Genomic DNA, 1128850 nt, shown 5'->3' with positions numbered 1-1128850 from the left:
GGTAAAATGGAGAAGATTTTGAGCTTCACATAACTCTTCTTCGGGTTGGTGAAGCTTGAAAGCTTGTCCCATCCACCACAAGAAGTAAGTCAAATACAAGATATTACCTCATCTGCCTTGTCTCTCTCACATCCTGTGACCAGCGTGGCTACAACACTGCAAACAAGAACTGCCACTGTATGAAGAAATAGGAATAAATATGAGTGCACTTTGACTAGAGGCAGGGTGCTTGGAGCTCAATATAGAGATAAACCAACAGGATAACAAAATAAATAACACCTCGAATTTCCTCCAGAAACTTTCTAAGGGCCTAATCTCTGCAAAAGGCCAAATTCCACAAAGCCATTTTGATACATGTTTCAAATAAGAAACTTACACTGTTGTATACAGTGTAGTTGTAGCCATGTCAGTCCCAGGATAGTAGAGAGACAAGGTCGGTGAGGTAAGCCTTCTGGTTGGTGAAAGAGACAAGTTTTCGAGCCACACCAAGCTCTTTGAGCCCAGACCTGAAGAAGAGCTCCGCATGGCTTGGAAGGCTGTCCCTCTCACCAACACAAGTTGGTCCAATAAAAGAGATTACCTCATTCACCTTGTCTTGATAAACCTACATTGTGTCAGGCTTGAGATTTCTCAGTAGTGAAAACTCACTGATTACTATTCATAACTGCATACAGAAAATACTCATTGTGCTTTAAAGTCTTTTTAGAGTTTGCTGTCGAAGCCATTTATATTGCCAACCTGGAGTCGACTGGTTCCTCATGTATTGTTGATGTAATTCATTTAAAAACATAAATAGGGGAGGTTCTTTGCTCCTTAAGTATGTATTATCCTATTTGTGTTTCTATGTTAACATTCTTTTTGCATGCCCTGTTATTTGCAAGTAGTCTTGTTGTTTCTAAATGTACATATACCCTACTAGTTCAGTAATATATATGGAGGGAGCAACTGGTAAAAATATGCTGTTGAAATAAATCACCCAAAACTAGTGAATACTTTTAACCTTATTCTCTCTATGTTTCAGTTTACCTTCTATAAAATGGGGATAATATCTCACCCCTGACCTCATAGAGGAGTTGTGAAAATAGATTAATATTTGTGAAGCACTCAGATACAATTGTAATGAGTGCCACAGAAAAACCCAGAGGAAATTAATAATTCTGAGAGGAACTTAGAGGAAAGTTTGAATAATATGCAATAAATAAGGTATGAGGCCACACACTGAGTAATTGAGATAAAACAAAAATTGAAATAACTCCTCATTAACTCAGCACCTTTTGTGCTGTGCACTGAGTGAGGCAGGGATCCTATGGAAAAATAGTATGTGATCATGTAATTAACGACTCTATCATAATGTATATGCACAAGGGGGGGGAGCAAATTAAGGTGCAAAGGCAACCTTAATTTTGGCATTTCCTAGCTTTTGAGTCCTTGATTTTCAACTTTCATAATGTTATTTTAACATAGTTTTTTGTGTATCATTTCCTAGGTTTTTAAAAAGTCTAACTGCAAAACAGAAATTTCATCATATGGCATCATACTGACGTCCACATGGGTCATCAGCAGGGTCAGAACAAGCCTCTGCCACTTGAGCTAATGGAGTAACTGATAGCAATAGTAGGTTATCATCCTCTACATAGACTAGCACTAGACTGAGATGGATTTCAAAGATATTTGCTGACAGCAGAGGAACTGTGAGACTCAGGAAGCTTCAACTCCATTCCAGACTTTGGAAGAGCATATACTCCAGTGGGCACAGACTCTTCTGTCCATCACCCCAAGCTTGACCTCTTCTGTCCCATCCACTCCAAGCTACCCCATCCCAGTCCTGTCTCTTTCCCACCCCTGGAGTAAAAAGAACTATCTAGGTCAATATAAAATGACAAGAATGAAACCCCTCTTGCAGTGATTGACCCAAAATAACAGATCATGTAAGGAATTAAAACCATTTGCTGAAAGTGTTTAAATCATGTCTCAAGAGTCACAGGAGAAGTACCAAAAGACATAGACTGAATACTTAATGAAGATATTTACTAGTAAAATCTTCATTGATAAAATAGCAGTGACAGACAGTCATGCATAAGGGATTGTGGATTCCACTCACAGGCTTTCTTTAGCGCTATATACCACTACAATCAGACAATGACCAACTGATCTTGAAACCAGCATGAAAAATAAATACTATACTGGATAGTGAGCAATGTATTAGGAAGTACAGAATGAAGAAACCATTTAAAGTTTACAAAGATGTGTTGTTTGCTATAGGGTATTTCTCTTAAAGCTTAGCACTTTAGCCCAGATCCAGCACAGCACTTAAGAATATGCCTAACTTTAAGCTTGCAAGCAACCCCACATACATCAATGGGACCACATATACACATAAAGTTAAGCATGTACTTGATTGCTATATTGGATCAGGGTGAAAGCGGGTAGCATTTTAAAGGATCACAGCCTTAGTTTGTCTCTTCCTACCACTCTCCTTTACAGGAGACCAAGGGATCATAGGGTAGGGAGACCCAGGATGGACCAGGTCCTAAAGCACATGACAGGAAGCCAAGAGACCTAAGTTCTATTTCTGCCTCTGCTACTGACCTGCTGTGTAACCCTGTGGAAGTCTTATATTTTCTCAGCCTGTCAGTTTCCCCATCCATAAGACAGGAATAATAAATTAATACCTGCCACAAAGGAATGTTGTGAGGCTTAATTCATTAAAACATATCAAATACTTTGAGATCTTCCAATGAGAGGTGATATTAAAGCAGAAAGCATTATTAACAGCAGCTTGCGCTAAGACATGAAAAGCTGCTTTGCAGACCACATAAAAGTATCAGTGCTGTAGCTGAAGCTTTGATCAGTGATAATCTTTTCTACATTTGCATTTTATTATAAAATATTATACATGTTGATCCTCTCCTTTTCTGATCCTTTCTTATTCAAGCACAGTCAGATGCTAATGGGACATAATTGACCAGATTTTCCCATTTCTCCAGGGATGTTTCTAGTTCACATTAGATGAAGCAACAAAAGAGCAATTCCTCTCCTCATACCAGTGGAGAAAATTTTGCTCAACCTACACTGAAATATATGTAGACTTCTATCTGTATATTGTTTCTTAAATGTCCAGACACAAATCACTTTGTTGCTAGTTGATAAGAACAAGGGCAGAATATACTCCACGTTAGAGGGGGCAAAACAATGTAACTTTCAAAATTATCTGTGCATATGGCTGTTGTACCTAAAGATGTATAGAACTTGCCTATGGCTCCTTATGGATTCCTACCTCAGTTTTTTGCTTTTGCTTTGCAAAACCTAATGTGAGTTTGCATGAACTAGGAAATTTTTCCACTACTGAAGATTAAGAAAAATTATGCACTTTCAAATATAAATGATTTTGAGATGTAGATCGTTACCAGTACTTTTAATATGCATATAGCAATCTCCTCTTTTTTTACCATCTAGGCAACCTGAAAAAAAAATTGGATTCTGGCATTACTAGGATAGACTTTGCTGATAAACTAGTGTATTTCAGAAAAGAGAAATAAAAGCTAATGTTCCACATTTCTAGATAGGATATTCTATTAAAACCATCTATGCCTCTAAAGGATAGTACAGCCACTCAAGGAACCAAATGGTTTAATCATTGTTTGGTTGACCTTTCACATTAGTGTAATTCTACCATGGATGGAAATAAAGTGAGCTTTTGAGGGTTAAACATAAACATACAGAGAGAAGGTCCAGTATAACAAGTAGTTCTTACAAATACAGTACTGTCAGATTTATTAAGCATAAATATCTGCAGATAAGGAAAAGTAGAAATTCATGCAGGACAGAACAGCACACTGAACTGGAAATTTAAAAGGTATATCAGGCAAGTGGCACCGGAACAAATAATAGTAGTTTCATGGCACACAGTTTGTTGTAAATTGAAGTGCTAAAAACCTGGTAGCCATAACACCTTTATTAAAAATGAAAAGCTCTAATGTATCTTATTTATTCTGAAACAAATATTAGTCAGCACACAAACTAGGTTAATAGTTTTTAACATTTTTGTGGGCTGGTGAATGTTAAAGTTATACTCCTGTATTTCTATTATTGAGTGAAAATTCCCATCCATTGTAGAAAGTTAATTTTTGAAATCTTTTTTTCCCCCTGTTGAAACAAATCTTTCAATAAATCTGAGTTATGAATACGAAGTCAACAGATTTATTTTTTCCTCTGGCAATAAATCAAAGATACATATATTCCTGCTTCAGAATATTCAGAAAACCCTAAAGAGGATTTTTCTACATTTGGGCTTTACCCCGTTTAGACTGAAGTCCATGGCAGTTTTGCCAGTGACTTCAATGGGTTCAAGGCTCAGATTATACCCTGCACTGGAAAACCTAATGGGAGAATGATAGTTGGTGGCAAAACTCCAAAAGTACTGAGGCTGCAGAAATTCTGGGATATCCCTGGGGTTCAGAGGCATGATTCTGAAACCCTTGGGGTGGGATGGGGCTGACATTTCCAAATGCATGGACTTCACATGGGAATTTTCTTGAAAGCCACCAACCTTCCCTCCCTGCTCCTGAAGCAGCTCCTAGCCTGCGAATGAAATTAGCCTTGGGAACAGCTCATAGGTACAGGGTTGTGGCTCAAGCAGCAACCTTCCAGCTCAAGCTTCTCTTTTCTGAGATCTCTAAGGAGCCACCAGTGGATGCCCACCTTGAGAAGCAAAGAGTTTTTGAGAGAGAAAGGAGGATGGTGTAAAACAGAGAAAAAGAATAAAAATTAGAAAGCAAACAAAAAATGGAGAGAAAACTAATAATGCTGAGGACAAGAAAAAAGAGAGGTGGACGGGGTTGTGGGGGGTGGGGTGGGGGTGGGGGTGGGGGAGAAAGGATGGAAGAAAGGAAAAAAGGACAGTTAGGAGAAACAATGGCCTCCAGTGCCCAGGTTGCTCCATGGTTAAAAGTCCAGATCTCAGAAGTAAAAGAGCTGGGATTTTGCTGGTGGACCTTGTGCCTATGGGATAGGGTGAAACCTTGTGGCCTTCAGGGACCAAGGGCTCCTTTTTAGTACCCTTTTCTCTCCTTGAGGGGGAGGTGTGAAACGATTCAGAAGACCAAGCTGAATCCTAGAGTTAGGCTGCTGAGAGTCTACCTTGAATTATGGATTATATGTCTGGAGCGCTGTAACCCCTGCACCAGAACCACTTAAAATGCCTGGTATCTGCGAGTATGGGTGATGGAGCAGGTAGCATCCCTCCCCATGTCAAGTTTAATGAAGTTGTGGCCAGCCACTTAAAGTCCATCCCTGTGCCTGATCAATAGTCACTTTCAAACACTACACTGACATTAGGTTAAAAGTCTCTCCCACTCATTTTCATATCTCTTAAATGAATAAAACTGGGGAGTATTGTAGAAGATGTGCATAAAATGAATACATACCATTTTTAAAGAGGCTAACAAGACCCTGTTTTTATCTGTAAGAAGCTGGTGTGAGAAACCAACACATTTTTTGTTGCTAAAGTGATTCATCCTGATGTGAGCACACAGGAAAAATCACAAACTCCAATCCCTCCTAAGCACTATTTACACATACACACACACACACACAAACACACACACAGAATCACTGTGCCTATGAAAAAAGTGGAGCTATATATATATTTCTCGGGACAGAAGAGAACTAACTAAAGAAAGTGTATGAAAGTGGCTGTTTTGAAGGTCCTAAGTATCTTTAATTTCATTCATCCTGGTTTCTGAATCCATATCCCTGATAAATCAGTCCACCTGCTTCTCAGTGTTCTGGAAGGATAAAATTCACTCCTTCCTGCACAGAACGAGAGATATCAGGCTTTGTGCTGTGAACTAATTGTTGGAATGTAGTTTAGCACCCCAACCAGAAGAGTGGCCACTTGATCCCCATAACTGTAAATCCTGTGGCCCTCCTTAGGCCATTCCTACTCCCATTATGGGCTTTTTGTGGGATTTCTGAAAGCTTTCAGTGCTGGCAGAACTCTTGCCACTGATGTCAATGGTAAAACTCCCATTGACTTCAATGAGAGTAGAATCAGGCAAATGCTGATGTGACCTAATTGATGTATTGATGTACTGATTAATTTCATACACTGCAGTGGTTGATAAGGGCTTGATTTCCAGAATGGCAGCAGCATCAGGAAGATTATTACCAATGTTATTACAATGAGAGATGTGAGGAGCACACAAGAAACAATTGCAATTTATCACAAGTCCCTTTATTAACAAATGCATTAAACAGATAAGCAATCCCACAAACACTGAAATGCCACTGCAGATAGAGAGATAGTACAAGGTGTTAGACCTAAGACTGGCACTGCTCACATCTCCTGCTGTGGAACCCCAAAATGTCAGTCATCTTCCTCCTCCCCATCACTGGCTGTCATCCTGGAGTCTCTCTGAAGGCACCCAGGCGAGGATACAGCTTTTATAATGCATTGTGCTGGGCCTCTCTGGGATTCGTACATATTTATGAAGGTTTCTTATTTATACTTCTATACCCCACTAAGCTTGAGGTGCCCCATTTTTCATAGGCTGACTTGTTAATTCCCCTTGTATCCATTACCATTTACATCACTGAGTCCCCATAATTACTTGTGGCTAGCACGTTGCTGACCCGCTATGTCTGCACAAATCCCCAGAATATTCTAGCCAGCTTTAACTGGTACATTGCAACATATATTTCCTGTATATCAACAATTAGTACATCTATTACTGTAACTGTTTCATCTTGTGACATAGAATCATTCACCGATTAGCTACTCATGTCAGCCTATCTTTAGACCTGAGGTCATGTTTGGCTAAGCTAAATACCTTACAGGCCTGAGGCCTCTAGGATCTGTTACATAACCTTAATTAATACTTCTATTTCACCTCTATATCCAAAATATACCAGATATCTTATCCTTGGCTACACTGAGCACATCTAAAGACCCTACTCCAAAGAGCCAGATGCTCAATGGAGCTATGCTAGTTTACAGCAGCTAGAAATATGGTCCAGAATGTCTTACAATATTACTAAAACAACTGAGTTTTAAATGTGTGTGTGTTTTGTTTTCAAATAGCGGATAAAAAGCAGGAGTTCTCTGACCTAAGGGGAAATAGGGTCCTTTGTGACTGGGGGAACAGCCTACTCTCCCCAGAGGCTGGCAAATTAGCCTCATTCTTTCCTGCTTCCCCTTTTGGGTTCCTTTCATTTATTTTCAAATTTTATTTCAAAGGAGGTTTTGGAATTCAGGGGAGAATACCTGTATTACCTACCACTGTGAAACATGCTGGTACTTTAAAAAATATCTGCCTAATATTATGAAATAAAGAAACTCAAATCCCCAAAGCAACACCTCCTTTCACTCAAACTTATGGTGCTATGGGAACACCTGTCAGGTAAATACCAAAATATGTAGGAATAAGGCCTGGTCTACACTAGCCTGTTATTTCGGAATTAGCAGAGTTATTTCGAAAAAAAATAGTGAAATACAGTTCACTAACCTCAATTTGTTTGTCATTGCCTGCTTAGTTTCCCCTTTCCATTCCTGAACTCCTTTGTCATCATCCATCTTCCCGTATTTAGTGCTTGTTTTCTCCCTTTTAACTCTCCCCTTGATTTCTCATGTTTCTCCTTTTTCTCTTTCTTAGAAAGAAAAATACTCTTCCCTTTGCTTCCATTAAAAAAAATTATTTCCTTTCATCTGGCTCTCTGATGGCAGAGGGATAATGGGAATTTGGTGCCTTGTGTGACTTGCTGTATTTTGCAGACCCACGATTAGCTTTGAATAAGATGCTTATAAACTATGCCTAAAGGGAGTAAAATGGTCATATTGACAAAAAACCCTCACCGAAATTAGATTTTTCCTAAATGTATAATCTAGGGATTGACGCAAACATGGCAATGATACTGTATGACATAACCAAAGCACTACATAATTTATACTATTGTTCTAACCCAACTCCAAACTGTGAATAAATTTAGTAGCTAATTATAACTGAATCCTAGAAATCACACTGTATACATTTAAAATGTTTATCTACTGAAACGTAATAATGATAGCAGAAGTGGGTGACATATTCTTTAATGAGCTGAAAGTCTGTCACAGATTGTATCCATTTATGAATAGTTGTTTGCTCTCATTTCTGATATATCATGGTATATACACATCACTTCAAAAGCTGTTTTAATGAAATGACTAGTTATATTAATTCTATTTATGTATGCTGATAAGTTGCATATCCAGTGTTTTAGGCAGGGTGCAATAAAATAAAAATAGGAAAATGCAATGTGTCAAAAGATCAAAGAGTATTATATAAGATCATTTTGTTTTGTATTCTAATTCTCACTTCTCCTTATATTTCACTTTATTGTCTGAAATATTATTTAATTTCCATTCTTCTCCAAGTTGCATCTGTAACATCCCATATTTTAAATCTGTGCTGAATACTTCAGCAAGATAATTGTTTTTACTGAAAGCACAATATACAAGCCCTTTGTGGCAGACATCTTTAAATATTGTTATGGCTGCCTCTGCAGTCGCAGGAAAAAAATCTGGACTCACCTGTTTCTTTACCCCTTGTTATTGGCCTTCATGCATTGGTATTAATTTTTAATTGGCTGCACATCAGTTCTTTCTCTGCTTGTTAATACTTTCACTAGTATGCAAATAATCACTGTTCTTTGCAAACTTGAGTTCCTTTTTCACAACAACCTTGCTCTGACTGGCTATTGGTTATTCCAAAAATAACCTGATCTTTAACCCACCAACTATATATTCAAGTTCACATGACTTAACTTTGTAACAGAGGTCTGCAGAGTGTCTTGGTGCTCTGCAAACTGTGCTTAAAGTGCCTCTTCCAGCCACCATGGGCTACTGCTGCTACTGCTTTCTTCTCCTCTTCTTACCTTATGGCAACATCTAGTGATACAGGGGAGATGGCTGCTGTATACCTTAACAGAGACCCAAAGCAGTAGTCCCAGCAGCTTCTGCATGAGTCCCAAGAGAAGCAGAAGGGAGGGAAAGCTGTGTTTAGACTGTGCACTGTGTTTTAAAAACTATATATGCAAGAAAACTGGGGTTACTGCCCACTAGTAGAAGCCCCTACAGATGCATGGACTCAAAGGAAAAGCTCAGGTGCAGTTGAGTATCAATACACTCATGTTGTTTATTTCTGTTAATAAAGAGGTACAATTTAAATCTGCTCAGCTGTTTCCTTAGTGATCCTTGCAGAGTTCCTGAACTCTGGTGACTGTAGCACATGCAAAAGGCTATTCATCTGTGTTAGGAAACATGACAGGCACAACCTAGGGATCGGCAGAAGTGTGGGAGCAGGGAAGTGCAGACAGAAGCTGGAAGGGCCAAGGGAAATGCTAGACAAGAGAGGTGATGAGGGCAGAGTTTGGGTATGGCATTTAGTGTGCAGGGGAGAGATGAGTGTCAGGAGGAGACATTTCAATTACTGACTCTGTCCTCTCTACCAAGGAGGTGGTGTGTCTAGGAAATTCTTGTACTTTGAAAACTGACAATATTGGTCCTGTAACATAAAGCTCCCTACTACTACCTGGATAGTGGCTTCTTGTAAAGTAAGTATCCCAGGTGACATTCTTGCATGCATTGCATTTTTGAACTATATTGTGCACCAGCTGGTTGTTCCTTCATGCTCCCAATGAAACATATTGTAGATCTCAAGTGCCTCTGGGTCTGCCACATGCTGTAGTGCAAGTTGTCACATTACTGATTTCTCTGTAATACCATTTGCCTCAAGAGAAATTTGGAAACGTGGCAACCAGTTCCTTCAATTCTCTGCCATGTTTCCTACAATACTAAGATGCTTCATTTGCTCTGTGCAATGAGGCTGAGTCTCACAGCACTATTATAAAAACTGCCCTTTACTGAATGGCCAGAAAAAGACATGGGTTAATTTACAAGTCATACAAGACCTTCAATTGTATCTCTGCTCAAATATGCCACTAGATCAGCAGTTCTCAAACTGTGGGTCGGGACCCCATTTTAATGGGGTCGCTAGGGCTGGCTTAGACTTGCTGGGGCCCAAGCCCAAAGCTGAAGTCCAAGCCCCACTACCCGAGGCCAAAGCCCCACTACCCGAAGCTTCAGCCCTGCATGTCGGGACTCAGGTTACAGGCCCCCTGCCTGGGGCTGAAGCCCTTGGACTTCAGCTTTGCCACTCTCCCCACCTGGGGCAGTGGGGCTCGGGCAGGCTCAGGCTTCAGTCCCCCCTCCTGAGGTTTTGAAGTAATTTTTATTGTCAGAGGGGGTCGGGCTGTAATGAAGTTTGAGATCCCCTGCACTAGATGGTAGTTACCAATAAGAACCCCCAGTGGAAACTAGTGTGTTGTCAGCATACAAATGGAATTTTAGACCATAATCAGAGATAACACTTCCATATGGGAAAATGTAAACCTTACCTTTAAGCATGCAGTTATATCCCATTGCAGTTAATAGGACTTAAGCACATGCCTACATGATTTTTTGAATAGGGGCCTAAGAGAGGATGAAGAGTGAAGAAAATGTCATCATTTGTAAAGGGGTGAGATTCCATTAATTTCAGTGGAGTTCTACACACTCACACAAACAGCAAATTATACTGACTGAGTCTATTTCCTCCTTGCTCCTCTATCATGGAAAGTTTATTTTTAATTAACTTTGGATCATTAGACCATTTTAATGGAAGTAACAGTGAGCACTTACAAAATAAACCTAAAATAGAGAATGTTTATGACACCAGTCCTTCCCCATAATGATATAGATTAATTATGAATGGGTATATCTCTGCAAATTTAGATTTGGTGTTAATATCTGAGGGTCACTGCTGGTTTATATTACTATCTAATCAGCAGTGTCCTTCAGCTGTTACATATATATTTCCATTCAAATTCCCAGCAAGTCAAATATTAAATATGTTACCATTTTAGGATGGGTCAGCACAAGTCTTTTCTTATAAGTTGATTCAGCGGAAGATGATTTTTTAAATTTTTGTCTGCAATTTATATTAAACCTGACTTTTCCCCAAAGTCTCAGAAGATTTTAACTCCAAGATATTTTACATTTAAGAGGAGCAAAATATCATTTGTAAAAATCCATGTTTTATGTTTTCAACACCCTGACTGAAATCCTTTACTATTTGTTAGAAATAGCAATGGAGCTAGCAGACATCTTGTTCAGGTATGCTTCTATAATTTATAGTATGGGGGGGAAAGTATTTTAGTCCATTTATCAGCACACTGCTTTGATGCTACACAGCCTAATCCAATGCAGGAATTGTGATCCTAATCCAAAAGTCCTATAACCTTAAAACAAATATGATCACTATCTAACTGTAACTGAAAACATTTCTGGTGTTCATTGGTATAGCAGCAGCAGCAAAGGAAGACTAATTTCAATATAAAAGTATAGATGTTTCATGGAACAAACTGATTGATATTTAAGAGCTGTGAGAACCAGGGTTATTTAAGAGATTAACTATGGATAATAATCTACACCAGGGGTCGGCAACCTTTCAGAAGTGGTGTGCCGAGTTTTCATTTATTCACTCTAATTTAAGGTTTTGCGTGCCAGTAATACATTTTAACATTTTTACAAGATCTCTTTCTATAAGTCTATAATATATAACTAAACTATTGTTGTATGTAAAGTAAATAAGGTTTTAAAAATGTTTTAAAAGCTTCATTTAAAATTAAATAAAAATGCAGCGCCCCCCAGACCGGTAGCCAGGACTTGGGCAGTCTGAGTGCCACTGAAAATCAGCTCGTGTGCCGCCTTTGGCACGCGTGCCATAGGTTGCCTACCCCTGATCTACACTTAATAGCTCAACTGTATTATTTGCAAATACTTTGTGAGATTTTTAATGGAAACCTAAAAATAACAAGGTAGAACTTGATTGTAAATTTGATTATGGGTGGGTCCCCTTAGATTCTTGTATATGGGTTATCTGCATATATGCTTATTTCCCTCCCTCCAGAGTGGGTGAAGAAGGGCAGAAAAATGATCAGAGACTTGACATTTTCTGGCCACTGGAGCTAAGCCATTTTAGGGAGTACTGTAATTTGTTATTAGCAGTATTGCCAACCCCAAATATTCAAAAAATCATGAGTCAGGCTCACCAAAAACCATGAGTTTGGCTTTAAAATCATGAGATTATGCAAAAATAATAGATTTGGTGTTTTTATTTTCCTTCTGCTTTGTTGAGCTTTTAGGGTACACTGGGGGGTCACATTTTGAAACTTTCTCCACAGCCAGGAGGGCTAGAAACTTACTTATTTCTTTTAGAATGAAAGCTGAAATCATCACATATCTACTTGACTCCAGGAGCTGGGGCTTTAAGGAAAACAATAATCATGAGAGTCAGCAACACTGTATTAGCATAGGCTGCAAGCCTAGGGTCCCCGCTATCACCATAGGGCAAGGAGGAAGCAGGGAAGGCACAGGGAATAAGAGTAGTGTCTCTGAGTCACTGTGTTTTCCAGGGTTACTCCTTGGTTAGTGCAGTTTATGCACTACCACTTGTTCCTTAAGTCACCATCTAGCCCTTAGCATTTCTATAGCACTTTCCATTTCCAAAACTCCCTCCAAATGTTATCCAATTAGCACTCATGGTACCTGTTTGAAGTAGGCAAGTAAATATTATACAGTTTTTAAAAGTGAAGTGCAGAGAAGTTGCATGACTTGCCCAACACTATATAAATATTGCCTACAGTAAAGAAATACAACAGCAACTCTACAATGTTTTCATACTAGTCACCCTGTTTCAGGTGTATGCAACACACTGCATCCACTCACTGCAAGAGTTGTAGGACCTGTGGATTGTTACACCATATCCCCCAATTCCAAACGTATCTATTCAGACCTGACATCTGCTCAGTGAAGAAGGGGAGGAGTATCAAAGAGACCGTTATGATTCCCTGTTTCTCTGCCATGTGCAGGTCTAGTCCCAGGTCTGACATAGTTTAAAGCCACTTAGGGACAGCAGTAACCTATGGCAGCTGGCAGCAGACTACAAGGGTCTGTTCACCAGCAGAGAAGTAGGCGTAGCTAGGAGTGGAAATTTGGGTAGGCCACAAGTTATGGTGGATGGGCAATGACCAAAGGTCTAACAGCAGATAATTTATATTGCATATTATGTCAATGTTGCCCCTTTTGACTTGAGTGACTAGGCAAACTTTGGGCCCCCGGGGATGGTCCAGTTGGAAGTAGGAATTGATGGAGTTGGGTATTTCTTTCATGCAGTTTTGTTTGTTTACAAAGAACGTACAAAGTCCTGTATCTCTGAACACACAGGAAACCACAAACAAAAGGGGCAGTTTCTTAGCTTACTGCCACAAGCATCTTTAACCAACAGACCTAGAAGCTTTTTCTAGGGTTAAACTGTGCTCAGAGGCTACTTCTAGACTTTCTTGTTTGTTTCCTTTGCTTCTCTGTTCTTGTCTGTGTCCTCAGTTTCTGTTTCTTCTCCTGGTCTACACCTAGAAATTAGGTTCACCTAGCTACATTTTACTGATCTAGCTACATTTCATCCACACTGCAATAAGAAACCCACAGCTGATGCAGGCTTGGGATAAGGGATTGTTTAATTATGGTATAGACATTCCGGCTCTGGCTGCAGCCCAAGCTCTGGAACCCTCCCACTGAGCCTGAACTCTACACTGCAATTAAACGGCCCATTAACCCAAGTCCCGTGAGCCTGAGTCAGCTGGCATGGGCCAGTCACAGGTGTCTAATTGCCATACCCAGAGAGATGTAGCTAAGCCAATCTAAGCACCAGTATAGACACTGATAGGTTGATGGAAGTATCATAACATTATATACTACTGCATATTATATTTGAATGCCAGGTGGGCAGGGTTATGGGGGGTTAGTGTGGTTCAGATGAGGGATTTGAATGAAGGGAATGTTGGCTAGTGGAGAAAGGCAATCACCACAGGCAGGCCTGGGATAAGCTGAACCGGGCGGTTTGCACCTGCGTGGGGCATGGCTCTTGCCAAAATTGTCTGGGGCTGGGAGAAATTTGAGCTGTTGGCTGGAGGCAGCAGCAGGGCTGGCCAAGTTGCTCTACTCTGGCCACCATATTCTGCAGAAAGGTCAAGAGCCACCACTCTTCAGACAGGAGTTACTGATCCACAACCACACAGACATCAGCTTTTGCATTCATATAGGCTTAGATTTGGCTATGCCCCTAAGTTAGAGGGACATCAGCTGGCTAGGTAAGCAGTGCAAAGAGGCCAGATTGAGTGGGAAAATTTGGAACAAAACATCTGGAGGCATCTGTTCACATTCTGGTTTGTTTCACTGCTAGTTTAAAATGGTTCTGTCCTGTATGAGGACCAGTATGTGCATTTTGAATGACAGAGGCTATGTCCTGCTATCCATGGGGACTTGCAGATGTCATGGTAAAGGGTCAACAGCTTCCTTTGCACCCATTACCAGAGTGACTGTGGCCTGGTGGCTTGGGGTGTACTATGATGTACTCAGAGTTCTTCCAAATTTTCACCTGCATAATTAGGCCTTAAATCAACTGTGGAAAACATACTGAGCCTGCTGACCTACTGCTTTATTCCAGTTTGATACTGGTGTAATTTCATTGAAATTAATACAGTTACAGTGGCATAAAACTGAAGTAACACATTGGTGAATCAAGCCCAGTGTGTATTTTGAATCTGGAAAGTATAACATCTAGCTTACAAGGAGGAAACCAATAAATGGTAAATTTGTTTATGCTTCTCTCTGAATGTACAGATGAAATGTACTGTAGTGTCTGGGTAATATGGGAGAAAGGAATTTCATAACATTTTAAATTTATTCTTGATATAATTTTCCTTCATTATTATCACATTTGATTTCTAAAAGGCTCCTGGGCAACAACTGAGATTTACTTACCATATTACACATCCCTGAAAACCTCATAAAAATGTAATTACCTCTTGAGCTTAAAAGCTTCTGTGTTTGGTTTGAAAGAATTCTAGGTGGCAGATGTACTTTTCTCTGTAACACAAATGGAATGGAAAGTAATTTAAGGAAAAAAGATGACTACAGATATATAGATGAATTAGAAACATTTCAGAAATTATACTTCATCGAGTGGTCGCATTTTTCTTCAGAGAAGCTATGAATTTACATGGTAAAAGTAAAAATGCAGATCTTTGGTAAAAGGCATTGCTTTCTTGATTATCCTAATTAAACTGCTCTGGTGAACTGAAGCTGTCAAAAGGATGCTTAGAAATTACACAATTACATCTATAAAGCACTTTACAAACACAAATTAGTCTTCACGACAACCTTGCTAAATAGGCAATTATTATTATTGATTATCCTCATTTTAGAAATCAGAAAACTGAAACAGAAAGGTTAAGGGCCTAGTTCTGGAAAGTGCTGAGCCCTCTCCCTCAAAAAAAAGATTGATGGGAGGGTCTCATTAATGTCAACGTAACTGAGAGGGGCAGTACTCAGCTCCACTCCGGAGGCATTCAGCACCTTTTCCATCAAAGCCAGTATTAGAGCTTATACATTTCATGTATTACAACCATTAGCCCTTTCCTCCTTTTCATCAGGAAATGAATTGGTTCTTCTGAAGCATAAATCCCCACATATATAATCTAAGGAGCAACAACAGATTGTCAACATGTGCAGCATACACTTTCAGTTCCATACAGGTATTTTTCTGTATCCAGCAAATGGGGAAATTGTTCATGTAGAAGAAGGAATAGGATGCATATATAGGAATTCTATTCTGTATAGGTTCAGATACTACAGTGATGAACATGGTGTAAGAACGACTTACTTTGGGCCTCACTACTAAGGAAACTGCGGACCCTTTCTGATATAACAATTTCTGATTTACTTTCAGAGGCCCCAATTCACCAAAGCACTTCAGCATATGCTTAAGTTTAAGCAATTGACTTCAACATGAATACTCACATGCTTCAAGTAAAACATATACTTAAGTGCTTTGCTGAACTGGGGCAAGAATTTTTATGTTGAAAAGCAGGATTACTTGATGTGTTTGGGTGAAAAATCAATAACTTTTATATTTTAAACCCACATACTAAAATATGCAAATGGAATTTGTGTAATTACTTATGCACAACCCAAGTTTGGCTTCTGTGTGTACAGATTTCACACTGTAAATCTGGATAATAAATTTTGTAGTCACCTTACTTTGATTTGATTCAAGCATAAAACTAGGTTAAGCAGAAACAGAATAGGGTGCAGGTGAGGAGAGTTGATCAAGAAACAATGAGTGGTCAAATGCAAAATGTGTATGAGTGTGGGGAGCATGAAAGCCAATTCCTCTATAATTCAAGTAGTTTATTTAATAGTTTCCAACAGTTTCACAATCAATCAGTTTTGATTTTCTCTCTTGCTCTTAAGAGGAACCTGGGTAGAATACATTGTATTTCAATTGTACAATGTACATCAGATGTAAATCAATATTTTTAATATTTTATTTCCGTTCAGCTAGACCTTCCTCATGTAGTTATGGAAACAAGAAGCACACTGAATGGCTTTGAAATGGAAGGCAGGTTTGTTTCATTACTTAGGGCTAAATCTTTTTGCTTTTTTTTGCATCTAAGAAAATCTTTAGCTTGATCATAATTTAAAAACACAGTTTTATCATCATATTTAGTCATTCTAAGACATATTGAAAAGATAAACAAAAAACAAAATCATAATGACTAAAAGTCTGCCTGAAGGGCTCAAAATCTTTTTTCTGTGTATCTGAGTGGCCTTATCTTCTTCTGGAAAAATACAAATTCTTTTCTTGTAACAGAAGGTTACTTTAAATTCTTATACAAAAGTAATAATCTGTTCACGCCCGAATAAATCTCAAATCCACAACAACAGTTCTAGCAGAAACAGTATAGCAAGATACTGGAGTATTTGATAAAGTCTTAACTGGAACATGAAAAAATATTCATGTGGTTCAAATGCATCTAGAGAATCTAACAGAATATAAGCTTTTTCCAAAAATTTCAACCCCATTTCTATTATCAAAAATGTCAATATTGCAGTGTTATTTTTATCACTATTATAATTCAGGATGTCATGACATTTTCCATAGCCTCAATTTTTCTATGTACAAAGATAGAATTAATCAGGATTGCAATGAAAGATTCCATAATTTAATTCTATGATTGTAAGTAAAATCTTACACTCTGTTGAAAAATGTGGATTTACTGTTTAATATTAATTGCAGCTCAAATGTATCAAACCTTCTGCAAAATCCTGTAAGGTCAAATGCACTGGACCTTGAGTCTGCATGGATATTCACTGACTTCAGTGGGTTTCTGCCTGTGCACATAAGCTTGCAGGTTTATATTTAAGAGTTTGTGCTGAATTCACGCTGCAGAAAAAAATACTTTCTAAAGAAACTGCAAAATGGAAAAGCAGCAATTCTGCTGTATCTGCAGCTGGGCAGAAGGGGGCTTTGGAGAACTGAGAGAATATAATAAAATTAATAATAATAATACCACCTAGCTCTTATATAGTACTTTTCATCAGTAGATCTCAAAGTGCTTAAAACACCATGTTCACTTACAGAGATGAAATTTCTTCTATTTAATGCATTAGTTCTATTGCTATGGACATCATCGCTTTGTTATACCACTATTGTCCAACTGGTGGCAATATACTATCTTCCTCTGTTCTGCAAACTCCTGTTCTCTCATTACAGCAGATCACTGCTTTGGGCAAACACATTTTAACCCTTTGTTACCCCTACTCGCTGTAGCATTACTGCTTGTGACATGAAATGTGCAATACTTGGTGAGGATAACACCAATGCCTACCATTGCCATAAACACCAGTGCCAAGACTATTAAGAAAATAGTAGAGTTCTCCTTCCATACTTTGTCTGACTTGTCTATTTTGATTACAAACTCTTTGTGGCAGGGACAATCTCTTACTACGTGTTTATACAGTGCCTAGCACAATGGAGACTTGATCTGATACCAATGTATAATAATAATAATAATAAATAGTAATAGTGTAGCAAATATAAGGCGTGAGTGGGTAGTGGGGAGTATCATAATTAGGGCTGATAACTTCACTTACTGAAAATAAAGGCTATTTCCTCAGCCTGCAAGCAAAACACATTCACCAGTAATCTGGTTGATAAACAAGAATCACTAGACATTGCAGTCATTGAGAAAATCTGGGCAGCATATAAATGGATTGCAGAATATGCCTCTGATGCCTTTGTTAAAAAACAACAACAAAGGTTGGTGTGTGTGCAGCAGCAGGACAGAGGAACTGGGGATATTGCTACTATTATGAATTCATCCAATGACTGTGTGCTGATGTGTTTTTAAGATCAAGCTGTACATAACTTGATTCCTCTTATCTGCAGTACTTGCTGCAAAGAGATTATAGTCAATTTAATTTTCAGGTGATTGCTTACTTTCAGTCCTTAAGTTCATATGTTCACCTATCTATAACTAGGCATATTCCTTTTGAGTTGCATTTGCATTCGTCCATATATAATTGGCTTCCTCTACTCCCACAGTCTAGCTCCCTCTATTCTCCCTGCCAGTCTCAAAGTTATGTTATCTTTGAAACACTGATTGAATAGTATGCTGGTAGTTCATAAAAATGAAAGAGTCCAAGATTTTTGTGTTTGTAAAGGCTCTGAGGAAACTGGGTTTCAAATATATATATAGTATATATATATATATATAAATATAGTAAAAACTGCTTCATTAAAACCTTCTTCAGCTTTAACTGAAATTGTTGCAATTAACCTTTCCCCCCCACAGTAATGAAAAGACAGTTTAAAGCTCTAGGGAAATTGAATTCTGTGGTTTAGATTTTGGTTGATGTTCTTTCAAACGTAACTACTAATTATAGGAGCTCCACCACATAGTTAATCTTATTAAGAGGAAACTTCTTTTCTTGAAGGCACTTCTAAGACATTTAAAATTGGGTTCTCTCACAGTGTATGCTTCCATGAGTTCAGACAGAAAATGAAAAATGTTTATTTATACTTATTTATTTTGAACAGGGCTTGAGGCAAAGATAACTTTTTCTGAGGCTCTGTGTAACCCACTTATATAAACAGGATACGATACATCAGATATCCAGGATCCCATGCACTCCATTTTCTGTAGCCATGGAAATCATGTCAAAATCCATGTTTAGCCACAGAATTGTGCTCCAGAATACAAGATTTAATTAAAAAAATTAAGGCCTGTTCAGCAAGGCACTTAAGCATGAGTGAGTTGTCCTTCTGAAATCAATACTACTCATCAGCTTAAAGTTATGTACATGCTGAAGTACATTGCTGAATCAGTGTCTGAAGTTTCTAGCCAGTGGGATTGTGAAGACCTTTCAAATGTGAACTGAGGCCTGGTCTACACTACAATTTTAGGTCAAATTTAGCAGCATTACCTAGATTTAACCCTGCACCCGTCCACACGACGAAGCCCTTTTTTTTTTCGACTTAAAGGGCTCTTTAAATCAGTTTCTTTACTCCACCTCCGACGAGGCAATTAGCACTGAAATCAGCCTTGCCTGGTTGAATTTGAGGTAGAGTGGACACAATTCGATGGTATTGGCCTCCGGGAGCTATCGCAGAGTGCTCCATTGTGACCGCTCTGGACAGCGCTCTCAACTCAGATGCACTGGCCAGGTAGACAGGAAAAGGCTGCGAACTTTTGAATTTCATTTCCTGTTTGGCCAGCATGGTGAGCTGATCAGCACAGGTGACCATGCAGAGCTCATCAGCACAGGTGACCATGGAGTCCCAGAATTGCAAAAGAGCTCCAGCATGGACTGAACAGGAGGTATGGGATCTGATCGCTGTATGGGGAGACGAATCCGTGCTAGCTGAACTCCGTTCCAGTAAATGAAATGCCAAAACATTTGAAAAATTCTCCAAGGGCATGAAGGACAGAGGCTATAACAGGGACTCGTGGCAGTGCCAAGTGAAAATTAAGGAGCTCAGGCAAGCCTACCAAAAAAAAAGAGAGGCAAATGGCCACTTCGGGTCACAGCCCCAAACATGCCGCTTCTATGATGAGCTGCATGACATTCTAGGGGGTGCAGCCACCAGTACCCCAACCCTGTGCTTTGACTCCATCAATGGAGTAGGACACAACATGGAAGCAGGTTCTGGGGACGAGGAAGATAGCTCACAGCAAGGAGGCGGAGAAACCAATTTCCCCAACAGCCAGGAGCTGTTTCTCACCCTAGACCTGGAGCCAGTAACCCCTGAACCCACCCAAGGCTGATCCCAGTCCTGCCAGGTGGAGAAGGGACCTCTGGTGAATGTACCTTTGTAAATATTAGACATGGTTTAAAAGCAAGCGTGTTTAATGATTAATTTGCCCTGGCATTTGCGGCCAGTACAGCTACTGGAAAAGTCTGTTAATGTGTCTGGGGATGGAGTGGAAATCCTCCAGGGACATCTCCATAAAGCTCTCCTGGATGTACTCCCAAAGCCTTAGCAAAAGGTTTCTGGGGAGGGCAGCCTTATTCCGTCCTCCATGGTAGGACACTTTACCATGCCAGGCCAGCAGCACATAGTCGGGAATCATGGCAGAACAAAGCATTAAAGCGTATGGTCCCGGGGTTTGCTGGCATTCAAACAACATCTGTTCTTTATCTCTCTGTGTTATCCTCAGGAGAGTGATATCATTCATGGTCACCTGGTTGAAATAGGGTGGTTTTATTAAGGGGACATTCAGAGGTGCCTGTTCCTGCTGGGCTGTTTGCCTGTGGCTGAACAGAAATGTACCCGGCTGTTAGCCACGCAGTGTGGGGAGGGGTGAAGCCATCAAAATGCGACCTTGTAATGAAAGCACATGTGCTATGTAATGTTAACAGCAAGGTTTACCATGAAAGAGTGTACCCATTGTTCTCTAAAATGTGTCTTTTTAACTACCATGCTCCCTTTTTTCCCCTCCACCAGTTGCATATGTTTCTCCTTCCCAGAGGCTAGTGAAGACTAGAAGGTGAAAAAAATGCACTCGGGATGAAATGTTCTCTGAGCTCATGCTGTCCTCCCACACTGACAGACCACAGCAGAATGCGTGGAGGCAAACAATGTCAGAGTGCAGGAAAGTACAATATGAATACGAGGAGAGGTGGCGGGCTGAAGAGAGTAAGTGGCAGGCTGAAGATGATAGGTGGCATCAGCTTGCTTACAGGAGTCAATGCTCAGGCTGCTGGATCATCAAACTCATATGCTCCAGCGTATGCTTGAGCTGCAGGAAAGGCAGCAGGAGCAGAGACCACCGCTACAGCCCCTGTGTAACCAACTGCCCTCCTCCCCAAGTTCCATAGCCTCCTCACCCAGATGCCCAAGAATGCAGTGGGGGGGCGTCCGGCCACCCAGCCACTCCACCCCCAGAGGATTGCCCAAGCAACAGAAGGTTGGCATTCAATAAGTTTTAAAGATTTTAAGTTTTAAAGTGCAGTGTGGCCTTGTCCTTCCCTTCTCCCCCACCCCTCCTGGGCTACCTTGGCAGTTATCCCCCTATTTGTGTGATGAATTAATAAAGAATGCATGAATGTGAAGCAACAATGACTTTATTGCCTCTGCAAGTGGTAATTGAAGTGGGGAGTGGAGGGTGGTTATCTTATAGGGAAGCGGGGGTGTTCATCAAGGAGAAACAAACAGAACTTTCACACTGTAGCCTGGCCAGTCATGAAACTGGTTTTCAAAGCTCCTCTGATGCTCTTCTAACCACCCTGGTGTCTGGCTGTGCGTAATCAGTGGCCAGGCGATTTGCCTCAACCTCCCACCCCGCCATAAACATCTCCCCCTTACTCTCACAGATATTGTGGAGTGTACAGCAAGCAGTAATAACAATGGGAATATTGGTTTTGCTGAGGTCCAGCCGAGTCAGTAAACTGCACCAGCACTTTTAAACATCCAAATGCACATTCTACCACCATTCTGCACTTGTTCAGCCTATAGTTGAACAGCTCCTGATTACTGTCCAGGCTGCCTGTGTACAGCTTCATGAGCCATGGAATTAAAGGGTAGGCTGGGTCCCCAAGGATAACAATAGGCATTTCAACATCCCCAATGATTATTTTCTGGTCTGGGAAGAAAGTCCCTTCCTGCAGCTTTTGAAACAGACCAGAGTTCCTGAAGATGTGAGCATCATGTACCTTTCCCGGCCATCCCACGTTGATGTTGGTGAAATGTCCCTTGTGATCCTCCAGTGCTTGCAGCACCACCAAAAAGTACCCCTTTCAGTTTATGTACTCACTGGCTTGATGCTCCGGTGCTGAGATAGGGATATGGGTTCTGTCTATCGCCCCACCAGAGTTAGGGAATCCCATTGCAGCAAAGCCATCCACTATGGCCTGCATATTTCCCAGAGTTACTACCCTTGATATCAGCAGCTCTTTGATTGTGTTGGCTGCTTGGATCACAGCAGCCCCCACAGTATATTTGCCCACTACAAACTGATGCCCAGCTGACCGGTAGCTGTCTGGCATTGCAAGCTTCCAGAAGGCTATTGCCACTCGCTTGTCAACTGTGAGGGCTGCTCTCATCTTGGTATTCTGGCACTTCAGGGCAGGGGAAAGGAAGTCACAAAGTTCCATGAAAGTGCCCTTACACATGCAAAAGTTTCACAGCCACCAGGAATCGTCCCAGACCTGCAACCCTATGCGGTCCCACCAGTCTGTGCTTGTTTCTTGGGCCCAGAATCGGCATTCCACAACATGAATTTGCCCCATTAACACCATGATGTGCACATTGCTGGGGCCCGTACTTTGCAAGAAGTCTGTGTCCATGTCCATATCCTCATCACTCTCATCACTGTGCTGCCATCGCCGCCTCGCCTGGTTTCGCTTTGGCAGGTTCTGGTTCTGCATATACTGCAGGATAATGCATGTGGTGTTTACAGTGCTCATAATTGCTGCAGTGATCGGGCTCCATGTTCCCAGTGCTATGGCGTCTGTGCTGAAAAAAGGCGTGAGATGATTGTCTGCTGTTGCTCTGATGCAGGGAGAGGCAACTGATGACATGGCTTACAGGGAATTAAAATCAACAAAGGGGGTGGCTTTGATTTCACGGAGGAAGGGAGTGGGAGCAAATGAATACAATACAAATCGGGTATATTTCTTGTTTTGATCCACTCCATCTATCTTTTACATCTTAGGCTGGCAGCAGATGGTTCAGTGCGACTGCTAGCCATCGTCATCTCCTGGGTGCTCGGCAGAAGACGGGGAAGTACGACTGCTAGCTATTGTCATCTCCTGGGTGCTCGGCAGAAGATGGGAATGACCTGGCTGGGTCACTCCCATGTCTGCCCAGGTGCCCTGACCAACCTCACCGAGGTCGGCTAAAAGAGCACCCAGGAGTATGACGATGACTGATACCAGTCGTAATGCACCATCTGCTGCCAAAAGGCAATGAGCTGCTGCTGTGTAGCAATGCAGTTCCACGTCTGCTAGCACCCAGGAGACGTATGGTGATGGTGAGCTGAGCGGGCTCCATGCTTGCCATGGTATGGCATCTGCACAGGTAACCCAGGAAAAAAAGGCGTGAAACGATTGTCTGCCGTTGCTTTCACGGAGGGAGGGAGGGAGGGGGGGCCTGACGACATGTACCCAGAATCACCCGTGACACTGTTTTTGCCCCATCAGGCATTAGAATCTCAACCCAGAATTCTAATGGGTGGCAGAGACTGCAGGAACTGTGGGATAGCTACCCACAGTGCAACGCTACGGAAGTCAACTCTAGCCTCGGTACTGTGGACGCAGTCCGCCGACTTAATGCACTTTAGAGCATTTTGTGTGGGGACACACACAATCGACTGTATAAAAACGATTTCTAAACAAATGACACCTATAAATTTGACCTAATTTCATAGTGTAGACATACCCTGAGTGTAAACCTGCATGCATTTTTAATTCAACAGGTTTAGTTCAACAGGTTTACTCGTGTGTAAAATTAAGCACATGCTGTATTTGAAGGATAGCAGCTTCTATCTAAGCAGTCTATAAAATTGTATAGGTTTAACTAAAATTAATTAAAAAACCATAAATCTAATTAAACAAGTACAAATCCTCAGTATAGATGTACTTAAACCACTTTAACCTTTGCTTATATTTATTTAGCTTAAGTCATACATTTACTATATTTACTATATTTTAAACAGATTTAGCTACATTAGTGTCTTACTGAATGAGGGAGCCTGTGAGTACGTCTACAATACAGAGAATATACCAGCATGATTATGTCAGCATAGCTATACCAGCATAGCACTGCAGTGTAGATGCATCCTACTCCAACAGTATGGGTTTTGCTGACTGTAGGAACACTACTTCTCAGAGCAATGTTAACTACATTAAAGGAAGCATTCTTCCATCAACATAGCTGTGTCTACACTGTGGCATAGATGCTTTTTTCACACCACTGACCAACATAGCTATGCCAATTTAACTTTCAAGTGTAGACAAATGTTGCACCAGCCCCCTGAGGACATTCTTGTTTCAGTTTAAGAGTGGCTCATTTCTGAGTATAATATATTCGTAATTGACCTAAACTAAAAAAGTAAGATTGGTTTAAACAGATATAAGAGAAATTAGTAAATTTAACTAAATTTATGATTTTACACTGATTAAACTGATGCAACTTTCTCATGCACCTTGACTGCTCATCATAACTACAATTATAATACAAAGTATTAATTACTCCTGTTACAAATAACGAAAAAAACCTTAGAATCATCAACACAGTAAAAATATGTACATTTAAAAAAATGTTGGAGCAGCCCATACTTAACCTCCCAAATCTGACTTGAGAACAATTATTGCTATCCACTAAATTACATTTTTGAAGAAAAACAACCCCCCCACACACACTGCTAGGTGACTCCCCCCTCAAAGCAAACAACACATCATCCATATCCATTCTCTGACATTACTCGCTGTCTAAAGTGTCTGTGAGCTTGCTCCACAACCTCAATTGCCCCACAGAGTAGGGCTTTTCCAGGTGGGACCAACTAAACTGGTTTATCAAACCCATGGCCTGGGAATCAGATCAAAGAGTGATTTCACAAAGACTTCATTTCTTCCACCTTAGGCAACCATCTTATTTATTACATATTACATATGCTTCACATCAGCATAGTTATTTTCTGCTTACACTAGTTGAACAGGGCTCTTTACAGAGCTCAGCTGTTGCTGCTTTTGACAGACATGAGGCTAGCCTTACCCCCCTGGAGCAGATTATGCTGCCTTCACAGCGCTCCCAGACATGATAATAAATGATGTACTCCCAAACTGTACATAAATTAAGGCTATAATTCCATCTTGGGCTAAAAAACTTGAGTTTCAGATTTGTGCTGTATTGTTTCACTAGAAAAACTTGAGGAAAATGCAGCCTTATAATCCACTGTAAGTGGAATATTATTCCCTGTATTTGACAGCTGCATTATTGGAAATTTGCCAATAATTTACCGGATCGCCTTCAATACATATTTTAAAATGTATTTTTTAAAATTACACCTCTACCCTGATATAACGCCACCCGATATAACACGAATTCAAATATGATGTGGTAAAGCAGCGCTCCGGGGGGGAGGGGGGCTGCATGCTCGAGCGGATCAAATCAAGTTTGATATAATGCGGTTTCACCTAGAACGCGATAAAAAATTTTGGCTCCCGAGGACAGTGTTATATCGAGGTAGAGGTGTACTGGGAAGGAGACAATAGTTCTGTACTCAGCATTTGTTTCAATGAGGCAAAGTTTGAACTCTTCAGATATCCAAGTTATTTTGTAAACAGTTCAGCACACATTTGAACAGCACTAAAACTAACAACACCTCCAGAATAAATATTTTAATGTACAGGTGATTCACAACCATTTAACTTTTTAAAAACTTTTCTTTGCTTTAAATTGCAATAACTGTACAATGTGTTGGTAAAATGCAATAATCTGGTCAGTCTCCATTATTGGGTTCATTTTTATAATATCATCCCTACAGGACTTTTCTTTGAGTTTGATAAAATACAGTGTTGGTGCTGCTTCAATAATGTGTGCACAGTAGCCATATAAATATCACACTATAAATTCCACATATTCAAGAGACCAGACATTGTATGATCAGACTGTCATTACACAACTGACAAAATCTTAACTGTTCTATTTTACTATGTTTTCAACTGATCACTAAGTTTAAATGACTCTTGCATTCTGAGATTCTTTTTAAATAATAATTTATTAAATCAACCTTTCAAATATTTCATCATGCTGAGTCACTAGTTGAGAAAACCAAAATAATGCAACTAGGCTGCATATGAGCCAGAAGTGTCATATGATTGCTCTGACTACTTCCATTAGTTCAAGTTCTAACACTTTTCTACACTAAATATAATAACTAAATTAGAGTTCTCTCCTTAGTCTCTTATTTTAAAAATAAATTGTTGACAAAACTAGGGAAAAGAGGTTAAATTAGTAATGCTATCATAGGCTAATTTAATTGGCATCTAAAATTTAGGGTAACACCAGCAGCCATACAGAAAATGTCGCAAATAGGTTGATTTGGGAACTATTAATGTGATAACAGTGGAACTATCCCAGATGATTTGTAGACCACACACTCAGGATCTCATTTTTGGTTTCAGGTGTGAAAGTTTGTGAAATATTCACAATCAAATTAAAACTGTGATTATTATTAAAGAAGTATTAAATTTTAAGGGCCCAAAAATGAGCACAGTGAAATGCAGGAAACACAAACAGTTTTTCACAGATTCAGTCAAAAGAAGAGATATGGGAAGAGAGTAAGAATGGCTGATGATGGTCAAATAATCACTTACTTCAGTCTGCAACCAGGATTCACTTTTGCTCCCAGAGCAGTTCTGTTTCATTGAATCACTTTCCAGAGCGTGATAGATATGGTTGGGTACTAGAATTCTTGAGGGGGAATACAGTGCACCGACACTGAACTACATGAATAAAAGTCTTGTATGGTATTATAACCGTCATTTTGAAGTCCTAGACCTGGGTTATACCGAAGGACAAGAAAATGTTCCATTCTTCCCTCCTAGATTCTGTAAAGCTCATATCCAAAGAAGTGTCCCAGAGACCACCCCTCACTTTGCTTCAGAATTCCATAGACTTTTTTAATCTGGCTGCGTTGGCTTGGAAACAGATTCAACATTTCTTATTGTGAATAGTTTTCTATTTAAATTGCAGATAAAATCAATTAAATTTGGACATTATTTCACTCTCTGGTAGCAGGTCTATATCAGGAGTAGCAAATGCAATGTCTTCTGAGTGAATTTCATCCAGTTTCAGCGATGGAGGTTCTTGAAAATATCCAGTCCATAACTTGTGAGATCCGAGAGTAAAAGTCTAATAGAATGTTGACATCATTATTAATTCGATTTGGAGGGCAATCATCATTCAAACAATTGATTGTCTATAACCTTGTTCAAGAAATATTGACAGCTTACCATTTACCACCTGTTCTGACATTCCCTTTTAATGAAAATGTTATTCAAAAGGATGTGGCAAAGTAAATTGGGTGTATCTAGTCTTCGGCCCTCTTACATCTCTCCTTTTAAGCCTGCATGTTCTAGAGATTCTACTAGTCTCACGGGTCAATGAGCAACTTTTAGTGAGAAAAAAAGGCAAATGTCAATTCTCATTCTTTCAGATGCTTCAGCACCTTTTGTTACCATTGACTTTAAGGTGCTGTTTACTTCCCTGTGGACAGGGGTAGGCACAGACAGAATCATGCTTAAGTGACTCTTTTCTTTCCCCTTTATGAATCCAGGAGAAGGGTAATTTTGGGAGGCTGCACTGGGGTGTCTTAACCCTGCTTTGATAAAGCAGGGGTTAACCAATCGCTTTGGGCCTAGGGACCCACACCCCTCACTCCTGCTGCACATATTCTGGGTGGAGGGAACAAATAAAAGGGAACTGGTCCGTTCAGTTGGGGGCTGGCTGAAGAGGAGGACAGATGTGTGCTGCGGGCTCCTACTGAGGAATTGTCAGTGCTCCAGACTGCTGAGGAGGGGATGCTGGACTACACTATGGCAGGTCTATTGGTTATAGGAGTTGACAGGGATGCCAAGCCACTGCCTGTGGAGGACAGGCCCCAAGCGAGCTCAAGAGTAGGAAGTGACCCAGGGAATGCGTTGGAAGCCAACACTTGAATCCTTAATAAGGAGATTTCCAGCTTCACAGAGCCCTACATTCGAACCCAGAAGAGTAGGGTGGGCCCAAGTTCCCTATTCCCATCCTGCACTTTCTACTAGGCATTACTACCAGGGATCATTGCTGGTGACTGTTTGTTTGCTCTGACCTGCCCAGAGGCCCTTAGCCCCAGACTGCTAATTCTCAGACACTGTCAGGAAGCTAGGGATATAGACTTTGTTTGCTTCATCCCACCCAGAGGGCTGGAGCCAGTGGTAGTACTACCCAGTGAGCAAGGGTGGCGCTGAAGACTTTTTGCCACAAGATCTGATGATCCTGCAAGAAGAGGAAACTCAGATGGGGTGTCTGGTACGAGGTCATGACACTCCTTTACATGCAGTGCCCCATGGCAGAAGCCCACTCCAAGCTCTCTCTCTCTCTTGAATGGGGCAAAGCAGAGTTCTAGTCTTTCATCCTCTTGTGCAGAAGTTAGGAGGCAGACTTCTGGGAATGTAGTTAGGCCATTTCCTCCTCTGTGCAATCAGTATACTGCTTACCCTCAGCTCTGCCAATATTCCTCATTTTGATCAGACAGAAATGGTGCAATATATTGGATTTCCTGGTACCTGACTTGGGTATGGGCTTGTATGAGAATGAGTTGGAGGAAACTGAACCTAGACGAGAAGGAAATGATCATCCAGAGGTACAAGTAGGTATAATATCTACTGTTAGTGAGAAGATTTATCTACCTAAGAATAACGAAATTCAGCAATGAGGATCCTTGCAGATCTTGGTCTTGTGGGTTAGCACTAGTCAGGAGTGCTTTTTCCCATTTGTGTCTGCCTAGTAGTAGTAGTTTGCTATCTTTCTTATCAGATTCATGTATCATCAAAATAATCTATGTATTTTTAACTCCATGTTGAATGACTACAGTGCGCTGTACTTGGGGCTACAGTTTAAGACCACTAGTGGAACTTTAGGCACCTCCAGAGGTAGGTGGCAGCTGAGCAGGGGGTTTGAGGATCTCAGTGGTGCCTAAATTTTGGATTTAGACACTTAAAGCGAGAGTTAGGCCCCTAAATCCTTTTGTGGTTCTGTGAGTGTTTTTGTTTCTTCATATTCACTGTATAATTTAGCTTTATCAGTATTATATAATTTTTAAATCATAGATGACTTTCACTACATATATTTTTTCTTTATGGAAAAAATCCTCCAAGATAAATTATTATTTTTAAACCTATTTCTGGTTTTTAGACTGCACTAGCTAACATTTTGTTTCTGGGTGTAATTCAAGGTTTTGATTTTAAGTCATAAAACCCTATATCATTTGGATTGTGGCTACCTTAGAAATCACCCCTTACTATGTACTCTCAGAGCAGTTGAATTGAGCTTGGACACTCTGGCAAGGGTTGCCAGTTTTGGTTGGATGTATTCCTGGAGGTTCATTATATGACATAATCTTTAATTAAAGATTAATCTTTAATTCCTGGAGATCCATGACAATCCTGAAGGGCTGGCAACCATAACTCTGGCCAGGGGCGGCTCTAGACATTTCACTGCCCCAAGCACGGCGTCATGCCGCGGGGGGCGCTCTGCCGGTCGCCGGTCTTGCGGCTCCGGTGGACCTCCCGCAGGCATGCCTGCGGGAGGTCCACCAGAGCCGCGGGACCAGAAGACCCTCCACAGGCATGCCGCCGAAGGCTGCCTGCCTGCCACCCTCCCGGCGACTGGCAGAGCGCCCCCCGTGGCTTGGCGTGCTGGAGCCTGGAGCCGCCCCGACTCTGGCTAGCATCCTCTAGATTTGAACTCAGGGTAAGGTTGCGCTCATATCCCTTTTGATTCAGCAAAACAGGAATTTTCTGATCTTCAGGGCACTCTGCAAGGTCTAGGTGTTCACTCAGGCCTTTCCTGAGTAATTCATGTGAGTAGAATATGTGTTTTTGTAATCTGGACTATTATAGTCCATATTAGCAAATTTAGGAAGTGATATTAAACCTCATGCATCAGGGTTTAAACCAATCTCTAACTATTGAAATTAGAGGAGATTTAATGGGGGAGGGGGTGGCAAATTATCCCCCAACTGCTTAATGAAATGCTTCCTCTGAAGCATCTGGTGCTGCCCACTTAACAGAAACAGGATGGACCTGATCCATTATAGCAATTACTATGTTCCTATGTCTGGGGAGTTTGCTTTTTACATTGATTTTGTTCATTTTTCTTATTGTATAATGTTTTAACTTTGTATTGCCTTCATAGAATCATAGGGTCGGAAGGGACCTCAGGAGCAGGACCAAAGCATTGATCAATCCCCAGACAGATTTTTGCCCCAGAACCCTAACTGGTCCCCTCAAGGATTGATCTCACAACCCTGGGTTTAGCAGGCCAATGCTCAAACCACAGAGATTATTGATGGCTGCATAATTTATAAATAAAAAATAAAAATAGCTTTATAAACAAAATTGCAAATCTTAATTAGCAATGCACTGAAAGTGTCAGGGAGAATACAATGCATAGGTTAGTGGAAACTGAAGTAGAGAAAAAGAACCGGATATAAAATATAATATAGGGTAAAAGAATAGTTTTTGGTGAAAGTAACTATACCCTCATAATGTCCATAAATTGAGGGAGCAATTCCATTTTGGGGCTCTGGAAACATGAACTAATAATTCTAGCTTTTTTTTTTTAAAGTATTACATTTACACTACCATTTCTTGCTGGAATTAGAGCCTTATAAACTGTTGGGGCACATTAATCTTAAAGTAACAGTGGTATAAAATGCCAGCACCTCATATCCCAAGCATTGCTCATTTACCAGGCTAGAATACTTTGTTGAGTTCATTAAAACAGACACTGAGGAGAATTCATTCTAGTTCCATCAGTTATTATAAGATCTCAAATCAATGTGGTATTCCAGATCACTGTAGATGTCGATTTGCATTAACTTTTACTGGGATATTTTTGTAAATTGTGTAAGTCTATAATCTAAACCTTTATGCTGCCTTTGGCATTTTTATTTTGAGGATTATTTTTTTCCTTCAAATTTAAGATATCTGATATCTTTTATCTTTTGAGTCAAAGCAACTTTAGATGTTTTCTTGAGGAAAATTAAATATGATTTCAGCATAATTACTAATTTTTAACACAGTCCATTGGCAATTCAAAACTCTTTTGCCTTAGGAGTAATATGTTTAATACAATCTTCCAGTTATGACACTACACATTTAGGCCCAATGCTGCTCCCATTGTAGTCAATGGGAGATTTGCCATTGACTTTAATGGGAACACAAGCAGGCACCTATACAATAAACCAAAGTGCATGTGGGTTAAACTGCAACTATATGACAGTAATTTATCAGTCTGTCACAGCCTGAATAAATCATGGATATTCAAGGTAAGGACAGAAAATTCCACCTGACATTGTACCCTTATTACATTCTTTTATACCCAGTAGCTACATAATCTAGAATTTTCAAGGTGCTGTGTAGGGATTTAGATACATGCCTTGTATCCTTATGACTGCATTAGCCTGAGGAAAGCCAGATACTGGTGAATCCATTTGTTTATAGGGATTTCTGTATATCTTCTGGAATTAAATTTAGTTATACCAGTGGCAAGGATATGAAAATGATAATTTCATGAAGACAAGTCATATCTGAGATGCCTCCATCACTCTGTTCCCCCGGATATGTGCCAGGCTAGTTCCTGCTATGACAAGTTACAGCAGCCTCATGGCGGCTTTGTGTTGCAGTGATTGCTTATCTGCCAAAGAGCAATTCAGGCCGCTGGGGATCACCAGGCATATCCATCTTGCCCAGCCACACTTCCTACAATGATTGCAGAGAAGGAATGGCACAAGAGTGGTTCTGTCCCTAGTAAACACCTGTGCAGGGAAGATACTCCTGGGGAGAGGTAAGGCAGTCTAGCTTTTTACCAGCTGAGTAGTACAAAGCCAATGTAACAAATCAAAGGATATAGGTCAAGGAGTAATTTCTGCATACTCATTCAACTCTTGGTCTCCCTGACAAGGCTACCGTCAAGAAGAAAGCCAATCAGTACAAAATTATCATACTGTTGCTTTTAAAAAATTGTTTCTGGTGTAAGGAGAGATTTTTTTCTCTGAATGTTCTGAATGACCTAGCACCTTAACAGAGGCTTGCAGGAAAACCTCGGAAGGGATTTAAAAACATCATAAAATTCACTTCTCCCATTTGACATAATTAAGGTAGTATCAGGACACTTTGGTTTGCATAAAACAGTAATTAGTTTTAATATTAAGGCTCTAATTAAATAGAAATTAATGATAGTTTACATTTAGAAAATCCAACATGGAGGATCAAAATGGTGGAAACCAGAATGATAGTCTAAATGTAGGTAGCGGACAGTTCTAGCAAACAAGATGGCATCAGGCTGAGGTGCTTAGAAAGGTCTAGAATCCAAGATGGCATCATGGGGAAGAGCTTAGCTATCTAAAATGGGATGATGTAAGAGGGGAGGATCTAGACAGGAAGAGGAATTATGCTGATATCTGGAAGCTGATTGGCTGAGACAGGCTAATAAATTATGTTAATGAACTGACCTTGAGAAAACAACAAGGATATAAGGCGGGCAGCCTGCAGACTTAAGGGTTCGGGCTTTGGGGCTTGTGAAGATCAAAAGCCTCAAGAAGTAACCAGAAGAGCAGCAGGTAAAACAACTGCAGCAGCATCCTAAGAAGATTCTGAAAAGGGCTGCAGCAGACCTCTAAAGGTCACCATAGCAGTAGCTTCTATAGTAACCAAGCAACTATCTACAGGCAGCAACCACTACTACCACAGCTTCTGAGTAACAGCAGCAGCTGCAGTTCAGCACACCACCTTTATCTTCAGCTTGTGTAACATCTTATTGACATAACAGACAGCCCATCAGACGTAACAGAGGGAATTTAAGAAGGAGTGTAAGCCTGATTTATCTATCTATTACTAAGGAATGATTGAGTCTATCTGTCAATAAAGCTGGATGGCTGTGTTTGAGTGAGATCTACCCCACCCCATTCTGCAACTGGCTGATCACTGTTCACAGAATGTAACATAATTTAAATGTAATTACATTGCCATTATTGTTTCCTCTAGATGTGATATAGGAATATTTCATATAATTCGTGTCTTTTATTTTACAACACCACTTTATTATACAATACTTAAATGTAATTCTGTTGTGTTTTATTAAATCCTATATATCTTTTCTTGCTTTATTAAACTTGCTGTAACTTTTATTTCTATTAAATAAATAATTCTTTTGTTTTCAAAGAATTTCTGCTTGTGTGTCCATCCTTGAGCAGAAGGCTGTATCCACGTCCTTTCAGGGGTTAGCAAAACTAGCTTGCTCTGAGGAGCCCTTTGTGGGTTGGAGACAAGCCCCCTGGTAACACCCTGGCAATTGCTTTAGGCCAGGCCACAACCTTGTTACTTTTTAGTTAAATTAGAAGTGCTATTGTAGACTAATTTTAAATGGCATTTAAAGTTTTAGGGTAACACTGGAAGGAAAATGTCCAGCCTCTGGGATTTTGATATATGTCCAAATGCCTGAAAAAGATGAATTCAAGAGCAACAGACATTGCAGTCATCTCTGATATTTGCTAAATAAAGTACTGCTCTTGGAAGAACTGCAGAGTTTTAAGGTAATATTCTTGCATTATAGGCTGTTCACACTTTATATATTTTAAAAGTCAGGCATTTATAAATCAAATTTAACATTTAAAATTAATATTTTAAATGACTTTTAAATGCTAAATAATCTCAAGTAATGACTCTCCATGCCTAATTACAAGTGGAAGCATAACAAATGCTCATTAGAAGCAGAGGTTTTTTCCATTTCTCATAAGTGACTTTTAAAAATTAAACACAGCAAATCACAGCACCTCAAATCTACACAGCTGTGAGGCAGACATTGTAAATATAATAAATAAGTTGTCCTCCATGTATATATTGTTTCATTTCAAACAACTTTAAAATGTCCTTTATGCATGAATAATAAACAATAATGAGTCGTATGTAAGCTGTACAGCTTTAATTTAATAATAAATATGAAAATAGAAAATGCTACATAATGTGTATGGTACCCTGGCCAAATATGTGAGTCATATTTACTTTTATAATTTCTTTAATATATTTTACAAACACTTAGGACTGCACTAATACTAGATTGTCTTTGTAGCTGTTTGTTTTGTGTTTTCCATGGTTTCGTTTAAAATTTGGTGTTGTTTTATTGAGTAGAACTAAAAAGAAAGAAAAAGAAACACTTTGGGCCCACTTGGCTTGAGAAGATTACAAAGGTTCTCGAAACCAAAACTTGTACAAAGGCTCAGCCTACAATTGGGACCACAAGACTGCCTCTACATGGAAGAATGGATGGAAGAAGAACTTTCTAGCCCAGTTTGACCAAGCTTGCCTTATATACATTATTGTGGCAGATCTGGAGCCATCAAATCTATAAATTTGACCATACAATACCAGAAAAGGGAGCTGATATACCAATTCTCATTCAATCTGAAACTCAGGTAGGGTCTGTGGGGTCTTATCTAACAGCCATAAAAATGTCTGGTTTAACAAAAAGGCGATATGTTAATTTTCCACATTGGAAACATTAAATCCACAGATATGGGGGTACCTATAATTTGTTCAGAGCCAGTCTAGGTTCCTTATTTGCTCTCCAAACGAATGTTCTGAAAATAACTTTGATGTATTGAAATAGGGTGATCCCTCTTCAGCTAAATATAGTTTTTAATAAAACTGTTGGGAAATTATTAATAGCTGTGGTATATATATAATTTACTGCTATTATCGTGAGTAGCAGCAATCTTATTTGTTAGCCTTTGCTTAAGTCTATATGCCAGCAGGTTGCCAGCTCTCTCACCAGATTCCCAGTAGTTTTGCTTCAAACAGAATAAAGCAAACTCAGCTTTTTGGAGCAGAAGTTTGTTGATTTCATATCTTAGATAGATGAGGGTTCTGCGTTTCTCTGGGATAGGGACTGAAGCATAATCTGTATCCAAGGTCTTAATTTCCTTTTCAAGGATATCAATTTTATGTTCTCTTCATTTCTTTTTAAAGGGGGCGTAACAGATTATATAGCCTCTGATGAAGGCTTTAAAGGCTTCCCGGAATGTGGCAGCCGATGAAGCAGTGGGGGCATTTGTTTTTAAAAAAATGTTCTAAGTGCTACTGAATAGAGTTAACAAATGGTGTATCAAAACAGAAGAGAGGTATTTAATCTCCACATTTTAGCTGGGGGTGCATACTCGGGAAGTCAAAAAGACATATGTATAGGAGTATAGTCATATATAACAATAGTACCAATGCCACAATCAGTGACAGAATTGATCAACTCTTGTGACAATAAGAAATAGTCCAATCTTGAATATGTTGAATGAGCTGCAGAACCACACAACCAAAAAAACCCAACCCTATAATCTCTGGCCAAAGCATTACCCAATCTCCATGCATCTTGTAACACAACGTCAACCATGTATATATGAAGTACCTGACAAGTATTAGTGTTTTTATATGGAGATGGAGAAGACTTATCAAGGACTGGGTCTATAGTTTCATTAAAATCTCCAGCTACAACAACAGGATAGTGGCCCATGTCATTTATACTCGGGAAAAAAAAACTATGAAAAAAATTAGGATCATCCTTGGCCTGTAGAGATTGGCAAAGATTGGCAAAGATGATTGAAGAATTGCCAACTTCAGCCATGAGGATAGTAAATCTGCCCTCACTGTCAGACCTTGTGTTCAGAATATTAACATTCAACTTTTTATGTATTTATAAAGCAAAACCCTTTGCTTTAGAATTAAAACAACTGGGTAGGCCTCTCGATTTCTAATGTCTAGTAAGTTTACAATTTTCAAATTCTGTCAGCTGTGTCTCCTGCAGCATGGAAATGTCAACATTCTCTTTTTTTAAGCGCTGAGTAAATATATTTTTTCTTTGAATGGGGTTCATAAAACTGTTTATAATCCAGGAGACACATTTAATTATCAGAGTTGTCATTGTTAAAATATACCAGATAAGAGATAAAGTTGCTTTGTGAATAAGAGGCTAGTGATTTCATTCAATGAATGTGACCCAGGCCATATATGATCCAGATAAAGAAACCATCTGGTGTGATGCCTCCTGAGGGACAAGGGAAGAGATGTGACAAGAAAGTAGATATTAATCCTCAGGATCTTTGAGCCAGCTTTTTAAAAGTGTATGTTAATCATTTTCCACTTACATAATTTTTGAGATAGTTGCTGAAGAATGTAGTCCTCAAGTCACTGAATATTTTAATAATCCTTTAAATGCAACTAGCCATGCAGTCTATACTAGGTATAAGTATGTGGATTTTTCATGGATGAACATTCACATTTGAATGTAAACCTTGATTGGTATTGGAACACTGACTCATTCTCTACTTCTCATGTAATTTATAGTCATAATCAGAAAAATATACTCGTTCTTCCAAATTCTAAAAATACACCATATTTTTTAAAGTGTTTTTTCCTTGTTCCATTCTGTTTACTTAGACACTGGACTGCATAGTGAAGTACATTTTAATTAATAATTTAAAATGGATACTATTTAATAAATGAATTTTAAAAATCCTTAACTGTTATTAATAATTACATTATTAAACTGAATGAATTTTAACTTTATATTTCAGCTGTTATTACAGTTTTGACTTTTTGACTTTCATTCAGCTTAGCCATGAAAATATACAACCTTTCGGAAAGGGTCGGCAACCTTTCAGAAGTGCTGTGCCGAGTCTTCATTTATTCACTCTAATTTAAGGTTTCACGTGCCAGTAATACATTTTAACGTTTTTAGAAGGTCTCTTTCTATAAGTCTATAATATATAACTAACCTATTGTTGTATGTAAAGTAAATAAGGTTTTTAAAATGTTTAAGAAGCTTAATTTAAAATTAAATTAAAATGCAGGGCCCCCCTGCACCTAGGCCAGGACCTGGGTAGTGTGAGTGCCACTCGTGCCATAGGTTGCCTACCCCTGATACACAAGTCTTATTTTCAGACTCTTAGTCAGTAGCACATTTCTGCAAGATTTGGATTGTAAATACTCAAGTAAATATTTAAATCCATATCAAAATCTTTGCAGTAATTTAAAAAAAATGATTAAATATATATTATTCATATTAGGTTATATAAAATAAAACAAACAACTAAAGTTTAGCCTACAATATGTGAAATGTCCTTTTAAATATTTTATATATTAATATATTGAGTATATTTTAATTGGTGACACACTAATAGCCTTAGAGACTAAAACAGCATATCCACCCTGCCCAGCTGATCTTGATAACTCTCCAGAATGTCCATTTACTCACAACTGAAGGTTCGCCATGTTTTCTATCAGTCTCAATTTGCCAGCTACTAAAAGCTGTATTCTAGGACAGACATATAGCACTAGTAATCAGCACTGCAGATGTTGTGATCTAGACATTAAAGGTAGTTATTTGTGAAAAAAAGTCTTCTCAGAATCAAATTATCCAAGATGGCCTTGAATGCAGTATAAATACTTGAGAAATCTTATGCCTCAAGATATCCTTACACTTCAAGTCATTTCTATTCAGCAAAAAACAAACAAACAAACAAAAAAAACCCCTATGTAAACTGATCTTTACAGCAACACATCCACATTTATAGATTCTATGAAACTACGGTCAGATGGGAGACATACATTTTTACTTTCCAAGTGTAATAGCTGTTTTGCTCCTGTCCTGTCATTTTGAGTACTAAGCACATTAGCATCTAGACAGCAGTAGCAACAGAAGTTATGAACCAACCAATACGAACTTGGGGTTTAAGTTATACGAGAGGAAAGAGTCAATAGAGCCCATGGTAATAAATTGGGGACTGAGAAGTCTAACTTTTTTGATTACTACAAAATTTCATGAGTGATAAAATGAGAAATCCCCACAGAAGTATTTATCTTGCTGAAATCGGAAGATGGTTCCTTTTATTTTGAGATAAAACAACAAATTTACTGGAATATTTGTACAAAAGCAAATAAAGAATTCAGAGCCCTCAAGCATAATGTATAACTAGTTTTAAATGTGACTACCTATAAGGGAAATATTCTGCAACTGTGGAATATATTAAGTTTTATGACATTTTTCAACTTTTTTTGGCTGGAAACAGGACAGAAATTTATGGGATGATTTATTCCCTTTCTAATTTAAAATAGTAATTTGATTAATTGCCTTTAATACTGATCTTATTAGCATTAATTTCCATTCATGAAAAAAACATATCACTTGCATGATAAGAATCAGACATTATATGAAACCTGTTGAAAGTATCATGATGAACTTATCCAGGTACTCTGATGGTATGTTTACATACGAAATTAGGTCAATTTAATAGAAGTTGAGTTTTTAGAAATCAGTTTGATACAGTCTGTTGTGTGTGTCCCCACTATACGCATTAAGTCGGCGGTGTGTGTCCATAGTACCGAGGCTAGCGTCGACTTTCGGAGCGTTGCACTGTGGTAGCTATCCCACAGTTCCCGCAGTCTCCGCCATCTATTGGAATTCTGAGTTGAGCTCCCAATGCCTGATGGGGCAAAAACATTGTCGCGGGTGGTTCTGGGTACATGTTGTCAGGCACCATTCCCTCCCTCCGTGAAAGCAATGGCAAAAAATCGTTTCTCGTCTATTTTCCTGGGTTACATACCACGGCAAGCATGGAGCCCGCTCAGCTCACTGTCACCATATGTCTCCTGGGTGCTGCTGGCAGATGCAGTACTGCAGTGCTACACAGCAGCATCCCCCTGCCTTGCCTTGCGGACGGCAGACAGTGCACTATGACTGCTAACTGTCATCGTTGTCCCATGGGTGCTACTGGCTGACCTTGGTTAGGTTGGTCAGGGGCACCTGGACAAAAATGGGAATGACTCCAGGTCATTCTCTTCTTTAAGTTTCATCAAATGGAGATTCAGTCCTGCCTGGAATATCATGCGAACTGAAGGCTTTTGCCTCAGGCTGCTCTTCCAATCAGCAGCACCGCATGGTGGCACCTACCCCAGCCCACTCCTTGCTCCCATGGCTCATGAAGCCTGGACAGTAGTAAGGAGCAGTTCAACTATAGGCTGAGCAAGTGCATAACAGTGGTAGAATGTGCCTTTGGACATTTAAAAGCTCGCTGGTGCAGTTTACTGACTCGGTTAGACCTCAACGAAACCAATATTCACATCATTATTACTGCTTGCTATGTTCTTCACAATATCTGTGAGAGTAAGGGGGAGACGTTTATGGTGGGGCCAGACACCAGGGCAGTTAGAAGAGCACAGCAGGGTGTGCTGTGCATCAGAGAAGCTTTGAAAACCAGTTTCATGACTGTCCAGGGTACGGTGTGAAAGTTCTGTTTGTTTCTTCTTGATGAAAACCCACCCCCTTGGTCCACTCTACTTCCCTGTAAGCCAACCACCCTCCCCTCCCCCCTTTGATCTCTGCTGCAGAGGCAATAAAGTCATTGTTGTTTCAAATTCATACATTCTTTATTAATTCATCACACAAATGGGGGGATAACTGCCAAGGTAGCCCGGGAGTGGTGGGAGAGGAGGGAAGCACAGTGGTGGGGTAGTTGTAGGGGCACCCCCTAGAATGGCATGCAGCTCATCATAGAAGCGGCATGTCTGGGGCTCTGACCCAGAGCGGCCGTTTGCCTCTCTGGTTCTTTGGTAGGCTTGCCTGAGCTCCTTAAGTTTCACGTGGCACTGCTGCGGGTCTCTGTTATAACCTCTGTCCTTCATACCTTTGGAGATTTTTTCAAATATTCTGGCATTTCGTCTTTTGGAACGGAGTTTGGATAGCATGGATTTGTCTCTCCATACAGCGATCAGATACGGGGAGTTGAGTTGAGAGTGCTGATATTTGAGAGCTGAGTTGAGAGTGCTGTCCAGAGTGGTCACAATGGAGCACTCTGGGATAGCTCCCAGAGGCCAATACCATCAAATTGCGTCCACGCTACCCCAAATTCGACTCGGCAGGGTTGATTTCAGTGCTAATCTGAAGAGGAGTAAAGGAGTAAATAAATCAATTTTAAGAGCCCTTTAAGTTGACAAAAATGGCTTCATCATGTGGACAGGTACAGGGTTAAATCGACCTTATGCTGCTAAATTCGACCTAAACTTGTAGTGTAGACCAGGGCTCAGTAACAGAATGTTCCAGAAAACAATTTATTAAAAAGACACTATAAAACATAACAAATAAAAGGAAGTTCTTCTTCACAGTCAACTTGTGGAACTCCTTACCTGAGGAGGTTATGAAGGCTAGGACTATAACAGTGTTTAAAAGAGAACTGGATAAATTCATGTAGGTTAAGTCCATTAATGGCTATTAGCCAGGATGGGTAAGGAATGGTGTCCCTAACCTCTGTTTGTCAGAGGGTGGGGATGGATGGCAGGAGAGAGATCACTTGATCATTACCTGTTAGGTTCACTTCCTCTGGGGCACCTGGCATTGGCCACTGTCAGTAGACAGGCTACTGGGCTAGATGGACCATTGGTCTGACCCAGTACGGCTGTTCTTATGTTATGACATAAATCATGGGCTAAGGTCTACTCTCAGATGTACTGTGCAATACCATTCAGCTCTGTGGGTGTTTTGCCTATGTAAGAAAACCAGAACAACACTCTAAAAAGAGGATGTACTTTCTTGGTTTTCTATTCTCAGTATTCAATAACCCCAAAAATCTCAATGAACTATTTCTGGTTGTATGAGTAGCATGGCAAATGTACAGGTTTCTTGTGATATTTTACTAGATTCAATAATTGTAATAATTAATAACAGTATTTCATTAGCTGTGATTTATATGTTTTGACTATAACTCTATTAGGGTGACCAGATAGTAAGTATGAAAAATCAGGACAGGGGGTAATAGGCGTCTATAAGACAAAGCTTTAATATCGGGACTGTCCCTATAAAATTAGAACATCTGGTCACCCTAAACTCTGTGCACATAATATTATAGAGGTTAATGGCTCAATAGTTAAGTTGGAGATGGGACTTGCATTTAAAGCAGGCATTAAACCTCCCAAAATTTAACACTCTTGGCCTGACTTGCCATTGCTCTGCAGCTTGTATATTCACTTACACAAATGGCAAAACAATTGTAAAATGCTATCATTCTGATTTGGTAGCTGCTTACACACACTTTGCACTGATGTGACTATACAGGTGCATGGCTGTAGACGTGCGGACTCACCCCTGCACTGCTTCCTGCTGGTGACTTCTGGGAATTAGCTCTTTTCCATTCAGGAGCACTCTCTGCAGGCCGTTGATCCGCCTGCCCTCTGGCCCCATGTCCCTCCCTGGACCCTGGTGCCCCTTTAACTGGGGTGCTGCCCCCTGGCTGTACTCCACCAATCTGGGTATCCCCTCCCTGGGGAACCCCCAACCCACTATCCCCACTTTGCCTCAGTATATGGCTACTGCCCAGTCTCCATCTAGCCCCCGTTCACTGGGGCAGACTGCAGTATCAGCCACTCATCATAGGCAAAGGGGTTTGGACCTGCTGCCTTTGCCTACACCTGGGCTGCCCCCTGCAACCACCAGCACCTCTTGGCCTTATGCTAGGCTGCAGCCTGGGGCTTTCCAGGCAGGAGCTCCCCAGCTCCTCTGCCTTTCCCCAGCCCTGCTTCACCCAGGTACCCTGTGTCTCGCTCCCTGCAGCCAGGCCCTTCTCCCTCTACAGCCAGAAGGAGACTCCCTCTTATAGGGGCCAGCTGGGCCTGCTTGGGACCTGGCCCAGCTGCGGCTGCTTCCCCAATCAGCCCAGATTTTAGAGCTGCAGCTTTCAAGCCCTCCCAGGCCACTTTTTAAACCCCTCAAGGCAGGGGTGGGTAACCACCCTGCTACAATAGCAATGGAGGATCAAGTACTCAGAATGGCCCTTGGGTTGTATTCAAACTTTGCAGGCTGCAAATAGTCACAAGGACCTGAAACTGCAGCAGAGGATCAGCATGGTGCAGGCATATCCCAGCAACATACCATTTCCTTGGCTGTATCTTTTTTAACTTGCTACACTGTGAGCAAGAAAAATAAGTGGTAGTTCCTACATCAGCTTCAAACCACCGGAGGATCCCTTTTACACTGTAGTCATTCTCCCTGAGCTTGCTAAGGTGACTTTAGTGCCAGATTCCACATCTGATATAGCACAAAACAGTCATAGAGCACCATAGAATCTGATACAGTACATTTAATCCTTGCTTTACAACAAATGTTCTATATCAAAGATTCTCTTTTGCTAGACATTGTTTGAACCAATCCCATCATTCTTTGTCAGCCTGGGGAGGAAGTCATCTGATTTTCCCATCCTACAAATTGTTCTACAGATGGCTGAAGCTTTGAACTAGCAATTGAACCTGCCGGTAGCCTCATCAACCACAAAACAATGATTTGAAAGGAAGCATGGGCCTTAGCACCAATTATTCTGTCACTAGCAGAAAATTACTAGGAACATATGGGTCAATACATTTCCAGTGTCCATCTACATTTTGTATTTCTATAGATTGTGACAAAGGGTTTTTTTCAGCTGAAATATGAATACTAAACATCTATTTTGAAATTATATATAATGCTTATTCATTATCAGGAAATATATAGCAAAGTTGTTGTATAATTATGCTTAAACTGTATAGCCACAAATATATGTTTATAACAATTTAAAATAAATCTCCTGGATTTAGATTAAGGATAAAAATGAGATTAAGCATATGGGAGTAGACAAGAATGTGTCCTAAGAAGCCTGAATAAATAATAACTATGTAGCTTCTTACTCCACAAGAAGTCCCATTGACTTAGTTAGACACAACTGAAAATGAATGTGTACTGCAATCAATCCCAATATCAATAAAATTAAATATATCTTGTTCTAGCCAGATTCTGGTCCTACAAAATAATCTCAATGGGAACCGAGGGCACCTTGTAGGGTTGACATGTCTGTGACTTGGAACACAGATGTTAATGCAGAATTTGACCCTATGTGCATTGCAAGCCCAAATCACAATAAAAATGAATAGCGTTAGAGAGAGGAAGAACTTTCATTTACATTAATCTGTTTTATTGGCAAACTTAATAGTTTAATGTACACTAACTGGGTTTAATTCTAATATTGTTTATTTTATCTGCATGGCTCTGATTGACACTGGCATATTCATTACTGTAAAGATGTTATTTCAGGAAATTCTGATTCAGGCTGATCAAAGGCTACTATCATTCAGTATTGCTATAGTGATATAAGTGCTATAGCTGCCAAAGATGGCTAGTGGCGTTCTGTTACATTCTTTGTTGGGCCAGTCTTGTAGTAGGTGACTTCTCAGTAGTAGTCTTGTAGAAGGTGACTTCTCTGTCAATCTGTTTCTTTTTCTCTTCCATTGTCTACAGCCAAGCTCTAAGATACAACCGCATTTGCTCCGATCCCTCAGACAGAGACAAACACCTACAGAATCTCTATCAAGCATTTTTAAAACTGCAGTACTCACCTGGTGAAGTGAAGAAACAGATAGAGCCAGAAGGGTACCGAGAAATCACCTACAGCCCCCAGCTAAAACCTTTCCAGAGCATCACCAAGGATCTACAACCTATCCTGAAGACCGATCCCTCACTCTCACAGACCTTGGGAGTCAGGACAGTCCTTGCCTACAGACAGCCCCCACAACCTGAAGCAAATACTCACCAGCAACTACACACCACACAACAAAAACACCAAACCAGGAACCAAACCCTGCTACAAACCCTGGTGCCAACTCTGTCCACATATATATATTCAAGGGACACCATCATAGAAATTAACCACATCAGCCACACCATCCAGGGCTCGTTCACCTGCATATCACCTACAATGTGATATATGCCATCATGTGCCAGCAATGTCCCTCTGCCATGTACATTGGCCAAACCGGATAGTCTCTACGCAAAAGAATAAATGGATACAAATCTGACATCAGGAATCATAACATTCAAAAACCAGTAGGAGAACACTTCAATCTCTCTGGTCACTCAATAACGGACCTAAAAGTGGCAATTCTTCAAAAACAAACAAACAAACAAAAAATCTTCACAAACAGACTCCAACGTGAAGCTGCAGAACTGGAATTAATTTGCAAACTGGATACCATTAGATTAGGCCTGAATAAAGACTGGGAATGGTTGGGTCATTACAAAACCTAAACTTAATTTCCTCAATACTAATTTCCCCCTACTGTTACTCACACCTTGCCAACTATCTCTTATGGGCCACTCTCTTACCACTTCAAAAGTTATTTTTCCTCCCTTGCTATCCTGCTGTTAATTGATTTATCTCGTTAGACTGACTTCACACTTAGTAAAGCAACCCCCTCCTTTCAAGTATTTATACCTGCTCCCTGTATTTTTCACTTCATGCATCCGATGAACTGGGTTCTAAGCCCATGAAAGCTGATGCCCAAATAAATGTGTTAGTACTCCTTGTTGTTTTTGCTGATACAGACTAACACGACTACCCCCCTGAAACGAATAATAATAAACACTTTAGAAAATCTTGGCCAGATTCTTTTTCAGACTAAATTCCTGTGTGACTTACAGTCAGAGGGAAACCAGAAACATTGACAGACCCAGGTAATATGAAATCTCTAAAACAATAATCCTTGAAACGAAGTAGGACCTTCAGTGTTTCCCATTAGCTTTCCAAAATCCTACAATAATCTCAGAATAGAAAAGAGAAAAAATGAGCAAACTAACGCATTGGTGCTGGCAGCACACTAGTAATGGTATAATCTCTTAAACTGTTTTCTTAATTTGAATTTTATAAAACACCACATGGGATTGAAATATGTTGTCTCCCTCAGTGGCAGCTGTTCTGTGGTGAAAATAACCAGGGTTTTTGTGTATTTCAGTGTGTTTTAAGGCTTCCTTTCTGCTTGTTTGATAAATGAAAAATAAATGCTGTACATGGAACATAGCTAGAGAGAGTGTGTCCCAGTTATGAAGATAGGAAGGGTAGCTCAGTGCAGGCATAGCTCAGCGTATAATCAGATCAAGCTTCAACATTTGCAGTATATGTATGATTTTATATTTCTTTAATTTAAAAAAGGCTTTAGGCAATAACAGTCAATAACAGAAAAGCAAGGGAGCAGCCAAATCTGCTCCAGTTTTGCTATTGAGAGCTCTGGAAGTGGGAGCTGTTCTTTCCCTCCTACTTTTAACTTTAATCACTATTGCTGTTGTTGTTCTGTAGCTGGAGAAAATAAACAAGGAGTCCTGCAGCACCTTAAAGACTAACAGATTTATTTGGGCATAAGCTTTCGGGGGGTAAAAACCTCACTTCTTCAGATGCATGGAGTGAAAGTTACAGATGCAGGCATTATATAATGACACATGAAGAGAAGGGAGAACCTCACAAGTGGAGAACCAGTGTTGACAGGGCCAATTCGATCAGGGTGGATGAGGAGGTGTCAATTCCAGGAGAGGCAAAGCTACTTTTTTAATGAGCCAGCCACTCCCAGTCCCTATTCAAGCCCAAATTAAATGTGCAAATTAATTTTAGTTCTGCTGTTTCTCTTTGAAGTCTGCTTCTGAAGTTTTTTTGTTCAAGAATAGTTACTTTTAAATCTGTTATAGAATGTCCAGGGAGATTGAAATGTTCACCTACTGGCTTTTGTATGTTACCATTCCTGATGTCTGATTTGTGTCCATTTATTTTTTTATGTAGGGACTGTCCGGTTTGGCCAATGTACATGGCAGAAGGGCATTGCTGGCACATGATGGAATATATCACATTAGTAGATGTGCAGGTGAATGAGCCCTTGATGGTGTGGCTTATGTGGTTGGGTCCTCTGATGGTATTGCTAGAGTAGATATAGGGAAAGAGTAGGCAACGAGGTTTGCTACAGGAATTGGTTCCTGGGTTGGTGTTTCTGGGGTGTGGTGTGTAGTTGCTGGTGAGTATTTGCTTCAGGTTGGGGGGTTGTCTCTAAGCAAGGACTGACCTGCCTCCCAAGGTCTGTGAGAGTGAGGGTTTCCAGGATAGGTTGTATATCGTTGATAATGCGCTGGAGAGGTTTTAGCTGGGGGCTGTAGGTGATGGCTAGTGGTGTTCTGTTACTTTCTTTTTGGGCCTGTCAATCTGTTTCCTCACTTCCATGCATCTGAAGAAATAAGGTTTTTTACCCATGAAATCTGTTTTTGTGGATACAGACTAACATGGCTACCCCCTGATACTTGTAGCTGGAGAGTTCTTCATGGCATGCACAGTCAGGATCACCCTCATTATCAGAATTTCCTATCGGTAACAACACTGGCAATAACTACCTATCATTTTTTCTACCATAATAAAACATGCTTCCATCTCCTCCCTGAGCCACAAGTACCAAAATCTAGTGGTTGACAAGAAGCCTCTCAGAATTTGCTTACCTGAACTGTTGTCATCATCTTGGTCCATGGGTAGCAATTTCTGAGAGTTGAGAATGAACAGTCAGGATTTTCTCTCTCACCTTATCTTGTCATCTTGGTTCAAAGGTACTAAATTCTGAGAAGTGAGAATGAGCCCTGTCAAAATATGCTTCCCTAACCTTTCGTTATCCCCTGGACCAACTATAGCACATTCTGATAGATGGTGGCGATCCTGTCAGAAATTGCTTCCCTCCACCTTTCCTTAGCCCCAGACAGTTTCTGATAGCTGACTTTAAACCCTGTCAGAAATTGCTTATGCTTTCCTGTCCTTAGTCCTGATCCAGTGGATGAAATTTCTGATGGAAAAAAGAAAAACTCCAGAAATGGTTCCCTGATTTGACTTTCCTCTTGTTCTGTAGTGAGCAGTGCTCACAGGCAGCAAGCAGTATGCCAGTATGTTTGTAAGGGTTATAGAAACATTTTTTTTGTATTGGCAAAACAACCTTTTCCCCTAATTTAATTCTCAGAAACAGCTGAATGATTTTAACTGAAATTTTCCAGAAAACTGTAGCCTGAGGCAAAGAGCATGTATGGAAAGTTTCAGCCCAAGTGGCCCTGGCTTGAAAAAATAGAGCATGACTGAAAATAGGGGCTCTAAACAGAAAAATTTAGGCAAACAATTTTAGGGCCTGCTACTGTTCCCCCCTATGGTAATACAAGCTTTTGACGTGTATTCCTCTTTGGAAGAAATTCTTTCTGCTTTTCGTGTGAGCAGAACATAATTTCCCTGAAAACCATTATAAAGGTTACAGCGTTGTTGTAGCTGTGTTGGTCCCAGGATATTAGAGACAAAGTGGGTGAGGTAACATCTTTTGCTGGCCCAACTTCTGTTGGCGAAAGAGGCAAGCTTTGGAGTGAAGAAGAGCTCTGTGTCTCTTTCACCAGTAGAAGTTGGGCCAATAAAAGATATTACCTCATTATAAAGTTCAAACAAACATTTATTAATTCAAACTAAAGGAACATTTCTGAAGAAAAATATTCCCCCCTACCCCCCCCCCCCAAAACTAGATTTCATGGACCACACAGGGTACATGTGGCTAAAGCCATGAACAAGGAATGGTCACTTTGCTCAGATTAACTGAACTCTTATTGATGGCTCTAGCTGTGCACAGATGTGGGACACACACACAGTGTAAAGGGGCTGTTGGTCAGGGAGGGACTTTGTGCTCAATTGCAGAAACGCCCCCTCCTCTCGCCCCCATCCTTCTGCCAGTGCCTTCAGCCGGACAATTAGGACTCCCCCCAGTCCCTTTAATCACCACAGGCATGTCTCCGAGTGCTTAGCCGGGCTCAGGGTGTAGTGGCAAGTCAATGAATCAAGTCTCTCTCCGGCCGCGGGCAGCAGCTTCACTATATCACTTCGGCGTTGTCAGTAAGAGGCAGGGAGGACAATCCGACGGGGAGGAGAATCTAGCACTGCACGCGCAATTTTATCCCGAGCCCGGACTTCCCTTCTCCAGCCATTCACACCGCTCCTCTCCTGTCTCCAACAAATCCAGGCTCCCTCCAAATCCCCCGACTGTTCCTGCAGTAGAGGTGGGTCGCAGCAGATGGCAGCTGTGAACTCAGACCATGAGCCCCCGCCCCCTCTCCCATGCCTTTCCCGTAGCCATCTCCATCTCCCTCTCTCCCCAAACACGCTCAGTAAGGCGCTCGTGAGTCAGGCACACTAACCCGATGCACTACTCCAGCAAAGAAGAGCATCCCTGATCCCTGATCCCTGAACTGATCCTAGGGCTGCAAAGCCGGATTAGAGGTGACCAGCAGGCAGCATTATCTTCTCTCCTTCCAGCACAAAGGAAGAACTATGTGCAAAATCTTTTTCATATAGGTAAGTTTGGAGCCTTTCTATAAAGGCACAACTTTATTTCCAGGAGCTTTACAAGATACTCAAGTACTTGGATCCAGAAGTGCCCTGGCTCCTTTTTTTCTTCAGATAAATTAAACATTGTTAATATTTCTATTTACTCATCTTTTATGTTAGTTATTTCCCTGGGGAAATATTATTTATGAAGATATGAAAAAGTCAAATTAGAGGAAGCTCTTTTTAAAAAGTAAAATTTGCTTATGAAAACTGAACTGATAGCATACAGGACACTGCTCCAAGAAAGATATTTAGAAAGCCAACCTCCTATTCCCCCCAAATCTGTCATTTTGAAAAATTTACTTTAAACATAGATATATAAATTATCTGTGACTTTGTTTGAAAAATATATAATATAATTGGTTAAAATATGCAGCATTCAATGAGAACATTGGAAGGTATTTATTTAAAGAACAGTTGCACTTTTAGTCACTGGAAACTTATGGAAGAAAATGTAAATATCCATATTTTTATTTCACTAGCAATCCTTTTCTACTTATGCACAGTATATATGTTATTTATTCCTATTTTAAAGGTCAACTCTAACTTTGTATACAAGTTGCTGAGGCTGCCTTTTCCATCATTACAGAACTGTAGCCAATTCTAATGAATCTCCCAAAATGTAAAGATCACAGCCACATTGTTATAAAACTTAAAATACTAAAATCCTGGAACATGCTCCCACACTGATCTGAATTAAAGCAAACTAATGTGATCTGTAATAATGAAAAAGATGAAATATTCATTTTACTGCATAAAAACAACATGCACTTTCATAGCTCTGTGTTGCAGTCCTCACTCAGACAAAACTCCCAATGATTTTATTAAGAGCTCAATTCTGCATTCCTTAATAATGTGAGTAGCCATTTTGGCTTCAATTGGACTGACTAGTCATGTCAGCTGGACATGGAAAACTGAGCCCCAGTGCAAAGGTTCTATCTAAACTTTCTTTTTCAGAATGTTCAAGTTTCTATGTCTGAATATATTCAGGAATATGTCTTCAAGAATTGTATCTCAATATGACTTGCTTAAAGTACACTAATGTATATTACTGACTTGGATGCTATACATTACATGTATTTGTATCTGTAAATTTGTTCAGGATGCAAGAACTGATTTTACAATGAAAGTGACTCTGAGCTCTTTTATTATAGAACCAGTTTATGAACCCTAATTTCACACTTTTTTTTAAATGTAAAAGCCTTTGTATTGCTTATAAGGAGCTATTTTATGCAAATTTTTCTGGCTAAAACATAAATTTTAAGGGACCTGTCACAGAGTATGGACTCAGGCAAAACTCTCACTGAAGTGAATAGAAATTTTGGTTGAGCCAGGAATGTAGGCTGGACGCTTAATAAGTTAATTTTGGACAGACAGGAAGTTATTTATTAACACTAAAGTTCCAAGCAAAGTCATACTTTTTCTGTGCAGGCTTAAACTATTGTTTCTCATATATGTTAACTGAAAGAATCTATTGATCCAGTTCACAATTAATGATAGATGAAATGATACAAAATCTTTAACATTCAAAGTAAAATAATTTCTGCCTAAATTAACAAAACAGTTTTATGCTGTGACTCTGGGAAGCACACACTAGAGTACACAACCCAGTGGGAAGGAAGACAGAGGTGGCTTTAAACCTTCTCTGCTCTGTATGGACTTTTGGTCAGTTGGTGGTGGTGGTGGTGGTGGTGGTGGGGGGGGGAACTGGTGCGGTCCCTGGCATAAATTATAGCAGTCATGGGGGAGATCTAATATATGTCAGCCTCCCAAAACTCATTATGAAGCATGGAGCAGCCTAGAATTGCTATAGCACTGCAGTAAAACAAATAAATACCCCTTCTGCCCTGTCTCCATCACTAGCGAGGGCAGCATTGAGCTGATTAAATCAACCCTACATTGCTTCTGCAGTGGGGGAATTCTCCCCAGCCACGTGCAGTGTCTTTATGGCCCATATATGCTGCTGACTGGCATATGGACTGGCATGTGGAGGGATACTCTTTCCCCAGGATTATGAACTATACTTCTGTTATTTTCCCTGGGAAACAACAGTTGACACTTGCAACCGAAAGGCATGATTTTGCTTGTAATAGCAAATCTAATAATTACCCTCTTGTCAGCCTGAACCAGCAAACATTCTGATCATTTTTGCGGGTTGGCGTTTCAACCATTTATTAATTATTATTAATTATTTCTAGTTTGATAGTGCTCAGATGCCCCAGTCAGGATTTTGGCCCTATTGTGCTATGTGCTGTAGAATCATCGAAAGCCACAGTCAATGGCCCAAAGAGATTTCCATCTAAAGGCCAATCCTGCAGTTTGTAAGGGTGGACCCTTCCACCAGCACAGAAGTCACATAGGGGTCCAACTGCATGGATAGCAGAACTGGGTCTTAAAGAACAACAGGCAGGATGGAGGTTAGGGATATAATTAAAATATGTAAAATATCTATTTATGCCAGTGTGGAAATATGCATTAAATACCTATTTAAATACACTATATTTAAAAACAAACAAAAATAACTAAATGAAAATCAACTAAATATAAGTGATCCAACCAACCCTTAATGAAATGGATAATTACCAGTCGGCATAATGGGGGAAATGGGTATTGAGGACTATGATTCTATGTATTGGACTTTTGGATGAATAATTAATGTGAATCTATTCTGTGAATAACAATCTATCACTGTAGATTATTAGAAAGCAGTTCATTGTGAACTTTTGACATTCACATGTGGAGTTATTCTGAAAGGACCTGTGTCATCTGACATTTTTCTGTCCCTAATTTCATAAGAGTAACTTTTGGGGGGTTTCCATCTCAAGTACTCGTGATTACAAATGTGAAATTCACTTTCCATGAATGTCATAAAATATTTGATTAAAATTTGCTGTTCCAGCAAACATTCTGCCGGTAAACTTATTTCCTGAACTATTCCTAGAAGGTAAACACAAAAGGTGTCTGAATCCATTTAAAATTAAAAATGAATATTTGAGAAAAATGTGTACCGTATTCAGCCAGCTCTGATTCTGAATTAAATTTAATGTGTCACCTTCACCTTTATTGATTTTTGGAAGAAGAAAAAAAAAGAACAATGGAGTGTACAAGGGAAAAATATACAGGGCCAAAATCTATTTTTAGTGTATGGCTATACTGCAATCACACGGTGTCAAGAAGACATAGCTAGATTAAAGTTTGGGTATCTCTGGTCTCGGAGAAGTGAAGTTGCAGCACATGCACTCCAATCTATAAGTCCCTGGAACTCTTAGAAATTACTTGCAGTGGCTAGCTCACACTGAAGCATGTGTTGCTGTGGCTAGTTTAAAACTGGTTAGTTTAAAGTCAGGCACAGGCAACTGCTATTGAGTTCCATGGAAGTTGCCTGTGGGCAGAATTTAGCGCACACTATTTAGAATATGACAGCACTGAATTACTCCATTTCGCTATTTACAACAATCCTCCCCCTCCCATTATCATGGAAATGAATTGTATACATGCACATAATACAATACAAGTAAGGAGGTTGGAATCCCATATATTACTTCCTAGAAATATCGTCTCTAAGACTTAATGTATCCAGAAGATAAATCATTGCATTGGCCAATCAGTTATGGAATACATTAGAATATTGCAACCTGTCAACTTGCTATGGACCAAATGTGTTGGATTTGTTTTTACACTTTCAGATAAAGACTCAAAATAGAAAAGCATAATAACAAATACAGGAGAAAATATCCCATAGTATGGGGTAAGATTAATTAATTTTACATATTTTAGAACCTTAGCATTTATGAAGTTAACAATGTGCAGTATGCAGTGACATAACACCAGATGATTTAAGTGTGAATCAAATATGAACATGGGTTCAAAATATGTGATGTATTTAGTAATTAGATAGAAATGAAATGTATGAACATCTTACTCCTTTATGTACTACTTGATAAATTTATGGAGGGGATGCTATGATGAGACTGCCCACAATGGCATGTAGCTGATCTGCAACTTCTAGCAGCAAATATCTCCAATGGCTGGTGACAGGAGACCAGATGGGGAGAACTCTGAGTTACTACAGATAATTCTGTCTGGTTGCTGGGTCTTGGCCACATGCTCAGGGTCTAACTGAATGCCATATTTGGGGTCGGGAAGAAATTTTCCCCCAGGTCAGATTGGCAGAAACCCTGGGTTTTTTTTTGCCATCCTCTGAAGCATGGGGCATGGGTCACTTGCAGGTTTAAACTAGTATAAATGGTGGATTCTCTGTAACTTGAAGTCTTTAAATCATGATCTGAGGACTTCAGTAACTTAGCCAAAGGTTAGGAGTCTATTACAGGTGGGGTGCCAGAACAGGGGGGTGGGAGGGGTGGGGGTATGTGGCCATGCCCCCCTCCACTTTTTACCAGCCATAAGGATGAGCGATGGGGAAGATGCAGGGGTCTTGGGGGGAAGGGGAGGCACAGGGCGGGAGGAGGGGTGGTGCAGAGGGTGGGGCCATGGTTAGTTCAGGCACCGGTGGTCCCCCACTGATAGGAAGCTTCTGCTGACCCTGATTACAGGAATGGGTAGGTGAGGTTTTATGACCTGCAATGTGCAGGAGGTCATTCTAGATGATCATGATAGACTTTAAGGTCAGAAGGCACTATGAGTCTATTTTTGAGGACAGCACTGGAAGGTTTGGCATAATCCAAAATGACAATGACAATCATTTCTGTGAGGCTGGGAAGTCCAAATCTTTCTCCTAGGTTCAGGCCACCAAACATCTGTTTTGGAGATACAGGGATGAGGCATGTTAACTGTTTATCCATGGGCAGGGGCGGCTCTAGGCATTTTGCCGCCCCAAGCAGGGCAGGCAGGCTGCCTTCGGCTTGCCTGCGGAGGGTCCGCTGGTCCCACAGCTTTGGAGGACCTCCTGCAGGAATATATTAGTATGAGTCATTGTTACCCAGGGTGAACTCCTGGCCGCATTTGGCAAAACAGAATACTGTTTTCTTTATTATCCAAATGTACTTACATTTCAATTTAAAATAGCATAATGTTTAAAAAACATAAGCCTAAAGGGCCAACAGGATTTCAAAATTTGTTGATACTAGTGCCCAAGACTATTCATATTGTGGAAAAAATTTCATTTCACTCCCTGGAAATGAAAAAAAGCTGCTTTTCATAAATCTTTCATATTACATGACTCCACAATCCCCTCAACACTGCCTCTTTAGTTTCAAACACTTTGCAGCCTGAAGCAGAGCCATGTCAAATTCAAGCACTCTGTTCATAATCAGAACTAACATTCATGATATACAAAAGTCACCAAGAGACTATTTAGTCTAATATGTTAAAGTCTATAGTCTTTAAAGGATATCTAAAATAAACGGAAAAGTTAAGAGCTATATAAGTATTTTAGGCTAGCTTAAAAAAACCCTAAATATTAAATGCTTTGTGTGTTAGCAAAACCACGCTCTTAGCACTTATATGTAATGTTACAACTTAATACACATAAATAGATTTTATGGTGTTGCCTGGTAGTGACACCATATTTAGGGTTGTGTTATAAAATGGACTTTAAATGATGGATGTATTCCTGTTTTTTCTCTAAAAATGGGTGGCCTATCAATGTGAAATTTCACAATGACCTTTGAATTTTCTATTCAGGTTTTGCTGGTTTCTCTTTATAAGTTTTTTATAAGAAGTCTTTGAAACTCTTGCAATTTTATTACCCTTGTTTAATCGTTAAAAAAAATCTAGGAAATTAATATACAAAAAAAACCTTTGCTTTGAAGAAGTAATGGTTGCTAGATACACAACATACCTGACATAAGCCCATAAAATCAAGAGCATGAAAAGTTAAGCCACCTACCAGTAGATATCCTCTTCTCCTCCATCCATAGGCACACAGCCTAACTGTACAAGACACCGCAGATGGCACACCTTGACCTTTCCTCTGGCCCCTAAGTATCCAGCCTTCCATCACTACCTTTAACAAATCAAACCCTCCTATTCTACCACACCAAACATCCACAATTAATTTTATTGGGAGAAGTTAGTTTGATAAATGGGTGTGTGTACAACAGCAGGTTAAGGGGAGATGTCTGGTCTGTGCTATATGGCAGTTGTGATAATGTTAAGGATTGTCTGTGGGTAGATGAGCAGAGCTTATGTATCATAACGTGGTTTAACCTTTCATTGCCCTGCTTTTGTGAGGTTGTGTTAGGTAAGCTATGCTTATGGCAACCCTAAGTCTGCGTCACAACAAAGCTTTTTAAATATCTAGAATATTTTTGAGGAAAACAGTAGGAAAATATTTACCAGCTGCATAAAAAGGTTTCTACGGTTGTGACAGGAAGATGTATTATTTAATATATATAAATATATATATTTATGCCCTTCTCATAACACATCTTCCTGTCACAATTTATTTTAAAATTACTTATATATATATAAAATTTGTAAAATTTGGTTGGAGTTTTCTGCAATGTCATATATGCCATGTTAGATTTTTTTTTTAAGTAGAAAAGTGCATCTGAGTGTAAGTAGTAATCGAGTGCTTGATTTTGTAAACTAATGCCAGATATTTTAAAGAACAGAACTTACTCAGCTAATGGTATTAGTCTAATTCCTAAAAAATATCACTACCATTGGCACCTTGTTGGCAGTCTCAGTAGAGAGGGTAAGCATCAGCTACTTTCTCTGGACTTCGCAGTACTAGTATTTAGCTCTTATATAGCACTTTCTTGTGTGCCCCAGCAGCCTTTGCATGGCGCAGGTCTTTTACAGACAAGAATCACAAATGCTGCCAGTGCTTAGAAGTAGCCTGAGTGACATGCCGAGAACTAACCTGTCAGCCAAATGAAGGAATAAGCTGCTACTCATAACAGAATGCAGACGTGTTTTGGTCCACTTTCATCAATCACTTGTATTCAGAGACTGAAGCAGTCAATCAGACTTGAAGTATAGCTGCCTGCCAGGGTTTCTCCTTTCTTCTCCCGTTTGCCCCACTCAAAATAAAAAAAAAAATCCTCACAGTGGCAAGAGGATTTGCTGGTTTTCATTCCAGCCCTTCCTATCTGCAGTGTTAGCTGGACTGAGTTCATGGAAAATACATTTAATTATCTGGCCCCCATTTCCCCCCTTTCATCTGGATCCTAGGGATTCACAAACAAGTGAAGGAACTGGGGAGGTTTCAGGGAGTCACGTTAGAAGGTAGCTATTTAATTATAGTATCAGAGGGGTAGCCGTGTTAGTCTGGATCTGTAAAAGCAGCAAAGAGTCCTGTGGCACCTTATAGACTAACAGACGTATTGGAGCATCAGCTTTCGTGGGTGAATACCCACTTCGTTGGATGCATGGGAGAAGAATGAGGAGAGACAGATATCACTTGATAGCAAAAACCTGATTCCAGAGCACATCCCACCATCTGCAAAGAGGAACTGCTAATGCCTAGTTGAATGCATGAGATGGCAGCTGAGATGCAGACAGGTGTGATAGGACTTGTGACAGTGTGACTGTCACACACAACATCTGATGCTTGGCATCCCTTTGCATTGTTCACTGGGGATTGGGCAGTCACAGAAAGGGGTGAAAGCTGGAGAGGAACCCATACATCTTACTGTACATAGGGCTTCACAAAATGTGGGGCTTGTCATGCTTCATTGGCTTCTTGGCTGAATGTCTAGCTATCCAAGCCTATTTAGAAAATCTGGATGCAGGAGTCAAGTAAATGCAATTGTAATTTTCATAGTAATGCAAGCCCAGTTTATGCCATGTACAGAACAGTGAATCTAGTACCCTGTGGGTAACATCACTTGTAGTTTCAGAGATCATTATAATAGCCACTGAAATTGTGGCATATTGATCACTATTATATAACAGGGATACTGACCTTTGTCTGCTAATTTGCAGTCCCCTTCATGCTCCCACTGGAATTTCTTGTAGGCCTCCAATACAGCTGGTCAAGCCACTTGTAGCAGTGTGGGAGATTTCACCCTCTCTGATTTCTCTGCATTACCACTTGCTTCCAGGAAAATTCAGAAATGCTGTAACCATCTCCTCCAGTTCTCTGCCTGGTTCCCTCTTATACTCAGGGGTTTGGGAGTTTATCTTACTCCATTTCTGTGAAAGATTCAGTTTTCTTCTGATACGATATAATAAATCAGGAGTGCTGGTAAGCAATTGGACTTTATTTCTTGGCTCCACTCACAATCAGAGTGACATAGATCACTGCCTCTGTCACGTGGCAGAGATCAGAATCTAATGACTCCTGTGGAAACCATTACAGAAACCACAATTTGCAACTATCTTATGAAATCTTTAAAAACACTGAGACAGGCAAATACAGGAACAATACACCAGCCCAGACTTTAACTCCACTATTCTAGCACTAGAAAAGGTTCAGAAAAGGGCAACTAAAATGATTAGGGGTTTAGAGAGGGTCCCATACGAGGAAAGATTAAAGAGGCTAGGACTCTTCAGCTTGGAAAAGAGAAGACTAAGGGGGGACATGATAGAGGTATATAAAATCATGAGTGATGTTGAGAAAGTGGATAAGGAAAAGTTATTTACTTATTCCCATAATACAAGAACTAGGGGTCACCAAACGAAATTAATAGGCAGCAGGTTTAAAACAAATAAAAGGAAGTTCTTCTTCACGCAGCGCACAGTCAACTTGTGGAACTCCTTACCTGAGGAGTTTGTGAAGGCTAGGACTATAACAATGTTTAAAAGGGGACTGGATACATTCATGGTGGCTAAGTCCATAAATGGCTATTAGCCAGAATGGGTAAGAATGGTGTCCCTAGCCTCTGTTCGTCAGAGGATGGAGATGGATGGCAGGAGAGAGATCACTTGATCATTGCCTGTTAGATTCACTCCCTCTGGGGCACCTGGCATTGGCCACTGTCGGTAGACAGATACTGGGCTAGATGGACCTTTGGTCTGACCCGGTACGGCCTTTCTTATGTTCTTATGTTATGTTCCAGTCGAACTGAAATGGCCAGTCATGTAACGGGTATGTTAAATATTTTACAAAGCTCATAGAAAGAGAATTTCCATCAGAATCTGTAAGCAAACTATTAACAAGATTCTGCCTAAGGCATTTTAAATACTATGGCTGGAGTGAAATCCTCCTATTAGTGTGCAGCACCTGGCAAAGAAGTGCAGGAAGAAGGGAGATGTACATGTGCAGGAGCCATCCTGCTGGCACAGGGTAAAATGGCTCAGGATAAGCCCCTTACTTTATTTTAAATTAAAAAAAAAAAGAAGCCGTGCGTTGTTCTGGCTAACACACGCTACCCAAAGCCACTTACATTCGGAATGGCTAGCCAATACTATTCCCCACCTGGCAGACTATAGCCCTTTCCAGGTATGGTGCACCAGCCTATTAGTAGCCAGTCCTCGTCACTAGTGCTTAGGACAGAATCATGGCTGGCTGCTTTGTGGGGGGTATGTCATGCCTTCTTCTCCCACAAACACACCTGCCTAGCACATGGCAGGATTTAACCCTAAATTTTTGCACAGAAAACATGATGAGCTAAATGAGCTCCACGATGGGTGTGACACTTCCCAGGAGTACTCAGGGTTGTGAGGCACCTTGCTACCACTGGCCCTTAGTGTGAGAAATTACCAGACCTGCAGTTCCCTAGGAACAGTGCTCTGCAGCTTAGTAGTTATACCTTAGAACACAGCTCCACTTAATACATAGCACTTAGATTTATTTATGGAGAAATCAAGCATAAATTTATTTAACAAAGAATAGAGATTCATATGAGAGCAAACAGAAATACTGGAAACAAACAGTTACATATAAAATAAAATTCTAACGTGCATTCTAGAGCCTAAACACAACTCACAAGATGCTCGCTTGCCTAGTAAGGTACTGCAGTCCTTCTTAGAGAACTTTTTAACCAGGATGGCTGAGACTCTTCTTTCATGGCATCAAGTCTGATGGTAATTTGTCTCCTCAGTGAAGGATGCCAAAGCATCTTTCTGAACCCCAAGATATACCAGACCAGTCCTTTGTTCTTCATCTCTAAAACAGGGCCCTACCCCACCTGTTTTACTTCTTAATTTTCCTTCTGAAGTCCCCACAATCTCTTCATTAGAATTTGATTCAGTATGTAACTAGATCCCCATTGTAAGACACACAATACACAATGATCAGCCAGGGAAATAAATGTATCCCATCTCCTGTATGGTATAACTTCACTGAAGGCATGCTACCTCTGGATGACCTGCCTTTAACTAAAAGGCCCTAGGAACATAAATTTCCAATATATACATTTCTCTTTACATATTATATACACACACATTTCACAAACATTATGGTGATCAGTCTGACACAAGCTTTCAGCAGAAACCATACATGACCCTCTTTAGAGAATTAGAATATAAATACCAGATCCAGGGGATCCCTGTAACAATTATGTATCTCTGTACCCTCTGCCAGTTGGTATCAAGAGATCCTTTGGTCACAATAAGTTTAAATTATCTTTTTAACCTTAAAGTTCTACGTTAGAAATTCAGTAATATCTGTAGGTAAAGATGATTGCTTTAGAAAAGATCAGCAACCGATTCAAATGCTAATAGACATGATCCAAGGACAGAAATACAGTCTCAGAAATGTCTGCAAACTCCCTTATTCCACTTGCACGTTTCCTAAAACATGTTCACAAGCCCATAGCAACAACACAGAGGCTACATTTAAAAGAAGGCTTGTGAGCCTGTTATAAAGACAATAAACAATTTCCTGGGAACGAAAGATCAAAATAAAAATAAGGGAGGCATTACTCTCGTATATGAGGAAAGTGTGCTCAAAGGATGAACCATGGAGAATCAGAAAGCATTCATCCAAAAGAAGAATGAAAAATATCACCACAACACTGATACTGTGACTTGAAGTAGGAGTGAAACTGAATCAAAGTTCAGAGGGAAATGTTCTGATAACACCATCTGCTCATTTGCACTAAGCCAGATTCCCCTAACACAGGCCATCATAATGTCTTATTCATGTTTTTCCACTGAGGACAATGTGTGGAAGACATAATTTATCTAGACATCAATATCTCCTACCATATTCAATGACTAAAGTTAATGAATTCTTGAATTGTTTTAAAGGAGATACTGAAATAGTTTTCCCTTTTCATTGGAGACAGTAATAACCATTACCTTTACTCCTGTCACTTCACTGCTTCTTTAATATGGCAAATGAAGTAACATAACTTTCAGATTCTGGTAATTCAACAAATAACAATATAATCATACTTCTTTAATCTCTCTCTCTGTCTCTCTCTCACTCACACACACACACAAAAGTTACCTTAGGGTAAAATAAACTGCTAGCAGTTCACACTCTGCTCAGTTGAAGAATGGGGACAAACCTGTGCAAAGCCTGAACAAATTCTTTGTTATTACTAAATTTTCCATGAACCTGCAAAATGCAAGAGGCTATGCTCTTGCAAAATACATGCTGAAAGCTGAAAATCATGTCAGATGTGATATTTTGTTCATAGAATTTAACATAGATTCTGTATTAAAACTTTCTTTTACCCATCCACATCCAAGATAAATCATTTGTTCAGAATTTTAGTTAATATTTCTCTGGTACATATTTTCTTAATATTTTAAAGCATGCCTGAAAAACTATTTCTATCAGGGACTTGATGATCAATGGTTAATTTCAGATCTGTTGTGTGGTTTTGCACAAAATCATTTTGAATGATATACTCTCTATCTTAAAGTCAGGAAATGGATTATAGATCTTACAAACTGTTTTAAAATTATCATTATGGTTGTGAATCAATCTGACAAAAGCAAGAAAATTCCATATTAAAACTAAAACACCTGCCCCTAACCAGACACATTTTGATGAATGTGAATGTTTTTATTTTTCAGTTCAAGGATTATTTATGGCTAGAGGTAGAAAAACATAGTTTCATTTTTTTCAACTGCCATCTAAACTTTTGTCCATTAACAAAAATGTTGCTAGGGATGTGTAACAAATATAGCTACAGCATATATAGCATGAATTTTATTCTTAGATGGCAATGGGTCCTAAAACTGCTACGTGAGAAAAATACAGTCAAAAGAAATTACAGATTAGTCACCTGTGGGTTGTGGGCATGAGTGTGGGTGTGCGTGTGGTGATACTATAGGCTAAAACTGTCTTGAACTTTTTGTTGTTTATAATTTACCAAAAGTATGCAGTTTTTTTAAAAGTATAATGCCACTTTTCCAAAAACTAATAACATTTAAATGTTAAAACATTAAAAACACAAATCTCCATGCTGATGACTCACGGAACTACCTCTCTATTTCAGACCTGTTTTCCTCTGTCCAAATTACAATCTCAGCCTGTCTCTCTGACATGTTCTTGTGGATATGTAACCATCAGCTCAAACGAAACATGGGTGAAACAGAGCTCCTAAGTCCTTCCTCACCAAGCCCTCCCAGCTACTTCCTTTCTTGATGACTGTGGACAACACCATCATCCTACCTGCCACTCAGGCCCGTAATCTGGGTGTCATCTTTGACTCAGATCTCTCAGGCATCACATCCAGGCCATATCTCATTATAACATCTCTAAGATACAGCCTCTCTTATCCATCCACACAGCTAAAATGCTCATCGAAGCTTTCATCACCTCTTGTCTTGATAAACGCAACATCCTTTTCTCTGGCCTTGACAAATGCAGTCTTGCCCCATTCATATGCATTCAGAATGCTGCTGCAAATTTTCCTAGCCCATCTGGTGGTGATATCCCCCTCTTTGAATCCCTCTCCTAGCTCCCCGTTCTCTATTACAACAAACATAGGGTACTTTTATTCACTTTCAAGGCCCTTCATGGTCAGTCCCACCCTATTTTCTCTATCAAGCTATTGGTGGGTGCTCACTTCCGATCACCCCACAATGCCAGCCTCCTGCATCCTTTCTCCATTGCTCCCCAGATGCTTGGGAGTTGCTCCCCAGGAATATCTGCAAAGCTACCTCATTATCCAACTTCAAATCCCGCCTCAAAACTTTTCTTTGCCACGAGACACACAAAGTTAGGCTACAGTGACAACAGCCTATCATACTAACCAATATTGTCTCACTATTTCCTTGTACTCTTCTGTAGTCCATTGAGGTAGAGACTGTCATTTTGTTCTGTATTTTTACAGTACCTATCCCAGTGGGGTCCTGGTCCATGACTAGGACTCCTAGGTGCTACTGTAATACAAATAAAATAAATAAATAACTATTAGTCCTTGAAAAGGACACAGAGCTTGAATTTGCTAGAGAGCGAATCTATTACTGAGTTAAATCAAATACTGCTGCCCTTTCAAAACTGTAATTAAAAACAATGTGGGTCTTTTTACTTGTTTTAGATATTTGCTAATAAATATGTGGCAACACTTGTTCAGGATAAATTAGCATGGCTTTACTGTATACCATTACCATATAAAAAGCTTCATGTGATTTGAAGTTTGATCTACTATAGCCTTTTTTAGAATAAATATTTATCATTATACTTTACTATTAAACCTTTCCCATGTTTGCTTTTAGGAAATACAAGAACTCTTGAAGCCACCTCTGACAATGTGCACTCTTTGCGGGTGTTCCAAAGCCCTGTTTCTATTGATGTTTTTCAGGTAAGAAAGCTAAGCTGTTGTTATCCCTTCAATATGTGTGCATAATATAGTTGGGTATCACCAAACCGATTCTAGTTAGAACATTATTTTTGTCCAAGTAACAAACACACCTGAGAGTCTGCAAGGAAGAAGTTTAAAGGAACACATTTACCAGCTGAATCTTGCCTCACTATTACAGAAATAAGCCCTCTTCAGCTAAGAGCAGCAGAAATATAGAGCTGAGCTCACCCCTGGTGTAACTTCATTGTTTTCAGTGATCCATAATATTTTATACTAAATATACTGTTGATCAGTTGAACTTGTCCAAAAATAAAGTGAACATGAACTTTGCCAAGTGATATTATTTGATTACTATTATTATTTATGGAGAGTGAACACTGTGCCAGGTCCTATACAAATATGAAATATATATGGCCACATGGTCCCTGCCTGAAGCATATTACAGTTTATTTCAGACAGAGCAGCTCAGCCACACATAATACAACAGGTGATGGTACAAGCTTGAGGTACGATTAGAATTACTGGGTGCAGGCAGGTCTAGGCCTGTCCATGACTAAAGGCCCTCCCCCTCAACTAAGGGGGTGGAACCATTAAGTGCAGGCTCCATTTGATTACAGGAAACAAAGGAGAACACAGGCACAGGAGTGAAGACAAAAGAGTCAGTGGACACTGCCCAGAGGAACTCTGCCTGGAGATTTGAGTGGAGAAGGGACCAAAAATAGCTCCCATAGTTGCAGAGCACCCCCTCAAGTTTCCTCCTCCTGGTGTGATGGATGACCATCTTGGCCAGTGCCAGGAAAAGAGATTGATGAGGAGGTCCCGTGACCTTGGGGGACCATGGATGGGGTATGCACAGATCATCTTGATCTGATCCTCACTGAAAGGCTTTAGGGAAGGGAAGGAGTTGTCTGAAAACATTTTTTCTGGGAAGGAGTTGTTTGAAAACATTTTTTCTGGGTTAGAATTTGTTTGTGAAATCCAGTTCTCTTTGTAACTCCCTTGACTAATGGGCCAAATTCTGACCTTTTAAACATGAACGTAGTTCTGCTGAAATCAAAAGGGTTGCAAGGATGTAACTTTTTAAAAACAAAGACAAAAAACACTCTTTAAAGAACATTAAAGAATAAAATAATTTTGAAGAGGTCTGTGACAGATTACCCCCCTTTCTGGGACACCACTTAGTCCATCTGGGCTTCCTTACCCATCTTGCTAAGCCACGCCCTCAAACCTCCTCTAGCACACACACAGGTAGGGACACATCCAGCTGCAGAAAGACACAGAAACTGAAATCAGTACTGAATGGGAAGAATTTTAGCTAAGAAATTGTCCAGCACTCAAGTGCACTTCCCCTCTGGAGAGTAAACCCCAAATTGTCTTGTCTTGCGCTGCACAGAGAACTGTACAGTGTAAGCTAATTGAAATTTGCCCTCTCCCTTAAAGTGGAGAGAGATACACAGCTTTTTGCCCCTCCCCCTGCTCAGTTATGAATTACACAAACTGTGTTTAGCACAAAAACAAGTTTTTTAAGTACAGGAGGTAGATTTTAAGTGATTATAAGGGATAGCCAACAGATCAAAGCAGATTACCTTAGTAAATAAACAAAAACTGCAAACTGAGCTTAACACACTAGATAGGTAGGATATAAATTAGCAAATTCCCACTTTGAATGATAAACAGGCTGGCAGACTCTTAAGGCACAAGTTGCTTTGGCTTTCCCAGGTTTTCATACAACAGGCTAAAGATCCTTCTAGACTGGGACCATCGCTTCCCACTGTTCAGTCCTTGCCCCTCAGGTGTTTCCAGGTGTGTTGTTGCAGGGTGAGATTCCCTGATGATGTCTTTGTCCCACTTGTATATCTTCTTTCCACTTGCTGGAAAGCTCTTTTGCTATGGCCTGAGTCAAACAGGTCCCATTGTGTAGTGCTATCTCTGAGAGGTTTCTATTGCACACAGTTCCTGTGGTAATCCTTGTGCTTGTGTGCATTTTCTCAATAAGACATTAACATTGTTTGGCCTTTTTACTGTTGTACCTGAAAGGCTGCTTGTGGGTGCTTTTAACCTCACAACATGTTTCAGTAACACATACATAGCCAAACTTAATAACGTCACTTTCGACAATAACACGTACAATTCAACAAGATGTTAATGTCTAACAGATCAAGACCTTTGGAATGATACCTCACAAGACATACTTTGTACAAAACATATCCTAATTACATAACAGTGGTAAATATTGAGGGGTTCAGGGTGTCACAAAGTCTATGCAACATATCTTTCCCTTATGAAAAGATAAAATAGGAGGGAAAAGTTTACATATGTTGTGACAAGATGTATAGACCCCACACGGATGAGGAAGGGACAGAGATGCATGGGTGGAAGGTCTAGCCCCACCCCTCTGGCCCTATCAATCAGGCATTATAGGGAGGAGGCCTTTAAAAAGAAGGAAACTGCAGCCAGTCGTGGGAGTATGCATGCACCAACCACCACTAGGGTTGCAGACTGCAGGAGCAAGTTGTGAAGGGCACTCCTAGGCAGGGGACCTTCACCCTGGCCCTGAGGAGAGTACAGCAGGCTCCCAGTCCCAGCTAACACAGACAGGTTGAGTCTGACCCAGCCACAGCAATTTCCTTAAACCCATTATGCTGGGACTGGATTCTTGGCAGCACTAGACTTGCCACTCCCATATCCCCCCTTTGCTGAAACTCCAGGGAGAGAATATCCCGGAAGGCATGACGATTTGTGAATTTCATTTTTATCACCCAGCCAGAGAACCATAAGGAGGCCCACAAAGGGCAGAACTGCTCCCCATACCCTTCAAACAGTAGGAAAGTGAGGCTGATGTTGCGACCACCAGTGGAGATAATTGGGTGTGATCAGGCTCCCCCATCCCCTGGGGGAGGAACCACCAAGGACTCTGTTACATACATTTCCCCAAACTATTTAAAATATATGAATTGTTACTTAGGATTTCCTGACCTGTTTGGAAACCTGCCCTTTGTTAATCTTCCAAAACCCTGTCGGCCTCCTTAGCAGAAACGTGTGTGGCAACAGTCACTTTCGACTCACTTTAATTTATAAAAAATAAATTGGGAGTGTTGAGAAAATCCCAATTTAGCTTTGATAATATAAATTTGGTTAAAAGTAGCCAAAAGGGCCACAAACTGCTACTGAAATAGGAGTTTAGCAATCTAGCAGAAAAGGGGAGTTTAAAACTGTCAGGTTTTCTCCTTCAGCCCTTCACACATACAGCTCCCCCAAACACATCCCTGTCGGTATCACATCCCACTTTTCCTTTTGGAGGAAATCAAGCAGAGGAAGAGTGAAGGAGAGGTTGTCTATAGGAAGGAATCCAGTTAGTCCCTTCTGGGACAGAGGAATCCACAGGGAAGGACCTGGACTGTGGGTAACCAGCCCGAGCGGGTGGGTGGTCAGGGGGCTTTGGGGACTGTTTCTGTGGCCTGCTGACTATGCTTGCTGGCCCCTAAGTGAACCCCACTGTACAGAATCTTGATTATTTTGGAGCCAGTTGCATGGAAAATTTTACCCATACTGTTTAATTGCTTAATTGTGCCTACTATTTTATTATCAAATATTTTCTCTGAGATTAATATGTTGTGGACCTTAATCAAGAACTCCTTTCTATTTGCCTTTTTGTTTCATAATACCATGAATTTATGGATGAAATCTCTCTAAGAAATTGGGAGATGAATTGATTATCCTGATAGACTCCTACCCTTACACTCTTTTGCAAATGGATAGGGTATAAATCTGAGAATAAATTGGCCATTGAGTTTATTCTGTTGATTGTTGGCTCAAAGTATCTTACAATGAATAGATGTGTCTTCTGAGGGGGATAGACTAGCAACAACCTCTTCATCCTACCATGTATATTCTCTGAATTGTGTTTTCTTCACTAATTTACTTGCAAATAATGTTGGACCTGGATAACTGGTGAAGAGTTATTTTCAATATATCCTATTTCAATATCTACAAATGACATTTCTCATTTCATTTCTGGGACTTGGCATTATTTTATATTGCAGTCACAACACAAAGCATAGCTAACTCACATTGAAATCAATGGACAGCCTGTATAGCCAGTTTCAAGGAAGCAATTTTTTGTAAAGAAAAATCAAATAAAAGATTGAATAAAAGTATTCAGTACCAAAGTTACATTAGTGTAGTGGAGTATTTGTAACCATTAACTTTAGAATTAATGCAGGGTCAATAGCATATGCAGCAAAATGACAAAATCCATTGACATTTTACCTTACAGTTCTTCATGTTAAATTTAATTATTGTATAATTTTCCAATGGAATAAAATATATAGAAAATGGTTTAAAGTATGTATCATGTATGTAGTAGGAATCAGATTAGATAGATATATTGGGCCTCATCATGTGGGTTTTGTTCAGGAAATATCTCTCTGATTTCAATGAGAGTTTTATAAGATTAAGGAAGGATTGTTGGATTGGGTTTTCAGGGATTGATCCTGAGAGGTTCCATCCACCTTCTGTGAAATGTTAACAGCCTTCACCTGGATTTGAGGGCATTTACCATATTTCATCATTGGGTTTTTAATAAGGAAAGAATTAACATACATATTAAATTCTTGATAGACTGAAGTGACTATCAGAGTTTCATTTCAATTGCTGATGTATTTCAAAGTATTATTGTTTTGCTGTGTAGAAGCCGCTGTAGTTTGTTAAATATAGAATGTTTTAAAATATGCATTATACACCTGACAGACCAGAACAAATAGGCATTCCAGTCTATTGGATAAATATATATTCATAATTTTTCTAACACACATTCTCTAGACAGTAGCCTGGGACAGCTGTTTCAAAGTAATTTTGTATTAGGATGAGTGCTAATGCATTTTCGATAAATTCCTTAAGAAAATTTAGGAACAAAACTTACTTTAGGAGTGTAGATGTGTTTAAAAATTAAGTACCAAGGCAAAGGAAGCTCTGGTACATACATGGCGGAGATGCATAAAGGAAAAGGAAAAGTTCTTGGCTTTTTTCAGTTCCCTTTGTTACAACTGTACAAGATGCCCTATTGCAGTAGTTATCCCTGCTCCTTTTGAGGTGGGGTAAAGAAGGGATCCCAATTACACGGCATCCCAATTACAGAATAGGACTACTTGGTAGGCTCAGATTTTTGGCCCCAAAGGCAACATGGTACTTAAGCAAGGAGTCTAATTTTAAACTGATAAGTTGGACGGTTAGCTAAATGCTTAAATATCTTGCTGAATCAGGGCCTTATTTAACTTGTGTTTTGGAAACTCAAGAGTTAGTGCTACTCTGCTTATGAAAGAGGTGTAATGTACCCTTCTCCAGCCACCTGAATACAATGGGTTGTCCTAATGCCCAAATGATTATGAAGTCTTGTGGACTGAATAGGACCCTTAGTTATAATTTAATCAAAAACAAGAGGAATGAGGCTGCACATTAGAAGCTCATTACATAAATCCAGAATTATCTTGGAATAGCATGGAGCTGGGTGATAATTAAAGTGATTGAAAGAAATTGTTTCCAAACACCAATTACTTAATGGACATACCCACCATGCAACAGCTTATGTAAATTATAACAAAGTTGACACTCCAGACCAATGGGATACAATCTGTAATCATATATTGATCAGAAAAACAATGTTGTGTGATGTGATGAAAAAGAATGTTGTCTGGCAATTTTCCCTGTTTTTTTTAGAACAACATGAAATATATTCATCCACAGTCCATTAAAACTATGTGGTTAAATTCATGCAACTCACTGACTGTTTAGCTGTAATTATGTGTTACTGGGTGAGAGACAGAAAAACTGCAGCAAGTATGGCCTCCATGTAACAGATTACAAGGTGATACTTATACAGCAATTAATTATACCTACATTTCATTAATATTTAAAATATATACTTGATTTAAAGGTTCTTTCTTCTTTAGAAGATCATAAATCTTATAGTGAACAGATTAATTGTGGCCAAGTATTGTTAAAAGAGCATACTTAAAAGAAAATTGAGTAAATCAATGAAATACCTCCGCCTAATAAATCAATTTCCAGAGACAGGAGAATTCATATAGTCTATGTGATTCTAGAAGAAAGAACTTTACAACTGACAATGAAATACAGCTACCTCCCAGCAAAGATTGTGAGAGGAAATACACTTGCCCAGTGTCACACAGTAGCAGAGTGGGGAATAAAACACCAGTCTCCTGATTTCCAGTCCTGTATCCTATCCACAGGACTCCTACCTCCATCTCTACATAAACCTCTACTATTAGGTCACTGGAATAATCTTATTATACCACTAGTTTTATTTGTTTTACTTTCCTATATTGTACTCATAGCAAGTTTGTGTACATAGGAGCTGTCCACTGTAATTCTACTTGATTTACCCAACCTGTTTATTTCTCTCTTTTAAAATGTGGTGCAGTAAAAGCAGGATTTTGAGAGATTTAGTGTATAAAAATATTCCTTTTTTTTTTAAAACTGTCTTTTTTCCCTGGGGACTTTAAGTGGATTTCACTAAAACAAACAAACCAGAAGAGATATATAGTACAGTATGTTTTACACATTCAATGCTAGAGAAACCTGAGTTGTTTCCACAAGTTGTTCAGTTATTAGAACAGTTTAAAAAATATTTAAGGCTAAAAATGGTAGTTTCTGCAAATTAGGGATTGAACAAGCTTCATGAAATCTGACATTCTTTAGGATATTATTTTTCTATACATATGTGCTTTATGAAATACAAAAGCACAAAACATTTCACATTATGTAAATCTAATGGCAAGCAACACTTTATGGCCCTGACACAAGTACCTGTTTCAGGAAACTCAATTTTGTCTCTATAAAACTCTTCCTCCATGTTCTTCTTTTCATTTAGGTTAATCAAAACGTCCACAGCTGAAGGAAAAGGTGAAATTCTTCCTCCAACTATACAGAAAATAATGAAGGGATACAACAAGTACCTACGTCCATTTTTTGATAGTAAGTATATAAGTTGTTTTGGACAAGTTTACACCGTAACATAGGCGCTGACTTTTGTTTTTGCTGGTGGGTGATTTTGAAGACGTGTGTGTTTGGGGGCGGGGGAGGAGAGGCTCTGCCAGTTTTGCGGGGAGGCTATTTTTAGCATATTTATACACTTCTTTCATATTCTAGTTATTGAATGTGTCTATCATTGGTATCTTTACTATTTTAATAATGATTAAATTGTTATGAACTACTAATTAATTGATAATTACATTATCATGGATAATATATTAACATACTATATAAATAGTATATTAACAGCGTTGCAATCACCTACAAGCTGTCTTCACTAACGTCCCAGGTTAAAGACATTAGGTATCTCATTGTAGCTTTCGGGATAACTGTCAGCAATCTTATTTACATCTAGTTCCCTGGTATGGTCTTGATGCACATTAAGGACAGCTACATTATTCAGTTGCATCTGTCCCACTGATGACTGGAGATGATTTTTAAGTGTTCTGAAGCTGGAGAATGAGTGTTCCGCAGTTCAGGATGGTACAAGCACGGTGAGAAAGATGTATAAATTTGCAGTACTCTGAAAGCATAGTGCTTTCAGAATACTGCAAATGACTCCAAGATTTCTTTCTTGATGGGTAACAGCTAATTTAGACCCCCTCATTTTGTATAGATAGTTGGGATTATATTTTGGCAATAGCATTACTTTGCATTTAACATTGAATTTCATCTGCCATTTTGTTGCCAAGTTACCCAGTTTTGTGAGATCCCTTTGTAACATTTTGCAGTCAGCTTTGGACTTACCTTTGTTGAGTAAATTTGTATCATCTGTAAATTTTGCCACCTCACTGTTAGTACAGGCCCCTGCATGGATCAGCATATTGTATAAAATCTGTCTTCTTTGAATAACATGCAGACTCTGAAAATGAAGTTCTCTAATTTTAAATTTTAAAACATATGCAGGTCATGTATGGCACTGTAAAATAAATTAATCGAAGGGAAAGAAGGCAATCATTCTAAAGTTAGGAGTTCAGAAGCTTAATTCTCTCTGACAAAATTATTTCCTTTTATGTAATCACTTAGAGTCATTGGCTAAAGAGGTTCTTAGACCATGCAGTTATGTTTGAACACATGCGGTGAGACTAGTCATCAGTTTACCAGCCAGAGCACGTCACACCACATGTAATTTTTAGAGCAATTTTATAAAATATGAATAGCCATTACTATATTGTATTTAAAAGTGCATAAAATATCTACATCTGTTTCTCTCTTTTTTTAAGTGTTCCAACTGCTGACACAGCTGCTTTTGTTTATGTAGTATGTTGTTAGCAAATAACAAACAATGTTAGGCTATGGCTATACTTGCAGATGTAGAGCGCCAGAAGTTAAACCAGCCCTTGGAGACAGCAGCAGGGAAAGTGCTGCCGTATTTTCACACTGTCAGCTGCAAGCACAATGGCGTGGCCACATTGGCAGCTCTTGCAATGCCACAGAAAGCAGTGCATTGTGGTAGCTATCCCAGTGTGCAAGTGGCTGCAGCATGCTTTTCAAATGGTGGGGGTGGAGTGTGACAGGGAGTGTGTTGTGTGTATGTGGGGGGAGAGACAGTGTTTTGGGGAGCAGAGAGTGGGTCAGCATGCTGTCTTGTAAGTTCAGACAGCAGCAGGGGGAAGGGGGAAACCCCGACATAAGCCCCACCCCTTGCCCCTCTCTCTCTCTCTCTCACACTCACACACACGCACAAATGCCTGTCTCTGCAGCAGCAGCATTCCACAGTGATGGTTTGCTTTGCGTCCTGGAGCAGATAAGCATGCTGGATGTCAGAAATGGAGCTTTGAAAGGGGATATCCACATGCCTGCAGCCGAGTTCAAAACAATGACCAGAGTGGCCACTTGACATCAAGGGATTATGGGACATTTCCAGAGGCCAATCACAGCACAGTAATGCAACACATCATCCACACTGACACCCCGGCATTTCAGCCAGGGTGCAGCAAGCTCTATGTTTCTCATGGAGGTGGATTACCAGGAGCACTCCAGCTGCAGAGTCCAGGTGCTCTAAGTGCCTTGCCAGTGTGGACACCTCAGGAGTTAGGGCGCCCAGGGCTGATTTAATGTGCTCTAACTTGCAAGTGTAGCCAAGGCCTTAGTAAATATGGAGTGCTAAGTACATTCCATCTAATTTAGGACAATACACAATGAGAAAGTAGTTACCATTAGGATTTCCGTTTTTAGGTATAAGAATTGCTGGGGCCACTACATACATATGTGGCTGGATCAGCGGAAATTTACTTTAGTTCTAGTCTGCTACTAGTACACATTTGTTAATGTGCCTTGGTTGAGTGAGACTCAGTACAGAGACAGACACAGAGCAGTAGCAAAGCACATATGTTGAGGTCCAATACTAAAGCACCTCAGCAAAATCACTTTAGTTAAGACCTAACACATGAGCACATTTTAGCAATGGCTCTCAGCTTCTGGAGTTTGGCCAGAGCTTCTTACCTCTCAGTTGTGTTATAGTAAGTCTGCTGAAGAGGTGGGGTGAGACCACAGGAAATGCATTTTACAGGTGGCAATTTTTACAACAGGATTAATCATGATGGGAGAGAGAAGAAATTTAACAGGGAGTAATGTAGGTGACTGTGGCGTAAATGTTTATGTATTTTTGTGAGAATAACCTATGGGCATCATTGGCACCTAATGATGATTTTTAGTAAGGAAGTTATTGAAGTGGCATAGCTCTCTAATGTAGACACAGCCTACAGTAACAAAGACATTTTTTCTGTAAATGCAGGAATACCACTTCCCTGAATAACATTAGCTATGTCAACAGAAGCCCTCTTCCATTGACATAGGTGCATCTACATGGGGTTTTTTTCCCAGCATAGCTTAATGGGTTTTGTTATTGTTGTTTTTCCCCACACTCATGACCAATGTACCTATGCTGACTTACCTTTTAAGTATAGACCAAGCTAAAGTATAACAGACTTTATTCAGAGCTGCAACTACGTCCACAACCCCTAAAATGCAGGGTTAAGCCACTGGATCAGTGTAGTCACATAAACCTCTTCTAGGCTCTTATTATTATGGGTACCTCAACTTTTTTTTTCTTGTTTAGTTGTTTAATAATTGTATACAGAAAATGACAAAGGGTTGACCAAATGCAGATGGATGTTTTGCTGTATGTGGGTGTAGCTTCATTGAAGTCAATGAAGCTGTGTTGATTTATACCATCTGAGGATCTGGTCCTAAGTACAGTATATAGACCAACATGCATATGCACATAAGCATATATGTACACTGGCATGAGTCCAAAGTGTGCCTGTACAATCCCTGAAGCACAAGCAAGTATTTGTACATATGTATGTTGGATACACATAAAAGTGTGCTTGCGAATTTGAAAATCTGGGCCATAATGCTGCTTACATTACTCAGGAGACTCTGCAAATTGTATAATCCATTTTATCAAGGAGTTCATAGATTTGATAAAATCTTCTCCTAACTGTTTTCATTAATTTTCTTGTACAAACAGACATTGGAATACAACACACTCAGATTTCTTTGTGCATATTCTTGTTTGTATCTGCTCTCCATTTGATCTGCTATTAATAATCAGTAAAGATGATTACAGAAAAAAATATGCTCCCAAAAGGGAATTAGTTTGTCATATGACTAGATCTTGTTTAGATGAGCTGATTGCTGGCATCAACAGTGATTAGAGTTTAGTATTAATTAGATATAAAGGGATCTAGTAATATGATTTAATCTAGTGAAAAATGGAACAGATTTTATCCTGAATTTTGAAACCCAATAGCTTGGAGATGTTCATATTTGAGGTTTTGCTTCAGGCAGGACATGAAGTTTCTTAGTGTGATCCTTGCATACTAGTATCACTCTATCAAAAAAAATTGACACTAAATTCTCTTTAATATTTAGCAAATGGATTTCTAACCCCAAAAAGAGAACATCGTTTATTAATAGATTGGCATCAGACAATGTGGATTCCCCATTGCTGTTGCCAAGAGAGAGAGACAAGTACCATTGTCATTAATTAATGATACATTTTAAGGAGACATAATTTTTTCTTTTAGGAAAACCTCCATCTTGCCAGTTCCTTTTCATGTGTCATTTATTCTGAGGTAGACAGATGGTTGGAAATTATTTTCAATTAAAAAAAAAATCAAGCTAAAATCACCATTGAAGAGACTATGAAGATATTTATTCTTGTGAATACAGTGAACCTGGATATATTCTTCTATAGCAATAGAAAAATGGTAATTTATCCCTTTTGTATAGTGCAGTATCCATGTAGTTAATAGAGTCTAATCTTTCATAGCTTTTTGCGGATGTAAAATTGATCAAGGGGTTTTAGGTTTGTCTATATTTAAGTACATATCCACTCCTCTCATTTACTAGAGGTTTATAGAGTACTTAACACAACAGGGCACCAACCTTGTTGCTAAAAGGTGTGTAATGGCCCCTCGCTTTCCCGCTCAGAGGGAGGCCACTCGGGCTGGTCCTGTCTGGCCAGGACCAGAGTCCTCAGGACAGCCAAGAGCCCACAATAGGGCTGGGCGATCAATAGTCACTGTCAGGCTTTAGCCTGGGTTTGGGTGGTTCAAGCTGTCAGCCCTTAAACAGAGTCTATCAGGGCTGGCTGTGGCCTGGGCGGAGCTTAGGCAGCCAGCAAACAACCAGTTTATCAGTGGGTTGAGGCCTGGGCTTGAAGCGGCTCAGGCTACCAGCAAGCAACAGTCTTTTGGCTGGCTTTAGCCTGGGTGGGGCTCAGGCAGCCAGCAAACAGCTCTCTGTGGGTGAGCTGGTAAAGGAGGCTCCTTCCTCAGGGCTAGAGCTTCCCTGCACAGTGTAGGGAGTGAGCCACCAGGGGAGGGATGGCAGGGGGACTCAGGCCCACCCTACTCCATTGCATCCCAGCCCAGTGCCCTGGCAGGGGCAGGATTGGCTGCCCCTGCGTTGGCGGGGATCCAGCTGCAACTCGCCGACTGAGACACGCCTGGCTCTGCAGCCGGCTGCTCCGTGGATGCCCCTGGGCCACTTCCTGCCTCCCCGGGGTTGGGTACCTGTAGCCTCCAGGCTTCCTCTGGCTCCTCAGGGTACACGGTGGCAGGCACTCTGGGCCGGTCCTCGTCAGCATCCGGGGATCAGGAACAGCCTCTGGGTCGCAGCAGAATGGAAGGAGCGTCCTTCTCCTCCTCAGGCTCTATCCCAACTGTGCTGCAGGGCCTGCCTTTTATACTTCCAGACACGCACTGGTGCTTCCAGCGAGGGGGGCAGGACGATCTAGGCTCTGCCCTCCAAGGCCATTTAGCCTCACTACAAGGTGCTACTGTAATATCATTTTTTAAAATTATTAACAATAACAATAATGTTCACATTTCCTAACAATGCTCCTGCAATGTCTTTCTTTTGCATCAGTTCATCAGTCAAGTCAGCATAAATTCAAAGGATGGGAGTGGGGTGATAATATTACAGAAAAATCAAATTCCCTAATGTAGAGTGACTCCTCTGTGTATCTTACTTTTCATGATTAATGACTGTGAATTCTCCTCTCCTTCCCCCACTCCCTTCTGAGTTAATTTCTGTATGTTTGTCTAGTTGGTTTATATGGTAAACTTGTCAGGGCAGGGACCCTATCTCTTAACTTGTTTAATGTACATTGATTGCCCGGTATACAAATAAAAGTATACATACAATATATTTTCTTGAAGATTAGCCAATCAATTAGTTCACCTTTTCCCCAACAGGTGGCATTAGCATGTATTCAAGTGACTGATCAAGACTTTTAAGTAGGCTAGCTAACAGATGGCACCATGATGCAATAAAAAAGATAGGCAGCCACCTACATCAGGGCATTCTGGCTGGACTATTTGATGGTAAACTGACTTCTTGCCAACCCTTGTATTTATATTCACAACATCCCTGTGAGGTATTGAAGTATTATCTCCATTTTACAGATGAGGAACTGAGGAACAGAGTGACTTGCCTGAGGTCCAATAGGATGTCTATGAAAGAGTAGGGAATTAAACTAGGGTCTCCCAAGTTCTGGGCTCGTGCCCTAACAACTAGGTTATCCTTCCCCAAGAACATGATGGCTACCTCCAGATGGGAAAGAAAAAGCCCATGTTTAAAGGCCACTCTCAACCTTAAAACCATATTTTTTGTGAAATTATCATTTTCTTTAGCTTTGTAACTAACTAGTAGACACTTTACTAAAGTCTGTGTCAGCTGGTGCACATGCTCCAACAAAGCAACTTTGGGTAAAAAGCCCTAAGTGATTTAGAAGCCTAAGTTCCATTAAGTTTCAATGAGACACACTCCTAATAGGGAGATTTCCAAAAATACCTACCTCCTATTAAAAGTCAATAGGAGCTAGGCATCTAACCTGCTTAGGCACTTTTGAAAGTCCTGTGCTAAGTGCTTTTGAAAATGGGCCTTAGGCTTCCAAATCACATTGGGGCTTTTGAAAATTTTAACCTTCATTACCCATCTGCATGGTCGGTCTTGTAGTTCTTAAAGGAACTGGACACCAAAAGGTCAAATTAGTATGTTTCCCAGACCTTAAGAAAAGCTCGAAAGCTTGCCTTTCTCACCAACAGAAGTCAGTCCAATAAAAGATATTACCTCACCCACCTTGTCTTTCTAATAGCCTGGGACCAACATGGTTACAACAACACTTCAAATTACCACTATGTCGTATGTGAATCTGAATACTTTTTTTTTCTAATTATTAGGGCTCTCAGGCAATTAAAATAATTGCTATTAATCTCACGATTAATAAAAATGAATGACAAATTTACAAATGTAGAATTATGTTAAAAATAGCTGCATTCAAAAATAAAACAATATAAAACTTTAGAGCCTAGAAAGTCATAAAATATCAGGTTTGGAAGGGACCTCAGGAGGTCATCTAGTCCAACCCCCTGCTCAAAGCAATCCTCAGACAAATTTTTGCCCCAGATCCCTAAATGGCCCCCTCAAAAGATTGAACTCATAATGCTGGGTTTAGCAAGCCAATGCTCAAATCACTGAGCTATCCCTTCCCTACTTCTCATACAGCCAGCCACTCAGACAAACAAGTTTGTTTACATTTGCAGGAGATAATACTGCCCATTTCTTGTTTACAATGTCATCTGAAAGTGAAAACAGGCATTCGTATGGCACTGTTATAGCTGGTGTCGCAACATATTTACATGCCAGATGCGCTAAAGATTCATATGTCCCTTCATGCTTCAACCACCATTCCAGAGGACTTGCATCCATGCAGATGATGGCTTCTCTTAGATAATGATCCAAAGCAGTGCAGACTGATGCATGTTCATTTTCATCACCTGAGTCAGATGCCACCAGCAGAAGGCTGATTTTCTTTTTTGGTGGTTTGGGTTCTATAGTTTCTGCATCAGAGTGTTGCATTTTTAAGATTTCTGAAAGCATTCTCCATGCCTCATCACTCTCAGATTTTGGAAGGCACATCAGATTCTTAAACCTTGGGTCGAGTGCTGTAGCTATCTTTACCAGCATTGGTACCTTCTTTGCATTTTGTCAAATCTGCTGTGAAAGTTTTCTTAAAACAAACAACATGTGCTGGGTCATCATCCGAGTCTGCTATTACATGAAATATATGGCAGAATGTGGGTAAAACAGCAGGAAACACAATTCTCCGCCCAAGGAGTTCACTCATAAATTTAATTAATGCATTATTTTTTTTGAGGGTTGTTAGCATGGAAGCATGTCTTCTAGAATGCCAAAGCACGAAGAGGCATATGAATGTTTAGCATATCTGGCATGTAAATACCTTGCAATGCCAGCTACAAAAGTGCCATACAAACACCTGTTCTCACTTTTAGGTGATGTAAATAAGAAGCAGACAGCATTATCTCCCATAAATGTAAACGAACTTATTTCTCTTAGCGATTGGCTGAACAAGAAGTAGGACTGAGTGGACATGTAGGCTCTAAAGTTTTACATTATTTTGTTTTTTAATGCATTTAAGTAACAAAAAAAATCTACATTTGTAAGTTGAGCTTTCACGATAAAGGGATTGCACTACAGTACTTGTATAAGGTGAATTGAAAGATACTATTTCTTTTATCATTTTTACAGTGCAAATATTTGTAATAAAAATAATAATATAAAGTGAGCACTGAACACCTTGTATTGTGTTGTAATTGAAAAATATATTTGAAAATTTAGAAAAACATCCCAAAATGTTTAATACATTTCATTAGGTATTCTATTGTTTAACAGTGCGATTAAAACTGTGATTAATCATGATTAATTTTTTAATTGTGATTCTTTTTTTGAGTTAATCACATGAATTAACTGCGATTAACTGACAGCCCTACTAATTAGGCTAATTTGAGTGCTAATACAATTATTTTTTTAAAAAATACTGCATTTCCTATTTAATATGCTTAACAATTTTACACTAAATTCACACTCTTACATCCCTCTTCTCCTCCAGTCACCAGTATCCAGACAGGCAGACAGCCCAAAACCCCATGCCCACTCTCCAGTTCAACTTGATACAGACCTGTGTGTCCACCAAACCCTCAAGTCTGGGGTAAAAGTTGGGACTCCCAAATCTCTGTGTTGAAGTTAGCCACAGTTTAAACTAGGATGAGTATTTTATCCCCTCTTCCTACAAAGAGGTGTTTTAAAAATATTTTTAGGCAGGGATAGTCTCACTCTCAAAATTTTTCATAAATCTATCCTAAGTGAGGGGAGTCTCAAAACTTTCTGTTTAGATTTCTGATTTCTTTCCACTTCCTCTAGTCTATCCTCTTTCCAAAGAAAAGCCAAATATGCAACTTATTTACATTATTATAAAGTAGATATAAAAAACTTAAGACAGCCACTCCTTCAGAATTGTTTGCGTTTGTGTTTGTCACCACAATCCAATTAGCCTTCTTGGGCTAGAGAGCAACATTATCTACATGCAGATGTCAATAACATGTAATGTTCCTCAATTAGAAACTCTTTAGATATAATTCTATTGTGCATTTATATATTCAAATTTCTCTAATATACACAATCTTAAAGCTTTCAAAGTGCTTATTCACTCTACCTTTGGCTAGTAAAAGTTTTATACATGAGAAATAACTATTGTTTCCTTGTGGGCAGTTATTTTTATTGCATAAGTCCATCCTCTGTTCAAAGTAAGAATGGCTAATCACAGTAATAATCAATTTACATTTATATTTCTGGATCGTGCATTTTATGCAAAAATGTAGCAAAAGCAATGATTGTTAATGACAAATCTGGCTTTATTAGTGTAGCGTGGCTGGGATTGAACAGGAGAGAGAAAGCATGAAGTGCTAAGAGCCAAAAAGACATTCCTTGAGCCATCCTGCTTGCATAGTGCAACAATGTACTCTGCAGTGCTCCTTGCTGCTCCACAAGGATCAGTGTGCATTTCCTCAAAATACAGTGACAATAGCAGGAAGAGGATGGGGGCCCAGAGGCCTGCTCCTTTATGTCCATGGATCATTGAGTGCACCATTAGCCAAGAACACCCCCCCACACTCCGAGCTTTCAAGAGAGCACGAGGTTCATATTCTGTGCTGGTTATGTACATGTGCCTTAGAAGCAGGGGGAATAGGGAGAAGCACCATCTTTTCCCCCAACAAACAAACCTATGGAAATCAGGGCAGAATTTTGCCCTATAAATTAGATGAGGTTAAAATGTATCTCCTGTCGGCAAATATAGAATTACATCTGGCTAAATGCAATCCCACTAAACAAGATGCCTGTATTGCTGAAGCATGGTGTGTGCACTATATCATCATAACATCATGGCTGGATGTATCAGCTGAAACACTGACCATAATTACAGCTTTTACAAAAGTGTCCTGAGTGATAAATTTTTAACAGTTATTGAAAGTTAGATGCAAAAATAACAATGCATGTTAACTAGATTTGTGCACAAATCAGCACAGTTAGGACACTCACTCTGTGGCATTTTTTTGCTATATTTACCACATTTTATCCAGGGGCTATGCATAGATTCCCAGCAATAGCTATTGCAGTAATGAAGAATAGAATATGTGACTTTACTAATGTAAATTATTTTGAGCTGGGGTTGTACACATACAGTAACTCTTCACTTAAAGTCGTCCCACTCAACGTTGTTTCCTTGTTACGTTGCTGATCAATTAGGGAACATACTAATTTAAAGTTGTGCAATGCTCCACTCTTATGTTGTTTGGCTGCCTACTTTCTCCACAGCTGGCAGCCTCCCTACGCCCCCCCCCCCCGGGCCTCCCGCTCGCCGGCAGACCCCGCGGATCAGTGCCTTCCCCCTCCTCCCCCCGCAGCAATCAGCTGGCCTGCAGCATTTTGGAGGCAGGAGGGAGGGGGGAGGAGCGAGGTCTAGGTGTGCTAGCTCCCCCTCCCTCCCCTGCCTCCCGAAGGCTGCAAGGCAGCTGATTGCCGCGGGCAGGAGGTGGGGGGGAGGAAAGGGGAGCCTGAGCCAAGTCCTCGCTCCTCCTCCCTCCCTCCTAAATGCCGCAGGCCAGCTGATTACCCCAGGAAGGGGGGAGGAGCGAGGACTTGCCGTGCCTCCCTCAACCCTCCCCTGCCTCCTGCCCATTGCAATCAGTTGGCTTGTGGCGTTTAGGAGGCAGCAGGGAGCAGGGAGGAGCGAGGATTCGGCGTGCAGGCTACTCCTCCCTCTCCTGCCTCCCAAACACTGCAAGTTAGCTGATTGCCCCAGGCAGGAGGGGTGGGGGACGGGAGAGGGAGCCTCCGCCAAGTCCTCACTCCTCCCCCATCCCTCCTGCCTCCTAAACTCTGCAAGCCAGTTGATTGCCCCAGGTAGGAGGGAGGAGCGAGGACTCGGTGCGCCTACCCCCTCCCTCCTGAACGTGGCAATCAGCTGGCTTGCGGCATTTGGAAGGGAGGGGGGAGGAGCCAGGATGCAGCATGCGAAGTAAAGGGGGAGGAGGTGGGGGGGAGAAGAGGCAGGTCAAAGGTGGGGGCTTGGGCGAAGGGGTGGAGTGGGCGGGCTGTGGGTTGAGCCCCCTGTCCCTGGTGCTTGCAGAGTAGGGGAAGCTGCTCTGGAACCTAACCCCCACTATTTACATTAATTATTATGGGGAAATTGGATTTGCTTAACATTGTTTCACTTAAGGTCACATTTTTTAGGCACATAACTACAACATTAAGTGAGGAGTTACTGTATTTGCTCATGCTGCTTGCAAAGCACATAAGAACATAGGAATCTGCCATATCAGATCAGTCCAGCATTCCATTTAATCCAGTGTTCTGTCTCAGATAGTGCTAGTAAAAGATGCTTCAGAAGAAAGTTAGAGGAACTCTTTAGTGCATATTTATGGAATAACTTTCTTGCAGAAATTTTGTCCTAACCTCTGTCAGTTATTTTCTAAGGACTGATGATTTATAGCCTCCCTCCCCAAACACACAACATTCTATATGCAACTGTGAATATTCTCATCAATATAAATATCCATTCCTTTTTATAATCCTACAAAACTCTTAATCTCAATGATACCTTGGAGCAATGAGTCCCACACATAAATTATATTTTCTATAAAAATATCTGCTTATGTCAGTTGGAAATTTGCTGTCAATATAATTGAATTATTCCTATGTATCCTTTCTCATAATGCGAAAACAAGGAATGCATAATTTATCCTCTTTATACCATTCATTATTTTGTATAATTCTAACATGTCCCCTCTTATTCATCCTGTTTCTAAATGAAACAGTATTATTCTTTTCAATTTTTCTTTATTTATGGAAATATTTCCATGCCTCTGTTCATTTTCACTCTTCCTGCTCTGAACCCCCACTATTTCTGCTCTACCTTTTTTGAGAAAGACAGACCAGAATTTAACACCACATTCCAGTTGGAGTTATAGGATTGATTTATATAATAGCATCATATTATTTCCAGTATTATCATCTATCCCATTCCTTATTCATCATAACAATTTTGTTGCTGTTGTTGTGTTAGTATACCACTACACATTGAACAGGAATTCCTTTGGGCATCACTTGTGTTTGTCAACACTGAATTTAATCTGCCATCATTCTGCCCATTCACTCATTTTTGTTAAATCACTTGAAAGGTCTGATTTTTTGAGTCTTGACTAATCTGAATAATTGTGTGTCATCTGCAAATTTACTATCCCACTGTTTAACCCTTTCCCAAATCATTACTAAATATAATAAACACAGGTCCTAATGGAACCTTGACACATGCCACAGTTAACCTTTTGTTGTGCTGAAAATGGACAACTTATTTATCTTTTTGAAAATCCAAATTATGTCAAATATATTCATCTTCATCCACTCTTTTGTTGACATTCTCAGAGAACTTTAATAATTTAGAGAGTCACAGTTCTCTTCTACCGAAGCTGTGCCGGTTTGTCCCAATCATGTTATTCACCTAGCTGTTTTATAATTCTGTTTTTAATTTGTTCAGCCAATTCACCTGGTACTAGAGTAAATCTTACTGGTCTGTAATCTCCAGGATCATCCTAGCACCTTTTAAAAATAGGTTTAACATTTTCTGCAATCTTGGACAATAGCCAATTTTAACTAGAAATGGCATATTTTTACAGGAGACTCAGCCCTTTCATTCTTAAGTTCCTTCACAACTCTTGGATGTGTACCATCCTATCATAGTAACTTGGGTTGTTTTAATTTATCAGTTTGTTCCATTATTTATTTATTTTTTGTGTCTCAGAGTCTGTTAGTACCTCAATTACCAGAAAACAGTAGATCCACAGTAAGTAACCTACTAATATCCTCTATGGTATACACTGAGGGAAGCAAATCAATTCGCTTTTTCTGCAATATCCATACCCGCCTTAATGGCTTCCTTTACATCCTGGTAGCCAACAGACCTACAGATTCTCTTGCAGGTTTCCTACTTCTGATATATTTTAAAAAGTACTTCTTTGTTTTATATCTTAGGGCTATTACTCTTCAAAATTCCTCTTCATGCACCTAATTTTCGTTTTATATTTTACCCGCATAGTTTATATTCTTTCGGTTGGCATCATTGATCTTCACTTGCCATGATGATGTCAACTTATGGCACCTGCAAACACAGACAGTGCAAGATAGCTTATCCTATTCTGGATGTGTTAGTATACATTTATCCAGAGGGTACCAAAGGGATTACGTTTGAACTGTAACTCAGCTAACTCTATGATCATTAACAAATTTATGTTCTTTCATAATATGGTACAAGATTGAAACTAGGGCTGGGAAAACTTAATTATGTCATTAAATAAGAATAAAAGTATATTTTTAAAAAGTATCCTTCATGATTGTGTTACATATAAAATAATAAATTATTAAAACAAAGCATTACTTTGGGGGATTGGAGGTTTTTAAGAATTGGTTAGATCAGGGGTCGGCAACCTTTCGGAAGTGGTGTGCCGAGTCTACATTTATTCACTCTAATTTAAGGTTTTGCGTGCCAGTAATACATTTTAACATTTTTAAAAGGTCTCTTTCTATAAGTCTATAATATACAACTAACTATTGTTGTATGTAAAGTAAATAAGGTTTTTAAAATGTTTAAGAAGCTTCATTTAAAACTAAATTAAAATGCAGAGCCCCCCGGACCAGTGGCCAGGACCTGGGCAGTGTGAGTGCCACTGAAAATCAGCTCGCGTGCCGCCTTCGGCACCCGTGCCATAGGTGCCTACCCCTGGGTTAGATAAACATCTGCCAGGGATGGTCTCAATATACTTACTCCTGCCACAGCAAGGGGGATGGGATAAATAAACTCTTGAGGCCCCTTCCAACCATACATTTCTATGATATTAAAAGCCTTTCAGGATAGAAGAAGTGCTTTGTATCATAAGGGTTTGATGTACAAAACAGCTGCTAAAAGACAAGTCTTTATTTCCTGTCCTTTTCACCATTGAAGAGGAAGTGGTCTGTGCTGTAGATTACAAACTTGTGGATTCAAACCCAGCTATTAACCCATATAGGAGTGGATCCTGGAGAAACTCTAGATTGCAAATCATAGCATTTGAGTGAATTTGGATGTTGTGCTAATATTGTTTTTACTATTGCATTTTTAGTGTTTGTAGTTGGGTTTATGGGCGCAGCCCTTTAAGAACAAGATGTGACTGACAGAGTCTGTTTGAGTTGGAGTGTTTGTCCTCACTGCAGTTAGCTCAAGTGATGTACACTTGAATTAACTTCTGTTGAGTTAACTTGACCACACTGAAAAGCACTTAAACTGTGGAGTGATTGGATCAGCAGCATGCGGTAGCTGTGTCCTACTATATTATTAGCTTAAGTATCAGCATTGCTTGAGTTTCAACCCATGCCCCCTGATGGGCCAGCTAGCTCAAATTTAAATAATCACTTGAGCTAGAGATTTGGGTGTGTGGGTGGGAGTGAGGTTGGGGGAATAATTGAGTTATACATTGAGCTAACACTGCAATTAAGACAAGCCCTTCATGCCAGGTGTGGAAGATTGTAACTGCATTCCCAGAAAACAGAAGATTCTGCCTGTGTAAACTAAACAAACAACCAACCATATACTAATCATTCCAGAAAATTAGCCTAGTTCTCGAATGTGTATCACTAGCATTTATCGGGACTGGCTGTCTCAGGATGTTGCTAATAAGCTATAAAGCCTTTTACCTGTAGGTCACTCATCTGAATCCTGTTTAGCTCTGTAGGGATTAGATGTTGTTCCATATAATGGAAGTTTGATGACCCCTATGAGATAAGTTTGGTAAGCCTCAGATCCAGCTCTCACATTACACACACACACCTATGCTTTGCATTAAATTGTAAGCTCTTCAGGACACTGACTTGTGTTTGTATAGTGCCTAGCACAATGGTGCCCCAAACTCATTTGGGGCCTCAAGTGAGAGATCCAGCTGCAGGGAGGGAGCAAAATCACCACACTCATTCTAAATTTGTGAAAGCTGGCAACACTGTTAAATTGTCACACACACACATTGGGATGCAGGCAGGGATTCAGAAAGCAGAAGAGAGATCAAAAAAGCATGATTCAATCTTTTTTTTTTAAAAATCATGATTTGCAAGGTCTGATTCATGATTTTTGAACTTTTGAGGTTGACAGTACTGTAACTGCCATATTGCTCTGTCACATCAATGGTCAGTGTCCGCTAATTTCTGTAGGCACTGTTGCATCCTGGATGGAAAGAGATTGAATTTCATGGAAGTCCAGGTTTTGAAGAAGCAGCAAAGACAACTCAGTTGCCAGATCCCATAACTAGACCTTGCAGATTCTGGTTTGTATAAATTACCATGCAGGGTTTGTTCAATGTTAATAATGAAATCCATTTTCATGTCAATTTACAGGAGAAAAGAATGGGAAATGGTATAAACATGAACAATTCTTGTGGCAAATTTTACATAGTAAAAACTTACCCTCTTCCTGGCTTGTCATGAGCTGAAGATGATGGAAGTTAATATAGAAACCAGGAAGATAAGACATCAGTGATGTATCTGAGAACTCTTCAATCAAGTAATTTAGTTCCAAAATTTGCTTGGATCCTCAAAAGTTTAGTTTGAGTAATGGGACAATTCCTCCATCCCTAAATATAGTGTACAATGTACAGGGAAACTTAATGTTACACTGACTGACCAGTGTGCTACTTTAAACTGGAGCATTGTATTAAATTTTTTGACAGAATCCCAAGCTAACCGCCGCTGGAGTGTCTTCCAAGAGCATCAATCTTGGCCATGATCATACCCTATTCAACAGAGCTATGTCTCCTCTCACCTCTTCAGCAGAGTTCCAGCTCTTCAAAGTACAGGATGCTGGAAAATAGAACCCTGCCATTCCATCCGGATCTTACTCCAAGAAAACATTTACAATTGTACTAACATATATATTGTAACTTTATGTGCTACACAAAAGATTTGATACTCTGTGGGACTGCTTCCGGACCCTATATGTCACTCTGGTAGCATATACGAGATATTAATGCACTGCAAAGAGCTGAAGGAGTATCATAGGGCCACTGTAAACTAGATACATTTTATCTAAACCTTCCCTTATTGCTGGGTGAAATATGCTCAACTTCTCATAATTACTTAAAAAAAAGTTGTGCATATATTCAATGTTGGTTTCCTAGTAGATGCTCTCTTTTTTAATCATTATGCACACATTCAGCCAGGACAATTGTGTACTATGCTCTCATGGGAGCCCTTCATCATTCTGAATACTTCAGTTCACAGCTGGTCACCCTCTCTGCACAATATGTAAATCTCGGCTCCTTTGGGGCATCAGAAGCCTAGCCCTACAAACATCACTATGAAACAATGACAATACTGTATCTCTATCTGTTTAACTAATATATTTCTAAGGTGCTTAATCACATTGTTATATAAGGGTTCTTGATGTGCAGGGTCTCACTAAAGCTGTAGTATTTTTAGGGGAAGAATGGAATGACCAACTAGCTTTCTACCATAATTATACACAACTATGCAAATGATTCATTGCTAATGATCAAAAAGCAATTAGTGATGTCAAGATACAGTGACACAGAATAGACAGTAATCTCTTAAATAGACTCTATATAAGATAGCTCATATAGCCCATCTGCAGATTAATCATGTGACAGATCCAGAAGCAACTCCATAGCTGACTAATATCTGAGGAACCAGCTGCTGTAACTGGAAGAATTCATCCCATGGCTGTGCATCTGGAAGCAAAAGGGTGTGATGTGCAGTGGGAATAGTACCCTCAGCGCCTTATTGCATCATGTATTCCCTACAGCTTTCATTGAAATTCAAAAAGTATAACATTTTATAAAGCTTTGGAAATAAAGATCTAAAGAACAAAAGTTGTGATCTAAATATATTAAATCATTGTATCATTAAATAATTAAAATATAGATCTAAGTTATTATACTTTTGTAGTCTATTGTAAATGATAAAAGCTGAATGTTTTAATACAATTACTTTAAACAATGTTCTGATTTCAATTTTTTTTCAGACGGTCCTGTCTCAGTAGGAATGAGTATGGATATAGCAAGCATTGATACAATATCAGAAATAAACATGGTATAGTAGCTTTGTAATATTTTTTATCTTATCTAAGTTAATGCCTGTTGTTTTACAGACCCCAGTAGTGTAGTTTTGAGATGGCTTTCCTTCTTGTTCAATCAACACTATGCCTTGGATATTAGGAAATGGAGCCTTATATTTAAAGGACATGAAGTAGTTACCTTATGATAAGATTGTGCCTTCTGTAAGTACAAGTGCAAATCAGGTCCCCCATAGATCAACAGCAGTTAGATGTGTACTTTACACAATATTCTGCCATTCCAATGAATGACATACATAACAGCAGTTATCTCCTGAATGAGACATTTCAGTCCCTGTGCATTTGAGAAAACTAGCCATATATGACCATTAGAAACCAATCTCCTATTTAACCATAGCAGAAATCATACTATTATTCTTACCATGTGTCTGAAACAACCATTCATTCTAGCTGTATTTCATTATAAAAAACCCACAAACGTTGGAAAAAAATAAGGAGACAAGTAGAGTATACCTTTTAACTTTATATATTTATTAAAGGTCTAATCCTGCTCCCATTGAAGTAAATGGCAAAACTCTAATTTCAAAAGCAGTTAGTCTGAGTCCAAAGTTAGGATCTTACTATTTTTTTCTATATCAGAATTAAAATTAAATATACCTTTTTAACTAACTTTTTATTGCTGTGTATTATCACTTAACCATTAGAAATTTGAATCTGTCTACAGAAAATAAATATCAATACTTTCTGTACTACTACATACTTCCTTACATGTATCAGTATGTCAAAAGAGTTAGAAACAATGCAAAGATAATGTAATATAATGGCAAAAGCATTCACTTTGTTAAAATCAAGCATTGATTTTAAAAGTGGCTTAAGAATGGCATGACTGATATACAAAATAAAATGTCATATTTGAATCAGGGCTAAAGGCGAGCTGAGCCTTTGATGAAATGCAAAGCCTTGATGCCTTTGGCATTATTAAGTTACCCTTGTCATTCTGAAGGTGTAAATTGTGCTATTGATTGGTTGAGTTCCCTTGATTTCCAATTACCCTTTCTTCCTTGACCCTTATACATTTGAATGTGCACAACTATATTAAAATGAATGTCTTTAGTAGTTTACATGAGCAAACAGATGTTTGTAGTATTTACATAAATTACCCTGAAGGTCATAGATTTACAAAGCCAGCTATGTCAGCGGAGAGTTTGGCCGACAATGTTTGCTATTAGAGTCTGTTCAGTCATAAGGGACTAAATCCATTAGAGACAATACTTATTCATTGTCAGCCTCACATCAAATGACAAGAATTCTCAAATGCTGGAAAATTTAACAGCAAGCAAGCTAGTAAAACTGCTTACTTTAATGCCAATAATTAAGAATTAGAATTGCAGAGTCACTGTCTGTTATGAGTGACCCACAGCTCTATTTCCATGTATTGAGGAGAGGAGAAAAAAGGACAAAATTTCTCTCAAATTACTTATGAAAAACAGAAGAATAATGGTTTATTCATTGTGGCATTTTCTGTATCTCCTTTCAGGATTACACAGCTACCATATTTCTTAGACAACGATGGACTGATGAACGACTTTGTTTTGAGGGTAATAAGAGTTTAAGTTTAGATGGTCGTCTCGTAGAAATGCTTTGGGTACCAGACACCTTCATAGTAGACTCAAAGAAATCTTTTCTTCATGATATCACTGTTGAAAATCGTCTAATAAGAATATATCCCAATGGAACAGTCCTTTATGCCATACGGTATGTATACTTCATAAGCCATATTTACACATAACTTCTATTTACATTTTAAATTATTCAGATTAGCACAATTTGCTCTTAATCTGGTCCCAGTTTAGAAAATTTTCTGCTTGTAGACATCTACTATATATATATTTTTGCAGTTCTCTATAAATGCAGGTATTGTCTGGTTATACCGAAAGAAGGACAGGAGACATTTGATATGGGTTTAATCAGGCTGCAACTTTATTATTAGATGTCTGGGACTACCTGGCAGATAAAAGTGTACAGTGCAGGTAACATGTTTATTCTATGTAATTACCTAGGGGGCTTTTACCAGCTCCCTCTCTTTTTCCATCCAGGTCAGGAGTCATTAGGGGTCACCAAATGAAATTAATAGGCAGCAGGTTTAAAGCAAACAAAAGGAAGTATTTTTTCCACACAACGCACAGTCAACCTGTGAACTCCTTGCCAGAGGATGTTGTGAAGACCAAGACTATAACAGGGTTCAAAAAAGAAATAGATAAATTCATGGAGGATAGGTCCCTCAATGGCTATTAGCCAGGATGGGCAGGGATGGTGCCCCTAGCCTCTGTTTGCCAGAAGCTGGTAATGGGCGACGGGATGGATCACTTGATGATTACCTGTTCTGTTCATTTCCTCCAGCGAATTGGCCACTATCGGAAGACAGGATATTGAGCTAGATGGACCTTTGGTCTAACCCAGTATGGCCGTTCTTATGTCCCTCCAGCAAATCGATTGCTGGGACCTGACCATACCCAGGGGGTCTTCCACCAGCACCCCCTCTTTTTCCATCCAGGTCCCTCCAGCAAATGGGACCTTACCATCTACCCCCCTCATAGGAGGGTTAAAGTGGGCTATAAGAATGGGGAATTGGCTCCCTGCCTTACCAAGCATAGGAGTCCCCAGCAACCCCCCATTCGTTCCTTTAATGAACATCTCTTTTTACGTCCTTTTCCAAGCCCTTTATCCAGTCACTGTATTTCCTTCCCCATGGAGTACCTGCACTGGACATCTGCCACAAGGAGGAGCCAGCAATTAGTTTGGCTGCCTCCCGCCCAAATCCAGTCAGATTCCCAGACATCTCTCACTGCTCTCTTTTATTTCAGCCAAAACAAATGGGCTCTAAAGCTTTAGAGAGAAACCCCATCCTCTCTGAATAATTTGGTGCCCCGCTATGCCCAAATTGCTGAGCCTTTAAGACCCCAAGGGATTTGGCCATCCCCGTTAGCATCTGTCGTGCCTTGTCCCCCGACGGCTCCCAGCCAAAGCCTGTGTTAATGCATGTCTTGCAACACAGATGTGCATCAAGTCCCTTCTTGTTCTGGGCTATAATTGAACCCCTTTACACATTCCCAAATAGTGTTTTCCAAGGTGTGCCACATCATGTCGGTGACTGCTGACTGGCCTCTATGGTACATAGCAGTGGCATCAGCTGGTCCAATAACATGCTTCTCCTTCCATGTCAATGCAGGTTCACCCCATCGCTGTTACCAACCAGCCTGCTCTATGTAAAAGGGAAGCTTCGGGCACAGAGCTGCCCCTTTTAAAACCTGCATTCCCAGGGGATGAATCAGCAACCATGCTGATCCTTTTGCAGAAGTTTTCATCTCTCTCCACCAACCATAAAACGCTGTTCCCTTCATTTGGCCAGTCAGTCAAATATTCCTCCTCTCCCCCTCCCCGCAGCGTAAAGGTGCAGGGTGGTCATTGGTACTAGCCGCTTGTAGATATTAATATCAATTCTTTGACATTGCAGGGGCCTTGAGCTTTGGTGCACCTTGGTCCCTCCTGTTCTTTGCCAGTGGTGCACGTAGCTTAGTCTCCTGTGGATTATAGTACTTTGGTCTAATTTCAGTTGATGGAGTTAGTGCAGGGATGGCTCAGTGATGTTGGTGACCTGTGTTATACAGGAGATCAGCCTATATTATCTGATGGTCACTTCTGGCCTCTGATTCTATGAAAATAAAAGCCAATGCAATTAACATATTAACTAATTGATTTCTAAGTAGATCAGCTTGCTTAGATGTAGAGACTAAATTCAGCAATTAACCTTGGGCAACTCCAATCATTGCACATTACAAATGATCACAGGATATGGCCCATTACTATTAGTTGTTGTTATTTTGCTATAGATACTTAGAAAGCAGAGATTTACATAACAAGTGTGAGATATTTTATTTATCGTTTGAACCTAAACTCAATTGTTCCTTGTTTACATAAAGCATTAGTTACCTTTTCCTAGGCATATATATTTGCCCACAAATATTAGTTGAAGAAAGTAGGACAACCCATTTCTAATTATAGGACATACAATATTATGTATAGTTAATAACCATCTGCTTTTGGTTTTTAAAGGATAACTGCAACTGTTGCATGTAGTATGGATTTGACCAAATACCCTATGGACAAGCAGACATGTACCTTGCAACTGGAAAGCTGTAAGAGACTTTATTACTGCTACTTTTATGTAGTTAGGACAATATTTGTGATCTATTTTAAGGGCTGCTAGATAATGTATAACATTATCAAAGAGGGCTAGGATTTACAAAGACTAGTGAGAATTGGGTGACCAACTGCTACTGAATTTCATTGGGATTTGGATGCCTCTCTATTTTAGGATAATTTGAAAATCCATCCCCAGGACACTGAAACACTAAGGGCTTGTCTTCACTATGGGCTAAATCAGCACTGCTGTGATCAATGCAGTGGTGTTGATTTAGCGGGTCTGGTGAAGATGCGATAAGTCGATGGGAGAGAGTCTCTTCTCAATAAAGCATGGTATGGACACCGCTGTAAGTCGAGCTAAGCTATGTCAATTTAAGTTACATAATTTATGTAACCTATCATAATTTAGATTGAATTACCTTCTCAGTTTAGACAAGGTCTAAGAATAAAGAGAAACATAAAAGACTATGAGCCTGATCCTCCATTCCACCACATGCAGAACTCCATAGACTTAGTTCTGCAAGCAGATGATCTTTTTAGTAGAGCTGAGCAAAGGATCTGCAGTCACTATTTCATCAGTTTAGTTGCTTCTTTTTTTCTTTGCTACAGCCATCCTATAGTTCCCACATCAAATTTATCTGTGTGAACTGATCATGAGTAGTTTGTTGCAACTATTCAAGAATTGATATTCCAAACTCAATCTATTTTGATTAGCTAAGATTGGTCACATATGTAACATGCTATTATTTCCATTCCCTGATCAGATGAGTGTAACTCTTGTAATCAGAAGGATGATTTGAAACCTCTGGGGGATCTTGAATTTCTCAGGGAGAAGTAGCAGATAATCAGTCAGGGAATTTTAAATATTTAGGCATACAAGACATCCCTGAAGCATCATTGATAGAAAAAAATAGGTTAATATTAAGCTTATTGGCTAGGACAGAGTTCAAATTTAATTTTCTCTCTCACATTAAAGCAAAGTAATTGCATCTACAGTTCTATCAGTAAAGGCTGTGGACAGATCCTTGTGTGACTTCTTTAATGGTCTCCATGCCAGAGCCGTGGGGATGGAGAGAGAGTCATCAATGGAAAGACTAAGATCTAAATGTTCAGTGCTTTGTATGAAGCAGTGTCCTATCCTACATTAAAATATACCACTTTACCTGTGAGTACTTGCACAAGTGTAATATGTAATATCCACGAGTACTTGACTATGCAAGATTAAAACTAGTTTTCTACCACTATTCATGCAAGTAAAACTCAATTGAACAATTGTTCATTGAAAGTGAACGCAAAAAGGGGCAAGAGCACAATTGAATCAAAGACTTTCAAATTTGAGGAAATACTTGTGGAATTTCTTTGCAGTATTTTCCCATTTTTACCACTTCTTTTCTGCAAAACAACAGCACACCCCGTATTCATTTTGCAAATTATTCTACAGGTAATTTCCATCAAGAAGATGCTGTCAAATTTAATATTATGTTACCATTTAAGGGTTTTATCCTGCAAGGCTTACTCACACAAGACTCCCACTAAGGTCAGTGGTAGTATTATGGAGGCCACAATCAGAATTACTAGTTAGCAGTGATATTTTTTCTAAAAAAATAAAAAATAAAATAAAAAAGACAGGGAGAGAACATATTGTTATGTCAAAAACAGAATGATGTACTTACATCAACGCCATTGCCTGAGTCGTTCAGCAGTTTCGTAGTTCCCTCAGGAACTTAAAATGTATTTGACAAGGGGGAAAATAGAGGAATTCCCTGTCTAATTGAAAACTCAGATTTTTAGAATGATTCCATCTGTTCTATTAGACAACCCACAAGTATCTCCTGACTAAAGGGAAAACACGGTAATATAATCTAAACTGCTCCCATGGCATTCTTCTTTAGTTTCTGGAAAAATAGCCAAGAACACAGATTGCAGAATGAAAAAGATTATTAACAGCCTTTAGCAGTGGCAGTCACTTTTTTGTTAAAAGCACTTTAAAAAAAAATTTTTTGGGGGGGCGGGGGCGCTACAGTTCAATAGTGTTAGTTTTCCTATTGGATAAGCAACATTGACTTGCAGAAGAATAATATTTTACTTCTCGAGATATTGTTCACTTGTAAATATGGTTGCTGGGTATTATACACATATATAACATTTATAGTATAAAGCAAATATTTGAACTAAAATAAAATGTTAGGAATTTTGGTTAAACTATTATGAATATAAACACTTAAATAACACTACAAGATAATGAATATATGAGGACATTGCAATAGTGGCTTATGTAATGAAACACCTTATCTTCATTTGTAATGTTGCTATTTAATTATAAGAGCTGATTGAAAAATGGTAACAAAAATATCAACAAGAAGGGTTTGTGTTTTTTTGTGGTTAGAAATCAAATACTTTCAACCAGTTTTAATAATTCTACAATGAGAAATTTCTCAGTCACTTATCTCCCAGAAAATCAAGTTTCAATTGACTATGAAATTATTAATTATTATTAATATTACTGCAGCATCTAAAAGCCTCAACCCCAATTGAGGCCTTGTGGTGCTACACACTGTACAGGCACATAGTAAGAGATAGACCTTGCCCCAAAGAGTTTACAATTTCAATCCTTATCGACACTGCAAGTATCCAATCACATTACTATGTTTCCACACATGCCTCTCTCTCACTTGCAAATAGTTATTAATCTTTTAGACCTACCTTTGAACAGTTATTCCCTTTTGGAATTTGCTCTTCAACTTCTGTTCAGTGAAGGTCCTGCACTTATTCTTGAGAATCAGGGAAAAAACATAGACTTTGAGGAGAAAGGAAATCTACTTATGAGATCCTGAAAACCTTTAGGCCTGGAAAAGTTCCTGCAAAGACCTACTCATGTGATTAACTTTATGCATTGTGAGTATCCTATTAACTTTGTTGGGACTACTTACAGTGCATAAAGAACATGAGAAGTCTGCAGGATTGAGGCATTAGTACAGATGTAAAAGTTAGCTCCTCCCACTCAATGTCATTTAAAGAGACAAGAGAATTAAAGAAAAATAATGTGGTTTTGTTCCTATCAGTTTCAAAGCTTTTGTCAATACAAACTTTCTCTAACATGTTGTGATATACAAAACTCATGCCCCTACCCTAAGAATAATGTTAGAGTGGGGAAACAATGTAATATTTCTATGCAAAATGTAATTTGCCTGATACTCATGAAGGCTCCTCCCCTCCCCTGAAGTTCTTTATAAATGGTAATGGATAAGATTCATATTTTGAATATATTTTGATACCAAAATATGCTCTAAATCTGTGAATTGCTCAGATAGAACTATTTGCCTTTCCAAAAAATGGGGACTATTAAAGAAAATAAAAGCCTCCTTTCTGTAGTGTGCTTGCTCACAACTTTCTCAGGCTTCAAGAATTGTTTTTATCCACTGCCAGTTCATAAAGTTAGATGAAACCTGGAATTATGAACATCTGCATTTTTTGAAGTGACTCAAAGCTATTTTGGACATCAGTGTGAACGTCACTTTGCAGTGAACTCAATATTCCCCTCTCCTGTCGGACTTGATGGGCTTTGCCTTTAAATGTCCTATACAACTAATCCTTTTATTTATCAGTTTACACCAGCTTTTATTTTTCTACACCTCCTATAGTATTTCTTTTGAGACCGGGCACTCAGATTAAATTTTCAAATTTTGTCATACAATCGCATTATTTATAATCCAATTTTACTTTTTTTTACAAATGACAAAGGATCATAGACAAACATGTTCTACACAAACTATTTATTATATTTAACAAAAACGTTCATTGGTAGGTTTGTCTATAATTACAGGGGGCTATAATATCAATGATGTCCAGTTTTACTGGACCAGAGGAAATGATTCAGTTCGAGGCTTGGAGACACTCCGGTTGGCACAATATACAGTAGAAGATCATTTTACTTCAGTATCTGAAGCAGTCTATGAAACAGGTAGGAACTCCCTATGAGAACTTTCCTCTTGAAGTTCAGAATGTGGGGATGAAAGTAGAACGGCGTGAAGAAACTAACCAATTTGCCTTTCTTTTAGTATTTGCAAAAATGAAAAATCTCATCCAATTTCATTCATGTAAGCTATATGGCTTGTATGATATTCTTTAGGGAATTTGTAGGCTCTTAGAAAATGCACTCAACTGTTCAAATGTTTACAGTTATTGGACTTCTTTGGTCACATCTCAGAAAGTCGCATACAATTTGAAGAAGCTGATTTCAGGCAAAGTTCTGCTCATGCAGCTCTTAGCTGAAGCTTATGTTGTATGCGATACGGAATACATGGGGAAGAGAGAGAAGGAGGAAAAGTGTTTAATGTAACAATGAGGTTGTAAAGTGAAACATTCACATGACAGGGAATTCTAAAAGATATGCATCTAATTTTTCAAAAGTAACTAGTGATTTTGAGTGCTCATCTCAAGACACCTTAAATAATTTGGCCTCTGAACATCAGATATCTTTCAGGTTTCTTTAACTGGGCAAGCGAAAAATCACTAGTCACTTCTGAAAACATAAACCAATATTTATCCCACAGTGTTAAAGTCTTGTACAACTTACAAGAAATGCAGACTTTGCCACTAGGGCTTGTAAGTTAAACAGCAGCTATTTGGTTTTGGCAGTTTCAGTCAAACCTTGATAAGCAGAACCCTGAATAAGCAAAACTGTGAGTTACTCTACCTAAGATATCTAGGGTACTATAATTATCGTTTAAGAAGTTCCATAGGACTTCTGCAACTCTGATTCATCATAGAACAAAGTTGTGGAAAATATTTCTTTAGCTATACAGACTTTTTGATGGGTATAAGTTATGGTGACTGTTCTGGAGATGCCAAAGGATCTTTCAAAGGGAAGAAGAGCCATCAGACATGCTTTATCCTCCTTGAGTTATTCGTTTACTCTTCTTTGTTCCTGTTTTATGATACATATTTGTGGCAAATTGCCGGCACTATTATGATGGGTCTTGCGCTTTCTTTTCTTGGGGGGGGGGGTTCAGGGCACCATTTCTTGCCCCTAAATTGGAATATTAACTGCCCCACTAGTGTCCTAGAGGAGGGGAGTGGAGAGGGAGGGACTTGGGCCTGCCCTCTACTCCAGGTCCCAGCCCAGGGGCCCTGAGGATAGTGGTGAACCACTTGAACTGACGGTTCCTTCCCCTGGGCTACTTCCCTCTCCTGCCTTTCAGCTTGTTGGGGGGGCTTCCTGCCCTCCCTCTGCACAAGCCAGGTGCCCCTTACCTAGGGTCTAGGACTTCTTAGCCCACTACAGCACTTCTCCAAACTGTCCTCTGCTTCAACACCAATTCTTTCTACTCCAACACCATCCTTTCTGCTCCTACTCCCTCACTGTCTGATTGAAGCATGAGTTTTTATCATGTGACTGACTGCAGGTGCTCTAATAGGCTTCAGGTGCTCTAATTGGCATCAGGTGCTCTAATTAATCTATAGCAAACTTTCTTCCCCTTACAGGGAATAAGGCTCCCTTCTAACCCTCTCCTGCTGCCCTCTGGCCATGCTGTATCACATATTAAATACTATTTGTCTTATGCACAACCTACCATGCCAACCATAAGGATTTTCTTTATGTAATGACTCCTAATGCACCCATTTACATTGTAATTCGGGACTCTGGCGTATGCTTTCCTAACCCTCAGTTGCACACAAATTGCAACTTCTTTCCTCTACTGCACTGTTTGGATTTTATTCTTGAATAACACAGCACAGAAGGAAACACTATGATATAACCTGAAATATTAACTCAGGTTAAAGCATCAAAGTCCTCTAAATGGACATCAAAATAGAGATGAAACACAGAATAGCAGGCTTCATGATCACAAAGAGTCTTGCTACTTATATAACTGGCATCTGTTTCCCTTCCTCCCTTCCACAGCCCGTAGCTAAACCGCATCAGGCTCAGTCAAAGGAGAATAATCCTTTAGTGCTGTTCTGCCCAGAAGCGAGGCAGGACCTGCTCACCATTCCAAAAAAAAGAAATCTGTTTAATACTTACCACCTTCCCCTATCGCACGTAGGGAGGGCCCAAACTGTATCAGAAGCGCAAAATGGATTCCATTGTTTTTCCTCAAATGGAATAAGGGCAGTTTCCCACTTAAGTGAAATGCAGCTAGAGGCACAGTCACATGGACAGACGAGTTCTTTTCCCTTAGTATCTCTTGTGGACCCTTTCCCCCTGGGTTCAGTGTTAGCTGTAGAACATTAAACGCATTTGCAAAGTCAAAGTCTATTTTACTGTACTTTAACAAATACAGCTTATATTTATTAGAATTTCCCATACCTAATTGTACTTGGGATTCTTCTGTTTAAGAACAGAGCAATATGAAGTGCTATGCAGTACATTTCTAACAGCAAAGCTTATGAAATAATACCATAACCCTCTTAATTCTCTTGTAAACCTTTATGAATATGGTGTTAAATACAGAGGCTGTTCAGTTTTCCTACAATGTTTCATGGAAGCATTGCAATGTATTCTCTATCCTCTATTAAAAAAATTAGAGGCAAAAAGAATGATTGTAGATGCATATATACAGTATTAATAAAAAGAGCATACAGAAACCAAAGGTAATAATTATTTAGCTTTTTACAAACATATATTTGAAAGTATCTTATAAATATTATTTGAGCCTTAAAGGCTTCTGTGAGACTAGGCAAAAAGCAGTGTATAATTCTTCTTACAAATGATAAACTGAGACAGTCATTGGCAAAGCTGAGATTAGAATCTTGCAGTTGAAGAGGAGATCAATCTATAAGCCCTGTCACACAAAAAGCTTTCCCCAAGAGAAGGAAAAAGAGTGGCAAAATATGAAGTGTCGGAAAACTATTTGTAAATCAAGCAACAAAAGCAAATTACATAAACCAGTCCAAGAGCACATTAATAGCATTGCCGCTTACTTTTCATTATTGTCTGAGTAGAGTGTAGCTCAATTTTGGAAATAGGAAAATTCTGAGCTACAGTCACTTACTAGATTTTTGGTCAATACTTCTTAGCTAAAGTCCCAAATCTGCAAACATGCACATGCTTACTTTTGAGGATGTGAATAGGCTCACTGAGTTCTGTGAGCATCGTCATGTGAGTAAAGTGAAGCATGTGTGGAAATGTTTGCCAGATCAGACCTGAAGGGTGGATTTATATTTCTAGCCTTTTTGACATAATCTGGTTTTATTATTCTAATTTAGATAGTATATTATTTTAATTGACTAGAGACATCTCTTACATTCAAAGAATAACAAACAAGGGCATAGAAGAGAATGCTTGTTTGATACCTACTGTACCCATATACCAGCTGTCCTTCCTCAGCTAGAAAACACAAGGAATGAAATTGTAAAATGTAAAATTGTTTAAAACTAGAGTAAAGATCGTTGAAGCTGGTGAAGAAATCCAATTCTGCTTTAAAATGTTAAAGATGGGTACATTTGAAATTTCACATAAGTACCATGTTCAGCTATCATTAGCTGGTTTGGGTGGGGAGATGTTGAGGGTTAGGACCCACAAGCACGTGTTTAATAAAATATTCACACAGATCTACATCAGTTACGGACTACAGCCGGTTGCACCTACAGAATCGACCCCGGAGTCTGTACCTGGTCCTGCAATCCTAACATCTAATGCCCCACATATGAACAGAGCAGATGGCAAAGCTGGGGCATTGGTGGCCACAGGGGAAGCAACAGTTATTAGGTCTCTCCACTGAATGAGTTAGATGTGTGCTCTCTCCCATTGCTCTGTGGCTGTTTTCACTTTGACTAACCACTGAAAGAGTGGATGCTCTTGTTGCTCTATTGGAGATACAGGCCCACACCACTGCTGTGAAGAGGATGATATCTTTCAGCTGGCAGCATAGGGGTCTGGGGTTGCCCAGGACGAGAAAGTCAATGTGGGGAAAGTCAGGCTCTTTTTAACCTGGACCTTAGTGTTTCCACACCATACTGCTTCTTATGATCCAGTAGACTGGCTACTAAAGAAACAACTTCGTAAAAGATCCATGCAGATCTCAACAACAGCACAGTTAAACTAAGTGTGAAAGCATGTTGCAACCATACCTCAGCATAGCCAAACTACATGTGTAATGATGTGTGGGGGGAAGTCAAAGGCCTCCGCTTTCCATTGTCCATTAACTTAGGGTCGCTTCAACATTGAGTGCTCGATTCCAATGGGCTTCAATAGGAAATATAGATGCTGAGCACCTCTGAAAAGCAGGCCCTGCATGTCTCAGACATCCAAAGTGAGTGGACATGTTTGAAAATGTAGGCCACAGTGTATTCAGTATTCTTCTTAAAACAGAACTCCAAAGTAACAATGTCTAGATAAACAGGAGCTGTATTTCTCTACAATTATGTTCTTTGGTTTGGAATGAAAATTATCATTGATTCTACTTGGGGCAGAGAGGCAGTGCAAAACTTTTGGTAGGTACTATTTAAGGCCAGAGAGGGTCTCTGGGGAACCATGGATAGAGTGGCAGTGGATGGCATAGGCGGAGGGAAGTCTCTGGACTTATTACATGCCTTGCATGGAGAAAGTACAAACACACACACACCCACTGTTAAATGAGAGGCTTGAGAGCAGATCCATGTATTATGCACATCAAATGGACCAGAATCTCTGCATAGGAGATACAGAGCTGTAGTGATTGCTATTCTGGACAATAGCTGGAACAACAGCCATAGAGGAGCTGCATTGCAGTCTCACAACCCAGTAGCCAGGAAGAGGAATGGAGAAACTACTCCTTCTCCAATTTCATTTATTCAAGAAGGGTGATCTTCATCCTAAACAGCAATAGCACATTTTGGTCACATACTGCAAGGTATAATTTTCTGTAGTCAGCTATGTTTGAGGCACCCTTTCAAATGTTATTTAACTCTTCTTGTGCCCTCATTTAAGCAAAAAGCAACACCTTATAAGGCACAAGAGGAGAAGCAAGTGATGCACGGCTAAACCATATTAATGCCTTTGTGCAGGATGTACACCATACATCTTAACTGGCACCCAAGGGGTTTGTATACATATTTCATGGGGGAGAGCAGATTGTGCTCTTTGTGCCTGAATGCACACTTCTTTGTGGAATTGCATGGGATAACAAAAGTGCATCTTTAGATAAAGTGCTACACAGAGCTTTTATACGAGTAAATTTCACCAGAAAGAATACAGGAAATAGCCATGGGCCAGACGCTCCCCTCCACTTACACTGAGCAGAAATGAGAAAGGGAATGCAGAAAGCTAAAAGCAGCATCCCTGCAGAATGGTTCCCTCTACAAGCTCCTCCCACTGCCACTGATTGTTGGGGGCAGAGATGTGGGAGAAGTTGTTCTAGGTGCATGTCCTCATCAGCCAGAAGTACGCACAGTAAGGATTTCAGTTATAGACCAGAACTTTATTATACAATTGGATATACAGGATGATTATCAACTGCCAAAGAGAAATGTTATAGCTTGAGAAGGAAACCTGTTTATTTAATCTTAGGTATATTTCTCATGTGGTGCAGTGACATTCCATACTGATAAAACCATGGTTATGACAGTGATGTCTCTTTGAAGAATCAGAATCACTGTTGGAGACTAGCATATGGCTTTGGACTCCAAAAGCCAAATTCAGAAACAAATTATAAAATGAGGTAAGCCAGATCTCCTTACACTCAGACTTCCTTAGACTTTACACCTGCTTTACCATTGCATAGATGAGTCTATATTGGTATATGCCACTGAGCCAGAAAAGGCACATGCTATGTTGAGTGAGAACCATTTTTACTTACACCTTCTGCTCCTCACTGTGTATGTTACACCCGTTTATTTTCATGTAACAATATTAAGAATGTAAGTATATGCAAGGTATCTAAATAAGTATGGGGAATTCAAACAATGTAAGGGAGTCTAAGGCTATGTTTTCACTACAGAGTTAGCTTGAGTGATTCATACTTGAATTACTCCTCTCGAGTTAGCCTGGTTTGAGTGAGAGCCACTGCAAAATAACACTTGATTTGCACAGAGTGATCGCTATCAGCTGACAAATTGTGCTACCTTAAGCTTTAGCTTCTGTCCCCTCTCAGGCCAGACAATTCAAGTTAAAAGTACCACAACTCTCGAGTTATGGGTTTGTGGGTATGGACAGAACTCAAGTTAGGGACAACACTCAATAGCTCAAGTTAACTGTGCTGTGAAAACAACACCGCCACTATATCTCATATCTCCTCCTTTCAGTTACACAGGAGAGCAGTTTTATTAGGTTGCCAAAAACTGTACTTTCCATTATAGAAGATTCTTCTGACCTTTTTTGTAAAGCTATGTCACTCCATTGTTTCCTTGTATGCAGCAGGTCTTTGAAATTTGGCAGGGAGAAAGCCCTCAGATTAGAAGAGTGCCTTTTCTTGGTGCCATGAAATTCCATGCAGGTTAACTGAGGGTATGTCTACACAGTGAGTGGCAGTGAGTCTCAGAGCCCAGGGTGACAGACTCAGGCTTGTTCTGCAGCACTAAAAATAGCCGTGTAGACATGCAGCTCAGGCTGGAGCTTGGGTTCTGAAGCCCAGGGATGGGGTGGGTCTTCAGAGCCTAAGCCACAATTGTCTACCCAGCTATTTTTAGTGCCGCAGCAGAAGCCCAAGTCTGTTGACCTGGGTACTGAGGCTTGCTATGTAGACTATTCTGAGTTATAAACTGTTTTAAAACTCTCCACTTTCCCTTTTTTTTAAAAAAACAGAATTTGTGTTTAGCTTTTTCCTTTTAAAAAAAACTTAGGAAATTGCATGCAAAACATTGCTTAGAAGAATGTTATATAGGTTGCAAAATCAAGTTAGAAAATGCCAAATTTACAGTTGCCTGTACAACTGTAATGCTTTATGTTACAGTCTGTCATTACATAATCACACAGCATTTTCCCCCAGCACCTTTGCCTCGTTTAATGCACAACATGGATGAAGAGAGGGGCAGAATTAGTGTTCAGGGACGGCTCCAGGCACCAGCGGAGCAAGCTCGTGCTTGGGGCGGCAGATTCTACGGGGCGGCATTCCACCCAATGCTAGGGCGGCACAGCAGGTGTTTTTATTTTTGGTTCCCCGATCCGGCTGCCCTGTAGGGCGTGGAGGAGGGGAGCGCCCTGCAGCAAACTCAGCAGGGCAGCCCACGTCCTTCCCTCCCAGCCAACCAGAGCGGCGCAGAGCCCTCCCGACAGACAGCGCGGCGGTCGGGGCCGCGGGGCGGTCAGGGCTGCGGGGTGAGTGCCCCGCGGAAGTCCTGGCCGCCCCCCTTCTCTCTCTCCCCCCGCTCCCTCCTTCTCCCCCCCACTAGACTGGGCGTGCACTCTGCAGCACAGGGAGTCCCCCTGCACCCTGGCTCCGGCCACCCTGTAGGGTTTTTTTGTTTTGTTTTTTTCCCCTGCTTTGCCGGCCGCGACGTTCCCGCCCCCCACACACTTTGCCGCTCCAGCCGCACTGTTTTTTTTTTTTTGAGGGGGGGGTTGTTTCCTCCCCCCCGCTTTGCCGCTCTGGCTGCGCCCCCCCCTTTTATTTTTGGCTTGGGGCGGCAAAAAAGCCAGAGCCGGCCCTGTTAGTGTTTTACAGTTTCCTGTGCATTTGACATTTTTAAACTTTTGAATGCTTGACTTCGGCCTGATCTACAGTTGAAAATTTTACTGGAATAACTCTTTTGGTTAAGGAAGTGTTTTTTAAAGATATGTAGTTATATTGGCAAAAACCCTAGTATAAGTGCAGTTATATTGCTGTAAAGGAGATTTATGTCCGTATAATTTTCTTTTCCCTGTGAGAATAGCTACTACCTGTATAAATCTCCAATGGTACTATATAACTGACCTCAGTAAGGAGGCTGAACTCTCAACTATCCCGGCATAGTTAAAGCGTTACAACTTTCTAATGTAGCCAAGCTCTTTGTAACCTTAATAACTTTCCTAGTTTTATGTAGGTAATTTTAAAAATATTGTAAACATTTAAATGTAAGCAGCCATATTCTAGTCTGGTAGCAATTAGACAGACCTATGTGTGCATTCATAGGCTGTGGTTGCACTTCACGCTGTTAAAAAGTCCTCTCAACCTCATACTTCACAATGCACCTGAGGGATGCACAAATAGCCTATTAATGCAGATATTGCTGTTGTGGCTTACCGCTAAAGGGCATCCATATTTATAAAGCACAGTCATGACTCATGGCACACAATATTAGAAACAAGCATGTAACTTCACTTAGTTAAATAAAAATAGCTCAAGCCAACTGACTACAGTGAATACCTGAATTTCACCCTCACAGAGTTTGGAAAAATTTGAATTTTTAAAAAAGTTAGAGATCATCATTTTGTAACCTTCAAAATAAAGTATGTATTGAACATTAATTGTAGATCCAGTTATGTTAATAAAAATCAGATTGTTTCTTTATTTTCATGCATTATAGCCTAGCGGGAACATAAGGTAAAAGCAAATTCACATCCTGAACTTTAATTGCACAGACATACGAAAGCTCACTTAGGAATCTGGGACTATGAAGGACCAAATTCAGACTTAGCATAAGGGTGTGTAATTCCACTACTTTTGCCAAGTCTTCATTTGGCTCCAAGGTTCAGATCCTTGTGCAAGTCATAGAAACAGAGGACTGGAAGGGACCGCAAGAGCTCTTCTAGTGCAGTCTCCTGCACTCAGTGCAGGACTAAGTATTATCTAGACCAGGGGTCGGCAACCGGTGGCTCGCGGCTCGCCAGGGTAAGCACCCTGGCGGGCCGGCCCAGTTTGTTTATCTGCCGCGTCGGCAAGTTCGGCCGATCGCGGCTCCCACTGGCCGTGGTTCGCACTCCCAGGCCAATGCGGGAGGCAGGAAGCCGTGGCCAGAACATCCCTCGGCTCGCGCTGCTTCCTGCCTCCCGCATTGGCCTGGGACCGTGAACCGCGGCCAGTGGGAGCCGTGATCGGCCAAACTTGCTGACGCGGCAGATAAACAAACCGGGCCGGCCCGCCAGGGTGCTTACCCTGGCGAGCCGCAAGCCACCGGTTGCCGACCCCTGATCTAGACCAACCCTGACAGGTGTTTGTCTAACCTGCTCTTAAAAATCTCCAATGATGGAGATTCCACAACCTCCTTAGGCAATTTATTCCAGTGCTTAACCTCCCTGACAGTTAGGAAGTTTTTCCTAATGCCTTTGCTGCAATTTTAGCCCATTACCTCTTGTCCTATTCTCAGAGATTAAAGAGAACAATTTTTCTCCCTCCTTGTAACAACCTTTTATATACTTCAAAACTGTTATCATGTCCCCCTCATTCTTCTCTTCTCCAGATTAGACAAATCCAGTTTTTTCAATGTTCCTTCACAGGTCATGTTTTCTAGATCTTTAATAATTTTTGTTGCTCTTCTCTGTACTTTCTCCAATTTGCCCACATCTTTCCTGAAATGTGGCACCCACAATGAGACACAATATTCCAGTTGAGGCCTAATCAGCGCAGAGTAGAGCTAAGGAATTATTTCATGTCTTGCTTACAACACTCCTGCTAATACATCCCAGAATGATGTTTGCTTTTTTTTTTGCAACCGTGTTACATTGCTGACTCATATTTAAATTGTGATCCATTATAACCCCCAGATCCCTTTCCACAGTACTCCTTCGTAGGCAGTCATTTCCCATTTTGTATGCATGCAACTGATTGTTCCTTCCTAAGTGGAATAGTATGCATTTCATCATATTTACTTCAGACCATTTCTCCAGTTTGTCCAGATCATTCTGAATTTTAATTCTATCCTCCAAAGCACTTGCAACTCCTCCCATCTTGGGAGGCTTATAAGTGTACTTTGTATGCCCTTGTCTAAATCATTGATGAAGATATTGAACGGAACTGGACCCAGAACTGATCTCTGTGGGCCCCCTCTTGATATATGCCCTTCCATCTAGACCATGAACCACTGCTAACTACTCTCTGGGAATGGTTTTCCAACCAGTTATGCATCCACCTTATAGTAGCTCCATCTAGCTTGTATTTCCCTAGTTTGTTTATAAGAAGGTTGTATGAGACAGTATCAAAAGCCTTACTAAAGTCAAGACATACCACATCTTCTGCTCCACGTCTCCATCCACAAGACTTGTTACTCTGTCAAAAAAAGTTATTAGTTTGGTTAGACATGATTTATTCTTGACAAATACATGCTGACTGTTATTGATCACCTTATTATCTTCTAGACGTCTGGAAATGGATGGCTTAATTATTTGCTCCATTATCTTTTCGGGTACTGAACTTCAGCTGACTGGTCTGTAATTCCCTGGGTTGTCCTTATTCCCCTTTTTATAGATGGGCACTATATGTACCCTTTTCCAGTCCCCTGGAATTTTACCCATCTTCCATGACTTTTCAAAATAATCACTAATGGCTCAGATATCTCCTCAGTCTCATAGACTCAGACTTAAGGTCAGAAGGGACCATTATGGTCATCTAGTCTGACCTCCTGCTCAATGCAGGCCACAGAATCTAACCAACCCACTCCTGTAACAAACCTTTAACCTATGTCTGAGTTATTGAGTCCTCAAATCATGGTTTAAAGACCTCAAAGTGCAGAGAATCCTCCAGCAAGTGACCCGTGCCCCACGCTGCAGAGGAAGGCGAAAAACCTCCAGGGCCTCTGCCAATCTTTCCTGGAGGAAAATTCCTTCCTGACCCCAAATATGGCGATCAATTAAACCCTGAGCATGTGGGCAAGACTCACCAGCCAGCACCCAGAAAAGAATTCTCTGTAGTAACTCAGATCCCACCCCATCTAACATCCCATCACAGACCACTGGGCATATTTACCTCCTAATAATCAAAGATCAATTAATTGCCAAAATTAGGCTATCCCATCATATCATCCCCTCCATGAACTTATCAAGCTTAGTCTTGAAGCCAGATATGTCTTTTGCCCCCACTACTCCCCTTGGAAGGCTGTTCCAGAACTTCACTCCTCTAATGGTTAGAAACCTTCGTCTAATTTCAAGTCTAAACTTCCTAGTGTCCAGTTTATATCCATTTGTTCTTGTGCCCACATTGGTACTAAGCTTAAATAATTCCTCTCCCTCCCTAATATTTATCCCTCTGATACATTTATAAAGAGCAATCATATCCCCCCTCAACCTTCTTTTGGTTAGGCAAAACAAGCCAAGCTCTTTGAGTCTCCTTTCATAAGACAGGTTTTCCATTCTTCGGATCATCCTAGTAGCCCTGTACCTGTTCCAGTTTGAATTCATCCTTCTTAAATATGAGAGACCAGAACGGCACACAGTATTCCAGATGAGGTCTCACCAGTGCCTTGTATAACGGTACTAACACATTCTTATCTCTACTGGAAATACCTCACCTGATGCATCCTAAAATCGCATTAGCTTTTTTAACGGCCATATTACATTGGCGGCTCATAGTCATCTTGTGATCAACCAATACTCCAAGGTCCTTCTCCTCCTCTGTTACTTCCAACTGATGTGTCCCCAATTTATAATCAAAATTCTTGTTATTAATCCCTAAATGCATGACCTTGCACTTTTCACTATTAAATTTCATCCTATTACTTACTATTACTCCAGTTTACAAGGTCATCCACATCTTCTTGTATGATATCCCAGTCCTTCTCTGTGTTAGCAATACCTCCCAGCTTTGTGTCATCTGCAAACTTTATTAGCACATTCCCGCTTTTTGTGCCAAGGTCAGTAATAAAAAGATTAAATAAGATTGGTCCCAAAACCGATCCCTGAGGAACTCCACTAGTAACCTCCTTCCAGCCTGACAGTTCACCTTTCAGTATGACCCGTTGTAGTCTCCCCTTTAACCAGTTCCTTATCCACCTTTCAATTTTCATATTGATTCCCATATTTTCCAATTTAACTAATAATTCCCCTTGTGGAACCGTATCAATGCCTTACTGAAATCGAGGTAAATTAGATCAACTGCGTTTCCTTTGTCTAAAAAATCTGTTACCTTCTCAAAGAAGGAGATCAGATTGGGTTCGCACGATCTACCTTTTGTAAAACCATGTTGTATTTTGTCCCAATTACCATTGACCTCAATGTGCTTAACTACTTTCTCCTTCAAAATTTTTTCCAAGACCTTGCATACTACAGATGTCAAACTGACAGGCCCATAGTTACTCGGATCACCTTTTTTCCCTTTCTTAAAGATAGGAACTATGTTAGCAATTCTCCAGTCGTACGGTACAGCCCCTGAGTTTACAGATTCATTAAAAATTCTTGCAGTCCCAGAAAATTAAAAGGCTCTCCTCCCTATCAACTGAGGAGGGGTGACTACAGGTCAATCAGGTTCAGCTGAGAAGGGGTTACCTGGGGTCAATTAGGATCAGCTGATTCCAACTAAGGGCTGCCTGAGACCTTTTAAAACCCTCCCCTGTTTGGGGAGAGAGAGAGAAAAAGAGTCACGCTGCCGGTAGGCTAGGAGCAGCAAGACAGCAAGACTCACCAGGAGGGGAGGCTGTATTCCTTCCCATAAGGGAGAAAAACAAGCCCAAAAGACTGGCTGAGAGAAGGAAAGGACTGCCCCTGTGCAGCCAAGAAGGACTGTTTTTACCCAAGCCCATTTCAGCAAGGCCAAAAACAGCTAAGGCTGGTGAGACCGAGAAGGTGCCTTGCCACACTACCTTTAAATATGTTTCCAAAAGTCAAATTCTTAAGGTTGCCTTGTGATAAAGTAGATTGATTTAGTCAGAGGTGAAAGTAAGCCGAAACGGCGTACCGGCCATGCTGGACTGGACCGGCTTCTCTGGCGGTGATTTAAAGGCCGTTGTGGGGAGCCCGGGGCCCCTTAAATCACTGCCGGACCACCGCTACCCCGCAGCAGCCAGAGCCTGGGCCCTTTAAATCACTGTCAGAGCCCTGCCGCCTTGGGGTAGGAGCAGCAGGGCTCCCCCGGTGATTTAAAGGGCCCGGAGCTCTGTGGCAGCTAGAGCCCCAGGCCCTTTAATTTGCCCCTGAGCCCTGGGGCTCCCAGCTGCCTCTGCAGCTGGCAGCTGCGGGGTGATTTAAAGGCCCTGGGGCTCCCAGCCACAGCCGAAGGCCCTGCCCCTTCTAGTTGAGGCCACACCTCTTCTGGTTGAGGCCCTGCCCCCACTCAGGACTCCAGCGTACTGGTAAATCCTTTAAGTTACTTTCACCCCTGGATTTAGTTAATTGGTTTCCTCATAGATTAGGAGTTTTGTTCCCTCCTCTTACTCCACTTACCCCAATTTAATACCCAGCACAAAACCTATTTGCTCAGGTTTAGTGTATAGAATGGGTGAATCTGACATATATTGAGTATAGGTTTACTTTAAGAAAGGCTCTCCTCTCTATACTGGAATTTTAGCAAAACAAAATTGACAAGAATTACAATATTTGTTTACCAATTTGGACCTAATTAGAGCTTTTACTTCCAAAGTATCAGAAATGGAAAGTTAACAGATTTGTTGGGAAGTGTGCAAGACAAACTTTAAAAAAAACATTTTTAATGTTTAAAAATTGACATTTACAAGAAATTGTGGTAAGCAGCACCATCTAACATTACCTTATACTGAGTAATTGTTTGTTTCCAAGGTTGTTTGTTCCTCTTTTCACAGGACGCTATCCAAAGTTAATATTCCATTTTGAGCTCAAGAGAAACATCTTGTATTTCATACTAGAGACATATGTACCATCCATCTTGCTAGTTGTACTCTCCTGGGTATCATTCTGGATAAGCCAATCATCAGTTCCAGCCAGAATCTGCATAGGTGAGTAACTGAAAAAACAAAACAGAGGTTGAAACAATAAAAGGTGTTCTTTGTTGCATGGTACATAGCATTCATTTCCAGAAGTTGTGAAGACTTCTGTATTTTAGGCAATTACTTCTTCGGTTTGCCATACATCATGTAGATTCCCCTTGGATTTTTATTTCTGTGTATTATCTAACAAGGAAAATGTCCTGGAAAGCCATAGGGAGTCTAGATGGCAGAAAAGCACAAAGAACATTCAGTCATTCCTTAACTCACTTCAAAGCATTCAAGTACAACGTGTTGCACACAAGAAAGAATTATGAGGTATTTGTGAGGATGAACAATACATACTAATTAACACAAGAATAAAGGAAGATAAAGTACTGTAAGAGACTAAAATAACTCATTTTAAATGAGAGAGAGAGATGTGGAGTTGGGAAGAAGAAGAAACAGCTGCCACAAGACTGAAATGTTCGGAGCAGAGGAGAAACAATTACAAGATATATAGCTTCATGCTTCTGGATTTGTAAGAAGGAAAGGTGTCCATACAGAGTGAACACAGTTGAATAGAGTGGTGTTGGCACTGTGTGTGTAAATTCATAGAAATGCTCTCTGTACCTACTTTCATGTGAATGCTACGCAGCAGAGATGCAAGATAATTACATTGTGGTTATAAAAAATCATTGTGAGCCATCTTTGTAATCAGACCATTTGCATAGTACCGTAGTAATCACAAGTGTACAGCATGAGTCATTTAAGTTCCTCTCATTTTAGTTTACAGACTCTCTGGATTATTAACCTTGTTTCTCTTTTTTTTTTAAAAAGTGGATTCAAAATCTTAAATATATTTAAAAGTCTTATTTCTAGAATATCCAGCAGTAAATGTGGAAATGTGGTTGCATACACTGAACAGCTCACATTAACCATAAAGCTCAGAAAACACTAATTTACAGCTATTCCAAATGCTGCATAGAATGCCATAACACATACCACTTTTTACCTCATTCCTTGTGTTCCGCAGGTGTCACAACAGTGCTTACCATGACAACTCTCATGATGGGAGCCAGGACTTCACTTCCTAATGCTAATTGCTTCATAAAGGCAATTGATGTATACCTTGGTATTTGTTTTAGTTTCATCTTTGGGGCTTTGTTGGAGTATGCTGTGGCTCATTTCTGCACTCTTCATCGTTCCAATTTGAGGGTACTCACAAAGGTATTTAAATTTTTAAATATTTGATTAGAACGAATACCTAGGGAACTCCTTGTCAGGAGAGTACATTACCTGCATTAGCATTAATGGGAATTGTACAGAAATTTAATGGAAATGTTTCTTACAATAAGGACACTAAAAGGCACTATGGGTCTGACAAAAACTAGGGAATTAAGCACCCTTGAACTCCAGCTCTGAATTTTGCAGCTCAGGCCCTCTTTACTAGAGGACACTTTATGTCTCTCAATTATATCCACACAACCCAATGACAGTAACAAAGAATAGTTCATGAATCACTGAAGTCTTTGGCACTATTCTTGTGGCATTTATGTTGCAGCTATATGTAGGAGAAGGCATGGAATTGTCTACCCCAGGAGGAGGAAAGGCAAAGTTTGGGGCTGTTCCATGCACACAAGGGGATAAGCAATCTGCCATATCCATTAAGGAGAAAATTACTTCCCCGGATGAATACTCCTTGCTCTGCAGAGCGGCATGGAGTGAGTGGGGCAGGGCCATAGCTCTGACTCTGCCTTACCCCATTTTAAATGCAGGGACTGCTACTTCAGGAGGCCCTTACATAACTACACAAGAGTTTGGCAATCATCTGAGCTGTCTGTACAAAGGCCACTCACAATCTGACTCTTGCCATGACCATAACTCTCAGTTTAGATGTAACTGAGGGCAGCATATTTGGGTCAGAACCATTTACTAACATTTCCTCTAACAGCTTAGGAAATTATTTTTGTAACTTCTTGTCTTCCACCTTGCTTGCCCAGGTATTAAGCTACTCCATCCCTTGAACCTGCCCGGGGCACATGCTACATGATATCCTGACCTTTCTATGGTCTCTAGTTCGAAGTGTCTGTTTCCCATATAACCCCATTCTTAGCAGCAGTTACAATCACTACATTCACAACTCAATGCCCCACGCTGTTGGTCACAGCAGTGGAAGTGCTCCTGGTGAGGACATGCACCACCAAGAGAAAAAGCTAGTGTGGATATGAAAAATCACAGTAACTACTGTGGTGGCATTATGTCGACCTAACTTAGGTCAACTTAATTTTGTAGTGTAGACAAGGCCTGAGCAAGGCTAAGCCATGTAGTCTGAGGGTATTCTCTGGGAATGGTTGCAAATGCAGAGGCTAAGGATTTGTTTGGCAAGCTGGGTGTGGGTAATAGAGAGGCATAAAGCCAAGAGAGAGCCATCTGAAGGCGAGAGAAGCAGCAGTGAGCATGGAGCAGAGATAGAGCTCCTTGGTCACAGAAATGACCCGAGGACCAGACTTAGAAATTGTGAGCAAGGAAACTGCCTGCTGCTGTTTGTTCCCATTGTTTTCAGGGAAATAGGACTTTGTGCACAAATCTGATTCTGATTACAGAAACTGTGCATACAAAATTGCAGAATCAAAAGACGACAAAGTTGAACCCATTTTGTAATTGTAGCCTTAAACAATGAGTAAGAATGATCTGTGTTGCACTCTGTTTTAGTATTTAAATAAGAGCCAGCATTGGTTAAATTGGCACATTTTAGTCCTTTGGATGCGCTGGGGATTTACGGTTTAGAATATGAACTGTGAAATAGCTAGCCATATACAGACACCTGCAGTAGCAAGCTCCATGTGAGCCATGATCAGCACAGACAACATCAAAGTCGATCACAAAAACTGATGAATCACCTGCTGTATGGAAATTCAAGCATGATGTCCCATTCATTTCAATACAGTTAGCCCACTGCATAACAGTCTGAATAAACCATTAGGTTACCTTTCAAAGGCCTTACACCTTCCTTTCTTCTGTATGAAGGACAGAACCTACCTTTATGACTAAAGAAACCCTTTTGACCCTTTCCCCTGCATAAAAGAAAGGGATCCTCATCTAGCCTTATTTTTTTAAATTGAACTTTGGATAGAGAACAAGCCTGGAAACTTTCATCCTGAAAGAGGAAAGTGCCACAAATTGAAAATTGGATAATAGTGGAAACACTCAGTCTTATATCTATTGGTCACACCTGCTGCAGCTACAATGCACAGCATCATGTTGCCTTTACAAACATTCTAAATTGGCTTGGCAAAGGAATCTCCAGGTGCACCAGATACCATGACACTCTTGGATGAAACACTTAATCTTGAAAATCTATAATATTCAGCAGAAGTGACATCTTTCCTCCTGTCAGCGGTTGGATGTCAAACACTTCAGTTAATATAAACAGCAACAGCAGATAACATATACAGTACTTTTCAGCTCTCATACAGTATCATTTCATGGATGCTGCTGATTTTTGTATTCAAACAAATCCCTTCATAGTGCCATCTGCTATTCTCTCACTAAGAGCTGGGAGTGAGAGAAGAGTCAATGGTATCACATTTAAAAAAATACAGCTGCAGTTGAACTCTCTCTTGAAATGCAAGGTTTTCATAAGGTAAAACAGCATAATTATTCTTCTCACAAAGTACCCCAAAGCCCCTCTTTTTCAGCAGTCCCCCAACATCCCTGATTTGTAAGGCAGGTACCTATTTGTAGTTCTGTTGTAGAGTCTCTTCTTTTCACAGGTGCAATATGATAATCAAGCTGGTGCTGTAAATGCGTCTTTTATGTTCTGTGAAAAAAGAGTGGCTTGGAACCAGCAACAGGAGTGAGACATGCACCACACCATAGACAGCATTTTCCACTCAAGTTTTAAGGGCTTCCTAGGGAAAAGAAATAAGTTAAGAATAGCCTAATAAAGCAAAAGCCACCTGTGAATCGTTCACATGTGGCTGTGTAAAAAGAAAAATGGCACATAGGCGGTGTCCTTTCCTGCTGTGCAATAAAACTGTAATTCTGTACAAGTTTTATTTGACTTTACCTGGGTGAGAAATCAAACTTTAAACTGAACAATGCACTAACTCCCACCATTTTAAAAACACAGATGTTGTTCTGCTCCTTTTCTCTTTCTAATAAATGAGAACCTGGGAACAGTCAGGTTTCTTCTGAGAGGTTTCTTGATTTTATTAACTTTTGAAGTGCCAGTTACAATCATTATGACTCAGCCTTGGTGCTTTGTTTAAAGTGTCGGAGACACTGCTGGGAAGGATTTTCTTTGGAATCATGAGAACGATGTTGTGCTGAGAACAGTTTTTAAAGTAGAATAGCTAAGAAATTGAAATGTGTAGTAGAAATAGGTTCAGAGTAAAACTCCATAGCTAGCATTTCCTCAGGCAGTGTTTAAAATCCAGACTGGAATTTTATGGCTTAATCTTATCTGTGGTTTATAAACATATTTTTAATCTCAGTTTTTTATTTCAAATTACTGACATTGCTGCAAGAAGCTATACTGCAGATGAAAGGAATATTTGCCATCAGGTGCATTTTCTGGGAAAACCCATTGTGTTGTGCATGGTTTATCTCTGTCAGATGGAAGATACTAGATTTTTCTGGCAAATTGAAAAACAAAAATGACAGTGATGATTTTTCCAGTTCCTTCTATTCTGTTTCACTGACTCACTGCATTTTACTTCTAAATCTGAGGTAGAATCCTGACCCCATTGAAGTCAGCAGCAGAACTCCCATAGATTTCAAAGGGTCAGGACTTCAGCCACGAACTTTCTGGCTCAATGCTCTCTCCAATCAAAGCAAAGGAAAACCCCTCGAAATATTTGTGTAGGGCTCAACAAAGCGCTGCCCTGTTTCAGCAAAGCTCTTAAGCATGTGCTTAACTTTAACCCACTGAACTTTAAGCATGTGTTTCAAGTGCTTTTCTGAATCAGGAACAGAAATAAGGGATTATGAAATATTGAAATATTCATTTAGTTGGGAGGTTCATTCCTCCTTCCTTATCCTTGTCAGTGCTTTATTATTTTTTAAAATAGATCAACCTTCATCATGAGCCTAAGAGGCTGAAGAATAGTCAGCCTACTGTGCAAAGAGTAAGATTCTCTCAAATTCTGAGGTGCTTGAACTAGCTAGCTAGATCTAGATCTACCCCTAGATCTAGCTAGCTAGATCTAGGGGTAGCTGCAGCTCCACTGATCTTCTGCTAAAATAATGATATACTCCTAAACAATTCCTAGCTGCTGACAGTTAACTTGATCTTTCCAACAAAAAGATTGTTTATCCCCTTTGATACATTCAGCAGATTTCATGCTCACTTTAATGTTTGATGGAACATTTCTGTACAAATCTAGTTTTCCTTTACACTCAGATTTGAACTTTTGCCAAAAGCTGCCATGTAAGTCATTGTATTGTCCTTGTATTTGGAGACTTTGAAAACTGACAGTAGCTGCTTCCATGTATGTGTATACCCACTAAAATCAGGTGTGCACTACAAAAAGAGAGTCATAGGGAAACCTAATCATTCAGTTCAGTGTAAATGTAAATATATGTGATAAAACGTATGCTTAAGTGCCTCTATCCTGCTGTTTTATTTCCTGTCAGGATGAGGATGAAGAGGTTGAAGAAGAGATTAATGGAGTACTGGCAACAATTGCAAACAGTTGTAATGTCTCTGACAAGATTAACAAGGTTGATTCAAAGAAAAACATCAATACCAGCAGTAACAGAAAAGACGAGAAAAGTAAACACAGTGGGTGTAGTTCACCAATGACAGTGATGAAAAGACTCTTCTGTATCTCTGACTGTTTCTATGTTAAAAACCCATACCACATAGACAACTATGCCAGACTCTCTTTCCCATTATCATTTATCATAATAAATGTATTTTACTGGGTATATTATTTGTATTTCTAAGTATTTTAAGCTATAAAACTGTCATGTAAATTAAGGTAAGACATAATGAGTACAGTTGGGAAAGTTGCATTGGTTTTGTCAGAGTAACATTTTTATTTTACAATGCAGTATGGCTAGAGCCCTACCAAATTCATGGCTGTGAAAAATGCATCACAGACCATGAACTCTGATCTCCTCCATGAAATCTGGCTATTGTAGGAGAGGAGCAGAGCTGAGGGCACCCCAAGTTGGGGGCTCCTACCATGTGCTGGGTTCCAGCTGCTAGTCCTGGCCTAGGCTGGGGAAGGACGGGACTGGACTTCTTCCCCGTCAGGGGCTGCTCCTGGAGGCAGTCAGATCCATGCTCCGGGAATGTCCCCCAGCTGCAGGAAGCTCCACAACTGCTGGCTGTGAGCCTAGCTCTGAAGGCAGTGCAGAAGGGAGAATGGCTCTCAGCCCCTGACCCGGGCGGAGAGGCTGGGGCCCCAGCTGTCAGCCCCAGACCTGGGCAGAGAAGCTGCTAGGAAAACCCAAACATATAGTAACCAACCCTCCATATCCTGCAACCCTCACTTCTGCGCTGCTGTTGGTCAGGGGCGTCTCTAGTAATCCGCAGGGTGGCATGCCGCAGGGGGCACGCTGCCAGTGGAGGGTGCACTGGTCCCGCGGCTCCAGTGGAGCTTCCGCAGGCATGCCTGCGGGAGGTCCACCCGAGCCGCGGAACCAGGGAACCGTCCACAGTCATGCCTGCGGGAGGTCTACCCGAGCCGCGGGACCAGCAGACCTTCCGCAGTCATGCCTGCGGGAGGTCCGCTGGTCCGGCGGCTCCAGTGCACCTCCCGCAGGCATGGCTGCAGAAGGTCCGCCGGACCCGCCTGCCGCCCTCCTGGGAAAATGCCGCCCCACGCGCGTGCTTGGCGCGCTGGGGTCTAGAGCCGGCCTTGCTGTTGGTGGCCGCATTGGCTTTAGAGCTGGGCACCTGGCTCTGGCTACCCAGCTCTGATGGGTAAGCAGTAAGGGTGGCAATCCCACAACCACCCTACAATAGCCATGTGACTCCCTCATGACTGCCTTTTGGGTCAGGACCCCCATGGTTACAACACTGTGAAATTTCAGATGTAAACATTTGAAACCCTGAAACTGACTATTTTTAAAAATCCTATGACTGTGAAATTGACCAAAAATGGTGCATTTGGTAGGGCCCTAATTATGGTAAAAACTTGCCTTTTATCAAGTAGTACTTGAGTTTCAGGTTAAATTACTGTTCATCTGTTAAATTACTGTAGTATAAGATCTGTTACTGTAAGTTACTATAGTCCAAAACTGACCTAATTTAGCATGCCTATCTCTCTGTGTACTATTTATCAAAAGCCAACAAGTTCTGTTTTTAAATGTTACATGTTGTAAAATGAGAGAGCTATATAACACTAATTTCTGCACTGCATTGAATATATTTAAAAATAAAATCAGTCAAGTTATTTTTCTGTTATGTTTCCATCATTATGTTCCCTCTGGCTTTGTCAGTAATGCATACATCTCCAAGACTATCATGTAACAACACTTTTCTCACTAGAGATTAAATTTTTTTTTGCTTAACAGCAAATAAATGGTTTGAGGGATTGAACTATTAACACAAGCAGGGGCGGCTCTAGAAAATCCGCCGCCCCAAGTAGGGCGGCGCACCGCGCCGCCCTTCCCCGGTCCAGCGGCCGGGGCAGAAGTGGCTGCGGACCGTCCCGTCGTCCCGCGGCTCCGGTGGAGCATCCGCAGGCATGCCTGCGGGAGCTCCGTCCGAGCTGCGGGACCGCAGGAAGAGGGGACCCTCCGCAGCCATGCCTGCAGCAGGTCCGCTCGTCCCGGGGCTCCGGTGGACCTCCCGCAGGCATGACTGCGGAAGGTCCGCCGGAGCCAAATGCCGCCCTGCCGGCAAAATGCCGCCCCACGCGCCTGCTTGGCGCGCTGGGGTCTGGAGCCGGCCCTGAACACAAGCCAAAACCACATGTAAGACTTTGCAAGATCACAAATAATTAGCAACACTGACCCCTAAAGACATGTAGAACTCCCAAAGCCAAAGAGCTTGGATCCAGATCTGTACTCTTCCCAACTGAAGAGATGTTTAGATGGGTTGTTTAGGTGTGGGCCAGTCTCTAATGGAACATGGCCATTTACACCCTCCCAGATAACCATTACGCCAGGGCTAAACCTGATGTGCTTCATTTAAAGAGACAACTTCCCTTTCAATCAATCAATCTCCATTGACTATTTCACCTTTATTTAGCATAACGCAAAAATTCTAACCAATCTTAGTTTTCACATGCAGTAATTTTCCAATTGCAAACTGATAGTCTTACACAGCTAAAATTGTGACCTGGCTAACAGAATAGTTGATGATAAATCTTATAAATCATTCTAAATAGTAATTCACAGCAGCGGTAATATTATGGAAATTATTGGGTATATGACCCATTTTTATATTGCTACACAAAAGTTCAGAAATACTGTCTCTCGTCAGCTACCTAGAATACACTGAGCAGCTCATGTGTGTGTATACTGTATATCATGAAAAGTGCAGTGATCTGACAAGTATTTTATATTATAATGCACACATATATGTACTTGTGCAGAATATTTACACTGATGGGTTCATATCCACCCATCAGTTTTCTACTTGTGAGGGAAGACATCACTACATGTTATGGAGGAAAATTCCATGTTCTTAATATCGCACTGGTTTTCCGCACCCCTATTAAGTCAATGGGACTGATACCATCAGTTCAACAGAAGCAGGTGTAAGCCATTATTTAGAACATATTTGATATAGTCCCGTATATAACAGTTGAGTGTTTTTAAAAAACAAGCCAATGAAAAAGACAATCAGTTGGGCCCCTAAGTACCTTTGAGGATCTTGGCCTTGGTGCCTGATTTCTAAGGCCTCACAGGCTTTTGTGTCAACAGGTACTGCAGAAGGGTAACTCCAGATTTCTCCTCCTATAACCCTTTTGAAGGAATAGGGAGAGCCTACCTTTGGTCTGAGGGTTTCTGAGTTCAGCATGACCTCTCCTGCCATTCATATAAAAGAATGTGGAAATGATAAACCAAGGTAAGAGCACTTGTATGAAGAACAAGAAAAATACGACCTCTAATTCATATTCTGGGATGTCTATCAGTAGAATAGTCTCAATAATTATATATTATAACAATGTCAAAGGGAACAATTTTTCATTTAACATACTGAATTTATGGACCTGACCCTCCAGTCTTTATTCATGCAATGGATTCCAAGAGAGCTGCACTTGAGCATAAGCTGTGGGACTGGGCTTTATTTGGGATCCACTTCCAGGTTTGTTTCCCTTCTGTTATTTCAGCAGAAAGTATAAAATAAAGCTCTGTATTTGGATTTCCAAATCTATAGCTTAAATTCATCTTATATCTTTTTGAATAGCCATTTGTATTTGGCAAATTGGTTACATTAACATAGTAAATTGGGGGAGGAGGTTATTTTTGCTAGAATCACAAGATTACCCCTTTGGGTAATATAACTTTAAATTAATTTAGAGACAATTCGCAGTAAATGTCCTTTTTGAAAACTGTCTTCAGGTCAAAGTGATTTTATTTGAAGTGCAAAATCCTATAATGGAATCTGCTCTCCCACTGATGTGCTAATAGTAACAGGAGTTAGACATGGAAATTTCCCATGCATTCATGAAAGAATAAACTGAAAAGCCATCTTATGTATAATTATAATTTACATAATTCTGTATTAATGACAAATTCATAAAAACAAAACTTGATTTGGCATAAATGGATCTTAAGCAGAAGCAGTTGTAATCTTCTGGGACAGGGGAATGGATTTCAGCGCATTGCATGAAGAATTAGCAGCAAACCTTGTATGATCCCTCTCACACACAGCATTTATCCCAGAGTGGCAAGTGACCATCTCCAGGCTCCTGGGTAACTTGCTGCAATAGATACTCTAAATACATGAAATTTATGGAAGAAGTTTTGAAGATAAGATATGAGGGCTAGAGCAGAGATGAGTAAGTCTGGGCTGGTACTAAGACCAGAGGCCGCAATACAAGCTCAGATGTCTAAGGTAGAGAAAAAAAAATGGTCTGATTTTCACAGGTGCTGGGATGTAACTGAGAAAGGCTCTATCTTGATATATAACTAACATCACCTGAGATATTTTGCTCGTATGTCTGTCTGCTTATTGTGGTCTTATTTATTTTGATTGTAATCTCTTCAGGACGGACTGTTTCTTACTATGTATTTGGAAAGCACCTAGCATATTTGGGGAGCTACTGTACTTCAGATGAATAAATAACGAGGGACACCAAATGTGCAAAATTATACATAATGGTAGCACTGCTACCTGCTGTATACAACTCCCAGGCTATTGGCTATTCTAGGATGAGTCACTCTCTTGGCCTTGTTTTTTCTTGAAAAATTCCAGAATTTTATTTTTGCTCTGATGCAGAAGGAAAACAAATTTTGAAACCTCAACATTTTTCATGAAACAGAATGGTTGGGCCAGTTTCATTCAAGACCACTAGTAGCTTGAGGATCTCATTTATCTTTGTTCTTCTGTATACTGTTCCCAAGAATTACTATTGAAGCATCATCTTCGCTCTCAAACTAGGGGAAAAGCAAGCCAAAGAAAAGCCAAGAAAAAACAAACTTCACCCAAAAACTCAAAACAAGCAATCAAAAAAGCCACACACAGAGGAAAAGATATATTATACAAACCAAAAGGGATTACAAGAAACTAATTAAACTGTCCCCTTTCTTCTTCCCACTAAAATATTTTGCCAGTTGAGTGGTGAAGCAAGGAGCCCTAGAATTACAGTGAAGAGAGCAATCCAAGGAGACCACTAAAGAACTTACTACTATTGGTACAGTTCACTTCATGCAGCAGTAGATGGAGCTAATTAACTACTCTTCATGACTGGGTGAGCAGATATAAATGTCAAATCCTCGTTATGGATGGCTCTAGGGGAAGGCTGTTGCAAGCTGACATCTGTACTATGGCAACTAGGTCATGTTTGCAGTGACAGATTAATTAAAAGCAAACAAAGCAACATTGTCAGGTGGACTACTGGGAGCTCTTGTTTTCTATTCCAAGTTCAGATGTTTTGGTCCTCCTTATAAATCCAGACTACCCTACCTAGCTATGGATTGTTTAAAGCACCTATATGCTCACCACTATTTACCTGAGTATAAACTGACATCATAACCATAACACTTGGTGATTTACTGATGCGAACATGACATTTTCTTTATCCCTATCACTCTGAACATGGCTAATTCTTCCCATGGGTTGTCAATATGCCTCCTCTATTATTATAGTCTTTCCAGTTCAGTCTGACAGCTGCACTACAGACTGATTGAGGACTATACTGTTTTTCCTAAAAAGATTTAATAATCCTGAATAAACTTTTTCAAGTATTTCACTGCATTACTGCTAACAATTCACAGTACTGGGATCAACATAATTTTAAAAGACAACACAATTTTTTTGGAAAAGTTTTCCTACTTAGAGCTTACTGAAACATTGGGAGTCTGAACAGCAGGATTCTATTAGGCTGATTAAACTGATCACTGCATGAACATATTATCCCAACCTGGCTGATGAACACTAGAATGAACTCTGCTGTAAATTCTTGCAAGTACTGATGTTAGCTGCCTCTAAATTGTTATCAGCAAAGACATTAAAGAATTTTTACAAGGAAAAAGCACCAACAGTTTTGGTACTCATATCTGATTCAAGAGGTTCTCTTTTCCATCTGATCAATCCGACATTGCCAGATAGGCTTGATACTGAATTTGAAGCCTCTGTAAGACATTTACCATTACTTGTTTTTGTTTTTATAATTAGGAAACAGGATCCACTTTAATAATACTGCCAAATTCAACTTTTCATCTGTTTCCCTCTGGAGTCATCTTTCTTCCCCAACTCCAACCTGGTGACAGCATGGCAGGAGGGCTATTTGTTAGTATTTGAATCCCTGGATGAGAACCTGCTCCTGATTTGGGTTCTGTGCCAGATTTCAGACTGGAAGGGGTCTATTGACACCATTCAGTTCAAACGTAGCCAAAAAAAATAATCATGAGATTTTAGCATAATCAAATTTGAACACAAACCATAGCCCTGATTCAGTATCAAGCGCTAGTCTCAAATGAAACAATCCAAATTTAGCTTTTCTGCCTATACTCATCCATAACAATATTTTTAAATCATGGGCATTCAATTGGTATAGCTTCCTTTGACGGGTGATGGAAGGGTCTGAATTCTAAATAGGAGTCCAAAGCAAAGAGTCCAGTGTGACTTCTTCATCTTGGGAGGGAGCCAGAGCACAAGCTGACATAGCACCAACCTCGAATTTGGTTTGGCAATCCTGACACTTGCACCAGTTGGGGGGGGGGGGGGAGAGAAAACACAACAAAATGAATCTGTGAGATTTATTTACAGCCAGAAATGCACATTAATGTCATTTCCTGCACACGTCCCAAGCCTCTCCATTTGTATTAATAATGTTATTACTATCCGCATCCATTGTGTTTTATAAATAGCAGCAAACTTGCAAGAAAATATGCGAGATAGTGGATCCTGTACTCATTGTTTGTCATTTTGGATAACCTGGCTCAGACTTGTCTATGTCACACTTCTCCCCACGCACATTACAGCAGGCCCTCAGACCCATCTCTCCTTTTGTCCCAGACACCTCAGGAACAGAGAAAAGATGCCAGGAATGTGATCTAACTGGGCCCAACTCTGTGAGAACTACTAGGCAATAACTTTATCTAGTGCAGGTCATCCTTCCTATTGTAATTCATTCCACCTGTGGAGGGCTACCATCCAACACCAACCCCCACCATTGCAGGGAACCCTTATGAATGTTATGAGGGTGGCAAAGAGGGGTTTGTTTCCTCATTGTACCAGACATTAGGTGCCCAAATTCCATTCCACACCTTCTTTAGGAGGTGCCGTGTCCTAATCTGCATCCAATTCTGGTTTATCTGGGAACCAGGCCCCTCCCTTTTGAATGATTACCTGCTCTGGACATCTGCCACCAGGAGATGGTAGCAAGTTACTTGGCTGTCACCACAACATCCCTGCCAGATTCTCACATTATTAACAATTCCTTCCCCAATAGCCGCCAGAATCCTATCCACTCCCCATTCAGAGAGGGGTACCGCCTCTTCACTGAATAACTCCAGTATTAGGATATGCAAATTCACAATAGGCAACCATCAACCTTTTCTATTCATACAATTTACCCACCAGCTGATCTATCCTCTCATGGCCTTTTCTACGTGTGAAGGCCAGGCAGGCCTGCCAGAAACCTCTGCTGCAACATCTCAGGCCAGGTTACAATTACCCTTGGGAAAAAGATCAAGCTCCACTACCACCCCATCTCTCCTTGTCCTAATCCTTAGCTCCACCCAGGTATACACTGATCCCTTCACATGGCTCCTCCCTGACCAAAGAATGCAAGAGCATCATCCACTGACTGCAGAATGTGTCCCTCCATTCATGCCAACTCCCAGCTCCTTCACCACTAAAATCCAGCTGTGAATTTCCAGAACTGGCCACACATCTGCAGGCCAAATGTACAGTACCGCACTCACACATCTTGTCACCAATGCCTCTGACTTGTTCTCTTGATCCTGAAGGAAGGGATAAACAGGAAGAGTTTAGCACTTGTATACCACTGAATTATCCCTCCCAAGAGGGGCCTCTGTACTCTTGTATGCATTTGGATACCGCCATTGTTAGCCGGAAGCTGTTGGGCTCCAGTTCCAAGCTGTGCTGTGGATGTAACCACTCCAATACTGAACAACTTGCACTCTTTGATATCACCACAGACAGACACTTGCTTTTTTGAGGTAACTGCCTTCTCTGTGAAGAAAGAGTGGCCTGGCACCAGCAACCGCCACACAAAGCCAGTCTGTATGTACTGCTTTGACAGAGCCAGTCCCAGCCTCCTCACCTTCTTATAGCACTATGTCTTGCCTTGTCACTCCTCAGTTGTGGGTTTGGTTTTTTTATTCTTTAACATTATGAGTGTGTCTGTAGGCTTGGCCTGTCAAAAGAAAGTGACCTTCATAATTAAAAAAAAATGCATCAGACTAAAGTACAAGGAGCATTGGGAGTAGCCAAGAAAGCATCTTAATGTGAGATTTCCTCTAATTTGCAAGCCCTCACAGGAGGGAGGAGGGTGAAGGATGAATAGACTGATCATTATTCTGTGTCATTAATTTCCTCATATAAAAGTAGCATCTCAAACAATATTCCCCAGGTGCCTTTTTGGGCACACCCATCAAAAGAGAGGCTCACATATCCACCAGCCTGCAACTTGCCCCCCTCTTTTTAAAATAAATCCTACCTTTTACTGAGCAATGTAAACACTCTAAGGACTTGGAAGTCTGGAATCATTCTATCAAATCTACAGCTTTATCCAGTATCTTTTATTCAGCTGAGCACCCTTTCCACAATATTATCTCCCTTGTCATGGTAATCCCACTGGAGCACCCATAGCTAGCACCTTGAGTTCAGTACAGTGAGGCCATTCCCATACCCATGGGGAACACCTGGGGAATATGTCAGCACTGCAGATCAGAGGTGCGATTCCCCTGGCAGATAGACGGATTTGCACTAGCATACTAAAAATAGCAGCATGGATGTTGAGGCAGGGAAAGCAACTTGGGCTAGCTACCAGGGTCCAAGCCAGCCTGACCCCCCTGGGTCTGAGCTCAGGTGGCTAGCCTGAGCCATCACCTGGGCTGCAATGTCCACACTGCTACTATTAGCACACTATCTAAAACCTAGCTAGTGCAAGTCTGTCTACACACTCAGGAATCTCACCTCTCAGCTGCAGTGTAGACATACCCTGACTGATCCCTCCCGCTCCCCGTTCTTATGGAGTGTCACCTCCTCTGGGGGCTGGGGCGAATATGTCCTCTGTGGGTGCCAATATTTTTTTAAACCTCTGTATCTGGATAAGTTCCCCATAGTATTTGCCCTCATTGAAAGGCACATTGTTGCCTGCAAAGACCAGGTCTCCACCTTGACTGCTCTGCCTGCTATCATGGCTTCACTATCACACACACAGATAATTTCTATATATTTCCCTTTCAATATTATCTCTATTGGCTTTGAGAAGGTGCATTATGATTGGAGCGGCCAATCCTGCTTAAGTATGCCTTGCTGAAAGAAAGATTGGGACTGATAGCTGTGGTGGCACTCACCACATGGGATGTCCCACCTTTTGCCACACACACAGTGGGAGCCTCTCAATGACCTTAACTTCCCTACATTCCCTCTCCAAGCTGGATTCTCATGTTCTGATGACTGCCGCCACTCCCCAATCCTGCCCCTATGTATCATCTGCAAGGGGCCAACTGCCAGATTCCACCACACTGGGGTGCTTTACCTACACCCTAATGTATGAGCACTGGGACCCAGGCAATCCACAGTCCCATCCTAGTCTGACAGCTCAGCTGCTGGCAACATGTGAAGACTATATGCCAGGCCACTGCTATCTCCTGGAGAATCTGGGGTAAAGCCCAAATGTCATGTAAAGGAGCCCCCAACCCCGCAGGGAAACCTTATGGGCATCTCAGCTATAGGGCTACCCCTAAGTTTCCTGATAATGACCAGGTGGGAGGGAGAAAGCCCAATTATTTCAGCCCATGGGAAAATTCCTGATTTCTTTCCCATTACTCCTTCCTGCCCCTCGCTGCTGGGGGCATGAGGGGGCGGGCAAGTGTAAGGGAGGTGGAGAGCCAACCACTCTGCCCCTCCAGACTCACTCCCAGCTAAGGAGAGATCACCACCAAGGGAAACCATCTGCACTTGCTGCCATCCTCCTGGGGCAAGCGGGGTTTGTGTCACCTCACAAGGGAAAAAGCTCTGGGTTCTGCTGTGTGTGTGAGAGAGGCACAGCCTTTGGCCTGCCCCAGGTGCTACCTCCTACGGACCTAGCTGCACCCCTGGAGGGTGTTTTCTAGCCAGTCCTACCAGAACCCTGCTGGGCACCCTTATGCTCCTTGGGACTCCATCAACTGCTCCAGGTTGCACAACCATGTGTAACTGCAGCAGGCTACTCTGCTGCATGCCTCCCTGCCCCTTCTCTTCACAATGCAGATTGGCAGCCCTAGACTGGAGGAAGAGCATATAAACCTTCCCCGTAGTTGTACAGGAGCTAACAGGCTTTGCTATACCCTTCCCTTCAACCAGCCAGGCATAGGGACCCTGTCTTCAAGCCCAAGATGAGACTGAGTGCCTACAAGGAGTGGAGAGTGGTGCAGTTCTTAAAGAGTCTAAGGGTTTTCTTTCCCCTGCTGGCCCAGGCAAAGCCTCCCCACCTCTCAGGTGGTGAGAAAGAAGCATTTTTTGTTGAATTCTGAATCCCAGAGCAGGCCAGCCCTCTTTTAGCTTTATCTATGTGAGCAATGGTTACCATCTAAAATGATTGAGTTATACATGTTCAGTTTCATTTTTGAAAGAGGCTTTTTTCAATTAAAAAATCTGTGTGAAAACTTCTAACCAGCCCTCATAAACTCTCATTTAACACACTCTCTGTACCAAATTCGTGGTCAGCTAAGGCCATGCTCACACTAAAGAACTGAGCTGTTGCTAAATGAAGTGGTTATTTAGCATCGCTTGTAAGCACCAACAGAGCAGTGTGCTCTCACGAGCCAGGCTGCTGTGGGTTCAGGCCCTTTGCAGGTTTTCCCTACAGCCACATTCACACTGTACTACACTGCTGCACTTACACAGCTCTCTGGATACTTATGTCATAGGTATCTGGAACAGATACCAGAATCAGCAGATTCTTGGAGATTTCAAAAGTCCTTGGGAGTTACGTTATAGAACACAGGTATATTGTAGAAGTACAGATCAGTCTCCCATAGCATCCTAGAAAATGTTCACAGTTTCCTAGGAGAAATTTAGTGATGTCATTTCTAAGCAGTTATTTTAGATGACTGTTCCATTTGCTTTTCTTGTTTAGCAAGGAAGGATTTTCTGCTGGAGCTTTTGAAAAGGCAGTGAGGAGATGGAGGATGACATAGAGAAAAGTGCTCATGAGATCAGTCACCTACCACTGCTGCATTTGGGATAGAACACAGACTTTTCTGCTTCAAAAGCACAGAACTAGGACACGAGCTACAGGAGAACCTCCATTTGAGCTTATTAATATAAGGCCTATGACACAGTTAAGTTATTCTATTAAAACTAGTTCTATCATGACATTATTCATCTTAATTCTCTCTCATTTCCTTATCTCTTTTCCCTATCTCTGTGCTAGGCAATTACTATTGTAATGGGCTTTAGAAGCATAATTATTGTTCTTCACTGCCGGCAGGGGACATAGCTGCTGCAGCTTTGAACTGAAAGAGCGACATACTGATGGACCCAAATTCTACCCTGAATCAGCTAAACAGGTTGTTTCCAAGAAGATGTAGGAGAGAGTATTAGCAGTTCCCTAGTCCAGAGAGAGATCCCAGGAATACAACCTGGAAAGGGAAGATTAGAGTAAAGTGTGCATGAAGCAGCCTTTCACTCTGCGAGGCTAGGAAGAGCAGAATAAAATGGAGAAATCACAGGAAAGTCTCTGGGTGCCAGAGTTCTTAGCTAGAAGGGCAATATTTTGCAAGAATAATAAGCATCACCACTGACCACAGGTAAAATAAAGGGTCTCTACCTAGAAGTGATTGGAAAAGGCTTCCCTCTTCTTATAAAAAGTAAAGCCTAAGTTTAGAGTGTGTGTGTGTGTGTAGGGGAGGGGGGGAGGGTTTGCAATGGAAATGAAATGACTGCATTCTCCTTCCAAGCAATTTGTCTCTCTGTAATCTTTGTTGTGGTGCAATTCAATGAGATTAAGGATTTTGCAATACTTTCAGTAGAGGTTTTAATCAGTTTTATCTAGCAATCAGAAGAGGGTGCTGTCAGCTCAAATGTTATTTGGATGTTTTGATCATTTTGGTGTTTTTTAATCAGTTGGGATTAATAAAATGTTTATTATGAAAGAATTCATTAAGGGTTTTTATTATCATAGGTATTTCATTGCCCACACTGTACTGTAGAGACAATTAGATTTGATTACTGCAAGTGGCTTATTCTAGAGCTTTGTAAATACTAGACGTTTTCCCTCTACATATACTCATGTAAGTTATCTTATAATGTATTTGCTCTGGTTATACTCACATCCTTTTTTACATGTTTACTTTCCAGGCACATTCATTCATGCAATCATGTTTTATTGCCATGAATATCTGCAAGAAGTGAATTCCAAAAATCCATGAATAAGTGTTTTTGGAAAATAAATTTAAAATTTGCATGAGCCCATATTAATACCAGTAATGACTGCATGTTTATCTAATCATGCAACAGAAACCAAAACATGTGATTTAGAGGACTAGTAGCCAAGACATAACTATCTCAGACAACTGATTAATTGAATTGTACAGATAAATAAACCAGATTAACTTCATGAAGAGCCAGGGCCATCAGTAAATGAATTTTGTTTTGCTTTTATTTTGAGCCCTGATTTAGTAAAGCATTTAAGCACTGGTTTAATGTTAAAGAGTACAGATAGTGATATGAAAATACCAGATTTTTTATTTGTTTTAATAAAATAGTTTCAAATATTAATGATAGACCAAAACCTACTAAAAGGTTCTCAGAGTATATGGCTCCTTCAAATTTTTGGAGGTACCAGTGTTCCAAGATAATCAGATTATGTTTATTGGCACCACCAGAACACATATGCAGTAGTAAGGCAGCCTCCAAGTTTTCAGATTGTGGATTGTTGATTTTCATGTTTTCAATACTCAGTATATATGTGTATGAGTGTACACATGCACACACACTTCCCTACTTATGTGCACACACACTTTTGGAAACACATGCCTGGGTGCGCTTTGAAGGAGCCTGCTTTTCTCATTTGCATACTATCCCAATAGCAGCATCAATGCAGGAAGGAAGAAACACACACCAATATGAAATAGAAGCAGCCACCACAGGCATAATGCTTCACAGCCTTGCACTGGGTGTAGTCACTTAAGCAGTACAAAGCAGATGTAAAACACCATTAATTAGAACAGTAGAATTTTAGACTCACTTTGTAAAAGTAAAAATGACTACTCAAGGTGCAAAGCAGGGGAGAATCAGGGCTCATGTCTTCTATTTGTCTGCACAGTGCCTTGCACACTGTAACGGTGTGATGACTCACCGGTGGTGCTTCCGGCTGGTCATCCAGGCCCTCTGCAGGCCAGTGTCTCATCTTGCCAGTAGCCCCCCCATGTCCCTCCTAGACCCCAGTGCCCCTCTACATCAGGGTTTCTGCACTCACTGGGTCTCCCCTCCCCAGGGAACCCCCAAACCACCTCACCTCAGTCTTTGGCTACCACCAGTCACCATCTAGCCCCCACTCACTGGGGAAGACTGCAGTATAATTGCCGCTCATCATCGGCAAGGAGGGTTTGGACCTGTTGCCTCTGCCTACCCTTAGCTGCCCTCTCTGCAACCCCAGTACCCTTCTTGGCCTTTAACAAGGCCTGCAGGGTTTCCAGGCTGGAGCTCCCCAGCCCCGCACCACTCCACTCCACTCTAGGCACTCTGTTCAGCAGCCAACCCCATCCCTCTCAACAGCTAGAGAGAGACACTCTGTGTGCTCAGCTTCTGGCCCCAGCCCTTTTATAAAGGCCAGCTGCCCTCCCTCCCCCCATTAGGTGGCCCACAGCTCTGGCTGCTTTTCTAATCAGCCTAGCTGTCTCCGCTGCAGCCCCCTCCAGGGCTGCTTTTACCCTTCCAGGGCTGGAGTGGGGTGATCACCCCGCGCCACACACACCTATTTTGTGCTGAATACATAATAAAGTATAGATACTGATGATTATTATTGCACTTAAGAAAAACACAATAGAGCATAATAAAGATCACAAAATACATAGACTGGGCTGCTACCACCAGGTCTCTTCAACCCTTGGCAGTGGTGCTGGAACATTTTTAGTAGTGAGGGTGCTGAAAGCCAGCCTCCTTACCCCTGTCCATGCCCCCCGCACCCAGCTGAGGCTGGAAGCAAGGCTATGGCTCCTGGAGGGGGAGATCTGAACAGGGGTAAGGGGGCCAAGGCTGTGGCCACAGCTGGGGGCAGGCATGGGGCCAAAAGTAGAGCCCTGGGCAGGGGCCAGCAGCTGGGACCCCATGTGTGGGGCCAGGATCAGAGCCCCAACCATGGGGCTGGATGCGGGGCACTGGGAGTGGAGACCTGGGAGCAGAGCCACAGGCACAGGGCCGGGAGTGGGGCCCTGGGCTCGGGCCCCAGGCACAGGGCCAGCCAGAGAGTGTGGCTGGTTGCTGGGACCTGAACCCCAGGTGCCGAGAGGGGGAGCAGAGTGCTGGGCATGGGGCTCGTGCCCAGGGAGCGGGGCCAGTGACTGGGACCCAAGCCCCCGGTGCACGGCCATGGAGCAGAGTCCTGGGCAGAGGGCCGGGATCAGGGCCCCAGGCGTGGAGCCAGCAGATGGGGAGCAGGACGTGGGGCTGTCCCCTGGGACACGAGCCAGGGAGTGGAGCCCCAGGCACAGGCCCGGCAGCCTCATATAAAACCTGGGGGTACTGCAGCGCCCCCCTCATCCTTACTTCCCGTGCCTATGACCCTTGGATGAATTTTCTCCCAGTTAAGTTCCTCTACCTCAGATTTCACTTTGGACATCTTTGGACATTTGGCTAAACTGCAAATAAAGACGCGCCGCAGCAAGTCTCATAGCCTGGGTCAACTGACTTGGGCTTGCGCTATGGGGCTAAAAATAGCAGTGTAGACATTCCTGCTTGGGCTCAAGACACCCCCTCCTCTCCCCGCCTGGTTTCAAAGCCAAAGTGGGAACATCTACACTGCTATTTTTAGCCCAGAAGGTAAGCCCAAGTCAGTTGACCCAGGCTCTGAGACTTGCTGCCGTGGGTATTTCTTGGTGGTGTTTTTTTGCAGTGTAGACGTACCCTTTGAGGCCTGGGAAAGAAAGTTTCTGTCTTAGTAGCACTCTCTCCATGACCCTGAATGTGATCATCTGGATTTTTATAGCCCTATTCATTCCCAGAGGACTTTGCAGCTTTCCCCTCCTAAGGATTTGCCTCTGCATTTTGTATATTCTGCATTTTATGTCAAGCTTTTTTAAACAACTACACTGCAGTTACTTTGTTAAAGCTTCTCCAGAACCAACCACTGTGAAATTTTCCTCCTTCGTTTCCCCAGCTGCTCTTTTGCAGCTGTGGTTTTTTAATCACCATTAAAATGTGTACATTTAGTATTGTCAAGCACCTGTGTGGAGATCTCACATTTGCTGTAGTTCTTCATGGGATTAGGGAACTCAAGAGCTCAGAACAGAGGATCCATTATTTTTTCCATTGCTATTACAATATAGCCCATATATGCTTGATTTCTCACATCTACTTACAGAGACACCTCCCCAGAACTGTTCTCCATTAAACCATGAGTAGCTAAAATGAAAATTCTTAGGCTAGTATTTTTATTCTTCTAATATTGTCGGGCCTGATAAAATGCCACCCACAATTTTACTCTGAAATTTACACTTGTGTTGAATCTTAGCTTTATTGGTTATTTTTGAGAGGTAAAGAAAAATTCACAGTCACATGCAATTGCATCTGCTTTGAAAGTTACATGAGTGTCGAATCCTGAATATATGCATATATAGAATTTATGGATTTTGCATGCAAAATGCAGTATGCAGTGTTTGAATCTAATCTAGCATTTGGATGAAATGCAGTAAAATCTCAGTTTATGGCCAAAAGAGACTCTAAGCACACACACTAGATTCTAAGCACACACACACTACACTCTACTCACCCCTAAGCTAGATTTCTTGAATCACTTGGGAATAAGGCACTGCTTTTTGGGCTTCCTTGTATTCGATAACAGTGATTGAAATGCATCTTAACAGGGTATATTCTCGCTCTCTCTATACACACTACTTGAAAAATATGGCTTTATGGACTAGCATTCTAACTGGTAGATTTTTCAACAGTTAAGAGACTGCTTTTCAATTACCAGCATCAACAGTCAGGGCAGAAGTCAAACCAAGTAATAAACAGAATTCCTGGGTGTCAACGTGCTGAGATAGGTTACTCCATAGAGTAGTCTTTAGGGAAAGAGTTAAGAAAGCATGAGAAGGAAAATATAGCAACCTTGCTCCACCGAGTCTGTTTACACTAATAGGGAAATGGCTGATATTGGACAGGGTTCTGCTGTGAGGAGAATCTGTCTATAGCCATTTCAGATTCAGGCTCATGGCATGTAGTGTTGCTAAGAAAAATGCAGAAAAATGAAAGACAGCAATTGTAGAGAAGGAGAATAAAAACATTTTTGTCTTTCCTGTGAAGTTTTTCTTTTGACAAACCGAATACAGCAGATAAGAAGCTCACCCCCACTATTGTGGTTTAGGACAATTTTTCTTTTCTGATCCACATTATAGAACCTGCTGCGCTCCCCGCCCCCACATGCACGCTGAGGCTTTGCTATATAGTCTGCATCTTTTCTGAGTGAGGTTCGTCCAAGAGCCCAGCACCTACACAAGGCCTTAGCTCTGCTTGAGCCCTCGTTAAAGGTGATCAGACAAGGGCAAAGTAGCCATGCAGAAGGGCATCAGCACCCCATCCCTGCAAGCTGGAGGGAATCTCAACATCAGTCCTCGAGGGGGACTTTAGTGGATTGGAGAGGGAAATTTTGCCCTGAACAAGTATTACAAATACAAACGCATGCTTGGCATGATCTGAGAGCTAGTAATACACTGTTTCAGACGTTGCCTAGCAAATTCAATCAGATTCATCTAAGGGATTATAATAATGTAAGCAATAATCACTCCGTTTCTATGTGCCTGGAAGAAAACTGGCACAGGTGTAATGAGAACACCACAAGATGACATTCATGAATTGCTATTTTTCAATTATTATTATTATAGTGACTGCTGTGTCTCTCTGGCAACACACACAACGCCAGACTTTGAGTGATTACTCCCAAAACTACTCATTAGGAATTGGGTTTACTGGAACTCACAGCATAATGTTGGGGAGAATATGAGCATGTATCAATCATTTCCAATATATGCCCCCATCCCCAAATTAGACATGTTGTGATAGAGACGGTTGAAATACATCCTGTCCCACAAGACTCTAAGGGTTTTAATTCTTTCCTTCACACTAATGCCCATTTAATAAGTACAGGCAGGACAAAAAGTGCACATTTTGGGCCAGATATTCAGAAGACCTCAACTCAACCAATGTAAAAGGACAGATTTTCAACAGAACTCCGCATATCAGGTGACCCAGGCCCAGGCTGGACCCAGGTTTTAGGTTAGGCTGGTGAAAGTTATCTCTGTGTTTGCAGATATTCTCTCTATGAATTATCTTGTTTGGTGTTTTAATTTTCACTCTTGAATCTACAGAGATCACTGTGTGGTGTATCCAAAAATCCAGAGAAAAGAGCTGTTGCTTATCTCTCTCTTAACCACCAGGGAAGGCAGCTTGATACCCATTGCAGCACTCTTCTAGATAAATGTTAGTACAAACATATCATGCTGGACGTATCCATTTATGTTTGGATTAACTTCTCAGTGGAAAGAGTTTTAATAATCTAGAAACCAGGCAAATGAATGTGTAGCTATGCAATTTATTTATTACAAAACCTGACCTGTTTATTTGAATGTGATATGCTACCAAAGCTGAGAACATGTATAATATGTCTAGCTGCAAACCACTTTGCTTTCAAATAGAACATAAGAACAGCCATCCTGGCTCAGACCAAAGGTCCATCTAGCCCAGTCCCCTGTCTTCCAACAGTGGCCAATGCCATGTGCCTCAGAGGGAATGAACAGAACAGGTAATCATCAAGTGATCCATCCCCTGTCGCCCATTCCCAGCTTCTGGCAAACAGAGACTAGGGACACCATCCCTGCCCGTCCTGGCTAATAGCCATTGATGGACATATCCTCCATGAATGTATCTAGTTCTTTTTTGAACCCTGTTATAGTCTTGGCCTTCAAAACATCCTCTGGCAAAGAGTTTCACAGACTGACTGTGTGTTATGTTAAGAAATACTTTGTTTTGTTTGTTTTAAAACTGCTGCCTATTAATTTCATTTGGTGACCCCTAGTTCTGGTATTATGAGACGGAGTAAACAACACTTCTTTATTTACTATCTCCACACAAGTCATGATTTTATAAACCTCAATCATATTCCTCCCCCCCTTAGTTTCTTTTCCAACCTGAACAGTCCCAGTTTTATTAATCTCTCTTCATATGAAAGCTGTTCCATACCCCTAATCATTTATGTCGTTCTTTTCTAAACCTTTTCCGATTCCAATATATCATTTTTGAGATGGGGAGACCACATCTGCACATAGTATTCAAGATGTGGGTGTACCATGGATTGATATAGAGGCAATGTGATATTTTCTTATCTATCCCATTCTCTTTCTTAATGATTCCCAAAATTCTGTGAGCTTTTTTGACTGCCACTGCACACTGAGTGGATGTTTTCAGAGAACTATCCACAATGACTCCAAGATCTCTTTCTTGAGTGGTAACAACTAATTTAGACCCCATCGTTTTATTTAGAACATTTAAGTGAAATGTTCACTTTTAGAGATTTGAGGTGATAAAGAAATTTGGTTTTCAAAATGTGTGACTTTTTGACTTGTGTCCCTTATAGAATTATAGTAAAATAAGTAAAACAAATCTTTTACATATATTGCAAATTTAAGTAAAATATTTCAAACTTTTTATAACTCTGTGAGAAGGGATTGTTTTCTCAGCAGAAATCTTACAAACATCTGCTCTGTTCGGTGCCTCACTCTGCAAAGAATGGGTAGCTGAACTACTTCATTATTGAAAGTGTCCAAGAGCAGTGTTCTGTTTCATAGGTCAAGAACATAAGAACATAAGAACGGCCGTTCCAGGTCAGACCAAAGGTCCATCTAGCCCAGTATCTGTCTACCGACAGTGGCCAATGCCAGGTGCCCCAGAGGGAGTGAACCTAACAGGCAATGATCAAGTGATCTCTCTCCTGCCATCCATCTCCATCCTCTGACGAACAAAGGCTAGGGACACCATTCTTACCCATCCTAGCTAATAGCCATTTATGGACTTAGCCACCATGAATTTATCCAGTCCCCTTTTAAACATTGTTATAGTTCTAGCCTTCACAACCTCCTCAGGTAAGGAGTTCCACAAGTTGACTGTGCACTGCGTGAAGAAGAACTTCATTTTATTTCTTTTAAACCTGCTTCCTATTAATTTCATTTGGTGACCCCTAGTTCTCGTATTATGGGAATAAGTAAATAACTTTTCCTTATCCACTTTCTCAACATCACTCATGATTTTATATACCTCTATCATATCCTCCCTTAGTCTTCTCTTTTCCAAGCTGAAGAGTCCTAGCCTCTTTAATCTTTCCTCATATGGGAAAGCTGATTTCTGGTGGGGATTTGGGACAGTGGCTAGTGAGAAACCAATAGAAGCACAGCTCCAGAAGGAGTCATGCTGCCTTGATAGGGTGATGCAGTCAGGTGTACAAATGTCCTTGCCTCTTGCTGCACTCTGAAGAGGCGAAGGGGGGAGTTCCAAAGAGAAAAAAGACAGAGAAAGGTGAGGAGAGAGTTAAAAGAGAAAGAACCACTGAACAAACTGGAGCATAAAGAGTAACTGGAGAAGGGACTTGACACTAAAGAAAGGGGAAAAAAAATACCAGAACTTGTGGGTGAGGGAATTGTATTTTATTTATTCATGTTCCAGTATTTTATTGTATTTCCCTGGCAGACATCTCACAGCTCTGTGAGTCTGGGGGAGACGGCTGACAGAATGATGTTGCTGTGGGGATTTCAGTCTTACTGATTTATGCAGTTACTGTTGGTTTTGCTACTTAATGGACCATACTTTTTTCAAATGACATGCTGCAGAAGCAGATATTCTTCCCCCTCACCCACCTCAGCATATCCAACATTGATTTGGAAGCAGAGATGGTTTAAATTATTTTGTTTTAATTGAAGGGATTTCAAAGGGGGACACAGGAAAGAGATGTAATTGGTCCAGTTTGCCAGCTGCCAGCCAGGACACAGACATACTACTCTTCAGCCAGCTGGTCAGCCAGGAAGAATGCTACACTAGTCAACTAGTCTAGCCAAGCAGCAAGAATGCTCCTAAGAATGCTACCCCTTGGCTGCCTCTTCTACTAGATTCTAGACTGCAAACAATACTGGTAGAAGCAGAGTAATTTCTCTGCTGATAACTTTGCTACTCTGAGCACACATGTGAATTTCATCGTGCTGGCCACGTACTCTGGATACTGCAGTTAAAAATCTTATTTTACGATTAAATAAGTTGGCATTGGCCTTACAGGGGGCTTTGTTGTCTTCTCTCTGAGTAACTTTGATGCATCACTGGCGTGGACATTGTAGGCTCAGTTGTCCCCTGTATCTGAACTCAGTTTGGTACAGAGGAAGGGTGTCAGGGAGCTGGTTACAGCTCCATGATTCCAGATTGACCCATGGAGTAGAGGATGTTATGCCAATGGAGGATCAGCATAGCAGAGCTCTGCTCCATCACATTCTTGACATGTTGCCATCCCAACTCTGATACGACTCCTCTCTCCCCTGGCAAACTCACTATGCTAGGGAGGGGAGGGGATTCATGCAGCAGACACTTCCTCTGGATTTATGCTAGTGGAGAGTTCCCTGACATGAATTTTCCTCTTGCCATTCAATACAAGAATTTGGTCATATCTGGCTTTATATTGCTATTCCTTAATAAGTCTGGGACTTGTCAGCTTGGAAAAGAGACAGCTAAGGGGAGATATGACTGAGGTCTATAAAACCATGACTGGTGTAGAGAAAGTAGACAAGGAAGTGTTTACTACTTCTCATAACACAAGAACTAGGGGTCACCAAATGAAATTAATTGGCAGCAGGTTTAAACCAAATAAAAGGAAGTATTTATTCACACAATGCACAGTCAACCTCTGGAACTCCTTGCCAGAGAATGTTATGAAGGCCAAGACTGTAACAGGGTTCAAAAAAGAACTAGACAAATTCATGGAGGATAGGTCCATCACTGGCTATTAGCCAGGATGGGCAGGAATGGTGTCCCAAGGCTCTGTTTGCCAGAAGCTGGGAATGAGCGACAGGGGACGGATTACTTGATGATTACCTGTTCTGTTCATTCCCTCTGGGGCACCTGGCACTGGCCACTGTTGGAAGACCTTTGGTCTGACTCAGTAGGGCCATTCTTATGTTCTTATGTTGATGCAGGGCTCCACAGTGCTAAAGATCACTATCTTTCTCCTCCAGAGTCAATGTCTCCTATATCTTCATCTATACGTATGTGAGGTGCCAGCTTGGTAAGGATCTGGTCCCAGGCCCTTTAAATCCTGGTGTTAATAATCAAATCATTCTCATTGGTGAGGCCCACGCCCCGGTTTAAATTATATTCTAGCATGCCTGGCTCTCAATATGCTTTACTAAGTGAACATAGATCTCAATGCTGCAAGTCCTCTGGATGCAGAACTCTCCTTGTTTTCAACAGGAGTTCCAAACATGGAAAGTGAAAATTTTGCCCTATTCAAGTCAATGGCAACTCCCATTGATGGCCGGAATTTAACCCAGAAAGTATGCAAGACTTGAAGCCTTTAATATAATTTTTGGCAAGGGATGAGCCTCACTTTCTTCGTGCAAAAGTGGAGCATTTAATAGGGCATTTATAAACATTCCAGGGAAACAACCTGGGCTTGGAGTTATATTTTACGTTTTTCAATTTTACTTGAAATACAAATCATGTAAAAGTTTCCCATAGATCCAGGAAATGCTATGAGTTAACATCAAGTAAAAATACTCTTAGCTATATTAATTTTTGGCCAACACCATTTTGCAATGCAGGGACCTGAGCCAACTTCTACTACAGCCAATGAGAATCTTTTCATTGACTTCCACAGCCTTTGGATTGAACTCCAAGTCCTCCAAGGAAATATCTTATATGAAAGGAATGAATAAATCTGAGAAGACATGCTCTCATTCAAAGTACCCTTGTAAATTCATAAAGCAAACATTATCTTCTGAAATATATCCACAACAAACAAAAGTCAGTAAATCTGTCTGAAAGACAAAAGCTTAAAGACTCAATCATAATTATTCTCCAGATGATCAACACTTGTTTGAGGAGATAGATTCAATTTACCTTAGTAGAAGTGGATGTGTCTTTTCACTGCATGAGAGTTGATTTTCATTTAATAAATGATGACAACCAGTTGGGATAAAAAACCGTAAATATAGCATCTTGATACTTTATATGACATCAACAAATGTAGGGAGAAGTCTGCACTGGGATTAAGAATCTCTTGCCTGTGTATCGACATTGCAGCCACTGTGATTGTTGCTCTTGAAATGTGGGATATTACTCCACAAAATTAAATGTTATGAGATTGCCAAAAAACCATGAAGACCCTGGGCCCATTCAGCCCTGTTTTAAGCAACTGAAACTCTTTCAATATCAGTGAATTTGCCTCCACTAACATGTGGGCTGAATGTAGCTGTCTCTTTCAGACTGGAGGAAAGGCAAAGGTTTTGATTCCTGTTGATACCTAATCCAAATCAGAAATTTTGTAGGGCTGCTTTAGAGACAAACTTCATGAAGGGCAGCCTGACAGATTCAGGAGATGTCTGTCTTTTACATCTGTCCTGTATATAATATGTTTTTAGCAGGCTTGAAAGAATTCAATTTTTATTTTTTTATAATTTTGACAGATGTTTATTTTTAAGCACTTCTTTCATATTTATCAATTTAAATTTTCAGAGTTGTGGGAAATTATTAGGGGGATTAGACAATTATTTGCTGATAGTTGTTAAGATTCAAAAAGCTTTGTAACCATTAAAACACAAATTGTCAAGATCACACGTTAAAATATACAAAGTAAATATCCTTAAATCAAACTCTATTAAGTTCTCGTGACATTTTTCTTACTTTTCTATCTGTAAATTTCTATTATCAATAGAAATATTTGTCAGTTTGTGTGTACACTGAAATCAACATTTATTGATCTTTACCAATACAAATCTAATTCTTTCAAGCCTAGCTTTACGAAAAAGAAAACAATCTTAATAATCCTCAAAAGTTCTGATAGCTGTATCTTCATCTGGGCCTTGGAAAGATGCTTAAGTTTTTGTATTGGAAGGAAATTTCAATTTTTTATTTTCTTCTTTATAATGTAATATTGACTTTAATTCTTTGACTGCCTGTTATGAGAGAACTGGATTTGACATAACCACAGGGGTGAAAGTAAGGTGGTACGGGCTGGTACGGTGTACCGGTAAAAGGTGGCTGCTGGTACCAGCCCATATAGCTGGCTTTAAAGTGCTTTAACGTCATTGCCCCTTTTGCCCACCCTGGGCCACCGACGTGGTTGGGCAAAAGGAGCAGCTGCCCCAGGGCCGACAATTTAAAAGGGCCCAGGGCTCCAGCCACTGCTGCCGCTACCATGCAGCAGCCAGAGCTCCAAGCCCTTTAAATCACCACTGGAGCCCCGGACGACATGGGCCAGGCAGCGCAGATGGGCTGGCTGGGGGACACTGACCCTCAGCCCTGCCCCTTCTGCCTGAGGCCCTGTCCCTTCAAGGGGCAGGGGGAGCCAGCCTCATATGGGAAAGAGTTCAATTTTACTTTCACCCATGCATAACCACAGCCATTTTGTGTGCTCAGACACCATTAATTGGAAGCAAGAGCACCACGTAGTCAGAAATAATTTGGCCTTTGCCTAAGCAGACAAGACAAAAACAGCTGCACAGCTGGAGAGTTGCTAATAAGAATAGATAGTGACAGATTCATGAGAATGAAAGGGAGAGTGGATAGTTGACCTTGGATCTGGGTGTCTGACTGAGTTTTGCTGGGAGTTGGTTTGCTGATAAGTAGTAGTATGAATTATTTTGCTGATGCTAGGAAAATTGTTAACACGCTAGGGAATACTATTAGTTATGTGCTTTGTTTGGAGAAACATATAAAGAGATTAGTGTGTGTAATTTGGAGAAGTTCGGAGTGGATTTCAATGAGCTAGGAGACTGACATCCAACTCCCCAGCAGCTAAGACAAATGCTGGCCATTGAAAAACTACTGCTGACCCCTCTCCACCATCTCAGATTTTGGGCAACAATATCTGGGGTGCTCTAGATGTCTTGATGCTATTTTAGATGTGTGCTTGAGACTCAGTAAAAATAAGGATTTTGAGGTGAAAGCACTCATGTACCAATCATTTATCAAACAGAGGATCTGTGACCCCATTGATTTATGACCTGACACCACCTGGAAAACAGAGATTGTTACCATAGTTTCAAATTCAGAAGAGCCCAGATAACACATCGATTGCTATGTTTCCAGGTTGGTCCCAGGAATAGACATGGCATTTTTAATCCTTCAGTTGATTCAACTATAATACCCACACTAAAGTCTATGTCCTGAATCATCCTCTCTTGTGGGAAATTCTGGGAAAGAGTTGCCAACAAGGATCCCCTCAGAGTTCTTCCTTGATCATTCCATCAATGGGACCTCTAGGGAAAAGGCCACAGAACCTATCCCCACATTTGGCAGATGTGAACGGCTCTGACTCCTGACAGGTCCCATCCTGGTCTCTGACAGCACAACACACAATAGGAAAGGTGGGGCCCTCTATGCTAAAGCTAATACAGCATCGCAGAAATGACATAAACCACAGATGAGAACAACGTGTGTGTGTGTGGCCACTTCATCTGGAAAGGTAAAAGGTGCAGGGCTTATCACTGCTGATGTGAGACATTCAACATGGGGACAGCAAGCAGTGGTGAATCTGCTCATCTAGAAGCCATCTTGTTCCCCTCTCCCCTTTTTAATAAAAATGGGGTTATTACTCAACAGCTTGCCCAGAATAAAGCCCTTGGCATGCCCCAAAGATTTACATGCATGGCTTGGTTTGAATTTACTTCAAAAATGCACCATTTAACGTGAAATGTTCTCAGGGGAAAATTTCCCAGATCTCCCTTTTATTGCTTTTTAATTCCTGTGTGCACAAATGCATAGATAATGATACTTAGAGAACCATTCCATATATCCCACTGGTTTGGAGACATTTCCCTTGTGTCTATCTTTAACTGACTTTATTGCTAGCAGTAGGAATATTATTTCACTTGCTATATGCCAAAATTCTCTTTTGCACGAAAATGATTAATAATATTTTTACCCATAATGCCTGATTGTACATTCTACTTCTAAACTAATGAGTTTGTCTCCAAATGGTAACTAACTCACTAGTGTGCTCACTGAGGAAATTAAGACTGCAAGGCATTTTTTCAACCTTGACAGACACTGAGCAGTAGCATTTGGGTAACTATTCATGTATAACTTATGCGAAAGCTTTACTTTAGAGCATCTAGGGGAGAAACATGTGCCTGCCTGTTTCAGCTTGATAGAATGATTTCAGGTCTATCTCTTGGATCTGCTCAAGCTAACATTTATCATTAAGGTAACACTTCATATTAACTCCTTGAATCTAGCTTTTGGGAATTCCAAATGCTGAGCAATAATGCAGTGACATTTACAATAGTTTGGGGAAATCCAAGCAGCCTGCTTCAAGAGGTACAGAGAATTGTTTCAGAAACATTACTCCCAGGATACTGCACAGTATCGCTACAAGTTTAACAAATTCTCTCTTATTTTTCTGGACTTAATAGCAAATACCTAATTATAGCCTGTTTTATAGTTTATAATCTATGTGTAATAATGCAGAAAACAGCAGATTTTCCTCTTTATGCAAATTTAGCTGCCATTGCTGTGAATGAGAATTACATGGGGGTACATCAAGATTACATCATCCGTTGTTTTATTAACTGGCTAATATGTATGAGGGGGCTAGGACTTTTGGCCACAGTACTATCAACTTTGAAGTACCATCTAATTCGCTAGTAATAGCAAGTGATCTCATGAGTCTTTAGTGTTTTTCACATGGTACTGCTAACTTTCAGGAGAATGTGTATGCAACAGATGTTTTCCAAAACTATTTTAACAAACGGGATAGCCTGCATAATGCTTGAAGGAATCAGCGGACAAAGTAACAGTTACATTGCCGAGTACAGTATTGATAAGCTTTTAGATGCCACATTGATGAGTGAAGTTGAGAAGCTGAAAAGAAGAACTACTAGCACAAAGTCAGGCAGATGAAATTTAGTATGGGGGAAGGGATCAAGGGAGAAATAAATATTTATCAATATAGCAAACAAACTAACCATCCAGACTAGCGAGCAAACAGTAATGCCCTGCCCAGCCAGCCCCATCCCTGAGACTTCTAAAATGGCCCTAATGACCTTGGTAGTAAGTGCATGTGCAGCTAATAATTCTATGATTGGGTTTTCAGGCCCAGTGCTTGGAACGAGTATAGCTGGATGCATGGTCACTGTGCAGGGTAGAATCTTAAACAACATTAGGAAAGAATCCATATGCAAGGGTAAGAACGAAAGGAGTGCTTCATGCATACAAGCAGATATCCTGCATTACAAATCCTCAGGCCCATAACAAGCAGAAATTGTGGATTCTCATTCCCTAGAGGGCTCTTTGACCTAAATTAACTACATGTAAATATTGTTATAGGGCAAAACTTTGGGTATATGAAAACAGACCATGGATACACATCCTCTTACAATGCCAAATAGATACTCTGGAACATGTTGGTCAGTTTGCAGGTACAAAAGCAAGCTACATTTTCAACTTTCCAAGAGCGTCAAGTTGACAATGCTTTATTCCTGAAAGAAGCAGGCAGCTGGTAATGAATCCAGCTGCAGCAGTGAACTGTAGCTGAGCCCTGAGCACCTAATTAGGGAGCCAACCAATTCAATTGAGGAATCTCACAAACCTGTTCAGTTACTTTCTCCTCCAAAATCTGTCTCTTACTTTGTGCTTTTCTCCACATTTTAGAATATTGCCTAAGAGGCAGTAAAATCCCATCCAGTGAGAGAATCTGCAGCACTGTTTTTCCTATTACAATTAATGTATCTGTGACAATTTGTACCAAGATGCCACAGTAGTGTGGTTATAAATTCTGTCTTTCTATAGGAAGATACATTGTATCAAGTTGCTTTTCATTCCCACAATGCATTCTTTTACTAAAACAAATAGCTGAGAAATACAGAGACTTACCGGTATTTAATGTATTTATTATGACAGTCTGTTCCAGGACGTAATGAACATAAAGGAAGGTTTGGACCCTGTTCTAAAGACTTTGCATTTGAAATTAGAGAGACAATATAAATCAGGAAAAAGCACCAGAGCTCCAGTCTTGCCACCACTTAAGTCAATGACAAAATTCCAGTTGCCTTCATTTAGAACAGATTCTGACTTCAACTGAGCACACAGAGGTCAGTTTCAAAGGGAGGCGTTGTTGAGCGAGTGAGTGTGTATTTTCTTCACCTGTGCAAACAAGCCACAAACAGATTAAGGATTTTGTTTATATTCTGTTTTGTTTTAATATTTGTATACAATGTGCAGTGGAAGGTAGATGTCAATGTGGTCCACACAAAAAAATTTGAATTGAGTTAATAATGTACATGACTACTTAATTATACAATCATTCATACAGTCCCTTAAAGTTCTTTTACCCCTCCCAATCATGATTTTCTGGGCTGTATCTCAAAGACTTCTGATGGGGGAAAATTGTATCTGCAGATATGAAACTCAGTGGCTGTTCTAGGCTAAAATTCTGTTGGCTCCATCATCAACAATGGTCTCCAAAAATGAAAAAAGGTACTTTTAGTCAGAGCTGTGAAAAATTCAATATAAATTTTTGGAAATCAGTATTTCTGCTAAAATACAGTTATTTCAATTGACATAATTATGCACACACAAGAACCCTCATTACAGTACATTGTAACTCACTGACATGGTGATTATACACTTAAATGTTTTGTTGAATACCTCTTGGTCTACACTTTTTATCAAGCTGATCTCCAGAAAGGATTAGGGGGAGAGGAGAATGAGTGGGAACATTTAGAAGATCAACACACACACACACAATGTTTCCATACTCCCTGTGGAGAGAACACAGTGATGCTATGTTTATCTGTTCTTAAATATTAGAAATGTCTTGTTCCTAAATCTGATAGTGTATGTCCATTATAACAGGATGTCTTGCCCCAATATGTGGAAAACCTAGGGCTAAGCCAACCCTGATTACAGGAGGAGCCCCACTTGAGCAGGATCAGAAAATTCCCTATAAAGAGCAGCAGGTGGCTGCAATAAGGGAGGAAGTGGTGGGACATTCAGGAAATAGAGGCTTGAGAAACTGTAGCTGGCTGGCTGAAGCACCTGCACCTAGCAAGATTAGCTCTTGCAGGGACTGAACTGTCCTAGCTCTGGGAAAGAGGGCTACCCATGCCCCCAACTAAAGGGAGAAAGATATTGAACTGGGGTTGGGGCCTGGGTGACTAGTGTATAATTTGAAGAATGAATAAATTGGACCCCATGTAGGGAATGTATTCATTTCTTTTGGACTGTTGAGAGTTTAAGGAACCTTATGAAGAAGAAAACAGGGGTGGGGCACTGCTGAGTAATTTCTGACCACAAGGGGGTGCTTAGGTGGCAGCCAACCCTGCTACATTCATTTTGTCAGTTAGTCCCAGAATGGGAAGGGAAGGAAGCTTGTTTCTGTGTGTTTTCTCTACTCATCTGCAGAAGTCCTGGGCTTCACCTGTGAGCTGGATGGACCCTACAGGAAGTTTATTCCAGAAACCTCTATAATAGAGTTTCTCACACCTTCCTCTGATGCATTTGATATTGGCCACTATCGGATATGTGGTATTAGTCTACAGGTACCACTGGTCTGACCCAGTATGGCCATTCTTTGCTTTAGTTGTTTTTTCCTTGCTAGAGGTCTGATCTAGAATTTGAGGTATGAAGTTAAATGATCTCAGGTCACCTGGAGCCTGATTTGGGCAACTCTTTCTTATAAGTCTGTGGAGAGTAAAATTTAAGACTTCATGTCCTTGCTTCATTCATATTTCCAGATGTGTAAGTTCCTATGTATCAATTCCCACTTGTTGCCAGTCTCTTAGCAAGAATTGTCATTTGAAATGTATTATTCAAGCACAGAAAGTCCTTCTCTTCAGGGTTAGGAAAGCTGCTATACCCAAGCCCTATGCTTCTAGCATAGAAACTGAAGTATCAGCTTAAAATCACAAGCAAGAAAAACAGCTTTGTCTGAAACTTTAGTCAGCAGCTTAATATTAGCTAAACTTAACCTTGGCTCAAAAAGATGGATATGGAATGAAGAGGAAATATCAATCTGCTTATATGGTTGGTGTCATTATAGTACCATAGTTGAGTACCCCACAGATATTAATGATATTAAGATATTCCTCTGAGGTAAGGAAGCATTACTAATTCAGATTTTAGAGAAGAGGAACTGAAGCATGGAGGGAGATTAAATGACTTGCCCAAGGGCACACAGAAAGTCTCCTGGTAGAGCTGAGAATCGTACTTAGATTTCCTAAAGTCCAGTTGGTTCCCTATTCTTAAGATTCCTTCTTCCCAAATACGCTCCCTTTGATAAAAGACCTAATGGATGTAACATCATAAACCTGGATACAGAATAGAAAGTAAGGGAAGCTCTTTATGAATTCTTTACCATTTGAGCACTGGCTGCCAGTTTACCTAAAGCAAAATCAAAAACACAGATGTTCAGTTCAAGTGCTGCACAAATTAAAATTTTACAAGGTGATCCTTTTGTACAGTCAGTGCTATATATAAATGTTACTTAGCAGTATCATGGGGTTGCTGTGTCTTCTTAATTGTATTTTCAAGTTCTTATCAGAAGCATCTAAAGTGTTCAGACAGCTGCCTGTTTTACAGGTACATGTTGTCTGTGATTTTTAAAGTTATATTAGAACAAGTAACAGCGGTCAAAGTACACAATAAGTGACCCAAATATCATAGGACTGTAGTTTAACCCATAAACTGTGAGACAAAGGAGTTGGCTCATCTTCTCATCTGAACTATACCGATTGAGCCCAAGAGTGGGAGAAAATTATTGCCAAGGGGTCAGAAGACTTTCAGAAGAAAAAGGGGCAACAAATCTGTCCTTAAAAGTGAAATGATTCTAGTCATTTCTGCTTGGCTAAACTCCCATCCATGATGTCTGTGTGTTCCAGAAATACATGTAGCCACGTTCTTTCATTAGGCTGAGCAAATGTTCAGCCAGTTTGCAATGTTTCTGATCACTAGATAGAGATATAATAAATGGAACTATTCATTTGGTGTAAACATTTTGTTGTTTGCTTCCATATTACTTCTTGTAGCAATATGTGCTGTGTTTATAGTGAAATCATATGCTCCTAAGCTATTGATTTTTTTTTTAAAGAAAAATTGCATGGATTAGATTGATCTCCATAAATAACTTCTTCATTCAGGATTCATTTTGTATCTAAAGCTAATTACTATAATTACAGGTATTGTGCCAAAAACTAATGTAGTTCAGATAGAATTACAGTATTTTTAAATTAACAAACATTATAAAAATCTTTAGGCTCTATTTGTATTTTAATTGAAACAATCATGCACATTTTATATAGATGAGGTGTATGTAAACACGATATGGTATAATCATAGTACTTTTAGAACTGGAATATTATTAGTTACTTAATCACACTTTTCCAGCAGAATATCTCCTGTGCCCAAAAGCATACAGACTGAGGCAGAAATTCTCTATGGCATGACACATAGTTGAATACAGATTGTCCTATCAACAACCTGCCCTATTTTCAGTTGCAAACGACTAACCACACTCCCATTGACAGCTGAATTATCTCCCTGGGGATATATGGAATAGTAATTAGGGAAGTATTCCTGAATTTTCTATAATCCCTCAAGAATGATAATCAGATACCAGGACAATGATGGCCATAGCAGTCTATGTTAAAATATATTGGCCTGGGGACTACTATTTTATATTATTACACAGTTATCAGTGCTTTAAATAATATTTACAGTATTTTTAAATCAGTTTAATTAATTAAGAACAAAAAAAAATCTTTTCCTTTTAAATCTAAATTCCTAGTTGTTTCAAGCTCACTGCAAAAAATAACTTGGTATTTCTGACTATTAAAATGTTCCTCTTGAGTTACTAAAATCACTTTTGTCTGGGGTGCTTTCAGTGAATCCAATATACAATATTGTACTAGGACAATGCTCACCCTGTCTTGTCCTGTTGACTAATTAGAAACAGATTGTAGCCAGAGTTTTGACTGTTGGAAAGTGATTGTTATACAACCATGGACAAATGATTTTCCCACAAAGTGACTCCAACATTCCAAAGTCAAGTTTAAAAATATCACATATTAATATTTACATACAACACTAAAATAAGGAAAAATCTCTAAGATGTGGTATTATACCATCATTGTTCATTTTGTTGCAGCTGATCTATCGTTCAGTTGTTATAGCGGGCAAACAGCCAGTTTTAAGGCCAAATTCTAACAGGCACTATGCTTAGCCAGCCAACACAAAATTTGCAGTTAGCAACAGTATTGCAGGGGAAACTGTCCATCTTCTATTCTATATAGGTTCTTATATCATGCTTATCATGATCTACCATGCCTTCTGGTAGTACATAAAGTGTCATGACTAACATCTAGCAGAGGTTGTTTGTTCTCTCATCCTCTCCCCAAGGGAGAAGCGGGTACAGTGGCGTGGGTTGTTTTGGTAGGGTTGGGGGTTTTTTAATAAAAATGTTGCTAAGAAATGTGCCTTGCGCTTAGAGTCGAAGGTGGTAAGATTTGTGATGGTCCTTAGTATAGCTGAAAGAATGTATAACTGTGGTCAAGTCATCAGGCTTATCTGGGATTTTCCTCAAATCCCAAACTAGGCAACTCTGTACTCACTCTGTGACAGGAACCATGAAGGACCATTCTAGGACAAAGGGCATGGTCAAAGGGCATGGTCTGTATGTTGATGGGCATATACCCCCTGCTCAAAAAATGGCCCTTTCTCACATAACCCCACACAGGTTATTGCTGCGCCTAATGGAAAATCTGTATGGATTGAGCCCCAGGTTTTTTACAGCCTTAGTACGGGTACTTATTTTTAAAAAAGTGTATTTAGGCACCTAAATAGTGGGTTGATTTTTCAAAAGTGCTGATCGCTGAACATCTACCATTGCTGGCAATGTGAGAAGGGGCACTTGATTTTTAGTGGGAGAACATAAGACAAAAAGAAGGAAACTTGTTCTCAAGAATCTCAGAGAATATGCTTATTTGAAGATAAGCTTTGTAGCTTCTGGACAAATATGTGTCTAGGGGTATAACCTCATTGCTCAACTGTTATGAGAATTCTCCTTGTTTGTCAGGCCATGTAGTATGGGCTCCAGACTCTGGTGTATCTGAGCTGGGTTTGGAATGGGGCGGGACAGGAAAGTGCCAACGTGGCTTTAAGCAGTTTTTAAGGCTCTAGCTGCTACTTTGACTCTCAGAATGCCTGAGAGCAGTTTTAAAGGGGCCCAAAGGGCCATTCTGCAGCCACAAATCAACCTAGCACAGTGGCACTCACTCTGGCTAGGCTCCCCGTTTTTCCTGCCCATACTCCCTACATCAGAGGTGGGAGGAAAAGGAGGAGCACTGAATTTCAAAATGAGCTGTGTGAAATCAATAGGAGGCAGGTGCTTTTGAAAATTGTACTAGGTGTCTAAGGCCTGGTCTACACTAGGGTGGGGGGTTGAACTAAGGTACGCGACTTCAGCTACGCGAATAGCGTAGCTGAAGTCGAACTACCTTAGTTCGAACTTCTTACCTGTCCAGACGCCGCAGGATCGAAGTCCGCGGCTCCCCCGTCGACTCCGCCACCGCCGTTCACGGTGGTGGAGTTCCGGAGTCGACGGGAGCGCGTTCAGAGTTCCAACTATCGCATCTAGATTAGACGCGATAGTTTGAACTCCGAGAAGTCGAACGCTACCCGTTGACCCGGCCGTAAGTATGGACGTACCCTAAGTGTCTTTGAAAATCTGTTCTTAAGTCCTCTGGCTGAGAGTTGTAACATTCATATCTTCTGTGGATTAGGCACGAATGGGGAGGCATAACATGCTGAATATTATCACCTTTTACAGCATGGCATAAAGAAGACAAGTTATATTTGCTGTAGGATTAATACCCCTGAATTTTTTCATAGGGATCTAAAATATTAACTACAGTGTTGCTATGTATGCAGTTTTTTGGCATTTATGTAGAATAACATTTTCCAGTGCAAATGAGCAGCGTCTTATAAAAATAATTCAAAATGCATGTAGAGAGTATTTGACAGAGGTGTTTTTTGTTCTGCATGTGTTTTAAGGCTCCTTTGTTTAAATATGGTACACTGCTCTAGAGTGGATTTCTTTCAGTTAAAGTAATTTTACAGAGGCCACTTAACTAGGTGCTGCTGACAAGCAGCTACAAAGAATCGTATGTTTGCTCAGTAGTTATTGAAAGTATTTGAGGAAGAATGCACCTTTCTCCATCAAGTAACAGAAATGTCAAGTGAATTAGAAACAAATCATGAAAGGTAGTTGATAAAGATATATTTCTGTGTCTGACACTTTCATCAAGCTCTGGACCAGATCCTCTGGCTGCACTTCTCATGAAAAATTGCTTCCTGTTTCATGATTTTAAAATCTCAACTGTAGCTGTGCCATTCTTGACAAAAGTTACCAAAGTTATTTGTTCAGACATAGAATCAAATCTCTATGAATTTGTTAGGAAAGACAGGATTGTGCCTGCCAACACTGTAAGCATGTATGATGAGCCATATTATTTCCAAATAAATGCTGTATCATACACAACTTTTTAACGAGTTGCACAATGAATTAACATCATCACAAATCATTAGTGGGGATAGAACCCACACCTTCTAGAAGCCAAAGCACAATTCTCTATCACTAACCTAGCAAAACAGCTTCATTAGATAATGACCTTTATTAGAACTAGCTACTAGTGACCACCTTAGCCAATATATTACACACACAAATATCAGTAGGCTTGGAAGATTTTTTATAATTGATGGATATCAATGTTTATTTTTAAACATTTTCAATTTTTATTGATTTTAACTTCACACAGTTGTGGGAAATTATGGGGTTGCAAGGGAGTCCAGACAGTAGACAAAATATAGAAAAATCTCCTTAAATCAAACTTTAAGTTCTCGAGCAGCATTTTTCTTACTTTGCCTAGCTGTAAATTTTAAAATCAATCAATGGACATATTTCTTGTTGGTTTGTGCGTATCTGGTGAAATTGACACTTATTGATTAAAAATGTAATTCTCTCAAGCCTAAATATCAATTAAATGTTCATTGGATTGGTGCATTATCTTTTCAGCTCTGGGGAACCTGAAAAACTGGGTTTAAATAGGAACATTTTATTTTCTTTCTGTGCTTCAGTTATGCACAGTGCTCTCAGTTCCCATGAATTTTGAGAGTGCTCAGTACATTATTGCACTTTGAAGGACTGGACTATTTTTTATCTATACAGAACTTCTACAGTAAGTTCTACCCACAGGTCTTCCATTGACTTTAATGGAGTTCTGTGACTCAGCTGACGATCTCTAAGATGGGTATATTAATATTTATTGGGGTGCTGTGAGACCTAATTGGTATTTATTAATCTCTCACTTGGATGGAAAGCACTATGTAAGGCACAAGTATTATTAATAGTTTAGTCCACCCTGAGTGTTTTCCTACATTACAAAGCCAATTTGAGATCATTTCAACTTTTTTTTTTTAAAGAAAGAATTTCAAGACCAGAAAGAGTAGGAGGGCAGCAAGACTTAAGCTGAACCATTTGGGAAAGTTCACCCAGCACCTGCCTGCAGGATACATTAACTAGCTTTAGCCAATATTACAAATTCATCACATTCCTTGAGCCTGAAAATTTGCCCAGCTTCACTTTCAAAGAGCAGATGTTCAGCTATCGGTGTTTTCCAAGTCTCACATGGCATTAGCCCAGCAGCAAATTTTGTTTCTATAACAATTAGAATATCATGTCCCTGATAGAAGCCAGAGGAAAAGGGATGCTTGTGAAATGAAGAATGCATCTTTACATCCCAATCCGGTCAGATATCTATTAGCACATTATTTTACAATAAAAAAAGAGAGCTAGTATTACTGACAATTAAAGTGCTTCCACTCCAACATATTTTGTAAATTAGTTAGGTTCTCTCACTACTGATATTTTCCATCACCATTTGTATATTTATTTAGTATATTGGAGTTCCATTTTGTTCACATTGAAGTTATCAGTAATATTCTCCTTAATTTCAAAAGGAGTAGGGCTGGACCCAAAGGTCTAAATCCTACCCTGTAGTAGGGCCTCTCTGCACTAGTTTAGGGGCAGAAAGAGCATTAAGCCACCGTAAATAAGTCTATTCCTAGGGGTACGTCTTCACTACCCGCCGGATCGGCGGGTAGCAATCGAATTCTCGGAGTTCGATATATCGCGTCTCATCTAGACACGATATATCGCACTCCGAACGAGCTCCTGTCGACTCTGGAACTCCACTACCACGAACGGCGGTGGCGGAGTCGATGGGGGAGCCGCGGACTTCGATCCCGCGCCGTGAGGACGGGTAAGTAACTCAAACTAAGGTAGTTCGACTTCAGCTACGCAAATCGACTTCAGCTACGCTATTCGCGTAGCTGAAGTTGCGTACCTTAGTTCGACCCCCCCCCAGTGTAGACCAGGCCCTAGTTTCCATAGGAAAGGCCATATACTGAAATGTATCCACATGCATAATTTATTGATGTCAATGGGAATTGTACATGTAGATTCAGAGCAATTTATGGACTTCACTATAGAAAAGTTTCTCAAATTAAGAAACCTGAAAAATCCAGCTATTCATATTGTATATGGTCTGTGTAGTCCCCATGATGTACTGTATATAGTTGTAATTGATAGTATATACTGCCAGATTCATGCATGTACTATACCAAATAACAAAATAAGCATAGTTCAAAATGTTCTGCCTCTGACATGCACCATCTTTTTTTCTCCTTACTCCAAGAAATCTTTAGAAGGTACAATAGTCTTTGAGATATTGTGTCTACATCCTCCATATAAATGAAACAAGTTTTTATTTCCATTTTTCTTACTAAAAAGTAAAGCAGAGAGTGTGATAATCAGCAGCAGAATTAACAAAAAGGTACAAATTTTTGCTCCTCTGGGTATTCATAAAATGTCATTGCATCTTTTAAGAAAGAATGTACTATATATATATATATATAGAAAAAAGGCAATTAGGAAAGTGATTATTTTTGGTTTGCATAGTAGCTAGAAATTGCTGTACAAATATTATTTGTGATATCTATTCATACCATGCTGGAAAGATGCAGCTGTTTCAACAAAGCAGAGGAGTATGGAGTGAAATAGGAAACAGATTTGCTGGGGAAAAAAATCAGAGTCTATACTAGGTAACCTCTATGCTCTGGTGAGGCAAACTTATGACTCTGTCTGCTTTTTTCACATGCCTTGAGTCCATCTGGTTCTTTCCAGTGTCTGTAACGTCTGATGGCTTTTTGCTTTGGTGGTGATAATACATGCCCTACTAAATCAGAAGCACAAAGCCCTCAGCTGGTGGAGCTAAAGCTGACAAGCTAGTTTTAAGGGTATACGAGAAGGGTGTGTATGTGTGAGACAAAAATATATCTATAAATAAGTTATATATTAAAGTGTCTCTATTGAAGTTTTGAAGACTGGATTAAGCTGATACCATTACAGAGAGAGGTTTTTCATTAGCAGGTAAGTAGTTAAGGAAAGTGAAAATAAAGGTCAACTTCTCAAACCCTGAGACAAGTGTTTGGTTACATTTTTGGTTGACTGTTGCTTGGCAACATGAAGCCAATGATGAGACAGGAATATTTATATCTGAAGTGATAAAGTAATAAGTGAACAGGGTAAAGATAGAGATTCTAATCTCAGTTCTGGACAACCAAATTTAATGCTATATTTTTGGGTCATCACCATAAGAATAGGACTGATTGGTATTAATGCAGAAGAGAGAGTGCTATGATTTAGCACTGCTTTGTGACACTAGTAGCATATTCTACTTCAGGAGAAAGTTCTCTCTGTGTGACAAGGTCAAGGAGGAGCTGCTGAATGCTCATACCTTTTGTAAAGTCAGTCCACTTAAATCAATGGCTAAATAAGGATTTAGGAGCCTAATTTTAGTATCTTTTAAAAAAATCTTGTCCATTTTACCTAAGAATGCCCTAAAAATATTCCTAAGTGAGGAGGTGGGTTAATAAGGGTGGTCTCTTGTATGTATATTGTGATTCTTGAAGAGTATTGCTACAATCTCATTTCAAGGCAAGAGAAACAATACATACTGAACAGTCACTCCCCTGACGACACCACCACACTTTACCCCGTTCCACTGAAAAGTCTGTCCCATTAACCCTGGCTCACTCCCATGACTACATGGGATTTCCTCCACTCTACATTTATTCTCTCCTCCTTCAGCTCTGCCATCTTCCTGGCCAAATAGCACAACTTTTCCAGTCTCATCATCTCTTGTGCCCACCCTCCCAGCTGCATAGACACCACCTTCAAACACCCACCTTAAAACCTTCTCTCCTTCCCACCCCTCTTGTCTCGCTCTGCACAGAATACTGCTGATTTTAATAAGTGACTAATTTATCTTAACTGTATATTGTAAAGCGTCCAATTAGTACCATACAGCCAAGTCAATGATGCTGGAACCTTTATTTTTGCATTTCCTGAATTTGAGGGTGTTTAACTGTATCAATGTGTATTTAATAATTTTCTTTCCTATGGTTTCTTTTGGAAATGTTTAATATAGGAAGTTCTCACCTCTATTTAAATATATGGGTTCACAGAGTGGATCTCTTAAAATAACTATAGATGATGTTAAACTCTTTGTTTAGCATCATCAGCCAGCAGTTGTTATAAGGTCTATCACATTTTCCATTCTCCTGGGCATCCAGTGTGGTACTAATGAATTGCTGCAGTACATTGATTGTTAAGTGCTGGATTACTACTTGCCGGAACAGCATTTGGATGATTTCATTGTGACAAGGAGACATTTTTTTCCAGTACATAGTACTCCTAAAGGGATTGAAAGTAAAAGAAAAGAGTAGTTTAATAATTTAGGGCTCAGTCCTGCTTCCAGTGAATTCAATAGCAAAAATTCTATTGACTTCAGGGCACTAGGACCAACCTTCTATTTCCTGCACAGTGCTTTTGGGAAGTGGAGTGGAGATATGGCTGCATGAATTAAAGACCCCCATCGATATACCAAAGCACGTGTGACAGTATTGTCAAAAACTCCATTATAAACAGGAATGATAGTAACCAGACTTATTCAGTTGAAAACCTTTAACAAGAATGCAATTGGACAGATCTTCCATCATTTTGACCACAGCTAAATCAGAGCAGAAGTTCCAGAATATATAGGTCACTGTCTAATTCAGTGAGCTGAATCATTCTTGCTCCATAATAATCACTTGATGACAAGTTACAAGCAAAAGCATCAATGTGATAATTAATTCTGGTTATGGATTATTAAAGAGAGAGGGTTCACTGACTATTCCTATTTTGGGACATTTCAATAAAGAGTCTATGAAATGTTAGTGAGTCAGAAAATGTGGATTTAATGGTAAACAATATTTACTAACTTTGTACATGATTACATTGTAACTCCTATTCTGGACACAGGATTTAAAAGCTGCTGCTCTATCAAACAGGAGAACCTACTGTCTAGCTGAAAATCTATGCAAGAGAGTGTTTTATAAAACTTTTTATTCAGCTTAATTGCAATTTAAAATCAAAGCACTGTAAAAGATTAACACACTGTACACTGTAATTGTGGCAGTCTGTTGCATACTATGCCTTGTTTAAAAAGTGAGGGACTAATTCTGAGGTCCTTATCCAGGGCCTGCCTCTCCTCAACAGAAATTGAGTTTCAAATCAGTGTTTCTTAGGAAACACCTCTTGAGCTGGGGGGAGTGGAGGTGGGCGAGGGAGGTTGCCTCCTCCCACAGCCCCAGTAAAAGAAGCCAAGAGTTTAGCCTCCAGAACCTGCTGATCTTCTGGGTCCTGGTAAAGATGAGCCAACAAAATTAAGACGGCCATTCACATAGCCACCCAATGCCTCCCCACAAGCCTCCGGGGCCTCCTGCCTGCCCCACCCCATTTCTTGAACCCATGCTACTAGGGATACCCCTACCTACTTTAACTGTGGAATCACCATAGAAGCAGTTCCACAGCACACACGAGCAGACCTATGGGAATCAATAGAACTATAGGCTTTAACTTCCACTATTTCCACCCATGGGTTTGGTGGAAGGGGAATTTAAGGGAGCCTAACTTGCTCACTTTCCCTGTGTTTGGTCTTCTCCCTCTGATGCAGTAGAAGCCCTAGGGAGAGGCTTCCACAAAATGAAGGGAAAAGGAGAGTGTGTAGGCCAGGTGGAATACTCTCTTTCTGCAGGCAACTTATCACTGTGTATCTGGAGGAGAGCCTGACTCCCGCACTGCTTTGCTCAATTCTTATGCACGCAAACTCACTGGATTTGCTGGGGGTGTCCCAGAGTCAGAGCCACTGGATGCAATTCTGAAAAATGTTTACACTGACAGCATGGAATGGTTATTCATCATGTGCTATTTGATTGTACTCAAAGTCATAAGGTAAGGGCATTATCCTGACAGATGCTAAGAACCCACAGTTCCTATGAAGGCCAATGAGAGTTCAAGGCATTCAGGACCGCCCAGGAGGTGGGGGGGGGCAAGTGGGACAATTTGCCCCGGGCCCCACAGGGGCCCCCAAGAGAGTTTTTGGGGGCCCTGGAGTGGGGTCCTTAACTTGCTCTGGGGGCCCGGGCCCCCGGAGCTTTTTCTGCTCCGAGTCTTCGGCGGCAAGGGGGTCCTTCCGCCCCGGGACCCGCTGCCGAAATGCCTCGAAGACCCACGGCGGGGGATCCTTCCGCCCCGGGACTCACCGCCAAAGTGCCGGGTCTTCGGCGGCAGGGGCTCCCCGCCGCCAAAGACTCCAGGCCCCCTGAATCCTCTGGATGGCCCTGCTGTCAGAACATTGTGGGATCAGGTCCTTCATTTGATTTATTTATGCCAAAATGGATCATTATACAAGCCTCATTTTTGAGATTAAGAATATTTGTATCCTATTGTTTACTGCTATACTTGGTTTAGTACCAAATATAAGGACCAACTCCATTTTAGAATAGATATCTAGGCTTTATTATTGGAGATTTGATTTTTTTTAAACACAGTGATTTTACATTAGAAAAAACTCCTTATTTACAATTGTAAATAATCATTATTTCTTGGAGCTATTAACTTTACCATGTTCTCACACAATAGAACACCATATTAAAATGTTTGCTATTCTGGTTTATATTGGGGCTGCATTGTGACTGGTTCCACCATCTATTGATGAGAGGGGTTTCAAAGGTGGACTACAGTTTTTGACTGCTCCTTTCTCTCTCTGGCCTGCCCCAAGCTCAGCTCAGCCCTGGAGTATATTTGCTCTCTAGGGTTCCTACAGAAAAATGTCATTTGCAAAGATGTATTATACCAGCTCACACCTCATGGAAAATTTTAGAAATATTTTCTTTAGAGAAAAATCTGACTATCTCGGGGAATTTATTTTAAATTAAGGCTATCTGCATGAAAACAGGATTCTTTTGCTCCTGCTGTTTATTCACCATCTGAAGTAATAAATAGAATGGAGGGGAGGGAGGGAAGGAGTGTGGATGTGGTGAAAATTTTTTACCATACATTGGCTTTTGTTAATAGATTGATTTTCAGAAGATCTTTTGAGGATTTCTCTAGGGTAAAAGGCACACACTGTGTAGTCCTGTTGGGTAAAACATGCAAGAGAGCCTTAGTCACTTAAGAGCTTATCTCCCCTTGACTACATGAGTAGGATGATTTTGAAACTTCTACCCTTTGTGCACAGCTTGGAGAAGTTAAAAATTTATTTAAATTATTAAAGAATAAAGTTTATTTCAGGCTTCCATATGGCAAAAGACTTCATTAACATTCTCCACGACTAAACGCTGTCTTGGGCCTTCACCATTCCATATTACCCTGGAGTTTAAGATTATTGCAATATTATCCTCTCCTCCATTTGCATTCTTGATGAGCCTCTGTTAAAGAAACCAAACATTGTATGGTCTATTCTGATACTTCATCAGAAGGTCAACATCAGCAGACAGCTTTGAAAGGCAAATGACTACATTTAAAAAGTTGTTTCAAAATCTTTTAAATATAACATAACATTCCAGCATCTGGAGATTAAGGGTTAGCTCTTTAGGGAGAGGTACACAGTCCTTTTTTTCCTGTTGCTAAATCCAAAGTTAAAGGGTGGAAAGAAGGGGACAGAGCTTCATTTTTTGCCATCCTCTTCTTCACTCCACTGAGGTGTTCAGGGAGGGGAATGCTCAGCCCTGCATTGTCCCAGGGGCATGGGCCTAGCATGGGTCTGCAGTGCAGTATTCTTGCCACAGAGCTGGGGCAGTCTGCTCCCACAGGGACTGGCTCTCAGGGGTGTACCGTGCCAGCTGAGCCGGAAGAGCAGCATTCTGTCCCTGTAGCTGGGTAGTCTGCGCAGCAGCATCTCCACTGAGAGCCGCAAACACTTGTGCTTTCACTGTGGGGAGTTCTTCCTGGAGATGGTTAACTTGTTCATGCATTTCTGGTGCCCTCACAGACATGCCGAGCATGGAATGATTCATTGCCTCCATGTTACCACAAGGCTGGCCTTCAGTATGCGTTAGGGGTGATCCAGGCAAACGGTCAGGGTCTCGGGCAAGGGGTGGCTCAAGGGACAGATTTCTGAGCCAAGGTCAGAACTTGTGTTGGGGTTCTGGAAAGAGGGAGAGAATCCAAGTCAGAGCCAAAGTCAGTGCCAGGAGTTCAGCAGCACAGAAGTAGAGTCTTCACCGTAGCTTGCTAGAGATCTGTGATGTTGCCTGGTATGTCTAATTACCATAATTGGGATAACAAATTTACCCTAATTGTGAGCTCAACTGTAAGAAATGTGAAAACTCCTAGGTTATTGTGACATCTTATAACTTTGTGTCTGTGGGAATTAACCATGGAAAGTAGGTCAAGTTATTTTCAATGAAGTATGTTATAAGAAGGTGCAAGAAACCAGAGAAACTGAATTAGTGCAAACAAAAAGGGCCTATCAATGTGACTCAAGGACTGTTGAGACTGGACTTAATAAATAAGAAAATATGGTCTTACAGAAATGGGTTTAATTGGTGAATGAAATAATGAGGGGATGAACTGTGCCTCCTATTTTGTCAGGCACTGTCTCCGATAATCAGGCCTAGTGGTTGAAGCATGGGTTGCAGCTAGGCATAGGGTTGGGCCTGGGCCAAGGGCGGTCCTGGAATTGAGATCTGGGGAGATGCTGGGGTCAACACAGATCAGAGTCAGTAGCCAAACCAAAAATCTGAACTGTAGCCAGAATCCAGATGCAGGCAAGAGGTCAAAGCTGGGTTGTCAGAAGCTAAAGATGAGCCAAGTTGATAATGAAGCTGGAATCCAGAGACACACCGAAGGTCAAAACCGAATATTGGAGGGGATACGAGGGGATACGAGGGAATAGTAGGTAGAGGCTGAAGCAGGTTGGTGAGGAGGCTGCAGCAAGGCTAGTGCAGGGCAAGAACAATACTAGGATAAGGCTCAGGCAAGGTAGGGGGGAGCAGGAGTCAGAGTGGGAGCAAGCTGGGAGTCTTTGGAGTCTGCTGCACTGCGAGGCAGCAGGATGGTTCCTGACTAGGCAGTACTATTGTTCAGACTGATCTGCAGCTCTGTTGGGGTGGTAGAAATACCTGAGCCTGAAAACTTCTGATCCAGGCTCTGCTTGATGATAGGTGGTTGCTGCATGCCTGAGTGCTGCTCACTGCAGCAACTGATCGAGCAGCCCTGGTATGGCTGCAAGTTTGCCTCACATACTTCCCTTCTCCCCCCTACCCCCCAAACACTCACCCCATTGAGGGTTCTTTAAAAGGAGACTGGGATCCCAGCTCATTGATTTGTATCAGTTCGACTCATCTCTTCCCAACTCAGCTCCCTTCACTCCAAGACAGAAGGAACAGACCAGACAAAGATTTTCTTCCCATGTGGGCCTTGCTCTTAAAGGAATTTTGTTGTTTACCTATGAGTTCTGAAAGTCACTGGATTTATGGCTTATTACAACAGTCTGTAACCCACTAACCCCTTCTTTTTGTCCTATGTCTGCAGAGGTGTTTGTGGGCCACTCTACCTTAATGGTCCTTAGAATGTGTGTTAGATACTTGTGATAAACAATCTGGTCCACCTTGCATTTAACTGTGATAGAGTACCTTTCCCAGACCTGAAGAAGAGCTCTATGCAGCTCAAAAGCTTGTATCTCTCACCAACAGAAGCCAGTCCAATAAAAGATAGTACCTCACCCATCTGGTCTCCAATATCCTGGGACCAACACAGCTACAACAATGTTACATACATCACATCATGGCACCCATGTCCTCAGCCCATCAGTGGATATACCTATTTGTCACCACTGCAGAGACACATATGATACTGTTCTGTCTCCCTTCCTGTTACTTTCTGCCCCACTGTTTTTTCTCCTGGTATCCTGTCTAGTTCTATTGGCTTCTCAATGGATCCTAAAATCAACTGCACCACATGCATTATCACAGTAATGTGAAATGGCCCATTGAGCCCTGCCCTGTCTAAGGAGAAAGGACCCAACCAGATAATGTCTGACTAGAATGCAAGTCTGGGTCCAAGCAATAGGTGTTGTGGCTGACCTGTCAGCCTAAAGCATCCATTCATGATTGACTAGCTGTCCGGTGTTCCTGGAACACCAACAAGGGCTGTATTTCAATCTGTTTATCCTGTCTCTCCTCCAACTTGTGTCTGGCACAAATAGAAGTGATTCACTTCACATCAGGACTGAGAGTAAAGTTAACCTCTCTTTATCAAAGAAAGGTTGTTGGTGGAAATAAGAGACTCCTTTTGGAGGCAAAATGTCAGACTATGTTTAGATTGTTTGTTTTGCATAATTACTCTATCAGTTTTTGCTTGCTTGTTTTCTTGCATTTTGATCAATGAACTTGTAACTTTAGAATGAAATCTCTTGGATGCCAAGAAACTGAGTAAACCAGGTTCTCTGCTGGAAACTGCATGAACTTTGGTATCACCATTTTAATGTCTGGACAGTGAAAGAATTTATAATACCTTTAACTCTTCTGGCCCTTGAGATCAATACAGTAGTCCTGTGGGCTTTTGTAGGGTTAAAGGGCTAATCAGAAGCCTCCAAGTCAGCTGTCAATAGTGTCTCTTGGGTGAGAGTTGCTATAGTGTACATCAATTGCTGGTCATGGGGAGCAGTCGGGTTACAGCTGCCAGTGGGGGTTGTTGTATGGAGATGCCTGTTGCCTGGTCCCTCTGCTGACCCAGTTTTGAGTTCCACCAATCCTTACTGGTACAGACTGTCACTAACTCAACTCCACCAGCCCGTATGGAGAGGAAACAAAGCTATCACCTGGCCCAACCTTTCCCTGGGCCCTGGGGCTTTCAGTGGGTACCAGGGTGAGATTTTCCCAGTGCTTGTGGTCAGGATGTGCAAACACAAGCTAAGACTGTTCCCTGCGCATAGAAGAAAACCACAGAAGGTTACTTGCACCCTCTTTTCCCCGCCTCCTTGCACACCCATGTTGTGCTAACCTTAGTCTAACAGTATTTATCATCTGAAGCATTCTTTACCTCATGGAGTATAACAGATTTCTGTAATTTTCATGTAGCCTCCCACAAAGTACTCTAATTCTCTAGAAATGTATCAGATAGGATAGGGAATATGGCAATCTTATCTACTAGGAATACTTAATGTTTCCTTAACTTTTTTAAATTGTTCGTTCAATTTCTTAGCTACAAGAGACAATCTCCAATCAGAACTCCATTTGTTCCCTGACTGCTAATTCTAGCTTATAATTCATTGCCCAATAGAAAAGAAATGCAGAGTTCCCCCAATGAGGGATAATTAGTAGTGCCAGCATCTTGCTCAAAATTTTGCTTTAAAATTTTTTCCTCTCCTTGTGGAAATGCTGCCTGAAAGACATAGGTCTTCACTTCAAGATGAAAAGGAAACATTTAAAGAGTAAAAAACTAGTTTATCATTCATGTCCCTCAGCAGAGGTTATGGCCACTGAGATGTTATATTTTGCCTCGGGGAGGTGGTGGGGGAATCAAATCACTGCTGATTCAGTTTCTAATCTGGTTTATTTCTCCCTTCACCCTCCTCAAAAAAAATAATTGCAGATTTTGGTAAACAGACACTTTCCTACAGTTCAACAGCAGATCTTGTGGTATTGATTCACTAGACACATTTAGTTTGTGTCTCCACACTAATCAGGACTAGTCAGGTCTCTATTTGCTTTTAAAAGATTTGCATTAGTTTATTTCACAGATATTGTACAACTATTCTAGGTTTTATGCACAACCCTAAGCCAATTTTACAGTATTGCCAAACCCAAGCAGTCAAAAATCATGAATCAGTCCTCCAAAAATAAAGAAGCTTTAACTTTGAGATTAATTTTTTTAAGTAATAAATTCTGGGCTCAATGTATGGCTTATGCCTTCTAGCTTCTGAGTTTTTAAAGTTCATTTTTTCAAGCTTTTCTCTGTAACAACGAGGGCTAGACAGTTCCTTTTTTTTTATTAAAGTGAAAGCAGAGAGTTTCACATAAGCTGATGACACTAGGAGTGGGGGCTTTATGGGGGAAAAAAAACAAATTTCACAAGAATTGCAATAAAATTGCAAGAATTGGCAACACTGATCTTCCCTTCCTTAACATAACAGGCTAAACTAGGAAATTACAAAATAAGACTGTGAGTTATCAAAAGAGGGGCACTTTTAAAATGGCCAGGCGCCATCAACCCATCATGGTGTGGAGGTCTGGATATGAACTGAGGATTACATTTGTAGCGTAGATACCAGTTCCAGCCACAACAAAGAATGACTCCTTGTTAATATAAAGGATCTAATTCTGGCTCATTTTATGGAGCAGTAAGTGCCTCAACAATCCTAAGGACAGCTGGGGCTGGTACAAACGGAACAGTAGGAAGATTCCAACTCTGTGGTTGGGAGCCACCATACTGTATGAATGGGGAGCTCCCTTGCCACCCAGCAGCCCTTCATGGATTGCCACTGTCTCTCTGCTATCTACTCAGTCCAGAGAGATTAATCTTGGAAAAAATCCACATGCTCTTGCAGTTGTATGTATGCACACTGGAGGAAGGCGAGAGAAAAACTATAACTGATTATCTGGGGATTAGCCCAGGGGCTGTTTGCCTCAATGATCCCCGTCGTCTGGTAGCTATATTTTAGATTTCTACAGCTGCATTGACAGGGCTCTGTCAGCTTCCCTCCTTTCTCAAGGACCCCTAGATTTCCACTGTAGATGTCTGCTGATTTGTTTTCCATTCTTTGCTGGATTTTGCCGAATGCTCATTTCAACTTTCTTCTGTGTGTTAAGGGGGAGGGTTCATTTTCATGCACACAAAGACATCTGAATTCTGTCACTTTGTGGCCAGCTTCCTCAGTAAAGGCAAAAAAGGAATTTTTTTGCCCTTTGTGACACTTAGCAATTTATAACTGTGTTAATGCTGCCCAGTGAGGGAAACGGAATTCCTAGAGCTCTAATGTTTTGCAAATCAATGACAATGGCATCACTCAGTTGCCATTTATCTATAATTAACTTTACCCTTTCAGTGCATTTAGCTGTACATTTGGTTTATGGAAACAGATCTACAGGCATATCATGAAAGAGGCGCATCATGAAACATGACAAAACCTTTCAGAAATGGAAATGCACAAGGAACTCTGCAGACTGCAGCAAGCTGCAAAGCAATGCTTGATTTTTCTCTGAAAAAGTGACATGGTCACAGTGTTTCAAACCATCACCTTCATGGAAAAACCCACAAAGGAGAATGGACTTTTTCACTGCTTCTTATGATTTCTTCCGGCAGGTATGGGGGAAATGGAAGCCCAAAGAAGCCAGGGCTGTCTGTGTGGAAAGTCTTGTGCATCTGTGTTTCTACAGGGCCCGGTGTTGTTCACCGACTCCTGGCAGCATCGCTGCAATGGAACCATGCTAATGGGGAACCTTTCACCTCTGATTACCTGTGGAGGTGGCAGTTCAAATGTTAATAAAGTGGCTACAGATTATATTACCTTTGCTTTGGAGTACCCTGGAAGTTGGAACAGGGAGGATGATATCCAGCTTGACCTGACCCTCTCCATGTATTTATCACTGTCCTCATGGAATGCCCGAGGTGGGATGCAAGGACAGAGCAATGGTATCATGGAGATTGCTAGTCTCTTCTTCCATGTGGAAAACAGGATATCAGCACATGGAGAGTATAATTCGGGCAGCTCTGCACAAACCCAAATAGACATTTTTGAAGCCTGCAATTAATTAGCTTTTAAAATATCCCTGAGAATGGGGACTCAGAAACTGCCATGTCAGCAGTGAAGCTGTTGGCACAGAAACCTGAATTAGTGCAAAGATGGGCTGGGTGGTGTCTCAAGTGAACCCTTAGTTTAAAATCCCACCACCAATCCAAAGAGGGGGGCTGGAGAGATTTGCTGACCTTTGATGGAGTTTATCCTTTCCCTGGGCACTGCTGTATCATCCCCATAAAAAAATGACAAATCACTTAAGAGCAATTTCTCCCCCCGGCCCTTTGAAATCACATGCTACTCTAGATGTCAGGTATGTTTCACTGATTTTCCCTGGACACGCCTATAGGTTCTTCATCTACATCACCCATTTCAAATTGCACAAGATGAACACTATCAGTCAAATCAATATAGTTATCAAGAAGAAATGGTTTTTGGCATGTGACACTCGTTTGTTTGCCAAGTGGCACTTCCTTGGTTACGAGAAAGTGATTTTGTTTAAATCAGAAAACGAATAGATTCCTCAGGCCCCCAGTCACTGCTGTTTACAAGCACATGGGTATATCTAGTGGAGTTCCAGTGGCCAGTCCTGGCTCTGGTACTCATTAATTACTTTGATAATGGTGTGAAGTACGCTTATAAAATTTGTGGAGGACACTGAACTGAAGGGACAGGGGATTGCAAGCGCTTTGGGGAACAGGATTAGGATTTTAAATGACCTTGACAAATTGGAGAAATGGTCTGAAATCAACAAGTTGAAATTCAATAAAGACCAGTGCAAAGTACTTCACTTAGGAAGGGGCCAGGGAGCGGAAATCAAATATGCAGCTACAAAATGGGGAATAACTGTCTAGGTGGTAGCACTGCTGAAAAGCTCAGGGAGGGGGAGGTTACAGTGGGCCACAAATTGCATGTGAGACAACATGATGCAGTGGAGGAAAAGGCTGGATGGGTGTAAGGAATGTCCTATGTAAGACATGGAAGGTAATTGTCCTGCTATACTCAGCACTGGTGAAGCCTCAGCTGGAGTACTGTGTCCAGGGCTCATATGTGTGTGGGAGGGGAATAAGCCGACAATTGTACTGGATCTTGAGCTCAGACACCCCACCCTCCCAAGATGTCTATAATGTGAAAATAAAATGGGAAGGGGAGGTCCCAGTGAACATGATGTGCTGGGACCCAAAATTTCTCTTAATGGACCTCACTGTGTTCAATTCTGGGTGCCACACTTTAGGAAATATTTGGACAAATTAGAGAGTCCAGATGAGAGCAACAAAAAATATAAAAGGCTTAGAAAACCTGACCTATGAGGAAAGGTTAAAAACTGGGTGTGGTTAGTCTTGAGCAAAGAATTTATGGGGGTGAGTGGGAGAGGAAGAGAGAACCTGACAAGTCTTCAAGAATGTTAAGGGCTGTTAAGAAGAGGATAGCAATCAATTGGTCTCCATGTCCATTGACAGTAGGACAAGATGTAACAAACTTAATCTGCAGCAAGGGAAATTTAGGTTAGATATTAGGAAAAACTTTAACTACAAGGGTAGTTAGGCTTTCAAGGGAGGTTGTGGAATCCCCAGCATTGGAGATCTTTCCTGACAGGTTTTTGGCCAACCTGTTCCTAATTATCTGTTTACTTAGTCCAGCCCCCCTGCATTGAGGCAGGACTATATGACCTCTTGATTGCCCTTCCAGTCCTAAATTTCTATGATGCGACCTTACTAGTTTCCCCAGAAGTCAATAGGAACAATCCCATTAACTTCACTGTTATCAGGACTGTGCCCATAGCAAGCAACCTTTACAAAATACAAGGTTAAGTTTGCTGGCCAAAGCCATTTTCCTGACTTTCCAGCTTTGCATGTCGCCGTAACATGGGTGTCATGTTGGCAATTCAACAAGCTTGTTTAGCACTGATTAGCTCATCCTAATCCTTGTTTTATATGCAAAAAACTTGGTATTTTCTTGAACTGGAGTGTGATTTCTTATTTTTAAGTTATGGGAGATGTTTACATTTTTTGGCTAGCTCTCCAAAAGCTATATTTCATAGGATTTAAAGATGATGGGTCAAGTTCTGCCCTCATCTAGTTCTGTATTGTCATGACTGAGAGGATAAATCAGCCTACCATTTATGTTTTGGTTCTTCTTTTGTCTGTCTTCAGTGCCTATTGCTATCTAAGCAAGGCTGAAAACCTCTGAACAGGCCATTCCTGTACAGAGAGGAGGCTGGAAAAAAAGTCTGCACTTGCAAGATTTCTTCCTCACTCTTTTGATGGTAAATGAAGATTTTTCCATCATCTGGGGATACACATCTGAAGAAATACAGGATCATCCATTTGGAGGTTTATTCCCCTGTACTGAATCCAGCTCCCATATACCCACTCCAGCTCCCAGGCAGAAGAGTTTGTAGGACTCCTGTTGCCAAGTGGAACAATGTGGACTGAATACCACAAAACTCCTGGCTTTGGACAGGCAAACAAAGCCAATGAGAACTCCTAGCCCTATGGTCTGCTCCCTCTTGAGCTAGGGAGTCCAATCCCTGTAGAGCAAGTTACATGGGATGTTAGCAACAATGTTGCGGAAGTGGCATACTTCCCCAAGCTGGACTCTTCAGGTTTATCTTGAAAATCTTAGACTCTGTGGCATTTGTTTGATAGTTACTTTGCATTTGATTGAAGTCACAAAAATCTGAATCAGCACAGTCTGCTATGTTGACATTTAAACTGGAAGGAAATTTGTAATTTGTGTTTTCTTTAAATGCTGTTGGCCAGTTGAAGAGTTGGAGGTTGTGGTTTTTTTAGAATTTGTTTATAGTTAACCACTCCAGTGATGGATGTGTAGTCCTGAACTATCAGCTATTAATTATGTAAGTGCTCACAGAGAATTATGGAAATAGGCAAATAAAGCCAGACACACAAATGGTATGGCAGAGAAAGCCTGCAAATAAACAGAGTAAAAGATAAAATGTAGAGCTTAGAGGATACAGCTAAATATTTACTCCTAAATTATTAAGCAGTTCTATCAAGCTGAAAATGTATCGCTTAATGCCTTGCTATAGTTTGTCATATTTTAAAATATTATCAGCAATAATGAAGCATACATTAAATGACTGACTTCCCCAGTCAAGTGGATTATACCAGACCCTGCATTATGTAATATCATGGATTGTAGTTCATCTTTCATAGGTATCATTAATCATTTCAGTCTTCCTCATGACTGAATGAGCTGTATTAAAGTTAATGGGAAATGAACAGCTAAAGCCTTATGCAATGTTTTCAAAGTATAGGAGACTGTGGAAACTACATTTTAAGGATGTCAGACTACTGGCTCTAATCCTACAGCTGGATCTGTGCAGGCAGATTCTTGCACCCACATGGATCCCCAGTGAATTTAGTTTGTCCCCGCACAGATCCAGTTGCAGGACTGAGGCCCTACAGCTGGAAATTCCTGTTAGAGATATAACAGAATACATTTGTCTAAGTGTATCCAGAAAGGAGATGTTTATGAGAAGATGCTGAATTTCTGGGTCTGATCTGTTTATATTAAGAAACAGTGGTTTCTCAGTGAAAACTATTTAATATACTTAAAGGAATGAAACTGCAAAAAGAAATCAGATTCGGGGGAACAAATCAAGGCCCTTATCTCACGAAAACTATGTAAGTATGGCTGTTGAAGTCAATACATCAGCACTGCAGCAACATCCTTGAGTAACACTTTCTACCATCGCTGGTTGGCTAGGAGACTCCATACCTGTCTGGCAGGCCATGACCTGGCCTCAGTTATACATGCCTTTGTCACCCTGCATTTGGATTACAGTAGTGCAATATGCCTGGTAATAAATCCATGATCACTTAGGAATTTCAAACTACTATAAAACACTGCAGCACATCTCCTCAGCAACACTGGCTACAGTGATCACATCACATCTCTTAGCACAGTGCACAGTCAGCGTGTGGAACTCTTTGCCAGAGGATGTTGTGAAGGCCAAGACTTATAACAGGGTTCAAAAAAAGAACTAGATAACTTCATGGAGGATAGCTCCATCAATGGCTGTTAGCCAGGAGGGGCGGGCCTGGTGTCCTCTGTTTGCCAGAAGCTGGGAATGAGCAACAGGGAATGGATCACTTGATTACCTGTTCTGTTCATTCCTTCTGGGACACCTGGCACTGGACACTGTCAGAAGACAGGATACTGGGCTAGATGGACCTTTGGTCTAACCCACTATGGCCATTCTTATGTTGTTATCAAATCACATTCAATGACTCAGTCTTTATCTTTAAGGTGCTCAATGGCCTGGGCCCAGGATTCTAAAAGACAGGTAACTCTGGGATGAAGATCATGTTCAATAGCTTCACTCTTCAGGCCTAGTAGAACTTTCTAACCCAAGGGTAAAGCTCATGTGTACCGGAGACAGAGCTTTCTTAGAGGCTAATATGAGGCTGTGGAATGAACTACTCCAGACACTAAGAACCATCACAATCCCCCACCACCTTCCACTTGAGGGCAAGGTTGAAGAAATATACTTTGCATTCTAACATAAACACAGAGTAGTGTGTACATTTAAAAACAAAAAATGCTGCCGAAGCAAAACACTCCACTGCACACACAAATATCTCATTGGGAAAATGAGGAGAGAGAAAATGAACCACTAGTGACAATATTGGTGATGTCACTTAATGCACTACTGTAAGGTGTTCAGATACTACCCTCATCACAGTAGTGTAAGAACCTGAAAAGAATGGGCACAAAGTTATGTTTTTGCAAGATTAGGGACCAGTTATCTATAGTAGATCACTACATATTCAACTTCTTTCCCAGCCTTCAGCTAATAGCTTTTATTAAGGATGGCGGGGGTGCGGAGGGTAATTATCACTTGCCATAGGTGTGCATCGTATCATTATCATTACATGCTCCCATTGTCATGGAGTGCACCACTCACCACTTACCTAATGCCTCCTTCCTGTGGTCACACACCATCACATTCTCTCTCTCAGGTCTGCAGCCCCTCTCACTCCAGGAACTACAGCATCCTCTTCATGACTCAGCCCTCCAGCTAGGTCACTCAGCATTCCCCCCTTCCAGGGTACAGTCCTTCAAATCCTCTATCATCCCCACAGTGACACTGGCAGTCTTTCAGTTCACTGCCCCTGTACCTGGTCTATGCCTTACCCTCTGTGGCTGGTAGGGGAATCTAGGGCCCAACAGCAAGTCTGGTGCAACCTAGCAATTCTGGGCTTTCCTCTTCCAGCCCTCACTGCTCCTTCCCTGGACTGCTTCCTACTACACCTAGTTCCCCCTACTTATTGTGGGAATACCAGCTCCAAACCTTCTTCCCAAGGAATAGCTGCCCTTTTCCAATAGCATCTTTTCCAAAAGCTTCCTGGCTTTATAGGCCCCACCTGTTTCTGCACAGCTTAACCTGCCTGGCTCTTCCACCAGGTGCAGCCTACTTGGCCACCTCAAGCCCTTCCAGTCCTGTTCTACTGCTAAAAGACCCTCCCCTAGCCTTAGGGGAGGGTCCACAAGATCCAGGAACTCAAATAATTACGGGAACAATGAAAAATGTACCTGGGGTAGGTGTGAAGGTCTAAGGGTCAAACAAAGGGAATCTGAATGGGACACTGAACAGAGAACTCCAGACAGTGCCCACTGCTCCTCGAAGGTGTCAAGGCAGCCAGCAGATTCCGTCCAGAGGATCTCCGCCCAGATGTGTGAATGGAAGGAGGATTGGAAATAGACCCCACAGACACAGGAAACCCTCTCAGCCAACCTCCTCTCCCTGGTGTTGTAGATGGCCACTTTGGCCAGTGCTAGGAGGAGGTTGACAAGGATGTCCCATGACTTTGTGGGGCCATGAATAGGGGGTGAGTATAGGAAAAGATGAGGGGAAAAGTGCAGCCAAAAAGCATAAAAGGATGTTCAGGAGGAGCCGGAACAGGGGCTGCCAGTCATATTGGAGCCCTCGGAAGCAGTGCAGGAAGGCGTGTGCCAACGTGCTCCAAGCTGGACTACCTGTACCATAGAGGAGTCTCTGCAGGACCTGGAGGCAGAAGACATGGATCTGAGTGCACAAGGGGAGATGGAGAACCCCCACAGAGACCCAGTGCAGCCCTGGCCAAAAGAACTCCAGAAACAGCTTCTGGATATCAGCCAGGAAACCCAGGACTGGGACCAGGGTGTTGAGCCGGTGTCAGAGCATGGACAGGACTAGCTGATTGAGCACCAGTGCCCTCCCCTGCAGAGAAAGGCACCAGACTAGTCCCGTCGGGATGGTTTACCTTCCAAGATCGGACAGGATCGGGGGCATTCGGTATGGCCGTAGACCCCTTCCTGTCCTGTGTAGAGTAGACACACTATCACACCCACACCCATTAGGTTGTCAGTCATATTTCAAAAGACACACATTTTGTCCCCTACATATACTAAATATCTTTAATGCATTCCAGTTTACAGTCTTAACCCTACATACAACTAGCATATATGGCATATCACATTACATTAATGCTTATATCGCAAATATGGCTTCAGTAGCATGCCTTGTGAAGCTATTTATTAATGTAGAAAAATCCTAAACCTTTAAGGGGTCTGAGAAGGGAAACTTTTCACCTCTGTTGTCTCAATTTGCACCACTCACCTTTACTCAGGGAATGGATAATACTGATGACCAGCCTCCTGGTATCCTGACTTGGTCTGACTCTTGGTAACTGATACCCAATGCCTATGTTGTGGTTTGTCTTTCAGTTCTGATCTCCTGTTATTCTAGCCTACCCTGTATTCCTAGTAATTGGCTCCTGGACCCTTGACCTGTGCCTGATGCCTAACCCCTTGGCCAGGCTGCCCATGCCCTAGCCCTGACACAGCCTTCTTAAATTGTGGGCACCAGACCTGGACACGATATTCCAGCAGCAGTCACTCCAGTGTCAAATACAGAAGTAAAATAAACTCTCTAGTCCTACTTGACTCCCCTGTTTATGTATTCCAGGGTTGCATTAGCTCTTTTTACCACAGTGTCACACTGGGAGCTTGTTATCCACCATAACCCCCAAATCTTTTTTCCTGAGTTATTGTTTCCCAAGATCAAGTCCCCCATCTTGTAAAGTTTATGTATGTGGGTAAACCCACTTAAGTCCTTCTCAGTCTATTCAATGGGGTTACTCACATGAATTAAAATTAAGCACGTGCCTAAGTATTTGCAGCCTAGGCTGTGGAGCTGGGGGACTGTCAGGGCCATGGTCCAGCCACTTTTTGACAGACAAACCTGAGTGATACTGGGACTCTGCATGCCAAGTTGTGATACCGCTCATTCAGATTTGGAGGGGTGGGTATAGGGCTCGTGGGCTGTGAGCAGGGCTGGCTGGAAAGGAAGAGAAAGGTCAGGTAGGGGAGCAAATTTATGCCCCATCACTTTAAATGGCACTCCACAGCCTGTGACTTGCCAGATCAAGGCCTAGATGAGGTCGGCCAGCTGTTGCCCCATATAATTAAATGTGGTCTTTGTTACTGGAGTTGCTCCTCCAGATGTACTTACAGCACTAGTTATATCATATTACTGAAGCCATTTTTACAAATTGATGATCACACATGCATTAGAAGACACAATATATTGGCAAATGAGATTTAACAATATTTAATATGCATTCAGCCATTGCCAGAAAATCATGTAATACTTTTTTCAACTTGCTTTCATGTCCAAACTATAGAGGAGCTATGCAACGTACTGTCCAGTAGTCACTATAGCAATATTCATTATACTACAGAAAGAATAGTGACAGCTGCTTACATCTCTTGAACAGAAGAAAGTGCCTCACTCTAAAATATCTACATTTACTACACCTATAGAGAGACCTTGTTAGGGTTTTAAACCCTACCTTTGTCTTGTATTGTAGAGAGCACTGTACTGTCAGTTAAATATCAGGTATAATTCTATCACAGATACAGTAAGCACTGTAGAAAGCCACAGTCTGCTGTCTGTTTCCAAATATAAAACTACCACCCCTGAGTTATTAACATAATGTGAAGTCTAACATTGTCAAAAGATTTGAATAAAATGACAAGATAAATTATGTAACATTAAAACCAAAAGACTCCTAAGATTTAGGGTAGAGAAATGACTTGTCTGGAATATTCTGAGTGCCCCTCTCCCTAATTTCCTTTTCTTGCTAAGGAAACAAATTTCCACAGACTGGCATAATAATAGATTCACCTGTGACTCAGACTCCTAGGGATTTGAGCTGAGGTTTTTCAAAGCAGTCCAGAGGATTTAGACACATCATTTATTAAAATTAAATCCTCTAGACTACTGTGAAAATCCTCAACCTTGAATTCTCTCTGCCCACATGAGAGGCTAGATGGCTTCAGTTATTAGAAGACTATTAACTAAGCTATATATGCTGTGGATGGAGACAGCAGAGACTAAGTAAGCAAGAAGAATGCTGCTAAAGAGTTACAGACTGCTGGACCTGGATGCTAAGTTTGGATAATTTAAAACTGAAGGCTTAACTGGAATTGTGAAATATGGTATCAAACTTGCTCTACCTTTGGAGTGAAATTTCTCTTAGATGTTGTAGGATTCATAATTATTTACTCTGTTGCCTAATTAAATTGCTCCTAACGTTTCTCTCTAATGAAAGGTGTAGACTTGTGGCTTTGATATATTTAAAAGCAAGTTGGCTGCTCATTTTAGTGTTTTATATGGTGTAGTATATTTACACTAGCTTCACTGATTATGTCTGCTGAAATAATTTTGTAATCAGAACATATGAGATTTAAGTATTTTTTGTTCAAGGTTAACTTTTAAATTCCTGAAGCTAGCTAGAGGCTTGTTCCCCAATCAGTTTGGTAAGTAATCCTATAATTAAACTTTGCTGCAGTTATGATGGCTTTAGAATTAGCAAGGGAGGTCACAGGTGGGGAGAAGCTTTTAATAATGCGAGCTTGCACTTCAGATAAAATCTAAAAGGGTAGAAATGTAAACTAGGAACAAGCAGATACTTATTATAAAAGATAGGTTACCTAACAAAGTGCATTCCCTATCACCCAAATGGAACAGAACTCTATTTTTCATTATCTTCTAAATAATGGTAGCCCTTCCCTATAAACCAAAAACATTAGTACTTCTCCAGCAATGCCATGATTCCTTTTTTTTGTAACCTCCTCCTGCATGATAGCCTTCCACAGGTGCATGCTATATAAGAGGACAGCAACAATCCTCTCTTTTCCTAGGCAATTAGTCTCAGGTGTTTGGAGAGAGCAGGCACAAGAGAGACCGTGAGCTTATTTACCTGGTAAAAAGTTTCTTCTATAAGATTTGTTATAGGGCAACCTCTTGGGTTATTCTTCTACAGGTTAATTAGACCTGTTGTGTATTTGGTTGTCATGGTTTTTGGTTCCTATGGTAACTGAGTTAGATTATTAGGGGATAGCTCAGCCAGCATCAGCCGGCTGGGTGAGTTCTCTGAGTCTGTAAATAAAATGGTGGTTTTGTTAGCTGTCTGCTGTCTGGCCTCAAGTGATTTCTTCCTAAACCGGCTGCGCCCAAGGATATAACAAGTGGTGACGATGGATGGGATCCTGGTGCTGCTCCAGTAACAGAAGGAAGTAGAAGTCAAGGTACAAAACAAACAAATAAAAATACTGCTTGTTTGCACTGACTGTGAAAGTGAAACTAAAATCATGGCTACTCTGACCAGGCCACTGGAACCTTTTGATGAGAATATAGAGCAGTGGCATGTGTATACATTTTGAGCTTTTTGGTATTGCAAATGACATTACAGAAACAAAGAAGGTGCCAATATTCTTAAGTGTTGTAGGGGCTAAAACCTACTCCCTGCTACGCAGCTTACTACACCCTGTTAAGCCTGAGACTAAATCTTACAGTGACATTGTGGAAATCCTGGGGTCCCATTTCTCCCCAAAACCACTGGTAATTGCTGAAAGATATAGGTTCCACAAAAGAGACCAAAAGGAAGATGAAACAGTTGTACAATTTGTAGCCATTTTAGAAAAGCTAGTAGAACACTGTGAATTTAAAGAGATGTTAAATGATGCCCTGCGTGACAGGTTAGTGTGTGGCCTGTACAGTGAAGCTATACGGAAGCGCCTACTGACAGAGGCTCAGCTTACCTTACAGAAGGCTGTTGATATTGCTGTCTCCATGGAACTGGCTACAAGGGAGGCGCAATACATCGGTGCATCCCCTAGGGTGCAAAAAGTGTCACAAGAACTGATCCACAAAATGGTGCAGAGTCAAGAATGTTACCGCTGTGGTAAGCTGGGTCACCAGGCATCGGAATGCTGGTGTAAGGACCTGGTGTGTCGACACTGTGGCAAAAAGGGACACATTGAGTGTGCCTGTAAACAAAAGAAAAGGAGGCCTGTGGTCTGGCCGACAAAAAGAGGAACCTTGCATACCCTAGAGTAGACCCAGGATGATCAAGGTGACACCTCAGCGCAAGAGAAAGTGCCACTGCATGTTTTGTCTTTGGCAGTGGGCTCACATGAATACTGGGTAACCCCGTTATTGGATGACAAACGTATACGCATGGAACTGGACACCGGTGCAGCCGTCTCACTGATCTCCGAGACTGTGTATAAAGAAAAGCTACAGCATCTTCCGCTTAAGGCAACAAAAACTGTTCTGAAGACGTATACGGGAGAAGCTGTGCCTATGCTGGGCACTACTGATGTTAAGGTGGAGCTCAATGGACAGGTGGCTAAATTGCCACTGTTTGTGGTGAGAGGTAACTACCCAGCCTTAATGGTTAGGTCTTGGCTTGGGATGATTCAGCTGAACTGGGCAGAAGTGCACTGGATGACTAAAGAAGAAACCAGTCTAACCCCTATACTAAGGAAACATGCTGCTGTTTTTGGAGATGATTTGGGAAGTATGAAGGGAATCACTGTGACATTGAACATTAAACCTGACAGTCCACCAAAATATCTGAAAGCCCGAACTGTGCCATATGCCATCAGGCCAAAAGTTGAAGCAGACCTGGAGCGCCTGGTCACCAATGGAGTCCTAATACCAGTTACCCATAGCTCATGGGCCACTCCTATCGTTCCAATAGTGAAGAAAGATGGCTCTCTCCGGATTTGCGGTGATTTTAAAGTCACTGTCAACCCAGTGTTGTGTGCAGAGCAATACCCGCTTCCCCGCATCGATGACCTCTTCGCAGGCCTGGCTGGGGGACAAAAGTTCAGTAAGATTGATCTGAGTCAAGCATATTTACAGATGCACGTCGATGAAAAGTCCCAAGAGCTGTTGACTATTGTGACTCATAAGGGGCTTTATCGATACTGCCGCCTACCCTTCGGAATAACATCTGCTCCCGCCCTGTTCCAGAGGGCTATGGACCAGATCTTGTGTGGCTTGTCAGGAGTTCAGTGCTATCTGGATGATATCCTGGTCACTGGAAGAAATGAAGAGGATCACTTAAAGAATTTAGAGGCTACCCTACAAAAACTGGAAGAGTATGGCCTACGAGTTCGCAAAGACAAGTGTGAATTCTTCAAGCCCTCTGTTGAATATTTGGGACACATCATTGATTCTGCAGGTCTTCATAAGGCCCCTGCAAAAGTTAAAGCTATTGTGGAGGCTCCCCCACCTCGAAATGTAAGCCAGCTGCGCTCGTTTCTAGGACTACTGAACTACTATGGAAAGTTCATCTCACAGTTACCCACACTGCTAAAACCACTTCATGAGCTCCTTGGGCAGAACAAGGCCTGGAAGTGGACTGAAGCCCGTGATGTTGCATTTAACAAAGCTAAGGATGCATTGCTAAATTCTGAAGTTCTAACGCACTTTGATCCATCCTTACCCCTACAATTGGCCTGCGATGCCTCCCCTTATGGAGTGGAAGCAGTCGTGTCACACATTATGCCTTCGGGAGAAGAGAGACCTATTGCTTTTGCTTCACGCACTCTAAGCAAAGCAGAAACTAACTACGCCCAAATCGAACGTGAGGCATTAGGAATTGTTTTTGGAATTCGGAAGTTTCATCAGTACCTGTTTGGGCAAAAGTTTACTCTTCTCACAGACCATCGACCTCTGACGTCAATTTTTGGACCCTACACAGGCATTCCCCCATTAGCTGCTAGTCGTATGCAACGTTGGGCATTGTTACTTTCAGCACACACATATGAAATCAAATATCGGAAATCCACTCTGCACGGCAATGCAGATGGCCTCTCAAGGTTGCCTTTGCCGGTCAAACATCAAGATAGTGCCCAAAAGGAAATCTTCTACTTTGAACAGGTAGAGAATACACCCATCACTGCTACTCAGATAAAGAAGGCAACCCGCGTTGACCCAGTATTGTCCCAAGTTATGGACCTGGTGATGCATGGAAAATCTCGACAAACCTCTCTGGTCTCATCTGACCTTGTTCCCTACATGTCCAGAAGGACGGAGTTATCGGTCCAATCTGGTTGTTTGTTGTGGGGGAGACGTGTCATTATTCCACCACCACTGAGATCACAGCTGTTAGAACAGCTACATTCTGGTCACTGTGGAATAGTGCGCATGAAAGAAATTGCACGAAGCTATTTTTGGTGGCCTGGATTGGACAGTGCTATTGAAGAGAAGGCAAAAGCTTGTATGTCATGTCAGGGTGTGAGGAATGCACCCCAGTGGGCACCCCTACACCCATGGGACTGGCCTGAAAATCCGTGGCAACGTATTCATGTTGACTTTGCTGGCCCCCTTGAAGGAAGCATGTTCTTGGTGGAAATAGATGCCCATTCTAAATGGCCAGAAGTCTCTATAATGCAGTCCACTACTGCAGAGAGTACTATCCAAAAACTACGAGGACTCTTTAGTCGTTTTGGTCTGCCAGAACAACTTGTGAGCGACAACGGACCGCAGTTTGTCTCTCAGGAGTTTCAAAATTTTATGAAGGCAAATGGGATACACCACATCACGTCAGCACCATATCATCCATCCACCAATGGATTAGCTGAAAGATTTGTGCAGACAATGAAAAACGCTTTGAAATCAGCAAGGGGACAACACTCCATTCAAAAGCGTCTGGATACCTTCTTACTTTCCTACCGAAACACACCTCATGCTACGACCCAGGCATCTCCGGCCTTTCTAATGATGGGATGACAGCTGCACACTTGCTTTGATCTGCTGAAACCTTCTGAACCCAGACAAACTGTGCAACATCAGCAGCAATATCAAGTCATCAGACGGGCACCCAGAGCAAAAGACCGAACCTTTAGCCCGGGACAGCCAGTTTTGGCTCGGAATTATACTTCCAGAGCTAAATGGGTCCCAGCCACAGTCATCACTCAAACAGGACCTGTTTCCTACACAGTCCGGACTGCAGAGAATCTTACCTGGCGGCGACATGTAGATCAGCTGTTGCCAGGTCATGCCAGTCCTCAGGACACATCTGCAATTGAGGGGTCTGACTTCACCTCTTCTGGTGAGACACCGAATCACGAATCACCTATTCCTGACTGTCCTCCTCCATTACTGCCAGCGGCTGAGATGCCCCTTTGCCCGGCACGAGCTGAAACCACCTCCTCACCCGTTCGTGCTGCGGACCCTGAGCCCATGGTACTTTCGGGTGCAACAACACCAGAAGTTCGCCGTAATCCACCTAGAGACAGAAGGCCTCCTCATCGGCTGGATCTTTAGCTAGGGCGAACCCATGGTTATGGGGCAAAATAATCCCCAGGGTTTAGCCGGGAATGGAGGCAGTCTACCCTCCTTCTCTAGTCTAGTGTGTGTTTTATTTAGGGGATGTTCTTATTAGGGGGGGAGGAATATGTTGTGCATTTGGTTGTCATGGTTTTTGGTTCCTATGGTAACTGAGTTAGATTATTAGGGGATAGCTCAGCCAGCTTCAGCCGGCTGGGTGAGTTCTCTGAGTCTGTAAATAAAATGGTGGTTTTGTTAGCTGTCTGCTGTCTGGCCTTAAGTGATTTCTTCCTAAACCGGCTGCCCCCAAGGATATAACAAGACTGATAATGTCATAGTAGTTCTGAGTCTTCCCACTCTCCGGTCCATTTTATCTATCCCATTATCTGAAAATTACAGTACTGTATTACCCAGTAAAAGCAGTGGCTGGATATACTTCTAAGCTCCACTATAGCTGCCTTCTGTGAGAAAGCAATAGACTACTTTACATTCTGATTATGTTAAACTAGTATTTTGTGGGTAAAAAGTAGGTATCTGAGTTGAGAGCCACAAAAGGACTTAAATGCCTAAGTCCAAAATTTAAGTGTAACTCAGTAGTAGCTGCTGCCTTTGTTGGCCTGCTACTTAATCCTGCAGGCACTAACAATTCCTTGGTGCCTAATTTTTTTCCCCTCTAAAAATCCCCTGGGTGCCTATGTTTCTGCCTCTAGGTATATGCACAATGTCTCGTTCTATATATCTGGACTTCTAAGCCTCAGTGGGATCCTCAAGCCATGTGACAGTAAGTGTTCCCCACATCTCTCCTGGGGGGGCTGCTTTGGTAGGTGTGCACAGAATATGCTTATCGGATTAGGCTGTATACAAAATCCAGCTGTAAGAGGTGGTGGTGGCACCCTTAATTATTAACCTAGTGGTTAGGGTGCTCCTCCACAATGTGGGAGACCAGGGTTCAGTTCCTGTGCCTGATGTGGAAAAAAGATTTGAACTGCAGTCTTCCAGGAGAGTTCCCTAACTACTAGGCTATGGGATCATCTGATGTGAGGCTTCCTCAGCCTCTCCAATTAATGTGGCTCCACTTTGGATAAATAATTATTGGAGCAGGGGGACTCAAAACAGGGTTACCTATTTCCCAGGTGTGTGCCTAGGCTGTAATCATTCTTTCACTCTCTGGCTCAGGGTTGCAACACCAAAGTCCTTTTGTGGAGCCAGGTCTTAGCCTGTTTTCTCAGTTTCAGTCCTTTCCTCTTCTCTCTTGTGTGTAGCACTCACACACCCTTTTTTCCCAAGTTTGGCATTGAAAGCAGCTGGCAGTGAAGATTGAGGATTTAACTTAAGACTATAGGTGGCAAATAGACATGCTAATTCCTTTGCCTGTTTAACCTCCCTTTTGAACAGGAAACTAGTGACATAAGGGTTGTAATAGCAATCCAGTAATGTGGTGTGCTACTGGGATTTCCTCTGCTGCTAATCTATGGCTCAATTTTATCTGTTTAGTATGAAAGTTGGAAGAGATTTCAGCAAATTTATGCATAATGGAAGTAAACTATAAATAGTCATAAATTAACTTGCTATCTAAAAAGCTACTACTATGGACCTGGAATCGGAGATGGAAGCATTTAGTACACTGCCTTTCCATGACATGAACTAAATAGCTCTCAGACAATCTTGCTTTTTCCTATCTCCTCAGTTACATTAGTATGAAGTTTCTTGTAATGCTGACTATCAAAATGCATGTCACTACACAGATGATGCATTTCAGCTGCTGCCATTTATTAGCTGTGTACATAAGCTTCTATTTTGTAAATTGAATATGAGCTAAATTCTTTTGCATTTAAAATATAAATTATCATCATTGTTAGCATTCCATTTAAAGGCCCTGTTCATCTCTCACATCTTGGAGCTATTATTTCAGGCTTTTTGCATACTCAGACCTCATTGTGAGGGCTGCTTTGAAGGTTTTCTTCAGAAGCATAAGACTGTGTGTGTGTGTGTGTGTGTATGTATATGTGTATATATAAAAATTTTAATGAAAGCTATATTCTGGAGCACAATATGACCCTTCCACTTCCCCTGAGCTACCACGTTCCCAGACAAACCTGCCCCCAGTACAATCTCTGTTAATTGTCATCAGCATAGGTTGGGGCCAGCAAAAAACAGCATTTGGGACATTGCTGGCTGCTTTTAAATAGGATAGTATTAAACAGCCTTTAAGAGGCAAGCATGTTAATGATGCTTGTTGCTAGGAGGAAACCTCTCAAAACAGAGGAGGTATTAATCTGCATGCTCAAATGGCTGAGAAGTCAGAGTAAAATCAGCCATGCCTTTGAATTTCTGCACTTCAAAGGTAAGCCCACCCAGTTGACTTCTGATGCCTTCCTGTAGTCTGTTGGCTTGCCAATGAAGGAATCCTGTTTTCTCTCCCCTTATTTGGATGGAATTCCAGTTTCCCCTGATTGGGGGTGAGGGAGAGGGCAGAACATGATTTTATTTTTTGCACTAGGCCAAAAGAATGGCAGCAGGGAGTTATACCTAGGCCTGGCCAGCTCAGTTGTTTAGCAGGGAGAAGGAGTAGGCAGTATTGCAAAGACAGGCCTAACTTTTCTGCCTGCTCATCCAGACATTAAACTCCTGCCCTCAATAAGGCAGCCCTACCATCTCTGCAAAGCTTCCATATCATTCACCATTTTGGGGATGGGATGACTTTCTGCCAGAAGAGCTCATTTCATCAATGATACTTCTATCTTCCTCTTCTTAGGATAGCTTTAGACAGACCTTGTTCTAACTGGCCATGTATGTTGCCCAAGCTGCTGCTTTTGCTTCCACTGACTACATTAGTAATTCCCAATAGAAGAGGAAGCTCTTCCTAGAACATGGGGGTAGAGGGTGGCAAAAAAGGGCTGAACTAATACTTAGCATCTCATAAACAATACTGGCCAATTAATTCCCACAAAAAAAATAGTGACAGGCAAAGAGAATTTCCAAACATGTTCAGGCTTTTTGGCACAGGGAAACTAAAAACTGTGCCTTTTCAAGTGTTTCTTGGGTTGTTCCTCACTTATTCACCCATCCAACTGCCCCTAGAGTCCCAGAAAGACCTTCTAACTAACTCACCTATCCTCCCATTCAACTTCTGCTTCTATCTGGTGCTGTTTGCTGACTGATCTTGGTCCCTGGTGCTTCCTTTCCTGCTGCCTTGATCCCACCATGCACTGAGCAGAGCCTTGCCACTGGGACAACTCCAGGAACAGAGGGCATACTGTCAATAGCAGATGTCAGCTAGGAGCATCGGAGGAGCAAAAGTGACGAGGGTTTAGGAGATCTCTAGGAGATTTAGGGGAAGCAAAGCAGGAGAATATGTGGTAGCGTTTTTGCCTAGTAGAGAGATTAGGGATTGAAGTGGCCATGCCAAGTTATCATTTCCCCCCTAACTGAATAGTAGAGGGGGGTAAAGTCATATCCCTTTGGACTGGAGGAAAGACAGGAAGCAAGGTCACAGTTCAGATAAACATTCAATTATTTCTGAAATGCTAGATTGCTCAATACTAACTTAACCATACCAAATCCCCTGATATTGTTTATATTGGCTAATTTAGAAACCTTCAGTCTCCAGCCTAACCCCAATCTGTTTAATTGACTTGTATACTAATCTCCTGTGATATTCACACTTGCTGTCAGGCCTGTATTTTTATGATACTGAATTAACCAGCCTCCTCTTTTACTATATCTTACAAGACTCCTTGTATCCTAAGACTCCTCTACTGGTATTTCCAGAGGCTCTACAACATCCTGAATAAAGGGTTGCAGGTCAATGAGCTGATGACCTAGCCTTCTGAGGTGTATAGAAAGCCTCCGGCTCTTGCTTGCTAGATGAAAGTTTAGCCTTGGAGTAGCATGGTTATAGAATGAATGCTGTTATGTAGTGTACATCAGCTGCTCTTAGTTCAGTCTTGTTTCCAATTCTAAACCTGGATTCCTTCCTCTCCCACATCCATAGTCCTTTCTACTTCATATATGATATATGGCCTGTGGCCAGCTGACAGTTTTTCTTGGAACAAATCTGAGGCTATTCAGACAAGGTGTTTTAAAGATATTGGGGGAGGAGGGAATGTCTTGGTGGTAGCTTAAGTGTCTGAAGTTTGGTTGTGGGTGGTTTGTTGTGGGTTTGGGTTTTTTTTGTTTTTTGGGGGGGGGGAGCTACCTCCTAGGTACAAAATTGCTTGTTCCAGATACTGAAAATGCTTTACTAAGTTCACCAGAATGCCGGCTCCTCTACAATGCCTGAAGGCATACAATAAAAGATGTATGCATACTCAGTGACAATATGCAATTCAGTATATTCTACACGTTTTTACTCTTAATTTAATGAGATTCACCCTCACTCTTTTCTAGTTTAATGAAGATTTACTGGTATTCATGTTTACACTCATGCCATGTGGCTACTGTAAACCTGAACTGTTAATGAAACTAAATCTATTTAAAGTAACATCATAGCTATTTACAACTTGGGCCTGAAGAACAGCATGTTTTATCCTGCTACTCAAGTGTGTGAAGGTGGTGGCTTCCCTGAAAAGCCTAATAAACAGCTAAGAACTCCATCACAGTGTGGATGAGCTTATGCCAAAGTTAACTACAGTAGAGTTTCTGGAATATCAGAAGAATTGTGACTTGATGTGAGTTATATAATTGGTCCTATGGCCCATTATTGAATGATGCAGAATAAAACTCAAGTTACTTGGGTTTGGGAAGTTTAAGGTGAAATCATTGCAATGTGCTGTCACTTCTTTCAAAAGAAGTGACAGCACAAAAGTGATTTTATGTTTGGTTAATTGGAGGAAGAAGCATATGGCAGGGGGAGGTTTAAAGTAAAGATTTACCCAGTGGTTGGGACGTGGGCTGCAAACTCTTTATCAGGCCTTATGCTGTAAGGCCCCAGAAATGTGACTGGATTTATAGAAAAGAAACAATATGTGGGTTATATTTTCATATTCAGCTGTTACCAGGGCAGGAGCGAAAAAGCAAGTGGCATCTCATACAGTCAGGTGGTGCAGGAAGCTTTCCCCTAGGATTTTCAGAAAGATCTCTTAGGCAAGTATTGAACAGGCCTGACCCTAATTATCTGACAAGCTGTGGCATCAGTCTTTAAATTGTAGCAGGAAAATGATACGTTTCCTAAACTTGGTGACAGAATGCCTGATCCTGCTTCTGTTGAACTAATTCAGAGTTTTCTCACTTCATTGAAATGAGAACAGGAGTGGATGCAAAATCTCCAAATGTATTAATAACTAGCTCTTGTACCATGGTTTTTCATCAGCAGATATCAAAGTACTTTACACAGGATGTCACTATCATTATCTCTGTTTTACAGAAGGGGAAACTGAGTCAGAGTGACTTGCCCAAGATCACCTAGCAGGCCAGTAGCAGAGCTGGGAACAGAACCCAGGTCTCAAGTCCCACCCTGGTGCTCTAGCCACTAGGACACCGAGCATTTTTAGCTGGGTCCCAAAAAGCCAACTTGTGGTGTTTAAAAAAGTGTGTATAGAGAAAGATGTAACAAGAGCCTTGCCTTACTTCAATGATGTTTTAGAGTAGAAGTAAAGTGTCTTCCCTTACCCCTGTTTTTGTGTAACTTACCATTACTAAAACTGTTCCCTGTCCAATTACTTTCATAATCTTCATAGTGCCTTAGGGTAGAAAACCATCCCTTTAGTGCATGCATGTTTTCAAAGACTTTATATTTCATTGGTTTCTATTTTGGAAAAGCAGAGCTCAGTTTAATATTTTATGATATTTGTCTTGACCATGGTGCAACTTTGCTGAATGTATTTTGAAAAATGTAGACAGCGGGATTTGGTCTCCTTTTCAAATGGCATCTCATAGCTAATATACAAAAATAAGAGATGTTTGCAGAAAACTTGTTTTAATTGTTCTGGAAGTCCATGGAAATCTGGTGCCTGTGAGGATGATGGTCAGTTGTCACTACTTTTTCTGAAATAATAAAAAACCATCCTTACATGTGAAACCAAATTTGGATGTCACCACAAAACTGTTCAGTTCCCTACCAAATGTGGTGACACAACTCTACTTGATATAATAAAGAACTTTTTGAGAGGGCAGAATAAAGATGATGGTGTGGGTGGTTGAAGGCAGAAAATTGAAATCTAAAACATAAGTGGAAGTTCTGTTTGTGGATGCTTTTGTTTTTATGGCTCCTATATTTTGAAATCTTGGCCTAAATCTCAATGGCAGGCCATCGACACAAATATTGCTAATTCCCTCTACTGCTAGGAGACTTGCAATTGGCAGACTCCTAGAGATACTTACAATCCAGTACAGGTAGACATAGCATTTGTATGCACTAGCAAAGCAAGTGAAACTAACAATTATTTTTATTGTAAATAGGTACTTAAATCAGTATTAGACTCTCAGTATGTGGGAATTTGAAAGCTGAGCCAAAATTATAGTGCATTATGTAGAGATCTTCTGTAAGACTCAGGGCTCCTGTTTGTTGTAGTATGTCTTACCACTTTTTGCTAAGGAATATTGTGCTTCCTGGGGGCTGTAGGTGGTGGGAGGGGACGTATTCATTTTTGTGGGAAGAAGGGAATGGTGGCGGAGGGAAGGGCAAGGAATAAGCTGTGCCATCTAATTTTAATTTGAGGCACCCATTCCTTCCTCAGGCAAGACCAGAGAATTTTCTAGATGGACAGCCTTGAATAGTTTTATTTTAAGACACTTAGTGCTCCCTTTCACCATTCATTTCCATGCTTTTTTGCATTCCTGATGTAGACTCTCCCTCTTCCATCCCCATAACTGAGGTGGGTGGTGACCAGCAGAGGAGCATAACAAAATTCTAAACTTGATCACAGTAATCTATAAAGTATGTGACGTACATAAACAGTTATAGGAAATTCATCATAATTCATAAAATTTCCTGAGCTAGCCTAGCCCTAGACATTGCAGAAAGTACGTAGGGCAGTTTGTGTGGGATAACTAATCTCTTATCTTTTTTTTTTCCCCTCTCCTCTACCCCACCCCCTACCATGTCACCATGCAAACTCATTATGTAGGAGCACAAGGCATCTCTGATTTCAGTGGCATGTGTGGCTTATGTCCCAGTAATGATAGGTGTACTGTCTGGTTGTGTGTAGTGTTCCTGCAGTATGTTGAGTTCACTGCTGGCAAAATAGCTCAACTTTGGCCTTGCAGCCATTGTGCATCACATAGCAGATCACAAAAATGCAGATAGCATTAACAGTGGCATCCACATGGATCTGAAGGCAGTGCCAGATGGATTTCAATCTGTCAAACACGCATTCCATCACCACCCTACAGCTACTGAGTGTGTAGTTGCACCTTCTCTGGCCAGGCCCTTCGAAATTAGTGTATGGCTTCATAAGCCATGCATGGTTCCCCTAAGACAATATTGGGGACAGTGACTCCCTTTATTCCTTCCACATGAAACTAAGGACTTGCCAGGATTTTCCAAAAATCATCATGCATCTTCCCAGTACATCCCACACTCGTGTCCATGATCTTGTCTCTGTGGTTGACCTGGGCCTGCATAGAGTACTACCTTTTGCATTTTTATGTACTCATATGCTCTTTGCAGAGACCAAACTATGGGCACATGATTCCCACAGAGCTTAAGGCCAGAAGAGACCACCAGGTCATCTAGTATGACCTTGTGTACAACACAGACCACCACCACCTATCCCAGGCACACTAAACCCAACAACAAAAATGAGATCAAAATATTATAGCCCCCAGGAGATGTACCCATTATGGGCCACACACAGAGTAGAAGGTGTACCAGTGCTTGAGGTCCATGCAATGGCAAGGAATTAATTGAGAGATGCTTAGATAATCCTGGCAATTGACCTGCATTCCATGCTGCAGAGGAAGGTGATGACCCCCCAAGGTCACTGCCAATCTGACCTGGGGCAAAATTCCTTCCCAGCCCCACATAGGATGATTAGCTAGCCCTGGAGCATGTGAGCAAGAACCAGCTAGCTAAGAATGGGCGGGAGGGGAGAGAATGCTTAGTGCTACCTCAGGGCCCTTGCCTATCCATTGATAGCCCCAGAACAGTTTGCCAACTTTTAGAGAATGGGGCTATCATTTCAGGAACATTATTACTGTTTACCACTTTTGGGTAAATCACAGTCCTTATCACCACAAACCTTCACCCTCACAACCCCCACAGTTGACTTGCCAACACCAAACTGTCTACCCATGGCTATACAGCAATCCAAATGACAAGAATGACCTATTTCTAGACCAGCATGGCCTCCCTCATGCATGTGTCCTGATGCTGGAGGGTCCGGGTAAGCTGATTGCACAGCTCCAGAAATGTCTGCTGCTTCATGGAAAAAGTTTTTGAGCCACTGCTGGTTATCCCAGGTCTGTAGGACTTTGTGATCTCACCAGTCTGTGCTTGTACCACTGCTCCAGAGTTACTGGTCTACATAGAGGGAATCCCCAGTTATGGCAAAAGGCATGAGCAACATCTGCCATGTCTGTACCCCCTTCAAGAGGTGCCTTTGAGAGGACAAATACAGCTGCTGAAATGTCTACCAGCATCTCTGATTCCCAAAATAGGAGCAAAGGCATAAGCAAGATAAGTTCTTCCATTGGTGCTAGATCCTTACTACTGATTCAGTTTGCAAGGCACTTGCAAACCCAAAAATTGCTTGGCTGGGTGTGTCAGGCTAGCAGCATTTCCAGACAAGTGCTGCTGACTAGACAGATCAGTTCTCCCACCATAAACCAAAGGCCTACAGTGGCTCTACTAGCAAGCCACCAGCCTCCTGGAAAGCTGCCTCAAGGCTTACGGAGACTGTTTGGCTGCAACCTGACCACATGAAGCCTGCTACAGGAATGTATACTGGAGGTCTTATGCACCCAGTAGTAAAAGATCAGTAGAGGTCTCTAAAAACTTTTTCTAATTCAAAACTTATTTCACCCAACACCAATTATCTCTAGTTTTGGACCTCATTATGATAAATAAAAATGAATTCATCAATGGCCTCAGTCTGTGATTGCATAGGGATCAGTGATCATGATCTGATTACATTCAACAGTGGCAAACAGAGGGCAGTCCCAAACAGTAACATAAGGTGCTTCAAAAAGGCTCATTTCCTAAAGCTGGTGAAAATTATGAAGAAAATTGACCAGAAGGAAAAATTTAGAAAGAAAATGTGATTGCAAAGTGGGAGTTTAAGAGGAGTTTATTATATAGACAGGATTCTACAATAAGAAAGAGGACAACTTTAGCTAAAAGTCCATCCTGGTTCAGTGTCAAAATGAAGGCATCAATGGGAGGGGGGCTGAAGGAATATATAGCAACTGGAAGGGGGGGGGGGAAATACCAACTGATATAAAAGTTTATAAAATGTAGAAAATTAATAAGGGAACCTTAAAGCATCAGGGGAAAAAATCCATGGCCCAGGACTAAGGACAATAGGGAACTTAAGTATATAAGGAACAAAAGAAATCCTAATAATGGTATAGATCTATTACTAGATGGAGATGGAAAATTTAATGATTTACAAAAGGTGTTGATAAATATATATATATTTTTTTTTATTCTGTATTTGGAGAAAAAAGCAGGTGATGTAGTCTTATCACATGAGGAGGATTAAGTACATTCCAGTCCATTAGTAAGGAAGGAGGACATGTGGTTTAAAAAAAAAATCTCCTAGGGTTAAATACTTTAAAACCATCAGAGCCAGATAGCTAGTACCCAAGAGTCCTAGAAGAGCTGGCCGATGAATTCTCTGGCCCACTAATGTTAATTTTAATAAATCCAGTCTCCTGGAGGAGTGCTAATATAGTGTCAATATTCAAAAAGGGCATGCAGGATGACCCAGGTAACTGAGAGTGAGTTAGCCTGATGTCAATCCTGTGCAAAATAATGGAAAACTGGTATGAAATTCAATTAAGAGAATTAAAAATAGGAATATAATTAATACCAATCAGGATGGTCTTATGGAAAACAGGTCTTGTCAAACAAACCTGATTTCATTCTTTGAGATTACAAGTTTTATTGATGAAAATAACTGCATAGAGGTAATATATTTACTCTTGTAAGGTTTGACTTAGTAGCAAATGATAGTATGACTAAAAAATTAGCACTATACAATATCAATCGAGTACATCTTAAATGGATTAACTTGATTATTTCCAATTTGAGAGATCTGTCAGTTAGCATTACGTTCAGAGTGTTTCTAGTGGGGTTCCAGAGGGATTGGGTAATAGGCCCAAAGCTATTCAATATTTTCATCATTGACCTGGAAGAAAATATAAAATCACTGCTGATTAACATTTTTAGATGACACAAAGATTGGTGGAATGGTCAATACTGAGGGCAGAGGTCATACAGAGCAATCTGGATGCTTGGTAAAATGGGCCCAATTAAACAAAATGGGATTTAATATAGCCAAATGCAAAGCTGTAGAGTTTGGAATAAGGAATGCAAGCCATACCTAGAGCATGGGGGATTGTATCCTGGGACGCTATGGCTTTAAAACAGAGTTAGGGGTCATAGTGGTCATAGCAACTCAAATCATAGGGATCATAGAAATTTAACATGAGCTACCAATGTGGTGCTGTGGCCAAAAGGGTTAATGCAATCATTGGTTGTATAAACATGAGAGTACTGAGTAGGAAGTTGGTTTTTTTACCTCTCTATACAGCATTGATGAGACAGACACTGGAACAGTGCATCCGTTTCATGTATCTACATTTTAAAAAGGAAAATTGGAGCGGGGGCAAGAAAAGAGCCATAAAAATTATTTAAGGGCTGGAGAAAATGCCTTACAGTGAAAGACTTAAATAGTTCAGTCTGTTCATTTTATCAAAAAGATTGAGAGGTGATTTGATTACAGTGTATAAGTACTTTCACAGGGGAAAATACTAGGTGCTAAAGAGCTCTTTAATTTAGTGAGAAAGGCAAGAACTAATGGCTGAAAGCTAAAGCCAGAGAAAATAAAATTTGATACAAGGCACACACTTTATAACTGTGAGAGTGACTAGCCCCTGGAACCAATTGTCAAGAGAAGTGATGGATTCGCCATCTTTTGCTGTCTCCAAATCAAGACTGGTGGATGCTTTTCTGGAAGATATGCTATAGCCAAATACAAATTATTGGGCTCATTACTGGAGTAACTGGGTGAAATTCTATGGCCTGTGCTATACAGGAGGTCAGGCTAGATAATCTAATGGTCCCTTCTCACCTTAAGCTTGATCACTTATTAAGATTCTGTCTGTCATTTTATCTCATAGGGGTAAAAGAAAACTCTCTCCTACTTATGTAGATCAAAGTTGGAATGTTTCTTTCTAGATTTAAAGATCCTTAGTGATGCTGTTAAAAGTGTAGTTACAACAGATGCTGGAAGGCCAGTTATGCATGTTACTACTACACTTCCCTTTCCGGTATCGCAACGTAACTCTTTGCTAAAGCACAGTGCTTCACATAGTGTCTGTTCTGCATTCTGCTGATACGGACCCTAGAAGAGTGTTAAGGGTGAGAGACATGTTTTTTTTCTGTCCAAACTTGTACTGCTGTTCATGTCTAATTTGTACTCCAAATCATATACAAAGCTTGGCCAAAAAAAGGGGGGGGGAGGGAAGAAACCAAGACAAACTTGAATATTGGATTCAACACAAATGTAAGGCGAAAAATTCTGAGCATAATTAACCTCTGGAACAATTTACCAAGGGTCATTCTCCATCACTGACAATTTTTTAAATGAAGATTGGATGCTTTTCTAAAAGTTATGCTCTCGGAATTGTTTTGGGGAAGTTCTATGGCCAGGAGATCAAACTAGATTATCACAATGGCCCCTTCTGGCCTATGGACACAGAGTCCTAACACTTAGCCTACTCTCTGAACATACAAGCAAGAAAAGCTCAGAGCAAACATTTTAAAATAATATCAATTATTTAAGAAGTGAGCTGTACAAAGAATTGTATTACAAGTCAGCAGTGCAATTTTATGGTCTGAATGGTCTTAGCTATGATGAGTTATGACATTACCTGAACCTCCTCATTTGTTTCTTTAAAACATTCTTAGACAGCTGTTTTATCATACACATCCAATTGATTTTAAATGGAAAACAGGTTTTGTTTTTTTTCCTTTGCCTACCATAAATCACCATTTTTTTTGCATATCAGTTTATCCTTTAAAGCTAGACTGAAATCAACTTCTAGCTAGACTTGGTACACACCACATACATTATAACTTCACTGTACTGGAATGCTGGCCACGAATGATCAACACCCTGAATGAGTTTGAGGTGTAAATACTGAATAGAATGTTGTCCAATATCTGGTTTGAAGCATGAAAGAAACACCTTCCTAGATGTGGAATTTTAAGTCTTTTGCAAAGCTATACATTTATTACAATACCTGAATCCAGCAGTTTTAAATCAAAGTGCCTGCCTGCCAGCCACTGCTGCAGTAGCAGAATACTCACTTCTACAAAAGGAAAAAGCAAATGTGGAATCTAATTGGCATGTTACATTTCACAAAAGTCTTCTTTAAAGTCTTTTATGCTGCCAAGGCCTCAACTAAGCAAAAAATTGTCCCTGTCTATAGCTGAGTACCTGCAAGGATAATCCTGATTCTGTTGCTGGAAAATGCAGATGATCACACCCATACAATATCTACTAAGTCTTCAGCTCCACCTGGGTCCCATATCTAGCGTATGGGGTGGATTTCCCTGCACTTGGGACCTTAATGTGACATTTGGTAATGGCATCAGGAAACCTCTAATTCTGGGAAACTTCTTTGCTATTTGTTGTGATAATTTAAAATAAAATTTTCAGACTGTAGGGTACCATTCAAATTTGGATTAGTCAGGATTAACACTCATTGGGGAGTGGAAAATTCATTAGTAAGCCTCTTTGCCTCCCTCATTCCCATCCCCATCCAATACTCTGTGGCTAAGCTTGGTGTAAATTTAAAAAAAATACTTTTCAGGCCCCAATAAGTTTATAATCAATATGTTATGATTGGCCAGCTATAAATATTACCTTTTTATAGGAGATGCATTTAAACCAAAACTAATTTAATCAGAGGTCTACATTCTTGGGTTATTTGGGGATATGTTTTTAATTTGCTTGCCCTCTCATCCCTTGGGTTTATTTCCTCTGTGGACTACAGCTATTCCCAGCCTATGAATGCGTTCTGAACACAGTAGAACTCTATTGGTGTAGACCATGATTTCAAACGCATAACACGAGTCTGTAGTATAAGAGGTATTAAAGTCCATTCAGGTCTTGTTGTGTAAGATGTTTTTATTATTAATTTCAAGTCCAGTAATAATAATTAGATTTAACATGGCCAATCAGAGGGAATCTTTTAACTTTTTTTTTTCTTTTCCTGTTTCCTAGTTACACAGCTGGAAGGAGGAAGCATTCTCCAAGTTCTGAGCTGTAGTAATTCAGAGGATATCCTTGTCTCTCCCCACCTTCCTATAAATAAATTGGAGGACTTCTCTAAAAGTCTGTCTCTAAAAACCAATGTGTACAACTCCAAAGCTTGTTCATTAGATGATCATTATAAGCTACATGTTTTCCTGCTGATGTATGTATAACTGCCAATAATGATAAAAAGAGGTGCATACAACCAGATCTATTGGGAAATCTCTGACTTAGTTATAAGGATCCATAAATAAATGTATATCCCTGATAATCTACTTCCACCAAGTTTGTTGTATAACTCAATTTGCATGGAATTACTCCTGATTCACACCAGTGTGAACAAGAAGAAACTTTGGCTCCCGGTCTTTAGGATTAAAAGACTACTTATTGGCCTAGTCCTGTATTTTGTAGAACTGTTTTCTATCTTCCTCTAACTGTATATATCTTTTTGGATGTACCATCTCAGTTTAATATCACCTCCAATTGGCTATTGATATGTTAGTATCATTTTAGGTAGGTCCTATTGCTATAATACTTTCCATTAAAGCACAATGAGCTTCTCTTGCCTTTTGTTTTCAGTTGTAAGTACTCAGATTTATTTCTAGGACTAGATCTCATCCAATTACAGGCATTCAAAGAAGAGTTCTTAAAAGCCTTCATTCAATGTAGAAGGGAATAGTCAATTTCAATCCTGACCCGACTCACAGTATAAAGAATTATTTTATCTCTTTGTTTGGTACTGGTGTAACCTATATGGGAGCACAATGTCCATTTATGGTGTCATAATTCAAGAAGGAAAAATTGGAGAGGATTCAGAGAAGAGCCCAGAGAACGATTAAAGGATTGGAAAACACGCCTTTATAGTGGAAGACTCGAGGAACTCAATCTATTAAGCTTAACAAACAGAAGGTTATGGGATGACTTGGGCTATATCTATACTACAAGGTAGGGCAGTGATTCCTTACTCACATAAACATCCTCACATTAGCTCAATGAGAGCTCCTGCAAGTGTAAAGAGTAATATAGATGCTGGTACCATAGGCAGTGGCAATATGGCTGAGCTGCTGCATGCATGCACCATGATGCATACATACCTACCCATCTGAATCCTGTGTGTACATACTTGGCATGACTAAGCTGTGCCTTTGCTGCCTGTGCTACCATGACTGCACTACTATTTATACTCACACTTGCTCACATTGAGCTAGCACAAGTATGTTTACAGGAGCTAGGAATCACACCTGTAGCTTGTACCGTTAGACATAACCTTGATCACGCTAACAGTATTTAGGCCGGGAACACAAGATTGATAATAGGACTTTTCAGCAGACAAAGGTATAACAAGATCAACTGCTGATAGCCGAAGCTAGTCAAACTAGAAAAAAAGTGCAGATTTTTAACAATAAAGGGTAATTTACCATTGGAACAACCCAGCAAGGGTTTTGGTGCATTCTCCATCCTTTAAAAAAAAAAAAAGTTTGCTTTTAAAATCAAGTATTAAGATATACTTTGGGAGCTAGAAATTAATTCAGGGAAGTCTCAAGGCTTCTGTCACACAGCAGTTCAGAACTGATTATCATAATTGTCCCCTCTGGCCTTTTTAATCAATGAAATGTTCAGTTGCTGCAGCAGAATTTCCTGGGTGAAATCTTGGCCTCAATGAAGTCAATATGAATTTAGCCATTAATTTTAAATTGAGCCACTTTGTTACATCTTTACTGGAGTTCTAAGTATCCAAAGCTACTGTAGAATTAATAACTAAAACAAGACCCTGTTCTCTGCAAGTTACTTCATCATTCAGCCTCTACCACTGGCTTTCTGGGTGAAAAACAATGTAGAATTTGCTGTCTTATTGCAACACATGCACCCTAAAACAGGTTATGCACATTTAGGGTTAGATAAATGTCGTCTTGCTACTACCAATTTGCCACTAGTGTATCATCTTAGCAATATCCGAATAATAAGCACAAGAAAGCCTTGTGCAACACTAGCTGTAGAAAAACAAGCTCAGTAATGTTTTCCCTTCTCAGGAAAACTATGTTTTGTTAGGTTGATATAAAGCAGAAAGCTGACAGCGCTTTTCAGACAGCAGATGTAAATAGCAACACTAGCACTTGGAAACATCTTATATTTACTTGAACTAAATTAGTTGATGTGAAAGTTATTGAAGGCTGGTCTTCTAATTCAATATAACTTGCCATTGAATATGACCATAAGGTGTCATGTTCACTAGCATTATATTGACTATGATTTTGCAGTTAGTGTAGGCAAGGTTAAGTCATAGTCAACTTAGTGTCATCTGGTTAAACCCTTGTCCTAGTAGATCAAGGTTGAAGTTCAGATTCTGATCCAGTATCTCTCACCAGGGCCTATCACTTGCTGGCCCAAGGTCCAGGAATAGGCCTCCAAAGTCATTGTATCAGCACCTGTAACTTGCCAGACTCAGTTCAAGGAATGGACTCAGCTCACTGGCAAAGCACATTTTACTTCTCAAGCCACAGCACAGGCCTCTGTTACTGACTTAGCACTACGGATTAAAGTAGATGAAAATAGGAATGGGAAGATCAACAATTCTCATGAACTTATATTGTCATGTATTTGATTTGCAGCATCTTGTGTGAGGGGACATGACATCAGGAAGTGAAAGGGGACAAAGGAAAAAGAAATACATGTTCCCAGGCAGGCCATGGGCAACCAGACAAAAGTGTGTGTGTGTTCTTGTGTGTGCATAGCATGAAACTATATAGGGTTGCCCCCAAATCATACACTCGGCTCACTCCCCACCTACACCATGGATGGCCAGAAGGGGACAGGAAACTCACAGGGCCATTCTGTTTCCCATGGATTTTCATTAGTCGTGGGAAGCATGTGACAGTATTTCCATTTTCCTATTGAAGGGGCAGTTTGTCTCTTTCCTTCTGTCTCCCTGAAGGAGCTGGAGAACCAGCAAGGGGGAGAGATCTTTCTGTAGAAGAAAGTGGACTCTCAGCTTGAATAATTCTCCCATGTGGTATTGGTTTTGCATCATCTACAGTAGTGTTTCCCAAACTTTGGGACACCGTTTGGGTAGGGAAAGCCCCTGGCGGGCCGGGCCGCTTTGTTTACCTGCCGTGTCTGCAGGTCCGGCTGATCGCGGCTCCCACTGGCTGCGGTTCGCTGCTCCAGGCCAATGGGAGCTGCTGGAAGCGGCACAGGCCAAGGGACATACTGGCCGCCGCTTCCAGCAGCCCCCGTTGCCTGGAGCAGTGAACCATGGCCAGTGGGAGCCGTGATCGGCTGGACCTGAGGAGGCAGCAGGTAAACAAACCGGCCCAGCCTGCCAGGAGCTTTCCCTACACAAGCGGCGTCCCAAGTTTGGGAAACACTGCTCTAGGGGGTATTCAGTAAACTGGGAGTCTTGATTAACTAGAGTTCAAAATCAGGGATGTGGTATAATAATCAAAAGGGGCTGTGAGAGTCCCTTGGATCTATGTAACCATTTCATACTCACCACTATGGTGAGTACCTTACATGGGACCATCAGGAACCTTTAGAGGTTGTCTTGTTTTACTTGCCTCTCTTCCTGTAGGGAGGAAACTGTGCACATCTTTTAAAATTATGTAAATTTTAATGGTGTAACGAGAAAGCAAGGGCAGGGGTGAGTCATACAGTTTTAACTGAAGGCAGTGAGGTTCATAGTCATATGAAAAAGTACATATATTTTATGGCTTATCTGGTAAAGAAACCATGAGGAGTGAATGTATTAAGCAAATGTATATGCCTGTAACCGGATACCTGACAGCTCCTAGACAAAGTACATTCACTTGACTGGAACTCCGATTACTATCCGTTTGCTGATTTCCCCTAGCTCTCTCGCCTCCAGCAGAAATAGTTATATCCCAAGCAGAAACAATGTTCCATCCTCTCAAACTGGGCTGGAAAGGGGAGGAGGGCATAAAACATCAGAACAATTAAAATGGTTTATTTTTAATAGTGTCTGGAAGTAGTCAGGACTTTTTTTAGTATAAATAAACAAAGGTCACAAGCAATTATGAGAAAAGCATATGCAGTCTACAAAGCAGTACTGAAAATATAAATAAAGAAAACAGATAATGAAGAATGTGCGGATGGTCCAGTGCAAGAAATTCATGAGAACTTCCTTCAGTATCTTTCATTAGGCTTGATAAGCAGTAGTGCAGTGTACTGGCAGAGGGCATTGGCTGGAAATCAGGAGGCCTGGATTCTAGTCCTCTGCTCATGATGTGTGTTGAAATACATGTCCAAATATCTGAACTATTTATCTGCTTTTAGCAATGTTGCCTCAGAAGGTCATCTGCAAGAGGCCCCCATTTCATATTTTTATATTGAGCTTCTTAAAGAGTTATTACACATTCCCAAAAATCCATATCAGTCTAGTAAAAATCATTTCCTGTTTCAGTTACCATCTTATGCATACCAATTGCTATCATTGTGGAGGGTGATTCATTTTATTCCAATTCCAAATGCACTCTCACATGTTAAGAGAGCACAATTGCAAAAGGGGTGGGAAAATGGTACATTTAGAGTGAAATGAATAAGGAACAATAGCTTTTTAGAAATTATCAGTAGGTGATGGATGTCATTTAAAACTGATCCTAAACTTCGTGCATTATTGTAGTGTTAGCACACTGATAACCAGTTTTATAAAAGCAGCAAAGAATCCTGTGGCACCTTATAGACTAACAGACATTTTGGAGCAGTTTTATAATACATTGTGCAGCACAGTTATAAATCAGCAATTACAATTGTTTCAATAATCCCTATACAACTGCAGTTTGGCTCTCCTGAACATTATTTTTACCCATGCAATGTATTTCTAGATTCATTTTAAATGCAATTCTTTAATTTGGTTCTAATAATCTTCCTCACAACGTTGGCAAGCTTCATTTTCACATTAGGCTGCAATTTGTCCTTTTTTAACTCACCACAGTCTTTACAGTCAAGTTTACTTGAACATTATGGAGTTGTTGAAAACTTCATAAGTAGTCACCTTTGTTGCCTTTGTCTGGCTTGCCCTCATCTGTCCCTCCATGAACGCAAGTCGATGCCACACCATTCTATTTTGTTGCGAGCACGTTCTTTCCATTTCTGACCAAAGAATTTTGTCATAGGATCAGCCCAGCATGTTTTTGGCCTGCCTAGAAGTTGCTTGTGGTCTCTGAGGATCCAGTCACTGATGTGGGTTGTCCACCTATTGTCTTGCCTGCAGACTACACGACCCACCCATCTTCGCTTTGCATCGTACATTGCTGCACTACATGGGTCACTTCTGAATGCCTTCTGATCTCCTCATTTGGTATATGATCACAGAGCGATATCTTACACATTTGCCTTTCTATTGCTCTATGGGTGACAGCAAATTTTTCTTCCTCCACTTGTGTCGTTGACCAGCTTTCTGCTCCATATATCATTGCTGGCAGAACAGTGGAGTTAAACAGTTCTTTCCTTTTCAGTTCATCATCCATTAGAGACATCTTTATTTTGTTGAAACTTGCCCACCCCACCTTTTTCCTCCTACTGCAATCCCTTCGAATGAGTTGTCTCTGCTCAGCTGCTGACCCAGGTAAATATATTTGTTGACCTCCTCGATTTCTTTCCCATTTACAGTGATGATTCCTTCTGCACAATGCTCATTCTGCATCCACTTTGTCTTCGATGTGTTCACTTCCAACCCAATATCATCTGAAAGTGTTTGCAGTTGCTGTAATTTGTTCTCCAGTTCTGCTGTGTCCTTTGCCAATATTACACAGTTGTCAGTGAAGAAAAGATGCATTAACTGTTTTCCATCAATTATAATTCCTTCTTCCCAGTTCAATTGCTTGAACAGCGACTCCAGTACTGCTGTAAACAGCTTCAGTGATATTGTGTTGCCTTGTCTGACTCCTCTGCACATAGTAATAATGCAGGGGACACTGAATAATGTTATCAAGGAATTGCAGTTAATTTCTTCCAGCAGGTCGATGTTGATTCCAATTTCATTGAGCGCATTGAGTACAGCGTTAATCTCTACTGAGTCAAATGCTTTTCTGTAGTCGACAAATGCAATACACAATGGTATTTTGTATTCCTTGCATTTTTTGATGAGCTGCCGAACTGAGTGGATGTGATCAATTGTCAAATACCCTGAGCAGAAACCAGCTTGTTCTCTGCTTTCATGCATTTCAAAATCCTTCTTAATCCAATTGAGTCTGATGCAGGTGAAGACTTTATATGCTTGTGAGAGGAGTGTGATCGACAGTAGTTGCTCAGTTCTTCTGGATCGCCTTTCTTCATCAATAGTATTGTTTTTGATTTCTTCCATGCATCTGGAACATGCTTGGTATTGATGTAAATGGTGAACCATTGTGCCAACACTTTGAAGAGAGTATCTTGCCCTGCTTTGAGATATTCTGGTCAAACATTGTCTACTCCCAGACTCTTCCCTCTCTTTATGTTATGAACTATGTATTCAATTTCTTCCCACATAACATCTGTAACCTGCCTTCTTCTGTAACCTGCTGCCTTGACAGTGTACGTTGGACATAGACTTTCGAGGAGTAGAGGTCATTCCAGAATTTTGTACATATTTCATTCATCTTGCTCCTTTCCAATGTCCTTTCACCATTTTCATCTTTCAGTGCTGCCAGGATAATCTGTTTCAGTCTAAAATCCCTTTCTAACTTCCTCAGACTCTCATTCTTTTCAGCTGCTTCTCTCAATGTTTTATTTCTAAAGTCTTCATAGTCTTCTTTGATCTTCACACAAATTTCTTTGCACAGTGTTCTGTATTCTTCACCCATTTTTCTTCTAATTTCATATGCACTCTCCTCGGCATCAAATTATCATATGTAGTAGGACATCTTTACTTCCAGCCTAATTATGTTGGAATGGAGGAGGCTGGTGCTTTTCAGCTCAAGAGGTAAAATCAAGTAGCTTGGGGGAAACTTAGAAAATGTTTCTCTGAAATTAATCATATGCAGTTCAGCTAACTGTGGATATAAGTATTTTTGGTTTCAAGAAAATACAGGCTAAATCTTATCCATGACATCTAGTTTTTATACCATAAAACTTGGCTATAGGTAGAGGGCTAGGGATCCTTTAGGAGAGCTGATATTTATATACTGAGATCATCACTATACTAATAGTGGACATTAAGGTTTTCTGAAATCTCTGATTTTACTTGAAGTAACTGGTATTGTAAGTACTTATGTGTTTCTTTGCTAATAGGCCTATTGTGCTGTATGTGTATATGTAAAATAATGCTTTGTTAAAAAAAAAATTAACAGATCCCTAAGGCTGAAGTGTTTCCTTTGTAAGAGCAAGCAGGAAAATCTAAAATAGAGCCAGACAATACAGAAAGAGTGGTGTGTGGTTGAAATATGTCATGGAGGAGGTCGGCTAAGGGTCTTGGTCTTTTGAAGGAGACCATTTGGCTAGTTCCAGCATGTGGAGGAGGAAGGAGAGAATGAGCAAGTAGGACTGCAGGAGGCAGGGAGGGATAGCTGAGTGGTTTGAGCATTGGCCTGTTAAACCCAGGGTTGTGAGTTCAATTCCAAGGGGACCATTTGGGGATTTAGTTGGGGATTGGTTCTGCTTTGAGCAGGGGGTTGGACTAGACAACCTTTTGAGGTCCCTTCCAACCCTGATATTCTATGATATTAGAACACAGGAGAGGAGGTGTCTGAGATGAGGCACAAGAAGGTCACCTTATGAAATGCCTTAAAACTGAGGAGGAGAATCTTGCATGAAAGAAAAATCTTTTTGAAAAGGCTTGAAAGAGAAAAGGTATAGCCAGAACTGTGGGAAAGAAAATTTGGTGGCAACGGTTTTGAGTGGACAGGAGTTGGGAAAGATAGGAAAGTGTTAGGGGAGGTCCCAAGAAGAGCATTCCAGTTGTCATGTTGAAAGATAACTAGCGTGTGCCTTGGCAGTGGGGTTTAGAGCAAACGATACATTTAAAAATATAATAAAGGAAGAAGTGGCAGTAAGAGCCTGGAGGCGAGGTTACTGTAATTGGTAGGACTGTTGCATGGCTGTTCACATTGTTATAATTAAATATGTCAGCACAGACAAGCGAGATTTCTATTTCATGATATTTCTCATTTGGGTGCAAAATGTGATTCTGGTTAAATCCTTGATTAAAGAAAATTTTAGCCTCAGTGCAATAGTCTATAACTTTTAAAACTATGTTTGTTCATTTCTAAATCGTTTTGTGTCTCCCATACTGTCATGCTAATTTTTGACCAGCATACATAGAATAAAACAAATTAATTATTTGAACCATCAATAATGTACTGAACGCTCTTTATAATGCCATCCTTAGCATTTAAAATGGAATTCAATATAATTGGGTGGCAAGGTAGTGTCATCTTTTATTAGAGAAGAATGTTAGAACATAGGCTGCTTAACACTTGGACATATTCAAACATCCATTGTACAAGGATATCCCTCTTTTCAACTTTGTCTTCAAAGTATAAAATATTCTCTTTCCATACACAGCAATTTTTAGTTAAAAGCAAAGAAAAAATAACATGCAGCAAAGTACAGCTTGAGTTAGTAATGTCATTGTGTCTCACTGAATGCATTATCACAGTAACCTAGAAATTCACTAAATATTCTTGACACAAACTCCTGGTACTCACTCGACTAAAATAGGAAGTAATAGAACACAAACTATTCTTATGTAGCAATGTTAATACATGATCACAAGTACCATCATTCCAAAAACCCCAAATCCTATTATTGATTACTATAAAAATGTGTTTAGCCAGATTCTTGTCTAAAATTCAGTTTTACTGCTGTACAAAATTCATGTGATTTACATTTTTCCCTCACATAAATTTGCTTTGTCATTTTTGTAGCATTTTCTTGCCCTCTTCCATGTACCGAGATTGTCCTCCTGACATTTTGCCAATTTTCTGCACATCCTCCCCCTTTGCTGCCCCTAACAGGATAGAGCAGGAAATGGGGACAGGGAAATCTTCACAAGTCAGGACAGTAAGTACAAGAATAACCTGCCCCAGTAGTTCTCTGTGGTGGTGGAGGTGAGGGAGAAGAGAAGGTAGAAAGTGGTGCAGCATTGATTTCGGGGGGGAACAATACAGGAGCACAGCTCTACCACTGAAGTGTTAAGTACTCTCTATGACATGTACCTTGTCTTGCTGTGCAGCTACAGTACTAAGCCATGCAGGAGCCTTGTCTGTCTAAGGGTTTGTCTACACTATACGTTTTGTCATTAATTTATATCAGTCAGGGTGTGAATAAGCCAACCCCCAGAGCAACGTCAGTTACACCTACCTAAGCGCCAGTGTGGACAGAGCTATGTCAGCAGGAGAGCTGCTCCCGCCGACATAGCTACCGCCTCTCATAGAGGTGGTTTTATTATGCCAATGGGAGAGCTCTCCTATTGGCATAGAGCGTCTTCACCAGATGTGCTACAGCAGCACAACTGCATCAGCACAACTGCGCCACAGTAGCGATTCTAATATAGACTGTGTAGGAACTACACAGCATAGGAAAGTACCTGCCATGTTGGGCATTGAAGTGGAAAAAGAATGTACCCTGATCTCATGGATCTTAGAAACTGTGTCGGACATGTAAGGTGGCTATAATGAAATCTCCTAATTCAATAAACTTCTTCTCCTATGTGGTTTAGGATTCCTAGGTGGCAGTGGTCTCACTTTGCCAAGCTTCTAACGTCTCCCATTTCTCTTACAAGTGCTTCAGCTTCTTTTGTCCTTCATGATGTTATATAACCCCAGTCCCTCCTATTCCCCAATAAGTGCATAGTCCAAGAAGTCTGCTCTCCTGGGCAGCTCCTAGGACATGCAGGAGAGTTGTTCCTCTGTTACAAATAAATAATATGCAAGTAAGAGAGAAAATTAAAAAAAAAAGCTTTTTACTTTGAATGTTGAAAGTTATGGAATGAATTACTTTGTAATAAAATATGAAGAAATGTTATTCCAGGTTTTTGTGGTGCATACTGCAAGGGATCTTATTGATAGCTGAGGTTCATTTAGCAAGTAAAAGTCAGTGATATCTATATTTAATGATATCTATATTTGACTTTTTGCAATAACTCTAATGGCTTCATGGAAAAGCTCAGTTCATTCTTGGGAAACAACTCCTGATCCTGTTTTTTCTCCAAATATTTCTGAATTTGTATTTATCCCTCTGGTAGTGTATAATTGCCCAGCTACAATCACAATTTCAAATGTAATCAATATATTGGTCTCTATTCTGCTACATAACAAATGGAATAGCATTTTTTCCTAGAAGAACTCTCACCTCAGCAGCACATTTACTGAACTTTATTGAAACACCAATTTTTGTGATAAATCACTTTTTAAAGACAGAAAAGCATATTGTGCTTTCAGACATGTAACTGTGCTTAAAAGACATAAAAGGGAATAAGAAGTTCTTTAAATACTTTAAGAGCAAGTTTTTCTGCTTAGGCGTGAAAAAGAGATAATAACTGACATCAAGAAGGCTGAGGTGTTTAATGCCTATTTTGCATCAGTCTTCACTAAAAAGATTAATGGTGACCAGATGCTCAACACAATTAATATTAACAAGGGGGAAAGAACACAAGCCACAATAGGGAAAGAACAGGTTAAAGAATATTTAGATAAGTGGATGTATTAAAGTCAGCAGGGCCTGATGAAGCAATTATCTTTGAGAATTCATGCAGGATGGGTGAAGTCCCAGAGGACTGGAGAAGGGCAAACACAGTACCTATCTTTAAAAAGGAAAACTACAAACCAGTCAGCTTAACTTCAATACCTGGAAAGATACTGGAACCAATTATTAAACAATCAATTTGTAAGCACTGAGAGAATAATATAGTGATAAGGAATAGGCATCATGGATTTGTCAAGAACAAATTATGCCAAACCAATCTCATTTCCTTCTCTGACAGGGTTACTGGCCTGGAGGATTGGGGGTAGGTGGAAGCAGTAGACGTGCTATATCTTTATATCAGTAGGGCTTTTGACGAAGTCCTATATGACATTCTTATAAGCAAACTAGGGAAATGTGGTCTAAGTAAGATGACTTTAAGGTGGGTGCACAATTGCTTGAAAGACTCAAAGAGCAGTTAACAATGGTTCGCTAGTGGAAACTAATAGGATCCCGCAGGGGTCTGTCCTGAGTTCAATACTATTCAATATTTTCATTAAAGACTTGTCTAAGAGAGTGGAGAGTATGCTGATAAAATTTGCAGAAAACACCAAGTTTGATGGATTGCAAACACTCTGGAGGACAGGATTCAAATTCAATATGACCGTGACAAATTGGAGAAAAGGTCTGAATTTAACAAGGTGAAATTCAATAAATATAAATGCAAAGTATTTTACTTAGGACGGAAAAATCAAATGCAAAACAACAAAATTGGCAATAACTGGCTATGTGGTGGTACTGCTGAAAAGGATCTGGCGGTTTTAGTGGATCACAGATTGAATATGAGTCAACTATATGATGCAGTTGCAAAAAGAGCAAATACCCTGGGGTGTATTAATAGTAGTGTCATATGTAGTCTACTCAGCACAGATGAGGTCTCAGCTGGAATACTGTGTCCAATTCTGAGCACTATGCTTTAGAAAAGATGTGAACAAATTGGAGAGTGTAGAGTAGAGCAACAAAAATGAAAAAGGTTAGAAAACCTGACCTATGAGGAAAGGTTAAAAAAACTGGGCACATTTAGCTGTGAGAAAAGAAGACTGATAGGAGACCTGAGAACAGTTTTCAAATTTGTAAAGGGTTGTTATAAAGAGGATGGTGATCAATTGTTCTCTGTGTCCACTGAAGGTAGGACAAGAAGTAATCAGTTTATCTACTGCAAGGGAGATTTAGTTTAGATATTAGGAAAATCTTTCTAACTATACGGGTAGTTAAGTACTACAATAGGTTACAAAGGGAGGTTGTGGAATCCCTGCCAGCAGAGGTTTTTAAGAACAAGCTAGACAAACACATGTAAGGGATGTGTACATACACTTGGTTTTGCCTCAGCACAGGAGACTGTATTATATGACCTCTTGAGGTCCCTTCCAGACCTACATTTCTATGATTCTATCATTCTTACTGTGTGCAATGCTCTATACTAGGTGTTTATGGACAGGGTCTATCACATCCCTCATTTGTGACATGAAGTCATTATATATTAAGCTAAAAATCATGTGTGCGTTGGTATGTGTGTGAGTTTTGTTTGTTTTATTTGGGATTTTTTGCCACACCAAACACTTTATTGTAGGATCATGTTCATTCTACATTTTCCCTGTCACTCTTCCTGATATCTTTTCAGCATTCAAGTATTCTCAACCCATTCAAAATCTGTTCTGGATTATTCCTCCTTCCCCCCCTCCCCGATACTTACCCATCATTTTTTCTAAATTTAATCTCATTTAGTTATCTTCTGCCAATTCCTTTGTTATGGCTTGTAGCCATACAACTGTGTGGTATGATTGTGTCTGAACTCACAAGCTATACTAAACAGCATCAAATCTGGTTGGTACCTGGGTGGGAAACAGTAATGAAATACCTAGGTGCTGCAGACAGTGATGTAGGTAACTGACTGCTTCACTCTGATTGGCACAGAACCAATGCCCTAGCAGTTAGAGGGTTGCTGGAGGGACAAGAGGTAGAACAAACTTTTAGCTATTAAAGTTTCCATGGCTCTTTTCCAGTAGTAATATACTCCTTGGAAATCCTGTCAAAATTCTAATTCAGATCATTACATTCTGCCTCTCTACATTTCATATCTATTGTATGAAACATTCTTCACTTCTTGTTATTTAACTGTTGTGCAGTGTCCCAAGTTACACATGTTAAACAGGTACATGTGTCTGTGATTGGTGAACTAATCCAAGTATAATGTAACCTTGCAAGTCAGAGAAATGCCTATTTTGCTACCTTCTGATTCATTTTTTAAATTGTTTCTGCCCTCATTCATGTTAGCAGCATTTCAGTATTTAGGATTATCCATGATTTTACTTGATATTTATAAATGTCCCTTTTTAACTCATACTTTCTGCCACAGAATAAGACTTGCATGTTTCAGGATTACTTCAGTGCACGTAAAAACAAAACAAAAAAATCTGGTCAGCAAAAAGAATAAATAGAAAACATTCACATTTATTTGTTTGTCTATTGTCTACACCCATACTGGCCTGGCCTGTTTGCCACATGAAAGTCTACCCTATTATGCAGATAATTATTTTGTCCAATACCTAAGGCACATATTTAGACTGCAAAGAAATTATATTAAACCAGATGGTTTTAGGCTCCCATGTCTCACGTAAGTCTCCAGAGCTCAAGTATTCAGGCAAAGCTAACAGAGCTTGCTTCTGTGCTCCAGGAAATTAATCTGAATTGGGCTGGGCCCACATTGTTCTAACCCTCTGAATGTTTCTCAAATTGTGCTAGAAGTTCATGCTGCTGTACAGGAGGCACCACCTTCATTTTAACAACACCCTCAAGCATTTCCTACAGATGACACATGCAAAATCCTGGCAGCTGATCAAATTAAGTGTGAAAACTATAGCCAGGAAGATAAACCTAGGTATGCTTTCTTTGAGTACATGTGCAGTAACCTTGTGTTCTGTTTATCTAGACTGTAAGCTCTCTGGGGCAGGAAACATTTTATCTGTGCTTGTAAAACATCATAAGCATCAGACTTTATATAAATGTTTAATGGCAACAGACAATGTGGATTTGTGTCTTGTTTTTGCTGCTTTATGATCAATAAGAATGGCCTGAAAGGTTGGTTGGTTTGTTTGGGGGTTCGAGAGGAACTTACCTGTTATTTTCTACCTTAAATATTAGGAATGTCAAGTCTGTTCTTACTGCAGGACTTTGCAGACAGCTGGGATGTACTCTGTGAACGTTCTTGTCCCTTAACTGAAGATCTTTCCACCCAATATTTTGTAGGGCCCGTGAGTTAGATTAGTGATTAAAAACAAGCAAAGCAGAGTTTTAACACACTAACAAAATCACTTCCCTTTCAATCAGGTTTATACACACAGTTTTACTTCTCTAGTTGTCCCAAGAGATGTAAAAAAAAAAATAAAGGTGGATGATGGACTTGAATTTCTAAAATGTATGAATTTAAATACTTTTAAGGCTTTCTTTATCTTAAAAAAGAAAAAAAAGGGGCACAACTATTAGAATGCTGAGATGCCTCATGTAACACACACATCCCATTTTATTCTCTAAGTAAGATTTACAACACTTTGCTTTTAAAAAGAAGTGCAACATTAATGACTCCTTTAAAGCAAAAACTCTATGAAAGATATTTCTCTAGGGATAAAGTTACCTTGATCATGATATTTCACAATAGCAGTAACTTTTCTATTATGGATTATTTTTTAATATATTAATACCAAGAACCCCAGATTAGGAATTAAGGCTACATTGTACTAGTAGCTGTACACACACAAAAAACAGCCCTTGCCTTTAGGGAATATTACTGTACCAAATGCTATAAAGTTACAATGTGTAACCCAGCTCCTGCAAGGAGTTCCAGGCCATAGACCCCCATTGATTTAAATAAGGCTCTTTGTGAGCACCAAAGTCTGTCAGAATACAGTTCATTGCAGGATTGGGGTTTCTTTACAAACTGTCTTTTCATTCACTCTTAGCTAGAACTAGATGAATTGTTGGTTGTAATTTATGCTGAGAAGTTACCCTTCTTTTCTGTTCCTGAATTGTCTGCAAATAGATCATGACTGCTCATATTGTGAACAATTTTCAGCCTAGGTTAAATATACATTACACATGTGTATGGGGAATGAGCCAGTGAACCACACCCAAGACACCTCTGCATGGAGCCCCATTGAAGTCAATGGGACTGTGGGCAGGTCTGCCCATACAGAGATCAGGGCAGGATTGGGATCTTTGTTTCTTGATTTAAATTAATCTTTGCTAGCGACCTAACCTTGGCCGTCTGTGAGCAAACAAATGTACATGAGTGTTCACAAAAAGGGAATGAAAGAGCATGTGAGGCTGGCCAAACTAACAGAAATAGATTTGGAACACCATTTGAATAAACCCCAGCCCAGTTTGTTCAGCTCCGCATGGCTTTCTGGAGTACATGTATGTTGAAAGTAAACATTATATCTTGCAGAGTCTCTTGTTTGAGCTTCTGTGTATTTTTGCTATGCTGCCCTAATGCAGCAACACCGGTAAACTTTTCTGTGGCAGCGCTTGCAGTAGCTGGTAACATTGATGAAGCGAAGCTGAACTTAATTTAAAATTAACTATTCTCTCCATTTCACAGATAGAAAACTAGGCATGGAGAGATGAAGCCAATTGCCTAAAGTCGCAAGGGAAATTAGTGGCAGGGCTGGGAAATGAAGCCAGATCTCCAAAGTCCTAGTCCAATTCCTTAACCGCAAACTCATGGTCTCCCAATGGCATCTCCCCACTCAGTTCCGGTCTCCAAACCCACATCTGTGAGGGGGAGGAAGAGGCTGACTGCAAATTGGGTTCCCACGGTGCCCCTCAGCCTCACGCTGTCCCTGTCCCGGAGGGGCTCGCCCTGTGCAGCACCAGCCCAGGCTCAGCGCTGGCCCTACCCCCTGGGGGTGGGTGGGGGCAGAAGGCAGCGAGCCCCGCCGGGCGCGGTCCGAGCGAGCTGCAGCCCGGCTCGCCCGCTCAGCCCGGGGCTGCTGGCGGAGCCTGGCTGTGGGCGGGTGGCGCTGACAGGCCGCGGCGGGAGCGGGGGGGAGGCGCTCTCCCCTCCCCGGGGGAGTTTTATTCCGGTGAGCGGAGGGCGGCGCCCCGGCTCCTGCTGGGAGTGACCGGCCGCGGGTCCGCCCGGTGTGGCTGCCGCGAGGAGGCGGGGGACCCCCTCCCTGCCGCGGGACCCGGCAGCGGGTCAGTGCAGGAGGCGGGGCGGGCACCGAGCCGCCCTCGCAGCGGGCTGTGCGCGGAGCTTGCCATGAGCGGCGCAGAGCCGCGGCGTCCGCTCCTCCAGCATGCACGGGCTCTGCCGCTGCCTCTGCCTGGCGGCCGCGCTGGCCGCGCTCTCCTGGGCCAGCAGGAACTGCCCGGACCTCATCGTTGACAGCTGCCTCTGCACCGCGGAGCGCTCCAAGGGGCCCGGCCGCCAAACCGTCCGCATCAAAGTTGTCTGCAGCGGGGGGGAGTTGGTCGAAACTTTGCAGCCTTCTCTGCTGCCGAGCCGCACGGTGTCTCTGTAAGTACAGCCCGGCTGGGCTGCGGGTGCACGTGTGGAACCTGCCTCGGATAAACAGCCGGGGTGTGTGTGGGGGGGTGTAAATGGAGCCGGCCAGGCGAGCGTGTGAAAGGAAACCCAGCTGTCAAGGGTCTGGCTTTGCTGCTCTCCGTGCCGGCGGGAGGGGGTCGGATAGGGCTGGAGGTAGGATCAGAGATGCAAGCCCAGAGGCAGGCAGCGGGGCGTGCCTGGGAGAGAGCCCACATTGGAGGACACTTTGGGCGCTTGGAAGTTGAGGTGTGGGAGCTTAATGACTAATACCTCGCTGAGCTGCTCACTGACTCCAGGCGGGGATGCATCTCCTCTTCCAAAGCGCACACACATCCCGATGCAAACTATGGGCAGTAATCTAGTCACTGGTGTTTCCAGGCAGCTGTCACAGCTTCTAGGGGGACGGAGGAGCTTGGACTCTAAAGAGCGGGTTGTTTCTGTTCTGGGAGAGAAATGACAGTAATGGACCAAGGAAGCCCACCTAGGAAAAAACTAATAGTTTGTGCAGTATCGGTCTCAAACCTCCTCCTGTGTGTAAAAGTTTGAAAGAAAGCTGCTTCTCCGTGCCAAAAGAGGAAATGGTTCATTGTGCATAACAAAACATAAGGAATATGAAATATATATCAAACATCTTAATCACAGTCAAAAAAGGAGTAGAAACTGAGATTAAAGTGGGTGTACGCAGTGTAGTTGTAACCCTGTCGGCCCAGGATATTAGAGAGACCAGGTGAGTGAGGAAACCTGAAGAAGAGCGGTGTAGCTGGAAAACTTGTTTTTCTCAACTATAAAAGTTGCTCCTATGCAAGATATTACTCCCCCACCTTGTTTCTCTAATCAACCTGGAGGGGCAGTTGTGACTCTGGCCCTACTTTTAAACAATATTTGAGTTTGTTTTCACTTCTAGTTTAGAAACTCTTGTTGGTATTTTGTTTGGGTTTTGGGAAGCAGAATTTACTACAATGTAAATTGCATACTACCATGTAGGGTGATTTTGAAAATGTTAGTGGTAGCAAAACTGATTAGACCAGCTGATGCATCTTTAAACTTGAAACAGGATAATTTCCAACCCTAAGGATGATAAAACATGCCATCTGTACTGCTGAGCTGCATTTTAAGCGTTATTTAACAAATTACCTGAAATTGATATTTTCTTCTCTAATTAAAATTTGGAAGCTGAGATGTCTATATGTTTGTCTGCATACCTTTTTGGTTATTTAAGTAATCCAGTAGTGGTGAAATGATTCTTAATTTGTGCATTGTTTACTTGCATGTGTCTTGGAAACGGACAACAAATATGGTGTTGCTTGCTGTACACACACAAACTTGAATATATGATATTCATTGTAAGTAAACATAACTAATGCTATTTTGTACCTCTGTCACTGAGAGGTTACAGTAATGTTCCTATAAGGGACCCAAGCATTAACATTGTTGACATTTTTCCCTTTTAGATGATGCATATATCCAACTGATCCTATGCAATTGAATTTAGTTCATTTGACAACTCATGCTGTGAACATCTCCACTGTTCACAGCACTTTCTTTAAGTCAATGTTTTTAGGAGACAAGTGGTAAAGATAGTAATTTATGACATCTGGGGAATTTGTGTTTGTAAATGTGCAGATGTGCTGAGTGTGATCCAGTTCAGGTTTTGCTAAAACTGATTATGCTGATCTTTCATCTGGGAAGCTTGTGCTTAATATATAGATGTGATAACTACACTTTTCAAAGAATTGAACTGAGGCAGAATAACTTTATTAAATCAACATACATTTGTAACTACCATATAAATGCAATGTTACTTCCATGGCTTATAATTTTCTTTAAGAACATAAAGCATTCTAACTTTCCAAAAAGATTTTGTGCAGACTTAACTACTTTTCTCCATTGCTTAAGAAATTTCTAGAAACTCACTAATTGTGCATGTCTACAAGGTGTTTCTTTGTGCTTTATTTTTAAATATTTATTTGCAAAAAATTCTCCAGACTTTTTGGAGACACTTCTTTTATAGCCATTTATACTTTTAAACTGTACCAGAAAGTGAATTAATATAGGATTAACAGTGAAAGTGTTTCAAATAGGAGTGTACTATTGAAAGATGGTAGTGTGTGTGTTGGGGGGGAAATATATATACAGGCAGATCCTCAGCTGATGCAAGTTGTCATAACTCCAAAGTGACAATTTGCACCAGCTGAGGATCTGCCCACTAATATCAAAGATTTAAGGCACTAGTCTAAAGGTAGATAATACCATATAGTTCAGAGGACACCCAAACACACTTGTTCAAGTATCAGAAATACACTATGCTACACTTTTGAAAGTGACATATGAAAGTCACTTAATCTTAATAGGTAACTTGTTATTTATAGCTAACTGAGAGAGACATGGTGGGTGAGGTAATACCTGTTATTGGGCCAACTTCTGCTGACTTCAAAACTGAATGTGTGTTTTAGAAGTTTTCCATTTCTTATGCTCAAAATTGCTCTATTTAAGTGACTGCAATGTCTTATGCCTGCTAAATGCCTCTCTTTTAAATTGCATGTAGTTTAAAGAGATTACATTTTTTCCAAGACTTAAATCTATAATTAGAAGCTAATGCTTGAAGGTAAAACAAGACTTAAAACTTGAGGTGTAAAAAGATCTAGTAAAAACACGCTGCCTATTTCCTCTCAGTTTTATTGGCCTACAGAGAAAGCTGTAACATATGGAATACAAAGTCTTGGATTGCTTTAACAGTTAGGAAATATAGATGTGAATAAAGATCATGTGTGTTGCAGATGCAATAACATTTAATAAAACAAGTGTATGAAATTTTATAATAATTTGCTATGATTTTAATACTTCATTCAATAATAGTTGCTTTTTCTTTTTGGTTCTATTTTATTGGAAGGGCAGATCTAAGACAAATTGTTACAATATTCTGATAACCCTAGTGGGCAGTTATGAAAAATTATCACCATTGAGAAGTAATAAATCTCTCTTAAATCAATAAGATGAAGTTATAGTGCATATTGTATCCTTTAGGTACATATGTACATATATGCTATATGATGCAGTTTATCAACTAATTTAACACAATATATGTGTTTTGTGAGGGAAGAGAGTTTGTTTTAAAATCTTTTAAATTGATTAACTATTGGAGTTGGTTGTGATGGGCAGATTTCGCAGGATTTGACATAAATTTTACTAAATATCTTGCTAATTTAGGGTTTGATCTAATGTTAATAGAAAGACTCCCGTTGACTTCAGTGGGCTTTGGATGGTGTATTAACCAATTATCTTCAGTTTGAGTGGTGGGAGAGATTGTCACTAACTGGGCTCATATAGTTTTCAAAAACTTTACATTCAGTAATATCTGCGCTATAAAATGTCAGATGGTCCCAACAAATTAAGGGAATTTTACTAGAAGTAAAATTAAGAAAATGAGCTGATCTGTCAGCTATACCATCCTAATTTAAAAAAAAAGAAATTTGTTAAAATTTTCTGGATGTGCTGTTTATCTGTATTCAATATTTATCTCACTGCCTTTGAAACAGGAACTGTAAATGGATAAAACCGCTGCCTAATTTTACTATCGCTTCTGAAAGTGTGTATCTTCTGTTGAAATGAGTTTGTTCTGATCTACAGTGATACTCCTCAGTGACTTGCAACAGAGACTTATGTGCCTTCTGTAGCAGAGGGATTACTTTTCCTCTTTCTACAGCAGTATACCGTTGTAATTTAACGCCGCTTTGTGACGGCATCTGCTATTTCCACACTGATACAAATATCTACTGATGTGTAGACCCAATGAGTAGAAGTAACATAATGTAGCGTTTCTTTCATTTTGCTTTTGGCATATTTCATTAATTTGGGTTTAAAGTGGATCTTAATGGGATTTTTATATCATGTGTTCACTTTTCTTGGTGGTTTATATTTTCTTAAATTGTGTATTTGGCTTGCATACTTTATTCTTATTATTTTTTGCTGTATCGGCCTTTAAAATGTACTTATGGAAGAGAAGATTGATATTGAAAAATAAGATGAGAATTGAACACCACAGTCTGGTGTTCTTCAGCCTTCCTCAGTGCCCACATTTCACTTCTGTACAGTAGAGTTGGTATAACCATGTTGGTGGATGAGTGTTTGTTTTTAAAGAGAGAGAGACTTTATTCATTGCCATGGAAGGTAATAAAGATAAATATCTGGCTGGATTATAAAAGGGACAAAATATTATTCAAGACAGTTGTAGTTTTGTAAACTAATAATGTGGGTAATCCAATCTCATGTTTGAGTGTCCGCAGGGGTCAGCAAAAGTCTGATCCTACTTCAAATCTGTGCAGATCAGTCTGCAATTGGTTAAGGTATTGTCCACTTTCTGAGACAAGACACTAAATGAAAAGGACCAATGATCTGTTTTTTTTTTTTTATTGTTACTGTTGTGTCTAAACTTTAAGTTAAAGTTTAGGCAGATCTGTCTTTTGATTTCCCTTCAGCTTTGAATATGAGTGAGTTTCTATATTTTTTTCTACTGTCAAACAAGATCATCCTATGACCCTGTCCATCTAAGTCTTGGAAGCATTTGCCTCCCATATAACTTGTTTTGGCTGTCTACTCCATAGTACTCTTTTCCTTAATGAGCATAGTACTCCCTAGTATCCTTCTGAGCACTCCAGTATTCTTCCATACTTCCTTCCAATCACAAAGACTTTGCTTTGTGGTGATCTTCCATCTGGCTGAGGAACTGCTCTTTCAGATCCTGTCCATGCTATTTTTTGAGTGTGCCTGCAGCTCATGAGAGTGTGCAACAGATGAGATTCTCTCTCCCTCATGAGTACTCTAAATTCTGGTTGATGTAGGAGTTTGCTCTTGAGCTGATGGTCCAAACTTTCACAATATTATTAAACAATATGTATTGCAACTTTTTGGGTAATAACCACTTGTTTCATTGTCTCATAAAAAGGTGCTCTAAAAGCGTTGAGATTACATGTATTAAATTTTATTTGTTTAAATTAAACATATGCCCAGAAATACTGATCTCCAGTCATTATGAAAATGGGTATTCTAGATGTAAAGATTTATTGGTAAGTGAATTACAGTGATCCATTCAGAACCTCACACTCCTTGGATGCACATGTTATTGCTTTTAGAAGTCAGTAGGGAATTTTGGATAAATATGGATTGCTGGATCAGCCCTCACTGACTTGCGGACCTACATAATGCCCGTGGATTAATGAAAATCCTTATGACACAGTTGACTGCTTGGTTTTGCATTTGGATCTCCGATGCAACTGAAAAATGTGTAGAGACACAATCAGAAAGGTCTTTGCAAGCTCTGAAGTGGCTCTGGAGTCATTCCAGTTATAGTTGGCTGCATAACATGATAGTTGGTCCTGTTGACCTCAGATATACACAGGCAACTCATTCATTGCAAAGCACTGTGGTCTAGAGGCTAAAGAAGCTCTAGGTCATTAAGAGATCTAGGCTCTGTTCTCAGCTCTACCACAGAGTTGCTGTCTCTCTGATTTGTAATAAGGTAAGTCATTTACCTTGTCTGTGCCTCTGGTGTTTTTGTTTGTTTGCTCTGTAAAATGAGGATAATACCGTCTTCCTTTTGGCTTGTGACTCCTTTTATTAATTAAATGCCGTGGTACCCTAGACTGGAAGGTGATATAGTTACAAAATATTACTAAAATCTACCTGTTTCTGATAGTGGTATCTGATTAACTTACTTTTTCCTTTGAAAGAAAACCTAGCACTCTTCTCACACCAGCTCCCTTTTAATGGACAAATTCTCCCTCAGTTATCCCTATGCAACTCTGTTGTCTTAAAAGGGGTTACACAGATTTCAGTAAAGGTAGAACTTGGACAATAGTAAATAACTCTCACAAATGCAGTGGATGTGCTGAACTGAACACCCACATTTTCATAGATCAGTGGCAGTTGTGAGCCTCAGATATTTAATTTCAGAGATGCTTGGTTGCTATAATGATAATACATAGTTTTTTCATCATCAAAGCACAATTCTCTAAAGGTTGAATTTACCCCATTTTCCCTGTCCCCAAATTACTTCAATGTTATGTCACATCAGCACTTGCTTTATATACTTTTTAAAAAAAAAACTACATTTGTTTCATGCCCAGTCTTGTCTCTGCCTGTTCTATGCTGCTGTGGTTCATAATGGTTGTTATTAATAAATAATATAGCAAATTTTACTGCACTGTACTTTTACAGTATAAAACACATTTCATGTCCACAAAAGCCTACAATCTAAGTTACCCAAGGCAAGCAAATGCTAGACGATATTTTCGGAAGGCAGGGATGAACAAAAGAAGATTATTGGTGAGGAAATAATGGAAAAAGAGGGTTCCTGAGAATGAGTTTCAAAAATGTTTTAATACTTAGCCCTTGCATAACACTTGTAATCTCTAGATCATTCATAAGGCACCGTATAAAGACAGACAAGCTGTTATGCTCATTAAACAGGTGGGAAAACTAAGGTGAAGAGAGCTAAGTGACTTGCCCCTGGTCATACAACAGATCATTTTCAGAGACAGGAATAGACAGCCAGGTCTTCTGGCTTCCTATCCATGTGCTGGACCATGCAGCCTCCCAAAAAATTGTTGGAGGGACAATCAGCCATGGTGAAAGAAATTCCAAGCATAAGGGCAAACTGATGAAGATGTGAGAAAGATGAAGTGAGTGATAGGGAGAGGTGACTGGGAAACAGGAGGAAAAGAGCGTAGAGATGTCAGGCAGGATGAGATTGTGTAGGGCATTGTAGGTCAGCCTAAAATTGACTGACTGTTTTTCTTGGTCTAGACATACCCAGAATGAGTACAAAATACCATGAATTTAAATGTTTTATTTTCTCCATTAGACAGACATCCTGGGTGAGGTTATTTCTGGGGAGGGGAAAAGTAGCCCTAAATTCTCTATTTAATTTGACAGTACCTAATAGAATAACTAAATCCTGACATTTTGGTGTTCAAATTGCTAATACCAGTTTTACATGCCAAAGAAGCAATAGGGGAGCTATTATTACTTCGTAATACAGTATAACTTAGATTTGTTTTTTCATAATAAATTCTTAAATATATAATAGTCTCTTTCTTTGTCTTTTTCATTCTTACTAATCTAAGGGTAATAATTGATCATTGCAGTTCCACAGCCTAAACATTCTATCCCTCTTCTTCTAAACAGGTGACTCTTTAGAGGCCCAGGACTGTATTTTTATTTGGATCACTTATCTATTTGATCATTTCACCTACAACATGGAATATATATCAGAGACTAGGCAACTTGCATATCGCTGACTTTCTAATTTTGGGGTAGGCTCTTTCTAGAGGGACAAAAGACTTAAGACTGCTTAGGAAAAAACAGTATGTATATACCTTTAACAGGGAATATAGGCCTAGGTAAAGTGGTATGTTGTGAATTTCCTCCCTCATGTGGGTTTCTGCCATATGGGATAATTTGCCAGTTGATCCATTATTGACCTTAGTTGATTGTCAAACAAGAAGAGATTTGGTAAATGCCACTGCATGTTTTGCTAAGTTAGGTCAATATATGCTGCACAGGTGGGAAGCTGCCTAGAATAGCTAATGGGAGACCCCAACCAGAGAGGTGAGTGTTAAGCACTGCCCCTCTCTCAAACATGGGCTCCTCCATGGAGCCCAAACTTAGGTGTCTAACTCTGCTAGTGATCCATGAAATAAGGGAACATAGGTGTTCAGCTGCCTTAGTTGCATGTAGAATTCTAATCAAAACAGCTGCGGGGAGGGGAGGGAGGCGGGAGGCTCTCCTGTCTAATCTACAGCTTAGTGGATAGGGTACTCACCCAAGATGTGGCATACTCACAAGTCAAGTATTCCACCTGAGGTTAGAAGGGATTTGAGCAGGAGTCCCCTACCTCTTGGGTGAGAATGCTAATCACTCGGCTATAGAATATTCTGATGTGGGCACCTTCAATCTCTCCTATTGAAGCTGTTCCACTTTAATTAAACAATAATAATTGGGCCAGAGAGAGAGAGTGCAAGAATAACTCTATAGCCCAGAGGTTAGGGCATTCCCATGAGAGTTAGCAGATCCCTGTTCAAATCCTTTCTCCTTCTCTGTAGGAGTGGGGACTTGAACTGGAGATTTCTCACTTCCTGGCTGAGTACCCTATCCACTAGGCTAAAGATTACATGGGAGGTTTTTCCTTTCCCCCCTGAGCACACAGTTGTGTGAGCTTGCACGAGGGGCCTGATTATGGTAGGCATACTCAGAGATCACATACTGGACTGGGCCCACATACATAACTTGGCCATCTGAATTCCTATCTTTCTGGTTTGGGAAACACTCTGTGACTTAGGCAGGAGATGTCTGGACACCTAGCATGAGGCAGCAGTGCATGTGCTCAGGCAGCGGATAGGTATCCAGGCACCTAGAATGAAGTTGCAGTGTGTGTGCCCAGAGGAAAAAACTTTAGGCTCCTACAGTGTTAGGTGGCAGCCAAGTGGGAGTTTTGTGAATTGCAGTGGTGCCTAAAAATGGGAGTTATGTACCTAAGTACCTTTGTGGATCCCACCCTTGGTCACTAGCTGAAGTCCTGCCCACCAGCTGGTTATATGTCTTATTCCAGCTCTCACAGGTAACTTATGCATGTGGAAGTTTTCCTTAAAGGAGACTCTAGGAGTTCATGCCTCTCGGGGATCATAGTATGTTTTTCCAGCCACTGAAAGGGACTTTACCCTAAAAAGCAGGTGATGAAAGTGACGCTCAGAAGTAACATTGACACATGTACAGCATTGCTGGAAATCTTGGTATCTTCCACACGTTTTTAAAGAGTGATCAATATATATGGTGTAGATGGGGATAGTCAGGGGCTCACTGTCTTCGCTGGTCATCATGAGGCACAGCTTGTACACTCAATGTTCATGTGACCTGGAGAGAGAATGAGAATCTGGGCCTCCAAAATTTATACCTACTAACTATCCCAAGTGAAAAATACTACCCCCAAAGTTATGTATATTTGATTTTTCCATTGTCACATCTTCCCTCCTCTGAGTCAATTATGCTCTTATTAATTGTGCCCTTCCCAATCAGATCATCATTTCTGCTTCAAGTATCTTTTTGTAGGGCTCTGCTGCTTTCCCTTCTGCCAGGACACTCTGCTCGTTGCTCCCTCTCCTTCTTAAAGGAGCAGCAGCTCTGAGGCCACTATGCGTCCTGCCTCCCATCTTGTGAAAAAAATGCAACTTAGGGTTGTTCTGCTCCTTCTCTGTCCCCTTCCTATCCTGTGACGCATGTAGTGGTTTCTCCAGTTACTCTGCCCCCTATGTTTCCCCCCTTTCCAAAAAGAACACTTCTCTGCAGCTGCCTCCACCGAAGCGCCCAGCAGCTTCCTGAGCAAAATTTCTGTAGACATAACACTGTTTTCTTCTGCGGGGGCCTTGTCACAGCTGCTCAAACCGTCCCTGTTCCAAATAATCCATCCTTCTTTTCTCAGACTGTGTTTTGCCCTGCTTCTGTTATACACAGATGTTTTGTAGCATAAATCCGGAAGCTAAAAGGGCAGATTTTCTCCACTGAGACAGCTATTCTGCTTTAACAACCCCTAAGAAGTATTTGTACGTGAGAGAAATGAGTAAGCCTCACACCTGAGATTTAGTGTACTGACTTGACTTTCACCGCTAGTTTAATTCTGAATGTTTTCAAGCATCTGTACTTGTGCCTCCTGTCTCTAATTTTGTGTACAACTGCTACTTCATTTCTTAGCTCTCCTTCATTTTCATTGTCCCCGATGAGTAATTCTACAGCATGAGCCATCAGACTATTTTATGTATTTCTATCTGCCTCCCTAGTCATACTTGACCAACGAAATAAAGGTTAGTCAAGACAGCATGTGTTCTGTAAATTTACTTTCAAGTTTTTGCGAGTTAATGTGGAGTTGTAGATTTCTCAAACACTTTCCTGCTCTTCTGAATCCCACCCCCTCACATACCCTGTCTTTTCTTAATATAGAGAATATTCACTTAAAGTTTTTTGTTTTTAAGGTAACATGCTACTGTTGTCCTTTTTAGTACTTCCTACTGTGTTCTTATGCCTGAGACGGAGCTGAGAGATTTATCTCCAAATAGTGAATGTACTTCATGCCATTGCTCCACTTCTGATGTTTTTATTATAGTCTAATAACACTGATGATAGTTACTTGTCTGTATTAAATTGGGCTTATTCTTTTTCAGATAAGATTATGTCCACTGTGTAAACTGTTCTGTCAGTAACAAAACACAGGCAGGTGAAGACTTGTGGGATTTGTTGCTGTATTATTATACTGTGGCAGTCTTCTTATAAAAACCTGTGGAAAAACTCTGAGATTTACCTCTGGGTCTGATAACATTTAGCTCTTGCTGTCAGGTAGCACATAAATAAGAATGTCCTTTTAAACCTTTTTTTCTTTTTTAAAAGTTGTCCCTTGGTAAATCCTGAGGCGTTGGGGTTGGCTGTATTTTACCTTCCAGAGTTCTGAATATACTGTCTTGAATTCCCCATTACACTAAGGCCCTTCTGGCAATGTAGAGGGGCCTCAGCATGACTGAGAATCAAGCTTGCTGAGATTTTCTTCATTATTAATGCAGCATTGTAGCTTTGCAAAACTTTGATGGCCTAGGGCCTTTAGAGCTACTAGGATATGGACCTTCATGGTTTTCCCTGGCTAGTGAGGAGTTTGCTGCAAAAGGAAGGAACCACAGAATCAAGGTAGCAGAGGTGACACTCTTATAAATAGCTTCTTTTATGTAAAGATGAACCAATTCCAATTCAAAATAGGTGCATCAATGATTGTTTCATAGACTGGAATTGTAAGTGGAAAGATAAAGGGCTTATAAATATTGGAATTAAAGTAAGCACCAACCTAAATAATAGAACGGGAAAATAAACCTAAACCTGATGATATCCTAAAACTGGACCTGAAAAACTGGAAACAGAATACACCTTCATCGGAGGAGCTAAACAGTTTGTCAAATTGCTATACATTATTAGCTCCCTGACAATAGAAATTAATTGAAAATTAACAGTAACTCTAGCATTTTGTATGAGGGCAGAACAAATATGCTACAAACTCACTGGAAAAGCTCATAGACTTCCAGGCTAGAAAGGACCATCACAATAATCTAGTCCAGTGTTTTCCCAAACTTGGGACACCACTTGCATAGGGAAAGCCCCTGGTGGGCTGGGCCGGTTTGTTTACCTTCTGCGTCCACAGGTTCAATCATGGCTCCCACTGGCCGCAGTTCACTGCTCCAGGCCAATAGGAGCTGCTGGAAGCGGCGCGGGCCGAGGGACATACTGGCCGCCACTTCCAGCAGCTTCCATTGGCCGGGAGCCGTGTTTGGCCGAACCTGCAGAGGCGGCAGGTAAAGAAACCGGCCCGGCCCGCCAGGAGTTTTCCCTGCACAAGCGGCATCCCAAGTTTGGGAAATACTGATCTAGTCTGACCTACACATTTGCAAGCTGCAAAACTTCACCCACCCACTCCTGTAATAGACCCATAACCTCTGGCTGAGTTACTGAAGTCCTCAAATCATGGTTTAAAGGCTTCAAGTTACAGAGAATCCACCATTTACCCTAGATCAAACCAGCAAGTGACCTTATACCTTCCAATACAAGAAATGGGGGTTAGATTCTCAAACCCCAAACCTCAAACCTGAACACTGTGGCAGGCCTTGCAGCTAGAGCTGTGAATTTTTTTTTTATTTTTATTTTTTTTGGACAAAACATTTTTTGGTGACTGTAGAATCAGCGACACCAAAACATTTTATGCATTTCTATCTGATTTGCCAAATTGTTCACTTTGGGAGTGACACAAAATCTGAAAAAACTGAAATGAAACATTTTGATTTTTCTGTTTGAAATACTTGTTTTGAAATTACCTTTAAACCCCCCCCTCCCAAAAAAAAGTTTCCTTTTCAAAATTGCCAATGAACCAAAAAGGGCCACTATTCACCAAGCTCTATTTATATCATTTTGGATAAATATAGGAAAAATGATGGGAAGAATGCACCCTAAGGAGCATGTGAAACTTTCTCTCCATTATGGTGACTTATCAACAGCACAACAAAAACCAGTTTCAGCTTTTAACACTCAGACATACTAGGACACAAACTGAGTTTCCTTGCAATAGTACATAAAAGTTACCTGGGGAATGCAGTATTGAGCTTCTGAGGACAAGTATACACATTCTGTTACGTAGCTGAGGTCGAAGTATCTTAGTTCGACTTACCTGGCTGTCCTCGTGGCGGCAAGTCGACTTCCGCGACTCCCCCGTTGACTCCGCTTACTCTTCCTGCCGAGGTGGAGTACGGGCGTCGATTAGCAGATCGATTTATTGTGTCCAGACAAGACGCGATAAATCGATCTCTGATACATCGAACCTGGATTGGCGGGTAGTATAGACATACCCCGACATAACCACCTTTACCCTCATGCATTCCCAGTTCCTACTCCTTTTTTCATCCTCCCTTTAGGATGCTAGTCATAGACCAGAAGTTGAGAATCTAGCTCGTTAAAATGCTCACACATTTCTGATCAATGAATGTAACACTAGTGGATATATCAACTGTGCTTTCTTTCCTATACACCAACTGCAGTATAAATGGGAAATGGTGGCTTTTGCAATAGTGGTATGGATTTGTCAGCCGCAGCCCCCATATCTGAGAACAATTCATTAATGTGATTTAAGGTGAAATGACATGGTAAGCTTGTAAAAAGGCTGGGAATGATACCAGCAATCCCACAGAAAGGAGGAAAATGGTCTCTTAAACTTAAATTTGTTTTACATATAGACAAGTTTAGTTTTCTGGCTATTCCTCTCTCTCTCTCTCTCTCTCTCTCTCCTCTGCCCGGGTTGGGAGGGACTTGCTTGCAGATCCTTGGCTGGGAGTTGCAGCCACCCAATGCAAGTAAGAGTTGGCCCCGGCTGAGTAGGGACTAGGGTGACCAGATGTCCTGATTTTGGGGGCTTTTTCTTATATAGGTACCTATTACCCCCCCCCACCTCCTGTCCCAATTTTTCACACTTGCTATCTGATGATCATAGTAGGGGCTGACACAGGTGATGACCCCGCACCTCCCTGCCACCCCTGCCCGCAGTAACAGGACTTTGCATGTCCAGTCAGTAGATCTGACCGGATACTTTCATCTCCCTTTTTGACTGAACTTTCCTCGAAAACCAGGCACCTGGCCACCCTATCCCCACCCCCACCCTTGCATGCTATCAACACCCAGCCCTGGGTGGGGGGTGAGCAAGGAAGATTGCAGTGTCTATTCCTTCCAGCTGACAATTGGAGGGGAGACAACGGAGTCACCATGATGCTACTGCTCAGTAAAACCACACTTAGAATTCTCCTCCCATTTCCTGGCCATTGTTTAGGTGATGAACTGAGAAGACAGGAGGGACTGCAGTGATGACAGTAGGACTGCTTTGGTCTTCTACTGGGCAGAAGGAGTTTATGAACCAGCAGTTGGCAGTGGAGAATAGAGGAACTGGAGAAGGCAGAGATGGGAGCAAAGAGGCAGGAGGGATCGGGGTAGTCAGATACACTGCTCTGAGAGGCGTGTTAAGGGTGCCAGGCTGGGGCCGAGGGGTTGGATAAGGGGCAGAGGGTCTCTGGGGGCCATCAGGGAGCAGGGGGAACCACAGCCCGAGGAGAGGAGCTGCAGTGCAGGGGAACGTCACATGGCCTCCAGCCGGCACCGAGAAGTTGGGGAAGACCTGGCCCACGCAGGGAAGTTGCGGATCCAGGGCAGGGAGAGGTGCCCCTGCAGGTGCCCCTGTCCTCAGCAAACAACGGGCCTGGCTGGCAGGCTGTGCCCCGCTCACAGCAGTGCCAGGCGGGCTGTCCAGGTCCATAGCATGCCACAGTACCTGCCCTCAGTCAGGAGCTCCTTGTGCCCCAGCAAGCAGCTGGCCGTGGCGTCCTCACTGGAGATAGGCTGGGCATGGTGAGCTGAGGCTGCGGGGCAGGGGATGGGCTGGGGGCTAGCCTCCCTGGCCGGGAGCTCAAGGGCCGGGCAGGACGGTTCTGCGGGCTGGATATGGCCCGCAGGCCATAGTTTGCCCACCTCTGCTCCAGAGCCTTTTCCCTTCAGTGGCTGGAAGATTTGGGCTCTTAAGGACACTGGCAGGTGACAATCTTCAAAGGATGATTCTGTGACCTTACTTCACTCCCATCATCTTCTCTTCAGCAGCATGGGCACTCATGCTAGTCCCACTGCTGCCCACTTAGAATTTGGAGTGAGAGCACCTCCTAGGTACTCCAGAGTACCCAGTACAGGACTTCAAGGCTTGGGACAGAAATGTCAGAAGATTCAATCTCAGATGCCTCGCCTTACCAATATTTCATAAAATTATAAAATGTGTATGAGCTAACCCAGACAATGTATTGAATTAATACTAATTGCTTATTAAAATTAGATCTTATTAAAGATCTCTCTTGTATCACTAATCTTCAAGGTCAATGTCAAGGAAAAACTTGAACATCTAGAACTAAGCTCTTTGCGTTATGAAAGCAAAGAAGTGAGAACATTTTCCAGACCAGCAAGTACACTAATTTTTTTCTGTCATTTTAATATGTTTTTAAAAATCCCAATTAATTTCACAATAAACATGATGCATAGGTAAACCCTTTGGTAATATCAAATATGCAGGAAAATGCAGAAGTGAGCATTTATTTTGTCTCCATTCTGTGCAAGATTGTTCATTAAAACAAATGTAAAAAAAAATAGCTTTTTATGAACAAAAATAACAATAAGCAGTAAATAAAGGAGAGATTCATATTTGGTACAGATACACATCAGCTGTTTATCTCCTTGAATACTTCAGGGTAAGTGAAGTCATTGTTTTTGAATACTTCATGCTCATCAGATTATCATTATAAACTTGTTTCTAATTGGCTATTCTTCCAGAAACAATTCCTGATTGATTAATTTGTGCCCCCATGTAATTATTGGTTCATTAGATAATAGTGTCATAAAATAGTGTTCACAGCAACATTTTATACGGTTTAAATGTAAATTGCTCAGTAAGACATCTTGATTTTTAAGCATTTCTTTGATTTACTCAAGCATTACAGTAGCAGCAGTAACTTGTGTAGAATGCTTCTTTATAATATATTAAAAATAAGATGGAAATATTTAAAGGAGCCTAAGAAAATTAGTTTCCCAAATCCCACTGAAATTTACCAGTATTTAAGTGCCTAAATCTCTTAGGCTCCTTTGAAAATCCTAGCCTAATGTTACTAGTTGATATCATTATGGCATCTAATACTTGGTTTCAAAGATTTTTGGTAATGAAAATGAATCAAAGGCCAGGATTAAATTTTGAATAAATTACCTCTTTTGGTGTGTTAAATTATAACTTTCCAAAGCACTATTTCAGATTATGTAGAGCGAGTGTTTTACAGGGAAAAAAACATATAAAGTCCTATATTTAGAAGTGATTAAAGTGGAGTCTTTCTGTGAAAAGTGACTAAAAATAAAGGTTCTGTTGGCCAACGTGGGTTATGAATTGCCACAGATGTCACGCCTTCAATGGGTTTGCATAGTTACTGATCCTACTTGGAACTTGCTGAATGTGGTATATGGAGCTTTACGAACTGTGACGTCCGTGTCTTGTTATGGTACCTTCTGCAGTCTGGAGTGTTCTGGGCTGGCAGAGTTAAATGGGCTTATCAGTGGAAGTTTTTTGCAACGAGAGCTGGGTTGCAGATTGAGCCCAGGATCAGTATTCATGTCGCATTTCCTGTCCTTACGTGGCCTGGACTGGGAAAGCTAATGAGCAAACCAGCGGATCAAATTCGGTGAGGAATCCTGGTCATGTGCCATTGGAGGCACGTTGCACGTACACTAAGAAGATAGCTTATAAACAAGAGATTAACTCACTGGGCTAGCATAACTTTTTGTTACTTTATATTCTTCTTGTTATTATCCAATTAATTGTTGTTGTTAAACTACAAAACAAGGTTAGCTGATTACTCTGGTTTCTCCCGAAATCTAAACTATTCTGTTTAATGATATAAAAAGAAAGACTAGAATAAATCTCAGCTAAACTGAGAGAAAAGCATTAAAAACTTCTTATAACATAAATGAGAATATCTAACTCCGAAAGCACACAGGAAGCGGGTTTAAACAAAACTGTGCCATTTCTACACTGTCAGTTTTCGGGATAGAACAACACATTCATTATAGTCAGTGATATATGGATATAACATAATGCATAGAGGGAGAACTGTTTTATTCTATGAGTTTGGCAAAAATGAGTTGAATGGTCTGCTTACGTGGAGTATAGGAAAAATGTAGATGAGATTTAGTCACTTTGCGTAACTCTTTATTTAACAGAAATATGACTATAGCACATTGAGATATTCAAAACCAAGATTTGAATGAGTGTATTTGGTAAAAATAGACACCTCTGACTTGGTGGTTATAAACTAGTTAAAAACTTGGGTATGATCTCTAATCAATCTTTTATTGTTAGTTTGCCATGTATCTCCAAAGAGAAGTAAGAGAAAGAAAACAACATTGCCTGTTGAGCTTGTCCAATACCTTTCTTGGGTGAAGGGTGAGCTGCAGCAGGAATTCTGCTTCAAGTCTCATTTCTGATTATCAGTGTCAATATTTTAAAAAGATAAGGAGAATGATCCAGGTAACTATGGACTACTTGGCCTGGTTTTAATCCCAGGCAAAATAATGCAAAGGCTGATGGAATACAGTTGGTAAATAATTAAAGGATGGTAGTGTAATTTATGCCAATCTTAAATTCCTAGTTTATAAGATCTGAAGGGACCACTGTCATAATTTAGTCTAGCTCCTGTATAATGCAGGCCATAAGATTTCCCTGAATTAATTCCTGTTTTGAACTACAGCGTGTGTTTTTTAGGAAAAACATTCAATCTTGATTTTAAAATTGCTGGGGATGGAGAATCTATCACAACCCTTGTTACGTTTTTTCCTGTGGATAATTACCATCACTGTTTTTAAAAAAACAAACAAAAAACCACTTTATTTCCAGTCTGAATTTGTTTAGCTTCAGCTTGGATTTGTTATACCATAGTCTGCCAAACTGAAGAGGCTATAATCAAATTTTTGTTTCTCATGTAAGTACTTCTATACTGTGATCAAGTCACCCCTTAACTTTCTCTTTGTTAAGCTAAATAGTTTGTTTCTTGGGCATATAAGGCCTGTTTTTTCAATCCCTTAATCGTTCTTGTGGCTCAACTCTAAACCCTCTCCAATTTATCAACATCTTTGAATTGCTGGCACTGGAAGTTGACACAGTATTCCAGCAGCGGTCATACCAATGTTAAATACAAAAGTAATATTATCTCCCTATTCCTGTCTGAGATTCCCTGATTTATACATCCAAGGATCACACTAGCCCTTTTGCACTGGGACCTCATTTTCAGCTGATTATGCATCATAATCCCCAAGTTGTTGTCAGAGTCACTGCTTCTCAGGAGTCCCCCATTCTGTAACAGCATGGTCTATGTTCCTTGTTCCTAGAGGTATAACTTTACATTTGGCTGTATTAAAATGCATATTGTTTGTTTGCACCCAGTTTACTAACCAGTCTAAATAATGATCAGTAATACTGTCGTCTTCATTATTTACCACTTGCTATGTCTTCGTTATCTGTAAACTTTCAGTGTTGATTTTATTTTTTCTTCCAGGTCATTGATAGAAATGTTAAACAGAGTAGGACCAAGAACCAATTCCTGCGATATGCTACTAGAAACACACCCGCTCAATGGTAATATTCCCCATTTTGAGACCTGTCAGCAAAGCCAGGTTTTAATGCCCTTGAATCCAATTTTTTACCTTCCTGGGTGTGGGGTGTGGTTTTTTTTTGTTTGGTTTTTTTTTTAATCAAAATGTTGTGCAGGTTTATGGAAGATGAGGCTTGTCAAACAAGTTTATTTGTTAAGATCACAAGTTTGGTTGATAAAGGGAAAGTGTGTTTGGCATAGTATATTTGGACTTCACTTAGATATTTGAGCTCTGCATGATATTCTGATATATTTTTTTAAAAGCTCTGCACAAAATCACTAAGATTAAGTGGGCTAAAAACTGGCTAACTGATAAGTCTCAAAATAATTGTGAATGGGGAGTCATCATTCACTGAGTGTGTTTCTAGTGGGGTCCGTATGGCTTTGTTCTTGACCCAGTGCTATTCAGTATCATTATCAATGAGCTGGAAGGAAATATAAAAATCTGCAGAAGGCACACAAATTGGTGGAGTGGTAAATAATAACAGATCAGGTCATGAGGGAAGGTGGGCTTATTTGAACAAACAACAGCCAAGCATTTTAACACCGCCAAATGCAGGGTCCTTATCCATGAACAAAGAATATCGGTCACGCTTACAGGTCGGCTGACTGTTTCCTGGAATGCAGTGCTATTGAAGAGGATTTAGCTGTAATGCTAGACAATCAGTTGAACAAGAACTCCCAGTGTGATGATGTAGCTAAGAGAGCAAACATTCTAGGATATATGAACAAGAAATATCAAGTGGGAATAGGGAGGTGGCATTATCTCTGCGTATAGCTCTAGTGAGATCTTGACTGGCATACTGTGCCCAGTCCTGGTGTCCTCACTTCAGAAAGCATGTTGATTAATTTGGAAAGGGTTAAAAAAAGAGCTACAAGAAAGATTCAAGGTCTGGAAAATAGGCCTTTATAGTAAGAAACTTAAGTTCATGCTGCTTAACTTTCTCTGGGATAAACTAAGAGGTGACTTTATCATAATCTAAGAGTACCTGCATGGCGATGAGGTTTCTGAAACCTAGGAGAAAATGGAATATTGAGAACTAGTGAAGCTAGAAATAAGATGGAAAATTTTAACAGTAAGCATAATTAACCATTGGTATAACTTTTTCAAAGGTTGTGGTGGATGCTTCATTGCTTGAAGTCTTTAAATCAAGACTGGATATCTTTCTAAAAGATATCCTATAGCTAGGGCTACTTTTTATAAGGGTTTATTAATTTCATTTTGTGGGGTTTCAGAGTAGCAGCTGTGTTAGTCTGTATCCGCAAAAAGAACAGGGGTAGAGACTAACAAATACATTTGAGCATAAGCTTTCGTGGGCTGCAGCCCACTTCATCGGATGCATAGAATGGAACATATAGTAAGGATATATATAGTCAGCCTCTCTGGTCACTCAGTAACAGACTTAAAGGTGGCAATCTTGCAGTAGAAAAGCTTCAAAAACAGACTCCAATGAGAAACTGTGGAACTTGAATTAATATGCAAACTAGATACCACCAATTTGGGCTTGAATAGAGACTGGGAATGGCTGAGCCATTACACACATTTAATCTATTTCCCCATGTTAAGTATCCCCTCACCTTCTTGTCAAACTGTCTGAAATGGGCCATCTTGATTATTACTACAAACGTTTTTTTTTGTTCTCCTGCTGATAATTGCTCATCTTAATTAATTAGCCTCTTAGAGTTCGTAGGGCAACTCCCACCTTTTCATGTTCTGTGTGTGTGTGTGTGTGTATATCTCCTTACTGTATGTTCCATTCTATGCATCCAATGAAGTGGGCTGTAGCCCACGAAAGCTTATGCTCAAATAAATGTGTTAGTCTCTAAGGTGCCACAAGTACTCCTGTTCTTTTTGTGGGGTGTTATTTTTAGCAGTTTTGTAGTTTTATATAGCTGTTCAAAAATCAGGGTTTTCAGGACTTTCTTTTTCTATACTGTAATGAGTAATATGCATAATGTTCCCTAGTGAATTTAACATAGTAGTGTTTCAGAACAGCACTACTTTGAAGTGCATTAGGGAACCTTTTGTGTGCACCAGCAGGGTCTACATGGCCCAGTTAATCTGCAACATAGTGTGCTTTAGAAATCACACACATTTACATGTGGTTTTTTTGTATCTAGGGTGTCTTTATCGCACTGTTTATTGGTTAAAACCTAAGATCAGAAGCTCTACTTATAGCTCAAGCAGAAGTTATGGGCTAGATGCAGATTGCTGGGTTGGGGTAGGATTCTTTGGCCTGACTAGAGGATCTTCAGCCTTAAAACACATTTACTGTAAAATAACTACTTTCAGGCATTTAGTCACAGTAAACCCTACTAAAAATGGCCTTTCATTATATTTGTGATAATCATTGTTTCTTATTTATACACATACATCTTAACATACATATTCTTCCATGATTGATTGAAGTTGACAATTTAATACTTATGAATGTACATGTGATATATATATTTTAAATACAGAATTATGATCAGACTAGCAACAACTTGCTTGATTTAGATATTCAGTGCATTTAGAAATGTTCAACACTGGATTGCTTCCAAGTGTCATCGGGATTGATTCTTGACAAACATCTTCACCAGCCATATTTCATCTCTGAATAATTCCCCTGCTTTAAATTCTGCCAAAACCTCTGGCTCGAATTTGCGCTCGAGACAATAATTTTAATGGTGTTTATTGTTGATGTTACCTTGCTGCTTTGCTTTCTTCATCAACTTTAATCCTTACTTCAAGAAAGCAGAAATCTAAAGATGGATAACAATATCAGTATGAGAACTTGGGTTTCAAAATAATCAGATTGTTACATGTTTATTTACTGGACCGTGGTTAGGATTCCCCCCCCCCGAGGCTTATAATACAAACTTTACTGGCAGCATTTGTGCATGGTGAGAATAGGGAAAAGGGTGCTACTAAAATCCAGTGTAGCTCTAAGTCAATGCATAGTAGCTTTACTGTGGAGATGGAAGTCATGGGCAGCTTTATGATTTGAATGTTATGTGTCTTTGATCTTTACTTGTGAAACTTCTTGGTGGTTACTGTTTTGCAAGTCCTCTCCAACCCCTTTAATTTTTTTTAAGTGACTGCTGTAATTTGGCATAGTCTATTTCCTGTACTAGGAAGTGTGACCTTTTGACCATATTAAGATTTCCTTCAGTCTGTTTATATATAATATTTTGCAATAGAAGTGACATTCTGTAACTTATAAATAACCATGCTAAACACAATTTCATAATTTTTAGTGTCTGTTTTCAGCTTGTTCTTCTTGCTGCTTTTGTTTTTCAATAAATTAAGCTCATAGTTAATTGGAAAATCAAGTTTGTCTGAAATGTTTTAATTAACTGTCTTAATAAATATTTACATAACAATCTTAATATCTGAACCGTTTATTGATACGTGTGTGTGTGTGTGTGTGTGTGTATAATATATATACACACACACTAAGATTTAGTATTGTTCATGTGTGGAAATCTATATAAATGTGTTCTATATAAAGAATAATATAAAACAGAAACTCTAACACTAAGGGTGTAATTTAAGATATCAAAGGAAGAAAAAAATCTAACTTTGACACTTCCTCTGACAACTGTGTACCATTTATGAACTATGGAACAGGGTTTCTCAGCCTGTGGGTTGGGATCCAAAGTTGTGTGGCCAGAATGTTTCAAAGAGCACTGGTTCCAAAGGGCTGGCTAGGCTTGCCTCCCTGCTCCAGGCACTGCAGCCTCTGGGATCCCAGCGCCACATAGGTTTGGCCGAGTCATAATGATGAAGGGAGTCTGGGTAGGCCAAATTTGAGTGAGTGGCACTGCTACCCCCTGAGCCAGGTCACAAGCTGCAGGTTGCAATGCCCAGAGCCGAAAGCCAAGCCCAGCCAGCCCCACAGCACAGGAGCTGCAGGAGCTGTGACTATGGGGTCACTGCCAGGCTGGACCCAGCTCCCCTGGGTGTGGGACCCAACTGAAACCACCTCAGGGCCTCCACCCCCAGACTATTTATTGGATCACAACATTTACAGATGAGTCCTTAGCCCAAAAAGTTTGAGAACCACTGCTATAGAAGATACTTCTTTTGAAAAATGTGGCTGCCATTTATGAACTATGGATCTTTAGGATATATATATTTTTAAGGAGCTTAGTTATTCAACTTTCTCTTTCACAGAACATCACAGTTGATAAGAGGAATTACATTTTAATCTGCTGTATAACTTCAATTGAAAAAAATCTGTTACAGGCACAGCAGAAAACGTATTTGAAATCAGTAGCATCTACATTTTTTTTCTTTCCTCCATGACTGACTTTTTTTTAAGACAATGTGCAAAAAATTATAATCAAAAGTAAACTTCTTTGCGAGAATTCAGAACAGAATCTTGAAATGTTTTTGTAGCATCTATGTTACAGGCATTTAGGGAAGCTGCTATTCACTGGCTCTGTCCAGCACTCTCCATTTACTTCATTTGGAGTTTTTCTGAATAGCTGGATAGGGCCCTTAAGCTGAAAAGAGAAGTTGCTCATTCCCTTCTGCAATTGGAAAACTGTATGTAGGAATGACTACACGCTGTCAGTATTTCTTAGAATGGCAATGTTGGGCTTTTTTTTTTTTAAGGCAGTGTTAACAGTTTGTATGGGGAATGTTGCATGGCATTTTTAGTGTATAGCACGTGCTCAAAGATTGTAACCATTGCACATGACACTGAAAGGCAAAATATAAATCTACATAGCATTTTGGGGAAACAGATGATGTATTGTCATTGTCTTGACAACTGGCTGAACAGAATACACATTAACTGAGAAAGTAGAAACTGCCACACAGAGTTGGATGGATTTTCATTTGGGATTTCTAATAACTTATAAAGATAACTCATGATTTAATTCATTAACAAGAACTTCAGTAGATACTTCTTCCCAAAAGGCCCATAGATTGTACAATGCTTTAATTATGCTACATATTTGTGGGGATGGTTTTGCAGTCCTTCAGGACATAAAATTGCCATCGACTGACTTCAGTGATATGTGTGTGAAATATCTGCAGGATATGGACCAAAGTTTGAAGTGCACAGCATATTTTCTGTATTCAGTGTTCTCAGGGTAAAGAACAACATATATCATTTTGATAGTGAGCTCTCAAGTCAGATATGATGCATTGATTGAGAAGGAGAAGCTTGGCAGTACCATTCTAAGACAGATACTGGACACATTCCTTTGCTGTAGGATGATAGCCTGGTAGTTGTTGATCAGCCTTAATCCTGCACCTGATAGATTCAAAATTCCCACTTTCTGTATGGGAAGCTGAGTAGTTTGACCATGGTAGAATGTTCTTATATTCTGTAGGCATCAATGGTCCAGTTTTCATATCCAAGAGCCAAATATTCTTGAATGTTTTATGCTTTTGTACATATTTAAAATACAGATGTTGACTTGCCCACAATAAATGAAAGTAATAGCTTGTGACCTGTTATCCTTCAAATGTTATATTAGTTGTTTCCCTTAAAGCATTTATTTTGGTTTTAGAAATTTTGTGTCTGTCCAGAAACTCTGAAATATGCTATTTACCCACCTGTTTCTGTATGTTTTCAGGTATAAATCTAAGAAAAATTAAACAGGCTTTTCAAATTTGTCATATGCATGTGTGATGGGTTGTGCTCCCCACACCAGCCCTGAGAGAGTTGAAATCGGCCAGGTGGGCCCACTCAGCTGAGTGAGCTGCATTGGGGGAAATTTAGGCAGTGGGGAGGCTGCTAATTAGAAGGAGGCTCATCTATGAGGGAACAGGTGGGGCTTCTATAAAGCCAGGAGATTGGCAACCGTTTTGCAGAGGGGAAGCCTGCAGTCTCTGCATGAGGTAAGGAAGGAAGGGAAGCTATGAGAAAGGGTTTATCTAGGAGGACAAAGAGACTATGAAGGTTGGAGAATGAAAAGCTTGCAGAAGCATGGTAGGAAGTAGTCCAGGGAAGAGGGAAGTAGGTATAGCTGCAGACCGTAACTGCTTGCTGTAGGGCCCTGGACTGGAATCCAGAGTAGGGGGCAGGCCTGCATTCCTGTACCATCCACTGTAGAGTGGTATTGCTAGGGGCAGTGAATAGGAAGACTGCTGAAATCACTGTGGGAGTTCAATAGTCAGGCAGCAGGCATGAGGACTGCCTGATGCTGCTTGTTGAGAGATACTTTGAAAGACTTCTCTGGAAGGGGAATCACAGTGTGTGACTTGGCCCTCCAGCCAGGTAAAACTAGCCACACTGCAACTCTGTAAGCAAGAGGAGAGCTGCAAACGTAGAGGGGGAGAAAGGAGGCACTGAGCCAGAGGGAACTAATCTCTAGAATTGCCAGCATGGTGTGTATGTGTGTGTAAAATATATATAAACAAACAAGGTATAAATTACTTTTGGAATGATAATCTGCATTGTGTTTTGAAAAGATCAAGACACTTAGAAGTAGCATGGCCACATTTCTGTGCCAATAAATACTTGAAGTTTGGTCAGAAATGAGTGGTTAATAGCTCTGTTGGTTAAATAGGATGAATAAAGTCTTGAGGCTGTAATTCATTTCCTCATGAGAAAAAATGAGTAGAAGAAAAATCCTGTAAAGGGAGCAGCTACAAGAATCTTTCAGTTTTGCAGGAGCATCATATACCTTTTTGAACTTTGTCAGAAATTTTAGCAATGCTGAAAACTGGTTTAAAAATAATAATGCCCAGGTGGGTATTTGCAACAGTGGTGGTGAACTACTGCCATGAATAAACCAAAAATGTTGTTGGGTGCCATTCTTCATGGTGCATTTGTATTTCCTTTCAGTCCCTTTTCATCTTCACTTCCACTTACCACATTATTACCATTAACTTTTATTAGAATAGCACCTATATGCCTCATTTATTATGTGCTAGGTGCCTTGCTCACCTATAATGAAGTACGTGTCCAACGAATGTACAATCTGTATATATGAGACCACAAAGCCAGGAGGATACAACAAATTAGTGGAGGAGGGTAATCCCTGATTAGCTTAATAAGTAGAAATGTCAACACACCAACTGTCTAGTCCAGTGGTTCTCAACATGTGGCCCAGTCGGCACACAGCTGCGGCCCACGTGACCTCCTCAGGGCCGTAACTGGGGCAGGGTGGGAGGGGCACCTGCCGTGGGCTCAGACCTGGTGGGGGTGTGTGGGTGCAAAAATGGGGCAACACAGGATCAGGCCCAGCAGTGATAGGCCTCCCCAGCAGGATCAGGCACAGTGGTGTCAGCCCCCGGTAGGATCAAGCCCAGCAGCAGGAGGCCAGTGTGCTCAGTGCTCCCCACCCTGAAGTATCATGTGTCCAGTGATCATTGCTGGAGCTGGTACCCTGGTACTAGGACTGCAGTGGCAGGTGGGCAGGGTGTGCTACTGCACTTTGTTTTTTGAACATCTCTGTGAAACAGTTGGCAGTGTAATACATTTAATTCTCAAAAGTTTATGCAGTGATCCCTAACATAATCATGATTAGTATATCAAAGCCAAAGACGGATTTCGATGGCTATCCACAATATGATTTTGTTTAAATAAAATATGGCCAGTGTCTTTTGGTAGTGGGATTGCATCTATGTAATTCCCTCCCAGTGGGAATATGTCTAAACTCTAATTAGATGAGGATAGATTAAGGGTAAGTGTGACTTGAATTGATTTAAAAACATAGGACTCCAGAGACTTGCCCGGCTGGTAGTGAAGCTGTAAAACAATTTGAGAATCTGTGTGAGAGTCAGAGCTCAGTTTAGTAGTGGAAAAAATCCACAAGGACTGAGAGAAATACTCCAGAACCAAATCCACAGGAGTGTGTGTTCGTGTCTTTATATCACGGTACTTATATCAACCAATCTGTTCCATAATACCTTATTTCACCACTGACTATTGCCCTGACCTAAATTCAACAGTGACTAGACCTCCAAACACGGTACTGTGTATCATGCACATTACACCACATGCACTGCTCAGTACAGATAGATTTCTTGAAATGAAAACAAATATCTGGAATTATTTTTCACTGCCTTTTTTTTTTTTGCGCATAGCATTTTAAAATTCTTTTTAATACCTCCAGTAGATCATGTTGTCACTTTAGCTGTCTATTCTCTCACTGTGTAAAATCACCAGTGAACTATTAAGGTGAAAAAAAAAAATAAAAAAAAATCACACAAGTGAAGATAAATGACATTCCAACCCATTATATAATTACTCAAAGTAAAATACTGGAGACCTTAATAAAAAAGAAGCCTGTTTAATAGTAGATAATCATTCTCTGTTAAGAAATTCTGTTTTATTTGTACACACAGATACTTTAACTCAATACATTCTGAGTTGGCATTTCTGAGCGCAGTGGTAGACTGTACAGTAGTTAGTGTACGTGCTTGCCTTAGTGAAATTTAAAGACTATCATGGCATAGAGTATCAGAGGGGTAGCCGTGTTAGTCTGGTTCTGTAGAAGCAGCAAAGAGTCCTGTGGCACCTTATAGACTAACAGACGTTTTGCAGCATGAGCTTTCGTGGGTGAATACCCACTTCTTCGGATGCAAGATGGCATAGAACTATCAGAAGTGGCCTGACCATCATGGCTTACTTACAAGTGCCTGTAATAAGCTGCTTTTTGGAAACTCTGTGGGATTGATTCTGAGCTGTTGAACTCTCTCACACTTATTGAATATCAATGAACACTGATGGTGATGAGCACTGATGCAGTGATATCCATTCCCCTCCTGAAGAAGTGTTTAAGATCTCTGATGATTTATTTTTGCTTCAGTATTGCCAATACTGCAGTCTAAAATTACTACATCAAGTTATCTGGGAACTGAGCTTATTCCAGCTGCAGAATGCTTTGGGCCTTTTAAATTCCCAGCAACAGTTATTTCAGATTTTGAGCAAGATGATGTTGAATAAATATAAAGGTTGAGGGCACAAAAAGCACAACTTGGAGCAGCCCGACAGCATGATGGCTCATTAACTGAAGCTGTAACTTGAAACCATCTGAAAATCTCTGTGCTTCGCCACTTAAAGGAATCCCAAGACAGAACACTTTACAGTAACTTGACTTGCTGCAATGAATTCATCTTAATTGTAATTTCATGTTATCAGACACAAGAATTATATAGTATCTAAAACACCAAAATTAAGTTCAGTTCTAATATATTAAAAAAATTGCATTAGCCAGCGTGATAGCTCATCACAGTCATTGCTGCATGGAGAAATTAACTCTCTATTTGTATCCTGAAGGCGTCAGGCTAAACTCTGATTTGGGGTAAGACCTCATTAGGCAAATGGGAATATTTCTCTGGCTCTTTACAATTGTGTAATTCACAGAAGCTGAGAATGTAACAAACATGGGAATCCTACAAGACAAATACGCAACTGATCTGCAAACCAATAACGAGACTTGCAGGGTAAGATTGTTTATTTATTTTTTTTCAACATGAAACCATTTTCAAGTCTGTTTTTTAAGTCCTGTTGCTCCTCTCCTCTCTTCAGGTGGAATGGTTTCAGTTGAAACTCAACCCTTAGTTACTTCCAGAGGGTCTCTTAGTTTTAGCCGGCACAAACCAGTACAATTCTAATCTAATATCTGTCAATAAAGTGCTTCTGGAAATAGAGCTGCCAGCTCACAGATTAGTCTCCTTAAAATTAATCCTTAGTTTACTGATATTCTATATGTTAGGTTGTTAGAAATATGTTACAGACCTAACTGACTTCCCCCTAGCAGATAATCACCAGTCTGTTGTAATTGCACCCTACTTTTGGAGGGTCTGACATGCTTCCAAGCCAAATGGGTCTGGACAGGTTCCAGATACTCTTTCTAGCTCTGGGTCTCTAAAGCACAGTCCCCGGTGTAGACTCCCCCCTTCTGGCACCCTTCCTTGGGATTTGGGACTACACAATCCAACTAAATTAGGCCCTGAAGCCAGTCATGAGCCCTCCAAACCTGCCCCAGTTGCTTATGTGTGCTCTCCGACCACCCCAGGTTACACCTTGCTGTGGGTGCTCTGGTTTATAGTTTAACTTTTCAGGGTCCAAATGGCAGGTAAAGTAAGGAACAACATAAGCTTTGCATAGGAGTTTAACCACATACAGGAGTTAGAAGTGTAGAAATAAAACAAAACCTAGATGCTCTCTCCCTTAAGTCTACGCTCTTCCAGTTCTTGTGAGTCCTAGGGACATCCTGGTGTCAGGCGGGTAGGCTTTTCCTGCCTTCTGCAGTCTCTGTTGTTTGCCAATGGTCAACTGTTAGGGAGAAGGGAGAGATGAGGAGAGAGAGTATGCCTATAAATAAGGTTTCTGTTCTTTGTCATTAATGTCAGAATTCCAGTTGGGTGGTTAGGCCCAGCCCCTATGGAATCCAAGCATGGAAAAACAATTTCTTTCAGCCCTGCCACTATTTGTTGCAAAACCATTGATCTAGGCACAGACCCATTTGTTTCGAAGACAGTCACAGTTGATGACTCTTGGGTTAGTCCTCAGGGAGGTGTCAGATATTACAATAAGATACCCTTTATCTGTTCTTGACAACTCTGGGCAGTTACAATTACATACTCAAAATGTGGGTTAAATTATTCAAAGCAGTGGTTACAATGTCGAATGAGGATAATGGATCTAGACCATACATCACAGGGGGATTAGACTATTCCCAAGTGAGTACTCAGTGTTGTTTGATAATACCGTGTTTTGTACTTCACAAGGAAATTTAATAGTTGGGTGGCATGGGGAAGGGGCAGGAGAGGATCCACTAAAGATAACCATGAAATAGCAGTCAACAAGGTAGGAGTATAATCAGGATAAATAGAGCATAATGGAAATCTAAGGAAAAGAGTCTCATTAAGAAGTTGGTAGTCAACAGGGTCAAAGGCATTGGAGACTAAGATAAAGAGACCCATAGAGCTAGAAAGGAAAGGTTATTGGGGAATTTTATGAAGGTCGTTTCAGTGCAGTGGAAAGGGTGGAACCCAGACTGGAGGGAATAGTGTGGAAAAGAGGAAAGAAATGGGCAAATAGTCTGCTCAGAGAGTTTGGAGATATAAACAGAAATGGGTTCATTTTGGATAGAACATCATGCTTGTGTTCAAGTGAAACTGGAAGTGTAAGGGGGAAGCAACTGAGTTGACAAATAGAAGTGTCTGAGGTGAAGAACCAAGGTGACCTTAAAATGAGACTGACTGGAAATGAAATCTCTCTGAAGCAAGAATACACTGTTTAAGGTTTTAATATATTTTAGACAAGGTATTACCACCTGGAGGTTACTGATAATCAGTGTATAACACATGGAAAAATGTACATATGGGATGTATCCAGGGAGATCAGGGTAATAGCACAAATTAATCTCTCAGTATGTAAAACAATATATAATATTTTACTACCCATGCTAAAACATAAATATCTATCCACATTGATGAGACAAACTTCTTTCTCATGCATAGTATCCAATGACACCAAATTGCTGTACCTAGTTTTGGTCTTGAATCAGTTAATCTTGCTCTGTTCCTTTTTCTCTATACAGTCAGTCCTTTTCCAGATTTTACTCTATTGCCACAAAGTTCATATTTCTACCCTTTCTGCATGGAACTTCTTTTTTCCTAACTTATACAAGCCCACAACCTTACCTCAGTCTCCCAAATGGTCTAAAATGTATTTGCTTATTGTGGTTTCTTAGAGCTCCTCATGCATTTTAAGCTGCAATTTTTTCTCTGGTTATGCATGAAGAAGAGCGTCCAAAAACAGAGAATAATTGTGTTTGAACTTTGGCTTTGCATATCCCAAACTAGTGGTGGTTCTGATCTGTTCCCTATTTTTTTTTTTTGCATACTCCAAACATAGATTTTGGAGAACAGATGGTTTCAGATAATGATTCTGGGTGTGGTCCATTTCTTGTGGAAAATAGATCAGATGCTGAGGGTATCTTCTGAGGAATGAAGATTTGAGAAAGGACATCTGAAATTCAGAGCTGAGATGATTTTTGAGAAAAGGCATAACAATTGATTCTTTCTGTGAAGCTGGCATACTGCCAGGAGGCATTTGAAAAAAAATCTACTTTTGGTGATAGCTCCTGAACTTCCTCACTGTCATTCATCACCCTAGAGGAGAATAGCTCTTATAATTCGATATGGAGCACGCTCTTTGAGAAAAGATCGTCTGGTCAAAATCTGGTCAAAACAACAAAGCAATGAACTGTAGTAGTTGTATCAGTACACAGACAAGCTTTCTGGAGTACTTGCCTTATCAGTTTTAAAGACTTTCTGTATAACAAAATTCCATTATGGTGAGATAATACCAAATGTGTCAAAGATGATTACTAGTTTCCTTTTCCCATGATAATATTCTAAGCATGGTGGTGGGGTGTGTGGGGGGGGAGGTAACTCATGTCTTTTTAGTACTATCCCTACCTTTTATTGCTTAATTAACCTTGAAATGCAGAATAGAAAAGGTAGCATAGAAATGTCAAACATTCAAGGACTACGTGCATGTGGATTTAGCAATGACATCTTAAGGCTGCTCACAAGGTTCTAGCAAAAGTATAGGAAGAATTTGATCCCTGACCCCAGGGAGTAACCTCAACAATTCTAAGGTACTATAGCCCTCAAGAAGAAATTGCAAACTTGATTAGGGCAAAATCAGAAACTTTGCATATGTTAATCTTTTTTTAAATAGAAGCTGTCTACAGTTCTGTTATAAAATATTTAGATTATCTAAATTATGAGATGAGAGAGAAATGAAAGAGAACTTTTAAGTGCCAGGACTATTTATGAATATATACAAGTCACTATCAAATATTATGTTTTGGATAATTTCAGTGCAAGAGCATTTATTGAATCCAGACTTTAGCATCAGAAAAGGTAGTAGTTTTGGTTGAGTTTCCTAAAAAACAACAGTGTATTGGGAAGAATTTTAGACTTATTAAGTTTGAGGATTGGAGGATTTGGTCTAAATTTGGGATTTTTAAACCCTGCTCTAATTTGCACTCCTGTTATTGATGACTCATGAAAAATCAGTACTAGCCTCTAGACACTCTTGGTTTTAACCATCTTCTGAAGCTCTACTTTTACTTAGTTTTCTTTACGCTAATTTTGATATATCAAAGCGCCTCTCTTAAATCAAGCAGTTCTTCAATTAAAGCATATTATCCTATCAGTTAAACAAGAAAACATCTGTTAAACATATTTTCTAGTTATATGGGCTGCAAGCCTGTTTTAAGGTTTTGGAATTTGATTAAAAACACTTGCCTGGTGAATTAGTTTAAAACAGGATTTATAGGTAAAACTCTCTATAGGGGAAAACCTTTCTCCTCTTTGCCAAAACAAAAAACAAACAAGGAAACAAACTTTTGAAAATGAACACACTTGGGACAACAATGATTCGAGGCTGTGGCAGAGTTGCTGTCCCAACATGGCCTTCAACAACTTTTCCTCAGTTTCCCCCAATGTCTTTTGGCCATCTCTGGGCAGAAGACTGTCCTGACTCTATGGCCAGACTGCTTTGCAGAGTCCTCCCACTTCAGGGGCCACAAGGTCCATTACTAAAGTCCAACAGAAATGTAAACAAAACAAACTTTCAGCATGGCTGGGCTCAGTTGGCCATCTCTTCCTCAAAGTGTGCCTCATCCACTACAGTTTGTACTCTGTACCTTCAGAAACGCCACTGTCCAGGGGGTTTGGAATGCTTCTCCCCTCACTCAGCGGTTCAGGATGGCTACAGGTCCTCAGGGCTCCTGTCTCCACTCAGGAATCCCACTCACCTCTAGAGTAGCCTGTCTGTCTGGTCTGCTTCTTCCTTCTCAGCCTTCTCTCAGGCTGCTTTCCAGAGAGACAGGGGAAACTCTCCACCTCCTCTTCTATGAGTCTTCCCCCCACCCCTTTCAACCTAGCTCTATATGAGGAGAAAACCCAGCTCCCCCCATCGCTGGGTTTTATTTCTGGTTAGACCTGGCCCACCCTCCAGGTGCATATAGGTTGGGTAATTGGCATCTCAGGGTATGTCTACGCAGGGATTTAAAAAAAACCTGTTTAGACATTTTGGGCTCAGGCTGAAGCTCTGGGTTCCAGAAGCAGGGTTCCAGGGCTCTGGTAGCCTGGGAGTCCAGTTCCTGCTGGATGCAGTGAAGGAGCTTCCTTTGCCTGAGTCCCTGAAAGAATATCTGTTGCTCCTTGGATAAGCGAGCGGTAAAATTCTAGGGGATTCTGTGCTTGATTCACTGCCCCCCATTCCTTATGCTTTATGGGGATGCCAGTAATATAACTAGAGCCCAAGCTCTAACCGCTACACAGAAATTTTTAGCCGTGGCCCTTTTATGCCTGTGTAGACATACCCTCAGGCCCATATTAACCTCTTCATGTTTTGTGTGTGGAGGAAGCACCTCATCACAGAGGCTTTTAACTTCTAGAAGAAGAGAGAATGGAAAGATTGAGACTTAAGTGTTAGTGTGTTACTTCTATCACATCCCTACTTACTTGTGTATTCATTACACTCAACATTAGGAAAGGAGCACTCAATGAAACGAAGTGGTTAATCATAGACAACCTAAAGTGAAAAGTAAAGAGAATAAAATCATTAAAGGTGGCATGGATGTTACTTATAAAAATAATAAGAGATTCAGAGGGCACGAGTACTGCTGAACCTAAAGAGAGCCGGAATGGCAAGAAGTAAACCAAGGCCTAAATGGAGAGGTTTGAGAGGCTATTTGAGCTGAACAGAAATCCTTCAAAATTTGGAAATCTTACCCCAGTGAAGCCAGTAAACAGGAGCATAAATTATGGATGCAATTAATAACAGGGGAATGTAAAGAGGGCAAAATGGATTTGAAGAGCAAATGGCTAAAAGTGTTTCAAAACTAAGTAAGTATACTGGAAACATATTATCCCACATATGCCTACTGTGAGGTTCTTACAAATTCATACAAAGTTATGCTGATGGCCACTATCAGAGGCAGGATATGGGATTAGAGGGACCTGGGGTCTGATTGAGTCTGGCAATTCCTATATTCCTACATACATAATAATGAATTGTACAGAGAAGGGAAACTGGGCACTTCTGTTCAGCCTTGTGAGAGTATAAGAACAAGAGGACATTCTGTGAAACACAACAAATTTTAAAATTGATAAAAAGAAGTGTGTGTGAGATACACAAAATATGTTTAATGTATGAAATTCACTGACAAAAAATATATCAAGGAAACCTGCTAGGTTTCTAGATGTGGTGTTTTTTTTTAAATCCTTTCTGTATAATGAGAAAATCCAGTTACATTAGATCACCCTAAAAGGGATATAGGTCCTCATGCTTTAGGCTATAAACACTATATCCATTAATTGGTGGAGTTAGGAAGAACCCATGTGTGCTGATTATTCCATAACTCTCAACTAGTAGGTTTCTTGAATCTTCCTCTTGAAATATCTGGTATTGCTCATGGTCAGATTCAGGATACTGAAATAGATGGACTAGTCCTCTCCATTCCAGTGTGACAATTCCTTTGTTCAGTGTTCATTACCCAAAACAATCAGAAATAAATTATAAACCAACCTTCAATAGTCTAATTTACAAATGTTCATCAAATGCAACCTCCCCCCCCAAAAACAACCCAGTAACTCCTGAAAACTGCAAAAAAGCAGTTAGCTTGTGCTGCTTATGTTTGTTTAGTCTGCTGAGTTTTGACTTTTTTAGAAAAAAAGTTTTTCTTTCCTGATTTATTTATAAACAGTTGTATGCTGCTATTTTAATATAACCTGAGTTTAGGACAAAATAATCAGGGTAATATTTATTTTTGTTTTTTGGCATGTTCAGGTTGGCTGCACATTTTGTTATTTTACTTTTTTCTTTCCATCCACTTCCCTTAAGTCAGGAACCATAGCTTCCTGTAATGTGGTTTTCAGCTATTCTCTGAGGAAATTGAATTTCTAGATTCCAAAGCTGCCCATTTCAAGTTCAAGAGCTCTTCTTTCTTTATTAAAACATTTATGAAACTATATAGTTTAGAAATATTTTAATCAGCCTTATAAAAGTTTTTTCTCTTTAAATCCTTCTGCTTTCTTACTATGTTTTTAAAGATAAAGCCACGCTGTCTCAAAGCTTCATAATATCAGCATAGGCATTATGAATTTAAAAACACTTTATTATGGAAGGGAAAACACCCCTAAGAATTTAAAATACTTCGTCTTAAGTATTTTAGACTTAACATTCCAAAGAGGTATGGAAAATAACTCCTTTTTATTCTGAGCTTATGAAATTAATAGGAGCTCTTGTTAGCCCCCTCTGAGGAATAGAGTGAATTTTGGGAGGTACAAAGTTTTCTTTGAAAACATATTTACCTGCATATTAAAATAAATAGTGTTATTTTAAAGTAAGAAATTATAATTTATATTTAAGTGATAATCTGTATGAGAACAACATGGTTGTGATTCAGGGTAGTGTTTTGGGGTTGGCTTTTTACAGTTCAGTTTTTTTCTGAAATGATACAACTTAAATAATGTGAAAGGAACTTTCAAGCTAGTATTTGTCCTCATTTCATAAGTTTTATATATATTTTGGGTTAGTTCAAGTAATAACTTTAGCTGCAGGCTTGGGGAAAAATAAATAAAATAGTACATGTACTTTATATTCTCTAACAAGCTTGCTGGTTGCAGATTTAACATCACATTCTAGGCAATAAACTAACTAAATAGTGAGATTAGTACATTTCTTACATCTCTTAAAGTTTGCAGTAAAAAATAACACCTAGCAATAAAATGTTTTTGTAACTGATATTTAAAATGGGTAGCTGACTAGGTAATGGTTACACAACAATTAACGGATGGGATGGAAGATAGCTTAGCTTAGGTGATAGGTCATGGAGCTTTTTGCTTCTAGATCTATTTCCTATATACCTCAGGTATATCCTACTATAAAACTGTTACCATACGGTGGTGGTTCAGAGGAAGTGCAATCAAGTAGTTACAGTAGGGTTCTTAGAGTAAGATCTCTTTATAACTAAATTCCTTCCTCATTTGTGCAGGGCAAATACTTAGATTTTGTATAAATGAATTCAGTTTGGTCATTTTCACACCCATTTTGGTTTTAGTTTTACTCTCTCAAAGGCATGTTTTAAGACTGTATATATAAGTAAGTATTTGCATCTGAAGCGATATTTTATCTGGCATGCGATGCTATTTGGAACACTTCCCCCCCCCCCATTAGGTGATGGGGTAGTATCTATAGAGCAGATACTACCCAATCACCTATAGTGGGGGATAGCTCAGTGGTTTGAGCATTGGCCTGCTAAACCCAGGGTTGTGAGTTCAATCCTTAAGGGGGCCACTTAGGGATCTGGGGCAAAAATTGGTCCTGCTAGTGAAAGCAGGGGGCTGGACTTAATGACCTTTCAAGGTCCCTTCCAGTTCTAGGAGATTGGTACATCTCCAATTATTACCTTTTTATTACCTTTAGCCTGTGTTCTGTACTAAACCAAGATCTGGAGAAGCTGAGCAAGAAGGTAATGGGGGTGGGGTGGGGTGGGCAGCTTACTCCTATGCTGAGCCAAATAAGACAAATGCCTTTCTGGTCCATTCTTTAAAGTCCCAGATTCATATACCCTCGTTCATATTGATTAATCACTAGTATTCTGACACTCTTGAAAGGGACTACTTGTGTGAGTTGCTGCTCACCAGTGTGAAAAAGGGGTTTATAATCTGGCCTTCTTGATTTCAGTGGGACTACTTTGTCAGGTACTGCTCACTCTGAGAGAATGGCAGAATCAGACTTTAAATTACTTCTGATTCTAAACTCTAACTTCTATATACAGCTAGAAACTGGAATTTCTAGTATAAACATTGAGTCTGTAAATATACAAAAAAATAAACAGTTATCTATTTGAGACAAAGTCCTAAAATGAAACAGAACAAGAAACAATATGATACTATTCAATAGTATTAGAACTTTCCCAACTATCTGTCTCCTCTGTTTCTTTATACTCAGATGTGGAGCATTTCTAAGGGTTTCTATTACATGTGCAGTCATAAAATACTGAGGTTGTTCAAATAATCTTAACCTCAGGATTCCATATTTTATATCTTGCTTTCCACCTTCTAACATCGCTATTTTATGAATAGATAGCACAAAGGAAATCCAGATATTTAAAAAAATATAATATGCTTTTAATGGAGCACAATTGGTTTAATGAACTCTTAAATAAATATCTATCTTTTTTTAATTTGTCATGATTATGATGCGGTAAGGAGTTTGATATTAGGAGCCATTTTCAGCTCTGGTTTAAACAGATGCATTTCTCCTGCTTTCACCGGGGCTAAAATTATCCATGTAGGTGCAAAGTGAACTCTTAACTTTAACAGTTAGTTTCTGTATAATTATCACTACATTTCAAAAATAGAAAGCTAATTTGCAGCTTAAGGGCATATGCTGAATGGTTCTTGAAAATGTAAATCTAATTTAAGATGTCTTTTGAAATAACCAAGATTGCATCCTTCTGCTGCATATTAGCATTTGTATCCCCCTATGCTTCATAGATCAGATGCAAGATTTATCTATAACTTTTCTAAAGTGTGTTATGTGAGTGCAACAAAGTGCCACATGTTCATTATTTTAATACATCAGCAGTGGTGATAAAGACGGAAAGGCAGAATCAGGCTTCTGCATTTTTGTAATGCATTCTCCCTGTACATGAGTTCAGGAAACCTGTTCAATTAAAGTAGTTTTTAATTCATTCAGAGTCTGTCTTTCTCTAAATAGAAGAAAGATGGCAGATCAGATTTTATATTCTATTTTAAGGCCTATTCTATAGGCCTTTGTTAACTTCTCAGTTTATAGCTATAGGCACGGGCTGGTTTTATACATAATCTTTGATCTGCTGTGGAGGCCAGTCTTCATCCATCTGGCAGTCCGCTTCTCCCTAATGTACCTTAACTTTGGGGGAGGAAACCACCTATCCGAAGTGCATGTCCAAACCAGCCTTTTCCCCTTCCAATCTCTTAAGTTTCATTTCTGCTTTGATGCCTACTGAACACTGGTGTCTGCCAATGGGGAGGCAGGCAAGGAGTTGGGACTATAGCTAATCATGCAAAACTGTGCTTGTTTTACTATTTCCTCACTTTTCTCGCCCCTCAATTACCTCATCCTTCCTGCAGTTTTTCTGTTTTATTCACTTGCTGGATCTTGTCATAAAACCAGACTATATAAACTCTTGTGGTCAGGAAGTGTCTTCTTACTGAGTTTGTGAAGTGCCTAGCACAATGGGACACTGATCCCTGATGGTAGCATCCAGTCCCTATTGTAATACAAACAATAAGGTGTTCTCATGCCTTATTCAAACCAAAACTATATACTTAAGGTACGACCTGTATTCTATTAATATTTTTTTCAAAAGCCTGATGAACTTTCATTTCTGATTTGTATGCCACCTGATTTTCAGTAAGATTATTCCCACAATTGAAAAATAGCATTTCTGTGGTGGATAGTAGTTTCCAGAGGGCAGCTAACTCTGTGTCATGCTGCATTTGAAGTCAATGTGGTAGGCAGGAGAGACTACTGTACAGATCACTGGACTGGGTCTTGAGACCTTGGTTCCATTTCCAGCCCAGCTGCAGGCTCCCTGTGTGATCTTGAGCAAGACATTTAATCTACCCTGAGCTCAAGTTCGCCATCTGTAAAATGAGGTTAATAGTGCTTCCCTACCTCACAGGGACTGTGGTATACGGACAAAATCCATTAAATATCAGGTGCTCAGATGAAATAGTGATGATTGGCATATAAGTAACTACATAGATTCTATAGAGAGAGTGGCAAAACTCCTTTTGACTTCAATGGTGCAACAGCAAGGATGCAGTAAAGATCAGCTCACATTTTCCTCCTGTTTCCCTCCCACCCACCCACTATTTCATTCGTTTTTGTGATGAATGACAAAACCCAGCTAGTTTGAAGCTTAAAAACTATGGGATTAAAACAACTTTCCAATTTTACTTGTTCCCATAATACAAGAACTAGGGGGCCACCAAATGAAATTAATTGGCAGCAGGTTTAAAACAAATAAAAGTAAGTTCTCCTTCACATGGCGCACAGTCAACTTGTGGAACTCCTTGCCTGAGGAGGTTGTGAAGGCTAGGACTATAACAGCATTTGACGGAGAACTGGATAAATTCATGGAGGTTAAGTCTGTTAATGTATATTAGCCAGGATGGGTAAGGAAGGGTGTCCCTAGCCTCTGTTTGTCAGAGGGTGGAGATGGATGGCAGGAGAGAGATCACTTGACCCTATTAACATTGGGCCAAATTCTGGCTAGTGTCTACACAGTTGAGCATTGTGTGTGCAGAAAGAAAGATGAACATTCTGTGCTGATTTGTGCTCTGTGCATTCTCAATGGCTTTTGTGGGATTGCCCTGTGTGCACGTAAATCATTGGAATATTTGGCCCAAAGAATGCCAGCATGATTATATTGTCTATCCTTTTTGTGTTTCATCAGACAGTATATTTTTTCTGTAATTTTAATGTTCTCAAACACAAAAGAACGGCTTACAAGAAGTGGAAGATTGGACAAATAACCAGGGAGGAGTATAAAAGTATTGTTCAGGCATGCAGGTGTGAAATCAGGAAGGCCAAATCACACTTGGAGTTGCAGCTAGCTGGAGATGTTAGGAGTAACAAGAAGGGTTTCTTTAGGTATGTTAGCAACAGGAAGAAAGTCAAGGAAAGTGTGGGCCCCTTGCTGAATGAGGGAGGGAACCTAGTGACAGAGGATGTGGAGAAAGCTAGTGTATTCAATGCTTTTTTTGCCTCTGTCTTCACAGACAAGGTCACCTCCCAGACAGCTGCACTCTGCAGCACGGTATGGGGAGGAGATGACCAGCTCTCTGTGGAGAAAGAAGTAGTTCAGGGCTATTTAGGAAAGCTGGACGAGCACAAGTCCATGGGGCCGGATGCGCTGCATCCGAGGGTGCTAAAGGAGTTGGCCGATGAGATTGCAGAGCCATTGGCCATTATCTTTGAAAAATCATGGCGATCGGGGGAGGTCCCGGATGACTGGAAAAAAGCTAATGTAGTGCCCATCTTTAAAAAAGGGAAGAAGGAAGATCCAGGGAACTACAGGCCAGTCAGTCTCACCTCAGTCCCTGGAAAAATCATGGAACAGGTCCTCAAGGAATCAATCCTGAACCACTTAAAGGAGGGGAAAGTGATCAGGAACAGTCAGCATGGATTCACCAAGGGCAAGTCATGCCTGACTAACCTAATTGCCTTCTATGACGAGATAACCGGCTCTGTGGATGAGGGGAAAGCAGTGGATGTACTATTTCTGGACTTTAGCAAAGCTTTTGATAGTCTCCCACAGTATTCTTGCCAGCAAGTTAAAGAAGTATGGGCTGGATGAATGGACGGTAAGGTGGATAGAAAACTGGCTAGATGGTCGGGCTCAACGGGTAGTGATCAATGGTTCCATGTCTAGTTGGCAGCTGATATCAAGTGGAGTGCCCCAAGAGTCGGTGCTGGGGCCGGTTTTATTCAATATCTTCATTAACGATCTGGAGGATGGTGTGGACTGCACCCTTAGCAAGTTTGCAGATGACACTAAACTGGGAGGAGTGGTTGATACGCTGGAGGGTAGGGCTAGGATACAGAGGGACCTAGACAAATTAGAGGATTGGGCCAAAAGAAATATGATGAGATTCAACAAGGACAAGTGCAGAGTCCTGCACTTAGGATGGAAGAATCCCATGCACTGCTACAGTCTAGGGACCGAATGGCTGGGCAGCAGTTCTGCAGAAAAGGACCTAGGGGTTACGGAGGACAAAAACCTGAATATGAGTCAACAGTGTGCCCTTGTTGCCAAGAAGGCTAATGGCATTTTGGGTTGTATAAGTAGGGGCATTTCCAGCAGATCAAGGGATGTGATCATTCCCCTCTACTCAGCACTGGTGAGGCCTCATTTGGAGTACTGTGTCCAGTTTTGGGCCCCACACTACAAGAAGGATGTGGATAAATTGGAGAGAGTCCAGCGGAGGGCAACAAAAATGATTAGGGGGCTGGAGCACATGACTTATGAGGAGAGGCTGAGGGAACTGGGATTGTTTAGTCTGCAGAAGAGAAGAATGAGGGGGGATTTGATAGCTGCTTTCAACTACCTGAAAGGGGGTTCCAAAGAGGATGGATCTAGACTGTTCTCAGTGGTAGAAGATGACAGAACAAGGAGTAATGGTCTCAAGTTGCAGAGGGGGAGGTTTAGGCTGGATATTAGGAAAAACTTTTTCACTAGTAGGGTGGTGAAGAACTGGAATGGGTTACCTAGGGAGGTAGTGGAATCTCCTTCCTTAGAGGTTTTTAAGGTCAGGCTTGACAAAGCCCTGGCTGGGATGACTTAGTTGGGTTTGGTCCTGCTTTGAGCAGGGGGTTGGACTAGATGACCTCCTGAGGTCCCTTCCAACCCTGAGATTCTATGATTCTCTTCTCAGCTGCAAGATCTTGCTTAGATGAGTCAACGGTATAACACTGTTGCAAAATAACTGAACATCATTCTGGGATGTATTAGCAGGAGTGTTGTAAGGAGGCATGAGAAGTAATTCTTCCACTCTATTCTGCACTGATACAGCCTCAACTGGAGTATTGTGTCTAGTTCTAGCGCCACATTTCAAGAAAGATGTGGACAAATTGGAGAAAGTCCAGAGGAGAGCAACAAAAATGATGAAAGTCTAGAAAACATGAACTATGAGAGAATGAAAAAAATTGGGTTTGTTTAGTCTGGAAAAGTGAAGACTGAAGGGGGACATAACAGTTTTCAAGTATATAAAAGGTTGTTACAAGGAAGAGGGAGAAAAATTGTCCTTGTTAACCTCTGAGGATAGGACAAGAAGCAATGGGCTTAAATTGCAGTGAGGCAGCGCTTTAAAGTCAGCGGTACAGGCCGGTACTGGCGGGTACTTTTTGCCAGTACACCGTACCGGCCCATACCACCTAACTTTTACCCTGATATCAGCGTTTCTCGGACTGGGGACCCCCGAGGGTACTGTAGGGGGTCCGCGGGCCCCACTGATCAACTCCTTCCCTCTCCCTCCCTCAACTTCTCCCCCTCCCTCCCAGTGCCTCCTTTATGTGGGGGAACTGTTCCCTGGCATGAAGGAGGTGCTGGGAGGGAGGGGAAGGAGTGGAGATGGTCTGTGCCGCTCCCGGAAGCGGCCAGCACGTCCCTGCGGCTGGGGGTAGGGAGGTCTCCATGCACTGCCCCCAGCCCGAGCGCCCACTCCACAGCTCCCATCGGCTGGGAACTGCAGGTATGGGTACAGGTCCAATGGGCACTGCAGGTACGATGCCTGCAGACAGGAGCAGTGTGCAGAGACCCCCTGGCTCCCCTCCTAGGAGTCACTGCCAGAAATGTGCCAGTTGCTTTTGGGAGCTACCTGAGGTAAGCACTGCTCCCCTCCTACACCCCAGTCCAAAGCCCACACCCAAATTCCCTCCCATATTCTCCACCCCCTCCCTCCCTCAAACTCCCAGCCCAGAGCTCACACCTCCTCCTGCACCCCAACTCCCTGCCCTAGTGTAGTGAAAGTGAGTGCGGGTGGGGGAGAGCAAGTGATAGAGGGAGGGGGAATGGAGTGAATGGGGGCATGACCTCGGGGAAGGGGGCAGGGCAGGGACATGGCCTTGAGAAGAGGGCAGGGCAAGGGCTGAATGGGGGAACTTGGGGGTCCCTGAACATTTAAAAATCAAAATGGGGGTCCTTGGGTTGCTAAAGTTCGGGGACCGCTGGTCTAGATAATACCTAGTCCTGTCTTGAGTGCAGGGGACTGGAATAGAATACATCTTGAGGTCCCTTCAAATTTCAAATAAGTGTGCAGCATAGGACAATATAATGTTTAATCATTATTGTACAGGAATTAGACAGACAGTTTAACTGAAGAATTCTTTTACCAGTGTCCATGAAACTATTTGTGTCCTACAGAATTTGTTTATCCAGACAAATTATTGTTGTTATGGTAGAATCTAAACAAAATCACTTTCTTTTGTGAACTGTAAGGTTTTATTTTTCATTGTGGAGCTTTCTCTGAATGACAAAATGCAGATGAGTTTCTTATCTATAAAGCCAACAAAGATGACAGGTGCCGGAACAATTTGTACGGGGGAGGTGCTGAGAGCCACCGAACCAAACTGTAAACCCTGTATATGATGGAAACCACTTCCAGCCAAGGAGTGCTGCTGCACCCCAAGCACCCCTCATTTCAGCACCTATGATGAAGGCTAAACTTCTGTTTGACCTAATACAATTTTATTCTTCTATAGCAAGGACTACTACTGTTATGGTTCTACAATGTGTATTAGAGAACATCTGAACAAACTAAGAAACTGGCTGTTCTTATTTGTTTTCACTAATTGCTTTTGGTCCATGAGTTCAGACCTGGGTTTTCAGTGCCCAGAGAACAGGATGACAAGTTAACACAGAAAATTACTTGAGCTAGCCATACTACTGAATTAGAGTAATAATAATGTCTATGGACCAAAATTCAAGTAATTTCTTGAATTACAGTACTATAAAATTGTTCATTAGTAATGTGATAATACCCAGGTACAGTTGGATATAACAAAACAATTGAGGAATGATATTGTGAAAAAATATGAACGTCTTCATTGCAGTGACTTAAAAGCCCAAATGATCTTTGCTTGCCATTAGGTAATGATTAGATTAACGCAAAGTAATATGAACTGTGTTGTTGTAAACCTTACCACTACAATGAGGTTATTCAGAAATTTACTTCAGTTTATAAATAATTGATCTGAAAAAGTACCATCTGGGAAATGTATATTAACAGTTTATTACTTATTCTTTCCACACAAAGATTTACAGCACTTAAAAAAAAAAATCTCTTGGCTGTACTGAATTTCAGATTACATCATAGCAGCTGTTTACTATAATTAAAAACATCTTATACACTTGTCAGATTAGTGATTTTGTGTGTGTGTGCGTCTTTAGAATCTGTGCTCTCTGTTTCTGAGCTAAATAAATCCAAGCAATAGTTAGTACCACAACAATCTCCATAGGCAATTCTCAAAATAAAATTCCTCAGAAGAACACATCCTGAGGTTCTCACTGTGGCCTTGATGGCTGCCTCTTGCACAAAAAAAAACCAAAAACCAACAACCTGTGTTTGCAGAACACTGTGAGGCTGTCCTCCTAGTTTTCACTAGTTTTTCCAGTTGGGGAGGTGGGAGAGGATATTTCATTCTTGGACTCTGTGGATTCCAGGTCCATCCACACACAGGCTTTGTGCATTCTTGGATTGCTGTCCTCCCCATCCTAGCTCTGACAGTCCAGCTCTGCTGCCTCTGGGACCCTGCCCAACAAGAGCATTTCCCCAGTTTTCAGTAGGTGCCTGTCAGTTTTTCCATTAAGGCCCATATGACTGCACGTGTCCCCCAGGCCTGGCTCTCCCTCTCTCACCTCTGGCATCCCTCCCCTAGCAAAGGATTCATCTCTTCAGAAGTGCTCCTATGGGGCCAGAGGAGTGCTACAAAGGTGAGCAAGGTCATCCTTGCTTGTTCCATGCAGGATCTAGTTGCTATACAGGGACTACATTACTAATATTGGTGGTGTGGGGGGAGAAGCCTTCCTGTTAAGGCAAATTTCCACTGAATATCAGGATGTCAAGTTCTGGTCTATTATACATTTTTTACGGTGTTCATACTGCAGCAAAAAGTGTGAGGGAAAGCAAGGGTCCAGAAATCATGAGCCAGCTCCTCTAAAAGGAGATCTTCAAATTGAGGGGGTTTTTTTGTTTGTTTTTTAAATGGGTTCTCTTATTTGCCTTTGAGGTTTTTTTAAACCCATGGGGTATAGCTAGGTTGCATTTTCAAGCTTTTTCTCCAAAATGGTGAGGGGTAGAAACTTCCTTTTTTAAAAAAGCTGAACTTCAGTCACTGTAGTCCAGGAGCTAGAGATTTAAGAAAAATACCAAATATAGTGAGACTTACAATCAGACCATGAGAGTTGTCAACACTGAAACAAGTTGCATCTGAGTTAATTTTTTTAGGTTACTGGATTGAAAGGAAATTTTTAGCATTAAACAGAAAATAATGTTGCTGTAGGTGAATACCCTATGTGCTTGGCTTAAATTTGGTTTTTATAGGAAAAAAACATTGCTGTAGGAATATGTGTTCATATTTTCCTAAACATAGAAGGCTTTGAAGTGGTCAAGGATTCTTATACAGTTCACCAGAGATGTTAAAATTAGTAAAACCAAATTCATGTATAAGTATTTGATTAATTTAAGGCATTTAGGTAAACCCCATATATAATTTTCTGTTCTTGTACCTATTTAATACCACTGATTTTGTGAGTTTGCATGTGCACAGGAGCAACTCCTTGTATATGGTTATAATTGGTTCAACATGAGGCTTTTGAAGGATTTCTAACTAGGACTATTTCTAGTTTGTATGGGCACAGTTTTAAATTTTAATCTCAATGGAACATTTTTTCCCCAACTAAATCTGGTTATCCATTTACTAATTAACAAAAAAGCTGAATATAGCTGGTTTCATGTGTTTTTGCTTTTACTTTTCATCAGAATTGCATACAGTTACTTAGATTAAATTATGTAGATCATTCGTCTGCTTTGTAGAAGAGGTCTCTTTTTAGTATTCTTTTTCCCTTAATTTTTTAAATAGTTGTTGTGGCATTTCTTTTGCTGGGCTAAAACATTTACTTACTTACTTTGAGGTAGCACCTATGATCTCTACCAGGTACTTTGGAGTCACTCTAGAAAAGACACAGTATCCTGCTCTGAAGAACTCATTATCTAAAGACAGACCGACAAGTAGGCAACAGTTAGAGGAGGGAGACCAACAAATTGGGATAGATTTGGCTAGATTCACTCTAGGAAGCACAGCAGAAGTAGGTGTTTAAGAGAAATCTCCCATTAATCTAAACTTTAGGGAGATATCCCATTTTTCATCTGTTAACAGAGTCCCCTTAGCTGTGAAAGCTCACTAGTGTGTAGATCCAAACATACTGGGCATATGCTGTAACTGTACTGGATGCAGTAAAGAGAGATTCTATATTGTGGTACCATTACTTTCTAGCCCTAGGTAAGAGCACCTGAAAATAAAGTACACTGTATATACTTGATCATAAGCCGGTTCATTTATAAGCCGACCCCCCGCACAAGGTGGATAAGTAAAAATGGAAATTTCTTATAACCCGTTCATAAGCTGACCCTATAATTCAGGGGTTGGAAAACTTTGGCTCCTGGGCCATCAGGATAAGCCGCTGGGGGACCGAGATGGTTTGTTTACCTCGAGCGTCTGCAGGCACAGAGGTAAACCTAAGTAAACAGTGTCCCGGCACGCCACCTGCTTACCCTGACGGGCCGGGACAGCAACTGGTGGGGAAATTTTTTGGGAGGGAAAAGCTGGAGGTCAGGAGAGTAACCTCTGTGACCACCCCCCACGTAACCCCACCCCAGCCTGGGACCCCCAAACACTCCCCATACCATCCCTTCCCTTCCCACCTTATCTGGGGAGGGCCAGAGGAGGATGTCTCTGACCTGGCTGCAGCCTGCTCCGGCCGGCCGGGGCCGGGGAGCGGCCGCAGCCTGCTCCAGAGCTGCAGCTGCTTTGGAGGCTGGGGGGAGAGCAGTGTGGCCAAAAGTGGAGAGACTCTGGCCCTACCTCTTCCCTTCTGTCTCTGCTGGCTGTGCTGTCTCTCCTTGCTCTCTGTTGGGGTGAGGGGCTGTGTCCCACTTCTCCCTATCTATACCCATTCAGAAGCCGACCCCCTTCTCTGGTGCTTCCCTTTTTTACTAAAAGAAATCGGCTTATGAGCAAGTATATATGGTATTATCTTCTGGTAGGGACTTGGCAGTCTATGAAGACAATTGCTGATCTCAGTCCAGCTTATAATAGGCCATCTGAAACATTATCTTAATTAGCAATGATGCTCATTCCCAGCTTCCAAGATACTAATATCTAGAAGTCCAATAACATCTATTAACCTTAAGAGGACAGAATAAAATGCCTGAGCATTTGAACCTGCTGAGAGAAGTTTTATGCATCTATTCAGCTAGCTATTTGTTATGTTGTAGGAATAGGACATCTTTTTGTAAAGGGTTCATTCAGATGGGTTGCAGTGATATTGATAGCCATGTTTTATATTCCTCCTTTGGACTTGTATAGACTTTCTTGATAGTATTTTGGAAATAGGATGAGTCTGAGGCCTGTTTCTGGAAAGGCAACCTGTTGATATTGACCCAGCTGGATCTTAATCTTCTTTAGCTAGTACAACAACCAATTTTCTTTAGATATTATTGGCCCATACTTGTTATATTCTCGCTCTTCAGTTGAAATGCTGAGGTTTAATGAATGGTCTCTTACAGTATGTGCTAACTACTTCTAAACAAGCTTGCATTTTGCTGTGATGCTGGGAATGTATTTCCCAGACCTGAAGAAGAGTTCTGTGAGTCTAATGAAAACTCGTCTCTCTCACCAACAGAAGTTGGTCCAATAAAAGATATTCCCTCACTCATCTTGTGTCTTTCTGGTTATTTTAGAAAAGTTCTAAAAAACACTAAAGATCAAGAACTGGGAGACATTTGGAATAACTGAACTTCATTTAGTAGAGCTTCAGGACATGATTCCCTAGAATAATATCCCTTGTGGATATTTTTGCCAGAGTTCATTATTGTTAAAGCAATGCAACAAATTATAGTAACCATGCGTTTAAGTGTTTTTGGAGGTATTTTACAGGCATCTAAATGGTAAAGTAATGCTTAATAGTCATGGAATACATGAAATGATTGAATGGATTGACCATTGGCTAATATGAAGGAAACAAGGACAAAGCATGAATCAAACATTCTCAAGCGAGAAAGAAATCTTTGTGCTGAAAGTAGGATCAAGTGGTAGGTACTTTGTGTTAATTATATAAATGGCTGAACAGTGGTGTTGAAAGCATATTTTCTAAGGTTGCAGATATTGCTAAAATGGAAAGAACATCAAATATTGAACAACATAGCCTCCGAAAGAGCATTTAAGTATCTGAGTTGATAGATGGCAAATGCAGTTGGAAATAGTTTGTTCTTTTTTCTTTCCTCAAAATCTGTCTTGGCAGAAATATTGGGGACTGGATGGACTTGGAGACAGACTTAACTGTATGTTCCATGTTTGGACTGTGGAGAAACAGTAGACTTCTGTCTCTGAAAGTATCTGTCACCTTTAAAAACAAAACAAAAAAACCCGAAACCTAAATTGACTTAGGAGCCGGACCCAAGTTCTAGGTAGCACTAAAGTAACTGGGCTGAGTGTCCTCTCTTCCCCTCACTACCTTCTGCATCTGCATTGTCATGAGAGTCTAATAAGAATGTGAATAGTTGTAATGAAGTCAGAGTAACCTTTTCTTGGCTCAGAGCCAAATCCTGAGCAATGCTGACTATATTAGTGATCAAGACTGCAGGGATTCTCAACCTTTTTGTCTGAGCCCCCCCAACATGCTATAATAACTCCATGGCCCAGCTGTGCCACAACAGTTGTTTTTCTGCATATAGAAGCCAGGGCTGGCATTAGGGGGTAGCAAGCAGGGCAATTGCCAAGGGCCCCATGCCACAGGGGGCCCCACAAAGCTAAGTCGCCCAGGCTTTGGCTTCAGCCCAGGGTGGCAGCTCTGTGCAGTGGAGCTTTCTTCCTTGGGCCCCAGAAAGTCTGCCAGCCCTGCTTGCCGGCCCCCCTGAAACCTACTCACGCACCCCTCGCCCCCCGTGCATCTTGGACCCCTGGTTGAGAACCACTGATCAAGAGCATCTCTGAGGATTTGACTTTAGACTTCTTACATGATCTGTTCTGCAAAGTTGCAGTTTATTAAATCAATCGTCTTTTCTTTTGCAAAAAGTACACTTGTGAGAACAAATTATTAATATATTATCCCAAGTGTTTCTAGGATAAAAATGTTCTGATACAAAGTAATATATTTATTATGGTTTCTCATTTGAATATGTATCTTATGGAAAATGTAGCTATCTTGTATTTACCTATCCATCAACTATCTTTACATTTGGATGTTAATTTCCTGAGCACGGGCTGTAATTTTTTAAAAATGGTTAGTGTTTCTTTAATAAGCAATAATTTGTGATCAGAATTAATAATTTCTTCAACTGACTTCAAATTCCTCAGCATATTTCTATTTGGAAAAGTACAAATAAACTGAAAACTTGATATTTTCTAGAAGGTGACATGCAAATATGTATTTCCAGGTGTGCTCTGAATATTAATAATGTATTAACAGTCAGAGCCTTAAATTACATTACCTCAGTGTTTATTTCATTAAATTTTAAGCCTCCACATATTCAATTTAGTCAGATAAATGACTTTCATGGATTAATTGTCTGGCATTCAGCGAACTGTACACAGCACTACAGGATGGCATACATAATAGGTTGTAAAAATGTGTAATATTAATTGAGAGAGAATGTGTGATTACATTATTCAAACTTTTGTTGTAATAGATACATAGACGTGGGCAGAATTAAGGTTGCAGTTCATCAAATCTGAAACCATTTTTTATGGCAGTATCCTGAAGAGCAATTTTAAAAGGTCAGGTGTTTTCATTTAAAAAAAAAAATTTGGCTGGAGCAATTATCTTTTCTCTCCTCTCCCCTTCCCAGCTTTTCCTCTTTTCCTCTAGTCAGGAACTGCTGGGACATTTGTTCTCAAACCTCTATCTGCCTTGTGGAAAATTGTCAGGCGTATTCAGCCTAAATAGTGAAAGTTTTTCAGATAGTTATGAGCAACTGAACATTGTTTATAATATACACTGTTTATAAGATACCCTGTTATGCAACCTTAATGATAGGAAGTCACAACCCCACTATAACAAATGAATATTCAAGAAACAAGATGGATGAGGTAATATCTTTAATTGGACTAACTTCTGTGGGTGAAAGTGACAAGCTTTCAAGCTTAGGCCTGGTCTGCACTACCAGGGCTGGCTCCAGGGTTTTTGCTGCCCCAAGTGGTAGGGAAGGAGGAAAGATGGAGCGGGGGAGGAAGCCGCAATCGGCAGCAATTCAGTGGTAGCTCCACCGTGCCACTTTCTTCTTCGGCGGCAGGACCCACCCCCGAATTGCTGCCGAAGAGCTTGACGTGTCTCACCTTCCCCTTCGCTGCCCCAAGCATCTGCTTGCTCAGCTGGTGCCCGGAGCAGCCCTGTTCACTACAGAGTTAGGTCAACATAAGGCAGCTTAAGTCAACTTAACTCTGTAAGCATCTACACTAAAATGTAGCTCCCACCGATGTAACTTGCCCACAGCACTGACTTAATAACTCCACCTCTGTGAGAGCTGTAGCACTTAAGTCGATGCAGTTAGGTTGACGCAGTGTCAGTGTACACACTGAATTGCTTACCTCCAATTGTTGCTGCCTTTCAGAAACTGTCCCACAATGTCCCATATTGGCTGTTAAATTGGTGCAAGCGCTCCTGGTGCATACATGCATCACTGACACAAGGAGCATAGTGTGGATGTGTAAAACCGATTCAATTACTGCAAGGGCTGTACATTGATGTAACTTAGGTCGACTTAATTTTGTAGTGCAGACTTGCTCTTACACAGAGCTATTTTTCAGGTCTGACTGTGCAAGCTTGAAAGCTTGTCTCTTTTATATACAGAAGTTGGTCCAATAAAGGATATCAACTTGCCCATCTTGTCATCTCTTTAATATCCTGGCAACAGCATGGCTACAACAACACTTCAAACAAAAATGAATACTGTAACTGAAGAATGCTTTGTGTAACAAGGAAAGCACAATATGCCAGTATGATGGGCACAGCAACCTCTTTTTGTCATTAATTTTTTTGCTATTATGTAGTCAAGAACAGACATTCCCAACCAATATATAGAGAGATACCTATCTCCTAGAACTGGAAGGGACCCTAAAAGGTCATTGAGTCCAGCCTCTGCCTTCACTAGCAGGACCAAGTACTGATTTTTGCCCCAGATTCCTAGGTGACTCCCTCAAGGATTGAACTCTCAACCGTGGGTTTAGCAGGCCAATGCTCAAACCACTGAGCTATCCCTCCCTCCAACCATGAATCAAACAAATGGAACTGAAGAACATGCTCTGACAGCACTGTAAATTAATTAGTACACATCATTAATTCCTCCTTTAAAATATACAAATATTGATTGCTATCACTGCAGCTTCCATTTGTCCTCTCTTTTTGTACAAAGTGTGGATGAAATCCATTAGAATGTTTCTGTTCCCAAAGCAGCAGGCTTCAATTTTTGTGGCATCTCTAATAATCAGTAGCTGTTAACTAAAGACTGCTCTAATCTATCAGGATAAAAAGGCTTTCATAGGCTTTGATCCTTAGGTTTCTTATTAAGTATTCAGCTTCCTTTGAATTAGTAATACTGTTTCAAATTATAAATCATGATCTAGCTGAATGAGACCATTAGTACTACTAGCAGAATGCACGCAGAAAGATCAGTGGCCCCTGCTGTCCGATTGACCTAGTACTTAAGACATGATCTATTAATATTTTATAATATTTGAGGATATTATTTTATAAAGTCAAAGAAACAGTGAAGAGTTATTGCAGTGCTTCCTATGGCAAGAGAACAAAACTTTCCTTTCACAAGAGGGGGGACTGCATGTAATTTGGTGTTGAAGGGCCAGGTGGGCGCTGAGTGAGTGCCTGTTTTCCATTACTGAAAATACTAAAGCACTTTTGGGCTAGCTGATGCTGGTTAGTCTCTGCTCTGAGTTGGAAGTGCTGCAAAGCTAGATTGCCCATAGAGGGAGTAGCAGGAGCAATACTCCTTAAGGAAGTCAGGTTGCCTGTCAGAGCTCTCCAGTGCACAGGGGGAAGCAAATGTGTTTTATGGGTGCATTGGCACATTCCCTGCTGTGCTGGTCAGGGCTGGCCTTACCATGAGGCAAACTGAGGCAGTCGCCTCAGGTTCCAGACTGGGGGCGGGGGGGAGCGCCACTAGGACCCAGAGTGTAAAAAACTGTGTCTGCTGTTGGTGCATATGTATTCTTTCTGCTCTAGATGCACAGAGATGGTGGAGTGCTGTGCTGGAGGAAGGAGGGCACAAGACAACAGGCAGCCAGGAGAAAAGGTGAGAGGGAATAACAGAAAGCAGCAGGAGCTGCAGGGAGAGAGAGAGAAGGAGGAGCCTCTTATGTACCTCTCTAGCACTCCCAGGATCTTGGACTGGTTAACACCAGCTTCTCAGGGAGCTTCCTGTTTCCTGTTGCTTCCCTGAACCGACTTTAGGAGAACAGGCAGTCAACTGAAGTAGTAGGAGCCAGTTAGGCCCTTAAGACGCTGACATCTTCCCTCACTCAGGCCCTGCTACCAGCCTGCTTATCTGTCCTCTTCAACTGAGTGTTGAGAGTCACTATAGCTGGCACAGAACAGTAGTCATGAGTGAAAGAAAAAAACGCCCCACTAGAGCAGCATTCAGAAAAAGAAAGAAAAGCTTCCTTTGCTTTCTGTCTATGCAGGAAGGAACTCACCTGAGATACATAGACACAAATGTTCATGGTGAGCCTTCCAGCCCCAGTGAGGATGTGAGTGGTAAGGAGATGCCTGATCTTCCAGTTAGTCAGAGTGGAGGTGACCTGGCAGCTACTGCAACATCCATATCTCCATCTCAAACGGATTTAACCATGCATATTCCTGAAGAAAAGTGTAGATCAGAGAAGAGTGTGGTGCAGCCACAAGAAACAGCTGCTGTTGAGTTTAGTTCCTTAAGTCTAGATGATCCAGGACTGTGGACCCACTTGAGCAGTAGCCTGAGGGACTTCCTTGTACTGCCTGGGCCACAGCAAGTGGAAAACTTCACGTTCTCCAAAGACAATTAAAACAGATGTTTCCATCCAACACATTACTGGCATGAAATCCTCAATGGTGACAAATTGAAGGCCATGGCTTATGTACTCAAAAACCCAGAATGCTGCCTACTGTTTTTGTTACAAACTCTTGCAGTCTAATGTTCCATCCACATTGGGTTCTACAGGAACAAAGGACTGGAAAAATCTGGCTATAAATCTGACATGCCATGAGAAGGCAGCAAATCACCAGAGAGCATTCCATAGGTGGAAAGAACTTGAGATGAGACTAAGGTTAAAGGCCACCGTAGATGATGAGCGTCAAGAGACGAGTGCATTAGAGTCTCTTTAATGGCCAAATGTTCTGAAAAGGCTCCTTGCCATTGTGAGAATGCTTGCTACCCAAAACCTAGCACGGTGTGGCACTTCAAATCAGCTGTATGTGCCGAACAATGGAAACGTCCTTAAAATTGTGGAGCAGATGGCTGAGTTTGATGCTGTACTCCAGGAGCATCTAAGAAGAGTCAGCACCCAAGAAATGTACACACACCACTACCTTGGAAAAACAATTCAAAATGAGATCATATAGTTGAGGAGGAAGGGATAGCTCAGTGGTTTGAGCATTGGCCTGCTAAACCGAGGGTTGTGAGTTCAATCTTTGAAGGGGATATTTGGGGCAAAAATCTGTCAGGGATTGGTCCTGCTTTGAGCAGGGGGTTGGACTAGATGATCTCCAGAGGTCCCCTTCCAACCTTGATATTCTATGATAGTTACTGGCAACAAAAGTCAAACAGAAGATTGTGGCAGATCTGAAGTCAGCAAGATATTAGTCTGTTATTCTGGACTGCACACCTGACATCAGCCATACGGAACAAATGACTTTAATGGTGCGGTTTGTAACAACAACAGAACCTAGTGAAAATGTCCCTGCAATGGTGATTGTCAGAGAGCATTTTCTAGAATTTGACATTAATGATACTATAGGAGCTGGTATGACAAAGGTGCTTCGTAAAAAGCTGGAAGATACAGGAATTGCGATAGCTGACATGAGAGATCAAGGCTATGATAATGGTGCCAACATGAGGGGAAAGAACAGAGGAGTGCAGACACGCATCTGAGAGTTAAACCCTTGAGCTTTTTTTGTCCCCTGCAGTTCTCATTCTTTGAACTTGGTGGTCAGTGATGCAGCATCAGTTTCTAGTGAGGCTGCTGAATTTTTTAATGTAATTCAAAGCATCTATGTATTTTTCCCTCCATCAACTCATCAATGGCAAATTTTGAAGCAACATCTGGGATCATCCTCTCTGACACTGAAACCACTGAGTGCCACCCTTTACAGGTAAAACAGACCTTAACCCTTAACTATCTGTTTATGACAGCCACACTATGGAAAAGTCAGGTGGAAGCGATAAAGCCTATCAAACACCAAATTGGGAAGATAGATGATGCCATAGTTGCCATTCTGGAGGATAATGCTATGACAGGAACTGTTTGTGGGAGAACAGTGGCAGAGGGAAATGGAATCACAAGAAACATACATAACTTCAAATTTCTGTGTGGCTTAGAGTTGTGGCATGACATACTGTTTGAAATAAATGTTGTAAGCATAGGTGTAGCTCTTTGGGCTAGGTTTGGTTCCCACTGAGCACAACTATTTAGGCTGTTCTAAGAGAATAAATAAAATAAACCTGAACTACCTTAACTCTTCATTGACTCCATAGTGGTTTGAAGCACAAAATTCCCAAAATAGAATCAAAACCGATTATTTTCATTAAAATAATACAGAGGGAGTTTCATGGTTCTAAACCATTAAGTAGAATAGAGTTGGACAGGAAGTGATTAATTCCTCTTAAAAACTTTTTTCACAAAAATGCAAAAAAAAAAAATCCTCAAAAAATGTTAATGACAAAATTTGGGTTTTCATATTTAAGACTGAAAGCCAACATTTGTTAGTTTTCACTGACTGAAAAGCAAAGTTGAGGTATGGGATAATATTTAGATTTTCAAGGTTTATGTGATGAAAACGTGAATATTAATTGAAATGGAACATTTTATGTAATAACACCCATTTTTTGACAGAAGAACTTGATATATGTTAATTGTAAGACTGAAATAACAGAAACTCTTTCCAAAATATGTACTTTGAGGTTATTGTGTCACTAGAGAGCTATAGGAAACCTCTCACTTCATTTATTAGTGTTTATATTTTTAGGCAAAGAGTGAGGAGGAATTAAATACCATACGAATTGTTTTAGCTTTTCATATTCCTTTTGGACTCAAACTGTCAAAAATGTTCTGATTTTCACCATAAACTGGATAGCATCCTAGCTATGTCCTGTTAACAATTAGATTCATACCTGACCTGGTGAGTCTTTCATATTAGTCACTGAAATTTCTCTGTAAGGCCCCAATTCAGGAAAGCATCCCTTAAAGGAGCCTTAAATTCAGGCCTTAAAAGTGATGGTGCTTTCGTGAATCCAGGTCTGAAAGCTGAATTTATACTTCATCAATAGAGGGACCTCCATGAAAAGCTTTATTTATATGTTGCCTCTCCTTTTAGACTTTGTATCAGCATGTGCTGTGAATTATTTAAAATGCATAAATAAAATGTTCTATTGTCAACCAGTGAGTAAAAGGGCCACACTTTCAAACTGACCTCAAACTGATCTTCCGCATTTATATAAGCAAATTTTGTGTATGCACTCTCATCAATTGTCAATTGGAAAGTTAGAGCACAATTACAAGCCAAATATCCATTTGCAATTTCTCATGTGGGTTTTTAAAATTTTGGTGCTGAAAGTACAGTATTATGTTGGGACTGCTTTTTGTAGATTATTTCATATGGCCTCATGATAGCAAATGTAAGTCATTGATAGATGTGGGACAGTATTACTGTGCTGTTATGATTTTTTAAAAAAATCTAGTCTTTCAGTAATAAGTAGCTTTTAAATGTCCCTGTGTTTTATTCCACATTCTTATATTTTTGATTACAAGAATACTGTAGATTCAAGTATCAACTTTTAATCTCCTTTTCTGATCCATCTACTCCTATGATATGCATATGCAAATATTTTTGGAGGTAAATTTATGTTCTCATAGAAAAATATTAACTATCAATCTTTTTTTCAATTGAGTTGCAAAGAACAGCCTTTGTTAATTTACATTCTAAATTGGTATTCAGATATAAGTGGAAAAATATTTTTTCTAATTATGTTTGAAGCATAGTAGTGATATTGGTAAAGGACCTGGTACACACCATCTCTAAAATACAATATAATATTTTATGAAAATTTCAGTAACTTCAAGTACAAGAGATAATAGTAATTGTATGCTAGTAATTTGCTACTTGGTATTATCGTCTGATAAACTTGTAATTTAATTTACTTGAACAATATAGAACCAGGAGCTGATCTGTTTTCAAGCTTTCACTCGTGTGTTTATTTTGGAGAAACTTTTTCGCCACTTCCTATTTGTTCTTAAAGCTCCATTCCTTTTTGAAATCTGTGCAATTCCATGTAATCTTAAGAAAAACCACTGGACTGCTGAGCTCTGAATATTAGGTTCTTATTGACACCCATACCTCCCTGCCAAATGGCCCAAGGAATAAAGAACAAACAGAATTTAGATGTGATAATCCTGCTCTTTCAAATCAAAGATTTTAATGTTCCTTAGGATAAAGTATTTTCTCATATAGATCAGCCAGAAAGAAATGTGTGTTTTGTCATGCAACGGCCAGCCCTTCAATTTCCCATGGGGATTGGCAAGTATTTAGTGAATTAATAGTAGCTAATATATACCATCATGAGGGGGAGAAATGCCATTGCAGGCTTCACTTCAGCAAAATCCAATCTCCTAATAGTACCTTTGGGTTAAAATATGGTAGCTATAAAAGCAAGCCAATAAGATAAATGCCTATGTTGATGAAGAATTTGACTGTTGTTCCCTGTTCTTTCTTTAAGTATTTCAGATGTATTCTGCTTATGTCTGCTATAGGAGCTGAGACACATGAGTATTTGAGAGAAAATTCTGAGTACATATTTCTTAGAGACACTGAGAAATGTATGGCATGATAAACTGTAAGTAATTGAAACTGGGAAGACGGCAGAGAAAGAAAGGATCCTGCAGAATTTGAGGGAGTTCAGTTAAGGGCCATGTGGCATGGAAAAACAACTGTATGAAGAGAGTCTGAAAAAAATGGGATTGTTTACCTTGTAAAGGAGATGGTGGAATCTCCATCCTTAGAGGTCTTTAAGGCCCAGCTTGACAGAGCCTTGGCTGGGATGATTTAGTTGGCGTTGGTCCTGCTTTGAGCAGGGGATTGGATTAGATGGTCTCTTCCAACCTGAATGTACTATGATTGACCACATGGCCTTGAAAAAGGGGAATATCGGTTTGTTTGTTTGTTTGTTTGTTTGTTTGTTTTTTCCCCCTGGGTCCTGTCAAGGCTTGTTTTACAAAAACAGTCTTTGTGAACTGTTGTAGTTTCTGGCCAGTTATAGAAAGAGCTGCTGGTCAGCTAAGCCATGGAGGTTGGCTTAGGTTAGCTGAGCACGTATGTATTTGCTTCTGGAAACTCCCTGTCTTCTATCACTTAGCATGTTGTTACCGTCACCTTACCATTCTCTGCAAGTAATCTCAAGCCAACCCTCATGCTCATAAAGAATGGGTTGTGTAAGGAGTTGGACTCTAGGTGAAATCCTGGACCCGCTGAAATCATTGGGAAAACTTACATTGATTTCAATGGAGTCAAGATTTCACCCTCTGGCTCAAGGCAGTGTGGTAAGTGTTAAGCCTATAAACAACTCAACAGCACTGCCACCATCTGCTGGTGGCTATTGTCCCACTCTCAGCTAGTGGTTTCATTCCTCCTTATATCCTCTGCACCATAGGTGAGCACTGAATTGCGGAAGTGTCTGCATTTCATACAACAACTAAAACCTTAACTCAAATTCAACTGGATTGCCAGACAAACAAAACAAAAACTAGTTTTTAATAGTATACCCCTCAACAATCCCTTTACATCCCTATCCCTTAAGCTGACTTCCATGTCTATATTTATTTACTGCATTGTTAATCTTTCATATAAATCCTTTTTTAAGATAAAAATGCACCCATCTAGTACTCTGAATGCATGAATAACCTTTTTAAAAAGTACATATCCATTTACAGTTTATAGCACCTTTCCTCTCAAAAGCTCTTAAAGCACTTTTCAAACATTCTTACAACTCCCATAAGAATCAAGTATTACGACATCCATTTTACAAATAGGTATACTGAAGCATAGAGACGCGCAAGTGATTTAGTCAGGGTCATACAATGAGTCAGATGCAAAGCTGAGACTAGAACCCAGATGTCCTGACCCAGTCCCCAATCAGTAAACCACCACACAATTGCTATTGAGAGTCGGGCTATTGAGATTTAATTTGCCTTATAGTGGTAAACTGGAATATTTCTTTATTCTAAAGAGCACATGATATAAGCCCTGATCTGCAAACACTTATTCTCATGGTGACAGGTTTCAGAGTGGTAGTCGTGTTAGTCTGTATCAGCAAAAAGAACGAGGAATACTTGTGGCACCGTAGAGACTAACACATTTATTTGGGCATAAGCTTTTGTGGGCTAAAGCCCACTTCATCAGAAGCGTGCAGTGGAAAATACAGAAGTGGGCTTTAGCCCGCGAAAGCTTACGCCCAAATAAATGTGTTAGTCTCTAAGGTGCCACAAGTACTCCTCGTTCTTTTTACTTATTCTCATGCTTAACTTCATGCAGATAGGTAGTTCTACTGAAATCAGTAGTGTAGTCATATAAAGTTAAGCACAGGAATGGGACCATACACAGGAAAACATTACAGTAGGTGTGATAGCACAGCCCAGGGGCTCAATGCTACTCATATCTTACACATTTTAAAAATGTATAATTTGGTAACTTTTGAAGTGAGATTTGTGTTCCTAGTAGCATAGTCTCCTCAAAGAACATTTCAGATCATGGTTAAATTTTTAAGAGAACACCTTAAAAAGCTGCCATGAATTTAGTGTCATGAATTTTGGGGGGCAAAATTAATCTGCATATTATGAGGATTCTACAAATCCATACAAATGCTACATTAAAATGTGAAATATATAGTAGAGATGTTTTAGGCAGTGGCCTGCAAATCTGCGGATATCTGCAGACCATGTTTGCGGATCGTGGATGGATGCAGACACAAATTTTGTATCCGTGCAAGGCTCTAGTTTTAGGCTTTTAGCATTGTAAGGTTGTATGAGCGTTAGTGAAATGTGATTGCACATTTTTTGTGCTGTCTGGATTTCTTTAACCACTGTTTATACTATCAGATTTGTTTCCATAGTCAACCACTAATGCAATAGATTTTCCAGGTGTTGAATTTCTTGGATACAGTTGATTGCATTTTTGAAGCTCTCTGCAGTGTTTCCTGTCATGACTGGAAAGCCTTTAGGTCTGACGGTATTTGGACAGTCAAATTCATTTGTTTACAAACAAAGAGAAAAGAATATGCTTTACTTAAGTGGATCGGTCTGGTTTAAAGGTTTGCCAGTGCTTGACAAATACAGTAAAAGAGCCAATCATATTGCTTTTCTGAAGTACTTACAGTTCCATTAGTAATGCTTTGATTCCTGCTGCTTTTCGTCCTGTTCAGTTAATGAATGTGGCCCTGTGGCTGAGGGAGCTTGTTTCAAAAGCTGTGAACTAGAACTTCCCCACTGTTAAGGAATCATACTAAGATCCGACACCGTGTGCAAGACAGACAGTGAGCTAGGTTTTTTTGTTTTTGTTTTGAAGATTTAATTCAAATGAACCAAAATCTGGATTAAGACTAGAGTTCTGTGTTCTGCTAGTGATGTGAATGTTCAGTTTCACTGTCTGGACTGTGGTGTTGCTTGAATAAACATGCTCTCAAATGTGTTTTAGATAATTAAAGCAGATTTGCAATGATTTATGCAAGAATTCTCTGCTCTTGTTATTTTTAATGTGACCTAACAGTCTCTCCTACCACCCAGAAGGAGTGTTGGGGAAAAGCATCCAGCAAGGATAGTGAGAGAACAATATACTTTTGTTCCAAAGAAAATACTGTGTCTAGGTTTTAACCCTAGAGTTTTATTTTCCAATAAGTTTCAACTGAAGGTTTCGATTGTCTTTCACACCAAAAGATCCTTCTACAAACTTATGTGGTATTATCATCAATTATAATTAAATGTCTCATTTTCATCTTAAATACTATATGTGCAGTGAAACGATCAAAAGTGCAAAGAATGTTTAAAGGCCCTTTCATTCAAATAACTCAAAACAATTTATAAACAATACTTAATCCCTACATGATTCCTCTCCATGCATCCCACAATTCATCTGATTTGCAAACCAGTGCCATTTTCAAACCGATGTCAGGCAGCAAGGAGTAAATACTATGAAGTGCTGTGTTTGCGGTGGTCATTAATACAAACTGGCTGCTGCACATGCATTGACAGTTGTATTGCAAGGCCTGTTTAATTACTTGGAGAGACTCCTAACTCACAGCAGCACCCTGATGTTACTTGGAAGAAAAATTTTTAAATCCCCGTCTACAGTTGTATCATACTATGGGTCATGATACTTACTGCAAGAAGTCCCCTCCCCAGCACTGTCAGGTTGGGTTTCTGCCTTGGGCTCTCTGACACTGTCTGTATGTCAGGGGTTTGTGGGTCAAAGAGATCCTGCCTTCCCAGGTCTTCTCCTGCTCAGGGTTGTGTTTGGTGTGTTTTCGGTGGTGTCCTCAACATGCTGGGGTTTGGTGGCAGTCTCCTTCATAGACTGTGTTCCAGCTCCTCATGGTAGGAACAGACAACCTGAGTTCTACCAGAAATCCTGGTTTTGTTCCTGTTGCTTTTATAACCCTGTTGGTTAAGGTTTATAACCTTTGTTACGGCACTGGAGTGTGCCCTGGAAGTGCCCCCTCTCTTTCATGTGGCTTGGTTATCCTTATGCATATCTTGGTGTTCTGGTGACAGCTGATAAGATGGAACTGGACTGTCTCCTCTGCCTAGAAGGCAAGGAAGTCCAGGACCTCAGCAATGGACCATAAAAATCATAGGGCATGACTGCTGTATGTGGCTGCTATGTAATCAGTATGTTACTTTGGTTATGTGAACATGCCATGAGTTAGAATTGCAAAAGGAGCACACCTGGCTGTGCATCAGCATTTAAATGGACAGGTTGCAACTGGTCACGGTGATCCTAGGGAGTTGAGGGGCTCACAGATTAACAGACAGGCCAATGCTGGTGTGCAGCAAAGCAATGTGGGATATCAGTGGGAGGACTTCCAGAGGCAGAACAGTTGATTTAAAATGGGGCTGCATCCACACTTTGTTGTAAAAAAGCTCATCCTGAATATCAGTAAATTCATTTTCAGCATGGAATAATTAATTCCAGTTGAGACACCAGATAATTTGGGGTGGGAGAGAGGGAGAGAATATTCTGTATGTGGATGCAAGGCATTTTATCTTGGAAAAAAATCAAGTTAATCTGAAACAACGTTTAATCTATTTATACTCACAAAACCCCTGTGAGCTAGGGCAGTGCTATTATCCCCAATTTATGACAGGGGAACTAAGAAGCTAAGTGACTTGTCTGAGGTGACATGGGAAGTCTGTGGTGGAGTAATGAATCTCAAGTGTAGATAAGCCCTAAATTGAGAACAGTGCCTCCTCTGGTGTGCTTGAGGTTTAGCTGTCTCAAGAAGGAATCATTAAGGTTGTGGAGTACTGGATTCTCCATACCTTACCCTGCTGTGACATAAGGTGATTCAGAAAAAGTTACATTCTCTCTCTATTCAATGTAACATTAACTAGCTCTAAGATTAGGGTTTGGGTCTCAGGTGGAGATGTGGTGGAGGGGATTTACGTGAAGCCATTCTCCAAATGCCCTTTGTTCTCCTCACTGCTCCATTCTACATTTAAGCAAACACTCACATTGCTTCTTGCCAAAGGGGACAGAGCTGCGGAGGGCTACTGCAGGGAAAGGAGTGAAGCAACAGGAATCAACATTTCTGTCCCTGAAATGATCCTTCTTACTCTTGGAAAGAAGCTATCCTTCCTCATCTGCACTGATGGCAAAGAGCTCTTTAAGGCCCTTCTGCACTCCCTCTGCATGAAATACAGCCGTAGGAGCATGCCCAGAGCTATGGAAGCACATGCAGTGTCAATCTTTCACAAATATTCTCTTTTTAGCCCTTGAGCAACCAGAAAGTCAATACCCTCACTTCTCAGAGCTCTCAAAGAGGAAAGGAGGAGAACTGGGCTGCACAAGGGAGGGTTCAAGTCACATAATTTTCCCAGTGCAGTGTTGTCACTTCTCACAATTTCAGTATGAGTCACAAGCTCTTTGGTGTTTAATTTTAAGCCCCAGCACCTGGAGGCATGGGGTTGGGTGAGAATTTAATTTTTTTTTAAGAAGTAAGTTTCTAGCTTTTCTGGTTGCAGAGAAAATCTTGAACTTGAGCCAAGAGCACCCAAAAGACTCAAGCAGAAGGCGAAAAAAAGATTCCTAAATGTATAATTACCGCACCCCACCCCCATTTTAAACCATTCTAGTGAATTTGTGTCCGACTCATGGCTTTTGAATGTTTGGGGTTGGCCATATTGCTAGTGGAAAAAATAATTTTGTCAAGAGATGGGAGTTTGGTAAAAGAATAGGGAGGTACTATAGGTGGAGTGAGGATTGGGAGTGTAAGAAAATAGATGACTACATAATTTAGCTCGTAAAATGCTTTCTTAGGTTGTGAACTCCTCCAGGAGGAGTACTGACACTTACTTGCTTAGGAAATGTTTTGCACACTTATGATAGTCTAATAGACATTGCTTTTAGAAAAATATTTCTTGAAATTGTTTGTTTTCCTTCTGCTCAAACTCATCTGGGTAGACACCATGATTTACTTTCTTTGTAAATTGCCATACAGACAAAAAAAATTGTGTGTATATAAAAATACGCCCAATTCTCCTTGGAATACCTCAAACACCAGTTCCCTCTCTATCCTGTTCAGACATCAATATCTGTAGGTGGCTAGCAATCCTATTTATTCATTTAGGGAAGCTGTCAATACTTCCCTTGTAAGTCAGTCTGTCTGGATCTTTAATAATTTTGTTATAGCTCTCTAAATCCCTTCCAACTGGTTAGGATTAATATCCTTCTGGTATTCAGCTACCCAAGCTATGTGCACTATTTTAGTTTTGGTATCATCAGCATCTTAAAGAATGGGACTGTTGTTGTCCTCATCCATGACAATGATGTTTATCTCTGCGTATGTAGCCCACAATTGCAATGGCTTTTTTTACCCCCTGCTATTTTGTGTTGCAAGTTCTATTCTAAGTTGTTGTACTACAACTGTCAAATGAATTATGCATACTGTGGGGATAAACATTATATGTTGTTTACTTGGAAGAAGGATTATAAACCTTAAAAATAGTCTGTCATTTTATACCACAGCATCTCAATGTAAATGTCCTCCATCCCAGTTTATGTCAATTCAGCAAAGATATTTTTAAATGTCACTCTCACCTCCCACACTTCTTCCAATTGCTGATTTATGGGGTACCCGGTTCTGCCCCTAGCCTTCTCTCTGCCTAACAGTCCTATCTCTGCAGTTCTAAACAACCTAGAACATGACACATCCAGTCCATTATTAGTCTTCCAAATAAAGATTCATTGATATTTATTGCTGTAATTTTGTTCCAATAAAAGAGGGCAACCATTCTATCCTGGAATTGAAATACTTTTGTCAGCTTGTCATGCACAAGATTTGAAATGGAATCTTTTCAGATTGTAACCTAAGCAGTGAGCCGATAGAAAGATGTAATATCAAGTGGACTTGCTACATTCTCATATCTGTGTTCAACACCAATACATAGTAACATAAGAAATGCTTGTAACACTCATTGTCTAATGACAGAACTGACTTCCTATTAGCTTTCTCTCCTGGGAAGGAGTGATTTTAAAAATGAATTGGTGGTTGTAGTGGTAATCAGCTGAACATGAGCTCCTGGAATGATGCAGTGGCCAGAAGAACTAATGTGATCCTTGGATGCATAAACAGGGGAATCTTGAGAAGGAGTTAGAGGTAAAATAACCTCTTTATTTGGCACTGGTGTGACCGCTGCTGGAGTACTGTGTCCAGTTCCAGTGCTTATAATGCAAGAAGGATGCTGATGAATTGGAGATGATTCAGAAAAGCGTTGTGAGAATGTTTAAAGGATTAGAAAACATGCCTGATAGTAATAAATTCAAAGAGCTCAATCTATTTAGCTTAACAAAGAGAAGGATGGGGGTGACTTCATTACATTCCCTGAGTACCTGCATGGGAAACAAATATTTAATAATGGGCTCTTCAGTCTAGCAGAGAAAGATATAATGTGATCAATGGCTGGAAGCTCAAGCTAGACACATTCAGACTGAAAATATGGTGTACATTTTTAATGATCAGAGTATTTAACCCTGGAACCATTTACCAAGAGTTGTAGTGGATTTGCCATCACTGACCATTTTAAAATCAAGACTGGATATGTTTCTAAAAGATATGCTCTAGTAATTAAATTGGTGAGACTCTATGGCCTGCGTTATACAGGGTCCCATCTGGTCTTGGAATCTATAAGGGATGTGTAGGCCTGTACATTTAAACTCCTTCCATCAGAAAATTGAAGGATGGCAATACATTAGGGTCACAGTCAGATGGCACATAATCAGGATTCGTCACTGAATTTGGTCCACTGGTTGGATCATTAATTTGTCTGGGCCAGGTACTGATGGGGAGTGTGACATGAACACTGATCCTGGCCTTGACCGCCTTTATCAAAAATGGTTTTCAACAAAATCTAAAGACAGGAGCTGTCTTCCTGGATTTGACCACTGCCTCTGACCTCGTTTGACATGGAGGCCTTTTGTTTAAACTCTCTTGCATTGCCCCACATTGGGTGGTCGAACTAGTAGAGCTCTTTCTCCAAAACGGGCAGTTTAGAGTATGTGTGGGCAACTGCTGTAGCTCTTGGAGGTGTCAGATCAACAGCCTTCCTTAATGCTCAGTTCTTTCACCAATTATTGTTCAATGTGAACATCAGAGACCTGCCAACTACACTCTCATGCAAGATTATCTATGCCAACAACATCTGCTGCAGCTACCAAGCTCAGTCCTTCTCAGAAATTAACAAGGCCTTGAATGATGGTATGAAGCTCATGGCAGACTATTATAGTCGATGGCATCTGCTGCTGAGCTTTTCCATGATCGTTTCTTGTATTTCATCTGTGTAATGCAAGTACAAGTCATGAATTAAACATTTTCCTCAGTGGCCAACACCTTCAGCATGATCCAAATCTGGTTTACCTCAATGTGACATTAATTAAGGTCATTAATGTACTGCATCCGAAGTCAACACTCGGAACAATTTGCCATAAAATTGGCTGGTTTCAACCTGGAGTGCGAGTGCCTGGACACTTAGAACATCAGTCCTTGCCCTCTGCTATTCAACAGCAGAGTACTGTGCTTCTTTCTGGTGTTGCTCATCTCACACGAGGCTGCTCAATGTAAAGCAGGCCTGTACAAATACGGCCCACGGGCTGCATGTGGCTCGCATGGGCTCACTGTGCAGCCTGCGGGGGGTGAGTAGACAAGCGGCAGGGTGGGGTAAGCCAACGGCTAGCTGGCTGGCCAGCCGGCGGGTGGGCGGGGTGTTGAAGAGGCCAGTGGCAGGCGGGGGAGTGAGGGTGAGCCAGTGGCAGGGGGCAGGGGCAGCGGCAGAAGGTAAGAGGCCAGCGGCGGGCAGGCAGGTGAGCTGGCAGTGGGGGGAGCAGGCACGCCAGCGGCGGACAGGCAGGTGAGTTGGCGGCAGCGGTGGAGGCTGGGGGTGAGTAGGCGAGTGGGTGGCGGGGGGTGAGTAGGCGAGCGGGCGGGCAGTGGCAGGGGAGCAGGTGATCCAGCGGTGAGCCCTACTACCTTAGGGCTTGCTATAACATATTACCAAAGTTCAATACTGCTGTTTTGGCAGGGCAGCTCTGGGGAAGGAGGGTTTGTTTCCATGGGGCAGGCGGTGCTGGGGGGGGGAGGGTGTGTGTTTCGGGGGGACTGGGTGGCACTGGGGGTGTGTTTCAGCAGGGACCGGGGGGTTTCAGCCCTTAGCTGTTTCCTTTGGAGTAATATGGCCCTCACTACTTTACAAGTTGTGCAGGCCTGATGTAAAGCTTAACAAAGCTATGAGTATAGTTACCATGACTTTACAGGCAACTCCGTTGCCACGGCTACTGATACTTAATAACATAACGCCGCCCCATATTCACTGTGAGAAGGCCTCTGTCATGCTGCTGGCCAAGATCTGTGAGAATAGCAACCTGCCTTTCTATGCAGAACTCTTCAACCACCGGCCAGCTTGCCTGTTTTCTAGATGCCTTTTATGGTCACTTATGGAACCACAGGACATGACAGTGGAATCTGCTTGATGCAATGAGTGATCAGTGGCGACAGTCATTGATCACTCTTTCATCACTGACCCAACCGTCTGTTCATCAGGTTTTGATCTACCAAGGTCCCTGTGGTCATCTCTGAACCGATTTCTAATAGGACAGGGCAGCTATGCGGCCAGTCTCTTTAAATGGTTTTTTTCTAATGACCTGTGATTCAGCTGCTGTCAACTTGAGACTCTAGCATATCTTTGAGTGCCCACTGACTTATTTTGACAGTGGGCTACTGGCCCTCCACCTGGCTCATGATGACGCCATCAAATGGCTGAGCTCAATGCACATACGTTGATATATATTCCACCAGAATGAATTGTTGCTTTGAAAGCCCATGTTTCCTGAGCATCAGGGTTATTCCACTCATTCTGTAGCTGCTACTTTGTTAGAGTCAGAGATGCTCAGTTAAAGAGATGGAAAGGTACAGTCTGATCTCTCTACTCCTTCACCAAATCCAATAAGACTAACACATTTGCCTCAACATGGGTCTTTGTGTCAGAGTGCTGAGAACAGTTGTCTCTGAGTGAAGGACTACCTGACAAATTCCTCTACACTTCTGTAGCACAAAATCTATGCAGATACTAAATCTTTACCTGCAAATAAAATTCCATTATCTCAAGATATACCAGTATCAAAGACTCCCCATGATCTTGTCACTGATTTTTTTTTCTTTAACCTACCATTGGTTATTGATTTAATGTTTAGGCTCTTATATTCCCAGACCAAGGACTATTTTAAAACAGGAGTTTCACTGAACTTTGTATCCAAAAAACTAGCACAGCTTATGCAAGCCCTACTCCTGCTGAGTCTGTCTGGAGCAAGCACCAAAAAACACTTCTCCTGAAACCACACAGTGCTCCCCAGAGCTGCCTCCTTTGGCCTCCTTATTAGATCCCAACTCTGTAAAGGGACAGGGTGCGGATAGATATAACCCTGGCATTCCCTTATGAGGGCTACAGCTACTCTTTTTTTATATTTTGACCTTTATGACTTAAGGGTGTTTTTATATTAATATAATTGGTATGAGTCCCCATCATAACTTCCCATCTTCCTCCTAATTGTGGTGGAATCTTTACCTGGGTAAAACATTTAAAAGTCCTATTCCATATCAAGAGGCCTAGGATCCTTAGTACTAAAATATCTGATAGGTTTAGTGTTTCAGCCTGCTAGTATGTGTCTGTCACTGACCCACGAATGCTGGATCAGTACACATGAATATTACTTAAAGGTAACTTTTTTGGAAAAAAAAAAAAAGGTTGGAACGCTGGAAAGTATCTTTTTTGGAGGTAGAGGGAAAATGCAGGTAGGGCAACAGAGAAAATTTGCCAGGAAACTATTTAGAAAAAGTAAAACATTTAAACACAAACTCTTTTGGAAGTGGCACTTGAAGAAATAAAAGGTTTATCTTCTAAATGTTTGTCTCATTTGAATAAAAAATTAAAAATGCAAGGCTCCTAGCACACAGCTGGAGACTGATAATTACTTTAACATAGCAAGTAGGCAGCTGTTTTAGCACTATGTGTTTTATCACTGAAATCAACTAACACATCTGAAAATATAGGACAAGTGAAAATGCTGAGATAGTAGATAGTAAGTGTGAAATATTTAACATGTTGTGTTCTGCTGTGATTTATAAGGAGAAAAAAACCCCTCATGTTAAAGGTTAATGTTCTCTTATCAAAATAATCACAAGTGCATCAATTTCTGATATTATAAAAACACAGCATATGTTACAGCTGCCAATTATAATTAAGTAACTAGGTACATAAAAACAAGAATCCTATAGATAACTACATTTTAAAAAGATGCTTTTGTGTTTATTTTTCTACATCACTTCTAGATTTTGTCTCTATTTACAAACAAAATGCTGCATTTGGCTAGAAGCAGACTAGAAGCATATTTACAAAAACACAAAGGGGTGAGAAAAATATAGCATTCTTCTACTCACATGTGGTACATCTTCCATTCTTTCAGGTGCTTTGGTAAAGAAAAGAATGTACTGAAGTTTTCAGAATAAACTCAACTTTGAGTACAGACCTCAGGCCAGACTTCTGTTACATGGAAGGGTTTGTTTAAACTTTTGCATTTAAAATTCTTATTCCATATCAATATACTCCAGAATATGGCCACACAACTCTTTCCTATCCCCACAGTGAATATCCTTAGAAAAGAAGATTAAGTATGTAATATCTAGCAATATTGTACGATACAATATAATGTAACTTAAATGTTGCCAGTGCTGAAGTTCATATTATTAACAGAACAGTCTAACTAAGTGACTGGCTTTGATTATGAGGAAACCATTTTCATCTGCTCTATCATGATATTACACTTTTCTGAAGCCATGACTTATTAATATTCCACCCACCAAAGTTTTTGCATTTTTGGCTTGAATTGCATATTTTAACTATACCTAATTAAGTAAGCATTTGCTGTCTTTACATTATCATGTTTATAAAACCTTCTTGGCAGTTGATGTATACAGGATGAGGGAGTAAAGAAAAATTAACTGTTGGAAACCTAGTCATTATGCAAAGGTCTGTATACAATTTAAGGTTAAGTTTAGAAACGCAAAATTAATTAGTTCTAATTTTTAAACTTTTTGGGGGGGTTTACATTGGTCTTTTAAAAATGAGAATTTTGAAGACCAAAAGAATGCTGTTTAAGAAAAAATAAAATAGGCAAACATAGTGACTGGATGTGACCACATTGTTTAACTTAAACCAATCATGTTTTATTAGCATCATGAAGATATTTTTCTTCACTATATTCCCAGTCCAAGGAAATTGCCTTATGCAGATAATTTAATATTGTATTGTATCTATGCTATTAGGGCCAAACAGAAGCAAATTCAGGTGGTGAACAATATGAAACACACATTATATTTACAAATGGAGTTTGTCAGCAGAGTTAAATCTTGTCTCTATATCCAGAATATAATTATTAGAAAACTGGAAAAACCAAATGATATATACATATAAGGGCAAATATCTGAAGACAGGAATGCATGTATCATACTGAAGTGAGATGGGAGTTCTAAGGTACACAGATCTTTGTAAATCTGGGTCATACTGAACAGTCCAAGTGTAATATTTATTCTCCCTGCCATAACAATATACCTCAAAATACAATCTCTTCATAACACCATATATAGCCAAATGACACAATGTATAATATGAATAACATAAATGTCATGTTTTGAGCCTCCAAAGCCAAGCCAGTCTTACCTTGGGGACTTCATTTTCCATGGGCTGGTTCAAACTCGCCCGGTCTTAAAAGTTTAGATCCATAAAAAGGAAGGAAAGAATTAAAAAACACCAAAAAACCTCTAAAACCTAAAAGAGCAGCAAAATTCAGCAGTATATGTATCAAATATTCAGTTTAAATGCTCAATTTTAAAACTATTCAACCAATATGCATCAAATATGGCTGCCTTAGATGTTCAGGAGATTATAAAACAAAATCAGAACAAACACTAGCACTGTTTTGACTTTGAACTTTATTTAACAATCCATAACAGAGCACATGCTTAATCTGTAGTGTTTATTTGCTAATGTTGCTTAGGTTATGTTTAAGATTTTGTGTTATACTGTGGAAGAGTTGATGTGTTGTGTGTAGTATGTTTCCTTATCTGGTGGAGATCTGGTGAAAATGGGGAGTCACTGTCAGTAGAAATGTTCTCTGAGGATGTAAGGATACAGATAAGGGTTGCTACATACCTAAGGATTTCCTTGCTTTTAAGGATTTGAGTTGGGAGGGAGGGGCGGCAAGTGTCACACTTAACCAGCCTTAATTCCTTTTAAACTAACTTCTTGTTTATGGAATCTATTTAAATGAGATGCATTGCACTGATACATACTTCTGATGTGTTCCTTATTTTGAGGGCTGTCACTCAACATAGTCCTAAAGTTGTATACAAATTGGGCATCCCCTCATTTTTATTGTTGAAAATTATTTACATTAGTCTTAAAAAAAAAAAAATCATGGAACTCATCAAGAGTTCTTTATGTGACAGGATTGAATTCCACAGCATATTAAGTTTTCCTGCCTGGATAATTATTTTTGTGTCCCTCATTTTGAGAGTTTGTCACACACTGTGTTCCGCGTTTGGGCCTTGGCAGGTTGAGAGATTATGTCTATGCAAAATATGCTGGTGCACAACATCAAAATGTTTTATATTAATATTTTATTGATTCACCCCCTTGAAAAAATCAGGGATGGGGTGAAGGGTGGGGTGGGGGAAGGTAAAGGAATGGAAAGGGAGGGAAAGGAAAGGAATAAAGGGGGGTAGGAAGGGGAAAGGAGAACAACATCTTAGTGTCCATCCACTAGGCATCAATCAAAAATTTCTAAAAAGTCAGACCAAATCTTTTCAAATTTGTCTGCGGTCCCTTTTCTCCAAAATTTTACCCACTCTTTAGCTGCCAGCTCAGCCAAGTCACTGTGCCAAGCTCCTACCCCTGGAAGCAATCTGCTCTTCAGTCTAAGCAATATGAATTGTTTGGCTACAAGCACTGCTATAGAGAACCAAACTTTCCGTAAGTTGTAGCGTTTTCAAGGTGATGGGCTAGATTCCAAAACACAGTTCTTGATGTAATTTTTAAGGAGGTATCCATTATATTAATCATCCTGCTTGCTTCTAGACAAAAAGATTGTATTCTGGGACAATCCCAACGTATGTGAGCCAATATGGCTCCAAGACACCCACATCTCCAGCAGCAATCTGTTCTGCATTCTCAAAATAAGTGTTCATTATATTTTAATTATAGTAGGAAATACTAGGAGATAAATTACTACTAGGTAAATTAGCATCTGATAGGTTTAAAATAACATGCTATATGAAAGGGGGAAAAAAAGTAAATCTTTTTTTCTCTGATAAATGTGGAAAGGTTTTTGTTCTGCTACTTTAGAAAAATAGAGTTGAGTCTCCTGCAAAACCTAGAACTGTGTGAGGAGGTACTTCCCTTTAGCTCCAGTTCAATGCAATAGGGAGCAGGTTATTGCTGTTGGCAGGAGCGCTGCCAGCTTTTTTGCCGCCCTAGGCGGCGGAAGGTCCCGCCCCTGAAATGGTGCCCCCGACAGAGATGGCGAAAGGTCCCGCCTCCGAAATGGCGGCCCCAACAGAGGCGGCAGAAGGTCCAGCTGCCTCACTCGCCGCCCCCCAAATATTAGCGCCCTAGGCCACTGCCTATATCGCCTAATGGGTTGCGCCGGCCCTGGCTTTTGGGTGTATGGATCTGAAAATGGGGAGATGGGGGAAGGGTTCATCGCTGTTTTAGCAGTTCCATGTAATTCCACCATTGTCTTGTTGCCTGGAGAAAGAGGTTTCTTCATATACCCCCACCTTCCCCTCACCCTCATCCACACACCCAGCTTGTTGACATATGCAAGCATAAAAATTAACATTCACCAGCTGTTCTTCAAATGTGTGCTGTGCAGATGTCTATTAATTTCACAGTTTTCACATGGAACCACGCTGCACTTGTTGACTTACTTGCTTGTTAAACAGGAGAATGTTGATGATGTAACTTTCTACTTGTGAAAATGATTATTATATTTACTGCTATAAAGGAAAATGCAAATGAAGCAGAGAATTTTATGATTAGTATTTTACAGCGACATCATTTACTGTAATTACATGTTCTTAATCAGTGAAATTATCATGATCTGTTAACCAGATTCTTTTATGACTTTTTGCAGAATTCTGAGTAACAACAAGATCTTGTGGTTAAAGAATGGCTCTTTCTTTGGACTGAGATCCCTGGAGAGACTGTGAGTAACTGTTCAGCCTCTGTTCACTTTCCATTCAAAATGTTTCTCATATTTGAAATGTAAAACAAACAGGTAATAAAATTCAGAAGTTCTTAGATATATATTAGAATAGGGTTTTTAGGCAATCATCAAGTTAATAAACAAGAGAAATGAGTGAACTTGAATGGAGAGGAAACATGCAGGAAAGCACTACCATCAATTTGGAACTAAATAAACATGAAGAGAGAGGCTTGTATTGCACTGCATACCCAATCAAAGTGAAGACTGGCATATGTAATGGTAATGTACCTGATATATAGACTGGCTTATTTAACTTTATAGTTCCCAACACTTCTTTCTGTTTTGAATAATTTCCTGTGCAAAGAAATTGAACAGCATTTATTTCTTGAGTGGGTCATGAAATTTGGTAAAGCTCCATTACAGAGTATTTGTAACTCACAGATTTAAAAAAAAAAAGATGCATTGCTTACTCTGGTTCATTTATTCACATGAGTTTAGAAAAAGAATCTAAGAACCTTCCATGAATAAATCAGCAATAAAATAGTTCTTTGAGTGCTGGTCCCTATGTGTATTCCATTGTGGGGAATGCATGTGCACCATGAGCCTGCAATCAGAATTTTTTAGCAGTGTCTGTTGGTCGGCATCTTTGCCATTTGCCCCTTTGCTCTCCAAGCTGAGGGCATAAGGGGCAGTGTGGACCAAGTGCTGCTCCAGTTCCATCTTACTGTTGCATGATCTGAGATGGAACTTCTCCAGTGTTTCCAAAGCTTCTCCTTTTTGAATGAGTAAATATATCATTTTAAATCACTTAAATAGTTTCCATTAGTTTAGTTTAGTATTAGTGTTAGTTACAGTAGAACGTCAGAGTTACGGACTCCTTGGGAATGGAGGTTGTCAGTGACACTGAAATGTTTGTAACTCTGAACAAAGTTACAGTTCGGGCAGCTGACACTCCAGGGCAGGCTTCAGCAGCATCTGAGCTTCCTCCTCAGTGCCGACAGCATCCTTGCAGGCAGGTTCTTTCCTTGGATCAGAATGAGTTTGCCAGCTTGTCCCCATCCCAGCGTGTGTGTGTGTGTGTGTACACAATGCCTCTCCCTCCCAGTGTGGGGTAGTGAGGGGTGAAAGTGGTGCACACCGTGGCTTCCTGTGAGTGAGGGTGGGGACAGGCAACCCAGATGTGCCTATTTTTAAGAGGCAATACAGACACAGTACAATATTTTGCTTTCTTGTGGTTGTCTCTGCTGCTGCTTAACTGATTACTTCCAGTTTCACATGGTGTCCGGTTAACCGGTCAGTCCATAACTCTGGTGTTTGTATCCAGAGAAGCCCACATTGTCTCCAGGTGCAACACCTACCAATCCTTTCCCAGATGAACTAAACAGGCACGGGAAGACAGACTCAAGAAACACTTTATGGAATATGCTCTGAGGCCACAGTCTGACCCAGACTGATCAGACCCCTCCTCCCCCGGCCCCCACATACACCAAGAAACATGCCACCAAGCTTGGTATAGGATATGGAAGGAAAGCTGATAGTTGGATCATCCTGGAAGTCTTCTGCAGATGCAGCTGATGCAGCATCGTGAGCCATGGCTTTAGCAATAGCTATGCACAGGACATTATGGCTTCACTGTTCGGGATTTCCTCATGATGTACAATCCAGGGAGGACCTGCCCTTTGAATGGAATAATCTCTTTAGCAAACAAGCCAGATGAAGTCTTTGCGCTCATTAAAAGACTCAAGAGCATCTCTCCTTGGAATTGGCCTGAAAAGAAAGTACCACAAAACCATATCCTATAGCCCTCATACAGTGCCCCAGCCCTCATAAGCCTCCATGAAAGAGGCAGATGATACACCAGGGATCGGCAACCTTTGGCACTGGCCCAGTTTGTTTACCTGCCGCGTCTGCAGGTTCAGCTGATCTCGGCTCCCACTGGCCACGGTTTGCCACTCCAGGCCAATGGGGGCGGCGGGAAGCAGTTCAGGCCGAGGGATGTGCTGGCTGCTGCTTCCTGCTGCCCCCATTGGATTGGAATGGCAAACCGAGGCCAGTGAGAGCCGCGATCGGCCGAACCTGCAGACGCGGCAGGTAAACAAACTGGCCCGGCCCGCCAGGTTGCTTATCCTGGCAGACCACGTGCCAAAGGTTCCCGATCCCTGTGATACACCATAGTTAACAAGTGGCTCTTCCAACAACACCTTTCCAGCCTCAACCCCAGGTCAAGAAATACTTTTGATGCGATCTTTTGGGAGCCATGATCAACAGATGCCATCCATGCTACCCAAGTCTTCTCTTCTTCAGTTTCTTCACTTTTTCCATAGTGGGCAGGACCTCACAACAGACAGATGGAGACTTGATATAATATTATCAGGGTACACCAAATTCCTCTCTCTTCCTCCTCCAAACCTTGCTTCCCTGTCCCTGTTCAGGGATTCCTCTCATAGGAGGAGACTTGTCCAAGTAGTAGGGAAGGAGGGAGGAATAGCTCAGTGGTTTGAGCAGTGTCCTGCTAAATTCAGGGTTGTGAGTTCAATCCTTGAGGGGGCCACTTAGGGAACTGGGGCAAAATAAGTACTTGGTCCTGCTAGTGAAGGCAGGGGGCTGGACTTGATGACCTTTCAAGGTCCTTTCCAGTTCTAGGAGATAGGATATCTCCATTAATTTATTTTATTTATTTATTTAGTCTCCCTCCTCATTCAAAGAGCCATAGAACCAATACCTCTATAACACCAAGGGAAGAGGTTCTACTATAATTTCTCCCTCAGATCAAAGAAGAAAGGAGGCTGCAGATCTAAGACAATGTGTGTTTTTTTTGTTTTGTTTTTTATTTGCAAGCTGAGATTCAGAATGCTTCCTTTGGCATCTATCATCCAGTCATTGTACAGAGGGGATGGGTTTACAGCTGTAGATATGAAGGATGCCCATTTTCCCATGGACATCCACCCATCTCACAGATGGTTCCTGTAATTCACTTTGTGATTCACATTTCCAATACAAGGTGCTTCTCTTTAGCCTGGCAACAGTTCCAAGGGATTACCAAAGTTATCTCAGTTGCAGCAGCTCACTTCTCTTGCCAATCGTCATCAGTCGTCTTCTACCTAGAGGACTGGTTACTGACCGGGAAGTCCTACCAAGAGGTGCTGTCAGCAGCCAAGGACAATATCCTGCAGTCTCTAGGATTGTGTAAAATTATTGAAAAGTTCTTTCATGCCAACCCAGTCTGTAGATTTTATAGGAACAACCCTGACCTTGATCGCAGCCAAGGCATTCCTCCCACAGGACGAGCTCCAGGTGTCAAACATCTTCCCATGCAACTGAGAGAGCCCACAGTTGCAAATGTACTCCTGTCTCATCCTCCTGGGTAACAGTGTCTTATACTTACGTAACCTCATTTGGGAGACTGTCTTCAGGCTGGCTTTGCTCAGACAGTATAAACAAACTAATCTCCCTCCCTCAAGAAGTGAGGGTCTCCCTGAATTAGTGGGAGAACAAGGACCAACAAAGTTCTGTTCATTCTGACTTTACCACAGAATTCTCTCATCGGGTATACCTTTGTTTTTGGCTGGGATGCCCACCTGGGTGAACATTCAGCACAAGGCATTTACTCAGTGAAAGAAGCCACAATGCCCATAAACCAGCTTGAACTCAGAGTGGTCTGAGAGGCTTCCAAGCAGTTTTTCTCCATCATGAGGTCTCACCACATTCTAGTGATGTGGGCCAACATCACCGTGCTATTCTATGTAAAGTAACAGGGAGGAGTGAAATCTCTCCCCCCCCCGATACAAAAGCTGTAGAACTCTGGAATTGGTGTATTTGACATCAGATAATTCTGTCAGCAGTGCACATACTGAGAGTACCCAACACCCAGGCAGACCTCCTCGGCAGGTGCTTCTCTCAGGACCACGAGTGACCGCTTCATGACTCAGTAGATCATATTCCATCTTTGGGGCTCCTTGTCCTGCAACCTCTTAGCATCCTACAAGAACAAAAAGTGTGTGAATTATTGCTCTGGGGGACTTTGGGTCAGAACTTCATCGGAGATGTGCTTCTGGTCCCTGGTCAGGGCAAATAATGTATGCCTTCCTCCCCCCCTGCGACCCCCCCCATCTCCTTATTACCTCAAGTCTTGAGGAAAATCTGGCAGGCCAAAACATGGGTCATACTGATCACTCCCATTTGGCCCAGACAATTCTGGTTTCCCAGCCTCCTTCAGTTGTCATCTCATCTGCATGTCACTTTCCAGAACCTGCTGATGCAGCACAAAGGCAGTATCAAGCATTCCAATACAGACTCACTACATCTGACAGCTTGGTATTTGGATGGGCATCAAGCTGGATACTGTGCGCTCAGGAGCTGTCCAGTCTATTCTCAACAATAATAGAAGGGAGTCTACTAAACAATTGTTGTGCTGCCCAGTGGAAAAGATTTTCCATCAGGGCTCATAACCACTACACTTATCCAGAAGAATCAGACATCTCTGCTATCCTGATTTACCTCCTGTCCCTAAAGACTTCAGGATACACTTTCAACTCAGTACATGTTCATTTGGCAGCTATCTGCACCTGCCATCCCCCCACTGACTACTCCAATTTTGCCCATCCAATAACGATCCACTTCCTTGAAGCTTACTTTGGATCTTTCCTCCTGTAAGCAAGCCAGCTTCAATGTGGGATATTAATCTTGTCCAAGTGGTACTCATGAAAACCATTGGCCTCCTGCTCACTATTTTTTAAGACATGTGGTCCCTGTCTGTATTCCACTACCTGCCCTCTGTTCCCTCTACTTCAGCTCATAACTTTATTAGCCATAAAGAATGAACTGGAGCGATGGTCAGTCTGCACCACCCCTTAATGCCCTTGGTTTGGAGCATGAGGCGGCAAAAGGCACAGGTGTGGAACAGTGGCCACTGCACAAATTTCCAATCTCAGGTGCATGGTGCATATGCATACTCCACAGTGGAATACAAATGGGGACCAGTGCATCTAGAAGTACTCAGGTTACAGAACAGGTAAATAATCTCACTTTGTATAGTGAAATACAACTGTTTTGTTTTCTGTTCATATTTAGATAAATCACTTGAAAATAATCTACAGAGTTAGAAACTAGTCTACAGAGTTATTTGTTTTCAATATCCGTGGGCAACTAATTTTGTCAAGGTATCTAAATTGGTAAGAATAAATGCCTGTCTAAAAATATCCAGTGTACTTTCATCTGAAGTTATCTTTCACAGCCCCTCCTAAAAATAACTGCAATAAGGAGTTACTGTCAAAAAGTAGCTGCATGTATTCATCCTCAGAGCTGCATTTCAGTGATGGATGGATAATGTTTTTATATGCAATCTCTACTGAGATTTTTAGGATTGTTCAGAATAAAAAATTCTATATAAAATCTCATTTATCAGTAAGTACAGTTGAAATCTGCATGAATAATGTTGTTTACATTTAAAATTTGTTATAGTTTTGTGTTCAGGTGAGTCACTGAGGTACTTAAACATGTGAGTAATCCAACTGTTGTCAGTGGGACTACTCAAGTCCTTAAATGTAGGCATTTGCTTAAGTATCCTGATGGACCAGGGCCTAACTTAGGAAACTAGTATGTGCCAAAACATATAAACGCTTTGCTATATGTCATTAGAGCTAATAAATACTTTTAATATTGTTAGTTTTAATTATTATGGGTTAAATGGGGAATAGCTGTGATGTATAAATGAACAGTTGCTTAGCTCTCTAAACTATAACAAATCACTGCATTGGAATATAAAGATAAAAAGTTTGAAATTCTTTCATACAAACTTGATTGTTGCTTTCCCCCTCCCCCTGCCTCCTAGAATTACAGAAATAGTGGGTGAAGGGAAAGCAGTAAACCTAATATATTTGGATTTTAGTAAGCAGTCATGGGATAAGAGGGAAGGTCCTCTCCTAGATTGGTAACTGGTGAAAAGATAGGAAACAAAGGATAAGAATAAATGGTCAGTTTTCAGAATGGAGAGAGGTAAATAGTGATGTCCCCTAGGGGTCTTTACTGGGCTCAGTCTTATTCAACATATTCATAAATGATCCGGAAAAAGAGGTAAATAGTAAGATAGCAAAATTTGCAGATACAAAACTACTCAAGGTAGTTAAGTTCTAGGCAGAGTGCGAAGAGCTACAAAAGGATCTCTCAAAACTGGGTGACTGGGCAACAAAATGGCAGAAGAAATTTAATGTTGATAAATGCAAAATAATGCACATGGGGAAAATATCCCGACTATACACATAAAATAGTGGAGTTTAAATTAGCTGTTTCCACTCAAGAAAGAGATCTTGGAGTCATTGTGGATAATTCTCTGAAAACATCCACTCACTGTGCAGTGGCAGTCAAAAAAGCAAACAGAATGTTGGGCATCATTAAGAAAGGGATAGATAATAAAACAAAAAATATTATATTGCCTCTATGTAAATCCATGGTATGCCTGCATCTTGAATACTGCATGCAGATGTGGTCGCCACATCTCAAAGATATATTGGAATTGGAAAAGGTTCAGAAAAGGGCAGCAAAAATGATTAGGGGTATGGAACGGCTGCCATCTGAGGAGAGATTAATAAGACTGGAACTTTTCATCTTGGAAAAGAGACAACTAAGGGGGGATATGATTGAGGTCTATAAAATGATGACTGGTGTGGAGAAAGTAAATAAGGAAGTGGTGTTTACTCCTTCTCATAAAACAAAAACTAGGGGGTCGCTAAATGAAACAGTAGGTTTAAAATGAAATATTTTTTTCACACAATGCACAGTCAACCTGTGAAACTCCTTGCTAGAGGATGTTGTGAAGGCAAAGACTATAATAGGGATCAAAAAAGAACTAGATAAATTCATGGAGGATAGGTCCATCAGTGGCTATTAGCCAGGATTGGCAGGGATGGTATTCCTAGCCTCTGTTTGCCAGAACCTGGGAGTGGGTGACAGGGGATGGATCACTTGATGGTTATCTGTTCTGTTCATTCCTTTTGGGGCAGCTGGCATTGGCCCCTGGGCTAGATGGACCTGAGATCTGACTCAGTATGGCCGTTCTTACATTCTTATGTAAAACATCTTGTATAGTGAAATCTTACACTCACTGCTTCCCCAGAAAGAATCTGAAAAATTGGAAGAGTTTGGAAATTGGCTGTTAATCATTTTTTTCTAAAGATACTGATTTATGAAGAGAGAATAAGAGCTAAATGTATCGCTTTGCTAAGAAATTACTAAGGTCTTCTGTGGTTTAAAGTGTTTATCAGAGGCAAAGTGGACCAGTGGGGAAGGTGCTGGAGTAGGAGTCAGAGCCTAGGTTCTCTTTCTTAAAACTATATAGTGACCCAATGAGCAGTCACTTAGGCCTAGTCTACACAGAAAAGTTATATTGGCATAGGTCGGTCAGGGCTGTGGAAAAACCCACACCCCTGAGTGACACAGATATGCCGACATAACTCCCAGCATAGGTGCAACTACGTCTAGAGAAAAGAGCTTCTGTCAATTTAGCAAACGTTGTTTGGGGGAAGTGATTCACATTGAAAGAAAACCCCCTTCTGTTGGTGAGCGAGTAGGCTGCTTCTACTCTCAGGACTATGTCGACACAGGGATGTCAGTGTAGTCTCTGTAATGTAGACCCTCAACCTCTTTAAGCGTCAGTTACTTCATCTGTAAATTGGGGATAATTTCCATTCTTCATAAGGTGCCTTGAAATAAAGGTGAAAAGTGTTCTATAAGAGGTTTTTTTGAAATGTGTAAACACAAAGGAAAGGGGAAATTATTTAAGAATTTTTTTTTGTAAGATCTCTTATAACTTGATGCATTGAAATTTCTCTGATTTCTGCTCTGATCCAGCATGCTGTACTTCAACACTCTGATCTCTCTTGGTCCCTAGGGACTCAAAGGGACTCCTAACTGCAATGCTGAAGGCGTCTGCCAGGTGCTGGGATATCAACTTCCTTAGACCAATTGTCCTGAAACAGCAATGGGGAATAAAGGTTCCCATTGAATGTAGTGTGAAAAACAGACAAAATGATTTGATGTCAGACGTCGGAGAGGAAAAAGCTTCTACTTTAGGAAGTAGGAAGGGCTTGGGAAGGGGAAAAGAACTGTGTTTGAGACCATTAATTAGGGAGTTGTTTTATGTGTGAACACTTTTATTTATTTAAATAAGATAACCGCCGTGAGCTGGGCATATCTCACTTAATCATTTACCTGCCGTTGAGGGGGGGCCTCAGGTACTGGTGCACCTCAGTCCCTCTTGTTTTGTGCCCCACATGATAACCTAATCTTCTGTGGGCTGTAATACTTTGGTCAAATTTTGGCTGTTAGGTTTAGTGTGCAGGTGCTGGGTTGTATTGGAGGCCTTTGATATACAAGAAGTCAAATGGGTGATCCCTTCTAGTTTTTAGTTTCTATGATTTTGTGACTGGTTCCTAGCACTAGTTGAGATGCCTTGCTTTCACATGTGCTGACAATCTTTTTCCACTAAAATAGTCCATGTATGAAAAATATTAGTATAGATGCTTAAAATATACTGAGACATTCTTTGACATTCATCATGTATTTTAGTTCTGTCTCCAAATTGCTCTAAAATAAGTTACTATAGCTAATCTATGCTCTGCTCATTACCATGGCATCTGAGCACCTAACTGATTTTTAAAATTTTGCTATCACATCCCAATATGTCAGCTTGAATCACAACAGTGGAGCAATAATTGACTTTTTTTTTTTCTTTTCAAATTTTTTTGAGGTGGAACAGAAATGTCTGTGTGCTAAAAGAATAATGTCTAAAACTGATGAAACATTTCCAAGATAATGAAACAGTTGCAACAGAAAGCCATTAATCTATATACCAAAAGTAAAATATATCTGTTAATTTTCCATTAGTAAATTATTACTTGAAAAAAAATCCCCTATTAATGAAAAAATAAAGGGCAATTAAACTATTATTATTCATAGCCAAAGTGTGATTCCTGGCATCTGATTTTCTAAATTTCCTAATTAACAATGTATCCTAGAGAAACCCAGCTCCGACAGCTACACTGCTTAAAGGGCAGCATGGCTTTCAATAGCAAGAATGGCTTCTCTGGGAGTCCATCATTTCTCCCGCTCCACTGAATTGAGTGAGTAGCTTGAGGGGAGGGAGCAGATTTCTGCTCCACTGACACTGGTGCCAGAGGGAATCCCCCCACGCACTCCAACCAGGACCCAGCATGGGGCAATTTCGAAATGCACATCCCGGCCCCAGTTAAGTCAGGAATGGGCCTCTTTATGTTGAAAAATTGTTTTGACTTCTTTAAACTGCTAAAGCATTTCTGTTGTTTGGAGCAGTGACTTTAAGTTTGGCAGGGGGAATAGTGATTCCTGAGGTCAGAGACATTTAACTCTGCCTAGAGTTGGCTAAATTATAAGCTGTGGAAAATTGCTATTTGCACATTTCCAGACATTTTCTGCTGCTTAATTTTCTGAACATTCCAACTATAATATCATAGGGTCGTGGGACTGGAAGGGCCCTTGAGAGGTCATGCATGATCCTAGGCCCCACTGAGATTTCTGAATTGTTCTGAAGTAGCCACACAGAACTGAATCTCTGTATGAGACACAGGCATAATAGATCTTACTCCTGCCACTTTCCTCTAGCAAAATACTATTAGGCCTATGGGAGTAGGTACTAGCACAGAAGACAAAAGATTGTGAGTTCTGATCTCACCTCTTCTACAAAGTAGTTATTAATTTTGTGCCATTGATCATCTTATTATTGAGCAAGACCTTATCCCTAACCTATGGGGCACGCAAGTATCTTCATACTCTTCTCCCCATCCCCCAGCATGCTGCCTACAATCTTCTCCATTTTACAGGAGTAACTAAAAGATTGCACAAGCTCACTCTGGCAGACTTTGGCCTTGACCCCAGATTTGTAATATGCCAAACTCAAGTCTTAGCCATGATACACCTCAGAGAGAATCTGCCAAATCTGTGCACTTGGGTATGCTGTCTGTAAATCTGCTACTCTTGCATGTTATGCACTGTGCAGTGTGTTGCGTTTATCGTCTAATGGCTAGTCCACAGTGGTTAACAGCCTACTGCTGCTGCTAACAAATAGTTAGCTCCTGTAGCTCAAGTCATTAGGTGTCTTTGGGGAAGTGGTAAATATCCTACATTTCTAGCCTTACTGATGATTTATGCAGAGGGATTTTACAAATGTGCCTCCTGAGGAGAATTTTGGCAGACTTCAGATGCTCAGAAGGAGCCCCTACTAAGTTCAGATATTTACTGGCTGGTCTGCTGCTGCTACCTAAGACCTGGTCTACACTAGGGGGCGGGATCGATCTAAGTTGCGCAACTTCAGCTACGTGAATAATGTAGCTGAAGTCGACATACTTAGATTGACTCACCGTGATGTCTTAACCACAGTGAGTTGACTGCTGCTGCTTCCCCGTCTACTCTGCCTGTGCCTCTTGCAGTGCGGGAGTACAGGAGTCGACGGGAGAGCATTTGGGGATCAATTTATCATGTCTAGACTAGACATGACAAAGCGATCGCCGCTGGATTGATCGCTGCCCGCCAATCCAGCGGGTTGTGTAGACATACCCTAAGCTACTCTCTTAGCTCAAGCAGCAGAAGTCTTGCTACAGGTTTAAAGGTCCCAGATGTAAACCGTGATGATGAGGGATATTACAGTTGCATATAATGGAATTTTTTTCATTTGCTTTTCTTTTAAACAATTTTTAAAATGCCTAGGAAGTTCCATATCAATTCCCCCTTTTCCCCCCCAAAAATTAAGTTAACAATATTAAGTGTCTAAACTCAAACACTTGAAATTTATGTCATGACAGGATTAAGGTTACCTATATAATCCTAATTCTGCCCTCGGTGCACTATGATATACATTTTGCTCTCCTGTTGAGGAAAAGAGCTGGGAATGTTGTGGATTGTAGCCTGATGCCTTTAATGGTTAATAATTATATTAAAAAATATATATAATTAAAAATATATTGATTGCCAATTGATATTAATTTATTGAGCTGTGGGTTATAGGGTTTCTATCCCAGAATCAAGCTCCACAGAATTAAAACTAACGAGTTCAATAACTTGTAGGGTTATCCTGAGGCATAAGACAAAGATACTCACACTAAAGGCAAAGCAAAGCCTTAGCTACTTTTAGTTAAACAATCAGTACAGACAAGAAAACTCCAAACCACATAAACAAATAGCAGTATTATAGTATTAGGGATATCTTATATGAGCATATGCAGAGCATGACATCAGTTTATATACTCATACCCTTCCTTGGGGACCTGGAGGTGAGAGACACAGTCCTGTCCCTGGTCCAGACACCCAGTGCCCAAAGGTCAATGGTAGACAAATAACAATGAAGAGCTGTAGGGTCAGTGATGGAAAGCTGGCCCCCGCTACACGTTGCCTTGGCCTATTATAGGGCCTGGGTAGTATCATGAATATTAATTCAGATGCCCAGCCTCCCATGTCCAAATCTAACTTCCTCAGCCTTGTAATATTGGTGTGCCCTTATCAACTAAAAGTTAATATATTAATGCCTTTTAGCTTATTATCACCGTCATCATCATTGCTAAAGCAAGTTTGTGATTAAACATCTGCCAGTGATTCTATCCTAAAATATCCAAACCCAGTATCAGTTCATTGTTCCTGCAGTTGCCTGGTATCGTTCTGTACCAATTCACTCCCTTGAGCAAGCTATTCCCGGTTCCCCAAAATCTAAGGTAATTTTGTCAAACCGTTTTATATATGCTAAGCATCATAGGCACACTTTACTCATGCATATTTGCTTAAGCCAATGTCTAACAGGATACAAATTCCTTGCATTACTGCTAAGGATAAATAAAAGTCTAATCAAGTTCTATGGGCTACAAGACACCATCTGTATAGAACAAGAAATCACTTGGGCTATACCCGTAGTGTTCTTTTATAGCAGCCATAAGATCCTAGGACAAATTGAGCTATTAGCCACGTGAACAGTGAAGTCACTGAAGGCAGTAAGCCTTGGTGACTCCAATGCCAGAATGGAATAGAAATCTGTTTAATGTAGAAGGGAGCTCTGAAGTGCAATGGAGTGATCTGTACATTATGGCTATTCCCAAATTAATCCTACCCTAGCACTCTCAAATTAATCCATCCTTGGAGCCAAACAACCTCTTGAGATGCCAACGCTTATTCCTTCCGCCCTGGGCTCATGTTACATATGTCATGTATGTAGAGAGAGAAGCTAACCAGAAGACCAACTGAATCATATACTACGTCTCTCACAAATGGGAATCTCACCTAAGTTTAAATCTTTATTAGGTGCTGACATTGCATTAATCAGCTTCCAGTCTGCCAAAATCATGTGCTCCAAAAATGAAACCCCAGGCAAAAGCAGTGGGAGAGAAATTGGAGCACTGAGGTTTCTGCTGTCTTGTCTTCCCATGCTTGTCACAACAGGAATTGAAATTCAGAAACTTCATCCATGTTTTCAGCTCACAGCACTTTCTGAGTAACTTGGCACGTGTGAGGCAATGCATCAGTGCAACAGGGCCCCTTCTGGCCAAGTGTGGTGCAGCCCCCAGGCTCACATGGCCTAGTGGGGCTGTCAGTCTATTCCTGGTGCCCAGGAGTCTGAAAACCTTTCCTCACTCCTAAGTCCATCAGGGGTTGGTAGGGGAATCCAGGCCCTTCCACTCTACAGGGTTCCAGCTTTGAGCTAGATAAGCAGGACCAAGGTTCTTTGATTCTGACCATGCCCTGAGCTCCTTCCTGCTTGCCACTGGGTCTCTGCAGGCTCTCCTGTCTGTCAGTCAGTTCATACCCTTCTGGGCTGTTCTCTCTGGGCAGCTCTTCAGTAGCTTGCTGGCAGGAGCTCCTTTCTCCAGCCTGCTCACTTCTCTGGTAGCACCCCACAGTTCCACCCTTCAGTTTCCCAGTCCTTTTATCCTCCTAGCTCCTGTGAGACTGCCCATCAGTAGTGACCGGCTGTGCTTGTGTTAACTCTTTGGTTGCTGGACCAGTATGGGGTACATACACCCCATGACAGCACCCAAGAAAGAATCACCAGCTCGTTGTGCAATTGCTATCGCTTAACCAAAAGCTTCCTCCTCCTCCTCCTCCTCCGCATTCATTGCAACTTTTCTCAAATGAATCTAGATGCTGAAATAATTTCTCAGTAAAATGCCTATTGTCAGATTAAGGTTGACTCTACCTTTTACATTATTAATCATGTAGAAGGAATCTTAAAGCTGTGTTGTTTAAATTTATGTAACTTGGTGTATTTGAATTCCCTTAGTAATTACATTTTGTTTGTGCATACTTTTCATAAAGTTGTTTGCCTCGTAAATATTAGTGCTATAACGTTTTCAATATTCACATTTCTTTACATTCTATTACTGCTCTGATACGTAGGCAAGTAACACACATTCAGCACCTAGCCAACCCTGCTAAGGAAAATGCAGTTTTGGGAAGGTACAGTTCCTTCACTAAGAACTATTAGATGCAAAGCTAAAATATTTTATAAAGATTGTAACAGGACAACATAAATGATGGTGTTTATGAAATATTGACATTTGGGACACTTTGGAAGATGCTGATTATTGAAGGTGCTGATTCTGTATGAACTATATTCCTGTAAGATATGTGAACAGTGAGTCACAAGGGTGCTCTGTAGAAATGGCAATTCACTGTCTCTCCAGACCAAGAATTACTGCCTGTCACTAGATTTAATCACAAATTTGTTATGACATCTGGATCATAATCCATTGCTTCTGTGCCACTGGGTCTGCTATGTAGTGCTATCTAGGGGTATTAACAAACAGATTTTGTCACTTGACTGCTTTGTGAGGGGTAAAAACTTCCTGTAAACTTGCATTTTTTCCTTGTTTGAATTACGATCCTTGACTACTCCAGCAGCTTGGACTAAAAATCAAGGGACAAGTACGAATCTAAGTGGAAACTTACTAGAAATCCTCTTTTTGAGGAGGGTGGGGGGGATGCTATTTAAAAATAGTACAACTTTGACAGACTTAAACTATAGTTAATGTGTGCCAAAACCACCAGATCAGAGTTTGCAGCTTGAAACTATCTTTGTGTTGCACCAAATGTCAACTGCTTGACATTTGGACAGAAATTGACAGATTTCAATATGGATTTTGAAACCTCTGGATCAGACGTGATCAGGCTTGAGGTTTTGTATTGTTTCCCAGCTCTAATTCCCTTTTCACATTAATGTTTGTGTCCTTGAGAGAGATGTTGGACTGCACAGGACAGGGCTTATCACAGATCTCTCACATGGCCCAGCTGCAATACAGATGTAGAATGGGTTTCTGAAATCGCAGAACAGTCATAAAATCCTTTGGGGAGTAGATCTCAACAGTCCAGAAATTATAATTTAATTAAATGACAATTTATAAGATCTGAATAATTGAAAATATAAAACTTCTATAATTAATTAAACCATAAATTGAAGCTACAGATTTAGCTGTTTCTCAGTTAAGTACAGCAGCAACAACCAGAGCTACTGCTATTGTGCTTTTGTTGACCAGTAGGCCAGCACAGATCACTTTCACCAAATTATTAATAATTATTTTATTATCGTAGCATCCAAATGCCCCAGTCAGGATTGGGTTCCATTGTGTCAAGTGCAGCACAAGATAGCCCTTGCTCGAAAGAGCTTAAAGTCTAATTAAGAACAACATGCAATGACTGAATGTTGTTGGCAGTGGATGCCGTTGAGTTTCTTCATATTTCAAAAAGTCCTTGAAACCTGCAAGGACCACTTTTCCTGGGAAATGTCAGAGAGAACAGCAGAGCCTGGTGTTCCTAGGAGGAGGAGAGGGATAGAGGCTGTGGGGCCCTGTATCCCTAAAATCTTGGCTCCATGGAGTGTGTCTTGTACTGCACATCTGACCAGGCACCTCTGCTTACTGCATCTTTGTAAAAACAATGAGGAGTCCTTGTGGCACCTTAGAGACTAACACATTTATTTTGGCATAAGCTTTCGTGGGCTATAACCCACTTCATCAGATGGATGGAGTAGAAAATACAGTACTCCATGGATCTGATGGAGTGGGTTATAACCCATGAAAGCTTATGTCAAAATAAATTTTAGTCTCTAAGGTGCCACAAGGATTCCTCATTGTTTTTGCTGATGCAGACTAACATTGCTACCCCTTTGAAACCTGCATCTTTGTAGTTAGGGTGCTAGCTATGGAGAAATCCCATTGTAGTTAAAATGCATCAGCAGTCCTTAACTACTATTAAAGGTATAACATAAAGCTATACAGTTTCATAATTGAATTCTGTGACTACATAATATATTATAAAATCAAGATGGTATCACACTCTCAAATTTGTATGGACCAGAAGGGGCAGGAAGATAGGCACATTAACTAATTAGGCCATAGAAGAATCACATTCTTGTTTTGCACTTGGCATCTTCTCAGCCTAGTTGAAAGCTTAAGCTGTTAAAGGTTTACATTTCCATATGCTTCTAGTACATACTATTTTTATTATCTTCTCTCTCTTTAGACATCCAAAAATAGGAGTGGAATGGTAACTTTTGGTTGAAACCTAAAACTTCTGAGGCTTGACAAAATGCCTGAAAAGTTTAAATCAGAGCTTGTGGCTGTGGCCCCTTTGCTTTGGGGAGTTAGAAGTCTTGGATGTCTGACACTTAAAGATAAAATGTCATGCTCTTTCATGTGAAGATCGCCTTGGAAACATAAACTAATAGCGAATATAAACCAATCATGAGAGGTGAAAATAACAAACATCTGGGATGTACTTGTGCAGCAGGAGACTTCAGGACCCCACTCCTGTGTGTGCACATACATTTTTCACATAGAACAAGTCAGTTAAGCTTGGGGGTTTCTCAAAGAATCATGTTAACCTTCCCAGACAGCCATGTGTAGAGGTCTGATAATGTCATACAGGTGTCATTTAGGCTGGGCCAGGGGACTGAAAAAAATTGTTCCATAGTCCTACCCCAAAAATGCTAACCCAGCTCCGATGTAAATCAGTAATTCATGTCACTGTTGAAAGTACACCAGTTCAGCTTTCCTTGCAGTCTTTCAGCTAGTCTTCCCTCTTCTCTGGTTTGTTATAGTTTGATGACATTAGTTGCAAACAATAATAGTAGTTCAGCACATCTATAAGGTGGAAAGTGTCAGGTCACTTTATTGTTCTTCGGTGTGTTAAGAGGTCAATTCAAAAAGTGTAACAATTAGGCTTTTTAGTTCAAGCTAATGATTGCCTGTGCTACACCTATAATTCTGTATATTGGTTGCTCCTGTAACGAAAGGCCAGCCTGTCTAACATTTCACACTCAATCTGTAATTCACGTGAATCAGGATAGTAGTCTATGTAAACAGATTGTAATTTTATTACAAAAACGTCTAATTCAGATTGTAATTTTATTACAAAAATGTCTAATTCAGATGTGTTGGCCAGCTCACAATAGACAGTAACAATTTGGAAAACCGTTGAGATAGTCAGAGAGAGGAAAGTAGGAGAAATATGGAACAGCTAAATGCTTCTTGCCACTTCTTTCCACATTTGTGATAGGTTTAACAATAGAAACAACAAAGAGTCTGGTGGCACCTTAAAGACTAACAGATTTATTTGGGCATAAGCTTTCATGGGTAAAAAAACCTCACTTCCTCTTACCCAGGATAGCTTATGCCCAAATACATCTGTTAGTCTTTAAGGTGCCACCAAACTCCTTGTTGTTTTCATGGATACAAACTAACACGGCTACCCTCTGATGTTTAACAATGGAATACATGGATGTAGCTCTTCACTACACCTCCTCTAGTTCTAGCTAACTGTTGTAACAAGAGGGGGAGGGGGGAATTGTTGCAAAATATCCTCAAAATAAAATCAATTTTAATAACCAATCAAAATTTTTCTAATTTTTTTTCTGGAAATGTGCCTAAGAATACTAGTAAAATTTGAAGCATATTTTCACTTTAAATTTTTTTGTCAGGACAGTTGTTTGTCTTTGGTTAAAAGTCACATTGTGCTGTTTTGGTTCGTGGTTGGTTGGGCCTGCTCCATGTAGTAAGGAGGGTTAGGAATATCCATTTGGAATCAGTTTCTCAGAGGGAGACACTCTACTTTTATGTTCTCTCTCTGAGCTAGCCAGAAAATAAAACACGTCAGGGAATGGCTTTGTGTCCTGACCCATTCTGAAATCCTGGGTAGCAGTGTTGCCTCACCTTCCTGCCTAAACACTGTAGAAGAAAGCTATCTACCCATTGGAGACTACAGTTTGTATGCCCTAGTATAGATCCCTATGCCACTTCTGGGTGTGGAACAAGAGACCATAAACAACCCTAGTCGCTCAAGTCCTCTTTGGATATTCGCTTTGTATTGAAAATATATATATATATATATATATATATAAAATATATATATATATATATATATATATATATATATATATATATATATATATATATATATATAATGTGTGTGTGTGTGTGTGTGTGTATATGTATGTATGTGTGTATATATATGTATGTATATTATATGTAAGCAGAGTCAGGATGAGCTCTACCCTGACATCTGGTGGTGAATTTCAGGGAGTGTGGAAAGGAATTTCAGGTGTTTGCATTTGCACACCCATCTCGCTTAGCATAGCCCACGGCAACCTGGGATGGTTATTCTGACAGCTTTGGGATCCGCAATTTCTTTGTTATTGGGGCAGGAGGAATAAAGTGTTGTCACCCTGATTATGTGAATGAGGAACTATGAGACTGCTTTATGACAGAGAGTCTCATCATCAATTAAGTAGCACTTGCTAGACAAGGGACATGGGTGCCAAAACCCAGTGAATGGAGAGAGGTTGGGGACTGGTGTGTGTACCTGATGGTATGGGCCCCTTTTGAGGGCCTGGAATACCGATTGCACCTCCTCCTCCTCTTGCCACTGTTGAAGAGCAGAGCTAATTTTGATTCCATTAGGAGCTCATCTAGAGGCTGCTGAGCTGAATTCACTTTGGGCCAATGGTGCACCAGCACTGGGGCCCCCCTACTATGAGCTGAAATCACTAAAAGAGCTAAACTTACTGAGCTGAGATCACTGAGTGCTGTGTTAACTAGTGGGGGAGCCTGAAGATCTATCGCTAAGCGGCTGGCAGAGCGGAGCAGTTTGCAGCACAGTTGGAGCAGCCCACGGAACAGCGAGCAGAGTGGAGTGGAGCGGTTTGCGGGGATGGGAGGAGCAGCACAGCTGGTGGAGTGAAGCTGGTCGTGGTGAAGGCTGCAGCAGAACTCCACGGAGAGGCAGAGCAGTTGGCCCTGGCCCACGTAAGGTTCCCCTTAACACCTTGTGTGCCCCCCCCATTTCCACCCAGGCTGGGGTGGGGGTGAAACTCTGCAGATAAACTTTTGAACTCTGGGGTGGCACTGATTAGGGACAGAGACTTTTGGGTTGTTGGACTTTGGGATGATTGGACTTAAGACCTAAGGGGAAAATGACATTGCCAAAACTTATTTGGTGGGTCTCTTGCTCATGGTTTGTTATGAATCCTGTTTGTGGTGATGCCACATTGTTTCTCTCCTTTATTAAAAGGATTTTGCTACACTCAGACTCTGTGCTTGCGAGACGGGAAGTATTGCCTCCTAGAGGCGCCCGGGGGGTGGTATGTAATTGTCCCAGGTCACTGGGTGGGGGCTTAAGCCGGTTTTGCATTGAGTTATTGAAATGGAACCCCTGGATACTGAACCCGGCCCTTGTTGCTGCCAACTCAGAGGGGCAGAAGGGTTACATAACACCATCAATGTTAAACATTAAAGTCAGAAATTAAAACACTAGAAAACCTTGAAAAGCTGAAGTTAAGGTTGCATATGCCACATTAACTTTAGCACCTTGTACACATCCATTTTAAAGGACTGCCACCTCATGCACATCCACTGTAGAGGTTAGAAGAGAATCAGGGAAGCCAGAGAAGAGAGAGAGCAGAAGAGAAGGCAGCAGAGAGATAAAGAGTGAGGATAAAGAAGAGCCCCTTAAGTCTAGCTAGGAGAAGGCCATTTCTGACCTGGATTGGGGTAGTTTCTGAAGAATTATCAGCACAAAATCTTGAATGTGAGGCACAAGGGGACATGGAGTTGTATAAAGCACATCAGTTATGCATCAATTTATTTTCTCATCCAGCGATTTAGAGATGAAAAGCTTTATAGCTTATTACTAAAACAATGTAGTGAAGTTCATTAAATACAGATATTTAAATGAATATGTTTAAATACTAACCTTTATGTATTTATCAATGAGGGTTGTAGCTTTTAAATGAATGGTTAAATTAATGCAATGCATGACAAAATTTAAAATCTTTAATATTCTCTCCCATTAAAACATTGTGGAGGCATTGTAGTGCCACATAATTCCGATTACATAATCAGACTTAGATTGGCCAGATTGATACAAGTCTGTTGTCAAGTTTCAATGAGATACAAAGGTTACCTCTTGTAACACAGAAAGGTCACCAGAATTCTGTTAGCACCTTGCTACGTTTCAATGTAATATCTTCAGCTTATGAATTGATTGTGCCCAAAGTACACAACACTTCTCTAGCACTTCAGGAACACTTTAGTGTCTCTCTTTTTGTGAATTGTGGAAAACACAGATAAATATTTCAATTAATAAAATTAAGTGGAAATATTATTCAATAAGAGGTTTCCACTGTTACCTTAAGGAACCAATTTTTTTTGTCTGATACAGTATATAAATTGCACACTGCCAGTTAATGATTGTGAAGTTCAGTGTTTATTCACAAATAAATAGTTGTTACCAAACGATCCTGTAAGATTTCACAAAGGCAGCAAAAATCTTGAGACATGTTACAACAAGAAAAATCTATTTTTATAGCCACTGTGACTTATGTTTAACAGCTGCAGATTTATCAATTGTATTTCAATCATAAAAATGCTTTTGTGAAAAGAGATTTACATGACTTAGGGTACGTCTACACTACGGGACTATTCCGAATTTGCATAAACCGGTTTTGTACAACAGATTTTATAAAATCGATTGCGCGCGGCCACACTAAGCACATTAATTCGGTGGTGTGCGTCCGCGGTCCGAGGCTAGCGTCGGCTTCTGGAGCGTTGCACTGTGGGTAGCTATTCCCTAGCTATCCCATAGTTCCCGCAGCCTCCCCCGCCCCTTGGAACTTCCGGGTTGAGATCCCAGTGCCTGATGGGGCAAAAATCATTGTCGCGGGTGGTTCTGGGTAAATGTCGTTAGTCACTCCTTCCTCTGGGAAAGCAACGGCAGACAAGCATTTCGCGCCTTTTTCCCCTGGATTGCCCTGGCAGATGCCATAGCATGGCAATCATGGAGCTTGTTTTGCCTTTTGTGACTCTCACCGTATGTGTACTAGATGCTGCTCACAGAGGCGATTCAGCAGCGCTACACAGAAGCATGCTTTTGCTTTTGCATGACAGCAGAGATGGTTACTAGCCATATTGCACCATCCAACCCTTCCATAAATTGGAACTAAGATGATCATGGCTACCAGTCCTTTTGTACCATTTGCTGCTGTCATAAGTGCCCCTGGCTGCTCTTAGCCAGGGGCGCAAAAGCCAAAATTGAGAATGACTCCCTGAGTCAATCCCTCCTTTTTGGTATCTAAAAATAGAATCAGTCCTGCCTAGAATATAGGCAAGTGTACTAGATAACCACTGTATCATAGAACCAGAGAGCACAGCTGCTCTGTGTCAGATCCTGCAGAAATTATGATCTGTATGCTATTCACAGGGGGTGCTCCTGTAACCCCACCTGTTGATTCCGTTCTTCCCCCAGCCTTTCTGGGCTACCGTAGCATTGTCCCCCCACTTGTGTGATGAAGTAATAAAGAATGCAGGAATAAGACATGGTGACTTGTTAGTGAGAAATGAGTGGAAGGCAGCCTCCAGCTGCTATGATAGTCCAGACAGGACATTAAGCAGTGTGTAGGAGAGAAGCCCAGCATCCCTCTGCTAGTCCAGGGGCAACTGAATCTTTTCTTTACACATGAAGGGTGGGGGCTGATGGAGCTCAGCCCCCTGTTGCTATGATGACGATGGTTACCAGCCATATTGCACCATCCACCAGAAAAAATTAGGGCCAGGCGCCCTTGATCGACCAGACGGATGCTAGTCAGCATGGTTACTGCCCCATGTGCCAATAGGCTGATGACGAGGACGGTTACCAGTCCTTTTGTACCATCAGCCACCCATGGCAGGGGGGAGTGAGGATGTTGGTGTTGACGGCTGCAGCATCGTGTCTATCTGCAGCATTCAGTAAAGATAGGGTGACATGTAAAAGAGTCAGAGGATTGTTTTCCCTTTCGCTTCTGGGGGTGGGTGGGGGGGATGAGTAGATTGCCAAGCTATGCCCTGACCCACCGCGGACACTGTGTTTGACCCTAGAAGCATTTGGAGCTCAGCCAAGAATGCAAATACTTTTCGGAGGCTGCAGGAACTGTGGGATAGCTTCAGTCCTCCAGTCCATGAGCGTCCATTTGATTCTTTGGCTTTCCGTTACGCTTGTCACGCTGCAGTGCACTGAGTCCCTGCTATGGCGTCTGTCTGGAGATTTTTAAAAAAGGATTCTGAATTTCATCTTCTGTAACGGAGCGCTGATAGAACGGATTTGCCTGCCCTTACAGCGATCACATCCGCATGGTCCGTGCTGGAGCTCTTTTTTTATTTTGATTTCGGACTGCATCGCCACCCGTGCTGATCGGAGCTCCACGCTGGGCAAACAGGAAATATTCAAAAGTTCGCGGGGCTTTTCCTGTCTACCTGACCACTGCATCCGAGTTCAGATTGCGGTCCAGAGCGGTCACTGGTGCACTGTGGGATAGCTCCCGGAGGCCAATACCGTCGATCAGCGTCCACACTAACCCTAATCCGATATGTTAATACCGATACTAGCGTTACTCCTCTCGTTAGGGAGGAGTACAGAAACCGGTTTAAAGAGCCATTAAAATCGATATAAGGTGCCTCCTAGTGTGAACGGTTGTGGCGTTAAATCGGTTTTATGCTCCTAAAACCGGTTTAAATGCCTAGTGTAGACCAGGCTCTACTGTAGCAAATGTGCTGGATTTTGTCCCTTTCACTCACTTATATGTGGGTTTAAAACAAAGCAATTATCATTAGTAATTATAAGGTAACTTTTTGGAAGAAGGATAGTCTTCTGCTTGAGTTCGAGGATGGGGAAATATGAGATTTTAAATTCTATTCTGAACTTTGCCACAGACTTTTAGTGTAGTTTTTTAGCAAATCTCTTAATGTCTCTGTGCCCTCAGTTTCCCCATCTGTAAAAGAGATACCTACCTGACACAAGTAGACACTTTAGTGTTCGTATGAGTTTAGATGCTCAGAGGGAAGGAGTTACAAGAGCACAATATTATGATGATTGTGATAATGGATTGTCTTACAGAGATTCTTTTTTTTTGTTTTCTCCCAACATCACCTGATTTGGCATGGGTCACTTCCTTATAACTACATGCTCCCATCCTGATTGGTAGGCAACATTATTGGGTGTAAGTGAATGGATGAGAAAATAAACTGATGCATAACTGATGTGCTTTATACAACTCCATGTGTAGCACTTCATGCCAGTTATCTAGCTAATTTGCATATAACCATAATCTTCAGTTTATGATCAATATACTCTGTCTAAACAGTGGCAGGGGCAGAAAGGTAGTTACAGAAAACTTGGCAACTGTGGCTGGGATAGCTGAGTGGGTGTGAGTGTCAGGCACTGCTGGATTTAGTGTTTTGAGTGTCTGGGGAGGGGTTTTGAATTGGGTGTGCCTGAAGACTGGCTGGGACTGGAGCCAGTACTGGGCCCCTGTCTCTCACATTCTGGGTCTGCTACTAGCACCATCTCCAGCTGCTTCTTCCCTGCTTGGATCCAGCATGGGAACAGTGAGACGGGGAGGCAGAGTGTCTTACTGCTTTGGTGCCACAGCTTCCCCTACTGGCTAGGAAGAACACATGCAGCTGAATCTGTCAAATGTCTGCTGGGCTTGAGAGATGTGATACGATTGCATAAATACATGACACTTAGTTGCTCTGCTGATGCCCATGTTGATGAAGCTTTGACACCAAATGTTATTTCTTCTGTTCTTCCAAGACAACATACTCTAGCTTTAGTCAAATTTCATGGGGAAAATTAGTGCAAGATGGATAAAATATAAAGCCTTTTTATTAGTTAATATATTATCATGGGTGGGGGTGGCGGTGGGAATGTAGATAATCTCACTTGCAAATGGCCCTGTGTAGACATCAAATTTGTGCACATCATTCTTAGAGTGAATTAAAATCAGCAGTTATGGCTAAATAATTTTTATCTTTATTTTTGAACAATGTATAAAATCACAATTCTACTCGGCAAGAGTATGCATATTTACATAAGAAAATAAGTTTTTGGGATCAGAGTTGGCCTTTGCATTTGTGAAGCTCACATTCGCCCAGTCCCTTACCCCCATCAAAAAAAAGTGCAGGAGTTAGTGTAAATACAAAAATCTGTTCTTTGTATTTCCCATATAGCAGTTTGAAATATTATATCAAAATGTCAGGACAATGGCATTGCTCACAGAAAAGTGATTTTTGAGCTTCAAAAACGTATCCACCCATCACTTCTACTTAGTTGGCATTACCGTGTGTCATGTTGTGGTCCACCAGGGTCACTACTAGTTAAATAGAGGAAATAATTTTAGTATATTGTAGAGGTTAAAGTCAAAGAAAAAAATTGGAAAGCTTTAACATTAGACTTTATTAATGATACTATTTCAGCACATCATGTTAAAAATAATATTAAGAAAGGTAATGAGCATAGTGCGTCTAACAGAAATATGACATAAAAGAAGTTGATGATAAAAAAAACCACCCAGTGCCGAAAAGCCAATCCTGGTAATACTCTCTCAAACTCAGTGGCAATGTAATTAGGCCCATAGTTTAAAGTGAGTCTGCTATAATTAATACAATGGTTACCAAACTATGGGTTGTAGCCATTCCAGCTTTCAAAGAATGATTTTTCAAATCCGCACAAGGTTGGGAGTCTCTGAAGTGTTTAAATTGCTTTCTGGTGAGTTTGGGGGGGTGCGGGGATAATTTCCTCTCCTCAATCCCTTCTAGGAAAAACTTTAACTCAAAATTCACCAGAATGCCCGGCTTTGAAAGGACAATAGAAAGGAAGGATAGAGGTTGGAACTAGGAAAAAGACGAGAGTTGGTGCTGAATTAAAAATTGAAAGGGAGGAAGAACAAATTTCTCCTTTTTCCAGCTTGCTTCTTCTCTTGCTTTTTTGCATTTCTGTTTGTGTGTCCTCTTAGGCTTCCTTCCTGCTCTCTACCTCCTCATTGTCTCTTGCCTTTAGGAGTTTTTGATGTATTGTTTTTGGTTTGGATTGAGAACTTGAATCTTGTTCAGGTTTATTAATGATACAATGTAGTGGTTGGATATTGTGACATACAAAGATGAATTGTAGTGGATTGTAAATAAATTACAAATCTGTTTACTCCAAGGGTCATATCATAGGATGTGCTGGCCAGTTAAAGAACTTAGGCTCAGTCCCACCTGTGCCTCATTATCTGGCATCAGGGGATGGACTTGGGCTTGGGTTGGTTATTGGGTCCGGTGACCAGGATCACCTGAAAGTGGTCTAGAGGTGAGACTTCTGTAAAAGGGAGGGTCTAGCAGTGAGGAAGAGGAGAGTCTGGCTTGGACCCAGTGAAGATTGTGGAAAGAGTTCTCTAGACCAGCAAGATGGAAAGGCCTGTCTGGAGCTATCTGCAGTGAGGGGTGTGAATAGAAGCCTGAAGAAACTTGGGGAAACTCTAAGGTGCAGGTACTGGATTTTGGGGAAAGAATTGTTGAGCCCAATGTAAGGCAGAAGAAACTGGAGTGGGGGAATGACTTGTCTAGATTTAAGTTCACATTTGAACTATGATGTTGTATTAAACCAAACCCCATGAAAAGGGTGGTGCTTGACTTGCAAACAACTGCTTGAAGTTTCTGAGAAGCCCAAGAAAGAGAAATGGAGGCAGCAGCAGAGTCGGACACAAGATTGGGCAAGATCTTAAGTCACTATTGCCTTTATATTCATTGTCCTTCCTCCTTCCCACCCTGTGACAGACAAATGTATTGCTTCTGTGGTGATTTAGTAAAGCAGAGGCTCAGAAGATATTTTCAACTGCTACATAACTAATATGCTCCAGTGTGTGATGTTGGAGGAAAAAATTCTGCAGTATTATACTGGGAATTATGAAACCATTGTTTCTCTGTCAGAAACACAAGACGTGGAAATTAAAGAGAAGATTACATTACTTTCTTTCTAATCAGCGTAGGTAATGTGTTTTACAAGCACAAAGTAATTGTCAAAGCACTTGTAATGTAATCTGACAGAAAGCTAATGTATTTTTTTCCCCTCTAGTCATTTGCTATTTTCCAGTGCAAAGTCACTACATAAGCTGTTAGAGGTCATATACTTCATGTTCTAGTGGATAAGAGAACTGCTAAATCCCCTATGTTTTTACTGCTGTAAGACTTCTATACTGTAATGTTCAATAAAACAAAGTCTAAAAGAAGAGAAGACACTGCTTTCCAGATTACAACACAGTTCTTTAAATCTAGCAATAATAGACACTTTGGAAAAGAAAATCAGAAAGTTCTGTATCATAGCTTCTCTGAGTGTTTATGGATCTATAATGATCAGAAATACTCTTAATCTCCACCCATCCTGTCCATTCACCCTTGGCCCTGTTGCTTTTGTTCTGTTTACTACATGCACTCTTCTATGCTTTTACACTTGTCTTTCCACTCAATGGCCCTTGTTTCTTTGTTCTCCTTGAAGCCATTACTATTCTCTCTCCTTCCAGTAGTGTATCCCCCCGCCCAACCCAGCTCTCTAGCTGCCAATCCAATCTTACTGCTTTTCTTGCGATGTTTCTATATATACTAGCACTTGCCAGCACGGTGTTCCCTCATAGACATTGCTCATGTATGTGGGGGGAATATTCTGTCATTCTGAATGTGCTGCTGGGATTATGTTCCTCCAATTCTGGCATGGCAAAACTGCTTAATCTAGGGCAGTTGCTGCCAACTACTTGTACATATGTAGTACTAGTCATGATATTTAAGGCTTTTGTGACTACTAAGCTCCCCATCTGTGTTTTGGCTAGAGCTGTGATTGAGAAATTTTCTGACAGAACTGTTTTTCATAGGAAAATACTGATTGGATGAAATCAAAATATTTTGCTGGAATGCATCAGCATTGGAATAATCAAAATCCTTCATTTCAACTTTTTTATTTTGACTTTATTCTATTAATATAATAGTATAAAAACAGAGCACCTTTTGTAAGGTTTTGTCATTTCTAAAATATCATTTTCCAAAACTTTATTTTGTGGAATTTTTTGAAAACGTGACTTTTCATTCTGATTCTGGGATGAAAGGAAATTTTGAAATGTTGAAATTTCCCACCAGATGGAAGTTCCAAGTTTTGACCAGCTATAATGAGTGTCTAGCTTTATTGGGGCCTGGTCAGGTGCCACTACCCAGTCAGCTGCATACTCTCTGCCATGTGAAGGAAATTTGGTGGCTCCATTCCAGAATACTCTATCTGTGTCTCTGCACACTTTTACTGCGTATGTTAAGAAATGGAAGGGTTCTGGCTGCTACATATATAAGCATATGTTTTTATCGCATGTTGTGTTGCTGCCTTAAATTGTACCTCCACATCTTGTAAGCAAATAAGGCAATGGTATACTGAGATACAGTATTTACAGACTATGAACTTTTATTTACCGTAATCCAAATAGCAAACTTACTGAAAGAATGTCAATTAGTAACAGTAAAATAATTGTGCTATAAATATAGGTAACCTGTATTCTACTGGTTCCAGGTTGTGTGTTGTTTACAGTATTTATATTCTGGTAGCACTTAGGGGCCCCAAAAGAGACACTGCCCAAATGTGCTAGCCACTCTGCAAACAGAATAAGAGATGGTCTCTACTAGGTGACCAGACGTCCTGATAAAATCGGGACCATCCTGATATTTAGGTGTTTGTCCTGCGTCCCGAGATTTCATTCCGCCGGCAGCACTTGCCTCCTTCCCCCCACCCGCTTCTCCGGCAGCACTCGCCTTTTTGGTTGGTTGTTTTTTTTTTTCTCTCGCTGCTCCGCCAGCAGCACTCGCCTTTTTTTTTTCTTTTTTTCCCCCCTCTGCCGGCGGACCCCGCCCCCCGCCCTGACCCCCCATGTATCTCGATATTTTCTCCCTCTCATCTGGTCACCCTAATCTCTACCCTGAAGAGTTTACAATCTAAACACTAATCTTCCACTTTCATACTCTAAGAGCTTGATACTACAAGTCACATTTAGAAGTGATGCATAGAGTGGTATAAGTTAGACACCCTTACACTCATTTAGACACCCATAGATCTTCTTGTACATGGGTTGGTCCAGCATGAACTGGTTGTCAGAAGTGTTTGACTGCTGCCCCCGTACTTGTTACTAGGAAGTATCACTCCATGAAAGCATTTTTCCTCACATTGCCATGTTAATATTTAAGAACTGCTATAACGTTTAGTAACTAATAATTCTGTTGGTTTCTTTAATGTTAAAAGCTAATATTCACTAGTCCATGCATTGAACAGTCTCATATGTTTTTGGAGAATGTACTCTTTCAACAGGGTGCCAAATAGAATAAAGTGAACTTTCTTGCATGAGGCACTCCAAGGTAACAGTTCTCTGAGAGTAAGGAATTTTTTTGTTTATCTGAATGTTCCAATGCATATTCTTCACAGAAAATTGTATAGACATTTTATATATCCATGGTCCCAGTTTCCTGTATTCTTTGTGCTCTTATATGCTGTGTGCTGAGATTTCGTCTACAATCCAGGAATAAAATATCCAGGGTTTTTCTTTGTAATGATAAAAATGTTATTTTCACTTGTGAATGAGTCCTTTTTTTCCTCTGGTGCACAATAAATGTGCCCATTTCCATTGAAGCGTACAGTATGGTAGCATTTCAGGACAAAAGGTAAATGGTTCATTTAGTTCAATTTGCCTACTGAGTTATATGCCACATATATGCCAAGTGCTTGTAATTTTGACGGGAAAAAAAAAGCATTGTTGTTGCTTTTATTGCTGCTTTTGGTAGTCTATTCCTAACATGAAGTTTTCTCTTACCCTGAGATTCTTATGTCTACACTGCAGTCAAAAGTGTGACTGCAGTAAGTGTGGATGTACCTGAGGTAGGTTATATCTAGCTAGCTTGACTAACAATAGCAGAGAAACCCCAGCAGTGCAGGCTGCAGCATGGGCTAACCTCTTGAGTAAATACCAAGGGGTGGCTTGGATGGTCTATGGAACTATGGCTTCACTGCTATTATTATTCAAGCTAGCTAGATCAAAGCTACCTCAAATTGCAGTGTAGACCCACTCTGTGTATGTGGATTTCTCTTGACTTCAGTTAATGTTCCCTTATATACCATAGCAAGGGCACTAAAGCCATCTCAAACAGGTAGCTGAAGATTCCCTGAGTGCAGGCTTTATGCCACCACAAGAGGTATGTCAGAGGTAGGAATAAGATATGTCATGGGTAGAAAGGGTATTGGGGAAAAAAGAAACATCTTGCATGTGGTTCATGCTTAGCATAGTTGCGGATCTAGGCCTATAAATTTTACTATGAACTAGGGAATATGCTGCAAATAGCTTAGTTATTGTTTCTAGGTGAGCTCTGGCATGTGCTGTATTTTATGGGTTTAAATTCTCATCAACAGTGACACAACATTTTGTGTGTGTGTTTTTGTTTGGTTTTGTTTTTTTAATGGAATTTCTTTGGTACTCTATTTTAAAATGAGATGGGGAGGAATAGAGAGGAAAACATGCTACAGTTCAGTGTGTTTATTTACTCGAATGTGTAAAGTGAGATGGCTAGATGTAATGATTGGGATGCTGATCTCTTAAAAATAAGCTGTTAGAGTTATAATGAAAAGGCTTCTTAAAACATGGGAAAACATTTTTTTTATCATTTTGTACAACTAAAAAAATGGCCTGATAGAATTGTTTGAAACTTTTCAAATCAATTCACGTCTGGCTGTGAACAAGCATGAGAAATTCTAATCCAAAAAGATTTTTTTTTAAATTAAAAGCACCTGAAAATGAGAGCTTCTTTTTTTTAAAAGTGCCTTCTCAAATATAGCATTGTTGCTGTGATGCTATAATTACTGTCAAGTGAAAGAATTTTTTATAGCAGATGTACCCTCTATAGACACAGTGAATTAATTACTTTCCGCAAGTACTCATTTTATTTTCTAATGTTCAATATTCACATTTGTTTCTTCACAAAACTAAGTGAATAATGTCCTTAAAATATGTCCTTAAGAAGAAGCTTGTCAGCTGAAATAAGAATTTAAGGTACATCATGTTCAGAACAAAAGAATGTTTTTCTGAACTATGTAGGCAGCTAAATTCATCACAGTTGATAGCATTTCTTTCTTTGTACAACTAATTGCTTGCAATTTTCCCCCCAAAGTGCAAGTACCTCACTAGGGACAATTGTTCCATTAGGCTGTAGTTTAAGTACTGTATTAAGCATTCCCACTGCACGGAGCAGGGTCTGCTTGTATAAATGTTTGCTGCATATGGTGTTCAATATAGGGAATCTTTGTTTCAGACTTTTGCTTGTGACTTCATGAAAAGTACAATACATTTTTAAAAAATTGTATATCCTTAAAAGAGAGCTCCACAGACACACAGCCTGTGAACATATAGCTTACTTTCAGATATTTTACCTGCAATAAGATAATTTATATGCAAATATTTATCTTACACAGAGTGTTGGTACAGTATTTCTTTTAATTCTTGAGGACTGGGTTCAAATCTGGTTTACTGAATATGTAAAACAAGTTTGATTTTGTCTAATGTTCAATAGCTTTTGTATTAAGTTGTGTACATAATAGATGTAATAGACCCTCTCTGGAAAAGCCTGGGGCATTGGATCCAGGGTGTCCACTGTCACAGCTGTATAAAGAAACTTCTTCAGGACCCATGTCACACTAGCCAACACTAACCAGAAAAAGTTAGAGGAATGTAGACAAAATGGAGAGCTTCCACAATAATGAAGTTTAATTGACTCTCCTGCTTTGGAGGCATGTGGCCCCTTCTTTAGGACCAGCATTAACAATACAGGGTACTCCATTTTGTTGCCAGAATCACACATTCAATAAACTAGTCTTTTTATTTATTCAAACTGTCAATCACATTGTACATGTGTCTAGAGTACAGCTCTGAGACCTTTTGTCCTGCGCCTTCTCTTTTGATTTCCTTGAATTCAGGAGCCTCGTTAGCTGTCAGTGGCATTTCCTGCATAATTCAGTGTAAATCAAATAAAATACAGCCAAGAAAGTCCTTCAACTTATTTGTTCATATTAGGTCTCTTGGTCCATCACACAATAGCTGCTCTTAGGTTCAGACAAATCTGTCTGGTATTCTGTCACACAGAACATCTCCATTGCATGAGAGGAGAAACTCGTTTTAGTAACAGCTCCACTATGGTTTGTCCTGCTTGTCTCTCTACCCTAACCTTACCTGCTTTGTTCTGCTGTTTTTGTGGATCTGTTACAGAGCAACTATAAGGGGAAAACATTTAACACAAATGGGATTACGGAGCCATAAAAATTGGCAGGGAACCCAGGTGGAGTATCTGAAACTACTTAACTTTGTTTTGAAATGGTCTATATTTCAAGTTGACTCTGTCCCATACAAACACCAAAGCACAGGATAGGTTTATCAGATATGCTGTTTTGTAACACCATATGCCTAATTCTGTGCTGCACTCTGGCTCCTTTATGCTGCAATGGACTGCTATTGTCTCCTTCTCTCCACCCCTGCTGAAATTACAAAGCAGGAGGGGTGGTTACACAGGGCAACCATAACAGCTCTGTGCTACCCTCCTTCACAGCCATCATTATAGGAGGTGTGGGGGAAAGGAGTGGATGTGACCAGAGCACTCAGGTCTCAGGGTATTGTGGGCTTCTCGATTATTCCTATTTCAGGGGGAGGGGTGTTTCCAAAACCCAGCAGCCCCAAACTCCTATAAGGCACAACTCATAATAGGCTTTAACTTCTTTAAATAGACCTTTGTGCTCCCCTCTGTACTGTACCTTCCTGCATGCACATATTCATGCTTGGTAACTCCTACCCTGTTCCCATGCTCTTTCGCTCTTCAAGTCCCTTCTTCGATACTTCATCTCCCCCTCTCCATTTTTTAAAAAAGATGAAATCCTCAAGATATGTATTATGCTCGCCTAAGCTTACACATGGTCATTTTGTTATCCCTGTTAGCTCTTCTCCTTACCATCCTCCTACTGTCCCCACAGTGTTTATCCACATCCTCATGTTGTATTTTGGTCTTACTCAGATTGTGAACTCTTCAGGACAGATGCTTTTCTTTATTTGTTTAACACTATATGCTCATTTATGGCACTATATAAATAATAATAATTGGGGCTAATAATGTGGTAAAATGAACTTGAGTTCTAAAATGTTCCTAGACTAAAATACAGTCATTATGAGATATGACTACCAAATGCAAAAGAGGATGTGAACATGGATTCCTTACAGCAAAATCACTGGTGAGTATATTGAAGTATAGTAGTCAACTGCCTCCAGAGTGCCCCCTTTTGGCTGTGATGTCTCTGCAGTGCCCTGCCACTGTTTCCCCCTTCTTCTGGGCTTCACTGGGCAAAGGAAATTAAACATCCCCTACCTGTGGTCCAATTTATTCAGTCCTCAGGTCCACTGGCCCTCCAGGCCTCAACAGTAATTCAGTGTCTCTCTCCTGATAATCCAAAATAAGTCTTTCAAAATAAATACAAACTCTCAGTCCTCATCCCAGCTTCAGTTTGGCTCAGCCCCTTCTCCCTCAGGATCTGTGTTTCTGCCTCCCAGTACCTTCCACCTGTAGTTTGTCCTTCTCCGTAGACCTTTCCCCATGCTGACTCAGGAGACTTCTTACTCTTTCCCTCACTTGCGTATTAGACAATTTTAATGTTAGCTTTAATAAAAAAATTTAAATCATATTACTGAAACAGAGTGGCATGCTCTATAGTGCCTATTGTGGATTAAAAAAAAAAGAGCATATCTATATCAGCCTAAACCTAAGAGATTCTATGAAGCAGTACGGAGGGAACCTATATTTCCACTATGAAAGATGCAATCACCAAGTTGATTGATGTAACAGTTTTCTCCTCACCAGATGCAGATAGTGTCCTTGACAGAGATGCACTGAAAAAGAGACAGAAGATGCACAGGGTAATCTGCTTCTCCCACCCCAGAGATGGAGGTAAACTAGGATGAATGCAATTTACTAAAAGCTTGTAAAGAAAGGGGAAGTATGTGTATAGACATTTATTGCTTTTACTCTTTGCTTTGTGTGCTATGTACGTTTGGGTGAATGAATAAATGATGCTTTGTTTTGAAGCAGCTGTTTGAGTCATTCTAATCAGCCACTGATGCAAGCTCCTGATCGAAAAGGATTTACAGATGCCAAACACTGTTGGGTCTGTTGGGTTAACACAGTTGGGAAAGAGGACTTCAACCCAGCAATCTAGTCTAGAAGTTGTAGGACCATGTGGTTCCACCCAGAGAGGGGTGAAGATAGTGAAACCTGTCCAAGGGGTGCACTTGAGAGGTACTAACTTGAGTCTAAACACTGACTCTTTATTTTGGTCCCTATCATTTCTTGATTTGGTCTCTGTTCTTTCTTAGTTTAGATGGGTCTCTTTTCTGGAGTGGGCACATTATGCCAAATTCATCACTAATAACTCCAGTGACGTAAATTGAGTTCTGTGCCAGAGGTCAGTTTGGTCCTGTATGGCTGCTGCTTAGAGCAGAGTTCCTTAGTGCTATTGCTGTGCTTCCCGTCTCCCTCCCCTCCCCCCACCAAGAAACATCTTAGTTTTGTTTTATTTATGTAATTGGGATACACATTAGTTAGAGATCAAGACACATTCTTGTGGCCCATCCTGATGCTATGGGTCATGCTATCCTGCTATGAATATAGGGCATTAACTCCTAAGTGGAGCCACGCCCTCACACACATAAACACGGTGAGTCACTGCTAGCAGCATTGCTAGCCTCCTACTAAAACATTTAAAGACAACTGTAAGCCAACAAATGAAAAGAGATTAAAACAGCTCTTAAGGAATCCTGCGCGAGTAGTGCCCACTTCATCAAATCTCTGTCAATCCTTCCCAGGACCAAGACTGGCACTGTCCTCTCTGATACCAAAGCAGGAAAAGTAGCTGGCATTAATAGCATCCTTCTGGACTTACTTTAATATCTTGGGCTGAGAGGGCATGACTGGATGGCAGCACTGTTCACAGAAGTCAGCACCACCAGCAAACTCCCTGTAACTTGGAGATGATCGAAGGTCATTGTCATTTTAAAACCTGGAAAGTGGCCCAATGACCCCAAAAGCTGCTGCCCTATACCTCTCCTTTGTACAACAAAAAAATGTTGGAGTGTGCGATCCTGGTGAGGCTGACCCCCTATCTGTAGGCCACAGTCCCCCAGAATAGGCAGGTTTCAGAGCAGGGTGAGGCTGCTAAGACCAAGTGCTTGCACTGACCACACATACTGAGGCCATCTTCCAGCAGAAGCTTAAAACAGTCACAGCTCTTTTTGATTTGTCATCAGCCTATTACACTGTCTAGCCCAAAGGCCTACAGCCCAACCCACTTCAGTGCAAGTGGACTTTTTGACTCCTTAGATCAGTGATTTCGGACAGAATGTTCCGTGTATATCAGATGTCACATTAGAAAAAGCAGAGTCTACACAATGGCCTCCCATGTGGAACTGACATGTATAAATTATGTACCTGAAATGACATGTTGCAAGTTACGCTAACAACCTGGCACTAACAACACAAGCCACAACCCTCAAGGAAGCAGAAGATACTGCTGATCTGAAGAGGAAGGAAAACTACTTTTGGTATTGGTGGCTTAATCCCAATCCATCAAAAATGGTGTAATTAGCTTTCCATCTCAGCAGTTATCAAGTTAAGATGATGGTGAATGTAAACTTCTGTGGCAAGGCAGATACTTGTCATCCTAACCCCTGCTACCTAGAAGTCCTTCTCAGTTGTAGCCTTACTTATTAACAACATTTGAAGCAGGTGAGCCATAAAATGAAGAGTTGTGTCAATATCATCCAAAAGCTCCCAGTCTGTGACCAACTGTATTAGGATGATGCGCACACACCTGATGCATAAATAGAGAATTCAGGATTTGCCACAGTGCAAATGCAGAGATGGTCAAACTATCAAACACATTGTGAACAAGTGCTCCCTCTTTTCATTTCCAGGAGGTATAGCAAAGTTGCACTCTGCATCTTCTGCAGCCCTTGAATGGATTTCAGACCTATTAACTTACAAAAAAAAGAAGACTCCTTGCTAAGCAACTTTTAATGTGCTACACTAAAGTACACTTTTAAAATATACTTTTGTACACTTTTCTTGTGAATTTTGAAAGAATATACAACTCCCTTTAAAGAACTTACTGGTTTTTTTCCTCTGATAAGTGGCACTTTCTATATTTGTGCAGAATGTAATTCTGCAGTGTATCATGTTGCAAAATTAAAAGAAAAAATAACTCTCAGAATTATCTTTTTAATAAACATTTATTTCAAAAAGGGGACTTATCAGTCAGAATTTTCTTAGTATAAAAATTTTGGCATGTATGGTTCTATTCTTCAATTAACTTCGAAAAGGCATCATTATACTAGAGAGAGAGAGACACTATCTATACAGTAATTTTTACTGTTAATTCATGCACAGAAATTCATCTCTTTCATCCTCTTTTCCTTGCCTCTCACTATATATAATTTGTGTGTGTTTGATTATAGTTAAGGATGCCCAGATATGTTCTAATTCTGTACTTTCAATTTCAGATGCTAACCGTTTTGATTTTGGTTGTAATTTGGCACATTCAAAGTCAGTCTAGGAGTTAATTTCCTGGAAAGTTTTGATCGAAAGTGACTGGGTGATTTTGAAGAAAAGAGTGGAAAAAATTCTTTGGCCAATATAAAAAAATAATTGCAAACTGATTTATTTTTTTAACACTTCTAAGTTCAAACTTAAAATTTGGCAGTTGCAGATTTGCTTTTCATGGCCCAGTGATTTGTTTTCATTTGGCTAAGTTGTAAGGGTTTAAACAATATTCTTCATACTTGCACAAAGGCCTCTGTTAAACAATACAATTAATATCTGCCAACATGCATTTGGGACACTGCATGCATATGTATCATATATAAATGGAGTGGAAATCTCCTTTGTAAAGGGACTCTCATAACTTCAAGTTGGATTTACACATGCATGCATGACAAAACTGGGAAAGTAATTGTAAGATATAGATAGATAGATAGATAGTATGGCATGTGATGTATGTGGAGGGACCACATTGATGGAGTCAAGCTGAAGCCTCATTACTTCACACAATGTGGATGTGGATGATGATGATGATTAGTAATTAAAATTATCATAGTGCCTAGGAACCCCAGTTATGGACAAGGACCCTATTGTGTTAGATGTTGTGCAAACACACAATTAAAAATAGGCCTTGTCCCAAGGACCTTACAATCTAAATATAACACACGAGACTACAGAAGGTAAAATTGTTATACAGGACGTCAGACTAGATGATGATAATGGTCAGTTCTGGCCATGAACTCTATGAATCTCACACAAGGTGAGAGGTAGAGGGGCAGCTGGCACTCAAGTAGTTCAGGGACTTGTAAGGTTATTGGCAAACAAAGCTGTAGGTAGCTTAAACAATTAAAACAGTTCCATCCCAGAGAAGTGTAAAGCTTAACATGCTTTATATACAGAAGAGTGAAACATAAAATATAAATATTTTTCATTATAACACTACAGTTACAAACAGGAAACCTGTATCAATTAATTTTGATTTTACTTGAATTTATAAGGTGTTTTTTTTTTTTTAAATCAAATGTACTTTTCTGTGAGCATGTTTGCTTGGGTCCAAAATATATAAGGCATTCTCCTAAGCCTATAATAACCTGCAGTGTGGAAGTTCTGGAATGAAATCAAAAGGATCCCTGAAGTGTCACTTATTGAGCTGTATATTGATTTCAGAAAGAGGTGCTGTCTGATCTTCTGCATTAATATTAAATATCCCAGTGTCCTTTTCCTAAGACGTAAGTGTCTTGGTCAGAACTATTTCTTCAGTTTACAATGTGCCGTATGTCACTTGTCCTTTTGTCTGCTGCCCTTTTCTTCCCAGAGGTGGATATAAGTGTTTGAATAAAGTTTATGTGGTACTTTGGTGTGCTTCTGGAGGAAACATTCTAGAAGTACATGAGGTATTATTAACAACGAAGTATAACTTTTCTAGTAAGCTGAAGTTTGGACTGATGCTATTCAACATAAAAATTAAATTTTGAGGTAGGTTTTTGCTGCCCTCCCAAAAGTTTATTGCTTCTGCCAGCTAAGTTTATATGCTTTTATGGCTGACATTTGTTGTAAATTATACTGTACAATCTGTCACTCTTAATGTAGATGTAAGATATTGTGAGCATGAACATTTATGGGTAAGAAGTAGTAGTACCCATTATTGGAGTCTAACTAAACTTGACGAACTGCAGATGTAGAGTCATTTGCTACAGAAATATTCTGTCTTCCTGAGGCCAATAGTGAGATAATTATCTTGGGATATGGGAAACTTGACAATGTTTTAATTCCAGAGAATGGAAGTCAAACATAAAGCACTAAATATTTTTTAAATAATCCTGGCCCTGGGAGACTGACATTTTGTGTGTACACAGAAGGGTGTACACAAAAGGGTGTACACAAAATTTTAGAAGTCAGAATAAAGGAAGACTGCTTAAACCATTTAGTATACCAGGCATTTACATTTTGTACATGTAGCAGGGATCTATAACCTTGGAGCACATCATCTGTGTTGCGATGTTACAACACAAAGTCAGTTAGAACATTAAAATTCTTTCTCTGGAACCCACACAGGGTTAACCATATCTACTTCACTGAGAGCAAATTAAAGTTATCTTAATAAAAGTTAATGTTGTTCAGACATAAAAACACCATTAAATAAGGTAAAGGTTCTGCCCTTAAAGTAGGCTGGTGGAAAAGGAGAAGAGAACAATGTTATAGAAAGATGGAAAACAGGATATAAAAAGCAGAGGCAGTAGAAATTACATGGAATTGTAGGGGAGTGGAAATAGATTGGGAATAGATGGAATAGGGTAAGGGAGACCGGAAACTGGTGAAAATCCCACTGAATTTGTGTAAAACATAGATGTGTGGCAAATGTTATGAGTGATCGGGCTCAGAAAGGCCTGGTAAGCTAATGGGAAATCTGGTGGGTGGGTGGGTGTGTGTGGGTGGCCATTCAGTTTCACTGTGGATAAGGATGTCGCTCGTATTGCTAAACAGTGATCCACCTCCAGAAATTGCATTGTTGGGCTCTGGAGGGAATTCTGTCCATTCATGTCAGGGGCAGCTCCAGGCACCAGCGCTCCAAGCGCAGGGGGCGCTCTGCTGGTCGCCACTAGGGTGGCAGGCAGGGTGCCTTTGGCGGCTTGCCTGCGGCGGGTCCACTGGTCCCGCGGCTCTGGTGGACCTCCCGCAGGCGTGCCTGCGGAGGGTCCGCTGATCCCACAGCTTCAGCGGACCCTCCATGCTTGGGGCGGCAAAATGTCTAGAGCCGCCCCTGATTCATGTGGTTGGATGGTGACTGGAAAACCAGCCTAATGATTTGTGAAAGCCTAAAGAAAAACTCCTGTTGTAAGAGTTGGTCAAGATACACAGAGGTTCCTATGCAGTTGCTTGTTCTTTTGTAAGGCTTTCCTTTCACTTCTATTAGCAGAGGTGAAGCTATATGTAATCCAATCTTCCCTTCCTGCCCCAACACGAGAGTGAGAGATCTGGTGTTGCTGATGCCACACTGGTCTGGCTTGTATGTAAAGGTGATGCTGGTTACCACTCTTATGGAGTCTGTGAAGGAAAGAGAGGGGGAAATGGAGGCCCTGAGGATAAATTGGACGACTAAAGAAAACAGGGAGAGAATTAACAATTGAATACTTGATATACCACCTACTTCTCAGCAATTGTTGAGACAATGAGAGGCAATAGGATAGATTACAGCATTGCCGGAGCAAAATCAAAAGCTCCCATCCCACTTTCACTTATCAATGATATTCAAGACCTGAACAATCATTCCTTTGAAACACATTTCAGAAGAATAAAGCGGTTAGTCTTAAGCACTGGTGTCTCTATCTTTGAAATCCCACAATCCTTTCTATCCACTAGGTGGGTTTAGAGGGTAACTTGTTGCCAGGCAGATAGTGGTAAAGAATTTCAGGGTGCTTAACTGAGGGGAGGCAGTTGTGGGGAGAGTCCTTATGAAGTATGATTGTCTAACTCCTAACTGCAGGAGCTCAGTGCTGAAGCTTTCTCTGTACCAGCTTCTAGATTTGTCTTGGGCTGTTCTTCCCCATCTCACCCCATGCCATCTCACCCCTTATTAAACTTCATAATATGAACTGTATGTGAGACCCTACCTCAGATCTTCCTTGTAGTATGATTGATTAGTTTGTCGATGGTAGAAAAGCCATGTGAAGGAACAGGAAGAAGTGGGTGTGATAAACTAGGAAGGTGGGAGTAGAAAATGGGCAGTGATTGGGAATGTGCATCTGATCAATTACACTTGCATAGCAAGTAATCACCCTTCACACTGCTTAGGGTCTTTCATGCAGTATTAGAATTATGCAGGGCTGAGCCTGGGTACTTGAAAAAGGAGGTATGGGCTCTCTTATGAATGGGGAAATCACAGAGGGAGGATTGTCCAGTGGTTACAGCAGTAGCCTAGAAATTGGGAGACCTGGGTTCAGTTTCCTGCTCTGCCACAGTCTTTGTGTGATCTTGGGCAAGTCACTTAAATTTGGTCTACACTACAGAATTATGTTGACGTAAGCTGCCTTATGTTGATCTAATTATGTCAGTGTCTACACTAGAATGCTGCTTCCGCTGAAGTAAGTGGCCTTCTACACCAACATCATAACTCCAGCTCCACAAAAGGCATAGAGCTTATATTGGAGTAGTTAGGGCAACGCTGGGTCTGTGTAGATACAGCACTACTTACATTGACTATTAGCTGTCATTCCGTCAGCAGCCCTGGCTCACAGCTGGAGCTGTGAAATTGTCAAGAATGTCAATTTCGCTGCTAGTAGAGTAGAGTCCCTGCTGTGAAACTGAGCCCGCCTGGGGTTCACAGCTAGTGCTGTCACCCCAGGGAAAGTGGGGAGGGGGGCTCTGGGTGTGAGCCCAGTGTGGCTGTCAGTGCCCCACAATGCCTGCACTTCAGTCTATGCAAGCACTCCTAGTGAGGACACGCACCACCAGCAGAAGAAGGGTAGGGTGGACACCAACAGCCAATTGGATTACTGAGTGGCTGTTGATTACAAAATTAGGTTGACTTAAGTTAAGTCAGTGTAGAGAAACCCTTAGTGTCTCTGTGCCCTAGCTCACAGGGATGTTGTGAGGATAGCTAGGTTAAAGATTGTGAGGCATTCAGACACTATAGTGCTGGGGCCATATTGGTACTTTAGAAAGATAGTTCAAAAGGAAGCATCTTCCTTTTCTCCCCTTCTCTTTTAACGTTCTGGCAATTGCATTGTAACACTGCCTATCAAAGCAGTAACATTCTTATGAAACTTTTAATGAGAAAATGTCTGTGTGCGTGCAAAGTAGATGTGTTTAACCGAAGCACCTCAGTTTAATTGTTTTTCCTTCACCATCCCCCATATATATATATATCAAGGACCTTGTTCTGCACTCATTATCCACTGCTTGCTCAGGGAGAACTCTCATTCACATCATTTGAGGGGCATCAGAAAAATCAAACCCATTTTGATCTCAAAACAGAAAAGTGGTTTCTTTGAGCATTCTTTGAGGTTTTCGTATGGCACGGGGTCAGCCCAAAGTGAATTTTTATGACCACAAAATAGTGGGATAATAGAAATTATCGTACTCTGAACTGAAGAGGTGCTAGCTAGAACTGTTATGTTTTATTATAGTTGCTGCTATAATTAGGGAGGAAAACAGGCCCCGTGTCAGAGCAGACAGCAGCAATGAGTCCAGGCACATCTTGAGAGGTCACTGAAATGGCAGAGGCAAGGCTGTTTCCTGTTGACTCCACATGGAACCACAATTAACAGCTTCATTGTTTTGTTTCAATATTAGGAATAATAAAGGTCAATGCCATTAAAAATAGCATTGGAATAAAAAAGCTTAACTAACACAATGGTCACACAAAAAATTAGTATCAAAATAAATAATTCAAAATTAATCTGTGCCTTATCCTCAAAGTTATATAATTTAATCAATACCTGTAAGATGAAAATTTCAACCTTTTTTCTTAACTGTGATCTACTTTGCCAAAGAAGGTGCTTAAAATTCAGTGTGTACATTTCAGAAAGTTGTTGTTCTTAAAAATATATGCTTTTGCCTGAATGCCAGGGTGTTGATAACAGAAATGCACTTTGAAGTCCATTCAGAAGTGGTTCATGTTTGCTTTTTATAAATGATTTTCTGGTTATAACTAGGAAACCATAGGAAGGTTAGTATTCCACCACCCTTTTTTATTCCTGGGATATCTGGGCTATCCATGGCTCTTTTCTCCCTAACATATGTATTCTTGGAGTCAGACAGAAATCACAGCTTGTGATCATGGCATTGAGCCCCAAGTAAGGAACTTATCATTACGTTACACTAATTGGGAGAGAACCAGACCATGTTCACTGGAATCATCCAATATCATTTTTCAGTCATACTGTTGTAGTAATACAGTTTAGTTTGGCCTGAATCTGAAAACTCTACTCTAGAGATTCTGTAGCTACTGAAAACAAGGTTTCCCCTTAGAACTGTGCTCAGCCTTCATTGTTGCAGAGCCAATGAAGCCTGTAAAATTTGAGGATCAACCACTCCATACGCTAATTTTAGCTGGAAGGTTCTTTATTTGATTCAGCAGCAAAGAATCTTGTGGCACCTTATAGACTAACAGACGTTTTGCAGCATGAGCTTTCGTGGGTGAATACCCACTTCTTCACTTCTTCACCCACGAAAGCTCATGCTGCAAAACGTCTGTTAGTCTATAAGGTGCCACAGGATTCTTTGCTGCTTTTACAGATCCAGACTAACACGGCTATCCCTCTGATACTTATTTGATTCAGAATCTGAAATTGCTGATGGTGGTACAAGTGAGATGAGTTAGAATCTTTCAGATCTAAGAGGGCTGCTGGCCACAAGTACCATCACATGTATAGGTTGCCTTCAGACCAACCCATTTCTTTATTGTCTTAATAGAAATGTAAGAATACCAGAATCATTTAAGACAAAGCAAATATAGGGGTTGGGGAAGGAAGGGATGTGCCACGATAAAGGATTGTGGGCTGCAGTGCAGTACATATGCAGCCCTAAAGAGGCTGCCATAAATTAGTGCAATCCAGTGGCTGCTTTAATTTATGCCAGAGACTGTTTCAGTCCCTATAACAAGTTTAGAGTTAGGTTATATAAAATCATATTTTCCCCAGTTCCCTCTGAGGTGTATCTTCGGTTCCATGGCTCTCACTGAATCATTGCTGTAGTGTGTAAATGAGGGGGGATACAGTTTAGTTCTGTAGCTTAGCTGGTATCAGTGTACTTTTACCAGTTCTAAATGTATCTCATTTTGTCCTATCCAGTCCTTAAAGAAGTTGGCACTTTCTAGGAGATCTTGGTATTTATGCTTTATCTATAAATGAGAATGAATAAATAAATGGAGCTCAGCATGTCACAACACTGACCATGGCTAAACAGCATGACACCTTATAGTAATGTATTATGCCAGCTGGAACTGCTGGCAGACAACTTAATTCAGCCTTCAAATTGTAACTGAGGTTAATAGTGGCAACAGCACCAGGCCATGCAGCTGCTGATGTCCATGGAAATTTGTTATATGTCAGTAGGTTGCCTTTTAAATTATTTGAAATATCAAAGAGGTTGGGTTGTGACAAACCCTCTTGAATATATGTTATGTGAGGTTATTTGTGGAGTTTGTGAGATTTCTGAAGTATAACACCGATTTTTCAGGGAAAGTTTAATATTGCCAGTATTAAAACAAGAATAGTGCAAAAGTTGCTTTTCGCAGAACTTCGCCATTTTTTTCTGACCAGTTCATATTTGGCCACCCAAGAGATAAAACAGATACTGTAAGACTAATAAAAGTAGCCTCACTTACAGGTTTGTTTTTGATGAAATATTTATTTTTGTTGCTGTGTTAGACTGAAGGAACTTGCACATAAAGTGTGTTCCGTTTTTCTCACATCTTCAGATGTTTAATGTACAAGCTGTCTGCTAGTGAGAATGTAAAGCTTGTAAAATTCTTTGTTACAGTGTACAATAGCTGTAATTCTAAATATTTTCAGCTCAGTGGGTGGCTTTAAATCTGATTTCATTTGTGTTTAATGTACGAGTCATGACTACATTTTGAATTGTATTAATGTATACAGTATTCAGCTTATTTTTTCTTATTTGCATCTATATATGTAAAGTTAAAATGCCCAAAAAAAAATTCTTCGTAATTAATTAGTTTGGGATTTTTTTTTAAATTATGCCTATATGTGATATTTGAAGAAAAAAAGCTGATCAAATTGGGAATAAAAAATATCCATGATGGTATTAAATTGGATGTGTAGAATATATAATATAATGCTAAGAAAAAATGTATTATAAATACACTAATTATGAGGCAAAAACTTCCAAATAGTAAGAGATAAGATGCTAAATCAATATCAATGATGATTAAATATATATGAGCACATTTCCTCAGTTCATTTAAAAAAAAATCTTCTTCCATTGACAGCTATTAACTTCAAAACCAAACGTCAACTGCTTATGCAATAATTTTCAGAATTTAAATACAATCAGTAGATACAAAAGCTGCACTCATTTTTATTGTATTGTTTTTGTCCAGCTTTTTGTAGCAAGCTATTCATTGAGCTTACTATAGTAAAATCATTCATTTCTATTAATGGGCCAGAGCTTTTCAGCTTGTAAGCAAAGACAGAAAAAAAAATCCTGATAGACTCTACTAGAATAAATTCTGGTAGCCTGCAGTAGGTTTGTAAATCAGACCTGGCTCAGGAACAAAATTTCATGCCCAGAACAAGGAACATAAGAGATTAGACTTATTCCAGCTTGGAACTGCAGTAATTCAGGGGTCATTTTATCTTGCTCCTCCCATCCACTGTTGGACAGGAGAGATCGTCTAGTTATTCTATACTAATCTGCTGAACTCCACACAAATCTGCCTTCATAGTCTAACTCCCATGTTTAGTCCTGCAGGTCTTCTTCAGAAAGCACAGAAATTTATGTATGTGTGTTTTTTGGGGGGTGGGGAAAGTGTTTTATTCATCTTCTTGGGATAACTGTACTCTAAAATCTCTGTTAGAAGTCATATACCTCTCACACAATGTTCTGTGTAGCAAAGTTTGCTCCATTGGGTGAGGGAGCATTTAATCCACGTTACTGCTTTTAGTGCTGGACTTGCCCTTCTTAAAGAAGGTTTTGAATGAGTAAGTCATACTTCTGTAAAATGTTGACCTCTGACACAAGAGGTCTTGACAGTCTCAGATCTCTTTCTGTTCAATAGTAGAAAATTTCTGTCCACCCATCTAATTTACCCAGTAGTGATGAAGTATGTGGGGCTCTCCATTTATGATACCTCTGTATTTGGCCTTGTATTTGACAATTTATAGCCCATTCTATTGCTGCAAGGAATAGGTGTGCATAATCCTGTAAGCAGAGATGTGGTGTGATACAGGTTTTTCTTCTGTTATGTGTATGACTGCTTTGTGTTGCAATGGTCCTCAAAGTGTCATTTGTTCTGTGGCCCATAAAATGGTCAAAAAAAAATCATCCAGCAACAAAACGTGTCCCAGCTATGAAGAACTGTGAGGTTTGGGTTTCAGTAAGAAACAACGGGATGATTTTGTGTGGTGATGAGTGCAAAGGTTGCTGATGCTGCCGTGAGGTGGGATGGCTGATGCTGTGAGGCATGTATGTGTGGGGGGGAGTTAGATAGCGATGCTGGGGGCAGCTGTAAGGGTAGTAGGGGTGGCTGGAGCTGGGTTTATTTTTGCCAGTCACCTGGTGATTGGGGTGCTTGAAGATGCTGGGGCTTAGTTGGTGGCTGGATGGAAATAGGTAGGGGAGCTGATTTAGGTTGCTGAGGGTGCTTTTCTTCTTTCTCCTTCCTCTCTGTCTGCAGATGTGGTGCTGAGCTCTATTTCTCCTGCCATAGAGCTGAGTGCTGGACAGGTTGAGAGAATGGGCTCCAAAGTGATTGAGTTTGGAGAAGTTCAGAGAAGACCAGGTGAGAGCCAGAAATGGGAGTGAGTTGCTCCCTATCTGGCCTCTCTAGGCTCCCACTGAGTCTTAGCAACTACTTGACGTAGCTTAATTTTTTTTCCTGGCTCCTTCATAAATCATTTCTGGGTCACACCCAATGGGTGAAGAACTGCTGCTTTGATGGCTAGAACCAGTGGTGAAAATAAACCACTAATTCTAGTGGTTGTATGTCATCATAAGTATTGATGTCATTGCATTATCTGGTTCCTGTATATTAACCATAGTGATGTTGTAGGAACATCATTCACTTAAACATTATGTATAATCCATATTAAGCATGTTTTGCAGATAGTCAGCTTTCTCAGTATCATGCATTCAAAATAAAATGCAGTAGCTTGCTGTTAACAGGAAAAGGGTTCCCCTTACCTTCCTGAATAACTGCATACATACTCTTCTGAGCAAGAATTTAATGAGAGAAAAATAGAGAAACAGCTTCTTATAGTATGTTAATAAGAACTGCTGGAGTGCCAGCTCTTTCGAATAACTTTCCTTTCTTTTTCTTTTTCTCTTTCTTTTTTTCTTTTACTTTTTTTCCTGCTAAAGATAGGTATTGTTTAATAAATTCCTTGGGGCCTACTCTGCCAGTGATGCACCAAGGAATTACACATCAGAATCCTATTAATTTTAATTAGCACTGATGGTAGTAGAGCTCTCTTAATCTTTAAGTACTGTTTGTCTCAACTGGTTGTTGATACAGTATTTGGTTATATAAATTAATTTTGTATGAGGAAAAACAGATTCATTTTAAGCTCATCTCAGCAAAGTTATGAAATCCATATTACTTTTCTTTGGTATTGAAACAACCTTTTCCCAAAGAAATAACCTTCTGCTATGATGATATACTTCCATTCCCTGAGAACTGTCTCTACTTAAATAAAATGTCAGCTTACTGAAAATGATTAGTGTATTGCAAAAGCCTAAGCTGAAAAAATGCTCCAAGTATTGCTGTAAGGTATGGCTCCCCATTACTGTAAGGAAACAGAGTGACAGTATTTCACTGATAGTAGAGTATTATATACCCTGTTCGGTGGACTGGGGTTTTATGTATAATGAATAGTGCTGCTTTTAACATAGAAGATATATTCGACTGCCCGGATTTGCAAGAAGCACTAATCCAAACAAATACTGTGCACATATTAAAAAGATGAGAAAATTGTTGCAGTTTAACTTTCCAATTTTAACTTCAGCATGAACACTCTTCTGCTAGAACTCTATTTTCCCCCTCCTCCTTCTTTGGAACTGGAACTGCATATCTCCCTGAGTCCTGAAAATGTTTCCCATTTTAACTGCCCCCAGTGGTGATGCTCATTGGCTAGAAGGATGGTGGCAACAAGCAGGACTAGATGGTGAACTTTTCAGAGCTTTTCTTTTTGTGGTAGTGGTGCCATATAGTACAGTTGGATACAGTTTTCTGGTTTGCGCACAACCTGAGGAGAGCAAGTTACCTATTGACCAAAGGAGTGAATGCTGCCAGCAAGAAAGAGTATAACAGTAGCTGTAAATAATTTACCCTCAATGTGTGTTACATATGGAATATACTGTAGGAGCTGTGTATGATGAAGATGTGTGAAAAATGTGGTTGATGATCAGGATGCTAACTCAAATAGCATAAACCCCAATACACCAGGAACACCCTTTAGATGTTCAACTCCCTTAGTGTGTTTATAACTGGATTGCTCACTGTGTTTAACATAATTTGCATGTTTTTTCATGTGAGGTTGGTAAACAATGAAAGATGCAGTGGCACACAGTAAACAATAACTCAAAATACTACACTTGCAGCTTTTTGCTTCTGTGCTAGTTATTCTTAAGAATAATCAACCCTGTCAGATCTCTCTTTTTCTGGTTCCTAGTTAATTTTTTAAATTTATTTTTCTTTTGTAAAAGGCGGATTGTTTTTCTTCATATGGCTTGAGCATTTCTAGTTATGTTTTGTGAGGTTTTACATATGATCTTTAGGATTATTTTTATTTGACAATTATGAAACACATTGCTTAGGCTCAAAATTGTAACTGGTAGTAAAAACAGGTAAGTAATAAATCATTACAAGACCTAGCAAACCACCTTATATATAGAAATATTACAGTTTAAGCTGACAATATAAATAATTCTAGCTCAGGTAGCAAGCCTAGGACAGCTGTGGTGTACTTAATTAAGGACTTCCAGTGTTTGGAAGCTGGATAGTTCAGATTTTTTTCTTCTCTCCCACTATCCTCTCTGCTCCCCACATATTTAACACTGCAGGACAAAGAAAATAAACTACCCATTTTTGCTTCTGTTTCTAGTTAATTTAACTTTAAGAATCAAATTCACCAGCACAATACTACTACAGTGTTGTAACAGTGGTGATGAATGTTTCTTTGTTTTAAAATGGCTGTCTATTAGAATTTTTTAAACATATATCAATATTTCTTTTTAATCCTAGTTTTATTGGTAAAAGCCTCTCTTTACACAATCTACTTCTTGGGCCAATTTTGATTTAATTATGTGTGTTACTTTAACATAATGAATCTTTAACATTCTCATATTTAAAAAAACACTGAAAACTTACTAAGTGGGATATTTCTACTTCTTTTGGCACAGTCTTTAATAGTTAAGGCCCTACCAAATTCACGGTCGATTTCATGGTCATAGGATTTTTAAAATAATAAATTTCATGATTTCAGCTATTTAAATTTGAAATTTCACGGTGTTGTAATTACAGGGGTTCTGACCCAAAAAGGAGGAGGTGGTGGTGGTGGGTATCGCAAGATTATTGAAGTGGGGCAGGGCCGCCCAGAGGATTCCGGGGGCCCGGGGTCTTCGGCGGCGGGGGGCCCTTCCGTTCCGGGACCCGCCGCCGAAGTGCCCCGAAGACCCGCGGCGGGAGACCCCCCCGCCGCCGAATTACCGCCAAAGCGGGACCCGCCGCTGAAGTGCAGCCTGGTCTTCGGTGGTAATTCGGCGGGGGGGGGTCCCCGCCGCGGGTCTTCGGGGCACTTCGGCGGCAGGTCCCGGAACAGAAGGGGGCCCCCGCCGCCGAAGACCGGGCTGCGCTTCGGCGGCGGGTCCCGCTTCCCCCCCAGCCCGGCCCCAGCCTCTTACCCCCGGCTCCCTCCTCACCTGGAGTCTCAGCGCCTCGCCGGAACAGCGGCAGCGTGTGGCCGGCGGGGCCTGAGCTCCGTCCAGCTCAGAGCCGCGTGGTGAGGGGGCGGGGCTGGGAGCTCAGCCCGGAGGTCGCAGCCCCGCCCCCTGACCACGCGGTTCGGAGCGGGGCGGGGCTCAGGGGCCCCGGCGGAGACTCGGCGCTTGATGCGCTAAGGCTCCAGGAGAGGGGCGGAGGCGGGAGCCTCCGCTGTTCTCTTGGGGGCCCCTGTGGAGCCCGGGGCCCGGGGCAAATTGCCCCTTTTGCCCCCCCCCTCTGGGCGGCCCTGAAGTGGGGATTGCAGTACTGGTACCCTTCTGTGCTGCTGCTGACAGTGGCACTGCCTTCAGAGTGGGCAGCTGGAGACTGATGGCTGCTGGCTGGGAGCCCAGCTCTGAAGGCAAAGCCGCCACTACCAGCCGTGCAGAAGCAAGGATGGCATGGTATGGTATTGCCATCCCTTACCTCTGTGCTGCTGCATGCAGAGCTGGGCCTTCAGTTAGCAGCCGCCTCTCTCCAGCTACCCAGCTCTGAAGGGCAGCAATACAGAAGTAAGAGTGGCAATACCACAGCTCCCCTACAATATCCTGTCAAGTATCAGAGGGGAAGCTGTGTTAATCTGGATCTGTAAAATCAGCAAAGAGTCCTGCGGCACCTTATAGACTAACAGACGTATTGGAGCATGAGCTTTCGTGGGTGAATACCCACTTCGTTGGACATGCATCCGACGAAGTGGGTATTCATCCATGAAAGCTCATGCTCCAATACGTCTGTTAGTCTATGGTGCCACAGGACTCTTTGCTGCTTTTACGATAACCTGGTGGCCCCCTGAAACTCCCTTTTGGGTCAGGACCCCCAACTTGAGAAACACTGGTCTCCCCTGTGAAAGCTGTCTAGTATGGGGTAAAAGCACACAAAAGACCAGATTTCACAGTCCATGACACATTTTTCATGGCCATGAATTTGGTAGGGCACTATTATTAGTGGCTACAGATACTTGTTTTTGTAAATATAAAAGGAGCCAAGCTGTTCATGTTAATGATGGAAGAATACCATATTTGCATACTTAATCTCTACTGCAGGTTTAGTTTTCATATAACTGAACATCTGCTATTTTCCACATAATCGATAGCTGAATGATGCTCTGAGAATTTTTGACCACAAACAAAAAACCACAAACAATTCTCATAATACAGTGGAAGTACTTAAAGCTTTTTCTTTTTTGACACTGTCTACCAGTTGTGGCAGTATTCCCCACCCATTCACTGGTGCAGTGACTCTTTTTTCTTATACAAATAGAACATCTCACAGTGCAAGAAGTTTTGTATGTCCACTTTGTAGTTCCTACATTTATACTTCTTTAAATATGGCTTTTATACCACTAGAAAAAAAATGCCAAAATATATTATTCTGGAGTCATCTGTTCACCATTAAGTTTTTGGATTTTCTTAAATGTTTATGGATAGACAGATGTGAGACACTTAAGAGAGAAGGATGAAATCCCAACATGGCAGAAAATCGTAAATATACATACTATGAATGAAATCTACTATCCCGGCACAGTCTTGTGTTCTGTGTACAGATTGGTTTGATTTAAATACTTTGTGTTTTAAAATTAAGCGTTTATCACTTGAAACTTTGTGGAAAGCAAATTTTAAATCCATTTTCTACAAACATTCACAGAAACCTAATAAGATTTTAATTTGTCCAATCATGGATTGGAAGTATCATGCGAGTCACCAATTCTGATTAAGCAAGATAGCTTGAACTTCGTATTTAAACAGCAAGTCATAGAATACTCTTAATAGACTAGCCTTCCCCTATAGAGAGAGTTTCTCTTAATAGAATTCTCTTAAGTCTATTTTTATTACCTTAACTGTATTATTTAAGAATTATTCATTGAGTGATTTTTTTAAAAAAGAAGAAACTTGTCATTCTGTCTTGTATTACTAATATAGACATTTTCACCATCTTGCATTTTCCTTTATTTTTATTACCTTATTTGTATAACACTTGTTGAGGATAGAAAAAAAATCTTTTCCCCCTTGGCCTACTATTAATATTTAATTCATGCATAAATCAGTATAGCTGTAGCTGTTTTCACGTGATATATAGCAAGGTATCAGATCAGACTATCAAATCAGAAGTATTATCACATGGTATACAAATATTTTAGACTGAAGTTAGTTCTGTAAACAATCCTAACTGTAAAAATTATTCAGACCAGTTGCTAATCTGTCTATTTTAGGTATATATATGCTATCTGATCACATCAGAACCTTTAACGTATTTATCTTTACAACTCTTTGAGGGTAGTGAACAGGGCAGGTGCAAGGATGTTTCGTGCCCTAGGTGAAACTTCCACCTTGCGCCCCCCACCCCACCCCCGAGCCCTGTGGCAGCTCTTCGCCCCCCCCACCGTAAGGTGCCTCTCCCCCCCCCCCCGTGGCAGCTCCCCCTGGCCCGGGGAGCCGTGCGGCAGCTCCTCACCTCAGCTCACCTCTGCTCTGCTCTGCTCTGCCTCCTCCCCGAGCACGCCATCGCCGCTCCACTTCTCCCGCCTCCCAGGGTTGTGGTGCCAATCAACTGTTTGGCGCCGCAAGCCTGGGAGGGAGAGAAGGAGAGCGGGGTGGCGTGCTCAGGAGAGGAGACGGAGCAGAGGTGAGCTGGGGCGGGGAGCGGTTCCCCTGTGTGCCGCGCCTGCCCTTGCTGCAGTTGGCCCTCCCCGCGCCCTCCTGCCCCAGGTCCCTCCGCCTAAATGCCGACGACGACTGGGGCGGCCAAAGATCCGGTCACCGCTGAAGGACCCAAAATGCCGCCCCCACAAATGGTAGCACCCTAATGGGTTGCACCGGCCCTGGTAGTGAAGTACTACTATCCCCATTTTACAGGTGGTGAACTGAGCATAGAGAGACTAGGGTCTAGTTCCTGAAGACATTTACAGGTGTGGTTAGTTTAATTGCATGAGAAGCCTCATTGATTTAAATGAGACTACTCGTGGTAGTAAAGCTAAGTATGTTTGTAATAACTCTAACTGATCAGAAGCATATAGAGCACAATAACAGCACCTTGAGCTTCCTATTTCTGTGGGGGATTTCCTGCTCTTCCTGCCCTTTCTGCAGAGGAGGAGGCATATTAATTAGGGCTCTTGATTAATTACAGTAATTCTTGAGATTAACTCAAAAAATTAATCGGGATTAAAAAAATTGATCTTTTTTAGTTGCACTGTTAAACAATAGAACACCAATTGAAATTTATTAAATATTTTGGATGTTTTTCTAAATTTTCAAATATATTGATTTCAATTATAACTCAGAATACAAAGAGTACAGTGCTTGCTTCATATTATTTTATTACAAATATTTGCACTATAAAATGATAAACAAAAGAAATAGTATTTTTCAATTCACGTCATACAAGTTGTACTGCAATCTCTTTATCCTGAAAGTGCAATTTACAATTGTTACAAAACTGCATTCAAAAAAATCAAACAATGTAAAACTTTTGAGCCTACAAGTCCACTCGGTCCTACTTCTTGTTCAGCCAATCGCTAAGACAAACAAGTTTGTTTGTGGGAGATAATGCTGCCCACATCTTATTTACAATGCCACTTGAAAGTGAGAACAGGTGTTCACATGGCACTTTTGTAGCCATGTGGTATTTACGTGCCAGATATGGTAAACATTTGTATGCCCCTTCATGCTCTGGCCACTATTCCAGAGGACATCCTTCATGCTGATGACGCTCGTTTTAAAAAAAAATGCGTTAATTAAATGTGACTGAACTCCTTGGGTGAGAATTGTATGTCTCCTGCTCTGATTTTCCCACCTTCTGCCATATATTTCATGTTATAGCAGTCTCGGATGATGACCTAGCAAATGTTCGTTTTGAGAACGCTTTCACTGCAGATTTGACAAAATGAAAAGATGGTACAAATGTGAGATTTCTAAAGATAGCTACAGCACTCGATCCAAGGTTTAAGAATCTGAAGTACCTTCCAAAATCTGAGAGGGACGAGGTGTGGAACATGCTTTCAGAAGTCTTAAAAGAGCAACACTCTGATGTGGAAACTATAGAACTTGAACCACCAAAAAAGAAAATTGGCCTTTTGCTTGTGGCATCTGACTCAGATGATGAAAATGAACATGCATCAGTCTGCACTGCTTTGGAGCAAGCAGACCCCATCATCAGCATTATCCTCTGGAATGGTGAATGAAGAATGAAGGGACATATGAATTTTCAGCGCATCCTGGGACGTCAGCTACAACAGTGCCACGTGAACGCCTTTTCTCACTTTTAGGTAACGTTGTAAACAAGAAGCAGGCAGCGTTATCTGCTGTAAATGTAAACAAACTTGTTCAGCCAATCTGAGAGATTGGCTGAACAAGAAATAGGACTGAGTGGACTTGTAGGCTCAAAGGTTTTACATTGCTTGATTTTTTTGGTTGCAGTTTTTTTATATACATAATTTTACATTTGTAAGTTCAACTTTCATGATAAAGAGATTGCACTACAATACTTGTAATGGGGAAATTGAAAAATACTTGTTTTTTTTACCATGCAAAGATCTGGTTTTTTTTATATATGGATATATATATATAAGTGAGCAGTGTACGCTTTGTATTCTGTGTTGTAATTGGAATCAATATATTTGAAAATGTAGAAAACATCCAGAAATATTTAAATTGTATTCTATCATTGTTTAACAGCTCGATTAATTGCAATTAGTTTTTTAATCGCTTGACAGCGCTAATATTAATGTGTTTTCACTCTGGGAAATGTATTAGTTTAAAAGAGTGTTTCTTTATGTAAAATTGGGTTTTAAAGACTGCAAAATATACAGAGTGGGGGAAGATAAAGTTCAGCTTTTATATCCCTCATTTTGTAGCCATTAAATCTTTAGTAAGTCTTGTCAGTGTTGACGTACAACTTTTTTTTATCATAAATCACTATAAGATGTGATCTAGGGCTATTTTTAAAAGAAGTGTAAATGCACCCAGTCAGTACTTAGTTTTATGAGAGCAGATTTATGACATGGTTTTATTGTGAAAAATGTAGTTTTACGGTTATACATTATTTTATGTTGTTTGTTATGCAGCATTCCATTGCCACAAGGTTGGGGAATTGGGTGCATGGGAACCCTGGTGAGATCAGTGGGTCCACATGACTTCAAGGCTCACATGGTGAGGCACAGCACTGCGGTCGTAATTGAACAGTATTTCATTCTGGGTCTCTGTTACTCCAGGAGACACTCTACCAACTATCCTGAGAGGCCACAGAAGATTTGCCTGTCTCTCTGCCTTTCATAATGCGTCCCCTTGTCCCAGGCTCCTGGCTAGAGCCAAGGACCACTCCAATAACCCAAATAATTCTTTTTAAAAGACTGTTTCCCTAATGAGACAGTTTGGCCAGGCCCTCCCTCCAGAAATGACAGCTTGTGCACTCCCTCTGGGAAGGGACAGGTTTTTTCCTTCTTTTCAGAGAAGCTCAATTACCCCTTGCTCCTTTGCTGTGGGCAGAATACATATATCCCATCACAATGTGCTGTAGACTGCTGGTGGTGAGGTTGTTCCCAACACTCAAGTTTCCTTATGAGCTCTCTTCTCTGTCATATTTTCATGCACTTTTTCAACAAACTGTTGTGTAACTGGGCTTGATGAGAAATGTATGTATCATAATAGAAGCAGACCTTAACTTTGCCACTAAGGATAGTAAGTCCCAGTTTGGGTTGCTTTCAGGACAGCTGTCATAATTCTGCATAACACATCTGGCATACTTTTAAAGTTGCATGTACTTCTCTAATTGGTCTATAGTTATACCATAATTACAGTAGCTTGAAGCATCTGGAACATCTTAAGAGTTGCCATTCACAGACAAGCCCTTCAGTGGAGCTACAATATTCACTTGTGTTTCTACTTGTGCTAGGCAAAATACTATTTTTAGATTAAGTTGAGCAAAGGAGGAGTTTGGGTATATATAAAGTTCTCAAAAGTATAGAAATAATATTTTGTTAATGAAAAATAATTTATGGTATCTGGTATAATAAATGTAACATCAAAGAGTGAAGGTAATAGATTGGTCTTTATTTTCTGGCATCAGTTGCCTAACAAGAATCCATGGTTACAAAAATTTAGTATCCATTTTCACATTATAGGGATTAATGTACCCTGAGTATAATGGCTATACTCTTACATATATATTTTAAGATAATCACATGGTAGCTTAAAGAATCCTGCTGCATTTTAAAATGTTCAGCCAAGCAATGAATTTCAACAGATTGAAGTGGAAGTTTGACTTTGGCTAAACTGTGTGCCAAAAAAACCCGAAAACCTAAAATCTAAAATGATTTTCTGTGTAGCTGGAAAATGTCTATAGGCCAAGGGGTATTAAAGCAAGCTGTAAGAAGAGAATGTACAGCAAGAGAAAGAAAACCCCTATTGCTAGGTAGCAGACCTTGGGCATTTTGGAATAATTTTTATGATGATGTTATCTTTATATTTATTTGGGATAGGCCTAAAAATCACATGCATGCTCTCTCTGTTTCTCTTTCTTGTCAGGTCTTCTCTTCTGGCACCCTGATGGAGTTTATCCTCACATGTTTGTCTGTCTAACGCTTTTGGGGGTACTGTACATTCCTCACTATCAAGTCATCAGTCCACATCACTTGCTGCCTCTTCCTTTCTAACACTTCTAATTTAATTATTACCTGTTTACCCATGTTTAGAGCATAGTGTAGTCTCTCTGTTTCTCAGTTTGTGCTTTCAATTCACTGAGTGGAATATCTGTTCATTGACTGATACATGCCCTTTTTCCCCTTCCTTTTTGTGACTGTAAGGACTTCCATCTTCCTTGATCCTTCTGCATGTTTGCCCAAATATCATCTGAAGAGGCAGTGTCCTTCCTGCAATGTCTTTGATCTGTCTGATTTGACGTCTTTCTTTACTGGTAATGATTTCAACTGCAGTGTTAAACTGCAGGGATTATCTACCAAAATGGAAATGTTTTTGCAGAGGATGCAGAAACATTGTACGTCTTCTGCATCCTGTCTTGATTCTTTGGTAGCCATCAGGGGCGGCTCCAGGCCCCAGCACGCCAAGCGTGTGCTTGGGGCAGCATGCCGCGGGGGGGGCGCTCTGCCGGTCGCCGGGAGGGCGGCAGGTGGCTCCGGTGGACCTCCCGCAGACGTACCTGCGGAGGGTCCGCTGGTCCCGCGGCTCCGATGGACCTCCCGCAGGTGTGCCTGCGGATGCTTCACCGAAGCCGCGGGACCAGCAGACACTCTGCAGGTACGTCTGCGGGAGGTCCACCGGAGCCGCGGGACCGGCGACCAGCCGAGCGCCCCCCTCGGCATGCCGCCGTGCGTGGAGCGGCGAAATGGCTAGAGCCGCCCCTGGTAGCCATCAATATTCTGTATTCCAGTTAATGCTTCTCACCTGTAGTGATGTGAGGATCTAGGCACTCTGTCACCTCTCTTTTTAGTTCCCACCTGCTCCAATTTGCCCAAGACCTCACTTATTTGCCACTGTTGTTAATCTCAGATAATCATTCATCTCTATATACCCACCTAAAAGTCCAGCTCAGGCCAAATTCACTTTCATTTGGATTTTAGTGTTTCTTTTTCTCTCTGCCTGTGTCCAAACTCCAAAAATGAATTGTGCTTGAAACCCAATCTCAAACATTGCTCCCTCTTTGAGAGGATGGGCAAGCATATTTTCTGCATCAGGCATTGAAAACTTTTTGACCTTGTCTATGTCTACCTTGTGTTAAACCATGGTTGAGGGGGAGTTAAGCGGAGTGTTGTTTGGCATCATGTGGTTACAGCCTTTGTTGGTGCCTCACTTCTACAAATTGCTATAGTATAATCTTAAATGGCACACCCTAGAGAGGAAAAAAGTGTTGATTTAACCTGCTGTACCTGGCCAGTTCTCAGGCAATTAAATTAAACACTGTGCTGCTAGATATTTTTGTGAATTGCTTTAAAAATAAGTATTCTCCAAAGTATTAAAATATACTAAAGCAAGTGACTCTTATCACCCATAACAAAGTGTTCAAACAGTGTGAAGTAAACAAAACATTAATTTACATCTGTAACTACTGTGAATAGGGATATAGCCAACACCAGACTAATACACTAAATATCCCATTTATCCATTGAAAACCATTAGTGAAAAGCATTATTCTGAATTTGTACCCTGGCAGTTACCGTAATGTAGCAGGTATCCTGGATTATCTGGGTGCTAATTTAATAGTGTGTGTAAAACAATTTAGCATCATTAGTTTATATTCAAGTTAGTTTTTCATACTTGGTTGTAAATAGTGTGATGGGTTCTTCCAAAAAAGGCCTTATATGTCTGTGGCTGAACATAGTGTCTGAAGATACCAGTTCATTTGTAGCTCAGTTTAGGCGAATAAGACATGAAAATCGTTTCTCCTAAAGGTGGTGGTTGTTTTTTTTTAAGGTCCTGGTTTGGCCTGATTAAATAGGAAGACATAGGAACATCTGTGCAATTTTCAATGGTCTACAGGGTGTAGCCCTTTCCGTCATTCACTGCCTATAAAATTGGCTGAAACAACAATACTTTTGGTACCTTCTTCAGCAGTCTTACTGTGAAAACACCCACTAACTATTTAGCATATGTATGTCAAACTCATTGTGTAAACAACCCATTTCTACAATGTACGGTAAGTTAAATAACTATTTAAAATTAAATAGAATTGAAAAGTTGAGCATCATGAATTGTTGCACATTTTTAAAAAGCCAATCTGTTTCCTTTCCTAGTGGAGACTTTCATTTTCCGCCATTTGGTACTTAGAAGTTATATGGGTTTTACGGTTCAGTTGTTTAACTGTTACTCATTTAAGATGACTCAGATGTACTGCACTATAGTGTGTGAGTCTAGGAAAGAAGTTCAAGCATTAAATTGCACTTCCCAAGGCAGAACCGCTAAAGGGAGCAGCTGAGTAAATCACTTTGTAGTACTGATGTATGCCTCCTCTGTAACTGTCTAAGATTTCTAGGTACAAGAGAATGACTAATTGTAAATCCAGAATTTAAAATGATTACTCAATCCATTAACTCATGAAGCTGAAAGTGAAGTTTGAAAGGAAAGAAATCTGTTTTAATGGTATCTTAACAATCAATATTTAACATTTAGTCACACCTGACCAGCTGCAGTTTAGAATCAATTGTAATGTTACTAATCAGTTTGACCTAATAGATCTTCTTTAATTACCTGCATAAGCCACTGAGGTGTGTAGAGAGAGGTTACCATTATCAGGTTAATCCTGATGTTGATAAGTGGTCTCTTCTGTAGAAAGTTAGTATCTTTGTTTTCTGATAACTAGATGAATGTTTGTCCATGAAGCAGTACCACTGCAAGAGGTCTGTGGGTGCCTTCCACAAAACACACAGATTAGAGTAGAGATCGATCAATGAGTCTCTTCTCTTGTTCTCCCATCACTGATTAGAGAGGACCAAGAAAAATGGCCTTCTATTCCTGTGTGTTTATTTTAATGGGATCAATTTAATCAAAGTGGATTTCAGTTTAATGACCTCAGTCTCTTTATTCCCATTTGGGTGCCAACAACTGGCAATAAAAGACAGCAACATATTATTAAAGGATATTTGGTAATATGGTAATGTGGACACAAACCCTCGCCCACTTACTTTATATGTTGCATTTCTTATTCAGTTTTTTAAAATATTGTTTTTTTTTAAATCCTTGGAAATAAAAGGCCAAGCTCTCCCTTTTGTAACTGTTTGGTTAATTGGCTTCCAGCAATTGGTTTCCTAAACATTGCCTCTGTGACCGAGGAACTGAACCCTATTCTTTCCAATAATATCTCTGAATTTTTTTTAAATACGCTAATTAGGGTGATGTAGTCTTTTCCCTCTCTTATCTAGGTCACAATAATGATTATAACCATTACAGGGCTGCTTTTTTAAAAATAATTGTTTTTGTTGATTTTTAAACAACTATAAAATCTACCAATGAGAATAACTAAAAAAACAAGGAAGAGGCAGCAAACAACCATTCATTAAAACAAAGTTTTGTTTTAGTGACATCACTCTATAGGGATCTCATATAATTATTGCATATACATTTGTTTTCTGATATTATATACAGTTCTCCATACTCAGCATCATAAACAAGATGCTCATTGGAAGTAATTTCTTCCATATCAATGAGATTCTTTCAAAAGTGTGGCAAAACAGGTTTTCTACTACTAAGATTCAATCATTCGTTGTACAACAAAGGGTAATTGCCAGCCACATATCATATAGCATGTATTTATAGCTAAAACATCAAATACCGTGTATTTTATCTTATAGAAAACAAGAGTTCTGATTTAGCTGGTAATGTATAAGAACATAAGAATGGTCATACTGGGTCATCTAGGCCAAAGGTCCATCTAGTTCACTATCCTGTCTTCCAATAGTGGCCAATGTCAGGTGGCCCAGAGGGAATGAACAGAACAGGCAATCATCAAGTGACCCATTCTCTGTCGAACATTCCCAGCTTCTGGCAAACAGAGGCTAGGGACACCATCCCTGCCCATCCTGGCTAATAGCCGTTGATGGACCTATCCTACATGAACTTATCTAGTTCTTTTTTGAACCCTGTTATATTCTTGGCCTAAAATACTACTTTTGTGTGTTTTTAAACCTTCTGCCTATTAATTTCATTTGGTGACTCCTAGTTCTTGTGTTACGAGGAGTAAATAACACTTCCTTATTTACTTTCTCCACACCAGTCATGATTTTATAGACCTCTGTCATTTGTGTCCCCCCCTTAGTCGTCTCTTTTCCAAGCTGAAAAGTCCCTGTCTTATTAATCTCTTTGCCAGAAGCTGGGAATTGGTGACAGGGGATGGATCACTTGATTATTACCTGTTCTGTTCATTCCCTCTAGGGCACCTGGCATTGGTCACTGTTGGAACACAGGATACTAGGCTAGATGGACCTTTGGTCTGACCACTATGGCCGTTCTTATGTTATGTTATGTTCTCCTCATATAGAAGCTCTTTCATACCCCTAATCATTTTTTTGCCCTTTTCTGGACCTTTTCTAATTCCAATATATCTTTTTTGAGATTTGGCGACCACATCTGCACACAGTATTCAAGATGTGGGCATACCATGGATTTATATAGAGGCAGTATGATATTTTCTGTCATATTATCTATCTTTTTCTTAATGATTCCCAACATTCTGTTTGCTTTTTTGGCTGCTGCTGCATATTGAGTGGATGTTTTCGGAGAACTATCCACATTGACTTCAAGATCTTGCTTGGGTGGTAAGAGCTAATTTAGACCGCATCATTTTATATATATAGTTTTCCGATGTGCATTACTTTGCATTTATCAACATTGAATTTCATCTGCCATTTTGTTGCCCAGTCACCCAGTTTTGTGAGACCCTTTTGTAGCTCTTCGCAGTTTGCCTGGGACTTAACTATCTTGAGTAATTTTGTATCATCTGCAAATTTTGCCACCTCACTGTTTACCCCTTTTTCCAGATCATTTATGAATATGTTGAATAGGACTGGTCCCAGTACAGACCCCTGAGGGACACCACTATTTACCGCTTTCCATTCTGAAAACTGGCCATTTATTCCTACTCTTTCTTTCCTATCTTTTAAACAGTTACTGATCCATGAGAGTACCTTCCCTCTTATCCCATTACCGCTTACTTTGCTTAAAAGCCTTTGGTGAGGGACCTTGTTAAAGGCTTTCTGAAAATCTAAGTACACTATATCTACTGTACATATCCATGTCCACACAGTTTGTTGACCACCTCAAAGAATTCTAGTAGATTGGTGAGGCATGATTTCCCTTTACAAAAAACATGTTGATTCTTCCACAACAAATTATGTCGATCTGTGTGTCTGACCATTTTGTTCTTTACCATAGTTTCAACCAGTTTGAAGTCAGGCTTACAGGCCTGTAATTGCTGGGATCACCTCTGGAACCCTTTCTAAAAATTGGCTTACATTATCTATCCTCCAGTCATTTGCTGTCAGAAGCAGATTTAAATGGTAGGTTACAAACTACAGTTAATAGTTCTGCAATTTCACATTTGAGTTCCTTCAGAACTCATAGGTGAATACCATCTGGTCCTGGTGACTTATTACTGTTTAGTTTATCAATTTGTTCCAAAACCTCCTCTGACACCTCAATCTGGGACAGTTCCTCAGATTTATCACCTAAAAAGAATGGCTTAGGTTTGGGAATCTCCCTCACATCCTTATCCATGAAGACTGATGCAAAGAATCCGTTTAGTTTATCTGCAATGGCCTTATGGTCCTTGAATGCTCCTTTAGCATCTCGATCGTCCAGTGGTCCCACTGGTTGTTAACCTTCCTGCTTCCGATGTACTTTAATAAATATTTGCTATTACTTTTTGAGTCTTTGGCAAGTTGTTCTTTAAATTCTTTTTTGGCCATCCAACTTCCCGGATGACTGGAAAAAAGCTAATGTAGTGCCCATCTTTAAAAAAGGGAAGAAGGAAGATCCAGGGAACTACAGGCCAGTCAGTCTCACCTCAGTCCCTGGAAAAATCATGGAACAGGTCCTCAAGGAATCAATTCTGAACCACTTACAGAAGGGGAAAGTGATCAGGAACAGTCAGCATGGATTCACCAAGGGCAAGTCATGCCTGACTAACCTAATTGCCTTCTATGATGAGATAACCGGTTCTGTGGATGAGGGGAAAGCAGTGGATGTGCTATTTCTGGACTTTAGCAAAGCTTTTGATACAGTCTCCCACAGTATTCTTGCCAGCAAGTTAAAGAAGTATGGGCTGGATGAATGGACGGTAAGGTGGATAGAAAACTGGCTAGATGGTCGGGCTCAACGGGTAGTGATCAATGGTTCCATGTCTAGTTGGCAGCCGGTATCAAGTGGAGTGCCCCAAGGGTCGGTGCTGGGGCCGGTTTTGTTCAATATCTTCATTAACGATCTGGAGGATGGTGTGGACTGCACCCTTAGCAAGTTTGCAGATGACACTAAACTGGGAGGAGTGGTTGATACGCTGGAGGGTAGGGATAGGATACAGAGGGACCTAGACAAATTAGAGGATTGGGCCAAAAGGAATATGATGAGGTTCAACAAGGATAAGTGCAGAGTCCTGCACTTAGGACGGAAGAATCCCATGCACTGCTACAGACTAGGGACCGAATGGCTGGGCAGCAGTTGTGCAGAAAAGGACCTAGGGGTTACGGTGGACGAAAAGCTGAATATTGCCCTTGTTGCCAAGAAGGCTAATGGCATTTTGGGTTGTATAAGTAGGGGCATTTCCAGCAGATCGAGGGATGTGATCATTCCCCTCTATTCAGCACTGGTGAGGCCTCATTTGGAGTACTGTGTCCAGTTTTGGGCCCCACACTACAAGAAGGATGTGGATAAATTGGAGAGAGTCCAGCGGAGGGCAACAAAAATGATTAGAGGGCTGGAGCACATGACTTATGAGGAGAGGCTGAGGGAACTGGGATTGCTTAGCCTGCAGAAGAGAAGAATGAGGGGGGATTTGATAGCTGCTTTCAACTACCTGAAAGGGGGTTCCAAAGAGGATGGATCTAGACTGTTCTCAGTGGTAGAAGATGACAGAACAAGGAGTAATGGTCTCAAGTTGCAGAGGGGGAGGTTTAGGTTGGACATTAGGAAAAACTTTTTCACTAGTAGGGTGGTGAAGCACTGGAATGGGTTACCTAGGGAGGTAGTGGAATCTCCTTCCTTAGAGGTTTTTAAGGTCAGGCTTGACAAAGCCCTGGCTGGGATGATTTAGTTGGGTTTGGTCCTGCTTTGAGCAGGGGGTTGGACTAGATGACCTCCTGAGGTCCCTTCCAAGAGATTCTATGATTCTATGTTTTTACACTTCATTTTCCAGAATTTGAGCTTCTATTATGGTGTCTTAAAAAAATTTCCATACAGCTCACATGGATTTCACTTTTGGCACTGTACCTTTTAATTTCTGTTTAATTAAATTCCTCATTTTTGTGTAGTTGCACTTTCTGAAATTAATTCTACAGTGTTGGGCTGCTGTGGTGTTTTCCCTGCCACAGGGATGTTAAAAATGATTCTGTTATCTTTATAACCCTTCCAACATATTGCCAAAAATGTCTTACATTAGAGAGGCAAGGTGGTATCTTTTATTGGACTGACTTCTGTTGGTGAGAGAGACAAGCTTTTGAGCCACACACAGCACACCAACAGAAGTTGGTCCAATAAAAGATATCACCTCACCCACTTTATCTCTGAAATATCCTGGGACCAATAGGGCTATAACTATGCTGCATTGACATTGTCAGATATGTCATATTGCTACTTTAATTTCTATCCTTCTAGTCCAAATAGCTTTCTACTAGGCCACATTTAAATAAGTGTTCAAGAGTCCAAACAATTCTTTTTATTTTAAATAGTTACTAGCAGCTCTTGTTATATATTCTAGAGTGTTTTGCTCTTCTTGATCACCAAGCATGTGTTTCGTTTGGGGCACTCCAAGCTGTGACCTCTTTTGTTAACCCATTTTGCTTTAGGCAAGGCTCTGTATTCTGCAGCAAATTGGACCTAATTTTTGTGGCAAGATACTGGATTCTACCACTAAATCTAGAATGGCAGATTGCAAATTTTGCAGCAGCTTCCTCTAATGTTTTAAAAAGTAGGTTTTAATCAATTAAATAGGAAAACAACACAGTGCTGTCGCTCAGCAAAGTGCCCCCTTTAGGAGCTACATGAGGTGGATAGCATGCAACTGCCCTACACTAGCAGGTGCTGTGGTTTGTGTTAGTTTAGTGAGGCTGATGCTCTGAACCTCCAGCCAAAGCCTGCTGACTGTTTCTTTTCTTCTCAGGGTCCCAGGTGACGCAAACAAAACAGTCCACAGAAAGCAAGTGAGGTTAAATAAAAGCATAAAGGAAAAGAAAGAAAAACCTGTAGGCAGCTTTAGTGAGAATATTGGCCTTTCTTACTTCAGAGGGCCCTGGAAGCATCAGTCTACCCAGAGTTCACTGGGTCTGCAGTACAGGTCTCAGTCTCTTTTTCTTTCTTATCTCAGGGAATTTGTGTTCTCCTTTCTGTGAGGGTAGAGGCTCTGTTGGCTGTCAGACCTCTCTCTGGGAGCTGAGGAGCTCAACAGCTTGTTCCTTTCCCAGAGTTACCCCCACCTGAGTGAGTTCCTTTCTTTTAACTCCTCCTCTTGTCCTGATTCACAGGTATGGAGAAGTGGGGCCACTCTAGCACAAAGCAACTCCTTAACCTCTTTCATGCTGGTGCAGGGCTGTATACCATTACAAGAGCTGTGTTTATTTTGATACCAAATTAGTCACTTGGTAATCTGGGTATGGGATAACCCATGTATTGGATGTTTCTGCTAAAATTATAGAATCATATAATAATAGAAATGGAGGGCTAGAAGGGGCCATGAGGAGTCATCTTGTCCAGTCCCCGGTACTGAGGCAGGACCAAGTATAACTAAACTATCCCTGGCAAGTGTTTGCCTAACCTGTTCTTAAAACCTATAATGATGAGTTTTCCACAATGTTTCTTGGAAGTACATTCCAGTACTTAATTATCCTTACAGTTGGAAAGTTTTCCTAATATCTAACCTAAATCTCTGATGCTGCAGATAAAGCTACTTACTTGTCCTACCTTCAGTGGACATGGAGAACAGTTGATTGCTATCCTCTTTATAAGCATATTTGAAGTATGTTATCCGGTCCTCCCTCAAGATTAAATAATCTTATTTTTGTAACTTTACCTGATAGGTCAGGTTTTCTTAACTTTTTATCTTCTTTATCACTCTCCTCTGGGATCTCTCCAGTTTGCCCACATCTCTCTCAAAGTGTGGTACCCTAAACTGGAGACAGTATTCTAGCTGTGGCCTTACCAGTGCACATAGACAGGAAAATTACCTCCCATATCTTACATATGATATTCCTGTTAAAACACCACAGAATATTAACCTTATTCACAACTGCATCGTATTATTGACTCTCATTCAGTTTATGATCCACTATAACCCCAGATCCTTTTCAGCACAACTAGTGCCTAGCCAGTTACTCCCCTTTTTGTATTTGTACATTTTATTTTCCTTCCTCAGTGTATGCTTTGCACTTGCCTTTATTGAATTTCATCTTGTTGATTTCAGACCAATTCTCAAATTTGTCTAGCTGTTTGAATTCTAACCCTGGCCTCCAAAGTGCTTGGAATCCCTCCTAGCTTGATGTCATCTGCAGATTTTATAAGTATACTCTCCACTCCATTATCTAAGTTATTAGAGCAAATGTTGAATAGTACTGGACTGCTATTGAAATCTGGCTGACTAGTCTATAATTCCCTGAGTCCTCTTTTTTCCTCCATTTCTAAAGATAGGAACTATGTTGGCTTTTCTCCAGTCCTCTGGAACATCATCCATAGTCCATGAGTTCTCAAAGATGATAGCTAATTGTTCCAAGATTGCTACAGCTGGTTCTTAAGTACCCTAAAGAGAACTTCATCAGATCCTGATGACTTTTATATATCTGATTTATCTAAATATTCTTTAACCTGTTCTTTCCATAGTCTGACTTGTGTTCCTTCCCCCTTGTTGTTAGAATTAATTCTATTAAGCATCTTGTCACAACTAATCTTTTTAGTGAAAATTGGAGCAAAATAGGCATTAAATACGTCAGTCTTCTTGGTGTCATCCATTACTAGCTTTACCTTTCCACTAAGTAGTCCTTTGTCTTTCTCTTCCTCCTAATGTATTGATAGAACCTCTTCTTGTTGTCTTTTATGTCTGTTGCTAGGTGTAATTAATTTTGTGCCTTAGCCTTTCTGAATTCATCCCTACATGCTTGTGCTGTTCTTTTGTACTCATCCTAGCAATTTGTCTTTGTTTCCACTTTTTGTGGGATTCTTTTTTATATTTTGCAGGTCATTAAAGAGCTCCTGATACATCCATATTGGTCTCTTGCTATTTTTTCTACATTTCCTTTAAATCAGGGTAATTGCTGTTGTGCCAATAATAATAATAATAATAATAATAATTAATAATGATGCTAGTAATTTATAATAAAAATTCCATTGCCAAATGTTTGGCAATTAAATAATGAAAATATTTTCCTGAGATTAACCTTTCCTTCTTACTGTTTCAGAGTTAATGCTCCTTTGTAGTGAATTGGTCACATCTTACAGAGGTTTTTTTTTTCCAGGCTGTGAGCAGACTCAGGAAGACACAATGTCAGTTAAACTTGGGCCATATTGTTATGGTTTTCTTTGCAATCATGGCTAGAAACACAATATATTTTTCATTTAATTATTTTATAGCCTTGTAGAAACTGTCACTGGAAAACATTGGTGGTGCTAGGGGGCTTTTGACACCCAAGAAGGTGAATGAACGTAACTTTGTTTTTTGACATACATGACAGTTAATGTTTTTGTACCAGAAAACATTGTCCTCTTTCCTTTCCCCTTTAGGTAAATGCAGAGAGTAAATTTAAAATTGTAGGGAGCTAGAGTTGTTGTTAAATACAGACTTCTTATGTTTATTATTTTTATTTTAGAAATGAGATGCTAGAGCAATAAAATGATTTGTCTAAGGTTACACAGGAAGCTTGTGGCACAGCTGGCCATAGAAACCAAATCCAAGGCCCATGCTTAACAGAAGACCATCTATCATCCTTTTATGCATCCTCATATAGGATGTGGGAAGATTGCATCTGCAGTAAATGGAATGATGAAAGAGCAATCAAGAAAAGAGACATCCTCCTGTTGTAATTCTTTTGAACAAAAGTTTTTCTTTCTTTGGGACACAGTCTCTTGAAATTCTAATAATTTTCATAAAATTGTGACCAACATGCCAGGATTCTATAAATGTATCTACTGCTGTGTCCTTCTTGTTTTGGAAATGACACTGTTCACATACAAGGCATGAGAATTAATGGAAATACAATAAGTGAAATTGCTGCTCCAGAGAAATGCATTCATCTGAAACCAACAGGCTTGAATCTTCAAATGGTCTCTAATGAAAAGCAACATAAAAATAGTACTATCATTTTAGAAAATTTCTCTGCTTTATTTTTTTTACATCAAATCAAAGTGAACAATTACTTGATTTAGTCTTGTAAGTGCAGTTGACAATTTTTGACTAGCCCAGTTCATAGAAAATGCATGCATCATTTATATAGGATTTTTATGCACTTGGAAGAATGCATTCTGTGCTTTTCCAAAGCAAAGCATCCATTTTAGTCTGTACAGTATGTTCATTAAATCCCTTTCCTTGTTTATATAAGTGCTCACATCTCCATTAGTCATTCAAGCAGAAAGCAAAACTATGCAGTGCATCTACTACAGCACACAAAACTCACTTTAAAAACAAGATTACCTGTGATTAAAATAGAGTTAATTTTGCTCATTTAACAGGAATTATGGCACATTATATTTCACACTGGGATTATCAACTGACCCTTGAAGGGTAGCAGGTGATGGCTTAAAGGCTCTTAAAAAAAATTCTGGGACTGAGTAGGACCTTAGTCTAGACAGCATTTCTCAATTTATTTTCCAGCCTGGGACTCATAAGACAACATAAAACATAAGAATGGCCATACTGGGTCAGGCTAGTGATCCATCTATCCCATTGCCCTGTCTTTTGACAGTAGCCAATGCCAGATGCCGTAGAGAAAATTAACAGGGTAATTTTCTAGTGGTCCATCCCCTATCGTCCACTCCCAGCATATGGCAGTCAGAAGCTTCAGGTCACACAGAGAATGGGGTTACATTCCTAATCATCTTGGCTAATAGCCATTGATGGACCTATTTTCAATGAACTTATCTTTTTTGGCTCCACATTATATTTTTGGCCTGCACAACATCCCCTGGCAACAAGTTCCTCTGGTTACTGTGTGGTGTGTGAAGAAGTACTTCCTTATGTTTGTTTTCAACGTGCTGCCTATTAATTTTATTGGGTGACCCCTGGTTCTTGTGTTATGTGAAAGGGTAAGTAACACTTCCTTATTCAATTTCTCCACTCCATTCATGATTTTATAGACCTCTTTCATATTCCCCCAAGTCATCTCTTTTCCAAGCTGAGTCTCACTCTTTTTAATCTCTCCTCATATGGAAGCTGTTCCATACCGCTAATAATTTTTGTTGCCCTTCGCTGTACTTTTTTCCATTTCTAATATATCTTTTTTGAGATGGGGCCACCAGAACTGCAATATTCAAGGTATGGGCATACAATGGACTTATTTAGTGGCAGTATATTTGCTGTCTTATTATCTATCCCTTTCCTAACGGTTAACATCATCTGTGATTTCTTGTCATGACCTCTCAAATCTCTGTCCTTTGTAATGTTGGAATCATGTAATGAAACCATTGTTGGTAGATTTTTGGGCAATGGAGTTTGATTTCTGGTGGGGTTGGTTCTGAGGAGTGCTAAGTCCTGAGAAGAGGTGCTCAGAGTGGTGTATAAGGCTGGAGGGGGGAGCACTCAAAGATAAGGCCATTGCAGAGAAACTAAATGAATTCTTAGCATAGGTCTTCACTGTTGAGGATGTGAGAGAGAGTCCCAAACCTGAGCCATTTTTTGGGGGTAACAGATCTGGGGAACTGTCCCAAATTGTGGTGGCATTAGAGGAGGTTTTGGAACAAATTGATAAACTAAACAGTAATAAGTCTTCAGGACCTGATGGTATTCACCCAAGAGTTCTGAAGGAACTCAAATGTGATATTGCAGGACTACTAACTGTCATCTGTAACCTATCATTTAAATCAGCTTCTGTACCAAATGACTAGAGGATCGCTAATGTGATGCCAATTTTTAAAAAGGGCTCCAAAGGTGACCCTGGCAACTACAGTAAGCGTCACTTTAGTACTGGGAAAATTGGTTAAAACTATTGTAAAGAACAAAATTGTCAGACACATAGATGAACATAATTTGTTGGGAAATAGTCAACATGGTTTTTGTAAAGGGAATCATGCCTCACCAATTTACTAGAATTTTTTGAGAGGTCAACAAGCATGTGAACAAAGGAGATCCAGTGGATATAGTGTATTTAGATTTTCAGGAAGCCTTTGACAAGGTCCCTCACCAAAAGCTCTTAAGCAAAATAAGTAGTCATGGGATAAGAGGGAAGGTTCTCTCATGGATTGGTAACTGATTAAAAGATAGGAAACAAAGGGTAGAAATAAATGGTCAGTTTTCAGAATGGAGAGAGGTAAATAGTGGTGTCCCCCAGGGATCTGTACTGGGCCTAGTCCTATCTAACATCTTCATAAACGATCTGGAAAAAGGGGTAAACAGTGAGGTGGCAAAATTTGCAGATGATACAAAACTACAAGATAGCTAAGTCCCAGGCAGACTGTGAAGACCTACAAAAAGGTCTCACAAAACTGGGTGACTGGGCAACAAAATGGCAGATGAAATTTAATATTGATAAATGCAAAATAATGCACATTGGAAAACATAATCCTAACTATACATATACAATGATGGGGTCTATATTAATGGTTACCACTCAAGAAAGATCTTGGAGTCATTGTGGATAATTCTCTGAAATCATCCACTCAATGTGCAGTGGCAGTCAAAAAAGCGAACAGAATGTTGGGAATCATCAAGAAAGGGATAGATAATAAGACAGAAAATATCATATTGGGGTGTATGGGGTGCCCAGGGAGGGGTAGTACCTCTGATGGGGGGACTTGTCGTACCCCTTCGGGGGTGGTCCGTCCACTTTGGTCCCCACCTGTCACTCAGCTCTCACTTGTGGCTCCAAGTAGCTGCAGCATGCGCAGTGGCCACACCCCGGGCAACGGCTTCGACAGGCCAGCTAAACCAGGTGAGTGTAACTGATGGGACTCAAACCCTCAGTGAATTAGGGATATGCCTACCCTGCATGCAACATCAGCTCCGGCAGACTGGTTGAAAGAGATCACTAAGATCCAACGGCCAAGAAGGCGGTTCTGCAATGCTTTGTGGACAGCGAAGGGCTTGACGAGGCACGAAAGATGTCAAGGCCATCCACTGCAATTAAAGAAGTTACCAGTCGTGACGATTTTTCGTACCATTGGTGTCTGGCTTCTAAGGTCGAGAGAGTGGGATTGCTCCCGTGCAATGGCTCTACCACTTAAAAAGCTTTCACGCACAGGTCCTGTGCAAATCATCAAACATCTTCATCATACCACCCAAGTCCTGCGGCGATGGGGGAGGGGCAAAGCGACAGGTGGAGGTTACCACTGGGAGTCGTAGTCCCAATCCTGCACGCAGGCGGCCTGTGGATAGGTGTTCGTCCAGCTCTGTACCTGGGGCAGCAGAGTTGCCCGGCAGCATCCCAGGCGTCTGAGAGCCCTCTTCAGGACAGCACTGCTCACCCTAGTAAGGGAGGGGCCTAGAAAAGGTGGCCTAAAAATTGCCTGCCCTACAACAACTGGCCAGCAAGCCATGGCTGGCAGTTTAACCCAACCTGCGGCCGAAACCAAAAGAAAAATTTGAGGAAACTTACCATTGGTGTATGGAATGTTCGTACTGGATCGAGAAGCTGTTGCAAGACCTGAGAGAAGGACAGCTCTCATTGCTCGAGAACTAGCCTGCTACAACATCGATATAGCGGCATTAAGTGAAACAAGATTGCCTGGGGAATGTTCCTTGAGCGAACCAGGAAGTGGTTACACCTTCTTCTGGAAGGGTAAGACTGAGACAGAGGACAGAATACATGGAGTTGGTCTGGCAATAAAAACCTCATTGATGCTTCGACTCCCAGACCTTCCAGTGGGTATCAATGAAAGATTGCTGAAACTACGCTTCCCACTAAATGCCAAACATCATGCCACCATCATCAGTGCATATGCACCCACTCTAACATGCTCTGACAACTCAAAGGAACAATACTATGAAGATCTTGACAGACTGATCAAGGCCACACCTGTAACAGACAAACTACTCCTACTTGGAGATTTCAACGCCCGAGTTGGGGCTGACAGCGAGAACTGGAAAGGAGTAACCGGGCCACATGGTGTAGGCAAAATGAACAGCAATGGACTACTCCTTTTGAGCCTTTGTTCTGAAAATGACCTGGCCATTACCAACACTCTGTTCTGACAAGCGGACAAATACAAAACGACGTGGATGCACCCTAGGTCCAAACAGTGGCATCTGATAGATTATGCCATTGTCAGAAGGCGAGACATCCGAGACGTACTGATCACCAGAGTAATGTGAGGTGCAGAGTGCTGGACAGATCACAGATTAGTCAGGATGTCTCTTCAACTTCACATCGCTCCCTCTCGACATAAACACCCTAAGCATGTGTGACCTGCTTTCAACATAGCCAAACTGAAGGATGCTCAGTGTTTCAACAATTTCCAGAGGAGTCTTGATGACAAACTGACATCCCACGGACAATTGATCGGTACTGTAACCGAAAAGTGGGACCAGTTCAAGCTGATAGTGACTGACACAGCAATAACATCTCTTGGACCAAAGAAAAGAACACATCAGGATTGGTTTGATGAGAACCAAGAAGAAATATGCTCAGCACTGGAAGTAAAGAGAAAAACCTTTATCAAATGGCAGAATGACCCCTCCTCAGTCTCTAAACGGGACCATTTCAAGTACCTTCAGAGCAAAACACAGAAAGACCTCCGTCAGATACAAGACAACTGGTGGGAGAGCAAAGCCAAAGAAATTGAGCACTATGCTAAGACTCACAACTCAAAGATGTTCTTCAGTGCTATTAAGACTGTCTATGGACCTTCTAAACCAAGGACCACCCCATTGCTCTCATCAGACAACACAACGCTGATTAAAGATAAAGAAGGCATCAACGAAAGATGGCGAGAACACTTTAGCAACCTTCTCAATAGACCATCAACCGTGAATAATAATGTCCTCAATGAAATTCCACAACAACCTGCTCTGACAGATCTTGACTTTCCGCCCACTATCAAAGCCAATCTGCTAGCACTCTTAGTTTGGTTTCCTCCACTTACTTTGAGAGCTATTCCACAGGCCTGATGCATCTCATTGACAGGCTTTCTCTGATTTTTTTCAGCCTAAATTTTACCTTTCTGAATTCAGTTTCAGTACTTCTAGTTATACCCTGTATACAACACTAAATAGAATGATTGCACAGAGCTTCTTCAAGCATCTTTCTAGCTAAACATGTAAGATTGGTTCATTAAATCTGTTCTCTGACATACTGTTTCCTCCAGAAAATCACTTCCCCTCTCTTTCTATTTTTGTTTTCCTATCTGGGAAATGGAAATATTATTTGACTATCTATTATCATTTAATTAATCTGCTCTTAAAAGTGGAATGAGTATTCTTTATCTCCATGTGTATCAATGCATACTCTCTCTCCTTATGCATATATATTCATGTATAGGTGATTTATTTTTAAGTTGCATGTGCTGTATGATTTTTTTTCATGGTTTCTGTATGGTTTCCTCTTTACATGTTTCTCCTCACTCTCAAAGGCCTATTGACACACAAGTAATACACCCTCCCATGTAGATGCTCAGCCGATTGATGGTTCCTTCAGTCTGCAGGAGTATACAAAAACCAGGAGAAAACATCTTTTAAAAACACCTGGAAACAGGGATGTTTCTGGTTTTCAGGGATACATTATGATCCCTGATGTCGATATTAGTTATACTTTTTATTTTTGTTACTGTGTTAAATTCCTTTCAATGGACCACAATAGTCTAATACCCTCTCTCATTGATCTTTCTTGTATATTACCTTTAATTTTTCCACTGTTCAAAAATGTGGACAAATCAAGAAGAAATTTCTCAGAACCAAATAGTTGTTTTTAAACTAAAACAGGAATTCAGAATATAAAAAACCCAGATGTACTTGCCAACGAAAGTAAAGATGGCTCAAACTTTCTCTTCTAGGAATTGGAGAAATACCTGTAAAAGGGGAATGAGATTCCTCCACTGTAAGATGTTCTATCATAATTGATGCATAGTGCAATATTTTACCTTAAAATACTCTCTGCTACTATATGGACTCAAGGATAGCAAGCTAGACTTCAGACCAACAGGGTACAATAATTTGGCTTTTGTAAATATTCTGTCTAGCAGATAATTGCCTATAAATAAATCAATGTTGTGCTGACTCTTTTCATTTCATTTTTCCTAAAATAAGACTTTGCCCATATAAATCAGGTAAGCAGGCAGGTAAAAGTAATAAATAAACTTGTCCACAGATTTGCTGCATACATATTTGACACTGTATACAGTATTTTAAAAAAGTGTATTATTCATTTTTTTTCTAGATCCATTCTGTTTTTTAAGGAGTGCCCCTGTAGAGTTCCTGAGAATTGCCATAATCCAGCTGGCAGGACAACTTGGAAAAATCATTTCATTATTGATAGGACAGTATTACCTCAGTAATAATTAAGGGTCAGATTCTGTGCTGATTTTTAAGACTTCAAATAAGACAGTGCTGATTTTGGTTCATAGAATTTTCTAGATGAAGCAATATAAACAGGAAGTTGAATCAGAAGTTACCCAAGCATATGGACATAATGTATATAACCCTGTTTTATATAGAGAGATTTATTTTCAACAGTCTAATGCAAGGCCTTGCTCAGGATTCTGGTGATTAAACCAGCAGACCTCCAGAAGGGAACAAAATCTTTGTTTTGCATGATTACTTATCTATTGTTTTTTCTTACTTGGATGGAACATGTTTGTTCTGTGTGTTCAGAAAGGGATCTGCACCTAAACCTGAATTATGCTAAGATGTAGCTGGGGTCATTGGCTGCATATTCTCCATATTTATAGAAAAGCTCAGCCATTAATATTGGCAATATTAAAATTGAAATATGCATATTCTGTAATGGTATTCTCATGAAACCTTGCCTACTGATCTAGAAATTAGAAATAAAATAATAAACCGTATTACTCAAATAACAACCCCCTTAATTTTGGGAACTTATATTTGGAAATACACTGTGTTGTGAACAAATTGTTTCAATGTGGCTTTATCAGGTAGCATTAAATCTTTGATTCCACTGAAAATCATAACAGTTTCTGAATCTCATTTAGTAGTAGTTTCCTCCTGTTGGCTGGCATTGGTATTTATTTCATGAACGACAGAGACAAAGATGATGTACGCCCTTTGTCCCGCAATCGGAGGCCATGAATCAGAAAAGGTCTTGGAGGGAAGTGATAGAGTCACATAGACAAGTGCAGGGATCTGTAGAAGCAAGTATCCTTCTTACAGCAGAGACCCTGGAATCTCTGTAGCAAAGATAGAGACACAAGAAAAGAATGCCCTACGGATATAGGGTACCCTAAACTAGGCTTGGGGATGGAGCTCCAGAGGGCAGACAAAAGGAGGGATGAGGTCCTGAAAAAAGAGGCGTAGAAAGTCATGGAAGAGACAGTGAGAGGGAGGTCTGTCTGGTCACTATATTTTTATATTTTACAGTTCTTTGAGGAGGAATTAAATATGCCTCTTATTCAAGTACCTTTGCACTACTCCAAAGCATTTACTTAACTCTGGGCGGAGGGAGTCCATGCTCAGGAAGCCTGTGTGGACCTATGTTCTATGATGCACAAGCAACTGTGAGCTTGACTTCCTCTTCCTGCATGTAAAACTCTGCAGGTTTTGCTATCAATTTGTGCCTCCATGCCTGTGAATGGGAAGGTTTGCCTTGAACGAAACATCTCAGACACAGAAAGTTAAACTTCAGAGCAGATGTAATTTTTCCAACAGAAGATCTCCCTCTCCCCGAGTCTCACTTTCAGAGTTCTCTATACCTCACAGTACTTCTTATCTGCTCATACCAAGGCTAAGCCTTATACTACAACACATTACGTTTTTAGGCACCCATCTGACAAACCAAATGACAGCTATGCTCTTAAAATAATCACTCTAGGTTATTTTTTAAATTGGTCACCACTGCAGTAAGTACCTCATCTATATGCTTCAGTTAGAGGCCCGGGATAAAGTGTCCTCTTTGGTGAAATATGGGCAGTTCTGTATCTGAAATGCATATCAACCCTGTTGCTGCAGCAGTGATATGCATTAAGTATGGTTGGCTAGATCCCTGGAAAGTGTCTCAGTAACTTCGGAGCATTGATTTATTTTTTCTTTTTAGGTGATACAATGGGGTGAACTGAGAAACTCATTTTATAAATTTACATTTAAAATAACACTCCTCTCTGCACTTTCATTAAACATATTAAAACATATCTGTCAACCATTTTTTGCATATGCGTTCCCTAAAAGTTTGGGAAAAGTTTTCAAAATCCAGTTACTTTAATGGAGGCTGCAGATGAAATATAATCCTCATTTCTTCATAACTAGTCAAAAATAAACATATTTTTTTCCAAGCTTTAGAGCAGAAGTGGAAAAGTTCACGAACCAATCATTTTCAACTTTTGGCATACCATACGGAACTTTTCTAACAGCTATTTATAAGACCCTAATGTGTTTATTTTCACAATAAATCCGACTTATTGCTGAATGTATTCATTTCATAGTAAAATAAACACTGAAGATTACAAACATAACCTTTTGCAAAGTTTTCTAAAGGCCCAAGGCTTAATTTAATACATGTGATATCTATATTGTCCGTGAAACACATGCCAACTTTTAAATCTGGGGGCTGGGAGGGAAGAGGACTTAATCTAAATTGCAAAATCAGTTGTCACCAAGTTTACATTGTTACATTTGAGCCATTTGCCCCATGAAATAAATGGGAATGGATTAGAAAACTGGTAACAAAATATGTTTGTAGGACAGGGAGGTGAAGGGTTGTCCCATATAGTAGGTGCTCTATCTTTGACACCTATTTTAATATACAAATTTAAACCAGTTGAATCCTTACTTTATGCTATTTAGCTTAATTCTGTAATTTATTTACATGAGTTAAACACAATTTAAACTAGGTTTAAACTGTTAATGCATCTACTAGCTAAAACTATTTTTTTTTAAGATTAAATTTATGTAACTGTCATTAAATCCCTAAAATAATCTATTAGATGGTTAGGAAATGAACCTTCCTATGATTAGGTATATTGCTGAGTGCCCCATGAGAGCTACACTGTTTTACGTAAAATGGCATTGTTATAATATATCAGTTATTTTCAGAAGGACTTGAATCATAGCCATAGAATGTGGTGTATGTGCATGCTTTGTTTTCAGATAGACTGCAAGATCTCAAACAATTAAAAATAAATTGCCATTCCAGTTATTGAAATACTGGTGCTTTGGGGACAGTTTGGGAACCGCTCCAAAGGACATGGGTGAGAGGGTGGGCCTGGATAGCAGATTGTTTGCAGGGAAATGTCCTTCTGCTGGGTGATTTTATGTATAAAAGAAGAAAGGGACCATTGAAATCCAAATCTATTAGAAAAAAATGCTTTGTATTTTTGGAAACAGATTTTAAAGTTGAGGCAAAAATACACCAGATGGACCAAGAATCTTAGTACAGTAGCTATCTGTTTTCTGGGTTGCACAGTGAATATTTATGAATGCTAGGAACATCAAGATGTGCCAGGTTATTTTTTCTCTTAAGTGGAGACAGACCGTTTGCTACTGAAAAAGTATGAAATTCTAATACTTTCAAAAAATCACTCCAGTGCACTAATTATTGAAGAACATTTTGTCCAGTGGGAGTTATCTAAACGACATTTGATTAAGTCAGAAGGGGGAAAAAAAAGGATTACAACAATAAATATGATCATTATATTCCACATTCCTCTGAAAGTAATAGTCTTTACTGACAAGTGCTCACACTGTGGTAGCCTATAAATCTTGTGTGGCTCCTTAAAAATATGTCTCATAAATACATTTCCTAGGTAAGGATGTGCAAACTCGTTGGGAAGGTAAATTTTGAGTAGAATCAGTAACGTGTAGTCTGTGTTTGAGCGTAATGCTCAGAGGCCAGAACATTTGCTAGTTAAAATTGTCTTCCTACCCATTTCCAAACTAGAGTAGTTTGGATAATTTTTTTAAAATAAATCTTGTTTTATGTGAAGTTTAGTTTCAAGTACTATTTTGTATTGGATTCTTTAAAACTGTTAATTGCAACATCTGTAACACAAACACATCTTAGATTTCAAGGGTGAAATTTTGACTGAAAAAGCTCTCATTTACTTCTAGAGGGTCAGGATTTCACCCCAAGCTCTTTGGGGGATGGACTATATCTAGGTCTATGGCTCCAGTGCTATAAATGATTATGCAAGTGAATCCTTGTAGGTTTGCAGCTTTGAGAGTCTAGATGCCTAACCCAGTAGGGCTCCGGTCTTGATTTGAACCCCTGGGCACTTGCACAATATAAATATGAACTATTTTCATAAGTTATTTTTTCTGGCAACAGATTATTGAACTAAAAATATACAAAGTGAAGAAATATAACATGTTCAAAAACTTGACATAATCACTGATATTACTCTCCTTAAAAAGGTGTTAGTAAAGGAAAAAAAAAGACGGGCGGTTGGGGACTCCTATGATTGGTATGGCAGGGAGAACCGTCCCCATTCTTATAGCCCTCCTACAAGGGCGGTAGATGGTAAGGTCCCAGCAATGGATTTGCTGGAGGGACCTGGATGGAAAAAGAGGGGAAACTGGCAGAAATTCTCCGGGTAATTATTGAATAAACATGGGTTTACCTGCACTGTACACTTTTATCTGCCAGGTAGTCCCAGACATCTAATAATAAAGTTGCGGCCTGATTAAACCCATGTCAAATGTCTCCTGTCCTTTTTTTCGTACAGCCAGGTAAATATGGGATGTGGAACAAATTACTGTTCGAACTGGACAATTTCAAGCATGTTGCCCACAGACAAACAATTTAGATCCAGTGCTGAAACGGTTAAAAAATTCAACCCCACCCATTCCAGAACCCATTAATGTAAGAAAATTGCATTTCATAATCTAAATAGGTAATCTTGCTGCATACCAAAACACACATAACTACTAATGCTTTACATTAGTATTAGGGAAGTTGTTGTTCCAAATATGCTTCTCAGTTGTGTTTCTAATACATTTACTTTACACAAGTACAGATATTATCTGAACATTATTATTTTATGTATAGATAGTATGATCTGAATTTGGCCTTACCTCCACATAGAGAAATTTTGCAGGACTGGTGCCTTTTAATTAAAAAACCAAAGAAACTTTTTTAGTCATCAGTTAAGGTAGTTTTTGAATTGCTGCTGTTTAACTATAAGCAGTTAAAAGCAGGACAATGAATAGTTAAAGACATCATAAATCTTACAATGCCTGCATAATAAATATATTGTTTTAATTATGAAGAAATGCAACCACAATGACAATACAACTTTACCGCTTACTGATTATGATGAATTTTGTTGGGGTTATAAAATGTATTATTTTGTCTGTGGAATCTAAATATTATTTAAATATATATTATGTAATATGGTAAATATTTGTGTAATATATTTATCAATTGACATATCTTTTGGTAAGGTACTTATATTTTAAGTTCCTTGAGAACAATGCTGAATATGTAGATTAGTAGAAAAAGGGCATAGCACTGTTAATTTAATGGCAAAAATACTTGAGGACTTGTACACATATAATCTTTGTTGCTTTCCCAGAAGGGTTTTGTGGCTGGTTTATTCTGAGATTACTGATTTAAGGGTCAGAGTTAAGCTTATTGTGTTGTGTTTGTGTATGCATCTCTTTATAAGTGGTGGGAAAAATCTGTGTGTGCTATGTGAACTAGTGAAGAATTAAGATATCATTAACATTCTTTTAGTTGCTTTTAAAAGCTTGGGTTTTACAAAGGATGTATTAGGTTATAGGCTGTCAGCTAAACAACCTTAATTCTTTTATACATTTTATTTTGTTTTTGCTTTTGGAATTTCTCAGTTTTCTTCGACTTCTGCCACAAATTTCATATGTAACCTTTGGCAAGTGGTAAGACTCTCTTCCTCTCTCCCTCACCCTTATATAGTATGCATGGTGTTATTTTATTTTATTTCACACAGTGCTTACCCAATGGCTCTGAATCTGACTAAGGTCTTTATGTGCTACCTGATATGCTAACGTCATAACATCTGTTCCTCAGTTTTTCTTTGAAAAATGGACTTTCCATTAGAAAAAGGGCATGTTAGTGGGTCTCACAAGGGTAGGAATCACTTTATCATGTCCTGGAGATTGCTTTCCTATTTGAAAATAGGTCAATGAAGAAAATATTCACCATTACCATGCTGTTTTTCCTGTTTAGATTCATTGACCAGAGAATTGCCTAGATTTCAAACAATGGCAAAATTTTTCCTTTCTATTTTTGTGTGTGTTGTAATGCATTTCCTTAGATTAAAAACCTGATGATTTCTAATCTGTATTTGATTTGAGTACAACTCATTGTAATTGGCATTTGGAAGGAAATGGCCATTATTTTCATGATGTGAAAAATATTATACATTGATGAATGAGCATGTAATCTGTGTGAAAAATGTTTAGTTAAATCATTAACACTAGGTTGTTTGTCTTTTGGATCAACGACCTTTTGATGGCAATAGAGATTTCACTGTGATAGTTTTTAATATTCCTCTTTTTTCCCATTAGTACAAGGAGCAACAGTTTTAAAGCAGCCACTGTTTCACTTTGCTATGAATAGATAAATTGTCAAAGCTGCCAACAAGAGTGCTTCCATATTACAGGACTATGTTGTAAGCAACACTACATGCAGTGTTCTTGCTGGTAAACACAAACTGTGCAGATTTAGTACCACAGCTCAGTTCTCATCCTTCAGTTGAATTTAATGAGCTGTAACGCTGTGGTGAGATTTTGGAGAATGGGGTTAGTGTGTACTGAGAGGGAGCCATATATGGCAGGACATTGTTTCTGAGCTGCCCTTTCTCATCACTTATCAGCAGAGGGGAGGGGATGAGGGTGCATAAAATGTATTGTTCGGCTGGAAAAGACTATCCTCAGAGACTACCCCTTTCTAAAACAGCCTATATGAGATGTGGGAAACTGAGTATAAAGTTGGTTTGATGCATTCTATTTGAGTTTAGTTTTATGTTGGAGATAACTAGGACTTCTCTCAATGAAAGAGAATTCTGTATTTTTAAAGTGCTATCCATGACATTTCTGGTGGATTAGGGATATCACACTGTGCCATTATTATTTAGAGATCTAAATTGCACTCCCCAGTTGCATTCCTTTGCTCCCTGGACTGCTAGGGAGCAATGTCACATTGGTTATACTCTACTCTGGGAAAAGAGGCCGGCAGCACCACAGCCAGGTATTCCCTACTGGTTAATTTGAATGTGAAGTTGCACCCTAGACTTGACCTATTTCTTGTTGTCAGAAACAGGTTTCTAGCATTTTACAGATGATTTAAACAAATCTAAACTGTACAGAACTGGCAGTAACCAATCTAGAAAAACTTTAACCAACTGGAATGAAACCAAGCTTCATGTTGGTCCTTGCTGGGTAAAGGAGTCTCTAGTATGGTGGTTGTGGTGTTTTCCTTCAGAATATGTTTTTTGGATGATGTTGTGGTCCCAGGTGGTTCTAACTTGATTCTTGGTTTTGATATGTTTCTGGCTATTGAAAGGTGTTGAAAATAGTTTCTCTGTCACTCATGGTGCATTGATTAAAGGTAGGTTTAGCTCATTTTGCTCATTTAGCTCATTTTGCTTTATATCTGGCTCCAATTAGAATCCAGCATCTAAAATGTTTGCGTGAGCAAGACATTTCAGGATGGCTTATGTCACAAACTTCTTTTCTGAAACTGCCAAAATAGTAGATTTACTATTGAGCTCTCTGGAAACAATGTCATCACCACAACTGTATGTGCTAGGTCCTTTGTCTGGCAGGCCAGAAGAAAAGAAATGTTGCCCCATATGGAGCTCCCTCTGCGACTGGTGGTGGAGCAGAAGAAGGGAAAAATTTACCTGAATAGAACAGGGAGGAACAAGAAGTGGCTCTACCAGATGGGAAGGTAATGCTTTTCCACATGACTGAAGGAGGGGAAATGAGTATTTATATCTCAGGTAATTCCAAAGAAGTCCTCTCACTGTGATTGGGTTGGCAACACCCACCCTCCCACCTATGGAATCAGACTAGTACTGGGTCTCTTCATGATCTGTTGTGGGCATTACGCTAGTTGCCTTTGTGCTTGGGGGCTGGGGAAGAATTTTTCCCTCAGTGCCAAAGTGACCTAGGCGCGGTGTTTTTTCCCCCCCACAGTGGGTTAGGGACCTGGTGGGGTGGGCAGGGAGGTTAGGTTAAAATGCTACAACTTAATAACTAAAAATGTGGCAGATGTCCAATGCAGGGACTTCTTATGGAAGGGATATGGTTATAAGATAACATGGATTTAGAGGAAAGCATTCGTTAACGAAGTTGGGAAAAGTGGGTTCAGGGCTCCTAACATTTGGTATAGCGGGGAGTCGGCCTCTGCCCCCTTTTTAAGGTTCCTTAACGTTCACGTGGAGAGAGAGCAGTGGGGTCCCAGCAATCGGCTGGCTGGGACCAGGTTAAGAAAGGGGAGAGCTGGTCGCAGCCCTTCCAAATAGGAAGAAACAATTAAGTAAATAGTGATGAGCTGCCGCATACAATATATTGCCAGGTATTCCCAGTTATTTTCAGTGAATAAAGTTGCAGCCTCATTAAACCACATCCATTGCCTCCTGTGTTTTTTCTGGCATGGTTGGACAATTGCTGATCTTGGTGAGATGAATTATTTTCAGAGCTTATAAAGTCATCTGTACGTGCTGTGTAGTCCCCAAGAGAAATGATGAGATCTAAGATCAACTTTAGAGGAGAATCAGTGACCTGCTCCCGTATAAACCAGGTTCACATTAGGCCATCTATTACACAGAGCTGGAGAGACTTATCTGGAGAAAGAAGCAAAGGTCAGATTCCTCCACTCTTTATATTCACAAATAATTACAATGCACTTCTTTTAATGCACAATTACTTAAATATTGAAGCCAATGCATTTTATGAGATAGTTTAGCAAAATACTCCTCCTGAAAAGGAAAAGCCCTAGCTTGAAATACCATTTTTCCCTTAATCTATTCTAGAAGAGGCAATATTTTTTGTTTTTGAATAAAAAAGACAGATGCAGAAGGTCATCTTTCCATCAAATGAGTTAACTGCTTCAGAATGTTTCTGTGAAAGATCAGCTGCAGAAACTTCCTTTGTGAACTCCAGTGTAAGATATAATATTTAGTGAATGAGACATTTCGCCCTGACTTCTTTCTTTAGATGGAAACTGTTCTGGCTGTTGGTCACATTGTTTATAACTCTCTGAAAAAAATATTTTAAAAGGTCAAAGTACACTCCTCAATGCTTATTCTAACGTAAACCCCAGTTTACTTCTATCTGAAAAGTGTGTTATTTTATGAACAGAGGCAGAAGACACTTTGCACATAAGGTCTGTTTCACCTACTTAGTCCTTTGCTAACCATTTCAAATAGCATGTAGCAAATTCAAACGAAGTGGGTAGAAAAATGCTCTATATCATAATGATTTAATGGGTTGGCTGTACTTACGTTTGTACTGTTATCCTATAAGGTACTTATGTCTCTTAGGTAGCCAGGAAAATTTTGTTTTTGCACATAGGGATTTCAGTAGCATTCATCACTATAGTACCTTAAGTGCTTCATAAAAAGTAGAGTTTATTCCTTTAATTATTTTATTAATCTTATGGGGGCAGGAGTGGGGAGAGAGAAGAGGATGGTTGTGTTGGAGGTGAATTTTCCTGAAATAAGGCATGATTAATTTGTTTCAAAGTCTGGACATATTAAAAGGAAAGTTCACAATTCTACTTAATTTCTTTTGGTCTAAAATGGTTTGGTAATGGACCTTGCTCTATAGTACATGTTATGAATAGGTAAAATCAGATGTGGATTTACCATCCTAAAGGAGAAAAACAGACTGTAAGGTTCTTTTAACTTTAAATTATTCAGCAAAATAGATGTACTCCTCTAAAATGGGAAAATGGACATAGCATATGGTATCTTTGAATTTTTTTTTGAAGATGTACCGATGATGCAAGAAGACAGGATATACAATACATGACAGAAAATAGGTACTTTATCTAGTCAGCTTGAAATTGAGTGGCAATTCATGCAATCAAAGGGCAATAAATTATTCACTTGCTATTGAAACAATGAGTTGGGGTAAGTTTTGACTTCTCTTGTTCGGGGGTTGGGGAAGGATTTAATTCATATTTATGTATTAGACAGCTGTAAGCAGGGGCAAAAGGCTAGGATTCACAATTTGGATTTCAGTGTAAATAAGAAGTTCTCTCTGTGTGTGTGTGTGTGTGTGTGTGTGTGTATTTATATAAAAATATAAATTTCAGTTTGGCATAAATGTTGGTTTTGTTGAAAACTTTGCCATTTCTAGAAAAAATGGGAGCAATTAAACTACTGGTAGTATTTTCCCAAAAGGAAATTCTTTGTTTTAAATTTGGAATTAAATAACATGTTTGGTGTGGAATCTGGTGCTTGTATGCTATGTGATAAGTATTACTTATACAAAATAAGTACAGTATTATTTCATTTACATTTACCTTTACTGGACTGTTTCTGCTTTAGGGTATATTATAGCAGTATATTCTTGCAGGCACAGGGCTTTGTGGGATATTCTTTAGGGCATTGTTTTTAAATGAGGCTCAAAAAGCAGCTGTAACTTTGAATACATACTGTTTATTAAACAGACAAATACAGAGTATCCCTAGCAGTCCTGTTTTTCAGTCACTATTTAAAAGTTGTATTGATTTGAACTATTATTCATTATGTTTATAGTTGAACAAATTGATTATATACTGATTCCATTTCACATTACAATGGTTTTCATAAACAGATTTAAAATAACATTGGACACCATTAAACTAACAATTTATTGTGTATAGTGCACCAAAACAAATATATATAGCATGTGTTACATATCAAATTCCAATATTAGCATTCAAAATGGCAAAAATATAAAATAAAATATCCTATACAGTTAATTTATAGAGCTATTTTAATTACGGACAATATGATCTTTAAAAATCAATATAATAGGTTTTTAACAAATGTTGCGGTATTTCAGAAAGTCACATAATTGGATTTATGAGCATCCAGTCTTCTGTTCCTCAGTAACCCTGTGCAAATAGTCAAATTAGTTTGACATGCCGTCTACCATCTCAACTAAATGAAATATTCATCGGACATTTTAAACAATGATGTCATTAAGGTGACAAAAATGATTTGTATTGGATGCTGTCATCTTTTAGAAAGATTTATCAAGTACAGATTTTTAAATTTACATCATGTAAAATATACTTTTGGTGTTGCTTGAAAATGTACCCTGATTTTACAAACTACAAACAAACTAAAATCTTTTACCAAGGTAAATTGGCATTTAAAATAGTCATTATGTACCTCTGCTTCCACAAGTGTTTCCTCACTGATATCCCTCGGGGGAGGGATAGCTCAGTGGTTTGAGCATTGGCCTGCTAAACCTAGGGTTGTGAGTTCAATCCTTGAGGAGGCCACTTAGGGATCTGGGGCAAAAATTGGTCCTGCTAGTGAAGGCAGAGGGCTGGACTTGATGACCTTTCAAGGTCCCTTCCAGTTCTAGGAGATTGGTATATCTCCAATTATTACCTTACCTTATTACCTCTAACTGTGGAGAAGGAGCAGGATCAGACCTGGTCACAAGTTTGGGGAGGAACAGTACATGTTAGAATACTCTCCTCCGCCTCCAATTTGACTCCCTGCTTATTAATGCTATAGTACCCATCAGGCCTTGCAAGGAGAAAAGAAAGCAGATTGCTGCTTCCCCATGTGCTGCTGGCTTGTATCGGATGTTTCTGACATAAAAGCTGACCTTTTTGAGCAGCAGATTGGATGAATCTAAGGCCTAAAGGGAGCATTTAAGAAATGGAGGGGTGGACTGAATGAAAGCTCGAACACTAGCTAACAGATGGTAGTGGCAGTGGTGCTGGAACATTTTTAATAGTGGGGGTGCTGAAAGCCAGCCCCCTTATCCATCCCTCCCCGCCCCCAGAGCTGAGGATAGGAGCCCCAGGCATGGGGCCAAGACCCTGGGGCCGTGGGGCTGGCTGCCAGGACCCTGGGACCAGCTGCAGCACCCCCCTTCCCCGCCCCCCACAGACACACACTGCTAGTTCCTGCGCCTATGGGTGGTGTGGAGGGAAGCTGGGAGATGAAAGTGGGGATGTGGGGGAGAAACTGTGAAGAGAGAATTATTTCTCAGATTGTGAACTCCCTGAGGAAGGGACTGTATCCTTATCTGGGTCATGTGCAGCACAGAGTACACTGTCTGCATTCAGCAGTAATTTTAATTGACGAACACAAAAGGCCAGATTCTCTACTGTCACTGAGGTAGTTCAGCACAGAAGGGAGTTTTTTTTTCTGCCCAACTGGTCCTCAGCCTTTGAGCTCCAACCTAAGTCAGTTGACAAGGATCTTAAAGTAACCGTGCATCAAATGAGAATAGCTGGAGTACATCAACGTTCCACCTATGCCCCCAGCACACGCTCTATCACAGGGCCAGTGGAGAGCTCCCTTGTGCATGGAGAATTCTCATTTGGCCTGATTCCTGCCCCTTTGTGCCACCAGAGCAACTCCAAGGGCTGGAGTGGGGAGAAAATTAGGCCCTTAAATGTGTAGGACACAGGGATGATGCTCCATTATATGAGAAAATAAATTATTTCAATGAGAGAGGGGGAATACATAAATGCATGAGAGAATGCTGAACAGTAGAGGAGGAAATAGAGACACGTGGAGAGTAAGACAAAAAGGAATACGAAAGGGAATGAAGTCGTAAGACAGCTTTAAGTAGAGCCCTGCGTGGATATAAAATTTGTATCTACGATCTGGTCCACGATCCCCCAAAATGGTCAGCGGATATAAAGCAGATATCCACAGATTTGCAGGGCTCTAGCATTAAGGTAATACCGTATATACTCGTTCATAAGCTGAATATGTTTGGTAAAAAAGTGACGCATGAAAGAGCAGGGGTCGGCTTATAAACAGGTCTACAAACTGCAGCCACAGGGAGCTGAGGGGTTCTGTGCCTGTGAACGCTCCAGGTAAACAAAACGTCCAGGCCTGCTAGAGGCTTACCCTAACGGGCCAGGAGCCAAAGTTTGCCAACCCCTGAAATATAGGATCGGCTTATGAAAGGGTCATTCAGTTTTTCGCTATTTTTACCTAAACATCTTGAGGGGTCGGCTTATAAACGAATGGACTAATGAACAAGTATATACAGTAACTTTTACTTTGCATGGTCAGTTGTCACTGTGAACTAGTTTGTGCCACACAATCTCCATTTCTTCAGTGAAGGCAAGTATTATACAGTTTGAGGATGATGTCTATGTATATTTCTCCTGACTTTGGACTTGTCTACACTACAGGCTTGAAGGCCTTATCTGGACTAAGATTTAAAGGGGTTAGTTAGCTAACATGTCCTGAGTAACACATTTAAAAGCTTGGTGTGCACACAGCACACTAGCTTAAATTGGTCACGTTTAACATGTTAAAGGCAATGTGCTTTGTCTACACTAGACTTAAATAATGTTTGCTAACATCACACCTTTAAATCTTGGTCTTGATCACATCCAAGTGATTGTGCCTTGATTGATTTGCATAGAGTGAAGCTCAAATAAATCAGTGTATCTGCATGCACCTGGTAGAAGATTTTTTTGCTGCATCCACATTAGGGTTCCCCTAAACCATTGTGGGTTAGATTAACTATTAAAGATGGCAGCTCTTGATGTCAACAGCACACTGTTGTTAGCAGGGTGCACTGCAAAAAAGATAGGAGGCAATGGATGTGGTTTAATTAGGCTGCAACTTTATTCTCTGAAAATATCTGGCAGTAGCCGGCAACAAATTGTACAGTGCATATCATCATCCTTTCTTTAATCATTTCTACATAACCCCAACATCCTGCTACTGGGACCCCGCTGCCTTCCGCTCGTCTGAGGTGAAAGGGGGCTGAAAAAAGAAGGGGGAGGCTCCCCACTGTTCCATATGTAGGAGCCCCAACCTCCCTTCCCAAGCTCCCTTAAAGGGGCCTAGGAAAAAGATGGGGATTGGCTCCTTGTTGTAAGAGATTCAGGAGCCCTAATCCCCTGAACTCAGATCCTTTAATTGATGCTTTCCTTCAAATCCTTTTCCAATACATTCTGTATGATAACTGTATCCCTTCCATACAGAGTGACTGCACTGGACATCTGCTGCAAGGAGGTGCCAGCAAAATGCTTGGCTGTCTCCCCCACACCTCTGCAAAGCTCCCAGATATTCACTGATTCTTCCCCACACCATCCCCAGCTCCTGGCCTCCCTCTTTAAGTGAAAACATTCTTATGTTATGTTCTAAAGTTTGGGCTACTATTTGGTTGCCACTCTTTCCAGACAGGGGCTGCAAGACTGTGCCCAACTAGAGCTAGACACTGCAGTGATTCAGGCATCTGGTGAACTATATTTGCATCTGGTGTCCTCTCCTAGGCTGCCAAGAGTATACGAGGGGCATCAGCTGGTTCCATAGCATGCCCCTCTTTTCATGCCAGCTCAGAATTGCCTCACTCCCTGGGTCCAGATGTGAACTGCCCAACAACCTGGAAACCCTGCTTGTGCACTTAGTCTACAATACAGTGTCCACAAGTCCACACCACTAGTCTCTCTGCATGGTTCTGAAAGTAGAAAATCTGCTCCAATTCTCTAATGGGAGGGTCTCACATATGTACTGTCTGTGTACTTGAATGCCATTGCCCAATTGCCGGAATGGCTGCGGTGTCTAGCTCTAGCTGGGCCACAGTCTTGCAGCCCCCATCTGGAAAGAGTGGGAACCAAATAGTAGCCCAAACTTTAGAACATAAAAACATAAGAATGTTTCGACTCAATATAGCCAATGAGCCATCTAGCCCAGTATCCTGTTTTCCAACAGAGGCTGTCGCCAAATGTTTCAGAGGGAATGAACAGAACAGGACAATTTATCAAATGGTACACCCCTTGTCATCCAGTCCCAGCTTCTAGCAGCCACAGGTTTAAGAACACCCAGAGTATGGGGTTCCATCCCTGATGATCTTGAGCAATAGCCACTGATGGATCTTTCATCCATGAACTTATCTAATTTTTTTAACTCAATTATACTTTTGGCCTTCACAACATCCACTGGCAACCAGTACCACAGCTTAACTGTGCATTGTATGAAGTAGTACTTCCTATTGTTTGCTTTCAACCTGCTGCCTATTAATTTCATTGAGTGACCCCTGGTTCATGTGTTATGTGAAAGGGTAAATAACACTTCCTTATTCACTTTCTCCATTTATGATTTTATAGACTCTATCATACCCCTCCTGAGTTATCTCTTTTCCAAGCTGAACAGTTCCACTTTTTAATCTCTCGTCATATGAAGCTTTTATATACCCCTGATCATTTTTGTTGCCCTCCTCTGTACCTTTTTCAATTCTAATATATTGTTTTTGAGATGGGGTGACCAGAACTGCACACAGTATTCAAGGAGTGTGCATAACATGGATTTATATAATGGCATTCTGATATTTTCTATGTTGTTATCTATGGACTGTTTAGTATGGAAAAGAGGAGACTGAGAGGGAACGTGATAACGGTTTTCAAGTACATAAAAGGTTACAAGGAGGAGGGAGAAGAATTGTTCTTCTTAACCTCTGAGAATAGGACAAGAAGCAATGGGCTTAAATTGCAGCAAAGGAGTTTTAAGTTGGACATTAGGAAAAACTTCCTAATTGTCAGGGTGGTTAAGCACTGGAATAAATTGCCTAGGGAGGTTGTGGAATCTGCATCACTGGAGATTTTTAAGAGCAGGTTGGACAAATATCTGTCAGGAATGGTCTAGATAATACTTAGTCCTGCCATGAGTTCAGGGGACTGGACTAGATGACCTCTCAAGGTCCCTTCCAGTTCTATGATTCTATGATCTCTTTCCTATTGGTTCCTAACATTGTTAGCTTTTTTGACTGCCACTGCACAATGAACAGATATTTTCAGAGAACTATCCATGATGACTGCAAGATCTCTCTGAGTGGAACAGCTAATTGAAACCCCATCATTTTGTATGTATACTTGAGGTAGTTTTCCAGTGTGCATTACTTTGCATTTATTAACATTGAATTTCATCTTCTAGCTATTTATTTATTTATTTATTTATTTTATTTGGCCAGTCACCCAGTTCAGTAAGATCCCTTTGTAACTCTTTGCAGTCTGCTTTGGTCTTAACTATATTCAGTAATTTTGGTCTCAGTGCAGATCCTGGACTACCCCTCCACTGTGAAAAATGACTCTTTATGCCTGTGTTTTGTAACTTTGTAAGCCCATTTTTGAAAACTGTAACAAATTGGTAAGTTATGAAGGGATTTCCATCACCATGAATAAAGAGGGGGCCCTTCTCCAACGAGTCTTTTTACTGTCTATGTCCTCACTGCCCTTATTGGGCCAATCGTTGCCTTGTCCCTCCACCCTCCTGTAGCATTAAGAACTCGCCTCACATCCTCAATTTGGTTTTCAAGATCCTCAGGGTTAGGGATGACCAATTACTCTTCCCATTGTAAACTCCTCCACTCCAAAGTATCTCTTGCTTACCCAAGCACTAGCTTGCTGACTCTAAAAGCTGGAAAAAACACCATTAGGAATGCAGCCTTGACCAAGGCCACCTCCTGTCAGCTTCTACATATTTGATAGAGTACTTTCACCAAATTTCTAAGCTTTTTTAAGTGATGGGATGATGTGGATCCTCTCTAGGGCACATCTTCCAAGACGACTTCACTAAAATCCTTTGGACTAAGAACCTGCTACAAGAACCTGACCCCACTTGTCTTCTGTCCTTCCTGTCTATCCCTGTAAACTTTCTCCTTTTCCCACCTCTTGTAAGAGCGCATCCCTTTTCTTCAAGCTAGCCACATGAAGGTTGCAGTGAGCATGTTGTTCTCAATGAGAGCTTCTGTGCTCTTTGCAAATCTAGTCACTTTGTTTAAGGGTATGTCTAAACTGCAATATAAACCCAGGATTAGTGGGACTTGAGTCTGTGGACCCTTGTGGGTCATAAGCCTAGAGCTTGAGCATCCACACTGCATATTTACCCTAAGTTTAGCATTTCTAGACCTAGGCTCCAAAGCTGGGGCTAAAGCGTCCATGCCACTTGGGCTTGTATGGGCCATTGGAAGAGGAAGAATAGCATATCTGTCGATGTGCTTGTACAATCATAAATGAGGTACTGTCACATCATACAGTGAAATGGCATGGGGTGGTGGATTGCCATGCATTGTAGTTGTGAATTATCTGACTGCTTATGAAATGGGGGAGGGGGAGGGATTGCCATGTGTTAAAGCTATGAATGACATAACCACTTATGAAATAAGGATGTGCGTGAATTGCCATGCATTGTAGTTATGAATGACAAAGTGAAGAATGGTTTAAAGGGCATTTCACCAATGTGGGTAAAATTTAAAAAAAAAAAAAAAGCTGTTTCCCTAGAAATGGCACAAGGGTACAGATGATGTAACAAGCAAAATATCTGATACGGAGCATAACAGAACAATGGATCACAGCACCCTTACTAACTCCTTGCTTTGCAAACTTTTTAGTGTGCTGTACTTATCTGTATTGATTACGAAATTTGAGTAAGAAATAATAAAATTTTCTAACAAGTACCTGGGTGGCTAGAGATGTCGCTTTCTTCCATGTTCATCTATGGAGATTGTACAGTGAAAATCCGGGTGAACTCTTTTCTATTTGTATGAAAAGGGAGATTATTAATCACAGCGACTCAGTCTAAAACTACTCTGCATGCTCTGTCATTTGCATGCATGAACTGTTTTGAAATTATTTTCAAAAGCTACTGTTTTACATCTACAAATGTTTCCAGGGGAAGAGTTCCTGGGCCACCTTTTTAGCTGATTTTAATTCCTGTGAGTAGTACTGCAGACAAATGGTTCCACTCTATCCTCAGTTCAAATACCACTTCTAATTTCCCTGATAAATGCCTGTAATTCGAGAGTTAATTGAAAGTCTCTCTACAGCATTAAAACTGCCTCTGTGCTGTTCAGAAGAGTAAAACTGAATTTAAAATTATATTTTCTGGAAACTGCTTCCAGTTCTAGTGTAAGATAGCTAGAATTTATCCAGCCTCAGTTACTGATTGTGGATATTAAACTGCTCACGTAAATATGAAGAACAGCTTAGAATATAGTTCTTGCTGAAGTTCTGCGAGGTACTTGTACATAGAGTTACATTTTTTTCTAAATAAGCAGAAAACAACTAGACAGTTATAGGAGGCAACATGAGAACTTTGACAGGACGTAACTAGGCCAAAAACCCATTTTGGATTAATTTAACAAATTGATGGGGTTCTTTGTAACACTGTTTATCCACATTAACTCTCAATTCTTCTTGCAGAATTATACTGACCAAGGGAGTGGACTGGAAGCCAGATTCCCTTCTGTGGGGTTTTGGATTCTAAAACTATTAATTAGTAATTTTTAGACATTTTTAAGATCAGCTTTAAGATGTTTTTAGAGTAACCTAAAAATGTCTGGAAAGATAGATTCATTATCAAATTTTATTTCTACAGGATAGTAAATTCCTTCATTTTTGGCTCAAATCTGATCTCAAATAAATATTTGGAATTGTGTGCAAACACACACATTTGAGGGCTGAATTTCTCCCATTTTTAGTATAGCCAAGTCTGACTTTTAATCCACTGTAAGCGACATAGCTTACAAAATTCTAAATTAAATTTAATGACATATTGTGTGTGTTCTTCAATGTCAGTCTGGGATAATCTTCCACAGCAGAACAGAAGTAAGAATCAAACATGTGTTTCCCTTTTAAATATTATTTCCATGTTTCAGTAACTCATTCATTATAGTTCTCAAATAGTAAACAAAGTACATGCTCACTTACCAAATGTATTAATTCAGTGTAAAAATGCCACTTCTCTAATTTAGTATAGAAATTGAATTTAAATATACTTCTGAAATACAGGCATAAGATATTTAATATACTGTATCAAAAGTGTATATTTCTGTTGTTAACCAGTAACTTCAGAAGAGTGACTGGAATTTGATCTCTGAGAATATTATATTGATAATGCTGGAACTTTGTACATAAATAAATGCAGTTAGAACAGAGAATAACCATTCTGATAACAGACCTGAAATCTGCCACACAAACAGCAATTATTATATTGTATTTCATTTTCACAGACTTTATTTTGTTTCATTTGTTCTGTATGCTTAGGGTGCAGTGAGTATTGGTGGCCCTGGAACACATAGCAGCATATAAATGTGAAAGTATCGTTTTCTATCAGATTTTTTTTTAAAAGGTCCGGCGTACATTTCCCAATCTTCTCTATAGGCAGCTTGTTCATTTGCTGCTATTGTGCTCTGAATTTGTGCCCAGAAAGCAGACGTGTGAGTTAGCCAGTTACAAAAAGGATCGAGTATGTCTAAGGAAACCTAGTCTACCCAGAATTACCCTCTGGGCATACATGCTCAGAGGGGTCCCAATGGGTGTACATATTAAAGAAGCCTCAAGCTGCTTTCAGCTACCAAACTCTTCATGCTCATCAGTGTCTCCATGGAAATAGCTAGACTCCTGGAAGGTTCCATGTCTAGCCACAGGTAGATGTGGAGACAGCACGTGCAGGGCAGTAGAGGAAAAGATGCCAGACGAATGCAGTGTGTCTCTCTAAAAGCTGGTTATAACGAACCTATGGGCCATGGAGAACCAGTTATGGACAGACAAACAGCCATCAGTAGTGGTAATCAGCAGAGAACAGGATTTAGTATGTAGGACATCTCACTGTATGTCAGTACAGTGCTGATACCTAGTGCTCAAAATCCTGTTTCCAATGCGTCATCCACACATTGGTGTAGGCTGAGCTCCTCCATTCTGTATGCCTCCCTTAGCATTCATTGCTCCATCCATTCATTCCTGCTGGTTTCCTGAGGCACTAATTCATAGTCTCCTGGCTGGTTCTCTGTTATTACTTCCAGCCACATGTGGCAGTGTCTTTTGCAACAATTAGAGCCACTAATTCACAGACCTTAGCTGACCGTGGTGAATACCCCTGTTCTCATCTATTCTGTATCTGTTCATTGTTGGTCTTTAACAGATAGTGAGGAAAAGACCTAGGGTAAGGAAATTAATAATATGTGGCTGTTCTGTTTGTGGAGAAGGAATTGTGCGGTTAGAAAATGAAAGGTTAAGTAAGTTCACTAGTAAAAACCTAAACATCTGTCAGATGCTTGGCTACTACCTCATTAATTCTGTGTAGGAAGGATAAAATTATTCATCTGCCTGGTTGGAGATTGTATTTATTGCTAGCCTGTGACTTCTGGGTCAGCCTCAAATAATGTAAAAATTGGTAAAGGTTGAGATGCTAATAGGCGCATGTGCGTGTTATTGTCATAAGTTTTAACAGAAAAGCTCCATTTCAATAAGATGTTAAAAATAAAACTTGTAAATAGGTAACTATGCATGTAGAGGCTATAATTCCATCAAGGAATTCTAGTCACTCCACAAACCATGAGACAAAAGCTTGAGTAGTTTATATAGTCACTGGAATCCTTATTAGAATGACAGCTTCCTAATTCAAAATAGTCTTGTTATTTGATATAATTTCTGGACCTGACTCCTGGATCCATGCCCTGCAGAAGCTTTTGCTTCAGCTACTTTCTCTTCTCTGAAACACGACAATTCAGCTTCTGCCCTAAGCTCCCTCATATACTACTCCCTCTATCACCCTTTGCTGCTAGCAACTTCTGTGCCCTTGTCTAGTCTACAAAATGTTACTGTGTTTGAGTACTGTTGTGAATGGTTGGCCTAACTGAACACAGTTTAACAGTCAGTGTATACCCAGCACAAATAATATGGCTAGCCATGATTAAGTTCTGCTGAGATTGGAGTTTAATCACAATTGGCTGATCTAGTGCTGAAGATGATTGATCCAAGTTTACACTGATGGTTAAACTATGTTCAGTTAACACGATCAATCACAACTGTGTTTAAACATTTTGTAGTAAAGACAAGGCTTATGTCTGCAGCCAGAGTGGCTGTTGCCTTTGCCTTCAACTGATTTCTCTTTGCAGTGGACCAGCTGGGGCTCAGAAGACTCTTGTGATTCAAAGGTGGGATACTACATGTGTTAACTTAATTAGTGGACATTTTAGTGTATGCGTGGATTTGTTTAAAACTGTGGTTTGTTTATTATGTAACAGGAGCATAATTTGTGTTCTTGGAGATCTCGGCATGTAGGAGTTGAATGAGAGGAAAGTAGTAAATATCTGCATTTAAATTTTACTTTTTAATTAGTAACAATCTGGAGTATATTCCTTTTTTTTCATTTTTAACAGTGTATTACTGTATCTATCCCATGGGGATATATGAACTCAAAGCTGCATGTAGTGCTCAACTTGGGTTTTCTGCTCCAGATTAGATGCAGCCATGATGACTTTCTCTATATTATTTATATACAGTAATAAAACACCAAACCTAAGTTAAACTACATCTGTGATTGACAGATTTTAATTTCTGTGCATTTGCACTCCAATTTCTCGTTGGTTGGCATCATGTTTAAACTTAGATTAGAACTTGTACCTAGTCAAGGTCACTCTCTGAAGCCAGCATGCCATAAGTTAATATTTTTTAAAATTCCAAATGAGCAAAAATGCAATCTTCCAAAATATATTTAAACAAAACAAGCCCCAACCCCCCCTCCCCCGCCCATTTAGGACAGCTATCTTTACTTACCAAGTGTGGTGGTGTTTTTTTAACTACAGTTCCCATTCTGTTTCTTTAATTGTCTTTACATTGAGCAGTGTGTGGTGTGTAGCACTCACATGCGGCTGTTTTTGTGTAAACTATACACATGAAATTAATTCCTTTTGGTTACTGGGTGCTGGTGAATAGATCATCAGGTTTGCAATTAGGAATATAAGGAAAGAACAAGGTGTGTAGATCACAAGATATAAGGGGTCTCTGGGCTTATCATGAAAATAATGACAATAAACCAACATGTACAAACAGTGCTGGAAACTCGACTGCATCAGGCAATGTTAGGTGACCAGCATTTACAAGAGTAAGTTAGAGCAAGCAAGATGGGACAATAGCAGAGGAAACATTGGACAATCACCCATGCCAAATAGTTAGCCTAGATTTTATCTCTGTACATGGAATGCACAGACCAAAACACTATTCCACACAATTACATTTAGATTATTTATACTAAGAAGCAAAAAAGAGAGTCTAACAAAAGTCTACTTCAAAACTAATAAAGTGTTAATGTGGCTAAGTTGCACTTTCACATCTGGACTAGAAGTTTTAGTTCAGAGCCCTGCCAGGATGTAAGGTCATACCAAATGATAGCACTGCAAAGTATGCTGGGAATTATTACACTGTTGGAGGTATTGTCCTTCAGAAGAAATGTTATAACTGTGGTATCTCTGATGGCAGCGGATGTGAAAGTGAAACATCCCACTGCACTTTCTGTAGAGGTCAGAGAAGAACCCATATGCCTTGGCCAACATAACGCTTCTACAATTAAAAGAAAAGAAAAAAAACCTAAATGGTCTGTGGGAGATAGTGTTCCATTACAAGGTATTATAACAGTCACTGTGCTATTATCGTTAAAACTAATTATCTTAAAAATGCTTTTGTAGTTTTCATATTCAAAGTATGCCATAATGCGTCAAATTCTGTTTTGTTTCAGCTATATAGATGGTCTTTATTTAGTATTTTTAAACTTGTCTCTAAATTGCAACTAGGTGCCTAGCTATTGCAGCACATTTGGAGTGAGTTGTCATCCTTAAATAAAATAGGTTCCGTTTATGTGAGAGGCTTTGTTGTTTTATTTCTCATTATAGCAATTGAATATGGCAGGGTAGGAACTGCTGACAATTCCTAGTATTCTATAGAGGTGGGAGGTTTTTGGTTTTTTTTTGCTCCTGTCCTCAGGTCTATTGGCATAGGGAGCTCTACTAGTAAGTATCATGAATTGAAACATAAAGTGTGTGTGTGTGTGTGACATTCTATGATTTGTAATTATTTAATAAAGGAAATTAAACAAGGAAGACATAAATATTTAAAAGTGAATTAGTTTTAACCTAAAACACTGTAGTCACTCCAAAGAAGTAATTGCTGTCTATCTGATTTCATTTGGTGACCCCTAGTTCTTGTGTTATGAGAAGGTGTTTCTATTGGGTTTCCGGGAAACTGGGCGGTTGGAAGCCCGCTGAATGCTAAAGGATCCGCCCCCCAGCCTAAGGGGAGGATCTACAGGACCTCAGAAACCCACTAATTTCGGGGGACAACTAATAAAAACAGGGACAGGAGTGCGGTCAAATAGAAATATCTCTTGGGGGAATTCTTAAGATAAGCAGGGATGTATTCTTCTCTCTTGACATTTACATTCAGTGCAACCTTGACTTTTCTGAAAAATGGTGTAAACAACCTTACTCTTCATGACCGCCACCCGCTCCAAAAAGTGCAAACCCCAAGAGTTTCAGAGAAGCATTGTGTGTTGTGTAGTTGAGGGTGTTAACAGCTTTTGGTTAATGGAGAATTGGCTTATACACAGTTTCTCTCTCTCTCTCTCTCTCTCTCTCTCTGAAATAGTTAACAAAAATAGCTATGCAGTGGGAGGTGAGAGTATGCTTCACAATATCCACCCAATCAAAGGAAAGGTGGGCACTGAATCATTGGCTCAAGACAGGCATAATATGTTCAGATCCTCCTGAAATGTCTTCACATAGATTTGCCAACTCACCTTAGTTCTTGGTCTCTGTTGCCACCTGATGAAAAGTGATTATCTTAGCATGATATACATTATCGGTTCTCAGCTTGGTCCTGTCTGTCCTGTGGCCTTCCACAACCACCACTAATTATAACCATGTTGTAAAAGCACATCGTTCTTTTAGGTACATGATCCTATAGTCACAATTGGGTATAAGTCCCATATAGTTCAGTTGGACTTTTGTAAGAGTAAGGAGTGGAGGATTTGACCTCTGTGCGTGTGTTTTGTTTCATAGTAACAGACAAAATGCAAAAAGCAATGTCAGTCATATTTCACTGGAATTTGGCATCTGCTCCATGACTGATTACATTTCTCAGATCATTTTTTGTAATGTCTGTAGTACCACAATGACAACTTTCCAAATACAGATGTCCTTTTTGTACAACCAATAATTTTTATGAAAGATGTATCAATGTTAAGAACTTGAACAAAGACCAAACATATTTGTTATAAATATGTATTCAAAATATTTTCGGTGCATACATTTTAAGTGGAAGCAAGTTCCATGGTATCTGAAGATAGAACCACCAATAATCTAAAACAGTATGCCCAATTTGTCATCATCTAACTTGTCAAGGGAAATATGTTTTTTTGTTAATGAGATTTAGGATTAAATATAGCTATTTCACCATAATTCATTGTATTATATGAATGCATATAGTAAACATAAATCATCAAAAGTCTCAAGGACATCTTTGGATAATCAGAAGTTCAATTAGACAGGGAAGCTGGATGGTTGAGAGGGAAGAAGTAAGCAGCTATTTTGTGCCCGTTAAAGTTTCTACCTATAAAGGCTCATTAGTAGTTTCTTTCCCCATCTCTTTTCTACCACCATAAGGCCTTTGGGAAGTTGACCATTCAAATACAGAGTTCTCCCTGAGTTTAGTCAGTTATCTCCATTTAGCTGAACTGTAATTATCCAGTAAGTAAATGGGAACCAGTTCAAAGATCAGAGGCTCAAGATGATAAACTCTCAGCTAGAGCGGGGCAGAAACCAAATTTTTAATTTAATGGGAAATTCTGTTATTTTGAAAAAGAAAATCAGTTTTGAAACAGACCAAAAACTAAAAATTACCCATGAAGCAAAATTCCTAAATAACAACAACAAAAAAACAAAAAAAACCCACAACACTTTGAGTTTTGTTTAGATAAAATCAAAAGGTATTGTTTCAATTTCAACCTTTTAAAACTTTAACATTTTTGGTTAAAAACAATGAGTTTTTATTTCAAATGAAAAATCAAAGTGTTCTGTTATGAAAATATAATGAGACATTTTGACAAATAAAACTTTGTCAAAATCAGCATTTTTAGTTGGATAAACCTATTTAATGAAAAACTTCTAACCAGCTCTAGTCTAAGCACCCTGTGTTACTCTGTAAAATGGTTGTATTTTTAAATGTGAGGGACTATTAGTCTGCATGGGTGTGTCTGAGATGGGTTGCTTGTTATATCACATTTTGTACATGTTCATAGAATCATAGGACTGGAGGGGCCCTCGAGAGATCATCTAGTCCAGTCCCCTGCACTCATGGCAGGACTAAGTATTATCTAGACCATCCCTGACAGGTGTTTGTCTAATCTGCTCTTAAAAATCTCCAATATTCCACAGCCTCCCTAGGCAATTTATTCCAGTGCTTAACCACCCTGACAGTTGGGAAATTTTTCCTAATGTCTAACCTAAACCTGCCTTGCTGCAATTGAAGCCCATTACTTCTTGTCCTATCCTCAGAGGTTAAGAACAACAATTTTTCTTCCTCCTCCTTGTAACAATGTTTTATGTACTTGGAAACTGTTATCTTGTCCCCTCTCAGTCTTCTCTTTTCCAGACTAAACAAACCTAATTTTTTCAGTCTTCCCTCATAGGTCATGTTTTCTAGACTTTTAATCATTTTTGTTGCTCTTCTCTGGACTTTCTCCAATTTGTCCACATTTTTCCTGAAATGTGGCACCCAGAGCTGAACACAATACTCCAGTTGAAGCCTAATCAGTGCGGAGTAGAACGGAAGAATTACTTCTTGTGTCTTGCTTACAACATTCTTGCTAATACACCCCCAGAATGGTGTTTGCTTTTTTTGCAACTGTGTTACACTGTTGTCTCATTTAGCTTGTGGTCCACTATGACCCTCAGATCCCTTTTTGCAGTACTCCTTCCTAAGCAGTCATTCCACATTTTGTATGTGTGCATTTGATTGTTCCTACATGGAGTACTTTGCATTTGTCCTTATTGAATTTCATCCTATTTACTTCAGACCATTTCTCCAGTTTGTCCAGATCGTTTTGAATTATAATCCCATACTCCAAAGCATTTGCAACCCCTCCCAGCTTGGTATCGTCTGCAAACTTTATAAGTGTACTCTCTATGCCATTATCTAAATCATTAATGAAGATATTGAACAGAACCGGACCCAGAACTGATCCCTGCAGGGCCGGCTCTAACATTTTTGCCGCCCCAAGTGAAAACAAAGAGCGCTGCCCCGCCCCCCCGAGCATCGCGTCGCCCAAGTCCCCCGCCCCCCCCGAGCGTCGTGTCGCGTCGCCCAAGTCCCCCGCCACCCCCCAAGTGCCGTGCCGCTGAAGCCCGCCCCCGCCGAGCGCCGCGCTGCCCAAGTCCCCACCTCCCAAGCCCCGCCTCCCCCCAGCACCGCCTGGCCGAACCAAAAAAAACCAAAAACAAACCCCAAGTGACGCCCTGTCCCAAGGTGCCGCCCCAAGCACATGCTTGGTAGGCTGATGTCTGGAGCCGGCCCTGGATCCCTGCGGGACCCCACTCGTTATGCCCTTTCAGCATGACTGTGAATCACTGATAACTACTCTCTGGGCATGGTTTTCCAACCTGTTATGCATCCACCTTATAGTAGCTCCATCTAGGTTGTATTTCCCTAGTTTGGTTTATGAGGAGATCATGCGAGACAGTATTAAAAGCTGTACTAAAGTCAAGATAAACCACATCTACTGCTTCCCACAACCACAAGGCTTGTTACCCTGTCAAATAAATCTATCAGGTTGTTTTGACATGATTTGTTCTTGCTTAATTATTTGCTCCATTATCAGTTAAGCTGACTGGTCTGTAATTCCCCAGGTTGTCCTTATTTCCCTTTTTATAGATTGACACTATATTTGCCCTATTCCAGTCTTCTGGAATCTCTCCCATTTTCCATGACTTTTCAAAGATAATTGCTAGCGGCTCAGATATCTCCTCAGTCAGCTCCTTGAGTATTCTAGGATGCATTTCATCAGGCCCTGGTGACTTGAAGACATCTAATTTGTCTAAGTAATTTTTAATTTGTTCTTTTCCTATTTTAGCCTCTGATCCTGGCTCATTTTCACTGGCATTCACTTTGTTAGACATCCAGTCACCACCAACCTTCTTGGTGAAAATCAAAACAAAAGTCATTAAGCACCTCTGCCATTTCCACATTTTCTGTTATTGTTTTTCCTCCCCTCATTGAGTAACGGGCCTACTCTGTCTTGCTTCTAATGCAGTGTTTCCCAAACTTGGGACGCCACTTGTGTAGGGAAAGCCCCTGGCTGGCCGGACCGGTTTCTTTACCTGCCGCATCTGCAGGTCTGGCCGATCGCGGCTCTCATTGGCCCCGGTTCACTGCTCCAGGCCAATGGGAACTTCTGGATGCAGCGACCAGTAAGTCCCTTGGCCCGCACTGCTTCCAACAGCTCCCATTGGCCTGGAGCAGCAAACCGCGGCCAATGGGAGCTGCGATCTGCCGGACCTGCGGACGCGGCAGGTAAACAAAGTGGCCCGGCCCACCAGAGGCTTTCCCTAAACAAGTGGCGTCCCAAGTTTGGGAAACACTGTTCTAATGTATTTGTAGAATGTTTGTTTCCTTGTTACCCTTTGTGTCTTTAGTTAGTTTGATCTCATTCTGTGCCTTGGCATTTCTAATTTTGTCCCTACATACTTGTATTATTTGTTTATATTCGTCCTTTGTAATTTGACCGAGTTTCTACTTTTTGTAGTCAAGTATCAGAGGGGTAGCCATGTTAGTCTGGATCTGTAAAAAGCAACAAAGAGTCCTGTGGCACCGTATAGACTAACAGATGTATTGGAGTATAAGCTTTCATGCGTCTCACGAAGTGGGCATTCACCCATGAAAGCTTATGCTGCAATTCATCTGTTAGTCTATAAGGTGCCACAGGACTCTTTGTTGCTTTTTACTTTTTGTAGGACTCTTTTTTTTTTTTTATTTTTAGATCATTAGAGATTTCCTGGTTAAGCCAGGATGTTCTCTTGCCACACTTCCTATCTTTCCTATGCAGTAGGATAGTTTGCTCTTGTGCCCTTAATAATGTCTCTTTGAAAAACTGCTAACTGTCTTCAATTGTTTTTCCCCTTAGCCTTGCTTCCCATGGGATCTTACCTATCAACTCCCTAAGTTTGCTGAAGTTTGCTTTCTTGAAATCCACTGTCTTTATTTTGTTGTTCTCCCTCCTACCATACCTTAGAATCATGAACCCTACCATTTCATGATCACTTTTCACCCAAGCTGCCTTCCACTTTGAAATTCTCAACCACTTCGTCCTTATTTGTCAAAATCAAATCTAGAACAGTCTCTCCTCAGTAGCTTTTTCCACCTTCTGAAATAAAAAATAATCTCCAAGTTCTTAGAATGTATTGGATAATCTGTGCCCTGCAGTGTTATTTTCCCAACAGATGTCTGAGTAGTTGAAGTTTCCCATCACCCTCAAGTCCTGTGCTTTGGATAATTTTGTTAGTTATTTTAAAAGCCTCATCCACCTCTTCTTCCTGGTTAGGTGGTCTGTAGTAGACCCATACCATGACATTACCCTTGTTGTTTACCTCTTCTGTCCTTACGTAGAGACTTTCAACAAGTCGGTCTCCTATTTCCATCTCAACCTCATTCCAAGTGTATACATTTTTAATATATGTAACCCTTCTGCCCCTCTGAGTTGGCAGCAACAAGGGCCGGGTTCAGTATCCAGGGGTTCCATTTCAATAACACAGTGCAAAACCGGCTCGAGCCCCCACCCAGTGACCTGGGACAATTACCTACCACCACCCCCCGGGCGCCTCTAGGAGGCAATACTTCCCCACTCACAAGCACAGAGTCCGAGTGTAGCAAAATCCTTTTAATAAAGGAGGGAAACAATGTGGCATCACGTTGGAGAGACACCACAAACAGGACTATACACAAACCATAAGCAAAAAAACCCACTTCCAAGTACATTTGGCAATGTCCTTTCCCCCTTAGGGTCTTAAGTCCAATTACCCCAAAGTCCAACAACCCAAGAGTCTCTGTCTCTGGTCAGTGCCACCCCAGAGTTCAAAAGTTTATCTGCAGAGTTTTACCCCCCCCAGCCTGGGTGGAAATGGGGGGGGGCACACACAGGGTGTTAAAGGACACCTTACGTGGGCCAGGGCCGACTGCCCCGCTTCTCCGTGGAGTTCTGCTGCAGCCTTTACCACGACTGGCTCCACTCCATCAGCTGTGCCGCTCCTCCAGCCAACCTGTGAACCGCATCAGCCGTCCCCGCGAACCGCTCCACACTGCTCACTGTTCCACAGGCTGCGCCAACGTGCTGCAGACTGCTTTGCTCTGCCAGCTGCTTAGCAATCAATCTTCAGGCTCCCCTACTCAGTGAGCTCAGCTCAGTAAGCTTAGCTCTTTTAGTGATTTCAGCTCTTAGTGGTTTTAACTTGAGCCCCAGTGCCACCTTGGCCCAACATGAATTCAGATCAGCAGCCTCCAGATGGACTCCTAAAGGATTCAAAATTAGCTCTGCTCTTTAACAGTGGAGAGAGGAGGATGTGCAATTGGTGTTCCAGGCCCTCAAAAGGGGCCCATACCATCAGGTACACACACCAGTCCCCAGCCTCTCTCCCTTCACTGGGTTTTGGAACCCATGTCCCTTGTCTAGCAAGTACTATTTAATGTAGGTTGAGTCATTTCTGTCATAAAGCAGTCTCATAGTTCCTCATTCACATAATTAAGGTAACAGCACTTTTTTCTCCTTCCTGCCCCAATAACAAAGAAATTGGGGATTCCACAGTGTGAAAATAACCATCCCATGCTGCTGTGTGTTATGCTAAGTGGAGTGGGTTTATCAATGCAAATGCACATTCCTAAAATTCCTTTGCCCACTCCTCATAATGTACCACCAGATGTCAGGGTAGATCTCATCCTGACTCTGCTTACATATATAAGGCAACACCTCCTCCCTTTTTTCCCTTCCTGTCCTTCCTGAGCAAGCTGTGCCCTTCTATACCAATATTCCAGTCATGTGTATTATTCAACCAAGTCAGATCTGTGATGCCAACTGTGTCATAGTTTTGTTTATTAGCATTTCAAGTTCTTCCTGCTTATTCTCCATACTTCTTACATTAGTATACAGACATCTAAGATACTGATATGATCTCCACCCACCCTCAAGTTCTGACTTGTCTCTCCTTTATCCCTGCTATAACAGCCCATGCACCCCCCCGACCCCCAAATGCCAACTGTTCCCCCCCCCCAGGTCTCCATGTTTTTTACTTACCTGTGGGCTTTGGTCACCTGCCCCCTCCTCACTAGGTTAGCCAGTCTGTATTCAAATATGCTCTTCCCCTTCCTCGATAGGTGGACCCCATCTCTGCTTAGCTGTCCTTCTTCCTTGAACGGCATCCCATAGTCAAGGAAGCCAAAGCCCTCCTGGCAACACCATCCTTGCATTCACCTCCAGGATGCATCTGTGCCTGCCTGGGCCACTGCCCTTGACCGGAAGGATCGAAGAGAACACCACCTGCACTCCCAGCAACTTCACCCATACTCCCAGAGCCCTGTAGTCACTTCTGATCTGCTGAAGGTCATACCTTGGAGTATCATTAGTGCCCACATGGATGAGTAGCATGGGGTAGTAGTCAGTGGGCCAGATGATCCATGACAATCCCTCCATAATGCTGCCTGCCAGGGGCCTGTATCCGAGACATACCTCCCAGGATGCTATGTCAGGGTGACAGATGGGTGCCCCTGTCACCCTCAGAAGAGAGTCACCAACCATCAGTATTCTATGTTTCTTCCTGTGAGTGGTGGCTGCGATCCTCCTAGCTTTGGGGGTACATGGGTTCTCCTCCTCCATCTTTGGGTGATTCCTCATCGCTCGTTGCCAGAGCAGTATAACTCTTTTCCATCAGCATGGTGGGTGGATTGGAAGTAGGAGTGGAGCACTGTCTGCTGCCAGAAGTAACCAGCAGCCACTCTCCTCCCTGTGACAGGGCCATATCCTCCTCCCCTGGTGATGTGACAGCCATTCTCTGTAGCTGGATAGCTTCCTCAGCCTTGGATGTGTCCATACGAATATTCTCAAGGGATTCCTCATGGGCACGGACACTCCTCTGCCTAGCCACCTCCTCTTGTAGATCTCCCACCTGCTTCCTGAGAGATTCCACCAGCAGGCACCTTTCACACTGGATGTTTTCCTCAGCCTGGCTTTCTGTGAGTGGGAAATGCAGGCCACAGTCTGCAAATCCACACCAGGTTCTGGGTAGAGGCATCCATGGTCAGGTTGTCAGTCTGGATACAGGCGCAAGTGGAGGACACAAGAGCAGCATTGGCACTGGCAATGGGACCCTTCCTAACCATAGCAATTATATTACATCTTCCTCCCCCAAACTCCCCTGTTTGCGGTCCCCTGTTCGCTAGCCCCCCTTGATCACTTAGCCTCTGGCTTTTAAGGCCTTCTCTCCTAGGTCAGCCCTACACCCTCATTAATCACACAGGGGGAGGGTGATCACAAAGCTGATTGAGGCTGATCAGAGATGATCAAGGATGATCCAGGGAACAAAGGCTCAAATAGTCTCCAGACTCTCAATCCCAATTGACCCCGTAACTGAAATAATCTGAAAGAGAGAGAAAAATACAAACAGCCAAACAAACTCACTCACCCCACAATTAGTACTCTCACCTCGTTCGTTCATCAGGAGTGTCTCCTTCTCCCCCTCTAAACTCCCTTGTTTGTGGTCCCCTGTTCTACATATGTTCTAATTTGCAAATAGAAAGGAAACTGTCTTCTGGTAACTTTTTCTAACTCTTTCAAAAAATGTTTTCTGTTATGACAAGGCAATTCCTACTAAGTAACTCCACCCTGTTATTATTTTTCCCATTCATATTTAGTCAAGATCATGGTACCACACCATAAATACCTCTAATAACAGTAATATAAAATGATGCAAGACATGACTTTCCAATAAATATACTAGTAATATTTTTTACAACTGTACAACCTTGATATAAACATTTCAATTTTTACAACTAGAATGGACTTCATGTAGCTTCATGTATCTGTAATTGTAACAGCAGCTTAGTTTCGATTTATTTTCAGGTTGTGCCACCGGATGTATACACCCATACCACAAATGACACATCATTTAGACTAAGTACAGCAACTTAGAAGTTAAAATTCACTATCATAAAACCATAACTATTAGTTATAAAATGCATTTTTGGTCACTTTAACTGGGTCATACTCCAGTCATTGAGTATTACAGTGGTAGGTCTTTTTGCTCATTTCCTACAGTTGGCTAGTGCTAAAGTTGCTTGCATGGAGTATATGTGTGCGTGTGTGTGGCCCAGCCTGGGCTGCTGCTTGGCATGTTTAGGATCAAGCCTATTGCCAAATCTCAGGAATATCTTCTTGGGAGGAAGTGTAAACATACAACCAAATTAGCCTGGTTTGTTTATTTAACTCAGTGAAAGTTGATACTTACTATAAAGCTTCAATGTAACTAGCTGCTTTAGCTAAATTAGAAAATGGCAGGCCTGTGTTTAATATTTTGGCAAAAGTCATTCTGTTTGAAACAAAAATACCAGTTAAAGGTAAGGAAGTAATAATAATAAAGTAACATTCTTATTGAAGAAATAAGAAATATAAATGGTAATTGTGGTAATTTTCACATTTATTTTGACAGTATTGTAGTCTACAGTGGGTTCTAGATCAGCAAAGATTAAGTTAACAGTGTACTGACACATTATGGAATAATCACAAGAAGAACATACTTACTGATATGATGCCAGGGCTGTGGGTAGTATATCTACAGTTTTCTGGGGAAAGCTGTCACTAAAATGACTTACCAAATTCTAGTATCATTTCTAAAATAAGGAGAGCAGATGGCCTAGCTTGGCCATCCAATTGATGGACAGTTTTCATGGAAATGGTCTGTTTTTTACTAACATTAGGCTGTGCTTTTTAATTCCTGCAGATGATAATTCCGGATCATGCTTCTTTTTCCTATGGGCTTTCACAAGTTACCTAGAAATAGAACATAGTTTCCATGGGCAAATACACAGCAAATTTCAATAAGTCTAAAACCTGGTGTCAACTTTTCCATTTTGACATACATTAAAATGCACCCATCAACAATGTTCTCTCCATTCTGATTCTTTTAGATTTGTCACTAGCCATTGGTACTGTTAACTATCAGAGAGGATCTCTTCAAATAGTTAGCTAATTTGCATATCATTTATGGCTTTACAGATTATAATCAACAGCTTGAATTTCACATTGAAAATAATTGGCAACCAATGTAGAATATGGATCATTGTTGTAATGTGTTCTTATTAGTTTAACCTGTCTAAACGTGGACATCTGCACTAGATGAAGCTGATAAGTGGTCTTCAAATTTATCTGCATGTAGAGTGCTGTGATGGTATAGATTGAATATACTAAGCAGGTAAAAGGTTACACCTTTAAGTAGCTGAGGTATTTTTCAGTTGTCTTGACTGGAGAAGACTAACTCCTGATGTTATTTGTGGACAGAGTTCAGTAGGCTGCAAGGTTTTATTTTGGATTTTGGAGAGTTAAGGGAATTGAGTTGTGGCTGAAGTTTATACAGGGTGAATACCCAGGATCACCAAAAGAAAATAAACTCTGCTGGTTAACCTTAACCATAGGCTCAAGTATGTCTTCGGAAAGGCCTGGGACACTATTCAAGAGATCTACAAATGCATTGCAATAGTATAGTCTGGAGGAATGAAAATTATATATATATATATATAAATGCCACTCTTACTATATAAATAGTGAGGTTCTTACCTAAAAGATAAGGAAGGAGAAAAATGGCACTTCTGGCCACTGCTGCTTTCTTGTAGTCCTAGGATGGCAGATGAATCCATTTTATCCCTAGTCTGCAAACCACCTTGCCAAAAAGAAGATAAGATCACAGCCTTTGCTGTCCCCTTACTAATAAACATCATCTGTATCTTGCCTAGCTACAGATGCTTTCATCCAAGTTCCTCCCTGTACCAGACATTGAGAAAGCAAGAAAATGGCAGTGTCTGGATTTGATAACAAAGAGATGGAGAGTAGAGTATCAGCAGTGTAATGATGACTCTATGGCCCATAATTTCTCAGTCATCTGCTGTGCGGTTTCACATACACTTTGAGCAAGAGGAGGACTATGCTGCAGTTGATCAGAATCTGCTCAAGTCTTTCTCCAGTCAAGTCTGTGCATATGTATTTCTCCTATCACTTTAGTAACTAGTGATTGCCTTCCATTATCCGTCCATCCCACTTTATCTGCTGCACACTTTTGGCAAACTACTATGACTGAGGGAATGAGAGGAGGACTACTAGAGGTCCATGCATCAATGGTCATGGCAGTTAGACTGTCCAACTACAAACTTGAAGAGAGACAACCTCCAGGCATGAGAAGATAGTTTAGATTTATGGTTATTCAGTCATTGACCTTTATGTGGAAACTGACCATAGGACATGTCTATTTTGGGCCCATAAAAAGCCTGACATAAAATTTGCATCTTTAGGGGTAGATAATGGGTCTGTTATCCACTCTTGAGAGGTAGCACCTCTTGTCCACTGTGAGGCAGAGTCACTGTCTCTTTCTTCCTCTGTATTTCATATTTCTTCCTCTCTTTATCTCAGTTCCCTTGTTCCTGTCCCCTTATGTCTCAGAATCACCGTCAAGTTTCCTCTCTCAAGCCCTTTACCCCTTTCTGGCTGCTCCACCTTGTCCTGCAGCTCAATTGCTTTCCCCACTTTTCTGTTTGCCTCCTGCACCTCTTCTACTCAACCTGTCAGTGGCCAACTTTCCCAGGTTTTGGGGATTCCACAGTGAAGGAAGGGAAGCACTGATTCTCTCCCTTACTCAGCCAATCCCCAGCACACTCACTTCCTGAAGAGTGACTGCACTGGAGAAGGGAAAGAGGAAGTCTCTGGGCCTGATGCTTGCTTCCTGCCTACCTAGCAGCCAGCAAGATAGTATGCATGAGTCGTCATCATGGTCCAAGGAACTGGGCTGATGGACCATACCCAAATATATGAAAATGCAATAAACCTCTAATTTTGGATGTACACGTGCGTGTATGCATATTTATTTAAAAAGTTATATCAATATTAGCTTAATTGAAGTATATTAATATTTGCCAACATGTCATCATAATGTTCAAGTTATTTTTGTTAAAATAAATTTAACCTACTCTTATGAGTAACTCTTATTTATGTTTGCATAACACAATCATCAATGTATCTCTGATGATATTGGTGAAAATTAGGACTGGAGAATAGCAACTGAAATATTTAAAAAAAAAAAAATCAAACCTATACTTGCAATATCTGCGGTGGCAGGGAGAAAAAAATTGCCAATATATTACTCTTTCTTCTTAAATCTTCTCTTTTTTAGATTAAGAATTTAATTATAGGGATTAAGTAAACCTGGACTACTTGAACTACCTATATTTCATTTAAGAGGATTTTAGCTCAGCTTTAAAAATGCAGCTCCCTTCTCATCTTTCTCATGTGTTTAGTTCTAATGATGTCACAAGATGAGAAAATATGACATGTCTTCATTATGAAAACTCAGCCCCTGTAGAACAAGTTGACATAAAGAACAAAAGTTGATTTAAGAACAATAGAGTAGTTGATTTTTATGATACATGATCTTTGTGATAGAAGCAACGGGGGAATACACTATGAATGGTTTATTTTAAAATATTACAAATCCCTCAGTATACAGTGCAACTTAACCACAAATGACATTAAGTTAAATAACTTAATAACTTACTGTTTTTTTCATATTGGATTAAACATAAGCAATACCAGTTCATACTCATTTTTAAAAGTCTGGTTTTCACATTATTTTCATATTTATTTGTAGGTAGATCTAGGTTTTATCACATTATTGCTATGTGCATATACATAAATCATCGATACATAAAATGTATAGATGAAAATGAACTGTGAGTATCCATTAACGGTATCTTTGACAGTATGAATATAGGAGTAAATGTGAATATTGGAGTATTCAGTTCTTGCTTATGTGCATTTGTAGATTGAGCTGTTGCAGAATCTTTGAGCTGGCTAGGCTTTTTTTATTAGCTGCAGTAATAATCACAGTATGATTATCCTGGCCCAGGTTTATATTTATAACTTCAACAAGTGACTACCTAAATATGCTCTTCTGGCTGAAATGAGGGATGAATAGTAGAAATGCTGTGAGGCATTCACTCCACTCCTCCTTCAGTCTCCTCCAGTAAGGTCTGAATATTACTGTTGTTTGCCCGATAGCTTTGCTCTTTATTGCATAAGGATAACCATATAAACAGTTTTTGCATCAAGTCAATAGGAAAAATTCAAATGTTCACAAACGTAGAAGTTACTGGAACTCCTATATGTAAGTGGTCATGATCTCCTTTTTAATGGAACTGGGGGAAGTTATGTGAAGCGAGCTTTCACTCAACAGGTGACTGAGGAATATAAGGGAGACAGAACATTAATGGACCACCAGCATTAAAGCTAAGCAACATTAATACACAACACCTTATTGAAACAGTGAATGTAAAGGTCCGCCTACATAGTTGGCAAAAGATACAAAAAGTTGGTTTCTCATGTGTGGATCTTATTTCAAAATATGTCCTATCAGGATAAATATTGTGAGTGAAATCTGGCCCCATTGAAGTCAATGGCAAAACTCTTGTTGACTTCAACTGGACCAGGATTTCACTTGGTATATATTGTATTTGCAATAAAATAGAAAGTCATAGCTAGGGTGACTCATACTGGTGCTGACATATCTACACTGTGGTAGTACCAGAAGCAATGCATCCATTGTAGATGGTTGGTTTTCGCCAGTCTGAGGGCAGGCCTAAACTATAGCCTAACTCAGTGTAACTTACGCCACTCAAGGGTGTGAAAGCTCCCCCTTCTCCCAAGCAATGCAAATTTCATGCTGTCCATAGCAGTACTATGTTGGCAGGAGACACTCGCCTGCTGACATAGTTTCCGCTTCTTTTGGAGTTGGAGTAATTATACCGACAGGAGAGTGCTCTACCATCAGTGTAGTGCGTCTTCACCAGATGCACTACAATGGCGCAGCTGCACCAATCTAGTGCAGTAATGTAGACTTGCCCTGAGAAAAACATCACTAATATTATTGAATGCCAGCCATCCACTATGAGTTTCATACTGTTTAAAAGATGAACACCAGGAGTCATGGTGTTCACCAGATGAACACCAGGATGAGCATCAAGAATTTACAGCAGATACTTCCTATGCCTGTCTTTCTAATTACCCCCAAAATGCCCTTCAGCTTCCGAATCCTGGAGAGCATCAGAAAATCTCATAGTAAAGACTGAATTGAGAGCAGTGTCACTGCCTCAAGTACTGTGCCAGTAGCAGATGAGGTTACTAATGCTAGTAAAATATTCTTTATCTCTACAACGTCTGATCCCCTGGATAGTTGGTATCTGGATAGTTGCCAAGTACAAAATGAAGCACCTGTCTGCCAAATATGTGTGTGTGCCAATGCACTGTGCTGATCTATCTACACAATATACCAAATGTCAGTTGCTTTGCTTTCCGTAGGTGGGAAGGAAGAATATTTTGAGTGTAAAGGGGCACAGCACAATGAATAACAAACCAATAGGTTGATCTAATTGTTTCACTCACTTTAAAATGTTCTGTTGACTATGCATTTTCCATAGGCTGCCAAAGTTGTTTGGGCAATATATTTTTTTAGCCACATATGTTTTCCCCCAATCTTAACCAACTCTTTTTATTGCAAAATCTCCCCATTGATTTCCAAACTGTGAGCTTGTTAATATTTTTTATTTTTGCTATTTAAAATGCATGCATTTTGAGTTAAGCTAAATAAAGATTAGAATAAGCCTTAGTATGTTATCTTTTTTTTTTCTTCTGTTCATATATAAGAATAGTATTCTAGGTAAAGTGATAATTAATTGCTCCTCCTATATATCTCCAGAGATCTGAAGAATAACTTGATTAGCACTATTGAGCCTGGAGCCTTCCATGGACTTTCAGAACTGAAGCGCTTGTAAGTATTAATTCCAATTGAATTACCCTGCAAATTGTGTTCATATCGACATTTCTGTCCTTGGGGAACTTGAGTATGCCACCAAGCAATAATAACAGAAGGACTTCAGGAAAAGGACATAAAACCATATACTGTACTTGGATTCTTTTAATCTTTTTTTCTTCTACATTTTCTGCTCTATTTTGGGGCATGTTTTAGAGTATTTAAAAATATCTTTTTGTCTTCTAGCAAAGAAACACCTTATTAAATGTCTAAATAAATAAGTCTGTAGTTGATACTTTTTTAAAAAATGTGTAACTAATGACTTAACTAGTATTTTGAAAAAAAAATTCTGCATACTAACTTCTTTTGTTATGAGATCCACTTTTACTCATAGGCGCAATAGGTCAGATTTATAAAACACTTTCCTTGGAAGGAAGATTCTGCATGCTGAAGAAGTTAAGTTCACCAATTTCTTGTCTGTTAAGTCCACTCTACTCTGTCTTTTGTTTTTTGTAGTTTAATCTCTTTGGTCGTACTGTACACCATATTCTTCTGAATACTGGTGATCATGTAATAACTGTATTTTTGAAGTCTGGTTTTAAAATATTGCTTCTCTACTAATTTGATACAAAATAATGGGATCAAATTTCAAATAGTACTTTTTGGCATATACCTTTATATTCTTAACTCATTAATTCCCTAACAACATTTTCAGTTAACATTCTTTGGCTTTAGTAAAGGACTTCGATATCTGCTAATTTTACAATGTCTTGTAAATAGCAGTGTTAATAAACATCAAAAATGGTGAATGCAGTTATGTTTATAAGTAAAGCCCTATACTTCGTAAATTCTTCATTTAGAGCTTGTGGATGGCAATTTTATGAATAATAGATGATATATATAATCATACACATTTGCTGTTTAGTTATTATCTCTATATTTGAATTTTTTCTGTATTGCACACACAGATAATTACATTGTAGTGCAATGATGAGAATGAATGTTAATTACTGATGCGGCCATATAATCTAATAACACAACCCTGACCTCTTGTGGGAAGAATGGGTAACCTGTAAAAGCCATGATTTAATCTTTGAGTCACGGGAAAGAAACATTTTGAGGAAGTAAAAGGTTGACAGCAAAAGAGAAGTCAAAGAAGGCAAAAGGTATTAGGAGATGGGACAGCTAGCAAAAAGACTGCTCAGCAGGAGCTCTAGTCACCCACGGAAATCCTGAGATATACCACGCCAGACTTTAAAAAGATGTAGTCTGTGTTTGGTACTGATATGTTCCACACTTATTCACTAGGAGAATGTTCTTGGGTAGTAGAAGATCACTACACAATATCAACCAGAGCTATCTCTAAATAAAAAACTTTACTGAAGTCTGAATGCTGTAATTACTTTGACTGTACTTGCATTCATTTACTATTGTTTCACGTATGTCCCATGAGTAATACAGCAAGCAGCTGAAGCTAGTGTAACATAGGCCACTGAAGGAGACATAGTTATAGTGTCTGAGCTGGGTAAATTGCAGGCTGTCAAGGTCCTATAAAAATTAACAATTTCTCCTGTGTATAACCCTTTCTGAGAACTGATTATATTGTGAGAATTCAGTATTTACAATGGCAAACTGCATTATCATATGGGTTAACACAAAATGATGATGGATACATAAAAAATGAAATTTTGGGAAGCACAAAAATGTGGGGCTGATTTTTTTAACAGAGGAGTATTTGTTTTCTGTAAGATCAATTTCATGAGTCAACATTTCTGATGTAAATATTTTACAACTAAAAATGAACACCAGATTTTTGTAACATGCAGCAAATTGGGCCTAAAATAATAAGGATCAGTTGAGAGGTATGTGCAGCAAGCTGGTGCGAGCTGTCACTTCTCTTTGCTAATGTTTCATTAGGAAAAATGGTTTACAATGAACAGATTTCAGTTACTGCCAGCATATGCAACATATTGTGAAAATAGCATTTGTTATTTTAGAGGCTGAGAAGAGGATACATGTGCTGTAGCTTGTTAGAAATAGCCTGTTACTGCACGTCTCTTCTTGAGAACTACATGAATAGGATGACAAGATAGTTTTTAGTTTTGTGATTTTTTTTCTCTTTTGGCTGAAATCTACTTTGTTGCACAGTTTTGCCACATACTGTGATCCATATTCTAAAATCCCTGCTTAGTCTTTGCTCAGGCAAAATTCCTATTGATTTCAGATACAGTTTTACCATGTAACAATCTTAGGATTTGGCTGGGGTTTTTTTGTTTGTTTGGTTTTTTTAAATTAAACTACAGACTTCCTGGACAATCCAGTGACACTGACATATTAGAAAAAGTACTGATATATTTCTGTTTTATGCTTGTGTTCATTATGGGGTAATGATCCCTTTGGTAGGAAAAAATATAAATTAACATTTTTAATATTGCTGCACAAACTACTCTTTTTCTGGACTAGTCCAGCTAATATAATTGAGACATGTATAAGAAAAATGTATGCTATATTTAAAAATTACTTAAAAATGTTTAGCTACACAATAATATTTTCATGTCTAGTAAAAAGACAGTAATATTTGGTTATCCAAAACTTTCATTTTTTTAAGTGAGAACACTGAAACACAGTGAGATTTAAAAGATGCCCTGTTCCTTCAATATTTTTTAGTAGGAGGGGGAGGTTCTCCAAGATTCTGAGGATTTAGTTACAAGATGGCAACTTCATTCCTCAGGTTATTACTCTTGCTTTCTTATTTAGGACATGCATGTTGACAGATGCAGAGGATAATAGGAGAAAACAGGGTGGCAGAGAAAGGTGGCACAATATGTGAAGCAATAGCAATCTGTTTCCCAGAGTAGATTTAATGTTGTAAAAGGTTATCTGTTCATTTGAAAGATGATTAGATCATTGCAGTTATCACAAAAAACATAGTTGAAGAAATTTAAGTTAAAATTACAAACCAAACATTTGAAAATAAGGAAATTAGGTTATAGTTGAGAATACACATACAGTAGAAAATCTGGAATTATGCAGCAAAGGCTTCCTTACTAGCAGCTGTCATTTTGTAAAGGTGGGAGAGCCCTGGTAGCTGCCTCTTTAAATTGTACGCTCTCACAGTTATGAATTACATAGAATGTAATCTTGCATACACTCTTTATGCCTCATGTTATCACTCTGGTGTGATGGGTTGTACCAATCTTTGGGTACTGTTGAGAGAGTCTCACACACCTGCTACAGCCCATCCCATCTGTACCTTTAGGAACAGACACTGCTATGACAGACTGTGTTTGGGGAGAGGTTTTTTTTAGGCGGGGGAGGAAGTTGGGGTTATACCATAATGGTTTTATTTGGAGTCCTTGCTACGAGTGTCTCCTTGAGCAGGAGGCATTCAGGTTAAGTTGAAAACCTAGTGAGGATTAGTGTTTTATGAAGTGGCTCGTATACTCTTGTGGGAGGGCCAAACACCCCATACGTGGTGCTCTAGAGACATAACAGCTGCCCTGTTTGTTACTTTGGTCAGATTAGTATTATTTGTAGAGTTTAGACGGTTAAACTGCAAGCAATGTAGCCAGCAACTTTGCTGAATTATGTTCTTTTGCTTGAACAAGAAAAGTTGATTTTATTCCCTTTCCTTCACCTGGGCCTTCTGTGAATTTTCTGTTCTAGCTGCTCATATCCTGCCCCTACTGCATCTATCTTTTGTATGTTTGTCAGAAGCACACTGGAATATAAGGAAAAGGAGATGAAGAAAACCAATGACACAAAACGCAGAAGAAATACCCCATTGGTGCCACTCACTCTGCTTCCCTAACAGCCCTCACCCTGGTTTTATAAGCTACAATACAAATTGGTTTTATGACCACTATTAATTAGTGCTTTAAGCTTTCTATTATGGCTATCAGTCAGCTATATAGAAGTTAGCTTTGAAATTAGAGTATAAATGGGCATCATAATGAAAGCTTACCCAAGGCTAATATATTTTTTTCTTTTTTTCTTTTGCATTTTAGAACTTTTAATACGGACCTCCAATAAGACATTTATGGTTTATGTGTTAATATCACATGGGAGATGGGTGTTCAGTTTTGCAGTCCTAATCTGTTTTCTCCTTGAGACCCAAGGTCTCAACACAAACTCCTGGATATAAACACCCCTAAATTTTGGGGATGTTTGCAATCTAGATCCAAAATGTATGGTTTGGGCCAGTCTCTCTAAATGTTGGTCTGCAGACACTAGGCATTCTGCAGAGGCAGCAACACACTGTTTTCATTTCTCAAGAGTTACATTTCTGGTGAGTTAAAAAGTGGTATTGATGGCTTCAAAACTCTCATCCAGTCTTCCTCAGTTGGAAGAATGTTGGCAACAGGGTGGATAAAAATCAATGATTTAAAAAGAAAAATTAAAAAATAGGATTTTTTTATTTAAATTGGAGTATTTTGATAGGATTTTTCCTCAAAAAGCATTTTATCTAAAAGTAGTTTTAATTAAGATACATTGTAGCTCAAAGATATCTGATCATGGAATAGGGATTATAAATTCTAATTCTATAGTATGAGACAATATATTAATGTAATGTTTAAGAAAAGTTTTGTAAATGAGTTCCAATAGTTCATAGATTGGGGACCCAATTTTATGGGGTTCCAGGGGGCTTCTGTATAGATTATTTAGGTTAATCTTTCTATCTACCTAATGGGACTCAGTGCTCAGTCTAGAAGATCCCATCAGAGATGCTTAGTTTTGCAGTTCTCAAACTGTGGATCTGTGTCTCCAGAGATAACATGCTTGTTAACAGCAAAAATGTTTTTAAATCAATAAATAATATATAGAGATGAGAGATAACAGACCTCAACCCTATTACTCCTCTGCAAATTTGTGCACACAGAGTCCATCCCTTATCTCTCTAAAAGTGCAAAGTTTCAAAAAGTTCAATGAATAGAAGGTTGTTGGAGGCTCAGTAGCTCTGGACAAGAAAAAGAAGTCTGGAGATAAATGTGAGAAGGGAGGGATAGGCAGTAGAAACAAAAGTGAAACTGTTTGAGTAGCATATTCCAGAAGTCTTGAGGTCTTTCTGAATGTAGCCTTCATTGATTTGAGATCTACCATACCATTCTCTCACTAGAGGGGAAAACCTATAATGGCAGCAGGCTGTAAAAGAGACACAGTTTGGGAATATTTTAATGAAGTTCCTCTACCTGTGGGTAAGACAGGCATGCGTGCAAAATGCAAACAGTGCAACAAAGAAACACAAGGCCTGGTTGTCCGAATAAAACAACATCATGAGAAGTGTTCCTTCTGAGGAAGCTGCGTTGAAGATGATGAAAGGAATGTGTCTGAACATGCAGAATCTTCAGTAAACTTTTTCATTTCATACTTCTTTCTTAAGGACTGCCTGTCTTTCTTCTGGACTATTCTTGAATTCTCATGATTGAACAAAAAATATAGCTGTTACTCTATGGTACTATCATTTTAGATGCAGTTGTGATAAAAAATAAACAGCTGAAATAGGCACATCTTCCTGTTACAGTTTCACCTTTAAAGTAGTACTGAGTGTCAGTGAATGCAATGAGTAATACTAAATGAGCAGTATGGTAATAATAATAATTAAATAACTGCATTGACTTATTTTGTTTAGGAGAATCCATCCTCAACATACAGGATTCTGAAGACTATTCACCTTTGAAATCACCATCATTTTCTATAGTTTCAGAGTTATCTGCCACTGATAGTGTTTCAGTCACATCATGTATGTCATATAGCCACAGTAGAATCATAGAATATCAGGGTTGGAAGGGACCTCAGGAGGAGATCTAGTCCAACCCCCTGCTCAAAGCAGGACCAATCCCCAGACAGATTTTTACCCTAGTTCCCTAAATGGCCCCCTCTAGGATTGAACTCACAACCCTGGGTTTAGCAAGCCAATGCTCAAACCACTGAGCTATCCCTCCCCTCTCACCTGCCGCAAAAAGAAAAAAAAATCTCCATCATCCAGACACAACCGGCAAATTACAAAAAGAGGTAATAGATGAAAAAAATTGCCGGTTTGCTTATGTAACAAGCTCTCCTTTCCATATGATTGAGAACCCACACTTCATTAAAATGGTTCAGTCATTAAGACCAGGATACAGTCCACCCAACAGAGCAGATGTCGCAGGGAAATTGCTGGATAAAGTGCAAGAAAGAGAAATTGAGCAGTGTGCAAAAGGTCTACAGGGTAAAATTGTTAACCTGAGTCTTGATGGGTTGAGCAATGTCCACAATGATCCTGTTGTATGTGCTTGTATGAAAAAGGGAAGAAGGGAATGTCTTCCTTACCGAAACAATTGATACATCAGGAAATGCGCACACACACAGCAGAATATTTACGAGAAGTAGCAGTAAAAGCTATAACAAACTGAACAAAAATTCAAATGTCTAGTATGCAGCTTGGTCACAGACAATGCTGCAAATGTATCCAAGATTAAAAGAAATTATTTAGAAGAGGGTGAAGAGTCCCAACATATGGTCGCAGTGCTTATTTGGTGCACCTCCTAGCCAAAAACGTCAGTGTTCAAGAAATAAAGGCTAATGTTGTTGAAATGCCTGTTGAATTGGAGATAGTTCATCTCCCAATGACTTCATAAATACCTGCTTCAATTACTTTTGGTAAATGAAATAACCAAACAATCATTCATTTTCTGATATAGCTGTAAAACTAATCTGAAAAGTTTTCAAAATAAAAGTGTATAGTATGTACCTTCTAAAAATGAAACCTACATCTATCTCTGAGTTGTGAAGAATATGTATTAAGGCTATAACAACCAACAAGAATGCACTTTTATGTAGAAATCCATGATTAAATCACATCTTCCTGTCTAGTGATTCAAATCATGATTGAAATCAATTTGATTTAAATCAAATCCATCCTGGTTGGCAATGATTTGAGGCCTTGAGCGTGGAGCAACTTAATAAGGGGAAAAATAGATGATACTTAGGGTTCAGTCCAGGCTGCAGAAACTATTGTATGCAGCAAATCATAAAATACATGTTATTTTCTCATTATTAAATACATTTTGCTAAAAATTATTGCTATGAGATGAAGACTGATTTTACTTTGTTTGAGGCCTCTAGAGACATGACACTCATTTACAAAGCAATTAAGGAAAAATTCAATCCAATATGTTACAGGAAGGTTTAACTGTTAAGAGTGATACATAACTATGTTCATATAATCAAAATAAACAAGCTAGAAAATCAGTTAAATTCAAATACGTTACATTACAAAATATATATATATATATTTATTCTTTCATTTATAGCATTTTTAATTCCTTAACATCAAAACTAACAAGGCTGTTTGTGGCTATGTAGGTGTATACACCAGTAGTACACAACTAATGTTTTTGATTTTTTGTGTGTGTGTGTGTTTCAGGGATCTTTCCAATAATAGAATTGGATGTCTGACCTCAGAAATATTTGTGGGCCTTAACAATCTTCACAAATTGTGAGTACAATACCATTTTGTAATAATCATTTTTAAAAAGCCTTTAGCACATTACAACTAGGAGAACAAGACATTGTATGTCACTCGTGTTGACTGAACTATCTGCAAAGGATTTTAAAATAAGGCATGTCTGTACATTTTAAACTAGAGAAATCTAAGTTTTTTCGGTGGATTTCCCCTGGACACTTAATGACAAACAGAGAATGGGATCCTGTCACTCAAGTCTGCTAGGACAAGAGTGAAGCCGAAGAACATAAAAGTAAACCAGCCATTATCTGATTTGTTTGATATGTTATGTATGGAAAACATTGGGGCGTGCAGAATGAGGGAAAGCCTGCAGATTTATTTTTTTAAAGCGTCTAAACTCATTTTAAATGCAAAAATAAACCTTTACTCTTTCTCCTTATGCATTATGGTGTAGTCTTCAATTACACGATTATATAATTTGTACTACAAGACCCCTGCCTCCCTTCAATACTAAAAGCTAAAGGGCATTCTCTGTGTTTAAGTCCCACAACACTGGATTGGGATGTGGAATAAATGGATTTTTTTCTTAGTTCTGTAGAAGCAGCAAAGAATCCTGTGGCACCTTATAGACTAACAGACGTTTTGCAGCATGAGCTTTTGTGGGTGAATACCCACTTCTTCGGATGCAAGCAGTGGAAATTTCCAGGGGCAGGTGTATATATAAGCAAGCAAGAAGCAAGCTAGAGATAACGAGGTTAGATCAATCAGGGAGGATGAGGCCCTCTTCTAGCAGTTGAGGTGTGAAAACCAAGGGAGGAGAAACTGGTTCTGTAATTGGCAAGCCATTCACAGTCTTTGTTTAATCCTGAGCTGATGGTGTCAAATTTGCAGATGAACTGGAGCTTAGCAGTTTCTCTTTGAAGTCTGGTCCTAAAGTTTTTTTGCTGCAGGATGGCCACCTTAAGATCTGCTATTGTGTGGCCAGGGAGGTTGAAATGTTCTCCTACAGGTTTTTGTATATTGCCATTCCTAATGTCTGATTTGTGTCCATTTATCCTTTTCCTTAGAGACTGTCCAGTTTGGCCGATGTACATAGCAGAGGGGCATTGCTGGCATATGATGGCATATATTACATTGATGGACGTGCAGGTGAATGAACCGGTGATGGTGTGGCTGATCTGGTTAGGTCCTGTGATGGTGTTGCTGGTGTAGATATGTGGGCAGAGTTGGCATCGAGGTTTGTTGCATGGGTTGGTTCCTGAGCTAGAGTTACTATGGTGCGGTGTGCAGTTGCTGGTGAGAATATGCTTCAGGTTGGCAGGCTGTCTGTGGGCGAGGACTGGCCTGCCACCCAAGGCCTGTGAAAGTGTGGGATCATTGTCCAGGATGGGTTGTAGATCCCTGATGATGCGTTGGAGTGCTTTTAGCTGTGGACTGTATGTGATGGCCAGTGGAGTCCTGTTGGTTTCTTTCTTGGGCAATGCCCCTCTGCTATGTACATCGGCCAAACTGGACAGTCTCTAAGGAAAAGGATAAATGGACACAAATCAGACATTAGGAATGGCAATATACAAAAACCTGTAGGAGAACACTTCAACCTCCCTGGCCACACAATAGCAGATCTTAAGGTGGCCATCCTGCAGCAAAAAAACTTTAGGACCAGACTTCAAAGAGAAACTGCTAAACTCCAGTTCATCTGCAAATTTGACACCATCAGCTCAGGATTAAACAAAGACTGTGAATGGCTTGCCAGTTACAGAACCAGTTTCTCTTCCTTGGTTTTCACACCTCAACTGCTAGAAGAGGGCCTCATCCTCCCTGATTGATCTAACCTCGTTATCTCTAGCTTGCTTCTTGCTTGCTTATATATACCTGCCCCTGGAAATTTCCACTACTTGCATCCGAAGAAGTGGGTATTCACCCACGAAAGCTCATGATGCAAAACTTCTGTTAGTCTATAAGGTGCCACAGGATTCTTTGCTGCTTCTGCAGAACCAGACTAACACGGCTACCCCTCTGATACTTTCTTAGTTCTGTCACAGATTTGGGGCAAGATTAAGGTTTACGTGGACAACCTTAATTTTGGCACTTCCTACATTTGAATAGAGCTCATCAAAAAATTAAGACTTTTTTCATTAAAAATTTCCAAAAAAATCAAAATCATTTTCAAAAGGATCCCCTTTTTTGGTGAAAATTTGGTATTGAAACATGGGAATAGATCTATTTTTCCCCTCCTTTCTTTCCTTTCTCCTCACTTTTCCCCCCTATTCAAGCCCTATTCTGCTTTTGAGGGCTTGACTTTGCAGCCTTACCATTCTTCTACTATAGTTTCTATATGTAATTATGGTATAAGCCAAGTTACCTATCAAGACTATACTCTACAAAGAATGCAAATGAAAGTTTAATTTTCATACCAAGAAGAGGCAGAAGATAAAATGTCTTTCATTTTGCATAGCTTGAAAACTCAGCTCAGATCAAACTTACTAATGATAATCCCAAATGTTGGTATTCATAATGGTAAAAACTGTTTATATTTGGTACAGATTGCATAATATTTTATAATCTTAAATGTGCAATAACATATTACAGTGAAAACTCAAAATTGTAGTTGAGAAAAAGTAGTCCATAGACTATCAAATTAGGGGAGATTTAGAAAACCAGGGTACTTCAAATTGGGTTGTTTGTGGAAACATTAACTTAGGCAGCTCAATTTTATGAAAGCAGTCAGCATCCTATCTGCCATTAATTTAACTTGCATAATTGCTTCATTGTACATGTGGATCATTCAGTCCTGAATTTCTTGGCATTTGTATGTAATGATATGTTAGTGCAACAAGGATGTTGAAACTCAGAACAAGTGGTGCATTTAATGAAGAATCTCTTCTTATAAAAGCTATTGATTTAGTAGCAGAACTGAAGCATTCTGAAGTTGAAAGGAGTGTGTCATTGCATCTAACAGATGGTAAAAGTTTATCCATGTGCAGAAGGAACCTTTGGAAATTTGCTGTCTTGATCAGCCAATAGGAAATAAGTAGTTTATTCTCAAGTTTTAGTGCTTATGTGAGAATATGTAGTGTATTCTGAACATAAAACTATATATTACACTTGTATAGTACCTGTCAAACAAACAGAACCAAAGTTCTTAAATTCTACAAATGGATCCACCAATTAGCACTTTGATTTCAGTAAGCTTGAGAATATGATCCATGGGCCTAATTCAAGTAAACACGTTTATAGGATATATAGAATTCTCCTCACTCACCAAGAAAAGGAAGCCACCTTTTGAGGTAGCATGTGGCAGTTTCTAGCAATATACAGCAATATTGTATAAGTGAGGAATGTTGGATCTATTTGAAACTATCAAGGCTATTTACATAAGTAGAATGAAGTTGGAATTTAGCCAGGAACACTGGGGTTAATACCCTACTCTTGTGGAAAGTGTCAGGGTATTTTTTAATTATCACAAATGGTCAGGACCTCAGTTTTATCTCTTGTCCAAAAGGTGGTAACAATGCACTGCCTCCTAATTCCATGCTAGTGCCATATTTTGAATCTGGATAGCAGCACCTTGGGGTTTTCTTGGTGGTTCATGAACAAATACTTCCCAGACTCTCACTTGTTTAGCACCTGTTTGAAAAACAGAAAATTGTCTGGTAGTAATGCATTTGCCATTGATATAATTGGAAGCATGTTTACTAGTCAACTGAGGAGCATGAGACAGCTAAATTGTAGAAGAGTTGTGTAGAAACATTTATTTAGCATAACTGTAGTGCTGATATACACATTTTTGAAAGCACTGAAGCAGTAAAAATGAGCAAGTGATGCGAAGGTGACCAGTTCTTAAATTAGTAACTGGCACTGATAAAGCAATCAAGCGTGGTCCAGGTAACTGAAGCAGCAAAGTGGAAATCACATACATGCTCTTTGAATGCTGCAACTACTTATTGTAGAAACTCTTCTAAGCTCTCTTACTACCTTAGCATGACAAAGTATAAGCCATCATTCTTCTTCGAGTGATTGCTCCTATGCATTCCAGTCAGGTGTGCGCGCTGCGCGTGCACGGCTCTTCGGAACATTTTTACCTTAGCAACTCCGGCGGGCCGGCTGGGCGCCCCCTGGAGTGGCGCCGCTATGGCGCTGAATATATACCCCAGCCGGCCCGTCCGCTCCTCAGTTCCTTCTTACCGCCCGTGACGGCCAGTTGGAACTGTGGAGTGCTTTCTGTCCTCCACAACCCTAGCTCTCGCTACTTTTTTTGTACATAGTTGTTTCATTACTTAGTGTAGATAGTTCGTTCAGTTAGTTAGCTAGTTTTAGGATAAGGATAAGGGGTTTTTTCCCCCCCTTTTCCTCTACCGGTGCAGGCTCATGCCCAAGGCACCGGGCTTTAAGCCCTGCGCATCTTGCCAGCGGCATATGCCGGTCGGGGACCCGCACGACGCCTGTCTCCGTTGCCTCGGGGAGAGTCACAGGACAGATAAGTGCCCTATCTGTTCGGCATTTAAGCCCCGGACGCGTAAGGAGCGGGACATTCGCCTGAAGCAGCTCCTGATGGAGGCATCGCTCCAGCCCCCGGCACCGACCGCGCCGGCACCGAGGGCTTCATCGGCGCGTAGCGCACCGGCGGCCCCGAGCCGCTCCGGCACCGAGGCTCCTCGACCTCAGCCAGCGGCACCGGCGACCCAACACCGCTCCCTCTCGCCATCCCGGAAGTGTAAGCCGGCGAAGGCAGCTGCAAAGGCCCACGCTCAGGGTCAAGAAGCCCAGCCAATACCGCCACCTACGGTACCGGCTGGGGCCGTGCACAGGACGTGCACCGTGCCGTTGCCTCCGGCGCTGCAAGGGCCGTCGAGTCCGGCACCGCCATGCTCCCCAGCGCCGACCGCGGTTGAGCTGCAGCTGCCATCCACGCCTGAGACTTTCTCAACGGCACGGGAGCTCATAGAGCTCACAGAGGCACCGAGCCTCCGGCCCCTGGCACCGCTGGTGCGGGCTGTTGTATCGGCGGGAAAGCCGGCGATGATTCGACCCCCTTCTCCGGACGGATGGCACAGACGGCGCTCCCGGTCCCGATCTCGTTCCCGGTCCCGACGAAGGTCACCGTCCCGCTGCTCAAGATCCCGGCACCGCTCACCATCGCAGTACCGGTCGCCATCTCGATGCCGGTCGCAGTCCCAGTACCGTTCAACATCACGGTACCGGTCGCACTCCCGGCTTCACTCCAGGTCCCGATCGCCTTCGCGTCGGCACCGACGGAGGTCCGCTGCCCGGTACCGATCACGGTACCGTGACTCTCGCAGCCGCTCCCGGCACCGCCGGTCCAGATCCCGGTCGAGCTCCCAGTACCGGTCGAGCTCCCGGCACCGCGGCGGACGTTGGTCTCGGTCACCATCCCGGTACTGTGATGACCGGCACCGATTCTCGGCACCGTCCGGGGACAGGCTGCCGCTTTCGACGACGCAGTCCATCAGCGCCTCTGCACCCCCATGGCCATCTCGCCCCGCGTCAGTCGCTTCCGGGGCAGGCAGCAACGGGCACCTTCCGCCTGCTCAGCATGGTCAACCTCAGGGTGCACAGCAGTGGGGCTTCTGGGTCCCCTGGGCCCAATACGAGACTCAGGGGGTGCCTTTCCCTCCAAGGGCCCCTGCCTCCGAGCGCAGGGTACCAGAGACCACCATAAGTAGACGGCCCCTTCGCCACTGGCTTCGGTTTCGATACCGCCCGACCCCCAGAGGCATCCTCAGCCCGAGCCAGCCGACCAACCGTTAGAAGATCCATCTACGGTGGCTGTAGTCCAGGGCTTATCCTCGTCGTCGTCACCTGACGAGGGGGTGGCCAGAGCATCTTCCACAGATCCTCCACCAATAGACTTGAGGGCCCACCAAGACCTGCTTCGCCGCGTGGCAAAGGCCATCGATCTCCCCGTGGCGGAGGTACAGGAGGACGAGGACCCAGTGACGAACGTCATTGGAGCGGAAGCTCCAGTACGGGTGGCCTTACCGTTCATCCGTACGATCCAAAAGAACGCCATGACAATCTGGCAGTCACCGGCGTCCGTCCCTTCTACTGCCCGCGGGGTCGAGCGAAAGTACTGCGTCCCCCCCACGGGATATGAGTATCTGTATACTCACCCGGCCCCAGACTCGTTGGTCGTACAGTCGGTCAACGACAGGGAGAGGCATGGTCAGCCCGCCCCAGTGCCGAAGTCTAAGGAGACGAGACGGATGGATCTGTTGGGCCGCAAGGTCTACTCTGCTGGCGGTCTACAACTTCGGATCGCCAATCAGATGGCTCTCCTCGCCAGGTACGCCTATGACATCATGGTGTCCCTGGCGAAGTTTACAGAACTGCTCCCAACAGCCTCCCGCCAGGAGTTCTCGGCGCTGTTGGACGAAGGGACAAAATCTTCCAGGTCCTCCATCCAGGCCGCTCTTGACTCCGTGGACTCGGGAGCAAGGACCCTGGCCTCAGGAGTGACTATGAGGCACATCTCCTGGCTGCAGTCCTCCACCCTACCACCGGAGGTGCAGTACACGCTGCAGGACCTGCCTTTTGATACTCAGGGTCTGTTCTCGGAAAAAACTGATTCCCGGATCCAGACCCTGAAGGACGGTCGCATAGCCATCGGCACTCTCGGGATGCATACACCGGCAACACAGCGCAGGTCCTTCAGGCAGCAACCCTCCCGGCCTTTCACTCAGCCACGGTACAGTCCTTACAACAGCAGGCGGCCTGGCCAAAATCGCCGTCGACCATCCGGCAACAGTCGCAACCAGGCCCAGGCCCCTTCCAAGGCCCCTCCAGGGTCCAAACAGGCCTTTTGATGGGACGCCCAAGGACGGCCCATCACTCTCCCTACCGGATCCTACCCTTTTGTTTTACAACCGCCTTTCCCATTTCTTTTCGGCGTGGTCCCAAATAACAACAGACAACTGGGTGCTTCAAACAGTCCAGTCGGGATACCGCCTTCAGTTTGTTTCGCCCCTCCCCTTCCCACCCACCCTCCCTGTCCCTCTTCAGGGACCCCTCTCACGAGCAACTCCTCTTACAAGAGGTCCAGACTCTGTTGAGCGTGGGTGCCATAGAGGCAGTGCCTCAAGACAGGCGGGGCAGGGGATTCTATTCCCGATATTTTCTCATCCCCAAAGCGAAAGGAGGGCTACGTCCTATCCTGGACCTTCGAGAGCTGAACAAGTATCTGCTCAAGCCCAAGTTTCGCATGGTCACCCTGGGGACCATCATTCCCTCTCTGGATCCGGGAGACTGGTTTGCCGCCCTCGACATGAAGGACGTGTACTTCCATGTCGCGATCTACCCTCCCCATCGACGCTACCTACGCTTCGTGGTCAACAACGCACACTACCAGTTCGCAGTGTTACCATTCGGCCTATCCACCGCACCGAGGGTGTTTACCAAGTTCATGGCAGTGGTTGCCGCAGCCCTCCGCCGTCGTCGTATACACGTCTACCCGTATCTCGACGACTGGCTGGTTCGCGGAACGTCTCGGTGGCTGGTAATGGACCAGATGACAGAAATCCTGTCTCTATTTCAACGGCTCGGTCTTCTCATCAATGCCGAGAAGTCCTCCTTAATTCCGTCGCAGCGGGTGGAGTTCATTGGAGCGGTTCTCGACTCCAAGTTGGCCAGGGCCTGCCTACCGCGATCTTGGCACCAGACACTGGTCTCCGTCATTCGAGACCTCGTCGCCTTTCCTACCATGACGGTGCGATCCTGCCTCCGCCTCCTGGGCCACATGGCATCCTGTACATATGTCACCGCGTACGCGCGGCTCCACCTTCGCCCGTTCCAGTCCTGGCTAGCGTCGGTGTACCGCCCGCATCGAGCCCTGTCGACATGGTGGTCACGGTCACCAAGCCAACCCTTGAGTCCCTCAGCTGGTGGCTAGACCCAGGCGTTGTGTGTGCGGGAGTCCTGTTTCACCCTCCTCGCCCATCCGCCACTCTGACCACGGATGTCTCAGCGCTCGGCTGGGGGGCTCACCTGGGCGACCTTCACACCCAAGGTCTTTGGTCACCCCAAGAGCTCGCTCTGCACATCAACATCCGCGAGCTGCGAGCGATCCGTTTGGCATGTCACACCTTCCGCACCCACCTGCAAGGCCGCTGCGTGACAGTGTTCACGGACAACATGACAGCGATGTTCTACGTGAACAAGCAGGGCGGAGCCCGCTCCTCCCTCCTCTGCAAGGAAGTGCTGCTCCTGTGGGACTTCTGCGTGACCCACTCGATTCACCTGGAAGCGTCCTTTCTTCCGGGAGTGCAGAACACTCTGGCCGACCATCTCAGCAGGTCGTTCCTCTCCCACGAGTGGTCCCTCCGCTCAGATGTCGTGCATACAATCTTCCGGAGGTGGGGGTTTCCCCAAATAGATCTATTTGCCTCCAAAGAGAACAGGAAGTGCCACCTGTTTTGCTCGTTCCGAGGTCACTCGCCAGGCTCCCTGTCGGACGCCTTCCTTTACTCCTGGAAGGATCACCTCCTCTACGCCTTCCCTCCATTCCCGCTCGTGCACCGAGTGCTACAAAAGCTTCGGAGGGACAGAGCCCACGTCATACTCGTAGCTCCGGCCTGGCCGAGGCAGCACTGGTACACCCTGCTGCTCGAGCTCTCCGTTCGGGATCCCATCCCCCTTCCGTTATGGCCGGACCTCATCACGCAGGACTTCGACAGACTCCACCATCCGAACCTGCGGTCCCTCCATCTTACAGCTTGGTACCTGCGTGGTTGACCCACGCGGAGAGGGACTGTTCGGCGGCGGTACAGCAAGTCCTGCTAGAGAGTAGAAAGCCTTCCACTTGCTCCACCTACCTTGTGAAATGGAAGCGATTCGCGCTCTGGTGTGACCAACGAGGCCTCAATCCCTTCGTAGTCCCTGTCCCTACCATCCTGGACTACCTCTGGTACCTTAAGGAGCAAGGTCTTGCGGTCTCCTCCTTGAGAGTACACCTGGCAGCAGTGTCCGCTTTTCGTCCATCTATGGGAGGTCGGTCCATCTTCTCCAACCAGATGGTTTCCCGCTTCCTTAAAGGCCTGGACCACTTGTACCCACTTGTACCACTTGTACCCTTAAAGGCCTGGACCACTTGTACCCACTTGCTTCCTTAAAGGCGTCCTGCCCCGACCTGGGATTTGAACCTCGTTCTGGCCAAGCTTATGGGACCGCCCTTCGAGCCTCTAGCCACGTGCTCTCTGCTCTACCTCTCCTGGAAGACGGCCTTCCTTGTCGCAATTACATCAGCGAGACGAGTCTCTGAGCTCCATGCTCTAACGGTTGGTCCACCATACACCGTCTTCCACGGAGACAAGGTGCAGCTTTGACCACACCCGGCCTTCCTCCCTAAGGTGGTGTCGGCGTTCCACCTCAACCAGGAGATCTTCCTCCCGGTCTTCTTCCCGAAGCCGCACGCCTCCCCTCGGGAGCAACAGCTTCACACCCTGGACGTCTGCAGGGCCCTTGCCTTCTACATCGAGCGGACGAAGCCCTTCCGGCGTTCGACCCAGCTGTTTATAGCAGTCGCCGACCGCATGAAGGGCGAGCCGGTCTCCTCCCAGCGGATTTCCTCCTGGGTAACGGCATGTATTCGGACATGCTACGAGCTTGCTCGCGTGCCACCATGCCGCCTCACTGCTCACTCGACGAGAGCGCACGCCTCGTCGGCCGCCTTCTTGGCACATGTCCCCATCCAGGACATCTGTAGAGCGGCCACCTGGTCTTCGGTCCACACCTTCGCCTCCCACTACGCGTTGGTGCAGCAATCAAGAGACGATGCAGCCTTCGGCTCCGCAGTATTACACTCCGCCACGTCTCACTCCGACCCCACCGCCTAGGTAAGGCTTGGGAATCACCTGACTGGAATGCATAGGAGCAATCACTCGAAGAAGAAAAGATGGTTACTCACCGTAGTAACTGTTGTTCTTCGAGATGTGTTGCTCCTATCCATTCCAGACCCGCCCTCCTTCCCCACTGTCGGAGTAGCCGGCAAGAAGGAACTGAGGAGCGGATGGGCCGACTGGGGTATATATTCAGCGCCATGGCGGCACCACTCCAGGGGGCGCCCAGCCGGCCCGCCGGAGTTGCTAGGGTAAAAATGTTCCGAAGAGCCGTGCACGCGCGGCGCACACACCTGACTGGAATGGATAGGAGCAACACATCTTGAAGAACAACAGTTACTACGGTGAGTAACCGTCTTTTTGTAGGCCATATTATTAGAACCAGTAGAGAGAGCCATAAGTCTACTGGAAAGAGCAAGACAGATATATCTCTAGTTATCTTCTGCTAACTAGAGAGATTAAGTTTCTTACACTGTTTAAAAGCATAAATATCAGGTGAAACAAAGGAAATTGGAATATATTTCATTTAGATTAACATAATTCAAGGTCTTTTAAGAGTTGTTACTCTTTGATTTAATTTGCAGGAAGTTTGATTAATAAATTCATCGATAACTGCCATGTTTAAGTTCATTTGGGTTTCAAGTACAACCACTGAATCCACATAAAAACATAAACCCCTTGATGAGGGAAGATTTTGCCCAAAGCTTGTGCCAAAAAAAGGTCTCATACCTTGCAATAAATAGGAGTTGAACTTTTGGTTAGTATTGAAATCCAAAGTTATCACTCCCTGTCAATGATTTGTGATTATTTTCCTTGAGATTGATCCATGGTTTACACTTACTTGGAGCTGATGAATTTGCCAAAATGGAATAGTACCAAAATGATCCTAGAGCATATATACATGTTATATGACAGGTATAACTGACTGCAATCCAGGTGGTTCAAAAGATGCTTTGTTATGACTCGCTAATCTATTGGCTTGGCTTTCCTGGCTTGTATATTATCCTTTGGCCATGCTTCCATTTGGTGAGCTTTTTATATTCTAAACATGATTGTAAGTGACATAATTGAATGTAACAAGTCTTTCATATCTCCTTTTGGCCTTCTCAAGGGTCATGTTTCAATGCTATGTTCCAGGAACCAGGTATGCAAATGGATTTCTGGTGTTGAATGGGGCTCTTAATAATTTAAACACCTGTTCTACTCAGAACTAAGTATCAGGAGCAGCAGAAGATTATGGCTTTCACTTTAATGATATATCAGAGTCTATTTTGATGAGCCTGGATAAATTAGCACCTCAGACTATAAAATGTTCCAGCCTGAAACATGCTTTGACAAACAGTTACTCCTGAATCTTTCTTTTAAAAGTATGAAACACACCTTGCTGCTTACTTGCAATTATTTGATTAAAGTACATCTGATTTATATTTCATCCTGACTGTGAATCATCATCAGTAGTTATCTTTATGATAATATCATATAATAAATTCTCTTGTGACTTTGTTAATGTCATTGAAGCAGCTAATCACTTTGTACACTGTAGAGATAAAGTACAAAACAAGTAACATGTAGGGAATCTAATTGACATTCCTGCAGGGGTATCAAGAAACTATCCACTGGAACCTGCCCCAGCCTACACCTCTTCTCTCATTTTTATCCCCCCCCTCCAACCCCCCAACTTCTTCCCACATTTAATTAGTCTCGCCTTGCCTCTCCCTTTATCTACTCATCATTTTCATCTTTATACTTTCTTCAGTGCCGTTCTTATGCCTATTCAAATGCCCCGTGTGTCCTCCCTATTTTCACTTAAATCCCTCCTCAAACTTCACTTCTGTGATACCCACAAACAGTAATCCCATCAGTCAAATGCTGGGATCACTCCCTCATTTGAAAGAAGGGGGGGGAAAACTAGAAAAGGGAAGAAAAATGATTATAAATTAGCATTATTCTGTGTGTGTGTGTTACATCTTTTGAAGTGTTAGTTGTGCAGCTTTAGCATTGATTAAAACTCTGAAGAAAATATTCTCATCCTTCATTGTTACAGCAAATAAGAAAAACAGAAAACTCTTGATGGCAGATGATTCAGAAATATTTAGGTTACCACAGTGTAGGTCAAATCCTGATCAGTCCATTTCACCCTGAGAAACCCTGAGGACCTCAGCAAGGTGTTTAAGCATGTGCCTAAAAGTAAACACTGGTCTCACTGACTTTAGAGTTAGGCATCTGCATAATTGCGATCTCTATGATGCTGAGTGCCCTCAACTCCCACTGATATCAGCAAACAAAAACTATATTTAATTAGAGTTAAAATTCCACAGAGTATGCTCCATCCATGCTATGTTACGCTAAAAGCATAGACATAAGAATTTATGGGGAAAGTCTAGTGCATTCCTTTACATCTCCATATTTCCTACAGTCAGTAATGCACTGCAGCACCCCATCAGGCTTTTACTTCCATCTCTAGTAGATCCCTAAAAGCAATACATACTGCAACTTCATCAGACTTGGAGGGTGACACAAAACCTTATCAGTGACTTCATCTGCTTTCATATCAAGTATCAAAAGATCAGCAAATCTGACTCACGTGTTCCATGCACTTGGGAAGTTCTTTTGCCTTAACATTGCTGAGGTCACTGTTAAGGGTTTGCTTTAGAGTGCAAATAAGATATCAATTTATTTTTTCTGTATAAATTCATTTTTCATCAAAGCATGATAAAATGCATATAGTACTCCGTTTATATTCTGTTTTGGTTTTTGCCATTTTGATGAGATTATTACTAAATAAAGATGTAAAGTTCTTGTTTAATCTGAGCTCTGTAATAGAGCCTTAAATAGGGTGCAGTTCCTGCTACACTATGATAGATGTGTATGCAAGGTACTAAGTATTTCACAAAATTGGACCAAAATGTCTAATAGGATGGAAATGGGTTTTAGCATCTCCTATCTTTACAACATCTATCTTCATGGCTTCATACATTATCATCCAAGCTGCATATTTGTCATTGGACTTCATGCACAGTACAGTTTTTTCTCGAATAAACATCCTAAAAGTAATATTATCTTTCAAGAATAAGTGATTTTCTTAAAAGAACCCCATAAACTTGTTTTGACCCATGATACTTCCTCATCTTTCAGGCAGGAACTCATCTGGGCACACGTCCCTGTATATAATGCAGTTCCTGCAAAGATTTTTATCAGATTACAGTATTTACAGCTTGCCAAAGGCTTCATTCGTTAAACAGTACTTTTAAACGTAATTCTTACCTTCAATATAGTTTTTGAGTTCTTTACTTTGTAGACAGAACAGAAATATAAATCAGTAAAAAATCAATTTTTCTGTCAAAAAGGCTTGAATCTTTATTTTTCAATACAACTTATTTTCTTTTTGGTAACAACACATTTTCTGCTGAACAATCCTCTGAGACATGAAATTTTGCAGCCGTCTTAAATTCAGTCATGTAAATTCAGAAGGTGTCAGGCATTTACTTATTTGCCTAGATAGAAAAAAACATTTGTCAGCAATCCAAAAATATGTGCTTTATCTGAAAGGAAACCTTAATCGTAGATGCTACACCAATTTTTATTTAACTGATATAGCAGTGGAGAATATGACTTGACATTTGGGCATTTGCCATTGATGTTAACATGCATTGAGTGCAACAATATGGTTAGACAATGCAAAAGGACATTGATATATTTGTAGTCATGGAGTTAAAAGCCATTCGGGAATAAATTACCAGAGACAATTAGAGCTATTTAGAACTGAGCTATTCAGACTAGTTCCTTAAAGACAGTAGTAAATTTTCAAAGCAAATACATGGACAAATCCTCTTACAACAGACATTAAAATAAGCTGTTCTCTTGACTGATCCCATGAAGCTGGATCATTTTGTAGTTTATAGAAAAAGTTTACATTTCCTAGAAGTTTAATATGAAAATATTATTTTCATGAAGGTATAATGTAATTCAACCTTAGAATATGAAACTAACTTGCCGTATAGTTAGTCTCATTTTACACACAAAACATATTCAGTATGTTCTCTAAACTCTTCTCAATATTAAATTAATCAATTTAGTCTGGATTACCTTGAAGTAACCTTTTTTTAATTAACAGCAGCAAAATTCTGCCATATAACATAACTGGTTTGCATCTTTTATTTGTTATAGTAACTATATATTGTTTCTTTTCTAGAAATTTATCAGGGAATATTTTTTCAAGTCTCATGAACGGACTTTTTTCTGAGCTATTAGCTCTGAAAGCCTTGTAAGTATGGCTTCAATATGTAAAATTCGATTTGGATATCATACAACTCTGTTGTTACCATATATGTGTACAATATTGTAGCAGAGTTATCTAGTTTTTACATGTCAAAAGAGTAGAGGTTTAATAATCAAGGCTAAAACTACTGTTCATATTAACTCCTTCTGTTGATACCATAGACTATATAGTGTTACTTTTTCCCCTTTTCCCCTAATTTGAGAACTCCTCAGAACCTGAGTGGCAGAACTGCAGTATTAATTTCAGTGGCTTGCTTTCGTCAGTTTCTAATTACTTAATGTACTGCCTTTTGCAATAATTTTCCTTTGTTTTTTATGGTAACAGGAAAAAAAGAGGAAAAACAAACTACCACCAAATAATTTTCATTTGAAAATTTCCAATAATTCATTACTGAATGTATTAAATACACATATTAGAAGGTTTTTTAAATGGGTAAATATTGTTTGTATGGTGTTAGAGACAGAGGGTATATCTACACCTCAATAACAAACCCACAGCACAGGCTCGCAGGGCTTGGGCTGCGGGGTTAAACATCGCAGTGTACACATTCAGGCTTGGGCTGGAGCCTGGGCTCTGAGACCCGCCCCCATGCCACCATTTTCCCTGGCAGGGCTTCAGAGCCAAGCTCCAGTCTGAGTACAAACATCCACACTGAAAGTTTTAGCCTCGCAGCCCTAGCCCAGTGAGCCTGAATCAGCTGCCCCAGGCTAGCCATAGCCTAGCCATACAATGGGTCTTTCATTGCAATGTAGACATACCCCCTAAGAGGAATTTTTAATATACAAAGTAATAGCTTAGGATCATTTTCTTCAGTATGCTTATAAAGGTTTTAGCTTTCAGTGCAAACACTGACGCAAAATTAATCAGTCTAGTGGCCAAACAGTATCACTAATTACATGCATATGGGATATGGTGGGCCCAATTCTCATTGAAGTCAAAGGGTGTTGCATTGTACCTAAGAGTAGAATTGGTCATAGTATCTTGGAATCCATGAGTGAGGAGAATGTATATTATTTGTCAAGTGATGCTTGTCTTTATGTTTAGATGCATCAGTCTAATCTTGTGCTGCATATATTAATTTATTTTGCACAAGTGCATTTTATTCCTTCAGTGTTACTTTTTTTGTTTTCCTAGACATTTCAACACTGATTCGCTCATCTGTGACTGTAATTTAAAATGGGTTTTGCAGTGGGCTAGAAATGCTTCAGTTCGAATAGCAGAAGAAACAGTTTGTGCTTATCCCAGTACTTTACGAGGACTGGCATTTCATAACCTGAAGGAAAACCAGCTGATATGTGGTGAGTTGCACACTAATTTAACATTATAAATTGAAGTGGATTTCCCAGGAAAAGGTGTAAACTGATGAATAGATGCCAAACAGAATGTGCTGATGTCTAGCCTTCTCATGAGTGCAAGAAAACCAAGGTACAGCGCAGAGAAAAGAGCACTAACATTGAAAGAGAATACAACTTGGAAAAAATACAGTTTCATATAAAATGGAATTTGTAAATCACAGAAACATAACTGTCATGTCCCATATATGAAATAATATTTAATTATGGTATAAAATAAACATCAATCTGTATGGTAGTTCTACATGAAGCAGTGTATTCCAGCAGGTTATACTCTTAATAGCATGGCATAAATGTGAAGCCACATTGCTTCATCTCTCACATTTATGAAACTGTACAGTATTCTTTACCACTGTGCACTGGAGAAGAATAGAATTTTTACATTGAGAAGAGTTCAAGTTATGCAAAATTCATTATTTGAAAATGTATAAAGGAAATAGCTCTTTGAAAAAGCTTTCCCACCATAACCAAAGTGATGGGGAAAGCAGGAGCTGAGAGAGAAGAATATGAATGAATAAATAAAAGATATATCAAGCTGAGCCTCTTATAGCAAGGAAGAGACTAAAACAGATGACTCAAAGCGAGTGTGTTATACTTCAGTAAGGGCAAAAAAGTACATCAAAAGTGCTCAGATACCACAGTGATGATCTCAATAGAAAACCCTAACACAGATAGAAGTATCACTTCACAGACCCTTCAATATTAATATGATTTTCATGAGGACTTTCTTGAATTACAATAGGTTGCTGGGATGCATGTTAAATATATTCTAAAAACACAATACAAAGACCAGTGTACTAATTACATTCTATGTGTACTACTCTGCAGCTGAGAGCTAATACAAACCTGTCCACGTCCCCTGGGTACACACTCGGGGAGGTGCGGGGGCTAATGTGAGCCACTGGCACTACCTTCATCTACCTTGTTATTTTTAACATGCTAGCTCAAGCAGAGCTGGCATGTGTCTGTCTACTCACACAGGGAAGCAAGCTCCCAGCTGCAGAGTAGACATACCCTTATACTAAAAACTATAAAAGCAAAGAGTAGGCAATGCTAATACCATAGTGGAAGTAGAGAGATGGGACCCAACAATGATCCTAATACAAATTCTGGTTTTAACAATAATTTTCAGGTATTTGGAAGTTGGGAGAGATAGCAAGGGGAGTGAGCACCTTCCTCTGCAGCGAAAGGTGTGATTGTGAATAGGGCTGTCAATTAATCAGTTAGCTGACACGGTTAATTTAAAAAAAATATCACAATGAATTGCAGTTTTAATTGCACTGTTAAACAATAGAATACCAATTGAAATCTATTAAATATTTTGGATGTTTTTATACATTTTCATATACATTGTATTCTGTGTTGTAATTGAAATCAGTGTATATTGTTTTTTATTATAAATATTTGCACTCTAAAAGTGATAAACAAAAGAAATAGTATTTTTCAATTCACCCACACACAAGTACTGTAGTGCAATCTCTTTATTGTGTAAATGCAACTTAGAAACATCGAATTTTTGTTACATAACTGCATTCAAAAACAAAACAATGTAAAACTTCAGAGCGTACAAGTCCACTCAGTCCTACTCCTTGTTCAGCCAATTGCTAAGACAAACAAGTTTGTTTACATTTACAGGAGATAATGCTGCCCTCTTATTTACAGTGTCAACTAAAAGTGAGAACAGGCATTTGCATGGCACTTTTGTAGCTGGCATTGCAAGGTATTTACATGCCAGATGTGCTAAACATTCATATTCCCCTTCACACTTCAGCCACCATTCCAGGGGACGTGCTTCCATGCTGATGATGCTCGTTAAAAAAATAATGCATTAATTATATTTGTGACTGAACTACTTGGGGGGAGAATTGTATGTCCCCTGCTTTGTTTTTCCCACATTCTGCCATATATTTCATGTTATAGTAGTCTTGGATGATGACCCAGCACATGTTCATTTTAAGAACACTTTCACAGCAGATTTGTCAAAATGCAAAGAAGATGAGATTGTGAGATTTCTAAAGATAGCTACAGAACTCAGCCCAATGTTTAAGAATCTGAAGTACCTTCCAAAATCTGAGAGGCACGAGGTGTGGAGCATGCTTTCAGAAGTCTTAAAAGAGCAACACTCTGATGCGGAAACTACAGAATTCGAGCAACCCAAAAAGAAAATCAACCTTCTGCTGGTGGCATCTGACTCAGATAATGAAATGAACATGCATCAGTCTGCACTGCTTTGGATTATTATCGAGCAGAACCCGTCATCAGCATGGACACGTCCCGTGGAATGGTGGTTGAAGCATTAAGGGACATATGAATCTTTAGTGCATCTGGCACGTAAATATCTTGCGAGGCCGGCTACAACAGTGCCATGAGAACAGCTGTTCTAACTTTAAGGTGACGTAAACACGAAGTGGGCAGCATTATCTTCCACAAATGTAAACAAACTTGTTTGTCTTAGCGATTGGCTGAACAAGAAGTAGGACTGAATGAGTGCACTTGCAGGCTCTAAACTTTTACATTGTTTTATTTTTGAATGCTGGTTTTTTGTACATAATTCTACATTTGTAAGTTGAACTTTCATGATAAAGAGATTGCACTACAGTATTTGTATTAAGTGAACTGAAAAATACTATTTCTTTAGGTTTTTACAGTGCAAATACTTGTAATCAAAAATAAACATAAAGAGAGCAACTGTACACTTTGTATTCTGTGTTGTAATTGATATGAATATATTTGAAAATGTAGAAAACATCCAAGCATATTTAAATAAATGGTAAACTATTGTTGTTTAACAGTGTGATTCATCACAATTTTTTTAATTGCACGATTAATCATGATTAATTTTTTAATCACTTGACTTTAGCCCTAAAGATCATCTCACAAGTAGGGCTGTCATGAGGATAGAATCTTAAATGATGGGTCGGTAGAGAGTGCAGATACCCATCAGGATAAAACCCAAGAAGGAACTGCCTCATAATTCCACACCCTACATTATTAAGTACTTTAAAACTTGCAATACCATTCATGGTCAGTCTGCCACTTTATAGCAATCCAGTATAGAGAATGCAGTGCAGGTGGGAAGAAGTGTCTCCTGGCTATTGAAAATTCTGGAGAAGCCAGAGAAGTCTCAAAGAAGGCTTTGAACTGCTATTTTTAGGCTCTTAACTAACATGAACTTCCTAGAGTTCGTATTAAATGAGGATATTGATATAATAGACATCACAGAAACTTGGTGGAATGAGGTTAATCAATGGGATACAGTAATACCAGGGTACAAAATATATCAGAAGGACAGAACAGGTCCTGCTGGTGGGGGAGTGGCATTTATATGTGAAAGAAAGCATAGAATCAAATGAAGTAAAAATCGTAAATGAATCAAACTCTACTATAGAATCTCTATGGATAAAAATTCCATCCTCTAATAATAAGAATATAGCGGTAGGGATAGATTACCAACCACCTGACCAGGATGTTGATAGTGACTGTGAAATGCTCAGGGAGATTAGAGAGGCTATTAAAGTAAAAAACTCAATAATAATAATAATAATAATAATGTGGGATTTCAATTATCCCCATATTGACTGTGTGCAGATGTGGTCGCCCCATCTCAAAAAAGATATATTGGAATTGGAAAAGGTTCAGAAAAAGGCAACAAAAAATATTAGGGGTATGAACGGCTTCCATATGAGGAGAGATTAATAAGACTGGGACTTTTCAGCTTGGAAACAGCTAAGGGGAGATACGATTGAGATCTATAAAATCATGACTGGTGTGGAGAAAGTAGATAAGGAAGTGTTGTTTACTACTTCTCATAACACAAGAAGAGGTCACCAAATGAAATTAATAGGCAGCAGGTTTAAAACACATAAAAGGAAATATTTGTTCACACAATGCAAAATCAACCTGTGGAACTCCTTACCAGCGGATGTTGTGAAGACCAAGACCATAACAGGATTCAAAAAAGAACTAGATAAATTCATGGAGGATAGCTCCATCAATGGCTATTAGCCAGGATGGGCAGGAATGGTGTCTCTAGACTCTGTTTGCCAGAAGCTGGGAATGAGCGACAGGGGATGGATCACTTGATGATTACCTGCTCTGTTCATTCCCTCTGGGGCACCTGCAACTGGCCACTGTTGGAAGACAGGATACTGGGCTAGATGGACCTTTGGTCTGACCCAGTAGGGCCGTTCTTATGTTCAGTGAATGTTTTATAAAGGAAGTGAAACAGTGATTTCTCAGAAAGTCATATTCTGATAACACTCTTTAGAACACCGCTGATATACTTGTAGCATTAATAAAATGCTGTTTATTATGTCCATCGAACACTTTTTTACCATGTCTGCCCATAACTTGATACTGTTTTTAATATCCTCTGACAGCTTCACAACGATTATAATAATTGCTGAGTGGTTCACAATCTTTATAATGTCTTCCAGGTACTTCATGGTTCTATGCAGCCCAGGGTGCTCACAACACTGAGAAATTTAATTTTCAATCATTTAATTTGTACTTGGGTTTAATAAAAAGGCCTCTAAAGCACTTTGTAGAGTGATTTTTTTTCTTTTGTTACTTATTTTGACATGAGGGAAAATACTGTCTTCGATGGTTCTTCCTGAGAAGAGCCTTCCTATGGATCAGGTGGAAAATTCTATCTAGTTGTGTAATCTGTCCACTGAAAACAGAAATCTGCCTTGTTGGAGAGAGGGCAGAGAGGAGAAATGTCAGAAAGTACAAAATAGCAGCAGGTTGCAACTAAACTGGCAAAACTGCCACCAAAATAGAATATCATGCAGCAGCTGTCACAAATAGCCTTAGTTGGGAGACTCTTTCCTCTACTATGTCAGTACTGCAAATGATGGTGTGATTGCAGCACATGTAGGCACACCCAAGCTACCTTTGATCAAACTAGCTTGCTAAAAATATAGCAACGCCGCAACATTATGAGGCAGATTCCCAAGTGCAAGACCTCCTGGGACTTGGGTACGTACTCAGTCTGCTAGCCTGTGCCACCACCCATACTGCTGTGGCTTCACTGCTATTTTTAGTGACCTAGTTCAGTCAAAACCAGCTCAGGTATGCCTACCTGTGGTATAATCACACATTCTAATTGCAGTGTAGACATATGGTCAGATAGAAGTGGTCTGGGATTTCAGAGACCCGGACACATATCTTGGCTGTGCCATAAAATTATTGTCTGGAAGCACAAAGTTTCTGTCAGATACTCAGTTTTATGTAAATTGGTGTAATTCCATTAAAATCAATAGAGCTGCATAGCCCTGTCTGTTTCCCCATTTCTAAAATTAAGAAAAAAGTACCCTGTGTGAGGTAGGTAGACTTTTCCATGGCACTTTTTGTAGTGCCTAACAGTATGAAAATCATTTTCAAATGTTGCAGCTGCACAGTCATCGAATTCATAGGGCCCTGACTATAACTAATGCATGCAACACACACACGTCCCTTGTCATAAGAATAAATTCCAGGGTTAAAAGTGATTTTTAAAGACTCTCTTCTAGGTGTGGGTCAAAACTTGGATGATAAAAATAGTGACAGGTTTCAGAGTGGTAGCCATGTTAGTCTGTATCAGCCAAAAGAACAAGGAGTATTTGTGGCACCTTAGAGACTTAACAAATTTATTTGAGCATAAGCTTTCATGGGCTAAAACTTTCATGGGCCATAGTGGATTTTAGCCCACAAAAGCTTATGCTCAAATAAATTTGTTAGCCCTGGTCTACACTGGGGGCGGGGAGGGGGATGTCGATCTAAGTTACACAACTTCAGCTATGTGAATAACATAGCTGAAGTCAACGTACTTAAATTGACTTACTGTGGTGTCTTCACCGCCGTGAGTCGACTGCTGCACTCCCCTGTCGACTCTGCTTGCGCCTCTCCTGGCGTTGGAGTACAAGAGTCGATGAGAGAGCGCACAGGGGTAGATTTATCACGTCTAGACTAGACGCTATAAATCGATCCCCGCTGGATCGATCGCTGCCCGCTGATATGGCGGGTAGTGAAGACATACCCTAAGTCTCTAAGGTGCCACAGGTACTCCTCGTTCTTTTAACGAAAATAGTGTTACAGACCAAACTGCTACAGGATACTACAGTGGTTTTATAACAGTTTAGGAACATTATTGCTCTGAAAAGTGTCTGAAAATGGCATAAGATTCCATGTTACTCTCTCTGACTCTAGATCAAGGTTTCTCAAACAGGGGTCGCTGCTTGTGTAGGAAAAGCCTCTGGTGGGCCGGGCCAGTGTGTTTACCTGCACTGTCCGCAGATCCGGCCAATCGCGCCCCCACTGGCTGCGGATCGCTGCTCCAGCCCAATGGGAGCCACGATCGGCTGGACCTGCAGACGGGGCAGGTAAACACTCTGGCCCGGCCCGCCAGCGGCTTTCCCTACACAAGCGGTGACCCCTGTTTGAGAAACCCTGCTCTAGATATAACTTGCTCAGGTTATTAGCAAAAAGGTGACTTTTTTCTGAATACCAGCCTTGGAAACTCAACCTGAGGTCTGAAAATCAGACTCTCTGTTTTTTTTTCCCCTTTTCATACATCATCACTAGCAATAAAGATTCTGCAGGCTAAATTGTGCCTTCAGTTACACCTGTGTAAGCCCTTTGGCCTTGTCTACACTTGAAACAGTACAGTGGCACCGCTGCAGCTGCACCACTGTAGTGCTTCACTCTTGCGTTTCAGGGTTCTCCTGTCAGCATAGTTAGTCCACTTCCTTGAGAGGTGGTCGCTCGGCTGGCAGAAGAATTCTTCTGTCAAGCTAGCTCTGACTACATCAGGGTTTAGGTCAACTTAACTACATCACTCAAGAGTGTAGATTTTTCACACTATTGAGTGAAGTCACTGGGTTAACCTAACTTTTCAGGTAGACCTGACATTTGTCTTAAATGGAATTACACAAGTGAAAGTGAGTGGTGCTGCAATTGAGGCTTAGTTGACTATGTTGAGTGAACAAGTTCAACAAAGCTGTGTGGGCGCTACCAAGCTAACAGTACAAAATAATAAAAGCGTATTTGTTCTGAAAGCCTGCAGATTAAAACTGGTTGGGAATTTCCATTGAAACATTTTGTTTTCATCCAAAAGTGTTGATTTATCAAAGCCAAAATTGTTCCCGGGAAAGGGTCAGTTTTGATCATTCAAAAAATTGAAAAATGTTTCAGAATTCTCTGAATGTCTCATTCTGAATTTTTGAAACAGTTTCTTTTTTTAAACCATAATGACTCATTTAGAAATTCTGGTTATGTTAAAAAAAGATCAAAATCAAAACTAAATGTTTCAAAATTATTGATATAAGACATTTTGATCTGATCCAAAAAAAAATATGGTTTATTGGTTTGCAAACATTTTTTAGATTTTGACTTTGTCCCAATTCAGGAAAGGAAAAATTTTCAAAATCATGAAAACGCCTCATAGCACAGGACACATTTGGGGCAGTTGTTGATTAAGAAGGTATCATTTTTACAGAGTCATTTTTTTAGGGTAGAGCAATATAACACTTTATGAACCAAATTAAAATCTGTTGTCACCAGATGAAACTCCGTTGACTTCAGGGCTTGAGTAATTTGGCCCTATATTTTCATAGATTGATTTTTTTTTTTTTGCCAGAAGTTGAGAATGGGCAATAGGATGGATCATCCGATGATTAATTACCTGCTCTGTTCATTCCCTTTGAAGCACCTGGCATTGGCCACTGTCGGAAGACAGGATACTGGGCTAGACATGGACCTTTGGTCTGACCCAGTATGGCCATTCTTATAATTTAATTAAAATAAGGGACTGCTAGCAATGGCCGAAGCTACCGGTAGAAATAGTCAGCCATTGGGCAAGTTCCTCTCACAGACAATAGATTTGCCACTTTGTCTCAGCTTCAAATTCAGCTTTTCCAAATTCTATTCTTCTCTTGTGTAAAGAATCCTGAATTTTGGGTGATTGTAAAGTTGTTTTGTGATGTGCACAACATCTGCTAGGAACTAAGTTATAATCATGGCACTGACTTTAGTTCAAATCAGTCGATTTGAGTCTGGGTCTCCCTGAGGTACCAGCCCATTAATTCACTATTAATTTAGCCTTAATGGTTTTGACTTCTTATAGGAGTAGAGCAGAATTCTGTAGTGGATTCACATACTTAATAAAAATATACTATCATTTTTGCTATTTTTTTAAAAAAAATCGTAGCTTTTATTTGGGGTTTCCTCATTAATGAGTAATTAATTAACATTAATTTTGCCCCTGTTTCAGCCGGCTGAACAATGAGGCTGAATGCTTTCATTTTTCTTGGAGATGTGCTTATTTCATGATATCACCTTGATTTGTGTTTCACAGATTCCTACTTAAGAGGTAGAAAGTGACAATATTATGCACTATCATTTTTTGCTAATGCTTTCCCTGTATGTGGAGGCACTAACTTAAAATTTCAGTCTACATTGTTTAAGCATATTTTTCTTTACCAGATGTGGAGACAAGGAATGTGTTTAATTATTTTCTTGTTGTCCGGGCTATTGTAGACTTGCACTAATTTAATGCTTTCCTAAGGTGATTCATGTTCTTTTCATGTCCACCCTTCACAAAACAAGGGAACTGTTGAGATACATAAAAATATGTAATACCGTATTGTCCCGAGTATAGGCCGCACTTTTTCCCCCTAATTTAAGTCTTTAAATTAGGGGTGCGGCCTATAATCAGGAACTTGAAAAAAAAAAACAATAAAAATACTTCAAATCCCAGCCGCGGCCGGGAATCAGAGCGCTCTGGGCTGCCCGCCACGGCCGGGAATCAGAGCGCTTTCAATCCCAGCCGCGGCCGGGAATCAGAGCGCTCTGGGCTGCCCGCCGCGGCGGGGAGCCCAGAGTGCTTTCAATCCCAGCCGCGGCCGGGAATCAGAGCGCTCTGGGCTGCCCGCCGCGGCCGGGAATCAGAGCGCTTTCAATCCCAGCCGCGGCCGGGAATCAGAGCGCTCTGGGCTGCCCGCCGCGGCGGGGAGCCCAGAACCCTTCAAATCCCAGCCGCGGCGGGGAATCAGAGGGCTCTGGGCTGCCCACCGTGGCGGGGAATCAGAGGGCTCTGGGCTGCCCGCCGTGGCGGGGAGCCCAGAGCGCTTTAAATCCCAGCCGCAGCGGGGAATCAGAGGGCTCTGGGCTGCCCGCCACGGCGGGGAGCCCAGAACCCTTCAAATCCCCGCCGCGGCGGGGACTCAGAGGGCTCTGGGCTGCCCCAGCTGTGTCCCCGCCTCCCCCACAGCCTGGCCCCGCGTACCCGCCTCCGCCGGCCCTGGCCTCACGCCGCCCGGCTCCAGCCCCGGCCACGTCCCCGCCGCCCGGCCCCAGGCCCGCGTACCTGCTTCCGCCGGCCACGTCCCCGCCTCCTCTGCCGCCCAGCTCCAGCCCTGTGTACCCGCCTCCGCCAGCCCCAGCCTCAGGGCCGCCCAGAGGGGGGGGCAAACGGGGCAATTTGCCCCCAGGCCCAGCAGGGGCCCCCACGAGAGTTTTTCGGGGCCCCTGGAGCGGTGTCCTTCACTCGCTCCGGGGGGCCCGGAAAACTCTTGCGGGGCCGGGCGCAGGAGCTGCTTCTGCTCCTGGTCTTCGCCTGCGGGGGGGGGTCCTGCCGCGCCGGGGCGGAAGGACCCCCCACTGATGAGTTACTGCCCAAGCGGGACCCGCTGCCGAAGTACATCCCGGTCTTCGGCGGTAATTCGGCGGCGGGGGGCCCTTCTGTTCCAGGACCCGCCGCCGAAGTGCCCCGAAGACCCGCGGCGGGGCCTCTCGCCACCGAATTACCGCCGAAGACCGGGCTGCACTTCAGCGGCGGGTCCCGCTTCGGCGGTAATTCGGCCCTGCGGCGGGTCTTCGGGACACTTCGGCGGCAGGTCCCAGAATGGAAGGGGCCCCCCACCGCTGAAGACCCCAGGCCCTTGGAATTCTCTGGCCGGCCCTGCCTGGCCGCGCGTCCCCCGCCTCCGGCCCCGGCCGCGCGTCCCCCGGCGCCGCGTCCCCCGCCGCCCGGCCCTGGCCCCGCATCCCTTCCCGGCCGCCCTACTCTGGCTGGCCAGCTACCTGGCTCTGGCCGTCCGGCTCCCGCCACATCCTCCAGCTCCGGGCTCCGGCCGCGTGACTCCTGCCCCGGCCCAGCATCCCGGGGCTCCTGGCTCCAGCCGCGGCCGGACTGTAGTGCCGCCAGCCACATCCAGGCAGCGCAGTAAGGGGGCAGGGAGGGGGTGTTGGAGAGAGGGCAGGGGAGTTCGGGGTCGGGGGTGGATAGGGGTTGGGGGGGTCAGAGGGCAGGGAACAGGGGGATTGAATAGGGGCAAAGGTCCTGGTGGGGCAGTTAGAAAGGATCAGGGGATGGATGGGGCGGTGGGAGGCAGTCAGGGGCAAGGGTTCCAGGGGCTGTCAGGGGACAGAGAGAAGGGGTGGTTGGATGGGGCAGGGGTCCCTGGGGTGGGGGGGAGGTGTCAAGGAACGCGGGGGGTTGGATGGGGCAGGAGTTCGGGGGGGGGGGCCATGATTCCTAACCCTAAGAACATTTGCTAATGTTGTTGATTGTTGTGCAGGGGAGAGGGTGAGAACTGTTCCCATCAGTCTCCTTGTTGTCCATTTCTTTTCCCTTCTTTATTTACAGTATAACTACAAAATAGTTTTCAATATTTCTGAGTATATAACATGCCGTCAAAAGCAGGACTACCAAAAGTGTTAAAAGTGTTAAAAATACTGGTACATGTCTTCCTATTCATTAAATAAAATACTGTTTTACTGTTCTACTAATGTGTATATTTTCTTTAAGTTAAAAAAAGTTAAAAATTGAATTTTTTTAAAATAGCACCAAACTTTAAGGGTGCGGCTTATAATCAGGAGTGGCCTATACTCGGAACAATACAGTATTTATTAAAATAAATGTGCAATAAAGGGCACAAGTGACATCCTTTTATAATTTGGGGTGACCTTAAGACTTGGTGTTAATATTCTGCACTTCTCTGTGGAAAGCACTAGTTAGGTTTTTGGTTCTGGTCTCCTGTTTGTTGGGGTAATAGGGCATCTCTTGAGGGAGCATTCAAGGCACCTATGAAAGGGAGTATCTTACAGTGCAGAATCTTACAGGATTCTCCAGTTGTTCCTATTCAGTTATCCTCTAGTAGTGTCAGGGTAGTAAGGGGGTTTTCTGACCTAGTGGCCAGAACCAGGGTTGGAGTCAGGAGTTGCCGTTGGAAGTCCCATCAAAGATCAAAGCCAAGTCTGAATCCAAGCCAAGGGTCAAGCCTGAATCAGTGTCAGAAGCCATACCAAGGGTCAGAGCCAGAGTTGTAAACTACACCAAGGATTAAGCCAGAGTTGGAGACAGATGCGAGAGCAAGGGTCAAGCCAGAGTCAGTAAGCGGAGTTAGGATGAGGAAACTGAAACTCAGAACAAAGTCTGATAACAGGAGCAAAGAGCAGGAACCAGGTCAGTAGAAAGGAACTTTGTCTCAGAGGTCTGGCCAGCAGCAGGCATAGCAACTAGCTGCTCAGACAAAGGGTGGGACGAGGCAGGAACCATTATAGCCGATGGGGTCCATTCACGAGTCTGCTGCTAATTATCCTGACAGTGCTAGTCAGGGGGGTACAGCCTCTGGTAGTGGGGCATTAGCTGCAGTTCCCTCATCTGCTCCTGCAGTGCAGTGGTGCAGAGGATAAGTCTTTCAGCTGGCAACCTTGTCCGCTGGGTTCAAGACCTATGGTGTCTGACAGCTAGAAGGTTGGTGGCTATGAGAAGAAGCCCTGAGAATTTCATGAATAAAGCTCTAAGAAATTGCATCTTAAATATAAAGATTATACATTAATTTATTTAACATATTTTGACTCATACTCATGGCAGTGTCTTGACTTCATTAAAAAATGATATGGTACATGGACTGTTTCTATTTGATAGTTGGGTCTAATTAGAATTGTGTGAATAATTGATTTCTGTTTGCTGGCCAACCCAAAAAAATCAGAAAAAAATCAGGTTGACTTCTCTTGGTGAAACAAACAAAAATTTCATTTTGGGTCGAATAAAATGTTTAATATGATCTGATATAGAATGAGTTTTATTATTATTATTATTATTTCAGTTCTGGGCATTTTAACCACTTTTTTTTTCATTAAAAGCAAAGGAAATTTGGAAATACCATTCATGGAGGCAGAAGGAGGAGGTACTGTAGAACACTGTGATTAGAGTGCTTACTGGGCATGTGGGAAACCTGGCTTCAAGTCACCACTCTGCTTAATTCAGAGATGTTATAGAGGAGTGCCCTAACCTTTGGGCTATAGGGAGATTCTTGAGTGGGGCTGCTGAAACTGTTCCACATAATATAAATAATATTAAATATACATTGGGTCAGAGAGTGCGAATGACTTTATAGCCTGGTGGTTAGGACACTCACCTGCAACATGGGAGACCCAAGTGCATATCCCAGCGCCAATGACTATTAATGTACTTTCCACAACATAGAACAGCTTTCTTTTTCCCCTTAATTATTATTAATAATAATTAATTAATATTAATAAAAAGTCTACTCTTTCATAAAGATGGTCAAGCTGCTGTGTGAGGATGTCTCTCAGCTATATGTAATTAGAACTTAATTTTCATAGGTGCTGAGTGTCCACAACTCCCATTGACTTTAACCAGAATTCTGGGTGGGTGCTCAGTGCTTCTGAAAATGGGACCCAATGTATTTCAACCAACTCCACTGGGGATGTTATACATGGACAAAACTATGTTAAATGAAAAAGTGTGTATACTCCAATTTATGGTGTTTACATTTCAGTGGCTGTAAATGGCAAGAACTGTGGTAAGTAGTGTTGTTAGCAGCATGTACAAACTGTACAAAAGAGACTCATCGGTTAGCAAGTCCATACTGGATTTGAATAATAGGGCAACTGATTACATTAAATTTGTGTTGTGAATTTACTTATTGATTGGTTTGTAATTTACAGAGCTGTCCCTTGCATAGGGCAAATTGGGGCAACCACTCCCTGCCCTGCTCTTTCGGGGGCTCTGTGGGCCCATGCAATTAGCTGGCGTGGTTGGTCCCAGAAGACACAGACTCGGGAACTAAGGGTGCAGGAGGTGCTGTAGCACCCCTGGGCTCCTGGCTGCCGGCCCCCCGCCCCCGGGGTCCTGGCTGCTGGCCCCGTGCGCCTGGAGCTCTGCCACCCACATTTCAGTGCAGCGAGTCCCCTGCCACGGCTGGAGCCCTGAACCGCCATGGCTCTATAGCCAACAATAGTCCCGCCGCTAATGCAGAGTGGGGCCCCTACGCTGGCAGGGCTGATTTGTCCTGGCCCCGCATGCCCCTAGGGACGGCCCTGGTAATTTACATATAGCTTTAACTGCTAGTAAATCACACTTTCTTTTTTCATGGAGTAAGTGCTTGGGATATATTACTCTTGGCGATTTACAGCCCTATCCTGCAGACCTTACAGAAGCAAATGGGAGTTTGGTCTGTGTAAGGTCTGTAGGATTTGGTCTGTAGTGGGCATTAAAGTAGAATATATTTTGAAATGTGTCAATACTAAAGAAAAAAAATTCTCTTATTAAGGCTCAGGGTGAAAAGAGTGAAAGAATGTACCTATCCTAAGTGGTGGAGAATCATTTTTAAACCACCAGCATTTGAATGATTTTCCAGTCTGTATAGTTTGCAAACTACCTTAATTTTAAGTTTCAGAGTAGCAGCCGTGTTAGTCTGTATCCGCAAAAAGAACAGGAGTACTTGTGACACCTTAGAGACTAACAAATTTATTTCAGCATAAGCTTTCGTGGGCTGCAGCAATTTGTTAGTCTCTAAGATGCCACAAGTACTCCTGTTCTTTTTAATTTTAAGTGTTAAGTCATAAGTGAAATTAGCAAGTAGTGACACAAAATGTTATCTGAATTTTTTTTTTTGGTCTAATAAGATGCCTCTGAAGGAATTTTCAAAAGATGCCTTATTTTCTGCTATGTGTTTTAGGATCCAATTAATTAAAAGTTTCATATGACATTTCAATTAAATCTTTGTGCCATTTTCTTAGGAAAAACACACATTTGTTAGGGAATTATTTGTGAGACAGTTCACCAGCTTGTCTTTTGCAGTTGCCCTCACTTCACTGAATATAAAAAGTATTCATCCCCAGGAGGAGCACAGTCAGGTAAAGAAGTAAGCACTTTATGCTCTGATGCACTCTGCTTATTCACACTAAAATTGACTCTGAGCAAAAAAAGAACAAGTTTAAATTCTTCTTCCACTTTCAGTCTCACAGAATTCTTAATCATTTTAAGACTTGTTTTGTTATATGTGAGAAGGACACCAAGTCTTTTCATCATTCCTTATCCACTATGACGTTTTCCAATCTATGTTCCACTCCTTTAGTGTAAGCAACACAGGAAGGCATATTTCTGTCAGGTCAGTACTCAGCTTCCTAACTTCTCTTCATAAGAAGAGTGCACTGCAATTGTACAGATAATGCCACAGCAATGCAGAAAATGCAGGACATCTGTCAATTACAGCTCTGGAATTTTATAAAGAAGAGAATTTCCTTCTAAGTATTATTCTGTCATGAAGTATTCACCTATTTAGAAATGTCTTTTCCTCCAATGATGTATTTCTAATATGGCACTAGCTCTTTTCATAACTGTGGTTGATTGATGATTCTCATGTCCTAGATGTGTTGAGGTAGCCGTGATTTTTTACTTGACATGTATGCATGTAACTTCACCTTCGTCCCTGACACGGCCAACTGAAACAACCTAGCTTTATAATTAGAAGCTCCTCAGAGGGCATGTACTTTTAAAATGACAAAAATAGAGAGCGATTGATGATGGAAAAGTTTACTTTTGAATAGAGCCTTTTCAGCATTGAGCTTCAATCCTGAACTTAATAAGAATTGAGGGCATTCGGCACCTTGTCAAATCAGCTGCTTTAAGGACTACTGTTAGATAGTATGTGCCAACCATTGGTTGGAAGTGGTGGTTTAAAATGTTTCTAATAAGTGCCACAAATTAGTTGCCCGTATTGGCACTTGGGCAACTAAACAACAGTTTTAGTTGCCTACATGTAGATTTAGGTGCCCCTTCTGGAAAATCATGCTTCCCATTCTACAGTAGTAAAAACTAGCTCAAAATTAATGATAACTTTCTTATATAATAATGGCATTCAGTGTTCCTTTTTAATGTATCAACCCCTGTTGTTTGGTACTTTTTATAGTAAAATTCTCCTGGGTTAGCACACCGATAACTTCATTCTTAGAATCATAGAATTGTAGCACCGGAAGGGCCATGAAAGGTCTTCTAGTCCAGTCCCTTGTACTCAAGGCAGGACATTCGTCATACAAGTTCTTCATTCAGCTGCTCTTTCTACTCTACAATAAATCTGGCACAGTGTAAACATTGGTGGTTTTTAAAAAATATTTTGCTGAACTGAGACTCATAAGTACAAAGTAGAGATGGTTTGATTATCCTAATTAAGGTTCCAACCATGCAATGTTTTGCATGCAGATGGACTGCTGCACCCTCACAGAGCTCCACTGACTTTACAAAGCAGCAGGATCAAGGACTTGAGGCCCGATCCTGTGGGGAATTCTTGTGAATAGCTCTAATTAAATGGGAATATACACGAGTAATGTTTTTCAGGATCTGACCATTATTTAATAGATGCTTCAGGTTTTAGAAGAGATGAACTGTGATACATTTACCAATAATGAGTAAAAAAATATATATATCCTGTGGTATTTGATTTGTGTTAAATTTTTAGCAAATCAAGATTTTGTAGCTATAATATATGCCTCTTAACAGATTTATGTATAAATCAACTAATGCAGTTGCAAGTTTTTGGATGTCTTTTAAAGTGAGGGGTTGTGGGTTCTAGTTTCTTGCCAAGGCTAAGTGGTTCGTTGTATATGTCAAACTTTGCAATAGATAACTCAGTGAGAATATGAGGCCAATAGTGTTGAACTAGCTCTGGCTACAAACCCTATGTTTCTCATCCAATGTTGGGCATTTTTAGCTGGAAAATAAAACAATGTGCTGTCCATGTGATAGTTCAGGGAAATTATTATTTTAATTCATTTTGTACTAGTATAAAACAAAACTGCCAATCTTTGGTCCTAAAACTTATTAAAATCTAACAACGTCTAACATTAATAGTCTACCATAAAAGTCTACCAAAACATTAATAGTAAAAACATAAAAAGTCTACCAAAACCTAACATTAATTGAAACTTAAAAAAAATTTTATAAAGTTTTAACAGGTTTACAAATCCTTGCTTGTAAATATCAGAAACAGGACAATAATAATTTAAACAAGGAGACTTTATTCAGAGAAATATAAAGTAACAATCATCAGAACTCTCTATTTAACAGTGTGTTACCACATTACAAAGGGAGCGCCTTTACCCTACCCATGGCCTGCTGTTTCTAGTGATTTTTTTTTTAATTGAAATCTCTGATTACACGCATTTATCAGATCAGGCATTTCTATTAAATGTTAATCTTTTTAGAAATGTAAATGAAAGCTTTTATTTAAATACTTTCTTGCAGCTGTGATAATGTGTGAATACTAGAAAATGAAATGATCCTGAAAATGATACCCCCTCCCAAACTGGCTAGTCTGTTTTTGAAAAAGAAAGTAATTAATTATTCAGTGTAAATATGATTGATTAAAAAAAAACCCATAATGTACCATCAAGACTGTATGGTTAAACCATCAAATGTCAGGAAGTACCAAAGTTAGGCTGACCTTTCCCCCTGTGCATGTGTATTGCAATAGCCTTTACCTAAATGATCTCACATAATTCCTGAAATCCAGTATATTGTGTAATTCAATATAGTTATTTTTTCTACAGCTTTACACTTGTAGCGTCTTGGAATATATTGTTTTCATTTTTGTATACGTTAATTTCATTGTCATGTTTTTCCAGAATGTATTTTTGACTTAAATCCAAAGTCTGCCTTCAGCTACAACCTGCAACTCTCATTGAGCTCAATGAATTGTGCATGCATAACAATTTCATTATTGTGATATCTCATACTGTTCCTCAGAGAAATGCACAGAGAGAGATTTAAAGGTTGTGTATGTGGGGTGATATTGTTTGTTTGTTTTTGTTTTTTTTAGATTTCATCTTTCAGCATGTATGGTATTTGGAAGCATATCTAATTTGTATTTTTCATGTGACCTAACTTCAAACTATCATAATGGTTGTTAGTTTAGTTTTGTGTCTAATGTCCTACAGTCCCTCCTCCTTCTCTTTCTAGAAGAAAGAAATAGATGGGGTTGCAGGGAAGGAGAGGAGAAAATTGACAATGAGAACACAGCCACACTTGAATGAGGCCTGTTGAGTACCCAAGAAAATGTGTCCTTTAATCTTAATTTGGCAACCTGTGCTTTTAAGACTAGAGTTCAGAATTTCACGCATATTACACTGGTTTAAAATACCTCAAACTCCTTAGCTAAATTTGTACTATTTAGCCCAATAAGCAGCTGTTGTTATTGTTCACTTTCAGTAGCTTGAATTAGTTTATTGAGAGACATTGCAATGGAGCAGCCATCCCGATATCCTGTCCCCCAATTACGTAAAATATGCTTTAATGATATTTTACACTTATGTAGCACCTTTCATCTCAAAGTACTTTCTTTAATGTATCTATAAAAATATAATTACACAGCTCCATGGAACTGCAGTAGCTGACATGGTAGCCATCCGTGCTCAAAGTACTGCAGCATGAGAAAGGGCAAATTCTTACTCTGATAGGACTGTCAAGTGTTACACATCTCACATGATATTAATGCATATGGCAGCCCTGTAAGGCATTCATTCCAGCAGCCCAGCTGGATCCTCATGCAGCCAACTGGACTGCAGGCAAAGTGGGTAGGTGCCTTTCTTCTTTCCCTCTTGCTGATCCCCCTACTGGATCTCTGCATGGAAGGAGTCAGAAGCAATGGTGGCAGTGGGCAGCTGGCTAGTAGTGACATAAGGTAGTGGTGATCAATATTACCTCCAGACTTCCCAACCAGACTCCAGCTACCTTTTCAAACAGTACCTAGCCAGATCACAGCCCAGTGAGAGACCTCAGTTTCTCTCCCAGACAGCACCCAGGACGAACTCCAGTTTTTGTCCTAGACACTCCAACAGCATCCAGTTCCAACCAGAGAGAACACTGACATCCACAGCAACCTTGGCATCCTTCAGCACTCACCAACCCAGACACTCACCAGTACCCCAGATACAGCTGCCACTTTTTGTGCAGCTTCATGTCCTAATCTCTGCCATTGCTTGATCACTGTTGTTGACCGTAAACTGAAATATCCACACACCGCCGAGAGAGCCTTAGCTTGTTTGCCTTAAAAATAAAATTGTGAGTCATTCTGATTATTTCTGAGTCAATGGCTACATGAAGATTAAAGGACAGATTCTATGGTGAGTCAGGGAAAATTTGCACTAGACTCCCAGTTTAAATATATCCTAAACCTGGTTGATCTGACTAGTGGAGGAGTCTTCCTCTATTGGGGAATCCTCTGATGGTGTAAAGATGTGTTGCCATGTACCCCAGAACATCCTTGCAACTTGCTGATCCCCAGCTTCTTTAATGTGTGGCAGGAGATTGGTCTGGCAATGTAAAAGCCAAGAGTTGGGGGGTGACAAGAGTGGCATAAAGCCACCTTTGCTCTATCGTCCCTTCAGAGACCCCGGTCCTGTTTGAGCCCCTTAGTCAATGCCTTAATTTCAGATCACACTTGGGATTAAAATGGTTAAAATTTACCATTTCATATTATACATACATTCATGCAGATTCTTCAGACAGCTACAGATATTTTACAACTGATTTTTCTGAAATTCAGCAGAGCATGTGTTATACCCTGAGAACTATATTCATGTCAAATTTCAAGAGTTAGCTGTTACAACTGTTCCTTGCCCCTCCCAGAAAATAAAGATGACATATTTTTGTTAGATGGGAAAGCATATTTTCACTCTTGCCTTACTCAAAACTGGCTGAAGGGTCTGGCGCAGGGAGAGGCACTGCCTCACTCTGGGGAAACTCCAGCTATGTTTCCAACTCCCTTACACAGATGCTCAGGGCTATAGGAGAGACTGCTGGAGAACTGAAAGCAGGAGAATGTGTGTGGCAGGGAAGGACTCCACACCCAGCTGTGGAGGGCTGGATGTTAAGTTTGATTTGTTAGTGATAACTTGGTTTAAATTACACCGAGAGATTTTTCTCCTGCAGTTTATTGTTGATTCATCTACCAGTTTGAAGAGTTCTGCTCCAACTTAAAAACAAAATCACTTGTGAGGAGACCAAGCTTGGAAAATGTCAGTACAAAAGGTGTAAGCTGAAACAAGCTAAGTGACTGGAAACAGTGGATTATTATGGACACTGCATTGGAACCTTAACTATACCTTCTGCTTAGGTCTAATAAAATAAGTAGCTTTGACATAATTTTTTTTTAATTCAAAAAATGAGAGAACCAAAACAGAAAATAAAAATGCTTCAGGCAGTTATCATACAAGATGCCATTACCAGAGTTATAGTTCCACATTAGACTAAAATACCTTGTTAATTGTATTGTGTGGAATGCCTCTGATCTAGAAGGAATTTCTTATTAGTCTTTTACTCCCCTGTAAATCCAAAGCCCTCAATCAGTTTTTCTTCCAGTTAGATGATATTCTGATGGCTCTCATTTACTACAACGGCCATATTTCACAGCATTTTGTAGTATGAGGCATGTCCATATTGTGCGAGGTAAGTAAAACCCTGCCATAGTGTGGGAGTGTTTTTACACATACTATAATTTTGGAGGGTGGAGGGAGGGTTTTGTAATGCCTTGTTACTTCCCAATACTACATACAGAGTTGTAAATAAAAGCTCATGTTCACCCAGGATGAATATGCAGAGAGCCCTAATGTGTAAATAGGGTGCAGACTTGGAGAGATGGAGAGAGACATGCAGTAGTTCTCCCAACTCCTGCGGGAATCCAATGGGGGATTAACTCTTCTGGGGCCTTTCTGTCACATTGTAGACATGAAAAGTACTGCACAGTACACATTTCCTTCAGTAAAATAGAATGACAGATCTTTCTGAAGAGTGCAATTCTATTCTGAAAATGATAATGCAGGGTGCAATATTGATGGTGTCTCAATGTTGCTAGAGAAGACTTGACTTTACTCCCAGCCCTGCATACTGAATTTAGGGTCTACAACTCACACTGGGTTCTTTTCATCTTTTTAATGATAAGATTTCACATTCACATAGTGTTTTCTCTGTTTGGAGTACTGTACAGAATTAGTTCATCCTCACAACATCCCTATAAGTAACATCCCCATTTTACAGATGGAAAACAAACTGAAATGTGAAGTGACCAGCCAAAGGCCACACAGTAAGCCAGTGTTAGAATGTGTTTCTCTGGGTGAGACTGACTTTATACATCAACTCCAGCAATAAAAATTATGCAGGTCAAATTAAGCCCTTATTTGTAACTTTACTACATTCAATGTTATTTGCACACATGTAACCAACTGCAATTTAACCAAGAAGTTCTAGAGTCCATCTGTCTCTCTCTCTCACGCACACAGCTGTTTAGCTCTGCAGAGATAACAGGAGTAAATATAAAACTTTGGTTCTACAGACTGCCAGTATGACTCTGCATACACACAGGGAGCCTCTCTTAAGTAAAAATCTGCCATTTTAATACAATCACTTTTCAGAGTACAGCTGCACATTGAGAAACAAACATAAAGCTGTGATTTAATTTTGAGATACTGTGAAAACAACTTCCGTTTTATATTACTGACTAGAGAATTTATATTAAGGAAGCAGAGGTTGTTGCGATGATTTGGAATCCCAGTTTCCCTTGCTGGTAGCATGAAGTTTGGTAGAAATGAGAAGCCATTACTTGAATGGAGGCTCTTCCTCTTCTCTAGCAAGCAGTATGGGTGTGGTTCACAATGTCTTTACCCTCAGCCCAGTAAAATTTGACTTGTTCTTATTTTATACATCTTGTCTGGTACATTTTCTATAATTATGTTGAAATCAGAGACTGGATAGGATTTCATTCAACTGAAACTTGGCTCCACTTCTCTATTCATTCTGGTCTCTCATGCTGTGGTGCTGTCTTTGACCTGCACAGAATCCTGTGTCATTCTCAGCAATGTTTTCCAGTACATAAATTGGCATTGTTTTACTAACACTTTCCATACTTGGCAGACTCTGCATTCACAGCATTCCAGTTTTTTCTATTTTCTTTGGTTCTGTGTAGTCAGTGTCACTAGAGATAATTTGCTTTATCAGCAATACAATTTTTAAAACATTTTCAAAGTTGTTTTTTTTCCAGTCCTCCTCCAGTTTTTTATTTATCTTCATTATTGGACATGTTACTTTACTTTGTCATGGCTTCCAGTTTCTTCCCACTGAACTCTGCCATGCATATTTCTTTCCCACAGAGACTGTATACAAATAGTAGAGCTTCCGTCATCAGTACATGCTACACTCAATGTGCATATGCAGTTTAACTAGAAAGGCCCATTGACAGTACAACAAATCAATTGATTAACAAGAAATAAAATGCCAAACTCTGGTTTTCATGCCCCCCAAGCTCACAGTAGGCTATAATGAGCTGAATAATATACACAAAGAGAGGCCCAAGTTCACTGTTTTATTCTGAGGCATAAGCATCATAACAGTTGCATGTATGGAAAGCATGGTAAGCCACCTACAAAAACTGGATTTTCTTCTCATTAACGCTACTATACCCACCCACTCCAAACTGGCAAAATAAGCTAATGTGACATAAAAACGTAAGAATGGCCATACTGGGTCAGACCAAAGGTCCATCCAGCCCAGTATCCTGTCTGCCGACAGTGACCAATGCCAGGTGTCCCAGAGGGAGTTAACCTAACAGGTAATGATCAAGTGATCTCTCTCCTGCCATCCATCTCCACCCTCTGACAAACAGAGGCTAGGGACACCATTCCTTACCCCATCCTGGCTAATATCCTTTAATGGACTTAACCTCTAGCTCTCTTTTAAACCCTGTTATAATACTTGCCTTCACAACCTCCTCAGGCAAGGAGTTCCACAGGTTGACTCTGCGCTGTGTGAAGAAGAACTTCCTTTTTTGTTGTAAACCTGCTGCCCATTAATTTCGTTTGGTGGCCCCTAGTTCTTATATTATGTGGCTCACTAAATTTTATAAAAGAATCATAGCAATGAATGGCAAACTGAACAACGAAAATGCTATAGAGTGGTAACCCCGAAGTATACTCGCCAACTCTTTGGCTGTGAGAAGTTATCTTGTTCATGCTGTAGTAGCACGCGCGCGCGTGTGTGTGTGTGTGTGTGTGTGTGTGTGTGTGTGTGTGTGTGTAAGTCAGCATGGAAGGAGTTAGGTTGTGTTGGGACATGCCTACACCCGCTCTGATCATGCTCCCACATGCCGCGTAGGTCAGCCTCGCCAAAGAATGACAAAGAGCAATGTTTAGAACATGTCCCAGTACGTCTACTCGGTGGGACAGCTGCTGAGCTTGAACATTTGTTTTTCACCACTTACCCAGCAGGAAAGAGTATTTGTCCATTAAAAGTACATTAATGCTTAATTGATTCAAATACAAAGAGCTATATTTAAAATGTAATTAAAATTCAGAGTTATAGATGTATTCTAGGTGACGTCTGTCACATACATTCATGTGTTTCTTTTATGCATAAAGATAGGTTAGAGTTTTCCTTTATTTCCCATACATTCTTCCCTTATCCACCTTTTAAAATAGAAATTTAAAAAGGAAACCAAGTGAGAACTATAATTTGAATATTATAAGTGTTAAGTCAAAATTGAGGTTTAAGGGTACGAGTAATAAATTATTTAAAGTATTTGTGTTCTGAATCATATTATAAGGTTATTAACTAAGAGTTTGTGTGTGTGTGTAAATTGGGACCAAATTTCTGTTGCCCTAGAGCTCTGCAATGAATCGTCCATGCTATTCCAAATATGCTGTTCATATTTCAGATACAATTCATAAGATCTTGTATGTCATATCATTTCTATTTTGCTATCATACATGCACCTTGTCATCATGTACTATTATAGAAGGGTCCTTTAGCAGTATTCAAAATCACCACCACTGCATTTAATGTAGAACCTGCTAATTTCTGTTCCATCTTTGCTCTGTGTTCTAAACCATAGCTAATCTGGAATTTAGGATTTGATAATGGTCATTTTTAATATAAAGAATACAGCTTCAGTCAACAACAAAAAAAGTTTTACACCAAAATGAGGTAGAGAAATAAAGAAAAAGATGTAATTATTATAATGATGGGTTAGATATTTGAATGCATTGTGTAATCAGTGATTCCTGTGGTGCTGCGCTGCAATCATGGTTTAGTGCTGTCAGAAGAGGCAAGATAGGAGATTATTGTAAAATACTTTAACAACTCTTGATCTAAATGCCTGTAGCAGAATCACATTTCTCTTTTCCTGAATTTTTGCAAGGTGGGCGGGTTTGTTGGGAAGGAAAGCCTACGAAGCAGAACTTTTTTTTAATGATTGGTTAAAAAAATCTGTTCTTTGGTAGTTTATCTGTAAATATTTTTAAATCTCATTTGCCTTATAAAACTCAGCAGTGGGGCTGTAACAGTTTGGCACAACGTCTTCATAATACTAGCTTAACAGATTTTTTTATAATATACTTATCTGTGTCTTCAATAATTATTTAATCAATGAATAAATTGTGGTAGTGCCAGGATATGATTATCCTAGCATTTTTGTAGTTGTATTAAGTGTTAGCCAAGCACTGTACAAAGATAACTGGAAAATAACTAAGAATAAACCCTTAAACAGCTTCTGAATAAATTCTTTTGTATTCTGTGCTTTGCTTAAAGTGTACAATTTGAAAATGTGGGTATTCTATCAGTAAATAAACTCTTTAAATTATACACATTTCCAAAATTGAGGGATTGACAGATTATAGTTTTAGAAACAAGTGTCTTCATCTGCACCGCTCCTATTGCTATGCAGACGTTTTACAACTCAGTATATAGTATCTAATCCTGAGACACTCTTTCATGGTGAATAATCCTTGCATCTGTGATTAGTCTCTTTGAAGTCAATGAGACTTTTTGCGTAAGTAATAGTTGCAAGATTGGGCTCAGTCATTTGAATCAAGATTATCGCCAACAGACAGTTGAGGATTAAAGATACCAATCATTTTTCCAGAGACCTAAGAATGAAAAACAGATGTTGTAAAGCAGTACTAAAATGTTTCTTCCATGCACTGCAAATGACATAATTCATAAATGATTAAATCAGTTTCAGTTCAAAAATGGGTGTGCACAATTTTTTTGTCAGGTTGGTCAAACCATCTACATTCTGCAAGAGTTCATAAGGTTACAAGGCTGTCCTAGAAATTAGCGGTAAACCAGTAGCAGGTTCCATTCAGCATCATTTAGCATGTCTCCTAATGCTTTCCAGGGTTTGTAAATAACAGGAAAATGAACATGGCATGTTTGATGTTGAACAAAAGATTGTTTTCTCCTTTTTTTTGACATCCATCTGTAAACAAAGGTTTAGTTTGTTTGTGGTCTTTAACTTAAAAAATTTGTTCAGAATATTTGGTGCTTATTTAATTTCTCATTTTGGTCTGATTCCCAAGGCTGAATACCAAGGCACTGATAGAAAAGAGCATCTAAGACCAGTTGTGAAGGGAGAAGTAAATTCAAAGTATTGCTGTTCCGACATTACTCTAAATCCATACTCCATGCAAGTTATTTAGCTTGACTTATGACATACTGGTGTTATATTTCATGCTCTACTCAGTGCCTTTTGACACAATAGGTCACTACACTAATGAATACTTAAATTCAGCAGTACAATGTACCCTCAGTAAACAGTGATCACGTTCACAGAAAGCACTTTATGAATTAAGGATGCTAGTTTAATGAATTCCTGTTACTGTAGTGATGGTATGTTTAACTTGTGTGGATTCTCTTAGGTTACTTTTCCATGTTCTCTGATCATGGATACTTACATTTTGCTAAGCTGTCATTTCATTCAGCCAGGCCTCCGATCTCCTCCCATGCCGTGACTTCTGCTAATATGTACTGCTTGACACCATGCAAGCATGCAATATCCTCTTAGTAGTAGCAGTGCTATCCTTTAAGTTGTTAAATTGGCTTCCTTTCTAATATCTCTTTTAGCTGTTCAGCTGTATGTTAAAAATCACACAATCCTTTTTTTTTAAACTCTGGGGTATATTCCAAGCAACCTAGTGTAAAAAATTCATGTCTGCACACAACAGACACCATTACTACATAAATCGCATTTCACAGACATGTCTGCACAGGGAGTGAGGACTAAACCCTTGTCTATAATGGTCAAAATAGACCTCTACTATTTTACCAGATAATATCAGCAGATCCATTAATCCCCTGCAGGCCAATCCCCAGAAAGCAATATCATACATTCATGCAAATCCTGTGTATTACAATGGCTAAGTACATAAGACAAGTTCTAATTACAAAGGCAATATATGAGTTATTACCGAGAGTACAATGGCTTCTGTTTACTTATACTGTTCCTCTACTACAAGAATTTAATCCATTTTGCTATAAAGAGTTTTGATCTACCTTGAGTATGAAAGGTACTATGTAAAAGAAAGTTGTCTCATTTTAAGCAGTATCTGTCCTTCTTGCTGCCTGTTTAAGATGCGCTTTAAACTTATTATTATTTAACGCTTATATTGTGGAAGCACCTTAAATCCACAATTGGGTCTGGCCTCGTTGTGCTGGGTGCTGTGCAAACATATAACTATGACAGTCCCTGCCCCAAAGAATTTATAATCCAAATGACAAGACAACAGGTGGATGACATAAATCAACAGGTCAGGGTGCGGGCAAGGGGAGACAAGGTAGCAACTATAACAGAATGTGCACAGTTCTTAGCCATCCAAGTAGCAGTGACTGTGACTGACTACTGGCTTAGGAATTCTTAGATTGTCATTTTCTGTATGCATTTTGGCAGAAGTGAATTTTGAGGAGGGAGATCAGGGATAAGATGGTTGTTTTACAGATTTGACTGGGTCCTTTCCCTATTCACGAGGAGCAGCATCACAGGTAGAGAGAGTCACTTTCTTCTAACACCTAATGAGAATTAATATTAGAAAAATGAAGTACCTCTGCCTCTCTCTGGTTCACTGCAGAGCTTCTGCCTAAATTACTTTCCCCATTCCTGTTCCCCATTACTGCCTAGCTTCCTGTTACAAATTTAAAGCAACAGTACATATATTCTCATAACACATAACAAGACAAGTGTTGGACTGGAACCCCCAGGGTAAAAGGTGATGAGCTAGACCAAGAATAACATGGAAATGCACACTAGAGGGATAATTGAAAGCTATCAGAATGACATGGGAAGATTGTAGTAGGAGACAGACAAAGATGGAAAGTGGTGATGAGGGCCCTATGTTCTGCATGGACTAGAGAGGCATGCGAGAGCTATATAATGAGTATGTACAAATTATTATACATAGAATATGCTGATGTACAACTGTAGAGAGCTTAAAAGTATATGAGGAAAAAGGGGAAACCAATGCAGAGATTCAAGTGTGATTGGGCATGGTTTTTAACATAAATTGAAGTTCAGTAAATTAATATAATTTACCTTCAGGAGTTTAACTGTTGATCTCAAGAGGCAAACTCAAAAAATAAAAATTCTTATTAATTTTAAGGATCTGCATGACAAAAACTTAGAAGAAACTGTGAAGTATAGTTATATGCAAAAGCCCATTTACCTGAGTAAGCATGTGCAGCATTTATTACCAGGCCATGTCTTGGGGAAAACAGTTGAACCTGAAGGGTGAGAAATAAGGTGGAAAAGAGAACACCTGGGAGAGATGGGGATAGTATTAAATAAAGGTAGTGGAAATGTGCTGGTTTGGGGGAGATAGGAACCATAGGTGAGAGGACTGTTAACATGATGGAAGGGCATATATTAGAATGTGAAGGAAAGGGTTTGTCAGCTGAAAATAGGTGTGGAATAATTTTGATGATTTTCTGCTTCCAAAGTTTAAGTGAATTTGAATAGAAATATAAAAATAGAAAATATCCTCAATTACATAATTATATGTCAAGAGACTATTGCCAAACATATGAAGGATCTTTTTTTGCTTCATGGAAGATCTCAGTGAAATGATTAATCCTTTCAGTATGGTGCTGATGCATTACTAGTAAACTCACTTGACGTGGTAAATTCTGTAGAATGCTGCCAATAAATAAAACCATTTGCATTTATTTTGGAAGGAATTATAATTGACGAGAATGTGTGAGGTCTATGCATAGTGCATAGCAAGTTATGAATAACATCATGATAATGAACAACATGGAAATTATTATGAATGACATTGTTTTATTAGCATTAAGGGATTAACTGGCAAGTTAAAGTTTAAACCATTTTTGACACCCAAACCATCATACGTTACAAAAAGTACTTACATATTCATGAGATTGACACACCACAATCTAATGCCACAATGTGGTACATTTTCCATGTTAATAGGAATTCCACATCTCCTTCTCTTCAAACTGCATTGAAAATTATCCCATTACATTGATGGAATAAGATCAGGAGTGATCTAAGTTATCTGTCAAAAGCTGCATAGAGCAGGTTGTGCATTATATCTTTGGTAGTTGAAGTATATTTTAAGTGTGCTTTCAAAATTAGATGAACAGGAAGTTCTAGTAATGTTACTCATTGGCCTCAAACCTGCACTTGATTTATTACTGTGTAATAAGAGGAAGAGGGTTCAGGGAGCACAGCATGGGATGTGGTCAATGGATTGGTACTACTCAACCTGATGAAGTGTGGCAGGATCTGATCTTTGAGCTGTGAGACTGAATTCTGTTTTGTACTCAGAGAGAGAGTAGAAAAAATGTTAAACACAAGCTAAAGTGATTTTAGCCCTTGGACTGCTACCCCTTGCTATTTATCCATGTGGTCACCAATGATACTGCCAAGAATGACCTTGAGCAGATCACTACAGACTATGTGGCTCTGGGAAGAAGGATAACAGAGTTTGCAAATGGTGTTCTCGTACATCCACCTTGTTGAAGGAAAAGGCTCTGGCAGGGACTGTTGAATTGTGAAAGGGAGTGCGTGGTTATGCAGGTGGTGTTGGCAAGAGGGCTTTGGCTTCTTCAACAACAAGCTGATGTTCCAAGAAAGGGGATTAGTGTACTGAGATGGACTCCATTTATCAAATACTCAGAAGAGCATCTTTGGATGTTGTTGTCTGGTTAACCTGATAAGGAGAGGTTTAAACTAGGTCCTATGGGGGATGGTGACAAAAATCCAGCCAAAGCGCATCTAGGCTAAACTATCAAAGACAAGAGGAGGGGGCTAATTTCTGGAGAAGGTTGTAGGAATAACAACTGCATTATAAAGGCAAAAAGAAAAGCAAGAGGGCAGGCTGCAAAATGTCTTTGATGCCTGGATACAAATCCAAGGAGTGTGGGGAACAACCAGGATGAATGGGAAGCCGTGGTATATGAAGAAAATTATGACTTCATTGGCATCACATAAACTTGGAGGGAAAACTCCCATAATTGGAGTACCAGGATTGAGGGATACAGCTTGTTCCAAAAGGATAGGTATTGGGGAAAGGAGGAGGTGTTCCATTGTACATCAAGAATGTGTACACTTGCTTCGAGGTCTAAGGGGAAGTGAGCGACAGACCTACTGAGAATCTCTGGGGAGGATAACAAGGAAAAAGAACAGTAGTAATGTTATGTTGGGGGTCCATTAAAGACCACCAAATCAGGAAGAGGAAGTGGATGAGTCATTCTACTAGCAGGTAACAAGATTAGCTAACACACATGAGCTGGTATTCATGGGATATTTTAACTTCCCTCATTTCTGTTGGAAGACTATGGCAGCAAAACATAATACGTCCTGAAAATTCCTAGAATATGTAGGGGACAGCTTTTTGATTCAGAAAGTTGAGGAAACCACTAGAGCACTGTTTTTGGATCTGGTTTTGACCAACAGGGATGAATTATCAGAGGGGTAGCCGTGTTAGTCTGGATCTGTAAAAGCAGCAAAGAGTCCTGTGGCACCTTATAGACTAACAGAAGTTTTGGAGCATGAGTTTTCGTGGGTGAATACCCAATTCGTCGGATGCATCCAATGAAGTGGGTATTCACCCACGAAAGCTCATGTTCCAAAACTTCAATTAGTCTATAAGGTGCCACAGGACTCTTTGCTGCTTTTAGGCATGAGTTAGTTGTAAACTTGAAGGTGGTCTTGGGAGGTGGAATTTGGGTGAAAGTGATCATGATCTGATAGATTTCAAGATCCTATGGAAAGTAGGACATGAGAACAGTAAAACAAGGACACTGGACTTCAGAAAGGCAGAGTTCAACTGACTCAAAGAAATAGGAGGAAAGGTCCCATGGAAAGACCAATGATGAAGAAAAGGAGTTGAAGGGGAGTGGCAGTTTTTAAAAGATGTAATACTAGAGGCTCAACATCAAGCTATTCCAATGTAGAGGAAAGATAAGAAGAGCCACAGGAGGCCAATGTTTCTGCAAAAGGAGCTTTCTAAGCTATCTAAAAACCAAAAGGGATACCTACACGAAATGGAAGGAGAGGCATGTCACCAAGGAAGTATACATGGTAATAGTGCAAGTGAGTAGAGACAAAATCAGGAAAGCTAAGGCAAACGAGTTACAGCTGTCAAGAAATGTTAGAGACAACAGGAGAGGATTCTTCAAATATGTCAGACAAAGAAATGGATCGTGGATGGTGTGAATCTGTTGCTCAATAGAGAAGGTGAGCTGATAAGAGAAGATTATAGGAAGGCAGAGCTGCTGAGTGCCCATTTTGTTTGTCTTCTCACAAAAAATGATATGTGACCGGACAACTAGCGAAATTATCATAGGCAATAAAGGGAAAGGGATGCAGATCGGAATAAGTAAAGAACACATCAAATATCTTCTGATGAATTTGAATGAATTCAAATCAGCGGGTCTGGATGCTATTCACCCCAGGATACTGAAGGAATTAGCTGAAGAAATCTGAGTCATTGGCAAGAATATTTACAAACTCATGGATGATAGGAGAGGTCCTGGAAGACGGTAGAAGGGCTAACCTACTGCCTATCTTTAGAGAGGGGCAAAAAGGCGGAGCCGGGAACTATAGACCAGTCAGCCTGACTTTGTTAGCTGTGAAGCTACTAGAGCAATGTATAAAACATTCAATTTGTGAATACCTGGTGGATGAATGGGGTAATCTTTAGCAGCCAGCATGGCTGGTACTAAGAACAAATCATACCAAATCAGCTTGATTTTCTTCTTTAACAGTGTAACTAGTTTGGTAGATGGGGGAATGAGGTGGACATAATGTACGTGGACTTCAACAAGGCTTTTGACACAGTTCTACTGGACATTCTGATAAGTAAGCTGAAGAAATGCAGGTTTGACAGAGCTACCAATGAGTGGATATAATTGGTTAAACAACTGCAAACAAAGAGTAGCTATTAATGGAATGATGTTGGATTGGAGGGAGATCTCAAGTGGGGTTCCACAGGGAGCTGTTCTGTGTCTGGTGGTGTTTAACATCTTTATTAATTACCTGGATGTAGGTATAGAGAACACACTGATCAAGTTTGCAGGTGAGATAAAGCTAGAGTGGGGTTGCCAGTACTGTGGAGAATAGAGCTAAAATTCAGAGGGATCTTGATAAATTAGAGAACTGGGCTATAGACAACAAAATGAAATTCAACAAAGACAAATGTAAGGTGCTACACTTACGGGAAAAAGAACCAAATGCACAAATACAGAATGGGGGGAAACTGGCTTGGCAGCAGCACTACTGAGAAGGATCTGGGAGTTGTGGCGGATCGCAGCCTCAACATGAGTCAGAAATGCAATGCTGTTCCAAAAAAAGCGAATGCAATTGTAGGTTGCATTAACAGAGGCATAGCATGCAAGTCACAGGAAGTGATAGTAACACTCTATTTGGCGCTGGTTAGGCCTCAGCTGGAGAACTGTGTCCAATTTTGGTCACTAATATGTGGAAAGGATGTAGAGAAACTGGACAGGATCCAGAGGTGAGCGACAAAGATGATCAAAGGGATGGAATGAAAGCCATATGAGCAAAGGCTGAAGGAACTGGGGGTGTTTAGTTTGGAAAAGAGATTAAGTGGGGACATGATAGCAGTCTTCAAATACTTGAAAGGCTGCTATAAAAAAAAAGAGTAAAGTTGTTCTCTTTTGCCACAGAAGCCAGGACAAGAAGCAATGGGTTCAAACTACGGCATAGCAGATTTAGATTAAATCTCACGAAAAACTTCCTATCTGTAAGAACAGTAGGACAATGGGACTGACTGCCTCAGGAGGTTGTGAAAGCCTATTCACTGGAGGTTTTCAAAAGGAGGCTGGATAGCCATCCATCTTGGATGGTTTAGACACTCAAATCCTGCATCTTGGCAAGGGGTTAGACTAGATGACCATTGTGCTCTCTTTTAACCCTATGATTCTATATTATTGGCCTCTCATCTCCTTTGCATGTGCCTGGCTGTGAAATGAACATTTTATTTACTGTAGTATTTTCCAATAATCCTATAATAATCTTGCCTCAGTCTATTTAAAGATATTTGAGCTGCCAAAACTGAAAATATGTGGGTAGTTTATAGGCATATATTTATTTGAGTGCTTTCAATATTGGGGTTGGTGGAAGCTAGAATTTTATACACTTTGTTCAATTTGCAATATATTAACCAGACTAAAACAGTTGGGCACATTTAAAGATTTAGCAAATCTATTAGTTTAATCAGATGAATAACTACTCCACAGCGACCCACTGATTGTGGGGCTTTTAGTGGGCAGCAGGCTTGCACTTTGAACAACCAATATTCTGAAGCATTCCATAGGTAGTTTTATCATTGACCAAAATATATTTAAAGACGTGCTCCAGCAAATGAACATGGTTTCATTTTGGCAGTCTATGTAATATTTTTAAAAAACATTTTAAATGCACTGAAACCTTGTTTTTAGGTTGTTGGATGTCCTGTTTGTACTGTAAAAGACACAAATGTCAAAGTACTGGATGCAGGTTGGTGAATCATCTCTGCGATGTGGTTTATTTCTCACAGTAAATGAGGTTTGCTGACTGTGATGTTTTGGGGACTACTCAGATCAACAAGGAATTGTGTCACTGCCTGCCCTGTAACCCTGAGAGCCTTTGTTTGTTTGTTTATGGTTCGGATCCCTGACACCAGTAGTAGCCATCCACAAGCAAAAAGTCACACCCTGGTGCTCACCAGCCCAGTTACTCTTTGCAGGGTGACTCCAACAGCCCTTCCAGTCCCTAGTCTGCTCAAATATTTCTTCTGTGAGTTCTTAACTACCAGACCTCAGGCCGTTCCCCTTTGGTTCATCACCCCAGAAGGTGTGAAACCCTGACCCTGCACACTGCACACAGTTTGCACACCAGAAACCTGCTTGGGATAAAAATAAACAAAAAGTTTATATAATAGAACAAAATCACAGATTGAAAGGTGAGACCGTAAGGGAAAGCAAACATAAAAGTTGCACAGAAAACCAAGATAAAGAGACAACCTTAGGCTTTACACTGTCTTAGATAAAATGTCTTTTCTAATAAGAGTTACCTATTGCCTCAAAAAAATTTCTCGGCATGTTCCCTAGTTGTAGGAGGGATCCACAGTTCATGAGCATTCTCCTTTCTCAAGACTGTCCCCCAAGTTCCGGAAAAAAGCTTCAATCTCAAATCTGCTTTTTAAAAGGCTTTTTTCTTTCTCTTCTCCCTCCCCGAGTCCACCGTGACTCACAGTTAATCAGAATGGGGGAAATTCCCTCCTGATTTGATGTCCAGGAGTCAAGATATTCTTTTCAATTTTGAGTTGTCTAAATTTCTTTCCATGAACTGTAGTGGTCCACCATTGTCCTTTCCTGGACTGGACAACAGATGTTTACATGCAACAGGCTTCAAGTAACTAACTGGCTTGACAGGTGCCCCTCTCTGCTTAGCTGCTCACCATCCTGCTGTGAGGTGTAGTTGAATCTGTGCCAGAGATCATGAGCACAATTTTCTATATACAAAAATACATACATTCATAATCAGTCTTGACCATCAAGTTCAGAACATTACAGGCTTTCATTAAAGACCTTCATTAATATGTTTTATTGTACAATAAAACAATATACAATCAGTTGGTTTAACTGATCATTTTGGGAGTTAAAACCTTCTGTTCCATCCTTAGGGTGTCTGGACCATAATTGCCCCCACTGACTAAGGTTCTCTAGAATAGTTTTATTGGCTTTTCCACTAATCACTCAAACATACAGTCTACAGTATTCATGGTAAAAAAAATCATTGCATAGGAGGACATAATTTACTGGGCAAAAGAGGAATTTTGTTTTAGTCTGGGTAAATTTCCATCTGGTAGTCTCCAAGATGGTAAACTTTTTTCAAGCATTTGAGAATTTCAGATGACCAGATTACTTTGAATGTATCCTTTTAACTCAAATATGTGGCAACATTTTTCAGAAAATGGAACTGAATCCAAAACCCAGCGTTCTTATTTGTTAAAACTCCAGCTAAATACTACTAAATTCCTTTCTTTGCTCTTCCTCCTCCTCAGTGGTTGTGGCAACCATTGTATGTCTTTAATTTTTGTTAATTCTTTTTTCAATACAGCTTTGCAAGAGTAATAATTTACATATTTAAATAAAAACTTTCTCATTTGTCCTGTTTTGCTTTAATAATCAGCAATAACAACTATTGTACATCAGCACTAACTTTTTATACTGTCCGTGGGTGGCTATAACAATCTGGATTTAGCCATTGTGGTTGCCAGCTGATCGCATAGGTGAACTGTGAAGAAAACAAATTTACCTTTTGCTCCAAGTTATGGTTAACCTATAGGAGAGTTTACATTGGAAGTGAGTTGTCTTAGGGAGCATGTCTTTTAAAGTTAGCTCCAGCAGACATAGACAATCATCAGCTAACAAACAGTTCAGCAGGTCTGATTATAGATGGTCCTTGATAGACAACAACTTTAAGTCTAAGATGTGACCTTAAACATAGCTGCACGCTGTGTGTTTCGCTAGTTGTAGAGAAAATATACTTTCCCCACAAAAAATCCTGATTATTCATGCTAGGAACTAAGTAGTGGGGCAAATCATGATGAAGCTGAAGTTCGGTTCCTTAGAAGGTGCTATCCCTAGCTATGGGTTTGAGAAGCCGCTTCAGCCCCTCCACATCCACCTTAATTGTGAGGAACACCGCATCTATGTAAGCAGATCCAATAGCTCCTTCCCCAACTCACCCTCATCAGTTCCCTCTGCCTCAGCATATTTTAGGATGGTGCAGAGCCCATCTTCACAATGCACATGAGGCACAAAAGTCACCTTGGGCAGCCATTGTGCCATTGCTTCCTGCAGAGGCAATGAATGAATTAACTTCAGAGAACCCCAATCAATGAAATTGATCAAATGAAATTCTGTGCATGATAGGTGCAGTATTATACATGGTGTGTAGCCAGTGTTGTATTTTTATTGTTTTATGCAAGAAAAGCAGTAGTATATGTAGAGTAGATATTTTATTGCATATTTTGTCCTGTGCATGAAACATGTTTGATCTTATCTGAAAGCATTAAATTATAGAACACTTGATTTCTTCTACAATGCATGCTGACACTTGTAGAAATAATAGCTATTAACAAAATCCAAGCACTTTTTAAAAAGCACACTGTGGACTGTTTGCCATTCCTTAAATAACAGGAAAATATTTTTTTCTACAGCTGGACCTTTGGAACTGCCTCTTTTTGAACTGATACCATCACAAAGGCAGGTGGTTTTTCATGGAGACCGCTTGCCATTTCAGTGCACTGCAACATATGTTGACAACACTACCCAAGTACACTGGTACCATGATGGTCATCTTATTGAAAGTGATGAAGAGAGTGGCATATTTGTGGAGGACAGCATAATACACGACTGCTGTTTAATTACACGGTAATGTATACACATTTTAGTGATATACAGTACTGCAGGCAGTGTGAACAAATGCAAAATAAGTAACAAGCCTAACAGGAAAGTGCGGAAAGATTAGTTTGATTTGGTGAAATGGAGTGTTCCATATGCATGGTGTTGAACCTTAAGAGATAGAGGCATGGAATCTCCATATCTATATGTGGATGCATATTCTAACCCTCATTTTTCTAGTCTATATGCTGCAATATTCAGATTAGAACTTGAAGAATCACTGAGAAAATGTTGGTGTCTCTGACTTGCTCTGGAATTGGGAGCTAGAGAAAACTCCAAGGTAGTGATTGGTGGTTCTGACACATAGGGTACTGTAAGGAATGGGAAAAAAAATTAAATAAAGTTTTAATAACTCAGTAGCCTAGGAGAACTTTAAACTCTTAGCCAAACCACTTTTTGCTGAGACAACCGGAAACAGCAAAGTGGGATCCAGCTACAAAGCACTATAAATAGAAGAGATTGGATTCATTTATTTAGGATCCAGCACATTATATACTATTATGTTTGGTGTCTTATAGTTATTTTAGTTAGATAATCTTGTCTTTTGCATCTGACTAGTACCTGTCTTTACAGGTCTCTACAATCTTAGATATGACCATCCTTGGATATCCTCAGGTGTTTTAGATGTGAAAAAATGTTGAAAGAATAGAGTAGCATATAATTCAAGTAAAAGGTTGATTGCATAAAAAAGATTTTAAAAATAGCAACTAATAAAAAGGTTGTCTAATAGTGAACCTACCATGTTGGCTTATGCCTCTGTTTTGTCTTTTAGTTTTTCCCTCATATATTTTTATTCATATATTTATTTTTGGTTCCCATCATGATGGCAAAAACTAGCTCTGAAAGAAGCTAAACTATTGCAAATATCCTTTCAGCAGATCCCTGGCCAGTTCCCCTATGTGATCAGGAAGAATCAATCCTTCAAGGCTATTTGTATTCTTTACCACCACCTTTCTCTGTCTAAAAAACAGTGAAAGTAACCATACTAATTACTTTTTGTAACATCATTAATTTATTTCCACCTCAACCACTTTCTATAATGTAATTTACCCAAAATGCTTCTTGAACTGTCAAATTAAGGTTATGGAAGGGTTGTTTTGTATCTAATAAATTGCTTCCAAACCATTCGGCGCTTTCCTGCTTTAGTGATTTTTGCTGGGTCTCCTTATTGGTGATTTGACCCCATTTGGTTTTTGATAGATGGAGAGGTGAGGAAGTGATCTATTCTTTCATCTATTAACTTGTAATAGCAATGTCAAGGGGTGTAATGGATAATGAACAAGAATATTATACCAATTAATATGGTAATGCCAAGTGTAGGAGCTGGTATAGTGTTGCTAAATCATTTCAATTTAAGCATGTGCTCCTTATTTCCATGATATCAGAATTAAGAGACATACTGTTAATTACCATCATTACACTCTTCAACCAAATTATATCTTATACTATATGAGCAATTTGTAGGAAGGAAGAGGGTCATAGTACACTGAAGTATTAAATTGTCTGATCATATTAGGGTCTTCAAAATTGCTACTGCTTCCTCTTTAAAAAGTTAGTTTATGTAGCAAACAAACTGAATTTATTTATGATTGCTAGCTTTTTGTCCAATCATAAAATACAAATCTATGCCTATAGTAATATTTTAATAAAGATTACTGAGCTTCTGTCTATCACTTTAAAGAGTGCTCTTAAACAGATGCTTTGAACCTTGGTTCGAGCGATTATGAGCTAATTCAGTTTAAACTAAATGGAAGGATAAACAAAAATAGATCTGGGACTAGGGTTTTTTATTTCAAAAGGGCTAACTTTAAAGAATTAAGGAAATTAGTTAGGGAAGTGGATTGGACTGAAGAACTTGGGGATCTAAAGATGGAGGAAGCCTGGAATTATTTCAAGTCAAAGTTGCAGAAGCCTGCATCCCAAGAAGGGGGAAAAAAATTATAGGCAGGAGTTTTAGACCAAGCTGGAAGAGCAAGCATCTCAGAGAGGTGATTAAGAAAAAGCAGAAAGCCTACAAGGAATGGAAGATCAGCAAGGAAATCCACCTTATTGAGGTCAGAACATGTAGGGATAAAGTTAGAAAGGCCAAAAGCCATGTGGAGTTGGACCTTGCAAAGGGACTTTCACTTAAAGTCGCATTTTTCAGGAACATAACTACAAAGTTAAGTGAGGAGTTACTGTACTAAAAATACATTAGTAAAAGTTTGGTCCTAAAATCACTTGACAGCATTTTCTAAGTTTTTATGTCATTTTCATGCACGCTGTATTGAATGGTTTTATTTATATTTGCTGCAGTTATTATTACTGTGTATTACTGTAGTGCTTAGGGTCCCCAGCCATAAACTACCACTTTTGATAGGCATTGTACAACTCTAAACAAAAAGTCCCTCCCCTGGGGAGCTCACATAGTATCAACACATAAATAAAACTACTCCTTCCAGTAGTTCTTACTACATACTGCCCTCCTGTGCGTGCAGCTCCCATTGAAATCCATTCCATTTCTCTGATTGCACTGAGGGCAGAATTTGACCCATAATGCTTAGCAGCTTATGGTTCTACTTGAACAAAGAGGTGATGCTCCAAAAGCAACTTATTTAAACAGTTGTAGATTATTATTTTATTTAGTAGCTCCAGATTTTCAGATATTTGTAGACATGGATTTGTAACACAAATATCCTACTAAATCTTTCCATTTTATTAATAGACAACATGCAAGGATAGAATATCCAAATGCATATTTATGTCTCCTATGGTAAAGCAGAATAAAATAAACACTTTTTCTTGTGTTGTTTATAGATTTTTGAAACCATATTCTGTCTTGTGATATTTTTCTTGGCAAAGGGCATTTCCTTATGGGATATTCAAAAGGGTGTTTTCAATTCTGCTGCTAGCTCACATTTACCATTTCTTGCCAACAATAATAGTATTTGATTTTGCTCATGTTGAACTTTCTGTCATTATTCCTGTATGTGTGTGTATATATATGTCATATCCATACATGAAAATGTAACTGTAATACGGAACTAATTTCCTATCATCAGTGAACTGATGTAGGAGAAATTGACTTGTGTTTGTACCAAGTCAGTGCTAGTTTCTTAGGGCTAAACCATTAAATTGGGACCTAGCTCATGGTAAGAGGCAGCACAATAACACGCGATCTCTGGAGCAGCCCAGAAGGGAGACTGACTCATTTGAGCACCATCATTCTCCTGATCTCCTCACTTTTCTGGGGAGGGTGTCACCGTATTTGGTCACTGATACACTGGCGTAACTAAAACTTACAGGTGTGTGTGGAGTCCAGGCTCCAGCTATTCCCTTCAACACTTCCCACCCACCTTTGGGGTGAGGGTGGGAAATGTAGTCTGCTTCCCATTTTCACAGGAAGCTATAATACAGTTCATTAGCACAAGGGAGTAAGGGAGATGACTGATACTCATATTCCCTGATGCTTGAATGTGTAAGCGGGGGAATGGTCCCGCTATTGCGGGCAACTTTTCTGGCTGCTGTACTACCCCAGTGAAGTGTGCTAGCGAAAGGATCCGGGTCCTCGCTCCCCTTCCACTCTCCTGTCTGGCAGAGTCCTCGTAACCCCAACAAGGCTGTGCCCAGAATTCCTGTGGGGCTGCTGTGGTCGCCTGGGACAGGGGCTAGGGTGTCCCCACTCCGGGGTACACTCTCTGCACTGGGCATCTCCTTAAACCCACTTCATACAATTTAAAGCAAATACAAGTTGTTTAATTAACAATTAATTTTAAAAAAGAATAAGGAAAAATGGGAAAGGTTAAAGGAAAACACATCACCCTGCTCTGTGGCAGGGAACATTACAAACAGTGTCTTTGGACATCAGGGCACTTCACAGTCTGTTTCTTGTAGGTCTCAGGTCTCCTTCTCAGGCCCTGCTGCAGGGATGCTGCGGGTTGGACACTTGCAATAGTTGTGGCCACACACCTCTGGGCTTTGGGTGGTGGGACCCTTCTTCCCAGTGTCAGCCCCAGGGCTGCCCAGAGGATTCAGGGGGCCTGGGGCAAAGCAATTTCAGGGGGTCCTTCCATAAAAAAAAAAGTTGCAATACTATAGAATACTATATTCTTGTGGGGGCCCCTGTGGGGCCTGGGGCAAACTGCCCCACTTGCCCTCCCCTCTGGGCGGCCCTGGTCAGCCCCCAGTTGGGTTAAGATCCCAGTCTGGCCTGCAAGGACCCTTGGCTGGGGGTGTCTTTCTGTGCTGGGCCCTTTGCCCAAGGTTTCCCCTTGGCTGGCCCCAGTTGCTCACCACACCTGGCTCCATGCCTGCAGCTCTGCTCCCAGCACAGGATCTGCTCTCCCTGGGCTGTCTCTGTCTCTTGCCAACTACAAAACCAGTTTCTCCTCCCTTGGTTTTCACACCTCAACTGCTAGAAGAGGGCCTCATCCTCCCTGATTGAACTAACCTCGTTATCTCCAGCCTGCTTCTTGCTTGCATATAAATACCTGCCCCTGGAAATTTCCACTACTTGCATCCGACGAAGTGGGTATTCACCCATGAAAGCTCATGCTGCAAAACTTCTGTTAGTCTATAAGGTGCCACAGGATTCTTTGCTGCTTTTACAGATCCAGACTAACATGGCTACCCCTCTGATACTTGTCTCTGTGACACTGCTCCTAACTCTGACCTGCTTCCTGAGCTGCTTTTCTGGCCCCTCTGGATCTGGCACAGCTCTGTTCCCCAGCTCAGCTTGGGCCCCTGCTTTCTCCTTATCAGCTCGGCCCCACTCTGTCTGACCCAGGCAATTCCAGCTCACAAGGAGGACGGGACCCCCCTGGTCTCCTGATTCCCTGATTAGCCTGCCCGCCCTGTCAATCAGGCTCAGAGGCTGAGGCTGACCTGTAGCATTGGCCTCTCCCCCAATTTTTTAGTGCTGGGAGCTAGCCAACCAAAAGACCCCCACTGAATGTTAATAAGCAGGCAACAGTCCCCTTACACATGCAAGGTGGGCCACAATCTGCCCCGTAGTTTGTAGAGAAAATAAATCCAGTGGTTTGTTATAGTAGCCACCCTTTTACTGCTGACTTAGTTACTGGGGGGTTTTAGAATTTAAGGACTTTTTAAAAATTGGGACATTAAATGAAACTGAGAAGATAATTTTAAGTAAAGGTGTAAAATAAAGAGCAGGATTGATATATAGACAGTGAAGACATTAACACTCTGATTTATGGTGTTGTCTCATTTTTGTCCCATTCTATTTGCTGTCCTTTGAGATTACACATATGGACTCCAATCCTGCAAACCCTTAGGCGCACAAGTAAAATTGAGGGCTATTTCCATATGTAAAGTGATTTACATGTGTAAATATTTCAGGATTATAGCTTATGAAATGGTTTGGTAACACTTAGGTGTTAGGTTTGATAACAGTTTATGATAAATTATAGGAATTCTAGGAGACTACACATTATTCTACATATTACCAGCACTTTTCTAAAACTGTTCTTTTTGTTTTGTTTTCCATTAGCTGGGCAGATATTGTTATTTTTTACAAAAAAAAAATTCTCTTCCAGCTCAGGACAGTTTTATTTCCAGGTAAAAGCACTCTTTCTGCTAACAGAAGAGTTATGTACAGCAAACAACAACTATCTCCTGAAACTTGAATCCATTTTTTTACTTTGTTGTTCTGAGGGGTTGCCAGTATGCAGGTACTACAATTATATATTAGCATTTATCATTTTTAGATTTTATGTTCAGAGAAAATATTGTAGCTGTCAAGAATCCATCAGCTCCTCAGCAGTGAGAGGTTTCTTTCCCCAGATAATTGCACTATTTACCCAATAGACTCTAATGACTACTTTAGAGATTCTTTGTTCTATCCTGTAAATACTTATTTAGGCAGTGTTTAGAAGCACTTATTTCATTGAGGCTTTAATAGTTGCTGTGGGGCTATTATGGTTTGTGAGGCTCTTTTTGAAAACAGTGACTTGTGCAGTAGGTTAAGAACCCATGAAAGTAGGTGTTAATGGGAAAACTAGCATGCCCTTAACTGAAGCTGAGATAGTAGGTGCTATTAGAAGACATACTATTCACATCATCTAAGTATTTGATCATCATGCTATGTAGATCCAAATGCCACCTGGAATTTATGCTGCTATGTCCCAACCATGAACCATTGCAATTGATAGTTTTCATTTTAAAATGTGTTCAAAGTATAGAGCTATGAGCTGCCATAGATGTACATTGAGAGTATTTAGAATACATTACCAAAAGGAAATACGCGTAGGAATCTGAGTGTTTCATGCACATAGCATTTCCTCATGTACTGTTGTCAGTGACCTCTTGTTGATGGATGAGCAACTAAAGGGCATATTGAGAGGCAAGTGGTAATCAGCAGAAATTGTATAGTGCTGATATTTTATTTGTGCATTATTTGAGCAGCAGTCTTGGGTTCTATTTGATGCTTAATTGCTGAACAGCTAGGTAAAGTGACTTAGCAAAGCAAAAACCCGTTTAACGTGTAAATTAATGCTCCTCTACCGTTTTGAGGTTACTTTAAACTTCAGACTGTGCAACAAAGGATACTGAAAGCATGAAAAGTCCATATTGCTAAAACTTTTAGAAAAGAATCTCATCTCAGACAGTATTTTTAGACTGTAAACAATATTGTTAAAAAATCAGTGCCGTTTTTTTGGAAGGACACAGACTTAAGGCTTAATTATCTGAAAAGAACAGGAAAGTTTTCACATTAATTAATTGGAAGAGTAATGTTAGGATTTTTCTGAAATAATCTGAATTGATTAAATAAAATCCAGTGACAAGGGAGATGATTTACCATTTGTAACTTATTAAAGACGTGGGAATAGTTTTAAAATAAATTGGTGAACTAAAGTACAAATCCTGTGGAAAACAATAGGGGCAGATATGGTACATTCTACTTGTTTGATGGAATAAAGGCAACTGAAAAAAATTGTCTTGTGATATACTATCTGACGGCTTAATTTTGAGAATACTGAAATATTGTTACGAGATAAGAACATTAATCAAAACAAGTATTGTTAACTGTAAAGTTTTGGCTGAAAGGCTAAAAAAAAAAAAAATCATGTTTCCTAAAGAAAATAGGTACTGTTAGCTATCTTAGGGCCCACTCATCTCCCTATGAGATGTACTTAGAGGGAACTCTGCACAAATGAATCTTCCAGCATGGAATGGTGGAAGGGTCAGCTTCAAAAGGCTGAGTTCTTGCCTAATTGGAAGAATTACATTTTTACTCACTTCCCCCTAAAGATTTCCTGGGAAACCCACTTAACTTTTAAAAGTTCATGTTGTTTAAAAAAATAATCATTTGAGGCTCAGGGTTTCCATTAGTCAGGACGCCTCTCTAGAGCAGGGCCGCCCAGAGGGGGGGGCAAAGGGGGCAATTTGCCCCGGGCTCCGCAGGGGCCCCCAAGAGAAGAGCGGAGGCTCCCGCCTCCGCCCCTCTCCTGGAGCCTCAGCGTCTCCGGCGGGGCCCCTGAGCCCCGCCCCGCTCAGAGACGGTCCCGCCCCGGCCCCGGCCCCAGCCCCAGCCCCAGCCTCTTACCGAGCATGTCTCTGGCGGGGCCTGAGCTCCGTCCCGCTCAGAGCCGCGTGGTGAGGGGGCGGGGCTGGGAGCTCCAACGGGGCCTGAGCCCCGCCCCGCTCAGAGCGCCGTGGGGAGGGGGCGGGGCAGCTGCCTCCGCTCGGCGTGGAGCTCACAGCCCTGCCCCCTCACCACGCGGCTCTGAGCGGGACGGAGCTCAGGCCCCGCCGGAGACGTGCTCGGTAAGAGGCCGGGGCCGGGACCGGGGCGGGGGGGAGGAGCGGGACCGGGACTGGGGGCGGGGGGTGGGAGCGGGACCCGCCGCCGCCGTCGAAGCGCAGCCCGGTCTTCGGCGGCGGGGGGCCCCTTCTGTTCCGGGACCCGCCGCCTAAGGGCCCGGAAGGCCCGCGGCGGGGACCTCCCCCCCCGCCACCGAATTACCGCCGAAGACCGGGCTGCGCTTCGGCGGCGGTCCCGGTTCGGCGGTAATTCGGCGGCTGGGGGCTCCCGCCGCGGGTCTTCGGGGCACTTTGGCGGCGGGTCCCGGAACGGAAGGGCCCCCCGCCGCCAAAGACCCCGGGCCCCCGGAATCCTCTGGGCGGCCCTGCTCTAGAGACGTTACATACAATCCCACAATAACACATAACCATTTGCATTTTTAATACAGTGAATTAATCCAGTAGGGTTTAACTTAATTCAATAAGGTCTGTCCGGGCTATTGTCATATGTCACATACATCTATCTTGCCATGTATTTAACCAGCTGCCACATGGCCCCTCTCTGTCTCTCTATCTGAGCCTGTCAGGCCTCATTGAGAACATCCTGAGCAGCCCTTGGCAACTCATGACCCTGGCAGGAATCAAGACACTTTTTGACTGTTTATAGCCATTTGATCTGGCAACTCCCCACTTTGTTATACATCTTGTTTTGCCATGTTGGAGACAGGACCTTTGAAGTCAACAGTTTGCCACATTGTCTTTCAAGTGTCTACCTGGATGTTCTTATCTGGGAAGTCATAGCATTGCTTCCCTGTTTGTTATTCCCATAGCCTTCTCTTGCTAAATCAATGCATTCACAAACGCAAGTCTTCTGACCCCAGTAACCCTCACTGACCAGGCTTCATACAGTATTCATAAATTGTTACATTTCAATATTCATAATTACAAGTGATTAGATAGCAGCCCCACTTCAGCCACACTGCTGTACAAGCATTTGAACTACAAACATGAGAGAGAAATAATTTCAAATTAAAAAATTAGTTAATGTAGTGAACTGAGCATTACCTTTTTCTGGCTAGTCCCAAAGGCCTGTAATCAAGTAATCAAGAATCATCAAAAAGAGGTTAACACTTCTCATGAATCATATGGGAAATGTTTTTACTTAAAAAGCTTTTTATGCAATTTTGACTCTGTTGGACTGATTGTCACAATGATATTTTTGTCTGATAACCTCTGCTATGCAAATGGAATAAAACTTTCTTTGGATACAATATTCCAGTCTAGAATACTACTTCTCTGAGAGCAAATGGAAGATGTACAACAGGTCTAATTGCATTGTAACAAATGACTGCTGTGGCAATCGAGTGGATTCCAAGATAGTTGGGTAATCCACAGGGTAGCACGGTCCTCTTAGTACATAAACCAAAGATGAGCAAGTTAGGCACTATTTAAATCACAATGAAACTTAATGTTTAATATATTAAATATTTTGAGTGTCTGGTTTTTCAACACATAGATTGAATTAAATGATTAGTTATGTGTTGTATATATTTGATCAGAAGAAATAGAACATCCAGTGTATTGAATTTGCTATGACTTTGACAAATTGATTACACCTGGAATATATTTGCTAGACCTCTTCTGTGTTGCATAAAGACCCTGAATAAGTATCTTCCCTTTTTCTTGCTGGTGCCTGACACAAATTTTCTTTAAAAATCCATCAGTTCTCTAAAGATATTTATCTCATGGGCAATTCTGACAATTTGTCAGAGAGATCAGGCTAGCAATATGTTAGTTTTAAATGCCCAGACTTGCACATTCTCTTTTGATTTTCCATGCTTTAACCTTTTATCCTCTGTGAAAGTCCGCATTCTAAGCAGCAGCAGGCTCCAGGGATCATCATTTTTTAAATTCTTTGTTAGTATTAATAATTTATGGAGGCTTGGATTAGATATAGGCTATGCAGGCTTTTTGCCTAAATTGTGGAAAACAATTCTCTGTGTCTGCCTGCCTGAAGAAGAGTGCCACAAAGTTAAAAAAAAAACTGTTCATGTTCCAATAATTTATTTTTGTTTCTCTCCTGTACAGAGATTGGTTCTTCCAGCATTATACAGGAAATTAGGTCAGATTCTAAAACCTTTCTGAAGGAAAGATTATCAAAATAGGCTGCTGTAGCCTTCCCATGGTTGTTATTTTTTTTGACATGTAAATGACTATCAGAATGTAAGATAAATGTTGCTAAGGTATTACTTGGGGACAAGAAATGAGTAACTCTACATAACATGACCTAGTTCTGATCTGCCTAATTAGTTATGCATAGCTATAACGAAGAAAATCTATGCTTCAAATGAAAATCTTTTGCCATAGGTTAACTGATTAAATGGGTATGCTTTCTGCCTGTATTAAGCTTCCTCACTTAGCAATGACCAATGCTGCAGGCTGTTGTAGAGTATTATAATGACTTTTCATGGAATAGTTTCAGTTGTATATTGTGGTTAATTTTCCAGCATGTCAGTCATTACATTTGAGAGAGAACTCCTATCATGCATAAATTCTCCCAGCACAAAAAGGAGAATATATGTATATCCTTGTGATGGGGTTTGCAGACCCCTCACTAAGACTAAAGGTGTGATGGAGCCAGGGGCGGCTCTAGAAATCACGCTGCCCCAAGCAGCGCGGTGCGCTGCGCCGCCCTTCCCCGGTCCTGCGGCGGGTCCCCTCTTCCCGCGGCTCCGGTTGAGCTCCCGCAGGCATGACTGCGGCAGGTCAACCGGAGCCCGGGACAAGCGAACCTGCCGCAGGCATGCCTGCGGGAGCTCAACCGGAGCCGCGGGAAGAGGGGACCCGCCGCAGTCATGCCTGCGGCAGGTCCGCTTGTCCCGGGCTCCGGCTGAACTGCCGCAGTCATGCCACCGGGGGGTCCAGCCGAGCCGCGGGACGAGCGCCCCCTCCGCAGTCATGCCTGCGGCAGGTCCACTCGTCCCGGGGCTCCGGTGGACCTCCCGCAGGCATGACTGCGGCAGGTCCGCTGGCCCAGCCTCCCGCCCTCCCCGGCGGGAAGGGACGCCCCCTACATTTTGCCGCCCTAGGCACCAGCTTGTTTTGCTGGTGCCTAGAGCCGCCCCTGGATGGAGCAGTACCGGGCCAAGAAGGCCCTTCCCCTCAGCAGCTGCAGAGTATGCTCCAAATAGGGGACCTGTTAGAAATGGGACTCTGGCAAACAAGCTGCAGGGAGAGTGAAAGAGAGGCTGTATACAGGGAGGAAGACAGTTAGTACCTTCTAGGAAAGAGGAATACAGAGGGGAAGGACTGTGGGTAAGGCCCAACCAGTCAGCCAGTGACTTGACCTCTTTTTCTCGCCCATTTTCCCTGACAAGGAGGAAATCATTAAACACTGCGAAGTGAGCTGGGAAGCCCCAACTGACTATCTGATTCACTGAGACTGCTTAAACAACCTTTTGTGAGGAGGCAAGCAGAGGGCTGTGACCATTCCCCAAACAAAGAGAGACCTGGTTGGGGGGTGGGATTGGAAGTGGCCCAGAGGAGGCTGATCTGGTGTATCAGCCAGTGGGAACAGACACATCCCTTGGGCTCTGGGCTGGGACCATGTGGAGAGGGATCGCCCAGGTCTCCTTACCCTTCCCTCTGCCCCTAGTCCAACATAGAGAAGGACAGACTGTAACTTGGCTGCCAGACCCTGAGATTGCCTGACAACAGGGGCGGCTCTAGGTATTTTGCCGCCCCAAGCACGGCAGGCAGGCTGCTTTCGGCGGCTTGCCTGCGGGAGGTCCCCGGTCCCGCGGATTCGGCGGCACGCCTGCAGGAGGTCCGCCAAAGCCGTGGGACCAGTGGACCCTCCGCAGGCAAGCCACCGAAAGCAGCCTGCCTGCCACCCTCCTGGCACTGGCAGAGTGCCCCCCGTGGCTTGCCGCCCCAGGCACGCGCTTGGCGTGCTGGTGCCTGGAGCCGCCCCTCAGTCCCTCCAGACTTTGGAGACTGTTATGCCACAGTATGCCCACTGCGCCAGCTGGCCTCTGAGTGAACCCCACTACAATCCTCTTCCTTGTTTTCAAGGTTCTGTGTTATAATATAAGGTGCATGATAAATTGACAGTGAAATCTAAATGAACAAAATTTGTGCTACTCGGCCCTTTGACCTCATCAGGCAGCTCTCCAGTCAGAACACTTCAGTTCCAAATTGCAGTAATCCCCTCTTGTGAACACCCAGACTTTCCTCCACTGTACCTCTTGGCAAGTCACGAGCTTCTACTGGAAATGGCAACTACTGCACCTCTCAAGAAGAGAGAGAAAAACCATTCCAATTTTAGGAAAGGCATGATGCCCGCTGCAGTGGGCTCTTTCTGTCCTCTGCTTCACCCCTTGGAAACCTCACTACTGCCACGAGGTCTGCTGAGTGAACTCGTGGGGATGATCCTCAGCCTTTGTGGGATAAGCCAGGTCCCTGAAGGAGAGGTGGCAGCCAGAGGCACAAGTAAATGCATCTTTTGTGAACAGGAGGGACCAGGAGCCTCCATCCTCCTCATGTCTTGATTCCACTCTGATCAAGCTCCCTAAATTCAGCATTCTTCTAGGCTCATGTGGAGACTGAGAGTTTCTACCCCTTGCCAAGACTCACCACCATCCTCAAGGAAGCTCAAGAGCAGCCTGTTATTAGGAGCCAAAAAACACTATTATTATTGGAACCTTTGAGAAGGCTACTGTAATAATGCCAAGACACAGCATCTCCTGGAAAGATTTACAAAGGAGTTTAAAATTCTATACAGACCCGTGCTTTCTTTAAAGTCTTCCAGAAACCTGAAGTTGCTAAGGATTATAGGTGAAAAAATGTTTAAGGCATCAAGTTGAGTGGCAGGACAATTTACAGACTTCTCTTTTTAAGAATGTAAAAGGTTTCTCTACTTGACCAGTCCCCAAAAAGCCTCCAGGAGGGAATAAAATCAGTTAATCATTTGTCATATCCAGATGGTAAGAAAATGAACAATTTCACCATTGGGCTCACTACCCAAAATGTTCCTAGAGGAATATAAATTAATTCTTAATTTGCCATGGCCAGATGGTAATTCATACCCTAGTCATTATGCAGGGTCTTCTGCATTGCTTAACGCTGGATCTGGCCTTTTATTTTGTCCACCATTAGTCAAGGCTCATAGAAGGCTAAATGAATCTGAATATCAGCTTCCTCATATGATCTCAGAGAACGCTGATCTCTTGTACTTCTAATGTAAGGGCTAATGTTATGCTAGTAAATATTTGCCTGTGGAGCTGTGTAAAAATTAAGTTAACTTAATTAGCAAACAAAAACTACATTTAATAGTAGTTAAGATTATGGCAAAACTTCATGTAATCCGAACTTTAAAAGAATGCAAATAAGAAGTTAAGGGGAAAGACATGTACATTCCTTTCCAGCTTCAGATTCCCCACAATCTGTTGATAATGCAGTCGGTTACCTCCATAAAGCTTTCACATCTGTATCCAGCAGATACTCAAAAGCAACTTCATCAAATTTGTACTCAAATGCAAAACCTTAACAGTTATCTTATATGCTTTTTTATCAATTATATCAACAGGTTAGCTCATCTGTCCCATATTTCACGCATTTCAGAAGTTATTCTACCTCAATGCCACTGCGAGGTCATTTTTTTTCAAAAAATGTTTTATTGAAAAACAGTTTCAATGGACATTTTTCAACTAGATAGAATTTTTTGTCCCCAGCTGACTGTGAAGGTGATGTGAAAGTATCTGTGGTGGTCTGAAAGAGTAAATTTAATTTAGGAATCATTATCAACTGGTTAATGGTATTGAAGTGACTAGCTGAGGAGGTCGTCCTCCATTGTTTATGGAGAAAAAAAACGGAAATATAAGTTGCTGAGTGAATCAATCAGTTGTAGTCCATTTTGATATAGATGAAAGCATCAGTTCAACTAGTTTATATGTGAGGAAATTGGACGTCTTCATGCAGCTGTGTTGTTTAATTTATTCATCATGATTTAAGTTGAAAGAGAGTAGAAATTTGTCGAGAACCTTAAGATGACAAAATGCAATAACTCTGGTATAATTCTTTTTACTACACATTGCCTTTAAAAATTGTCAAACTCATTACGGATAGCTTGAAGGACCTCCAAACACCTGCCAATGTTGTCTTGTTTTAAATACCTCAAATTTTGTTTTGATATCAGTTTGACAGTTACTGAACTATGTGATATGGTTTTATCATGCATATTTATCACCTGCCCTGCATTCTGCCCATAATCCATTTCTTCCAGAACAACTAACATTCCAAGTCACTGAGCAGATTTGAACAGCTGCCATTTTTGTAAAACAATAAAAATTTTCAGGGAGACGTTGTCTTTCCCACCCTCCCAACTCCTTTTGAAATCTAGAATTTCTTCCTAGAAATGCACTTCCTTGAGGATCAGAATGAGCAATATTCAGTTCTGGATCAGTGACAGATTTGCGGTCTAATATTTTGCAATTTGTTTATTAGAAAGCAAGCTTTTTTCAATGGTGTAAATTATTCATGGTAGATCGTGACACTTTACACCTTTAAGTATCAACATGAATTATGTAAATAAAAGTGTTTAGGTACCTTTTAAAGGTGCCTCATTGTTTGTTTGTGATTACAGTTAACAAGGCACCTCCCAGAAATTCTGAAAGTGATGAGCCATGACACAAGAATCTCCCAGTCTAAGGACAGATACACAAGTTAAAGGAAGGGGAACAATATTTGTTTGTTTCCAAGTAGATTTGTTGTATTTAGGACTCAAACGAAGAATATTTGCTGTATGTAGCACAGCAGAAGTGCATCTTTAATAAGGACTTAAATGTTGAATTTGCTTCCAGAAATTCAATAGTTAGAATTTTTTGTTCATAAGATCTATGGAATTGCACTGATTGGGTGAAATCCTGGTCCTATTGAAGTCAATGGTAAAATTTCCTTTGACTTCAATGGGGTAAAGGGTTCACTCATTATACCAAGGGAAGCAGGGCTGACATGTTGAAGTCTATGAAAAATAGTATTAATAAAATTTAGAAATGGGTCTAAAATAATTCCCCAAACCCTGTAGAATATTTGGCATACAGAGTCAACATGTTAGTATGGTGTGGTACTGCACATAAGTTTCAGTATTGGGGACTTGATAGTAACCTCTATATTTAGGTTTCTTAACACTCCATTCTAAGGGTTTGTGGGGGTTTTCTGGGAGAGGGGGACAAGTAGTAACACCTCCACTGTTTGCAGAAACAGCAACAATGAGAACCCCCTGGCTATACAAATGTATTTTCTTTTTTTCTCGAAATGCCATTCAGATATCCCTGAGTTGCACAATACTAAAACAATTATCATTTTCATCTTCTTGCTTGCATTACTCAGGAAACTGTTGACAGTTTGCTAAAACCACTGAAAATTGTAAAGATCCAGGCCCCTGCAGATGCTGCAGCAGTACCAGACACTGGACTGAAAATGCCTTGGAGTTGCTAAAACATCTGTGGGGTGGAGGACTGGAGGACATCATGGCCAAATTCCGGTTGCAGTGGCAACTGTAAATCTGGCATTTTCTAACTTTCCGTTGGTTGACTTTACAGTGTAAATAACATTCTTTTCATGTAGCTTTTTGTATGTAACTGATACTCATTTGGGATGACCTGTACAAATATATGTGGCTTTGTCACTCATGGTCAGGACAGCTAATCCAAATTCCTGTTGATGAAAACTTCATACCAAATCACCATGTTTCTCTGTCTGTCGCAATACACACACACAAATGGTTTTGTATTTTCATAGTAAATCCCTAAAAGATAACTTCATATTTTTCAAGTAACAAATGTCTACCTATGCATAGATTAGCTGTGGTCAATAATTTGTATTTTATTTTTTTTATATATACATATAGTGAGCTTATCTTGTCCAGCATTGATATTGGTGCAACTGGAGATTGGGAGTGTCTGATCAACAACTCCTTTGGAACTAGTACTAAGCACGTAGAAATTGTGGTATTAGAAACAGCAGCACCCTACTGCCCTGAAGAAAGAATAATTAATAATAAAGGAGATTTCAGGTATGATTCTGTCTAAGTTTAAAATATACAAACATGAAGAAAGCAAAGGCCTTTGTCCTCTATAAAATGGATCTATACGTTCATCCTGGACACATTACTTACAACAGGTTCTCAAACATTTTCTCAGCATGGACCTCATATTAATGCAAGAAACTGACCTGTGGACTATTTTCCCTCTCATCCATGGTTTATATAAATATCCTTATGGCAACAAGTGCTCATGTGGAAAAGGAACATTAGGACAGTATCTCACTTAGTTTTTGCTGTGTTTTTAATGTGCTTTAGTAGGACAAAGAACCAACACCCTTTGACTAGCCAGATCTCTGAGGACCACCGGCAAGTGCTCCGTGGTCTATAGAGTGCATTATGAGAAACTCTGTTATAATGCTTGCAGTATAGTATGGGTTCTCAACCTGAGGTCATGGAAGGTTTAGGGGGGTTGTGACTGTCTTTCTTTTCATTATGGCTAAATGGGAGGAGGCTCTGAAAACTTCTGGGACTCCTTTCTCTGTTGTAACACAGAATCATAGTAAAGAATAAGTCAATAACCACTGCACTAAAACATTAAAGGATATGATCTTCAATACACTTCTGAATAATCCATTCGAGTTCAAATTGTTTTGTTCAGGTGCTAGTAGGAGCAATAAATAGCATTACAACTGTTACGGAATACTCCACTGGAGGTACTAAAAATGTAAAGTGAAAATTGTTCAGATAAACAAACAGATTGCTTGAGATGACTTTTTATTAATATAGTACCCAAGTTACGAAAATAGCTGGTAATGTATAGTAAAATTTGAAAAAAATAGTAATAGAACACTTAACCCTGCCTTCTGAAAAACTTGTTCTTTTAAATAAATATGAGTATTACCCACAAATTGTATTTAGAAAGAGATTAAATATATTAGTTGCATTTGGGTAGACTTTTCCCCTAAAATTACATATTAATCCTATAGTTTGCACTAAGTGGTGACCAAATGTAACTTATGATTTATCTCCAGTTTAATCACATGATATGTTTTTAACTCCCAAAATGAAGGAGAACCAGAGACTTCATGAAATCAGCTAGGGATTCCACTATATTGCTAGAGATTTTAAGTGGGAGAAGTTGAAATATGGTGTGATGAGCAGGGGCGGCTCTAGGAATTTGGCCGCCCCAAGCAGTCATGCCTGCGGGAGGTGCACTGGAGCCGCGGGAGCAGCGGACCTCCTGCAGGCATGACTGCGGAGGGTTCGCTGATCCCGCGGCTCCGCAGTCATGCCTGCGGGAGGTCCACCCGAGCCGCGGGACCAGCGAACCGTCCACAGTGATGCCTGCGGGAGGTCGACTGGACCCGCGGCTCTGGTGGACCTCCCGCAGGCATGACTGCGGAAGGTCCGCCGGATCCGCCTGCCGCCCTGCCGGCAAAATGCCGCCCCAAGTGCGCGCTTGGCGCGCTGGGGTCTGGAGCCGGCCCTGGTGATGAGTATAAAACTCTAAGTTATTTTAACCTGTCCTGCAGTAACACCAGTGTGTAACAGTCCTCAAAGAGCAAGAAGGTAACTTGTTGCCAGGTTGATTATAATAACAGTTGATGTTGCATAATTAATTAAAAGAAAAGTAAGGAGGGCAGGGACTTTTCCCTGTGGGAGCTAAGCGCTCTCTGTACAAGCTTCCAACTGGACTAAATATCTTCTCCTTTAATTTATCCTTAAACTGTGAGAATGACTCATTTTTCTTGGGACTTTGCTTCTAGCTTTCACTTATGGCAGCATAGATAGAGTGGTGGGGGGAGGGAGAAGGAAAACTTACTACCACCAAAGATTGTTTTCACAATTCTACAAAAAACAAAAAAAACCACCCCAAAACATATTATTGCTTCACCACAAATTTCAAGGAAAATATTGAAACTAATGCAAGACACATAGCTAAATCCCTTTGATTCCTTTAAAAGTCTCAGCCAGAGCTTGTTGGGTTTGTTTGTTACTGGCAAAACTACCTTTCTGTCTAGCCCCATAAGGGTGAATTTTGGGTGCTTTTTAATGAACCATTTTAAAATAGATTATATAAAATAGTACTGAGTGCCACACAATGCAGCTTTCAAATGGCAACTTTAAGAAGCCCATTATACACTTGCCAGTAAATGTCATCCTTTTATTTATAAATAAAAGATATATAAATTCCTACATAGTGTCTCAAACTAACTCCAAGGGCATTTTGCCTTTTTATATAAATCAAAGGAACAGGAATGCATGTTTCTCTCCTTATTGATCATCTTTCAGAAAGTCCAGACAAATTTAGTTTTGAAGCATAGATCAAAAGTATCTTGAATCCATGGATTCTTTTGGCATTTGAAGGGAATTAATGTAAAATTATAGAGAACTTCTTTTGAGCAAACTTAGCATTAACACATGAAGCTTGTTTCAAAGGTTTCTCCTCTGAGATGTAGCTAACACGCCAGTAATTTTTAATGGAAAGATCTTTGAGGTTTTGATATCATAGCAAATATGTAGGTGGAAAGACATCATCCACAAAAGCAAAACTAAAAAGAACTGCCTCTTTATCGGGCAGAGAAGCAATAAATGCGGTGGAAGGTTGGTCCTTTTAGTTGGCAGGCTCAGGTGGTATTTATAATTGCAATAAGAATATTATGCATTGTGAATCAGAGTGAACTGATCCTATGAACTGCATAATATTCTGTGTGATGCTGTACTTTGCTTTCCACTCACTGTAAGTCTGTTCTTAAGAGCTAAAGGTAAAAGCTTTATGTTGCATTATTCCTAATCCTAAAGGGTTAGATTCTGATAGCCTTGCTTACATTAGGTGCTTACTTTTCTGAGGAGCCTCATTGATTTTATGTTTGAGGTAAGAATTGGGCTTTTAACTAATACAGTACACTACCTTTCACTAAAGGTAACATTCAGTTCAAATGCAAGGAGGAAAATATGTGGTATTTTCTTTTTCTTTTTTTCCAAACTCTGTTCATGTTTCATTTTGAATCCAATGTTTTTGCTCCATTTGATGAATTATTTCATTAGTTAGTTAGCTATGAAAAAGGAAGATAATTTTTCTTCTTGGCTTAGCTTTCTTTGGAATTGAAAAGATGTAGATGGCTCAGAACCTGTCAGCGTATTATGTACTAGCGTTCAAATCAACCTTCAGAGCAAAAGTGAAAAGGGTTAATTTACATGTTTAATCTAAACATTAATAATCGAGGTGTGCTACATGCGTCACCGGCAAGCTGAGTACTTGTATGACTGCTTCGGTCTAATCATTACATCAGTATAATTTAAACTGAGGATATGTCTACACCGCATTTTGGAGTGAGTCTCCTAGCCTGTTCAACAGACCCAGGAGTTTAAAGAACAGCTAGCCAAAAACATAAAAGGTAATAAAATGTTTTTAAAGTACATCAGAAGCAGGAAGCCTGCTAAACAACCAGTGAGGCCCCTGGACAATCAAGATACAAAAGGAGTACTGAAAGACAATAAAGTAATTGCGGAGAAACTAAATGAAATCTTTGCTTCAGTCTTCACAGCTGAGGATGTTAGGGAGATTCCCAAACCTGAGCCAGCTTTTGTAGGTGACAAATCTGAGGAATTGTCACAGATTGAGGTGTCAGTAGAGGAGGTTTTAGAATAATTGATAAACTTAACAGTAATAAGTCACCGGGACCAGATGGCATTCACCCAAGAGTTCTGAAAGAACTCAAATGTGAAATTGCGGAATGATTAACTATGGTTTGTAACTTGTCCTTTAAATCGACTTCTGTACCCAATGACTGGAAGATAGCTAATGTAACACCAATATTTTAAAAGGGCTCTAGAGGTGATCCCAGCAATTACAGACTGGTAAGTCTAATGTCAGTACCGGGCAAATTAGTTGAGACAATCATAAAGAATAAAATTGTCAGACACATAGAAGAACATCAGTTGTTGGGCAAAAGTCAACATGGTTTCTGTAAAGGGAAATCATGTCTTACTAATCTATTAGAGTTCTTTGAAGGGGTCAACAAACATGTGGACAAGAGGGATCCAGAAGACATAGAACAAAAGACAGGGAACAAAGGGTAGGAATAAATGGTAAATTTTCAGAATGGAGAGGGGTAACTAGTGGTGTTCCTCAAGAGTCAGTCCTAGGACAAATCCTATTCAACTTATTCATAAATGATCTGGAGAAAGGGGTAAAAAGTGAGGTGACAAAGTCTGCAGATGATACTAAACTGCTCGAGATAGTTAAGACCAAAGCAGACTGTGAAGAACTTCAAAAAGATCTCACAAAACTAAGTGATTGGGCAACAAAATGGCAAATGAAATTTAATGTGGATAAATGTAAAGTAATGCACATTGGGAAAAATAACACCAACTATACATAGAATATGATAGGGGCTAATTTAGCTACAACTAATCAGAACAAAGATCTTGGAGTCATTGTGGATAGTTCTCTGAAGACGTCCATGCAGTGTGCGGCGGCAGTCAAAAAAGCAACAGAATGTTAGGAATCATTAAAAAGGAGATAGAGAATAAGAAGAATATATTATTGCCCTTACAATCCATGGTACGCCCATGTCTTGAATACTGCATACAGATGTGGTCTCCTCATCTCAAAAAAGATATACTGGCATTAGAAAAGGTTTAGAGAAGGGCAACTAAAACGATTAGGGGTTTAGAATGGGTCCCATATGAGGAGAGATTATAGAGGCTAGGACTTTTCAGCTTGGAAAAGAGAAGACTAAGGGGGGATATGATAGAGGTATATAAAATCATGAGTGCTGTGGAGAAAGTGAATAAGGAAAAGTTGTTTTCTTGTTCCCATAATATAAGAACTAGGGGCCACAAAATGAAATTAATGGGCAGCAGGTTTAAAACAAATAAAAGGAATTTCTTCTTCACACAGCACACAGTCAACTTGTGGAACTCCTTCCCTGAGGAGGTTGTGAAGGCTAGGACAATAACAGGGTTTAAAAGAGAACTGGATAAATTCATGGAGGTTAAGTCCATTAATGGCTATTAGCCAGGATGGGTAAGGAATGGTGTCTCTAGCCTCTGTTTGGGTGGTGATTGGCAGGAGAGAGATCACTTGATCATTACCTGTTAGGTTCACTCCCTCTGGGGCACCTGGCATTGGCCACTGTCGGTAGACAGGATACTGGGCTGGATGGACCTTTAGTCGGACCCAGTACGGCCATTCTTATGTTCTTAGACTAGTGGCTCTTACTAGTGCTCTAACAACAACTGTGTAGACAGTGCTGTTGAACCAGGCTGGGAGACTCGCTCCAAAATGTGCTGTAGACGTATCCTCAGTTTAAATTATACTGATGTAATGATTAGATTTAAGCCCTGCCAGTCCGAGTCTGTTGACCAAGACTGGGAGGCTCACTCCAAAATGCTGTCTAGACATATGCTAAAGGGCCTGATCCTCTCCAAACTTACGATGGCATTTGAAACTCTGTGAGATTGTACTTATGTTTCCTTCTAATTTCCCCTTTTAATCATTTGAACATGTTTTGTCCCCCCAGGCACAGGATTCAGCCCCAACAGTTTCAGATTCCCTGGGTTTTGTGAGCCTCTTGAGAATGTAGTAGCAGTACAGAGACATTGCATTGCCCACTGGTCCCCTCTAGCCTAATTTAGCTGTGCTGACTGCTGTTGCCCTATGAGTCCTCTTTCCAGGAGTGGCTTGACACCACAGCAGAGGAACTCATGTATAACTTACACTGGCTTATCCATTATACTTTTTAGGGGAAACCTGTTAGAGCATAACTGTCCCATTTCACTTCGGGCTTAGCACCCTTCTCACCTATGGGTCCCACGTTCTGCAGATCCCCAAAGATTGGTTTCCATGTGCTTGAGGCAGAAAGTGGACTTTGCAAGGGAACTCATGCTCTTCCCTTCTGTGGCTTTGGGCCAAAATCCACAGTACAAATGGCCATCCCGTTCTGGAGCATTTGCCATTTGGTTTTTAATAACAGATGTTGCATTTTCAGATAGTTCTGTGCCCTTTAGCTCTGCTCTTAGAAAGCTGCATAGATACAAATGGAGGAAACATGCCATCTATATATATATATATACTTTTTAACAACCAAACGCCTCATTAGAACAAATCAGTTGCCAGTTTTCATCACTGCCAGACTCTGGGTTAGTATATTTTTGGCATTTCCCAAGAAAACAAAGTAATTTACCACAAAGCACAAAAACAGGAAGCTATTTTTAGAAAATAAAATGTTTTAAATTATTACTTTGTACTGACAGTTTTTTTAAATGTTCTGCCATATTGCTGCCACATTGTAAATTGGTTCTAAATAAGGCATGTCAAGTTAAAATTGCTTATTATCCTCTTCATAGATGGCCCAGAACTCTAGCTGGGATAACTGCTTATCACCCCTGTCTTCAGTATTCATTTAGCTCCATTTCTCTCCACAATGGAGCAGAAGAGTCAAAGGCATGGCGTAAATGTAACCGGACGGGACGCTGGGCAGATGAAAACTATTCTGAATGTCCGTATTCACAAGAAGTAACTCAAGTCCTTCATGCCTTTAGTCAGGTAATATTACAAAGTCCTTATTCATAGAATATACTGTAGTTATTGTTAGGTTTTATATATATATATATATATAATGTGTGAGGTGGTTGTTGGTACTTCACACTAAACAGAATGTGTGTCTGTTTCTAGGGTATACAACACTGGGTTCCTGTCAGGATCCAAATACCATGGAGGAATATGATCATGGTGCTTTAAAGCACTAACTGGGGCCACCTTGCTGTAGCTTTGATTTATTGCACAGCTTGCAAGCAAACCTGAGTTTAGGCACAAGTTTGGGATTTCTACACTCTAGCAAGGCAAAATGAAGTGCTTCATCTAAATGAGGCAATTCTCATTTGAAGAGTTTGTGGAAACTGATACTCTCAGAATAAGAAAAGGGCCTATTCCTTAGCTTTCTCTATCACAAAAGAGACAGTAAAAATGTATATATATATATATATAATATATATGAAAATGTTTTGGGCCAAATTCACCACTATGGGTACATCTATGTTGTGATAAAAGACCCACAGCACAGCCATGGCAGGCCCGGGTCAGTGGACTTGGGTTCATGGGGCTCAGGCTGCGGGGCCTTGTGGGGTCTCAGAACCTGGGCTCCAGCCCAAGCCTGGATGTCTGCACTGCAATTTTATAACCCCACAAACCCAAGTCAGCTGATCCAGGCCAGCCACAGGTATTTTATTGCTGTGTAAACATACCCTATCTTACTCCCATTTTACCTCAGTGTAACCATACTTAAACTGAGGTAAATCAGGAATAATGCCGTGCTGTAATTGTGCCGTGGATGTGAGTGTGTACAGCATATCAGCATCTTTATTGCAATGGGTTTTTCTCCCTGTGTCTGGAACTTATGTGAACATTGGTAATGGAGTGATATGCTGGTACTCACTGACAAGGACGATGAGACATCAGAGCACCACTTCAATTTGTCTTTTCTCCTCCACACACACATTCTTGCCACAGTAGTGTTAGTTTCTCTTGCATTCTTATCTCTCTGACTCCCCAGCTGGAATGCCTCTCTTCATTGCTATGATTCTGGTTCTGTGAGCATTTCAGTTGAGTAAGAAGCAGGGCACAGACTAGAGAGGCTGTAGGAAACAGGAAGAGAGAGAGTTTTAGACTAGCATGAGGAGTCTTCAACACCTACTGGAGGCAAGGTTGGGTAGAACTGGGTGAATGATTATTTTGGTTTGGTGGCAGTTCTGAAAAAACTGGAAAAAAAAATGAGTTTGGGTTGAAGTAAATCCGATTTATTTATTTTTTTAATTTCAGTAATTCAAAAAAGTCTGTTGTGAGTTGAACAGAATGTTTCATTAATCCAAAATGTTTTGTTTCTGAGCATTTTTAAAGGACTAGAGTCACAAAACGGGGAATGGGAGGTGGTGTTCCCTTCCCCCGCCCCCAAGCTTTACCGTGGCATGAAGGGCATTCATCGGGGCTGTAAGGGAGACAGGTTCAAATAGTCACTCTGGAACAGGGATTTGAGTCCAAGTCTCCCTCCTCCCAGGTGAGTGTTGTAACCACCAGGCTATAGAGTCATTTGCACTCCCTTGATTAGTTATTAGCACAGAGAAGTGGGAGACCCAAGTTGAAGTCCCTGCTCCAATAAATATTTAATTATTTACAAAGTGGAACAGCTTCAACAGGAAAGATTGAGAAAGACCCACCCCAGAATACCCCATATGGTGGTTAGGGCACCAGAGCAGGGATTCGAACTGGGGTCTCTTCCATTCCAGCTGAGTGCCCTAGTCATTAGACTAAAGGTTGTAAGAGGGAAGCAGCTGCCATCACCTCCACCTCCAGTCATTGTCTGGATAGCATCAAAGTCCAAAAAAATGGGTGAGATGGGGAAAGAGGTATAGGGAGAGAGCAGGAAAGTGTATAGAAGAGAGGACAGGGGTTGGAACTGCACAGCTCTGTACCTGCTTGCACATCCTCCCATCTCAATCCCATGCCTCAGTTCTCAGCTCACTCTTTTCACGCCACCACTCTTCTTCTTTGTCTCCTTCCATGCACTTCCTTTCATACATTGCCCCTAATGTGTGACAACAGCCTCCCTTTCCTAGTGCACCCATCTACCCTACCTAGCCTGAAATTGCTTCTGTTCGCTAGATTTCTACCATACCTCCACTCCTAGGGCTTCTCTTTCATATTTTTTCACAAGCTTCTCTTTGAAATAAATACATTCATGGGCTGCACGCAGCATAACAGTTCAGATCACATTATCTTGGTTTGTTGAAACCCTCATCCCCCTTTCTCTCTCACCAGCTTTGTCCATTTTCTTTCCCTGTGCTTGCTTAATTTGATGCTGCAAATTGCAGAGTCTGGTCAGAGGTGCTGAATGCCAGACTCCATTGGAAATTAAGGTTGCTGAGCAATTAGCAGGATTGGGCCTTTAGATTATGTGTTTTCTGGAGTAGGGAGCATTTCTACTTTTATTTCTGTAACGCCTAATACAGACCTACAATGCTGCATAAATAGTCTGAAAAAGTTACTAGGAGTATTATATACAGGGGCAGCTGTTTCCACCCCTTGTTCTCAGTGCAAAGTTTAAATATGTAAACCTAAGTATTTTTAACTTGTGCCTGTTAAAGCCACTGCCTGCAAAACTCCCCCTTTAATTCTAGCTTGTTAAAAAAATAAGTCTTGATGGAATGATACTTCACACAAACAGTGCCATCAAAAGGTACAGGGGGAAGAAGAGAATTGTTCTTTGATCTCTTGCCTCTTCTACTCTTTGGACTTCTTCAAATGAATTATATCAGAGATACAATGAATTAAAATATCAGAGTTAAACTAAAACATAAACAGAGCATATTTTCATAACAGAGCCAGACAGTTCAATCTGGAAATATGATTTCCATTTATAATAATCTAGAACAGTTGACAGGTAAGCCAAATGTCATATTTTTTAAAAAAAATTCTACTTGTGAGCAAAAACAAAGATTAATCTGAGGAAAAGCATCTCAGGAAAGAGAATTTAAAAGGTTGGGTTGCAGGAATGCTACAGCAAAGCAATGCCTTTCTTTTGCCTGGTCATCTGTTTAGTCTGTGTGGTTTCAGTGGTTCCGGATAATGAATCCAGACATTCTGTTTCCTTACTCTGGCTTTATCCTGGGAAAATATCTTTATCTCACACATACCTGTGAGTTTTCCTTACAGGACTTTTTTTTTTCCTTATTGCTTTTTTCCCCCCCATTAATTAGTTTCCTGTCTCACCTCTTCCCCCTTTTGGAGGACTCTTGGGTCTCTAGAGAAATCATGCTGCCTGTTGCCAAAAGCAGAAAGTTTATTAAACAATTTGTTTAATAATCAGATGTTACCATCAAATCCAAGCTAGAGAGCCAAGATGCACAGAGTCATTAGTCTGTTTGAATTGCAGTCATCTGTGTAGTTAGCCAATATCAGAAAGAGTATAGTGAATGTGTGTAGTGCATGGGATAGTTAAGGATGAAAATCCCTTTCCATTATAACCACTTGCTTATAATCTTCCCAGACCTTCAGAGTTGGGACTTGCTTTTCTACCTAAAAATTAATGTCAATACAAAAATACCTCTCTGCTTTTAAACTGATTTTTTTACTCTAGTAGCTACAATTCTGAAACCCTGGACATGTTCATGACATAAAGGCTCCAAGAGCCATGTATCCTGGTCACCTTCACGTTAGTGTAAATCCAAAGAAATGTCATTGAAGTCAAAAGTTATTTCATATTCACAGCCGTATATATGAGATAAAAATCACAGGTCCTAGGGCGTCCTGATTCAGTGCAGGGTGTTGATTTTTAGCTGCATGGTTCCATGTTAGTGAAAATCATTTGACTAAAGCCCTTATCCTGTAAAGACTTGTACACATGCTTCACTTTAGGTCAGTGGCACTATTCACATATGTAAGTATTTTGAAGGATCGAGAGAAGTGATTATTCCCCTCTATTTGGCACTGGTGAGGCCACATCTGGGGTATTGCATCCAGTTTTGGGGGCCCCACTACAGAAAGGATATGGACAAATTGGAGAGAGTCCAGCAGAGGGCAATGAAAATGATCAGGGGGCTGGGGCACCTGACTTATGAGGAGAGGCTGAAGGAACTGGGCTTATTTACTCTGCAGAAGAGAAGAGTGAGGGGGGATTTGATAGCAGCCTTCAACTACCTGAAGGGGGGTTCCAAAGAGGATGAAGCTAGGCTGTTCTCAGTGGTGGCAGATGACAGAACAAGGAGCAATGGTCTCAAGTTGAGGTGGGGGACTTCTAGGTTGGATTTTAGGAAACACTATTTTACTAGGAGGGTAGTGAAGCACTGGGATGAGTTATCCAGGGAGGTAGTGGAATCTCCATCCTTAAAGGTTTTTACCCGGCTTGACAAAGCCCTGGCTGGGATGATTTAGTTGGTGTTGGTCCTGCTTTGAGCTGGAGGTTGGACTAGATGACCTCCTGAGGTCTCTTCCGACCCTAATCTTCTATGATTCTATGATCAGATCCTAAATTGGTACACATTAAACAAAGTATATAGCCTCAGAAATTGTAAAAGAGTGATAAAAGCCAAGCCGGATATTACACATAACAATTCTGATGTATTTCCAGATGCACGTCAACGCCACCAATGCTCTTGAATTTTCCCGCCAACTTACAGCCTACACAAGAGGTGCTTCCAACTTTGCAGATAAGATGGATATTATATATTTGGCTTACATAATGGAAAAGTTAATAGTCATCGTGGATGAAGTCAAAGATGTAAGATACTGAATAATCTACCACTTAAAATTGAAATCACATACTTGTACGTTTAGGGCATGGTCCTATTTTAACATATGCAGGCACACATTGCAGTGTAGATTCTAAAATTGCTCCCTGCTCTTGTGAATGCATATACACTGTACAAAAGATTAAGCAGTGGGTTGCTCAGTGTCTGAGAGGAGGATTGAGCCTTCTCATCTGCCTGCTAGATCCATTGCTGTTTTGGAACAAAATATTTTAGCATGCACACACATTTCCTTTACTTTGTGCCTTTTTAAATTATACAGTGGCTAAAGTATTGGAAGTAACTCCAAGGTGCTTTTCCTTCTGGATGTTTCCATGACAGTATCTGAATGTCACAAATGTTTATTTTGTTTGTTCTGTATTACCAACAGAATAACTATGGAGGATATTTTCACTGCATTTTGAAGAATTAAGAGTGTGTGTATCACTTCATGTGAAGAGGACAAAATGCCTCTTTAAGTATAACTCTCTGAAGAAACTTCTAGGACAGGGGATGACATTTTACAAGGAAATCTAATCAGAGTTATGCAAACCTCAAAGGAAAAAATAGCTTTTAATAGACAACAGCAATGATGCTCATAAAAGTTTTCATTGTTAATTTTCAGAGTAGCTGCTTGCATAAAGATTTCATAATCTGTAATTTTTGAATACATGATAGTTATAGTTAAAACATTTGTTTTCTTTTGGTTTGGTATTGTTCATTTCATTCTGGCTTTGGGGTTTGTAATGGTTAACGTTTTAGTGCCACTTTGAGAGTGCCTTCAACTTTAATTTCATCATCAGATGCCAGAACTAAAGTGCATACTAAGTGCTTCCCATAGTCATATTTCAAAGCTACAATTGCTTTTCAGCCTCCTGGCTCAGAATCCCAATATGATGATGTTGCTTTTTGACAAAAAAAAAAAAGTGAGAATTTTCTCTCTGACAAAAAAAATAGCCATATTCAGTTATAGCTCTCCTAAAAAATTCTTTGATTCTTCTTTGGTTTTGGTACTAGCACCTTATGTGTTGTTCAATACATAAATTAGCATCAGCTCCAATTGGTTTTGCCCCTCCTTCCACGTAATGTTCAAACTCCTGATCCACGTTATCAAAGCAGCCACACAACTCCACCCCTCATTGCGTGTTACTTCTCCACCCGTTTCTTTCATAATCCCTCACACCATTCACTGGCTCCACCTTCTCTCCTTACTGCTTCCACTTTCAGCTTCGCATTTTGGGTATGTCTTCACTGCGAGTGAAAATGTGATTGTTGCACAGGTAGGCAGACCTGTGCTGACTGTAATCAAGAGAACCATGGGTACTAAGAATAGTGAAGGTGTGGTGGCACAGACTTGTACTTGGGCTGGGCACCTGAAGACAAGCCCACCGGAGGTGCTCAATACATATTTGGATTGCTAGCCCGTCTCCACATCTCCACTACTATTGCTATCCACACTCGCTAGATTAAAGCTATCAGAGCTATGCCTGCCTTCACACCGTAACTTGAAGTGAAGACATGCCCTTTCTTTCATGCTGCTTGCAGTGCTTGGAATGGCTTCCAGCTTTCATCCTCACTAAGCACTTTCTCTCTTCTTCTTCAAACCCATCCTTAACACCTACTGGTTTCTTACTTTAATCTCACTAGTGAATGTACAAAAAAAAATGTGGATACCTGAACTGTCCTCTTTTTAGCCATAGAATTATAGAATCAGCGGCCTTTTCTACACTTGGAAGTTGCCCTGGTTTAACTAAAAGTGGTTTAAAACTGATTTAGTTAAACAGTGCAAACCCCTGTGTGGACACGCAGCTATCTCCAACTGACTTGTGTCATAAGCTAAACTGATATAAATCACTTGTAAACTAACATAAGTGGGTTAACAGTTTTGCACTGTTTTAAACCGATTTTAGTTAAGTTTGTGCAACTTCTGTGTTGATGTGCTTAAAGCAGAAAAAGACCAATTTGATCGTGCATGTTGGTTCCTTACTGCACATTTTACTCTTGCATTGTCCCATCTAGTGTCAAATGTGCCAAATGATAGGGCTTTCACGGCTTCTTCTGGGGCATAATTTCACAGTCTAGTACATCACGCTGCCAGGAAAATGTGCTTACATTCACCCAATTTTTCATATTCTTGATTTCATGCTATTACTCCTAGTTAGCACATTTTATTATGCTAAAGAATGGCTTCCTCTCCCTACTTTTCCCACCTCTTATTTATTTATAGGCTATTATCCTGTCCCTCACTTAGCTGAGCTGTGTGTCTTAATCTTTTCTCATCAATCATTGCCTCCAGCCTCCTAATCATTTTTCTTACTCTTCACTGCATCAGTAACACAATTTGTCAATAACCTTCTAGTAATTAGGTTACCAGAAATTAATATATTATTTCAGGTAGTCGCAAAAGAGCCATATAGAGAGGACACATTATATCTTTGTCCATTGTTGTGTGACTGCTGTATATAAAGTTTAAAGTTGCATTGACTTTTTCAGCAACCATTAGCTCTGCAAACTCCTGTTTAATTTCTTAATGTCTGCCATCTCCGATGTCTCAGTATTATTGCTTTATGGGTTTCTTCTTTCTGCTGAATATCTGTACTTTGAACCACATAGCCAGATCTATTAGGTTATGTCTTTCCCTGTTGAAACATTTTTTAGTTATTTTTATGCCCCTGAATGTAATCACTCTTCCATGCATCATTTTTGTGTGAGATGATCAGTAAACTCTTTGGGATGCCATATCTGTGGGTTCTGAAAACTGCTGTATACATTTACAAGGCTATATTACTTTGTAATCTGATTTAAATTAAGTTTAATTTACAAAAAAAAATATTTTCATTTCAAAGTGAAAAGTCAAGAAAGAAGCCACTGCATCATTGATTCAATTCAAGATGAAATCCTTGGAGTATCATTACAATCACATTTTCTAAAATGTTTTTCTCTTCAACTTTCGCTATTTAGGGCAAGGACTCATTTAAGGCACCTAGGACAGTGGGGCTCTTCACAGGCTTCCTGGAATTATTGCAATACTCATACATAGAAGCAAGCAAACAAAAATGTAAACTGACTATGAGCCTGATTTTCAGAGGTATGGAGGACCTGCAACTCTCATTAATTTCAAATTGAGTTGTGAGTTCTCCGCGCTTTTGAGAATTAGGCCCTCTCTCCCTATAGAGAGAGAGTGAAACTGACTATACACAAAGTGCTGTCAAATGCATAAAAAAAGAAATATGTTTTCTTAAAACCCTCTCAGTTATAGTAAGTGTAGGTATTACTTGTAACAATACCAGGGAAAGTGGTTTTCAGACAGAAATGTGTTTTTTAAGTTGATTGTGTTTTTAAGTCAAAGAAATATTTCAGGCTTTCTGAATAATCATTGTATCCATCAAAATATAAAATGATTGTTTCTTGGGTACCACACTATTAATCTCAGGAACACCTTTGTTTTGGGCACTGTTCACTCTGCTGTCTGATGAAATTTGTAAGACTCTCACAAACTGCCAGAATTCTGATGCAGACTGTTGCTAGGCATGTATTCAGTCATATGGAGCATTTCCTTTCTTGTACAAAATGCTGTAAAATATCAAGGGATATTGCAAGTTGCACTGTAGCAGTTATGGCTGTATTCTTGTTTCCATCATAGTCTCTTGTTTTATGAAGGGGGGAAAAACAGGGATTGTAATTCAGAAAACAAGAAGTTCTGGAGGGGGAGGGTGTTTGTTTGTTTTGGTTTTCATTCTGGTATTTTGGTTTGGTTTTATATAAATTGTGAAGGAAATCTTTTTGCCTGGTTATTTCTGATTAAAAATCTTGGTTAAAATATACTTCATCTGAGTAGAATGCTTCCTTGGGCATATATAACTCAAATAGATTTAGTTTAAAAAAATTAATTTGGGAAAAGATAAATCCATAAAAAGCAATTCATATTTGGTGTTATAGGGAAGATCTAGTGGCTGAGACAGTAAGAGGAGAACTGAAATTCTTTAAAGACTTGGAAATATCCCACATTAATAAGACAAACAGTAGAGTTGAACATATTAAATTAGCAGAGCAGAATAAAATACCAAAATCAACCAGTGGAATGATCAATAACAGGGCCGCCCGGGAAGAGGGGGGGGGCGCAAGTGGGGCAATTTGCCCCAGGACCCACAGGGGCCCCCACGAGAATATAGTATTGTATAGTATTGCAATTTTTTTTTATGGAAGGGGCCCCCGAAATTGTTTTGCCCCAGGCAGCCCTGATCAATAAACATATTTGTAATAAACCAAAAATGAGCTGTGTTACTTTATTTTAATTTATTTTAGTTAATAGAAAAAAATGACCAATATCACCTGCTTTAACCCAAAACGGTGAAATACACAAATAAATAAATACATAAAAAAATACAAACTGTGGGGATATTACACTTAAATACTGAACAAAAAAGTATTTTCTTTGATGTCACTTTGCACTTTTGTCTCCTCTTCTCCTTGATCTCTGTGTTTGTTTAAATGTAATGATCTAACAGAATGACTAGTCTCCTTAAAGTGACTGTCATTAGGTGAGATAAGGTGCCAAATTTCAATTGCACTCTTGTGTTCTTTGTTGCCGTTTTAATGGTATAATAGTTTCCCATGTAATTACTTTTTCCTTCAGCTTGGAGATGCTATAGTTGAAATTGCCAGCAACATAATGCTGGTAGATGACCATGTGTTGTGGATGGCCCAGAATGAAAACAAAGCCTGTACCAGGATTGTACAATGTGTGGCGCACATTACAAATCAGACACTGACCAGCCATACTCAGGTTATATCAAAGGTATGTAATAAAATTATAAATATTTTGGTGGAGTTTGTTTGAAAGAGCTGTCATTTTTCTATCAATTTTTACATTAGCATTTTATATTCATTAAAGTACTGTTGGAAGACAGAAAAAGCAAAAATACAGTAGGTTTATCTAACATTACTGATAGGCTCAATAACTGACATTTATCTATTTATTATTATAGTGGATTGTTTCGTTTGTGGCGTGTTCTTCAAATATGGTATTGCTGTTCACTTCAGTTTACCCATCGCTGTTGGTATATGTGTTCATTTTAGAAGGCTTAAATTGGGTCAATCAACATTTCCAATAAGAGGATAAGACAACATGCTCCGTTGTTGCCTGCAGCTTTTGATATGGCTGTCAGAGAGCATTCTAGGTATTATAGCGTAAACCGGTGAGAAAGGCCTGGCTGAAAAGGTGCATCTTGTTGCTCTTGGTAAAGAAATCAGCTAGTTTTGTGTTTAATCTTATTTTTATGGGGAGCAAATTGTAGATCCTTGGACCTACTACCAAAAATGCCCAGCCTCCAGCTCACAAGAGTTCACCCTTGGGACACTGAGTATGTTTTTAGCAATTTTTCAACATTTAAATAGTAGAATGGACCAAAATCAGAAGCTTAAATCCAAACCCTTTACAATTTTAAATTAAATATTTAAAGAGTTATTGGGTATGTTTAAAAAAAAAACCAATAACAACTTGCAAACCTTGCATATTTTGGTCCGTTATCTACAGAATTTGTTTGGGGATATTGCTTGAAAGTGAATTCCTTGTTCCTTTTAGTTACAGACCAGTGCGTATTTGCAAACACACATTGGTGGCCTGCTTATATCCTTAGCCCCTTCAACAATGCAACTTACGTGAGGTGGGAGGGTCCCAGAGCTTGGGCTATAGCCTGAGCACGAACATCTACACCACAATTAAACAGTCTTTTAGCCCGAGCCCTGCGAGCCCGAGTCAGCTAGCGCAGGCCAGCGTTGGGTTTTTAGTTGCAGTGTAGACATATCCTTAAAGAAGCAAGACCTAGACGGACCAGTCTTTTTTCACTTGCAGATTATACTCTGTGAGGAACTGATTTGTCTGTTTTTAAAGGAAAAAAGCTGTTCATTTAAATGGTTATATATAGAAAAGTATCAGAGGGGTAGCCGTGTTAGTCTGGATCTGTAAAAAGCGACAAAGAGTCCTGTGGCACCTTATAGACTGACAGACGTATTGGAGCACATGTGTCTGACGAAGTGGGTATTCACCCACGAAAGCTTATGCTCCAATACATCTGTTAGTCTATAAGGTGTCACAGGACTCTTTGTTCTATATATAGAAAAGAATCACTTTCAATGCCCATTTTTATGTATGTATCTATTTAGAATACGTATAGACAGTAAAGTGCCTTCCTAGGGCTGACTTTTTATGTAACAGCTAAGGGGATGCTCTATTTGTATAAACTCCTGGTTTATTTTAAATGTCAAGTTCCATAGGTCATTTTTCTTGTCACTGCTTCGGGAGGATGTTGACATTCCTATCCAAAGTAATTCTTTCTGTTTATGCAAGCTGTAGATCTGTATCCCTAACCTATTAGCTGTGCTCTATCTTTTTTCTTCTTACAGTTTTCTGTAGGAGATTCAGTGCACAGTCGAGTGCAGCTTGTAAATAAACAAATCTGTGGACTTTCTTGTGTAGTCTCATGCAATACTAAACAACTTCTGTTCCTTTTGGACACCAGCCAGCAAGCAATTAGTCAGTTAACTAGCTCACATAAATTGCTTTAGTTTCTTTAAACAGAGTAAGACTGCACAAACTTTGAAGTGGTCACCTGTTTTAGATATAATTTCTGAAAAATTAAGGCTCCTACTAAATCTGTCAATTGTATGACATGAACCTGGCCATTTTCTTTCTAAGTCTATTGAAAACTTCATTAAATGGCAATGTTTTTTGGGGGGGAAGACAGACATGTTTTTCTCATGCACTATGGGATGGGTTATCACAAAGGCAAACAAACCCCTGAGTTGAAAGATAGAGCAATAGATCAGTTGTATTTCCTCATGCCTCCCTGAGCTTGGGGTGGTGTGTATATATAAATATTGTTCTGTACATAAGGAATGGCCTGTTACATCTTCTCAAATGTATAAACTCCAGATATTTTATCCCATGTATAATAATGCATTTAAGGTAAGAAATTATATATGGCTTCAAATTAATATTACCGTGCAGAGTGAAAAAGAAATTCTTCTTTGTATATTATATTAAAAAGTAAGAATAAATTCCTGTGAACACAAAATTCTGATGGGACAGAAACAAGTGAAAAGGCTGCTATTTTTTGCTCTTAGTGTGCCAACCTGACACACTCGAATTAAACCAACTTCATTGTTAATGCATGTGTAAATTTACTGAGTTGTCTGCAATACCTTTCCATTCATGGTATCTATCTGTGACATTCTGTACCTCATGGGAACGTCCTTATACTATGTTCACCCCCATGTTCATCCTTATACTATGATTGTGTGATATCTAATGCAAAGTTTGTCATGTTGGGGGTTTTCAGAAGGCGCATGATGTTCTGAGAATTGTTGCTATGGTAATGTTATAGTAATCGTTATTATAGTAATGTTATAGGTTGTAATTTCCTGTATATAATTATGAGGCTGAAAATGTGTCCTCATGGCTTAAAACAAGCCCAGGCAAAAACTCTCCAAGAGCAGAGGGGCAGTTCACACCTCACCAGGGCATGTATGGAACAAACCCAGCCCAGCCTCACAGGAACAAAGGACACTGGCCTAGGCAACAACAAGGGATCTGTTGGACTCTCAAGTGGGGGCTTGTCTACACTGGCAAGTTTTGTCGCCAAAACCTGCCTTTTGGCGACAAAACAGCAAGAGCGTACACACTACAGTGGGACTTCTGTCACGAAAAATGCCCAGTTTGAGTGACAAAAAACCTCCACCCCATGACAGACGTTTGTCTTTTCCCCTCCCTTTATTGTCGACAAAGAGCCAGTGTAGACATTGCTGATTGTTTTGTCCACAGAACTAGCTTCTGCCAGTATCCCACAATGCCTGCCCTGATTGCTCTGCTCAGTGTTTTGATCTCTGCTGCCCTGCAGGCATGTGCCCCACCCCTTTCAAAGCTCCGAGAAGTATCTGTGTGACATTCTTCTGTTAGGGAAACAGACAAAGAGCAAATCATTGGAATGCTCCTGTTCTGCCCAGCACTAGGAACATAGCAGCAGGCAGACTGCTCCTGCAGGGGGAGGGGGACAGGCTGCTGTGCTGCTTTGCCATTCCTCAGCACAGAGAGCTCACAGAGCTACTCATGTTGCTGCTCTCGGCAGCTGTGGGAGAACTCGGAGAAAATCCCAAGATGCACAGCAATCAGCTCTTTCTTTCCACAACGCTGCACTCTGGGATACGTACCCACGGTGCATTGCTCACCCTGTCGATGATGGTGTTCCCAATGTGGACATGATCAGTCGACAGAGGGAGCAAGTGGGAACACCCTTTAGCAATTTTTGTTTTGTCGACCTTTGGGTATCAACATAAGTTTTGTCAACAAAACTTGGTAGTGTAGACAAGCTCTGCGTCACCCCCTTCCTTTGGTCAGTTTGGGACTGCGATGAGGTAATGCTCACCTGACTCTGAAGGGGGTGGAGATGAAGAGGGAAGAAAGAACCTGATAAAAGGGAGAGACGTTTGCCCTGCTCGTCCTCTCCCACCTCCATATAAAGACATCACCACCAAGCGACTGAAGGGCTGATCAAATAGCCAGCCTGTTGTGAAAAGCAGCTAAGTTTGTAGGGGTACTAAAAGTGTTAAGATCAGCTTAGAATCCATTTTGCTTTTATGTCATTTGACCAAATCCGACTTCTTGTTCTTTGATTTATAATCACTTAAAATCCATCTTTGTAGTTGATAAATTTGTTTGTTTATTCTACCTGAAGCAGTGTGTTTGGTTTGAAGTGTGTCAGAGGCTTCACTTGGGATAACAAGCCTGGTACACATCAATTTCTTTGTTAAATTGACTAACTCATATAAGCTTGCAGCATCCAGCGGGCATAACTGGACACTGCAAGATGGAGGTTCCTAGGTTTGTGTCTGGGGCCGGAGATATTGGCTAGTGTCATTTGGTTGCACAATCCAAAAAGCAGTTTATATGCCAGAGGCTGTGCGTGAACAGCCCAGGAGTGGCGGTTCTCACAGCAGACTGGCTCCCAGAGTCGAGGATTGGCGTGACCTAGCAGATCACCAGTCCAGCTAACACCAGGGGAATGTCTGTCTGTCTATGTAATCTAATCTAATCTAATCATCTATCTATGGTAATTGTTTAGCTTTCAAAAGCAAACAATCCTGCCTATCTATACCTAGATAGTGACATTGTTGGCAATCTCTTTTCCATGGAATAACATGTTCTATGATAATTTCTCAGCACATTTTTCAGAAATTATATCTAAAATAGGTGGCCACCTCTACTCCACTTGTACAATCATAGCAAGTTACAGTCAGAACAGCAAGCATTTTATGGAAAGCTACCAAACTAATCATCTTGTTTCCAAGTGCTATAAATATAGAAAATAATATGGTGTCCATGTATGTAACAGCAGGTTGGGGCAACACTTAAGAGGATGGCAAAAATGGCTCCTTGGGTGTGCAGCTCAGGACAATGCCAAAGGGCACAAAGACTAAGTCTAGAAAGGGAAAGCCTCATTAACAATTAACCTGAAATTCTCTGACAATTTCAGTGGGATTATTTAGAGCGATCTGAGGCACAAGGACACTATGTAACTTCCTGAGGTCACACCGGAAGTCTTGGGCAGAGCTGGGGATTGAACCCACATCTTTTGATTTTTCCACAAGCATATCTTGTGCCAGTGAAATTTGTGTGCACAGCATGGAAACCTATGTGTGTAGGGTACATCAAGTTATCCAGGAAAACCTGGTTTCAATTTTAAAGCTTTTCTGTCTGGCTGTTCCAGCTATTAGACTGTTCAAAACAAAGTCTCAGGGTATTTTTTATAATGGGGGGGGGGGGAAATTCTGCTTCTTGTGTTCTAAAATGGGTCAGCCATTTTTACTCAAAAAATCTGGAAAGGTGAATGTTTTTAAAAAATTAGCAACAACTAAAACAACTAAACAAGGGTTTAGAATGGAAATATTATGAAACCTTAACTGTAGTGGAAGCTGCAGCTCCTGCTATAATTAGCCATTAGTGCTAGCCTAAATAGAGTGTTGGAGGTGGCAGCACTTGTGGCCGAGGGGAATTTACTGTACTTCATAGCTTCATTTTGAGCACACACAGATAAACCAGCCCCTGAAGGGTTATTATGAGACACCTCACTGGCTTATGACAGAATCCAGACAATCCAGACTGACAAGGCAGGAGCTAAGGGCAGCAAAGCCACCATATTTCCTCCCCACCTTACAATGAGGTTTTAGTGTTTTGGCTCCAAGCCTACAACATCCTGAGTAAACTGCTGATCAGAAAAATGCTGATAAAACTTTTTTTTTGGAATTTGCCAGTTCATTAAGATCAAACCATTTTGTGAGAATGGTTGGATTTTTACAAACTTCCAGTGGACCCCAGGTTTCAAAACCTGCCTGCCAGTCAGGTTTCCATCATAAACCTGCCTGGTTTCCTTCCAGCTTGCTTGACCAGCTTCTTGGCAGTCCACTGAGCTGGGAGTCTCAGAACACAGGAGCCAGTGTTTCCAGGCTCACAGTTCCACTTCAGCCCACCATGCAGGCTGAGGGGAAACCAGGAGCCTGGAATCCCCCACCAGGTTGGCTGCTTTGGAGCTGGGGGCTCTGGAAGACCCTTAAAGACCTGGCCACAGGGGCCTGAAATTGACATTCTTGTCAGTTTCATTGCGATCCTCACTAACAGCAGCCCTTCTGTTAACATGACAACAGGGTCTGGTCAGTTTCACTTTGCTGTTCAGTGGTGAGCAGTCATGAAACTGACAAGAATCATGTCAACATACCTTTAGTCTGCAGCTGCTAGGGCTTCCAGGGTTCCCAACTCCATTGCAGCTCACCAGGTGGGAAGTCAGGGATCCTGATTAATATATTTCCCTTCAGAAGTACCATTTTTAAGTGCTTCCAAAATGAAATACTGTGATATATCAATTCAGCAAAAAACTTCAAAATGTCAGCTTTCTATTCCAATCAAGACAGGAAATATATTCAAATTTTCAAACATTTTCCTGGGACAGAAAAACAGTTTCTCAGCCAGCTCTAAACTGTTTGCTTGTATGTTTGTTTTTTTCCCCTGCCAGATAGAAAGTACTTTTCACTAGTGTGAAGTCATGTGAAAATCTTCTGCAAAATAAACCTTCAGCAGAACTGGCACCATGCTCCAAATTTTCTGGGGTTTGATGTGACAATTTCACCCCATTCTAATCAATACTGAGTGAAGTTGAGTCTTATTGTGGAACACTATTGCCTGAGGTGCTGAAGAATATCATAGAATGCTCAGAGCCTAATAAACTCTAGAATCCCTTCCTTTTCCAAATCAAGGGACAAAATTTCCCTGACAACCCCATCCCCACAAATGAAAAGAATCTATAAAGTGCCATGTGCATGTTTGTTACACTACAAATCATTAAAACTGTGTTCTTGCAGTAGCAAATATACCTGATTGACAAAAATCCAGGGGTAGAAAATGTGCTATTCTTCTGAGCTGTGCTGCTGTTAAAACTTTCCCATCAACATTAATTACCACTTTGCATAATGAAACATAAAACACCGTCTCTCTAGGTCTAGTAAAGTCTGTGCTCTTCCATTGACAGCACTCAGCAAATGTGAACCCACTAATCAGCCCTGTATGACTTCAGACCTAGATTGACCTATGGAAGTTATAGTATGCATATGTACCCATTTTTGATAGTGTGAACCAGAACATGGAAAGTGCAAAAACAGCACTTGAGAGGGAAGTTGCACCAATAATAATATTTTCCCATGTTTTCCAGGCCTGTGTCTTAATGGCCATATTCACTTTTATTAAGCTTTTATTGCTGCACAGCATAGCATGGATATGCTTTAGTAGGGAAAGTATCTTAAACATTCCTGAGTTCTCTAATTGTTTCCTGAGTGGAACAGAACATAAGGACAGTCAATAGTAACTTCACTGCAAACAAAACCTAAAGCTTGTCACTGTCCTTAGCTCTACTATATATACATTCAAGATTTTATACAAATCAGATTTAATAGGTATGGATGTTTCATATTTTCTGTATTAGGCATTTTATTGAAATGGGGTTGTCTCAGCCAGTCATAATGACTTCAGAGTTACTGACCAATAACTGATGCCATAGGAGAATCTTTAGGTCCTGATGTAGAGGCAGTAGCCAAGAAAAGCAGGCATGGCGAGAGACGTGCCCTTCAGCAATTTCTGGCTGCCAGAGAAGACCTTCATGGGCTGCTGGAGCCTGTGTAGCTTAGAACAATACTCAGACTGCTCTGTGTTACTACTTTGGACTTGACTGGTGCTTGGTGGATTAGCAATCAGGGAACAGCAAAGCTACCTGAACAGTGCCAGTTGCCAAATGGCCAGGCATGAAGATCTTGCCCCATTTATATTATCTGTGTTAGGAGGAACTGAGCATGATCTTGGATTCTATTTAACATATTTACTACTACTAATAGGTGCTCTATTCTCCTTGCATTTACACTGCTATAAATCTGGATTAACTCCACTGATGTTGGCAGCTACACTATTGTAAAATTGGTATACGGGAAAGGAGCATCAGGCTTTTTGTACATTTATATGATGTTTTTTCTTCTGTCATTATTGTATTCATAATAAAGGTGCAAGCAAAACCACTAAACTGTTACAGAAATTAATTTTTTCTTCTTTGATCAGTTTACCTTTTCATGTGTTTATTATCACGTTTCATATGTGTGCATATATATATATATAATACATAGTGTATACAAAATGCATCTTTTGTACTGAGGATTCCTTTTAAAGTATCTTAGCAAAATACCAGTTTCTCAATGTGTTTTGACAGATTTCCCTTAATATTGCTCTGGAGGCCTTTATGATCAAGCCATCTAGCTTCATAGGAATGACTTGCACTGCCTTCCAGAAAATATCTCAAAATTCAGACAGGTCACTGATCCATGATGTGGGGAGCTGGGAAGCAGATTATCACCCAGACCAACATTTGAATTTTAAGTGCAACGATGGCAGTTTCAGTGATTCTTTCATGAATTTTTCTACCAAAGTAAGTGGTATAAACAGTTGTGTACAACTGACTCTCTCTCTCTCTCTATATTTCATTTGTATCTTGTATTCAAAGCAGATTACTACTTTACCACTGCAGGACTCAAACTGATTACAAGATTAAAAGCTCATATATTTATTTAATATAAATTGATTAATAAGAAAAGTAATTGTAACTTGTTACTGGTCTTAAATATTTAACTTCAAGTGTGATTATAATGCATATTTTACTTCCAATACCAGTGTGCTGTGTTTACAGATATTGCATAAGTGTTTCCATGCTCGATGTAAAAATTCAACATATAAACAGGAATGAGTATATATTTTGCTATTACAATCTATGGGCTTGATCCAACAAACTTCTACACATGTGAGCAATCCCCTTGAAGTCAATGGGAAATACTTAGTTTAGTCAGGATCTCTCAGATGAGTTAAGCTTGCATGGATAGTGACATTTTCAGAAAAATTGTCTTTACTTCCACTAAATTGTTTTACGGTTCTTATCTCGAAAACTTGATATAAAAGAAGAGCATTACCTTGGAGTTTTGGAACAGCCTAAGGAAAACAATAATAAATAAGCCTCTTAATAGAATGCAGTATTATTATCAAATAATGAAGTGGAACAATTAAATTTTTATCTAGCGAGAAATGGAAATTTTGCATTTGGTTGAGCGTGTTATTAAATTTAAGTGAACTAGGGCTGAATTTTAGTTATCCTCCAACAGCATCTCATTTTAATAGGCTTATTCCTTGAAATGCTTAGTACTCCAAAATGATACTGTTCTGGATACTACTACAAGCTTACTGAACTCTGAGAGTACTTTGATTGCAGTTATTTTCCTAGTTCTGTCTTTTGAACCTCTGTGTAACTTAGGTAATGGCAATGATGTGCTGGAGGGAGCTCTTGGGAGAACCTTGTAAAAATTCTGTCACCAAATTGAAGGAAGGATTGGGTAGCTTTCCTCCCTTCGATAGTTTAGCAGCATCCAGGGAGGGATGAACACCATCTATACCTAGGATGACTTACAAAGATGCTTCTGAAGAGCAACTTTTTAGTCCTTGGAATCCACAAGGTAGAATCTAATGTCAAGGATTACATTAAAAAGGAAAAAAAAGAAAGATCCCTAGGGACTAATATTTCTGCGCCTTCCTACAAAACAATCTATCAATATAGCTATATACACACACTTCAAACAACAGATTTTACTGGTAAGGGTCTTTGGCCAATCTTATGCAGAAAGTCAGACAAGACAATTATAATGGTTCCTTCTGTCCCTAAAATATATAAATCTATGAATGTACTTTGTATATTTTTCAGGAACAAAGTATAAACATTTCCAGTAAATGCAGTTCATAGAAGTGTGTTTGCCAAGTGATGTCTCCTTCTTTGGTTATGATTAAGCATTTTGGTTTAAATAGGAAAACGAATAGATTCCCCAGCCCCTCATCCTTCATGTCTGTAAGACGCACATGCCAGGCATGCAATATTTATCACAGGCTAAGGCAGAACATTTTGGTTGAAGCCCCTTTTTATAAAAAGTTGGCAGTGCATCACTGCGTAAAGGGTCATTATAATCTTTTCTTACATATTTTGCCATGTTTATAGAAAGCAGCCAAGTCAGAATTTCCATCCAAATTTGTGTTTTCATATCTAGTTTCAGTGGATAAAAATATATTTTGAAACTGCAGGTGCAATAGAGTATTTCATAATGCTCTTTAGAACCCCATTGTTCTATAATTATAACCAAATGTAAGGTTTTATCAGGAATGTACTGCTAAATTTGATACCAAACTAAGGCTTGCAAAGGAGACTGTTAAGTTATTTTTCATAACTTTATACTTCATTTTTCTTTTCACTTTATTTATAATAACTCCTTGAAAATGAAACCATTTCCTTACACACACTTCTCCCTTCCAACACATGTGAAAAGTATTTTTCACATGAGTGCTGAGCATTCCTTTTGAGAAGAAAAGAGCACTGAAGCATTTGTTTTACAAAAATGGCAGAGACGCTGTAAACAGATATAAAAATAATAAAGTAGGTTAAATTTTCGCCCTATTAAATTTGACAGTGTCCCTTTAACCCAGTGGTTCTCTGACTTTTGTACTGGTGACCCCTTTCACATAGCAAGCCTCTGAGTGCGACCCCCCCCCCCCTTATCACTTAAAAACACTTTTTTATATATTTAACACTATTATAAATGCTGAGGCAAAGCGGGGTTTAGGATGGAGGCTGACAGCTCGTGGCCCCCCCATGTAATAACCTTGCGACCCCTGGAGGGGTCCCGACCCCCAGTTTGAGAACCCCTGCTTTAACCTATGCATCGGTAAGCTTAAAGATTATAGCTGGGCATGAGGCAAGCATCTCTTTACTGAATGTTTGTGCTAGATGGACCTTTGGTCTGACCCAGTATGACCGTTCTTATGTTCTTCTTATACTGAGAACAGAAGTGACCTCTGTATAGTAGGTAAGGTTAAATTATGCTTTCCATTCTAACCCGTTTCTAAAAAATTATTATGACTGAAAACTTTCACCTTTCAGGTGGAAATTTTCCAGGCTTTGTGACTATTCAAAGGTGAATTGGTTTACAAAGATTTAATAAACCTGTTTTTTGAATACAAGGGGAGTGGAGGAGATAATGTTTTCCTTTTATTATCAAAAACAAATTCTAGCATTATTAAAAAATCAAATCAAAACAGATCTAATGATACATATAAAATGGTTGAGTCTTAAAACTTGGCATAGAAATAGCCCTCATTGAGGAGAAAGTGCCTGTAAGTGTTCTAGTGTGCATTGCTTTGATATGACCAAGTTATGAGCCTTTGAAAAGTGCAAATTGATCATGTGCAATACATTCTATAGCAGTTATGCTAAATTTGTAAATTGTATCACTAAGTAGGGTTTGAATCATCATAACTAACTTAACTACATAGTGAAGAGCATACTAAAATGCATACAGTATGAGGCACAGGGACTGGCCCTGTGGCGAAGGTACTCGGCCCCCACCAGGCTGCTATGTGACAATGTGATCCTTCAGTGCGATGTTTCAAACACACTTGTGTAATCTTAGTAGTATTGAGTTATTTCAGTAAAGTATATCAGTGCTTAAGTGTTTAAAGGCACAGGTGTAGAATAAGAAAGATTTGGATAGTCAAACACATGAACGATTCTAAATGGCATCAAGTTTCCAAAGGAAAAAGGACATTATTCTATACAAGGTTTCATTATTCTTTAAAAAATTAACCTTTTTTCTTTTATTTTTTCTCTAATCTCTCCTACATATTTTGGTTTGACATCTCAAGAGGTTATTTCAGTATCACATTCTTCCTGTTCTTTTATTGTTTTATTTATACCTTACGCAGTTGTAACTTAATGCAGCAGTAAGTCATCTGTGATTTTACAGAACATTGAACAGAAATTAAATCTATTCAATAATATCAGTAAACCAAAAGAAAATTCATCAGAGAAAATGAACGTTGAAAGCAAGTATTTTTTTTAAATGCATAAATCTCTTCATAAAATTTACTAATAATACTATTTTAGGCAAAAGGATCTGTGTGGCCTCAGGGCCCCATGCATGGATGCTTTTATATGACTAAGGGCTGGGGGAAAGATGATGTGAAGCACATGGTTCAGACAGATGCATTCTTTAGGGGAGGACCTATTAAAGGGGATATTCTATATCCCAGTAAAGAGGAAAGGATAGAAGTTGATAAAGTACTGGTAGGAAATGAAGAGAAACAGGCAAATGAAAGAGTCCCATTTAATTACATCACACAAAGACAGACAACAAAATATTGACAAATTATATAAGTGCTTGTATACAAATGCTAGAAATCTAAATACTAAGATGAATGAACTTAAGTGCCTGGTATTAAATATTGATGTAATAGGCATCACAGAAACTTGGCAGAATGATGGTAATTAATAGGACACAATAATACCATGGAACAAAATATATAGGAATGAGTGAGTAGGTCGTGCTAATGAGAGCGTGGCACTATATGTGAAAGAAAGCAGAGTCCAATATAATAAAAATCTTAAATGACTCAAACAGTTCCATGTAATTTCTGGGGATAGACGTTCTATGCTTAAACAATGAATATAGCATCAGGAGTCCACTCCCAACCACCTGACAAGGATGGTGACCGTGATTGTGAAATGTTCTGGGAGATTAGAGAGGTTACAAAACCAGAAAATGCAATAATAATAGGGAATTATAGCTATCCCCATGTTGGCTGAGTACACCTCAGGATGGGATACGGAGATAAACTTTCTAAACACCATTAATGACTGTTCTTGAAGCAGCTAGTCCTGAAACCCACAAGGGGAGAGGCAATTCTTGATTTAGTCCAAAGTAATTCACAGAATCTGGTCCAAGAGGTAAATATAGCTGAACCACTCGGTAATAGCAACCGTAATGTAATTAAATTTAACATCCTTAAATAACAAAGAAACCCACCATAGTAGCATTTAACTTTAGAAAGGGGAACTATGAAAAAATGAGGAAGCTAATTAAACAGAAATTAAATGGAAGAGCCACAAAAGTGAAATGCCTACAAGCTGTATAGAAACTATTTTAAAACACCATAACAGAGGCTCAAACTAAATGAATTCCCCAAATAAAAAAAATTGTAATAGGACAAAAATAATGCCACCATGGCTAAACAACGGCATAAAAGATACAATTAGGTGCAAAAATGCATCCTTTGACAATTGGAAGTCAAATCCTACTGCAGAAAACAGAAAAGGGCATAAACCCTGGAAAGTCAAGTGTAAAAGTGTAATTAGGCAATCCAAAAAAGAATTTGAAGAGCAGATAGCAAAAGACACAAAAACTAACAGCAAATTTTTTTTAAATACCTCAGGAGCCAGAAGCCTTCCAAACAGTCAGTGGGGCCACTGGGTGATTAAGATGCTAAAGGAGCACTCAAAGCCATTGCAGAGAAGCAAAATGAAATTCTTTGCATCAATCTTCACCTCAGAGGATGTGAGGGAGATTCATTTTTTTAAGTGAAAAATCTGAAGAATTGTCTCAGATTGATGTGTCAATAGAGGAGGTTTTGGAACAAATTGATAAATTAAACAGTAATAAGTCACCAGGACCAAATGTTATTCCCAAGAGTTCTGAAGAAACTCAAATATGAAATTGCAGTACTAACTTTGCTATGTAAGCTATTACTTAAATCACCCTCCATAGCAGATGGGTGGAATATAGCTAATGTAACACCGATTTTTTAAAAAGGCTCTAGAGGTGATCCCAGCAATTAAAGGTCAGTAAGTCTGACTTCGGTACCAGGCAAATTGGCTGAAATTATAGTAAAGAACAGAGTTGTCAGACACATAGATGAAGAGAATATGTTGGGGAAGAGTCAACTCACCTTTTGTAAAGGGAAATCATGCCTCACCAATCTACTAGAACTCTTTGAGGGAGTCAACAAGCATGTGAGCAAGGGTCATACAGTTGATACAGTGTACTTGGACTTTCATAGCTCTTAAGCAAAGGCTCTTAAGCAAACTAAGCAGTCATAGGATAAGAGGGAAGGCCCTTTCATGGATCAGTAACTGGTTAAAAGTTAAGGAACACAGGGTAGGAATAAATGGTCAGACTTCACGGTGAATAGAGATAAATTGTGGGGTCCCCCAAGGATCTGTACTGGGACCTGTGGTGTTCAACATCTTTGTAAATGATCTGGGAAAGGAGGTGAACAGTGAGGTGGCAAAATTTGCAGATGGTACAAAATTACTCAAGATAGTTAGGTCCAGAGCCGACTGTGAAGGGTTACAAAGGGATCTCACAAAACTGGGTGACTGGGCAACAAAATGGCAGATGAAATTCAATGTTGATAAGTGCAAAGTAGTGCACATTAGAAAACATCATCCTAACTAAAGCAACAAGGAGTTGGGCAGCACCTTAAAGACTAACAGATTTATTTGGGTATAAGCTTTTGTGGGTAAAAAAAACCTCACTTTAGGTGCCACCGGATTCCTTGTTGTTTTTGTGGATACAGACTAACATGGCTACCTTCTGATACTTGACATCATCCCAACTATACATATAAAATGATGGGGTCTAAATTAGCTGTTACCAGTCAAGAAAGAGATTTTGGAGTCATTGTGGATAGTTCTCTGAAAACATCCACTCAATTTGCAGTGGCAAAAAAGCAAACAATGTTGGGAATCATTAAGAAAGGGATAGATAATGAGACAGAAAAAAATCATATTGCCTATATATATAAATCCATGGTATTCTCACACCTTGAATACTGCATGCAGTTTTCATCACCCCATCTCAAAAAAAGTTATATTAGAACTGGAAAAGGTACATGTAAGCATCCTTCATTCTCAATTTAATAAAATAAAATAGAATGAAACTAAGCCTGATTTAGCTTGAAACATTGTAAGCTGTCTTTTCTTCTCTTTTAGCTATACCAAATATAGTAAAGAAACAAGGTGGCTGAGGAAATATCTTTGAAGAAGAGCTCTATGAAAGCTTGTCTCTCTCTCCAACAGAGGTTGGTCCAGTAAAAGATATTACCTCACCCACCACATCTCTCTCTAAGATTCTGGGACCTACATGGCTACAACACCACTAAACATAGTAAAGACAATTTTGTAGTGGTGACACATTTTCTTGATCTGTGTTTGTTAGGTGAGAATGTTTCCATGTCTCAAGCAGAACATTTTTTAAACTGTTTTGAAATTTATTCTCAGGCCTGGTCTACTGTGGGGGCAGGGGGCGGTGTCGATGTAAGATATGCAACTTCAGCTACGGGAATACCATAGCTGAAGTCAACGTATCTTATTTTGACTTACCTCCCGTCCTCACGGTGTGGGATTGATGGCCGTGGCTCCCCCATCGACTCCACTACCGCCGCTCGCTCTGGTGGAGTTCCGAAGTCGACGGGGAGCACGTTCGGGGATCAATATATTGCGATAAGATGCGATATATCGATCCCCAATAATTCGATCGCTACCCACCGATACGGCGGGTAGTCTAGAGGTACCCTCAGACTGATCACATACGCTGTTTCTGTAAGAAGTTAATGCATTTCTTCTAATAGCAATCATACAAAGTAATGCTCAAACACACACTTTTCCCTTCCGTTTGTAAAATGGATACAGTGAGACAAATCCTGCAGACCTTAGTCCTTATTCAGGCAAAACCCGCACTGAAGTCAATAAGGTATTTACCTGAAAGAAGATTGTAAGTTTGATCTGATACATTTGTATCAGGCATTGGCAGAAAAAAGATTCCACTTCCATCTTATTGTTAATTTTTGTTATCATTATCATCATCATTATTATCAATTTTTATTGTCATAGCATCCAAAGGCCTCAAATGTTTTGGGGGTCCCATGGTACTAGGCAGTAGACAAACGATCGCAGTGTAGAAGAGTTTGCAATGTAATTTGAAACAAGATGCAAGTCAATCTCTTTCAGCTCGTTAAATTTTATAGTACTTGTACATCACACTTTTATATCTAGAAAATGTAGAATTATTAAGTTCTGCAAATCAAGAGGAGTATAAAAACAAATGTGCCCTTGGAACATAGAGAATTTAAATTACTGATGGACCCGATGCGAGAAGCTTAGGTAACAAAATGGAGGAACTGGAGCTCCTGGTCCGAGAATTGAAACCGGATATCGTAGAATAACCGAAACATGGTGGAATGGTAGCCATGACTGGAGTACAGGTATGGAAGGGTATGTGCTGTTTAGGAAAGACTGAAACAAAGGTAAAGGTGGGGGAGTAGCATTGTATGTCAATAATGAGGTGAAATGTAACGAAATAACTAGCAATGCAATGGATAATACGGAGTCTGTTTGGGCAAGGGTGACATTGGGGAAGAAAACTACTAGAGCGTCCCCTGGGATAGTGATTGGGGTGTGCTATAGACCGCCGGGATCTAGCCTGGATGTGGATAGAGAGCTCTTTAATGTTTTTAAGGAGGTAAAGACTAATAGGAACTGTATGATCATGGGAGACTTTAACTTCCCGGATATAGATTGGGAAACAAATGCTAGTAATAATAATAGGTCTCAGCTTTTCCTAGACGTGATAGCTGATGAATTCCTTCATCAAGTAGTTGCTGAACCGATGAGGGGGGATGCCATTTTAGATCTGATTTTGGTGAGTAACGAGGACCTTGTTGAGGAAATAGTTGTAGGGGACAACCTTGGCTCGAGTGATCATGAGCTAATTCGTTTCAAAATAAATGGAAGGATAAACAAAATTGCATCTGAGACTAAGGTTTACGATTTCAAAAGGGCTAACTTTACTAAATTAAGGCGACTAGTTAGGGAAGTGGATTGGACTAACATATTTAGGGATCTAAAGGCGGAAGACGCCTGGGGTTACTTCAGGTTGAAGTTGCAGGAGCTGTCAGAGGCCTGTATCCCGAGAAAGGGAAAACAGTTTGTAGGTAGCAGTTTTAGACCGAGCTGGATGAGCAAGCGTCTCAGAGGGGTGATTAAGAAAAAACAGAAAGCGTACAAGGACTGGAAAATGGGAGGGATCAGCAAAGAAACCTACCTTATTGAGGTCAGAGGGTGTAGGGAAGCAGTGAGAAAGGCAAAGAGCCGGGTGGAGATGGACCTAGCGAAGGGATTAAAACCAATAGCAAAAGGTTTTTTAGCCATATAATAGGAAGAAAACCAAGAAGGAAGAAGTGGGACCGCTTAAAACTTTAAACGGAGTGGAGATTAGGGATAATCTTGGCATGGCACAATATCTAAACGAATATTTTGCCTCGGTCTTTAATGAGGCTAATGAAGGGCTAAGGAATAGTGGTAGAGGGACTGACGGGAATGAAGATATGGGGGTAGACATTACGGTATCTGAGGTAGAAGCCAAACTTGAACAGCTTAACGGAAGTAAATCAGGGGGCCCGGATAATCTTCATCCTAGAATATTAAGGGAATTGGTGAGTGAAATTGCAAGCCCGTTAGCGATGATTTTTAATAAATCTCTAAACTCGGGGGTTGTACCGTTTGACTGGAGATTAGCTAATATCGTTCCTATATTCAAGAAGGGGAAAAAAAGTGACCCAGGTAACTACAGGCCTGTTAGTTTAACATCTGTAGTATGCAAAGTCATGGAAAATATTTTAAAGGAGAGAGTGGTTACGGACCTTGAGGCCGATGGCAACTGGGACAAATTACAGCATGGTTTTACGAGAGGTAGATCGTGCCAAACCAACCTGATCTCCTTCTTTGAGAAAGTAACAGATTTTTTAGACAAGGGAAATGCGGTGGATCTAATATATCTTGATTTCAGTAAGGCGTTTGATACGGTACCACATGAGGAATTACTGGTTAAATTGGAAAAGATGGGGATCGAAATGAAAATCCAGAGGTGGATAAGGAGCTGGTTAAAGGGGAGACTGCAGAGGGTCGTATTGAAGGGTGATCTGTCGGGTTGGAGGGGGGTTACCAGTGGAGTTCCTCAAGGTTCGGTTTTGGGTCCGATTTTATTTAATCTATTTATCGCTAACCTCGGAACCAAAAGTAGGAATGGGCTGATAAAGTTTGCGGATGACACCAAGTTGGGAGGTATTGCCAATTCGGAAAAGGATCGGGATATCCTCCAGGGAGATTTGGATGACCTTGTAAACTGGAGTATTAGTAACAGGATGAAATTCAATAATGAGAAGTGTAAGGTTATGCATTTAGGGATGACTAACAAGAATTTTAGTTATAATCTGGGGATGCACCAGTTGGAAGTAACAGAGGAGGAGAAGGACCTAGGAGTCCTGGTTGATCGTAGGATGACTATGAGTAGGCAATGTGATGTGGCCTTAAAAAAGCTAATGCGGTCTTGGGATGCATTAGGTGAGGTATTTCTAGTAGAGATAAGGAGGTGCTAGTCCCGTTATATAAGGCGTTGGTGAGACCTCATTTGGAGTATTGTGTGCAGTTTTGGTCTCCCATGTTTAAGAAGGATAAATTCAAACTGGAACGGGTACAAAGAAGGGCCACTAGAATGATCCGAGGAATGGAAAGCCTGTCGTATGAAAGGAGACTTGAGGAGCTCGGTTTGTTTTCCTTAACCAAAAGAAGGATAAGAGGAGATATGATTGCACTCTTTAAATTATATCAGAGGGATAAATACCAAGGAAGGAGAGGAATTATTTCAGCTCAGTGCTTAATGTGGACACGAGGACAAACGGATATAAATTGTCAGTCAGGAAATTTAGGCTTGAAATTAGACGAAGGTTTCTAACCATCAGAGGAGTGCAATTCTGGAACAGCCTACCGGAGGGAAACAGTTGGGGGGCGAAGGACCTCCATGACTTTAAGATTAAGCTGGATAAGTTTATGGAGGGGATGGTATGATAGGATAACGGGTTTAGTCAATTAGGGTCAATAACGTGCCACACTGGTAATTAGTACAAAGGGTCAATGTTGGGATATTGTTAGCCTTTTCCAGAGGGTCTGGCTGGAGAGTCTTGCCCACATGCTCGGGGTTCAGCTGATCGCCATATTTGGGGTCGGGAAGGAATTTTCCTCCAGGGTAGATTGGCAGTGGCCCTGGAGGTTTTTTGCCTTCCTCCGAAGCATGGGGCAGGGGTCGCTTGTTGGTGGATTATCTGCTACTTGAAGTCTTTAAATCATGATTTGGAGCATTCAACAGCAGAGTCAAGGGAGAGAATTAGTTCAGGAGTGGGTGGATCGGCTTATGTGGCCTGCATCTTGCAGGAGGTCAGACTAGATGATCATAATGGTCCCTTCTGATCTTGAATTCTATGATTGTGAGTGGTCCTTGTGTTGGGGTGGGGAGGCACGCAAAGAGTCTCCTCTCCCCGTCTGTGCAAGGGTTACCTATGAAAATGGGTGTTCTTACCCCTTCCTCCCCTGATAAGCAAATCATCCAGAAAGGGTCAGAGAGGAATGTGAGACATTAACACTAGAATGTGTTTGGGAGGATCAATTAGCTCTGTTCTGATGGATGGTGCAGACCATGCACCCTCATGAGCACTGGGCAGCCATCATTACAGTTACTAAAGACCTTCACCAGTGACTCCTTTTCTATTTCTCCCCTGCCTCTCCACCAAATCCCTTTCCTCAGATTGCATTTCTATGCTTTAGTCTGAAGTTTCATCTGTACCTCCAACTCTTAGTCAATAGGAGAAAGTATGAAATTAAGTAGTTATTTTCCTCTGGGTCTAAGAACATTTCTTCTGTTACCATGCTGCTATAGGGTAACTCAAAGCTTGCTTTCAAACCCTTATGCAGTACTGAGGGGAAACCCTCAGTACTGAATGTACACAAAGGAAGAAGATGGAAATTGAAAAGAAAGCTTTACTTATTTAGCATGCAAAGCAATTTTGGAATATATGAGATATTTTTAAAGAGGTGATTTCATTAAGTGGATCATTGCCTATCATGTGAAATGCGTATGTGAATTTATAAATATTACATCAGCACATTGTTGCTGTTTATAGATGAGGCTGAGTGGCAGTTTCTATTGTATTTTCATGGGTTTATTACTTGACTAAAAAAATTAGTCAGAGCTTAAATATAAGATATGAGTTTGCCATATCAAAGTATATTCCTTAACTTAATTCTGAGACGTGAGAGTTTTCCATAGACTGGCTTTTCTCAGTCACTGGTAAGTTAAACAGTTCTCTTTTAATTTATTTTTAAACAGTTGAGTAGCTATATTTCTCCTGTTATATATTTTTTTCTTTCACAATAAAATGAGCTGGAGAATTCCAGCTATATGATCCACGCTGATTCCCCACTGCCCTGCACTTTGCAAAAAACATTTATACCCGTGCAAACCTTACTGATTGACAATAGTGATTGTACAGTTGTAAATGACTACACAAGGTGCAAGAAAATGGAGAATCAGGCCCATCAGTGGCAGTAATGGGAGGCTGTTGGTCTCAGTTTCAAAGACTACTTTTCCATTTTTACTTATTCTTTTAGCATTTCCTTAATTTGAGCTGGGTGAATATGGGTGGTGAAGGAGAAGCAACAGCCGCAAAATCACTACAACAGTAATCTTACTAATCCCTGTTATTTGCTTTCCACCAACATAAGTACTAACTATTGTTGTCCTCAAAAATGTTTGAGGAAAGAGAAATATTTGCATGATTTTGTTCTGGAAATATATAACCATCATGTCATTTATTTATGAGATATTTAGTCATCCAATTCAGGGAGCATAAACAAAACTGACATGTTGTAGATGACCAATTACACAATAAAAGAGTAGTAAATACTCGAGCAGTAGCCACAATAAGTAGTTTGAAAACAATTTACTGATGTAGGGTGAAATATATTGCAATTTGAATAATAAACTACTAACATTTGGAGCCTGTTATTTCTATTTTCATAAATAGAAAAATATGGCAAAATTATTAAATAGTTTGCTGTGAATAGGTCATCCAGTTGTAGCCGTCAGGAAGGAGGAAAACCAAACTGGGCATAATGTACTGAATACAGAGTTAAACGGGTAAAATAAAACAAATTATAATAAGGACAAAAATGTAAAACTAAATTACAAAAACAGCACCAGAGAGAGAGAGAGAATAGTCACTCACAGAAGTTTAGGAAACAATTTTTAATACATTTCAACATCCAGTTCTGAGTCCACTATCAGCAAGACCCTTCTGGGGAGAATAACTTGTAATGTTCTCAAGATGTCCTAAAGCCCGCTGTTCATTCCTGTTTCATTCACAGATTTTCAATTTAATTTTCATTTCAACTTTAAGATGTTTTCCATAAAGTAAGTCAAGGCAGTAAGTCCAGCATCCAATGGAGAGTGAATAAAAGAAAGGGAGTATCTAATAGTGAGAGTGAAATGTATTGCAAGTAGGCACCATGGAAGTTCCCCCCTACGTGTGCACACAGAGCTTTAGACCATTATTGTCATCGAACCTCTTACTACTGAAGAGAGAGAAAATCAATACAATTTGATTAGACCAAATCAATAATAATAAAGTATTTTAGTGTGACTTCAGGCTTAGGGAAAAATACTGGAGAGTGTGTGTGTGTGTTCAAGAAAAGGAAAGTTGGTTTAGATTTTTTTTTCCACAGTGCTTGAGATTGAAGAACATCAATTAACCTTCATTATATACTGCCAGAATTTCAGACTTCTGATCCTTCTTATATGTTGGCACTTGTCCTAAAAACTCACAACTAGGGCTGATTCTCTCTTGCTCTGGCTGCATTGGTTGCTATCAAGCTATCACAAGAAGTGATATTCCAGCATTTGGGGTTCAGATCTTGTGAGAACAGCTTGTGAAATTTCAGACCTGTCAAATCTGAACCCAAATTCTAGTCTTGATTCATCCTCAGACCTGAAATTCAGTTTAATCTTAATATGACCCATATTGAACATGTACAGTACATTAAATATATAGCCCTTCTATACTATCATTAAAATTCTGTTAGCAGAAATCTTTTTAAAAAAACTTTTAATATCACAGTCAAATTTGTAGTATAGACAGGGTCTTAGAGTTAGCATCATAAATAGACTTTGAAAAGCATTTTACTTGCAGGTTCTCGGTTTAAGTGATGGCTGTTTCAGAGTATAAACCACAATAAAAAGCCTTACCTCCCTTTAGTGGGTCATCAAGTTAACACTTCAGAGATGCAACAATAATATTCATTTCCTGTATGTATTCCTTTCATTTTAAAATTCAAGGTAGGCACATTGCACTCCACACATTCCTATTAGCTTTTCAGTTCTATTTACTTCTTACGGTTTTCAGAGCAAGATTGGCCTTTTGATTTGTCAGGTTGCATTACAGGAGATGTCCGTAGGTTGGGTTGTTAAAAGTTGAATTGGTATTATAACTTTAAACATGTCAACCATGAAGAAACATATCTGTATTTTAAAGTACCTTGACAAAAACCTATGGTTATTGGTTCATGGTATAATATTTTCAGATGTTAAATAATATTATTAAATGGAACTGTTACCACAATGACTTGTAAATTGAAAAATATGCAATCATCTTGTGAGAAGCAGTTTTCCTTTTGCCCAGAATCAATTTTGAATTTCAAATTATAAAAATAGTGTGTAAATTATAGTAATATAGTAAATGTGGTGGTGGTGGTGGTGGTGATGATGATGATGATAAATCACTAAGTAGAAGTGCTTGAGTTAAAGGAGTGGAGAATGGAATATAATACAACTGCTTCCACCACAAAAGGGGGGGGGGGATTTTGAGCTAGGATCAAGCTTGGAAAATTAAAGCCCAAAGAGGAGTTTGAAGGGGAAAGTTATAAGCTCCAGAAAATAGGTCTCATAATGAAAGTGCCTTCTACTCTATAATTCAGCATGTGTGAAATTTTCAGAATCGTTGTGGATAATTAATTGTATCTATTCAGAAGCTGCCTAGCAGAGTGTGCACTAATTAACTTTCCCATTAATGCAAAAGCTAGTTCTTCTGTAAATAATTATGATTTATACTGAAAGTGTCAAAACCCAGAATGTTTCACATGTGCGGCTAAACAGCTATAGGTTTCAAAACACTTTTCATACTGAACTTTTATAAAACCAGCCAGTTTTGGCTTGGCTTTTGAACAATAACTCTTCCTCTGTTACTTTGAAGACTGGGAAGGCATTTGGAAGCAGCTTTTCCAGCTCTCCAGTGGATAAAGTTTCAAAAGAGTGGCCTTCATTTTGTGGTTGCAATTTGTGCCCACAACTGATTTGTGTGCACAACTGAGTCCTTAAAGCACTAACTACATAGCAACCTGAATCAAGAAAGCACATAACGATAAGCATGTGTTTAAAGCCTATTGACTGTAATGGGAAGTGCATCCATTACAGACATACAGTTCAGCTTTGCTCAAAATTTGGATACCCATAAAATATAGGCAAGATAAATTCAGATAAGGGAATTCAGAAGTATAGGAAAATGAAAAAAAAATGGTGAACGTTAGTAGAATCTAATTTCAGATTACATTTTTTTCTGCTTGCTGGCGTATAAATACTTTGTGGCAACTTTCACAAGATTATGAATGCTTTAACCACATTGTCCTAGCCAAATCTGCCAACATAAAATTCTCCCAGTAAATTCAGTTGGAACTGATTTTCTTCACTTAGTCATTGTTTAATAGCATAATATATTAAATGCATGTTTTAGTCAGGAGATGGCTATGCATCAGTTACAGGTGATGTGATTTTAATAATTCTCTTTGGGTATAAATACACACACAAACACAATCATAGCCATAAAAGTCAACCTTTAATGCACGGTAGTATTAGAGATACCATGATGGCTATTCTATATTTAGAAGAAGGGAGAACAGCCGTATTTCTGATGCCGCAGTATGGTAACATTTAGTAAATTGATAGATCTGTGTAGGGTGTAATTGAAGATATGGTGCTCTTAGCCACATTATTTGACACCAGTTCCCTAGTAAACATTTTGCTGGCTTCAGATGGACTATTACAGTATCACCAAATAAAATGTCCAGATGCAAGTATAGGTAAGATTAGTAAGAAATTTTCTTTTCTAGTTTGTGCTGTTTCAAGAGAACAGATACACAACAGAGGACTGACTTTTCCAGTTTACAGATACTGTATATCATCTGGAGGCAATTAGGCTCAATGCTGATAAGAAAGAGAAGGGAAGATAATATACCAATAACCAGTAATTTACATTGGTTTCAGATTTTCTTATCCAAGTGTTGCAAGGCACTTTCTCAGTGTATAAGTCAAGATTGAGTAATAATTGTTCTGTTTACGGGCTAGAATTTTGTAATTTGTTCTTCTATACCTTTTCATCACCCACCAACTGTGATGTCCAAGTGCAAAAAGCATTCTGCTGTTGTAATATTAAATGGTGATGTCTTTTGGGATGTTTACTGTGAGTATTCATGAGGAAATTGGCTCAAATGCTACATAGTCTGCACCTATGTTTGTACTGTAATTCTTCTGAATCTATTGCTTCTTTCTCTGTGTGTGTATGTGTACTTGGTGGCTACTTTCACACCGGGATATCGTTACATTCCATAGACAGTTTACACGCTTTTTCCCCCTCCCTGTGTCATTTGATTGGCTTTTTTAATCTATTAAGGTTTCAATTTCTAGATTTATGATATAATGGGATGTGTTGTAAGTAGAATGTATACACATGTACCGTACTTATCATTCCATTCATATCAATGCCAAAATATGTACTGACAACTTGCAATATTCTTTTTTATAAGAACGGAGATCTAGGAAAAATAGAAAAGTTGCTATATTAAAAATGAAGTCACTGGGTCATTGTTGTATTGTTGCAGCTATCAATTTGATGATGCAAGCTGAAATCATAATTAGGCTTAAATCTTTAATATATCTAGTACTAAGAATGGGAATAGTCAGTTGGAGTGAACTATCACCTATTTTCAATTGGACTTGAGTGGGGCATTGACTTGTGCTAGCCCTCTTCACAGGAATGAATTTGTTTGTAGTTACCTTGAGAAGTAAGAAGCAGTTGTGGGGGAAACTGAGCATCTTTTTTCAGTTGATGGATCAGGTCATTTTAATGAGAAGAAGATTTACTCACCTCCGTTTTTAAAAAAATTGCCAGAATGCATGCCCTGCCGCCCAAAAAACCAGATCATCTATGTAAATACCTATACTTCCTACAATGATCCCATCTACATGGATAATTTGACACCTCATATATGATACCTCAACATAGTTTTATTTTATAGTCTTTTAAATATAAATGCTCCCCTCCTGTTACAAATGTCTTTAAAAACAAACAAACAAAACCACCAAGGAGATTAAATTGTGCTATAATAATGGATTCACATGTACAACAAAAGGGGTAATGTATTATGTACGCACTAATCGTTCCCACTCTTCCTATGGTCTCATTGTTTATTTCATGTATGCTTTTAGATTTTTAGCTATGCAGTTGATTATCCTTCCACGTGAGTTCTTCTAAAATTAAAAATAAAAAAGGAAAAGGGATTTTCTCATTTTCCTATACTTTATACATGGCTTCTGTTTGCTTTTATGGTAATAATAGAAACATCTTTAAAATGTATCCTTCAGAAATCTTGCATCTTGCCTCTTACCATCCTATGTTGCCTTCTTGCAACAAATAAAATGTTCATTATGCAAATAGCAGTATCAGTTGCTAAGCAGTTGTTACATCTATAAGTTTGGCTCTGGACTGATGTTTCTGTAGGCATGAGTTATCTTTAAAACAACAAATTTTTGGATAAAAATACCAGATTTGAACAAAATTTGGCAATGTTCAGTTTCCCCAAAAGTGTTCACAAAACCAAAAATAAATCTATTCATCTAGTTGTATAATTTATATTAGGTTGTCCATTAAAGATATGTGGAGTTTGCATTTCCAATATAGATATTTATGAAGTTTGGGTAGGAAAAAGAAATAAGAAACACAGGATTGACAACACTGTAAAATTGTATCCGACAAGAAACTCTTTCCTTTCACTCTCCTCTGACTTTCTTGAATCTTGTAAAATGAGCTACAATGCATGCACATGCAAATGTCATACAAATATTACATAACTTGTCAGACATATCTGAAAGATTGATCAAACTATCTATTTCTAATTCAAAATGGTGTGTATAAGAAAGATTCTTCCTATTCACTTTGCATTCTCCCCTATTATGGGAAGTTGTTTTCATGATTTCCCAAAGTGCATTAGAAGTTAGGATTATTATTATGAGCCAAGAAAGCAAAATTGCCAAACTTCTTCATGTGCAATGTGCTGTTAAATAGTAGCATGTACGCTAATTAAGATAAATCTGATGATAAAACCACACTGACATTGTAACAGTTAATAATATAGCATTTTAGTTGTTAGAATATATTTGAAGTTAACTTAATGGTATTAACTATAATGAAGAACGAGTAGAACACTGAGTACTGTACAAGTTTCCTGAGGGCATGATTCTGAGGAAGCCCTCAGCTCCTCAAGAACTAGACCCTAAATCTAATGGAGCAATTTACTGCAGTAATGATGTTTTTTGTATGTGGCCCATTTGAAGACATACCATATCATGCTGTATCATGGTTCCATATATGAGCTGAATGCCTGCAACTGCTCTTTCTAAGCTTTTGCTTCTAAAGCCCACTTTATTTTCAGTCATCAAAATATACTTGATACCGAATAGCAAAATGTACTTATGCTGAATATATTACAAAAGTAGCAACCAGTGGATAGTCACAGTTAGTTAATCCAAAGTGTTCCTTCTACACGGCAGTTTCACAACACTGTCTACTTCTATTTACAACAGGCAAGCTCAGTTTTCAAATTTGGATGACTTAGAGCAGTGGTTTTCAATCTGTGGTCCGCAGACCCCTGGGGGACCGCAAACTGTCTAAGATTTCCAAAGGATCCGCACCTCCATTGGACATTTTTTAGGGGCCCACAAATGAAAAAGGTTGAAAATCACTGACTTAGGGTGCCCAAATTCACACCTTCACACCAGAACATTAGAACTTAAAATAGGTTGGGGGTGTGAATGAAGATTGAGAGGCCAAATGCAGTTATTGGACTTAGGTGACCAAGTTTGAAAATATGCGCACAGTGGCTGTTTGAATATCAGCCATCCATCTCATTTGAGAATATTTTTATTACATTTTATATATTTAAATGTCAAAAAGTGAACAATTTTCATGTACATTTATTTGAAGAAAAGTTCAGGAAACATCAAAGCTTTATTGCACTACATGATGCATGAATTTTTGGCAGCTCACATTATAAAGTGAAGTGCACTTTTAATTGCATCACAGTTCTTTCATTGTTTGCTAACTCTTTCATTGGGAAGTTTTCTCTAGTCCCACAAATATCAGCTGTCTTTATAATTGAGAGTCACGTCAGTTTCACACAATAACAATCTTGCTAACTATTAAATAATTCTGACTTTATATAGTCCATCTTGTATTTATACCTGCGGTGTGGATCCAGCCTTCTCCCTTTTCTTTTTCAGGGGTATGGGTCCTGGGCAGGGGCAGCTCCAGGCACCAGCACGCCAAGCTTGCTTGGGCCGGCAAGCCACTGGGGGCGCTCTGCTGGTCGCCGCGAGGGCAGCAGGCAGGCTGCCTTCGGCAGCTTGCCTGCGGAGAGTCCACTGGTCCCTCGGCTTTGGCAGAACCACCTGCGGGAGGTCCGCCGAAGCCGCGGGACCAGCGGACCCTCCACAGGCAAATCGCCGAAGGCAGCCTGCCTGTCGTGCTTGGGGCGGCAAAATGCCTAGAGCCACCCCTGGTCCTGGGTTCACCTATGAGACTGCCTAGTGCCTCCACTCAAGGACATCCTTCCTAGTGCAGAGAACACAGTGGGCTTGTCTCTAGATAAAATATTTAACACACAATTATTACGGAGGCGTGACAGAGCACAACAAAAATAAATAAATAAATAATAGCAATCACAATTCCCAGAGTAATAAAACGGTAGCTGGGGCTTCATTAGGTGTGGGGAGCTCAGGATAGGGGCACTGGAAAAAGGGATCAGGATAATAAAAGGCAAAAGCAACATTACATAAACTCTACCCCTTCTAACATGTACAGCCAGTACAAACCACCCTGTTCTCCCTCCTAGCACCCGCCTAGGCAAATGGTGAGGTTAGGCTCGATCTTTGATTGATGGTGCAGCACTGAGATCAGTGGCCAGCTTTGAACAAAATAGCAAAATAAATAAAGAGGAGTGTTCTTCCAAAGTCTCCATACCAAAGATGGTAAGACTTTTTTTGTGCTTCTCTGGTCTGGATTCCCACGTAAAGTTAGACTGGCTCTTGGTATCCTGACTGTGTCTCTCCTCAGCCTCCTGGGTTTCTGATCTCTGCTCAAATGACATTGCTCAATGTTCCCGGATCCCAAGAGTTCCAAGTCTTCCCTTGGGTAGGAATGTGGAGGGTAGGTGTGTAGCTCCTCTCTCTGCTCCACTCCCCAAATACAGCTAAAACCAAAAGTAAAACCAAACCCTTTGTCTTTGAGTTCTGGCTTATGATTGGTTCTGGTAGTGTTGTTATCCAGTTCTGTCTCTGTCCTGGACTCTTGGCAACCTGGAAACAGAGTCCTGAGCCTCTGTCACTATTAATGCTATAGTCCAGGGGCAACTCCCTGAAACGTTCAATGTGGTATTTCAGACGCATCCCCTCCAAAGGGTTACACATATTCAAATTCACATGGCCTTACCTTTATTACACAGGTCTGAAATGTAATGGTCAGTTTTCTCACCTCACTGTTGATTTCAAGTAAAGAGAATGGGCCTTTCCCAAGTTACTGCCTTGTGTGGATTAAAATATTGCTAAAATTTTTGAATGACATTTTCTAGCTGTTTGCAGTCCAGTTGGAATGCATTGTAGATCTCCAACGCATCTGGGTTTATGTGGAGAATTTCAGCCTGTCTGATTTGCCTTCAATGCCTGTTGCTTCCAGGTAGGGTGACCAGATGTCCTGATTTTATAGGGACAGTCTCGATATTTGGGACTTTTTCTTATATAGACCCCTACTAGCCCTCACCCCCGTCCCGATTTTTCACATTTGCTATCTGGTCACCTTACTTCCAGGAGAACCTGAAAATACTTCATCTAGCTCTGCCTGTATTCTGCCCAGTTCCTTTTCAGATTGGCAGCTTCCTTTTGTTATATTTTTGGCAGCTCTTCAGTTTTCTTTTGAACTCATATAATAAGAAGCATGCTGAGAAGAGAGACTGATCTTTATTTCTTGGTCCTGGTCAGATGATGACATATGTCAAGGCTGCAAAAGATTGATTGTCCCTGCCATGTGACAGGGTTCAGTATCTAGTAACTTCAGTAGTTATTGTTACTCATTGGAATTCTGGAGGCTATCTGAATCCTTGTGATTTTTTTTCTTCTTCTTTACACATTCTCCTTTTCAGATCACTGGGAAAACCAGGGCTGGATGGAACCATTCTAAAGTGACCTTCTGTTCCTTTGTCCAGCCACCCTATAAACATTTCCTTGGAACAGGTGGGATCAGCATCTGCCAGCCCCAGAAGTAATATATGGCATATTCCTGCCCCAGTTGGTTGCAAATCAGGATTCCTGTGTGTTTTCCAAAATACAGAGTGTAAATCCCTATGGAGGCAGGAATTAGCAGAGTTGCCGACTCTCACAATTTTATCATGAATCTTGAGATAATTCTTTTTATTGAAGCCCCAGCTACTGGAATCCAGTAATAACACGAGAATCGGAGCTTTCATTTAAAAATCGGGGCAAGTTTGTAGCCCTCATTGTTTCAGAGGAAATCTTAATGGCTCAGAAAATGCAAGGCAAATAAAAAAATCCAAAATATTATTTAAAAAAAAACCCCTCATAATTCTGGGATCTTGACTTATTATTTTTGAATACATGGAGTTGGCAGTACTCAACTGGCAATATTTTACAAAGTTAGTTTTGAAGAAATATTAGTTACCATATAAATAGAATATATGATGAGCTTTTGGGTTATGAGTACATTGTAAACTTGTGTGTATAGATATATAAACCAACAACAAGAAAACCAAACCAAAAAAAGCACAGAGAAAGAAATGAACAAGAAAGGGTGGGGAGGATCTGATATCAGAGTAGGATCTGATATCAGAGTAGGATAATATGTGTAGAGTCAATCTTTTGCGGGGTGAAAGCCCCAGTGAGGTGGAATAATGTCTCTTTCAATAAAACAAGGAATTGGTTTTTTTTAATTATCTTAAGAAGCCTTGTCAAAGTAAAAAGAGTTGACTGAAACTGTGACTCATTTTTTTCTGCTGTTTTAGACTCTTACATTACATATGTTTGTAACATATGAAGAAGATTGCATGACTACCATTCCCCTGTGCCCCTCACAAAGAAGACATACACACTGCATCTCACAAGGCTATCTCAATGAAAGTAATTTTATCTAAATAAATGTTGATCTTCTGATTCATGTTCGGATAGGGAGCACTTCCTGCATTATTGAATTATGCATGGTTGGCATATCATACATAAAATGTGAAGGAGAGGTTGTAAATTAATCAATCTCTCATTCAGTGCATATTGTGGAGATCTAAAAAAGTCCTCCCAGATATGATCATAGCCAATCTACTGAATGTATTTTATAAAAAATGATCTTCAAAATTCCATATTTCTGGCACTGAATTAATCTACTGTTTTAAACTAGTTTTCTTATTACCTTTCCATATTGTTAAGATTTTTCTTAGTTTTAATGCCTCAATAGTTCTAATGAACCATTTACATCTGATTTTAAAGTTAAGAATTCAGGATATATATCCAGGATGCAACTTTACATATATTCCCCGGAGTTAGAGTACTGTGAAGTTTATTCTTTCCATCATCATTACTCCACAATGGAGCTACAAATATTCATTCTCCATGCATATATATGAGTTTTCTTTGACTCCAAGAATACTTCTAGATGCTATGTCTACAAATAGTCTGTAAAGACAGTTGAAAGTCCAAACACATTTGTTGCATGAACTTAAAGTGAATTCCTTCTACAAGTAAGTCTGTTGATTCATCATTTATGCTTCTGATGATAAACTTCCAGTTTGTTTATAATATAGACTGATTAGAATGTTATTTTCATAGCATCTTGGGGAATTACTCAATAATGTATATCTGTTGAATAATGCATGAAGGGAACTTACCTAGCTGATTTAATAAAGACTCAGACAGATTATCTTAAAATGAGTCTGTGGGCTGAGTGGTCACATGTACATGCAACTATTTGATTTACGTATGCACACTGGATATCGTTTACACAGTTTCCATGGACCACTTAGGTCACAGGCTTGGTCCTGGTACCAGCAGAATGGACCTGACTAACCCTTTGAGAGCACCGGATCCACTCAAGAGGGCCACCTGCCTTCAGGCAGACAACCAAGTCCTGCTGGCCCGTGTCATCCAGCTGACCTCAGAGAATGTACTCTTGCAGGAGCAATTCATTCAGTTGTGTGCTGAATATGCTGCACTCCAGACATGGCTCACAGAATCCTGTTCCCCACTATATCTGATGCAATGATTTGATAGTAATCACCAGCAATTCCAGGCTTTTATAAACCAATGCTGTCTTCTGTTCATGATCCACCCTCATGATCCTGTATTACTGATTGTGCACAGGTGAGCCTGGCTATCAGCCTGCTGTCCAGGGAAGTACTAGACTGGGCTTCCCCCGCCCGGTATTGTCCACCTGTGAGGTCTTCCTCCAAGGCACGTTGGTGCTATTTGACAATACTGAGCTCAAACAGAAGAGGCTTCCCTAAGGAAGCTCCAACAGGGGCACTATAGCCTCCTATGCCATGCAATTCTGCTGCCTCAATGCCAATACTGACTGGAACAAGGCATTGCAGATGTACTAGTGTACTCGGTGTTTCATGTCTCGTTTTTGAAACCCTCTATCGAAACCCCTTTTCCTCACAGAAGCCAGACACCTTTTCCACTGAAACAGGTAAAGGGCCATAAGAAACATGTGTTTAACGAAATCCTGAACTCAAAACATAAATGTGGCAAGCTCTTGTATCTTGTTGACTGGAAGAGATATGGTCTTAAGGAGTTGATTCAGGAACCTGACGAAAAAGTCCATGCCCCTGCGCTTGTAGAAGCATTCCATAGGAATCACCCTGAAAAGTCTGGTCCCGCATCGCCTCAGTAGTGCCTCTGGGGGAGGTAGTGATGTCAGGGACCACCGTGGTCCAAAGGGTTCTGTGGAACTAGTAAGTTCCATCCTGCAATCCAGTGACCTGCTAACTGTCATCAGAAGAGGAGCTGAACTCTGATAGAGGACTCTAGTCCTGGGAACTAATTGGATCACAGCTCCCATTTAAACCCAGCACAGAAACAGGAAGTTGTTGATGCAACTGGTTTCACCCTGCTTTGGACTATTTCCCCTGCAATACCTGATCCTGCTCTCCTGGTAACCTGACCCTGCCTGATTCCTGCTCCAACCATTAGGTCAGACTGCCCACATCCCAATCATGACAGACAGGTAGATTTGAAGTTCTGGTAGGTCTTAATGGAATAGGTCTTAGTAGGGATGCACTGTCCTAGGGATGGGGGTTCCACGACCACCGCTCCCAAGAGAAGGAGGTGGGTGGAGGTGATCAGGGACTCCCTTCTCAGAGGGACTGAGTCATCTATCTGCTGCCCTGACCGAGAAAACTGAGAGGTCTGCCGTTTGCCAGGAGCTAGGATTCACGATGTGACGGAGAGACTGCCGAGACTCATCAAGCCCTGGGATCGCTTCCCCTTCCTGCTTCTCCACGTGGGCACCAATGACACTGCCAAGAATGACCTTGAGCAGATCACTGCAGACTACATGGCTCTGGGAAGAAGGGTAAAGGAGTTTGAGGTGCAAGTGGTGTTCTCGTCCATCCTCCCTGTGCAGGGAAAAGGCCTGAGTGGAGACCGTCAAATTGTGGAAGTCAACAAATGGCTACACAGGTGGTGTTGGAGAGAAGTCTTTGGATTCTTCGACCATGGGATGGTGCTTCAAGAAGGAGGAGTGCTAGGCAGAGACGGGCTCCACCTAACGAAGAGAGGGAAGAGCATCTTCGCAAGCAGGCTGGCTAACCTAGTGAGGAGGGCTTTAAACTAGGTTCACCAGGGGAAGGAGAGCAAAGTCCTGAGGTAAGTGGTGAAATGGGATACCAGAAGGAAGCATGAGCAGGAGAGTGCAAGAGGAGAGGAGTCCTGTCTCAGACTGAGAAAGTGGACAATCAGCGAGTTATCTTAATTGCCTATACACAAATGCAAGAAGCCTGGGAAGCAAGCAGGGAGAACTGGAAATCCTAACACAGTGAAGGAACTATGATGTGATTGGAATAACAGAGACTTGGTGGGATAACTCACATGACTGGAATACTGTCATGGATGGATATAAACTGTTCAGGAAGGACAGGCAGGGCAGAAAAGTTGGGGGAGTTGCATTGTATGTAAGAGAGGAGTATGACTGCTCAGAGCTCTGGTGTGAAACTGTAGAAAAACCTGAGAGCGTTTGGATTAAGTTTAGAAGTGTGAGCAACAAGGTTGATGCCGTGGTGGGAGTCTGCTATAGACCACCAGACCAGGGGGATGAGGTGGACGAGGCTTTCTTCTGACAACTAGCAGAAGTTACTAGATCGCAGGCCCTGGTTCTCGTGAGAGACTTTAATCACCCTGATATCTGCTGGGAGAGCAATACAGCGGTGCACAGACAATCCAGGAAGTTTTTGGAAAGTGTAGGGGACAATTTCCTGGTGCAAGTGTTGGAGGAACCAATCAGGGGCAGAGCTCTTCTAGACCTGCTGCTCAGAAATAGGGAAGAATTAGTAGGGGAAGCAAAAGTGGATGGGAACGTGGGAGGCAGTAACCATGAGATGGTTGAATTCAGGATCCTGACACAAGGAAGAAAGGAGAGCAGCAGAATATGGACCCTGGACTTCAGAAAAGCAGACTTTGACTCCCTCAAGGAACTGATGGGCAGGATCCCCTGAGAGAATAACATGAGGGGGAAAGGAGACCAGGAGAGCTGGCTGTATTTTAAAGAATTTTTATTGAGGTTGCAGGAAAAAAACCATCCCGATGTGTAGAAAGAATAGTAAATATGGCAGGTGACCAGCTTGGCTTAACAGTGAAATCCTTGCTGATCTTAAATACAAAAAAGAAGCTTACAAGAAGTGGAAGACTGGACAAATGACCAGGGAGGAGTATAAAAATATTGCTCAGGCATGCAGGAGTGAAATCAGGAAGGCCAAATCACGCTTGGAGTTGCAGCTAGCAAGAGATGTTAGGAGTAACAAGAAGGGGTTTTTTCAGGTATGTTAGCAACAAGAAGAAAGTCAAGGAAAGTGTGGGCCCCTTACTGAATGAGGGAGGCAACCTAGTCACAGAGGATGTGGAAAAAGCTAATGTACTCAATGCTTTTTTTGCCTCTCTCTTCACAAACAAGGTCAGTTCCCAGACTGCTGCACTGGGCAGCACAGTTTGGGGAGGAGGTGACCAGCTCTCTGTGGAGAAAGAAGTGGTTCGGGACTATTTAGAGAAAGACTGGACGAGCACAAGTCCATAGGGCCAGATGCGCTGCATCCGAGGGTGCTAAAGGAGTTGGCGGATGTGACTGCAGAGCCATTGGCCATTATCTTTGAAAACTCCTGGTGATCAGGGGAGGACCCGGATGACTGGAAAAAAAGCTAATGTGGTGCCCATCTTTTAAAAAGGGAAGAAGAAGGATCTAAGGAACTACAGGCCAGTCAGACTCTCCTCAGTCCCTGGAAAAATCATGGAGCAGGTCCTCAAGGAATCAATTCTGAAGCATTTAGAGGAGAGGAAAGTGATCAGGAACAGTCAGCACGGATTCACCAAGGGCAAGTCATGCCTGACTAACCTAATTGCCTTCTATGAGGAGATAACTGTCTCTGTGGATGAGGGGAAAGCAGTGGATGTGTTATTCCTTGACTTTAGCAAAGCTTTTGATACGGTCTCCCACAGTATTCTTGCCGGCAAGTTAAAGAAGTATGGGTTGGATGAATGGACTATAAGGTGGATAGAAAGCTGGCTAGATCGTTGGGCTCAACGGGTAGTGATCAATGGCTCCATGTCTAGTTGGCTGCCGGTTTCAAGCGGAGTGCCCCAAGTGTTGGTCCTGGGGCCGGTTTTGTTCAATATCTTCATTAATGATCTGGAGGATGGCGTGGACTGCACTCTCAGCAAGTTTGCAGATTACACTAAACTGGGAGGAGTGGTAGATACGCTGGAGGGTAGGGATAAGATACAGAGGGACCTAGACAAATTAGAGGATTGGCCCAAAAGAAACCTGATGAGGTTCAACAAGTCCAAGTGCAGAGTCCTGCACTTAGGACGGAAAAATCCCATTCACTGTTACAGACTAGGGACCGAATGGCTAGGAAGCAGTTCTGCAGAAAAGGACCCAGTGGATTAGAAGCTCGATATGAGTCAACAGTGTGCCCTTGTTGCCAAGAAGGCTAACAGCATTTTGGGCTGTATAAGTAGAGGCATTGCCAGCAGACTGAGGGACATGATCATTCCCCTCTATTCGACATTGGTGAGGCCTCATCTGGAGTACTGTGTCCAGTTTTGGGCCCCCACTACAAGAAGGATGTGGAAAAATTGGAAAGACTCCAGTAGAGGGCAACAAAAATTATTAGGGGGCTGGAGCACATGACTTATGAGGAGAGGCTGAAGGAACTGGGATTGTTTAGTCTGCAGAAGAGAAGAATGAGGGGGGAGTTGATAGCTGCTTTCAACTACCTGAAATGGGGTTTCAAAGAGGATGAATCTAGACTGTTGTCAGTGGTAGCAGATGACAGAACAAGGAGTAATGGTCTCAAGTTGCAGTGGGGGAGATATTAGGTTGGATATTAGGAAAAACTTTTTCACTAAGAGGGTAGTGAAGCACTGGAATGGGTTACCTAGGGAGATGGTGGAAACTCCTTCCTTAGGGTACGTCTTCACTACCTGCCGGATCGGCGGGTAGCAATCAATTTCTCGGAGTTCGATATATCGCGTCTCATCTAGACGCGATATAGCGAACCCCGAACGTGCTCCTGTCGACTCCGGAATTCCACCAATGCGAATGGCGGTACGGAGTCGACATGGGGAGCCGTGGACGTCGATCCCGCACCGTGAGGACGGTAAGTAATTCGAGCTAAGGTACTTCGACTTCAGCTACATTATTCACGTAGCTGAAGTTGCGTACCTTAGATCGACCCCGCCCCCCCAGTGTAGACCAGACCTTAGAGGTTTTTAAGTCAGGCTTGACAAAGCCCTGGCTGGGATGATTTAGTTGGGAATTGGTCCTGCTTTGAGCGGGGGGTTGGACTAGATGACCTCTTGAGGTCCCTTCCAACCCTGATACTCTATGATTCTAGGGATGAAAGCAACATACAGAGTAACAAGAAGGGTACAGGGGCCTGGCTCCAGACCTCCGGAAGGGACAGGGCCTCGGGCACAAGGGGCAGAAGGGGCCTCCCCTAGGCAACCCTTCCACGCTGCCCAGCCTGCACCACCTGGGGCTCCGGCCATGGTAGTCAGGAGCCCTGGGCCCTTTTAAATCGCCGGGCCCTGGGGCAGCTGTCTCTGTCCCTCCCCCGCCCCCTGTTGGCGGCCCTGTGGGGGGAGCAAAGGGCCATCAACATTAAAGCACTGCCACAGCAGCACTTTAACATTGGCTGTGTACGGGCTGGTACTGGCAGGCACTTCTTTCCAGTACGCCGTACCAGCCCACTTTCACCTCTGGTCTTAGTGGGCTCTACCCCTATTGTTTTTTATTTATCTCCAATTAAATTTTGTACTGTATGGTATTTATGTGCTAAATTATCATTCTTAATATACAAAACATGCAAATGGTAAAAACTAAGAATAGGAGTGATGGCCTTCTTCATTGTTATTGACACCAAAAACATCTATTAATTACCACTGTGTGTACATATATATAACTCCATAAGCATTTACTTCATCAAAACTGCTAACAAAGGAACTATTCTTAGGTTTATTACAATCCATTCTTGTACTTTATTATTTTTCTATACTTCCAATGTAACTGAAAAAAAATCCTTAGCAATTGCTGTAAACATAAAGCAGACTGGGGGCTATGAATTATGGATAGACAAAAGAGCAATGAATTGTGTTCCTTTACTAAATATAGATTAAAGCTTCTCAGACCAAAAGTTTGATGAACCAGAATTGAAAAACACAATGGCTAATTCAGTATGTGCAGGTCATAGAGTAGGGTTAACAGCTGTCTAGCTTATGCTTCACTGACCAACATATGCTCCAATTCTGACTGGAAAAGAAAAGAGTAGGCCTAAGAATTGATACTTAAAACACCACCTCCTTAAGAGAGTCCATCACAAAAAACATCCTGCATTTAATAAGTTCACTTTGGTGACCAGTATTGTATATTCAACAGAGTTGACACTCTTGCTAAATATAACCTGCCAAAGTCAAATGTAATTATCAGACTCACTGAACTAAATAGTTATTTACAGATATGGTCTGTCTTTTAAGCCTTAAGTACTCCTAATCAGAAAAGAGCAATATCTTCTAGAGAGATGTCAGAAACATACTATTTAACCAATACTAATATTATAATATGTACATGTTCTAGTTTGAAGAAAAAATAGGATTTAATATGCAAAATTATTTAATTAATAGTTGCGGATAAGGCCTACACACAGAACATTCAAATTTTCATTTTTGACATGCTTTTGCAGTATGATTAATTTGATTTGCCATCTGTTTTTAGATTGCTTATTTTTCAAAGGCTTATCTCTCACCTTGTGTTAATTAATTTCTGGCTACAACTTTTAGAGAGAGTGAGTGGATGTGCACATATATCTTTGTGTATATTCCAAATGACATATACACATGGTATATAAATGGTGTAAAATGCACCCCATCCATGCAGTTTGTCTTCACTGGTAACTCAGATAACAACAAAATATAAACTTCAGCCTAAAATTTATCAACAAAAGTCCTAGGCTTTCCTGTGGGACCTCCCTGTCTCTGCCCTTAGTTCCCTCTGACCAGAGGCTATGTGCAACTCTCTCATATCCTCGTGGCATTAACAAGCTTCATCTGCCACAATGAGTTATCAGAGCTTATTCAGCAGATTTTGTGTGTGAGAGTGTGTACATATGGTTGAGGAGATATAAACAGAGAGAGGAAGAGAGAGTGTGTAGATAGGTATGCATATGTGTAAGAGAAAATAAAACCCCTTCATGACCCAAACCTGTTCTGTCCCAGATTCCATCTTATAAAAACAGCGGGAATATCTGTTGACCAAATGGCGGTTAAATTATAACCCCAGAAGATCCAGATAAAGGGGGTTAGAGGGACTTCATAATTTGGACTATCATGGAGTACCTGTTCAGGTCTAGCCACCACATGCCCTCTCACCAGTCAATTTTCAGTTGGTTACTACTAGTTCTGCAGATTTTATATAGGACCACAGAAACAACTCTATGTTCAGCTGCTTATGTGTGGGTGGGTAGGGTGAATAATGAGGCACTGAGGGATGTTACCCTGTGTACAGCTATCCCCACTTTGACCTGGGGAGGATCATTAAACAACCCAAACAAGACACTATTCTTACAAGAAAATCTTAGTTGTAGTTATTAGTAATTACTAAGAAAAGGTTTTCAGCAGACGACACTGAGCCTAGCTCGTTCTTTTTAGTGATCTGGCCCTTTGGAGATCATGAGGAAAAAGGGAAGAATGTTGGTTGAGTTCCTATGGTCAGGGATGATTTAAAATAAAGATAATTGTGCATTTTCCTTGGGGTGCCAGCTCTTTCCCCCCCCCCCCCAGAGTAACCAAAGGGCCTACTCATCCTGCTATTGTAAATGTACATGCTGTTAGATCATGTTAGATAGAACCTCTCAAGCTGAGAAGTAGTAGGTGGTGTTAAAATCTAATGATAGTTAACTATCCAAACAGTTACCCAGAGACCATTCTGCTGCACTTTCTGGCCCTGAGTTACCACTGAGTTTCCACAATATTATGCTTGTATGCAACCAGTGGAGTTAGACCACCATAAAACTGGAGTTGAACAGTGATTAACTTGGTCCACAGCCAGCGCAATTATTGACAAGAGGTTGATGATATCCCCCAAAACTGTTAACTGATTAGGGTTAGGGAGAGGTGCAGTCCCTCCCAAAGGTGATTAGGGCAAAATCTTTAGTCTATAACCTTCAAACTGATGTAATAGGCATTTCAACAGAATTGAAAGTAGTTTGTGATACATATTGGGATTGCATAAACATTAAATGGAACAAATTGCTTCTATAGCAGTCATCTGTTACTCTATGAGATCCTCTGATCTTCTACTGGGCTTTGCCTCTTTTGAATCACTGCTTAGTAGACAAGACCTGGGAATCCTTAGTCTCCTAAGAGAGCATTACCAGTAACATGAGGTGAGTGGCATCATCACCTCTAGTACGTCCTCAATTAGCAGAAACATCTGCAACTGATAGAGGCTCTCACCTGTAAAATTTTACATGTTGCTCAATATTCCCAAGAGCAGTATTACAATAAAAATTCTTGACCTTAGGTGGATTAACTCTGAGACTGGAGCATTTTATCACTATCATGCTCTGAGGACAAACTTCCTGAAAAGTGACAGGGCCCCTTTGAAGTAATGCAATAGATGGGACAACTGAACTTTGAAATATGCCAATTATAGGCAAGGAGATAAACAGATTTATTACATGAACTTGTTCTAGAACTCTGAAGAGTCGGAAGAAATGTCTGTGTAGCCCATTGAACAAATGTTGGAGCTGGGTTCCTAACGTTAGGGCACAAATATAAACATCTGCAGTACAAAGAAGGAACAGGCTACACATTTCATACACAGCTTTGTTCATGTCTTCACCCAACTGTGAGCTCACAGCAAAAAATGACGTGGCCACATGGTGGAAACTTTCACCCTGGCACCCCTTTTTCCCTACTTCCCTGACTCAGGTTGCAAGTTCAGTGCTGCACTTCTGAGAGGAGTTTTATAATCTATGGCTCAAATGCTGCCTACATTTGCTGCCAGGCCTAATACTTACTGCTGTGAATAGCACATTGAAATGACAAGTCAGAGCAGTAAATGCTGGCAAGATTAGGAATTTACATCCTGGCAGATGAAAAGTAAGCTGCAAACCCTTTTAACTGTATTTATCTGTACTTTTAAATGTATGTTTTTAATGACTTAAAATCTTAAAAGAGCTTTTCTTTAAAAAAAAAAAAAAAAAAAAGAAATGTAGCTCACCTTAAAACATGATAGCAGTTATAATCCTGATTTTCATTGCTTTTTATCTCTTATAAATGAGTATGTTAATTTGGTTTTGTATTCAATATTTACCACAACTGTGTACTAATTAGAGCATGCTGACTTCAGCTTGGAGGTCTGAATCAGGAATATATCTTAATTTAAATGCAGATTTTGGATAGGAGCCAAATAATTTTCCCCCTAAAGAAACTGCTATGGTATAATTATACATAAATCTAAGTAAAATTATTCCAAGTTATGCTGGAAATAACTTTTATGAGTTTCAGATGACTACTGGCAAATTTATCTCGCTTGTTTAAATTAAATTATGTAATAGTGTAAAAATTAACATTTTAACAAATATCTGACTATAGTATTCTCGACTTGCTGCTTGAAACATTCCGTGCTTTGTATTTATGATTTTAAGAAAAATTTTGTACAACAGAAATGAAAATAATTGCTTTTGCAGGACATATATTTTATACCTATAAGTTAACCAACTCTATGCATGATGTCTAGTTATGAAAATGAGAAAAAAAGGACAAGTCAAAATCAACGTATAACATCTTAACATTAGAGTTCCCTTCTAATTCTGATATTCTATGATTCTAAGATTTCTAAATCTAAAATAATGTAAAAATAATTATAAAATCACTGTCCATAGACACATAGGAAAAGCAAGAATTTCTATGTTATTAATTCATTCAGTAAATATTCTACAAGAAAGGTGAAACTCTCCCTTTCACAGCAGGCCGATACAAGGCCTGTTCAGTGTTTTAGGGTGTAAGTGGGACTCAGCTGACTCTCTGCACAAGGGTGAAAGTCACTCAGAGGTCAAATGAGTAATCAAAACATACAGAAGGCATTCAGGTGATACTATGATAAGGGTAATATTAGAGCCAATATAGAACAGAGTACAAGGCAATTATTTAATTGTTCTGTACAAGGATTTACTAACTAAAATCTGCATAATGATAGTTTTTAGACATATTTTAAAAATCCAAGCAATTGTGATTTATTTTATTGTGAGGAAGGATTGATAAAGCATTTTACCCACCTAATAATTATTAAATAATAGCCAGATTGTGTTTCACCCTTTTGTAGGTGCTCAGGACATGAAGGGCACCAGAAACCTTCCTTTGTGTGGTCTGGCTGCAGTGGGAATACTCATGCAAATAGAGTTACTCACTGTTTAAAATGTTTGCAAAATCAGGCCCTAGAGAGACCCTCAAATTTTAACATAAAGTGAAAGGTACTATCGTTTTATTGCTTATTTCAAACCATTCATCATTTAGGTTGAATATGGTGAAAATGCACTTCTTTTCATTAAGATCCTTTAATTGGGATGTCTTAATTAAGAATAGAGCTGGTTCCTATAAACATTGTAAGTGCATCTCATCTTACATAATCAAGCATTTTCAAAATTTTGAGGTATATTTTTTCCTATTTGCACATCAGTGTGTGCCATTAGTATTCCCAGGAATTATCTACCATGTTGAAGGGAGAGTTTTTCCCAGAGAGTAATTGAAATTTAAGGTTAAGGACACAACATGAAATAATACCATTTTGTAGTTAAACCTCATTATGTAATTTTCCTTTTCAGTTTTTGTCTTTTTGAGCATGGCGATGTTGTAGCCTGTAGGCAAAGCAGAGACAAACGTGACATTTTGTGTAGAAATTAAATATAGACATGGAGGAACCCTTCTGCTTGTTAATGCATGTGTTGGTCAAATAGAATCAGAAAAAAACTATAAGGAAATAAGTGGAAATGCCAAACCTAGACCTAGACTCTTTTGCACTGATTGGCAAAAGTTAATGGGAGTCTTTCCACTGTTATTTATGGGAATTTGTTTGGGCCTTAGACATCTACCAAGATGCAAAGGCATCTACTGAGTTTCCTTAGTTAAGAAGCAAATTTTGTTACTTCATAGCATGTAAATGCCAGAGAATATATAGAACAGATTGTAGAAGCAGTTAAAAAGGAGTCTTCATGGACCTTCTCTGTTCCCCTACTCTGCTCTAGTACTTGCTTCTCTGTTCCCTCTCATAGTCTCACCGGTGTTGGAGTGAGAACCTAACCCTATGCCAGGTCTGCCACACAGAGTAACCTTATATCTCTGCCTAATCAAATCTACAAAATAGACCAGGGAGAAAATCTATCTACTTCTAAATTTCTCTCCCCTCCCTTATGGCTGAATGTGTCATTTTTTTCCCCATGGAATGGTGTAAGTGAGGAGAGAATCTGGGCCAGAGTAAATCAGGAGTAATTCCAGTTCATTGCATAGGCAAGTACTGATGCACAGAACTGAACATTTACAATTGCATGTGTCCTGCAATGTAGTGCTTGCCCCAATGATGAATTCAATGAGTAACACTGAGATCATGAGCGGCCAATGAACAGGCCATTGGGGGAGGCTAACCCCCATGCCCTCCCCTTCTACCCAGGGCCCCGCCTCTCACACACCCCTTCTGCATCCCCACCATGGCTCTGGCTCCCCTGCCCCAGCCCCAGACCACCTGAATGCCCCCAGCTCCAGAGCGCCGGGCAGGACCCTAACCCCAGCCCTAGAGCTCTGAGCGGCGTGGTCGCAGCACACCCAACCCCGGAGCACCAAGTCCTGGCGGCACTCCGCAGCCAACCTGGGCTATGGAAGAGGGAGAAGGAACTGCAGGAAGGGGTCTTGGGGCGGAACATGGGTGGGGCCACGCCAGGCTGTTTAGAGAGGCACAGCCTCTCCCAGCCTATGATACCTGCTGCCCATGACTGAGATCTTGCTTTAAAAAAAAGAAAGAGAGGACAAGGAAGCATTTCAAGTCACCAGGACTGTAGTTAAAAGCAGAGTCAGGGCCAATGACTTTACATGACTAATTTCCTTTGGTTTGTCATATGCAAAGAAGTGTGCATAAGCATCACATTTGGTTGATAACAGTAATTGTTGACATCATGTGCTCGGATTTCTGTAAGGTTTTTTTCTTAGTCCTGCGTGAGAGACAAGGTGGGTGAGGTAATATCTTTTATTGGACCAACTTCTGTTGGTGAGAGACACAGGCTTTCAAGCTTGCACAGAGCTCTTCTTCAGATCTGGGAAACTTACTCAAAGGTGTCAGTCCTGTAGGACATTCTGATAAAAATATTAGCAATTGTGGGAAAACTCATTTAATGGGGCTGTTTCTGTGCCAAAGGGATCTGTTCTTTACCTGATGGTATTCAGTATTTTCATCAATAATTTGGAAGAAAATATAAAATCATTCCTAGTAAAATTTGCCAATGATACACTAGTTGGTGGTATAGTTAGTAATGATGGGAATAGGTCACTTACACAGACCAACCCGTCTTGTTTAGAGAGACAGGCTCATTTGAATAATCTGCATTTTAATACAGCAAAAAGCAAGGTCATGTACAGAGAATGAAGGTCACTCAAATTGGGGGATTATATCCTGAAATGCATGGACACTGAAAAGGATTTAGGGATCATGGTTGACTCGACCTGTTGAACTAGAACTACTAGTGCATTGGTGTAGCTAAGAACATGATTCTCATATGTAAGAGCAGGGGAATAACAAGTAAAAGTAGGGAGGTGGTATTACCTCTATTTACAGCAGTAGTGAGATCCAGTTCTGGAGTCATCACTTCAAAAAGGATATTGAAAAATTGGAAAAGGTTCAGAAAAGAGCAATAAGATTAATTTGAAATTTTGCAAAATCTGCTTTTACAGTGAGAAATTTAATAAGCTCAATTTGTTTAATTTGTCCAAGAGAGAGTAAAGAGGTGACTGATTCACAGTCTACAACTACATACATGGGGGAAGATTTCTAATAACAGAGAAGGCACAGGTACTGGAACTAGGGATGCTAGGGGTGCTGCTGCACCCCCCTGGCTTGAAGTGGTTTTCATTATATCCAGGGTTTACAGTTTGGTTCAATGCCCCTCAACACCCCCACTATACAAATTATTCCAGCACCCCTGAGAGGAGGCTCTTCAATCTAGCACAGAAAGGTATAATGAGATCTAATGATTGGAAGCTGAAGCTAGACAAATTCAAATTTTAAATAAGGCAAAAAAATTCTAATTGATGGTAATTAGATATTGCAACCACTTACCTAGGAACATGGTGGGTTCTCCATCTCTAGAAGTCTTTAAAATTGGATATCTTTCTAAAAGATGTGCTATAGCTCAAACAGAAGTTATGCGCTACATGTAGAAAATACTGGATAAGGTTCTTTGGCCTGTGTTATGCAAGAGATCAGACTAGTAGACAGTGATATGATGCAAATGCAGCAAGCTTCCTTTAAAGTGTACGTAACTGTTCACTTGTACTACAGGAATCTGTATTTTGTGAAGGAGCATACCACATTTTGCTGCTGTTTGAGTACCATTTTAGTTTTGAATATTGTTTTTGCAAGCCTATATTAATTGTGCATCTGTTTACATTTTAAGGCTCTCTGTTATGGAAAAACATTTCTTTTAATGAAAACTTACATTTTGAAGAAAGAAATTGCAGAAAGACCTTCAAACTGTGTAATCCATGAATTTTATGTTGGCCCAAATAAATTACAAAAGAAATTAATTGTGTTTTAGGTGGAATTCACCCTAGTGCAGAGGGCCAGTGGAAGGCCTTAAATTGTGTTTGAGTTGGACCTAAGCAAAGAGCTTAATTTCACCCAGAAAGAAGCAAACTTCTCAATCCTTAAGATTATTTAATGTCAATAAGTCAAGTCAGGCTGAATCATAGTTTGGTATTTTACAAACTACATAGAATTGAATGGAATACTGAACAGGAAGCAATTCACCCTTCTTTCCTTTCTTCTAAATGTGGTGGTGGTGGTTTTGTTTTTTTCAAGAAATGCTGAAGTAAACCTTAAGCTCTCAAACCAATACAGTGCACATAGATAGTAAAGGTTGAGTCACTGTTTTTTTGCAGCTAAAATCTGAACACCTGTATTTATTTTAAAGGTGACACACACAATACAAGGAAAACAGAGAAAACATAAATCAAATGTTGTATCTAACAAAAATACATATTAGTACTTCAAAGTTTATCTTGATAGGGTAAACAGGCAGCTAAGCCTACAGATGTGAATGAAGGACAACTTATCTATCATGAGCTTTTCCTGAGGTACAACAAATTTTCATAGTGTCCCTGACAACCAATGTCAAGATATCCCATAGCTTTTTTTCATCTTACGTCTTTCCATTTTTCTTCTTACAGTATTGATATTGGACTTATAGGAATTCCTCTCGTAGTTCAAACATTTTATAACTATTAAGCAGCGTGAGAAATACTTAGTGCGGTTTTCGTTAAAATACTGTTTATAGGGGTAAAATGTTGCTTCTTCCTCCATAGCCACAGAGGACATTGCCTGCAACAAAAATGGTGTGCTTATACTTCTTAGGTGGGCAGGATTCCAGTGCCTTTGTAATGGCTCATGGCACTCCAGCATGCTGTGGGGTTTGGAGATTAGGGATGGGGGCAAAGGAAGAGTAGAGGTGTATAAGTGTTGTGGATCCTGCTACTCGCAAGCCTTATTCTAATTATTTGTATTACTGTAGTAACCAGAGGCCCAGCACTCCTGATTTGGGCCTCATTGTACTAGAACTATACCAACAAACAACTGACAGATGGATCCTGTCCCAAGGAGCTTATATTCTGTTTTAAGAGAAGACACTGCATGTGTTGATTCTGCATGTTGACAGATCCAATGGCTTCAAACCCCTCCTTTTTATTCTGAGGCTTACCTGTCACCAGGTTTTAAAATCTCTCCTAGAAAATGGTCTATACTCATTGTGTCAGCTCATAGGAGCTCTTTAAAACTCAAAACAAAGTTTCACACATGGCCATGGGGAAGTACTTGTCAACAGAACAAATTCAAAATAATCACTGAAAAGTGTCGTCTTTCATTTTCTCTCTTTCGCTCGCTCTCTTCTTAGCATTTCCACCTTTTTTTTTCCTTATTCCTTTTCTGGCATGAGTTTATTCTCCATTTTTAAATTCTCTGCTTTTCTCTTCCTCTCTCCTTTTTTCTCTTTTTCCTTTAGAATTTATTTTCTTTTGATTTTAATGTTTTCTTCAGTTTCTTATGCATTTCCTACTTTTGCCCCTGTAATTTGTCTCTTTAAATTAGTATTGTTTATCCTTTAGACTCTTCTTTACTCCTTCATTGCTGGTTCTCTCTTCTTTTTTCTCTTTGTGGCAGAAGCTGTCAGGCATATCTTGCCTTTGGACTGCTTGTGCTCTCATCTGCTCATACTCTGCAGACAAGGTGACACACAGCTCCATAGCCGAAGGAAATGCAGACAGCACACTTCAAGACAAAGATGCACTGTGTAGCTGACTAAACACACCCAATTTTTCAGTGCAGGAATTTTCAGGGAGTTAGTAGCTTATTATACTTCAGGGGCAGTCCTTTTTAAAAATCTAGATGTGGCATTGCCTGCTCAGCCACCTTACTGCCCTAGCTTTGTCCCTGCCCAAATGTCTTATATAGTTACATTGCATTTAGGGTTGGTCAAAACATTTTCCAGTAACCTTTTCCCCCCATAAATAAAGAGAAGGTGTTTTCCCCTGCAGTGTGGAAATTTCAGGTTTTTCATCAAAAAAGCAAAAACTAACTCATTTTCTACAACTGAAAAATTTGAGCTGTTGGTGTTGAGCACCAAAAAAGCTTATTTGGGGGGTTTACAGTGAAAACCCCAAAGCTTCCAAAGACTTTAAAAAAAACCTTGAAAGAAAAAACATTGTATTGCCCAATAAAAATTTTCAACAAAAATCAATTCCCAGTGAATTGTAATTGTAACTGGCTAAATCATTAAAATCAAATCTCTCCCACCCCCAGTGATTCATGGATATCCAAAAGTGGTAGGCAGAGAACACACTATAAATGTATATGATGAATTTATACTGATGTCCCTTTGAGCAATTACACCTCTGGGGTAGAATGATTATTTACTGGAACCGAATTTAGCAAACACAGAGGCTCAAGATATTTCGTAGTTTGATTTATTCACAAGAGGCACATGGCTTCTGTTTATCTTGAAAAGAGATGGCAATAACAACAGCAAAGCTACACATAACTACCTCCACATAAAGAAACTTTTAACTGGGTGTCCAGTATTGGTGCCAGAAATAAAGCTCTTTCTCACCTTTGGTCTTCTTGTTTCTCAGTACACTATCCATTCCCTGGTACTCTCACCTGGAACATCTCTCATCCCAAAGTCACCAGCTTTTGACCCAATGGAGCTAATTGTTCTCAGTACTCAGCATGAATTAGCTCTGAGCCTGCACATTTACCCTTCTGGACAGCTGCTCTCAACACAGAGTAACTCAGACAAATATCCATTGGAAGGGATTTCTTTGCAAGTCTCCATAGAGATGTAAGAGCATGTTTAACCCATATGTTCAACCCTTTAGGACTCTCTGGTGCAGTTGATGTAGCCAATCGGTATTGGCTACTTTTGGCAAGTGTCTCCGTGGAAAGTTTCATTTCAAAGTACATAATAGGCATTTCACTATTGGCTTTTCAATAGAAGTGCTATTGGAATAACCTGGCTGTATTTTTAATTTAGTGAAAACTATTGTAGTGAACAGACTCCATTACTCTATCCAGGCTCCAGCTTTGCATTTTGCTGTCTGTTGAAAGCTGCTGTTGATGCTATTTAGATTCCCTGAGCCTATATATTTGTTTTTGTTATTGTTGAATATTAGCGATGGGTTTTTTGGCAAGTTTGTTGACAGAACACTCCCACATTTCTTATGCATGTTGAAGCCCATTTTCTTTTTCAGTTAGTCAGTGGAGCTCTGAAGTTGGTATGACTATGCCTTGTAGGCACATCATAGATTCTAATCTCAATTCATCATTTTTTGTTTTTTTTTTAAAGCAGGGTATGGAGCTGTCATTACATGCAATATTGAGGGGCGGTGAGTTCTTTTTAAATTTACGGCAAAAGTTCACAACTAAAATCTCATTGTAAGTTACAGTACATATATCAGCACAACATCCGATATTAAAAATATATTAAAGTGTTAAAAACATATAATTCTATTATTGCAGAAAGCTGAGCTACAAAATCAATTTAGCTGTCAGTGCAACAGCATCTTTAAATAATATTATACTCACTACCATGTGTCTATAAAAGTTGTACAAGAAGATGTGTTTGACAGAGTGGCAAAAACCCTAGTTAAGGCTGTGAGTTTGCACTCTTTTTGTCAAGAGTTTGGGGAACAGATTTCTGAGATAAAAATTAGTGCTACCTATAGGAGACGAGAAAATGACCTGTTTCAAGAGGATGAGCCCATTTAGCCAATTAAATGGAAGGCTTTGAGTAGCTAAACATGCTACATAAATAGGGTGACCAGATGTCCCATTTTTAAAGGGACAGTCCCATTTTGGGGGACTTTTTCTTATATAGGAGCCTATTACCCTCCACCTCTGTCCTGTTTTTTCCACAGTTGCTATCTGGTCACCCTCACATAAACTTTTTTCTGAGTAGCTTATCTTTTGTACAAGAACAACAAAGTTAAACATAAAATCTTTGGGGAGGTAGAAGAGGGGATTGTTATTTTACATGTTGGTGGCTGGCAGTTAATGACATAAGCCAAATTTAAAAAATGATAATACAGACTTTTCCTCAAAGGTAGTTTAACCATTTTTCTTAAGGTATAGTGTGACATTGTACATCAACCCCTGTATGCATCATGGCCCCATTGATGTAAACGGTAAGACTCCTATCGACTTCAGTGGAGCCAAGATTTCACCCTGACATTTTTTTCAAGCTGGTGTTCACTTTGATGATTCATGTCATTTGTAGGAATGATTCAACACAATCTCCTCCCACCCTCCTTCTCCTTCCCCTTCCCAAAGAGATAGGAGCCTAACGTTGTTAGTGGCTGTTTCAGAAGAATTAGAATACATTGGCAAATCAAGTTCCCTCCACTAGTAAAATAAAATTAAAAATTGTTTGTTATTGTGTATCATTACTTGAACTTTGTGGGGACTTCATAGAGAAATGCTCCAGTAAAGAGCAAATATTGCTGTCATATACACAGAGAGAGTTGAGAAGTAGGAGCAGTTTGTGCAGTTAATAACATTCAGTAATAAAACAAATCAGAAGATTTAAATAAAATTAACAAAACCACTCAAATTATGCTGAATTTGAATTCAGCTTTCACATTTGTCAAAAGCAACCTGAATATTTGCATAACTTCAGTTCTAATGATCAGTCACAAGTTATTGAACTCTCACTCTTACATCCTTTCTCAGTTCCATGGTTCAGAAGCATTGCTCTTTTCCTTCTTTTCAGCATTTCTCTGAAAAATACGAGCAGATGACAATGGTGTACCTAACATGTTCAGGTTGAGCAGTTATAATGAATTCTTCAGCATGTACTTAAAGCCCAATAGAAACATTTGAAAACCAGTCAAAATATTATGTATACATTATGTGCAATATTAAGCAACTAGCAATTGACGTGTTAATTATCCACCTGTTTGTTTGCCTTCAAGCCACTAGTGAGGTTTTTTGTCAGCTCTAATTATTTTCTTTCAAGCTAATAAAGTAGAATTGATACAATTTTTGGTTATTAGCCAGAATTCACATTTTCTCATAGATTATCTCTACAGTGGTGCATTTATATTCAGAGGGCCATATACATGATAAAGCCCACAATTCTTTTTATTACTCAGTTTTTGTAGGTCCTTTTTACTCAACAAAAGATTTTGCAGTATTTAATCAAGTACAATATAAATCATACAAAAAAAGCTCTCAGCAACTGCAGCATTAGAATTAATAAAAACTTTGATTACATTAACCACTACTTCTAACATGAATTAAGAGAAGTCAAATTAAATTTATTTATTGTAGTTCAGTATTCTAATAATAAAAGTATTTGTTCCGGAGTACAGGAGCCAATAAAAAAAGGAATTATGGCAGCCAATAGAGTAGAGAGATTTACATATTCACAGTACATTTTACTAAATTATTAAATTACTGGGTAGTGGTCATGTAAACTATCACATTCTGCCTAACAAGTGTTGGCAGCTAATTACAATACAAGAACTCATGAACTGAGATACTGTCACTGAGATACGTCTATCCAGTTGCTATGTAAATCAGATTTCACAACCAGAGTCCAGAAGTTGTACAGCAGTGAACAAAGCTGTTCCATTGTACGTCAACCCCTGTATAGCACCTGTAAACCCCTGTAAAGCATCTGAGTGGCTGAGACCGTTCCTTCTCGGTATAATTGTTTATAATTGAGGTTGCTCAACGTTTGTATATTTCAAGGTGTGATTTTGAGTGATGCCAATCCAAGACACATTGCTTAGATTATATCAAACTAATGATTTTCACTTATGTGAATCTTTCTTGCACGGAATCAATCAGAGATATAGCATTAAGAACTTGACTTTTCCTAAATGATTTTTTGAGCATGCTCAAGTAGCGTTTCAGGAGTCTGATAAGAGGAATGACCTGGCTTATACCAGCATTATCAGAAAATATATCACAAGTGACTGTCGCAAAGGGACTGAGTATAAGGAAGATATGTTCCATTAGTACCCACTCTTGATATGCTAGCTTTACTCCATCAGAACCAAGAGCAAACAGTAACTGCACACTGCTTCTTTCTGCTTCAGTTACCATTGTAGCATGTAGAAAATTGAATTTTGTTGTATACCTTGATGTAGTTGTTGACTTGCCAAATTGTTTTCTGCTGAAACATTCAATACATTCAGTTTGCGTGGAGAGGCTGAAACAAATAACTGTTTTCTTGGCAGTGGCAAACATATGTTGCACTGGCCTATAAGAATCAACCATTGTTGTTTGCAGTGTTGTTGTAGTCATGTTGGTTCCAGGATAGGAAAGACATAAGGTGTATGTGGTAATATCTTTTATTGGACCAACTTCTGTTGGTGAAAGAGAGACACTTTGAAGCTCCACAGAACTATTCTTCAGGTCACCTGCTACATCACCTTCAGGGCACTTGAACAACTAGGTGGTATTTGTGACCCCCTTCAATGTGCTTTCTTTGAATATTTGTGTGTGCAAATATTTGTTCTCAAGAACATTTTCAGAAAAATAGTCTTGCAAATACTTGTGTAAATATGTATGCATATAAATATTTGGGCTGGAAGTGCTTTTCTTTTAGTGGCTATCTAAAAGATCTTTGTGGGCTTGGGAGTCATCAACCAAAGAGCAAAAAGAATACCATGTGATTTAGGTTACCAGTCACTCAGCACAGTTAGTAAATTATGAATGGCAAGGATTCCAACACAGTTCTAGTAGGAGTAGCTCTTAAGCAACATACCTTGAAATAGTTTAAACCACCGATTGAATAATTCAAATAATGAATATATTTAATAGAAATCGAAGTCTGTTCATGGACAATTCATAGATGGAAAAAAGGAGTTAAATATACATAATAATTGGTCTATTATAAATACTTTAGCAAGTTCTAGTCTTTGGCATAACTGTAGTGAGAAATATTTATGTGATAGCAAATTGTAGCATTCTTGAACATACATTAACATGTTACTATGGCCAATGGCCAATACAGGAAAAAAAATGTTACTCGTATAATTTCTTCTAGATGTTTAGGTTACTTCATAGATTTTTGGGCAGTTTGGAGTGATTTCACTTTTTCTTTCTAATGTTTAATGATTTTTATATAACATTTAATATCATACAGTGTCAAAAAGTCACAAGGAGCATTCTGGTATAAAAGAACAAAAACCAGCAGCTACTGTAAATATATTCCTCTAGTCAATTTTAACATAGAGAATTCAAACTTCCATCTTAAAACATTTACAAAAGAAAAAATGATCAAAACTCAGCTTTCCAAAGTCTGACCTCTATTCAGCAGTGGAGGATGTGGGAGTATTGGCATCTGCTTTTAGAAATATTGTTGTGCAGCCATTGACTTTTTAATAGGCATATAATCCCTTCATTGCTTGCAAGAACAAGAGGTCCAAAAAAACCCCACCTTATTAATTTTAATTTGTCCAGCACATGCCTCTGTATACCTAGAGTGTGCAGAAGAATACTAACACATACTAGCAAAATAAAAATCAAACAAATCACATCTTATTAAAAAATCTCCCAATTTACTGAGTTGCATCTTAAAGCAACAGTAGAATAATTTACAACTATCTATTATATACCCACTGTTCTGTAGTCTTTACTATACAATGTATTTGTTTTCAGACTTTGTCATTCTCTGATTTTACTTTTTTCCCATTTGGGGCTGCTATTGACATCTCCACTCCCAAATGTTTGTAGTAGATTTCCTACTTCTTTTGGGATGTGCTGCATCTCCCTCCTCTCCTCCTTCCTTCCTCTCCCCACTGGTGTTAAACCTACAATATTACCAGATGTATGAATGGTGATTCCACATTTTGCTATGAGGAATTTTTTATTTTGCAGATGAGGTTAGCCTGCTATTGGGTAGAGTTATTTTTGTCGTGTAGCATTACATGGCAACATGTATATACCAGCCCTACCAAGAGGATAAAAGGGCAACTAAGTGTTCATGTAAGGAAGGGACTGACTGCCAGGCTTCATTAGGGAAGTGGGTCCTTGGTTCTAGGGAGGGACATAATGTCTCGAACTTGGGCTAGGAGGACCTCTGCATATAGGCATGTTGAACAGTATAAGCAGGTGAGCAATTCTGAACTTAGTCTGATTTGGACTTTTGTAACTCTTGCTGTAGTGCAGGCGTGGGCAAACTGCGGCCCGCGGGCTGGATCCAGCCCACCAGCCATTTTAAGCTGGCCCTCAAGCTCCCACTGGGGAGCAGGGTTGGGGGCCATTCCACACAGCTCCAGGAAGCCATGGCATGGCTCCCCTCTGGCTCCTATATGCTTCAATGGCCCCCACTCCAATGGGAGCTGCAGGGGTGGTGCCTGTGGATGGAGCACCATGCAGAGCTGCCTGTCTGCACCTCTGTATAGGAGCTGGAGAAGGGACATGCCGCTACTTCCGGGAGCTGCTTGAGGTAAGCGCCACCCGGAGCCTACACCCCTGAGCCTCTCGCCACACCCCAACCCTCTGCCCAAGCCTGATCCCTCTCCTGCCCTCCGAACCCCTCGATCCCAGCCCAGAGCACCCTCCTATACCCCAAACTCCTCATTCCCAGCCCCACCCTAGAGCCCGCACCCCCAGTCTTGTTACAGTGTCTGTTTTAAAAGTTGTGAAGCCTTTTGTAGACTAACTGCAACCTGTTCATTTGTTTCCATGTTTGAATTTCAGTATTATCTGCACTACTTGTTAACCAGTCAAATTTTACATCCAGACGTGATATTATCTGTTGGGTTACCTTCATTTTGATGTATAATGTCTTCCAGTATGGTATAGATATTCTTGCTTGCCAGTGAACTCATTTGGGATCATGTGCCACCCTTGTAACATTCCTCAGGCCGTCAGTAGGGTGAGGCATGAAATAATTTTATTTTATTCCTTGACTTCTCAGCACTTCCTGGTCATAGTACCAGACTGTAGAATAGACTTTCCAGGTCTCCACTGATAGGTATGCTGAAAGTGGTGGAAATCCCTACTCCCTGCCCTGTCAGCAACCTTTGTTCTCTTCTCTAAAGCACCATGAGCTCCAGAGTGCGGTGGAAGGCAAGGTGGGTCTTCTCCACAGCTCCCACTTTTCTTACCCTTGCTCCCACTGACCAGATGTCATTCCCTTTCCTAATGCTGGTAGTCTCATTAATTTTGAGCTGTTTTCTAGCATTTGTTGTGGCTGTGCTAAGAATGTGGCACACAAGATGGCGAGAATACACTGAATTGTTGCAGGTAAACTGGAATTAGCACCACAGAACATTCTTAGTCTGTATTCTTGCTTGGTTCAAAATATTCACTGTCAATAACTTCGCCTAGTTCTGGTTAAACTGATTGGAAAATTGTAGGGTGATGTGAGTAGAAGTGCCAACTTAAAGAACTCGTACTTTAAAATATCCTATCGCTGCCTTTGCTTGCACAGTTTTACAGAACCCAAGTAGTAGTTCCAAATTGAGAGCAAATTATCTCAGAATATGTGGTACTTACCCACTTGAGGCTTTCCCAACTTCCTGGGAGGGAAAAGGATGTACCCTTACTATATGGTAGCCCAGTTTCTGAGAGCTGAGAGGACATATCCTTCCCCTTCAGGAGCCATTCCTGGCTACTGTGTAGCCATATTAGAGTGTCTCTGACCCTCGCTCTTTCCCTTGTGACCTACAGGAATCTAGATACATTCTTGCTCCTATTCATGTGTCCTGCAAATACAGCTCCCTGTTTCCAAGAGGCTAAGGGCTATAATAAGCGCACTGGGATACACCCATGCATCCCAAGTCTCAACACCCTGCTATAGTAGTTACAGTCAGGATCTCATTTTGAGTCTAGGGAGCTGAAAAAATAGCTTAATGACTCCAGCTGCAGCTGAGTTACTACTTTATAAAAGGATACATTTCTTTTAAAAGAATAAATGCATCTTTGACATTTTCCAAGCAACATAGGGTTTTACCTCCTGGACAATTTAATTTTCATTAAATTATAGTAATTTTAACAATTCAAACAGAAGGTTGTACTCTATTGGGAACAAAAACAATTTATCTATAAGAAAAAAAAGTCAATATCCCTCTAGTAAGTTTGATGTGCTTTTTCAAATAAATTGGTAAGTAAATGGAAAAGGAAACATACTGTGCAAAATTTCCTGTCAAAAGACTTAAAAATGTGCAATAATTACACCTAGTCATATATCCATCCATCAGCACAGCTACTGAACTAAAGAAATAGTGTACTATAACTGATTAATTTGAATCTTTAAAGTTTCAACCTTCTAAAATGACATTGTAGTCGTTAATCACTTTTGTAAGTTATTTATCAAATGATTGTAAGTAATAAATCCAGACAAAAGGGGAAAAACTGTTTCTGCTTTTTCAGCTGATATGGGATTGATTTCTGTTCTAGCAATTAAGTGTTTATTAAACAGTACATAGATAGAAAGATAACTTTTAATTTTTATGTACTAAGATGAGACACAATGGTGTCAAAATCTTAACCTTTTTAATATGTTAGTGTCCAAAAACTCTTGGAAAAGAGTCATCAAGAAAACTACTTTTTGTTTTCTCCCTGTGGCCATATCTTCTCTAGTTTTTCATCAGAAATCAGTCTTTGGAGCTCTTTGAAATATAAATAATCTTTACATTTTCACTGTTCAATTCCCTTTCCCATGTTATCTGTCTTGCCTAGAAGAAGCAAAACTTTCTGTTTAGCAGTAGAAAATTCCCCAAAGGCTGAGACCATCTGTTCCTTCAGCTTATTGAACTGTTCTGTGCCAGCTGACTTGGGCTCGGGCTGCAGGGCTGTTTCACTGCTGTGTAGACTTGTGGGCTTGGGCCTAGAAGTCTACACTGCAATGAAACAGCTCCGCAGTCACAGCCTCGCGAGCCCAAGTTGGCTGGCATGGGCCAGCCATGGGTTTTCATTGCAGTGTAGATGTACCCTATGACTGAGGCTGATTAAAATGAAATCTATGGAAAAGAGAAAATCATAGAGCTGCAACCTAATTCTTTATCAAAACTGATGCAAATCCTCATATTAAGACATTGTTTGTATGTTTTCTTGTTTTCATTTAGTATTTTGTAAAGCACAGAAATAGCTGAAAGTGCAAATTAATGGGATTATTCCCACAAAATTGATTGAATTTGATCTCAGCTTCAAGAGATCACTGATGCATCTGGGTAATTTTATAGTGCAAGACCTTTTCCAAACTGACTGCTGATAATACTAATATTTAGCAGTTATAATATTGCTGTAGCTGCTCAAAGCACTGTTCAAAAATTAATTAATTAGCTCTCACAATACTTCTGTGAGGTTAGTGGGTACATATTATTTAATAACTTTTTTTACAAATGGGGAAATGGAGACAGAGACATACAGCTAGCCAGTGGCAGTGCCCAAATTAAAACTCTGCACCTGCTGACTCCCAACTCTTTCCCTCCAAGGAAAGACACAGGGCTGGTTCAACCATTTAGGCAACCTAGGCGGTCGCCTAGGGTACTAGGATTTGGGGGGTGCCATTTTCTTCGGCAGCAACTGTGGTGGCCGGATCTTCAGCCGCCCCGGTCACTACTGGCATTTAGGCGGAGGGAGCTGGGGCAGGGGAGCGCGGGGAGGGCCGCCTGCAGCAATTAAGTAGGGGGTGGCATGCAGGGGAACTTCCTGCCCCGCCTCCTCCCTGAGCACGCCATGGCTGCTTCACTTCTCCCGCCTCCCAGACTTGCGGCACCTAAGTTGATTGGCGCCGCAAGCCTGGGAGGTGGGAGAAGTGAAGCAGTGACGGCGTGCTCAGGGTGCTCGTGTGCGGAGCAGGGGTGAGCTGGGGCGGGGAGGGGTGCCTCAGGGTAGAGGGTGGGGAGCTGCCATGTGGGGGGCGCCTCAGGGCGGGGGCTTGGGGACGGGGGGAAGGCGCAAGGTGGAAGTTTCGCCTAGGGCGCGAAACATCCTTGCACCGGCCCTGGAAAGACATTTTAGTGAGAAAATATCTATTGGGAAATGGTGTCTAGTACCTACAAAACAAGTATCAACTTTGAAAAATTCTTGTGTTAGCAACATAGCCCCTGCTCCTTCTCCTCTCATTTACCATGGAGCCAAAATGAAGACATCAGTGGCATGTGGGTCCACTACCATGGAACATCTTGCAATATCAGAGCCATGGGATGTTAACTTGTCTTCAATCAGAATAATAAATTTAACAGAATATGACATATTAGAATGATAATGAATGGAACTGGACAAAAACCAGAATTTCCATCCCAGAGGAAATTGCAACATTTGTTTTTGACACAAATCAGGACAAACAACTGAAGTATCAAAAAAAAATTATGGAACAAAACATTCCAAAAATCTTTGAGCTGAGAAGGGCAAAATGTTTGAATTTTGCATTTTCAGATAAAACTAAATGTTCCAATATTCCTGAATCAAAAGGTTTCATTTCCATTTGTGGAAGTGACCTAAAACATTTTGTTCCATGTCAATTCAACATGAAACTGCATTTCCCTATTGAGTAACATTGCCTCATGGATTTGTAGTTTGTATTCTCCTTGCCCCCATTCTCCTCAAGGGCTAGACTCCCAGGCCAGACTACATCTCCCATGATGCACCACACAACTTCATCAGCAGGAGACAGGATTGTTGACTTGACCTGAAATATTTAATTTTGAGTTAATTCAGCATTAAAATACATTTCCCTATTGTGGTGCATTGCCTCACTGCAGTTTCCAGGCCTCATGACCCCATTCTCTTTTATGAACTCAACTCTTTGGCTGCAGTACATCTCTCAGGATGCAATGCAATCTCTCCCATGAAGCATCACACCACTTAGTCATTAATTTTGATGCTGTTTGAACTGACAAGAAATGAAATATTTAGTTGGTTTTCCCGATTTAAAAAAATTGAAAAACTTCAGCAAAATCAAATTTTCCTATGGAAAATGTTTACTTTCCAGAAATGGGATTTTCTGTCAAAAATTATTCCAACAGTAAATTACTGTTGGAATGAATATAACATGATTGGATCAGCACCCATTGAAGGCAATGAGAGTCTTTTCATTGACTTTAATGGGAGTTGGATTGAGTTCTTCATTAGATTTTTCTTTCAGAAGTTGATTTCAAAGACGTATCAGAATTGTAAAATTATTCCAGGTCCATGAGCCTTTTTGACTCTGAAATGAATAGGGTCAGCTTAGCTGTTCAGGATTCCAGGTGCTTCTGAAAAGGATACAGTCAGGGAAAATGTCCATTCCTCTCTGTCCAGCATCACAGTGCATAAGTCCCAAAAGAAGAGGAGAAATGTAAACATGCCAAGAAAACATTTCAAAGGAAACAAAAGTCCTCCTATTCCTGTGACTCATCTCCACTCTCAGAGGAAGAAGGAGAGCTGTCTCAATTTGAACACAGGGAATCAGAGTCAGAATCCCAGGAGAGGTTTACCCTGCTTGGAAAATTTTTGAAACCATGGTCAGAGTCATCACAGATGTTTCTGGCATACAAATAAGCAAAAGAAGATCGAATGCTTATATTCACTGTTCCCTTTTCAAACAAATCTATACATTCAAATGGTAAACCCCTGGATTTTACATATAGATACACACACATACACTTATCATCTTGAGTATTTCAGCATTATGCACACTCACACATATCTTTCAGTAAACTCTACAACACTTTTTTTGTTTTTGTTTTTTGTTTGTTTGTTTTTTAAGAATTTTACATATAGTGAATTTCAATTAAACAGATGTATCTTTTGTTCTATTGGCAGAGTCAGCTGGGTGGAAGGGAGGGAATTGGTCTATCCTCTGTTTGCTCTTCTCATGAAAGAAACTGAAATCTCAACTTGCTCCTAGATGAAGTATGAATAATGTTGATCCTGTTATTGTTTAAAAAGAGTGTTGATAGTTCATTTTAAAATAATACCGTGGGTCTCATTAACATTAAATATAATGTGTAAAATCAGGAGCGTAGCATTGACATGGATATTAAAATATGAGAACATGCATCTTGATAATGAAATGGAGAATGTAATAGAGCTGTCTCAATAGAAATAATTACAAGTCTCCAGAACAAGAGCTTCTATTTGCAGACAGTGAACATTACTAATCCTGACCAAGTCAAATAATAAAAGTTTATAGTTGTTTTTTTTAAATATATGAAGGATTTAATAAAACTGTATGACAAGCATGCTTCTTGAATATAGGTGACCGTATGACTGAGATACTGTATCACTCTCTCAGTACCTGGGATAAGGGGTACTTAAATACCAAGGAAATAGGCACCTTAGCCACATATCTTAGGTATTTCTATCCCTGACAGGTATTTGTCCAACCCACAACTGCATCACATCATTGACTGATTTAATTTGTGATCCACTATATCCCCCAGATTCTTTTCCATAGTATTACCACCTAGCCAGTAATTCTCCATTTTGTAATTTGTGCATTTGAATTTTTTCCTTCTGAAGCAAAGTGCTCTGCGCTTTTCTTTATTGAATTTCATCTTGTTGATTTCAGACCAATTCTCCAATTTGTCATGGTCATTTTGAATTCTAGTCCTGTCCTCTAAAGTGCTTGCAACACCTCCCAACTTAGAGTCAACCATAAATTTTATGAGCAAACTCTTCACTCCATTATCCAAGTCATTAATGAAAATTTTTAATAGTATCAAACCCAGGACAGACCCCTACGGGACTCAATAGCTACATCCTCCCATTTTGTTACTGAACCATTGATAACTACTCTGTGAATACTGCTTTTCAACCAGTGGTGCACCCTCCTTATAGTAAATTCATCTAGACTTCATTTCCCTAATTTGATTAAGAGACTACCATGTGGGAATGTCAAAAGCCTTACTAAAATCAGAATATATCACATCTACTACTTCCCCCTATCCACTAGGCCAGTAACCCTGTCAAAGAAGGAAATTAGGTTGGTTTGGCAAGATTCATTCTGCTGGCTATCCCTTATCACCCTATTATCCTCTAGGGGCTTACTAATGGATTGTTTAATATTAATTTAATTTAATAGCTTGGTTTAATTAATTTAATTATTATTAATTTGATAATGATTTAATTTAATGTATTAACTTGATTTAATAATTTAATAATTTGTTCGATTATCTTTCCAGGTATCAAAGTTAGGCTAACTGATCTATAATTCCCCGGGTCCTCTTTGTTCCTGTTTTTATTGATAGGTACTATGTTTGCCCTTCTCCGGTCCTCTGAGACCTCACCTGTTTTCTGTGAGTTCTTGGAAATAATTGCTAATAGTTCCTGGGCAACTTAAATACATCTCCACTTCATCTTTAGTAGCAAAACCAAAGACCATCTCAATTTTTAAATAATACGGTATTGTTACTGTTACTATTTTTATATCATTAACACCTTCTGACCAGAAGAATAAATAACTTACAGCATATCATGTATTCTTTTGAGTGTCGGCTTTCATGTGACCAGTAGTAAGTGGTGAGTGCCTAAAGGAATACCAAAATTAAATAATGTAGAGTGTTTTAATATTGCTCATACTGATTCTCTTTTGGAATATCTGTGTTCATTTATTTTTATGTATGCATCCTAATCAGAAACTCAAAGATAGTCTTGGTGCTATCAAATGAAGATTTTTTTTCCATGTTTAGAAATATTAGCAATTTTCAAAATACACATGCTGCTTGTGGCTGGGTGTTGCTATGCAGACTGTTACAACAATCACTTTCTCATTCAAGTTGAATATAAAGCCCTCTGTATGACCTTATTGCAGACACCTGTTATCTCTGTTGTGCCTGCCTGGGCATAATTAGTCACTCTGTTAGTGACAAGAGTTGAATGTTAATTTGTCATCTAAAGCTTGATAGAAGGGTTTTGAATTCTTTGTATTTTAAACAGGATGCCTTTGTAACATTACATTTATGTTTGAAGGGTAGTTTATGTAGTTCATATTAAACATAAGTTAGAATAATACTAAAACAATTGTATTAATCACAAGATAAATAAGACAATGCTGGATCCTATGTTATCAGTAAGAAGTTACTGAAATAATATTTAATAGAGAGCTGCAAGTGTACACAATCTTCACAAAAATGCATAAAGAACCCCAAGATCACTGGATGTAAGGGACTTAAGATAAAGACATTTTCAGTAAAGAGATGAATATACAAATGTAATTCACTGTGTATTGATGATATTAAAGTGGAGATTACTAGTATCACATCCTGATTTACACCAACTGAGGATAGCACCCAAGACTTCAGTGGAGCTCACCATTTTACCCCAGGTAAGGATGCAGCCTTAAGGATTTAAATCACGGTAATTTACAAAAGACCCTTCTTATTTAACCCCTTCCTAGAGATTTCCCCAAAGAATTCCTAACCATGTTGCATCTGATTCTTCTTTCTCTTACATGTTCCATATAAGTACAACTTCAGTGAGTTACTCCAAACTTTAAACCAGTGTAAGAGAGCAAATCTAGGCATAGAATAATTCTTCTTTACCTCTATTAGAAGATTGTGTGTGTCAAAAGAACCAAATTTTGTTGGTCCCCTCAATGTTCACTTAAAGTGTTGTTCTTGAGGCCAAATTGGGCCCTCTTATATTGTGAAAGCCCATTGTCTTCAAATAGCATTCATTGGGTGTTTCTTCAGGTGTAATTTCTCGGACCTTAATAAACAATTCTGTTGATGTACACGAAGGAACAGAATCTAATGCATGCACTCTCTCTTTCTCTCTATCTCTCTGCTGTATTGGCTGGGCAGTGCTAAAGGAGGTACCATTTTTTGCTCACTGATTTGTCAGAGTGGAACTCTTCTTTTTTTAAATATATTTCATTGTCAATATGAATACAACAAGAATAATTATGCCGTTCAGAGTAACTGGAGATAAGAAACTGTAATGCCAGAGACCACTGGAATGGACATTATTGTCGACTCAGATCCTACTCCCAGTGAAGCCAATGTCAAAGACTATAAATTTCAATTTAAATAGGAGCCGTAATAAAAGTGAACAATGTAATGACCTTCAGACCTACCTAAGGTAAACTATTTCTAGTCTAAGGTAAACTGTTGCTATTGCACAATATGTGTTTGTTGCATTATTACCAAATTAAGTAATCATCAGTATCCATTATGCCCTGGCATCTTTATATGCAAGGATTGAATGATATCAGAAAATTGCTGTGGAGTTCTCTATACTGCATCAACCTACTGTTTAAGAGGCTTTTTATTAGTCATGAGTTTGTATGTGTATTTGTAAGTGAGGACTGTGATGTGATAGTGAGTAGAAAACGGGAGACAAAACTACTCACGTTTGTTTTGAAAAGTTTTGGCTTCATGTGATTCTTACAAGACCATATCAGTCATTAAATGGGTACCATCACTCAGTGAGGTTTGATAAAGTAGTTCTATTCCAATATACTATTCTGGCTTTCCTTCTTATGGATAATAAAACACAGAGAAAGATTTAGAATGTAGAATACAAAACAAGTGTTTTCCCTATTGGATTTTAGAGAATCTTTCGTTACAATACCAATAATGATGTTAACACAAAAGACACACATCTGGCCACCCCAAGAGCTTCTATCCTAATTATTATTATTAAAAACTTGTACAAAAAGCACCCAAATGCATTGGAACTAGGCAACATTGCAAATCACAGCTATGTTGACTGTTTAGAAATGAAACATATTATTACAAAGGAGATTGACAGTTAACTTGATTCTCCCATGCTAAGCCTTATTAAGCACTCCATCTTAATAGTACAGACTTAATTAGCTGGAATCATAGTTACATCACCTTCAATGGTGGGTATAATTGATGTGTGCTGAAGAGAATGTAATAAGCTCAACCTTCACTCTGTTGTATGACTAGTTCAGATCTTAAATGTATACTATAATTATCACCTTACTGAAGGTTTAAACTAGTTCAGTTTCCAAAAGAATGAATTGGGAAAGTCAAAGCTTTTTACTCATATCTACTTGTGCTTGTACCACAGAGAGAGGGAGAGAGTAGATACAGGTAAAAAAAATGATTTTATCTTTGTACCAGTATATAAGATATTACTAGTTTGAGTGGGTATTCCCTTTATCTTTAACAGTAAAAAGTTAAGAAATATTTTAACTGCCCTTTCACTTTCTGGCCATATTCTGATCTCAGTTACAGTGGCATAAATTCAGAGTTATTCAACTGATTTAAATCTGTCCCATGGTTTCTTCACTGTATGTTTGTGCTTGTTTTGTGAGAAGTGATGTGATCATGTAGCATCTACACCTGCATAATTATATCCCACACATTGTAATCATGGCCATGAACCACATGTGTGCCAGGCTGTCACAGCTGTGAGATCTGCATGTCATGCACACCAGGAACCACTGAAAGAACAGCCTGAGAGCTGCATTCTCAACAGAGTTTCTGTACATCATTTTCTCCCTCTATTTCCCTTTCAGGCCTTGTGTCATACTATATGTATGTGCTATGGACATTGGTAGGGCTGAAAATGGAAGCTACTTCTTCAAGGCAGCCTCTGTTGTTCCATTTGTAGGCTGTACCCTCCTCTTGTACCACTGAACTTCAAGAACATTCTGTAAAAACATGCCATCTTGAAGCAAATGTTGGAGCCAAGTTTGTGTTGTCAATAGAACCACAGGGGGATGTAGGGAGACTCCTCCAGTTGCTAATAAAAATAACACAAAGGCTGATTTGTGTTTCTGGAACAGTGTGTTTAAAAAAAACAAACCCTAATGGTGCCAAGGATCTGGCCTAAAATGTATATAACAGTAAAAGAGTCCTCTTAACAGTTCAAAAGGTGATACTTCCATTGAGTGTGGAGTGGCCCTTTAACCAAACAGTGTTTCACATAAAGCTTCATTCCATGGTCTTGCTTGCAAACTGTTAAGTTGCAAACTTTCTTTCACTAGTCTGTTCATTCTCTCAACTAGACCATTAGCTCTCAGATGGCATAGAGACACCATTTTGTGCTTGATATCATTGTTACTGAGGTGGTGTTTCATTTCTGGTAGAGGTCAATTGCATTCCATTTTCAATTACCAATTTCTTGGGAAAGCCCTCTCAGAAAAGATGTACCGGTAATTACTATTTCAGTGGTAACCTTTCCAATGAATGTAACTTCCGGCCATATTGAATGATAGTCTATCACTACTATTGCAAACCTTTGCATAACAGGCTGATCTTCAAATGGTCCCATTAGGTTGAGAGCCAATTTCTTCCATGGACAGTTGAGAGACGAATGCTGAAGGTTTTCTTTGATTTATCACTAGCAGCACAAGCCATGCAATTCTTGATTATTTCCTCAACCTTCTTGTCCATCTCTGGCCATCAAAAATCTTGTCACAGTCAACTTTTGATTAAACTCACCCCAAGATGTCCTTCGTGTGCCACGTGGATCAATCATTTTCTCAGAAATGTAGGCACAATAAGATGGTCAATTCTTAAGAGCTATTCATTTGCAAGGGACAGGTCATGTGATGTGTCTATATGGTTGCAAGTGTTCTGGTTTCGTCATCTTGTAAGGCCACCCATTGACTCTGTAAGTCTCTATGTCCTTAAGTACCTTGTCTTCTCTCATGGTTGTTGCCAACTCTGAAGCTGTGATTTTGTGAAATGATAATCTTTTATTATCCTATTTCTGTATTGCACCCTCATGATAAGGTATGGGCAAGCGAGACAGACAATCTGCAGTTGTGATCTTGGAACCTGGAAAATAAACTGACTGGAAAACAAAGTCCAGTAGTTTGGTGGCCCATTTGGCAATTCTTGGTGGTGTTCATCCAGAACCTCATGCAGTGAATAAAGCTGAAAGAGGTTTGTGATCAGATCTTAAGAAAAATCTACCCCAAAGGTAGGTTCTGAAGTATCTTACTTGTAGACTCAGAAGGAGCCATCATGATTAAGGATACTATTTGCCCATGGAGATCATGGATTCCAAGACTTTAATGGACCTATGGTACTTCTTTGGCTTCATCCCCCACCGCTATGCCTGCGGCCAGGACTGGAGCAGTCAGCAGCAGGAGCTGGAGCTGTCCCCCTGTTCCCTCCCTCCAATGGCTAGGGCCAGAGCTGTCAGCAGCTGGTGCTGGGGCCAGAGCAGGGCCAGGGCTGTAGCCACAACTGTCAGGGGCCAGGGCAGGATCTGTCAGTGGCTGGGGCAGGAGCTGTCCCCCCACCAGTGGCTGGAGATGGAGTCGTCCCTTGCCTCCCAAGCAGCTAGGGCTGGAGATGTCCTTTCCTCCATGGCTGGGGCCAGGGCTGTCAGCAGCCAGGGCTAGGACTGGAGCTGTCTGTCCCCTCCCCCAGAGGCTGTGACCAGAAGTGTCCACCACCCCACCCCAGTGGCTGGAGCTGGAGTTGGAGCTGTCCCCCGATGACAGTGGTTGGGGCTTTCAGTCCCCCACCCAGTGTTTGGGCTCAGACTGTCAGTCCCCTGGGCAGTCAGCCCTTCCCTCCCCCGGTTATTTTTAGTAAAATTCATGGACAGGTTGTGGGATTCCTTGAATTTTTGTTTATTGCCTGTAACCTCTCCATGACTTTTACTAAAAATAACAATGACACAATCTTAACTTTAATCGCGATATAGTCTGACCTCCTGCACATTGTTGGCCAGAGAACCTCACCCACCCATTCACTGCCCTCTATCCTAATGACAGCATAGGAACTTTTTTTATTAGTCACTCTAGAGGTGAATGCAATAGTGACTTCCCAGCCATTTTAGCTGAGTCAAGACAGCATCAAGACCATACTCACAAGCATCTGTTGTGGTAGTTGTTTGCTTCTTAGAATCAAAAGGACTGGTGGAAATTGAATGTTTTATCTCATTGAAAGAACAACCATAACATTTTGTTCAGAGTTACGAACATTGCAGTTACAAACAACCTCCATTTCCTAGGTATTCGTAACTCTGAGGTTCTACTGTACTTTCATAGCAAAGTTTTAACAGTATTTGTACAATCCCAAGACTGACTGAAGTGTGTCATAGTTGTCAGACTCTGGTGTATTACGAATGGCTTGCACTAGGTCTGATTTTAGTTGTATGCCATTCCGTTGTAGATATGCCATTGAGTCAGTACACAATTTTATACTTTTTGGTTGGTTGTAAGTCCGTGACATTGACATTTTTTCTAGAACCTTTTTTTGGGATGACATCATGTTCAGATTCATCTTTGTCAGACATTAGAATGCCATCTTGAAAGTAAGTAACACCCCTTCTCTCGCCAACAATCTGATACATCATTCTCTGGAATATGAACACTGCAAAGGCTAATCAAAATGGCATCTGTATGAATTGAAACATCCTTTCTGGAGTGATGAAAGCTGTGTACTTACAAGATTCTTTCATTAAGGGGATCTGGTGGTAAGCTAAGGATAAATTAAGGGTTGTAAAGACTCTTGTCTCCTTCAAGGTTGGCAGCATTTCATTAATCTTGGGTAGAGGATGACAATCCACAACAGTGATGGAGTTTAGATCTCTCAAGTCCACACGCAGATAGCACCATTAGGCTTCCTGGTGAGAATGATAGGAAAAACCTATTCTGTTTAATCAGCTGATTCAATTATATCTGCTATGCATAGTTTCAGAATCTCCTCCTTCAGTGGTTGTATCAGTGCAGTTGGTACATTTCATCATGTTGGTTTTTAGCTGGACCTTGTGCTTGACATTTTTTGCAACACCTGTGGTATTGGTGAAAACTTCTGGTAAGTCAAAGACAAGTTGGATCTAAAAGCATGTTAAAATCACTTTGAGTCCATCCTAAAATAGAAACTCCCTTCTGGGATACATAGACTTTTCCCTTGGTATTATGGCCTTTGTACTTTAGAGTAGCTGTAAAATAACCATTGATGTGAATGGGAGATCCTCCTTACCCTCCAGGGTATATGTCTGGAGAGCCCAACTTAGGTTGGGCGATGGTAAATAGCATGGTGTAGGGTTGGTTAGGAATTACAGTGTAAGGCAAACCAGAATCTACTAACATCCTCATCTCATGGCCGTTGACTCTCACTTGGCAGTATGGAGTGGTGTGGTGATCTCCTGTTATGTTCAGAACACCACTGAGATTCATCCTCATCTGTGAGAACTCCAGATACAACATTAACAGCATACTCTCAGACTTTAGCAAAATGTCCTTTTTTGTTGCATTTCCTGCATACTGATTTCTTGGCAGATCATCCTTGAAAGTCTGTCTTGTGACCTGAGTCACTGCATCTGTAGCATTGGCAGCAGAGTGAGAGGTAGATTCAGGAGTTTTGTGGGTTGAAGTCTTGTATCAAACTGCATTAACTTCTGCAGGTTGAAAGACATCTGGTGTTGCAGGTGGTTCACTTAGCATAGTGAATGGTGCTTTCCACTTGTTGGGCAGTTTCTAAGTTTTCTCCAAGGTAAGGTCTTTTATCATTAGGAGTCATTCATAAATCTTGGAACTAGTCATCTTCATGACAATTTGATATCTGATCACTTCATCTGTGAAACTGGCAAATTCACTGGTTGCACTCAACTCATGTAATGCAGCTATGTAATGGTCGATGGGCTCATGAGATATCTGAGCATAGAAATAGACCTTGAAGCATTCAACAACCACATTTAGTAGAGGATTAACATGGTCATCCAGGGCTTAGAGAGGAGCATCATATGGACTTGCATCTTGCTGTAAGTCAGGTAAAAGGAGGAAGATACTTGATGATTTGTTGCCCTTTAAGAGAGAGACAATGAAGCAATAAGGATTTCCAGTTTTCTGGAATGTAAGTAGAAGTTCTTCCTTGAGTAGATGCAGCCATGTATATTTCTTCAAGTAATGGTACCTATATAGATTCCAGATGTGGGTGCGCATGTGCACCATGCACTGGAGCTGGAACTGTTTGTAATAGTGCCTGTTGATCCACACATGCATCAACTGTGTGGTGCGTCCAAGGCTTTAAGAGGCTGTGCAGGGTGATGCTGTTCCAGTTCCCTCTTATTGCTGCATGGCCAAAGTTAGCATCTCCTGTTCCTTACTACTCTTAATTGGCCTGCTAAACCCAGGGTTGTGAGTTCAATCCTTGAGGGGGCCACTTAGGGATCTGGGGCAAAAATCAGTACTTGGTCCTGCTAGTGAAGGCAGGGGGCTGGACTCAATGACCTTTCAAGGTCCCTTCCAGTTCTGGGAGATAGGCATATCTCCAATTATTATTATTATTATTTTTAATTTTTCTAAGTGAACTTGTCTGTTTTCTGCCATTTGTACATACTTTTTGTCAGTTGAATATAGTTCCAGTAGTTGTTAGTTAGGATTACTGGAGGCTCCCCAACCATCCCACTCTATGGACACCATGTTTGTGGGACCTTTAAGAACCCAAGGACCTTAGTGGTTAGGTTTGTGTGGGGAAGCAGAGCCTGCAACCTCAACTAAGTTTCTTTGTATTCAAATATATGTATATAATATACATATGTATGCATATTCTATTAAAATCGATCATCCTTGGCTATGTAATTTGCTCCTGAGAATAGTTCATGCAGAATTGTGCAGGTCTGCTGCACTTTACTTGGAGTAATGGCCCTTTGTTGAAGTATTTTTAAGGGAAGGAAAAACAACATAAACATTACTTGTAGATGCAGAGAAAAATCTTGTAACATACCCTTTAGTTTCCTGGCAAGTTAGCAAAGTAACTAAGTGGTACTCTGGCCACAGACAGATCTTCCTCAGAGTTCTTCCAATCCTGGTTGTTCTACTCACTCTTCCAACGTGTTAAAAATGTTGACCCGTGAAGGTAAGGTTTACTGTCTTTTAATGGAATATGGCTGGCTGTGTTTAGGGACTGTTTATTGAACAGTCAGCTATATGGAAAGGACATTACTGATTACTCTGGGGCACCTCTAAAAATATCAAGTAATATTTACACTGAGAAAAATAGATATCCTATCTCAAAGGAGATTGTTTTATCTATAATGTATTCTGGATATACTGTTTCATGCGTATGGCTCCCCATTATCTTATTGGGATTTAGAGACACTGCAAGAAGAGATATTAGACTTCTGATTTAACTGGGGATTATTTTAAATGAAACATTTATTTACTGTGTTTGAATTTACTGGTATCTGTAGAGTTTTGGGTTATATGCTGTGAGAAAACTGTAGTGTGCAGTGGGCTATAGCCAAATTTTAAACAGCAGGTACACTGCTGATTTTGTTCGTATTGTTTCAATAATATCAACAGTAACTAGATTACTGGACAAATTGCTTCCAAAATTATGCTGCTTTTAAAAATATCAGTGTCAAAATTTAGTCAAACAAGTTTAATAAAAGCACATGTAGCTATTCAGGCCTGTTGTTTTGCTCTTTAAAACTGAAAATAAAGTTGTGGAGCAATTAATCGCTCCAAAGTCCTATGACATGGTTTATTGTGCATGCATTTTCTTAAACTCAGTAGAGGCTCTGGAAAATTGAGTTTATAGATTCTACTCACTCTTATACCCCTCGCCATGGTATCTGAGCACCTTCCAGAGATGCTTTGAGAAGAGAGAAAGGACAAAAGTCCTTACCTATAAATCTGTAAGCTGCAGCAGCATTGGAATTGTACAGTTTTGACTAAGCATATAGTACCTCAAAACAGTTTGTTATTAAAGAATTCTAATGTTCAGTATACAAGACAGAATTGGGACTTTGGAGAAAACTGGTTTCTCATCTCATGTAAGTCACTCACTCAATGTGTGACCTTAGGCAAATCATTTAACTTTCTTGTGCCTCACTTAAACCAGCTGGAATTGTGCAATAAGCTGGCCTCCAGTGGAAACCAGATCCCACATCTTCACTGAACTTTTGTGTGTCAATAAATTAGAAAATGAGAAATCTGCAAGGGCAGAATCTTGAAAGATTTGTGAAAGCCATTCCATTACTAGTGGAAATTACTAGTACTTTCACTGCTGCATAGTAAAAATGCTGTCAAAATGTGTTGGACTATTATCACTGATATCCCACTGGACTTGCAGCACACTGTGTGACCTGATACATCAGTGTCAATACCCTGAAATAAATGGACCAGCACATGACAGATGTTGCATCCAAGGAGCTAATGCTGTCGGGCTGTTGGTCATCTTGTGTGGTATGCAACTTTCCATAGTTTCATTTCTTAACACAGACAATTAATAAGGAATATATATTTTCATTTCTACTGGGCTTTTGAATGTGAGCACCTACCCAAAAATATGGATAAAAATTTTAAAAAAACGTAATGACACCAGAGGCAGTACAGAGTTGAAATGAAACTTACTCCCAATCCCAAATGTATAGTAGGTATTTATTTATAGTGTATATTCTGAGTTCCATAATTGCGGAAATAATTTTGCTTTCAAATGGCACAATCTCTTTCTTTTATGCAGAATTCCATCCTGGAGGTTAAATATGTTAAAGCAGCATGATAACTGCAGTAGTGTTCATGTTTTATCTTAGTTCATTATTCACAACTAGGTTGCTAAATTAATAGCTTAATTTCTGAATAATTTATTTTATAGGTGAAAGCTGGAATTAATCATTTGATTCTCTGGTTCTTCGCTGTGGTTTGCTGGTGTTTATGACATACTGGCATGCAATGCAAACCAGTGAGGGGCTGTTTGACCTCTGCTCTGCTACCTTGGATGCCTTATAATGGCTTGCTGCAGTACTTCCCACCTTGGTCACTCAGAAATAGCCCTACAGTGGGCAAGCCATACCCTGAGGGTCTGTGTGTAACTGAAACCTGCCAGCCATACTTGGGTTACACTCTGGCTTTTACTAGCCTTGGTTACTTCTGCAGGGTGACCCCAATCCACTCTGAGTCCCAGAAATGTATGTCCAGTACTGCCTAGCCCTTGTGTAGATAGTACAAATATATTAAATCCATTATTCCTAGAAGGGAATAATATACACTAGCTTTATTACCTTAAATAGAGTTGTCCAGACACTTTAAGTTAAACAGACTGGATTAGATAAAACAATAAAACAAGTTTATTAACTACAAAGATAGAGATTTTAAGTGAGTACAAAGAATGAGGCATAGGAGTCAGAAATGGTTACAAGGAAATAAAAGATGAAAAACACTTTCTAGTGCCTATCCTAATGGACTATATTAGATTCATAGCAAAGTTTCTTGCCATATGCATCCAACAGCATTACTGACCAAATTTTCAGGTCAGGACCCCTCCCCCAGAGTCCAACGTCTGTTTCCTTTATCATCTGAGATGCAGAGAATGAGATGGTCAGGAAGAGAGACGGGGGTGTTTTGGGGCGTTTTCCCCTTCTTTTTATAGTTTCAGTCCCTCTTTGAAATGTATTTCCAGTTGAGACTCAAGAGACGGGGGTCTGGTGCAGGACCTCATGCCGTTTATTTGATAACATGCAGATATCCTTGTCCCTGGCCCCTTTCTTGCCAAAGAATAGCCACTTGATAAGTGAGGGCCCATCAGCTTTGTTGACAGCTGGCTGAGGCATTACACTGTACTTTCTTTGAGAAACTGGTTTAGCCACTCCCCAGACTTATCTGGGAAACACACTTCAGTCATGATTTCAGCTTGTGTTCATAATTTTACACATAATGTTGTTACATACATTTTACCATGATATTACTGATCAGCAAGTTATTGAGTTTTCAAATACCTCACAAAGCATACCTGATACAAAGATTATTACAATAATGTGTAGTATATGACCACAGAGGTACATTCTGGCACAGTGGCTATGGTGAGTTCTTGTTATGTCTGGTACTCTGATTAGTAGGTTTTATTTGTGTAGTGCTTTTGTGAAGCTAGTTGTTAATTCTGTATAGTGGAGATCTCAGAGTGAAATCCTCTAAATTAAGATGTATGAAATGCACAAAATGCTTTCGGAAGCAAATATTTTGTGATTTCTATTTTTAATGATTTTGTAAATAGCATTTTTGCCAGAAGCAATTGCCTGCCTGTTCTAGTAGACCAGGAAATAGGGCAAGGGGAAACGTAAGCAAAAGTATTTAAATGTTGATATCCTAAGAAAGTAATTTTTGGTTGCTGTGTGAGGTATGGTTCACCTCAGTTTCAGACATCTAAAAATAAGGTTGTCAGAAATAATATCAGATAGTTATGTGATAACATTTTTATCAGTATTTAGCTCTAGAGAAGACAAATCACAAGGAAGGGACCAAATTAGCTCTATTTGTTGTGTTTATCTTGATTTAGTCATTTAAACAGTCCTCTTCTAATATGACAGCTTTTATAACTGTCACCTTTTTAAATGGAAGAACTTTTCTTTCTCTAACTTGGCTTTTTAAAATGTGAAATGTTTTGGATCAGATAGATGTTTGCTTCAACATATAATAAAACACCCTGTTTTTCCTTAGAAATGGATCAAACATATTTTACACCTTTTGGACATATTCATTTTTCGAGCAACTTCAAAATATTGCCTTTTACTCTGGTAGACTATAGGTAGTTTGTGTTGAGTTACAGTACACTGGAAATCATCTTCAGTAGTCAAAAAGAATAACCATCCTTCTTACCAATATATAAAACTCTTGCTCCGAAGAGGTAACTAGGAACTGGGCATTTTGTACCAGTAGATCCTATATTCTCACTTGCTGTTATCTCATGAATCTTCTCCAAACAATATTGAAAAAGGAGACTATTTGACAGCTTCACAATTGTATATTCATTATTTTAATGTAATGCCAGCAATCATTCAATTGAAATGTGTAAAGGTTGGTATTGGAAACCTGCTGCTATCATTCATATTGAAATTTCTCAAACCTGAAGTATCCCATACAGTGCTAACTGCTAACAAAGCACAATTCAAATGTGATAATGACCTCTGTGTATTATATGCGAAGACTTCCTTTGCACTCATGGATTATGGGAAAAGAGGTTGCAGATTGTATGACTTTCATTCTGTATCTCACTATAATAAAAGAGGCTAGACAAGGAGTGGGTTCAAACTGCTCAGTCCTGTTTCACTTTGTCACGTAGCTATACTATAATGCTACAATATTAACCTCAACAGTTCTCTTTAACACAGAAATGTTTGTCTGACAGCCTTAAAAACTTGACAATTTTACTTTGAATTAATATAAAGATTTTCTCAGTATTCCCAGTACTTAATATAAAGAATGCTTAGGAGAATACTGCAAATGCTGAGGTAGAATTATTTAGTTAACTACTGCAAAGGTCCTCAAACTTTCTCAGAGGGTGGATCACATTTTTGTAAAAATGCTATTTCATGGATACACTTCCCCTCCTATCTGGAATCACACAGACATCTCTGCTTCCATTTGTGGTCACTAGAGCTGGTCAGAAAGGTTTATTTTCACAGAAATATTATTTTTTTAGTTAAAAACACAAAACCTGAACATGTTCAAGTTTTGGATACAAAAAATAGGTTTTCAATTTTCTGACAAAAAAAATTATAAATTTTGGAAGAAAGCAGGTACTTTCCACACAAACTTTTGTTTCATCAACAAACCAAATGTCAGTCAGCAAACTGTTTTGACAGAAAAATTTCAACCAACCCTAGTGACCATTCAGCATCCATGAGGCACTCAGAATTGGAATCCTTCCTGTGCCATCAGATGTCACATAAGCAAGATTTTGTAAGCAAGTAGCTTTTAAGTGAGATGAAATTTGTGAGGTGTGCAAAGACAAACCAGACTCTTGAAAGGGGTACAGTAGTTTGGAAGGATTGAGAGCCACTGGCATGAACAAATCATGCCATCCCTGTCTATACTGAGATGCTTTTTGCATGTCCTTTATGTTGTTAAGTTCCATATATTTTCCCTTTCTAAGCAGTGTTCGATGGAGGGATTCTTTGGATTAGATCCTTTTGCCTGTTCATCCAGTTGCCCAATGGCAATGCTTGCTATGGCAGAATCTCTGGCTTCATCCTTAACATAGCTCCTAGATATTTCTATTTTCTTTTCTGAATAACTTTAGAGAGATGGAACAGTTGAGCTCTCTGACAAAATCTTAGCATATCTTATAAATTTATTCCATTTAATACGTAGCATTTTTCAAAGGTATTGATATGTTTGTCTGTACTTTTGGTGGCTTTTTGTCCATGGATTAAGATGGAAATAACATTTGACTTAAAGATTTGTAGTTTGGTCTTTTACTTGTAGACTTTTTTGATGATTAAATCTTGTTTAAGCTGGTGAATGCAGCTGCCTCTTTGCCAATTTGTGACATTATTTCCTTCCGGATAGCCTCACCGGCATGCATGTTACTGACAAGATATGTGTATTGACTCGATTCTTCACCTTCTAAGGTAATGCTTGAGCTGGTGGGGTTCCATTAGATTTATTTATTTTAAACTGATTATTAACCTGATATTTTTTGCGATGATGGACAGTCGTCCTCACCTACTATAGTTTAAAAACCTGTGATCTAAGCCAATTGACAAGGGTGACCACTGTTCTTCATAATATCATGTGAAGAGTAATTGAGAAATACACATTTCCAGGACAAAATTTTATATATTTATATAAATATTGCAAATAATTAGGGATTCTCCTTTACTGATCTATTATTTACAAGGAAAAACAAATTTGCCTGTATCAGCAATTAAATATTGAGTGAAATTCACTGAAGTAAGATATAATGTCACAAGAGCCCAGAGGAAAATATTGGTTCATCAGCAAAATTAAACAATAAAAAAGAGAGGCTGTCCTTTTGCTCCAGAACCTCATATCAGTGACTAGACAGAAATCCTTAAAAGAATAGCTTGGAAAGAACGGCCCCAATGTGATGTGCAATCAAATCCAACAATCTAATCAAAGATTCAATTAATGAATTTGACAAGATAAGAACTGAAAATGTAGGGAGTCTTAGGAAGCCATGCTCATGAATAAACAAAGATTTAAGAAAAGATCTGTAATATTAAAAATATTAATACCAGGAATATAAAAAATAATTTTAAACATTGGGGAATTCTAATTCTCTAGTTTATGATGAGTAGTATATTGTTTGTATTTAAAGGCATTGTATAACTTCAGTGTAGCTTCTGAAACAAAAGTTTTTATGTGCTATATTTTACCTTATGACTATTATTACCTTATGACAATAACCAGTAAACCAAGGACCTGTTCCTGCAAATGCTTATGTAAGTAATCTGTACTCAGACAAGTAGTCCTAGAATAATTTGCATAAAGTAAGGGTTTCAGGATGAAACTTCAAGGTTGCAAAATGCACACAGGAAATCTGCAGTGTTAGTACAAATAAAAGATGTATTGAACCAGAACTGTATGTATTCTCAGGGCAGTGAAAGCTCTTTCAAAGAGCTAAGAGACTATTACAAACCTCTTCACTATTTGCAGCCAGAACTACCTTGTCATGATGTATATTCATTAAAACCTTAAGATGTTTTTAGTTAGCTGTAAATAATTTATTAATCAACTAAAACACATTAAAACAAGTAAGTCTTAACATATAGTCTTTGCTCCAGGTCATTTTTAGGTTGGCTATTAGGAAAAAACTTTTTCACTAGGAGGGTGGTGAAGCACTGGAATGGGTTACCTAGGGTGGTGGTGGAATCTCCTTCCTTAGAGGTTTTTAAGGTCAGGCTTGACAAAGCGCTGCCTGGGATTGGTCCTGCTTTGAGCAGCGGGTTGGACTAGATGACGTGCTGAGGTCCCTTCCAACCTTGGTAGTCTATGGTTCTATGGTTTTATCATTTTTATTTTTCTATTTCTGTGCATACACGCATACTGAGGCCAGGAAAATAATTTGAAATATGCTATTGTACAATATGAAGACATTACAGTTTGAGTAATGGTACTGCAACTGTAAGATTTTTGAAGTGGTGACCTTCTCTTTTTAATTTTCTGCAAAGTGTCTAGAATGCTTCTGATATTTAGTGTCTTTTAAATTAGAATGAGGATGATAAATGTATTGCATGTTGTCAGTTACTATATTAGGAATTGGATATGTGCTTTTTCCATCAGGAGATTTGTAAGGTCCTAATACTGCTGAGTGCCTGCTACTTCTGTTGACTAGTTGAGGGTGCTGAGCACTTCCCATTGTGAAGGCATAAAAATTACTAAGTGTTTTCTTGAATTACATAGCAAACTATTTGCTCATTCTGACATATTCCTTCCCCTCTTGCTTCATAAGAAGTGTTCCTCCCTTTTTTAGGCTCTTTTCTGTCAGTGTGAGTTATATGTTTGAATGCTGTGAAAGTTCCAAAGCATTTTCAGTTGCTTTTGAAAATAATTTTTGTCATTTTATAAAGCTTACATTTCCCCCTAATTTGTACCACAGAAGGATAACTATACAGTTGTAAGAGCCTTTGTGTTCTAAGTTTGCAGAATTTGTCTGTTCCTTTTTTAGTGGCTGATTTCAGACTAAAGCTAACAGAAAATAAAGTTAAAATCCTTTAATGAGGTTATGACTGCATACTGCTTCAGATGGAGTCTGTGAGAGCTCTCAAGGTCATCAGATTATCTAGCAAACCCAAACCTGAGCAAAAGCTTCTTGAATGTCTCAGTTTGACACATGCCCTTATTCCATCCCTTAAAGGATGTTCTTCAGGTTATTTTGTGAGAGCTCACAAAGGAGTTCCATGCACTTAAATCTCAGCAATATTTCTTCCTAATAGTCTTTGATTGTAAACATGTGCAGTTTTTTTTCTTTTCAGGAATCTTCATGTCAAGCTCTCTGCTTAATCAATCTAAATACTGTGATTTACTTATTTTTATCTCCCTGTGAATAGTGTTGTCAAAAACGTTCCAAGAATTAATGAAGACAATGTATATTTTCTTATAAACACATGTACTTTGTGTAAATTCTTAGTTAACAAGGATGTGCTTTTAAATATTTGTAATTCTACCCATCTAACCATATTCTGGCTTGGCAACTATAGCCTGATAATATAATCTTGCCAGTTTGTAAGCACAGATGCCATGTGCCCTTTACAATGGATCACAATTTTGCACTGTGAAAAGGATGGACATCAGAGTGGAAATATAATTGAGATCTTTTTTAGGAATAGGTGGTTAGATAAGTGGGGGGGAAATGTCAAAATTTTGAAAAGGAGGTTTACAGCTAAGACAGTAAATAGTAAGGGAGAAGGTTATAAAGGTTATACTTAATATTAAATACCTAATAGTGATATACATTAGAGAAGGTCTGTGCTATGAAAATAATGTGCACTGCCCCTCAAGAGCTCTAAGTGGTTGATTATTCCTGGGAAGCAGGATTGAGAAACAAAGCTTGAGGGAATAAGATCAATGGATCTTTTCTGCTGAAGAGATTTCTTTTAGGGGCACATTTAAATTATCTGTGCCTCTGATACAATCACAAAACATACATTTGCATATGCAGATATGTCTTTTGCACAAGGAGTAGATGCTTTACGGGTACAGTTAAGATGTCATAACTTTAAAATGTGCTCCAGAAGGCCAAATCCTGTCCTCCTGCATGGCACAATTTTGTTGTTGAGGAGAAGACTGCAGAACGGCCATACTGAGAACTCTGCACTCCTTGCTCTCTACAGAGCAATTCTCTGGTGTTTTTTGGTTCTGGGTTCTTTGTTTTTGGGCACTAAGGAGGAGTTATTGAGATGGGGGCATGGTCATTGGGTCTGTACTACATGGATCTACTATCCCAAATTCCTGATTAGAGTAATTCATAGCAGCTGTGGCTCCCACTGCCTATGGGCTGTAGTAATGGCTGCAGAGCATCTGCTCTGATGCGCCACACCCTGGGGGAAGACTTTGCTCTGCTTCAGTCTGCGCTGCATGAAGTTAATTTACATGATTTTTGCACAGCCATCCAGGATTTGGTCCTAAATGGTTATCCAAATACAATATTTGTCACATTTCTATGAAGACCTAACAAAAATGCTGCTGTTTTTATGTTTTTAATGAACAGAAAATCAGGGCATTGTCCATGTACTCACTTTAAATAACTTATTGGGTTATCTTGATGGTTGGTCTTTCCGCTAGTGTCCTTGTGAGTGTAAATGTCTGTTTTATAAAGTCACAAAGGAACAGTCTCAAAATAAAGTAAACTAAGCAGAGGAATCCTAGAGTTGAAATGATGTTTTATTTAATCTTCCTGAAGTTGGCATGTATTCTTGGGATGGTGGAAAAACTGAATATTGCATGTGGATTCTTATGATAAAATTAATCTGTGATAACCTGCTTTGAAGGGTTTCCTAAGAATCATGGGGCCTTTTAACAATATTGTTAATTAAAGGTTGCTTGGGCTTATCAAATAAGAATATTCCAAATGTTTGTACTAGTTTACATTTTTATACAGTTTTTCAAAGGATCACTGCACAAAATGTGAAATTCAAGAATGCAAACCTATGAGTTGGATTATCTTGTATATGTACAACATGCCCCCTGGCTGACTGCAAAATATATTTACTACTACTATTTTTTATGAAACCGTACTTACTTAACTGTTGAATGATTGTGGAGCAGTAATTAAACAAATAAACTCTGGAGATAAATATGAAGGCAGCCCACTACTAACAGTATGTTATGCTGTATATGGAATTTGTTCGGCCTTTGGACCTACACTATAGATAAAGCACTTTCTAGATTTCTGTGCTCCTTAACTCTTTCTGTGAATAAAGAACACCATAGCTAATTTTACAAAGGGTTTGAATACCCCCACTCCTCCCACTCCCCACAAACTCCTTTTCTATTTAGAGGAGTTAGAGTAAGTAGTATTAGTTTTCTGTAGGAGATGACATCCTGCGCTTTAGTATGCTGTGTCATTGAGGTCACAACTCCATATCGCTGTCCACTCAGTGACTTCAGTGGAACTGCTCAAGTGCTTAAAGTTAAGGACTTTGCTGGATTGAGGCCAGAGTGCAGGATCAAGCCCTTGGACATTTCCAAATACACTGAGATAACTTTTCAGTCCAAATGGAAAATTTCATACTAGAATTTCATTCAGATCGTCTTTAATACATTTGTTTTTTTAACCCAGTTAAAGCCTCTTTGGGAAAATGTAACATAAAATAGATTAATATGAAACAGTATGGCAAGTAAAGTCCCTAACATACATCAGATATTGCTGATATTTTGAATGGCTGAGACACTCCTCTCTTTTTTGTGTTTCTTATGTGCTTTTCGAATGCACAACTATTTTCTCTTATAACACCATCGACAAGCGTATTGAAGCAGCAGTTAGGTAACAAGAAGTGAGCATTAGTAAACAGAGTGAGGAAAGGATGAGAGATATAGGATTAGAGCCTCACAAAGTTCTAGAATTGAGCAGATTCCATGTAAATTTGTAGTCATCCAGCCTCTTGATGATTGGCTGAGTATGATCATATGAAAGCTATCTGAGACTTTTTTATACAGTGCTGCATGAATAAGGTGATTTGTTAATGTTCAGCAGACTACACTCAACGTTTTAAAAGTCCATCGACCTAATAGAAATGGTGCAGGGTCCAATGGCAAGTCAGTCTGTAACAGTATGGTGATCTTGGAATGAACAGCTGTCCAGAATGTTTTAACTACAGAACAATTCCACCACGTGTGCAACAGTACAACTCCACCAGGTGTGCATATAGTTCCTGTTCAGTCCACAGCCTTTCCAACGTCTAGCAGTATTGGAGACTTTTCCAGCTGCCTTTCTATGATCACAATGCAAAACTGGGCCTCCTGAATCCTAACTGTAACTTTAGTAGCCAATGTTTCAAAGTCAACAGCATCATCTATTTTAGCATCAAATGAGTCATTGAGTTTCCTTCCAGAATTACCCACAGTGCCTTTAGTAATTGTTAAAATATCTATAGACAAGGAGAGCTCAGTGCCCACATCTCTCCCAGCTCCAGTGATTGTCATCTTATCTGTCATTTGTGTTCTAATTTGGTGCTGTTTTCTTACTGGTTTTCCTATGTCTGATTGGCTGGTCCCTCCAAAAAAAAAACTTAAGCTATTGATAGCATTCACCTGACTCCAGCAGGTCTAGCTAGTATCAGAACAAAATAAATAGAGAGCTGCGTGGGAGCATGGGAGGCCCATCAATCTAGCTACTCCACTCTGCCAATGTGACCTGCTCTGGGAAGAACTAGGTACTGAGATTAAAGGTATATCTATATTACACATACTACATCAACACAGTTATGGCACTGTAGCTGTGCCACTATAGTGCCTTAGTATAGACACTTGCTACAGTGATGGAAGGGGGTTTTGAGAGGGGATAGCTAGGTTGATTAAAAAAAATTTCTTCCTTTGACCTAGCAGTATCTATTCTGGGGTTTAGGTCAGCTTAATTGTGTGTCTCAGGGGTGTGATTTTTTTTTCACACTCTTGATCAAGATAGCGAGGTTGACCTAAGCTTAGGTGTAGACTAGGCTTAGAGAGGTCAGGAGCAGAAGGAAAAAGCAACAAATACATGAAGAAGCTTGTTCTATGTCCCTCTTTGTTGCTGCTGCTTTTGGTCTCTCCAATGGTGGGTTGTGTGGCGAGGTATGGCGGAGTGAAAATAGCTGACACACCTGTCCCTATTGCTGTTTGTCTGTGTGGTGGATTGGAAAAGAAAATGGAGGAAATGGTATCTCCAGTTTTCAGATGGCTGATGCTAATACTGATCTTTAAGTATTTCCAGTATGTCTGACTGCAGAATTTGGCCCATTATATGCAAGTTTACTCATTGTGATTTAATCCAATGCAAGACTTTATCAGACTATGATGCTTGGAAACAGTAGAATTGAGATAAAGGAGTGGTGATGCTTTAACTAGGAATAAGAAGGGAGGATGGTCTTGTGGACTGGGACTCGGGTGGATTTATTCCTGGCTGTGCCACAGACTTGTTATGTGACTATGAGCAAATCATTTAACCTCTCCATACAGTTCTGCATTCTGTAAAATTAAGGGATAATAATTCTTAACTCCCTTGTGAAACTATATTAAATATTTATAAAGCACTTTAAGATCTTCTGCTATAGAAATGGAAAGCATTTGTATTATTTATCATTAATTTTCTTGTGTTGAGGGAGTTCACATTAATGTTAAATACTTATTACAGTCATTTGTTAAAATAATTAAGTTTATTATGAAATTGGGCAAAACAATGTGTTAATAGCAGTTAAAGTAGTGAGTGAGTTAAATAAATTAAATCTACAGGGATCTTCTTAAAAACTTGACAATCTTGCCTTAATTAAATAACTTTATCTCAGAATTTTCAGTCCTACCTAAACTTTCCTATATTTACTAGACAAGACAACTAGAATGATCCAAATAAGGAGGTAAACCTATTCTCAAAGGCAACTGACAAACTTTTAAGGATAACCACTGGCTAATGTATTTAATATTTCTGTCATAGCATTCTTTTGTCAGATCACTATTCTTTTGTCGCATCAGAGACTTTTTCATGCTATTTTTATACTAAATTTGTCTTCAGAGTAGCCCATCTGAAGTTCATGAAGTTACTCCAAAGATGGATTTGGCCTGTTCTTTTTTGTCTTATATGAATTCTGTTACATGAGATTGTTATGTTCAGGCAGTGAGATATGACTGGGTGTGAATTGTTTTGCATTAGTTTAACCTAGTGTGAAGGTAAGCATGAGGCTGAAAGTGAAATGCTCTTCAACATAAGGAGGTGTGAATTGAAAGAATATATGTCTCTCAAAGGGGTGTATTGTTATGATTATCTTATTCTCCTTTGAGAATTGTCTCTGCAGATTCCAATTCTGGAATGCATTCACCCATAGCACCACTGGATCTGAATCTTCTGGAAAGTAGTGGGGGGGGAGCATTTGCTCATGTATATCTGCCCCTCCCCCCCACACACACACACTCTCTCAAATGATCTAGGGCTTCCTTTCCTTTAATAAGAAATTTTAGTTTGAAGTAGAAGCAAAGTGAGTTAATAATTTCTTGTTTTGTTAAAGCTAGGCATGACTCTGGGTCCTATCCATGTGGGTCCTATCCCATTGTTGTCTCTGGGTACGTCTACACTACGGGACTATTCCGAATTTGCATAAACCGGTTTTGTAAAACAGATTTTATAAAATCGAGTGCGCGCGGCCACACTAAACACATTAAATCGGTGGTGTGCGTCCATGGTCCGAGGCTAGCGTCGATTTCTGGAGCGTTGCACTGTGGGTAGCTATCCCGTAGCTATCCCATAGTTCCCGCAGCCTCCCCCGCCCCTTGGCATTTCCGGGTTGAGATCCCAGTGCCTGATGGGGCAAAAATCATTGTCGCGGGTGGTTCTGGGTAAATGTCGTCAGTCACTCCTTCCTCTGGGAAAGCAACGGCAGACAAGCATTTCGCGCCTTTTTTCCCTGGATTGCCCTGGCAGATGCCATAGCATGGCAATCATGGAGCCTGTTTTGCCTTTTGTGCCTGTCACCGTATGTGTACTAGATGCCGCTGACAGAGGCGATTCAGCAGCGCTACACAGCAGCATGCTTTTGCTTTTGCATGACAGCAGAGATGGTTATCAGCCATACTGCACCATCTACCAATCCATAAATTGGTAATAAGATGATCATGGCTACCAGTCCTTTTGCACTGTTCCATTTGCTGCTGTCATAAGTGCCCCTGGCTGCTCTTAGCCAGGGGCGCAAAAGCCAAAATTGGGAATGACTCCCTGAGTCAATCCCTCCTTTTTGGTATCTAAAAATAGAATCAGTCCTGCCTAGAATATGGGCAAGTGTACTAGAGAACCACTGTATCAGAGAACCAGAGAGCACAGCTGCTCTGTGTCAGATCCTGCAGAAATTATGAGCTGTATGCTATTCACAGGGGGTGCTCCTGCAACAACCCCACCTGTTCATTTCATTCTTCCCCCAGCCTTCATGGGCTACCGTAGCATTGTCCCCCCACTTGTGTGATGAAGTAATAAAGAATGCAGGAATAAGACACAGTGACTTGTTAGTGAAGGCAGCCTCCAGCTGCTATGATAGTCCAGACAGGACAGTAAGGAGTGCATCCCTCTGCTAGTTCAGGGGCACTTGAATCTTTTCTTTACACATGAAGGGTGGGGGCTGATGGAGCTCAGCCCCCTGTTGCTATGACGATGATGGATATCAGCCATACTGCACCATCTACCAGGAAAAATTAGGACCAGGCACCCTTGATCGACCTGACAGATGCTAGTACGCATGGTTACCAGTCCTTTTGCACTGCCCCATGTGCCAATAGGCTGATGATGACGATGGGTATCAATCTTATTGTACCATCAGCCACCCATGGCGGGGGGAGCAAGGATGTTGGTGTTGAGTGCTGCACCATCCCGTCTATCTGCAGCATTCAGTAAAGATAGGGTGACATGTAAGAGTCAAGACAGGATTGTTTTCCCTTTCACTTCTGGGGGTGGGTGGGGGGGGGTGTAAATTGCCTAGCTATGCCCTGACCCACCGCGGACACTGTTTTTGACCCTAGAAGCATTTGGCGCTCAGCCAAGAATGCAAATGCTTTTCAGAGACTGCAGGAACTGTGGGATAGCTTGAGTCCTCCAGTCCATGAGCGTCCATTTGATTCTTTGGCTTTCCGTTACGCTTGCCACGCAGCAGTGCGCTGAGTCCCTGCTATGGCGTCTGTCTGGAGATATTTAAAAAATGATTTTGAATTTCGTCTTCTGTAACGGAGCACTGATAGAACAGATTTGCCTGCCCTTACAGCGATCACGTCCGCATCGTCCATGCTGGAGCTCTTTCTTTATTTTGATTTTTAACTGCATCACCACCCGTGCTGATCGGAGCTCCACGCTGGGCAAACAGGAAATATTCAAAAGTTCACGGGGCTTTTCCTGTCTACCTGGCCACTGCATCCGAGTTCAGATTGCTGTCCAGAGCGGTCAGTGGTGCACTGTGGGATACCGCCCTGAGGCCAATACCGTCAATCAGCGGCCACACTAACCCTAATCCGATATGGTAATACCGATACTAGCGCTACTCCTCTCGTTAGGGAGGAGTACAGAAACCGGTTTAAAGAGCCATTAAAATCGATATAAGGTGCCTCCTAGTGTGGACGGTTGTGGCGTTAAATCGGTTTTACACTCCTAAAACCGGTTTAAACGCGTAGTGTAGACCAGGCCTCTGTTCCCTCATTGTCTGCTATGACTGGCATTCCATCTATGGTGCAGAGATTTCCAATTTCATGTAAATGTCAACCCCAGAAGCTTTGTGCCTCTTGTAAGCAGAAATGCATCATTTTATGTGCATATACATCGCAGCACAATGAGAATCTAATACTGATTGGCACATCTGAGCATTATTACAATATAAGTATTAAATATTGATAGATATTGTGACTGACTAGTATGCCCACTACTTTCAGACTGAGGCTGTGCTCTTCGTTGGCTAGTTTTGTCCACAGGGTCTGACATGACAGGGATATTTGCCTCCACCCTTTAATTGTAACTTCTGAAGGAAACACTAATAGGTGAGCCTATATCAGACATTTGAAGGGCAGCCAGTGCATGCTTTTATTTAGCACTACTCACTGGATGCAGCTATTAGGTCTGATTCCCAGTTTGGTAGGGCAGACCTACGGTCTTTATTTAAATAGGACTCCTGGCACCCACCTGCTCAGTGTGAAGATCTTTGATGGTTCCATCAAGGCTGCTCAGTGAAAGACAAGTACTTCAGATTTTGAACAAGGAGCAGCCAATACCAGTATAATAGTCCTTTCCTTTGGCTTGCTTATGGCTTTGTTGAGTCTTTTAAAAAAAATGCTTATCTGTGGCAGCTGCATACTGTGGATGATTTGAATTGTATGTCTACCTTTACTGGAATGACTGGTTCATCAGAGCCCGTACTCCTCAAGGAAGCCTTTACTACATTCTTTATTCAAGTAGTAATCTTTATCCCTGTTCCTCCTAGGGGGTCATACTGCTTATTAATCTCTCAGAGTGGTGCTCTGCAGATGCAATTTTTGAAGGAGAAAGAAAGGTTAACTCAAAGAAACCAGTTCTTTATGTATATTGCATCTGCAGGTTCTCCACTTCTTCCGAAAGCTATGTTGGATCTTTGAATGAATGAATGAGTGAGTGGTTGGGAACAGATAGTGTTGGATCCACAGTCTTTCTAATATCCCTGAGTCTGAAAGAATGTTCAGTTCTATGAGGGGTCACATGTGTTACCGCCAGTGGTTTCTTTCCATACAGCAATAAGTGAGTGAGTCCCAGAGTTTATACAGACTTGACAAATCACACTCACCGTTACAAAACACCATCTATATTGTACCAAATCCTGACAGGTGGCCCTAAATTCAGGGGATGTTTTAGGTGCTCATCCCCTCTCAAGATTTATCCCATTGTGAAATAAGGTTGAGGTTCTCTAGGTCTGACTAATGAATATAATATAACAAAATTCAACACTTGAAACTAATGAAATTCCGACCTTTGAATTTTGCTTTGTAAAAATCAAAGCTTAAGACTGACAGCTAATCAGATCAACCAAATTCACCTAGCTTTTTTTAATTCTCTCTTTAATAAAATTTTTGAAAACAGCATAATTCAGCAAATGTAACATTGTCTGTATGACAAACATACAGCATTTTCCATTTGGCTGAATTAGCATGAATGCTCTTACTGGGAGTAATTGTTCAAAATAGCAATGTAAAACCAAACCAAATTGACATGACAAAACTGCACAACACTGTACTTTCTGTTCAAGGAAGGGTTGTATGCTCCTGAAAGTGGAGTCAAAGGCAGATAAAAACAGAGACAGATATAAGGCATCATAGTTTATTAACTCCACTTATCCTATGGCAGCAATCTTGCATAATATTGCAAACAGGCTTATAAAATGTGCTATGAAAGGATGCCTTATTTTATTAAACTTCTATATCTTAAATGCCATGTACCTAATTTACCTAACGTAATTAAATGATTTTTTTCTGGTAACCAAAAATAGGTAATAGTCTGGCCTATATCCTAGTATTTTTATCCCATTTCCCCTCCCAGCCTTCCCCAGTTAGGCACACACTGATATAGCTTCTAACAACAGATTAGAAGGCCTGGAAATTTCCTTTTCTAATATTAGAGCCTATTGATTTTGGCACATTTCCAGACCGTACTGTTATATGGAAGAAAGAATCCTCTAGCTGACATCACTGAGAACTCATTTGTAAAATTGCCTTGTGAACTGGTGGAAGTTTCGGTCAGAAAGGAATTTCTCTACCCCATCCTATAGGCACCTAGAGGTTTTTCCACCTTTCACAAGCTTATTGAAATAGGATCATCCAGTATGTGCTTTGTGAAAAAGACACAGACCTCCCCTTAGTTCTCTGTTGACTATAGCAAATCACTGTGGGGATAAATCCAAAGGAAAACATACTATGTATCATGATCACATCCCCCTGGTCCTGCTTTCTTTCCACTGCCCCCCATAGGGGTCAATTGATTCTATTGTTTTTGTAAAAACCCTTAGTGGTGTGAGTCCTTGCTTTGGTCAAAACCATCTCTTTTTGCTTTGTCTTTCTATTCATGTGTGCTCAGATTGGATGCCTTCCCCCTCACATCACCATGTGGCAAATACAGCAATTGCTTAAATGCAAAGCATTAGTAGGAAAGCATGCATGTATGTTTAGTGTAGGGTTTTGTCCATTTTCAAAAATGTTAAACTCCATTTTTTCTTTGTATTTAATCTCCTACCATCTTGTCTGTTTCAGCTGGAAACCTAGGAGTATTTACTACTTTATACTGAATTTGGTGCAGGGTTCCAAAAGTCTTGGTATGAGGTGGAGTGGGAGGTACACTTAAGAAATCAACAATGTCTAGTTTTACATTTGTTAGATGTGGTTCAGTGACAATAAAATAATTGCACATTATCAAAACTGACATTAAAAGATACCCTGTAACACTTTTACAAAACAAAAAACCCTAAACACCTTCCTAATCTCACAGATAGGCCTTATTATTATTATTATTATTATTTATTATTATTTCTTTTCCAAGACATTTTATTCCTATAGTTAACATAATGTAATGCTACAAATAGATTTTTAGTTGCTAGATACCTGTCAAGTATAAAATGTTGTTCTGCGTTAACCCCCATATGTCAGCTAGGTCTACTAGTATGAGAGCTGACTCAAAACTTAGCTGTTTCACATCTTCCGTGTCATGCAAATACTCATTCCACAGTGGTTTGTATCTCTTTAATTTTGGATCATTGATTGAAGGAGCTCAAACTCTCAACATGAAACTCACTCTAAACCACTGAGTTTCAACTGATTTTTGCATCATAACCATTTATTTGCCATGATTTAATGTAACAACATACCTCATTCCAAGATCATAGAAAGCTGGGTCTCCAAACTCTCCAGTCTATCCCTGCCTCAGAAAGACTTGTGTCTCTCTGAATCAGCATAACCTCTACATATATGTAACAGAAAACATCTGTCTTTTTTAAAAGGTTTCTACTATTAATTTTGGAACATATATTCCAATTTCTGATTAAATAACTATATTTCTCTGATGGGAAGATGATCAGATTAGATGGACGTTTTGAATTTGATTTATCTTACACTTCCTTTTCATATTCTTCTTGGACATTAAAGGAACTTAATACCATGTTCATACAAAATAAACAAATATATTCCTTATCAATTTTTGGAAGAGAAGCACTGGAAGCTCTGTCAGAAAGCAGAAGATATATTTTTCAGCTGTATTAAAAGATAAATTTTATCAGGGGACTGGCTCAGCTTATTTTAATTGCTACAAAATCCTCTGGCTTTTCATCTGTGTCTAGCCTAAAACCAATAAACATTCAATTATGTCTCAAGTGATGGATAGACTTAAAGCAGAAACCTCTCTTTGGGAATATCAACATCACCATACCTGTGACCATCAAGAGATTTATTTCTTTCAAACACCTTTAGAGAAAATGGTTTTACAAACTCTGTGAACTCCAAATACTTCTATATTAAATTATCTTTGAACATGTCAATGGCATGTGTTCTCATTTACTAGGTCTATGGAAAAGTTGAAATTTTGAGTAGCTGGTTTTGAATCCCTGTGTCACAGTTCAGGGCCAATGAACCTCTATTTCCCCTCAGTGGCCCAGCAAAGCACCCACTCACACACTTCTAGCTCCCTAACTATTGCCTTTCTTGGGTGGAGACCTATATCTCACTTCCTTCTGACTGGGCACTGTGTTATTCCCAGCAGGGACAGGTTACCCAAGCACACCTGGTTGCTTCCTGTTCAGAGATTAATAAGAGTGATTGCAACAGTTATAAGTACCATACAGTTCTTTCTACTTTATTTTTAAAGTAAAAAGCACTACCGAGAAAACATATTAAAAACAATAAAAGAATCAACCTGCATGCTAATAAATTTACCAGAGTTCACCTAATCCTATATGGACCATGGCAGAAGCAGTCCTTGAAATCCTCATCCAAGGGGATTCCATGTGGCTACAAGTTCATCACAGCTTCAGTTCAGAAAAAACACATTCATAACATGTTAGTCCATCCTTTATGCAGCTCAGGGGTGTTTGAACTAGAGTTTCCAGGAGCAGGTAATTAGTAAACCATGGGTTTTTATCTCCAGGACATAGCTTCAAAAGAGTAGATTCAAGTAGGTCTTTTGCATTTCTTAGGTATTTCCTATGAAATTCACTTCACAGATATTGTTCCAAAAAGTCCTTTGAAGTTCCTAATAGCTTCCAGAGATTGTATTAGTCAGTCTCCTAGAGAAGGTACATACGTACAATTCTGCGATCACACATACACAGTTGCATTTTTAATACAATGAATCCCAAAGATGATAAACTTAATTCAATAAAATTCCTTCAAAATATTGCAAGATAGTGTCAGTCCGTCACACCCATGTTCAAGAAAGGCAAACGTGGATATTCTTAATCATGAAATAAATAGTGGGTGAAATGCTGGCCCCAGTGAAGTCCATGATAAAACTTCTATACTTGGTTTAGTAAAAATTATCAAAATGGAATGTTACTAGATTTAATAAATATATATTTAGGAGAGAAAAGTAATATTAGAAATTTTAGCCCAAGCGATAATTTTCTCCCAAAGTTGTAAATGTTTAAAAAAGGCTTAATATGAGCCTCCCACACACAGTACCCTAACTACTGAAATTATATAATAAATGTCAAAGACTTACAACAACAGCCAATTAACTGTGGCGAGACGTTTAAAGTGAAGTTCTATTCTAAAAACTGTGAGGCTCCGTTGTAAAGTTCCATATTTCCCTTTTAGTGATTTTTGCCTATTAGATTTGCTCATTTCACAAGTAAAAATTTTTTTTCTAAAACTCAGACCTGCAAATGTAACCTCAGTTTGAGAGTTATGCTATTTGTCTACTAAGGGCGGGGGTCGAATTAGGGTACGCAAATTCAGCTACGTGAATAGCGTAGCTGAATTCGAAGTACCCTAATTCGAACAACTCACCCGTCCAGACGCGCCGGGGTCGAACTCCGCGGCTCCCCCGTCGACTCCGCCAACTCCTTTTGCCGAGGTGGAGTACCGGAGTCGACCGCGGCGCTTCCAGAGTTCGAACTATCGCGTCTAGATCAGACGCGATAGTTCGAACTCCGAAAAGTCGAACTCTCCGCGTCGAACCGGCAGGTAAGTGTAGACGTACCCTCAGAGACAGATCAGCAGGGACCTGGAGCAAGGCGGAAAGCAGGAACTGGTAACAGGCAGGGCTCAGGAGTCAGGCAAGTAGGTGGGGTGCATAATAGCAGCCAGTCATGGATTCAGTTGCTCAGACAATTTCCTGTGTCTCTTTCTGGTTTAAATAGAGCTTTCCAGCCAATTAGTGAGGCAGGATGTCTCCCCCAATCAGGAGCTCTGTTGGGTGGAGTCCTTTGTAAGCCAGAGCTTCATTGGCCTCCTTTTCCAGGGAGTTAGGTGAGCTGCTGAGTGGCAGCTGTGGTCTGAGCACCATCTTGGGACTTGCAGGCCTTGCTTTGAGATGTGCCGTCCCTCACACAAAGCCTATTAGAAGTGAACCAATTAAACTTACAAAATTAATACTTTAGGTGACTGGGAAGAAAATAAAACCTGTTCACATGAAATATATTGGCACCTACTTAGTCTTTGCATGATCTTATGAACTTGTCCTGTCCTGACCCATTTCTTCTTGCTTGCCCTAGTCCTCATATATGTTAGCTATTCCTTAGACTATAAGCCCTTTGGCACAGAAGCCAGTCTAATTATCTGTTCTCTAAGGTGCTTATTGCATGTTTTGGTGCTGTACCGGTAATTAATAATAATAATCATACTAAAAACTATGGTCCTTCCTTCTTGAGCATCATCACCAGCTGTCAGATCTGGCTGAAAAGTGGGGGGAGTTTTCCACAGAAATCTTCCATTTTACACTGGAAGTTTTGAAATTTTGCAGCTAGCAAATTAGGCCATTACTGACACTTATGCCTTCAATGGATTTGTGCAGGTGTGACTGATTGGAACACAGTGAACAATTCTGTTGATGATGCACAAGGAAGAACGGAATCTAGTTCACTTTGCCTTAACTATTAGATCTGGGTTAAGAATAAAAATCTGTGAAAATGTCATGTTGTCACTGAAGTAAGCAACTATATCTCAGATATACATAGGGAGCAGATCTGTTGAGTAAGACAGTGCCATTTTTACACAGATATTTTTGCAGAGTGAAACCGCATGTTGAGGGGTCATTTCTTTTATTATGTAAGACTGAAGTCCATCAATGACTACTATTGTATTAAATTAGATCTCTAAGATTAAGCCATCTTCCAAAACAGCTATCACGGTATTTTACTTCTTCTCATTTAAACATATGCAATAGTGACAGGAACTTCAGGGACCTCATGATTCTGCTATAGCACAACAGAACCACTTCATCTTTGATCACTTCATTAGTGGAAATTGCTGGTAAAATTGCATAAATGCAATTTATGTGAATAATTTTATATAATTTTGGCCACGCAGACATTGGTTTCAAATCGCACTTTCTCCATTACTGGACTTCCTTGTAACATTAGAATAGTTCATTCTTGTGATATTCCTTACTGCTGAAGTAGACCATAGTGGTTTCCATAGAGATGATCTCTGTCTTTTTATCTCCTGTCATATACTCCTTCCATGCAACTGATTAAATACTCCACCAAAGCATCAGCAAAATTTTGCTCTCAGATTCACACAGTGATTTTCAATTCCACTATTGTGCTCTCACTACATGGATGACAATCCCTTGATCTGTGTGTATAGAGAGAGCAGAATACCAGAGTGAAACAATGTCTAACTCTGGGAGCAGAATTTTGCCCTTTACATTGGTCTGTTACCAAATAGTTGATAAATATTTTAATAATATTTTGTTTTCTGGACCAGAGATTTTAAGAAAGAATTAAAAAATGCATTCTTGAACTTTTCAATTAAGTTCAGATTCTTTTGAGTGTTTCATGGCGTTAAGGAAGACTATAACCTATGTAATACTAGAGAGATTCCTGATGGTTCATTCATAAAGCTGAATCAGTTTAATGACATTCCAGACCAAAGTACAATGCAAAGTCAAGCATAGCAGAGACATATGCAGGTATTCAATATGATAAAGAAGGTGTCTGGATGAAGCTAAAATCACAGTGAGATTTGCAAATGTACATAAAATCTGAAGGGTAAACTTACCGGTATCTATGTAAACCCCTTTGCATCACTGGGGTGATGCTTGTAGTCCTTATTCAGGCAAAACTTCTACTGGTTTCTGTAGTAAGTGGACATCAAGGGGTCAGCTGGGTTACTTAGAGTATTACAGGTTGGTGCCATGCTCTATCCTTTCATTACTTCCTGTTTAGTCAGTCCCACCCCCAACTCTGTTGTGATGCAGTTAAATAAAGCAGCAAGTTCCCAGTCTGCAGTCCACTGAGTAGACTTATTTTTTCTTGCACGGAGCAGTCCCTTTGCAAAAGTTTCAGTGATTGTTTTGTCCAAGTGAAGATGACAAAATTTGGTCTTTTGGTGCTGAGGGATTAAATAGAGCTGAGATTTATACAGGCTATTTGCACCAGGGAGGAGGTTGCTCTGTCACCCAGGGTCCTATCCTGCTCTACTGAAATCAATGGGAGTTTGTTATTAATTCATTGGGAGCAGGAGCAGGCCCCCAGTCATTTAGGATAAGAGGCCCTCGAGAAGTTGTTATGGAAATATAAAGTTTGTCTGGAAGGTTAAATTGTTTTATAACCTTTTTGGTCAAAAGCAAAAGAGAGACACTGAGGCGGTAGCTGGTATAATTTGTAAGGGCTCCACAGACTTCAATGGAACGATGACAGTTTACACCAAAAGGGGATCTGCCTCACTGTACCGGTATACTCTAAGTGATATTAGTCTTAGCAGTATGCATGTGAAATTGTTAACTCTCCCTCATACCCAATGAAAAGGATAAATGTTATACCACTAAATCCAAAATTATACTCTGCAACTCTTCCTGAGTTACCTGTTTGTGAAATCCAATTGTATAATCTAACTAAACCTATGATACATTTTTTAAACAGGAAAGCCAGTTATTGCAAAGGATACTTTGTGTATGCCTTGTATACACAGGACCATACGTTTCTCTGGCATTTATTACAGAAAGATTCTTGACTAGTATTAGCTATTTTATGGCTAAATTGCAACAGGGCAGGATTTCATAGCTAACAATCACATCTCCCAAATTGCAGGCGGGAAATCCATGCTTTATGTATGTAGCTAAGTTAACTTCATAGCCAACTGTTTTATTCTTTGAATTGTTTCTAAACAGATCTGTAGTGCTGATGGAAAAGAAAGGGTACACTCCATAACACGTGGCAAAATTATTGAAATAAACATCATAGAATTACTGAGATTACATGAAATATTTACATCAGTACATTTAGAAGGATTATTATGGAAGTTAGTTTAAGTAGAAAATAATGAAATATTCTTCACATAGATATTTGAGTGTAGAAAAATGGCATGACATTGTATAATTTGAGAAATAGTATATAATTATATAATTAAAGACAGCATCATAATGTATATTTATTATAAGGCATAATTAAGGTTGTGTGCTTATTTCTTTACTACTGAGCGTTTAACCATGTGATCTTGACATTTTCCTAAAGTTCTTTTTTGATGAAGTACAGATATAGGCCTGTTTTCAGAGGTGCTGCGTACCTGCGGCCCCCAGTGACCTCATTGGCAATTATGGGTCCTCTATACCACTGTAAATCAGGCCCACAGCTTTCATAAAGTAGTATTTTGCTATGACATTTTCCTTTCCTTTTTGTAAAAAAAATATATATAAAGGGATTAAGAATACTAGTACATTTGAGTAATTCAAGGTATGAAGTAGAATAGGCAGTTATAATTTTGCAGATATGTCTGTCATGCTTTCACATTTCATATTTGAAGAATGAGATTACTGTGTGTGCTGAGAGGGGTAAATGAGAAGTGTTAAGTAGTTCTTCCTCTAAAGCCTAGATTATGAACATTTACTTAAATGCAGTTCATTTTTCACTTGATATATTTGACCCTCTTTGTCAAAGTAACTCTATTTGGTATCTTTGCCAGTTCTGTAAAAGTTTTCCTCAGCCTGCCCACATAAGTAATCTCTAGCAGCATTCTGCCTGTTTTCACGCCCAACGTTCCTTTTATGTATGTCCTGTTTTCATAAGTTAAATGAATTGGAGTATCTAATAGTCTCTTATCATATCTGAAAAACAAAGTCAAGGATGGAATACTTATTCTTAGGAGATTCTCACTTTGAGCAGCAGAGTATTATATCCTCTTAAACAGACACTCCATTAAACTTGTAATCAATTTAATAATACTGTCTGCATCTTAGAAGATTTGTTGTTATTTTGCCTACACATTTGGGTATAAGGCTTTTTAGAGCTGGGACACAGTCATGTTTACACTGGCTGTTGCTGCTCTATCTTTTTTCAATCTGTGGCTATGGCTTAGCAATTTCAACTTCCATTTGGCTATATTCCATCGTTCCCTGCAGCACATTTATTTGATGATGATCTCTGTAAGATAACAGAATATGGAGATAGGTCCATGGGTTGCACTGAAATAGTAGCATCCCACATTATGGTGGGGATGTTAAAGGAGTAATCACAACCATATTTGTCACCATGTCAATAGCAGAAGCAGGCTATGAACTACATGGGATAATAGTGACTGATTGTGCATTTGAACATAAGGCCAAATTCTGACATCTTTACTGACAGTTAAGGACTTTACATTATGAGGTAGTAAGTAATATTCAGAATAAGTAAGGGCATAGACTGGAAACAAATCTGTTGGACATTTCCTTGTATTGGGACCCATATAAGAAATGACAAAGATGATAGGTAGGATTATTACTGCTGTCGATATTGAAATTGATGAATGCAGGAATACTCATTTTCAGACTAATTTTTACTGTTCACATCCCTCCTCTCTTAGGAACAGGCTGTTCATTATGTACTTATTTGTTTATCTGAAATACAAAGTTTGGACTGGAATAATTGGTTCAGTCAGCCAAGTCTTATAAATATCTTATTTGATTATCTGCACAACAAAAATGTTATTTCCTTCCTGTGAGTGGAATTGAAATCTCATCCAGCATTTCTCTTTGTAGATATCTGAGAAGAGGTTAAATTGTTCAGGAGAAAATAAACATTCCTGACTTGCTCTTTCATTGATTCGATCCAATCTGAAAGTCAGACATCAAAACTCCTTTCTGTTTTTGCATCTTTGGACAAGTCATATGGATTACTGCCATTACATTGGTGGGGATGAAGTAATGCTTCACAATTCAAAATAATTCTTGTTTATTAGATTAAAATAAAAACACAAAACCAAGATCTTTAGTTAAAAATATTTAATTCTGTGCTTTTAAAGCACACTAGACTAGCACTAGAAATGAAGCACTCAGTTTATCTACAGCTGGTCTCCAGCACTGAAAGATTCCAAGATATTTCTGTTAACGTATTTATATCCTGAGATTAAGTGCCCACCTCTAGATAAAAAGGGTAGGCCAAGTCTACTGGCTATAAACATACCATGTTAAGGTGGTTTTTGTTGTATGGTTGTACTAGGAATAGTACTGAGACGGCAGTGCACTGCAAGTCTCTCTAGCGCCTCTACCTGCAGGGGAAGCTCAAGAGAATGTGGACCGCAGAAATAAATGCAAAGCTGTCACATTAAGAGAGCAGCAAAGAATCCTGCGGCACCTTATAGACTAACAGACGTTTTGGAGCATGAGCTTTCGTGGGTGAATACCCACTTCGTCGGATGCAAGAGAGGTACTGTTGGTAAGACTGAAATTAGCTTTATTTTCCATTGCCAGTTCTATAAACTAGTTGTTGTTTTTTTCTGTGGAGAGACAAATGACTGATCCTGCCTTGTTTGTGTTGGTATAAATTAGGTGTAACTCAATAAAGTTACACCATTGTGAATCTGGAATAAGGATTCTAATGAATCTGGTCTAAAATAACTTCAGAACCAACTTCACTCTACCAGCACTCATTTCATCCAAGACCTGTTTCAGCCGCCCACCTCAAGCTGCAAATGCCTGAAGTTCTGACTTGCTAAAGAACACCACTCCCCATTTTGGTTTCTGCAGATGGCCTTATAGGAGTTCTGGAAATTGGCTTTGGTGGGGAATGTTTGCAGATATGTACTGGAATATTAAGTTTGAACATAACAGGTTGATTTTCCTGTCTTGCCATTTTAATTTTCTTTTCTCATTTCAAGACAGCAATCTGTGAGGCTTGTTTTTGAGCTGCTACATTCAATAAACCGCATAGAAAAATGTTTCCTTTGACTGACATTGTCTATAGTCTTCTAAAATGCCCTGAGAGAGTATCTGTTAGCTGTTTTTAGCAATGTTACTCTTTAACTGCATTTGTAATCTCAGGAATCAAACCCAGCCTCAGAGTAAACTCAATGTCTGCCTAGGCTACCACTTGATTTTCCTCTATTCTTTGTTTTTGTTATGTTCTTATGCTGAAGCTAAATATAGGACTGAGTACATATTGAAAGCACTGTTAAATATCAGTAACCCAGTTCTGTTATTTCTCCTTCTCCACAATCCTTTTCTCCCTCAATCCCCTTTACCAACAAAGCTTGGCATCTGACTGGACTTGGGGAGTTGGAGTTCCAGGTTATAGATTACACCTCCTCTTGTTTTCCATCTCTCCTCTACCTTGAATTCCACCTCTTCTGGTTTTATATTTAAGAACTGTGCACTGTCATTTGTGAAGATCAAAGCACTATAGAGCAATCCATTTCTCCCCCCTCCTTCCATGTAGTGTTCTTGTCAGTTCAGTTTAGTGTAACCTTAAAGATGGGTTTGATTTCAGTTTATGCTTCATTTCACATTACCTGTCACAATAAAAATGTGTCCACAGTGATCCAGGACTAAATGCTTTTTTTGTGCAACTTCCTTCCTTAGTCTTCCTAGATTTCATTTATTTTTCTAACTTTATCCTCTGGCAAGTGCTCCAAGTAGAGAAAAGTAATATGAAATTGCAAGCAATAGTATGCACTCCTCAGAAGCTTTAGTGTGGATAAAATATATATTGTGCTGAGGGGTTAGGCTTTGATAGCCTTCAGTCACAGATTACAACTGCTCACAAACAGCATCTGCTCCTATAATGTCTCTGGTGTTTACAATGCTAAATTTTTTATATTGATTTCAACCTGTTTTCTTTTTTTGTTGTGTATTTTAAGTTCTGTGATGCTACTGGTTCTATATCAGACTCCAAAACAGGAGCACCTCAATTACTACTTTAAACATGAGATGAAAAGCGGTACCTATAATGTCCTAAATCATGGCATTATCTTAGCAGAACACTGAGTGAGGAGTTGGAGATATAGTATTAATATCTGTGGACTTGAACACATACTGTTACTACTTCCATTAATAATTTTGGGAGCTACTGTCAAATTCTCCATCCTAAGAATTTCTCCTTGATTTTTTTTTATGGTTTCCTTTATGAAAATAAATTATTTCATTCCCTGTGATTAGATTGCATTTTAAAAAAATGGTAATAGACTGTTGATTTCTCCTGTCATTATTTCAATGTTTTCCAACCCTTTGCTCCAGCCCCCTGTGCTGATATTACCTTTGAGCAAAATCAACTGGGTTTTGTATTCTGGAGGTGGGATTTTGTTCAGTTTGTTTTTCTTTTTTCAAAATTGACGAATCCCCTGCAAACAGATTTGGGATGTCGCTGCATTATATGTTTACGTACTGGCAATTAAAACCATCCATTCCCTATTGTAAGTGTATTCAGTGATCAACAGGGTTTGAAGAGTGCTGGACTGCTACCTCATACAGATAACCAGACATTCATCTTACTGCAACTGCACTAGAGAATATAAAGATGATATGCTGGAAACAATCATTGTTTCCCCCCTCTCCTTCATTAGCTCAGCTGTGGCAAGGGGCAGGGTTAGTTGCCTTCTCTGTACAGTGGCACCTCAGAGTTATAAACACCAGAGTTACGAACTGTCCAGTCAACCACACACCTCATTTGGAACTGGAAGTATGCAATCAGGAAGCAGCGGAGACACACAGAAAAAAGCAAATACAGTACAGTACTGTGTTAAATGTAAACTAAAAAAAAAGGGAATGCAGAATATTTATTTTGCAGAGTAGTTTCAAAGTTGTATTAAGTCAATGTTCAGTTGTAAACTTTTGAAATAACAACCATAACATTTTGTTCAGAGTTACGAACAACATCCATTCCCGAGGAGTTCATAACTTTGAGGTTCTACTGTTTTTGCAAATTGTTTAAGATATGAAAAGTTTGGTAGAAATCCCATTATTGGATTACAAGTGAAACACATCGGATTTAGTGAAAAAAAATTCCATTTTAGAATTTTCACTACAGGAACTAATAAATTTTTTTAACCTATTCTGTAGCTGTTGCCTGGTGATGCTTCAGATGAACATGGATTGCAAATTCCTCCCTCACTGGGTGAGCTTGGCTACACTAGCTATGCTTTCTAATGTAATCAACACACAATGATTCAAACCTAGACTTACAAAATTGTTAAATAAGATGATTTTAAAATTAATTTGTTCACAGAAACTCTGCTATGAACAATATACAATTCTCTTATGTTTTCCATATGCAATGAGTAATCATATGCTTTGTTTTAAAGACTCTTAGATTGAGAAGAGTGGTAAAATACATTAGAATAAAAGAAATGTCTCTATGAAAGAGTGTAGTAACTTTCTCGTGTCACATTCTGCATCACATCATCTTTGCCAAATGGTAGTTAGTCCTGCAGAAAGCCAACTCCTAGACAATTAAAAATGCAGTGCAAAGAAAGCAATTGCATAGCTATATATATCACATTATCAATTATTCTTTCTAGGCTAAACAAGAGCTCTGAAGATAATGCATTTGTACAGTGATACGTATAGAAATCAGTGACTTGGTATTTGATGGTACTACATAAGAATTCTTTTAAATACCCATCAGTGATCAGAATACCCATCACCCTCAAGATGTTGTCCCAGGATATGTGAATGTCTCTCAAGGGGGGAAGGGATAGCTCAGTGGTTTGAGCATTGGCCGGCTAAACCCAGGGTTGTGAGTTCAGTCCTTGAGGGGGCCACTTAGGGAGCTGGGGCAAAAATTGGTCCTGCTAGTGAAGGCAGGGGGCTGGACTCCATGACCTTTCAAGGTCCCTTCCAGTTCTAGGAGATTGGTATATCTCCAATTATAACTACTACTTTGCCAGGACTATTTAAGGCTTATCTTCTTGACCACATCTTAATCAGTGATGCAACTCTTGGGAAGAAAGTCTTTTTCTAGTTTTGAATTCAATTTACCACCTTTGAATAGGAAGCAGATGTTAAGAATTTCCCCCTGGGATCCAACAGGGAAAGCACAGCAAAAATTAGATTCATGACCACTTTATTTTAAAAAGACATTTATGTGTCAATAAAGAATCTAAACCCCTAAGTTTTACAATTTGATGATAGCATTTGAACATGTTTTGCTGACCTGGTCTTGTCTAATATAAGCTTGCAAAATAACTTTTATTTGTCTGATTTTTATAGTTATCTGCATCTTAATCTTAATATTTTTATATTTTAGTTTTACATAGGGCTTCATAATAAGGTATATTATATTAATTATAAAGACAATCAAGCAACATGCCTTTCTTGTGTAACTTATACAAAAGCATTTCTATACATCATGAGTCAGACCCTCAATCAAAATGTGCTGGGTGATATGTAAATCCAAAAAGAGGCAAAGAATGACTAGAAAAGCTTTTCATTGTAAATGAGCATGTTAGTTCACTTCATGAACACAAAGCTCAGAAATGTTTCAAAAGAGACAAATTTGCAACTTTCATGTCTGCAACTTAGAACAAATTACTGTGACTCACAGCCCTCATTATCAGAGGGTAGCCGTGTTAGTCTGGTTCTGTAGAAGTAGCAAAGAATCCTGTGGCACCTTATAGACTAACAGACGTTTTGCAGCATGAGCTTTCATGGGTGAATACCCACTTCTTCGGATGCAAGCAGTGGAAATTTCCAGGGGCAGGTGTATATATAAGCAAGCAAGAAGCAAGCTAGAGATAACGAGGTTAGCTCAATCAGGGAGGATGAGGCCCTGTTCCAGCAGTTGAGGTGTGAAAACCAAGGGAGGAGAAACTGGTTCTGTAATTGGCAAGCCATTCACAGTCTTTGTTTAGTCCTGAGCTGATGGTGTTAAATTTGCAGATGAACTGGAGCTCAGCAGTTTCTCTTTGAAGTCTGGTCCTAAAGTTTTTTTGCTGTAGGATGGCCACCTTAAGATCTGCTATTGTGTGGCCAGGGAGGTTGAAGTGTTCTCCTACAGGTTTTTGTATATTGCCATTCCTAATGTCTGATTTGTGTCCATTTATCCTTTTCCTTAGAGACTGTCCAGTTTGGCCGATGTACATAGCAGAGGGGCATTGCTGGCATATGATGGCATATATTACATTGGTGGACGTGCAGGTGAATGAACCGGTGATGGTGTGGCTGATCTGGTTAGGTCCTGTGATGGTGTCGCTGGTGTAGATATGTGGGCAGAGTTGGCATCGAGGTTTGTTGCATGGGTTGGTTCCTGAGCTAGAGTTACTATGGTGCGGTGTGCAGTTGTTGGTGAGAATATGCTTCAGGTTGGCAGGTTGTCTGTGGGCGAGGACTGGCCTGCCACTCAAGGCCTGTGAAAGTGTGGGATCATTGTCCAGGATGGGTTGTAGATCCCTGATGATGCGTTGGAGGGGTTTGAGCTGGGGACTGTATGTGATGGCCAGTGGAGTCCTGTTGGTTTCTTTCTTGGGTTTGTCTTGCAGTAGGAGGCTTCTGGGTACACATCTGGCTCTGTTGATCTGTTTCCTTATTTCCTCGTGTGGGTACTGTGATACCCCTAACCCACCCAGCAATATCGTCAATCTATCCAGCCACACACTCAGCCCAGAAGAACAGTCTGTCCTATCTTGGGGACTCTCTTTCTGCCCTGCCACCCCCACCAACATGATACAGTTCTGCGGCGATCTGGAAGCCTACTTTTGCCGTCTCCGACTCAAAGAATACTTCCAGGACAACACTGAACAGCGCACTGATACACAGTTACCCTCCCACCAACAAGAAAGAAAGAGGGATTTTTTTTTAAAAAGTACTTTCTGTACCTTAATACAGTTCACAATAAAGCGTTGGATTTTCCTTTCACTACTTACAAAGGGTCAAATCCTACCTCTTCCTCCATGTCCCATTGTGGTAGATCTATGGCACATGAAGAGGGGAAAGTCCACAGACACACACTTGTATATGCTCAGTCTGTGCCACTATACAGGCAGGATGAGGCCAATACAGAGACATGCTGTTTATTCGGGTGGTAGATGAGTTAGGCAAATGCATTTTTCCTTCAAAAAAGCAAGAAGTAAAACCAAAAGACCCAGAACCATATTTTTTAAACTATGTGAATAGTCAGACGCCACTCAGATGGCTGTTAATTAAAGTATTTTTCTTTTTATACACCAAGGATTATTATTTTGAAATAGATGAACTTGTTTCTTTTAATATCAAACCCACCTAGAGACCAAGGGTTCATACATTCAGCTTGATTTGGAATGTTGTAGTATTTCTGATGTGCTCAGGGGAGACAATGAAATAAGAAACAAGAGAAAGAAAATGAAAGGATGAAAAATAGAGCAGATCAGCAAATTGAAAGCCAGATACAGTGAATGAAATCCTGGCCATGCTAAAACTCCTTTTGATTTTGGTAAGGGCAGGTTTTACCCAGAATCAGTGGGAAAAGGAGCAGAGAGGAGACCTGAGGAAAAAATCTAATGGGAATCACAGATAACGTATATATGTGCTATTAAAAATAGCCCACTTATGCTAGCCTAAGTCATTTTTTGGTTTGTTTTTGTAGGTTGGCATGGGGGTGGGGTGATTTATTATTAGTCATAGGAGTTCATCTCACGTTTTACTGGCAGGCCTGAGGGAATACCTGGTAGTGTGACTCCAATGGAGACATGCTGCCAGGAACCCTGGGCAGTGGAGGGTATTATAGGCTAGAGCCAATGCAGAGTAACAGATCTTCTCTTTGGATGATTCTTGCCTTCCCTTTAGCTTGAATCACCCCATGGGTTTACATTATAGGGACAGAAAGATTCCCAAACTTATCTGGGAAGCTTGTGAAATGAAGCCCTCTAGGGCAGGGACAGTCCGTTTTCTATTCCTGCAAAGATTTATGCGTGTGCTTAACTTTACACATATTGAACTTGACTGAAATCAATGGGGCTAGTCACATTGGATAAAGCTAATCACATGCATAAGTCATTGCAGGAATAGGGCCTTAGTTTGTACACCTCCTAGCACAATGGGGCCCAATCACAATTGAGCCGATGGCGGTTACTACAATATAAATGTTTATTATTATTTATTAATAATAAATGAAATATTTTTGCAGTTATATTACACCTTCAATGTTTGCTGATCTTCAGTTCCACAAGGTTTGCCCTTTTTTAGTATTCAAATGTGAAAATACAGACATATACAAAGCACAAACATAACAAAGTAGAATATAAAATGGAAGCCTTGTCTCGGGGGCCTGTTGTCATCTCAGCTGTAATAAAGCTTTGTCCTCACTACCAGAATTACCCATTGTTGACAATGGATGTCACCAGCAGGTGCGGTTGAATCAGTGCTGAACATGATTTAACAGCAAGCGTAACCAAGAGGACACGGTGTGAAGTACCATTTCAGAAACCATGGTTATGACTTGAGCTGAGTAGATTAAGACCCTGACTAGAAAGTCCACGTCTAACCCACTAGACCTGTGGTTTACAAACTTCTGCGTCTGAGGCCCTCTTACAATGGCCCCTTGTCAAACACTTTTATTAATGTCAGTCAGCCCCTACTCCATCTCACTCCCTTGGCTGTTCCACCCCCACTAGTGCTGATGTAATGGCCTGGCTGTGGCTGTGCCTTGCTTTAGGATTTGTTTTTCCTTCTGCAAAGTGATTTGAGTAATATTGACCAGAGTAACTTGTAGCTTTTTTCCCTGATGTCTAGGTACAAGAAGGTGCATGTGTATAGTGAGTGTCAGGGGGTAGCTGTGTTAGTCTTTATTCACAAAAACAATGAAGAGTCGATGGTTTGGGCAGGTGGTCTCTTCGTCTGAATTTGTTTTAAAAAAAAATACACTCACAACCCAGCTGTTTGGGGCAATGTGGTGAATATCAGAGGCTATCGAAATGAGTAAGTGTGCAGATGGGTAGATTTGAAAGAGACAGGGTAAAATCTCACTCTTACCGTGCACATGCACGCAAACACCTTTGAACCTGAAGAACACAGAGCAGTTACGTTCTCCATGAGGTGTTCCTGTGTATGTGTTGCAACCTTTCTGTGTCTCAGTTTATCCAACTATAAAATGGGAGTTTTGCAATTGACAGAACAATAAAACTATATATAAAGATTTGAGAGACCTTGCAAGCACAGGGAATATTAGTCTTACCAGTTTACCTCTTAGGAAATGGAGGCCAAGATCTGTTAATAGTCTACCCACTGAATGGATCTGTTGCCTTCTTCTTGTTTAGGCCTGGATGCACAAAAGGAATTAGGTGCATATGTCCCCATTTCAGGAACAATGCGATGCACAAGATGCCTGCTGAATTACCTTAGCTACCTAAACTCATTTGGCACCTAAGTTTTTGTAGTAGAAGTTTCCTAGATGCCTGTGTTTCTACCTCTCAGCACACATTTTGCTGCCTGCCTCTAGTCTCAGGGAGATTTACAAACCAGGACAAGATAGATGTTTGACTGCCTGAGTCATGTGCACAGCTCCATCCAATAGGCACCTTCTGAGCATGCCTACCAGACTGCGTCCCTCAGGTGAGTTCACCGGGATAGAGTGTTAGAGAGGAGAGGCAGCTCTCTCATAACTTTTAGCCCAGTGTCAGGGTACTCACCTGGGATGTCTGAGACCCACAGTTCAAGTCCCCCATTCAGCTGAGGAGAGATGGATTTCAACAGGGATCTGACACTTCTCAAACAAGTGCTCAAACTATTGGGCTATAGATATTCTGATATAGGTGTCCCTCAGTCTCTCCTTTTGAAGCTGTTGCACTCTGGATAAATTATGAAAGTGTCAGTGGAGTAGGGGGACTGGATACTGGTTCTCCTGCTGCCTGAGTGAGCTCTAACCACTGAGCTACAGAGTCATTCTTACACTTGTGCTCTCTCGCTCTCTCCCTTTGTCCAAAGTGACACTTTAGTTATTTATCATAGAATCACAGAATCTCAGGGTTGGAAGGGACCTCAGGAGGTCATCTAGTCCAACCCCCTGCTCAAAGCAAGATCAAACCCAACTAAATCATCCCAGCCAGGGCTTTGTCAAGCCTGACCTTAAAAACCTCTAAGGAAGGAGATTCCACCACCTCCCTAGTTAACCCATTCCAGTGCTTCACCACCCTCCTAGTGAAAAAGTTTTTCCTAATGTCCAACCTAAACCTCCCCCTCTGCAACTTGAGACCATTACTCCTTGTTCTGTCATCTTCTATCACTGAGAACAGTCTAGATCCATCCTCTTTGGAACCCCCTTTCAGGTAGTTGAAAGCAGCTATCAAATCCCCCCTCATTCTTCTCTTCTGCAGGCTAAACAATCTCAGTTCCCTCAGCCTCTCCTCATAAGTCATGTGCTCCAGCCCCCTAATCATTTTTGTTGCCCTCCGCTGGACTCTCTCCAATTTATCCACATCCTTCTTATAGTGTGGGACCCAAAACTGGACACAGTACTCCAAATGAGGCCTCACCAGTGCTGAATAGAGGGGAATGATCACATCCCTCGATCTGCTGGAAATACCCCTACTTATACAACCCAAAATGCCATTAGCCTTCTTGGCAACAAGGGCACACTGTTGACTCATATTCAGCTTTTCGTCCACTGTAACCCCTAGGTCCCTTTCTGCAGAACTGCTGCCCAGCCATTCGGTCCCTAGTCTATAGCAGTGCATGGGATTCTTCCATCCTAAATGCAGGACTCTGCACGTGTCCTTGTTGAACCTCATCATATTTCTTTTGGCCCAATCCTCTAATTTGTCTAGGTCCCTCTGTATCCTATCCCTACCCTCCAGCGTATCAACCACTCCTCCCAGTTTAGTGTCATCTGCAAACTTGCTAAGGGTGCAGTCCACACCATCCTCCAGATCGTTAATGAAGATATTGAATAAAACCGGCCCCAGCACCGACCCTTGGGGCACTCCACTTGATACCGGCTGCCAACTAGACATGGAACCATTGATCACTACCCGTTGAGCCCGACCATCTAGCCAGTTTTCTATCCACCTTACCGTCCATTCATCCAGCCCATTCTTTAACTTGCTGGCAAGAATACTGTGGGAGACTGTATCAAAAGCTTTGCTAAAGTCCAGAAATAGCACATCCACTGGTTTCCCCTCATCCACAGAGCTGATTATCTCATCGTAGAAGGCAATTAGGTTAGTCAGGCATGACTTGCCCTTGGTGAATCCATGCTGACTGTTCCTGATCACTTTCCTCTCCTTTAAGTGGTTCAGAATTGATTCCTTGAGGACCTGTTCCATGATTTTTCCAGGGACTGAGGTGAGACTGACTGGCCTGTAGTTCCCTGGATCTTCCTTCTTCCGTTTTTTAAAGATGGGCACTACATTAGCTTTTTTCCAGTCATCCGGGACCTCCCCCGATCGCCATGATTTTTCAAAGATAATGGCCAATGGCTCTGCAATATCATCGGCCAACTCCTTTAGTACCCTCGGATGCAGTGCATCCGGCCCCATGGACTTGTGCTTGTCCAGCTTTTCTAAATAGTCCCGAACTACTACTTTCTCCACAGAGAGCTGGTCACCTCCTCCCCATACCATGCTGCAGAGTGCAGCTGTCTGGGAGGTGACCTTGTCTGTGAAGACAGAGGCAAAAAAAGCATTGAGTACACTAGCTTTCTCCACATCCTCTGTCACTAGGTTCCCTCCCTCATTCAGCAAGGGGCCCACACTTTCCTTGACTTTCTTCTTGTTGCTAACATACCTGAAGAAACCCTTCTTGTTACTCCTAACATCTCCGTCTAGCTGCAACTCCAAGTGTGATTTGGCCTTCCTAATTTCACTCCTGCATGCCTGAGCAATACTTTTATACTCCTCCCTGGTTATTTGTCCAATCTTCCACTTCTTGTAAGCTGTTTTTTTGTGTTTAAGACGAGCAAGGATTTCACTGTTAAGCCAAGCTGGTCGCCTGCCATATTTACTTTTCTTCCTACACATCGGGATGGTTTGTTCCTGCAACCTCAATAAAGATTCTTTAAAATACAGCCAGCTTTCCTCGACTCCTTTCCCCGTCATGTTATTCTCCCAGGGGACCTTGCCCATCAGTTCCCTGAGGGAGTCGAAGTCTGCTTTTCTGAAGTCCAGGGTCTCTGTTCTACTGTTCTCCTTTCTTCCTTGTATCAGGATCCTGAACTCGACCATCTCATGGTCACTGCCTCCCAGGTTCCCATCCACTATTGCTTCCTCTACTATTTCTTCCCTGTTTGTGAGCAGCAGGTCAAGAAGAGGTTTTCCCCTAGTTGGTTCCTCCAGCACTTGCACCAGGAAATTGTCCCTTACACTTTCCAGAAACTTCCTGGATTGTCTGTGCACTGCTGTATTGCTCTCCCAGCAGATATCAGGGTGATTAAAGTCACCTATGAGAACCAGGGCCTGTGATCTAGCAACTTCTGTTAGTTGCTGGAAGAAAGCCTCGTCCACCTCATCCCCCTGGTCTGGGGGTCTGTAGCAGACTCCCACCATGACATCACCCTTGTTGTTCATACTTCTAAATTTAATTCAGAGACTCTCAGGTTTTTCTGCAGTTTCATACTGGAGCTCTGAGCAGTCATACTGCTCTCTCACATACAACGCAACTCCCCCACCTTTTCTGCCCTGCCTATCCTTCTTGAACAGTTTATATCCATCCATGACAGTACTCCAATCATGTGAGTTATCCCACCAAGTCTCTGTTATTCCAATTACATCATAATTCCTTGTCTGTGCCAGGACTTCTAGTTCTCCCTGCTTGTTCCCCAGGCTTCTTGCATTTGTGTATAGGCATGTAAGATAACTCACTGATCGTCCTAGTGTCCCAGTATGGGGCTGGAGCCCTCCCCTCTTGCACTCACCTACTTGTGCTTTCTCCCGATATCCCACTTCCCCACTTACCTCGGGGCTTTGGTCTCCTTCCCCCGGTGAACCTAGTTTAAAGCCCTCCTCACTAGGTTAGCCAGCCTGCTTGCAAAGATGCTCTTCCCTCTCTTCATGAGGTGGAGCCCATCTCTGCCTAGCAATCCTTCTTCTTGGAAGACCATCCCATGGTCAAAGAATCCAAACCCTTCTCTCCGACACCATCTGCCTAGCCATTTGTTGATTTCCACGATTCGACGGTCTCTACCCTGGCCTTTTCCTGCCACAGGGAGGATAGACGAGAACACCACTTGCGCCTCAAACTCCTTTATCCTTCTTCAGAGTGCATCAGCTTCCACCAGAGAGATTGAGGGACCCGCCCCTCATCCCATAGCTCAATGACTAGAGCAATCATTTTAGAGGTGGCAGACCCCCGTTCAATTCCCTTCTTCCCCTCAGGTGAAAGGGGGATTTAAACCAGAGGTGTCCCGCATCCCAGGTGAGTACCCTGACCACTGGGCTAAAAGTTATGAGGGAGCTCCTCCTCCTTCTCCTTGTTCTTTCCCCCTCCTCCCCCCCAGTTCTTGCTAAATCAGCATAGGCGCCTAACTCGAGAAGAAGGTTCATGGCTCAGAATTACCAATTGAGCTAGGTTCCTCCCTGCAGTTTGGACTTAGGCACCTATTTCCATGAGTGGGATAGGGCTTAGCACACTTCCCTCTGGTTAACATCACCCCTTGGCTATCTTAGGCAGCTCAATGCCTAGCCTAATGGCTTTTGTGAATCATATTCAAAGGCAAATGTCTTTCCTCAGTCATTTTCTAGGAGTCTAGATGCCTAACTCAGGCTTTGTGAATCACAGTGATTTTTCTATGCCTAGCATCACAATGACTAACTCCTTTTTGTCCATCCAGGCCTTAGTTAGTAAGCTCTTCAAGACAGGGAATGTCTTTAATGTTCTGTAAAGCAAAATGGGAAATATATAGTGCAATATAAATGTTTTATAATAATTAGTATGATTAATTAATGTATGTTTTCCAGATACTTTGAGGTTACAGATTTGTTTGAGATCAATAATTTATTTATCCAAAAATTCTGGTCAGAAGAGTGGTTGTTTACATTATTCTTTGTTCCCTCCCTCCCTCTCTCTCTCTCGCGTGTGCACACACACACACACACGCACGCGCACACACACACACACACACACACACTCTTACCTGAAAACAAGTTAGGGATGGAGAAGGCGGTGCGAATATACTATATATTTGATGTCTTTCTGGGAAAGAACTTTTCCTTTTATTTTGCTCCTTTGTTAATCAGAACAAAACTTTGATGCTGTTTAAATGCAATTATCATACAAACCATCAACAGCAAGAAGATTTAAAGCTAAAGTTGTGCTAAACTTCTGGTGTTTTACCTGTTTTGTTTCATAATTGCATGTCACAGTGTCACACTTTTCCAGGAGAGTGCAAACCTGAATTGTGCATTGTCTGATTTTGTTAGGATTTCCCTCCCCCCCATTAAGTAAAGATTATTTATATGTGTTCTTAATCTCTGAATTTCTTTCATTTTTTAAAAAGGTAGTTTAAAAAGGACATTTATATTTAGTAGGAGTGTTTTCCCAGAATAGATAATGAAATACAGCCTGCTTGGAGGAAAGGGTGTATAATATTTTAAAACATAATCAGATGATGATAAATATTAGAGTATAATATATTAGACCATTGAGAACAGTGCTGTCTTTTCTGCCTGGCTTGCCCTAAATTATTTATTTGGTTATGCAAGCCCTACTCCTCAGTTCAGTGGCTAATTTGCAGATTTGTTGAAACACAAAGGATTCATAATACCTAACTTTATAGTTCTATTGCTTCAAGAACCTCAGGACCTGAAATGCAGTTGTAAACATTGGGGTTGCTATATTTTATTTCATTTATTATGTGACCGAATTGCAAAAATAATGCTAAATGGAAAAGCTTAATATGTCTGAGGGCACAATATATCAAGAATTTCTTGTAGCTTAGCCACATTAAATAATCTTGGATAGATGTTGGGTCAAGAATTTCACTGGCCCTCAGATATAGTTTGAACAGGGAGATTTCTGTTTGCCTTTAATTTCTGACAAAAGTCACTGCTGATATTTGTAGAACAAAGTCATATGAAAGGGATAAACCCGTATTGATCTTAAATATTTTCAGTTTAGTAATTTTATTTATTTGTCCTTAAACCATGGTTTTACCTCGGGGTAAGACTGAATTTGTTGACTTAAATCTTTTTTAGAAATAGTCTGCACAAATTCAAACTGATGCTGTATGTGGGAGACAGCTGGTTGTCATGGTAACTGTAGTGCAGTTTTTAATTCCACTTGGTGAGTAATGCTAACACAATGATGCTGAATAGACCATGGCTTAGCAAGTAGAAGTATCTTGCATTTTCCATGTCAAGGTACAAAAGAAAAAAGAGGAAAAAAAACAGATACCCCAGAGCACATTGCTTTGGTTTATTGTTAATGAACATTTTCATTGAAAATCTAACCAGTTAAAGAGTACCCAAGCTAATCCAGAAAATGAGTGTTGAATAAGGTTCTTTCAAGAGCCCTAACATGGTTGTAAAATACATAGATGAGATGTAAAATATTTATAATCTAATTTGTCTTGTGTGGTTTTGAATATGTTTGTCAATTTATTTTTAGTATGTACTATAGAAAGAATGTAGTAGCATCATCATTTTGAGTAGCAGAGGAGCATAAAGAGCTCAATCAATTTTTATTGTGTTCAATTTTTGTTTTTACATCTGGAGGGGAAGGAGACCTCAATCTATGATATTTAATTCATCAAAATTAAACCATTTATTTAATGCAAACTATAGGAAAGACATTGTCTTCATTTTTTTTTTTTTTGCAGATGTTATATGTTTCATGGAAGTGCAGCACCACACTTCAATCGTTGTTTTTTAGGAGCTGTGTCAAAATTGACTGGTTTCCTTGCGATCCTAGTCAAGTCTAGTTTCATCTAACCACAACAATCATCATGACAGATATTTTTTCCCTGCTAGGTTATGCTATAGACTTGCAGAGTCAGAAAGGAAGAAAGCAATAGGAGGTTAGTCATTAGTTTACTCTGTGCCCTTGTCAGGAGCATTTTGTGATCACCTTAGGTGTGTAGTTTCCAAGACCAGTTGCTGAGGTAGGCAATTTAGGAATCTGCCAAACTTTCTCAAATCTACTGTCTTTCAGCTAATAATGCACGTTATTAATTTTGTACGCAGTGCTGGCCCTTCAGTTGGCATCAAAGACCCAATTTTTTCTTTATTGATCCCCCCCTGCCTCACTCCCCTCACCCCCCCAGCATGCTTTCTCAGCTCCTGGCTCTTAAATAATTGATTCCTCCACTCAGGCCCTCATACCAACATCTTGTAATAGTAGTGAGAATGCAAAAATGCATGAACCAAACATACCAAAGCACTCCCATTCTTTTAGGACGCTACTGTTTAAAGTAAAGTTAGAGACGCCAGAAGAGGAAGTAACGCATAGGGTAAATGTGAACATATTATGGTTTTGTGATAGAAAATGAATAGAAAAAGGTATATCAATTTAATGGGAGACTGGAAGTGATGCAGTAAGGATGACAAAATGCTGCCTTTTAAAAAAAATAAATAAAGATTAGTCAGATTTAGCAGTGGAAGCCCTTGAGTAAATCTGAAATATACACAATGTTGATGTGTCTGACTGATAAAATGAAGCCCTTTAGTCTAAAGGCCTTTGGTACAAATTTGTGAACACATTAAATATACTTTTGCCAGAAAATTTGACCTTTACTGAAAGGAATTAGAAAATCAGTAGAGCAAGATGGAAAGACCAAAAATATTCAAGTTATAGCAAATGCTTATATATAATAATGTAAAACAATTCTTTTTTTTCTTATTAAATTGCAAATTTGCTCCTCATATACAAGAATCAAAAATAAGTACTGCATGGTGTATAAACTGCTTTTTTGTTATTAATGCTTTTCTCTGAAGGATCAGGGCCCTGCATCATTAGCATGTGAAAACATATTAATTCATAAGCAAGGGAAAAAACTAGAAGACAAACGCTTTCCATCCACTTCTGGAATACTGTAATGACTTAACCTTATATTACCACTTGCAAATCAATCAGCCACCCACAAGAACGAAGAGGAAGATTACACAATATTCTTCTTCTTCCCTTTTTACAGATCTAGAAAATGGGGAAGAGAGGTTGGGATTCGCACAAGGCCATACAGCAAGTCTGTGGCAGGAGCTGCTGTTTCACAATCTTCTCTCATAATGTCCCTCAAATATCTAGCTACCCTCTCCTCACTTTAAGCTATCAGTTTTCACATGATGAGTATTTGTGGTGAAAATTGATGTCTGTGATTATTTTCAAATTTGACATAGGATGAAATGTCACCAGCTTTTAATGGTATTTGAGCAAAATGGTGAATGTTCAAGATTTTGTCTCAGTTAGAAATTTACCATTTTTCACAATCAACTTTTGCAAAATACACAGCCAGCAAAGTAGCATTTTAAACTATCCTTTTATTTTTTCAAAAATAACAGGGTAAAAGTTTCAGTAGCACTGATGTGATTTAGAAACCTAAGTCCCATTTTCAAAAGTCAGTTAGGATCCTAAATCACGTAAGTGCTTTTGGAAATTTTACCCAAGATATCTTTTGTTTTCCCCCCAAAATACTGTCAATTGAAAGCACCTTGTGAAGTGGCAACACAGCGTGAGAAAAGCAACATTAAGATCTTGCATATGTTGCCTCAGGATGTTTGTCATTGCCTTTGTTGGTAGTGATAGCAAATGTTCTTTGATGTTTAGATATGTCTGTGGTTAGAGCCTTAGAAAAACCTTAGCTAGATTGATTCAGGGTGAGGAGTGGCTTCCATTTTGTCAATCATCTCCATCAATGCTTGTGCATCCAGCCTAGTTAACCTAGGGAGTTAACCTAGACTGATTAACAATTTATGATCAGATAATCCAGACTTCAAATGAACGAGTTTGAACTGTGAGGGATTTTGTGGCTCGGAATGTCTTTCTTCTTTGAATCAAGAGTCTGACACCATGGATTCTGACATGCAGCACAGTCAGAATGTACTACCACATGAAGGGTTCACTCCTCACTGTTCACATGGTTCCGGCAGTAGTTTATTCATCCAGGCTTCCTGTGATTCTAAATTTGGCAGACAAAGATTACTTCTTTACAAAGGACCTGAAACAACAGGATCAACACAAGTGTCACTAAAGACTGATTCTAACAATGGGGACCCCAAAGTTTGTCTTGTAAGACAATACTAAGTGTCCTTTACATTGTTCAAAAGTTAATAAGGATTTAATCTGAGTTTATTAAAGAACATTGATCTTCAGGACTGGCCCAAGACCGAATGGAGCCCCAGGTGAGGCGTGTTTTGGTCCCCCCCACCCCATCTGTTAAACTTTTGAATACCTTATTTTATATTGCATTTGTAGCCCATTTCATGACTCTGATGCACGATTTACATGCCTTATTTATCCCTGTTATGTAAGACTGGAAATGTGCATGCTAGGATCTGTAAATCTGTATTTATTCATGCCATATATAAGCAAATACAAAAATTGTTTCCTCTAAGCCTATAGAAACTTTTGAATGTTAAGGATAACTGAAATGTATTAACATCAAGAAATTGAACTGTGCACCAGGTAAATCTGCTAATTCCTTCGTAATAGGACTTCCATCATTTACGCTTCACTCTTCAGTTTCTTCTGCACCAGGATGATCACTACTGCCTAAAGTCCATTCTATTTTGTTCTGTTTCAGATGTTTTCCCATCAAATTTGCCCCTTGCTGCAAACTAGATTGCAATTGAGCTTTTCACTTCCTATACTGAGCTCCTGAAGGCTTCTTTGGGGGCATCTTGTATTTTCTACAGGGGAAAACAGACAGTATTAGGGAGAGCAAAAGTCTATGTTCTGCAGTCTTAGAAAGTCATCAAACATTATGTGGTAAGCATGGCAAAAGAAGTAACAGTATTTCTTTTATATTGTTGCATAGATAGGGGTTTGATAGATATCTCTAGCATCTCATTAAATATGTCCTTTATTAGTCACAACTTTCACTCTTCAAGTCTTAAACACAAGTACACAATAAAAAAAGGTTCACAATATCACAGCTGGGCTCTCACTTCACTTCACTTTGTTCTTATAGTTCACTGACTGACTGGTGATGCCTGGCCCGTTATACATAAGTGAGGGCAGGCCGACAACATTCTAGGAGGTTCAAGGACAATGTAGTTCTCAGAAAGTCTGGAAGGTTCCTCGAGATTCTACAAAGGTCCAGAACCTTGTAGGAGGTTAGTGAAAAATGACTCCACATACAGAATACATGAAACATTTTACTTCGAACATTCTGTTTTCCCTTTTGTCACTAACAACCAAAATAGCACCCTGAGACCAGTGCCCTCCAAGCCCAGCACTCCAGGCAGTCGCCTGGGTCACCTGCCCATAAATTCGTCCCTGGATCTTATGGATTGGTGCACAGCTAAGCATCCTCTTCTCTTCCACATCACCCGCAAGCCTTCAGAAAGCTAAAGTAAGGGCAAGGCTCACATCATCCTTATATTTCCAACCTAGGCTCAACAGTGCTGATAATTGGAACCTGTAGTCATAGTCCTGGAACCTCTGTATCACTTACCAGTATAGCATCTCCAGTTCTCTTGTCCCAAGCCCAAAGCTAGGTCCTTCGCCCAGGCCTGTGTCACGGTTCAGCGGGTGTCTTTTTCACATCCCTGAGCGATGTAAATTACATCAACTTAAGCGGTAGTATAGACAAGCCCTTAGGCTTTTTATGGTGAAATCCTGGCCCGAATGAATCAATTGCAAAACTCCTGTTGCTTTCAATAGGGTCAGAATTTCCTCCTCGGTGTTCACAGTAGATCCAACTGGTTCTTCAAGAATTTCATGAGAATACTACAAAAGGACACATGTTGTGAAATAAAGGTGGTTTACAATATGGGCATCCAACATGAACAGAGTCTCTATCTTCCTCCATTACCAATGTTTTGGACAGCATGTTTTCTCTGAAAAATCAGATCTAGCTCTTGTCACTGTTAAAGTCCACTCATCAATTATATTATCATATAACCCACAGTTCAATGGTCTTCTCTTTTTGTTCACCCAAATGTGAAGACATTTCTTAAGGATTGGGTCTCCATCTACCTTCCAGTGTGAGAATCACCACCTTTGTGACATTTAAATTTCATTAACAAGCTAATGAAGCCTTTTGACCCCAGGGCAATTCTCTCTATTACTTATTCCTTCAAGTTGCATTCTAGAAGCTATCAGCTGTGTTAAGTGAGATCCAGAGAGGAGACTGCTATTTGTCATCTCTGGGAATTCCGAAAAGAGAGACTGATATCTATCTATCTTTGGGATGGGGAGTCTGTATTGGTTCAAGCGGGAGGGACAGGAACAGGGAAAAGAATATGTGACCCCACCCCCTTGGGGACGAGTGTGCCCCTTAGTAGTGTGACGGTGGCAGCGTTGTTGTTTCTTGGAGTACAGCAAAAGATGGGGATGGGTCTACATATGGCTCTTAGAATAGGGGCAAAGCTTAATATTAGCCTCACTGCTTCTCCCTTTATAGATCCCCTTCTTACCACATGAAGAGGGAGCTGAAATGCCTTTACAACCCTTGATAATCTCAGGCCCATCTGTTGCAGCGCATGCAGCTTGGGGAATACTGATTTAATACTGTCTGTGAATTGTTCACCATCAAATTTAAAATATGACGAATGATGAGTGGAGTTTTTTTATATGAACTTCCTCAACCCACTTCCAGAAAAAACAAAGATAACTGGAATTGCTGCCATTGACTGCATCAAATGAGTTTTTTATGTTCTTCCTTAAACAAAAAAAAGCAATTTCTCTATAGCCATTGGGTAGTAATATCAGCATCTCACTTCAGTAATCAACACCCTGCTATCCACATGAAATAATTAAGAATGCTAAAAATCATGTAATACCAAGACTTCAGTACACTCTATGTTCTTTATATATTTCAGTCTGAACATTCTAATGACAAACTTCATGAGAGAGCTCTGTGAATTTTGTTTTGCACTGAATTCCCATTCATGTTCCTTGATGAACTTTATATTTATCTAGTTAAAGTGTGAATACAGTTCTGTGAAATTTAGAATCTTATTAACTAATATGCTTAAAGAGCTGTAATATTCAGTCATTTAAATTATTACATCACTAAGGTCCTTTGTAACTTGTAATATTGCAAAAGTTGTGGAGTCCACGATATTAGGTTTCCACCGCAGTTTTGACAGCGGGAGGCTTGGCCGTTCCAGGGCTGAGAGCAGGATCCCTTGCTCTCAGCCCTGGTGGCCACTCTCAGCCATGGATCCCCATTGTCAGCTCGGGGTGGCCGACGGTGTGGGCCCCCGCTCTTAACCCTGGGCGGCTGACAGTGCGAGCCTCCGCTCTCAGCCCCAGGTGGCTGACAGAGGAAAATCACGGAAAAGTAATAATGGACTCTATTACTGCAAATAATAAAGTCCATTATTAATTTTCCTCAATTTTCCATGGCTTGTCCTCAACTTAGCTGCAATTTTTTGATAATTATCCTGCAGTTCAAGTAAGGCCTTATATGTCACTTAATGGCTGAATCTGTTTGCCTTAGATTCAGTAAGCAGATGTATCTAAATTGTTTAAGACTTCAGTAAAAGTTTGACCGGTGCCTTCTTATATGTTCTGTATACTACCCAAATGCAAATACAGTTTGCAATATAGTCTCAGTCTTAAATATTTTTTTCTTGTACATATCATAAGCATCCTCTTTTAACCCAAATATTTTGATCCTAATGCTGTAAAACCTTTGGGTGGCACTTTATTATTTTTGGGTGGTGGGAGTAATAAGATGTCAAGGTTAATAAAAAGTACTACTTCCTTGTTTTACTGAGAATCTTGTGTGTCTGTGTCAGTAAGCTATGAACCCGAGTGGAAAATAAAAACTAAAAGCTTATGAGGCATGTGTATTGACAGGGTTTAAGTAGTTGTAACTGGAAATCAAATATGTTCATGTGCAAAAAAGAATATCTGTTAATATACTGGAGCTGGAATTCACATGACTCCTTGTTCAAAATTGGCAGTGCTCATCCATAATTCAACTCTGTGGATGATGAGTCACAGAGGCAATTGGCTGGGTGGCTATTGGGTCTAATTGTGATTCTTATCTCCGATGTCCCATGATGCAAAACATGGAATGTGGCTGAATGAGCCATCCAGATAGCTCCACTGATGATATTTCTTTACTTGTCTGTTTCTTTATTTTGATTTATAAAAAAAATCCAAGAATTCAACAGATGCCCATCCTATCCTCTGAGTGCCCTTGTAACAATTAACGTTACAGTCCCATCAATATCATAATAATAAGTAGTCTCCTCATTCCACCATAAAATCTTCACTCCCAACATGCCTTAGATGGCAAATAACATTTCCTATAAAATAGAAATACATCTCCACACCTCAGGCAGCCTTCACCCAACATGTTTGGGGGAAAATGTATCATTCCCAGAGTTTAACAAATACAGACTGCAAGGGGCCAAGGGGGGAACAGATTCTAGATCTGATTGGAGCTTTCTGGAGCACACACTGCTAGCTGCTACCTTCCATTATGGAAAGGGAGCTCCAGTGAGAGCATTTCTGCTGCTCTCTGCAGAGGCAAACGATAATGGGGATATTATGTCATCTCAGGTAACTATGTCTCAAACCTTTAAAAGGTCAAAAACAGCACCTTCAATTCCACTTTGAAACTCATAAGCAGGCAGCACAGCTCCGGAATACCGGTGACATGCATTCTCAGTGTGAAACTCCACTCAGTAAGCAGGCCACTGCATTGTGACAAGCACAATGAGGCTTTGCTGGACTTACAATTTGGGATGGGTAAACTAGTTTTGAGAGCACAAGAAATAATCCAAACTACAGCCCTTTCCCGTTACAGAACCAGATTTCAAATTTTAAAAATATTTCATTTTGGATACCTCTTTACCCTGATTGACAGATCTCCCCTTTCCTGCAGTGCGCAAGGCCTTTCAGCTTCCCCAACTGCCCCCCTTCTCTTTTGCAACACCCCCTCTTAGGACAGGCACATGGGATTGCACACATACTCACCTTTAATAATGAATAAAAGGAGGCAAACTCCCAAACAAACCACAGTTCTGGGGTTCCTAATCCTACACTTCTGGAAAGGTTGTGTGCATTTATTCTGATGAATTTTCAGGTTTATTTTAAAATAAATGACAATGATCTGGGCTTCAGAACTGAGCTAGTGTTTAGACTGTCTTACTGTTAGATAGCTAGCCAAACAAAGGAACAATTAAATAAAGTTCTTTGCTGTTCATACTGACTTTTCTGCTAACATGTTTGACTGCATAAAAAGGATGTGACTTGGTGTGTTTGAGGTAATATACCAAAGAGAAATGAGCCATTCTTTGTTAGCAACTTCTCTAGAATCTCATGGAAGGAAATATGGTTTACATTTTCACTTGGTGTATTGTGCATATATATATATATATTATTTATTATTAAATTCAAGTACATTTGCACCAGCACTGAAACAAAAGAGATCTGGACTCTCATGTGGTTTCAGGGTTGTTGGGTTATTTTGCATAGCATCTCCTGTATTTATTTACTGTAGATTCCACACTTTCACTATACCCTATGGCATATCTGGCCAGAATGGGACTTCTTGGACTCTAGTCTTACATTTCTCAGTACGTAGGTGGATGTGCATTTATGCTTAGTATTTCCAACCTCATGCTATGCAGTATTATTACATAATGTCCACAGTGCACAATAATCCTGTCATATACAACAATTACATCTCTGTCGTCTCAATAAATATTTATTCTTGGAGGTACCTAGTTTTTTCTCACTGCCCAACCAGTTGTAAGGTTAGGTCATTTTATATTTCTCATTTAATTGACAAAAAATTAAGCTTTATTTTATTGCCAATCATTCCTGCACCATTCTGCACTTGTGTTCAAGCAGCAGTCGAAGTGGAGGATTTGACTATGACTAATTTTCTTGGCTATGACTCTGAAAAGTTTCCTCGCATGGGGGTCTTTCTATTTGTACAATTAGCTCTACTTTTCTTAGGTCCTGTCAAACTTTGTCACCAAGTTTATAACTAACTACATTCTATTCAAATTGTCATTTGCTTCTGTTTGACTTAAAGATCATATAATCATAGAATATCAGGGTTGGAAGGGACCTCAGGAGGTCATCTAGTCCAATGCCCTGCTCAAAGCAGGACCAATCCCCAACTAAATCATCCCAGCCAGGGCTTTGTCAAGACTGACCTTAAAAACCTCTCAGGAAGGAGATTCCACCCCCACCCCCAGGTAACCCATTCCAGTGCTTCACCACCCTCCTAGTGAAAAAGTTTTTCCTAATATCCAACCTAAACCTCCCCCACTGCAACTTGAGACCATTACTCCTTGTTCTGTCATCTGCTACCACTGACAACAGTCTAGATCCATCCTCTTTGGAACCCCCTTTCAGGTAGTTGAAAGCAGCTATCAAATCCCCCCTCATTCTTCTCTTCTGCAGACTAAACAATCCCAGTTCCCTCAGCCTCTCCTCATAAATCATGTGCTCCAGCCCTCTAATCATTTTTGTTGCCCTCCACTGGACTCTTTCCAATTTTTCCACATCCCTCTTCGAGTGTGGGGCCCAAAACTGGACACAGTACTCCAGATGAGGCTTCACCAATGCCGAATAGAGGGGAATGACCATGTCCCTCGATCTGCTGGCAATGCCCCTAGTTATACAGCCCAAAATGCTCTTAGTCTTCTTGGCAACAAGGGCACGCTGTTGACTCATATCCAGCTTTGCATTCAGAGGTCCTTGGTCCTTTTCTGCAGAACTGCTTCCTAGCCGTTCGGTCCCTGGTCTGTAGCAGTGCATGGGATTCTTCCGTCCTAAGTGCAGGACTTTGCACTTGTCCTTGTTGAACCTCATCAGATTTCTTTTGGCCCAATCCTCTAATTTGTCTAGGTCCCATCCCTACCCTCCAGCATATCTACCACTCCTCCCAGTTTAGTATCATCTGCAAACTTGCTGAGGGTGCAGTCCACACTATCCTCCAGATCATTAATGAAGATATTGAACAAAACCGGCCCCAGGACTGACCCTTGGGGCATTCCGCTTGATACTAGCTGCCAACTAGACATGAAGCCATTGATCACTACCCGTTGAGCCCGACGATGTAACCAGCTTTCTATCCACCTTATAGTCCATTCGTCCAGCCCATACTTCTTTAACTTGTGGGAGACGGTATCAAAAGCTTTGCTAAAGTCAAGGAATAACATGTCCACTGCTTTCCCCTCATCCACAGAGACAGTTATCTCATCATAGAAGGCAATTAGGTTAGTCAGGCATGACTGTTCCTGATCACTTTCCTCTCCTCTAAATGCATCAGAATTGATTCCTTGAGGACCTGCTCCATGATTTTTCTAGGGACTAAGGTGAGACTGACTGGCCTGTAGTTCCCCAGATCCTCCTCCTTCCCTTTTTTAATTGGCATATTGAAGAATATTACAAAGGCTCTCATTAATTGTTAATTATTTTTGCCTCAAATCAGCAACTCAGCATTTACTTCAGCCCACTCTAGAACCACAAGGATCGGGGATGTGATACCTCAGTCTGTCTCATGTGCTGAGACAATCCCAAAGGGAAGTTGTTTCAACAAATATCTGCCGACAAGGGGAATTGAAAGTGCAGAGTTTTGCACTTTTTGTATCAAGTCAGTCTGCCTAAACCCTTGCCATGCATCCCAAACTGAAAATACTCTTTTGTTTTGAAGTCTTGATAGGCCCTCCTCGGCAATTTTAATGGAGTAGAAGTCTCGTTTTAGGTCCTTGTTTTCATCTTTTGGATATTCTCTATTTGTTTATAAATCCTCTGTTTGATTTTATTGTGGAGACCATGCAACTAGCTCAGTCAGTTGGTGTCTGTATTTGTTCAGTAACACCTGATATTACCATCCAGCCAAATTCAGTTTTTACTTGCTCTCTTACTGCTAATGCAACTTTATGTGGTACATGTATTTCTGGCGGCACACTCAGATCTGTATCAGTATGATGTATTATATCCTTAATGCATCCCAATCCATTAGACAATCATCAAATTCTTTAATGTTTGGAAGCACTGCATCTACTTTCTGTATTTCTTTGCCAACTTCTCTTTCAGATTGTGGGATTGAGGTGGCTACATTTGTTTCATTTTTGCCAGAGATTGTTTTCTTCTGATCTCCTATTCAGGTGCAAATTTTTATGTTAGGGAAATTAACAATTGGAACAGCTCATCTAGGGATGTGGTGGATTCCCAATTAGTTGAAGAAGAATTTAAATCAAGCAAAGTTGAAGCACTTAAAAATCAGGAAATGCAAAAGTTAAGGTTGCATGGGCAGCCTTATATCTTTCCTTTTGTGTGTTTGAATTATCTGTCACACAATTTCTAACTATATGAGCATATGCTGTTTCTTAAGTAGTGTAATATAATATCATAAAATACATTCTTAGATATGTGTTTGTCGTCTTGTAGTTCTGTGTACTACTCTGTGTTTACAGCACAAACAGGGCTCCATGAAATCCATTTATATACAAGATGCATAATGAAGAAGACAATGGCTCTTGCACGTTTCTGCCTCAATCATTCCTCACCGTACAAGCTGCAATTACCTTGGTTGCAGAAAATATTTTATGATATTCTATTGTAATATTTGAAAAATAGTGTGTGACAGTCCTGGCCTCATTCAGTGCACTCCATACAAGATTTATGCAGCCAGAGGGAAGAGTTTCTGTTGTGTCATGACTCACTACAGCTGATGGAGCACTCCAGCTACAATGGAACAAGACCCTCGTATTCTTGCAGCGCAATATAGTAATGGTAACAGCAAAAGCAGCACTAGAAGAAGAGTTTGTATACCTGATCATCCAATGGATGTCACTCCAGCACAGGGCAAGCAGGAAAATATGTTAATAACAAACCTCTGATACGTGCTTAGTTTCCTTACAATGTTCCAATTCCGTTTAGCTAGAGCAGGACAATCAGCAACGAATGCTGAAAACAGGAGCAGGCCTCTTTAAAGAAGTAAAGGTCATGAAAGTAGAGGGCAACCAGGAAGAGGGTTACTATATCACAAAGGCACCTTAAGCAATGTGTTCTCTAAACACTTAAAAACTCCTTGTGAATGTTAGCATCAATTATGAGGAAGTGTGCTCCAGGCCATAGTAAAATTGCCTGCGGGAAGAAATTCACTTTAAATCTTTCACTTTTTCCCTTAAATATTTTTAATAAGAGTCACACATGCATGAGCTACAAAAAAGTAAAGATTCAGTAACTCAATATTTTGAGGATCATTCACTTTTTATGGTATGAGAAATTTTAAACTTTTTGATAGGCAAGGTGGGTGATGTCTGAAGAAGAACTCTGTTTAGTTCAAAAGCTTGGCTCTTTCACCAACAGAAGTTGCTCCAATAAAAGACATTACCTCGCCTACCTTGTCTCTCTAACATCCTGGGACCAAGACGGCTACAACAACACTGCAGACAAACTTGTTAATTTCAGTATTGTTCTCTTGGATTTCTATGTCCCTTTTTAGAGTTTCTGGAGTTGGGTGGTAACTGGAATTCCTATTCTGTGGGAAATTCCAAAATAAAATTCTTAAGTAAAACAAAATTGAAATGTCAAAATTTTCCACAAAATGGGAATTCTGAAATTTTGTTTAGAAAATGTCAAAATGGCATTTTGTTTCATCCTTATCTAATGTTGCAGCATGCCAATGAAGGAGCCAAGCAGCTCAGGAAGCTGGGGCTCACGGGCTTCTAGGCTGATGAGGAGGCTGGGAGCCTTGGCTCCAGGACGGGTCTACCTGGCAGGCTGTGCAAGAGCCAGGAACTCTAGGAACCCTGGATTTCAAAAAGCCATGAGCCAGGGCTTGCAGGCTTTCAGCTCCTCTGGTGGTCTGCTTAGGAGCCAGGCAGGTGAGCTGGCAAGAAACCAAGTGGGTTTTGTAACATTCCTGGCAGGCACGGTTCCATCAGAATTTCATCGAAGTTGACACATTCCCATGGAACATTTTGATTTCAACCAATCAGTGTTTCCATTGGAAAAACATTGTGTTGAACTAGTTCCAATCGCTCTAGTATTTCCCCTTTTGAAGGGTGTGTCTAGTCTAAATACAGTCGTGAGAAATGGAATGCAAACAGCCCTGCTGTCATGACTGGATTACCTACATAATTATTTTGCAAAACCCCACCGAGTGTGTAAATCCTAATGGTTAAATAAACTGCACAAGCTGGCAGCTTTTCCTGCCTTTCGCTGAGCAAATGCCAGGTGTCATTGCTGAATCTGAACATCATTGTGAAGCTGCAGTTCCCTTGCTAGACACCAGATGGCATTTTTAGGGCAGTGTTATAATTGTCATAACGGTGGAGCTCCTTCTCATAATAAATACTGTTAGTTGAATTTTGTAAAGTGCCATATATATTCAGTTTCATACTATAGTAATTAAATAAAATTTGTAACGGGAAATGTCTTCATTTAAACCATAACAACAATTTTTACATATAGTACAGCAATTGGCACTTGATTCATTCAGTCATAAGTCTCCCCAGATGTAATATTAATATTATAAATAATACTAAAACTGTTTTTCTATAATGCTTTTTAGCTGTAGCTCTAGGGTGACCAGATAGCAAATGTGAAAAATCATGACGGGATGGAGGGTAGTAGGAACCTATATAAGAAAAAGACCCCAAAATCAAGACTATCCCTTAAAATTGGGACATCTGGTCACCCTATGTAGCTCTCAAAATGTCTTATAAAGGAAGTGAATATCATTATTGCATTTTGCAAGTGGGGAAACTGAGGGAGAGAGGTGACATAACTTGCCTGCACTAACACAGAAGGTTAACGTCAGAGCCAAGGACAGAGGCCAAGTCTTCCAACTAGGCCAGTGCTTTATCCATGAGACTCTGCTGCCTCCTCTGTTACAGAAGAGAGAGCGTTCTAATGTACAGTACACCTTCCCCATATGAGTAATGCTGTTGAAAAAAAAATTCTCACTTGGCTAAGATGTAAAAATTGTTCACAAATATTTGTTCATATTTTTAAACAGCAATGTGAATGTGTAGGCACTCACAATGTGTGTGTGTGTTCCATGAATATTCTAGCAGATGAGTTTATTGGCAGGAATGTGTGCTGAAACAGCCAGTTTTAATCTATCATTGCAGAATATCCATGGAAAGCAAATTTTGAATGCATAATCATGAGTATTTGCTCTTTAGATTTACGCATCTCCAATCAGGGAGGGGAAAAAAAACCAACAAAACCAAATGCACATGCCCTGTATATCCACTCAAAACAACTTTTTTTTGAAATATTAAATACTCAAAATGTAATGCTCATGAATGAAGTACAGATCAAGAATTATTCAGAGATTTTTTGGTAGATAATTTCAAAATAATAGCTATATTTTTGAAAATTGCCATCTGTTTGTGGGCATTTTTTATAAAGAAAAAGAGACAAAATTCAGCAATGAAGTGTCTTGTTACAGATTATTTTCTCAGCTCTACTAATGAAGAAAAAATTTATTTGTCTGTAATTAATCCTACAGAGACAAGGTGTGTGTGTGTGTCTCTCACCAACAGAAGTTGGTCCCATACAGGGCCAGCTCTAACTTTTTTGCCGCCCCAACCAAAAAAAAAAAAAAAAAAAAGGGCACCGCCATAACAACCCCCCCGAGCGCTGCCCCGACGAAACAAAAAAAAAAGGAGAGCTGCCCTGCCCCCCCCAAAAATGAGCACCACCCCGCCGAAACAAAAACAACCCCCCTGAGTGCCGCCCCACTGAAACAACAACAACAAAAAACCAAGCGCTGCCCTGCCAAAAAAAATAAAACCTGAGTGCTGCCCCGCCCTGCCAAACCAAAAAAAAACCTCAAAACCCTGAGTGCTGCCCCACGGAAACAAACAAAAAAAAACTCCGAGCGCCGCCCTGCCATCCCAAGATTGGCCGCCCCTTACAAGGGGCCGCCCCAAGCATGTGCTTGGTCAGCTGGAGCCTGGAGCCGGCCCTGGGCCAATAAAAGATATTACCTCACCTCCCTTTTTAATATCCTGAGGCCAACACTGCTACAATTATGCTGTGTACAACAATGTAATTAGTCTGTTCATTTATTATCTGATTGACTCACCATTCTGTAGTGTTACGCACCTCAGACTTCCTCAGCCAAGTGTCGGTATTTCCACAAATCATTTGCAATACATGGACAGCATTCCAAGTCTGATTGGCTTAGGTCATGGCTTCTCAATATTGGGATTCTGAGCAAGCTCAAGGGCATTATTGCCACTTTCCTTTACACCTCGTTGGGAAAGGAGGATCCATAACTTCTTTTCCCCTCTGTAACATGGAGTCACAGTATGGAAGAGCTTGAGAATCACACTGGCTTAATAGTTTTCTAGCTCAGTCAATACTCTATAAAAGCCCCTTGTGTTCATCCAGCTTATTCACGGCTGCTTTTGTCAAGCTATGTACATCATTATTTATCCCAATGCTTTTAGGCGTCAGTCTCATTATCATAATCTTATTCAAGAGCTGCTAGCTTGCTCCTTTTTATGTACTAAATAATTTGCGTAATTTAGTGCTTTTCTTGCTTCCAGCCCACAGTAATAATAATAAAAGAACAATATAAATAAATTATAACCTCGCTCACGCTCATATGCAACCCTAGAGAAGTCCTCCATAGGTACTTGCTGAAATTTGATGAATGGACCTAGTAAAAATCCTTACTTCTAGTTGTTGAAAACAGTTTTGTGACTAAGGTGATGTCATCAGAGATTCATATTTTCACAGCTACTGTATGACATCATAACAGTGAAATATGACTTTTAAAAAGTATGAGGGAATAACCAGTGAGAAATTTTACAGCGTTATAATCAATGGGACTGAAATATAAAAATTATCTGAAGTTGAGTGCATGATGATTGACTGAGTTACTGCTAATGTCACAATTTCAGCATCCTAACAATGGCTACTTCCTCAGCTGTTTTAAAATCTAATGGTGAGATTAAAAATATCTAAAAGATTTTCTCCTGTTGTTTTTTGTTCTGTTTTTCCAATATGTCTTTATTTAACAAATGACATCTTCCAGATAAGAAAATGCCATCCAGTCCAGAAGGACTTTTATGTAATTTTTAAGCACTTTTGTCATGTTAAAATCTTGATACGCTTCCAGAATGTGCACTGCAACAGAGGAGAATTGTGAGTAAGCCTATACCCACTCATCTAAAAGTTGTGATGACATCACAAGCCACTCAATCTTTGCTCTCATACCTATGATGTCACAAGAACTCTCTGTTACATGATTGTAGCCTTTCAGCTCACTCACCTGAGTAGCATTATGTATCTATCACACATGTATCCTTCCCAGCACATATAAATATATTAATGTCATGTTTGTCTGTATGATTGGGAAGATGATTCTTTTTAATTTTCGAAGAGGTACTGCACATGTGCTATAAGTAAATTGTGTGATAATCTATGCAAATTGTGTGCACAGAAGCTGTACTTTGCCTTTGGGGGAATGTAAATTACTCGGAACATTTTTCAATTTGTTTGTTTTTAAATAAATAGACTTTTCACATAAATAGACTCAGGCCAATCTCTTGTCCTGTTTATTTACCCTCTGCTCCCCTTTTGTTTTTTCTTGTACTCATCTTAGTACTTACTGATAAGGTTCCCTCTTGTGCAGGAGAAAGAGGAATGAATGATGAGAAAAATCAGCATAACATTCATTTTGGTGTGTTTATATTCATTTTGTAAGTGAAGTCGCTACTCGCATAATGGTGTTTAACACATTCACAAGTCAAAGCCATTATCGTGATCTGACAGTCTTTGTATTCACTTCATACTAACATTGCTTTCTTCTGTTACATTGGTACTTTGATATATTTATAATGCTAGATTTACTAAAACATGGAGTTGGATGAATAATTTTCTTTATCTGAAGCAAGAATGAAATACTACCCATAAAATATATTTACTACGCTGCATTTTTTTTAGAATTCTCCACTGATGTAATTTTTGTATTAATAAAATTATACCAGTACTCTTTAAGTACCCTTTCAGAGAAAAAAATCATGTAAATTGTCTGATTCTGTTTTAAGTGAAGGAGAAAACCTGGTAGAGGTTGTCTCTTTAAATCAGATCTGCAGTGTTGATGGACCCTCTAGCAGGCATGGTAAGAACCATTTGCACCTCTGCAGCAGGGAGCTTGACCATATAGGCTCACACATTCAATCAAAACGTTTTTCCTTTTAATATGCGCTGTACCAATCCTATTCCCATGGTTACAGCTCCTGCTTGTTTGGTTGCTTCTAGTCTGTTGGAAAAGAGAGGCAGCATACATTTCTTGTACATGAGTTTAAAACATACTGAAAGCAACCCTGTTGTGATTTGCATTTTAAATTTTTCTTTTTTCCTCTCATTGTACAGAATGCTGTAGCAGTAGCTTCAGTTCATTTGCCACAGTCTGTCTTCTCTCAGTCTTCAGCCTTGCAATCTGTTGATAACTCCACTTGCAAGCTACAGTTTATTGTCTTTCGGAATGGAAAACTCTTTCCTAGCACGGGAAACTCATCAAATCTTGCAGATGACGGGAAACGTAGGACGGTTACCACACCAGCTGTCTTTGCTAAAATAGGTGAGGAGTGTTATTCATTATTTCTTTTAATCTGAAAGCTACGGTATACTTGATTATGTAGAGAATGGAGCAGCAGAGTGTACAGTATGCTGAGGACTGGGATCTGCCTGTTTCTTTAACACAAGTGTTTGGATTTATTCATATATGTATGATTTTATTCAAATTAATTTGTCCATAAGAGAAGTGTAGTTATTGTAGGAACAGAATGCAAATTAGGTTTCACACTTTATTTATGTTGTTGTGACAGAAGCTTATATCTCAAACCAAGGCGAAATAGAAAAGAACCTTGTTTTAATCTATACAAGGAAAAAAGCAATACCATCACTCTGGATTCAGATAAATATTAAGATGGGGGGGGTGTTAATGCCCTGTTGCATGTATCTTAATCTCCACCAGCATACTTTTTGATATGAAGGACCTAAAATAGGTGTTGTTAGAGGCTTTTGTCTCAATGTGATTAATCTTACAGAACTGTGACTAATTATGTTAATTAGTCATCCAGGCAATTTTAATAGTTTTATTTTATTCTGAATATTATTCACATTTCCATTTGCTTTTAAAACAGCATTTTAATGCAACTTTAAAAGTGCAAAACTGCCTTAGCTATTAATCATACTAAGAGACTGCTCTTTTTTTGTTACATGAGTATATAGTATAACGTGTCTTAATTTAAGACTTACACAACAAATCTAGCTTTATTAATGATGATCGGATCGATCAGACACCTCAACAGGCTGAAATAGTCATTCAGATTCATTTAAATTGTAGTAAACTTTTCTGTATTTGTTTTAATTCATACAGAAAGGAATATGTGGCTATTGCTTGGTTTTCCATAGTTCAGTACATTTTTGAATCTGTGAATATACAGCATTCAGCAGTAAAGGATTTTCCACTCTATTTCTCTGATTCGGTTTGTTGCTTTTGCAGATGGATGCAGTTTTGGAAACCTCACCACCCCTCTTACTATAGGTTTGAGACACTTTGCAAGGGGTATAGACCCCATTGCAGCCTTTTGGGATTTTGACCTTCTGGATGGACATGGAGGCTGGTGTGGAGAAGGGTGCCACATAATTAGCTCTGCAGGCAATATTACCATCATTCAGAGTACACACTTCAGTAACTTTGCAGTGCTAATGGTGAGTATATGACTTAGCAAGTATATGTATAAATATATATCTATATATACACAGATGTATTCCTCTTATAAGTACATAAACCATCCTTGCTTGCCTGTAACTGAGGTTTCATTTCTCATTATGTTTTATACAATACAATCTTAAAGAAAAGTAAATTATTTAACTGCTAATAAGTGAATAAGCCTGGTGGTCATCTCAGCCTAATATCTAGAGAGAGGCCCAATCGTAAATGACATTTAAGTCAATCTTGTCAGATGAAAGTTCCATCAAGGAATGATCAGTATGTGAAGGTTATAAATTACAGGAGAAGGTTTTTTAACTGTATACTCATGTGTGCTTTTACATCAATATATCTCAGAAAGCTCATCTGCTTTTGTTCCTGCCTCACACTGTGTTGATCATACTAATTAGTTGCAGGCATACCGCAATGTTGAATCATTTAATAAATGGAAGTGAATAAAATCTCTTGCTCTTTTAAACAAGCACTTTTTTGTCCTTGCCGGTGTTCTGGGAGCTTTAGTTTGTATACTGATGATAATATTCTTTTTGCTAAATTGCTGTTCATGAAGAAAAATATTTCTGTGCAATACTAACACATCAGGCTGCTTTGGTCTGTTCTCAGTCACACTTGCAGTTCACACTGCAGTTATTTAACTACCACGCTTAACAGAAAGTTACCTTAATGAAAACAAAAGGCACACGTATGCAATAATAAATGGCTGAGAAAAAGAAAAGCAAATGAAAAAATGTAAAGTTGTTGATTGAAGAACACGTTGTTGACAATCTTTTACATCATTTAAAAGGGTCATTGTGAGCTGATTGTAAATAGATTAGTCACTTGTATATGCCTAATATTGAATTTTTCCTAAATGCTGGTGCATTTGTACATGGTTGGTACTGCTTATGAATGTTTTTGAAAGGTTTATAGTTGAGTAAATAATGCATTGTGTGTATTTGTAAAGGACAGCAAACATAGACGACAGGAATTGAGAAGACGTGTGCAGAGAATACCAATCTGCTGCTGTCAGATGGAGTATAGATGTCAGCCAATCATTGCACGAAGCTGTGACAATGAGTAGTTAAATGCGGAATTATTGTCTACTTTATAAGAACTGATTTCCCTCAGAGTTATTTGATCATATTTTCACACATACCTGAATGGCTCAGAATTTAGCATCCTGTTGCTGAAGATGAGATGATGTCAAACATGTCTTATCTTTTTATAGCTCATATGGACTTATTTTTTCTGGACATTTATGGTTTTTTTCCTCAAATAAGAAACATAATTTTGTTCTGAAGAGGTTTTTCTAAATATTTTAAAGAAAACACCTGTTGACTTTGCAGGTACCACACCCAAAATGGCTGTCTCTTTCTAGAACTGTTTCAGTTCAAGTTACCATATTTAAAGTTTTCTTAGTTATTAAGTGGCTACTAATCATTTACTCACAAGTAACTCATTTGCTTGTTTTGTTTACAAAAATCATATACTAATTTAAAGATTGACTCATTTTATCTTTATTTTAGACATTTGTATCAAATTTATTCCATGCTTATATCATCTGGTAAAATGTAACATGGTGAGTTTTCTAGGACATTTTATGTTTGTTACTTTGATTTAGTTTTTTTGTTTGTTTCATTACTCCATCTTTTCTTTCCCTATATATGGATCTCCTTTTTGATCTGGGCAAAGCATCATCAAAATAAAATTTTTCACATCCTACTTTGCCTTAGTAGTTGGTACAGCTCTAAATAATGTAATATGGCACCTGTCCTGTGTTTCTCAATCTCTGTTAAGAAAAGAAATAATGTTTTTTTGCAATGTTTATCCAGACATGTCTTCCAAGATCCTCCGGAAGAACCAATGGAAAACTTGAGCAGCATAATTAAGTGCATTAATAGTTGTAAATGTTAGTGTCTTATTTGTTAATGTGGCATTTGGGGGGAATAAAATGAGAGATTTGTTGAGTTTGATTTAGATTAAGGTGTTTCTAGGTGTTTTGTTGTTCATATCAGAATAGTAAAGCATTATTCTAATGATCTACTAAGTTATAATAATAAAATACATAGCTTCATCTAATCAGATCACCTGAGTACCTAATGTATTTTACCCTAACAGTAAATTAAAAATAGGTAGCATTGTATTTGTGTCTCAATAGAATGGGATGCCATGTACTGGTATGGGATTTTTTTTTAAATCCTGCTGTACAATTCAAAAAAACATAGAACAATCAAAATTAATAAAGCACTATTCTGATGTGGGCCAATATCAGTGAATTGAACTAATACATGTAAACTGAAGTGCAGCAATAAAGTTAACAGTGATCCTGAAGGTTTGCATTACTATCAGGATAATGTATACCCTGCTGTGGAACAAGATGAAGTAGATGCCTAAATTAATTCAGCTGTGCATTGTACTGCTAGCACAGCACATGTTCAGATCCATCATAGCTATTATGTATTTGTCAGGAAGACTTTTTGGAATATCATAAGAGGACCATCGAGTTATTTCTCTAGAGTTGCTGCTGACTATGACCACAAAGTATTAAAATCTAGGTTTAGTGGAGGACTTCTTCAGAAAGATTGTTTTAATACTGTTTTCGTTTAGTAAATATAATTTGAGATGTTTCTCCATAATAATTAATAGCTGAGAGTAATATGTTTATGTAGGTATTTATGTTTAGCTGTTTTTCTCTCGGTGATGTTGTTCAAGTGATATAATTTGAAAGTTTCAGTGCTTGAATTGGGAGTGAGATACAAGTGGGTATAATGTACCCTGTTTTTGCTTGGGCAAGTGGCTAGAAGGGAGCGCGTTACATCAAGATTTTTGCATAGCATTATTTTCCCCTGATCAGTTGTTGAAAAGTATAGTCTAGTGGTTAGAACTGAAGACTGTGAGACAGTACCCTTGAGTTTTATTCCTGTGTCAGCCATTGATTTGCTGCATGAGTTTGGTTAAGACTTCTTAACTTCTCCCTTCCTCAGTTCATCTGTGTATAAAAGGGGTATAGTAATACTTAGTTTCTCACTGAGGTGATGTGAGGCTTTATTATTTACTCTATGCAGAGCACTTTTAGATCTTCAGATACAGATAAAAATGCACCTATATAAAGCAAACTGTTCTGATTTATTGTAGCATTATAAATGAACAAATTCTAAAGCCTTAGTATATCTAATTACCAAAGTTTGTTTTGTAACAAGCAGAAGCTTTTAATAAGTATAGACAAATATGAGTGCATCACTTACGAAATGAGTGTTATATTAATATTTTCATTTCTGCAAGAACAGCATTTATTTTTTTCGAGTAGTTATAGTTTCCTGCAATCATAGCATATAGCTCAGAGAACTGTAACTCTTAAGGAGATAAAATGAGAACCTCTGAAATCTGTGATTAAATCTTTGTCATTTTCCTTTGTTTTTCTTTATTTCTTTTTTTCTTAGAACAGAGTCACAATTTAATGGGGATAAATGTTATTGTAATTGTGTACAGTCCATTCCTTTCCCTATCCGGGGCGCTCCAGGCACCAGCACAGCAAGCTCGTGCCTAGGATGGCAAGCTGGGGGTGGGGGGGAGGACAGTGTGACGATCGTCGTGAGGGCGGCAGTCAGGGAGCATTCAGCAGCGTTTCTGCAAGAGGTCTGCCAGTCTCGCAGTTTCGGTGGCAATTCGGCGGCAGGTACACTGAAGGCGCGGGACCGGTAAATCACCTGCAGAACCACCGCCAAATCCACATGACCGGCAGACCTCCCACAGAAATGCTGCCGAAGGCTCCCTGACTGCCATGCTTCGGGCGGTAAAAAACATAGAGCCGCCCCTGTCCCTATCAGACTGGTTTTGTCCATAATAATTTCCACACGTTTAGTAAATAAATTGAAGTGAAATCCCCCAAATTGTGAAAATGTGTTAATGAATGCTGTTAGGATTCCTTCTTCTTCTTTTTAATGAATTTTTGCCAAACGAGAAGTCTGAAATTCTCATTTCTTATATTTTATCACCGTAAAACAGGACTTAGTGTATCACTCTAATTTTTAAAAATAATGTAAATGATTGTTAATTTTCTTTGTATGAATGTCAGTAATTCTCCTTTGGTCAGGAGAGTGGCGTAGTCGGGGACATCTATTTGGTACCTGATAACTAGGCATGGCCAGGCCAATTTCACAACAATAGAACCAAACTGAATCTTTGCTCAACATAAATCTTGGAACAACTCTGAACTCTCTTTTGGGGGAAACTGGGGGAGTTTTCCACACATCCTTTGACTCTTCTGATTCTGACCAGGATGAGAAGAACATAAGAACAGCCATATTGGGTCAAACCAATTCTCTGTCTAGCCTAGTATCGTGTCTTCTGACAGTGGCCAATGCCAGGTGCTTCCGAGGGAATGAACAGAACAGGTAATCATCAAATGATCCAGCCCCTGTCACCCATTCCCCGCATCTGGCAAACAATGGCTAGGGACACTTCAGAGCATGGTTTGGCATCCCAGCCCACCCAGGCTAATAGTCATTTAAGGACCTATCGTCCATGAACATACCTTGTTCTTTTTTGAATCCTGTTATAGTCTTGGCCTTCACATCCTCTGGCAAAGAGTTCCACAGGTTGACTGTGCATTGTGTGAAGAAATACTTCCTTTTGTTTCTTTTGAACCTGCTGCCTATTAATTTCAGTTGGTGACCCCTAGTTCTTGTTTCAGAGTAGCAGCCGTGTTAGTCTGTATCCGCAAAAAGAACAGGAGTACTTGTGGCACCTTAGAGACTAACAATTTATTTCAGCATAAGCTTTTGTGGGCAACAGCTCATTTCTTCGGATGCATAGAATGGAACACACCTTCTATGGGTCATCTCAATTATCACTTCAAAGGTTTTTTTTCTCCTGCTGACGATAGCTCATCTCAATTGATTGGACTCTTCCAGTTGGTATGCATACTTCCACCTTTTCATGTTCTCTGTATGTATAAATATCTCCTGTCTGTGTTCCATTCTATGCATCCAAAGAAGTGAGCTGTAGCTCACGAAAGCTTATGCTGAAATAAATTTGTTAGTCTCTAAGGTGCCACAAGTACTCCTGTTCTTCCTAGTTCTTGTGTTATGAGTAGGAGTAAATAACACTTCATTATTTACTTTTTCCACACCAGTCGTCATTTTATAGACCTATCATATCCCCCCTTAGTTATCTCTTTTCCTAGCTGAATAGTCCTAGTCTTATTAATCTCTCCTTATATGGCAGCTGTTCCATACCCCTAATCATTTTTGTTTCCCTTTTCTGTACCTTTTCCAATTCCAGTATATCTTTTTTTGAGATGGGGCAACCAGATCGGCACGCAGTATTCAAGATGTGGGCGTACCATGGATTTATATAGAGACAATATGATATTTTCTTTCTTATTATCTATCCCTTTCTTAATGTTTCCCAACATTCTGCTAGCTTCTTTGACTGCCACTGCACAGTGAGTGGATGTTTTCAGAGAACTACACACAACGATTCCAAGATCTCTTTCTTGAGTGGTAACAGCTAATTTAGGCCTCATCGTTTTAGATCAGGGGTCGGCAACCGGTGGCTCGCGGCTCACCAGGGTAAGCACCCTGGCGGGCCGGCCCGGTTTGTTTATCTGCCGCGTCAGCAAGTTCGGCCGATCGCGGCTCCCACTGGCCGCAGTTTGCGGTCCCAGGCCAATGCGGGAGGCAGGAAGCCGCGGCCAGAACATCCCTCGGCTCGCGCCGCTTCCTGCCTCCTGCATTGGCCTGGGACCGCGAACCGCGGCCAGTGGGAGCCGCGATCGGCCGAACTTGCCGACGCGGCAGATAAACAAACCGGGCCGGCCCGCCAGGGTGCTTCCCCTGGCGAGCCGCGAGCCACCGGTTGCCGACCCCTGTTTTAGATGTATAGTTGGGGTTATGTTTTCCAATGTGCATTACTTTGCATTTATCAACATTGAATTTCATTTGCCAGAAGTGTCACGATATTATTAGGGAGGGTACTCTCACAATATTTTCATCCTGAGTGGAAGCAGGAAGTGGCAGAAATTTAATGAAGCCTATTCATGTGATCCAGTTTTGTGAACAAATAAGTTCAGATTGTTAAAATAAGGATCAGCTAAAGTTCTAGAACTTGAGATTCTTCTCCAAACTCATTTGAACCTCTAAATCTTTTGAGAGTAACTCGTGTCTGTAGTGATTATTTTAGGGATGTAATTTAGAAGGATAATGTAATTAGGGTGTATCAGACTTTTCTTCAGAGAAAATAGGCCTTTCTAGTATGAAATGGAAGGCAAAGGGAGCTATTGGGTGTTCAGTATTGTTGAAAATCAGACTACTTTTAAGAGGGAATCAGGAGTGGGATTTCCAAAAGTTCATAAGTCCAATAGACTTAAAATTGCGCTTGTGTTCCTATGTCACTTAGATGTTTAAAAAAATCTCATCCTTACAAGGATGATTTTATTTTTTAAAAGCTTAAGCCAATTATATTTTTATACATTTGTCTTCATTCGTAGTACTTTATCTGACTTTGAATCCTAAATTCAGAACTTACCAATATAAATACCAAGATTACAAAAACTTACCTTTTCTAAAGTGCACTGTCTTGTTTAATAACTCATATATTTTTGTGAACGAGCACAGACAATGTTGCCTCTACCTGGTTTCTAGAGCAAAATAACTTCTCCCCCTCCTTTCTCAGTGTTTGCTCTTGGATATCTCTGGACTATCGTTATATAATTTATCAACACTTCTTTATACTTTTATATTACCCTCTAGGCCATCTTTATGGATTTATCTGCTTTAGACAACTTATTTTCATATGGGTTCCAACAGGAAAGTGGTGAAAACCCTGTTTGTGGTGAAACTTATAAAAAAAAATCCTGTAGTGGGATGAATTAGATGCTGTAATAAGTCTTTTCCATCTCTAGTTTCTATGGGCCTGATTGTCTACTGCCTTCCATATGGTGCAGCCATTTACACCTGTGATAAGTGAGCTTGACACCTTTACTATTAGAGGGAGTGATTGGAGATTTCTGATTACGGCAGCATTTTACAGGCCGTATAATTCTAGATGGTGGTTCCTTTAGAATGTCAAAATGTTTGACTGCATATACATTTTTCCCTTAGATATTTCCTGCCATTTTTTAATATTATCATTCTTTGAATCTGCTCCAGGAAATAAAATCAAAACAGTCTTGTTTCAGTGTAATGTACAATTATACTACTTTGCATAAGGCATGAAAAAATTAACTTTATCTTCTCATGCTGTCTCCCCAGAAGATCACTCAGGGGCGGTTGACAGATCAATAAGCTTTAATTATCATTAAAGAGCAGACAAGATACATTTATCATTTATCTGTAATGAAATCAGTTTTCAGTGTTCAGAACTCTAAAAAAGGATATGCTACAGTAGCAATAATACATTACGCTACTTTTATTTAGAATTTCACTCCTTAGCAGACCTGGTGTAAGATCAGAAAAGAGATAAAGATTAAACTTGGAAATAGGTTTAAAAGGCTGATTGTCCATGACTCTTCTGGAAGCAAAAATAGCTATATTCCTGCAAGACATATGTTATCTGCTTTCATGTAAACACTCAAGTGTAAAAGGATTGGTAGAATCCCGCATCTACACTATTACACATGATTAAAGGCTAGCTCTTTAATATGTGAAACGATGCCATGTCAGTTAAATCCTTTTACGTTTGGTATACTATATATATCTTAATGCAGGACATTGAGGGGGTTTTTATTCCTGTTTTCAACTCTGTTAGCTTTTTATAATTTTTTTTCAATAATAGGTTAAAGCAATGTCAGAAAGGTGCTTTCATCTCTTGTTACTTGTTTAAATAATTGTATTGCTATTATTATTCCAGGTATGGTAGTTATTATATACATTTCTGGAAATATAAAGGGTCTCAAAACAAAATTCTAATCATGGTTTTGGTATTTATATACCATAAATGTGACTACATTACTGAGAGCTAGAAGCTGATACTATTTTATATTTTTCAGCAAAGCACTTCTAGTTTTATTATTTGTATATTTTAGTAGTTGAGGTCTGTCCAACACCCAAGTCCCATTTTGCTAGGCACTGTATGTTTGTAGTGAATGATAGTCCCTGCCTGAAAGAGCTTACAATCTAAAAGATAAGCCATAGCAGGTGGATGATACAAACAGATGTGTTGGAGAATAGGATGTTGTTGCTGTTATTATTTTATTATTATTTTGAATTAGATCTATTATTGTAGCACTACGAGTCCCAGTCAACAAAAAGACAAAACAAAGAACAAAAAAAAAAAACATTCCTGCCCCAGAGAGCTTATGATCTAAGTATAGGCCAAGAGGAAACCGACAGATATAGAGAGACAAGGGAGTACAAGAAAACAATGAAACAATATTGTTTAACATGATAATCTATGGTCTTGGCACACCAACAGCCTAGCTGTGATCAAGATTTTGTAGGCCTCACAGCAAAGGAGAATTTTAAGGATGGTTTTGAAGGAGAATAATGAGTTAGTATTAAGTATGTTCTAGCACAGACTAACTGTGTACACAATTCTTAGCCAATCAGGGTTTTTTAAAAATTCTTTCAATATTAAGAATTAATTTAAAGGAACAAGTTCACTATAAATGGGATTTATGTTGTAAATAAGTACAGAAGGATAGGCCGCTAGACCTAGAAAACTGCCAGACCAAAGGTAGAAGCCTCCCCCATGGAGGAATTCTTCCATTGACCTAGCAGCATTTACACTTGGGTTTATGTTGGCTAATTGCATCTCTCTGGAGGGGGGTTGTGTGTGAACAGTTCTGAATGTGGTAGCTAGGTTGATCTACGGTTTAGGTATAAACCAAGCCAAGGTGTGATTAAAGTTCCACTTACTTAGTCATCAGCATTAGAGTCCTGGTTTTCTCAGCAAAGGACACTGATTACTCTCTTTCACTCAAGTCAACAAGTGGGTTGACTGTCTTTAGAGGGCAAAAATTAGAACCAACAAATAAGAAAAACTCCTTTTAATGAATCTTAATAATTATAAATCCCTCTTAACTGTTAAGCTGAGGAGTCATCAAGTCATTGTAGTTTATGAAATTTTCAGAATTTTAATTTTTTGTCCTTAAGTGCTTATTAGCCCAAATATCTCCATATTCACCGGCAGGTATTCCAGTTTTTCCCATATGTCTCTACATATTGTTTTAACTGTAAAAAAAAAAAGTGCTTATTGTACCTTTTAGGTGACTTCAATTTTCCAGTCCCTCTAGTTTTCCTGAATGTTACCACACAGGTTTCATTTTATTAAGAGTACTGGGAAATATTCATTTTGTTAATGAGTTTCTTCCACCCTTTAACTAACAAATATAAAAGGCTACACTTTTTATAACTACAGCTCCAGAGGTCATGCATATTTGCATGCACAGTTCATGTAACTGTGTTTGGAAACTGACTTCAGCAAATTGCAATGTACATTAGCTCAGGTGATTATTTGTATGCACAATTGTAGTAGTTGCTTGCAAAAATGTAGGTGCACAAACAGATGTGCATTTTAGTGTGTCCCTAGTGGGACAACTATTGTTTTTTCAAGTTATACCCAAGTTATACCCAGAGTGGCTCATCGTCCTCCTTTATAACAAAGGCTACATTTGTCTTTCAATCCACTTTACATGCTGAGGTAGCTTGTCCTGTTATCTCTAGTAGTCTCACTTGTATTTGAGACCTTATGCCAGGTATAACCAGGGTGAGCATCCAACAAGTTGGTATGGGAATCAGATATGGTTGAGTCCATCGAAGAATGTACTTTGTCAGTATTCTCACTTCTCACTGACATGCTGTTTCCATGAATAACTGTGACAACACCTCCAGCATCCCTAAAAAGAACTCTTGCACCTAGGTTTTGCCCTTAGATGTAATTGTGCAGCTGCTGTTCAATTGACATTAACAGAAGCTATGCACGTGTGCATCAAAAGTGGCATTTAACTCTTTTATGGAAAGACATTCTACTCCAATCTATTGGCCCACATGGATTTATGCTGATTTACAGCAGCTGAGGATCAGACTCCTGTAGTATCTTAACAACGAATCCTCTCAGTTAGCTATCTTGGGTCTCTCGTCACATTTCTGTTTCCTTAAGAAGAAACGAGTACGTTGGAAGTAGAATATGTGCCATCTAGGGACCTACTCACTATCATAGTAAAAGAGATGTATAAAGTTCATGCTGTCAGATAGCACAGACATTACTGATGTCTGCTTGCTGTGGAATTTTGCACATTTTTCTTTCTGGATTATTTTTTTTAAATCAGGACAGACTTGCCTGTGGAAGAAAGTTAATTTCCCCCTGAGAAGTATATGCAGAATCATGGAGAGCAGTTTGATGAAATTGTAAATTCACTAACTTTATGCAGATAAATTCATCATTTTACTTTCCTGTTTCAAAATGCAGCATGAGAAAATCTAGAGGGGGTTAATTGGGAATGATGTCTTAGATTCTCACCTCTTGAAATGCTAATTTTATTTTCCTTCCTTGGCAGGATTTGAAGACAGTGCTCTCCTTTCCCCAGTACCCAGGGGAGTTCCTGCACCCTGTGGTATATGCATGTACTGCAGTCATGTTATTGTGCCTGTTTGCGTCCATTATCACTTACATTGTGCATCACAGGTAAGAATTCAATACAGCAGCAAACACACATTCATGTTAGAATAGAACTGAAGCAGTCCTTTTCTGTCTTTTCTTTGCACAAAGATAAAATGCTTAAATGTTTTAGTTACTGCTGGATACTAAAATTTACAGTATAACGTAGTAAAAAAAGAATGGAAAATGGTGCTTCATAAGTAAAAATGTATACAAAGTCAAATAATCTGTTTTGTTTATACTAAGCTCTGTGAGAGAAAAGGGAAATTGAACTTTCCCCTCAAAAACATTCATAATTAACCTTTCTACCTGTGAAAACACGTACCAAAATAAACTCTTCTAATCAGTAATTTATGGTAATGTGTCCTTCTTGACTCCATTTGGAAAAATTATCCATTCAAATATTGGTTTCACACAGAAACAAAATTTAAGGACTAGAAAACTATAAACTCATAAAATATTATGGTGGGCTTGTTCCCAAGCTGTAGCTTCCCCTAAAAAGAAGCAGATGTGTGTCTAGAGATGGTCTTATATTGTTCCTAAAATTTCTTGTATTCTTTATAATTTGACACTGCAGTATAAAGCTCTGTGATATAAGGCCACCTTTGATATCAAACTACTGGATGCTAGCTTACAGTTTCACAGCAGCCTCTTGGATACACTAATTGTTTTGGAATAAGAGAATAACATTGTACAAAGGGTTTGATAAATATCTTATCAGAAAGGTGTTTTCTTGCTTTTAAATTTGCTTGGTTTTATAAATTTTGTGATTTCATTTATATGAATGAGATTTTTAAGTGTGTGTGTGTACACAGTAGTTAAAAGTCATTAGCTACTTAAAAGAGCAGGAATGTATTTTACTGTATGAGCTGATAAACATTAATTAAGAATGTATTTAATGTAATGAATTTTGATCTTCAACTTATATTTAATCCTTCAGAGTTGTCATAGTTAGACTACTGCATATTTGACATCTGGCAGAAAGCCTTTTAAATACATGAATCACTCTTCATTCTGGACCTGTTTAAAAAGCCCATTGAAGTCAGTAAAAAAAAATTTAAAATCTCCCATTGACTTCAATGAGCTTTAAAACAGACCCTCTATGCTTCAGGTAGTCTAGTAGTCAAGAATCTGAGAGTTTGAAATCTATATGTCAAATATATTTTTTCCAAAAATATAAGAATGCATTTTAAGATTTTTACAATCAAGATGTGAATTGAAAAAATATATTAATTTTAAACAGCACAATCCGAATCAGTAGAAAAGGATGGCACATGCTTCTCAACTTCTGTTTCCATACTGCTCTTACTTTTGCTGTCTTTGCTGGTGGAATCAATCGCATAAAATACCCAATTATATGTCAAGCTGTAAGTACCTTTGTTACTTTATTGTTATTTTAAAAAGAAAAAAGCCCCCGAAATTATACATGTTGACTTAATACTGATGATGTTCTTTCTTATCAAAGATTCTATATTTTCTCAGGCATATGTACCAGAATTAATAATCACTATGAGGATTGTCAAGGCTAATGTGCAGCAGTGGGAGTCAGGAACTCTGAATTGTATTTCCATCTGTGTCACTGAGTTGCTGTGTGAACTTGGGCAAATATATTAACTTCTCCATCCTCAATTTCTCTATCCAAAATCAAAATGGAGTTAATACTATTTCTCTTCTTTACAGGAGTGTTGGGGAATATGATTTATTCATGTTTGTAATGCCCTTTGAGATCTTCGGATTAGAGGGGCAAAGTTAGGATTATTACTATTGTGGTTGCTTACCATGAGAATATCATACGAAACTACCTGTTTCGGCTTTGTAATGTAGGCCCTTTATGCCCACTGTGCAAGCACTGAATATTTTTTAGCAACATAATGTTTATAATATATTATGTCTTTTAAGTTCAGCGCAGGCTTTGGAGGCAATGCTTATACCCCCCTGTTCCCAGGAAAGGGCTTTTGTGTGTAAGGGAGCCTCACTGAGCTTCCTGGTATGCAGGTGTAGGTGTTGTGCAGGCTGCACTATCCCCACCTCCTCCTCCTGTGAAACCTTTTATATGGGGAGGTACATCCCCAGACAGTCACAGAGGGAGCAGTCTCTGTGCTTTCCTGGATACAGGGAATGAGATTGTGATTGGTCCTTTGGTAGGAGAGCAAGGGAAGAAGGCTGCTTCAGTCCTCTCCTCTCAGCAAAACCTCACAAGGACCAGTTAAAATCCAGCCTTGTATTTCTAATATTTTTTTCTGGAATTCTTTACAACAGATGCCCCTGTTCTCATGAATGATATTTTTGCTGACCTTTGTTAAAGAATTTCATTAAGCAAAAATATCTGTGACTGCAACACTCATCTTTTATCTAATTGAGACCTCTAATATGAGATGTGTATTCTCCTTTACTTAAACAGGCTATAGTCTTGAAACCCAGTCCATTGAAAATGAATGTGTGAATGATCTCTTTCCATTACTCATGATCAAACTGAGCCTGCACGGTCTAGCCACAGTTCTAGTATATTAGAAGTTCTGTTCTCACATTTAATTCAAAAGTGAGCAGAGCTTCATGGGGTTTTAGCAGTCAAGAGGTTAAAAAAAATCACCAGTAATAAATCTTGCTTGCCTTTTTTAGCTAATTTATAAATTATTCTTTGCCCACTCTTTTAATTAAATTTTTTTTTCATTCATGTATTATAATATTTCTGTTACTAACAAGGAGAATCAAAAAGCGTTGCAATTGTTCTTCTAAGCACTCATGATTGCTCAGCAGGCTTACTAAAAATAGCAGCATGTATTTCCCTCTGTATTTCCTGATCAAATTTATTTATAAAGTAAAATTTTAATTGAGATGCAATCTCTCAGTTAGAATAGTGACCCAGGGAACAAATAGACAGCAAGTTTCACATCTTACTTTGAATTATTCCTGTCTGAGGAAAGCAAACAAGACACACAATTCTCCCCATTTTTATAATGGATTGAATGTCACTGTGTGGGTGTAAATAAAGGCAGTATTTGGCCCATAGTTAGTACAGTTAGTGCTTAGTGTATTATGAAGTTCTTAAATATAATCCAATTAAAAATGGTGGTAAAATATTTAGGATCTGTGTAATATACCAATGAGGATTTGCAAGACTGTTCTTGCTGATGTAATACTTTCTACTTACATAATACTTTAACTGGAAGCTGTCAAAGCCCTTAAAACACTCAAGTGAGTTTGTTACTACTATATCCATTGCACAGGTGAATAAACCAAGGCACAGAGAGGTTAAGTGAAAGTCACATTACAAGGCTACAAGAAGAACCCAGCAATCCTGACTCACACTTTCTTGTTCTAACCACAAGACAACAGTTCCATGCTAGAATTCTCCTGTTCTTCACAACTTAAAATTCTAACCTTGTTTGAAGCATGTCCTTAACATTTTATACATTTAGATTTCTTTAATGAGTACCGGAATTTATATAATACAGCTCCCATAACCAATTGTAGGAATTCTGTTTCTAATTTTCTGTAACCTGTTCTGAAAGTGGAACATTTACATTTGTATGACTTTCAGCAAACAGCACCCATAAATATTATAAGCTTCTCTGATGCAATAAACACTATGTTGTAAATTATGCCTTACATGACATTATTTTATAGGACATGGTTGTCTATTTCATTATTCTGAGATAATATCTCTTAATATCTAGCCAATTGCATGGTAATTAACCTCTAAGTTCTAGCAAATCTAAATATCATTTACAATTTTTTTTATCTGTAGTTTGAAAGTTTATAGGACAGCCATGGCCATGTAATTACATGGTCACAAATGACCATCTGTTGTTACAATTTTTGCCTGGTTATTTACTTTGCAGATTGTACAGTAAAAATGATAATGAAAGATAGATTTTGTTAAATGAGATATTAATAATTCTGTTATGAGTAATACATAACATGAGTGCAGGGGACTGGACTAGATGACTTCATGAGGTCCCTTCCAGTCCTATGATTCTATGATAAACTATAGGAATATTTTCATAAAATGCATGCATATGGTAGTTATTTCCTCTCATGGTATTAGGCCAAATCCTCAGCCATTGTAAAGCATAGAGAAATCTAAACAGATCCTGAGAGCCCACACACATACCCCCCAAGGTACCTGCATTAGGGTTACTCACCCACATAAGACCATGCCCTGTCTAAGGACAATGTCAGCACCGTACTCCACCCAGGGTCCAGGGATGACACAGACTCACTGAACATGCATACTGCTTCTCTGATTCCCTGAGAGGAGCTGATTGACAGCAGGGGATATCAAATGGACTGAACAACCCATGAAGGGGATATTTCAGCTGATACCATAGGCTGAACATACTGTCCATTTGCAGCCATTGTTTCACCACCACCACCCTTCCTAACCTCCTTGCCTGCCAACATACACATGTAAAAGAGTCATACAGAGCCCCCAGTCCTGGTACCTGTCTCCTCTTGTGACAGCTCTGTGGGTACTATTGCTGCAGCAGCATTGAAGTAACCTGTAAGGGGCCAGTGCTGGAAGGAAAGGGGACCTGCAGATGGCTTCTCAGGGTGTCTGGGAGCTCATTTATATGATGATACCCAATAGCCCCTCAAGCAGCTCCACACAAGACCCTGTGGAGTGGGTGCACACAATGAGTACAGACATCGTCAAGATCAGTCAGGCCAGAGCAGAACCTGTTTAAATAGCCATATTTGGCTCAGGTGTCCCTCGGGACTGTGTAAGCAGGAATGAGGATTGGCTGATCCCTTGTTAAATTCTGGCAGGCACAACTGGACCTGGGCAGAAAGAAAAGAACACTGGTACAGAACTATCTGATCGTCTTTCAGATAGGATGTATCTGAAGAAGCTGTTACCATAACATTGCTTGTTAATCATACATTTCGTAAAGGTGCTATTTCAAATTATTTATCTCAAAGAAGCAAAACAAGTTAATATATATTCCATAGGGGATACAGTTACAGTACCTTCAGTGTGTCTCCCTGCTTTACAAATGTAAACATAAATGCAGCCCTGAAACAAGTCCAGCCCTGCACTGTTTTATGGTGCAATGCTTGGTAGAAAATTCCAAATGCAGCCTTTTCTGATGGAGTAAACCTGGAGTCACTGCTCTGAGTATTGTGGAGTGAATCTTTTTCTAGCTTTCTCACCATTCTCAGCTTCACACCCCAGCACTTTCTTTTGCATGACATAACCTCATTACAACTCTTTCACCTATGTGAAATAATAAACTGAGTTCCCATAACAAATTGAATAATAAATTCAATATAGTATTGTGAACCACAGGTACTTGCCTACAGTCAATACAAGAACACAGGACTTCTGGTTTCCAGTTCCCAGCTCCAACCACTAGACTGTGCTACCTCCTTAGCCAACAGGTGTCTTTGCAGAATATTTGAGTTTAACCGTTGCTCTACCCCAGAATTAAGTGTCTCACATTGATCCGAGTTTAGAGAGAAAGTGTTAATGATATGAACAAGGGCTGTTTTCTGCACTAGGCCACTAATGCAGCTTTTTTATCTCCTTGAATGTCAAGTAGTTGAACTAAATTTTAAAAAAAACAACTTCTTTCTATGGTACAGTATTTATTTTAATCTGAAATCCAAACGTCTAAGAATTCCTTTCAGACATGAAAATCCCATTCAAATAGTTTTCCTCATTTTGCTACCTATTTGCTGCTCGTTATTTGTCATTTATAAAGAGAGGAAGGATGGTCCACTGATTAGAGTGCTGGCCTGGGACTTGGGAGATCTGAATTCAGCACTCTAATCTACCCCAGTCTTGCGGTGTGATTTGAGCATGTCTCTCTGATCCACAAATGGACTTAAGCATTGCAACGTTATGCATAACTTTTAGGCACCTAGAAAATCATAGGAACAAGACTGTCACCCACAATGCCTGTTAGGTGGTCAAAAAAGCAGAGGCGGTCAAAAAGCAAACAGGATGTTAGGAATCGTTAAAAAGGGGATAGAGAATAAGAAGGAGAATATATTATTGCCCTTATATAAATCGATGGTATGCCCACATCTTGAATACTGTGTTCAGATGTGATCTCCTCATCTCAAAAAAGATATACTGGCACTAGAAAAGGTTCAGAGAAGGGCAACTAAAATAATTAGGGGTTTGGAACAGGTCCCATATGAGGAGAGATTAATGAGGCTAGGATTTTTCAGCTTGGAAAAGAGGAGACTAAGGGGGGGGGATATGATAGAGGTATATAAAATCATGAGTGATGTGGAGAAAGTAGATAAGGAAAAGTTATTTACTTATTCCCATAATACAAGAACTAGGGGTCACCAAATGAAATTAATAGGCAGCAGGTTTAAAACAAATAAAAGGAAGTTCTTCTTCACACAGCGCACAGTCAACTTGTGGAACTCCTTGCCTGAGGAGGTTGTGAAGGCTAGGACTATAACAGCATTTAAAAGAGAACTGGATAAATTCATGGAGCTTAAGCCCATAAATGGCTATTAGCCAGGATGGGTAAGGAATGGTGTCCCTGGCCTCTGTTTATCAGAGGGTGGAGATGGATGGCAGGAGAGAGATCACTTGATCATTGCCTGTTAGGTTCACTCCCTCTGGGGTACCTGGTATTGGCCTCTGTCAGTAGATAGGATACTGGGCTAGATGGACCTTTGGTCTGACCCAGTACAGCTGTTCTTATGCTCTTATGTTCTTACCTAGGTTCCCTATGCAATGAGTGGGGAGTGACAGGCACCTTAAAATGCAATCTACAAAGCCAGCATGCTAGGTGGGGAGCCCCCTAAAATAGCCAATGAGAGATGGGTGTGTCCTAAACCCTACCCACTCTCAGAGATATGTGCCTAAGTCTAGGCAGCAGGGAAGCACCTATCTCTCCCAGTGATCTGTTTCTCAGGTGCGTGTCCTAGGCTATAGAGTCATTCTCACTCTTTCTAAGGCCCAATTAGTACTTAATTATTCAATTATTTAATTGAAGGGGAACAATTTCAATTGAAAAGATTGAGAGAGAGACCCACATCAGTATATCCCATAGTCCAGTGGTTAGAGCTCTCACCTGAGAGGTGACAGATCCCTCTTCAAATGCCTTCTCCTCATCAGTCAGAGGGGGGACTTGAACCCATGATCTCCTGCATCCTGTGTGAGTGCTCTAAGCATTAGGCTAAAGGTTATAAGGAAGGGCTCCCTTCCCCCACCTGCTGTTTTGTGTATATCTAGGCAGCCTCTGAGGCTGCCTATTGGATTTGGGCTTCACGCCCATCTTTAGGAAGAGGAGTGCCTCTCTTCCCCTGATTATTGAGCACACTAGAACTTAAGCAGGAGATAGACAGGGCCGGCCCACAACATTTTGGCACCTGAGGTAGCGAGCTCAAATGATGCCCCCATGCCCCCTCGCCTGGGCCAAAACTTTGAAAGGTCTCAATTCTGCCTTGTTCCTGATCTACTCCTCTCATGGTACTGCTCTGCTACCTACCCCAATAAAGGAGAACTAACAACTTAGAATGCCTTGGTCAAAAATTTTAAGAAACACTTAACTTTAAAAATGCCTGAACAGCAAATGTAACTTTTCTTGTCTGCATAGTAAACACTGGCATTTTTATCTGTTTGAATAATCAAAGTGGTGCTTTCTGTGCCTTCTTGGTTGCAAAGATTTGAACTGCTTCCTAAAGGTCCACAGTCTCGACCAGCTCATGCTCTATTGAGATGGTTGCAAGGCTGACCAGCCTCTCCTGTGTCATTGTGGAGCATAGATGTGTTTTTATTAACTTCAGCTTGGAGAAGCTGTGTTCTCCACTGGCAACTGTTACAGGAAGTGTTAGAAGTATGCACAGGGCAACAAAAGCATTTGGAAAGAGGGTGGTCATCTTATTTGTGCACATATATTCCAGAACAGCCTTTGGAGTTGAAATGTATTTTGAAAGGGCTTTCAGTTCATCACCTAAATCAGTCGCATCAATATCATACATGTCATCACGTGTCAACACTGTCTCTAGTGCCCTGCATTGCTAGTGTAGGTCTTCCTCGGGTATAGTGAGGAGTTTTGGAATATCATACAACATCCCAAATATACTACTGTGTTCCTTGAGCTGCATGAAACATTCTTCAGCTGACTGTATTGCACAATCTAGCACCTGGTTAAAGAATTCAACTTTGAATTGTTGTTTGGGGTCTCTTATGGGATTATCCTGTGCCTCATAATCGTAATCTTTGGTGACTCTTGTATTCTTGAATGGGTGGGAAAATAGCTTCAGTGTGAAGTTCCTCTGCCAACTTCTGTGCACTCTTCAGAATGTTTTGAAATCCCTCATCTGACCGGTAAGAGTGTAGGTATGACTTTGCTTTGTGCAGTTGTTCCACTGCTCCAGATATTACAAGGTCAACAACTTGGAGTCTCCTGCTTACAACATTTATTTCAAACAGTATGTCATGCCACAACACTAAGCCACATAGAAATTTGAAGTTATATATGTTTCTGGTGATTCCATTTCCCTTTGCCACTGTTCTCCCACAAACAGTTCCTGTCATAGCATTATCCTCCATAATGGCAACTATGGCATCATCTATCTTCCCAATTTAATGTTTGATAGGCTTTATCGCCTCCACTTGATTTTTCCATCATGTGGCACTCAGTGGTTTCAGTGTCAGAGAGGATGTTCCCAGATGTTGCTTCAAAATTTGCCATCGGTGAGTTGATGCAGAGAAAAATACATAGATGCTTTGAATTACATTAAAAAATTCAGCAGCCTCACTAGAAGCTGATGCTGCATCACTGACCACCAAGTTCAATGAATGAGACCTGCAAGGGACCAAAAAAGCTCAAGGGTTTAACTTTCGGATCTGTGTCTGCACTCCCCTGTTCTTTCTTCTCATGTTGGCACCATTATTGTAGCCCTGACCTCTTATGTCAGCTATCGCAATTCCTGTATCTTCCAGCTTTTTAAGAAGCACATTTGTCATACCAGCTCCTGTAGTACCATCAATGTCAGTAAATTCTACAAAATGCTCTTTGACAGTCACCATTGCAGGGACATTTTCACTAGGTTCTGTTGTTAAAAAAAGCACCATTAAAGTAATTTGTTCCGTATGGCTGATGTCAGGTGGGCAGTCCAGAATAACAGAGTAATATCTTGCTGACTTCAGATCTGCCACAATCTTCTCTTTGACTTTTGTTGCCAGTAACTGTATGATCTCTTTTGAATTGTTTTTCCAAGGTAGTAGTGTGTGTACATTTCTTGAGTGGTGACTCTTCTTCGATGCTCCTGGAGTACAGCATTAAACTCAGCCATCAGCGCCACAATTTTAAGGACATTTCCATTGCTTGCAACATACAGCTGATCTGAAGTGCCACACCATGCTAGGTTTTGGGTAGCAAGCATTCTCACAAAGGCAATGAGCCTTTTCAGAACATTTTGCCTGTAAAGAGACTCTGATGCAATCTTGTCTTGATGCTGATCATCTATGGTGGCCTTTAACCTTAGTCTCATCTCAAGTTCTTTCCACCTATGGAATGCTTTCTGGTGATTTGCTGCCTTCTCATGGGATGCCAGATTTCTAACCAGATTTTTCCAGTCCTTTGTTCCTGTAGAACCTAATGTGGCTGAAACATTAGACTGCAAGAGTTTGCAACAAAAACAGTATGCAGCATTCTGGGTTTTTGAGTACATAAGCCAGGGCCTCTCCACTTTGTTGCTATTGGGGATTTCATGCCAGTAATGTGTTGGATGGAAACTTCTATTTTCATTGTCTTTGGGGAACATGAAGTTTTCCACTTGCTGTGGCCCATGCAGTACAAGGAAGTCCCTCAGGCTACTGCTCAAGTGGGTCCACAGTCCTGGATCATCTAGATTTAAGGAACTAAACTCAGCAGCAGCTGTTTCTTGTGCCTCCATCACACTCGTCTCTGATCTACAGTTTTCTTCAGGAATGTGCATGGTTACATCCATTTGAGATGGAGATATGGATGCTGCAGTAGCTGCCAGGTCACCTGCATGCTGACTAACTGGAAGATCGGGCTTCTCCTCACCACTCACATCCTCACTGGGGCCGGAAGGCTCATCGTGAACATTTGTGTCTCTGTATCTCAGGAGAGCTCCTTCTTGCTTAGATCGAAAAGCTTCCTTTGCTTTCTTTCTTTTTCTGAATGCTGCCCCAGAGGGGTGTTTTCTTCTTTCATTCATGACTGCTGTTCTGTGCCAGCTATAGCGGCTCTCAACACTCAGTTGAAGGGGACAAATAAGCAGGCTGGTAGCAGAGCCTGAGTGAGGGAAGATATCAGCATCTTAAGGGCTTAACTGGCTCCTACTACTTCAGTTGACTGCCTGTTCTCCTCAAGTGGGTTCAGGGAAGCAGCAGGAAACAGGAAGCTCCATGAGAAGCTGGTGTTAATCAGTCCAAGCTCCTGGCAGTGCTAGAGAGGTACATAAGAGGCTCCTCCTTCTCTTTCTCCCATAGCTCCTACTGCTTTCTGTTATTCCCACTCACCTTTTCTCCTGCCTGCCTGTTGTTTCTCTTGTGCCCTCCTTCTTCCAGCACAGCACTCCACCATCTCTGCATCTAGAGCAGAGAGAATACATATGCACCAGCAGCAGACACAATTTTCTACACTTTGAGTCCTAGTGGCGCCTCTCCTTCCCCTCAGTCTGGCACTGAGGTGGCTGCCTCAGTTTGCCTCATGGTAAGGCCAGCCCTGGAGATAGGTATCTGGGCACCCAGAGTGAAGCAGTCGTGCACATGCCCAGAGGCAGTAACACAGATGCTTAGGAACTTATACTGCAAAAACTTAGGCACCAAGTGAATGTAGGTGCCTACAGGGTTAGGCAGCAGCCAAGTGGAAGTTTTGTGGATCAAATGAGGATAATAGTTCTTTCCTACCTTGCAACAGCATTCGGAGGGTAATTACATTACAGATTGTAAAGCACTCAGCTACTATGGTGATGGCGACCATATAGGTACCAAAAATAGATTAATCAACTTCTTCATTTCACTGAAAGCAATTTCCCAGCTCTCTGGGGCTTCAGGGGGTATGTGCAGCCGCAACCAAACAGAAGCAAGTGAATTAAAGGCAACCTTCTCCAGAACATGTCTGCCATTTTAAAAAGGAAAAATTGACAAGAAGAAAGAAATGCAAGTTAAGGCTGCCCAAGGGAGCATTAGACACCAGTATTGTATAGGTTTACCCAAGTATTTGTTCTGGTAATCAATAAGAGACTAGTCATTACCATAGCAACTGTAACATCACATGATTCTTAAGCTACCTCTAAGACACTGAACAAATTTTTAAAGGAGGACATAAATACATCATCATCTCAAAATTTTTGCTTTAAAAAAGTGTAATAAGCTTTTCAGTTAAACAGTGTATGTTCCATTGATACAGTTCCAAGAACACAAAGGCCTTGAAAAGACTGAGACCATGTAATTATTATGGAAAAATTAGGAGTTTTGCTTTAGCAACTGCAGTTATTAGACAACATAAGAAATGTTGGCTATATGGCTATAACATATGTAGACAGTCCTGGCTGTAGTTTTTGGTGAAAACACACACAGGCCTGTCAGCACAAAACTCTCTTGTAATAAAACATCACTACTCTAATATTCCCAATCTTTATCCTTTTCTCCATACGGGAAACAGGGCCCATCATGCAAGCATGAACATCATCTGTACACAATGATGAACCCAAGTACCACATCCACTGCAAGCATATTTTCATCATGTTGAAACTACTTAATTTTTAATATGTTTGTTTGTATTTTTATATGCATCTGTCCATGTGTCCTAGACCCAAATCCAATAACACAGTATACACAAATAAACCCAAACCCCACTCAGCACCTTAAACATGTAACCCATTAGGACTTTCAGTACCCACCACGTACATTTGAACTCCCATATCCTGTATCTGGATTTGAGTGAGGGTACCCTTACAAACACTTGACATATTCCAAAACACGGTGTGACAAACACGTCTGTTCTATTGAATAAATATTTAACATCAAAAAAATCTGTCCTCTAATCCAGTGTTTCTGGAGTGAAGTAAGGCCCAAACAGGCAGTCAGGCTAGATTATGACAATAGTCCCTTCTGGCTTTAGACTCTATGAAGAAAAAGGACATTGTTGCCCTTTGACTTGAATATAAAGGCCAATGCATTTCACCCAATCTGCACTGAGAATATTTTATGAATGCCTTCATATATGTCTGGCTAAATAAGAAGTCTAGAACCACCATCACCCTTCAAATGTACCAGTCATTCAGGGCCTGAAAACATGTTCTCCTCTATTAAAGGCAGGAAATACAAATAGGTTATTAAATAGTCTTATTATTTAAGAGGTTGTGCAACAGCTAATAGTATTTGTCGTCTCTCTTCCTTGTTAACATGTTTTATCCCATGTTACTGAAGAGACTAATCTCTGAAAGATGGGCATGGTATAACAAAAAGTCATGTGGGTAGCCTGTGACACAGAAATTCTATTCTGTCCCCCTTTTCTGTTGCTTCTTTGATAGTGCAGTGAAATTGTTGCGATTAATATTTTATTGTACTATTTTATTAGGATCCACATTAATTTATATTGTTGGTCATATCCATTGGTACATCGATAGGGAATGGAATTTTATCATCCCATATGTTGTCTGAACTTCACACATTTGTATAATGACACCAGACTCATCTCTCATGCCCATGCATTTGTTAAACCCTTCATATATTTTCTGAATAATCATACAAAGCACAGCCTCAATCCTACACTGAAATAACTAGAACAATGTTATTAATTTAGTCCTTCATATTTTTCTGATTCTTCCTTCTCATTCCCTCCCCGCTTGGATTCATACTAGTACTCACTGTGTCCCTGCAAAACTCTTCTGTGAGTTGCACATAAAATAAACCCAGACGGCACTAGCCACTGAATTGGCAACATCTGCCAGCTGATGGTGCATAGATGTTTCATTCTCTTATTTCTGCTTCTTTCACCTCAAGCTACAGCCCCTGTAAAATTCATACTCTCCCCTGTCTAATGTGTCAGACAAGCCCAGGAAAAAGAAAAGAATTCCAACAGCCTTTATCTTGATTAATATTTGTTGTGTATATATATAAATATTACGATGTGTTATTAAACCTAAACAAAATTCATTTTTTTCTTTTTCTATCAATTATTTTGTTTCAATTAAGCAAAAACGGAACTCTAGTTTAGATAAATCATTATAATAGATTTGTGTTAGCTTTATTCAGCAATTCTCTGTATTCCTTAAAAATTTATGGGCTTTCCAATTATAGCAATATTTTACTTGTCACAGCAAAATGTCAAGTTATTGCTTCAAAAGTAACCTCATTTTATATAATCAGATGGAGACTTAGCTAATATAATAAAGCATTGTAGATTGGATAAAATTCCAATTACTGTTTCCATAGTAATGAATAACACTTACGAGCATAGTACAGATGTTAGCATTTTAGTGTTGGTATTTTTGTTTTACTTTTAATGATATACACAGCACTTTATTGGAAAGATCAGAACAGCCACACTGTTAGGTTTGTACTTCCTTTTTCTTTTATTTCTGTACTAAGTACTGTTTTAAAAGATGCAGATCGTCTTCACCTACTTTTGGCCTTGGTGTGGCTAAAATGGCCACTTTTTTAAGACACCAATTTTTTCTTAGCATGCCTGAGATGCTAGGATCTTATCCCAACCTCATTTCATCAGGTCTTACATGGCTGTACCTCGCTGAGAGGGAAATAAGATATACTGCTCCTACAAAACTTACTAATATTAATGCTGATAGTACAAATTCAGACAAAACGTTTGCCTTTTCATTGACCCCAGACTTGAAATTTGCATTATATGCAGCATAATTAGCAAAGTAGTGGCAGGTTCCTTGCCAACAAAGCTTCGAGAATCAAGCCAATCTTCCATAGACTTAAATTTGCAGATTCAGTGAGTAGCCACTAATGATGCTCTCAGAAAACACATTTTATGTGTTCTGATTTCATAACATCTTACTGGGTGTCTCAGATATTAGCAATTATAATTTAAACATTAGTTTAAGTAAGAGATGCCACCTGCTTTTTAAATCATTTTAATTCTCTTGCACTGATTAGAAGTAACCAGAGAGATGCAAAAATGTTGTTAAGGCAATCATAAATTCAGTTCATTTAAAATAAAATTATTCTGGTTTACTTGTGCATTTGTACAATAGGCTTATGTTACAAAGTATTTTTGTTTTACTGGCTATTTGCTGATTTCTGTAACTATCACCCTCTTGTTTTAGGTTGGCATAGTATTGCATTATTCCACCCTCTCCACTATGTTATGGATCGGAGTAACTGCAAGGAATATTTATAAGCAAGTCACAAAAAAAGCTCAGCCATGCCAAAATAGTGACCAACCTTCTTATCCAAAACAGCCATTGCTCAGGTATGAACTAATAACATTAAAGGTTGATTTTTGTTTCTGAGTTCCTAAGATTTGTTAACAATTCAAAACTTTTAAATAGTCTGTTGCATTATTTGATGTCCTCTTCAGTTGTGCAAACTTTAGGTAAGGCCACTGAAAACCTGAATCCCTCAGAGTACTACAGAAATGTTTGTTAAATATGTGGAAAAATCTGCTACTTTACAGAGGTGGTTATGGCTAATTCCACTCAAAACTTTGAAATATATAAAAGTTATGTACAGCTAGATTCTGATTCCCTTATTTATGCCTGATAGCACCTACCTCCCCAAGGGATCCTGTTGATTTCCTATTGAGCCAAATACTGTGGCCCACTTGTGGAGTAAGGTACTATTCAATTATCAGAAACTGGCCCATAATGACCTTCACTTTCCCCTCAGACCCACAAATCTTGCTCCTGCTCTTCATTCCATAGAGATCCCATGCCAGTCCTCCCACCACCCACCTCACCCCACACCAGAGATGATCTATCAAGATTGTCAAGATGCTCAGTAGAGGAGGCCATCTGGAAAGAATTCTTCTGAGTTTGCAGCAGCTGTAATTTCAAAAAATTCTCACCAAAGGGGTATAATTTCATGAGAACTCAGTCCAAAATAGTCAATTCTGTACAAAAATGCTTAGAACAGCATTTTTTACTGAGAACATAAAATCTGTTATATGGCCCTGATAGGCCGTGCTGTGTGAACCTGAGCCAGACTGTTAACATTATATAGAAATATGCACCGTGCACATGTTCTGTAAAAAGATTTGTGTTTTATAATCCAGACCCCATTGAACGAAATCTTTATTACTATCATCAGTTCTCTGCTTTTTAAAATATTTTCTTTCCAAAGAGGAAATTAATTAACACTTACATAAAATTTGTCTGGTGGAAAGGAGAAGACTCACACTGACGGCTGGCTTTGTGTTAGATATAAGCAAAGGGAAACGTTGTTGTTGCGAGAGCTTGAGTGTGCTAAACTGTGCTTTACTATACCATTCTTCACAGATGTGAATTTCAGTCATTCAGTTATTTGCTCATGGCGAAATGAATAATTGTCAATTTTCAAGTACTGCAGTGAGGTTATTAAGGAAGAAAATTGTTTCAGGTTACACAGAGCCAGTGTATTGTATGTTCTTCAAATTCAAATCCTGTTAGAGCTGGAAGAAAACAACAGACAATCAGGTTACAGAAAAGATTACTCTAATTAGAGCCCTTGTTGTGGCAATTGTATGGAGTTCCTCAGCCAGTGAAAATAAATAGTAGGTATTTTAAACTTTGTAATAGAAATGATACTTTTAGCTGTAAGAGTACATGTAAATAATTGTTTAATAGCTAACTAAAATGATTCTACAGTTAGTTTTCTCACTCAGAGCATCATATGTCCTAGAGATTCAACCACTAAAATGTCTGATGTGATTCCATAATGGCTAGTACTAGTTTCAAAATAGTGAAGGATCTATTTCATTTCATGTAGAAAATGGGCATATTATGTGGGGGAAAAATCATTTAATTCAGAGAACGCTCAAACCCAGAATTAGGAATTGTTGTTCTTTTGGAAAGGCAAAGATAATTTCATCGTCATTTTAATTTGGTTATTTCAATGAAGTTAATACCTAAAGTATTCTGTATCATGTATCCATAAATATTTCCATAACATCTACTTGGTAATGCTTAAATTGTTAGTATATCAATAAGAAATAGGTTTTAACCAGCTAATGTTAGTTTTTTGGACCTGAAAGCTGACGTTGGCTGCTTTGTGTGTATGAAATATTATGAAAACAAATTACCTTGATTATGGCACCCATAAATAATTATGCTCACGTAAGAGAGGCTGAGTTGAGGCCTTTTTACTATTACATATAAGGGCTATCATTTGTAAAATGTATATAATATCTCTGCTTCTGTCAAGCATGTCTATGACTGCATATCACATAAACTGCACAGTTTGCTGCTCTCCTACAAACTTTTCTTTCCTCAAAATGAATGTGTAGAATTGACTGGCTTCCCAGTTTGCATATGGATTTTATAAACCCTCTTAATGTACTCTTGCAGTAGGAGACAAGGATATCTGTTGTGATTCACTGGAGGATTCTACTGCAGGAAATTAAACAATAACTCAGTAGAACAGCATTTACCAAATATTTACCAAGAAATAAAAAAAAACCTAATGCATTTTTAAAAGAGCTTGATTCACCTTTTAAAGCAGTTGAAATAGTGGAAAATATTGAATAAATACCAAAGGGACAAATTTTCAAAATGGAGAGTCTACCTATGTATGTGAAAAGACATTTGAGGTTACACATACAATTATTGCATTTATATGTGCAAATAATCAAGACAGAGTATCTTTCCACTTGAATGTACATTTTACCATTTGAGCATGCAGTTTTATACTAATTGTGTGCACAATTACAGGTATATATTTTAGCCTAATTGTGCCATTTAAAAAAAATGACTCATAAATATACATTTGACCCAGAAAGACATGTTTATTAAATCAAACAATGTAAAAATCAATGTAGACCTGTTGTGGTTTTTATCAGGTTTTTCTCTTGTCAGTTTTGCAGAAGATGAGTCTTTGAAATTGTGCAATACCATTTTATTGCTTTTATTGTGACTTGAATTTTATGACTTCCTTTTCATTCTATTCTTTTTTAAAATATGACTTGCAAAAAGGTTTCTGCTTTATTACTACAGCATTTAATAATTTTAAAGAATTAAAGTAAATGACAAATCGTATTTGATGTATTTCCTTCTCAGGCTTTTTATTTATTTTTTTAAAGCACAGATTTTCTCTGCTTCTTGACTGAGGCTATGGGTGTTCGGTTGCTGAAAGAAATGCTGGCCATCTGTAGATTATTTTCTTAATATGTATAGGTACAGTGACCAAAACTGAAATGCTTTAGGAACTTAAAGGATATGCCTATAAAACTAGTACATTTTTACTGAAACTCACTCCTCCTTGGCAACATTATTTTGAGTATAATGACTTATTTTCTGCATAGATCAATGATTAAATAAAATGCAAGCTCTTGTGCCCATAACTATTTAGTGAAAGAAACTCATTAGCTCTTAAAATTCTGGCATTTTCCAAACTGCCCTTCAGATGAATGCTTTAGAATGCTTACAAGACATGTATCAAATGAATGCTTCACTGAATTTTGTGCAATTAAATTTTGACCATTAACACTGCAAAAATGAAGTCAATGCTGTACATGTGTTTATATAAACATAGTTTGTGATGTGCTTCAGAGTGAGTGGAACTAAATCTATTCTGTCTATGTATGGCATTTGTAAAGTGCCCACCACTGTCCTGGAACATGAGGAGTACTCAGCTGGCAGACTTTGTCCTCTTCTATTGGTTGGTTCTGGGCTTTGAAATTTGGCATCATCTCACTGTCAGGCGTGGATAGGATCAGGTTGTGCACATAGTGCATACATGGGCTTCACGTGTGGTCTCTTAGGACTGATCAGTTTAATTTGAACACTGCACAGTACATTTTAGAGAGACTCATAGGAGGAGTGGGAGAAAATTGATCATTAAACAGCTCTGTTAGAATGATTGTGGATGAGAAGAATAATATTAGACTACTATAAACTGGGTTAGTATATCTGGAAATATAGGTGTTAACCTGTATAATTATACTGACATGGCAGACATATTTATAAATGTATAGAAGGGTCGTGTAGCTAGAGACTGTTGCTAAATTTGTGTCGGGTTACATTAAAATAGAACCTCTGCAGTAAAAACAGGCCAAGCAAAGGTGATTGTGTTCCATTCAGCCTTGGTGAATTTTCTGTTTCATTATTCTACCCTGGCCCTGCTTGCAGTGTTCCCATAAGAACTGATAAAAAGAGCTTAAGTATAAGCAACTAAGAACACTATTACAGAAGCACTTATAAATACAAATGGAAATATTCCATGGAAATAGTATTTATGTATTTATAAGTACAAGTATAAGTTCAAGTACTTTCAACTCCTGTATTCCCTGCAATTGTTTGGTCAATATATGGACTACTACCTAAATAATATGAGTACATAATGGAAGAGAAAGAAAAAGAGCAACAGTGAAGTTTTATTCATATATACAAATAAGCATGGAATAACAATGAAAAAAATCTTTAAATAAATGTATACATTTCCTTTCCTGTATATAATATAAGAATATCATGTACAGCATGTACATATGTATAGATATACATATTATGTACAGCATATCATTCCATGAAGTGGGCATTTTTCTTCAATAACAGCATAATCTCAAACATATCCTGAAGACGGTTCCTTCTTGGCAAAAGGATTTGTCCAGTACAACTGGATACTCTTGCCCTAGGAGCAGAGCTTGGCTCTTTGATATTAAATTTGATAAAAAGCATAGCAACTGTTGGATATTATTTCAGTTGAGCCAGTTCATGCAGTGGATCATTGAGGAATTGCATCCCAAGAATTCTTAAATCAGAGTCAGATGCAGATGCTCCATTAATCATCAAAGCCATAGAAATTCGTGGCAGCTTTGGATGTAGTAGTTTGATCTACAGGCTTCAATAAGCTGTCACAACAAACCAGATCTTTTTTTTTAAGTTCCTCTTCAGTTATTCTCTTTTCCTGATTCTGCAGGCGATGCAACTTAAGAAATAGATGTGACACAGGAATAATAACAAATGACTTAGCACTTTTGTTACTCACCACCACATCGAAGGTCAAAACCATTTTCTAAGTTCTCGACCATTTCCCTCCTTCAAATTATCTGCCAATCAAGAACTGTATTTTGGAGAAAACATGTAAAGTCTTGGATTTTAGCACAAACCCAGTTGGCAGAACCGTCCCATAGAAAGACTTTATGCTCTCCTCCTCCTGAAGTTTGTCAAGGGCAGTAGAAATTGGGGACATTGTGTCCAACAACCCACCTAGAATTCCAGGTCTGGGTTGGGGAATTTTGGCAGCTGAAGATGCTGCATCACAATTTAAATCCTATTACTCATGTCATAAATGTGAGGAAAGCAATCAAATTCTGAGTTCCAGCATGTAGAGGTAGGTTTAGGGATTGTTTTTCCAAGTGTGGCATTCACAGTCTCAGCAATCTTTGAACTTTGGTTTGCAGTGCAGAGCACTTACCTGCCACACTTCTGAAAAGCCGTTTTTGGCAAGAGTCCTGTAAGCATCAGTAGTTGCTACCATGTTGAGTGTGTAGGAAAAACAGATCCTATTTGGTGGCAAGTAAAATATACACTAACAGTCAGCAATATTGCTTGACAAAACTTCATCAGTACTCACAGGGCTACATAAATCAGAATCTGGTGAGTCCACTTCCTTACCAGCATCCTCTTCCTCCTGCTTTCCAGCATCATTCTCCAACATCTGAAAACAGCTTGAAGGCTTTAACAAAATTGTTACCATTGTCTGTGAGGACATAGGTTATTTTTATTGAGTCCAGATCAAACTGTTAGTGGATCTCAGTCAATAGAGAAGCAAACTTGTACGAATGTGTTCCAGTGAAGCGTCAGAAACATAAGACTGCTGATTCTGTTAGGTTAGTTGGGTCAGTCCCCTGACAGATAACACCCATGCTGCCTTCCAAAAAGGAAGACAATTCATGGACAATATAAGGCACAGATGCCAATTTGTTCTTAATTCTTTTCAAGATCCAAGTTGTATTGTCCCATTAGTTTATGTTTTAATGTTTCTGTACAAATAACAGTGGCGTTAGGAATCATTTTTTTTAAGTAAAGCGTGAAAGCCACTCCCTTCAACAATCGACAAGGGCAGCATATAACTAATAGCAAAGCTGAGAATTAGCTTATCTATTTTGCATTAGTAATTAAATATAGTTCATTCCATTTTTTGCTAGCTTTATTTTCCTCTCGGACATATTTATTATTTCCTCTGCAGATTTGTAAACCTTCTGAGCACACTACAAAGCCTATCTGTTTACTTCTTTTTTTAAGACTGCTGGGGAGGGTGTGGGCTCAGTATGTATGTTTGGTGGCAGTCCTTCTGTTAATGGTGTGGATTTTAGTTTATTGGGTAGCTACCTAAAACACCTAGGATGGGCACCAATAGTTGAATTTTAAAAATTTGAACAAATAAATAAAACAATGAAGAGGGCCAGAGGACTCACCCCCTTTTGGAAAAACTTGGGAATTATCTGCAAGACAAATAGATCTCCTGGTTTTCTTCCCTCTCCCTCATTCATTGGGTGCCTGGCGGGGGGGCTAACCTTGCAAACCCTAGCTCACATAAATAGTCCCATTGCTGCTTGTGTCATCAAATACAACCCTATTTGCTAAGCAGGCCCCAATTGTTCAATGAATGAGACCATGAAGCTTTGTCTTGTTCATTATGCAGTGTACAAAATGCACATCTTCCAGGATACCCACTGAATGTAATAGGGCATCTAGGGATTGCTGCTTCAGACACTGCATTCCTACAGTGAACTTTACAGTATATAGCTCTTTATGAATGGGCAATATCCTTCCTTTGCTACACATCTTATCAAGGTTAGCATTATTGTCATTAAAAATGTACATGTGCAATTTTCTGCAGTGAGAGAAGTGGTGAGAGATAAAAAGGCATCTTTTAAAAAGTGGAAGTCAACTCCTAGTAAGGTAAATAGAAAGGAACATAACCACTGCCAAATTAAGTGTAAAAACGTAGTAAGAAAAGCCAAAAAGGAGTTTGAAGAACAGCTAGCCAAAAACTCAAAAGGTAATAGCAAAATGTTTTTTAAGTATATCAGAAGCAGGAAGCTTGCTAAACAACCAGTGGGGCACCTGGATAATCAAGATACAAAAGGAGCACTTAAAGACAATAAAGTCATTGCGGAGAAACTAAATGAATTTTTTGCTTCCATCTTCACGGCTGAGGACCTGAGCCGTCCTTTGTAGGTGAGGAATTGTCACAGATTGAAGTGTCAGTAGAGGAGGTTTTGGAATTAATTGATAAACTTAACAATAATAAGTCACCAGGACCAGATGGCATTCACCCAAGAGTTCTGAAAGAACTCAAATGTGAAATTGTGGAACGATTAACTATGGTTTGTAACTTGTCCTTTAAATGGACTTCTGTACCCAATGACTGGAAGATAGCTAATGTAACACCAATATTTTAAAAGGGCTCTATAGGTGACCCCGACAATTACAGACCGGTAAGTCTAACGTCAGTACTGGGCAAATTAGTTGAAACAATAGAAAAGAATAAAATTGTCAGACACATAGAAGAACATCAATTGTTGGGCAAAAGTCAACATGGTTTCTGTAAAGGGAAATCATGTCTTACTAATTTCTTAAAGTTCTTTGAAGGGGTCAACAAACATGTGTACAAGGGAGATCCAGTGGACATAGTGTACTTAGATTTCCAGAAAGCCTTTGACAAGGTTCCTCGCCAAAGGCTCTTACATAAATTAAGTTGTCATGGGATAAGAGGGAAGATCCTTTCATGGATTGAGAACTGGTTAAAAGACAGGGAACAAAGAGTAAGAATAAATGGTAAATTTTCAGAATGGAGAGGGGTAACTAGTGGTGTTCCCCAAGGGTCAGCCCTAGAACCAATCCTATTCAACTTATTCATAAATGATCTGGAGAAAGGGGTAAATAGTGAGGTGGCAAAGTTTGCAGATGATACTAAACTGCTCAAGATAGTTAAGACCAAAGCCAACTGTGAAGAACTTCAAAAAGATCTCACAAAACTAAGTGATTGGGCAACAAAATGATGAATGAAATTTAATGTGGATAAATGTAAAGTAATGCACATTGGAAAAAATAACCCCAACTATACATACAATATGATGGGGGCTAATTTAGCTACAACAAATCAGGAAAGAGATCTTGGAGTCATCATTGATAGTTCTCTGAAGATGTCCACGCAGTGTGCAGCGGCAGTCAAAAAAGCAAACAGGAAGTTAGGAATCATTCAAAAAGGGATAGAGAATAAGATGGAGAATATCGTATTGCCCTTATATAAATTCATGGTACACCTACATCTTGAATACTGCGTTCAGATGTGGTCTCTTCATCTCAAAAAAGATATACTGGCACTAGAAAAGGTTCAGAGAAAGGCAACTAAAATGATTAGGGGTTTGGAACGGGTCCCATATGAATAGATATTAAAGAGGCTAGGACTTTTCAGCTTGGAAAAGAGGAGACTAAGGGTCTGTCTACAGTACGAAATTAATTTATACATTCAGTGTTGTGTGTCCCCACTAAAGCGTGTGAATTCGGCGGCGTGCGTCCACAGTACCAAGGCTAGCATCGAATGTCAGAGCGGTGCACTGTGGGAAGCTATCGCACAGTTTCCTCAATCCCCGCCACCCATTGGAATTCTGGGTTAAGCTCCCAGTACATGATGGGGCAAAAACATTCTTGCGGCTGTTTCTGGGTGTGTGTCATCACTTGCTCCTCCCTCCGTGAAAGCTACAGAAGACAACCATTTATTGCCTTTTATTAGCCATCTTGAACCGAACAGTTCTCCTATGTTTTGCTCCCTTTTTCCAGGATTATCCATGCAGGTGCCATAGTGTGGCAAGCATGGAGTCCTCTCAGATCTCCGCTGCAGTTTTGACCATTGTAGATACCCCACGCAGTATCCAGCAGTATGTGCAGTACCTGCAAAACCAGGCGCGGAAGCGACAACAGCGCAATTACTATACTGATGAGGACAAGGACACAGACATTCCTAGAAGCACAGCATGTGGCAATTGGGACATCATGGTGGCATTGGGCCAGGTTCATGCCATGGTACGCCAATTCTGGGCCTGGGAAACAAGCACAGACTGGTGGACTGCATAGTGTTGCATATCTGGGATGATTCCCAGTGGCTACAAAACTTTAGTGTGCGTAGGGCCACTTTCATGGAACTCTGTGACTCTGTCCCCTGCCCTGAAATGCAAAGACACCAAAATGAAAGCAGCCCTCACAGCTGAGAAATGAGTGTCCATAGCACTGTGGAAGCTTGCAACGCCCGACAGCTACCAGTCAGTCGAGAATTAGTTTGGAGTGGGCAAATCTTCTGTAGGGGCTGCTGTGCTGCAAGTAGCCAACGCAATCATTGACCAGTTGCTATCAAGGGTAGTGACTCAGGGAAATGTGCAGACCATTGTGGATGGCTTTAATGCTCTGCATTTCCCTAACTGCGGTGGGGCGACAGACAGAACGCATATACCTATCTTGGCCCCAGGACACCGGGGTGTCCAGTACGTAAACTGCAAGGGGTATTTTTCCATGGTGCTGCAAGCACTGGTGGATCACAAGAGACGTTTCACCGACATCAACGTGGGATGTCCGGGAAAGATTCATGATGCTCGCATCTTCAGGAACTCTGGTCTGTTTGAACAGCTGCAGGATGGGACTTACTTCCCAGACCACAAAATTACTGTTGGGGATGTTGAAATGCCTATAGTTATCCTCAGGGACCCAGCCTAGCCCTTAATGCCATGGCTCATGAAGCCGTACACAGGCAGCCTGGACAGTAGTAAGGAGCAGTTCAACTATCGGCTGAGCAAGTGCAGAATGGTGGTAGAATGTGCTTTTGGACGTTTGAAAGTGCGCTGGTGCAGTTTACTGAATCAGTTATATCTCAGCACAATCAATATTCCAACTGTAATTGCTGCTTGTTGTGTGCTCCACAATATCTATGAGAGTAAAGCGGCCAATTTCGCACAGGCACACAACAGGGCGATTAGAAGAGCGCAGCAGGACGCACTGCACATCAGAGAAGCTTTGAAAGCCAGTTTCATGATTGGCCAGGGTATGGAGTGAAAGTTGTGTTTGTTTCTCTTGAAGTTACCCACCCCCTATATATATGAAAGGAAATAAAGTCAAAATTGTTTAAAAACTGTTCTTTATTATTTGTTTCACAACACATTGAGAGAAATCAGAATGTAGACCGGAGGGGAGGGGAAAGTATTGGGTAAGGGGAGTGGAGGAGGAGGGAAGGACAAGTACAGAAACCAAATCAAAAGTTTGCATATGCCAGCTTTCTGCTGCTTGGGCGATCCTCTGGGGTTGAGTGTGTGGGTCCCCGTAGCCTCCCCCCTCGTGTTCTTGGGCGTCTGAGTAAGGAGGCTATGGAACTTGGGGAGGAGAGAGGGCAGTTATACAGGGGCTGCAGCAGCAGTCTGTGGTCTTGCTGCCTTTCCTGCAATAGATCCATCATACCGCGGAGCATGTCAGTTTGCTCCCCCATGAGCTTGACCATAGCATCCTACCTGCTCTCATCGCTCACGTCCCTCCTCTCTTCGTGTTCCTGTAATGCTTTACGGGAATCCACAGTTATTTGCCTCCATGCATTCAGCTGGGCCCTATCAGTCCAGGAGGACTCCATGAGCTCAGCAAACATGTCATCTCGAGTTCGTTTTTTCTGCCTTCTAATCTGGACCAACCTCTGGGACGGAGTAGATAGGGGCCGTGTTGAAACATTTGCACCTGCGGGAGAAGAAAAAGGGAAGGTAGTATTTTAAAAGATACATTTCAGAGAACAAAGGGGACATTCCTTCTCAGTAAAACAGGCAATTCATAGCACACAGCACATGTTCTTTCTGTACAAGTTAGCATTTTGCCTCTTATACTGAAGTGCCTGCCACTTTGGTGTGAGTAAGCCATCACACATGGATGGGCAACAGAATTCAGCTTGCAGGCAGCCTAGGGGCACGCGGGGTTCTGCTTCTTCTACATTCATTTCAATGCTTGCAAACTGCTGGGCCCCTTTTCCCATAGCAAGCAAATGCCTGGTGGGTTTGCCATATAAAAGGAGGGCCTGCGGGCTCTCTGGGATGATCATTTCACACAACACCGCCCTCCCCCACCCCCCCACGCACCCACTGCTTGGCTCCGATGAGGCTCTGAGCAGGGATGAGCCCTTTAAACTAAACGCAAACAGCCCAGCGTGGCTGGGTTTCCCCCCCGCACCCAATGCGTGGCTCTGATCAGGTTCTCACTCGCCAGAAGTACCTTCTCCAGGGTCATGTTCCAGGAGTCCGCCTTGGGAGTGGGGAGAGGCTATTGGCTCCAGTGTTAAGAATAGTTCCTGGCTAGAGGGGGAAATGAATTCCTCACTTGCCGCCTGTGCGCTGTCCTCCTCCTCTTTGTCCTCCAATGACTCTTCCTCCTCGCTCCGTGCAACTTCCCGCTTGCAGGTGTCCACAGACAGTGGTGGGGTAGTGGTGGCGTCACCCTCCATAATTGCATGCAGCTCACAGTAGAAGCGGAATGTATGAGGCTGTGACCCAGAGCACCCATTTGCCTCCCTGGCTTTTTGGTACGCTTCCCTGAGCTCCTTGATTTTTGTATGACACTGCTCTGTGTCCCTGGAGTAGCCTCTTTCCGTCATGGCCCTGGAGACTTTAGCGTACGTATTTGCATTCCTTTTTTTGGAACGTAGTTCTGCCATAACAGATTCGTCTCCCCAACATGCAGTGAGATCCAGTACCTCCCATTCGGACCGTGCTGGAGCTCGTCTGCGAATCGGGACTGCGTGATCTCTTGTGATGGTGGACTCTGAATGGTCATCTGTGCTCATGGTGACCAAACAGGAAATGAAATTCAAAAGTTCCCAGGGCTTTTCCTGCCCACCTGGCTAGTGCATCGGAGTTGAGTGTTGTCCAGAGCGGTCACAAGGGAACATTCTGGGATAGCTCCCGGAGGCCAATAACATCGAATTGCATCCACATTACCTTTAACCCAGGATTGCGATCTCGATTTAAGTGCTACTCTACTTGCCGAGGTGGAGTACAGAAATCAGATTAAAGAGCCCTTTAAATTAAAAAAAAATGGTTTGGTTGTGTGGACGGAATCATTTTTTTTAATTAACTCGGCTAATTCCAAAATAACGGACTAGTGTAGACCAGGCGTAAGGGGGGGATATGATAGAGGTATATAAAATCACGAGTGGTGTGAAGAAAGTGAATAAGGAAAAGCTATTTACTTGTTCCCATAATATAAGAACTAGAGGCCACCAAATGAAATTAATGGGCAGCAGGTTTAAAACAAATAAAAGGAAGATCTTCACACAACACACAGTCAACCTCTGGAACTCCTTGCCTGAGGAGGTTGTGAAGGCTAGGACTATAACAGGGTTTAAAAGAGAACTAGATAAATTCATGGAAGTAAAGTCCATTAATGGCTATTAGCCAGGATGGGTAAGGAATGGTGTCCCTAGCCTCTGTTTGTCAGAGGGTGGAGATGGATGGCAGGAGAGAAATCACTCGATCATTACTTGTTAGGTTCATTTCCTCTGGGGCACCTGGCATTGGCCACTGTCGGTAGACAGGATACTGGGCTGGATGGATCTTTGGTCTGACCCGATATGGCCATTCTTATGTTCCTAGGTTGTAACTCACCCAAATTAAATCAGCTTTCACCAGAACACTCAGAAGCACTTCTCAGTGAGCACTACTGAGCTGCCAAATTAAAATTTTCAAAATAAGTGTGTATTTTATAATAAGTTTATAATTTAAGAATAATTAATGGGGAAATGTTCATATTTTCACACTTTCCAAAAAAATGACTAAAACATTGAACATAAACATTTCATTTAAAAAATCACCTTTGGGCACAGCGCAGGCCTGGAAAATTTCAACTCAAAAATCAAAGTTGAATGAACACTATGAATGACTGAAAACGGTGGGTTAGAATGGAAATGGTTATGCAGTTTTAATTCCAACTGTCACTCAAACTATCATACATGAGAATGGGTTCACATATGTAGTGTGTCTGTGTACACGCATATGTGCTTGCATATATATATATAATATATACACTCACAATATTGACTGACATGGAAGAGGCTATCAGAAATCATATAATTCATTAGAAAATAGGATTGATCACAAAGAGAAAAGCTAATCTGAAAGCTCATTAAAAGTTACAGTATAACTTTAGATTTTATGTTCCTACATAAACTCCATTGGATTCTTCAGTTTTATCTAAAAAATGAGGCAAAAAGGCTTTCCCCAACATATCATTATCACTCTAAAGCAAATCAACCACAAAACCTACTTAATTTCTAATCAAATCACTAAATTACAGATACTCTTTTCCAGAACCCACACTTATGAAATACATTAATATGCATCAGTGCTCCTTCAATCCTTTCGAGGATATAATGTTATCTTTAGTTCTCTCAGGTACCCTAAAGTCAGTCATTGGTATCCAGCTGTATCCATCTAGCACTTAAACTTGTCTACTGCATTTATCTTTTGTAGTGAGAGAAGTCTTACTGAGTGTCAAAGTCTAAAAAAATCTCCCCCAATCACCCTTCTACATCCTGTAACAAATCCTTCACTAAACCTCTGGCCTTGCACCTCTGTTCTTTTCACAAGTCTTTAAATAATGCCATGGGGGGTCAGGTCATTTACTTAACCTCTGGTCCCATAGATTTAGCCCTGCTTGTTTCAGTGTGAATCGTATGAAGCAATGGAGGCATGGCTCGAATATTGATAAGCACAATATTTAAGCCACTGTCACAAGTGGGTTTAAAGTTTTACAGCCATATGATAAGGCACTTGCCAAGATGTGACTACCCAGAGAGACTGGATGGAAATCAAATTGGCTGCAACTTTTATTGAATTAGCAAACAAACCAATAGAACAGTCTTTTTTGTTCAGTTTGAACAATGTGCAATAGTAATTACCTCACTGCAGAAATTGTGGGTCATCTAGGGCACATCTATCAGGGCTGGGTGCCCTAAGGGCCCACCCTTATGACGAGCAAACCACATCTTTCTTATGGACCAACCCTCCACTCACTGTAAATTATGAATACTGAAAGCAGCTTCCCTGACCCTGCTGCTGCCCTAGATCCTAGTTTATGAGCAAGGATTATGAGCCAAAGTGGTTGGTTTTTTGTTTTTTTTTTTAAAAAGCCAAATTGGGCAGTGAGGTAAATATTGTGTAAGTTGCACACCAGTGAATTGTTGTGAATGGGTATAATTCAGTGGACTTGGGGAGCAAGTAACAAGAAAAGCAACTAAGAAGTGGTTCTGAGATAAAGCAGGATGAACCTGAATCTAATTATGCAGAATGATGCATGAATCTCATTTATTTTTACCTTATTAAACCCTCTTTTGTTCTTTTCTTCTACACCCTTCCTGTTTCACCCTTTATTGTTTAAATTACATTTGTTTCCATTGACTTACATACAATTGCCTTATACCACCCTGTGGCACTCCTGAGTTTGGCCGCATGCAGTATGTTTAAGCTACATCATAAAAACACAAGTGTGCAATTTTTCTGGACTCTAAGGAAGGCGTTGAATGTTTAGAATTCTGGTAACTAAGAGTCAAAGCATGTATACGCATAAAAGTTTCTCCTTTAACTTTTCAAGAGTCTTATAGTTAGTTCTCTCAGGCACAATAATACCCCTCACTTATCAATATATCTAGTACATCGAGTATATCTAGTATACTCGAGGTTGCAAGTTCCTTTAGCAAGAGATGTCACTAACCTCAGAGTCAATGAAATTTCCCTTATCAATGTATAGCTCATGGGTGCAAAGTCATCCCTAGTGTAATACCAGTCAATGTAATGAAGTTATTTTGGGATGAATTTTGGCCGAGGGTGACAAATCCTTTACTAAATGTCTAGACTTTGTATTTTGGATCCTTTCAAAGTTGTGTGAACTTTCCAAATGAGTCACATCATCTTCTCAGCCATGTTCACGTCTTTAGTCCTGCCATCTTCAGGTCAAATCATATGAAGTGGCATAATTCACACCCTGATAGACACAGACTGTACAGGCCCTTTGGCACCAGCAGCTCTGAAATTTATGCAGTTAAGTTCTAGTGCATTTTGAATTAGAAATGAACCTTAGGAATTTATGTCCCCTAGTGTAAAAGAATGATTGAGAGGGAGCGGGGTCGCCAGATAAGCATCAGTTACTGCCTATTGTTTTCCTCTTTCTTCTGTGTTCTTAAATATTATTTTCTCTAATCTTCCTTTATGGAAACGCATTTTCATCCTACAGTGACCATACCAGTCCTAATTTATAAAGCCTTGACTGGTTATCCCAAAGACTGTCTGACTTTCCCTTCCCAGCCCTCTACAACTTACCTAACTGGGAAGGTAAGATCCCATGGGAAGCAAGTCTAAGAGGAAAAATAATTGAAGACAGCTGGCAGTTTTTCAAAGAGACATGATTAAGGGCACAAGAGCAAACTATCCCATTGCATAAGAAAGATAGGAAATATGATAAAAGAGCACCTGGCTTAACCAGGAGATCTTCAATGATCTAAAAATCAAAAAGTCCTACAAAAGGTGGAAACTAGGTCAAATTACAAAGGATGAATATAAACAAATAACACAAGTATGTAGGGACAAAATTAGAAAGGCCAAGGCACAAAATGAGACCAAACTAGCTAGGGACATAAAGGGTAACAAGGAAACATTGCACAAAGCAGGAGGAAGAGCAAGGATATGGTAGGACCGTTACTCAGTGAGCGGGGGGAACAATAACAGAAAATGTGGAAATGGTAGAGGTTGCTTATGATTTCTTTGTTTCGGTTTTCACCAAAAAAGGTTGGTGATGATTGGACGTCTAGCATAGTGAATGCCAGTGAAAATGGCAGGTAGGATCAGAGACTAAAATAGGGAAAGAACAAGTTAAAAATTACTTAGACAAATTAGATGTCTTCAAGTCACCAAGGCCTGATGAAATGCATCCTCAAGGGGCTGACTGAGGAGATATCTGAGCCATTAGCGATTATATTTGAAAAGTTGTGGAAAATGGGAGAGATTTCTGAGGACTGGAAAAAGGCAAATATAGTGTCAATCTATAAAAAGTGAAATTAAAGACAACCCAGGGAATTACAGTCCAGTCAGCTTAATTTCTGTACCCGGAAAGATAATGCAGCAAATAATTAAACAATCAGTTTGCAAACATCTGGAAGATAATAAGGTGATAAGTAACAGTCAGCATGGATTTGTCAAGAACAAATAGTGTCAAACCAACCTGATAGCTTTCTTTGACAGGGTAACTAGACTTGAGGAAGGGGGGAAGTGGTAGACATGGTATATCTTGACTTTTGAAACTGTCTCACATGACCTTCTCATAAACAAACTAGGGAAATGCAATCTAGATGTAGCCACTATAAGGTGGGTGCATAAATGGTTTGAAAAACGTTCCAAGAGAGTAGTTATCAGTGGTTCACAGTCATGCTGGAAGGGCATAATGAGTGGGGTGCCGCACGGATTAGTTCTATTCAATAGCTTCATTAATGATTTAGACAATGGCATAGAGAGTACACTTATAAAGTTTGCAGACAATACCAAGCTGGGAGGGGTTGCAAGTGCTTTGGAGGATAGGATTAAAATTCAAAATGATCTGGACAAACTGGAGAAATGGTCTGAAGTAAATAGGATGAAATTCAAGAAGGACAAATGCAAAGTACTCCACTTCGGAAGGAACAATCACTTGCAGACACTCAGGGATTTCCCAGTGTGGGGAATATCCTCAGCTGCTCAGCTAAGACAGTTTGCAGCCCAGAGGATGTGGCCCAAGGTGAACAGGAGGACAGAGGACAACTAGCATGTAAAATGTTTATTTCCTTCAGTGTCTGTTGCCAGTTCAAATGAGTTGGAGGTTTTAGATCAATCCCACATGGACAGGTGTCACATCACAGTCGGCGCTAACTGGCCTCTTTTTGGCAGTCTCTGCCAGGAGACCAAAGTTGATATTGGCAGAAGACTTTGGCTACCTTTCAGTCTGTGAAGGTCCTCCCTCCATAAAAGGATTAAGCAGATTGGTGAAATGATGTTGAGCGGTTTATGGCGTAGTAATCTGCATTGAGAACAGAGTAAATAGAGCATTTCAGTCTGTAAGTGCTGTCAGTTCAGGACATTTCACAAGTAGTAAATATAATTAAAAATTAAAGAACAAGTAAACACACAGAAGATGTGAATTATCATTAGATAGCTACACACTGGTGTCTTATAATGCATTCAAACCAAAGCATAACTTGCCTATAGTCACCAGAGAAGATTATGGGACTTCATGATTATTAATTACACTATGCAGTGTGTGGTGGTTACTGTTGTAAGTGCTATTGTATGGACGTCTGTATTGGCAGGAAGCAAATACTATGCTTAAGGTTGAAATCTTTCTACCATGTTAACATCCTTTTATTTGGTTGCTCATAACCTCCTCTGACAAATTCACTTGGGGCTGGAATTTTCCATGCTTAATCTCCAGCCAAAAGTGTGTGTATTTGGCTGACTGGTCTTGGTGTTTTGGGGAAAAGGTTTGAATTAAATTAGCTCAATTGATTTTGAGTTATAGGAGCTTGGGAAAAAACACTTTTCCCCATATGTTCCAGATGGCATTTTTATGCTTGTACATTATAAGTGGCTGAAGCTAGCAAATCTGTCTTTTTTATAGTCTTCACTGAAGAATCCAAATGTGATAAATGAAGGAGGGGTAGCTCTCTTTTATGGACACCTAGCCAGCCAGTTAGCTATAAAATCCCTGTTAGTAGCTGTTCTCTACTTCCTTTACCTGTAAAGGGTTAAAAAGTCCATAAGTAAAAGGGAGGGAGTGGGCACCTGACCAAAAGAGCCAATGGGAAGGCTAGAACTTTTTAAAATTGGGAAAAAACTCCCCCTTTGTCTGTCTGTCTACTGTTCTCCCAGAAAGCAGGGACAGGAACTATGCTATTAAAAGCTTTGAGCCAGGTATGAAAAATCATCAAATTATACCTAGTAACTACTCATTTGAAACCCCAGATATGTAAGTAGATCAGGAAATGTCTAGGAAGATGTGATTATGTTTATCTCTTTTATTTCTTTATGGCTTGTGGACTCCTCTGTGCTAACCCCAGGTGCTTTTGTTTTGCTTGTAACCATTAAGCTGGACCTCAAGATAACCATTCTTCATGCTGAATTATTATATTTGCTCTTTTTAAATCTAGCAATACCCTAAGTTCCAGATGTATTTTCTTTCTTTTTGTTTTTAATAAAATTTACCTTTTTTAAGAACAGGTTTTTGTTTCCTAAGAGGTTTGTTCACATGTTGTTTAATTAGCTGGTGGCAATAGCTGATTTCCTTTGTTTTTCTTTCTCAGCTCTTCCCCAGACGGGGAGTGAAAGGGCTTGAGGGTACCCCACAGGGAGGGGTTCCCAAAGTGTTGTGGGTTTTTTTGCACTTGGGTGATGGCAGCATCTACCCATCCAAGGTCGGAGAAAGCTGTAATCTTGGGAGTTTAATACCAGCCTGGAACGACCAGTATTAATTTTTAGAATTCTTGCAGGCCCCCACCTTCTGCACTCGAAGTGCCAGAGTGGGGAATCAGCCTTGACACCAAATGTCAAGACATCTGAATTAAAATTGCACCTGTAGTTTTAAAGTTATGAATGTTTCCAGTTGGAATATGCACAAAGCTATGATAGAGTGTTTTAATTTGATTTTCATGGCACCCTAAAGGTAAATCCATTTAAAATGCTGGGCAGGCACCAAATCATTTTATATTGCCCTTAAACCATTAAAGCTGTAAGCAACAAAACCACCTTTAGGTAGCTAGATGCTTAAGGCCTTAAAGTGTAAGGTGGCTGAGCATTTAAGACTGCTTTTAGTGCATATCTACCTTAAGCACTTGACATCTAAAGACATCTAAAGCATTTTAGCTTGCTTTTTGCATTTATATTCACTTTTCTTTTAACTTTTAAAAAATAGGAGAACTAAATGCTGTAACTAAAGTTAATGCAACACTGGCCTTGACAAATGAAGATTTCTTATGCAATATCCAGACTTATAATAGTAAATATTAAAACATAAGTACTGAGAGGATATAAACCCTCATGCTTCAGCGCATAAGCCAACCGCTGACCATTGGGTGTTAAGAGGAAATCTGGGGAGGAAGATTACTCCATAACTGACTAGAGCATTGTTTTTTACGCCTTCCTTAGAAGCAGCTGATACAGGCCACTGTCTCATACAGGATACTGGAGTAGATGAGCCTGATCCAATATGACAGTTCTTGGGTTCTTAACATTAATTCCATGATGTTTTTCACAGTAGTATTTCCCTATGTGTTTTTTAATGTTTACATTAACATTTTAATTTTTATAGTATTGTGTACCATAAACTGTACACCTTAACTTATACATCTTGTGCAACATGATGGAATTCGTTTTTTGAATTTCTCAACCATAATCTCACATTGATTTTACTTACCATATTTATTATACAATGCTATGGGAGTATATGCACTTTACAAACACATTTAGACAAGTTCCCCATCCAGAGGAGCATACATTGTAATTGGGACAGGCACAATGCAGAGGACTGAAGGGCCAGGAATGAGGGCAAATGAAAGAGCCAGTGAAAAAAGTGGGCTTGAAGAGGCACATGGGGAGAAGGAAGTTTGGCACAGAAAAAAAGAAGCTGTTTCAAGTGTAAGGCCAGTGTGTAAAAAGGTACAAAAGTGGGCAAAGAAAGCTTTAGAGAGGGAGAGAGAACTGAGAAGGCCTTGGGCTTGAGACAGGGTGCAGGTGGAAACAAAGGCTGACATGGTCACGGGGAGAACTGTCCACACCCTTAAAGGTAATAATGACAATATAATGCAGAAAATGGAAGGAAGAGTTGAAGGGATTTGAGGATGGGATGATGCTAATGAAATACAGAAGAGGTAGAAAATGTTAGCTGCAGTAACATAAGGGGGAACGGGGGCGGAATTTAGAGGGGTGCAAAAATCAAGGCAAGAGATTATGACTATGATTAACATTTAGATAGTGCTTGGTCTCACCTACTTAGAACAGCCAGATAGGGAGCAGGTTGAAAAACTGGACCCCTGCTGGAGCAGGTTCACATGAACTGGGCCCTGCAGGTTGAAGCAAAGGGGAAGCCGTTAAGAGAGGAGTCTGCAGACCAGGTCATTGAGAGCATAGTGGAGGATAGGAGGGAAAAGAAAGCTAAAAGACCTTGTCTCAACATAGAGGCAACATCTACATGGGGGGGTGATTCCCAGCTTATGTAGACAAACTCACACTGGTGCTCAATGAGCTAGCATACTAAAAAATAATAGTGTAGCCCCAGTGCCATAGGAAGTGTTGAGATATCTGCCTCGACTACAAACCCACCTGCACCCTGTGCATACATACTCAGGGCAGCTAGACTGTGCTGTCACTGGCCACTGCCCGTGCTAATGTGGCTATATTACTATTTATAGCACACTAGCTTGCTTAGGGCTAGTGTAACCCACACACCTGGGTGTGGTGTTCTGTCCCATCTAGTGCCACCAAGACCACTTAGAGAGAGTCAAATGAATCAGTTGGCTTTTAGCTCATGCCGTAGAGGCTCATGCACTAAGCTCCAGAGGTGCCCGGTTTGATCCCACCTGCTGATGACCAGGGTCTGTCAGCGTTACACTAGCACAAGTATGTCAGCTCAACTGGAAATATCACTACCAGCTACAAATGTAGATGTAGTGATAGTTAAGAGAAGGGGGATCCAAAGCATCCCTTCCCCAAGAAAAACAGTCCAATTACAGGAATAGAGGTTTCCTCCAGAAAGAGGTGGTCAATTGGGTCCCTAAGTGCCTGTGTGGGCCTCTCACCACTGGTCTTAGGAGCTATGCCCTCAGTTCTCTTCCATCTCAGCCCTCAAGTGACTGCTTGTAATGGGGTCAGTGGGCAGGTGGAGGTGTTAGAGGCAGGCAGAAGGAGGAAGGTCTTGCACTCAGAAAATGAGGGAAAGGAGGACAGAAATAAAATGAGGAGATGGCAAGTCCCTGCCAGATAGAAAATATTGAATGGCTGTGGGCATCTTTAAATAAGCCAAAAAATGTTCTCTGGAAAGTATATTAATATGGGATAAGGAATCTAAAAATAAGCATTTTTGTTAACCGTGTTCTTATTGTCAAAAGCCCGTTTCCTGCTGAATTCCTACAGCTTATGGAATTGGTAGGAACCTATTGTCTTTTATTATGTAAGCCAACTCTGACAGAGGAGACTTTGAAACTAATGTGTTCCAAATATGCCTGCAGTGTTTGGAAGGCATATTTGTTGTGAGTCTAGTAGAAGCTGGCTGCTGGTCCTCCAGGTATTTTTGTTCAGGTACCACACTGCTGTAGAGCTCTGCAATACAAAACAAAAATGTAGGCCAAGTTCTGCTCTGAGTCAGACAAACACACGCATACCCCTCACTGAAACCATTGCCAGCTGCGCATGTGTAACTCAGGGAAGTATTTCATCCACATATCTTTTCCCCTTTACTTTTATTTATTGGCACTTGTATATTCCTGTACTTATTAGTATCAGCAGTACAGTTTAAAATAGTTTGAAATACAAGTAGTCTACCAATTTAACATATCTCACATGCTCCAACAATACTGGTCAATGTCCAGTATACAATTTATGTCCCTACTGGGTCCTTCCTTTTTTAGGTGGGTAATGCCATATTTATTGGACCACTATCAGTGAAGTCTCTCCAGATTTATACCAGTGCATCTAAGAGTGGAAATTAGCCTTTTTTTTGAGATCCAGGTGAGATCCAGATCCAGTCATCTGATTGTAAATAGATGTACTGTGCAATAGTAGTTCCATAAGATAATTTGTGCTAGTACCTGTGATTTTTTTCAACAGTGCCTGCAAAACTGGCTATGCTAAACTGCTGCATATGTTTACCTACAAAGGTTTTGTTGTTTATTGTGAAAGACATTGAAAGTGTAGGAAGTTATAGGCATACAGCACAGTTCTCTCTTCTGAGATGCCTCGATCTGTAGCTACACTCATTGTATATAAGCAGTACAACAGAGTATATAATTTTCAATTAATAATTTACCTAGTAAATATAGCTTCTGTTTCTGCTCCCAGAATGTCCAGGAGCAGATTATTATAATTTCCTCAGGTTTATCTGTTGTCCTAAATTATTTCATGATTTAAAAAAACAAAAATTCCCAATTGATTATGGAAAGTCCTATGAATATTTGATATTGCTTTATATGTTGGTCATGACAGTCAAACAGATCACAGGGTATTGCTTCTGCTCCCTGAGTGGATAGAGTGTGCAGGCACTTCCAGCACAAATACCTATGCAAGCAAAATTTATTTTCCACAAGTGTATATGCATATCACTTTGAAATTTGCTTTCTGTGAACATTTATGCCAGTAAAAGTCAATCTCATGAAGAAAAGTGAATGCAAAAAGATCATGAGCGCTGGCCAAAATAAATTCATTTGATTATAAACTAAGCAGCCTAATGAACAGGAAACTGAGCAGAAACCGCACTTTGAGACTGGCAGCTTTGTTGATGATATCAGTGCTAGTTGTTCATTCCTCTTCTAGCAAATCTCCCATTGACTGGATATTTAGCCCAACATTTTTAGGCAATTTAGCCAATTTTAATTTCTAACCTGATGTGTGTGTCTCAAGAAGGAAACCAACAACAAAAAAACCCACAACACATCAAAATAGCCATATTCTTTCCCTCCTCTCTTCTTTCTTTCTGAAGTCTTTCATCATTGTTGGTCTGAATGCTGGGGGGATTCATCCTTCACAATCTTGTGACTTTCTGTAATTTACCCTTTGACTTTTACAGATGATGGCAAAGTTTTATTTTGGCTTCTGGTTAAAAATCTGGGACAGGAGCCACCAAAAATAGATGTGTGTGGTCAGTTTTTAAAAAACAACAGAAAGCCAGAATGCATGAATTTAATTGTATATGTGAAAGTTTTCACATAGCTCCATGTAGGTATCCAACTTAAACCGACAATAGCAAAAGAATTCAACCTTAAAGCTAAAAATCTGGGCTGACACTCCTGCCATTGTACCTTTGTTTTTTACTTTTCAGTAGGGTGAGCTAAGGATGATATGTCAACCTGAATTTTTGCCATTAACTCTAAATCTCCTTGGTTTTGTGGATTCAAATCATTACTTGAATACAGTTACTCTGTGACTTAATAGCATTATAATCCCTAATATCGATCCTTCATGTATAACTTTAAAAGAGCATGCTTTTATGCTGTCTCTTTATTAGCAGATTGAACAGTGCCCTCTGGAGAAAGCAGAAATGAAAGAGAGAGATCTCTAAGAAGAAGTCAAAAGTCAGAAGTCACCAGGGAGAGTGTAAAAAGCGACAGAGAGTCCTATGGCACCTTATAGACTAACAGAAGTATTGGAGCATAAGCTTTCGTGGGTGAATACCCTCTTCGTCAGACGCATGTGGTGGAAATTTCCACAGGCAGGTATAAATATGCAGACAAGAATCAGTCTAGAGATAACGAGGTTAGGTCAATGAGGGAGGATGAGGCCCTCTTCTAGCAGTTGAGGTATGAACACCTAGGGAGGAGAAACTGCTTTTGTAGTTGGCTAGCCATTCACAGTCTTTGTTTAATCCTGAGCTGATGGTGTCAGATTTGAAAATGAACTGAAGTTCAGCAGTTTCTCTTTGGAGTCTGGTCCTGAAGTTTTTTTGCTGCAGGATGGCTACCTTTAAATCTGCTATTGTGTGTCCAGGGAGTCCCCAAGATAGAACAGACTCCTCTGTCAGGTTGAGTGTGTAGCTGGATAAATCAATGATATTGCTGGGTGAGTTAGGGATACCACTGTTGTGGCCCCATGTGACAGGTAGGATTTTAGACAGTTTACGGTCCTTTTTCCTTTTGTAGAGAGGTGAAGTGTGTAATGTAGATCTCCTGCCTTATTTTAGTAATTCCCGTCTATGTGGAAGGTTGGTTATTTATGGAAGTCTCCAGGTTGGAGAGCTCTTTTTTGATATTTTCCCGTTTGCTGTATATGATGCTGATCAGGTGGCTCCTCAGTTTCTTTGATAGTGTATGGCATAATCTCTCATTGTGGTCTGTGCAGTATGTAAATAGTAATGGATTTTTTCACCTTCAGTCCATTTGGTATGATGTCCATCCGTTTGCATTTGGAAAGGAAAATATCATCTGTCTGCACTTGTGCAAGTTTCTTCATGAGGTTGATGTATTTCCACTCCATATGGCTAAATGCAGTGCCTTGCATGGTGTCAAGTATCAGAGGGGTAGCCATGTTAGTCTGGATCTGTAAAAAGCGACAGAGTCCTGTGGCACCTTATAGACTAACAGAAGAATTGGAGCATAAGCTTTGTGGGTGAATACCCACTTCATCAGATGCATGTGGTGGAAATTTCCAGAGGCAGGTATAAATATGCAGGCAAGAATCAGTCTAGAGATAATGAGGTTAGTTTAATCAGAGAGGATGGGGCCCTCTTCTAGCAGTTGAGGTGTGAACACCTAGGGAGGAGAAACTGCAGGAAGAGTGGTTTCCATCATGTTTTCGTGCTTCAAATATACTACTTTATTGTATTCAATAGTTAGCAGCTGCGTAAGGGTTTGAGTTGCTGGTTATCTATAGTTATCTTTTAGGGTGATAAATTGTAAAATGTGAAATTGGACCACCAATAAAAAGTGAGATTTTATCCATGAAAACAAACTTAGAAGAGTTAGTTTTTCTTCATGAAAACTGATGAAACCTCACCAACATTCTTCACAGAATGAATGAGTTCCCAATGATGAACAATGCATGTCTGTAGTACTGAATTTTATGTGTCTAGACTACACTTGTATAGGGCTTGATTGAAGTCAGTGTGACTACTTGCATGAGTCACAGTATGTATTCATCAGCATGAGTAACAGTTCCACATTTGCGTCTGTATTGTAACAGAGAGGTTCTATAGACAGCACAGATAAAAATAGGCTTTAGAGGAAGCATTTCCTTTAGTGCAAGAAGTATACAGGCTGTAGGCTACATACTCAGCTGTGTGCATTATCTTCTGGGATGAAGGGATGAGTCTCAAAGAAGTTGGTTGTGGTTTCTCACATCAGAGAACAATTCAACACCAGCCCAGGAATACTTTAATGCACCCTGGCTGTAGTACCTGGGGACCATTACACCATAGAATAATAGCTAGAGTTTTGCCGACCCCCACTGTAGCCCTGACCTGACCTCTGTGCTCATAGTTTCATGGCAGGTGTTATAGATCTGCTTCTGCCAGATGTGTGCCAGCTACAGATTCCCCGATACTCGGAGGATCCCTTCCTGGGGGGATTCAGTGGCTTTCCATACCCCTTGTACTATCAAATCATCGCAAAGGGTAGGAATGCAGAAAAGAATCTGGTCTGATATGTCTTATAGGTCTGTGATCCACCTGGTGTAATATACGACCTCTTTCAATTTTGTGCAGTGGAAGATTAATATATAGCTTCTACATGAAACGCTGATGTATATTTATCTGAACTTTAGTATGTCAAATACATTAGTCCCCTGAAAAGTATGTAGTTCCAATTTACATTGTCATACAAAGGAACAATAAGAGTAGAACTAAAGAGACTTTCTCTCTGCATTGAACAGGGAACAGCTGATAAGGAGGGATAACTGGCATGATTTAAAGGATAACAAGAATCAAACAAGAAAGATATGAAAAAACCTAAGCCAGAATATGGAAGAAATATAAAACTCACTTCTCCTATATACCTATAAATTATGAGTTCATAAAAAAAAGGAATAAAGAAAACTTAAGCAACACACTTTCTGGATTTCTGAGTGAACTCAGCCTAGTCTTTTAGCCTGTAAGCAGGGACAATCTTTAACTTTGTGACTAATACAGCAGCACCATACCTCTGTCATCGCCTAACAAATAATAAAATCATATAATAAAGTTTATAGCAGCAAATGATTTAAATCTGTAGCCCTTGTGGTTCCGTTTAAATTATCACTTGGTATATAATGATATGGGAAATGAGTTACAGTGGTCACCATAAAAAGTCACCTTTTGCCAAATGTTACCATGTAGATATCTCTTATTGTGAGAGTAGAGGAAGACTCTGGTAATTTTAGAGAGGTAACCATTGGAAAACACCACTTTTTGATGTTGACCACATAAATTTAGATATATGAGAGTATATAGTTGCTTGCTATAATACAAGATGTTGCCTGTTCAGTTTGAACTAAAGCCACTGACAATTTCATTTTGTGGTCAATCTCCCAATGCTATCTGTTGTTGGCATTGTGAAGCAGTGTAATAGAGTACAATTAACACAATATGTGCATATGTGCCCACCGCTAAGTAAATAAATCATTCTACAATAAAACTAAAGAGAACTAGACTGATAAGATGATACATTGTACAGGACCTACTCTGAGACTTGCACTGAGAGTCTGTAGCCACCAGAATGTCTTTCCAAATCACACACTGTATAGAGTTACTGGAGCCTCTCAAAGAGTGTTGCTGAAGGTGGAGGGAACATAACACTCTGGATTTCATTGTACTTGATACTGGCTGCCAGTATGTCTAATTGGCAGCCAGTATCAAGCGGAGTGCCCCAAGGGTCAGTCCTGGGGCCGGTTTTGTTCAATAACTTCAATAATGATCTGGAGGATGGCATGGACTGCACCCTCAGCAAGTTTGCAAATGACACTAAACTGGGAGGCGTGGTGGATACACTGAAGGGTAGGGATAGGATACAGAGGGACCTAGACAAATTAGAGGATTGGGCCAAAAGAAATCTGATGAAGTTCAACAAGGACAAGTGCAGAGTCCTGCACTTAGGACAGAAGAATCCCATGCACTGCTACAGACTAGGGACCGAATGGCTAGGAAGCAGTTCTGCAGAAAAGGACCTAGGGGTTACAGTGGACAAGAAGCTGGATATGAGTCAACAGTGTGCCCTTGTTGCCAAGAAAGCTAATGGCATTTTGGGCTGTATAAGTAGGAGCATTGCCAGCAGATCAAGGGACATGATCATTCCCCCTATTCGGCATTGGTGAAGCCTCATCTGGAGTACTGTGTCCAGTTTTGTGCCCCACACTACAAGAAGAATGTGGGGAAATTGCAAAGAGTCCAGCAGAGGGCAACAAAAATGGTTAGGGGGCTGGAGCACATGACTTACGAGGAGAGGCTGAGGGAACTGGGATTTTTTAGTCTGCAGAAGAGAAGAATGAGGGGGGTGGGGATTTGATAGCTGCTTTCAACTACCTGAAAGGAGGTTCCAAAGAGGATGGATCTAGACTGTTCTCAGTGATAGCAGATGACAGAACAAGGAGTAATGGTCTCAAGTTGCAGTTAGGGAGGCTTATGTTAGATATTAAGAAAAACTTTTTCAATAGGAGAGTGCTGAAGCACTGGAATTGGCTACCTAGAGAGATGGTGGAATCTCCTTCCTTAGAGGTTTTTAAGGTCAAGCTAGGCAAAGCCCTGGCTGGGATGATTTAGTTGGGGATTGGTCCTGCGTTGAGCTTTGACTTGTATTATGTAGGAGATTGGACTAGTTGATCATAATGGTCCCTTCTGGCCTTGTAAGCAATGAAGCTTAGAATTTACTCACTTTTGCCAGTTTTGGCACCACATGTACACACCCTAAATGTATGGAGGGGAATTTATGCCATAGTGCAATCACTGTCTGGTGCATTATATTCCGTACAGGCTAGACAATAAAGGGTTCTGGCCACTGGATGCCATTGTTTTTCCATAGTAAAGCCATCAAAATACATTCATCTGGATTTATATATTTGAGTATTAAATAATGACTTGGTCCACTCATCGCTTAGCACATGTAAAGAAGGAAGCTCATAAAAGAATGTCCTGTTTTAAACACTGAAGCTGGCTTAAAGCCTATAGTATTGAATTGCAGGAAAACACACAGTGATGTTGGCATTACAAGTGTATCTATAAAGAGCATTTACACCTAATGCTTCACCATGAGAGACTGGAAATGATAAAGTGCATTTGACATAACATTAAAATAGCACCTAAGTTACCAGGTCAAGTAGTGTAGCCATTTACATTATCGTTAATCAAGATAAGGTTTTGGCTTTCTGCTGTATTCTTTGTAGGTGTGTCTGTCTGCTCACAAATAGCATTTCATATCTGGACCTCCAACTTCAGATATCATCTCTGTATCTTCCAACTAGGGCTGATTAGAAAATGGAATTTCTGTTCCACAGAAAACTTTGACATTTCAAAGTTTGTTTTTTTTCCAAATCAAACCAAAAGTTTTAAATTTCAAAATTAGAAAAATTAGAAAAAATATGTACTGTATATTAATTACAATGTGTATATAATATAATAAAATCAATGTTATATAGAAGTTGATACTAAAATGAATGGTTTTGACATTATTTGAATGAAATATCTAAACATTATTGAAATGAAACAAGAAAGTCTAAATAAAACATTTTGACTTTCCCATCAAAAATGTTGTTGAAATTAACATGGCCTCCTGAAATGGTTAAAGGAAATTGCATTTTCTTACAGAGAATTGTTCCATCAAAGATTTTTAAACTTCCAGCCTTCATATACTGTAAGGAAATTCCTCAAACTAGGATACACTGTTCTCTCATTTCAGTCCTGAGCTTGAGATGTTTGCTCAGCCAATGTTAGTGGACAGATTAAAATGGAGAGTGAAAATGAAAAGGGGGAAATAAAACTGATGAAATATGGCATATTTCCACATTTAAGTCCTATAAATACCTTGAGAATAGTAATGATTTTCTATGACATCGTGTGGTCTTCGGCAAGTCATTTAGACCAAATTTTTCACTAATTTGGAGTGCCTCAATGATTAGGCGGCCGAGGTGAGGCAGCTAGGACCTTATTTTTCAGAGATGCTGAACATCTGCATTTCTTATTGACTTCATCTGGAGTTTTTAGTGCCCAACGTCTCTGAAAATCGTGTCCTTGGTGTTTCAAGTGAGCACTTTTTTGAACCTCGCACCCCCAAGACTACCCCCTGACAAATTTCAAGTTCCTACTGCTAACCATGGAAGCATTAGAGCCCTTCCAAACAGACTGGAAACATTTTTAGAATGGGAAGTGATAGGCAACCTAAATATAGGGGTCGACACTGCTTTCTGTATGGTGCACTGAATGTGGACTTTAGAAGAATTTATTATCTCTTATTTCTTTCAGATATTAAGCCATTCTTTTCAGGAGAATGTTTCATCTGTTCTGTAAAGTGCATGCTGGCTTTGTCCATGACAAAAGCTGACAGCTAGTAAGCTTCAACAGCTGGGGTTTTGATGATATCCATGGAGCATTTCTATAAAGGCTCTTCAATTTTGAATTGCCTTCTGGGTTTGTGACTGAATTTCTCAATTAGACCAACTAGACTTAATACAATGATGATATTTTTATTTGTTTGGTTTACTTCCTGCCTTAAAGAGTGCTATTCTCTCACTTTGCCTGAGGACACATCTTGCTGTAGCTGTGTGTGATTAGATTTTTAGATACATGAAGTTGAAAATAAATCTGAATATCTAAATAGATAGGAGGAAAGAGTAAATTGTGATTAGAACATAATTGCAGAAAAAAGATGCAGTAGCCTGACATACTAAATGTATTTAATTTTGACGATGTAGCAACTATGCTTTAGGAATATTTTAAAGATTTGTTTCTTAGTATCTTGTGAATTATGCCCACAGAAACAGTAGGTATGTTTTAACCTTTTAACAGTCCCTGGAAATATCTCCATATACATGCACATATAATATAATCAGATATTTTGTCTGGGGTATAAAAAAGCCTTCATTAATAGATATGCATATGATATGCACAACAAATCCATAAAAGTAACAAAATATACCATTTCGCTTTAAACGTGACTTCATAATATAGAGCTTGGCTGGAAAATAGGAATGTATAGTGCTAGATAGCTCAAAAATGTTTTACATTATGGTCGTAGAGCATATAATTTTAAAATATTTGTGACAGGTTAATCTCCATACTTTGTACCATTTGTTAACCATTATGCAAAGGAAGCCAGCTGATGCATTTCAGTTGATTTTATATACAGTATGTGTAAGACTGTAATTTTTGTTTTAATTGAAAATGGCCCATTTTTTTATGAAGAAAATGGCAAATTTCTTGGGGCAACATTAAATTTCCTAATTTACATTATTTTATTGGCCAGTATCAATCAAACAAGGCTTTATAAGGTGCTAAAAATGTTTTGGTACCTGAAAAAAAAAAGATAAAAATAATTTCCAAGTGCTTCTTAGCTTGTTGGAGCTGTACTTGCCTAATAGTATTTTTTCCAATAGGCAGCATTGCTAATCTGAATCATTCAAGAATCGTGACTTGGCCAAAAATCATGAGGTTTAAAAATAATAAATTTGAGGTTCCTTTGATTTGTCTTCTGGTTTTTGAACCACTAGGGTTCCCATTTTCCAGCTTTTCTCCATAACCACCAGTGTTGGAAACTTTTATTTTTTAATGAAAACTCAGATTCTCACATAATCATCTGACTCCAAGAACTGGGGTTAAGAAAAACATCAAATATTGCAAGACTTGCAATCAGATTTTGAGAGTTGGAACACTGATAGCAGGCTAGGATGGAAAGTCAGGGCTCCTTTCTCTGAATGACTTGAGATATTTTCCACTCTCCCACTTCTCAGTGACTTAATTCTCTCTGGCTGCTGGAACAAGGAGCCCGCCCTTCAGGCTAAACTATTGATTGCAGTAAGAGAGGAGGGAAAAGAAGAGTCATGAACTTATGAGAAGGGAATAGAATAGAAGTGGGTCTCCTATCTCCTGAGCCCTCCTGTGTGTTGTCTTCCATTCTTCCTCTGCTGTTTTCAGAGTTCTAATTTATAGGCTCCGCTGTGGGAGCCTAAGAACAAGCCATCTGGCTCCACTAGTAAAGCCTGTAACTCAATTAGATTGCTTGCTCAGTCTCTTCCAGGGCTCCCCAGCTTCCCTCTATGCATGTGTAGTAGGAGAAAAGTGGCAGAAAGTTAAATTTCATTTGTTCTCAGAGACTTTACATTTTTGTCATGGCAAATGAACAGTTCCACACATTTTCTTTGAAATCCATGATTCAGATAATGGAATCTTAATTTTTTGGTATAACTCATGGTGTAATTATTGCCAGATACAGTATTTATTTTTGGTTGAATCTATGGTGCCATCTTTCATATTGTAAGGAAAAATCCCCAACAGTGAATAAAATACTGCAGAAAGAATTGTACAAATGCTTCTTCTTATACAAGTGAGGAAAGGTGTTTTAAGATGTGTGCATTGGATTTTAAATAAGAGAATTCCTATAGGAGAGAGAATGCTGCCAAATATACAAAATGTTATTTAATGGCCAAAAAAAACAGCTCTGTAGCATGGGAGATAAATTTTATTACTAATCAGGGAACTACACTGCTGATCCCCCAATGACTTACAGGATTAGAGTAAATTCGTTTTAAAAACTACTATTTCATATTTCAATTGTAGAGGAACACAAACTGGGAACCATTGTCAAGGACTTACATACTTGATCAAAAGTACAATTCACTTCCCTTTGGTGATAGTTTGATTTGGTTCCTTTGGCAGACTTAATGCAACTTACATCAAGCAGAACCAAATAAATCTATATTTTCTATTTAAAATGCAAGCTGATTCTATTGACAGCTATAAAACATTGATACTAATATAATGTGAACCATGTATTAAATGTGCAGAATATAAGGTCATAGAACTTATTATCATTATCTTTGTATGCTTTATTTTCCATTCAGCTTTGTATGATATAAAATGGCATCGTCATAAATAGGCAGTTATCAGAATTTGTTGCCTAGATGAGGGTTGATAGGTTAATGGTTCTTTTCTCCTCACTGAAAGGCAGAAGGACATCTTGATGGTAATTGACTTGCTAAAGGTGTATTCTGTGATGGCTGGTAATGCAGTTGTGTTTGATTCAGCAGACTGGAGCTGCAATAGAATTTTAGATAACAGCTCTACACTGATGTAGTCAAATGCCCGGAAGAAGGAGGAAGCAATGAATTGCTTACGACAAGAGTATCAGCCATTTTACTGCTAGAAATTAACATTTTAAACAGCATTGACAAGCTTGTTATGATTCCTAAGGAGAAGATGAGAGTGAAAATGCATGTGGGCAGGGGTGGGGTAAGGATCAAATGTGAAAATTTTGGGAGAAAGAGATATTTATTTAGATTATATAATTCTTCTCAAAGGATTAACACAATCATTTTTTCTCTGTAATTTAAATCCTCATTTTGCATTCCTTTACTTTTGTCCTTTGCTTAAAGAAATATGATTTTTGTGCATTTACTTTCCTTATATTTTACAGATCACAAACAGGCTGTAGAAATATTTTATTTACTTATTTCAGCATTACTAGTTCTTTACTCATTTGTGCTACTTAGTTATTATTCATTGAGCTTGAGTGGAAATCTCTACAGTTGCTACTCTCGTTCTGGGCCAGATTCTTCCCGACCCTTACATGAGGAGAGCTTTCCCCACTTACATGGTCCCTGTAAGGACCACATAGGTTGCAGTTGCCATTCTTAGAATCTGCTCTAGCCCTTGTGTTTTGGACAGTGTGGGGAGTCAGAGTCTGTAAGGGGCTGGGGAAGAGGCAGGGCCATGACTCTGCCCTTCCCGTGCACGGGCCAACAAAGCTGACTTACACCATGGGGTTGTAGCATATAAGATGCACCCCGAAAAAGGGCCCTAGTAGCAAGTGTGCAACTGCACTCCTGGAAGCTCCAGGAAAGGAACCTCCTGGAGCCCTTCTGGGGCTGTGCAGTTTCACTGTCTCCAAGAAAGCAGCAGAGAGTCCTGTGGCACCTTATAGACTAACAGACGTATTGGAGCATGAGCTTTCGTGGGTGAATACCCACTTCGTTGGACTGATGGCAAGGATGTGGCCCAATGCTAACGACAATGTGCAAATACTCAAAAGCATTCCTCAGGCACTGCTGAAGACATTGCTTGGCAATGGCCTTTATGTGTAGAATTACCCCCTGGATTAAATTCCCTTTAAAACAATTCTAAAATATTACAGTGTGTCAAGATCAGTTTTTATCTATAAAATCCTTATTTCTTCTCTGTAGTTTTCCTTGAGTGTGTGTGTGTGTGTGTGTGTGTGTGTGTGTGTGTGTGTGTGTGTGTGTGAAGCCATTTCCTCTGTGTGTGTGAAGCCATTTCCTCTGTGTGTGTGAAGCCATTTCTGGCATGCATGTGTATGTGCATCATTCCCACTCCAAACCCCACACATTAGCCTACTCCACAGTGATGCCAGGGCTGGCTTCACCCACTAGCATGGCTTTTCTATCTTACTGCCTCCTGGTTTGTTTCACTGCTGATAAAATACATTATCAGCTTTAACTTGCATGAGCTCTGAAATAGCCACACTAGTTGGTGAAACTAGCTCTGATCTCTGATGTTACTGGATGTTTTCCTGCAGAAACAGAGAGAGAGCTTATGTTTGGGAATGAGAAAGATAAGAAAAATAACTCCTAATGAGCTGCACAACTCCATCTTCACCAGGCCACAGATATGGAACCAAGACTCTCATGGGTTCATATGGTTCTGAAATTGGCCTTTATCAAACTGCAGGATACGTTGCAAGGGCCATTTATTTTCCCTGTCTTCAAAGGACTGGGAAGACTGATGGGAGATTGAAAAGACCTTAAATATGTTTTCAGCTGATGGGTTATTATATATGTGCATTATTGGACAGAAGGTGTTAGAAGATTTGTCTATTTTTCTAACTTTGTGTGTGTGTGTGTCCTGGAGCAAAGGATAGGTGCTCCTTCAAATGGAAGGAGTGTATGATTCAAGTAAATAAATGTATGCAGATGTCAAATGTATGCAGAGTGCCTGATCATGGGAATCCTTATTTCTAGCTAGCAATCTGCATTCCTTCAGCTGATACAACTGCTGAGTTTGTATGCATCCAACAAGGTCACAATCTGAACAGCAAGCACCTTCACCTGTTGTTTGAAGTTTAGGCAAGCCAATGTCATGTATCCATCTCTTAACAGTTAGCCCATATCTCTGCCAATTTTTCAATAATGCTAAGATGTTATAGCATCATCTATTCCATAGATCAGACACTTTAAATAAATCTAGTGATGAGTCAGTGTGCACATAGTAAATAAAAAGTAGAGCTAGTAAAACAAAGGAGAAATAAAAATTCAAAGTGGAGGCACTGGTTTGGCTGTAAACCTTGTATACAAACTGGCTTAGGCCAGGCTTAGTTAAAGAGGGTGAAGCACAAATAGAACTGTATTGTAAAAAAATTGAGTGGCTTGTATGCAAAGGTGGAGAAGTTCATTAGAAAGTGAAAAGGCAAAGGGCACAGAGCCAAGCTCTGAAACCCAGATGTACCTACAGGGAGATAAGGTAAGTTTAGGGGAGTATATAAATGCAAAGGGACACTGTGAAGAAGCGAATGAAAAAAGGTGGGTGGTATAAAAAAATGAGAAAGTAAACATGGGCCGAGAATGTGATGGAGAGACGTGTGTTTGTTTATGGGGAAAAGTTGCACTTCACACCACAAAATTGGTTACTGTACTGGATTGTGTGTGTGTGTCATTGGGCAAGAATATTCCCCCTGATTTTCCCTGCTGTATAAATGAAAGTAACGGAACATCTATTGAAATAGCAGAAAATATGCTGCAGGGAGAGGAGCTGAACCTGATCAGTGCTCTTCTTGCTCTGATCTCAGAGGAACACCCCCCCACCTCTGACAAAATTCTGTGTGTTTGAGCTCCATTGATTGGATTGGGGGGGAAGCTGCTGCTTGTGACATTCCCTGGCAATCCAAGAAGGATATTCAAATGGAAGCTAGTATTAACTCACACAGGTTCCATCCATGCTTTCAAACCCTTTCAGGGAGTAATGGCCAGATATAAGCAGGGACACCCGGGCATCAACAAGTCCCAGGAGTAGCACAGAGCTGCCCAGCCCTCCTTGTGAATCCTCAGTCCTGCTTCTAAGATCCAGGAGATGTCAGAGTTTAATGAAGGACGATGCCCTTGTTCCCTCCAAGGGGAGGCAAATCCCATTTCTTGTAAGCTCCTTGATGTGGAAACTGTTTCCTGGATGGCATGTTGTGACCCATTCCCTTCATTTTACTCTAACAGGGTGGAAAGATAGTCTTGTGTTTAAAGCACAGGACTGGGAATCAAGAGGTCTGGTACTGAGAGAGACTTTCTGTGTGACCTTGGACAAACCACATTATCTCTCTTTGCTAGTTTTCTCATCGGTATGACAAGGTTAATAATGCTTATCGACCACACAGGGGGTTTGTAAGGTTAAATCAATTAATGTTATAAAGCACCTTAATTCCCTCAGATGGAAGGTGCTCTATAAGTACTAAGTGTTACTAATTGTTAGCAACCTGTTCTTTTTTATTCATTATTGTAGTTTTTCTTTCCTCTGCATTGTGAATTCTGTTCTTGACTGCTTCTTAGAAATTATTTGCATTTATAAATGTTCTCCTTTTAATAATAAAATATTGCATAACCGCTAATGATTGGAAAAAACCTATTATGTCACATAGTCTAGTCTCCTAACAAATTGTCCCCAGCAGTATTTCCTCCAGTCCTTTGTCCAGTCATTTTAAATGACTCAAATACTGAGCCTTCATCCACTTCTTCTCTTGGCAGGCTCTTCTAATATTTCATAGACCACATTAAAAATGATCTAAATTTCTTAAACTACTACTTATAGTCCTCTGGGCCATCCTGAACAATGCCTCTTCCTCTCTGTTCAATCATCAGATACGTATTGTTTGTTCATTAATATAATATTTACGGCACTCATAGTGTTCTAGTCTCTATACAGATAAACAGGAATACATGGTTCCTGCCCCAAAGTGCATATAACCTAGCTCTTATTCTTTAACTCTCGTTTCTCCATATTTTGTCTTCATTTTGCTTTGTACCATTCATCTGACACCCAGGGTATGTCTACACTACCAGATTAGTTCGATTTAACTTAATTCGAATTTGTGGAATCGACCTTACAAAGTTGAATTTGTGTGTCCACACTAAGGACACTAATTCGACTTTGTGAGTCCACACTAACGTGGCAAGTGTCGACATTGGAAGCAGTGCACTGTGGGAAGCTATCCCACAGTTCCTGCAGTCCCCGCTGCCCATTTGAATTCTGGGATTTCCCACAATACATGCTGGGGGGAAAAATGTGTCGAGGGTGGTCTTGGGTAACTGTCATCATTCAACGTGCTTTCAGACGTATCAAGGGGAGATGGAGGAGCTTACTGACTCGCTCGGATCTCAGCGAAACCAATATCCCCATTGTTATTGCAGCTTGCTGTGTGCTCCACAATCTCTGTGAGAGCAAGGGGGAGACCTTTATGGCGGGATGGGAGGTTGAGGCAAATCGCCTGGCTGCTGATTACGCTCAGCCAGACAGCCGTACAATTAGAAGAGCCCAGCGGGAAGCGCTGTGCATCCGGGAGGCTTTGAAAGCTAGGTTCCTCAGGGAGCAGGGTAACCTGTGACTGTTCAGTTTCTTTACAGAGAAGCTGAACCTGCCCCTGCTTCAGTTACTGTTGACTTTCTTCTGCGGTTACGTACCCCATTCACCACGTTTCCCCCCTTCCAACACACGTTTAAAAATAAAGTTAATGGAACATTGTTAATTAACAACGTTTTCTTTATCAATGAATTTGCGTTAAAAGGTTGAAACAGGGATGCAGACTGTGGTGGGTAGGGTGTGCAGTGATGTTAACACTGCTTCTACACTCGAGGAATGACAGGCTCCTGCTCCTAGAGCGGTCTGCAGTGCCGGACTGGTTGTTTCAACGGAGCCTGCCATCCCTCCTTTTTGGGACTCTGTGTGCGGGGGCTACGTGACCTTGTGGTGGGGGAGGACGGTTACAGATTCCCCTGCTGCGTGGCTCTGTGGTCCGGGACAAGGACCGCTGCATAAGTTCTGTAACCGCCCTCCCATGCCACAAAATCATGTACCCCCCACCCACACAGAACATGGAAAACACCTCCCAGACCGACCAGGGTGCCTACTGACTGCACTGTGTGTGTGACCTGCTGTTGATCCTGCCCCCGTGTCTGTACCCTGGTAAAGGTGACTGTCCTATGCAATTAACAACCGCCTTCCCCCCCCCCCTTCACAGACAGTCTTCTGTAGAAAAACTTGATGGAAATAGTAATTAACAGCAAACTACTTTTAATAATCAACTACACAGTTAGGGGATGAAACTGGGATTGGGGCTTCGGTGAGCCAGGAAGGGAAGGACTTCTCAACATTTAGGGAATGAGAGCCTTCTTGTATTTGTGCACTCTGCAGGGGTGCAGTGACAGTTTTCACGGCCCCTGTCGCCCCTCCTTCTTGTTACTTTGGGTGAGGGGGGTTTGGGACTTTGTGGCGGGGGAGGGCGGTTGCAGATACAGTGCAGGGGTGCTCTGTCCTCCTGGCTGCGGTCCTGCAGAACATCCACAAGGCGCCAGAGCGTGTCAAATTTTCCCTGGGCATTTCCTGTGTGGCTGGTCAGAACATCCAAGCTCGGACTGCTGTCCAGAGCGTCAACAGAGTGGTGCACTGTGGGATAGCTCCCGGAGCTACTAAGGTCGATTTCCGTCCACACAGCCTAATTCGACATAGCCATGTCGAATTTAGCGCTACTCCCCTCATCGGGGAGGAGTATAGAATTCAAACTAAAAAGCCCTCTAGGTCGAACTAATTAGCTTCTTGGTGTGGACGGGTGCACGGTTAAGTCGAATTAACTCTGCTAAATTCGACATAAACTCCTAGTGTAGACCAGGCCTCAGCCTCATATTTTCTGGGGAGTTATTTCCTATTCCTGAGGAGGCCTGATACCATAGCTGAGGAACCATTTGTACATAGTATCATTTATAGCCTGTGATTTTTGTTTATTATTATTTTTTTAAATAGCATTGAGACAGGGCAGGCACTGTGCTGTTATGGATATCAGTACAGTGTACCTCGGGTGCATTGAAAGCATTTGACTTCACCTTATGTCACTTCTAGAATGTATTTTCCTATGTTTAGTAATGAGACAGGACAGACATTTGGCTAGATATTGCCACATTTCTGGAGCGTCATGTAGGTAACTGCTTCCAGGGCATCTGAGAATTACCAGCATACAGTACAGCACAGTACCCTTTGTGATATTGACATGATGTATTTATTTTGAAAACCTAAAATAGATTATTTTAAAGATATACAATAGAAGTTTTTATAGGGTTTAAGGATATACAATGTGTGTGAGTGTATATTCAACATAGAAGAAATGTGTGTCTAGATAGAAAGTGAGTTATAGAATGTAATATAGTGAATTTTTTGTGACTACTATGCTTAAGGTTGAAATGTGATTTCCTATACAGATCTGTACATTCCTATTTTTGTGTTTCTTATAATTTTCTCAAATTGGTCTGAAATGTTTCATGCTTTGTCTCTACCCAGAGTCATTTTTTAAAACATTTCTGAAAACTTCATTCATCCAGTTTTGAATTGTGTGTGTAAAAAAGATACATTAATTACATTACATTTGTCCTATCTGCCGAGATCACAAAATGATTACAGTACATAATCATAAAGTAGCAATGGCTGAATGGATTTTGTCTGGACTTAGCTTATTCTGTAGCACTCATTGAGATCTAGTTAAGCCAAGTTTGAAGGAACTGTGCTTGAGGTATAAAAGATGAAAGAGGCGTATGCGGGGTGATTTTCTGGTAAGTTTCTTTGCTTTTTTTTACAGCTTGGAACCCTAGGGCAAAGTGTGCTATAAGCTTTGCTGTGCAATCTTTCTGTTTACAAAGTGACCTCTAACTTTGGGCCCAGGAACCAAAAGAATCTGGATTAAAACCCTGATTCTGATTAGCCTGCTGAGTGATCTTAGGGCAGTCACTTCCACTCACTGTGCATCTGTTTCACCGATCTGCCCAAGCACTATCTTACAATGACTATGAGATTATTTAATGTTTGACCAGGGCTTTGGAAAATATAGGGACCAGATTCTGATCTCAGATCAGAACCTCACACAATAATGTGTTGTATAAGTAAGAGGTTCCCCTTTTGTTTGGAGGAGCAGAAAATACTGGGTGGGGAAGAAAAAATATCCCTTCCTATAATTTAACTCTACTGTCTTCCACAGTTGAGAGGTGATAGAAGAGAAAGAAATTGTTTCTGCAGAGAGAAAAGCTGGTTTAAATAGGAGATGAGGGAGGATGCCCACAGAGAACAACAATAGAGCTTCCAGGAGCCTGCAGGAGGGGCTTGGTTCTCTGGTTTGAAATGAGTGGTGTCCTTGCAGCCACAGGTTCAAAACTAAGCAGGGTTATCTCAGGCCTTCATCCTAAAGGTAGATAAAGTGAGTTCACCAGTGCTTACTGCATGGATTTTTCAGACAACACTCTACAAACTAAAGTTTTCTGTGTGGCTATTAAAGAGCCTAACACTGTCTGTAAAAAATTGAGTTTTCTCCGTGGGCCACTGAAAAAAATTCCTTTCCACCATAACTATTCTGCAGTCTCCTGTGCACCAGTTGGCTGCTGCTCTCTATCTCAGAGGTCACAGCAGTCCAGTGCTGCATTATATGCATAATTTGCTGTTTGCTTTGGAAGGGAAGGTGCTATGCAAATGTAAAATAATATTACAGTACACTCTGCTGAATTCGAACATAATAAAATAGGATGGCTGCTTCAAAGGGACATCTCCTAGGAATCTGATTTAGCCTAATGATAGTGAATGGTAATGACTGCCGCTTAACTGGGACAGTATTAGTATTAATTCCCGTTATTGGGATTAATTTGGTTCCAAGTAAAGTGGTGTTTAACCAGTTAAATGAGTGTGAAATTATGTGTTCCAATCTTTTCATACCAGTTACCAAAGAAAGATATTAAAATGTATATTTTGCTAGATATTTGTGATGCCTTGGTCAGGGGTTCAGAGGTTTGCTCACATGGATGCAGATGCAGGATGAGGGCATTAAATTGTTAGTGAGAGTGCTGTCCCATCACCCTTCACTAGTGAGGAGCAGTAGCCAGAGGGAGGTTTTAGCATCCTGATTGCCATGCCTTAGCGGAAAGGGCCCTCATTACAGTTAGCAGGGTGTCCCTGTGTGGAGGGCAAGCTCTGCCCAATGGACTGCCTCTTTGCTCCTCCATTTCAGAGTTGTCAGCTAGGAAACAGTTTTTGTTACCCCAGAACCTCTATAGAACAGGAGCTGCTGAGAAAATTTAGGTTGGATATAGACCATAAACAGCTGACTTGGCTGTACTTTCTGAATTTATAGTGTGTGTGTGCGTGTAAGCAAAAACATTTAAGTAGGAGGAATAGCTTATTATTTGAGATGTTGTAATAACTTTCTCATTACTGAGGTCATTTTTTGAGTATAATTATACATATTGAAACTACAAGTCAAGAGATTGTGAGGAAATTCTGAAATGGATCGATGTAAACATTAGCCCTCTGCTATTGCTTCATATAGGGCTTTCATTTTATTTTCTTGATTTTCTGATCTTATGTTTCTGATATTTAATATTTCAGGCTATATTGTGCATTGTTATCTTTTTACAAAAAAGAAAAACTGTTTAAAAACAAGTCTAGCAATTGCAAACCAAGAAAATTAAAATATCTATGGTTATCTCTTGACAGATTTTATCTAATTAGTGGAGGTGTTCCTTTTATTATATGTGGGATTACAGCAGCGACCAACATCAATAATTATGGAATTGAAAGCAATGCCCCATAGTAAGTATATAGCATTATAATAAAATACTCTCAGAAATAAGTAATATGTCTCTGTCAGGTGCTGATAAATGTTTCTGTCCATAAAAGTTTAAGATAAAATTTCATATTTGCTTGCATGGAATAATGGCTGTGAAAGATCATTGTCTCACCTTGGGGTCTGCTGCTTTGCTCATTTACCATCAGTTTTATACCAGCTTGACTCCACTGATATCAATGGAGTTACATTTGATTTACATTCACTGTAATCATGTATTGTTGCATGTATTGTATAAAAAGGACTACACTAGCCAATCAGAAACAACAAAATCTTAATTATGTCTCTAACTACTGTCTGATTTACCATGTATTCTCCTATTCAAACCAGTGCAACCAGACTATAACTGGCTCTGCTTGGGTTTGTGCTGGGTGGGGAGTGATAGCTCAACATGACCTTCCCTACTTCTTGCACACTTGTGCAATGGACAGTCACAGTGCTCACTGTCTGACTGTCATCGGAGAAGCCCTAAAGGGGGCAATGATGAAAGGACACCCCCACGTACACCAGCTGGTATCAGAGGAATAAGTACCACACTTCACTGAGCTGACCAGAAACCCCCACTTGCATGCACCTATCAGGTGCCCAGATGTTGTCCCTCCATATTTTGCTTAGTATCATTATGACTGCTACAAAATACCTAATGCGGAGCATTTTTTAAGGGCGCTATTGACACTTTTAGCCCCCAACCTTAAAAGGAAATAAAGACTATTCTTTGTAAATGAAGAAATCATTCATGTAATTTCAACAAAATTATAATAAAAAAAAACCCTGTCTATATTTTTTCCCTTAAAAAAAACATTCTTGGGTTTTCATCAACCCAGAAACATCTTAGCAATATTGTCTTGCAATTATGACCCAACCATTTAGTACCCAGTCTGACCAAGGTGGCTGTACAGCTGTCACATGTTGGTGCTTCAGGCATCTTCGCTACATTAGTTGCTCTTGTTGCCTGGGGGTGGGGAGTGTCAAAGGAGGCTCCCACTAGGCTTTTTCCAGAAGAGCTGAACAGGAAGTGGTTTAGAATAGCAATTGACACTGGCTGCATGGAGATGATTCATCATGCCAGTGATCAGTGCTCTAATGGAACTTTCAGTCCATTGTGCCAATACAGGGTTACTGATTCTTGGAAGGGCTTCAGTTTCAATTAATGCTATGGTGCTTTGAAAATGCATCTTGATACATCTCAAAGCAGCCATGGAAATGAGTAGATATAGAGTTGTCTGGAAACAAAGTGAAAGGTATAAAAATTAAATATTTGACCTTTCAAAATAATTTTCAGAGAGAATTAAATTGTAAAACCTGACTACATTAGTACAGACCCTAGGCAACTTAATCTGCTTAGCTGGTACCTACTCAGATCATCCCTGTCATATATTCAAGACATATTTATTCAAACATGTACAATTAAACAATCACTTATAATCAACAATATATTAAAGACTTGATTATTTATGTTCATAAATCTGTGAGACTTTTTTTTATTTTGGCACAATTACAGAGGTTGTACTTCTTTAATCACTTTAATCACAGACAATCAATACCAGATATCAAAATCTGTACAGAAAACAGAAAGCAGGTGAGGGATGGTTATAAAATTGTCTAGGAAAGATACAAATTGAGCATCAGCACAGTGAGTTATGTGCCTGATTCATTTTTAATAATGTTAACACACAAATATATAGATGCAGTAACTTCAGCATGTTTTTTATGAAACTGGGGAACTGATTTTTGAAGTGATCCATGATGAGATTCCACGTGAAACAACACCATCCTGAGACAGTGTTCTACTGGGGAATGTTCCGCTTTTCACTTTGCATCAAATGTGCAACACTGGAACTTATTTAATGTATGCACATATATTGATGCTTTACCCTTATCAAATGAAAAGTAGGTGTTAACCTGTTTTCCTATGACCTTGGGAGTAAAATCACCTTGGTCTTTTGTCAGGAGGGCAGAATACTTAACCCCTGAGGTGTTTAGGAAATAAATAATAAATTGTGTGCATCTGTTAAAGATCAGAGTCCAGAATCAAAAATGTTAATATAATAATCAAATGTAAATGCTACTCAAGCTGACCAAAACACACCACAGCTGAATTTTGTTAAATGATGGGGGTTCTGAACCCAGAGAGTATAACCACTCATATTACTAAATGGTCAGGGGGATTCTGGCTACATGAAAGTGTGGTGAGAGGGAGTCCTGGCATGGAAAAGTTTCAGAACCATTTTATTAGATGGACCACATGCAGTACTGGGGACTTCTGTTCTCCTGTAAAGCATCATGCACACCTCTGGCTGTAAATGACTAACCCTATTTTTTATTAGTGGACTGTGAATAAGTATTGTAAATAAAGTATCATGCCTCTTCCATGCCACTTTCCTTTCCCTAAGGGGCCATTGTTAACATGCATATTTTTTTTTGCATTATGGAGCCCACATCAAATAGTCTGAGTTACCTCTCACTCTGAATACCATATGTAGATAATGAACTCTGAAAAATGACTCTGGGAAAGTAGAACCTCATCTACCTCCCAGCAGGAGAGTGGGTCCTTCTTGTTCTTCTTCCTTGCATCAAACTGTATCCATTCTGAATCCTCTCGCTCCAAAGTGTTCTGTTTAATACTGTATCCTCTATCACACCACATGATGATGTCTTCTGTTATAACATCCCACCACTTTATTCTTGGGTCAGCCTCTCTGGCTTTGTCTTCAATCTTGATCTGCTGGACTCTCTTACCCATATAGCTGTCAGGACTGTGCTTTACATGACCAAATCCTCTGAGCCTGCACGCCCTCATTTTTCCATTAGACTGTTACTTTGAGCTTGTCTCTAACAAACATATTCCTCATGTGGTCTTTCTTGCTTATACCACTTATCCATCTCAACGTTTGCATTTCTATGGAAATGATCATTTTCTCATGGTGGGCTCCTCCCTGGCTTAAATGTCAGTGGGCCACAGGAGAGACACTGAAAAGGGTCAGTGCAGGTTTCAGAGAATTCTTATGTTTCGGAAATGGGACTCAGTCAAAGAGAAATAGAAGAGTGTCATCCGGGGGGGAAATAGCAATCCCCAAATAGCAATCATATTGGCAAACAGAAAGGGATTTCATCCGTTCTCCCTCTCTCAGCTAACATGTGTTGCTGTTTTGTTTGAAATAAATAGAAAAGGAACACCGTCCTGTTACCTTTTCTCCACAATACTTAAATGACTACAGCATTAGGGTAGAAGTAACTCCTGCTGCCTCATGACCACGGTGTAAAGGACCGGGGGCATAAGTGGTCTGACCTTGTGGTCACAACTGAGCTGGTGTCTGCAAGTCAAGGACAGCCACAAGGTGGTAGTTAGTGAGCAGGAATGAGTAATTGCTAGACCTGGGATCCATAGACAAGAGTCAGAGTCAGGCTGGGGTCAGAGGCTGGATATCAGAGACAGTTACCGGGTGGGAATCAGGATGACTGAGTCAGGGTCAGTCAGGCTGGGATTGGAGACTGGAGGTCAGAAAGCAAGGTGAGGTCTAGAGTCATAGTGTAACCCACACATCTTCTGGGTGAGGTGTTCTGTCCCATCTAGTGGCACTGAGACCACTCAGAGAGCAATTAATGAGTCTGCTCTACAGCATTAGCTAACAGCCAGTTGGCTTTTACCTCAGGCTGTAGAGGCTCATGCACTAAGCTGCAGAGGTTCCCGTTTTGATCCCGATGACCGGGGTCTGTCAGCATTACAATAGCAGATCAGAAGTCTGTGTGGTTGTCCAGACAACTTCCTGGGCCACATTCCAGGGTTAAATCATGAGCAGGGGCCAATCAGAAAGCTGCAGAGTGGTGTCAGTCTGGACTCTCTGGGTGGCATTTCCTGCAGTGCCTAATCTCCACAAAGCTCCATTTATCCCCAGGACAGTTCTGCTCAGTTTACAGCCAGTGTATGTAACCAAATGAGGCATTTGCAGCCTATACTGCCATGCAGATTATCTTTAGGATTTTACCCATAAGTATGTAGTTGATATTCTAAAAGTACATACGGTTGTGTTATTTACAGTGTGGCCAGATATTGTCCCATGCTACAACAATTTTGCACTGCCTGAGCAACAGTGTCCATAAAGATTCCCTAAAAGGCTGCTCAGACTTAACAAGCTAGCCCCTAGCAACCAAAACAGGGGGAGCTCAAAGGTGATATGCAGCCATCTTTATCTTCCAACTACTAAGTCCAGTGAGCTGTGCTTAGTGCAGGATCTGCTGATCAGAGCTTATGTATGGCTGGGAATGTGGCTCTCTCCTTTCCCTTACATCCTGTTTATTTTGCTGTTGCTGTTTGCTGTTACTTTTTATCTCTCCCCTACCAAAAGGAAAACTGAAAAGTGTAATGATACAAATAGGTGAATCCTATTCATTTGTGTTTCTCATGCAGTACCTGCAATGAAGACCTAATATCTTCATTGGGTCTTTAAGATATTTATTTAGGCTCGGATTTTTAAAAGAGCCTGCAGGAATATGGTGGCTAATTGTCCTTAAATTTCAATTGGATTTGGGTGCCTAACTCACTTAACCTCCTTAGAAAACTCCAGCCTTAATATACTATATTACAATGTATTCGTTCCTTTAAAAAACAAACAACAACAAAAAAGTCAGTAAATCCAGAGTCCAAAGTATCTCAATCTAAATACGTGTTTAATGGGACTGAGGGTGATGACTCAAAATAATGAACCTTAATTATCATATTCTCTCTCCCCCACTGCTAACATTTAATAGTTTGACATTAATGAGAGCTCTCCATACACATCAAGGGGATATCATGCTGTTAAGGCAAAACCAATGTATTGTACATATGAGACGTTATTGTCCATTATGTCAAATTTGGGTTTAAAAATTAATTTGACTTTCACTTTTTTGTTTGTTTGTTTGCAGTTGTTGGATGGCTTGGGAACCTAGCCTCGGTGCATTTTATGGGCCAGTAGCATTCATTGTGCTAGTCACCTGCGTTTACTTTCTCTGCACATATGTGCAATTGAAGCGTCATCCAGAACGCAAGTATGAATTAAAAGAAAGGACAGAAGATCAGCAAAGGTTGGCAAGTACTGAAGTGGGCCATAGTCATATTACAGACTCTGGGTCAGTTTCCCAGACAACATGCTCCATGATTTCTTCTTCTTTGTTGGAAAACGAGCACTCGTTTAAGGCTCAGCTTCGAGCTGCGGCGTTCACTTTGTTCTTGTTTACTGCCACTTGGACCTTTGGAGCACTTGCCGTATCTCAAGGACATTTCTTGGATATGATATTTAGCTGCCTCTATGGAGCATTTTGTGTGACCTTGGGGCTTTTCATCCTCATCCACCACTGTGCAAAGCGAGATGATGTATGGCATTGCTGGTGGTCCTGTTGCCCATCTAGAAGAAGCACATATTCTGTACAAGTTAATGTCCGCCCAAAGGTTAATGTCAATGGGGACACGCAGGTTCATGCACCTTGTCTTCAAGAGTCACCATGTCCTAACAAATCAGCTGTTTTTAATCAGCCAGCTGCTAATCACTGCAAGCTTACTAATCTACAAGCTGTTCAAAACCATGTTAACTGCCTTTCACCAGTTACACCATGTTGTGCAAAAATGCACTGTGATCAACTTTTGGATGATGAAGCTCATATACACGTGCATAACGAGGGAACTTTCAGGCCCAACATGCACATTCACAGATGTCTGAAAAGCAGAACTAAACCACGTTACTTCAGTCGACATAGATCTGCAGGAGAAAGAGAATATGCCTATCATATTCCTTCGAGCATTGATGGCAGCATCCACAGTTCACATACAGACAGTCCACACAGTACGCATGATAGTCAGTCGGGGCACAGACGGGCTTGCTGTGCGAAAAGTGATGCATATCCTACTATCAACCAGCCTGAAAGTAGCGATGCAAGTACTGTAATATACAGTTGTGCTAAAATCCCAGAAAGTGACACTGTGCACCATACAGCTCATTTTGAGATGCATCCACGAACACAATCATTGCCGTTTAATACAACTAATCACAATGGAATTCTCAAGGGAAATGTGCATGAAGCCATGATATACAGTTCAGATAGTACAGGAAATATCAAAACTGGTCCTTGGAAGAATGAAACTACTGTGTAGTTCATGAGCTACTATATTGTCTTTTTCAACTCAGATCATCTTCAGTTTTGTTTTTATTCTAAACTGAATAAGATTACATGTTTGTGTAGCACATCAGCAAATTGTACAGGTTTTCCACCTTTATTTCTGTTTTCTGAATGAGCGACTAAAAGAGAGAAGTAGCAGCAGTGTTTTAAAAGTGAAGTTATTTTTAAAAGAATGTTAGAAAATTGTTCTGGGAGAGAATTAGAAACTGAAGTCTAGAGTACTGAATATAAGAGGCAATATCCTTTTGTTACAAAGAACTGTATTTCTTTAGAAATACATCACTTTTAATTCATGATTTTGTTTTTTTTTAACTCTATGGTAACTTCAGACTCTTTTATATACATATCCGCATCTTTTACTTATTTATTTTTGTAGCAAAATATTATTACTGTGCCATGGATTTTAATCAGAAGTTACAATAATAAAAATGAGGAGCAGGATTTTATAAAATTATTGATACAGCTTTTTAGCCCTACAAAGTGATACTGCCTCTAACGATCTTCTGTAGCATATGGCCTGTAAAATCATGTAATGTACAGTCTCCGTTATGTCTCTTTTCTTGTTGGAGAGAAGTACTAGGTAATGTCTGTTACATCTATGGTGCTGTATTGATTGTATTTTGCATGACATATGTCAGGATATACCATTTGCTGTGTTGTAGTGTTACATGTGTAAAAACAAGTATTGTAAAAGGCTGTGGAAACCCTGTTGGTATTAATCTAAAGCATTATGAATCTACAAAAAATCACTACTGCACTAGTTTAAGTGGCACAATCCTTTGTATAAGGTTATATGATAGCTTTGATAAGGGTCCACTCTAATGTCTTTACAGAGCATGCACTACTCATTGTATGTGACACTGTGCAGTGTAATAGCAATTGTCTCAACAAGTTTTACACTTCTTTGTAAAGTATGCCTTTTGAACAAATCTGTAAGCTGTTTCACAATAACCTTTCAAAATCTGTTTAGGTAGAGCAGTTTTATCATTAACTCTTTGAGGACTACTGTCATTTTCTTAAAAATAGCTTAATCTAGTTCAGAGAGACTGTATATACTATATTGTCTGTTTAATCATATGAACAACGTAGTCCAGAGTTGTCAGGAAAGTGAACGTTTAATCATTTTCCAGAAACATAACTTTCCAGATACTAATTTATTAATTTCACATCTTATGTGAAAGCCACTTTCCGTCCCAGCAAATTTCAGATTGTCTTTATCCTTTAATGCAAATTTGACCTTCAAAAGCAGTTACTTGTGTTCATTAATTCCGCTCAACCATGGGGCATTTTAGGGTCAGTCACATTCTCTGCTAACAAGGCTTTTGGCAAGAAATTCTTTGTCCATGAACGTATGTACACAAAGCGTCAACTCACAGGACAGAGCTGATTTATAATTATCCTTATGTGAAATGAAACTGTTTTTTAAAATAAGAAGGCTGCAAAGTAAGAATGAGTTATATAATGTGAATAGAAACATATAGCTGGAAGAAAAATGTCTGCAATGAAAGGAGAGAAGTGGTTCCATAAATAAAAAGACAAAGCACAATGTTGTATGGCCATGTGAACAAGTCTGTCATATTCTAACACAGGCTTGGGTAGCTGATACATTGCTATAGAGAACAGAACAAATAATAAAAGCCCCTTGATGGAGCATCAATTTACAATGTATATTTTGCAGAAATACTTATATGCTTCAACCCATCATTTGTCTTTTAGCTGCAGTTTATTAGTCCCTACTCTTTTTTTTAAATTATGTAGGAATACATTTCCTAACAGTGTACATATAGATGACAATTATAATTGTTGCAATGTTATAAAAGTGCATAAGTCAAATGAATGTGTTCTGCAGTGTTGCAGGTGGGAATTAGTACTCAAAGGGTTAATGCTCAGTATCTGAGTGCAAGAAATCTTGTTTTTCTGTATTTTTGTAAATTTGAAATATATATTGTAAACTACAGCAGTGTAATGTATCCATTTCGTATTATGTGTGTCGTTAAAAGGTGAGCAGGAAGAATGCACTAGTTGGTTGTTGCGTTTTAAACCAGTATACAACCGTTTCATGACTGCTTCTTTAAATGATGGGGGGAATTTAAAAAAAACCTATGCTTTATTGTGTATATACTGTATGTGCTTGAACTGTCTCAAAACTAAAATACAGTATTTTCATTGTTTGCATAATGCAATATTTTCTGTTTAATAATTATTTTCATTTTAATATTATTTTATTCTCATTTCACATAGACAGTGAGCCCTAAGCAAGCATAGACATAATGCTAAATACCACTTCTCTGTATCTCAGCACTATATATTCATTCTGTAATAGATGAATCCTAGAGGGTCTATAGACCATTATGCAAAATATCCCACATACATGGCCAGGTGAAATATTCACTTTGCTAGAACACACTCAGTGAGGCTCTTTATTCAGCTTGTGTTTCTGTCACTCGTGTTGTTTTGTCTGAGAGGCTTGTGTATGATCTTCATAATGGCTTACAAAAAAGTAAAATAGGTGCTGCTTTCCACAGAATATCTTATGTGATAAAACTCTCTGGAAAATTAACGTTAAATATGAAAACACCTTTCTTATTGTGTTAAAATATTAATTTAGTAAATATTTTGGGGCTAATTTGGAAAAGATGTGTTATGCAATAATCTGTTTGCATATTATTTTTTCAGAAATATATAACTACAGAGTAGGAGAACATGATATTAAATAAATTAAAAAATGTTTTATAACATCAGATTTGACCAAAATTCTTTCTGTGCTTTTGACTTTTTTTCCAAGATAAATGGGATAATTTCATTGTTGTTGGTTTTTTTTGTCATTTAGAGTCAGTGAATCATTGACTTTACCTGATTTCTTATGACATAAAAATAAAGTCCGTGAAATACATATAGGATAGCAGATATATTGTATTAACAAATTCCCTCCTGGACATGCACATGTAACCCACCTGAATACTAATATTAGTTTTAGTTGTGCATGAATATAACAAAAGTGGCAGAACAGATTTTTATAGATCACTTCCTGGCCTGAGACAAAGCATGTCTTACTCTTAACTGTTGGAGATAGAATACTGGATTAGATGGACCATCAGTCAAATCCAGTGTGGCAGTTATGGTTTCCAATGTAACTCCCATGATGATATAATCCAAGAAAGCGTAAACTTTTTAAAAAATCCTCTGCCTGACAGATCACTTGAGGGTTGGTAATTAACATTCATACTGAACTCTAAATAAAGGTAATTAACAGGGATCAAATTTATTACTCCAATTTCTTATGATGGATATATTCTTAACTCTGTGTATGTACACAGCTTCCAGTTTTAATTAGTTCAGATTTGGGCACCCCAAAGTGGCTTTCTTTTAAGACTTGGATCATGGCACACATGCAGTTTTGCATGAGGAATTCTTGCTTAACCTCATGTAAAGAAATTCAATATGGAAATAAATTATGAATGTTTGAAAATTATGCCTGGGGCATGTGTGCTGTTCCCAGGTGTCCACACAGTCATGCTCACTTTGAGACTCAGGAACAAATCCTGGTCCAGGAGCATCCAGAGTCCAGATGGCGCTAAACAGTCTAGTAGAGCTGTGTTGTCAGAGAAGCATAAGTATATCATGAGGGAAACACCCCCTGAGGTTCAGCCACAAATCTTCTCAATGGTTGGCCCCCTTTGATCTATGCCCTGAGATGGAGTCCATAATGCTGTGCTCCCTGAGCACTTGAGGATGTTGTTGTGGACGTCCTGTTAGTGCTCAGTGCTTCTTTGTTTCTACAGTGAAGCATGTTCCTTCCTTCAGACAATCAGTGGGGCAGTCTGGGTAAGTCTAAGCAGATTTTGAAAACAGAATGGGTTTTTTTGACAGAAAAGGCCTGACCCACTCAAAAGTTCCAGAATGAGATGTCACCTGGAGCATTTTGGTGAATCACTTCGCCTTGGAGACTGGAAGATGTAGAAGGGCATAATCCCCTATGATTCCTCAAAGCCAGCTGTACTCTTATCAAGGTATAAACCTGTGTGTGTGTGTGTGTGTGTGTGTGTGTGTGTGTGTGTGTGTGTGTGTGTGTGTGTGTGAAGGTATAAATCTGTGTGTGTGTGTGTGTGCGTGTGTAAAATAAAAGACATACATTTTGGTCCCCTCTTCTCTCCCTGCTCTATATCTTCTCTGCAGAAATTACTGCAGCTCCAGGTGAAAATCAATAAATTCACCCCCACCTTCCCACACAACCTGAATGTCCTCAGGACTGGTCTGGTCCAGGCAGACAGCATAAATGAAATTGAAGTGCTAAAGCAGCTTTTACTGCTGTCTAATGGGAAAGGTCAGGATTTGGCCTTCAAGCTTCTGCAGTTTCTAGAGCTGTCCACCCTCCCTGATAAATTTCATGCCTTAAGACTATGCAGCATACCAAGTCAGAGAGAGAGGTTTGTTTTAAATGCATGCCCCCTGCCAAGCAGTAGGGGCTACTCTTCCAACTACTATCTGCTTTGGGAGTTGTTTTGATGTATTTCTAAAGGTACCGATCGCACTGTGATATCTATCACTTAAGACTCTTGGGCTCTGGGTAGGCAGACAACCAACTTCTTTCATTGGCTGGTCATTATAACTGTCGTAGCTCCTCCTCCACTCCTGCAGTACATTGTCTAGCTGTCTGGCAAGTAGAGGACAAGTCATCTGGCTCAGCATACGGTGGCTCCATCCACTTACCCCCTGAGACTAAGCAATACCTGAAGGATGCAGCTGGAAAAGGGAAGAACTAATCTTCGGGGGCTATTCTTTGGGAGAAAAAGAGAAGATGATAATCTCAGGTTTGTGAATTGTAGTCATTCCTAGCAGAATGCACTCATTCATTACCCGTCTTTTATCCTATTATAGGTGGAGCTGGTAGCACTATTTCTTAAGGTTACCTTACACTTCCTGTTATAAGACCCTGTTTTCAGTTGCTTGTAACTTTGCCACATGTTAACCATTTTGGCTGAAGTTTTCCATGATCTGCCTCAACCTGAATTTATTTGGAAAATTTCATCCAAAAACCACTCAGCCATTACCACAAATAAGGCTAGGGACAAACATTATTTTTTGCCCATGGTAAACAATTCTGGTGATCTTTTCACTGAACAGCTCTGCTTCACCCATGCTTTGGAGCAAAGAGTTGAAATTTGGCAGGAGGATAGCCTTTGTGTCAAGGGAAATGCCTTTTACCAATTACCATCCCCATGAATCTGCCCAAATTTGGCCAAGTCTTTGAAAAATAGCAGGTCACACATTTTCAACACCTTCAGTTTTAGCAACTAAATTCTCCAAAGATTCCATTCTCGCTGAGCACACTACAGCCTCTCACAGCTTCTATCACTGCATATGTGTCATCCCACACAGAGTGACTGAGCATGCTCCAGCCCAGGGCTATGTGTGTTCAGGAGCACTTTCCATGTAATGGCTCCTCCAATTGCTCTGGCCTGGGATGGGGCCAGGGACCAGAACTGAGAGCAGGGAGCCTGTCTTTTTTGTGCTCTCAATGACCCCCTTGCTAGCGCCCATGCAGCATGGAAGAGGAAGCTGTCCTATTCAAATGCGGAGTGGATAAAGGCTGAACTAGAGGGAGGGAAAGGAGTAGAGTGAGACTAGGACTGGACGGGGAGAAACTGTGACTGTCACTGGCTGGGAAAGGAGACTGAGACTGGGAGGGAGTAGAACAAGGGACTGGAAACTGGTGGTTGGTGGCGTGGAGGCTGGATTCATTGGGCAAGGATACTGGCAATAGGGGCCAACATGGTGAGGGGAGGCTGGAATTGGTTGGGCAAGGAGACTGGGACTGGGAGTTGGTGAGGGAAATGGTGTGAAGATTGGGAGCAAGTGAGCTGAGGTGGGGAACAGAGATCGGCTGGGGAACTGGGAAAAGGGGAGAGTCTGGGACTGACTAGAAAAGGAGACTGGGGCTAGGAAGAAGTTTGGGGACTGTGGGGAGAGAACAACAACTCTGACAAGGAGTTGGAGTGCTGAGAGAGAACTGGGACTGGCTGGTCAAAGAGCCTGGTACAAGGAAACAGGGAGAAAGGAGACTGGAGCAAAGAGCCAGCATGGGAGAGAGACTGAGGTTGGATAATGAACTCTGGGGGGACACTAGAACTGGAATCCAGTGGTCAGGGAGGGGAAAGAGATGTGATGTGGAGCTGGGAGTGGGGTCCTAGGAATGGCTGGGCAAGGACTGACCTGGGAGTGCATCTGGGAAGGGTCAAAGACTGGGAGGGAAAAACTGGGACTTGGACCGTGAGCTGGAGGGGGAGACTAAGACTGGCTAAGCAAGGAGACAGGGATATGAAGCCTGAGGAGTGGAGACTGGGATTTTGTACGTTTCTATTTATTTCTGTTTTCTCTCTCTCGTGTTCCCCCATATGCTGCTCTGGCTAGGAGATGCACCCAGCTGCTTTGTTCCTGATGTAGACACTAAAAAATCCGTTTAGGAAAGAAGCTAGGCTTCATCGCCCACTCAGGCACAGTGCTGACTTCAGCACTGACTTAACAGTGCTGGCCTTTGTACTGATAGCTCTGCACTGTGATGTAATCCTAAGATATTTAGGCAACAATGTGTAACAGAATAACCCTTTCCTGCCTAGTTTGAGTTGGAACAGGAACACCACTAGTGCTGGTAACGGGTTTCAGAGTGGTAGCCGTGGTAAAATCTTACTGCTAACAAAAGTTTGACATTTTAAACTGCACCCACTGTTCAATTTGCCAAGTAAATTGTGATATTCCAATTCTGTCAGCAGAAATTAAGTGTAGTTGTAGTTGTCAGTCCCAGGATATTAGAGAGACAAGGTAGGTGAGGTAATATCTTTTATTGTTGAAGTTGCTCCAAAAAAAGATATTCTCACCCACCTTGTCTCTTTAATCAAGAATTAGCTCATGGTATTGGCCTTCAGCTGTTTTTGCTATGAGCAGATAGACTGGATCCCTGATTCCTCTTTGGCTATGTCTAGGGGTATGTGATTCCCCTGCTCTATGTGCACATATTAGTGGTAACTCAATTAGAGCTAGCACTGGTACAAATAGTAGTGTAGCTGCGGTAGCACTGGCAGAGAGGCATGGCTGAGTCATGCCAAGTTTAAAAAAAAAAAAAAAACCTGAAATCAGTGGGTACGTACTCAGCCATATCTCTGTTGCCACTGCGTGTGCTACCGTTGGTACAGTACTATTTATATGTGTGCTAGCTCTCATTGAGCTACTGCAACTATGTGTACACAAGCAGGGGAAGCACACACCTAGCTCATAGCTTAGACATAGCCTGGCATTTACACTGGTTTAAAACAACGCTGTGGAAATATATGAGAGTTCATTAGTGTAAAAATGTGTAAGAAGGAAGACTACAGCTTTTAATGTTGATATTGAAATCTAGCATTTTGTGTTAAGTTTGACAAAATCAGACGTATTATTGTTTTAAAGTACTGATACATGCTTCCAACCTTAACTTCCTTTTCACATAGTTTGTCTGTGAATTTCCTTAGTTTTTAAAAAAAATCCTACATAAACAGTAAACAAGAAACCCAATGGGAATGCTCCCATGCAATATTTGTAATGCTTTGCAGATATGTAGCATCAACTTTAAATTGTTTTCCTATTTTTTAATTTGCAGGAGCAAATTAACCAGTAAACCAGAGCAGCGCAAAGCTGCCAAAATACCCTGCCCAGTTAATTGGGGTTTATGGCTGACTTGCATTGTCAAAGCAGCAGAAAGCAGTTGAAGTGTGCTGGTGAATCTAGCTCTTAATTTACAATTACCTTATTGGTTTAAGGAGCTGTGGTGCCATGGTCACTTTTCAAGTACTGATACCCAAGCCAGCATGTAGTCTTGTGAATTTTAAAGAATAGCACCAACTGAGCCAACTAATCTACCAATGAACACTCTTGAAACATCTGACCAGTCTCTCTCATATCAGAGGCATTGCAAGCAATAGAATTCTTACATGCAAAGTATCTATAGATGAAGGCTGCTGATTAGTTGAGTTAGCTCTGATGTTATAATGGCACCACTTTGGAGTTACCGGAACCTGTCTGTAGTTTATAATCATAACTATCAGATATATCAGTCATGAATAATTTATCTTAAATATAACCTCATTTCCTGTGCAGAAGATTTAAAGTTTTAAATCTATGTAATTTTCTTATTAAGTTCATTCATGGCAAAGAAAAGTGTGACAAAGGCATGTAACTCCTTTTTCAGCACTGGCTGAGTACCTGTATGATGTGCAAGAGAGGGGTACCTTATAGCCTTTGGACAATTCCAAAGTTTCTGTCACCTGGAATCATTTCATGGTGCTGCTCAATGTGCCTGACTCCTCCTTCTGGTGTGCTAAAGTATAAAATTACTTGGCAGTGACCCCGGTGAGACAAGGAGTTTACCATACTTGGGCAGCAGCTACCACACTTGAGCTTGCAAATAATTCAAACTCACACAAGCAAACAAATTAAAAACAATAACTAGGAACTGTATGTAAGGATTTGATTAGAGCGGAATATACAATCAGTAAAAATATTAGAGGATTAAAATGACAATAGATATCAATAATGCTTTTTCATTACTAATAACTATGCTGGCAAGCACATTAGGTCACATGACTCACACTCCCCAATGTTTCTAAATAAAAATGTCTGCCCCTTCAGTTCTGTCTGTCCCCCACATCTTGGGTACCCAGGTGGTACATGTGGAGACATGTTACAGGCCTGAAAGGAGATGCTGTTAGAAACACATTTTATTATATTGGGAATTGGCAGTGCAGGCAGATGAAAGCCCATTTGCAGAGGCAATGTGCCTTAATGGTGCAAAATTAAACCCTAACTACCAATCTAACTGTAATACAGGGTTCTCACTCAGGTTCCTTTTCTGGCTGAGCAGTCAGAAGATTGGTGCAAGCATGCAGGTCCTCCATGGGGATCACTGGAGAGGGACTAACCATCCAATCCCACCTGGAACAGTCCTAAGTCTTTGATGCTTGGAACCTGCAGATTCATTTGTAAGCAGGTTGGGTCTCTGGAACCAAAATCCCAGATCCAGTGTGGGCTGGCTGCAACGCATGAGGGGAGATGGTCTGTCTCCTTCTGTTGCTGGCAGGCTAGGGGCAGGAGTAGTTGACAGGCCAGTTCCCTCCAGACAGGCCAGTTGCTGGGCCTGGAAGTGCTATGTTGGCCAGCTGTAGGGAAACCTTCTTTCTCCTCCACTCCCTGACTGGTATCTGTCATGTGGAGGAAAGCAGGGCTATTCATAGCCTCACTGCTCCTTTCCTGGGCACCCAGGGCTCTGTCCAGGGTCAGAGGCTGTTTGCAGGCTGCCCAGCTGTCTTCTGCCCATCGGGTGAGGGAGAAGAGTTGCCAGGGTGACTTGTGGTGGGGGAGGAGTCCTGTCCCCCTTCCCTTCCCTTCTGCTGCTGAGGAAGTCAACAGTACAGGATTCTGTCATGGAACCACGGGGGCCCAAAAGATGTCTTTCTTCTCTTGGGGCACAGCTTCCTTGCTAAGAAGGGTGGTGTTAAAGACCCCATTTTTAAAGAATTTTAGCTCTAAAAGTTTCCTTGAAAACTTGTGTGGCTCTAACATCCCTGCATAACTTGAAAATCTGCGGTTGCCTTTGTTTAGTTAGGGATTAGGCTTGGGTTGGAGCTGGTAGTCCAGCCATTCTCCACTGCTTCATATCTTGTTCACCTTAGGTTTTCCATCTGGAAATCAGAGAGGAATGTAAGGCAGAATTCTTTCCTGCTCGGTAAGCTTCATGGCTGCAACAGCACACAACAGCCATGGGAGCCTAGGCATGGGGTGAGGATTCTGGCGAGCATGGCTCCTGTAGATGGATTTCCCTTCCTCATGAATCTTAAGATGTCTGCAGTATCCTGAGACTGCAACCTTTACCTATGTTGTAGGGGACTTCTAGTGTTTCCCCTTTGAACTTGTCAAATTCAGTCTCACAAATATTCCTGGTCCCCTGTAGCTCTTCTGAAGGCACCTCAATGTGTCAGGGTGATGTGGCTCATACCTTTTTGCTCAACCAGCAGAGATATAAGAAAAGGAACTTTGGGTTTTAGTCCCAAGTATTTTGCATGCATTTTATCTCCCTTTAGTTCTCCCCTCCCTTCCTTAGGTCACTCCTATGAAATCTCCCCAGAACACTTTATCCTTGAGCAGAAAATCAGCCCTAATAGCTATGTAAAGTAGAGATGTTATTTCAGTGCACTTCATTTCTTTTGAATAGAGAGAGAAAAAAAAAACCTCTGCAAAGCAGCTCTTTGAGATACACATTTTGTTGAAGGTGAAATGTCAGGTGGTTTTAGATGGAGGTAGTGAGCACTGTGGAGCCGAGATTAGATCTGATCAGTTTTTTTCTTTACTATGGAAGCAGTTTTTCTAGTCTTGCAGGGCCCATTCAAGCCAAAAACCATCCAGAGTCTTCGGAGATGCACAGACCAGGGAAGCTAGATAATCCTGCCTATTCAGCAGAAAAGATGCCTTTCTGCAGATGGCAAAACACAAAAACCCCAGCTCTGCAGCAGTAGGTTATGGATTTGCCTGGAGGGATAAAATGTCATGTAAATGAACTTGCTGCCTCCTGGATTCTGCTAGTAAATCTACTTTTCATATCTTTTCTCCACTCAGGCCATATCTACATTACAAATTTTGGCTGCCACAAATTACATTGGCATAAAGCTGCTGCAGTTAGTATATCACTTGTACACATGACTACTTGGCTCCTTGCATCAGTGCTGCATGTACGAATCAAAAGTGCTTGTGTCCATGTACAGTATAGTGCACCATGGGCAGGCATCCCAGTGTGCAACTCTCCACTGCCCAGCACATTGTTCTTTTGGGGGAGGAGTGGGGTTGGAGGAGTTGGTAATGCACAGTTGGGCAGAAACAAGTCACACAGGAGTGACTGGGAGCAAGGGGTCAAGTTCCAGCCTGCAACTTTCTCCATCCCCTAATATCACCATATCCCATCATTTTAACACCTTTTTTAAAAATCCCATAAAACCACACAGCCGTCCTCACTGTCCACCATCTCTGACAGAAGTGTGGAACCCACACAGCTCTGCATTGTTGTAATGAGCGTTGCAAGCACAATTTCTCCAGTTTTTGCAGAGCTGCAAAAAGAACCACATCATCATGGAGGACAGATTGGCGTGGGACATGGTGAAAAACCAATTCAGGGTTGTTGGTAGTGTTCATGGAGCAGCTGCAGATGGCGGAGCACCTCTTCTGGGCCCAAGAAATGAGCATTGACTGGTGGGATGGCATTGTAATCCAGGTTTGGGATGATGAGCAGTGGCTGCAGAACTTTTGGATGCTAAAGGCCAGATTCGTGGATCGGTGTGCTGAGCTCACCCCAGCCCTTCTGTGCAGGAACCACTACTTGCATCCGAAGAAGTGGGTATTCACCCACGAAAGCTCATGCTGCAAAACGTCTGTTAGTCTATAAGGTGCCACAGGATTCTTTGCTGCTTCTACAGAATGAGAGATGCACTCATGGGAGAAGCAAGTGGCAATCAGACTGTGAAACCTAGTAACACTGGATTGTTGCTAGTCAGTGGGAAATCATAGGGGAATTGGAAAATCCACTATGGGGGCCATTGTCATGTAAGTGTTGAGGGCCATTACTCATGGACTGTCACTCTTAGCAATGTGCAGGACATAGTGGATGGATTTGCACCAGTGGGGTTCCTAAAGTGCAGTGGAGCAATAGATGGCACCGATAGATATCCCTGTTTGGGCACCAGCCCATCTTACTCCAGAGAATATCAATAGAAAGGATTACTTTACTATGGTTATGCAAGCTTTGGTGGATCACCAGAGATGCTTCACCGAATCAATGTTGGCTGGTCAGGGAAGGTTCATGATGCTTGCATCTTTAAGAACACAGGACCGTTCAGAAAGCTGCAAGCAGGGACTTTCTTTCACAACCATGAATTACCATTGGTGATGTTGAAATACCAGTAGTGATGCTACTAGACCCAGCCTACCCCTTGCTCTCTTGAAGCCATACACTGGCCATCTCAACGGCACCAAGAAAAGATTCAACCACCAGTTCAGCAGGTGCAGAATGACAGTTGAATGTGGTTTTGGTAGATTGAAGGAACAATGGCATTATTTACTCAGAAGATTGGATCTCAGTGAGATAAACATCCCAAAGGTTATAGCTGCCTGCTGTGTCCTGCATGATATCTGTGAGGCAAAGGGGGAAAAGTTGCCACAGGTGTGGCGGGCAAAAGTTAGGGTGACCAGACAGCAAGTGTGAAAAATCAGGACAGGGGATGGGGTGTAATAGGCGCCTATATAAGACAAAGCCCCAACTATCAGGACTGTCCCTATAAAATCAGGATATCTGGTCACCCTAGCAAAAGTGGAGCTGAATTTGAGCCAGACACAAGGGCTGTTAGAAGAGCTCACTGTGGAGCTATACAGCTTAGGGAGGCCTTGACAGAACATTTAGGCTATGTCTACCGCTTATGTTAGCATAACTTATATTGCTCAAGGGTGTGAATAAACCACCGTGCTGAGTGACAGAAGTTACACTGACATAAGCCCCAGTGTGGACAGTGCTATGTCAGCAGAAGATCTTCTCCCGCCAACATAGCTACCGCCACTCTTGGGGTGGATTAATTATGTCAATGGGAGAGTAGGATTGCACAGGTGTTGCCTGTGGGCAGAATTTGCCCCCATTATTTTAATTTCTGAGTTTTTCTCCACAAAACACTTTTCTGAAGATAGATAGATGGCATCTGCAAACTACTCTACCTGTTCTAAAACTAGTCCATTTCTGAGAATAGTTGATTTAACACATTCATTGTCTGTACTGCATTCAGTAGGCGTGTCTCCCATAAAAAGCTGTCCTGCCTTTTTTAAATAACTGTACCTTTCAGCCCCCAAAAGAACTGAGGCTGCAAACTTCAATGTGGTTTTGAGAGTCCCCTTCAGATGCAGAAAATCAATTGGGCCAAAGTAATTTACCTATAGGACAGACCTTTCGGGGGGGGAGGTGTTGCATCGCAGAAGAGCAGGAGCAAAGTTCAACATTCAATGTGATCCCAAGCAGAGAGAGACAGCGTGTGTGCGTATGCATATGCGTTTATTCATTCCCAGCATGCTCTTATATACCATATGGTAAGCAATCACAATTACTAACTAATTAATCAAACCCACACAGCCACAGCTGTAACCCATAGGGTAATTATCATCCTACACACCTGTCTGACTTATCATCCTATTTACAATTAGCTGGCCAATGAGAATGAGTCCAAGGCCAGCCCTTCACACACAGTTCCCAGCCCAGAAGCCTAAACAATCTCAGCATCTCACATTCTATTCCCACATCTCCCCCCTTTATTCACAATCAAAAGAAGAGAAAAAAGGAAAACAAGATAAAAACATTTGTTACAAGTATTTCAATCATCATGTGATCGGGGGCAGGCACCAAGTCCTACTCGGAGCCCACATCTCCCCCCTTTATTCACAATCAAAAGAAGAGAAAAAGGGGAAACAAGATAAAAACATTCGCCAAACGTTTCCAACTTATAACAACATAACACCACAATCTATCACAAGCCAAAATTAAAACTTTATACCTGTTTTCAAAAGTTAATGGTCCAAACTCTGAATATAAAACTGCCTTCTTACCCATTTAAAGTTTGAGAATAGGTTGAGATCGTTTCGGCCCCAAGACCTCTCATCATTCGCTTTACCAGAATGGTATACGATCCTTAACATATAACCCCAAAACACCGAACAAACAAAAACAAGACACAACAAACAAATGATGTAAATTCTGCAGGATTCCCCCCTCTCTGATCCCTCAGATGTCAGGCAATCAAACTGACACTGAGGGTGGGGGGAGGTACTAGACACATCGAACCACATAACAACACAAACCACATAACAACACAACAACAATTCTGGCCAGAAAACAGACAACACGAAACATAACAAAAACACAAGACATAAATCTTAACTCTAAATAATAATTGTATGATACACTAAATGCTATACAGCCAACACAAAATTTCTTTCAGGCACAGCAAAAATCATTTCAAACAAGTAACTCATTCACGGAGGATCAAACAGGAAAAGTCCTGACAGAGCTAACAAACAGTTCTCCTCCGGGGGCTCTGGTTCCGCGGCACCTGGGCGCGTCTTGTGAGGCTCTCCGGAAGACGCAGCCAAGGCCAAACCCACTTCGCCGGTATCCACCTGGGACCTGCATCAGTGGCAACACACGCATAACCCCTGCCCCACGTTAGCAAGTCAACTGGTCCTTTCCATATTTGCTGCTGATAATCAAACCATTTGACCGAGGGTCGGGGGGCCGCACCCTGCTCTTCCCCAGTCATCCCTCTGACATGTTTAATCGCGGGGGGCACCTGGCTGTTTTTCACGTAAAGAGCTTTCAGCAACCGAGCGGCAGGCGTCTTATCCAAGGCGTCTGCCCGCTCACTGCAAATCCCCCCTTTCTGTCTTAAGAGGAGCGCCTTCAGAGAGGCGTGAGCATGTTCAATAATAGCTTGTAGTTTGTCTGCTTCAGCCTGAAGGGCTTGGACAAGCAGTTCTTTGGCTTGTAGCTCTTTCTTAATTTCACTCAGCTCAAGAACAGCAGCTTTATAATGACGACGGTCATGCGCTGCACCCACCCTGGCTGCCGCAACCTGCTCTCCAAGGTTATTAACTTTTGACTTTTCTCTTTCTAAGGCAGTCTGTAAGGCTTGAATAAGTTGCCTCATTCGCTGATCCTCCTCCTCTTTACGCTTTAGGACTGCTTGAACCCGGAAATTCAGCTGCACCAGGTCTGCCTCTCTCTCTGCTAGTACTGTTTCGGGGATGTTGCTGTGCTCTCGCAAAGCAGTGTTAGACTGACCAAGACCAGTGAGCTTCCCCCGTTCATGTTCCAGTCCAAGGGCCAACTTCTTGTTTATTTCTTCTAAACGTCTTATCTTCCTCCTGAAACCTCTAGATTCCTGAAGCTCATCCTCAAGTTCAATCACTTTTTCCCTGTACTCCTCAAGCTCCTGGCTGGTGAGTGAAATTACTTCTTGCAGCTCTTTCTCCAACATCATCTTACTGTGGCTAACAGCCTGCAGCTCTATCTCCAAAGCTTGAATCCTTTCATGGGAAGCCTGGGTATTTCCTCCATCAGCGATTTGTGCTTTTAGTTTGCTCAGCTCCAGTTCAGTATGTTTTGCCTTCATTTCTTTCTGTGCACTGGTCAGATCTAACCCCAGACGCTTCATTTTTTGTTTCTGTTCAGTGATGGCCTTTTTGGCTTCCTCTTGCATTTGTTCTACCTGTAGTTTTAATACCTCATTCATCTCAGCAAGAGATGTCATTTGTTCTTTATCAATCTGCAAAGACTGTAGCTGTATCTCCATGTCATCCCGTTCTTTTTGCACTGACTGGAGGTGGCTTTCTAACTCCACCATCTGCTGGTGAACCTGGGATACTTCCTTCTGAAATCTTGAGCGTTCAACATCAATGGACTGCTTTTCACCTTGAAGTTTCAGTAGCTCCCGTTTTAATTCTTTCGCTTCCAAATCCAGCCGCTTCTTTGTAGATTTCAATTCACTAATCAGCTGGTCCTGTGAACTTGCATCTCTTCGATAAGCTTCCACCATTACCTTTTGCTGTAGGAACTGCTCCTTTACTTTTTGGGTCTGTTTCTTCAGGCTGGCACTTTCCTGTTGCAGATTTTCCACCTGGCTCAATTGTGCCAAGATTTCTGATGCTGCCTCAGTACTTTCACCTAAGAAGTTTGCTCCTTCATCAAGTTCTTCTGTGCTTGCTTTTGCTGCCTGCAGAGCTACTTCTAGGACAATCTTCTCATTCTGCAAATATTGGATCGTGTCATCCTTGGAAATAACATCACCCTGGAATTCCTCTAACCTGGCCACCAGCTCATCATATTGAGTCTGTAGGTCATTTAGGGACTGCTCTTTGGTGTGCAATGATTCTTGGGTTAAGGTGAGCTGCTTCATGAGCACTAGATGCTCTTGCTGTAAAGATTCAAACTGCAGATCTCGCTGATGCAGAATCAATTTAACCTGTTCCAGTTCTTGTTCCAGTGTTACTGCAAAATCAGCCATTTTCTGCAGTTGTTCTCTCTCATCCTCAAACTCCTCCAGTCTTCTCTGCGCGGTGAGCCATACTGGACTCAGGGAGAAAGCCTCCTCATCGCCCTGAGCCACCGATTTCCAAAGCTCACAGCCCAGCCGCTCCCAAACAGTTTTAACGGAAAGTCCCCTTCTTCGTCCCCACCGCAACAGGCGGGATAACGCATCAGAGGGGAACTTTTCTCCCCGCCGCTCCGTGATGCGTGTCACTGTCTTCTCCTCTGTTGACGCAGCGGTTCCCATATTAGCTGCTCACCTCTGAGTTCGGGTGTGTCTCCCTTTTCAGACGCCCTGCAGCTTGCCGCTCAACACTGAGCTCAGGTGCGCCCCCCTTTTTTTTTTTTATGGCAACACGAGTGTTTTTTTTTATTCTTCGTTTTTATATCAACGGGTTATTTCTTAGACCTCAAAATCATTTTACAAACACAAGGTAAAATCTGCTCCATGCAACATGCTTCACTTTTGTTTCCAAGTGTAGATTCGCACGTCAGAAAATATTGCTCCCTTATAAACTCTCACACATACACAGGCTTTTGACTGGCTGACTTCTGCCTCTTCTCCTCCACACACACGGATTTTTTTTTTCCAGGCCTTTCTCCAATTTAAATACAGATTCAAATTGCCTGTAAGTAACAAACGCACGTAGCTCCCGTTTCTATGACTCCTGATCTCTCCTCTCTCTGCCACGCTCCAAACTTGCCAAGAGGGAGCCGCGCAGACACTAGTTGAAGATTCACTGAGCGCACCCAGGCTGAGCGTGGCATTTCTCACTGGAGCTTTCAGAAAAGCCCTTGCAAAGGCGTTTTGTTTTTGTTGCAGGTGACACCAGAGCCCTGTTAGACTCCGCCGCCCTGGGAACGCCGCTCCAGCGCCTGTGACAAGCGCCTGGCAGGGACGATACCGCAAGGCATCAGCGCTGGCTCAGGAACAGGGGCCAGGTGGGACCCGAGCCCCTCTCCCCCCCCCCCGCTCAGCCCCCTGCCCGCTGCGTCTTCACAGCGCCGGGAAGTTTTCCGGAGCGCGGCTCCTCCGCCTCTCTCCCCCTCCTGCGGCGGGGGATCTCGGACGCTTTTTTTTTTTTTTTTTTTTTTCAGGCCAGCGATACTATGGCCCGCAGCTTCTCCACCATTTGTTGCATCGCACTCGCGCAGGAACAGAGCCCAAGCAGAGAGAGAGAGCGTGTGTGTGTATGCATATGCGTTTATTCATTCCCAGCATGCTCTTATATACCATATGGTAAGCAATCACAATTACTAACTAATTAATCAAACCCACACAGCCACAGCTGTAACCCATAGGGTAATTATCATCCTACACACCTGTCTGACTTATCATCCTATTTACAATTAGCTGGCCAATGAGAATGAGTCCAAGGCCAGCCCTTCACACACAGTTCCCAGCCCAGAAGCCTAAACAATCTCAGCATCTCACATTCTATTCCCACAGGGAGGGGTGTTGTATGCAAGGTTGTTGTGGCTAGGATATTAGAGAGACAGGGTTGTTGGTCCTAGGATACTAGAGAGACAAGGTAGGTGAGGTAATAATCTTTTATTGGACCAACTTCTGTTGGGGAGAGAGACCAGCTTTCGAGCTTACACAGCACTCTTCTGGTCTGGGAAATGTACTCTGTGTCACAACTAAACACAAGGTGGAACAGATTTTTTAGTATAACACAGGAGACCATTCAAGATGAAGTGGCCAGCAGTGATTTCCCTACACCCCCCGTGAATTTTCCCAACACCCCCCCCCCAGTTTTGTGAGCTAGTTACATACCAATTTAGTGACTGTTTGGAAATCTGAATTTAAACTGAAACATTAATACACACTTTAAAAGCTTATACAGTGTATGATAAAATATGTGTATCTGAAAAAGTATAATAGATTTGGAAAGTATGAACAGACTAGCTTCCTTGCTTCCTTATACAGCTGTTTTTTATGATGTCAGTGCATTCATTTCGGTGATGTTGGCCAGCCTAATAATTTCAAATGATGATTTGTAAGCAAAGTCTAAATGAGTTCTCCCTGACAGCTAAGGCTTCAGGGCCAGATTATATTTACTTTCACACCTAATCTACCTAGGTATCCAGCAAACAGAGCTGTGTTGTCCAAGTGATAGATTTTGGCTGGGGTTGGGTTACAAACCACTTGAATGTGGGGGGAAGAGGGGATGAAATGTTGTTCTTATTGTATGAGTAAAGGGCAGTAGAACTGTACTTAGCCTGTGATGATTTGAAGGCATCAAGAGAGAGGGTGGGGACCTGTCCCTCTCCACTGTTTAAAGACAGAGCTGATTAGGCTCCAATAGATAGTCTTTTGTTCTGTTAAGTGACCACTGCAGCTGAAATCACTGACAATCAGGTCTAAGTGCTTAGTCCTGTTGTGGGGATAGTGTTCCTGTGGGTACAGTGTTTCTGTGGAAGAGACGGCCCAGCCTGCACTAGCAGCGAGGTTCCCACACTGAAATCACTGAGAGCTGGTGGAACCTCAAGAGACCAACTCACAGAGGTCACAGTGGTAGGTGACAGCAGAAGGTGACTGTGCAGGGCCATTGGCAACAGAGTGGTGGAGTGAATGGTGACACAACGAACAGCCGTGGCCAGAGCAAACTGTGCCTTTTTGTCCCCCACCTGGAAGGTGTACTCACGTGAAAGCACCTCTGAACTCTGAGTCTCCACTGACCAAGGACAACACCGGTGAGTGGAGTGCAGTGGAGGGAAAAGTCAGGGGCATGTTAAATAAACATTTGTTTGTTGGACTATATTTTAGTCACTTTGCTCCAGAATGCTAGATTTGTGACTGGGAATGGAAACTTACATAAATATGTTTCCCAGTAGGCCAAGGTTTTTAAAATGCAGTATTTGCCAAGGTTGTTATCTCACATTGTTGCTATCTTGGGAGGTCATTATGTTGGGGAGTTTCTGTACTAAACATTTTTATTATAATTAATTTTTACATAAGAATGGTCATACTGGGTCAGACCCATGGTCCATATAGCCCAGTACCCTGTCTTACAACAGTGGTCAAGGCCAGGTGCTTCAGAGGGAATGAATAGAACAGGGAATCAAGTGATCCATCCCCTGTTGCCCATTCCCAACTTCTGGCAAACAGGCTAGGGACACTCAGAGCATGGCGTTGCATCCCCCTCATCCTGGCTAATAGCCACAGATGGACCTGTTCTCCAGGAATTTATCTAGTTCTTTTTAAAATCCTGTTATAGTTTTAGTCTTCACAGCATCCCCTGGCAAAGAGTTCCCTGGGTTGACTTTATATTTCGTGAAGAAATACTTCCTTTTGTTTTTTTAAAATCTGCTGCCTATTAATTTCATTGGGTGACTGCTAGTTCTTGTGTTATTTGAAGGATTAAATAAAATTTCCTTATTCACTTTCTTTGCACCAGTCAAGATTTTGTAGACCTCTATCATATCCCCATTAGTCATCTCTTTTCTAAGTTGAAAATTCCCAGTCACTTTAATCGCTCCTCCTGTTTCATACCCCTCATCATTTTAGGTGCCCATCTCTGTACCTTTTCCAATTCCAATATATATTTTTTAGGATGGGTGACCAGATCTACACACACTATTCAAGGTGTGCACGTACCATGGATTTATATAGAGGCAATATGATGTTTTCTGTCTTATTATCTATCCCTTTCTTAATGATTCCCAACATTGTTTGCTTTTGTGACTGTTGCTGCACATGGAGTGGATGTTTTCAGAGAACTATCCACAATGACTCCAAGATCTCTTCCTTGAGTATTAACAGCTAATTCAGATGCCATCATTTTGTATGTATAGTTGAGATTGCTTTCCAATGTGCGTTACTTTGCATTTATCAACATTGAATTTAATTTGCCATTTTGTTGCCCAGTCACCCAGTTTTGTGAGATCCCTTTGTAGCTCTTCACAGTCTGCCTGGGACTTAACTATCTTGAATAGTTTTGTATCATCTGCAAATTTTGCCACTCACTGTTTACCCATTTTTCCAGATGAATATGTTGAATAGGACTGGTCCCAGTACTGACCCCTCAAGGATACCACTATTTATCTCTCTCCATTCTGAAAACTGATAATTTATTCCTACCCTTTGTTTCCCATCTTTTAACCAGTTACTGATCCATAAGAGGATCTTCCCTCTTACCCCATGATCGCTTACTTTTCAAAAGTCAATTTAAATTAAATACATTTTTTTTAATTATATTTTTTTTAGAAATCTAGATCTGTTGTGTGTTTTGGTGTAACTTGCATTTTCCTTATGTTAAATTTGCATTATCCTAACAAAACATTTACTTTATTCACTTTCTTCACATCAGTCAAGATTTTATAGACCTTTAGCATATCCCCCTTAGTCGTCTCTTTTCTAAGCTGAAAATTCCCAGTCACTTTAATCTCTCCTCCTGTTTCATACCCCTCATCATTTTAGTTGCCCATCTCTGTACTTTTTGCATTTCCAGTATGTCTTTTTTGGGATGGGGTAACCAGATCTGCATACAGTATTCAAGGTGTACATGTGCCATGGATTTATATAGAGGCAATATGATATTTTCTGTCTTATTATCTATCCCTTTCTTTAAAAAGCAAAGGTTTCACAGTAGCAGCCGTGTTAGTCTGTATCTGCAAAAAGAACATAAGCTTTCGTGGGCTACATCCGATGAAGTGGACTGTAGCCCACGAAAGCTTATGCTCAAATACATTTGTTAGTCTCTAAGGTGCCACAAGTCCTCCTGTTCTTTTTAAAAAAGCAAACAGAATGTTGGGAATCACTGACTGCTGCTGCACATTGAGTGGATGTTTTCAGAGAACTATCCACAATGACTCCAAGATCTCTTCCTTGAGTGTTAACAGCTAATTCAGATGCCATCATTTTGTATGTATAGTTGAGATTGCTTTCCAATGTGCGTTACTTTGCATTTATCAACATTAAATTTCATCTGCCATTTTTGTTGCCCAGTCACCCAGTTTTATGAGATCCCTTTGTAATTCTTCGCAGTCTGCCTGGGACTTACCTATCTTGAATAGTTTTGTATCATCTGCAAATTTTGCCACCTCTCTGTTTACCCATTTTTCCAGATCGTTTATGAATATGTTGAACAGCACTGGTCCCAGTACCGACCCCTCAGGGATACCACTATTTATCTCTCTCCATTCTGAAAACTGATAATTTATTCCTACCCTTTATTTCCCATCTTTTAACCAGTTACTGATCCATGAGAGGACTTTCCTCTTACCCCCATGATGGCTTACTTTTCAAAAGTCAATTTAAATTAAATACTTTTTTTAAAAATGTATATTTTTTTAGAAATCTAGACCTGTTATGTGTTTTGGTGTAACTTGCATTATTCTTATGTTAAATTTGCATAATCCTAACAAAACATTTACTTTATTCATATCTTTTTTATATATCTCATTGGTCCTGACACCCCCCCTGTAAATTCGAACACCCCCCCTAATTTCAATTCCTGGGGAAACCACTGGTGGCCAGTTAACACCTCCAATTGCAGTGGGGGAAAGGGGAGAAAAGTGGGGGTAGGGGGATGATGAGTGGGTGTAGATTGGTGTAATAAGCCATAAACCCATTGTCTTTATGCAGTTCGTGATTTTTAGTGTCTAGCAAAGTTATGAATTTAAGCTCCCAGACTCATCTTTTGAAGCTATTGTGCAGGTTTCCTTTGAGGATGAGGACTGACAGGTCAGAAATAGAGTGATTGTTTTGTGAAAAGTGTTCACCTACTGGCGGTGATATAGTGTTTTGTCTTTTATCATTTTTTGTGTGCGTTCATTTGAGAGATTAGCAATTGTCTCATTTCACCTACATAGTTGTTGTTAGGGCATTTAGCACACTGGATGAGGTACATTACATATTGTGATAGGCATGTTTAGTACCCAAGGATCTTGAAAGGTGTAGCAAGGGGGAGAAGGGGGCAGTGGCAGTGGAAGGGTGGTGATCCAGGCAGTTTCTTGTATGTAGTTGTCTGTAGGCTTCCATCACTGAAGCTGATCACTGTGTCCCAGAAATTGATCCTAGTGTGAGAGTGTTCTAGAAAGAGTTTAATGGATAAGTGGTGAGTTTGTTTGACACGGTCATCTGTCCACATGATGAAAATATCTTTGATGTATCTCTGCTATATCATTGGTTGAATGATGCATTTATCCAGAAATTCTTCCTCATGGTGGCTTATGAAGACATAGGCCATACTAGCACCCATGGCTGTTGCTATGGTTTGAACAAAACATTTGTTGTAGGTGAGAATGAAATGGATGAGTTTGGAGATGTGTTTGGGGTGGATGGCTGAGTGTTGTCCATTTTCTTGTAGATATTTGAGCCAGGTGACAATGCCATCATTGTGAGAGATGTTGCGATTATGGATGTCACTTCCCTGTATACGAACACCCCTCACAATAACAGCATCACCGCCTGCCTTGAATATCTATAAGACAATGCACAACATGCATATATTCACCCCACCAACAATAAACACTTTGTTCAAACCATTGGAATAGCCATGGGTACTCAGATGGCTTCCCAATATGCCAACCTCGTGGTCAAGTCAAAGATATTACCTCACAGATCTTTTATTTATGTATGTGACCTCCATCAAACTAACATTTTATGAATGTTCATCTGAAATAATTCTTCGTTAGCTAACCAATACCATTTTCACACCTGGGATTATGGGTATTATTGACAAGATCTATTTTCTCCCACAATTTGCCATTCATTAGGGGGAAAATGAAACATTTTGACACTCTGAATTGCAACTATCTGTGCCCCTGCATCACAACATTTGTTAATGTTCTATTTTAGCTGTTACAGTTGGCATCAAAAGGGATTAAAATGTGGCAAAAAGAGTACAAATATTTAACTATGAACAGAACATATTTGCATGTTAATAGCACATTGTTTGATCTCTAGGTCTTTAACAGCTGCATATAATGACATGACCATTTGTACACACGAATTTTCATAAAATAGGTAACATGGTTATTAAGTAGCAAAACAAATGCTACAATTTGAGGGTTGCTGAGTAATTTAAAATTTGTTCTTGTTTTTGCAAAGACCACACATTGCCACTGCATGGACCTGCAGTATAAGGCAGATACTATATTAATGCATCCAATATAATGATGCATTTTATGGCATTTGCAAAAACATTGATTTTATTTCTGTTAATCTGAATCTATTCTCACAATGCTGAGTTAAGAGTTCCATTTTAGTCATTTTGTACAGAAATATCTGGTACGTAATACCAACAGCAATACCCTTCAGGCAAGAGTGAGGAATTGGCTTTCAGATGACCTATTTCAGAGAGAGACAATAAGATTACTAAATTGAGGTGCAGCTGATATCAGTGCCCAAAGCCACTCCTAAGCTTCTTTGCAGTCTATGTGATGAAAGGTCACCTTGCTTCGTTTTTGTTTTGTTTTTGTAAATGATGGAAAAAACAGAGGCAAAATTCAATAGTGTAATAGGCCTCATAGAAGTGTCTGTCAATGAGACATTTTGATGCCACTCTGTTATTAAAGAGGTCATATAGTCTATCTAATTTTCCATTTAATTCTAATGAATATTGGACACATTGTCCGGACATGTGATTTTTCTACAGACTGATGTTAAATATGCGATTTAATAATACAATAAAAACATCCATGTGGATGCTGAACTTAAAAACATTACAGAAATAAAAGTAATCAGAGTGCTTCTAAATACAGAGACTATAGTGGTGTAGTTGCGTTGACATAGCTATTTTCTGTCGGTGTAGTTAAGTTGATGGAAGCCCTGTTCTGTAGCTGTGTCCACACTGGGGGTCATGTTGGCATAACTACGTTGGTCAGGGGTATATTTTTTTCACATCCTTGACCAATGTAGCTCAGCCAATAGAACTTTTCTGTGGAAACCAGGCTTCAATCTACTGGGTGAGCAGCTTGAGAAAGAAAAATAACTTCTATGCTCAGCTCTTCTGTACTATCAGAATACTGTTATCCTAGGAAAGTTACCAAGTGCATTCAGCATTATCCCAATTACCAGGCAATGTCTCAGCTTTCTACTCAATAAGAAATTATGTATTAAAGTGAGTCTTTTCAAACTTATTTAAACTACACTCTGTATTTAAGAGATTATACCCTACCACATTGTTTGAAATTACAGAAACTGTCATATGAATGTGAAGGGCTCATTTGGTCTTTTTGGTACAAAAGTGAGTTCTTTGCAACTGAGAATTGCTGAAGTTAATGTAAAAGGGACTCATTTATTAGAAGATTTCTTCATCACCACCATCAATTTCTATTTCAAGGGATTGTTGAGAAGTGATTGGTATTCACTGCTGTCAGCTGAAAGGTGCATTTAATGGAATTTTCCAAGGCTCTGAGATAGGAAGAAGAATGGATTGCTTTATTTCTGTGGAACAACAGAGACTTTAGAAATCTAATAATATAATTCCTAACATTTCAGTAACTGTACCACAATCCACACACACACACCAGTCCTGCCGTAGGTACAGTTGGACTACAGTTTCCTGTTACACAATGAGCACCAGTTAATGCTTGAAATGCAGCAAAATCTGGTAAGTAATTTCGGAAACAAGAACTAGACTCCATTAGATTTGTTTTGTTAGTGCCTTTGGGAACTCAGAAAGGGTTCTCAAAATCCAATTCTGAAGACAATACTGGCTGCCGACCTTCTCAGTAAAGGGAAATAATGGCAGGTGTCACTTCCTGCCTTTCTCTTATACTTTAGACTCCGGCAGGCACATGTGCGGCCTGGCGAATAATTTTTGTTTTTACTGCTTCCTTGCCCCTGAACCCAAGCCCTTCCTGAAAAGTCTGACAGAAAAGCTGGTGATGGTGAAGCCGAAATCGGGGATGGAGTACAATGCAATGGCTACCTGGTGTCTGTTGACAGCTACATGAACATGTAGTTTGCAAACACAGAAGAATACATAGATGGTGCATTGTCAGGACACCTTGGTGAAGTTTTGATAAGATGTAACAACCTCCAGTACATCAGTGGTTCTCAAAGCTGGTCTGCTGCTTGTTCAGGGAAAACCCCTGGCGGACTGGGCTGGTTTGTTTACCTGCCACGTCCACAGGTTTGGCCGATTGCGGCTCCCACTGGCCACAGTTTGCCACTCCAGGCAATGGGGGCAATGGGGGCTGCAGGAAGTGGCCCAGGCCGAGGGATGTGCTGGCCGCCCTTCCTGCAGCCCCCGTTGGCCTGGAGCGGCGAACTGCGGCCAGTGGGAGGCACGATCGGCTGAACCTGCGGACACGGCAGGTAAACAAACCAGCCCAGTCCGCCAGGGGCTTTCCTTGAACAAGCGGCGGACAGGCTTTGAGAACCACTGCTGTACATCAGAGGAGTAGGAGAAGAAGATGGAGAAATAAGAGAATAAGTTTGTCTGTTTCTGGAAAATAAAGATCAGTTTTTCACAACTTAAAAAAAAAAAAAGGACAGCGGCTCATTGAATTCAATGGGAACTGAGGAACAGAGGAAACGTTCAGACCCTTGCATGAGTACCTATGTTTTGATAGAATAAATCCAACAGAGCCCCAGGTCAAGTCTCTGAGAAGTTGCTGTCTGGATGAAAGAGTGCTGTCATGCTTCCAGAAGTGGCTCATGACAGAGAGTTCCAGCCTCAGGGCTGACTGTCAAAAGCAGGGCAGATACCCGAAATTGGTGGTATGTTCTATAATTAGATTTCACCAATCAGTAACAAATGTGAACGCTTACATCACTGTAAGTCACAAGGAGTCACAGGCCAGGGTCGCCCAGAGGGAGGGGCAAGTGGGGCAATTTGCCCCAGGCCCCGCAGGGGCCCCCACGAGAGTTTTTTGGGGCCCCTGGAGCGGGGTCCTTCACTCACCGGGGGCCCCAGAAAACTCTCGCGGGGCCCCCGGAGCTTCTTCCGCTCCCGGTCTTTGCCGGCGGGGGGTCCTTCCGCTCCAGGGCAGAAGGACCCCCCCCGCCGCCAAATTACCACCGAAGCGGGACCCGCCGCTGAAGTGCAGCCGGGTCTTCAGCGGTAATTCGGCAGCGGGGTGTCCTTCCGCTCCGGGACCCGTCGCCGGAGTGCCCTGAAGACCTGACTGCACTTCGGCGGGGAGGGGCGGCCCGCCGCGGGTCTTCAGGGCACTTCGGCGGCGGGTCCCGGAGCGGAAGAACCCCCCGCTGCCGAATTACCACCGAAGTGGGGTCCCCCTGCCGCTGAAGACCCCAGGCCCCCGGAATCCTCTGGGCGGCCCTGTCACAGGCAGTTCCCTTGGGCACTCCAATCTATCTTTCCACCCAGGCAAGCTGGATTTAGGAATAAATGGTCACTTATATAAAAAAATCACAAAATGTTCAGGTTGCTTCTAGGCCCAAGAGACCAGATTAATTTGTACCTTAGATCTCACTCCGAAGATAATGGTTGTAGCCAATCCTGTAATAAATTAACTAAGGGTTTATTAATGGGGGGGAAATAAGGGTTATTTACAGGTTATAGCAAGCAAGTATATATACACAAATGAGGTTCAGTCTGTGATTCAAAAGTTGACAGAAATGGAGTGATCTGTCTGCACTGAATGTCTTTTTAGGGCTTAATCCAGGTCGACCCTGGATATCTCTGCTTTTTGTTTCTTAGCTCTAGCCCTTGTAAGAATCCAAAAAATGAGATGAAAAATCTTTGTTAGCTATTTTCATTTCCCTCTTCCAGCATTCAAACTAATGGGACAAAGCCTTCAGCATGTTTTCCCCATGGGTGGATGGTGCAATTAACAAAGCTGTTGTCCTATGATGGCCCACTTAATGTTGATAGTCCTCCCGGGTAGGCAAGGGGGAGCCACCCTTCCTGTCTGACTTCATGAGTTCAGAGCAGGCATTTTTACAATTATAAAACAAACTCATATTTTACCTTCTAACATGTAATATAGACTTTACAAGTGAGGTTAATGCATGCAGCAACTTGCAAGCAGTTTATAGAGTTTAAGCATTAAACACATCCTTACAAATCTAACACCTATTTTGAACAATATCAGCATATAGGTGAGCTGGTCTGGTTTCCAGCTATGAATTTGTCAGCTCAGCTGATGCCTACAAACTTGGCAAGACCTGGCACCTGATTTACCGGAGTCAAAAGTATTGTGCCCCTTCAAATGGAGCTAAAATGAAAGCAAGCCTTTCCCCTGTGCAAAGTAATTTCCAAAACAGATTTAAACTATGCTAAAGTCAAAGGCAAAACAGTACAAATGAGGTTTCTCTGCCTCTTCTTTTAGTGTCATGACTAGAAGTAAGTCAACATAGCAGATTTTAATAATTAAGAACCAAAGCCAGATCTGTCTGTTGAACAAAATATTGCCAGCCTTTTTAATCCCATAAACCCAAATCAGGAATACACTGAACAGGTTCTTAAATCCATCCCCTATTCAGGAAAGCACTTAAAGCCCCTTCAAATGCCACAAAAGTAACTTCAGTTAGATTTCAGCACATGCTTAAAGTTAAACACATGCTTAAGTACTTTCCTGACTATGAATCAGACCCTAATTTTGAAAAGCTAGTAACATGACACATTTTTCCTAAGGTTGCCAGTGATTAAGGCATGGCAGGGAGATGGGCTGTGGATTGAGAAGGTTATTTTTGAGTTATGTTCTGTGTGTTATGATGAGTTTGTACTTTGATCATTCATAGATGAGTCAGCATGTCATCATCACTGAGAGTCTAGATGTAAGGTGGGTATATATCCAGCCCCATGCTAGTCACGACTCTGAAGCTAAAGTCCTTTATTGGAGCAGTGAGAAAAAACATTCAGCTTAGGAATCAGATTTGGGCTCTAAGGCAGTCAAACAAGCAGCTCAGCCAAGGCTCTGGGGAAGGAAAGTAAATGCTGGCCTGAAAAATTATGAAATATAAATAACAAAAACACTTCATGTTGGATAAACATCACACATGAGCATATGCTGAATGGCATGTGAAAAATACACCCTATAAAAGCAAAAGGATACATTTCCCTAAGGCAAAGCCATTTATGACCATTTGAGATCTATCTTGTCTTTCACAAGACTTTGAAATACCTATAAATGCTATCTTTGCTGACAAACGCTCATTGCATCCGAGCTGCCAGGACAGAGGGACATGGTTGTCCAGCCTATTTGTTTAGTCAGCAGCTTTTAGTTTTATTTTTTCAGTAAATATCAACCTACATTACCAGTGTAAAAACTGAAAGCTCACTAGGGATGGTATAATGCAAATTTTATAACTGAACTCAGATGTCAGCTAAAGACTGACTTGTTTACAGTTCTTCAAGGTTCTGCAGAGCAGTCATTTCACTGTAAAGGAACTTTCCACAGCAATTTGCAGACTTTGCAAACATACCCTGCAAGATTTTTTTGGAGGGAAAATAATGTTTTAGCTGCTGTGATCGTAATGGGAATCCCTGCAGTGTTACCTAACCTACAATCATATTTGTCCGGTTAATATTTCAGAGTTGGAAGTTTCTTCTCAGTGAAAACAGTAGTATTTTGACAAACTTTTGTGGAAAGTTAAAGTTAAGGATAAAATCTGTGCCGATGCTCAATCCTTAACCCTGGCCAAGACAGTACATGAGCTGGTACTTAAACAAAATAAATCAGTTTGAGTAAATGACAGTGTCACATGATTTTTTCTGGTTTCTTTATCAAGGTTCTCTTTTGATGGTAAGATTCTCATAAGAATGGATACAGATTATGGACTATTTGGAGTGACACCAAGCACAAACAACCACAAATGTACATGCACTGTTATTGGGATCCAAGCAGCAGTAATGATCATTCTTTCAACACAGCATGAATCTGCCTAGTCAAAATCTAAATAAATCTAAAAAGTCAGCATGGATTTTTAAACAAATCTTTGACTATTTTTGCTTTGGGAAGTATTGGGAGATTATAAACATTATTTTAACCTAGTTTTTATTTGGTTTAGTGTGCTTTGTTGTTCCATGAGGTTCTTTTAAAATGTCTCTTTATGCAAAAAAAAAAAAGGAAAATTGGTTTTACAACTACATGACAGCTGATAACTGTTTTGGAATTTCTAAAGCATAGAATATTTACTCTGTAGTATAATTCAAACAATTCTGATTCTCATGCATAGTAAATATATAATAATAGCCATTTTAATTAATAGTTTCTTAGGGCTGGATCTTGGTCCCTGCTAAGGCTGCTTTATTCCACTCCAGTGGCATAGAGTAGCCTTAGTACTTATTCTAATTCTAGCCCTGGCAAAACTCTCTGAATAATAAGAAGAGAAGCCTGAATAAGGATGGCCAGATTTGGCCAATTCATTCTCTACCAAAACAACATTTCTTGTTTCACTGTCTACACAGAGAACAGTAAATCTTCCCAGGGTGATTCTCACCATCATTTACAGCTTCTCTTTACTTGACTTCCAATTCTTCTCTTTTGCCTGTTTAATTAAACAGATACAATAAAAATTCTACTCCCATGTCAAGCTTCCAGTTTTCCTATGCACAATTATCAACATAGCAACTTGTCTGCAGCACAGCACTTAGTGCCTCCTCTTTCTCCCATTGATAGCATAAAGAGTTTTGTCATTGACTTCTGCCAGATCAAGAGGCACTCCCTAACCCAGGGGTCGGCAACCGGTGGCTCGCGGCTCGCCAGGGTAAGCACCCTGGCGGGCCGGCCCGGATTGTTTATCTGCTGAGTCGGCAAGTTCAGCCGATCGCAGCTCCCACTGGCCGCGGTTCGCGGTCCCAGGCCAATGCGGGAGGCAGGAAGCTGCGGCCAGAACATCCCTCGGCTCGCGCCGCTTCCTGCCTCCTGCATTGGCCTGGGACCGTGATCCGCGGCCAGTGGGAGCCGCGATCGGCCGAACTTGCCGACGCGGCAGATAAACAAACTGGGCCGGCCCGCCAGGGTGCTTACCCTGGCGAGCCGCGAGCCACCGATTGCCGACCCCTGCCCTAACCCTAGCACACCTACAGGTAGCCTATAAATGTATCTCACAACCTACTTGTAGTACATAGAAATGTAGAAGCTGTATATGAAAAAGCCCTGTTTACTCATCTAGCCCAGCATCCTGCCACTGCAGGATTGTCCCCTATGGCCAAAGACCTGGGTCCTAAGTGGCACATTAGACCTAAATTATGCAGTAGGGATCCTGGAACTATGTAGTATTATCCTTCCTCAACCCTCCCACTTTCTTTCCTACCTCCAGTTCTATCCAGTACAATCAGCACACTATCCCTTGAGTTAATTCATTTGCTATTAAATTCAGTTTATTTTACTCTGCCCCCAAATGATCAGTGTGCAACAAACAGTTGTACAACACTACATAAGTGCAGTATAGAAGCTATCGAAGGAAAGCTGTAGGTTTTGACAGCTGGGATAGCAGATATTTAGGGCTTTTGGCATCCAGGAGGCATGGGATTGTAATGAAAGCTGCGATTCTGGAGCACAATTATCTAGCAATTGCCAAAAAATGGTAAATTAAGTGACCACATAACTGCATTTTAGACACTGAGTGCAGGTGCCAGTGATCCTTGAGGCACTGAAGTGTCCAAGGATTCATTAGTATAAACAATGCAATACAAAAAATAACTTCTACTATGTTATATGTCAAGGGCTATAAACTGTGATAAACCTTTAATGCTCTCTACCTCGATTAGCTCTGCTATTAGAGTCTGTCAAGTTAGTGGTAGAGATGGGCAATCCAATTTAGGCAAAATAATAACCTAACCACTCTGTCCAGGTACAAGCTTGGTACTTCTTTATCCCAGCGCAAGTTCTTGGTATGCAACCTGGTGACCTTATAACCTCCTCCTCTTGAAAAATCATGTAGGTATGGGAAAGGTTCCCATGCCTCCTGGATGCCAAAAGGTTTCTGGTTTCCTCCACCCCTTTTGGAAGGTCTTCCCTAGTCCAGGATCAGGACCCAGGGGTGCCAGGTTTGTATAATTTTTGGTGGTGCCCAGAACGGGTCCAAGCAGAGCCGTCCCGTCCATTGGACGGACCAGGACAACCACCCCGAACCCTGCGTTTTCAGGGGGATGTGGAGTTCAGGGCAGCATGTAGGTTAGCGGGGGGCCTGGCACTGGCAGCAGGGAGTGACCTGGCCTCAGCCCACCGCTCCCCGCCAGCGCCTGGCATTGTTTGAGGGAGGGGGGTGGAACCCGGAAAGAAGCAGGGCAGAAGCGGGGGCTTGGAGGAAGGGGTGGAATGGGGGCAGGGAGGAGGTGGAGCAGGGGTGGGAAGAGGCGGGGTGAGGGCAGAGCAGGGGCGGGAAGAGGCAGAGCAGAGCTGCCCTGGACCCCATGTCTCCCTGCAGTGTGGGCCCCCCCCCAAAGTGTGGGGCCTGGGGTGATTGCCCCAGTCTGTACTATGGACAAGATGGCTCTGAAAATATAAGCCCAAACATTGGTGGAGTCGGGACCATGTTTCTGAATATTGGTGGAGCACAGGCACCACCTATGTCGGGACCCATAACCCTTCTACCATGGCTTCATTCACTCTCTCTCTGCACCATTGGGGTTTTCCAGTATTTATACCACGAGAGTGCACCACACTTCTCAAACCCCAGGGCTAACTGTGCCAGCTCCCAACTGGGCTGTCCTGCTCTGAGAGCCCACTTTGATCTTCCAAAAGCCAGGTATTCAGAATTCATTGGGAAAGCTTCAAAACTAAGAAACTGATGGCTGGAGAGAAAAGTTATATTTCTTGAACACCCACCAGTAAATCATCAGTGAACGCTGCCCTTCACCAACAGAACCTATTGTGCTGTGTTTTGGAGGGTTGTTTTCTGCTATGCACATAAAGCGGGTTCAGTATTTGTGACCATAAGGGATCATCTATGACGGCCTATGAGGTACAGGCTCTGCATTGCTGTGGCATGCCACACAGAAGACAAAATAATTTTTTTAACTTTGGGATCTTAAATCTTACTCTGTCATTTGGTAGGGATTTATTTGCCAAGAAATTCTAATTCAGGTTGTGTTGATAGCGAAACTAAAAAGAGAGGCCTTTTCTAAGTTGCCCCAGCTGAATAGTAAGATATAATTTAATATGCAGAAACATCTGTTTCATAAAACTACAGGGAGGGTTGAATGTGTGCTTTTATTGATGCCTTAGTAGTGATGTGATCAATGGTATTTTGTTAAGTGCAAAGTGGTACAGAAGAATAATTAACATTATGTGTTCAACTTCTCTCTCTCTCTCTCTCCCTCCCCTCCTTCCTGCTTTAAATCTAATTTAATAGTCTGGCTACTGAAGGAAGAAGAGAGATCCCTTTTCTGGTGCCCTGGATGTGCAGGTTTTTTTTTCTTTTTATTTTTTTCTTGGATGTGAATTTGGACGTGCAGAAGCAGTGTTTTGGCAGAACCATTTTCAATACTTGGTTTAAACTACAAACACCAGAAGGGGAATGTAATAACAACCTGGCTCACAGGACTGCTGCTAAGAGACCATGGAACTTTATGTCCTGGTCTCAGTTACTTGATCTGGGTCAGGATTACTAAGGCCAATGGCCCTGTAATATAACAGAGGTCAGTATCCACTAGCACCGCTGGTTACTGTTACAGGGAATAATGCACGAGGGTGTGGAGTGTGGTAAGTAAAATACCTAATAAAATTGTATATTCATTTGTTCCTACTTAATCATTTTGTAAAATGGCTGGCATTGGCCAATTTTTGACTGTCTTTCATCTACTAGGATCGTCTCTGTAAGTCACCCAAACCCTCTCTTGCTGCTTATTGCTATTCTGCAGTAGACTGCTGCCATTTCTGTCTTCATCTCCACTTTCTCCAGTAACTAAGGGCTTGTTTATGCTTAAAATGTTACAGCCATGCCACTGCAGTTGTGCTGCTATAGCATTTCTGTGTAGACACTACCAATGCCGATGGAAGGAATTCTTCCGTCAGTGTAGGTAATCCACCTCCCCAAGAGGCAGAAACTAGATTGATGGAAGAATTCTTCCATTGACTTAACACTGTCTACACAAGGACTCAGGAGGATTTTTCACACCCCTGACCGATGTAGTTAAACCAATCTTATTTTCTAGTGTAGACCAAGCCTCAGTAAGAAAAATCCAGAAAGTGGTTAACAATAAAGGAGACCAGTGCTGCAACCCTAATGGAGGCAAAACTCTGATTGTCTGCAATGGGAGCATGTCTTTGCAAGGACTGAAGTATTGGGTTCATTGGTGAAAAGACACAGTTAACATGAATGATCTGGAAAAAGGGGTAAAGAGTGAGGTGGCAAAAATTTGCAGATGATACAAAACTACTCAAGATAGTTAAGTCCCAGGCAGACTGTGAAGAGCTACTAAAGGATCTCTCAAAACTGGGTGAGTGGGCAACAAAATGGCCGATGAAATTAACTGTCGATAAATGCAAAGTAAAGCACATTGGAAAACATAATCCCAATGATGGGGTCTAAATTATCTGTTACCACTCAAGAAAGAGATCTTGGAGTCAGTGTGGATAGTTATCTGAAAACATCCACTCAATGTGCAGCAGCAGTCAAAAAAGCGAACAGAATGTTAGGAATCATTAAGAAAGGGATAGATAAGAGAGAAAATATCATATTGCCTCTATATAAATCCTTGGTACGCTCACATCTTGAATACTGCGTGCAGATGTGGTAGCCCTATCTCAAAAAAAGATATGTTGGAATTGGAAAAGGTTCAGAAAAGGGCAACAAAACTAATTGGGGCTGCCATATGAGGAGACATTAATAAGACTGGGACTTTTCAGCTTGGAAAAGAGACGACTAAGGCCGGGGATATGATAGAGATCTATAAAATTATAACTGGTGTGGCGAAAGTAAATAAGGAAGTGTTATTTACTCCTTCTCATAACAAGAACTAAGGGTCACCAAATGAAGTTAATAGGCAGCAGGTTTAAAACAAAGAAAAGGAAGTATGTTTTTCCACACAATGCACAGCTAACCTGTGGAACTTCTTGCCAGAGGATGTTGTGAAGGTGAAGACTATAATGGGGGTCAAAAAAGAACTAGATACATTCATGGAGGATACCTCCATCAATGGCTATTAGCCAGTATGGGCCGGGATGGTGTCCCTAGCCTCTCTTTGCCAGAAGCTGGGAATGGGTGACCAGGAATGTATCACTTGCTGATTACTTGTTCTGTTCATTCCCTCTGGGGCACCTGGCATTGGCCACTGTTGGAAGACAGGATACTGCACTAAATGGACCTAAAGTCTGACCCACTATGGCCATTCTTATGTTCTGCAGTAGAGAGTTGAAGGACTATTAGTCATTTGTAACACACTGGAAGGTCACGTTCATGGCAATGCACAAAAAGTTCAAACTTTTGACAGGAGGCTTCATAACATGGTGAGCAGAGTTTAAAACAAAAGTGGCTTTCTGGGGTTGGCTGAAAGGGCCTAATGTAGCAGCCAGGAGGCTGGGTCATTTAGAAAGTTGAGTGAATTTCAAGAATAAGACTGCACTGCTGGCTCACAGAGACTTGGTTACATGTGTGGAAGATCTTGTTCCTAAAGCTGCTATAGTTACCCTAAGTTCCTCTTGCACTTATCTTTTCTAGATCTCAGTCTAGAGAAACAGGCTGGACAAGTTTGATACAAATGGGTCAGTTATGTAACTGGTGTTTGAGACACCCGCCCCTCCCCCCCCCCCCCATGTTAAGGGCTCTATGTAAGAAAAAAGAAAGAATGTTCTTATGCCAATAGCAGAGTGCTGTTGTTTCTCCCTCTTTCCCCAACATGCACAGGCTCATGCCTGACAACTTAGAGGCAAAAACAGGATGAAGAAATTTTTTGGAAGGACAGGCTAGTGATTTGCTTATTTTACCCAATAGAAGAGTTTAAGTAATGGCACAACTTTAATCCTTCAGCGCTGTAAATAATTTTCCCAAGAATGTCAAGTGAGATAAATTGTATCAGATACAGTATGGACAGAAATATGGATACCAGAAGGAGAGATATTTTCTAATTTGTTTACACTTTAAACTTGAGCCATACCATTAAGTGGGATTTATTCTGTAGTTTTCCTACTGATATTATAAATAGAGTTGGTCAAAACTTTTCCTTAAAAAATTCCTAATAAAAAGTAACTTTTTGACAAAATGGAAATTTTTGCCAAAAAAAAGGGGAACTTTTTTTGGTATTAGGGTTTTCAATGAAAACAACAAGTTTAGAAGAAAAATTTTCATTTTCATTGAAAGGTTTCACCGAAAAAAATAATTTCCATGCAGCTCTACTTCTGAAAGATATGGGGCACTCCTCTGAAGTTTTTGATTATTATAAGATCATTTTTGTAGAGCACAAAAGAGGTTTTGCATCACGAATAATTAAATCTCTGGTTGATTGAAGGTAAATGTGGGCCACTGTGTCGGTGCAATGGTGCCCCCCTTTAGCCAGGCAGAGCATTGCAACTGATTCCACTCAGTCTGGTGGGCCTATCTATCAATTCCTAGTGCCAAGAGGGATCTGAAATCCCCCTCTATTCTTAAGTTCCTTGGTGGGTTGGTAGGCAAAACCAGGCCCACCCAATCCACTGGGTTCCAGTTCAGTTCAATAACATTATTGTTCCTCGTATTTTCAAAGATCCTAGGAAGGGCCCAGATTTATGGGCCTAATATTCAGAGATCCTGAGCAAAACCAACTCCAGAGGAAGTCAATAGGCATTGTATGTGCTGAACCCCTCTGAAAAATCAAACCCTCTGTTTTCCAGCATTAAAAGAGGCCTCCATTCTGTTGGCCCATGTTTCTTAACGGTGGGCAAAGTCCTTGTTGGAGTGGTACATAATATAAATGCTATGGTCTAATTATCCTTATTGACATAGAAAGGTGCAAATTGTTCTTATTGCTTCCTTAAATTACAAACCCAGGATGTTTTTTTAATCAGAGGAGTAAAAGAAATAATGTAAAACAAATTTTGGAAATGAAATATAGAAACTTTCATTACATGGCACCTGTCCCCCCAGAAAAGCATAACCAAGTTCTGCTTACTCTTCCTTTAACACTATGTGTGCTGTACAATTAAAAATAGTCATCAGTCTTTTCCAAATATCTTGTGGATAACAGCATTTCCTCTGAGGCTCAGAGCATTTTATGATCAATCTTAGCAAACTGTAAACTACTTGTACAGACCAATTGTTACTTCCTGAGAACAGCAATTTATAATGGCATGTGATCTCATTGCAATCTAAATCCTAGTTTCTCCATCATCCAAACGATCAAATGGCTTGATAAAGATTTGGTTTGTAGAACTTCCAGACAGTTTCTCTTGGGCATTTTGGCTGTTTTGGGCAGTTCTGTTGATGCTAGTTGCAGTATACAAAGCCAGGACATCTGTTATAATTTGAACACACAGTCAACATATTTCTTGGGGAGGAAATTACATCTTAGATTTTCTTATTTGCAATTTGTCTTCATTTTTCAATGAGATAGGGAGAAGCTTTTGATACTAGGGTGGGGACTCAGAAAAAGATAAACAGCTACACATGAGCTCCCAAGGCAATGCTGTGGCCAAAAGGGCTAATAAGATCTTTGGCTGTATAAACAGGGATATACCAAGTAGGGAAGAGAGGGAGGTTTATTGTTGCTTCCTTTTGACCCAAGAGGGAAGTCAAAGTTTGAGGGCCTGGGGATGTTCCAGTTGCAAGTAGAAATTGATGGAGTCTAGGGTTTTTTTATGCAGTTTTGTTTATTTACAAAGAAAGTGTGAAGTCCTGCTCCTCCCAATGCAGAAGGAACCAAGGATAAAAGGAACAGTTTCATAGGATATGTCTACACTTAAAATGCTACAGCGGCACAACTGCAGTGCTGCAGCTGTAGCACTTCTATGTAGATATTCACTATAGCGACAGGAAGGGTTCTCCCATCACTGTAGTTAATCCACCCCTGTGATAGTTGATATTCTTCAACGGAAGAATTCTTCCATCAGACTAGCACTGTCTACACCGGGGGTTAGGTTGGCATGGCTATGTCTCTCAGGCATGTGGATTTTTTGCATTCCCAAGAGACCACTTTGCCAATGTACTTTCCCAGTGTAGACCAGCCCTTAGCTTACACCCCCCAAATCTCTTTAGCCTACAGACCAAAAGCTTTCTCTCAAGCTTTTTCCAGGGTCACACTGGGCTCACTGGCTACTGCCATCTTTCTTGCTTTTTGCCTCTGCCTCTGTTCTGGCCACACACACATCTATCCAAAACAATACTCAGCAAAAACTCTTGAGTGGCATGACAGGGCTCCCTTCTCCACTCTTTGAATTCCTACAAACAGGCTGAATGCTTTTGAATTTATAAATACCAGTGTGTTATTTATGGGGCTTTCCCGCCCCTGTTCAGGAGTAGAGCCTTGTGCAGCCATATACAATTGGAAGTAAACTTCCTCCAAGCCTATTCTCTAGAAAGGCAGAGGGTAAGATCTCTTCATCTTGAGACCCTCATATCCCCTACTCCCTGCCAGCCTCCCCTGTGCATCTCCTTCCTGTCCTTTAACTGGTCCCAAAAGATGGATTAATTGCTTTCATTAACTCTGTGATAAATGTTGTGTGGGGGGAGGGTAGTTCCTTTTTATGGACATCCAGCTAGCCGGTAGCTATAAAAATCCTTCTTAGTAGCTGTTCTCTAATTGCTCTACTAGTAAAGGGTTAAAAAGTCTCACTGCTATGCATAGATAAAAGGAGGTGAGTGGGCACCTAGCCAAAAGAGCCAGTCGGAAGGCTAGCACTTTTTAAAATTGAAATGACCCCCCTTTTGTCTGTCTGTTGTTGTTCTTGGGGAGAAGCAGACAGGGAGCAGTTATGCTGTGAGAAGCTTGGGCCAGGTATGAAAAATCATCAGCATCATGCCTAGAAACCACTCATCTAAAACCCCAGATATGCAGGATCAGGAAATGTTTAGGAAGACGTATCTCTTTTATTTCTTTATGGCTTGTGGGTTCCTCTGTGCTAACCCCAGGAGCTTTTGTTTTGCTTGTAACCTTTAAGCTGGACCTCAAGAGAGCTATTTTTGATGCTTAATTCTTGTAATTTTTTTTAATCTAGCAAAAGCCTAAATTCCCAGATGTATTTTTATGAATAAAATTTACCTTTTTTAAGAACAGAATTGGATTTGTGTGTCTTAAGAGGTTTGTGCACATGTTATTTAGTTAGCTGGTGGCAACAGCTGATTTTCCCACCCCCTTTTTTTCCCCCTCTCAGCATTTCCCTGGGTGCCGGGGGGGGGGGTATGAAAGGGCTTGAGGATACCTCATAGGAAGGAATTCCCCAGTGAACCTTCCTGGGTTCTCAAAGGGGTTTTGCACTTGGGTGGTGGCAGCATCTACCCATTCAAGGTCAGAGAAAAGCTGTAACCTTGAGAGTTTAATACTCACCTGGAGTGTTCAGTGTTAATTTTTAGAATCCTTGTGGGTTGCCACATTCTGCACTCAAAGTTCCAGAGTGGGGAATCAACTTTGACAAGTTCATCAGCTTGCTGCCTAATTAATCCATTAAGAACCATCCCCCAGTTATGTCCACTCCAGAGTGAAAATAGTTTAGTACCTTATTGACCATGACCTAAGTACCAGGTCAGCTCTAGGCTCCTAGCACTCTGTCACAGGTGGGATCATTTACTCCTTTTTCACTTAGGTGGGGGCTTATCTTTAAAATGATGTTAATTAAGGTGAGTTCACACTTCTCTGTCTCAATGAGGTTTTACCATAACTTATAACAAAGTTTAACCCCGCTCATGGCACTATATTAACTCTGCATTTGGTATTTGAATACCCATGTTCAGTTCTGGTGTCCACAGTTCAAAATGGATGTTGACAAATTGGAGAGGGTTCTGAGAACAGCCACAAGAATGATTAGAGGATTGTAAAACATGCCTTATAGTGAAAGATTCAAAGAGCTCAATCTGTTTATCTTATCAAGGAAAAGGTGAAGGGGTAACGATTACAATCTATAAAGATTTACATGGAAAACAGATATCTGATAATTGAGGGCTCTTCAATCTATCAGACAATGCTATAACAAGATCCAATGATTGGAAATTGAAGCTAGACAATTTAGAATAGAAATTAGATATAATAATTTTTTTTTAACAGTGAGGGTAAAGAACGATTGGAACAACTTACCAAGTATTGAGGTAGATTCTTCATCAGTGGAAATTTTTAAATCTAGACTGGATATTTTTCTAAAACATATGCTCTAGTTCAAATAGGAATTAATTCAGAGAAATCTTACAGCCTGTGTTATGCTGGAGAGCAGACTCAATAATCACAGTGGTCTTTTCTGGCTTTATAATCTATGCACCTTTCCCTTTCCTCCCCTGTTTGAGTAAAGGTGGAGATAACTTCACATTTGGAGAGGAGTGGGATTGAATTCTTCATTCCATACCCTTATTATAACTAAGGGTACGTTTACACTTACCGGGACGGTCGACGCGGCGAGTTCGACTGCTCGGAGTTCGAACTATCGCGTCTGATCTAGACGCGATAGTTCGAACCCCGGAAGCGCTAGTTCGAACTCCGGTACTCCACCGCGGCAGGAGGAGTTGCCGGAGTCGACCCTGGAGCCGCGGAGTTCGCTTCCGCGGCGTCTGGACGGTAAGTAAGTCGAACTAGGGTAGTTCGAATTCAGCTACGTTATTCACGTAGCTGAATTCGCATACCCTAGTTCGACCCCCGAGCTTAGTGTAGACCAGGGCTCAGATAAACTAGCTACCCCATTGCACCTCACCCCTCTGTCTGTCCCATCAAACAACAATATATGGGCATATTCAAAAGATACTTCTGCCAAAATTATTACTAGTGAAACAGTTAACAATTCTAATGTTTGCATTTCATTTTCAGGTTTCACAATTAACACTCCATTAAGATGAATTGGAGCAAGTTACTCCTCTTTCACAGCTGTTTCTCCAGTCTGCCTGCATGCTCAGCAGCTATAAGTGCATCAGTTATGTTTTGAATCAATTCCATTTTCAAGGTTATCGTCACAACAATAAGGACTTGAGACTTTTTAAAATGGAAAGCTTAGATACTGGAGCATAATTAAGTAGCTGTTTCCAAATATCAGGAATTACATGGACGATTATATGGCCATCTAATTATGTCATGCATTAGACCATGATGATTTATAACTACTCATTACATAGAATTATATTTGTAAATGTTAAATATACAAAGACACTAGTGGCTAGATTTTCAGCAGGGCAGATTCGCAGCGAGTGAATTTCTGTGCCCAATTTGCACCCTCCAGTCATTGTATGTGCAGACTGGATACTTCAATATGCAAGTGGGCCTGTAGAAACCTAACTGGGCACTTACATGCATAAATACTTGTATTGTATGCACAGTTGTTATCCCTGAACAAATTAGATACATGTTTTATATGAGGCCCAGAGCCTCTCTTCTTTTTTAAAATCTGAACCTTCAAACGTTATTGCATATATAGCAATTAACAACACTATCTTGCACATGTTTGAATATTGAGCATTTTTCTTTTTCATACACATTACATCCCTCTCCACTATATCTTTATATATAAATACACACACTCGCTGTATTTTTTTTTAAATAAACATTCTGAGCTACACTGTGTCAAGTACTTTTGCTCTTACATCTATTTCTGACCTTCATGGTAGTCAATGGGATTGTTTCTTTTTGCAAATTTTTGTGGTGTTCAGGGAAAAGAAAAAAAATCTAAATTATTCCACTTCATACTTTTCAAAAGCAAAAATTCTGTCCTCGGTTAAAGCCTGTGTTTTAAATCAGGCAGGATTTTGGCCTCTGGTGTATTTTGTCAACATAATTCCCTTTTAACTTTTATTATTTTCGGAGGGGATCTGGAACAAATACATGCTGATACACATTTGAAATTCTTCTAATCAAAATAAACACATCTAACATTTGATCTTGCACTTGAGACATTACATTTTCTGAGTTTGCAAACTTTTTTTTGCCAAAATTAAATGTTTCAGTCCATTAGTTGCTCACTTCAGTTTGACCCAGCTTTAACTGGATTGAAAATTATGCTAATGAGCTGGATTGGAAATGGCCTTCAGTAGAATGAGCAATTTGATGATCACCACTAATTTACTATAGGACAATGGACACATTAGGGAGATTTATTTCTTTTGCCTTAGAAAAGACTTGAGGCTAGATGATGATAATTTTTTAAAAAATGGAACTGACTGTTGTTCCTACTTGAGCTCTTTCACCCAACTATGTTGCTAAAACATGTGAGGGGAGTTCTTTATGGGAACAAAGGTTACGTGCCATACTGATTTATATCACATATACATATCTCCGCTCTCTCTGTCTCCAGCTTTCTACCTACTTATTGCTGTAGGATAGAGGTGAGCAAATGTTTTGGCCCGAGAGTCACATCTGGGAATAGAAATTGTATGGTGGGCCATGAATGCTCACAAAATTGGGTTTAGGGTGCTCTGGCTGGGGGTGCGGACTCCAGCGTGGAGTCAGAAATGAGGAGTTGAGGGTGCAGGAGGGGGTTCCAGGCTGGGGCAGGGGAGTACGGTGTGTGTGTGGGGGGGGTGAGGGCGCTGTCTGGGGCTGCAGGCTCTGGGATGGGGCTGAGGGGTTTGGAGGGCAGGAGGGGGATCATGGCTGAGGCAGGGGTTTGGGGTGTGGGAAGAGATCCAGGCTCCAGATGGGGGTACAGGCTCTGCACACTGCCCCATCTGCAGGCGCCACCCCTGGAGCTCCCGGCCAATTGGAGCGGCGGGGGCAGTGCTTGGGGCGGGGGCAGCATGCAGAGCAGAGCCCCCTGGCTGCCCCTACACATAGGAGCCGGAGAAGGACCATGCTGATGCTTCTGGGAGCAGCGTGGAGCAGCCCCCAACCCTGCTCCCCGGCTGAAGCACCGGAGCAGGCAAGTACCAGACCCCGCTCCCCAGCGGGCACTCAAGGGCTGGGTTAAAGCAGGTGGCGGGCTGGATTTGGCCCACGGGCCATAGTTTGCCCACCCTTGCTGTAGGAGAACCTGCACATTAGATTTTCATTTCAAAACCTCCTTCGGAAAATTAAATTTTAGATCCATCTCTCTAATATTCTGACCCCACCAGAGCTGCACCTGTGTCTGTGCAACAACAGAACCCTCCTGCTGCCTCACAGTGGTACAGACTCCTTAGGTTTCCAGCCTGTTCATGATCCAGTTCTTCCCCAAACCTTGTTCCAGCCCTATTCTGACCATGCTCCAGCCCAGCAGTTGCTTCCTGACACCCCAGGCCCTTGGACTGACTCCCACCAAGCTTTGACCTTTGGCCTGCATCTGGACTCTATGCTCCTGATTTGGCTTGTCTACGGACGCTGACCCACAGCTTGTCACCAACCTCAGTTTCAGTGCTGCCCTTGGCCTGGTCCTGACTCTACAGCCAGCTTTGACCCTTGTACCTGTTTTTGACTGTGACTCAAACCACCAGGCCTTACATCAACTGTCATAGAGCAGAACTAGACAGCACAGTGATTAAAATTCTGATGCCCTAGGCAGCTCCCCTAACAGGGCTGCCCAGAGGATTCAGGGGGCCTGGGGCAAAGCAATTTCGGGGGCCCTTTCCATAAAAAAAAAAGTTGCAATACTATAGAATACTATATTCTCATGGGGGCCCCTGCTGGGCCCGGGGCAAATTGCCCCACTTGCCCCTCCCCTGGGCAGCCCTGTCCCCTACCACTGATGAAGCCACACCAGTTGATAGCAATAGTGGGAAATGTTAGGAAGAAAGTCTAGTGTGGACAATGCTCCAAGTGACTTTACCCCAAAATACTCCCAACAGGCTCCTAGTAACAATCTCCCAACAAACAGATTTGCAGTAACACCCTCCCTCCACAGAAAGCTCCCAGTAACTGAATACACCTCCCTGTCCTCCACTAACATGCTCAGCACAACTCCCAGTGACACTCAAAATCCCCTTACATTTGGGATTTATTTGTGGAGATTAGCATCAACGTCAGCAAGATTGCTCCTGAATTAAAGCATAATGCATCCGAAGGCATCCCTTGATGGAATGTTTTGCAATTCAGGACCCACAAGCATTCCAGCCATTGGTATTCATACCCAGCAGAGTGTCTGACATTGCTGTAAACAAATAATTGGGGATGATTGGGGGCGGGGGGAGGAAAGGGACTCTTGAGAGGGGCACTACACTTACCCAGATTCATCTGGACCATTACAAAGAGTTTAGTTCAGTTGAGATCAGGGTTGAACTGATAGGGAAGAAAGGGGAATGCAGTTCTGCTTAAATAAAATCAATACATTAGTGTAATCTGATGATAGGATAGAAGGGATGGGATATCCCCCTTATTTGAGCACTGGGAATGAGCAGGTGCTTGAACTGGTTCTTATCTGGTTCATGCTGCCATTGCTTGTAACTATAAAATTATGGAATAATCTTCTAAGAAAAGTGATATAAGCGCCATCCCTGGAGATAGTTGTAAAGGAGAATGGACAAAGCATTAAAAAAATGTCTGATAGGGACAATCCTGAACTGACGGGGATAGACTAGACAGAGGACCCCTCAACAGGGCTTTTCCTCCCTCTCTAATGTCTCAGTCTATATCAACCGAGAACTTTTGAAATCTTTATTGTTAAATTGTCACAATGTAGTGATTTTGTGAATTCAGCCAGAACAGTTAGGGCTAATTTGTCCCTCTCTTATGGGCTCATAAATCCACACATAAATAGGAGTCATGAATTGATGAAGGAAAATCAAGTTACCCCTTATTGTGTCTTGGTTAACCTAAAAATTCAAGTATCAGAGGGTAGCCGTGTTAGTCTGGTTCTGTAGAAGCAGCAAAGAATCCTGTGGCACCTTATAGACTAAAAGACGTTTTGCAGCATGAGCTTTCGTGGGTGAATACCCACTTCTTCGGATGCAAGAAGAAGTGGGTATTCACCCACGAAAGCTCATGCTGCAAAACGTCTGTTAGTCTATAAGGTGCCACAGGATTCTTTGCTGCTTCTAAAAATTCAAGAAGCTAACAAAACATTACTAACTTGCCTATAACCTAGTTTTATAGGCACCGTATCACTTTTTTCAGGAATGAATTCTTTTTTTTCTAATTTGGATTTGTTTTAAAAAAAATTCTGGACTGTTTGGGAGTCAGATTTTCATTTTTGAAAAATTGAAGTTCTTGCTGCTAGTATTTTGGTAGGAAATATTTCAAATGAATTTAAAAAAAATAACCAAGTGGAAGTTACAAAACACCTTAGCACATTTTCCTTAGAGTCCATATTTTTATTCAGAAAGCCATAAATCTGACCAGGATATTTTTCAAGCACAGTTGTTTTCACTCTTCCTAATTCCATCTGATGTTTAGACCAGGGTTTCTTCATTCTCGGGACCATGTCACACCAAAGGGATCCTCCCACAGACCTACCTTCTGCCATTTTATAGAAACAACAGTTGTAAACTTCTGTGGCTTTTCCTCTGAGCCATGTTGTCCCACAATTCTGTCAAGGAGATTTAATTGTGAAAATGTATTTCTTTTCTGGGTGCTCTACTCTCACTGTAACATTCTGCTGTATTCAAGAGGCAGCCATGGTGCAGCTTTCTATGTTATGTAGCATTTCAATTTACACAGCTGTTCGATATTTAGCAAAGCACTTGAGAGGAGTCAGGTTGGTGGAGAGAAGGCACTCCACTTGATTAATGGCGTGACTACCAGGAGCAATCTGACTCTGCTCAAGCTTCTAGAAATGTCTAATTTACAGAAGATAATGCTCAGATGCCTGATGCAGGTATTAGAATAGTTATCTCCACAGAAACATGCCATTATTTGCATTGCCCCTAGGGTGTAGCTTTTCCAGGGCATACATAATGGTGTAACATTCTTTTTCACTGATGGACCAGTGGCTTTCCCTCTCAGACAGTTTCTTGCTGAGAAACACGACAGGATGGAAGTTGTGATCCGGTCCTTCCTGCATTAGAACTGCTCCTACCCCACGTTCAGATGCATCGGTGGTTACTAGGAAGGGTTTGTCAAAGTCTGGGGCCCTTAACACAGGGTCAGACATGAGCGTCGCCTTAAGCTGGGTAAAGGCTTTCTGACACTCATCAGTCCACTTAACTGCATTTGGCTGTGTTTTTCTGGTCAGATCAGTTAGTGGGGCAGCGATTTGGCTGTAGTGTGGTACAAATCGCCTGTAATATCCGGCCAAGCCTAAGAAGGATTGGACCTGTTTCTTTGACCGTGGGAGAGGCCACTGTTGGATAGCCTCCACCTTGCCCTGTAGGGGGTTTATGGTTCCTCGACCCACCTGGTGCCCTAGGTAAGTCACTCTGTTTTGGCCTATTTGACACTTTTTGGCCTTAACAGTTAGTCCTGCCCACCTGATGTGCTCAAAGACCACTTCCAGATGTTCTAGGTGTTCAGGCCATGAATCAGAAAAAATGGCCACATCATCGAGGTATGCAACTGCACATTCTCCCAATCCCGCTAGTAGACAATCTACTAGCCTTTGGAAGGTGGCGGGTGCATTCCGCAGTCCGAACGGAAGTACATTAAATTCATACACCCCTGCGTGGGTGATGAATGCTGACCTTTCTTTGGCGGGTTCATCTAGTGGTACATGCCAGTACCCCTTGGTTAAATCCAATGTAGAGATGAACTGGGCACGTCCCAGTTTCTCCAATAGCTCATCGGTGCGTGGCATTGGGTAGTTGTCGGGGTGAGTTACAGCATTAAGCTTGCGGTAGTCCACGCAAAAGCGTATTTCCCCATCTGGTTTGGGAACTAGAACCACTGGAGATGCCCATGCACTGGTAGAGGGGCGGATGATACCCATTTCCAGCATGTTTTCAATCTCCCATTTAATAGCAACTTGGGCATGAGGTGACACCCGGTAGGGTGGGGTTCTAATTGGGTGAGCATTACCTGTGTCAATGGTGTGGTACGTTTGCTCAGTCCATCCTGGGTTGGCTGAGAACAAAGGGCCGAAGTGAGTGCACAGCTCCTTGATCTGTTGCCGCTGTAGACGTTCCAGGGTTGTGGAGAGGGTCACCTCTTCCACACCACCATTTCTTTTTCCTTTGTAGTAGACACCTTCAGGCCACTCAGCGTCATCTCCTCCCTGGGCTGTAAACTGACAAACCTGTAATTCTCTGGGATAAAAGGGCTTGAGAGAGTTAACATGGTACACTTTAGGCTTTAAGGAGGAATTAGGAAATGCTATGAGGTAGTTAACAGCTCCCAGGCGCTCCTGGACCGTGAATGGTCCTTCCCATGACGCTTCCATCTTATGGGCCTGTTGCGCCTTCAGGACCATGACCTGGTCTCCTACCTTGAAGGAACACTCCCTGGTATGTCTATCATACCAGACCTTTTGCTCTGCTTGAGCATCCTTTAGCAAGGGCCAAAGAGTGTCGGAGGGTGCTTTGTAGGTTGCTTACAAAGTCCAGAATGTTAGTTCCTGGAGAAGGCGTAAACCCCTCCCATTGCTGCTTCACCAGCTGTAATGGCCCCTTAACTTCATGACCATACACAAGCTCGAATGGTGAGAATCCTAAACTGGGATGTGGTACAGCCCTGTAGGCAAACAGCAACTGTTGCAACACTAGATCCCAATCATTGGAGTGTTCATTTACGAATTTATGGATCATGGCCCCCAAAGTTCCATTAAACCGTTCCACTAGGCCATTGGTTTGATGGTGGTACGGGGTGGCAACCAAGTGATTCACCCCATGTGTTTCCCACAGGTCTTTCATGGTCCCTGACAGGAAATTTGTTCCCGAATCAGTAAGAATGTCGGAGGGCCAACCTACCCTGGTAAAAATGTCAGTTAAGGCCTGGCACACAGTTTTAGCCCTGGTGTTGCCTAGAGCTACTGCTTCCGGCCATCTGGTAGCAAAGTCCACAAAAGTCAGTATGTACTGCTTTCCTCTGGGGGTCTTCTTTGGGAAAGGACCCATAATATCCACAGTTACTCGCTGAAATGGGACCTCAATTATGGGAAGTGGTTGGAGAGGGGCCTTGACCTGGTCTTGGGGTTTTCCTACCTTTTGGCATACCTCACAAGACCGGACATAATTGGCAACCGCCTTGCCCATCCCCTCCCAGTCGAAGGACCTTCCCAACCTGTCTTTGCTTCGGTTCACCCCAGAATGGCCACTGGGATGATCATGGGCTAAGCTTAAGAGCTTTTCCCGGTACTTAGTTGGAACTACCAACCGTTTTTGAGGATGCCAGCCTTCCTGGTGTCCACCAGAAAGAAGCTCCTTATATAAAAGTCCTTGTTCGACAATGAACCGGGATCGGTTAGTAGAGCTGAGAGGCGGTGGGTCGCTCCGTGCCGCCGCCCATGCTTTTTTAAGGCTGTCATCGGCTTCCTGCTCAGTCTGGAACTGTTCCCTTGAGGCTGGAGACACCAGTTCCTCCGTAGACTGTGGACTTGGGCTTGGTCCCTCTGGAAGCGATGTAGGTGATGAGGTTGTTTCCGTTGACTGTGGACCGCTCTCCGCTGGTGCACTAGGTGTTATTTCAGGCTCCGGCTGAGCCTCTTGGGTAGGGTTGTCTGCTGCCTCTGCCAGTTCAGGCCCGTTGGCGCCCTCTGGCGGTGGAGTTGCAAGCGCTGGCGTCAGTGCTGGCGCTGGTTCTGCCGTTGGTTGCTTTTCCAGTTCCGGTCCTGGGACTGGATGTATTATGGCTGCTGTAGTTGTTGGCATGAGATCCGGTTCCACCACCTCTGTCTGGGTCTCTGGTAACACAGACAGGGTCTTGGTGGACGGCTCAGGAACAGGGATGGGAGTGGAAACTCGTTTGGCCTGGCTGCGCGTGACCACTCCCCCCACTCTTGGCCAGCTTCACATGGTTGGCCAAGTCTTCCCCTAGTAGCATGGGGATGGAATAATTGTCATAGACAGCAAAAGTCCACTTTCCTGACCAGCCCTTGTACTGGACAGGCAATTCAGCTGTAGGTAAGCTTACCGATTTTGACATGAATGGAGAAATTTTGATTTTGACCTCTGGGTTGATGAATTTTGGGTCGACTAAGGACTGGTGGATAACTGACACGCTTGCCGCAGTGTCTCTCCACGCAGTAATCTTCTTCCCGCCCACTCTCAAGGTTTCCCTGCGGTTTGGGGGTATTTGAGAGATATCTGGGCCTAGGGATCCTTGGTGGGATGCTGGGGTAATGGACTGTACTCGATTTGGGTTCTTGGGGCATTTGGCCTTTATATGTCCCAGTTCATTACATTTAAAACATCGCCCAGCTGACGGGTCACTGGTCCGAGGTGGATTACTGGAGACTGGTGAGGTAGAAGAATAGGTAGTTTGCGGCTGTCCTTGGGTTGTGGGTGTGGGCTTGATTGGCCCTCGATGGTAGGGTTTAGTGTTGGTGTGTACCCTGTGGGATTCGCTCCCCTTGACAGTAGCTTTCGTGGTTTCTGCCACTGCCATCCATTTGGCTCCAATCTCCCCTGCCTCAGTGAGATTTTTTGGTTTTCCATCTTGTATGTAACGTCTAATGTTCTCAGGAACACCATCCAAGAATTGCTCCATCAGTATCAGGAGGTTTAGTTCATCCATGGTGTTAACATTGGCTCCTGACAACCAAGAAAAATACTACTTTTCAAGATAGTAGGCGTGTTTTGGAAATGACACCTCTGGTTTCCATTTCTGGGCTCTGAAACGCTGACGGGCGTGATCAGGGGTTATGCCCATTCTGTATCTAGCCTTGGTTAGGAACAGTTTATAGTCGTTCATTTTGTCCTTAGGCATTTCAGCTGCCACCTCTGATAAGTCTCCGCAGAGCTGTGATCTCAGCTCTACCATGTACTGGTTTTCAGGGATGCTGTACCCAATGCAGGCCCTTTCAAAGTTTTCTAAGAAGGCCTCAACGTCATCACCTGTCCTGTAGGTGGGAAATTTCTTGGGATGGGGAACAGTGGCTGGAGAAGGGTTGTTGGGTGGGGCTGGAACAGGTGGGTTAGTCCTTGCTAATTCCAGGTCTTTGTCTTTTAACTCCATTTGTCTCCTGTGCTCAGCCTCTTTGGCTGCCTCTTTGGCTCTGTGGTCAGCTTCTTGTTTCTCCAGCTCACTCTTGTGGTCAGCCTCTCTGGCTTGTAGTTTCTCCATCTCCCTCTTGTGGTCCACCTCTTTGGCTTGTTGGTCAGCCTCTCGTTTCTCCATCTCTCTCTTGTGGGTAGCTTCCTCCCTGGCCTTCTCTGCATTAACTAGGTCTATTTGCAACCTAGCAAGTTCCAGTTTGTCAACTGTATCATTGCCACTCATGTTTGTGCCTTCTGGTGCTGGCCACACCCCTCTGCAGTCAGGGAATGTACTGTGTTGCTTGCTTCAGTTCCTAACCCTGTCTATCATCGACTAAACAAAGAGAAATCAAATCTATTGGTTTGCAAATTGTGTTCTGCGGGAGTGACTGTTCACAGCCACTGACTGTGCTTTTGACCGAGAAAGAAAAAAAAATTTTTCCCCCTCCACCTAAGAGTAAGAGAAACTGGTTTAACCAGTGTCTCTCACCCTTGCTAAGTAGCTCTCAGTATGGGGTCTCCTGTAACAAAGCCTTGCCAGAAAACCTAATTCCCTCCAGCCAACCTAGCTGAAGATTCCTTCCAACCCTGAAAACTGCTTCAAAACTCTCTTTGGTAGAAAAGCCTTGCCTCTGTATGGCTCTCAGGTTCGTCACCGCTGCCAACCATGTCATAGGTCTCACCCCCACTTACAGCTGTTGGGTTCCAAGATGGGGACCTGCATGGACTCCCCTAAACTAAAATCCTAGTTTAGATCTGGTAAAAGCTGCCACCACCCAATAATGTACGTGTATTGGGACACAGTCCTTCCCCAAAATCCTTGGGGATCCCAAGAGCCCCAAATCCATGGAGTTCTTACACCTAGGAGAAGTAAACCATTCCCCCCTGCTTCCTCCCCCCTCCCTCCTCCTAGGAGAGATACTGGGATTCAACTACAGAGGGATGCCTTCCTCCTCCCTCCTCCCCTTTCCCTGAAAATTCACCCAAGGAAAGATCAACCAAGTCCTTAACAGAAAAGATTTATTAAAGAATAAAAAGAAAGTAAACTGTCTCTGTAATACCAAGATGGAACAATACACAGGGTCTAAACTTATCAATCTCTGGAGAGAATCCCCCCTCCTTTCTTTCTCAGTAAAAGCAATAACAGTACAGAATTAAAGAAATTCTATAGCAAAACACACAATTGCAAATACAGAAATAACAATATAAAAATACTAGTTCCCTTTCTAATACTCACTAGCTTGAATAGAAGAAATTATTGCACAACTCTGAGAGGACTTGATTAAGACGTCTGGACTCCTTTAATTCCAACTAGCGAGTCACTCAAACAAAGGACACAGGAAAAAAAACTTCCCTCCACAGGGATTTTAAATGATCTTGTCCCTGATTGGTCCTCTGGTCAGGTGTTCACAGGTAGAAAAAAAAACCTTAACCCTGAACTAACTGTTTATGACACCCCTTCCATGCTAGTGGTAACATTATACCCATCTTTACAAGTAACTCAGCATTGTCACCACTAGCATGAGCCTTCGTTTTAAAACATTAGACTATTGATTTGTATCACTGATATATCATTAAATAGACTAATGGACATACTATATTTCCTTAGTAGGCTTATCCATTTTAAAAATGTTTTCCTCATCATTCTCAGGAACGACATTAATTTCTATTTGCGACTAAAAAGTCACTTTTAGATTTCCCTGTGCTGTTAACCAAAGTCTTTTAGCCTATTGGATGCCATGTTTGGCTTATATTTCAAAGCCATTTTCATATGCCTTGGGAGCTGTGCTTGGAGTTGCCATTCAAGCTTTGCAAAGTCCCAGAGGTTGCACATTGGAACTGCCAGGAATGGGATCACCTTTTAGCTCTTCTCCCCATTTCAATAAGAAATTGAGGTTGCAGATGTTTAAACTGGCGCTCGTGGTCTTCCTCATCTGTTCTATTTATTTATTATTGCACTGCTGCACTAACACCTATGGGATGGGCTCCATTTGTTTTGCGTTTTCTGGCATTTTGTAGTAGCGGCTTTCCTCTCTCACAGATGCTATTCTTGTAAATTTTCTGCATTATTGGTAAAATATTTAGAGACACGATTCTTCATAGCTTCCTCCCCCCTGCCCTCCGCCAACTGCATCATAATATTTCAACAACAGCTTGTTTGCTCCTGTAAACAATTTTAGTTAGTCTGTGTCTTTGTCAAAGTAACAGTTGCCACTGAGCATATTGGATCAAATGAGCGTTTTTTGGTGGCTAATTTCAGCTTTATAATGTCTCATCACTTTTGCTCATGTTGTTTCTTCATTTTAAAAAGGTCTGTTAACTTTTTTCCCTCATTGTTGCCATTATCGATTATCACTTTTCTGGAGCAAAAGCAAATCTCTGATTTTTTTTTTTAATTTTTAAATTCAAGTATAAAAGTCATGACCCCTAATGCTTCCCTCTGCCGGTGTTAGCTGAGCTGCAGATGATGGGAGTGGGGAAGACAAAAGAGGAATGGTGCTTCCATACCATGTTTACCATTTCCCCAACCCCATGGAACTTCTTCTGTGAGTGCTCCCCGGTGGGTTGGGTAGGTGTGACTGGTATGGGGAGGATCAGGCTGGCAGGTGTCCACTGTGCTCGTCCCTCGTCTCAAGCCTGCAGGGATATATGCACTGCTTCCCCTTCCATGTCATGGACTTCAGTCCATGGGTTCCTACAGTAGCTATATTAGGGAACCCTGGCACTGCGGCTCCGTGATGGGGTGTACAAATCCCACCCTGGAAAGGAAGGGCCCTACCCCAGGCCCTGATGGTCTTGCTCCACTGCACCAGAAAAGCCTGCACAGGCCAGAGGAGATGCTTAAAAGCGGGACCAGAGTAGTGGAAGGCAGATAGTGGAGGTGAGCTGACCTACACAATAAGCTCCTGAGGAAGAACCCCACAGTAGCTCTTGCTGCCTGTGGCCTGGCTACAGTGACCTGACCAAGCCTAACCTGTGGCTTTCTGAAGGTTAGAGACGTTACCCTTGTGTTTTAGTTGTTTATTTCACCGTGTGGTAGGAGAGGGGACTGGTTTCCAGGGAAGCAGCCGTATAGTACCCCAGGATGCAGGACATTGGGCCCTGGATTGGAGTCTAGTGGAGTGGTGGGGACAGGCTTCCTTACCAACCCCTAAACATGGACAGCTATAGAGGCCTATCCCTGATGCAGGGAATGTAGTTGAGGGGAGAAGATAAAAGGGTCTGGGCTGTGAGATCTAGACCCAAAGAGGGAGGGGTGCCCTGAAGCCTCCTGCTTAATCCCAAAGGCTCCCCCATTGTTGGACTCTTGATACATCCCCTGAAAGGGATAAACTTGAACATGTGACCTGGCTGAAGGGCAGAGGCATTGGAAAGACAGACCAGTGTAGGGCACAGTCACAGTAAGAAAAGGGCGATGCTTGGGAAGACAACCTGCCACACCCTCACCACCACTAGGTGGTGCCAGTGGTGAGCATCTTCCTTCACCGACTCCTATAGCAGTTGTGCTGTCAACAGGCAGCAGGGAGCTGGGAGGGCAGTGGCCAGGGAGCATCTGTGAAGGATGGGCAGGGTGTTGAACCTCACATCTGGTTAGAAGAATCAGAAGGGAACTCTGCAAGTTGATACTTGCACTACACCATCTCTTCCTCCCATGTTTGGCAGTTGGGAAAGCTGCATGGTAAGTTTCACCTTTTTGTCTCAAGGCCTCCCAAAGACCATGCCAAGGACTCTGAGAAAAGGGGTGGGGAAAGGTGAAAAATCTGCAGCCCTCTTACTACATCTTGTAGAAGCGTGGAAGGGTGAAAACAATGCTTTTGCTTTCCATTTCACCTTTAATGAAATGTGTGAGTGATGTGGTACCTAGATTAGCCCCAAAGTGAACATCAGAGAGCCTGCATTGATGACAATGGGGTAATGGCCAATAGGGGGGCATGTCCTGCTGAGTATCTCCCCTTGAGCCTGGACACTGGCATTCAACACATGCTCTTTTCCCAGTGCCCACAATGTAGACTGAACAGGGGTTGAACAAATCACATAGCACCTTGAATTGCACCTATTCCACTGGGTAGTCACTGGACAGCCAGAAGCAGTGAGCCAGGGACCTGTTGCTGGGAACTTGCATATACCAGATGAGGCCTTAAGGGACAGTGATGATTTTCCCTTAGTAAACGGGTTCAGAGAATCCACATGTGATTGGATCAAGCCCCAGCCCTTAAGTACAATGTGATATAAAATATTTTAACCTTGCTTAATAAATCAATGTCAGAACATCATGATACTTATGAGGTCATCTAGTTTATCTTTATCTTCCCTGCACTACACTGACCAGTGAATGCCTTGTATAGTCTATGTGAAATGCTCAGGAAATGTTTGGAGAGAATTCTGAATGGAGAGTTTTGACAGGAGAAGGCTTCTTAGGGTAGGAGGGAAAGAAATGGAGACTGAAGTATCACACAGGAGTATGAATGCTTCTGGTGTCTGTGCATAAAATGACATAGAGTCAGGTAGAGAGACCCAAAATGTGTTTGTCTGTTTCTATGTGTTTGAGCTGGCAGAGAATGTTAAAGGGAACATAGCTGATCTCTGGGTATGACTGTGAAAAAGCTAAGTATTATATATTTCTACATCGTCTGTCTTGCAAGATTTCCTGCCTGAGGTTTTAGACTGAATTGAATGTAATAGTGTATGTTAAACATTCTTTATTCAAATATTTCTCTTTGCATCATATTGTTGTGGTTCTTTGACAATCTTTGTAAATGTTCAAATATTGCATTTGAAAAGCTAATTCATGATTTTGACTGTGTGCTCCAAATTGAGAACTGACCCCTTATCCACCTCTAAAGAGCTAGACACAAATGTCCAAGGGCTAAGAGCTAAAGTTTCACTCTTACATGAAATAAAAGACCTTTTAAATTCTAGTACTTGAAAGTTAAGAAACTAGGGTCTGAAGGGACACGCCCTCACTTTGGTGGCGAGACTAACAAGCTCTTTTGGGCCTATTCACCTCTAATGTGGTGCCCCTGGAAGGCTTGTTCTGCCTGGATGGGGAGGAGCTTAAAAGGGGAAAATCTGCCACAGGAAAGGGTGGTAAACAGAAGGAGAGTTACTCCACCTCAGAGGCTGCTGACAACAGAGATGGGTCAGCTGAGAAGGAGACAGTTGCAAGCCTCACTACCAGTGCTTAATTTGTAATGAGAGAGGTGCCGGGGGTCAAGCAATTTTGTTACTTTCATAACTGATGTGATAAGACCAGAGGGGCTGGGGCTATAAGCTGCCAAGCTTAGAACTGCCAGTGCTCAGTCCTGGCAAATCCTGGCATAAATTAAGCACTGCTCCCAAAGCTGCATGGCCTAGCAGCAAAGAACTATTCTCCAAGGGGAGGGTAAACCCCACTAAGGGGCAATAGACCTTGACTGACCAAGCTCAAAGAACTGAATCCAGAAAGACTGCCTGAGAGACAGACCACCTTTGCCTTTCTTTGTTTTCATTCAGATTCCACTCTCATAAGAAAAGAAAGGTTCTCTCCCCTCTCTGTCTGTTTGCTTGACTCGGAGAACCCCTCATGTGCTGAGAACTGGGGGAAAGGACAGTATAAAGGGCTGGCAGTAAGGTCTGGAGAGGGTTCGAGGGAGCCCTCCTTGTGCATTGGGCTAGCTCAAGGCACAACTTAAATCCACTTACACACTATTTGGAGGTTTTAGGTAAGACTTAAGTGGTGCATAGGTCTTGAGCTGAATTTTCCCCTCAGAGAGGAATTCTATATTCAGAGAGGAGAGTACGGGTTCGCTTATTTATGTAAAATAAAGCTTGAGTGGGAAATATTTTCCTCTATATTTTGTGACTTGAACCACCTATAATGAGATTAGAAACAAGGTAGATTGATTTAAATCAATTTAATCATAATTTAAGTTGGCAAGCAGGAAATCTTTATTTAAATCATTGTGGGAGGTTTTCCTAAAAAAAGATTGAATCTCATTGATTTGGTAACTATTGAAACATGTTGATTTGCAACTAAATATAGTCTTCATGCTAAATTGGTGCTTCTTTTTTTCTAACTGGAAGGATATATGAGATCTATACACTTACTCAAGCAATTATATAGCTTAATTTACATTTATTCTTATTCTATCATTTTTATGTTAGAAAACATAATGATGCATTTCTTATTTAATAGATGATTAGTTCTTTACTTGTAACTTATCTCAAGCTCTATTTAGATGTATATTAAATTAAAAATGCAGAAACAACATTTTAAATAAATTAAATAAAACTACATCTGGACACAAAGAAAAAAATGATCAAAACGTGCATATAAAACTAAGGATGTATTATCTGTAGGTGGTGGATTGAACTGATTGAATTTGTTTCTAGTTGCCATGTCTTTCCAGATTTTAGAGCTAGTAGACTTCGTCCTCACACACCTAGTTTTTATTCATAGATTAGAAGAAAACAAGTTTTCCTGCTTTTCATCTCCCAGTAGGTGTACTTAACTTTGAATAAACTAGCCATTGAAGTGAACTAGCTGAATAAAGTGAAATGAAGAAAATACTACATCAAAAGCTGGTTTAACACTTCAACAAATTCTGGATCCAGGTGCTTAGCCAGTGACTTCCACCCATTCAGTGGTCTGACTCTCTTTAAAATTTAGCAGCAAACATGTACTGCTTAATGTTATTTGTATATTTAATTTAAATGATTTTTATAGAATATAGCAAGTTTAGGCCTTAATGTAGGTTGTCAATTGTGGGAATTTGGCAGATGGGTATGTGAGAAGCCGAATTGTTTAGACTTCAAGGACGGGGCTAATTAGGCTGTGAATTGTGTAGTGAGGGCTGGCCTTGGGCTGGTTCTCATCTGCCAGCAGGCAGTAAACAGGATAATAAATCAGAAAGTTGTACAGGATGACAATTACCCTATGAAGTTATAGCTGTGCCTGTGTGTATCTTATTAACCAATTAGCAATTGCTTGATTGCCTGTTATAATTGTATATAAGAACATGCTGGAGAGAAATAAATGACTTTGCTACCAATCACATTGATTGTTGGGCTCTGTCCGTGCCCGCCTGAGAGGCACTGCGACGCAACAGTCAATTTCAAAATTATTTTAAAAAATCAACTTTTAAAGTTTTCTCTTTTAACTTTTTTCTCCACCTGATCAGAAATCACAGTGAGTAATTGAGGGTGCCATCTCAACTTCTATGGATGAAGGTAATGCTATGTGACACTAATGCATCTGCTTTTTCAGACAATAACCCTCCAAAGAATTCATTCATTTTGTATGTTTATACTTTTCATGGAAAATATATAAATATTCTAATTTATTTCTCTTGGATAACATCAAGGAATGTATATATTTTCATTTAGAAACAAGCTTAGATTCATTTTGAATAACAATCAATGAGGTCAAAGCAGTATATCCAAACGGAGATATTTTAGTTATGCAGAATTATTTTTAAGTAGAGTTTTCCACGTGATAAGTTATTCCTGATATATACAAATCCTTTCTTTTCTTTTTTTAAGATATTACATTATTCAATATGTTTTTCTTGATAAGAGGTTAGAAAGTGCTCAATGTTCCTATTTCTGGGAATTTCAAAATGAAGTAAAAGAGCAGGACAGGCTGATGAAAATAATCATTTTTTTTTTAGATATGGAATATTGACATCTAATGGTAACCTAATGTTACCTAATGTTAGCTATTCTGATAACAGCCCAGGTAGCTGGAGAGGGAGAAGGAGGAGGACTAAAGAGTTATTCATGGAGATGTTGACTTTTCAGTTATACATTAGAACGCCTAAGTTTTGTGTCACCTGCCAATTGTCTTTTGAAACTAAAACAAGCACCAAGTCATTTTTAAATGTATTAACATAATCTTATATTAGTAGGGGCCATGGAAGATTGCTTTCTTCCTCCACCTGTTCCTGACAGGAAGAGTGTGCACTAAGGTGGGTCTTGCCAGTTTTGCCTTTGACACATGAGGTTATGCTACTGTAAAGTGCTCCACGCGATGCTCTGCATTGAAACCACTCAGAAACTGAAGCCAGTGCAGAAAGCTGCAGCCCTGTGTAAGTGGATTTTCATGTTGGCACTCTATTAAGATATTTATTGTGAATAGTAAATTATGTAGGTGCTCCCAGAACATTGGGCAGGCACTTATTTATGAATCTCAATGAATAAATAACTACTGGAACATCTAGTAACTGTTTATACATCTGCACATACGTTTAATCTATGCCACTGCAACACTGAGCCTTGGGAAGTGTCCTGTGTACAGATTTGAATGTATCCAAGGGAATGCATTTTGCATGGTAAAGATTAAGAAAGACACCAGAGGAGCTACTGTGTAATATAAACAGACAGAGCAAAAGGGCTACATGATAGTCCAGGGAGCGAGAGAGAGAGAATTTTGGATTGTGTTTAACTCTGTTGGTGCCATGGCAGGTGGCTCGAGGTGAGGAAGCTTGAGGGTTTACATAGCTTACTTCAGGTTTACTGCAGTGTGCAACCATGGTTATGATATTATACTAGCTTTTGTTAATAAAAGTACTGTTCACAGGATCATAGAGGTAGCCTTTCTAGGAATATATACTTTACATACATATGCAATCGGAATTAAAGTAGAGAGATGGAAAAAAACTGGGGAGGGGGAGGAATTAGGATGTGTATTGTGTCTTTATATCAACCATCTTTTCCAGAAGACAGAAATTAAAAATTCATTAAAAGGGTGTGCTATAAATTGCATTCTGTTTCTGTGCTGGCCTCTATTTCACAAGCTACATTTAAAGGTTTTCCTGCTGAGAAATACTCATGCAGAGGGCATGTTAATGAAATATGTTTTGGATTTCTTGCTCTCGTGTGTAGCTGATACCCTTGCTGATCTTTATCAAAGTATGATAGGAAACTGGCAAGTGGGCTGCCAAAAGGGAGATGAAAGAGCACTACAGAGACTGCCGAGTATGGTAGCTGCAATCTAATCCCAGACACAATTATATTGTTGTTTTATTTATTATTTGTTATGCGCTGAGGTGTGCCTTGCACTTTGCAAGACAAAACAGAAGATACTATCTGTACCCTGAATGCATTTTGCTATGAAGCGCACACACTGCAGCTGTGCCTTTTGGAAAAGCAGAAAGAGGCTGTCTCTTGCTTCTGTGTAGCATAAGCACTTCAGAATCAAGGAGAAATCTCCAGAATTTCAGCGATGTTACCTGGAAGAGAGATGGCTTACTTTATAGGGCTGGGTGAAAATTTTCTCTCAGTACTGTTTGACAGAAAACTGGATTTTCAATTAAACAATTTTTTCTAAACAGTGTCTGCTTTTCGTGGAAAATTTTGACTTGTTGTAGCAGGGGCTATGGGTGAGTGTGCTTCCTCCTGTGTTCTGGAAATTAATTTCTTGAGACTACCTCAGCTCTGGCACTGCATTTTTTCTTCCTCTTCTTCACTAGCTGTAATTCCTGGAGCCATAATAAGGGCCCTGCCAAATTCACAGTCCATTTTGGCAGGGCTGCCCAGAGGATTGAGGGGGCCTGAATTAATTCCTGTTTGAACTAGAGCATATCTTTTAGAAAAACAGCCAATCTTGATTTTAAAACGTCCAGTGATGGAAACTCCACCACAACCCTTAGTAAATTGTCCCAGTGGCTAATTACCCTTGCTGTTAAAAATGTGCTCCTTATTTCTAGTCTGAAATAATATTCTAGGTAAATTCTTTTGGAGCAAAATTAATCTGAATTGCAATAAAATGACAAAATAAGTAACCTAAAAGTGAGATAAACTTACTTACATTGTAACCTTTTCAGTTCAGGGGTGTCTTTTTGTTGTTTGTACAGTACCTTGCACAATGAAACTCTAATTCATGGCCTGCCACTGCAATACAAATAAATAAGGTCACTTATGGCAGTGACTTATTAATGGTTTTTGAGTGATAAAATAAAATCATGACCCACATAGGCTATGATTAATGTGCCTTTGAAACCCATTAACATTAAATATCACATGAACAGCAAAATGGTCCCTACTGAGAAAACACTTCAGTAGGTAAGTAAGTAAGTAGACCCAGGCAGAGAAGGAAGCGCCAGATGCAGCCAAAGAAGCACTTGTAGCATGACTCTCAGAGCAAACCTAAAGTGTGTTTTTGGGCACAGTGTTGGCTGAAAGAGGCTTGGAATTGTGAGTAAAGAAACTGCCTCCTGCTTGAGTCTTACTGTGTTTAGGGAAGCATGGCTTTGTACATTCTTTGTAAATAAACAGGATTGCAGCAAAGAAATACCTGAATCCATCATCATTTTTTTTATCCCTGTGGAAAGAACCCACAAGACTCCAAAATATTGGCTAACTGCTTGGGTCAAAAAGGAGTAACAAGGTATTAAGGTAAGTGAAAAATTTGAAAGGAAACTCAGTGAGTAGTAAACCTTGAAAAAAGCCTTCATGAGTTTTGTAAAGCTCATTTTTAATTGATGGCTAAACCTCTCGCTTAGAGGCAGACTGACTGATGGTACATATTTATATTAAAGCCTCAGATGAGACTATTGCTATGCTTCCCCAGTCCTGCTGTTACATGCTAATATTTGGGATTGTTCAAAGAAAGGCTCTGTTAAATAGATGCATTAAGTTAAGCACTGAACAGCTAGCATGACATTGTTAAATTATCTATCTTTATAAATATATTATTATATATTATGTCTTTTAAGATAGACATGTGGATTTAAAGTTTTGTTGTTATTAAGAGTCATCAGATTACATTCTAGGGAATCACAGCCAAACAGCTTGTATTTTGCATATCCGGATAAGCATTAGCTGAATCCTGAGGTTTAGTGGGAAGAAATGAACGAGTGGCAACTTACTTATCTTCCCAGGTTCCAGTTATGATATTTGAACCACCACTTTCTCTCAGAGGGAGATATCTTTAACTTACACCTGTGGCTCCATAGCAGATTTGCTGGTGGAGGATGTATACTGAATGTGCTGAGTCATTGCATCCCAAGGAGCCCTGACCAGGACCTCTTCTTGGCAAGTACTACCCCTCCTCCCTTTTTTTTTAATTGCAATGGGGGGGGAATACACCCAAAGGCCTTTCTTGAGTCAGTTTTACCTTGCTCCATCCACCTCCTTCATCAAAATGGTTTCAGTGATAGTAAAACCTGACATAAAGGTAACACTTTCTTGTTCCTATTTGGGAAGATGAGCCTCTTACCATTATTAATGTTGCTTGTTTGTCTCTTTCATAAAAAGGCCCTGGGGGGGTTTCACCTTCCTCTGCAGCATGGGGCACGGGTCACTTGCTGGAGTCTTTAAACCACAAATTAAGCACATCAATAGCTCAGACATAGGTCAGGGGTTTGTTACAGAAGTGGGTGGGTGAGATTCTGTGGCCTGCATTGTGCAGGAGGTCAGACTAGCGATCATAATGGTCCCTTCTGACCTTTAAAGTCTATGAGTCTAAAATAAGAGTGGTTGTTAATCTGACAGATTGTGTGCAGCCAACAGTGTACTTTGGAGACACCACTGTGTTCATTCCACTCTTTAAAAAATATTTGAAGGCTAATTCATAAGGTCAAATTTGGCCCTCAGTTACACCAGTGTAAATCCAAAGAAGCCAATAGTTTAGGTTCTGACCTGGTATAAATCAACTTAGTTTCACTGGTTTCAGTGGAGCTACAACAAGTTACAAGAGCTGAAGATTTGGCCCATGAAAATGGGTTAATTTTGGTGTTAATGAGAGCAGAAGTTGGCGGTCAGACATGGTGTGAACAGAGGCCATAGAGATGTCATCACATACAGTGGCCCTGCTAAAGGACATCTGTCCTGACTTGCAATGTTCTAGTCCACTCCTGGATCCCTTCTGTGCAGACTGATAGTCATGTAGTGATTGTGTGGCATATGAAAGGGGATGAGAATGAAATCTCCAAACTTATTTATAATGTAACTTAGTACTTCGATGGCTTTTCTATATTTGCAGACCTTAATGTGCTATAAAGAGGTAAGTAAACATTATCCGTTTTACAGATGGGATAACTGATAATCATGGTCTTTTGACTACCAGCTCCATGCTTAATGCACTACATCCTAGCTGCCTAATGTGCACTGGGGACTTAGGATCTGATCCTACTCCCATTGTAATCAATGACAAAACTCCTATTGACTTCAGTAGGACAGGATCAAGACCATAGTGAACATGTAAAATCAGGTTTCTAGAAAGGAATGTGGTTGCTCTGCTCCACTATTTATGTGAATTTTGCCAGGCTACTGCTAGATAACCACTCTGAAATTGAGACTGCTGTACTGTATGCCTTCTTGTTCTAGTCTTCTGGATCTTATCTAATTCTACTTATGCTTAAATTTTCTTTCCTGTATCTCAGTTTTTATTGATTATTGCTTGATTGGTCAAGTCATAATTTGGCTCTCAGAAAATGTTTGTTGATATAATAGGATACTGACCTTTTCTATGTGTTAAATGTAGCTTGTCTGGCCTTTTTGATATTCACAAGAATTTAATATTGTTATACTGAGAGGTACTAGTGACTGCATCAGTCACAGACGCTCTGAGATTGGCTATGAACATACATTTCAATTAACATAACTGTCTGGATAAGTTAATCACAAGCCCCTCACTTATGATAAAAGGGGTTGTGAACCGACCCAAGAGTTTTGGACTGAATGAGTGGAGGGTGGGTTTTGCTGAGGGGTGGAGTGTGAGGGCACAGAACAAGGGAGACTCAGGACCAGAGTGAGAGAGCCAAGCTGCAGCCTGTACACGTGGTGTGACCCAGGAGAAGCCTAGAGAGAAGTGTGAGTCAGGAGTGCAAGCTGAACAAAGCTTGGGGCCACAAGCTAAGAAACTGTACTTTTGGTTTTGGTCCCTCCTGCATTCAGAGGAACAGGACCTTATACATTCTTTACAAATAAACAAGGTTGCATCAAGGAAAACATGAGACTCCATTGTCCAGTTTCTACTCCTACCTGGAATGTCACCAGAGCCCTGAATTTTGGCTAGCTGCTTGGGTCAAAAAGGGTAACAATATTCTTACCTAGTACAGTTCTATTTTTCCAATTGCTCAGTGAACACACAACATGGACAGCACATTATGTGTTGCTCTGTAATGTCTCTGCTATGGAACAATACTTAGAATATCAGGGTTGGAAGGGACCTCAGGAGGTCATCTAGTCTAACCCACTGCTCAAAGCAAGACCACTCCCCAGACAGATTTTTCCTCCAGATCCCTAAATGGCCCCCTCAGCAATTTAATTTGTAACCCTGGGTTTAGCAGGCCAATGCTCAAACCACTGAGCTATCCCCCCCATGCTGTAGTGGAGCTGGGGCGGGGCAGGGCAGGGGCCACAAATGAATGAGCCACTGATTAAAACCATGACATATACAGCCCATGCACTTCAGCAGCAGCCATGTAGCTCTGAATGCTTTGGGGACTTGGGGTGGAGCAGAAAGGATTCCATCCTCCCCAGTTTTGTGGTTCTGGCCTATAGAAAACCTGTATACCTAGACTTTGAACAGAGGAAATTTGAACAGAAGAGCTGTTGTGGAGTAAGCTATTCTGAATTGCTGTTCGGAATAGCTCTCAGTGTGTCCCATGTAGATATTCTATTCCTGAATACAAATTACTTTTTCCCATAATAATTTGTGTGCTCTCACAGTGCACTAATTATTCTGGGAAAAGTTACTTTTATTCTGAAATGGAGTGCCCACGCAGGGAGGTATAGCTTATTTTGCAATAGCTGTTTGGGTCAATTTGCCCTTGTAGACAAGCCAAGGATTACAGGAATTTTTGCCTTACATTAATATTCTTATTTCAGTAAGAACTTATTTCCCTCACACTTCTCAAGCAATGTTATTTTGCATAGAACCTTGCTCTATGGCTTTGATTATATGTCAAGTGCCGTTGCTCCTTTTTTAAAGTGGAAATTTGTACTAAGTGCTGTAGTTTATGAATAAAAATTATTTCACTGTCTCCAAAACAACTGATGTAAACTCTGATTGTAACTTTTTGAAGAGCAGAAGAAAGTAATAGATTACACATGTATTAAGGCTGATGTGGCAAATTTTATAACCAGATAAAGTGTAGTTTTGTAAGGAATAAAACACACATTTTTCATAACCTTGAAGATGCCAGAAGGTTTTTAGAAGCAAATTTATCACCATATCATGTAGCAACCAGTACAGAAGAGGACAGCCTATTAGGTGATAAAGCAAAAAAAGAACTCCATTATATGAGATGTCTAAACTCTTTGCTATAGATTTGACATGGTGGGGAATCTGATTGGAATTTCTGATTGACCTTTTTTTCTTACTTAAGCTTTAAAACTCTAAGTATAAAAAGAACATTTGATTAAATTCATGGAAAGTTGCAAACTCTCTATTTCATATTCGACATCAGTGAATAAAATTATTGATGGATATTATGTAATTTGTTGGTGTATATCAAGAAACTCATGCATGTTTTCTCTACTTATATACCCGATTCATTGAATAAATTAATTTTCTTTATTTAATAAGGCAATGAAGAGAAAAATAGAGGACTGAATACAAATAGACAAAAGGAGCTATACTATTTGCAGAGTAATATTTATATTTTCTAGTTTTTGAACAGCAGTGATTGATGTAATTATGTAAAATTGATATAAAAATGTGATAGAAGACTACAGTGAAACAAGAGAGCATGCTAACTGATTCAAAATAACTTCTCCAAAATAGAAGCATGATGAATAATGTGTCCAAAACATAAGCATGGAATACCTTAGAGGTTACTGAAATCAATTTGCAAATAAAGAACAACTCATCCATCTTTTTGCTTTAGTAAGAAGAAACAGAATGTACACTCTACCTTTATTAGATGCTATAGAGCAGTTTTAGAAGTAACAAACTTTAAGAAAAGTTTTGTGTCTCAAATCAATTCTAAATTACCAGCACTACAATCTGCACTGTAAAGTTTATGCTTTGGGAGGTTGTATTAGCAATAATTTTTCACTGGGCTTTTGTATGTATGGCATTTTGGTTGTTTATAACTATTGCAGTAATTAACTTTTATTTACTTTGATTAAAACATAAACTGGAGACAATGACTTCGACTAAGATAACACCTAAGTTATTAAGTATCCTTGAAATTCCTATTCCATACAAACATCTGTTGATAATATATTTCAAATCTCAGTAATTGTAGGTTGTAGCTGAGATACTTCAGGCAGCTCTAAGCTGTTTTTCATAGAACATATTTTTCTTATTGGTGATGCCAAGGTTTCATGGGTAATGGGGATGCTATGACTCAACTGAGTATATATGGAGAGGGATAGCTTAGTGGTTTGAGCACTGGCTTGTTTAAACCCAAGGTTGTTAGCTCCATCCTTGAGGGGCCCACTTAGGGCTCTGGGGCAAAATTAGTACTTGGTTCAGCTACTGAAGGCAGGGGGCTGGACTCAATGATCTTTTAGTTCTATGAGATAGGTATATCTCCCTATATTTTTGGGGGGAAGGATAGCTCAGTGGTTTACACATTGGCCTGCTAAACCCAGGGTTGTGAGTTCAATCCTTGACAGGGCTATTTCAGGATCTGGGGCAAAAATCTGTCTGAGGATTGGTCCTGCTTTGAGCAGAGAGTTGGACTAGATAATCTCCTGAGGTCCTTTCCAATCCTGATATTCTATGATTCTATAACAAACAAGAGTTGGAGGTAAGCTGTTAAATTTGAAGTTGTTCAGATTCAAGGGTTTGGATCTGAAGATGGGGGGTTGCTGTAAAGTTTGGATGCCAAGCTGAAGCCAGTTCCAACATTTCCAAATTTTGGGGTTGGTAAAAATCTGAGTTTAGCCCACATTTTTAAAAAATACAGTACTCTAACAAGTGAGAAGGTGACACATTGTGCTACCAGCCCATTCTAAAAAAAAACAACCCCACAATAATAACATAGAACCCATAATGATACTTTGCCTTGCTTTAGCATATTTACAGCCATAGATCTTTAGTGCTGTGAAAAGGTTGGGGAGCATTTTCATACCATTTTACAACTGAGGCACAGAGTGCATGACTTACCCAAGATTACATCACAATTCAAAGGTACAGTCCCTAATAGAATAACTCTGTTCAGTTCACAAGACAGCAACAAGGGGTAGGGTTACCATACGTCCCATTTTGGCCAGGACAGTCCCTTTTTTAAGCCCTGTCCCAGTCAGCCCAACTTTTTTGGCAAAAGTGGGCATTTGTCCCATTTGTTCTTGCCAACCGGATCAGTTGGCAAGAGGAAATGGGACAACTGTTCACTTTTATCAAAAAGGTGGGGTGCGGTGCAGAGGAATGCTGTGGAGTGGGGGAGCTGGCATGGTTTGAGCGACAGCCTCAAGTAGAGGGCTGGCAGGGCTTGAGCGGGCAGCTGGAGCCAGCCCGGTGGGGGGGACACAACCAGGTGGCTGGTGGGAGGGGCTTGGGCCAGCCCCACGTGGTGTCCTGTTTTCCCTTTGGGAAATATGGTCACCCTAAAAGGGGTCTCTTGTAACCACACTTAAAAGTGAGACAGGTGAAGTGAGACACAATAAAACTAGGTGGGAAATGGCTTTCCCCTCCCACAAACATGTAAAAAATTCTGTTCCACAACAGGATGAAACTGATGTGCTTTTTTGGATGGAAGAGGGAGAGAGGGGGTTGGATGAAAGTGTCCCCCTCAAAATAGCCAATTGCCTGCTTGTGAGGGTACTCACCTGGGCAGTAGAAGAGTTAGGTTCAAGCTGAATCAGGTCTTCCCTATCCCAGGTTACTGCCCTCAGCACCAGACTATTCTGGGGTAGGAGTCACTCTCTGGTTTGATTTGTGTTTTTTTTTAACCAGAAATTCCATCCTGGACATGAGAAACCTTCTTGTTTGAAACTGATCCTTTCCTGAGGGGAAAAAATCAGTTTCAATCACCACTTTTTGATTTAAAAAGAAGGTGAAAAAAAATCTTTGTCAACAAATTCTTGACTATTTCTAATCCTCAGCCTACTCCACACAGTGGTAAAGATAAAATAATGTTCTGCACTGAATAACAACGTTCAGATGAGGTATATGTTTCCGCCAACCCACAAGACTATTTTTAGCCAGGGTTGCATTGTGGGACCTGCCATCCCAAAAGTTCATCAGAGATATGGGAGTAAAGTGGCTCTACTAAAGTGAAGTGTGGCCTACACGATCTGAAAAATGCCCAAGACCAGGTGCCAGACCTTTCTGTTGCAGTCCTGCACCTACACCTGCCCTTCAAGGGGTTTACACAGATATAATTTAGATTAGATTGGAACTGAGTAAACAACTCAGTCAATGATGCATAAGGAATAGAATTCAGCTCCTTCCCTCATAATTCATTTGTCTCTGCAGAACTAAAAGGAGTAAAAAGCAGTAAACATATTTTAATTACTAAAATAAGCATAAATGGTTCATTATTAGGTGAACTTTTTTCAGGGCTGATCAATGCTTTTTGAAATCCTAATGGAAAAAGCAAATGACAAAGGATTCCTTTTAACAACCATGGATGTTCTAGTGGCAGCCTTTTCAGCTGTTCTTGTATCATAGCATCTTGTGTGACTCTGTGCTGCAATAGCATAAAACTGCATCAGTGAAAGCACAGACTCATTTCATATGCAGATGTAGACTAGGCAGGATGTATCATTACTGAAGTACAGGTTAGGGCCGTATGTCTCCTATCACCCTAGGTCCAATATCTCTTGGAATACTGTCCCACCTCATGGTGGTCTGCCTTTTGGTAGGTGTTGACTCAACCTTCCAGTTAGGTCACCAGTTAGCCTTCTACCTCTCTGGGATAGCAGAGCTTTAAGGAAGATATTGGGTTCCCCACCCTCATGATTGTGGGGGACCTGTCATCCATCCATCAATCCTGTGGGTGTCTAATCCCAGCCGCAGAGTTTCCAAAGTCTGCCGCTTGCCAAAAGGGTGGATGGGGATGTGTGGAAACAAGGGTTTTCATGTACTTCATAACAAGGGTGCGTGACAGCAGAGTCTGGGCTCTCCCACTATGGTTTTGTAATATACAAAGCAGTAAATGACTACTGAGAATGATTAATAGCCAAAGCAAAGCTGAGACATTTTATTGATTGCAAAAGCCATTTGTTGCAAGTATATGAAAGCAATAGAGATTATTGCTATTATAAAACAAATGAGAAAATCAAAAATGAGAAAACAAGAAAAAGGCATTTTTTACTTCTCTTTGGAGGGTGGCAAAGTGCTTTGTACTCTTTCTTAGACTTTCCAGTGACATACACCTTGGAGGTGTAATTAGGTTCGATGACTCAGCAGACACAGCTTTAAATACTGATTAAGTGATGAGAGGCAGATACTATTCAATGGTAAGACTTCAAGGTGAATTGCTGGTGTGGAATAGGAGTGATATGACTGGACAATGACTGTTTCATGTGCTAATACTGTTTAATTTTCCTGGCTGAAATTCTTTGCTTGTTGCATACTCAGTGAGTATGATTAAGTGAGTGTATTTGCTAGGTCTATGTCTGCAGCTCAGATACACTTGGCAGAGCTGAGGAGGATTAGGGTATCAAGTTGGCTTTAGGCATCAATACCCCAATCCTATACCAGTCTGTCCCCTGGGTCAAGTTAATAGGCTTCTCTAACTGTAGCCCATGCTCAGATTATTGCAGCCAGGGATCACTAGGTCATGGAGATGCCTCTGCCATACTTTCTTACCCACCATGTTGCCCCAGGAAGGGATGATTTAGGCATCACTACAGTGGCTCTGTGACACCTGAAGTTCCCCTTATACCGGGGGAATCCTCCTGGTGGGCATCTTTGCATTGATAGAGCCACCTTGACGTTGCTCCCATCTTACAAAGGCTGCTCCAGCAGTCAGGAGTTCGGAGCATGTTCCTTGGTTGTTCCCCCTTTTTTCTTCAGCTGTCCTCCTACACAAGGGGGACATGTGTATAGGAGCCACTTCACTGACGCTATGCCACTCAGATTCTCTCACATCAGGGGAATCCCCAGGTAAACTGGTGTAATAGCACTACAGGAGCAACACAACACAGAACTAGTGGCCCAGTGAATTTGGTCATATGTTTATGGATCTTAAAATGTGGCTAGCTTTACATGGGTGTGAAAGTGGGAGAAATGGTAAAAGGAGCCTTTCCCCTGGTCATGTGAAAATAGTGACTTCCTATGATTCTTTAATTCTTCTGTGAACTACATGGGAGGTATCTGTATTAAGTTTATGGCTGTTATATAGATGAATAGATCTCTGTGGGTTTGATTGTTATTGTGTTGCTGTCCAAAATTAGCTAAGGGTTAAATCAGTTAAATTAGTCTAGGTTAGCCATGTATCTGCAGGAACCAAAGTCAATGGCTGTAGACAGCCCCAATGGCCAGTATTCAAACAGAAAATGTATGTATGTGGAATCAGAACTCTGGTTGATCCCATGGGCACTGGGGACAGGTCTGAGCTTGACTCAAGGGCCTTTAGGCAGGAAATCTTAAAGAGCTTGAAAGTGGTTAAAAGCTGAGCATTTGTGACACAAGACACACAGTCAGCAAAAAGTAGCAGGCTGTAAGGTCTCCAGGAGTACAAGGTAGGGACTACTGAGGTAAGTTGGGCATACCTAAGTTGTGAGAAGAATGCTCGCTTAATATACATATAACTTTTTTCCTTTGCTATGCTCATTTGGATAAATAATATTTTGTTTTGATGGAGCTGTGTTGAGTCATTGCATTTACCTACTGGCTCTGTAGCCTGGTGATCCTGCCTAAAAGTGAGGTGACTCTCAGGATTCCATTCCGAGAGAAGTGCAGATGTGGGCTTGTCACCTGAAGAAGGTGCCCCTGGAGAGGCTGCTTGAGGGGTCAAAAGCACAGCTCACCCTAGAACCACGACAGCTTCCTTCAAATGCTAAACAAGGAACTGTATTAGGCCTTGTCTACACTACAAGACTATTTCGAATCTACTTAAGTCGAATTTGTGGATTCGACCTTATGAAGTCGAATTTGTGGATCCACAGTAAATACACTAATGCGAATTTCTGAGTCCACAGTAACGGGGCTGGCATCGACTTTGGAAGCGGTGCACTGTGGGAAGCTATCCCACAGTTCCCGCAGTCCCCGCTGCCCATTGGAATGCTGGGTAGAGCCCCCAATGCCTGCTGGGGGGAAAAATGTGTCGAGGGTGGTTTTGGGTAACTGTCATCATAGAACCGTCAATCACGCCCTCCCTCCCTGAAAGCTCCGGCGGGAAATCTGTTCACACCCTTCTCTGGTCGGTTACAGCTCGGACGCCACAGCACTGCGAGCATGGAGCCCGCTGCGATCATCGCTGCACTTATGGCCGTTGTCAACTCCTCGCACCTTATCGTCCACCTCTTCCACAATCAGCTGCTGAGAAATCGGGCGAGGAGGCTCCGGCAGCGCGGTGAGGACAGGAATTCACAGAGTGGCGCAGACCTCTCACAAAGCAGGGTACGCCGCGCCGTGGAGATCATGGTGGCAATGGGTCAAGTTCATGGTGTGGAACGGCGATTCTGGGCCCGGGAAACAAGCACGGACTGGTGGGACCGCATAGTGCTGCAGGTCTGGGATGAATCACAGTGGCTGCGAAACTTCAGGATGCGTAAGGGCACTTTCCTTGAACTCTGTGACTTGCTGTCCCCTGCCCTGAAGCGCCAGGACACCCGGATGCGAGCAGCCCTGAGTGTGCAGAAGCGAGTGGCCATAGCCCTCTGGAAACTTGCAACGCCAGACAGCTACCGGTCAGTAGCGAACCACTTTGGCGTGGGCAAATCTACCGTGGGGGTTGCTGTGATTGAAGTAGCCCACGCAATCGTTGAGCAACTGCTCTCAAAGGTAGTGACTCTCGGAAACGTCCAGGACATCATAGATGGCTTCGCCGCGATGGGATTCCCAAACTGCGGTGGGGCTATAGATGGGACTCACATCCCTATCCTGGCACCGGCCCACCAGGCCAGCGAGTACATTAACCGAAAGGGCTACTTTTCTATGGTGCTGCAAGCACTGGTGGACCATAGGGGACATTTTACCAACATCTTCGTTGGGTGGGCGGGCAAGGTTCATGACGCGCGTGTGTTCAGGAACTCTGGTCTGTTTAGACGCCTCCAGGCAGGAACTTTCTTCCCGGACCACAAAGTAACGGTTGGGGATGTGCAGATGCCTACAGTGATCCTCGGGGACCCAGCCTACCCGCTAATGCCCTGGCTCATGAAGCCCTATACAGGCGCCTTGGACAGAGAGAAGGAACTCTTCAACTACCGGCTGAGCAAGTGCAGAATGGTGGTGGAGTGTGCTTTCGGACGTCTCAAGGGGAGATGGCGGAGCTTACTGACTCGCTCGGACATCAGCGAAAAGAATATCCCCATAGTTATTGCTGCTTGCTGTGTGCTCCACAATCTCTGTGAGAGCAAGGGCGAGACCTTTTTGTCCGGATGGGAGATTGAGGCAAATCGCCTGGCTGCAGTTTACGCTCAGCCAGACACCCGTGCCGAGAGAATATCCCAGCGGGAAGCGCTGTGTATCCGGGAGGCTTTGAAAGCTAGTTTCCTCGGAGAGCAGGGTAACCTTTGACTCTCCACTTGCTTTCAATAGAAACTGACCCTGGGCCTGTGTCTGTATGTGTCGATTTCGATCTGCGGTTACATACCCCGTTCTCCAAGTTTCCCCCACTTCCAAAGCACGTTTTAAATAAAATTAATTGTTACACTCATTATTAATAAATCTTTGTTTTACTTTGCATTTCTGTTCAGGTGTTGAAACATGGACGCATACTGTGCTGGGCACGGTGTGCACTGATGTACAGACCGCTTGTTCCATAGAGGAATGACATCCTCCTGCTCCTACATAGGTCTCTGGGGTGGGGGACGGTTGCAAGTGGTTGTGCATCAAGGGGAGGGATTGCAGGAAGGGGTGGGTTTGCAGAAAGGGGCGAGTGGTGCCTTCTTTGGATAGGGGTTTGGATGACGGCAGTGGGCTGCGGGTTTGGGCGTAGGAAGGGGTGAGGGGTGTGGGGGAAGGGTGAGTATCTGTCTGTGGATGAGGGCTCTTGCTGGGGCTCAGGGCAGCGGAGAGGCTCGTTGCTACGGTGGAAGTGCATGGTAAGGGCAGCGTGCCTTAACATTAAGGGGGTGGCAGGTGCTAGGACCCTGGACAAGCATACACATCACAGAATGACCCGGGGCAGCATACACCACACAGAGTGACCCTGGTGCCTACTGACTGCAGTGTGTGTGTGCCCTGCAGTTGATCATGCCCCCAAGTCTGTACCCTGGTAATGTAGGCTATATCGTGCAATTATAAATCCCCCCCCCATACACAAAAAAATCCTCTGACACGAAAGACGTGACCAAAACAGTGAATAACAGCAAACAGCTTTTAATAATCTAATACACAGTGGGGGGATGAAACTTGGATTTGGGACTGGGTGAGCCTGTAAGGGAAGCACTTCTACAAATGTATAGCGTGAGAGGTGTGTGGTACATTAGCGCTATGCAGTGGTGCAGTGACAGTTCTCACGGCCCCTACTGCCCCTCCGTCTTGTACTTTTGGGTGAGGGGGGGCAGGACTTCTTGGCGGGGGAGGGTGGTTGCAGATACACTGCAGGGGGGCTCTGTCCTCCTGCCTGCGGTCCTGCAGAACATCAACAAGGTGCCGGAGCGTGTCCGTTTGCTCCCTCATTAGCCCAAGCAGCGTTTGAGTCGCCTGCTGGTCTTCCTGCCACCACCTATCCTCCCGTTCGATGTGTGTGCGATGCTGTTGACATAGGGTCTCCCTCCACTGTGTCTGCTCTGCCGCCTCGGCTCTGGAGGAAGCCATCAGTTCCGCGAACATCTCGTCCCTAGTCTTTTTCTTTCGCCGCCTAATCTGCGCCAGCCTCTGCGAAGGGGATGCCGGGACAGTCCGGGAAAGAGCCGAAGCTGTGTGATGGGAAAAGTAACTGATTTCCTTGAACAGATACCTGTTTGCGAACAGTGAACACAGTCTAGTCAGTTTCTCTGAACAAGACCATACAGGGCAATAAGTCTCACGAGATCTCGGGACAAGTTTGAGATTTCGGAATACGCTCTCATTGGCTGCGGCATTGCACAGGAGAGTGGACAAGTGGGGAGAGACAGCTGAATCCGTCTAGCAGACAGTCCTGGTAAGCCTTACAGTACATTCTGCTTATCAGTTAATGGATAGCTGTGCCCTCCCGCTAAAGGCAATCTGGAAATCATATACTCTGACCCTTTTCCAGCCACTCCCGCCAGTGCACGGGAAAGATCAATGTATGCTTTTCCTATGTGGCCTACAACACGTGGCTGTTAAGCGAGGGTCATTGTTATGCAAAGTAAAAGTCAACCATTCACAACAGTAACAATACACTAATTGCCCTAATTAGATGCAGCATTTCATGAACGAGATCACCCTGATGCGGGTCCCTCGGAGTCACAAAAAGCGGATGCTAAGGGAAGCCCTGCAGAGACCAGGACCATATGCGGCCATGCTTGTAGAGGCGATGATTCCCATCTACATAAGGATGTCCTGGCGCGGAAGAGTGTGCTTCCACGGAGCACCCAACAAGGCACCTCTCCCCAGGAACCTCCTGCGGAGGCTTTTCGAGGACCTAAATGAGACCTTTCTTGAATTGTCCCTGGAGGATTATTGTTCAATCCCTATATGTGTGGACCTACTTTTCATATAGTTTTTCATTGAAAATTTTATATATAGTATTTCTATTTTTTTATACCTGTTTTATAAAAAATAAATGTTTACATGTTTATAGCACTTACCGCCTGATCCTTCCCCTGATTCAGAGTCCGGGTTAACGGCCGGGGAGGGTTGGTAGGGGATCTCTGTGAGGGTGATGAAGAGATCCTGGCTGTCAGGGAAAGCGGTTTTGTGTTCGCTGTCGCCTGCGCCGTCCTCCACAGACCCTTCCTCATCTTCCACATCGGCGAACATCGAGGAGGAACTGTCCAGGTTCACTATGCCATCCACTGAGTCCACGGTCACTGGTGGGGCAGTGGTGGCAGACCCACCTAGAATGGCATGCAGTGCCTCGTAGAAGCGGCATGTCTGGGGCTGGGCTCCAGAGTGTCCGTTTGCCGCTCTGACTTTTTGGTAGCCTTGTCTCAGGTCCTTGATTTTCACGCGGCACTGCATTGCATCCCGGCTGTATCCTTTCTCTATCATTGCTTTGGAGACCTTCTCGAAGGTCTTTGCATTCCGCTTGCTGGAGCGCAGCTCCGACAGCACAGACTCCTCGCCCCACACACCGATCAGATCCAGGACTTCCCGGTCTGTCCATGCTGGGGACCTCTTTCTATTCTTGGATTGGCCGGACTCCTCTGCTGGAGAGCTCTGCATCGTTGCAGGTGCTGCGGAGCTCGCCCCGATGTCCAGCCAGGACGTCAGATTCAAAGTGCCCAGACAGGAAAATGAATTCAAATTTTCCCGGGTCATTTCCTGTGTGGCTGGTCAGAGAATCCAAGCTCGGACTGCTGTCCAGAGCGTCAACAGAGTGGTGCACTGTGGGATAGCTCCCGGAGCTACTAAGTTTGATTTGCATCCACACCTAGCCTAATTCGAGCTAGCCATGTCGAATTTAGCGTTACTCCACCTGCCGGGGTGGAGTACCAAATTCGAACTAAAGAGCCCTCTAGTTCGAATTAAATGGCTTCCTGGTGTGGACGGTTGAGCGGTTAGTTCGAATTAACGCTGCTAAATTCGAATTAAAGTCCTAGTGTAGACCAGGCCTCAGACTCAGGAACTGTATTAGATTCAGGGTTTGGTGGGATTCACATTAAATGGGAGCTAGTTGCTTGAATACATTTGTGAATCTCATCCATTGTCTCTACATTTATTTTGGCTTTTTCTTTCTATGTAGGCTCCTGCCTAGGACATTTCCCAGTCCTCATTTTCCCACCTGCCTGCTACAGACTTAAACAATATGTCTTTTCTCCTTTTTTCCTTTATATAAAACAAACTTTAGCAAGAATTAATATTTAACACCACATCATAGGTCCAGATGAGGCCCTGGCTTCTACAGATCTGGGCAACTTCTAGCTTTAAGGAGGCTTTTATCCAGCTGACTCATTTGGATTATCAAATTCCTAAGGCATAGACTGTGATTCAGTAGGTTTTATGGGGTCTGGAATGGCTGTAGTTTTATCCAAGAGATAATTGCCTAATTAATGACAAATATCTGAAACACAATGTCTCCTCTGTGCAGTTGATAACCTCCCCTTCCAGAAGGGAGAACTGCACATTTCCCTCCTGCTGCAAGGATAAGGGTTTAGTCGCTTCTCTATATTTGCTTGTTTTATTTATACGATGTACACGGCTAAATTCTCTCCCTTGATTTTTTCCCTATGATGTGTCACTCTAGCAGCACAGTGGGGTCAGCACTGATCTCATCTCCTCACTGGAGGGGAGTCCCCAGTGGCATAGAGCATAGGCGTATAACTGATGCATCCATTACCAAATTACCAATGTGCCAATACAAAATGAAGACTTGCATTCAGTTTATAAAAGACCCTGCTCTTCGCCATTTGCAAGGCCAACTGATTTTGGGGGAGCAGGGAAGGGTTGACCCTCTTTCACTTTGTTGTTGACTAAAGGTCTCTGTAGAAAAGTGGTTTTTTTGTATCATTCCCTGACAATGATCAGGCTCATTCTAATCACCTCTGGAAAAGAGTCCCACAGTCTAGGATCTTTGCTGAGACCATTCTGACACCTGCTTCTGAGAATTTCACACTGGGCTCCAGCAACCATTGAGCTTTCACTGATAACAGTGGCATTGAGAGAAGACAGATGAAAGAATCAGTCTCTGAAATAGCCATGTACTTATGGGGCCTTAAAGATTAGAGCCAGGCATTGCATTGTAATCAGTAACGAATGGAGAGGCAATGGAATGTGGAGAACACCCATTTGGCATGAACTCAACATTTTTTCCTTACTCAAGAGATGAGCTGCTGCATATTGCACAAGCTGGAATTTCTCTACACCTTTTGGCTTTAGTTTCAGGTAGGGGGAGTTACATGAAGCACAGTAGCTAAGTCCTCACTGGAAAGAAATTAGCATAATATCCTGGGAAGCTGAAGGTGGGAGACATCATATCTTGTCTCTGTTGATAGCAAGTTATGTCCTACCTGTGTCCTAGATGCCTGTCTTCATGTTTCACGGGGCATAGTTTTTACGTCATCGTCTTAACGTACACACAACATGCCTCAGGTGGCACATGACCAAGATTCATCACCAACTTTGGTCCACTGGTTGGATCATTAGCTTCCCCAGCCCGGGCCAGGTACCAGTGAGGAGTGCAATGTGAATGCTGGTCCATGCCTCCCAGTTTGCTAATGAACTATAGGCATCTGTGCTATTGGGGAGAAGGGGATTGGAAGAGGGTTGGGGGATTTATATCAATTGTTGAGGACACCAGCTAATTGCATAGTTCCATTCATTGGTCTTGTAGCAGAAAGACATTCTAGCAGCTCACCAACTTTGTGAGCCTTGGGGATAAACCAATGTAGTTGGTTTCATTCTCACATGGCTGGGGGAAGCCTTTGGTTTACCAGTCTTTATGTGATTCTGCTCTAATTGTAGTGACACCATAAATCTCCATAGAAAGTATTTTAAGGAAATAGTTTAACGTGTGAGATATACAAGTGTTTTCAAAATAACTACTGTGCCTGCACATCAGTTACTTTTGCTTTTTAAAATTGAGCTTTAAGATGCAGACAAATTACTGTGAGATGCTATTTTAATGGCAGGCCAGTTACTAAACTGTTAGCATATTTTACAATGTGAAATTGCAAAGGGTATCTTATTATACAAAAGCACGCTGTTTTAAAATAATCATGTGCATCCTTTTTTCGATGCTCTCAAGTGAACACTACTAAAATGGGTTATAAAAGAAAAGAAATGTATATGTGATCTTATAAATATCCAATTACAAACTAATTGAGACAGGATGGTTTGGTGGATAAGGCACTGGACTGGGATTCAAGATACAAGTTCAATTCCCATTTCAGCCACAGAATTCCTGTATGATCTTACAAGTCACTTGATCTTATAGTGCTTCTCTTCCCTATCAGTAAAATGCGAAGAGTGACACTTCCCTGCCTCACCAGGCTGTTATGAAGATAAATCCATAAATACTGGGGAGGCATTCAGGTACTGTGGTGATGGAGGCCATATAAGAACCCAGGAAGATAGAAGTTATGGATCTCTTTAAAAAGCAAAAGATATTAACCAGACTTATGACAAACAGGATGGTCTAGTGGACTTACAGTGGGAGAGAGAGCCCAGGACTCCTGAGTACCAAACTTGCTTTCTGGACTCGGGCAAATCATTTCTCCTCTCTAGGGCTAATTCTCCACTGGAGTAAAGGGGACTGTACACTGTTTGAATTCCCATTGGTAGATTACTTGATCATCTGTACACAGACAGAAAGACTATTGTGCTGGCTCTGTGTATTTGCAGCTGAGGCATCAGGCATTCTCCTTCCAATCACAGTCTTGTTTCAATGGGGCCTCTTCTGAGGCAGCACCGATGTCAAGGGGGATTTTGCCTTTGATTTCAGCGGTTACTTGATCAGGTCCATGCTGCTGTACTACTTGAGTGGTAGATTCTTCAACACCTCACCCCCCAGGCGGGGGCATGTTTGTGGAATAGTCTTCTTCATACTATGTGCGGAAGGTAATCATGAACAGAATTTTCCAATGCTTTTCAGAAAAGCCCAGTCCATCAAGACTAGCGCAGCCTCAGTTCACCAACCCTTTCAGACCAACAAATAGATGGTTATACACAATTAGTAACACTAATGGGGTAGGTTTAAAAATTCTAGTGTCCTTCACTCTGAATTTGGTGGCAGAATGCTAATGTCCAGCAACACTATTTACCTTTTTCTATGATGCATTTTCATTGCTGCCATATAGGCAGTTCAGTCAGCTATTAGCAGAATGCTTTCCCTTGTCTTAAAGGCTATAATTGCTATAAAGGAGCAGTAATTTCATAGACAGAAACTGTATTAGAGCACATGGAATTAGAAAAAGCTCTGTTTAATAAAAGCAGTATGAATAGGGTATAAATAGTAGAAACACATGCAATGACTAGTTATTTACAGTGACCCCCGCCCTCCCCCCTTGGATCCTGCAGTATCACCCAAACGAAATTGAAATGAGAACTTTCAGACAAACTGCCAGTAAACAAAGCTTTTAAAAACAGAATGCATCATCTAATGCTGTAACAATATATGTTTTATCTACTATGCTGATGCTCCTAAATTTTAATACAGTCAATTATAATTATGTAATCTATAAAGAATAATAACCAAACAGCTATAATGAAAAGAAAAGAAAAGTTAGTAATTTACATGAAATACATAACTAGTGACACAATGTGCCATAAAAGTAATGTATCGGATTTCCCTCCTCCAGCTATTTGTGTTCAGATTATAACTTTTGACGGTGTTCGGCAAGTCCAGGCGTTTGAAAGGATGAAGATGTGAGCCCCATGATGACTAAATCAAAAGGGCTTAATGAAGTAATGGTAATCAGAATGGCTTCTTTTTGAATTTGCAGATAATTAATAACATCCAAAGGCGGGGGGGTGAAAATCAGTTTCTCCATTTACTTATCACTACTTTAGTTCAAGGTCCTGGTGGTGGTGGTGGTGGTTGTTGTTGTTGGGTTTATTTGTGGGGGGGGGGGGTGGCGGGAGGAAGCATGAGGTTCCCTACACTATTTAATGGTGCAATCACTAATGCCTAAAACACTGCAGAGGATTCCTGTGACAGAATGGCAGAGTATACAACACATAGGGCTGTATGGTTCTTATTTTGATTCTACTTAGAGTTATTTTCCCCTGGGAAAAAATGATGTGCTCTAAACCCATTTAGCTAACTCAAGGTAAAATCCTCATGAAGAAAAGGCACTTTCTAGTTTTCACAGGAGTTAGCAGGTTGAGTTAAAGACTGTGGAGGAGCCAAGCTTACTCTTTAACCTGGACTATATGATGAGATAACTCACTCAAGTGAGTTCCCTGCCTTGTCTTCACTAGGATTTCACTTTTAGTGGTTAATTCAAACTGAGAATGCACCTTTTTTCCTAGGGAAGACACACCCTAAGGGCTATATGACACACTTTCACAGGAGAAACAAAAAAAAAGTGCATCTAATAATGGTAACGTGTGTTGCAGCATGTCACCAAACCAGTTTGTTGCAGATTGAAGTGTGTATGTCATTTTCTAAGACCAAAATCAAGATAATCTGCATCAGTGACATGCATCCAAGGAACATATGTCTTTAAGACTTTGGTCCAGTTCCTCAGCCTTGGAGCACAGCAAAGGAGACTTAAAGTTATCTCAAGCAAGGAATGAGGCGTGGGAGACCAAGCTGCATATCTGGGACTTTCTGTCACCCACTCCCCACATAGGACATAAAGCCCAGAAGCTGCAGGGTAGGGATAGTAGGTCCATCTTCCCAGTTCCCCATTCTCAGCTGCACATCTCTGTGTACCTATTGAGTTCTTGGGGGGTTGGGTGTGTGTGTGTGTAAGCCCACCAACATTTAATGCCCCCTCGCCCAGCCTAAGGGGAGGAGCCACTGAGCCCAGGGCTCAAATGAGGTTGAAGGGCAACTAATGAAAAACAGACTTGAGTGAGGTCATAGAGTTAAAATCAGGGTGCTAAGGGGGGACACCAAGCAGAGAACCCTAAACAGCAGCCACTGCTCCTCAAAAGCATCCAGGGAGCCAGTGGATGCATCCCAGAGGAACTCTGCCCAGATATGTAACCTGAAGGAGGAGCAGAAATAGGTCCCACAGTCACAGCGCACCTCCCCCTCCAGCATCCTCCTCCTGGTATGATGGATGGCTGCCTTGGCAAACATCAGGATGTGGCGAGTGTAGATCAGGAGGTGCAGGGAAAAGTGCAGCCAGAACCTAAGGAGACGGTTCTGGAGAAGCCGGAAAAGGGGCTGCAACCTGGTGCACTCAATGTAAATGTGCACCAGAGTCCCCCTCACGCTGCAAAATGGGCGAGTGTCGGGGGAGGGAGGGTGAACCACTCTAGGTACATGACTGTGCTCATGTGTCCATGAAGGAGCCACCAACTAAGATCGTTGACATGCCATGGGACCAAGGTAGAATACAGACTGGCCTACGGAGGTGCAAATTGTGTAGCTGAGGAGGCAGCCCACCATCTAAAGAGAACATTTAGAATTTTCCTGTGACAGGGTAGTTTGTTCTTTTAAGGGAAGAAGGGCCTTGGGTTATCCCATTCCCTGTCCAGTGGTGTGTCCCTTTTAAGATTTGGTAACCCAGCAGTCTAGAAAAATGAAAGGCAGATATTGGAAGATTGGAAGCAGTCCTGGGAGAATAGTTTGTGCTCTCCTGGCCATTACCTCTGTTTGGTGTAGATCTCGCTCTCTCTCTCTCCCTCCCTTCCCACCCCCCGACTGGGATAGCTTCAGCCTGAACAGTTCTCTGCCTTCACTGTGTTATTCCCAGCAAAGGATGGGGTCCCTAAGCAAGCTTCTCTTCAGAACAGAGTAATTGCCCACCATTATAAGGTACAACACAGCACTTCCTATCCAAGCTTATTTTATTATTAAGGTAAAAGTGCTACAGAGAAAACATTAAAAACAATAGAATGCTAATGTATTTTAATAAGCTTACCAGAGATCAACCCATGGGCTCTGGCAGGTGCAGTCCTTCAAAACCACTCCTGGAGTTTCCTTGTGGTTTCAGATTCATCACTGCTTCAGCTCAGACCAAGAACACAATCTTATGGGGCCTCAGTAAGCCAAGTTCTTCCAACCCTTCCCTAAGGATGGGGGCCCTCCATGGACCAGAGGTCCTGTCCATTTGCTGGATCAGGAAGAAGGCAGGGAACTGTTCAGCCTGGTGATGCTCTGGTCAGAAGGGAGAGCGATGTAGGTATCCACCCCAGAGAGATGGCAGACAGGGGAAGCCGGAGAGTGGGTGCCCTTGCTGTATCATAGAGGGACAGTATAGATACAATTGCCCTGAACTCTGACATGGGTCTTCAATGGATAGCTACTCTAAAAAGAGACTATCAATGACACCTTGACACTCAATTAATTTGGAACAGAGTGAGCATATGGAATAAATATTTCCACTTCATGAGGTTGAATGCTTTCTCAGCAGCTAAAGATAATCCAGTAGTAACACTATGTTATCCATTTGACATGTAAGTAATATTATGTGGGCAGTATCAGTACCAAATTGGTTCTTAATAAATCCAGCCCAGTGCTCAGACTCTACGTACAGAATAACTAACTTATTCCAAATGGATAGCCAGAACCTTTGGCAATCCTTCTGAGGCAGCACTGGTCAGTGAAAGTAAAATTTGTTGAGCTGGTCTGGGCCTGGATTTTCTAATGAGCCTATCCAAAGTCAGTGAAATTGTATCTACTTTCATCAGATCTGAATTTGGATATTAAATTTAGTGGGACTACTCCCAGGACTAAGAGCTGCAGGATCAGACTTCTGTGGGCTTAGCTACACTTGAGAGTACAGCGCTGGTGGTGGCTTTACAGCGCTGTAACTTACTCCCCTTCCACACTAGCAAGGCACATACAGTGCTGTATCTCCCTGGCTACAGCGCTGGTTGTACTCCACCTCGATGAGAGGAATAAAGAGAACAGCGCTGGTGCTGCAGCGCTGGAGTGCCAGTGTAAACAGTGATTAATCTTACTACGCTGTAACTGACCTCCGGAACCTTCCCATAATGCTTTTTAAGTAAAGATAACACTCAGGATTATTTCAAACTGTGCAAAGTTGAATGAGGGAAATTTGTGTAAATCTTTAAATCTAATTCAAATACATCACAAATCATTTGTAATGGGAGTGTAAAAACTGCCTTAATATTGATCCAAAGTGAGGAATTCTTCCTCCAACTAAGTTGGTACAACTTACAATTGGTTGGGTTATTTGCTTAACAATCACTTTAGACAATCTAAATAATGTAAGTGGAAGATTCCACACATATAAGAAACTTGTTACATAACAACAGAAGTAATCTATTTTGGAGTGTGATCTTCTATGCTCCTGACTTTCTCAGGGTTCCTGGTTTTTATCTTGCTGCTGCGCTCCAACAGCTGCTTGTGTAGATTGTCCAATGCTTCTCTTATTTGGCTCTGTTTTTTTTCAACCTGTGCAAATTAGAGCAAGGAAATCAAGAGGCAACACAGGTGAACAAAGGTTGCCTGCGTTTCCACACAGCTGCTTGAAGTCAGGAAGATTCCCCAGTCCTTACTGTAGTACTGAGGATGCAGAACTGTAGTAGTGTGGTGAGGAAAGGAGTGAAATCACAGCAGAAAGCAGGCTTCCAATAATCATGTAAAGGGGAAGTGAGAGAGAAAACAGAACCCATAAGAAAGCATCCTTCTTTCCACCTTTTAAAGCTTAAATGGACAGTATGAGGTCAATTTATATGTTATGTAGGAAGATTTACTAACATTTCTATGATTCCCCATTACCACTATCTTAGGGCATTTCTACATAAGAACTTACTGCCCACCAAAGTGGGGTGTAAATCCAAGTGCTTGTGTAGACATGCCCTAAGCTACTGAAGTAGCCCACATTACTATAGTACTTTGATGCTTCTTGGGTTGTGAGGCACCTTGCTACTGCCTGCCTTTAGTGTGAGGAAGCCTTGTCTTGCCTGCCATGAGTCAGATCCCTACCTCCACAGGCAATATAAGCACTCCCCTCTCAACCTACCTGGATCTGATGTCCCTCTGCAGGTTAGCAATAGGCACACTCCTACCACTAAGCCCCCTGGAGCATCCCCTCACGTGTCCAGTCCCTGCCCTGTTCCATTGAACATGCTCACTATTCACAGATTGACTGCTCCCAAAGGGATAATACACCCCAGCTTATCAGTTACACCTCAGATCACCGTTCCTCATAACACACAGCACTTAGAGATAAATGTATAGTGGTAAAAAAGTAAAAGTTTATTTAACACAGAGTTTCAAGTGATAGCAAGTAAAAACATTGCAAACAAATGATTACTTATAAAATCATAACATGCATGCTGGAGCGTAGACTTGTTTGTTACTGTCATGACTTACAGGACAAAGCTCAACCCAAATCCTTGCAGCATATTACAGCCAGGCTTGGCTGTGATCTTCCATTCATGAGACAAGCCACTGTCAGCTTGCCTCCTCAGTGGAAAAAATTCAGGGTGTCTCTCTGCACCCCTATTTATACTCCCCAAATCTATTGTCTTTACCATAAACAGGAGCCCTTGGCTGCTTGTTTTTTCCTGTGTGCTTTCTTGTCAATTTCACAAACGCTTGATTAGCATTTGGCTCAGTCTGTACAGTGGCCTCCATCCTTAAGCATCAGAGGGGTAGCCGTGTTAGTCTGGTTCTGTAGAAGCAGCAAAGAATCCTGTGGCACCTTATAGACTAACAGACGTTTTGCAGCATGAGCTTTCGTGGGTGAATACCCACTTCTTCGGATGTCTTGCATCCGAAGAAGTGGGTATTCACCCACGAAAGCTCATGCTGCAAAACGTCTGTTAGTCTATAAGGTGCCACAGGATTCTTTGCTGCTTCATCCTTAAGCAGCCACTCCACAATAAACCCATGACCACCCAGATGGAGATCTGATGTCCCTCTGCAGGTTAGCAACAGGCACACTCCTACCACTAAGCAGGAGTGTGCCTCTTGCTTGCCAGGAGCATGTTTATCACCTTCTGCTGACCTGCCTTAACTCACATACCTTGAGAACACCATTTTCAGTTCAGATACATAATTCCTTAAACATTATCCAAATATACATTTCACAATTATCATGGTAAGTGGGTTATTGACTCTTGGTAGAGATCTCACCTGCTACCCTTTAGTGTATTATTATGCATATATCTGACCCAAGGGAGTCTTATAAAACTCTAAGCACCCAATCTGCCAGTTGGCATCAAGAGGTCCCTGGGTCACAAGTACCTGGACACCACAATCTGTAATGTATTTTAGCCTCACAACACCTGTGAGGTTGGGCAGTCCTCTTATGCCCATTTTACAGACAGGGAATTGAGGCACAAAGAGGCTAAGTCAAACAGGAAGTCTGTAGCATGACAGGGATTTGAACCCTGCTGTCCCAACTTGTAGCCTAGTGTCCCAACCACTTTCTCTCACAGAGGCGTAGCGAGTGCCCTCCGTACCCTCTGACTGGAGTGGGCCCCGCAAGGAAGGGGGCCCCTAAAAGTGGCAAAAAAAATGTAAGGTATAACTAGGTAAGTTAGTTATGGAATACATGTACACAGTAGGCCTATGTATACATAATATGAACCCTGTATATTGTATAAAATAAATACCGCATTCCAGTTTCTGCATTGTAAGGGGCCCCGGACATATGTTCGGAGGGGGCCACGTTCTTTGTTGCTACGGCCCTGTCTCAAGGTGAGGGGTCCCCGCTGGTAGAACAAATTGCAGCAAGGTGTGTGCATGTGGGGGGAAGGGACAAAATTAAACTAAATTTAATTGAATGTCCAAGTCGAATGAAAGCAAACAGAAAATGTTGTCAATGTTAAGGCCCTGATCCCGAAATCCATTCCCCGATTGCACATCCTTGCAGCCCCACTGAAATCACTAGGGCTCCATGGTCCACTTCCATGAAGCTCATTGCAGGACTGGAGCGTTCGCTTTGATTGATAACATTCAGTTTCGATCATCAATACCAGGGGTGAAGGTTTTGGAAAGCCCTGGCAAAGGGCCAGTCTGCCAGTGCATGCCGCAGGCTTCGCTCGCTGAGCCCGGCAGATCAGACACAAACCAACCCTGGTGCATCAATCAGCCTGCGCGCTGACAACCGCCCCGAGCCACGCCGCTCTCCGGCGGTGCAGAGGGAGCATTGCGGCAGCGGCGCGGCTGCGCTGGCGGCAAGTTGCTGCCTGAAGTTTGCTCCGCGTTAGTTCGGAGCGGGGGGGCGCTGGGAACCAGGGATGAAAGCGGATTAGCGGGGGGCGGGGGTGAGTCTCAGGGCAGGCACCTGGCTGCGCCGGGAGGGCGCTAGGGCTCAGTGACCCGGGCCGAGGCCCCTGCAGCGGTGGAGCTGGGCTGTGCGGGGAAGGAGGCGGTCGGGCGGGGAGCTGCAGTCCGGCCTGCGCCGCTCAGGCCAGGCGCGGCGGCCGTGCCCGTTACTATGCGATCGCTTCCTTAGCGAAGGGGCAGGGCGTGCCCCGGGCAGGGCTCCCGGCCGGGGGTGGGCGCGGGAAGCGAGCGGGCCGGGGGAGGAGGGCTCGAGGCGCTGCGGGGCTACAGCCAGGGGCCGCTCCGGAGGCACGAGCCGGCGGTGGGAATGAGCCGCAGAGGGCTGGGCTTGGAGCACGCAGCCAGGCTGCTGGGGTGAAGCCTTCGTCTGCCACTTCCTCCCCAGGCGGCATGGAGGCTGCGGACGCCGCGGTGGCTGGGTTTCCCGAGGAGGAGGAGGTGGGTTGCTATGACTTCGAGCCGCTGCCGACGCTGCTGGAGGATGAGGTGAGTGTGCCAAAGTGCAGCCGCCCCCACCCCTCCTTGGCAAGAGCACCCGCTCATCCCTGAAGAGCTCTGGCCCCTGCGTGCACCTGTGGGCGAGACCGCCCCTTCCCAGCTGCAGAGTGGCCCCGGCGCTGCAGTTGCTGGGGTAGCTTCTCTGGATGAACTTGTTTTGTGTCAGCAACTCAGCTGCTAGTTCTCTAGGTCGCTGTGCTGCTGGCCTGTGCGTCCAGTTCCCGGCCTTCGCTTTGTTTACAGCGGTGCGCTGCGCTGCGCAAACTAGGGGAGAGTGGAAAGGGTTGACTTAACGGGGAACTAACCCTGTGGTGAACGCGGACTGGCCAGTCAAAGGGGTATAAATCAACTTTCACAGGGACCCGATCATCTTAGTTCAGTTGTTGGGAAAGGGCCGGATTCTCCGACCATTCAAAAGCTGTGAGGGCAAATTGCTTTTACTCTTTAAAGCAGTAAGTTCAGAACAGTTCCTTATAAAACTATCTTCTTCCTGCAAAACTGTAGCATGCAAACATCACTGGGTAAGGATTTAGGATTAGCAGCTATCAAAAGTCTTGGAAGTCTTATTATATAGGAACTGGAGAAATCTATTTAGGGGGCATACAAAGAGGCATTTTTCATGTCAATAAGATTCTCTTGCTTCCCTCTTCCTAATAATCCCAGAAACCTGTGTTCCTAATGGATTTACTCCCTCACACCCTACTTCTTGATACCCCATATTCATCAATATGATTTAACTGTTGTATCATAATTATTGTCATGTCTGCAGACTAATGTCACAAATGTTGGACTATGACTTTGTTGTAGCATTTAATAACAATAACTCTTAATCAGACAAAATCACATAAATCAAACAAATCCCCTTTGGTAATAAGCAAATCTTTTTTTCTTCTGTAAAAGTTTCATTGCTGCCACGTAAAAGGCCGCTAAGACTGTTTATACTGTTGTTTGTTTAAATTAGTCAGTAGTTGAGCTAAACAAACACGTAAAGATGGAGCTGACTCTAGTTCTGAGTTGTTTTGTCATAGATAGTTCTACTCTTGCATTATTGATCTCTTCCTTCATAACTCAAGGAATGATTTGGAGAGTGTTGCTTGCCTGGTTAGTTAGCATTTGGATAACATGGACCAGAAATATTTTAACTAGCAGTTAATAGTGATGGATACATTTCACATATTAGGTTAAGTTGTTAAATAGCACCTTCTCTTTCTTCTTACATCTCTGCCAGTTTCACGGGTAGACTCCATCAAGTAGTAACAGTGAAAAGGGAGTACCCATAGAGAAAGCTCCTAGCAATGTAAATAATTTGGAGGAGGGACTGGCTACAGTTCTTTTCACAAACTCAAGTAGGATCAGATAATCCATTTGTGGACATTGTCCGGTGACCTCTGTTTCCTGTAGCCTGTCACATGGTGGAGAAGATCTGGCACAATCATTTTTGCTCTCAAGAGAGTTGAGCGTGAATCAAAATCCTTTAGCAATGTGGAAACCAGTTGGGGATACCTTTTTATTCCTCAGACTGAACAAGATTATTGTCTGCTGCTGATGTATGAATCATGATTCAATAAGTTTTCCATGACTACCCTTTGGAAGATCTCCCAGACTGCTCTCAGGATATTAAGGGTGCTCACTGACACAATTATAGCATTCTTAGGAATATTCAAGAAGAGTGATTAAAAGTTGGAGACCCAAAAGTATGGGTGGTGGAGGGGAAAACAACCTCTTAATCTCTTAAAGCACCATAGAAGAGCTGGATATTTATTAAATGGAGCTTGACTGCCATTCCTGGCAAGCTCCTAAAAGTTCCCATTTGAATAGATACTCTATAGTCTTGTTTTGAGAAATGGTTTTTTTGCTGTCCAGTTTGTCTAGGAATATTTTATTAATTCTTCACTGCTCACTCTGTCAGATGCCTCTTTATATTTAAAATGCTATCTTTCGCATTTCAGTGTGTTTTATAGTATCGTTACTGGTGGCAAACATCCAGGTTGGCCCTGGACCACAAAGCATGTGCAGAGTCTGCAGAATCTAAGCTTTCATTTATCTCCCTCAAAGGGTTTCTAACCTTATGATAAAGATCTTCCAAATAGGATCTATGTGATAACACAAGCAATGAGTCTACAGGTGACCATAAGAAATGGCTCTAAGAGTCTGAGCTCTCCTTTCATTTCATTGAGATGTTAACTTGAAAGCCTGATGAGCCTTGAACTTGAAGGAAAGATTTTTCAAAAATGCCTAAGAGATCTAAGAACACAAATCCCACTAAAAGCAATGGGGACATGTGCTCCTAAATCCCTTAAACTTTTAGAAAATCTCTTCAAGATTTAGCATTAGCTATTTGATTCCTAGTATCAGAGGGGTAGCCGTGTTAGTCTGGATCTGTAAAAAGCGACAGAGTCCCGTGGCACCTTATAGACTAACAGACGTATTGGAGCATAAGCTTTCATGGGTGAATACCCACTTCGTCTGACGTCTGTAAGTCTATAAGGTGCCACAGGACTCTGTCACTTTTTATTTGATTCCTGATCCTTTTAAGAGAAGGGAACGTAGTGGTGGAAGAGGAGCCCAGTAACATGGAATTGGGAGTTGTTACAGAGAGGGAGATACTGAAGTAGGAAGTGGAAGAGACAGACTGGGAAGAAGAGAAAGGAGAATCAGAAGACCCAAATGGTGGTGCTTCTAATGTTGGGAATACTTTTCCCATTAAGTGATGCTGAATGCAATGATAAATAACAAATATTAACAAATTTGCTTTTACTCCATCCCAAAGAAAAACAAACAAAAATCAATTGTTAGATATTTGTAAAACACACATTCTATAACCCAAAACTCTTTGATTACTTTTTATAGCTAAACTCAGTTCTAAATATCTGGAATTTTGGAGGTCTGAGAAATGTCAGCTACTTATTAGAGCTTTGAGAAAATTGCTGTTATGGTCTTTTCTTGACTAAATTGTAATCGGTATGTATCCAGCTTGAAATTTTGCCCGAATTGTTTCCATTTTTTTAGAGTTGCTTGGGAAAGGCAAATACGTTTCTTGTGTTTACTGCCCTTATCTTGGGGTCATTATGTTGTGTAGGATTGTTGGTTTTGATTGGACATATTCTTGGAGGTTTCATCACATGACACAATCTTTAATTAAAGACTAATCTTTAATTCCTGGAGATTCCAGGACAATCCTGGAGGATTGGCAACAGTAATTATTGTGTGATAATACAGCTACTAGGCATCTTTTTATCCAAGCAGCTTCCTAAAGCATACATAGAAGTAAGAAATTGAAAGAGCCTGTCAGATCTTCCAGTGCATCATCCTTCCAATGTAAAGTTATTCTCTAGTCTAAACTAGACAGAACAAAGCAAATACTAACTTCTAAATGTCTCCAACACAGCTTTTGCCATGTTTCTTGGACTTCCCACATGAGCCTAATAAATATCACAGCTGTGAAGACAGCCTTTAGCTGTAAGTCATATGTTACCTTGACCACTGGGGAGCACTGGATAAACAAAAACCTGAGGCAACCATCAGGCACCTGGAGCTGTTTATCTAAAATTTTGACTTATTCCCCCCCCACCCCCCAAAAAAGAGGCCATAAGGTGTGTTGCGCTACCTGAGGCTCACAAAGCAGTTACAAGCACTAAGTAAACCTTGCAACGACCCCTTTCAGGAGACAGGTGGGGGAAACTGAGGCAAAAAGAGCTTAAAGTGACTTCCCCAAAGTCACACTGAAAACTTGTGGCAGAGTCGGAAAATTAATCCAAATCTCATGTGACCCAGTCCCTGTGCCTTTACCTCATGACTGTCCTTTCATTTTAGTGTGGTGCAGGAGTGTCTCAATTTAAATATATCACAAAAAATACCTGTTTTCTGATGTTAGTGTAAGATCTTTGCACACGTTGACTGTTTCCCCTGAGGCACTCTTTGTGCTGAACGTTCTTTACATTAAATACTTGGGGGGTAGGAGTTGGAGGTTAAATTCTTTGTCCTAGGAAGTCTGAGAACTTGCTGGAATCACATCAGGTTGTGTCTTGTAGATGACATTTGACACAATTGGCTACAAGTAATGTCATCAAATGCAGAGTAATTTCTGAATTCATGTCTTGGCAGGAGAATGTGTCCCTTGCTGATATTCTGTCACTGCGGGATAGCTGTCTTACCGAGCAAGATATCTGGGCAATTTGCCTGGAGTGCAGCCATTCTATGAAGAGCATCTCCCATTCAGCAATCTTCCAGACACTTTGCATTACTCCTGACACTTTGGCTTTTAACACCAATGGCAATGTGTGCTTCATGGAACAGCTCAGTGGTAAGTATTTATGCTTCTAGGCAATTTGTTAAAAAGTATGCAAAGTCATGCTGAGCGCATGTAATAAAACATTATAGTCTTCAAACTTTTATGTAGATTTAATTAGACTGCAAAGCAGAATTTCTTGATAAATGGATGAATTGCGGTCCATATGAAACTAAATTAGATTCAGGAGCACTGTACATTCACTAGTTATACTAATACTGAATAAAGATTTCCGATTGAATTTAGTAAGATCTTGGATCCACTTGTTTTCACAGATTTTTTTTCCCCATGAGTCTATTGCACTTACATTTTAAACATAGTAAATTATGGACTTGTGCAGATATGTGTTTGCATGTCTGAAAGTATGGGCAAAGCATAATCATGGTGCTGCTTCTCTCACCACTTAAAATATGTCCATGAAATTACAAGTATGGCTAACGAAGATGACTATTTGGCTGTAGATCTAACAGTAGAATAGATGTGACCTGATAAAGCTTTCCCAGAATGGAGGATTGAGTGGTGTCTGCATATGGCAGAATGTAAGATCTTTATGTATCATTGGAGACATGGGGATGCTGACATTCACAAAAGGACTTCTGATTTCATTGTGAACGAAAGTCTATTATTGGATAAGATGAAATCAGCAAAAATCTCAAGAGCCTTAGTCTCTCACATTGCAAGAAATGACAGCTAAGAAAATTACAGTAGAGAATGAGGAAGAAGGAACCTAGTGCCAAGCTGTAGAAGCCTCAGGCCTTGTCTACACTACAAGACTATTTCGAATCAACTTAGTTCGAATTTGTGGATTCGACCTTATGAAGTCGAATTTGTGTATCCATACTAAATACACTAATTCGAATTTCTGAGTCCACATTCACGGGGCCAGCGTCGACTTTGGAAGCGGTGCACTGTGGGAAGCTATCCCACAGTTCCCGCAGTCCCCGCTGCCCATTGGAATGCTGGGTAGAGCTCACAATGCCTGCTGGGGGAAAAATGTGTCGAGGGTGGTTTTGGGTAACTGTCATCATTCAACCGTCACTCACAAACGCCCTCCCTCCCTGAAAGCGCCGGCGGGAAATCTGTTCGCGCACTTTTCTGGTCAGTGACAGCGCGGACGCCACAGCACTGCGAGCATGGAGCCCGCTGCGATCATCGCTGCACTTATGGCCGTTGTCAACTCCTCGCACCTTATCGTCCACCTCTGCAACAGTCAGCTGCTGAGAAATCGGGCGAGGAGGCTCCGGCAGCGCGGTGAGGAGAGTGGCGCAGACCTCTCAGAAAGCAGGGTACGCCGGGCAGTGGAGATCATGGTGGCAATGGGTCACGTTCATGGTGTGGAACGGAGATTCTGGGCCCGGGAAACAAGCACGGACTGGTGGGACCGCATAGTGCTGCAGGTCTGGGATGACACAGAGTGGCTGCGAAACTTCAGGATGCGTAAGGGCACTTTCCTTGAACTGTGTGACTTGCTGTCCCCTGCCCTGAAGCGCCAGGACACCCGGATGTGAGCAGCCCTGAGTGTGCAGAAGCGAGTGGCCATAGCCCTCTGGAAACTTGCCACGCCAGACAGCTACCGGTCAGTAGCGAACCACTTTGGTGTGGGCAAATCTACCGTGGGGGTTGCTGTGATGCAAGTAGCCCACGCAATCGTTGAGCAACTGCTCTCAAAGGTGGTGACCCTGGGAAACGTCCAGGTTGTCATAGACGGCTTCGCCGCGATGGGATTCCCAAACTGCGGTGGGGCTATAGATGGGACTCACATCCCTATCCTGGCACCGGCCCACCAGGCCAGCGATTACATTAACCGAAAGGGCTACTTTTCCATGGTGCTGCAAGGACTGGTGGACCATAGGGGACGTTTTACCAACATCAACGTCGGGTGGGCAAGGTTCATGACGCGCGTGTGTTCAGGAGCTCTGGTCTCTTTAGACTCCTCCAGGCAGGTACTTTCTTCCCGGACCACAAAATAACGGTTGGGGATGTGCAGATGCCTACAGTGATCCTCGGGGACCCAGCCTACCCGCTAATGCCCTGGCTCATGAAGCCCTATACAGGCGCCCTGGACAGAGAGAAGGAACTCTTCAACTACCGGCTGAGCAAGTGCAGAATGGTGGTGGAGTGTGCTTTCGGACGTCTCAAGGGGAGATGGCGGAGCTTACTCACTCGTTCAGACATCAGCGAAAAGAATATCCCCGTAGTTATTGCTGCATGCTGTGTGCTGCACAATCTGTGTGAGAGCAAGGGCGAGGCCTTTTTGTCCGGATGGGAGGTTGAGGCAAATCGCCTGGCTGCAGTTTACGCTCAGCCAGACACCCGTGCCGAGAGAATATCCCAGCGGGAAGCGCTCTGTATCCGGGAGGCTTTGAAAGCAAGTTTCCTCGGAGATCAGGGTAACCTATGACTCTCCACTTGCTTTCAAGAGAAACTGACCCTGGGCCTGTGTCAGTTTGTGTCGATTTGGATCTGCGGCTACATGCCGCGTTCTCCAAGTTTCCCCCACTTCCAAAGCACGTTTTTAAGCAAATTAATTGTTACACTCATTATTAATAAATCTTTCTTTTACTTTGCATTTCTGTTCTGGTGTTGAGACATGGACGCATACTGTGCTGGGCATGGTGTGCACTGACGTACAGACCGCTTCCTCCATAGAGGACTGACATCCTCCTGCTCCTACATAGGTCCCTGGGGTGGGGGACGGATGACAGTGGTTCTGCATGAAGGGGAGGGTTTGCAGGAAGGAGCGAGTGGTGCCTTCTTTGCATAGGGGTTTGGATGACGGCAGTGGGCTGCGGGTTTCTGCGTGGGAAGGGGTGATGGGTGTGGGAGAAGGGTGACTATCTGTCCGTGGATGAGGGCTCTTGTTGGGGCTCAGGGCAGCGGATAGGCTCGTGGATCCGTTGCAAGTGCATCGTAAGGGCAGCCTGCCTTCACAGTAATGGCGTGGCAGGCGCTAGGAACCTGGACAAGCATACACATTACGAAATGATCAGGGGCAGCATACACAACACAGAATGACCCTGGTGCCTACTGACTGCAGTGTGTGTGTGCCCCGCAGTTGATCCTTTCCCCAAGTCTGTACCCTGGTACTGTAGGCTATACCGTGCAAGTATGAAACCCCTGTCCACCCCATACACCGAAAAATCCTCTGACAGGAAAGACATGATGGAAACAGTGATTAACAGCAAACATCTTTTATTAATCTAATAAACAGTGGGGGGATGAACCTTGGATTTGGGACTGGCTGAGCCTATAAGGGAAGCACTTCTACAAATTTCTAACGTGAGAAGTGCGGGGTACACGGCTGCTCTGCTCTGGTTCAGTGACAGTTCTCACGGCCTCTACCACCCCTCCGTCTTGTACTTTTGGGTGAGGGGGGCCAGGACTTCTTGGCTGGTGAGGGCGATTGCAGAGACACTGCAGGGGGGCCCTGTCCTCCAGCCTGCGGTCCTGCAGGACATCAACAAGGCGACGAAGCGTGTCCGTTTGTTCCTTCATGAGACCAAGCAGCGTTTGGGTGGTCTGCTGGTCTTCCTGCCGCCACCTATCCTCACGTTCCATGAGTGTGCGATGCTGCTCACATAGGGTCTCCCTCCAGTGTTTCTGCTCTGCAGCCTCTGCTCGGGAGCAGGCCATCAGTTCAGCGAACATGTCGTCCCTAGTCTTCTTCTTTCGCCGTCTAATCATTGCCAGTCTCTGCGAGGGGGATGCCGGGGCAGTCCGGGAAGGAGCCGAAGCTGTGTGATGGGGAAAGTTAGTGATTTCCTTGTACAGATACATTTTGGCGAACAGTGAACACCGTCTAGTCAATTTCTATGAAGAAGACCGTACCGGACAACAAGTGTCACGTGGTCTCCAGAGAAGCACAACATTTTGGCCTACGCTCTGATTGGCTGCGCCATTGAACAGGAGAGCGGAGAAGTCGGGAGAGATAGCAGAATCCCTCTAGCAGAGAGTCCTGGTAAGCCTTACAGTACATTATGCTTATCAGTTAACGGATAGCTGTGCCGTCGTGCTAAAGGCAATCTGGAAATCAGATACTATGACCCTTTTGCAGCCACTCCCGACACTGCAGGGGAAAGATCAATGTATGCTTTTCCTGTGTGGCCTACAGCACGTGGCTGCTAAGCGCGGGGCTTTGTTATGCAAACTATAAGTAAACCATTAAGAACAGTAACTATTCGCTAATTGCCCTAATTAGATGCAGCACTTCAGTAACGAGATTACCCTGAGGCGTGTCTCTCGAGTGCAGAAAGAAAGGATGTTAAGGGAAGCACTTCACCGACCGGGACCCTACGCGGCCATGCTGGTAGAGGCGATGGTTCCCCTGTATCTGAGGATGTCGTGGCGTGGAAGAGTGAGCTTCACCGGAGGACCAAATAAGGCACCTCTTCCTCGAAACCTCCTGCGGAGGGTATTTGAGGAACTGTTTGAAGCATTTGTGGAATTGTCCATGGAGGACTATTGTTCCATCCCAATCTGTGTAGACCTACTGTTCGTTTAGTTTCCCTTTAAAAACTTTTAGATATAGTATTTATAGATAGAATTTATATTTTTGGTATACATGTTTTCGAGCAAATAAATATTTTCTTGTTTATACGACTTACCGCCTGATCCTTCCCCTGACTCTGAGTCCGGGTTCACGGCCGGTGAGGGTTGGTAGGGGATCTCTGTGAGGGTGATGAAGAGATCCTGGCTGTCAGGGAAAGCGGCATTGTGTTCGCTGTCGCCTGCGCCTTCCTCCACGGACCCTTCGTCGTCTTGCCCATCGGCGAACATCGAGTAGGAACTGTCCTGGCTCACTATGCCATCCACTGAGTCCACGGTCACTGGTGGGACAGTGGTGGCAGACCCACCGAGAATGGCATGCAGTGCCTCGTAGAAGCGGCATGTCTGGGGCTGTGCTCCGGAGCGTCCGTTTGCCGCTCTGACTTTTTGATAGCCTTGCCTCAGGTCCTTGACTTTCACGCGGCACTGCATCGCATCCCGGCTGTATCCTTTCTGTGTCATGGCTTGGGAGACCTTCTCGAAGGTCTTTGCATTACGCTTGTTGGAGCGCAGCTCCGAAAGCACAGACTCCTCGCCCCACACAGCGATCAGATCCTGGACTTCCCGGTCTGTCCATGCTGGGGATCTCTTTCTATTCTTGCATTGGGCTGACTCCTCTGCTGGAGAGCTCTGCATCGTTGCAGGTGCCGCGGAGCTCGCCCCGATGTCAAAGCAAGAAATGAGATTCTAACTGTCCAGACAGGAAAAGGATTTCAAATTTTCCCGGGTCATTTCCTGTGTGGCTGCTCAGAACATCCAAGCTCGGACTGCTGTCCAGAGCGTCAACAGAGTGGTGCAGTGTGGGATAGCTCCCGGAGCTACTAAGTTCGATTTGCATCCACACCTAGCCTAATTCGAGCTAGCAAGTGCGAATTTAGCGTTACTCCACCTGTCGGGGTGGAGTACCAAATTCGAACTAAGGAGCCCCCTAGTTCGAATTAAATGGCTTCCTGGTGTGGACGGTTGAGCGATTAGTTCGAATTAACGCTGCTAAATTCGATTTAAGATCCTAGTGTAGACCAGGCCTCAGAGATCAATTCTGTGCCATACCTATTCTCTTTAGGCTTTTTATTATGTCTTTTAATCTTAATTTATTTTTAAAACAATGTCAGAATAACTACATCTGTCACTTTGCTTCCAGATTGCGTTAAATGAACCGTGTATGTGTGTGTGTTAGCCATAATTTTGGTCCAACTGTTGAAATGAAACTATATCAGGTTAAAAATCAGAGTTTTAAATCAAATGTCCTTACTTGAGAGGTCATAAAACATGACATAAAACTGAAAGTATATTTTAAAATGTATTCATTATTTGTTTATTTCTCATCATGAACAACTTCAAAATAGATTTGACAGATTCGTGTTTGTTTTTAAGTATAATACATTTTCAGATTCCCATGTACTAATCCTGTGCTGCCATAGTTCATTTAACACTGCAGGGGAAATTGGTTTTTGTGTTAAAAGAATTGTTTGTATTATAACTTCAGTAAAGAAACACTTTTCTTCAGTTTTGTAAAAGTTGACTCTTACAAAATCTAAATCTTGGATCGAATTTGACCTGATGTTTCTTAAAGAAACGTACAGGAGCCTTGCTAAAGGAGAATATGTCTACTGGACAAAAGTTCTTTGTACTGCCAAAAATTAAGATCTTGGGGAAAGAAAGGAAGTGCTCACAAGAGGTAAAAAAATCTAAGCTCAGTTCCTGGTTGTCAGCCATCAGTTAAATATGGCCTTATGCAAATACTCAGAGTATGGGTTTTTAGTGAAGCAAATTATGTGCATGGACATAATTCATATTATTGGAAAGTCTTGATTAGGATGTTTCAAAATTCAATTATAGTTAAAGAAACATTGCCTGTGTCTAGAAAACTCTAAGAGAAACTTCATAATGAAAGAAGTTGGTATGCAGATGCATATTTTTTAATGATTTTTTCCCCCACTCTTCTCTGTGCTTCTCCCACTTTGTCCCTATTTTTTTGTCCTATGCAACTCAGTCAAAATCAAACAACACGTTTTTTTACTATCTTGTCATTTCTGGAACTTTGTCACTCATATTTACTCTGCTAGAAAAGGTGACTGTCTCTCTTTTTTAAATAAGAGGAAATGACTTGTAAGCAATTCAGGTTGTTACATTGTACCTTTCCTTTCCTTCTAAAGAAATGACACTGTGGACTCCATGCAACAGGAAGCAAGAATACAAAAATTGTATTGCACCATGTGCCAGTAGCTGCAAATTGCCCACTGTCCCTTGGAGAGCTTCATGATTTGAAAAAGTATAAACTATAGGATTACTGAATCTAAAATAATACTCCTCTGTGACCCTCAAATGCTCCGAGACTGGTGGGGTAGGAGGAGGAGAAAGAAAGAGAGTAATAGAAAGAATGGAAGCTGGTTCCTGCAGAAAGCCACACTATTTTGTAAACTAGTTAAAAGGATTCTGTGACCAAAGGAGGCAACAGCCTGTGTAGCCAGAGCCAGCTGGTGATGATGAATAAATATATGTGAACCAGACCACTTAGCAGCTTTAGAGCACAAGAGCCATTGCTTCAGCCCTCTACTCAAGATCTAAGAGGAAGAATTTAGTATCTGCTTCTGTAATAGAGGAGTTTTGTGTGTCTGCTCACTACCAAAGCAATTTTTCCTCTCTTGGGATTGACACTTCCTCATCAGTTATTGGGAGTGGACCACATCCACCCTGATTGAATTGGCCCTGTCAACACTGGTTCTCCACTTGTAAGGTAACTCCCTTCTCTTCATGTGTCAGTATATTTATGCCTGCATCTGTAATTTTCACTCCATGCATCTGAAGAAGTGGGTTTTTTACTCATGAAAGCTTATGCCCAAATAAATCTGTTAGTCTTTACAGTGCCACCGGCCTCCTCGTTGTTTTTGTTATGCTATACCTTTGCCTGTTTCATATTAGAGTAGTCTACCTGGAGATGCACTAGAAGGCAGTCCAAAAGCTTCAGCTCATATAGACTGCTTGTTTCACAGTGTTTCTCACAAGGCATGAATGACATCAGTACTTCATGAGCTGCACTGCTGAATATAGTACAGCTACTAGATACATATTAATTTTCTGGTGCAATTAAAGGTGATGGTTGCTTTGTTCCCCAGCAGCTTAGATCAGCTGAGATGTTCAAGCTATCACCTAGATCTAAACAACTGGAAAAAGAAAGAGCTCTTAAAATTCTTAGGCTCTAGAATTTTGCTTTCCCCTGCCTCCCACTACTCTGATAGAACTTCAGCTTGACATATTGGACTCCTGTTCACCCAGACATTTGCCTGGAAGGATGGGTTGGAGAAAGAGATCTTTGGGGTGAGGATTTATAGCTTTTTAACATCTGTCTGATTTGAAGTCTTCATTTGACATTGGGTGTGGGGCGTTAAATTTGTTATATATGTGATCAACTCTAAGAGCATTTTGTGAGTCTAAAAATTAACAATTCTCCCCTTCTAAGGATATGTCTACACTACAAAATTAGGTCGAATTTATAGAAGTCGATTTTTAGGAAGCGATTTTATACAGTCGATTGTGTGTGTCCCCACTAAGCGCATTAAGTCGGTGGTGTGCGTCCACAGTACCGTGGCTAGCAACGACTTTTGGAGTGTTGCACTGTGGGTAGCTATCCCACAGTTCCCACAATATCCGCTGCCCATTGGAATTCTGGGTTGAGCTCCAGATGCCTGATGGGGCAAAAGCATTGTTGCGGGTGGTTTTGGGTACATGTCGTCAGTCGCCCTTCTCTCCGTGAAAGCAAAGGCAGACAATTGTTTGGCGCCTTTTTTCCATGCAGATGCCATACTGCTTTCAGCAGATGATGCAGTAGGACTGCTAACCATCGTCATCCAACCACCGATTTCACTGCAACTCTGCTCTCCTGGTGCTATGAATTGACCTCGCAGATCCTCTCATTGTTCTTTATAAATATCTATTCTCGTGGCATCCTGTCATCATCCACCGCTTCCGCTGCAACTCTGCTCTCCTGATCGTGTCTCGATTGCGAATTTCTCCATGTTGTCTGTCATGGGCTCCTGGGAACGTGTGTTCTTCCTTGGGAAATGTGCATGGTGCTAACCGTCGTCCTCCACCACTTCCGCTGCAAATCTGCTCTCCTGGTGCCATGAATTGACCTCGCAGGTCGTCTCATCGTTCGGTATAAATATCTATTCTTGTGGCATCCATCGTCATCCACCGCTTCCGCTGCAACTCTGCTCTCCAGCAGACGCTATACCACAGCAAGCATGGAGCCCACTCAGCTCACCGCTGCTGTTGTGATCATCGTAAACAGCTCGCGTGTTATCCTGCAGTATGTGCAGAACCAGAACCTGCAAAAGCAGGTGAGGAGGCGATGACAGCATGATCACAATAGTGATGAGGACATGGACACAGACTTCTCTTAAAGCATGGGCCCTGGCAATTTGGACAGCATGGTGGTAATGGGGCAGGTTCATGCTGTGGAATGCTGATTCTGGGCCCGGGAAAAAAACACAGACTGGTGGATCACATAGTGTTGCAGGTCTGGGATGATTCCCAGTGGCTGTGAAACTTTTGAATGTGTAAGGGCGCTTACCAAGATGAGAGCAGCCTTCACAGTTGAGAAGCAAGTGGTGATAGCCCTCTGGAAGCTTGCAGTGCCAGACAGCTACCGGTCAGTCGGGAATCAATTTGGAGTGGGTAAATCTACAGTGGGGGCTGCTGTGATCCAAGTAGCCAATGCAGTCACTGAGCTGCTGCTATCAAGGGTAGTGACTCTGGGAAATGTGCAGCTTATAGTGGATGGCTAACTGTGGTGGGGCGATAGATGGAACGCATATCCCTATCTTGGGACCAGACCACCAAGGCAGCCAGTACATAAACCGCAAGGGGTATTTTTCAATGGTGCTGCAAGCATTGGTGGATCACAAGGGACGTTTCACCGACATCAACATGAGATGGCCTGGAAAGGTGCATGACGCTCGCATCTTCAGGAACTCTGGTCTGTTTGAACAGCTGCAGGAAGGGACTTACTTCCCAGACCAGAAAATAACTGTTGGGGACATTGAAATGCCTATAGTTATCCTTGGGGACCCAGCCTACCTCTTAATGCTATGGCTCACGAAGCCATACACAGGCACCCTGGACAGTAATAAGGAGCCGTTCAACTATAGGCTGAACAAGTGCAGAATGGTGGTAGAATGTGCATTTGGATGTTTAAAAGCGCACTGGCGCAGTTTACTGACTCGGTTAGACCTCAGTAAAACCAATATTCCAATTGTTATTGCCGCTTGCTGTCTGCTCCACAATATCTGTGAGAGTATGTGGGAGACGTTTATGGCAGGGTGGGAAGTTGAGGCAAATCGCCTGTCCGCTGATTATGCACAGCCAGACACCAGGGTGATTAGAAGAGCACAGCAGGGCACGCTGTGCGTCAGAGAAGCTTTGAAAACCAGTTTCATGACTGGCCAGGCTATGGTGTGACAGTTTTTTGTTTTTGTTTTGTCCTCCTTGATGAAAACCTACCCCCCGCGGTTCACTCTACTTCCCTGTAAGCCAACTACCCTCCCCCCTTCGATCACCACTTGCAGAGGCAAGAAAGTCATTTATTGTTTCAAAATCATGCATTCTTTATTAATTCATCACACAAATAGGGGGATAACTGCCAAGGTAGCCTGGGAGGGGTGGGGGGAGAAGGAGAGGAGTAAAGGACAAGGCTACACTGCACTTCAAAACTTATTGAATGCCAGCCTTCTGTGCTTGTGCAGTCCTCTGGGGTGGAGTGTTTGGGTGCCCGGAGTGCACCCTTTTCCCCATCCCGGGGTTCTTGGGCATCTGGGTGAGCAGGCTGTGGAACTTGGGGAGGAGGGCAGGCGGTTACACAGGGGCAGCAGTGGTGGTCTGTGCTCCTGCTGCCTTTCCTGCAGCTCCATCAGACGCTGGAGCATATCAGTTTGATCCCCCAGTAGCCTCAGCATTGCATCCTGCCTATCTCATCTTGCTCCCATCATCTCTCATCTCATTCGTCCCTCCTGTCCTCGTGTTCATTTTCTGCTTTCTTGGACTATGACATTGTTTGCCTTCACGCATTCAGTGTGGGAGGACTGCATGAGCTCAGAGAACATTTCATCGCAAGTGCGGGTTTTTTCACCTTCTTATCTGCACTAGCCTCTGAGATGCAGATGATAGGGGGAGCGTTGAAACATTTGCAGCTGCGGGAGGAAAAAAAAGGAGAGTAGTATTTAAAGACACATTTTAGAGAACAATGGATAGACTCTTTCACAGTGAACAAAGCTGTTAACATTACGTAGCACATGTGCTTTCGGTATAAGGTCACATTTTGCCTCTTATATTGAGGGCCTGTCAGTTTGGTGTGAGAGATCACACATGCAGGACCGGGCAACAGAATTCAGCTTGCAGGCAGCCATGGTAAGCCACAGTCTTTCAACTTCTTCAACCTTCATAACATGTGGGAATGGTTTCAAATAGCCGTGCCCTCCTTTCCCATACCAAGCACCCATTGCGTTGGCCATTTAAAAGGAGGGGCTGTATTGGCTGCGAATGCATCCCAAGTCATCAGGGCAAATTAATCATTAAATACACTTGCTTTTAAACTATGCATTATATTTACAAAGGTACACTCACCAGAGGTGCCTTCTCTGGCTTCATGGTCTGTGAGCTCGCCTTGGGAGGGTATTGGCTCCAGGGTGATAAACAGTTCCTGGCTGTCAGGGAGAATGGTTTCTCCGCTTCCGTGCTGTGTGCTATCCTCATCCTCCTCACCTTCCTCATCCCCAAAATCCTCATCCCTGTTGCATGAGACTCCCCCCTTGCAGGTGTCCACGGACAGGGGTGGGATAGTGGTAGAGGCTCCCCCTAGAATTACATGCAGCTCATCATAGAAATGGCATGTCTGGAGCTCTGACCTGGAGTGGCCGTTTGCCTCTTTGGTTTTTTGGTAGGCTTGCCTGAGCTCCTTAATTTTCACACTGCGCTGCTGTGGGTCCCTGTTGTAGCCTCTGTCCGTCATGCCCTTGGAGATTTTTTTCAAATATTTTGGCATTTCATCTTTTGTAACGGAGTTCTGATAACACGGATTTGTCTCCCCAAACAGTGATCAGATCCAGTAACTCTTGTTCAGTCCATGCTGGAGCTCTTTAGAGATTCTGGGACTGCATGGTCACGTGTGCTGATGAGCGCACCACGCTGGCCAAACAGGAAATTAAATTCATAAGTTCCTGGGGCTTTTTCTGTGTACCTGGCTAGTGCATCTGAGTTGAAAATGCTGTCCAGAGTGGTCACAATGGAGCACTCTGGGATAGCTCCCGGAAGCCAATACCGTCAAATTGCATCCGCACTACCCCAAATTCGACCCGGCGATGTTGATTTCAGCACTAATCCCCTCGTTGGGGAGGAGTACAGAAATTGATTTTAAGAGCCCTTTAAGTCGACAAAAATGGCTTCATCGTGTGGACAGGTGCAGGGTTAAATCGATCTAATGCTATTAAATTCAGCCTAAACTCGTAGTGTAGACCAGGGCTAAGGGAAATTACCCAACCTTTGGAGCCAAATCCCTCAGGCAAATGGGGCAACACCACCAAAACACCACCATAGTTATACCTCCAATGACTGAGTTGCCAGATAGGCATTAATACAGCATCATGCAGCATCGCTGCTGAAGTAGTCTACTTACAAGCTGTCGTCCAGGCCCAACTCCTCTAATGAAGAGCTTATCCCCTGGTCTTTCCATATGGATTTGATTGGAAAGTGGAGTGAGCAGCTATGTTGGCCTGCTGGTTGGAGAGGCCCACAAGGGCATCAGTCATATTTGTGGTGTGAGTAGGTCAGCAGTCAACTAGGTTGCGTACCTTGGAGATGGAGATTTGGTTCTTCCTCATCTCAGAAGATGGTAGTTACAGATGGTGGCTGTGGAGACTTACCTACATGTGCTTGTTTCGTAACTTCTAAAAAGTAATACAAGGCAAACTCCTATAAGCGTTTATTAGCTGGCCCTGGGAAATCTCCCTCCTTTGGTTACTGGCTTGGAGTTTTGATTCAGAGATTCCAAGCCCAGAAGGGACCATTGTGATCATGTAGTCTGATCTCCTGTATAACACGAGCCATGGAACTTCCTCAAAATAATTCCTAGAGCACATCTTTTAGAAAAATATCCAATTTTGATTTAAAAATGGTTGGTGTTGCAGAAACCCCACCACAACCCTTGGCAAATTGTTCTAATGGTTGTATCCTCGCTGTCAAAAATGTGCACCTTATTGTCAGTTTGAATTTGTCTAACTTCAGCTTCCAGCCATAGGTTTGTGTCTATACCTTTCTCTGTTATACTGACGGTGTATTAATAAATATTTGTTTCCCCATGCAGGGACTTACAGTGTAGTCAAGTTATCTCTTATGTTTCTCTTTGTTAAGATAAATAGATTGAGCTCTTTCAGCCTTTCACTATAAGGCAGTGGTCCCCAAACTGTGGGGTGCCCCCCACCAGTGGGGCACAGAGGAATCTTTGGGGGGATGTGGCAGGGCCAAGGTCAGCCCTCATTGGGGGTGGGGAGGGAGCACCACCCAGCCTCACCCTACCCCACCCCCAGCTGTGCTCCGGCCCTGCCCCCAACCACAGCTTCTGGCCTCGGTTTCTGGCCCCGGCCCCAGCTCCCGACTCCGCTCCCAGCTCCACTCCAGGCCACAGCCCTAGCTGCAGCCCCGTTCCCAGCTCCCACCCCTAGCCACAGCCCCGGCCTTCTCCTCCGGCTCTGTTCCTGGCCCCAGTTGCAGCCCTGGCCTCAGCTCCTGGCCCCAGCTGTAGCCCTGACCTGAAAACTTTCAGGTTCACAGAAGGAAGGGGATTAAAAATATTAAGTTGGTAGTTTGGTGTCTCAAATGGTGGTTGTTTCTTTCTCTGAATTTAATCTTTTTGTTTCTTAGTGGGGAGAGTGATAGTTTGCTTCATCAGGATGGTTAGAAATAAGGTACAGAAAGGCACATTTCCATATGTAATCATTAAGGGTCCTTTGGTAAGAGTTAATAGTTCCCTTACAGCACTGGAACAATCAGCTCTGTACAGAGTTGTCTTTGTAGCTTGGAGGTGTGAGAACCAACAGGCTTGTCAATTATGTAGATTTCATTTTGTGACATCAAACTGTCAAAACGTGCTATATGCATATATAATTGTCAATTTCTTCATCTGGCATTCTTTTTTTATAGACGATCCAGAAGGTGCCTTTGTCCCACCAGAATTTGATATCACTGGTAACACATTTGAGGCAAGTAACAGATAAAGATATAGATCTTGTTGTTATTGTTGGTATTTTTACAATACTGAATGCTTATAGTTTTTCTTCAGCATACAGTTTTAATGTTTGTATTTAATGCTCATGAATGAGTATACTATTTTGGGAATGCAGACTATGTGTATTAAATGGAAATTTCTAGTGAAGTAAAATGGTATGTTTATAACAATTTTCTATATAAATAATTCTTCACTAACTGAAAACATGTAAACCCTTTTTTGCAAGAATGGTATATTGGTCTGCCTTAAACCACATCTGGTCTGTATTGTTTTATGTATCCTTCATTGGTTACATTTGTTTGTTCAGAGACTAGCTATGAATTTTTATACTAAATATAACATTTGTTTGCTATCTTCTTCAATAAAATAATTCATGGTGGGGCAATCAACAATTTTATCTTTGGCTTAATGAAAAAACAAATGGATGTCTGTTGCCTTGCAATCCACAAATGCTCTACATTGTTAAATTAAATTAGTGCTAAATTGTTTACACTAATTCATTAGTCTCCCAAATCAGCCATCCCATTGCTGTATTACAAGAATGTTTGGTTTTGTTCCTTTCTATTGAAATTCCTGGATACACTATTTAATGTTTTTATTGGCTTGTATTCTAGATAATACCTAAATTGGTTTAATGGGAAGCGTGTTTTGTTGTCAGTCAAGATACAAGGGAATCTATTTTGTTTCCACATAATCTAATATAAATAACTTAATTTTGATGCTTGATTATCTTTTGTATAATCTGGTTTATAATTATCTCTTGTTTAGCAAATACATACACACATATACATATACACACACACACACATATTATATATAAAATGTGTCTGGTATAGTACAGTTTTGGAAGCTTTAGGGACAGGAGTTCCTCTTCATCTCTACCCACCACCATGAACACTTGGCAATCATTACAATTACGTAGGCAATCAGAGCTCAAATGGCTTGACAGTCTCTACTTCCAGTTTTTGGTGCACACTGTCTTAGGAGGGCAGTGATAATGTTCTTTATATTCTGACTTGTTTTGGGTGAGCAAGATATAGTTGGTGGCTATTCCTTCCTGAGAGGCACTGAAACTTTTAGTTTTCTCCTTTAGATTGATGTCCCTGCAGCTCCTTCAAGTCTGGAGTGATAAATATTTTCTCTACTCCTTATGCCCAGATAGGCCGCTTGCATCTGATCAAGTCTTACTCAAGTCTTGCATTCTCATGCCAGCTCTTTGAGATCTACATCCTTTTTCCTTTCCTACACAAGCCTGTCTTCTCTCCATGAGTCCAAAGACCTTTACCTCTGGTGAGCTTGGTCTTGTGTGCCATCATGTGTAAGCCTCTGGCTGGCCAGTAGTTTGGAAATGAAAGATTTTGAGCTTTTCTGGCCCAGAGGTACTCCAGAATGCATTATGGATATTTAACAGGTACTCCAGACCTAAAGACCTACCCCAAAAATGAACATACGTTTTACAAGGACACTGCTCTGGTTCTAGTGGACAGTAGCATTTCTGGAAAACAAAGTATCAAGTGCACATTATTATAAAAGAGGCTGAGAAATAAACTAATTTCAAGGCACTTATTACTTACAAGTATTGTTTATATTCCTGATCTGGTCTTTTGCTATCTTTCAATATTTGCCTGCTTTTATATTAAAAAAATGCAGGTTTACTCAGCACGGTAAAAGGACAGTTTAGATTCTATATGAACTAATATTGAGACACGTTTCTTTTCTCTAAATCAAAAGTTTGACCTACTGTACATTTTCCCAGCTCCCCCTATCACTCCTCCCCTTTCCCTTGTATCACAGTTTGCTAGCATGGTGATTAGTGAATTTTGACCAATAAGAGAGGCACAACAGAAATAGTTGAGTGTTACTGAGAGTTCTTCAATAGATTTGTTTCCATCACCAACTCAATATAATAGGAGCTTGCCTTGGGTTAAAAGTGTTGCTAGTTTCAGCCGAGTTTCAAATGGCTGTTTGTCCATATCACAAAACTACCCTTCAGTCTGGGGCAGTGGATCACTGAAGGACAGCCCCACATTTCTAGCATGTGATCTTGCATTTAGATGCAAGACTTAGATGTCTGCCATGTGTGAACATGGTTTATAATATTTTAATAGCACAGCTGTTCATTTCACCTATGTGCCAACTAACTGATCTGTTTAATCCAAATCTACATGTGCATTCAGGACTTCTTGATGTTTTTTTTCTGCCTATAGCAGATTTAACATTTAGCACAAATATTGATGATAACTCTGTGATCTCTTCCTTTTTAAGAGACGGAAACAAAGTGTAGTCGTTTATATTTTATTTTTTACCCTACCACACTTTGTAACTATAGTGAAGTCTTGAGAATAAAATCCCCAATAGGGTATGATGGCAGAGGTAGGAAGTGGGTAGGGGGGGAGTTCAGGGTCTGTGTGCTGGGTCTGCCAGTGTGGTCTCAGGCAATACCCTGATGATGTTGTGGCTTCTACCAGGCTGCTCTCCCTATACCTTGCTTGAGGCTCTAGCTTTTGTGTCAGCTTGACTGTAGGTGTCTCTCTAAATTTGAAATTCCACCCAGTGGCGCTTCGGGATTGAATCCAGACAAGTAAAGGGTTGCGACACCATCTTCCCTGCAACTCTGAGTGCCTTAAATGCTATGATGCTGTGGCTCACAGCCCTGACACCTACATCTAGAATACGAGCATGTAAGTCACACCCCGGCTTTCACTGCCTACTTACTTTTTGCAGGGTGATCCCAACACCTCCTCTGTCCTAAATTTTCCCCAAACTGTCTGCTCTGTAGTGTTCAGCTCTCTTGCTGAACACAGAGACAGTATGCAGCTTATTAACTTAACTGGCATCGATGAACCCTCCACTTCAGTCAGAGCACTTGGCTTATAATAAAAATTTAACAAGTTTATTAACAAAAGGATATAGGCTTAAGTGATGCTAAGTATAAGGAATAAGGATAGAAATGACTACAAACAAATAAAAGTTAAATATGCTGCTAAGACCAAAACTCAATTTAGCAAGCTAGAGTCTTTTGTTCAAAGAAGTTTTTCTCACCTATATTCAGTTTTCAGAGACTTTCAGCCCCCTTGGTTGAAAGGTTCCACTTTTCTCAGGTATAAAAGAGCCCTGGTCTCTTGTATCTGCTCTATAATGGATGCCAAAATGGCTTTCTGTCCTTGCTTATATCTTCCAAAGTTCAATGACCTTGCTTCAGGAGACAGGAAGGTTTTCTGCAGCTGTGACTTCCATCCCCTGCCAAGAGTGGCCATCTTCCATTCTAGTCTGCCTTGCATGTAACTGTACCTTTGTTTGTCTCTGCCTGACAACCAGGCTGGTCAGACAAGCAAATACATATTCCTTTGTCTAGGGCAGATTGGGCTTATACATTGCTAGCCAAATGCATTTTAAGAACATAGCTCTAGCACGTAGTTGCAACTCATCATATACACCCTGTACATACACCATGCAATGATTTTGGGGACCAGAGTGTTTCCAATTTGCATATGAAACCATATGTGACTCCTTTTAGAACAGATTATGACAACAGTGAGTTAGTTGTAGTGAGTATGTCATGCCTGACAAAAGTTGCTGACAGAGTAATGAACCATCAGTGGGCCTCTGTCACATTCACCCTCCCACCCCCCATAACTACTGAAAGTGTGAAGAAGCTTTGTCTTGTTACTTCCCTGTCCTTTCCAAAGCCACCTCTTTGACTGCTGTGAAATGTAGGATATCTCTTTCCTCCTAAGCTGCATGTGTGCGTGGCGGGGGCACTGGAAGGAAGAGGCAGAAGTTATTTTGTTCATTCCGTGGAACACTTTTTCTGATAGGAGGTAAAGCAAGGAATTTTTCTGATACTCTACCCCTCTGACAGTTCCTTGTGGGTTCTCTTCCACTGTGGTTAAATGCAGTATGCTTCCTGGTGAGGCTCCTCCAGCAGTAACAGGAAATTCACATGATCCTTGGTAGTTGACTGCTGTCCAGAAAATCTTGAATAATATAAGTGAAATTGATCAGTCTTGTTAAATTCATTCTGCTGCTTGGGGAAGAGAGGTATTGTAGCTGTCTGTCTCCATTCTCCACAGTTCAGTTTCCTGTATTTTATTCAGCGTTGTGCCTGCTTCCCTCCATGACAAAAATAACTTGCAACTTTTATTTTGGTTCACTATAATAGCTCTGCAATGCTGTGGAAGAGGGAGTTAGATTCTGTGCATGCATAAGATTGTTAACAAAGTTCCAGTAACCAACTCTTCTTACTAACATATTCTGTCATTGTTTTTGTATTGGTTTTGCACAAATGTAACTGAAGGCAGAATACGAGGCCAGCAAAATAACAGATTTGTAATAAAGTACATCTTGGTCTTTCAGTTCCCAAATTGAGATTGTATGGCTGTTGAATTTGGATTTTCAAACTGGCCTTTAAGCATATTACATGGTAGTTTACTGTATATGTCTACATGTGAGATTTGGCTGTTAAGGGACTCATGTTCAAATATTAGGCTATTCATATTTATCAGTCTGTATCTTTTTTTCTTTTTGCAGAGAAATGCCATCAAAAGGCAGAAAACTGCATGATCAGATTTTCTTAACCCTTTTTGACAGCCTCTTAATCTGTTGGGAGAGCTCTTTCTGTGCAGAAGTAGTTCTGTTTGTGCAGTGAGGTCTAGAAGAAATTAGTTTCTCTTGGTTATCTGTTGACTGGAAGAGACTGTGCCTTGCCCTGGGTCTGAGAAGCTCTCTTCAAGCTCTGTTTTAATGTGCAGCTTCCATCTGTTTGGTGAACCATATGTGAGGGTAACACCTTAGAGCTTGAGTCAATGGACACTTCAGGAAATATGGGAAATGTAGTTGGAGCTTTAACATCAAATTTTAATAGACAAGGACAAATGTATCATGTATCTGGGATGAGAGACATTGTATTGTCGTCTCTCTTTTCATATCCAATGACAAAATGTAAGATTGCAATCCTTGATGCTGGATTTTGGCTACTGGGATCCCTTAAAAATGCACGATTTAATACTATGGCTAGGTCAAATTTGAAACATTTATTTTTCCTAAGATTCAGAAAGTGTGTGTGTTCAAAAATATTTATCTTTCTTGGGGGTTTTATTTATCATGTAGAGGAGAATGTGAGGGGTTAGGTGGGGAGGATTTCTTAATTCACTTGCTTAAAATAGAACACTAATCTTAATGTAGGTTCCACAAAGAAACTTGTCCATATTTATCATTTGAGTGATGTGTCTCCTACACAAAGGAATTCAGGTTTTATTAAATCAAGCTTGAAATAGGCGACTTGTCAACACAGATAAATTTAACCTTTCCCTGTTTCAGGGTTGTCTTTGCACCACATGGGCCTTGGTGGGATTTTTTTTTTATTGATAAATGTGTTGTGTAGGTGTTTTCTTAGTATTTTTTGTAGATAGCTCTAATTTTAACTTTTCCTTGCACAATAAAAAAATCTAATTCAGGTATGAATTTGAGAGGTAATATAAATATTTTCTGCTCAACAGTTGTATAACTGCTTTCTAGGTCCCATTCTTACTATGCCAATTGGGAACAAATTGTGCTTGTTAGTTAATTAAGTGATAACAGTTTCACACCAAAAGAGTCACCTTAAAAGTAGAGAGGAAGTATTCTGGGTAATTATTGATACATCTAAAGAAGTAGATGTGAAGCTCACAATTTCAGAGTGAGTTTAAAATTTGAATGTAAGAAGCTTCTAAAATGAGTTTTCTAATTTTTCCTGTCTGGTCTTTCAGGCATCCAGGTGTTTTATTGTAATGCTATTCCCAGCAGTTTCTTAATTACTCCTTGGATTACTCTTTCAAATCCTTAGCAGGGAAATCAATTGGGACCTTATTCATCAAAATTTGAGGTGTATACACAATTTTTGCTGGCTAGAAGGGTACTGTCAGAATGGTGGCATAGGTAGCTTTTTCTACACTTTGGCCCAAATGTGCAAATACATGAGTGAGCAACTTTACATAGCTCAATAGTGCCATTAAGTCAGTGCATCTAGTTAATAGCATATGTAAAATTATTCAAGCTTAAGTGTTTGCAGGCTGAGGACCTCTCTTGTGTGTGTATACCCTTCACAAGAGGGTTTTTAAGTGAAGTGAATGCTTTGGAAAGTGACTAATAGCAGTGCCCTGAGCCTGCGGGGACCTATGCACAAATTTTTATCTGTAACAGTTGGGGTTTTTTCAGTCCTCTGTCTCTCCTAAACAAAAACTGTCAAGCACACTGAATTGTGTGGTGGCTTTTATGTGCGCTAATGGCAACTGTAGAATGGCATCAAACTAATATTCATTTTGACTTGAGGCAGGATTAGAACTCTAGTTACTGGAGATGAAAGGCTGGCAGATTTACCGTAAACTAAGCTAAGGCTGTTTAGTGGCTATGTCCCTCCAGTAAACGGTTTTGAATAGTTTGAAAGAATACAATTTTTTTTTTTTGGTAAGTAGTAAGACATGTCAGTCTCCCAATAAATGAAAAAAGTGAACTGACTTTTATGGGTTTGACCTTTCAGCCAGCTGTCAATATGGCTTCCATTTTTATGGGAGCAGTTCTGAGCCCACAACAGCTGTTTTACTAATTCACTACTGGCACTATATTAGTAGTTAGTCTGTGGCTTTCAGGCCCAAACTATGAAGAAGTCTGTGTGGTATGTAGCGTTATAACTTTTGTTGACATTTTAGTGTACCACAGCTTTTAGTCTTTAGGACTTTGCCCATCAGTGAGGTCAGCTACCATTATGTGAGGCAGAGTTGATTCAGCACGTTAGAGGAAACACACACTCTGCTCTGTAATGGAGGTTTACTTTTGTTCTTGGTTTTATTTCCATAATGTAAAGTAAATCATTAGAACTGAAGATACATAGTGGCTCTTTATGCCTGGAAAGCATAAGTCCAGGGTTTCTCAAACAGGGATCACCGCTTGTGTAGGGAAAGCCCCTGGCAGGCCGGGCTGGTGTGTTTACCTGCCCCGTCCGCAGGTCCGGCCGATCGCGGATGGCTGCTCCGGGCCAATGGGAGCTGCTGGAAGCGGCGTGGGCCGAGGGACTTACTGGGAGGAAGAGGTCAGAGAGACCAGGGGACCCAGTGGTGACAGTTCCAACATCCTTGGTCTGTCCATGATCTCCTTTCCTCCCTCTCCCCCCACTCCATGTTCTGCTATGTGGGGTGCTCCCTGTGAAACTTCAGTCCATACTGCAGGTATCTAAGCTATAAAGAGGTCCCTCTTGAAATATTTATTGCCTTTCTCCCTCATTGGTTCTGCTACCAAGAGGTCCTTTGTACCCCTTTTGCCCCTGAGAGAATGTGGCAGTCTGTGTGATTATTGTAGGGACTTAGTGGGTTAATGATGGGCACCCACAGTTATTAATGTTTGCAAAGCTTGTTTTCTTTTAAAATCCTATTGCTATTGTTCATGCGTGACTCCTAATGTTAATGGGGGAAGATCTGCCTCACTGAACAGAATAGCATTCTGAAATGTGACAACCATAATTTTGTATAACTGAGTCTGCTTAAAATGAAAGTGTGTCTAGACTAGCCTGGATCTTATAAATCAAGACAGAAATGTCTGGCACTTTATTGTACTCCAGATGGAAAATCTGAATAAGGTGTCTTGGAAAAGAGTTGGCACATTGAAATATCTTAGTTTTCAATTGTAGATACCACTTTCTGTCCTTCCATATCAGTCTACCCACTGCATCCAATCTTGTTGTGCTTCCCCTGCCCAGGGTTGCCAACTTTGTCATATTTAAAAACTAGACAGTCCAACAGTGCTGCCTCTTCCCCTCTTTTCCCCCGTCACTGGCTGCTAACACCTCTTCACCCCTCCCCCACCCCCAGATCAGGAGGGTCTCATCCGTGGAGCCAGCCAGGGCTTTGAGCCACAGCTGCCTGACACAGGTAGGTGGCGGCCCTGGCTGAGTAGGGGCTGGTGCGAGTGATGACCCGGCGCCTCCACCACCTGCAGTAACCGGACTTTGAGTGTCTGATCAGTACATCCGACTGGACAGAGTCAGGTCCCCATCTCAACCAGACTTTTCAGTTGAAAACCGGGCACCTGGCCACCCTGCCCCTGCCTCCAGACTTATTTAGATTTTTTGGTTATACTCCTGGCTTTCAGATAAAGTTATTGAAATTAGAGAAATCTTTAAAAATAGACCGCTTTGTAAATGCATAGGACAATAGAAGTATTAATAGTGAAAAGTGTGAGAACCTTTTATAAGGCCTTAAAACCGAAGGAGCTTGACTCATCAGCTATGATATTGAGTGAATAAGCAGGGACTACTTAGTTTAGGGGCAATTGAAACACAACAGTATTATGTGCCTAGAGATCATGGTATACACTATGTAATTCACAAATATTATACCATATGTGTTATATAACTTGTCAGTTAAACTAGGTTGTCTCATTTCTCTTTATTTTGTTCCAGCTCTGTTTTTAGACTTTAATGACTGCAAAGAATTACTAATGTTGTGCAATGCAAATTGATTGCTTGACATTTCACAAAAGAACAAGTTAAGACTTGCAAGCTTTCATTTAGATGTTAGGCCAATAAAAAAGTCAATCTGAGTAGTGAAATAAATTGCCTGTAAATTTCAACCACTAGTGGATTATTTGATTACTCCCGGGCTGTAATTCCATATTTCCCCCCTGCAGAAATATTTTTTGAGTAAATAGCTTTCAAATACTTTTTGGACACTTCAGCTTTTTGCAAACAAATTAAATCTGAATGATTACCAGAGTAAATTTTTAAAAAAACATAACCCTGAATATAGGTATACAATTATCCTACAGTTTGTTTCAGCAATTCAATAACTAGAAAGTAGTTTGAGTATTCTACTGTTTAGGATTTTTATTTGCAGACTAATTTTCTATCACATCTAAGGTGCAAAATATATGATTTTTTATTCATAATACAATATTTCAAAGTAATTACATTTTGCTTATGCAGGAAGCCTTTTGTTCTCTCTGTTATGAAACAAGACAAAAATAATGGGACTATTACATTACGTATGATGCTGAGGGACACTGTATTTCTTCTCTTCTAAATTCATTGTAGGTGACCATATTTCTAAGTTCCTTTTCTTGTAGAATTTGTTGCGGTTCTAAGGAAAGTATGTATGCAGGGAGGAGCAGGGCAGTGGAGACAACTGGTGGAGCAACGACCAGGACCTGCTAAAAGTGTCCAGATAAGGCAGGCCAACTGGAGAAACAGACCCTCTGCCCGATAGATATGTAGATGAACATAAGAATGGCCATACTGGGTCAGACCAAAGGTCCATCAAGCCTAGTATCCTGTCCTCTGACAGTGGCCCCAAAGGGAATGAACAGACAGGTTATCATCAAGTGATCCATGCCCTGTTACCCAATCCCAGCTTCTGGCAAACAGAGGCTAGGGACACCATTCCTGCCCATCAGCCATTGATGGACCTATCTTATTTATTTATAATTGGAGACATACCAATCTCCTAGAGCTGGAAGGGACCTTGAAAGGTCATCGAGTCCAGCCCCCTGCCTTCACTAGCAGGACCAATTATTGCCCCAGATCCCTAAGTGGCCCCCTCAAGGATTGAACTCACAACTCTGGGTTTAGCAGGCCAATGCTCAAACCACTGAGCTATCCCTCCCCCCATTCATCTTCCATGAATCTATCTAGATCCCTTTTGAACCCCGTTATAGTATTGGCCTTCACAACACCCTCTGGCAAGGAGTTCGAGCTTGACAGTGTGTTACATGAAAAAATACTTTCTTGTGTTTGTTTTAAACCTGCTACCTATTAATTTCATTTGGTGGCCCTTGTTCTTGTATTATGAGACGGAGTAAATAACACTTACTTATTTACTTTCTGTATGCCATTCATGATTTTATAGACCTCTATCATATCCCCCCTTAGCTGCCTCTTTTCCAAGCTGAAAAGTCCCAGTCTTATTAATTGTTTTTCTTGAGTGGTAACAGCTGATTTAGACCCTATCATTGTAAATTCGACCTAAATTCCTAGTGTAGACCAGGGCTAAGTTCCTTTTCTTGTAGAATTTGTTGCGCTTCTAAGGAAAATATGTATGCAGGGAGGGGCAAGGGTGGTCTTCTGTTGTTCACAGCTGGGGTGGAAACAATGTTCATCTATTGGGCATTCTTAATGCTGTCTTGTATCCTTCCTTCTCCCTTATTCCCACCCTATTTATTTATTTCTATTTCAGTAGTGCCTAAAGCCCCAATTGTGATTGGGGGCCCTATTGTATTAGATGCTATACAAACACATAGTAAAAGATGGTCCCTGCCTCAAAGAACTTACATACAAACTTCAGACAAGCTGCAACAAGTGAGTCTGACATGCAAAAGGGTCAATAGGTCTCTTTCAACTCTAGGTTTCATGAATCCGATGTTACAGAAATTTTCTTTTTGAGGCTGGGATTTTTCTCACCTTCCTAGAAGAGCTGAAGTGTCTGAATGAGTGACTGCTAATCTGTTTTCAGGACCAAGAGTCATTGTTCAAAGCTGAAGCAGTGACCAAAGTGTGGTATGCCTAATTGCCATTCCATAGTGATTATACTGTACCATGTTGCCACCACTGGCTGGGCATAATTTAATACAGGGGTTTGAGACTTCCAATGAAACTTGCAAAGCAATTCCTACTGCAGGCAGTTTATGTTGAGGTTTTTGTTTAATAATGCATGCATGACGACTAGTAGATTAAGATTTCTCAGTGTCCTGTGATGAAAGATATGTGATTAATGCTTTACATACCTATGGTGATGTGAATCTGATGTCACTTACTTGCATTCACAAATATTTTTTCATGAACAGCTTCAAAAAGCTGTTGAATGGTCATTTTCAAGAAATGTGTCAGAGAAGAGCTGAAACTCCATGGATCAACTGGAATTTGATTTAATTTGATTAAAAGTTTGCCGGACATCTCATTAAACTCTGAAAGTCCACACTAACTCTTTTAATCTTCTAGAGCTACGCCATTGGTAATATGTAGCGTGCTTAGTCCATATAAGTCCATATTGCCAAATGACATTTTGCACACCTACTGTATTTTTGTTTGTTAATTCAACCTCAAATGTAATCTCTCTCTAAGACAACAGGCAGTCTTTCACCATGTGTAACTGAACAGGGTTATGTTATGTTCTGAAAAGGAAACTGAGTGCACAGATTTTTAGTTATCGTGACAATGCTGTTATGGTACTCCTCGTTTCATGTCATCTTAAGCAGGTAGTGAGTTTATTAAATGCTAATGTCCATACTCATTCTGGGTAGAAGTTAGTGACATACTCTTTTATATCTATTTTAATCTCTGAACCAAATAGCTAGTCTTCAGAAAAGAGTAAGAAATGTACCATATTCATATCCTATAATAATTGTTTATGTTCATAAATCAGTCTCTGCATTTACCTATAAAACTTTTGTTAAGAAAAATCTTCAGTGAAAGTTCTTAAAGCCAGTAAACTCCCAAAGTATAAACTAGGGGCCTAAATTTGCCCCAGAAGCACCAAATCTTCTGTCCATATCCTTTATAAGAGTGGTTCTTATAAACTTGGGGAAAACTCCATCAAGTGGATGATTGTAAAAATGCATTCTGTTACCATTTTACCCCAGATCTATTTCCAAAAAGAAGTGGTACACTTAATATGTATGAGTGACAGTCTGCCATATGTACTCTGACAAAGTAGTCGTTAGGTTTTAGATCCTTCCTTTGCAAACCAAGTAGGATCTTTAAAGATATTTTATAAATACAAATGGAACATACCAACATTTGCTAATATCTCAGACTTATGGAAAAACTTTACAATGGAGTTCTGTGAAAGGGGGTGTGATACACAATACATGTAATTCATTTAAACTAAATACCAAATACAGAGTAGTCTAGTATTAAGGCTTTATTGACAATTTTGCATTTAGAACAATGGATGTCTTGTTAAGGACCCAACAACCCCTTACTCTTCAATTAAAGTGTCAGAGTTCACAATAAACATCTGAAGTCCCCAGTAAGGCTTTCACCAAAATCAGGGAAAACCAGACTTGATGCTTCTAAGGTGAAACATGAGATTGTTTTTAAAGAATGAAGGAGGGTAGGAGGACAGTTCTAATTGGTAGATTTTTAAATCCTTTGTAGATCACCTCTTAAACCTGCAGCTTAGTGCTTGACTGATGATTGCTTACTCCAACCTTTGGCCCAGGGTAACTTATTTCTGGGGGCAGAGGGGAAAGGGTGGTCTCGCATTTGTGGATCAACACTTTTGTGGATGGTTGTTCTTAAACCAATTTTAATCCTGGAGTATGGGCAGAGTACAGGTGATATGGCTGAAAATGTAAGATAAATGCAGTTTCATTTGCCTCTGCAACTTAATTCCTGGATGATAATGATTCCACATATGTGGTACAATACATGTTTTCACTTCCCCTGAGATTTTCCAATCAAGGTCCTTTCTATAGACTATATATTAAGCATTCGTCAGATACAGCTGCCTATTCCTTGTTCGGTGTTCGAATTCTATGAATGCGGACACAGAGACACAGCAGTATGGGTTAAATGCAGTGGCTGCAACTTCATTTAACTAACCATTAACTTAATTTACAGTCACAGCACCCCAGTGCATAACTACCTAGCTGGACACTTCCAGTATAGATTTCAAGCAGAGGGATCAAGAAACCCAAATATGGAGAAAGGTCTTATTTCTCCCTTGATGCATTTCTTTATTGTCTTTACCTTTGGATAGCTAAAGTGTCTGCCCTGTTTCTGGTGTGAGATAGGAATTTTAAGATGAGAAGAGCCTCAAACTGCACAAGACAGAGTGGCACCCACACTGTTCTAAATTAATGCCCAAACAAACGCCTTTGAAAAATCCCTACCTGGAGTGAAAGGCCCCAGATTGACTTATGTTAGGCTGCAATTGGCACAGGAAACTCACCACAATTTGCAACAATTAAAACTGATGTTTTGAAAACCAGACTCCTGGGGGTGGTGGGGAGCAGCACAGCTGTGCCAATTATAATATGTGGAGTGGAAATCCCTTCCTGACCCCCTGAAAGGGTGATTGGCCCAGCCCTTCTACTAGAGGACATGCAGCACACCTATGTAAAGGGAGGAAAATGGAAAACTGTTTAAAGGGATGGAGCCAAAAGGGTGCCAAATACTGGCCATCCACATCTAGAAGGTGCCCATTATGCACTTTAAAGGGGAAGCCAATGGGTCTCCTCTGTGAATCCGGCAATGATGAGTTGTTGGAGGTGAGGCCGATGGCTTACCCCTACACCCACCCTGTGCTCCCTCGTCTTTCCCATTCCCACCAGACACAGAAGAGGCTTCAGGTGGGGAAAAAAGCCACAAGAATATCTTCACTTTGTACCTACTACAGTAACTCCTCACTTACAGTCATCCCGGTTAACATTGCTTTGTTGTTACGTTGCTGATCAATTAGGGGACGTGCTCATTTAAAGTTGTGCAATGCTCCCTTATTATGTTGTTTGGCAGCCGCCTGCTTTGTCCACTGCTTGCAGGAAGACCGGCCGTTGCAGCTTGCAGGTGGGGACTTGGAAACAGGGTGGACCAGCAGCCCCCTATCACTCCCCGCTCCCCTAAGTTCCCGTGCAGCAGCTGCCCAGCAGGCTACTGATTGCCGGCAGTTCAGCTGTCCCTCCCCCCACTGCCATGTGCTGCTCCTGCCCTCTGCCTTAGAACTGCGCCCAAGAGCCTCCTGCCTGCTGTGCAGGGGAGGGGGGAAGACGAGCTAATGTCAGGGTGTACCCCTCACCCCTACTCCTGCCCTCCGCTTTCTCCATATAGAGCAGGGTGGGGACATGACAGGGCTCAGGATGGAGAGAGTTTGCTGGCTGCAGCTGCTGTCTCAACTTCCTGATCTTTTAAAGGCAATGTACTTAGAGTGGTGTCAGCGTACTTAAAGGGGCAATGCACATCTCTCTCTCTCTGTCCCACACACAGGGTGTGTCTCTCTGTCTCTGTCAGCCATGCTGTCTCCACTTCCTCCATTCGTGCTGCCTTGTAGAGTGTGAGGCTACATTAACAACAATGTGTTAACCCTTGAGGGCTCAGCCAAATGCTAGTTCATCATTTAGCAGTAAGGCATTCCCTGGGAAATATCCCACCCTCAAACTTTACCACCTCAACCAAGCTTCACAATCATCATTGCTGTGTACAGTATTAGATTGTTTAAAACTTATACTGTGTGTGTATGTATGTGTGTGTGTGTGTATGTGTGTGTATATATATATATATATATATATATAGTTTTTTGTCTGGTGAAAAAAAATTCCCTGGAACCTAACCTCCCCACCCCCCATTTACATTAATTCTTATGGGGAAATTGAATTTGCTTAAAGTCGCATTTTTCAGGAACATCACTACAACGTTAACCGAGGAGTTACTGTACAGCAAACTTGAAAGGAAATACTGTAGTTGAAAAGTAATGTCCTTGACCAGTTTTTTTAGTGTTCAGTTTATTACTGAAAATATTTGCTTTATTAAAGGCAAATCTTTTACTCAGTCAACCTCTTCCTCATTCTTGATCCTGAAGTGGAATCTTGTGGGTATGTCAGTCTGCTTCTATGGACACCGTTATGGTAAACACTTGTGGGGTTTTTTTGTTTTTTGTTTTTTACTTGAATGTAACTTGTGCATTCATTTCTTTACAAAAGACACGCATGAACACACTCCCCCAAGGACTTTATGTTCTAAATTAGACAGACAATCTAGTGCATTGTGTATTTAAATTTCATTAATAGGAAATGATCTAGACTCCTCTCTGTGGCCTATTAACTTAGTTGCTGTGCTGAAAGGCACTGTAGTTTAAATGTGGCAGGAGAGGGTTCTCGGAGCTTTCTTATGTGTTTCTTATGTGTTTATTGGGCTGAACAGCTAATCCAAAGAAGCAAACCTTTCTGGCAGTGTAGGTTGAAGACTTAGAGTAAATAAATTGTCCTTCCATAGCTGTAGCTCTGAAATAACCTTTTTTTTTTTGTAAAGAACATACTGAGTGCTACAGATTCAGGTAACTTTCAGAATATTGTTACTATTGTATCTTATTCATTATTTACAGGATGAGTAAGTGCCCAAGTTAGTCCCCCAAGTGCTCTCCATATCAAGCTTTCCCCTAACCATTGCTGCATTACTGAGCCTTAAAATGTATATAAATTGTTAGAACCATATTATATTAATTCCATTCCAGGATCTCTTGAAATGTGTTGAGCAAAATATGTTGTGTTAAAATTGACTTTCACCAGGTAGAGGAACTAAAAATGCCATTTGGGGGGTTTGTTTGTTTGTTTGTTTTTTAAATCTTGCTTCATAGAATTTTTTTTATTGGTTGTCCCAGTTGCTAGTGCTTCCTGAATGATAGGGCTTCCTGCCCCACACACATTAGTATCAGTTTCTCTAATATTCTGACACACTCACTTTAGAGTGACAGTAACTTGCTTTTATAGAGATTCTGTAATTACACAATTAAATATATTGTCAAAGTCTATTAAATGTAAATACGTGTATGTTGAAGACTTTCCAAATTTTAGAGCATAACTAAGCTGTTCTTGTAAAACTGCTAATTTTGAGGAAGGCCATACTGAGATATGCTTTATGGAACACAATGGTGCAGTGTGTTACCGCTTATTTGGTATTCATGCATACAGAAATGTATAGAATAACTTTTTTATACTTGTGATTATTTACTGGGTATTAATCTGCCATTGTATATTGAATAGTATCAGAGGGGTAGCCGTGTTAGTCTGGTTCTGTAGAAGCAGCAAAGAATCCTGTGGCACCTTATAGACTAAACGTCTGTTAGTCTATAAGGTGCCACAGGATTCTTTGCTGCTTGTATATTGAATGTTCAGCATATCCAAAAAGCTCAGTCTATTGCTATGTTCCAAACATAACAATATAAAAAGGTGAAGGATTTATCTCAGTATTTTCTTGTTCCTTTTTGGTGATGGTTGTTCAGTTTCAGGTGTTCTGTTTTCCAAAGAGAAACATAAAATCATTTTTACTTTCAGAAATGAAACATCCAACCTCAAAGTAAAGGAATAAGTTTTACAGCTTGATATATCATATGCTGTTCACTGGTTTGTAATTCAGTCTACAAAACTGGCTATAAAACCAAATTCTAGGCTAGTAGAAAAAATACTTTCTTCAGTGAAAAAAATACTTTCTTCAGAAGACTGTTGTTCCTTGTTTCTTTTACAGCTATTTTGCCTTATAAGAATGCTACTAAGAGCCTGATCCTGTAAACATTTACTACAGGGTGTAGCACTTATACTGGGGGTAGTCCTATTAGTGTTAGCGGGGGATTCATCCCCATGTTTGGAAGTGGAGTAGTGGTATGGCTGGGAGACTAGTGAGAGTTCAGAAATGATTGCTCCCATCATCTTGCTATTCATGTTTTAGGCACCCAGACTTGTTGTTTGCATAGCTTTTTACCAGTGATGTCAGTGTTTCCCATCTTATCACAGGGATTCTACCAGACTATCAATGATCCTTAGTATACATTGTGTTTTTTCTTGGTTACCTAGCACTAACTTTAGTCTGTGCCAACTTTAGTTAAGTGGCAGAAGGAGAGTGAATAGAGCCAGTTCTTTGTGTTTAGTTGCAGTTTCTCCCTCCATTCAAAACTGTAAATATTTTCTAATATTCTTATCTAGACTTATGTCTGAGACGTTCAAAACATGGCTGACATTATTCTCATCCATTATTCTCATCCACTTAATAGTGCAGTGGTGGATTTGGGGGGGGAAAAGAATGATGTTTCTAGGTGTGATGGAAAAGATAGCTAATTGAGACAATTTTCTGCAAAACAGTTGAGTAAATTCTAAGGAATGTTCAATTCTCTTAGGGTACGTCTACACTACAAGACTATTTCGAATCAACTTAATTCGAATTTGTGGAATCGACCTTATGAAGTTGAAGTTGTGTATCCACACTAAATACACTAGTTCGACTGTGTGAGTCCACAGTAACGGGGCCAGTGTCGACTTTGGAAGCGGTGCACTGTGGGAAGCTATCCCACAGTTCCCGCACTCCCCACTGCCCATTGGAATCCTGGGATTTCCCCCCCAATGCATGCTGGGGGGAAAAATGTGTCGAGGGTGGTTTTGGGTAACTGTCGTCATTGAACCGTCAATCACGCCCTCCCTCCCTCCCTCCCTGAAAGCGCCTGCGGGCAATCTGTTCGTGCACTTTTCTGCTCAGTGACAGCGCGGGCGCCACAGCACTTTGAGCACGGATCCTGCTGCAGTTATGGCCGTTGTCAACTCCTCGCACCTTATCGTCCACCTCTTCCACACTCAGCTGCTGAGAAATAGGGCTACTTTTCAATGGTGCTGCGAGCACTGGTGGACCATGGGGGACGTTTTACCAACATCAACGTCGGGTGGCCAGGCAAAGTTCATGACGTGCGTGTTTTCAGGAACTCTGGTCTGTTTAGACGCCTGCAGGAAGGTAGTTTCTTCCTGGACCACAAAATAAGTCTTGGGGATGTGCAGATGCCTATAGTGATCGTCGGGGACCCAGCCTACCCGCTAATGCCCTGGCTCGTGAAGCTCTGTGCAGGCGCCTTTCACAGCGACAAGGAACTCTTCAAGTACCAGCGAGCAGCGAGCAGCGTGACCTGTGACTGTGCAGTTTCTTTACAGAGAAGCTGAAGCTGCCCGTTTCTTTACCAAGTGACTGTTGACTAGCATCTGCAGTTACATACCCCGCCCACCCCGCTTCCCCAACTTCCAACACACGTTTAAAAATAAAATACATGTTCCACTGTAACTTTACAAAGGTTTCTTTATTGATGACTTTGCATTACAGGGTTGAAACTGGGACACGGACTGTGCTGGGTAGGGTGTGCAGTGATGTAAAGACCGCCTGTAAACTCGAGGAATGACAGGCTCCTGCTCCCAGAGCGGTCTGCAGTGCCGGACTGGATGTTTCAACGAAGCCTGCCATCCCTCCTTTTTGGCACTCTGTGTGCGGGGGCTATGTGGCCTTTTGGCGGGGAAGGACGGATGCAGATTCCTCTGCTGCGTGGCTCTGTGGTCCAGGACAGGGACCGTTGCATGAGATCTGTAATTCCCCTCCCCCGCTACAAAGTCACGTACCCCCCCACCCACACAGAACCTGCAAACCATCTCCCATACCGACCAGGGTGCGTACTGACTGCAGTGTGTGTGTGACCTGCTGCTGATCCTGCCCCCATGTCTGTACCCTGGTAAAGGTGATTGTCCTGTCAAATTACCAACCCCCTTCCCCCCCTTCAAACACAGTCTCCTCTAAAAGAACATGACGGAAACAGTAATTAACAGCAAAGTATTTTTTATTATCAACTAGACAGTTAGGGGATGAAACTGGGATGGGGGCTTGGGTGAGGCGGGAAGGAAAGGACTTTTCAAAATGTAGGGTATGAGAGCTTTTGGGTACTTGAGCACTCTGCTGGGGTGCAGTGACAGTTTACACGGCCTCTGGAGCCCCTCCTTCTGGTTATTTTGGGTGAGGGGGGTATGGGACTTTGTGGCGGGGGAGGGCGGTTGCAGATAACTGCAGGGGGGCTCTGTCCTCCTGCTTGAGGTCCTGCAGAACATGCACAAGGCGCAGGAGCATGTCCGTTTGCTCTCTCATTAGTCCAAGCAGCGTTTGAGTCGCCTGCTTGTCTTCCTCACCCCACCTCTCCTCCCATTCGCTGAGTGAGCGCTGGTACAGAGAGAGGGTCTCCCTCCACTGGCTCTGCTGGTCCGCGTCATCTCGGGAGCACCCCATAATTTCAGCGAACATCTCGTCCCGTGTCTTTTTATTTCGCCGCCTAATCTTTGCCAGCCTCTGTGAGGGGGATGCTGTGGCGGGTCTGGAGACAGTCCAAGCTGTGTGATGGGAAAAAGGGAGTGAATTCCTTGCCAAGATAAATTTTTGCGAAGAATGAACACAGTCTAATCTGTCTCTGTGAATTCTGGGTTGAGATCCCAGTGCCTGATGGGGCAAAAACCATTTTCGCGGGTGGTTCTGGGTAAATGTCGTCAGTCATCCCTTCCTCCGGGAAAACTACAGCAGACAATCATTTCAAGCCCGTTTTCCCTGGATTGCCCTGGCAGACGCCACAGCGTGGAAACCATGGAGCCTGTTTTGCCTTTTGTGCCTGTCACCGTATGTGTACTAGATGCCGCTGACAGAGGCGGTTCAGCAGCGCTACACAGCAGCATGCTTTTGCTTTTGCATGACAGCAGAGATGGTTACCAGCCATATTGTACCATCTACCACACCATAAATTGGTAATAAGATGGGCATGGTTAGCAGTCCTTTTGCACTGCACCATTTGCTGCTGTCATAAGTGCCCCTGGCTGCTCTTAGCCAGGGGCGCAAAAGCCAAAATTGGGAATGACTCCCTGAGTCAATCCCTCCTTTTTGGTATCTAAAAATAGAATCAGTCCTGCCTAGAATATGGGCAAGTGTACTAGAGAACCACTGTATCAGAGAACCAGAGAGCACAGCTGCTCTGTGTCAGATCCTGCATAGATTATGAGCTGTATGCTATTCACAGGGGGTGCTCCTGCAACAACCCCACCTGTTCATTCCATTCTTACCCCAGCCTTCCTGGGCTACCATAGCATTGTCCCCCCACTTGTGTGATGAAGTAATAAAGAATGCAGGAATAAGACACAGTGACTTGTTAGTGAGAAATGAGTGGAAGGCAGCCTCCAGCTGCTATGATAGTCCAGATAGGACATTAAGGAGTGTGGAGGAGAGGAGCCCAGCATCCTGCTGCTAGTCCAGGGGCAATTGAATCTTTTCTTTACACATGAAGGGTTGGGGGCTGATGAAGCTCAGCCCCCTGTGGCGATGATGACGATGGTTATCAGCCATATTGTACCATCTACCAGGAAAAATTAGGGCCAGGCGCCCTTGATCGACCTAACGGATGGTAGTCTGCATGGTTACCAGTCCTTTTGCACTGCCCCATGTGCCAATAGGCTGATGATGACGACGACGGATACCAGTCGTATTGTACCATCAGCCATCCATAGCGTGGGGGGAGCAAGGATGTTGGTGTTGAGTGCTGCACCATCGCGTCTATCTGCAGCATTCAGTAAAGATAGGGTGACATGTAAAAGAGTCAAGAGAGGATTGTTTTCCCTTTCACTTCTGGGGGTGGTTGGGGGGCTGCGTAAATTGCCGAGCTATGCCCTGACCCACCGCGGACACTGTTTTTGACCCTAGAAGCATTTGGAGCTCAGCCAAGAATGCAAATCCTTTTAGGAAACAGCAGGAACTGTGGGATACCTTGCGTCCTCAGTCCCCCCTCCCTCCATGAGCGTCCATTTGAATCTTTGGCTTTCCATTACGCTCGTCACGCAGCAGCGTGCTGAGTCTATGCTATGCCGTCTGTCCGGAGATTTTTTAAAAATACTTTGGACCAGGCGTAACATTACAGTAATTCCCCTAATTACATGCAGGAGTCTCCGAGCAAGATCACCCTGAGGACGGTCACTGAAGGAGATAGAGAGCGCATGCTGCGTGAAAGCCAGCACAAACCAGGGCCCTACGCAGCCGTGCTCGGGGAGGCAATGCTCCCTGAGTACCTCATGAAAGCCTGGCGCGGAAAAGTGTGCTACCACGGAGCACCCAATAAGGCAGCTCTCCCCAGGAACCTCCTGCGGAGGCTTTTCGATTACCTCCAGGAGAGGTTCGTGGAGATCTCCCAGGAGGATTTCTGTTCTATCCCCATATATAGAGAGACCTCCTTTTCACATACTTCAGATTCCTGTTATATTAAGAATGAAAGTTTACATGGTTAAAGCACTTACCGACTGCTCCTTCCCCTGATTCAGGATCCGGGTTAATGGCCGGGGAGGGTTGGTAGGGGATCTCCGTGACGGTAATGAAGAGATCCTGGCTGTCAGGGAAACCAGCGTTGTAAGCGCTGTCGCCTGCCTCGTCCTCCAGAAACTCTTCTTCATCTTCCCCGTCCGCGAACATCGCCGAGGAACTGGCCGTCGACACTGTCCCATCGTCAGAGTCCATGGTCACTGGTGGGGCAGTGGTGGCAGGCTCCGTAGCGTCCATTTGCCGCTTTGATTTTTTGGTAGCCTTGTCTGGGGTCCTTGATTTTCACGCGGCGCTGCGTTGCATCCCGGCTGTATCCTCTGTCTCTCATGGCTTTGGAGACCTTCTCGTAGGTCTTTGCATTCCGTTATTTGGAGCGCAGCTCCGAAAGCAGAGACTCCTCGCCCCTCACTCCGATCAGATCCAAGAGTTCCCGGTCAGTCTATGCTGGGTCCCTCTTTCTAGTCAGAGATTACATGAACTCCTCTGCTGGAGAGCTCTGCATCGCTGCCGGTGCTGCTGAGCTCGCCCCGATGTCCAACCACGAAATGAGATTCTAACTGTCCAGACAGGAAAAGGAATTCAAATTTTCCCGGGACTTTTCCTGTGTGGCTGGTCAGAGCATCCGAGCTCGGACTGCTGTCCAGAGCGTCAACAGAGTGGTGCAGTGTGGGATAGCTCCCGGAGCTAGTAAGTTCGATTTGCATCCACACCTAGCCTAATTCGACATAGCCATGTCGAATTTAGCGCTACTCCCCTCGTCGGGGTGGAGTACCGAATTCGAACTAAAGAGCCCTCTAGGTCGAACTAAATGGCTTCCTGGTGTGGACGGGTGCACGGTTAATTTGAATTAACGCTGCTAAATTCGAATTAAAGTCCTAGTGTAGACCAGGCCTTAGATCATATGCAATTCACTGACCTAACTTTGTCACAACTATGATGTTTGCTTACAAAAAGGGATGGTACCTCTCAGTTAAGCAAACAGATCAAGCCCCGTCCATACAAGTCTGCAGCCCTTATGCACAGTCAGGCAAGCAGTCCTCTGGTTTGTACTTTCATGAATTTGGGTGGAGGAGCCAGGCCTGTTTTAGCTGAACAACCTTAGCTCAGGTTTGACTCTGCCTCCTGTTAGAGTAGCTCCTTCCTCCTTTGCCTAAAATGAAGGCAATTCTGCCATATAGTACAGTCTAAACCAAATCTGAAAGTGCTGGCTTACTGTTTCTGGTTCTTTTTTTTTTTTTTCTCCTTTTTATTTTAACTAGAAAAATTAAAAGGTTTCTATTATCTGGATTATGCTTTGAGCAGGGGGTTGGACTAGATGACCTCCTGAGGTCCCTTCCAACCCTGAGATTCTATGATTTAGGAAGAACAGAAAAATGGCTGAGCCTAGAGGACTGGCTGAATTATAAAACATGGTTAACTTGGTCAAAACAAGGCAGTTAGAAGGACAAGCTCCTAGTCTGTAGCTTCACTGTATAGTGTACAATTTGGTCATGCTTTTTAACCCGTGAGGGCAATATTCAGCACCAGCAAATGCCTATCTACATAACTTCCTCCTCCAAAGCTACACTCACGGTCAATTGTGTACTTGGTTAGAAATGTTACTATATTAGAATAGCGTGCTCTAAACAGAATTTGAAAATATAATACAATCTAAACCAAAACTGAAAGTGCTGGCTTACTGTTTCTGGTTCTTTTTTTTTTCTTCTTTTTATTTTAACTAGAAAAATTAAAAGGTTTCTATTATCTGGATTATATGACAAATTCAGTACTTTCAAGTCAGATTTTCAAAAGTACTCAGCATTGGCCTAACTCTACTGTTACTGAAATCAGTGGGATTTTGCCATTGACTGAAGTAGGAGCAGAGTTAGGCCAGCACTGAGCACTTTTCAAAATCCTACTCTAAAATTCTCATGAGACCATAAAATGAGGATATCACATTCCTGTTGTATGGCCTGTGTCCATTTATCTGAGGTGAATTACACCTTTTACCACATTACCAAGGCCTGTGTCAGAAATCAACTTGGGCACCATAAAATCTTCCCATAGTCTTCTGTTTTGTTAGATTTCATACACATAGGAGGGTACAAAGCTTTTGTATACAAAATGTATCTGATATAAACTTGACTCTTAACCATCAAAGGTCATAAAAGAAAAGCTTATAAGCATGCAACCTGATATTTCTTTTTTATTTATGTTATAAACATGTTCTTCCATAATATTGCTAAAAATAATAGTTCAACTTTTGGACACTGTAAAAATAACACTAAAGTATGTTTTTCACTTTCAGCTTCTGCTAGGATAGAAGTTATCCACATAAAATGAATAGGGATATGGCTCGTTTTCTTAATGGTTTATTGATAAGATATTAAATAACTTTTATTTTAAACTTCATGCAGGCACATATCTATTCTTTGGGTGCAACACTGAAAGCAACAATTGAGTATGTGACAGAGTCTGAGATGGAATCAGAGTTTGGGCAGGATCTACAGACTCTGCTGGAACAAATGCAAGAAGAGAATCCTGAAGCTAGGCCAGACATTGAGGTAAAGTATCCAGCTATGATTTTTTAATTTTTTTTAGTAAGCTAACATTTTTCTTACATGTGTATAAGGCATAGAAGATTTTTTTTTTTTAATTTCATGTGTCCGGGTTGTATAATTGACCTGAAGTGTCTTCTGAGTTAGAAATTTTTTTTCATTTCCTTCATCTCCAAAGTCTTAGCTATAAATGTAGAGAAGAGAGGAGAAATTACTTGATGGTAGTTGTAGTTCCCAGAAGGTTGTACATGTAAGATGTGGATCCAAAGTCTCCCATATGCACTATCGCTTGAGACATATGATTAGTTTCTTGAGACATCTACTTTTGAAAATGTTAGAAATAAGTAAGAAAAGAGGGTATTATACTACAAAGGAACCCATATTGGGCTCTCAAATGTTACTTTGAGTGTATACAACAGGGGGATGAGAGAATCAGGCTTAGGGTCATTCTACTTCTGGGCATTTCTGGAGCATTCTTTACTAAAGTACTAAGTACTAAATAAATAAATAAACCTGTGTTTGATTACCGATGATTTTTTTCTGTAATTGTACAGCTGTTTTGGCAAACTGTCTCTGATTAGATGCCTTTTTAACATTCTAAATGTTTGTTTTACCATATCTGCTCTTATTTTATCTGTTTCTAATTGTTTACCAAAGCAATTCATAGATGTGGCTCTCAACCTTTCAGGAGTCCAATTTGTCTTGGGCACCCCCAAGTTTCACCTCACTTAAAAACTACTTGCTTACAAAATCGGACATAAAAATACAAAAGTGTCACAGCACACTATTACTGAAAAATTGCTTACTTTCTCATTTATACCATATAATTATAAAATAAATAAATTGGAATATAAATATTGTACTTACATTTCAGTGTATAGTATATAGAGCAGTATAAACAAGTCGTCGTCTGTATGTAATTTTAGTTTGTACTGACTTTTTTCTAGTGCTTTTAATGTATGCTGTTGTAAAACACAAGCCACAATTTAGAGCCATTACAAAATAGTATACTTATTTTTATTTTGAGAACACAGAGTAAATTATTTATAGAAATTAAATTTTAAAATAGTTATCTTTACCAGTCATTCCTAGTATTTCCTATGTCTAAAACTGTGATACATAACTTGAAACGTGACTTCAAGTATTCTATAGTAGCCCATGCTAGAAATAAATTATAGTTAACAATGTAATATACATACAATATATTGCAGAATGTAGGTCCTATATACTAAGATCTTGTTAAAAAATTCCAATGTGCTATGTATGATAACGTGATCATTTTAAGTCAAAAACTTGGAGAATTTATTTACCTTAAATAACCAGTAAATGTTTTAACTTTAATTGTCTATAGAGTATCATCTCATTATGTGAAGAAAATTTGAAGTTTGCTTCCTCAACTAATATTTGTCGAAATCTATCTGCTGTTGGAAGAAGGGTGCTCTCAATAGAATCATTTGGTACTTTTCAAGGTAAACTTAATGTATTTCAGATTAAAATAACATATTTCAGACAGTCCTAACACGTGAATAGTGAAATCAAAGAACATGATCTGGAAGTCTTATATTCTGTCGCTGTACTCATTTTCTGTTGTTTAGAAAGAAAATATAACCTATTTAATAACACTTGGATCAAAATATATGTGGATTCTCTTTTATTAAGAAAAAGCCAAACATTCAGTGACAATAATAAACTTACACTGAACAATTTTCCATTGTGATTTATGATGAAGCTCCCTAAAATTTTGTCCTTTCTGATAAAAATGACATGCTCAGAGAATCTTGTTTCTATAATGTACTTTAAAATGTGCTATGGGGGCAAAAAAACATAAAAGCATAAAAGAAAAGTCTTAGAAAAGATGAACGATTTAAACACTTTTTAATGTGAACATCTGTTTTTGCATCTAGACAGCTGTGATAACATGTGGAAGGGAAAAGTGTGCCAGACAAGTGTGGGATTTAAATTATACACCAATGAAAAAAACAACATAGAAGGTGATTCCTCTACAATGGAAGACATGACAACAAGCTATCACGGAGACCCTTCTGAAGCCAATGTGGCCTTGAATGCAAGAGAGTGTGGTTTAAAGGAAATGCAAATTGATCTGAATAATGAAAGATCTCAACATTCACAACTTGCAACTGAGGTTAGAAAGAGCAAAGAAGAGGACAAGCATATAATATATAATGAAAGATTTGCTAACATTGTTTTGGAGCCCAAACCATTTACTAATGACAGAGAGAGAGATGTTTTTAAGAAAAGTTGTTTGAGAAAAATGAAAACTTTTCCAAAGCTACCGCTTGAAGTTACAGACACAAGTAATGTTTTCACATCTCTAACAAACAGTGGACTACTGGCTCATAAAAAACAATCACTAACATATGAATCAGTACCTCTAGACAATAATCAGGTTGCTGCTTTAGAGGGAAAACGTAGTCAATTCAATGTTAATAATCCACCAGGAATAAAACCAAAGAATTACCAGGTCTCTGATCTTCATTTAGATGCATCTTGTGTGTGTACGCAGGTCTCTGGCATGTATCTAGAGGAATATATGCCATCCTTTAGTGGTAAAAAGAAAGCTGCTCTTTCATGTAATCATATAGAAGAATCTTCCCATGCTACCGCCGAAACTCGACATATCACTAATACATTAAAAAACCCAGATCAATCAGCTGCTGGAGCAGAAATGGTAAACAACTATACGGCACTGGAGGACTCTACTGAAACTTCTCAAGGATCAAGTGAAAATTGTTTAGCACATTTTAATAAGATGGCTTCAGTGTTATCAACAAAAACCAATAGGAATGGATATGGGTCAAGCCTAATTAGTTCTCCAGAATTACTTACTGGTGTGATGAGTACAAACAATAATGAAAATCACTGTGGAAGCAGAGAATCAGAAGTCAAAAGTAATGAGCAGGTAGTAAAAACAAAATCTTCATTATATAGTTGCTGTAGTCATTTATGTGGAGAGGAAATGACTTGAATACCATGTGTTATCCACGTTTTTCCCCACATTAACATAGCTATATAGAGTAGAACCTCACTAATCTGCATGCTTTACAATTCACATGAATTTGGTCTGTCCCCTTTTCTCACCAAAGGTTTATAAGTAAGGCCTGAAGTAAGGTGTCTTGATTGCTAAGCCTTCATCATTTTAACATTTTTTCAGGCTGTACTTGTGTATGCTAGTATATTACAAAGTGGCAGCATATAATTTAAATTAAACTCCATTTATTGGGATAAAGCACAAAGTGTATTTTGATGGATTTTCTTTGGGTGTTTGTTTTGGGGTAGGGGGGAGGGTTGTTTTTAGGAGGTTCATATGTTTTGCTGACTCACAAAATTCACTAAGCTGTAGTGGACCTTCCAGGCATTAATGAGAATTAGAGTGCTTGGGTGAGCTCCTGGCTTTATTGAAATCTCTGACAAACAAGCCATTGACTTCAGTAGGGCCAAGATTTCACTCCTTTTTGTCTTTTAAAGCCACATACATATTTAAGTTTATTTCAGAATTGTATAAAAATTTTCGTATTCATCCTTTCATTCTAAAAGGCCCTTCTTTATATGTGCTACGTTACATTTCATAATATGCATGTATTATATGTGTACATTGACCAAAAATGTTTTGCTTCTATGAACAGCCAAATAAAAGAGGGGGAAGAGGAAGAGTCGATTCCATCAATGTGCTCTACTAGACAGTTGGGGCAACGTTGCCTCCTCCCCATCAAAGTTCTCAGGGTGGACAAGTTTGGTCTCTGACTAGATGGTTTTCTCTTGTGTCACACTTTAACAGTCATGAGCAATCCATGGAATAGGAGAATTTGTGAATACCTACTCTGGTTGTTTAAGCTTCTCAAGTTAATGCGTGACTTGTACAGAATGAGCATCATGAATGTTCAGTTCTCATGCTTGATTTGCATAATTTTGCCTAGGCTCTTTTTTTTTTTATAAAAAAAATTCTTCTCTAAAGGAAAGATTGATCAACCTACCTTCTGTAACAGAGTGTCTGCTGCATATCAGGTCTCAACTCTGAGGTATCTACCTCCTCAGCCTGAATAGTAGCAAATAACTAACAGATATCTAACTGAAGAGCTTGTGATGCAGGTAGGCTCCTGAATTATCAAAAAGGAACTCCATGTTGGAGATTTTATACCCTCACTCCCACCCCCACCCCCACATTGTTCCTGCCTATCAAGATCACAGTGCAAGCTCCATAGGGTTCAGTTTGCAGGGAATTCTTCTGACTATAAAAACGGTGTCCCCTGTGTTTTATTCAAACCCCATGGATTTTCATATTCTTGGACAAGGTATGTTTGTTGCAGGTAATTTATTTCAGTTTCTTCTGATCTTCTGTTATCACCCATTTATTCTACATACTCTTTAGGGGATGGGGAAGGTTGGATCGAAAATCAATCTTGTATCTTTTTTTCCATGATGAAGTGATTATCAGTTCCTCTGATGAGTTTCCATGTGCCTACTTTATTTCATAGTCACATTTGTGTGTGTGTGAGAATGTATAGCCTGCTCATTCTGGACACAGATTTAATAAGTGGGTTTATTACTTTTCACCTCCTCTCTTCTGGGTGATGAGTAGAATCCTTCCCCCCCCTTGAATTCAGTGACAAAACTCTCATTAACTCTCATTGGGTAAGGATTTCACCCTGGATGTTGCTCCAGTTATTCTAATCCTCATAGGGTAGTAAATCTGATCTGAGCAGAAATGACAGACACCAAGCTTGTGACGAAGAAGGCCATGGATCATAGAGACGTACTGTAAATAGAAGGAAGGGTCCTATTGACTCAGGTTCTCAACTTCCTGTCTTAGTGAACAGTCCTACATAAAACTTCAGGCTCCAACGCACAGACAGTTAATGTTGAAGAGACCCTGTTAAAATCCAGAAGCTCTCCTAGGTCTTTGCCTAACATAGGGTCTAGAAGAAATTTTACTATTTAAAGAGAGGGCCATTTAAACCTACCAAATTATTTCTCATCAAGTTCTAGGTTTTTTTACAAACAAGATGTTGACAAAGACGTTGCCATACGTTCTCTAAGGCATTGTGGCACTGCTCTGGTGACCTTTAAAGGGAGCCATTGACAACAACCTCTGTCCAAACAGTTCCTTAAAGTTCTAGAGTTAAGCTGCCTTTTTAAGCAGATGTTTTCCCACCTACAGACTAAACACAGAGTTGAGAGCTCTTTGTAAATCCTCCTTTTGAAGGAAGTTCTTTTAAAGCTTCTAGCAACTGTCTTTTTGTTTCTAACAGCAAATGATTTTTCTCCTCCAGTTTCTGGCACATGGTAGCCTTTGCCTACAGGCTCTCCTCCCCATTTTAAAAACTCTATTCTTACGAAGTAGCCTGAAGTTCTGTGACATCCTTTGTGCACATGTGCCACACCTGATTTCTCCAGTGTCAGAATTCTTATGTCCTTTTTCCAGCGGGGCCAAAAGAAACTTCCAGGTTTCTATATAACATTTTTGTCTTGGTATTGAACACAAAATTTGAGTCAAAGTTTTTTCATTTACTGCAAGGGAACAAAGAGAGGGTGTAACTCCAATAAGAATGTACTTTGCCAGCTTTTCCCCTGAATAGGTAATGCTTATGTGAACAGATCTGCAAAGCTACTATATACCAGACATTATATAATAGATATGCATATGTCTTCAAATGCAATTTTCAACAGAACTGTTCTAGCATCTCCAAGTATTCTCTAATTAAAAAGAATACTATGTAAGTCCCATCTAGTTAGTGATTAACCTTGTCCACTCTGGAGAATAGTTAGGTTTTCTTTTTTTCTTACCTGTCAATAGTATTTTTCCAGAGGACAACATCTGTCTGTCTAATACCCTAACCCTGCTTCCTATGTGCTTTACAGCCAATTGGCGGTACTAAAGATGCTCATTTGCTATTGTCCTGCTTCTCCAATGTATCTTGTCAGGGCACTTAGTGATAGCTTGCTGTTCCATAAATAAACATTTATCACTTCGAGGATGAGTGGAGATCCTTTATTTCTCTAATCAATTTCATTCCAATCAGGTGTGTCTCATATCTGTGCTTTTAAATATTTTTTTATACAAATATTATGGCTTTCACACCAGAGAGCCACTAACAGGCACCTGGAGGTAGACTATTTTGGTGCTCAAACATCTGTGTTCTGTTGGTCATATCTAATCAAGTGTGACAGAAGTGAAAACCCACCTAGGTAGAGAATGACATTGACCATTGGTGAAATATAATTTACAGGTAAGAAAAATTGTGTACTCCCAGAATGGTGTTCCCTAGGAGAGGGCTAATGTGTTATTTATTGCCTCATTATGGCTGTTTGTAAGATGCCAGCGTATGTTCGCATAATATAGTACTATTCTTGGCCTAAAAGGCAGGCATAGTTCAGATATTTATTATTCCCAGATGTTTGGGTATATAAAACTGGTATCAACAGTAAATTATAAGAATATCACTAAACATTTTTACTTTAATCCTTTTACCAACATCATTCTCCTTAGTAGCCAGAAGGGGCATACAATACATACTAAAGAATTTTCACATTAAAGTGAAAAGTCATTAATGCCTACAATATATATTAATCTATAATATACAGTAAAAGCTGTTTTATCCGGCACTTCACCAACTGGAAAGCTCTATAAACCAGCATTTCTGATCTTCATTGAAATGCTGGTTTATAATCTGGTTGGCACAGGGCCAACGGGGGTTGGGGTGCGGGAGTGGGTGTGGACTGTGGGCTCTGGGATGGAGTTTGTGTGCAGGAGGGGGCCTGGGATACAGGAGGGGGTGCTGGATCTGGGGGCCACTCACTTCAGGCAGCTCCCCGCAAGTGGCAACCTGTCCTGGCTGCTGCTAGGCAGAGGCGTGGCAAGCGGCTCTGCGCACTCTTCCCCTGCCCCGCCCTGAGTGCTGGTTGCACAGGTCCCATTGGCTGGGAACTGCGGGCAATGGGAGTTGCGGGGGCTGCGCCTGTGGGCGTAGTCAGTGTGCAGAGCTGCCTGCCATGCCACTGCCTGGGAGCAGGCGGAACAGGTCGCTGCTTGTGGGGAGCCGCCAGAAGTGAGCGCCCCCTGGATCTGGCACCCTGCACCTCCTCCTGTGCCCCAACCCACTGCCCCGAGCCCCCACCTACATCCAAACTCTCTCCCAGAGCCTGTGTTCCGCACTCCCCCTCCCACACCCAAACTCCCTCCCTTTAGTTAACCGGCATTTTTTACTAAGCGGCACCCTCCCTTCCCCCAACAGGCCGGATAAACCAACTTCTACTATACCTTCATATTTCTCATCAAAGCTACTCTGATTAAGAAAATGTTTTCTTAAAAATTGAGCTCTTAAACCATTTCGAATACGAAAAGGATACATTTCCAAAAAATTGATACAATTTGAGAATTTCAGAAATAAATAGAGAAAATGAGGATTTTGCACAGACTTATGCATATAAGTATATTGCTAATGGTCCAGTACTAAAGAAGTAGGGATGTTGGATAAAGTTGATATCAACAGCCTAGAAGATTCAAAACTTCTGAAACTTGCGTTGCTGGAAGTCTCTAGTGCTATTTCTGAAAAGCTTAAATAGGCTTTTAAACTTTTTTTAAAATGTCCCACTGAATTCAGTGGAACATAAGCATGAGCATAAAGTTAAATGTATGCTTAAATTATTTGGGGAATTGGGGCCTTAAGTAAAAAAGTTGCCTCATAGCCATAATTAAGGAAAGCAACACTGCTTACCAAGTAAACTTCATTTAATTGGACTTGGTGCAATTATTTTGCTTAAACAAGAGTATTGAGTATTTACTGATAACATGCATAGTGCTCTTACTTAATAATTTACACAAGGAGTAGGGCGAATAAAGCCCTGATAGTGGACTCTGGTGGGGCCTTCCTTTTCTTTCCTGTTTCCCCTCTCTCCATAATGACAACATTTAGGCATTGCATACCATCTGGAGAAAAAGTAATCTTTGTCTAGCATCAGAGGGGTAGCCGTGTTAGTCTGGTTCTGTAGAAGCAGCAAAGAATCCTGTGGCACCTTATAGACTAACAGACGTTTTGCAGGAGAAGTGGGTATTCACCCACGAAAGCTCATGCTGCAAAACGTCTGTTAGTCTATAAGGTGCCACAGGATTCTTTGCTGCTTTGTCTAGCAGTATCTGGACAACAGCCACCCAGAAGAAGTAATAGCAATATAGGTAGAAACCAAGGTAACCTCATTATGGAACTACAGGATCCTCTATAGCCAGTGAAACTAATACTTCTAAATAACTATAGTACTTATTTCATCCCTCTTTCCAAAACTGAGATCTAGGACACTTGCCAGGGAAGTGTCACTCAAAAGAATACCAATTAAATAAAATTAAGTAACCTGTAACTTGCCTGCATCTTTTCTTTTCTTTCCCCATCCCTCCCACTTCTATTTTTTCTTATTCTCCCCTTGTGCTTATCTGATTCACTCAGTCACAGATAATGGTGGTATTTCTCTTGTCTAGTATTTACTTTGTTACATCCTTGTCTTTGCTGCCTTTCTCTGAAACAGCATTTCCATTCCTATGATTCTTCTCATCTCTTCATCCATTCTGTTGTCCACCATTGCTTGCACACACTCTCCTGTGGTAAGCCTTTCCCCTTTGCTACCCTTCTTAAATTCTCTCAACTTTCCTGCTCCAGTCAATGTTCCTTTCTTTCCTTCCTCTCTCTCCTTCTCCCTGCATGTAATGAGAAAGTACAGGATGTCTCTTTCTGCTCCCCTACTAACTTGTGTGTTTCATATTTACTCCCCACATCACTGGAGCCTTAAGGGTGGATGCTATTGCTGAAGATGAACATGGGGGACTGGGCCATCTTCTTCCTCCTTCCCTTGCCAGCTAGTCATTAGCTCCTCGCTGTGGTCAGAAGCACCTGATATGTGGAGCAGAGAAAGCAGTCAGGTGAACAAAAGGAGAGGAGGTAGCATCAGCTTTCTGTGCAGATCTTTGAGTTCCTCTAGGGGCAGCAGACTGCAAGTATCAGTGAGGAAAGTTTCCTCTCTGCCCTAGCAGCTGCTCTGATGTAGAACAGAGTAGCATGGCCTCAGAGGGAAATGTGGAGAAGTTGGCATCACAGTATTTGTTGACTTGAAAGACTCTCTGAGACCAAGCAGCACTCCCAGACTGTCTGAGAGTTTCTCCAACTCTGGCAGTTTTATCCCATGGCTGAATTTGAAATGTTAACACCTGTTTTCGTTTTAAAGCCTCTCTCCAGGAGGAGGTCATAGGCACAGCTCAGAGACTTGTCAGAAGTATCATTGTATGAAGAGGGGAACAAAAAGGGTAGCCAAAAGGGACATAAAAAATCCTTCATACCAAATGTTGATCACTTTTCAAGTGAGGGTCATATAGCTCAGTTAGTGTCTTGTTTTTGCTGTCTGGCAAACTTTGAGAAGTTGGCTCCTTTTTTAAAATTATTTTTAAAGAGTCATGTTTTTATGCAGCTGACTCCTCTTAACTATTTAAATAGCTTTCATCAGCTATTTTTTTTTAAACAAGATCAAGAAACAGAATTGTGGATGAGCTCTTGAGCTCTGTGTCAGGCTCAAAAATACTGGTGATGGCAAAATTTGAAAATGAAACTTAATCAGGTTGGATGACATTTACCCGTAGTGAAGTTAGCTATGCTTTTTTTTATGCAACATGCTACACGCGGTGTTTGGTAGAGAGAATCTAACACGAGGAAACATACCGGTATGTTAAGAGCAGACTACAAAAACATAGCACTTTAAAAAGTGATTGTTGACTGTACATCTCAACAGTTAATACAAAGTGTATACAGTTCACTTTTTAAAGGGATGTTTAAAAGGCATTAGGCCAAAGTATTTACCTACCTTGATGGCTGCCTTATGGTGAAAGTCAGTGTACCTGCAAGATTCCAGGTATGAATATAATATGGCTTCTTCCCCCAAGGCTACTGATCCTTGGTCTGATGACTTGCATCAAATTGTTGTGACTGAAGGTAATAAACCTTTGTTATAGTTATGAAACTCCAAAGCAAATATTCATAAATTATAGCCTAGAAAGTACCAGCCCCTATGAAGAACAGTAAATATTCTCTTGCTTTTGTACAATAACACTTTTTTATACTAGGGTGATGGTCAAGTGTAAACATCTAGCTTGATAAACAAGCTACAACTTTTAGTGATACAACATGCCACTGGTGTAAATTAAATTGTCAACAATTATTAAAAACAAAACAATGTTTTTACTTCAAAATAATTCTGACATTTCTGTTGTCAGTGTTGTGTAACTTGTTTCACAGAAGTACAAGAAACTTTGATGCAATCTTTAAGGTAAGACCTATAATGCTGCTGTCAAGATAGATCAGGATTTCTGCTTTTTGTAGGCTAGGCAATAAAGCCCTTCATGGAACTATTCTTTAATCCCTCTCCTGCTATTATGCCAGCGGTCCTGTGGGACCCACAGAATCCCAGTCCTGCTGCAGTCTCATGCAGGGCTCTGCTAGGCAATGTCCCTTTTAATTATTTCTGTCATGCTGCAAAGAATCTTTGTATTGTGATAAGCAAAAAGATTTCAAACAGATCAGCTCTCCAGAGATACTTTTTTCCCCTTCCCGTGAAAGCTAATTTGAATTACAATTTTTTCTGTGTATTTCAGAAGTTTAGAATTAATTCATCTTGTTGTTGTGCAAAGATTTTTCTATGAGAAATTACCAGTGACATTTATTAACACTAACTGGAAAAAAATGCCTAAGCTCAATGCCTTTAAAATGTGTGCATTTAGTTTAAGGTACTTTTTATCAAAACATCAGTAGATATTTTATTTTTAGAAATGTATTGTCTCATAACTTTTTTTTCTTTGATTTTATTTTCAGGGGGTCGCTCTGAAACTTCTTTTGTCTTGGTATGGTAAGCCATTGAAAGACTATGAACTCTGGGCATTATGTCATGAATGCTTATTTACTCTACAGACTTGCATAGATTATCCAGGTAGTGCCTTCATGACTTCTAAATACTCTATATGTATATTCACTTGCATAGATTATTGTTGAATATATATCAGGATTTTTCACTGCATATACCTATTTAAATGTTTCTTCTGCAACTTAAATGAAACCTGAAATTTTAAAATACTGTGATTAACTTCAGTTATAGAGACTGTGATTGAAAATTTTTAGTACACTTGGAGTTAAGTTTCATGCATTTCATGGGAAGACTATATCTCTTTTTTACTGAACTTTTGGTATGTCTGAGGAAGTGTATAGAGTAAAGAGATTAATTTCCCTGGGTGAGAGTCTGTGCTGTACCTTTAACAAGTCCATGGAGGTGATTTAATTATGTCAATGGGAGAGCTCTCTCCCGTCAGCATAGAGCGACTACGCAAGCAATCTTACAGCGGTGCAGCTGCATCAGTCCAGCTGTGCTGCTCTAAGGTCTCTCGTGTAGACATAGCCTAAATCTCAAAGATCCTAGAAAAGGGAGGTGTTTTGGATAGCTAGAGAAGACGCCAAGGGTGTCAGTGGAAGCTGACAGATTGATAGACACGCATGTGCTGTGAGCAAGCCAGGTTGTTTTCTCCCTGCCAGGAATGGAGTTAGCTGGCCTGAGGGGAATTTACAGTGGTTAATACCCATGTGTGTTGGCCTCTTGTTGTTTTTATTCTTTTCTCTATCTGTTTTGTACCTTTGGTGAGAGAATAAATAAAGCTTTGTTTTCAAGACGTTGTTTGTGTCACTGCACACGTCACAGGCTTCTGAAGGGGAAACTCTTACAGTTGCCAACAGGGGCGGCTCTACCTTTTTGGCCGCCCCAAGCAGTCATGCGCGGGAGGCGCCCCGGAGCCGCGGGAGCAGCGGACCTGCCGCGGGCATGACTGAGGAGGGTCCGCTGGTCGTGCGGCTCGGCTGGACCTCCTGCAGCTGCGGACGGTTCGCAGGTCCGGCGGCTCCGCTTGAGCTGCCGCAGGCATGCCTGCGGGAGGTCCAGCCGAGCCGCGGGACCAGCGAACCGTCCGCAGTCATGCCTGCGGCCGGTCCGGTCGTCCCGGGGCTCCGGTGGACCTCCCGCAGGCGTGACTGCGGCAGGTCCACCGGCCCAGCCTGCCGCCCCCCCGGGAAAGGGCCGCCCCACGCGCATGCTTGCCGCGCTGGGGTCTGGAGCCGGCCCTGGTTGCCAAAACAAAGTTGGGGCTGTGTGGTTGGTCTGTGTGGTTCTATCCAAAGTGAGGTGCAGGAAGCCAGACTTGTCATCTAAGGTGTGCACTTGAGAGGCACAGTTTACCCTGTAGCCATGACAGTTACATAGAAGAAGAATAAACTTTTTGTTGGCACATGTAGGCCCACCTAAATTTGCTTAACTGACTTAGTCCTGAAGTGCAGTGGAAGAAAGCTGTGTTGCTGGTTGAAAATAAACGCTAGACAGGGCCGGCTCCAGACCCCAGCGCGCCAAGCAGGCGCGTGGGGCGGCCCTTTCCCGGGGGGGCGGCATTTGGCTCCGGCGGACCTCCCGCAGTCATGCCTGCGGGAGGTCCACCGGAGCCCGGGACGAGCGGACCTGCCGCAGGCATGACTGCGGCGGGTCCCCTCTTCCCGCGGCTCCGGTTGAGCTCCCGCAGGCATGCCTGCGGCGGGTGCGCTGGTCCCGCGGCTCGGACGGAGCTCCCGCAGGCATGCCTGCGGAAGCTCCACCGGAGCCGGGACCAGCGCACCCACCGCAGACCCGGCTGCGGGACCGGGGAAGGGCGGCGGAGCGCGCCGCCCTGCTTGGGGCGCTCTAATTTATAGAGCCGCCCCTGACGCTAGATCATGGGTGTTCACAATTATTAAAATACATACCTTAGAACTTGCCATATAAATAGCTTAAGGCCATGATCCCACAAGGTACTTCACATTTGTAGACCCCATTGACTGCAGTGGAGACTTGCATGGGGGTGGGGTTGCCCACACAGCAGCTTGCAGGATTGGGTCCAGAGTTAATAAAAAGATGTACCTCTGGACCACTGTGATAAAACAAATAGCATATGTGTAAAGTACTATATGTGATTGTGACACCAAAGTATTAAAGTCTGTGTTGTAATTCAGACAAGGAAAGAGTGAATTTGCACATGCAGCTGGAAAAGGGCACTACCAACCTGAAAATCACATTTCCATATGAAAATGTTGAACCAGTAACCCATAAGGCTACTATAACTGAAAAAAATTACAACAAAAAGTTAGTGTGTTTTTCACCTGTAGCTTCATTTGTTTACTTTGACAGCACATTCAGTATAATCGACTTCACTGGTTTGTTGGTCAGTTTCACTTCTTGTCTCTTGCATGAGAGTGATTATATCACTTACATAGTGCTCTAGGGCAGCTTGTATGGCTCTTCCTGTAGTCCTGCAAGAAGGTGTTTAGCACCAGAGCAGAAGTCAATCTGAAACAAAAGAGACTGCAGGCAGGTGTGTTCGTAGGGAGCGAGAGCAATAGTGAACTGAGTTTGTTTGATAGGGACCTTCTTGAGTTTATCCAAAAGACTGTTCTAAACATATGTGATTCTGCTGTGTTACTAATACAGTAAAAGTTGTGTTTTCTGGCACTTTATAAACAGGAAAACTCTAGAAACTGGCATTTCAGGGTACTAGATCTGGGTGGCGCTCACCTCGGTGGCTCCCCACAAGCAGCGACATGTCCCTGCCACTCCTAGGCAGAGGCATGGGCAGGCAGCTTTGCATACTGCCTCTGCCCCAGGCACCGCCCCCGCAGCTCCCATAAGCTGCGGTCCCTGGTCAATGGGAGCTGCACAGCCAGTGGGCGGGACAGGGCAGTGCGCTTGCAAAGCCGCCTGGCTGTGCCTCTGCCTAGAAGCAGCAGGGACATGTTGCCGCTTGCAGGGAGCTGTCCGAGGTCAGCGCTGCCTGGATCTGGCACCCCGAAACCTCTGTGCACCCCAGCCTCCTGCCCCGAGCCCCTTCCCGCATCCAAACTCCCTCCCTGAGCCCACTTAGTTATCAGGAATTTTTGCCTAGCCAGCAACCCCCATTCCTCCAACATGCTGGATAGCATGTCTTTTACTGTACTTAATATATAGATAGATAGATAGATATAGATATAAAGTTAATGACACACTGTATACAGGATACTCCTGTTATAAAATTGATTTTTAATTATTTTTTTTAAAATCAGTATCCCTTTTAATTTTAATGCTTCCTGCCTTTCCCAATGCTGTCCTATGTGTAGGCTGCCCTTCTTGAGCATATTTATAAAAACTTCTTTTCCTCCTTCTGAATCGTTCTCAAACCCACTTTCCAAATAATTAGCTAACTAAGAATTTTTGAGGTAGCTCAAGTGCATTTAAAACACCCTCTAAATTTATGTATTTTGATCCTGACCCTACACTGGATTCTAGTACTATGGATCCCTACATGCACACTGAGTCCTTTATTGGGACTTCGATTATTTCCTATCCTCTTATCCTCTATATGTTGCTTCTGGGCTTTGGCCCAGATCTTATGATTGGATACATGCAGGAAGATCCTTCCACTCTTGCAGTGAGGCTCCAGGGTTGCCCTGCATGGATCCAACTGGAGGTTCAGGGCCTTAAAATCTAGACTCGTTGGGGCAAGGACAACATCTTATTTGTTTGTAAAGCACCTAACACAATGAGGTCCTAGTCCTGATGGTGCTTCTGGGCACTGCCTCAGTTGATATAATAAGTAATGCCCCCCCCCACTCCAGGAAAGCATCTCTCTTCAGGACAGTACCAAAGGATGTGATTTATATCTTATTGAAGACAATGGGACTTAAGCATGTACTTACAGTTAAGGACAGTTTAAGTGCTCTCCTGAATTGAGGCCAATAACTTTTAATTTCCTCGCTGTTCTGTCTTAACCTGCTCTTCATGGATTTGTTGTTAACTAAAGAAGGACTTTTTCACCATTTTCTCAGAACATATTCAAACTTCTCTCTCTTTTTTTTTTTTTAGAATTTATATAATGTAAAATTATTACCCTAATACTTTTTTTCATAGGAAAAGGGTTTATTTGATGCTTTCCCACTGAGACAGAACCACATTAATCAGATGGCTTATCATATCAAAGCACATTAAGTCAGTCTGTGCTTTTAAGATATCTAATGGAGAGAGAGTCTTACTCATCTGTTTTGCATGGTTGAGTTTTTATAAAATGATCTTCCATTCTTAATGTTAAATACAGGAAAATTAGTTTCTTGAGATTTCACCTCAGCTAAAATATTTATACAACTCAAGTATCTTCTTAAACAGAGTAGGGCTGAGGGTCTGAGCCAGCAAATGCTTATGCAAGTGAGGATCTTCTTCAGTGAGCCTACTTAGGTAACTAAAGCTACTTGTGCACAAGTGTTTGCAGGATTGGGCTCTAAATCTTAAAATTCCCAGAGGAGTCCTGCATCTGGCTTGCTGCCAAACATGTCAAGGTGTCACCCCCACTCTGAACTTTAGGGTACAGATATGGGGACCTGCATGAGATAACCCCTAAGCTTATTTACCAGCTTAGATCTAGTAGCTGCCACCACCAAATAGTTTAAACAAACGTTTATGGGAGAGTTATTTAGAAACTCTGTCTTCCCCCCAAATATTTCCTCAGTCTTTATCCCTCTTTTCCTGGCAGGATTGAGACTGATTCACCTCCCACCAATTCCTGGTGAGCCCAGATCCAAAATACCATTGGATTTTAAAACAAGGAAAAATCAATTAAGTTCTTAAAAGAAGACTTTTAATTAAAGAAAAAGGGTGAAAGGAATACTTCTGTGAGATTAGCATGCAAGCTACTCTCACAGACAACAGATTCAAAACACAGAGGATGTTCCTCTGGGCAAAACCTTAGTTACACAAAGAAACCCAATTTGATTCTCCCTCTATGCAAAAACAAAGTCACAAAAGAAAATAAACATAATCTAATACATTCCGTCTCTAAACGCTTACTACTTTTAAGAAATGTTCGATGGCTGATTTCTGGATTCTTCACTCCAGCACAAAACTTTTCTGAACAGACAAAAGACTGATTTCCCTCCTCCCTCTTTGAAAACATCTTGTCCCCGCATTGGTTCCTCTGGCCAGGTGTCAAGAGGAACCAATGTGAAGGGTAAAGCTTCTTAACCCTTTACAGGTAAAAGAGGAATTAACCCTTAACTGTATGTTTATGACACATGCCTTCAATTCCTTTCCAGATAATGGCCCTTCTAGCTCTGTGTTCTATCTCCTTGATGATATTGCCTCTGCAATTATGGTCAGCAGTCCCAGTTAATTTCACTTTAGAGGGACCTTAGTTGAGCATTTGTTACATTTAATCTCCATGGTATTGTCACTTCAAGGTTTGGGAGAAAAAAATTCTCTTAGGTTAGTAATTTCATACCTTCATGTTTACCTTGTGAGGAGACTAGGGCAGATCCAGCCAGAGCTGCTGCTCTTGTTCTCGTCTGACATCACTCTCCTGCACTACATGAAAAGAGACGTTACATAAAGTATTGTGACGTTATTACGAAGTCCTTTCTATTCCTAAAGATCCAACTTTGTCTTTCTTGCTTGTTTTTATTCTGCAGTAATAGGACATCTTTACCTGCAGGTCTGGGTAATTTTATCTTCTTACTTTTTATTAGCCAGTTTGTGTCTCAACTTTAGTTTTTATTTAACTATATCACACACAAACTTAATCAGTTACATGATTCATGAGACTGTTAATATTAAATATTTTTCAAACAAATTCAGTCATAATTATTCATGTTAGAATTCATTCTTCAAAGGATGCACTTTGGTATAGCTATGATTCTCTTGTGACCTATTTTGCAGTGTTTTTATGTTTGGACTGTGTGCTGATTGACTGCCATGGAAATGTTCTCTTTGCTGCTCCAAAAGATGAAGGTAAAATAGTAATAAAAGCAATGTTTCCTCCTTGTTGTGGAAGTGAGGAAAGCAAATATGTTACCTCTTTGGTTTTGGTTTCTCTTCTCTTTTTTTAGGATGTTATGATACATTTTATCTGGCTCCTGAAATTGAAGAAGTGGATTTTGTTACTGAGAAGGTAATGTCATATGATTTGAGGCATGTCTGTGAGTCTCTTACATGTGAGTAGTTATTCATTTTATTTAGGGGGGAAAAAAAGATTGCTGCATACTTCTGCTGTTCAGTGAGGCTTGAGGCGGAAGGCTAAATATTTTCAAGATTCAATGAGTACATCTATCATCCATCAAATGTTTGATGTTGCTCTCATGAATAAATAGTTGCTTCTTATGAAGCACTTCTCATTTTTCCCAAATATTGAAGTGTGAACCCAAAAATCTATTTTCAAAAGCACTTTCATAAAGTTTGATTTCTTTTAATCCGTTTACAATGGAAATGGCACTGGAGGCTACAGCATTCTAAATTATTCATTTGATGCAGAAACAAGCACTTCAAAGCTTGGGCTTCAGCCTAGAGTCTCTATGCGAGTAATCTACCGGCAGAACTGTGCTGGTATAATTATACTGCTATCGTTACACTGGTATAACTCTGCGTATGGACATTTACTCTAGAATAAGTGTCCAGGTGGGGAGTTATATCAGTACAATGACAGTAGTATAATTATACCAGTATAGTTCTGCTGATAAATTTCTCCATGTAAAGAAGTCTTAAGGAACTCTCAACCCAAAGATGATGATAGTAATGAAGAGCATTATGAGTGCTACTTATTATCTTCATAGTAGTTGGAAACAACTAAGTACTGTATTTTCTGAGAGATTGGTCATCATCTTGTGTCCTTCCACCACAATCATAAGTTCATCCAATGTTGGGCACAATATATGGCTTGGTCTGTAGCCCTGGCGAGATCTTTGATGGTGTGCAGTTCCTCTAGGAGCCAGCATACGAATAGATGTTCCATGGTTTATTTTTCCCTTCAGTCACATGTTTTCTGGGTTATTGGAATAGCCTCACTTCCCCATATTGACTTTTGACCCACCAGTTCTTGTTCGGATGCTTTGATAAACAAAGTGGGGGGATAGCTCCCTTTGATGGACGCACAGCCAGCCAGTTAGCTGTAAAATTCCTCTTGGTAGCTGTTCTTTACTTGCTTTACCTGTAAAGGGTTAAAAAGTACCCCAGGTAAATGGGGGGGGGAGTGGGTACCTGACCAAAAAGAGCCAATGGGAAGATAGAACTTTTTAAAATGAAGAAGGAAACTTTCCCTTTGTCTGTTGTTCTCTGGGCTGGAGGGACAGAGCAGCCATGCTATAAGCAGCTTTAAGCCAGGTATGATCATAAATCATTAGATCATGCCTAGAACTACTTATCTGAACTCCAAATGTGTAAGTAGATCAGAATGTTTAGCTAGACGTGATCAGGTTTATGTCTGTTCATTTTTTTAAGGCTTGTGGATCTCCCCTGTGCTAACCCCAGATGCTTTTTGTTTGCTTGTAACATTTAAGCTGAACCCCCAAGAAAGCTGTTTTGGGTGCTAAAATTTTGTAATTGTTTATTTTAAGATCTATCAAAAAGCCTGAGTTCCAAATGTATTTTTTCCCTTTTTGTTTTTAATAAAATTTACTGTTTTTAAGAACAGGGTTGGATTTTTGGTGTCCTAAAAGGTTTGTGCATGTTGTTTGATTAGCTGATAGCCACAGCTAATTTCCTTTGTTTTCTTTCTCAGCTCTTCCACCACGGGGCGGCGGTGAAAGGGCTTGAAGGTACCCCACAGGGAGAAATTCCCAAGTGCTCCTTCCTGGGTTCAAAGTGGGTTTTTTGCATTTGGGTGGTGGCAGCGTTTACCAAGCCAAGGTCAGAGAAAAGCTATAACCTTGGGAGTTTAATACAAGTCTGGAGTGGCACGTATTAATTTTTAGAATCCTTGCAGGCCCCTACCCTTAAATTCTGCACTTGGAGTGACAGAGTGGGGATTCAGCCTTGACAGAGGCGATTTAAAAATCTCCAAGTTGACCAATCCTTTTCCGCACCCATGGGAAGGTGTTTAGCAAGATTGATATGCATTTTGACATCCTTCATGAGTATTTTGAGCCCTGTACACTACCTTTCCAGTCATGTAGCAGTCAGTGATTTTGTTTTATAAGCAGTTCTGTTGCAGCTAGGAAGTTTTTTCCGTGACTTCAGGTGGATAACTGCTGCAGAGTGGCCCTACAGCAGAAGTCCAATATCTTCAGTCTGACAATTGTACCATTTTGATTGTCACCACCAGGGGCAGCTCTAGGTTTTTGGCCGCCCCAAGCAGTCGTGCCCGGGAGGCGCCCCCGAGCCGCGGGAGCCGCGGACCTCCCGCGGGCATGACTGCAGAGGGTCCACTGGTCGCGCGGCTCGGCTGGACCTCCCGCGGCTGCGGGCGGTTCGCAGGTCCGGCGGCTCCGGTTGAGCTGCCGCAGGCATGCCTGCGGGCGGTCCAGCCGAGCCGCGGGACCAGCGAACCGTCCGCAGTCATGCCTGCGGGAGGTCCACTGGAGCCGCCGGCCGAGCGTCCCCTCCGCAGTCATGCCTGCGGCAGGTCCGCTGCTCCCGGGGCTCCGGTGGACCTCCCGCAGGCATGACTGCGGCAGGTCCGCCGGCCCAGCCTGCCGCCCCCCCGCGAAAGGGCCGCCCCAGGCGGGTGCTTGCCCCGCTGGGCTCTGGAGCCGGCCCTGGTCACCACTCTCCTAATATCTGATGGAGTGATTCTGGCAAGCACATAAAGGCTGTTCATGTTTGTTGGTTTTAGACTCCTGTGATGTAGTGGCAGCTTGTGACGCTCTATACCTTGGGGGAACACCCTACATCCCCACATTCATACTTGTAAAATGATTGCGTTGTATCCAATACAAAGTTTGTCATGTCGGGTGTCTTTGGAAGGCTGATGATGCACTGAGCATTGTTGTTACAGTAATCTTATAGGTTATAATTTCATGTGTGTAGTTATGAGGTTGAAAATGTATCCTTGGGGCTTAAAATAAGCCCAGGCAAAAACCCAGCCCAGCCTCACAGGAACAAAGGACGCTGACCTAGGCAGCAACAAAAGAATCTGTTGGATTCTCGAGTGAGTCACCCTTCTTCCTTTGGCCAGTTTGGGACTGCGATGAGGTAATGCTCACCTGACTCTGAAGAATGAGGGTGGCAAAGCCAAGAGGGAAGAAAGAACATGATAAAAAGGAGAGACGTTTGCCATGCTCTCTCGCTCTCTTCCACCTACGTCTACAGACACCACCACACCAAGCATCTGAAGCGCTGATCAAAGGGGAGAACCTGGCTGAAGGGCAACCAGCCAGCCTGTGGTGAGAAGCATCTACATTTGTAAGGGCATTGAAAGTATTAAGATCAGCTTAGAATGCGCTTTGCTTTTATTTCATTTGACCAAATCAGACTTCTTATGCTTTGACTTATAATCACTTAAAATCTATCTTTATAGTTAATAAATTTGTTTGTTTGTTCTACCTGAATCAGTTCATTTGGTCTGAAGCATGTCAGAGACTCTCCTTGGGAAAACAAGCCTGGTACATATCAATTTCTTTGTTGAATTGATTAACTCATATAAGCTTGCAGCATCCAGCGGGTACAACTGGACTCTGCAAGATGGGGGTTCCTAGGGTTGTGTCTGGGACTGGAAATATCAGCTAGTGTCATTCGGTTGCACAATCTAAGGAGCAGCTTACATGCTAGAGGCTGTGTGTGAACAGTCCAGGAGTGGAGGTTCTCACAGCAGATCAGGGTAAGGCTGGCTCCCAGAGTCAAGGATTGGAGTGACCTAGAAGATCACCGGTCTGGATAACACCAGAGGGGAACTTCACACGCTGTCATTCAACACAGGGTCCAGCTTCTTTGTATAAACCAATCTTTCCTACACCAGACATGCATATTTGGCCATCGATGGCCAAAGTGCAAGTGCAGTGGCTCTTAGTGTTGGGTTGGTTCCCCATTTTTAACTTCTAAGCTTCCTGTGTAAGTTGTTCTAGATCAGTGGTTCCCAAACTGGGGTTCATGAACCCCTGGGGGTTTGCAAAATGTTACAGGGGGTTCTCAGGGGAAAAAATCTCTAATGGCAGACAGAGCTGTCCCTAGGGACCCCAGGCAGCATGAGGCCAGCAGCCCGGAGCCCCTTGACTTCCAAGAGCTAAACAGATCAAAGCAAGCATATCTATCACACTGAGGAGATTTAAACTTCAAGACTCCTTATAAGAAATGGAAAAGAAGGTGAATATTTTCTGCTGTTTTTAAAATTATTATAAAAAACAATTTAAGCTTTGTTGTAACATGCGTTGTTTGCCAGGACTGCTCAAGATCTGAATGCTTATGTAGGAGGAACTCTTTGAGTTGGCTTCTTAAATACCTTCATGCTCTTTCACATCTGATAGTCCTTGATGAAACGTAGGAGCCTTGTCTTATAACAGGCTTATTCAAAGTAATACAAGCTCCAAAAGTGAGATCTTGGAAGAGTGTTGCTGTTTTCATAATGTAATAAAAATACTGTAATGATAATAATAAAATATAGTGTGTAATAAGCATGTCAAAAACAACTTCTGTATTTCCAAGATCACTGCTTTTATAACTTTATACTCAGGTAAAGGAGAAAATCCCTGGAAATATTCATTTTTAGGAGGGGGTTCGTGAGACTTGTCATTTTAGTGATAGGGGTTCACAGTTAAAGTTTGGGAACCATTGTTCTAGGTGCTAACTTTGCATTTTGTCTTTTCCATGTGTGCCTTAAAAGACAGAGTGTGCTCTAGCATTATTCCAAGATAGACAAGATTCTAGCAATGGGCAAGTGATACCCAATTCCAGATGATGATAACTTCTCCATTGGCCTCACAATTGCGAAGATGGAAAAGTCACTTGCTTTTTGGCTGGGTTAGCAAGCAATTGGTTCTTCTTGTGATAAACTGAGAGCCTAGACAGCACCAATATTAACATAAGTTCGATCTGGGCCAAATCCTTGGCCTGGGCAGCAACGCATAGGTCGTTGGCATAGATAAAACTTCTTGTGCTGAGATGGATTGGTTGATCGTTGATGTAGATGTTGAAAAGTATTGGCGAGAGTACCTCCCTTGTGGTATGGCATTTGGTACCACATGCCTTGTGGTATGGCTTTTTTTTTGTTGCCACGATTGGCTCCACTTCCCACATAGTTTGACATACAATCTGTACTAAAAACAACATTTTTATCAGTCATCATGAGGTGATGATCTTTCATCATGTTATATATTTTAGTGAGGCGCCTACAGTGATTCACTGTGTCATATGCTGCTGATAGGTCGACAACATTGATGTTGGAACTATTTTTATAGTGGGAGTGCTCAAAGTCATTGAACAAAACTGTAAACCTGTATATCACAGAAACCACTTCAAGTCCGGGGGTGTTACCGCACTCCCAGCACCCCACGGCCCTGTTACCATACCATTTTCAAAGCCGTCTTTAATATATTGAGTGATGTTCAGCACTTGATTGGTGCATGACTTGCCTGGGTGGAATTCAGCTTGCTCTGGGATTAGGTGCATTTCAACAAGTCATGATAGATGGTTTACAATTAGATGCTCGTGTGGTTTGTAGAAATGACTTAGTAGTGATACAGGCCTAAAGTTCTTCAGCTCCATTGCATTCTTTCAGGAGTGCCACAGTACGTGCTTGTCACCAGATCTTGGGTACTTAATATGAGGCTGAGCATGTGCTAAACAACTTGATTAACTAGTTCTTTGCTGCTGGTCTGAAGTGTTTGATTTGTTCTGTACAGGTGTCACCTAGATTGGTGGCTTTGCCATTCTTGAGGGCATTAATTCTGGAGATTAATTCAGTCATGTGCCCTAAAATTATAATTGTATTATCACCTTGTGTTCTTGCCACTCAAACCACATCTTGGGTTGTTTGTTTGGCAATCTGTAATTCTCTAGGAGTTGGTGTGTGTGACCTGGTCTGTAATTACATTGTAGTGCTGCTCTGCTTCCTTTGATCATTAGTTATTCATGCTTTCTTGCTGCTTTGGATCATGTACACACACTCTGTGAGATTCTGCCATGACTTTTGCTTTTCATCCTTTAGTACAGAGACCAGTTCTTTGTTAGCTGTGATGGTATCCTCAGCAAATGAGTCCGCTTCAAACTTCTGTTTATATTTTGCATACCGATCCAATAACTCAGATATTAATCCTGGCACACAATTTGTAATGCAGTCTTGTGGAATATGTTTCCTTGAGACAGTATGCACCACACTGACAAACTGATGATAATTTTCTGGTATTGGCTATCTTTCTTACATTGGCATTGAGGTAGTTGGTGAAGCCCTTCTATTCAGCTTTCTTAAAGTTAAAGCTGTGCTGGAATGGTACTGAGTTAGGTGTTATGGCTGCATTGATCTGGATGGCGATAGGCTGGTGATGTGAATGTGGAACCAGACCCATATTAAGTTTGTTACACAAACCAGCTATGTTGTTGCATGACAAATACCAGATTAGGGAGGTGGCCCCATTTCCATTATCTGCTGTTGAAAGAACTGGAAGGCATGGAGTCGTGAATTAAGTTCAAGTTGAGTGCATCTGCCCACAGTTCAACTAATTCACTATTTTTATCAGTTACACTATAGCCCTGTTTGACTCTGTGATTGTTAATCACTGATGATCAGCCATGTTTTGTCATGTTTGAGGTGACATGGGCTAGCAACCATGAATTGTTTGCATGGCAGTTTGTAACCAGACATGATGGAAATGCCACCGCTGTCTACAGTCAGGACATCAATGTCATTGGTGAGACAGGTAAATAAATAGCACTGTGGTATTCTTCTGTGAGGTAAGTAAGTAAATGGGGGTAGATGTAAGAAACAGACTACACATAAGAAGTCAGTGGCAAGACTCCCACTCCCAGTCCCATGCACTTACCTATTGTTTTAAAGTGGAGATCTACTCTGAAAAGTGATTGTAAAAATAGCACAGTGGATTTGTTTTACTGTTTTCAATAATATCTGTAATCCATGAGCTCAGATAACAAGTAAGATGTGTAACTGTAATACTGCACACTCTTACCTGGCTCTGAGAATCAAAATTACTTCCTTCTATATTATGCATCAACAATAATAAAAGGTGATGCAGTTCAAATTATGCTTTCACTGACACCTGTGCAAACCCATTGCTTTCAATTCTGATGTGCAAGGTGGCATAGAATCTGCAGTTCATACTGTTTTGTCTCTACCATTCTAAGAGAAGTAAAATATATAATTTTATCATTAGTCAGCATATATGACTGATACCCAACAAATCTTTTCTGTGTGTATAAGAAAATGCTATGTTTACATTAGCACTTTTCTGAATAGACCCACACTCTGAGGATGAAAAATTGATGCCTCGCAATCTAATGGAAAAACTGGTTTTCAATTCTACTTCAAGCCAATTTTGACTTGCTGTGGATTTGGCTGTGAGTAGAAAATGGCAGTTTTATCATAAACTGGAAATTTTAAGCATCCCAAGACCTGCAATCTTCTTATTGATTTTTAGATTGTTTGAAATTAACTATGTAATGTGTATAAAAGTTTTAAAAATTGGAGAGCAATCAGCATATCTAACAAACTCCAGATTGTGGTGGTGGTGTTATCTCAGTATTCACACAGCTATTTCACTGATAGAATTTTAGGGCTCATTATCATTTCCCACCTTGTTTGTTGATCACAGAATACCTCTCTTTAGGGACATGGAAAATGTAACCCCTGCAATCTCAAATGCAGGGGGGCTTTGTTTGAACGGGTGGAGGAAAAAAGGATAGTGACTCCTTTATAGGTCCTCCCTTTTCTCAGGAGCTGGGGGCAGAGGGTACAGCTGGGGTGAGGGAGGCATCACCTGAGCATGAGAGAGAACCAGTGGGTCCTGTGCATGTGTGGGAGAGAACATAAACTCTGTCCCTACAGCCTGATCCCTCTTTTATGAGTGAAGTGGAGGATGTCTATCAGCTTTGGTATGTGTATGTAATATAACAGATGCTTATCACCTTGATATCAGTGTATCTGTGTTCCTAGGCTTATTGTAAGGGTAGCTTCTTGACATGTTCCCTTGAGGATACTGATGTTCCCCCATTCAGTACATTTCCTTATTTCAGCTGCTAGCTTAAAAAAATATCTAAAAGGACAATGCTTTCTTCATCCATGAATCCTTGGCATGACTGTGTTTTTGTAAATAATCTATACTACTTTTGTAACTTCTTTTTTTAGACCATTTCCAGTATTTCCAGGAACTTCTGCTCTAGAGAGAAGGCTTGTTGTTTTCCTTTAGATCCAGTATCCCTGAATCTTAAGGATGTTGATTTTTCTCTGTGCTTATAGTTAAGTCATCCTGGAAGCAGATAAACTCTCTGTTAGAACAGTTCAGGACAAAATGGAAACATTTTCCCACTTCCCTGAGATGCCATGAAATGTTGACTCTAACCACAAAACTTAGGTCTTGCCCAGGTAGAACTTACCTAGCTTGTCCATGTTGTGTATTTAACAGTTGTGACTACAGTTTGAGAATGTGGGAAATGTAATTCCAGTCAAAGTAAGTGTGCTAGTCAGTGTCCAGTGAAAAAAACCTCTGAAAGTCTGTCCTGGGTTGAATGGTCCTTTTAGTAATTACATGAACTCTTAGGGTGAAATCCTGGTCCTGCTGAAATCCATGGCAAAATATTAATGGCTAGGTTAAGGTATAAAATTCTGCTGCTTTAGTATTGTCAGAGTTCTAACAACACTGGCAAGGTAGGTATATTCTGCTAAGTGAGCAGAATTTGTCTCTCTGTTTTAAAATATGAACATACTTTAACCAAAAATGGAAATCATTTTAGGTCTTTTTAAGGTTCCTCACTGTGGCAACTGCAAGTGGTCTAACTGCAGTTAGCACAATTCCTAGAACAAATTTTCAGTACTAGGTTTTCTAATTAAAACTATCATCTCTCTAAACGTAGGATTCATAATGGAAAGCTGTAATAGTTTCTGACAATCAGCTTGTTGAATTATAGCAGCCTGTTCTTCAGTAAGTTGCTACTGGCAGGGTTTTGGGGCAGGATCCCAAAGCCTGCAATTAATTTAGAATTATTTTTATATGAAAGCCCTGCTACAAAATAATGAGAACATTTTGTTTTTTTCCCCCTGAATCCTCTTGCGTATATTAAGAGGAAAGTAAGGAGTGTTGACCCTGGCTTGGAAAACCAGCTGCTATTCTTATGCATAAAAGCTACTTCCTGCAATATGCTGGGGTGTACAGCAGCATATTTGAGGTTAGGATGCAGTCAGTTCTTTGGAAGTTCATGTTTCTTTACAGCTTTCCTTGCCCCTACATTATATATTTGCTTTTTCAACAGGTCTGTATTTACTGTGTTGCTGCAATTTTGTGGACAGCAGCCAAATACAATTATCCACCTGATCACAAACTAGTGTTGCCAAGGAAACTAAAGACTCTTCTTCTGGATATGGCAAAAAGAAACTCTGAAGAAAGGCCTTCTATAACTGATGCAATTAAGGTGACTTGATGAAGCTGTTTTATAATATTAGGTGTTCAGTCATAGCTAGAAACCTATTTAATAATGAATTTGAATATCAAAATATTAATTAATTTTTTGTTATGGCCTGATAGCTCACTAAATGGTAACCAATCACTTTTCTGGTTTTGCGCTTTAATGGTGCCCTTTAGGGTTAATGGGTGTGTTTTAATCAATATTGAAGTTGTCAACCAGAGAGTTGGAACAAGTTAATAAGACTTCCTGAATTGGATTTAAAACAATTTAAATACTTTATCTTGACAGTGCTCCTCTATTACGTATCTTAATTGAGTGGAAATTTGTCTTTATTCAAAATGTTTAATACTTTTAGATATGCAGTAGTTATCTACTTGAACAAAGTATAAACAGCAAAAAGATTCTGGCATTTTTGAGTAAATCTGCCTTCAAGGTAAGAGTAATTTTTTTTCCAATGTATTATATTTTTTCCAATTATCTCCGTACAACTTGTTCCAGTAAGATTTTTTTATGCTGGCTGTGTAATTCTTTTGTTCTTTCAATTTTGTAAATTCTTGTAAATGATTAGGTGGTTACTCCGTGGGGATATCATTATTATAAAAGTATTTAGTTATTGCTGAGAGTGAATATTTTTCATTCCATGTAGGAATATGAAATAGATATGAAAATTGTATTCTGTTTTTAGAAAGCTTTGCTGATTTCTAATGCCTGCTTGTAGCTATATATTCTAGCAGCTACATTTAAGTTCACTGTATGTGAATAATTGACTTCCAGATTCTCTAAGTCTTCAAAGCAATGTTGTTAAAATCAGTTCTAAATAGAGCACAGCTTGCCGAGAAGTTGGGTATTCTAATTTAAGGCTAAGACATTGGAGGAGTCTAATGTAGAATCCCTAAAACCCAGTTTAGGAGAGAGCATTATTTTACGCTTTTGTTGTAGCTGTTGCAATGGAGCAATGAATTTGTATGAAGAACAAATATTTTGAGCCAATGAAATATAGCAGTGTGTCAAACTTCAGCAAGAATTATATAAAGCTAAGAATTCAAGGAAAAGAGAGAATGGTGAATCAAATATAAAGTTTCTCTTCTCTTTTTGGGTCCCTCTCTGCAGACTTTAGTTCTCCCCTCTTCCTGTGCATACCAGTACAAGAAACATTTGATTTGAATACTAAAAATATTGGAATTGCAAAGTAGTTTTAAAGCATCTAAAAATGTCCTGGGATCTCCATGTCATACATGTTGTAATTGTGCTCACTCTCATGGTAACCCCCTGTTAAATAGAGAAATCTGGTTACTATATTCTTGTAAATATCTCTGTGAATGAAAACTCACTATTCTAATGATTGTTTTGTTTCAGATATTTACATGGCAAGGATTTGTAAACCTCTTAGTACTTCCTAAAACCACAAAACAAACACATACACAACTCCCTGCAAAATATCTAGTTAGGATCTCAAAATATGGTGATCTACATCAGTCTTCATCATCAGAAGTGAAAGAATAGTAGTTCTCTGTAGTTCTGTGTTTGATTACACAGCTTTAGATCAATTTGCTTTCTATTTAACACAAATATTCTGAAGTGCCCTCTTAAATATAGATTTTTAACATAAAAATATAATGAAATATAATCATTAAAATATTGGTCAAATGAATGTTGTAATGAAAAAGCTTATGCTAAAAATATTAAATAATATGTTTTCTATTTGCATATAAATATACCAATTAACAGATTGCAATTTTCAGTTATCCCATAGCTATTATCAGGAGTGCTAGCATTTTGTACCTAATAATTTTTCTCTGCAAGACTTGACATAGCTCTAAAGCTGCTTCTTATTACTGCAAAGAATTGTAATGTAACAAAATTGCTTAACCATTGCTAAGTTCCTACCCACTTAAAGATATCTGCAGCCTTCCAAGTCATGCAGGATATGGAAGACTGTAAACCTGCACCTGTATTCTCCTTCTGTGATCCAACAAGGGCACCCACACTCAGCCTTCTAGCTCCCCAGCTATCACTTCTTGGGCAGAGACATGCATCTTTCTCCCTCCTGACCAGGATATTTCCACACTGCACAGTTCCCTGCCTAAACTGCGAATTCCCCAGTAGTGCCAACTGTCTCTGCAGGCCTGCTCTGTTTTTCTCCTCAGAGGCTGTAAACAGCTTAATTACCCACATTATGTTTCCATACAGTTATTTCCAAGCAAGTACATTTATTCTTAGGGTACAATCATTACAAAGAAAACATATTAAAAACAATAAAAGAACCTATACAAATGCTAATAAGTTTATCAGAGATTACCCCCACCATCACCACAAGGGTTCTGGTCAGTGTCAGTCCTTCCAACCCTTCTCTAAAGACTGGGGTCTCCCCTGTGAAGGAAGATCCTGTCTGTTTGCTGGATAAGAATGAAGACCCTGAATCAGATCAAACTCAGATTATTTATCCAAGAGTCCTTTATTTGTCTGCTGGTCTCTAGAGAATCCAGTTTGAACCAGTATATGAAAGTCTGTCCAGGTGATGGTGCCTCTCTGGGAGGTATTATAATCTGAGTGAATTTGCCTAATCACTCCCCACTGTTTTAGTTCCTGAAGGGCTGTGGTTCTCTTCTCCCCCCTCCCCCGAAATACAGTTCCTGGCTTACAGTGATACATTTAGTACAGTACACATTAACTAGGATATTGTAGCAAATTGCCATATCTGTCATACTGGACCATGCAAGAGCCCTGGCCACCAGGCAATTTTCTAAGACAAAGCAGAATCTGTCCCATTCTTTCTGGCTAGCACTGAGCATGTATGTGCCCGATACACTTATCTTGTGTGCAAATTACAAGAAAAATCATTTTAAATCTTAGCTCCATCTAGAGTACTCCAATAACCTAATCTTTCTAGCAGTGGTGTCTCAGGCAATGCCTGGCTTCCATGGCCCAGAAAAGAAAAGATTTAGAATATCCTAAAATTCGTAAATCCTAATAGCCTGCCGCCACAATCTACTGCCATCATTGCCCAGAAATTCAATGGGCTATTGACTTTTCAGACTTTCTTTCTTTATTTCACTTATACTCATCCTTTCAGGGAACAGAAAACAATACTAACATGACTGTCACAGGGCATGAGTGTGGAATACTGACAATAGAGTTTTCAAACAATCTGTAGTCTTGAATTTGTTTAGATAAAGTGCTCAGTTTGTATGAGCTTGGTACAAATAGTTTTACCAGTCAGAGGAGTTCTGCAGCCCCTCCACCTTTACCGCTTAACCCCCACACAGTTGGATCCTCCTTTGGAGATTACAGGTATGCAGAGCAATGAAACACTGTATTAAAGATAATTTTAGTAATAACTTGCTGAGGACTGTTGGAGTAAAGTACATGCATTATTTGTTCAAACTCTGGAACTCACTTTTTACTCTTAGGCTTTCAATGAAGAAATAAACTCTTCTCAAGATAATGTTCCTTTTGAGTTTAAAAATAAAAGAAACAAAATGGATGCTTCAGAGTCTAGTGTAGGTAAGTAATCCAGTTGTTACATGGTTATTACTTGTTCCAGTGTCAGAATTTACATTATCGCATGAGACTTGCCAAGTAAAGTGCAACACAACTGTGGAAAAAATATCATCATTTATTTAAACAGATTATTTACTTTGTCTTTGTATTTTCTGGGTATTGCTTATCTTTGACCTAATCCTGTTTGTCTTTCAGGATTTGTGCCCATTACTAGTGAAAGTAAGCTGGTAGCAGTTAAAGGACCAGTGCCTTGTCAGACTTCTTTAAACAGTGAGACATGTACATTGCCTGTTGCATTCACCTCTTCTGCAACTCACTTTAAGCCTATTATACTGCAGCAAAACACAGAGCTAACAAAGTATGTATGTCCTAATACAGCGCAAGTTAAAATTGAAACTTCAAACTTAAATCTAACATAGGTGTCCTTACAAAATGCTTTGCTTTTTTTCAGAGGGACACACACATCCACTCCTGAGCAATTTGATAGAGATGTACAAAAAGAAATGCATATGGATAGTAACAACAAATCAGTATTTGTAGATGATATTGAAAGCCATGCTGATGAAGAAGTTGTAGCTGCACCTGAGATACCCAAGCATGATTTAGACATACAAAACCATTCATCCCAAATACCTTCAAATGAGCAAAATCCAAGCAATATGGTTACATCCACAGTTGAATCGCCATCCCCATCTGATTCCTTATGCAATTTACATGAAAAGAACACTTTATCTGCAATTTCTACAAGCTCCTTATCTTGTTCTACACCACAGAGGCTGCCTCTTATAAATAACTCCCTTCTCAAACAGGACCCAGAGACAAGAGTGTTAACACTTGTACCAATACAGCTAGCTGTATCAGAGCAAATACCAAATAAACCTCTTGAGTCAAAAATTGCTTATGATTGCTATAATCATTTGCCTGTACTCCTTTCAAGTACAGTAGCAAATTATAACAGTGATATAAATTTACAAAATAATTCCTTCCTTGGCCAGCTACAGAATTATGAGCCCACTAAGGTACAGACCAAACATGATAAAATGAAAGCCAAAATTTATAATTTATCATTGCCTTCAGCTAATCAAATTATTCAGACCAGCTATCTAGAAAACAAAGAATGTAATAGTGAAGTAGGCAGTAGTTCATCTTTACCAGGACCCACATCACATTCATCAGTGAATCAAAATGCATCTTCTCCCTTCAGTGTAGAAATTTTATCCCAGCAGCATGAGATAAATGACACTTTATTACAGAAAGCAGTGTATCTTATACAAGAAGAGTTTGCATTTGATGGCTATCTGGAGTATGGAGTTGAAGTTCTTGCTATGGGTATGCATACATTTATCTTTATATAGAAATATATTCTTATATACAAAAAACAATCCTAAATAATCATATTTTATTTTTTTTAACAAGGTAACTATATTTTCACCTTAAAGGATCTTAAGTTTGACGCTTTCTGTGATGCAGTCTCTGAGAAGTTTTGTGACCTTTATTGGGATGAAAAATTACTGGAGAATCTTTACAAGGTACTAAGTGGGAAAACGACTCCACAAATAGGGTAAGTGTATACTTCCATTCCTCATGCTTGAGGTCTCATTTAGTGCTTTTTCTGCGTCCAAAGTGCACCAGCTTGCCTCATAATCTGTAGCTAAAAGTGGGACAGAATACATCCTCTATCCATTTGTACTTTTACTTGCTTCTGTCCCTTTGCATTATATAATCTTCTCCCATCTTATAAGACTCTTCATAGCTCTCCCCACATCAAACACATCAATCATCTGTCTGAACAGGGGGAGCTCTTGACTTCCCCTCCAGCTCTACATTTGTATGACTCTGTAAATGCTTTGATGTATAGTGGTAGACTTAAGCAAATCCGTGAAGTTAAGCATGTGCTTCAGTGTTTTGCTGAAATGTTTCTAATTTAAACTGTCCTTCATCTCTGCTCTTACATAGCTGCAGAATTGCTCTATATTGCATTGTCAACTAAATACTTTTCCCTGTTTGCATAAATTGACTTGAATGGCCTGTGGAGTACTCAGTGCTTCTGTTTGAAAGGTGCTGTACAGTCAAAATTCAATTGTATTGTTCCTACAGTGCAACTTGCACATTTTAGTTTAGTTGTGCACATTGTAACGTGCAAGCTCAAACTTCTGGCTTCTCCTTCTTGTTTTAGGCACAAGAAATCATTGCAACATGGTTTAGGTTCCTCTGCATAACCTTCTGTGGTTTACAGGAGACTGTAAACTGAGAAAACACAATATTGATATATTTCATGTAGTATTTCATCTCTGATATCTGTCTTAAACAATTAAACCATTCGTGTTTATTGCATCTTGTAAAAGAGACATGTTTGTTTGTAAAAAATCTATAATGAGGATCACTGCAGGCAGCATTTAATGCATTTACATCAATAATGTTTTTCCCTCGTGGTAGGGTTTTGGGTTTTTCATGTTCCATGCCTATGGATTAGACATTTGATCAGGAAGTTTACATACCTTTATAACTGGACTCTAGAACCTTGCATCCTTGAAAGACTTTAGTTCTAGAAGGCCTTGGCTCAGAGAGAGAGAGAGGATTTGAAGACATCCAGAGTTGAGGTCTATAAGACATGCTGGTCTGATTGTCTGCTTGGGCTAGGATTTTCAAAGGTATCTAAGGTAGCTATGCACCCAGAAAATCATTGAAAATCAGTAGGAATTGCATTCCAAATTCCCATGGTGTCTTTGAAAATCCCAGCCTTGAATGTTGTGGAGGCAGCATACTGATCCATTGTGAGTGGATTCTTGAGGTATCTGAATCAGTCATCCTCAGCATGAAGTGTTGATGTGATGTGTAAGGCTTTGAAAGAGGAAGGAGAACAGAACAAGCATCATCCCCTTCACCCAATAGAAAAAGATAAGCTCAAATTTTGGACCCCAGTGAAGAACTGCCTACAATCTCTTCCTAAGATACTGCATTTCCAATAAAAGACCTTCAGCTGCAGAGCATGGCAATTCTGAATTAATGGTTTAGGCACTCCTGTGCGTAGTGATACCTTTTCCAGTACATTTTAGCAGATTTCATAATTGAAATGTATGGTAAGATCCTCCCTTGTGGATAGGGTGATGACATGCCTAACTTTGGAAATGGAATATTTCCTATTTCATATAACCGTTCTGATATCATAGTTTTCAATATATTCTTCAGATGATCTCATTTCTGTGCCTCCTATAGCTGCTAGGCAGCTGGTCCAACCATTCATTGGCCATGCCTTAGCAGTTCAACAGGTAGCAAAATATAAATTCTTTCCTAGCTGAATTGCTGAAAGGCATGCAGATGATCCCACCAATGTATTAAGTTGCTGTAGAAGACAAACTGGAGTGGGAAAGAGAGTGGGAAGGCAGATGAAAAGAGGAAGGCAGGAGGGCAGATAAAAGTGGACCTGCCAAGTCTGTCTTTCAAACCTTGTTGGGTGAGACAGAAAGGTGCAGTTTGGAAAATGAGAGTGAGTAGTAGTGGTACAGTGAAAAAAAGAAACAGTAAGCAAAAGAATCGAACCCTGATAGGGGATAGAGAATACGCATAGAAAAAAGAAGAAAAATATAGTAAGAACTGAAGTTGTGTGTGTTGGAGATTAAAATGAATAAAAACAGCCACACCTACATGCTATAAGGTAGAAAATACACTGGAGGATGGGAAGCAGAATGTGTGGTTTGTTTTGTTTTGTTTTAACAATACCATGTTTAATCCATCTCAGAATCATGGTTATCCTAAATAGGAATGACTTGGAGTCAGACTGCTGCCCAGAGCATGACACTATGATGCTGATTAAATCCTGAGTGGAGGACTGCATTGAGACAGTTTGCCATTTAGTGTAGTACTTGGTTTAAACACAATCTGATGTTCTTCAGATTCTGTTAACCATTGTGCAGCACAATTGGTACTAAAATAATTACTGCACCTTACCCAGCATAGTTTAATGTCCATAAAGCCTTTTAAGATCTTCTTTATAAAATAAAACCTAAAAAATACATATATATATATATCATGCAGTAGATAAATGTGACAAAGTTCTAGCACACATTGTGGTTTGATCTGTAAGATCGCATTTTTATATTTAAGCTTTTCCTGACATCAATATTTAAGAATATGAAATGTTAATTGTTCCCTGTCCCATTTTATTTTCAGCGTAACTGAAACAGATGGATCAAAACGTGGCAGCATGTTCCACAGTTTGAAGACATCTGACATTTTTTTGGTCAGCAGCAAACAGACAAAGGGTGAGAGAAGAACTTGTTATTAGGTGTTTGTGTGAGTTGGGACGCCACCAAGGACTACAGCCTGTAGGGACTGGTGTTTATAGAGTGCCTGCAGGACAACACTTGCCTCTGAACTTGTGACAAAGCAAACTACAAAGTATCTGAAAACGTGTTACTATATGGTGACACCCTGCAGGGCTCTTGTCTGCAATATCTAGACTACATCACACCAAATGTCATTTAGCGGGTTACCAAATTAAATTTCATTACTTACTGAAGCATGTTATGAATGTTGAAAAACTCTCTAAGTCCCAATTACTATATGTGCTTATATGCTTGTTCTTTTAATAGGTGTTCTAGTGGTGTGCTTTGATGGAGGAGGGAATCTGTGAGTTAGAATAGTTTCACTGAATCAGTTCAACTCAGTGTGTCAAGAAGGGGCGGCTCTAGGTATTTTGCCACCCCAAGCATGGCAGGCAGGCTGCCTTTGGCGGCTTGCCTGCGGGAGGTCCCCGGTCCTGCGGATTCAGTGGCACGCCTGCGGGAGGTCCACTGAAGCTGCAGGACCAGCGGACCCTCCGCAGGCAAGCCGCCGAAGGCACCCTGCCTGCCGCCCTCACGGCGACCGGCACAGCACCCCCCGTGGCTTGCTGCCCCAGGCACGTGCTTGGCGTGCTGGTGCCTGGAGCCACCCCTAGTGTCAAGTTTAGTTCCAAGGAGAGCTGAGAGCCTTAGTAAATGGGTGAACTAACGCTGATTCTTCTCTAAAGTCTCCGATCCTGTTATTGCCTTGTCTGCTCAGCATGGCTTATCAGAATTAAACGTGTTGTACTGAATAGTAAAATAAGTGGCCTAGCAAGGAACCTTTCAGTTTAAAAACACAAAACAAAACCCCAACCTTTTTACAAGGTAATCTAGGGGGGTTTTGTGCATAATTTATAACCAGCACTACCTAATATATCAGACTTAAAATGACCATTTCTTACATTTTGGGTAAAGGGCCACATTCATGAAAATACCAGTTAGAAAGCAAATGTGTAAATTAGAGAGGAGCTACGGATGTGGATGATAACATACACTGTGTGTATGTATCACGTGCCTCCTTCTGTGGGTTGAACCACAGAGGGTCCTTGGACTATGGAGCACCATTTAAAGTATGCGTGGGGGCATAGATTTGCCGCACACCTGACCCTCCTCTTCCCCTTCTCAGGTGTCCCCATCAGCAGCCTGACCCCAGTCCCCAATCCCATGAGTTCCTTACCCAGTGGCTCCAGTTTTGAGTTAGTGGCACTGTGACTTGGCACCCAGAACCACAATGGCAGGTCTGAGTGGCACTGCAACACCCCTCCCCCGCATCATGACAGAGGGGCGGGTGTGCTAAATTTGAGTCAGTGGTGTTGCGACGTGGCATATGGGGTTGCAGCACCACTCAGGATTGGCCCAGCCAAAATATGGTCAAGCTGTGACCTGGGTGCACCAGAGCCTATGGGTCTATTACTAGTGTCAGCTAAGGGAGGTGTCCTCAACTCAGGTGGTTATGGAACTGTTTTCTGGAGTCCAACATCCATTTCTGCAGGTCAGGTGACTGTTTTCAGCACATGGATTCACTGAATTGACTTTTTTGAGAGAACATTGGCCTGCTGCAGAAGCCACAGCCTCACTCCCACAAACTCCATTCTTCATGGTCTCAAGTTGGGAAACCTCCCAGACTTCAGTACTCCTAAATGTCTGTTCTTCCAAACACAGTGTGCAACTGCACACTGGGATTGCAAAGCACCCACAAACTAATCCAATCATTGACTGTCATTTCAGTCTCTTGAGGCTGTTAACAGCTGTTGTAAGGCCCAACACAGTTTAGGGGATTGGTCCTGTGTCCAACATCAGTAAGACCTGCTGAGTGCTAAAGTAAGTTTGGTGCCCAAAAATCCCCTTTGTCAACTTGCTCTGTGTTCAGTTTGGCTCTAGCAGAGGACCTGGCCTGCTATGTATGGCCTCTGTGTCCTTTGTAAAGAGCTTTGAGACTTATAGATGAAAAAGCATTATATAAAAGCTAAGCACTTATTTACTAGTGGGTGCATATGTTTATGAGCCACATTTATTTTTGTGTGCAGTCTCTATCCCAGCCTATATATTTTAGAGCTGCTGTACATGTTCAGCATGCATCTTTATTGCATTTTAAAGAAACTCTTGAAGTGAGGTTTAATAGTTCCACACTTTGACAATATTTTTGACCTTGGGCATTTAAAAGTGTAGTTACATAATGTTAGTCTTATGCCCTTTAAACTTATGGGTCACCTGTTTTTTGTCACTCTATTTGCCAGCAAAGTGCTAGTACCCTTGGATTACTAAGATATCTGGTGGTGGTTGTCATGACAACTGACAGTGCCACAGTCACAGGGCATAGGTGGCTTGACAACTGCTTTTCATATGCCTGGCATTTAAATCTAAAAAAATAAACCGAAATTTAGATATGCTCTTACATATGACTGTTTTATTTCTTTGTTCTCTTTAAAAGGGAAAGAGAGACAGTTGGCCTCTGACACCAAGGCAATGCCCACTACAGATATATCATTGGCTGAAATGGACTCGGATGCGCTTCCACAAGATAATTTTGAAAAAGAATTGAGGCTGCAGAAGGTTATATTAAGAACAGAAAAGGGTGGAAGTTGTTTACAAAGTAATGATTGTCTCAGTCCTGACTTCATAGAAGAGAATAGAGAACAAGAAGAGGAGACTTCTGAAAATAATTACCCTGTCTTCCCCAGCTCATCTGACTTTCAAAGTTGTAGGCCCGGTTGGAGCAGTGCATTCTACGGGGGTGAATGCTTTAGTTCAGAAGTTTACAATTATATGAAAAAACTTGGAAAGCAGGAAGTAAATGAGTCCCAAAATATAGATTCAAAAAGAGTGGTAAGTACTTTGATTTATGAAAATTCAAGATGTATTGTAATGCTCATTGATAAAGGTGGGATATTTAACAATAAAAACCAGGAGGGGATGGTCCTCTTTTTCCTCTATGTTAAATTAACATACGATCCTTTATCCTGCTTACAGCAGGTCTGAATTGGGCCTAAGTGTCTTGAGTCATTAATGTCCAATCATTGGCAGACCCTGGATCTCCATTTGGTTATACAAGATTCTACAGTTCTCTTTGAGACAAGGAAAAAAGAAATTGTAAAGGTTTATAGGTCTCAGGTATAAGTTGTAGTATAGTGTGGCTCCTCACCCTGGCCATATGAGGTTATGAACATAATGAAATTGCATCGGCCCATTGAAGTCTTTGCCTCTTGTTGATTCTTAAATCATAATCCAAAATGCTGCATTATTATATAAATGGTATAATAGCTTGGTCGTTTAAAGGGAGTTGTACCAGGGGGAGGGGAGGGCAGTGTACATATGTAAATTAAATGCCACGCTGAAAGCTCTGACCTCAAAGCAGGGATGCCTTTAATATGGAATGAGTTACATGGTCTTTATGTTAACACAGGCTTCCCTAAATGGCTTGCAACCTCGTTTTACGAGTAGCATCCCTGACACCTAGGGATTCAGGGCTTGTCCTCACTGTAAAGTTAACTCAAGTTTTAACTTGATTTTTGGCCTTAACCCCAGTTACTTCCATACCAAAAGATCTTTATTCAACTCGAGTTGGCTGGCCCCTCTGAGGTATAGGCTAAAATCAAGTCAGCATAACTCATCAGCTGCTGACACAACCATTCTGTAGTGTGGATGCAAACTAGCTCTGCTTGAATCCTGCTGCTCCTTCATTGCTTTCCCACAATGCCATCCTGTGCCCAGAAAGGACCAGACTAGCTCTCCCACACACAATTCACTTGGAAAGAATTCACAGAGAAACCTTGCTTATTGCAGCACAAAACCAAGGGATATGCCCCCAGAAGTCTTAACGACACACAGGAGTGATTGAGGTACCATTGTGGATAGAGCAGCTTGAGTGTTATTTTGCTGTGTGGCCACTCTCACTTGAGAGGAGTAATTTGAATATAAACAATTCTAGTAAACTCATCAGTGAAGACGTACTCTATGGTCTGAAAATGGGTCTATCTGTCTAGAAAGTGCTATTAATCCTGCTGTCTGATTTATCTTTGTACCTGTCCATCATGAACAATCTATTGGATTTGTCAATATATTTCTAAATAAATATAATGAAGTGCAATTAAGTAATCAGAAATAACAGATGTAGACCCTTTTGCTTCCAAGTAATTAGTTGAAATACCACTTGGTCCACTCTCATTGATGGTTTGATGTATGTGAAACAAATAATAATCTCATTCCAGTTCATTGCAATTGACACCTTTGTTTGCAGTCTCGGCAGGGAGGTTAAGGATTGGATGAGTATGGAGGTTCAGTTGTCCTCCTTACCCCTCATGTCAAGTGCAGGTACATTAGTGAAGCAGCATGGGAAACTTGACCTATGATTTTTGTGTGTCGAAAAAGAGAACAGACTTCTTCAGGGCTGTCAATCTAGCAATTTGGGCATATAATTCTATAGCGGCATAGAATTATATATGGTCAGTTAAATACTGCTTAGGCATATCAGGTACAAAAAGAAGAAAAGGATTACATGATCTCCATTGCTCAAAGGACTACTTCCTGACTGCAAATTTGTAAGGAGTTTTCTTGAGTATCTCCAGTGATTTTTTTTTTTCCCCCAGCCCTACCCTACCCCGACATCCGCTTTTTTTTTTCCTGGGATTTTATAGATTATTAAGTGATTTAGTTTGATCCAAAAACATATCTCTGCTCTTCGTAGGTGGTTTTATTATTATTATTATTATTATTTATTTTATTATATAACTTGCTGGAGTACAATATAAATGAAGCAAGGTTTAAAGTAATTTTGAGTGTGTCCCTTTTGCTTTTACTTGGAAAATTAGTGCATATTAGTGTATGTTGCTGCTGTTTGCACTACCTGCATAACTGGTAGACTTACACAAACACCTTCTAACTTGCATTTTCCTTATAATGTATGTGACAACATTTATCATGAGTTAGAAAAGAACATGGGAGGAAGAAGTTAGTTTTGTGAGGAATCCTTGCAGAGAGTGATACTTTGGTATCTAAGACATTCTTTTTTTATCTCTGTTATACTCCATGTATATTGTGAAAAGTATAACAAACATCATGTACCGAGTGTAGGTAAAGTTTAAAGTTGAGCAAATGCATCGGGAATGCACATGCTTACCTCACTGAGGATCTGTGCATTATATTGGTAGTTATATTAATTATAAGTAGCTTCAAAAGTCTTTGTGGACAGAAGTGAGCCTGATTCCGATCTTGCTCTGTCGACTCAGTGGAGTTACATGGATGTCCAGCTGGTGCAAATGAGATCTGAATTGGGAACTATTTTATGTTTGGGCCATATCTACACTACCAACTTTGCTTGACGGAAGTTACATTGGCGTAAAGTTCGTATATTGCTTGTGCACATGCATGTTCAGTGGCTTGCGTCAGCGCTTTGTGTACTCACCATGTGTGCTTGTAGCAATCCAAAGTGCAGTGTCTCATGGGTAGGTATCTCAGTGTGCCAGGCGCCACTGTCTGTCACAATGAGTTTTGGAGGATTTTTGCAATGTGTACAGGGTAGAAATGAGCTGCTCAGGGAGCTCTGGAAGCTGAGTGTCAAGTTCCCATCAAGCAACTTTCTCTATCCCATAATGCCATCCCTATCCCATAATTTTCTCACCTTTTTAAAAATCCCTCAAACCACATGGCTTTTCTACACTAACTTTGTAGTGTAGACTAGATCTAAATGTATAAGCAGGGGTAAGATAATGAATTACAGATAATAGAAACGCTCAGTATATTACAATGAAAGTCCTGTATAATATTGTTGTGGAAAAATTCACCCACGCATCATTTTGATCAGAGACTCAGCCTGAGGCCCGTTTATTGACGAACACACCAACGTGTTGGGGGTAGCAGTTGTCGGAACTGCTCCCCCAATGTTAAGCACACAGAAGCTTTTAAAGCTTAAAACCGCAAACAAATTACACACTGTTAAGTAATAAGTGACCATATTCAGAATCAAATTACACACACTTGAATAACAGTGACCTTATTAGGAAAAATAGAGTTAGGGTCTTTTGGTACTTTCCAGCCATCTGTTGCAACCTTGCCTAGGATGGATGCAATGTGAGTAGAGGGCTTTTTGGTGGTTACAACCTTGCCTTTTATGGGGTGCTTATTACACAATTGTCCTTTTACGGGGTCCAGTTGCACAAATGGGGTAGGAAATGGCATGGTTACACAAATGGAGCAGAGGGAGGTATGGTCTGTGATTGATTCACACTTACAGGTTACCTTATTGCTTCACACAAGCGAATATTCTATTTTAACAGCAGTAGGCACATATTGCAAATTGTTCCTGTTCTGGGGGCTTTCCATCGCCTGCCCTCTGGCCCCCGCTCCCCGCATCCCAACCCCTGACTGTCTTTGTCAGGGAGCACAATACTTAGCTTAGCTCAGGTTTTGGGCCTGTCAGCTTCCGGCCGGGCCCAGGCCAAGCAGAAAAGCCTAGACCCATAATTTCCCCCCACAATATCTAAAGTCTATTTGTAAATAATTTAAAAAAAATGAAACTCAATGTGGACTTTTCCAAATAAGGAATAATGTAACGTGATGTGTTGTGATAGATACAGGGTCAAACTGAGTTCTAGTGTACGTTCTGTTCACTTCTTGTACAATATAAATACCCTTTGAATGCACTGCAAAAGAAAAATCCATTTTCTAAGTAATGCATATATAATTTAAGACAATACATCCTGCCAGATAATATTTATGTACAGAAGATCTCTAATATGTTTTTAAAAGTATAGAATCTTAGATTAATTATTAAAAAGACTCCATTTGAATCTTTGTTGTCTTGCTATTTTTTCTATTTAATACATGTTTTTGTTATTAATACACCACAGGATATTGGATTAAAGCCTTGAGCAGTTTTCAGTCTAGTGCCTTTTTTCCCCTTAATGCCATGCTGTAGTGTGCCAGCAGAATGATTGATTGTTGCTATTGCATTGACTTTCTGTAAAGCCTGGCGTCTTCCAAAGGTCACAAAATAAGGACCTAAAAAGTTGCCTCTAAATATAAAATTATTAATTTAAATCTTTAAAATTTGCTACAGTATAGAGAAGATTCTTTCCTAAAATGCTGACTTTCCATGTACTCCGTGAGAAACATCAATGTCAGAAAATTAACCATGAGAGTCCTTGTAGATAAAGTTTCTGAAACTGCTACAGAATTTTCGTTTTATATATGTAAAATATTAAATTAGACTTCCTCTGTTTCTTTTTACATTTTTTGTGAGTTATATCAGTATTCTGGATACTTAGCCTTGAATCAGTCAATTGCAAATGTGTAAAGCTATCCAACACTTACAACTCCCATCCTTTACTAACAGTCAGGAGAAAGATAATATAACAAAAGCAATTGTGTAATAGCATAGCATAATTTTTATTTCAGTATCAGCTACTGACAAGGGAGCCAATCCTTCCCTATTGTGGTTAGTGTGGATTTTGTTGTTAACTTAAAATCCAGAGGTTTGTGCCTTGCTTCTTAACAGTCTGCCCTGTTAGGAGCAGGATTAGGGTTAAATTCTTCATTTTAATGTTATCTACAGTACCATTTTATTTCAACGCAGCAAAAAACTTTATTTGTATCATCTGAAAAATGTAGGGCCTGATCCTTTGATTTAAACATTCGTGTAAGTTACACATGGGGGGCATGTTGTTTAGGCAGTAGGTGTAAGTGGGGAAAATGTAGTGCAAGTTGGCATTAATTATGTGTGCAAAATGGGTGTAACTTACTAGTGATGAACTAAAATGCTGGAAGTGTGGTGTTCCTTCCCCACCTCCTGTGGAGGCTTGCTCCAGCCTCGCTGCATGTCCTGAACATTCCTGTGTGACCCCCAGAAGGGCGCGCCTCACAGTTTGAGAACCATTGTGATACCATGAGTTAACTATTTATGCTAAATAATCTGTTTTACCTTGTATTGTGCTGTGACACTTTGAATCCCTTTCCTAGACCTGAAGAAGAGCTCTATGTAGCTTGAAGGCTTGTCTCTTTCATCAACAGAATAAAAGATATTACCTCGCCCACCTTGTCTCTCTAGAAATCTAAATACTAAGATGAGTGAACTTCTGTGCCTAGTATTAAATGAGGATATTGATATAATAGGCATCACAGAAACTTGGTGGAAGATTGATAATGGGACACAGTAATACCAGGATACAAAATACGGTATATTGGAATGACAGAGTAGGTCATGCTGGTCATGGAGTGGCACTATATGTGAAAGAAAACCTAGAGTGAAATATAGGAAAAATCTTAAATGAATCCAACTGTACCATAGACTCTCCATGGATAGAAATTTGATGCTTGCTTGAATAATAAGAGCATAGCAATAGGAATATACAACTGACTAGTTGACCAGGATGGTGATTGTGAAATTCTCAAGGAAATTAGAGAGGCTACAAAAATAGAAAACCCAGTGATAATGGGGGATTTCAGCTGTCCCCCTATTGATTGGGTAGGTGTCCCCTCAGGATGGGATTCAGAGAGGAACTTTCTAGACACTATTACTGCTTCTTGGAGCAGCTAGTTCTGGAACCCACAAGGGGAGAGGCAATTCTTTATTTACTCTTAAATGGAGCGCAGGATCTGGTCCAAAAGGTGTGAGTATGGCTGAACCACTCAGTAACAGCAAACCTAATGTAATTAGGGTGGGGGGAAATACCAAAGAAACCCACCACAGTAGCATTTAACTTGAAAAGGAGAACTACACAAAAGTGAAGACACTAGTTAAATGGAAACTAAAAGGAATAATGTCAAGAGTGAAATGTCTGCAAGTTGCATGGAAACTGTTTTAAAAACACCATATTTGCTCGAACTAGAAGCCATTTGAATCTCTCCTTCTCCATTGTTTAAAGATAGAGCTGATTAGACTCAACTGAGAGTCTTTGTTCTGTTAAGTAATCACTACAGCTGAAATCACTGATAACCAGGTCTAGCTGCTGTATGTGGGACAATGCTGCAGTGAAAGACTGTTCAGCCTGCAGTGAGGTTACTCACTACTTGCTGATATCACTGAGAGCTGGTTCGAGTGGTAGAACCTCAGAATGTGACATGGGAGTGAACAGAGGTGTAGCAACACCGGAGTGAATAGCACCAGGAAGTGGCACCAAAGTGAACAGTGGCAATCCTGAGTCAGTTGCAGAGGTGACAGCTGAGCTCGATGACTCACTTCCCTCCAACCCCCCACCACCTCTCCGGCTGGGTGGCAAACTCACCTCTGAACTCTGGACCTTCGCTGACCAAGTCCAGCAACTATGAGTGGGATGCAGTGGAGGGAAAAGGCAATAGCAGGTTGAAGGAATATTTTTTGGACTTTCACAGTGCAAAGTGAGAAACTGAGGCAAAGGACATTGCCCAACATACTCTGGGGTGGGTGTTTGTTTATGGTCACATGCTTTCAAATCATGGTGATGGTGTTTTCCCAAATAAATGCCATGTTCCTTTTTCCTTTTTATTAAGTTTTTTTCAGTTATACACAGACTCATTGCTTGTGAGTGGGGAAGTATTCTTTGAGGGAGTCAACAAGCATGTGGATAACTATATCCAGTTGATATAGTGTACTCAAACTTTCAAAAAACCTTTGACAAGGTCCCACACCAGTGGATCTTGAGCAAAGTAAGGAATTCATGGCATGTGAGGGAAGGTTATCTCATGGTTCAGTAACTGGTTAAAGGAAGCAAAGGATAAGAATACCATATTGTCTCAAGTATAGGCCGCACTTTTTTCCCCTAATGTAAGTCTTTAAACTAGGGGTGCGGCCTACAATCGGGATGTTGCAAAAAAAAAAACCAATAAAAATACCGGTATATGTGAACAACGGTAAGTACCTGTTGGGGTTGGGTGGGAGTGCTGTTCCTGTTAGAGGGAGGGGTTCGGGCACACACCAGGATTTCTTGAGACCCCGCCGGCCACCGCCAACAACCGAAGCCCCTGCAGGGATGATGACCGCGACCCCCCCACTCAAAAAACACCAACTGGAGCAGCGAGTTCAACCGGGAGATCTGGGACACAGCCGGACAGGAGCCACCACGCCAACACACAACTGCTGGAGAAGCCCACAAGTTACCGGTATGACGTCCCTGTGAAGCATCCGTAGCTCCCCATGCTGACTTTGGAGCATTACGTCCCTGTGAGGCATCCGTAGCTCTCCATGCTGACTTGGGAGCATTACGTCCCTGTGAGGTATCCATAGCTCTGCACGCTGACTTGGGAGCTGAGGGTGTTTGTTTACTTTTACCGGTATTATCTCGGGAGGATACGGTATATGGTATACAGGTACCGGTATTTCCAGCGGTCGATATTAGATCAGATGATTCTATGAGTCTTTGGGTTTTATAATTCTTGTATTTACGGTACGGGTATTTACCATACTTGTGAGCAGTTCACTGTGGGGGTGAATAAAGGGAGTGGGAGGGGCTTAAGTTGAGAGCGGGTTATCGGCTGTGACACAACGTGAGATAAGTGGTGAGGAGGGGGTTGTGTGATGAAGAAGGGGGCTGAGGGGAGGTTGTTAATAGGGTGAGTAGTGGGCACTGTGTGAGGGAGAGGGAGAGGTAGGCTGAGAGAATAAGGAGGTGGCTAAGAGGGTAAGGAAGGGCCGTGTAAAGGAGAGGGGCTAAGAGGGTGAGGGGGCTGAGAGTTGAGGATGAGGTTGTTGGTTTTTTTTTGTATAGGGGCTAACTTAAAATACCAATATGGCTGATCATGTAGAGATTCGAAATTCAACCAGCCAAGGGAAAAGGCAAAGTTACAATTCAAACTTTAAGATAAAAGTCTTAAAATACGCTGAACAAACAAGCAATAGGGAAGCTGTCAGAAAATACGACGTAGATGAGAAAAATGTACGTAGATGGAAGCTGATGCAGAAGAAACTAGAAAACCCGGCTTCTACGAGGAAATCGTTCAGAGGGCCTAAGAAAGACAGGTATTGTGAAGTTGATGCAGCAGTGCTTCCCTTCATTCAAGAGCAAAGAAAAAATGGAATGCCTGTCACCCGAAAAATCATACAATTGAATGCATTAGAAATTGCCAGTGAATTAAAAATTCCCAGGCATGAATTTAAAGCAAGCCTTGGATGGTGCCGTAGATTTATGCTCAGAAATGGCCTCTCTTTAAGACGCAGGACAACACTTGCACAATGACTACCTGTTGATTTCAATGAAAAGCTGCTTGCATTCCAACGGTATGTCATAGAGCTCAGGAAAAAGCACAACTATCCATTGAGCCAAATTGGAAATGCCGATGAAACTCCCGTTTTCTTTGATATGCCAAGTAATACAACCGTGGATCAAAAAGGAGCAAAATCCATTCTTATGAGAACCACAAGCAATGAAAAATTATGTATCACAGCAATGTTAGCTGTTACAGCTGATTGGTCATAAGCTGACACCTTATGTGATACTTAAAAGGAAAACTATGCCGAAGGAAAGTCTTCCAAGAGGCTTAATTGTCAGATGTCATGAAAAGGGATAGATGAGCAAGGAGCTGATGAATGATTGGCTATCAGTTGTTTGGAAGAGTAGGCCTGGTGCTCTTCTTGCAAAAAAAGCAATGCTGGTATTGGATGTGTTTAAAGGACATTTAACACCTGATGTAAAAAGTAAGATTGCATCCTTGAAATCAGATCTGGTAGTAATACCAGGGGGTATGACATCCCAACTCCAAGTGCTTGATGTTGTTGTCAACAAGCCATTTAAAGACCATCTACGGCAGCAGTATTCTGAATGGCTTGTGGCTGGAGATCATGCCCTCACACCAAGCGGCAAAATTAAGAAACCATCAGTGGCTTTGCTGTGTCAGTGGATTATTTCTGCGTTGGCAATGATATCTTCAGAATCAATCATCAAAGGATTCAAAAAATGTTGCCTGTCAAATGCATTGGATGGTAGTGAAGATGATGATGTATTGTGGGAAGATCAGAAAGAAGTGGATCAGGAGAATGATGAAGAAAACAGTGGGAGTGATGTAGAAAGCATTGGAAGTAGTGATGAAAACCTGAGCAGATACCGGTATTGATGGAGAGACAGGCAGTGAAAGTGACTAAAATTTCTCAGAGGGATGACGTAAGAACATTTGCTAATGTTGTTGATTGTTGTGCAGGGGAGAGGGTGAGAACTGTTCCCATCAGTCTCCTTGTTGTCCATTCCTTTTCCCTTCTTTATTTACAGTATAACTACAAAATAGTTTTTAATATTTCTGAGTATATAACATATGCCGTCAAAAGCAGGACTACCAAAAGTGTTTAAAAGTGTTAAAAATACTGGTACATATCTTCCTATTCATTAAATAAAATACTGTTTTACTGTTCTACTAATGTGTATATTTTCTTTAAGTTAAAAAAAGTTAAAAATTTATTTTTTTTAAAATAGCACCAAACTTTAAGTGTGCGGCTTATAATCAGGAGCGGCCTATACTCGGAACAATACAGTAAATGGTCAGTTTTCACAATGGGCAGAAGCAAATAGCGGGGTCCCTCGTTTCTGTAGTGGGACCTGTGCTGTTCAACATATTCGGAAATGATCTGGGAAAGGTTATGAAGAGTGAGGTGGTAAAATTAGGAGATGATACAAAATTACTCAAGATAGTTAAGTCCAAAGCTGACTGAAGTGCTACAACAGGATCTCACAAAACAGTGTGAATGGGCAACAAAATGGCAAATGAAATTTAGTGTTTATAAATGCAAAGTAATGCACATTAGAAAACATATTCCCAGCTATACTTACAAAATAATGGGGTCTGAATTAGCTCTTACTGCTCAAGAAAAAGATCTTGGAATCATTATGGATAGTTCTCTGAAAACATCTGCTGAAGGTGCAGCAGCGGTCAAAAAAGTTAACAATGTTATGAACCATTAGGAAAGGGCTAGGTAAGACAAAATATCATAATACCACTGTATAAATCTGTGGTATGCCCACCCCTTGAATACTGAATGCAGTTTTGGTTGCCCCATCTCAAAAAAGATTCACTGAAATTAGAAAAGGTACAGAGAAGGACAACAAAAATGTTTAGGGGTCTGAAACAACTTCTGTATGAAGAGAGATTAAAAAGACTGGGACTATTCAACTTGGAAAAGAGACTGCTAAAGAGGGATTGATAGAGGTCTATAAAATCATGAACGATGTGAGGAAACTGAATAGGGAAGTGTTATTTACACCTCACATACCGCAAGAATCAAGGGTTACCCAATGTAATTAATATGCAGCAGGTTTAAAATAAACATAAGGAAGTACTTCTTCACACAATGCACAGTCAACTTTTGGAACTTGTTGCCTGAGGGATCTTGTGAAGGCCAAAAGCATAACTGGGTTTAAAAAAGAATTAGATAAGTTCATGGAGGATAGGTCCATCAGTGGCTATTAGCCAAGATGGTCAAGCGCACAACCCCTATGATCTGGGTATCCCTAGCCTCTGACTGCCAGGGGCTGGGACTGGACAACAGGGGCTGTGTCACTTGGTAAGTGCGTTGTTCTGTTCATTCTCTTTGAAGCTTCTGGCACTGGCCACTGTTGGAAGACCGGGTAGAGGGCTAGTTGGACCATTAGTGTGTCCCAGTATGACTGTTCTTAAAAAGGTCTTGATGAAAAATAGGTGTAAATTTGGTTTCTCCAGGCAAGAACTGAACAGGTTCTTTATTTTGATTTTTTACTTGTATACTAGACACAACTGGATAAAATGTTAGTTTCAGCTAAAATAGTGGCACTGTCATTATCTGTTATTCATCTGCTTCATTTGAACTGATTGCTATTTATCCCAGTTATTTGTTCAAGATCAGAAGTCTTCTTAAATTATCCTATAGTTTCCAAACCCCAAAAGTCATTTTTTTCTTTTTCTGACAGTGATTGTGTACTGGTCATCAACTTTCTTTCACTTAGGCACTTGGTTTTGTTTTTTTTATTTAATCAGGTAATTTTCAAATTGATAAATTAGCTAGATACTTATTTTCCCATTTGTCCATCACTCTGAATCTGATGAATATGTAGTTATAAATCTTCAGCTAAGTGCACAGGAATTTAGTTGTGTGACTCCTATTAATGCTAATGAGCTAAACCTTTGTACACTTGTCAAAAACATACCCTTAGTGATAGGATTTTTTGCTCAAACTCAACTTCTAGTAAATCTTTCCCATTAAAAATGAATCTATTTACCAGTCACTTGTTTGATATATTAGATGTGAACGATGTGTTTGCTGATCCTGCTTGCTCTCCTCACAGGAGTTCTGTCTAATGCTTTCAGTGAACTTGTCCCATTTAAAATGCTTTCTACTTCATATAACTGGGTCACCAATGATTAGCTTTGGACCCAAGTGCAAAAGCCACTACTTTGAAAAACTGTGTCACACTTCATGCTTTAACATTCTTATTTCCTAATGTCTCAGCAGATCTCCTTTTGTGATTCTCTTTGGTTTGCAAGTTTTAAATTTTATGTATCAGATTGTAATTACTGTTTCTCTTTCTGCTATGAATTACTTTTCTCTAGTCTACTAATTGCACTTGTACTGTTCCCATTTTGATCATTAAATGTAAAAATGTGCTCTAACTTTAATATTCTTGTACTTTTCTTTTCTGTGACTTGTTTAGCTGTACCATGCTGCTTTTGGGAAGTGTACTCTGTAACCATAGCATATATAACATATTTTTGAAGTGTCATTCCACATTTTTAATTTCTTATATGGCCCATAACTGTGATATATGAATATCTTAGGGAAAAATCCTGTGGTATTTAATAGGAAATGGTCACGTTTCTATAGGTGTGTTTGAACTCTATTGAACTCTGTTGGTTTAATCCTTATAAAATTCTATGAGACTTTCTCATAAGCATTCTTGACAGACCACTTCTTTTTAAAAATGGCCAGGCCACCCATTCAGTCTTCCCTTTTGGTCTGTAATTCATCTGGGGATGATGCCTACCTTCTCCTCAGGTATGTGAGGTAGGAGCTACTACTGTTGCCTCATTTGCCTTCATTTTTATGGTGGTAAGGTTGGAGGTCAGACTTCACCTTGAGGAGGAGGTATTTGAATGCATGCATACGCCATGAAATCAAATTCCCTTCACGAGCCAAGTAATGGTCAATAGAATATAGCCAGATTAAGCATCTTTCACACGAATAACATAAAAAAATTGTAAATAAAAAATGCCACACTCATATTCTAATATAATATAATGTAAAAGTTAAGAATCTGAAGAGCTTCTCCTGTCAGTGTAGTTAATCTACCTCTGTGAGAGGTGGTAGCTATGTCTATGGGAAAAGCCCTCCTGTTGTCAAAGTTCAGTCTACCCCAGGGGTAGGTTGGTATAACCTTGTCACTCAGGGATGGGGATTTTTTACACCCCTGAGTGACATAATTACACTGTAACCTTGTATTAGCATATCATAGAATATCAGGGTTGGAAGAGACCTCAGGAGGTCATCTAGTCCAACCCCCTGCAGGACCAATCCCCAGACAGATTTTTGCCCCAGATCCCTAAATGGTCCCCTCAAGGATTGAACTCACAACCCTGGGTTTAGCAGGCTCAAACCACTGAGCTATTCCTCCCCCCCCCCAATGACCTATAGACCTGGCCTTAGTATGGCAGATACTTTTTGTTAAATTTGCAGAGTGCAAAGCCCAAGAAAACCTATATTACTTTTCAGGGATTTCCGTTAACCTGTATGTATTTTAAATAATGGCTAATAAAGCCCTTGATTCTACTACTTTTCCTCTTACTGCTTTGAAATTCTTCTCATACTAGAAGAGGATCATTGCACACAGTGAAAGATACTAGGATTGCAAAAAAAGAGTTTATATTTTTTAAAGAAACATGAACATATTTATACTTAGATGTATAAAAATTAAATGGCACCTTTTTTTTTTCATTTACAAGACCGTTCTAGACAGTATGGAAAATGTATCTATCATGTTCTTCCTCATCTTATTCTAAAATGCTTTCTAGTGTTTCATTGTCCTCTGGTAGCATGAAGAATTTTGGAAATCCTTGTAGCTGTGCCCCGACAATGTTAGTATGGTTTCAGTAGTTTGATCCCTCTAAGTTAAACTAACATTCTCTTCCTGAAGCACATAATGACCTATTAGGAGAGGTCAAGTGGTTAATAGTGCTGTCCTCTGGGGCATCTCTTGGCTTCAAAACCTTTTGCTTCTAATTTTGAATGGCTTCTGATTTATGTGCTTAAAGTCAAATGCATCGTCTCACAAACAGCAGGATTAGTGCACTTGCAATTTAGTGTCACTATCAGAAATCTGAAAAATAGCTTGAAGGGGTCTCTTGCTTCAAGAAGGACTAGTTGGATTAAAGTAAGGACCATATTCTTTTGTCTATGAGGCACTTTTATTGAATTAAACTATAGTTTGATTTTTTTCACCCAAGAAGAATACAAGTTATTGTATTCTTAGAAATGCTGTATCTTACCCATATGTTGTTTTTATTCAATATTTAAATTAATTTATGTACTTACCATAGCATTTCCTCTAAATATACCACTTTTGAAATGTAAGGCAGTGTCTCAAAGAAAAACCCACAGTGTCTTAATTATTTTAGGTTAAACAAGTTATAGTATTTCCTAATCCCCTTTTTAAAAGTAATCTCTCTCTCTCTCTCTCTCTCTCTCTCTCTCTCTCTGATAAAATTGCTACTTTCAGTTGTGCTGTTTCATGTCACTTCTTAGGATAATTCAAACTATCATGTTTTATTAATAATCTGAGATAATCCTACTGGTATAATAGGTGATTGTGGTATTTTTCCAGGAGCCCCCTTTAATATCTCTGTTCAGTAGCGTATCAGTCTAGGACTCTTAATACCGTACTCATTGCTGTAATTTGGGCCTGATCCAAAGCTCAGTGAATCCCAAGGAAAGATTTCCACTGACTTTGGTAGGGTTTGGATCCAAGCCTTTATTATGGTGAAGTCGGTGAGTGACTTTCCATTTACTCAACTGAGATTGGATTGGGTGTTACCTGAGCAGTTTACAAATTTAAAACAAAAAGCATGGAAATACATGGGTCCCACTTCTTGGTTGGCAAAGCTGAGGTGTGGTGCAGAGCCTGTGGGTGGTGCCACTTTTGCGCTTTGCCCAATGCTGCTACCATTTGGCTTAACTTGGAGGAGCCTTACAGATGCTTTATGTCAGCTGGTAATCATCCAAAAAGAGCCATTATACCAGCTAGGGAACAGCTGGAGTACAGCAGTGATTGAGTTCTGTTCCCTTCTCTCTGATATGCTCATTACATGGGGCAGGGTGGAAGTCAGAATGGTGAGTGTCTTAGAGACAGCTACCCTGCCCAGGAAGGAATCACTATGTAGCCAGTTACTCTGGCTTTAAAGATGTGGCCCATGTTCCTAATCACTGGGCACCTTTTGCATAAAATGTATAGGGAAAAAAGTCATGGTGAAATGGACCACTTCATGCCCATAGAAATGAAGATCATAAATACATCTAGCACAAGGGTGGGCAAACCTTTTGGTCCGAGGGACACATCTAGGTATGGAAATTGTATTGTGGGCCATGAATGCTCACAAAATTGGGGGTTGGGGTGTGGGAGGCCTGTGGGCTTTTTTAGGGTGGGGCCAGAAATGAGGAGTTCAGGGTGTGGAAGAGGGCTCGAGGCTGGGGCAGGGGGTTGGGGAATGGGCTCCAGCTGGGGGTGCGGCTCTGGGGTGCAGGAGGGTGCTCCATGCTGGGACTGAGGGGTTTGAAGGGTGGGACAGGGATCAGGGCTGGGGCAAGGGGTTGGGGCGCAGGAGGGGGTGAGGGGTGCAGGCTCTGGGTGGTGCATACCTCAAGCAGCTTCTGGAAGCAGTGGCATGTCCAGTCTCCAATTCCTACACAGAGACGCAACCTGGCGGCTCTACACGCTGCCCCATCTGCAGGTGCCGCCCCTGCAGCTCCCATTGGTCACGGTTGCTGGCCAATGGGAGCTGCGGGGGCAGTATGGGGAGCCCCCTGGCTGCCCCTCCACGTAGGAGCTGGAAGAGCAACATGCTGCTGCTTCTGGGAGCCGTGCAGAGCCATGGCACGCATGGAGCGGGGCAAGGTCCGGACCCCGCTCTCGGCAGGAGCTCGAGGGCCAGATTAAAACATCTAAAGGGCTGGATGCAGCCCCCGGGCCATAGTTTACACACCCCTGATCTAGCATTACAGCATTTGGATAGTTTTGCTCAGGTTGAGCTATGTATCTTGCTTCATTGACCTTCACAGAATTGTGGTAGACTATGGGTGTTCACAATATACCAGTGCGTAAGAAATTAATTTAAAGGATAGTATGTTTATTGTTTGTACACAAGGAAGAATGCAACATCACAAATCATTAGGCAAAAAAATGTGTTGAAGTAGAAACCCTGCACACCTCTCTCTAAATACCACTGGGGTGCAGCATCTGACCACTGTAAAATCTTGTATACTGATTTTAAGTGAACCACAAATTGAACTTTATTAGTGTCAGATCAAAAACACATAGGGACTGTTCAGTAGTATTACACAAGTCCACTATTTTAAAGAATTTACATGCTGCATACAGATTTATAGATGGAATTATATTTTTATTTTAAAAATATTCTAAACAACTTGAACAAAACTTAGATCTGGCATAAATGGATTCAACTTCCACTGGTTTTCAATGAACATTGTTTCTACATATTCTAAGGCTGAGTGCAGCCATCTATTTTTTTGTTTATTATTATTATTATTTTATTATTTACTATTTTGTATTGCTTTAAGGCCCAAGAGCCCAAATCAGGGACTAAGACCGCTGTACAGAACAGAGTGCTGTTTAAAACAGTAAGACAGTCCCTGCTCCAAAAAGCTTACGATCTAAGTATGAGGCAAGAGATAACAAATGGATACAGACAGACCAGAGAGTGCAAGTCAACAATGAGGCAACAGAGTCAGCATGATAAGCAGTGGTCTTTGTGGTTTTTGAATATTCAGTTTTAATTTTACATCAGCCCTCTTTGCACAGAAGTACAAAGAGGCTTGGTGTAACTTTCTCTTCTAGCAAAGATAAGTGTTAATATTTTTTCTTGGTGAATTTCCTGTTCCTATCTGTGGGATGTTCTTGCTTTTGTGTTATGTGAACCAACCTTTTTATTTAATATAATCAAACTGCTTATCAGAACTGCCCAGTAGTATAGTTTTTAACATTCAAATCAGAATGTTTTCCTTTTTTGATAGGAACTTGAACAAATACTAATGATTGAGACAAAAAATTATAGGAAAACTATAAAATTCTACCAGAAGCTTTTGCAGAATGAGAGAAGAAACAAAGGTAAAATTACAACTGATATGCTAATAAAGGGATTTGCCTTAAGTCATTTCATATAAATCTCACAACTGCATCAAAATGTGCTTTTGTGCTAAATGTATTTTACATCTTAAGGTTCTGAGGTTAAAAGTATGTTGCCCAAATTGAGGGGACAGCTACAAGAAATGAAATCCAAGGTGCAATTTCTTGAACTGGTGAAGAAGTATCTACAGGCAAGTCAGCTTTGAATTCACTTTATTTTTATTTGTTTGTTATACAGGTGGCTATAATAGTGTAACTGGATGTCCAAGTCAGTATATTAAATTTAAAAAGTTTTAAACAAAAGTCATAATTTTATAAAGAACTTTTAAGAATGACTGACTGAAATTCAAGTAACTATTAACTAGTCTTGTTAAAAAGAATGACTTTAAATGTGATTGTGGCTTTAAGTTGAATTGACTTTATTTCCTCCGATTTTTCATTTTCATCATTTTTCAATTATTTCCTTTTACATTGCTTTGACTCTTCTTCACACAGATCATGTATGCAGAGCAGTGGGGGGTGGAATCATGTGCACTTCCTACAGTAGTTAACATTACAAGAACTGATGTGTTGGACGTCAGCCCTTTGGATGAGTCGTCATTGCTCATTTTCTATAATATGATAAAGCACCAATGTAATAATCAAAACAGGTCAAGGATTCTACAAGCTGGGATGCCACTTGGGTTAATGGCATATCTATACTCCAGGTATGCTGTATTCTATAAATCCCTAATTTACAGGGCAGAACAAACATAATTCAGTTTAAATATACAGGATTCATACAAATCTAGCTTCCATAAATAATGTTTGTCAGCATTATATAACCACTCCTTTGCTTGCATTAACTTAATGGTATGCAGAACTAGTATTTAATTGCAGTCATCAGCATCCAAATGGCAAAAAAGGAAGCCAGGTAATAATGGGCCTGGTTGAAGGCCTGAGACCTGATCCAACCCCTCCTCACTATATTAAACCAGCCTTGGTAATTAGATGGGGGCAACATGATTCCTCCCCTCACACTTTTCCCTGGCACTCTGCCCAGGTTCTTGAACTAGGCACTAGATTTGGGTCTGAGGCTAGTATGCACCTAAAAATTAGATCAACCAAGCTACATGACTCAGGGCTGTGAAAAATTTTGCACCCTGTATGCCGTAGTTTGGTCGACACGACCCCCACAGTAGATGCAGCTAGATTGAATTGCTACTACATCTTGCAGAGGTGGATTAATTACATTGATGGAAAAAAACCCTCCACTGGTGTAAGAAGCATCTATGCTACAGCAGGGTAACTGTGCCACTTTCACCGCTGTAGTGTTTGAACAGATGGACTATCATGATGGTATGTAAACTCATGTCTTGGCCCCTGAAAACTATCAGAGGCATCATAGTCTAGCGGATATGGCACTGGATTGGGACAAGAAACTTGGGTTTTGTTCCCAGTCCTGCCAATGACTTGTTTAGGACTCCTTTTCCCCATCTGTAAAATGAGGATAATAATGCATATCTCCTTTTGTGAAGTGCTTTTGCAATTTATCGGTGAAAAATGCTACATAAGAGGTAGGAACTATTACCATCTTCCTCTCCAGCACTGGATGAATATCCATATACTTGCGCATTTCATCAGCTTCTCTCACAGAGTTTACTCCTGGGAGAATTTTGCACCACTGTGGAATGCAGAATTTTACAGACTTCCCTGTTTCCCGCCCAGAATTTCTGGTCTTCATTATGGGCCACTGGATTCTGCAAAGCCCAGCTCACAGTCACAGGCTGGGCTGGAGGCTGCATGCTTTTGATCCTCATTCTCCCAGGGAAGGGAGAGGGCCTGGGAGACCCAGCCAGCTCTGGCAAAGGATGAAGAAGGGTAGAGCCTCACCACACCATGTCCCCCAGTGGGATAGTAAAGAAGTTGGGGGGAGTAAAGGCTCTGGGGGTGCTGGTGTCTGGGCTGGGGGCTGCCCCATGGCTGGGCTCTGGGGGGATGGAAGTGCAGGTGTCTGGGCTCTGGGGTACTCATACAGCCCCCTCCAATTACCGCCCCCCAACTGTAACTGGGTTGTTGTAGATGTTTCTTTAACTCTCTACTCCTGGAGGCATCTTTTTTGCTGTCGTCTGTATTGTTGACGGATATTTTGAAATAAATTACCAAAATAATTGAAACTGGAGTGATTATATTGCATTGTATTGACAAATAAAATATGCAGAATTTTGCAGATTTTTAAAATATTCTGCACAGAATTTTTAATTTTTTGGTGCAAAATTCCACCAGAAGTAAGAGTTTTAGCTGATTTCAGTAGCATTGTCCAGCATATTGTTTCTAGGGTTTGTTTCTAGCCATGGTACACATAATATTTTAACGATAGAAAAGCTAAAGTCTTTAATAAAGAAACATGAAGTTCAGGAATTGAAGTTACTGGTTCTTAACAAATAAAAATATGAAGAATAAGAATATTTCAGTTGCAACTAGATCAGGCTGGAAATTTTCCAGAAGAACAGTTCCATCACAAACTGTTGTTTTGAGAGAGGTGAAATGTTCCACAGGAAATTAAAATGTTGACGAGCCCCATGTACGATTCCAGATGAAACCAGTCTGGTTTCTTGCCAGCTCCCCAGCCTGCCTCTCTATCATCCAGACTGCACCAGACAGAAAATATCAGTACTTTGAACAAGAAAATAAGATCCCTCAAGCCGTACAAATTAGAGTAGCAGCTTTTTTAATCATTCTAAAATCACAGAATATATTGTATACAAATTAAATTAAAAAATAGGAATGTGGAAATTGAGATGGGTTAATTTTGGAAAATTTCTAATTTTGAAAAGTCAGATAGTTAGTTTAATGTTTAGAATTCCCATCCATGGGAAATTCCAAATTTTATTTTTTTATTCCAAAATTGAATAAAATTTTTTTTACTTAAGAATTTTCCATGGAATGGGAATTCAGACTTTCAATCTGCTCTAGTTGTAACTTTTTTGTTGCTATGCTTTAATACAATAAAAAAATATATCATTGCTTATCTGAAGTTTTTTTTTCTTGTATCCCACAGAAATGCATTTTTAGAAGGTTATGTACAGCAGTTCCTCTACACATTTCGTTATTTCTGCACACAAGAGGAATTGTTGAAGTTTCTTCTTGATAGAATCAGCAGCACTTTATCCAGGTACAGTAAGTTCCTGTGAACAAAACTGTCCAAGTGCTAGAGACTTTTCTCCCCAATGTGAAAGAAATATTTCTAATCTAATTGAGTTGAATTTTGTTACTTTTAAAAAAAAAAAAGATTTTCTTGTGAATAAAGGAATGTCTGCATTACAAGCGCTGCAGAGGCACAGACACTTTCTCCATCGACAGAAGGGGTTTTTCCATCACAATAGGGATGGTAAAACCCTTTCCATCCTTCCAGGGATGGTAGCTAGGTTGATGGAAAAAATCTTCCATCAACCAAGCTGCATCTGCAGTGGGGGTTAGTTCTACCTAACTACTTTGCACAGGGCACAACATTTTCCACAGATTTGAGTGATGTAGATAGGTCGATTTAAATGTTAAGTGTAGACTAGGCATAAGAGTGGAACACAGTGAAAATAGAGTAAGTTTTGTACTGGACAATATGCTTTCTTCCTACTTCCACTCTGAACTATTATTGACTTCAGTGGGCGTTTTACCTCAGTAAGTAGCTGGGTATTGGGACATTTTTATAAATGAAATTTTTGTTCCTCTTCTAGAGGTGAGATGCCAGAGAAAGGGAGACTTGGGTTTTTTTTGTTTAAGTAATACAACTGGCAGAAAATTCTTACACTTCTCTCTCAACCTCTTTTTAAGATTAGACTAAAATGACAGTTTCAGTGCACTCACTGCCTTTCTCATATTACCAGTGCAAATGGGGATCCCACCTCGCTGCTTATCAAAATATACAATCGGAGTTTCTACATTCTGCAGGCTTGGATTGAAGACTGTTATATTGTAGACTTTGCAATAAAAGCTGATCTTTTGTGCATGCTACAAGACTTTATTTCTTCCAAGGTAACTTGTTGTTACAACTTGTTGTTATTTTGGTGAAAGCTTTAAGTAAAATGTCATTTAAATCAAATGTAGTTATGGTATATAAGCAAACACTATTATTAGGATCCTTGTCTTTCTGAGTAAAATTAGTGTGAAAAAATTATGCCTAGTGACACTTTTTTGTTACATGGCTGTAATAAAATATGTGAATTTTCTTATAAATATAAATGTTCTTTACTTCATTACTAATATTTTGAAGAAAAATCAATAGAATTGCTTACTAAAGCCTACTTTCCATTTAGATTGCTCCATTAAATGGCTATGGTGAACGTTTGCTGGCAGTGCTTGAAAATGCTACTGTTGGGAAACGTGGCAGTGCTTTCCAGTGCTATAACTGGGATGAGTGGAAGGAGGAAGAAGAGGATGATACAAAATCTTTACACTCATTGTGCAAAAAGATCTCTGAAGATGTCTCCCAAAAGGCATGTAGTTTCTTTAGCTTACTTTATATAGAGAGCTGTCTTGTATATTTTTCTTGCAAAAATAAAGGAATATTGAATTTAACACTTTAGGCCCCAATTCAGCAATCCTCTTATATATGTGCTTAAGTCCCATTGACTTAAAGTTTAGCATGTGCTTAAGTGATTTGCTGATTCAGTAATGTTTTGCTACAGTCATACGAATTTTAGAGGCTGTAAAATGTTTACTTCTGTTCCATTTTGTGACTCATAATTGCTGAAAGAATATTTTTCCCTAAGAAATGTGCTACTATTGTAAATAACTTATTGTGATGCTCAGTACCTCGGGGGAACACCATGCACCCCCATGTTCATCCTTATAATATGATTGTGTGGTATCCAATGCAAAGTTTGTCATGTTGGGTGTCTTCGGAAGGCTCATGATGCACTGTGTATTGTTGTTATAGTAATGTTATATGTTAAAGGTTGTAATTTCATGTATATAGTTATGAGGCTGAAAATGTGTTCTCATGGCTTAAAACAAGCCCAGGCAAGACTCCCCAGGAGCAGAGGGGCAGTTCACACCTCATCAGGGCATGTATGGGACAAACCCAGCCCAGCCTCACAGGAACAAAGGACACTGGCCTAGGCAGCAACAAAGGATCTGTTGGACTCTCAAATCAGTCATCCCCTTCCCTTGGTCAGTTTGGGACTATGATGAGGTAATGCTCACCTGACTCTGAAGGGGCGGGGTGGCAAAGCCAAGATGGAAGAAAGAACACGATAAAGGGAGAGATATTTGCCATGCTCTCTCCCCTCCATATACAGACACCACCACAAAGCGACTGAAGCACTGATCAAAGGGGAGATCTTGGTTGAAGAGCAACCAGCCAGCCTGTGGTGAGAAGCATCTAAGTTTGTAAGGGCAGTGAAAGTGTTTAGATCAGCCTAGAATGTGTTTTGCTTTTATTTCATTTCACCAAATCTGACTTCTTGTGCTTTGACTTATAATCACTTAAAATCTGTCTTTTGTAGTTAATAAATTTCTTTGTTTATTCTACCTGAAGCACGTCAGAGACTCCCCTTGGATAAGAAGCCTGGTACATATCAATTTCTTTGTTAAATTGATGAACCCATATAAGCTTGCAGCATCCAGTGAGCATAACTGGACACTGCAAAATGGAGGTTCCTAGGGTTGTGTCTGGGACTAGAGATATTAGCTAGTGTCATTCGGTTGCACAATCCAAGCAGTGCTGGCCAAAAGTGCTCACTCATGTAACTGGGAGCAGTTTACATGCTAGAGGCTGTGGGAGAACAGCCTCCAGGAGTGGGGGTTCTCACAGCAGAGCAGGGTAAGGCTGGCTCCCAGAGTCAAGGATTGGCATGACCTAGCAGATCACCAGTCCAGATAACACCAAGGAAACATCACACCTATATAAAAAAGTTTAAAATGAACAGGAGAAAAAATGCTTTTTGCCTACAGAATTTCAAAACTTTACTGCACCTTCCTCTTACACTACTGACTCACATAAATCAGAATTAGAAGACATCAGCTGGTACAAAGTAACTTCAGAGTCCTGAGAATCCAATAGACTTTGCTTGAAAAAAAAGCATCCTCACAAGAAAGAGTCCAAAGTGCTTCACAGATCAAATATGCTAGTTGAATAGCAGGATCCCTGTCCCAATGAGCTTACAGAATGCTACTGCCTTTATACAAAAATCCTATAGAATTTAATGGGGTTAAATCAACAGAGCTCTATGGAAACTCTGGATAGTTTATAGCAAAGATGGGGCATGAAGAAGAGAAGAAGGGAGACTTGGATAAAGGAGCAGGAAAATAAGTGGATTTTTTTTATGTACTCGGAGGAGGAAAAGAAATGAAAATGAACAAGGCTACAGACCAGGCAGTTATAGTCATCAAGTCATTACGTAACTAGAGGCTGAACTAATATCACAGCAATGAAGTTCATGAAGAAGGGACAATAACTCAAGATACCGAAGGGGGAAAAAGGCAAAAGTATGCATGTCACACACACGCACGCAAAGGAAAGCAGGAGTCTAGGATGAGAGCAAGGATGAGAACTCTGGAACAAGAAAGATAGTGTTGACAGTGACATGGTGAAGGTTTAACTATGCAGTGCGTTTTGAACATAGAGGACATACAATAGGTCTAAATGTCCAAAACTGTAAGTGAGTACAGCTTCATGAAGGTCATTGGCGACACACCCCGTGACACAAGGCCTGATCTGGATGTTTTGAGGTGGAGTTGTCAGAGGCAGAAATTCACGACTAGTTAGTGAGAAGTTATCCATGTAGAGGAGAGAACTCAACCTGTGAGAATGTATAGAGGGAGAAAAGGAGGAGGTGAAAGACTGAGCCCTAGTGGGGTCACCAACTGTGTGGGAGAGGAAGAAATGAGAGTTCCCAAGAGCAAGGCAGAAGCTGAACCCATCATAGGACAAAATAAACCTCCATATGTATTTTATAAACTCAAACTATCTCTATATCTTTTTTAGGCTACCTAGAAATAAATAGGTTTAGTTTTCTTGTTTTTTTTATACCTACATCCTCAACGCTGTGTACATGCACACTAACAAATTAGGTTTGTTTACATTACTGGCAGTTAAATGTCACAGCAAGCCTAACATAAATTGGGTATTCTCTCCCGTCTCCACTCAATAGTTTGTCAGCTTGGACAGCATGGGGCAGGGGACAGTGATTATTATAAAAAAAAAAATTGAAGTCTAGGGTATGTATTCTCCTCTACCAGTTCATACAGTGTTATGGTAGCCTAAATCTGGGGCCCTAAATTCATTCCGTTTCTTCTTAAATGAATTAAGTGCAAGAGAAGAATTTGATAGTCCGAAGAGACAACAATGATTATTTAATACAAATTACAGCTAATTTAACATTACATCATGTTAACTTATCACTGGCAACTGTAACCCCGTATAAAGTTGATCAATTATATGATGCATTTATTGTAATGTCTAATTTTTATATCCTCGGGCACTGAAGTGGTAGGGTAGCAAAGGTATTTTAATGAACAAATAGCAACAAGGGCACACTGTTGACTCGTATCCAGCTTCTCGTCCACTGTAAACCCTAAGTCCTTTGCTGCAAATCCATCTGCTATGTCCTTCACGCTTGCATGACAACAGTTCCCAAAGTGGATTGTCCAACTCCAAAATGATTTCCCATTAACTGGTAGCAATCCAGCATTGCAAGTTGCAAGATAGTGCAATTGCCACTCGCTTCTCCACTGTCAGTGCAGCTCTCAGTCTGGTGTCCTTGCACTTGAGGGTTGGGGTGAGCTCGGCACACCGGTCCAGGATTGTGGCTTTGCACATCTGAAAGCTCTGCAGCCATTGCTCATCATCCAAAGTCTGCATTACAATGAAATCCCACCAGTTAGTGATCGTTTCTCAGGCTCAGAGGCAGCATTCTACCATCTGCAAATGCTTCATGAACGCCACCATCAACCTTGAACTGTTTTTTGCTATGTCCCACAGAAATCTGTCCTCCACAAAACCATCATGTTCCCTGATGATTTAGTGGTTCTTGCAGCTCTGCAAATACTGGAGGATTGTGTGTCCTGTGCTTGCAACACTCATCACAATAGTCCAGTGCTGCGCAGGCTCTATGCTTCTGTCAAATGGCAGACAGTGAAGAATGCTACAAGGGTGCTGGGAGATTTTTTTTTAAAGGTGAAAATTATGGGATATAGTTGACATTATGGGATGGAGAAAGTTGCATGCTGGGAAGTTGACCCCTTGCTCCCAGTCACCCTTGGATGACTTGTTTCTACTCCACCATGTATTATCCAAACTTCCCAAAACAGAGTGCTCTGAATGGTGGCAAGTTGCACTCTGGGATATCTACTGATGATGTACAGCGTGGTGCACCAACACAAGCACTACTGGTAAGTATTCGCAACACCAATATAAGGAGCCAAGTATGCCTGCACAGAAGCAATATACTAACTGTGGTGGCTTTATGCCGACATAACTTGCATTAGCAAAAGTTTGCAGAGTAGACGTTCCCTCAGTAAGTTATATTGAGAAGAGACATAATGTAGGCTTTCGGAAAGTTACAGCTGTAATAAGCTACTTTTTTCTTGTATAGAGCTTTAACTGGAAACTCGCCAAAGGAAATGGCCCTATTACACATCATCAGAAAGAAAGACCATACACAGTTGGGTCAGCTTTACCGAAGCCATGCTATTACAGTTCTACAGAACAATTCTCTGGCTCTTATGCAAAAGCAAATGAAGGAGGATCTCTCTTAACTGAATATAGTGCACAAGAGCTTTGCTGTCAACTGACACTGTTACAACAGGTAAAAAGACTATTCTATTGAGAGTGAGGACAAATCAGTGTAAATATTTGTTGTGTAGTCACCCTTCTTCCTTCCCTCCCTCACCTCATGTGTTGATTTCTACTTATTCTGAGGTTCACAACCCCTATGGAAAAATAGCCCAATTTCCTCCCCAAGTCCCTGCAATGTCTGGAGTCACTAGTATCAGGAGTTCTGGTAATGGTTTCTCCTGAGAACCTTAGAGAAGAGAACATAGAGGAAGAAAAAGTATTCCTTGTGATACCTAAAATAATTGCCAAGCCTAATGATCACTATGATTTAAATTATTGTCTGTGCAGGAAATGTTTCATAAATGCCATCCAGTACACTTCCTAAATTCAAGAGCACTTGGTGTCAAAGATAAGTGTACCACTGTACAAAAGTAAGTGGGTTACTTTTCCTATCCCCCCTTCCCTGCTGATGCATTGTTGATTTTTGTATTACACCCGATGTATATATGGAAAGTGGGAAATGGAGAATCTACATTGTCTTTCAATGTAAAAAAAAATTCACAGTGAGGAATAATGGAGTTTTATCCTTCCGATGACTTGTAAAATGAAGTTCAGCAGACCCAAAAATTTTCTTTAGGCCACATTGTCCAGGTGACTTGAAATCCAGAGTAGAGGAGGTAAAAAAAATATTTGCTGAATGTTTTTGAAAAATATCACAATATTTTTCAAGTATATTATGTTGTAATTATATCCATATAGATGGGAAAATAATGAAATTATGTCTGTCTTTTAGTACTGATTGAATAATTCATATATATTTGTAAACATAGAGAAATTTTATTGCAGTTTTTAAAGGAAAGTGATTCCGGTTTTTATTACTTGCCCAGCACTAATCCAGAGTAAATATTAACATTATCACCAGTTCACACACTATCTTCATTATCCTAGTTTTTGTTTTAATTCATCTTAATTGGTATGTGGATTCAGTTACTTTCTATCTAGAAATTGTTAATTGTGACTCTAGACTTGATTCAAGTAATCTCTAAGAAAGGGAACACAAGCTGGCAGGGCCACCCAGAGGATTCAGGGGGCCTGGGGTCTTTGGCGGCGGGGGGAATTGCCGCGGGTCTTTGCTCCAGGGCCCCGGGCCTGGCGAGAGTTTTCCGGGGCCCCTGGAGCAAGTGAAGGACCCCGCTCCAGGGGCCCCGAAAAACTCTCATGGGGATCCCTGCGGGGCCCGGGGCCTAGGACAAATTGTCTCACTTGCTCCTCCCGCCCCCCGGGCGGCCCTGCAAGCTGGATCTTTTGCCCTACCATTTAAAATCCAATAAAAATGCCATCTAGCCCCTACTGTGTTGTAGTGCAGACAGGACTCTGTCTTTTAGAATTTCACTTTTTTGTGTTCATGTTCATATTCCACAAAATAAAAGACGGACTAACTTTTCGGTGAGTATGGCCCTTTGACCACTGTTTATGAGGGGAGAAATGCTTTGTTATTGTTAGTCAAACTAAAGAAATAGCTCAAGTTGCAAAACTTGTGATTTTTTTTTTTTTAAGTAGTCCCATCTGCAAATGTATGTTGGTACTGGAATTATAAAGTCTACACAGAGAAGAGAAATTAATATATGATAGAATCCCAGCACATGCCCTTTTAAAATTTATTAATCAAGATTGTAACTAAATAACATATTATACATTTTAAAAATGATTAGAATGTTAACATCTTTTCCTTCATAGTTTTGTAGTTTTAATGTCTAAATTCCCTATTGTTTGTGTTTCACAGAGCTGTTCCCACTGAATCACTGTCACTTAAAGTCTGTAACCTCTTTCTGCCAAATTGCATACAAGACAAGTACCTCTTACAGCTTTTAAGAAATGCAGACAATATCAGCACCTGGGTTGCTGCTGAAATTGTTACAAGTCATACTTCCAAGGTTTGCTATAATTTTTATTTGGTTATTAAATTAGGAAGTAGTTAGTTATTTGCTATTGTTTACTGTTTCTGTATAGCAAACCTACACAAAAAGCCTGAAATATGCCTGCCACTGTGTTGGCAACAGTTTGTTGCACTGTTGTTGGCAGATCGGCTTAGTGTTTTGGATCTGTTCTGGTGGTGGGGTTAAAGACTTAATAGAATATAAGAATTCATTTACCATGAGACAGCAGATGTCTGACTTTCTGCTATTGAAATGGCCTTCTTACCACTGAAAGATTTTCTCCCTAGAACTTTGAGAGGCAGGGTGTGCAGTCCTGCTGCTGTTTTAGCTCAAGTAACAAATCCTAAAACAAAATGTACCTTTTTTTTTCCTCTTCTAATTTCATTTTCTCACATTTCTAGTCTACTTTTAAGGTCAATTGAACTAATACTTTCCTCAAGAGAAAAAATAAAGCTTGATGTTTATTAAACATGAAGTCATTTTGTGCATTGGTATATACATTCTGAATTTCTTCATCTGAAATCTCTCCATTAACTTATTAATACAACATTTTCTAAATTAATCATGATAAAGTCAACAGAAACCAGTGGTCCCATAACAACTCATGGTGGGTGTTGGTAACAACTTTTGTATAAAAATTTGCGGTGACAACAGAGTTCGAGTTCCCAAACCCTAAGTCTTTATCTGCCAAGTAAATAGCATCACCACTGGCAGTGCAAGAAGTACTTAGGCGGCTCCCAACGCTTTAATGGTCAATTCATTTCTGACCATGATTCTAGACCTGGACCTGAATCTGCCCATTCAGATTAAACCAGTCTAATCCAAATCCAAATGGTCACCATACATTTAGTGATCATCACTGCGTGCACGATTTCTTTTCTTTTTTATATTGGAGACCTCCCTGGAGCATGTCTCCATAAGTGAGAATCATTGACTTAATATCTTCAGATAAGAGCCAGTTGCTCATTTGTTGGTTTTCTGAAGCTATCATCTCAGTGAATTACCCCTCACCCTCTTACTTCTGAACAGAATATTTCTGTTTTGTTTATCATTGGCTATCATGGGAGTATTTTTACTTCCCATGTGAAGAGAGATGAGCACTGATACCTCAATAGGGGTAGTGTGTAATGTGTCTTAGAATGATAAGTTATGGGAGCTCCATCCAGATCTGCAAATCCACCCCAAAGTGGTAATCCATAAAAATGGGTACCTTCAAAGAACAACAATTACAGGTGACTAATTACCTCATATTCCTCTGTGTTCAGTCAGAATATTTGTGCAATAAAGAACTCTAGTATAATAACTTTAGCATGGACTTTTGATATTTTCATTAACCTTAAGAGAGTATGACAGGCTTGTCACCAAACCCCCAAATTGGAATTACCTTATAACTGCTGCTGTTCTTTTTGTTTGTTTACTTGTTTGTCTATTGCACTTCTCAGAAACATACAAATTGGAGAGCAGCTTTTACTGCTTTTGAAAACAAAGCCTGAGATGGGGTAATTTATCAGAATATGGCAGCCATAACATACAGTTCTCTAATCCTCTGTCAATTTTAAGCACAGTATTATTCAGTTAGTTGTTGTAACTTAGCCAATCAGAATGTAACAAACTCAATTTATTTTGCCAACTTTAAAAATGCCGGTTTATACAATTAGTACTACACTTGAACACATTTAGATGAGAGATTTTCATTTAGTCCCTCACTTGTTCCTGATTGTTTCTGTCCTTTCGCCTCCTTAGAATTAATTACTGTATGTCTTTCCAACCAGTTAAGAGTTTTAGGATCATTTGTTTTACTGGCAGTAGAGTTGCAATTTGGCCTTTGGACAATGTCCTCAAATGGAAATAAAATGGTATCCAGCTTAAGTTTCTTCATAGCAATTGGCTTCATGTGATGACTCTCAAACATGTTATTTGTTTTAGCTCCAGCAAATTACTATTATTTATTATTTGTATTACCGTAATGCCTAAGAGCCCTTGTCACGGACCAGACCAGTGTGATGTAGTAGATTTTAATATTTAACTTTATTTTTTCCAGTTGCAGGTGCATTTACTATCAAAATTTCTCCTTATAGCAAAATCTTGCTATGAACAAAGAAATTTTGCTACAGCAATACAGATCTTAAGAGGGCTGGAAAATCTTGTAGTACGACAGCTACCAGTAAGTGAGGACTTTTGGACTTTTTTTCCCCATGTGTAGCTATTTTGTTTTTAGCAAAAGTAAGTCTGTTCCATTACAGAGATTAATCTGAAAAGATATCAAAGTATTTTATTTACTTTTTTAAAGGCTTGGAAAATGTTACCATCAAAAGTGTCTGAAATAATGGAAGAACTCAAGGCTGTTGAGGTACAGAATGAGTCTCTCATGTGAAATACTTATGTGACACTTAATTGGTTCTCTTTGCAGGACTGAAGCCAAAATACAGTTTATACTGTATAAAAAAAATTGTTCCATGTTTAATGACTTCCACATAAACTTGATTACTTTACAGTTGACTGTTTGGGCTTTTCCACCCGCCAAGACCAAAATGCCAACCTTGGCTCTGAAAGTCAAGTTGCATTTTTTTTCTGGCTTGCATCTAATTGCCAGAAATTAATATTGTGCAACTAGCACTTAATTAACAATTATTTTGATGATAGTCAGGACAGAATAGTTCACTCTCCCATAAGTGTGTTGATAACAATAAGAGCTGGTTAGAATTTTATAATGAAATTTTGTCTAAATTTGGCCTATTGGAAAACTGTTAGGTTTTTTTTGTGTGAAAAGACTTAAGTTTTCTTGAATTTCCTTTTTTCAATAAAAAGGAAAATTAGACCATTACAAAACATAACAGGCAAATGCTTTTGAATTTGCCAAAAGCTTCTGCAGAACTCTTTCCTTTTTTCAACCAGATCCATTAACCATTTATTTTAGTTAATAAATCAGCAGTTATGACCAAATGCACACAGGGAGCAAATGTTTTGTGTGGGAAAGCTGCTGTTTTAACAATGACTTTTCTGATCATAAATCTTTAAGAATACAAAGAGCCCAAATTATCAGACAAACCCAAAAGAAAACTAAATAAATTGAGCCTTGCAGTGTGCAAGATCTCCACGCCCATGGTGAGCAACCTGCAGCCCATCAGGGCAAGCTGCTGGCGGGCCGCCAGACCATTTGTTTACATTTGTGTGGCCGCCCACAGCTCCCAGTGGATAACCCACCGCTGCCCTAAGCTCAAGCTCTAGCTGACTGCCAAGGGAGAAAAATGTGAAGGCAGGGATACTTAATTCAGTCTTACCAAATAACACCTGGTACTATTTAGCCCAAAACAAAGGCCAGTCTGCTTACCCACCAACAGACTCAGTAATACCTCAGTTGTCAGCAGTACCCCAGACTGCTGGAAGTGCTAATAAGATCATCTTGGACATCTTATCTTGCTCCATTATTTAAGCTTTTGATGCAATGCCTAACCCATTGCCACTTTTTAAAGATGCCACATCCCAAGAGTTAAATGTTAACACTTTCACTCTAGTATTTTGTAAAACTCTATTTTGAATGACTGAAAAAAAGGGCAGAGATTTTCAGAGCCAGCTAGGAGATTGGCACCCAGCTCCAATTTCAAAGGGAATTACATGGCTGTATCCCCTAGTTACCTTTGAAAATCTCAAACAACATCTCTCAGTAAAAAGAACAGGAGTATTTGTGGCACCTTAGAGACTGTAGCCCACGAAAGCTTATGCTCAAATAAGTTTGTTAGTCTTTAAGGTGCCACAAGTACTCTTGGTCTTTTTGCGGATACAGACTAACACAGCTGCTACTCTGAAATCTCTCAGTAATTGTCATAACATTTCATCACTAACTTTATGTACTTGTGAAACTGAGTTTGCTTAGACCTAAGGTGCATTCTGTGATTCCAGCTACAACATGTTGGTTGTAAATTAGAAATGTTTATTAAGAACTCCATCTGGACTATCTTCTAATTGAAGTAACTTTTGTTCCATACTCTACCTTAATTGAGCTGCCACCAGGTTGATCAAATGCATTATCTCCTTCATCTCCATTTTAACTTCTATACTGTACATGAAAAAATTACTGTAAAACAAAAATGTTTGTTAAAGACATAAAACCGAGGACTACTTTATGAAGCCTGCTCTGACATTTATCATGGGCTTTCTTTGTGTAAATTATACCAGGTGTTTTTAAAAAGTGACAGTTTGTGTTTGATGGAAGGAGAGAGATTCAAAACGCTCCCTACAATTCCATCAGCCCATGTTCTGGCCATGCACATCCAGCAGCTTGAAACTGGAGGATTTACTATGACAAACGGAGCTCATAAGTGGACTAAACTTAGGTAATTATTTTAATTATACATATGTCACCTATATTGTCTAGTGCAGGGGTAGGCAACCTATGGAACATGTGCTGAAGGCGGCACACGAGCTGATTTTCAGTGGCACTCACACTGCCTGGGTCCTGGCCACCAGTCCGGGGAGATCTGCATTTTAATCTAAAATAAATGAAGCTTCTTAAACATTTTAAAAACCTTATTTACTTTACATACAACAATAGTTTAGTTATATATTATACTTATAGAAAGAGACCTTCTAAAAACATTAAAATGTATTACAGGCATGCGAAACCTTAAATTAGAGTGAATAAATGAAGACTCGGCACACCACTTCTGAAAGGTTGCCGACCCCGGTCTAGTGAGTCATAAGAAGTAACACATCAGTGCACTTTTGACAGTTTAAAACACTTCAGTCGTTTTGGCAACTTATTAAAGAGACAAATACTGTACAAATGGATGCCGCGTGCCTTTGAATTGCCTTTTAACGTTTTATTATCAGCACTAAAGCAGACTAATGTTTTTCTCTATTTTCTTTAAAGAAACATTGCAAAAGTTGTGAGCCAGGTTCATGCATTTCAAGAAAATCCCTATACCTTTACTACAGATTTCAAGCTCCAATCTTACCTCAAACAAAGAATAGCTCATTTTAATGATGCAGACATTTCTGCTTTAGCAGCTGACAACTGTGCCAACTTCCATCAGATACCAGCTGAAAAACATTCCCGAAAAATTCAGGACACCTTGCGCAGAATGAAGGCAACATTTCAATAAATGTTTACATTTTACCTGCTTGTTTAATTCTAACTCCAGAGTATAAACTGTGGATGAAAATGGCTTCGACTCTTGTATCAATTCCCAAGCAAACACTCGAGTGAAAGGAGTTTTAAAACATTAGCTCTATCTGAAATGGATATATTTCTTATCACAGAATCATAAAATGTTAGCTAAAAATCTTAGACCTGAGCAACAGGAAAAAAGGATGACTTGTCTCTAGTATGAAAATAGTCCTTAGATGATGTCAGAAGAGAAGTAATGTGTAAAGAAGCTAATGTTTCAACTTTCAGTGCTGTTTTGGCCTAAGAGAATTCAGATTATAATTGACAAAGTATAGATTATATTTTTTATGTAAGCACTGTACATTTGTATCCTATCACTATGTATTTGAATTTATGGATATACCTAGCCTTACATTTTTGATGGGTTTTGCTTTTGTCTTAGTTTTAAATTATGAATGTCAACACTACACTCTTGATTTTGAGTGATGGAGAATCTTCCCATTGGACATCAAGACAGAATAAGTAAAAAGGGAAACACTGCACTGTGTATTTTTAATGCCCTTGAGCCAGCCTATCTCCATATAAAACTCAGATCTGAATCAACATTTTACCACTGTGTTGACCTGCTTATGCCTTCATGGCCTAATGAAAAGAGTAATTTTTAAGACTTGCTTGCTTCATCTCCAGTTGTGATAAGTAATAGTTGTAAAATTTGTATGTGAGTTTACATAAACATGATTATGCCTTGTGCTGAGGTTACTTTCCTAGTATTGTAATGTTCAAAAGTATGATAACACAAAATAACTTTGCATCAAATTTGTAACTACATCATGCCAAAGGTTGGTATTTATAATATTTTTACAGTGAGCTGTGCTTATAAAACACTCTGACTGGCAATGAAATGTGGTTCTATAGCTAGAAAGTTCATTAAGGTACCCCAGGCTTATGCAAGATCTCTAAAACGTTGTCTGTATCTTGTTGATAAAGCTAAGTATTTCTATATTGTTTTCAGAGGGGTGGGGTCTTAATGTTACAAAAAAAACCAGCTAAAATAAACAAGTAAAATGCATTTCTCAGATCATAAAGTGGTGGTGTCAGAACTGTGTTTCAAAAAGGAGAAGCATCCTGTTGAAATCCCAGGTATGAATTGATTGCATGGAAATATTCTTGTAATTGGAGTGTTCTCCTGGTTATGTTGACTGTAACAACATTTACTCTGTATTGTTTAGAAAGGCTTAGGATCTTTAGCTACAGAAGAAAATGGCTTACTAATAAGAAATTGGGAGATACACACTTGTAGTATTTTGTAAATTATAACACAAATTTCTAGTGTAACACCCTGTTGCTGCTGAATTTGTAAATATTCAATAGAAAATGCATGTGCATGTGTTAAGTTGTGGTTTGTGTACAGTGTTTAAGAGAAAAAGATCCCAATCCGATGGCAATATATGATCACCAACTTCCTGCTCTCCTTTTCCTCAGTGTGCTAATTCTTTGCATTAACTACTATAATTATTTTTTCACACTGTGATGTATTTTCAACACAAGGCCAAATATTGTGCTCTGTTACTGGTGTAACTGAGAACAGATCTCTGTCTGTGATCAGGGAGTTTTTGCATAAATCTTTGTCATTAAGAAGCAGTTCTGTGAATCCTGAATCACAACTAAGGAAGTAAAATTTGTTGCTATCTTTTGATTGTGTTCATATAATATTTTTGCAACATAAAAAGTACTGTAGTTTGAAGTATTCTTACATTACTACAGTATATGAAGAAAGATGGCAATGACAGATGTAGAATTGCCAGACAAATCTTTTTTAAATAGATTATCTATCTTATTTTAACCTGTTCTTAATTATCTTTAGTTGTTGGCTTTTTCTCAATCACAAAATATTGTGTTTGTTCCATGAAAATGACTGATACTATTCAAGCATCTAAAACTCATTTCATACCTTCTATATATTGCTTCAATATATTACACTTTGTATTGCTATAAATGTATAGAATTACTCTTGCAGTACTTTTATATGGTGGAAAATTATGTTCTTGCCAATCAGATATTAAACTTTTAGATTTTGTATTTAATAAAGATATCATCATCCCAAAATCAGAAATAAAATATTTAATATAAATAAAAATTGCTGAAAATAATTGTTTCACAGGCAAACCACTCTTTGGGCATTACTATAAGCAAATTGCTTATATGTTGCATGACAGTTTTTTAAATAAAACCTGTTTCTAGACAGGTTTCATTTAGTTGTATGCTTGTTGTTGACACAAATACATGACCGATTTGTAGGCTGGAATGAGCCAAAGTTTTCTCTGTTACATGGTATACAGTACTTCCCGCTGACATGTGAACTCTCTGACATCAATAGAAATTGCACCTGTGTAACTGAAAGCAGAATTTGAACATCCTGTCCAAGGAATAAGTTCTACACTCCTTACTCAGGCAAAACTCTCATTGAAATCAATCAGAAATTTGCCTAAGTACTATAGGATCTGGTCCTACATTCCCCTCCCAATCCTTGAGGAGTTATACATGTCCATCCCCACCAAGTGAGATTAAATAAAGCCGTTAAAATTGCAGATTGTCAACTCATTAAAATACTTTACATGGTAAGAGAAAGCAATAAATATACTCCTAAAGTTCACAACATAAAACTAATTAATTAATGGCTCTATTACCAAAATATATAGGACCAAATCCTCCAGTGTTACGCACTCACTTTGTGCATTGTCCCTTCAGCATTCAAAGGAAGTAATTTCATTGTATTGCATTTAATGCTGTGAACGGGTCTCTCTCTACCTCTAGTAGGAGGCTGTGCTGGATATCTTGGGATGGAGTTTGGTTCGGACTAGCAGAGTGGTAGGTTTAAGAGCTCTTTGTGTGTGTGTGTGTGTAAGTAATACATATTTCTCCATGTAAATGACTCATGGTAAAGAATGCAAATGTAAAAAACCGAAGAAATTCTCAATTACACCTCTACCCCGATATAACGGAACCCGATATAAGGGGGGTTCGCATACAAAGTGGTAAAGTCTGACACACTGCTCTGAGCAGCGTGTTAAGAGTGCTGGGCCAGGCCAGGGCCAAGGGGTTTGATAAGGGGAAGAGGGTCTCGGGGGTGGTCAGGGGCAGGGCCGGTGCAACCATTTAGGCGACCTAGGCGGTCGCCTAGGGCACTGGGATTTGGGGGGGGGCGCCATTTTCTTCGGCAGCGACTGCAGTGGCCTAGGCTGATTGGCGCCGCAAGCCAGGGAGGCAGGACAAGTGAAGCAGCCATGGCGTGCTCTGGGAGGAGGCCAGGCAGGGGTGAGCTGCTTCACTTCTCCTGCCTCCCAGGCTTGTGGCTCCAATCAGCTTAGGCACCGCAAGCCTGGGAGGTGGGAGAAGTGAAGCAGCGACGGCGTGCTCGGGGTGCTCATGCTCGTGCTCATGCGCAGAGCAGGGGTGAGCTGGGGCAGGGGGGGCGCCTCAGGGCAGAGGGTGGGGAGCTGCCACAAGGGGGGCGCCTCAGGGCGGAGGGGGGGAGCTGCCACAGGGAGGGCGCCTCAGGGCGGGAGCACGGGGCGGGCACAAGGTGGAAGTTTCGCCTAGGGCGCTAAATATCCTTGCACTGGCCCTGGTCAGGGGCATCCCCCCGCCCCCAGGTCTGGGGGGCAGGAGCTGTGGGAGGGCACTTTTGCAGACCCTGCAGTCCCAGAGTGGCCCGGGGGATTAGCAGGGGGCCGGAAGCAGCCCACACTGCTTCCCTCACCCTGGCCCCAGCAGTGTCGCTTGGGGGAGGGGATCCCCCCCGCACTCACCAGCAGCGGCGGAAGCGAAACACCCCAGCCCCAGCCCGCTCCACTCCGCCAGCTCCCAGCCACAGTGCTTCGCTTCCCGCCGCTGCCGGTGAGTGCCTGTCGGGAGAGGTGGGTGTTGATAGGGATCGGAGCAGTCAGGGGACGGGGGGTTGGGTACGGGGTGGGCTCCTGGAGGTGATTAGGGAGAAGGGTCTCTGGAGGGGGCGGTCAGGGAACAAGGAACCAACAAGGGCCAAAGCAAGTTTGATATAACGCGGTCTCACCTATAACGCAGTGAGATTTTTTTTTGTCTCCTGAGGACCGGGGTAGAGGTGTAGTTGTCTACAGTCTACTTAATTTGCACACTAACATCTGCATTACAATGATCTTTCTTCACATAATAACACAACATACACACAGTGATACACAAATCTCTGTTTTACTGGATTTAATTGTATTGCTTGCTAAATAAATAAATGTCACTTTACCCAGTGCTAAGGGATCTTGTAATGAAAGACCATATTATAAGTACTATGGGTGAACCTCTTCTATTAAGGGCGGGAGGCTTCATTTAGTTTTGATGTGATTTCACATTCAGATTAACTCACTCTTGTGTACTGTGTCTTTTGTGGTTCACCCTAGTCAGCCTCCTGTTGGGAGGTCCTGAATCAGAGAGACTGAAGAGCTTGTCTTTTTTGGCCTGGCTGCCTTTATTCTGGCATCCTCCACCTCATTAAACCTTGACATCTGTCATCCACAGGAATTTTCTAGAGAGAAAAAAGTTGATAAGGTAATATATTTTACTGGACCAACTTCTCACCCACCTTGTCGCTGTAATATCCTGGGACCAACACGGCTACAATGACGCTGCGTACAAGAATGGAGTTTTCTTGAGGCAAGGTCTTTAGCTTCTCATGCCGTTGCTTTTGGAAAAGGCTATATGCTTTCCAACTGCTGTTGGATGACAGTCCTCTTTTATAAGCTGCAGTGGGCTCTCACCTTCTGCTGCCCAGTTATGAATTTGGTGTACTTTGTATGACATCCACAAGCACTGAATGGACTGATACACAAGCACATATGGTAAGTGGGAAATCCTAGAAACATAGGAATTGGATGCTGTATCAGGCCAGTAGTCTATCTAATGTAGTACATTATCTAACTACTGCACCAGTCCCCCTGCCCTCACCCCCACCCCCAAAAAAACCCATGTAGATAAGGCCTTAGTAATTTGTCCACCAAGCATTATAGCGGAACAGGGAATTGAACCCTGTTAGCTAAATCTGTTCAGTGCCTTACGCACATGTCTATCCTTTTTATTCTAATTTTCCTCTTTCATGTTTTAATGTTGGCTTCACTAGTGTGAGGGCACCATTGTGTAAGCTAACTTGATTCTTCACTGCTTAGTACCGACACAATAAAATGTAGTAAGGAAGCATAGGTTGCAATTCTTGAGCAGGGACAAGGAGGGACTGTGAGCCTGAACATTGTAGTTTCTGGAAAATGTGTTATCTCATGGCTTGCCTACACTTAAAATGCTACATGTGCCTCTGCAGAGCTTCAGTGTAGACCCAATTTACTCCAATGGGAACAATTCTTCTGTCAGCATAGATAATCCACCTCCACGAGAGGCCATAGCTAGGCCAACGGAAGAACTCATCTATTGACCTATTGCTGTCTACATGGGGATTTAGGTTGTCTACCCAGCTCAGTAGTATGGATTTTTTACACCCTTGAGCAACTTTGTTATGCTGACCTAATTGTCTAGTGTAGACCAGACCCTTAAGTCCATTGCTAAGAGCCTTCACAGAATAAATCAATGTAAGGTCTTGCAAATAGCATCATCATCAAAGATGTAAACTCTACCCCTGATGCACATGGTCTCCATAACAATGAGAAAAGGAATCTTTGCTTTGTCCATCCTATTCAGCTTGCTTAGGAGTAAGTTTAAAGTGTAGTTGGACTATTTGTATGCTAAGAGTAAACGCAGCCAATCTAAGGTCCCATCCACAAATAAACAGTGCTGCCCGGCCTTGGGTTACAATATAGTAAAAGAATAGCATTGTTTTTGCAATGATCTTGGCATCAAACCTTATGTTAATTCCTTATCTCAGTAATGTGATGTCTCTAGAAAGTCCATCATGTTTAACAGTGCTGTCAGTGTGTTCCCTGATACTATATTCTCTACAGTGTAGAGAGGACCCAAGAAGCATTCAGCTGCAGTCATGATTTTTTTTTAATTTCATTTTCTTCTAACCTTTTCAATTTCAAGGAAGGCTTTTACTTAGCATTTTTCCCATTGTTGCCTAGAATTTAGTCTCATGTAACATAATTAAAATGTTAGAATAAAGGAGCTGCAGTTGAATCTTTGGGTCCATGGACTTTGTGCCTATGCAATGGATGGGATATGTGGATCCCTGACCTCTAATCTAAAAACACAACAATTTCCTGTGGATAAAGCATTTGAGCAGAACACAGTAGAAAACAGGGCAAGCACATGCAGACAGGATGCTGGAATGGGGTGAGACCTATGAAAAGAAAAGGGAGATTGAATTTAGGATCTCTCTGGAGAGAAAATGCTGAATTCCTTATACCTCCTACAACTTGTCAACCCAGGGTTAATGACAAACTTAACCCAGTTGTCGAATGCCTTTGTTCAATATTTAATTCCTCCCCCTATGCTCACAGTTTTTTCTTATTATGAATTTCCTTCAAAATATTCTGTTATACAAGCAGTTGGAAAAGGTGAATTTTTTTGAAGTCCGCTATTCTTGCAGTAGGTAGTGAAGAACTGAATATATTTACTAGCCAGTTTCACAGTGGTTATAGCAGCAGCACATTCTCCCCCCACATCCTGCTCTGTGTGGCAATATTTTCTGTATGTGATCATGTATTCTAGTCAGAAGGTGTCACCAGAGAGCCTTGCCTTGTAGCTTTTTCAAAACTTAAAACGCAACACAGGACTCCATAACCAGTACGGAACAAAAAGTGTCTGACCTTCCCAGTGTCAGGCTAAAATCCCTCCATTTAAAAAGAAAACCTGCTGCTGTCTAATTTTGTTAATTTCCATTTTAAAATGAAATATTAAATACAATTCTAATCATGGGCACTTTAATGTTTACAGGGACATGCCACATAATTGCATAGTTAAAAGTGTGCAAATTACCTTCCTGCCTATTGCTTTTTTAAAGCACTCATTTCCATATATCAGGGTGTGGTGCACAATAATGAGAGTAGTCAAGATAAGGAGGCAATGAGAACTTTTGGGGGAACACTGGAACAAGATGGCAAATTATAGGTATAGCACATAGTGGTGTGCAGAATTTAGTCACTTCTCACTCCCCGTTATAACTTTCAGGGGCGGCTCCAGGCACCAGCGCTCCAAGTGCGTGCCTGGGGCGGCAAGCCGCGGGGGGCGCTCTGCCGGCGCCGGGAGGGTAGCAGGCAGGCTGCCTTCGGCGGCTTGCCTACCGAGGGTCCGCTGGTCCCGGGGCCAGCGAACCCTCCGTGCTTGGGGTGGCAAAATGTCTAGAGCCGCCCTGATAACTTTTTCTCTTAATTTGGCTGTACCTTTCTGAGGCCATGTCTATGGCACACACTTCTGCCAGCAGACCTATATCAGTCAGGATCCCTGACTGACCTAGCTATGCTGGCAAAATTCTTGGTGTAGGTACAGTTATACCAGCAACAGCCCCAACCCTCCATTGTGTAATGCAAGGGTAACGCTGTGTCTTCACCAACGGTTGTCACTGAGGCTTCCCACAGGTGCAGCAATTGGGGTTGCCAACCTCCAGGAATTAAAGATTAATTTTATTTAAAGATTAATGTCATGTGATTAAACCTCCAGGAATATGTCCAACCAAAATTGGCAACCCTAGGAGCAATCTACCCATACACTAATAAAATGCAGGCCTTAATGCGTACTGGCTTGTGCTGAAATGTTACATGCTGCGGCCCTGTCAGGGCGCTGGATTTGGCTGACAAAAAGGGTTATTTTTTTTCCAGAGCTACTTGATTGTAAAATAGTGGGTTGTTTCCCTGTATAAAAAGTACATATATGCAACAACATGTGTGCACATACATAAGCTACAGAAGTGTTTGAAGCACAAAAGGCTGGCTCCATTATTCACATTACATTTTTTTCACATTCTTTACCAGCCTCTGCAAGCAAATGCTGCCACTTGCTGCTGCTCTAAATTAACTTTTGCTGCCTTCAGAATAAAATATTCAAAGTGTTTGCAGATAACAGCAGTAAATTTACACCTATTTTTAGCAATTCCCTAACACATACTGTAATGCAAAGCAAACATTGTTGGTAGGTGCTTTTTGTGCATCTGACTTGAAAGAAAATATATATATAGTCTAGGTTTGTTCTTTCTTTTCTTTTCCCACCCTTCACTCCTTTTTCTTTTCCCTCTTTTAGATCTCGGGGGTTTTTTCCCCTTGTTCCTCACCGGCTGCAGTTGTTTGGTAATTGTTGTTGCATGTTTTTGCTGCTCTCTCTAACACTGAATTCAGTTTACATAATTATTGGTCTCCCTCACTATTCCCTGCTCCCAGACACCCCTTCTTCCCTCATTAAGTATTTTTTTTCTCTTCACTACAGAAGCCTAGGAGCTCCATGTGTGGTTCTTCTTCAACCATCACCGAACTGTGGGTATCCATGCCTTTCCTTCTCTTGAACCCAAGGTGCCTCTTATGTTCTCTTCAGATCCTATAATCTAATCTCACTATAGGAGGGAGATTCTCTTCAGACCTAGAGATTTTGTGGATCTGAAACCCCCATGCATACCAGACTTTCCTCAGAAGGCGGGGATATAGGGCTGCAAGAGGAGACTGCCAGAGCTTCAGGTTTTCTATCGCTACTGGGGGATGAGTGTGGAGTGACCAGGAGGTTCAACAATAGTGAGAAACTTCTGAAAAATGTCCCTAGTGCAGACAAGGCAGTTGAGCAGGGTTGTAGCAACAAACAGGAGTGTGTAACAAGGTTGAAGGTGACCCACAAAGTAAAATAAAATCAGGCTGTATTCCTTTATACAATATCAAAAAGAAGGGAAGAACAGTGGCTGAAAGGTTTTCTATTCCCCCCCAGAACAGGGTGACCAGATGTCCTAATTTTATAGGGACAGTCCCCATTTTTGGGTCTTTTTCTTATATAGGCTCCTATTACCCCCCACCCCCTATCCCAATTTTTCACATTTGCTGTCTGGTTACGCTACCCCAGAAAAAGAGAAAGAGGGCAGAGATGCTTTAAAATGCATGCACTAGAGTCTCGGTTCTTGAAGAATGGCTGGGAGGTGGGGAACCAGAAAAAAAAATGGAGTGAAGACAAGTGAAAGCAAGAAAGATGAGAAAAATGGACTAGAAAGATAACAGGAAGATAAAAATGTATTTTTGTTTCATATGGCTATATGCTAGTCTATGATTTAGGGGCAGCTCAAGGATAAGATTTATCACTGGGGAGAGAAGAGAAGAGTCAATAAAATGTTTTAATCTATAGGACCAATGCAATTTAAAAGAGCACTGGCTGGTATAGGCCAGCATGGGCACAGAGAGTGATAGATGACCTAAGGAGTGCCAGATCTGGCTGCATGCTCTATGGCTGACTTCCTGTTGCTCAAATGCTAGTTCTAAACTCAAGAAAAATAAAAATTAATATTGAAAGTGGAAAGTTACTTTCAGGGGTGACAAATGTGTTACTAACTGCACAGCTATATTTCTGTGTAATATTCTTTTTTTAAAAGGCAATTGGGTGAGTAACTAAAGAATATATTTAATCTTATTCAAGCCACCAGGTGGATCTATCTTAAGGTACTTTGCTAAATGTAATTTTAGAAGAATTTGTCATGGAAACTTTGATCCTTCAGCAAATTCTTGCAAAACAAAGCAACCAACCACCACCTTGATTTAACATATTAGCTGAAGGAAGGCTCTTTTTTGTTATCCCTTATAAAAGATGTCAGAGGATGAAAGTGAAATGTGTGGTCTCTCATTCACATTCCTAGTCCATGTCCTCTGAATTGGTAATAGACTGGGTGGGATTTTTCTGTGCAAATTTCCCTTTGTAGATACATCTGATATCACCATCTGAAAACCAGTCTAGGTACAACCCAGTTCCTAATGCATGGATGTGCACACAGCAATTAAACCTTGTGTGTATTAGGAAATGGATCCATTTCTGACAATTGTTTTCTTGCTGAGTGGTTCCCCCTGAGCCAGCACTGAAATTGTCTAGACACACAGAAACTAACTCCATAATTTTGACACTGTATGGAAAACAGGTGTGTCCTGGCTGTGAGCTAGCATAGAAGCTCTGTCTGCTCCTGCCCTCCACCCCCAACTACACAACAATAACTGTGTTTAAATAGCAAAGAGTCCTGTGGCACCTTATAGACTAACAGACGTATTGGAGCATCTGACAAAGTGGGTATTCACCCATGAAAGCTCATGCTCCAATACGTCTGTTAGTCTATAAGGTGCCACAGGACTCTTTGCTGCTTTTACAGATCCAGACTACCCCTCTGATACTTGTTTAAATACTGTCTTAGCCCTAGCATGTTATAGCTTTTCTTCTTTCTTTGCAGTTTAAACAAACAAAAAAAAGCTTGCTACTTTAAACCAAGGAAGTGGTGGATTCTCTGTCTTCTGAGGTCTTCAAATCAAGAGTGGATATCTTTCTGGAAGATAGGCTTTAGCTAAACCCAAGTTTCTGTGTTCAGTGCAGGAGCAACTGGGTAAAATTTAATGGCCTGTGATATACATGAGGTCAGACTAGATCAGTGGTTCTCAACCAAGGGTACGTGTACTCCTAGGGGTACGTAGAGGTCTTCCAGGAGGTACATCAACTCATCTAGTTATTTGCCTAATTTACAACAGGCTACATAAAAACCACTAGCAAAGTCAGTACAAACTAAAACTGCATAGACAATTTGTTTATACTGCTCTATATACTATACACTGATTTACTTTATAATTATATGGCATAAATTAGAAAGTAAGCAATTGTTCGGCAATAATGTGTTTTGACACTTTTGTATATTTATGTCTGATTTTGTAAGTTTTTAAGTGAGGTAAAACTTAGAGTACACCAGACAAATCAGACTCTTGAAAGTGGTACAGTAATATAGGAAGGTTGAGAGCCACTGGACTAGATGATCTAATGGTCCCTTCTGGCCTTCAACTCTATGTAAAATCATGTTTGAATCAGGGGGTCAGCACCGCCGTGTTGCGTGATGGACACTTGGTAAAATTAGTGACGGACAGTGGCGGGGGGGCAAGAGGGTGCTCCGGGTGCAGGCAGGGGGTTGGCGTGTGGGAAGAGGTATGGGCTCTCGGCTGGGGGTGTGGGTTCTAGGGAGGGGCCATAAATGAGGGGTTCGGAGTGCGGGAGGAGGGGGCTCTGGGCTGGAGGTTGGGGGTGTGAGGGCGCTGGGGATGCAGGCTCTGAGGTAGAGCTGGGGATGAGGGGTTTGGGGGTGCAGGCTGGGAGCCTCGGGGACGGTGCCTACAGAGTCTCCTGGCCACGCCTCCGCCTGCAACAGCAGGGATGGGGAGCCACCTGAGGTGAGTGCCCCCATGGACATGGGTAGCATGTTTGTAGAAATTTTGGTGGTGCCCAGAACCCGCCCCTGCCCAAACTCCGCCCCACCCCCAAACGCCGCCCCCCACCTTCCCAAGGCTCTGGGTGGGAGTTTGGGTGAGGGAGGAGGTCTGGGGTGCAGACCCTAGGTTGGGGCAGGGGATTGGGATGCAGGCTCTGGGAGGGAGTTTGGGGATGGAAGGGGTACAGAGGGATGGGGTGCAGGGGTGAAGGCTGTGGGGTGTGGCTGCAGATGAGGGGTTTGGAGTGTGGGAGGGGCTCAGGGCGAGAGTAGAGGTGTAGGGGGTGAGGGCTCTGGGGCTGGCAATGAGGGGTTTGGGGTGTGGGAGGGGCTCAGGGCAAGAGTAGGAGTGTGGGGGATGAGGGCTCTGGCTGGGACTGGAGATAAGGTGTTTGGGGGGCTGGAGGGGCTCAGGACTAGGGTAGAGGGTGCGGTGGGGGGGCTCTGGGGTGGGGCAGAGCTGGGGATGAGTTTGGGGTGCAAGCCGGCTGCTCTGGGACAGGGGCCAGAGAGGACTCCCCCCAGCCCTTTTCCTGCCGGCAGCAGCAAGCTCTGGGGGAGGAGCCCCCCTTTCCTGCTCCCCAGCAGCACACTGTCACTGTAGCCTCACTGCGGGTGAGGCATGGGGCTGCCTCCTTGCATGGGGCAGGAGTGGTGACTGTGGGCAGAGGGGGGCCCCCCTGTGCTGCTTGAGGGTCCTGCCGGAAAAGGGAAAGGTTTGAGGGGGCAGGGCAGGCTCAGTCAGTCTGTCCTGGCCGTGGAGATGGGGGGCACTAGGACCCTGCAGCAGCAGTTGCTGGGAGGCAACATGGAGCTGCTCAGGGAAGAGACAATCAATTATTCTTTGCTCCTGGGCCCGGGAAAGACGAGCGGGGGGCAGGGCCCGGGGGCAGCAAGTCGGGGCCGCGGAACACTCGGGGGAGGCGTGGGGGGGGGGGCGCAGGTGCGGGAGGGGCACCCGGCTCCACATATTGCTGGAGCTGGGTCCCTGGTTCTGCATATTGCTGGTGCCCGAGCACCACATGGATATGGAACTCGCCGCGTATGCCCACGGACCTCACATTTTTTACCATGCACACTTGTGTCCATGTACAGACACGTTGCCAGCCCCTGGTTTGAATCCTGGTAAATGACTAGGCCCAAACACACACCCGTGTTGGTGGTTATATTTACAGCATCCCTGGAGGAAATTTTCCCACAGGTTCCCCTTAACCACTGGAAGCAACACCAAGAACCTTACAATAGAGAGGCCATGGGAGCTGATGACATTGTAAGTACGGTTTTGAAATAGATCAGTTACAGGCACACTGAAGTATGAGGGGGTAGCCCTGTTAGTCTGTAGCCTCAAAAACAACAAGGAGTTCAGTGCCACCTTAAAGACTAACAGATTTATTTGGGCATAAGCTTTTGTGGGTAAAAAACCTCACTTCTTCAGATGCATCTGAAGAAGTGAGGTAGAGTGAGACATTTTAATTGTCATCTCTCCATTGGCATTTTTCTAGAGTTCCCTGGTATTTCTGTCAGCATTTGGTCTGTCTAATGCCCCATGAAAAACTCTCTTTCTGTTCTGGAGGAGAGATCAGACAAGTGCCTGGTGAAGTGGAGGTCAGTTCAAGGGCACCTTGTCCCCTTTAGTGCCGTTCAAATCTTTTCACCATATTTATTTCCTATGGGGAACGGCTAGTCCTCAGAACTGAGTGGGGCTGGAGAATGATTCCAGGTCAGAAGCCGCAGCGATTTATTAGCGACCTTAACCCTGCAGCCCCATGTAGGCAGGCTGCAGAGGGGAGCAGGGATTTTTCCACCCCGCTGCCCACCATGCTTGGCCGTACGCCTGCTCAACGCCCAGGGACTTGCCGGGGAGAGGCACAAAAGAAGGCGGACGCCTCGCGTTGGGCCTGAACGTGCCCCTTTATCTGCATCGTTGCAGCGCTGAGAGCAGCGCTGCCCGGAGGGGGCCCAGGGTTTAGCGGTTGCCCCAGGGATTACACGCCGCCGGTGGTGGGCAGCGGGCGGGGAAATCGCTGCTCCCCTCTGCAGCCTGACTGACTGCAGGGGAAACCTGGCACCGCCGAGCTGGTCCCAGCGGCCCCGGGCCCTTTGCAAGGGGCGGTCCTGGGCTGCTCGCTGTACGGGCCGAGGGGCGGTTTCCCCGGCTCCGAGGAGGAGGCGGTTTCACCCTCCCTCGCTGGAAGACCTGGGCTGGGGGCGGAGCGGCTCCTTCAAAGCTGCAGCCCAAGCCGAGATGAAAGGTCAGCCTCGCACCTCAGCGGGGCCGGGGGCAGCCCGCGAAGTGCCCTGGTGGGGCGGGGACCTGTGGGCTGGAAGCTGGGGAGCCCATTAGCTAACAAAGGCCGAGGCTCTTGTCCTTGGGCCCACCACATTATCAGCCGATTAGTAGGAGTCCCAGGGAATAGCCACTGCCAGGGAGCCTCGGGGTAATGGCGCTGGAAAGACAAAGGGGGGGCCCAGGTGCCCTGTGCTTAGACGGGGGCGGTGGTACAGCAATTAAACAGCTTTATCCTCCCAGTAACCCTTCAGCAAGCGCCCCCCAGAGGGGGATCTGGCTAATCTCACCTATAACTGCCCGCCTCTAGCACAGCCGCTGCTCCCAGTCCCGGATCCCGCAGCCCTCTGAGGCCAGAGAATGGGGCACCCAACGCCCTAGGTAGTAAAGTTAAACGCAGCCTCTCCCCATTTACCCCCAGACAAACGGGCCCTTGGTTTGGCTTTGCATTGCGGATCCCAATCAGTGCCTTTGATCTGCGGGGCTAAAAGGAAGTTGGCTGTTAATATTTTTCAGCAGCGGCGGCGCCGACGTCCTGGAGAGAGCTATGGGCTATCACATGACCATCTGCATAAAATATTGGAATCGTAGCCAGGAAAATGAGCGGCGCTTTCATGCCTGTACGCTCCGGAGAATGACCACGCAGCTTGGAGACGAGCATAAAGGAGGGACCCAGTCCTGCCACCGTTCAAAGACATGGCAGAACTTCAGTGGGAGCAGGATCAAGCCCCAAGAATGATTCTGAGCGTAAAGATAAGTCAATTGCTGGAAAACATCTCGTGTAGCGTCATAAAAGCCACCAGTTAAATATTCAAAGCAGGTTGCATTTGAATGTTGCCAACTGGTACACACACAAAAAGAGCTAAACCTACCAAATAATAAATAAAAATAGAACCAAGGTGACTTTTAATAAATAACACAGTATAAGCAACAAGTTCAGCAGGTGGCTGTTAACTGTTGTCATATTCATTATACCTGGAAGTCATCCAAACTGTAACTAGGATAAGTAAGCACACTTCCTGTAGGATGTGCATTACAATTTATTTAGTACTCGGCCTTCTGGCTGGGAAAGCATTATCTAAAGTTGTATCTGTTCTTATCAGTTTAATACCTTTGTTCCAATTGACTAGTTTGTGCCCCTTTGCACACTCTGCATTTAACACACAATCTTTTGGCTGAAACAGGTGCTTTAATAGATTTAAACTGCATTTATAAATGTAATTGGTGTTTAAATTTGTAAACAAAACAAACCAGATACATCGGGGGATGCTAAAAGTCTGACTCAACTGTCATTTTTAATTCCATATAATATACAATATGTTGTGTGCTCTCCAACAACTTACCATTGTAATTATGATTTGACAATGGGCAGGTTAAAAAGAAAAAGGCTTGCATATAAAACACATGCAGTGTCTGGAGAACGGAAATATTTCTCTTATGGGGCCAGGGATTAAATAGCTTCATGTCCTAACTTGCCCCATTTGTGAGCCACAATGAGGGTGAATCACTCAAAAGGGGCGGGGAGAGAGATTTAAAATGAAAAGTCATGCCAGAAAAAAATACAACACTTTTCTTTTTAATTTTCAGGTGAATTTAGTCCTAGTGAAAGAAGGTGTCCTACTGAGACTCTCAAAGAAAACTAATTATCCCCAGGACAGGTACACAATACACAGTAACAGTCCAAGCTTTCCCAACCCTCACTTCCAGAGGCCACCTCTGGTCCACATGAATTAATAAAACTTAATGAAGGGACCCAATTTCAATACTATCATTTGTAGCTCGGTTGGTACCTCATATTCTTATCTGTATTAGCCTCCACCTCCCCTTAAAATTTCCCTACATTCATACTCTGAGCGGGTTTATGTAATACCATGGTGAAATGTTGGCACTAGAACTGGTTGAAAAATAAGTATGACTTGTGAAACATGTTAGCATGACAAGGTTGATGAGGTAATAGCTTTTATTGGGCCACCTTCTGTTGGTGAGAGAGAAGGAACAGTTGGTACAATACAAGATCCATCACTCATCCACCTAGGCTCTCTTAACATCCTGGGACCAACATGGCTGCAACAACACTTCATACAACAGTGAAAAATGACATTTTCTAATTTTTGATTGAAAAATCTCTTAATTTTTTGTTTTTTGCTTTTCCCCACTGAAAAGGGGGATGGAAAGGAAAAAAAGAGGATGGTGAGACCTGAAATGTGAGGAAGTGGGGAAAGGAGGCAAAAAGAGAGAGGGGACTAGGAACCAAAAAATTGCAGATGAGGGTGTTTTTTCTTTTAAAGAATAGTTATGTGAAGATATTTGGTTTGTGAAAAAGGCCGTTTCTCATTGAACTGGGTTTCAAAGAATTTTGGCCAGCTGTAGCTGGCACCCATTCTCACAATTGCTGTCACAAGTTGAGAAATTTAGGTCCGGGGAAAACTAATGTAGACGCGCTAAAGCCCTGTCTATAACAGAAATGTTCATAATCATCTTTAGTATGTATGTAATAGGGGTGCCATTGTTACCTATGTTTGAAGCTGTAATGTAGTCTGGGTTTAAGCATTTTAATACTGTTCCGGTTAGCCTTTCTTAGGAGGCAGATTCAGTCTATCTAGTTTTAAATATGGGTTGAGTGGAGATTATGGAAGATGGCAAATGATGCTTACGTAGATCCCTACCTAAGCTGGAGCACAGGCTATTGTTTGCCCTGAAGGTTTTGTGGAAAACCTCCCACTTATTTTTTTCTTTTTTTGGTCATTTTCACAATAATTTACATTTGCCATTATGCACATCATGTATCCATTTAATGAAGAAAAATGCTAATTAATTCAACCCTCAGTAGAATATTTGCTATAAAAATGCCCCTGCTATGGTCTGGTATCCACTTCTCGGCCTACATTGTGTTTGATACACCTAGCCAAGCAAGTTTTGTGTTCCCATCTTTGTTGTAGCACTGGTAAATTTTAAAGTGAGAGATGATAAATATTATCCAGGCTGTACAAAGATGGGGAATCCAAGGCATAGAAAGATTTGAGGGCTAGATTGAAGCACTTGGCCACAGAAGCCACAATTAAAATCCGGCCCCAGAGCTCTAGATGGTCTAAAAACATGTACAAAGACACAATTCCTGCTCCAGTGAGTTTATAATATAAGTAGATAAGTGACCTAGGGATAATGATGCAATCAAATAGAGAAAGCATTTTAAATTTTAAATATATATGTAAATTATGTATATAGCATATTAAATAGATAAAGTGATCCCCATCTAGCCAGCACTGATTGGTACAATTGACATAGGCAACTTAGTAGAGGTGAGTCTTGAAGAGTTATTTGAAGGAGAGTGTAGAGGCCTTAAAGAGTGGCCCAGGATAGGAATTCCTTGCATAAGAAGCAGTGTGGAAGAAAACAGAGACTTGTGTGAAATGCTGACAAACCAGCAGAGCAGAGTAGGACAGTGTGAACAAGTAGGGAGGGGCAGAGCTGTGAAGGGTCTTAAAAGTCAAGTTTGAACTTCATGCAGTGAGTTAAGTGGAGGGATTCAAAAAGGGGGGTGAAGTGCCAGGAGCACTGGGAGAATGCTTTTACCAACTGTTTTGAATGGACTGGAAGGTGTGCTGTAGATTTCAGGGAGGTTGCAGTAAATAATATATAAGATGATGAGGGTCTGGGCAGGAGTCACTGGAGATAAACCCTTCCCTTACAGATTTGATTGGTGGAGATGGTGGCATTGTCAACTGTGACAGAAATGACAGGTCAGGAGATGTTAAACTGAAGTAAATAATGAGAAATCCAGCAAGTGTGTCAGAGTAACAGGCAAGTTTCAGGATTTAATGTAGAAATCAGAAGTGGAAAGATACGTTGGAGTGAGGATAGCTATTGAAATTGAGCAATCAGAGGAGAGCCCACAGAAGGAGGGTATAGACAGAAGAGCAAGAAGACAAGGACAGTGGGGGAGGGGGAGGTACAGAGGTCCTTCCCAAGGAGTATCTGAAGGGAGAGGTAAGAATAGAAGGAGGAGATGAAGCTTCTTAAATGTTTTTAAAACCTTATTTACTTTACATACAACAATAGTTTAGTTATATATTATAGACTTATAGAAAGAGACCTTCTAAAAATGTTAAAATGTATTACTGGCACGCAAAACCTTAAATTAGAGTGAATAAATGAAGACTCGCACACCACTTCTGAAAGGTTGCCGACCCCTGTGGTAGGCCATAGAAATCCCAGTGAAGTCAAAAGGAGTTCTGTGCATAAAGAGTGTGTAGAATTGGATTTCATCCCACAGCTAAATACTAATGGCTGTTGTAGCAAGCAAGCACTATGTCCAGCAATAAGCCCTGCAATTTGTTATGTGTGTGAGCAAATCCCATATTGAAGTCAATAGGGCTCTGTGAGAGAGCAGCAGTCTGACTGCACAGAGTCAAATCCAGGATCAAGTGTTTAGATTGCCAGCCCTTTAGGGCAGGGACTTTTTCTTATATATCCATAAAGCAGCGTGTTCCCCTCCACCCTGTCAAAACAATCCAAGTAAAACAATGGCTCATAATTAGCTGTTAAAACATATACGCATAAAACTTAACAGACCTAATTTCTGGACTTGTAAAATCTCAAACTTAAATTAGACCTGTGGAAACCTTAATTGGTACTCCACTGTCTGCAGAAAGTAGAAATTACCAATTCACTCAAGTATAGTTTTCTTAAAATATGAATTGAATAAAGTACATTTCTAAACACCCGATACGTTTAGAGAAAAGCTCTTTAAATTCCCGATTGTCTTTTGAAGCTTCTGTGAGTTCAAGCAATAAGTGCCATTTACATAGGGATAGGATGTAACAAGTATTGTAAATCACTTACAACAGAGTTCACTAATCTATTGGCAGACATTGTGGAGCCAACCCTAACCGAGCTTTGGAAAATGTGTGAACAACATCTTTTGTGGGGGAGACCTGATGGCAATTAGACGATACTTATCTGGGCCTTTGATGTTTGTTTACATAAACAGCATTTTCCTTGGGACTCCCTTTATAAAAGAAGCAACCCAGAGAGAGGAATTCTCTGACTCTCCTGCTCAAAAATCCATCCTCCCCTAGCTTGTGTTGAAATAGAAGACCGCCAGGATGACCAAGGCCCCTTTCTCTGTAGAGTGGCTTTCCCAGAGCAGCCAGGACACCTATGAACCACAGCAAAGGCCCAGTAGCTACGCAGAAGGCACTCAGGGCAGGACTTTTGCATCACATGGATTGCTCACCCGGGTCGGAAATCCAGTCTGCAACTCCAGAACAAACCCACAACCGCACCAAACAGGGAAGAAGGGTGAACGTATAAAGACCCTGGACACCTCTTCTAAGAACGACCCCAGGAGTGAGAAGCTTTTGGATTCTTCCTCCTCTATAGGTGATTATAATTGCATCTACTATTGTGCTTTAAAGACCATCCCAATGAATGCTTGCCCTTGTTATCTCTTCAGTGAGTAGAGGGAGGGAGGAGAGTTGAGTTATAACAGTGAGTAGAGGGAGGGAGGAGAATTGTGCATTATTCTTTGCTAAGTGTATTGGGACACAAAGGGTGAAATACTGGCCCCACTGAAGCCCGAGGGAGTTTTGCCGCTGACTTCAGTAGAGTTGCGATTTGACCCAGGGGATGGTTTTAAGTGACCGGGCACAGGACTGGGAATCGGGACCCTTGAGTTCAATTTCCCCGACTACCACAGGTTCCAGATCTGACAGTGGGCAAGTCATCTGATCTCCCTATGCCAGCCTCCAAGGGGAGTCCTTTGGTTTGACCGGGGTAACACGCTTGGAGCGCCTATGGGGCCAGGAGATACGTGGGTGCAAGGCACTAGCTGAGCCCTTCCATTTAGGAGATAAGAATCGCCCCGGAAAACTGCTGATTTCCGTGCCAGGAAAAGCCTTTGTCATCTGCCCGCAGCTGCGTCCTTAGTGGTGTTTAATGGCCGAGGGATGCTCGAGCCCTGCAGCCCCCCACTGGAGTGCTCTGAGGGGGGCTGACCTGGTTCCTCTCTGTGCCCAGCAGCAGCACCAGCCGCAGCCAAGCGGGCGTGGGGCGCCGCGGAGTCCGGTTCCGACTGGGAGAGCGGCCGCTCGGAGTGCCAGTCCCCCGAGGAGCCCGGCGGCAGGGGCAGCCGCCGCTTGCGCACCGCCTTCAGCGTGGAGCAGATCAGCACCCTGGAGAGCTCCTTCAAGCGCCACAAGTACCTGGGCTCCGCCGAGCGCCGCAAGCTGGCCGCCAAGATGCAGCTGTCCGAAGTGCAGGTGAGCGGGCCGGGCGGCGGGCTGGAGGCCGGGCCGGGCTCTCCGCGGGCGCCTGGGTGACGCTCTTTCTTCTCCCCACAGATCAAGACCTGGTTCCAGAACCGGCGCATGAAGCTGAAGCGGCAGCTGCAGGAGATGAGGCCGGAGCCCTTCTACAGCCCCGTCCCCTTCGGAGCGCGGGGCGGGCCCCTGCCCCTGCACTACGTCTACCCGGCTCAGCAGCAGCTCCTGGCTCACCTCCCCAGGCAGGAGGCCGTACCCGCCAGCTTCGCCTTCCCAGCACTGCCAGCCTCTGCCCTGAGCCCCGCCAGCACCTTCCGGGGGGAGCCAGGCTTCTGGCCGGCGCCCTGCTTTGTGGGCTACAGAGGTTCCAGGGCCTTCTTGCTGCCCATTTGAACCCGCTGGGCTGGCCTGTGACTCAGAGAAGGATTTGCACTAACTCTGGCTCTGCGGGGTTGCCTAGGCCTGTACCTGCCTGCTGTGTTTATGATGCGATCCCCTGGTACATAGCGACAATATTTTATTATGGACACTTACATGAGGATAATGGGGCTGAGTATTAATATAATGTGGAACTATCCAATAAAACCGAACACTTGCCAGCTTTCACTCTACTTCCTTGCACAAGACCTTGGGAGCCCTTACTTGCCATAACCCTGAACACAGCTTCTTTCTTTCCTTCCTTCCGCCCTGCCTCCTAAATTCAGGATGTCAATTAATCTGCAAAGCCCTGACCCAAATCCAATTCTTCCCTTCCATGGGCCCAGAATAGGCTCCTATATAGATTTGCAATTTGAGCTGGTTTAATAGTCTCTGCCTGGAGACCACATTTTAAGGAAGTGGGTTGAGAGTTTAAGAATCATAACCTGGAGAAACTCGATACCCTGCCAAACCACCCAGCAGCCAGCAGAGTGTTGAACCTTGCAGTATGCATACAATGGGTGAAATCATGTGCTCATGGCAAAATTCCCATTGACTGCAATGGACTTGACTGTGGCCAGGATTTCACACTGTGTTATAGTGCTGCTGCCTGATCCTTGGTACAGAGGCGCCTATACTTGCCCTGTTCTGGTTAAAACTGTTACTATTATAGACACTCCATCATTATCCAATTTAAATCACTAGGAGTGAAATCCTAGGTCCATTGAAGTCAATGGCAAAACTCTTACTGAGTGACTTCAGTGGGGCCAGGATTTCCCCATAGGGAAGTTTGCTACTGACACAAACAGGAACAAGATTGGGCCCTGTGTCTTCAACTACTCCCTGAGTGGCTCTGCTTCTATTTTATTTAATCTGACAGCACTAATATATAATGACCATAGGATTCATTTTCAGATTTATTCATGCATCTAAAATAAGGTGTTAATATTTGGGAAATCAGCTTCCTACATTTAAGCATACAATGATAAGTCTAAGAGATCTGTCTAGAATCGGGCCTGCAGCTCTTATTCACATGAAAAGCAGATAGCTACATCAGTAGGATTACTCTTGTAACCTTTCAGGATCAGGCCAATTACAGTAGTGACTGACCTGGAGGAACTGCTATGTTTTACAAGATCAGAAAGGAATGGAAGACATATTTACATGAGAGGCCCTGATAGTCTATGGTGGAACAAGTATGACACAGACAAAAGTACATATATGTGTGCAAAGCAGACTGGCTCATGCACATTAATTTTTAATATTTATACACTAGTGCTACATTTTAAATGTATTTTTGTGCTAGCCAACCAATTACTGGGGAATACCTTTTAAAAGACACAGAGTGTATAGACAAATTAGATAGGCAATTAGTAGGCATTTTTTAAAAAAAGTATAAAATTTTAACTCCTCACCCTGAAAAACACCACCCAGCCCTTTGAGATTTCTTTGATACCAAATACCATGAAAGGGTAGGGTATTTGTCTTTTTGTTTGTTTGTTTTTGTTTTAACAAATGAATATGCAAGAATAAATAATCTCTAGCTCAACCAAGTGTGGTTAAATGACAATGTTCAAATTATAGGTGTTCCTGGAAATGTTGTGCCTCTGGGAAGCCTTCTGAAAAATAATACCATACTCACATGAACTCATCCCACCCAGATTAATCCAGATTTACTTTTCTATTTACTCTTATCGTTGATCCAGCCTTGTAACTTCTTTGTCAGCTTAGACTCCTGTCAGTCTCCTGTCACTCGGGGGTCCCACCATAATGATATTCAGACACTCCATAGTATCAATCAGGTGTCAAGTTGCCTTCAATAAAATCCAAAGATAAAACATTGGTTAGTCTGTCCCATTTATATTTTGCTGTGAGATTCACTGTTGGTTTTTTAAAATTTAAATAATACTACCTTAAATAAGAAATTCACACTCCGCAAGGGCCCATTGGCAGCCCATGGAAATCAATGGAAATGGGGGTGGGAGGACAGGAGAGATAAACTGGAAAGGATTGTTCTGGTTTCATTGACTTCAACTGAGCTATAAAAAGTTACACCAACTGAGGATCTACCCCAAGATATTTTGAAAGACTTCCATTGGTTTCAGATCAGGTCTCCTACACTGCATCCCTTTAAGCTGCTCTGACCCCTTGGCCCAGGCATATGGCTTTGTTTTGCTTTCTCCCTTGTGCAGTCCAGAATAGGCTGGACTGGTGCTGAGCTAGAATGCATACAAGAGACTGTAAACTTGGTCTTCTGAACAGGGTCCCTAGTTTGGAAGCTAAACCCATATTTCGAGGGTTTTTTTTAAATATGGCTCTTAATATTCTCTGTAATGTTCAACTCAGGGAACATGTCAACATTTTGGGTTTAAAACTCCATCTTAATATTTGCTTGGGGGGGTTCAAAATAGATGTGCAGGAAAAATAGAGGTTTGTGGATTTAAATGTACTTCTGGGCTATAAGAAATAAGCCTAAGGGTTTGCCTGCTATTAGTGTGACCTTTTAAGAAATCAAAAGCAAAATGAGTGGATTTGATTGAGGAAAGTGTTTTGAATGCAACCTAAATTAGTTGTAGATTTAAACGTTATTTCTGAAATGCAACATTTGTCCTCCTGAAGTAGCTACATTGGCTTTCATCTTCCTTCTGTTGATCAATCTTCTGAGATTATGAATTGTACCTCTTAAATGCATGAATGTATTAAGATATCTCCAAGGAAGCTCTCATATGGTAGATTTCTTATCAGGGCTAAAGCGGCCAAATTTTAAGGAGGGTCAAACAGTCAATGTCTATAAATATGCATGTTTACATGAAAGCCTCTAAATTTATCTGCTTTATTGTGTCTGTTATATACTTCATGGGATTATTGCTTTACAGGCAAAGATTGGAGTAACTCACTAAAAGCCATACACTATAAAACAGGGCATGGAACTCAGCTTCAAAATGCCTTTTTTGGATGGGCGTGGGCGGTTTCTGCTTTTCCTGCCTGGAAAAAAACTGAAGTTTGGAGGTGTTAGTGAATGGCATAATTTGCCTGTCCTCAAGACCCACCCAGCCAGTAATTATTTCCCCAGGCTCATCTGAAGGATGGGGAGCCTCCTGGCTGTTGGTCTGACTGGCAGAGAGGAGATAAAGCATGGTTGAAAGAAGGGGGAAAGGGGAGACAACTGAAAGGAAAAAAACAGGAGAGGAGAAGGTGATGAAGCAAAGATGAGTCAGAAAACCCGACTGGAGAGGGTGCGCAGCCCGCCCTAAACAGGTAGTGCTGCTGGGGGAGGGGAAGACATGGGAGTGGTAATCAGGAAACTCCATCACCAGGGCCCATAACACAAGTTTACAAGGCCCTTGGGAAGAAGCGACTGCGAGGGTCTCAGGTTTCTTATTTTATGAAAATGCCCCCAGGCTGTCTGGCTTTCACAAAACATTTTATGAAGAACCAGGGCTCATGGAAGCTCCCCTAGAAATTCAAAACCTAGAGCAAATCCTCCTTCCCATAGCATCTCCCTCCCCATCCCTTCTCTTCCCCCACCCCAATTTCACTCAGAAATAGCTGCCCTGCTCACTGCTCCTCCCATGTACTTTGTCCCTAGGATTCCATCCCTGGGGTTTGGGAAGGTACCTCAGGCACAGGGCGAGACGCAAAGGAGGAGCCTGCACTGCCTCTATCACTTCCTTCTAGTTGGGCTCCTGTTTAAAACTCTTTATTTCAATAACTGGGCTTAGGACTTTCCACTTCCAAGACAACTGCCGAATTAGCCATTGCAGTAGCCACTGGTTGCAATGGCTTCTGAAGAGCAATAAAATAATTGCAAGGGTCGAGCTATTCAGTAGCTGTGGAATCTGACTGCCTATAAGGTATTACACTTTGTATGTTATCTTCCTCATCTCCAACATTTCACATACAGGGCAGTAAAGCTACTTCTTCAAACAACTCCTAGTTAGCTGCCCCTACAGTGCTTGAGGCCAGAGGTGCTGGAACAATGTCTGTAGTGGGGGTGCTGAGAGCCATTGAACCAAACTGTAAACCCTGTGTATGATGGAAATCACTTGAAGTCATGGGGTGCGGGAGCACCCCTAATGCCAGCACCTATGCCTAAGGCCTCTTTTTATTGTCTAATGGGCTTTTGACCCTTGTCTTCCTAGGAGGGCCCCTTTAGAAGTAGGCTTGAGTTAGAAACGCAGGAGAGTTTGATCATAGTGCAAATAATCACATACAACCATCTCTGGTTTTATAATGAACGCACAATTCTTCACAAACTAATTAGTAGCAACTGCTCAATCCCAGTTTCTCTGCCGCTACCAGGACCTAAGACTATATCGTGCAGTAATATAACCCCAAGCGTATTGCCTTGCTATGGGGTGCATACATACAATTGCATTCCCAGCGTTCTCCCTTCAACGACAAAATCATACAGTTGGGATAACACCCCCATTGTTCTCGATTCCCTGTGTGTGTGTTGCATGCACGCACATTGTTTGGGCTTGTGGTAATTACATCCAGGAAGCTGGAAATATTCATATGTGATAGATACTTTTCAAAGTTTAGCTGTAAGGGTTAGGCCTGGGTGCGTGAAAACAATGCAGCAGATCATTGTGCGTTGCAATGATTCCTGAACGGGAGTCCTTTTGTCGTTGGTCTGGGGCGCGGGGAGGAAACTACCGCGGAAAAGAAAGACAGGGCAGAAACACCCTGTCACCAGTTAAAAAGGTGCTAATGAGCACTTTGCATAATGACTATTCAACAACCGCCTTGAAATCTTCTAGCATTTGGCAACATTAACTAGAAACGGCGGCCCGATTTATGCCAAAATCTGCCTGTATGACTATGTGAGACACTTTTACCGGGTTAAACTTCCGAGGGTAATATAGCAACTCTGGCCTCCACCTGACAAATACCAGTTGTATCTGGCAACATCTGATTTAACTAAACATCTGGAGAAAAATGAGTGAGTGTACGTGAAACAGAACGGTGCAAATAAGTTTTATTAAGCGTGATTATATGGTATATGTTGCAGCTGCAAAAACAAATACCGCTCTCTTTTGTTTTTGCAAGTTTTTTTTCCCAGCCATAGTGTTTAATTTTTTTCTTGTGAACGGAAGGCTGAAGTTTGATAGTAACACGTTTAACGTGTAGTATACACTGTAGCGAATTCCATCCCCAAAGAACTCACAGCGCTTAATAATTATATGTAAGCTTGGGTTAGGACACTGAAGTGCAACTACTTCGGGGACAGAAAGCCACACACTGGACACCAAGTAGACAGAGGAATTAGAGCTGCTGAGCCAGTGGCAAGCCCTCTCTCTGCAGCAAACTTTGAGTCCGCACTTCCAAACGGCCAGAGAGATGGAGAAGTTGAGGTCACGCCTTAATACACAAAAGCAATTAAAATGTGCCTGAATTACGCTGCAGAGGAGGGTTGGGTGGGTTTTTTCCACCAGCAGATTTGAGCAAGTCCCTTATTTCAACATCCCCTTTTGTCTCTTTAATCGCAGGTGGGGGTCAGGCACAATAAGCGACCAGTCCTCCCTGAGGACAGCGTGATGCCAGTGAGTCAACTTTTCCGTTTGTGCTTTAGAAAGTAACGTAGTTGGGGAATGGAAGCGAGTTTGCTACTTGTTCCTTTGAAAAAGCAGCGCAGTGAAACTGCTATTATTGTTCCGCCTCGGCTTTTTACCCCACATCTGACGGGTAGCTGGATCTGCGCGGAGAGATTCGATACGATGGAGGAAAAAGCTAGAATGCAAAAGCGCTGGAGCAGTGACTTCAAAGTTCCACTGCCAATCATCTCTGCCCCGGCAGCGTGGGGAACATGATTTAATTAGCAAGGCAATAATGTCAGAGATGTCTGCAGCCTGCGCTTGCTTAACCGCCGTTATCCAATTTGGCCAGAGTAGTTTGCCAGGATAGTAGCGGTTTGGCCAGAATATTTGGACCCCTGCTGCTCACAGACTCTGTGGAGCCACTCAAGGGACCTGTTTTCAAACCAGGTGAAGCAATTCCGTGCTGTGTGCTAATCGGGAGAGAGCTCACACTGCAGGGCCATTAGAGCTAATTGCTGCCCATTATCTCTCTCTTTGATAGGCAATTAGATGACAATTAACTTGGAAAAGCCCTGAGGGCTTGAAGTAGAGAAGGGGGAGGAGAGACCTTCAGGTTTCAGTACATGATCTGTGCAAAGCCTGTTAACTTTTCCTTTCAGCTGCATACAAACAAACCTCGTGGGGAAAAGGATTTCTTCTCCCCCCGAAAAAAATTCTGTGCTGTGTTTTTAATGGACCCAAAAGCAAAATAATTCTGTAATCAAAAAGACAAGTTTCAGCCTTTCCCTTTTACAAAGATTTATTTCTAACCCAGGTAACTTCGTATTTATTATTTATAGTAGTAACTCTGTTTTCACATTTGAACAACATACTGTAAAGGTGTCGGAGTTCTTTGGACATCCCTCAGCTGTTTTGGGGTGTTGTGAAGCATAGACTTTAGGTTCATTACATTTTCTTACTTTATTTGGTCATCCTTTGGTATTAATTTTCGAAGAGCTAAATGAGATTTTCAAAATCCGGTTTTAAAATGATCCCTCCCACAATTGTGATGTGATTGTCCAAATCGTTTTCAGAGTAGAAGACTGTTTGTTTGTTAGTTTGTAAATTTATTTATAATTTGTTAGTCTTTAAGGTGCCACAAGTACTCCTGTTCTTTTAGTCCAAAAAGGAAAATTGACATATTGCAACATGCAATCGAATTTTAAAATTGTATTTTAAAACGGGGGATATTTTAAAACGGTTCTGCAATATCCCCATAATTGTTAACAGAACTCTGCCTCCAGCTGCAACCAACGGAGTCAGGGGGCAATGGACAGGTTAGTGTTCACGGGTACTTCAAATAAAAAGGCATTTACTCTTAAACAAGTAATCTCGTTGATGCCTAATTGACTATCTAATAGCATGTATCAGTACATCAAAGCCTCGCTGAATAAACTGGTTAGCATTTCTGAGGGGGGCAGTGAGCGTTACAAACAGTGATCAATTTTCTTATCAGCCATACTTAAAAGGAAGCTGTCCCTCTGAGCAGATAACGATGTGTGTGCCTAAGTGAAGTATTGGGATTCATTGTTCTCAGACTTTCCATGAGAGACAATAAAAGCTGAAGGGGCTGACGACAGTGAGAGTTTCCCCAGTTTGGGTCCCTTTGATCAGCAAAACCGGCCGCGTGAGATGCTCCTAGACTCCTGGCGCCTTCCAGTGGGGTGGATATGGTTTGTGCCATATTATGTGCCCGGGGAAAGGTCTATGGGTGGAAATACAACTGTTCTCTTTCAATAAAACTATTATGCCCTTGCATCAATAGAGTGAATCTTGGTGTGCATTTAAATAACATATATGGTATGGATCTCATCCAAAATATATACCCTCCTCGGGGTATATCTCATTTAATCAATCCTCTCACTTCAGTGGCCTTGGGTATTGGTGCACCTTAGTCCTTCCTGTTCTCTGCCTGTTACAGACAATAATTTAATCACCGAAAGGCTGTAATACTGTGGCCTAGTTCTGGTTGTTGGTTAGGTGTTGGGGTGACTGGGTGGCAGTTAGTGGCCTGTGATATACAGGACTAGATGGTCTCTTCCTGCCATGCTTCTAACGAACCCAATAGCAAAACACCCCTGAGAGCAGCATGAGGCCCAATTTCTCCTGGGCTGACTCAGCCCTTCCACCCTTGAAAAAGAAAGTATCACAGAGTATGCCGTGTGTGACTTTTCCTTAACATAGCCCAGTCTGTGTGAACAGTAAGGGCTTTCTTGTGACATTGGATGCCAAGGTATATGGAGATGAGGAGCTGCTGCTGCAGCCCCTGGACATATTCTGGTTTTCTCAGACACTGCTACCCTGGGTTCAGTGCACCATGCAGCAGCTGTGATCAGAGAACTGATGCAGAAAAGGAACCAAACAGAGGTTTATTTCTTTCATTACATGGTTCCACCATATAATGTCCTTCTGGGGGATCTTATTAGTACCAAGATCCCCAAACTAGGGGTTTGCCCCAAAGCTTTTGGTCAAAAATTCCCTTCCTGTTGTTGCACTATTTGCCTCTTGGCTAGTGTCCTCCAGCCCAGATATGATTGATTTTCTGTAGTGTTGTATGCCTCTAACTGAGACGTCATTATGGAACCCTGGGAGCTGAAACATGTTTTATATTTGTAAGGTATTACGCTTTACAAGAGAGACAGCAGAACCTCTGAAGCTGAACTTGAAGGAATTAAGTCACTGTATCATAAATATTGATAACATGGAAAAATGGTAAGGAAATATTTAGTGTCAAGATATTTACATTTTCTGTGTATGCTGAGATTATGTGAAAGTTATGGATTCTCTTTTTAAAAAATGAGAATCAAATTATCATAGTTTACCATTTTTATTCATAAATATAAAATAAAGTGGCAACAAAAATCATGGAATTCAGAAGATGGGTACATTCCATCCCATCCTATTGGCTTTAGTTATAAACAGAGACAATTCTAAGCATAAGTGGACTAAACAATTGTATAGGCCCCTGAGCTGCTCAAGAGGGTCCCCTGTTAATTAGTATGTGTTGGGTGGGGGATATTCCTGCTTAGGGTGCACAATGGGGTAGCACTGGCACTGGTCTGGTTATAAATTCTATCCCTTGTATGTATTGTAAGCGCCTCAAGACTAAGATCTCACTCCTATTACACATGTGTACTATTAGTAATAATGGGACAGGTGGGTGTAGGCCCTCCTCCTCAGCTAAGGTGGTAGAACCCCTGAACCCAAGCTACTGTTGAATTCTGGAAATGACAAATGAAAAAAACAGGCAAGGGAATGAGGTCAAAGGTTAATGACAAGGGATCTGGGGGGACACCAAGCAGAGAACCCCAGACAATGTCCAAAGCTCCTCAAAGGCATCTAAGGTGTCAGTGGACACTGCCCTCAGGAACTCTGTCCAGAGGCATGAATGTATAAGGTGCCAGAAGTCCAGAGTATCCCCATCCAGCTTCCTCTTCCTGGTATGATGAATGGCTGACTTGGCCATCCCCAGGAGGTGGTTCATGAGGGGGTCTTGTGACTTTGTGGGGCCATGGATGGGGGGTGCCCAGAGCAGGAGACATGAGGAAAAGTGCAGCCAGAACCTCAGTGATGGTGTATTTGGGAGGGTTATGGAGGTCTGTGTGTGTACTGGGAGGGGTACCCTGGGGGTGCTGAAGAGGATACTGGAGGGGTATGGGAGAGGTACATACATATTGGGAGGGGTATTTGGGAAATGATAGAGGGGTTATCTGTGGCAGACATAATCACTGGAGGTGTCGCTCCCTATCATGATGGCAGGGTGGCTGGTGCAAGCCCAGGGTGTAGTGCCATCAGTGAGTGCCTCCCTCTGGGACCTCCCACCTCAGAGCTGGGATCCAGCAGCTGTGACTGCAGGGGAATGGACCAGTCATCTGCAGATGCAGGGAGGGACCAGTCAGGCAGCGGACCAATCAGGGCTCTTTCTGAGCTGCAATGACTGCTCTTCAAAAATCCCAGACATTGCCTGTTATTTGAAATATCTGCCCAGACAGCAGGCAGATGATCAAAAAATGAGGCAATGCCTGGGAAAACCCAGACATATGCTAACCCTAACTGAACACCATCCAGCCAGACTGACTCCAGACCATACCCAGGAAATGCCTGTCTGTGCTCATGCTTCATACCATCCACTTCCTCACCCACATGTCCTACCTTGACACCCAGAGACAGGACAGGTTGGTACATTGGCTAGTTGGTACTCCACTCAGGTCCCATGGCCCACCAGAGATATTAGCTGGTGGCTCCTTCATAGAGCTGCGAGCACAGGCATGTACCTGCCATAGTTCATGAATTCCAGACACCTGTATTTTCTGCATCCAGAGGGAGATCCTCACACACAAATATATAGAATGCATCAAGCTGCTGCTCCTCTTGTGGGTCCTCCAGAACCTCTTACTGGGCGGTGGGGGCAGGGGTCATGGCCCTCCCACTTTCTGAAAGTGGATGAGCCTAGCCTGTTCGCTTTTCACCAAAGGTCTCTCTGCCCCTCCTTTTCCCCCTGAGACCCCACCCTCCTGACCAGGCCAGGAGCCAGAATGGGGGTGGGGGCAAGAGCAGCCCCCGGCCCATGTCCCTGTCCCCCAGACCCTCCTCCCAGGGCAGGTGGAGGGTCCACACCTCCCGGCAGCTGCACAGCTCTTACTACGGCTGGGCTGTGGCTCTGAGGCCCTGTTCCCTGGCCAGAGCTGGGTCGGGGGGAGCTGCAAACTCCCTACCTACCATGGGAATAGGTAGCGGGAAACCCTCTGCAAACCCTCTACCTGCCACCGAGAACAGGGGTGGGAAGACAGGTGGGGGACTGCTCTTGGCCTCCCCACCAGTGCAGGTGGAGGGTCTGCGGCTCCTGGCCCGCTCTGGCTTCTGGCTTGTCCGGGAGCAGAGCCTCAGATGGAAGGGGCAGAGCCTCAGGTGGAAGGGGCAGAATGGGGCCATGGAGGGGGCAGGGGTCCCTGCTGGCCCCCACACTTTTGGGAAGGCTCTGTCACCCTGTCCTGGACCCTGAGTCAGAAGGAGCACATCTTCAGAATATGCCAACAGGCCCACCCACAAGTCCAGCTATGACATGTCTGTAGAGCAGTGGTTTTCAATTAAGGGTACCTTGAGGGCGGGGGACGCAGAGGTTTTCCAGGGGGTACATCAACTCATCTAGATATATGCCGAGTTTTACAACAGGCTACATAAAGAGCGCTAGCGAAGTCAGTACAGACTAAAATTTCATACAATGACTTGTTTGAACTGTTCTATATACTATACGCCGAATTCTAAGTACAATATTTATATTCCAATTGATTTATTTTATAATTACATGGTAAAAATGAAAAAGGAGTAATAGTGGCTGTGACACCTTTGTATTTTTATGTCTGATTTTGTAAGAGAGTAGTTTTTAAGTGCCATGGAACTTGGGGGTATGCAGCACAAATCAGTCTCCTGAAAGGGGTACAGTAGTCTGGAAAGGTGGAGAGACACTGAAGAGCAGGTAGCACGCTAAACAAATAGGGGCTAAAAATGACTCCCTTCTACTCAATTAGCCTCTGCGACAGTTTCTGCTTATTGCTGATGCAGATGTGAAGGGAGAGGCCCAGGCCTTTCCCATTTTATTCTGCGCTGCTCCCCGGGTTATATGTGTGTGTGTTTGGAGGGACTTCAGGGACTCGAAGATCGGAATCGCCTGCCCTGCTGGTATTTCTTATTGCAAGCACCATTTCCGGCAGCCACTGACCCCTCCGTGCGGAGAGCCTTTGAAATGGACATGGGGCCTCTGCAGAGTTACAGTATCAGCCTCGCAGAGCAGTGCCACTTCGCACGGGCGGCCCCTCGGGCTTTCCAGCCTGTCTGAGTCCCCAGCCTACTTTGTACGCTTGTGTAGGGGTTGCTGTCTTGGCTCAGGGCCGTGCAGGAGCTTCGGGAAATCTCTCCCTTGCTCAGTGCCCCTAAAGCTCGGCCATGAAAAGCCCCAGGCAGCCCCCACTGTTTAAACCGTCTGAGACGGGGTCCGGGTGTTTCCGAACACGCCACCCGCGGTGGAGCCGAGTCCGTTTTAGAGGTTTCCAGCTCCGAGGTAACAGCAGCTGCTCTAACGTCCTCGGGAAGAGGAAACGCCGCGAGCGGGCAGGTGTGAGGAAGCGGCGTGTAAGGCTCAGAGGGAACCAGCTGGAGCCTGTTCCCTTGCGATAACGCTGGGGGGGAAGAGCGCGGAGCCTCGCAAAGGCACAGATGTGAGCGATCGCAGCACAGCGCTGGGAAGAAGAAACGCGAGAGTGAGGGAGCTCGGGGAGAGCGGGGGCTCTAGCGCTCCCGGGGCGGAGCGGCCAGGGACAGCCGGAGTAACCCAGCCCAGCTGCTGCAGCTGCAGCAGAGGCTGGCCTGGGTGTGTTCAGGGCTAACAAATAGAACAAGCCCCAGTCTGGGAGCTGTGGATGAGAACGAAATAGCTGGATGAGCGTCAGGCATGATTCAATCACGACTGTAGCTAACCTGTTTTCTTACCGCGACGCTGCCCGGCCATGTCATGTCATGCCAAGGACAGGGTGTGTGCCATTATAGCTGGTGTGTTTAATCACAATGTAATACAGCAAAGGGGTGGGGGTGAGCACAGGAGCCTTTTAAGCCTACTTCCCTCTGGGGTTGGAAAATAAATAGAAAAAAAAGTGTCTTGTTAAGTATGAATTACAGGGAGAAAGGAAAGATCGGGAAAAACAGCATCCTAAGGGCTGCTGCTGCTTTATTTCCACACACAGTGGAGCCAGAACCTGTAAATTCTACTGAGCCCACCACTCCCATACCAGCTCAGCCAGCACTTCTCAGAAGGCCTCTTAAGAAATTAGATTAATGTGGCCTGATATTCCCCGTGTTCAGTGTATGCAGCTCTCCCGAAATGCGGGTGCTGAGTAAAATCTGTTCCTAAGGCCCTGCTGCCCTCCTACTTGGATATAATGGGCCAGGTTGCAACTTTAGTCGAATCTCCAGGCTTTGGTAGGATTAGGAAAGATTCTTACACTTTTCCTGGAAAGTTCTGTGCTTAAATGGCCCCTTGCATTTAGATAGTATAACGCTGTGATACAGATCAGTACAAGTTCATAATCTGCTGCAGCTCCCTGTGTTAAGACATCCGTAGCAGAGGATGAGGGTGGAATTGGAAACAAAGAAAAGCAGCCTCACTCACATACCATTGCATTTTCAGTGAAACTTGCGTTTGGAGAAAGAAGGAGGCATTTATGTTTTTCCTTCTGGAAAGAAAGATCAATAATCTAATTATAGGAAGAAGAAACAAATATGCTGCTCATTAGATCCGAGTTTGAGTCAAATCCTTCAGTTTTGGCGGGTTTCATCGGGGGCTCAGCGAGTTCATTAGAAGTTTAGCCCCTGTGAGTACTGTAAGAACAGGGCCCTGGTATCAAGGTTCAGGGTTAGAGAAGGAATATCTTCAGTTTGCTCTCCCAGTTAGGAACAATCTGAATATATGGTGTCCCGGTGACTTTTGTAGCCGATTCATTTGTGCTTTGTGCTGGCTGTATGTTTTTCCACTGGCTTATCTAAACGCAGAAAATGCTTGAAACCTCAGTGATAGGTTTTCTAATAACGTTTATTATACTTGCAGTGATTAAATCTCTGGGCGGTTCTTAGCATTATCTGCCCCTTGCATCACAAAGGCGAAGCTATGCTTTATAAATAACGTGTAAATTGGGGTAGTTTGAAGTTGATGAGGTGTGAGCTTTCTGGTCCTGTATTGCTTTGATCGCTAAACTTCCAGGAGTTGGTTGGAGATTGGCTATATTTCTGGCTAGACAACTGGCGCCAAATTCAAGCTGAGAGGAGTGCAGGGTTGAAGTTGTACCCGTTAAACCAGAAACACAGCAATAATGCAGCCAGGAGCTGGGAAATCCAAGCCAACCCAGACTTTTGTCGTCTCCGTACGACCTTTACAATGGACTTGGATTTCTTCCGCTCATTAGTTTACAGTAGAAGGGATTCTGATGTTGATAGGGAACATAGACGGGATTCTATAGGAAATCGATCATGACTTTTATTTACCATGTAGTACCGTTTTGTGTTACATGATTGCTAGACTATCCCTCCTTCTCCCCTTCAGCAGGAGTCCCCTACGTCTTTTGCCGACCTGAAATATACAGTTTGCAGTGTTGTAGCCTGATGAGCTAAGGATATTGGACAGACAAGGTGGGTGAGGTCATATCTTTTATTCGGCTAGCTAGAAAAATTGGTCCAGTACAAGCTATGACCTCACCCACCTTGCCTCTGAAATATATACTGCCAGTCTAATGAGGACATTTCAAAGGATTACTTGGTAGCGTCCTTTAGATCTGCCTTTTGAAAGGTAAGGATTGGTGTAAAAAGCTCTGTTATAACAGAGTTCCGAATTGTGTTAATCGGGGATAAATGTTCTCATACATAGAACCGGAACCTCGCATGTTAAAGATACTAAAATCCTGCTCCATTCACGTCCTAAGGAGCTCCCTGATTATGGCTGTAATGAGATGCGGTTGCTACTGCTTGGAGATCTATGCGATTTAAAATGTGCCGTATGTGCCTTTTGTGTTAGTCCATCGACGTTTGGAAGGGACATGATTAAACCCCATCGTTGTGCCATTATCTGGCGTGTAACTGTCTTTAAAAGCCCTTTTGCTGGTCTTTTGTTTGGTGTGGCTGGAATTGTCCATGCCGCCACTCCCCCGCTCCAGGGGAGAATCAGGAGGGGCCCAGAGCAGGTTTGCATTTCAAGGGGGCAGAAACAATCCTGCAGACTCTCTGGAGCCAGGGGCTGCAGACATTTGCCAGACGTGTGAACTCTACTCCTAACTGACAGCTGTTATCTCTTTTCTCTTCGTACTTTGATGTGGATTCACACTTGCAAACGAGCCCGCGAGGGAGGGCCCCCTATAAATAAATGGAGGCCCCCACCCGCCCGCTTGCCCTCCCCTCCAGCCGAGCAGCGCTAGCTAAGCCGAGAGAGCTGCAGGCAGCTCCTGTGAGCCCCGCTCCTTCCGCCGCCACTCGCCATGGGCGAGGCCGCCTTCTCCGTGGACTTGCCGGCCCAGCCTGCCAGCGAGGAGCAAAGGCCAGCGGGCAGGCCGCACATCTGCTGCGTCCCTCCTCCGCGGGCCCCCACCTGCTTCAGCCGGAGTCCCCGCCTGGCCAAAGCAAAGCCCAGAGGGGGAGCCGCGGCCGGGGGCCAGCTCCACCCCGGCAGCCTGCGCCGAGAGGAGCTGGAAGACACCAAGCCCCAGGGGCTGCCCAACGACCGAGCAAGTCCCGGTAAGTCAGAGGCGAGCCCAGGGGGAGGTGGTGGCTGGTGCTGGAGCGGGAAGTAGGGCCCCGATCCGGCCGCGAGGAAGAGCCTCCAGCTGGCCGGGGGTGCGGCAGCGGGTGCTGTGGGGTGGCGGGAAGGAAGGGCTGTTGCCCTGGCTGGGGGAGCAGGGGAGGGCTGGATCGCAAGCCAGGGGGCCGCGGGGCCCGATCTGGCTGCTTTGCCCCCGCTGGGCACCGCAGCCCTAACCCACCCTCCGCCTTTGCAGCTCCGGAGGGCGGCTGGGCGAGCGCGGACGAGTCCTCCGGGTACGAGAGCGAAAGCGCCGCCTCCTGCATCCCCTCGTCGCCGGGGGAGGACGAGCCCCAGCAGCGCAGGGCGCGGACCGCCTTCACCCCGGAGCAGGTCGGCAAGCTGGAGAAAACCTTCAAGCGGCAGAAGTACGTGGGGGCGGCGGAGAGGAGGAACCTGGCGGCCGCTCTTCAGCTGTCGGAGATTCAGGTCAGTCCCGCGGCACAGACCCAGCCGGGCTGGGGGGGTTGGGGCCGCTCCCCTAGTTGCAGGGGCGTGTGCAGGGACGCCGAGCGCCTCCAGCTGCCTCTTAGCTTCAGTCGGGCCCCGCGAGAGCATCGGTTTCCCCGGACGGAGCTCGCTTGAGCAAAGAGAGCGCTGAGCGCTGCCCGTGTAAACCGTACGGGTCCTGAGCATAACGATAACTGGTTATGAGTTCTTGCTGGTGGGGACTGGTATTCAAATTGCTTCCTACAGACTATAAACGCAGGGCACTGCATGTTTGTCCATTAAAGAAAGTGCCTAAGCCCATGTTTCCATGCGTCCGAAGAGTATCTTTAAACACTCTTAAACATTTGTACTTAATATTTTTTAACGTAAAAATACAACCGGGATCTGATGCTGATAAATGTTAGTTTATTTGATATTCACTTGGACAGTAAAATTAGTAAATAAGGCCCCGATCCTGCAAGCTTTTGCTATTCACTTGTTAACACCTTGAGTAGAATCAGTCACGGGCTGCTCACAATTAATGGATTTAAGATTTGGGTCCCTAACATGCTCCCGTTGGGATCAGTGACTTCCCATTGACTGAAATGGAAGCTGGATGAAGCCCCTGATTAGGTCTTTGCAGTTGCTATCGCTGGCAAATGAACACAGTAAATAATAACTTATGCGCTTACACAATATGGAAACTTTCCCGCTGATCAGATTAATGCTTTAATTCAGATTATTTTAACTCCGACTATACTGTATGGATCACAAGTGAGTTCAGTTATAGATGCTCTGAATACATGATAGTTTATAAATTATTCTGTTAGGACCCTGATTTCTTTAACATTACTTTTTTTTCTAGGTCAAAACCTGGTTCCAGAATCGCAGGATGAAACTTAAGAGGCAAATACAAGACCACCATCATAATCTCATATCTTCAGATCCCTTCTATGGCTATAAGCAAGGGACCCCACCAAATATGTTACAGAATTATTCCCACTATCCTAGTCCACAGCAACAAAGACTTCTGCCTTTTACTCCTAATTGTGCTTTACAGTTCAACTCTTCCTTTCAAATATATGAGGCCCAAAACCCATCATACCCCCTTAGGGCACATGATCTGCCTTTTTTTCACCAACATTTTCTACCACAATTCTCTGTCCATCCAGTTGTACAGAACAAAATGGACAACAAACAATTTAATCCTCTTCAAACATTATAACTGAAGCAAAGTGGAAGATATGAGAGAGGTATAATATAATACACTATATTATATGATTCAACTGTACATAAAATGTTTGTCTGATGTAGAAGTGTATATTTTTAATATAAAGTTTAAATATAAAGGTTCATACCTAAATTAAGTATAATTGTATTTAATTGAGTTTGAATGCTGTTAGAGGCACTCTAGTCCTAATTCTTGGGTTTATACCCAACCTATGTAATTTGAAGGTTACTGATCTGAAGGATTCTGACAGATTATGCTATCTTCCTTTAGTGTGTGGATGCTTAAAAGGATCTTTAGCTATAAATTCCATATTGACAATTAGTCTGTCCATAGGAGGAGAATTCCACTGGAACTACTGCTGGCACTGGTGAAAACCCTAATGTAGATGTGCTGAACGCAAATTGTGTACGGGTTTGGTCACACAGCCTTGTCTACACTAGGATTCCCACCATGTAGGCAAGGCTGAGATAAAATTCATTGTTGTAGAGGGGCACAACCTACCCCTGGAGTCCTATACTTTAAAAATATTATGCAAACAATTAACCTATAGCAAAACCTTATCAACTGTGAAGAAACCATCAATCTGGAGGCATTGTTATTGTAATGTTCATCTAATAGTTTTTCCTGTGTATATGCAGCACAGAAACCAGAAACAATTAGGATTCAGGTTTGCTAATTTTTGGTTGGGTAGTACTTATAATCAGAAAGCTGGCAACCGGCTTCTGATGAGATGATACACATAGAACGTCCAGTTAGGAGCAGGAAAGGATGACAAGACCATTTATAAACTTAGTTCCAATGTACCACATAATCCTGAGTTGGCTGTTACGCAATTTGTGACTTTTGACCATGTCCACTTTTCCTATTCTCATCCAAGTGTTTGCTGGCCTGTGAAAATTAAAACTTTTACACTATTTAAAGAGTAGAATCATAAAATGTACTTGTTTTGTGACCTCAGTACTGCATAGTGCTTCTATAATAGGATTCTGTGTAAATGTATGGGGGGGTAGGAGGGTTGTTTTGTGAACATAAATTAGTTTTATACTTCCATTGCATCTTCCACCCAAGAACCTCAAAATGTTCTACAAATGTAGAACATAGAATAGTTGCACTGATCAATTGACAACTGATTTAACTAAATTGGTAATTTACTGAATTAAACTACAGTGCTATAAACAACTTCTAAATAAGTGTGTGTCTGTGTGCTCACACAGGCTTTATCCATTTAAATCAATTACAAAACAGTGGAAATGGTGCAACTTTTTTGTGTACTGACAAGCTCATGAGATAGGTAAATATTTGTTACTATTTCTCCTATGGGGGAAAAATGAGATATAGATGCTGGGATTTGCTTCCAATTGACTTCAGTGGAAATTGCTCAGTACTTAGCACTCTTAAAATTAGCCTATTTAGGAACTAAATTGGGATTTTGGAGCATAACATATATTCTTGAAAGTCTTTGCCTTAAAGTATGACTAAAATCCCTTTTAAAATGAATTTTAATTTAAAAATCTGGCACAAGGACTTGACAGAACACTATTGCATGTTCCATGTAACTTTTTTTTTAAAGTTCCTTTAATAGCTGTACTCATTTCCTCCTGAAATAATGTTTTGAACTGACTAATCTTGGTTGTATGGAGGAAATTGGAGATAAGAGCCCCCTGCTTCTATGCTAAGGCATCAACAGAGCCACAATGAGTATGTCTCTGCCTGTAGCATGAAATAGTTTAATCTCAGGCCTGTAATACTTCAGTCTAATTCTGGCTGTTGGGCTTGGTGTGAAGGTAGCTGGGTTTTGTTTAGTGACCTGTGATAGACAGGAGAGCAATCTAGGGGTCCCTCCTGCCCTTAAACTCTATGACTACAATGAGCAAAGGGTGTAACACAACTGGAAAGCCTTGTTAAGATACAGGCTACAATAACTGAAACTCTGTTGCTTAGGCATATTAGACCCTCCTCCTGCCTCCCTGTTCTACTGCAGCTAGTTAACATGGCTTTATATGTTAGATCAGGGTTGGGACCCCTCAGGGTCACAAGGCTATTACATGGGGAGGGGGGGTTGCAAGCTGTCAGCCTCCACCCCAAACCCTGCTTTACCTCCAGCATTTTATAGAATATCAGGGTTGGAACAGACCTCAGTAGGTCATCTAGTCCAACCCCCTGCTCAAAGCAGGACCAATCCACAGACAGATTTTTATGTTGGTTCCCTAAATGGTCCCCTTAAGGATTGAGCTCACAACCCTGGGTTTAACAGGCCAATGCTCAAACCACTGAGCTATCCATCCTTCCTATTTATAATGGTGTTACAAATTTAAAAACACATTTTAATATATTTAAGGGGGAGTCTCACTCAGGGGCTTGCTATGTGAAAGGAGTCACCAGTAAAAAAGTTTGAGAACCACTGTGCTAGATCTTAATAGGGCTTTTCAATTGTTTGAACTAACTTGATTAGAAAACTGGCCCTTTATTGATGCACAAAAACGTGTGTATTTTTAATCAAGTTAAATACAATTGAAAAGCCCCATTGAAGCATGTCCATATACAGCTGCCAAAGTTTGTATATTGCACACATGAATCAGTGGTGCAGGAACTAAGGGTGCTGCTGCATCCCCTTGCTTAAAGTAGTAAAAACAGACACCAAATATATGGTTTCCATCATCAGCACCTCACTATAAAAATTGTTCCAGAACCCCTGACATACATACTTGTCTGCTTGTGGGGATGCAAAGCACAGTGCAATGGGTAGGAAGCCCAGCATGCCACAAGCGCCTCTGTCTGTTGTTAGATTGGGCCTTAATAGGGCTTTTTTAAGTGTGCTTAACATGATTGAAAAACACACCCTTTTGACCCTTGAGACAAGGCCACTGTGTTGCTGCTAGCTCTCCAGACACATGGTATCTGTATCAATGGCTACCCCCAAATATTGCTGCAGACAGACAGAGGAGCAAAACATTCAATTTCTTGTGCTGATGCCTGAGCATGGAGGCACTGAGTTCACCCCAAGCCAACCTTTTTCTCTCCCTCCACTTCCCTGAAAGTAAAGACTGAATTTGTTTGTGTCAAAAGTCTCTTTGAACCAAAAAATAACATTTAATTTAAAAAATGTTGAAATGAAGTCTTGAGGTTTTTGGATTGTTCACAATAATTCAGGCAAACTGGCATGAATTCACAAAACATGTGTTGTTGAATTTTCACTTTTTGCCTAGGCCTTGTAGGGGTTTTCACAACTCAGTGTATGCAGTTGAGCAACCTTAACTGATAAGAGTAAATAGAGTTGTCTGTACTGTTCCCATAGGCAAAACAAAAAAGGAAAGAAGTGTGAGCCATAGGTGACCTCTAATGTCAGAATGCTGGTACTTCACAGTCATGACCCTGGATGAAAGAGTTGCACTTCCTAGCTTCCCTAGGCTGAGGGTATTCATGCAGGAGAGAATCCTTTCATCCCACACAAGCTCCCTATGTGCTACCCTCCCATCCTCTATTTCAGGGACTTTATGTAAGCCTCCCTCCCCCTTGATCATGACAGGTTCTGTGTGTTTGCCATGGTCCTCTCCATCACATGCCAGAGACAGGTCCATGTTTTCCACTCCCACTCTCTAGTCTCCCTATCTCCTCCACTCTGGGTCCTTTCTTACTCACCAGCCCCATTTTTTCACCTATATGGGTCCCTCACCACTCGCACTTTCTCCTCCCTCCATTATCCTTCCCCTGCCCCACCCATCCACTTTCCATCTCCAGGTCTCCACTGCTTCCCTACAAATCTGCATTCTTGCCCCTCTCCCCCCACCAGCCCTCCTTGTAGGTCTTTAATTTCAGTCCCCAGGCAGGGAGTGAAGCTGGCTCTCACTGATAGGTGCAGGTAGCAGTAGGGGGTGAAGCTCCTTTGCCTGCATCACCAGCGTGTCTTTGTTAATCAGGTTTTTCTGGGTGTTCCATTTTGCACCACAATCAATAGTTTTGTGCATATCGATGCCCAGACCATTCCTTGAAATTGATCACATCCAGCCTTCTAAAGTTATATTACAAAACAACTGCCATGAAGTTGAGAGTAATAAAACAAGTCACCTTTTATTTTAAGCACTCATGCTGAGTCAGTTTATATTTATCACATACACAGATAAAATTTGTGAGTAACATCCTGAAGTTAACTGGTCTTGAATGACACTTGTACAGGACTAGATATTTATGGAATTTGAATATTAAAATTAGTGTAAAATGTAAATTTTGCAACGCTCAGAAAAGGATCCCTGAAATAGGAGTTTTGAGTACAAGATTTCGTTCCATGAAATATAAGAAAACAAGTATTAATTACATGAGACATTTCTGGCTTGCTAGTGGTAGCTTTTTCACAGAAAATGGATGTTAGTTCTTACACAGTTTTGTTTCCCCCCCAAAAAAAGATTTAATCACAAGGTGCCTCTACCCACAAATGAACTTGTAAAAGCCATGATGGTCCCTAGTCCCATATAGTTGTTTAAACTTCTGTGTTTACCATTCACAAGCACACACCCTTTTTCAATCAAGTGTTCCCATTACTATATTTTACTGTAATTAGTACAAGAGTTTCCTTAGAGGTAGTTTGACAATGTTTGTAAAGGGACATTGTCAAGTGTTAATATTAAATTCTGGTAAAGTTATTAATCTTAGAAACTAAAAGCACCCTATTGTCCTCCCCCATGCACTTGTTAAACAATTCCACCACCACCCCTGCCACACACACTTATGAACTACATGAGCTATTATAATAGATTAGTATTTCTGCAGATAGGATTCAGTAGATAAGTTGGACGGTTAACACTTATTGATAAAGTGTTGGATTATTATAAATTAATAATCAGCAAAAATCACTCCTATAGTCCCACACCATTATTCCCAGTTATGAGTTTTCATTGAAGTTTTGATGGCAATATGTCTGCAGTTGGAGGAAGGGAGTAGAATTTTTGCAATATCAACTTGCTCTACCATTTGTCAGCCTATTCTAATTACCATTTTGAGCCCGTTCTTGACTGTGTCCCTTTAACAACACTGCTTTAAAGACAAAATAACCAAAAAAAATAAAGTTTTTGAAATACTGAATTAATATATTTAATAACTTTAATAAAAATAAGTTAAATAAGTACTCTTCATGATTTCAGGTAGTTCATTTTAAAAAAAGTTCATTTTGCAGCTCAGAGCACTTTTATGCATGTTTAAGAGGGAGGAAGATATGTTTGGAATCTCAGTCGATTATGATCCTGGGTTAGAGAGACCGTTGGAATTGTAGACTGATAAGAAAATCCTGGAGCAGCAGACAGCAGCAGGGCTGGGGTTGGCACCACTGGCTGAAGAGATTGAGTTGGAGCAGGAGGTAGCAGCAGGGCTGGGTTTGGCATAGCTGGGTGAAGGGAACAGGTCACAGCAGCAGCAGAGGAGACGTTGAACTCCATCCCGGGGGGATAATTGGGTGTCTGGGTGTCTGGGTAACGATAAGGTAGAAGTAAGCCTGAAAAGAGAGCTTCAACCCTGGCATCTTGGGTCTGTCGTTTGAACTTCATACGACGGTTCTGGAACCAGGTTTTTATCTGAAAAATAAACATCCAAGAGGTTATTACTAATTCATTTGCCAAATAAAGATGTGCACATGGTTCTACAAGTTTTAGAAATGCATTAAGTGTTGGTGATTATTGGCCAAATTCTGCTGTTACAACTATATGAATCTGGAGCATTTTCCCTGACTTCAATGATCCTCATACAACAGTCAATGTTCCCCCAAGGATGCAGTTTCATAGACAATGTCCACAAGGGAGTGATGTGGCCAGAGCATCATGTCAGATCACCTTAGACTGCCCAATGTAGCAGGTAACCATTTTTCAACTGAATTCACTGGAGGTGGCCTTTCAGTATGAGATCAAGATAGACTCGGACCCAGACCTTCAGGATTGTAGCTGAGTGCCTTAACCACTCAGTCACTGCACCTCCTGAGAGAGAACAGCAGAATTTGGCCCCTATTTTTCAGGGAACTTAATTCAGATTTAATGTGGAAAGAAACCAGTTTACTTCAGAGGAAACACACTAAGGATATTTTGTGATAACTTAAGGATAAATTAAAAGATAATTTTGTTTTTTTTTTATACAGTGGAACCTTAACTGAATTTCCAAGCTAAAAAAGATTGCACAATTAAAATTAGATAGTATGGCAGTGTGCAGGAAGCTTACCCAAACCTTAACTCTGTTCCATGCTACTCTCTTTCCTTTCCCATGTTTCAGCTATCACATTTCCTATATTGATCTTTTGACCCCTCACTACACTATGCTTTTATCATTAAGAGATTTGGGGTTGCAGGAGGTTTGCATTTGGGTAGCTGTGTCCAGCAGCACTTGCATTTAGCAGCATATCTTTGGTGATTAGTACATTAATGTTTTTCCCCTTTACACTCTTGAATAATGAAGTGGCCAGATATTTTTAATAGACTGTATGTAATTCTACATAGTCATTAGTTATGTGCATTTGCAAACCCTGGTGGACCTTTGATTCAATAAGTCTTTAGTGTGCATTAATTTTAAAATTCAAACTAAAAGCTCCAGTCCTGCATATATTTAGGCATAGGCTCAACTTTAAGCACAACTACTCCTGCTGGATTAACTGGGCCTAGAGTAGTCTAGTAAAATAGGTTTTGGGAGTCATCGGTCATATAAGCATGCAATGTTATTTGCTGTTCATATTGGGCCAGAGTAGATACTACACTTTTGATCTTAGCTCCAAGGGGCGGGAAATACAATTGATTTTAGTAGACTTATACTCACTGCAAGCCAGGAATAAATCTGGCTCATTGTTTAAGTGTTGTCAGATTGATGTAAGAGAACATGGAGTGACCTTAGATATGCATTTCTGTGTTTTAAAAAGTGGAATCTTAGCTATGGTATTTCCAGCTTCTCTGTTGTAATTTGTTTAATTTCCATTGTCTCTTTTTGGGGGAGGGAGGAAAATGATCTTGTTTTAAGGGTTATTTTTCACTGTGGTGATATAGGGTCACCCCATCTCCCATTTAACAAAGTTTGTATCTGAAAATTATTTTTTTTACAGTTCAGAATTACTAAGTGTCAGACATGTATTTTTAGCACTATAGTGCAAGCCCCAGTCTGTAGACCCCAGCTCTGAGATTTGCTACGGTGGTTTTTTGCGTGTGTGTGTGTCATTTAGACATAGCAAAAGCATTCTTGGTAAGTCCCAAACTCTGCTTATATTGATGTGTTTTAGACACAACAATTCCTGTATCTTGGCAGGGGTTAGACTACATGCCTCTTGTGGTCCATTTTAACCATATGGTTTTATCATTCTACGTGGGGTTCAGAAATTGCAGAGCCTACCGGTGTTGTGCAGGGACTCCTAGCTTGCAAGCTGCTGGTCTATGGACTTTCTCTGCATTTCCTTCTTCCTTTCTTTGGCTCAGCCCCATTGTGATTTCCTCTCCCTTTCTTACAGAGCAGCTGCCCACTGGTTCCCCATGTGATTTCTTGGCTGCTGCTTTCTCTGTTGTGGCCACCTCATGACAGTCATGAGGTGGGTAGATGGGCCATGGGGATTGCTGATATCTATTCATTATAGAGCCTTTAAATCTACAAACACTTGAAACTATCAAATTGTGCCCATAGCTAGCCTACATAAGTATGTCTTCCTGTCACGGATGCTCGTCCTCTGTCCCGTTCACTTTTTGTAAGGCCCATTTGTAACATCTTGTCAAATTAGATTCTGATCTTTTCGGGACAACCTATCCGCTTGTGCGGTGACTAGCACTCTGCGCCCCCACCTCCTCCTTTAGGATCTGTGGGAATTAAGAATAGCAATGCTGTGGAGCAAGCATTGACACAACGAGGACTCCATATTACACATGAGGCGCTGCACAGGAGACACCTTCTCCCAGACAGGATCAGGCGGATTGAATTAAGCTGGGGAAGGCTCAGGGTAGAATCAATGTAGGGCTAGTACCCGCCTTAACTAGGGCTCGTGGAGCTCCAGCCCCGGGACTAGAAAAGAGTTTACAGAAGATACGATCCCATGACTCTCTCTCGCACACTCTTGGCCTCTTTCACAATAGGGGGGCGGCTTCACGTGAATATATTCCCGCCCCCCCCTCGGAGAACAGGTGGTCTCGCGTGGAGTGTAATCCTGAGCGGCTGGGCACCCCCAGTTCCTCCTGGCGTGTCCCTCACCTGGGTCTGGGAGAGCTTCAGCACCTTGGACAGCCGCCGCTTCTCGCTGGCCCCGATGTAGCGCTGCTCCCGGAAGCTCCTCTCCAGCTCCTGCAGCTGCGAGGCCGAGAACTTGGTGCGGGGCCGTCCCGGCTGGGTGCAGCTGGCGCTCTCCGAGCCGCTGCCTTCCCCGCCCGCCTCCTCCTCTTCCTTCGGGCTGGACGCGGCGCTGCTTGGGCCAGTTTCCTGCAGCTCCCTCGGGGCAGCTGGAATAACGGGAGCAAGGCGTGAGAAGAGAGACCCCCGCAGCCCCACCCGCAGCCAGGAGGGGGCAGCCTCATGCCCCAGCCGGCCCTGGGCACGTGGCATTACATGCTGAATTCAGCTGGCCAGGCGACACCCACATGGGGCCTCCATGTCCCACCAGGGCCCTTCTTCCCACGCCTGGCCTCTGTCAGGGAGGATTCATAGTGGCCTCACCACCGGCAGGCCGGCTCAGCCCAGCCGGTGGGTGGGAAGGCCAGGGCAGCATCTCTCAGCCAGCTCTGGCACAAGCGCCCACATTACCTGGAGTTTGGGGCTCAGCTTCTTAACAGGGCTCTGCCCCAAAGGGGCCCCCCTAGCCTGCCCCCCCTTCCATAGACTGCGATTGTCCCCCAGACTCGGGGACCCTTTTCTCGCGGGCTGGGACAGACCAGGATCCCGCCTCGAGGACCCTGTCTCTTGCCCCACTCCGCATGTGGGTGGGAAGGGCTGGCACTCACCTTGGTCTCCCGGGCCCCGCCGGGTGCCCTCAGGCGGCCTCTCCCGGCTCCTAGTGCTTGGCCTGGTAAGCGCTGGGTTTCCCTTCTCCTGATCGCCGCTGGCACTGGCTGCATTCTTGGGCAGGGACTGGTGGCCCCGCGAGGGGTGGTAGATGGAAGACACCCCGCTTGCAAGTTGGGCTTTCTCGTGGCTGCTCTGAGCGAGCCACTCCACCGAGAAAGACCCCTTCTCCATCCTCCGTGCCCTTTGCCCCTTTGAGCCCTTCCTCGCCCCAGCAGGCCGACTAACCATCCCCCTGGGTCTCCAAATATTTAAAGCTCCTCCGCGACGTGATTTGAAAAGGCCCCAAAGCATCAAATGAGACCGAGAACAAAGGATCCCATTGAGACCCTTTAATCTCCCCTTTCAGGTGATTGTTACATCCGACTAATCTCTGAACACAGTTGTTAACAGAACTCAAGGCTACCTGACCTGGCGCCAAGTTCATCTCGGAATGATACAGCTGGTAATAATTATATCAGGGCCTGCACTTTTGTTTTACTCACCCCAGCTACTGCAGCGTTTGAGCCATCCGAGGAGTTTAAATCTTTATCTTGGACGATCAAGAACAATTCAGAACGTGGCTGTTAGAAAAAAAAAAAGCTCCCAAGACTCTGCCTGATCGCTTGCCCGGGAGCTGGAAACACCCACCCTGGCTGCTCCAGTGCTTGCAAAAGTTCACCAGCTGTTCTAACCAGCAAAGGTAAGGTAAGAGCACAGGGTTAGAGCAAAGCAGACCCTGGGGCGTAGGTAAACTTCATCCGGAAATTAAAGTTGCAATATTCTTCCCATTATGTAGACAGGCTGTTGGGATATACCTGACCAGAGGGGGATAAAAGCGCCAGTGTTTGTTGTTTGAACTAGGCGGTGTGGGGAACGTAGTTGAATACAGTTTTCTGTATTCTTACTACTCTTAAAGTATGGTTAACTATATGGCAAATAAACCTCTGACCTACACATTTAAGGCTTGTTCCTGCTTCCAGAAAAATCCATCCCAGAAGTCGTATTGACCTTAATAGTGCAGAGTAAATTCCTTCATTAACAGGTCAGAAACTATATCACGTTTACTCCTTTGTTTGGCAGCATGAGCTAACCCTTTTGATCCTCTAGTAGGCAGAGACAATTAATTTTACAGTGATTTTATTTTAGAATTAAACCGGTCAGTGGGGGAATATGTGTCAGGGCCTTGGGCAGAAAAGAAAGGAAAACCCCGAGGATTAGCTGCTGGTTTCGAATGTAACCGTCAATGTCTGGAAGAAAAAAAAATTGAGAGAAAAGAAACGAGGCTGGTGCATTTCAAAGTAAACAGCCCTAATGTTTTTATAAAGTAGATCAAAGACGAGGAGTGTAAACTCTGTTAAAGAGGCAAAGTCTGTTAAGGGAGGATTCAGATAAGAGTGAGAAAAAAGCCACTTTTACAGTCTGAAGTGCGTCTGGGACAGCAGAGTCCTTAGTCTCGGCAAATACTAGCTAACACTTTTACAGGTTGTTTCAGTAAACAGTCGCCAACTGTATGAGTTTATACAGCCCAGAGATAATGAACTAGCTTATGTTCTTCCACTCCTCCATGCTGATCTGAACATGTTTGAGATATGTTAATTCTTAGACTTCAAAGGATTCTTGTCAGCCTGTTATGAACGGTGCTATATTTGCAGTGAGATGGTGAGTGTCAGATAACTCCACCCTCTGAGATGTCTGTTCCCCCGCGGCTTTATGCAATTTCCCAGCAAGGCAATGGAGTTCCCCGTCATATAATATAACGCGCTTTACATGATTTTGTGCTTAATGCATTACAGCATGACATGAGTCAGCAACTTTGAGACCTCTATGTGACTACCCACCCGGAATAAATTTCACAGGTAAATCTCTAGTTATTTTTCCACGTTTTAGTAATTTGGAGAAAACCCTGTCTAATTATCTAATTACTGAATCTGCTTATCTTTCTCATCAGCACTGCATATTTTGAGGTAATATTCATGCTGTAAAAGAAAACAAAAAATAAGCCTTTTTAAAATTTGTATGCATTGTACAAAAATGTTAATTGGGCAAAATGGCTAGCGACTGAAGTTCCATTATTGTAGCAGCATATTCCTTTCCCATTGTACTGAAACTGCAGGGTGTGGTGATTTATGGTAATATTCGTTTGGCCAGTGCAGACAAGGGTAGGGAACAACCATGTTATAATAAACTGTTCTACAGAACTAACCAAAGCCCTCATCTGTAAATAATCCCTAAGTGGAAAAGGCCTCAAAGTCTATAAACATATATCTATATTAGACCTGGCCAGCAGTTTTTTTGTATTTGTTTAATTTTAATGTAAAACAATATTAATTTTAATGAAACTGGTGTAGACAATTATTCCCATTTGTAACAATATCTTCTATAGATATGTTTATAAAGGAAGGGAAAAAATGACTATGACCAAACAGCATGTTTTTGTTCATGACAAGGGGTGATCTTGATCCTAGTGTGATAATATGAAGTAATGGCTATGGGGGAAAGATTCTTGTAAGTGATTTTTCCCACAAAATAAATGTTAAAAATATATTTTAAAATAACATAGATCCCAATCCTGCAAGCATTTACACTTGCTTAACTTTGCACCTGTGTGTAGTCACATTCAACTCAATCCACTACTCTGATGAATAACTGTTTGCAAGGTTAAGCCCTTGTGGCTAATTAATCAGAAAAAAAAAGTTGATGTACAGAGAATGTAAAATAATTTATAAACTGAAGCAAGTTTTGAAAACATCAGTGGTTGATTAGAGAAAATTATATAATCCAATAACAATGCAATCATTTTCTTAATGAAAATCCAACAATTTACTTAGCGTGGGATCCACAAAGGATTCAGGTGCTGCAACTTTTCCTCATAGCTACCCCTGTTGTATTCTGGTAAATTCATTGACTTCAAAATCCTCCCAATTTACACAAGTGTAAGAAAGTCACTTAATTAAAACTATGCCATTTCTATTGCAATCATATTTCTAAGCACACATGAACATATACTGCACAATGCCTAGTGCTACTCAAAGCACACATTACTTGTAATGAAATAGAAAATAAAATCTTATCAATACGGTGTACTAATATTATCTTTGTTTTGTTGTATGCACACATGCTTGCTGTATAAAATGCTCTACTCTGCTATAACCTTATTATTAGGTTTTTTTTTTAAAATGCTTTGTTAGTCTGAATACCTAAAATGAATTCTTCCCTTAAGATTTTGTTCTAATATTTCATCTGTATTGGTTTATATATTTCACAATACAAATGAATTTTGGGCCTTTTTCTGTTCATGTTACAAACTTTGACTCACAAATGAAATAACATTGCTTCAGGCTGATACTATATGAACTTTATTTCTGGTAAGCAAGTCAAAGCAAGCCATAATAATAACTACCACGCACAAACTGGAAGGTGGGGGCAGGGAAATCTATGGAATTGACTATGTCCACTGCTTTGGGGTAGCTACTCAAAAACCTAGAAGAAGAGAGGAAATATACATAAAATGCTTTGTACATTATAAAAAGGCTTAATTTAAAATACAGAACCAAGCTTAAGGCAAAACTCCACATTTTGAAACCAAAACTACTTTGATCAGTAAACTGCTAGGATGCTTTAAGTATACACCTCATGAAAGGAATCGTAGTTGAAGAAGTCATTGCTACTTTGTGTATTTAACAATTAACAGTTGTCAAGTGCTGTGATGAAACAATGTCCACTTCCAGTATTCAGTATCATCTGCGTATACATAAAGATATTAACAACAAAATTAAATAGCACAAACTGAGCAAGTGTGTGTCATGTGCACCACTGGCCAGGTGAGCTCCCAGAGGCAATGCAACTGAGAGCTTACTACTGTGATCTAAGGATACCCTTTTATAATGGAGATCTCATTAAGGTGCTTTGTACTAAGTATAGCTCTGCTTCCATCATGCTATTTCAACTTCTCTTAATGCATGATATATATTCTGATAGTAGTAAGCATTGGTTTTGGTCATTGCTTTATTGCATCGTTTGGTACAGTTGCTCTTTGGGTGTTGCTCCGGGTATGGAACATAGCCAAGATCCCAGCTGAACACTAAATTGTGACTATAATGTAACAGGGTCCTCTGATTTAGATATATTTGTATCGTAGATGGGCCCTCGCCTTACAGATCATGAGAGTGGCATTTTGAAGCCATGTCACTGTATAGCAAGAATACTTTCTACCTTCATAACAGTTTTCAAAGGTGGGAATTAATTTAATTAAATTTCACAATTGCAAAATGTGTCCTACAGAAATGAATCAAGCAGCTAATTTTCCATTGCCATCCACCTTGTGTAGTCATTTGGATCACTGTAAAATGCTACGTCTGTTAGTCTATAAGGTGCCACAGGACTCTTTGCTGCTTTTACTTTACATTGGTGTAAATGACTACATAGTTGCAAAGCAATGGGGATCAGGACCAGAGAGGATTTTTAAGTGGTTAACATAGAGGAGGCTATGTTTGCCCATTTAAAGATGTACTCCTAGGAGGACTGCTAATACCAGCCAATTTCTGGCCCTGATTCTTTTAATCTTCTACCCTGGTATAACTTGATGGAGTCAGTGAAAATCAAATCAATTGAGCAAAATCAAATAAAGAAATCAATGAAGTTACTCTGGAATGAAATTGATGTAATGAAGTGGAGAATCAGGCCTCCGACCCTAGTTGTGCTGCAGCATGCTGTGCAATGTAGGTTAAGTGTACATTGTGAGACATAGTGCCTTTATGGAGATAGGAAAAAAAGATGTTTGGGTTGCAGAAGCAAAATTGCTGTTATTAAGGCCTTGTCTACACTAAAAATGCTTTGCTAGTATAGTTACTTTGGCAGAACCCTCTAGTGTAGATACCACATATCCTGACAGAAAGTGGTTTTTTATAAAGAGTGTGCATTCCAGGAAGTGGTGGACAAATAAATTATTTATAATGAATTATCTGATTAATTTTGACTCTCCTGTTTGCAGAGTGTCTCTCAGCAGATCACAGTATTCTTGAATTTATTGATTATTCCAAATCACTTAAAAAAATTGACAATAATTCTTGACCTGTAACAGGGTTAGATAAAATTTGATCCCATTTGAGCCAAGTTTATATTATAAGTTCCACTGGAGCTAAATCTGTTGGCATCTACAGGTCCAACAATTCCTAGAACTGACAAGGCCTACCTTAATTTAGTAGGCATTTTGCATTAATAAGGACAGTAGAATCGGTCCCATGCCATAATTACCATAAATGATAATGGATGTTTAGTGTGTAAGGTCCTGTGTAGAGAAAGCTTGCCCAGAGACAAACTGTTGTCAAACAAATAATAGCACCAGAAAATAGTGTGAATTCTTCCTCCCATCTCAATTTATCTTAGGACTGTTCTAATGCTGTTGTTCAGCAAGATAGTTTGAGGTCTGGTCTACACTAAAAAGTTAGGTCGACCCAGCTAAATCACTGAAGGGTATGAAAAATAACTCCCCTGAGTGATGTAGGTAAGCCAGTCTAACCCCTTGTGTAGACAGCGGAAGAATTCTTTTGTCGGCCTAGCCACCGCTTCTCAGGGAGGTGTATTACCTGTGCTGATGGGAAAAACCCTCCTTTAGGTGTAGGTAGTGTGATGTGTCTACACTGAGAAACAAAACCCAGCAGTAATGAGTTACAGAACATTTCACTGTTAATGGGCCATACATGTGTTACTTGTAACAGCATGCCCATTCAGACTGATAGAATGTCAGATCATAGCATGTTATTTGGGAACAATAGAGGAGAGTACTTCTCACATTCCTGGTACATTCCCATACTACAGAACTGCGGAAGAGCAAAAGCAGATCAGTGGGCCTTCATGTATGCAATAATCAGGAAACAGCTCTCTTGTCTCTATCCTATGCCATTTAAAAGAATGATGCCAAGAGGACTGGGGATCAGTGTGGGATTGTATTTGATGGTCCTGACCTCCATAGAGCCACACAAATCTCAAGTTTGGGACCCTCGATTCCCTGTCACTTGGATGAAAAGCAAACCCTGCACTCAAAGGAAGACTTCATTAGAAAACCAGCAGGCTAGATCCTGGCCCTCAGTATGGCTGCTTTGCACCTATCTGCTGATACAAAGGTGCTGCCAAGCCATTTTAGCCAGCTATCTGAATAGGGCTAGCACTTCTCACCTGCACACAGGACATGGCTAAGGAAAGGGTGTGTGGCTGTGCTTTTGCAGCCCCTATGAAAATTTGAGTATCTCTGGGACTGTTTTACCTAGTAGTGCTAGTGAGCTAAACCAGTCCCAAGACTGGGAGAGCAGAGGCAGCATACATTCACCTTTGTCTTACTTTCATCGGTGCCTGTACTGAGTGGAGCTGGCACCAATGCAGCAAGTGAAGGCGTGATTGTAGAGCAGGCTGGCATACCTGTGCTATGTGCTAGTTTTTGTATAGCTAGCACAGATAATAATAGTAGTGAAGAAGCAGTGGCACAGACTTCAGTGAAGATTAGCCACCTCAGTCCATACCCAGGGCCCTGGCAACCTTGTAGTGGGGTGCTTAGCCCACACTGAAGCCTGAGCCACCACTTGTTCACTATTGTTACTTGCATGGCTAGCTAGATTAAAGCTAGCACAAGCTGCCTACCCACAATACAGTCACACCTTCACTTACTGTGCAGATATACCCTAAACAGTCCCCTGAGACACAGAAGTAGCCTTAAAAGGGGACAATATAGCCCATAGTCACTATTGAACTTGACCAATACACTTATTTTAAAAGCCCGCTATTTTCATATTCTGAAGTATCAGACGTCACCTTTTAAATAGACGAGAAATGAAATGCTCTACATCTGGCTTAAGGCGACTCACCGAATAAGCAATTGTAAAGTGTTTGTAACAGCATGAATTACTATGTATTTGAGAGTATGTATTTGAGAGCCACAGGACTCTTTGTTGCTTTTATGTATTTGAGAGTAAAAGCAAAATCCTTAAAGTCAATCAAATTGCCACCTATTGGATGTACACATATTTATGATGGGCGTGAGGGTGAAAAATGAAGTCTAATTTACAAAGGAATGCTAGCTTCATCAATAATGCATTGGTTGGTTGTAAAAGTCACATCCACAAAAGTGTTGATCATGATGATAATGGAAAACACTTGGCTTTTAGAATGATGGGTTGTGTTCATTGTTAGATTAATACTGCATACTTTTGAACTTTTTCCAAATGTCCCCTCAGGACCTAGGCTTGCCTCCATTGAAGTCAATGGCAAAACTCTCATTGGGCTATCCTCTCTATCCTGTTTACAATGCAGGGGCAGTGCAGAATGTAGGCCTGACTCCCCTACTAAGAGTACCTCCAGATTCAGGAGGCATTTCTCAGTGGGCTCAGAGCCAGGGTAGCACAAGGAGTATGATGCAGATGTGGAAGGGCAGCAAGGAGGTAGTGTGTGCTGCACTCTGGCTCTCCTTATCTGGCAAATGATCATTGGAAACTTGCCAACTCGTGCAGGCTTGAGAGTCCTGAGGTTGCTCTAACCAGTACCAGATGGACAGAGAATCAGGGAACTGTAACTAGTGCTCTGATGATGGCCCCCACTTTGCTGTGCCAAGTGTAAAGCCAGTGCAGCAGAGAAACTAGGACACTGCCTTAACTGGAGCAGGATCTGGTCCTTAGAGACAACTTAGAGAGACACTTAGACTTTATTTTCCAAAATGTAAGTTTTCAATTTTAAATAGCATTGTAAATCCCTCTGGATAGGAACCTTGGTATCACAGTGGTGGGCACACGGAAGATGTCTGTGTACAGGGATCATGTTTCCCTTTAAATCTGTACTGTGCCAAGCACCCTCCCGTGATCAATAAATAATGTATTTGTTAATTTGTATTATGGTAACTTCCATAGGCTCTGAAAAAGATCCTTGCCCCATTGTGGTAGGCATTGTAATGAATAATAAACGGAAGTTGCTAGCTCTTCTAATTGCAAAAAGAGCTGTTACATTATAACAGTTTGGTTTTCTTTTCTTTTAGTACACAGCCAAACAAATCAAACTGAAATAATAGCTGCAAGAGAGGTGTGAGCTTCCATTCACATGTTAACATTGTGGCTATTTAGGACTTGTATTATAGTGGTACAAATTCCACTAATCTATACATCTATGTAGATATACACATAAATCAGTGCAAACCTGTAATGTAAACACATTATGCTGGTGCAAAACAAGTTTGCCCCAGATTTCTCTAATCTAGACAACCCCTTAGATGCCCTGACTTCTAATAGCTTATTTGCTGAAGGAAACATCAGGACATGCCAGAAACTACCAGCAAATGTACTTGCTTGGTGCAGCTCAATGAATGTGCTCTAATATGGCACTAATTAGAATAGATATGCAAAGAAAAGGGATGAGAACCATATGTATTCTGTAAGCAGTGGAGAAGCAGTTAACTCCTTTTAAACAATGAAACATAGTGGGACTGCGGGATTCTATCTTTACATCAACTTTGAGGAGTTATGCGAAATAGAAGTAAAATAAATAGTGATGAGCCAATTTAATACATTTAAGTAAAATAATAATTAAAACTACTTCTGTTTTTATCCATGTTAAACTGTATAGATGTCAATTCCATAGGAAGGTTATGTAATTACATATTCTTGATCAGAATATATATTTATTTTAGCCATACATCTTTGATATCAAGAAAAGGGAATGCAGAAAAATATTGGTCATGTACATTTTTTGTCAGTTTTTTCTTGTTCTTCTCCCAGCCCCATCCTGTTTTCTCCAAACTTAACATTTTTCTTTAAAGAAAAACTTTTATCACAACAATAAAATGAATATGGCAATGTTTAACAAAGCCTTTCAAACCCACCTTCTCATGCTAATTTCTACTGAATGTATGTTTTTTCTTGTCTCCTTTTCCTGGATTATTATTATTATCATCCATTAATAATAATAATATTTATTAGTACTTTTAAGACACAAGGCCAGATTATGATCCCCTTACTCTTGATGTGGCACCAGGTCCTTTTCAAAGCAGTGCCAGTCAGTGGAACTACTGGTAGAATAAGGTGTTATTAAGCACTGAGGCATTAGTCTGCCCTCTTGTGCTGCACTAACCCACCTCCAGCAGCCATATTACATTGACTATTTTCCCTTGTACATGGCAGTGTTTTGAAGCTGATTTTACATTATGAAATCTGAATCAGAAGTTTGCTGGTATTTGATTCCACTTTCCCCATAGGGAATCATGCCTGGAGCCTCACTTAAGGGAAAGACTGTTTTAAATATGTAACATGCCAAACTGAACCATAGTTTGTCATCAATGTAGCTAAGAGTCTCACTTAAGAACACAGCCAGCCAGTGTTCTATCTAGCCTATGTTTACACTTAAAACGCAACAGCAAAATACTAACATACAGGTGAGCTGGTCTGGTTTCCAGCTATGAATCTTGTCAGTTCTCAGCTGATGCCTACAGCCTTGGCAAGAACTGGCACTGGTCTGTCAGCATCATATGCCTAACTATGGCTTCACATCCCTGATGGACATAGATATGCTGATGTAACTTTTCCGGGTGGACCAGCCCCTAATGTATGTTGGCTTGTCTTCACAGATGACAGTGATCTATTAAAAATACTCAGGGGAAGGCAGTATTCCAATACCCCTCTCCCCATGTTTAAGGCTATATCTTCACTGCCAAAAAATAGTGTGTGTGTGTGTTTTTGCAGCAAGACAATGAACAGAAATTAGTTTTTACCATAATGTAGCCAGGTGAGGTCAACCCCAGCCTGGGGTGCTACTGCCAGCTCAGGTCCACCATGGTAGCAAGAGCGGGAAAGCTAATGTAAACAAGGTGTCACTGTCTGCCAGCATGTTACCCACTGTGTTGTTTGGAGCCACTCTAATAATTAATGGATTCTTTAAAAATAATATTAAAATCCATTCTGAAAATGTGCCAACATATTCTCAAGCATACATAAGTAATGCCCACCACACCCCATTGAGATACACTGAGAGCATTTCTTTAAGAAATTGCTCTGTGGCTGAACAGATACAGTATATTTGTTCTGTGCTGTGGCAGTTTCTATGGTGACTGTACTTTACTGGGGTAATGTGCAAACACCTATGTAACTTACTGGGAAATCAAACAAGACTTCTGCAGGCAGCTTGCATTTTCATGGCTTCCTCTTTGTCAGTTTTTGTAGATGTCTTGATTGGATGAGTTTGACCTTGCAGTGTGTCCCTTTCGCTTTGCTCCAATGCTTTATTGAATTGAATCTGGTTTATTTTTGCTGCGTAAAGGCTTTTGTAACAGTGCTGAGTTATGTCACTGAGACGTGGCTAGTGATCTTCAGCAGAGAAGCTATTAATGGACTGAAAATGTGCACTGTGGTTTGTGAAGCACCTGTGGCTCAACAGAAATAAAAAGAATGTGTGCACAAACGGTGCATTCTGCTTCACTAAGGGCAAACCCTGCTTTTGTTTGCATTGTTTTAGAGCTTCCCTGAATAGAGAACCAGTGTCATTCTGCTGTGCAAATGAGTATCATAACGGGAAAGGAAGGCTTTCCCCTAACACTTAATAACTGATTTTATTAGAATTACATTTAACACCCCCCCCCCAAATAAAGTGAAATCTAAACTCAGCCTTCTTGTGTGTCTTCATTTTGATGTCATTAACTAATTGATCACATACTATTTTTCCCCACAGATCCCCTGCCTTCTTCAGTGAATAAGTAGTTAACCAACATTTCTTCTCATTCAATGTGTGCCCCTACCTAGTTAAGACACACCATCCAAAGTGTGCACTGAATACAAATTAATTTCCTAATGGTCATTTGGCTCCAGATGTCTTACATTGGGCCCCTGCCACCCACAAGTGAGGAACACACAATTAGCGGCCAAATGTGAGCATTTTGATTTTAAGTGACTTGCCCAGCATCAGGAAGGAACTCTGTGGCGGAGGCAGGGATTGGCTCCAGGGCAGCATGCAACTGCCTTAAACACTGAACCCTCCTTTCTCTTCCTACTATCCCCCTACTCATTCCTTGCACACCTGTGACTCTGGGTGGGGGTTTCCAGTACTGCTGGGGCTGCACCACCCCTGCTGCTTTGCTGTTGTTGCTGCTGGGGAGGAGGGAAGTGGCATGGAGCCCTCTGCTGCAGTCCATCCGCTCTCCTGCCTCTGCTTCCGAAGACCACCTGTGGACTGCCTCCACTCAGTTGCCTCCCTCCAGCCTGGGAGTATAGCAGCAGAGACCCTCCAGCCTCACAAGCACATGTGGGTACCTGTGCTGCCCCTTCCCAGACATTCCTTTCCTGCTGTCCTTCAGTTTGCAGTGGGCTGGTGGGCCTCTCCCTTCCCCCACCCCCACTTTGCTGCTTGCTACTTGTCCTGCCCAGCCCCCATTTCGTTGTTTGCAACCTGCCCAGCCCCCCCGCCCATTCCTGTTTGTTGCCTGCCCAGGATGTGGTATCTGCTTTCTCCAGCCTCCCCTGGCTGCTTCCCTCCTGCCTCTGTGAACCTGTGCATCTCTGTGCTGGTGAGACCCCCCACTCCCAACTTTTGTTTGTTATCCCATTCAGCGCGCGCACACACGCACACACACCCCACCCCACTTACATCTGCCCTTCACTCCCAGTGCAGCCAGGTTCCCCCCACATGCGACTCCCTTTTTTTTTTTTCTTCTTCTTTGACTAATCCTCCAGTTTCTGTTTGCACCCTCCTCCCACCACATGCAGTTCAGTGGGGTGGTGGTGAGGAACCATTAGCCTCTGTTCTCCCCACCTCCATGTTTCTATTTATTATTGCTATTCTGCTCTCTGGTGGCTGATCCCATCACCTGACCTTGATGGTGGACCCTGACATGGCTGTGCATGAAGCTTCCGCTCCAATGGCTTTGTCTATGTGGGATGGGGGGATACTGAAGGGGGAGACCCTTGGCCACCATTGTTGCCCCACCTCAGGTTTCTCCCCCATCTGCCCCCACAGCTACCAGCACCTCTGCTAATACCATCAACGCAGTCTCCTGGTGGCTGCCTTGCTCTACGACAAAACCTACATGCAGCTGTTGGCCCAGGTGGTGGGGTCCTTGGCCATTTTGGCAATTCCAGGCTGTACAAGAAAGTTGTTTTCTGGGATCAAAGGCTTTGCCCAGGAGGTGATGGAAAAAGGCATCTCAGTTGGGTGGGTGGGGGGGCTCTACATCCATGCCAGGTCCACTACTCATCGGGGAGGCTCGGTGCTTCCTCTGCAAGGCTTCAGGGCAACCAGGGATGCCAGGGGTGGCCTCCCATCACACCCAGCTGAGTGGGTGGGCCACTGCTGCTGATAAAAGCTGTTGGATGAGGTCCCTGGAGGAGGGGGTAGCTAGGACATCCAGGAGCTCGGGAGAGGGCCCATCTCAGGAGGAGAGCATCTCTCCCTTTGCTGCCCCATCTCCATCCTCCTTAAATCGCCAGCCAGCCAGCCAGCCAGCCAGCCAGCCAACAATACCACCATGGAGGGCTGGTACTAATTACGGGGGAAAGCTCGATAAACATAAGTCACTGGCCTAGCACCTTGCCCTCGAGAGTGGGGAGGAGGCCTCCTGTAAGACCTCTGGGGGGCCACTGCTGGACCTGAATCCATGCCCCTCAGGAAAGTCCAATGGATGGAACTGGCCAAGGAGGCTCTGGCAGCGGAGGGGGCCAATGCTGTCCCCTCCTGAGGGAAGCATTAGAGGGAGGGCTGCCACCACCTTTCTACTATCTGTCTGAGTGAACGTTGAGGAGAGCGAGGCCCTGACCCTTGTAACAAGGGGGAGAACAACCCTTTGCCAGAGGGCCTCAGATGGGGTGCTGAGTCCAACACCACCTCCTCCTTCCCCAGCCTACTGCCCGGGGTGCTGCCCCTGCTCTCATTCCTGGGGCATCCCCTCCCTTTTCCACCTGCCCAACTTGATGCCACCAAGCTGGTCCCAGCAATGGCTGGTGCCGAACAGCCAGGGGCAGAGCCTTCCAGGGCACATGCCCCCATCTTCCAAGACAGGACAGTCACTCCCAGATCAGCAGAGGGGCCCTGACTCAGTCTTCAATCTGATGCCAAGGCTGCAGGTGTCAAACTCATTCTGGCACCCAAGCCCAGTGTCATAGAAGAGCCCCCTACATCTGCCCCAATGACTTCTATGCCTGGTGAGGTGGTGCTGCACCCTGGTGGCTCAGCTGCCAGGGACCTTTATCCACCTTCCACCTCCCATGCTATGGCTGCCCCGGAGGTTGTCCTCTTTCCTTTCTCAGGAGGTGATCCTTGGGAGGTGGTTGTATTCCCTTTCCTTGCTCCACTGGGGGCTGATGTACTCCCTCCGCCGCACCTGTGTTGGGAGCTCAGGTGGACAATGCAGTGTGGGTGATGCTGTTCAGGGTTCAGCTACCACTGAGGGAGGGGTATGTATAGTCATGCTGTCTGGCACTCACAGTTGTGAGCCACTCCAATCTCAGGTCAGACTGTCAGAAACCTGTCAGGGCAGGCACCCCCAACTGGTGGTATATTCCACCAAGCCAGTACCAATTGTGCACTCCTGGATCACTATACCAGTCTTAGCATGGAGTCCCAGACAGTCCTCTTCGGCGCTCAGCCTATCTTGCCATGCAGACAAGTGGAACTTTGTGATTAAAAAGATTATTAAAACACAAAATCACACCACAGCAGGTTACTTCCAGTCCCAAAGGATCAGTCACTTACCCCAGATCAATTGGTACTCTGGATCTCACACCAAAGACAGTGCTGACAGCCAGTTCTATAAACTAACTATAGGTTTATTAGCTAAGAATAAGAGTTATTGAGAGGTTAAAGCACGTAAAATATAATAAAAGTTTGTAGGTCCAAAATCATAGTGGTTGATATAATACACTGCTAGTTTCCCAAAAGTCTTTTCAGGGTCCCTAGATGTTTCTGGGGTGCTCCACTTTGCATTTGGTATCTTCCTTGTAAGAGTCCAAACAGTCAGAGAGATACAGGATCATCCCTTGAAATCTATTTTATAGCTTCTCTAGAAAATAATCTGAACACTGTCTTTAACCATGTGAGTTTTGATGAATAGGAAATGCAGACTGAGTCTGTGAATTCCCATTGTTGAACACAAGAACCCTTGCTTTGAAGTTAGCACTCTTCCTCATTTACATTTCCAAGGCACCACTCCCGCTTGATGAATAACTTAATTACATGGATCTACACAACGTAAAAGGTAATGTAATCGCAAACAACAATCCTTCATTAGTTTTCATGAAGTTTACACATCAGGTACATTCTCAGCTGAACACTACCACACACTTTTGATCTAGGGTTACCTAGTTACAGGGATATACAAAATGTAATGCAATAGCAATCAACAGGTTATAGATAAGTGAATATCATTAACATTTCCTTTGAACAAAACAACACACAAGTGAATTGGCCTGATTACACTACAATACCTTTTGACACTCCTTTGGTTTCTATTAGCATGTGAGTGAATTAGCCTGCAGCCCTGTCCTGAGTTGGCACCTGGGCAGGGACACATGTCCCAGCATGTCCCTGCCGTTAGGCTGCAGGGCTGCTAAGGAGACCCAGATGAAGGACAGCTGGGAGTCTTTGGGCTTGATTGAGGCTACGGAGCGCTCTGTCTCAAACGCTTTGTGGGATGAGCTGTGCCAGTTCCTGGCAGACACATGTAGCTCCAGGGGAAGGTGCAGTTTGCTCTCCAGTGGTGGGGAGACTTCAGTTTCATCCTCCAAGCTGGGAGGGCCTTGATGGGGGAAGGCAAGAGGGCCAGGAAACAGGATGCCAGGTCACAGTCTACCAGTGGGCCTGCAGCTTCCACGATTCCCTGATCGCCTTTGGGATCAAATCAACCATGGATTGCTGTGTGGCTCAGTGAGGGCAGGTGGCACTCCTGGCCATGAGGATCCTCTACCCTGCCAATGAAACCCACCACCTTTGCATCACTTAACATCAGAGGCTGAAGGGCGAGTTTCCACAGGTGCCCGGTACTCTGTGATCTTCTTGCAGGAGACTTTCACCAATCCAGCTACCAAAGCCAGCTGGAGGCTGAAAAGGGGAGATGGGATGTACTTCAAACACCTCATTGAGGTTTTGGTATGGGGGTTAGCCACCCTGTTTTCCCCAGACGTACAGCCCAAGGTGCTGGGGGCTGCCAAGGCCATGCCAGGATGCCTGCTGCACCTCCGGGTCTGTGTGGAGGGGCTGACTCTTGACCTGGTTACCCTGATATCAGGCCTGGAGTGGGTGCACTTCCATGGGTAGGTGTCTGCCTTCCTTGGCACTTTGGATCAGCCCCACCTGAACAGACTTGGCCCTTCAATAGGTTTGGTGAAATTGTGGCTGGGCCAAATTTGAGTGGTGGTGGGGGCAGTACACTGAAGTTTTGCCCTGCCTGCATGCTGGAGTGACAGCCAACAGGCCAGGGCAAGGAGCAGGCTCGCTTTCCAACCTCACCCTCCAGGCGTCCCCCTCCTGGAGGCAGATCCCAACCCTCATCCCACCGGGGCCACCCACACTGCAGACAGGGCCCAACCTCCCATCCAGGGCCTCTCACCCTAAGGAAGGTGGGGGTGGGGGCAATCTCCATAGTGCACAGGGCCCCAAAATTCTTTAATTTGGCCATGGTGCTTGACCTTATGCTCCTCCAGTTGAAAACTTGGCCATGATATGTTATTTCTGCATGGGATCTTGCATACGTAAATGCAGTTGTTAGAATTACAGGGCCTGGCTCGTCGTTTACACCAGTGCAAAGTCGGTAATGTTTTGAGTGAATTGGCTGTACAGTGCATGTAGTGGCTGAGGGGTGAAAACATTGTCTAAAGTTGTATCTGTCCTGTCCATTTAACTTGAAGAATACTGAATGTTAATTAAGATATGAATGTTTCGGGAGCGCCTCTGGGATCTCTCCACTTTTCTCTTTATTCCCCTCCACTTCAAAGACAGTTCTCTTCTTTGGAGTGAGTCTGTCGCTGCCCCTCCTGGGTCAGAGAGAGAGAGTAACTACAGAGAAAAGGGAGCCTCCTCCTTCCCCAGAAGAGGAATGTGCCCAGCATGCTGTAAGAAAATAAAGGACTGAGCTATGTGATGTGGTTGGTTTGGCTGGCTTCTACTGGTATTGCTTGTCAGGTTTTTTTTTTTTTTTTTAAAGTGCTCCTGGCATAATTGAAAAAACAGAGGAGTTATCATTGCCTTTCACCCCAGTTATATGAAAACTAGTACAGGCACACGTGGAAGAAATGTATTTACAACTATGAAAATGTGCTAAGAGGAGAAAGCTGCATTCAATTAATCAGTTAGAGTTACCACTGTTTCTGAGAAGGGAAACACCATTAAAATCAAGATACTCACTTTGAATTAATAGTATCAGTGGCATTCAATTCCTTAGGCAGCATTTCTGCATCAGAAAATTGTATTATCTGTTTTGTTTTCCAGTTATTTGTCTAAGCTGTATATGGCAACTGCTAGATTATTTTCATAAAGCTGAATTTATGTAATTGCCTGTGATTTTCAAGACATGCAGGACGCCATCAGTGTTGTAACTGTGTGTGTGTGTGCAGTGTTGTCGTAGCCATGAAAGTCCCAGGATATTAGAGAGACAAGGTGGGTGAGGTAATATCTTTTATTGGACCATCTGCTCTTGGTGAGAGAGACAAGCTTACAAGCCACACAGTGCACATGCCCTCCTCTGGATGGAACTGGAAATACTCAACTGTGTGGCACCAATACTGGTAGAGTTACAGCCCCATAAGCCTGGTCTACACGTAAAAAATTATCAACCCAACTATGTTGCTCAGAGCTATGAAAAATTTTGCCTCCTGAGTACGGTAGTCAGGTCAACCCAACCCCTGATATAGATGTGGTTAGCTCAACGGAAGCATTCTTCCATTGACCTAGATACTGCCTCTTGGAGAGGTGAATTAACTGCATTGATTGGAAAAACCCTTTCCATCGATGTAGGAAGCGTCTACACTACAGCAGCACAGCTGCAGTGACATAACTGTGCCTTAAGAGAAGTGCCTATGGATGTGCTTTTTGAATAGAAGTGTCTGTTTTATCCTTGCTGTTACTTTAATGTCCCAGGCAGTTTATGGTTTTGTAGGGCCCTGGGCCAGAGCAAGTGGGGGCCCCTCACCACCCCTTCTGCCTGCAGTCCCCCCAACTCCCCACCCGGCACTCCTGCCGGGGAGCAGGGTAAGGGTGCGGAGACTTCTCCTGCTCCCTGTCAGGTGCGCCAGGCCAGCAGAGCAGGGCAAGCCCCCGCACCCTGACCCTGCTCCTCAGTAGGAGCGCCGGGTGGGTGGAACAGCTCGGTGTGCAGGGGCACCCATTTTTCCAAAGCCCCCCAGTTGGCCAGGGCCCTGTTGGGCATGGGCTCTGTTGGCCCAGTGGCCAATCCACCACTGCCAGGTGCTGACAATGTTGAGCATCATGACAATTATGAAGTACTAAGTGACCAAACATTTGGTAAAGTGTCAAACACTCTGCCTTAGATTCAACTCATTTGCTTGCTCGGTTCTATGAAAATTCTCCATTGTTTGTGAAAGCAGCTATTTAACATTTAAAATATTTGACATTAAAATTAAACACTAAATTATATTTCTTAGCATTCTGTCTTGTAAACGGACTTGTCAAGCTTTGGTATCTCGGTTGTTTTGTTGTTTTGTTTGTTGAAACCCAGAAATATTCATGGAGCATAAAAAATTATGTTGCTAGGTTTTTTTCATGGTGTCAGCTGAATGTCCAAAACTCCAAATAATTTTGTAGCTATATATAGTTATGACTATATTATTTAGAATTATTTGAATTTCAAAAATTGTACGATTTTAGTCCTTTTTTTCTGTTTGGAAGATGGTTTATGAAACAGTTTGTGTTATGAAATGTATTAATTATTCAAATGTGTGTTCTAAACTGCATAGGATGAGCCTTTTCACCTTTAGGTTGCTCATGAATTGATCACTTTGGTTATTTGCTTTTTGTGGTGTATGATTGGTCATCACCTAAATCATATGGACTTGTTTCTGCTCCCTGATTGAACTACTGAAGGTTTTTTTTTTGTTTTGTTTTTGTTTAACAAAAAATATATGTGCAAGTAATACATAGCTAATGCTCTTTTTTGGATGAGAATATCCTGGGTCTCTTGTGGTTATGGACATCCATGTGGGGTGAGATTGGTTTGTGGTGGTCTGCAGGATCAGAGTAATGCTCTCCACTCTACTTAAGCCCCTGAATAGGCTGTACAGAGGAAGAAGAATGAATGAAGATGAATGCTGGAGAGAAGGCCACAGTAGGGATAGCCCAGGTGGCCCAATCCTCAAGTGACTTGAGCAGAGTGGCTGTGGCTAGCGTAGTAGACTTGCACATTGGCCTTGGGTTGTGAGGTGAATTTAATCTCTTCCACATGCCACTTGCATAGAGGCCAATGCTTGGGCTCTGTGTGGATGGAGTGGATTTCACCCACTGGTTTCCATTGGGCAGCATGTGGGTGCAGTGATTTGCTCACGTAGATCTGATTGCCAAATTGGGAATAATATAAATTATATTATATATAAATGTAAGCTAATAATAGGCATTCATGCCTAGATCATAAAATATATTCCAATTAGACAAAAGAGGTATTAATAAAATAATGTGGATTCATGTAACAAAGTTAGGTTTAGATGAGCTACAATGGCTTGGAAAATAGATTCTAATGTCTTCTTAATTACATACCATAAAATGCTTTTACAGGGGAGCTATTGCACAAGTACACAGTGACATTAACTGCATTCCTGCAATTGTAATGCAAAACATCAGTCCCAAACCTTGTTATGAATGACCTCTCTTTTCTTTTAGAGAGATAATGGTCTCATCATGTCCCTGGTGCCGTAAGGAGAGAAACTCCATCTGTAAGAGGGAAAGTTGGACTGAAAATTAGCTGCAGGCCTTGAACTAGCAGTCTCCACTAATCTGCTTGATTTATTAAGGCAGAATTTAGGATCATCTACAGTATGAAAAATCAAGTAAAAGTAAGTACAGTTACAAAATGGAAGCATATACAAGTCTTAAGAATTAGGCTTAAGATGCTTGGCATTTCAGGGTCTGGTAACACTGAGCGGTATTTTGGTTGCACTGTGAAGACTGATACTGGTAGGACAGGATGGGTCATGGTTCAAAACAAATATTTCAGTACTGCGTTTTCTAAACAAAATATAAATACAGAGCTCGCAGTGAGCAAACTCCCCACATCACAAAGCAGTGTGTATGCACCCGAGAGCAGGAAAAGTTATGTCAGTCAGGGATCGAGTTTCCTTTGAAAGTTTTCAAGAGGGTTATTTATAAATAATGAGAAAAATGATTATGAAAAATACCTTTGTCATTTAAAGTAGGGGCCTATCTATTGGGAGACCGTAGTTCAGATTTAACAGTGAATATGATTTTTGTGTATATATGCTTGACCTGGCCTACATTTTATTGTAGCACAGCAGCTTATGTTGTTCTTATGAGTTTCCATTTCTATATTTTGTTTCTGAAAAATGTCCCACAGAGTGAGATTAGGACTCAAACTGTGTTCACTCCTCATTGCTGTTACATCCACATTAGGTATCAAAACTAGGCCCTGGTCCTAATGTAATAATGTGGAAAAATCTGTGCAAAATTCTAGAATCACCCTGGTTTGTAATATTGAGACCTAATGCAAATTAATTTTTCTCCACAAAATTGTTTAACAGGACACAGAATCATAGAAGAATAGGACTAGAAAGGACCAGCCATTCAAAACTTTGGGGTGTGAGGAAATAAAAGCTGAGTGTACAATTTATAGTGAATGATTTATTAGATAAATTGAACTTCTCTTGCTTTTGTGAACTGCAAGTAACATACTTTTTGAAAAATCATTCATTATTTAGAATTGCATAATTTCTATGAAAAATTATTGGTGTGTAGTTTTGACTGTGAGCAGTTGACCAAGAGTGCTGGACATCTAAAATTCAGGCTGTGTTAGTTAATTTTTTATTATGATTTTCCATGATATTGTTTCTGTTCATTTTATGAGGTCCTGGATTCAGTGTTTAAAATTAAGCACCTGCCTGTGTGTTCTTTTGAATCGGGGCATGAATGAGCAGAACCTTTACAACTGGTCTTAGGAAAAGTGTAAGCAACGAGAGCAGTCTTGGGGAATCAATGGGATTACTCTTGTGAGTAATGTCAAATGCATAAGTAAAGATTTGCTGGATCTGCCCTATAGCTGTTCAAAAAATAGCAGCATATAATCAAGATGAGTGCTGTTCACGAAGCAATGCTTCCACTTTTCTCTCCTTTACTTTCCCTTTTTGAATGGGATGGGATGTAGGTGGGTAAAATGATGTTTTTTGGCAAAGGGAATAAGAAACTTGACACTGATGATTCTGAGTAAGCACTACTCACAAGAGGAGGAGAAACCTGTAAGAATTGCCCCACCCCCAACTAAAAAGCAGCAGATTCCAGGGAGGAAGAGAGAAATACCTTGAGGACATGGTGATGAGAGTTAGGGAGACTGGACGGGGGGGTGGAGGGAGAAGTAGGGGATAAAAAGGACAAGAGGGAAAATAGGAAGAGAGACGAGAGAAGAGAATAGAGAGCAAGGGCAGAGGGATGGGGAAAATCCTCTTTGATGGAAGCAGCCCTTGTCAGTCAATGTGAGAGGAAGAAAACTGACTGCAGAGGTCTGAGTCACCTCAGCTAGGACAGCCAAGGTAGGAAATACATTGGAGCAGACTGGTTCCACCTAGGATACTGGGAGGCACTGCCTCAACATAGCCAAACCATAGCTTTTGCTTTATTTTTGTTTGTGGTAAACTTAAAATACAGAAGATTTTTTGTACTCCCTTGTTCCCCTCATGGACAACACAGGAGTGAGTAGTTTATGATCATTAGTTACTGAGCTCCTTGACAAATTAGAAGCAGCTTTGGAAAGGGGGTTTTAGTGGAGGAAAAGTTCCCCAGCTCTTTCTTCACATGATATGTACTGTATGACAGAGAGGCTGGTGCAAAGTGTTCTTTAGGATTGAGAGGCCCAAGAAAGAGACTGATTATAAGGTTTACAGGGACAGGCATCCGCAGGTACGTTTCAGGGATTGGAGTTATGTAATAGAACAGTTTTCCCCTCTGTGCAGCTCCGGAGTGGTTCTTTCTGCTTCTTTCTTTTTTTCTGGGTCTTAAGATAAAATCTTTGAATGGCCCTGATCTATGCTATCTGTTGCCTGGAGATTAATGATTCCACAGAGTACATGGTAATGCAGATGAAGATAACATACATTGTATGGTATCTTTAAACTGCAGTAACTGGTTGTGATGCAGGTGATCAGTGTCTTGTATCTATAGAAGTGGGAATCATAAAAGTCTTTCCTTTCCCTAGCAATTGCCCTTAAAATGACAAATTAAATGAGCTCTGTGAGTATAGTCTTGCAAAGGAATTTTGCTAAAGGCTTCCACTTCATCTTTAAGTCAGGACATTGTGCTAAAGTATTTCAGCACTCTGAACTCTGCAGTGCTGAAGCATAATAGGACAGTAAAAGACTTAACGCTGAATTTCCTTTCCTGCTGCAGCGCTGCAAATTTGTAAGTGTAGCCAAGCCCTTTGTATTTTTCAGTCAGACCCTCAATGCTCAAACCACTGAGCTATCCCTTCCCCCTTGCCTTAATGTGTGTTTTAAATATTTGGCTAAGTAGCATATGCCTCTATGCATGTTGTATTCCTCACATTCGTTTATTAGTTTCCCTCAATCTGTCTTTCTGGAGATGAGTGTAGGGGGGTTTCATGAGAAGTTTTTGCACCCCTTCTCCCCGTCCCCCCATTTTTTTTAAGGTTGGGGATGGCTGAATTTCCTCATCCCCACCCCCCTACTAATCCCTACGGAAAAGCTTCCATTTCACTTGGCAAAAACAGATTAGTTTAACTCTTGCATTAACCCCATTAACAATGTTTTTTTTTAATTAGTGTTGATTAGCTGGAGTAAAGTTTGGATTTAGTAACGTCATGAAGAGACAGGGAATTTACTGCAGCTTCTTGCCTGCACCTATCTCCTTCTCCAGCCACTATACTCTGCTCCTCCGTCTTCCTGCTCAGGCCCCCATCCAGCCAAGCAGGTAAGCACAGTAATATGTAATGGCTTGTGAAGCTTAATTTTGGCCCCATGACTGGAATGCTAGTCAATGATATTTGGAATGGTGAGTTAGACTGACACAAACGGAGGGATTTTCTAAAACACCTAAATGACTTTCAATGAAACTTGTACTCCTAAGTCACTTAAGTGATTTTGAAAATTCCACCCTGTATTCTTAGATACCAGCCCATTTAATGATTTCATTAGCCTCTAAGGCCTGATCCTGTGAGATGCTGAGGAGTGATAGCTTCCGCTGACTCTGAATTGGGAGTACTTAGCTCCTCTCAGGACTGGGGCCCTTACACTCTGCCTCTTATTTCCTAGCAGGATAAATGCCTTTCAATGGATATGTATGAATGAACTGAACTCCTCTGCACTGATGACCCCATAAAATAGTCAGTGAGTGAAACTCATTCATTTTTTGCTGTAGGGAGTGCATTACATTGGTTTCTTGACTTTCAAGCTATTGCCAAAATCTCAGCTGTTCTAATTTGCTTTTTTTGAAAGCTGTTAATCTGAATTTCAAAAGAAAAGAGAGACCATTCCTGTTTTGGGCCCCAAGGTTTGGATTTCTCTCCCTGTTGACATGCACCTCAGTGCTTCACACTCTACCTTTCATCTTCTCCCCCTACAAACATTTTTAGTATGACTGCTCTTGGGCCCCATATTTATTACCGGTCCCTCCCACCACACTTTTGTCTCTTTAATGGGCTAACAGTTCACACACGCCCATGTCTGATTCATTTTGACTTTTAAGATGGTGTTCGTTTAAACTATGGATTTACTTGTATTTTGTGTGTGTGGTTTTAATCATATTGAACATGTGTTTCTGAGCACCCTGGTGGGATGCACTTTGAATATAAAAATAGATAATAATTCTTACACAAGGGAGCTTTCTGCAAGCATCATACCAATTCCATAGTCTATTTAATTGCATTTTTATATTTTGATTTCTAATACAAAATCTCCGGATTTGAGTAGCCCATACGTTGTATGGAGTTTCCCCTCTCGGCAACAAGATTGTTTTTACTTTCATTTGTTTTGCATTCTAGATTTGTTTCCCTTTTGTTCTTTAATTGTGGTGATGCATTTTGGTTTAATTAAAGTGTTATGAAAAACACAATTCAATTATTTTATTCCATTCAAACACCCTTCAAGCATCTTGCAAACAGATAAGAAAATGCATTGTTACTAAAATATAGTGTTTAAATTACCTCTGACTCTCCCCTCCACCCAGCCTCAATATGAAATAAATGAATAATACACAGAGTTGTTGGTAGAATATTTTTATTACACTTTAATATATGGAAAAGAATAACTCACAAGTAAAATGAAAGTTCTCCAAAACTCTATATGCTAAAGGCAATAGAAAATATGGCATTTTATCTCTATATTGACTTAGTTTAAGTCTTATTTTAAATTAGCCTGTATTGTGTGGCATAATAACAGTATATGTTAGAAATTGAATGCCATGTAATATGACATGGCCCTGCTTTATATAAACATGTAGCAATAAACAAAGTAGTGTTATTAGAATTTGTGATACAGTACTAGGCAAACTTCAGATTTGTGATTAAAATATTAGATTTCTGTTTCACTTGTAGTACATATAACTCAAATTTATTTCATTTTCTATGGACCCTTTTCCCAGAAATCACATATCTGTATCAAAACTAAATAAAATGAATCAGACATAAAAGCACTGCAATGAATGGCTATTTTCCTGTTGAGTGACAAATTGGAGTCAGGTTACAGGTTGCACTTCCCAAATGCCTGTGGATGAAACAAAGGAAAAAGTGAGTCTTATCTTTCTTTACTTGTTTCAGACTAATGGCCTGATCCTGCAAGATGACTTCAGTGGGAGCTGAGAGTCCTCAGCACCATACAAAAGGCACTCGGCATTTTGCAGGATCGGGCCCTAAGAAGCCTGTGATCCTTATTCCCATGAGTAGTCCCATTAAAGACCACCAGCATTCGGTAACAGTGGCATGACTGTTCTATGGGCCTCATCCAGGGTTCACTGAACGCATTAAAAAGAATCTCTCACTGATTTCAGTAGGCTCTGGATTTGACCCAAAGTGCCCACTTTTGCAGTCTTATTGCAGCAAAACTCCCATTAATTTAATGGTAGCTTTGCTTGAGTAAGGACTACGGGAGTGAGCCCTAAGCCATGCATTTCTTTAAGAAGGAACCTCTAACAAATTCATATTGATTCTTGTAATTGAATAAATAGGCGTGTGCTAAATATTGTTACTCCCGTGACAAGACATTAAAATAAATGTATTAACATGAGACAAACATTCAGCTACTGTATCTGAGTACATATTATGTAAATTATTACACATTACTATTAAAAAGCATTTTTCTACCCTTAGAATTTCACAATTAACCTGTTTGTTAATACCAGGTACTTACTATGCTTTCATTTTTTCCCCCACATGCCTCCCAATGATGCTTTGTAGAGTGAGTGGTGGAGTACCTCAGTCGCCCCATTTTCCCATGCCCTATGCCTCTTTAGTTCCAGTTCTCAAAGAAGTATATGCATAGGAAAAAGGAACAACGAGCAGAATCAAAAGAAATCCAACAGCTGGCAAGGAAACCTAAAGTGTAAACATATATGTTAATGAGAATAAAAATCAGTAATTACCCTTGAAACAATATCTGTTTTCTTGAAATATCCCCCTATGGATACAGGTTAGAACAGTGGTTAAAACACAAGAAAGTGGTGACTAAATATATCAAGCATCAATATTGTTTTAACAGTATTCAGTATATAGAAAATGAATCAATTTAAGTTAGCTATCTTTAAAAGGAAATAAGATATGGAGATTGCAGAAGGAAAAAATCAATAACAATTTCTCCACAAATCATCTAAAGATGGATTTCAGGTCATTAACAAGATAGCATTCTGATTAATATTGTACAATAATTCTGACTTCATGCTAAAGTTTTGTTTGATTTTACAAAGCCATTAGACCAGTATCACAAACACAAGAGAGTTAGAAAAAAACGTTGTATGTAAACTGCAAAGTACTGTAAAGCCTTCTCTGCAAACAACAAATAAGACTTACCTGATTAGCCCTCTGAAGCTCTGCCTGCATCAACTTCTTTTTCATCAGCATTTATGCCTTGCTCAAGACCTTGAAGAAGTATGGACAATACAGTGTAGCTGTTTTCATAAGTGATAATCAGCTTGCCCCTTGCCAAGGACTCTGGTGCACCTGCAGGTGGGGTGCACAAAAGCATTGCTTAGTAAAAGTGCTGAAAACTTGGAAAGGATCACTTGTGGGCCAGGGGAGGTATGTAAGGGAGTGCAACTGACAAAAGGAATGATTAGAAGAGATGGCCTGAAATGTGCTGTGAGGATGAGAAGTTATCGCCTGTTTTTTTTCTTTCACATACGTCAATGGGTTGGAAAATGTAAACCTGGGAGAGAACTTCTCGTTCTGGAAAGTTGCACTTCATTTTTTTCCCCGTGTCTTTTTTTTTAAATCTCTATCAATGTCCTTCACTGCAAACATGGCTTTAGTGAGGAGATATCAAGGTCTGTGTACAAGGCTTTTCCCTGCTTATCCAGGCACCAGCGAGGCTCCCCTACTGGGTACCAAGGCTGAGAATTCTCTTTCACCATATTTAATCCTTATTGCTAACAAATGCTTTAACCATTTGCTTTCTAGCTGCTGCTTTTCCTTCAGCATGTTCCAACATTTTCTTGATCTTTTTACTCCATCAGCTCTTTCCTAAATGTGCCATATTATGGACATATGATGAAATAGATCTTGCAGTTAGAGGAAGGCTGGGTGAACTACTGTAATTCAAAATGGATCAGAATGCCACAGCATCTGCAGTTTTCCTCACATACTAAGTAACCACAATACTAATTAAAAAGAACAGGAGTACTTGTGGCACCTTAAAGACTAACAAATTTATTTTAGCAGGAGCTTTTGTGAGCTACAGCTCACTTCTTCGGATGCTATACTAATACTAATTGTTATGTGCTGCTGAGGATTGACTGCTGTAGCTCACTGAGAGGCACTGTTTAAGCTGCTGAGGATTTGTTGATGTTCATAACAGAGCGGGACTTTTCACTTGTGCACATGAATAACAATTCAGATGAAAGGTCCACAGTGAAGTCAATAGGTCTGCTCACTCTTGAGTAGAGTTATTTGTGTGCCTTAGTGTTTGCAGGATCAGGACCTTAAGCTTGCAATTTATAAAGGGTACTGGATGTTTGTGTAACCCACACACCTCTTAGGTGTGGTGTTCTGTCACCTCTAGTGGCATCAAGACCACTTAGCGAGAGAAAGTTAAATGAGCCTGCTCTAGAGCATTAGCTAAGAGCCAACTTGTTTTTAGCTCATGCACTAAGCTCCAGAGGTCCCAGGTTCAATCCTGCCCTCTGAACAGGATCTGTGGGCATTACATTTGTATATCAGGGAAGTACCTAATGCATCTAACCTATAGCTCTTTTCTCTTTGGGTCAGATTCTGCAATTTTTGCTCAAACAAAGCTCCCATTACTTCAATTGCAAAGCAATAGGCCCTTTGTTAGTGTGTTTTGCCCAGGAAGGTAAGTATATTTTACAATTTGAAGCAATGTTTTAGCATGAGCCACTATTTTTTTCCACCCCAGAAATATTAAAAAGTCCCAATCTTTTGTGATCTCTGGGCTCAGTTACTGCACAGCACTCCGGTCGGGGTTTCCCTTGAAAGCTACACAGGCTGCAGCTAGTGCAGCATAACTCTCTAATGTCTCTAAGGCCTAATTATGTGAGTGCTTTATGAGCAGCTTGGTGGTCTCTAGTTCAGTGAGTGCACTTCAAAGTCTGACAAAGCCACATGCATGTACTTAGCTTCATGTACACAAGTAGACCTGTAAGGTTAAGCATGTGCATAAGTCTTTGTAGGATCATAGCCTCAAGCTGTTGTTTAAAAACAAAAACCCTACTATCTAGTATCAGTATATCTGAGGGAATGTCTACTGTTCTAACCCCCATCATGGCACCTAAAGTCAGTGAGGCTAGAATTGCTGATGATCCCATGATATATTCTCCAGAGGGCAGAAGGCAGAGCACATACAGCTTTGGAATGCTCATCTCAGCTTTATGCCAGAGCTCGTCTGTGAGCTGAGGTCTTTCATGGCATGGAGGAAGACACTCTTATTTCACTTCTGGTGTGTGTGTTGATAAGGGTTTCTTTATAGATAAAGGGGCATTTTTTGCTTGGGAAGTGTGTTTTATTTTTATTATGACGTGCTTTACACTGTCCTACTGTAGATTTTGTCTGAAACCACATTGCCATGTAACCCTTGTGGGTTTAAGGTGTTTTGGAGGGTTATCAGCATGAGCGCACATAAATACAATGTTGTGTATGTTATGAGGGAAAAGGAACTTTTGTTTTTTTGTTTTCCAAATCCATGCCGAATGTTGCTGTGCTGCTTTCCAAATAGCTAGTTCGTGAGACATTCATCGCTAGGTTACTGGTTCTAGCTTCAGGCAACACTGCACAATCACAAGTGCCGGTAACAATTTCTAACACAAGTACATGGAGGGATTGTGCTTTGAGGGTATGGAGGGCTGACACAAGGCCCTCTGCACCACATAAGCCCTGCAGTGAGGTTGTGCTGGTGAGGAATAGGCAAACTGTCTATGATGTGACTGTTTCCTGTATGCCATGAAGGGGAATTCCATGCCAATTTCAAATAAGCTGGTGCATAGGGGATATTGTAGGGCAGGCTGGGGCAATACTGTGGGATCTGCAGTTACACAGACCTAATAACTCTGTCTGGAGGGTATAGAACAGCAATACCCATTATTCCACCTATATTCTAGAACAGTGAAGAGCAGAACAACATTTTCCCTGGCCTTATTGAATGTGTGAATCCTATCTCCCTCAGTCCCCATGGAGATTCCCTTACATAGCCCAATTACTAGGAGGTTAGTTGAGCGGGAGGGTACATTTCACCTTAATGAAACTATCTTTTAAAAATAACCTGTATTGCCTTATTTAACAAGAGATTATTCAGTAGCCTACCATATTCTCATACTGGTAGGCTCATGATAAGTTCCAATCTAATCTCCAGCATTATCTTTGAATAGTCCGATGTTCTAAATAGCTGCAAATGGGGAACAGGAATTATTCCCTAGTTAATATGTGAACCCTCCCTTTTGATGTTGCCTGATAGCAGTTGTTAAATGTATTTATTTGCAATGCATTCAAATGCCGTCAATGAGTGGATTAGTGCTGGCTATCTTAAATATTTGGTGCTGCATAAAACTGAAGAGATTGGGTTTCCAAAAATGAATACTGATCCTGCTCCCATTGAAGTCAATGGCCAAACACCCATTAACTTCAGTGGAAGCAGGATTGGGCCCAGTATGTCCAAACTGGGTCAGAGGTTGAATCCCCAATTGTCAAGGAGGCACTTTGGAAAACCTATAGGTCTTCTCCACCTCAACTGTCTGCCATTCTGTATGGTATGTACAGTGGAGCACTCCTTATTTTTAGATAGAAGTGAGTCAGTTTGCTGCTGAAAAAAGTTGGCTAAGGTGACTTTTTATTTATTTATTTATTTATTTTTAAAGATAACTTTTTGGTTTTCCAGTTATTGGAAATGAAAATATGATCATTATACAGGACTTGTATTGAATCTGCCAAGGCTAATGAACCTGGCAAGTTCAGCTTAAAAATTGTAGAATTCTTTATACATTTCATTTTACTCCCCAGAGATGATCTCTTGATTGCAAGTATTAATGTTCTCTCTGTGACTAATTTACAGGCCAGTAACAATGTATATAACAAGAGAGCTTGTGTGGAAAAAACTTTCCACAGGTTTAAAGGGACAGTTGAGGATGGCCATCCAAACTAAGCATATAATTCATTGTGTCCTTCTGTCAGTCCCTTTGAGCTTCTAACCATTTGACCAGCCCTTTTTTAATGTTAACCAGATAAATTGCTCTATTCTGGGTTGCCTATCTAAAACAAACACTTGTGCCCTGTCCCTCTATGCATGGATGTTCATGAACAGCTGCAGCAGAGAGAGGGAGTGATCACAGGGAAATAACTCTTGCAGCTGACATAGAGGTCCTGGACTGATCCTCCACCAACAACGTGATTTATAGGGGTTGAGGCCATAATTGTGGTTGGGATATGATTCAATGGGGCCAAGAGGCCAGCTGGAGGAGGGTAATTAGACTGGAGGTATAGTTCTTAGAAACTGGGAATAAAGCAGCAGTTGGGGTGCTTGGGTCAATATATGATTTATGGACCCTGAGAGGAGGCAGCTGGGAAAATCAGGTAGAGGCCAGGTTTCTAGAAGAATATTTTTCAGAAATCTCCATTTTGTAAAGAGCATGTGGTCAGGCATTGTGCTTCTCTAATGAATATCTCTAATACATTCTTGACACAGTGGTGATATCGGAGCGTCTAGTGTCCCACATGAGATTAGATGAAGGTCCCCAGTTGAGTTAAAGGTTGGGAGAGTGTTCACCCATGAGTGCCCTTTCCATGTTGGTGCCCAGGTGGAGGAGAATGATGGATTAGCTTGTTCTTTTAAAAGGTATATGAACATCCTCCTCTGATGTTTCTCACTCCTGGGCTCCTTTTCTGAGTGCTCACTGAAGAGGACTATTAACAGAAAAGGGGTATCTGTGTGTCCCACAGTGGATGCAGTTGCATCATACAATGTCCCTCTTCTCTTCTCTTCAACGTCCCTATTTGTTTTTTGTTTCCTAAATATGTAATGGAATGAATTATCATTCCTCTTAATGCAGGTGTGTTTCTGAGAGGGATTGAAAATGTTAGTGGAATGATCTCTTAGTGATCTTTTCTCTTTGATGCTAGTCTTTACCTTGACTAACTTAACACCTGTTAAAAGCAGTGTTGTTTGTCTACACTGGACTTTTAAATTGTGTTAGCTAATACATGCAAAATATCACAACTTAAAAGCAATAGTCATTCTCCATCCCTCTGCTGCCTTCAACAGGGTGATTCACCCTCTCTCCTTGGGCATCCAAAATTCTGTCCTCTCCTCCTACTTGGGCGATCATACTTTCAGCATTGTCTTCAGTGGTTCCTCTCCCTCTTTCTGTAGGTGTCCCTCAGCATTCTGTTCTTGGTCCCTCCATTTCTTCCCCTAAATTTGCTTCCTACATGAGCTGGTTTTTTTTGTGTTTTCAGTTATGTATATGCTGACAATTCTTGAAACTACAATATATGATGCCTCAGTACACACCCTAACTCCGTATTTATATGCACATTGTAAATTAGAGTTGTACCTAATAAGAGTTGCACACTCTTTCAAATCTGGTCATATATATTATTTTCTTATAGAACCATTGGTTTACATTGAACTTTATGGACAGAACAGATCTACAAAGGCAGGGGCGGGGGTGGAATGAGGCAGGCATGAAAGACAAATCATCTAATTAAAATTGTTTAGGTTTGCCTTGATGCTAATAGGTTCCAGTTGTATTGTCCAGCTTAGATTGTAAACACCCTGTGGCAGGAACTTTTTGTCGCTTTTTATTTCCATCTGGCAACATTCTGCCAAGTTCTTAAATAGATGCTTAACTTTTTAAGAATAAGTCCCACTGAAGTCATTGGGGCTACTCACATGCTTATGCCAGTGCATAGGGGCTTTGCTAGATTAGGATCTGTAAGAATTTATACCAGTGAAAAATGCATTGAATGAAAAAGGATTTATATTTGTATTATATCTGAAAAAAGGACGTAATAATACCAGTGTATTTGCATAAATTTTTTCCATGTTTCAAAAACAAGGAGGAGTAGGATGTTCACCTTGCAAGTTGGTTCTGATAACGGGTACAAGGCACACAGTTTTCCTACTCTTCTTTCCTATTAAATTGTCTTAAATTGCAGCTACACAAAATGTACCCAAATATTTGAAACATAAACAGAAAAATATGCCAGTGACATAAATGCTGGCAGTCTAAAGGTCTGCAAGAAGAGTCAGTGTATTGTGTATCTGAAATAACAAAGTTGGCAAACATTTTCAGTGTGAAAAGAATGCAAGATAAAGCGGATGTCCTTCAAGTCTGTATCTTTCTCGACCAAACAGGGTGAACAAAGTTGACTGTGTGCAAGCTGCAGGAAGCAGCTTGTTACAAAGTGAACTGGAATGAACAAATAGGCAGGGGGCCTGATTCAAAGTCCATTTTAGTCATAGAAAGAGTCCTATTGATTACAATGGACTTCAGATCAGGCCCCAAACCCTTATTACATTTGTTCATTTTCCACTGTTAGTGAGAATGTATGTTGCTGTACCAGTGTTTTGTAACATAACTCAACAGTTAGCAATTAGTACAAATTCAACATAGCTACAAGATTTGATGTCCTAAAAATAAATTAGGAGGCAAATTAGCACCTCAGTTTTTGTTTGGTTTTATACCATGCCTGTCACAGTGGAATCTAAGCATTGCACAAAACTAAAGAGCATAAATGGCCAGAAGAAAAAGGTGGATTTCTCTGTTTCTTTTTGCAGGGGAGTGGGGCTTTCTTTTAAAGACCATCTGCTCTGGTATATGTTTTTATTTGAAAGCGGTGTTTTTACTAAACACAGCCAGCTTGGGCTCAGTCTAATCTCTTCTGGCAAAAAGCCCCACAGCTATGGTTCTCTATTCCCAGTGCTCAGTAGTAGGAAACTTTGTTCTATGCAGGAGCTGGGTCCCTGTGGAGCAGAGTTGTCTTGAGGGATACAGAGGATAAGGTGGTCTGTGGGGCACTTATCATAGAATCATAGAACTGGAAGGGACCTCAAGAGGTCATTTAGTCCAGTCCCCTGCACTCAAGGCATGACTAAGTATTATCTAGACCATCCCTATGTCTCAGCCTATTAAATATCTTGAAGATTATCTAAAGGAGAACATGGAAGAAATTAGGCCCCAATCCTGCAAACACCTGAGGCTTAACTCCACAGTGAAGACAACCTGGGCTGTTACTTGGGAGTCGCCTTTCACCCTGCTCCCATCCACCCAGGCAAACCACTCACCTGGGCTAGTTGGCCTGTTCTGAGCTATCAGCTAAATCCTGAGTGCTGCTTACACTTGAGCTAGTAGCCTGTCCATTTTGCAGCAAAGGCTTAGCTTAAACCACTTGAGAGCTGATAGGCCTCCACTGTCTTCTCCCAGTTCCTCCCATTGCCCAGAAGGACAAATGAGATTCTATTCACTGTGAAAGAATCATAGAACAGCTCAGCTTACTGCAGTGCTAAGGCCCACAGGATATGGTCCCAGATAGGCGAGCGACTACAGCATCAGTGTGGATGCACTGGAGTCTGACTTTGGAGTGTGGCTGCTCTCACTGAGATAGGCCAATCTTAGTGCTCTCACCCAAGTGCCAATCCCCCAGGCTAATTCAGTAGTGAAGACCCTTACATACATGTAACTTCATAAACTTAAGTAGTCCCATGACTTCAATGAGACTACACTACTCACATACTTAAAGTTAAGCATGTGTGTACGTATTTGTCAGATTGGGGCCTTATATTTCAATTCTTTAAAAAGGTCCATGTGTAATCAATTAACTTCTTTAGCGCATACCTTTCATTTTGGCTGTAAGTTTGCAGTTACTTTGTATTGGGATTCATGACCTGAATGTGACCGTGGTGGTGGAGGGAGGGGTAGGTCCCAAGTGTCCAGAATTAAAGCTCACAGTCCGAGTTTATGGAAATATTAAAGACAGAAACTTCTACTGGCAGACCCTCAGCTGGTGTAAATTGTCATGACTCTATTGAATTCAGTGGAGCTCTGGCAATTTGCAACAGGTGAGAATACATTTCTTCCCTCCTCCCCCCCCCCATGGCATTTTGGCCCTCGTAATTGAACTCCAGGACAGACAGACATGTCGAAAATTAAATATATTGGGAAAATTGTAATTAATCATTTCTATAACCTTCCCAAAAGATTCCCTTTGAGCTTATACCTAAAAATGTCTCCCATATTTTTTATGTATCAAAGTGCTAAATCCTTAATAAGCATAAACAAATACCTGCACTTCAAAGATCGGCCAGGAGATAGTGTTCAACAAGCCAAAAGTCCCAAGCAAATCATTGGCATCTGAATAATATGAGAACTTCAAAGGCCTGTCCATATCTGTGTTACAGGCCAGATCCCCAACTGGTGTAAATCAGCAAACCTCACCTGGCCTCCCTGTGGCTACGCTGATTTATAGCAGCTGAGGATCCACCCCTACAACTTTCAAACTGTGTTGAGGAAAGGACCACATTTGAACTGTGCTATTCATGGCTTAAATGTATTCTACAGACTTTTAGAACTGTTTGGCAATTTGTGCAAATCCTGACAGTGGGTATTTCCAACATAGGTTTGTTGACAGGGCTTTACAAAGCCATTGCCTACAGTAAACAATGTGGGCCAGGTAATGTCTTTTATTGGACCAACTTTTTTGGTCCACCTTGTCTCTCTAATATCCTGGGACTGACACAGCTACAACCACATTGCCTACAGTAGTTCCACTTATCTTTTGTTAACAGTTAAATAGGCTGGCTGCAGACTCCAGATGAAAATTGTGTCGCTGCCACAAACTGGCATGACTTCCTGCAATATAGCTCATTACCATCTTCTTATCCTTGTGGTTTTCTTTATGGTTTTCCTCTGCATTAGTGGTAAAAGTATTATCATCACAGAGGCAAATTCTGTATCTAACTTCATGAATGGACCCACTGATTTTAATAGGAGTGTTTGAGGAGTAAAGGAATGCTCAGCATTAATAAAGGTGGCAGAATTTGGCCCTTTGTTATTTCTCTGTTCTTGAGAGAAATATCTTATCCTAAAGAGTTTCTATCCTAAAGAGTTCACAGATCCTCAGTTGGTGTATATTTGCATACCTCCTTGACATCATTGGAGCTACACCTATTTACAGCTGCTGAGGATTGGGCCTTAGAATCCCAATCCAGTAAAAAATTATATATGCTTGACATTTTAAAAGATAATTGTCTATCTATTTCAATGAATAATCTGTTTTCAGTGGGACTACTCAGATGAGTAAAGCTAAGAATTCATATTTTTTGCTAGATAAAATCTGTAAATGAAACTTACTGGTTTATTCTGTGTCAACAGACATCAAAATATCACCCAAGGAGAATTTTCTTCAATCTTATTTATTTGACTGTTACAGCATCTGAACATTTTTGATCAATGGCTTATGCAAAACCACTTCAATTTTAATTAGTCAGAAATGTTAATAGCTCTACCTAGAACACTACCTAAAGAGATATTTAAGATATTACTCTTCACAACAATCTGACTAGCTTTGATGAAATAACCTACAGGTTTTCTACAAGTGATCTTTCTTTGAAATGTTAGTTACCTTTAGAAATACTGTAAACCGAAAAATCCAAACTGGTGGCCTTGAAGAGAGATGAAAAGTTCACATAGTGTTGGTGCATGTTACTGATATCAAACAAGCTGAGAAAGAAATTAATAAGGAGACAGAATTATCTTCTGATTTTGCAAGAGGGAGTGACAGCAAAATGAACCTTGAGAAATGTTTAGAGAATATTCTAGTGAAAACAGTGACACAATGTTAGAGTTTTATGGATATGGAGAGGCCAAGAGTTTTTAACTAATTGTGGGTGTCTGTCTTTCATATCCTGCACTTTTATAGCATGATACTGCAGATTTTCAAAATGCAAAAGCTTCCCACTTTCTATAGCCTAGGCACTGTGTTGTTTAAAATTTCAGGGACAAGTATCATGCCACATAAGTTTTGTCTGTGAATACTGTGTTGGTCACCCTCCTTTTGAAAATCAGGCCTTTTTAATGTGTCTCAAATTGGGCACCCTAAACACGAGGAATCCCAAATCACTGGTCACATTCTAAACTGGCACATTTTTTCCCCCTGTGCAGTACCAGGTTTACAATGGGCCAGGTTTATTATGGGCCCCTTCTAAGCCACCACTGTACATGCAGCCCAGAGGGGTACAGATACGAGGGCTCCTTGCTTGCCCCTACCCGCTCCCGAGCTCCCTCCCTCGCTCTCCTGGGACGGCAGCAGCTCTGTAACTCCCCCGGAAACCCTAATGCCCGGTTTTGGGCTTCTGGGCATCATCTCGATCCTGCAGCTTCGCATTGACGGGGTGTGTGTGGGGGTGGGGGGGTGTATCCTCAGCCGCCATCAGGCCAGCTCAGGAGAGGCTGGTTGTCTGAGCCCCTGGGGCTGGGTGGGGGGCAATGACAGTGGGGCTGGCTGCCACACCCCCTGCAAGTGGCAATGCCTAGAAACTTTGCCACACACTCTGGGGTATGGAGGAGGCACAGCACGGTTTGGGGGAAGGGGCATTGTTGGGCAAGTCTGGGTGCGATGAGGGAGCTGGCAGTGACTCTGTGTGGGGGGGGGAGTAGGAGAAGCAGGGTGTGGGGGGATAGAGGGAGGGGGGAGAGTCTGGGTTGAAAGTGGGGGTTGGCTCTGTGTGGGGGGGCAGAAGAAAGGAGGGAGGTGACAGCCCTGGGGTGAAAGTGGGTGGGGGTGGGCAGTAGCAGGGAGATTGAGGAGACCCCTTGTGTGAAGGTGCAGGATAATTGTATGGGGGGGGGGGCGAAACAGCAGGAGGGGCAGAGGGAGGAGAGCCCAGGTGTGAAGGTTGAGGTAGGGGCTTGAGGTGGATTGTGGTAGCCTTGGTGGTAAAATGTGTGTGTGTGTGTCTCAGTGGCCTTTTCTCCCTGCAAAAGATGGGCACCAGAAATTTTCCTCCCCACGCTTCTCCCCAGTAACTTTACTGTTTCACTTGAAGTCATGGGGGTGGGGGTGGTGAGGCAAAGGGAGAAACAGGCTAAAGAAAGTAACTTTTAAAGTTTGATAAATATTATTGAACCAAAGTAGAAAATCCAGCATTCAAAAAATGTATTCATGAACGTAACTTTGGGTGGAGGAGGTGGTGGTGGGGAGATGCAGGTGCAACTCCACTGACTGCTAGATTCAAGCTTAAGATGGCTTATAAATGTGCTAGTTAAGCACTTGTGTTCAGGGACCCAAGCAGGCCCTGAGTGCTTAAACAAAAAAGACAAAACTAACAACCAACCCCCTCCCACACAAATAAACCAAATTCTGGATATATTGATGCTAGCCCAGTTTGTTCTCTAGGGGCTGAGTGGAGGTTTAAATCAAGTGTGGCTTCAAATATCTTATTTTGTTTTTGAATAAAGGTTTTCATCCCCATCCCAGCAGTACCGGGTATGCTATGGTGTCCTCGTGCCGGGCCCACACTCGGAAGCGGCCCATAATGACTACATGGGGGACCACAAATATGTGTTTTACATCTTAGTAGTTCTAGATAAACATTAGGTGAAAGCCAATTTTTTTTTAAATCATGTGACAATGACCTGGCAGAGCCTTTACTTAAATGTAAAAAACAGTGCACCTTTTTGGTCATTATTCATGATTTCTCAATTTTTAAAAAACTGGGTTTTTAAAGTGTGTCTTCTCTGTGTTTAGCAGCTAAATTCTCTTCAAATATTCTGTGCTCCTAATTTCCAATCCAAAAGCAATGAGTTACTGAATAACTTGGCACGTAATTACAATCAGTGTTCTGCAGAGCAGGAAATTCTAGGGTAATTAACCAATAATTATTTGGTGAAAGAAAAAGCTGAAATCTCTTTATTTAAAAAAAAAATGAGGATTTTATGTTGAGTATTTTGGGGAAAGAAAACAAGCATTTGCTTTCTCCCCTAATACACAATTCTTCCACTACAAGTTATTGGTATGTCTTCATTGAACATTAAATTGTGTTTTCACATGTTATTAGTTAATTATAACTACTATAAATTCAGCTGTAGGCAGGATAGTAGAATGCTTCAGCCTACGGTTAAACACAACTGGGATAAACATCTATGTAGGGCCTATGTTAGAATCTGCAAACATTAAAACGCAACTAAGGCAAAGACATTAAAAAGTGGCTAGTGATTTTAGACGCCTCAACTGCAGATATCTTCTGAAAATCAGGACCTTTTAAGGTGCTGGTCCAGCATTTTCTGAAAATCCGGTCTCATTAAGGAGTTTTTAGGTGAAAAGTGAGACACCCAAAATCATTAACTTTTGTTCAAGTGAGTACATGTGCTAGGAGAAGCTAATGCAAGTTATACCCATCCTGTGTCAGCTGAAATAGAACTTCCCAGCAGAATGGCTAAGGTCCGGTGTTTGTGTTTTCTCTTTCCTAGACTCCTCCTTCAGAGACATCCTCAAACTTCAAGTTCAGCTCTGTTTGTTTGAATTTTGGGTTAAAATATTATTCTGGGTTGAGTGGAATAGAATCAAAAATATATTTGGACAAGGGCAGAGCTCTGGTTCAGGCCAGATAGCTGGCTTTAACCCCCTCCAATTTATTAAATAAACTAGAATAGTCTTAAATACAGAAGCTACCACACTTGGCAGTCAAATACACGTGCTTTATGTAGATCTATGATTTCACCAGTTGTTTCAAGGTTAATTTTCTTTCTTCCGGGACCTTTAAAGAAAACCTTTATCAATGAAGTACAGTGAGAACCTTTCCCCTTTTGAAGACGGGGGAGGAAAGTTGATAATGAAGACTGGATTCTGAACACTCCCCTCAGTCCATCTGGTAAGTGGTGAGGAATTTTACCATTCAAATGAAAAAAAAATATTATTTTGTTTTTTTTCTCACAGCACTTGCCAGGCTTCTACACATTATTAAAACACATGGAGAATGTTACAGTGATGAGGAGTTTGTGTAAGGAGGAGGGAGGGCAGTAGGGGACAACAGGTGGGACAAATTACAGCAACAATATGTTTAACAATAAATATTAGATATGCATCTCCCAGATGGGATGTGATAATACCTAGAAGCTGATCAGTATCACTTTGAGGACTAGGATCTAAAAGATACAGAAGAATGAATGACACTAGGGAACTTCAGTGAGAGCTAAATTCCTTCTCCTGGAATAGGTGTACTTTGGAAACAATTCAGTTCTGACTGTAATTCCCTGTGACATCCCTCCTCTTCATTTTGTAAATCGTCTCTGTCAGACTGATACTGGGTAGCTTCACAGCACTCTGACATCTCCTAAGCTATATATAAGGTCTAATATTTACTTACAAAGATCATGGTTCTGTTCTCCATTTCCTCCATGGACTAAATTTTAAAAGACACTCCCATCTAAGTGCTGTCTGCATCCTTCTAATGAGACAATTGTGTAGTCACTTAACTTCTCACAAGAGAGGAAACTGATCTCACACATGTCTCTGCTGGCTTATTTGCTGCATGGTAACATGGAACAATACACCACATGACATAAGTGTAACTAATGTTTACTGAGGGCAGCTGGGAATGGATGGCCACGGGGTGAAATCCTGGCTCCTCTGAAATCAAAGGTAAAACTCCATTGACCTCAATGGATCAGGATTTCACTCCAGGTTTTCAGATTAATTCATTAAAATATTTCAACTGTGTTTCATACCATTGTCCAAGATGGGTTTCTGACACTCCTGCAGACCTAAGCAGGGGTGGATGGAGTTTGCTGCTTTCCCTCATAGGGCCCCAACTGGTAGTATTGGGTAAGTGCTCAGATGTTCTATGGGAGTCTATTATTCTAGTTCAATGGTAACAAAGCTATCGCCCTCCCGAATTTTTATGTGAGCAACTTCAATTTGTTTTCAACAGCTTTGGAATGAACAAATCCCATGCCTGGCACTATCAATGGCTGAGAATATACCTAGGTCGCTTATATATCAGCTGCAGAAACCCTTTTCTGGAAAGAGAGACTAATGAAGGAATAGTTTAAAGAAAATTATTTCCTAATTGTACTATGGAAATTTTTTTTTTAACTGCTCTCATTCTTTACTCATTGCATGAGCTGCTTGGCATGTGGTTTGTCCGCCAGATATAACAATAGACCACATCAACAGTGCTTCAACTATTTGATTTTAAAGTAGGTTGCAAATCAGGGAAACAATCTGGCAAATAATTTTGAATTTTCAAAGTAATTTTCCCATTTTTTAGGGTTTGAAATTGACCTGTATCACATTTTTCATAACATTTCCCACAACATTTTTACCTAATTCTTCAGCCACATCATTTTTGAAATGTTTCATGTAGAAAAAACCACATTTTCTTATTGAAATCAGATTTTCTGCAAATGGAAAAATGTTGAATAAAATTTTGGTCAAATTTCACACAAAAAGGAAAACCTGGATAATGTCGACCATTTGTTATTAAAAATTTAATTTTTGCAACAAAAAAAAGCACTTTATTTTAAACAAAAAAAATTGAAGAAAATGTAAACTAGCTCCATTAATAATCTCACATCACATATATTTAGTTCCCTTCTTGCTTCCCAAAGGGTCACTTCCCAAACCAGATGTAAGAATCTCTTTCCCACTATTGAAATACAGGAGCTGTTTAAAACTAAATTACTGTCCAACAATTTCCCCTCTGCGTGGGTTGAGGAGCCTCTGAAGGACTTCTCTTTGGCCTTGTCTATTCTAGGAAAATTCATTGTATAAATGTGTTAAACACCCTTAATGTTAGCTGATCAGAGTTAACCTTTGGGGAAGGGGATCCTTTGGTGAGTCCTCCCTCCTTTTCCTCTTCTGTCGGGTGAAGTTTGAGGTCTCACTTCCTCCATATGAGGAGCTATTCCCTCTTTGTTTCTTCCCTCCCACATTATAGTTACACTGGATGGATTCAAAGCTGCATATAAACATGATTTTGTTTTGATGCAGATTATTATAATATTATAAAGGAGTGGACCCTCAAAGAATTTAAGACCAGAGGGTATCATTAAAGTAGATCATCTTTCTGACCTCCTGTATAACACAACCCATTAAATTTAATCCAGTAGACCCTGCACTGAGCTCAATTACTTGTGTTTGATTAAAGTGTAACTTCCAGAAAGGTACCCTGTCTTGATTTTAAAAACATCAAGAGATTATCCATCACTTCCCCTGGTTTGTTCCTCACTGTGGTTAATTATCCTCACTGTTAACAATGTGTGCCTAATTTCTAATTTCAATTTGTCTGGCTTCAGCTTCCAGCCATTGGTTCCAGTTATGTTTTCTGTGCTAAAACAAGAGCCCTGTAAGTTCCTGGTATTTTCTTCCCATGAGGGCCTGTACTGAGTGAAACCCAGGCTGGGAGTGATGAATGCCTAACTTCAGTATTTCTCTGAATATTAAATAACTGGAAATATATCCGTCTGCAGGTGTTAGAAGTTAGAATAACAAAGAATAGTCCCCTGTTCCATTTGATCATTGGTTGCAGTACAGAGTTAGCAATCGGAACCAATATCAATACTAAGCTCCTAACCTCAAAATTCAGAATATTACTTTTCCTGTTTTGTCAATAACTTGCGTTTGATTAAAAGTTATATCGGAATTTCAGTACTGAATCCCTATTCATCATTAAAGGTCCTGTTTCCATAAACATCTTGCCAATTTTCTTCTATAGTATCCTTTTTTTGTTTTAATTTTTATGAGTAAAAGTGGACTAATGTATCAGAAATGAGATCAGTCGCCTCACTGAGGGCTGTGGCTCTGATTTTAGGTAGGGCTTTACCTGGTCTCCAATATTGTAGATGCAGTTTTGTGTGCATAACTAAATGCAGGTGGGAAATTGAAGGCATAGCTGTTTCATCATGCAGTTGCACCCACTTATCTATCAATTTTGCAGGTGCAGTCAGACAGGTAGGGTGATATTGCTGACAAATAACTGAATTTGCAACTTTGCACCTTTTATTTAATTTCATCCATCCCTTTAGAAGCCTTTTTAGAAAAATCAGACTGGTGTGTGCTCCCTGAACCTGCAGGACTCAGGAGCTCCTCAGTTCACTTCTGAGCAAGTGGGGCCAGGTCTGATGACAAAGAGATGAGTAGGAAAGGAATATTAGTGAAAAGGTCTGACATAAACTGGCTGTAGGAGGAGTGGGACCAAAGAAGTGATTAGTGATGCACATTGTAACCAGCTGTGCTTCCAACTAACTTCTGCCCCTGCTGTAACTATTCTGGCTCGCCATCCCAACAAGCTATGGGGATGAGAGAAAAAGACGCATCTTAAATATGTCACTTTGAATATTTTTGGCCAAAAGCCAAATAAAATCCGAATTTTGGCTAGAAATTGGCTTTTCTAAATTTCAGTTCATCCCTTAATAGTGACAGAAAGTTGTTACCACCTGATTGCTACTTGGTGGTGAATGTAAAATAATTTGTTGGTTTCAGTCCAGTACCAACTGGATGTAACCACTAAGCACTAACTGACGACTTTGTTAGCAATCTCAGCAGAGATCTGAGAAATGAATGGTCATAGAGTTTGAATGAGCCTTCTCACCTCTAGAGATGGATGCTGCAGGGCAGGATTGATGCTCATTGGTGGAACAGTAGGGCAGCTTGTTGCTCCATGCCCTGTACTTGTTCTGTAGCTAAACAGAAGTATGAAGTTTCAAGGATTGTCAGTTCAACGCTTTTCCTGAGCATTTTCACAGCACGAAAAAAACAGTGATTTGCCATGTCTCTGTCTCCTAGCACATACACCACACTAAATCCTTTCTCTTTTCAGACTTGTTAGTACGTATGTTTTTTGTGAATTATTCACAAATATTCAAGCTTTTTCCAAGTTGTCAATTATTCCTGTATGTTTCTGCATTTTTGTCCTTTATGATATAGGGAGACTGATAGATAAAAAAAAACTTAGCTATATGATGAGGGTTTTTTTTAATTCTCATGATATTTTTAAAATTGATTTTTAGCTGAGGATAATTTTAGCTCTGTGTGTAATTGCTGGATTCCATATCTTAGGAAACAATTATTTATAACTAATGGCATATTAGTTATAAAGGGCTTGCATGATTCATTATTTGTTGCACTGAGGAGTTTCATTGGATTGTAATATCTTGGAACCTGACACTTAGCTCCTGTCTTGTTTTCAATTAGCCATGTTATAGAAAACTTTTCCAGTCAATTTTCTTCAATGGTCTTCGAAAGCAAAATGGTTTGAGACACTTATGAAGTACTGCTACTGAGGGGATCAAACTTCAGGCCTCTGATCATTTTCCAGCTGTAATAAACCTCTGAGATACAGAAATGGGTAATGGACGCTAGGCTGTTATGCCATCCGGTCCAGTAGCTTCTGGGAGTGTGGGGAAGATGGGAGCTGTCAGGAAAGAGAAAGCAGCGAGCAACTGCTATTACTTCCTAGTGATCCCTTCTGCACAGAATGGTGATATCGTCTGGCCCCTGTATCCAACTAGTGTTGACAGGTTGAAACTGGAGAAGAGATTGCCTGGTACAAGACCTCTGTATGCAGGCATTGGAGTGAAAAGGAAAAATAGTGAAATCAGGGTGAATCATGCCCTAATCTCGCTTTGAATGTGTCCCCCCTCTTCTTCTATAAATTGTGATTGACACTAGACAAAGATGTGTGATGGGAGGAAAGAGAACACTTGGGAGTCTGCAAAGGGCTTGGCAAGACAAAGACCCCAGAAAATATTTTGGATTCCACCTGTTGTGCTCAGATTTTATGCTCTAGAGGCTCTTCTGACTTTTGTAAGCTTCAGTCATCCCTCTTACTTCATAGCATTTTGACAACTATTTTCCAGTAAGGTTTCTGAGCTATTTTCTTTATTTAATTATCAGGATAAACATTTGCCTTTATGTTAGTTGATCTTGAACCAATGCTGAGAAATATGCACTGGCCCTGGGACCATATGTACTGTCAAACTGCTGCAAATTCTGGCAGTCTCCAGTGAGCCTTCAAGTACCATCGTCTGAGCGCCATCTTGCACTTCTCTCTCTGCTTCAGTTTATGATTTTATTACCAGATAGCACAGCAGAAACTGGTAGCTTGAAATTAATGATTGCTACCATTTGAAAGCTGTTATACCACTGGAAAGCTGGTAATAAAGTAATTATGTTTAGCTCTATTGGGTTTAAAAAAATACCAGACCTTACAACATTCATTAGTTTCTCAAACTAGCCAAAAAAAAAAAAAGGGGGAGGGGGGAGAGATTGTCTGTCTGTGACTCAGGACTGAATATAGTAAGTTGCAGGCCTCCAAGATGTATAATCTGAAAGTGTTGTGTGTTTAATTAACAATATCTAACCCTCTGTGATTCTAGCACTAGTGTTTACTTCATCATTTTCACTGAAGTGGCAGTGGCCACATTGAATTTTTGCCCACATACTGGTGTGAGCTGTAGATTTGCAAAACATGTCTGAGTCTGAAGACATTGCCTGGGGGACCCAGTATGCAGGAAAAGGACATGAAATCTGCACATACATTTCCTCCTTGACAATTTCAGTAGTCGATAATATTCTCAGAGAGCCCATGGGGTTTTGTGATGACATTCATCTGGGGATGTTCAAGATAAATATTTAGAAACAAACCCTCTTCAGGATTGTAGCATTTAGCAGGTTTCATGGAGCAGTCTGAGGTAATTTTATCTCTGTGACAACAGAATTGGCTTAGTGTGCAAAATTATCACATTTTATATTGTGTATATAGAGTCATTTAAGTACCAAGTTGGCCTAATTGGTTAGACCTGTTTTAGCTTTAATTGTAATAAATAAATTAAATAATTTAAAAAAAATGAAATGGAGGGATTCATTGTGTTCATTAGGAAATGTGCTGTTAATAGGGCTATAACTTGTCAATCTGAGTATTCATCTGCTCATAAACCCACAGATATTCAAGGACACTTACTGTATTAGGCCCTGATTGAATAAAGTACCTAAGCACATGGTTACCTTTAAGAGCATGAATAGTCCCATTTGAAGAGCAGTGTGGTTATTCATGTGCTTAAAGTTAAGTATGTGCATAAGCGAAACACTTTGCTGGATTGGTACTGGTCACAGAGGTGGAAGGGTGGGAGGGATGGATCTTTAAGGAAGTTGGGCTTGGTGTCACCTGTGCCTTGTCAGCTTCCTCCCCAGAGGAAGGACTTTGAGACAGATAAAGTAGAGCCTGCTCAGCTTAACCAGGGAGAAAGATTTGTAGGGAGCAGGACAGTTTTCTCTAGTAGAGCTATTTGGGTTGTAGACAGTGCAAGGAAACTCTGCAGTGAGCCCAGGGATGAGGCTTAGAAACAGAGAACTCAAGAAAGGCCTATGTAGGAAGTGCTCCAGGAAAGTGAAGTGGAGGAGGTCAGAGTGAATGGACCTACTTTGTTTACTACAAGGTCCCTGGATTGGAACCCAGAATTGAAGGAAGGCCTGGGTTCCCCTACAAGGCTACTAAGGAAGGTGGTGTGAAAACCACCTCTCATGAGGGATAGAAGGATTCCCTCCCCCTTTTCAGGGTTGGAAGGGATCTTAGGAGGTCATCTAGTCAACCCCCTGCTCAAAGCAGGACCAGTGCCCAGACAGGTTTTTATCCCAGTTCCCTAAATGGCCCCCTCAAGGATTGAACTCACAACCCTGGGTTTAGCAGGCCAATACTCAAACCACTGAGCTATCCCTCCCCCCGAAGCCTGAAGTTGGACTGAAGACCCAGTGTGAGTTTTCTGGATATATGTTTGCTTGTGATGGACCTCTGTTTGTTAACATGGAAGGAGTGGACTCTGGTGATACAGCTTGAGGTCTAAATCACCTCTGTGATCCAACAATGCTGCAAATTACAGGACTACCTGGGGGACAGAGTGAGTTGACCTAGGGAAATTGAGACAGATACATCTCTGGAAGCGCAGAGAGATATGCCTTGTTGCACCCTTTATTGACATGCCAGTTTGTAAAGCAACATCCATGTAATTATTTAGCAAGACAGTTAGGGCTACATTTTGAATGTGTTGACTCTGAATATGTGTATGCAAGATTATGAGCACAACAACATGTCTGTGCACACAAATGCATTAGATTAATGGATTTTTAAGACCAGAAGGGACCATTAGGATCATCTAGGTCAAACTTCCTTCATAAACAGACCATAGAACTTCACCAGTAATTTCTGCATTCAGCCCATAATTACTATTGAGTTAGAACATATCTTTTATAAAGAGATCCAGTCTCAATGTAAAGACTTAATTTGAAGAATCCACAACATCCCCAGGCTAAGTTGTTCCAAGGGCTAGGTACCATCCATGGTTGAAAATTTGTGCCTTTATTAGAATTAGTCTAACTTCAGCTTCCAGTAACACTCCAGAAACTCCTCATCCAGGATCCTGTTGTTCTGCTGTTCAGTTTTTTGCCTGGTGAGTCCATCACTTCACCAGTCAGAGAAGAGAGAGAGGAAGGGGGTGGGGGAGCCTCTCCTCCGCCATGCTCCATATGTGCCGCTGCTTCTGTTACTGTCCCCCCCTGCCCTGCAGCCCTCCGATCATCCCTGGAGTCACCCTGACCACTCCAGACTGGGAGCGTCCTCCTGACTGATCAGCAGGGGGTAGGGGCTGATTAATGGCGGGGTGTCCCCCTCCCCCCCACCTGTGTACCAGATTTCCACTAAGCTGGGGTGACGGGACAGGGGAACTCTGGGTCCAGAGTTGCTGGCAGCTGCTTGTGTCTGAACCAGGCATAGCTTTATCTGAGCTAATAAGTCCTAAAACTTCTCCTCTAAGAGTATTAGAATTTAGAGCAAGAAATGACTTTTTTTCATGTTTTTTCACTCCAAACACGGCTATAGCATTATGCATTCTTTTAACATTACCAGTATCAGTGTTTGTAATTGTGATTTTGTTAAAATTAAATGAGTACATGAGTAGGAAATTGTTTTGTTTCACTATCTACAAATTTTCTGTTTCATTTAAATTTTTTTTTAAACAGTCAAAAAACAAATTGCAAAGTGTAAAAGCCAAAAAAAGGGGGGGGGGCAGCCAGATATTTTTTTTAGCTTGGGGTGGCAAAAAACCTAGAGCTGGCCCTGAGTCCAGGAGAGGGAGAGGTAACAAAACTTTGTCTCTGCAAAAAGCAGAGGAGAGGACCCTGCATTCCTTTTTACTTTAAACTTGGTTGCTTCCATTATTTACACTGATTGTAAGTATGAACTGTGAATTGTAATTTGATCATACTTACTGTTCGAACAATACTTGGACCAAGCATTACTCATTTAAGAAATTAATGAATAATTTCAAACAATCAATACAGTCAAGAATTTCATGACCTCTTTGTGGGAGATTTGTCAACAGGAGCTGTGTATGGGAGAGCTAACTCTATTAAATACATTGTGAATTACTCGGCTCTGAAGGCCAATTCCTTTCCAAACAGCTACATGTAGGCGTTTGCAAGATCAGGGCCCAAGTGAGTGCTTCTAATGACGCCAGTGGGACTACTCATGTATCTAAATTTACATGCATCAGTGTTTACAGGAATGGGGCATTAAACTATAAGCTAAAACAGGGCAGGGATACTGATGATAGTGGTATGTGTGCTGCAAATTCTATGCACATTTGTGGAGCTATATAAATGTTAAAAGCACACAAGTAGAAATATATTTTGAAGTTTCTGATGTAACTATATTATTTCAACACTAGATGGCAGTAGTAGCTAAGTAAAATGGAAAATATAATTTTAACACACAGTCTACAGTATTCCTAGAGACTTTATATTCTCATAATTATCTTTTAGTGTAGGACCTAGAAATAAACTTGACCACAGAGTTCTGAAGTGTCCAGATCTAGGGATAGGGCCTAGACCCATCTCTTGCTATAGAGTGACTACATAGTTAATATTAATACTTTTCCACTAACGCAAGAAAAATCTCAGATTTGTGTGACTTTCAGAAAGCTTGATTATGAGCCAAGTAGAGCATTTTGCATGTAGAAGTGTAGGACAGGGAATACAGAGTAACCTTATCCTGCAGGAGTAATGTCAAAGCGGGGAGTCCAGAGCTAAACATCCTATTTGCATGCTGAGGATCATGCTTAAACTTACCTCTTCTCACACATGTCCTTTCTCTGCCATGCACCAGTCTTATTCTGACCCTGAACTCTTGAGACATCTATCTTTTTACTTATATGGACAAACATCATTGAAGTATCTGATTACCTCCCAAGCATTTAACAGATTTACCTCATAATTCCTCTGTGAGGTGGGAAAGTATTATCCTCATTTACAGGTGGGGCACAGAGGAGATTGATTGCCCAAGGTCTCTCAGGAACTTTGGGGCAGAGCTGAGAATTAAACTCAGATCTCCAAAGTCCTACTCAGTGCCTTCACGACAAGACCTCATTATTCCACACTAGGTAGGAAATAAACACTAGTGCTTAAGACAGTTTGCAGGAGGGAGTGGGGTAGGTGCTCCTGCTGTACACTGCAACAGGGCTATACGAATGAAATTAACTAGTTCAGAATCATCCCGTACAGTGGAAGGAGGCATTATTGTGCAGACTAAGATTTAGTAGTTTATTTAGAAGTCCATTCCATTCTTGCTTAATCCAGACCATAAGGGACAAACAGTTTGGGTTCCTCCCCACCCCCACCAAAATAAGCTTTGAGATTCTTCCAGAGAGACACCATCTTTCAGTCACACTCCTTTCTCTCAGCTCCCCCTTTTTTATCTCTTTATTCTCTTTTACCCTCTGGGAATATCCATGCCAAGATGGCAATATTTGAACTTGCCTCCAGGGAGGCAACTGATTGATTATGGTCACACACTATACTGTGTGTGTGAGTATGTAAGATCACTGTGCTGAGTAGGAGGAAAAGTGAACTATCTTGTATCATTGTTGGTCTCTGGGTATTTGTAAAGACTTTCCATTGATTTGGAGTTTGAGAAGTTGTCAAACTCATCCTGATAAATATGGTTAAATTTTTAATAGTAGTTTCTGCTCTTTCACCTAGAATTTGGTATATACTCTCCATACTAATTATGCGGCTGGGATGAGCATGAAGTAATCAAGTGCATTTCTTCTTCATGGAGGGAGAAGAGGAAACGATTTTAAAAAACATTCACAGATATTTCATGGGATACAGGCTGAAACAAAAGGCCATTAGGAACTCTGCTTAGAGCCCTGAAGATCCTCTTGAAGAATATTCAAATTGTTTTTGTGACTGGCCTGAATAAAATGTGAAAGGCCAGAGGGTTAGATCACCATCTGCCTATTGTTTTAAATGACTGGCCTTTATCAGTATCAGCTCACACAAGTCAGGAGCTGGACTAGTGGATATAAAAGAGATAAAGGTCAGTATTATGAGGGGGAGAGAAATTGCACTGCTCTGGATTCTTAATGAACAGCATATAAATTAACACATCTGAAGGAGTCAGGACAAACCTGTAAACATCAAATGATGTCAGTGCAAGAGAACTGCAAAGCTAATTTCTGCTGCAAAGAAATGGTAAATGTGGTAATTGTGGAAAACAGTATACTGGAGGGAAGGGGAGCCTGAAATCATGAGATGAGGCAACATCAGATGTGATTGCAGGGGAACTGGTATTTGTACATGTTTATTAATCAGTAGTCATGCTGCGTAACTGCTGTTAAGGGAAATAAAATTTCAAAGGTGTCTGCTATTGCAAACATCCAGTGGCATAAAATGGGTTGTACTGCTAAAGGGGGCATAATGTGTCCACCAATCCACAGCAGAGGTCCCGTGTAATTGTACTGGATCTGGTTTGTGGCCCTGGTTCCCTGCTTCACTAACAGAGAGATGTCACAGAAATCACATGCTAAAGGAAAACACAGAGAGGGTAGGGGAAAGGGCATAACACAAGTGTGGTTAAGGTGGTGATGGGCACTGTAATGTTACACTAACACCACCTATACACACAACCTTCAAAACATTCCCAGTTACTACTGGAAGTTACAATTAATATTGTTGGAAATGTGCTTTATATAATTTACTGATTCATTATTATTATTTTTTTGATTTTTAGTATTTCCAGCTTTCAGTAGTTAGCATTCTAGGAGCTCTGCCCTATGCTCATCTCATTTTTGTTTTAATGTTTTTTTATCTCTTCTGCTCACTTTTCCTTATTTTATAATGGAACATCCCTATAAAAACAAACACAAAAACTCTGGATCCTCCCAAACTCCTCCTCCTCCTCTACAAAGCCAAGAGGTATGTTATCCCCTTGTCAGAAAGGGCAAAGACCCACATTTTAGGCTTCATCTACATCCTTCTGTATTGGGGAAACTGTCTTGATGCAGTTTTGGACCTTGGCAGCTTCGAAGGGGCCAAGAGGCTACTGGCCCTAAATTAACATCTCGATTTATTAAAAAAAACAAAACCCTTTTTTTTTTCTGTAGAACTCCTTGAGCCCACAGTCCACTCACTATTCAACACTTCACTTAGGTGTCTCCCATGTCCTCATTGTGTAACAACCACAGTGGTCCCCAACCTTTTTCATCTGGCGGGTGCCAGACGATGAGCCACGGAGGACCGTGGTAGCGGACGAGCACCCGTCAAAATGCCACCAACAAGCGGCAATGTCAATAGACGTCACCACCAACAAGCAGCGTCATCCAGAGGGGTCACCGCTGAAATGCCGCCGAAAATTGGCGGTATTTTAGCAGCAACACCTCTGGATGAGGCTGCTTGTCAGCAGCATTTCGGCGGTTGCTCGTCCACCAGCCAGTATGCAGGTGTACTCTGATGCCCCGGCGGGTGCCATGGCACCTGCGGGCACCATGGCGCCTGCAGGCACCGCTTTGGGGACCCCTGCTCCAAGCACTTTCCTTTTGCGGTAATAATGATTGGCACGTAGATAACTCTTTTATGCACAGATCTCAAGCATCCCCAAGGATGTGAGGGAGGGAGATGATCAGATAGGTCATTGTAATCCTTACTGTATAGATGGGGTAACTGAGGCACAGTGGGATTAGGAGCCAGATTTTGTTCCCCTTGCTCACATTTGAGTAGTACTTTACTCCATAAAAAGCTTCGGTGAAAGGTTTTACTCAACATGAATAAAGGAGGCAGAAGAATCAAGCTTCAAATAACATAGCCAACATGCAACAGGTCTAGACTCTACCCTTCTCTCTCCCCTCACTTGACCACACAGTGTGTGTGTGGAAGAATGAGTGACCCTCATAGTAACCAGGCAGAACTTTGTGTAGGATTTGAGCCAAAGTTCTTCTAGAAGAAGCTGAGAGTGATGAACTACAGGCTTTCTGCTGTCGGAATTCCATAGTGTGAATAGCTGTATAAGTGAGCTTTGAGATAGATGCACTGATGTAAAAAGTCAGCAATACACTGCTAACTAGTCCTGTTGGAAAACGTTCTGCTGATGCTACACTAAATGTTCAGTCTGTGGGTTAATTCAACTACTGTTCTTTGCTCAAGTGAATTCAGAATCTGCAAAAGAAGAACAAACATTGCATGCTAAATTTTTGGTACTGAAATAATAAAAATACTCAGTCCTGCACCTCTAGTTTTCCATCTTCTCCAAGTAGCAGCTGAGTGGAAGTCAAAAGTTAAAAGGTTGTGGGGCATTCTCTCCAGAGATTCCTCTTTATATGTGGGTGTGCTCCCATAGGTTTACACTTGAGAAGATGAAAGCTGAAAGCTAGAGGCTGTTCTTATTGGTAATGCACAGCTTTTCAACTCTCTTCCCTTTGAAATCCCCCAGCCCCACGCTGTGGGACCCAGGGGATTCTCAGGCTTTTAGACCATGTCTTAAAGAGCTGGCTCTCCACACACTTGCAATCTTACAACAGCCTTGCAGTAACTATAAAGCTCAGTTACACAAAACGTTATTAGGACTGCGCTAAGGACACAAACTGAAAATAAAACTGGTTTAATAAGATGAGTGCAGCTGCTTGGTTAAATTCCTCTCTGTTCTGTTCGGAATTTGGGTTTTGTTTTTAATGAGTTGGTCTAGAAATCTTCGGGAAGCCTAAGAAAGAGTCTTTGATTAGGCTACAACTAGGAGGAGGTGGAGGATGGAGAAGTTTCCTATTGCAACACAAGTAGCTCTGTGGAACAAAGTTTAAAAGTCCCGGGCTAGATTCCAGAGTACACAGCTGTACCTTTTAATTTGCAGGTTAATATCCTGATAGTTCATCTTGTTCTACCTGGGCAAATGTCCATGCCTGGCTGGGAATGCTATTGAAGTCAAGTTGCAAGGGGGGAAGAAGGGCGATAACATGTTATCGGTGAATGAATAATGATATATTTGTTTGAATTGTCACTTCTATTGTACTTTTCTTTGGAATCTGGTGATGGTTTTTATGTAGCACCATTCACTGTTGTATGTAGGCACTAATAGAGCCACACTTCAGAATAACTGTCCTTTTTCTGAGAATGTCAACAATCGAGCAGAGTGTGGGGAGAAGCGGCTGGTTTGCTTTTGTTTCCAAAAAGCAAATTCTTCCTGGCAATACTATTTTAGTTTCTCCCTATGGAGGGATCCATTAGTTTGAACTGCCTAAATCACCATCCTATCTGAATATTGCCTTTTATTTGGTACTGAAGCTTTAGATTACAATGGATCATGTTCACTGAAATACATTACAAATTAACTTTATACTTTATGAAATGTGGCTACTTTAATATCATATCTTCAGAACATGAAGCTAATCAATTTTTTAAAGAAATAGTTATTTTGCTTCCGATGCCTTGGGTACATTTCCAGAGCCTAACTAAACTTCATGGAAAAGATCTGAACTCATCCAATGAATCTGCTTTGATGCCAATAAAATGACCTTAAGAAAAATGAAAGTGCAGCAAAGCAAGCTTTTGAGAGGGTATTTTTCGAGTAAAAAGGCATCTTGCCAATTTTAGATAAGAAGGCTAAGCACTGTCAAGATATCCCTCCTAAAAAAGCAGTCAGTAATTACCAGCCCTGAACCTAGCAGCAGGAAGTAACATTTCACAGATTTTCAAAATGCAACTTGATTAGCCTTTCAGTGTTAAAATTAAAGCTGTGAGAGCTCAGGAAAATCTGCCTGCTCAGCAAACTTCAGCTTTTGTTTGCTTAAAAACCAGGAAAAAGATTGCTTCTACTCCTACAAGCCTAAGGAGAACTTAATTAAAGACAATGGAAGAATTAAAAACAGGGCTGGTTCTAGGGGAGCAAGCAGGTATTTTGGGGCTCCTGCATGTCACTATTTAATAAAGAAAGAAACCGAGTCCAGGAGCTAGCTAGATCCCTGGAAAAGCTTGGATTTTAAAATAAGAACGGCCATGCTGGGTCAACATCTAGCCCAGTATCTGTCTACCGAGTTTAAGAGTTTAAAATAACAGAATTTGGCAACTGTCAGTATTTTGCTGTGATTTATAATTTCTGTAAAGGATGAAGACTCTAATCTGCTGCTGTTCCACTGCTTAAAGTTGGATAACTTTGTATATATTTTTCCTTTCTGACAATCTGGGGTCCCTTGAAAATCATTTGGGAGGGCAAATGTCCCCTTTTGCTCCCCTGGTAGCACTGGGCCTGATTAAAAATAGACAAAATTAGGACAGTTTGGATTGTGCCTGTGTACCATCGACAGACCCTACGTGTCGGCTGGCAGGATCGAACCGGGGCACTCTGGAGTTAGATGCATGAGCCTTTACTGCATGCGCTAAAAGCCTCGTGGCCATTAGCAAAGGCTGTAGAGTAAGGTTCATTAATCTCTCTTGAAATGGTCTCTGTGCCACTAGATGGGATAGAGCACCACACCCAGCAGGTGTGTGGGTTACACCTGCATGAACTAGAGCAGCCAGAGAACAGTGAGAAGAAAAACAGGTTTCTTAACATGCTGGAGCAAAGTTTGTTGAGGGCTCTCTCCCTAGTAAATCAGCCTCTGCAGCAGAATGATATGAAATTGGAACAGGAGTGGTGCACATCCAGGTCTCTATATGGGATATATAGATTGTTGCATAGAGGCATTAGCCCATAGGCACTCATCTCACTCTGCAACAGGCTGAGTGTCTGAGACACAGCCGGTTGTACTCCCACTCCTCTTCACCTTGACTGTCGGCCAGAACCGGATTCTTTGTCATTCTTTACAGCTGGGCAGAAGACTGTTTTGACTCTGTCTAGACATAACTGAGTCTCAACCTATGTGTTTCATTGTAATGCCTGCCGTGCAGTCTTTCATGGTTTGACTTTTTCAGGGAAGCTGAGAGAGAGAGAGAGAGAGAGAGCCCAGTCTGAGCACTATGTTGCACATTTTCTCACCTTTCCAAGGCAGGGATCTTGGCCAATCCAAGCAGCATTATGAAGTTTTCTGGAAAATCATCTTCTCCAGCAGCCACCCCACTTTCTGTTCATATACCATGGGCCGGATCCTGCAATCCCATACTCTCACACATGGGGTTAGGCTGTGATATACTCTCAGCCCCGAATAGGGTTCAGTACAAAGCCAATTGGTTCAGGGGAGCTATGTGAGAAATTGTGACTGGTGTGCACCATCCATGTGACAGGTTCTGCACCATCCATGAGGATGGGGTTGACTTGTTCCCCCAAGTGCTCCTGTTCTGTGAGTATGGGAGCACAGGAGATGGGGCTAATCTGATGCATGAAGTGAGTCCTGAAAGTTTTCACACTGGAGTACGACTCCCTCAGCCAGATTGCGGGTAAAATTCTGGCTTAATTGAAATCAATAGCAAAATTCCCTTTGACTTCAGTGGGGCCAGGATTTCAGTGGTGCTGGAACAATTTTTGGAGTGGGGGTGCTGAGCTGCACCCCTCTTGCCCCTGTCCGTGCCCCTCACCACCCCCTAGCTGGGGCCAGGAGCAGGGCCATGGCTCCAGGAAGGGGGGATGGGGACAAGGGTAAGGTGGCAGAGGCTGACGCCACAGCTAGGAGTGGGTGAGAAGCCCCAGGTGTTGGGCAGGCAGCAGAACCCCTAGGCGTGGGGCAGTCAGCTGGGCAGGACCTTGGTGCCGGTAGCAGAGCCCCCAGGGCTGACAGCTGAGCAGGATCTTGGGCTGGCAGCGGAAACCCCAGCCGTGTCCGGGGCTGGTGTCCGGGACCCCAGGTGGCAGGGGTTTAGGACTGGCATCTGGGACCCTGGGGTCGGCAGCGGAGCCTCCGGGGCTAATGGCTGAGCGGGACACCGAGCCAGCAGCGGAGACTCCGGGCATGGGGCTGGTGGCTGGGACCCTGGGCACCAGGGGCTCAGGGCCAGCAGCCGGGATGCCGGGCACAAAACCTGGGGGTGCTGCAGCATCCCCTGCATTTCTACTTCCCATGCTTATGAAGGATTTCAGGTCTAGATCTAAGTTCTTTAGACTCTAGATTTCATTTCACTGAGGTCTGGTCTACATCTAAAAATTAGATGGACCTAGGTCCATCACTCAGGGCTGTGAAAAATGTCATGCCCTGTGGACCATAGTTAGGTTACCCTGACCCCTGGTGTAGATGCAGCTCACTTCTCGAATAGGTGGATTAACTACAGTGATGGAAAAAACCTCTTCCTTTAATGTTGAAAGTGTCTCCCATGATACCGTGGCATAGCCCTCAGCTGATGAAGATGAAGGGAAAATGAGCCAGCCCTAATTTTTTCAGGATGGAATATGAAAATAATTGCATCGTTTTTTTTTCTTTTTTCTTTTTCTGGACAGCTGACAACATACACCAATACACTCATTAGGTATCCAGTTTCTAAGACAACCTTCCAGATAATATAAAAACACACATTATTTCTATATGTAGGTGGAAGACACAGCTCTTTCACTGCAGCAAGTTATGAATGTTGAATTAAATAGAAATCCCTTGCCTGTTGGATGTCGAATACAGAGATAAGAAAATAAAGTATATCTTAAGGGAAAGAAATGCATTTTAAATATGCTCCTCTTTTATATTTTCCCATGTGTGCAGAGATGAGCCCTTGATTGACTGATCATTGACTAACAATATAATCATGTCTCCTCCTTCCAGAACCTCCCATAGACACACACAAAAGCAATAGGAAGCCAGTCCTACATTCCTGGCACACCCCAACTTTCCAATCGCTTAACAGGAGTGTGGGCACACAAAGAGCGCACTATCAGACTCCCAGGGTCCTTATCTCACATCTGGACCTGTGTTCCCTCTGATTTCTCCCACACATGAATTTTGTTATGTGCACCAATATGGAGGTAATGTGTGACACATCACCTCCAATTGGTGCATATAACAAAATTAATGGGGTGGGGTTGAGTGGTTTGGAGTGTAGGTGTTTGGAGGGGGCTCAGGGCTGGGCTCCAGCTGGGGGTGCAGGCACTGGAGTGAGGCCAGGAATGAGGGGTTTGGGGTAAAGGCTGCCCTGGGCTATAGCAGGGAGAGAGGACTCTCCCCAGCTCTCTCCCCACCATGGCAGCTCTGGGGCTGGGGCTGCAGGATAGACACCCCTCCCCCAGCTGCAGCATGTCTGGGCCGGGGCTGAGTTGGGGCTGCCCCTCCCTCAGCGGTGGCAGCTCTGGAGCTGAGTTGGGGCTGGGGGAGGGTCTCCCCAGCCATGGCAGGGCTGGGCCAGGGCTGGGTTCAGGCCGCCCCCTTCCCCGTCAGGTCCGGAGCTGAGTTGAGGCCGGGGGAGGGGCACCTCTTCCCTGGCCATGGCAGGTTGGAGGCTAGGCTGCAGCAGTTCCCGGCCGGGCGGGTTCCCTGAGTGCCTGTGCAGTGCTTAATAGGCTGCTGCATGGCCATGCAGCTTACAGGGAATTTAGATCTGGACTCCTGTTGTCTCCTGCTCTCTGGCCTCCCCAACACCCATCTCAGTCCCTTCAGTTCATACATAATGCAGCTGCTAATGTCATTCTTGCTCATCATTCTGGCCACATTACATTCTTATTTGAATCCTTCCTCTGGATCCTCTTTAACAATAGCCAACTCAAGCTCTTTTGTCCTACCTTTTAAGGGCCTTCACAATACTACTTCTCCCAGCCTTGTCTCTTATTATGTTGTACTGCTTCTCCTTGCCCCTTTTCACTGCCATTGATGCCAGTCTTGAATGTTCACTTCTCTCGCAAAAGCCTCTGTGCTTTCCTACACATTTCCCTTTGTGTATGGAACAACCCTCGTATACCTAATTCTTCTCCTTCAAATCCCTCCTTAAGATGCAGATACAAGAAATCAGCAACTGGAGACAGCTGATATTGTTAATTTCTTTTTACCAGTAAATAATGGTTCAAATTTGGAAGCATCAACTTGTGTTTCTAGCTAGCCTGTGCAACCAGCTGATCTTACTGCTACCATCTTTGCACTCCTTCCTGTATTCCTGTCTATTGTTTATTATGCTTGCCTATGGTGCCTTGCTTCAGTTTATATGGTTACCTTTTGGGGTCTGGGCTTGTCTTCCTATATGCTTGTACAGCACTAGCATAATAGGGTCCTGGTCCTGTTTGGGTCTCTGAGGACTGCAATGTAAATAATAATAATATGACCACAGAACAAGGTAGAAGAGAAACTCCCCAGATTTCGCTGTGAAAGAGCAAGTTCATTTTCTTACTTGGTGCTTCTCTTTCTTGCAACTTTTTCCGCTGTAACAGGAACACCTCAACAGTCAGATTGCAGAGTCCCTTCTGCTTTTCTGTGTATAAACACATGGCGTTCTCCCACAAATATCTTCAAAGATTTCCGTATGTTTCCACACTTCGTGTTACAATTGTACGCTTAGAAATCAGTTTAGGTCACTTTCATCATGGATGTTTTTCATGTGCCAGTTGTCCTATGAAATTGTAATCTTTGTAGTCTTAACACCAAGACTTGAGTCCTAGTTCTCCACTGGTTTGCACCGTGTGTAGGCATTTGCACAACCACAGACTGAAAGCAGGTGCAGAATGAAACGATTCTGCTTTGGTAGCACATCACACACACTTTCAATAGGTGTAAATGACTACACAACCTGCAAGGCAGTTAAGAAACTAGCTCTCTCTATCACCATCAACTCACTTGTCCGCTCATTTCCCCATCAAATAGAATATCTAATACATTGTACGTAGCATATGTTTATTGTTTTCTGTCTTTATATATCTAAACGAATCTGTGTACCCCTTAGATGGCACTGTTGGTGCCATTAGGCATATTCCTAGGTAATTCAGGAAGATGGAAAACCACAGTATTAATGAAGTTTTTCTGTACTAGGCCTGAATTGAACCAAAGTTATTTTATGCTGGTCTAAGAGTCCCTTTATGTTAAATTCTAGTTGAATTCCCAAGTTAGAAGTGAGAATGGAATGTGTAACTGTTTCTTATCAGTACAACACGGACAGCAGGAGATAGTAAATAGGGGCCCTACTTGTGTTTGTTTAGAGAGGAGAGACAGGGTAATAAATTCAGAAGTAAACCAAGGTAACAGCCTTGAAAAGTTACGAGATGAATTGTCTGCTGTCAAGGATGATTTAATTGTTAACTATACAAAGTGCCTATTATATGGGAGGGGACTAGAAGGGAGAAGGGGGGTAAGTGGGCAATGGGGGGTAATGAGGATGCCTTGTTGAAATCATGTATAAGAAGACACACACAGCTTGCATCTGTGTGCAGGATCTGAGATTGTAATATCTCCCTGGCACCTTACTTGAGCTCAAATAAACTTTTTCTGCATTCTCCACCCTGGTGTGATAATTAGTGCGACGCACACCGGGCAACGAACCACTGTTTGCTGCCTCAGGCCTTTTTGGGCCGGCAACAGTCTTGGCGTCCCTGGGTGGGCTCGAGGCAAAATTATGCCTTGCCCGGACTCCTCCAATGGCCGGTGGACGACAGTCACAGCCGATGCCAGCGCGCACCGGTGCTTTTACCGGGGGCCTCGGCAGGGACGTGTCAGACCGACCTTGGAAGGCACAACGGTGCAACGCACTCAGATAGTGGAGAAGCAGCTGTGGGCGACGGTGAGGAACCGGTCCTGTGGAAAAGGTAGGAACAGTTCAGTGTTGTTAACCTTTTGTTTGCCTGTTAAGACCTGGGGACGCCCAGTGTCTTCCCATAGGTATGGGGCAGGGATGGAGTACAGGCAGGGCATGGTGTATGCCCCCAGAATGCATTCTAGCAAATTGGAAAGTGTTTGGTTTGGATCCAATGATTAAGGGTAAACTAAAAAGGTTCTGTACAGTTGACTGGCCTCAATATCAACTAGAGAGCCAGGAAAGGTGGCCACCAGAAGGATCACTTAATTACAACATGATCCTTCAATTATTTTTGTTTTGTTAGCGAATGGGTAGCTTCTGAAACTGTTTGTATAAAGAGCTCTTGTAAAAATCCCCCACCATATGCCCCAGAGCTGCACTGGGAGGAGGATTGTCCGTGGGAATAATGGTCTTGGTGTGTGTGTGTGTGTGTATACCAGTGTGAGTGTCTGTTGCTGGAAGACGCCCAGATTAACCTGTGAAGCAAATGCTAATGATCAGGAGTAGTCTAACGCAAGCCCAGTAACTAGTGGATCTTTAGGAGATCCGACCCACGGTGGGCTGACTCAGCCTGGCATCGTCCGGCGAGGAAGCTGCCTGGGTCTAGGAATGTGTGAACCTATCTTCCCTCCCCCCCTTCCTTTCCGTGTGGGCTACTGACAGTCTGATCATCTCATTGAATGCAATTAGAGTATACGGCGTTGTGTCTCCCAGAGACTAGCCGACGCTCTTTGCTGAAAGGAGATGTAGAAGAGTCAGTCATCCTCGTTAATCTCTCCTGTGTGAGTGTCCTGTAGGGAGAGATTCTTAGTTTATGAGCCGCTAGCGCGGACAGGGCCCCCCTCTTTGTGTGTGTAAGTGGAAAAGGGGGGAAGGGACAGTCTAAACGTTCTACCTCACCCCCTAAGGGTACCCCAGCATAGTACATGTACGTACATTATGGTCCTGAAACCTGCAGGTATTTAGAGAATTGGAATCTTTACACGCGTAAAAATCCATCTAAACAATGTCCATTAGAAGGTACCTTCAATCTAGATAAGATCATATATCTCAGAGGAGCTTTTAATTACCAAAGGAAAAGCCTCTGACACGGTGTGAGCAATTCGTCTAGGAATGGGTTAATTTGAAACTCTGCTAAGGCCAGAGATAAAGAGAGAGCTGCTCTGCGTGTTAGGTCAGACTATGTTAAGTATAAAGAAAAATTTTTAGCCCCAGCTGGCTGTGGGAAAATATAGACAGAGGTAAATTAAAGGTAATCTAAGTTACAGAACTGAGATTGCATTTGCAAAGCTTAACTGTTCAGTGAGATTTAACAGTCTTTGCAATCCCAGAGCTGGTATGGCTTGGTGACCTGAACTGGGATCTCTGAAAGAGACACTGCAGGAGATTCCAGGGTGTAAAAGAACAGCTCTCCCAAGAGTGGAAGCATGTTGGAAATACTGGATAAGCTGTATACAGAATAATCTCCCGTCCACCTATTCCCCTTTTCTGAATGTTATATACAGACGTGGTCAGTCTGGATATGTGTGAGTATTAAAGTGGCTTAAGGCTTGGGGAAGCTTTGGGGTTTGGTTATATGGTGTGTTTTGTCCTCCCCCAACGTCCTGCAGTAGATAAATTGGTAACAGATTTGTTACAGTTTGGTGAGTAATTGAGAATGGGGGAGCCCTATAGAATTTACACCATCTATTTGTTTTACCTTTGTTATGTTGTGTTTCTTTTGTTTGGAACTGTTGGTGTTATATGTTGAGGATTGCATGATTAAAGGTGAACCTACTCTCAGCTGCAGTAAGTCTGAGAACTGGAAAGGGGTTCTACCCCCAGTTGCAGCAGGACTGGGCAATAGAGTAGTTGGAGAAAAAGAACAAATATGTACTTGATAACTAGAATTGAGCAATTAAGAGCATAGATCATGACCCAGACAGCAACTCAAACCTGCGCTCAGGGCAAGTTGCAGGCTTTGAGACAGGATTTCCAGTTAGAAAAGGAAGCCCTGGTTAAGCAAGTACCAGTCCTTCAGGGACTTGCCAAAATTTAACTATTTGTGCTCAGCATACACCGTAATAGTAGTGTGTTTGCTACAAGGGGAGATTAAATAATTAAACACCAGTGGGCCATGTGTTTTGCCCAGGTGGCAAGCCTCACAAGGGAAGACTTAGGTAGTCTTGTGAGTTAAAATGTTTTAGGGAAAAAGACCAGAAGGGTGGGGGCTAGTTGAGAAGCCAACCCCCCCCTTAGTTAAAACTGGCAGTGGAGCAAATTGGTGTCTAGGGAAAGAACGGTTCAGCTAGAAAAGAAGGATCGGGCCCAGGCAGGCAAACAACAGACGGAGAGATTGGAAAACGGGTTGGAAACTTTTGAGGGTCTAGTGGAAGAAAGGAGTAAATAGGTATAAACATGGGGATTTCAAATACCCAGGAGGATACTTGGAATAGTGATTTAAGTTGAGAAAAATGGTTGTTGAAGAAAACAAGTGAGTGATTTAAGGCAGTGTGAAAAGTTAACTCCGTAGTTGCTGGAGGGAACAGCAGTTGAACTTTGTAAAAATGCTAAAGAGAAAAATTCTTGGTGTTTGTTTTTGAAATGTTTGTAAATAAATTCAGGCAAAGAAATTTTTAGATTGCAATCATTTGGTTATAACCCATTTAGTTGAATTATCTAAAAAATGTTTATTATATAGTGCTATGTAATTGAAATCTTATTAGGTTCTAAAGGCACTATAAGTGATGATGTTTTCTTTCAATGTTTAAAAGCAGGAGTTAAAAGTACAAAGCAAGTCAGGAAGCATCTGTATTGATGCAAGTTATCTAACTGATAAAGTAGAAGTCACTGAGACTTAAGCTGCCTATGAAACATATATATGAAAATATGGGGTAATTCCCCTGTTTTGCCTGAAATCAACTAAGGTATTTGTATATTTTCAGTGATGATTGACTACCCAGAAAAGGTAGACCCCTGTTTTTGTCTTTCAGATAATCAGAGAAAACTGATGCTAGCTGAACAGCATTCAACATACCATGCCTTTGATGGCACAGTAAAAATTATGTTTTGTTTTATGTTCTGTCTTGTGGTGTCTGTCTGGTGGCCAAAATTATTTTGTTTATGGGATGGTCTGGATTGGAATACAGATACTTGTTTTGTTCAACTTGGAATACAAAGTGCTTGGATAAATTGGGAAAAATATGGTATACTAAAGTCTAATACATCTCCTTAAGTAAGAGAAAGAGAAACTTTATTGGCCAAATCTTTTAATTGAAAATTGTTAGTAAAACTTGCATACCAATAGTTTTTGGAAGCAAGGACATGGAAAGTTAACCCACTCCCCATATTGTACATGGGATCCTTCTGGCTATCTCAGATTTCTAGCCAGAGGGCTGGGGATGGTGGGAAACTATTGGACTAGAGGCTCTATGAAATAAACTCATCAAAGTGGGTGTGCTTGTCCTAACTTGTTGTCCCAAAGCTCTGGAAAAAGTTATTTTAGTGAAAGGATAGATGTGATAAACTTTAAATAATAAGACTAATGTACTGTATAAAGGCAATGTATATGTGTTCATTGTTAGCAAAAGATGTATAAGTGAAGGCTAAGTTTCTTTTGTAGGTTAAAAGAAGCCAAACAGGAAAAAGGAAGAAGGACGAGTTAACTGAGGAAAAATAGCTAACATGCTGAGTTTAAAGATAGGGCATTAGCCCCATTTCAGGACACTGCTCTCAGCTAAGACTTAGCTAACAACCAAGACAAGGGAGGCTTAAATGTTCCCACACAGCTGTAAAGTCTGCAAATCGCTGACAGGCACTAATGAAATGTGTTAGGTTTCTTTTTTCACAGGTAAAGATGCACTACACAAAGACCCTAGGAGTCCTGCCACCCTTGGAACCAGGAAACTGGATTAATGTAAAGCTCCACCAACGAAAGACTGCTTTTGCTCTATGCTGGAAAGACCCTTATTAAGTCCTGCTGACCACCAACAGCGTTGTGCAGTGTCAGAATCCAGGATTTCCTGACCATAAAGGACATTAAGGACTGACCCTGGTGTAGAAACCAAGAATTATACACTGGCAGGAAGAAATTTGTGGGACCCCTGTTTGAGACTGTGGTATTGATTAGATTTTGGGGTTTATTCTACAGGCTGCGCCCTGTGGTTTGGATAAATCCTTCAGCATGTATTGCTCACAAGGGGCTGCCATACGATTAGCACAACAGAAAGCCTGGGTTGTTTCCTCTGCAAGAAGAGGGAATTGACCAGATCTCTGTGGACTCAGGCCAATAATACAGCAGCCATTTGAAATATTCTTACAAGCTGGGAACATGATAAGAAATTGGGCTAACTAGAAGGGGCCACTAGCCTTATTTTTAGAGCTCAGCTATCCCAAATACAAGCTGGAGTTGGTGGGTTACATGTCATTTCCACCCTCAGTTCTATGACCCAGAAGTTGCTGACAGAGATGGTATTGAGAATCACTGAGACTGGGAAGGTATTGCAGTGGGATCTGGTATATTTAGATGGATCTTGAGCACCAGACTTGGCCCACTGCCCTTACAGACTATCAGGAACCATCTGATCTGTGGTCAGGGGGATGACATACTTGGACACTTTCTGGATGGAAGTATGAACATTCACAATGCTCCTTCCAGGCATGAGGACCGGTTAGGGTGGGTGTGGGCTTCCACATACCGAATCCTACCGGGTCCATAGGGAGGATGAATGTGGAACTGAATACCCCAGCTCCCTAGAGTTTAATTGTTTTTTGTCTTCAAAGTATGAGAAAACTCAACCAAATGTTTGTTGAGTATTCTCAAAGGGGGGAATTGTTGGTGCCATTAGGCATATTCCTAGGTAATTCAGGAAGATGGAAAACCACAGTATTAATGAAGTTTTTCTGTACTAGGCCTGAATTGAACCAAAGTTATTTTATGCTGGTCTAAGAGTCCCTTTATGTTAAATTCTAGTTGAATTCCCAAGTTAGAAGTGAGAATGGAATGTGTAACTGTTTCTTATCAGTACAACACGGACAGCAGGAGATAGTAAATAGGGGCCCTACTTGTGTTTGTTTAGAGAGGAGAGACAGGGTAATAAATTCAGAAGTAAACCAAGGTAACAGCCTTGAAAAGTTACGAGATGAATTGTCTGCTGTCAAGGATGATTTAATTGTTAACTATACAAAGTGCCTATTATATGGGAGGGGACTAGAAGGGAGAAGGGGGGTAAGTGGGCAATGGGGGGTAATGAGGATGCCTTGTTGAAATCATGTATAAGAAGACACACACAGCTTGCATCTGTGTGCAGGATCTGAGATTGTAATATCTCCCTGGCACCTTACTTGAGCTCAAATAAACTTTTTCTGCATTCTCCACCCTGGTGTGATAATTAGTGCGACGCACACCGGGCAACGAACCACTGTTTGCTGCCTCAGGCCTTTTTGGGCCGGCAACAGCACTGACAAAAAACAACAATAAAACAAAACGAAATACCCACACATTTTGGGCCTTGGAGTCTCCTCTTTCCCCTACTATAACTTCAACCCCCTTCCATTTTTTATAAGCCTCTTAAAAACTAAACAAACAGCATTGGAATGGGGTTTACCCCTCACTTGCTGTGAAAAGGTTAAGATGAGCCTAGAAGCCCATGAACCAGACTGGGTATACCTGAGGGTTGGCCAGGCCTAATTAAAGATAAAGCCCAGCTGGAGGGGAAGGCAGGAGAGGAAGCTGTTTTTGTTTGTTTGTTTTGTTTCCTCATAAAGAGCTGGGTGAGCTCAGTTGGAGCAGGGAGACCCACAGGAAAGTTCCTTCTCTCTGGCAAGCAACCTGAAAGAAGGTTGAGAATGAGAGAATGCAAACAGGCTTCTGCAGGAGTGAGCAGGAAGCCTGACTAGAGACAGGAACCCTGAGGAGCTGTAGCCAGCCTGAACCCCTACATGAGGGGAGGAGTTGTGGGGTTGATGAAAGCATGGAAACCTATGGCTAGCCAGGACAGGCTAGAGCAGCAGAGGCATGCCTATGTGAGATGGCTGCCAGCTGAATCCAGCCAGGCTGAAGGTTTGCTTATGTACACATTACATTAGGACTCTGGTAAAGGACTCTGTAAAGCAGCCTGGCTGGAAGGCTGTGGCAGGAGTAGGCTGACAGGCAATGTGTGTAAGTGTGTTGGTGCACATCTGACCACAAGGGGATGTATTGGGGCAGCAACTTTGCTACAAGCATAATACTATTGTGTCAGAGGCAATATTTCCACTCAAATGTTAACAGTTCAATAAAAGTTCCACTAGTCAGACAGAATTCTCATCACATTAATTTTCTCTCTTTGAAATAATTAACCTTAATCACCAAATAGAAGTGGGCTCAATCTGACTAAAATGTAAACATATGAAGGAATTTTTGTGGTTCTTAATTGTTACAACAATTCCTCCCCAGCACCCTAAGACATTAAATTGGGCTGAATTCCTCAGTGATGTAAATTACTCACCAGATGTGCCATGTGGCAAAGAGTTGCTTTCTTCTAACATTGAAGAAGGAACTTCATTAAATAAGGAAAACAATATTACCCCTAAAGCTCCTCTGCATTTCTCTTTGCTTCACAGCAGTGCTTCTGCCTACTCTCTTCTGATACATTTTTAAAGAAACATTCTCACAGTATGCAAGTTAGAAACTGGATGTAAGTCTCAAAGGAATCGAACTTTCATCAATTTGGAATTCATTAGTAGTACAAAAGGAGCATCGCTCTTCTCAGGGCCAGCCTACACACAGTTTTTTGTACCACTCTGACTATATTGGTTGAGAAACTCACACATTTACAGGAATAAGTTGTACCAAGACATAGACCTTGATATTAGTCTTGAGAGTTATTCTGCTTTAATCAGTTTAGAAACAGTTAGAAATATACTTAAAATGGTACATCTCCAAAGCCTAGATGCAGTTACACCAGTATGAAGGTGCATATCTCTGTAAAGCTTATCACTGTAAATGTGTTAGTTTCTAAACCAAAACAGTAATTTAAAAACTGGGTAGCAAACCCTTTAATTATAATCAGATAAGAGAGAGTGTAGGTGGAAAAGGGGTATGGTCATTCAAAATAAGGTGTTCCAGGAGTGTCCACGCGAAGACACAGTAGGGAAATTCATTGGTGGTGCAAGCAGTTGATTGGTGTGACATTGCACTCCATGCCATTTTATGAACATATTCTAGTGAGTGTGAATATAATGTAACTGGAATATGCTTCATGCAAAAGTTCTCTTGTAACGTATCATTACAAATCTTATTATCTACTGAGTGTGGTCATCCTATTTGTATAAATGTATCATTCTTGTATCTGAAACTAGAAATATGAAATAGAACTCTGAGATCCTATTGTAATTATGCAAAGTATGGGCCATTAATGGTGGTTTGGAATCTTGATGGCTCCCATCAACTAGGACAATTGGTTGTAAATGGCTCTGTTTACTTGCGAGACTTCCTGTGAGTCAGGCCAGGAAGAATGAAGGCCTGGGGGTCTCCCAGGACATGTCACCTGGTACTGGAATCCATCTTAAACCTGGCGCTTTTCCATTTAGAAGGAGGGGTGGGGACCCAGACAGACAAAAGATTCCCACCATGTTCCAAAGCTATATAAGGGGGTGGAACAGAACAAAGAAGGCTGCAGTCATGAAAAATACCCTAGCTACCACCTTAGCTGGAACAAGGACTGTACCGGGGAAAGGATTGGGCCTAGACTAGGAGGGAGTCTAGTCTGTGAATGAAGCTTATTGGAACATCTCTGAGGGTGAGATTTACCTGCATTTTGTTTCCTACTGTATTAGGCTTAGACTTGTGTGTTTTTGTTTTATTTTGCTTGGTAATTTACTTTGCCCTATCTGTTATTACTTGGAACCACTTAAATCCTACTTTTTATACTTAATAAAATCACTTTTTGCTTATTATTGAACCCAGAGTTAGTGACTAGTACCTGGGGGAGCAAACAGCTGTGCATATCTCGCTATCAGTGTTATAGATGGCAGACAATTTATGAGTTTACCCTGTATAAGCTTTATACAGAGTAAAATGGATTTATTTGGGGTTTGGATCTCATTGGGAACTGGGTATATGGGTGCTAGAGACAGGAACACTTTCTAAGCCATTTTCAGTTAAGTCTGCAGCTTTGGGGGGATGTGGTTCAGACCTTGGTCTGTGTTTGTAGCAGGCTAGCGTGTCTGGTTCAACAAGACAGGGTACTGAAGTCCCAAGCTGGCACGGAAAATGGTCTTAGAGGTAGTCTCAGCACATCAGGTGGCAGTCCCAAGGGGGTTTCTGTAACCCAACCTTTCACAAATAGTATCTAACAGGATAAAGTAACTCTTCTCCTCCCCACACACTTCTTAATTAGTTGTACCAAGATTATGGGAAACCTCCCTACTACTCCTGGCAGAATAAAGAAGGTACCATATGAGATTCCACCTTTGTGGGGGAGGAGCTGTTGGAACAATGAGCATTTCAAAACGATAATATATGTTTTAAACACTAAATAGCCTTTTTTATAAAACTTACATAATGTATGTTTAATATCATTATAAGAATCTTATTTTATAAGATGTATGTTCATATATAACTGAAGGAATGTTAACATTATAATTTTTAGCATGGATTTTATCCAATAATTGTCTTAATATGCTGGAAAAACAGATCTGTATAATATATTTTTACATCTGGTTAATATGTAAATATTTTACTATTGATGTATTGTACAAAATACATGGTTCCGTAGAAATTTTTTCAATAATAGTCCTTTATATTTTAAGTATTATAAAGGTTTTTATTTTGTAATATTTAAAATATGATTTTAATATCCCCCAAATATTTGTAACATTATTTGATATCTACTAAAATTTTGTTTAGTTTCCCCATATGTGGACTGTAAGCAAGTATTATTCCCACTTTGAGTCTCTCTAATATAGTTCTTCTTTTTGACTGCTCATGGAGGGCCCTTCCAGATGTTCAAGAAAAAGAAGGTGCTGAGATGTGCTCTTTGGTACTCAGATCACACTCCCTCTTTCTTAGTGTTTCTGGTGCTCAAGCAAAGGCGTGGGGGGCAAATCCGTTTGGAATTTGGGAAGAGATTATAGTGTAGTGACTCCATTTTTGAACACTACACTCTGATTCAGCAGCTCTTTTAACTTCTGTATGGGGGGTGGTTTGAATTTCCCAGTGGTGTGAGTTTTGGCAAATGTGTACAGTAACTGTTAATAGTGAAGCCTAGTAGACATTAGGAGGGAGTATAAGTTTAATCTGCAGTGTGACATTAATAGACAAAGGATATTGAGCTCACAAGGTAAAGTCTGCAAGCTGAGTTCATCAAGTGTAGGCATAGAAGGGCTTATTCTTCATGACTCATCCCCTTGGGAAATAGCTTGTAGCAGCTTCTGTGCAAATTCGTTGTAGAAAAGTTGAAATTGGAAAGCTGTGTGATTAACTAGTGAAAGATCAGGCTTCCCAACCTGGTATGGATGACTATGGTACATCCGGCTCCATACAGTAAGGACTCCTCCTGAATAGGGGGCTGTGCTGAGCTCCACTGGAGAGCAAAGTTCCAGAAGGAGCTTTGCTGCTGTTAACCAAGTTCAGCTTCAGCTAGGGCATCTATTCAGATAAACAATGTGCTCTGCTTGGGACCGTGGGGTGGAGTTCAGCCACTTCCCCTTTCTACCTCTCCCCACCACCAAAAACCTTGCAGAGAGGCTTGTGCATGGTGCAGCGATGAAGGGGAGGGTGCCATGGGGATAGGATGGGGCAGAAAGGGACATTTGCATCCCACTCACTGAAGTAGAGGAGGTGATGTGACCCAGGTGTTTTATGTTTGATTATCTACAGTGAAGACAGTGGAGAACGGATCAGAGAGACATGACCCTCACCCCCACAGAGCTTACATTCATATGAATCCATTACAGTGTTGCCAACTCTCATGATAGTTTGTACTTTTCTTAGAGCTCCAGCTCCTGTACTTGTGTGAGAATCTCAGCTTTCATTTAAAATAAAAATTAAAAAAGGAAAATTTTAACCCTCTTCGTTGCAGAGGAAAGTTTACAAATTCTTCAAAAGCCAAAGGGCAATTAAAAAGAACTCAAGAAATATTTTTCAATCTTATGATTCTAGGGGGCCTGGAGTCATAATTTTCCAGCCTTTGGGGTTGATAATACTGATGTAGCTACAAGGGTCTGCCTAGGCAGATACAGTGACAGTATCAGGGCTATTTTAGATGATCTATTTCTGACTCATAAACACCCAGCAGAAGTCAGCCTTAATATAGCACACTCTTAAAACAAACAAGCAAGCAAAACCATATGGCTTTCTTTGCTGGAATATCATTGAAATGTATCATGAAAAGAGTACATTTTGCTGTGTGATTTGGAGGAGGACAAAATGTTTATTTGGCATGAATACAATGTGATTTTAATAGTAAGATTTTTTTTTTATTCATGCTGCTGTATTAATTTCTGGTCTCCAATGTTCTTCAGATCCACTCATGTGGAGTTTGCAAGCACAACAATACAAACATTTTTGTTTTTGTTTTAGCAACAGTGAAATGTCATAAGATGGCACAATGAAAGATTTTACAGTATTTCTTTAACTACACACTACATAGCATGGCTCAGGTTAAATACACCAAGTCAAAGGTAGAATAGAGGGCCAGTGTGTTTGTATGCAATACTGTTAAGAAGGACATAGTACAATAATTCTATCTTATTAGGATATGCTTTCTGAGATTTAAGACTAAAAGGTACTAGATGAATTGCAACACTGACTGCACACACGAAATTCTGTACCCAGAGCACCAGTGTGGAAGGGATGCTTTTCTACAGTAATGCTGCAGATGAAAGCCAGCTCAAAGTAGGAATGTATTGTTTGCTCCATTCTATCTTTATTCTGTTTTGTAATATATTTTTCATTATTATTTTATTTATATCGTCATACAATGAAATTGCTAACATGGGACCATTCTTAAGACAGCAGCATTTAAATGTCATGACTATTTATTGTTCAGGTTTTCTGGGTGACAATGTTGTTGTTATAATTTTGGGGATTTTAGTGTCCAATGTACACATTTAATGTACTGTACACACTGCTTTGGATGCACTTCCTTTGCCGTCATCTTCCTGCCCTATGTTACTACTGGTCAGGTGCCTCCAGGCTGTGCTTCATTTTTTTGTTTTTTACTTCCAGTCCATTAAAAAAAGGGCTGATGTCTCACTCATGCAACATGAAGATAGACAATCACAGCCTGGAATTGTGTAATTCACCCAGTAGCTTGCCCCAAGAATAGAAGGACAAAGCTATTCTGAAGATCATGAAGAGCCAATAGACTGTCAAGGGAGAGCTGCACTGGCAATGGCGAAAGCAAGGAAGGTGGTGGAGCCACCAAGAATGAGACAAGAACTAGGATACTTTGTAACAAAAGGAATCAGTGGATTTATTCATTGGCAGTACATGGAACCTTACAGGATTGAGACATTAGCTATGACTTGACTTCCTTCAAAGGAATAAGGGGCCCACCATAGTTCACAGTTGCCTGTTATTAGGGTATTCCCTTATTCTGAAAGGAAGTAATGACCAGTGTAAAATCCTTAATACTGCTCCTATTGAAATCAATGGGGTTTTGCTCTGGATTTCAGTGGGACTCCGCTCAGACCTTTCACTTGTAATTAATTCTCAGTCTTTATTGATCTTTATTGTTAATATTGTAACACTCTAACATGTCATATGTAGAATGGTGCTGTAATTAGGGTGACCAGATGTCCCAATATTATCAGGACCATCCTGATTTTAGGGGCTTTGTCTTATATACAAAACTATACTCTCCCTCCCCTCCTGAGAAAAAAAAAGTGTCCCAGTTTTTCACAACTGCTATCTGGTCAGCCTAGCTGTATTGTATATCTTTAATTATTTTAAGACCCTGAGCTAAATTCATCCCCGATTAATGCTAAATAATATGTCATCTAAATAATTCTAATACTACTTCCTATGTGAACAAGTGGTTGGATTGAAAAATTACAATAAATTGGGATATAAGTACAATTTTCATGTGTCTCCTTATTACTGTTAATATCCCAGATTTAAATGAAGCAGGGTTTCATGCCTACCATCTAGATGGCATTCATTAATTCCAGGGTCCTTGTCATTCTGAATCAAGCTCAGTGCTGAAACCCCAGAGTTCAGAAAAAGCAAGGTGACTGTCTTGTTAGAAAAATCACTTGGGGCATGAGAGTGATTATCAACCTTTGAAGGGCAGCCTAGTTCCTCAGAGAATCTAGAAGAGTATCATGCTTAGGGCCTTACAGAACTTCTCGAGGAATTAGCCACAAATGTGCCTTTGCAAGCTTCGTAGCCAATGTAAACATCTTTCTAAGAGCTGATCAGAGCTTTCAAATCAAAACATGACAAGATATCTTAGTGCAGTTCTTGATAGAGAGTGACAGCTTCATGTTATTTGATTATTCTACTGAAGGTATTAGTTGACAAGCACACAAGGTAGAATCTGCTACCAAGGCAGAGCTTGGAAGCAATCCTGTTAAGTTTTATGAGGCATCTTCAGGCTGCTTAACCTTTTGTAGGATATTTAGGCTGGAGATGGGGGAAAGAGGTTTACATTTAGCATCCAATGCACTTATATGGACATTACCCTGGGGAAGCAAGGGAAGGTATGGATGCAACTGGCAGGGCCATGACCCATATTATTTTCCATACTGATGTTGTAGAATCTATTAACATTAAGGATCTAGGTCAAGGGCAACATTTTCAAAAATCAATGAGAGCAGCTCGGTGTTCAGCACTTTTTGAAAAATAGGCTATTTAGATGCCTACATATGGATTGAGGAGCCTAGCATTCGGTTTGAAAATCTTTGCCAGAAAGCCTGAAAAAATTAATATCTGGTATATGACATTGCTTCTTTTTACTCTAAGAAGCTTTACTGTGATTAATAATACAGAATTAGAGAAAGGTGGAATCATATAGGTCTATACTCTTCACTGTCAGTGTGTGTGTGTGGGGGGTGGGGTGGTGGGAGCTGCAATCAATGACATTGCAAAGTGTGTAAATTAGTGGAGAATTGGCCCACAAATCAGATCTGGCAAACAGTAGTAAAGCTTTCCTGAATTGTCCCAAAGTTCATCTCCAGATTGTAATTTTTGCTGTTTTGTATTTGGAGATAAATGGAGAGGCCTTGGAAGAGAAATCTTACTTCCATATAATTTTGAGAAATATAAACTTCAATAAATTAGACTATTTCTAAAGATGAAAGCTACTTAACATGTTTTTTTCTGTCCAGCCATTTAAACATTTCCAAACTAAATACCACATTTCTGTAACTCTTTTCCAAGATCAAGCTTCAGTTCAACTTTCTTCTTGCCTTCTTCAGTAAGAGCCACTGCTGCCTTATTGCCTATAAAAATCCATGGTATGGGAGTTCTTTTAGTTGCTGTAATCTCGATTATGTGCCAACAAGACCCTTTTAGTGTATGTTAGTATCAGAGAAATATTTCTCTCCTGCCAATGAAAATTTGACAAACTAAGTCTAATTCTTCAAATTAGTCTAGTGTTCAGTGAACCAATGCAGTTGAAAGAAAACTATAGATGAATTCCAGAAGTGAGAGATTGTTTTAAGAGCATTAGATTTCCTTAATGTGTATATATAACCTTACATCCATCTTTGGGTTCTAAGTAGAGCGTTTTTTTGTTTTGTTTTGTTTTTTTGGTGGTGGTGATCTTCCTCACCATTAAACACACAGCTGCATGTACAATACTTGGGTAAGATCATGGAAACATACTGCTTAATAAATACTTTGTGTAGGGATGATTTTCCTTTATCTCTTTCAAGCAACAGTGAAGAGAGAAAACTGCAATGTGCTAGAGAGTTTTCCATTTCATAGGCTTGCTTGCTATATTACTTAAGGAGATTACTTCTATAACCAGAGTGCTACATCAGTTCCTTACATATAATCATGCCTAGGAGATTTGTCTGACTGAATTTCTTTATCAAATTGTGTGTGTCTCTGCCTTTACTGACCTTCCACAAGAACTAATCTGTATCAAGTTAAGACAGGGTCCCGCAGGGTCAAAAAGAATCTCCTGTGTTTTAGGTTGTTTTTGAAAACTACATGAAAGATACATTAAGGACAACATTCTACAATAGACTTGGAAGGAGCTAAGCAAATGTTATGTCCTTCAGGTGACTTTTTTTTTTTTTTTTGGGTGGAGGGAATGGTTAGAGAGAGGAAGTTCTTCCAAAAAGTATTGAAACTGACACTTTAGTCAAAACTGAGTTTAAAATAGAGGAACACAAGCAATAAATTATCCCTTTAACATATTGGAATAGCTTACTAGAGAAGATCTTATGACTGTTCACAGAAAAAATAGAGTAATTGGCCTGAGTAACCACTTGGTGTCATCTAGGAGCTACAAAATTCAGCTAAAAGGCATTTATAAAACCTTGTCTCTTAAAGAAAGCGATTTAGACATAACAAGTCCAGAGAGTTTGACACATTTTTATTCTTAAGGGTTTTTTCTTCAGTTCTCTACAAAACTTTGCTAGTTTTTTTTTTCCTAGGGTCATGCATCATCTGTTTAAAGAAATTTTCTGACAGAATACTTAAGCTGATCTCTCTTCCTCCTTGACTGAAACAGAGAGCTGCAAATGTCACTAGAAATTGAACCATATTCATCCCTGGTGTGACTGCATTAATTTCAATGGAGTTACATAGAAATTAATTTGACTCAAAGTCTTTCTCAATATTATACATGAAAACATGTGGGATTTTTTTTTTAGATGTTTGACCATTGGTTTTACTTGTAAGATCATTTATCTGAGTTATGCTGACTTTGCAGTTTGTTTTTTCTGTCAATATCAAAACTTTACACAGACCCTTAAATGGGAATTTAACTCTATTTTTCTGCAGTTCTTAAGAAAGCAGAAAAAGATTCCCTCTGGACCAGAGATTTGTGTCAGCAGAAGTTTCAGTTTTGCTGACAGATACTGACTAGAAGAAAATATACCCTCACCTCTACTGCTGAGCATGGTTCACTCACTTGTGAATCAGTCTGAAAAGGGATTGAAATGTGATCCAATCCTGAAAGAAAAAAGGGAACTTTTTAAGCTAATCCTGATTCTGTAACACTGAACAACTATGAATAGTGGAGCAAAAATGACTTTAACCCAGCTCTAGAGCAGAATAATTTTGTCATCCGTTATCACTGGTTGTTAATGAGATAAAGGGCGTCAAAGCATATCTGTGGGCATTTCCTGAGGCCTTTATAAAAGGATGGGTTCCAGGTTGCAATCTACTATGCCCTTTTAGAAAGGAGAGCCACATTTTTTTTTGGTACCAGTATGTCACAGGTGGGGCTGTTCCTGTGGAGTCAAGCAGGGCCGGCTCTAGGTTTTTTGCTGCCCCAAGCAAAAACAAACAAACAAACAAACAAAAAACCCTCCCTGAATGCCGCCCCAGGAATTGTGCCTCCCCAAGCATTCCTTGCCTTAGTTCCCAAGTCATGGCTGCCTCCTTGCAGCAGGATGGCTAACAAATCTCAGAATGTGTGTTCTTAAAGGCACATACATCCTGACAAAACTCAAAGGCAGGTGCATAGTTGCAGCACTTCAGGCAAGGCCCTGACCTGGCCCTGGGGTTCTGGGCTGGCATTGAGCTGCTCTTCCTCTAACCCAGCCTCACCCTGCACTGCCCCTGCAAGGACACAGACATGCCTGTTGGCTCCTGACTGGTCAGTGTCTCCACCAGCCTCTGAAAGACTGTCTCTTTAGCAGTGGTCTGAGTGGCTTTTCCTTGAGCAGCAGGGGAAGAGTCAGGGTGCCCTAGTAGGGGGTAGAGAAGGCAGATAGACTCTATCACATAGTGCAGAGGTTTTCAAATTGTGGGGCACCCTCTCCTCAAGGAATATTTGAATGGGTGAACAACAATGCCAGGCAGATCAGACCAGCCATAAAAAGTGGGACTTGGGGAGGGACCATCCCCCTCCACCCCCGACTCACCTCAGCAGCCCCCCCCCCCAGCCATGGGTCAGTGTCTGATTTCTGCTTCTGGCAGGCTCCGCCTCCAGAGACCATCACACATACCTTTCCCCACCTTGAAAACCGGATCGGGGAGGGCTCTGCCCTAACGGTGCAGCCAGCCTGCAAGGCAGAAGCAGCCATCTGCTGAGGTAATTTAATTTAATTTAATGTGAGATAATTTAATTAAAGTTGTGTTAAGTCTATGAGTAGGCTGTCAAGCATGTGTTGATTTTTGTCTGGGCACGGGGGAGGGGGGGCGTAACCAAAAATTGTAACTCAGCTCAGAAAGTTTGAAAACCAGTGTAATTCCCCCTGCCCAAAATAGTTACGCCAGTACAACACCTCATGTGGATGCAGTTATGCTGGTATAAAGCTGCCTTATCCTGGTACCGCTTATTTCCCTTCCAGTATGGGAATAGCTATACTGTTCTAAAGCATCTTTGTACTGATATAACTGTACTCACATTTGGGGGTTGTAGAAAATTAAAGCAATCCAATTTATGTCTGTAGACAAGTCCTAAAAAGTGGATGTCGGTGGAGGGCATGGAAATCTCAGCTGAACGAAAGCTGTGTTCACCACCGGCAGTTTTACAAACAGCCTTCTGTTTGTATATGTGTGTCTGATGCTTTTATCAAATACAGCCATGATCCAAAGTCGTGCAGGAGAAAGGCAAGACCAAAGCAATTCTGCACAAAATATACAACTCAGAACTGTGGAATGAAAATGAATAAGGACTAAATTCCTTTAGAGGAAAGGGAGCTCTTTAATATTTACTCACTGATACAGCATGGCTTAAGCTCTAGTAGAGGAGTCAAATGCTTTATTTGATCATTGTCTACTTTCTTTTGTGAAGGAAATATGGTTTCAAGAATTCTGTCTCTTGTGTCAAACTTCACAGGGACTAGATTGATGAAACTTGAAGGAACCTTCAGTGTGCCAGCGACTAAAGCTGGGTATTTTATATGGATGGTGCAAAAATGCTGTCATTTCTCTTCACTCTTTGGATGAATTCCAGCTATGTCTAGTTAAAAATACTTCTGACCTGCAAAAACCCCCGGGAAACACCTGTTCCTGCTGGAGCAGCTATCTCTTACCACCCTTCCCTACTTCCTGCTGGACCAATTCCTTGTTACCACCGCCCCAGGCTCCTTCCCATTGGATTGGCTTCCCCTGGGCTCTTGGTTTTCCCTCCCTGATCTGTTCCACTGGGCCATCCTCATGTGGCTACTTCTCTTTGATCCTGGCTCCCCCTCCTGGCAGGCCCACATCATTACCGTGCAATTCACAATATTTTTCCACAGCATGTCCATGAAATTGGAGAATATTTGCTGTGAAAAATACTTTGCCTCTGTGTCTGTAGGTTCCTGCACCTGAAATATATTTACAACGGGCTGCAAGTTTGGGCTGTTTTGTCATCTGAAACTTTCACAGATTCCACCTTGCATAAAACCTATAAAAAAGAAGAGCATGTACAGAGCATATAAATTAAGAGGAGAACACATTGGGTTTAAATTCAAGAATTTTGCACTTACTTGGTCATTCTCACGAGTATGCTGAGAGACCCATTGTGAAGCACTGTCATTTGTATTTCCATCTTTATGCACAATTTCCCCAAGCAAATATGGTCCCAGTGGTTTCTAACAGCTGCTCAAGAAAGATAGAGCTGCGAATGAAAGGGTCTGGAGAAGGGTACAGAAAATGGTTAGTGGTGTGGCAGGATATCCATAGGAACATGGAGTGATTGAAAAGACTGGGATAATTTAGTGTGAAAGGTGAATCAGAAGGATTTGATAGAGGTGAGAAGATTATAAAGGGCTTAGTAAGAACTGCTTAGTATCTTCCTTTTAACCCTATCTTAAAATAGAAAACTAAGAGGACAAGATGAAATTAAAGCACATGACATTTTAACAAATATAGGGATTCTTCTCCACCCCCCAGAGTATAATCATTTGGTGGATTTACTGCTGCAAGAGGTCATTGAGACAAATAAGTCTGTGGTTGGCTTTAAAATCTCTGTTCCACCCCTTCCTCCCCCCAAATAGCACTGAACAAATTAGTTAGGTGGAATTATAGCATTTTCATTATCTTCTGAAGAATTCTATATTGGCTGCTAGCTGGGAAGAAAACACTGGCCTAGATAGAACTACAATTTGTCTGATCCAGCGCAGAAACTTTTGTGATCTTATGTTTTATTCTAAAAGAGGCTAATTTCATCTGCTGGAACCAAGGTATCTGCTGGAATTGAACATGATTATTGAGGTTCATGTCCCAAGAAGCACCTGTTAACTGTCCCCTTGTTTCTCTTAGGTAGTTTGTAGAACATCTTTGAGTAGGTCAAATATACCTTAAGAAACAAGGACCACCAATATGAGCAAGGCAAGGTATAAAGTATAAGAAAGAAATTAAATTAAGGGCAAGATTTTTTTAGAAACTGGATTCTCTTTCTGCACCTGCAATTATTTATTGCTTGAATGCCTAAAATGGTGCTGAATATGATTGTACTTGCCCATGCTTCTAGTTCAAAATGTGCTCAGAACAACTTCAATAGCAGCCATTGCTGACACTCATTGCCAGTATTGTTTTCTGTTTTTGTAATTAGGCCCTAAGGAGAGGTAGTTAAAAGATTATCTACAACCTCTTCTGATCTGGATTCTTGGTCAAAAGAGGATAGAGTAGGGGGTCCTCGCCCATTATGTGTCTTTCTTACAGGCCTGTGGACAATAGAGACAGAGGAAACACCTAATAACTATGGACAAAAACCAATTTTCAGTGAAAAAGGTGACATGTCCTTTCAGAGCAGATTTCGGGGGCTTTGTAGTGGGTCTGTTTCTTATTAGAGGAGAAAGTGGTGAAACAGCAGCAGCAGCACTTTAACATGCCTTGTGTGGTCATGGTGCAGTACTGGGAGAGAGCTCTCCCAGTGCTCTAAAAAAACCACCTCAACGAGGAGTGACGCTCCCAGCGCTGGGGCACTGTTTATACTGGCACTTTACAGTACTGCAACTTGCTGCACTTAGGGGGGTGTTTTTTCACCCCCCCAAGCGAGAAAGTTGCAGCACTGTTAATTGCTAGTGTAGACAAGCCCTCGGGGTATTTTCTCATAATCTATTTTTATTCAGAAGATGCACACAATTCATGTTTACCCTGACCAGAGATGGAAACAACAGCAAAACTACAAAGAATTCCACTTGCAGAAACTCCAGCTAACATTTCATTGTTTTTGTCTTTGCTGAGAGAGAGATGTGTATCCTTAATTTAAAATAGCTAATTTGAGGTAACATCCTAGTAAAGACAATGCAGTTTGTCAAGTATCAGAGGGGTAGCTGTGTTAGTCTGGATCTGTAAAAGCAGCAAAGAGTCCTGTGGCACAATGCAGTTTGTAGTTTTCATGAGTTAGCACAGGGGTAGGCAACCTATGGCACGCATGCCACAGGTGGCACTCAAGCTGCTTTTCTGTGGCACTCACACTGCCCCAGGTCCTGGCCACCAGTCCGTGGGGCTCTGCATTTTAATTTAATTTTAAATGAAGCTTCTTAAATATTTTAAAAACCTTATTTACTTTACATACAACAATAGTTTAGTTATATATTATAGACTTATAGAAAGAGATCTTCTAAAAATGTTAAAATGTATTACTGGCACGCAAAACCTTAAATTAGAGTGAATAAATGAAGACACGGCACATCACTTCTGAATGGTTGCCGACCCCTGAGTTAGCAGGTTGAGTCAAAGCCAATGATCTTCATGTCAACCTACTAATTTGTGTGAAAATTACAAACTGCCTTGTCTTCACTAGGATTTTACCTTGAGTTAGTTAACTCATTAGCTAACATGAGTTAAGAACACAACTTTTTTTTTTTATACAGCGTGGACAAGGCCACTGTAACAAGAAAAGCTGCTCCTAATCTGATCCTTGGTTTCTGTCCTGCAATCAGCCCATTAGCTGTTCCGCTACACTCTTGCCTGAGGACATCCCTGTTTCAGAGTCACCTGGCTTTTATTAGTCTCAGTAGGAAGCACAGACTAGGGCCTGGTCTACACTAGGCGTTTAAATCGGTTTTAGGAGCGTAAAACCGATTTAACGCCACAACCGTCCACACTAGGAGGCACCTTATATCGATTTTAATGGCTCTTTAAATCGGTTTCTGTACTCCTGCCCGACGAGAGGAGTAACGCTAATATCGGTATTAACATATCGGAATAGGGTTAGTGTGGCCGCAATCGACGGTATTGGCCTCCGGGAGCTATCCCACAGTGCACCACTGACCGCTCTGGACAGCATTCTCAACTCGGATGCACTGGCCAGGTAGACAGGAAAAGCCCCGCGAACTTTTGAAATTCATTTCCTGCTTCGACAGCATGGAGAGCTCATCATCACAGGTGACCACGCACAGCTCATCAGCACAGTTAACAATGGAGTCTCCTGAGAATCGAAAAAGAGCCCCAGCATGGACTGCTCGGGAGGTACTGGATCTGATCGCTATATGGGGAGAGGATTCAGTGCTAACAGAACTGCGTTCCAAAAGACGAAATGAAAAAGTATTTGAAAGAATTTCTAAGGCTATGACGGCTAAAGGCCACAGCAGGGACTCCGTGCAGTGCAGAGTGAAAGTTAAGGAGCTCAGACAAGCCTACCAGAAAACCAAAGAAGCAAACGGAAGGTCCGGGGCAGGTCGAAAAACATGCCGCTTCTATGATGAGCTGCATGCAATTTTAGGGGGCTGCGCCACAAGTACCCCACCCCTGACCGTGGATTCCGAGGTGGGGGTTGTAATCTCTGCCATGTCTGAGGATTATGCAGACGGGGAAGATGAAGAGGAAGAAGAAGAGGAAGACCTCGCAGAGAGCACACAGCACTCCGTGAGCCCCAGCAGCCAGGAGCTTTTTATAACCCTGACGGAATTACCCTGCTCCCAGCCCTCACAAGCAACTATTCCAGAGAATGACGCCCTGGAAGGGAGCTCTGGTGAGTGTACCTTTGCAAATAGCAAACAGTGTTTTTTAAGCAAGCCTTTTTTAATGATTGATTTGCCCTGAGGACTTGGGATGCATTCGCAGACAGTATAGTTACTTAGAAAAGTTTGTTAACATGTCCGGGGATTGAGAGGAAATCCTCCAGGGACATCTCGATGAAGCGCTCCTGTAGGTACTCCAGAAGCCTTTGCAGAAGGTTTCTGGGCAAGGCATCCTTGTTCCGCCCACCATGGTAGGACACTTTACCATGCCATGCATGTAGCAAGTAATCAGGTATCATTGCGTGGCAAAGCATAGCAGCGTATGGTCCCGGTGACTGCTGGCATTCAAGAAGCATCCGCTCTTTATCTTGTTCTGTTATCCTCAGCAAAGTGATATCGTTCAGGATAACCTGGTTAAAAATCAGGAATTTAAGTAAGGGGGGTGGCCATTTTTCTACTGGGTTCGTGGAATGCAGCAGCTTAAAAAAAACACTTTCCTGCACGTAGCGAAGCGGGGGGAGGGGAGGAGTGAAATGCCGATGATCTTTTCTGTTTGGTCACCGGCGAGGCGATCTTCCCCAAGCTACCGGACAAGCAGTGGTGGGGGGGAGGGGGAAGGTTGTTGATTAGCAGGGAGCTAGCGTGGTATTAGCCATGCGTTGGGGGGGGAGGGGTAAATCACTGAGACAGTGGCTTACCATGGCCGCATGCAAGCTGAATCCTGATGCCTGGACCTGTGTCTGAGATCTGTAACCCCAGAGATGCAAGCAGTCACTATTAAGATGAAAAATGCGACCTTGTAGGGAAATCACATGTGCTATGTAAGGTGAATAGTGCTTTTCACTGTGAAAGAGTATAACCATTGTTCTGTAAAATGTATCTTTCTAAATATTTATCTCCCTCATGCAGCTGCAAATTTTTCAAGCGTCCCTCCTCCATCCCAAAGGCTAGCACAGATAAGGCGGAGGAAAAAGAAGACGCGAGATGAGATGTTCTCGGATATTATGGAAGTTACACGCAATGAAAGAGCTCATCTGAATGAGTGGAAGGACGTGGTTTCAAATTACAGGAAAGAGGCCAGTGAACGTGAGGACAGGAGGGATGAACGTGAGGACAGGAGGGACAACCGAGATGAGAGGTGGCGGCAGGAAGACCGGCAGGAAAATCAGCGGTGGCGGCAGGAAGATCAGCGGTGGCGGGATGCAACTCTGGGGCTGCTGCGTGATCAAACTGACATGCTCCGGCGTCTTGTGGAGCTTCAGGAACGGCAGCAGGATCACAGAGTGCCGCTGCAGCCCCTGTATAACCACCCTCCCCCCTCACCATGTTCCTTAGCCTCCTCACCCAGACGTGTAAGAACGCGTGGGGGGAGGCTCCGTGCACCCGCCCACTCCACCCCCGTGGACAGCCCAACCAGAAGGATGCCGTTACTCTGAATTTTTTTTTAATGGCCTTCTCCATCCCTCCTTTCCTCCTCCCAAAGCACACCCTTACTTCTCTCCCTCTTTTTATAATGAATCAATAAAGAATTCATGCTTTTTAAATGAGAGTGACTTTATTTGCATAAGTAAGCTGTACTCGAAGGGGGAGGGGGAGTTGCTTACAGGGACTGAGTCAATCAAGGGGGTTGGGTGTTCATCAACAAACACAGCAGTCACACTGTACCCTGGCCATTGATGAAGCTCGTTTTCAAAGCTTCTCTGATGCGCACCGCTTCCTGGTGTGCTCTTCTAATCTCCCTGGTGTCTGGCTGCGCGTAATCAGCGGCCAGGTGATTTGCCTCAGCCTCCCACCCCGCCATAAAGGTCTCCCCCTTACTCTCACAGAGATTGTGGAGAATACAGCAAGCAGCAATAACATAGGGGACATTGGTTTGGCTGAGGTCTGAGCGAGTCAGTAATGTGCACCAGCGCGCCTTTAAACGGCCAAATGCACATTCCACCACCATTCTGCACTTGCTGAGCCTGTAATTGAACAGATCCTGACCACTGTCCAGGCTGCCTGTGTATGGCTTCATGAGCCATGGCATCAAGGGGTAGGCTGGGTCCCCCAGGATAACGACAGGCATTTCAACATCCCCAACTGTTATTTTCTGGTCTGGGAAGTAAGTCCCTTGCTGCAGCCGTTTAAACAGAGTAGTGCTTCTGAAGACGCGAGCGTCATGAACCCTCCCTGGCCATCCCGCGTGGATGTTTGTGAAACGTCCCTTGTGATCCACCAGTGCTTGCAGCACCATTGAAAAGTACCCCTTCCGGTTTACGTACTGGGTGCCCTGGTGCTGCGGTGCCAAGATAGGGATATGGGTTCCATCTATCGCCCCCCCACAGTTAGGGAATCCCATTGCAGCAAAGCCATCCACTATGGCCTGCACGTTTCCCAGAGTCACAACCTTTCGTAGCAGCAGCTTAGTGATTGCTTTGGCTACTTGCATCACAGCAGCCCCCACAGTAGATTTTCCAACTCCAAATTGATTCCCGACTGACCGGTAGCTGTCTGGCGTTGCAAGCTTCCACAGGGCTATCGCCACTCGCTTCTCTACTGTGAGGGCTGCTCTCATCTTGGTATTATGGCGTTTCAGGGCAGGGGCAAGCAAGTCACAAAGTTCCATGAAAGTGCCCTTACGCATGCGAAAGTTTCGCAGCCACTGGGAATCGTCCCACACCTGCAACACAATGCGGTCCCACCAGTCAGTGCTTGTTTCCCGGGCCCAAAATCGGCGTTCAATGGATAGAATCTGCCCCATTACCATCAGGATCTCCAAAGCGCCGGGGCCCGCGGTTTGAGATAATTCTGTGTCCACGTCCTCATCACTGTCATCGCCGCGCTGCCGTATCCGCCTCTTACTCGCCTCGGTTCGAAGGTCCTGGTTCAGCATATACTGCACGAGAGTGCGCGAGGTGTTTAAAACATCCACGATTGCGGTATGGAGCTGAGCAGGGTCCATGCTTGCTGTGCTATGGCGTCTGCACGGTTCACCAAGCAAAAAAGGCGCGAAACGGTTGTCTGCCGCTGTCAGGGAGGGAGGGAGGGGTGAGGCTGTACCCAGAACCACCCGCGAAAATGATTTTTGCCCCATCAGGCACTGGGATCTCAACCCGGAAATGCCAAGGGGCGGGGGAGGCTGCGGGAACTATGGGATAGCTACGGGATAGCTACCCACAGTGCAACGCTCCAGAAATCGACGCTAGCCTCGGACCATGGACGCACACCACCGATTTAATGTGTTTAGTGTGGCCGCGTGCACTCGATTTTATAAAATCTGTTTTACAAAACCGGTTTATGCAAATTCGGAATAGTCCCGTAGTGTAGACATACCCTAGGTCAGATGCACTTAGGCATTTGCCCTCCTTTTCCGTTGCAGAGCAGATGCATAAAGGAATTTCTCAAAAGGAGTCTGCTAAAACTAGTGTCGAGTCTAAGGGGCTGTTTGGTTGTGATGTAGACATTCGGGCTCTGGGAACCTCCCACCTCACAGAGTAATTTACTACTTACACTGCCAGAGTGGTATAAAGAAGCTTTAGTGAAAATGAGAATCTGACCCTTAATGTGGACAGGCTGCGTGCTAGCTGCCAATGGCCTTTTAAGGACCAAGTTGGTCAGACCTGAGCAGGATTAGATGACACAGTGCTTAAAACACTGGCAGCTGCTTACCTGTCTAATCTTAGGTTTTGTATGTATCTGAGTACCTCACAATCTTTAATATATTTACCTTCACCACACCCGTGTGAAAGGGATCTGAGGGTCACAGTGGCTCACAAATTAAATATGAGTCAACAGTGTAACCCTATTGCAAAAAAAAGCAAACATTCTGGAATGTATTAGCAGGAGTGTTGTAAGCAAGCCACAAGAATGAATTATTCTTCTCTACTCTGCTCTGATTAGGCCTCAGCTGGAATATTGTGTCCAGTTCTGGGAGCCACATTTCAGGAAAGATGTGGATAAATTGGAGAAAGTCGAGAGAAGAGCAACAAAAATGATTAAAGATCTAGAAAACGTGACCTATGAGGAAAGATTGAAAAAATTGGGTTGTTTAGTTTGCCCAGAAGACTGAGGGTGGACATGGTCACAGTTTTCTACTACATAAAAGGTTGTTAAAAAATATTCTCGTTAACCTCTGAGAATAGGACAAGAAGCAATAGGCTTAAATGGGTGATTTAAGTTGGACATTAGGAAAAACTTCCTGTCAGGGTTGTTAAAAACACTGGAATAAATTGCGTAGGGAGGTTGCAGAATCTCTGTTATTGGAGATTGGACAAACACCTGTCAGGGATGGTCTAGATAATATTTAGTCCTGCCTTGTGTGCAGGGAACTGGACTAGAAGAGCTCTTCCAGTACTATGATTCTATGATTGTGGAAAACTTTTGCAAAATTTTGCTAGTGTAGGAAAGGCTTAAGCTTACCCCTTTTTATGAAGAGTTTTATATCACACAAAAGTGCACAATACATAAAAATATTTATATAAAAGTTCAACCAGATGCGTTTCATTACTACCATTGCTATTACAACAAAGATTATTAAAAAGATTTAAAGTATGTTTTAATTCATCAAATGAAAAAGGTAAAAAAAAGGGGCACATTTTAACTTAGTTAATTTAAGCTTTTGGATGAGTTAAAACAGTTAAAATATACACCGATGTCCTCATTAATACAAATTTGAAATAAGATAAGAATTCCTTAGGTTCTACAAAAGGAGAATGAAGGCAGAAAAATGACAAACTGATATATGAAATGCAATATATGAGATGTGACTGATAAATTATCTTCTGATATTTTAATGAGTTTCAGTTAAAGAAGTTGGCAATATGATGATTTGTTGAGATTTTAATAAAGTAAATTGAAAACTGAAAGGTGATCTGAATGAAAGAATCCTTATGAAGAGTTTGAACATTTAGAGGAACACTAACCACACACACACACACACACACTATATATATATATATATATATATATATATAATTTGAAAAGCCTACAGAGGTACAATAGCAGCTCTCTGTTCATCTGAACTTTGATCACAATTCTTAAGACTTCCCCCATTCGGGGGGGGGGGGGGGGGGGGTGGGGAGGGGAAGAAGTGCTCCTGGTACATACTTGTACCAGATATAATTTGAGTCCCTTCTTCCAACCCCATGGGTTAAATATTTAAAAGCTAGACTCAGTAAGTGCACACACAAACATTTGCACATGCATTTTTAAGTACTAAAACTTACAGGCAAAGGTAATAGAATTAAAAGCACAAATCTATTTAAACAAATTGGATCTTCAGGATTAAGACCCACTTTTCATTTGCCATATAGCTAAATGGTTCAAGCCTGGATATTTTCCAAGAGTAACAATGTTGGACTCTAATGTTGTGTTGTCTGCAATAAAAGAGGAAACAATTTTTCTTTTCCTGCATCTTAAGATAGCGACTTTAGAGAAAATGAGAAAGTTATTACCATAGCAGTGTAGGCATTTGTAAAGAAAATACAATTGCTGCAGTATTTGTTTGGACTAGTTGAGTGTAACAGAGACATATCTTTAGAGACAAAGAAACTACATCATATTGTTCAATATCTGAAAATTACTCTGATTTACTCAGCTCCAAAAGGTAAACAAGGCTGGGTCATTATTGTTATAATCATAGTGGTATTTGGTATTATAAGAAAGCACACTACAGAAGATAATTGATATCCATGTGGTACTGAGGACTCTCTGAAACTAATGTTGCTCAGCATAAATTAGGTATAGCATCATGTAAGAGAATGTCTGAACAGTCTTCTACTCTTTTGTTGTCCTACTACAGTGATGGGGAGGTCCTCTCAGGTTAAAAAGATATGTCCAATTCAACTGCTGCCGAAGAGGGTCACTAGCTAAGTAGTTGGTCTGAGATTCCAGAGTCTTGAAGGAGAGTTTGCTTCCTTTCCCCTAGAAAATGGTTTGGAAGACGATCCTGTTTTTCTTCAATGACAGGGACACAGTGAATGAGGTATGGATGAACTGAAATACGTCTTTCATGGGAGGGGGAAAGGATTAGAAATCATCAACATGCTGTGGGGTACTGAACAATATGCTACGTTTTCCAAGTGAAAAGAGGAAATCTCTGAAGTTGGGATTGCTTAGTATGTGCCCCAGTACCTGTGTTTGGCTCAGGATAGTAATGCAAGTACACAAGCATCCACAAATTCTTGCCTCTCAGGACGTTTTTAAAAAACAAACAAACAAACAAACAAAGAGTTCCTCTATGTGAATTGAGTTTGCATTGATTAGTGAAAAATCTTTAATGAAAGCAAACTTGACATCATTTCCATTGATAATAAACCTATTAAAAAAAAAGAAGCTATCTTTTGAGACTAATGATTGAGAGTGTTTATCAAGAAAGTGCTCATGTACTGAATTTAGAATAAGGCTTCCAAGAGATTAATAATTTGGTGCTTAATGCCAAATTGGTGCAACATTGCAAGCTATTTACGTATGGGCATAACCACGCCTTTGTACATAATTATGTGGAAATGTTTCCTCGTGAATGAATAGCAAAATACAATGATCTCCAAGAGCCATTAAAATTTCTAATTGCCAAGGAGCTATCTGTTATCAACAAAATAATTTATGACAAACATCACAAATAATAGCCTTACACAAAATTTGCTTTGACCATTTCACACTTCTGATCTGATCCAAACACAGCTGAAGTCAGTAGAAGCCTTCCTATTGCCTTCTGAAGGCTTTGGATCAGGCTTTACACACTTAAATTCCTTCAGAACACTTGGATGAATATCATTTGGTGACTTGTTGCTGTTCAGTTTATCGTTTTGTTGCAACACCTCCTGGATACTTCAGTCTCAGACAGTCCCTCATCCTAATGAACTGAAAAGAGTAGGTTTGTGATGAATACTCCCAACATTCTCTGTGGTGAAGACTAACAGTGTTGCCAACTCTTGTGTTTTAAGTACAAGTCTCAAGATAATCGCTCTTAAAGTCCAAGTTGCTGGAATTGGTAAATACATGAGAATCTCCGCTTATGTTTTTTGTTTTTAAGGAAAATATATATACCTCATTGTTAGAGAAAAGTGTGAAAATATAACCTGAGTGTACCATAAAGGCTTAAACACCAAAAGGCAAATAAAAAGACCCAAATGTATTTTTGTTTTTTAAAATCTCATTATTTTTTAAACCAATCTTGATTCTTTGGGGAATGACTCAAAATTTGTTTACTGTCTGGGGTAGTAGAAGAGCTCTGTGTGAGCTCAAAAGTTTGTCTCTCCCACCAACAGAAGTTGGTCCAATAAAAGATATTACCTCACCCACCATGTCTCCCTAATATCCTGGGACCAACATGGCTACACCAACACTGCATACACCTTCATATGAATGCAGATAGATTATATATATATATATATATATATATATATATATATATATATTCTATGCATGGAATGCATTAGCAGAAAATTTGTGTGTGTATGTATTGATTTAGAGTTAGATGGTATTTAACATGAAAGGAGGCAAAATAGAATTGTGATCAATGGGCTAAATCTTGAGGAGGTCCTTTATTCAGTTTTTAGGGGAACTCCTACAGTTTAGGGGAAGAGTTTCAGTCCCTCAGGAACCACACATGGAGTGTCCTTTCTCTGCACTTGAGTGGCAGAAAATGAGGAAGAACTGAGAGGAGGTAGCAGTTGCCTCTACAAAACCATGTCCCCACATGCCCTGAACTCAGTGAAGGACCCTCCACTTGTATAAGAAGGTAAAGGAGCTGAGTCCAGCAGTGACAAGGTCAGTGAGACTTTCCCCATGACCAGCATTAAATCTGTAGATAAGTATCAGGGTGTCAGTTATTTGTCTATTCTCCGCCATGTGGGAGGGGGGAAGAGTCATGCTGTCAGATTGCCAGGGTCTGAAAGGGCAGGAGTCTTGGAGTTGTGCTCAGAAGCACAAGGTCTCTGCACAGATGGTTCTGTGCCTCTGCCATATTCAATACTATGTATCATTGAACCTTTTCTCATTCTGCAGTGAGAAGAGACATTCCTGGCCTGTCCCTTCCCAGCTTCATAATCCAGGAGGAAACATCGGTATCGAGCCTCAGAAACCCCTCCCTCCGCCCCACTACACTCCCTGGTCTCTTCCCATTTTTTTCTCATGGGGGGTGAGGGCAATCTTGTCTGTGTTAGGACCTTAGACTTTGGCCCACAGTAAACTGTTGGGAATTAGACATGAATCAGGCTTGTGTATTGACACTAGAGTTTTATTTTATGCTCTGTATTTCAGCACCGGGCGTTTCATCCTCCTATGACAAAGTTACATATTTTCAGCCAAAGAATTTACTGGATGCAAGACATTCTAGGAAGATACTAAGGGAAAGTAATCTCTACCTTTCCATCACAAGGACGCTAAAAGAACAGTGGACATTTATAATAATGTGCTAGCTACTGTGTTAACTCCATTCGTGCCCTAGTTTGACTTTGTTCTACACACTGTAAACAGTGCTGGTGTAGGCCCATGCATTTGGGGCAAGACAATCTAAACCTACAGCAAGCTTTTCATTTTTGGTATAACTGAATGCAAATGCTGTGCTGGGGGCAATAGAGGCAGATTTGGTATGGTCTCACTGGTACAACAGTGGTTTCAGGCATCCCCAGCCAATGACAGGAGAATTCTAGGCTCATGTGTGGTGTGTTCCCCCAGATTGGTTTTGACACGAATGCATGTAGCTGCAGTCTGTCTTTTCAAGAAGCTTTTCAGAAGGATGGCCTGGACTCCCATGTACAGGAGATATACGGCTGAGTGCTTTTGTTATAGGGGATATGCAGTGTCTGATTAATTTAATTTACTGACCAGAGATTGGCTAAAATTGAACCGCTGCATAAATGAGATTATGTGGATTGGTTCAGGCAGGAAATGTGAAGAAAGTGTCATTTCCCTAGGCCTTCTGAATTGTAATGAGGAGCTGCTTCTCCGGACCAGCATAGTGTGATCATTGACCTAAGGCTGAGTTGAGGACATCTGGAGTCAACTATGGTAAGGGCTGTTACTTTATGATGTTAAGAATGCCCCCCAGACTGTGGTATTCCCTGGTGGTAACCATGATCCATATCTTTGTGATTTGGTGGTAGGACTGCTGTAATGTGCTACATGCTGGGCAACCTTAGTAAGAGATCTGCTGCCTGCAGCTGGTTCAGAATACAGTGTCTGATTGTTGCAGGGGGTGATTAACAGAGGTCAGTCTGACTGCTCACTGTCTTGCTATCTAGCTCAGCTGCCTGTTAGCCCAAGTATCAAGGTTAAAGTTTTTAATTTTAATATTTAAAGCTCCAAATGGATTCTATCCCAAGTGTCTTTCTGAACTTCTGATGCCCTGTATTCCATCCCAGCCTCAAAAATCGGAGGGAAAGACAACTTTTTGACCTGAGGGCTTTTAGTGATGGACTAAGCAGAGGTTGTACTTTTGCCTGTGGAGCTCTAGGTCTGCGGCAATGCCTTCCTTCCAGAGCTGAGAACAATCATACATTTGGTATTTCTAAGAGATCTATACACCAGCATTCAGAAATGTGAGAACCCCTGCACTGTAATTGTTTTAACTGTTTCTAGATATGCTCTGATTGAAATGTGCACTTGTGCGTTGCACACTGATTGTGTGAACCCTGCTGGCGCTCACTAAAAGTTCTCTAGTGTGCACTGACTCAGTCCTGTTTCACAGACAGTTGGTGCATGACACACTGAGACAAACTAGAATTTACACCCCCATTGGTGCGCACTTATGCAGCATGTAGATAAGCCCTTAGCTCAGGCAGAACACCCATTACATTCAGTAGGAGTTTGATGGGCTCCAGAATCCGTCATTTAGTTCATACTGTCTATTTTGATCTACCCATCAACAGGATTCATACTGTAAAGGCGACACTATTTATTCAGGCAATCTGTATTTTTAGCATCAAAAGCATGGGATAGAATTTAATACACACAGATTATTTGGATATTTTATTTTCATCCATAAAGTTCTACAAATGAGCAAATAAAGGAAGTAAAGAACACTACACTTAAAATGAATTGTGTTAACTTTGGCAAACACTCTGTTGCTGAGTTCATTGCAGTAGCATTTGCAAAAATGATACTAGATTTTCAGTCCTATGAGCTTTATATTAAAAGTAAATTATCACCATTAAGCAACAAAGGAATTGCCACAGAGCATAATTTTGAAACAACAGCTACAATAAGTTACTTTGATAGCTCAGATAACATGTTATCTAAAGTAAAACTAAATAGCTATTTAAAAGAATTCCTCAGTGTGACTGCTAGTGTTGCAAATACTATATTTCTATTTTATAAACTGGTGGCTTATCATCTTTGAAGGCATGCTGGAGAGTGTTAGAGTTTATTCTATCATTTAGATCAGCTTTAGGCAATTATATATATAAACATAATGACATTCTTACTCTTTTTTAAAATGGATTGATCTCAAGTCTGTGATGAATGAATCTGCAATGTGTTTTCCTGAAATCTTGTTTGAACTGAATTAATCCAATATTAATTTATTTTACATGTGCCAGAAGCATCATCCTATTATTAATAAGTTGAAACAGACAGCAGGAAAAGGAGGTCCCTCCCTAGCATTGCCAGAGTGCATCTCTGTGTGTATCCAGCAATCTGTGTGATATGTTGACAGAATGAGGCCAGGGATGCAAATAAAGGAAACTTTTCCCCCACTCCTAGCAGTAAATATATTTATTTATATATGAAGTTAGAAAACACAGTTTATTGCTTGTCATTCATTAACGTACTGAATGGTAGTTCTACTGATAAATTAAATTGAGAGAGAAATGGTTTACATATTATTATTAACATTGCTACCATATATTTAATTCATACATTAAGAGATACTGTATTTGTATTTTAGAAAGTACAGTCATTCTAGCTGGCTTATCAACCACCAAAGACTGAAAGAACATTTTTTGCACACACTGATGTATCAGCTCTTCATTCTCAACATTCCATACAATCTCTGCCAGAGCTATAATAAATATTTGGGGGAACATCCACTGAAGATGGATGTTATGGCTGGAAATGGAAACTATGCCAATTTCAGCAGCTGAAGTTCTGTCTCTATGTAATTTTGATATATATATATATATTCAGTTGAAGATTAATTGGTTTTTCTATTTTTTTTTAAATAGCAACCCAATCACTTTGTTTGATATGACTGTTAGGGAAGGGTATTTTGGTTTTATTTTAATTGTTTTCAGGTTTGCATGTCTGGTCTCCTGAGACACTAATGGAACATAGCTATAAAACTGTTCAGTTGTGAAAGCCACAGAAAAGGGAAATGGTTCTGTTTTTACTTCTCTCAGTCCAGGGAGGTGCAATTTAAGGTCAAAACTATTTATTCCATGAATTAGTAAAGTCAGGATTCATTCAAAATTTAAAAACACAGAGGAGAATCTACAAAAAGAGAAGGAAATCAAAGACGGCTTGTGAGTGATAGTGAAGTTGGGCTTATGTAAAATAAACACCTTGGGCTTTAGTGTTAAACCTGGGTAATGCATTCCTCTTCCCTATGATCATAATATACAGGTAATCAAGAGAGGGGTTCATAAAAACTAGAACATGTGGGACTGAGACAATACCCAGTTCTGATTTGTTTAAAAAAAGACTAATGCACTAAGGGCCTTATCAAGGTAAGATGTGCCTCTGCCGTTGCTGGCCCATTGAAACTAGAAGTTGCAGAAAGCTGATTAGACAGTCTGGGCTAGATCTTCAAAGGGGACTTAGGCAGTGCAATTCTGAGCCTGACTTCAGGTGCCCTGCTGCCTAGTGGAATCCACAAGCCTGAGTTAGATGCTCAGGCTCCCTATGCAATGGCCAGGGAGAGGTAGGCACCTGAGAATGCGATTCCCAAATACTAGCAGGCTGAGCAGACAGCCACCTAAACTAGTCAGTAGGAAAGGTTTACAGGTGTTAGCTACATAACTCGCCCCCTAAAATGCATGGGGAGCCTGGGCGCTTAACGCAGGGTGCCGAGGGGCGAGGCACTGCAATGTCTAAGTGCCTTTGTGAATCTAGTCCTAAGTGACTTAAGCTTGGATTTGCCAGTTAGACTCCTGTCACTATCTGAAAAGGTAGGTAATTGTTATATAGGCCATTGATGGAGGGGAGGAAGTATCTCGAGTTAAGAGCCTGTAGCAATGAATTAGTTGGGTGTAAAGCAGTTACAGTTCACCAAAACATCAGTCCCACAACACTCACAGCCCAAGGGGAATCACAGATTAAATCCTTCTTGTGTGTAATAATTACTCCAATGGAAGGAAAATGTCCTAGCAGAGAATAAAATAAAAACTTGCTGCCTCATCCAGCATCATATGTAGGTGCATTTCCAGCCATGAAATGATGGGAGGGGGGGAAGATTGGCCAACTCAATGAACCCTGCAACAACAAAAAAAAGGCTCACCTCTATAGATGGCAGTTGCGGAGTTGCCTGTGAGAGGACAGCCCATACCAATGAGCTCTGCCTGCTGTGTTGCTTTACAGAATAGGATGGATGGCTGTGGCCCTGCTGTATAGGCTGGGATTTTTTTTAATGACTACCTGCAGTCCTTTCACTGTGTTGTGGGCAGGGTAGTCACCTTTCCAGCAAACTGGGGCCCACCTGTCATTATGGGAGAGGCCTCAGGAGGCTTCCTCCAGTTATTGGTTTTATGTGCAGCGAGGGACTGAACTTCTGGTCACATGACATTCCCCCCCTTCCCCGGTGTGACCTCCAGAATAGAGCTACACAGGCAGAAACTCCTTTCAGGCTCTTCTGTACCTGACTGACATGCAATCCCTCATTAATTCCTCCACAGAGCCTGATTGCTATCGCTGTTAATTGGGCTAGGTGGGGGTCATAGACAGAGCCTCTCAGAGCCTTCCTTTAAAAAGTGGAAGTCAAATCCTAGTGAGGCAAATAAAAAGGAGCACAAACACTGCCAACTTAAGTGCAAGAGTGTAATAAGAAAAGCCAAAGAGGAGTTTGAAGAACGGCTAGCCAAAAACTCCAAAGGTAATAACAAAATGTTTTTTAAGTACATCAGAAGCAGGAAGCCTGCTAAACAACCAGTGGGGCCCCTTGATGATCAAAATTCAAAAGGAGCGCTTAAAGATGATAAAGTCATTGCGGAGAAACTAAATGGATTCTTCGCTTCAGTCTTCATGGCTGAGGATGTTAGGGAGATTCCCAAACCTGAGCTGGCTTCTGTAGGTGACAAATCTGAGGAACTGTCACAGATTGAAGTGTCACTAGAGGAGGTTTTGGAATTAATTGATAAACTCAACATTAACAAGTCACCGGGACCAGATGGCATTCACCCAAGAGTTCTGAAAGAACTAAAATGTGAAGTTGCGGAACTATTAACTAAGGTTTGTAACCTGTCCTTTAAATCGGCTTCGGTACCCAATGACTGGAAGTTAGCTAATGTAACGCCAATATTTAAAAAGGGCTCTAGGGGTGATCCCGGCAATTACAGACTGGTAAGTCTAACGTCAGTACCGGGCAAATTAGTTGAAACAATAGTAAAGAATAAAATTGTCAGACACATAGAAAAACATAAACTCTTGAGCAATAGTCAACATGGTTTCTGTAAAGGGAAATCGTGTCTTACTAATCTATTAGAGTTCTTTGAAGGGGTCAACAAACATGTGGACAAGGGGGATCCAGTGGACATAGTGTACTTAGATTTCCAGAAAGCCTTTGACAAGGTCCCTCACCAAAGGCTCTTACGTAAATTAAGCTGTCATGGGATAAAAGGAAAGGTCCTTTCATGGATTGAGAACTGGTTAAAGGACAGGGAACAAAGGGTAGGAATTAATGGTAAATTCTCAGAATGGAGAGGGGTTACTAGTGGTGTTCCCCAAGGGTCAGTCCTAGGACCAATCCTATTCAATTTATTCATAAATGATCTGGAGAAAGGGGTAAACAGTGAGGTGGCAAAGTTTGCAGATGATACTAAACTACTCAAGATAGTTAAGACCAAAGCAAATTGTGAAGAACTTCAAAAAGATCTCACAAAACTAAGTGATTGGGCAACAAAATGGCAAATGAAATTTAATGTGGATAAATGTAAAGTAATGCACATTGGAAAAAATAACCCCAACTATACATACAACATGATGGGGGCTAATTTAGCTACAACGAGTCAGGAAAAAGATCTTGGAGTTATCGTGGATAGTTCTCTAAAGATGTCCACGCAGTGTGCAGAGGCGGTCAAAAAAGCAAACAGGATGTTAGGAATCATTAAAAAGGGGATAGAGAATAAGACTGAGAATATATTATTGCCCTTATATAAATCCATGGTACGCCCACATCTCGAATACTGTGTACAGATGTGGTCTCCTCACCTCAAAAAAGATATTCTAGCACTAGAAAAGGTTCAGAAAAGAGCAACTAAAATGATTAGGGGTTTAGAGAGGGTCCCATATGAGGAAAGATTAAAGAGGCTAGGACTCTTCAGTTTGGAAAAGAGAAGACTAAGGGGGGACATGATAGAGGTATATAAAATCATGAGTGATGTTGAGAAAGTGGATAAGGAAAAGTTATTTACTTATTCCCATAATACAAGAACTAGGGGTCACCAAATGAAATTAATAGGCAGCAGGTTTAAAACAAATAAAAGGAAGTTCTTCTTCACGCAGCGCACAGTCAACTTGTGGAACTCCTTACCTGAGGAGGTTGTGAAGGCTAGGACTATAACAATGTTTAAAAGGGGACTGGATAAATTCATGGTGGCTAAGTCCATAAATGGCTATTAGCCAGGATGGGTAAGAATGGTGTCCCTAGCCTCTGTTCGTCAGAGGATGGAGATGGATGGCAGGAGAGAGATCACTTGATCATTGCCTGTTAGGTTCACTCCCTCAGGGGCACCTGGCATTGGCCACTGTCGGTAGACAGATACTGGGCTAGATGGACCTTTGGTCTGACCCGGTACGGCCTTTCTTATGTTCTAAAAGTACGGATACAGAGAGCTAGTTCCACAAAGGGAGTTATGCACCTAACTGCCATTTTAGGCACCTAAATAAAAAATTTAGATCCTCAAAACCCCCCACTGAGCTGTCTAAATTCCTTCCCAGATTTCCTGGTGCACTACACAGCTGTGTACTTTGCATATGGGTAAGGACGGCCCTGCCTGTCAGGGTTCACAAACTAGGAGTTTTCCCTGCCTAGCTCACCTGTGGGGCCCAATCCAATTGATGAGCTCTGAGTTAGATGCCTAACTCCCATTGATCTGGGCCTTAGGTCCCCCCAGACTGATGGGTGCTGCATCCTTCTGTTTGGGATGCTCAGCCATGAACCATCTTGTGGAGTTAGGCACCAAAGCCAACAGACCTTTCTCATGAGACACACCCCAATAGCACTTTGGTTAGAGCACTCAGCTCTGATGCAGGAGCCCTGTTTTCAGTTCCCGCTCATTTGGAACAGAGACATCAATCCAGGTCTCCCACAGCCCAGTTGAGTCCCTAACCACCAGGCTATTTGGGGTGGGCAATAGTCATTAGGCTAGAGAGAAACAATGTGAGCTGCTATAGCCCTGCCATTAGGGCAGTATAGAATCAGACTCCCACTTGTAAACTTGGAGTTTGGGACCTCCACCAGGGCTAGGACTCTGAACAGCTCATCAGACGTGAGTCCTATTGGCAGAAACGTAGGCACCTACGGCTAGCTCCACAAAGGCACTTAGGATATGTCTACACTGTGATTAAACACCTGAGGCTGACCTGTATCAGCTAGCTCGGGCTATTTAATTGCAGTATCTAGGTTTGGGCTTGGGCTGGAGCTTGGGCTGTGGGCCCTTCTTGCAGTTTTACAGCCCGAGCGCTGTGTCAGCGGATGCAGGCCAGCCCTACACTTACATGACTAAGTCCAACTGAGTATCACTGATGGTCATAAAACCACCACTCAGCTGCTGCCTAAGTTTCTGCCACTACATATGCACAAAGCCACCTAAGTCTTGAAACTGCTTAGCTACTCACAGCAAAGCTGCTTGAATACTTGGGTTCAAGTCTCTACTCCTCTCAGTCAGTGTGATGATTTGCACTGCATCCCAGATGAGTGCCCTCCTAACACTGGATAATAAACGCTCTCATTCTCTTTTTTTTTTTTGGTGAGAAAGGGTTGCTCTGGCTTAGGCACAGAACTCAGGCTTCACAGCTGAAAATCAGTACAGGAGATAGGTGCTTCCCTCCCATGTGTCAGTCAGGCATCCAATGGGAGTTAAGCACCCTTAGGCGCTGGGCCCTAAGCACCTGTCATTCTTTTGCATTGCCTACAGCAGGGGTCAGCAACCTTTCTGAAGTGGTGTGACGAATCTTCATTTATTCACTGTAATGTAAGGTTTCACGTGCCATTAATACATTTTAACATTTTTAGACGGTCTCTTTCTATAAGTCTATAATATATAACTAAACTATTGTTGTATGTAAAGTAAATAAGGTTTTTAAAATGTTTAAGAAACTTCATTTAAAATTAAATTAAAATGCAGAGCCCCCCCGAACCGGTTGCCAGGACCTGGACAGTGTGAGTGCCACTGAAAATCAGCTCGAGTGCTGCCTTTGGCATGCGTGCCATAGGTTGCCTACCCCTGGCCTACAGGCTAGCTTAGGCAGCGCCCTACTTCACTTGCTGACTGAGAGTCCATTTTGGGGGCTGTGACTTCCACTGTCCAGAAAGAGACTCAAGTCCCCTTTGTGAATTTAGCCTTAAGATGGCTTTTCAAAATTTTACCTCTAACCCTTTTCTGGCATGCTTCACATGCCCTGGAAGCAGAGGGTGGGATTTTTCAGTCACAGAGGTGCTTTTGAAACCCTCCAGCTGTAGAGAACAGATTGATTCAATTTATGTGCATTTCAGAGCTTAACTGACAACCAGGGGCGGCTCTAGGTATTTTGCCACCCCCAAGCACGGCAAGCAGGCTGCCTTCGGCGGCTTGCCTGTGGGAGGTCCCCGGTCCCGCGGATTCGGCAGCACGCCTGCGGGAGGTCCGCCGAAGCCGCGGGACCAGCGGACCCTCCGCAGACATACCACCGAAGGCAACATGCCTGCCGCCCTTGCAGCCACCAGCAGAGCGCCCCCGTGACTTGCCGCCCCAGGCACGCGCTTGGCGTGCTGGTGCCTGGAGCCGCCCCTGTTGACAACAATCAAGTTGGGGTTGGTCCTGCTTTGAGCAGGGGATTGGACTAGATGACCTCCTGAGGTCCCTTCCAACCCTGATATTCTATGATTCTATGATCATATATTGCTATGGTTTTCCTAATATGCCTGATACCCCTCCCCCCTCAATGTACTACCTAAGAGTGGAAGGTATCAGCTGGCAGAGAGCTTAGTATTTGCCTCCCATTGTTTAATTCAGTCAGTGACTAACATGAGCTCTTGGTTGCCCGAGCCTAGCACAGGGCATTTATTCTTCAGGTGATCAGTGGAATTACACTGATAGCATGCTTTGGGCTCTTCTGCTTATACAGGAGATTTGGGACGAGGGCTAGAGGAATGGTTTTGGGGAAGTGAGTACCCAGCCTCCCACCCTCTTGCTAGGGATAAAATGGGATCCCCCCTTCCCACCAGCTTTAAACACCTCTTTTGGTGGTTTATTTTCAGTAGATGCCAGGGTCTGTACGAAGGCATCAGCAAGAGACGCCATCTCATCCACAGACTTTACATCTTTGTCCCATAGACTCTGCTTTACATCAGCTTTACATATGCCTAGGACATGCTCTTGAGCCACAAGATCAAACATTCCCCTCAAAGCTTGTAACACCTTTGCCTCTCACCCACTTTCCCAACAAATCTTTCAGTTTGTTCATATATTCCCCATTACTCATACCAATATCCCCCTTAAGATTCCTAAATGTAACTCTCTATGTTTCCGGGGTAATCGGAAACCTTTGTAGAATAGTGCTTTTGAATTTACAGTAGTCTAAAGCATCCTCAATGGGCATTTCATTGAATACACTTAGAGCTTTACTAGTTAATTCTGAAATCAGGAACTCTCTTGGCATCAAGGTTCTCATGCCCTGCATGCAGCCTTTCAAAGGTAGTCAGATATTCAGCAATATCATCCATCTCCTTGTACGCAGGACATACATGGTCCCAACTGTGGATTTCTGGCACGATGGGAAACGCTGGGGTTCTGGTTCTGCTTCACTAGTTGGTGGTTTTGCTCTCTCTCTCTCTCTCTCTCTCTCTTCCCACTTCTCCTTTATCTCCAGTTCTTTCAGTTGCAATAGTCTCTGGTGCTCCCACTCCTTTTCTACAACCTGCAGCCTAAAAAGCTCCATCTTCTCAATCACTTCGCTGCTTTCAGTGATTTTCCTGCTTTTCTGTTCCTACTGCCCTTTTCCGAAACAAGCAAACAGAAAATAAACCGGAAGCCTCCTCCTGATTGTCATTAGCCACCACACTTAAAATCTTTACACCAGTCTATGAAGTGCAAATCTTGCTCAGTACAACAAGCTGTGTATTTCACCCTGCTCTCTGCACCACTGTGACGAGATCCCCCCAGGGTGCAGGCTGGGACTAGGGACCGCTGTGCCCCCTTAACTATCTTCAGCCTGGGCTGTCTCTCACAATGCCTTGCTAGTGACCAGCAACAAGCCCCTCCAGGCGCTGTGATCACTCAGCACAATCGCGTGGGGAGCCCCACACCCAGCTAGATTGCATGAATGCTCCCAGAGCCACTCATGAATCACACAGAGAAAGGCACCAGAGCCAAATCCCCCCAGCTCCCAGCACTGTACCTCAGGAATATACCGTCTTGCACTGCTCAAGATGGGCAGTGAAAATGTATTAATTGGTTCACCACTTCAACAATGGAAATGGACATACATCAGCCTTTGTCAAACCAGAGCAGATTTGCCCCACACTTCATGCAAACTCACTGGTAAAGATAAACAATTAAATTTATTGACTATAAAAGGTAGAGGTTTAAGTGATATAGGCAAAAATTCAGAGTTAGTTACCAAAGAAATAAAATATAAGCACGCAGTCTAAACTCTCAACCCTATTAGACTGGGCAACAACTAGATGAAGCAGTTTTTCTCACCCCACTGGATATTGCAGGCTTTAATATACAGGTTTGTTCCTTAAACTTGGGCCAATCTCCTCTGTTGGAGTCTTGTCTTCTTCTCAGTGTCTTGGTTGCTTGCAGTGTAGATGGGGGAAGGAGAAGAGTCAAGCAAGGGGCCCCTGTGGTCTTTTTTATACCCTGAGGCCCATGTGCTTGGAGAATGCAAGTCAAGGCATGTCTAGGGGCATTGCTGAATCCCTAAGCAAGGTTGAGCAATTCCCCTGGTGCGGCCTCATGCAGGTGAGTCATTGAATTGTAGCTTCCTTGCTGGACAATGGCTGTTGATTTCTGTTCAACAGCACCAACCCGGGTGTTGTTACCCGCTTTGTCATTGTCTCTGTAGAGCCAGTATCTAGGTGCCTCTCAAACCCACAGCATATTTTAGTGACAACCATACAACACAATTCTCTTAACTTCATATGCGTTAATGATACACATAGTTAGATAGAACAATGACTTTCAGCACATCATAACCTTTCCCCTGATACCTTACAAGGCATATTTTTATATACAATTATATAAAAATGAGGAATATGGGGGTTCCATGATGTTCCCCCAAGGTATAGAATGTCACACTAGGAAAGATTCATCAGGAAGGATGAAAGGTGTTTGCTCATGAGGGGCTCACTGGAGCATGGCCCTGGAATGACTGAAGTATGTGAACGTAACAGTAAATTACAAACATTCCAATAGCTGCCCATGCTACAGGCCACCCCCAACAGGATATTCATTTTAGTGCAGAGCTTTGGATACAACCTTGTTTTGTATTGGAGCAGGGTATTTTCCAAAAAGTGTGAGATGATTTTTTTGCACAGCTATAGCAGACCTCCTTTGAAGCTTCACTATTTTTTCACTCGTCTTACAAACCAATCAAGACAAAAAAATTCATCTGCCATTCACTCTGTGATAGTCTCTGTGTCACTTGCCCTTTGTTGTACTAGTGCACCTTGGGTGTGTGTGTATGTGTGTGTGGATATATATGAAAGAGGGCATTTTAGTGTTTACAGGGCATGGTTTTTCAGGAAGGATAAAAAGAGACACTTCAGTATGAAGGTGTTTTACTTCTCAGATCAGGCAACTCAGAATTTTTGCCTGACTCAGACTTCGATCATGTTGCTCAAGGCTAGTGGTAACATATGGCAACAGAGTCTAAGGTCACTGTGCTTCCCTCACACCCTTCCTATTTCATTTGAAGCCAGAGATCTATGCTTTACTAAAAGTTTACAGCAGTATATGCGTGTACAGGACAAAAATACTTGATTACTTAGCTGTATTTCTGAGTAGAAAATGAAAAATGAGGCAAATTCTATTCAAAAACTACTTTCAAACCATGACTAAAGAGAACCATCACAATTCTTGCCATTTAATCCCAGCATGTTTCATGTCCTTCTGCTCCATTGTAGCAACATTTGAACTACCGCTAAGAAAAACTGTTCATTCTCTTCTGCCAAAAACACCTCCGCATTTCTTCTAAAGAGCATGCAATAAGACAGTTTTTTCTTCAGAAAGCTGGTGGGCGTTATTTGTACTAAGAATAAAAGGACAGACAGGATAAAAGTGCAAGTCAAACTCGCATCAAAAGTATAACACAAAAACGTACTAAATGATATTTGCTACACATCTGTTATTTTACTAGATACTATAAATTTGACATGACATGCCCTTAGAGGAATACAGTATGTTCATAATACAATGTGCTATTTTTACCTGTAAGGAATATTAGTGACAGCAATCACAGAAGATTTGATAAGGCACTAGCGTGAAATTCATAGTCCTGAATCCAAGTATTTTCTCTCTTTCCATTAATTTGTCTATATGATAGTGCAGACACATTTTTAGCCATTGCTCAAGATTACCTTGGCATTTGGTTTATGAAATAGTAATTGAAATTTAATGCCACTTACACTAAAATCCCATATAACCAAAGTATTTGGCCAGTAACAAACATTGGTCATTAACTATCGGTTTAATAGGCTAGTTACTATTGATTTTAATTCCAACGTGTCTGCATTTTTTTCCTCCTGATGCAGTTCAAACTTTGGACTCAGGGATCAAATTTACAACTGCAGGAAAAAGTCTAACCTTCAGCTTCATAATTTAAAGGCTTAGCTCCCTGCACATTAGTCATATTTTTCAAGCCTCGGTGTTTGGATGCCAGTTTCTCTTTTGTTATATTTTTAAAGTGTAATTGAGTAAAGGCTGGAGTTTCTGTGGCTCCATGTAGGTTTAGGAAAACATTTCTAACTAGAAGAGTAGGTACTCTCCAAGGGCAGTTGTGAAAGCATCATCACGGGAAATTTTTAAGAACACCATGTTGATCAAATATCGGTCAGGGCTATTTGGTGGAGGTTTACTTGATCTTGCCATAATGCAGGTGTAACTGACACACCTCCTGGGTGTGGTGTTCTGTCCCATCTAGTGGCACCCAGACCATTGAGAGAGAGAGAGAGAGAAAAATTTGTCTGCTCTACAGTCTTAGCTAATACCCAGTTGCCTTTTGGCTCACACTGTAGACCTAGCGTGAGCAGTGTGAAAAATCAGGACGGGGGAACTAGGCGCCTATAGAAGAAAAAGCCCCAAATATCCGGACTGGCCCTATAAAATAGGGCCATCTGGTCACCCTATGTAGAGCAGAGGTGGGCAAACTGTGGCTGGGGGGGGGGGGGCACATCCGGCCCATGGGACTGTCCTGCCTGGCCCTTGAGCTCACAGCCGGGGAGGCTAGCCCCCTGGCCCCTCCCTGCTGCCCCCTCTCCCCCACAGCCTCATCTCACCGTGTCGCAAGTGCCTGCCCTGGTGCTCTAGACTGCACGGCAGTGTGGCTGGCTCTGGCCAGGAGGCGCGGTTGCCAGTCCTGGGCTCTGCGCGGCATGGTAAGGGGGCTGGGAGCAGGGTGGTTAGATAAGGGGCAGGAGGTCCCAAGAGGCAGTCAGGGGACAGGGAGCTGCCGGGGTGTTGGATGGGGGGGGTCCGGGGAGACGCGGTTAGGGGCGTGGAGATTCTGAGAGGGGGTGGCCAGGGGACAAGGAGTGGGGTGGTGGTGGATGGGTCGGGTTCTCAGGGGGACAGTCAGGGCGCAGGAAGTGGGAGGAGGTGGATAGGGGCCAGGGGCCAGGCTGTTTGGGGAGGCACAGCCTTCCCTAGCCAGCCGCCATACAGTTTCAGAACGCCAATGTAGCCTCTGCCAACAAATTTGCTCATCCCTGCTGTAGAGGATCATGCTCTAAGCTCCAGTGGTCCCCAGTTTGATCCTGCCTGCCGACGACTTGTGGAGGGGTGGTCTGTTGGTGTCACACAGGGACCTGGCCCTGATGTCTTTGTGAAGACACTTCCAGCCTTACATTTCATCCATGACCTTAATACATTTTGTAAAATAATTGTTTCGAAGGCTAGAATACAGGCAATCCCTGCTCGCACCCAAATCAGTTCATCTTTCCATCTGTGTCTCCCACAGGAGTAACACGTAAGCCATTTGTGGGGTTTTTGAGTTTGTAAACTGGAATAGACTGCCAAAGCAGATTCTGTATTTTGAACAAGATAGAATGTAGCATCGTGACACTACGCCAACTTTTATGCATCAACTGAAAGCGGAAAAGATCTTGTAGTGGTCAGTGGGACCATTATGAGTTAAGGTTGCTGTGAGAACCTTTTGAATTTTTGCATTTTTTTCTTGTTTGCACATGCCCCTGAAATATGTGACTATTCCCCCCTCCTTCTCTTGCAAGGATGGTTCAGCCTAATCATAACCATTTCCCAGGACCCTGTTTTGGGAGCGGCATGGGTTTGGGATCCACCTGGGGAGAGGGGGAGTGGAAAGATGTAGCCCTGCTGCTGGGGTGTGTGCAGTATTTTGTGGGGATGAGACGGTGACATGATATGCACCTTCTAGGATTTGGGTCTCTGAAGATTCGCATGGGAAGGAGCTGCATCCTAGGGATGGTCCACAGAGAGCCTTCCTATGCAAGGAATCCCCCCCTTAAGGGAGAGGGTGGGGGGAGCCCACTCATGTGGCTCCATCAAAGCCATGCTATCAGTGAGTGGGTTCTACCACAGGAGGCCACTATCCAGCCCATAATAATAAAAATCAACTGGAAAATTATTAGTGTGTGTGAGAGACCAAGTACACCTTAGCTGAATAACATTGGGACCTTTCAGTGTTAGGCTGTAAAGTAAAATCTTTCATTTGCGGTGCATGGGAATACAGCTGGGGACAACACAAAAAGAATTCACACTGTTGTGGCTGCTGCTGTTTGACTGGTGACAGTTCTCTGCAAGGCTGCATTAAAAAAAGGCAACAGCACAGCTGTTTATATTTTGACAGCTGTATCTTGCCAACTGAAAAAGGAGGGAAACTATAGTTAAAGTGAAAGCTTAAAAGTTACAGGATGTTGCAGAATGCTAGAGAGCTTCTGAAATCCTCAATCTCTGCAATACAGTATTTTTGTTTCTGATGTTAGTGGCAGGGCTTAAAACAATCTCTGCACAATCTTCCAAACCAATCTCCCCCGTGAAAATGGCCGCTGAAGCAGTTCCTCTGGCTGGCAGGGCATGTCAGAAGAATGAGCATTTGGATGATCCAAAAGTTGGGTTTTTTTAGGGGAAGGGAATGGGAGTGATGATATTTGTCACTCCTGACCTTTAAAAATTCCTTGGATAATAGTTTCTCCTACTTGATGGTGCATATACTCCTCAACGAGCATTATTTAAATAGCAGGTTTCAAAATTCAACCATTTTTGAGTTGTGTATATAAAATAAATTGTATTATATCACCAGGGGAAATTATTATGTTTAGTTTCATATGGCTAAAAGATAGCTGCATGGACTTTCTATTATAAGTACGGGGGAAAAGTCGCCTTTCACCTGAGCCCATGTATGGAATATTTCAGTCCTGCAGGAGACTGAAATGGGGTCTGTCATTGAAATTACAGTTGCAATCTCTACTACAGCCTTTTCTGCCCGGTGAATACTGAAATGCAAAGGTTAAACTGGCTCTTTTAAAATGGATTCCCTAATCCAAACTTCAGAAGGGTTTAGGTAAATGAAAAAAATTGATCAACAAAGTTAAACTATGCATAATATATTTCTCCTGGTATTAGTAAATTGTAAGGAGTTCATTGAATTCATTCCCTTAGCTGTTTTTCCCAGAACTGCTGAACAGAAATGGATGAACACTTTGCTGACAAATCAGGTAGATTTATGCATCACTAATCCATATAGATCAGCACTCCTTGAAATGTAAATTTCAGAAACAGACACTAACATTTTCACAGATGCACACAGGTTTCTGCCAACTGGTGTTCCTGCCTACTAGTCACTTAAAGATTATCTGTAAACCTCAGAGAAAAAAACAAAACAAAAAACCTGTATTGATGCCTGCAGGCAAATGTATAGAAAGATACTTGCTTTCTTTCAAAAGCCTAAAGGAATTTGATGCAGCCTTGTGAAATCATCTGTTATTGGCAACTACTATAAATAAGTCTTTGTCTTCAACTTACATTTTTCACCAAGGAAAAACATTACACTTGCTTGATACCATTAAATAGAACTAACCTCAGTCAAAACATTGCCAAAAGAAAAACAAAATGTGAAAAATGGTACAACTAAAGTATTAGAATGCATAAGTAATGGAAAATAATACGGGGGAGGGGGGAATGAATGATATAAGTTAATAGTATGTCCTCTTCTGGAATATGGTTTTCACTTCTGGTTTGACTTCAGTTGGACACTCTAATCAGACCCTTACTCCAGTGAGGCCTTTCATTAGAAGATACAACTCTGACTTTGGTAAAAAAGTTGGACCATAATTATTTATTCCTCTATAACAGAGATGGGCAAACTACGGCCTGCGGGCCACATCTGACCCGTAGGACCGTCCTGCCCGGCCCTGGAACTCCCAGCCAGGGAGGCTGGCCCCTCTCCTGCTCTCCCCTCTCCCCCTCAGCCACGCTGCGGTGCAGGCAATGTGGCTTGCACCTGCCCACCTCCCAGGCTTTCCAATAAGCCTGTCCTGCTGCTCTGAATGGCATGGTAAGGGGGCGGGGTAAGGGGAAGGAGGTCCCAGGGGGTGGTCAGGGTACAGGGAGGGTATGGCGGTTCGGGGGGGGGGGGGAGAAGGGTGACTAGATGTCCCGATTTTATAGGGACAGTCCTGATTTTTGGGCCTTTTTCTTATATAGGCTCCTATTACCCCCCACCCCACCTTGTCCCAATTTTTCACATTTGCTGTCTGGTCACCCTGGGGGAGGGGGAGGGGTCGGTCAGGCAACAAGGAGCAGGGGGGTTGGAGAGTAGGGTGGGGTCCCAGGGGGTGGTTAGGGGACAAGGAGCAGGAGGTGTTGGATGGGGTGGGGGTCCCGGGAGGGGGCAGTCAGGGGACAAGGAGCAGGGGGGGGTTGGATGGGTGGGGGACAGCGAGGGGGTGGGAAGTAGGCAGGGGTGGATGGGGGTGGGGCCAGGCTGTTTGGGGAGGCATAACCTTCCCTACCCGGCCCACCCTACTGTTTCACAACCTCAGTGTGGCCCTCGGGCCAAAAAGTTTGCCCACCCCTGCTCTATAAGTACATTTCAGACGTACGTACCCCCTTTTACAAATCAGAGATTTACTAAGTGATTGATACTCCAGAAAACTAAAATAATTGGAAAATCTCAGAATGATGAATGAGCGAGTGGCTCTTAATACAGAAATTATTATATGCACACACACACACACACACACACACACAAATAGCAAAAGTAGGTAATTTAAATATTAGTCTGAAAATACAAGCTGCTCTGCACAATTTTTAACAGTCTGCTTTTATATTGGAGAGATTTTGACTAAAGATATATTTCCCTTTAACTTTGTTTGGGGATGATTCTATTTAACCTCAAGAGGAGTTGGCCGTGGATGTAAAGAACACACTAACCAACTGTAGAAGGATTGAATAACTTCAGTTCCCATTTACTTCAGTTGGATTTCAAGGCACACACAATCTCAGTGCAGAAAGCACTAGATTCATGGATGTTAGGGCCAGAAGTGACTATAAGATCATTACTCGGACCTGCTGTATAACAGACTATAGAATTTCATTAAAACTAAACTGTGTCTTCCAGAACGGCATCCCCTCTTATTGCTCAGTAGTCAACGTGTCTCGTAGAGTGGAGGTTTGTGGTCGTTAGGGCACAGGCTGCAGTGTGGTACTAGGAACACCTAAGGGATAACATTTCAAAGTAATATTGGATGAGTAGCAGAACTCCCATTCATACCAATGTGACCTGTGTGCAGGAGTGGAAGTAACTTGATGGACTTACTGGTATGCAGGGCAGCCAGGATCCTGGGGAAGGTGGGGGGTGGGGCAGCTCTGGGCCCCCAGGAGGGGTGGGGCCTTGGGCAGAAGGAGCAGGGCTGGCACCGATTTAAAGGGCCTGGGGCTCTGGCCACTGGCGTGGTACCAGTGGTCGGGAGCCCTGGGCCCTTTAAATCACCACCGGAGCCCCAGGGCTTCTGGCCGCCGCTACCCTGGGGCTCCAGCAGTGATTTAAAGGGCCTGGGGCTCCAGCTGCTGTTGGAAGCCCCGGGCCCTTTTAAATTGCTGGGGCCCAGGGCAGCTGCCCCTTTTGCACCCTCCACCCCCATCAGCAGCTCTGCTGGTACGGTCGGCTGTGTTCTGGCTTTCTTACGAGTATGCCATACTGGACCGTAGAAGCTTACTTTCACCTCTGCCTGTGTGCCTGAATCACCACTTATCACTGTGAAACGGGAGTTCCTGATTATAAACATTGCACCTGATCATGAAGATTATATTTTCTTTTTCTCTCCTACCTGCCTGGAACCACGGCTGTTGATGGATATAGAAAGTATTTTTAAAATCCCACTACAGGATCTTATTTGTACACTGGTGGGTGATTATTAAAGAGACTTTTCATATTATGATAATTAAGACCAAAATCCAAATGCAACTGCTAGTACATTTCTCAGGATACCTGTAACTGGCAAAATAACTCTTGTCAGAATGATTAAAGTAGGTTTTCTTTTTCACTATTGATACACCTGAGAAGGGTTAGAACCTAAAAAAGACCAGCATGGTGCTGTCAAAATTATAATGAACAAACAATTCCTAAAAAGAGCAACAAAGAGTCCCGTGGCACCTTACAGACTAACAGATGTATTGGAGCATAAGCTTTTGTGGGTGAATACCCACTTTGTCAGACGTATGACTAAACAATTCCTAGTACATGAATATGGATTGACATGATTTTATAGAAAATCTGAGTAAATCATACTTGATATCTTGAATCTGATAACTTGTGACTGATATACAATATTATATACATGTTACATGAAATTTCTTTAAACTCTGAGTACATCTCATGATTTGCAAATAGAAATTACAAAGAAAAGTTATTCCATGCTTTGGAGAGCAGGCAATTAATATTTTTTCAGTAAACAATGTGTCAACTTAGATACGTAAACTAAATCTAAAAGAGCAATAGAACAATTAGTCACAGAAATACAAACAATAAGGTAGTATTGATGAAAAATTGTTTTCCATTCAAGAGGAAAGTGACAATTTATGTAATTAAATAAACATTTGTACAATTGCTGACAGCTAATGACTTTGTTTACAGATTTACTTTTTATTAAGCAGATCAATGTTGCTATGTAAACCAAGGGTGTTTTGGATCCTTGTCGGATTGCATCCTGAACCCCAAAATTTTAAGTTTCTCCAAATAGTTAATTTTCTCCACCAGTTTGAAGATTTTGCACCAAGTAATAAGTGTGTTGTTTAATACTAACATTCTATATAGAAGGAGCCTCAATACAGAGCAAGCTGGTAGGTATTCAAAACCAGAGTTGGACTGGAGCCCCTTTATCATATGTTAGTTATTTAAGTAGGAAGTACTTTACAATAATAGCTACTTTCACAGATTTTAAATTGTTTAAAGGAAGCACTTTTGGAGTCCCCTGTATTAACATATGTCATTATTCTACTGTATGAAAGTTCTAGAAATCAATGTCATTATCATGGCGCATGACATAAAAAATACTACGAACAAAAATTACAGAACAGTTAGAATGATACCATTTCAACTATCTACATTTTGTACACTGCTTAAAGCAGTCTCATTTTTCCAAAGAGACTCAACTCTGATCTCAGTCATACAGGTGTAAATCTGAAGTTACTCCACTGAAATTAATGGATTTGCAGCAGTGAAACTGAAATCAAATTCTGGCCCACAGTAGTTATACACAAATATATCAAACTTATTTCTCCCATGTTTAAAGGGTGCTGCTAATGGATAACTATCCCCAATGAAAGCTTTGTTTTCAATATAACAACTTCTGAAGTTTTCAGTCTGAGCTACCTCAGAGAGTTTAAAAGGTAACTTTGAAAATAGTTTATTTCAGGACATTTTAAGAAACATTTATTCCAAATGTATTAATGCCAGTCAAACGAATGATTAACCATTCTGTAAAATTTTGCATTGTGCTCTCTGAAGTAGGAGTAAAGTTGCTCTAAAACAGTGTTGTTGACAACAGGGTGGGGACGCCCTTTGGATTCATGTAAACATCTCTCTCTTCCATCACTTCTAATGCAATAGAACCCCTTGGTTTGGTTAAAATAAAAATTTGAAGACATAATTCTGGAAGGAAGATTAAGAAATGTTTCCACTTTTTGTAACTCAGGAAGAGGGTCTTTGATTAAAGTATTGCCATCCACTATGTGAATCTGATCTAAGTTGAAATGCTTAAGCCACTTTTCCATATGGATATCATAGAGACTTCTCTGAATAGCTTTGTATTTGGTATTAAGTGCTCCATTTTTAATAACAATTTCTTCAAAGGGCTGAACACGCTTGTGACTTTCTAGTCTGTTGTAATATACTTGGGTATAATCAGATATTACTCTCTCAGTGGGGTCTCTTAGAATAAGCAGCAGTTTAATAGAGCTATTCATGTCATGAATTCTTTCTGGAGCCTGTGGTGAGGTAAAATAGCCTGGTGTTTTCTCAATAGTAATTTGATTTTCATAAGAAAATGGCATCAGACGCCTATACCAGTCTATTCCTTTAACATAATTTTCATCCCAGTCAAAGAAGTGGACTTCTGTAGTTGCTACCACAATATTAGGATGAATATCCAACATTTCCAATAAGGCCCTGGTCCCTCCTTTGCGAACTCCTATAATGATCGTCTGAGGTATTCGTCGGTTTGTGCCAGGAGGTCTCACCTGTGCAGAATAGTGTTCACTTTTATTACTGAAAAATCCTACTTGCGACTTCAGCGTCTCCAGCAGTGCCTCATTCTCAACAGGAGCACCCTGAGTGTGAGTCAGCAAAAGATAAGCTGACACCAGGAGGAAGGCCATGTGGAGAATAATTAGTTCAAAAAATTAGTTCAATAATAGGCGATTCCCCACTTGAGGAGCTGGTTGACAGAACTGGGGGTGAGCAAACAACTTTCTGAAGCATCTGCAAAATAAAATAAGATTAATTATTATCTCTGTGTATATCCATGAATGCATCATAGATAAAGTCTGACTTCTCTGTAATTTGTAGAAAAATTATCTAAAGCAGTTTACTTCCTCCCCCCAACCCCTCCGCCACTCTGTTTCAGGAGAGAAAAATGGTGAATTGACATTTTCTTGCTCAGTGCTGTGATTAATGGTGGATACTAAATCAGTGAGAACATTTGCTAACTCAAAACACTGGACTAGGCTATGAAGAAAGAAGAGGAGGATCTACCTGGTTCTATATTCCTAGCTATCATTTCCTTCCTTTTACTTTTTGCTATTTAGCACATGCCATTAATAGGGCTGTCAAGCAATTTAAATAATTAATCACGATTAATTGCGCATTCATTAATTAATTTAATTTTCATTCATTAAAAAAAATGAAGCATATCGTCTGGAATGGTGGCCAAAGCATGAAGGGGCATACGAATGTTTAGCATATCTGGCACGTAAATATCTTGCAATGACAATTATAAAAGTCCCATGTGAATGCCTGTTCTTACTTTCTGGTGACATTGCAAATAAGAAGAGGGCAGCATTATCTCCTGTAAATGTAAACAAACTTGTTTCTCTTAGCCATTGGCTGAACAAGAAGTAGGACTGAGTGGACTTATAGGCTCTAAAGTTTTACATTGTTATGTTTTTGAGTGCAGTTTTGTAACCAAAAAAAGTCTACATTTGTAAGCTGTGCTTTCATGATAAAGAGATTGCACTATGGTACTTGTATGAGGTGAATTGAAAAGTACTATTTCTTTTGTTTATCATTTTTACAATGCAAATATCTGTAATAAAAATAATATAAAGTGAGTACTGTACACGTATTCTGTGTTGTAAATGAAATCAATATATTTGAAAATGTAGAAAAACATCCAAAATATGTAATAAATTTCAATTGGTATTCTATTGTTTAACAGTGTGATTAAAAGTGCGATTAATAGCTATTAATTATTTGAGTTAACTGCAATTAATCGACAACCTTAGCCATTAATAATGATTCCATGACATTTTGGAGTATCAATTCATCTCCCCAAATTCACTGCTAGAATCTAAATAGCAAGTGTCATTTAGTTGATGCCTTAATTCGGTCTCCAATGGGCTGGGGGTTGAGAGTCCCGACTTGTAGCACAGAAAAGATGTGTCTAGCAAGAGCAGGAGTGAAATAAGGCCAAATCCTTGGGTTGCACGCCATTTCGATCAGTAAAGAGACAGACAGACACAACAATGCATCAGAGCAAGAAAAATGGAGTCTGCATCAATTGAATGTGGAATGAGAGGATAAACTAGTCTGGGTGGATTAGTTGTGGAAGATCAAGGAGCTGGGGTGTGTGCATGCACACATGTGTAGCTGGGGTAGTTGCTGCAAGGGCAGAGCTTTAGAATTAGGGTAGAGAACATTAGTCTTTCCAAGGAGTGGCTAATGGTTGTCTCCAAGAGATACCTAGAATACATTCAGGGGATCCTAAAAGTTTTTGTTGCGGGGGTGAGGTAGGGGAGCAGGGGGTAAGACTGGATGGATCTGGGCTCTATTTACTATTCATTCATCCTCAAACAGAAGAAAACCAGCTATTAAAAAGGAGAGCAGTTGCAACTATCCCGCCCTCCCATATTGCTAAATGGGATGCAGGTCCCAGCTAGATGGGACAGGACTCCTGGGGATGGGGAAGGGATATATACAGAATATATACATAAATTCCTACTGTTTTACTAATATTTAAAATGGACTTTGTGTGAGGCCCCTCTATATACTATTTGGAGATTTAGCTATAACGGAGCTGGCATCACAGAACCACTGATAAAAATAATCTAGAAAAATACAACATCTGCACCAGGATAATTATGCTTGAGTGCTCTGGACTGGATGTTTCAATCCTTTAAGTTCTTACTCAGGAAAAATTTCCATGGGAAAGACTTTAGGATTTTGCCCTATTTCTGGGCAGCTAGAAGATTTCAATTGGTAATAAGCATGTGTAATATATACACCATATTTCTCTTAACGTGATTTATTTTTTAATCCTAATAAAATGTAGTGTGAAAACTAGTTCATTTGACAAGCTCTCCCTATAGTGAAGTTATCTTATACAATGAAGCAAGTCACTTAAAACAAGAACTACCTTTTTAGATATATATTACCTCTATCTCATTCTCCAATTTTAAAATGATCTCAGTTACTGCTACTATAGCTCCTTTTTCAGATTCTAGTTTCAGTGATTTGCTGTGCTTTTTTTGAACATTCATCACATTAGTTCACTAATAACTTCTCTTACATAGTACCTCAAAGAAAGCAGACATTTTCTATTTGTCATGGCTCTGAAGAGGATTCACAGCTTCCTTTTATTATATTTCTTTTGGTAATTGTTTAGTATGAGTTATTGGCAGCTTACAGGCTTAAGTTATCACAGTAATATTGTCAAAATTTGATGGTAGTTCCTAATACTGTATAAGTAAAGCAGCAGATTCACTAAATGACAATTCTAAATCTAATAATTAAGGGTCAAATCCAACTGCCTTGGAAGTCAATTTAAAGACTCCCATTGACTCTAATGGGAATTTGATCAGGCCCTAAATTATAGGTAGCATTCATCAGCAAGATTTTTGGACTGACTGAATATATCTAAAACTTTAATTTTACTTATGAACAGTGCCTCCTGTTGTGGAACTAACTTCACTCAAGACTCGATCCACATTAAAGCATGCCCCAGAGCTCCCAGCGGAAGACCCCAGGGGCAGCAGCCTATTCAAAAGGAGCAATAGATACATAAATATATACATATATGTCCATATTTAAATACTAGAAAAATCCAATCTTTAATCTAGTCTGAAATTTTAAGCCAAATCAAACCCAAGCTAAAAGTCCAAAGCAGAATGCCGCTGTAGTCACAACTAGACTAAATATTGTTATAGTTTTACCATTTGAAAGAAAACTTGTTTAAAGGGTTCATACATATTACCATTTTATTATGAGTTTTCCATTCAAGATTTATTTTAAATTCTCAAAGACAACACAGGGGACACCAAAGGCAAGTTTTTATATTAGGACACTATGGCAGACTATATATATTCACACCAGGAGTCATTTGCTTGCGGCCACATTTTCAAAAAATGGCTATTATTTTTTGGGTGTCCACCTTGAGAAACCTTGGACCTAATATTCAGCTGTGCTGAGCACCTAAAAATGCAATGGAAGCTAAAGGTGCACAGCACTTTCTAAAGACGGCTTAAAACACCCTAAGTATCTAAAAACAGTGGCTCTTTGTGAAAATTTCAGCCATAGGATTTGAATGCAAGTCAGATGTTACAGTCTAAGAATTTCCAACACAGGTTTATCTCTGTGGCTCTTGATATTTCAAAATGGTTTGCACAGTGTTATGAATCAGATTTAAGGACACTTATAAAAATGGTATTTTAAAAAATCCCCTTTTTTATGAAAACCATCACAAACATAGAAGCACCATGTAGCCTATATACCTTAAATACCATTTTTTGTTTAAAGATGTAGTGGGAACAAGAACACATTAAAAGAATTACAGTAATTATAAATGAAAATGTGATTAGAATGTAAATCCACCCTGTAATAGCTAGGCCTAGTCTTGCCTTTAGAACTAGGTATAAAAGATGAAATACTGCTTTCTTCTGGCTTTCTGCCTACAGGCACTGCAGGCAAGGAGTATAGCAGAAATCCCACACTCCACTGCACAGGAGAATGTTGGCCTACAGAGAGGCTCCACAAACACCCAGTGTACTCTGGAATCTAGTTATCCCATCAGGGCCGGCTCTAGACCCCAGCGCGCCAAGCGCGTGCTTGGGGCGGCATTTTGCCGGCAGGGCGGCAGGCAGCTCCAGCGGACCTTCCGCAGTCATGCCTGCAGGAAGTCCATCGGAGCTGCGGGACCAGCGAACCTCCCGCAGGCATGACTGCGGAGGGTCCACTGGTCCCGTGGCTCCGGTGGAGCATCCGCAGTCATGCCTGCGGGAGGTCCACCAGAGCTGCAGGACCAGCGGACCCTCCGCAGGCACGTCTACAGGAGGTCCCCCGGAGCCGCGGGACTGGCGACCGCCAGAGCGCGCCCCGCGGCGCGCCACCGTTTGGGGCGGCGGAATTCCTAGAGCCGCCCTTGTATACCATGGGTCCTTCAGAACCAAGTAAGAAAGACTGAGACTCATAAGGACACTTACTGATTAGGACAGTGGATATTTCTATATTTATTTGCTTCTCATGAAAAATTCAGCTCATATTTAAGTTATCCTATGCTCTTGCTTACCTCTGACCTTTTTATTTGAGATCCCAAAATTCTGAGAGGTTTTCTTATGCTTTTCATTTAGCTCCAGTGGAAAAGATTTCTACTCATATGTCAGAGAAGAAAGGCAAATTAAGAGTTTGCATAATCAGCCAATTACTTCTTTGAATAATTAATGGTATAAAATGATTCTTTTCTGATATTCTTTACAAAAACATTGTTAGGATATTTAATCTGTTATTGAATTGCACTTCATTTTTTTCTTCTTTTTCAGGTAAATCATATGAAGAATGAAATAGGCTGAGTTACCCAAAAGTGAAAATTTATTTATCAAGGAAAATTATACTGATGTACTGTTTCAGCAACATAGAAACAAACTGTTAAAAAAAAAGTGTTTAAATCCCCACCAACTTTGGTGAATTAAAACACAAATGCTTTGGTTCATGCTGTAACATTTAGAATCCTGATTCTGCAAACAGACATGCACAAGTGAACTTCTCTGCACACATATTCAGATGCAGAACTAGCGTCCATAGTGTGGGGTTTTCAATTAACTACAATGCGAGTTGTCCATCTATCCCTCATAGGTTCCACTGAAAAATCTCAGCCTTGATTTAAAACACAGTTTGCCTATTAAATATTATTTCTTTATATTACGATGTTCCCAGAAGCTTTGACCAAGATTGAGAAACCACCGTGCTAGGCATGGAACCAACACATACTTACTTAGCTCTTTACATTTTGTAGATATAAGAACAAAACACTGTAGATGAACTATTACACAAGGTGTTTATTTATTGTGCCCAAGCCCTGAGAGACTTGTTTTGTTTGGTCTTGTAGTTATTTTGATTCAAAATGTGGAAACAAAGCTAAAAATGAGGTTAAACTGTCAAGGAGTCACATTAAGGACAGTTAGGTGCATTCTGTTGTTCATTCGTCCTATTATTTACAACCTCTATGATCATTAAAGTTAACATATACAGTGAAGTTCAACTGATGTACCCTCTTAGGAGGCTACAGCAGCCGTATGTATAGAAAGCTGGTAGTTTAGATGTTTCTCATGCTTTAGGTCACAGATTCCCAGACTCAGGCTCATACAAAATGTCAGCTCAAAGAATCTCTCATCTGTTATTTTGGGAAGGTTACATTTTCAATTTCAGCAGGTCAGGTTGAAACTGTACCTCTGAAGGTGTGAGTCAAATGACAAGACAGCTGTAAGTAAGAGCTGACTAGGTTTCAACCATGTGAACAACAGTGCACAGAGAATGCCATGCTGTCATGGAGAGAATCATCAAGGTGTGCTTGAAGTTTATATATTCATGTTGAAAAAGGAAAAACAAACAAACAAAACAAACTCTGAAATGGAAATAAGTGGATTTAAAAAAAAAAAAAAGAAAAAGAAAAAAAAAAGGCCAAAATATCCAAATGCATGTTCATTGACTGAGCTGACTTTAAAAGAAAACATGGAGAAAAGCATGCAGGTAGTTCACAAAGTGCTAATTAACACTATGTAAAGGCAAATCATTACAGAAGAGAAAACATTTGACTATCTGGATTTGCCATTTCAGAAAAATTCAGAGTAAATTAAAATCTGGGCTATTTTAGTCACATGCTGACAGTCCTAAAACAAATTTTGGGAAACATTCAAACATATCTACATTTTCTTTTTACTAATGATGATTGCTCATTTATTACATACATGCTACCAGAAAACAAAGTCCCAAGTAACATCTGCAAATAGACAATTTTCAGGGCAGTGCTTATTTTTATATGAAGTATTTAATGTTTCAACTGAGCAGAGTTTAGAGTTATTACATCTGTTTTGATATACAGGTTTTTAGAGCAAACTCAGGTAAGAACACAAAGCTTAATTCTGCTGCTCTACATCTACAATCTGTGCTTTCATTTGTGACTGGAGAAAACTGTTTTAAAAACTGGAGTAAGCTGTTTTAAAAAAACATCAGAAACAGTGAAAAAGTTTTTTTTTTTTAAATGGCTAGCTAATGATCTCAGCTACATCAGAGTAAGTCTGAAATAACTATGACTTCAATGGAGTTATTTTGGATTTAAACCAGTGTAACAGAATTCAGAGTCTGGCCCAAAGTCTTTTACTACAATCAGGCAACAATCTGTGTTGTACATCTGTCACAGTATTTCTAGTCACAATAGTCATATAAGGCCCTGTACCTCAGTCATTAAGCTGAGCACAAACAGGCTCCATTTTTTGCAATGTAGTATCATGCACAGGGCCCTTTGAATCTGAGATTTCACAGCTGCTGTATTTAGGGCATCTATTTCTTGTGACAGTTTTGCAATCAACTGCTATTTTTGCTACCTGCATCTCCATCTGCCCCCTTTGATCTAAATGTTGTTAGGTGGGACAGGCATCCTTCATCGCTGGGTGATTTAGCATGAGAAATGCTCCCAGAGAGGTAGGCTTCTGACTGGGATGCTGAGACCAGGGTCCTGCACACCACAATCAACCATCCCCAAGGGCCTTAGGTTACGTTTATGCTTCTCCTTATCGTGGGGGTGGCCAAGGTGTAACCTGGAGCCTCAGGACTGACCTAAGTTGCTCATAGCTGCAACAGCTACTTCCAGCAGCTTCAAACCACTCGAGTGCAGCAGTATTCTGGCCACATCCCCTCTCTTAGCCATACTCCCGATGTAGCACTGATGGCTAAATCACCTGGAGCTTTCCCTTAGAAAGTGCTTAGATTGCACTTTCTTTCTGGGTGCTTTGTTTTAGCAAGCAGGCAGAGCTGGGGATGAGAATGTGCTTCATAACCCTTAAAGATGTTGTGAATTGTCATCTCTAATCTAATCCACCCTAAGTAAAGCAATTGGATGTGTCTTTCTGCAGAACAAAACACATTCCAATATCACATAACCTTTGTGTAGCTTGTTGAAGGGGTAAGGTTGTGAAGGGTTTGACCAGGCCTGGGAAAGAGAACACATGTGTCTGGAACTAGTAAAGTAACATGAGACTGTTCTTGCAAGGTTTTTTGCCCAAGTTTGCAAACAATTGCTTGTGGTAGCTTGAGTAAGCTTTGTGTAGCATCTAAAACACATCAGGTTTTCCCATTGCTAACTTTTCAAGTTGTGTTTTTTCCTGCAGAATTCCCCAAGTACCAGTTAATGCGGAAGCAGCCACAACAGTATCAGAAACCACCTTGATTTATGTTCTAGAACATGTAGTGTAGGACCATGGCAATAACCATAGCTACTGATTCTCTCAGTGATTTCTCCACTATAAGAAGTCTAAATCTATTTTTAATTGCCTGGGGAAAGTATCATATGCCCTAAAAGAGTTTTGCACTATTGCCAAGCCATCACAGGCAGTCACTCATAATACATTACTAGTGTATGTGCTCAGTTATGTGGCATCAGGTATTTTCTCTTAAAGATTGCAAATACATTTACATATGTGAAGACCTCTACTTTGCTTGGACTCTGCACTGGGTATTCCTGTGGCAGGAAGGGTAGGGTGCAAGGAATATCCTTCCTAACTCATACACATGGTCTAGCACAATCATGATTCCTCTCAGATCAAGGCTTACCAAGTCTTATCACTGTTGCAAAACTGGACTCTTCAAAAGATTAGAGAGGGTCTATGACCCAGCCAGTCTTCCACAAAGTCATCAGGATTGGTACAACACAAGGCAAAAGAAACAGCATAAATTAACCCTTTCCAAGACCACAGAGCGGTGCAGAGCTATACTCTCCTAACTTTGGAAGCCCTATTCCTGCCTGCGGCGCAATCCCTTAGAACAGGCCTGCACAGGCGGCGGCAGCCCAGAGCCCTTTGAATCCCGGCCGCGGCTCCAGCGGATGGGCTGGGACTGGGATTTAAAGGGCTTGGGCTCCCCTCAGCGGCAGGAGCTCTTGGCCCTTTAAATCCCTGCCCCAGCTGCGCAAAGCTCTGGGTTCCCCCAGGCGCCGGAGCCCCGGGCCCTTTAATTTGCCCCTGAGGGCTCCCAGCCACCTCTTCAACTGGGAGCCCCTGGTTGATTTAAAATCAAATATCACCTCCCCACCCGCAACCTTCCTTTTTGCCCCACAGCTGTTTTGGTGGGGCGGCGCTGGGGAAGGAGGGTTTGTTTCTGCAGGGCTGGGCGGTGCTGGGGCGGGGTGTTTCCGTGGGGCCGGGAGGTGCTGGGGGGGTGGTGTTTCTGCGGGGCCGGGGAGTTTCGGCTCTCAGCTGTTTTCTTTGGAGTAATGTGGCCCTCGTCGCTTTACGAGTTGTGCAGGCCTGCCTTAGAAACTACTGCTGGGATAATGTCCACATCATTCCCTACCACGGGTCATGTCTTAATTCAGAGCACAATTAAGCCCTTATGCTATGTATCTGGGAACTTGAACACTTAAAAAAAATAGTATTTGCCAGAGCTATTTTGGCTCACCTTCAAAGAACATTATAAGTGTTAGAATAATTATGAAAAGATGCTCAATGTATCAAGTCTATTTTTCCTACCAACCTCACAACCAAATATCTTCATCAGGCCATCATTCTATCCCACATTGACTATTGCCTCCTCTGTGGCCTCCCAAAAAACACACATTGCTCCCTTTAGCCACTTTAAAAAAATCCACCTGCTAAAGCCATCTTCTTTACCTGGTCATTTGATCATGCTTCTACCCTCTTCAAATCCCTCCTTTGGCTTTCATGTCTGCTATAGCATCAAATTTAAGCTTCTTTGTACAACATTCAGAGTTCTTTATAACTCTTCCTTCCTACTTATCCTCACCTGTGGAGCTTAATGTTGCCCTAGTTCAGGGGTTCTCAAACTGGGGGGTCAGGACCCCTTAGGGGGGTCACAAGATTATTACATGGGGGATTGCAAGCTGTCAATCTCCACCCCAAACCCCGCTTTGCCTCCAGCATTTATAATGGTGTTAAATATATTAAAAAGTGTTTTTAATTTATAAGGGGGGGGAGGGTGTGTCGCACTCAGAGGCTTCCTATGTGAAAGGAGTCACCAGTACAAAAGTTTGAAAACTACTGCCCTAGCTCCTTCTGCTCCATGCAGCATTGCCATCCTCCATCCCCTATGTGTCATCTTCTTGACTCATCATCTCTATGCCATCTTCTACATGGTTTCATATGCATGGCCTGACTCCCAATTACAAGGCCCCTAACCTGTCCATGTTTAAGTCCCATTTAAAGACCTACTTTTGCCATCCTGCCTAGAGTGAATCAGATTGTTTCAGTTGTTAGTTACATTGCTTACTACTATTACTGGAAGACATTCATATACTACAGTGATGAGGGCAGTATAAAACTCTCATACAGAATAGCAGTTGACTTGTGTTTTCAAAGAAAATCCATATTGATTTCCTTTCCTCAACCTCTGTCTAGCTGTCTGTACATCCTTAGACTCTGAGCTCCTTGGAACAGGGACTGTCCTTTCTTGAATACATTGGGGTGCTAACAAAAACTGATTAATAAATGATGATGCAATTTATTCTGAAAAAAATCCCCAAGCTTGAAAGAGTTTATAGACTGGTTCCTAAAAATTATGTCAGGTAACATGGTTTAACCAGCAGGAACCATCATCTTGTGTGGCTGGGGAACATGTTTTAGAAGGGTTTCTGGAAACGACCCATAAGACTAGCTAAGTTAGCGCCCTAAACAACTTCTTGAAAGTTTTTCTCATTTGGCATAGTTTTGCTTCCTGGTTCCGGTCTGTTTCTAAAAACCTAGAAAAGTGTTTCAGATTGGGGATAGTTTTGTAATGTAGACAGATCATAAGATCATAAAAACGATCATACCGAGTCAGACCAAAGGTCCATCTAGTCCAGTATCCTATCTTCCGACAGTGGCCAATACTAGGTGCCCCAGAAGGAATGAACAGAACAGGTAATCATCAAGTGATCATTAGAATCTGAATCCTGGTTAGGTTCTCCCCAGCTCTGGCCACAGGCATGGAGAAGCCCAAATTGTCCCCACTCAATGTTTTATTTATTTATTTAATTTAGTTACCTCTTTATCCCATGAGTAAGTGACAGATTTGGTTTCATTCACTCATAGATTCAGTCACATGTATTGTGATTCAAGGGAGCCCAGAAATTGAAAGACAAATACATAATCAGTAGTACAAAAAGCTTGTACCCCTATTAGCAGGTCCACACCAAAGGATTCTCAGGGTTTGGTTTGCCTATTGTTTGAGATCAAGAGTTGTTACAATTACATACAAAACAAAACTGGTTCTGCACTTTCTAACAGTATTAATAATGTCTTTGAGTACAAATACTCCAGTTTAGCTAGTTTACAATTCATTTATTATTTTACATGATGGAAATTTCTTAGATTTATTGCCAGAATAAAACATTACCTTGAAAATATTACCAGGGATAATCTAATTTAGAATATGCTGTAAAACTGATGCCTAAATAGATCTAAATTGCCTTTGGGAGCAATTCCACAGAACAACATTCCAGGTTCAGCCTAAGAAATTTGATTGATTTTGATGAAGCTCTATGATGTTAGATCCTGTGGTTAGGCTATAATTGCTACATAAATGTAAAAAAGGATTTAAACAGGATTTAAAGGATTTAAATTGGAATACATTATTTCAATAATTTTTGTATTTTGTTGTCTTTATGCAGTTAAATGCACATTTTTAGAAGACAATATGAACTGTTTTGTATAATGAAAACACTAGATTTTAAATTGCAGCATCATGCACTTCCTGAATCTCAGCACATTCCTATTAGCTTTATGGTACATAATTAAAAAATTAACCCCATGATACAGCGTCAAAATTATAGCATCATTATATGTTATGTTTTCTACTATTTGGTAATGTTGGCGTTGCTTAGTAACATCAATAGACTTGGTATACATTCGACAGAAGTGAGGGTTAGAAGGAAATTCATGCTGCAGAGAAAACCAGGGTATTTTTTAATTTTTGAAAATCTTAGTGAGGACATTTACTAAAGGGTCTAATAAATTGGCTGAAAATCATTTTAATTTAGTTGAGCGTGGAGCAGTTAAGGGTCTATTTGAACTCTTATAAAACCTATTTCTGAGGGAGATTATAATTTATCTTGCGTCGCTCTTAAATAAAGCATTATAGGGTCAATTTAACCATAGTAATAACATTATAATGAATACTACTACTTTCCACTTCTGTAGTGCTTTCTGCATGCGGATTTCAAAGCACTTGACATGCATGAATTAACTCACCGCACCCCAGTGAGGTGCAATAGGTATATCATTCCCATTTTGCACAGGGAAATTGAGGCACATGCTTAAATGCTTTGATGAATCAGGGCTTATGTGACCTGCCCCAGGCTCTATAGCAAGTCTGTGGCAGAACCAGAACCCAGGGCTTCTGATTACAACTTTCATGCTGTTACATGACAATTGCTCCCTCTCTCATGGCAACAGAAGATTTATGTTGAACTTGAGAGAAAAGACTCAGTATCTCAGGCTAACAGCCAATTCTTCTACAATATTTGGCTACGTAGTTAAGTTGGAGAGGCAATAAAATAGTAATATTTGGTTTCTAGCTTTCACAGTCCATAACACAGCTCTGCAAAAACAGTCCCTTCACTGGGGAATCTGGGGGAAAAAAACAGCAGCAAAACCTAACATTTTTGTGGGGGGTTGGACTGGGACCAGAGGAAGCAAACTATACTTTGTTCCTCCCTTAACAATTTTCTTGTAAATCAAAAGCCTTTTTTGGAAGTGAACAAATATTATTTCACTGTGAAATTCTGTTACACTAAGGATACCAGCCCATTCCAACACAGGCTACCAAGCAGCCTTAAGATGGTATCTTTCAGACATTACTAAGGGCTTGTCTACACACACAAGCTGTTTCACTTTAGCTATACTGGTATAGTTGAAGTGGTACAACCTTCCTAGTATGGGTGCATTTATATGGGTATCAAGGTTCCTTATACCGGTATTGCTTATACCTAGGTATGGAAGGCGAGTAAGCTATACCACCAGAACTGTTTTCACACTACAGGTTGTAGTTGTATAACGATTTCAGTAAAGAAATCACTCCCCTAACTGAAACAGTTATATCGATACAAAAACTGCATAGACAAGGCCTTACTTAGGCTGGATTTGAACTGGTGAACTCCCTTTGCCAAGCACCTAGAGGCCCCAATGAAGATCAGAGCCCCACTGTGCCAGGAACCCCACAACCAAAAACCAGTCCCTGTCCTAAAGAACTTGCAGTCTAAGTATGTGACATGAGACATCAGGTGGACACAACATACAGACTTGCAGGCTAGGGTTGCCAGGCGTTCAGTTTTCGATTGGAACACCCAGTCAAAAAGGGACCCTGGGGAGGGCCACTGACCGGCCCATTAAAGATCCAGTCAGCGGTGCAGCAGGGCTAAGGAAGACTCCCTGCCTGCCATGGCTCCACGCGGCTTCCAGAAGCGGCGACATGTTCCTGTGGCCCCAAGGGAACTATGGCCAATGGGCAGTGCCTGCAGGTGGGGCAGGGCACGGAGCCATCTGGCCCCTCCACTTAGGAGCCGCAGGGACATGCTGGCTGCTTCTGGGAGATGCCTGAGGTAAGTGCCGCTTGGAGCCCGCACCCCAAATGCCTCTCATGCACCAACCCCCTGCCCCAGCCCTGAGCCCCCTCCTGCACCCCAAACCTCCCATCCCCAGCCTCACCTCAGAGCCTGCACCCCCAGCCAGAGCCCTCACCCCCTGCCCCACTCCGGTGAAAATGAGTGAGTGAGGGTGGGGGAGAGCAAGCGATGGAGGGAGGGGGTAGAGTGAGTTGGAGGCAGGACCTTGGAGAAGGGGCGAAGCGTTCAGTTTTCTGCAATCAGAAAGTTGGGAACCTTATTGTGGGCACAAGGTGACAGTGAGACAATTATGATTAGTCAAACAGGCAGTGATCACAGCACATCAGATGTCTAGTAATTGCCGAGTGTTTCATAGGCATCGTGGTAGAAGTGAGCTTTGGAGAGCTTTGAAGCAAGATAATGTATTGGCTTTGCAGATTTTTATAGGGGCTCCTCTAATGCCTAAGGGTTGGTTTGGGAGAAAGTGCAAAGGAGTCTGCAGGAAAAGTAGCCAGTAACATCTGATATCACTGGCAAAGTAGAGAACCTAGTTCTTAGGGGGAAATAAACCAGAACATTTTCTTGTCTTTAAATTAAAAAACACAACACAAGATACAACACAAGTGTCTGACAAAACTGAAGTGGACAAACTTTGTAGAATGCACAAGTTATCATAGATGCTGGTATACTAGGTGGTGAAAGTGGAGCTAGTCACATTAGGTAATAAATGCAAATCTGTTTTAACTTAATATTTTTTTATCCATTTCAACAAAACAGGCAACCCAATAATCCAATGCATATAAGACCCATTGCTTAGTATAATTAAATATGAATTTATTCAAATCCAATAAAGGGAGGAATAAATCTTTTAATTCTTAGCAATGAGATGTAAAAGTAATGGGACCATCCAAAGTCATCATTGCAATGCCTTAATCTCTCTCTGTAGAATAATCATGTGTGCAATTGTTACAGCAAAGAGTGCCTATCTTTGGTTGATTCCTTCCATTCTTAAATTCAGATACCCTTATGTGCATAGCTCAGAGATGTCCAGTCCAGTCACTGAGGAGGAATGAAAGGCAGCATTAAAGAAATAGATTCTTAGTGTGAAAAAGCAAATGCTGCATAGAAAGAAAGAAAGAAAGAAAGAAAGAAAGAAAGAAAGAAAGAAAGAAAGAAAGAAAGAAAGAAAGAAAGAAAGAAAGAAAGAAAGAAAGAAAGAAAGAAAAAGAATCACAATGCTTCTAGTCAAACTTGCACAAAATTTTCCAAATAAAAAAAGTTGAGTAAACTTTAACTTCAGTGAAACCAATGGAATTACTGCAGCTTTATACTGACAAAACTGAAATCTGAATTTGGTCCGTGCTCTTCAGTTTTAATTACTGTAAATTTTTGTCTTAACGGTTTCACTGAGACTTGGATTCAGATACAATTTAAATGGAGTAGAAACTTTCACCAGGTTTTATATCACAACCCTATGTACAATTAATTGCAAATATCACATGATTTCAGTGCAAATCCATAAACTGCCCCAATTTTGCTCAAAAGTGCATCCAAGTTCAAACTTTTCTAAGAATATGGCTTGAGGTTTCAAATTTACAATAGAACACCAAACCAGATGTCTCTCACTTGGTTTTGGGTTCTGTTGTGGAAGGTTTTTGTTTTTTTAATAGTTCTGAGTGAGAGAGCCTTAATGCTAGCGCAACCCAGTTAAGATGCCTGGGTTGGAATCTTAGACTGCTGACTGCTAAAAGAGAGTATGCACACTGTACAGCGATAAGATTATCATTAAAATTACCAGGTCTAATTAACACTTAATTTTAAGCCAACTTTAGTTTCCAAAAACATATTCAAAATATACCTTACAAAAACACCTGGGACTTGGGTCCAAGAGCCCGTGCTGAAGCCTGAGCCCAAACATCTACACCACAATTAAACAGCCCCTTAGCCTGAGTCAATTGGCACGGGCCAGCCTCAGGCTTTTAATTGCAATGTAGACATACCCTTAGCTGCTAAGTCCCGTTTTCAAAAGCAGTTAAGCAACTGATAGAACTTAAACTCCTTAAGTGACATAGGTGCTTTTTGAAAACTTTACCCCTAGAATAAGTAGTTATACTTAAGTGAATCAAATAAAAATCATATAAAAACAACAAAACATATCACAAGGAGAAAAATATGAAATGCGATTTGCTCAAGTATCTCAGTGGTACTGGATCTAGGGGTGCTGGGGGTGCTGCCGGCTTGAATTAGTAATAGCAAACTTTTCCATGGTTTCCAACATCAGCACCCCCATTATAAAAACTGTTCCAGCACTCCTGAAGTATCTTTAGATTTTAAGATACAAATCCTCTTGCTTTACTTGGGCAAGATTCCTATTGGCTCACTGAAAGTTTTGCCTGAATAAAGAAGGTGCTGAATAGTCCCTAGAAGGAAAATCAGTAGAGTTACTGGCTTTTTTTTTTGTTTTATTTTTTTGGCTTAGTGAAAATTAAATGCCCAGTATGACAGTTATGGGTTTTGCGGAAGCAGAGGGAGAAGTATTACAGGGATGTAATTCTGTAAGAGCTAATTGTGCTCACTGATACAACCAGCTGTGTATTCACCCACATTATGAAAAATAAACATAGCAGGATATGTTTAGGCAAAGAAAGTTTTAGGAATGGAGGGTAAGTAGCAGGACAGAGCAATAAATGCTGCAGAGTAATTTGAGCAGTGACAGGAAGTGGACTGGTAAAATAAAAGAATAACATGGAAGCTCTAAAAAGAGTCTCAAATCAGAGTTACAGTAAGGAACACGTGAAGGAGCTAGACAGGTGAAGCTGAAGTCAGTGCTGCAACATTCTAAGCAGAGCATAATTTCTCTGGGAGAACAACACGTGAGAATGAGAAAATGGTCAATATTACTAACTTTTTAAACCCAACTATTCCATGAAGCTAAAAAGAGGGACAGAGTACTCATACCAGCACATCTTTCTGAGCATGAAAGAACTGGTAACTATGGCCAAGATCCTCAAAGGTATATAGGCACCTAGTGTCCACTGAAATCAATGAGAGTTAGGTGCCTTAATACTTCCTAGGATCTGGGCCTATAATCCCATGTGTTTGCTCAATACTCCATCACCATCTTAATCATAATGCTACTCCCATTCAATTCAATGAGAAAACCCATTGATCTAAAATGGTGCAGACTCATGTCCTTAACTCCCATCAATGCTGATAGGACCTTCGAGAATCAGACCCAAAAGGGAAGAAGCATTTGTATGGTACAAGTACAGTACTTTCTATCATAGATTTCATTGCTTTTTTCCAACTATGTCATGGCAGAGATTTATCATAATTCTGACGTTATTCTTGTTTCCATGTGCACTCAGAAACTAGACAGATAGAAATGGATGGGAAATGCCTTATATGCATGATTTTTGGAATTCCTATTCCCTCAGTACCAATGTCAGTTGTGGAATGTATGGAAGCACTGACCAGGAAAAAAAGGGCTCGTACTACTTGCTAAAGAGAGTAATTCTCTAACTTTGGACCTGAAGCTGCTTTCCTGGACACCCACAATACTGTCACTCAGTTTGGGTTATGCAAGGAATACAGGACAAGGTGAGTACTGAGTGCAGATCCCTGTGATATTCAGAGTAACAGACAGAGATAGCAGAAGGTCACACCATTGCCAATGTTAATAATCTTGACTACAACTGCACATCATCAATTTCATTTTACTTAAATTAGAACATGTGTGTACTTAAATTAAGGGGTGACGGAGGAAGCATTAATAAAACATTTTCTTAAATGATGCATTTCCAATAAATATGGTATAAAAGAACCCACTAAAATGCTTATCAGGAGCCATAAGCCATCTTAACTCATCTCCCGAGAATGAAAAATAGTCAAAAGGTAAATATTTAAACACAAATTACTGGACATAATATATTTAACCCAGAGCAGGGTGAAGAAGTAAACATTTACAAATTCTAACATTAGCAGTGAATTTATTTGGTTAGATCTTTTGTTAATGAGGCTGCATTTCCATAACATCCCACAATCACCAACTTCCAGAAATAAAAAAGAAAATAGCTATTTTGTGGCTACAGACAGGCGCTGCAAAGTAATTGCAATTGGCTGCAGGCTTCCCTCTTACCAGGTACACAGACTATAATGAATTAAAAAAAAAAAGCTATGGAAGGTTAGCATAAACTATAAATACATTAAGTTGCTGGCAGGTGATGTTAGCAGATTGGAGTTTTAAAAAGTTTACTTCCCTGAGACTAGAATTACCTTTTTCTAATTCCTTTTTCTGATAATTTCAGATGCAAAATTGCCTGATGATATTATAACTGCAAATTTTATATATATATATATTGCAGTGTTTCTGGGCTAAGTGTATCTTTTATAACCTAGTCATTTTTATATCAATATGGTATTTTGAAGATGAAAAACAAAATCTTCCATGTATGTGTTGTTGTATTCTAGTCTTGGTAAATTCCATTAATGTGCTTAATTCCACATAACCATGCAAGTACAAAACATGTCTTCACTGCCTCTAAGTGGGGATGAAAAAAATCTCTTAATATGCTATAGCCTGTGGTCAGACTAATACAAACTGACAAGGTCAGTTTGAAATGTTGGTCTAAACCAGCTTGGGCATATTTCAAGTAGAATTATAGTCTTGTTTAAGTTTACACCTGTAACTGTCAATTATGCTTCAGGACGAATGCTTTAATTAAGCAATAAAACATGACAGGCAATGCTTTCAGCAAAATAGTAGTACACATCAAGTGCAAGATGTGACCGTGTTCAGCTATACACTGGCAGTGGTTTGAGGGCCCAGTCCTGCAGTTCTCACTCAGGAAACCTCCCGCTGAGTAAAGATTGCAGGATCAGGTCATTCTACCAGTGGCATGATTAATTATATTCACCCACCGTCATCCTGGATTAATACAAAGGGCACTTTGTCATTACCCAATTTTGGGGGAGAAAAGATACCATGTGGGAATCACGTGATATACTTTGCAAATCAAAGTATAAATAATTATTAGAATCACAAAAGGGTGTCAGTCACTGATGGCTCACAAGAAGAGGCCAGTTGAGCTCCACAGAACTACAGGACACCAAGAACCCAATGCGCCTCCTCCCCAAACCTATGAAACTGAAGACCTTCAAGGTTTCCCACAGAGGCTTTTAAAAAGGCCTCAGCTCCCAGGGAAGGAAGAATAGAGCACAAACTTTCACTGCTCCAAACTGCTGGAAACCCTGACACATCATTGGGCAAAGGTTCAGAGAGGTTTCTGGAAGGGAGGTCCTGGACTTTCCAAGAATGGGGAGGAGTTGGCTGTAGGCAGGGCTGGGTAGAATGGAATAAAAACACTTCTACTAGGGCAATTACAAAAAGAATTGGGTAGAAACTTGTAAGAAAATAATTACTTGTTAATGTTTCTACCCCTGGACTTTGTATGCCATGTGCTTTCAGCAATAAAAAGCTAATTTACAGATTTATAGTTGAAATCACAGTCTCAGGACAATTGCTTTCCTTTTCCTTTCCATCTAATATTGATCCCAATTTACGCAGTCCTGCTGGCCTAATTCCAATACTACAACCAGAACTTAGTGTGGCAAGTAGGAAGGGGCAAATCAAATAATTAATGTGTTAATTAAATATGAATCAGCCATATTAACTGAACCAAATACTTCAGAATATGGCTAATATTTGTGTGAGTAGTATCCAAGAGCAGCGACAGAAACAGCAGATAGCACTCCTAGTTCTGCCTGGCTCAGCCCAGCCAGCAGTTCCCATCTGAGCTGACATTGGCTGGACAATCTCTCTTCCCTGGCCTCCTTCCCCTGGAAGCTTCCTTCCCTAAGGACTTTGGGAGTAAAGATCACCCAGTGCTCCAGGAGGGACATGAAGGACCCTGTCAAGAAAAGAAGTAGGTCAGGCCAGACTGGACTCTTTCTTCCCTCCACACAAACTATCTCATCCTCTCAACAGGTTCCAAGCATCCCAGTGCCAACACAATACCTCTCTCTCACACACACAGACTCATCTTTAGTTATCTTCTTAGGGGATGCCAGATGCCTTGATGCTCTTCACCCCCACTCTGTTTGGCAGCTATCTGCCCCCCTTTTAACTCCTAATACTGTGGTACTCTCACCCCCCCTGCATCTTTGGGTTAGCAAGGTAGGCTGCTTTCCCCAATCCACTAGGTAAGTATTTTTAAGATACTCGTAGCAAGACCTATATAATCACTACTGGATCCAGCTGCTTTGTCCCTTTATACCTCATCTCATTAGTCCATAGAGTGCATCAGTGCAATTTGGGACATCTCTCAGGTATAAAGTTGAGAGTCAGTAGCAACAAATTCCTAGGTCCTGCTGCTGAAAATGGGGAACAATTGGATGTTCTGAATTAGAGATTTTTCCTTTGTACGTTGGCATCTGTGCTCTCTTTGTAACCCAACAAGACGAGTCATCATCATATCCTTGGTGTAACCCATCCTCAATATATGGCAACTGATGGATGGCTCATTTCTTGCCTTGTACAAGTCAAGGGAGTATAGCCCAGAGTCTGAACTCCATGGAATTACTGTGGAAAAACATCTGACTCCTGAACTGGACTTGAAGCCCCACAGAGGTTGTGCTGATTGGATTTTTGTGCAGCACTGGCCCATCAGTCAGTTGTCAATTTTAATTGAATAAGATGAAGGAGATGCTGATACATACCTTGTAGACTAGTGTGAGCAAACAGACAAGAGAATATACAGGACTTTTCAAACTTTAAAGAAAAAAAGATCAATATTTCAGATGCTGGGCTGTATTCAGAAAACAGCTCTACTGCTGGAAAAATAAAGTAAGTTAAACATAAAAACCAGAGGCTTTGATGCATCATCTTTTCCCAGAAATATTTTGCATTACTGCTGCTCCCTCTATTTCTTTTAAAAGTCCTAGAAGATGAATTAATTGATCTGGTTAATTACAATGTTATGCATATATAAGAAAAAAAAGATAGGAAGGAACATTTCATAATAGAATGTGATGTCATATTTGTGCAGGATAAATATGTCTCATGTATTGTAAGACATGATGCTGAATACAAAGTATCCCTATCATCAGTTACACAGTCACATAATCAGTTAAAAAAATCCTAAAATGATTTTTATAAGATTTCTAGACTGTATCTTAGTACAAATTATTTCACAGGCTTTAAGGCACTCAAATATCCTAAATCCTGCAACATCTTTAAGTATATTGGCTACTTCAGGTATTCTTGAAGTATGTACACACAGGTTCATACGTTATTTTTGGCAGTATAGGCAGTGACACAAATAATTAAGGCTGCTTGACACTTCCTATTATAAGACCCTGTTTTCAGTTGCTTATAACTTTGCCAAACTTTAACTGTTCATGCTGAAGTTTTCCATGCTCGGTGTCTGCTTCAGGCTGAATTTTTGGGTAAGTTTAAGCAAAAATAGTTTAATAGTTTTTCAGAAGAAGACTAAAGGAATTTATTGGTTTTGCCCACGTTCATGAACGGGTGGTGGTGGTATTACTTAGAAGCTCTAGCACCTCTCTGGGTTAGCACAGGGACTTGAAATTTGGTGGGGGGAGGGGTTGCCCTGGCATCAGGGAGGTGTCTATTGCCATCCTTGTGAAATATTGTCCATATATGGCCAAGTTATGAGAGCCTTTGAACTCTCACAGATCATTCATGCTCAGTAGGGAGTTGCTAGGTTTTGGCAGAGAAATTCTGTCTGCACGGGTATGCTACAGAGCTCCTTCATGTGACTGCACTGCTCATGTACCATCCCCACACAGTGACTCGCATGCTCCACCTTGGGTCTGGGCAGGATTTCCCCCTGTAATTACTCTGGGCTGCTGTGGCTCCAGGCACCAGAACTGAGGGCAGGGAGACTCTTTCCCTTGCGTTCTCAATGCTGTCCCTGCTGATGCCCAGGCAGCGAGGAGAAGAAGATTGCAGCCTGATTTAGAATCCGGGGCAGTGAGGGGGATAGGGAGAGAGCCAGAGGGGATGTGGGCAAAAGGAAAACAATGGGTGACAGTAGTGGTGGCAGCAGAGGGGGAAAAAGATGTGGCAGGGAGGTTTAATAGGAGCAGAGGAAGGAATAAGGCAGGAGCAGGGATGTTGGGGGCAGAGAGAGGCCTGGAGGGGGCAAGAGGTTAGACTTGACACTTGACACACTCCCCTCCAGATCCTGGAATTAAACTGAGGAGTCTTACTCCTGAGTGTCAACATTCCTCTGTGAGCAAACAGCTAACAAAGTGTATGTCTGATACCCCTCTGCTATCTGCTCCACCTACTCAGCCTGCTACTACTACTATCCACATGCTCAGCCTCCTCCACTCTCTCAAGGTCTGTGCCATGGATCTAGAAGTCCAAACCCTGCTGATGACCCAAGCTGGTAATCAGTATATGGTTCAACATGGTGGAATTTCTATTTTTTTCAGTTTTTGTAGAAAAGTAAGAAATTTACATTAAAGAAATGGTAACAGAATGTTAAGGTTGCAAGGATGATGATTCAAAAGTTAGGAAGTGTCAAAATTAAGGTTGCCTGTGCAATGTTAACCCGTACCCCATATGAGAGTACATTACGAGATAGTCTTTAATTACGTGATCACAGTTTTGTTTTTTTGACACAGGGCCTCTACCACAAAACAGGATAAAGCACTATCTTTCCATGGACATATTATCTTAAGGCTAGAGGATGTAGCTTAATGGTTCTGAACAGGGAAAACTGATTTTTTTTCTTAACTTGAAATTTATTTGCTTTTGTTACCTTGTCAAACCAGATTATTACAATAAAGTTACCAATCTAGCATTTACACTGAAATGGGAGTGGTGGCATTAGCCATCACTCAATAACACTAATAAGAGCCCAATTAATTTATTTGGTGTTAGGCGTGCATGCTTAAATTCCTGTTCTCCCATGCTCTGTGACAGAGGTTGCAGCTAACTCCTTGCTTATCTCATGCAGTTTAACTACAGGGACATGTTTGGGGAAGCAGGGTTTTCCCTTTGAGTACATCTACACAGCAATTAAACACCTGCAGCTGGCTTGGGTTAGCGGTCTTGGGCTGCAGGGTGTAAAATTGCAGTGTAGATTTTTTGGGCTCTGGGACTCCATGAGAGAGAAAGGTCCCAGAGCCCAGGCTCCAGTCTGAGCCTGCATGTCAACACAGCAGTCTTTAACCTCATGGCCCAAGGCCCATGATCCCGAGGCAGCGGATACAGGCCTGCTGTGGCTGTGCCAGAGGTCTTTCATTCCAGTGTAGATGTACAGTTTGATTTGCAGCATGTATTGAAAGATGGACCAGCGTGATAGCCTAGGACTTGGGAGAGACAAATTGCCTGCTCCATGACATACTTCCTGTGTGGCTTTGGGCAAATCACTTAGTTTCTCGGTGCCTCAATTTCCCATCTGCAAAACAGGGATAATAGCTCAGTTGCTATAATGTCTGAGCAGGGCCGGCTCCAGGCACCAGCTTATCGAGCAGGTGCTTGGGGCGGCAACTCGGGAGTGGGGCGGCACTTTCAGGGATTTGGCGGCAATTTGGCAGAGGGTCCCTCACTCCCGCTCGGAGCGAAGGACCTCCCGCTGAATTGCCGCAGATGGCAATTGCGGCTTTTTTTTTTTTTTGGCTGCTTGGGGTGGCAAAACCCCTGGAGCCGGCCCTGTGTCTGAGACCCATATAAGTAAGTATCTAAGGTAATAAAAGTTATCTAACTACCATGCAAGCCAGATGTAGTTTGTAGTCTTAAGTTAGATATTATAAAATGATCAGAATAGTAAATGACCTCTGGAATTACTTGAAAAAATAGTTTTATTTCAAAAGGATATCTTCAACTTGATCTAGAGAATTACACTCTGAACAGTTAAAGTAATTTCAGGTACTATTTCTGTCTCTGAGTCCCCACTAAATATTGTGGTATTACAATCACATTTTCCTTTTTTTTTTTTAAATCCCACACAACAAGAGGAAGATGACTGATCTTTTCCTCAGGAGAAACAGTGGGACCAAGTATATATTAAGCATTGTCAAATGCACAAAGGAAACACATTTAAAAACACATTTCTCTCTCATCTTACAGTTTTAGTAGTTGCAGAAACAAATATGAAGTAAAGAAAAATAATAAAAGATGGAAGGAAGGAAATTTGGACAGAAGTCAGAGTTTTAAATTTGAGGAAAGGAAGTCAGGATCTAAAACCACTGAAGTATGTTGCTGTTGCTGCATTTAGAATTTTAAATTTTGTTTAACACAATTGACATCTGGGCTATTTTTCGTGCAAAAGTTCAGCCAAGTTTGAATTAAAATATCGGCATTCCAAACTCCTCCAAAGCAGTTTTATTAATGGAGACATTGACGGACCAGTAGCTGTAGCAACACTGCTGGATGCCAAATAATTAGAGCTTGTAAAGTCAGAGCTTTGACAAACCTTTCTGCTGACTCTTACTTCTCAACTTTTGGGGGGTGGGGAGCGGAAGAGTATGGTATTAAACTGTGAATTAGGTAAGAAAGTTTCTTAGCTACTCTTAGCTTCACAGTACATCTAAGGCTTGTTATTTAGGAAAAATTTCTCTATCACATCGTTAGGGTGCAGTTAGTTGTTTTGCTTGTTATTGAATTTGATGAGGGTTGAGCACATGTATGCAATATGATATACCTTTTACAGTTAAATAAGAACTTAAAGATAGAATTGTATGCTATGCAAGCTAAAAACAAAATTAAATCAGAATTAACTGTTTTTCCTGTGGATTACATTTGACTTTTTTTTTTAAATGTTATAGTTTTAAACAGAGGATTAAGAGTAAACCAAAGCAAATTTGATGAGAAACCTCCAAATTATCCAATGATGGTTTTATAGTTTCCCACTTGAGGTACATGCATATATAGAGAGGAAAGGTTCCCTTCACCCCAATGTGAATCAAAAGTGGCAAAGAATACACTTATACCCATAAATGGCAAAGAATACATGCTTGATATCCAGGTGATGTAAAACATAGCTCCATCCCTGGGTCCTTTTGAATGATAAATTGACAGCACCTTGCATAGGGCAGAACAATTTGGTGGGATATGTTACCTTTTTCCACTGGCTTTTTATACATTTCTGTGAGGGGAAAAAAATAGAATTTAGAAAAACTCTTTCTGGGCTCAGATCCTGCAAATATTTAAGTACATGCTTAACTTCAAGCATATAAATAGTCCATTGAAGTCAATGGTATGCACACATGCTTAAATTAAGCATATACAAAAATGTTTGCAGACTCAACACATAGTGATCAAGCTTTCCTTTAAAAATAAATCCAAGATTTTAAACTGGGATTTTCAAGAGTCTGAGGGAGGTAGGATCCCAAGTTGAATTTACTTTCAATGGTAATTAGGTGTATAACTCACTTAGGTTCCTTTAAAAATCCCACCCTAAAGTCCTCTGGACTATACCCAGAAGAGCCAAGGTATTCTTTTGTAAGACAAAATAATGAACTGTGTCCTAGGAAGAAAGCAGGTAACTGTCAGAGCTTAATTTTTCCTTGGCGGTTTTTTTGGTTTGTTTGTTTTTTTGATAACTTGAGAGGAAGGATGGTAACCTTACTAATTGATACTCTGAATATGTTTGGAGGTCACTGAAATCTGGAAGGAGCCTCTGAAGTGTGCTATTGTCTATCACAAACTTCCTGGCAATACTGGGGGATTGTAAATGAAATGATGACTTGGGTGTTACTAGTACATTTTGCCTTGTGCCAAACATGTTTATGTTCATAAACTGAAGTTTTCTCAATAGCTGAATATGAAGTGTTTAATATGTGTTCTATAATTTATGAGCACTAAGGCCCAGATCCTAAAAGGTATGTCAAGTGGGTTGGGTTAGACCTCATCTAAACTGTTGACCTCCACCCCTCTTAAACCAATAGTGAGAACAAGCTAAACAGACCCACTTAAACAAAGAGGGTATGTGACCCCATACAAGAATTTGGACTTTGTGCTCCATATTGTATGTGTCTGTATGTGTACACACATATATCAGAGACAGAAACAGAGACACAGCCAGGCAGGCAGCCTAGAAGCACAGTAACATGGTCCTGTGACAAAGGAAAGAGAAAAAGCTTTTGGGGGTGTAGAGTGTTGGCTGGAAAGACACGCTTGGAATGGTGAACAAAGCAACAGTCTCCTACTATTTGATTCCTACAGTGTTCAGAGGAACAGAACCTTGTACATTCCTGATAAATAAACAAGAATGCATCAAAGAAAGTACCCAATTCCATCGTCAATTTCTACACCAACTGCAACAACGCACCTTTGACTAATTGCTTGGGTAAAAAGGGGTAATAAGTAGTTAGGCACCTGAAGTCCATAGAAATCAATGGGTATTAGGGGCCTAAATATTGTTGGGGATCTGGGCCTAAGCCTCTTTAGGCGAAAATTACCTGCACCATCATACCTGGTTAGGTCAGGTCAGGATTTAAAACCTGCTACCACTATGACCTTAAGTGGTACAACCTGATTTGGTCAATGCCAAGTGCCGGGTGGCAGTTAATTAACCCCAAAACCTCAGGAAGCGCCAATGGCTTTGAGCTGATAAGCGCTGGGGAGTTTAGCGAAATCCTTGCTGGAGGAAACGCCATCAAAAGGTGGATGAGCAAATTCACTCAGTGTTTTTGCCAATAACATCCATGCAGGACAGATTAGGTCCTTCAGCTGTGGTTGATAACCAATCTAGGAGTGGAGCCCCGAAAGGCAGGCAGATGGAAGATCTCCTTTGCTCTGGCAACTCCTGCAGCATAGCTGGTTCCAAATGTATCGACTCCCATCATTCCTTTGGTCCAAATCAGTAAAGTCAAGAGGGGGATGCTGACACTTGGGCAAAGCAGCGCTTCCATATCAACTGCCCAGGCTATTCCAGCCACATCACATGGAGAGGACACTCCATCCTTGCTGGCAATGTGGACACAACACGGAAGGTGGCAGCTACGGGTTATAAGCTCTCACTTAATTGGAGTAGAGGAGAGCACTACGGGTCACGTTCAACAGTGGGAGGAATCACTGCATTCCATTGGTCAGCTGCCACCCACCACAAAGACGGGCAGCCCCCAGACAATTTGGTGCTGACCCACCACAGTCTGCCTGCCTCATGGGATATGTGGAGCTTGACCAAAAGTTGAATGGCAGATGGAAGCCTTGTACCTGGCAAAAATAAGAAACCAAGAACTTTCCGGCTTGGCAGCTGGAATGTCAGGACCGACAGACTATGACAACCTATAATACACAAGCAGCATATGGAAGTCAGCTTTGATAGACCGTGAGCTGTACAAACTCAATGTTGACATTGCAGCATTTCAGGAAACAAGACTTGCAGATGCTGGTTCTGTCCAAGAGGCCAATTACACCTTCTTTTGGCAAGGTAAAAGCAGCTAAGAAAATCATCTGCATGGTGTTTATTTTGCTGTGAGAAACAAGTGGGTAAAACTCCTAGAAACACCCACTGGGAAGTCAGAGCATATCATCTCACTAAACTTCAGACAACCATCGGCTCTGTGAACATCATTCGTGCCTATGCGCCAACACTCAAATCTAGCCCCGAGGAGAAGGATACATTTTATGACTCTTTGCATCAAGTTGTCAAAAGAATATAATCAGCTGAGCAACTTTTCCTCCTTGGTGACTTTAATGCAAGAGTCAGTGCAGACAACAACTCATGGCCAGGTTGCCTAGGACATTTGGCATTGGCAAGATGAATGAGAACGGCCAATGACTTCTTGAATTCTGCACCCCAAATCAAATGTGCATTGCCAATTCACATTTTACAGGAAAGATTGCCACAAAGTGTCATGGCGACATCCACGATCAGGCCACAGGCACCAATTAGACCTTGTTATCATCAGGAGGAAAGGCCTACCCTTAGTGCAGAACACTCGCACGTTCCACAGTGCTGATTGTGACCACTCCCTGATTATTAGCAAAGTGAAGATTACAGCCAAGAAACTACATAGAGCAAAACCTAGGAGTAAACCCAAAATCAATGCTATTAACACTGAAAACCAGAGGAAATGCCAGGAGTTTGTGAAGGCTTTTGAACTTAGCATGCATGGGAAGTCATTACCAGGGAAGGCAGAGGAATTTTGGGAAGATTTAAGAACAACAATCCATGAAACAGCTTTAGCTACATTTGTGGGAAATAGACCATCAAAATAGGACTGGTTTGAAGAAAATGAAGCGGAACTATTACCTCTCATCAACATTAAGAACATAGCCTACCTGGAACACAACAAGAAGCCAACAAAGAGCACCTCAGAGAGACTTTGACATACAAAAACCGAGATACCGCAAGCAAGCAGATGCTGTGCAAATCATTAATGGATCAAGCTTTGTGAAGAGATACAGACAGCCTCAGACACAGGAAACCTCAAAGTCATGTATGATGGCCTGAAGAAAGCTCTAGCTCCCACTGTCAACAAGGTTGCCCCTCTCAAATCACACAGCGGTGAAATTATTACAGATAAAAGTAAGCAGTTGTCAAGTTGTGTTGAACACTATTCAGAGCTATACGCACAAGAAAGAAACATCACCAGCGAATCACTGGACCAAATACTAACTCTACAGGTAATGCCAGAGCTAGATCTGGAGCCCACTGTAGAAGAGCTAAGCAAGGCCATTGATTTGCTATCAAGAGGCAAGGCTCCTGGAAGAGATGGCATCCCAGCGGAAATCCTCAAGTGCAGGAAAGACAGCTATTACCATATCTTCATCAGCTGCTACTTAAATGTTGGAAAGAGGGTGAGGTACCACAAGAGATGCGCAATGCAAACATCATCACTTTGTATAAAATAAAGGTGAAAAGGGCGACTGCAACAACTACACTATTAAGTGTAGCAGGAAAAGCTTTCACAAAAGTAATCTTAGTGTGTCTACAACAGCTGACGAATCATATCTACCCTGAATCACAGTGCAGATTCAGGGCTGGAAGATCAACTATAGACATGATATTTTCTCTGCGTCAACTCCAAGAAAAAGGCAAAGAGCAAAACTGACCATTGTACATTGCCTTTGGACACAGTCAGCAGAGCAGGTCTATTTGCAATACTAGAAAAGATAGGATGCCCACCAACCCTGTTAAGTCTTATATGTTCATTCCACAACAACATGAGAGCAACTGCCCAGTTTGATGGGTCCACTTTGGACAGCTTTGAGATGAAAAGCAGAGTGAAGCAAGGATGTGTTCTTTGGAATCTTCTCAGTACTCTTGAACTGTGCATTTAAGGACATGAAAGATGGAGTGTATCTCCACACAAGATCAGATAGGAAACTCTTCAACCTGTCCCGATTTAAAATCAAAGACCAAAAAGTTAAAAAGGTGCTAATCAGGGAACTTCTATTCGCTGATGTTGCTGTCCTCATAGCCCTCAATGAAGATCTATTACAAGAACTCATGGACAGCCTTTCAAGTACCTGTCAGGCATTTGCTCTCACCATCAGCATCAAGAAAACGGTTGTATTAGGATAGGGGGTTCCACAACATCCTTCAATTACCTTAAATGCAAACCAATTAGAAGTAGTCCAATAATTCAGCTATTTAGGTTCTACAGTGACTACCAACCTCTCACTGGATAAAGAACTAAATGTTCGCATTGTAAAGGCTGCCACCACCTTTAGCGGACTAAAAGAGCATGGAACAACTCAAAGTTTACCATCAAGACCAAAATGCTAATGTACCAAGCTTGCGTCCTCAGTACTCTCATGTATGGTGGGGAAACAACTAATGCTCATCAGGAGAAAAGGTTGAACAGTTTCCACCTACATTGTTTATGCCGCATACTCAACACTAAATGGCAAGATAAAGTCACCAATGCAGAGGTTTTTCAAAAGGCAAATTTACCAACTGTGCTCAAGCGAAGATGAGTGCGCTGGCTTGGCCATCTGAGTAGGTTGGAAGATGGATGCATACCCAAGAACATACTATACGGGGAGCTATCAGAGGGAACAAGAACAACAGGATATCCCAAGCTTCTTTATAAAAGACACATGCAAGTGAGATATGAAGGAATTTGGAATTGATCCTGACCAATGGGAAATCTTGGCAAGTGATCGGAGCAAGTGGTGCAATTGTCTCCATCAGGGTATCAAAGTCCATGAGAGGAGCTGGCTCCTACAGCTTGAAGAGAAAAGAGCCCGTAGGAAGCAAGCATTTCCCAACCAAGATACATCATTTGCAATAACTGCCAAAGATCATGCAAATCTCGAATTGGCCTATTCAGTCACATGAGACATTGCAGACTATCTACATCATAGGCTGCAATTCCCACCATCTCTCACAGACGAAAGAATACCAAGACCATGCCTACAAAGCCCAACAGTATGTTTAATTTCCTTTAGCACATCTTCACTTCCCTCAGTAAATCATTTCTGCCTTAACAGATAAAAATAATTTATGTTTACGGCTCAAATCCATCCCCTAATATAGTCTGCCCCTTCAAATTTATTTAGTACTGCTTCCCTCCAAGTCAATTAATGCTGCCACTCAAATCAGTTACTTTCCCTCTACTTTTTAGAAAGGTTCCTCTTCCTTCAGCCGTTCTTTCATTGCTCTTTTGGGTAAGTTTGAGGCCTTTGGCCAGCTCCTCTTCTTCACCTTAGCCCTTTGCTTTTAAGTCCCCGTATCCCTGATCTTAAAGAAACAGCTTTTCAGAGGCAATCCTATTCCTCATCCTATGAGAAATGTAGCAGACTCCAATACTCTGCTCCCCTTCTCACTTCATCAAAAAAGAACTAGTGACACTTGAATCTCTCTCTGCCCTGTTTCCCCACTTCTCTTCTGTTCAAGGAGTAGCTGTACTATGGCTGCTCCGCTCTTGTTTTCTCCAGAGGAGCAGGTTGAGTGTCAGAACTTCAGTTCCACAGGAAATTCTCAAACACACTCTCACTTCACTCTGGAACAAAAAGTAGAATTTTCAAAGTTTCCTATGGAAGGAGAAAGCCAATTATTTTTGTTTTTGTTTTGAAACAATCAAAATGTTTCAATTCAAATTTTGAAAAGAAATAGAGCCTGGGAGTCCAAGATCCAAGATTCCCAGCTCAGTCATGGCTCCTAGGGATATTAGGTTCCCAGATCCTCACCAGCCATAGCGGACAGATTAGCAGAATCTATCGTATTGAGGGGAACTGAGTGCCTAGAAGCCCTGGGAGCTGAGCCAGGAGCATAAACTTGGGAGATCAGGCTCCCAGATCCATGGCAGGAAATCTGGAAGCCCTGAAAGCCCTGACCCCAGGCAAAGTTCTCAGAGCTTTGAGGCTCACTGCTGTGGAGCCAGGAGCTGATCCCTGGTTACAGCGGAGGCTCCCAGGACTTCCAGCTCTGGGAAGCCCAGGAGTCCCCAACCTTGGGAGAGTCTGCCCTGGAGCTATAGACTCTGGGAAGCATGGTGTTCCCAGCAGCTTGCCAGGAAAGTGGGAACCTGCCTATGGTTTGTCAGAAGTTAGTGTCAAATACACTTCCGAAAAACATTTCTGGTTAGAGGAATTGGCATTTTCCAAGGAGCCCCATTTGGTTGGAAAATTCCTGGTCAGCTCTATTCTCCAGAAGAGCCTGAGCCTGCCGCTCAACGTTCTTGCCTGGGTAAAATTTCTTACCTATGTGAGCAAGTGGACAAATGGGGCCAAATTCTCAACTAGTGTAAATCATCACTTCAATGGAGTTATGTCATTTACACTAGCTGAGGACCTGACCCATGATCTTTTCAATACTCCTCGTTCTTTAGGCTATGATTTACGAGCCTCTTTGAGTGGGCTGTGAGAAGGGATGCAGTATTGCCAAGCCCAAGCATTCAAAAATGACGAGATTAAAAAAAAAGGGTCTTCTGGTTTCTGAGGTTTAAGTGTGCATTTTGGGTTGAGATTTTAAGCTTTCCTTTGCAACCATGAGGAATAGGAACATTTTTTAAAAATGAAATCTGGGATTCTCCCCTAATCACATGAATGCAGGAGCTGTGGCTTTCAGAAAAACCTCAAATATGGTAAAAAGAACAGGAGTACTTGTGGCACCTTAGAGACTAACAAATTTATTTGAGCATAGTCTCTAAGGTGCCACAAGTACTCCTGTTCTTTTTGCGGATACAGACTAACATGGCTGCTACTCTCAAATATGATGAGACTCAATAAAAATCACAAGAGCTGGCAACGGATGTCAAGGAGGAAAGGGATGAGGCATAGCAGATGAGAATATCTGGGCATAGCAAGATAACCTCCTGCATTGAAAAAGCTGCAATAATTATACTTACTGAATATGATATTGGGGTAGGGAGACCAGACAGCAAGTGTGAAAAATCAGGATGGGGATGGGGGGTAATAGAAGCCTATATAAGAAAAATACCCCAAAAATCGGGACTGTCTCTATAAAATCGGGACATCTGGTCAACCTATACTGGGGAATGTGTCTCACACAACCATTTCATATTATACTTCTTGCTTCAAATGTGAAATTGCATGCTACTTTGGCTATACGTGGCACAATGAACTTTAACTCATTACTTTTCTTTAAACAAAGTAGTCTGGGAGATGGAGACCAGGTGTTATATTATAGACTTGATTAACAGGAGGTGTGGGGGGGAGGGAATGAGTGGTTTGGATTGGTCATGGGTGAACAAGGTTTGATAAATACCACTCTAATTAATCTGCTAAAAAGTGGCTGTCATGTTTGTTGTTCTGTTACCAGCAGTTTACAGAGTACATAAATCTGTACTTGAACCCACAGAGAACTTAGAATTTTCATGCACACATTCAACAACTACAAAGTGGTACCATAATAAAACATCAGACGGACATCATATTGATGTGACATCCAGAAAATGTCCAAATAACAAACCTTAGACATGATGTAATGTTAGAGAAGTATTCATGCTTCTTAGGTAACACAGAATTTTATAGCATATTTTTTTTCACAGTGAAGTAACAGAGTTGGCAAAACTGTCAAAGCAAAAACAAATGAACAAAAAATCAAAGCTCTAAAACATTTTATTTCTGTTTCAAGCTAACAAAAAAGACTTGCTCTCCATGACTGGCATTATATGTAACAATCTCTGGGGCCGAGGGAGAAGAGAGAGGAAAGCACACTTGAAAGTGCTGTTCTATTTTGGTCCTGTCCTTCTAATCCAGCATCTCCCCTACTTTTCCCCTCAGTTTCAAATAAAATGGAAAATAAACTATTAGAAAAGGTTGAAGTGCAGGTTTGTGATCAATCATTCTTTCCATTTTTCATTAGGTATTTAATAAGGAATGGAACTCCAATTTTTTTTTATTGTATGGATCTCAAGCCAAGCATTTCCTTCCCTTTTTGGTCCCTTTTTTAGGTTGCTCAAGAACAAGAAAATTAAAAGATCTATTTTGAAGCTCAGCCCCTGCTTCTCTTTGTAGCCATTTTTTTCTCTTGACTATTGAAGCCTTGTCATGTGAAAAAAGGTCATGGTTTTAAATGTACAACCTTCCTGCACCTCTCACTCCTTATCCCTCCCACCCCATAATCACAATAACATGCCCTCATGTTAATGCCATCCTTGTAGTGTGCCATCTCATTCTGCATGTTACCTTTGAGCAGGTCATTTTCCTCATGTTCTCAAAGCAATCTGAGTTTTCCTGGAGGGTTGACTCGGCAGAGCTATTTTCAACATGGTTGTGGTGTCACTCTTCATCACCTGCCTAATAGTTACATTCAGACTTATAAAGAGCAAAGGCCAACAGGTGAATGGCAGTTAATTTCAAAGCTTGCTGAGACAGAGAGAAAAGCACAAGGCCAACACTTTCCAAGTTGGGCATTTAAATCAATAGGGAGAAATTCTGCCTCCCTTAGTCACGCTGAGTAGTGCCTTATGCCAGAAGTAGTCCCATTAAAGAAAATGGAGTTAGGTAAGAGCAGCAGAAGCTAGTCCATATTTAAAAGCTCCTGTATAAAAGTGGCCTGGCTTTTATAATAGCTGAGCACCTGCAGCTCTGATGGCCTAAGTATGGAGGTAGCTGTCTGACTTTAGGCATCCACATTTGAAAATAGTGACCCAATCTTTACACTGACCATTTCAAACAAGTGTATTCAATTTGACTCTTTGGGAAATCCTTTGAAAAAAGTCAAAGTTTCATTAGGTTTAGGTAACTCTTCATTAAAAAGTTATGGTTGCTGAGATTAGTAATACCTGTTCACTGGGAAAAGCTCACCAACACTGCATGCTGGTATAGGTAAGTAAAGATTTCTAGGGGAAGCGTTATCAGTGGAAACATTAACCTGTAGAAAATAGCAGAGGTCAAAGAACTACTATACAATTCTTGTTCAGGTAATTCTTGAGAAAACAGAATTTTCAAGTATTGAAAAAAATCAACAGGCTTATAGTTGTTAGATTTTAAAAAAAAAAAAACCTCACCCTTCAGATGGCTACCTATCAGTGTAAGAGAAATCAGACTGTCAACTGGTGGGGAGTATTTATTTTGATTAATGTTGAATCTGAAATAATGTGTTTACTTGTGTTTGTGAACCTCTTAAATATGGATTCAAGGACTGAGTACATACCAGTATTGGACTTTGCAGTGTGCCACCAGGAGGGGGCAGTGGTCTGCTACAAGTTCCCTTCTTTCTGTCTCTGGTGGCTATCCAGGTGGAAGTTGCATTAATTTCAAAAGGGTTAGATAACCCTGGTTTCCTCACAGTTCGCATTCCCTCCTTCATTAAAACAGGTTCCAATATCTCGGATGTCATGTGAGCTACTTGCTGAGGGTGAGCTGCTGCATTTGTCTGCACAATTATTGCATATAAACTCCCTATTGCTGGTAGCTAACTCATTATTGCAAAGTGCTTTCCCATACAGGCAGCATGAAGAATTTTTAAATAATTTCCAACACAAACATTTTCCTTTGGGTGGGTTTTAAAAGCACCATCCCAAACTCGAGGACCAAATTCTATGAGGTGCTCAGGGAGCTGAGGGTACTGAGCATTTTTCAGGAGACATTGAGCACATCACAGGATTGCACCTGGGGTGCAGAGAACAGGTGATCAATCAAATCCTGTGTAGATTTGATCATTTTTTGCTTTGCATAATACTCTCCTCTTGATCTGCATTGACTTCCATTAATGACTAGAAGAGGAATGTCCGTGCACTGAAAAGAATATTCCTTATAAGCAGCAACTGCACCATATGTTTTAATCTAAGACAGCCACCCAATATCTCAGAAAATTCTGCTGTGTTCTGCTCTTTTAGAGATAATAAAGGAAAAATTAGCTTTCCATTTTTTGCTTTGCTCTATATCTGAATATTCTTTGTTTGGGTTGAGCTGAAATTCAATTTACAAAATAGAAAGCTATATTTTTTAAATACTTGTTATTTTATTAATTGGTGCTGCAGATTTCCCCTCTCAGTGGGAGGAAGTATGGCCCTGTTATTAAGGCACTGGATTGGGAATTGGGAGACATGGGCTCATTTCTCAACTCTACCACAAATTTCCTGTGTGACCTTGAAAAGGTCACTTAATCATCTTTGTGCCTCAGTTACCCACCTGTAAAATGGGAATAATACTATTTCCCTACCTGTCAGGGATGGTGAAAGGATAAATTCATTGTTTGTGAAGTGAAGTGCTCAGATATTGTGGCCATGAGTAGACAAAAACAGGCTATAAACTAATGACTGCTCTCCATATGACCATTTCTTGAAGTTCATTACAAATGGTGTTTTACCTTACAAAGCTTTACTTCAGAAGCTTTATAGCAATATATTTTTAGATGCCTGCTCAGCAGTCACTGTTTCGGTTTGTGAATTGGATCTAGCTCTGAAACTGCTCTCCAGTTACATTTTAAGAAGTACTACTTCACCACAGCCAGGGTGTGGATGGGACATTTTAAAATGCTAACATTTCCTCTTCTTCAACTGACCCAAAGATTCTTTCCCCACTCTAGCAACGTGGCAGATCCCACAAGATATTTTGGCGCATTTCTAACGAGTCCTGCAGAGGAGCTGAATGTCATGTTACAATCTGGTATCAACTGGTAACAATGGAAGGCACAAGAGAGTGGTGTCCTGGAAGCTAAACTTAGAGGGTCAGGAAAAGGATTTAAGGCAAGGGCCTCATGTATTCTCTGAAAGGCTCTTCATTCTACACTCAGGCCAGCTAGGCAGGGTAAACTCAGGGGCTCTCAATGCATGGATGCAAAGGGAGTGTAAAGAGGAAGGGTTGAAGTTCATTCAGCACTGGGAAAGGAAAATCTGTACAGAAGGGATGAGCTCCACCTTAACTGAAGTGGGACCAGGCTGCCAGAAGAAAAAATTAACAAGTTTTAGATCAACTATTTAATATAGGAACTAGGGGGAAAGCTGACAAGTGGAGAAGAGCAGTCAGGTCAAAGACATCTGCCAGTTAACCGAAAGCAATATTATATCTGTTAATAAAAGGCAGGACAAATCAAAGCCGAACTGGAGGAGGGGACAGGTTGAGATCACAGAGATATTTGCTAGAAAAATAATGGGGTCAGTTAAGGAGTTAACTAAAAAGAGGCAACTGGCAAATAAAACAAATAAATAAGACTAGAAAAGTCTGTGTAGCAAAGTGACAAACATAAAAGCAAAAAAGGAGAAGGGTGAGCATTCTTGATTTATGTATGTTTTGGGAATACATGAATCCTTGTAACAAACCACAGTCTTTTTACCGCCTGTAAATTCACTTAGCTCCTACCTAACCCCTGCCAGGGACACTGGTCTTTCTACCACCTCCCAGGAAGAGTTCATGGATGGTTTGTTTTAAATTCAGAGAGATGACATTCCATATATAAATTTGTTTAAAAAAATAATCAAACCAAAGTCATTTAGCAATGGATGTGCTTCTGCATCCCTTTGGATGGTGTGATACATGAAGAGGGTGGGGGAGTAGCTCTCTTTGATGGACACCCAGCCAGCCAGTTAGCTGTAAAATCCCTTTTGGTCAGTGCCCACTCCTTTTCTTTTACCTATGGGAGCTACCCACCCCCCCAAAATGTATCACAGATGGCCAAATGCCTTACTGCATGCAGTATGTTCGTATAGTTGGATGAAGCATAGTTGTAGCTGTGTTGATCCCACAATATTAAGAGACAAGGTGATGAGGTAATATCTTTTACTGGATCAACTTCTGTTGTTGAGAGACACAAGATATGCCCTGAGGAGGAAGTCCAGGATATGCACCTTAGCACACTTAAAACCACCTTCACCAAACAAGGACACTCCACCAGTGAAGTGGATCGCATCATGGAACAAGCCACTCAAATCCCTTGAGAGAACCTGCTTTAATACAGAAATAAAATCCCTTCCAACTGCACACCCCTGGTTGTCACCTACCACCCCACACTGGAACCCATATGGGGTATCATCAAACAACTATAACCCATGCTTGATGGGTACCCCATCCTGAACTAAGTCTTTCCTGCACCCCCACTTCTGGCTGTCAAACAAGCCTCCAACCTCACCAAGCCCATTCTCAGAAGCAAGCTCCCCACAGATGAAGTACACACCAACTCAAAGCAGCACCAGACCCTGCCAAAACAGATGCAAAACCTGCAGATATATCTCCACTGCTACAATGATCCAACATCCTCCACAATACACCTTTCAAGATCCATGGATTCTACACATGCCTATCACAACATGTGGTGTACCACATCCGGTGCACTAACTGCCCCAATAACAACAGTGTGGGTGAAACCAGACAGACAATCACTACTCTCTCCAATGAACTCTAACAGGATAATGTTACAAGACAAAAACATCATATCACCTGTGGGTGAACACTTTTCACAAAGTGATCATTCTATATCTGATTTATCAGTCCTCATCCTCAAAGGAAACCTGCACAACACTTTCAAAAGATAAGCCCGGGAGCTTAAATTCACAACTCTGCTAGACACTAAAAATCCGGGACTGAACAGACACACTGAATTTCTGGTTTATTATAACAAATTGTAACCCACTAACTCCCCTTTTTGTTCTATGACTGCAAAGGTATTAACACACCACTGTACCTTGAATGGTCCCTTACAATATTTGCCAACTACTTATTGTGCTAAACAATCTTTTCTATCTTGCATTTAGGTGTGATGCTTAGAATACCTCCCCCAGACCTCAAGAATCACTCCTTGTGGCTCAAAAGCTTCCCTCTCTCTCTCAACAAAAGAAGTTGGTCCAATAAAAGACGTTACCTCACCCACCGTGTCTTTATAGTTGGAGATCTACTCACCAGTGCAGTTCACACACTTACCAAGATGTGTGTGACACAGAGCATGTGCACTGATGCTATATGTGAAAAAAAAAAATTGAGAACTAATTTTTTGCAGCTGGTGACATATTTCAAAAAATTGCTGTGCTCTGTAAGAGCCTTATTTATATTTTTAGACAACAAGGAAACATTTACTTGTTTGGAAAGATTAATGTGAAATCTATTTAGGTAAAAAAAGTATCTGCACTGAAATCCTAGTATCATTGATCATATCGTGTCTGCTCTTCTTACTTTCAATGAGTTTTTAGTCCCTCACTGTTTAGTCATTTATACACAAAGTGCTTTGTAAACCCCGCAGAATACTATTTCAACATTTCAGTCTAGTCCGGTGAGAAAAGCATTTCCTCATTACAGTGATGTCAGGTTTAATTTTGCAGCTACAAATAATAACCTTTTCTGAATTATTGATTATAAATGTTCAGTTCTTTTACCAAAAAAATGTATCCCAGGGGATAATAAATCTAGATTTGAAATTTAATTGGGAACTATACAAATATGGAAGAGTTATTTCTGTTTATAACATACTTAAAAAAAAAAAAGGAATGAAAGAGTATGTAAGCTATCAATTACTGATGCCAGCACTTTTCTCTTGGAAAAATGGTAATAGCTTATCCTCTTGAGAGAGGACAGTATTTTATCTAGAAAACGTAAATCCTATACTTTACTTTATATTTTCTAATGCTATATTTTCATCTTAGACACATATTCTAGCATTATGTTTTTTTCAGCTAAAATATTTTCATGCTCATGTCCTACTTATTTCTCTGGGTTTCTATCTATATAAATTTAAATGTTTCAGCCAAAAGCAACTTTAATGTTAAGAACTGGTTAAATTTTCTTCAGAACTTTTTGGTCAAGGGGGAAAGCTGACATCAGTGTACTTGGAAAATACTTGTCACACCTACAAACTCCTTAGTAGTTATACGGAATCTCACATATCTGATGTATTTGTTTAGATTACAGAGGTCGAGGATAGGTCTCATCCCTCCAGGGGTGAAAGCAATTTAAAGGACATACCAGTATGCCAGAGTCCTGAGTGGGGGCGTGGCCTCAACCAGAAGAGGCTGGGCCTTTAAATCTTGATTTAAAGGCCCCAGGGCTCTGGCTGCAGCTGGGAACACTGGGGCCTTTAAATCACCCCTGGAGCTACCAGCTGCAGAGGCGGCTGGGAGCCCCAAGGCTCAGGGGTGATTTAAAGGGTCTGGGGCTACTGCAGCAGAGCCCCAGGCCCTTTAAAGTGCCGCCCAAACCCTGCTACCACTACGCTGGGCCTCCAGCAGCCAGGCTTGGGCAGCGCTTTGAAGGGCCAGGGGCTCCCTGCAGTGGCCGGAGCCCCGGGCCCTTTAAATAACCACTGGAGCCCTGCAGCTGCTACCCTGGGGCCCTGGCAGCAGGGCTCTGGAGGTGATTAAAGGGCCTGGGGTTCCAGCCGCTGCAGGGAGCCCTGGGCCCTTTAAATCGCCAGCCTGGGGAAGCCGGTCTGGCACGGCGTACCGGACCGTACTGGCTTACTTTCACCTCTGCATCCCTCCCTTGGTCTTGTGAACCAGGAAATACTGGGAGTAGAATCCCTGTCTCCGATTTGGCAGGGTGACCTCCTCTACAGCTTCCAAAGCCAGCAGAGACTGAACCTGCTCAAGGAGCAGGCTCTCCTGTGAGGGGCGGGGGGAGGATGGAGAGGGACTGAATGGCATAACCTGACCTGAGGGTGTTCAAGACCCAGTTGTCTGTGGTAATCAAGTCTCAAACATTATAAAAACAAGCCAGCCTGTCCCTGAACAGAGAGGACAAAGAGGAGGTTACCACTGGGTCATTGTCCTGGACACACAAGTCAATATAGGCACTTGCTGGATGCCGTTGTGTGTGTGGGGGATGGGGGGCAGGGGAGAGATGATCTGGCTGGGTAACCCCAGAACTGGAGGATCTCCTTCTTTTGGATCTGTGGCCCTTCCAGGAGTAGTCCTGCTGCCTTAAAGGAAAGGAGGACTGTCCGAAAAAATGCTGAGAGGGGTACTGCTGTGTTGCTGCTGAGTGTTATAGTGGCATCTCTTTGTGACCAGAGTATATACTCCCAAAGAATGTAAAGTAGCTCAGGAGTCTTTAAAAGAGTGCAAGATTTCATGTTCTGGATACAAAACCTGGCCATCAAAACAGTAAATCCTCAAGGGTTTGTTGCATATTGGGAAAAATGCCCAAATTCTGCAGCCATGAGGCCCTCCTCATGGTCATATCAGGCACCATAATTCTGGTCATGGCATCTCCCATGTCCAGAGCTGAAGTCTTGGCCACCATATAGCCTTCCACAATGAATGCCATAAACTCTTCCCTGGAGGGCTCTAGCAATTTGTCTGAGAACTTAGACACAGTCATTCAATTGACAAATTCATTTGTAGAAAGAGCAACACCTGCTAGTTCGCGATGCACATTTATAGAGAAGAGGAGGTATAAAACTTCCTCCCCATTAAGTCCATTCTTTTGTAGTCTTTGTTCTTTGAGGTGGACTTACACCTGTCCTGCGAAGCCCTGTCATTTGCTGCAGTCACCATCAGGGAGTTTGAGGCCACATGGGAGTACAAACCCTCAAAAACCCTGCATAAGGACAAAGTACCACTTCTCCAAATGTTTTGCCATGGGGGGCAACGAAGCTACAGTATTCTAGAGAACCTTTGTATAATTAGCAGTGCGAAACTGCAATGTGGAAGAAGCGTATACCTTATGTGCAAGCAGATAAGAACATAAGAACGGCCGTACCGGGTTAGACCAAAGGTCCATCTAGCCCAGTATCTGTCTACCGACAGTGGCCAATGCCAGGTGCCCCAGAGGGAGTGAACCTAACAGGCAATGATCAAGTGATCTCTCTCCTGCCATCCATCTCCATCCTCTGACAAACAGAGGCTTACTGTCCTTGTCCGAAGGGGTGGAGCAGGGAAACTGGTGTTTGTTCTTTTGGTTAACTGCGTCTACTACCAGCGAGTTTGGCACTGGGTGAGTAAACAGGAATTCTGAGCCCATGGAAGGAATAAAGTACTTATGGTCCACTCTCTTACAGGTAGGCAGGCTTGCAGCCAGGGTTTGCCAAATGGCCTTGGCAGGTTCTAAAAGGGCGGCGTTGATAGGTAATGCAATTCTAGAAGAAGAAGAAGGCTGCAGAATGTCTGTTAGCTCATGCTGCTGTTCAGGGACTTCCTCCAGGTTAATTCGTAGCTCATTGGCAACTCTTTTAAACAGGTCTTGAAATTTTGAGAAGTCGTCTGAAGACGTCGGGGGAGGAGGAAGCAATGCTTCATCAGGCTGAACAACTGGTTCTACTGGGTTAGAGGCAGGCCGTGCTTGCTCTTGCGGTTGTGACAGAGCTGCCTGGGGTCTGGAGTCAGTGGCAGGGTTGTCAGCTGGTGGTACCAAGCTGGTCTCACGCCTAGCTGCAGTGGTATAACGAGTGTGCTATAAGGAGTCCATGGAGCCCAATATTGCCACTGTGGTGGGAAGGGCATGGGTGCTGCCATCCACGGGTTCGTGCACCATGGGATAGGGCACTCGGAGTAGGACAAGGCAGCTTTTCTATGACTTCTCTTGATTGGGGTCTGTGGACGGGAGATCTGATAAGGTGAAAATTCTCCCTGCAGCCTCATCACTGGAGGAAAGCTGTGCGGAACTTGCCTGAGGGTATGGCTACACTTATGGTTTGCAGCGCTGGTAGTTTGCAGCGCTGGTCATCCAGCTGTGCAGGGCCAGCGCTGGTGTGTGGCCACACTCACAGCTACCAGCGCTGGTGTGTGGCCACATTTGCAGTATTTGCAGCGCTGTTGGGAGTGATGCATTATGGGCAGCTATCCCAGCATTCAAGTGGCCACAACGTGCTTTTCAAAAGAGGGGGGTGGAGTGGGGTCTAGTGTGACAGGGAGCGGGGGGAAAGAGAGAGGGGATTTTTGGAGCCAACACTGTGTGTTTAGCTTCCTGCATTGAAAAATCAGAACATGTTTCTGACCCCTTAGTCTTAACTCTTAATTGCAAACAGCCTGCCTCCAACACGGACTCCCCGCGGTGTACTGTGACAGGGAGCGGGGAAGAGAGAGATTGGAAAAATCACAAAATGTTTGCGAACCCTGCATCCAACGCTGTTTCCCCTGCCTCTCATTTGATCGTTCACAGCCAGGTACAGATAGCTCCTGTTTGCTGTGATCAGTGTTTGTTTTTTTAGATAAGCAGTTCAACGGAGCTCCTCCGTTCTGTTTCATTCACTCTCCCTGCCTGCCTCTCATTTGATTGTTTACAGCCAGGTACAGATGATCACAGCAAACAGGAGCTTTGTTTGTTCGGAGCTCCAATCGGAGCTCGTTCACAACAAAACAAAGAGAGGCTGCATAACAAAACAAAGAGAGTAATTTATAAAAGCATTCTGGGATACACCTTATACCCTGGAGGCCAATCACAGCACTGGTGTGTGGCCACACTTGATGACCAGCGCTGCAGCACCAGCGCTGGAATCCTTATTCCCCATGCCGAGTGAGGTGTACGGCCAGCGCTGCAGCCAGGGAGTTGCAGCGCTGGAAGTGCCCTGCAGGTGTGGCCACTTACTAATTGCAGCGCTGGTGGAGGCTTTCCAGCGCTGCAAATCGCCAGTGTAGCCATACCCTGAGTGTCTGGAGAGAAGTAGGTGTTAAGTAGGGGTAACACCAGGAGGTCCCTGTGTGAATTGCCTGCTGTAGTGCCTCTGTGAGGGGAAGGCTGAGCGAGAGGAATTTGTTGTGAGGAGGGATTCCTCTGCACCGTGTCCTGAGCGTTCTGTCACTGCTGACTAGCTCAAAGGCTGATAGTGCCAGGAGAGTGAGAGAGGAGCCTGCGGGGGGGGGGGGTGTCAGGCAGGCTAGTATGTGTTGGCACTGCTTCCACTGTGGTGCTGAACAGTGCCCTGTGAGAGGCAGGCAACTGAAAGCCTGAAGCCTCGGCACTGGAGGTTAGCGCGACCAGGGCCCATGAGGGGGCTGGGGGGGAAAGCCAGTACAAATTACCGGGGCCCGGCTTCCCCCGATTCGCCGGCCCTGTTTAGCCAGTCCGCCCTTGCTGGGGGGCCCGAAAATTTTTTTTCACCTGGGCCCAAACCTGCTCTCGGCAGCCCTGAGCGTGACTGCCGCAGCCGCAGGCGGGTTTCGCGTGGCGCCAGAGGAGCCTGGCGTATCAAAGGCACTCAGCCGAGGGAGTGCAGGGAGGGAAGCAGTACCTGGAGAAGGCATGTCCCTGCGAATACCCTTTGCGGGTGAGAGAGACTGATTTTTTTGTGTGAAGTTTTCTTTGGTCTCTTTGAAGTGAGGGGGCTGCAGTGTACAGCAGAGTCAGAGCCCGGGTCTGAGGCTGGTCCGAGAGATTTTTGCAGCAGGAGTAGTTTTAACCGCAGCTCCCTGTCTTTGCATGCCCTGGATTTCAACTTGCTGCAGTGGGCACATTTTTGCGGGATGTGGAACTCCCCCAAACATTTAATACATTTAGAGTGGCCATCTGAAAGAGGAATGCCATCTTTACAGTTAGAGCAGCGCTTAAAACCTGGAGAGCCAGGCATGCCAGAAGCTGCTGTGGTGACAGGAACAAAAGGGCTTTTTTGGGTTGTTTTTTGTTTTGTTTTGTTTTTTAAAAGAGAAAAGAAGAGAAGGGAAAAGGGTACCTAACTAATACTGGTAAGCTAAACTAAGAGGGGAAAAAGGTTGAACAGAGGAGAGAAGAAATTCTCTAACAAGTCTGCTGAGCTCTGTCTCAGGCCGGGGACGGTAGAGAAGGAACTGAGGAGACATGTCACTGACACGCACTATTAAGGTACACTCAGAGCGGGGATGGGGTAGGGGGCAGGCTCTGCGCATGCGCGATCAGTACAAGTACTGCTGTAAAAAGCTCCGAGTGAAGGCACAGGGACACGCCAACACCTGGAGTGGCGCACCCACAGGGACATCTCTCGAAGAACTAACGGTACGTCTACATTGCAAAAAAGGCCTGCAGCAGCAGGTCTCAGAGCCTGGGTCATCTGACTTGGGCTTGCACTAAAGAACTGAAAATAGCTTTGTTGGCTCAGGCTGAAGGCCAGGCTCAAGATCCACTCCCTTCACTGGGTTTCAGAGCCCATGCTCCGAAACCTGGAGAGGGGAGTGGGTCTCAGGTCCAGGCCCAGCCTGAGCCTTAATGTTTACACTGCTGATTTTAGCCCCTTAGCGTGAGCCTTTTGAGCCCAAGTCAGCTGACCTGGGCTCTGAAGCTTGCTGTAATGGGTCTTTTGAAATGTAGACATACCCTAATGGGAGTTTCTGTGCCTAATTCCTACTGAATGTGAATTTCAATAGGAGATGGCACCTAATTCCCTTTGGCTCCTTAGAGAGTCCCAACAATAAGTTTCTTTGTGGAAAGTTCAATGAAAAATTCAGCCCAATGCACAGTGGTGGTCAAAAGGCAAACAAATCATTAGTATGCAAAAGCAATGGGACAGAAAATATCAGAGCTATTATGTCATTTTGTAAGTTAACGGTCCAGACTGACTGAGAATAGTGTGCTCAGTTCTGGTCAATTTATCTCAAGAAGATATAGTAGAAACAGAAGAGGTTCAGAAGTAGGTGACAAAGATTACAGGCATAGAGACATTTTCATGTCAGGAGAGATTCAAAAGACTGGTACTGCTTAGTTTAGAAAAGAGAGACAAAATAATCTATGTCAGTGAGAGAAAATCGGTACACCTATTACCCTCTCACAAGTCCTGAAAAAAAGGACACTCGGTGAAATGGAAAGGTAACAAAATAAAAATAAAAAATGATAAAATGAAATGCTTCTTTAGTGATGCTCAATTAATTTGTGGAACTCAGTGTCACAGAATATCATTGAGGATTTATCCAAAAGCAAAAAAACAAAACAAAAACACAACGCCAAAACCAAAAAAAAAAAAACCAAACCAAAACAATACAACAAAAAACCCACCAAGTAATAGATAAGGCACTAAAGGATTTTGGAATACAAGAAAGTAAAAATTTTCTTATGCAAGCAAGTATCCATTATAATAATAAAGTAGATTTATAAGAAGTTAAAGTGAAATTGAATTGAATGTGTAAGACTATTTCTCTGATCACAATACTTGGGAATGGCATATATGAACATTAATTTTCCATCAGTGGCTCAATACCCTCTTCATAATTTTTTTTTTAAATTCAGTGCTCTTTTATTTAAATCAAGATATCAGCAACTAAAGCATGAATTTCTTAATAGGTTAGGATTTATTTGTTCCTTATTGTCCTCTCAGGGGTCTCTGTTTCTGAACAGCTTAGCAGAGCTTTCATATCACCGCTCAAAGCAAAGCTTTTCATATTTCACTAACTAGTCATAAATATTGGGAAGACCAGAAACTTTATTATTAAAACATATAGTTCATGATTTATAGTGAAAGCACAAGCAAGATCTACTGACTTTTAGAAGGCCTCAAAAGGACACTAAAAGAGCCTGCCGTGATGACTGTGGTTCACAGAATAAAGATGTAGTGAGGAGACAGAAGGTATAAAGTAGCAGCAAATTAATGGAGAAAGTTAAAGTATTGCATGCCCTTTAAAGAAACCAAGACCTTAATATCAAGGCCAGTGGGAAATAAGATAAGTAAATCATGCATCCCGGAATATGGGTCCTTTCTGCATTTGATTAAAAAAAAATGATGCTATATGAAAAAGCAAACAAAGTTTTCATTTAAAGAAAACAAAACCCATGGGTAATTAGAACTGGTCAGAAAAAATGGAGTTTTGCTTCCATGGAAAATTCTGAATTTTCATCAAAAACATTAGACACTTTTCATTTAGTTGAAAACCCAATTTTTTTTTGTCAAGAAGCAGTTTTGATGACATTTTTTTGACCAGCCCTATTTGTAGTTATTCCTGCTGTCCAAGTAGACTTCTCTATAGTAGCCATTGCAGCATCGTCCCAGTAAGTCAGACAGTGATATGTACAATACAACTCATCTTTATAGTCTCTTATACAAACGACATTCCAAAATATTTATTACAATTTAACAACAAATGACAGCAGTTGGTATTTGACAAATTACAGAAAACAGTTGTGTGAAAAGATACAGGGAATAAATTAAAGCATGATCAGTCATAAAAATAGACAGCAAGAGTAATGGCTTCCATTCACCTAAATGGAGGTGTTAATTTCAAAGCATTTTAAAGGAACTTTTTAGATACCCTCACATCAGTTGAAACATACAAAGTTCCTTAGCAGTAGTTTTCAAGGGAACTTTCATTAACTTTCTTGACATGTTGGCTGCACTTCAGAAGCAAGTTTCTCAGACATACTAGATATATTGTTGAGCATTAAAGTGAGAAATGATTATTTACATCTATCATCACTTTCAGGTTTTCTAGAATGGAATCTATTTCACCAACCTTTTCCTTATGCCATACATTTCTGACACATACCATAGGTGAAAGGTGGAAAGGAATATCAATATTTTCTATCCCTCATTTTGCGAGGCCAATAACTTTTCTGCAGCATTAATTAAACCCATGGTATAACTAAACAATATAGCTGATAGGCAGAACAAGCGACTATTGGCTGCGCTCATGTAAAGTAAAGGAGAAGAGTCTGGCTCTAGAATCGAGAGTCGCCTCCTTTATACTGACCCAGCCTATTTGGGAGAAAACCAGTTTACAGTGGTTAGTTAGTTCAACAAGGTTTGTAGGAAAAGCAGCTGCATTTCCCTATACTGATTGGTTGAAGCCCTCTTGTTAATCAAAGCAGTGGAGGTTTTGGCTGAAATTTACAAGCCTTTTCAGGAAGATCATCATCATTTGAGGTATTCAAGACTGGCTGAAACAGCCATCTATTAGGGATATTTCAGAACTAATGAAATCAGTCCCTCTATGATACAGGGAAATGGACTAGCATAATTCCCTAGGGGTCTCTTCCTTCTTAAATGATTTCATGGTGAAAGATGAGCAAAGTGGTTCCATTTAACTGCTGCTATGCCTGATAGGTACTGCAGACTGAAAAGGTATGCTCTTGTTGAGATTAAGTAGTATTTTTGCAGAGCCTAAAAGTTTCTGATATAAGATTAATAAACCAAAAAAACTCCATGAATCTGAGCCTACAGAGTGAGCCATGACTGGCAGAGACTGAGGTGGGTGCCAGCCTCTTCAGCTCTCGCTGTGTGTGCAAGGCCTGCCCAGGCAGTTTTCCCAGCCACGCAGACCTGGCGGCCTTGCTGCCTCCCAAAGTGAGTGAGCCAGCCTGAGCCCTTCACTCCCAAGGTCTGTGGCAGCCAGGGCATCCTGCTCCCTAGTTCCCTGATGCCAGGTGTCAGGTCCCACCAGCTGCCTGGTAAAGGACTGTCTTCAGAGGCAAACTCCAACACCTCGTGTGAGTGGTGAGCTACAGTGTCCCAGCTGCAGTGGTGGCCCAGGACTGAGGACTCAAAGGATTCAGGACCCTTTCTCCTCCACCTGGTGCAGACAAAGGGGAAAGACCCACTTCCACCACCAAGGAAGGGGGCAGGGAGGACTGCTCACAGAGGTCCCCCAGCGCTACAGTACAGCGAAAAGTATTCTGACTAGAACCTTCAACCACTCATTGCCTCAGGGGAGCCAATTACAAGTGTTGGGTTTGGATGGATTGTGTCAGATATGATTTTTCTTAACACTCTTGGGCTCAGGTCAGGTTCGGATTGTCTGTGTCAAGTTCAGGTTGGGCTTAAAAATTAGACCTCAGGTGATCTTTACGCTGGAGCACATACCCCTACAGATCCTGGAATTTAACCCAGGAGGAGTCCTCAGTCTCTATGTTTCTTTACAGCCACCTTCACTCCCCCACATCCCCTTCAAAAGTATGGAGGCTAGAGCTTCTGAATTAAACAGGTGTAAGAATTTTTTTAACATGAGCTACCTCTTTCCTAACCTCATTCTTGGAAACAGCTGAATCATTTTTAGCAGAAACCTTCCAAAAAGTTCAGCTTGCGACATGCATGCACCATGCAAAATTTCCGCTTCAAAAAGTGCTGATTTGACACTTTTGGCAGACACCTCATGGGGAGTCAGGCAACCTGGGGAGGCAGCTACCTGGGAAGTATGGTGACCAGAAACAAGCCCAATAATTCTGTTTCTGTTCACCTGAAAGAATTTTTTAGAATGTTTCCTCTGGTGAATTTTTTTTAATTTTTTACTTTTTGTCCCATTTTGCAATGAAAATGTTACCAAAAAAAATCAATTTTTCATGGGAGGGAAACTGTGTTAGAACTGGGCAGAAAACAGAGACATTGAAGTGTCATCATTGAGTTAACACTCCAATGAGATTAACAGGGTACAGAAGAGCTCACACCTCTGCCATTGTTTGAAGCTAGCCACTTCTGACTCTGGAAACATCACTGAATCAGTTTACTCTCAGTTCACATGCAAAAGATATTGTTCTCAGCCATGAGGGCCAGGAACATCAAAATACTCTTTGTGGGACAAATAAATGTACCAAGTGAGCCAGATCCAGTTCACACTCCACATAGTTGGCTCCCCTGACTCACAGGCTTCACTAGCCAGCCCCTATGAGAAGTAATGATGTAGTTATGCAGTCTCCTGATGCTCAAGGCTGCAACAACCACCCCTGAGCAGGGAGAGGTTTTATCCCCTCCTGTGCCCCCCCAGACACCATAGAACTTTGCTTCACACTGCCTAGCCGCACTGAAATTAATGGAAGCTTTGCCATTGACTTCATTGAGGCCAGGGTTTCACCTCAGAATTAGGCCCACTATAGAGGATTTGAATGTTAGTCTTTAACAAAGGGAATTTACTTTTGCTTTTGTCCTCTACTCATCCAAGGTATAGAGCTTTCCTTATAGTCAGCCCCTCGTTTGATGTTCCAGTCTTACTCAGAACTTTTGTATAATGTTCCCAATAATGTAAGATACTTTATGAATTTATGTTCTGATCATTTTGTTTCTGTATGAATTCTATAATGTTTCTTATACAGGGCTTTTCAGACAATGAACCTTGCTTTTCATAAAGCTGAAACTGACTGTATATTAGCATAAGAATATTGAAACCGATCTCTGGATTTTGAATCACAAATCATAAAGGCCTGAAGATAAATAGTACAGAAAATAGTTGTATGTGTAATTTTCTTTAGACTCCCAGGGGCATACTATACTTTTTGCTACACCAACTGTATAGTTCGGAAGCAGATTTGCTCTAATTCAGTAACTGGGTTTTCCTGGATGCAGGGGAGGGGGAAAGGATTAAATAGCATGTCTTTAAACATCATCTGGGAAATTGTATAATAAATCCCCACAGGGATTTCTGTAATCCTCCTGCCCAAACTCAGATACTTTCTTCAGTTCTGAATCACTTTAAACCTGCTCAACATTTCTGCCAAATATAAATGGGACACTTGGAAGGTTCAACTTTTATTCACACTATAATTAACACTAAGAAAAACAAATCTTTGTAGATTGCTTCTTCACTTATCCTATGCAAAAAATCCTCACCTCCATTGAAAAAAAAACACCCTAATAAAAGTTCATTTGCTGTTAATTAAATAGGATTACACAGGTCCCTAAATTAAACTACTGTATTATTTCAAGTAATGCAATTCAAATTTTGCATCTAATTAGGAGTAAATTACTGAACACGGTTCATTGGTAAATTTGACTAAATTTACCAGCTATAAAAGATTGAGAGGCACCAAGCAAATACAACTAGAGAAAAGAGCTATTAAATATAGTAGTCTTTCATAAAAATAAAGCTTGCCTAAAAAGGAAGGCCATCTCTAATCATAATAAAAGATTCAATGTACTTTAGTAGGTAGAAACAATACAGTATTCAATGGCTTCCCTCCTAAAATGTCAGAATGTAGTCCTTGTTTGATAGTATTAAAATGTCAGTAGTTTGCATCTTTATAAAGAACATCATACTGCTTATGGGACTGTTCATGCTGTTTAAAACTACACTATAATATTCTCTTGCAGGATGCTGACGCTAAGAATGTAGAGGGTGTTGAACTGAAAATGTTATTCAGCATGAATAATTATTAACCAATATTATGAGAGGTACAAAAAAAAGACTAAAATGAATAACAAGAATTTAAAACACATATCCCTGAATACTGCTGTTTTGAGATAGTAACCTAAAGCAATTAAAAAAAGCACACTCCTCTCACTTTTTAGATCCATATTTCTGTTTCTACCTAACTTTGAACCACAGTTAGGCAAACATTCAGGAGGACAGCTCTTATGCATATGCTTAAAATTAAGTACATGCTTAAGTTCTATTGAGGTCAGAAGCAAGTACTTAAGTCCTGAAGTGCTTTCCTGAGTTGGGACATTATTTTGTTCCAGTAAAATTAATCTGTTAACAAGCTGTCATATGAAAAAATATACAAAGATATTTCTACATCATAGTGTATTTCCTGACATCTCTTCTTTGGATTATGTATCTTCTGAAATCAAGGGTTAGAATATTTTGGCCTAGAAAAAGTAATATCTGACATTTGGGGCTGTATCCTGCAAGTTCTAAGCACTATGGCCTCATGCTTAACTGTATGTGTGCTGGTAGTCCAATGAACTTAGTGGAATTAAAAAGTTATAGACTATTAGGGTTGAAAGGGACCTCAGGAGGTCATCTAGACCAACCCCCTGCTGCTCAAAGGAGAACCAATCCCCAGACAGATTTTTGTCCCAGATCCCTAAATGGCCCCTTCAAGGATTGAACTCACAATCACATTAGCAAGCCAATGCTCAAGCCACTGAGCTATCGCTCTCCCACATTGTATGTATGCTTCAAGTTAAGCACAGCTTGCTTGATGGGCTAGAGTGCTTAGTACCATGAAGGAGCAAGACCATAGTCTTCTTTAAGAGCATTTAGAAACACCTTTGAATTAGATTTTAAGACTCTGATAAGATGGAAATTTAGGCCAACTTTTTCAGAAGTGTCGAATAATTTTGGCTACCTCCTTTTGTAAGGGCCAAACCTGAAACACTTAGTGCCTGTTTCTTCAAATCAGGCCCACAGCTCTGCAGCCTCATCACTCACAGAATTTTGTCTCCAACAAAAATTAGGATTTAAGTAAGTACAGAACAAGACTCTATCTTAATAAACACAGTTTGGAAATATAAGATGTGTTGCTTTTTGTCTGTCATTAGTATGTAGATTTTATTCTGTACAAACCATATAAAAATCAGCATAATTTTACATTTAGCCGCTGAAGTTTATTTAGAGGCACAGTTCATTCTTTTTAATCACTATTGGATTCTAGTGCTTCTATCATAAGAAGCAAGATTTTTTTGTGTCTCTGAGAAAGTTTTAACAGGCCAGTTGAAATTTCAATAGTGGTAGGCAGTAAAGAACCTTGCAGTTATGGGAAAGTGACTGTTCCAAGGCTTCAGTGCTAATGTCAAAGATGAAAAATTACCAGATGATCAGAAAATGTTTAAATGCACAATTCTTTACATTTTTAGCGTTCTTGCCAAGAAATTATTTTTAATCCATATAGTATTGACTATACAGCACTGATATGATTTTCTTGTTAAAAAAAAACAACAAAACAGCTAGAGCATTAGCAATAGATTTTAGCACACTCACTAGTCCTATACCCACATCTCCAGTAAAAGCTGCTGTCCAATATATAAAGCTGAATAACTCTAGGATACTGAGCACATTTTTTTCCTGCTGTTTTAAGCACACTAGCTAACGTTTGTAGCGTTTACATGGCTTTCTTGTCTATACCTGCTGGTCACAGTTGGTGGAGAAGCAGTTTCTCTCATGAGGTGCTTGTTAATTAAGCATGGCAGAAGCCATTCAAGGTGAAAATTTCAACTCTATGCACAAAAGAGAAAAAAATATCAGATGTACCCTCTGAAGGCCTCAGTCTGTAAATAGATTGTTTGGATTCTATAGTGACTGCAACTCATGAAAATCTGTAACAGCTTAATGCACACATTGGGTGACTTTTTTTTCTGAACTGTAACATAGTATAAGGAAGGAATTTTTTCTCCTGGAACGTTAGTGTTAACGCAGTCAATTCTGTAAAGAAAGAAAAGTTCAAAGATTTTGAAGCTATCAAACACAACTTTTAGCCAAAGGCCTGCTCTGTCTTCACTTGCTTGTCTTCACTTTCAAGACCCTTGAAAGCCTATCCCTGCCTTATCATCTCACGTTCACTATTGAAATGTTGACTCTTACCAGCCCATGATACCAGCCTCCACTTTCTCTCGTGCTGCCCCTCATGCTTGGGAAGAGCTCCCCACAAATATCCGCAAAGCAACCCCATTATCCTGCTTCAACACTCTCCTTAAAACTCTCCTTTGCTGTGATGCCTAGAAAAGACTTCACAGCAGATAAGCTGCGGATGTACTGAGATCCCTGCCTATCATCAAAGCCACAACTAGGCATTTTAGCACCTGGAGCGAGCAAGTATAATTGCACCCCGTACTGTTTTTTCCCCATAATTTTTCTGCCCCATTCAGAAGTGACACAACTGTTGATAGTGAGTAGAGGCACAATGTAAAGGTTCTGGGGGGCATGTGACCACCCCACAAAGGTTTTCCAACTGTGGAATGCACCCCGGAGTAATGTTTGGGAAGGCTTGATCCAGCCATCCCCACACAGTGGGGCTCAGGAAGGGAGTGCCACCTCCACCCGCTGACTTACCTCAGTGGGCCACCCAGCCTGTTTGGGTTAGGGGTGGGGATGCAACAATAAATAAATAAATAAATCAATCAATCAATCAATCAGGGTGGTGGTAATGTGACCCCCCATGCCCTTCCCCAGCATCATCTCTAGCCCCTTTTCCACCCCTGTGGCTTTGTGTCCTGGGTGGCTCCCCGCTTGCCTCGCTCTGGTTAGAGCCCTGCCTATCATGCTGACCAATATTGTCTCATTGTTTCCTTATACTCCTTTGTTTGTCTATATGTATCTGTTGTCTCTTGGCTTATACTTGGTTGTAAACTCTCTGGGACAGGAACTGTCTGTTATTTATTTATACAGCACCTAGCACAAAGGGGTCCTGGTCCATGACTGAGGCTCCCAGGTGATAAGATAATATAAACAGACAACAATAACTGCAGGTTTTGCACAGCCATTACTATTCACATAAAGAAATAGAAACAAAAGCCATTCCCAGTGAATCCCAATTGAAATATAATATCCAAGGTTGCGTGAGCCAGGAGTTTACAGTATCTGACAGCTGAGCAAGGATCATTTGTTTCATTTGTGAAGGTAAACTGAAGATTAAACTATTAGCAGAATCCTTTTCAGGAAAGGCTGGTTAAGTTGTAGCAATACGACAGACAACTGTAAGGCAGCTACTTATTTAATGCCAATCCCATTCCTCACAGGGAAGGATTCCCTAGAAACAGCTTGGCATCATCAGAAGTGTGTGGGTGGGGGGAACTTGGAGGCTGACAGAAAAAGAGGCCTTTAAAAACACCCTCATCCACTAACCCCAATGTTCATAAATCAGGCTCAACAGTAATCGTGAGAATAAAATAAACAAATCATTATTTTTACACATACACACACACACATCCCACAATGCCTCAGCATTTTAGATTCTTTTTATATGCCTTCCAGTTTTTAATGCTCGGGTTCACAATTTCAAAAACTTTTCTCTGCAACAAGTACTTGTAACTTTATTTATTTTTTCCTAAATGAAAGCTGAAATTTTTTTTACATAATCATAAGATTCCAGGAGCTGGGGCTTTACGAAAACAACAAACACAGTGAGATAAAAATAACACCAGAGTGAGTCACACTGCAAGTGATATGAGTCATGTTGCTTAATGCACTGCTGAACGGTGCTGAGATACTGTAGCGATGAGAATGATATAAAAACCCGAATAAAATAAGGATTGTCCCCAGCAACACTGGAGATATTGAGTGGGGACAGTGGAAGTGGCAGCTTCCTGACTGTCTCTCCCTAGGCATCCTGGGCCTAAGCTGTATCAATGCAAATATGCTAATAATGAGAGCAGCAGCCATTCGCTGTAAGTGAAGAAGGGGTATACACCAAAACCAATAAAGTGTTATCAAATAGCAAGTCAGTGAATAGCAAACAGAACTTGACTTACTGCAGCAGATTGTTTTAAGAAAGCTACTGCTTTACGACACCACATTGGCTTAATTAGTCTTGATTTTTAGTTTGGATACTAGAGATGGCAAGATAATTTTTTAGCTTTTCTGTTCAGATGTCATCAGCTGGTATTAAAATTTACAATTCCTAGAGTGTTTTATGGTACACTTCTGCTGGGAAAATATTTATTGTAAGCCTGCTTTTGAAATAAAGAAATTATTTAAAATATTTTATTTTAAAGCTTGAATAGCAATTCTCTATTAGAAACAAAATAAAGATCCACTGGACAGACTATATAGCAAGAAGATACACCTCCATCTTGATATAACGTTGTCCTCGGGAGCCAGAAAATCTTACCACGTTATAGGTGAAACCGCGTTATATCGAACTTGCTTTGATCCACCGGAGTGCGCAGCCCCGCCTCCCCGGAGCACTGTTTTACCACATTATATCCGAATTTGTGTTATATCAGGTCGCGTTATATTGTGGTAGAGGTGTAATTAGAAAAAAAATATGAAAGATTTAATTTTAAATTTAGTTCTTTCCTTACCCTTTGGCTTATTTTTTTTTAAAACAGTATATGAGGTTAAGCTGCTAAAAATGTCTGGAGAGGCCAGGGGATATATTTAAATGAAGAATTACGGTCCAGATCTCATGATTAAAAAGACAGTCAAGACCTAGCATGAAAAGTCTTGCAAAATGAATTAGAGTGCATGAAAAAGTTTCATCTGGTAAAACTAACCAAAGAGAGCCACAAAAGCTCATCTGCTTTGGTTCTACTAGATTTAATATATCCATTGTGAACTATTGCTTTGAAATTCTTAAATACAGCTATATAATTCATGTCATTGTTATTTTTAAAAATGTACCAGGCTAAGCTTCTGTTTATATTTACAATTAATAAAACATTAATTGACCTGGAACATTGATGGCATACTGCCAGTGATTGGCATATAGAAAGAATCTTGTAGTCTTCACCTGCCACCATGGCATAGTACAAGGAAAGTGCAGACTTGAAACATCCCCAGACAGTTGCCTCACTAATTCCCTAGGCAATACCCCCAAACATATGTAGCCCCAGGCAAAAACTGAGCAGACATGAACATGGAGACTAAATAAACTCTTTTCTTTCAGGAATAAAACAATCGAAATGCTGTATAAATGGTCAGTCATAGCAATGGGTACTGAAATCACTGGAAGTCTCTGCCCCATGGCCTCAGAGGTCTGCACCCTCAGGGGAAAGAAAACACTTGGTCCCTTTTAAAAGGAGTACACCCCCCTGCACACTTCTTTTTTGGGTATTCAGCCTCCCTTATGGTCTTGATGAGGCAAAGAGCAGGACTCTGAGCTGACAGGTAGGACGCAAAGCTGTGGCAAAGCCTATCGGCTCCCACTGCACTTAGTGGAAGAGTTTGTAATACCTTCCTCAAAGCCTGGGGGCCATTCCGCACAGGAAAAGCAGCTCCCCCCTGGGGTTTATAATGGGACCAGGTTTTGGGGCCTTGCAGTGGGTATCGTGCTCATTGCCTGTTGGGGCTAGGAAGGAATTTTTCCTCACTGCCAGACTGGCCAGGGTGAGGTGGGGTTTTAAACTTTCCTCTCAGCAGGCCAGGGACCTGGTGGGTAAGTTACGCTGTAAAATTATTTTTTGTTGCAACTTAGCAGGTACCCAGGGCAGGTAATCGATTAACAGGAGGTCTGGTTCCCTGATAAACCATAATTGGAAGTGGATCAGGAGACTGCATCTCTGAAAGAAAGTGAAGAATGGAGCTGGAAGTAATGTGGAAATCTCAGTTTCAATATGAAACCAATGGAAGGTAGGTGGTTTTAGCAAAACTTTACTTTGTTTTTTCTTTGAAAAATAATCTCAAACAAACAATGATTGTTCAATGGATATTGGGCTTTAAATATTCACCGTTGTGTATGCACAGTATCCTTTTTCCAACCAAAAAGGTAGATTTGGAGAGGGGTTTTTTTTGGTTTGTTTTTTGTTTTTTAGAGTATGTGATAAATCATGAAGATGGTAAAGTTCACACATCATTTGCATTCAATCAGTTCCCCATTCTAGTATGTTTCCTGCTTAATTATCAAGCTGGAAATTTAGGGCATGTGGGACATCATGTCACATACTGTAGTTAGCTAATTAGTTTCTTTAGTAAAGTATGATTAATCAAGAACAAGTGTCACAAAAAATTATAAATATGCCATTCTGTCTCTGAAAAGTATTTAGTTAATTTTATATGCTGCATTTGTAGCATCCCATGATTGCTTATAGCAATTTTGCATATTTTGTTGATTATGACTGTTATCGTCCATGGAATGTGTATTAAAACAAATGAATATAAATGAAACAAAAACTATTATATGCTGTTAGTTTTTGTATTTATACTGCATGAACATAACTAATAACCAGAAACAACATAGTATGTATTTAACTAACAAAATTACAAAGATCCAGGGGAATCTGCTTGTATACTACAGTTATTTTTGCTAAAATTCATACTTGGCATTTTAAAAGAAAAGTTAATTAATTCATTATGGACTTTTGGTCAATAGTTCCTGCTATCAAGATGGCCTGGACCAAGGAAAAGTCTGTCCAGGAGTTCATTTGTTGATAGGAGTCAGTTCACACACACACTATCATCAGGGAGAAGGAATAATAAACACGTTTATTTACTCAGGGGAGGGGGAAAGAAGAGACATCAGTGGAACAGCTGAATTTGCTGGAAGTTCAAGTCTCAGATGTAGGTGTGAAATAGAGGGTTCTCAGAGCCTCCTGAAAAAGTCTGAAATATAAATTCATGTTGGAAGTATTTCTAATAGAACTGTGCTAAATATTTGACTTACAATCATTGAAGGCCTAAAAATAAGCCTGTAGAACATTTGTTTTAGTCCATAAAATTACCAAAGCTTTTTGTGAAACTGCTTGCAGTATCTGTGAACTGCTGGACTTTTGACTGTGTTGGATTTGGTGCATTTAGCACTAAAGCACACATCTTAGGGAATAGCACATGGTATTCCTTCAGTATCTCTGTCTGCCAAAAAACTGCTCCCAGGTGAACAAGAAGGTCTACTTAGCAGAAGCCATTTTAATTTGATTTCTCAGAAATAAGAAATAGGATGGATATGGTGAGGAATGCATTATAACTGATCCCAGTTGGAAGGAGGGTCTACCAAAATGCAAGAAGTAGTGTGGCCTAGAACATAAAAACCTTCTTTAATTCTCCTAGTTAAGTAGGAACTGGCATCATTAAATTTTGACTTACGTAATAAAATTATGGGGATTTTCACTAACACCAGAGTTTCCTGGTTGAATCAGAGCTAAGGTCTAGTCCCACTTCCAGCAAACCCACGTGAGTAAAGCAAACTCCTCCACCACAAGCCTTGCCTATGTGCTTGCAATCAGATTAGAGTATTGAAAACCTGGTTGAAACCTTAGAACCTGTGAATTCAGTTCTGACCAAAAACAAACTAAACATCTAAAACTCACAACCAACATGGCGATAACACAAACAGGTTTGCACAGCTCTAACTTTAATCATGTTACTCTAACTTTTCACCACTGTCATTTTTAAATCCCCTCCAAGGTACTTTTCCCTAGATCAGGTGAGTTAGGGTTCCCTATTGTTCCAGCCATTTCACAATACCTTAATTGGCTTTTCTGGAAGCACTATTTTTATGCCCACCACTGACAAATTTTTCTCACAATATAGATTTTCTGTCTCTGCTTCTCCTCCTCTGTGCTCTTATCCCTTTATTTTCAGCTATTTGTTATCCTCTTCCCCGTCACAAAATCTCACCCCATTTTCCTGGTTTCTCTTTCCTTACCCCCATTTTCTTTGTTCTTCTCCTCCAATCAAACATCATGTTGTCCTATCCCAAGATTTGTTCTGAAGTGGCTGCACTGGGAATGGTGTCATCTGCACAGGAAGAGAAAGTTTTGGATCTGGAGGTCCCCTTTATTTCTGGACTTCTGTGGCAGAAGAAGTTCCCTTCTATTCAAGTAGTGCCCTGTATAGTTGAGCCGCATTGAGTGTGTCCTCACAAATGTGATTAGATATTTTTAGAGAGGAAAGGAGAGAGAAGGGCTCATCCAGAGACAGATTAAGGTTTCGTGGGGCCCTGGGTCAGAGCAAGTGGGAGGGCCCTGGGCCAGAGCAAGTGGGGGCCCTTCCCATCCCTTCTGCTTGCAGTCCTGCCCCGTTCTTCCCCTCCCCCCTGCAGCCGCGGTTCCAGCCATGGTCCCACTCCATTTCATCCCTCACCACTGCGGCTCCAAAACCAGAGAAGCTTTGTCCCATTGCCATGGCCGCAGTGGGGAGTGAGAGCTCCTCCAACCTGGGGCCGCAGCAGGGGTCTGGGGCTTCCCCCCCTTCTCCCAGTGTTTCTGCTAGGGAACAGCGTCAGGGCGCAGGGGCACCCATTTTTCTGGGGCCCATCAATTGGCACACGCCCTGTCAACTCAATGGCTAATCCGCCACTAGGCTAAGGTTACCATATTTGAACATTGAAAAAAAGAGGACACTCCACAGGGGTCCCCGGCCCTGCCCCAACTTTGCCCCTTCCCTGCCCCACTGGATCCCTTCCCCAAATCCCCGCCTCCTTCCCTGAGCGTGCCTCATTCCCCCTCCTCCTACCTCCTGCCCAGCTACCCGAAACAGCTGCCTTCTCCCCAGGCTCCAACTTTCCCGGCTCCTGCCACTCTCCAGCCCGTGCGCCCCCAGCTGGGCACTTCCCCCGCGCAGCAGCAGCTGGAGCCGGGGGGTAAGAAGTTGTTTCGGGCCCCAGGCCTGCCTCCGAGCTGGACATCCCAACCCCAACGCGCTCCCACCTGCGAGGCTGCATCCCAGCCACAGGCTCCCTCTCTGGCCAGGCTGGAGCAGAGAAGTGCTCTTTGCGTGGCCTGGGCCTTGCCCCTGGGCTCAGGGGGTCCTCCACCCCACTTCCAGCTGGACCCAGCTGCAGCGTGGGTCCTTCGGGGGCGGGGAGAAGCTTGGGCTCCCGGGAGCCGTCGCTGCGCACCGAGAAACTTTCCCCTGCACCAGGACCCTCCCCTCAAGCAGCGGCTCCGCGGGGCGGGTAGGCAGCCCCAGCTGCATGGTCCTCTGGCGGGGGTGAGGGGGTGCTCCTTGCATGGCCAGGGCGGAGGGGGGAGACTGAGGTTCTGCCAGAGCCGCAGGGGATGCTTGGAGAAGCGGCCGCGGGTCCCCCCACAGCTGGCTGCAGAGACGCCACCACTCCTAGCCGTGGAGCCGCAGCAGCACTGGGGGGGGGGGGGAAGGGAGGTTGCAATCCGCAGGCTGCAGTGAGCTGACACCCCAAGAGGAGAGAGGGGCAGTGGGTAGGGTTATCATACGTCTGTATTTTCCGGACATTTTTATATATTTAAAAAATCCTCCCGGACGGTGATTAACAACTAAAAAGTCGGACATGTCTGGGAAAATATGGACATATGGTAACCCTACACTAGGCCCATTCCTCCAATACCTGCAAGCACAAGTGTCTGGAGTGGCAGAGTTTGGGTCAAAGCAAGGTGACCCTGAAGCCTGGGTACAACGCTACTTAACTGGCTAATTTAACCCTCCCCTATTTAAAGACCCATGTCCTAGTGACACTACCATGTGTTTGCAATCCTGGGGAGTCATCTTCCAGCCCTAATGACATGTCTGGGTAATTCCCTTATTAATCCATTCACCCCAAATACTTTAATATGAACTTCCGTGAATGGTATGTCTAGCTACACATTCTATCTTCGGGCATTTCAGAGAGTTGGTCTATGCTATACCATGGACAAAAATTAATATAAGGTGGCAAGTTTTATAGCAATTTTGCTTAAACACTAGTCTTTCACATGTGTAAAATACTACACTAACACAGAATGAAGAAAGAACATATAGATGGTGAGGTCTTTGCAACAGGGACTGTCACTTTTAATATTTGTGCCTAGCACATTGTGGGCTCTATACAAAACAAGCAAAACAAAATAACAGGAAAACCACAGGAAAGCCATCTGTGAACTGCAGTTTTCTCTGTTCTCGTTTTTATGTACCTTTGTTTATAAAACTGACACATAAAAGGCAAATTTCTTCTGTGAGCACAGAACAGCACCTATTGGTGAGGATCTGAGTGGTATCCAGTCCTCGGCATAGAAGTGAATTTCACTCAAAATGAGAAATTTATAACATAAAACTAAATTTAAAAGCACAGCTGTTTGCAGGAATAGCAAGAGAGACACTGAAATCAAAAGCATGTACTCTTTTCTTTCTGCACTTATACTTCCTTTTGAAAGAGGAGATGCAGGCGCTTTTACAATTTTCAGATTGCCTAATTCCCATGTGATCCTGGTCCAACTACCAAGAACTTCCCGTACTAAGGCACCAGCTGTGCAACGTGGGCTATTTTAGAGCAGTTAAGTGGACTCAGCTATTGAAGAATACAGTTAGATGGACAAGAATCTTTATCTGAACTTATTTTTACTGCTCACAGTTCATCTTCAATACTTATAGCTAAACTTAATGTTTATTTGCCGATTTCCCACCCACAGTGAAGTCACTCTACACTGTTGGTATTTATTTGCCTATAAAATATTCCTAGAAGCATTCAAAAAGTGAAAAATTTGGCTACTGCTGTGTAAGAAAAGAGAAGCAGGTGTAACTGTGTGCCTGTAAATAAAGATGTTTTCTTTAAACATCAGATTCATTACCCGTGGTAAATGCAAAAAACAGCCTCTGTCTAGTTCTCAAACACTGTTGTCTTTGGAGAAGCTATTTAGTCATGGAATTACATTTCTACTCCACATCTATGTTTTCAGAAAACTGCAACCTTGTATCAGCATAAGGTACAATCTATCTGTAATGAAGCGAAACACCTCTCCCTTTCTAACCCTGTCAACATGCACTGGGCCAGATTCTCTAGCGCGATCAAGGGGTGCCAAGGGGCTGGATTTTGGCCATCAAGGGCCAGTGGAGAATTCACTTTGTGGAGGGAGAAGTATTCTGTAGGTGTAATCCCAGTAGAAGTGTCTCCTTCACCAACTACCACCTCCCACACGATGTAAGGGGTGGGTCAGTTTGGGTTAGAACAGAACCAACACAGAATCCTCCCCTGCTCAGGCTCTCTTCCCTCCCCTGTGCAGCAAAGAAACAGGATTGAAATGAGACTACTATTGGAATAGTGCTTACTATGTGGAGTAATTCACAGAAAGTGAACACACAAGAGGTGAGGAGCACAAAAGAAGCACATAATTTAAAAATTTCAGCAAATAAATTTTTTTTGCAGTATTTGCCAAAGTCTTCATTTTGTATATTTAGATTCAACAATGTCAGCCCTCCCCACACCCTGCTCTAATTCACCCAGGTGTTACAGGGGGGTCTTAAAGCAGAAGGTGGGATTTATCATGCCTCCAATCCATCCTCCTCTTTAAATACATAATAAAAACTATTGCAACGTTCATGGAGAAATTTTGCAAAATTAAGCCTCACTCATGCAGTAAGCTGAATGCAGATGGATTCCTGTGCCATCCAACTGTCCCTCTCCCTCATTGTCTCTTCACCTCTGCTTCACTCTACACCTACCTTTCTTACCTTGTTCTCCCCTACCCTGTTCCCTTCTGTTTTCTTTCCATTTAGTTGATCCCTTCCGACCTAAACCCCACCCCACAAAAACTGTGCAACTAATATGATGTTTGCTGCCATCACATTGTTCCCTCTGCTTATGCGTTCTATCCCTTCCCCCACTGTGTCAGTCTTGTCAAATAGACTGTAAGCTCTTCAGGTCAGGGGGTTTCTACTACTCTGTAAAGTGCCTAGCACAATGAGGACCCATTCTTGATTGGGCTGGAGGCACTACTGTAATAAATATGAATAATAAAAACCACGCAGGGCCCCCACTAAAGACAATGCACCAGATATCTTCTTTATAAATATAGTTTATTTGCAAACTGAGAATTTAGCAAAATTGTGCAGAAGTCCAGTAACATGAAGGCCCAAATCCGGCACCCACACAGTGGGGTTCCATGTGGACACAGGAATCTACCACTTGCATCTATTCCAGGATTGAGGGCTAACATTGCAAAAATTATCCATGAACATTGTGAATATTTTCAGGTTGGAGTGAAAGGCAAGTTGGGGAAGAAAGCATGGAAAAACACTCTCTGTTGGGAGACTTTGGCAAAATAGATAGATTGGAGTTTGGACTTCAACTTGGAAATTCTGTGCTTTTGTAGGTTTGGCTTAGGTCCTTAGTATTATTTGAACAGATTTTTTTGTGCTGTCTATTAACAAGTTCTGTTTCACAAGCATAGCTTCATAATGGATGGTACACTTAGTATTCTGCAATGAAACTAACAGTATTTTCATAAGGTTATATGAATAATGATTTCCTTTCAGCCTTTGATACTTCTGCTTGGGAAGAATTATAAAGCAGCAAGAAATTCAGAAAATAATTGTTAATATAAGTTAGTTTCATCAGAGATCAAAGTTATGAGAAGAGGTAAAAACATCAGAGGTTTCTCAGAGCAGCTTTAACAAGACTCTTGTTGTATACATTATTCATATCATTGTACTGAATTAAAAAGTCTTTAAATTTAAAATTAAAAATTGCTAACCTTATAGATTACTGTATTAAGGATAGCCCATCTATCATTAATATAGTATAAAGATATGCATGCATATTTTGTAAGGTTTCAAAATTACAAGAGAATCATATGCAATTTTGGTCCCAGGCAATGAGAGATGCAAGGTGAGTGAAACCAACTGCTGTTAGTCTCTTTCAAGATGTTGGTTCAATAAAAGATATTACCTCACCTCACATTGTCTGTCTAGCAATTACAGTTGTGAGTTAGTGTATCCTTACAGTTGTGCCTGGTTTTCTGTGTGGGATTCTACATAAGTCTCTCAAGAACACTTTCACACCCTAGCAATAACTGTATACATAATCACAGGCTAGACGAGACAAAAAGATAACTTAAGAGAGTACATGGAATCCAAGGAACGAGCATATATAATCAGGTAACGTTTTTATAATTTCATGTCAAAAAGTTGTATTTTCCTACCTTGTCCTACATTGAACCATCACAAAATAAGTTACTGTATACCAGAAGTGATGCATTCACCTAGCTTTATCTAGTATACTATAATTTAATTTGAAAGTTTTAAAGTATGGATGTATATATAAATAAAATTACTATGTAGTATCTAGAGTCTAGCTGTTAGGTTTATTGACCTAAATCTTATGCTTTACCAACATTAATATCAGTGAATCATTTTAGAAGCAAACTTTGTAATCAAAATTACTCATTTTCTTGGGTTTATGAATTCTACCGCCTTTGTATGTCATGATTCAAATCATATCATAAGCAGCACAGGGTAAACAGGTCAGCGCAAAATGCCTGTAATTAAGTGATAAATAAATCTTTATAAATAAGTGATAAAAATATGAAAATACCTGATGAGATTTTAAGAGATTCTGGGTGAAAATTAGAGAGAATAGGTGATACTCTGATGTTTTTAATGCAAGGCAACAAATCACCAGGTTTGCTTGAAAGTTTATCTAAAGTCTTCTACCAGCAAGATATTTCTCACATAGATGCTTAAATTCTGGAGTTATGACCAAAAAACCTTAACACATACTATATTTTAGCTTTTCAAAAGGTCACCCCAAGAAACTTTCATTTTTTCCTGCTCTTTCCTTGGATGAATAGCAGGTAAGGATTATTGGCTGTCACAGTTACTGCCAGAGCTCTTCATTTCAAACAAAGCTCTATCAATGTCTATGTTAGTCACTAGCAAGGAGCACAGGACTCATTGTTATCACATTAATGGATCTCAATATGTCATGTCAGTTTTCAACACCATCTGCTCATGTAACTCACATTCTTGTAGTACTGCACTGATTGATTTTCTTTAGTCTAAAGAGGGGAGAAAGGCAGTTGGGAGAAGACATGGATTTTTAATTAATCATCTTGTCTCTGTACACATGGAGAGAGGAAAGGAGGGGAGGGCGCTTACAAGGGCCCAGAGGCATCTGAATGACATAGTTACAGGGTTGTTCAGTACCTGTCTCTGAAGCAGTGCAAAGGATTTCCTTTAAGGGCAAGCAGTCTAGCAGGTTCCACACACCCACCATCAGAGAACTGAGACAGCTGGATCTCATTAGGATCAACGTTACAATAGGAAGAGCTGAAGACAGTTCTGTGGACTCAGGGGCTGAACAAATACAGGACTAAGATGTGTCTGCTGTGAGGACTACGTCCCAGAGCCTGTGCCTCTGGATCCAGATTGCAGCCTCCCTATCTCGCTGGAAGCTCAGGATACAGCCAGCAATTGGCTATGGGACTAAAACTGCATCTGGTGAAGATGCGCTATGTCAACAGGAGAGCGCTCTCCCATCAATGTAACGACTGCACCTCAATGAGAGGAGGAAGCTATGTTGGCGGGCGAGCATCTACTGCTGACATAAAGCACTGTCTACACTGCGCTAAGTCAATGTAACTTATGTTGCTCAGGAGAGAGGTTTTTTCAGATCCCTGAGCAACATAAGTTACATCAACTTAAGCGGTAATGTAGACAAGCCCTTCATTTCCCAGACCTGAAGAAGAACTCTACGTAAGCTCGAACGCTTGTCTCTCTCACCAACAGAAGCTGGTCTAATAAAAGATATTACCTCACCCACCTTGTCTCCCTGGGGAAAACACTACTAGTTGTGAGCATTTTTCACAACTATTATGCCATAAGTATTCCAAATCCTGGTTGCAGATGTTTATCTATATTAAATGTTATTCCTTCAGAAATTGTGTGGCATGCTCTTTTGGTGCTTTAACCCTGTCATACTTTTTTTTTATTTTTTATTTTTTAAGTCCTGTAAAAACTGAGCTGTGGCCTGTGCTTCAGCAGAGAAGCAGACAGAGCTGCAGGAAAAAAGGGGAGTATATTAGAGTTATACATAATATAGCACCCTCCAACGTGTTACACTCAAGCACACCTTGTATCAAAGACACAACAGATACAGGATACAGCTGTAAGTATCCTTATGCGTATGTCTCTACATACTCCTTCCTGATGTTCATTTTAACAAATAGATTGCGTTCTCTGTTTTGTTTTTTGTTACCAACTTGCTAATACAGTACTGGGAAGATGCTTCCTGAAGCAAAACCCAGAATACCAAAATGTTAATCAGAAAAAAAAATAGAGGAGAAGATTAAAAAAACAAATCTATAGAGAATGTGTCAGATGGCTTTCTGTCAAATAGGAGGCATTCTAGTGAGACTATCCAATGTTAATGGAGCACATTATGTCCAAATGATTAGCTTGAAGATGTAAAATTTTAAATTAAAATAGCTTAGACTAAAAAGCCTAAGCTATTTTTGTAAAAACAAATTTTAAGAGATAAAGGGACCCTATTATTAACAAAAAAATGAAATAATTTTATTTTTAAAGTAGGGAAAAGGGAACAGAAGATACATTCCCAGTAACACGTGCTATCCAAGCATTACATCATTCTGATACTGTAGAAGAACCAGAAAGAGAAACTTACTAGAAACAAATTTCACTCATCTGTTTTAGTTGTCTAAAACTGGGGCAAATGCATAGCATAAATTAACAGTATAAAAAGATTAAATTTGATTATTACAACAGTAATTTGGTTAATTAGAGGGGAAAGATGTATTTCTCCGGAAGGCAATCACCTAGAGTAAAATTTTCTAAAATGTGTATGTGATTTAGGAGCCTAAGTCCCATTGACTGTCAGTGGAACATAGACAGTAAGTGACATATGAGCTTGTGAAAAATGGAGCTCAGGCTGCTAAGTCACATAGACACTTTAGAAAATTTTACTCTTAGCCCTTTAAGACATTGGATGAGGGCTAAAAGTTCACTCAGAGTCAATTATGAACTAGATGCATGTAAGAAAATGACAGATCAGGGACACAACAGACCAGATCTAGTCATGATGTACCTTTATAACAACATTGAGGTAAACTGTGTTGCCTCAGTCAACACATCTGACTACAAGAGAAATAAGGTTTTGAAATGTCAAGTCCCAAAGCAAATGTTCAGCAAGTGCCATCATATTGGGTCTTATTAAGATAGAAAGACTGTCATATTGGATTCATGCCTCTCGGGTAAGAAAAGAATAATGGAAACTTACCTTCTCCTAAACAACTGCTGCTAAAAATTAAAAGTAGTCTATTTTTATACCTCAGGAAGTGATTCTATTTTTCCACTGATGGGAGATTCCACCTTCTAGTACCACAGATGCACTGGTCTAACCCCGTGTTTCACATCTGGAATATAACCTAGTCCATTACTGTACATACACTTCAGGCTTACAGGAACTTTGCTGCACTCACAGCTCATATCAATGTATTTCTGAAGAAACACGGGAACACAGACTCTATCTTGTCATCTATGACAAGGCAAAGCAAAGCAGGGTTACAATTTTGCTGATTTTTTTAGTCCTCCCAGAGATGAGTGTGTACCCTACCAGATTTTTCTTCAGCTAGGGATTACTTGTTTTTAGTAGAGGCAATTCACATAGCCTTACTTGGGTCCACCAAGGTAAGAGACAAGCCAATGTAGCAGCTATATACTTGTTGGAGGTCAACAGTAACATTTTAGTTAAATGACTCTGAGGTCTCATCATTGTATGCAGTATTGGTGTAGCCATGTTGGTCCCAGGATATTAGAGAGAGACAAGGTGGGTGAGATATCTTTTATTGGACCAACTTCTGTTGGGGAGAGAGACAAGCTTTTGAGCTTACGCAGAGCTCTTCTTCAGGTCTGGGAAATATATTCAGAGCGTCACAGTTAAAAACAAGGTGGAACAGATTGTTTAGCATAAGTAATTAACACATATTTTGAGGGCCCATTCAAGGATAGGTGGCCCATTATCCACCCAGTCATAGGGGAGAAAGGAAGGAGAAGGTTGGGGTGTTATTAGTGGGTTATAGATTGTTGTAATAAGCCATAAATCCAGCGCCTCTATTCAGTCCATGATTTTTAGTGTCTAGCAAAGTTACAAATGCTCCCTGGCTTGTCTTTTGAAAGTGTTGCGTGGGTTTCCTTTAAAGATGAGGACCAATAGGTTAGATGTAGAGTGATTGCTTGTCTCACTCACCAAACAGAAGTTGGTCATATAAAAGATATTAAACATCACCCATCTTGTCTCTTTGGAGTCCCACTGACTTTCAAGACAATATCATTTAGGCACTTTTTGAAAAAAAATGTATTTAATCTCTGGTCCTTTTAGTGTAACTGGCTCCATTTTGTACACAATTGTGAAGTATATGCTATTTATTTGGCAGAAATTGTGATTTGTCCCTGATCTAGATAATGAAATCTGCAAACAGATATTGTTTTCTTTAGTGCTTACAAACACATCACTTAGTGCTGAACATACACAAAAACACAATCCCAGCCTCAAATCAATTACAACCTACAAAAAAAAAACAATAAACCACTATGGTGATGGAGAGTTTACAAATCTATGTAACAACAACTAAATGATTTAGCAAAACATTAATAGCCCTAAAGGAGTCATACTAGGCATTACATTATTTTGGCTAGGGAGGGAGATCTGACTAGCATGCCAAATTCTCTGGTCCTTTTCACCCTAAAGGAAAACAAAAGCCAGAGCAGAGATATAATTCTTAATGGTGGCAGTAGATTAACCATCTGCCACCTTGCTAGCCAAGTAATCAAGGATTATATGCTTAACTTCTGAAAGAGAATTTTTTATTGCCTGGCTTTGACTATGCCCACAAAACAAAGTCCCTATAAACCCTACTGCATGATCTACTGGAGCCATATTTTGCAAACTTAAAGCAGGAGTCTGACAATTGTTCTCAAAAACCTGTATTTTGTAAGGAATCCCAACAGCATACGTGTAAGCATCAGAAAATCCTTCAATGCAGAGTTTTCCCTCTTTCCCCTCTGCATCTGGGTTGTGATGCCTAGTTTTGCTCAAGACTATGCAGAAATCTATCAAGAATTGTAGAACTGAGCTGAACCATGACTTGACAGGAACTGGGGTAAGATCAGAAGGCTTCACACTGAATGACTCTTGATTATATTTGCTAACACCTGCCCAAGGGGAGAAGTGATGCGCAGGCACTGAGGGCATGCCCAGTGGCTTGAGAAGACATCTCTCACTACAGCCATTTTGCACAGGAATCTCAGAAGTTATTTTAGGTTTTCTTTTTAGGATTGTTGTTTTTTAAAGAAGTGAAACAAATCTGTCTCTTATGGGGATCCCTGCAGATAGGTCTGTGAAAGACTCTGATCTGAGGGAGACTTCCTTGCAATCAGATTGTCAGCCAGTCTGATTCCCTCCCTCCCTATACCTACGGCAAATAAAACAGCAGAGTACTAACATCTTTGTGGGTGTCCTGAGTTATCAAGAAGTTGTGAACTTTCCTGACTGAAAAGAGATCTAGTTTGTTTATGCTTATTTGGGCCTCTCATATATCTATCACATGACTCACTTTTTGGTAACAGAATGAGGCTCCAAGCCTGTTTGCAAGAAAGTGTGCCTTGAAAGGCTGTGATGGCTAAATATGTAATATGGAAGCCTGAAACTGAAAACTGCTTCTCTCTGACAGGGCTCTGTGGGGGTGACATTCTCCTGCCTCAGGAAGATGCAGTGGATACTCTTTGGAGCTGGTAACTATGAGTTTTTATTCTTTCTTCCTATGCTTGAGGGTAGACTGCATTCCTATATCCCTGCTTTAGATTTAGAGCTGTTGCTCCACTTCATCTTGTCAATGGAATTTTGGCCAAGGAAGTCACAACTGACCAAATTGAGGCTGTCCAGGGAACATCCCAAGTACTTTAAAGAACCTGATCTATGCTGGTAATCCACAAATGAGTCAGAGCTGCTAACAGAATGGATGTTCTTACCCTGCCGTGTAAGAGATTTCTTCCTTCAGCTGGGATTCAATAAGAGTAGCCCACACAACAAATCAAAACAATCCAGGAGCCTCACAAACAGCCCAATCTATCTACCACCTTCCATTTTGACCTGAGAGGAGGAAGGGGCACCTCAATGCATCCACACAGCAATTGGCATCAGCTGGAAAAAACTGCCAATTCCTAATTAAAATTTGGGATGTCATCATTCACACTAAACAGCAATACTAGCGTTTCCTATATTATATGTAAGCAAAGGATTTTTACAGGGCTCACCTTACATTTCAATACCTATATTCTCTCAATGACTAGAGTAAGGTGAGGGCCTACATGACAGGAATTACTAAGGTCATGTCCCAGTTCTGACGTGGATTCTTATTATCTTCACAGCACATACCTGGGGATGGACTTTATGATCCTGTACTAACGTACTAAAACAGGGGTAGGCAACCTATGGCATGTGCGCCGAAGGTGGCATGTGAGCTGATTTTCAGTGGCACTCACACTGACCGGGTCCTGGCCACTGGTCTGGGCGGGCTCTGCATTTTAATTTAATTGTAAATGAAGCTTCTTAAACATTTTAAAAACCTTATTTACTTTACATACAAAAATAGTTTAGTTATATATTATAGACTTATAGGAAGAGACCTTCTAAAAATGTTAAAATGTATTACTGGCACGCGCAACCTTAAATTAGAGTGAATAAATGAAGACTCGGCACAGCACTTCTGAAAGGTTGCCGACCCCTGTACTAAAATAAAGTACTAAGAGCATGGCTTCACTCTTAGAATGAAGTAAGAGAAAAGATCTTGGTTTTGTTCTTCATATTCATTGTTACTATCTAGAACACAACACACATTCTGGAAGGTTGTAATGTAGCACCATTTTATTTCTTAAAATCCAGACCACCACACAACCCTGAAATAGCAAGAGACAAGGTAGGCATCTCCCTAAAACAGAGGCACAACTCACCCCCATCTTACTGTAAGCTTGCTTGCTGCAGACTGACTGCTGATAGGCCCAGATCACACACTTTCCTACAGGGCTCCCTAATCTGCAAGCAAGTCCACAAAAAGACACTGAAATTTGAAGTGGTAACCTACACCTTTAAAAGATTGTTCAGTACACCAGAATTCCCTTTGTGGCTTTGGATTACTCCCAAACACTCTGCCTCCATTTTCTAATATTTAGAATGGGATTAAACTCCATTATACGGGTATGATGATTAAATGAGCCAATATTTCTAAAGCTAACTGAAAATAAAAAGTTTCTGTTCACAAGATCATTATTATTTAGATTGCAGTAGTGCTCCACAGTGCACCAGATCTACACAAACTCAGACACTGTTCCTGCCTTTAAGTCTACATTTTAATACAGCAAAGGCAGACAAGGGCTGGGGCAAAATAAATACAGTCTATAAGCAAATGAGAGCCACATAGGGTATGTCTACACTGATTAAACGCCTGCTGCTGTCAGCTGACTCAGGCTCATGGGGCTCAGGATTAGGAGCGGTTTAATTGTGGTGTACACGTTCAGCCTTCGGGTACAGCCCGAGCTCTAGGATCCTTTCCCCTTCGCAGGGTCCCAGAGCCTGGGCTCCAGCCTGAGCCCAAATATCTACACCACAATTAAACAGCCCCTTAGCCTGAGCTCAAGTCATCTGACATGAGCCAGCCAGGGGTTTTTAATTGCAGTGTAGACATAGCCATAACCTGCTAGATAGATGGACGTTGATCAGGGTGACGACAAGCAAACATCTTAGTTATAGGTTTGTTTGTTTATGTTGTTGGTGTGGCTAACTTCTCCAATTCAGTCTCTGCTATTCATCCCGCTCATATTTCCCCACAGCAACCCCCAACTTCAAGTCAATTTATCCTATGCCTTCCTTCCCAATACTTGATCCCTTGCCTCCACATAAATGAGATCAGCAATGAATAAAGGAGAAGTACAGTCAGCAAAAGCATCAAAGTAGTCTCATCCAAAAGTATATGAAAGATGACTAGAAACATACAAGAATCCTGCCCATCTTGAAATGCTGACTGAAAGAACTGACTTAGAAGTCAGGAATTAACTTAAGAAGGGAATTACCCAAAACACTGGGGAATTTAGGATTCGGTGTATTGGAATACAATACAAGAGTGGTTTCACTCAGAGTGAAGAAAGAAAAAAGATCTTGATTTTGTTATTCCTATGCAGTATGACTAGTACCTTAAATATATAAAATGTGACAAAAATATAAAACCTACAAATATTGTAGAAATCTTTTGCTTCCTTTTACTATTGCTGCTTTTGCAATTAATCTATAATTCTACTTATCTTGTATTCCAGACTACAGATATGTTTTATATGGATTTTCTGGGCTGCCAGGTTCACACTGACTTCAAAATTTTTCAAAAACTGACTGTTTATAAGCATTATATTTAGTAGATTGACATTTCCGTAATGTCATTCTAATAAGGTTTTATCCATATAGGGTTGGAAATTACAACTAGGTTATAACTGAATGGATACTTTATAATGAGAATTGAATAAGGGAAGATTAAAACTTTAAACAACTTTAAATTTATCTTCCCTAGTTGCTTTTAAAAATTATGGACCTTATCTAAAATCATAGCCAAAATTTCTATAGAAGCCCATGTTTCACATTCTTAAATAATTTGAATTAAAAAGGAATAATGCATTATGTGTCACACATCCAGTGAAATCTATAAGTAAATAGATCTATTACCACAAGTAAGAGGAAATGCAGAATCAAGGCCTGTTATTCTGGATACATGCAGATAGTGAGTAAACGGCCTTCACTATGAATGCATAGCTGAAACAACGTAACACTTCCAACATTGCTTTAGGTACCATTCAGTCAGGGTACACTCATCTGTATCACATTTCTTTGTCACCTGGGAAAGCCATAATGTATATCAGTGCTAGATGCACATTAATTGTTTAGCTTGTAGGTGAAATCTTGGCCCTTTTTAAATTAGTGTAACACCTCCCCCAAAATTTCACCCCTCCAAAAAGATAATGTGTTTCCTTTGTTTCTTTCAGAATAGATAGTTATTAAAAGGGTAACCTACTACTGGCTGGCTGATTCCATAATTTTAGACACTGGCATTTTATATTTACAGGCAAAAATTCAAGTCTAGGGCCATGTCTACACTAGCACTTATGTTGGCAAAAACTTTTATCACTCAGGGATGTGAAAAACACACACACCCCGGAGTGACATAAGTTTTGCCGGCATAAGCACTCATGTGCACAGTGCTACATCACAGAAACATTTTCCCGCCGACATAGCTACTGCCGCTTGTTGAGCTAGTTTTATTATATCGACGGGAACACTTTCTCCCATCAGCATAACACAGCTACACAAGTGTTCTTACAATGGCACAGCTGTATTGGTACAACTGTCTTGCTGTAAGCTTGTAAGTGTAGACATGGCCTAGATCAGCTAGAAATCATTCCTATTTGAGCTCAGATTTCACCTGTTGTAAATATCCCATTTTTTTTTCTGTTGAGACTTGCAAAGAGTTTTCTTGTACTATACACAAGATTCGGGTTGACTCAAAGTCACAATATAAAAATGTTCAGCACTGTAGTATCATTGGGTTGGATTTTATGTCATTTTGCAGCATGTCATCTCTTATTAAGTCAAACTGTAGAAAGATCTCACAGCCTTGCAGCAAAATCTATGAGGTACAAAAAGCTATCACATTGGTTGTTGCTAAGTAAAGGTTGCTCTAAAATAGAAGTTGGGAGCCAAACAGATTGCATATTGAGGCACCTACATTCTGCATTGCAAAACACAAGTGGTTGGTGGAATGTCACACTCTGCCCCACTGTTTATGATGAGCATGTAAATGACACACAAAAAAACAAGCAGAAAACACCATTTCCAAGACAAGACTTTTTATAACATTCTTGTATTTGTTCTTTGATATGTAAACTGCTGATCTTCCTAAAACAGACTTGTGGGTTAGGGTTGCCAGGTGTCTGGTTTTCAACTGGAAAATCCAGTCAAAAAGGGGACCTGGGAGTGTCCGGTCAGTCAGAGTAACTGCAATCAGCCTCCCCTCTGAGAGGGCACGAAAAGCAGCAGTTGCTGCCTGGAGGAGCTGCTCAGCTGCTGACAGAGAGAACTGGCTCCCAGACCTGCAACTTTAGCCTCCAGGGACCATCCACCCCACTGTGCCCTGATTGCTCTCACCCTAACCCCTTGCTCCAGGGACCAACCCCATGCTGGCCCCTCGCTCCATGGCCAATACCCTGACTCTACCCTGCAGTGCCCTGATTTCCCCCAGCCCCTCACTCCGGGATCCAACACCTCCTTCTGCCCCACTATGCCCCAATTGCCCCCAGCCCCTCGTTCCAGGGACTGACCTTTCCTGAACCAGAGCCCAACTGCTGTACCCCGATTGGGCAGGCAGGCTCCACATCAGCTCCTCCCAGCCCAGCTCTCCAGGGGGAAGCAAGTGATGGGGGTAGGGAGGGGAGAAGGAGGCAGAGCAGAGGAAGAGATGAGCTGGGGTTTCCAGTTTTCAGCAATTAGAGCGTTGGCAACCCTATTTTGATTTGATAAGTCAATTGTCTTTATGCTTTCAACATATTACAGCACCTCCATATGGGGAAGATGACAGCACTTTCACTAGTCAAAACTGTTTTCCGGTTATGATGAAAGCAAGTGAAACTGCGACAGTGGAAAAGGACTTTCCTCACTAAGCTAAATTTGTGACTGCTTCTTTGTATACAAGAGAGACAAGGTGGGGGAGGTAATATCTTTTATTGGACCCAGAGGCGGATTACAGTTTTGCTAGGCCAGAGCAAGTGGTCAGTTTTGTGCGGCCCTGGGCCCTCCCCACCCCTTCCACCTGCCATTCCCCAACCCCAGGTGATCTTGCCGGGGAGCAGGGTCGGGACTCCACTCGTCCGGCGCTGCTGCTGGGGAGTGAGGTCAGGGTGTGGGGGCTTGCCCTGCTCCATCTGCCTGGCATTCCTGCTGGAGAGTGGAGTCGGGGCGCGGGGGCTTGCCCCGCTCCACGTACCCATCGTTCCTGCAGGGGAGCGAGGTCAGAGCACAGGGGGCTTGTCCCACTCCCCGGCAGAAGTGCCAGGCAAGCGGAACAGGGCAAGCCCCTGCACGCTGACCCTGTTCCTCAGTAGGAGTGCTAGACAGAGCGAGGCAAGCCCTGTGCCCTGACCTCGCTCCCCGGCCAGAGCGCTGGGGTGGGGTGGAACAGAGCAGGTAGGAGCCATTTTCCCGAGGCCCCTCAATTGGCTGGGGCCTGTGGGCACTGGTCCCATTGGCCCAGTGGCTAATCCAGCACTGATTTGACAGAATTCTGTTAGTGCGAGAGAGACAAGCTTTTGAGCTTACATAGAGCTCTTCTTCAGGGCTTTGTATACAAGATATTCTGTGTGATTCTAGAACTCTCTCAATGCAGTAAGTCACTTAGAACAGAGATATTTTTGTGGTAGTGTAATGACCATTAAGAAATTGCTTTATCTGTTCACACTTACCCTTCTCCAAGAAAAATGTGAGCATTATTGATATTTGAGACTTGTTTTACATTAGAGGCAAACTGCAGCTGATCATTAGCACTTTATACATAAACTCAGAGCAAGGAATCTATTATTACTGGAGCAAGTAATCTACTATTCAAATAGTATTGTGTGGAAAATTTATCTTCATAAAGTGCAGCTAAATCAACTGTGGTCTTGTCTCCTCTACTTGTGAGAGGAAGCTGCCTGTATACCTCCCCTATATATTGTGTGAATAACTCCTGAATTAGGTAAACCAATTTTCTTCTCAAAACACCCACACTTTTATTATTTTCTTTTAGACTTTTCTTCAAAAATTATGGAGGATACAATACGAAGGAGCATACTAGCTACTAGCAGATTTAACAAAAAAAACAACCACTGACACTAATTCAAATATTGGCTCCATTTGGTCCTTTCCTGGTGCTGAATTATACAGTATACACTATGGTGCCCTTATGCATATGATCACACTATGCTATGTAAAAGTAAACTCCATGGTTGAAAGCAACTTCCAAATAAAATTTGAAGCTATTTCACACTGCAACTACATACATACTTTTCATGTAGATGTAAATGAAAGCCAGCAGGAGGAATATTCTGAAGGACCAATAGTTAAGCTAAATAATAATTTGTGAAAGAGAACAATCTCTAAGTTTGGACCAGCCATTGCAAAGCTTCTATAAAATAGCTCATATTCCACCCAAAACAACATTTGCTGGTGTAAGATTTCATTAAAGAGTCCAGGAGGAGCTAACAAAATATTGGCCGAACTTCAGTCCTTAGAGTAAAAGAATCGAATACATGTGGAAATCTAATACATTCAATAGAGTTATTATAGCCACTTACATCAGTCCTGGATTTGACACACTCTTTCTGTCCTAGATTTTTAGGAACTAGCAAAGTAGTTCTTCAAACAAAATGGGTGCACACAGAGACACTAAAGCAAAGAGGATTAAATGCAGAGTTTTGCTGTCTTTACAGTGTCAGAACCACAAAAAAAAATGCAAGGATAAAATGTGTATTTTTTGTAAGAGAGTTAGAGTACTTAAATGTCTATGGTCTTAAACAGGCTTCCTGCTATTAGTGACAGGAGTTCCTGGTATTGATGCTTGCTCATCAATGAACCAGGATAGAAATATTTCTTCTGAACATTTAATTCCTCAGAAATTAATTAAATCTGAATAAGCCCTTTTGGAGTTATGTTGGGAAAAGTTTTCTGTTTACTAGAATTGTTCATCAAGAAACTAAAGCTATGAGATTCACTGGAAACACGTTTTACATATGTAAAAATGGGAAGGCACTTAAAGTGATTGATCTTTAAATTAACATATACACCTCTACCTCGATATAACGCTGTCCTCAGGAGCCAAAAAATCTTACCGTGTTATAGGTGAAACTGTGTTATATCAAACTGGCTTTGATCCACCAGAGTGCACACCCCTCCCACTTCCCCCTCCCGAAATGCTGCTTTACCGCATTATATCTGAATTCGTGTTCTATCGGGTCGCATTATATCGGGGTAGAGGTGTATTCCTAAAATAATTGTTTGGGTGTAGGGAAAAGGAAATTAATACAACTAGAGAAAAAGACAAGATAGAGGTGCTTTTTCAGGCTAATTTTAAAACTAATTTTACCCACCCACATGTACAGAAAGCAGAATGAAAATGGCATGGATCACAACCCAGGTTTGGTTGCTATACATTATTATTATGCACACCACCTACAGAACAGATTTGAAAATCTTTCATTTGTTACCAAGATCAGCTAAAATCCATTCCCTCCATGCCTTCATCATAGCTATCTGAGCCATGCACAGAACACATGCCAAAGTAGCATCCAGTTTGAAAAAAAGTCATTTCTTAACATTTCAACATGTGTTGGGTTTCCTTGGCTGGTTATAATTCCTGCTGCACCAGTGTGTGGCAATAAATCAGGTGCAAGGGGCTCAGTCCTGCTCCCATTCAAGTGCATGGCTAGACTCCCATTGATTTCAATGGCAACAAGTCCTTCAAAGACTACTAAGATTGCTGTGACTAGTTTTAACAAACCTTCTTCCCAATAAGCTACAGTTGTCCTTGGGCCCTAAGGATGCCTCCTAAACTGTTCTTTGTAGATATGTTGTAGGTTCTCTAGATCCTAACCTCTTTGAAATGTTCCAGCTCTGACCTTGTTTCTTCAGTTATCATCTTACTTATTGTAGCATGAAAAAGCTGGTACAGTAACTCCTCACTTAACGTTGTAGTTATGTTCCTGAAAAATGCGACTTTAAGTGAAACGATGTTAAGCGAATCCAATTTCCCCATAGGAATGAATGTAAATGGGGGGCGGAGGGGTTAGGTTCCAGGGAAATTTTGTTTTGCCATACAGTACAGTACTATAGTAGGGAAGTGTCCCCGCCTTACCCCACACAGGCACAGCCCACTGGCACTGGAGACAATGAGACAGGCAAGGAGGCTGAAGGTGCCGTAGGCTAGGAGAAGCACGTTGTGCAGCAGCAGCTTCCCCTACTCTGCAAGCACCAGGGGCAGGAGGCTCAACCTTCAGCCTGCCAACGCTACCCCTTCCCCCAAGCTCCCACCCTTAACCCGCCTCTTCTTCCCCCCCTCCTCCCCTTTTACTCCGCATGCCGCGTCCTCCCCCCTCCCTTCCCTGCCTCCTGCCCACACCAATCAGCTGGTTTGCAGTGTTCAGGAGGCAGGAGCGAGGACGTTGCCGCAGGCAGGAGGCAGGGGAGGAAGGGGGAGCCTGCGCGCCATCAGCTGGTTTACAGCGTTCAGGAGGCAGGAGAGTGAGTGGGAGCCTGCGCACCGAGTCCTCGCTCTTCCCCCCCCCCCAAATGCTGCAAGCCAGCTGATTGCTGCGGGCAGGAGGCGGGGAGAGGTGGGGGAAGGCGCTGATCTGCGGGACCTGCCAGAAGGCGGGAGGCGCTGTGGGGGGCATAGCGGAGCTGATGGGGGGCTGCCAGCTGTGGACAAAGCAGGCAGCCAAACCACGTTATAGTGAAGCATTGCACAACTTTAAATGGAGCATGTTCTGTACTTGTTATTTTCTCCAGCCCATCTACAATTTGAGATCTTCCCCACCCACATGAACTTGCTCAGATACTGGGTCTGCAAATCCCCCAATATAAAAGTTTGCATTCATTCAAGAGCTGCTGTATCTTTAACTCAATCTAGTGGAAGAGAGACATCTATTTATCAGAAAGATGCACCATATCTTTGAAATATCATCCCTTGTTTAAAATACTTTTCAGTATCATCGAGATGTGAACCAGATTGCATTCTGGTTTAATGCAGGCTATACATAGCAAAATTACACAGAATGGGGAAACTCTCAAGGAGTAAAATACTAGATCAAGCTTCTGTTACAATTAGATTTTGATTAGAGTGAATATCACTGTGCCTGTCTATATTAGCACTTGAAAAAAAAAGTTTTACTCAGTACTTCACCCCATTAAAACTTTAAACAATTTACAACCTTGATGACTACAGTAAGGAGAATAAATAAAAATACCATCTGTCTATCCATCTAGCTACTTATTTTGCCCTCCATCACCACAATATGTGAATACCCAATACTACTGTAGTGCTTGGTGACATAAATGACTGTCGGTTTTGTCCTTTTACTGCTGATGAGCATATAGCGAAAAGCTGATGCCATTCATTTTGTGAAACTGTTTTTTTTCCTCTTCACCATTAGCTTTTTGAAGAAGTGCAGTTTTCCCTTTGTTAGGGTTTAGTTGCTTCATTTAAAAACAAAGAACAGAAGCTTCAAGGCCACAGAGATACGTTGTTTCCCCTAACCAGCATTAGAGAGTGCTAAATACAGAAATTATTCAAGATACCAACAAGCCCAGAGCAGAGACAGAGGGGACAAACAATAACATCAGTGAGCTCTGATGAGAGAATCTACCATAAAACACTGAAAACCAATTGCAGTGGTTAAAATAAAAATAGTACATAAATGAAGCAGGATCAACTTTATTGCTTTAGGTTTTGTTTTTATTATTAATAGTAATAATACTGAGGTAGAATTGCTTCTGTGTGCCCTGTGCAGTTGGCAATTTCCTTTCTCCTTCTACCCAACTTAACTGAATACAGAAACACACAGCAGTTTAGGTAGGCAGAATATAGTTACCTAAACCAAAACTTAGCCAGGGCACTGGGGTTAACACTTGAGCTATGGAACCCCAACAGCACATTGACCTCTAACATCCTGCTAAGGCATTCGTTCAGTACTGAGTCAGGCAGAGATAATCCATCACCACCACCACCACTTCACTCCTACATGCTGCCTTCCTGTCCAGCATGTCCAATCCAAGTGTTGTCCATGCCTGACCCTGCTTTGCTTCTGCAATTGTCGAACTAGTCCTAGCTATGGCTATTGCAGATGTGTGACTTCAGACTGATTTTAGCAATCAAGCATTATATGTAGGCATGGAAGAATAAGATTGGTAAATGTTGGTAAACATAGATTTCACACAGAGCAACAAAAAATATTGTCATTGATAAAAATCAAAATATACAGATAGGAAAAGAAAGATGTTGCTTGAGAACGTCTTAGAGTTTGATTTGATATATAAACTTTGTATATTTTGACTCGTAATATAGACAATTTGTGTTTTAATGGTTATAAAGCTACCTTTTTGAATCTCAGCTTCTACTGTCATTAAATAATTATTGTCTGACCACTTATAATTCCCACAACTGTGAAAATTTGATAAAATTTGGAAAAAATGTTTAAAACCCATAATTTTGTACAACTGTGAAAATTTTAAAATCAGTAGAAATAAAAATATTGCTTAAGATAAATATTGATATTATCCATTGAAATTTTACAAAGTATCAAATTCTGCCCAGCTTAATTATACTGATAACAGTAACAGGATGGCAAGGCTCTTCTGTTGACCCATGCTGTGATGGAATCCTGCATAAAACTGCCAGCTAATTCCTGATTACTCAATATGGAAGATCTAGCTCATTAACTCACCATATGGAGGAGGTGAGAGCAGCCCTTTAGGCAGAAGGTTCTTTCCAAAGATCCAGCCAAGTTTTGGGCATATGTTTTCATTTGAGTTACCAGTAAAACCAGGTCCCAGAAAAAGTGAGTTTCTCTCAATACAGAGGCCCTGATTCTCAGTTGTTCCGTTTCTGTGCACAGAAATGTAGGGAGAGTAAAGGAGTCCATGGGCACCTTAAAACAGAATGAGTGCAGTGTGCTCTGGCCACTCTTCCTATGCTGAGGGCTGTTGGGGAACAGATGCAGAGTCCTTATGCCTGCTATGTGCCAGCCACAAAGGGTATGTCTCCACTTCAGCTGACTGCAAGCCTCCCAGCCCAGTAAGCAGACTTCTGCACTAGTGAAGCTTGAGGTAGCTCGCTAAAAAATAGCAGTGCAGACATTGCAGCTCCAGCACAGACTCAGGCTACCCACCTGAGCTCAGATCTTGGGAGTCGGGTGGGCTTGAGAATGCAAGCTGCCACCCAAGCCACAACTTCCACACTGCTATTCTTAGCATGCTAGGTCAAGCCCCACTAGCATGAGTCTGTCTACCTGGCCTGAGCATCATTCCCTCACCTGCCATGCAGACATACCCAAAGGTCCTCTACATTGGTATGGCATAAAGCAGCTGGATTGCTACAGAAAAATCAAGCTCATTGTGCTTATACTTTGGTCAGAGCAGGGTCAGAATATACATAACCAGACATTCTGGGTTAATTCTTGTCACTCATCTTAGCTAGACCTATTAAAACACCAAAACTTAACCCAGGAAGATGGATGATGATTTGTTCTGTATCTTTTGCTGTGAAATAGCAGAGAAAGTGTCACCTACCAGAGAGACCAGTACACTCTTTTTGTATTATATGTATTATTTGATTTACTCTCCATCTCACCTCTTGAAAAGGAATTACACACAATGGGCCAAATTCACCTTTGGGTTAAGGGGGTACTGTCCCACTAAGTTATCTCCTCTTGCATCAGCAGTGAATTGAATTGACTAACTACTCAAACACACAATAGTACACAGTTTCTAGCACTGTAGGGGGCTAGGTAAGGCCTGAGGGCATGTCTACCCAGGGACACTCAGGAAAGTTAAGTTGAGGTACATTGGTTAAAGTGCATTAAATCCATGTGCAGATGCTCCAATTCAGAAGTAAAGTGTCCACTTTGTAAATTAAGCTAACGTGAACTACAGCCACTTTATTTCTGAATGTGCGAGAGTCCACACAGGGGTTTAATTAGCTGTATATTCCACTTTCAGTAAATTTGGTGCAACTTTCCTGAGCATCCCCATGTAGACATGTCCTGGCTATCACCGTAATAGCCACTTATCACTTCCAACATATTTTTCTAGGCATTTCTCTGCCCCCACCACCATAGAGCTGTAGTGAAATAATGCTTAATACATTAGAGATTTTTCTACCGAGCCTTCACATCCTCCTTCTGGTTAGTATGCTCTAATATTTTCCATTTAGATATTTTTAATTTTTAATCTTTGACCCAAGAGTCATTCTATTCCATATCTGCATCTGACAGCTCTTAGCCTGTATATTTAACTGGCCTAAAATCTTTTGTTCAAAATGTGACCACATTGTTCCTCCTAATTTCTTTCAATTGTACAATCCAAACTTCATCTAAAAGTTATTAAAAGTTGATAGATTGTTCCCAGCCTGAAAAGATTTTGGAGATGCTGATTTTCTGCCACTAAGCTTCTTTTTAATTTGATATGCCATCCTTCTATTTTTCCACAGGTTTAGATTTCCCCCCTAACTCTTTATATAGGGGTGAAAGTAACTTAAAGGACTTACCGGTACGCTGGAGTCCTGAGCAGGGGCTGTGGCCTCAACCCGAAGAGGCGTGGCTTTTTAAGATTTAAAGGCCCTGGGGCTCCGGGCTCTGGCTGGGAGCCCCAGGGTCTTTAAATCACCCCAGAGATACCAGCTGCAGAGGCGGCTGGGAGCCCCAGGGCTCAAGGGCAAATTAAAGAGCCCGGGGCTCCGGCCGCCACAGAGAGGGCTCCCGCAGTGATTTAAAGGGCCCAGGGCTCCCTGCAGTGGCAGGAGCACCGGGCCCTTTAAATCCCCGCCCAAGCCTGGCTGCTGGAGCTCTGGCAGTTATTTAAAGGGCCTGGAGCGCTGGCCCCTGCGGGGAGCCCCGGGCCCTTTAAATAACTGCCAGAGAAACCAGTCCAGTCTGGCACAGCGTACCAGCTCTTGCTGGTATGCTGGACCAGACCAGCTTACTTTCACCTCTGCCTTTATAGAAGACACATCAAATTTTGTTTAATATAGTTTTGGCATCAATTCCATGAACTGTATAAATTTAATCACATGAATAATTCTACTTACTTATATGGGCCTATTTACATGCTTAAAATTATGCACATGCTTAAGTATCTCAAGGAATCAGGTGCTTTATTAATTAGCAATGATTGCACCTCAATTATAAATCTAAAGAGGGGTCTAAGCAATCAATTAGCATTGCCTTACTTCAATGAAAGGTAGAACAGGGGTACAACATTCCAGTAAAATAATTTCTGCTATTTACATGTAGCTGATCAAGTCTATGAAAACATATTAGAAAACACAAAAAGTCCAATATCAATTTAAAAACAAAGATTTAAAATGTATAATTATATACATTTTGCAAAGTGCAAAAGTACATAATGCAAAGTGCTCCACTTAGGAAGGAACAATCAGTTTCACACATACAGAATGGGAATAGACTGTCTAGGAAGGAGTATGGCAGAAAGGGTTCTATGGGTTATAGTGGAGCACAAGCTAAATATGAGTCAACAGTGTGATGCTATTGCAAAAAAAAAGCAAACGTGATTCTGGGATGCATTAACAGGTGTGTTGTGAGCAAGACATGAGAAGTCATTCTTCCACTCTACTCTGTGCTGGTTAGGCCTCAACTGGAGTATTGTGTCCAGTTCTGGGCACCGCATTTCAAGAAAGATGTGAAGAAATTGGAGAGGGTCCAGAGAAGAGCAACAAGAATGATTAAAGGTCTAGAGAACATGACCTATGAAGGAAGGCTGAAAGAATTGGGTTTGTTTAGTTTGGAAAAGAGAAGACTGAGAGGGGACATGATAGAAGTTTTCAGGTATCTAAAAGGGTGTCATAAGGAGGAGGGAGAAAACTTGTTCACCTTAGCCTCTAAGGATCGAACAAGAAGTAATGGGCTTAAACTGCTGCAAGGGAGGCTTAGGTTGGACATCAGGAAAAAGTTCTTAACTGTCAGGGTGGTTAAACACTGGAATAAATTGCCTAGGGTTGTGGAATCTCCATCTCTGGAGATATTTAAGAGTAGGTTAGATAAATGTGTATCAGGGATGGTCTAGACAGTATTTGGTCCTGCTCTGAGGGCAGGGGATTGGACTCAATGACCTCTCCAGGTCCCTTCCAGCCCTAGAATCTATGAATCTATAGGGCTACATTTTAAAAAAATATTAATAATTTGGGGTTCCCAACTTGAGACACCTTAAAGAGACCTGATTTGCAGAGGGATAGTGCTGAATACTTCAGCAGGCCAGGCCCCTTTAAGGTGGCAGTTGGCACCCCAAAACTGAAGCATCCAAAAAAATCAGTAGTCACTTTTGAAAATGTAGGCCAAGATATCTAAGTCTTGTTCTTTTCCAGTGGCAATACTGTCAGGCAATCCAAATAATTAGTCTGACCTTTCTTTGACAGTTCTCACACTGCTTTTCCAAATGTCCAATTCTACTTTTGTCAAGTCTTTCCCTAAAGTCAACATTAAATTACTTGTTCTGTAAAAGAAGTAGACCTAGGCCCAGATCCACAAAAAGACACTTAACTCCCATTTCAGACACAATTGAGATCCTCAAAACTCCTGCTTAGTTGCCCCCTAAATCTGGAGGTGCCTTAAGTCCCTCAACACGTAATTTTTTGCCAGTGAAGTCCCTTATGTGCCTATGTTTCTGCTGCTGCCATTGGGCTCACAATGTCTCAGTCTAGGCACCTAGGCCTCTCTCTCTCACCTAAGCCCCAACGGGATCCTCAGACAAGGTGAAAATAGGTGTTTCCGCTGGAGATCGGTGTCTCCCTCCAGCCTAGGCTTACTCACCTAACTCACAGAGGGACGGGGGGGGGGGTGACTTAGGATACACCTCTTTCCTCAGCATCTGCTATTGGCTAGCTTTTGTGATCCCTCCTCCTACACACTAGTTTTTGTGGATCCCATTCTTAGGCACATCTCTCCCCCCACCCCGTGTTGTATAGGGAGCCTAGGCCCCTTAGGGTTTGTGGATTCTACCAGGTGGTTTGTAGGTGGTTAGGTGCCCAAAAGTTCAGTATCACAACACTGAGCGTTGCAACGCCTAAATCCCTTTGTGAATTTGGGCCCATCTGCCTCCCCACTATATCCAGCAAGTCCACTGAAAATGGACAAGAAACTGCCTTCTTTGTTTGCTTTTCACTGTGTGTGTGCATCTTCTGGAATGGCCTGCAACACCAGTAGTTTTGTACTTTGGAGTCTCCTGACAGAAGACTGGAAAAGCCTATGGTGGTATTTTCAACAAATTACTGCAAGAACATATTGATTTTATAGTTTAAAGTTGTTCTTATGCAGTTCAAAACCCCAGGTGGAATTAAACTGAGACACAAGAGCAGGAAGCGATCTAACGACCAGATTTTTAAAGGTATTTAGGAGCCTAAAGATTATTATGAAGCCAGAAGGGACTGACCTCCTGTATAATGCAAGCTGGGAGACTGGAAGATAGTGAAGGATGGCAACAGGGAATCAAAAGAGGAAATGGATTATAAAGCATTGAGAGAAATAGAAATGCAAGGGAAATAGAAAAGCACAACTAGGTGTCAAGTGACTGAAGAAATAAGGACAAAAACAACCAAAACAAACAAACAGTGACAGTGTGCAAGTACACCAAAATGGTGATCTGGAAAAAATTTCAACTATAAATAATAGAAAAACAGCAAATAAGCAAGAAAGAAAAGCATGTCTTAGAAAAATGTCAAAACAATACAACTGTACAATATTATGATTAACTTATTACACTTTCCCTCAATATATTTACACTATGCAACATCTACTAAAATGTAACTACATATTTAAATGCATGGGAATTAAACAAAAGTATTATATTTAAACTACAAAACCATCCCTCCTCTCCTGTAAAGAACAGAACTGGAAGCTCTGAAATCTTTACTCTATTCCTAGTTTTGCCATAAATTCCATTGTGAAGTTGGTCAAGTCACGTAAAGTTGATTGTAAAGGTTTTTTTTTTTTTTTAAATTGGGCTTCTCCCCTCCCCCCCCCTTTTGCTTCTTTTTTTCTGATTTATAAAGACAGCCTGAGCTTCCCCTCCTCCCTATTCTCTTACTTTAGAAAAAGTAGCATCAAGTCTGGTCTTCCTTGGTTTTTCTTGTGGGATCATAGTGCGGTCTGAAAACATGTTTATTAAGAGCTCTAATACCTTAGTTGAAGATATGCACGTGTTGAATCTTTAACAGACTTCCTTTTATTCAGCATCAGTCACTGAAGGACTAGACAGGTGTTTAACTCCCTCTCCCCACCACACAACATAACAGTCTTAAACAGTTGAAAACTGCCTCTTTTTTCAATTAACTTTCAGCTCTCTTGCTAACATGATGTCACTATCGCACTTGTTCTCCAATCATCATGTCTACTGGCCTCAACAAGAGCTGAATTTCTAATGTAACCAGAAAAAAAAAAACTAGCAGAAATTTTAAAAAAATTAAAAAACAAAACCACCCCTCAGGCCATCTTTATCTATCGCAAAGCAGCAAAAAGGACAAGCACAGGTTTTTCCTATGCAGGCCACCTTCAATCTCAGCACTATCCTTTCCCCATCTATAAATTAGAGAGGATATTTTTTTCCCTCTCTCTCAGGGTGCTGTGAGGCTTAACTAATCAACATTTGCAAAGCACTTTGTGTTTCTATAGTACTTTCCATGGAGGGGGTCACAGAGTATTAGCTTACTATTTTGGGCTTGGCTACACTTACAAGTTGCAGCGCTGGTGGAGGCTTTCCAGCGCTGCAATTACACCCCATCCACACTTGCAGGGCACAACCAGCGCTGCAACTCCCTGGTTGCAGCGCTGGCTGAAAACCCGTCAGGGTTGGGGTATAAGGTGATCCAGTGCTGCTCAGCAGGTGTGGACACTCAGCAGCGCTTTAATTGTCCTCCAGGGAATAAGGAGTTATCCCAGAATTCCTGTTCAGCCACTCTGCTCATCAGTTTGCACTCTACTGCTCTTGCCTCAGGTGACCCGCCCTTTAAATGCCCCGGGAATTTTAAAAATCTCCTTCCTGTTTGCTGCAGCCAGGTGTGTGTGGAGTGCAATCAGTTAATCTTTACAGGTGACCATGCCTCCATGCGGCAAACGAGCCCCAGCATGGAGCACTGGCGAATTGCAGGACCTCATTAGTGTTTGGGGGGAGGAAGCTGTGCAGTCCCAGCTCCGCTCCAGCCGTAGGAATTACGATATCTTTGAGCAGGTATCAAGGTCCATGCTGGATAGGGGCCATGATCGGGACGCACTACAATGCAGGGTGAAAGTTAAAGAGCTGCGGAGTGCCTATTACAAAGCCCGCGAGGGTAATCGCCGATCCGGAGCTGCCCCCACGACCTTCCGTTTTTACAGGGAGATGGACGCGATACTTGGGGGTGACCCCACTGCCAATCCCAGGACCATGATGGACACTTCTGAGCTGGGTGGGGGACAGGAGGAGGAGGCGGAGGCGGGGGGGGGAGGAATACGCGAGTGACACCCCAGAAGACACCCCAGAGTCCCTTGAGGCATGCAGCCAGGAGCTCTTCTCAAGCCAGGAGGAAAGTACCCAATCGCAGCAGCCAGCAGTTGCAGAAGGACAAGCAGAGCAGCGGGTTACCGGTAAGTGGCTTTTATTTTCTGGGTGGAAATGTTTCTGGAGAGGAAGGGGGGTTCGGGCTGTATGCATGCCAGCCTAGATGTGGAATAGCCCATTGATGTGGTCTATCACGTCGCGGTAATCGTCTGCAGTTATCTCCTCAAAAGTTTCAGCCAGAGCGTGGGCAATATGCCTGCGCAGGTTTATAGGGAGAGCCACTGTTGTCCTTGTCCCAGTCAGGCTAACGCGTCCGCGCCACTGTGCCGCGAGGGGGGGGGGGACCATCGCTGAACACAGGCAACCCGCATAGGGTCCAGGGCGGAATCCACATTGCTGTAGAAGAGCCTCCTGCTGTTCCCTAGTGACTCGCAGCAAGGAGATATCTTCCAGGATTAACTCCTGTGAAAAATGTTGGGAGACTCTTTAGTGAAGCTAGTGATAGAGATAGGGAGATAGTGAAGATCACCCCTGCAGCTGCATCTTCACTCAAACCCTCTATCACTGAAGCTTACCCAAAGCAACCAGCACCCCTCTATCACTCAAGCCCCACTTCTCCCTCTATAAGCACCCCTCACTCACCATTTTGTGGCTTCTGCTGTGTTATGTGTGTGGTAAAAGAATGCTAAACTGAGGACTAAGAACTCCTTCAGTGTGTGGGAATTTCAGTCTTGAGATAATGAACACAATGCTTCCCTGTTAAATGTTGTCAATTCTTTTTTTCTAAAGTGACCTTGACTGCTGGACTGACCAGATGTACCACAGCACAGAAGCTGCAGAATTTGAGAAAAAATTCCCGAAAGAGCAAGGAAGACATGCTGAGGACTGTTATTGCTCACTCTGCTAGAGAGAGTAAAAACTTGCAGGAGTGGAGAGACAAGGAAAGCAGGATCCGCAAGAGAAATGCAGTGGCCAAGAGGAAAAGCACAGAGAAGCTGCTAAGCATCCTGTCGCGCCAAGCGGACTCTATAGAGTCACTCGTTGCCATGCAAGCAGAGCACTACCGTGCTACTCCCTCACCACCCCCGTCCCAAAGCTTTTTGCCTTGTGCACCAATGTCAGTTCAAACCCCCCTTCCCCAGCATCCAGGTTCTTACCACCACCAGCTGCCTCCAACACCTGTACGTTCACCAACCAGCCCTGATAACTACAACCCTTACCCTCTGCACTCAACCCCCATCACCATGCAGTTTATGCACCCTGAAGTGCAGGATTCATTGCACAGCACTCCAGACAGGACGTATGCAAACTTGTGACTGTGCAGTTCACCAACCCACACCCCTGCCCTCTTGTGTTCATGAAATGTTGTGTTTCTGTCTGTCAAGGAAGTTTTTTTCTTTTCAATAAAACAATTCTTGGCTTTGAAAACAGTCTTTATTATAGCAGATAGTGAAAGATACCTTAGCCCAGTAAAGAAAGAGGCACTGCAAATCATTTTAGGGATAATAGAATAACAGTGTAAACAGTGCAATTCACTCCCATGCAAGGCAGCAAACATTACTGTTGGCTTTCAGCCTCAAATTCTTCCCTCAAGGCATCCCTAATCCTTGAAGCCCTGTGCTGGGCCTCTCTATTAGCCCTGCTCTCTGGCTGTGCATATTCAGCCTCCAGGACTTGAACCTCGGTGGTCCATGCCTGACTGAATGTTTCACCCTTCCCTTCACAAATATTATGGAGGGTACAGCAAGCGGATATAACCGCGGAGATGCTGCTTTCCCCCAAGTCTAGCTTCCCATACAAGGAACACCAGCGGGCTTTTAAACGCCCAAAAGCACACTCCACAGTCATTCGGCACCGGCTCAGCCTGTAGTTGAACCGGTCCTTGCTCCTGTCAAGCTTCCCTGTATAGGGTTTCATGAGCCAAGGCAGTAACGGGTAAGCGGGGTCTCCAAGTATCACAATGGGCATTTCGACGTCCCCTACTGTGATCTTCCTGTCTGGGAAAAAAGTCCCTGCCTGCATCTTCCTGAACAGGCCACTGTTCCGAAAAATGCGTGCATCATGCACCTTTCCAGGCCAGCCTGTGTAAATGTCAATGAAATGCCCACGGTGATCCACAAGCGCCTGGAGAACCATCGAGAAATACCCCTTCCGATTAACGTACTCTGATGCCAGGTGGGGGGGGGGGCCAGAATAGGAATATGCGTCCCATCTATTGCCCCTCCACAGTTAGGGAAACCCATTTGTGCAAAGCCATCCACAATGTCCTGCACGCTCCCCAGAGTCACGGTCTTTCTTAGCAGGATGCGATTAATTGCCTTGCAAACTTGCATCAAAACGATTCCAACGGTCGACTTTCCCACTCCAAACTGGTTCCCAACCGACCGGTAGCTGTCTGGAGTTGCCAGCTTCCAGATTGCAATAGCCACCCGCTTTTCCACTGTCAGGGCAGCTCTCAATCTTGTGTCCTTGCGCCGCAGGGTGGGGGCGAGCTCAGCACACAGTCCCATGAAAGTGGCTTTTCTCATACGAAAGTTCTGCAGCCACTGCTCGTCATCCCAGACTTCCATGACGATGTGATTCCACCAGTCAGTGCTTGTTTCCCGAGCCCAAAAGCGGCGTTCAACGGTGCTGAGCATTTCCGTGAATGCCACAAGCACTGTAGTGTCACACGCGGCAGGCAAATCCATATCGATATCATCGTCAGACTCCTCACTGTCACTTTGGAGCTGAAGGAATAGCTCAACTGCCAAACGTGTTGTGCTGGCGACACTCATCAGCACAGTCCTCAGCAGCTCGGGCTCCATTTCCCACAGAAATCGCGATTCACACACAGTAAAACAGAAAGACACTCACAATGGCGCCAAACGTTGCCGGAAAGACAGAATGCTGGGATGTGAAGCGATGCACCACGGGGCGTTGGAACAGGAAGCGGAATGACCCACACACTTCCTTCCCCTTCCCACAATACTCAGCGCCAAAACGGGACGAGGTGCTCTGTGGGATAGCTGCCCACAATGCACCTCTCAATACAGCGCTGGAAAGTGCTGCAAGTGTGGCCACACTGCAGCGCTGGTAGCTGTCAGTGTGGCCACACTCCAGCGCTGGCCCTACACAGCTGCATGACCAGCGCTGTAACTTCCAGCGCTGCAACTTGTAAGTGTAGCCAAGCCCTTAGTCTCCTCTTTTCTGAAACTGGATTTCACATTTAAAACTTTCAATAGCAGGATCCAAACCTTTTGAGAGAGTCTACGCAGAGACAATATCCACATGATATTACCCTTCACACTTCTTCCCACCCATCCCAGGGTGCTTTCTTATAAGTATTTCTTTAGGCACTGAAAATCTGAAGCTCCCATTCCATTAGCTCTCATTAGCTCCCATTCCATTATGATATGGATATCCATATATATAATATATATATACAATATATATAATAGTATATTATATAATGCATATAATATCATATATTATATGATATATGATATTATATGCATTATAATTCAGCCTTAATATACTGTACATGGTCACATACTATACTTTCCCCCAAAGGACCCCTGCTTACTTCAAGTGCACTGGCTGGATAGTGAATAAAGCAAGGGTTGTGTAGTAATGAGGCCCACAACTACCCATGTAACAATAAAGATGAAAGTACTGAACAGCTGCCACATTCATTGTGAATAGGGCACTATACTTGGGTTTTGTTACCTGTCTTGTCTCCAATCTGCCATGAGACTTTCCCTGTCTGTAAAAGGGGAGTTCCTAAGAGCCAACCATTTGTTGCAATTATTATATATGCACAACAACTGAGGTAGGAGTCCTGTGGGAAAATATAGTATGTAGGAGTTAAGTTAAAGATTGCATCATAATATCAAGACACCAGGGGTTGTGTGGACAAACTTAAATCTGGCATTTCCTGACTATTTTTTATTCTCGCTGAAATCTAAACATTCTTTTTATATAGGCTTCTGTATAACTGATTTGTGTGTGGAATACTTTATAAAGAGAGGAAAATATCTCTGAAAGAAACAGAACTTAAATAGTGTTTGATATACTTATTCTCCCAACATCCCTGTGATGGAGGCAAGACTGATAATCCCCATTTTACAGGTGAGGACAAGCCCCTTTGGCGCTCTATAAAACGACAAAACAAGTTGATAGCAGAGCAGACACTAGGAACTCCTGAGCTCAGATTCCCAGTCTCTGATTTTTCATGCACACTATAGAAAAAAAAATCATCAGTAGTACAAATGAGTGGATTAGAAGAATGTGGTTTTTGTACTGGAATGTCAATAGTTTATCTGAACACTAAAATGTAATATAGAATATGATCTAATATTTTAGAAACACAATAACAAGTATACACTAACTGCTGGAGTGGGGTGAGAACATTGTATTTTTCCTTTTTTGGGGAAGGGGTAAAAATGTTTTTACTGCATTTCCTTCTAGTGCAAGCCAGCACTAATCCAAATATCTCCCAGTGGGCAAAATAAAACCACGTTAGATGTTTGTGTATCCCCATTGGCTTTCACTTGATTAAAGGAAACTGATTCATTATAGAAGCAAAGTAGAACAATTCCTTGGAGTATTAAAGCACAATTTTCTATGTGTATTACCATGCAGGAATGAAAAAAAAGATGCTGTACTCTTTTCTGAATACCCTGGCATCAGGATTGGATTTTATAGATATTTTGATGAGATTTAGAATGCCTGGCTCTTCATCTAGCAAAGATTCACATTACAGGCAGTTCTATAAAAACAGAACTGTAATCTTCCCCCCATCCCTTTTCTCAAGGAAAAAAAATCTAGTCTGAAATTTTCCATTTTGTATCACTGACATATTGTTTGAACTATGATGATTTTACATAGTCTATAAAGCAGGAGCTCATGAGAAGATGTATGTATTAACTTTTGCTAGCTATATTCAACTTCTATAATTTGATTAAAAGATGGAGGGAAAAAGGGAGTTGGAAACACAGTGAAAACTCAGACATCTGGCCTGTTATCCTGACTCAATTTCTTGTTTTTTGCTGGATACACACCTGGGTCTAACTTTAAGATCCAGAAACTTAGCACTACCATGAGGATGCAGTAGAGTATGAAAATAATAAGCCTTTTCTTTTTCTTCATTCTCCAGTGCACATGTCAGTTTCTGAACTTAGAAACCCCTAGAAGTACACAGGAGGCTATACATTGCAAAGAGACTTCATTAATGTTGTATCCCAGGGAACAAAAAAAAAATATTACAACCAGAAAGTATCAGTGATGCAGAGGTTATCAAAACTAGGGCCAAGACAGAAGCCTCAGCATTTAATAATGTGGTGCAAAACCAAAGCAGTAAAAATGGAATTCTGTAAATATAAATGAATATACAAAAACATTCAAGGAACTAGATTTAAAATTATTTTTCTTCTATTCCACCTTTATGAAGTCCAGAAATAGGCTGCAAAGTCAGATCAATCCTGCAGAGGTTCACACACTCTGGCTTGATTCAGGAAAGAACTTAAACACATGCTTAGATTTAAGCATGACAGTAGTCTCACTGAAGACTATGGAGTCTTTCTGATGGCTTCAGTGGACACTGGATAGAGAGAGATGGCAGCCACATCAGAATTAAAGATTGCAAATGAGTTTCCATTTTAAGCATGACATTGGCTCCACCATACCATGCCCAAATCAAAAGGCAAATTTTTATAGTTCTTTTTTAAGTAAATCTGTAGACTTTTTCCTTGCAGAGTTGGACTTCAATATGCCAATTGAACACGAGGGACTTGTCAACATAAAAATAAATTGATGTTAAATTGGACAAGCCGTTTGTAAATTAAGAAACATTTTTTTAAAATTAGGCATTCAGCACAGACAACAAACTCTAACCTTTGTCCACCAACTCTTAGCTTGTGAACACAGATGGGAGACAATGAAATTTAAGTTTATTGGACTCATCTAATACTTGGGTAGGAGTGGAGGAGAATAAGGAAAGGAGTACCAAATCACACTGCTAGCCCCATCATCCCCTGTCATGCCGACTCCTCAACTGCTCACTTCCTAAGGAAGGCTGCAGAAGCCGTGCCTTTGGAAAGGATGGAAAATGAGAATGAGGATGAAAACAAAATAGGGGCATTGGCAGAGAGGGAAGGAGGTTGCCATCAGAGTGGGACAGATAATGGATAAGGGGAGTATGAGAGGCAGAGCATACCAACCCAACCCATTATCACTGGGGGGCATCAAGCCTAACTTTAAAGGTCCCAGGTCTAAAATTGTTGGCCTTAAACTGTCCATCTGTAAAACAAATATATCTACATGCTTTGCAGGGATGTTAAGATTATTAATGTTTGCAAAGTTCTTTGAACACACAAAGCACTATATATAAATGCTAAGTTATTATGACAGGGAACATAACTAGTCCAATTTCTCTCAGCCTCAGAGAGTAAATATTTCTTCAGCTCTGCTCAGAGAATTCTTAAAGCCTTAAACTTTAGGCACTCAAGTTTGAAAAACTGACTGTATTTTTTAGTTTTGCTATTAAATAAGATCTACACAGCTTCCTAGCTTCCATTTTTCTTTATGCTTTGTAAAGTGCTTTGGGATATCACGACTGGGCAGTAGTAATAGCTGCCATTTCAGTTACACACTGTGCAAAGTTCCATTACAAACCAAAGCTGTATAAAAAATATTTTTGGGTCTAAAGCTTTGGTTGGTCTCATGCCAGAAGGAAATGGTGTTAGTTTGTGTTTTATTTAAAGTTGGAGAAAAAATATTTTTTTTTTAAAAGGAGCTAAACACTAAGATGAAAAAAGCAAAAGACTTTTTTGATCCCAAATATTATAAAGACGAATAAATCCTGCCCACCCTCCAAAGTTAACCAGTGGTTAACCTCTACGAATAAAACCTGTTTGGTTAAATTTGGTGATGGGGAATGAAAAGAAATTAAATAAGCAAAAAAGCATAGCTGAGCGTGCTTTGTAGTTATCTGCTAAAATGTTTGCAGAGTGCAATGGCTCTCCACCCTTTTGTGATACCAGTGAAGAAGCAACTGCATGCTCTCCCTTCTTAGCCTGACCAGTTGCCCAGCCAAGACAGAGGCTTCTGATCTCAAGCAGCAGGGACAATTCACAACAGAGAGATTGCAAATGCCTCATTAAAACATATGGTCATTCCCTGTTATTGGCAGTCTCTGCACACTACTAGCCATGAGGGTTTATTTTATGTGTAAGGGGGCTGTTGCCCCCCTTACTAACATTCAGTGGAGGTGTTTTGGTTGGCTAGCTCCCAGCACTAAAAGATTGGGGAGAGGCCAATGCTCCAGGTCAGCCTTAGCCTCTGAGCCTGATTGACAGGATGGGCAGGCTAATCAGGGAGTCAGGAGGCCAAGGAGATCCCGTCCTCCCTGTGAGCTAGAATTGCCTGGGTTAGACAGAGTGGGGCCGAACTAAGGAGAAGGCAGGGGCCCAAGCTGAGCTGGAGAGCAGAGCTGTGCCAGATCCAGAGGGGCCAGAAAAGCAGCTCAGGAAGCAGGTCAGAGTTGGGAGCAGAGCCAGACACAGCCCAGGGAGAGAGTAGATCCTGTGCTGGGAGCAGAGCTGCAGCCACAGAGCCAGGTGTGGTGAGCAACTGGGGCCAGCCAAGGGGGGACCTTGGGCAAAGGGCCCAGTGCAGAAAGACACTCCCAGCCAAGGGTCCTGCAGGGGGATCTTAACCTGACGGGGGGCTGATGCTGGGAAGAAGGGTCTCACCACCCAAAGCCCGGAGGTATGTGGCCACCACCATTGCAAGTGTCCAACCCGCAGCATCCCTGCAGCAGAGCCAGGACCTGAGAAGGGCCTGGCACACCTACAAGGAACAGACTGTGAAGTGCCCTGATATCCAGAGACACTGTTTGTAATGTTCCCTGCCATTTTTCCTTATTATTTTTTTAAATTAATTGTTAATTAAACAACTTGTATTTGCTTTGAACTGTATGTAATGATCAGTGGGTCAGGGAGGTGCCCAGTGCAGAGAGAGTACCCCGGAGTGGGGACACCCTAGCCCCTGTCCCAGGCAACCACAGCAGGGTTGGGGGTTGAGCCCCACAGGAATCCTGGGCCCAGACTTGTTGGGGTTACGAGGGCTCTGCCAGACAGGAGAGTCCTCGAGGGCAGGGAGGCCTCTGGGTAAAGGAAGTGGGAGCGAGGACTCCGATCCTTTTGCTAGCCCACTTCACCGGGGTACTGCAGAAGCCAGGAAAGTTCCCCACAATAGCGGGACCATTCCCCCGCTTACATATGCCACCTTTGTGGTCCACCCTACTCAGTCCCCAAGAGCAAAGGCGCCTCTGTTCCCAGGGACACACAGATAACAATCAGATCCCAATTATAACTACATTTAAACAAGATGATGTTAGTTTAAGAAAGCAAGAAGAGAAACAGATTAAAAACCAAAGTCATTTACTCTTACCAGTGTTAAACTCAGACTATAAGATGATGCATCCAGGTCTGGAGGGGGAGGAGGGGAAAAAAAATCAAGAAAAAGGCCAAAGACTGGAAATTGTATTGTTATATGATTCGCAGTGTTAGCTCATGGCTGTTTCTTGCAGCTGACAACCTCTCAGTCATTCTCCCAAACATCTGCATGTCTCTGCCTTCTAGAAAGGGACTGACTGCCATACAGAGAAAGCCCTTTATTTTTTTCTAGAAGGCACCTCATGTGTGGGCTAATGGATGTGAATTGTGAGTTGATGGGCCTTAGGCAGCATTACAATATAGTCATACAGAGATTACACAGACTGAGAAATACTATACCTAATTATAAACCTCAAGTACATATATCTTCGGACCTCCAGAAACCCATGTCTTCACATCAGGGGCAAGAAAAAAAAATCATGGATGTGAGAAAATTGTGGATCCCATCAATTTATGATTTCTCTGCATTTTGCAAGATTCTGTAAAATGTTAACCTTTCATTTTAGTAATAAGTTCCCAACCCCCTCCATTGTGAAGGTACAGCTGTCCATTTGGAAATAGATGCACCGCTGGCCTAATAACCCAACCTTGCAGACATCTGTCTCCAACCAAGCAGTAGTTAAGATATTGAAACAGATTTCCTGGCACACAGCAATCTGGCCCTTAAACAAGGTTACCCAGTGCATGGAGTATCAATGCAGCATACAAGCCATCCTCCCACGGTGCAGTGCCAATGTAGGTACTCAGATGCCATTCCCGTTCTCTGCTACTGGAATAGCAGATAAAAGGGGCATGGCCAAAAGAATAGGGGTGTGCGCGCCACAACGGTCATTGGCATTTTCAGTCTCTTATGAACATTTGGAGCCTAAGTAAATGACAAGAGCCTTTAGGCTGTTCTAACATGGTAAATGAGGTAGTTACCTATATACAACTGTATCGAGGAGTGCTAATGTGAGCTTAGTCATCTTTGCACCCACTCACCCTGACCTATGCATTGTGCAGTTCATCTATGCCCCAAGATCTGACTCATTAGCTCCTCCCTTCCCACAATCCATTCACTTCAAAGAGCTATACATTTCAAACCCTCCGCTCTAAACTTTAAGCCTGGGTAGGGTTTCTCCCCCACTTTAAAGGGGAAAATGGAAATTACATGCATACAGACGTAGTGTTTAGATCATACATATTATTTCACACAAGTAACATTAACTTTCCCACTTCACACGTACTGTATGGGCCAGACTGGGATCAGATTATACTTGGGAACATGATGTGACTATGTGTGTTCAGGCACTCCTGCCTCCGCCTCCCCCCACCCCACTATTGTGTTGCCTGTACAAGGAGGGAGAAGTTTTTTTCCCAAGGGGCAGGACAGCTCCCCACAGGGAAGTGTGTTGAGCATCTAAACAAGGGAAATGTTGTGGGTGTAAGACGGGGTGGGCAAACTTTTTGGCCCAAAAGCCACATCTGGGTATGGAAATCATATGGCAGGCCATGAATGCTCATGAAATTCAGGGTTGGGGTGCGGGAGGGGGTGAGGGCTCTGGCTGGGGGTGTGGGCTCTGGAGTGGGGCCAAAAATGGGGAGTTCAGGGTGCGGGAAGGAGCTCCGAGCTGGGGAAGATGGTTGGGGTGCGGGAGTGGGGAGGGCTCAGGCTGGCGTTGCAAGCTCGGGATGGGGCTGGGGATAAAGGGTTGGGGATGCAGGAGGGTGTTCTGGGCTGGGACGGAGGGGGATGAGGGCTGGGGCAGGGGGTTGGGGCATGGGAGGGGTCAGGAGTGCAGGCTCTCGGTGGCGCTTACCTCAAGCAAGCTCCTGGAAGCAGAGGCATGTCTCCTCTCTGGCTCCTATGTGGAGGCATGGCCAGGCACCTCTGTGCACTGCCCAGTCTGCAGGCACCACCCCTGCAGCTCCCATTGGCTGCAGTTCCTAGCCACTAGGAGCTGTAGGGGCATCACTTGGGGCGGGAGTAGTGTGCGGAACCCCCTGCTGCCCCTACGCGTAGGAGCTGGAGGAGGGACATGCCGCTGCTTCCAGGAGCCCCAGAACCCGCTCCCCAGCAGGAGCTCAAGGGCCGGATTAAAACATCTGAAGGGCCGGATGAGGCCTCTGGGCAATAGTTTGCCCACCCTGGTGTAAGAGTAAGTTAGTGCTACTTAGGATAAGAATCTGTATATCTTGTCTTTATTTTTCAATATGTCATTCACACAGGGTTTTCGTATTGTTCTCTTGATATTTACATTCTAATTTTAAGCCACTAGCAAAATTGTAAGCGTGCAATTCCATGGAAATCATGTTACAATGTCAAGATGAAACAAATCAATACCAGAACAAGTCTTTTCAAACCTAATTATGATGTCAACATGAACTAAAATAAGGTCAATACACTAATATAACTAGTCAATGTACTAACCAAACTCAAAAGTACATTAAAATACTACATTTGAAAAAAAAATATGTTAAATGCATGGACATTTTTATTTGAGTTCCATTTATCCAAGCCTTTATAGTTCTTATGATTTTCTATTAGTGTTCCCAACTCTTTTGTTTACCACTTGAACATATATATTTCATAAATACGGAGTACATATATTTGTTGTCTGGGCTTGGGGAAAAAAACCTCACCACTAACAGTAGATGAGTCGCCAATGGGGCCTAAATCCTTCTATTTTGTACAGAAGTTAGGCCTTTATTTTAAAAGAATTTAAGTTCTTGGTTGTAGAGGTAACCTTCTAAATGTGCAGTGAAGGGACAGGATTTTTTTGAGCCCACAGACTAACAGTTCTTTACTGTTCATGCAGCCTCTTTACATTGAAAGTAACAGGAGACTTACATTCAGAACTTCTTGGGCAGCAGTGAAATGGACAACATTTATGTCAATTTCACTTTGCTAGGGACAGCTGCAAGCAGTGCTGGACCACTGTGCTGCTTGGCTTTTTGGGGAGAGAAGGGCAGCTGGTTTTGATCAGCTGATTGGCCAGCCCCCTCTTCACAATTGTGTGGATATTTTTTTTTTTTGCTCATCCACTCATGGGTGGGGATGCCTAAAATGTTTTCCACCCTGGCCAACAAAACAGCTAGGGCTACTTCTGTGTGTGAGTGTCACAGAGACCACTTTTACTTTAGCAGCAACCAAGGGCCTGGGGAAGGGAGAGTAGCAGAAATCTTTCCTCTTTTCCCCTTAACAGTCAGGATACTCTGACAGGGGAGTGGGAGAAAGAAAGCTCTTTTTCATTCCAGTGGACAGGTGCCTGGGCTACTAATTTATCCAACATCTGCTGGCTAAAGTTTGATACAAAAGATGACATCCAACACTAATGCCATTCAGGAGCCACTAAAATCATAGGCACCGACACTGTGAGTACTCTGGGTCTGGAGTACCCATGGGGGCGGGGGGGAAACAAACAAACCAGTGGGTGCTCAGCAGCCCCCCTGATCAGCTCCTCCCCCTCTCCCCAGCACCTATATGTCAGCGCCTCCTCTTCCCTCTCCAGCGCCTCCCGCCTGCCACGATCAGCTGTTCCACAATGTGCAGGAGGCGCTGGGGAGGAGGGGGAGGAGTGAGTGAGGGGTCAGAGCAGGGGCAGGAACAGGCAGGGTGGGGGCAGGTCAGGATAAGGCAGGGCCAGGGTGGGGCGTTGGGGGAAGGGATGGAGTGGGGGCAGGACCTGGGGTAAAGCAGGGGTCAAGCACCCCACGGCACATTAGAAAGTAGGTGCCTCTGACCAAAATTACTGACTCCTGTTCTGTCCCCCACAAAAAGCAAACAAAAATAACTCTGACTGTCCATGATGATCACAGCCATTCTTCATTAATATAAATGGCCACCACAATTTCAGGTTTTACAAATAATAAGCTTGTCATGTGAACTTCAAATACTAGCATTGCCATACCATATAAGTCAAGTGGTCATTCTACTCCAGTATCTTGTCCCTGATAGTGGTCAGTACACTTATTCAGATTCTTAATTTTTACATTTTTATTAAGTTAGAAAATGGTGAATGATGCATTTCTCACTTGTGATTTGTGTCAAGCTCTTTTTTGATGAAAAGTTGAATTAAATTAAAAATGCACAAAACCAACATTTTAAAAAATTAGTTAAATAAAACTACTGTAAATATGCTGGATACATAAGAAAAAAGGTTTATCAAAACATGCTTTGTATTTAAATGTAACTGATTGATTAAACAAATGAAGTATTATCTGTAGGTAAGTGAACTGAATTGATTGTTTCCGGCCACCATTGTCCTTCAAAACTGGCCAAAACTATAACAGGGTTCAAAAAAGAACAAGATAAGTTCATGGAGGATAGGTCCATCAATGGCTATTAGCCAAGATGGTCAGTGATGCACCACCATGCTCTGAATGTCCTTAGCCTCTATTTGCCAGAAACTGGGAGTGGACGATGGGATGGATCACTTGTTGATTGCCTGTTCTGTACATTCCCTTTGAAACACCTGGCATTGGCCACAGGATTCTGGGCTAGATGGACCATTGGTCTAACCTAGTATGACCATTCTTATGTTCAAAGTTTTAGAACTTGTAGATCTCAGCCTCTCACATGTAGTTTTCTTTCATAGATAGGAAAAGGAAAACAAGCTTTCCTGCATTTTCAACTCCCACTTGACTTCTTAACTATGAATGAACTAGTCATTGAACTGAACTAGTTGAATAAACTGAAGAAAATATTCTCTCTGTACCCTGCAGAAAATGCTACTGATGTTGACAATTGATTATAGTAAGTTTAGGCCTTAACATAGGCTGCCATAATTTCAAGTTTATTTTTAAAAAATAAACCTATATATTAATATAAATGTAAGTAATTTTTTTAAGTTGTAAATTTTTATCCACCCTAATATTTGTTATTGTAACTCTGGATACTCCTTTTACTACTGAAAACATCAAGTCCTACCCTCAGTGGGTACATCTACACTCTGATTAAAAGCAAAACAAAAACAAAAAAAGACCCCGTAGCACTGAGTCTCAGAGTCCAGGTCAGCTAACTCGGCTCACATAACTTGGCTGGCTATAAAATTGCAGCGTAGACATTCGGGCTTCGGCTGGAGCCCCAACTCTGAGACCAATCCTGGTACAGAATCTTGTAAGCACCCCACCGTTTACCTTTAGCATGATGAAAACTGACCTTTTATTCCTATTCTTTGTTTTTTGTCCGTTGCCAGTTTCTGATCCATGATAGCATTTTACCTCTGCCTCACAACTACTTCATTTCTTTAGTAGCTTCTCATGAGGGACTTTGTCAAAGGCCTTTTAAAAAAGTCCAAACAAATATCAACTGGCTCTTTTTTAGCCACTATTTTATTAATCTGTTCAAGGAATTCTAACAGATTGCTAAGGGACAATTTTCTTTTGCAGAAGCCATGCTTGTTAATTGCTATCATATCATGATATTCTAGGTATCATTCTATTTTTAATTATTGTTTCAGCCAATTTACCGGGTACAAATGTAAGGCTTACTGGGCTGTAATTTCCCCGAGCTCCCCATGTAGTATCCTGTATAGTAGCAGATTTTCATGACAGACGGTCTGTTTTTTGCTAGAAGCTCAACTACTTCATTTTCAGGGCCTGTCCCTGTCAGTTTAAAAACAAACAAAAACAAACAAAAAAAAAACCCCAGAATGTTGTCTCATGGTTTTTGTCAATCCTAGGAGAATTGTCACCTGAAGTAGCCACTGGCCAGCTGAACTGGTAAGACAGACAACAGGATGGATCAGTATATATGCACCTCAAGGAGCACTCCAGCTCTGACATAAGTCATGCTGCCCTCCTGTCCCCAGGAAGCCTCACAACAAGCAACCTCTTCATGATAACCCTCTTCCATACAAAGGTACTGTCTACATGAGGAAGGCTTTGCTGGTATCAGTATCTGCACTGGACAGTGTTTGCCAGAATAGCCCTACTGGCAAACCCTCCTAGTGGAGACATAGCTTATACCGACAAAAAGTTCTTTCACTGGTATAGCTTATATCAGTTCCCAAATGAAATAAGCTACACCAGCTAACAGACTTCGCCAGTACAACTCCATCTATATTAGGGCTTATACTGGCATAGGTCTGTCAGGTAGGGAGGGGTGAGATTTTTTTTTTTTTTACACACTCTTAACCAACATGCCAGCAAAACATAAGCTGTACTGGCGTAAACTGGTAAAACTGCACTTATACACCTCTACCTCGATATAACGCTGTCCTTGGGAGCCAAAAAATCTTACCGTGTTATAGGTGAAACCGCGTTATATCGAACTTGCTTTGATCCACCAGAGTGGGCAGCCCCGCCCCCTCGGAGCACTGCTTTAACGCGTTATATCCAAATTCGTGTTATATCGGATAGTATTATATTGAGGTAGCAGTGTACTAGGACTTTTGCAGTCACAGCTATATCAGTAAAAAACAAACATATCCTTAACCAACACAGCTATACTGGTAAGAGTTTCTAATGTAGACGAGGCCACAGTCAGATCCATACAAAGTGCAAGATTCTGGACACTCTGCAAATGGTGACCCTATGAGCAGTGCAGCCGCACTAACACATGCAGGTAACCACTGATGAAAAAACTGTGGGCTGTTGTTAGAACATAAGAACAGCCATACTGGGTCAGCCCAAAGGTCCATCTAGCCCAGTATCCTGTCTTCCAACAGTGGCCAATGCCAGGTGCTCCTGTTTCTCCTCACAGCCTCTGGGCCAAAGGGAATAAGAGGGACTGATTAGAGCAGGTCAAAAATCTTTCATTCAAATTTTTTTTTTAATTAAAAATGGCTTTTTCCATCAACTTGGAAATTTGTTTTCAATTAATTTTTGGCCAAAAATTAACAAGCTATTTGGGGTTCTCAATTAAAACCTGACAAATTTTTGAAGAAAAATCTTCTAAAGTAAAATTTTCATCTTTTTTTCATAGGAACAAAACATATTTCCCAGCCAGCTTTAGCATGACTAGTGAATGTGATAGAAAAACACTGGAGAGAAAGAAGAAAAAGACACGAGGGTGAACTAGGGTATTCCACCTCCATCTTTGGGTGCATAACTTTAGCCACACAGGTTTAAAATATCTGGCTTACGTGACTTAACAAAGGCCACAGATAGAGTCAGTGCCTGAGCTGGGATTAGTTCCTTGTTCTTGGGCCTTTGATTAGTCGACTAGACCACGTTGGCTTTCTTACTACCTAGTTGCCCTTCCTTGTGGTCACAAGTCGTGCAGGGTGCTCAGCAAAGGCACTGACACAGGCCCAGGCGGCTAGCTATTAGGGAGCTTATGGTGGCTCTAGTGCCTTCAGCAATAGTTTACGTGACACTGATTACAACCATAAACACAGTATGCAGTCTTCACCACCACTCTAACCCCTCCTCCCCCACAAAAATACACCAACCCACAACCCCAAAGACCTGGAGTTATTCTTTTTTCTGGACACCAAATCCAAAACCAGGTTGACCGTTAATAACCCACAATGCTTAGGAAAAAATCGGCTCCAAGCTTTAACCCCTAGTGATTGGTTCATATCCTTTTACATTTTCCAAGCTATCTTTGCATGGAAGAAGACTAGAAACGTACTTTTTTCTTCAAATCAAGAGATTCAAGCAGAGACTGGGAATTTTACCAAACAGACTGATGGCCTGGAATGGTATTACCTCTCATACAGGCTCATAAGAAAATTAACATTCCACCACTCACCAGCTACCAAGTTTGTAATTACCTGTCTTTGTGTGTGCCTTCCAATTCTCAGTGTGGTTTTATTTCCCTAGATTACTGCCACCCACTTCTAGCCTGTAATTGACCGCACCTATGAGTCCACTCTCAAAGACTATGGAACTCCTTCCAGTTTTGCTGAAGTGAACAGCTTGTTTTGAACCCTGAAAGCACCACCACCTTTTGAAACACAAGTTGAAGAGACATGTTCAAGAAAAGTGACAATGTATAAAACAAGAATAGTGACTGGATAGTGTATTGCTCATGCATACAGGCCTATGACTTATTCTGCCATCTAAATATTTCATACCAACCACTCTTAAAATGTATGGCTGCAGCTAATGCCCAGGTAATATCCCTCTGGTATCTCCAGACATTCTGTTAAACAGTTTTATGATGCTAAGCACCAGAGACTACCATGTGATTGAAAAACAAGCTATAGACAGTAAGGAAGGCATGCTCACATTATCACAGATATGGACCAATTGTCAAATAGTGAACTATAGGTCATTTATAGCATGTTGAGTAAATACTGCGGTCAATCAACTCTGCTCTGCCCTGCTCCTTTTAAACCACGTGTCACCAAGAGGGATGGAGCACTACACTTTTAAGAAAAGTAACACTCAACCTGTTGCAGCAGTTGAAAAACCAGAGGGGATGGTCACTTACTCAAGTCACTGAGCCCTGGATTCATTGCATCAACCAATGGTGTCAATATAGTCTGAGACGTAAAGCATGATGACTGTACGTGCACATTCCTTCCTTGCTGCTGGCTGACCATTCTGATTAAAATGGAAACAAATGATTTCCAACATAATTTGATCCAGGCTTCAGTGGCCAAACATATATTATACTTCAGCCTTATATGGATACTAATCTCAAACTGTGATGGTGGTTCTGGTATCATCTTTTTTTTTTTTTTCCAGAGTTTCCATGCCACGTGTAGCAACGTATTCAGGCAGAACACCAGCCAGAGTGACAGCAAGAGGACTACTAAAAGCAGCAATAGAACATCATGTCCCTGCCATCTCAGACTACTACAGAGCATGTAGAACACTTTACTTTCTCTTATCAATCTATACAGGTTCAGGGCTTGCGATCCAAATTCAATCAGCTTCTAGATCAGTGAAAAAATATTATTGCTAAATAGTTTTTCTTTAAAAAAAAGTCAACACATAAGGGAAGACATTTTGATATATCCAAAAATAAAAAGTTAACTATGGTGCTAGTCTCCCCATTCCCATCACCCCCCAGTCTCCAGCCAAATATCCAAAATGTTATTCTCCGAGTTGCTCACCACTCAGTGTATACTTTGAACACCCTGGATGTTCCAATGTTATGACAGTTCTAAGTATGCCATTGATAGTGATAGCAGAATGATATTTGGCAAACACTATGCTTTTAAAGAAAAGCAACTGCCCTCCAATTGCAACAGCAGATATTCAAGCCAACTAAGAAGCCAATAAAGAAGACCCCATTGTTCACAGTGATTTGACCTGTAGTTTCCTTTTTTCACTCACATCTACACTTGATGCTCCACTTTTCTGACTGGCTTATTGACAAATTTAACCCGCCCCCCCAGCTGTATATTTGATGAACTATCTACTTGCTCTGTCAATCCTTGAGTGACTGGGTTTGACAGAAAGACCACAACTCACAAATATATTTTCCTCCTCAATAATTTCTTTTTATATTTTGTCCTTTTTATACATCTTGGTTGTTTGTTTTTGACTCCTTCATGCTTTAGTTGTAGTGCTGAATTTTGATGAGACGAGACAATTAATATAATCATTTTTGTTTTTTAGACTAGATGTGTCCAGTAGTAAGATCACTTGTGATTATTTTTGTTAGTTCTGAGCTTATCAAATATTTTCATAGAAGCCTCCCTTACACTAATTGACAACAATCTCTCTTCACTAAACCTGCAAGTTATGAAAGGTCAAACCAGATACACCTCTTCTATTATAACAACAGCACCCCACATTTTCTTCAGTCACTGTGCCTCAAATAAACTTGCAAAACATAACAATTTGTCTTTTTAGTACGGACATCAGTATTTTTGCACAATTGGAAGAACAAAACTTTTGTAGTTTTTGCAACTTTCACTGTTTCCTGCCAGAAGATTTACATATAGGAATAACAATTATTAAAATATTATAGATTGCTAATATTAATCCAACATAAATAGTATTTGCATATGTACAGACACAAGCCATCTGTTCAAATTTGCAAGTATGACTAATAAAATATAGGCAAGTTTAACTGATGTCACAACAAAAAAAAATCTAAATTTTTATCTCAAAGATACTATAACATGAAACAAACGATTTTCTAGAACTATACTGGTCTATAATCAAATTACCCAATTAGTGAAGCAATATCAACCATACTGATAAGAGATTTCTATAAATAGCGGTCACATGCAATTGCTTTTGGGGGAAAAAAAGTAACAAAATATTGGCTAATCTCATTTCATTCTCATGAACCAAAAACTATTTAAAAGTGTTTCACTTGGAGAAGTAGTCAAAAATCTACAGAGAATGAAGTTTACTACAAATTTAAAAGGGTGATTCAGAGGGTCAAGGCAGTCTATGTACATTTGTCATAGATTTTCTTTTGTAAAGAGAAAGAGAAAGTGAATCGTTATACTGGGAGCTGCAGCTTTTCCAGTCAAATTTTCAGCCACGATATAAATTGGAGAACATGATCTTGCATGCCTACTCTCCAGAATTTTGACAGTGAAATTTAACATAGCCCAATGAGTCTCATTTTATCATTGACAGGTGTCAAAATAAAGGGATGTATTTAAGTCTAAAACATAATCCTTATATTAGTCACCCACTTTTGAGACTGAGAAATATCACGATTTACCCAATATTATGTACTCTAAAAGGATTACCTGTATTTGTATCAGAACAAGACAAGAGTGCTCTCTTCAGCATTACAATAAATAACTGCAGCTTAGCTTTAAATGAAATGAGGTACTTTGGATCTGACCTGAGTTTAAATGGTGTCTGTCTTTTCCTAGTGGAAAATTTAAATTCAGCACTTGGATTCATAATTCCACAGATCTCACAAGCATAATCTAAGGCAACCACTTTACATGATTTATGGCTGTTCTCTAGATTCAGATGACAAATCTCTATGGAGCAGGTGCAATGGGGTGTGGTTCCCCCCCACGAGATAATTTCCTAGTATGTAAATTAATTAGCAAGTCTTCATTCCTATGGTGTAACCAGGGCACTATGAATGTACTTGCTGTGTTTATTATTTCATATCTTTTCAAGTGACCTGGAAGTCCGGAGGTTTAAATCACAATGTTTTTGACAGCATCAGTAGCTGTAAAAGTAGGAATGAATCATGCAGAGTTATGCAGGGAGAGCCGATTCTTAACTATTGAAAGGATTAAGGACATCAGGCTACTTGCGCGTCTGTTTACTCGTCTTCCTGGGCTACCAAGGGGTCTCTAACAATAAAAGCAGGAGTTACTCATGCACAACCTTACGCTGCCCCCCAAATCCAGCCCTGTTTCCTGCCTGCTGCTGGAAACAGGAGCCAGGGATGAAGCCAGTCCCTGGCTTCTACGGCAAGTCCTTACTCTCATTACCTCCTCCGGAGCCATAGAGAGCGGCGCTTCCTCGGCGTCAGGGTCTGCCGGGCTGGGAGCTGGAGCAGATGCTGGAGGGAGCGGGGGGCAGGCGAGCGCTCGCTTCACCCCACAGTGCTGCGGCTGGAGCCGGTGGCCCCGTCCGCCCCAGATAAATGCAGGAACAGCAGCAGCCCCATCATGATTAATTAATCAGCGCGGGTGACCAGAGCAGGAGACGCGGCGCGGCGCGAGGGGAGCGGGGGCTGGGCTGGGCTGGCGGCTCGCGCGGTCACTCCGGAGTTGCTGGAGGGACGCATGGCTCCCCGGCCGGCCGGCTGGGCACGGAGCGGAGGGGGCAGCTCAGCGGGGAGTGCAGCGCTGGCTCCGAGAGAGGGGAGGAGTCTGGGCAGGTGACTAGACACCCGCGGTGGGAGCGAGCCCGGCTCCTCCTTACCCTGCCGCGGGAGGTACCGCTCCCGCGCCGGGCTGGGCTCGGGCGGGCTCCTGGCGCTGCCCTCGGGGAGCAGGCTGCGGTGGGAGGGGGCTGGGGCGGGGGCATCCAGCGCAGGACCTAAGCCCCTGCCCCAGCAAAGCCGGGCTGGAGCGCGCTCAGGCTCGCCCGTGGAGAGGGACTCTGCAGAGGGGCCGGCTAAGCGGCTTC

General features: G+C 41.1%; 8 protein-coding genes, 2 long non-coding RNA genes and 1 pseudogene across 19 annotated transcripts; 7 read left to right on the top strand and 4 right to left on the bottom strand.

The window, feature by feature from the left end:
* Positions 1-62013: 62013 nt before the first annotated feature.
* Positions 62014-113952, top strand: LOC123374600 (gamma-aminobutyric acid receptor subunit pi-like). Its single transcript, XM_045024718.1, has 9 exons — positions 62014-62066; positions 68956-69059; positions 86047-86114; positions 87635-87852; positions 90211-90293; positions 94124-94261; positions 107881-108033; positions 109037-109230; positions 113641-113952. Exons 1-9 carry the CDS (start codon positions 62014-62016, stop codon positions 113950-113952), a joined length of 1323 nt encoding a protein of 440 aa, XP_044880653.1.
* A 90245-nt stretch (positions 113953-204197) lies between these two features.
* ADGRA1 (adhesion G protein-coupled receptor A1) lies at positions 204198-676248 on the top strand. Its single transcript, XM_045025299.1, has 19 exons — positions 204198-204703; positions 275482-275553; positions 385156-385227; positions 392615-392686; positions 406697-406768; positions 407918-408081; positions 442933-443146; positions 458826-458990; positions 465315-465513; positions 470090-470239; positions 474883-475044; positions 483044-483259; positions 600558-600765; positions 601693-601901; positions 612398-612525; positions 613742-613865; positions 626743-626888; positions 667264-667359; positions 672299-676248. Exons 1-19 carry the CDS (start codon positions 204483-204485, stop codon positions 673518-673520), a joined length of 3912 nt encoding a protein of 1303 aa, XP_044881234.1. The 5' UTR covers positions 204198-204482; the 3' UTR covers positions 673521-676248.
* Positions 676249-687198: 10950 nt separating this feature from the next.
* Positions 687199-689925, bottom strand: LOC123374532 (golgin subfamily A member 3-like). Its single transcript, XM_045024601.1, has 2 exons — positions 688017-689925; positions 687199-687284 (listed from the first exon to the last, which is right to left on the bottom strand). Exons 1-2 carry the CDS (start codon positions 689923-689925, stop codon positions 687199-687201), a joined length of 1995 nt encoding a protein of 664 aa, XP_044880536.1.
* An 8501-nt stretch (positions 689926-698426) lies between these two features.
* LOC123374530 lies at positions 698427-699067 on the top strand (annotated as a pseudogene).
* A 58800-nt stretch (positions 699068-757867) lies between these two features.
* On the top strand, positions 757868-871001 carry KNDC1 (kinase non-catalytic C-lobe domain containing 1). The gene is made up of 30 exons (XM_045025196.1): positions 757868-758102; positions 762219-762417; positions 776140-776198; positions 799436-799582; positions 800928-801045; positions 801481-802496; positions 810439-810553; positions 816365-816436; positions 816535-816596; positions 825830-825988; positions 826338-826415; positions 829393-829486; positions 829679-829841; positions 829935-830812; positions 830900-831044; positions 833654-833745; positions 836240-836634; positions 852974-853067; positions 853179-853276; positions 853581-853792; positions 856126-856239; positions 856949-857096; positions 857378-857557; positions 861659-861871; positions 862189-862271; positions 863624-863774; positions 865819-865941; positions 866068-866127; positions 867954-868111; positions 868648-871001. Exons 1-30 carry the CDS (start codon positions 758007-758009, stop codon positions 868877-868879), a joined length of 5754 nt encoding a protein of 1917 aa, XP_044881131.1. The 5' UTR covers positions 757868-758006; the 3' UTR covers positions 868880-871001.
* Positions 871002-882416: 11415 nt separating this feature from the next.
* Positions 882417-891985, top strand: VENTX (VENT homeobox). 5 transcript variants are annotated; one of them, XM_045022630.1, is made up of 5 exons: positions 882417-882522; positions 883077-883310; positions 887544-887939; positions 888576-888817; positions 888899-891985. In XM_045022630.1, exons 3-5 carry the CDS (start codon positions 887663-887665, stop codon positions 889211-889213), a joined length of 834 nt encoding a protein of 277 aa, XP_044878565.1. In that variant the 5' UTR covers positions 882417-882522; positions 883077-883310; positions 887544-887662; the 3' UTR covers positions 889214-891985. The 5 variants fall into 5 exon arrangements, with proteins under 5 accessions (XP_044878565.1, XP_044878564.1, XP_044878563.1 ...); XM_045022629.1 differs by having other exon boundaries at positions 883074-883310; XM_045022628.1 differs by lacking the exons at positions 882417-882522; positions 883077-883310 and adding an exon at positions 883669-884215 and having other exon boundaries at positions 887548-887939.
* Positions 891986-903090: 11105 nt separating this feature from the next.
* On the top strand, positions 903091-906881 carry LOC123373777 (homeobox protein vent1-like). The gene is made up of 3 exons (XM_045022913.1): positions 903091-904086; positions 904347-904579; positions 905445-906881. The coding sequence occupies exons 1-3, from the start codon at positions 903831-903833 to the stop codon at positions 905802-905804; spliced, it is 849 nt and encodes a 282-aa protein (XP_044878848.1). The 5' UTR covers positions 903091-903830; the 3' UTR covers positions 905805-906881.
* A 3011-nt stretch (positions 906882-909892) lies between these two features.
* Positions 909893-915302, bottom strand: LOC123374477 (homeobox protein vex1-like). Its single transcript, XM_045024509.1, has 3 exons — positions 914744-915302; positions 914001-914245; positions 909893-911371 (listed from the first exon to the last, which is right to left on the bottom strand). The coding sequence occupies exons 1-3, from the start codon at positions 915096-915098 to the stop codon at positions 911000-911002; spliced, it is 972 nt and encodes a 323-aa protein (XP_044880444.1). The 5' UTR covers positions 915099-915302; the 3' UTR covers positions 909893-910999.
* Positions 915273-1004320, top strand: LOC123374480. The gene is made up of 7 exons (XR_006581119.1): positions 915273-915486; positions 916580-916642; positions 933624-933796; positions 936745-936893; positions 999338-999520; positions 1001090-1002549; positions 1002645-1004320. It is a non-coding gene; the product is annotated as an uncharacterized LOC123374480 (long non-coding RNA).
* On the bottom strand, positions 938181-940251 carry LOC123374479. The gene is made up of 2 exons (XR_006581118.1): positions 939982-940251; positions 938181-939510 (listed from the first exon to the last, which is right to left on the bottom strand). It is a non-coding gene; the product is annotated as an uncharacterized LOC123374479 (long non-coding RNA).
* A 16527-nt stretch (positions 1004321-1020847) lies between the features above and the next one.
* LOC123374478 (heparan sulfate glucosamine 3-O-sulfotransferase 1-like) lies at positions 1020848-1128508 on the bottom strand. 6 transcript variants are annotated; one of them, XM_045024512.1, is made up of 3 exons: positions 1128208-1128485; positions 1080048-1080139; positions 1020848-1023069 (listed from the first exon to the last, which is right to left on the bottom strand). In XM_045024512.1, exon 3 carries the CDS (start codon positions 1022964-1022966, stop codon positions 1022037-1022039), a length of 930 nt encoding a protein of 309 aa, XP_044880447.1. In that variant the 5' UTR covers positions 1022967-1023069; positions 1080048-1080139; positions 1128208-1128485; the 3' UTR covers positions 1020848-1022036. The 6 variants fall into 6 exon arrangements, 5 of the variants coding, with proteins under 5 accessions (XP_044880447.1, XP_044880446.1, XP_044880448.1 ...); XM_045024511.1 differs by lacking the exon at positions 1080048-1080139 and adding an exon at positions 1046980-1047006; XR_006581117.1 differs by lacking the exon at positions 1020848-1023069 and adding an exon at positions 1078874-1079005 and having other exon boundaries at positions 1128208-1128508.
* Positions 1128509-1128850: the final 342 nt, after the last annotated feature.

The sequence above is a fragment of the Mauremys mutica genome, chromosome 7, assembly GCF_020497125.1.
Source record: "Mauremys mutica isolate MM-2020 ecotype Southern chromosome 7, ASM2049712v1, whole genome shotgun sequence".
Lineage (NCBI taxonomy): Eukaryota > Metazoa > Chordata > Testudines > Geoemydidae > Mauremys > Mauremys mutica.
The sequence above is the reverse complement of the archived record's forward strand: the minus strand, read 5'-3'. Positions and strand labels throughout refer to the sequence as shown.

Coding starts and splice junctions, on each gene's coding strand:
- ADGRA1 (XM_045025299.1), top strand. CDS start 204,483: ATGCACGGGCTCTGCCGCTGCCTCTGCCTGGCGGCCGCGCTGGCCGCG. Junction 385,228..392,614: donor CTTTCAGAACTGAAGCGCTT/GTAAGTATTAAT, acceptor TGTGTGTTTCAG/GGATCTTTCCAATAATAGAA. Junction 601,902..612,397: donor GTAACTTTGCAGTGCTAATG/GTGAGTATATGA, acceptor CTTCCTTGGCAG/GATTTGAAGACAGTGCTCTC.
- LOC123374600 (XM_045024718.1), top strand. CDS start 62,014: ATGTGCACTCTTTGCGGGTGTTCCAAAGCCCTGTTTCTATTGATGTTT. Junction 69,060..86,046: donor CCTACGTCCATTTTTTGATA/GTAAGTATATAA, acceptor ATTTTTTTTCAG/ACGGTCCTGTCTCAGTAGGA. Junction 108,034..109,036: donor TCCAGCCAGAATCTGCATAG/GTGAGTAACTGA, acceptor TGTGTTCCGCAG/GTGTCACAACAGTGCTTACC.
- LOC123373777 (XM_045022913.1), top strand. CDS start 903,831: ATGGGCGAGGCCGCCTTCTCCGTGGACTTGCCGGCCCAGCCTGCCAGC. Junction 904,087..904,346: donor CAACGACCGAGCAAGTCCCG/GTAAGTCAGAGG, acceptor CCGCCTTTGCAG/CTCCGGAGGGCGGCTGGGCG. Junction 904,580..905,444: donor TTCAGCTGTCGGAGATTCAG/GTCAGTCCCGCG, acceptor TTTTTTTTCTAG/GTCAAAACCTGGTTCCAGAA.
- VENTX (XM_045022630.1), top strand. CDS start 887,663: ATGACCAAGGCCCCTTTCTCTGTAGAGTGGCTTTCCCAGAGCAGCCAG. Junction 887,940..888,575: donor GGATTCTTCCTCCTCTATAG/GTGATTATAATT, acceptor CTCTGTGCCCAG/CAGCAGCACCAGCCGCAGCC. Junction 888,818..888,898: donor TGCAGCTGTCCGAAGTGCAG/GTGAGCGGGCCG, acceptor TTCTCCCCACAG/ATCAAGACCTGGTTCCAGAA.
- LOC123374478 (XM_045024512.1), bottom strand. CDS start 1,022,966: ATGGCCTTCCTCCTGGTGTCAGCTTATCTTTTGCTGACTCACACTCAG.
- LOC123374477 (XM_045024509.1), bottom strand. CDS start 915,098: ATGCTTTGGGGCCTTTTCAAATCACGTCGCGGAGGAGCTTTAAATATT. Junction 914,246..914,743: donor GCGGGGCCCGGGAGACCAAG/GTGAGTGCCAGC, acceptor CCGTTATTCCAG/CTGCCCCGAGGGAGCTGCAG. Junction 911,372..914,000: donor TGAAGCTCTCCCAGACCCAG/GTGAGGGACACG, acceptor TTTATTTTTCAG/ATAAAAACCTGGTTCCAGAA.
- KNDC1 (XM_045025196.1), top strand. CDS start 758,007: ATGGAGGCTGCGGACGCCGCGGTGGCTGGGTTTCCCGAGGAGGAGGAG. Junction 776,199..799,435: donor TCACTGGTAACACATTTGAG/GCAAGTAACAGA, acceptor AACTTCATGCAG/GCACATATCTATTCTTTGGG. Junction 863,775..865,818: donor TTACAAGTCATACTTCCAAG/GTTTGCTATAAT, acceptor TATTTTTTCCAG/TTGCAGGTGCATTTACTATC.
- LOC123374532 (XM_045024601.1), bottom strand. CDS start 689,925: ATGGGAACCGCTGCGTCAACAGAGGAGAAGACAGTGACACGCATCACG. Junction 687,285..688,016: donor ACAGAAAGGGGGGATTTGCA/GTGAGCGGGCAG, acceptor TTATATGTTAAG/GATCGTATACCATTCTGGTA.